A 1,058,024-nucleotide genomic window follows, 5' to 3' on the forward strand; every position below is an offset into this window, starting at 1 on the left:
GAATCCTACATAGGCTTTGCACCATCATCACAGAGCCCGATGTGGGGCTTGATCTCAGGAACAGTTGATCATGATCTGAGCCGAAATCAAGAGCCAGACACTTAACTGACCCAGGTGCCCCTGTGGAATGTCATTATTATGTCAGTTTTCCACATTTAATTCCCAGTACTGTTAATGGCAGTCTATTTGGATTATATGGGATTTTGTAAGTTATCTTGGTAGTTTCACTCAAAGTGTCCCAGTTTGGAGCTGGTAGAGTTAGGTACTGGAAGTTCAGGTTCTCCCTTAAGGGGCTAGGAGCATGACAGGCTTTTCTTTACAAATGAGTCTTGCATTGAGTATCCCTGCCACACCTTCAACCCCCAACCCCTGGGGTGTCGGGGAGCAAGAGGTTATTGGCCCTTCGACTGGGCTGTTCCTGCCTTGCAGTGGTCATCAAGTAAAGACTGATAAAAGCAAAAATGTCATGACTTTATCCTTAAAATGGAGTGTTAAGACCTTAGCAATGACTCTCACTATATCTTGAGTCTGTTATACAACCGATTTAAGAAAATGTATTATGTCATTTTTATTTCATAGGAAAGAAATTTCTGAGTTCCAGCTACATAGAAGAGCTAAATATTACATCACCATGACAGTTTAGAACCTGATTATCCCTTGATTTGAACTAATAAAGCTATTATAACTAGAAGCAAGAAAATGTGATATTGTAAAGCCTTTAGAATTAAAAGGTATAAAATAGCAAATAAATTGAATTGCTTATGTGTGTGATTCTCAACATTTTCTTCTCCTCCAAAAATGGCCATATTATCAGTAACACCAACAATAGAGTTGAGTTATTCATGAATATTCCTGCCATGTATATTACTGTCTTATAATCTCTAGGGACTTTTAAATATGGGGAAAAGTATGGTAGAGCTGAGGACAGAATAAATAGATAAAAGGTTCCCCATAAATAGGAACTACCTGAGGATAGGGACCATACCTTATTCATTTTGTATAAATAGAGAATGGGCATATAGTAGGTCCACTGATGTGTATATCCAGGTGTGGTTTGAGTAGTGTGTTCTGTAGTTCTGTCCAGTGTATTCCTTGAAACAAAGGAAACTTTAGGGAAATGATTTTTTTAATGCTTTTAAAATATAGGACCTATCTGGTCAACTTATAATCAATATTCTGTCAATAAATGGTACAAGTTAAATATGAGTAGGTATCATAAAGATATATATGTGGCTGAATATTCCCAACTTTTGAAAGAATAAGGCATGGTAGCATTTATGGTGTTGCAGATGTGGGATTTTACTGATGTGTGACCAAGAATGCCTCCAGATAGGCATATATGAGGATACATGGATGGTACCATCCAGTGTTGTCTCTAAGGTAAGCTCTATGAACATGTACTTCCTGTATTTGTAATTCCTTATACTAACCTAATACTTCTGTAGATATCATAGTGGAGGCAAGCAAAAGGTAGTTTTCCAAGGGCAGTTTTATGTAAAGATGTGTGTTTGCATAATTTCCAGCTCAGGACTGCTTTAAGTCCAGCTCTGGCCTGTGTACCCACTCATGGCTGGATAAGGTTATCTGCTTGTATACCCAATGTGCTGTTATCTCATGGTATTATACATGTAGTATAATAACAGGTGTACTTGTTGCACCTTAGAACCATGGCATACATGTTTTGTGCCACTGATAGTTGCTATATCCTCTGGGGCATATCCCCATTAAGAAGTTAATTTTTTTAGGTAACTAGTACAGATAACAGTTTTCTATACCCCTCCCCCCGGCACACAGATTGTGTCATGAGGTCTGCTACATGTTAGAGCCTTTGACCTCACTACAGTGCCCTCTGTACATCCCCTCACACTATAAAATCTGTGGACTGAGGTCTGGACTTTGTGGAGAGTAGTTGGGTAGCTCCCTGGATCATTCCTTACTTGATCCCCTGTCAGTTAATCACCCTAAGTAAAACTCTGTAAACGGTATGGTGTTGCTTGCTTTGTTTTTTGGTTTCAAAGTACTTTCTCAGTTTTGGGGGCTAATTTACTGTCCCTCCTCCACCTTCTAACACCATGGGTGGGGTTGGTACTGGGGTGGTTGAGTGGATGGATACAAGTGGTGCAACTGGTACTTCCAAATCATGTTCCAGCTGGAGAATCTACCAATTCAACAAAATTGAACACCAATTTGTCGTTCACTGTTGGAGGCTGAGGATACAACAGGGAACGTGGTCTGTGCCATCAGGAAGCTTACAGATAGTGGGCAGTCAGGCAAGGAAATAGAGTGTGATACGTGCTTTGGGTATTGAGAAGCACGCAGGAGGAGCAGCTGAGGGCTTCTGAGAGGGATCAGGCTAGGCTTCTGACTCAGAACTGAGGTGGTTGGTGGCACCATTTTTAGAATGAAAAAAATGCTGATGGGTATCCTGCTTGAGAACAGGATAGAATGGTGGAATGCCCACAGGATTCTAAGTGAAAAAGTCTAGGGCTCAGGAGAGTGTTCAGGGCTGTCATCATCAGAGTATTGATACTTTAAGGTCATAAAAGTCAATGAGAACACAGAAGAGTGAAGAGAAGGTCTAAGTCACAACTATGAGAAATAGTGATATTTAAAGGACTGAGGCCAAGAGTTACATGGGAGAGGAAGCAGGAACAGCCAATGAGATAGAGCATCTGGAAAATGTCATGAAATCTGTTGCTAAGGATCTTTCATGAAAAAGTGGTCAACAGTGTCAAATGCTAAAAAACAAAAAAAAGAGAAAGGATTTGTTAGATTTGATAACCATGGCAACACTGATGGTCTTAGCAAGAGCACTGCTAGGGATATTTTGTACTGAATTGTATACCAAGCTTCATATGTTGAAGTCCTAACACCCAGTGTGACTACATTTGGAGAATAGGATCTTTAAGGGAGAGATTAAAGTTAAACGAGACCATAAGACTGGGTACCTGATCTAGTAGAACTGTTCTTATAAAAGAGCAAGACATAACAGAGTGCTCTCCCCATGAGGGCATAGAGGAAAGGCCAAGTGAAGGCTCGGAAGGTGGCTGTTTACAAGCCAGAAAGAGTCCTCTTACCAGAAATCAATCTGCTGGCACTTTATGTGGAACTTATAGCTTCCAGAACTGTGAGAAGATAAATCTCTGTTGTTTAGGCCACCCATTCCTTGGTATTTTGTTATGGAAGTCCAAGTGGAATAATCTAAGAGGTACATCCAAGACCACAATGGATAAGGAAAAAAGAAAAGTACGTAAAAACAGCAAATACCATTGACCTTTGAACAACACAGAGGTTGGGGTGCCAATCCTCTTTGCAGTTGAAAATCTGAGTATAATTTAACTCCCCCAAAACTTAACTACTAATAGCCTACTGTTGATTGGAAGCCTTAACAGATAACATAATTAACATATTTTATGTTGTATGTATTATATACTTGATTACAGTAAGACAAGCTTAAGTATTAAGAAAATCAGGGAAGAGAAAACACATTTTCAGTACTGTATTTATTGAAAAAAAATCTGTATAAGTGGACCCACAAAATTCAAACCCATGCTGTTCAAGGGTCAACTGTATAGGCAATTCTTTCAAGACACTGCTCAAGCAGTGACTACCAACTCAGGCTGTTTCCATAGATTTTATTATTAAGCCATTTTATTGAGGTATGATTGGTATACAAAAAGCTCTACATTGGTATATAATTTGATGAGTTTGGAGATAGGTATACACCTATGAAAATATAAAATACTCCCCATAATATATGCCATAAGTCTTCAAAAGTTTCCTATTTTCTTTAAATATACATATACATACACAGTATGTTAAAAACGTAAGATCTAGGGGCACCTGGCTGGCTTGGTTAAGCATCTGAATTCAGCTCAGGTCATGATCTCGTGGTCCGTGAGTTTGAGCCCCGCGTTGGGCTCTGTGTTGACAGCTCAGAGCCTGGAGCTTGCTTTGGATTCTGTGTCTCCCTCTCTCTCTGCCCCTTCCCTGCTTATGCTCTGTCTCTGTCTCAAAAATAAATAAACATTAAAAAAAACATAATATCTTCCTTTGTAAAATTTTAATTATATAGTATTGTTAAGTATTTGTTCTGTGCTATAAAGTCTATTTCTAGGACTTATTCATCTTATATAACTAAACCTTTACTCTTTAATATCTTCCTTTTGTCTCTCACTCAAGCCCCTGGGAACCACCATTCTACCTTCTTGTTTCTATGGGTTTGACTATTTTAGATTCATCCTGTCAGTGGTATTTTGTCATCATGTAGTATTTGTCTTCAGTGTCTGGCTTACTTCAGTGAGCATAAAGTCCTCCTGTTTCATCGATGTTGTCATAAATTGTAGGATTTTCCTCTTTTTTTTTTTTTATGGCTGAATGATACTACTTTGGATTTACCCATTTATCTGTTGATGGACATTTTTGTTGTTCATATGTCTTGGCTATTGTGAGTAATGCTGCAAGGAACATGGGAGTGTAGTACCTCTTCAAGATCCTGAATCTACTATCTTTGGATATATACTTAGAAATGGGATCACTGCATCACATAGGAACAGTAGTTCCTATATGGTTTTGGCAGCAGTCTCACCCATTTACATTGCCACCAAGAGTATACAAGGGTTCTCTTTTCTCCATATCCTCACCAATATTTATCTTTTTTCTTTGATGATAGCTATCCTAAGAAGTATGAGGGGATACCTTTCTGTGCTTTCGATTTGCATATCATATCCCTGATCAGTGATGTTTTTGTGTATTTGATGGTTATTCTTCTTTGGAGAAATGTCTATTTAATTTCTTTGTCTATTTTTAAAATCAGCTTGTTTTCTTGCTATTGAGTTGTAGAAGTTCTTTATATATTTTGCATATTAGCCCTATATCAGATATGTGGCTTGTAAATATTTTCTCCCGGTCCATAGGTTGCGTTTTCATTTTGTTGATTGTTCTTTTGCTATGCAAAAGCTTTCTTACTTGCTTGTTGTAGGTGTCATATCCAAGAAATCAGTGTGAAGGCTAATGTCATAGATTCTTCCTATATTTTCTTGTTTTCATTTAATGTTTGTTTGTTTATTTAGAGAGAGGGAGAGAGAGAACCCCAAGCAGGCTCCATGCTGTCAGCACAGAGACCGACCTGGAGCTCAGTCTCATGAACTGTAAGATCATGACCTGAGGTAAAATCAAGAGTCAGGTGCTTAACTGACTGAGCCACCTAGGTGCCCCATTTTCCTATGTTTTCTTTTCTTTTTTAATGTTCATTTATTATTTTTGAGAGAGTGTGAGAGTGTGCTCAAGTGGGGGAGGGGCAGAGAGAGAGGGAGACACAAAATCCAAAGCAGGCTCCAGGTTCCACACTGTCAGTGGAGAGCCCAATGTGGGGCTCAAACTCAAGAACCATGAGATCATGACTTGGACAGAAGTTGGATGCTTAACCAACTGAGCCACCCAGGTGCCCCTCCTATATTTTCTTTTTTCCATTTTTAATTAATTTATTTTTTTAATTTACATCCAAGTTAGTTAGCATATAGTGCAATAATGATTTCAAGAGTAGAATCCCATGATACATCACCTACATATAACACCCAGTGCTCATCCCAACAAGTACCTTCCTCAGTGCTCCTTGCCCATTTAGCTTATCTTCCCACTCAAACCCCCTTGAGCAACACTGTTTGTTCTCTGTTTAAGAGTTTATGTTTTGTCCCCCTCCCTGTTTTTATATTATTTTTGCTTCCCTTCTCTTATGTTCATCTGTTTTGGATCTTAAATTCTACATATGAATGAAGTCCTATGCTGGTTGTCTTTCTCTGACTGGCTAATTTTGCTTAGCATAATATCTTCTAGTTCCATCCATGTTGTTGCAAATGGCAAGATTTCCTTCTTTGTGATTGGTGAGTAATACTCCATTGTATATATATGCCACATCTTCTTTATCCATTCATCTGTTGATGGACATTTGGGCTCTTTCCATACTTTGGCTATTGTCGATAGCACTGGTATAAACATTGGGGTACATGTGCTCCTTTGAAACAGCACTCCTATATCTTTGGATAAATATCTAGTAGTGCAATTGCTGGGTCGTAAGGTAGTTCTATTTTTAGTTTTTTGAGGAACCTCCATACTGTTTCCCAGAGTGGCTGTACCAGTTTGCATTTCCACCAGCAGTGCAAAAGAGATCCTCTTTCTCCACATCCTTACCAACATCTGTTGTTGCCTGAGTTGTTAAGGTTAGCCATTCTGACAGGTGTGAGGTGGTATCTCATTGTGGTTTTGATTTTCATTTCCCTGATGATGAGTGATGTTGCGCATTTTTTCATGTGTCTGTTAGCCATCTGGATGTCTTCTTTGGAAAAGTGTCTATTCATGTCTTTTGCCCATTTCTTCACTGGACTATTTGTTTTATTGGGTGTTGAGTTTGATAAGTTCTCTATAGATTTTGGATACTAACCCTTTGTCTGAAATGTCATTTGCAAATATTTTCTCCCATTCCACCGGTTGCCCCTTAGTTTTGATGATTCCTTTGCTGTGCAGAAACTTTTTATTTTGATGAGGTCCTAATAGTTCATTTTTACCTCTGTTTCTCTTGCCTCCAGAGACGTGTTGAGTAAGAAGATGCTGCAGCCGAGATTAAAGAGGAAAAGCAAGAGATTAAAGCAAAAGCCTGCTTTCTCTCTAGGATTGTGATGGCTTCCTGTCTTATGTTTATGTCTTTCATCCATTTTGAGTTTATATTTGTGTATGGTGTAAGAAAGTGGTCCAGGTTCATTTTCCTGCATGTCGCTGTCGAGTTTTCCCAGCACCATTTGCTGAAGAGATTGTCTTTATTCCATTGGATATTCTTTGCTGCTTTGTCAAAGATTAGTTGGCCATATGTTTGTGGGTCCATTTCTGGGTTCTCTGTTCTGTTCTATTGATCTGTCTGTTTTTGTGCCAGTACCATACTGTTTTGATGATTACAGCTTAAAATTTTTTTTAATGTTTTTATTTATTTTTGAGAGAGAGAGTACTAGTGAGGGATGGGCAAAGACACACACACACACACACACACACACACACACACACACACACACAGAATCTGAAGCAGACTCCAGGCACCAAGCTGTCAACACAGAGTCCGACATGGGGCTCAAACTCACAAATTGTGAGATCATGACCTGAGCTGAAATTGGATGCTCAACCAACTGAGCCACCAAGGCACCCCTAAGATGATTATAGCTTTGTAATACGTCTTGAAGTCCCAGATTGTGATGCTTCCAGCTTTGGTTTTCTTTTTCAGGATTGCTTTGGCTATTTGGAATCTTTACTGGTTCCATACAAATTTTAGGACTGTTCTAGCTCTGTGAAGAATGCTGGTGTTATTTTTATAGGTATTGCATTAAATATGTAGATTGCTTTGAGTAGTGTCGACATTTTGACAATATTCTTCCAATCCATGAGCATGGAATGTTTTTCCATTTTTTGTGTCGTCTTCAATTTATTTCATAAGTTTTCCATAGTTTTCAGTGTATAGATTTTCACCTCTTTGGTTAGGTTTATTCCAAAGTATTTTATGTTTTTTGGTGCAGTTGTAAATGGGATCGATGCCTTGATTTCTCTTTCTGCTGTTTCATTATTGGTGTATAGGAATGCAACTGATTTCTGTGCATTGATTTTATATCCTGCGACTTTGCTAAATTCATTGATCAGTTATGGCAGTGTTTTGGTGGAATCTTTTGGGTTTTCTATATAGAATATCATGTCATCTGCGAAGAGTGGAAGTTTGACTTCTTCCTTGCTGATTTGGATACCTTTTATTTCTTTGTGTTGTCTGATTGCTGAGGCTAAGACTTCCAATACTATGTTGAATAGAAGTGGTGAGAGTGGAAATCCTTGTTGTGTTCCTGACCTTAGGGGGAAAGCTCTCCGTTTTTCCCCATTGAGGATGATATTAGTGGTGGCTCTTTTGTATATGGCTTTTATGATCTTGATGTATGATCCTCCTATCCCTACTTTTCTTGAGGCTTTTTATCAAGAAAGGATGATTTTGTCAAATGCTTTTTCAGCATCTATTGAGAGGCTCGTGTGGCTCTTATCCTTTCTTTTATTAAGTGATTTATCACATTGATTGATTTGCAGATATTGAACCAGCTCTGCATCCTAGGTATAAATCCCGCTTGACTGTGGTGTATAATTCTTTTAATGTATTGTTGGATCCAGTTGGCTAGTATCTTGAGAATTTTTGCATCCATGTTCATCGGGGAAATTGGTCTACAGTTATCCTCTTTAGTGGGGTTTTGTCTGGTTTTGGAATCAAGGTAATACTGGCCTTGTAGAATGAGTTTGGAAGTTTTCTTTCCATTTCTAGTTTTTGAAACAGCTTCAAAAGAATAGGTGTAACTCTTCTTTAAATGTTTGGTAGAATTCCCCTGGAGAGCCAGCCAGTCCTAGACTCTTGTTTGTTGGGAGATTTTTGATTACTGATTCCACTTCTTTACTGGTTATATGTCTCTTCACATTTCCTATTTATTTATGTTTTAGTTTTTGGTAGTTTATATGTTTCTAAGAATTTTTCCATTTCTTCCAGATCTCCCAATTTGTTGGCATATAATTGTTTGTAATATTCTCTTATTATGGTTTGTATTTCTGCAGTGTTGTTTGTGATCCCTCCTCTTTCCTTGTTGATTTTATTTGGGTCCTTTCCTCCTTCTTTTTGATAAATTTGCCTAGGGGTTTATCAATTTTGTTGATTCTTTCAAATAACCAGATCCTGGTTTCATTGATGTGTTCTATTGTTTTTTTTTTATTTCAATATCATTGATTTCTGCTCTAACCTTATTTTTTCCTGTCTTCTGCTGGTTTTGGGCTTTGCTGTTCTCTTTCCAGCTCTTTAAGGTGTAAGGTTAGGTTGTGTATCTGATACCTTTTTTCGTTCTTTAGGAAGGCCTGGATTACTATATACTTCCCTCTTAGGACTGCCTTTGCTGCATCCCAGAGGTTTTGGGCTGTTGTGTTATCACTTTCACTGGCTTCCATATATTTTTAAATTTCTTCTTTAATTTCCTGGTTAACCCATTCATTCTTTAGTAGGATGTTCTTTTTAAAAAAATGTTTTTAATGTTTATTCATTTTTGAGAGAGAGAGTATGAGCATGGGAGGGGCAGAGAGAGAGGGAGACACAGAATCTGAAGCAGACTCCAGGCTCTAAGCTGTCAGCACAGAGCCCGATGCAGGGATCGAATTCATGAATTGTGAGATCATGACCTGAGCTGAAGTCAGACGCTCAACCAATTGAGCCATGCAGGCGCCCCTAGTAGGATGTTCTGTAATCTCCAAGTATTCTGTAATCTCCAAGTATTTGGTCTTTCCAAATTTTTTCTTGTGGTTGATTTTAAGTTTCATAGCATTGTGGTATGAAAATATGTATGGTATGATCTTGATCTTTTTGTACTTGTTGAGGGCTGATTGTGTCTCAGTATGTGATCTATTCTGGAGAATGTTCTGTGTGCACTTGAGAAGAATGTGTATTTCTGCTGCGTTAGCATGAAATGTTCTGAATATATATTAAGTCTGTCCAGTCCAGTGTGTCATTCAAAGCCATTGTTTCCTTGATTTTCTGCTTAGATGATCTGTCCATTACTGTAAGTGGGGTGTTGAAGTCCCCTACTATTATGGTACTATTATCAATGAGTTTCTTTATGTTAGTGATTAATTGATTTATATATTTGGGTGCTACACGTTGGGGGCATAAATGTTAACATTTGTTAGATCTTGGTGGATAGACCCCTTAATTATGATATAATGCCCTTCTTCATCTTTTGTTACAGTATTTTAAAATCTAGTTTGTCTAAGTCTGGCTACTCCAGCTTTCTTTTGGTGACCATTAGCATGATAGATGGTTCTCTATCCCCTTACTTTCACTCTGAAGGTGTCTGTAGGTCTAAAATGGGTCTCTTGTAAGCAACATATAGATGGAGACTGTTTTCTTATCCATTCTGATATCCTATGTCTTTTGATTGGAGCATTTAGTCCATTGACATTTAGAGTGAGTACTGAAAGATATGAATTTATTGCCATTGTGTTGCCTGTAGAGTTGGGAGTTTCTGGTGGTGTTCTTTGGTCCTTCTGATCTTTGCTGCTTTTGGTCATTTTTTTTTTTTCTCTTGTGTCTTCTATCCTTAGGGAGTACCCCTTTAAATTTCTTATGGGGCTGGTTTAGTAGTCATGAACTCCTTTAATTTTTGTTTGTCTGGGAAACTTTTAGTTTCTCCTTCTATTTTGAATGACAGCCTTGCTGGGTAAGGAATTCTTGGCTGCATATTTTTCTGATTCAGCACATTGAATATATCCTGCCACTCCTTTCTGGCCTGCCAAGTTTCTGTAGATAGGTCTGCTGTGAACCTTAACGGTCTTCCCTTGTAGGTTAAGGACTTTTTTCCCTTGCTGCTTTCATAATTCTTTCCTTGTCTGTGTATTTTGTGAATTTGACTATGATATGCCCTGTTGATGGATGGTTTTTATTGAATCTAATGGGAGTACTCTCTGCTTCTTGGATTTTTTATGTCTGTGTTGTTCCCCAGATTAGGAAAGTTTTCCACTATAATTTGCTCACATAAACCTTCTACCGCTTTCTCTCTCTCTTCATCTTCTGGCACTCCTCTATGATTTGGATGCTATCCTTTTAAATAAGTCATTGAGTTCTCTAATTTCTTATATCATGTCTTTGCCTTAGTTTCCCTCTTTTTTTCTGCTTCATTATTCTCCATAATTTTGTCTTCTATATCACTGATTCGCTGCTCTGCTTCGTCCATCCTTGCCACCATGGCATCCATTCAAGATTGCATCTCAGTTATAGCATTTTTAATTTTGTCCTAATTAGATTTTACTTCTTTGATCTCTGAAGAAAGGGATTCTATGCTTTTTCAATCCCAGCTAGTATTATTATGTGGTTCTAAATTCTAGTTCAGACATCTTACTTATATATGTGTTGATTAAGCCCCTGGCTATCATGTCTTCCTGTTCTTTCTTCTGGGGGTGAATTTCTTCATTTTGTCATTTTGTAGGAAGAAAAAGAATTAATAAAATAAAAAAGAAAAGTTAAAATATTAAAAACAACAACAACAAAAATAAAGGAAGCTATATCTTAGGTGTGTTTTGGTCTGGTTGTTGAAAGAAGCTTGATAGACTAGAAAAAAAAGGGAAAGAAGAGAAAAAAAGTGAAAACTTTAAAAGTTAAAAAAAATGCGTAATAAAAGAATAAAATGAAATGAAGAAAGTGAAACAGAATTAAACATTTTACAAAAAAAATAGTAAAAAGAATTAAAACTTTTTTTAAAAAAGAAAGGAAAATAAAAATAAAATTATCTTTCTGTATCTGAGAAAAAGGAGAAAAAAAAAAAAAAAAAGAAACAAATAGACCAGCAAACAATAAAACCCGAATGAAGTTACATCCAGTTTCCCCTGGAACTTAAACTATGAATATGAAGCACTTTATAGTCCATACATTAAGCAGGCAGAGGGACTTGTGGTGGTCATGTAGGGCATGTGCTAAGAGGGCACAGTTGGGCAGGGCTTGGTGTAATGGATGTGTTCTCCTCTAGGTGGCCCTGCTTAGCTAGGGTAGATCAGTGTGGTGTGCATGCACATGTATGTGTATGTATGTGCATGTGCAGGAGATGTGAAAATGGTGTCACCCAGCTTCCTAGTTTCTGGCACTGGAACTCTGTGCTCTCACCGACCCACAATCAAGCACCCCTCCTTTGTCTCAGGCTTCTTTCCACTCCCTGCTTCTACACTGTTTGTGTCCAAGCCATCAGCCTGCCAGGTGGCACCTCCTTCCTGAATTTTATCTCAGATGGTGCCGTGTTTCCAAAGCCCTCACTTCTGAGAACCCTGCGGCTTGGCCCCATTCTGACCCTCTGGGAGAGGGTCTTGCTGAGCAATGGCTGGGTGCCAGCTTGCCCCAGGGAATGTTGTGTCATCACGCTACGGCAGAGGTTCAGAGACTATGGACAGGTGCTGGCTTGCCCCAGAAAAAGTTCATGTAATTGCACGGTGGCAGAGGTTCTGAGATTTTGGCAAACCACAACACACAGCTGGCATCAGATTTCACTGCACTCTGGTGTCTGTCTCAGTACCAGCAAACATGGCTGCTCTCTGGGGTCTGCTGGGACCTTTGCCTGTGGGGAGGATGTATGGCCTCTACCAAATGTCCTCCAAGCAGGGGAACTGCTTCTCCCTGTGTGGCCCACGAACCCCTCAGACCTAGCTGCTTGCTTCTGGGGATTCACCCTTCTTCCCTAGCAGAGCACTGTCAGGTACTGTGCTCTGGAATTTCCTACTCTGATCTCCCGTGTATAGAGTCGTAATGGTATTGAAACCCTCTCCTTTCTCCCAGACAATGGTTTTGGGGAACAGATTTCTTGCTCAGTCCCTTGTGAATGTTTCCACTCTGTCTCCAACTACTTTTGAGGGGAGTGCTTTTCCTGCACTCTTACCCCCCTTTCTCTGACCTCTGCAAAAAACAGTTCCCTACCCTGTGTGGTTTCTGTCTCCTCCAGTTCACCTCTTCATGTCACGTACCTACTGAGTTTTGTGGCTCAAGTTATGCAGATTGTTGTGTTAATCCTCAGATCAATTTCCTAGGTATGCAAAATGGTTTGGTGCTGCTCTAGTTGCATTTCAGGGATGAGAGGGGCTGAGAACTTCCATTTGCTCCACCATCTTTTCCCTTCCCACCCCTCCTACGTTTTCTTATAGGAGTTTTAAAGCTTCAGGTTTTAACATCATTTATCTATAACAATAATAATAATCACTATTATTACTATTATTTTAAAGTAAACTCTATATCTAATGTGGGCTTTAACTCACAACCCCAAGATCAAGAGCCAGCTAAGTGCCGCTCAGGTCTTAACATTTAAATATTTACTCCATTTTGAGTTGATTTTTGTGTGTGGTAGAAGAGTCTAATTTTATTCCTTTGTATGTAGATATTTAAAAAAAAATTTTTTTTTTAACGTTTGATTTATTTTTGAGACAGAGAGACAGAGCATGAACAGGGGAGGGTCAGCGAGAGGGAGACACAGAATCTGAAACAGGCTCCAGGCTCTGAGCTGTCAGCACAGAGCCCAACGCGGGGCTCGAACTCACGGACCGCGAGATCATGACCTGAGCCGAAGTCGGACGCTCAACAGACTGAGCCACCCAGGCGCCCCTGTATGTAGATATTTTTAGTTGTCACAACTGAGGGGTGGTAGTGCTAGTGGCATCTAGTGGGTAGAGGCCAGGAATGCTGCTGAATATCCTAGAATGTACAGAATAACCCCCCACAAGTAAGATTTAGTCCCTGAAATCAATAGGGCCAAGGTTCAAAAACTCTGCTACAGGGGTGCCTGACTGGCTCAGTTAGTAGAGCATACAACTCCTGATATCTGGGTTGTGAGTTTGAGCTCCACCTTGGGTGTAGACAGTACTAAAAAATAAAATCTTTGAAAAACAAAACAAAACCCCTGCTGTAAAGGAGAGGAAAGAGCTAGACAGAGATATGGCATCAAAGGAGGAACTTTTTGTTTTTTTTCAAAAGATGAAAGAACCTTGAGGTTGCTTGGTCAGTGAAATGGGCCCCTTTAGACACGGTAAGAGGTTGTGAAAATTGATAGAGACTTTCTTGGAGGGCAATTTGGTAGTACCTGTGAAAATTAAAAGATTTCTACTATCAATGACCTATTCTATTGAAATACTTGCACATATACACTAAGATATTTACTCACAGATTTTCATTACAATGTTAGTAGCAAAGTGAAAGTTTTTGAAACCAATTCCAACGTGTGTTTCCCCACACATCCAAGGAATTCTTGTGACACCAGCAGGGTGTCCTACAACTTACCTAAATTCTCATACTACCTGGAAAGAGGATCAGATTCCACAGGTTAAGGGCTCAGTCCAACAAGACTGCCCCACCCCTCTTCAAATGCCACTCACAAGCCCTGTTCTTTGCCAGACTGACTTGCTACAGGTTGGAGGTTCCAGTGCCACTTGCCTTTGGTTTGATTAATTTGCTTAGAGCAGCTCAGAGAACACCCACAAACACTGTACTTACTAGATTATTGGCTTATTATAAAAGGATGTAAGTCAGGAACAGCCAGATGGAACAGATGCTTAGGGCAAAGTATGTGGGAAGGGGTGAGGAGCTTCTATGCCCTATGCAGGCGTGCCTCTCTAACAGGACTTCCATGTGTTGACCCACCTGGAAGCTCTCCAAACCATATGAGAAACTCCATATTACATGGACATGATTGATTAAATCATTGGCCACTGGTGATTAATTCAACCTCTAGACATTTTTACCCTCCCCTGAAATCAGGAGGTGGGACTGAAAGTTCCCTTTGCTATTCATGGTTGGTTCCCCTGGCAACCAGTCCTCATCTTTAGGTCCTTTCCAAAATTCACCTCATTAACATAAGTCTAATGATGGTGGAAAGGGGCTTATTATGAGTAACAAAACACCCGTTTTTGCCTTTATGGTTCTGAAGTGATTTCAGGAACTGGGGCCAGGAGACCAAATGTTAAAAACAAAAAACAAAAAACAAAACCCTTATTGCTCTTATCACTCATGAAATTCCAAGTGTTTTAGAGAGATATGAGCCAGAAACTGTGGATGAAGGCCAAATGTACATGAGAAATATATTTTGGTCATCTGAATGACCATGTAGGGGCCAAGGCCAGGCTACCCCAAGATGGGCCACTTTGACATGAACATTATTTTAAGTTAAAAGCAATCAAAACCCAGAAGATTCAGGAAAAGCACTTTATCTCCTCCTCAACTGCCTGACTATACCAGGAAGAGAACTATTAACAGAGATTCTTCTTTTTCTAAGATATTTATTTGTATAGTAGGATCACCTCTGTTTTCTTTAAAAAAATTTTTTTTTTTTTTCAACGTTTATTTATTTTTGGGACAGAGAGAGACAGAGCATGAACGGGGGAGGGGCAGAGAGAGAGGGAAACACAGAATCAGAAACAGGCTCCAGGCTCTGAGCCATCAACCCAGAGCCTGACGCGGGGCTCGAACTCACGGACCGCGAGATCGTGACCTGGCTGAAGTCGGACGCTTAACCGACTGCGCCACCCAGGCGCCCCCACCTCTGTTTTCTAAACATCTCTCACCTCCCTGCTAATGTTTTGCTCAGCCTCCTACCCCTCTCCTAAGCTCATTTATATTGCTTCACTGTCTTTGGAATTTCATACATAGGAAACTATATTTGATCTTCTCTTGTTAATCTGTCTCATGTCAATCTGATTCTTAGTCCAGCTAGAAGGACCTTGAAGGGCAGAGAACATTCTTCCTCCACAATGACCAAATACATAATTCTCATAAATCACCATATCACAGAAGATAAATAGGGAAAAACTGTACTGCACAAAGAAGAATGGTTAAATGGTTATGTGGCACATTCCAACCAGGAATTTTGTGGCCACTTAAAGCTTGTAGTAAGCAGTAAGACTGCCAGGATATAGTGAGATGAGGTCATAGAATGGTGTTCATAGTGTTACTCAGTTATATAAAACTAATTAAAAAAAAAACTGTATGATTGTGTTTGGTAGTGTATTTTTAAAAAGATCTTGAAGGCTCTACCAAACTATTTTAAGTAGATAGATCCTCCTTTCACTTATTACTCTCTAATGGCTCTGAATTGGGAACTTTTTATGAACATATATTACTTTTATAATTTTATTAAAAAAATTTTTTTAAGTAGACTCCATGCCCAACCTGGGGCTTGAGCTCAAGACCCTGGCATCAAGAGTCACATGCTCTACTGGCTGAGCCAGCCAGACGCCCCTGCTTTTATAATTTTAAAACAGCTTTTAAATGATGGTGGCAACAGAGCAGTTGAAAGGAAGAAAGAGTCTGAAGACAAGAGTGATGGGAAAGGAGGAAGATCCAGAGGGAGTAGGAACAGATAATGATTGTAGCATAAGTAGCAGCAGGAGCAACTAACATTCATTAAGCAACTGAAATATTCCAAACTGTTGTAAATTCTTGATGATTCTGTGAGGTATATATTATCTGTCAAGGAAATGGTAGCACAGAGAGATCAGGCAACTTGCATAGTCGGATGGCTCACATATGGTACAGCTGGGATTCAAAACCAGGCAGTCTGGATCGAGAGCCAATGCTCTTAATCACTGCCCTCTACTGCTGGCTGAGTTGGGGTCCAGAGCACAGGTGGAAGCTGGCCTGACAAGAAGAGAAACTTGTTTAAACCACTGTATTCATTTTCTATTGCTGGATAACAAATTACCACAAACTTAATGGCTTCAAACATATATTATCTTACAGTTCTGCAGATCATAAGTCTGAGCAGACTCCACTGGGTTTTCTGCTTAGTGTCCCACAAAACCAAAATCAAGATGTCAGCAGGGTTGGAGGCTCTGGGTAAAGATTCTTTCCTTTGGCTGTAGGACAGAGTTCCCCATCTCCTTGCTGGTGTTGGTCAGGGGCCTCTAATTAGTGTCTACTGCATTCCTCACCTTATAGCCCACTGTAGTCCTGTCATCTTTAAATCAGCAATGGTACGAAGGAATGGAATCTGAGTTCCTATATTACTACCAGCCAGAGAAACTCTGGCTGTTATTTGTTTAGGAACACACGGATAATGTCCCTTGTCTTGTGCTTGTAAAATAATCTAATCATGAAAGTAGAATTCATCATATTAACAGTCATGGAGATCAGTGGGGAGAAATGTTGGGACCATTTTAGAATTTTGTCTGCCACAACTATTATGATGAATTTGTAGGATGTCTTGGTGAAGGGAGGTCTGAGGGCTTGTAATGCTTTCCTGGATGAGTGGGAAATGCTCCATTTGAAGGTAGATGCTTGAAAATTAAGGTTTGAGTAGGTGACTAATACGTTTTTGCTTGCTGGTCAGCTTTATGGGCTCAGTTGAGTTTGAAGATGATGAATTTGTGGGGGTACCAATCTACAGAGCTATGTGATTTTTCTCTAGTAGTCTGGGTATAGATGCAGAAGAGGTTTGTGGTCTTTCTGAGAAAGCTGGGCAAAAGGACCACAGGTCAAGGGAGATGACAGGCTTAAGTGATGGACTCTGGGATCTAGGCCAGAAACAAAAGACAGACAAAACCAGAGTGAAGGAGTAGGGACGGTAGTTACCTTGCAAGGGTTGTAGGAGATGGCCCGACTTCCAGTTATAGCAAGAAGTGGAGGAAGGTTTCATTAAGAGGTTAAAGATATGGAGCAGTGGTTCCCCAAGTGTGGTTCTCAGACCAACAGTATTAGCATCATTAGGGGTCTTATTAGGAAAATTCCCAGGTTAACCACAAACCTACTGAATTAGAAACTCTGGAAGTCTGGGAGCATAGGAATCTGTGTTTTAACAAGCACTGCAGTAGGTATTGATGCCCCAAGGCTTGAGAATCATTGACGTAGTCTTTCATATTAAGAGTGCTTTTAGGGGCGCCTGGGTGGCTCAGTTGGTTGAGCATCCGACTTCGGGTCAGGTCATGATCTCGTGGTCCGTGAGTTCAAGCCCCGCGTCGGGCTCTGTGCTGACTGCTCAGAGCTTGGACCCTGTTTCAGATTCTGTCTCCCTCTCTCTCTGACCCTCCCCCATTCATGCTCTGTCTCTCTCTGTCTCAAAAATAAATAAACGTTAAAAAAAAAATTTTAAAAAAAAGTGCTTTTATGGTGAATAGGATTCCCAAGGGACAGTAAGAAATTCCTAGAAGAAGAGTATGAGACTGGTAGGAAACACTGAGATATATGGGAAAGGACAAATGGCCTATGTTCTGCATGCTGACCTAGGATGCCAAGGATAAATGTAAAGGATGCCTGAATTAACTGGCCTTAGAATTTTCAAAAATAACAAGCCTTAGCTGGCTGATTCTAATCTGGACCAATGTGTTATTGAGGTACTACTATTCCAAGGCCAAGATTGGGAGCATTTATTGATGAGTAGGAAATGGGTCCATTCTGGGACTGGATTGGCTGTTCTCAACCTCCAGGGAAAGACTCAGAAATGGGAGAAGAGTTACTGGGGCCCTGAAAACCGCAACAGCCCCTGCTGAAGAGGGAGGGATGCCTGTGAGCAAGTTCTATCTCCATATGGCTCAGTAAAAAACAAGATTTACTCTCCCTTGGCTGCAGGCACCACCATGATGGGCTGAGCTGCTTTTGCTATGGCACAAAGACAGAGGAGCACAGGTAGGTTGTGCTTAACCAACAGGAAGATGAAGGAAGTGTGGGATGTATTTTGGGATGTGAGTAGCTGACCCCATATAATAATTCCCCTATATTCTTAAAAATTTTCTGATTCAATGACTCTGGGAAAAATCTTGGGACTTAGTAAGATTTAAACACGTGAAATACAATGTAGCCACGCAAGATTTTTCATTGCTGTTACAAGGAACCCTTCCTCATCAATTAATAAACCATCTCAGATGATTATACACACACCTTTTGGTGCAGCAATGCCAAAAGAGATTAAACAGATTAAAACAATCTGTTTTATACTGTTAAAAAAAAACCAATGTACAGATGAGTGTGTATGTCATTCGTGTAAAAAAAAAAGCCCTATATTTGTGATATATAAAATACTTCTGGAAGACTAAACAAGCACCTTGTAAAACTGTACCCTTTGGGGAAGGGAAATGGGTAGCTGGGGGAGAAAAGAAGGAAGAATTTCCATGATTAAAAACCTTATGTACCTTTTAAATTTGGAGCACATGCATGCATTATTAAGAAATAAAAAGTTACTACATTTAAAAAATAAATAATGAGCTTTTATTACCCTCGACAACAGAGAAAAGCCACGCTGGAGTCTCTGGGAATTCTGGGAATGCTCCTGGGGGGAAGGGAAGGCTGCTGCAGCACCTGGAGCTTCCTCAGAGACTCATTCCCTCAGTCTCACCCCCCTGGCAGAGGCAGCTGGAAAGAATCACAAACTGCAGGGATCAGTGGGAGGAAGACAATGAACAACGCTTTCCTGCCTGAAATCAGCCGCTGTCCAGAGCCAGCACCAGGGAAGACACAACTCACCCTCCGGGGGTCACGTCTTCGCTGGAAGGCAGGTAAGAATTCACACGCGTGACACCGAATGCCCTGCTCTCTTGGGGTCTCCAAGTCCTCCCCGATTCCACACCCTCCGGTCTGGGGCCACAGTGTCTGATTTTTGAGAGGAGAACATGGAATAGGTCAAGTCTTAGTCCGAGTCTGAACTCTCATTCGACTTGGAAGACTTATGCTTTCGTTTTTTCTTCTTCTTCTTTTCTTTTTTCCTTTTCTTATGCTTTTCTTTCTTCTTCTTTTTCTTGTGTTTCTCTTTACATTCTGAGGAGCTGGAACTGCTCCCATCTTCATCGGAGGTGGAATCCTCCAGTAACTGTTTTAACTGCTGTATCCTAAACAGAAGTTTGACCAAAGAACCATATTTAACTTAAAAAAATTGTAGATAAAGATATGTGAGAGCAGCAGTGAGGGTAAAAAATGTCATGAATAACCACCTTGCGAAAGACGGTACTTATTTGTGCATGTCTTCCCCATTCTTGTCCACGTCCGTGCCTGTTTGACAGGACTGTAACCAGTATATGAGCCATTCTGTGTTCTTTTCATTGTCCTAAATATTTCTGCATGTTTCTCCAGTCCTTACCACAGAACTTCTAACAGATGCCTACTTTCCTTACTCACCGCCCCCAACTGCTCAAGTAATCTACCTCCTCAAAACAATTATTACTCGGCGTCACCAGTTTTGGGAAAAACAAACTCTCCCGTTTCTTCACCCTATCTTTGTTCATGTCTAAGGATCATTTTTCACAATAGCTCAGACCCTTAAAGACACTGGAGAAGATAAACTAAACTACGGTTGGTTGCCAACATCAACTATCAGTAGTATGAGCAGGCTGGGCCAAGCCCACTGCTTTAAGCCAACCCAGATAGAACAAGGCTGGCCTGCTCATTCCCCACACACTGGCCTTTCCAGTGATTTCTCCTGCCTTCCACATATATCACAACTACATTAAAGTACCATATTTACCAAACCACTCATCTAATACCAGAATGGGTGTTTCCAACTTTATGTAAGAGGGTATTGTTATCACCAGGACCACCTCACCTTATGTCCTTTTCATGTCTTTTATTCTCTCGTATGATATCATACATAGGATCTTCATGTGCCTTGAGGATTAGAGAAGGGTAAGGTTGGATTAGGGCTTTGTGGACTGTTAAAGTAAAATTAAATTCATATTTCACTGAAACCAGTTTTTTTTTTTCCTGTTTGGTGTAATTTTATATTTAAAATTTTCTAATCCTTCTTAAGGGTCACCATCACTTCAAACTTGTGGAAGTTACAAAAAAGATTTTTCAATTATACAAATACAATTTGATAAAATATAATCTGAATAGCCTTTTTAAGGATATAAACCATGGAAGATTCATTATTAAATATTACTCAAAGTTAGAAGTATTGAGGTAATTCTATGAGGACAGATGATCAAGAGATATTAAAATAAGTTGGAAAACGATATGTAAGAATGATTCATTTATAGGTGCACAAAAACATATGTATATGCCCAAAAAGAACTGTAGAAGTATACTTATCAAGCTACTTAATGCATATTCACTCTGTAGAGACGCAATACTGCTTTTGAAAAATCAATTGTGAAAAGCCCTAATGTAAAATGTCAATTTAGTTAAAGCAAATGTATTCTTGTAACATTTGTGTAATTAAAAAGTACTTGCTTAGAATATGACTACACATAGACTGAACTTTGTGGTATGTCAAATATCTTTAAAAATACCTAGTAAAAGTTTTACATATTTAAGATAAAAAAAGAAGCTAAAAATGTCTATATTTGTACCATCCAGAGATATCCACTGCTAACATTTTAATGTGGTTGTTCCAGTCATCATTCATAATTTACAAAAAATTATAATCATATTATATATACAACTCTATTCTCTTTTTCACTAAGATTTTATTTTTAAGTAACCTTTACACCCAACGTGGGACTCAAACCTACAACTCTAAGATCAAGAGTGGCACGCTCTTCCAACTGAGCCAGCCAGGCACCTCTTTCTCACTTATGTCTTCATGAGCATATTCCTATGATACTACACATATTTCTAAAACATGATTCTTAAAAGCTATATGACTTCTATGTTACAGTACTTATGTTGATGTGCTGGCCACTGCAGTTGTTTCCTATTTTTCTTTAGTCTATTTTTCAGTCATATAAATAATTCTAAATAATCCCTTATACATTAATAAAAATTTGTATATATTGATTTTTGTCATACCCTTAGGACCTATCCTTAGAATTTGGGTTTCTGAATTAAAAATAAATGAATTTGTTCATTTTTTGAGAGTTATGACCAATTTATCTGTTATAGGAATTGTAAAAATTGTCATTCTAGGTAGCGTTGATGTATCCAGAATATTTTCTTCAAATTTTTTAAATGAAAGCACAATTTTTAAATGTCTTAAAATCCCTGGCAAATGTTTGTGGACCCTAGTTTGATATATGGAGATAATCCCAATCTATCTGATAACAGCACAGCTGAATTGACTGAAACTGACTGGTGAATTAATCGTTGGAGGTGAGTGTAAAATAAAGTGGGGAAACGACAGATTTATTTTACTGTTATGTAAAGAGGATATATCACTTATAAACACACTTCTACTTTATAATAGAAAGATATTTAATCTTTAGACAAAGACTGGGAAACTAGAATGATGATTTTAGTTATGAAACAAGATTTTTTAAATATAAGTAAAAAGTGACTGAATACATAACAGTGTCTTTTGGAAAAAGAAATCAGTGTTCCCAAGGCATAAGCAAATAACGTTTTAACAAAAGTTAAGTTTTTGTTAATGAACTAATCTATCACACAAATTCAGTTTAACAGAGATGTAGTTAACACTATATATTTTGGCCAAAAGGCTCTGGGAATATATTTTATGTTAACCTCCAGTTCACTGGTAACTGCCTGAGTCACTTGACATTCCTCATCTCTGGTAAATGTAAATTGAAACTCAAGAGTTTTACTTACTACTCTGAACTGTTCTAACTTTTGGTTGCCTTTGATAAAGAAAGGGCATTCTTTGTCGCCTGTTCGGTGACCGTACCGTTTACAACGCCAACCTAAAAGAAAGAAAAGGGATATATTTCTGTAAGATAAAGCAGTTTTACCTAATTAAGATAAAGTATCATTAGATCATACTAAAGATATTTTTCATTAGATTCCAATTTCCAAAGCTAATGCAATTAGTGGATGAACCATGTAAGATACCAGAAAACTGAGAGAAAACAATTGCTTCCTCAAGCATCCTTTCTTTAATCTTGGGTTTTAGAAATGAGCCAAGTAGGGGCGCCTGGGTGGCTCAGTCGGTTAAGCGTCTGACTTCGGCTCAGGTCATGATCTCACTGCTCATGAGTTTGAGCTCCGAGTCAGGCTCTGTGCTGATAGCTTGGAGCCTGGAGCCTGCTTCAGATTCTGTCTCTGTCTCTCTGCCCCTCCACTGCTCATGCTCTGTCTCTCTCTCTTAAATATAAAATAAAATGTAAACAAACAAACAAACACAAATGAGCCAAGTAGTTACTAAGCAATCCTGTGCTAAAAGCAAAGTGTGATTTTGTTTTAATAGTGTGTTATGGCTTGAACGGTATTGCTCCCTCCACCCTGTCCCCCCATTATGTTGAATGTTCTAACCGCTTGTACTTCAGAATATGACCTCATTGCGAGATAGGATCTTTAGATCCCTAGGTTTGGGACAGATCCTTCCCTCACAGCCTTCAGAAGGAATCAACACTTCTCACACCTGGATTTCAGACTGATAGCCTCCAGAACTGTGAGACAATAAATTTCTGTTTAAGTCACCTGAGAGCCTCTTCATGAATGAAAGACAAGGATGCAAAAAAAAAAAAAAAAAAAAAAGACCAATTTGGAAGAAATAAAAACATAATGAGAAGAAAAAATTAATATCCTTAGAAAACATATTGCAAGAACAGAATTAAAAAAATCATAGAAGAAAATCACAGCTTTTGGAATTGAAAAAGAAATCTTAACTGAAGGACTGGAAGATATGTTGATGAAATAGTCTAGAAAGCAGAAAAAAAAAATAGGACAGGAAAGATCAGAAATTAGAAAATCAATCTAGGAAGCTCATCAGGTGAGCTCTAGCCCCACTTTGGGTGAGCCCCACTTTCTCTCCCTCTCTCTTCTGCCCCCTCACTCACTTGTGCCCTCTCTCTCAAAACAAAACAAAATTCTTCTGTAGTAAGAAGTCAACAGATAATGAAGAAACCTGAAAAATCAAAAGGCAGGAATATAATTGTATAATTTAGATACATACAGATAAACTTGAAAATATTTAAATTTTATTTAAGTAATCTACACCCCATATGGATCTCAAACTCACAACCCTGAGATCAAGAGTCACATGCTCCTTTGACTAAGCCAGCCAGGCGCCCCCCCCAAATAATCTTAAAAGAGGTTTACAAGGTTACCTTTAGGATGAGGTGAATGGGGCAAGGAACTAGGAACTGCTATTTTTTTTTTTTTTAAAGATATTTGTTGTATTCAAACAGTTTTCTCTATTTTTATTTTTTTAAGTGTTTAAAAAAATTTTTTTTTAATGTTTATTTATTTTTGAAACAGAGAGAGACAGAGCATGAACGGGGGAGGGTCAGAGAGAGAGGGACACCCAGAATCCGAAGCAGGCTCCAGGCTCTGAGCTGTCAGCACAGAGCCCGACACAGAGCTTGAACTCACGGACCATCATGACCTGAGCTGAAGTTGGATGCTTAACAAACTGAGCCAACCAGGCGCCCCTAGGAACTGCTATTTTTAATTATGTACATGAAGAATCTTTGTACAAACAAACGTCTTTAAACGGCAGCAGTACCCTTTCTTCAAATACCAAATACCACTTAAGCTGGATGAAGGTGTTGCGGCTCTGGTGGGGTGGGGGCGTGCACACACAGCACTCCTGCTCTGGACCCCCCCCTTGTGGCTGTAGCTCCTCTCAGGTCACATGGATGAAACCTTAACATCACTGATTGGGGGGAGAAGGGGGCAAATCACTGAGGCAAGACCCAAAGGGACCTGCCCTCCAATGCATCCCTTGTCCCTTGTGACATTTCTACAACGGAATATCCTTTCTGTTACTTGAATATTACCAAGGAGTGTACTCCAAAGGCAGCTACGGTCCTGTGGGCAACCACTGACCTTGGGAGTCAGAAGCCCTGGAGTCAAAGCCCTGCTCTGCCTCTTAACTCAGACACTCACTAACCTACGCAGCTCGGCTTCCTTAACTATGAAACGGAGATCATGCCTTGGCTAAACAGGGCTTGGTGAGGGGAAAAAAAAAAAAAAAAAGTAAACACACTTTGTAAGTCGTAATATATAACTTGTGTGTGCTGAGGAGTGTTACCTGAAACTCTCCCATACTCACACTGCATAACTTTGACTTCTTTCCCGAGTGGCATCCAAAGTCCTTTAGTTGGTGCGTGAGCCAGAAATTCCCTGGCATGTTCGTTGCCTGGTACATCTGGTATACAGTCTTCCGGCTTAGTCTCATCTTCCTAAAAAAGGAAACAACATGTACACGACGTGGCAAAAGAGCACTGGAATTCTCTCCTACCTGCTTCAGAACACAGCACTGCCTGGCTTTCACATGGGCTGGACATGCCCATGTCATCCTGTTACCCTCTCCAGTACTAGAAAGAAAGACAAATTATACCTGACAGAAAAACCAGAAATAAACATATCAGAAGAATTATATCATGAAAATGATATAGCTATTCTTAGAGAAATATTACTAGTTATTGTTCACATAGGAATGCTTTGAGCTCCAAATTCTGACTCTAGATCACAAAAATTAGATTCTAAGATTACAAACTTTTCTGCTAACTTAAAAGCCTTGTGGAATGAGACAAAGTATAGAATTAAAAAAGATTTCCTGAAATAATAAAAATAACCTGTTAAAATTAAAAAAATTATTATACCATGGAGATCACTTGTCATGTTTTACAATCTCATACATGCTATATTTGACATGTGCTCTCATCACCAAATAACTTCAATTGTGTAATTTCAATTGTGTAATTGTGTAATTTCAATACACAATTCAGGTATTACATTTATATTTTTTTACCTTCTGATTTTTTTCAGTTCATGTGGATATTAAATTTATAATGAAAGAAGGTTTTCTAAAAATCTTTTCATTGAAAGGGAGCAAGCAGAAAGTTGCTCTGGCCTCTAATGAGTCCTCTAAGTCTTGCACCAGGGGCTGGACTAGAGGAGCTTCCAGTCTCCACACAGACTACTGTTCTCTGAGCTGACACTCAGGAAACCAGCAGTGAGTGAGTCAGAGATGGAGCAGAGCGGTGAGAAGATGCAGCCACAGCAGGAGACAGAGAAGGGGACCGATCGCTGAGGAACACGTGGGCCTGCCACCGTTTCTTAGGAACAGTCACACGGTTGATTACATTTCTACAAAGACACAGGCTGGAGACACAAAGCCCAAAGTGTATGGACTGACTGGCATCTGCAGGGAGAAGCAGGGTTATGAAAAAAGATGTTCCAAACCTTATATAACAGTTTTTCATACAAGTTACTGAGTCTGAGCACTGAGTCAAATATGTCTGAGAGAATAACCAAAGGTACAAACTTCACACTGACCTTGATAAGCCCCGGAGGAGGTTTTTCATAACTAGAAAGGAAAAGAAAAACTGCCATCAATCATGTTAACAGGAACACAATACGTTTTGATGAGCAAAAAGCAACTAGAGGTCAAAATGAAAAGAATATCTTTAGTAAAACCTTAAAACTACATTAGATCTAAAGCAGTTAGTAAAATATGCCCAGCAGTCAGATCTTATATAAGTAAACTGATGCTACACCACATCCTGCAGAGATCTAAAACTAAAATTCACTGAAATGGTAATTAACTTGGTGTCTGAGCACAATGAATTTTCGAAGAAGAGAAAGCAAGAGATTGCAGGAGAAATGTGTGGGAAGACCCAAGAGCTAATCATGCTTCCAGACTGTCACGGTTGTCAGGTTATTTACCTACCATAACTTCCACTTACTCAGCATGGAGGCTCATGTGGGGAAGGCTGAGGAATCTGTTCTAACCTGGATGGAGGCAGTGCAGGGGGGCAGGAACAAAACTGGAGGGAAGGGCCTGTTGCAGGGGATGGAGGCGATGGTGATCTGTCCTAGAGGCTTCCTTTCCCATTTCCCTGCAGCTCTCAGTTCAAATCCTGCCCACTCACCCTGCCCGCAGAGTGAGCCATCCATTCCTCAGTTCTGACAGCCCTCTGTGCCCGTACTGACCTCACTGGACTCGGGGTGTAGGACCCCTGCATGGTGCCTGGACGACATTCTTTACTGAATGCTGCTAGAGCAAGCAGATGTATGATGTGTGGGAATGTATGTTCCCTTGGAGCTCACAGACTCCCAAGGGTCCTAAGGGTACATACGCATCATGTCTATGCTCCCAATTCATTTTCACTTCCTATCACTCTGCCGAAGTGCCCTAAAAGGGTTCTGGATTCCAAATCTGGAAAATCAGCACCAAATGCTTGTGTTCATTTAAACAATTATTTTTTAGATTGAGATACAATTGGCATATAATATTATTTTTAGGTATAATCACGTTGAGTTTTAAGTACTGTCACACAACTGGCTATCAAACACACTGGACACACCCCCTTCCCTCTACAAAAAAGCAGCAACTAGAAAATCATGTGGGACAACTGAACACCTTAGGTCTTGTCAATGACTCTATAAATAATATTTTGAGAGGGCATCTGGGCAATAGGCTGTGATTTGAGAGTTGTGATTTGAGAGGCGTCTGAGTGGCTTAGTCAGTTGAGTGTCTGAGTCTTGATTTTAGCTCAGGTCATGATCCCTGGGCAGTGGTATCGAGCCCCATGTTGGGCTCTACACTGAGCATGGAGCCTGCTTAAGACTCTCTCTCTCCCTCTGCCCCTCTCCCCGCAGCTTATGCAATCAATCAATCAATCAATCAAAATTGTGTTTTGACCCTAAAAGTTACTTGATTCTCTGTATAACTGTGCAACTGTCTTGATGGAGAGGTTTGGTTTTTTTGAGTAGAAAACCCCCACATTGCAGGTAGAACATTTTTTAGTTCAAGATCAGTGTGAGTGGCCTATGGAGGTGTTAAAAAGAAAACCACAGGCCCAAAATGGAGCCAGTTAGGCCAGGTCACCAAACTGGGCCTTAATACAGACTCTAGTTACAGTTTCAACCTCACCCATAAATGTAGTCTTCACCTTCAGCAGTAATTTTCTGATCAGTACCAATAAACTAATCTGTCATATGGGCCCTCCTACCCCCCAAGAGAAAGATGAGGTAATTTGAAGGATAAAACTCCCTGCTCTTCCAACTAAGGCAAAGTGACTTTGCCTGGAACAATTGTTTCTTTTCTTTTGCTAATAACTTCATTCACCACCCTACTTATAGAAATGTTCCATTTTGTACAACTCTTTGGAGCACCTCTCTACTTGCTAGATGAGATGCTGCTGGATTCATGAATCAATTAATAAAACAAATTAGATTTTCAAATTTACTAGGATGAATTTTTGTTCTTTAATACAGGTAAAAAAATTTTTGGTTTGAATGGACTCATTCTCACTGCTGTGTACTTTGGGACAAGTTATTTAACCCTTCAGAGCCTCCATTTCCTCATGGGTGAATATGTCACAGCACGTATGTAAAAGGCACTTTGCAGTGGTGGCTCCTTCTGTTGAAAGCAAGTTGCTCTCAGCAGTCTCATGAGGCAGGTCAAGACTAGAGCACTCGCATCACAAAGACCAAGATGTGGACCAGTAGAGAAACCTGGCCATCCCAAGTCAGACTTCACATCTTTGTGTAGATCTGTAGCTTTGTAAGGATTTGCCAGCTGCTTCTAAGTGGAGGTGGGCATCAACCTGACAGTGGACTTCCCAGACAGCATCCCCAGCTGGGTTTACTGCCTTTCTTTTTAAAAATAATTTATTGTCAAGTTAGCTAATATACAATGTAGTCTTGGCTTCGGGAGTAGATTCCTGTGATTTATCACTTACATACAATACCCAGTGCTCATCCCAACAAGTGCCTTCCTCAATGGCCACCTCCCATTTTCCCTGCCCCCACCCCAACCTCCCACCCCCATGATCCCTCAGTTCTCTGTATTTAAGAATCTCTTATGGTTTGCTTCCCTCTCTGTAACTTATTTTTCCTTCCTTTCCCCTATGGTCTTCTGTCAAGTTTCTCAAATTCCACATATGAGTGAAAACATATATCTTTTTCTGATGGACTTATTTCACTTAGTATAACAGCCTTCAGTTCCATCCACATTGTTACGAATGGCAAGATTTCATTCTTTTTCATTGTCGAGTAGATTCTAAAGCCATGAGACTCAGAGACTCCTCTTCCATATCTGGCTTCAGGGATCACTGCCTTTTCTCCATGCAGGTGGTACATCAGCATTCAGCCAAGTCTATCGTCATGTCCTGTGAGGCTCATAAAACATGCCTTATTATAGTTATTAAACTTTCTTGATAAAATCACATAAGAAAAGGGCAGGCCAGGGACTCTGACTCTCAGTTTTTTCAGTATCAATTCCAACATTTTCCCTCATTGATTCCAACAACTGAACACTAAGCAGTAAGCAGCTGAATTGGGACAATCATCCAGACCTCGTGACATTCGGCATTCTTTCACTGAGTTGCAGCCACTGTTCTGGGCCAGCAGTGTATCTCCTGTATTAATAACTGTTCCTGGGTTAAATAAATTGTGCAAGGGCACACAGCCCAGAGTCCATGTGCTCACCTGTATATGACTATCAGTACATGTTTAGCTGAATCCAGTAATCAGTCTAGCACCATGTTTATCACTGGAAAACAGAAGACTCCAGTAACACTTTAAATTCAGAGCTTCAGTACAATTTGATTTAGGCATAGATACTATTGTGAATCCAGTTTTCCCTAAAAATTTCCCCCCACATTGCTTATTTATCCTTATTTGTGGTAAAATTTACATGCCATACTTCCCTAGGTTTTGACAACACTCTCCTCCCCAAAGCAAAATACCATGAGGCTGTGGGAGGTAGTAACAAGGACAATGACCTCACACTCTCTCTGCGGCAGGGATCAGGTTGAGTGTGTGCAGATATTAAATGTATACGCGCTTGGTTGTTGATGCTAGGAACATCCATGTGGAGGCAGATAATTCTAAGGAGTTTGTGAGGGGAAATGTCAAGTTACAAGGCAACATTTGAGCCACGCCCTGACATATATACCAAGTTAATGGGAAACAGAGCTATAGGGTTTTTAATCATGGATTTTAGTAAGGATAAGCTTTCATCATCTGGTTTGCAGACCAGGAATCACCAGTGGAAAACATACCCTGCCTGTGCTCAGCTGCATGGACTGGGGAGGCGCTCCTTATTTCTGGCCAGGGGCTGAACTGAGAGAGACCCAGAAGCCTGAGAAAGAGGAAGCAAATTCTGAGGCTGGGTGTCTGTGTACTCAAAGAGCATCTCAAGCTCTTAAAGGGATTTGTACCTTTTCTATAAGGAGTAATACATAAAGATTTTAGCTCAGATCTGTACATTAATGTTGTAAATCTCCAGGGAAGGACTCATTTTAATACTTCAGAATGGCTGCAAAGTATAGAAACACTTAATGATTTAATGTTTTCTTTATCCTGACCCTCTTCTTATGCACCAACTTTAAAGATCCTTCAGAACAGGGGCACCTGGGTGGCTCAGTCAGTTAAGTGTCTGACTTCAGCTCAGGTCATGATCTCATGATTTGTGAGTTTGAGCCCCGTGTCAGGCTCTGTGCTGACAGCTCAGAGCCTGGAGCCTGCTTTGGATTCTGTGTCTCCCTCTCTCTCTGCCCCTCCCCTACGTGTGCTTGCTCGCTCGCTCTCTCTCTCTCAAAAATAAATAAAACATTAAGAAAAAATAAAGATCCTTCAGAACAGGGTGAATATCAGAGGTTACAGGGGTTAGGGAGAATTGACCAAGGGAAAAGTGAAATGCTTTTTCTTTGGCCCTTCTCTTAAGATGTGAAAGAAAACAACTGTGGTGGATGTTATATTATGGCTTATAATAAGACTTGTAATTTCCTATATAAAGGTTATAGGAGCATCTTATGTTTAGTTTTGTTCCTAGTTCCTGAAATAGGTCCAAAACTATAAAGGTGAAAAGTTTCTTTTGTTAGTCATAACAAGCCCCTTTCAACCAAACTGTTTATATTAACGGAGGTGACAAAGCTCCTAAAGATGAGGACTGGTTGCCAGGGGAATGGATTCTGTGATTAGAGAATTGGAACTTTCAGCCTTACCTCTAGGGAGACTGAATTAATCACCAATGGCCATTGATTAAACAATCATGCCTATGTTATGAAGTTTCTATAAAACCCCCCAATAATGGAGTTCAGAGAGCTTCAAGGTAACACATGGAGGTGGGGTGTACCTGGAGAGGACATGGAAGCTCCATGCCCCTTTCCATACACCTTACCCTATGTATCTGTTCCATCTAGCTGCTCCTGAGTTATAACCTTTTATGATAAATCAGTAATCGAGTAAAGGCAGTGTATTCCTGAGTGCTAAGAACTACTCTGGCAAATTAACCAAACCGGAGGAGGGTGTTGGGGGAACCTCCGCTTCACAGCCGATGGGTTAGTAGCAACCTCGACTTGTGAGTGGCATCTAAAGTGTGTGGAAGGGAGCAGTCTTGTGAGACTGAACCCTTAACCTGGGGGTTCTGATGCTGACTCCAGGTAGGCAGTGTCTGAATTAAATTTATAAGACATTTACTTGGTGTCCTCTGAGAATAGGAGAATTTCTTGGTGGTGCTGGAAAACTCCCACACAGACTAGTGCTGTGAGTGTAATATGAATGTATAAAAGGAAAACAGGAATGTTTTTTCCTTCGCAGCAGATTAAGAATGAGAAATGCCATGAATTGTTATAGCAAGGAAAACTTCCCTTTGACTTCATCTCTGGATGCTTCCAAATAAGATTGGGATGGAGGCTTCTCTGCTCTCATCCTCACCATCATTAACCCAAAGCTTTTCTAAAGGGAGGACTTAGAGGACTCAGAGGAGGACTTAGTCCCTGAAGATTACATGGTAAATGACTGGGTATAAACAGAATTAACTTTTTAGATATGGTATTTCCAGAGCAAATACTTAAAATATTTTCTGGTGGAAAGCTGTGACATGTCATATGCCCAGGATTCTCTTAGCAAGTATAATGGAAATTTGCCTGAATTAAGCAGGTGATACAGTCCCATCAGCAGCCATTCATTAGAAACATTAATGCTATCTATCCCTTATGGATTGGGACTTAAGGGAGCTTGGAAGGGAGGAGGTAACATTTACATAAATACCCAGTAATCCAACAATATTTTCTTTTGCCATAGGAGGTGTACAAATAACAGATGGCCAAAGTAAAATCCACATTCCTGGAAAATATGTAAATGCTTTTGCATAAGTGGAAAAGGAGTGTGATGAAACTGACTACACATTTTGCAATCTGTTATTAGCAACATTTCCCTTCAATGATTCCAACAGTTGAACACTACACCAAAAAAGTAGTCTTAAAAAGTCCATTTTACAACTGTTTCTCCAAATTTAAAGGAATGTGGTTGATGTTTTTTCCTAGGGCTGCACAATTCATTATTTTATGTAACACGTTAAAACAATATTTCTGGGGCACCTGGGTGGCTTGGTGGGTTAAGCGTCCGACTTTGGCTCAGGTCATGATCTTGTGGTGAGTTCGAGCCCCACGTCAGGCTCTATGCTGACAGCTCGGATCCTGGAGCCTGCTTTGGATTCTGTATCTCCCTCTCTCTGTTCCTCCCCCACTTGCACTCTGTCTTTCTCTCTCAAAAATAAATAAAGATTAAAAAAATTTTTAAAAAATAAAAAAATTAAAAAAACACAATGTTTCTCAAAATCTAAAGTAATATTTAAAAATAACAGATGTGGGGGCATCTGACTAGCTCAGTCAATAAGCATATGACTCTTGATCTTGGGATTGTGAGTTTTAGCCCTAAGCTCCACGTTGGGTGTAGATATTACTTAACAAACAAACAAAAAACCAGACCTGGAATAGGAGTGTTTATTGTGTAGGTTGGCTTCTGTGCTGTAACAGTTAAGAAGTCTGCACTCTTTATAGTTAATCCTGAGGAAAAAAAAAAAAAGTTGGTGGAGGCCCATTATTTTGTACCATCTGTGAAGCCTTGCTATTATATCATTCAGATTGTAATAAGTTTCTCTGAGCAGTGTGAAGGCTAAATTTAGATAAGAGAGGAAAAACTTCATCTTCCCAACTGGGTATGGAGAAAGAAATCTTTATTTTGCCAAGTACTTAAAAATAGTCTTGTATTTCTGAGTGCTGGCATAGGATTTCTTTTGGAAGAGTCCTTCATGTAAGCATACTCAATTCCAGGTGTTCCCACAGCTTGTTCCTATGGTGTGGAAGGCAGAAATGAAACTACCATATACCTACAGAATCTCTATTCTGTTATGTCCAGCAGACAACGGACACTTGAGTAATACAGCTGGAGCATGGGTTAGAGCACAGGGTGGAAGACTCAAATGCCCTTGGGGTCCTGGCAGGTTTGGTGAAAGGGTAAAAAAAGGTAAGGTCAAGTGTAAGAAACTGATTAGAGGAGTGGAAAGGGAACTAGAGAGGGAATACCAGGGGGTAAACGAATTTGAATTCAATTTGTAAAAAACCACTATGGAGCTTCCCATTTAATGTGGCTGGCCAGCCAACTTGCTTGTTTGCCTTCCTTTTCCACACTCTTTTATTTATTTATTTATTTATTTATTTATTTATTTATTTATTTAAATTTTTAACGTTTATTCATTTTTGAGACAGAGAGAGACAGAGTATGAATGGCGGAGGGTCAGAGAGAGAGGGAAACACAGAATCTGAAACAGGCTCCAGGCTCTGAGCTGTCAGCACAGAGCCTGATGCGGGGCTTGAACTCACAGATTGCAAGATCATGACCTGAGCCAAAGTCAGACACTTAACTGACTGAGCCACCCAGGCGCCCCTCCGCACTCTTTTAAAAAAATGACAGTAAAGAAATAAAAAAGGTAAGCAGCCACAAAAAAATCTTGAGAGGAGATACTAGCATTGAACAATTTTGAGACAAAGCTGGGAAGACCATGGAAAGTGGAAGAAAGGGACTGACTTCTTTAGCTGGAAGAAGTTATAAGCTTTGGAAGACAAGGGTTAGGAATATGAACACTGAGTGGTTGAAACCACCAGTGTTCTCGTGCCCCACAGCCAGGAGACTCTGTGTGCCCTCACCCTTGAGAGAGACTGCAGGTGTAGTCCCCTGTGAAACTTAACTGGAGAGGCCCAGATGAGAACACTGGCATAGCTCAGAATGGGAGTGAGGGTGAGCACTAGATGAAAAATGAACTCTGGAATCAAAGCCCCCTCCTTCTCCATTCCAATTCAGGACACTTGCAGGCAGGCATATTTCTGGCACCCAAGCCTGAGAATGAAGGGTTCTTTGGACAAGCTGAACAGGCCTCAGAAACCCTCTACCTCCTGATACGTGGGTGTCTCCCCATGTAAAAGGCAGATCACAGTCTGATATCACTATGGTGAGACTTACCAGTCAGTAAACCAGCACCTTTGCATTCTCCCTCTCTCTCAACTGCTCCTTTCAAAATAGCTTTATAATGCCTCACTCTTAATGGGGGAGATCCAAGGATCCCTACACATTAGGAAAAAACCTCTAAGTGAAAAAAATCACAGGAAAAGGCAAAGAAGACACAGACAAAAGGAGAAGAAAACAAACAAAAATGAGTATCCTCAAAGATGACAGATTTGTTACTGATCAAACAACAGGATGCTATGAAAAATAGAATTCTCAGGATAAGTTCTTTAAAGTTAAAAATTGAAACTTAAAAAAAAGTGCAATGGTGGAAGGATAGGAAGATAAATTTTATAGGATGAAAAGACAGAAAATAAGAGTGAAAAGAGGATCACAGAAGTCTTAGAGTAAGAAAAAACAAAATGGTGGTAAGGAAATTAAAACAGAGTTTACGTATGTATATTAAACACCCACAAAGTATCTAGAAAGAAAAATCTGAAATCCAGTGAGAAAAATTTCACATCATGAAACAGCAAAATACTACAAATAAAGAATTCTTTAAAGCTTGCAAAGGTGGGGGAGGTAGAACAAGTTCCTTATAAAAGAAAGGGAATCAGAGTGACATCAAATTTCTCAGCAATACTGGGAGCTAGGAAATGGTAGCATATCACCTTTGAAACCAAGTGTAAATTTTTCTAGCCTAGAATTCTATACCTAGCCAAACTACCTATCATGTTTGAGGGTAGCATAAAGACATTTTCAGATATGTAAAGACTCAACAAATTTACCCCTAATGCACTTTTTGTAGGAAGTTATATAATGTATTTCAACAAAATGAGCTAAAGAGAGAAAGAGGAAGACATGGGGTCCAGGAGGAATGGGATCCAAGACAGGAGACTGATGAGGGCAGTTGTACACCAGGTCTAGAAAGCAACCAGAGTGTACTGGAGGAAAGTAGAAGGAAGATTTTAGGTTTTAAAAATAAACCTGATAAACCATATCAGATTGTCCGATATATAGGAGCATGGAGAAAAAGTACCTTCAGCTTTTAGAGCCTTTGGAATAAAATTAGCAGACGAGAATAAGAAATTAAGCAAATGAAAAAAATTGAGGCTCTAATTAACTAGTTAAAAAATATAGTTGTACTAGATAGCTAAAGAAATCACAGAATACCATTTGGCTAAAAAGTAAACAATATTGGGGTGCCTGGGTGGCTTGGTCAGTTAAGCTTCATACTTCAGCTCAGGTCATGATTTCATGGTTCATGATTTAGAGCTCCGTGTCTGGCTCTGTGCTGTCAGCTCAGAGCCTGGAGCCTGCTTCGGATTCTGTGTCTCCCTCTTTCTCTGCCCCTCCCCCGCTCGTGCTCTCTCACTCTCAAAAATAAACATAAAAAAATTAAAAAACAAGTGGACAATACTGAATAGTTATAATAATGCTAATACCAACTGAACCAATACTGATTGAACAAAAATTATAATGAAACTATATTGGAAGGATGGATACAAGAAGGGTAGGGAAAGAGAACTAAACCCTCATTTATGTGACATTAGGTTTATAGGTAATGTCTATTGTTCAATCTAAAAGGGCAGTATAAGCATATCATTGAGAAATTAGTTAAGTCCCAGAAGAAAAAACTAAGTTTCCTTGTTGAAACCTTGGTGCTGGGAATGTGTGGGTGACTACAGAACAGGGATGCAAACCACTGTTTCTTGAATTCAGTCTTTTAGTACTATGTGCTGTTTAAATTAAAGTATTACCCTAAACATTTTGACTTAAAAGCAAACAAGTCTCTAAACTAGCCAAACCAAATACGGCAACAGTCCAGAAGGTTTAAATCCCTGAAGTGGAAAAATCCAACCAATCTGGGTATCAGATGCCTGGGTTTCTCTTTGGTTTTGCTAGTTTACAGGTCAGTGTATCCTTGATCAGGTTACTTAACTCCTGAACCTGCATTTCCTCATCTGCAAAAGGAGATTATAGTCTCTCCAATGTCTACGGGTGCTTTGTGAGTTACAAAATAAATGTATGGTGTTAACCAGGAACTGGTATCCCACAGTTAAAGACAATGTTTAACTTAGCCCTGCTAAACTCAAGCTTATTCTAGGCAAAGAATTTTGAAAATCTGCGGTGCACAGGACAGGGCCACTGAGGGCAAGAAGAGGCCAGGACTGTACCTGCTAACAATACAGGGCCTGTATCCTGCAACCACTGCCTTACTAAGGTGAAAATCAGCTCAAGGGTCACGATGAAAACAGCTGGCCAGCCTCCAATAATGCAAGGCATTTTGTGTCAAAGCTCCCAGGTTAATTACAAAGGATTTGACTCCTTTGAAGACTTTTCTTTACATGATCATCTTAGTACAGGTAACAGAAGTGCCTGAAAGAAAAACGTGTCATTTATTGAATAACTCAGGGAACAGCAAACTTACGTTTGCCTTCTGGAGCTCGTTACAGAGTGACAATCACAGAAAAGCACCGAAAGGCCATAAATGCACGTCCCGCCTGATGTTTCCATCTCCTCTACAACCTGCCCTTCTCCCACAGCCATGGGCACTCTCCTCGAACCCGCTGGAGCTGGCCTTGCACGGGGCCTGTTGAAGTCAGGCCACGCTGACCAGTAGGAACGGGAGACCCCGGTCCTCATTCTTTCTGCTCAGCTGGAACCGGCCTCTTCGTAGCCCCCACCCTTCATGCTGCTCAAAATCCTCAGGACTAAAGAGAACAAGTCTCCACGCTCTTCCATCTGACAGCCACCTTCGGAATTTTCAGGGACAGTCCGTCACCCCATTCTCCGGCCCTCCCCTCCGGGCCGCACGAACGGTACAGGACGGCTGGTTCTCGTCTCTCCTTCGCAGCAGATGAAGAGAATACGGATTTGACCCGGTCCACCGGGGGCCCTCGGAACCGACACCGTGAAAGGGCACGACCGCAGCGCTCACTGCACTTGGCCGCACATTCAGTCCCCAAATCGCGCCCAAGCGCTTACTAAGTGCCGCCGGATCCGCCGCACCCGCCCCGCCGAGCGGCGGCAGCACGCCGACCTCGCGCGGGGGACTAGAACCCGCGCTTCCCCTGCCGGTCCCGGCCGCTCGGCACGCGGGGGGAACGGCCCTTCCCTCCCCGCGGAGGCGCCACTGGAAGTCGGGTGGCCGCGCCGCGCGGGGCCGGAACTGGCGGCCGGCTTGGCCGGGGTCCCGCTGCCCGCGCCCGGGTCCCCCGGGGACCCAGCCTCACGCGCCCCCGCGGCGCCGAGCCACCCCGACCGCACGCCTCGCGGAGGAGCGCGGGCGGCGCGGACTCACAAGGACTCCAGGTGCTTGAGCTGCTGCAGCTGCTGCGCGTCGTGCCGCCGCCGCTTCTGCTCTCGGCGCCGCTGCAGCTCCTGCTCGGCCGACTCCCGCGGCCGCCGCGCGCCTCCGGCTCGCGCGTCGTCACGCCCGGGCCGGGAAGACATCGCGGCCCGCGCGGCTGAGGCGACCCGCGGCGCGCCTGAGGCGCCTGAGGCGGCCGAGGCAGCGAAGACGGCACTTCCTCCGCGCCGCGCCCGGGCCGGCCCCGCAGCGCCCCCTCCCGCCGTCCGCCCGGGCAGCGCCCTCCGTCTCCGCCGAGGCCTCCCGGTCCCCGCCTCCCGCCAGGCCCGCCGGCCACCTCCCCGGGCCGCGGCCCCAAGTCGGCGCTCGGAGCTCCCTGAGCCCGCTTCCTGGCCGACCGGTGTCGGAGTTCGGCGCGCGTCCCCTGGCGGTGGCGGCCAGGCGGGCGGAGGAGGCCTGCGGGGCAGCCGGCAAGCCCCGCCCCCGGGACCCTGGGTGCGGGTACGAAGTGATTTTGTAGTCCCGGGTGGGATTAGACTATGAGCGCTGCTGCTACGTGGTGCTGGGATTCAAACAGCTTTGAAGAAAGCAAGACTCTCCATAGAAATTCTCTAATTTTCCGGAGCATGGTGAAAACATAGCGTACAGTTTATTTAGATAACTTTTGGGTGCTGGACAAAAAAGCTGTATATACTGAGCGCTTTTTATGTTGTGGTTATTGATTTAAACCGTTAAGAGTTGATTTAATTTTTAAAAGCTTACTCAGTGCTGTTAATTACCCTTATGTATTACGTTACCTTATTGTGTAGATAAGGAAGTTTAGGGGCGCCTGGGTGGCTCAGTCCTTTACACATCCTACTGTTGATTTCCACTCAGGTCGTGGGCTCCTGGTGCCTGAGACCCCCCAACCCTCCCCAGCCCTCCCCCAGCCCACTAGGCTTTGTGCTGACAGCAGGGAGCTGCCTTAGGATTCTCTCTCTCTTTCTCCACCCTTCCTCCACTCATTCTCTCTCTCAAAAATAAATAAACAAATTTTAAAAAGGCCCAGAGTTAAATAACAGGCCCAAGGATGCAGAAGTAATTCCTGGAACCAGGATGCAAAGTGTTAAGTGCTTAACTAGATTGCATTTTGAAAATGTGTCTGATATGTGAAGTTATGGTAATTGTTTTAGCTTTAATGGAAAAAACCACAGAGGAAGTAAAAACAGCATAGGGAGTATTTCCCTCAAACGTGGTGTTCAATATAGTTAATACTTAAAAAATATGAGGAGCCCCTTTGGATTTATTAGACAAAGTCAAAATGAATGAACATATAAAGGCTATGAACAGAAACAGAATATTAACACTGGTATGTCTTAGAACTTGGAAATTAGATTCTCCTCTGAGAGGAAAGAACTGGTGCATTAACCAATCTAGTGGTTGATGCAAGTTGCCTGAACCAGTAAGTGCCCTGAAATACCTTGTGTGTGAGGTGTTAGAATCTGGTTTTCTGGGTTTGATGAACTACTTGATTGCCTTGAAACTAGTTTTTGTTTAAATCAGCTAGAGTGGATTCTATTGTCTATGACTAAAAATTGTCAGAAACAATGTTTGCGAAGTTAGTTTTTATTTTTTTAATGTTTACTTTAAAATTTTTTTAATGTTTATTTTTGACAGAGAGAGAGAGAGAGAGAGAGAGAAATAATGAATGGGGGAGGGGCAGAAAGGGAGGGAAATACAGAAACCAAAGCAGGCTCCAGGCTCTGAGCTGTCAGCACAGAGCCCGACACAGGGCTTGAACTCACAGACCACGAGATCATGACCTGAGCCAAAGTCAGACGCTTAACTGACTGAGCCACTCAGCCACCCCTAATGTTTACTTTTTGAGAGAGAATGTGAGCAGATGGGAGCAGGACGTGGGGAGAGAGACAGAGGACCCAAAGCAGGCTCTGCGCCGAGAGTGGAGAGCCTGATGCAGGGTTTGAACTCACAAACGGTGAGATCATGACCTGAGCCGAAGTCAGATGCTTAACTGACTGAGCCACGCAGGCACCCCACAAAGTTAGTTTTTTGTTTTTTTTTTTTTAATTTTTTAACGTTTATTTATTTTTGAGACAGAGAGAGACAGAGCATGAATGGGGGAGGGTCAGAGAGAGAGACACACAGAATCTGAAACAGGCTCCAGGCTCTGAGCTGTCAGCACAGAGCCCGACGCGGGGCTTGAACTCACTGACTGCGAGATCATGACCTGAGCCGAAGTCAGCTGCTTAACCGACTGAGCCACCCAGGTGCCCCACAAAGTTAGTTTTTAAAATGAACATGGATAGGGGTACCTGGGTGGCTCAGTTGGTTAAGTGAATGACTTGATCTTATGGTCTTGAGTTCAAGTTCCCCCCACCCTGCTGCCCCCCCCCCCCCCTTTGCACTCTATGCTGGGTGTGATGCCTATTAAAAAAAACCAACCTGCATGTCCTGATAATAAAGAAATATAATGGTAGTATAATTCATTATTTAGAAACATAAAGTTTCCTTCTTACATTTTACAGCAACTTCTTATAGTTCTCCCACATGAAAGGTGAGGGTACTCAGTCACTCAGTCATTTGAAAAGTGGAGTCCCTGGTCCCGGCTTGTGTGGAAAGCCCCTGCTACTAGTGTGATTCCGCATGTTTGAGCACATCTAGTCAATGTTTGTGGTGAGCTTTCCAGGATCCTGACAATATCAGGGCCCATGGAACCTCCTGAGCAAGAACCCACCCATAGGTCATAGGCATCAGGCATCCAAGTTTGGCCAGCAGCAAAGTCACCTCAGGAGGGAAGGAATAATTCCAGTCATTCGGTTGGTGCGAGCCACTCAGATTCATCTCTGGTATGCACTGTGGAGTTGTCTGAACTCTGGAGAGTGCCAGAAGCTGTGAAGTTACAAAGGTGGAGGAAAGAGCTAATAAGAATTTCAAAAAACATTCATTTATTCATTTATCAACAGTAAATTAGACCTGCTATGTAAATAATGTTCTGAGTGTAGGGGAGAAAGCAGTCTTTGCCTTTGTGAAGCTTATATAAGAAAAATGTTGAATTGACAATTACCCACATATTAAAATTTCAATTATGATCTGTTCTATGGAGATATATGGGGGTATCTATTCTGGTGGTGGTACAGGAAGTCTTCCCAGGGGAAGGGGCATATCAACAGAGGCTTAAAGGATTTGTAGGAAGTGGTGGAGCAAAGAAAGGAAAGCATCCCAAGAGGCAGAAGAATAGCCTGTGGAAAAGAGGCTTCATGTACAGAAGAAACTGAGAGAGAAGGCCAGTGTGGGGCTGGAGCCTGGGGAGCAAGAAGAGCCATGAAATGAGACTGGAGAGGTAGACAGGATGAGATTGTCCAGGTCTTTTAGACCTTGGGAAGGACCTGGATCTCAAAGTAAGTATGGTAGGAAGGTAATGAAGAAAATAAAATTCGAAGAAGTGATTATCATATTTGAATTTTAGACATTTCTTTAGCTACCATCTGGTACCACACTGTGTGATGCTACACATATTCTGCAGGTGTTGATGTGCCAAATCTGCCTTTATGACATTCATTCATTCCAGAAACATTTATTTGGACTGCTAAATCCTATATTCATGTTGTTCAAACTTTGGGTCAAGAGTCATTAGAGGATTGTGAAATCAATTTAGGGAGTTGCCAGTGATATTGTAAACTATGAAATAAAACAGAAAAGAATAGAAAGAAATATCAGAGTGCATCATACATAAATAAGCTAGGTATTATCTTTCAAAATTAATTTTGCTCTATGAGTGAAAGCAAAAAGTTGAGCAATTAGCTCAATAAATAATTGGTCTTGGTGATGGGTATAGTTCTTCATGTCTCTAACATGTATGAGGTTTAAAAAATAATATCTGGGGGCACCTGGGTGGCTCAGTTGGTTAAGCGTCCGACTTCGGCTCAGGTCATGATCTCACAGCTTGTGAGTTCAAGCCCCGGACAGCTCAGAGCCTGGAGCCTGCTTTATGTTCTATCTCTCCCTGTCTCTCTGCCCCTCCCCCACTCATGTTGTCTCTCTCTCTCTCAAAAATAAATAAACAGTAAAAAAATTTAAAAAATAATGTCTGTTGGGTGGGCAGTTCTGCTTTGGGTTGGCTTGATGGATCCCAGCTCTGCGGGGCTTGGTTGGTCTAAGGTGACATCACTTATGTGTCTAGTGGGGCAGTGGAGATGACCTGACAACATGTTTCTCATCATTCAGCAGGCTTCTACAGGTCATTCACAAAGAGGTGGTGGCAGTATTTCCAAGAGAAGCATGAGAGGGAGAAGCACTTTTTGTGGCTTTGCTTGCATGTTTACTAATGTCTCATTGACCAAAGCAAGTCACATTCAAACTTAAGGGTAGACCTGGAAATTCATATTGTAAAGAAATGAGCAAAAATGCAAAAAAACCCCTACAGCTATTTTTGTAAACTATCACACTCATTAAGAAGAATTATGGCACCAGCTGCTGAAAATAAACTTTTCATGCTACAAATGATAAATTACCTTAGCTTTCCCAGCAAATAGTATTCTTTCTACTATCCTATGTTGTCACTGAAATAGGTTGAATTTGGATATCACAAGCTTTCAGAAGCTTCTCCTGTCACAGGGAATATGTATTAAAAAAAATTAAGCAGTTACATGGGGGCACCTGGATGGCTCAGTCGGTTAAGTGTCTGACTCTTGAGCCTACTCCCATGGTTTGCAGGATTGAGCCCTGAGTTGGGTTCTGTGCTGATAGCATGGAGTCTGCTTGGGATTCTCTCTCCCTTTCTTTCTGCTCCTCCCCACCTGTGCTTGCTCTCTCTCTCTCTCTCTCTTTCTCTCAAAATAAATAAACATTAAAAAATTAGGCAGTTACATATCCTAGTGAAAGGAACAATCCAAATGACAGCCCTACCTTAGTTTAAAGCTAGGTTCTCTTTTCTGCTTATTATGGATCTTTGATAAGAAATACAATTGCTGAGAAGTCTGTTTTGCTTGCTGTTTGCTATGAGCATTGTGAGACCTTTCCTGAATGTAACCCGCTGTGTAGTAGAATGGGTTGTAAACCTTCCTAAATGTAGTCTGATATGTAATGGAATGAGTGATTGTACATAAACTAACCGGCGTTTCTCGCTTCTGTAAACCTGCTTGCTTAGCACATTCCTCACCTACCCCCTTCCCCCCTTTTCCCTCCCACCACAAGTAAAGGACAAAGCCTTCCCGCCAAAGGACAGACAAAGGACGCCCAATCAGAAAACAACAAATGTCCGTACTTTAAAATCGACTAATCAGGCCCCTCATAATTTGAAACCTCACCTGTGCTATTTGTCCCTGTCTATAAAAACGCTGTACCAACCCTGATCGGGGCCTCTTAGCGTCACCGGCGACGAGTGCGCAGAGGTCCAGGTTCGAACCTGCAATAAAAGACCCTTACCGCTTGGCTTTGACTTACGACTCTGGTGGTCTTTTGTGGGAGGTTTTGGAGCTTCGGGCATTACACTAGTAGGTTGAAATATAAATTACTAATTCAAGATAATTTTCATTTAATTATTTTACATTATTTTATTCTATTATTTAATGTTTTTATTTATTTTTTTGAGAGAGAGAGAGAGAGAGAGAGAGAGGGAGAGAGACACAGTGTGAGCGGGGAAAGGGGCAGAGAGAGAGAGGGAGACACAGAATCCGAAGCAGGCTCCAGGCTCTGAGCTGTCAGCACACAGCCTGACATGGGGCTCGAACCCACAAGCTGTGAGATCATGACCTGAGCTGAAGTCAGACACTTAACTGTCTGAGCCACCCAGGCGACCCTTATTCTATTATTTAAAAAAAACTTTTATTCTGGGGTACCTGGGTGGCTCAGTTGATCACGTGTTCAACTCTTGGTTTCTGTTCAGGTCACTATCTCACAGTTTCTGGGGTTTGAGCCCTGCATCAGGCTCTGTGCTGGCAGCCTGGAGCTTCCTTGGGATGCTCTCTCTTTCCCTCCCTCTCTCTGCCTCTGTTGAATAAATAAACTTAAAACAAAAAAAGAAAACTTTTATTCTAATTATAAAGTTAATGCATGCCATTGAATGAGTAATGGAAAACAATGAACATACAAAGGAAAAATCAAATCACTCCTAAGCCCATTGTGTGGCCACAGTAAAGGTTTTTGTGAAAATTCCAACATTTTTCTTATGTTTTTCTTTTCAAAAATAATATCAAATTGCATACATCTTTTACACTTTTTCTCACATTATGAACACTCAAGCCAAACGTTCAATAATTTGAATTTTAATAGTGGAATAGAATTTCATCATAATTTGCCTAAGCTCCTATTATTGTCAATCCAAGTAATTTCCATTTTTATTAAAAAATTTTTTTTTGAAGTAAGCTCCACGCCCAACATGGGGCTTGAACTCACTCATGATCAAGAATCAGACGCTCTACCAACTGAGACAGTCAGGTGCCCCCCCCCCCCGTTTCTTTTTTTTTTTATAACAAATGTTGTGATGGTTTAATAATATCAAAATATTAAAAATTAATGATCTTGATGATTTTCGTGAAATTCTTTTAATAACTGTAATAACTTAGAATTATATTTTCTAGTCAGAATGTGAAAAACAGGTATGGTGAAAAACAGGAAAAAATCCAGTGGAAAAAACAGTAAGTTTCAAGGTTGGTGACCTTTAGGGTATTACACCTATAGTGATTTTGAAAGCACAGATACAAGTTTGAGAAATTTGGCATAATTCTTATGTTCAATTGTAAAGTTGAGCATATATATACCTATATTCCAGGTAATCCACTCCAGGGAATAGACTACAGAGAATAGCTGGTGTGATCAGGGAATAGGTACAAATAACCTCATAGTAGCACTGTTTCTAGTAGGAAAAAATAAACACCTGAAAATTGTTTAAAGGCTCCACCACTTTGACGATTTTGATCTTTAGCCCCGTCTTCCTCTTCAGGGCGAATTTATGTACTGGGCCAGCACCACCTCAGCCATCAGGGCTCACCCAATGGCGCTCACTTCTGCAGCCACCTTGGCCACCGCTGCTAAATTCAAGGTTTGGGCCTCTTGCGCCTCAGGGCGGGAAAAGTACCGGATCCCAGAGGCTCGGAAGCGCGTGCCCGCGTAGGAGCCCTGACACTCCGCCCCTTCTGCCGGAGCTTCGCCCCCTAGGAAAGCCCCACCCTCGAGTGCTGACACGCGGGACGGGAAGGCGTGGAGGGGGTGTGGCCTGCGTCCGCAGCAGAGTCGAAGGCGGGTCTTCCTCAGAGCCTAAGTCTGAGGAACAGTCAAAAGACGCAAAAAGGAATGGTATTAATTATCCCTCTGCTAATGAGGACCAGGGAGTGGTTCACTCCAGCCCCGTCCGGTAGAAATCTGATTCCAACCACTACCCACGCAGAAAAAGTCTTTCGCCTTCCACCTCCTCAGCCACTCTGGACTACAGCCCCCAGAAGGCATCGGAGCTGAACCATCCGACTTGCGCAGCGGCGTTCGTTGTAAAGTGCTATGACAACAGGGCGAAGATGGCTTGGAGTTAGGCAGGAGTGGGGAGGTGTCCCTTCCGCCGTTGGTGTCCTTTATCTTCTACATCCCGCTGACTGCCTCCCTCACCATTTCCTCCTCTTTGTGAGAAGCGGGACTTGCCGTTGTTCTGGCCTGCCTGGACTCTTCCAAGAGATTGATGCCGTTTTCCCCGCTTGTCTCTGGGCTTGACACAGAAAGGATGCAGGTTTACTCCTCGTGGGTGTCACTCCAACTCTCTGGAGGTGGTGGTGCTGCCTGGTGAGGCTCTTTCTCTCTGCCTGGGACGTGGAACAGGTTGGAGCGGGGAAACGACAGGGAATAGTGAAGCGAGGGGTTGCTTTTCTCTGCACCCTCCATTGGTCTCGTCGTTCCAGCCCTGGGACCCTGGCGGGCATTCTTAAAGGGAGATCTGCAGAGAGTTGCCGGAAAGGTGGAGCAGGACCCACCTGATTCGGCATCAGGTAAGAGTGTGTCTGGATTTAAACACTGGGAGAGTGAATGCCCTTTCTGTGTTTCGTTTTGGGGGCAAGATTGATCCCTGATGCCATGTAATGGTTTGAGGGGATATTGGATGATAGGTTTCTTCAGAAGGATGTTTGCGTTAAAAATAAGACAAAGCGCAAGTACGACACAATGTGTGTGAGATTTATGGACATTTAAGAGAAAGGGTGATAAGAAATTTTAAAGATTCCAGTCAGGAATGTCACGTGCGCAAGCAGCCTCCTCCCCTGGAACTTCAACAGGTCTTGGGAGCAAATGGTCAAAGCAGTTCTCAGCCTATGACTGAAGTAGGATACATGCACTAATACCCTTTAATTCTTCTTGCAATAGGATTATTGCTTCTCCTTCTCTGTGTATTGCAGACCACAGCAGTTTAGATGACCTGAGCTGATTTTTATCAGCATCTCCTTTCTCCAATCCAGTCCTGCAACTGACTTGAATTTCCTGGAGAGATTCATAGTTTTTCCTTTTTTCTTTTTTCCATCTCACTTATACTTTGAACATGAAACCATATCACACGCACACACACAACTTGAAGATGCTAGGGGAAGACTATGGGGCTTCACTAAAATCTGCCAGCATTTAGAGTGGGATAGATTTTCTAACTTGTTAGAAATATGTAAATAGAATAATTGCTGAGATGTGTGTGTGTGTGTGTGTGTGTGTGTGTGAATAGACCTAACCCTTATTTAAAAGAAGTAAAAAAAGCTTTTCATTTTGCAAATAATTTATAAGTTATTTATTAGAGTTTAAGGAATTTTTCATTTTGTGTAGTTGTGTGTAATTGCTCTTAAGTTGCAACTACACACTTATGTTTGTGGTACAATTTCTTGATGGAAATATTCACTGAGGGGGAAAAATCCAATATCAATAGTATATAGTATTATTTATTGATTTTTAATGTTTATTTTTGAGAGAGAGAGACAGAGCGTGAGCAGAGGAGGGGCAAAGAGAGGAGACACAGAATCTGAAGCAGGCTCCAGGCTCTGAGCTGTCAGCACAGAGCCCGACGCGGGGCCCAAACCCACAAACTGTGAGATCATGACCTGAGCCGAAGTTGGACTTTTAACCGACTGAGCCACCCAGGAGACCCTATATAGTATTTTTTAATCTTTTAAACCTTTTGATGTATGTATCAAATCTCATCCCTCAGAATAAAGACTTTCAAATATTTTTCAAAAATTATTGAAACACGTGGAGTTATTACAAAACATCTCTGCCAACTAACATTTCAGTGAAAGGTTATTGTCAGTTTTTGAATATCCCATTTAAATATTCAGTCCAGAGGTTCAGACTGGCATTTGTAACTTTGTCTTGCTCAGGATACATTCCACCACCACCACCACCACCACCACCACCCCTTCTATTACTACCACTAGGTTACTAGTGACATTTATCTGACATTTATTGAGTACATCCTATGGGTTGGGCATTGGGTAAGCAATTACATATGTTAGGTCATTTTATCTTTCCGTTCCGCAGAACAGTTGGGAGACTAGAAGGTGAGGGACTTGTCCAAGGTCACTCTGCTAAAGTGTGAAATGAAAAAAGGAACCCAAATCTGTCTAACTCCCTTTCCTGTGTTTTGTCTTCCGTGTCTTTTATTGAAAATTCCAACACTGGGGCGCCTGGGTGGCGCAGTCGGTTAAGCGTCCGACTTCAGCCAGGTCACGATCTCGCAGTCCGTGAGTTCGAGCCCCGCGTCGGGCTCTGGGCTGATGGCTCAGAGCCTGGAGCCTGTTTCCAATTCTGTGTCTCCCTCTCTCTCTGCCCCTCCCCCGTTCATGCTCTGTCTCTCTCTGTCCCAAAAAAAATAAATAAACGTTGAAAATTCCAACACTGATCTCTTATATTATCTTCAAAAGCAGCATTCTTCTAATTCTACATACACTTGTCATCTTTCTTGCACTGAATGCCCTGATTCCTACTTTCCAAAATTTGAGGCAGCACTAGCATGACCTGGAGAAAGCAAAACTCCAAATACGAACAACAATAGTGTCAGTGTGCCTTCTAATTCCAGGATCTGCCTTCTTTCCACAGGATTCTTGGGGTTATTGTTGCAGTGATTGTTCTAGTCATCCTTCCTTATTGTAGGACTAGGCCAGTCAGGTGTGAAAACATCCATATCTTAAAGAAAAACTAAATCTGAGTAAATTTGGTGTGGAAGATAACATATATATAAGCAAGTATTAAAAATTAAAAAAAGTGTCAAGTGATAAATATGGAAAAGCATTTCTGGAGTTGAGGGGATAGAGGGATTATTTTCTACTTATTATTCTAATAAGGCATAAGAAATCAATCTTTTGTGGCTCTTTATAGGTATGGACCTTTTAAAACCTTCGAATTATTGTTTTCTAGTCATCCTTTAAACATTTAATTACGTGTATAAAATACTTTCCTGCAGTTTGAACTTGCAGTGTTTAGAGTTAATATTAACAGTATAGCTTTTTGGTCTTTGTGGAATAGTTGCACTTGTTTAGGGTTCTGGAGTAGACAGAATGGTTTTGAATGCTACTTGTTACTACTTACTAGTTGTGACCACTTGGGCAGATTTCTTAATCTCTCGGTACCTGAGTAACAGTACCTACCTTCTGTTTTGAAGATTAAAATAGAATACTTGCAAAGCACTTAGAACACTGCCTGGGACTTAGTAAATGATTAGTAAATGTTACCTATTTGGGAGAAGAGATAATAGCCATTGAAAATCTTATCTTTGGTTTTTGTTTTTCATTTACTTAAAAACAAAACCACTGAGGAGCTGGAAATCAACATTGAGTGAAGAGTGGATAAAATGCAAATTCTTGTTTCATATTTTTATTCAAGACAGTTAACTAAATCAAATAAGAAAATCAATTTATATATATTTAATTTTTTGTCATTCAGCATACTTTTTGTTTTTGTAGTAGAAAAACCAGGTTTCACAGCTGAAAAATGTCCCATGTTTCTTAGTTTCCTTCTTCCTAACCTGCCAGTAACTGACCTTCCCTGCCTACTACTTGCCTTAATATCTTAAAGTCAAGGCCTGTATCTCTTTGAATTTGGAAAATAAATCAATTTTATTTATTTATTTATTTATTTATTTATTTATTTATTTATTTGTTTAGTAGGCTGCATCAGGCAGGTGTCCCTAGAATTTCATTTATGTCTTAATTTCTGGTTAATTTTTTTTTTAAGTTTATTTATTTTGAGAGAGTGCGAGTGTGAGCAGGGTATGGAGAGAGAGAATTCCAGGCAGGCTCTGCACTGACAGTGCAAAACTTGAGCTCAAACCCATGAACTGTGAGATCATGACTTGAACCCAAATCAAGAGTTGGATGCTTAACCAAGTGAGACTCAGGCACCCTTGTAGTTAATTTTTCTTTCTCTTAATGGGGTGGGATGTCTTTCTAGGAGAAAGGGTAGGGTTTATTTTGCTAACCTTCTGAATTTAACTTGCTATCCTTTTGTTCTGCTGGAGTGGTAAGTGGGGCCAGAATATGGGAATATCCTACTTTAAAAAAAGTGAAAGTTTATTATTTTTTATTATGGGATATTTTACACATAAGCAAAAGCATAAAGAATAGTAAAACCAGGGGCGCCTGGGTGGTGCAGTCGGTTAAGCGTCCGACTTCAGCCAGGTCACGATCTCACGGTCCGTGAGTTCGAGCCCCGCGTCAGGTCTGGGCTGATGGCTCAGAGCCTGGAGCCTGTTTCCGATTCTGTCTCCCTCTCTCTCTGCCCCTCCCCCGTTCATGCTCTGTCTCTCTCTGTCCCAAAAATAAATAAACGTTAAAAAAAAAAAAATTAAAAAAAAAAAAAAAAAAAAGAATAGTAAAACCACTCCTCATATGTCTATCACCATTTATTCTTTAAAAAAAAATAATAGCTGGGGCGCCTGGGTGGCGCAGTCGGTTAACTGTCCTACTTCAGCCAGGTCACGATCTCGCGGTCCGTGAGTTCGAGCCCCGCGTCGGGCTCTGGGCTGATGGCTCAGAGCCGATGGCTTAGAGCCTGGAGACTGTTTCCGACTCTGTGTCTCCCTCTCTCTCTGCCCCTCCCCCGTTCATGCTCTGTCTCTCTCTGTCCCAAAAATAAATAAACGTTGAAACAAAAATTTAAATAAAAAAAAAAATAATAGCTTTATTGGAATATAATTTATAGGGCCCAGTGGAGAAAGGGGCGGTGGCGGTGGACTGCAGGCAGGAGCCCAAAGGGGACCGTGAGAGGAAAGCCCCTTTCTGCCCGGGGAATTTACCAGATTAAATATGGTTGATGATGGTTCTGAACAAATACAGCTTTTATTTGAGGTATGCCATTTTGAAGACTGAGACCATGGAGTTTTATCCTTGAGGATAAAGTAAATATTTGCAAAAGTCTATTTTATATAGCAAAAATGTGAATCCTGAGACTGAATTCTCTAACGGGCCTATACAACGTAATAGATGTTGGTGAAACCATTTACACCCAGTCAGCTTGAAGAGTCTCAAATGGACCCTACCACTGAGAAAACAAGATGGCAGTCCACTATGGGGAATTGAGGAAAATGGATTAATACAAGAGTGCTGTGATAATATACAACCAAGACAGGGTTCTTTTAACATGGATTTCATGAAATGAATGAAGACGTAGGTTTCTTACCCAGCACAAATGGACTTTCTAAAGACTTTTTGTATCATTAAAATAAGTACATTTTTGACATTTGGAGAAGAAAGATGGCACATTAACACAGATGATAGTTTGTACGCCTGGAACTTTTGGCAGTTTGATTTGTATGAGTATGACCTTGTGAAATGTTAACTTTAATAAAATTTCCAACACTTAAAAAACAAAGAAATATAATTTATAGAACATACAATTCACCAATATAATTTGTGCAACTCAACGTTATTTTTGTATATTTTACTTTGTATATTCAGATATGTGCAACTGTCACTTGTGCTGTAGCCAATTTTAGAATATTTTCATCACCTCAAAAAGAAAACTTGGCACTCTAGCTGCAACTCTCTTGTCCTTTATTTCCCACTGGAATTTATTTTCTTCCTGTATGGATTTGACTATTCTGTACATTTTGTCTTTCTATTTATTTATTTGTTTGTTTGCTTATTTATTTATTTTTAGTTGAAGTAGTATTAACATGCAGTACTTTGTTTCAGGTATTTTCTATATATTTTACATAAATGGAATCACAAAAAAAAAGGTCTTTAGTGACTGGCTTCTTTCTCTTGCATAATTTTTCAGGTCGTAGCATATATCAGTACTTCTTTTTTATTGCTGAAGAGTATTCTATTTTATGGACATGCCAACTTTGTGTTCATATATTCATTAGTGGATAGACCTTTGGATCATTTCTACCTTTTGGATATTATGAATGATGCTACTATAAACGTGCATGTATAAATTTTCATGTGGACATATGCTTTCATTTCTCTTGGACTGGAATTGCTGGATCATATGATTACTCTATGTTTAAGTGTTTGAGGAGCTGCCCGATCACTTTCCTAAGTGGTTGTACCATTATATTCCCAACAGCATTGTATGAGGACTTTGATTTCTCAACATCGTTGCCCAAACTTGTTTCTGTCTGACTTTTTGATTTTAGTCATCATAGTGGGAACAAAGTGGTATTTCACTGTAGTTTTGATACGCATTTCCCTGGTGGCTATGATACTGAGCATCTTTTCTTGTGTCTGTTGGCCATTTGTATATCTGACTTGGAGAAATATATATTCATATCCTTTGCCCATTTTTAAATTGGGTTTCTGTCTTTTTATTATTGAGTCATAAAGAGTTCTTTGTATGTTACAGATAGGTATCTTTTATCAGAGATATGATTTGTATTTTCTCTTGTTCTATGGGTCATCTTTTCATTTTCCTATTTGTGTTCTTTGAAGTAAAAAGTTTCAACTCTTGGTGAAATCCCTTTATTTTTTCTTTTGTTACTTATGCTTTTGGTGTCAAACTTAAGAATCTGTCACAATATCTGATATCATGAAGATTTAAGTTTTCTTCTAAGAAGTCTTCTAGGAGTTTCTAAGAATTTTATAGCTTTAGCTGTGTATTAACATACATAAAGGTCTTTGATCCATTTTGAATAAAATTTTTTATATGGTTTTAGGTAAGAGTCCAACTTCATTCTTTCACATGTGGCTATCCAATAATAATCATTTGTTGCAATTTCTCATTGAATGGTCTTAGCATCCTTGTTGAAAATCAATTTACCATAGATGTGTAAGTTTATTTTCAGATTCTCCATTCTTTTCCATTTATCTATATGTCTATCCTTATGCCAGTACTTACTGACCTAATTACTATTGCTTTATAGTTAGGTTTTGAAATGGGGAAATCCTTCAACTTTGTTCTTCTTTTTGAATATTGTTTTGGCTATTCTGAATTGCTGGCAATTCTATATGAATTTCAGAATAAGCTTGTCAGTTTGTACGAAGAAGTCCTATGGGGATCTGATAAGGATTGCAATGAATCTGTAGATCAGTTTGGGAAGTATTGCCATCTTAATAATGTTATGTTTTCAGATCCATGAACATGGGATATTTTCCTGTTTATTTAGATCTCCTTTAGTTCTTTCAACTATATTTTATAATTTTCAAGGTATATGTTTTACACTTCCTTTGTTAAATTTATTCCTAGGTATTTTATTCTTTTGGATGCTATTGTAAATGCAGTTGATTTTTGTATATTAATATTATTGTGTCTTTCAACTTTACTTAACTTGTTTATTAGCTCTCATAGTTTTTTACTGAATTTCTTAGGATTTTCTATCTACCAGATCATGTCATCTGTGAGTAAAGATAGCTTTACTACTTCCTTTCCAATCTTGGAGCCTTTTAGTTCTTTTTCTTACCTAATTGCCTGACCTAAAACCTCTGGTACAATGTTGTTGTTTTTTGTTTTTGTTAATAGTGCCTTTTGTTTATTTCTCTTACAAGTTTAGTAGTAGCTGGATTTGAAGGGAGATGGGGACAATAAGATGAATTGATGAAAGCTCATCAATATGTCAAGGTTGGGGGCTGAAGGGGACACCAGAACAGGTTTCTGTTACTCTTTTTTTTAAAAAATGTTTATTTATTTATTTATATTTTATTTTTGAGAGAGAGAGCGAGCGAGCAAGCAAGCATGAGCAATGAAGGGGGAGAGAGAGAGGGTGACATAGGATCTGATGCAGGCTCTAGGTTCTGAGCTGTCGGCACAGAGCCTGACATGGGGCTTGAACTCATGGATCGTGACCTGAGCCGAAGTCGGATGCTTAATGGCTGAGCCACCCAGGCACCTCTGTTACTCTTTATTTTAGTAATAGTTGTGTGAAGGGGCTCAAGTTGCTGCCAGAGGCAGCAGCAGCCTCTTTAGTGGCTTTTCTCTCTGCCAGCATCTGCTGCTTCTGTTTTGCCAGGTACTTCCTGGTAGAATAATGGGCCCTAAATCGTGATTGGCCACCTGGGTGAACCACTCCAGCTCCTTGACACAGTTCTGCCTGTAGTTCTTGCCTTCCCTCTGCTGACAGGCCTTCAGCCTTTCCTGGATAATGTTGACAATTTCTTGGTCAACTTTAGTGTCTCTTCTCCATTGCATTTCTGCTTCAAACATGCACAAGACATTCTTTTCCTGGCACTCAGTGATGTCTGACACATGGCTGAACTCCTGGTGGTAGTAGTAATACCTGTTCTTGCTGCTGTCTCTTAGGTCATGGGCTGGTCCACGAGGAGGTCTAAGGCCTTCGTCAAATATGTTATGGGGTTGGGCATTGAGAGCTACGGCGAGGGCAACAGTGTGTGGCATGATGCCTCCGGGTACACGTCCTTGTCCCAACTGTCCAGCATGGCATGGCGGTGGTGTGTGGAGGCCTCTGATCTCTGACACTCGAGCCTCGCCTCTACCTGGGTCCCACACCTAGGTTGGCACAGCGTAGCAGCCCCTCCAGTACAATGTTGAATAAAAGTGGTGAATATGGACATCCTAGTCTTGTGTGTGGTCTTAGGGAGAAAGCATCTAGTTGTTCATCCTTAAGTATGATATACGCCATAGGTTTTGCAGTTTGAGGAAGTCCCCTTTTATTACTAGTGTTTTTTTTAGTGGAAGAGTGTTGGATTTTATTTTGTCAGATGCTTTTTTCTGAGTTGAGACGATAATGTGGTTTTTAATTTTTGTTTTATTGATATGGTGTACTATTGTAATTCATTTTTGGATGTTAGACTCACCTTGCATTCTTGGAGTAAATCTCATCTGGTCATGGTGCATAGTTCTTTTATATATTGCTTGATTCATTTGCTAGTGTTTTGCTGAGAATTTTTACATCCATATTCATTAGAGATATTGGTCTGTAGTTTTCTTGTGTTTGCTTACTTTTGGTATTGATGTAACACCAGCCTTATAAGAATGAGTTGGGAAGTATTCCTTCCTCTTTTATTTTTTGGAGTAGTTTGTGAAGAATTGTTATTTGTGTTTGGTAGAATTCACCATCTGGGCCTAGTCTTTTCTTTGTGGGTAGTTTTTTGATTACTAATTCAATCTCTTTACTTGTTGTAGGTCTATTTAGATTTTCTATTTTGTTTTTAGTCAGCAACAGGTAGCTGGAAGCAAGATGAATAATGCTGATGTCCTGCTCCTCCAGGGAAGATAGTTCTCTGACTAGAAGCTGTGGGGAGAAGGGTGCCTTATTCTTGGCTGTACCAGTCTGGAGTGGAGTTTCTATCTTGTAAGCCAGGAGTGAGGAGAGAATGAGTGAATCTCGTTTTTTTAAAATACTATAGACTTTTAATTTTCTTACTGAGTTTTAGGAGGTTTTTAATGTTTCTTTATTTTAGGACAATATCCAGAGACTTTAAATGGTTGTTTTAAAAAATAATTTTCCCATCCAAGTACTAACCAGGCCCGACCCTGCTTAGCTTCCGAGATCAGACGAGATCAGGCGCGTTCAGGGTGGTATGGCCGTAGACTTAAAAAATAATTTTCACCAATTTTCCTGGGGAGTGGGTCCATGGAGCTTCTCACATGTCATTCTAAAAGTGAAATCTTCTGAAACTTTAAATTGCATAGCATAATGGTTATGGGAGACATACTTATGTTATCAAAAGATTTGGTGGGGCACCTGGGTGGCTCAGTCGGTTAAGCGGCCGACTTCAGCTCAGGTCACGATTTGGTGGGGCGCCTGGGTGGCTCAGTTGGTTAAGCGGCCGACTTCAGCTCAGGTCACGATCTCGCGGTCCATGAGTTCGAGCCCTACATCGGGCTCTGGGCTGATGGCTCAGAGCCTGGAGCCTGCTTCCGATTCTGTGTCTCCCTCTCTCTCTGCCCCTCCCCGTTCATGCTCTGTCTCTCTCTGTCTCAAAAATAAATAAAACGTTTAAAAAAAAATTAAAAAAAAAAAAAAGATTTGGTCGGAGTTCCATTAGGTATCAAGGTACTCTATCTAGTGTTTGTAAAACTGTTAAAGAGTAAGTTAAAAAGTTATTATATACATGCTTATTAGGAAACCAACTGCTATGTGCAAAGATAAATTTTTTGTATGTATGTTTTATTTGAGCCATAGGATTAAACCTTTTGTAGATAAACAGGGATATTCAGCAATCTTAAATTATTCAGGCTTGTTGTGGAACTCATCTTTGAAGCCAAAGTGGAAAGGAGCTCCTTTTTAAAATCTACTGTTCTTCATGGGGCACCTGGGTGACTCAGTCGGTTAAGCGTTCAACTTCAGTTCGGGTCATGATCTCACAATTCGTGACTTTGGGCCCCACGCCAGGCTCTGTGCTGACAGTTCAGAGCCTGGAGCCTGCTTTGGATTCCGTGTCTCCCTCTCTCTCTGCCCCTCCCCTGCTCGCACTCTGTCTCTGTCTCTCTGTCTCAAAAATAAACATAAAAAAAAAAAAAATAAAAAAAAAAATCTACTGTCTTTCAGCTTAAGTTGTTTTAAAATCCACCAATTTTTGCAAAAGGAAATTAATGGTATGCCAACTTAGCACAGTTTGTGGTTTCTTAATTTCTTGGGAATGGGCAGCATGCCTTTCTTTGCTTCTGTCTTTAAAATCAGAGAGAGAGAGAGAGAGAGGCATTTGGGAAGCACATACTGGCTACTGACATCAGCTCAAATTGTTGGTTTTCTTATTGTTTATTAACTTTATAGAGATGTAAGTCCTTACAGTTCAATACATTATTGTCCACAATGGTACGTGATAGTGCCTGGGACATGGAAGAACCAGTATGTAGGATTTTGATGTAATGGAATGTATGCAGTTCTGCTATGTATTACCTTATGTTTGCCCTGGTAGGAAAGTCATTTGGTCCGAAATAATTAAATAGCTCTGGTTCTGTGAGGAAGAGCCATTTGTTGGACCTGTGTTTAACGTTTATTTATTTTTGGGACAGAGAGAGACAGAGCATGAACGGGGTAGGGGCAGAGAGAGAGGGAGACACAGAATCGGAAACAGGCTCCAGGCTCTGAGCCATCAGCCCAGAGCCCGACGCGGGGCTCGAACTCATGGACCGCGAGATCGTGACCTGTGTTTATTTTATTTATTTATTTTTTTTTTTCAACGTTTATTTATTTTTGGGACAGAGAGAGACAGAGCATGAACGGGGTAGGGGCAGAGAGAGAGGGAGACACAGAATCGGAAACAGGCTCCAGGCTCTGAGCCATCAGCCCAGAGCCCGACGCGGGGCTCGAACTCACGGACCGTGAGATCGTGACCTGGCTGAAGTCGGACGCTTAACCGACTGCGCCACCCAGGCGCCCCTCGTGACCTGTGTTTAAAATCAGCACCCTTCGCCCCTCTTAAGAATTACAACAAAGCATAACAAAATAACCCCTCTACTGACTCATGCTTTTCAATTTTTTCCTGATATTAAATTGCAGGCAGTGGCAGCCTGAAAAGACAAGGATCTAGAGACCAGGGAGAGGGCGCACAGAAACAAGTTTCTGCCAGTAGCTGTGTGACTTAGAGGAATCCTACAACTAACCTTTCTGGGCCTCTCCTACAGAATGAGAGGACCAGCTGATTACTAAGTACCTTCTAGCTGTTCATGCCCTTTGGCTTGAAAAATAAGTTTTTTTTCCCCAAGCTTTGGAAAGGTAACTTGTAGCACAGGTCTCAGGAAAAAAGGAAGTGGTAAGGTAGAGCCCTAATATAGGAAAACATTTACTTTGGCTATCAGGTATCAGGTCACCTGGTGCTTTTTATACTTTAAGGTGCATGTGAATCATCTGGGTATTTTGTCTGACATGAGGCTGAGATTTTGCATCACAAGTTCTTGGGTAATACTGATGCTGGTCCAGGGACTACACTTTGAGTAGCAAGGAGCTGAACAGTGTAGAAAAGGAGGGCTTTCAGCAGCTAGTGAAGTAAAGGGTGACTAAGGAGAAACTGAGAGCAGGAGAAACAGAGTTGCCTGTGTTGTTTTGTTAGTAAGAATAGATCTTAAATTCTATGCTAGAAGTCCTTGAAAAATAGTTTGATGTAGAACATTTCCATTTACAGACAACTCTCTATGTTGGAGAGTTAATTTTTCATATCGGAGGTTTTTTTTGTTTTTCATTTTTATTTTAGCAAGCTGAAAAAATTTGTTCATTAACTCAGGATTTTGAGGCCATTTTCACATAATAGCTATTTCAGTCATGTGTGTTTATATTCAAACAGTAGCTATGTCTTTTGTGGTCACTTATCTTAGCACTTTGATTTTTTAAAAATATCATTTAATAGCATTGATGGAAAAAACTCTTCTCTATGACCATCACTTAGGCATTTAATCTGCGTGCATGAGGTGAAAGTGACCCTTTTGGATGCTGAACATATAGATCTTCCCTTTCTATTTTCTCTCTGTAAGAGTCCTTTGAACTGGCTGATGCTGAATGTGTGCAAAGGATCTCACACTTGTTGGTTAGCCTTTTGATTTCTGTTTTTGGCTATGTCTCCAAATGGAGATTGTGCCTCTAAGTCTTTATTCTTTATGATATTATCAGCAGCATTTCATATAGCTGGCTATTCTCTTTTTCTAGATACACCTTTTTTCATTTCCTTACAGGTGGCTCACTCCTGGTTTTCCTTTGGTCTCATTTGATGCCCCTATTCAGTTTTCTGGCCATCTTGCCTTTTTTTCCCCCTGGCCTCTGACCACAGAGCCCAGGTTTTCTACCTTGAAAGCTTGTGTCTGATTTCCTCTCAGCTTCCCCAAACCCTCCTCCCATGCACCTTTTCCCTTTTCTGATTATACTTTGTATTCTTTCGCTGTAATAAATCACAGCCATGATGACAACTATATGATAAATGCTGTGAACCCTCCAAGTGAGTCTTTGAGTGGTACTGAATTTGGGTAACACTCTTCTCTGGGCTGCAAGAGAATGATGTATCTTTATACTGGTAGTCTAATGATATGGTATATTACAACTTTCCATATATTTCTGAATATATAATGAGAATATATGGCACTTATTAAGTACTGTTACTTCCCTCTCAAATAAAAAAATCTAATAAAAGTATAATAAAGTGTTTATTACATTTTTTGTATGCTTGCTGCCAGATTTGAAGTTTAGTCATCTGGCAATTTGTATGGTTATATAATGCCATTAGTAATAACAAGTGATGCAGATGTTTTTCAGAAACTCTCCCACATATGTTAAAACTCATTTTAAGTTTATTTACCTATTACGTATTTTTCCCTTCATGTCCATCAACACCTTGCCTTTATCTGATTTCTTTTTTAGTGTAAATAGAGGCCTTGAGTGAAGCTTGTCTTTTCTTTTCTTTTCTTCTTTCTTTCTTTCTTTCTTTCTTTCTTTCTTTCTTTCTTTCTTTCTTTCTTGTTGTTTGTTTCCTTAAACTGGTCATTGAAATAATATTATACTCACATAGAAGTTGCAAAAGTAGTGATTTCCTAATAATAACAGAACAATTATCAAACTACTAAATTGACATTTATACAATGCTATGACTAAACTATAAGTCTTATTTAGATTCACTAGGTTTTACATTACATACACTTTTCTTTTTGGAATATGGCTCAAAGAAATTAAAATTTATCCCATGAAACCACCACCAAAATCAGGGTACAGAACTTTTCCGTCATCTCAAAGAAATCCCCTTCAACTAGTCTGTTAAAGTCACTCCCTCCCTTAACCCTGGCAACTGCTGATCTGTTTTCAATCAGTTTAATTTTGTCATTTTGAAAATGTTATAGAAATGGAATTATTTAATATGTGATCTTTTGGGATTGGATGTTTTTAAGACTTTTTATTTGTTTTATTTTTTTATTTTAGAGAGATAGAGTGTGAGCACAAACAGGGGGAGAGGCAGAGAGAGAGGGAGAGAGAGAATCTTAAGCAGGCTCCATGCCCAATGAGAAGCCCTCTGCCAGGCTTAATCTTGAGACCCTGAGATCATGACCTGAGCCGAAATCAGGATTCAGACACTTAACTGCCTGAGCCACCCAGGCACCCCTGGGATTGGGTGTTTTTTTTTTTTTCACTCAGCATAATGCTCTTGAGATCCATCCAAGTTGTTGTTACTTCATTTAAAAAAATTGCTGAGTTTTATTCCATGGTAAGGCTGTACCATAGTTTGTTTATTCACACATTGAAGGACATTTGTTTCTTTTCTTCAATGTAGGTTTTAAAAAATATCATAAAAAGGGTAAAAACCATAGCAATGGCTAACATTTATTGAGTGCTTATTTGTGCCAAGTGTTGTGCTAATAAAACCGTGTTCCTTTTTTCAAACTAAGTTTTTATTTTTTATTTTGAATTGTGAGAAAATATACATAACATAAAATTACCACCCTAACCACTTAAAAATATTTTTAAAGTTTATTTTTTTATTTATTTTTTGAGAGAGAGAGAGGAAGAGAGAGAGAATCCCAAGCAGGCTCTGCACTGCCAGCACAGAGCCTGACGTGGGGCTGGAACTTACAAATCATGAGATCATAGCCTGAGCCAAAATCAGAAGTCAGGTGCTTAACCAGCTGAGCCACCCAGGCACCCTACTGTCTTAACTTTTTTATTTTTTATTTTTTTATTTTTATTAAAAATTTTTAAAACTATTTTTTAAAAAGTTTATGTATTTTGGGAGAGAGAGTGAGAGAGTGTGTGAGCAGAGGAGGGGCAAAGAGAGAGGGAGAGAGAGAGAATCCCAAGCAGGCTCTGTGCTGTTAGTGCAGAGCCTGATGTGGGGATTGAACTCAAAAGCTGTGAGATCATGACCTGAGCCAAAACCAAGAGTCAGATGCTTAACTGACCGAGCCATCCAGGTGCCACATCTTAACCATTTTTTTTAAACAAAAAAATTTTTTTTAACGTTTATTTATTTTTGAGACAGAGAGAGACAGAGCATGAATAGGGCAGGGGCAGAGAGAGAGGGAGACACAGAATCTGAAACAGGCTCCAGGCTCTGAGCTGTCAGCACAGAGCCTGACGCGGGGCTCGAACTCACAGACTGTGAGATCGTGACCTGAGCCGAAGTCGGACGCTTAACCAACTGAGCCACCCAGGCGCCCCCTATTTTCTTTTTTTTTTTAATTGTTTTTTTTTTTTTTTTTTTTTTGCATCTTAACCATTTTTAAGTGTACAGTTCAGTAGTATTAAGTACATTCACATTTTTGTGGAACCAGTCTCCAAAACTCTTCACCTTGTAAAACTGAATCTCTATACCCATCAACTAAAGCTTCCCACTTCTCTCTCACCCCAACCCTGGCAGCCACCATTCTACTCTCCATGAATTTGACTACTGTAGGTACCTCATATAAGTGGAAACATGCAGTATTTGTCTTTTTGACTGGTTTATTTCACTTAACATAATGTTCTTAAGGTTCATTCATGTTGCATGTGTCATAATTTCCCTCCTTTTTAAGACTGATAATACTCCATTGTATGTATATGCCACACTTTGTTTATCCACTCATCCACTGATGGACAACCCAACTTGGGTTGCCTCTACCTTTTAGATATTGTGAATAATGCTGCTATGAACATAAGAATGCAAATGTCTCTTTGAACCCCTGTTTTCATTTCCTTTGGATATATACCCAGAAGTAGAATGAGTGGATCATATGGTAATTTATATTTTTAATTTTTTGAGGAACCACCATACAGTTTCCATAGTGGTTGCACTATTTTAGATTTTCATCAACAATGCACAAGGGTTCCAGTTACTTCACATCCTTGCCAACACTTGTTATTTTCTGGGTTTTTTGTTTGTTTTTTGTTTTTTTTTTTGTAGTAGCTGTCCTAATGGGTGTGAGGTGGTATTTCATTATGTTTTTGATTTGCATTTCCCTAATGAGTAGTGATGTTGAACATTGTTTCACATGCTTTTTGACCATGTAACTCTTCTTGGGTTAAATGTCTATTCAAGTCCTTTGCCCATTAAAACAATTTTTTTGTTGATATTCATGAGTTCTTTATGTATTATGTATATTAATCATATTTAGATATATAATTTGCAAATATTTTTTCCTTTTCATAGGTTGCCTCTACTGCATTCTTATTTATTCCTCTTTATTTTATAGATGAGGAAGCTGAAGTATGGGGAGTTTTGGTAACTCTTAGTAACCTGTCCTTGGTTTCTTGGTTTGTATGGAACATATATCCAAATTCACACTGACCACCTCCGGAGTCTGTACTTTTCACCACTGCATGATTCTCAGCTAATTTCTTGGCCAACTTAAGGAAAACAAGTGGTCTTGCTTTCTATGATTAACCTATGTGGAAGGCATACTTTAAGAAGCAGATTGATTTACATTTTTTATTTTTTATTTTTAATTTATTTTTAATGTTTATTCTAGAGAGAGAGAGACAGAGTGTGAAGGGGAGGGACACAGAGAGAGAGGGAGACACAGAATCTGAAGCAGGCTCCAGGCTCCAAGCTGTCAGAACCTGATGCGGGGCTTAAACCCAAGAATTGTGAGATCATGACCTGAGCCGAGTCAGATGCTTACCCGACTGAGCCATCCATGAGCCCCTGATTTACATTAAAAAAAAAAATTTTTTTTGGGGCGCCTGGGTGGCGCAGTCGGTTAAGCGTCCGACTTCAGCCAGGTCACGATCTTGCGGTCTGTGAGTTCGAGCCCCGCGTCGGGCTCTGGGCTGATGGCTCAGAGCCTGGAGCCTGTTTCCGATTCTGTGTCTCCCTCTCTCTCTGCCCCTCCCCCGTTCATGCTCTGTCTCTCTCTGTCCCAAAAATAAAATAAACGTTGAAAAAAAAAAAAAAAATTTTTTTTAATGTTTATTTATTTTTGAGACAGAGAGAGACAGAGTGCAAGTGGGGGAGGGGCAGAGAGAGAGGGAGACACAGAATCTGAAACAGGCTCCAGGCTCTGAGCTGTCAGCACAGAGCCCAATGTGGGCCTCAAACCCACGAACAGTGAGATCATGACCTGAGCCAAAGTCGGACACTTAACCGACTGAGCCACCCAGGCGCCCCTGATTTACATTTTTTAAATGTATAGTTGATCCTCATTATTTGCAGATTCCATATTTGTGAGTTTACCTGTTTGCTAAAGTTTATTTGTGATACCAGAGTCAATACTTATGGTGCTTTTGGGTCATTCATGGTCATACACAGAGTGGCAAAAAAATTTAAGTCACTTGACACACATGTTCCTGGAAGATATCAATCACAGTGATTCTTTGCCTTCTTGTTTCAGCTCTTATACTATAAATAAGTGTCCTTTTTGTGGCCTACTTAGTGCCATGTTTTCCACATCTCTGTTGTTTGGATTTGCTTATTTATTTATATGCTCTGATTTTTGTTTAAAATCATCCCCATATAAAATGCTTAAGTGCTGTGTAATGTTTCTAATTAGGTGCAAGAAGGCTGTGATATACCTTACAGAGAAAATACATGTATCAGATAAGCTTCCTTCAAATATATGAGTTATAGTGTTGCTGACTGTAGAGTTGAATGTTAATGAATCAGCAGTATATTAAATAAAGCAGTTTTAAGCAGAGAAACACAAAAAACAAAGTTATGTATTGATTGGTTGATGAAAAAGTTGTGACTAGAGGCTCACAGGAGCTTCTCTATTTCCCCTAGAGGCAATAGTTCAGTATTTACTAACTCAGTGTTTGCTGTGAACTTATAGAATGAAATGTCTTTATAAATAAGGAAAATTGACTGTATTTCCTATTATTTAAATCAGGGTAGCATGAAGGAAAGGCTTATTTATGTTGGATAAACAAACTTACATAGAATCTCAGGATATGTGATGTTTGTGTTATAATTTGGGGTCCAGTGGGATTCACATTCACCCATGTCGGTAACTTTGTGGTAGATGTTGCTGGTATACCCTTATTCTAGATGAGAAATCAAAGCAGAGAGAAGTTTTATGGGTTGCCAGTGTCACAGATGGTTAGTGGTATAGTGGTATAAATGCACCTATACCTGGTTTTCCTGGTTCTTTTTTGGTGTGAATTTTCTTCTTCCATTTTGCCTTTCTACAATTAGAATGGGGAAAGGGTGTGAATGCTTTTTGAGTCCTTGTAATATACTAGTTCCAGTGTTAGCCATTTGATACGTTTTGCTTTTCTCAGCAACTCATTGTGGCATGAGATGATGCAGTCTTTTCAGTGACCAAACTGTAGGAAAATTAGGTATTTTGCTAAGGAATTATGTACTAACGAGTGCTATTAGAATTTGAATCTTGATCCTACAAAGAATATTTTTTTTGTTGCTGTGTGTCATTGTCTACTACATGTCCCAGAAGAGAGAATTGGCCCAACATACACGTATAATTTTTCAGACTGACTCTCCAATGGCATTGCAAAATATTTGATTATGTTTCCAGCCATTTGATCTGTGGTTTCACATATGTTTGCAAAATACAAAATTAAAGTTAAATTCAGAAATGTTTTAGCATTGTCCAAGTTTAATTTGCTATGCCTTAAGAAATAATTAATTCGTAATTTATGGTGTGAAGTAGATTTTTACTATAAATAAATGCTTTTTTTTTATAGTGAACGAAAATGTCTTTATTTAAAGCCCGGGATTGGTGGTCTACTGTTCTGGGAGAAAAAGAAGAATTTGATCAAGGCTGTTTGTGTTTGGCTGATGTTGACAATACTGGAAATGGAAAAGGTAAGCAACTTATGGCCATGCATCTTGGAGCAAAGCTTTACGGAAATAAAATAAAAATGACTTCCTTTTTAAAAATGTACTTTATAGAATGTAAGTGAACTATAGAATTATGCCCTAATTTTTAAGGTAGTTTTCCTTATAAGTAATATTTAGGTAGCAGGCTAACAAGGCTAACAAAGATAGTTTTTACTTCTGTTTTGCTCTTTTTTTTTTTTTTTGATTTGTGTTGATTCTGTCTTATTTGGAAGTAGAGCCACTAAAATATTTTAATTAATTAATTAATTTATTTTGAGAGAGAGAGAGAAAGGAGGCGGAGGGGCGAAAAGGGAGAGAGAGAATCTCTAGCAGGCTCCATGCTGTCAGCACAGAGCCAAACATGGGGCTCAATCCCATGAACTATGAGATTATGACCTGAGCCAGAATTAAGAGTCAGATACTTAACTGACTGAGCCACCCAGGTGTCCCAAAATATTTTTAATTTTGAAATTTTTTAGAAATTGTTTTCAAGGAAAATTATATTTTCTTTTTTTTTATTGTTTGTTTATTTTCAAGAGACGAGACAGAGCACAAGTGGGAGGGGCAGAGAGAGAGAGAGAGACAGAGAGAGACAGAGAGAGAGAGACAGAGACATACATAATCGAAGCAAGCTCCAGGCTCCAGGCTCTGAGCTCTTAGTACAGAGCCTGATGCAGAGCTCAATCTCACAAACCGCAAGATCATGACCCAAGCTGAAACTGGACGCCCAACTGACTGAGCCACTCAGGAGCCCCAGAAAATTCTATTTTCTAAAAGTTGTATCTGAAAGCCATTCATACCAGAATGGAAAAATTTTTCTAGTTCTATTGGATGGTAGAAAAATAATTAAATCATTACTTTCATTTTCATATTATGATACTGAAAACAACATTCTGTCTTATTCTTATATTGATTTGCTCCTCTTTGCATCTTCATATTTTTTTTTTTAAATTTTTTTTTTTAACATTTATTTATTTTTGAGACAGAGAGAGACAGAGCATGAACGGGGGAGGGGCAGAGAGAGAGGGAGACACAGAATCGGAAGCAGGCTCCAGGCTCTGAGCCATCAGCCCAGAGCCTGACGCGGGGCTCGAACTCACAGACCGCGAGATCATGACCTGAGCCGAAGTCGGACGCTCAACCGACTGAGCCACCCAGGTGCCCCAGCATCTTCATATTTTTTGAAGCAGTCTTTATAACATTTTAGTTCTATGTCATTGCTATTTGGAAATTGTATTATTATTATTTTTTAATTTTTTTTTTTTTTTTAGAGAGGGAGCGAGAGCATAAGCTGGGGAGAGGGGCAGAGGGAGATGGAGAGAATCTTAAGCAGACTCCATGCTGTATGGAACTTGACATGGGGCTCGATCCCATGATCATGGGATCATGGCCTGAGCTAAAATCAAGAGTCTGACGCTCAACCGGCTGAGCTACGCAGGTGCCCCTGTTTTAATGATTATAGTCATGAGCTTTTTCTTTTCTTTTTTCTAATCCAGATAGTCATTAGCTTTTTAAAAAACAAACTTATTATAATCATTCTTTTGTTCAGTGTTTATAAATATTGTCCCCTTACATTTTTTTGTTATTTTATTTCCCTTTCCTGTAACAAAAACAATAGAATCTTGGGGACAAGGTGAAAGGAGAAAAAAAATTTTTTTTAATTTACATTTTAGTTAACATACAGTGCAATATTTGTTTCAGGAGTAGAATTCAGTGATTCATCACTTATATACAACACCCAGTGCTCATCCCACTATGTGCCCTCTTTAATACCCATCACCCATCTAGCCCATATCCCACCTATCTCCCTCCACTAATCCTCAGTTTGTTCTCTGTCGTTAAGAGTCTTTTGTGGTTTGTTTCCCTCTCTCCTCCTTTTTTTCCCCCTGAAAGAAGAAAATTATATTGACAAAGAAGAATGGGAGGTACTAAGCTGTACTGAGCACCCAAATTATTTCTAAGGAAAATCTGGGCCCTGCCCTTCCACTGATAGGATATGGGAAAGTCTTCTACTCAGAGGGTGTTCTGAGAGTTTCCTCAAACATTATGAACCTTATCTCCTGCCTGTTTGTTAAAACTTATGATTCCCTTATTATTTGGCAGCATAGAATGCTGAGACTACAAAAATATATGCCATAGAGAACAATTTCAAACTCATTTGTGCCCAAGCTATCTGAAGCTCAACTTGGTTGGAAACTATCCTGATTGATTGTCTTAATAGGCTACTGTTCACTCATTTCTTTTAGAGCTCTTCACTGAGGTGCCACCAGTGGGTTACCAGCTACTAGTTTGCTTCTTCCCAATTTTTGGCCAGCTGTGAGCAGTTTACTCTGTTTTCCCAAGGATACTATACAAAAATAATTTCCTGTGTGTGTCCCACATAGGAAAAAAAAATCCCCGATTATTATTTCTCAAAACTTGGACCACCAGCATTATCATATTCTGGGGGTGATTATTATATATAAAGATTTTCTATTTCACCTATATAAAATCCTATAAGGTCATGTTTCCTGGAGGGAGGTGGATTACAGGGGGGTGTAGGTATCTGCATTTTTGACAAGCTCCATTGTTGAATGGTGGTACACTACAGTTGAATAATTATTGTTGATCTTAGGGAGTGGAAGGTAGATGAGAGCAGTTTGGGACATGCTCTGTTTGAGAAAGGAATGTCTAGTAGGCAGAACAGAGGTATGATTTTGAAGTGAGCCGTATGCTGGTTGTATTTGAAACCCTGGAAATGCATGAAAATGCACAGGGAAAGAAGGTGGAATAAGGGGGCAGGAACCTTAGGACCATAATCTTTAGCATACAAGCATTAAAGGGGGGAGGTTTGGGAAGGGTAGATAGTAATAGATTCTGAGAAGGGCAGGCAGAGAGGAAGGAGAACCAGTTGGGCTGGTACCTGGGAGGCAAGGTTTAGTGATGTGAAGACTGAAGTTTCCACGCCATTTAGCAGCAAGTAGTTCATTAGTGTTCTTGGTGAGGGTGGATGAGTGGGCACAATGGTGACGAAATCTAGATTTGTAGTGAGAGAAGGAGTGGAAGGTGCGGAAGACTTCGTGTTAATGGCTCTTTAAAGAAACTTAGCTGTGAAGGGAAGAAGGGAGGATAATAACTGGGGGGCAGCGTAGGGTAAGGAGAAGTGGGAAAAATTCAGTGTATGGCATGGAGGATATAATAGAGCAGGGACGGGACACCTGGCTGGCTCTGTGGGTGGAGTGTGTGATTCTTGATCTGGGGATTGTAGGTTTGAGCCCCACATTGAGTGCAGAGATTACTTAAAAGTAAAATCTTAGGGGCGCCTGGGTGGCTCAAGTCGGTAAGCATCTGACTTTGGCTCAGGTCATGATCTCGTGGTCTGTGAGTTCGAGCCCCGCGTCGGGCTCTGTGCTGACAGCTCAGAGCCTGGAGTCTGTTTCAGATTCTGTGTCTCCCTCTCTCTCTGACCCTCCCCGGTTCATGCTCTCTGTCTGTTTCAAAAATAAATAAACATTAAAAAAATTTTATAAAAAAAATAAAATCTTAAAAAAAATAGAGCAGGAATTCAGAGAAGATAGAGACGGGATCAGGTGTGCAGAGGGAAGAGTTACCCTTAAACAGGTGTGAGCACTTTTTTTTTCACTGTGACAGAAGGCGAGAGGGTAAGAATGGATACAGATGAAGAGAAATTTGCAGGTCAGGTCGGGAAGTTGAAACAGTAATGACCTCTACTTTCTTTGGGGTGATCAGAGAGTGAAAAGATGGTATTAGGCATCTTGAAATCATTGTAGGCAAAGCCAACTTGATATATAGAAGGATTCCTTCCTAAGTCTTGAGATCCCTGTTGAAATCGGACACCATGCATTTAAAGTGTTTTTCTTAATTCAAGATTCCGACTCGTGAGAGAGGTAGTGAGAGTGAGGCTGAGAGGGAGACTCTGAGTGGGTCAGCTTAGGTTTCATGCCAGCCTGTGGTCAGGCAGGAGAGTTAGTTTCCTGTAAGAATCCTGAGTAGAAAACATAGGGCTGACAGAAAAATAGCTACTATGTTTATCTTTTAGCTCCTCAGCATTGATACCTCACCTGTGGCAGCTGTCCCCATATAACTGCACAAGCATGTGTTCCTACTCATCTGCAGTGGGAGATAAGCCATGTGCACCTGCTGCTTCAGAGACACTTTCAGGGAGCCCTGGCTCTGCAAAAGTCCAGGATCTTTGGGTGATATCCCTTTCTCTTGTCATTGAGTCATTACCATGTTCCAATATTCGGCCTTTAGACTAAGTGGTATGTATGTACAATCTGTGTTCAAAACCTATACGAAAAGAAGAGAAAGAAAAATTTTAAAAATTAAGATTAAGGAGTAGAAAAAATTGTATGGTAACTTAAAGAAGTCATAATGGGGAAATACCTTCTGTTTTGTGTCTGGTCACCAGGCTATGTAACTATGCTTTTTCTTTTCTTTTTTTTTTTTTTTTTTTTTTTTTTAACTTTGACCAGCTGATTAGGGCTCTTGGTCTTGAGTGGAGATTAAGGAACCGGAGAATTGGTGTAGGCCTTCATTCCTGAGGGATCTAGAACACTAATCCTCACCTGAAGAGGATTGTAGTATCATTTATTGCTGCTCCCGATAGTATGGGTGAGGGTCCTTGGAGATTCCTGGGTTTCACTCAGATTTCTTTCAGTCCTATTTGGCTGTTAAGAGGTGATGAGGTAGTCCTGGTTCCTGCAGATTGGGTTGTGGCAGTACATTTAAAGATAAATGCCTTTTCTTGTCAGGTGAAAGCCATCTGTTTCTGTTGTTCTGTGTTTACTGGAAAGAAAAAAAATGCATTATTAAGATCTAGAACTGTATTCAAGCAGATGAGTCGTATCAGTTGGCTCCAAGAAAAGATAAGATGTGGAATAATAGAAGAAATTGGGATTGCCAATTTATACAGATCAACCCTAACTCTTTCTATAAGACCCATTAGACTTCAATATTGGCACATTTGGTTATAGAACATGGATGTGATGGGAATCACCACATGTGCATATTGAAGCTTTTTGGCATTGAATTTTGGAAACTACCCCAAATCAAGCCTAGGAGTGGTATTGCTTTTGATTTTCTCCCTAACTGGGAGATAGAGTTCCAGTGGTTTCCATAGAGCTGTCCCAATATAATATCCCTCATGTAAATGTTGGGGAACCAAATGGGTGTTCTACTGTTTTCTGTGGAAATAAATTTCCTTTATTTAAAATCTAAAAAAATTTAATGTTTATTTATTTTTGAGAGAGGGAGAGAGACAGAGAGACAGAGAACAAGTGAGGGAGGGGCAGAGAGAGGGAGGGAGACACAGAATCTGAAGCAGGTTCCAGGCTTTGAACTGTCAGCACAGAGCCGGACGCGGGGCTCGAGCTCATAAGCCATGAGGTCACGACCTCAGCTGAAGTCGGATGCTCAATCAACTGAGCCACCCAGATGCCCGCAATACATATCCTTTAAACTCTCAGAAACTGGGTGAGAGAAATCATAGGCTGGCTTTGCTCTCTCACTGGTTGAACTAAGTTAAAAAATTCATTTATTACTGAGTCTCCATAATTAGAAACAATAGTATTTTTCTGGGCTTTGAGAGTTAGTAGTAACTTGAGCCAATATTCATCATTCTCACACAATTTAGGTATTTCCCTTCCCTCAGTGCACCTGAATAAATGGCTATTGGTCCTGTAAGGAAGGATCTGAGGAAAATTTATACTAGGCATGTGTGGTGTTATAGCAACATCTATACACTGTGTTGTCTTTATTCAAGGGGCTGTGAATCTGTAAATTGACTTAAGTGTGGAAATGAGTGAGATGCCATGACTGTCTATATGGTGGCTTGAGTTAGTCCTCTTTTTAATGGACCTAGAATATTTTTAGTTATAGATTTCAAAAAAAAGACTTGAGTTTAAATTTTTTTTTCAATGTTCATTTATTTTGAGAGAGAGAGAGAGAGAGACAGATAGAGCACGAGTGGGGTAGGGACAGAGAGAGGGGGAGACACAGAATCTGAAGCAGGCTCCAGGCTCTGAGCTGTCAGCACAGAGCCTGATGCGGGGCTTGAGCCCACAAACCATGAGATCATGACCTGAGCCGAAGTCGGATGCTTATCTGACTGAGCCACCAGGTGCCTCCCAAAAAACTTGAGTTTAATAAACATGTTACACGACATTCTTACAATTGAATACTACTTGGTAATAAAAAAAATAATTGAACCACTGGGAAAAAAAGGGTTTTAATGAGTTGCCTATTCATTTCATTCCTGGAGATCCCATTAATCATAGTTAGAAATTAGACTATTACCGGAGATCTGGTTACTACAAAAGTCCTGCTGTTTTAATTATCATACTTACACCTTTTGATTTTAGGGGTTAAATTGTCGTTATGTGGGCTTTGCCATCCTGCCTTCCTTTTATCTCTGAAGATAGGGCTGTGTTGAAGTTGAATCTTGGTTATTTAGTGCGTGAAATAGGGATTAGGGAATGGTGGGATACATAGCAAGCTCAGTGGGGGAGTGTTTTAGAAAAGTTTGGAGGTTTAAGTATATCCAAGACTTTGCCAGTAACTCATTATGTAACATTGTAGTCCCCCTCTTTCTGATGAATGTCTTTACTCTTTTTTTTTTTTTGAGGGAGGGGGAGAGAGAGAGAGAGAGAATGTATAAGTGGGGGAGAGAGGCAGAGGGAGAGGAGAATCTTAAGCAGGCTTCACACTCAGTGCATAGCCTGACTCGGGGCTCAATCCCATGACCCTGGGTCCTGACTTGAGCTGAAACCAAGAGTTGGACTCTCAAACTGACTGAGCCACCCAGGCATCCCTGTCTTTACTTTTATGCAGGAAACCTGAAGAGACTGTGAACTCACTTGTTACTGTAACTTAAAACCTATAAAAGCAATCCTTGAATTAGATTCTTAGTGGTTAAGCCCCACTGATGTAAGAAGTGAGAAATTCTTTCTGCAGCGTCCCAAGGACCCAGAGTTTTATTCTTTACACTGAGATGGGAATTTTGAGGTTTAAACCTATCATTCTCTTATTTTAACTTATCCAGTGCCTTTATAAAAGCCATCTTATATATGGTTTGGCATTCCTTCTTCCTGTTCAGTTGGCCTAGGTCAACAGCTATCCAGTCCACTAGAGTGCCACCTGCAATGGGCACAGAGTCTTAGATGCCCATTAACTGGAGATGTTAACTTGATTGGCCATTCTGTCACTGTGTACAGTGTCTTTTAACCCTGTTTACAATGTGAACAGGAGTCTTACTGCTTTTGTGCCCCAACTCAGCTAAAGAGCCAATTTCCAAATATCCCTGTAGGAATCGATACCTGCAATTTATTCTCTGCTGCCAATTTTTAAAAATCTATTATTATTATTATTATTATTATTATTTTTTGGCCATAGGTTACAGGAAACAGCTATGATAAATACAAATGAAAAGGGATTGGAGTAAGAGTGACATAGATCTTCCAAATGCAGGAAGAGTTGAATTGGCCAAGCCTTAGTGGGGGATGGGAACAGCATGGCTCTAGAGACTTTGTAGACCTCCAGGGGGCTGCCATCAGATCATCGAGCAGCAGATTCCTGGTGTCTCTATTCAGGATTGAAATTCCCAGGATAGTACCTCTCTCATTGGGTTATTATGAGGATTTAGTGAGTTAGTACATAAAAGAACTTACTTAGACCATTGCTTGGCACATAATAAATTCTCAGTAAATAAGTATATAGAACTCTTACTTTTAAGTAGATGAGAAAAAGTCAATATTCTGTACTAATACAGCACTTTCAAAACCCAAAGTATTAGTTTCCTAGAGCTGCTATAACAAAGTACCACAAATTGAGTGGCTTAGAGCAACAGAAATTTATTCTCTGACAGTTTTTAGAGGCTAGAAGTCTGAAATCAAGGTGTTGAAAGGGCCATCCTATCCCTAAAGCCTCTGGGATCCCTCCTTGCCTCTTCCAGCTTCTGGTAGTCCTAGGCATTCTTTGGCTTGTGGATGTGTCATTCTAATCTCTACCTCCATTGTCACATGATCATCTTCTGCTTGCATGTCTTCACAGGACATTCTTCTTCCCCCGCCATCTCTACTTCCTTTTCTTGTAAGAGAGTCCTATTGCACACCTAATTGAGTGTGACCTCATCTTAACTTGATTACGTCTTCAAAGACCTAATTTCCAAATAAAGTCATGGATATTGAGGGTTAGGACTTCAATATGTCTTTTTTGGGGGACACACTTCAACCCACAACACCTATCTTAACCATTTCTCCCTCTTGTGTCCAAGTGTAGACATTGTTAATCAGAGCACTCTACCTAGTGAGGCCTCAGAATCCTTTTTACAACCAGCTGTAGAGTTGATACTCTATGATGAAATCAGTTTACAACCTTATACTAGTCTTTTGTAAAAGGACTTACTTTGACTGAGTTAAATTATAAACACTGACACCAAAGCAAGGCTTAGGAAAAACATGTAATATGTTAGTATGTGTGAATATTGGTGATATAAAAAAAATTCTTTTTGAAAAACTATGTTATTAATATAAGTTCATTTTAATTACATCATCTGTTGGCAGATTGGCCATTGTATATGAAACAAGACTTGATTGTTTAATTTTTAAATTTCTTTTTTAGACATTAGAAAGTTTATTTCCAAAGAAATTTGTTGGTAATGTTTGTTTCTTCTTATATCTTTTAAAAAAATCTCTCCACAGATAAAATAATTGTGGGTAGCTTTATGGGATACCTAAGAATCTTTAACCCCCATCCTGTAAAAACAGGAGATGGCGCTCAAGCTGAAGATATGCTTCTAGAAGTGCATCTACGAGATCCAATACTACAAGTGGAAGTAGGAAAGTTTGTTTCGTAAGTACAGCCCACTAATCCTGGCATTTTATCTTACTTAGAGTGTCATTTCCCCACTGTGTCATTTTTGTGGATTCTTAAATGAAAAAAAGACCATCTATGAGTTAATATATTTTTTGGATATTTTTACCTGGGTGTGTGTTCCTCATGTACTGAACTTTTTTTTTTTAATATGGAAAACAGCACATTTAAGAGAATAATTCAGGAATTTTTTTTTTTTTATAGAAACAGACTAAGATTCCTGACACATCAGAGGTTTAAAGGAAAAGAGAGAAGCTTTTGAAAATAACCAAATAAAGAAATACAAAGTAATCACTTACTTAAAGCACTAATTGTACAGATTATATAAATGTCTGTTTAAATAATTAGACAAAGTAGCAGTTTGGTATTTGGTAAATAACTTTGAAGCTTTAAAGTCAATTAGTACTTATTTGGTGTAGAAAGGTCCTTAGTTTCTTTTGTTTAATTTTTAAATTAAATTAGTTAATTTACTTTTGAGAGAGAGAGAGAGAACATGCGTGTGCACAAGTCGGGGAGGGGCAGACAGAGAAAGAGGGACAGGGGATCTGAAGCAGGCTCCATGCTAACAGCAGAAAGCCCAATACAGGACTTGAACTCATGAACTATGAGATCATGACCTGAACTGAAATCAGATGCTTAACCAAATGAGCAACCTACGTACCCCTATCTTTCCATTAAAAAAAAAAATTAATGTTTATTTATTTTTGAGAGAGAGACAGAGCGTGAGCGAGGGAGGGGCAGAGAGAGAGGGAGACGCAGAATCCGAAGCAGTCTCCAGGCTCTGAGTTGTCAGCACAGAACCCGAAGCAGGGCTCGAACCCACAAACAGCGAGATCATGACCTGAGCTGAAGTCAGACACTTAACCGACTGAACCACTAGGCGCCCCTTTCTTTTCATTTTTTAAAAGAATGAAGTGCTGTTATAATCATTCTGTTCAGTAGTTCTAAGTAGGGCTGTTATCTACATGGTCACTTGTTGGAAGAGAGGTTAACATTAATGAGTGGATACTGAACTGGCATTAATTAACTAGTACTATTTCATTAATCTTATCTATACGATGTGATCTGTATTTAAAGATAAGGAAACTAGCTAGAACTCAGAGCTTTAGGTCACACAGCCTGGATTCAAGACCCAGGTCTATCTGACTCCATACTCTATTACCTTTGCATGACATCATGTTCTTTTCCTGTGCATGGTAGAAAAATTGTTTTGAGTGTTCAGGGCAATAAAAATTTTTTGAAGTCGATATTGAATATGTGATAATTGTATATATTTGCATTTTCTGGTAGTAGAGTGAATGGTGAGCATTTATATTCATTATAATGATATTTTTCAGGTATTATCTAATAGAATTTATATTTTGTAAATGAGAGACTAACACCCTGAAAGGTTAAATGATTACACGGATACCAAGGTGCAGAGTCAGGACCCCACTCCAGGTCTTCAGATTTCAATTATAGTTCTTTTAGTTTAGAACGAACAGAGTCTGTATCAGAGGTCATGCCTTGGAGGACTGCTTGCAGATGTGTTTTAAATTTAAAAGAGTTGCTGATATTTAAGAACCAGGGATTTCACATAAAATCCCTGCTTTCTTGCTTTTCTTGAGGGTAAAAAAAAAGTGGAGATTTGGCCACAAGCCCAGAACTGAGTGGTGGTTGCTTCCTTTAGTCAGGCCCCACTCTGCAGTGGACCACACCATTTACACTCTTCACTCATTTCCATCTACTGACCTGACCCTTGAAGACTGGATTTAAGATTTCCAGACTGTATTATGTCTTGGAAACTAGTTGATAGGGGCTGAGAAGTATATTGGTGACAGTGGCAGTTTAGTCCAAACTGACATATTTTCAGTGCCTTTAATAAAATTTCTGAGCTGGAAGTGACTTATACCATTTACTGATAATGATTAGCATATAGTAGTGCTTTATACTTTACAAGGTACTATCACATGATTTCATTTCATTTAATTGAAATGTCTTATTTTCCAGGATGGGAAACAGGTTCAGAAAGATTAACGTACTTGCCCAAGGTCACAGGTTAGTTAGCCAGAGAGACAGGTCCAGAACTTGGATCTCTGTATTATGAGAGAGCACTTATGAAGCGGCCTCTGCTTCTACTTTTTCTTGGAGGCTCTATTGGCTTCAACTGAAGGAAATTCCATGAGGCAGAGTCCTTGAGCCTCTGGGGTTGCCAAAGTGGTGTTTGTTGTTACATTTATTTTTCAGTTTCTAATATTATCTAGTAAGTTTTTAGTTAACTGATTATAGACTGTGGTTATAATCTCTTTTTAAAAGTATTTTGTATCTTTTTGGGTTACATCTGAAGTTAACATTTAAACTTTTAAAACTTTTCCTATTTTTCAGAGGTACTGAAATGCTTCATTTGGCTGTGTTGCATTCTAGAAAACTTTGTGTCTACTCTGTCTCAGGTAAGAAACATTTTTTTCTAATGTAGAATTTGTATTAAAAATGGCTTCTTAATATAAGAATAGATGCTTGTTTATGTTCACTTGCTAGAGAACACAAAACATTTGGTTGAAGATTTTCTTATCTTGGTTAACATTTTCCCTTGTTCATTTATTTTTTCAGGTACTTAGGCTATTGCCTTTTTTTTTTTTTTTTTTAATTTCTAGTAGAAGGTTCCTTATAATCTCCTTCCCAGGAATTGTGTCCAGGATTGCCTATGACTATTGGGGCCAATTCTGTATACTTAGGACACTTGAGTGTTTTTTTTTTTTTTAAAGTTTATTTATTTTTGGGACAGAGAGAGACAGAGCATGAACGGGGGAGGGGCAGAGAGAGAGGGAGACACAGAATCGGAAACAGGCTCCAGGCTCTGAGCCCAGAGCCCGACGCGGGGCTCGAACTCACGGACCGCGAGATCGTGACCTGGCTGAAGTCGGACGCTTAACCGACTGCGCCACCCAGGCGCCCCAACACTTGAGTGTTTTAAAAGACTTTTGTTTATTTTTTTATTTAGGTATAGTTGGAGCTCAATGTTACATCAGTTTCAGGTGTACAGCATAGTGATTTCACTTCTCTGTATGTTATGCTATGCTCATCACAAGTGTAGCTACCACCTGTCACCATACAATGCTATTACAAGATCATTGACTATATTCCTTATGCTGTACCTTCTATCCAGGACACTTGAGTCTTAAGAAATGTTCAATAGCAACAACAAACTTCATTAGGTGCTGAGTCATAATGGTTTAAATTACCTTTTCTTTGGTGAACCTCAAGTGTTGTCTCTTTACACTTCAAATTTCTTGGCTTTTGGTTGTTTTTACTCAGCCTGACCTGAAGGCACTTATTTGAGACTTAATCAGATTTCATTCCCTAACATTTTTCTGTGGGTACAAGTATGATAGTTAATTGTAGTTTGGTTTTAGCACTTTGATTCTTATTAAATATGAAAGGTAACTTTAAAAAATTTTGTTTTAGTTATTAGATAAATTTTAGTTCAAGCTGAGTTACTTTAATAGGTATCAATATTGGGGAAATTTTTTATTGGCACAATAAAGCTAAGTCTCTATGGGTCTATTCCTTATACAAGAAGTGTTCTTTGGAGTTTGCTGTAAAATTTAGCTTTAGGATTTGGATTTTTCACACTCATTCTCTTTATTTGGGCTTTATTTGTATTTTGCATTTAATTTGAGTAATGATTTATATTTATTGTCACTGACCTGGATATTCTTTTTTTTTCTGGGTTATTATTATTATTATTATTTTGGTTTCAGGAGTAGAATTCAGTGATTCATTACTTACGTACAACACCCAGTGCTCATCACAACAAGTGCCCCCTTTAGCCCACCACCCATCTAGCCCATCTCCTACCCACCTCCCTCTGTCAACCCTCAGCTTGTTCTCCGTCATTAATAAGAGTATCTCTTATGATTTGTTTCCCTCTTTTCTCTCCCCCCCATATGTTCATTTGTTTTGTTTCTTAAATTCCACATATGAGTGAAATCATATGGTATTTGTCTTTCTCTGACTGATTTATTTTGCTTAGCATAAGACATTCTAGCTCCACGCACGTGGATTTCATTCTTTTTGATGGCTGAGTAATATTCCATTGTGTGTGTGTGTGTGTGTGTGTGTGTGTGTGTGTGTGTGTATACATACATACCACATCTTTTTTATCCATTCATCAGTTGATGGACATTTGGACTCTTTCCATAGTTTGGCTATTGTTGATAGCACTGCTAGAGATGTTGGGGTGCATCCCCTTCAGATCTGTATTTTTGTATCCTTTGGGTAAATACCTGATAGTGTAATTGCTGGATCATAGGGTGGTTCTATTTTTAATTTCTTGAGGAACCTCCATACGGTTCTCTAGGGTGGCTGAACCAGTTTGCCTTCCCACCAACAGTGCAAGAGGGTTTCCCTTTCTCCCCATCCTTGCCAACACCTGTTGTTTCTTGTGTTGCATATTTTGCCATTCTGACAGGTGTGAGGTGGTATCTCACTGTGGTTTTGATTTGTATTTCCCTGATGATGAGTGATGTTCACCATCTTTTCATGTGTCTTTTAGCCATCTGAATGTCTTCTTTGGAAAAGTGTCTATTCATGTGTTCTGCCTATTTCTAAATTGTATTATTTGTTTTTTGGGTGTTGAGTTTGATAAGTTCTTTATAGATTTTGAATACTAATCCTTTATCAGATATGTCTATGTCATTTGCACATATCTTCTCCCATTCTGTAGGCTGCCTTTTAGTTTTGTTGATTATTTCCTTCACTGTGCAGAAGCTTTTTATCTTGATGAAGTCCTAATAGTTCATGTTTGTTTTTGTTTCCTTTGCTTTCAGTGACATGTCTGATAAGAAGTTGCTATGGCTAAGGTCAAAGAGATTGCTGCTTATGTTCTCCTCTAGAATTTTGATGATTTCCTGTCTCGCATTTAGGTTATTCATCCATTTTGAATTTATTTTTGTGTATGGTATAAGGAAGTGGTCCAGTTTCATTGTTCTGCATGTTGCTGTCCAGTTTTCTCAACACTATTTGTTGAAGAGATTGTCTTTTTTTCCATTGGATATTCTTTACTGCTTTGTTGAAGCATAGTTGACTATATAGTTGTAGATCCATTTCTGGGTTTTCTATTCTGTTCCACTGATCTATGTGTCTGTTTTTGTGCTACAAAAACAGTAGCATACTGTCTTGATGACTACAGCTATGTAATATAGCTTGAAATCCAGAATTGTGATGCTTCCAGTTTTGTTTTTCTTTTTCAGGATTGCTTTGGCTATTTGGTGTCTTTTGTGGTTCCATACAAATTTTAGGATTGTTCTAGCTCTGTGAAAAATGCTGGTGGTGTTTTGATAAGGATTGCTGAGCTGGATATCCTAAAGCAGTGTCTTTTTGGGGTTGAAGGTCTGTTAGCTTTTTAAGGCAAGCTTGATAACCTGGCCTATGGTGTATGGTAGGCATATGTTGACTGCACAAGTGAACTAATTTCTGGGTGGGGCTGAGGTAATTGGTAGTGGCTCTTTATTACTCTGTTATTTTTCTTCTTCCTTCTTTTTTTTCCCCTCTGTTACCACTATCATTTTCTTTTCCACTTTTTTGTTTCCATCAAAAGCCCAATATAGTACCTCTCTGTTTCATTGGTAAACCTCTCCCATTGGTTTCATGGTAACAGATGTTGTTCTTCCTAGTGATAGGGCAAATATTTAGTTTTCCAGAGTAAATGGAGAAGATGTGATATAGGTTACTTTATTACATGAATCTAGTTATTTCTCCGTTAACTGTGAGGTGATACTATTAACTGGGTTACACAGGACATGGAACAGAGGAAGTTGCACGCAATTATCCCTGAATACTTCCAGGGGAATTGGTCCCTTCTGAAGGCTCTAAAAGGGCGGGAGAGGGAAGGATCCTACAAACTAGAAATTGGGTAAGACTCTTGGTCTTCTGGTCCCAGTTGAACGATGGCTCAGAAAGTCAGAAGCTTTTGAGTTTCCCTGGGGTGTAAGGCATAGATTAGTGATAAAATGTGTGTTCATCAAAAAGGCCTGCTTAAAGAAACTGGCATGTTTGGTCACAACTTGTTTATGAGACATTGGTATTTTCCTTCAAATTAGTGTTGAAAATGAAAGTTATTTGTCATGGGAATGGTGATTTTTATTGCTCTTTTATTCTTTGTATTCGTTTACAACCTTTGTATACTCTAGGGACGAGGAGTTCTCTAAACAACGTTCCCTTATGCCCCATCTCACTTCCCTTTTCTGTCTCTCATTTCTTCAGTCTCTTATTATATTCGGAAGCTGACAGTTTGTGTATTTTTTCTGACTTGGCTTAAATTGAGAAGCAGAGAAGTTAATGTTTTTGTTCTCTTGAATATGTTTCTTGAAGTTCCAGACTGAATTTTTACTTAGATTTTACTGTAACAGGGGAAGCATAAACATTTTTTAGTTTAAGTAAAACCACTGCTGTCAACAGATGAAAGTATTAGCTGAACTTGACATGCTCATTCTCAACTGTCTCTTCCCCACATATTTCTTGTTTTCTTTCATGTGCTGTGTGCTTCTAAAAAAGATTTGAGACAAACTAGGGGAGACCTTCTGGACACACCAAACAACCTTCATAGTCAGAGGCTGCTGTGCTGACTTCTTTTTGGAGGGTGATATGTCATCAAATGCATGCTTAATGTAGAGAAATAGCAAGGTCTTGCTGAGCTGAAGTTAGCCCATCTTATCATACTTTGGTAAAGGAAAAGCATCACATAGCCTCTCAGATTCCTTTCTGATGGGCTTCAGTTTCTAAATAAATGGTTACAGATGTGTGAACTTAAGTCATCCTGATGATGTCCTCTTAAATATTCTTTTCCAAATATTGTGTACTTCTTTTTTTTTTTAAGTTTTTTTTTTTTTTTAATGTTTAATTATTTTTGAGTGAGAAAGAGAGCATGAGCGGAGCAGAGAGAGAGGGAGACACAGATCCGAAGCAGCCTCCAGGCTCTGAGCTGTGAGCACAGAGCCCGATGTGGGGCTCGAATCCATGAACCACGAGATCATGACCTGAGCCAAAGTTGGACACTTAACCGACCGAGCCACCCAGGCGCCCCCTAATATTGTGTACTTCTCATCAAGTAATTGCTAAGCATTTGATGTATTTATAGAATTTTAATGTTTGCTGTGATTGAAAAAAAATGTGGTTTTTTACTTTACTTTATTTAACACAGTGAACCTTTTAATTGTCTCTGTAACGGCTTTTATTTCATTTAACTTCATTAGATTCCTCGGCAGTTATCTAAAATTGCACCGAAAACTGTAGTTGGTGGCCTTTGATTTTTCCAGAGAATTTTTTGTTTAAATCAAATCTTCTTTAAACAAGGCCAACCGCATCAATGTTCTGATACTCATTTACTTTCTAATTGCTGAAACTTTATGTTAATTTTAGCTATAAGAGGACTATAGATACTATACTCAGTCTGTATATCCCAGAAGTTATTTTAATCTTGTATCATTGATACTTCTCTAGAAAAAAGTGGTCAGAAATTTTAGATTTTTCAGATACTACCTTTATTTCAAAGTAGTATCTAAGGAAGATAAATTGTCTTTTGTTCTCCATAGTTGCACTATTAAGTTTGAGAGTGCTATTACCTGAAAATTGAAAATTACCAATGCCTTTGCAGCTTTTTCAGAACACAAATCCTAGTGTCATTTCATGCCAAGTTTGTGAAGTATTGACTGCTGACCCCTGTGTTCACTGACCGTTCAGCTAGTAGGCATGTGTAAGTGCATTCCTTACTCAGAGGGGTTGATCTGGTTTTAGGTATAGGATGAAATTTGTAATTTCTGTAGAGACAAACCAAATGTTTCTAGGAACTTCTGTTTCTGGTTTCTTGGAGGCTAGACCTCTCCTTAGGTTGGGGCTGTGAGTTATTTAGTGTGTGTGTTTTTCTTTTTCTTTGGCCCATGTGGTTGTGATTACCCCTCAGTTTCCCTGGACCTTACTGATTTTGCTGCCATTTAGATTCCACAAAGCTTTCATCTCCTATCAGGGTTAGCTGGCAAATTTGAGTCTTTTTCTTTCTTTCTTATTCTGTTGGTTTGTTAGGTCTGTTGTTACCATTCTCAGGGGCATAGATCTGAGTAGAAGTGATTTTTCTCCATGAAATCCTCCCTTATTCGTTTTCTCTTTCAACCCTTCACCTTCCAAATGAAGAAAAAGCCAGGTTGAGAAAGGTGGAGGTGGAAATGATGTTTTTGATGGCTGGTTTATTTAGGGAAATTGTCATTAGCTTACCAAATTTTTTGAAAGTTTGAAAGTTGTGAAATGATGGACAACTAAGTACCAGGATATATAGTGCTAACTCTAATAAAGACTTAGTTTGAGTACTTTGTCCTTTATCAGCTGTGTGATTTGGGGGGAAATTTCTCAAACTGTTTTTGAACTTAGTGTGCCTGACTTCTAAAATGGAAATAGAAATATTTTGGTACTTACAACCTCCATGTACATTGGTAAATCCTTTTGGGCAAGAACAAATAAATGCTCATGTATAAATATGTATGCACATACGTACATACAGACATTCTTAGATTGTTTTACTGATCTACTATCCAGTTTGGGGACTGCTTTATATTTAAGATTTTTCTTTAAATTTTCCATTTTTGAATGAAAGACAAAGATGCTTCTTAATGGAAACAGTTGCATTCTGAATCTTTTTTCTTTCTATCACCTCTTTTAACTGTAATGTTCTTGCCTGATTACTGGGGTATAGCTCCAACTGTAAACTACTCTAGAAAACCTAACAACCAGAGTGTAAAATATGGATAAAGAATCTTTTCTTTTTTTTTTTTTAATGTTTATTTATCTTTGAGACAGAGAGAGACAGAGCATGAACAGGGGAGGGGCAGAGAGAGAGGGAGACACAGAATCTGAAACAGGCTCTAGGCTCCGAGCTGTCAGCACAGAGCCCAACACGGGGCTCGAACTCACGGACCGTGAGATCATGACCTGAGCTGAAGTCGGACGCTTAACCGACCAAGCCACCCAGGCGCCCCTAAAGAATCTTTTCAAACTTGGAAAGAAATAGAGAGTGAATATAGCACATATGATCTATTAAATGCAGAGAAAGTATTTCTCTTTGTTTTGAAGGAGATTCTTCACAGTCTTCAAATAAAACATATTATCCTATTTACTTGTTAAGGCAAACTTAGAATATCTCTTCATTAAATTAGAATATACTGTACTAGGGGCTTGAGTATTTTGAGAGTTTGGACAGGAAACTGAATTGCTTGAAAGTGTGGGGAATTTTTTCTAAGACACTTTGAATCATGACTTTGCTCTATTGTTTAAGTATAAGGAACTTAACCTCATTTATTTCGGAACTGAAATTGGATGGTTTTGTTTTTTTTAAAATAATTATACTTTACTCAGATAAAATGGAAATAGATAATAAATGTCATCCATGGTAGTATTTCATCTAATGATGTAATCTAGCCAAGACTTAAATTGTTTTAACTGTGCTGGCACTCTATATCATCAGTGTGCTAATTGTTTGTAATACATATTGTTTCAGTGCTTTTTCATTTTAAATTTCACTGAAATTGAATTACTTAGAGATGGTATAGAGGATGAGAGGAAATTAATACTTTTAATGTAAACAAATAACAAAGCAATTCTTTAATTTTTCCTCCTTAGGAACCTTGGGTAATGTGGAACATGGGAACCAATATCAGATCAAATTAATGTATGAACATAATCTTCAGAGAACAGCCTGCAATATGACTTATGGATCATTTGGTGGTGTAAAAGGTAATTTGCATTAATCTTGAGTATGCTATTGCAAGTACCAGATTTTGGGTTTTGGCCATATAAAAATGGAGGATCACGAGGTATGACATCTCAGAGTTAAACATAGTTTATTGAAACCCTATATTCAAATAGTCAAGCAAAATAACGAAGAAAGAAAACGTTAAACAACAAATGTGTTTGATTTTCACATAGTCATTTTTGTATGGTCTACAGAGATATTTCTAAAAGTGTCTTTTCATCAAATTTTGTCTTCCTATCATGAGCTGACTGAAATTGAGGTTTTTTGGGTAAACTGTGTGATTGCCTCTCTCAGTGAAAGAAGGGGTTAATCTCACTGATAGAGTCCCTCTCCTACTTGTGATAGGCAGGGTGAAGCTGCAGAAAGAACACTCTCCCCACCTCACCCACCTCCAGGGCCACAACCAGGGTTGTGCTGGTGGTTGTGCTGGTTGTGCACGAGGGCACCTGGACTAAGGATAAGTGGAGACTGAAATGCAGACCTGATCCTGCTCATCAAGCCATGTGCCTTGGCCAGGAATAAACCTCTCCAGAGGAGGGGTGCCTTTTTAAATTTCACAACAGCAGAACCCACCAGTGAGGTTGGGTTCCTCCCACCTTGGGGGTATCTTTTTCTAAGTAGCATGCAGCCACGTACAGCCTGCCCTCCCTAATCCCAGAACTTCCTGAGTTACTAGGGCTTGATGCTTGCTTGGGTACACTGTTACTGTTGGCACGGGAGGGTTTTTATTTACCACCTAGCTCCTCTCACTTCACTGTGACAAGGTCATAGAGAAGCTGCTGGTACTGGAGTGAGGACAGGAAACCAGGTAGTGACACTTACCTGTGTGGTTTTGTGTGTGTATGTGTGTGTGGCACATGTGGAACATGAACTAGGGATTTCATAATATTTTAGCTCTTTCTGAGCTCATATATTTTATGAGTTTATTGTTTAATCATTGTATTAAAAATGATCTGTGTTAGATCTGTCTTTAGTGATGTGAAAAAAACAACTATTTTGGAAGTATCCTTCATTTGTGTGAATTCAATTCTTTTCATACATAGAGGTAAAGGTGAGGAAGAATGAATTTGAGCATATCAATTAACAGGAACATTTCAGGTGGTGGTGTACAAATAAATATTTTGCATAAAGTGATATGAAACAAAACACTTGGCTGGATTGCAGAATTGCTTAAGTTGAGTAATAGGAATGTTTGGATTGTTTAAGGAATATGGAAGATGTCCAGAGTTGGATGAAAAGGGGAAAGAGCTATAATTTGATGAGAGGCTAACTTTTATCAGTGAAGTATCCCTTCCTAACCTCAGCTGTTAGAACTGATTTTCACTGTTCTTTAAACAAGATGTCTGACAGATCAAGGGACCTAGGTCTCTATTGTTTAATAAATTGTTTCAATTATTTTCCTCCTACTAAATCTTTTTTTTTTTTCCTACTAAATCTTTAAAAGGCAAATTGCTAAATTCTCTGCATCGGGGGTCCAAAAAATTATGATATGATAAAAAAGTGCTTTGGCTAAATGAAAGTTTTAATTTTTTTGATAGCAACAAGACAATCCTTTAAAAACAATTTTTTTAACATTTATTCATTTTTTTTTTTTTTTTTAATTTTTTTTAATGTTTATTTTATTTTTGAGACAGGGAGAGACAGAGCATGAACAGGGGAGGGTCAGAGAGAGAGGGAGACACAGAATCCGAAGCAGGCTCCAGGCTCTGAGCTGTCAGCACAGAGCCCGATGCGGGGCTCGAACTCACGGACCGCGAGATCGTGACCTGAGCTGAAGTCGGATGCTTAACCGACCGAGCCACCCAGGCGCCCCTCATTTATTCATTTTTGAAAGGCAGAGAGAGACAGAGCGTGAATGGGGGAGGGGCAGAGAGAGAGGCAGACACAGAAACAGAAGCAGGCTCCAGGCTCTGAGCTGTCAGCACAGAGCCCGACACGGGGCTCGAACTCACGGACCATGAGATCATGACCTGAGCTGAAGTCGGCCGCTTAACCGACTGAGCCACCCAGGTGCCCCAACAAGACAATTCTTTAGACCACAAATCAAATGTTATATCGATTGCACTGTATTTTTTTTTTAAATCAGATCAAGTTAACCCAATTAAAATACAGTTTTAAATAAGTAAAAAGGGATTCCTTGCTTTTGTGTGACATTTTTCCTGGATTTAATAATGGTCTTCCAAAGTAACGATAGTTGCTACTAGTTTAGAAACGAATGTATGACTCTGTGCTTATATGATACCTCTCTTAGTTCTTAAATTATGCCTTACACTTAAAAAATACCTTTTGAGGGGTGCCTGGGTGGCTCAGTCCGTTGGGCATCTGACTTTGGCTCAGGTCATGATCTCTTGGTCCATGAGTTTGGGCCTCGTATTGGGCTCTGTGCAGATAGCTCAGAGCCTGGAGTCTGCTTCAGATTCTGTGTCTTCCTCTCTCTCTGCCCCTCCCCCGCTTATGCTCTCTCTGTCTCTGAAAAATGAAGGAATCTTAAACAAAATTTTGAAAAAACAGGATATTCTGACATGCTTTACTTTCCTATGGTTAAGCAGATCATTTCACAATTTGAAACAAAGAAATGTCTGAGTAGCAGAATTAGATATTCCATTTAATGGGTTTGAAACACTTATGTAATATCACTGAGGCATCTACAAGAAAATATGAAAAAATAGTGGGGTTGGTAAATTAGTAAAAATTAGCCATATTGGGAGGTTGGCAGAGGTAATAGGGGGTTACTAATAATGGATACAAGATTTCTTTTTGGGATGATGCAAATGTTCCAAAATTAGAACATTGCTCATGGTTGTACAGTTCTGTAAATATCCTAATTACTTAAGCTGTATACTTTAAAGAGGTGGTATATAAAATGTATCTGAATAGCACTGTTAAAAAAAATTAGCCATGGGATAAAATCTGATGCTAGAGAGGTGATAGTATAGTCTGTATATCCTATATATGTAAAATGACACAACACTCTTAAAGGAGGTTGGTTATTGAGAACCACGAAAATATTCTTGGATGCTGATATGTGACTTACAGGGATGTATATTGGGAAATGATCCAAAGTATAGAAAATAGAAAAATCGGGGCGCCTGGGTGGCTCAGTCGGTTGAGCGTCCGACTTCGGCTCAGGTCATGATCTTGCGGTCTGTGAGTTAGAGCCCCGCGTCGGGCTCTGGGCTGATGGCTCAGAGCCTGGAGCCTGCTTCCGATTCTGTGTCTCCATCTCTCTCTACCCCTCCCCCATTCATGCTCTGTCTCTCTCTGTCTCAAAAATAAATAAAATGTTAAAAAAAAAAAAAAAGAAAATAGAAAAATCATATCAAATTACCATATATTTATTTCTTTCCTCTTTTTGTCATTCCTTCCTTCCTTTTGTGTGTGTATGTGTGTGTATGTATATATGTGTGTGTGTGTATATATATATATATATATATATATATATATATAAATTAGAACTGGTCTAAATGAGTAATAGGGGAGAATGACTAGGTAAGTTTTGATGCATAGATTTAGTGGGTAATTATGAAGTTACTAAGATTGCTGAATTGTACAACTTTGTACCTAATTCTTTGTCCACATTTCTCATTATTTCCTTAGGATAGAATGTGGAAGTGGAGATTGAGTCAGAAGGTTATATAATTTTTTTTCTCAATCTGAAAACTCCCCCCAGCAAATATGATATAAATAAATTGTAAAAAGTACAGAACTTAAAAGGAAGAAAGTAAAAGTGACTCCAAGGTATTTACATTTCAAAACGAAGCCCATTTTCTAAGCCTGTCATAACTGTGTGTGCCTAATATGCACTTTTCCAGGATTGAGTGGGTCAATCTTTTAATTTGAAAACCTCCCTAGAGTTGATCTGAATTTAAAATAGGAAACTTAAAAAAATTTTTGTCTTCTATCTTCCTCTGTATTTAAGATGCCTTCTTGTGGAATTTAGTTGTGGAATCATGTCAGTAGTCCTCAAGAAAGGAATTAGGCAAGAAGAAAACCTGGCCCCGTTTTATTTATTTATTTATTTTTTAATATATGAAATTTATTGTCAAATTGGTTTCCATACAACACCCAGTGCTCATCCCAAAAGGTGTCCTCCTCAATACCCATCACCCACCCTCTCCTCCCTCCCACCCCCCATCAACCCTCAGTTTGTTCTCAGTTTTTAACAGTCTCTTATGCTTTGGCTCTCTCCCACTCTAACCTCTTTTTTTTTTTTTTTTTTTTTTTCTTTTTTCCTCCCCGTCCCCCATGGGTTCCTGTTAAGTTTCTCAGGCTCCACATAAGAGTGAAACCATTTGGTATCTGTCTTTCTCTGTATGGCTTATTTCACTTAGCATCACACTCTCCAGTTCCATCCACGTTGCTACAAAAGGCCATATTTCATTTTTTCTCATTGCCACATAGTATTCCATTGTGTATATAAACCACAATTTCTTTATCCATTCATCAGTTGATGGACATTTAGGCTCTTTCCATAATTCGGCTATTGTTGAGAGTGCTGCTATGAACATTGGGGTACAAGTGCCCCTATGCATCAGTACTCCTGTATCCCTTGGATAAATTCCTAGCAGTGCTATTGCTGGGTCATAGGGTAGGTCTATTTTTAATTTTCTGAGGAACCTCCACACTGCTTTCCAGAGCGGCTGCACCAATTTGCATTCCCACCAACAGTGCAAGAGGGTTCCCGTTTCTCCACATCCTCTCCAGCATCTATAGTCTCCTGATTTGTTCATTTTGGCCACTCTGACTGGCGTGAGGTGATACCTGAGTGTGGTTTTGATTTGTATTTCCCTGATAAGGAGCGACGCTGAACATCTTTTCATGTGCCTGTTGGCCATCCGGATGTCTTCTTTAGAGAAGTGTCTATTCATGTTTTCTGCCCATTTCTTCATGGGGTTATTTGTTTTTCGGGTGTGGAGTTTGGTGAGCTCTTTATAGATTTTGGATACTAACCCTTTGTCTGATATGTCATTTGCAAATATCTTTTCCCATTCTGTTGGTTGCCTTTTAGTTTTGTTGGTTGTTTCCTTTGCTGTGCAGAAGCTTTTTATCTTCATAAGGTCCCAGTAATTCACGTTTGCTTTTAATTCCCTTGCCTTTGGGGATGTGTCGAGTAAGAGATTGCTATGGCTGAGGTCAGAGAGGTCTTTTCCTGCTTTCTCCTCTAAGGTTTTGATGGTTTCCTGTCTCACATTCAGGTCCTTTATCCATTTTGAGTTTATTTTTGTGAATGGTGTGAGAAAGTGGTCTAGTTTCAACCTTCTGCATGTTGCTGTCCAGTTCTCCCAGCACCATTTGTTAAAGAGGCTGTCTTTTTTCCGTTGGATGTTCTTTCCTGCTTTGTCGAAGATGAGTTGGCCATACGTTTGTGGGTCTAGTTCTGGGGTTTCTATTCTATTCCATTGATCTATGTGTCTGTTTTTGTGCCAATACCATGCTGTCTTGATGATGACAGCTTTGTAGTAGAGGCTAAAGTCTGGGATTGTGATGCCTCCTGCTTTGGTCTTCTTCTTCAAAATTCCTTTAGCTATTCGGGGCCTTTTGTGGTTCCATATGAATTTTAGGATTGCTTGTTCTAGTTTCGAGAAGAATGCTGGTGCAATTTTGATTGGGATTGCATTGAATGTGTAGATAGCTTTGGGTAGTATTGACATTTTGACAATATTTATTTTTCCAATCCATGAGCAGGGAATGTCTTTCCATTTCTTTAAATCTTCTTCAATTCCCTTCATAAGCTTTCTATAGTTTTCAGCATACAGATCCTTTACATCTTTGGTTAGATTTATTCCTAGGTATTTTATGCTTCTTGGTGCAATTGTGAATGGGATCAGTTTCTTTATTTGTCTTTCTGTTGCTTCATTGTTAGTGTATAAGAATGCAACTGATTTCTGTACATTGATTTTGTATCCTGCAACCTTGCTGAATTCATGTATCAATTCTAGCAGACTTTTGGTGGAGTCTATCGGATTTTCCATGTATAATATCATGTCATCTGCAAAAAGCGAAAGCTTGACTTCATCTTTGCCAATTTTGATGCCTTTGATTTCCTTTTGTTGTCTGATTGCTGATGCTAGAACTTCCAGCACTATGTTAAACAACAGCGGTGAGAGTGGGCATCCCTGTCGTGTTCCTGATCTCAGGGAAAAAGCTCTCAGTTTTTTCCCATTGAGGATGATGTTAGCTGTGGGCTTTTCATAAATGGCTTTTATGATCTTTAAGTATGTTCCTTCTATCCCGACTCTCTCAAGGGTTTTTATTAGAAAGGGTGCTGGATTTTGTCAAAGGCCTTTTCTGCATCGATTGACAGGATCATATGGTTCTTCTCTTTTTTTTTGTTAATGTGATGTATCACGTTGATTGATTTGCGAATGTTGAACCAGCCCTGCATCCCAGGAATGAATCCCACTTGATCATGGTGAATAATTCTTTTTATATGCCGTTTAATTCGATTTGCTAGTATCTTATTGAGAATTTTTGCATCCATATTCATCAGGGATATTGGCCGGTAGTTCTCTTTTTTTACTGGGTCTTTGTCTGGTTTAGGAATCAAAGTAATACTGGCTTCATAGAATGAGTCTGGAAGTTTTCCTTCCCTTTCTATTTCTTGGAATTGCTTGAGAAGGATAGGTACCTGGCCCCGTTTTAAACAAATGTGTTTATAAGGTATGGGAAGGCAGAGTGAGTTTATTTTGCATGTGCACCAGAATGAACTACCACTAGATGGCAGTCCTGTACAACCTTGGACTGTAGTTGGTTCCTCCTTTAAATAAAGTATGCTAAGAGATCACCAATGGAGGAATTTTGAGCCCAAATAATACTTTGCCTTTTATTAAAAATAAATGTAACTTCTGGGGCGCCTGGATGACTCAGTCCGTTAAGCGTCCGACTCTTGATTTCGGCTCAGGTCATGATCTCATGGTTCGTGAGCTCAAGCCCCAATTGGGCTCTGTGCCTTCAACACAGAGCCTGCCTGGGATTTCTCTCTCTCTCTCTCTGTCTCTCTCTGTCTCTCTCTGTCTCTCTCTCTGACTCTCTCTCTCTCTCTTCTCTATCTTTTCTCTATCTCTGTCTCTCTCCCTCCCTGTCTTGCTCACTATCAAAAAAAAAAAAAGCATTAAAAAAATAAATGTAACTTCTTCATGTTGCAGAAAAGTAATGAAGTGGTTTTTAAAAATTTTAATTATAATAAGTGATATCTTAGTTAAATTGAAAATGCTTTCTAGCTGTGCTTCTTGAACTTGAAGTTGCATTTGAATCATAATGGAATCTTGGTAGAAATTCAGGTTCTAACTCTTTAAGTTTGTAATTGGAGAGTTTGAATTTCTGAAACTTTCTTCGTTGATGCCAAGTCTCAGAGATCTAGAGATACGTTGCTGCTCTGGATCTACCAAGTACTGTTCTATATGTTCTAAGTACTTTGCAGGTTGAATAACTTAAGATATACTAAGCAAGTGGTAGAGGAGAGATTCTAACTCAGACTCTGCTTCTAGAATCTTGTAGTGTTAACCATACTAAACTTCTTCCTTGTCTGGACTGTGAGTAAATTAACCTTCCTAAATCAGAAAAAAAACTTTCCTATCGGAAAGGGATGTATTTTGGTTTGGCTGAAGTTAGTGCATAACTTTGATTCTTCATAGATTATGGAAAACATATTGAGTAACTGCTGTTTCAGGTACTTGCTTTTTCAGTTTGATTTTTTGGTTTGGTGCTTTGGTTTCTAAGAAAAGTCCTCCCCTGCTCCACAATAATAAGAGAGGTTATATATGGGAGGGTAATATATGATTTGAAATTAGCAAAAGAATCATTATTGTTTTCTTTAACCTTTTTTTTGTTTGCTTGTTCATTAAGAAAATCTTTCAAAAACACCCTGAATACATTTGCAAAAACTCAAAAGGTGCATTCATTTGATGCGGTAAGGCTTGGCTTTACCTCAAGCTACATGTAATGTCTATTAATGAGAAAAAAAATGGTAAAGAAATAGGAAATCTAGTTTTATGAACTAGTTAAAGAATATATGCTTAATATCTTCCATTATTCAGACTACTACATACCATTCCAGAATTTAAGTTAAAATTCTTTCCATATTGTACTTTTTAGGGGAAGTGACTGATAACAAAGACTATATTGGATCCTTTTTTTTTTTTTTTTTTTTTTTTTTTTTTTACACAAAAGGATGTGGGAGATGTGCTTGGAATTAAAGAATTTTTGTAGTTTCTCTAAATCTAAAGTACTGTTTTGAAGGAATGACTTTGGGTTTTTATAAAAATGGTAGTTTAAAAAAATGGTAGTTTATCTTTGCCTTTTATAATAATGACAAATTAATGCTTGCAAAATTTAGTGAGTGGTATAAGCATGGACAATCAAATTACAGTTTGGAAATAAATTAGTTTTGAAAAGGTGGATTTGAATTGATCTAAAAATATGTTATTAACATTGATGAAATTTATTTGATTCAGTAATTTGAACTCTACTTGTTTTTGAAAAAAGGAATAAAGGATATCCCTGCCAGATATTCCTCTGCTTTAGTTTCATTATGTCACTTCAACTTCCAATGGTTGTTGATATGGTACTTTACCTAGTTAAGATAAGCTTGCCAATTCAGAATAGTATTCGGAAAAGGACAGCATTAATATTGACTGACAGAATGCCAGTGGTAGAGTGAAGAAAGAATGTTACTGTTTTGAGGTCAACAATTGCAAATACTTAGCTTAGTAAAATAAGATACTTTATCTAGTTTATTTGATGTATCTTGCTACCATCAAGATATTTGAGCTAAAACTTCCTTTTCTCATAATATGATTTAGGGACCTATAGTTAGTTTACTTGCTCAGTTACCACAAATTTGTCCTGTAGAGCTGGGACAAGTTGACAAGCCTTATAATGTATATGGCTCTTTCAAGTGTGTGAAAGGGACGTTGAAAAGAAATAGTTGATTTATTAGAGATGTATGGGAACTTTCAGGGAGTAGAGAAAGTCTGGTGTTAGTTCTTCCTTGCATCATCTTTCTTCCTCCATCCATCCATCCATCCATTCATCCATCCATCCATCCATCCATCCATCCATCCATCCATCCATCCAGTGCGTATTTACTGAGAGTCTTTTGAGTACCCAGGCACTGTACTAGTTTATTGGAATAGAAAGATGAATAAAGGACAGTTTAAGTTCTCAGGAAGCTCACAATGTTGGGTACAATAAAGACTAAGAATTAGCTATGATATAATGAGGTAAGTTGTAATAAAGATGGATATGTACGAAGTTATACTGAAGCCTTGAGGAAGGAGCAGCTTCCTTAGGCTGAATAAATATGTGTGCATGTATGTATTTGTGTATGGGGAGGGCAGTACTTAAAGGTGAGGGAATGTGCTGTTACCTATTTTATTTCAGCTCTTCATTTTTATCCACTTTAATCTAGAGGTCACTAGCCCCAGTTTCCTATAAATGAACAGTTTCATAGTTTTCAGTATAAAGCTTTCATTGCTCATAGGCTGAGCCATTCAGATTCCCTCTGGGATAGTTTGTTCCTCTTGAGAAGATTATTTTTCAGACTTTGGAGCACTTAAAAATTATTTTGCTTTAAAAAACCTTGGCATTTTCATACTACTAAATGGACTTTCTTACCTATAGTTTAAAGCCTTCAGTAAGGCAAAATTATCTTCTTTCGCTACCAGCTGATTAAAAAAAAATTTCTTTAATGTTCTTTTATTTTGAGAGAGAGAGAGAGAGAACATGAACAGGGGAGGGGCAGAGAAAGAGGGAGAGAAAGAATCCCTAGCAGGCTCCGTGCTATCAGCACAGAGCCCAATGTGGGGCTTGAACTCATGAACCATGAGATCATGACCTGAGCTGAAACCTCCAGCTGAGTTGGACGCTTAACCAACTGAGCCACCCAGGTGCCCCTTGCTGCCAGCTGATTTTAATGGAGGATATAGTGCTCTAGAGACAGATAGATAGAAACATAGTATGACTATGTTTTTAAAAATGACAAATTTAAGGGTAGGGATAGGAGATGAAGTAACACAAGAGATTGAGAGATATAAATGGAGAGACAGAGCATGTCATGAAAGGAGAGGGAAGAGAGTTTCAAGAGGTAGGAGTCAGGAGAGTCAGAGGTTAAGCAGCTGGAGTGTTGAAAAGAAAATACTGGGTTTAGCTGCTTGGAGGTCATTGGTGATCTTTGGGAGAACAGTTTTAACAAGGATGGGCACACTGGTCCAGTTGCCTCAGAATGAGGACTTCATAGAAAAGAAATGGGAATCACAAAGGAAAGCTGTTCTGTGAAGAAGTAAGAGAAGGGTAAGAGAATGATACGGCCACAGCTGGAGGGGAAAAGGTTTTATAAGGAGGGAGAAATCTTTGAGGAGGTAAGATGGAACCTTGATCTGATGAACAAAATGCCTTCCATAATCTTTTGTTGAAAAAATTAACTTGAATATATTTTTATTTGAAAAATTATGCTGTTTGGATTATGATGGGCCAGTTCTTTAAAATTTTATTTCTTATCACATAATTGGTGCTTTATAGTCATGTTGAATTTTTGTCTTCTCTTCATAATGAATTTGTGGTTTATGGGAAAAAGGCTTTTTAATACTTCAGTAGAGATTATCAGCACTATCTGGTTCTTTCTTCAATTTTTACCCTTCTCTGACATTTTTTGCTTCTTAACTCTAATTTTTTGGCTTGCTTGCTTTCTTTCTTTCTCTTATCTATTTGTCTACCTACCTATCAGTCTACCTATAATTTTACTGTGGTAAGAACAATTAACATGAGATCTACCCTGTTAGCAGATTTTTAAATTGAGGTACAGTTGACATACAATGTTATGTTAGTTTCATGTGTATAACATAATGCTTTGATATTTGTATCTCTTAACAGATTTTAAATTGTATAATATTGCTATTTATGGGCTGCTCTAATTTTTAAAATTAGTTTTCTTGATTATAAGTTTTTGGTTTTCATAGAGATGTTTATATTTTGAGCTTACTGGGTAACAGACAACTCAAGATTTAAAGAAATGTTACCATAAAAAACCAATACCACTCAATTTCTGTACATGCCACTATTTTGCTTTTCCATTGGGTGTGCTTCTTTTCACTTTCCAGCCTTGCCTTTGGTTAACTAAAGATCCTTTTCTTTTAAAGATTTTATTTTTAAGTTATCTGTACACCCAAAGTGGGGCTCATACTCTAACTCTGAGATCAGGAGTCATGTGCTCTACTGACTGAGCCAGCCAGGTGCCCTGATACTGAGGATTCTTTTGACTGCAGTTGACAGTAGGCTCATGGAGGAATAAGAAATTTACTGTCTATCACCATTTGGGCCACCAATGTGATTAGATCTGGTTTTCCTCTTTTCATCTTTTGCTTCCATTTTCTTGCACAAGCTATTTCTTCCTGGTTACAAGATAGCTACAGCAGCTCTAAATCTTCTTAGATTCTAGTTCATGTGAAAAGTGCCTGCCTTTCTTCCAGAGGGCTCAGCAAAGGTCTCTTTCCAACTCCGTGGCTTTGGTTGGACCATCTCTGAACCAATCCCTGTCACTAAAGGAATGCAGCTAAACTTGGGTCTGAGCTAAGTATGGGAGAGGCAGGGCCATTTCTGTTAACCATTAAGACTAAGTGTGGAGAGGGGTGGACCTTTGGGGGAATATAGGTGAATAATCAACTGTGGTGAGTTTGAGGATTTTGGAGTTGATCAAGGAAAAAGGCATGACTATGAGATGTCAGTAGCCCACAGTGAACTTTATTTGGGTGTTGCTTTGACAAGATTGCATTCGAGGGTAAGTCCTTAACAGCAGGAAATTTTCCAGAGCCCGTGGCAGGGGACCACCACCTATAAAGGGAAGCAGGCAAGGAAACTCCTTGGGGAGAGAGTGGGGCTGTATGTCTAGGCGATAATCCTCAGATACAAGATGAAGAGTCTTGATCAGGAAGCTTTGGAGGGCAACAGTGACTTCTGTAGCTCCAGGATTTGTCTTATCTATGGCTAGTAAATGTTGGTTCATTTTTGCAGGGTATGCACTGCAGGCATGCTATAAATGGCTAAGAATATGCTTATTTGGTCTATAATTAAAGTAACTGAAGGTGTAAAAATTAGAGTTTTGCATCTGAGGGCTTTGAGTTCACATTCATGACCAGCCTGCTGTGAGGTACTAAACAAGGGGCCAATATATAGCGGCCACCTTTAACCAATGTATGTAACATTAACTGAATAGGGCAAAAGAGGTGCTGGGGAGCCAATACATTGTAAATGTCCATCTTCCTTTTGCCTTCACATTCTCTCCTAGAGCCTTCCTGGGGTGCTCTTTCAGAAGTGACAGAAGAGGCAAGCAGTGGTGATTTGAAAGGTGTATGTGGACTGGAGGAGGCAGGGGATGAACAGTTGAAGAGTGCTCTGCTTTGGGCTGCATGCAGTCTCATTCTGGCCACACTGTAGGGGATAATTGCTCTGAATGTTTGTTCGTATTTAGAGATTTTTTGCAGTTTCATTTAATTGAATGCATTTCAAGGTCATTTGTCACGTTTTTAGTTCTGGGTTTAGTCCATGTTAGATTTGGTGGCATGTTCCAAGTTCTTTATAGATAAATTGAAACTCGAAATGATGTAGGGCATGATTTTTACTTCATCTTTTTCTCTTTCAATGCTCTCCACACCAAAATGTGTATACTTTTATTATAAAAGTAATCATGTTCATAAGGGAATATTCTAAACATATGAACCTGTAGACAGGAGAAAAAAATGATTTAGCACTATCTCCTAAATAGAACCACTGATTACATATCAGTGTAGACTATAACATAGAATATTTCAACCTTAGTTAACCCAGAGTAATTTTATATTTCTGGAATTTAACTATCTCACCATCAAAATGGCACTATCATTGAAAAAATATGTTTATCATGGGAAGTCTGGTGCTATATGATATGGGATGTATGTAAGTAATGGCAATAAATATGTGAAATAGACATATTTCTTAGCAAAGCTTTTACCTCATACGACTATAATATCTTGGAGTCAGTTGAAGAATTTGTTAAATATTGGTCTTCAGTTTGTATCGGTTGAAAACATGATGGATTTATTAGCAAACAGAAAAAAACCTCATATTACTTGTGTTTAGCTATAAATGGAAAAAATAGCATGGTATATGATATTCCCAAATATTTGGTGATGGATATATTTCACCTGTCAATTATTTTTTTTAAAGTTTTATTTATTTTTTTGAGAAAGTGAGAGTGTGAGCAAGGGAGGGGCAGAGCAAGGGAGACACAGAATCCGAAGCAGGCTCCAGGCTGTGAGCTATTAGTATAGTGCCTGACGAGGGGCTCGAACCCATGAGCTGTGAAATCATGACCTGATCCAAAGTTGGATGCTTAACCAATTAGGCCACCCAGGTGTGCCCCAAACTGGCCTTTCCTTTAAAATGGCAAGTAATTTTTATACAGTGATTTTAATTAATCAATTAATTAATTAATTAATTAAAAATGTTTGTTTATTGGGGTACCTGGGTACTGACAGCTCAAAGCCTGGAGCCTCCTTTGAATTCTGTGTCTCCCTCTCTCTCTGCTCTTCCCCAGCTCACATTCTGTCTCTCCTTCAAAAATAAATAAACATTAAAAAAAATTAAAATATTTATTTATTATGGGAGAGAGAGAGAGAGAGAGAGAGCTAGAGCTAGAGAGCACAAGCAGGGTAGGGGCAGAGAGAGAGAGGGAGCGAGGGAATCCCAAGCAGGCTCCACGCTATCAACACAGAGCCCAAAGGAGGCCCAAATTCACGAGGGGTGAGATCATGACCTGGGTCGAAATCAAGAGTCAGATGCTTACCTGACTGAGTTACCCAGGTGCCACCATACAGTGATTTTAAACCTCTGCACATTTTATATTCTGGGGAAGCCCTCTTGAGCTGCACATAGGGTATGTCCAGTCACAGCTCAGGATGTCTGGTAACAGTGTCTGCAGGAGAATGGGGAGTACCCTGTATCAGTACTCCAGGACTGATGGGGAGTATCCTGTGTCAGTACTCTGGGACTAATGGGGAGCATGTATAATAGCACTTCTGCTAGTCATCAATACCTTTTGCTTGTTCTTGCTACTTTGCCTTTTCAGGTTCCGTTTTCAGCCTGTATACTTGGACCATCACTTGTAAATGACTTTGTTCAATGAAATTTGAGATTTCCTTACATGAAGTCATCTCTGAGGGTCTTTTTGGATCTTTTCCTTTTACATCCTGGTCGTATTATGTGGATCATCCACTGATTACTTGAGATTTGGTAGATGACACCATAACCATGTCTCAGTTGATAACAAATTATCTCTCAATTATGATAATGTTGTATTTCATATATATGTATATATTGCTAGGGTTTTGTTTGTTTCTGTTTGTTTCAGTTTTGCAGCCTCCTGTATCACCCTGTCATTGATTCTTGTTTTGTTTAATTCATACATTTATTAAATTGCTTAGTAGTGTGAAATGTTTTCAGAGTACTTTCTTCTGACTCTAGGTTTTGTTTTCTTTCCATGTATTGTTTGTATGTTATCTCTCTCTCTCACTCTCCCTGCTATTTTCCTATACTGTGTTTGTGGATTTACCAGGCCAATCTCTTTTTATCTTGCTCAACCCTAGCCTGGCCAACTCTGTCTGGGCTAGCTTGCTTTTTATGGTGCTGGTGAATTTTCCTTCTTTTGCTCCCAACCAGTCAAAGACAAGTTTGTTTTCCTTTTTCACACCCTGATTTGAGAGCTATATATTGCTCAGTGTCTCTGCCTGCTTCTTGTCTGTGGGGGAAGTATGGATGGGAGAGGAGGTGGAGTGGGTATCTGTGGCTATGGAAGCCTTCCTGGACAATCTGGCTTCAGCCCTGTTTTTTTTTTTTGGTTTTCTGAGGTATCTTGAATCACTGTTCCCTCTACCTGGATGGTCTGTAACTTGTTATCTTGGAAGGTAGGGAGGATGTTCTCAGACTTTGGATCTTCTCTGTGGCTTCCTCACCAGGTTTCCTCAGAGTCAGCTCCATTTGCTCCTTCTTCTGTTTGACTATCTCACCAGGCTCCATTTCCATTCCCCCCTTTCTTTCTTCCTGTCACCCCCTTCCCCCTTTTTATTCTGGTTCCTTGTGGGTGTGTGTGAAGCCTCATGTGGCATTTCCGTCTCTAGCCTGTCTTCCACTCCTCATCATTGTGGAGATCTTTAACCTGGCTGCTGTTTTTATGGTCTGTGGCTTTTACTGTTACCTTTATTTTTGCACAAAAACACCAACATGGTAAAATTTATTTTTCTTATCTCGCGGAAAGGGACTGTAATGAAGGTAGTTGTTTTTCTGGGCATTTTGATTTCTCCAGGCTGTCTACATCCCCTCTGGATCTGTCTTTCTCTAAATGAGAGAATTTTAGTAAGGTTTTCAGAATTTTGGTTATTCATGACCTCATCACCTCTCCTCTTTAAGTGGAGTCTAGTTAGCACCTTCACAAAATGCACAAAGTCTAGCCCTGAAGATTCTTGGAAACGTACTTTTCTTGATGATCATCGTTTTTTGAAGATATGGGATGAGGTTGGGTCTTTTCCCTTGTTTCACTGCTGCTGGTGTATATTTCTTATGCTTTGTCATTGGCTTATTTACTTGTTTGTTTAATCCACAGTGTTATATTTTTGAAAGTGTTTTTTGAAAATAGTCCTTGGGCTGCCAGATTTGAAAAATGGATGTTTATCATAAAAATTCTTGTGGATTCAACAGTTCAATTGTTTGGATGATGCTGGTAGACATCTGGATAGATAATCTTTTATTTTTTGGTGTGAGCTATTTATTTAGTATAGATTATTTTTTGTACATGATGTGAATGTCTTTTCACCATATTATTCTAGGGTTTTATGTTGTGTGTGTGTATGTGTGTGTATTTTAATGTCAAATTGTTCCTTTCCTGTATAATTTATTGTTTCCTCTAAGCTTAGAAAGTTCTGTCATCAGAGTTCTAATGTTTTTGTCTCCTGTGGATTGATCTTCTAGCAGGAATGTTTATATTTATTTATAGAGAAGACTATGTGGAGAGAATGCTACTGTTTATTATCTCCTATATGTTGTGCTATTGTATTTAACCCTGTAAGATAGGTAACTTAATAATATTTCCCACACTGGGAAATAGAAACTCAGATAAGATAAAGATCTTGCTGCAGATCATACCTGGGCATAGAGAGGCTTTGAATCCAGAGTTGTCTGATTCCAAAGCCCATGTTCCTTGTAATACATTACCACTTATTCGACTGCCTTCCAAGTCAGAAAGAAGGTCTGTGTGAATTCTTTGAGAGGAAGGAGAGGGTGGCTTTTCTGTAAGCTTAATGAGGGCAGAGACAATTTCTTTTGTTCATCATGTGCTAATGTCTTGTGCAGTGCTTGGCACATAGTGGGATAAGTAGTATTTGTTGAGTGAATGAACCAAAATAGACATGTGGTTGGGCCGAACTGATGTTATACACATCAGGTTTTCAAGGTTACTTTTCAGAAACAAATGTTACCACAGTGCACTCATTCTAATCAGCTTCTGAGTTTTGTTTTCTTCTTTAGCAAGCACATGTTGACTAACTGCTACAGTGCATGGGTTATAGTAGTTACCGTAGTGGTAAATGTGGAGGTGATTACTTGGGCCTCCTGGATTCACCTTTACACAAAATTATTTCTCCATATGCCAGTGAGGCAGTATTTATACCGGCCAAGCTTACCAGTAGAAATACTGACCTTTTTCATCGATTTGGAGTTTTGTTTCTATACATTAGTCATCCTTTTGTTATCAATGTTTTTTTTTTTTTGCATAAAATGTGATATTCAGGATTATTGAGTATTAATGATAATATTCACAAATCAAAAAAGGTTTTGGTTTTTAATAATTCTTTAAATTCTTAGATATTTAGCATAAAAGACATTTGTCTCTTTAACCCTCTTTCTCTCTCTTCTCTCTGTGCCTGTGAGAGCTTATTTTCCTTGAATTCTTCCAGTTCTCTTATTTTACTTTGCTTTTCTTCACCTAATGAAACTTCAGAAAAGTAGAATTTTTATCAAGGAAAGTTTAAAGTTAGATTGTAGACATAATATGGGCATGGTATGGACTATAAAGGTCTGATAGCACAGTAGTCCCACATTTGTGATTGAAGTGGAAAGAAAATGCTGTATATAAAAGGTTCAGTATGTTTGGATATAATTGTCAGTAAAGGAGGTGAACAGATTTTACTAATAATATATACGAGCATGGTGGAATACTTTTTAAATCGTCAAATGACTTCTATAAGCTTGTATGGGATTATATTGTCACATAAATAAAAATTCATGCATTCTTTGGAATAAAAAGACCGCCAAAGAAAACAGTGAACTGAAGAATAAGTAAGTCACCTTTTGCCTCATCTTGAGGCAACCCTAGATAATCAGATTCTCAGCCTTCAAATAACTTCTAATTGTCTAAACTGAAGCTTTTTTTCTTGTCTGCTAAGGAAATGTATTAGTGGCCACATGTGGTTGCTGAGAGGCTGTGCTTCCCAGAGCCGTCTGGATTCTTTGATAGTCATCCAGAGAGTGAATTGATATGCTCAGCTGGGGTGAATGAACAGCCAGAACACAGTCTTGCTTTTTTGTATGGGTATATTAGTGCTAATAAAAGATTAATGCTATTTTCCTTATAGGGAATCAACAGATAATGTTTTGATAACCCTTGTCTCACCAGTGAACCATATGGCCCTTATTTTCTAACAGATATGGTTGAAATGTAAGAGAATAATGTTAGAAAAGGATCCCTATGGCGTGCTGGCTCCTATTCCTTGCCTAAGCATTAAAGTGTAGGTGTTTTATAATATTGGAGAACGTCCCTCATTTGTTTTTAAGATCCTTTATGGATCCACAGTGAGAAGTCGGAAGATCAAGGGGATAATAGGATTGATTCTCATCCTGTGCTGGGTTTTCTCATATATATGGTATTCATTTATAAAATCTTTGGTCCAAGACCCATAAAACAATGTTACTTTCAAATAGAGTCTTCCTGTATATTACATTGTATAAAACCTTTAGTTCCTGGGGGAAAGTTATAAAGAGGGTTCCCTGTAGTCTGCAAATTCATTTTTTACGTGATTATTTAAAGTTGTTACTTTTCCTGAAAGGTGAATTCTGATTCCTTCTATATATATATGCTATAGAAATTGGTGGTTAAATGTCTCCTTGCCTACTGTGGCTAAGAGGGGAAGGGCTAAAAAGAATATTTTAAGTTTCTTAGTGTTGTTTGAAAAAAATAATAATTTCTTTCATGGTGGCTGAATGCCAAGGCTGGAAAAGTGTTATGGAAATGTTTGTGGTCAGGACTGCCTTTGACGAGAGAAAGGTTAAATATGGTAGTTTTGATAGGATTTGACAGCCATTTTTGATATCTATATATATATATATATGTTTCATCATGATTCCCTTCTTAACAGTGGAGTAACTGAGCTATTAAATATTTTACTCAATTGAGAAGGAAAATGATTACCATAAAACTACTTTACTTAAATGACACTATGATATAAAATGTTCCAACAGTTTAAAATATTCATCTACAAAACTTATTGCCATGGGAAATGAACAATCCTCCTCTACCCCCCAGTCTTTCTTGAATTAAATTGATTCAGTAACCCTTTTTTCTATCTGGCAACTCTTGCCTGCAGATTTAAATTCTAAAACACAGGGTAGAGATATATGTTAATGCTTAATATGAAAAACAAATGTTTTTTGGCTACTACCAGGTTAAAGTTATTTTAAGAGTACATTAATAGTACTCTGGGTAGAGGATATCTATCTATCTACCTATTGACGTGTGTGTGTGTGTGTGTACATACACGCAATAATATATGCGATAAACTTTAATTAGATTATCTTTTTGATGTACCTTTGGGTGGTTTCCAGTTTTCTACTAATGTGAGTAAAATTGCTGTGAACATTCTTATATAATTCTTTATGTGGACAGTATAAAAATTAGGGTGTTTACATATGTAGGATAATATAAAAATTACATTGCTAATTTTTTTCAATTTTTTCACTGTTATAAAATTTTAAGTACTCAAAAATAGCAAAAATAGAGGTCTTATATTAGTGGGCATGCTTTGCATGGAAAAATGGTATCATATGTAATACTTCTTAAACTTCTAAAGATCTAAAATTTGCACCATCAGTATTTCATACAGTACATAACTTAAGTCACTTCTGCCTAATTTAGAATATCAGAAATGATAAGCTTGGTATATCAGAATAAGTCCTCCCATATTATATTAATTTCAACTGTATTTCTGCCTAAGCTAAAAGTAAGCAGGGTTTTAAAGCCAAATTTCCTTACATTGAAATTTGTGAATAAGAAACCATTTCTAGATCTTTGCTAAAATAAGACAGTATTATTTAATATGGAAACAATAACTGAGAAACTAATTTGGAAAGTTATATTCATGATTTTAGAGTACTATGAATATAAAATGTATGAGTGGAAAATTAAGATTTCATATGGCTTTTTGCAGCTGGTTGATTAAGTCCTATACAGTTCATTGTCTTAAAGATGAAATTTGTACAAGGTTTTGGAAGGCAGGAGTTGTATATTAAAAGTTCTTGTTTCAAAGGTAGTACAAACTGGTTTTTAACAATCTATCATCTTTCATTTACCAAAGGAAATATGTAAAAAGAAAAGGAAAAGGTTCAGTGGGAACAAAACATTGAGATGATGAAAAGCTACATGGAAAGTAAAAAGACTTTAGAAAGACTACTAAAATGAAACTAACTTTTTTCCTCAACAATCTGTCTGAATTCATTTTGCTTTCATTATATATCTAGCCTGGAGGCAAAGTATGTTGAGCATTACAACAAAGAGGGTGTTATAAGGAGGGCTTTAAAAAAAATAATAAAGTATAACATATGTGTAAACCATGCAACTTTGTAACAGGAAACTTTATAATAAGGGAGGACTGTGCTTAGCTTTTCCACAATTTTGGAAGAATGAGTTTTATTAGGTGTTAGACAAAGAAATTATCAACTGACTTTTATGCTGTAAGGTTGAAAGATTTGTTATGACCATTCCTAGACTTTAGCAGTGGTTTTAATGTGGGTCCTGATATATTAGAAACAGTGCCTAGCACTGTTAATATGTCTACCGTTGCTAGTTCTCTTAAGGAATATGATGTTTAACTTTGGCCTTTCAGTGAAAGATTATTCAAAATCCTGTTATTCTGTGGTTTTTCTCAGCAGTATTAGGCTGTTCTTGAATTGATCAACACATAATATAATTTGGGAACCCAATCAATGGTTCTTTTATTTTTGAAAGATGGTGACAAATTCTTTTGAAACTTGGGAAATTGGCTCCATCATTCATCCCTTACTCTTTGCTTTTCCTGCCCAACTTCCTAAAAACTATTGTTGTGATGTCAATGTGTAGAATAGATTATCTATAGGGGAATCAGTGTGTATTAATTATATTGGAATAAATGTAAGCTTGACAAATGATATGAGTTAGTAGGCACTGTGCCTAATAGGTTATTCAGTTAATGAGGACACTAAAATTAGGGACCTCTAACATGCCAGAACCATATTTCTTGTAAATTTCCCCCAGTTTTGAGATTAACTGGCAATGGCTATATTTTTCTGGCTTTTTAAAGTCTAATATATTATGGTAGAGTTTTAGGATTTATATAGTGCTTATTATAGAATAGTTGAGCTCTTTGTATTTATCACACTGTTATTGAAGTGAGCTAGAGGAGTAGAAATAAGTCTTTTACCTTTTGGTTTTTCAGTAATCTATCTTTTAAAATATTATTCCATACTCATTTTCCTGTCTTCTCTCTCTCACTTAAAAATGATTACATACCATGCACATTTATGTACTGTTTTCATTGAAGGCGGGGGACTTTAATGGCACCCTTTAATATCCGATCCACTGCAGGGATGTTAGAAAATCAGGGTTGAAGTTTCTAGGTTTAGGAGAGAGATGTTAGAAGTATGTTAGCAAGATATATTATTACATATTTAAAAATAGACCATTTATTTTAAACCTTGTAAGATCACAGAATAACTTTTAATCATGTGCAATTCATTTGACAAAAAGTCAAATAGTACAGACAAGCTTATGAAGGCATCATTTCCCCCCACCCCCTGCTTTTTTTTTCCTCATGGCTAACTCTTTATCTCTAAATAATGTGATTACACCACTGTTATTGGATTCATCATACTTAGGTTTTGTCTATTGATGTACCACAGTGATCAAGAGTTTTGATTAATGACACATCCTTTCTCGTATCCTTTTTCCAGTTAGATCACTATCTAATTTCCAATGCTGCTCTCACTTCAACTACAAACAGGATACTCAAACTCCTATTTCTTTTTTTTTGTTGTTGTTGTATTAAAATTTTTTTTTATAAAAAAATTTTTTTTAGCATTTTATTCATTTTTGAGAGTGAGTGAGAGAGAGAGAGAGAGAGAGGGAGAGAGAGAGAGGGAGTGAGAGAGTGTGAGCAGGGGAGGGGCAGAGAGAGAGGGAGACACAGAATCTGAAACAGGCTCCAGGCTCTGAGCTGTCAGCACAGAGCCCAACGTGGGGCTCGAACCCACAAACCGGGAGATCATGACCTGAACTGAAGGTGGCACTTAACTGACTGAGTCACCCAGGCACCCCAAACTTCTATTTCTTATTCCATCAGCTTTCAGTCCCTTGATTCCACATTTTGTAAAACGGACACATTAGCTATTTTATCTATACGATTATTACTGTCTACCTTAAGTCTCTCAACTTCTGACAACTCCACCTTTATTATTCTTGCTTTGTCAAGAGTAGTAATATGTACCTACTGGTCTGTAATTACAACTAAATCTTCTGTGACTTATCTATAGATGATTCTAAAAGTTAAAATACATACATACATAAAATACAATACAAAAATATTGTTCAGTATAGTATACCAGGATCATATTTCCTTCTTTATGATTACAATGTCCTGTGCTACTCAAAGGAAAATGTTTTAGGGGATTCTTTTTAAAAAAATCCTACATTTCACTTCATAGCCTTGTAATTTCTCAAGTTTTCTAGGTTTTCAGTCATACTGTTGAATTTGAATCTGTCAATTCCTTCTGCTTCCTATCTTCCTATTATCTGGAGGTATGAGATTTTTCTTTCCCCTGGTTTTTTACTTTTGAATTATCTAATTTTGTCCTGGAGTAATTTTTATTTGGTGGTGGTGGTGGTGGTGGTGGTGGTGGTGGTGGTGGTGGTGTGTGTGTGTGTGTGTGTGTCTTGGGCTTTTCTTATTGCTGGCCTTCCTCAAATATCTTACTGTCAGTTTTTCTTTGAGGGCTAATCAATAGAAAGAGTAGGTACTATGAAAGTTGGGTTTTTGATCAGCTGGCTTAGCTTTAAAGTGAGGGGATGAGGAGCTAGTTTAAATTAGGGATCTTCAAATGTCAGAATGAGGAGAAAAGGCCTATACATTCACAGGAACTAGCACCAGTATTAATTACTATAGTTCTTCTCAGACAGGTCAATATTTCTTTCTTTCTTCTTTCTTTAGGTTTATTTATTTATTTTGAGGTGGGGGAGAGCAGAGAGAGATGGAGAGAGGGAATCCCAAACAGGCTCTGCGCTTCCAGTCTAGAGCCCCATGTGGGCGGGCTCAACGCATGAACTGCAAATGAGCCAAAATCCAGAGTTGGATGCTTAACTGAGTGAAGCACCCAGGCACCCTAGGTACATATTTCTTTAAAGAGAAAAACCCTTCTCTCTCTCTGTTTTGTTTTGAGGATGATGGGCAGTAAATACCTAGTTTCTGAATATATGACAAGTGGGAAGAAGGAAGGAAAGGAGACAGTTGGCTAGCTGGCCATCCTTGGCTATCTACATATTTAATCTTTTTTTCAAGACATTTTTTAAAAAAATTTTTATTTTTTTTATTTTTATTAAAAAAAAATTTTTTTTTACGTTTATTTATTTTTGAGACAGAGAGAGACAGAGCATGAACAGGGGAGGGCAGAGAGAGAGGGAGACACAGAATCTGAAGCAGGCTCCAGGCTCTGAGCTGTCAGCACAGAGCCTGACGCGGGGCTCGAACTCACAGACCGCGAGATCGTGACCTGAGCCGAAGTTGGCCGCTCAACCGACTGAGCCACCCAGGCACCCCTAAAAATTTTTTTTAACATTTATTTATTTTTGAGACAGAGAGAGACAGAGCATGAATGGGGGAGGGTCAGAGAGAGAGACACACACACAGAATCCAAAACAGGCTCCAGGCTCCGAGCGGTCAGCACAGAGCCCTACGCGGGGCTCGAATCCACGGACCGCGAGATCATGACCTGAGCTGAAGTCGGATGCCCAACAGACTGAGCCACCCAGGCGCCCCCAAGACATTTTTATTGAGCTATAAGTTACGTACAATTCACCTATTTAAAGCACATAATTCAGTGATTTTTATTATAGTCGCACAGTTATGCAGCCATTACCACATCGATTTTAGAACATTTTTACCACTCCAAAATAAACCTCTTACCATTAAAATGATTTTGAGACTCAGTGGACTGTGTGGAGTGGGGATGGGGTATGGTTCCCACGCAGTACCAAATAATTCTCTTGATACCAGCCTGGGGTACTACAATTCAACTCAGTTCTGACACTGTCTGGAGATAGTATCAGATTCTACAGGTTAAAGGGTCAGTTCTATAAGATTGCCCCCCACCTCCATCCCACCCAATCACTTCCCCACTTCAGATGCTAGTTGTAAACTCATGTTGGTACCTGTGCTTCTGACCCACCAGCTACAGATTGGAAGTTCCCACCACTCCCTTCTTAGACTTTGGACACCAGTCCCAAGCCCAGGTTGGTACTTATACTTCTGATGGCAGCTATAAATGAGAGGTTCCCATGACCTCCTCCTTAGATTCAATTAATTAAGTTGTCAGAGAGACAACTTACTAGATTACTGATTTTTGTTTTTTTTTTTTTTTTTTTATTATTTTTTATTTTTTATTTAAAAAAAAATTTTTTTTTTCAACGTTTATTTATTTTTGGGACAGAGAGAGACAGAGCATGAACGGGGGAGGGGCAGAGAGAGAGGGAGACACAGAATCGGAAACAGGCTCCAGGCTCTGAGCCATCAGCCCAGAGCCTGACGCGGGGCTCGAAATCACAGACCGCGAGATCGTGACCTGGCTGAAGTCGGACGCTTAACCGACTGCGCCACCCAGGCGTCCCTTGTTTGTTTGTTTTTTACATAAAGGATATAACTTCAGAATAGCCAGATGGAAGAGCTGCTTAGGGCAAGGTATGGGGAAAGGGCTTGGAACTTCCATGTCTTGCCCAGGTGTGCCACTCTCCCCAAATTTTCATGTGTTCACCAACTCGGAAGCTCTCTAAACCCTGTCCTTTTGGGTTTTTATGGAGGTTTCATTACTTAGGCACAATTGATTAAATCATTGGCTGTTGGCTATCTATTCAACCCGCAGCCCCTCTCCCCTCCCTGGAGGTCAGGGGATAGGAATGAAAGTTCCAACCCTCTAGTCATATGGTTGGTTCTCCTGAAAACGGCCCCCATCCTTAGGTGAGGTCCAAAAGTCACCTCATTAACATGACAAAAGACACTTTTTATTGCTCCCAACACTTAGGAAATTGTGAAAACCTTTGGACATTTCACATAAATGAAATCATACAATATGAAGTCTTTGTGATGGCTTTCTTTCACTTATGTAATGTTTTCCAGGTTTATCCATACTGTAGCATGTGTCAGTATTTCATTCCTTTTTAGTGCAGAACGGTATTCCGTTGTATGGATATACCACATTATATTGATCTATTCACCAATTGATGAAAATTTAGATACTTGATGTTAACCAAAAGTCTGAGAAGAGATATTTGATGGACATTTAGATTTTCTACTTTATGGCTATTGTGATTAATGCTGTTATGAACGTTCATACACAAGTTTTCATTTCTCTTTTGGATATAAACCTAGGAGTAGAAAAGCTGGGTCTTATCATAACTCTATGTTAAACCTTTTGAGGAACCGCCAAACATTTTTTACAAAGTTGCTGAACCTATTTTCATTCCTACCTGTAATGTATTAGGGTTCCACCCAAGAATGAGGTTCTCCACATCCTGGCTAATACTTGTTATTGTCCATCTTTTTGATTATAGCAACCCTGGTGTGTGTGTGGTGGCATTGCACTGTGGTTTTGATTTGCATTTCTTTGAACTGTGTGTTCCTGGGGCTAGGGCTTGTCAATTGATGTGCTTTTCTTTAGGATAGTTAGGGGACTGCCTAGCTATTTTACTGGGTACTCAGATATCTGTAGCTGTAGGTCTTTGAGGTTCTTCTTTCTCTATAGGTGGTCTTCTTTCTCTATGAGTTTCCTTAACTTCTTTCTGGGGAATGTGAGCCTAGTTTCATGGTTGGGGAGGGAATTAGAGAATTGACTATTCAGGATGGTAGACTTTTTCTTCATCCATGTATTTTCAGGTACTTGCCCCATTCCCACGCTATTCTTTTTTTTTTTTTTTTTAATTTTTTTTTTCAACGTTTATTTATTTTTGGGACAGAGAGAGACAGAGCATGAACGGGGGAGGAGCAGAGAGAGAGGGAGACACAGAATCGGAAACAGGCTCCAGGCTCTGAGCCATCAGCCCAGAGCCTGATGCGGGGCTCGAACTCACAGACCGCGAGATCGTGACCTGGCTGAAGTCGGACGCTTAACCGACTGCGCCACCCAGGCGCCCCTCCCACGCTATTCTATGTCTGGTTCCTCTAATCTGGAGTCCCTAGTTTAGTTCAACTTCTCCAGAGATTATACTTTCTTAAAAATTTTATTTTAATGTTTATTTATTTTTGAGAGAGAGAGTGCGCGTGCGAGCAAGCATGAGCAAGGGAGGGGCAGAGAGAGAGGGAGACACAGAATCTGAAGGAGGCTCCAGACTCTGAGCTGTCAGCACGGAGCCTGTCATGGGGCTCCATCTCAAAAGCCATGAGATCATGACCTGAGCCGAAGTCAGATGCTTAACCGTCTGAGCCACACCCAGGCACCTTGAGATTAATACTTTCTGTTTTGTATTACTTACATAGGTTTTTAAATAACTCTCTTGTTTTCATATCCCATCTTACTCAACTTTCTCTGGTGCTTTTACTTCCAGGGTAAAATTCCTTTTTAGGATTTTATGGACCTTGCTGTGTCCTTTTGTATGGTTTACCTTTTCTCTGTTCACTTCGCATCTTCACGGATTGTGCTTAGGCTTACCACAGGTCTTTTGAGTTCTTTGAAGGAGTTTATGTCTGTTTATTTTACTCTTTGTTGTTTGGGGTGGTTTTTTTTTTTTTTTTTAGAGGAGAAGAGGACATAATAGTCTTTAATTAACAATCTTGAAAAAGGAAGTCATACTAGTTCTTTTGATATAATGCCTTAGAGTCACTAGTCAGGTAAAGAAAATGTGAGTGGCTGTCTCCACAGGCTCTTAATTTCTGCCCTGAGTGAAATAATAATAAAGGGGGTCAGAATGCTTGCCAGGTCATGATTACAGAAGCTTGGCTGTAAGTCATGGGCAAAAAGCTTGGTTGTCTGCCCCCACAGTTGAGTGAGTTATTTCACCTCTGGGACCCAGTGAATGTTCAGACGGTTGAGTAATCCCACCTCAGGCACACGGTTGGCAGCAGGGCAAGTAATATCTGAATACTTGGCATGATAATTAATGGGAATATGGGGGAGTATAAACATTTGACATGACTTTGTCTCTTAGTTTCTTACAGCTTCATTTTCATTGCTATCAATAGGATTGGTTTTACTGAGAGAATGAGGGTATTCTTAGTTTTGGCAGATGCAAGGATTGCTATCATTCTAATATGGTTTCTCGAGGGAAAGGAGATGAACATTATGTTAGTCCATGATTACTATAAGAGTATTTTTTTACCAGTTTATTTTTATTTTTAATAAATTTCAAAACATTTTAAACTTTTTTTTTAAATTGAAGTGTAGTTGATATACAATGTTACATTAGTTTCAGGTGTGCAACATAGTGATTCAGTAACTGTAAAATTATGCTATGTTCACCACAAGTATAGCTATCATCTGTCACCATACATTGCTATTTCAGTATCACTAACTGTATTTTCTATGCTGTGCCTTTTATCCCCAAGACTTATTCATTTCATAACTGGGATGAACCCATCACTAAAGTCAGAAGATGATATACTTTTATAGGTAAGGTCTTGGTTAAGTTCTTAGCTCTTTGGTAGATGTTGTGGATTGAGTTAGTCCTGTTTGGATCATATAGAATTTGGCAGCAGATGTTGGCTGACAAAAATCACATGTTTGCTATACAGAGAAAAGACAAAACTCTAGAATAGTGGTTCTCAAACTTTAGTGTCCACCAGAATCTCCTGGAAGGCTTATTGAAACATGGATTGATAGGGCCCCTCTCAGTTTTTAATTTAGTAGGACAGAGGTGGGGCCCAAGAATTTACATTTCTAACAAGTTTCTACATGATGCTGATACTGCTTGTGTGGGGAACCATACTTTGAGAACCACTGCTTTTGAACAATGGTTCCTAAACTTTAACGTGCAAAGAATTTTCTGGGAAGATTTACTGGAAATGTTGCTTCTAGGGCCTTCCAGAAATTCTGATTTGGAAAGTATAGGGTGGGGCCCAGGAATCTGTATTTTAAAGTATCCCAGCTAATTTTGGTGTGTGTATGTGTGTGTGTTTGTGTTTAAATTCCATTGTATGGATATATACCACATTTCATCTATACATTCATTAGTTGATGGACAACCCCAGATAATTCTTATACAGTAGCCACAGGAGATGAGCATACTATACTATGAGAAATGCTACTCTGTAGGTTTCATGTAACAAAGATTATAAATGAATTATCCTGGGGCGCCTGGGTGGCTCAGTAGAGTGTGCGACTCTTAATCTTGGGGCTGTGAGTTCGAGCCCCATGTTGGGTCTAGAGATTACTTAAAAAAAATCTAAAAAATTAATCACCCTTATTTATTTTTACTAAATTGAAATGCTACTTGTCTAATTTCCATACATGCTTTTGTATCATTCAGTATCCCAGCAGGAAATAGAATTTAGATGGTTTGAATGAAGATCTTTTAGTGAAGGGATCATTGACAGGTGTAGGCAGAGTTAAGAAAGAAATAATGAAGCATCTAAGTATTATCAGCAGTGGAAGCTTTTACCATTTCTAGGGTTGAAGGGACAGGAGGAAGTAACGGTATTATTTTGAGGGTTTATTAAGAGCAGGAGCCATGGAGAAGGGTCCTTTCTCTTATTCTTTATTTAGGCAAAAACTTCTCATTCCCAGACAGAGGAGACACAAAGTTTCATCAGTCACCTTTTGTTATAGGGCGATATTTTAGTCATTTTCCCATCTGAAATCAGATTTGCAATGTAGTCATCACCAGTGCTCATCATATAACATAGCGGCAAAGGGATGGGATGGGTGGAGAAATAATTGATTAATATAAAATATGCTTAGCTGTAACATTCTCCATGTTTGTAGTTGGTCAACAGACTGAGGTTGATAATCATAACTTACTTTCTCCACTACATGTTTTATATCCTCCTTGTATTTTCCCAGCACATTGGCTAGTCAGACTTCTTTGCCTTCATATCCCAAAGATCTGAGTCCTTAAGTATCCTATGTTTATTGGATTAACCTAGTTTTTCATTAACTTTATTGTTGGACATAGGAATACTAAGAGGCTGCCCAGTGAATCCCTTGGATTTTAGATGTAGTTTACCTGGTCCTGTTGTATAACACCCCCCACTTTCCGCTTAGTAATAGAGAGAAATTACTCTGTCAATACATTACTTTTTTTTTCTTTTCTTTTCTTTTCTTTTCTTTTCTTTTCTTTTTTTCTTTTGCCTATCCTGTGGTGGTGGAATCTCAACAGGGGCAGTCTCAGCTTGAAATTTAATAGAACTGTGACTGTGTTCCTTGCTGTAAGCTTTCTTTTCCTGGGAATGAGGGTCTCTAATATCTTCACAAAGATGTGCATTATGAGAAATCGTTCCACACAAATCCTTCTGGACCTCCTTTTTATCAATATTTCAGTCTTGATTCCAACCCATTAGCTATTACCCATGTATCATTGTAAATGTGAATCTCAGGCTGTCTCACATTCCCAGTAAAGTGACAATAAGATACATTACTCAAAATTAAACTCATTGGAAAGATTTTCCTTTGTTACTGTTTTTCAAGGATACCTTGGAGTAGGAAGCTGATGTTATAGCTTACCACTGGTGACAACATATCATGTAGACCCATCTGTAAATCAAGTCTGTGGGTTTTTTCCTCTTCTGTTTATTGGTCATAGGGAACTCCATATGAAGTCATGGGAGAGGCAGTGAAGCAGCTGGAGTATGTACTATGCGAATTTGAGCCACTGACTCATTCAGTTTATGCTTTCTTTTCTTATTCATATATTTCATTTCTCTTCAATGATGAAATACTGCTTCACATACTTAATCTCATGACTCAGTAGATTGGGTAACCCATTTCACGATGGGTAGCTCTGGTCATAAAGTTACTTGGTGTCCTATAACTAGGTGTTCAATCTGTATCTTTGCCCTGTAGAACTAGGAGCTATTTCTCAAATGAAGAATAACTGTTGACAGAAGACCCAAGGGTCTGTGCAGTGACTCTTCTTTTGGGGGTTTCCAGAGGCTATATAGAATAGACCTACCTAATTCGAGTACCACTGGGTCTGCTGGGCCCAATGACCTGTAGAAGATCAGTTTACATTGCAGCCTTTATGAACCTCAGAGCCCTATCTTGCTCTGGGGTCTACTTAAAAGTAGCAACTCTACTTGAATGTGCTATATATTGCTTCTAAGATTCAAGGACACTCTCCGAGTTTCATGCTTTTTTCTTTTTGGAAGGCAGTGCAAGGTGAAGCAACATCTTTTTTTAGAGGGCATATTCTAACATGCCCCAGATTTTCCTGGAAACTTCACAGTGTGGCAGACTCTTGAATTTTTATGGGGTACTTGCCACTTCCTGCTTACCAGATTTATTTATAATGTCATCAGTGTATTGGACCAGCACTAAAAGAAGATACCCTTTTTAAAAAATTTTGCATGATAAAGAGTTTTTACTTGTAAATGCTTATCAGTACATCAAGCAATAACATGTAACAAGTTTTTTAATCCCATCATCTAGTAATTTTGATTAAGAGAAACTAAAAGTGGCCCAAACAATTATGCTAGTATTCTTTGTGCTAACCTTATCCAGAAAGGACTATTTTAAGGCTGGTTGCTGCTCCACAGATTATAAATAACTATTTATCACTTTTTCCTAGATGAAGCAGTTGACCTTCAAGAAAGATTTAGGGGAAAAAAATCTCTTTCTTTCTTTGTTTGTTTGTTTCTTTCTTTCTTTCTTTCTTTCTCTTAATTAATTAATTAATTTAAAAATTTCCATCCAAGTTAGTTAGCATATGGTGCAACAATGATTTTAGGAGTAGATTCCTTAATGCCCCCTACCCATTCAGGCCATCCCCCCTCCCACACCCCCTCCAGCAACCCTCTGTTCTCCATATTTAAGAGTCTCTTATGTTTTGTCCACCTCCCTGTTTTTATATTATTTTTGCTTCCCTTCCCTTACGTTCATCTGATTTGTATCTTAAATTCCTCATACGAGTGAAATCATATGATATTTGTCTTTCTCTGATTGGCTAATTTTGCTTAGCATAATACCCTCCAGTTCCATCTATGTAGTTGCAAATGGCAAGATTTCATTCTTTTTGATTGCCAAGTAATACTCCATTATATATATGTATATATACACACACACATACCACATCTTCTTTATCCATTCATCCGTTGATGGACATTTGGGCCCTTTCCATACTTTGGCTATTGTCAATAGTGCTGCTATGAACATTGGGGTGCATGTGACCCTTAGAAACAGCATACCTGTATCCCTTGGATAAATACCTAGTAGTGCAATTGCTGGGTCGTAGGGTAGTTCTGTTTTTAATTTTTGAGGAACCTCCATAATGTTTTCCAGAGTGGCTGCACCGGTTTGTATTACTACCAGTGTGCAAAAGAGATCCTCTTTCTCTGCATCCTCGCCAACATCTGTTGTTGCCTGAGTTGTTAATGTTAGCCATTCTGACAGGTGTGAGGTTGGTATCTCATTGTGGTTTTGATTTGTATTACCCTGATGGTGAGTGATGTTGAGCATTTTTTCGTGTGTCTGTTAGCCATCTGGTTGCCTTCTTTGGAGAAGTGTCTATTCATGTCTTTTGTCCATTTCTTCACTGGCTTATTTGTTTTTTCGTTGTTGAGTTTGATAAGTTCTTTATAGATTTTGGATACTAACCCTTTATCTGATATGTCATTTGCAAATATCTTCTCCCATTCCATCGGTTGCCTTTTAGTTTTGCTGACTGTTTCCTTTGCTGTGCAGAAGCTTTTTATTTTGACGAGGTCCCAATAGTTCATTTTTGCTTTTGTTTCTTTTGTCTCTGGAAACGTGTTGAGGAAGAATTTGCTGCAGTCGAGGTCAAAGAGGTTTTTGCCTGCTTTCTCCTCGAGGATTTTGATGGCTTCCTGTCTTACATTTAGGTCTTTCATCCATTTTGAGTTTATTTTTGTGTATGGTGTAAGAAGGTGGTTCAGGTTCATTTTTCTGCATGTCGCCATCCAGTTTTCCCAGTATTATTTTCTGAAGAGACTGCCTTTATTCCATTGGATATTCTTTCCTGCATTGTCAAAGATTAGTTAGTCATATGTTTGTGGGTCCATTTCTGGGTTCTCTATTCTGTTCCATTGATCTGAGTGTCTGTTTTTGTACCAAAAATCTCTTTCTTTCTTAAAAATTGTTTAACTATATCTAAGAAAGAAAATGCCAGATATATATGTTGCTTGTGTTAAAAGGCATGAGGCAATGTATACTTGCTGAATTTCTATGACATATGAGGTAAAAAGATGAAGACTTTGGATAAGCTCTAAGTTTGTACCAAAAAGCTAGATTTCCTATTCTCCAAAAGGTAAAGGAACCTATTATATCATGTACAGCAATAATTTAGTGCCTTTTTTAGAAGAATATAATTTGAGCTTTGCTAAAGCTAGCTTCATATTCCATGAAGGCATCTGAAATGCCAATCCATGGAACAGGGTCTTCTTTCTTTTTCCCCTAAGCATTCTTGGGGCAATTTCCATGGATTTCTGGTTGGATGTGGTAGACTAAGAGGTTATCCATGACTTTATCCCTGTTCTGCTGGAAGTAGTTCTGGAGGATGGTTATTCCCTGGGTCTTCTCCACTTCAGTGCTGCACTTGAATCCCAGACCTCAGCTTCCTCGGCTTTGAAACTCTTTCTCCCTTTATAGGTGAAATTGTTTAATTGTAGCCTGAGCTTCTTTGGCCTGCTTCAGCCTGAGGTTTTTTTGCTTGTGGGCCACAGGCACGTTCTCTGTGGCCTGCTTCTTGCTTGCAGCAAACAGTTGTTGGATGTGCTGGGACTGACTGACTGTGGTGGCAGCCTATACTATCATCTTTTTTTTTTTTTAAACTATACCTGCACCCAGAGGTTTCTTTCTTCTTCTTCTTCTTCTTCTTCTTCTTCTTCTTCTTCTTCTTCTTCTTCTTCTTCTTCTTCTTCTTCTTTTTTTAATGTTTATTTATTTTTGAGAGAGAGAGGGAGACACAGAATCAGAAGCAGGCCCCAGGCTCCGAGCTATTAGCACAGAGCCCGACACAAGGCTCAAACTCATGAACCGTTGAGATCATGACCTGAGCTGAAGTAGGATGCTTAACCGACTGAGCCACCCAGGCGCCCCTGTACTACCATCTTTTGACAGGCAAAGGAAACTACTTGTGATTGTCTTTATTCATTTCTTTGTCATAAAGAAATGTAATAGATTAATAGATTTGTACCAGGTTTCATGAACTGTGTTAACGTTTTCCATTAAAATATACCTTATTTTTGAATAGCAGCTGTAATTGGAATCTCTCCTAAGTTTATGATAATCCATAGTCGTTATCCAAGATCCATTTGGCTCTTTCACACACCAAACAGGGTAATGAATGAAGATGCATCGTAGTTGTGTTTTTTAAGTATTTGATGGTGGCACTAATCTCTGTAATTTCCTTAGGGATGAGTTTTGCTTTTGAGAAATATGTTAGTTTGGTGGGTTGGGGGCAGTTCCAAGGGATTCCAGTTAGTCTCTGGTATCATAATAGCCTTCATAATACTCTTCCTTAGGTAGAGGCTAAGGTAGGGGTTCAGCTAGTTTATATCTGTTCCAACTTTGAATTACATCAGTGGGAAAATAATGGCAGGATGGGTCTATGCACCCACAGAACTTACTGTGAGAAAAACTTGGGTCAAGTCTTCATTGACCACTGGAATTCCATAAGCCCCACTTTGAGTAGTGATCACATGGCATTTAACATTCTCAGATATTAATGAACCTAGAACCTAAAAGCTTTCTTTTGTGTACCATCACCCTATTCATATGGCCACCATAGATACTTTTAGGTTCTCTGCCTGTACCTTAATTTGGAAGTTCAAGGTCCTTTTTTTATTTTGTAAGTGCTTAAGCTGTGTAGGTAGCCAACTAAGCAGTCTTTGTAATTACTCTTGTCATCAAACAATCAAGTGCAATAGCCATTTATCTCTCAAATCCATGTCTTCACTGGCATTTTATCCCACACTGCACTAATAATATTTTGAACAGTTGTGATTCCATTGTATGCCATGTATTTCTTTTGTTTTCTTTATTTCCCCTCTGCATGGAAATCACCTGTGTGTTCATCAGATATGTGAGCAAACCAGTCCTCAAATCCCTGAGTACTATATCTGTTAAGATCCCAGCAGGAAACAGAATTCATGGCAGATGGTTCAAACAAAGGGACTTTCAGGGAGTAGGATTACTTATATAGCTGTGGGAAGAGTTAAGAAATTGTCTCTATCGTTAGCAAAATAAATATAAACTATCTAATTTAAGTAATTGTATTTTGGGGTATTTTTGTTACGACAACTTGGCCTTTTCCTTAACTAATACAAGAATTTACATTATTATAGCTGTGTAGGCACTACTGACATCTGAGGCATAAGTACATTGCTTCTCTTTGTTTTCTCTGAAGTTAAAGATAATTTAAAGAACATTTTTACACTCTTTAACCAGATTTCTCCATTGTTAATATTATTATCTAATTTGTTTTTTTGTTCTTTCTTTCTTTTTCTTTTCTTTTCTCTTTTCTTTCCTCCTTACACTCTCTCATGCATACACAATTTTGTTTTTCCTGAACCATATGAGAGTACATTACATATATCATGGCTCTTTATCCCTGAGTACTTTAGTGTATATTTCTTAAGAATAGGAAAATTCTTATGTAGCCACAGTACAGTTGTTAATTTCATAAAATTACATTGATATAATAATTTTATCTATTCTAATACCCAAATTCTGTCAGGTGATCTAATAATGTAAAAATGTGCTTTATAGCATTTCTCCTCCCTCTCCCCCACTATTACAGGATCTAGTTTAGAGGCAGGCACTGTATTCATTTGCATGTATTTTTAGCCTTTTTTAAGCTGTGAAATTGCCAAAGCCTTTCTTAGCCCTTTATGACATTGACATTTTTGAAGAGTCTCCGCCACCACTTAAAAAAAAAAAAACATTTCTCAATTTGTTTATCAATTGCTTCCTTGTAACATTAAGATTATACATTCTTTTAGCCAGAATACTGCCAAGAATAGCTAGAATTGCATTTTCCTCACAGTATCATGTATAGTCACCTTCACTGATTAATTTTTTTTAAAGTTTATTTTGAGAGAGAGAGAGAGAGAGAGAGTGAGAGAAAGAGAGAGAATGAGTGGGGGAGGGGCAGAGAGAGAGAGGATCCCAAGCAGGCTTCATACTGTCAGCGCAGAGTCTGATGTGGGGCTTGAACCCACAAACTGTGAGATCATGACCAGAGTTGAAATCAAGAGTCAGATGCTTAAATGACTGAGCCACCCAGGCACCCTGGTGATTAATTTTGATCTGCTGGTCAAGAGGTTGTCTGATTTCTCCACTGTATAATTACTGTTTTTTTTTTTTTTCTCCTTGCTACTAGTAAGCAATGCACATATCTTGCTTTTCATCAAAATTTCCCCTTAAATTTATCATTCATTGATGATTCTTGCCTGATAAAATCTTTACAGTGATGGTTGCAAAATGATTCTTCTACCTCAGCACTTCCTTTATATTTGCCATTTGGCCCGTAGTGTTCTATTAAGCAGTAGATATCCCTTCTCCCTCATTTATTCATTTGTTTATTATTATTAGTGTGGACTCATGAATTTCTATTTTCCCCAATAGTTTAATTTTTTTTTTCAACGTTTATTTATTTTTGGGACAGAGAGAGACAGAGCATGAACGGGGGAGGGGCAGAGAGAGAGGGAGACACAGAATCGGAAACAGGCTCCAGGCTCCGAGCCATCAGCCCAGAGCCTGACGCGGGGCTCGAACTCACGGACCGCGAGATCGTGACCTGGCTGAAGTCGGACGCTTCACCGACTGCGCCACCCAGGCGCCCCTGTCCAATAGTTTATAAGTCAATATCGAACTTAAGAGTTTTGGTTCTTAAATCATTCCAGATTTGGCCAATGTGAAGCCTCTTTAAGCTAGCTCCTGTGTCCTTGTGACATACCTTCCGCTACCCCTGCTCCCCTTTTTTTGTTAGTACTTTTTAAACTTTATAGCACAGCAGGGTGTTCCAGGATCATATTACACCTATCCTGCTCTACCCATGGAATAAGCTATATCTCCGAGAAGCCCTGGTTCCTTTTAGTGGGAAATGGTATTAGAGACTGAGATCTGAATGCTGGGTGTGCTCATGTTTCATGGTGTTTTTGCTTTTAGAGGACAAAGCGACAAATATGTACATGTAAACATACTTACACATACATACAAATGTGTAAGCACATACATGCAGACATGTACAGAAATAGATATATGCACATCAACTTAGACATATACATTATTTCGATATCGTGAGTTCACACCAGTGTCCCCAATTTCAATCTATCTATACACAGTTCTTTCTTGGCTTTCCCATTCCATATTTATATCCCTTCTTTCAAAGTGGATGCTGGCTCCCAACAACATTCATTTGCTCATTCCTACAATACATATAGTAGTTTCAGAGTGTCTTCTGACCATATCACTACAAGAAACAAATCTCTGTTCCTTCTCTTGGTGGATAACTCACTCCCAAAATCAAGCGCTTCTCTAAGACTGCCACTTGGATCCTGCACACTTTCAAGCTCCTTCCCTGTAGCCAGACCCATGAACTCCTAGTCCCAATCCGTGTTGAGTATTTTTACATTTATTGTTTCACTTTTTTTCTTGGATTTTTGTCTGTGTTTTCCCTAAGATCTCTGCTTCCCTCTGTTCCTTTACACAGAATCTTATCCGCCTTTCCTTCTCTACTTTCTATACTTTCAGGTCTCTGGTAGTAACAATGGGCTGATGGTGGAATTGCTGTTGGAATTCCTCTGCCCACATATGGTGGAGGTTGCAGTGTTCTCTTTATCCCAGTAATGCAGAAGGTACAAGGATAATGTAGTTTTATGGTTTTTTTTTTTTTTTTTTCCAGGAGAGTAAAGGAGGGAGGGTTTTGGAATTAGGTGACCACCATTATCCATTATTCTGTGTATCCAAAAAACCCTGTTTTTTAAAAGATACTTTTAGATCTCAGACATATTAAAATGAATATAAAGGGACATTATGAACAACTTTATGCCAATATTTTAATAACTTAGATGAAATAAACAAATGACCTTAAGACCACAATTTACTAAAAACTGACACAAGAAGAAATAGAAAGTTTTAGTAGCTATATATCTATTAAGATTTTTGAATTCATAATAAAAAATCATTTCAAAAAGAATATTCCTAGCTTAGATAGTGTCACAGATGAAATACAGTAAATGTTTAAGGAAGAGATAATACCAATGTTATATAAACTCCAAAAATAGATGAGGAGGTAATGCTTCCCAACCCATTTGTGAGGCCTGAATGGCCTTGATACTAAAGCTGTCAAAGATATCATAAGAAGGAAACATTACAATCAGTCTGCCTCATTAACACAGATGCAAAAATACTAAAATAATATTAGAAAATGGAATCTAGCAATATGCAAAATGGATAACCTGTCATGAGCAATTGGAAATTTATTCCAGGAATATAAGATTGGTTCCACACTTGGAAGTAAATCCATAAAAAACAAGAAAAACTGTAATACTTAACATAAAATGAGTTATAGACCTAAATTTAAAAGCTGAAACTATGAAACTTGCACAAGAAAAAAATAAATATTTATTTTTATAGAGAAAATTTTTATTACCTCAGAGTAGGCAAAGATTTCTCAGGCATACAAAGCACTAATCAGAAAAGAAACAAAATGGCAAATTATACTTCACCAAAATTAACATCTAGTCTTTGAAAGATAACTTCAAAAGATAACATTTTTATAAGAAAATGAAAAGGCAAGCCTTAGACTGAAAGAAAATATTCACAATGCATATAGGTGACAAATGAGTTGTATCCAGAACATATGGACTCTTAAGACTCAATAAGAAGCTAAACAACCCCAATTTTTAAAAATGGACTAGTATTTGAAGAGACATGTCACAAAAGAAGATATACCAATGGCCCAACAAGGACATGAAAAGATGCTCAGCATCAATAGGCCCCAGGGAAATTCATATTAAAACCATAACGAGATAGCTCTGCATATCCAGCAAAAAAGCCAAAATAAAAAAAGACTGAGGGGCACCTGGGTGGCTCAGTTGGTTGAGCGTCTGACTCAGGTCATGATCCCAGGGTCCTAATTCTGTTTAGAGTATCATGCTAAGTGTGGAGCCTGCTTAAGAGTCTCTCTCTCTCTTCCTCTGCCCCGCCCCACTGCTTGCGTGTGCTCTCTATCACAACAAAACAAAAAACAAAACAAAACAAACAAAAAAAGACCGAAAATAACAAGTTCAGTTACTGGCTGATCCCATTGAACTTGTGACAGCTTGATTTTATGTTCTTGTATGTAAGATGTGTGGGAAGTCCAAGGTACGTAAAACCTTGAATTGCAGGTAACTTGTTCTGTGAGTGTTCTGCAGATGAGCAAATATTTCTAATACATTTTAACTTGATAAACAAAAGACGTCTTGCAATACAAGTAGTATGTGACACATGATCACAAGTGAGTCAATGGTTCTTAAAATTCGCTTTGATACACAAGTGCTTTGGATAACAAGCATGTTTCCGGAATGAATTATGCTCACAAACCAAGGTTTTACCATATTTCCTAAACTTATTTGACTTGAGGTATCTTAACTCCCATTCCCTGTAGCTCTTGTTACGGCTTGGTTTTAGGCTTTATTAGGTGAGTCTAGAGCAGGGTTTACTCTAGGGCATCGTTCTTACTTTTAAAGGAGCAGACTTTCTCAGTGTGTTTACAAGGTGTTAATGAAGCCTCTCCATGTCAGCTGGGCTAGACCTCTAATCGCCCAGCACTGCTTGACTTCTGGTATCTGTCCCATTCCTTCCCCTGTAGCAGTCATCCTTTGGTAAATCCTGTCATCTCTCCATGTGCATGCTCAGGTCTGTGCTCAATTATGGACTCTCAGGAAACTATCTCACAGCCTTATGCTTTTCCCACTGTAGGGCTCCTTTCTCTCTGCTCCACAGGTTTCAAGTTCCTCCCCCAAGTGTGACTTCTGCCTCCTCAGCGTAGTGGCCACTGTGCTCTGCTTGAGCTCCAGCTTGCTGTGCTGCAGTTGGCAGTTGTCTCTTGACAGCGAGCTTGGGCAGTGGTGGCTTTGACCTTATGAGTTTCCCTTCTCTTGGAATCATAGGCTTGTGCTACCTGTTGTCAAATGCGTGCTGACTGTAGTCTGATACATTTTGTTCAGTTTATGGGAGGTTATGGTGGGAGGATATATTATTCCATTTTAGCTGGAAGTTGAAATCCTCCCAGAGTCTTGACTTCCTAATACTTGGAAAACAAGATTATTCTTAGTTTCCTGAAGGACAATAGAAAAGCTATAAGATCTGCCTTAAATTTCCTCCAGGAACAGGGAAGCATGATTCCACAGAGCAGATTTAAAGGGACAATATGAGAAAGAATAAAATTGTGTCCTACTTACACTCTGCTGAGTTCAGGTAGGAAGGAGATGTTATCTTTTCATTTGGTACTCTTCTGACTTCTCAGTTTTATTACTTTATAGTTTTAAATGGTTAAAAGTGAACCCAGTTTAGAGGCACCTGGGTGGCACGGTCTGTTAAACATCTGACTCTTGATTTTGGCTGAGGTCATAATCTCAGGGTTCTTGAGTTTGAGCCCTGCATTGGACTCTGTGCTGAGAGTGTGGAGCCTGCTTGGAATTTTCTGTCTCTGGTCTCTCTCTCTTTCTGCCCCTCCCCTCCTTCTCTCTTTCTCCCTCTCAAAAATAAATAAATAAGTAAACATTAAAAAATAATAAACCCAGTTTAACAAGAAGAATTGATTCCTGAGAACAGTCCCTTCCAAACCCTCAAATATCATATGATAGGCCTCTATGACTTCAGAGGTGGTTTTCAGTCAGCCCTTTGATAAACACAAAAATCATGTTTATAATCATTACATGGCTTTGCCAATGACAAAAGATAATAATTTGAATTTTTTTGTTATTCTGAGTATTTGACTTCTGGTGATCTTTCCATATAACTTCTTTCTTTTTCTTTTAATTTATTTTTAAGAAAGAGAGAGAGAGAGAAAGAGAGAGAGAGTGAAAGAGAGAGAGAGTGTGAGCAGGGGAGGAGCAGAGAGAGACAGAAACACAGAATCTGAAGCAGGCTCCAGGCTCTGAGCTGTCAGCACAGAGCCTGCTGCGGGGCTCGAACTCGTGAACCACGAGATCATGACTTAAGCTGAAGTTGGCTGCTTAACCGACTAAGCCACCCACGCGCCCCTCCATATAATGGGGCGCCTGGGTGGCCCAGTCGGTTAAGCATCTGACTTCGGCTTAGGTCATTGATCTGGCGGTTTGTGGGTGCAAGCCCCGTGTAGGGCTCTGTGCTGACAGCCCGGAGCCTGCTTTGGATTCTGTGTCTCCCTCTGTCTCTGCCCCTCCCCCGCTCACTCTCTGTCTCTCTCAAAAGAAACGTTAAAAACAAAAAAGAATGTTAGACTTCATAGGCTTCATAAACATCTTTCATCACTTAATTTTTTTTAATGTTTTACTTATTTTAAGAGAGTGTGTGTGCTTGTGCATGAGCGGGGACAGGGCAGAGACAGAGGGAGAGAGAGAATCCCAAGCAGGCTCATTGATAGCACAGACACAGGGCTCGATCTAACGAACCATGAGATCCCAACCTGAACCGAAATCAAGAGTGGGATGCTAAATAAGTTCCTGGCCTCAAGATCAGTTATATATTTGTCGACTATGTATATGTAAATAACAGCATGCTTGTGATTTTTTTTTTCATTTTATTTTTAGTGTTTTTACTTGGAAGGAAAAAAAGAACAAATGCTAACATTTAGTTAGACCCCTGATAGTCTCTAGTTCTTAAGATATCAGGATACAAATAGAAACATTATTAAGTGGGTAAATTATCACTCTTCAATGCAGGGTAAATTTAAGATGAAAATAATATTATAAAATTATAAATTATAAAATTTATAAATTATAAAATAAAATTCCTGTTCTTTGATGAATTGGATAAATCACTTTTTTTTCTCCAAGTAATATTGGATGTATTTAGAAGGACAGTTTTTTGGGAAACTGCATTAATAGTAAGCAATTTAACATACAGATTTTCAAATTATATGTTTGCTAATTAGGTTTTCTCCCTTATTTTCCTATTCCTTGGCTTCCCCTTAGCCTTTTCTTTTCTATCTTATATCTAGTCTTCTTTTAAAATTTCATCCACTTATATGTGTGCAAATTCTAAAGGATGCCACGATGGTAGAGATGTTTGGTATAGGGGAATAAAAGTGCTTTAAGAGTCTGGGGTACCCAATTCAAGTGGTTCCGACGATGCTATACCTGTAGGTGGGGCTAATTAACTGCACCTGTCTAATTTTATGAATCCATTTTTACCATTTGGGGATTAAGTGAAAGGTTCTGTTTGGTGACATAAAAACTTATTCTCATGACCAGGGAACAGTTCAGAATGCATTTATTGCTGACTGGATCCATACTGTTATAATCATTTGTGAATGGAGGTACCTCTTCTCAAGTAAGCGGCCTAACATGTACCCAGTTTGCTTTACTTTCCCTTTCCTGTATTTGCAAGAGGAATTAACTGCATGTTTTTCTCACATTTGTTGGAGCCAACATGCTGAACCTATAGAGATGATAGAAGCTGGAAGAGAAGAGAAGCTCTGGAACCATTTTATCATTAGATTAAATATACATAAATACAAATTATGAGATATTTTCTCTTTGATATGTATCCTATCTCTTTTTCTTGAATTTTCTTCTTAGAAAAGTTTCATGTTTTAGGAGACTAACCACATAAAAGGGAAAATCTGAATGCTGATTTCTGCATTAGACAAAGAAAGGGTTGTTATTACCATCTGTAATTATTGTTACTAGTTTTCTCATTCTTGCCCATTTGAGGATCAAAGGTTTTGTTTAATGTCATTCAACTCTGATCCCTTACAAGGCAGCATACACTTCGGACACTAGGCCATCAGGCCTTCTGTGTTCTTGTTAACATGTACATTGTCAAAATGTACATAGTGTCCTTTTGGCTGGTATAATGACATCTACACTTCTGCTTTTAATAAGAATAAGAATGACCATTTCTGAATAATGCCATTAAAAAGAGAAGAGGTTCTCCATTAGTTGCAGAAGTTCTTCACTGATGGTTGGCACAATTTTTTGGTTCCTAAACCTAGGCCTCAGTCCTATCCTTGCAAAAGGCCAAGCTGTTTACTAAGGAAAAGGATTAGTATCTGTGTATATAAAGAAATTATTTTCCATGTAGGAAAAGTATGGGTACTGTATTCCATTCAAGGTAACAAACCACTGAGGTAAAAAAGAATTATCTTTTAACAACCCAATTAATCCTTGATCTTTAAAAAGAAAAAAAAGGTATTGGGAGTATCAATCAGGTAATAAACCTATTACAAATCAAATTTTTTTTTAAGATTTTTTTTAAGCTTATTTATTTTGAGAGAGAGAGAGAGAGAGTGAGCAGGACAGGGGCAGAGAGAGAGACAGACAGACACACACACAGAATCCCAAGCAGGTTCTGCACTGTCAGTGCAGAGCCTGATGTGGGACCCATACCCATGAAATACGAGATCATGACATGAGCCTAAGTCAGATGCTTAACTGACAGAGCCACCGAGGTGCCCCTGAAAATCTGTTTTAAGATCAACAAGAAGTTTGCTATGCTTGCCTTCTTCACATGGTGGTAGTTTGTGGGAGAACTTTGACTTTGATGGAATAGATGTGTGTGTTTGCCTAACTTATTGCTGTGTGTGAAAGAAAGGATCTCTTGGATGGACCAAATTGCTTTTTGTTTTACTGATTTTTTTTTTTAATGTTTACTTATTTTTGAGAGACAGAGAGAGAGACAGAGCATGAGTGGGGAAGGGCACAGAGAGAGAAAGAGGGAGACAGAATCTGAAGCAGGCTCCAGGCTCTGAGGTGTCATCACAGAACCTGATACGGGGCTTGAGCTCATGAGATCATGACCTGAGCTGAAGTCGGAGGCTTAACTTACTGAGCCACCGGGTACTCCTTATTGATTATTTTCTGAAACTGAGATTGCCTTATTAAAACTAAGGAGTATGTTCGGTGAAATTTGATACTTCATTTTTAATAATTGATATTTTCTCATATATTGATTTATTTATGGTAGTTTTTATTAAAAACAGGCATTTGTTAAGGGACAGAGAATAGCATACTTAAGATTATTTGCAGTTCCTAATTTTTAACACTAAAAGTGATTGTTTTGACATTTAGTATTTCTGATCACATGAGCCATTATTGTATCTGTGGAGTATTTGGGGCTTCCGCTTTGAAAACAGTGGAAATGATTAAAATTCAAAAACTTTAGTTCCCCAAATACTATCTGCTGGTTACTTAAATTTTGTATTGACTTCATACAATGTTTATAATGCAGATACATTCCAATTATATTTTGATACAAGATAGCATTTATAATCCTCAGAATGTACATATATCCTAACCATGCCAAGATAACACTGATGTTCAAACAACAGTAGCTGGTCTATGTTTAAAAGAAACACTTGCTAGCTGAAGGACATTCCTCTTGAGGCATGGACTGGAAACCATGTTGAGTATGTTAAGTGATTCCATCTGACCTGCAGAAAATCACTATTGGTTACATTTTCACTTTGCACATATGTCACTGACAAAGCCAACTGGCTGAAGTAAGTTTTTTGCAATGGACATTTCTGGCTGAGCTTTTGGAAGACTGCATTTTAAAATATGAAACATAAAAAAACATACCATTCACTGGCTGCACATCAAAAGCAAATGGCCAGAGGAAACAAGATAAACTATAAAACTCGTAAGATGAAAACATTAAATTTTGTGTACAGTTTTATTATTTGTAGTAGGTTTAAAAATAATTACACTTAATATAATCCAATGCCCCTCAAAGAGCAAAAAGATATGGAATCAACCTCAGACGTTACAGCAAAGGATATATTGGTATAACTTAATAAAGAAAAGATTTTTGACATTGTTCCTTTTATGAATGTTTAATCACAACTGTATGTAGGTTTTATATGTACTGAGTGAAGACTTGGAAAATTGATGTGAATCAATGTTACTTTTGTCCTTTGAGGAAATTCAATCTGGGCTGGAAAAAACTATCAACTTGAGGCAAAAATTTTGGAGTTTGAGTCTTTGTTTTGCCATTGAATGACTTTGTCAGCATAAAACATATCCTCTTTTTAGCCGTGGTTTCCCTTAGAATATGGTTGTGTATTTGTCTGATCCTGTCATTGTCAGTAATGAACTATTGTTTAGAAGTGGCTTAAGCTCCTGATAAGAAAGCCACTTTTTGTAAATTCAGAGTATTATTTTTATAGCGCACAGTAACTGAACTGATGAAGCCAGAGCTATGAACCACAGGTGACATTCAAAGATTGCTGAATATTTAGAAGTAGTTACGTCTTATTTAGTTAGGATTTATACAGGCTTCTTCTGGGAAGCTCTTTGTTAGATATTGTTAGAGTTATAAGGTAAATAAATGCTAGTGTCCCAGTCCTAAGAAAGGAAAGAAACCAACATCAGAAACTGACATGAGTTACATGCTGACTTGTGTTAAGTGCTTTATTGGTGATTAACTGACCTCATGTAATCACCTGTATCAGTTGAAGGTCTCGTAGCAGCATTTATTTAGTGCTTCCTATTGCCACTTATTTTGCTGAGAGTTGTATAACTGTAATGTGTTTAATGAGGAAAGTAAGGTTTAAGTAATTTCTTTAAGGACATATAGCTGACAAATGGCAGAGTGCACATTTCACACCTCTATTGCTTTTTGGGGTCAACATATCTTCAAATAAGAGTGTGAGTTGGTGTCATGACAGTTTCCATGTTGAGTGATTCAGAATGATACTTTTTGACTGACCCTGTATTGCTGAGTGTGAAAAGCATTGGTGGGTTGGGATGTTGGGGCTATTCCCAATTGACTTGCACTTGGCATTTGTTTTGATATTAGCCAGTTTGTTGTGGTTAGACTGTCTTCACCATTGAGGTGATTTTTGTTATATATAAAACTGTGTTGTACACAATTATGTCCATAAACATAAAGGTTGGATTTAAGTTGTTTTGAGCACAGTCACGTTTATGAAATGTGAAGATAGTTGATTCTCAGGCATACTATGATTTTATTCGTAAAGTAATGAGATGTAGGTGTTACCTTCTTTTATACATATATTATTTGCCTATTGTAAGGTACCCAGTTCATGTGTTTACCAACTTATGTTTAATCTTATACCAACTAGGGCAAAACAAATGCCAAGGCCCTTCTTAATTCTGAAATTAGCACGAAGTAACAACAATAAAAAGAAACATTCCAAGCCCACCTTTTAAATGCAAATTATAAAATTTCACTTGGTGAAGAGTAGGGGAAAGAAATCATGTTTTATGGTTTTGATTTAGACTAAGAAATTTGTTTCACAACTACAAAATTAAAGCCATGTACCTTTTCTAAAGTGTAAGAGAAAAATCTAAAGCTTCTCTTACAAGCTTAGCAGCGCTTTTTGTGTGTTGAATTTCTCCTGTCTGAGTTGCCTTTACCAGCTGATGGCAGCCAGAGCCTTTTTGAAGGTTCACCTCTGTTGGTGTCACTTTCTCCATGAAGCCCTCCTGTCTGGCTTCTGGTTTGGTTATTTCTGCTTCTTTATTTCTAAGGAATTTGTTTATACCTTGCCTTTAATTATTGCATGTATTAAGTTATGGTGTAATGATTTGTTTCAATATTTCTTAATCCCAGTATTTCTTTCTTGAGATCAAGGTCACTATATTTTATTCATATTTTAAAATCTCTATTACATAGCCCAGTTCCAGACATACAGTAAGTAATCAATGTCTGGAATGAATGTATATGCTAATTATATTTTAGTTTTTAAAAATATGTATAAGATTGAAGTCACCAAATACAGTGAACTCCACTCAAAAAGTAGTTATTTTAAAATAGTTTAGTTTGGGTGGCTCAGTTGGGTAAGCCTCTGACTTTGGCTCAGGTCATGATCATCCAGTTTGTAGGTTTGAGCCTCTTTTTGGTCTGTGTGCTGACAGCTCAGAATCTGGAGCCTGCTTCAGATTCTGTGTCTCCCTCTCTTTCTGCCCCTCCCCTGCTCTCTCTCTCTCTCTCTCAAAAATAAATAAACGTTAAATTTTTAAAAAATAATTTTGGGGGCGCCTGGGTGGCGCAGTCGGTTAAGCGTCCGACTTCAGCCAGGTCACGATCTCGCGGTCCGTGAGTTCGAGCCCCGCGTCAGGCTCTGGGCTGATGGCTCAGAGCCTGGAGCCTGTTTCCGATTCTGTGTCTCCCTCTCTCTCTGCCCCTCCCCTGTTCATGCTCTGTCTCTCTCTGTCCCAAAAATAAATAAACGTTGAAAAAAAAATAAAAAAAAAATAATTTTGTTTGGAATTAAAGTGTCTTCTGTTTATTTCATTTTAATAATAAGAAAAAAATAGGGGAAACTGCTTTCTAGTGTGGGAGATTATGTCCTTCATGAGATAACTCCCTTGCTTTTAAATTAAAAACTTCGCTGGGACAAAAACAGACACTCAGATCAATGGAACAGAATAGAGAAGCAGAAATGGGCCCATAAATGTATGGCCAAAATATTTGACAAGGCAGGAAAGGATATCCAATGGAATAAAGACAGTCTCTTCAGGAAATGGTGCTGGGAAGACTGGACAGCAACATGCAGGAAAATGAAACTGGACCACTTTCTTACACCATGCACAAAAACAAACTCAAAATGGATGAAAGACCTAAACGTAAGACAGGAAGCCAGCACAATCCTACCTAAATGTAAGATAGGAAGCCATCAAAATCCTAGAGGACAAAGCAGGCAAAAACCTCTTTGACCTTGGCTGCACATTTCCGGATGCAAGGGAAACAAAAGCAAAAATGAACTATTGGGACCTCGTCAAAATAAAAAGCTTCTGCACAGCTAAGGAAACAGTAAGCAAAACTAAAAGGCAACTGATGGGATGGGAGAAGATGTTTGTAAATGACATATCAGATAAAGGGTTAGTATCTAAAATCTATGAAGAACTTAACAAACTCAACACCCAAAAAACAAACAATCCTCTGAAGAAATGTGCAAAAGACATGAATAGACACTTCTCCAGAGAAGACATCCTGATGGCTAATGGACACATGAAAAAATGCTCAACATCACTCATCATCAGGGAAATACAAATCAAAACCACAGTGAGATACCACCTTATACCTGTCAGAATGGCTAACCTTATCAACTCAGGCAACAACAGATATTGGTGAGGATGTGGAGAAAGAGGATCGCTTTTGCACTGCTGGTGGGAATGCAAACTGGTGCAGCCACTCTGGAAATCAGTATGGAGGTTCCTTAAAAAATTAAAAATATAACTACCCTACGACCCAGCAATTGCACTACTGAGTATTCATCCAAGGGATACAGGTGTGCTGTTTCAAAGGGACACATGCACCCAATGTTTATAGCAGCACTATCGTTAATAGCTAAAGGATGAAAAGAGCCCAAATGTCCATCGATGGATGAATGGATAAAGAAGATGTGGTGTATATATACAATGGAGTATTACTCGGCAATCAAAACGAATGAAATCTTGCCATTTGCAACTATGTGGATGGAACTGGAGGATATTATGTTAAGTGAAATTAGAGAAAGACAAATATCACATGACTTCACTCATATGAGGACTTTAAGAGACAAAACACCTCACGCCAGTCAGAGTGGCCAAAATGAACAAATCAGGAGACTATAGATGCTGGAGAGGATGTGGAGAAACGGGAACCCTCTTGCACTGTTGGTGGGAATGCAAATTGGTGCAGCCGCTCTGGAAAGCAGTGTGGAGGTTCCTCAGAAAATTAAAAATAGACCTACCCTATGACCCAGCAATAGCACTGCTAGAAATTTATCCAAGGGATACAGGAGTACTGATGCATAGGGGCACTTGTACCCCAATGTTTATAGCAGCACTCTCAACAATAGCCGAATTATGGAAAGAGCCTAAATGTCCATCAACTGATGAATGGATAAAGAAATTGTGGTTTATATACACAATGGAATACTACGTGGCAATGAGAAAAAATGAAATATGGCCTTTTGTAGCAACGTGGATGGAACTGGATACCATATGGTTTCACTCTTATGTGGATCCTGAGAAACTTAACAGAAACCCATGGGGGAGGGGAAGGAAAAAAAAAAAAGTTAGAGTGGGAGAGAGCCAAAGCATAAGTTAAAAAGTTCTCAGTTAAAAACTGAGAACAAACTGAGGGTTGATGGGGGGTGGGAGGGAGGAGAGGGTGGGTGATGGGTATTGAGGAGGGCACCTTTTGGGATGAGCACTGGGTGTTGTATGGAAACCAATTTGACAATAAATTTCCTATATTAAAAAAAAATAAGAGAAAAAACAGATGAATATAAGGGAAGGGAAGCAAAAATTATATAAAAACAGGGAGGGGGACAAAACATAAGAGACTCTTAAATACAGAGAACAAACAGGGTGGCTGGAGGGGTTTTGGGTGGAGGGATGGCCTAAATGGGTAAGGGGCATTAAGGAAAATACCTGTTGGGATGAACACTGGGTGTTATACATAGGGGATGAATCATTGGTATCTATTCCTGAAATCATTATTGTGCTATATGCTAACTAACCTGGATGTAAATTAAAAAAAATTAATTAAAAAAATAACAACTTTGTTGCTAGACAGAAATTGTAGAGCATTTTAATTTTGGAGTAGATCTAGAGTGCTTCAGGTAATTCATGTAACTGAAAATAAAGCTTTTGTATTGTTCATATACTAGAGTGAATTGCTTATAATTGCTTATAACCTCTTAAAAATTTATTTGGTACAAATTGCTTATGTCATTATAGAATTTAAGTCCCATTTTTTTTTTCTTTTGCGAGAGAGCGCGAGAGAGAGAGAGAGAGAGAGAGAGAATGACTCTTAATCATACCCTACACCCAGCTCAGAGCATGAAGTGTGGTTCAGTCTCACACCGTGAGATCATGACCTCAGCTGAAATCAAGGGTTAGATGCTTAACCAACTGAGCCACCCAGATGCCCGCTCTTGAAAAATTTTTAACAACCTTAGCAAATCTTGCCAGAATTTACTCTACTTCACTGAGGTATGTGGCAGGTTTGAGTTTGGAAATGCATTTGTATTTTTGTATTTTAAATAAGGAGAGTATTTTGAATGGCAATCATGTTTATATTTGAGGAAAAAACAACCATCTCTGTTTCTATCTCTATGTCTGTCCCAATATATAATGTATATATATAAAGATACATATATATACACATATATATATGGGGATATATACATATCATTTTATATATATATATATATATATATATATATATAAATCAGTAACACTTCTTATATATATTTTATTTATATTTATATATATTGATAGTATATATATTTTATTATATATATTTATATATATATAAAAGAAGTGTTACTGATTAAAGATCAAATAACAGTATAAGAATTTGAACCCTAAGAGGAAAACTTTGTAGTATATACACAGTGAAATGAGGGGGTCTTTGCAAATGAAAGGAAGCTGATGTATGATTAGCAGTAGCAGACGTTGTGGTGCATATGACTATAACTTTAGTCTCTTATCTATGTAGCATGGACTCTGTTGAAAATGGAAAAATTTTCTCATTTCCAGTTGTAGGTCTTTATGTGTTTGTTTCTTTGTCTAAGAAGTCAAAGACTCATGCACATGACTCTGGATAGGGATGATGGAGATTATATGGAATTCTGTCTTTAAAATTGTTTTCTTTCTGTTATAATCAAGTCATCAAATTGTTTTATGGTTGAGTTTCAGAAAAAAATTGGGGAATAGTTTCTAGCTATTCCCATAATAGCTAACATAATGGATGGGGTTGGGTGACATCTTTATTACCCCATGAATTGAAGGGTTAGGGTTATTGGCCTTGATTCCTGGTGGTTTTGCAGGTTCCCCAACAAAGAATTCTAATCACATAGAAAATGGAGGAATAATGGGGTGCCTGGCTGGCTCAGTGGAAGAACATGTGACTCATGCAACTGTTAATCTTGGTGTTGTGAGCTCAAACACCATATTGGATGTAGAAATTATTAAAAGAAATAAATAAACTTAAAAAAATTGAGGAATAAGTTGCCTCATCATCATTTCTACCATCATTGCCTTAATTTGGATTTTCTGTTTCTCATCTACATTAAAAGAGCCTCCTTACTCTGTGCCGCTTATCTTGCACTCTAGGCTCCCTGTTTATTCCTTCCTTCCAATTCTCCATTCTGCTGCTTTAAGGTAATCTTTCAGAGCACAAACCTGATCATGTCTTTGCCCTGCTTAAAATTCCTCATGGCTCCCATCACTTGTAAGAAGAATAAGAGGGCTTATATGAGTGGCTGGCCCTTCTAAGCTCTCTGGTCTGATCTTACTTCAGATACTTTCTTATACTTCTGCATACACAGTGAAGTACATCATCGTCCCTCAGTTTTTTATTTAACCAGATCCCACTCCTTCAAAATTTAATTCAGGTTTCACTTTTTTTTGGTAGGAGGACTTGGAAATCTGTTACACCTACCTTTGCCCTCTTTCTCCAGTCTTAGGTATGCCTTTTATGTGAAACTCTAAGACCATTTGTGTGCTTCTATATAACATATATCATACTGTCGTGTAATTTTTTGTCTGTTTCTTTCACTAGACTATAAGTTCCTTGAGATCAAGGACTTCTTTTCTCTCTTCATCTATGATGCCTGACATAACTTCTGTTAGTTTAGAATACTAAAAACTCAAGTGGTTATTTAATATTTATTATAGGTGAGTCTGTTTTGCAGATAGCTTTTGGTCCAAAGGCTTGTGCCACTTAATAGTGAACTAAGTAGTAACAATTATCAATTTGATTTTCTAATGTCTATAGTTAGTGAATGTTTGTCCCTATCCATTAACATAGATTTAAAATTGACTGAGGCATATTTAAAGTTAATTGTTCCTCTCTCTTCATGTTTTCTTAAATGGATCTTAGGGTGTGAATGTGGTATTTACTTTTGAATACAGTTTTGTGATTATTTAGATTTGTATTTTAAAAATTCTAATATGAGACATTTTTTATTTATAATACTGCTAATAATAGCTACATGATTAGGCATATTTTATGAATGACTCTGTGTTAATGTCTTTGTATGCAGTGTCTTATTTAATTGCCCAACAATCTTGTCAAATCAGTGTGATTAACTTCATTTCATAGATGAGGAGACTGATGTTTATCAATTAAAATTTCTTGCTTGAGTTTATACAGCTTCTAAGTGCAGAGCTGAAGTTTGGACCTGAGTGGATAATACCAAGTTTTATTGGCTTTTATTCCTTTAAATATCTTAACAGGTGAAAATTGGGTTCTTTGTCTCTTGTCTCTCTCACTCTCCTCTATAAGTTATTTGTTGAGTAGGTTAAATTGTTTGTCCTATTAATTCTCACAGTCTGGATATTGCTCATTGTGTCCCATAGTGTCTTATAGATTAGTTCCTCTGTCCTTCATGTTTATAAATTTGTAATTCAATCTGGAAGGTTTATCAGCCTCAGATTAGATTTTTTGGCAAGACAGCTTCACAACTGGTGTGTGAACCTCTGTAAGGAGGCACAAGATGCCTGGCTGTCTCTTTTTGTCTTGTCAATAGCCATTGATGATCATTGCCTAGATCATTATTTTATTAGGGATTCTAAATGGTTATATTCTGATTTTACTATTCCTTAATTATATATTAGCTGAAATACATCTAAAAGAATAAGTCTTTAATAAATTATCAATAAATTAATCAACTCTTTGGTTACCCACAGGTACATTTCATATAAGAAAGCCAGGATAAATACTTGGTTCTCTATTTTGAAATAGAGTTGGCTCCCTAGCATCCTCCAAAGATGATAAATTAGTTGTTGTTTTTGTTCTTTGCATATTATTATGAACTCATGGATTTAAATATTTGATGCATTTTCAATTTATTGAAGTTACTATTTTTATTGATGCTAATAATCATCTCGTGTTTGGCCAAGGGAGCTTCTTCAAGTTGGCCCCTGAGCCCTTTGACATAGTACCAGTAGTCTTTGTCAGCTTTCTTTCTTCCTGTTATGAGATGTCCCAGCCTCATCTTCCAGAACTGGAATCAATAATTTTTTTTAAAGGAGGCTGTTTCTTTTTATCAAATGCCATTTGAAGATCACAGTTTGGGCACAAGGGGTACTCATTGTGCCTGGTTGGTTATTGCTTTTTGGTTGTTTTGGTGCATAGAGCTATTTTGGAAGATAAAATATATCACAGGTTCATTTTTTAAAGTTTATTTATTTATTTCGAGAGATTGTGCATTGGTGTGCACTTGCTAGGGATAGGCATAGAGAGAGGGAGAGAGAAAATCCTAAACAGGCTCTGGGTTGTCAGCACAGAGCCCAACATGGGGCTTGATCTCACGAGCCATGAGATCATGACCTGAGCTGAAATCAGGAGTCCGACACTCAACTGACTGAGCCACCCATTTGCCCCTAAACTGTTTTAAAAAGTAACTAGTGTAGGTGCTTGGAAAATCTGAACTAGTGTGTGCTTCAAAAGCAGTGGATAAGAATGACTTTTTAAATGAAAATTAATTACTGTTGTCATTAGGGTTTTGATTTATAATTTAAACATAAGAGGTTTATTTTCTCTACTTCAGGGTTTCTTACCCTTGGCACTGTTGGCACTTTGGTCTAGATGATTATTTGTTTTGGAGGCTGGCCTGTGCCTTTGCAGGATGTTGGTCTTTACCCATTAGATAGTAGTAATACCCACCTCCTCCCCTACCCAGTGTGACAACCAACCAGAGAGCAAAATCACCCTCGCTACTCTACATTATAGGATTAATGTTAACAAAAATTAAGGACTACATCTTAGGTATAACTTATACCCCTCCTTTTTTCATTTAATTGATTATTTTTATTTTAATTCCAGTATAGTTAACATACAGTTTTATGTTATTTCAGGTATACAATATAGCGATTAAGGAGTGTACTTGTGATGAGCACCGGCTGTAGTATGAAGTGCTGAGTCACTGTATTGTACATCTGCAATTAATACTACACTGTATGTTGACTAAGTGGAATTTAAATAAAAACTTAAAAAAAAAAGTGATTCAGTAATTCTCTACATTACTCAGTGCTCATCAGGATAAGTGTACTCTTTATTTTTATTTTTATTTTTATTTTATTTGAGACAGAAAGAGAGAGTGAGCGGGGGAGTGAGTGGGGCAGAGGAAAAGAGAGACAGAAAATCTTAAGTATGCTCTATGTTCACCACAGAGCCTGACATGGGGCTCAATCCCACGACCCTGGGATCATGACCTGAACCAAAATCAAAAGTCAGATGGTCAACCAACCGAGCCATCCAGGGCCCCCAAGATAAGTGTATTCTTAATTCCCACCCCTGTTTCACTCATCGTACTTACCTCTCCTCTGGTAACCATTAGTTTGCTCTCCATAGTTAAGAGTCTTTTTTAATTTGTCTCTTTTTTCCTTGTTCATTTGTTTGTTTCTTAAATCCCACATATGAGTGAAATCATATGGTATTTGCCTTTCTCTGACATAGTTCGTTTAGCATTATACTTTCTAGATCCATACATGTTATTAGAGATGGCAAGATTTCATTCTTTTTTATGGCTGAATAATATTCCATTGTGTATATGTATACATATACACACACATCTTCTTTATCCATTAATCTATTGATGGACACTTGAGCTGTTTACATATTTTGGCTATTGTAAATAATGCTATAATAAACATAGGGATGCATATCGTTTTGAATTAATATTTTCATATTCTTTGGGTAAATACCCAGTAGTGGAGTTAGTGAATCATATGGTAGTTCTATTTTTAATTTTTTGAGGAACCTCCATACTGTTTTCTTTAGTAGCTGCACCAGTTTGTCTTCCCACCATCAGTGCAAGAAGGCTCCTTTTTCTCCATATCCTTGCCAACACTTGTTTCTTGTGATTTTGATTTTAGCCATTCTGACAGTTGTGAGGTGGTATTTCATCGTGGTTTTGATTTGCATTTCTCTAATGTTGAGTGATGTTGAGTATCTTTCCATGTGTCTGTTGACCATCTGTGTATCTTCTTTGGAGAAATATCTGTTCATGTCTTTTGCCCATTTTTTAATTGGATTATTTGTTTTTTGGGTGTTGAGTTGTATAAGTTCTTTACATATTTTGGATACTAATCCTTTATCAGATATGTCATTAGCAAACTTATTCTCCCTATCTTCAGTAGGTTGTCATTTAGTTTTGTTGATTGTTTTATTTTTGTTGATTCTCCTTTGCTGTGCAGAAGCTTCTTATTTTGATGTAGTCCCAATAGTTTATTTTTACTTTTTTTCCCCTTTTCACAGGAGGCATATTAGAAAAATGTTGCTATGGCCAGTGTCAGAGAAGTTACTGCCTGTGTCTTTTCTAGGATTTTTAGGTTTCAGATCTCATATTTATGCATGTATGTATGTATGTATGTATGTATGTATGTATGTTTGTTTGTTTTGAGAGAGACAGAGAAAGAGAGCACACATATGAGTAAGTGGGGAAGGAGTTGGGAGAAGGGGAGAGAGGGAATCCCAAGCTGGCCTTGCACTGTCAATGCAAAGTTCAATCTCACGAACTGTGAGATTATGACTTGAGGTGAAATCAAGAGTTGGATGCTTAACTGACTGAGCCATGAAGGTGCCCTGCAGGTCTTGCTTTTAGGTCCTTTATCTACTTTCAGTTTATTTCATTCTTTTGAATGTAGTTGTCCAATTTTCCTAGCACCATTTGTTGAAGATACTTCCCCCCCCCCATTGTATTTTCTTACTTCCTTTGTTGAAGATTAATTGACTATATAATTGTGAGTTTATTTCTGGACTCTGTTCTGTTTTTTTAATCTGTGTGTCTGTATTTGAGCCAGTACCATACTGTTTTGATTACTACAGCTTTGTAGTATAACTTGAAATCTGGGATTGTGATATTTCCAGTTTTGTCCTTTTTTTTTTTCAAGATTACTTCAGCTATTTGGGGTCTTTTGTGGTTCCATACAGATTTTAAGATTATTTTTTATAGTTCTGTGAACAATGCTGTTGGTATTTTGATAGGGATTACATTAAATCTGTAGATTGCTTTGGGTATTATGGTCATTTTAATAATATTTGTTCTTGCAATCCATGAGCATGGGATATTCTTCCATTTGTTTGTGTTATTTTCAATTTCTTCCATCACCGTTTTATAGATTTCAGAGTAAAGGTCTTTTACCTCCTTGGTTAAGTTTATTCCTAGGTATTTATTATTTTTGGTATAGTTGTAAATGGGATTGTTTTCTTAATCTCTTTCTCCTGCTTCATTATTAGTGTGTAGAAATGCTATGGATTTCTGTATATTGATTTTGTATTTTGTGACCTTACTGAACTAATTTATCGGTTCTAGTAGTTTTCTGGTGGAATCTTTAGGGTTTCTATGTATATTATTATGTCATCTGTAAATAGTGAAAGTTTTCCTTCTCCCTTATCAATTTAGATGCCTTTTGTGCCTTTTTCTTTCTGATTGCTGTGTATAGGACTTCCAGTGCTATGTTCAATAAAAGTGGTGAGAGTGGACATCCTTGTCTTGTTCCTCACCTTAGGGGAAAGGCTCTCAGTTTTTCCCCATTGAATATAATTTTAGCTGTGGGTTTTTCATTTATGGCCTTTATTATGTTGAGGTATATTCCCTCTAAGCTTGCTTTGTTGAGGGTTTTTATCATGAATGAATATTGTACTTTATCTAATGATTTTTCTGTATCAATGAAATGATCATATGGTTTCATCCTTTCTCTTGTTGGTTATACCCCTCTTTCATTCTTCTATTACAACTCTTAGATCTGAATTAGAATTTAATATATGTTACTTTTGACAAACTATGACAACTGTTAAATTCATAGGTTACCCCTTTGGTATTGCACATTTTCTTTTGAGAGAATGACCAATAATAAGCTTTTTGATTTATGTTTCATATTCAAGTGTTTTAACTATTGCTTTAAAATTACTTCTTTTTTATTTTTATTTTTTTTTTATTTTTATTTTATTTTTTTTTTTTTTTCAATGTTTATTTATTTTTGGGACAGAGAGAGACAGAGCATGAATGGGGGAGGGGCAGAGAGAGAGGGAGACACAGAATCGGAAACAGGCTCCAGGCTCTGAGCCATCAGCCCAGAGCCTGACGCGGGGCTCGAACTCATGGACCGTGAGATCGTGACCTGGCTGAAGTCGGACGCTTAACCGACTGCGCCACCCAGGCGCCCCAAAATTACTTCTTTTTTAAATTACAGAGGTCATCTGTAATTTTTTTTTTTAATTTTTTTTTCAACCTTTATTTATTTTTGGGACAGAGAGAGACAGAGCATGAACGGGGGGAGGGGCAGAGAGAGAGGGAGACGCAGAATCGGAAACAGGCTCCAGGCTCTGAGCCATCAGCCCAGAGCCTGACGCGGGACTCGAACTCACGGACCACGAGATCGTGACCTGGCTGAAGTCGGACGCTCAACCGACTGCGCCACCCAGGCGCCCCTGTAATTTGAAGACAGTTTAGAGGAACACGGAAAATTATTAAGAATAAAATATAAATCACCCTTAATCCTAAAATTTATATATAAACCAAAATATGTAGTTGTAAATCAAGTATTGATAAAAATGCAGAGTGATTTTGGTGAACTGTTAGAGAAACTAGATTAAAATAGAATCTCCCTTTCTAGGTTAAAAATGACAAGCAATGACTATAAATAGTTCTTGAATTTTAAATATAATAAAGGTGCTAGAGCTCACTAGTATTTTCATTTAACTTGATTTTGACGGGGTGCCTGGGCGGCTCAGTCGGTTGGGCGTCCAACTTCGGCTCAGGTCATGATCTCGCGGTTTGTGAGTTCGAGCCCCCCGTCAGGCTCTGTGCTGACAGCTCAGAGCCTGGAGTCTGGTTGGGATTCTGTGTCTCCCTCTCTCTCTCTCTCTCCCTCTCTCTCTCTCTCTCTCTGTCCCTCCCCTGCTCACGCTGTGTCTCTCAATAATAAGTAAACGTTAAAATAAATAAATACAGTACCACTAAAAAAAAATTAACTTGATTTTGACTGAGTTGTGTAAATGATTTTGATAGCATGTATTGAGGATATCTGTGACATTAAAAAAGGCTTGTTTGTGAATGAATTATCCATTTGAGAGATTAACATTAACTTCCTCACATGTGTGTAAAGTACCTTCTTATATAGCACATAAAACCTTTCAACTGTTCATATATAATATATAGCCTAGGTGCCTATGTTTACCTATGTGTGTGTCTATATGTTTCTATATATATCTGTATCTGTTTCTAATTTTATAAACAATAAAATCTAGGTTTGAACAGAAGCCATAGTCTGGTATATAATTGGAAAAATGTGTAGGGAAATCTAAGGAAAGTAGTAATTCAAACAATTCATCTGTTTAGAAAATGCTTTCAGGACTTTCCATGTTAAATCCATAATTCTATTATGGTTATTGAATTTTGTTAGAAGAAGCATTTATTCATTGACTTAAACTTGCAACAGAATTTAACAATTAGAAATTTCCCTGAATGATGCATGCCATGTCTATTGGAGAAATAGAGGGGATTGAGAAGTGAGACATTATCTGGAAAACTGAAGTAACCTTATAGGTTAAATCTGGATCTTGGCGTTGATAGTTTAGGTGGTTAATGATGCTGCTGAAATATTTATTTATTTTTGCTTTTATTATTTTCTGTTAGAATGTACTGCAGCAATTTTGACTAATTTCAGTAGTTAGTAAAATGTTACCAGGTTGCAAATAGATTTTTATTAGTTTCAAATAATCTGTTCAAGGTTGTATGTTATTTATTTTATCTAGGAAAGGGGAGCTCTCATTATTGACTTTTTGCTATCTTTTTTTGGAGTCAGTAGAGATTTATTGACTAATGGCCTATTTTATTTTGTGTGATATTAAAGATAGATACTTTCTATAAGAGGAACAACATTTGTGTTTTATACATTTATGTTTTTGTTAGACCAGCCGTCTTTTTTTTTTTTTCCTTAAGAAAGCTTCTGGTACTATATAACTGGCATCCCAAAATGTAAAGTCAATAGAGAACCATTAAAATATCTTAGATGGAGAGTGTATTTGATTTAAGAAGGAAAACTACAGATTTTTTTCTTTTGTTAAAGATATTTTTAAATCAAGACTGTTAACTTTGAAATTTCTATTGTTTTTCCAAAGGCTAAGAAAAACAAACATTATTTTTGATTTCAGGCTGTAGTTATGTATTGGGTATTCCGCCATGTGCCTTCATCTGTTTCCATTTAATTTTTCTAACAACCTGCAAAGTAGATACTTTTCCCATCCTACAGATAAGGAAATTGGCAGTCAGAATTCTGTGTAGCTGTGTATATTGTGTATATGTGTGTGAGTATATATACATACATATGTGAAAAAATGTGTGTGTGTATATATATATATATATATGTATATATATATATATATATATATAAATACATATTAAAAATTTTTTTTTTCAACGTTTATTTATTTTTGGGACAGAGAGAGACAGAGCATGAACGGGGGAGGGGCAGAGAGAGAGGGAGACACAGAATCGGAAACAGGCTCCAGGCTCTGAGCCATCAGCCCAGAGCCCGACGCGGGGCTCGAACTCACGGACCGCGAGATCGTGACCTGGCTGAAGTCGGACGCTTAACCGACTGCGCCACCCAGGCGCCCCATATAAATACATATTAAAAGGTTTGAAGATTTCAGGGTTTAAATAGTATAATGGCAATCTCAAGGGAATAGAGAAAAAATAAAGTTCTTGGGAAATACTAATTTTTTTTTTTATATTCATGGTATCATCAGAGGAATTCGTGTGAATGGATGATAATAAAAGTAGTGGTTTTATAATGTAATCTTTTTTTCCCCTTATTTTGTCATTGCAGATATATTTTGGTTTTAAATTCGACATGTGACAAGTACATTTTAATATTTTCTTAGAGGGATGCCATCAAGTATTTTACTATGCCAAAGGATTTTACTAGTTCTCTCAGAACATGGATGCAAAGAAGAGTATGTTTTACTTTTTTGGAGAATGAGAATTTTGCATTAGGCAGCATTGAGGAGGTTAAGTGACTTTGCTTACCTTTCCACATGAAAATAAATATTTTTCTTTTCTCCTTCCTCTTTCTTTTTTTTTTTTTTTTTTTTTATTTTTTTTTTTTCAACGTTTATTTATTTTTGGGACAGAGAGAGACAGAGCATGAACGGGGGAGGGGCAGAGAGAGAGGGAGACACAGAATCGGAAACAGGCTCCAGGCTCTGAGCCATCAGCCCATAGCCTGACGCGGGGCTCGAACTCGTGGACCGCGAGATCGTGACCTGGCTGAAGTCGGACGCTTAACCGACTGCGCCACCCAGGCGCCCCTCCTTCCTCTTTCTTTAAGACAGGATTCAGATCTGAGATCTTTTGAAAGTCCACTGGAGGTAGATCATGAAGGACTTGACTTTCTTCAGTAGGAGGTAGCAATCTTAGCACATTTACTTGTAATTAAAGCCAGGGCCCAGTGTTTCACTAGGGAATTTATTATTACTTTTAAGCAATGAGAATTTAAAACTTGGGAGTGGAGTTTTCTCTTATAAACCTTACAGTACATTTGGGCCTCAGGATTTAAAAAAAACTGTTTACTGCCCATGGTGCATTAAAAAGATTCAAACTCATCATTTTAATAGTTTTGTGGCATTTTCTTTCATTATAATGCTTATTTTATGCATTTTTATAAAGGTCCATTAGAATGCAGCAGCTTCTGTTGGAAGGACATGAAATTAAATTCTTGGCTTTACTGGCAACTTTTTTATCCTTGACAAAATTGATTGGTCTTTTAAAGTCTATACATGACTGGAGATGGAACTGATGTATACAAAGTAACAGATTGTGTGTACATATACAGGAAGTGAAGTGGAAAAGCAGAGGTGCTCACCTGGACAATTCTGACTCTTAATGTTCTTTACCTGAAATAGTTGGCACTTGGCCATATAGATATATAGTGTATACATATATACAATTTTCTTTTTCCTTTTACTTTGTGTGATTATAAACTATTAGCAATTACTTATTCATGAACTTTAGATTTATAGTTCTTTTATATAGTGTAATAAAATTGCCCTAAGATTTTTCCTTATAATTATTTATAAATCGAAAATATAGTTAAATGAATAAAAAACAGTTACATGAGTGGGTTAATACTAAGTTTTATGATTAATTGTGCTTATTAATTGATTTTATAGATTAATTTATATACACATGAGCTATACTGTCCAGTCCTAGCTTTTTTGTGTTATAAATTCTGTCTTTCCATGTCAATAAATATAAATGTACATCATTTTTAATGGCATAGAATTCATGTTTTATGCATACATAAAAATCATAGTTAATCTCTCTATATATTGCTTTTAATGTTTTTCTTTTTATAACCTTTTTATAAACTTTTTTGTAATTCTTTATGTATATTAAAACATAAAACTGATATATTCTTTTTAAAAAATTTTTAATGTTTATTTTAAAGAGAGAGAGAGAGAGAGAGAGAGAGAGAGAGAGAGAGAGCATGACTGGGGGAGGGGCAGAGAGAGAGGGAGACACAGAATCTGAAGCAGGCTCCAGGCTCTGAGCTGTCAGCACAGACCCCAACATGGGGCTCGAACTCACGAGCAGAAGCAGTTGGCTGAGCTAGGATGAAATTTGCAGAGAATGTGATCAAATAAGCAGAGCATAGGAGTTTCCTCGCATTTACCACATTTATCTAGTACATCCTTTAGTAATTGTTTTAATTAACCTTCTCACTGAAAGCCCATTTGAGTCATGGAAGAGTTCTGGAAGAGTCATGGGTTTCTTACTGAAGGAAAACCATAGCAAATTGGCAGGGATGAAAAATGTAACAAGATTCAGTGAGACAAATATCTTTTGAATGATTGTTATTCCTTCCCCAAGGATCTTTCCACATGGCTGGAGATATGAGAGTAACATACATAAAGCTGATATGATAATGAACAACAGAAGTCATTGCATAATGTTTCCTGCTGATTAATTTTGAACCTAGTCTTGTCTTGAGATGCTGGAAGTTTGAAGCACAGTTATTCTACTCTTGATGGCCCTCAGCGTATTTATCATCTTTTAGAGAAATAGCAATGTTAGGACTTATTTTCTGACCTTTGTTGACTTTTTACTCTGTGAAAAGAAATGTATCAGTTCTTTCTAGGTAAGCTACTCAGTAATTAATGCTTGTTCAAATCTTTCTATTTTTCTTTAAAAAAAAATTTTTTTTTAACGTTTACTTACTTTTGAGACAGAGAGAGACAGAGCATGAACCGGGGGAGGGTCAGAGAGAGAGAGACACACACAGAATTCGAAGCAGGCTCCAGGCTCCTAACTGTCAGCACAAGAGCCCGACGTGGGGCTCGAACTCACGGACCGTGAGATCATGACCTGAGCTGAAGTCGGACCCTTAACCGACTGAGTCACCCAGGCGCCCCTCAAATCTTTCTATTCAATGCTTTTATCCTGGTGAAGAAGATCAATAGGAATCTGGCATTTTAGTGGCTCAGATGACATTTTACAGTGAGTAGAAACAGGGTTTCTCTAGAAGTTGTATTAAGTACTTTTTGATGAGCTGAATGCATGATCTCTCTGTTCTCTCTGCAGTTTTCTTCCCTCCTCTCTCATCCATAAGAATAAAGAGATATTTCATAGACAGAGGGCATTATTTTATTTCATGTAATAAGAATAGCCTTGTTAGGGCCAACTGCTTATTGTTTACTTATTTCTGGAAAGAATATAAATCAGCTATTTTAAAATTTAGGTCGTCCTTTTTGCCCAAAGTCTTCTAACATATTTGCCTTCTTGCCAGTGTTCAACTTATGTTTGGACATGTGTGTGTGTGTGTGTGTGTGTGTGTGTGTGTGTGTGTGTTTTATGTTTGCCTGGTTTATTTAATCAAGTAAATTTATTTCCCTTTTAAAATATTTTTATTTTGTTTTTTAAAAATATTTTTATTTTTTATTTGAGAGAGAGAGAGAGAGAGGGAGAGGGGCAAAGGGAGAGAGAGAATTTCAAGCAAGCTCCACACTCAGCATGGAGACCTACGCAAAGCTCTATCCCACAACCCTGGTATCATGACCTGACCTGAAATCAAGAGTTGGACGGATGCTCAACCGACCAAGCCACCCAGTTGCTGCCACCCCCATCCCCCCCCCCCCCGGCCCCAGCCCAAATTTTATTTTAAATTCTAGTATCATTAACATATGTTTGCCTAAACTTTAATTTTTATTCTCCACAGCAGAGCCAGTCATTGGTGATACTTCAGCTTCAAGAATGGTAGAACATTTGATGGATTCCTGCCCCCTTCTAACTTCTTAAAAATTTTTTTAAATTGAAGTTGCATTTTAATTGTAGAAAACTTTGGATGAGGTTTATTTCAGGAGGGAAATGAAATAATCTCTATTCTTGCCACTGAAAGCTCTCTAATCATTAAGACTATGTTAGTGTATTTATTTCATCTTTTTTACTCTTGAGTTTTTATGCCATAAACCTGGATTCATATTGTATTTCCTTTTTTTTAAAATTTTATTTATTTAAATTCAAGTTAGTTAATATACAGTGCAGTATTGGTTTCAGGACCAGAACCCAATGATTCGTCACTTACATATAATACCCAGGCCCGACAAATTCTTTCTTTAATGCCCATTACCCACAGTCCATTCCCCCACCTATCTCCCCTCTGGCAGGCCCTAGTTTGTTCTCTGTATTTAAGTCTCTTATGGTTTGCCTCCTTCTCTGGTTTTATCTTAGTTTTCTTTCCCTTCCCCTATGTTTATCTGTTGTGTTGCTTAAATTCGACATATGAGTGAATTCATATGATATTTGTCTTTCTCTGCCTGAGTTATTTCACTTAGCATAATACATTCTGGTTCCATCCACATTGTTGCAAATGGCAAGATTTCATTCTTTTTGATTGCTGAGTAGTATTTTGTTATATATATTCACATCTTCTTTATCCATTCATCAGTTGATGGACATTTGTATTTATTCTTTTAAGATCTTTTTCTCATTTAACAATATCATGAGTATTTACTAAGTCAATAAATGTTCTACTGTATATAATTCTGAATGATTATAGAGTATTTTATGATATAGCTCTATTGGTGGAATTTTTTCTAATATTTTGCTTTTAAAAATTCTGTGGTCAGATTAAAATGTGTATGGGTCTACAAAAGATCCTGAGTAGCCAGCAGTCTTGAAAAAGAAGAACAAAGCTAGGAGTATCATACTTTCTGATTTCAAACTACATTAGAAATCTATAGTAATGAAAACCATATGTCATTGGCATAAAAATAGATACATAGATCAATGGAACAAAATAGAGACTCAGAAATTAATTTATGACAAAGGAGCCACGGATGCAACTGACGAAAGGATAGTCTCTTCAATAAATATTGTTGGAAAAACTGATTGTCAGATGCAAAAAAATGTCTTATACCATACAAGAATCAACTCCAAATGGATAAAGACTTGACTGTAAGACCTGAAACCATAAAACTCCTAGAAGAAAACATAGGATATAAGTTCTTTGATACAAGTGTTGGCAATGATTTTTTGGATTTGACACCAAGAGGAAAGGCAACAAAGCAAAAATAAACAAGGGACATACAGTACTGTATAAGTTTAAAGTGTATAGCATAAATTATTTGACTTACATATATTATGAAATGATTACTAAAATAAGTTTAATTGACATCTGTCATCTCATATAGATGCACAAAAAATAAAAACAAAGCATTTTTTTCCTTGTGATGAGAACTCAGGATCTGTTCTCCTAACAATTTTCAAATATTATTTCTTAATAAAAATAGAAACAAAAAAGAGAACATTTTAGCACCACAAAAATCAGAAGAGAAAGAGAAATACTAGAAATTTTATACTCAAAACAAAGTTGCTTAATGAGCAAAAGTGAGCATTAGTAAGAGTAGTGGAGAGTAGCTAGCATACATTTTTCTTTTTGAGAAAATGATGACCATCCAGATTTATTTGTTACATTTTTAAAAAAATTTTTTTTTCAACGTTTTTATTTATTTTTGGGACAGAGAGAGACAGAGCATGAATGGGGGAGGGGCAGAGAGAGAGGGAGACACAGAATCGGAAACAGGCTCCAGGCTCTGAGCCATCAGCCCAGAGCCCGACGCGGGGCTCGAACTCACGGACCGCGAGATCATGACCTGGCTGAAGTCGGACGCTTAACCGACTGCGCCACCCAGGCGCCCAATTTGTTACATTTTTGATAAACTCTGGAACTCATTTTATTTTTGTTCTCAAATTATATCTTGTTGTCTAAGCACCATTTATAATTTTTTTTTTTTAAATTTGGAATGCCACTTTTCTCATTTGCTAAATTCCTATATAGTCATTAATTTGTTCTTAGGTCCTATTCCTTGTCCTTGGTTTATTTGTCTACAAATATTGTATCTATAAGGAGTGCCAATACCATATTTGAAAAAGTTAACATATAGTATGTTTTGATGTGTGGGAGGGCTAACCATTCTTCATTGCTCTTGTTTGAAAAAATTTATAGCTTAAAAAAAATAACAACAAGAAAAGGGGTGCCTGGGTGGCTCAGTCAGTTAAGTTCACAGTTTGTGAGTTCAAGCCCTACATTGGGCCCTGCTTTGACAGCTCAGAGCCTGGAGCCTGCTTCGGATACTCTGTCTCCCTCTCTCTGCCTGTTACCCACTCATGTTCTGTCTCTGTCTCTCAAAAATGAATAAATGTTAAAAAAATAAAAAATGTGTGGCTTATTTTTGCTGTTTTTCACTTCTGACTCGTTAAATTTTTTTTTTTTTTTTTACATTTATTCTTTTTGAGAGAGAGAGAGACACGAATATGAGCGGGGGAGGGGCAGAGAGAGATAGAGACACAGAATCCAAAGCTGGTTCCAGTCTCTGAGCTGTCAGCACAGAGCCGGACGTGGGGTTTGAACCCTCGGACTGTGAGATCATTACCTTAGCCACAGTCGAACGCTCAAACGACTGAGCCACCCAGGTGCCCCACTTCTGCCTCAAGTTTAAAAAATAGTTTATTGAGTTCCATGAAAAAAATCAAACTAGAATTTTGTTTGGCATTGTATTAAATCTATAGATTATTTTATTTATTGATTGATTGATTTTTTTAAATTTATTAATATGAAATTTATTGTCAAATTCATTTTCATACAACACCCAGTGCTCATTCCAACAGGTGACCTCCTCAGTGCCCATCACCCGCTTTCCCCTCCCTCCCACCCTCCATCAACCCTCAGTTTTTTCTCAGTTTTTAAGAGTCTCTTATGGTTTGCCTCCTTCAGTCTCTGTAACTTTTTTTTTCCTTCCCCTCCCCCATGGTCTTCTGTTAAGTTTCTCAGGATCCACATAAGAGTGAAAACATGGTATCTGTCTTTGTCTGTATGACTTATTTCACTTAGTGTAACACTCTCCAGTTCCATCCACGTTGGTACAAAAGGCCACATTTCATTCTTTCTCATTGCCAAGTAGTATTCCATTGTATATATAAACCACAACTTCTTTATCCATTCATCAGTTGATGGACATTCAGGTTCTTTCCATAATTCGGCTATTGTTGAGAGTGCTGCTATAAACATTGGGGTACAAGTGCCCCTATGCCTCAGCACTCCTGTATTCCTTGGGTAAATTCCTAGCAGTGCTATTGCTGGGTCATAGGGTAGATTCTATAGATTATTTTAGTGCATAACTGACATGTTTATTATATTGATTCTTCCCATCCAGGAATATAATACGTGTTACTATTTATTTAGGTGACCTTTCATGTCGTTTAGTACAAATTGTACTTTCTATCTCTTTTAGTTATTAATTTGTTGGTTAGATCCTCCCTGCCTCCTTCCTTTTTTTTTTTTCTCTTTCTCCCCCTCCCCTCCCAGCTCCTCTCTCCCCTCCGTCTCTTCCTCCTCCCGCTCTCTCCTTTCCTTCCTTCCTTCCTTCCTTCCTTCCTTCCTTCCTTCCTTCCTTCCTTCCTTCCTTCCTTCCTTCCCTTTATGTGCTAAGCACCCTGGTGGATGGTATGGATACAGTGGTGCGTCAAATGTAGAGATCTGTGGCCTCATTAAATTTGGAGAGAGAAACATTAAGTAGATAATCATAAAAATAGGTTTAAAATCACAAGTGCTATTAAGGAAAAGATGCCATGTTAATGACGATCTGTTTTAAGGGTATATTGCTTTGGTAACTATTGTGAATCGAATCTTTGTTTTATTACATTAAAATTTGGGGGGGTAGATGAAGGGAAGGCTGGGTATATAATGCTTTTTTTTTTTTTTTTTTCCCTGTTACACAAGAGATATTCTGCTTTTCTGGTTTCCACTGGTGTTAAGTTAGTTTTCAGTCTAGCTGTTATTCTTTTGCTAATCAGTCTGTTTTCTCCATTGCTTTTAAGAGAGTCTTTGTCTTTGTGTCCTGCAGTTTCTCTATTGGGTAACTAAGGGGGGATTTATTTTTACTTCTCCTAATTAGAATTTATTTGGCTTAAAACTAGATTTTAGGATTGGTGCCTTTCAACAGTTCAGGAAAGACCTTTGTCATTATTTCTTTGAGTATTGCCTCTTCCATATTCTCTCCAGTGTCTCCTAATGGAAATCCAACTAGGTATATGTTGGCCCATCTTCCTCTATTGTTTATGTCTCTTAAGTTCACTTGCATTTCTGTCTCTGTGTTTCTCATTAGTGCATTTTAGATTATTTCTTTATTTTCTTGTTTCCTAAATCACTGCTATTTAGAGACTAATTTCTATTGAAACTACTTTTGGAGTTCTGTTAACTTTGTTAAGTCTAATTATTATATTTTTATTTTTCAAAGTTTATTAAAAAATCTGCTTGGTCATTGATAAGTCCCTTAAGCACATTTTTACTATCTGTTTTTATTTCTTTAAATATAAAATATAGTATTTTTATATTCTCTGTTTATAATTTTAGTATATGAAGTCTTCATTGTTCTGATTGTGTTCTCTATTTTTGCTGTCTTTTGCTCTTATTGCCTTCAATTCCTTGTATATTGTGATTTTGCCTGTGAGGTCATATTCTTTGGAACTTTATCCATGGGAATGATTGGTGTGTTCATTCAGAGATTTCAGTTTTCTTTTGTCAGGTACTTGGTTGTTCTGTTAACCCAGGATCCCTTTATACTAAATTCATAGATTAAGGCTTCTTGGGCAAGCCAATAGAGTGAATTTGGTCTGAAAACCCACATTAAGATCAGGCTGGGGGTTATGAATTCTTAGGAGAGATTTTTTTTTTTTCCTTCATCTGATTCCAAGTTTTTAGATGTGCATTTTATTTTGCTTTCTCTTTGGCTTGAGGGGGAATGCTATTTCTAAGTTCTCCTTACATTGAGGGTAGAGCCCTGTGTGGTTTTAGCTTTCTACTGCAGGGAGGGAGATAATGTACAGGATCAATTAGATTCCCTACATAGAGTCGGCCCCAAGGTTTTTCTCCTTTACCATATGTCATTTGAGACCTTGAAAACTGAAGCTGAAAGTTATCTAGTTTAGGAAAATGCCCACAGGCTCTGTTTACCTTTTTCGGTTCTCACTTTCATTTACTGTTTGGCTTCTGAATTTTATTTCTTTTTTCTTTGTTTCTTTCTTTTTCTTTCTTTTTTTTTTTTTTTGGGCAGCGTATTGATGTGCTTAAAAATACTGTTTTTAACAAACATTTTATTCAATAATTTAATGGGAAAATCAGGGTTTTATCTGTTACTCTCATATACTTAATAATTTAATTTTATTTATCTTTGCAAGCAGTTCTTTTGTAAATAAGATAAGAGTGAAGGAAGATACTATATCAAAGAAACAGCAAGTGGTTATATCAAGCTTTGTCTGCCAAAGTGAAATAATTGACATTTTGTATTTAAATGTGATGAAAGTTATAAGCGTACAAAGTGCAGTTGTGATAATAGGCCATGTTGAATTTGTAATCACAGAGGGATTTAGAGATTATGTCATTAGAGTATTACTTTTTGCTTAGTTTTCACTTGGAGGAAAAAGACTAGAGATAAGATTTATAGGGTTTGTGTTCCTGCCCCGCTACTTCTCAGCTGTACGTCCCTAACAAATCATTGAACTTTCTTGAGCCTTTAGTCTGTCCACAGTGACATGAGAAGGATAGTTCTTGACCTTCCCTAGTTACAGAATAGTTGCTAAAGTTGGATATGCTAATTATCTATGTGTCAGCACTTGTAAACTGCTATCATTGTTGATTTTGAAGTTTTTAATTTGCTCCTATTAATTTAATGAGATTTCTATGAGAGGTCATCAATGAATTCATACACTGCTTCCTTTTTTCCATATAACCTCTTGAAACCCTCAATTCTTTATCTTTCTTTGTTTAATATCCTCTTTGTATGATGTTATAGTTCAGTTAACCTTTAGAATATAGAGCAGAAACCAAGAAATTTGAAAGCTAGTTTAGAAAGATTTATTGAAATAGTGTTACCAAGTTATGCATCTCTTTCATGTTCATATCAGATGGCGTTATATTCCAGTGTTTTAGGGCATAGAGTAAAAATTAGTCTTTGATAAAAAAAATAGTAAGAGCATGCAATATCCAGTCAATGTTGGGAAGATTTTTAAAAAGTCAATTGCCAATACTCTGGTTTCTCTTCAGATCGTATAAATCTTTCGCCTTTTAAAAAGTCAATTGCCTTTTGATAGGATTAGATTCTTTTCTACTTGTCAGCAGAGGGAGCCTTTGCCTCACTTATGGATTCCAGAAGCCTGACAGTGGTGAGATTATAAAAAGCCAAAATGTCTTTGGAAAATGCTTGTTTCCTCACCTAGGCCTTAATAGGTTTTGGAACAAGTTTTTCCTTTGTTCTTGTAAAGGAAAAACTTTTTGTGCTTGTTTTTCTGAGTTCTTTACAATAGCGCCTGTTAAGTGCTAGTGTGGCAAGTTCTTTAAAAGTTGTTAATGCTTGGATAAAATAGTCGTTCTCAAGTACTATCCTGTGTTAAAGTTTTGAATGATTTTAAGGCAATGAGAAAAATAGCTAATGAACTAAATTTTTATTTTTTATTTTTTATTTTTTTCAACGTTTATTTATTTTTGGGACAGAGAGAGACAGAGCATGAACGGGGGAGGGGCAGAGAGAGAGGGAGACACAGAATCGGAAACAGGCTCCAGGCTCTGAGCCATCAGCCCAGAGCCCGACGCGGGGCTCGAACTCACGGTTTGCGAGATCGTGACCTGAGCCGAAGTCGGACGCTTAACTGACTGCGCCACCCCGGCGCCCCTGAACTAAATTTTTTATAAAGCAAAAAAATTGCTCAGTTAAAGGCTGTACTTGTGCTAACATTTTCTCATTTTGTACCTCCTACTTATTTGTATTATATTGTCTTTTTAAAAAATTTTTTAATGTTTATTTATTATTATTGAGAGACAGAGACAGAGCATGAGCAGGGGAGGGGCAGAGAGAAGAGGAGAGACAGAATTTGAAGCAGGCTCCAGGCTCTGCGCTGTCAGCACAGAGCCCGATGCAGGGCTCAAACTCACAAACCGCAAGCTGAAGTCAGGCGCTTAACCGACTGAACCATCCAGGTGCCCCTGTATTGTCTTAATAGAAAAATGTTCGTGATAACAGTCTCTGTTTTTAAAAATATCTTCTGATTGGGCAGTTCACAAGGTTGACAATCTATGATGATCAGTGAAATTCAAGAACCTGGAATCACTGTTTTTAGCAAGTAGTTTCACAAATAGAGATTGGAATTTCTGAACTGAACCATTTCCAACTTCCTGGTCACCTTTTGTCCTAACTTTCCCCTGAGATGTTTTCTACCCTTTTGTATCTAGGAAGTGAGACTTAATGGCTAAACTATCTGAGATACAGGTAAGTGTAGATACTAAGGAAAGTTAGTTTTTTAAAAAAAATATTATTATTATTTTTTAGCATGCAAATTTTGGGATTAAGACTGACATAATTCCTACCATGTTCCAGATACTAAACTGGATATTTGGCATATGTTCCCTTTAATATTCATAGCAACCCAATGAGGTACAGAGGTTTGTGATAAGGTTTATTTTGCATTTGAAGAAACAGACTGAATTAAGCAAAGTAGTCAAAGCCACATATCTAGGTTGTGTCAGAGTCAGGATCCAAAACCTTGTCATTTTTTTGTTGTTGTTCAAAATCATTGCTCTTTCCACTATATATTAATACTTTAATCTGTATTTGATACTTTTTCCAATTTGTTGTTTTATGGTATACAATCCTGCTCTGGGAATAGGTAATAGCCAGAGAGTCTCCTATTTACTATCCTTTTTGGGGTACTTTTCCTCTGGTAACAATCCCTTGTTTCATATTACCCAGAAAAAGACTTTGTACACAGAATTCTAATAATTACTAAAACTTTAGGGCTTAATCTGTGTATGTTTTTGAAGTTAGAGATTTATGAAATACTGATGGATCCAAAGATCATTCTATTCCTTTGGTATCCTCTTTGGGCTTCCCCAGTTCTCTATGGTTGAGTGTTTTTCACATTCATTTACATATTTTCCTTTTGGGGTCCTCTCAACCCTACCTTTATTTCCTGTGCCTTTCCATTAGAGTTTTCCTTTTTTTTTTTTTTTTTTTTAAAGTGTGTTTGTTTATTTAGGGAGAATGTGCACGTGTGCACAAGCAGGGAAGGGGCGGAGAGAGAGGGAGAGAGAGAATCCCAAGCAGGCTTTGCTCTAACAGTGCACTATTAGTGCAGAGTCTGACTTGGGGCTTGAACCCAAAACTGCGAGATTATGATCTGAGCTGAAATCAAGAGTCAGATGCCTGACTGAGCCACCCAGGCACCCCTAGAGTTTCTCTTTCTTAGGAGCTAAGTTATCCTTAACCTTTTCTCTTTCTTCAATATTTCTTAGTATATCTAATGTTGGACATACAATGAGTACTGTGATTTTTTACCATAGTACTAAGACCTAAAATAATTTAGAATTCTGGGGGCACCTGGGTGGCTCAGTTGGTCAAGCATCCGATTTCAGCTCAGGTCATGATCTCACAGTTTGTGAATTTGAGACCTGCATCGGGCTCTGTGCTGACAGTGCAGAGCCTGGAGTCTACTTCAGATTCTGTGTCTCCCTCTCTCTGCCCCTACCCTGTTCATACTCTGTCTCTCTCTCTCAACATAAATAAACACTAAAAAAATAAAAAAATAATTTAGAATTCCAATTATTATTATTTATTTAAATATTTATTTATTTTGAGGAGGAGAGTGTGCAAGCGGGAGAGGGGCAGAGAGAGGGAGAGAGTGTGAGAATCCCAAGCAGGCTTCGCACATCAGCATAGACTCCGATGTGGGGCTCGACCCCATGAACTGCGAGATTATGGCTTGAGCTGAAACCAAGAGTCAAACGCTTAACTGACTGAGCCACTCAGGTGCCCCTAGAATTCCAATTATTAAATGTCACATATTAAAACTATTTCAGGGCCTTTACTATACCATTTTTACTTTGGCACCATTCATTCATTCATTCATTCATTCATTCAAATATTTATTGAGCTGTTGAGCTCTACTATATACTAGGGACTGTTTGGGGTAAGGAGATGTGGTAAATTAAGGTGTTTTCTTGTGAATATGGTGATATTGTTAAATATCTTGGCCCACTTGAGGATCATTGGCATCCTGGTACCTAGTACTACAGTCTGACATGGGTTTTTAATTTTGTGATGGTTTAGTTGATTTGAACAGATGTTTTGGGTCCCAACATATAAGGGATTAGTTTCAATACTGTGAACTAGATAATGAAAGTAAAATATCTTCAAGAATTTTATGCTTCGTTTATGGAAGTTCGATATGGGAGAGAGAGAGATGCCAAATTTCACCATATCACCACGAAAAATCTTGTTAGTACTAATAGTGAGTGATGCAGAATGTACTGAGGATAGAGGGAGACTGGGTTATTTATGCCTAGAGGGGATTGGAGAAGGCCTCGAAGTGATGGGGATGTGTCCTGAGATAGAGGATGTGTGGAAGGATTTTGTGATGTTAAGGAAGAGAGTGACACCTGAGATTAATTGAACTACACTAACAAATGCATAAGGACATTTAGGGCAGGCTTATGTTACCTGAAGTGTTTGGTGGTTGGGACTGGATGAGAGGGAGTAGTCAAAGTTCATTTGGCAGACACATTAAAGAGTTTTTTGGATTTCCTGCTTTTTAATTTATACTTATTTCTGGAGACACTGGAGTACCTTTGAAGCTTTTGAATGGGTTGATAACATGATTGTATATGTATATTAAGATGATGGCTTTGGTATATTTGTTTTTATGAGTTTTATTAAAGATAAGGTATTTTAGCTGCTTCTTTTAGAAGAATCCAAGGAAATTTATTAGACCAAACAATGGTTAAATGGCACATCAAACTTTGTGATAAGAATTGACAGTTCAGGAAATTTAAAGTTACCGTTGTCTTTATCCCTAATTCTTTTTTATTTACTTTTTAAAAATTGTATGAGTTTAGATGAAGCTGAACCTCAGCTGGGAATTTCTTGCCTTTAGTTATTTTTTTCACAACCTAATTTAATTGGCTTGACTGACTCTAGTGTAGACTATAGTTTTTTTGTTCTTTCTTTGGATACACTCATGATTTTAGGATTAAGAGAGTTAACAATATATAAAAAGCAAATGTTTAGCTTTTGGGGTTATTGCTTTATGGGATGGATAATATTGCAAATGAAGAATATTTGTACAAAATGAAGAGGTATTTAAAATGTTTTCTGTTTGTTAGTATTTTCTTTTGGTTTTTGGTTTCCTATCATGACTGACAGGAATTACCTTGAGACATCTACCTCACTTTGAAACTAGTTACTTGAAAATTTTATACCCCCAACATTATATTCTTTAAGGTTTTTTTTTTTTTTTTTTTTATGAGAGAGAAGAAAAGAATGCTGCTAAGAAGCATCCTGTATGACATCATCTGTCTTGTCTTTCTTATGTCACTCAGGGTAATCTTGCATAAAACGTTAATAAAAGAGGTGAGGGAAGATTATAGATATGTGTGTGTTGGGGGAAGGATGCGGAGGCAGGGACAGTGCATTCCCAGATAGGGCTTTCTGGCACACTCATAATACGTTTCTTTTCTTTTTCTTAAAAAAATTTTTTTTTAACGTGTATTTGTTATTGAGAGACATAGAGACAGAGAGAGACAGAGCATGAGCATGGAAGGGGCAGAGAGAGGGGGAGACACAGAATCCGAAACAGGCTCCAGGCTCTGAGCTGTCAGCACAGAGACTGACGCAGGGCTCGAACTCACAAACCACGAGACCATGACCTGAGCTGAAGTTGGATGCCCAACCGACTGCGCCACCCAGGAGTCCTTCACACTCACAGTACATTTCTTTAGAGATTTTAATGTGAGGGAAATTGCTGTTTTGGGGAAAGTAAACTTAAAATAGGCAAAAAATCATCTTGAATAGCCAGTAGTTCACACAGACCTAAGCTTTGAAAGATTTTCCATAGTTCTTAAATTCTTAAAGACCCTTTGTTTTGACAAAAAGGATAATTTTCCAATTGAGTACTCCTTCTTACATTAAACTTGCCCTTTTTGCTCTGAAGCACCTTATTCCTCTCAGCTTAAAGGTTTTTTTTCACATGATTTGGTCTGTAAGGAAGAGGGCAATCCAATAATATTACTTACTTACCACTTATTGAATGCTTATCAGGATCAGGCGCTATATATTTTCATTGTATTTTACCTTATAGCAACATCATATAATCTTTTTATACCACTACTTTACAGTAAGGAAACTGGCAGAGCTTTCAGGGCTAAAATAAGGATGGAGCAACTCTGGTCTCAAGTTGTGGTTGTGACTTTGCCATCAGTTCTTTTTTTTTTTTTTTTTTTTAAATTTTTTTTTTTTTTCCAACATTTATTTATTTTTGGGACAGAGAGAGACAGAGCATGAACGGGGGAGGGTCAGAGAGAGAGGGAGACACAGAATCGGAAACAGGCTCCAGGCTCTGAGCCATCAGCCCAGAGCCCGACGCGGGGCTCGAACTCACGGACCGCGAGATCGTGACCTGGCTGAAGTCGGACGCTTAACCGACTGCGCCACCCAGGCGCCCCACTTTGCCATCAGTTCTGATGAGCATCCCTGCCGTATTCATCAGCAGTCTCCCTCCACCTAACACCCTCCCCCCGAGTTCACTGTTCTCACTCCTCTCCCAAGGTAGTTCTCTTATGATCCATGTGTCTGTGCAGTGTGCCCTCTCTGCTTTTGTTTCTCTGATGGTCTGGCAAACTTTCTCAACCTGCAAGACCCAGGTGTTGTCTCAGTTTTGAGGCTTTTCTTGATTCTTCCAGACGCTGTTAATCAAGTTGCATTGCCTGTTAACTTAGTCTAATATGCCTCTGTTCTTACATAATTATAATATTTAACTGGTTAACTCCCATATTCACTGACCTTTCTGAGGGTGGCAGCTGTGGCTCTCCTAGCATGTACTAGGTGTAACAGTGAATGTTTGTGGAATTTGTTCAATGAATGTGAGTTCTGGAGAATGTTATCAGACCTTTCATGATCATTACATTGGACAAAGTAATTCATCCAATATCTTATGCAAGTGATAATATAATGTTTAGGGCCTTCATTTAAACTCTAACATTGCATTCATATTGAATCCATCACATATAATGCTAATTTAACGAATGGTTGTAATTTCGTTATAATATGTTATTAAACTTGTTCACAGTTTAAGGGGAAAATTGTGATAAATAGCTTGGTCGAACACACACTAGTGGTCTTTGTAAGGCTATTAAAGTACCTATTAAAATGAGACACATTAAAATGTCAAAAGGCAAGTTCATAGGAAGAGTTAGTATGTAGACTCAACTTTTATTTTCTTGAGTCTTAAAGTAATTAGTCTCATGAAGTTATTTATTGGGGGAAACTCTTGAATAATAGTTGAGAATTTATGTAATTTTTCCCTGGTACATATTTAAAAATATTAGCTATTTAGCTCAACACATGTGTTCTATTTGTTGATTTCCTCTGTTTGGTTAGGGCTTTAAATTTTATTTATTTATATATAACTAAGGTTTTAAACTTAGAATCTCCTTGAATATTACATTATTATCAGACATAAATTGCTTTTAGAATGCTCAAATAAAAAAATATGGGGGAGAGAGTAATAAGAAAGAAGCTAGCTATTCTTTCATTCATTTAATTGCCAATTATTAGTTATTAAGCATAATCAAATAGTATCATGTATTTCAAAATTATGGTAGTTTTATTTATATGATGATATGAATTAAAAAGTACAAAAATGCTTTAAGAAATAAAAAAATAAAACAGGTTAAAATAAAAAAAAGTACAAAAATGATATTTAATGGTGAATTTAAAATCCTGCAAGCTCTAGGGGCTCCTGGGTGGCTCAGTCGGCTGAGTGTCTGACTTCAGCTCAGGTCATGATCTCACAGTTCATGGGTTCGAGCCTCATGTCGGGCACTGTGCTGACATCTCAGAGCCTGGAGCCTGCTTCAGATTCTGTGTCTCCCTCTCTTTCTGCCTCTCCCCTGCTCATACTCTGTCTCTCTCTGTCTCAAAAATAAACATTAAAATTTTTTTTTTTAAATCCTGCAAGCCCTAGAAATGCATCCACCATTTGTTTTTAGGTCAGTATCTGTTGAAATTCTACCCTTAACATTTTTATGTCCTTGCTCATAGCAAGCATGTTGTATGATTTTTGAGTTAGGTTTGCAATAAAGATTAATGAGTTAGTGTTTCAGTTTTTCTGTAAAAACAACAACAAAAATTTTTCCGTGTGTGCATGTGTAAAAGGAGCAAGCGGAAGTTCCACAGACTGTTGGACTCTTCTGTTCTTATGTATCAGTCTCTTGATGTTTCCTGTCTGCCTTCTTGACTACCTATACAGCTGTTTTTCATGTGTTTTTCAGGCTTGGAGAAAGACCAAGTATTTTTGACAGCTGCACACTGAAGTGCAATATATGCTTGGCCACAGGTCACGTTTGCATTTCTTCACTTGTATTTTTACTCAATGCGTAAAAGAAATATGAGCATAGAGAGATTCAGAAAACATGTAGCATGCTGAGTAATGGTAGTCTTCTTTTATGTATGCCGTTCTACTTTGCTGTGTAGATTCCACAGGAAGAAAAAGACAGCAGAGAAATGGAGGAAATGGTGTTCAGGACTGCCCACCATGGGGCCCTTGTTGCTATAATAGTGAATGATGGAAAGTGCTCTGGGTCATGCATGGTAAAAAGAACTTGTGAGCATGGGGACACACACACATGCACGCATGCATGCACACACAGTGCTACACACCACTTTAATGAATAGATTATAATTTAGTAGAGAAAATTGTTAATTAAACAGTCAGTTCAAATGTTTGTGCATCATGTTAAAGCCTTGGCTACATGATATTTTAACACCAGGAAATGAAACACAGTATTTATTGTGTTCATTTTGCAAGGCTGCCATAATAGAACTTTCGTGCCTCCATCTCCCCATCCCCACAGACACGAAATTTTTCTTTGCCTTTGAAAATGAAAAGAGAATGATTTTTAATACTCTTTCAAAATGATTTTGCTAAGTCCTTTCTCAACTCTTTCCCAGATCTCGCAAATAAGGTTTGAAATCACAATGGTTAGTTTTTTCTCATCATGGTTAAAGATCAATAGGATAAATATCTAAATTTTAAATTCTGATGAAATCTCCAACCTTCCTAATTATTTCAACTTTAAAAGCTATTTTATTTTTCTCTGTATAGTTAAGTCATCATTTTTGAGGAAGCATCATTAAGATATTGTCATCTTTTCAATCTACTGCTTGCTTTTACGTTTCATGCTCTGTTGGTAAAACTTGTTGCATTGCACTAGGTCAAGTCTAATTGCTTCTGCATCTTCTTCTAGTATGTTCCTTTTCCCTCCCCAAAACTTTCTCTACTCATACCTTCGAATGCTCTTCATTATCTCTATCCTTCTCAGTCTAGGGATACATCCTACCTCATGAAATCTTTCTCAGACTGTTCACTGTAATGAAGCTCTTTGATGGTCTGTACTACTTAGTCTGTTTCATATCACTTCGATTTTATATGTTAGCTTATGTTAATTTGTAAAATGGATCTAGTGTGGTATAATGGAGCCTCCTCGGGAACATGTAAGATATAACAGAGTGAGATTTCATTTGAGTCCTAGCTCTGTCATTTTCTCACTCTTTGGCATGAGGCAAATTATTTAAGCTCTGTGGTTTTCAGTCTTCTCATGTCAAATGGGACTGTTGTTCGCCTTTTGGAGTTATTAAAGATTATAGCTAATTTGCTGGGTAAATGTTTAGTACAAAGGAAGGAATAGAACAGGTGCTCAGTAAATGTCAATAGTAATTTTTATTCCTGTTGTTCTATATTTCTTACAGCTCCTAATAGAATACTGAGCATGTGGTAAGGACTCTTTGAGTACAGTTCAGGGCTAGGTCATTTAAATAGCTCCTGAAATCCTATCGCTTTTATGAAGGCTTCCTGTTGGCTGTGTTTTATCAGAACTACAAAACTTTCATGGCTTCTCTGGACTGTTCTTTCTGTTCCCATTATCTGTAAGGGGAGCCTTTGGTATGTATTCTGAAGTGGCTTCCAAAGCAGCGATTTGAAGGATTTATTTATTTATTTTTGAGTAATGTTTTGGATTGATCCCTACATTTTTCTAAATATCAGCAGCCAGGATTGTAATAAATAAAGCATTTTTCACATACTTCAAATGCAGTATGTGAAACACATAGAATAAAATCTCAGCCAATCTGAGCTTTAGATGAATAAATTATTTTGCCTAGCTTACTTCAGTTTAAGAGACATTTATTAGTGCATCTGTTATGTGCCAGGCATTTTATAGCTGTTGGATTTACAAAGATGAGTAAGACATGGCTCCTGCCTTTGCGTTTAGTTTAGGGTTAACAAGAAACACAAAAACAGATCATTTCAATTGATGATTAGTTGTAAGATGGAGGTGAGGATGGGATCACACGTGGAGGGTGGTTGAGGGGGAAAGAGATGAGCCTAATGTTGTGATGTCTCTCAGAGGACAAATGGGTTGATTGACTTGATTCAGGGACAGAGTGGCTCAAGGTGGCTTCAGTATTTATGGAATTTATTCCCTGAAATGTTCCCAGGTAGGTTTGGTTCCAAGTGAGACCTGATACTGTGGCTCAAACATGTCTTCCATGGCCTTCTCTTAATTGTTCCTTTGCAAAAGCCAAATGACCTCTGTGATTTGAGACTTTTATCTTCCTCACATATTCCTCAGGGGGAAGAGTACGTTTTTCTCTAGTTCTAGCTAAACCCAGAAAGTTAATTTTAGCTGTAAATTATATGTATCCCTGAACCAATCACTGTGATTAGTGAGACACTAATTGGTAAGCCAGGGCCTATTGTCAAGCTTAGAATATAGTCAGTCTTCTTCATATCTCATGACTAGAGATAGGAGGAGAGGAGAATGGATGACCAAGAGGCTGCCAGCAAATGTTCATTAGACCAGGAGAATAAATGTAAGAATTTTTTTGGGAAAGGTCATAATATAAGCAAAATCAAGGAACCATACACCATTATGATGTATGTGGGAATCAGCAGGTAGTTAAACATTAATACACATGTAGTATGAGACTTAGAAAATACTTATAAAGTTATAATGTGATGAAGTATTTGCCACCTGCTGGATTTAGTTTTCATCCATTACTTCATTTAATTCTCACAAAAGCTAACTAAGGTAGGTGTGCCATCTTGCAGATAGGGAGACTTGAGCCGGAGCCCACAGCTAATAATTGGTGGAGTTAGACTCAAAGCCCAGATTATCTGACTCTGGAGGCAGCCCATGTGGACATTGCAGTATAAACACTCTCTTCTATATTGCTAGAATTTCAGGAAATAAGACTTCATATAGTGCCATGCTAAGGAGCCAACTTTTCTCTGGGGCTGAAGTTTTTTTCAAGCTCTAGCTCTTTGTTTTACCATGCTAAGGCAGTGGTTGTCAAACTTTAGCATGCATCAGATAGCCTCTAGGGCTTGGTAAAACCTAGAATTGCTGGACCCTATCACTAGAGTTTCTGATTTAGCAGAGCTAGAGAGGAGCCCTAAAATTTGCATTTCCAAGATGATGCTGATGCTGGTGGTCTTGGAACCCACATTATAAGGACCACTTCTTTTAGGTCTTTGGGAGTCTGAAGATTTGTAGTTCAGTGACATTCACCATACTGAAATGAATTCAAATTTTGTTGGCACTTCTACTTGGAAATATACATACTCTGACCTCATATTCTTTAATAATACAGACATCAAGAATACATTTTGGCTACAGTAATATTCGCCATCAAAGGTCAGAGTCATTGCATAATTTTTTTATTGATTGGATTTCTTTTGTCTCTTTGATTCCTTTTTTTTTTTTTTTTTTGTCTCTCTGATTCTTGACTTATTAAGATTAAATTTATTGTTCTCCTCCCCGGTCCCACTCAATTCACTAATGTTCAGTTCCCTCTCTGATTGTTAAGAAAGTGCATTTATATACAAAAGGTATATATTTAAACGCTGTATTTTGTTTGTCTATATTTTTATTGTGAAGAAATTTGAATTCCAGAAAAAGTAACATGAACACCATATTTCCACCATCTAGAGTCAATAGTTGTCAATGTATATATGCATGTGTGTACACACACAGATGTTTTCTAACGAACCACTTAAAAGTAAGGTACAGATCTTGTGCTACTTCACTCATAAATATTATAGCATATATCTCCCAATAAAGAACATTCTCTTTCATAATCATAATACCATGATCACACTTAAGGAACTTAACAGTTCCTAATTTTTTTTTAACATGTGGTCATATTCCAATTTCCCCAGTTGTTCCAATGTCTTCTATACCTGGTTGTTTTTTGGTACCAGGATCCAATCAAATGAAACTAAATTTTAAGAGTCAGCAATGCTGATGGATCTTTAGGTTCAGGTAAGTTCTGTGTTATTTACAATACAGACATTTGAATGCATTAACAAAGATGCAAAATTAATGATGGTTTAAATAAGAAATAAGAAAGATAAGGAGATAAAGTGGTCCAGGGCTGTAGTGGGGGTGGGGAGGGGGAGGAGTCTGTTATCTTCAATATGTGGCTTCTTTCTGTGAGGCCAAGATAGCTATTGCAGCCCCACCATCATGCTGGGAACAGCAGAGAGAAGTGTATACTCAGTCCTTTTAAGGGCATATCTGGATGTTGTGCATATCACCTCTGCTCCTATCTCACTGGCAAGAACATAATCATATAATTATATCTATAATAGGCTTGTATCTGAAATAGGAAAGTAAGCTTGTGTGCTGCATGACCATGTGTCTAGTGATAATTCAGGTATCAAAAGAATGGCTATTAAAGGAAACTCTCTGGCACAAGTTTTTTTTTTTTTTTTTTTGGCAAATGACTGAGCAATACCAAAGTATATTAAATCCATTTAATAACTCCTAATACCTTATAATACGACATTTCTCTTTTTCAGATGGATAGGGCTAGTAATTGCTCCTACTCGGAGCCCAGACTGAGCCCAGACTGTTAGTCTTTTTTGAGTTATTTGATATGTATTTTATAGATGTTTTGTCTGTTTCTAGGGCAGGAAACAATTCAATCAGTGAATGGTGTTTTTCAATATTAGTATTTTTCATTTCTAGTAGTAGTTAACACTGTGATTTGTGTACAACTAGTGCCTAATACATGTCTGTGGATTTGGTCTGTTGTGTTTAACTGATGTCTAAGTCATTTGAAAGTATGAGATTGACCTATGAAGAAGAGAAGTAGCCTCTGCTAAACAGTTTTATTTCTGATTTTGGAAAAAATGATATCTTACAAGGGTCATGATTTTTCTTAGAGGTTATCTATCTTGAGCTAGAGATTTTAGCATTATAGTAAATGAAAATAAGTATACTTAAAATTATAGACATCTGAATAATTTAAAAATTGGGAAATGTATATATACTGATATATAGTAATCTGATAGCTTTATCAGTTTGTAATTTAAAATTTAAGCTGCTTATATTGACCCTGGGGATAAATTAACTATGACATATTTGTGATGGATAGTGATAAATGAAAACCATTATAAAAAGGTCACCTAATTTCCTCTAATTTTTCTTTAGGTCGAGATTTAATTTGTATCCAGTCTATGGACGGGATGCTGATGGTGTTTGAACAGGAAAGCTATGCTTTTGGGAGATTTCTCCCTGGTTCTCTTTTACCTGGCCCTCTTGCTTACAGTTCTCGTACTGATTCCTTCATTACTGTCTCTTCCTGTCGACAAGTGGAAAGTTACAAGTAAGTTTGGATGTTGAATCTTTGGAATCATGACTTTTGGTGTGTATATTGCTGATTGATTTTTTTGTTTTTACAAAAAGCTGAATATTAAAAAAAGACTAGTTTCTTTGATAAAATCATAATTGTGGTGATTTAGAGGATATCATTTATATGTTGTAAAATATTTGAAAGGCAGTATAGTGTAGAGATTGATAAAGGATTTGGAGAGAGGTCGACCTGAACTGGAATCCTCATTTTTCTATGAGCAGCTGTTTGATGGTCAGTGTCCTTATCCTGGCTGTAAAGGGGATAATAATGGCTATTTATTTATTTATTTTTTTGGCTTTTAAAGTTTTTCTTATAATTCCAGGTGGTTAACATAGAGTATTATATTAGTTTCAGGTATATAATATAGTGATTCAACAATTCATGCATCACCCAGTGCTCATCACAAGTGTACTCCTTAATCCCCATCACCTATTTAACCTGTCCCCCAACCTCACTCCCCTCTGGTAACCATCAGTTTGTTCTCTGTAATTAAGAGCCTGTTTCTTGATTTGTCTCTCTCTTTTTTCCCTCTGCTCATTTGTTTTGTTTCTTAAATTCTGCATATGAGTGAAGTCATATGGTATTTTGTCTTTCCCTGACTTATTTCACTTAGCATTTTACTCTTTAGCTCCATCCATGCCATTGCAAATGGCAAGATTCCGTTCTTTTTAATGGCTGAATAATATTCCATTGTACTTCTCTCTCTACACACACACACACACACACACACACACACACACACACACACACACACATATATACATACTGTATCTTTTTTATTCATTCATCAAAAGATGAACACTTGGGCTGCTTCGATATCTTGTATATTGTAAATGATTCTGCTATAAACATAGGGTGTATGTATCCCTTTGCATTAGTGTCTTGGTATTCTTTGAGTAAATATCCAGTAGTATGATTGCTGGATCATAGCATAGTTCTATTTTTTTTTTTTTTTAATTTTTTTTCAACGTTTATTTATTTTTTTTGGGACAGAGAGAGACAGAGCATGAACGGGGGAGGGGCAGAGAGAGAGGGAGACACAGAATCGGAAACAGGCTCCAGGCTCTGAGCCATCAACCCAGAGCCTGACGCGGGGCTCGAACTCGCGGACCGCGAGATCGTGACCTGGCTGAAGTCGGACGCTTAACCGACTGCGCCACCCAGGCGCCCCTGTATTTTTAACCTTTATAAATTTTTTTTGTCTTTTTGAGAAACCTCCATACTGTTTTCCAGAGTGGCTGCTCCAGTTGGCATTCCCACCAATTGGGAATTGGATTTGTAATTGGATTATTTGTTTTTTGAAGGTTGAGTTTTATAAGTTCTTTATATATTTTGGATACTAAGCCTATCATATATGTTATTTGCAAATACCTTCATCCGTTTTGTAGGTTGCCCTTTAGTTTGTTGATCGTTTCCTTTGCTGTGCAGAAGCTTTTTATTTTGATGTAGTCCCAATAGTTGATTTTTGCTATTGTTTCCTTTGCCTCAGGAGACATATCTAGAAAGAAAATGCTACAGCTGATGTCAAAAAGGTTACTGCCTTTGTTCTCTTCTAGAATTTTTTATGGTCTCAGTCCTCACATTTAGGTCTTTAGTCCATTTTGAATTTATTTTTGTGTATGATGTAAGAAAGTGGCCCAGTTTCTTTTGCATGTCACTCTCTAGTTTTCCCAACACTATTTGTTGAAGAGACTTTTTCCCATTGGACATTCTTTTCTGCTTTGTCAAAGATTAATTGCCCATGAAGTTGTGGGAATAATGGCTATTTTGACAAGCTTGTTAAAAGGATTGAATGTATGTCAAGTTGCCACCCCATAGAAAATGCTGATTAATTGTTTGACTATCCCTGAATTAAAAATAATAGAGTACAGTATGAGTGAAAAAAGCCAGATACAAAGATGCGTATATGGAATGATTTTTATAAAAAATATGTGACATAGAAAGAATACTGGCAAGAAATACAAGTGTTATTATGAATATTTTTAAAAGAATAATTCATAGTAGAAATGAAGTACGAAAATGACCGTATGAAAACCAATGATCGTTTTTGCTAGAAATTCTTACTGATTTGGGGGAACTGTGTTTGAGAGAGACTTTTGTCTCCTCTACCAGCTAAATTTCAATAAAAATCATGATTTTGAGTTTTTGGAGGGTATGTTTTTTGTTGGAAGGGAGAATAGGGAAAAGAAAGTACAAATTCATGCTGGGAAAAGAAACAGACTTGGAGGATTATGGTATCTTCAGTAACTTTATTGTTGTTATCGTACTGATGGCAATATTTAGAACTTAACATCTAGGCAACACTTCATTATAGATTTTCATTTTATTATTTTTGGTTGCATGATTTTTCCCAAGGAGGGAAGAAAATATAAATTCATCAGGCAACAGCTATAAATTTTTGTCTACATGTTTCAATATTGTGCATGCAAATAGCAAGTTAATGTACTATCCCGTTCATAAGTGGCAATCTACCTTTTGTGAATTATTGTCAAGGTTTCTTAGATTCAAAACTCTGAACATAAGCAAATGTTTGTGACTAAGCAGAAGTTAACTGATGGAGGTAGTATATCATTATATTATATTCCTTCTTTAACTTCTATGGCTCTTGTCCAAAGGGGACGAATGAATTGTGGCATTGCTACTGGTAAGAAATAAAATATACTTATTTTGAGAGGTTGAGAAAAATATCTGTATAATTCATTCAAGCCTGCCAGAGCTTAAGCAATATTGAGGAGATCTGCTTTTCAGTTTTCCACCCAGATCTCTGCCTCAACTCCTGCCAAGTAGGGATACTGGCAGTGCTATGCTGGGGTCACAATACAAAGATTTGAATGCTCCATGACTTAGTCTTTGAAATATGTGCCTAGGAATTCATTCGGTAATAACTCCAGGAGTGACTGGATGAGGAAGCAATGTGTAGGTTTCCTTAATGTGTAAGTTTAATCTCAAAGAAGCTCACTCTCTTTGAACTATGGTAATTTACCAACATACCAATCTATTAAGTCTATCTCCATCTAGGACTAAAAATGCACACCATATCCATTATGTGGATCTTTTATAATGGTAAAAATGCATGGGATATGTGATTATTGTGAAATGATGACAATTAAGAGGATTTATAATGTTAAATAGTATATCACATTTATATATGCTTTCAAGTTTAATAGATTAAATTAAATGATAATCACTGGTGCAATTTAGGATTGGAGGAAGCATGGAAACTGTAGGTTTGTTCTTTTGAGGCTTCATCTATTTATACTCAGTTAATAGAATGTAATCAGTTAATATGAAAGGCTTATAAGACATAATTTGTTTTCACTTTTGATACTGATATTTAATTACTTTAAAGCAAGCTCAATTATATTCAGATAGGAATAATGAAGGCTGTGAATCTCAAACTTTAGTCTGCATGAGGATCACGTGGTCAGCGTGTTACAAAATGCACGTTTATAGATTCACAATTGCCAGTACACTCGATTTTGATTTAGTAGTTTTGGAGATAAGACCCAGGAATCATCACTGCAAACACTTACTCTAAGTGATTCTAATTCAAGAATACACTTTGAGCATTGTTTTTCTTTTGAAGTGAGAGAATTGTTTGCTTTTTAAGGGGGGTGGAAGGGGCTTAGGTACCACCATTCTCTTAGCAATGTTTGTCTAAATTTTGGATTGTTTTTTTGGATTATCTCTTTTTCTTTCCTTTACTTGTCAGAGTTATTTAGTCAGTAAATCCTCATGCTTCTACTTTTTTCCCGTTTGTATTCAGCCTTTGCTTCCCATTTCCATTGGCATTCAGGCCTTTATTTCCTCACTTGGATTTCTGATTTTCTTCTGATCTAGACTTGGAAGGATCCTTCTCATAATCTACCCTTTTAAAATACCTCTTTAAGATAAGTTTTGTTTCCCATTAAAAAATTGAAAGCTTCATATCTTGACATTCAGTGATCTGTATGATCTGGTCACATTTTTCCTTTATTGATGTGGACATTCAGATTTGGAAGCGACTTTTAAAGTTAACTGGTTCAGTTATCCTCATTTTTTTCACCTCCTTGATATATTATTGCCTAAAACACTGATTTTTGCCAAATACCATATATTGCCTTCTTGTATTCTGCTGAAATATTCCAGAGTATGTCTTCCTTTATCAGATTCCTGAGAGCAGAATCTATCTTAAACATCTGTTCACTGACTGAATAAGTTAGTTCATTTATTCAATTATTCATTCAGCAAATATTTTTCAAGAGGCTTCTTTGTGTCAAACACTATGCCAACTACCAGAAATGCAGAGTCAGATAAGAGCTCTCTCTTGTCTTCAAACAGTACGCAAGCAAGTGTGGGAGGTGGCAAGTCAGTCAACTGAGTTTACTGTGATAGAGGCTCTAGTGAGCTGTGCATAGGATACTGAGGAGGCCTAGAGGTGGGACCTCTCAGTAGGAGTTCAGTGGAGGGAGGTTCCCTGAAGAAGTATACCTATGATGAACTTTATTTTCTCTCCTTCTCTTTGCTACATATCTTTCGCCACACTCCTACATGTACCTAGTACATTGCTAAGTAGATGAGAGGCTTTAGATAAGTGTTTTAAAATGTACTTGTAGTTAGACCAATGGAAGAGAATAGAAACCCCAGAACTAGACCCACAAAAGTATGGCCAACTCATCTTTGACAAAGCAGGAAAGAATATCCAATGGAAAAAAGAGAGTCTCTTTAATAAATGGTGCTGGGAGAACTGGGCAGCAACATGCAGAAGAATGAAATTAGACCACTTTCTTACACCATTCACAAAAATAAACTCAAAATGGATAAAGGACCTGAATGTGAGACAGGAAACCATCAAAACCCTAGAGGAGAAAGCAGGAAAAGACCTCTGCGACCTTAGCCGCAGCAATTTCTTACTTGACACATCCCCAAAGGCAAGGGAATTAAAAGCAAAAATGAACTATTGGGACCTCATGAAGACAAAAAGCTTCTGCACAGCAAAGGAAACCATCAACAAAACTAAAAGGCAACCGACGGAATGGGAAAAGATATTTGCAAATGACATATCGGACAAAGGGCTAGTATCCAAAATCTATAAAGAGCTCACCAAACTCCACACCCGAAAAACAAATAACCCAGTGAAGAAATGGGCAGAAAACATGAATAGACACTTCTCTAAAGAAGACATCCGGATGGCCAACAGGCACATGAAAAGATGCTCAACGTCGCTCCTCATCAGGGAAATATAAATCAAAACCACACTCAGATATCACCTCATGCCAGTCAGAGTGGCTAAAATGAACAAATCAGGAGACTATAGATGCTGGAGAGGATGTGGAGAAATGGGAACCCTCTTGCACTGTCAGTGGGAATGCAAATTGGTGCAGCCACTCTGGAAAACAGTGTGGAGGTTCCTCAACAAATTAAAAATAGACCTACCCTATGACCCAGCAATAGCACTGCTAGGACTTTACCCAAGGGATACAGGAGTATTGATGCATAGGGACACTTGTACCCCAATGTTTATAGCAGCACTCTCAACAATAGCCAAATTGTGGAAAAGGCCTAAATGTCCATCAACTGATGAATGGATAAAGAAATTGTGGTTTATATACACAATGGAGTACTACGTGGCAATGAGAAAGAACGAAATATGGCCCTTTGTAGCAACGTGGATGGAACTGGAGAGTGTGATGCTAAGTGAAATAAGCCATACAGAGAAAGACAGATACCATATGTTTTCACACTTATGTGGATCCTGAGAAACTTAACAGAAACCCATGGGGGAGGGGAAGGAAAAAAAATGAGGTTAGAGTGGGAGAGAGCCAGAGCATAAAAGACTCTTAAAAACTGAGAACAAACTGAGGGTTGATGGGGGGGTGGGAGGGAGGGAAGGGTAGGTGATGGGCATTGAAGAGGGCACCTTTTGGGATGAGCACTGGGTGTTGTATGGAAACCAATTTGACAATAAATTTCATGTATTAAAAAAAATGTACTTGTAGAGTTTAATTGGCAATATTGTAGAAAGAATATTGTATTCTTCACTAGCCTTAGGCTCTGGCCAAATTGAGATGTTTGTTTTCCAGATATGTTTACAGCTTTTCTCTTTCTCTTCTTTTGCTCACGCTACACTCTGAAGTTTTTCCTTTCTTTTCTGTATATGGAAATTGTGTCCGTAAGCCTCCCCTCTCTCCTTCAGTTCTTTCCTGACCTAGCTGTAACACCTCCTTCTCAATTCGCGGAGTAGTTTTTCTGCTCTTTCCACAAGTAGTCATCACACTTTAACTGATATTACATATTTGCTTCTTTTTCTCATTGACAGGGCTGATGGCAGGGATTTTGTGACTCCTGTAATGCCTAGCATTGTACATTGCCAAACATAGATGTTTAACCATAACTTGACGAAGGAGTGAAAAGTTGTAAGGAAAGTTTCTATGTTGTTGCTGGTATCTTTCAAGTAAAGTGATCCTTCCTGGCATAACTAAGAATGTTTTAGTTCTGTTTGTAATGAATTTAGTAATGCTCTGTATCCGGAGCTTCCATTTCTAGTAGAGTTCTCTGGGTTAAATATCAAGTTTCCAAAATCTCCTAGTACCTTTGAGGTATATGTTTCACTCGAAAATAAATGATTTTGGAGGGTTTACTTTTGTATTCTGTGACACCTCAATCCATATTTTAGTTACTTGCTGCTGGTTTTTACGATGTGGCATGGAAGAGCACTAAATTATATGGTTGAGTTTGTCATTGGTGCTCCACAGGATCTGCTAAGCCTTTGTGGCTATTCGGTCAAAAAGTGCTACCATTCATCTGGACTTGATGTATTTGTGATTAGTGCCTTTCTGTTGAGAAACACATAGGACACACTCTTTCGTGAAATCTTACTACACTGTGCCTGATTATTCTCTCAGCAGTCACAACAAGGGAATTTTATTCTTCAACTTCTATCACTGAACATTCAAGTGGTAAGAAAAAAAACCACCAAATGTTTTCTTTATTTTGAAATTTCCTATTCTGCCTGGAATTGTTTGGTTTTGGAAATAGGTTTCCACGTACATTATTGGTCACAGAAAGAGGATTTAGGGAAGAACTATAAAATAGATGGTATTGTAAGTTTGTCATCATCTAAATTTACTGTCAATTACGTTTAGTAATAAAATGCTCTTGTGAGTTGTCTTCCAGGAAGAGAAATGGTCTGGATTTGGAAATCAGGAGTCAATTTTGGCTGTGTCTCTGCCTGCTGTTTGATGTTAATGAGGCCACTTTAGGGGCTCACTTATTCCTGGATGAAATAATAATGCTTTGTAGTTCTATAAGAAGCTTCAAACAGCTCAAAAGCTTTGGATGTTTACGACAATCTCATTAATATCCATATCTTCCTCTAGTAGGTTGGTGTGTGCAGGAAATGAACCGCCTATGTAATTAATTGCCTGAGGTTGGATCTATAGCAGGCCCAGGTCTGGGCTGATGTTTTAGTCACCAGTGCATACTATTTCTGATACTGTGAACTGGGAAGAGTAAAACAATCCTATATGAAGGTTGGAATGTGAGGTCTAATTATTTGGCACTGCTGGAGACTTAGGGATTTTGCAGGTCACTCTCAAATGGTATGGACATATTTGCTGAAACTGCCCATGGAATTTCTTAGCATGGTTTTACAAGGCTGAGATCTTTACCCTCCTACATTTTTGTCTCGTTTCCCATGACTCATTCCTCCCTGCCATGCATCTCTCCTAAACTCCTGTCGTGGCCTTTCATGTCTCTTTTACTGCATGCCTTTTCATGTGCTGTTGGCTTTGCCATAATGCCTTTACCCCTTTACCAGTATGATGGGTTTTCACTCATTCTTTAAAACCTAGCTTTCTTCTCCTGAACCTATATCAAAAACGTACATATTTCCTCCATTCCAATTACTTGTGTCTGCCATCATGTTCCCATGGTACTATGTATATATCTTCTATTATTGGCACAGGGCACTCTGAATTGTACTTATTTGTATATGAATCTCTACAACTACTTGGGAGGTCCTGATGGATACAGACCATATAATAGTTTTTTTCTTTGTCAGAGCTTAGATATATTAGATGTATTGGATCACTACTATATCTTTGCTAAATTGGTAAAATTCATATACATTAAGCTTTCATATTAACCACAGGACTGATTTTAATAAATACCTTGCAAGATCTGCCTTAATTCATAGTCATTCTGCATCCAACTGCAAGTAAAGGCTTTTTTTTTCTTTACAAAGTATTCCCGATTGAGATAGTTTAAGAGTTAGTATATGACATTTGCATACCAGTGTACATTTCAGTGCCTATTTAGGTATTCCATGTTGCTTTTATTCATTCAGGGCCCTGAGTTTTATACTTTCAGATATCTTTCTCTTAGACAGTATGAGACGTCCAGATATATCTACTGATTTTCCTCTTAGCTGCGGAAGAACAATGTAAGAGTTTTGATTCATAGGAAAGAAAGGAATTTGTGAGCCTAAACTTTCTTCATTTAGAGTAGGATTATTACTTTAACAATATAACATTATATTATGGGAAATAGGGAATTTAAATTTTATTTGTTAAATTAATCATTTCTAGATCAAATGATATTTATAATTTTTTTAAAGTTTATTTATTTTGAGAGAGAGTGTGAGCAGGGTAGGGGCAGAGAGAGAGGGGAGAGATAGAATCCCAAGCCCAGTGTTAGGCTTGAACTCAACGAATTGTGAGATCATGACCTGAGCCGAAATCAAGAGTCTGATGCTTAACTGACTGAGCCACCCAGGTGCCCTGTATAAATTGTTTTAAAGAATGCTTTGAACCAAATGTTACTAATGAAATAAAAGCTATAAAATACTTACAGAAAGTCATAATGTCTGTAATGCCCCCTATTGAGAACTTATTACATACCAGATAAACTACTAGGTGATTGATCTTTATATACGTGTAAATCTGTATCTGTCTGTCAATCTGTTGGGCACCTAATATATGCCAGTTACTGTACTAGGCACTAAATTATTTTTAAATTCTTTTATCCATGTTTGAGTTAGAGACTATTATTCCCATCTTATAGATGGGGAAGATAAGACATGGAGTAATTAATTTGCCAACTAGTAAGTGGCTTAGCTGGGGGTTAAACTCTGGTCTTCTGGGTTCCATAGAATATCTATTAACAGTTTCTACTACACCTGGCTGCTTTGCATTATTTACATTTTTTTCTATGTGAAGTTTTGGTGCCAGATCTTTCTTAGCTATTGTTGTTCGTCACATAAAATTCTAATGGAAATGCTTTGACCGTTGGCAGAGCTGTTTACCCAATATTGAATTTTAGGACATAGTTATAATTTCTTTATCATGACAGGTTTACATAGTCTCATGTCACAGTGTCATTCAAGAAGAATTCGATCTTAAATTTTAGTTTTTTAAAACCAAGAAAAAAGCAATTAATTTTTTTTAGTGTTTATATATTTTGAGAGAGAGAGAGAGAGAGAGAGACAGAGAGAGAGAGATACAGAGAGAGAGGGAGACACAGAATCCAAAGCAGGCTTGAACCCACGAACCACCAGTATCATGACCTGAGCTGAAGTCAGACGCTTAACCCAGTGAGCCACCCAGGTGCCCCCCAGAAAAGCAGTTTGTAAAGTTTATAGATTATGTGATTTTAAAGTTTAAAATAATTTATGCTTTTTAACTGTAAAATCATTTATAATTATTCATGTCTTTCAAACAGGTACCAGGTGCTTGCTTTTGCAACGGATGCAGATAAAAGACAGGAGACTGAACAACAAAAACTTGGTTCTGGAAAAAGACTTGTTGTAAGGCCTTTTTTAATATATAAAAATTTCAGTAATATTGTATCTAATCACAGATTTTCTTCAGAATAAAAATTCTGGGAAGAAAATTTTTAAAAATATTTATTTTAGCTATTTTTCTTTTCTATGTTATGATTCTATCAATGGGAAAAAATTCAGTTGACTGTTATTGAGCAATGGAGACACATGCCTGGCTGTGTCATAATTTATCAGATTTAAAAACAAAGTTTGTTTATTTTGAGAGAGAGAAAGACTGAGAGAGTAAGGGAGGTACAGAAAGTTTATTTATTTTGAGAGAGAGAGAGAGGGTGAGACAGTGAGGGAGGGGTGAGAGAGAGAGGTAGAGAGAGAGAATCCCAAGCAGGCTCCCCTCTGTCAGCTCAGGGTCCAACAGAGGGCTTGAACTCACAAACTTTGAGATCATGACTTGAGCCTAAATTGAGAGTTGGGAGCTTAACTGACTGAGCCACCGAAGCACCCCATTTTTCAGATTATAGAGTTGCACTACTAGAATTATAAATGTCCAGATGGAGTTGCTTTTAACTGAAGTGTTTATAAACTAATGTAGCAAAAGGAGAAAAATTTAAAGAAACCTTTAATAGGCAAAAATATTGCTACTAGTAGGCGTGTGATTAAATATATAAGTAAAAGATAAAAATTCACAGCCCACAAAGATAAAATTGGCCTAATGACAAGGTGGAAGTTTGGTAACTTGAAAAATAGTTTGAGGAAAAATTGTAAATGGTAAATTCTCCATTTAATGAAAATTAGGGGATAAATGATGATTGGGAATTCTTTATCTGGAGAACCACCATCGACAGGAAGGAAAAACAGAAGGAACTGAAAATTATGATGGAAACAGTAAAGTGAATTTGAAATGGCCACATATGAAAGAAACTACATGAAGAAATAATGTGGAATTTAGAATACCAAGGAAGTAAAAATATTAGAGAAAATCAATTTTCTATATTAGGATACAGAAATTAAGATAGGAAGGCAGGCCAACTTGAAGAGCCAAGAATGACATGAAAACATTTTCTTAATACTAGTAAAAAGTGAAAGAGAGCACAACAAATACAAATATGGCATATTTTTTCACAGAATTTGGAGGCACCATACTAATAATAGTTAAAGGATAGTCTTTGGAGTCAGATCTTGAGAGCTGTATTTACTACTAATTTTGAGCAAGTTTATTAACCATGCTAAGCCTTAAGTTTCTTAGTTGCAAAATGGTGACGATACCTATTTTACAGTGTTGCCTTTGGAAATATATATATATAATGCACTTAGCAAAGATGTCTAGATGATGAAGATGACAATGATAATGATGACCAATTTGTCCTTGACCTCCTCCTCAATAGTAGTTGTCTTCCATTTGTCCCATATATTCTGCACTTCAGCCACATGGTCTTCTCTTGTTCTAAATATTCCATGACTGTTCTTGATTCCAGGCTTCTGCACATAGTTTTTATTTAGTCTGGAATATCCTTTACGCATTTATTTGTACATGTTTATTGATACTACTCTGTGCCTTGCACTGAGAATGTGTTCTGAAAGCAATTACAGATGAGTGATTTTCCCATTCTCCTTTAATTAATGAATAGAGTAAGAAATAGCAGTAAAACTTCCTTTCGTTACACCACAGTCACTTGGCAGGACTGTGATGCCATGGAACATTAAGTATATTGCAGAGAAACAAAATTTATCCAGTGGAATGCTTCTAATAAGGTAGTTGTGGGAAGGCAGTTAAAAGCTGCCTATGTTAGAGCTACCTCTTAACTACTTGTTGATTTCTAATTTATTTCTTTTGTGGTCAGAGAAATACTTTGTATGACTTGGAATTCTTTCAGATTTTTTGAGATTTGTTTTATGACCTAGAATATGATCTATCTTGGTAAATCTTCATTGAGCACCTGAAAAGAATGTCCTTTTTTTTTTTTTTTTTTTTTTTGCTGTTCTTGGGTGTTCTATAAATGTCAGTTAGTTGGATTGGATGATAGCATTGTTGAAATTTTCTATATCCTTGTTAATATTTTGACTAATTTCTGTCAATTATTCAGGCAGGGATGTTGAAATCTCTGACTGTAATTGTGGATTATCTGTTTCTCCTTGCATTTTTATCAGTTTTTTGCTTCATTTATTTGAAATTCTTTTATTCTTTAGGTACATAAGCATTTAGGATTGTTATGTCTCATGATGAACATATCCCTTTTACATAACCCTCTTTACCTTTTTGAAAATAACCCTCTTTACCTTCTTGCTCTGATAACATTCTTCTTTTAATTAGTGTTATTCTGATATGTTTCCATATTTTTACTTTTATCCAATTTGTGTCTTTGTACTGAAAATGCATTTCTTGTAAGCAGCACATAGTTGAGTCTTGCTTTTTTTGTTTAGAATGATATGCTCTGCTTTCTAATTTGTGTTTTAGACCATATACATTTCATGTGATTATTAATATGGATAAGTTTAAGTTTGTCATCTGGCCATTTGCTATTTGTCCCATCTGTTTTTATTTCCATTTTCCTGTTTTTCTGCTTTCTTTTGGAGTTATTCAGTATTTTTTATGATTGCATTTTATCTTTGTTGGCTTATTAGCCATAACTCTTTGTTTTCTCATGTTAGGAGTTGCTTTAGAGTTTACAATATTTAACTTACCATGATCTACTCTCAGGTGATAGTATACTATTTCACATATAAGAGCCATACTTCTGTTTTTCAGCCTTTGTGCTAATTGTCATATGCTATATTTTTAAATATACTATAAACTCCATATTACATTGTTACTATTTTTTGTTTAAATATTCAGTATCTTTTAATGTGATTTAAATGAAAAGAATAATACATTTTTACCCATGCAGTTACCATTTCTGGTACTCTTCATTAACTTATGGAGGCCATATTTCCACCACATTTCTTTCAATGTGAGTTCACTGGTAATGAATTCCTTCAGTTTTTCTGTGTCTCAAAAATATTTTTGCCTTTTTGTTTGAAAATATATTTTTGGCATAAGATTTTAGTTTGACGGTATTTCCTTCCCTGGTATTTTAAGAGGTTGCTCCAGTGTCTTCTTGCTTCCATTGTTTCTCATGGGAAATCTGCCTACATTCTTGTCTTTGCTTCTTTCTTCATCATATCTTTTCTGTGGCTGCTATTCAGATTTTCTTTTTTCACTTTTTTGAAGCAATTAGATTATGATGTGCTTTGTGTAGTTTTCTTTATTTTGTGCTTAGGATTTGTTGAGCTTCTTGCATCTGTGAATTTATAGTTTTCATGAAAAGTAGAAAAAAAATTAAAAAAAATTTTTTTAATGTTTATTTATTTTTGAGACAGAGAGAGACAGAGGATGAACAGGGGAGGGTCAGAGAGAGAGGGAGACACAGAATCCGAGCTGTCAGCACAGAGCCCGATGCGGGGCTCGAACCCAGGGACCGCGAGATCATGACCTGGGCTGAAGTTGGACGCTCAACTGACTGAGCCACCCAGGCACCCCTAGAAAAAAAATGTTTTAGAGAGAGAAAGACAGCATGAATGGGAGAGGGGTAAAGGGAGAGAGGGAGAGAGAGAATCCTAAGCAGGCTCCATGCTCAATGCAGAGCCTGATGTGGGACTCCATCCCATGACCCTGGGATCATGACATGAGCTGAAATCAAGAGTAGGATGCTCAACTGAGCAAGCTACCCAGGCACCTTGAAAATTAGAAAATTATTGACTCTTAATTCTTCAAACTTTTTTTTTTTGTCTTCCGTCTTTCTCTTCTCTGGGGACTCCAGCTACACGTGCATTTAGGATACTTGAAGTTGTCCCACAGCTCACAGATTTTATTTTCTCTATTTTGTTTTGGATGACATGTACTGCTGTGTTTTCAAGACCAGTAATCTTTTTTCTATAATGTCTAACCTGGTATTAATTCCCATGGGTTCCATCTTTATAAGTTCAATTTGCTTTTTTTTTTATTATATCTTCCGTGTCTCTACTTAACTTTTTGAAGATACAGAATACAGTATAGTTATAATAATTGTTTTAATGTCCTTGTTTTCTGATTCTAACACCTGCATCAGTTTTGAGTCAGTTTCAGTTGATTTATTTATCTCTTTTTTTGTAAATCATATTTTCTTATTTCTTTACATACCTGGTGATTTTTTATTAGATGAGAAATACAGTCATTTTACTTTTGAGTGCTGGATATTTTTGCATTCCTAGAACTCTTCTTGAGCTTAGGCCTGTGGGACACAGTTAAGATACTTGGACAGTTTGATCCTTTTGGGTTTTTAGATAGGACCAGAGCACTGCTCATTCTGGGGCTACTTATTCCCCACTCCTTAGGCAAAATGCTTCTGAGTGCCCTGCTCAGCTCCCTTTGAATTATGAGGTGTTCCAGTCTGGCTAGCAAACACAGGCAGTATTCCAGGCAGTATGAATGCTGGGCACTGTTAGCTCTAATCCTTTTGGGTAGTTCTTTCCCTGGCTTTGGGTAGTTTTCTTACATGAATGTGCTGATAAGTACTCAGATGAATATTTGAGAGGATTCTTCACAGATGTCAAAGTTCTGTCCCTGTGCTGCTTTCTCCCTTTTGGCTTGCTGTCTTATGAACTCCAGCTGCTCTGGTTTCTCTGAACTCCCAGCATCCATATCCTTAATTCAGGGAGTTTGCTGGGCCTTGCTTACATTGCTCCGCCCTGCGCCATGGCCTGAAAACTCCTTCACGGATGGAACAGTCCTACTACTCACCTCATTTGCTTGGTCTTCAAAGGGTTGCTGTCCTTTGTTGTCTGATATTCAGTGCCTTGCAAGCTGTTGTTTCGTACATTTTGTCCATGTTGTGTTGTTTCAGGTGTGATGGTAAAGTCTTTTCCTATTACTCTCTCTTGACTGGAAGTGGAAGAACTTTAAAATTATTATTCTTAGTAAACTTCTGTGTTTTTTGAGACTCATTCATTTAGAATGTGGTATATTTCTCTAAGGGGAGGTCACAAAGAGGGGCGCTCATACCTAGTGAATTGAAAGAATTTAATAGCTAGATGTCATCCTGCAGTCTCAGAAACTTGATTTGCCTGAATCCTGAATGAATCATCATCTCAGAATCAGGGACACATCAGCCCAAGTTACAGATAGTGATATTTAATGCTAGAATGCCAGCCTATTAAAATGCAATGAGGGGCGCCTGGGTGGCTCAGTCAGTTAAATGTCTGACTCTTGATTTCAGGTCATGATCTCACGGTTTGTGAGATTGAGTTCTGTGTCAGACTCTGTGCTGACAGTGCAGAGCCTGCTTGGGATTCTCTCTCTCCCTCTCTCTCTGCCCCTTCCATGCTTGCTTTCTTTCTCCACCTCTCTCTGTCTCTGTCTCTTTCAAAATAAATAAATAAACTTAAAAAAATTAAAAAATAAAATAAAGTGTAATGAGAAATGTGATTGTCACAAGACTGACATTTATGTTTTGTATACAGTGGAATCTTTTTATATAGGTAAGTTACACTTGAATTTAACAGTAATGAAATGATTTCTTGGTGTTGAATCCTGATTAAGATCCAAGATAATCTTATTTTTTTAATATTTTTTTAACTTTTAGAAAATCCATTTGGATTTCATACTTTCTGCAGATATTTTAGTACTTAAAGTAGATAAATATCTCAATGATATCTTGATGGCCAGAAATTTGTTTGTATCTTTAATGTGAGTTTTCATATCTCTTCTTTGATCCATTATTTGTTGATTATAACCTAACTTTGAGGACACTCTTATTTCCTCTCTGTCCACCTGCTTTTGTGCAGCCATCTCACTGTTACTGCCATTTTCAGTATATGTCTGTCAGCTGATGCCTTTGCTCTTTTTTTTTTTTTTCAATTAAAAAGCATTAATTGAGTGGGGACTGAATTCTGAAAAGTATGTTAACTTTAAATTCATTCCTTCATTACTTTAAGAAGCATTGTTTGAACATTGACCGTGTTCCAGAGATATGGAGTTACCCTGGTATAGTTCTTAAGGTGTTGAGGGTCCTGCCTAGGCAACTGGGACAGCTTGTTGGCTGCTCTGTGTGTGTGTGTATATATAGATAGATAGATAGATTGATAGATTTTTAAATTGTCTTTATGTTAAAACATTATAGTTACATAAATATTGGTTAGGTTTTACTGCTTATTAAATTTGATTTGTAAAGTAAACACAATATGGAAATTTTTCTTATGGAAATTTTGCAGTGAAGCAGATAACTTCTTTATGTGTATTATTATTACTTTTTGAACAAGTCACGGTCCCTCTTTTTCTGTCATAGGATCTTTGTACAGCCAGCTCACTTTGCATAGGGCATTCTCTCACCCAATCCTCTGCCTGTCTTTTTTCTGCCTCCAGCTTTATTGAGGTATAATTGACAAATAAAAATTATATAAATTTATGATCTTTTGATATATGTACATTGTGAAATGATTACCACAATTAAGCTAATTAACATATCTATCACTTCACATAGTTCTCTTTTTTTTCTTTTATGGTAAGAACATTTAAGATCTATCTTAACAAATTTCAAGTATATGTACAAAACAGTACAGTAATATAACTATAGTCATTAGACTGTACATGAAGTCTGCAGAATTTATTCATTCTGTGTAACAAACTTTGTACCCTTTGACTATTCAGTATCTTCTCATTTACGTCTTCCCTCAGACCCTGGCAACCACCATTATACTCTCTGCTTTTATGAGCTTGTCTTTCAGATATATTTTTTTAAGTATTTATTTTATTTTTGAGAGAGAGAGAGAGACAGGGTGTGAGCAGGGGAGGGGCAGAGAGAGAGGGAGACATAGGATCCAAAGCAGGCTCCAAGCTCCAAGCTGTCAGCATAGACCCTGATGCTGGGTTCGAACTCATGAACTGTGAGATCATGACCTGAGCTGAAGTGTGCGCTTATCTAACTGAGCCACCCAGGTGCCCCTGAGTTTGTCTTTTTTAGATTCTGCATGTAAGTGAGATCATGTAGTATTTGTTTTTCTGTGCCTGACTTATTTCACTTAGCATAATGCCTTCCAAGTCCATCCATTTTGTCACAAATGGCAGTATTTTCTCCTTTTTGAAGACTGAATAATATTCCATTATATTATACACATTATATAGTATATTATATAGAATATCTCACACATTCTGTTTATTCGTTTGTTCATCAGTGGACAATTTGGTTGATTCTATATCGTGGCTATTGTGAATAATGCTGCAATGAACATGGGATTGCAGTTATCTCTTTAATATTCTGTTTTCATTTCCTGTGACTATATGCCCAGAAGTAGGATTGCTGGATCATATACTAGTTTGTAATTTTTTGAGAAATCTCCCTATTGTTTTCTATAGTAACTGTACCAATTTATATTCCCACCAACAGTGCAAAAGGGTTCCCTTTTCTCTACATCCTTGCCAACAAACTTGTTATCTCTTGTCTTTTTAATGATAGGCATTCTAACGTGTGGGGTGATATCTCATTGTGGTGGTTTTGATTTGCATTTCCTGATGATTTAGTGGTTGGGCATTTTTTCATATAATTGTTGGCCATTTGTATATCTTCTTTTGAGAAATCTGTTCAAGTCTTTGCCTATTTTTAAATCAGGCTGTTTGTTTACTTGCTACTGAGTTGTCTAGTTCCTTATGTATTTTTAGGTGTTAACCCCTTATTGGATAGATGGCTTGCAAATATTTTCTACCATTCCATAGATTATCTCTTTACTTTGTTAATTGTTTTTTTTGCTGTGCGGGAACTTTTTAGCTTGATGCAATCCTTTTTGTCTATTTTTACTTTTGTTGCCTGTGCTTTTGGGGTCATATCCAAAAATTTGTTGCCTAAAACAATGACAAAAAGCTTTTCCTTATGTTTTCTTCTAATGGTTTTACAGATTGAGGTCTTATGTTTAAATCTTTATCCATTTTTGAGTTGATTTTTGTATATGGTGTGAGATAGGGGTTCACTTTCATTCCTCTGCATGTGAATATCAAGTTTTCCCAATACCATTTTTTAAAAAAAGTATTTATTTATTTTTGGGAGAGCACAAGCTAGGGAGGAGTAGACAGAGGGAGACAGAGGATCTGAGGCTGGTGCTGCACTGACAAGCTGACAGCAGCAAGCCCAATGTGCAGCTCAGATTCATGAGCCATGAGATCATGACCTGAGCAGAGATCAAGAGTCAGATCTTCAACCGAGTGAGCCACCCACTCCAGGTGCCCCTCCCCCACCGCAACACCATTTATTAAAGAGACTGTCCTTAGTATGTGCTCTTGATAACTTTGTTGAAGATCAGTTCATTGTAAATGCATTTATTTCTGGGCTCTGTTCTGTTGCATTGGTCTAGATTTTTTTTTTTTTTAAAATGCCAGCACGGTGCTATTTTGTTAAGTATAGCTTTGTAGTGTATTTGAAAATCAGGTAATTTAATAAATTTGATGCTTCCAGCTTTGTTCTTTTTGCTCAAGATTGCTTTGGCTATTTGGAGTCTTTTGTGGTTCTGTATGAATTTTAGGATTTTTTTTCTATTTTGTTGAAAAATACCATTGGGATTTTGATAGGGATTTGAATCTGTACATCACTTTGGGTAGGGTAGTATGGGCATTTTAATAATAGTAATTCTTCTAATTGATGAACATGGCATATCTTTCCATTTATTTGTTTTTCAATTTCTTTTATCAATTTTTTGCAGTTTTTGTTTTACACATCTTTTTATTCATTTTTTTTAACATTTATTTATTATTGAGAGACAGAGAGAGAGCACCAGCAGGAGAGGGGCAGAGAGACGGGGAGACACACATTCTAAAGCAGGCTCCAGGCTCTGAGCTGTCAGCACAGAGCCTGATGTGGGGCTCGAACCCATGAACCACAAGATCATGACCCGAGCTGAAGTCGGATGCTTTACCGACTAAGCCACCCAGGTGCCCCAAGTTTTGTTTTACACATCTTACACCTCTTTGGTTAAATTTGTATGAGTCTTTTTTTCCCTGCCCCACTCCCCAAATTTATATGAGTATTTTTGAACCACTGAATAGCTTATATCATCTGGCAAAAGATGGGACAAAACCTATTAGAGTATATAAAATATCAGAAATACGGTTATCGCAAAAAAAAAAAAAAAAGGAAGACTAGCCAATCTTTCTGTCTGCTTCGTTGCGAAGCAATTTCTTAATTGTATTGATATGAAAGTAACTGAAATGCTTTGTTTTTAGCAACTAAATTGATTTTAGCCTTTTCTTTGTAGGTGGATTGGACTCTAAATATTGGAGAGCAAGCCCTTGATATATGTATTGTCTCTTTCAATCAGTCAGCATCTTCTGTTTTTGTTCTTGGTGAGAGAAACTTTTTTTGCCTTAAGGATAACGGACAGATTCGATTCATGAAGAAACTTGATTGTAGCCCAAGTTGTTTTCTCCCATATTGCTCAGGTGTGTAGAAGTATTTTTCTTTTATCTTTTCCATATGTCAAGGCTAGTGATATACATCAGAAAAAGCCCAATTCACACGCATATATTTTAAACATCTAGGAAAATAGTTTTATACAGAACATGTAATGGAAATTTTAACTTCAGAGTTTGAATAGAGGTTTGATATAAAGCACACATTTGGTTTTGTCAGTCATTTTACTTTGTACAGAATGACTTGGAGAATTGGCCTCAGATATACATTTATGCTTTCCAAAATGTGGCTGTTCAAGATGTTTCCAAAAGAACACCAGACTCTTAAAAGCAGAATGAAGCATATAGTAATGTCCAATAGAATGACTTATCTGTGGCTAATGCTCGGTAAATCATTAGCTTAAAGGTGTTAAATATTAATGAAATTCATACTTTCTAGATAAAATGCAAAAGTGTTGGCTACTATCTACTTCTAGTTCCCAAGTCTGTAAAATCATTGTGTAATTTTTGATATTCATGCTTGAAGTTAAAAACTAATGTGTTACTAAAATAAATGCTTTTTACTTTAGGCGTTAACATCAAGACATTAGAATTAATTTGTATACTAAATCCCTTAAAAGTGATTTAATATACTGTTGCAGATAACTGTTTTCTTATTATCTTCTTTTCTGTCTTCAACATACAGTTTCTGAAGGAACAATAAATACTTTGATTGGAAACCATAATCACATGTTACATATTTATCAGGATGTGACACTGAAGTGGGCCACTCAGCTTCCCCACATTCCTGTAGCAGTAAGAGTGGGCTGTTTACAGTAAGTGATTTAATGTTTTTTTTTTTTTTTTTTTATCTTAGTCAAGGAATTCTGTAGAAGTTTTATGAAATAATAGCAAGTGATTTTACTGAAGAATGACAACTGACATTGTAGTGTGAATGTCAACAATAGAAATAATTTAAAATATAACTTGTATTGGAAAAGGATGTAAAAAAGTCTTACTTAGCACCATCAATCATTTTTATGTTATTTTAATTCCCATGCAGTTAACACACAGTTATATTAGTTTCAGGGGTACAATATAGTGATTTGACAATTCCATACATCACGCAGTGCTCATTACAACAAGTGCACTCCTTAATTGCCTCAATCATTTTTATTTAGTATCTCTAGGAAGACATCATTTGTAAATTAAAGATTTAAAGAAAATGGTTTACCTGATAGATTATTTTCTTTAAAATAGAAAAGGATTTCTTCAAGCATTTGATGGGTCCCATTTAGAGAGCATTTATTGTTAGACTGAGAGTACTACACATGGAAACTTGTTTCAGACCTTATTATGTCAAGTGGTGCAGAATTGCTGATTGTGTTTAAGACAGTTTAGATTATAAATTGGGCCAGTATGCATTTAAAATGAAAGATAAAACACATGTCCTAAATTTACAAAATTTATCAAAAGGAGAGAAATGAGACATAAGTGTGTAATTTTTCTAGGTTGTCAGTATAAAAGGCAAGAGCCTGACAAACTTAGTATCTTGGATTATGTTTAGGAATTGAAAATCTCAGTGAATATGTTGAAACACAACTCTTTTTTTTTTTTTTAAGGTTTTACTTTTATATAATCTTTATACCCAATGTGGGGCTGGAACTCACGGCCCTGGGAGCAAGAGTCGCGTGCTCCACTGACTGAGTCAGCCAGGTGCCTCTAGAAACACAACTTTCTATAAAGCTTTATAGATTCCCTAGATCTATTCAGTTCTACTTATTTAGATCATTTGATTGAACATTTAGGAACCATATGTAGAGTTCTTCAATGGTACCTATCGTATCTAATCAGAATGCCTAATTCCCACGAATTAAGATACTGGATGTATAATATTGTTGAAGCTCAATGAAGGGTATTCATACTTGTATTAATGGTTAATCTAAAGCCTGAATATTGGGAAAATGGAAACAGTGTTTTTAAAACATCAAATATTTTAAAAAGAAGTTGCTTTCTCATGTTTTATGAGAAAATATCATCATACTTAACACAAATTATGGTTATTTTGTATCTGAAGAAAAATTTAAAATTTGAGATTGGCTTTTACAACGTCTACCAGATAGTCTTTTAAGTTCAACCTAACACTTAGACTCCCCAGACATTTTAAATCAGATTTACTTAGGAGGATTTAGAACAGGAAAAACATCTTGCCAGCAGGGCAACGTCAAGTATTTCTCTTCTGGGAGAGTCATTCTTGCAGCAGTCCATATATCCATCCAAGCGCTGTTCTCTTTGGCCTCCCAAGTGACAGCTCAGGTGCAAGAAGACAGATCTACACTGGTGGGTATGTGGCCCATCTTGGCTTATAATCCCCATGCCCTTCAGTTTTAAATACTAAGAAGTCATTGTGGTTTTTGTGTGTATGTGGGGCATAGGAGGTGATGGATAGAAAGACCTATTGAGACTATTTAGTTGAAATACTCATTTTACACATATATGATTTACTGAGACATGCCTATTTCAAGCATCCCTATACTCAGAAGCTCAAAGATAATGTTTCTCAGCAGATATTTATGGTTAATTTATAGTTCAGATGTCCAGATGCATCTTTTATAAGTCAAGGGTCCAGAAATAACTGAAATTATTAGCAGTGAAAAACCAAATTTCCATAATGTGCATCAAGGTGCTTCTCTTCAGAAGTAGTCTGTCGCATCTAAACTTAGGTATTAGTGAGTGAAACTTCCTCTGTCTCATAGCTTTTTCAAGATCAGGATTATAAATAATTAAATGCAAATATTTCCATTAATGATTTCTACAGTTAATTTATAGCAATAACTTTTAATTATTCGTTGGAAGATTTTTCTTATTTTTCTGTAGTTTAGCATTAAAGTATATAGTTAGACTGTTCGAAAGAATTTCAGTATAATTTTTATTAGAATTTTAAAAGTGATTCTTACTGACTTAGCTCTAGCATATTTATGTTTAGAAGTTATAATTTGAAATTAGAAGCAGTGAAATAATTTTGCTTCTGCTTTTTATTACCTTTAGAGTTAAACTTTTTCGTGGAAGCTTCCTTGGCTGAGTGTGTTTATTTGTAAAGGAAATTGCTGCTATTTTAATATGTTTCTTTTCAATGAATAAGAAATACTGGATGTGAATCAAGTTGATGCAATTATACTTAATAACAGCATTTTGCTCAGAAACTAAGATGCTTTATTTCCTCCCACTCCCATCTACTTGGCAGCCCAAGTCTTCTCTACCTTGTTTATTATAAACCGATTCTGAATCTGTTTCCTTCTTTCAACGACATTCTTGATTAGAGAGAGTTCCTTTGGTTTAATTATTTTAATTTTTGTGGATTAGACTATGGGAATGTGAAATAAGAATATAGTGACATGTGTGCATGTTATAATGTTCTTCAAATTCTCTACTATTAACTGTTTTCCTCTCATTGCATGAAGTAGCTGTGGAAGCCTGGCCAGTATCTTACCTCTGCTGTGGTCAGTCTCCCAAATGGCAAATAAAGATCATTATTTATCGGTAATGTTACTCTCTTGAGAGATATGAAATATACCTCAAAGTTGAAGTCTATTTGAATGAATGTTCAAAGTGATGAGAATCTTTCCAAACTTTAGCTGGCAACCACAACCATTGTGCCTTAAAATCTTATTGCAGTTCATTTTTTAGCATAAACAGTTTGGTCTAGTATTTGAGTGTATTTCTTCCTAGGCTGTATCTACTATAGTAACTTGTTGTAACTGTCAGTATTTAACTGTTTCATTCTTTAACCTTCATGGTTGTAGTATTCTTTACTAGAATGTTTTCCCCATTTCTTCTCTGGATTCTCCAGTCTCTTTTATCTCTGAGTCCTACCTAAAGTCACATAAAGAAGACTTCCCCTCCCTGCTTTGGTCTCCTCTTTCTCTGAATTTCTATAATATTTACATTATTTTGGTGACTGCTGTTTGATTTTGCTAAGTCCTCAACTCAGTCACGCACTCCTTTAATGTGGGGGACCCTTTCTGCTTTTGCATATCACACTGAATCATCAGCCCCAAAGCTGAATATATAGTATATACTTGGTAAACTTGTAAAAAAATCTGTGATTTGTGCATGTCAGGGGGAGGAATGGCTAAAAACACCTTATAAGAGCTTTCAATGGAAGTTCCTTTTCTTAAAAATATGAAACAATTGAGAGTCCTAGATGGAAGGCTATTATTTTTTGAAAACAGATTTATTGGAAGAGTTTTCAAATTTCAGTGACTTTTTTTTTTTTAAGTTTAACTTTTACTGTTACTTTGTCATTTCTCTTTTTGTGTGCTGTGTAGAAAGGGAACGTGGACCTATATATACACTTTTTACTCTGTTGTATTTTTAAGGATTTCCTTTGTGGCTTAATAGTACACATAAAATTTGTAAATATTCCTGGAATTACGGTAAAGCATAAATTATGATTTTAGAGCTTCTGCATTCTTTTTGATATTTTCCCCTATTAATCTGTTGCAGTTCAGGAATGGAATGTTAGTCTTTCATTTCCATATTTTTCTGTCTTTTTGTTGTTGAATATCTAAGCATTTTGATTTATATAGTCTAGTTCAGTGAATTTGCCTTGTGTTTATGATATTTTACTTTTTTGGTGAATTAAAAAAATTTATCAATATAAAATTGACCTTCTTTGTGTTCTCATTTAATATTTCTTTGTTTTGGTTTTGTTTTATTTACTTTAAGTACAGTTTGCTATTCATTACTGGTATGCCATGGTCTGTGCTTTTCTTTAATCTGTAATTTTATCTTGGATGTATCTCATATACACAGAATTTCATTGGATTTTTTAACCCATTCTGAAGACCATTGCCCTTTAACTGACCCATTTATAATTGTTATAATCCATATACGTGGCCATTTTTCTTTTATGGTATGTTGTAGTTTTAATAGTATTTCTTTTGCCCTCCATCTCTATGTGAGTTAGAGTTCTCTGTACTTGGATATCCCATGTATTGGATAGTATATACACATACGTATCTCTTTTCTTTATTTCTATTAGTGTCGACTTTTCAGTTTTGCCATAATCCAAGAACAAAATGAATCTTTCTCCCTGTGATAGGCAAGGGATTTAATACAGTTTCTTTCTCCTTTCCTATCCCCCACCCTGCTGTCTGTACCAGCTCCACGCACAGGCCTGGGTGTAAACGTGAGCTTGTTCTCACACATATCGCCCTACACACCCACACACCCGCACACACTTTGTTACTGTTTGTTCTTTGCTACAGTAACATAAGGTTTTAGCTATAAATTATTGTTAAACTATTCTAGTGCTTTTTTGGAGAATGTTTTCAAATTTGTATTCACTTTTTATCTAGACCTATACTAATTTTTGTTATTTTTCTATATCTATTAAAGGTTGTAAATCTTTTTATATTACAAATTGCAATTTTTAAAATTTATTAATTTCACTTCATCTCTTAATATGCTAATTTAATACTAAACTAATGGCGTAGGGTGTTAATATTGCATGGTAAAAATGTATTGTCACATTTCCCCCTCAAACTTTATTGATGTTGCTCCTTTATTTTTTAATTTTTTTTATTATTTTTTGATTGTTTAAAAATTTTTTTAAATTTTTTTACATTTATTATTTATTTAATTAATTTATTTTTTTAATATATGAAATTTATTGTCAAATTGGTTTCCATACAACACCCAGTGCTCATCCCAAAAGTCCTTTATTTTTTTAAAAAGAACTTTTGTGCAAAAGAATAATCTTGTGATTTTTTATAAAAAGCAGAGAACTGAACTATTTAAAACTCAAGAACTATTTGAAAGTGCAAGTAAAAAACCAGAAAAATAAACTAACTCTGCCACCAAAGTTATCTAAATATTACCACCTAGAATTAACATGTATTAGCAACTATTAAACATGAAGCTGATATTTTTGTCTACACATATGCATATTTAGGCATAAAATAAAATTTCCAAAGCAGAATAATTTTTTTTTAAGTTTTTACTTATTTTATTCGTACTTTTAAAAAAGTAAGCTCTGTGTACAATGTAGGAGTGGAACTCATGACCCTGAGATCAGGAGTCGTGAGCTCTACCAACTTAGCCAGCCAGATGCCCCCAGAATAATCTGTTTTTTAAACATATATTTATTTCATTATTTAATTATATATATACACACACACACACACACATATATATGTATATATATATGTATATGTACATACATACATATATATGTATATATATGTGTGTGTGTGTGTATATATATATATATAATTCTAACAGACAAAAGGAATAGATGAAATGGAAGGAATAAGTGAATTTCATGTAAATGTTTATTCACAACAATATATTTTAGTTTCTAAAAGACCCTACTAAAGAATAGAAAAAAAATAAAAGGTTATTATTATTTTGTTTGTTTCAAGTAATAAGTTTATGTTTGTAATTTGTTACAACAGACAGTTTCAGTTTTTTTTCAAGCTGCATTTCAATGTTTGGCAGTGTGCATTGACTCCCTGTTATCAAAGATAAGGAAAACAGCATACTTAATAGTGTAGTTCTTATTCCTCTCTTTTTGCCAAAATTGGTTATTGTTGGTATACTATTATTGTTCATTTTGTCAAAGTTTAAAACAGTTGCGTATATTTTAGTAATCACAATTTTCACAGTCCTTTCATCTTATCCATGTCTCTAAAAAAGCTTACTGTCAGTGTTTTTTCTTTGTTTCTTTCTTTATTTCTTTTACTGTTCCTGAATTATCTTGATTCACTTCTTGGTTGGTTGAGTTTAATCATTCAGCAGTCTTGAGGAAAGCCTCTAAGTCTTCCTGCATTCTTGAGAGTTGTTTATTGCTGTTATACTTGAAGATTATCTTAGCTTCCCTCAGAAATTTGGACATTCCATTTGGTGTTGACAGTTGCTGTAGAAAGGCCTGAGGCTGACTTAAATATATTTTAAAAACTTCTTATTGAATGAATACTTTTTCTGTCTAGATGCTCGTGTCTAGCTTATATATTTTTTTAATCCTTAAAGGACCGTAAAATTGACTAGCATTATTGACAGTTGATTAATTTTGCATTAATATTGTTCTGGGACAAGGTGAGCTTTGGTAGATTCATGTTTTTATTCATTTCAGGAATATATTATTCCATTGTAACTTTGAATATTGGTTCTGCTCTACTAGTTTAGTTTCCTTAATATCAGTGTTACAAATATGTTAGCTCTACCTTGTCTTCCAAATCTAGCATCTCCTCATTAATTATTTGTATATTATTTTCTTTCCATTTTGATTTGTGTGATTTTTTTCCATGTCTGTCTATCATGTTCTTGAGTTTGTTTTTATTTTATTTTATCTTATTACTACTTTTAATGTGGCCTTCATCCCTATAGCTTTTGTTTGATCTTTTCAAATGAAAAAATTATGTTGATAATTCATTGATACAGTGCTATTTGATTTCTCCTTTTGTTTTCTCAGGAAGTTCTTGGTATGGATATTTTCTGCCTTTTGCTTATGTTCCTATTTTCTTCATCTCTTTGTTTCACCTCTTTTACTTTATTTGCAATTTCTATACATAGGTCCCCTGTTAATTACTCTACAATTATTACTTTTTTTTTTTTTTTTTTTTTTTTAGATGGAGATAGTGCGAGTCAAGGAGAAGGGCAGAGGGAGAGAGAATCTTAAGCGGGCTCCACCCTCAGCAGCATGAGGCTCAGTCCCATGCTCCTGGGATCATGGCTTGAGCCGAAATCAAGAGTCAGATGCTCAACTGACTGAGCCACCTAGGCACCCCATTGTTACTCATTTTAAAAAGGGTGATAGTCATTTGCTGAAGAATCATGTGGGAAAGAGGGGAGAGACTAATGAGCTCAGACCACCTGAGTCTTTTTTACCTTCTCACTGCATTTATTTTTTCCTTTACCCTAGTGACCCATTTCACTCAGCTTTTAGGGTTTAAGAGGTTGGTCAACCTAACAGAAGTCCCCCTAGATCCTCAGTCACAGGCCCTTGGTGCTAAGAATTAGTGGCTGCTGGTTGTTTTGTGATCTTCATTGGTTAAGAAATGAACTGATAGATAAACGCATCTTTTATTTACACTGCATTTTTGTGATGTTGCATCTCCTGCATCCCACCTATGGCTTTTGATCCCATCATGCTAGTATAGGACCTGACCATTCTGTCTGAGGTCTGAGGAGCATGTGCCAGCTCTTGCAGCCTTGTTATTTTGGCCCACAATTTGAAATGTTTGGCAGAATAGATGCGTCTCAAAGTTTGTTAATTGTGATTATAGTTATTTCCTTGTTCCGCTTTCCCTTTTTGTCTGTAGGGGGTGAGTGGTTGTTATTGTCATACTTTCTGATGTTTTTTGTCAGTTTTGAGGAGTTCTGCTATACTGTTTTTGACTGGAAGTTATTTCTTTTTTTAAAAAAAATTTTTAATGTTTTTACTTATTTTTGAGACAGAGAGCATGAGCGGGGAAGGGCAGAGAGAGAGGGAGACACAGAATCTGAAGCAGGCTCCAGGCTCTGAGCTGTCAGCACAGAGCCCAACGCAGGGCTTGAACTCACAGACTGTCAGATCATGACCTGAGGTGAAGTCGATGCTTAACCAACTGAGCCACCCAGGCGCCCCTGGAAGTTATTTCTTTATCAGTTAATGTTTATTGTTGCTGGGGAGAGGATTGATTTTTGGACAAATTTGATTTTTGTTCTGTTAAGAGTAACTAGTTCTAGGGGCGCCTGGGTGGCGCAGTCGGTTAAGCGTCCGACTTCAACCAGGTCACGATCTCGCGGTCCGTGAGTTCGAGCCCCGCGTCAGGCTCTGGGCTGATGGCTCAGAGCCTGGAGCCTGCTTCCGATTCTGTGTCTCCCTCTCTCTCTGCCCCTCCCCCGTTCATGCTCTGTCTCTCTCTGTCCCAAAAATAAATAAATGTTGAAAAAAAAAAAAAAAGAGTAACTAGTTCTTTATGTCTGATGGCGTATAGAATGTTTATCATTTTTCTCTGTAAATGTCACATTTGCCACTATATATTTGTCTGATACTGTTTTTCTTGATTTAGTTGGGAATGTAGTGAATTTAGTTTGTTTAAACCATTTGTTTAGCAGTTAAAGAAAGCTTCCTTATGTTTTATCTTTGATTATTCTTTCAGTTCTGTTTGATGTATTCTTTATTCGGGGATATTAATATCTTTTGGTTGGCTATTTTCTGTTCCTAATATATGCTATCTTCTTCCTGATAATTTTCATTTCTGCGTCATTTTATTTCCTGTTTTCTAGTACAGTGTCTGTATTTTGTGTTCTTAATCATTGGTTTGAGTTTCCACAGCATTAGTTTTGTTCTTTTCAGTGTCTACCACTGGAGATTTTTTTAGTCTACTGAGACAATATCTTTCTACTTCTCATGCCTCATACCTCCTGCACCTTTGTCATGAGTACCCATAGTAGTACACAACAGGCTACAATTTCCATGATGCCCTTGTACCCGGTATGTCTTATTTTGAAACATGTTGATAGTGTTTATTTGAGGACTCTATCTCTGAGCATATTAAGTACTACTACTAATATCTGTCCCTTATGTGGCCAATTGTTTTATAGAATTTGTTACCCCTATATGGATGTGGATAGGTAGTATAGGGGGGGTCAAGGGCAGTGGTAAAGGTGGGAAAGGTTCAGGTGAGTAGGGTTAAAGTATATTACTTCCATCATAGGTCAGATTTGAGTAGTAAAAGATACCTGCATAGTTTTATTGTTCACGTAGAACCTGGGTTTCTGAACCAGACTGAGTCAGGGATGGGGATTAGGGAAGAAGAAACATCTTCCTCTCTTTGTTCACATGGTCTTTATAAAATGAAGCTGGCGTGTGGCATGAGCTAAAATAATACTGTTGGCTTCATCTACCTGGTAACCAGTCTAAATTTCTTTTGGGTTCTGGATTTATAATTTATGGGGTTGTTTTTCTCTCTCTCTTCCCACCTTTCTGCCTTCTTCCAAGGACTTTTGTGTTGGTGTCTTTGTCTCTTTTCAGTTCTTGCTTGGTCATTTTAGTTAGGTATTGGAAAGCTTGCACTGAAGGCTGTTGCTATATTGAATTGAATATTTCAGGAGAGCCTTAGGATCATATTATTCAATTGCACAGAAAAATCTATTTGGGAAATGGATTGCAATAGTACTGAATTTAGGAATTCTTTTGGAGAAATTGGCTCCCCCCATTCTAAGTGCCTTTTAATTTCCAAAAATAATTCTGTTCAAGCTAGACATTACACAGTATAGTGTTTTGTTATTTTGAAAAAAAAATTAAAATAAAATGTCAGCCTTTTTGGACAGATGTGATCCTTGAATGGTGGCTGAACTCTTGAGTTTACACAGAAAATATTACCATCTTTAGTAATTAGATACCCCACTATCCTCCCTTCCCAGTTAATATTGGTCTTACTTTGTGCAGTGTTCATTATAGCGGAATTCTTGTTCAATGAAAGAATTTGTATCCTTTCACGAAATTTGACATAGTGGGTTTAATATTAATATTATTATTTTCCTAACTTTCTCATCTCCCTATCATAGTGTAGTATTTATATTCCTTTGGTGGTTTTTAGAAACTTGTGTTTTGGTTGTAACTGATGCTTTTGGCTTTGTAATTAAATTAAATTTATTTAGCTCATTTTACTGTTTTAAAATACTGAATTTCAGTGTTTTCATGATTATTTTTTTCCTGAGAAGTCCATCTTCTTCCCCTATTTTTTGTTTGTTCATTTTTTATTTTGTTTTGTTTTGCATTTTCATTCTATTTGGGAAGTCAAAAAATATTTTCTTTTCTGAATTAATAGTGACAAATCAGTTTTAAAGAAACCCATTGTAACTTAAGTGGCATACGGTTATAATTGGGTTTTTAGCCAGAAATGTTGAATAGGATAAGAGAACCCCCAACCAGAAAATGGGGGCTTCACTTGGGGCCTGGTGGGCCTGCTAATGCAACATAACAAATTGTTACTTAACAAATATAAGGAGTTGTGGGGAACAGAAGAACAGAATTGATTATATTTGCTATTTTTTTCTTCCTCTTACTGTTAATACCTCACTAACCATGAAGTGGATAAGTTGTTTATGCCAATTGTATTGAAAAATTTTTGGAGTAAAATGAATTGCATTACTTTTGATGGTTACCATTACTTGCATGCATGTATTTCCATTGTGTGAGGTCAAAGCTTTAATGAGGTTATCTCTAGGTTTTATATTGATTGGATTTCGTGCTGCTTGAACAAGAATTGTGCTTGTAATGTCCTTATTAGCCATGTGGCTAAGCCATGGCTGACATATTGCCTGTGATATGGTATGCTACTTTTATGAACTTCAGTATTGCTACTTCGATAAGTGTTTTATTCACATGGAAGAGACTTGCACTCATCTTGTCAATAAATTAAAAAGCCATGTCTTTGTTGTTATTTGTCAGTGGGGGTTATAACCCTCAGAAAAACTCTCCTTATGAAAATTAGAAGTCTTTTGCTTGGTCTCATGTTCTCATTATCATTTTATTTTTTTATGTAATAATGTAAAACACAGCATCCTCCATTCTCATGAAAAGCTTAATAGTAATTACAGTTCCATATTGTTTGACTTTGTTACATTCCATAGTAAATGTTTAATTTGCCTGCCAGAGGTTTTAGAAACACTGTATAGCCAAGGATAAGGAGTTGCACTTAGAATGCTAGTTGGGTTTGTATTTTCTGTTTTATAGATTAAATGTTTCAATGGTAGAATTCTTCTTATTACCATGTATTTCCACTGAAACATTTCTCTAGACATACTATCATTCAGACTATGAACTTGTCTTAAAAATGAAGCTCTCAATCTGAAAGAAAATAATCTCTGTGGAAAAATACCTTTGTGTTTTGGGTATGATTCTCTATCCCCTGATGGATATAGGAGCTAGTTTGATAGTAGATATGGGGGATATGGGTGGAGGTGGGGGAGTCAGTTGTTCAATAGAGTTGTAGCCAGCAGGAAAGTATTTTGCTTTTTACTAGTTATGGTGGATTTTGCTTTTTAGTAAGCACATATCTTCTTGACTCTGGTTCTGGGAGATCATTTGTATCAGGTTGGTGACTTGCTTTTAGCTTTCTTGGAAATCCATGCAATTTTATGTAATCTCCCCTCACGTCAAGAATTCTGGTTTCAAAGATAGAGTGAGGCTGTTTTGGTGTGTGTGAGGCTTTTTTTGGGGTATGTGTGTATGTCTGTGTTTAACATCTCTATTTCCCAGGGAAAAAAGGTTATGGTTTTCTAGGTTGCTTACTGGAGAATACAAGAGTGAAACGAAGTGAGTTTTTGCGTGACATTAGGTTTATTTGCTGCTAAGAACTTTGGAACTTTGGATGGACTTAGTTCCTTTAGCTCGTTAACCAACGTATGGCCTGTATTTCGGAACTCGCTTTGGCATATAAATCTGGGTTATTGCCAAAATAAAAAAAATATGTTTGTAAATGTATAAATCTTGCTGTGTAGGCTAAAGCTGGATGAATTAAAATTAGAATCTCTTGTTATCTGAAAGGAAATGCAAGAAATATAGCAGTATTTTATTGCCTGCTGTGCACTGGCATCATTGCATTGTTAGAATCTTAAATCTAAAAAGAACTGTGTTAGCAGCTAATCCAAAACTGTTGATGTGCTTCCTGTATGAGGTTTAGTAGTTTAGAATCTTTTATTAACTGCCTACATCTTCAAAAAACAGATTTAGGAGAGTGACAGTATATATTGTTTTAATTTCCAGAGAACAGAATATTAATTAAAATTATTAAAAACAAGGTTAAAAATATAATACAGTCAAATAATCATGTCATCAATAAATTTTTTTTTGTAACATTAACTTGAAACTTGTAAGTAAATCAAATCTTACCTGGTAAAATAGGGCTTTAATTCTCAATTGTCCGACCTCTGTGATCATCAGGATATGCCACTGAGCAGATAGGACGGCTTGCATATACATTCTAAAATCGATATTTGTGTTCAGTGGTTTTCCTACCTGTAGGCAAGAGAAAATCTGCTGCCTTTTGTTCACTACACTGCAGTTTACTATTTAAGTGTAAAATAAAAACAGGGTTACTACAGGTAGTAGAGTACAGATACCCATGTACTTTAAGTGTATAATATTTAAAACAATACAGGAGAACTGTACTAATTCAAAGTTTAAGTGTTTTTGTCTTATTTAAGTAAAAGGTGATAGACTGCCAGTAGTGAACATCAATTCATTAATGTAGAGCCTATGTTCTAATTAGAATTTATATTCAAATCTTGATAAGGCTTGGTTAGATAAAAACTTGGCTTAGTATAGAGAGAACGATTTATTATCCTTTTATTTTCCCTTGTAGTTCATCAAAAAATGTCTTTAATTTTTAAATGATTTTAGAGTGAGAACATTTTAATATTTGTAGCTAGTTAGCATGTATTATATATTATGAAGATATTTTAGAGCATACACTAATTAGTAATGTGCTTTTACACCATAACACTGTTCTAAAAGTACAAGTAATAAGAGCTAATATTTATTTCACATACTGTGCACTGGGTACCATTCTAATTCTTTGAAGAACAGTTACTGTTACTGCAATTATTACCATCCCTATTTTATAGATGATGAAACTGAAGCTTAGAAAGATCAAGTAACATGCCCAAGAGCATACTCAAACATGTGAACAACTAACTATAGTGTAAGTGGGTTAGCGTTATAATATAGAAAAAAAGAAACTGTTAGGTCCCTTCAGAGTGTTTTGTCCATCATACAGGTAGAAGTAGATGTCCCAACTCTTTTTGTTTCTACTAAAAAACTCTCATACCTTTCTTTTCTCTAAAACAATTGCTTCCCTTTTAGATTAGTGCTACCCAATATTCAATCTAATGAGATGTATTTGAAGTTGTAGTTGGTAAACATCTGGAAAGCTAGAAAGCAGAAGCCTAAAATAAGTGATTACTTTCAGAGGGGTGGAAGAATCTGGATATGTTCTCCAAATATCTTTAAAAAAGTTTCAGGTATCCTCAAAATAAACTCCAGTCTTCGGAAAAATAATGATACTGCCAAAACTCTTTCATTTAATTCTTAAATAATTAAAAAAAATCTTGACTAGCTTATATATGTTAGATTTAAAGAGAAATCTTTTGGTATAAATGAAAAATGAAAGGTGACTTAGTAAACATTTTAAGAATAGTGTTGTAGAAAATTATTCCTTTTTTACTTAAAGGGTAATTATGGTTTGTAAATTAGAAATTACTAGTGTTTCAGTAGTCAAATAAAATACAAAATAGTACCTTTTGCTATTGGATGCAGCATTTTAGAATGCTATTTTTAGAATGCTTTTATCTTTCATTTATATTAATTTCCAGTAACAAATTACTCTCTTCTTATACCATTTGTTACCTACATATTTTAAATAAGTAAGTACAGTTCATGTTAATTGAACATTTAAAAATTTTTCTTAGAAACAAATTATTCTGATTTGGACCATATAACAATTTACACTTAGCAGTGAGTTTTGTAATAATTTTTAACATTAGGAGTATAAAATTTTGTATTCCCTTAAAAAAAAAAAGGCAAAAAACTGTAGTTGGAGGGGCGCCTGGGTGGCTCAGTCAGTTAAGCATCTGATTTTGGTTCAGGTCATAATCTCATGGTTCGAGTCCTGCATTGGGCTCTGTGCTGACAGCTCAGGGCCTGGATGGAGCCTGCTTCTGATTCTGTGTCTTCCTCTCTCTCTGCCCCTCCCTGCCTTACGCTGTCTCTCTCTCTCTCTAGATATATATATATTTATATATATTTTTATAAATGTAAATATATAAAAATATATAAAAAATATATAAACATATATAAATATATATAAACATATAAATATATATCAACATATATAAACATGTATATAAATATATATATAAATGTATATATATCTTTCTCTCTCTCAAAAATAAATATTATTAAAAAAAATTGAAACTTGTAGTTGGAAAAAAAAAATTCTCTCTTTTCAGAGCCTCAGCTATGCCCATACAGTGTGTTTGTAGCATGGGACTAGTGTATTGTTAGTGAGTAAGCAGCAAGAACAGTTTCTTTGGAAACAATATCCAGAGTACTTAAAGTTAGTGGAAATATACGAAAAATTAAAACACAGTCACATTGGAGTAATGGAGGAATGGAGTCAAAAAAGGTTATCTTACTGGTTTTTCAATTTCTGCAGGCTTCCAGATGGTAGGAAATGCTTTGTTCTGCCCTCCAGCCCATCTGTTGTTCTTTAGTGTAACTGACATCACCACCAACTGCAACCATATAAGCATCACCATATAAAAATGGTAAAATTTAGAACTTATTACACAGTTTTATGGAAAGAAGATTACAAGAATCAAAGTTATAGTTTGTTGAAAGATTCGCTCTTTTATTTTTTATTGTTTAGTGTGTGTGGCATAGTGGTGTGATAGAAGTAATGCCCAGGAATGACGTACTCTAAGATTAGAACAGATTTCCCTTACTTGAGATGGTCTAGAAAATTTTTCATGGCTTAGAATTAAACGTAGGGATTTAAGTACCATGGAAATGAATTACTTACTGAGTAAGGGAAATAGTATACGTGATTTGCTAAACCTATGCATTTGTTTTATTTCTTTTTTTTCCCCAGACTATTGTATTTTTGCCAGAAATGAAAATGTATATGACTGTTTTCTACACAAAAATTACTTTTACAAAAGTAGTTATAATGATGGTTATTTGTGCCAATTTCAGTTCAGCAAATATATCATTTTTGTAGTTTAAACATTTTAAAAAATAGAGTGTTAAGCAAAATAAATATCTTTTTGGATAACATGAAATATTATAACATGATTTTTATTTATTTGTGCCTACCCAGATTCAGACCTCATAAATTCTATTTATTAATATTTGGTTTATAAATAGAACTTGTGTTTGCTAGCATAGACTTTAGACAGTGAATCTGTATTTTAATCAACAGTTAGATGCTTGGGGTAATTTTGGATTGATTATTCATCTTAAACTTCTTTTCCTTTTCTATTCCTTAATTAGGAAACTAAGTAAAAACTCATCTTCTAAGAAAAGTTAAATAATGTTTTGCTAAAATCAGAGTAATTCTTATCTGGATTACTTTTACCCATTTGTATGTACCAAAATATAAAAATACTTAAGAAGAATCAAGCAATACAGTAGTTATCTGTTGCTTTCAGGGAGACCTTTGTCACCTTTCTTGTGTTATGAAAATGAATTAAGATAGGACCTCCAGTTTTGGCAAACCTCATTTTTAAGCCATTTGAACCATACAAGTGACATTCTGATTTGCAGTGAAATTCACTAGCCCCTAGAAGCCCAGTGAGTTCTACAATGTTTGGTTTCTTAAAGACCAGCTAAACCAAATAGCAGTGGTAGATGTGGTTCATTCAGAATGTCATGTAGCACAGAAACAAAGTATTTGTTTACCTGTGTGAATTCTATTATGTTTTAGCTCCCTGACTGAGGGTCTCTCTGTGGCTAGGATCAGGGTCCTGTGATGTGTTGTCTTAGGGCCACTCTAGTTTCAAGTCTGGGGAGCCTACATTCTCCAGCAGAGGCTTTCTCTAGGGAATTGGCTTATAGAGTGGGCATTTCTGAGAGTTGAGTGGGGATCTTGGGGGTGGGGGAAGGTGGAGAGATGCAGGTTAAAGGACACAAGTGTTCAGATATGAGATGAATAAGCTCTGGGGATCTAATGTACAGCATGGTGATTGTAGTGATTAATAATATATTGTGTACTTGAAATTTGCTAAGAGACTAGATCTTAAAAGCATTCTCACCACAAAAGGAAAAAAAAAGACAAATATGTGAGGTGGTGGATATGCTAGTTAATCTGACTGTGATAATCATTTCACAGAGTATTTGAATGTCAAGTCATCATGTTGTATACTTTAAATATATACAATTTTATTGTCAATTACACCTCAATAAAGCTATAAAAAGAATAGGTGTTTGGCCTTCTAGAAGCCCTAGGGACCTTTCTTACTCAGTTTTTTCATGCTTAGCAGTGAGTTGGTGGTGTTCAGTGAATGCTGATTAAATGACTGACTGAAGGGGTTAGAGAAGGAGTGGCCTAAAAAGGGACTCAGAGGGACTTCAGAGCCTGAACACTTTGCTTGTGGGAAATTAAGATAATTTAATTTGTCTACCTAAAATAATTGTTGACCGTACTTCATTTGTTACAGGTGTAGGTTAAAACTATGGCCTAAAACAAGGGTTTTCGATTTTGTGGGAATTTCATTTAATTTTAGAAATCTTGTCACTTCTTCTGCAGATGATGAGGATTTGTTTGTGGAATATTTGTTTCAGTGAAACATTTTACTAACCTTTTTTATTTCATCAGACATAGATGAATACCTCATGAAGAGTCTTAGATCCATATTTCATAAAGGGCCTGAATGCAAGTTGAATTCTTTGTATGTACAATTATTCACTATCCTAATAGTATGCCTGTATTGTTACTTTAGATTGCAGAAAAGAAATTTTAAAAGAATTATGTTTTTATTGGCATTGACTTTATTTTGTCAGCAGTCATGAATTCCAGTATTTTTTACATACAAATGTCTCATATTTTATAGAAAACACATTTGATTGTCTTCCAGTGGATTATGTAAAAATTTCTTTTACTGATATATTTTGTATAAAAATATTTAATATTCTTTATCAAACTTATATACATTTATATCAGCACTGGCCACTTGAATTATATAATTATAAGAAAGTGAAAATAGAAGGGGTTACAGCAAAACAAAAATCATAAGTACATAGTACTCTGTGCTACTTGGGAAAAACCTTAAGAGTTTTTAAATCATGAATTAGAGGATGCATAGAAAAGGACAAAGGATTTGTAATTTGTCACAAGAGAGGAGATGAGTCAACACAGGTCAGAGAATGTGCCTTTACGAAGGCACAGAATAGTTTCATACCTTATAATGTAAACCTCTATTGTTTCTGTTGAAATACTGTGTCTTGAGGTCACATAATATCATCTAGGAAACAGTGTAAGTAATGCAAATTTATAATAAAATTAAATATCTTGTAGGATAAATAACACTGATTCTTTCCATTTTTCCTTCTTTGTGTGTCTAAATAATGCTGTCTTAATCAGTAGATAAAAACCTTTGTCTGTAGACCAGATCATAGTGATTTATATACTTTTAATTTTTGTATTTAATAATGAGCTATTATTAATTTCATTTTCCCCCAATATCTTCTTTTATTCTCCATTATATACCTCTTAACTTTTTTCCCCTATATGAAGAGATCTGAACAGAGTTTTACATGTGGCTTTAACTTAACTGCTATAAATGTTTTCATGCTATTTCATTTCTCAGTGGAATACAAGTTACATTGTCCTAGTATGGAGGTGTCTTAAAGACATTTTCTTTCTTTCTCTCGAGTGGCCTAGAACCTCTGAACTGAAAGTACAGAAACATAAGACTGTGAATCTTAGTTTAATATATATTTTCTTAGAAGCCACTGCAGGTAAGTAATTTATTTGGTCTTATAGAATGCTGTTTAAGTTTGATCTGGCCAATTAGTAGCAGTAAGATTACTTCTAAATATCTTTCCATTTGGAGATACTTACTGCTATCATCATCAGCAATCCCCTCCTCTTCCACACAGAAAACAACTTCCCCCACAGAACTTAGGTACATATGTATATATGTGTGTATGTATGTATGTATGTATTTCTGTATCTGTCTTCCTCTTCACAGTTGATGGGATGTGGGTGGCTTTCTGGAGAGGGGTCGTGGAGAAAGGCCTTGGCTGGGGGCTGCTGTTGATTTAAGGCAGTGGGCATTCTTAACAGGCAGCATCTGCCCTCTCGCTTTGGGTAATACAGCTGACCCTTTTAGCTGCTGGATACCAGAGCTGTAAGTGGCAACTTTAATGCGGTACCTTAGAGTTATGTTCTTACTAAATAAATCACATTTGGAAGCTTTTATGCAATCATAGTCATGCTTATATTTTAAAAAGTCTAAACATGATAAATATTAAAAATGAATTCATATTCATGAAGCCAAATTTGATTTTCTAGGTAATGACCAATTCATCTAGAAATTCAAATGATTGCTTTTAGTGTTCATCTATGTAAAGTGACATAATCAAAAAAGTAAGCTATACAAAAAAGTGATACCCTGTGTTTCATTGCAAGTACCTTTCTTGATGATAATTTTGTCTAATGCATTTTTCAAATAGTCTCTTCTCTCCTAAGCAGAACTTGCTCTAGTTGGAAGTAACAGTGTTTACTGTTAGAATGAGACCAATATGATCTTTTGCTTAGTCTTTTATTTAGGGGCTTTTTCTTTAGTTAGTACCACCTGAATGGGCAAATGTAATGTAGATTAAAGGATTTACGGAGACTTTATGTAATCTCGTAGATTTCAACCTTTAAAGCAAGCAGTGGTGGAATTTGTACTTAAATGATGTTGGATCTAAAATTGGGTTACAAGGGGCGGAAATTCAGACGCATTTATTTTCTCCCTAATTCATAGTGAGAAAGAGAGAGAGAGAGGAATTGCCGCTGAAGTTTAACAGTAAAATTCTTAACTGTAAAAGAAAATTTCCTGATCTTTTTCTTTTCGTATCATTCTCTCAATGTTATTCACACACAGCTTTTGGTATTTAATTTTAGATTTGAAATGGGAAATTGCCAAAAAGCATTTTTTAAATAGAACTTCAAAGATAATAGACTACATACTGAAATATTTAAAAAACAATGAATTGGGCAAAATTAAGAAATAAAGTTTTTAAATGTTTATTTATTTGAGAGAGAGAGAGAGAGAGAGAGAGAGAGAGAGAGAGAGAGAGCAGGGGAGGGGCAGAGAGAGGGGGAGACAAAGAATCCCAAGCAGGCTCCGCACTGTCAGCCGGAGCCTGACGTGGCCTTGAACTCATGAACCTTGAGATCATGACCTGAGACAAAATCAAGAGTCCGATGCTTAAGTGACTGAGCCACCCAGGTGCCCCAAGAAATGTATTTTTAAAGGAATCAGAATTTTATGTGATACCTAAATTTTAAAATTTACTTCTGAATTTGCTTCTTAATTATATTTCCAGTTTTCCCCATCTTTTGGAATTTCCATAGTTCCCTCCCCCAACCACTAGGTTTTTAAAGTAATATCTATTATTATTTCAGCTAATAGAATTAAAGAAAAAAACATGGTCCCAGATAAATTTGGAATAGAATGACTTTCTGTTTCAGAAAACACGGACATGGAAAAATAAATGTGAGAATTTAAAACACAACTAGAGTAGTCAGATAAATCAAGAAAACTGTATCTGTCTACCTGGAAATACATTGTAATGTGATTTAATAACCACACCCAAAATGTTTAATTCAAAGTGTTGACAAAATAGCCCAGAAAATATTATGATTGCATTTTTTGGTTAGCGACTCTTGATAGTAGTTTTCTGAGTGTATCTTAGAATTGATTAGAACTTTTAAGTTACAGATCTGTGGGAAATTTTATATACTATATATAAAATAGTGACTGTGTCATTAGAATGTAATTTGTGAATAAATAACATTTCATTATATTTTGATAAAATTTTATTGATATTATAAACAAACTTGACACCCAGTTAACTTAAAGCAATTATTTAATGTTCAAAAATTGCATTATTTGGCATACTTCCATTTTGGATTTATAATTCAGAAATTCTTTTAAGTCAGGGAATGATCACCTGCTTCATTGAGGTTACGGTAATCTAGAAGAGCAAGATGGGCTCGTACTTAAATTAGACCTCAGACCCAAACTTGGCAGTTCTCTCCCGCTTGCCAGGGAAAACACTTGCAGTGTTCATTACTTTCTTCTGTCATCTTGAGAGATTCTACCAGGTTTTTCTCCTTCATTGACTAACCTTTGACTTCCTAGAGACCTGCATTTCTTTACAATAGAGCTGAATAAACACTTCTGGTATGTGAAGATTAAAGGTCCATGGCCCTTATAGGTGCCCTGAAGCAAATTTGTTCAGAATTAATTTGGCACCTCCAGTTGTGGTTTGTTTAGGATAGGAAGCCAGATAGAAGTCAATAGTGTATCTTGAATCTTGGGGCTTAGTACTTTTGTTACAAACAACAGGGGAAAAAAAAAAAGGCCAAATGCCAGCAACATTTACTCTTCAAAGGAAAGTTTTTGTCTTTCTGTGCCTGGTTATCTTCAAGAATTGCAGAGTAAAAGAGAAAATTTCAGTGGAAATGTATTTCTGCCTCTGATACAGAAAAGACCTTAAAAGAGTCATTGTTGACATGAAAGGGAAAACATTCTGATTTTCTGGGATGTAAGCCTTAGAAAACAAGCCAGAATAAAAGAACATGTAGAAATGAAAAACTTACAACTCCACGAGGTGACTTGTGAATTATTTCAGAATTCAGTGGGTATCTCAGATGGTCAGTTTTCCTCTACATTCTTGCTCCTATGAACTTACCTTGCTAAGCAGATAGCAGCTTTGTTTTTGAGTGACAAATCACTGTAACGAATACCACTGTTATGAATATATGAAACAATTGCCATAGGACATACTGTAAAGTGTGTAGTATAAAGAACAAAATAAGCTTCTATATGACTAAATGAATATAAGGGAGAATTTCTCTAAGAAATTGTAATTATTAATTGGTCTTTAGTAGTAGGTGACTTGACTAGCAGATTGTAGAATCTAAAACTAGTGTCTGCATTTTGCCAATTTCAGTTAGGTACTTCTGGCATCATATATGGTAATGTGGAAGCAATAGAGGAATCAAGAAACAGAAGAAAAGAAGGAATAGACCCTTTCTTAGGCACATTTTTCTACTTTTTTGTTAAAGTGGGCAACAAGATATATTTCACAGTACTACCAATGCAGCTGACTCTTGGAATTTAGTTGATTATGTTCTGTTTAGGAACAGAAAAGCTAAAAGCAGGCATTTGATAATATATTTGATAAGTTCTGAGTAGGGTTGGTAAAATAGTACATTCAGAATCACGAAGGGATGCTTCTCTTTAAACATCTAGCATGGGCAGAATCAGTTTGTTAAATACAAATATTATCATGTTATTGAAAACTTCTTGAATAGTTGGGTAGCTTATAGTTATCAAAGACAGTTTCTCAATCTCTACAGTTTACCATTTCTGAAATTTCATTGGATAGAAATTATATTATGTCCTTCTCTTATTTTAGAAGAGGTATGCTCACTTCTCTTTTTTGCTTGTAAATCTAGGCTTTGAGTTGTTAGTTTGATAATAAATAGAATAGAGAGGAGAGACTAGAGCTTTAGAAGAACCTTAATCAGTAATGTCATGGTACAGGAATATTTTTAAAAGTCATGGTTTTATTGATGGGATATCATGATGGTTAAATCAGAGGACTCTGGACAACGTACTCACTAGCCTTCTCACTAGCTTTGAGACCTTGAGCAAGGTATTTAAATTCTCTTTGCCGCAGATCATCTTTCTGTAAAATGGGGCTAATAATAGTACCTACACATGTAGTTGTTATGAGGATTGAAAAAATTAATATAGGCACTTAGAAGAGTGCCTGGCAATAGGACTCTGTATGTTTTAGCCAACATTATTATTAGATTTGGTACATTTGCCAATTTGTTCATTTTGGCAATTATTTTGCTTAGGGGCCTATAACTATAGTTATTGAATTAATTTTTTTTTTTTTTTGCAGAAATACAGTTGTCTTTGAATTATATCCCTCTTAGAAGATTGGACCCAAGGTAGGAAGGCTAGGCAAAGAGTTAGGTACTTCCTGGTAAATATATAATGGGTCTCTTAGTCAGCAACATCATTTAGCACCATGTGTACAGAGTTTTGTTTTAGCCCTCACTGTTTACTGGATTGCATGAAGTGCAAACAGTTCAAAACAGAGGGATTTGGAAATTGTGTTTTTTAGAGGGATTTGATTTTAGGAAGGCAACTAGTTATGGTCCCTAAGAGCAAGGATCTGAACTGTAGTCCACATGGAAGCCACATTGAACTGGTATCTTGACGCAGTACAAGGGAGTATGTAATGGTTTTCTTTTTCTACCTATTGAACTGGTACTATAGCCAACCTGAAAAAAAATAGTTTTGTTTGTGGCTTAAATAGCATTCAGCACTCTTCTATTGTTGATAAGTGTTTTTCACTTAGAGAAAATTTGGAAGATGGTTATCTGTTTAGTGCTGCCAAATATATTGTTATTATGCAGACCCTGCAGGCACCAGCTGCAGTTGTTTTCCAAAGGACATGCAACCAATCTAGTTATCTTGCACCCAGCTGTAGTATTTCTGTGGCCTATATGTGGTCTTTTTACTCACAGTTGCATGCATACTAATAACACGTATGGTTACAAAATTAAAATTGAAGGATGAATACTGTATTTTGATGCTGTTGATCTTCTTTGCCATCTGTTCTTTGGTTTAGTTCCTAAATTTCCTGCTATTGATCTTGGGCATTTCTGATCACAAGTATATATTCATATTCTATCTCATATACCCTTTTTTTTGGGTTCAGGGCAGTTATGTAAGCATATGATGTACTGAAATGATTTGCTTTGACGTGACCCAATTAGAATTTACTTTAGCCCTGAGCCAGCTCAAATAAGATTGAGCTAATTTATGCCACTATTTTTTCCAGTAATGTTGAACTGGAGCAGAACCACTTATTGTGCTAATGCTCTCTTCTGAAATGTACAGATGTGTATTTACACAGACAGAAAACTTATGCTTGCTACTTGCATTTTAATCTTGTGGTAGGAAGTGTTTTGTAACAGGCAGAGTTTGCATCTTTGACATGATTTTCTTGTATGAAACATGAAGTATTAAATATTAATCAAAATAAAAGGCTGGAATGGTATGGATATTTTTATTCCATAGTTACAATCATGTGGTCAATTTTCTACCAGAACTGTGAAGCAAATAGTGGTAATCCATAGTAATAATAATAATGATAATAATAATCATTGACTATTTATTAAGCCCTTACTTTGTACCAGGCACTGGGTTAAGCTGTTTACGTTAAATAATTCACACTAAAGAACAATTTTTGAAGCAGGTACTAGTATTATTTTTTTATTTTACACACAGAGGTAAAAGGGGCTTAGAGATGTTATACTTTTTCAAGGTCACACACTTTTGGAGTAGAGATCTAATACCAGTCATTTTTGACTTTAGAGTCTGAGCTCTCAGTGTCTGTTCTATTTTTACTGCCTTCCATGTTACAAATTGCCATGCAGACTATGTAGATCAATGTCTCAGCAGCAAATAGATGGCACCCTCAAATGGGGTAATTGAGAGAGTAGTTGTGAACAAGGGTAAGAGATAATAATAAGAGATGGTGAGGCTAGTAACAGTGGGAACTATTATCATCCCTAGATATGAAGGGACAAAATAAGGGATTGGTTACTGGATCTTGCAGAGTGTAGCTGTAGTCCATCTGATAGGAACTATATTGCCTTAGATTGAGGAACACAACCTTGGTGACCTAGGAGGGAATGAGTTGAGGAAATAAATACCTGATCCCACTTTCCTCCCTCTCTCCAGTCTCTTGCCAGTGATTCTCAATGGCCAAACTCAACTGGAAGCCAGAGGAAAAGGGATCCTTTGATGCAGTGGTCCGCTGCTTCTGGCCCAGAGCAGATTGGAAACAGATGGAAAGTTTTCAGGGCAAACGGAAAATATCCAGTTCATAGATGCATTACCAAGAAAATAGTTTCTCAATGTCAAAGCACCAGTGAAGCCAGGATTTTTTACTTCTGTCTCTAATCATTTGACCTGATTTTTTTTTTAATTTTAATTTTTAAATTTTGTCTTCTCAATTACAGATTTCAGAAACAGCATGGGTTGTTAGGGAGAATGTAGACTGAGATTTCCAGAGTTACCTTTAGTGAATTTAGGGTATTCCTCTCCTTGTTTTTTCCTTCTTCTTCGAAATATGAATAACAATACCAGTACTATTCCTGTTCTAGATAGATACAATAAGGGGTTGTGAGATAGTTATAAACCTTGGACATTTAATAACATTCATATATCTACATATTTACCTTTTTCATAGATCTTCTTCCTAAATTTTCAAACTTCTATCTGAGATAATTTTCTTTCTCTGACTAAAAAATAACTTTTACTATTTTTTTTAGTATGGGTCTGCTGGTAAGTAAATCTTTCAATTTTTTCTTTGCCTGAAAAGACTTACTTATGTTCATTTTTGAAAGATATTTTTGCTGGGTATAGAATTCTAGATTAGCAGTTATTTTCTTTCAGTGCTTTAAAAATATCAGTCCTTGGTCATCTGACATCTATAGTTCCTATTGAGGAGTTAGCTATGTTATTATAAGTATTACTTCTTTAAGGGTAGTCTGTCCTTTTTTGGTTTATTTTAAGATTTTTCTCTTTTTGATGACACCAATTTTAATATCCTAGGCTTAAAGTTACAGATTTATTCATAACTCACTTCTTTGTAAGCTCTTATTTCAAGAGGACCCAAGAGGTTGGGTGCTGATTAATGGTTACTTTTTAAAAATGAAATTGGTGACAGAAACCAGTAGATAGTGTGTGTTGATGTAGGTAAGTTAACAGGTGTCTCTTTTAGGTACTTTTATATATTCCTTCTTAATATTTCTTCTCCCCAACCCTCAGCTGTATTGAGCTATAATTGATAAATAAAATTATATATATTTAAGTTGTACAATGTGATAGTTTCATATACATGTATTGTAAAGTGATTACCACAATCAAGCTAATTAACACATCCATTACCTCACAGTTACTGTGTGTGTGTGTGCATGGGTGTGTATGTGAATACTGGTTTTTGACAGAAGATGATGGTAGTACAGGAAATAAGGAAAGTTCAAAGAATCTAACAAGCTTCTCTCTTTCCCTTATCTAATGCCAGAAAAGTAGAAGAGAGAGAAAGCATAGACATCCTCCCTGTCTCCCCTTTACTCAGAGTATCAGGAAAGAAGACTGAAAAGAAGCAGGTGATTGTTTAGGATCTCATTGCTTATTACAGTGTATTATAGACTTACTAGCATTCTCTCCTGTCTTTGTCACTTTGTCACTAATGAAATAATACATTGGAGGGACAAATGCTTTCTAATGAAAAGCATATCAATTGAGGAACTTTATACAAAATGAGGATCTTAAAAAGGGTAGGAGATTGTTTATTATAAAAGACAAATTATTTTATCCAGTGCATGTCAATCTGTAGCAAAGGCCATCATGCTACTGAAGCATTTTTCCTTCCAGACCAACAAGTTCATTTTATATTAGCATCAGTGAAAATCCAATAAATAAAGATAAACCAAATAAATAAGATAAACTCAGTGAAGTCTCCCATAGACAATTCTCTTACTTAGGACAATGTGGAAAAATGAAAAAGAATTTTATGATTTAAAATGCAAAAATCTTTTTTAATCACCAAACTCTATCGGAGTAAAAATGATGAAATACTTTTCTTTTGATAGTAATCTGAAAAAGTTTGTGTACTAAACCCTGTAAGCCAGATATTTGAGTTATTGGATTGATATTGTACAATGGAAAGTATCTGAAGCATTTTTATTTTTTGAAAGGTTATGTTATGAAAAATTTGTTTTGTAAGAGTAGATATACAAAAAGCATATGCCATTGTTATTACCTAGAATCCAATAAAAGATAGCTTTTGCAGATTATTACCACATGTGTGTAGGAGTTGCTTTCATAGTTAGGTTATTTTAGATACCAGAGTAATTTGTTTCATATTTTAAGCATTGAAATGCTTCTTCAAATTCAGTATTCCTGTGACTCTAGCATGATATGTAATAGAAATAGCACAAAGTAAAATACCTCAGCAAGTAATTGAAATAACGAATTCTACGGGCAACCCATTGAATGAAATGATATTTGCAGGGACATTTTGTGAGTGCAGTATCTCTGAGGAGCTTCCCAAAAAGAGAGTCCTTAAACCACATAATTCAAAAGAACAAAAACACAAAGCAGTTTGATTGAATGACAAGCAACATGTTAGTGACCACAATATAGTATACTTTTTAACTTTCAACTAGTAACATATTTGCTTATAAAGTATCACTTAGCTGTGTACATGCAGTAAAAAAATTAGGATTTCTTCTTGGGGTCTGTATTTATTGGATTTTAAGTGATGGCAAAATTCTGAATTCATTTGAACCCTAAGGTCATTTACAATCAGTAATAATAGTAGTAGCAGGAATAATTAGTAATTATAAAGAAGGCCATTCTCATTTCCCACTTTGAAGGGCGTGTGCCTTGTGTGGATTGTTACTATTAATGGGTTATCATACCATCTAGAATTAAAATAATTTTTTTAATTAGCATGAAATGTTTTTAAAAAATGGCTGTCCAGTTTTGGACTACAGTTTTTGCATTAGCTCTTGCATTTCTTGTTGTGTCCCTAGTAATTCCTCAGTTGAAGAAGCTAATAGACGTTAAGGAATATTTTGCTTTTATAACTTAAAGATGTTGCTAACTTGGGCTAAGTTCCAGTAGATTTAGATGATTTGTTTATTTTTAATGTGAATGCAAAGAAGTAAGTCTTGTAGACCTACATAAAAGGAGACAGATTTGTGCTATAATGAAACCATTCATGGAAGCTATTCAAATTATATTATTTTTTGTTGCAGTATCGTCACTTTACTTTACTTTTGAGGTTGAATTATTAACATTAGCCTAAACACTTTGGAAGGGTAACAAATACTTAGAGTCTGAAGAACATCCTACTAAAGAATGAATGGGCTAACTAAGAACTTAAAGAGGAAATTAAAAAGTATATAGAAGCCATATACCCAAAACCTCTGGGACGCAGCAAAGGCCATCATAAGAGGAAAGTATATAGCAATCCAGGCCTTCCTAAAGAAAGAAGAAAGATCTCAGGTACACAACCTAACCATACGCCTTAAAGAGCTGGAAAAAGAACAGCAAATAACACCTCAAACCAGCAGAAGACAGGAAGTAATAAAGATTAGAGCAGAAATTAATGCTATCAAAACCAAAAAAACCAGAACAGATCAATGAAACCAGAAGCTGGTTCTTTGAAAGAATTAAAAAAATTGATAAACCACTACCCAGTTTGATCAAAAAGAAAAAGGAAAGGACCCAAATATATAAAATCAAGAATGAAAGAGGAGAGATCACAACCAACCACAGCAGAAATAAAAACAATAATAAGAGAATATTATGAGCAATTATATGCCAATAAAATGGGCAATCTGGAAGAAATGGACAAATTCCTAGATACATATACAGTACCCAAACTGAAACAGGAAGAAATAGAAAGTTTGAACAGATCCATAACCAGTAAGGAAATCAAATTAGTAATCAAAAATCTGCCAAAAAACAAGAGTCCAGGGCCAGATGGCTTTCCAGGGGAATTCTACCAAATGTTTAAGGAAGAGTTAACACCTATTCTCTTGAAGCTGTTCCAGAAAATAGAAATGGAAGGAAAACTTCCAAATTCTTTCTATGAAGGCAGCATTACCTTGATTCCAAAACCAGACAGAGACCCCACTAAAAAGGAGAACTACAGACCAATTTCCCTGATGAATATGGATGCAAAAATCCTCAACAAGATATTAGTCAACAGGATCCAACAATACATTAAAAAATTATTCACCACGACCTAGTGGGATTTATACCTGGGACTCAGGGCTCGTTCAATACCTGCAAAACAATCAATGTAATTCATCACATCAATAAAAGAAAGGACAAGAACCATATGATCCTCTCAGTAGATGCAGAGAAAGCATTTGACAAAAGACAGCATCCTTTCTTGATAAAAACCCTCAAGAAAGTAGGGATAGAAGGAGCATACCTCGAGATCATAAAAGCCGTATATGGAACACCCAACGCTAATATCATCCTCAATGGGGAAAAACTGAGAGCTTACCCCCTACGATCAGGAACAAGACAAGGATGTCCACTCTTGCCACTGTTATTCAACATGGTATTGGAAGTCTTAGCCTCTGCAGTTAGACAACACAAAGTAATAAAAGGCATCCAAATCAGCCAGGCAGAGGTCAAACTTTCACTCTTTGCAGCTGACATGATACTCTATTTGGAAAACCCAAAAGATTCCACCAAAAAAACTGCTAGAACTGATTCATGAATTCAGCAAAGCTGCAGGATATAAAATCAATGCACAGAAATCAGTTGCATTCCCACACACCGACAATGAAGCAACAGAAAGAGAAATCAAAGAATTGATCCCATTTCAATTGCACCAAAAACCATAAAATACCTAGGAATAAATCTAACCAAAGAGGTGAAAAATCTATACGCTGAAAACTATAGAAAGCTTATGAAAGAAATTGAAGAAGACACAGAAAAATGGAAAAATATTCCGTGCTCCTGGATAGGAAGAACAAATATTGTTAAAATGTCGATACTACCTGAAGCAATCTACATATTCAATACAATCCCTATCTAAATAACACCAGCATTCTTCACAGAGCTAGAACAAATAATCCTAAAATTTGTTTGGAACCAGAAAAGATCCTGAATAGCCAAAGCAATCTTGAAAAAGAAAACCAAAGCAGGAGGCATCACAATCCCGGACGTCAAGCTATACTACAAAGCTGTAATCATCAACACAGTATGGTACTGGCACAAGAACAGACAGTAGAGAACAGAATAGATCAATGGAACAGAATAGAGAACCCAGAAATGGACCCACAAACCTATAGCCATCTTTGAACAAAGCAGGGAAGAATATCCAATGGAATAAAGACAGTCTCTTCAGCAAGTGGTGCTGGGAAAACTGGACAGTGACATGCAGAAGAATCAATCTGGACCACTTTCTTACACCATACACAAAAATAAACTCAAACTGGATGAAAGACCTAAATGTAAGATAGGAAGCCATCAAAATCCTCTTGGAGAAAGCAGGAAAAAACCTCTTTGACCTGGGCTGTAGCAACTTCTTACTCAACATGTCTCCAGAGGCAAGGGAAACAAAAGCAAAAATCAACTACTGGGACCTCATCAAAATAAAAAGCTTCTGCACAGTGAAGGAAACAATCAGCAGAATAAAAGGCAACCGACAGAATGGGAGAAGATGTTTGCAAACGACATATCAGAGAAAGGGTTAGTATCCAAAATCTATGAAGAACTTATCAAACTAAACACCCAAAAAACAAATAACCCAGTGAAGAAATGGGCAAAAGACATGAATGGACACTTCTCCAAAGAAGACATCCATATGGCCAACCGACACATGAAAAAATGCCCAACATCACCACCATTAGGGAAATACAAATCAAAACCACAATGAGATACCACCTCACACCTGTCAAAATGGCTAACCTTAAGAACTCAGGCAACAACAGGTGTTAGCGAGGATGTGGAGAAAGAGGATCTCTTTTGCATTGTTGGTGGGAATACAAGCTGGGGCAGCCATTCTGGAAAACAGTATGGAGGTTCCTCAAAAAACTAAAAATAGAACTACCCTATGACCCAGCAGTTGCAGTACTAGGCATTTTTCCAAGGGATGCAGGTGTGCTGTTTCGAAGGGACACATGCACCCCAATGTTTATAGCAGCACTATCAACAATAGCCAAAGTATGGAAAGAGCCCAAATGTCCATTGATGGATGAATGGATAAAGAAGATGTGGTATATATACACAATGGAGTATTACTCGGCAATCAAAAAGAATGAAATGTTGCCATTTGCAACTATGTGGATGGAACTGGAGGGTATTATGCTAAGCGAAATTAGAGAAAGACAAATATCATATGACTTTACTCATATGAGGACTTTAAGAGACAAAACAGATGAACATAAGGAAGGGAAACAAAAATAATATAAAAACAGGGAGGGGGACAAAACATAAGACACTCATAATTATGGAGAACAAACAGAGGGTTACTGGAGGGGTTGTGGGAGGGGGGATGGCCTAAATGGGTAAGGGGCATTAAGGAATCTACTCCTGAAATCATTGTTCCACTATATTCTGACTAATTTGGATGTAAATTTAAAAAATAAAATAAAAAAGATTAGCCTAAACATTTATGCAGGAGTAGGTGAGAAAATAGACATCAGTGAGTTTCTGAAATTCTTTGTCTTAAGTGGTTTTTTGCTAAAGAATTATCACGGTTAATGTGTCCATCCAGTCATTAGATATGGTCTAGCCCAAGTCATTGCCAAAGACCTATGTCAAAGAGTTTACTACCTGTGTTTCTTCCCCCGCCCCCCCCGCCATGAGTTTTGTGGTCTTGTGTTCCAGTCTTTCATCCTTTTTTGAGTTAATTTTTGTGTATGATGTAAGATAGTGGTTGTGGTTTTTCATGTAGCTCTACAGTTTTTCTGGCACTATTTATAGAAGAGACTGTCCTTCCACAATGTACATTCTTGGCTCCTTTGTTGTAAGTTAATTGACCTTGTATGTGTGAGTTAATTCTAGACTCTCTACTGTGTTCCATTGATCTATGTGTTTGTTTTTATGTCAGTACTGTACTATTTTAATTTCTATAGCTTTGTAATATAGTTTGGAATCAGGCAGCATGATGCTTCCAGTTTTGTTATTCTTTCAGAAGATTGCTTTGGCTGTACAGGTTTTTTTCTGGTTTCATATAAATTTCAGAGTTATTTGTTCCATTTCTTTGAAAAATGCTATTGGAATATTGATAGGGATTTCATTGAATCTGTAGATTGCTTTTGATATTATGGACATTTTAACAATATTGATTCTTCCAATCCATGAGCACAGACTATCTTTCTATTTATTTGTGTCTTTGATTTTTTTCATTAATGTCTTGCAGTTTTCATATACAGATCTTTCATCTCCTTGGTTAAATGTATTACTAGGTATTTATTCTTTTTGATGCAATTATAAATGGGATTGTTAATTTATAAATTTCTTAATTTTCTTACTTTATAGTTTATTAGTGTGTAGAGGTACAACAGACGTTTGTGTGTTGATTTTGTATCCTGTAGTATTCCTGTATTGAATTTGTTTATTGTCTTTTGATGGAGTCTTCAGAGTTTTCTATATATAATATCATGTCTTCTGTGAATAGTGAAAGTTTTATTTCTTCCTTTTCCATTCAGATGCCTTTTATTTCTTTCATGCCTAGGACTTCCTACACTCTGTTAAATAAAAGTGGCAATAATGGGTCTCCTTTTCATGTTCCTGATGCTAGAGGAAAGGCTTTCAGCTTTTCATTGAGTATGGTATTAGCTGGAGGCTTGTGATATATGACGTGTATTATGTTGAGGCACGTTCCCTCTATATCCTCTTTGTTGAGAGTTTTTATCATAAATGGATATTGAATTTTGTCAAATGCTTTTTCTGGTGCATTTGGTGAGTTTTAATATAGAGCCATGAAGCAGAGAAAGAATTATGGTCATTATTTGGGACATGGTGGTGAGGTTAATTGTAGAAATATTGAAAGAGATGGAAAACTTAGAAAAAGAACCAGTTTTATGAGAAAGAAAAGTTTAGTTTCAGCATGTTGAATTAAGATGACTGAGGTATATAGTTGGAAATAAATGTATGCAAAGGTCCTTTTTAAGCTGGAAAGACTCATACACATGTCAGTTAATATAATTCAAGTAGAAATATTCAGAAGCATCTGGCTACATGAGTTTTTAGATTACGGCTAGGAATAAGGCTGGCAATTGTTAGCATGGTTGTAATAGCTAATAGAATTTTGAATTCTCAGAGTTCACAGTGAGTGGGAAGAACAAAGGTATATGAATAGTGTTTAGGGAATCTCTTAATTAGGAGGCAAGAAGAAGACTCTTGAAGAAACCCAAATAGTAGTTAGAAAAGTAAGGGAAGTCCAGTGGCAGTAGAGCCAAAGGAGTGGAGTGGATCATGATAAAGATCTGTGTGTCTACAAGACTGTTCTTCCACACGTCTGTGGGGGCCGGGGGGGGGGGTCACCTGAGTATTGAGGAGGTGCCTCAAAATGCAGCCTTGCTATCTATTTCACCTCCCCATTTACCCCACAAAATGCAACCCTTCTTCTGTTGTATATCTAGTCTTCATAGATGGATTTACACCCAGCTTTCCCAGGCTAAAACTTAGCAATCTTCTTTGACTTCTCTCATTCTTTTTCTACACTTAATTAATTGTCATGTTCGATTATACATTCTGTCCCTGCCATATTTCTTTTGTCCATTGTCATTATACTGTTTCTATGAATTCCAAACCCTACTACATAGATAGGTTTTTTTTTATGGTTGTTTTAAACCATATTTGTTGGAAATAATGTTAATGATATCATTTCTGCTGTGTTAGAATTAAAACATGGTCATCATGCACATAATAGTTCACTTATTCTGGGCAAGAGAACCCATAAAGATACATCGAGATAAGATGACAGTATAACTTATCATCCAAACTGGGATATTCTGAGAATAAACATGGGTGCTATTAATAATTTGAAAGGACTTAAAATATTGAAAAAAAAGGGGTGCCTGGGTGGCTTAGTTAAGCACCCAACTTTGGCTCAGGTTATGATTTTACTGTTTGTGGTTCGAGTCCCGTGTTGGCTCGACAGCTGACAGCTCAGAACTGGGAGTCTGCTTCAGATTCTGTGTCTCCCTCTCTCTCTGCCCCTGTTCTGTTTATGCCCTATCTCTTTCTCTCAAAAATGAATAAACATTTGGTTGGCTATATGTCTCGGTTAAGTGTCTGACTTTGTCTCAAGTCATGATCTCCCGGTTTGCAAGTTCGGTTTGTGAATTTGAGCCCTGCATCGGGCTCAGTTCTGGCAGTTTGGAGCCTGGAGCCTGCTTCAGATCCTGTGTCTCCCTCTCTCTCTCTGCCCCTCCCTTGCTCTCTCTCTCTCTCTCTCAAAAATGAATAAATGTTAAAAATTTTTTTTAAAATGAATAAACATTAAAAAATTAATTTACCAGGACAACAGGTATAAACAGAGACTGTCTTGTACAAAACCAGGATGTATAATCACCTACCTCAGTGGTTCTCAACTGGGAGAGATTTTGTCTCCCAAAGGACATTTTTAGTTGTCATAGTGAAGGAAGAAGAGGGGTGCCTGGGTAGCTCAGTCAGTTAAGCATCTGACTTCAGGTCAGGTCATGATCTTAGGGTTTGTAGGTTTGGGCCCCTAGTTCAGCCCTGTGCTGACAGCTAGAGCCTGCTTTGGATTCTACATCTCCCTCTCTCTGCTCCTCCCCTGCTCATGCTCTGTCTCTCTCTCTCTTTCAAAAATAAATAAGCACTAATTTTTTTTTTAAAGTGGGGAAAGGAGAGTTATTACTGATATTTAGTAGGTACAGTCCAGGGAAGCTGCTAAACATCCTGCAATGCATGGGATAGCCCCCACAACAGAATTATTTGGCTTTTCTTCATTTAATTAGTTCAGTGGGTGTTTGTTTAGCTTCCCTCCCTCACTTTGCCACTTACTGTGCTAGGTTCTGGGGATGCATTTATGAGCAAAGCAATCATGGTCACTGAATTCATGGAACTTGTAGTTGGGGAGACCAAGATTAAATTTATAATTACAGAAATAAATATATTATTTCAACAGCAAAAAACTCTATGAAGGAATAGATAGTGCTTGGTACTTTTGGAGCATATAACAAGAGGCCTGACCTAGAATATGAGGTCAGGGGAAAATTTTCTGACATTTGGGTTGAAATCTGAAGAATGAGTAGGCTTGAACTGGACAAAGATACTTCATAAGGAGAGGGGAGGAAGCATGTACCAGGCACCAAAAGGGCATGGAGAATGACAATCCCAAAGAAATGGAATAAGGCCTGTGTGGTGGAAGGCTGGGGTGTGTGTGTGTGTGAGTGAGGTTGGAATCGGGGATGGGAGAGTGGATGAGGGAAGGAGCTGACTAGAGAGGCCAGTGTAGTGAGCTGGGGTCAGATCATAGCTTTGTTTATAGGATTTGAATTTGAATTTTAATTGGGAATCAAGGCATAGGAGGTTTCTAAGCCAAGGAATGAAGTGATCAGATTTGCATTTTATTTTATTTTCCATTTATTTATTTAGTAAAAAAATTTTTATGTTTACTTGTTTTTGAGAGAGGGAGAGGGAGAGCACGCATGCGAGCGAGCATGAGTCAGGGAGGGGCAGAGAGAGAGAGGGAGACACAGGATCTAAAGCAGGTTCCAGGCTCTGAGCTGTCAGCACAGAGCTGGAAGTGGGATTCAAACCCACAAACCGTGAGATCATGACATGAGCCAAAGTCAGATTCTTAACCAACTGAGACACCCAGGCGTCCCTATTTTATTTATGTGAGAAGCGAAGGGGCAGAGAGAGAGGGAGATGGAGAGTCCCAAGCTGACTCTTTGCTGTCAGTGCAGAGCCTGATTTGGTGCTTGAACTCAGGAACCAAACTGGAACCTTGACATCTTGACCTGAGCCAAAACCAAGAGTTGGATGCTTAATCAAAGCCCCTAGATTTGTATTTTACTAGAGATTCCATTTCGAAAATGCCCTCTAATTGTGTTACTGCCTTACTAAGAGACAGTGCTCACAGCATTCAGGAACTATCCTGGTCTGGCCCATTTGCATTTGTAGTCTTCCCTTTGCTCTGCACAAATTTCCTTACACACATACCCTGCTAACTGCATGAGCTATTAGAAAGCTGGTATATTTTTCTCCTCAAAAAACAAAAACCAAGTATTTGTATTTTAACATTTTAGTGACTTAAAAACAGTGACCATTATTTCTGCGCCCCCCCCCCCCGCCCCCATGACATTCTTCTATTCAATAGAATGTTAATTTAAATAGTAAGAAATATACTTTCCCCCATGGGGCATATTAAAGCTATTTTAATTTTGAAAGAAGAGTAATGTGGCCTAGAAACATTTGCATTTTTTCTGAATTAACTCTTAGGCAAAAAGTTTCTTGCCATGCTTTACCTATACTGCACTTGCGATGACATCATTGTGTACCTCTAAACCTCTGCTAATGCTGCTTCTCTACCCAAAATATCTTTATTCTGTCCATCCTTTTTTGTTTGAAAAAAAATTTTTTTAATGTTTATTCACTTTTGAGAGAGAGACAAGTGGGCAAGGGACAGAGAGAGAGAGGGAGACACAGAATCTTAAGTAGGCTCCAGGCTCTGAGCTGTCAGCACAGAGCCTGATGCGGGTCTCAAACGCATGAGCAGTGAGATCTTGACCCGAACCGAAGTCAGACACTTAGCCAACTGAGTGACCCAGGCACCCTTGTCCATCTCTTTTTGTTTAAATTCTGTTTGTTTTTCAAATTCTCCATGAAGCCTTTTAGTTTCACAAGATTAACTTAGTATTTTGTGTTCAGTGACTGGACATGAGCCACACCTCTGTAAACTTTTATGATGCATAATACAGTGTTACTTTAAAAATATTATTTTTGACATAGTATCAATAGCTGCACAATGAATGCCTATTGAGTGAGTGAATGGGAGGGACATGATCAGTTCTGTCAGAAATCACATGGAAATTGAGGGAGACTGAGAAAATTTGTTGTTTTTCCTCCGTTGGAATCTTTCAGTGTCTTTCCATTACTTGTGAGGTAAGACCTACAATTCTGTGTAAGACATTCAAAGCTACCTTTAATTTTTATCATCATTTTTCTTCCTTTCTTCTTCTTCTTCTTCTTTTTTTTTTTTTTTTTGGTAAACACTTGATTTCTTTTTTTAAGTTTTATTTATTTATTTATTTTTTTGAGACAGAGAGCAAGTGAGTGAGTGCAGGGGAGAGGCAGAGGGAGAGGGAGAGAGAGAATCCCAAGCTGACCCAGCACTCTGAGCATAGAGCCTGACCTGGGGCTTGATCCCACAAACCATGAGATCATGTGCTGAGCCAAAATCAAGAGTCAGTGGCTTAGCAAACTGAGCCACCCAGGTGCCCCTATCAACTACCTTCCTATCTGAATTCTTTTAGGGAGAAATAGACTTTCTGGCTGATAGAAACAGGGGCATTTTTATACTTATGCTCATGCTATTCCACTTTTCTGGAATGACCTCCCTAGTCTTAACACCTATGAAGATCATGCCCTTCCTTTTAGGTCCAATTGAAGTCTTAACTTTACTTGCATTCTTTTTCCCCATAGCAATTGTCATCTTTGAACTTTCTTTCTTTCTTTCTTTCTTTCTTTCTTTCTTTCTTTCTTTCTTTCTTTCTTTTATTCATTCTACTTCTCTTTACTAGAATGTGAGCTCCTAGAAGATAGGGATTTTTGTGTGACTTCTTCACTGATTGTCACTCTGAGAACTGTGCCTGGCATAACTTTGATACCAAATAGATACACATATTTTTTTTTAATTTTTTTTTTCAACGTTTACTTATTTTTGGGACAGAAAGAGACAGAGCATGAACGGGGGAGGGGCAGAGAGAGAGGGAGACACAGAATCGGAAACAGGCTCCAGGCTCTGAGCCATCAGCCCAGAGCCCGACGCGGGGCTCGAACTCACGGACCGCGAGATCGTGACCTGGCTGAAGTCGGACGCTTAACCGACTGCGCCACCCAGGCGCCCTGATACACATATTTTTTTTTAATTAAAACATTTTTTTTTTTTAATTTTAGGGAGACAGCATGAGTGGGGAAGAGGGGCTGAGGAGAGAGAGAGAATCCCAAGCAGGCTTCATGCTCAGTGTGGAGACTGACGTGGGCTCCATCCCATGACCCTGGGATCATGTTTCCATGAGCTGAAATCAAGAGCCGGCCACTCAACCAACTGAGCCACCCAGACACCCCATGATACTCAATAGATATTGAATGAGTGATTCTAGTCTTACTAAAACACTTTTCCTGAATGTCTGGTATTTTGTGCTGTGTGTATGTCTCTTTCATCGAGAGCATTTGGCTGTAATGCTCTGCTCCTTTTCTTATCCAGTTCCTGCTTGTGTTATTTCCTCTAGGAAACATTCTCTCGCTATCTGATTTGATGTTTCTCATTTATTTCTTTTTTGTTTTTAAATTTGTAAAAGTTTATTTATTTATTTATTTATTTATTTATTTATTTATTTAGAGCAAGTGGGGGAGGGGCAGAGAGAGAGGGAGAAGGAGAGAGGATCCCAAACAGGCTCCTTGCTGTCAGCAGAGAGCCCAATGTGGGTCTCAAACCCAAGAATCCTGAGACCATGACCTAAGCCGATGTCAGACGCTTAACCGATTGAGCCACCCAGGTGCCCCTCGTTTGTTTCTATTGGCTCCCTTGCTTACATCCATTATCCATCAGAGTGTGCCTTGTACATTCTTGCTTGATTTACGTGTCTGTGTTGCCCACTGTCCTCTAAGGTCTTTGAGGGGAGTGACCAGTGTAAACTGCTTATCTTTAACATTTAGAATGGTGCTTGAATATAGTAGGTGCTAAATAAATACATATTTTTTTCAGTAATGAAAGAAGTTAGAGTTGAGTCAAATCCTTATAAATATAATTTGCTTCCCCAGTGCAAATTAGGCACTTCTAAGGAGTTACGTCTTTTTTTTTCTGGTTAGCAATTTACTTGTTTAGTCTGTGAACATAATTAGATTCAGTATGTAGTCTTGTGTTGACTTTCTAGTAAGTCTAATAAGAATTTGAAAGAAGTTTTGAAAGAACAGGCTGATCTCTTGAGTTCTTGATGCTTTGAAATTACTACAGGAGATATTTTGTTCTGTCTCCCCAGTGAAACCTCTGTAATTTCTGCAATTTGCTGTGACAACTTATTTTTGCAGAGTTTTTGCCACTTTGATATCTTTGGAAGCTGGCCTTGGCTCCCACATTTTACTTGTTCTTCTTAGACACTCTAATTACCATGTCTCTCCCATTAAATAATTGAGCTCTGGATTATCATGAGGCTAATTATAGATAGCAATAACTGAAAACCATTTACATAAACCTCAAATTGCCCCTTAGAAATTGTTCTAAATTTTTCATTCTTGGGAAGTCAACATGGAATGGTGGGTAAAAAAATACCTCATTGTGAGTTGGGAAATTTATAGTCTACATTTGATTCTTCTGGGACCTAAATTTTCATATGCAGTATGAGCTAAGTATATCAAAGTATATTGGTATGAATCTTTGCCTTAGGGGCATCTGGCTAGCTTACTTGGTAGAGCATGTGACTCTTGACCTCTAGGTTATGAGTTTGAACCCCATGTTGGGTGTAGACATTACTTAAAAATAAAATCTTTAAAAACAAAAAACAAAGAAACAAAAACAACTGGCAGGTTTGAAGCTTTGCCTGAGAGACAGTCATGCAGGAAAGGACAAACAAGGCATAATTATTTTTAAAAACTGCAAAATTAACTCAGCACATATGTGCTAAAAATACACAGGTGGTTTGTTTAGTGCCTGACTTAATTCCTGTACGGGCTTAATACACTGGAAAATCATGGCATAGAATCATGTCTTTTTTCATGTGTCAAGGAAGGACTCCAATGTCTAGTTTTACTTATGGAAAAATTTATTGTGTTAAACTTGTTGTTTAGAAAACTTTCTTCTTTTCCATGGGAGAGAATATGTTTGCATAGTAGCTTTCTTGGTGTGTCCACACGGAGGGCTCAGTGTCAGGTGGCAGCTACCACCTGCATACTGTATCTTCCCACTACTTTTGACATTGCTTTATTATTTGATAATTAGAAGGAATATGGAAGGGATATTAGAAAACCATAATAAAATTGGAAATAAAAAGTTGGATATATTCTTTTTTTTTTTTCTTTTTTTTTTTTTTCAACGTTTGTTTATTTTTGGGACAGAGAGAGACAGAGCATGAACGGGGGAGGGGCAGAGAGAGAGGGAGACACAGAATCGGAAACAGGCTCCAGGCTCTGAGCCATCAGCCCAGAGCCTGACGCGGGGCTCGAACTCACGGACCGCGAGATCGTGACCTGGCTGAAGTCGGAGGCTTAACCGACTGCGCCACCCAGGCGCCCCAAGTTGGATATATTCTATTATTTGAGAGAGAGAGAGAGAGAGACAGAGACAGAGACATAGAATCCGAAACAGGCTCCAGGCTCTGAGCTGTGGGTACAGAGCCAGACATGAGGCTTGACCTCAGATGGTGAGATCATGACCTGAGCTGAAGTCAGATGCGTGACCGAATGAGCCACCCAAGCGCCCCTCAAGAGTTTCTTTTCGTAACTGACTGAGCCACCCAGGCGTCCTCAGCTTGTTCGTTTCTTTAAAAAAAAAAAAAAAAAAAGCTGAGGGATTTTATAGGTCGTTTTGGTGAGAATCAACCTTTCTGTTTTTAAGCTATATTAAGTCTTTTAAGATATATCTTTTTAAAGCATATTTTTGCTCAAAATGCCTTCACTTGTTCCACATTCAGGCTTTGTGTTCTTTCTCATATGTAGTCTGAACTTTTATCCTTCCGTGTTGTTATTCCCTCATGTCCTTCATATTCGATATTCTTTATACCTACTCTCTAAGTTTAATAGGTTCAAATATTACAAGTGTTTATGTTATAATGTCATAAATTACAAATTAGCTGCAAGAGGTTTTTTTTTTTTTTTTTAATTGTGGTATAGTTGATACACGGTGTTAACATTAGTTTCAGGTATACCAGTAAGAAGATTTTAAAAAATAAATTTTCATGAGATGAATCACTTAAAATTTATATAATTTTGTAATTGGAGCACCAAAAAAGTCAGCAAAACAAAACCCACCAAATGAAAAAGAGAAAAAAAGAAACCATAATAATAATCATAATAAAATAGGACTTTACTTTTAAATAGAAAGGTGAGGGTAGCTTGAAGGAAGTGTTGAGGAGACCAGAGCAAAGTGCACACTGATCTTCAAAACCATAGGAAACACTGTCAGTGCAGGACATGTGTGCAAACTGGGCTGTGAAGGACAGCAGAAGAATGGCCCATCGTGTGCTGACACGTACTCTGCTTTCTTGTGGCTGTGTGGAGGTTCAGAGCATTCAGGTAGCAACAAAAATTGAGTATGAACCCACCTCAGGGTTCTATTGATATCATTTCCTTGCTTCCAAATCACAATATGAATTAATTCAGGTTTCAGAAAACAATCACTGAAGAATAAGCTATATTCCAGGGCCTCCTGGGTGGCTCAGTTGGTTAAGTGTCCAACTCTTGGTTTCGGCTCACGTCATGATCTTGGCTCAGGTCATGATCTCACAGTCTATGATTTCAAGCCCTTGTCAGGCTCAGTGCTGCTCTTGCAGAGCCTGCTTGTGATTCTCTCTCCCTGTCTCTCTATCCCTCCCTCGCTCTCGCATGCACTCTCTCTCTCAAAATAAATAAATAAACTTAAAAAAAAATAAGCTATTCCAGTGTTCCAGATTCAGTTTCATTTTCCATCAATGAAATTTCCCTGATCCTCCTGGCTAGAAACGACATTGCTACTTTTGAATACTAAAGTACTTTATAATTGTCTTATGACACTTATGTCTTCCATGTCATATTATTCTTATCAGGGAGCATGTTTTATTCCTTTATAGGCTTGCAATTTTTTTGAGCTAATTTCTGGTTTCAATTAATTTGTGCATGCTCTGTAGCACCTCAGATGGTATCCTGCATATAGTAGGTGTTTGAAGATGTTTAATGAATGAATGTCTAGTAAATGAAATACAGTAGAATGAGAGGTAAATAAGAAAGAAAGTAGAACAAAATTGTGCGCTCTCTGCTTTTGTTTTCTGTTTCATTGTTAGTTTGGTAGAGGCACTAAAGAATCTAAAGCTGGTTTAATCATAAGAGTAATTATAATTTGAGGTATCTCTAACATGAAAATTATTTCTTTTTTGTTTAAGACATCCTTGTCTTCACAAAAACTAATGAGAGAGCCACATCCCTGTTAGATTCTGTAGATATTCATTCATCTACTTTAAAATCAGATAATTTTAACATTTGGTAACTTTCATCAAGAGATTTTAAATTTTTTCTGAATGTACAAAGTCAGAACCTGCTGACAATAACAACTTCTAAATGGTATCAAATGTGCTCTTGCTATAGAATTCAACCAGGTGTGTCAGCTAATACCATTTCAACATGAGGAAATAACTATAATAATTTCATATTTAACTTTGTAGATTAAAGGCAAATATCAGTTACATGACATTTTGTGTAGAATTGGCCTCTTTTCCTTTTATATTTTCTTTATTTTATTATTATTATTATCATTATTATTATTATTATTATTATTATTATTTTTGAGAGAGAGGTGCTTGTGTGTGTGCATGTGTACAAACGGGGAAGGGGCAGAGGGGAGGAAGAGAAAGAAGATCCCAAGCAGTCTCCACACCCAGCACAGAGCCGGACTTGGGGCTTGATCTCACAATCTGAGCTGAGATTAAGTCAGATGCTTAACTGATTAAGCCACCCAGGCATCCCTATTTTTCATATTTGATTCTTTAATACTTAGGTATTATGCTTAGAAAAATAATGAAATGAACCCCCTTCTGTAGTTTCTGTATTTAAAACACAATTCTGTTAAATACATTTAGCATTTTATATGTGCTGAATGCATAGTCTACTCTAAAAAAAAATCATTTGTATGAAGCATCATTTACTATCTATTGTGGGCCACTATGTGATAGTGCATTGCTTCTGATTTGAAGTGAGACAGCCTGCAGCTTTCTGCTCCTCTGCTTCTCTCCTTATTATCTCCAGGTAACCATGGTCTATTATTTTCTCTTCTCTGGGTTTCATTCTTTTTTTTTTTTTTTTTTTTTTTTTTTGGTAAAGTAGAGGCAGTGTTTTTTCCTCATAAGATTATTGGGGGGATTAACTGAAATGATGTGGTCCTACCTCCTAAATATGTTTTGATCTATCCCCTTCTCTCCATTTCCATCATTTTTTCATGGGCCACCACTTTCCTCACCTAGACTTAATATATTAACTCCACTCAGAGTGGTTTCTCCGCATTGCAGCCAGAAGAGATCTTTGTCAAAGATGAATCACTCCTCACTCCTATACTTAAAAACCTTTTGTGATTTGCCATTGCTTGAGGATAAAATGCACAATTTTTAACAAAGTTTACAAGAGACTCTATGATTTAACTCTGTGTAATTTCTTGGCCCTGTCTTTACCTAATCTTCCTCTGAACTATCTTTGTTCCAGCCACTGTGGACTTCTTTATTTCACTGAATGTTTAATACATCTCCTTGTCTTGGAAATATGTAAGCTTGAGGGAGGGACAGGTTTGAGTTGGAGGGGAGGAGTCAAAATCAGGAACTCAGTTGTAGCTATGTTCAACTTCAGCTGTTGGCTGGCCTTCCAAGTGGAGATGTCACGTAGGCTGCTGGATGTACACAGCTAGACTTAGAGACAGTTCTGTCTGGAGATATAAATATGGGAGCTGGCACAAAAAGGGTATTTCAAGTAGTAAGACTGAGTGAGTTCACCAAAGCCAGAGTCTGCCCTTTTTGTTTTGTTTTTTTCCATGTCCCAGGATTTACTTGTAGGTAAGGATTCAGCTTCTGTGCCTTCTACCTTTGTTTTGCTTCCACATGCATAGTAACAGCACTGTCTTCCAACTGTGCCATAGAACCTGCAATGTTATATCGGAGTTGACCAAATCGATCTCTCTCCATATATCTATATATAGATATCTATCTATATATATATATAGCTATTTAATGGCTTCTCAATTTTCCATTATATATACACTATGCTTTAAAAAATATTTCCTCTTTTTCCTACCATTTGGGTTGTTTCTAAATTTCCTTAATAACTGTGGAAGTCGATTACTGTGTAAAAGGCAATGAACATTTTTAAGGCTTTTGATTTTCTAAAATGAACACTAACAGCGTATTTAACAAATTTACATTTACATTGGGAGTGTATGAGAGTTTTTATCTTCGTGTACCTTTTGTAACAGCAGGACTGATTATTAAACACAATGTTTTCTAGTTTAAGGTATTCAATAATCAAATACAGCTTTTTAAGAATAATTTTAAAAATATGTATTTCTTTAATTTTGAAATTTTTTCATCTATTGACTTATTTTTGTTAAAAAAAGTTTTTTTTACTTTTTTATTAAAAAAGATTTAATGTTCATTTATTTTTGAGAGAGAGACAGAGCATGGGGAGGGGGGCGTGGGGATTGCAGAGAGAGGGAGACCCAGAATCTGAAGCACTCTCCAGGCTCTGAGCTGTCAGCACAGAGCCCACTGTGGGGCTGGAACCCAGGAACTGCAAGATCATGACCTGAGCTGAAGCCGGACACTTAAGGGACCGTGCCACCCAGGCACCCCTGACTTATTTTTAATTATGAATTGTACATTTCCTTTTACCTTTTCCTTTTGGAACATAATCTCATTTTCATTGATTTGTAAGGTTTTTTTTTGTGAGTTCTTTAGATATTAGATGAAACATATAAGATGGTTTTTATAGGTCAAAAACGAATATTCACAATGTCATATGTTTCAACTTAAATTATGTAGTTTTCATTGGTTGCCAATGATTTCCCAGTTTGTTTGTCTTTTGTTCTTTTTTACTATATTTTTTAAAGCATATAACACGTTTAAAATTTTTTTTGTTGTTTAATTTAGTGATCCTTTCCTTTGTAGTTTTCCTTCATTACTTTCTTGCAGTAAAAGGTCTTTCCATCCCAAGGGCAGATAAATATTTTTGTAGTTTCATATTTTAAAATTTAACTTTTAAAATCCATCTGGAATTTTGGTCAAATGTATTGTTAAGGCAGGGATCTGTTTACTGAGTGATGAAACAATTACTTTCAGATTCCTGAGCAAACTCTGTTGTTTATTTTCATGCCCCATTGCTAAATACACAAAATTATTATGTGTCCTAGGAATATAACATCTTTGACCTTGGTTCTTCATAAAATACATTATTTTGGTGCCTTGGGTTAGCTGATGTGCTTCAAGGACCAGTAATGTGGGGACCTTAGTTTTGGCGATGTTAACTGTTAAGAAAAAAGTAGTAGTGTACTCATTACTTGATTTACTTGATGACTTCCTCCAGCATAATATTCCATCATCCACAGAACCTTACATATTAACTCAAATGGATAATATTGTTAAACAAAATGTTCTTTAAGTAGAGAGATTGTTAAAAAATCTTGATTGTGTTTTTCTTTTTTCTCTTTATACTTAAATTTGGCTTAGTTTTAGGAATGATACATATATTTTAAAATTTGTTCTTTGATTTAAGATACCAAGTGATGACATTACTTATTTATTAAGTAGTGCTATAGGCCAGAGTCAAAGTGCCTGTTCCATCATAGGTGTTTTAGACAGAAATTCCACTCATTTATTTTAGAATTTTTAGAGCTTATTCTAGTTCCTGTGGAATAAACTGTGCAGTGTTAAATGAATTCATCTGAAGTCTAAATTTCTGTTATTTTATCTAAAGTATATGTGGTGAGTCAGATGCGGTTGAAGAAAAAATAAATTGCTTTAAATTTTATAATTTATTGTTAAGACATTCTGGTGACCTTTGTTTAATTCTTCCCATGAGGGAAAGACCAAGCCTGGCTCTTCCCTTTTATATTCGGGCAGTTTGAGTGGTAGTAATATATATATTTTTTAGAGTCTGAAGAAAGAAATGTATGCACTACTATTCAAACTCTTTTTCTATCTGTACTCAGAAACTTAATAGGTTTAGATGCATTTTTAGATAAATCTCTTGTGTCAAAATTGTTGATACTTGCTGTGTAAAACAATGGAACAAAATTGATTCAATAATAAGCTATTCAACTTAAAGACCAAATAAATTTGGATACTGAGGGATACTTGTATTGGGTCATACTAGGTTTCATATATTATGGACCACTCAAAGGGTGAAGATAAAATGGAAATACTCTTTTGTATTAAGAAAATTGATGATCTCATTCTCTGAGAAGCCAGCCAAAGATCTTGTCTTTAGTGTTCTAGAGTTTCCTGAAGACTCATTGCGTTTCCAGACCTCAGTGGGGTTGGAGAATGGGGAATAGACCACAGTCATAACTCAGAAGGGACAGAGGGTTGCCCTGTTGAAATGGGCTCCTCAGAACTGGAAGGTAGGATTTCTGTGGCCACTAGGTGGCTTCAGCTGCCTGCAAAGAAAGAGTACAGCTCAGAGGTGCTATGGGGTTGCTTTTCACACTATATTTTGGGAAAATAATTTTATGTTGGGAGTGCTTATTTTCTGAGCTAGATTGACAGAACCAGTTCATAAGACTTAAAGATTTTTGAGGATCATATAGTCTCACTTTCTCATTTTAGAGAGAACATTTAGGAAGACTTCTCTAAGTTGACTCTGCTATATAGGGGCAGAGCCAGAATTAGAACCCTAACCCTAAGGTCCCTGACTCTTAGTCTAATATTTTAGCTGTTGAGTCTGTGATACCAGTTTATTTTTTGTTTCTCTGAAGTCATACCAGAGGACTATGTGGCACTGACCATGCCTAAATTAAATCCTGGAGAAAGTATACGTATAGGAATGTTGTATCTATAGGGGAGGTAGATGGGGAGGTGGGTAAAATAGGTGATAGGGATTAAGGAGTGCACTTGCTTAGATGAGTGCCAGGTATTGTATGGAAGTGTTGAATCACTATAGTGTACACCTGAAAGTAATATTACACTGTATATTAACTTACTGGAATTTAAACAAAAACTTAAAAGAAAATGTTAGTTCTAAGCAGAAATAACCTAAAGAAATAGAGGTAAAATTGAGGCACTTTTTGACTTCTGTGTCAAATATAAGAACTGGATATACATACATAGTATTTAAACTTTTCAAAAAAAATAATAAAAAGAATGTTGTGTTGAAGACAGGTGGTAAAGTGGATGCTGGTGACTTTATAGGAAAGACAATATCTACTTTAAACCAAGTTAAGCCTTTAGAGTAATGAGCTGACCCCTTGCCATGATCCAAAATTGAGGAGTTTTAAGATTTCATACTTATTCTGAATAAGGCTTAGACTTGTATAAGTCATCCTTTTTTTTCAGATGAATTTGCAACATTTTTTTCAAGTTATTTTTCTCTCAAATTTTCTGTTAATTTTGATTAATATTTAATCTTTAGAACAGGGTTAGAAATCTTTTTTTAAAATTAATTAATTTTTTTAATTATTTTTAATGTTTATTTACTTTTGAGACAGAGAGAGACAGAGCATGAATGAGGGATGGTCAAAGAGAGAGGGAGACACAGAATCTGAAACAGGCTCCAGGCTCTGAGCTGTCAGCACAGAGCCCGATGTGGGGCTCAAACTCACATACTGTGAGATCATGACCTGAGCTGAAGTCGTTTGCTTAACCGACTGAGCCACCCAGGCGCCCCAGAAATCTTTTTTTTTTTTTTTTTTAAATCAAAGACCATTAGAAAACAAAAGAAAATCAGACAAATTCCTTATGTATCACCTCAAAATGACTTATGACAATGTTGACTTCTTTTTTCTTCTGAGTAGGCTAGGGAAGAAGCAAATAGTGTTCATTTCAATGAAATTCTTTTAATAGCAAGTTCAGGAAACCTTAGAACTTTTAAAAATAGTATCCTAGCTTTATGTATAATTTATATATTTGGACTAGTTTCTAGAGTAAAAAAGAAGGGCCCTTGGGTGGCTTAGTCTGTTGGGTGACTGACTCCTGGTTTTGGCTCAGATCATGATCTCATGGGTTCGTGAGATAGAGCTCCTGTGCTGTCAGCATAGAGCCTGCTTGGGAATCTCCCCCCTCCTCCCCCACAAACCCTCTCTGTCTCTTTCTCCTCTCTCTCTCTCTCTCTCTCTCAAACTAAATATTTAAAGTAAAATAAAATAAGTGGTGTCATACATTAAAAAAAAAAAAGAAAAAAGAGATAAGGGAGCCTGATGAAGAAGGAAGAGTAAAAGAATGAGGAGGAACAGAGATAATCAGGATTTGAAGAGTGGTGGGGAAAGAGCCATGAAATGAGAAAATGGGATACTTCTCCCTCAGAGTCGAGAGCAAGAATGACTGTGGCTGCTTGAGTAGCAGTGCGTGTAAAGGAAGCTATGGTGGGGTCCCTGGGCAAAGCACAAACACAGGTCCCCAAGGTATAGAGAAGGAAAAGGAAAAGATCAGGGAGTGCATTTCTCTTCAAGGTCTTGGAGGCCTTACTTCACTAGCATTTTTCACCATTCCCCGGATTGTCTTGTCTTTGCTCCTGTGCCTCAGCCATGGTCTTCACCAGCCCGTAGACCAGCTCTTGATCCACTGTAGTTCCACAAGTGTTCACATGATTATTATGAATCTGCCAAGTGGAAGCTGGAGCGAGGATTAAATGATACAGTTACTTGAAAAGCTCTTGGAGCATGGTTTATCATGTTGTTAGGTCCCCCAAATTGACAGCTATTATAAGAATTGTTAAGGTTTTCTTCTCCCCCTGTAAAATGAATCCTAACATTGGGAGTGCTTATATAAATATAAATCATGTTTAAAACATTTGAATTGAGTCTTTGATATAAAACTTTAGAAATAGATATGTGGTCATTTTCTTAATGGCATGTTGAAGCTGAATTGAATAAAAATATAGTTGGTCAAGTCTAACTACACCAAAAATTTGAATTATATCTCATTTTCTCTTTCTCTTTGTAGTGATTTAAAGGGAGTGATAGTCACTCTGAGTGATGATGGTCACTTGCAGTGTTCATACCTGGGGACAGACCCTTCTTTTTTCCAAGCTCCAAAAGTTGAATCTAGAGAACTACACTATGAAGAACTTGATATAGAATTGAAAGAACTTCAGAAAATCATCAAAGATGTTAATAAATCGCAAGGTATCTCATTTGCAATTCTGTATTATGTGATTTTAGTATTCATTATAGGGGCGCCTGGGTGGCGCAGTCGGTTAAGCGTCCGACTTCAGCCAGGTCACGATCTCACGGTCCGTGAGTTCGAGCCCCGCATCAGGCTATGGGCTGATGGCTCAGAGCCTGGAGCCTGTTTCCGATTCTGTGTCTCCCTCTCTCTCTGCCCCTCCCCCGTTCATGCTTTGTCTCTCTCTGTCCCAAAAATAAATAAACGTTGAAAAAAAAAAAAAAATTTATATGTGGATAATGTTTTGAATATATTAGTTAAATTTCTCCTCCAGGCTTAATTAAAATCATATTTGTAGGGGCGCCTGGGTGGTGCAGTCGGTTAAGCGTCCGACTTCAGCCAGGTCATGATCTCGCGGCCCGTGAGTTCGAGCCCCGCGTCAGGCTCTGGGCTGATGGCTCAGAGCCTGGAGCCTGTTTCCGATTCTGTGTCTCCCTCTCTCTCTGCCCCTCCCCCGTTCATGCTCTGTCTCTCTCTGTCCCAAAAATAAATAAACGTTGAAAAAAAAATTAAAAAAAAAATCATATTTGTAAAAACAGTATTGCTGTTTAGCTTACGAGGTCTTTGTACTTAGTTTGTATTTTATAGCTTGTGAAAAAAATATCCTATTTAAGGTAATGTTTTTGTTAGTGTGTTTCAGGGACAGTACTATCTAATTTTTTTCTTTAAACTCTTAAGAAAGGAACAAAGTAATTATTTGGGTAGTGGTTTCAGGACATGAGAAGAGCATTATACTCTAGGGTGGTCACTTAGTAACTTCTAATATCCCTGAAAACATTTTAGTTGCTTCTTTTAAAAGAAACCAAAGCAGTACATGAGTTACCACTTGGTTGCTAAAACGGTGGTCATTTGTAGCTTTGCGATATAATTTAGCTCTGCAGTTAATTAGCCATCTAAATGGCGTGTAGCCTGCAGTATGCTGATTTCTAATGAGTCAGAGGCTGATATTTTCAGTTTCTGGGTTTTGAACAACTCAATACTATCTTACTTTGAGATTCACAAGGGTATAATTTTATTGTAAATTAAAAGGAGAAATAAAATACCAATCTTGCAGTTTAATTGGACATGTGAAAAACATTATTTTAAGTTTTCTTCTCACAGTCAGGTAAAAGTATTTTTTTAATGAGAAAAAATATGAACTATTTTCACATAAGAAATGTTAAAACAAGTAGTTACAATAAAAGCGCAGGGCATTAAAAGCCAATCAAAACACCAGAGCCAATCTTAATCCTGATCCAATCACTTTACTAGATTTAACTATTTTTGAGTCTCCATTACCAAGACAGATTTAGAGGAATTTAGATAATATATTTTAAAAATATGATGATTAAAGTCAAATTATTATGCCTTGCCTTCACAATGTCCTTTTAGAAGTTTTGAAAGTAAACCAGTGAAACTTAGGTCTCTTAAGTACCTCTAATTACAGAAAACCTGTTTGTTGTCTACAGCCCCCCTGTCAAATGGCGAATGGTTAACATTGGATGTGTCACATTGCAATATACAATTCCCCCCCCCCCCCATTTTTGATACTGGTGTTTTGGGGATTAATGAAATTATAAGTCTCTTTTTGTCATTTAAAAATATAATTGGAGAAGAGTGGCATATATATGAAATGTGAAATTTCCAGAGTTCATTAAATAAATTTAATGTGGCTTTTCACATTAGATTTTGTGTCTTGAGATTTTGCCCTTCCCATAAACTATGTGCTAATGATATTTTGATTAACACTCAATTGTGTAAAAGAGTTCTCAGAAAAATCCTTTACAGCTAAAAGTTTTTTTCTGTGACCATAGTGATACCCTTGAGTGAGAAGGGTTGGGCTACTTTTAAAGTTGTCATTACCTTGATCCTTCTGTGTACTTGAAATAACTGCTAATTAAGCTAGGGATGTGCCCACAGACTTGGTGTAAAGTTCATTATTTACATAACCTCAAATTTTACTTAATATTTAAAGTTCCCTGCCCCTTCTTTGCCATCATTTAGTCTTACCAAAAAAACAAAACAAAACAAAATAAAAAAACCAACAGTTAACAACAACAAAAAAACCCAAAGAGAAACTTGTAAGAAAGAGGACTTTTAAAATATACTATTTCCAGATATTGAAAACATTTAGTATTGTGTAACCTTACATAACTGTGGTATATTTGTTTATTAAAATACCTGTAATTAGGGGCACCTGGGTGGCTCAGTTAGTTAAGGGTCCAACTTCGGCTCAGGTCATGATCTCTCAGTTCATGGGTTCGAGCTCCGCGTCAGACTCTGTGTTGACAGCTCAGAGCCTGAAGTCTGCTTCGGATTCTGTGACTCCTCTCTGTTCCTCCCCTGCTCGTGCTCTGTCTCTGTCTCTCTCTCTTTCAAAAATAAAGGTTAAAAAATTAAAAAAAAAAAAACACCTGTAATTATATAAAAGCACCAAATCATTTCATTGCAGAAGATTATGAGAAGTTAAAACTCTGAACTTTTTGATGACCTCATTATTCGTTTAAATGCCACTTATTTTAGTATAGTGACTTTAACTTGCAAAAATAAGTTCACAGTCTTGTGGATTATTTTCAGTACTTAGAGCTTTTTTATTTCTTCAAAGCAAGAGTTTCAGCAAAATTTAAAGCCAATTTAAAGAGTACATTTTGTTGTACACATGGTGTATATTATCTACTGTAATAAAAGTGTTTTTGAAGCTGATTTTATGTGTGTAACTTATATGAGGAATGTATGTTGTAAGCATGAAATTATAGTAATAATTTCTGTATGGCTCATGGGTTTTGAAGCTTTTCATACTCATTAGTGTGAATCCTGCCTAGCATTTCTTTTACCAGTAGTCAACAACATCTGTCGGTAGGCACTTTCAAAGACAGACGTTTCTTATGATTTAGCCAGTTGATCATGTTCTCTGCTGGGGTGGGTGTGAAGGAATGGGTATGGTATTGAGATAGCCTCCTACACAGTTGTGTATTCAGGAAGGGAAAGAGAACAGTAAGAACGGGGCATATAGTTTGTGTGTGTTTTTTAAGTTTTTAATGTTTATTTGAGAGAGAGAGAGAGAGAGAGCGAGCTCAAGTGGAGGAGGGGCAGAGAGAGAGGGAGACACAGAATCCGAAGCTGGCTCCAGGCCCTGAGCTGTCAGCACAGAGCCAGACACAGAGCTTGAACTCAAGAACTGTGAGATCATGACATGATCCGAAGTTAGATGCTTAACCAACTGAGCCACCCAGGCGCCCCAAGAAAGGGGCACATAAATGAAAGTCTGTACCCCATTGGAAATAAGTCTAGGATAACTAAATTGTCTTTACCATTGAGTACTAGAAGTATTTGTGCTTGGTGACCTTGTTGGGAGATGTATTGTTTAGGGCTATGTCTGGATGCACGTAATACCATACTCAAATAAGGTGGCTTAAACAAGGCAGAGGTTTATTTCTTTCCCATGGAAAAGAAGTCCAGTGATGGGCAGACCAGGGTTGGTTTGGCAATTCCACTGTTATCAGGGACTCCAGTTCCTTCTATCCCAGGGTCATCTATTGGTCCAGGAAGGCTTCTGGAACTCCTGCCCTCACATCTGCAGCTGAGTCAGCCCCCTTAAGGATCTTTCCTGGAAGCCACACCCGAGCAGCTTCTACTCACATCTTACTGGCCACTCCAAGCTGCAAAAGAGGCTGGGAAATATAGTGTTTCAGCTGAGCACTTTGTTGTTTAGAATAAAATTGGGCTTCCTTTAGTAAGAACTAAAGAGTGGCTATTGGGTAGGTGGTGAACAGTCTTTTGTACTCTCTGCGTAAAGTATGGAAATTCCTACACCGAATATTGCAATACTGGTGGGAATGCCTGATGGCAGTCGTAGGCAGTTCTTCTCTTTGTGAGACAGCTGATTCCTGTGGCATCATCCAAGAACTTTCCATGTTTTTAGTCAGTCATCCTTGGTGAGTGAAGGACGTTTCCTCTCAGGGTCACGGGGTAATTTCGGCAGTTCCAGGTATTATGTGCAAATATGATTTCCAGGGAAAAGAGAGATATTTCTCCCAGGTCTCCCATTTTATTATGGGGAAATAGCTTTCCTAGAAGCCTGTGCCAGCATCCCCCATTTCTAACTTCCCTCACCTCATGTCTGCCAGGATTAAGCCCCACACTTATGCCTAAAACAACAAATGGTCAGGGGAATGAAATCACCATGATTGGATCTGACCAATCCAATGACTTTGAGGTGAAAGTGAATGTCTCAGCAGAATTAGGGCTATGCCACAAAGGAGGAGGAGTGGAAAGTGCATGTTAGGTGGGAGCCAGTAGTTGGTTTTATACACACACACACACACACACACACACACACACACACACACAAACACACACTGTTTTTAAAAAACAGACTATATTGTGTGTGTGTGTATATGTACGTACATATATATATTACATATATGTTACACACATATACATGTGCGTACATATTGTTTCCTGTTTATTTAGGATCTCTGTCACTTGTTCATCATATCTCATTGTGCACTGTAAACATTTTTTTAAATTGTGAAATTTTAAGTTGTAAAAAAACCATGAATATGGTGAAAATGATTCTAATCATACTAAAAGGGTAAACCCCCAGATCCTGGTTCCACTAGATTATTTAAAGGTAACCTTTATCAAGAGTGTTTGTGTATTCTTTAAAAAATTTTTCATGTTTATTTAATCATTTTTACATGAATATGTGCATGTTAGATCCATTGTACTACATTACAATGTAATGTAATTGCTTTTTGTAATAAATAGGCACATCTTGGAGTTCTTTTCTTATCAGTGTATAAAGTTGGATAGCACTTTTACTTATAGCTTTGGGCTTTGGATCATTGCACATTGTGGATAGTCCACCACTTCCCTATTAATAGAAATATAGAGATACAGGTTGTTTTTGTTTTTTTAAAGAATTTATTTTTAAATGATTTTTTAATCTTTTTTTTTTTTTTTTTTTTTTTTTTTTTGAGAGAGAGAGACAGAGCATGAGTTGGGGAGGCACAGAGAGAGAGAGGGAGACACAGAATCCTAAACAGGTTCCAGGCTCTAAGCTGTCAGCACAGAGCCCAATGTGGGGCGTGAACTCACAAACTGTGAGATGATGACCCAAGCTGAAGTTGGACGCTTAACCAACTGAGCCACCCAGGTGCCCCTGTTTTGTTTCTATTAGCTACTAGCAGCCGAGAACCTCCTTGAGAATGTCTGTGAGTATTAGATAAATGCTAAGGAGTAGAATTGTTAGGTTACAGGATATATATGTTTTACATTTTGATGGTTCTGACCAACTTACCTTCAAAAAGATTGTACTAGTTTGGCTTCTACCAGCAGTGTTAAGGAGAGGGCATTGAAATTCCCAACACTGGTTAGTCACGGGGTCACATCTTAGCTAATAACTTTGAGAAAGATAATTTCTCTTTAAAATATTATAGCCGGGGAAGAATTATCATCAGGTTTCTTATTCGGTAATGTATTAGTTTTCAACTGTGACTATGTTTGTGGGATTGCTTTTTGATAATATGATATAGAGAAACTTTTTTTTTAACTATATACAACAGGTTTACTTTATGATTAAATATTATTTTTCTTTTTAAATTACAGGTATCTGGCCCATGACTGAGAGAGAAGATGACTTGAAAGTTTCTGCCATGGTTTCTCCTAAATTTGATTCAGTGTCTGTAGGTTTATTTGCAGACTTTAAAAGGGTTTATGGTAGTGTTGGACTCTGCTGATTTGGGATCAATGTGTATTGATTCAAATTTCTGGTCCCAGATAGAAACTTTAAGGAGGATAACAACTTTTAGTCTTTATTATTTTCTGGAACAAACATTTCCAATCTCTTAGTGAGGAGTTCCTTAGGCAGGATTTTAGTCTAAAAAAGGGGGAGGAAGGAGCAGAAATAGAAGAGCTTTTCTTAATCTACTTAAAAAATTTTTTTTTTTAGTGTTTATTTTTGAGGGAGAGAGACAGAGACAGAGTGCAAGCTGGGAAGGGGCAGAGAGAGAGGGAGACACAGAATTCAAAACAGCTCAGCTGTGCTGAGCTGTCAGCACAGACCCTGACACAGGGCTTGAAGTGACAAACTGTGAGATCATGACCTGAGCTGAAGTTGGACATTTAACCAACTGAGCCACCCAGGCACCCCATTTAATCAACTTTTTAAAAAAACTTTTTCAGTACCAGAATATTGAGATAATCGCAATCCAGGTGAATAATACCACACAAGAGATAATGTCTATGAAAGGCCTAGCTCAGGGTTTGCTAATTTACAGTCTGTAATACATTATAGTGGTTATGTTGGTGGTGGTGGTGGGGGAGGGGTCTTTGTGTGTTAGTTTAACAGTAAACAGTTGGACCAGGAATTATTTTTCCTTATTTCTATCTGTGTGACCCAAGGCAAGGTATTTAATTTTCTTAGTCTCAATTTTTCTCATCTGTAAAATGGGAATAATAATAGAATCTACTTTGTTGAATTGTTATGATAACCCCCACAGCAGCAGCAGCAGCAGCAGCATCATCATCATCATCATCATCATCATCATCATCAAATTACATTTTAGTTCTAGCATTATCATTGTCATCACTACCACCACCCCACTATGCGTTCCACTAGTCTCGTCCACTGCCATATCCTTAGTGTCTGTCACATAATGAGTGCTCAGTGTATTTTGCTATATAAATGATGGAGATGAGAAACCAGAAGCATGAAGGAGGGCCTGTCCTTTGTTGTGTTGCCCCATCTCCTTGTTTAGTTTTCTGTAAGTACTCGTTAGATTATAATTGGTTAGGTCTCACTGTCTGCAGTTTGGGCAAATCTGTTAAGTTTATCTGTGTCTAAACCAGAAGTTGATCAATTTTGGCAAGTGATCAAACTCACTGGTTTTTACTGTATTAGGAGTTCATGTCCTATAATTTTACCTAGGAAATGACTTCGATATTTAGGTATCAGAGCATAATATAGTAAGTACTTGTCCTAAGTTTTCAAAGATTAATCTTAGTATAAAGAGCCAATCCAAGCAGTGATAAAAATCACGTTAACATTGCCATAATATAGTAAGTTGGGTATACTTAAAAAAAAAAAGTACTATATATGAAAGAAACATTCACCCAGCTGAGTCACATAGTAGAGGCACTGTTTTAACATTGGCTATTCAGCACACACCATTTCTCACTCTACCTGAAGGGTGTAGTCTAAGTGGAACATTTTTGCTTAGTTAGCTGACGAATGTACACACATTTTCTTGCCTTGGAAATGATTCCTATTTTCCTTTGGGCAACTTACATAATTTTTTCTAGGTTCCCTTAAAACAGGCTCTTTGGTAGGAGGAATTCCCTTTCCTTTCTTTAGCAACTTTTGATCTTTGTAGGAAAAGGCCTTAGGTAATAGCACTATATTGTAATGTATATTTCCCTATTGGTAACTCGGAGGGCTGTTTCCTCTTAACTAGGTGTCTCTTTCCAGTTTCATTTTCTGTGTCTTACTGTTTTTTTTTTTTTTCTTAAGAGATTCCTGAGAGTATCATGTTCATCCCATTGGAAAACACTAGCCCAACGATTTATGTGGCTATGGTGCCATGGTGTCTTTGTGTAGCTATTTCTCTTTGGCTATAATTTTTTGTTCCCAAAGGACTGCTGTCCTTGAAGTATCTGGGTGTTTAGACATGGATTGAAAAGAGCAAGAAACAGGAGAATGTTGGTTTCTCTTCTAGATCTGTGGACAGCTAAAAGTAAAACATTTCCTGGATTTTAGGTTCTACCAGAGCACAAAGCTTGGCTAAATATTTTATTTTGTCATTATTATCAAAGCACACATCTAAAAAGTAATATAATTTATAATACAATGAGGTCTTTTATAGAGGAGACAAGCATTGCTATTCTAGCTTCTGGATTGAGAAGATGGATCAGAGTTCATATATGGTTTTCTGTGGAATCATATATAGAATATGAGTCTCCCAACTCTTTTTATAATAAGAGCAGTAGCGAGCCTGATGTGGGGTTCAAACTCATGGACTCATGAAGTCATGAACCATAAGATCATGACCTGAGCTGAAGTCAGATGCTCAATCAACTGATCCACTGAGTCACCCTGAATCTCTCAACTGTTAATTATGCTGGTACCATTACACTGAAGCAATCCCTGTTGCCTAGTAGTGGATTAGTTTTTCTTAGTAAAACAATTTCAAATAAGTTAACTAAAAACACAATGGATCTATTCATTGGTTGGATTAGTGATTTTATGATCTTAATTGTTCCCCACAAGTGGGTATTATTAGAAAATGTTACCCCTTGTTCTTATTCTGTTATCGAGTGAGCATTTTTTCCTCTCAATCTAGAACTCTAATATGTAAATTATAACTTATAAGGAAATGTTTGCTTCATTATATTATGCTCTGAATTATTTAAAAGGTAGGATCAAGTAACCCAGGCTAATGCTCAAAGAGTGACCTAGTTATGATATGAGCTCAAAAACAGATTTATTTTCTAGGTGTAAGGCCGCTGAAGCTTTATATCATTAGTTACATGTCTTAGATACATATTATTAGTATTTTTTAATTTTTTTAATGTTTATTTTTGAGAGAGAGACAGAGTATGATCAGGGGAAGAGCAGAGAGAGAGGGAGACACAGAATCCATAGCAGGCTCCAGGCTCCCCACTGTCAGCACAGAGCCTGATGCAGGGCTCAAACCCATGAACTGTGAGATTATGACCTGAACCAAAGTCGGACGCTTACAGGACTGAGCCACCCAGGTGCCCCACGTATTAATCAGAATAAAACATACCTTTGGCAAGTTGAAAATACAAGGACCGGGGCACCTGGGTGGCTCAGTTGGTTAAGTGTCCGACTTCAGCCAGGTCATGATCTCACGGCTCGTGAGTTCGAGCCCCGCGTCGGGCTCTGTGCTGACAGCTCAGAGCCTGGAGCCTGTTTCAGATTCTGTGTCTCCCTCTCTCTCTCTGACCCTCCCCTGTTCATGCTCTGTCTCTCTCTGTCTCAAAAGTAAATAAACATTAAAAAAAAATTAAAAAGAAAATACAAGGACCTAAAAAGAATGGCATAATGCTTATCTGTGAAATACAAGGAACCCTTCTGCATAATATAAAGAATGAATTAATAGAATTAGTTTCAACATTTAAGTAAATTTGGCGAGAGAGTGGTTTGACAAAAATACTATTGACAAAATATGTGACCTTCTCTTTCCTTTTTTGGAAAAGGTTTTTATCAGTTCATTACTTTGCAGTTGAAGGCATTCAAAAAGCCACATTGACCCTTTTAGTCTGCCATTAGAGTGATAAATCCTTTATTGTTCCCTATTTTGATGGTGGGAAGTATATATTGCACCCATTGTGTTTACTCATTGACGGACCTGTTAATTTGAATCCATTCTTTCCTCCCTTCTTTTCTCAATTCTGTGTTTACAGCAAGCTGCTGATATTGAAGTAGGAACTGACCTTGTCCCTTCAGTCACAGTGAAGGTATTGTGCCATGATTCTAGACTATAATGTGCAAACAATGTTACACATTTCATCACATCTGTCAATGTTGTCACTTTATAAGTAGCTTTTGGAAATGTAAAACAAGCACTTGAAATTTGTACATTTCCCTTAGTTTTGGGTAGCAAAGATAACCTTTATTGTTTCCGACGAATATAAAACTGACAATTGTATTCATAGTAGTGTTATGTAATATTAATAATTCTTATGACTTATGCTTACTATTACATTTAAATGATGCAGGGCCTTTTTTCTGGAAACAAAATTAACATTTTGAATATGTTAAAGGACTTGTGTCATGTGCCTACCATTTATGATAGACCAACCAGTTGATTGCATCATCATATATATTTTGGGGGATTACCTGAATGCTAATATCTTTCTTGTATGTGTAATTATGTGTGTGTTTGAGAAGAATTTCCAGTCATCTACCTGGCATAGCATTAGCTTTAAATGGATGTATTTATAACAAGAAAATATTAAATGAAGAAGCCACAAAGTAGGGTAGTGACAAATTGATAGTACTAAAAAAATAGAATATGAAGGATGTGGTTTTGGTTAAAATTTTTAGTCCTGTCGTTGTAGAATTTTAGAACTAGAACTCAAATGTAGAACCCTCTTAAGGCATTTAGATTAAAGTGTGGTAATCAGTCAGCACATTATTAAGCTGAAAATATTTATCACTGCCCAGACGTTGGAGCCAGGAAAAGTTGTGGATCTTGGCGATTTGCTTAGTCAAAACTTGGACGGGGCTTTATATTTTCTTAGATTATGGGTTGCTGTCCTTGGAGGAGCTTGACAGGGCACCAGGCTTTACCAATTGTGTTCGCTTACACTGGACCCAGCGGGTGGCCCAAGTGTGGGGATCTTTGGTAGAAGTTGAAGGGAGCCCAATCTTGTAACAGTTTCCTAAGCTAATTTTTTTGGATTCTTGCCACTGGAAACAAGGGTGGTCTTTCCCCAGTTCTCCCTCCCCCGTATCCAATCAAAGCCTCTATCTCATTAATACTTTTGAGTCTGGAAAAGTATTAGTGGCAAGAAATCAAACACTTAAGAAAAAAAAAAAACAAAAAACCCTGCAGAGTTCCAGGAATGATCTATAGACTTTTGCATAGAGAAACTTCTTTTATATCTATCTACTGATACTGTTCAGACACACACATAATAATTTAGGAACACACTATAAATCGCAAAAAGAAATCTTGTACTTAAATCAGATGACGTTGCTCATGCTAATTCCCCCCTCCCCCCCCCCCCCCCCCCCCCCCCCCCCGCCCAACTACTAGTTATTGCTATAAGTAAATACACGTTTCTCTCCCATGCAGTTCTTAGGCTTTAATGTGTAATAATAGCCATCTTAAAATGATGGTATGACACCACTGGAAAATTCTCCTTCGTTAGTGGAAGTTAAACTGTATTTGAGAATGACTAAGTCTCCACTCTTTTCCTTATTGCCATTATAAGAGTATGAGAAAGAACATAACACATGAGGATTGCATAAAATCAGCTGGGCTTATACAGCAGACACAATGACTTCCTGATTCTGTCTGACAGTTTCTATACAAATTTTGCTATAAATCTCTCCTTATAGCCTTTTATAACAACAGCAGCCAAGATATATAACCATGCGAGTTTCCATCATAATAAATCCTGTTAATTGAGAAAATTTTTCCATCCGTTCCAAGTGAATGAAGATGTGGCTACCTTGAGTATGTGTGCATGATGCGTGACCATCTATTCCAGGCAACTAAGGCAGAGTGGTTGCTCATACCTGGCCTTTGGAGTCATATTTATATATCTAGGATAAATATTTGGTATTGTATTTCCTAAGGATGATATTTCATTTTGTTAGAATCAAAAAACAACATGGAAAATTCTTGTATTAATGTTTTATATTTTCTCCTTAATATTCTGTAATTATTTTTCTCTTAAAATATGAGGTTTATGATCTAGCCAAGCCTTTAACTCTTTTTTCTTTTTTTTTTGGCTCAAACACTGGTCTTCTTTGTTCCTCTAGGTTTTTTTTTTTTTTTTTTTTTTTTGTTACACATCTCCTTGATTCACATTTGAAAGTGCCTAGCCCATTGTTGGGATTTAATAAATCTGTGCATGAGAGATATCATGATCTTGCTAACAATTGTTATGCCAGGTAGAGTCAGAATGTCTGTTTTCTTATAAGTGGCTTATTACTACTTTAAGGATTTTTTATTTTCACTTTTAAAACTAAGCTCTTATGATACATTCCCGGTGATGGTTTTCAACTCTCTTGCACATATTGGCTTGTTGATCTTGGGCATGTTATTTCTGAACCTCATTTTTTAATTTTATTACTTTAATTTTCTAAAAGTTTATTTTAGAGAGAGAGAGTGTAGGGGAGAGGAGCAGCAGAAATGAGAGAGAGAGAATCTTAAGCAGGCTCCATGCTTAGCTCAGAGCCTGATGTGGAGCTCAATCCCATGACCCTGGGATCATGACCTGAGCTGAAATCAAGCGAGGGTGCCCAATCGACTGAGCCACCCAGGTGCCCCTCAGAACCTCTGTTTCAAAAATTTGTTTTTAACATTTATTTATTATTGAGAAACAGAGCGAGACAGAGCATGAGTGTGGGAGGGGCAGAGAGAGGGGGAGACACAGAATCAGAAGCAGGTTCCAGGCTCTGAGCTGTTATCACAGAGCCCGACGCTGGGCTTTAACTCACAAACCGCGAGATCATGACCTGAGCTGAAATTGGACGCTTAACCGACTGAGCCAACCAGGCGCCCCTGAACCTCTGTTTTTAACTGTAAAATGGGATTACTTTGTTATTTGCAGTTATTTTGAGGCTTAACCACGGTTGAGTAAGAGCATGTACTCTGGATTCTGGCAGACAGAAGATAAATTCTTAATCAGAGTGGCCTTGGGCAAATTATTTAGTCTCTCTGAGACAAAGTTTTCTCTATTTCAGAATGTTGTGAAAATTAAATGAGATAATGCACATAAATAAATTATTAGCATGATCCCATGAATATAGAGAGCTGCTACTGGTTATCATTAATATTATTAATTTTATTTTAAAATATATGTATAGACTTGCATGGTATTATTATTAATAGTAAAATAGTTGTATCCTACTTATGTAGTAGACTTAGCTATTTGGAGGAATGTTGTCTGTGGTGCTTGTGTAGTTTCTTCTTCCCATAATTACCATCAAGATTTTACTATGTTATGTTGTTTATAATGCTCAGACATCATGAAGGAAGCTTTGCTTTGTGGTATGCAGATTCTCTTCATTCATTCCCAGAGCTTGTAAAGTAAAAATTGAGGATTCATTGTTCATTTTCTATTGAACAAATAGCAAATTGTATTTATTTGCATCAAGAGTTATCCTTTAAAAATTTCACTTCGCAAGTCAACATTTTTGTGTTTAACTTATTTTTTAAGTTGTACAGAATACCCACATCATTTACAGTGAATACAAGATGGCTATTGAATCTAATTGTATGTATATAATATTTATGGCCCAGTTAGATATTCCTGTATATTGTTTCTTTCTCTATAGTATGTGTGTATATGTATACATTATATATGTATATATATGATGTATATATATGCAAAATATATATTAAGGAATAAGTGATACATGCCTTTTACTTAAGAGAAATTTGAAAACTACTTTTTTTCTTTTAATTTTTATTTATTTTTGAGAGAGAGAGACAGGGCATTAGCAGTAAAGGGGCAGAGAAAGAGGGAGACACAGAATCCGAAGCAGGCTCCAGGCTCTGAGCTCTCAACACAGAGCCTGATGTGGAGCTTGAACTCACAAATTGTGAGATCATGACCTGAGCTGAAGTCAGACGCCCAACCGACTGAGCTACCTAGGTGTCCCTGAAAACTACTTTTCTTAAAAATAAATATACCCTTGCTTTATATGAATTAATCATGAAATGTATCTGTCTCATATATTAGAGTTCAATAACTAGACTGAAAACTCCTCCACAGCAAAAGCTCTATAGAAGTATGATTCTTAATTCTGGTAGTACATGGTTATCATCTGGGTAGCCAAAAACAAAATACCAATACCCAGGTCTAACCCCCCCCCCCCCCCCCCCCCCCGCCCCAGATCTTGACTCAGTTGGTATACGAGCCCTACCTGGGCAGTTGACTATGATAAGTCTGCTTTGTAAACTATGTGGATGAATTCATCTAAATGTGACTGTTCAAAGACTGGGACTTTAAGGAGACAAAATCTAAAGAGAGAATATGCCCAGTGGGAGTCAGATCTTTAAGCTTTTTCTTCAATAGCCTCAAGAAGATGCCCCTTAGTGCTGTGGCCCAGTAAAAATCCGTGGGCCTGATGTTTTCTGCTGATGCTTCTCCTCCGGGGCAGTGAGAGAAGCCCTGCCCTTCTGTACCCATGCCCGTCCTGTTTCCCAGTCACACTGTTACCCCAGAGTTCTTAGCTTTTCGTTCTAATTTCAGTGGGAGGGTTTTCTTAGCATCACCATATAATAGCACCAGTTTAGAATTGCAGCCAGCTGAGATGTGCAGCAGTCAATATTGCCATTCTTTGATATTTTCTAGAATTAGTTACGTCATGTATTTTTGTGTTAAGCCATGGAATAAAGTGTGGTGCTTTGATATGTATCTAGACTAGTAAATATCCACTTAGCAAGGAAATCATTAGAGAATAATTAATTTATGTAAAAGGTGGTTTACTGATACTAGATAAATCAGTTGCCACATCTATATATGAAAAGAAGAATGAACACCACAAATATTTCATGATGTAATTATTTACCACCCACAGGGCAGATTTTTCCTTTGATTTTGCTAGAACATTTTTAATAGCTTTATTGAGATATAATTCACATAGCATACCATATACTCATTTAAATTCAGTGATTTTTACTGTATTTGCAGAGTTGTGGAACCATCACCACAATTTAATTTTAGAACATTTTCGTCCCTCCTGAAAGTAACCTCATACCCATTAGCTGTCACTTCCTGTTCCTTTTCCCTGTCCCATCTTCCAGCCCTCCTCTACTTCTATCCCTCAGCGACTTCTAATCTATTTTCTGTCTCTATTGATTTGCCTATCCTGGACATTTCATATAAATGGGATCCTACCATATGTGGTTCTTTGGGACTAGCCTCTACCCCTTAGCATGATGTTTTAAAGGTATACTCATATTGTAGTATGTGCCAGTACTTTATTTCTTTTGATTACTGAATGCCGTTTCATTGTAAGGTACCATATTTTGTTTATTCATTCATCAGTTGATGGATATTTGGGTTGTTTCTATTTTGGCTGTTGTGAAGAATGCTGCTGTGAAACTTATGTACAAGTTTTTGGGTGGGCATATGTTTTCATTTCTCTTGGCATGGAATTGTGAGGTTGTATGGTAAATTTATGCTTAATTTTTTAAGAAACTGTTGTTAAATTATTTTCTTGTGTGGCTATACCATTTAACATTCCCATCAGCCATATACGAAGCTTCTAGTTTCCTCATATTCTTGCTAACACTTATTTTTGTCTGTTATTTTGATTATAGCATTTTAGTAGATGTGTAGTAGTATCTCATTGTAGATTTAATTTGTATTTCGTTGTGATTAACAATATTGAGCAGTTTTTCATGTACTTGTTTGGCTATTTCTATTTCTTTGGAGAAAAGTCTGTTCAACTTCTTTGTCCAGTTTCTAGTGGGTGGAATCCACCACTTCTCTACTTACCAGTAACTACTACTTACGTTGTGTTTTAAAAGACTACTCATTTTTTTCAGATGTTTCCTAATTATTTGCTAGTGATTTTTTACATATTTGTGCTATCCTATCAATTTGGATAAAATTTAATTTTTTATTAATAACAATTTCTATTTCCTTAGGTCACATTGCAGAATCGACTGGCTTTGCAAAAAGTCAAATTATCAGTTTATGTGCAACCACCTTTAGTATTGACTTGTGATCAGTTCACCTTTGAATTTATGGGTAAGTGTTCTGTTTTGGCTTAAAATATATCGTGGTGTGATGTTTTCTATTAATTAAAATTTTTTTGTTAGTATGTTTATTTGATGGCTATATTTTTTGTCTGAATAGTGAGACTGGTATCTTTCTAAAAAGATTTCAGTGATTGTGTTGTTTTGCTTCTGTTTTCCCTCCAAACATCAAGCGTGAATGATACTTTTTAAAAAATAGCAACATTCAATGAATGGTTGTTGAGCTGAAGTAATTACAGATTTTCAAGTGCTTTCCTCAACTAGATGGGCCTGTAATTGTACTTAAATGCTGTAATTTGGAAGGCTTTCTTTATTGGTGTTTGTCTAGTCAGCTGTTTATTGAATCAGTAATATTTGAAGAAAGGACATTGGCTTCGGAGTCTGGTCTGAATTTGAATCATGACTCTTACACGTACCCGATGTGTAACCTTTGGCAAACTACTTGAGTAATTACTCCGAGCCTCAGTTTCTTTTAATCTGCAGAAAGGGGATATTGATATCTGTCTTGCAGGGCATTTTTGAGGTTTAGTTAGAAAATGAATCTATGTAAGATATCTGTAATAATGCCTAAAATAGTAGACTGGTCATACATTTAACTTAACTCTTAGTAAGATTTCTTTGCACAGTATTTCTCAGGCCCTACGATTTATATCCAAGTTGTCATTAGTCCTATTAAAAAGATTTATGATTTATCTTTCTAATCTTTTTCTTTCTTCATTTACTGCTGCTGATCCTATATTGTATTCATGAAATCAAGAACATATTTCTCTCTTTTGCTTTTGTATAACCAACCCTTACTTGAATGCCTGGCATATACGGGGAACTTAATAAATATTAACCAAATCGCTGAATGAATGGATGAATCGTTGATATAATCTTACAGGTGATATCCAATCATTGGATTCTAACTTTATTTTCTAATTTTTTTCAGAATACTTCCCATTTGTCTTTCTAAAACATATTCTGAACAATTTAGTTTTTCAATTAAAAACGTCTTAAGTCTGTCTAACACAGGTTGGAGGTCAAATACATGAATATAGAAGGCTATGCACAATCTGCAAAGTCGCTACAGTTATAGTTACATCCATACGGAGTGCCCCCTTCCATTTCTCCCTGTAGTTTGTATTCTAGCCATGACAAAGTATACTATTCCCTATTCCCAAATTCTCTTACCTTTTTGTATACCTTTTTCTCTGATCATGCTGCCTATTCATCTGAATAAAGAGAAGCAAAACTTCGTTGTTTTGCACTCAGTTACCAGTATATATTAGCTATATGACCTTGGACAAGGTTTTTAATCTCTCTATAGCCAGGTTCCTCATGCACAAAAGTTGGGGACAATAATAGTACACATATTACTGGGTTGTTGTGAGGATTAAATGACTTAATTCATGTGAAGTGCTTAGGAGAATAGCTGGCATGCAATGTAAGCATGATTTTAACTGTTGTTAATAATAATTGTCCAAAATTTTGTAACTTCTATTACTTTTAAATTTCTTATAGCACCAGAGATGAGCAGAACAGTAGCCTTTTCTGTTTATCTGAAAGGGAGTTATACACCGTCTGAATTGGAAGGAAATGCTGTTGTTTCTTATTCCAGACCATCAGGTAAATATACAGTTGTTTAGATATTTAAGCCTAATCACTCCTTTTAAATTGGAGTTCTGAGTTAAATGTTTAAGTGTTTTTCTTTTAAGTTTATTTATTTTGAGAGAGACAAAGACAGCACAAATGAGGGTGAGGCAGACAGAAGGAGAGAGAGAGAGAATCCCAAGCAGTCTCCACAGTGCCAATGCTGAGCCCGATGTGGACCTCAAACTCAGGAAACCATGAGATCATGACCTAAGCTAAAACCGAGAGCTGGACATTTAACTGACTGAGCCACCTAGGCACCCTTAAATGTTTAAGTGTTTAAGATTAGAAAACACATTGTAGTATATTACTAAATGGAAAAACATTCTTTCCTAGTGTTAAATAAAATTGTCCAGATTACCTCTGTGTCATGAATTATTAGAGAGAAGTCTGTTTAGCTGATTTACACATATAGTGTTTGATGCTGTCTTCTGAATTAATAGCAAACATGATATATTTTTATTCACACTAAAAGAATGATATTAGACCTCACTTATTAAACTAAGGAGAAAAGCCTAGTCTGAATTGGTGAAAAAGAGTATTATGGATTGATAAGTCAGTATTCATAGACTGACACTGTTTTAATGACTAAATACAACTCTTTAGTATCTTACATATTAATATATTTAAGAACAGATTAACTAAAATTTGATCTGCATATTTTCAAGGAATTCTTTTTAAATTAAAAAAAGTTACCTTTAGTCCAGTTGAGATTCAGTTATTGTAAATTTTAACTTTATTGGGTCAAATTTTATAGTTTGTATTTTTCCCTGTATAGTGAAACATTTTGACAATACGTTTATTGGTAGAATACAAATAATTAGTCATTGCTTTTTTTTTGTCATTGCTTTTTTAACAATGTTTTAATATAGAATAACTGATAATACGGTACTTTAGAAATGTTGCATGTTTTTCTTTAAACAATTGGAACTGATAATAGGGTACTTAAGAAATGTTGCATTTTTAAAAACAATTTCTATACAGTTTTTTATTTCTGAAGTTTTAGAGATGACTTAATTATCTTTTTCTCCTCTCTTGATGTCCACTTTGCTTCTTTAGCAATGCTTTTTAATAATTGTAGTTTTAATTTTGTCTAAGTAAATTTTCTGGCTTATGCCTTGACAACTGTATACTCTGAGATGATTTTATAACTTTAATACATGTTTTCAAAGTCTTTCTTCTGTTTTGTCAGTTATTTTGCTTTAAGTTAAAAAAGTTCATTTTAAGGCAGAATTGTCCTCTTTGTTTTTTACCTATATTTTCAAAATTTGGGGTTATGTAAATATTTTATGTTTAAATGGCTTTGAGAAAGCTGACTTCAGAAAGAAATGCAAAACTTCCATAAAGGATCAAAGAGTGATAGACTTTTTAGTTGGATATTTCTGAAAAGAACACTGAAAATTTTAATGTTATCTTAATTTTGATTTATGAAATAAAAATAAATATTTGGCTAAAATCTCTAGATCATTTATCATTAATTGAGTGTGTCAATGGTGATGGGCATTTGTATATATTTTTATCCGTTACACTTGAAATACGCAGTTGTAGAGACCGTCGGTACCTTAATTAAACTAAGTATTTCATTTTCAAGGAAAATTAGTGACACTGGTTGAAAATAAATTTAAAATAGAGAAATGGGTTACATAGCAAGTTTTCAAAATTCTTTAAAAATACATGATAAAGTTGTAAAATTAGCCTGTGAACTTATGGTTGTACATGCTATTTTTAACTATTATGCTTTTCTATAGACGGAATGTAAGAGATTATAAATTATTGCTAAACCAAAAAGCATAGCATTAATTAGTTGAAAGTTAATTAGAAATTAAAATTTTAAAAAAGTCTATAAAAGTGAGAGAATACCAAGATAAGCCTAAAACAAAAAGACATTAGTCCATAGTAGTGTCTACTGACTGAAATAATATAAGCAAGAGTAACTGGAAATATTACGTATTTGGCCTTGTACTCAAAAATTTTCCCAATTCATTTAATCCTCTTGATGTCATTTACAAAGCAGTCTGGTTTTCTCTTGGTCTATATCATATAACTTACCTCCTTTTTTTTGGGTGGGGGGCATATTTACACTGGAGTGATACACTCTCGTGGACTCCTGAAACTGGATGTATAAATATATGTTAGATTTCACTTATTCATGTTGTACTCTTCAGTTGTGAATTGACTGACTTTTATTGGGGGGCCATTAAATCATCTGAGAGAATCTTCAACATTTTAATTTATATTTTTAAGCAGATGTTTATTAAATACACAAATAATTTGTTGCATTCTTTCTTCCTTACACTTTTTTGCATTGCCTCTGATGGATAGATATAAATCCTGATGGTAAGTGAAAAGATAATTTAGAACAAAATGAATTTCAGAATTAAAGTTTGGTTGGTAAATTGAATTGGTATTGTACCATGAATGAACTCTTTTTATAGACTCTTATTCTGACAATAGAATACTCTTTAGGATGATTCAATGCCATCATCTGGCTATGGAGAGGATCATAAATGTTTCCTCTCATAGAGATTTGTCATTCATTACTAGTTGTTTCCGAGTCATGAGAAAGAATGAAGCTCTGTGACTTTTTTGGGAAAAAAAAATCTGACGTGTCATTGACCACTTATTTCTGTAAGTTATTGGTGGTTTACTTATATGCTCTGTTATCTTATTTTACTTAAAATAAAATAAAGAATAAGGAAAAAAGGTGTTCGTCACTGAATTCTAATTGTTTTCATTTTCTATTTTTTTTTTTTTTATTGATTGAGAGCTGGTGTAAAGTGGTCAAAATTAACTAGGGCATAGGGAAAGGATAGGCCATGTGTGCTTCTTGATCATACTAGTGACTTTGGTGTTTATTCTGTGACTAAAGGTCAGCCACTCAATGGTTTTAAGTATGTCATGAAGCGCATGGATGTGAATACGCACACACATGCTTTTGGTTCGGGTATGACAGGAACAGATTTGTATGCTGGAAAGATCACTATGACTACAGTGTGTGAAGCGCTGGTTGAAGGAAAGCCAAATAGCCTGTCAGAAGATCAGCTGGAGGTTATTGCAGTGGAGTTAAGTAGAGGCAATGGAGATGGATCAGAGACCTAGTTAGGTTTCAGCTCATTAACAATGAGCATATCTATTACACAGGTCTTAAGATCTGAGTACCAACTCTAGTAAAAGGGATCAAGGTTCTTAGGAAAAGGCTGTTTCTAGGTCTGGAGAAGGGAAAATCAGAGAGCCTGTCCTATATTGTTGGGTCAGAAAGTAAAGACACGGTCAAGAAATGATAATATTACATTAAAATGATTCAGGGGTACCTGGGTGGCTCAGTGGGTTAAGAGTCTGACTCTTAGTTTCAGCTCAGGTCATGATGTCACAGTTAGTGAGTTTGAGCCCCACATCAGGCTCCGTGCTCACAGTGTAGAGTCTGCTTGGGATTCTCTGTCTCCTCTCTCTGACCCTCCCTTGCTTGCTCTGTTTCTCTCAAAAAAATAAATAAGTAAATAAAATAAATTACGAGAAAATGATTCAGAAGCCAGTGAAGGAATTCCCACTGGGTAGATATAGGTCACTTTGAACATCAAAACCATAATAATGGTAATGTATTATAATATATTGAAGGCAGAAATAGAATCTGTGAGTACAGTGGTATAATAAAGGCATATGTAGAGTGAAAATTCTTCTTTAGCAAAGAGTGTCAGCTAATTAACATAGAATGAGTGATAAAATTAGAGAATCATTATTTTGCAAAATCTTTGTAATGATTAGTTCAAGCAAGCTTCGTCCATGGACACTAAATTCATTGTAATAATAGAATATTCAGTCTCAAAACATCACCCCATAGATTACTTTTTTTTTTTTTAATTTTTTTTTCAACGTTTATTTATTTTTGGGACAGAGAGAGACAGAGCATGAACGGGGGAGGGGCAGAGAGAGAGGGAGACACAGAATCGGAAACAGGCTCCAGACTCTGAGCCATCAGCCCAGAGCCCGACGCGGGGCTCGAACTCAGGGACCGCGAGATCGTGACCTGGCTGAAGTCGGATGCTTAACCGACTGCGCCACCCAGGCGCCCCATAGATTACTTTTTAATTACAAAGAGAAAAAAGTATCTTTACAGTAGTGATTTGGTAACACTACCATAACCAAGTGATCAACGTTAACATCATTAATACCGGAACAAACTGACATTAATATACTTCCTGTACTGATGCACACGTCTTTTGAGACACACAAATTGTTTTCTCTATGTCTATTGTTTGTTTTCTAAATTGTCAGTTTTCTCTATGCCCAAATAGATCCACTGGTCTTTCTGATCAGAACATCATGAATACTTATTCTGTGGGCCCCTTCCTTCCTTACTCTTCTTTTCTCTTCTTTTCTTTTTGTTTCTCTTTTCTTTTCTGTTCTTTGCTTTTCTTTTTCTCTTCTCTTCTCTTCTCTTCTCTTCTCTTCTCTTCTCTTCTCTTCTTTTTTCTTTTCTTTCTTTCAGAGAGAGAGTATGTGAACGAGGGTAGGGATAGAGGGAGAGAGAAAATCTTAAGCAGACTCCATGCTCAGTGCAGAGCCTGACACGGGGCTGTCTCAGAATCCTGACATCATGACTTGAGGCGAAATCAAGAGTGAGACACTTAACTGACTGAGCCACCAAGTACCCCTGTGGGCCCTTTCCTTCCTTCCTTCCTTCCTTCCTTCCTTCCTTCCTTCCTTCCTTCCTTCCTTCATTAAAAATTTCTTTAATGTTTATTCTTGAGAGAGAGAGAGAGACAAAACATGAGTGGGCGGAGGGCAGAGAGAGAGGGAGACACAGAATCTGAAGCAGGCTCCAGGCTCTGAGCTGTTAATACAGAGCTGGATGCCAAGCTTGAACTCACGAACCGTTAGATCTTGACCTGAGCTGAAGTCAGATGCTTAACCAACTGAGCCACCCAGGCACCCCACCATGGGCCTATTTCTTACCTTGTTTAGAATTTGTGGGGCAATGTCATCAAGGTTATGACCCCTTAAACTTGCCTGGGTCAATGTTGATTGTTACCTATTTTGTTTTCCCCAAATCCTTTATTTATGAGTCTGCTGTAATACCTATCATAATATGAATTTCATTAAGTTTGTTCCTTGGGTTTGCCTAAGATTTTGGGTTCTTTGAGAGCAGACTTCAAGTACTCATCTTTGAATTGTGCATATCACGGTAGATGACAGGTACTCTCAAAGTATATTCTACTTTGATTATCTTAGTGGTTTATCTCAGTTTATTAGATATTTTAAGATAAATATTAGATAACAATATTAATTAGTAATAATTAAATAAATAAAATACTTAAAATATAATGGCAGTTATTTACTTATACAGTTTTGGGGATGCCAACAACCTGAGTTGCATTGTATCTGGGAGGTGAAAATATATTTATATGAGAAATATTTTACTAGAAATAAATGTTTAGCTTAATAACATGAAATATGCTTGTTAAATTAGAATTTGGGTTATTAAAAATAACTCCTCATTCATAATGAATATTTACATTTTACTTGGCAAGATTGTATCTAGCTGGTGAGAATTTATACTAACTTTTATAAAATACCATATTATGATTTAAATGATTTATTTTAAATTTAAAAAATATTAGTAATGGTTATTTTTGAAAGGAATTTACTCCCTCTTACTGTAAATTCAGCCCAAAATATGAGAAAAAAATTATAATACATGGAAATTTTAGTATTTCAATACAAAGCTAATAATTTCTTATGAAATATTTGTAAATTATAATGAAGCTTTAGGAGATTGAAATATCCAGCTTCACCTGGTTGGTAAGATTGAATAATATGTTGCCACTTAGATCTTAACTTACACACAAGGCTTCAAATTTCAAAGACTGGTCCATTTTATTGGCCTGATCTGTTCAGGCTCTTTGCAGATAAGCAGTCCTGCCTTTACATGTGGAAAGAGAGAAGCAAACGAGGTTTTATGTTGTCCCATAAGAGTTAGTCTCCATTATGTCTGCATTAAAGTTACATGACATGGGCAGTGTAAAACATGACTGCAGATGGGGCACAGTACGTAGCCAGACATAACAGGAAGGGATCAAGGAAGTTCTGGCTTCCAGACATTGCTACTGCTTTGGAGTTCGTTGTTTTCAATATGAAATGACTCTAGCAGGCCCTGGAAAGAGTTCTGAAGGCATTATATAGATGTGTGATATATATAGTTATTCTACTCTGATATATATGCTGTTTTTCCTTTTTTTTTTTTTTTTTTTTTCCAAAGCACATTTTGGCTTCCCTCTTGACAGTGATACTGGGCTTCTGGTGTGCCAGGTGTAATTAGAATTCTCTTCTGGAGAAATTGTTCTGTCAAGAGTGGTTTTGATGTGAATTTTCTCTCCAAGTGTTAAATAATTTTGTGATTAATTGCACCAGAGTAGTTGCAACTATCCATTTCCTCTTTTAGGCTAGAAAGGGAAGTGTCTGAAGGAGAGGTGATTATATTTGGTAAAAAACTGCAGAACAAAGTCAGTCTGATGAAAGAGTAGGCCAATATTTGAGTATTATAAATGACCAAATTTTTCTTTTCTCTCAGCATAACACTCAGAGAGTTGAATAAGCCCAATTCAGAGACTGTTTTGCCAATTCCATAGAGAAAGTATCAGTGATGGTAGGCAAATTTAGGACCAGTTAGACTCTTTCAACTAAGCTGAAAGCCATTCTACTAGCAAATTTGAAAAGTCTTTAAATACATGTAATTCTTTCCTTCCTTATTATAGGTACATACATGCATGCATTCACGCATACCTCTATGTGTTTCTGGCTTCAGGTTCTTAGGTGCACTCACAGCCTGAAGAGTAAATTGGTATCCAAATTTACATTTCAGGTTTCTCAAGAAAATGTAAATCTCAATTGAAATGTGCCTCTTATAAACCCCGTGTCTAAATACTGGAGGTTCTATTTTAAAAGACTAGGGTTTTAATTTGATGGGAAGTACTGTAAAATACTGGCATTGTAATTTTTCTCTTGAAAGATGTGGTTTCTTTAAATTGGTTTCTAAAGGATTTCATACTCTTTTTTCTCCCCAGTGGTAAAACTTTTCAGGCTGCCAGCATTTAAAAAATAGCCATAATCATTTTATTAAGTATGAGTGTCATCATTTTTCAAAATAATGTTTTCCAAATGTCCTATGAAACAGGTTTACAATTCCTGGAGAGAAAAGAAATTCTGGAGGGTTTCTACAAATCTTAGCAACTGCAGACCATTGCCCTAGTGTGTGATGTTGTCATTAACTGACCTAACAGAACTGTGAATTGAGTTATAATGTATTTCCCTTCTTGGGTTCATTAGTGCTTGCAATCCATTTGTTTCAATTTCTGAAAACATATATATACCCCTGGTTTCTTTAGCTCTGGGTTTTTGGAGATTTAGGGTAATAATCTTTAAATATATAGACTCAGTAGCATAAGGCCAGTGATGTTGATTGTGATTTATTTTATTTTATTTTATTTTTTGCTACAAATTCAAGCAAATTCAAGTACGTATCTGATCCAAGTGAAGGAGAGCCACAGTTTTAGCAGGATAGTTTTGGAAGAACATTTACAGCCAAATTTTGTTTGAACAGTTAACTCAGACTTTGGTTGAAAGTATATAGAAAGTAGCTTCTCTTCATGCATGTGCAGAATTATCAAAAGAGGAAGGACTTTTTTCCATTACTGTATTCATTAAAAGTGAAGGAAATGGAAACAAGTTTTCGTTTCCTTGTTCTTTGCAGGCTGCATCTATTAATTGAGGCTGTAAATTATATATTGTAGAGGAAACATTAGTAGGTATATTTCCATAACTTGGGGATATATGGAATATATGAAGTTGGAAAAAATAATGCTTTGCAATATTTTTTATGGTGATATTGATAGTTGTGGTTTGAGCAGTAGCTTAGATCATGTTACCATAATATTTTGAGTGAAAACATTTCATCGTTGTAAAGTACAAATACACATGCCTCTAAAACCTCACAGAATGTCAGGAAATAATGCCTTGGGACTTTTCTTTTTTTTTTTTTTTTTTAAACGTTTATTTATTTTTGGGACAGAGAGAGACAGAGCATGAACGGGGGAGGGGCAGAGAGAGAGGGAGACACAGAATCGGAAACAGGCTCCAGGCTCTGAGCCATCAGCCCAGAGCCTGACGCGGGGCTCGAACTCCCGGACCGCGAGATCGTGACCTGGCTGAAGTCGGACGCTTAACCGACTGCGCCACCCAGGCGCCCCATGCCTTGGGACTTTTCTGAAGTGACACTAGTTATAATTTGCATCTAGGACCAGGAGAAGTGAATTTAACATTTGTTGGTTATGAGCAAAAAATGAGCTATGTAAAATTTAATGGATAATTGCTTATGTTGAAGAGAATCACAAATATGCTTTATATGCTCTGAAAAAGTATTTAATTGACCTCATATATCAATATGCCTGCCATTGTTGATGATCTGTTACTATCGTATTAAATAAGTAGTGCTGGAAAGTGTCTCCCAGCTTGGATGTTGGGTAAGCCCCACAGCTCCAATTGGCATTAACAGAATATATTGCTAATTCTAGGATTCCTGCTTTGGGATCATGTCCCCAAACTTTATCTCCTTCTGCATTTTGTACTTTTAAGCTGCTCACTGACACCGCAATGAAGAAATAAAGGAATAAGTGTGTTGATACATCGAGTAGAACATTTTAAGTTTTTCACTTCTTTACAGCAATATCTAAGAGGTTTCTGTATATTCCCTTTTATCTTATCCAATCAAAGGTAGAATCCTAGAATAAAAGGAGAAAAAGTTAAAGGTGTTGAATTGCTTTTCTAGATTTATAAGTAGATAGCCTAACTTGCTTTGTTTTCAGTTTTATTCTCTGTAAAAATATTGAATGATCTTAAAAACTTTTAATTCTGATATAAACGTCTTCATTCTTATTTATTCAGTTAGCTATTTCATTATGCCTGTAAATGTACTGAAAAAATTCAGTTGATTGACCATGTAATACTTTAAAAATGGGGGCGTCTGAGTGGCTCAGTCAGTTAAGCATCCGACTCTTGATCTATGCTCAGGTCATGATCTCACAGTTTGTGGGATCGAGCCCTTTGTTGGACTTTGTGATGGCAGTGTAGCCTGCTTGGGATTCTCTCTCTCCTTCCCTCCCTCCCTCTCTCTCTCTTTCTTAAAATAAATAAATAAACTTAAACTTTTAAAATGTTACTTAACAGCGATATGTGAAGTTAAATGGATTGAGAAAAATTTAATTCATATGAAAGTAATATTCTTAATATGAATGTGTAAAATGACATGAACTTCAGTAGAACTTCAGTAGAGCAAATTCTACTTTCATACTTATAATTTATTGTAGATTTTAATTTGAATGTTCAATAAGTTAAAAAAGCTAAAGATTAAAAAGTTTTGGTGGTAGAGAAAGTATTAGATAAGGTCGTATAACTCTTCCTGATACAAATTTCACATACATATTTGCTCACTTCAGCTGATAGTCTTGGATTGAGGCTAGAGCTTTGATGTTCTTAGTTTAAAAACAGTTAAGTAATTGAATATAAAGCTATACATACCATTTTGTCTGGTGTTCAACTGTGATGATTTTTTTTTTTTTTTTTTCAACGTTTATTTATTTTTGGGACAGAGAGAGACAGAGCATGAACGGGGGAGGGGCAGAGAGAGAGGGAGACACACAATCGGAAACAGGCTCCAGGCTCTGAGCCATCAGCCCAGAGCCTGATGCGGGGCTCGAACTCACGGACCGTGAGATCGTGACCTGGCTGAAGTCGGACGCTTAACCGACTGCGCCACCCAGGCGCCCCTCAACTGTGATGATTTTTAAAATATGTTATTAAAAACAGACTTCATGCCTATGCTCTTTTTTAGGATTTTATTTTTCCTGAACTTCTTGACAATAATATGAAAATATGTATTATGATAAAACTTTGCAGTTTTTTCAGTTATGCTAAACAAAGTGGACAGGCAACAAAATTTTAAACTAAGATACATATTTCTACTCAAACTGTTAGTAATACAAATTTTTTTGGTCAAATTATCTGTCAAATGTATGAATCTACATTTCTCTCTTTTTATTTCAGGCATTCCTCGGGTTATCCAATGTAAATTTAGACTTCCCCTGAAACTAATCTGTCTCCCAGGTCAGCCTTCAAAAACTGCAAGCCACAAACTAACTATTGATACCAACAAATCTCCAGTCAGCCTTCTCAGTCTCTTTCCAGGTAGGACTTTTGAAGTAACATGCCTGTACCACCAGAAATGTTAAGAATTCAGAATGGAATCCTTCATGAACAGGTAATGATGGGGTAATTATCAGATAATTGTTAAGTCAGAATATAAAAATGCCTCAAGGCTTTTTCTCTCGTTTGCCTGTTCAAAGGCAAATAGCTTATATCAACAAGGTAATAAGGTGTACCTTTTAAGTTTGATTAAAATTATTATAATCATTATTTTGCTTTCAGTATTCAGAAATGAAAACATCAAATATTTCTTTTTAGACTGTGGAATTTTTTGGCTTGGAATGTAAATATTTATTATTCATCTTTATTGTAGGTTTTTGGCTATGTACGTTTTAAAACTATATTCTTATGCCCCAAAAGTAATCCCATAAGTAGATGTTTTTTGTGGTTTTGGTTTCTCTAGCAGCTGGAGGGGGCGATTGTTCATTCTCTGGCTCTGATCCTTTAGAAAGGGCTTCATATATAAAGCTTGAATATCACAGTGAATTTGGGGTAATTTGTGAAGGTGTGACTTTCTCCAGGTGTCAATATTTCTTTCTGAATAGCTTAGAAAAGAGAGAGGTGTTGATTGGGTAAAATATCTTTAGTAACCAGAGTTTCTAAGATGTAGCATCTATTAGCTTTCCTGGTAATGGGGTGGAATTAAAAAAAAAAAAATTCTGGGAATTAAATCAACGTTTTAAAATCCCTCATTAAAGATTGGCACTGTTGACTACAATATGCATCCTCACCTTTGCATTAGTGGATAGGATTTAGAATACAAAGAGTATTTTCCACAAGGTTTAGAAATTTATGGTAAGTCAACTTTTGCGTTATTAACTACTTAAAGCGCTTAAAATTTATTTTTCATTAATTTGAAGGGTTTAAAAAGCTTTGTTTATATTTAATCAGTGAAAAATCTCCAAAATTAAATACTTTTTATTACAATTAATCTGTTCTTCAGTTTGAATTGAGTTTGGGTGTGTGTATACATATATATATTTATATACATATTTGTATATTTATATATATATATGACACCATGTTAGGAAATAGTTGTGAACTATTCGGTTTCTTTCTCCTTTCCCTTCATTTCTCTTTCTTTAGTCAATTTTCCTATAATATATTTGGGTTATAGAAAAAGGCAGAAAGAGTCACTATGCTTACAACACCTAATACGAATGTATTAGTTCCTTGAGTCTCCTATACTGCCCTGGGAATATAGTTGGAAATTACGTGTTGCATACTTAATTTGAAAAATGTTTAAGACCCTGGCTTCTGAGTAAGTGATATTTTCTCTAGATGGCTAAAAACTCACAGAGATTAAATAAAAGTGGATGCTTTTAACCAGAGAGGCAATTTCTGTAAGATATGAATTAGACAAGAAGAACTAAGGAAAGCTTAGATAAGCTCATCCATTTTCCTTCTGATTTGGGGCTCAATTGTTTTTGTGTCACAGGTTATCTTAGGCTTATCAGCATATATTTGCTTCTTAGTCACTTTAGAAATGGGATTCAATGGCAAACTTAAAAATTTCGCCCAAGATCCAATGTATTTGATGTAGCATGTTCTGTTTTGGAGTTCTTGGATGTGTGTTCATATTGGACATGATGAAATCCTGTAATTATTTAAAATAAGTACTCTTGGTACTTTTTCACTTTTTACTTCTTGAGAGTGCTTTTCACCCTTGGTATATAAGACTTTTATATGTTGATGTCAGATAAAGTTATAATTGCGAATTTGTTTTTTAACTGAAGTAAATAAAATTAATGAGCTTCAGAGAAGAAACAAAACTAGCTTTAGTCTACATGTCTTCCTATTTGTTTATTTCACTTCTTTGTTTTGAACAAATATAGGTATATTTAAAATAACTTTAATTTTTCTGATTACAAAAAAATGCGAAATTTAGAAATGGACAACTAAAAAGAAGAAAACAAAAGTTATTGGTAATTCTGTTATCCATCATTGTCTACTTATTTTTCATTATATTTCCCTAATCTTTATAAAAATATCTTTCCTAAGTATTTAATTACCCTCAAAGGATTTCACTTTGCATACTGCTGTGAAGTATTTTTCTACAAAATTACATATTTTTATTACATGATTATAAGGATGCCATAGTATTCTATCATAAATTCATACTATAAAATCATTTGGCCAGCATTATATTTTTGATATGTATGTTGTTTTCAGTTTATTAATATTATAAATATATTGTAGCAGCACTTCTCCAAATTTATTATTATTTCTTTGGCGAATATCTAAATGTGGAATTATAGAATCAAAGGATAAGAATATTTTTAAAACTTTTGAAATATAATGTCAAACTGACTAACTAAAGGGCCCTATCAGTTAACCCTATCAACAGTACTTGAATGGAGGTATCTAGTAGTACCCCAAATCCATACCTTTAGAGAATATTGTAATTATAAAAAACTTTAATATACTTAATGGCTGTGTATTTGTATGTGTATATATAAATAACTATCTGGGTGCTTTTGGCTAAATGTTATTTAAGCACTAAAGATACACATACATACACATATACATATATTTTCTCATATAAAAATTGAGGTCCAGAAATGGGCAGTGGAAGCTGGTGTAGTGGTTTTATGAATGTTATCAGAGACCCAGCTTTTTTCTTTCTTTGCATTGTGCCGTTTCTAGTGTGTTGGCTTGTTCCAGGGCAATAAGCTACTTCAGATTCAGTCATCATAACTGACTACAAGGCAGGAGGTAGGGGAAAAGAGATAGCTATAGCAACAACTGTAACTTTTATTAGAAAGGTATGTTTCTGTAACGTTCTTAGGAAATTTCTATTTAAGTTTCAATAGCCGTAATAGCATCACATAGCCTCTTCTGGCTGTAAAGGAGACTGAAAACTAATATAGATGGATGGAGGGAAGGGAGGAAATAGATGTTAAATTAGGTGACATTCAGGGTATGCTATAATACTAGTAATTTTACACAAAAATTTTACTTTAATGTTATAACAAATAGCATGCCATTGTAACAGTCTTTTTGCTAGTAGAATATATGGCTATCTTGTCAATAAATTTATTTATTCATTTATTAATGTTTATTTATTTTTGAGAGAGAGAGAGTGAGACAGAGCATGAGTGGGGGAGGGGCAGAGAGGGAGACACAGAATCGGAAGCAGGCTCCAGGTTCTGAGCTGTCAGCACAGAGCCCAAAGTGGGGCTCGAACCGTGAACCGTGAACCAAAGTCGGATGCCAAACTGACTGAGCCACCCAGGCGTCCCAGTCTTGTAAATAAATTTATATTTTAATGATTACATAATATTCACTTTTTTGGAGGTACCGTATATATAGTTCTTTTTTCTTTTCTTTTTTTTTTTTTTTTTTTTGGACTTCTCTGTTTCTTTTCAGAGAAACTGCTTGAAGACAAATGACTGAGTTAAAGAGCATACACATTTGAAAACTTTATTTAAATGCCAGCCTTCCTTCCAGAATAATTTTATCAGGTTATGTGCCCAACATCAGGGTTCATACTAAGGGTAGCAGCTAGATTTTGGAAATTTTTGACATAGGTGAAAAATGACATCTTTTTTAAAAATTTACATTTCTAAATTATTAGCATAGACATTTTATAATTTTTATTAACTGCTTACATTCTTTTTTAACATATAAGGTTTATATTTTTACATAGTAAAATTTAAGATTTAATTTTATTAATTGCTTTCTTTATAGTTTCAGGTTTGTTTTCGTGCTTAGAATGGCCTCTGTTTTAAGAGTATAAAACATTTACTTATATTTTCTTCTGGTACATTTTAATACATTCTTTAATTCTCAAACACAGCTCTAGGTGTATTTTTTGCTTTTTTATTTTTATTTTTTTGATAATTTATTGCCAAGTTAGCTAATATACAGTGTATACAGTGTAGTTTGGGCTTCAGGAGTAGATTCCTGTGATTCATCACTCACATATAACACTCAGTGCTCATGCCAACAATTGCCTTCCTCAATGCCTATCATCCATTTTCCCTGCCCAGCCCCCCACCTCCCCTCCCCTCCTACCTCCAGTCCTCTCCCCAGTCAATCCTCAGTTTGTTCTTTGTATTTAAGAATCTCTTATAGTTTGCCTCCCTCTCTGTTTGTAACTTATTTTTCCCTTGGCTTTCCCCACGGTCTTCTGTTAAGTTTCTCAAATTCTACGTATGAGTGAAAACATATGATATCTTCTCTGACTGACTTATTTCACTTAGCATAATACCCTCCAGTTCCATCCACATTGTTGCAAATGGCAAGATTTCATTCTTTTTCATTGCCGAGGAGTATTCCATTGTGTATATATATATACCACATCTTCTTTATCCATTCATCAGTTGATGGACATTTGGGCTCTTTCCATAATTAGGCTATTTTCAATAGTGCTGCTATAAACATTGGGGTATATGTGACCCTGCAAATAAGCACTCCTGTATCCTTTGTATTAATTCCTGGTAGTGTTATTGCTGGGTTGCAGGATAATTCTATTTTTAAGTTTTTGAGGAATCTCCACACTGTTTTCCAGAGTGGCCTCAGCAGTTGGATTCACACCAACAGTGCAAGAGGGTTCACTTTTCTCCTCATCCTTGCAAATATCTTGTTTTCTGAGTTGTTAATTTTAGCCACTCTGACAGGTGTGAGGTGGTATCTCAGTGTGCTTTTGTTTTTTATTTCCCTGATGATGAGTGATGTTGAACATCTTTTCATGTGTCTGTTAGCCATCTGGATGTCTTCTTTGGAAAAGTGTCTATTCATGTCTAATGCTCATTTCTTCACTGGATTATTTATGTTTTGGGTGTTGAGTTTGGTATGTTCTTCATAGATTTTATTTTATTTTATTTTATTTTATTTTATTTTATTTTATTTTATTTATAGGTTTTAGATACCAACCCTTTATCTGATATTTTCTTCTGATACATTTTAATACATTCTGTAATTCTCAAACACAGCTCTTGGTTATATTTTTTGCTTTTTAAAAATAACTTTATTGGAATATAACTTATGTACAAATGTTTGAAGTATACAGTTTGGTGAGTTTTGATGTTTGTATATGCCTGTGAAACCATCTCCACAATTACAATGCTAAAAATATCCATCACCCCCAAAAGTTCCCTTGTACCCCTTCGTACCCTGTATCCCCCATTCCCAGGCAACCACTGGTTTGCTTTCTGTCACTAGAGATTAGTTTAAATTTTCTGGAATTTGGTAAGATGGAAATTATTTAGCATATGCTGTTTTTCATCTGCCTACCCAGTGATTTATCTGATTATATGAATTGCAAATATTTTCTCCCAATCTGTGGGATGTCTTTTCATTATTGTAACAGTGTCTTTGGAAGAGGAGAAGTTCTTAGTTTTGATAAAGCCCAATTTAAATTTCTTTCTTTTTTTATTGTTTGTTTATTTTTGGGGGGGGGGAGACAGAGCATGAGTGGGGGAGGGTCACAGAGAAAGAGAGAGAGAGAGAGACACATACACACATAAAATCCAAAGCAGTTTCCCGGCTCTGAATTGTCAGCAGAGAGCCTGATGCGAGGCTTAAACTCAAAAGCCTTGAGATCATGACCTGAACTGAAGTCGGATGCTTAACTGACTCTAAATTTCTTTCCTTTATGACTTGTGATTTTAATGTTATATCTAAGAAATCTTTGTCTAACTCAAGTTTACAAAATTTTTCTTCTATGTTTTTGTCTATCAGTTTTCTAGTTTTACATTTGACATTTAGGTCTCTTTTTCATTTTGAGTTGACATTTATGTATGATATGAGATATGGATAAAATTCTTATTTTTGTATATGAGCATCTAATGTTCAGCACTGCTTTTGAAAAGAATGTCCTTTTTTACTGGATCATCTTTGCAACTTTGTTGAAAATCATCTGTGTATCATAGGACTATAGAAGTCGTTTGAAAAAATACATATATTTTTGCTCTCTTCATTTTATTCCATTGATCTGTTTGTCTTTTGCTATATACCAAAAGCATAGTGTCTCAATTACTGTAAGTATGTATGTTAAGAAGTCAGACTATAATTTCCCCAACTTCATTCTTCTTTTTTAAAGAGTTGCTTGGATATTTTAGATACTTTGCATTTTGATAGGAATTGTAAGAATCAGTTTGTCAAGTTAAAAAAAATGCCTTCTGGGATTTGTTTGGAAATGGGATTGCATTAAATCTATTGATCAATTTGGAGGGAAACAACATCTTAACAATATTGAATGTGGTACAATTTGCTCTACTTATCCTAGTTTCTTAAGATGAAAGTAGAGACCGTCATTTATTTAGGGTTTGTTTCATTTTTCTCAGTCAGAATTTGTCATTTTCAATGCACAGGTCTTACAAATCTTTTGTCAGATTTGTCCCCAAGTATTTACTATATTTTGATGCTATTGCAAATTATATTGTTTCATTTCGATTTCAAATAGTGCTTTTCTATTATAGGCATACCTTGTTTTATTGTGCTTTGCAGATAGTGTGCTTTTTACAAATTGAAATTTTATGGGTCAAGCAAGTCTATTGGCACCATTTTTCTAACAGTATTTGCTCACTTCATGTCTCTGTGTCATATTTTGGTAATTCAAAATTTTTATTATTATTATATTTGTTATAATGATCTGTGATCAATGTCACTATTGTAATTGTTTTGAGTTGTCACGAACCATACCTACTTAACATGGCAAACTTCACTGATAAATGTGTGTGTTCTGACTGCTCCAGTGGCCATTCCTCTGTCTGTTTGTCTCTCTCTCTCTGGCTCTCTCTCTCTCTCTCTCTCTCTCACTCTCTCTCCTCAGGCCTATCTATTACCTGAGTCAAAGAAAATACTGAAATTAGGCCAGTTAATGATCCTCCAATGGCCTTTAAGTGTTCAAGTGGAAGAAGGGGTCACACATCTCTACTTTAAACCAAAAATTAGAAATGATTAAGCTTAGGGATGAAGGCATGTCACAAAAGCAGAGATAGGCCAAAAGCTAGGCCTCTTGTGTCAAATGGTTAGCCAAGTTGCGTATGCCTCAGAAAACCTCTTGAAAGTCTGCTTTAGTGAACACATGAATGATGAGAAAGCAAAACAGCTTTACTGCTGCATGTCTGCTGACACAATATCCATTTTACAGCCCATAGATCAAGGAATCATTTTAACTTTCAAGTTTTATTAAAAAAAATTCTTAAGGCTGTAGCTGCCATAAAGAGTGATTTCTCTGATGGATCTGGGAAAAGTAAATTGAAAACCTTCAGCAAAGGATTCACCATTCTAGAACTTTCATGATTCATGAGAAGAGGTCAAGATGTCAATATCAACAGGATGATTTGGAAGTGTTCAAGACTTCAGTGGAGGCAGTAACTGTAGATGTGGTGGAAACAAGCAAGAGAACTAGAAGTGGAGCCTGAATATGGGACTGAATTTCTGCAATCTCATGAAAAAGGGATTATAAGGAATAAAGAGGTGCTTCTTACTGAGGAGCAAAGAAAGTGTTTTGTTTTTAAAAAATTTTTATGTTTATTTATTTTTGAGAGAGACAGAGTGTGAGTCAGGGGAGGGGCAGAGAGAGAGAGGGAAACACTGAACCCGAAGCAGGCTCCAGGCTCTCAGCTGTCAGCACAGAGCCCAACGTGGGGCTTGAACTCACAAACCACGAGATCATGACCTGAGCCGAAGTTGGATGCTCAACTAACTGAGCCCCCCAGGCACCCCAGAAAGTGGTTTCTTGAGATGGAATCTTCTTCTGGTGAAGATGCTATAAAGATTGTTGAAATGAAAGCAAAGGAATTAGAATATTACACAAATGTAGTTGATAAAGCAGTGGGAGGGTTTGAGAGGTTTGTCTCCAATTGTGAAAGATGTTCTACTGTGGGTAAAATTCAGTCAAGCAACATCACACACTACAAAGAAATCTTTTGTGAAAGGATGTGACAGATTTCATTGTTGTCTTATTTTAAGAAATTGTCACAGGTATCCAAACCTTCGGCAACCTCCATCCTGATCAGTCAGCAGCCATCAACACTGAGGTGAGACCCTCAACCAGCAAAGTCACAACTTGCTGAGAACTCAGATGATGGTTAGCATTTCTTAGCAATAAAGTATTTTTTCATCTTTTCTCCCCTCAGAGAGTTCCCCTTAAAATTTCTTGCAGGGCTGGTTTAGTGGTCACAAACTCCTTTAATTTTTGTTTGTCTGGGAAACTTTTTATCTCTCCTTCAATTTTGAATGATAGCCTTGCTGGATAAAGAATTCTTGGCTGCATATTTTTCTGATTCAGCACACTGAATATATCCTGCCACTCCTTTCTGGCCTGCCAAGTTTCTGTGGATAGGTCTGCTGCAAACCTGATCTGTCTTCCCTTGTATGTTAGGGACTTTTTTTCCCTTGCTGCTTTCATGAGTCTCTCCTTGCCTGAGTATTTTGTGAATTTGACTATGATATGCCTTGTTGATGGTCATTTTTGTTGAATCTAATGGGGGTCCTCTCTGCTTCCTAGATTTTGATGTCTGTGTCTCTCCCCAGGTTAGGAAAGTTTTCTGGTATGATTTGCTCATATAACCCTTCTACCCCTATTTCTCTCTCTTCCTCTTCTGGGACTCCTATGATTCTGATGTTGTTCCTTTTTAATGAGTCACTGATTTCTCTATTTCTTAAATCATGCTCTTTTGCCTTTATCTCCCTCTTTTTTTCTGCTTTGTTATTCTTTATAAGTTTGTCCTCTATATCGCTGATTCTCTGTTCTGCTTCATCCATCCTTGCTGCCGCTGCATCCATCCAGGATTGCAGCTTAGTTCTAGCATTTTTAATTTCATTCTGGCTATTTTTTACTTCTTTTATCTCTGCAGAAAGGGATTCTAATCTATTTTCGACTCCAGCTAGTGTCCTTATTATTGTGATTCTAAATTCTGGTTCAGACATCTTGCCTGTATCTGTGTTGGTTAAATCCCTGGCTGTCATTTCTTCGTGCTCTTTCTTTTGGGGTGAATTCCTTCTGCAGAATTCTGTGGTTCAGGTTGTGCAGATTGTTGTGTTAATCCTCCGATCAGTTTTCTAGGTATGTAGGATGGTTTAGTGTTGGTCTGGCTGTATTTCATGGGTGTGAGATATACAAAAAACTTCCATGCTGTTCCGCCATCTTGGCTCCTCCTCCTCCATCTCAGCAATAAACTATTTTTAATTAAGGTATGTACATTGTATTTAAGAAAAAATTTTTTTAATGTTTATTCATTTTTGAGAGAGAGAGACAGAGCACGAACAAGGGAGGGGCAGAGAGAGAGGGAGTCGGAATCTGAAACAGCCTACATGCTCTGAGCTGTCATCACAGAGTCTGATGCAGGGCTTGAACCCACGGACCGTGAGATCATGACCTGAGCTGAAGTCGGATGCTTAACCGACTGAGCCACCCAGGTGCCCCTGTACATTGTATTTTCATACATAATGTTATTGAACAATTAATAGTCTACAGCATAGTGTAAATGGAACTTTTATATGCACTGGGAAACCAACAAATTCATTTGACGTGCTTTGTTTGTAATAGTCACTTCATTACAGTGGTCTGGAACCAAACCCACAGTATCGGTGAGGTATGCCTGTACATAGAAATATAATTGGTTTTTGTATATTGAGCTTGTATCATGCAATGGTGTTAAACTACTTACTGGTTCTACTAGCCTTTTTGTATATTTATTCAGATTTTTTTCTATAAGGATTATGTCATCTGTAGATGAAAACCATTTACTTCTCCCTTTCCAATCTAGAGATTCTGTTTGGTTCTTGGCCAGAACCTCTGGGGTGATGTTGAATAGACACTACAGGAGTGGATGTTCAGACTTTCACCATTAAGTATGTTTTAGCTGTAGGTATTCTGTAGATGTCCTATACCATTTGAGGAGGTTCTCTTCTATAACAAGTTTGCTGAGAGTTTGCTTTAAATTTTTTTTTAAATTTTTTAAAAAGTTTACTTCTTTATTTTGAGAAATAGAGATAGAGATAGAGAGAAGAGAAAAAATGAGTGGTGTAGGGGCAGAGAGAGAATTCCAAGCAGGCTCCATGCTGCTGGCGGAGAGCCCAATGTGGGGCTTAAACCTCCAAATTGTGAGAAAATGATCCAAGCCAAGATCAAGAGTCATAGCTCAACCAACTGAGCCACGAAGGCACCCCTGAGAGTTTGTTTTATATTGGATTTTTTTCAATGCTTTTTCTCCATCAATTGAGATATTTATGTCGTTTTTTTTTTTCTTTAGGCTATTTACAGGTTGATTACATTGATACTTTATTTTTGGGTTTTTAAAAAAAGTGTAGTTGACATAATGTTACATTAGTTTCAGGTGTACAAGCTAGTGATTCCAGAACTCTATATCTTATGCTATGCTCACAAGTGTACACATTGATTAATTTTTGGATGTTAGCCAGATTATGAATTCTTGACATAAATCACACTGATCATGATGTATTATCCTTTCAATTTACTATTGGATTCAATTTGCTAACCTTTAGAATTTTTACATCTGTTTTCATGAGGATTATTGATCTATAATTTTGTTTCTATATAATTATGTGCCATTAGTATGGAATTTAGGAAATGAGTTGGGAAATATTTTCTTCTTTTCAGTTTTTTTGAGGAATATATAGATTTGATATTATTTTTTGTTTAAATATTTGGTAGTGGGGCGCCTGGGTGGCTCAGTTGGTTAAGCGGCCGACTTCAGCTCAGGTCACGATCTCGCAGTCCGTGGGTTCGAGCCCCGCGTCAGGCTCTGGGCCGATGGCTCAGAGCCTGCAGCCTGCTTCCGATTCTGTGTCTCCCTCTCTCTCTCTGCCCCTCCCCCGTTCATGCTCTGTCTCTCTCTGTCTCAAAAATAATAAATAAAAACGTTAAAAAAAATTAAAAATAAAATAAATATTTGGTAGAATTCTCACCAGAGAAGTTGTCTGGACCTAGAGTTTTCCCTATGGGATAGTTTTTAAACTACAAATTCAATTTCTTCAAAAGATATAGGAATATTCAGGTTATCTATTTCTTACTGAGTAAACATTGTTAGTTTGTGTCTTTCAAGAAATGTGTCCATTGCATCTGAATTGTTGAATTTATTGGCATAAGGATGCTCATAATATTTCTGTGTTATCCTTTTAATGTCTGTAGAATCTGTAGTGATGACAACTCACTCATTAATAGTATTGGCAAATTGTGTCTTTTTTTCCCCCTGATCTGTTGACTAGAAATTTGTCTATTTTATCTGTCTTTTCAAAAAAATAGCTTTTGGTTTTATTAATTGTTTCTTTTTCATTTTCTGTTTTTTGGTTTTCTCTGATTTTCCTTTCTTCCACTTATTTTGGGTTTAGTTTGCTAAGAGATAAGGAGAGTATACTTTTTAAAATATAGTTGGTTAATGCCATAAAATTTCCTCTACTACTGCTTTAATTGCATCCTATGAATTATGAAATGTTGTGTTTCCATTTTTATTCATTTCAAAACATTTTTAAACTTCCCCTTTCATTTCTTTTTTTGACCCTAGTGTTATTTAGAATATGGTTTATAGTTTCCAAACACTTGTGGAGTTTACATAGATCTTTTTTGTTATTGACTTGTAACTCAATTTCAATGTGGTAGGGGAACACACTTTGTATGATTCGAATCCTTTTAAATTTATTGAGACTTATTTAAAGTCCGCTTTTATAAACTGTCTTTATAAATGTTTTGCATGCATTTGGAAATAATGGATTTTCTGCCATTGTAAGATGGGATTTTACATAAATGTTACTTAAAGCTAGTTTTATGATAGCGTTTTTAAATTTTGTTAATGTTTATTTTTGAGAGAGAGAAAGCGAGAGCGAGTGCGAGTTGGGGAGGGGCAGAGAGAAAGAGGGAGACACAGAATCTGAAGCAGGCTCCACGCTCTGAGCAGACAGCAAAGAACCCTGAAGCAGGACTTGACCTCACAAACCATGAGATCATGGCCTGAGCCAAAGTCAGACACTTAACCAACTGAGCCAACCAGGCACCCCTGTGATAGTGTTTTTAATTTTCTGTATTACTGATTTTCTGTTTACTTGTGTCAATTATTGAGAATAGGGTGTTGAAATCTTAAGCTGTAACTTGCTTCTCTTTTTGCAGATCTTTCAGTTTTTGTTTCAGTTATTTTAAGGCTTTGTTTTAGGTGCATGAAAATTTAGGATTGTTATATTCTCTTGAGTATAATGAAATGGTTCTTTATCCTTGTTAATATTCTTTAATCTGAAATCTATTTAATGGTAATTAATATAGGTATCCCAACTTTCTTTTGCCTAGTGTTACAAGGGTTTATATATTTTCTTCTTTTACTTTTGTTTACATCTTTATGTTTAAAGTAGGTATCTTAGAGGTAGTATAGCATTGAGTCTTGCCTCTTGTAATCCAATCTGAAAGTATCTTGTTTTTAAGTTTATTTATTTATTTTGAGAGAGAGAGAGTGAGAGAGAGAGAATGAGAGAGCACCCTCATAATAACATGAGCTGGGGAGGGGCAGAGAGAGAGAGGGAGAGAGACAATCTCAAGCAGGCTCTGTGCTAACAGTGATGCTTGGTCCCTGAACAATGAAATCATGACCTGAGCTGAAACCAAGAGTCAGACTCAACTTACTGTGAGCCATCCAGGCAACCCCAAAATATCTTTTAATGGGATGTTTAGACCATTTGCTTTTAATGTGATTATTGTTATTATTGGTTTTAAATCTACCATCTTGATCTTTATTCTTTGCTCCATTTTTTTGTCTTTTTTGCATTCTCTGGATTGAGTATATTTTTTGATTCGATTTTATCTCCTTTGTTGTATTATTTACTGTAACACCTACTGTTACTTTAGTAGTTTCTTTGAACAATAGTAATGTTTATAGCAGTGTCTTATAGATGTGTTTCTCAACCTTTTTTTTATTATTGTTCCCCCAGAAAGTCTTTTTGGATATCTTTTTCCTAATCAGCCCCTCCATACATTTTTAATTGCAGATATCCTGTATTTCTGTTTACGTTCTATATAAATATCTCTTTTTATAGATTAAATGAGTAGGATTTTTTTGAGCTCCATGAATTTATTTTTGCTCCTTTCAGGACAGAATTTCCTTATTAAAAATGCATGGATGCCTGATGCAATGTACAACTGTCACTTATCACAATCTATCTTTAAGAGATATTATAGTGCCTCATAGATAGTATAAGAATCATGCAATATTCGACTTCCATTTTTCTCCTTTCAGCCTTTCTGCTGTTGTTGACTTATATTTTACATCTACATTTATTATAACTTGCAATACATTGTTACAACTTTCGCTTTAATCAGTTGATTATCTATGAAAGAGATATTAATAATGAGGACAATAATTTTATATATTTACTAATGGAATTACCTTTTCCACTGCTCTTCATTCCTTTGTGCAGAACCAGACTTCCATCTGTATCATTTTCCTTTTTTTTTTTTAAATTTCCCTTATTATTTCTGTTATTTCAGAGATACTGATGATTTTTTTCAGCTTTTGTATGCCTGAAAAAAATATTTTTTTCATCTTTTTGAAAGATATTTTCATTGAGTAAAGAATTGTAGCTTGACAATTTTTTTGTTTCAATGTTTTAAAGATTGCTCTGCTGTTTTCTGGCATTGCATTGAGAAGACATATTCTGTTTCTCTGTATGTAGTTTGTCTTTTTTTCTTCGGCTGCTTTAAAATTTTTTTTTCTTTAAGCAATTTAATTTTGGTGTTCCTTGGTATAATGTTTATTTTGTTTTATTTTTTCCTATGCTTGGAGTTTGTTAAGATTTCTTGATCTTTGTTTTATAATTTTCATCCAAATCGTAAATATTTTGGCCATTATTTATTCAAATATTTTTTCTGTCTCCACTCCTTTTTTTCTTCTTTATTTTAAAGACTCCAATTATATGTATATTTCCCGTTTGAGGCTGTCCCAGCATTCAGTGTTTTTTTTTTTTTTTTAAATCTTTTTCTCCTGGGGCTTGATTTTGGATAGTTTCTATCGGTATACATTCAAGTTATTTTCTTCTGCAGTGTGTAATGTGCTTGTAATCCTAGACATTTTATCCCAGACATTGTAGTTGTCATCTTTCAAAGTTTGATATGAGTCTTTTTTTTAAAAAAACTTTCATGTCTCTAATATAGCACCTTTGAACATGTGTAACAATATAAGTGTTTTAATATTCTTGTCTACTAATTTTATCATCTGTGTCATTTCTGAGTTAGTAGAGACTGATTTTTCTCCTTGTTATGGATTGTAATTTCTTCTCTTTTTGCACGTCCCACAATTTTTGATTGAAGGACTGAACTTATAAACTTTACCTAATTGTGTGATTAGTATTTTATTTTTCCTATAAACATTCTTGAGCTTTTTTTCTGGGACACATTCAAGTTCCTTGAAATACTTTGATTCTTTAGCTGTTGCTTTTAAGCTTTGCTAGGCCAGATGGGAGCAACATTTATTCTAGGGTAAACACCTACCATAGAGGCCAAATTCTTCTATGTATTCTACCTGATGCCTAGTGATGATTTACATTCTGATGAGTTAGAGCAGGGGCTATTTCTGGCCCTGTAGGGCTCATGGATTATTTCTTGTAATTTATTTGGATGGTTCTTTCCCTAGCCTCAGGTAGTTTCCTCACAGGTGTGCTGGTTAGTATTCTGCTGAGTACTCACGGGGCCTCTGCAGATCTCTGGAGTTCTCTCTCTGTAGCTCTCTCCACTATGATACTCTGCCCTGTGAACTTTTGATACTTCAGTATTTGCAAACTCTGAACTGTCTACTCAGTCTGGGGAGAATGCTAGGTTGCACCTGGGTTTCCCCCTCCCTGTGTCGTGTCTTGGAAATCTTCTCTAGGTAGTAAACTGGTGCAATCAAAGCTCACTTCATTTTTTTGTTTTTCAGGGATCACTTTTGTTCATTGCCTTATCTTCAGTGTTTTTAAAAACGTTTCATATATTTTGTCCCATTTTTTAGTTGTTGTAGGTAGAAGGGTAAATTTGGCCTTAGTTTCTCCATCTTGGCCTGAAGTGAAAGTCTCCAACATTGTAATTTTTTGTTTGCTTTGAGTCAGGATTTAAATGTTTTTTGTTTATCGCAATTTTGATATGAATTTCTTTGGTATTTCTTTTTCTGTATGTATCACCTTTCCTTTCTCTTTTTAATTTGCATTTGGTTTGTTGAAGAGTAACAGATTATTTTTCCTGTTAGTTTCCCACACTGAAATTGCTGATTACGTCTCTGTGATGTTGTTTAATATTTTCTCTGTCTACTTTACTGCCTGTAAACTGGTAGTTACATCTAGAGGTATTGGAGTCAGGATTGATTATTTTGGCCATACTCCTTCCATAAGTGGTGGTATATAGTTTTAGCAGGTGGTACATATTATCAGTTTGTCTCTCTCTTTTTTTTTTTTTTGGTATGGTAATAGCCATTGATTTCAATGCTGAGATCCATTAAATTTATTGAAGTTGAAAAATGATAACTATTTCTTTCAAACTTTCTTCAATATTTTGCTGGATTATTTTATAATGAGAACTTCCCCCTTACCTACTATTGGTTATGTGGTGCAATTTGAGTAGGATCATCTAGATGTTTGGTTCTTGGTCTTAATACTGATTTTTAAAATAATGAGTTGATTCTCTAGCATCCTTCATTAGTGAGCATTTGGCCTTTTTTTGGTTTGTTTTTAGTATCAGTATGAACACATGCCTTTAAATATTTTTTAAAATTTTATTTAATTTTTTTTTTCACATCTCTTTATTTTTGGGACAGAGAGAGAGCATGAACGGGGGAGGGGCAGAGAGAGAGGGAGACACAGAATCGGAAACAGGCTCCAGGCTCTGAGCCATCAGCCCAGAGCCTGACGCGGGGCTCGAACTCACAGACCGCGAGATCGTGACCTGAGCTGAAGTCGGACGCTTAACCGACTGCGCCATCCAGGCGCCCCTAAAATTTTATTTAAATCCAAGGTAGTTAACATACTGTGTAATAATGATTTCAGGAGTAGAATTTAGTGATCCATCACTTAAATACAACACTCAGTGCTCATCCCAACAAGTGTCCTCCTTAATGCCTATCACTCCTTTAGCCCATCCCCCCCACCCAGTATTCCTCCAGCAACCCTCAGTTTCTTCTCTGTATTTAAGAGTCTCTTAATGGTTTGCCTCCCTCTCTGTTTTTATCTTATTTTTTCCTGCCCTTTCTGTGTGTTCATCTGCTTTTTTTCTTAAATTCCACATAGGAGTGAAATCATATGATAGTTGTCTTTCTCTGACTATTTCGCTTAGCAAAATACACTCTAGTTCCATCCATGTTGTTGCAAATGGCAAGATTTCATTCTTGCCATTTATATATATATACCACATCTTCTTTATTCATCAGTTGATGGACATTTGGGCTCTTTCCCTAATTTGGCTGTTGTCGATAGTCATAATTTGGCTGCTATACTATAAAAACTGTAATGCATGTGCCCCTTTGAATCAGCATTTTGGTATCCTTGGCATAAATGCCTAGTAGTGCAATTTCTGGGTTGTAGGGTAGTTCTATTTTTAATTTTTTGAGGAACCTCCATACTGTTTTCCAGAGTGGCTGCACCAGTTTGCATTCCCGCCCGCTGTGCAAAGGGGTTCCTTTTTCTCTGCATCTTCTCCAACATGTGTTGTTACCAGAGTTGTTAATTTTAGCCATTCTGAGGTGTGAGGTGGTATCTCATTGTGATGTGTTTTGCTTTTTTGATACTCAAATATTTTAATCTCTGGCCAGAAATCTCCTTAAATTGGCTTTTACATCCTTTCCACACTACTACTCACTGATAGTTTCCTTGCTTTCTGGTGTGACAGCTCTTCTAGGTTCATCTTATGTTTTTCCTGCCTCAAACCTGGAATGAAACAGAAGGAAGGAAATGAAATGATTTCAGAGTATTATTTTGAGGCACAAATGTTAGCAATTGGGAATTATCATGGAAATCAGCTAATATGTTCTAATTCATACACAGGCTTTAAACACGACTAGTGACATAAAAAATACTTGTCATCAACTGAACTTCCTATTTCAAACATGAAGTGTTTTCTTTGTGGTTATGTAAAGTGATATTTTTCTTTTCTTTGTAGGCTTTGCCAATCAGTCAGAAGACGATCAGGTGAATGTAATGGGTTTTCGCTTCTTAGGAGGTTCCCGAGTTACTCTTCTTGCTTCTAAAACCTCTCGTAAGTAAAACCATGGTGTTCTTACTTTTGAAGTTTTCTATTGAGGACACCACATCATAGATCATCACATCAAGGATTTCTGCAGAGGGTGTGTTCAGTTAGATATTGAAAACTAAGAGTCATGTTATTAAAAGTACGTAGGAAATTAAAGTTACGAAGATAGGATCCTGTTTTATTAAAGATATGTAATTTTGGTGGTGGGGATTAGTAGAGTTTGAGAGAACAGTTTAAATAATTGAAAATATTTTTGATGTTTGTTTATTTATTTATTTATTTTGAGAGAAAGAGACAGAGTGTGGGTGGGGAAGGGGCAGAGGAGACACAGAATCCTAAGCAGTCTCCAGGCTCCTAGCTGTCAGCGCAGAGCCCAACGTGGGGCTCGAACTCACAAACTGTGAGATCATGATCTGAGCCAAAGTTGAATGCTCAATCGACTGAGCCACCCAGGCACCACGAAAATATTTTTGAGATAGGTATTCGGTGAACTAGGTTTTAGTAACTACTAGAAACTGGGATTAAGTTATGTGGGTATGTATGTTCATATACCTGCCTTTTGGACATAGGCAAAGATGAAGGTGAAAGTGTGAATAGCTTTTGCTGATGCTAATCTCAGTAGAGTGAAAAGTAGTAATTATATAGTCAAGTTTGAATTTCATATTTAAATATTCTTTATTGATTTGGTTGCTTCATAGGAGAATAATAGTTGAAACTACTCAATGTAAAAGTGGCTTCTCATATGTGTGTGATACCAAAGCTACTAAAGTCATTGAGTTATATATATCTTCATGGAAATAAAGTATAATATTAAGAAACGAGTGTTTAACAAATTTTCGGAACACCAAGGGTATTAGGGAGAATAAATGCATGTATGTATATGTTGAAAAGTTTGGCTGAGTGCACTTAGCACACGTTTAAAATCTCTGCAATTTGTGAAATGAGTGTATACTTTCTACTTTATACATTTTCTGTTTTAGTTGGTTATTTCTTGCATGATCAGAAAATATAGTAAAATAAGGATATATTTCTTTTGAAAAATGAAGGTGTTAGGAAGATAAACACATCCCTATTTTAGAAACTATAACGATGTTACAGTTCTGGAATATGTAGAGTGGTGGCTAGTGAAATAGACTTGGATACAAATAAAAATTCTAGAATAAGGCATAGAAATCAAAGATAGTTCTTAAAAGAATGAAGGGATTCTGTACTTTTTATGGTCTTTGTGATTGGTCATGATTGTAGTCTTGTTTGCATTGGCACCATTTTGTTTTGATTAAATTTAATCTTCATTTGGATGATGGAGTTAGTTTGGTACATTTCTCTTTGTTAAATTGTTCTCTTTAGTTAAACTAAAAACCTGTTGCCAGCATTTCTTTGGGAAGTTGTACACATCTGTTTGACTTCAGTTGATGTGCCATATGATGAATCTGCAGTTGAAATTACTAAAACAAGGCAAAAAGTTATTCTTGGTGCAAATGTGGATACTTATGTCCTAATTTGCTCTTTTTTAGATAAAGTAACTCTTAGAGCATTGCTATTGCCCATGATTACCTTACCATTTCTGAATTTCACCAAATATCCAGGTATATAACTGATATATTCACATTCATCTGAATATATGGTAGTGCCTTTACACAGCCATACTATGGTCAGACAGAGTAAATAATGGAATAGGACAGAACCTTTTAAATAAGAAACCAAGTGAGCTATATATGCTGAAACCTGAGGTACCGTCATTATAATTCCCTGATGGTGTTTAGCCTTCAGTGATACGGAATTCTACCTAGGAAATGCCTGTGGTGATGAAGGGAGGTAGGTATGAAGAGAGTAGTTTTCTGGGGTTGAGGCAGATGTTGAGGATCCTTCCTGCTATATCAGAGTGTTCTACCCCAAAACAAGAATGACGTAATTTGTACCCAGTCTATGTTTGGCATCTTTTATTTTTGGTGAAAGGCACATAGTTTTTAGTCTAGAAATCTGAATTCACAGAAAAGCCCTACATATGGAAGGAACCCAGTATTTGTTCCCTGGTAAACAGTCAAGTGCTTTGTAAGTCATATAGAGTTGCCTTCGGATATTGGATAGTATTTTCTGTGGACTCCACATATTCATCTCTTTTTAAAACCTGCTTGATAATCAGCCAAACCTTGAACTGTGCTGATGGTAATTTTAGTTCAATTTCCTGATTAGTTATGGATCAGCCAAAGCAGACAAGAGAAAAGCAAATGCAGCTCATTGTCTCAGATATCAAGTCACATTCTCTTGGGGGGAACTCAATAGGTTTTTATTTTCAGAAAGTAGAGTAGTCCTTCAATGTAATTAGAATTTATTATGTGAATCCTTAAAAAAGAAAGCATTGAAGATAAGTAGGAAAGATACTCTACACTAGAGAAATTTCTGAAAATGATTTCCAGAGTCCTAAATTGAAAATAATAAGAGAAATGATGGTTGTGTCTGTTACCTTGATTGTAGTGATAGTTTTACGAATGTATGCATATGTCCAGATTCATCAAACTGTGCACTTTAAATATGTGTAGTTTTTTTGTATTATCAGTTATACCTCTCTAAAGTTGTTAAAAGTAACAAAACAGGTCAAATTTTATGAGATCAAATATTTTTATAATCAGAGTTGTAAACATTTGTATATGAAAGTCAATTATTTTGATTCAGTACAGTGGGATTTCAGAAGAAATATGCTGTTGTCTAAATATGTGTATATCCCTGCTATGCCACTTTTTTAAGCTCCATTTTCAGTGACTTATTACCTCACACAACAAATACTGTCACCTCTCTGTCTTTCCTTCCTCCTGTTCCTTTCTGTCTATGATTTTCTTCGTGTTCCTTTTCCTTATTTTGATCTTTATCTCTATTATATCTCTTTGTGCCTTACATTATTCTACTTGTTTTTTAAAGGATTAAAAATAGTTTATAAAATTTCCAAAATATGAAAGGAGAAGATAAGTAGTTGAAGGAAACAGAGAGAGAGAAAAGAAAAGCAGGAAATTAATAAAGATAAGAATAAGATTAACACTCAGAAACATATACTGTACAATTGATAGGGTGCCTAGCAGACTCAAAGTGACAAGAAAACATTTTAGTTCCAATTTTCAGAATGTTCAAAGGATAAAATCAAATAAGTTGTTTAGGAGATGCACAGCCATTTCTGATGCTGAGTCCAGAATGGAGTTTCTCTTCTGAATTCACAAGGACAACTTCTTTAATAATGTCTTTATAGCTTATTTTTATAATTATAATATTATGTAACTATAATTTATGAGCAACAGATTTCATAGAACTTTAAAAATAATAATGAACTCAATTTACTAAATATAATTCTGTCTCAGCCAAAATCAGTAAAGTCTGAGCAGCAGCTTAATCCAAGGATAAATTTAGAGTTGCTAGTGTTGCAGGTTTTTAGTATCTCATATTTTCACTAAGAATTGTATAACCCAACTCAGTAATTCAGAAGTGAGATGTGGGAAGGAGTTGTGGGTTTTGTTTTGTTTTAAAATGAGCACTATTAGAACATGCTTCAATAATAATTGAAATGATTGAGTTCAGTGGGAGAGGCTGATGATCAGGAAAAAAGGGGACTTACAAAGCAATGAAGTCCTGGAGAATTAGAAAGAATGTGGGTTTCAGAGTTTGGGGAGCAGGGGAGATTGAAGGATAGGCGTTTGTAACTTTACTATGACAGGAGGGGTTGGATGTAGGTCCAGAGAAACTTTAGTTGGTGGGAAGATAAAGGAGCTTTTTTTTTAAAATTTTTTTTTTAAAATCTTTATTTATTTTTGAGAGACAGAGTGTGAGCAGGGGAGGGGCAGAGAGAGAGAGGGAGACAGAATCCGAAGCAGGCTCCAGGCCCCGAGCTGTCAGCATAGAGCCTGACGTGGGGCTTGAACTCATGAACCGTGAGATCATGACCTGAGCTTAAGTCGGATGGTCAACCGACTCAGCCACCCAGGCGCCGCAGGAGCTTTGATGTATAAATTTGAAAAAAAGATATGACATTGGTGTCTTGCAGAATAAGAAAGCAAACTCATGAAGGGTAAGGCAATGTCAAGTTCCCATTTGAAGTTTCTGATCCTGAATTTTGAAGTGAAACCAAGTCATCCTTAGACAATTTTCTCTGGCAGTGATTTGTTTATTAGCATCCAGGCAACTAAAGTCAGGGCTGGGATTTTGAAACAGATTATTGCAAATAAAATATTTTTGTGAGAATGATTTTAATAATGGCTACCACATCTAAACTGATAAGAAGAGAAGTAAAGGTTAGAGAAAACTGACACAGGGTGAAAAATTAATGGGTTCAATGGATCACAAGTCTTTTTTTTTTTTTTTTTTTTTTGAGGGGGAGAGAGAGAGATTGAAGGAGGGAGAAAGGGAGAGAGTAAGTGCAGGAGCGTGAGTTGGAGAGGGATAGAAGGAGAGGGAAAGAGAATCATTAGCAGGCCTCATGTCCAGCACAGAGGCTGATGCTGGGCTTGATCTCCCGACCATGAAATCATGATCTGAGCCAAAATCAAGAGTAGGCTACTTTACCGAGTGAGCCACGCAGATGACCCTGGATCACAAGTGTTAATAAGGTTGAAAGAGTGTTGTGGTGGGAGTTGTAGAACAACTGAACTGGAAAAACAAAAGGTGGTGGTTAGAGAATGAATAAGATATTGATGTTAGAGTTCAGCAGAACTACAGATTCTGATAAAGACAAAGGTGTGACCTTGTGGAGTGCTTTGTGAAGATGCCAGAAGATCAATGGAGACAGGGTTTTCGAGGAAATCAAGTGTCACAGTTGTGGATATTAAAAGAGCCTATTTGATGTTAGCACAATGAATGAGAAAAAGAAGCACATCCAGATATATTATTGTGAAATTTTAGAGCACTAAAGATCTGGAGCATATCTTCAAAGATTAGAAAGGAAAAAACAAGCTCCGCAAAGAAGATGAATCAAGAAAGCATTTTAACTTTTCATTAAAATCCTTGGATGTTAGAGAACAGTGAAAAATTGTCCCTAACATCAGAAGGAAATGATTTTCAAATAAAAATTTTGTGTCTCGTTAAACTGGTAGTTAGCAATATATGCTGAGTAAACACATGCTCTCAGGGTCACAAGTAGGGCTAAGCAAATGCAGATAGCAAATTTATGTAGCCTCAGGTAGGCCTTTGGAAAATGGGAAAGATAACTAATACACTGAAGATTTCAACATCCTTAAAGATTTTAACCTACTGGAAAGAGCGATTGGATTGAATAAGGTCAAGTATAAAAGTCATTTGCTTGTCTATTTTGATTATTTTCCTTTTAGGTATAATGAAAAATGTATAGTCATGTATGTGAATAAGCGTTGGGCCTTGAAAAAGGCTTTCTTCGTGCATTTGCCCAAAAGAAAACATATGTGATCTTGAGCTATCTTAACCAAAATATCTTCAGAACAAGGAAAGTAAGAGTCTTGCTCTATTTCATCTCAGTAGACTATGCCTTTGTTCATTTTTCATTCAGCAGATGTATTAGATACAAAGATTGTCCTAGCTTTTCTGGAGCTCGTGGACTAATGGGAGAGAGAAACAGAGAATCAATAATAGAATGCTTGATAAGCCTACAGAAGTACACTTTAGGTGCAATTGGAGCACAAAGGAATGAGGTTTCATAAGAGATTTTATTTGTAAAGATTCTTGAGGAATGAATAGGAGATTGTCAGGTGAAGGGCGTTTTAGAAAGAAGAAAAGGTTGATAAAGCATGTGGTTTTTAGCGATTAGTAAATTTTCTTCTGTACCCAGAAGTACATATAGTAGGGGCTCTGTGATAGTCCTTTAATGAAGCCAGAAATTTAGAGACAAATGTAATGATCAAATCTAATGTATACAGTGATTCATCAATATAAAATGACTATTAATGTTAGAATTTCTTAGCAATATTACTAAGGGGCAATGGGAATATTATGAGTCCAGATTGGAAAAAGCTTCTTGAAAAGTAAATTTAGAGAAATGATCCATAATTTCTACTAATATTGAAGAAGTTGTATATTCGGAATATTATGCTAATACCTACTGAAATTGTTTATATTATTTCCTCCAACTTTTTTGTTTTAAAATGCATACATTTACTTATCTGTCTCACATTTTAAAATGTCCAAATAGCATAAATTATATTGATGCTTTGTTTATGATATGAATACAAACATTATTTATATTGATGAATTTCAGATGTTCTGACATGAATAGAGAATGACGTGATACATTTTTGTGCCCTGTTTAGTTAAATATATTATTTTCTCCATTTGTATTAGAGTGGAATGGCAATTGACTGGGCTCCAGTTATCCAAATTTATTTCATTTGGAGGCTGAAATGGTTATTTCCACTGAGCTGCTATTACAAGATGCAAAGGAAAAGAGATAAAAAAAATAAATGGAATGTTCATTTTGGCAGCTGTTTTAATTACGAATATTGTAAGGGTGTATTTTAAAATACAACTTTCTTCTTTCATGTCATATTATAAATAGAAAATTTTATTTCTCTTTTCCATGAAATGTATACTCTGGAAAATCTCCAGGGCAATATTAACCATCTTTGAGTACTAATACTGAGAAAATGCTTAATAATAAAAATAATGCCTTATAAATCTTTGACTCACAGATTCTTACTGATTTTTGGTAATCTGAAAAAAATCAACTTAAAAATTGTGTTTATATTTCTAAATCTCGAGCTCAATTGTAAAATTTTTCATTGCAAAAAGTTTCAGTTTTCTTTTTTTTCCCCTGCATGTGTTGATGAAAATAAAATAATTGAAGCCAGCATTTTAAAGTTACAGAAAATATCACACCTATTTAAATGTTTATTATGGTTTTTACATTTCTGTTATTTGGTGACATTCCTGTACTATACTTGGTCACAGTAGAGTTCTGTCTTAGTCCATATGGGCTGTTATAACAAAATACCATAGACTGGGTGGCTTTTGTACAACAGAAATTTATTTCTCATAGTTCTGGAGGCTGTGAAGTCTAAGATCAAGGTGCCAGTGGATTGGGTTCCTACTTCCTGGTTCACAGATGTCTGTGTTTTTGCTATGTCCTCGCATGGCAGAAGGGGCAAAGGGGCTTTCTGGAGTTTCTTTTATAAGGTCACTAATCCCATTCATGAGGGCTCCACCCTCATGACCTAATTACCCAAGGGACCCATTTGCAAGTACCATTGCTTTGGGCATTAGGATTTAACATATGAATTCTGGAGGGGACACAAAATTTAGTCTACCATAAGTACATATTGCTGGATATCTGAAACTTTAGTTATTATTGGGTTTTTCATTGAGTTTTAGATTTTTTACTTATTTTACTCTGTACTGTTTGTATCAGATAGTTTTAATTTTTTCAACCAATGTTTTTGAACATCTTATTTTGCTTGGTCTAAATTTAAAATACAAAGGTAAATTGCATTTGTATAGGTCTCTTCCATACATTATATCTTTTATTTATTAAAATTTTTTTTTATGTTTATTTATTTTGGAGAGAGAGACAGAGTGTGAGCATGAGCATGGGAAGGTAGAGAGAGAGAGGACAGGCTCTGGGCTCTGAGCTGTCAGCACAGAGCCCGACGTGGGGCTCAAACCCACAAACGGTGAGATCATGACCTGAGCCAAAGCTGAATGCTTAACTGCTTGAGCCACCCAGGTGCCCCTCTTCCATACCTTATTATATTTGATCTTCATACTAACCTGTTGAGGTATGTGTTATTTTCCCATTTGTGTATATGAAGAAACTGAAGATTGGATCATTTATTTGTACTAAAGTCACAGATTTAAAAATTTACTAGATTTTAAGTTTTTTGATCAGAGGATAAGACTTGAAAAACAGGATTTTCTTCCTAACGTGATGCCTTTAATTACTAAATATGCCACCATCTGTGACTTGGACCATGGTTATAATGTCCTAACTGTAAGTCTATTTTTGCTCCTTTCTGATTCATTTTCTACTTGGCAGCTCTTGTAATAAAAACAAAGAAACAAGTAATCACAAATTAAATCATGCCACTTTCCAGCTTGAAATCCTTTGTGTTTATAGTAATATCAAACTCTTTACCAGTCTTTATAGTTCCCCTGTATGTTCTGGCCACAACCTAACATCCAGCCTCATCTAAGGACACTCTCTTCCTCACTCTGGTCTTCTCTCAGTTTCTGGTACCTGTCTGACATTTTCTGCCTTGAGGTTTTCGAGCTTGTGAAATCCCTCTGCTTGAACTGGTCTTCCCATCCTTAGAGTCTGGACTTTATGTATAGAATGATTAGGGATATGGGATCTAAACTCAAACTGATAGTTGAAATCCCAGCTCTCCTTCCAATTTGTCTGAATGATTTTGGAAAAATTTCAAAGCTTGTTTTTTCATCTACAAAATGGGAATAAAAACATACAATTATAGTATGTAAGAATCAAATGAAATAATACCTAAAAAGCATGTAGCAATTTCCTGGTATACTCTAAGTACCAGGTAAATTTTAGGTGCTATTGCTGTTTTCATCATTATTACATTTAGTACTACCACTGATGTCACTCAGTGTGGCTTTCTATGACCGTGGTATCTCAAGAAAGAGCAACCATTTGTCTTTATTATGGCACCCTTTTTATTTGCACCATAGTTCTTTCTTGTGACTGTTTGTTATTTACTTATTTTCTGTCCTTACCACTAGAATTAGAACCAGGAGCAGTATGTGTTGTTCCTTATTGTCTTTTCAGCACTTAAGGGTTTTTCAATGGATGAATAGATATAGTATTACCTTGAACCTCCTTGAGCTTATCAATCAAAGATAGTCTTGCACTGTCGTCCTCAATAATTCAAATCCTGATAAAAGGAGAAGGGAAATGTTAGACTTGCCCACACATCATTTCGTCAGATTGGGGATTTTGTTGTGTGCCAGGGTGGGGAAAGGATTTCTAATTGTAGGCAGCAGAGATCAGACACTTTACCTCTTTGGGGAAGACTTCTGGGTACTGCTGCCTTTCTTAGCACAACACCCCCCTGCTTTCCTTAATATAAAACACCCATGCCCAGTGTAAGCTATGAATGTGGACTGAGCCCGGCACTTCCTAGGAGGCATTAGGACAGGTGCTAATTGGATTTATCTTGCACAGTCAACCATCAGCCAGCCCCTGGTCAGCTAACTGTTGGGATACTGCTAAGAATCCTGTCCATGTTTTCCCCAGTGATAAATTCTGATAAATTTTCACACTAACTTTGGGGGACAGACTTGCCTGGTCATTCCTGAATATGCCTTGCTTCCAGCTTTTCTTGCCCATACCTTTAGGGACAATTTAACAGAAACTGGTGTGATAATCTTGTTGTAGCACAGCATACAAACTGCTCACTCAGCTGCAGCCATAATAGCTTCCTCAGGGTTCCTGAAAGCACATTGCTGCCTTGGGGCCTTTATGCTCACCATTCCCTGGTCTTGGAATGCTCTTCCCGCAGACATCTCTGTGGTTTGTCCCTTCACTTCATTCAGGTACCTTGAAATATATATTTTTTACATCTTGGGCCAGTATATAATTCTTTCACATGTGTTATAATAATCCCAGTTGTTTATGTATATCTCTTTTAAGATACGTAAGTTGTGACATTTGTATTGGAAAATGATACTTGAATAACTTTCTTTCTGTAGTTTTATTTCATTTTCTATATAAGAAATTTTATTCCTTAGGTGCATTCAGGCTGCACCTCAGGTTTTTCTACGTGCTTGTGCAAGCCTCTTCAGAATCTTTCTAGAACCAGAATGAATTAAATTTCCTTTGAAATATTAGCAATGTACTGTTTATATAAAAAATTTATAACTGTATCTAAAGTGACATCAAATTCTATGCTTAGGAAAATATATTTTATATAAGCCACTTTTTTTTCCACATCTGCTATTTGAAAGTTACTGGGTTAGTAGGTTCTGTGTGAGTCTAATCGGGTTTATGATGGAATCTCTAGTTTACATATTCTTGGGGGAAATAATAGTGATAGTGATGATAGTAGGTAACATTTATTGAGTCCTTACTTTGTGGCAGGCACCATTTTATGAATTTTACTGAAGTGAGCCTATTAAGGCACTGTGTCTTTTCACTTTCAGAATCTCAGAATCTAGGAGTAGTAAAGATCTTGTTCAATATTATGAATCCTGGAGGGAGCTTTTCTCTAATACTATTGGCAGATATTCTTACAGGATCCCCATGGAGGTTTACAAGAAGGGCAGGGCTCTGAGCTCCTGAAGGAGGAGCTCACATAACCCAGAAGGAACGGAATCTGAAAGATGAGGACCATGAGCAGTGGTAGGAGGTGTGGGAACCACAGGAACAGGAGCTGGAGCTGGAGGTGTGGCTGATGGCTATCCTCTCTGAGGAAGCCCACAAGATGGTGTGAGAAGCTTACACGAAGTAGGTGGCATCAGAAAAAACTGCTGAAGCAAGTAGGGGCCAGGATCGACATGCTGCAGGTGTAGGTGACATCCTTGAAGACATCAGTCATCACGTCCACACCCAGCCTATCCCAAGCATGAGCTCCACCTGCAGCTGCTGAACCCTACTAAGCCTGGGCCCCACAAGGGCCAGGAATACCGGCAGCTCCCTCTGCCAGGCTGTGTGCCCCACTGTGAGACATGCCCTTTCCTTGGACGAAGAGGACAAGGAGATGGGTATGACCCTTTCTGCAGAATTCTATGCCTGGAGGGAATTACTTATCCTGGACAAGCCCTGTTCCTTCCTTGGAAGGGTGTACCCAGAGGATGTGGGCCCTTGCCTGGACTTTATAATGCAAAAGTTCTTGATGCTGTTGTAAGCTGGAGGACAGCGAATGCTCACCATCTAGCCTGTGGCTCTGCGGATGCTGCTGTAGTAAGAGTGGACACAGTAAAGTTTGGCAGTGCCGACTTATGTGCACACACCTGCCAGTACCATATCTTGCTCTGTCACTTTGAGAGCCCCATCTACATCTCACCATCTTCTTAGCCTGGATCACTGTAGTGTGCAACTTTGTCACCTTCATCTACCACGTCTAGCAAGATCTGTTGCAGAAGAATCTGAAGCGAATGTTTTGGGAGATCATAAAGCTGTAAAAGGAGATGCAGCTGGCCCAGTTCAGCTTCTTCCTCTGGGAAGCCTGGGGCGTTGGCCTGGAGCCAGATGTGAAACGTCTGCCTAGGAGGGACAAATGGCCAGGACCTGGAGGCAGCACTGAGCTGGTACCAAATATCTGTCCCAAGACAGATGAAGAGATAGACAGATCTGTACATAAGAAGATGACCTGTGTTTCTTCCCCATTGTGTTCTATACCAAACACCAGGGAGCTTGGTTCCTTAAACACTTCCATTGGAGTGAGGTAGTTCCCTGTTTCCTGAGGCAGCTAATTCTATGAATATCTGTAATTATTACACAATACTTATTGTGCTCTCTGCCCTTTGCCGCTCCCTTGCTATTGTCTAATTCCTCTGCTATGTGATAGGCTCTCACATGCTTGGAAATAGTAACGTATCACTTGCGGGGAAGTCCTGGCACTTTTGTGGCAACATCAGCCTGCATGGGGTATCCCTGAATTGGTAATGGTAAAAGCAGTGTTTACTCTTCCCCAATAACACCCATCTTTCCAGGTCTGCAGTGAACTTCTTAAGGGCAGAGGCTCTTGCTTTATCCATGGTTTTATCCCCAGCATCTTGCATTGAGTTATGTAAATGAATGAAAGAGTGAATAAATACCAGTCTGGGTCCAATATGTTGGGTCCCAAGCTTACCTTGGATAGGACCGTAGATTTAGAGAATTGTAATATTGTATGTTGTTATCATCATCATTCTTCCTTTTATCGCTTTACTCCCACGCCATCACAGTTGTGCTCTCTCCATTCTTAGAGCATTGAGCATTCAGTGACACTTGCAAAGAAAGGTAAAAGCTGTTTTATCTGACCATTATCTTTGATGGGGAGAAGTGAAACCAACCGATTAGCACCATAGGCAGAAATCAGACTTCAGAATAAGACTAGGGTGAAAGTAGGGCAGAAGCACGCTCCAGAGGAAATGATATGGTAGCAGAGAACATCGGAGTGTTTGCCATGCACTATGGCAGGCATACCCAGTGTATTTTATTCCTCATGTTGAATATATTGAAAGAGAGATGACTAGGAGAATGAGAGGAGATATATTTTTGGATTCTGGTGGAGGATGACAAGTTGAAGTCCTAATAACCAAGTTAAAGGTGTCATATATTCATAGAATTTGTCAAGGACCATGGGGAATATAACAAATATTTCGTATGTCTACATGTCATGCTAACTTAGTAATATCTTAGTCTCCTTAAACAAGGAGACTGAATTCCTCCTTGTACTCCCAACATTTCTTTCTATGTGATTATACATAATAGATGCTCAATAACTGGTGAATTAAATAGAATAGGGGAATTGGTTCTAGATCTCAAAAAGTGTATAATCTCTTGGAGAAATGGAATATAATCATCTGGAGAGTTAGAGAGGAATAAGAAAAAGTATATGCCATGATCAAATTGGATTTATTCCAGGTATGCAATGTTGATTCAACCTTGAAAACCAGTTGGTGTAATCCATGTAACTTTTTGTAATTCATTAATTTTAGTTAATAATTACAGTGTATTGTATTCATCATTAATCATAATCATACATAAGTATGTATCATAATAATGTAAGATATTAATAATTGAGGAAACTGGGTGAAGGGTGTGTGGGAACTCTATTATCTTCATAATTTTTCTGTAAATCTAAAACTGTTCTAAAATAAATGTTAATTAGGGACGCCTGGGTGGCTCAGTCGGTTAAGCGTCTGACTTCGACTCAGGTCATGATTTCACGGTCTGTGAGTTCGGGCCCCGCGTCGGGCTCTGTGCTGACAGCTCAGAGCCTGGAGCCTGCTTCAGGTTCTGTGTCTCCCTCTCTCTCAGACCCTCCCCCATTCATGCTCTCTCTCTGTCTCAAAAATAAATAAATCAATAAAAATTAAAAAAATAAAATAAATGTTAATTAAAAAATGCATAGTTGTATGTGGTTAAGTGCGTGGTGAACTGTAGACTAAGTGTATATATGAATTTAAAGAGGTACAATATTGTGAGGTGGTTAAGATTAATAGCTAATCTTTGGATTAATAGCTAGAGTTCTAATTCTTGCCTGTTACTATGTAGCTAGATGATCTTGCAGATTATTTAAACTCTTCTGTAAAATGTGGATAACAAGATTTCCCCCATAAGGGTGTTGAGTTTTGAATGCAGAGTGCTCAATACAGTGCCAAACACATATTAGGCTGCTGTGAGTGCTAGAGAAATAAAGATTTCTTGGGGTAGGTAGGATTGAAGCCAGGTCCTGAAGAATAGGTAGGATTTAGACAGGTGGGGAAAAAGAATATGCAGTGTATCATGAATTCTAGCTCTGACGTTTAATATGCTTTGTGACCTGTCTCTGAAGTTCTCTGTGCCTAGTTTTCCTTTTTTTAAAAACGGGGTTGTTGTAATCACAATGCTTGGTTCATAGTTGGTGCTCAACAAATAACAGTTGCTCTGATCATAGATGTAGTTACTGCCACCACTGTTATCATTGTCATCATTGTCAAATTAGGGTGGGGGATGTCATCATTGTCATCATTGTCAAATTAGGGTGGGGGATGGACAAGAATTTGACTGTTTTTGAGCTGAGGTTTCAGCGAATGGAGGCAAACAAGATTTACATTTAGGGAAGGGACTGATTACAAATATAAATAAAAGAAATATTAGAAAAGTAGAAAACTTTGATCATGATTACGGTGATTTAGCTGGCTACAACGTCCAGGATGTGGGACTTTCTGCATAATAAGTTTTATTTCACAACAATATTCTGAAACAAATTAATAAATACCAGATTATACTTTTGCAATGGCTTTTCTTTTTCTTACCTTGTAAACAAAGCTTTCTTATTTTCTTCCTTTTTTTTTTTTAAAGAAGGACCCTAATTTGGGTGTTGTTATTGAAACCTATAAGAAACATAGGGAGAAGGACCATACTCTACACCTTGTCACTGTGACCACATACCTTTGGACTTAAATTAAATGTTATGTGGTTGATGTAGAAAACTGCAATAAAGCAGTAGAAATCCTATCTATAGGCCCCCCCCCCCCAATCTTTTCCTTTTTATTTGGGTATTCATGTCAGAGTTAGTGATAATCATGTAGTTTCAGCTAGTAATTATGTGTTAATAAGCATTTTTTCTCTCTTAGAACGATACCGCATTCAGAGTGAACAGTTTGAAGATCTTTGGCTCATAACAAATGAACTTATTATCCGCCTTCAAGAATATTTTGAAAAACAGGGAATCAAAGATTTTGCATGTTCTTTTTCTGGAAGTATGCCCCTTCAAGAATATTTTGAGTTGATTGATCATCATTTTGAGGTATGTATGATCATAACTCATATTGTCTATAATTTTTCACTATATGGAAGAGAAAGAGATGCTAGAGGAAAGAATTCTAGTATATATGCTAGTAGATTGAGTGCTTCAAGTAGTTATTTTATGTGGATGATAGACTTTGTGTATCTGTTCCTGCCCTCTTGTCCATTTTGTGATCAGTTGCAGACCTTAACAGAGTGCCTGCCCAGAGCTAAGCATGTGGTCTGGCTTCAGAACAAACAGATTTAATTTTCCCACATGGAGACTTAACCTTTGACCCCAATAACCCGGTGTTAAAACTATTTGAGCTTATCGGCAGCCATTTGGCTAACTAATTCTAGCAGGCCATAAATGAGGTGTGATTATAAAGTAAAGTGATTTTTCCTTTTCCTTTTAACAAGCACACCAGAATTTCTGCATCTGAATGAGGGTTAACCACATAAAATATTCTTCAGTATCTGGCACAATGGGCACTTAGCAAATGCTGAATGATTAAATGTTTAAACAAATGAGATCTGACAGTGACTTTGTAGCCAGAATATTTTTGCATTTCTTCTTTGGAAGTACCTTCAGAGCCTGCATTAGATTGTTTTGAGTATCATGATGGTATAAAATCTTCATCCTTTGAAGACTGATTTGATATTTGGAAATAGCCAGGAGTCATGTCTTGTGAATGAATTAGATAATGAAATTGTTTTAAAAATCTCATGTGTTAAAAAAAAAAAAATCACCAGGTTCAAATACTTATGTGCCCATAAATAGGCTCTGTAGGTGATTACAAAGAGGGGATTTCAAAAGTATTTTGAGCATTATTTATGGAAGCATTGGTTCTCTAGAGTAACTACTTTTTAAGTAATCAATAGGTTTTTGCACTTCAGTTTATAAACTATGATGTGTGACTGTGTGTGTGATAGAGAGAAAGAATATGTCATGTAACTTGTCAGTCACATGAACATTCATTCTACTTAATGTTCAGTCCCTCAGACATTCTAAGAACACTGACTTTAACCTATAAAGACTTCTTTTAGTATAGTGTGAAAATGCAGGGAAAATTTTAGTGCGTAGAATCCAATTACAAATAACATTTGTCATTATCAAATAAATTGAGCTTACTTGGGTTCTCTTTCACCTATGCTGATAATATTTTATAGGACCGTGTGCTTTTGACCAAATCACGGCACCAAAACTGACCGTTTGGGGAATATATTTAGGTATTGTAAGGATTGAGATCCTTTGCAGTCCTCTAGGATTTATTTTATTTTATTTATTTATTAAAGATATATTTTAAAAATTCTTGCTTTACTGTGCAAAACTGGGATCTAGTGGTTTATGGAAGGGTCTACGAAAAGACCATATTAATTACATATTGGTAGTATTTTAAACAGAAAATATTAGATTCTGAATGGCTGTAAGTTTGACACAGTTTCGCCCCTTCTTTGCTGTCTAGTAAGCCCCTGGAGATTCTACATCAGGGGCATTTCCTTTCTGGGGAGGGATTTGGGGAACATGATGAACTACAGGCACTTCCATTTGTTATACAGTTTAAAAGGAGCATCATTATACTTCCTTTCTCTCTGGCCCTGCTCTCTGCTTTTTTAAAAATACATGATTTTAATCTTTGAATCAAGATAGTTTTTGGAATCCAAGTGTCCCTTAGTGTAAGCTCCATGAAGGCAGGAATTTTTTGTCTGTGTTATTCATTGCTATAATTTCTAGCACCTAGAACAGTGCTTGGCCTTGGGATCAATAATATTTGTTAATTCTGACATATGAAAACAATTCAATCACTGATGTTTGGTTATACATTCAGTGGAATGATAACTTGGCTGATGTGTCAGTATTGAAATTTCATGTCTTTTATAATTTTTTCTTGTGTTTCATGAATGTAATGAATAAAATATAGCTGGAAATTATACAATTAAAAGAGTGAATTATTGATAATTAAGCTAAACCTCTTTTTAAAAAATTCAGGTATTTAAAAAATTATCATTTAACTTTTGGTAATGAAAAGTTTTTTTCCCTTCAAGAGAATATTCTGTGATTTAGTTAGTTACTTAGTGCTTCTGAAATTGGATTCAAAAGACATTAATAAAATTTCAGGCTTTTTTTTTTTTTTAAATCACGTGTCTGGAGAATACATACACTTGCAAGGGAAGTTGGATATGAGAAATGTATACTGTAAAAGCATGATTTCTGAACACTTTGAAAACGCTGTTTATTTCAGGACTAGTTTTTGACTGTTTTGTAAAGTGGAATTAGCAGTTCACATAATATGATTTCATGGAGTGTTTCTTCTACCCTATGACCCTGATTAGCTTTCTTTTATTTTAATAATATTAAACTCAGGGGTTATAAGAAGAGTCATAGTAAAAAGAGTCTATTTCTGATTCTCCTCCTCCTGCTACTCAGTCTCTTTGGAAGAAACTTTTGGTGTTCAGTTTCTTGTTTATCTTTTTAGAACTATTCTATGCAGTCTCAACTATGTTAATGTACAGATTTCTTTTTTAAAAATTCATGAATGGTAACAAATTATAATACTATTCTATATTTTTTTGCTTTGTTTCAGTCACTGTATCTTTGTATAACATTGCATATCAGTACTTAGTAGTCCTGCAAAGTAGTCTTTATTATTTAACCTGTCCCCCTATTGATGAGTATTTTGATTATTATTAATATCTTACTATAATACTATAATAAATAATTCTATAATGAATAGACTTGTATGTACATTATGTTTTGCAAGTATACCCCTAGGATAAATTCCTAGAAATGGACTTGGTAGATCAAAGGTATATGTCTGAGAGCTATATGTATTAGCTTTTCTATAAATTTTGTCCTTTTTTTTCCCCTATTGACTTGATACTCTTTTTCTTACTGTTTTGTATTGGATTTTGGTCTTTTTCTCATTGATTCTTAGATGCTCTCTAGCTATTATGGGCTTGACTTTTTGTCTGTGTGGTTATTGCTATTATTTTTACAGTTTGCTCTCTGTCTTGTCACTTATGTTTCTTTTTTTAACTATATAGAATTACTTTTTTTCTTTTTTAGTTACAAATTTATCAGAGGTGTGAGTATGTGTGTGTCTGGGTTTTGGCTTTTTTGTGTTTTTAATTTTTTTAAGTTTATTTATTTATTTTGAGAGAGAGATATAAAGCAGAGGAGGGGCAGAGAGAGAGGGACGGAGAGAGAATCCCAAGCAGGCTCTACCCCATCAGCACAGAGCCTGATGCACGACTCAAACCCACGAACCGTGAGATCATTACCTAAACCTTACCCGACTGAGGCACCCAGGTGCCCCTGGCTTTTGGCTTTTGACTTAGAAGGGTCTCTTTCATGCCAAGATTATTGAAAAATTCTAATTTTTCTAGTTCTTTTATTGTGTCTAAACTTATTCCAACTGATTTTACTGTAAGGACTAGAAGAGAAATTCTGATTCTTTTTTCTCATGTATTTAATCAGTTATTACAAGACATTTATTAAATAATCTGTATTTTCCCCAGTGATACTGGGTTATCTTTACTGAGTTTCCACTTGACCTGTCCTACTCTGTTGTCTGTGTATGATCTATGTATCTATCTATTCATGTACCAAATATTATAGTTTTAATTCTCTTAACTCTGTAATATGTTTAAATTTCTGTTATTACTGTCTTTCAAACTTTAATTGCCATTGCCTGTATTCTTGCTTTAAAAATGTTTTCTTGTACACATGTAACCTGAATTTAAGAAATTCTTTATTGTAGTTGCGGATAAATGGTGAGAAATTAGAAGAACTGTTATCTGAAAGAGCTGTACAATTTCGGGCCATTCAGCGCCGACTATTAACAAGGTTCAAAGATAAAACACCTGCCCCCCTCCAACACCTGGACACCTTGCTAGATGGAACTTACAAGCAGGTAAGTGTGATATCAATTACAGTTTTTCACTACTGGATATAATTTTTTTCTTTCACCCTAGAGTCATGTACTAGAATAGCAATAAAAGATACTTCTTCTCTATGTACTATGGAGCAACAGATAGCACACAAGCTTTAAAATCAGAAAACCCTAGGTTTAAAGTCAACCTTTGGGACTTTCAAACTATGTAATCTTGAGTAAGTTCCATAAGATCCATCATTTTCCACATTTTACTTTCCAGACTTATTATGAAGATTTTTGATCGCTTATGTGAAGCAGCCAGCACAATGCCAGGTGCATAGTATGTGCTTGGTAGATAGCAGCTGTTATGCTCAGTGTTATTGTTAGACAATTCTTGGTGCATTTCATGATTATCACCATAGTTCATTAATTGCCCTACTGGCTTACACTTCCAGTATTATGTCAGTTGATGTTTTGAAATGGCATTCTTAAACAGCTCTTTGTTCTAGTTCAGAAAGATCTTTTTCTTCTTCTTCCTGATTCTTTTTTTCCATCTGATTTACCTTTTGCATGGCTAGGGTGATCTGACTCTCATTCTTATAGTATTATGTCACCAATAGCTGTTCAAAATTATCATCTCTGGGTTAAAGTCATAATTTAAAAAATTTTAATTTTACGGGTAAGATCTCTGCCAGTTCCACTATAACAAATTCAGCTTTGAATGACTAAAAATACCTTCTTATGTTTCTATACAATATCACTAATGTGTTTCAAAGTCAGTGTTGGTAGTATGAATATTCTGTTGATATTTTAATTGAATTTTTTATTGAGATAGTTATATATTTACTTGCCGTTTAACAAAAAATACAGATAGGTCTCATGTATCCTTTACCCACTTTCCTGAAGTGGTAATATTTTACAAACCTACAGTGTAATATCACAATCAGGATATTGGCATTTCTAAAATCCATGGATTTTATTCAGAATTCCATAATTTTACTTGTACTAGTTTGTGGGGGGAGGTGTGTTTTAAGTTCTATACAGTTTTATCACAGGTTCATGTATCCACCACCACATTCAAGATATCGAACAGCTCCATCACCACAAAATTCTCTCATGTTGCCCTTTACTACCATCTCCTCATTGCCTTCTACTATATTGTTTTTTTAAATTTTATTAAATATAATTTATTGTCAAATTGGTTTCCATACAGCACCTAGTGCTCATCCCAACAGGTGCCCTCCTCAGTACCCATCACCCCTCCCCCCTCCCTCCCACCCTCCATCAACCCTCAGTTTGTTCTCAGCTTTTAGGAGTCTCTTATGTTTTGGCTCCCTCCCTCTCTAACCTTTTTTTTTTCCCTTCCCCTCCCCCATGGACTTCTGTCAAGTTTCTCAGGATCCACATAAGAGTGAACACATATGGTATGTCTTTCTCTGTATGACTTATTTCACTTAGCATAACACTCTCCAGTTCCATCCATGTTGCTACAAAGGGCCATATTTCGTTCTTTCTCATTGCCATGTAGTACTCCATTGTGTATATAAACCACAATTTCTTTATCCATTCATCAGTTGAAGGACATTTAGGCTCTTTCCATAATTTGGCTGTTGTTGAGAGTGCTGCTATAAACGTTGGGGTACATGTGCCCCTATGCCTCAGCACTCCTGTATCCCTTACCATATTCTGTTGACCTTGAAAGGACAAATCAGATATTTTTTTCAGTTAGAGGAAAGAATAGCTTACTACTATTGATAAAATAGTTGTTTTTTGAAATGTTCATGGTTACGTGAAAATTAGAAGCAATTTGAGGGGTCAGTCAGTAGTAGCAGTAGGGTATTAGAAAGAACACTGGGCTTTGAGTGCAAAGATCCCAGTTCTGTGGCTTTTGGCAGTTTCCCTTTCATATCTTCAGTTTCTTTCCGTAAAATGGAGTAAATACCATGTTGTTACAAAGAGTCTTTATCGGTAATACATGTGGAAATGCTTGGTAAATTGTTCTACAAATCTTGCCGGCCAGTTTCCTTTGTGCTGGAGCCATTCTGTGACTCCTGAGTGAGTAGGCACTAATGCTGCTCTTTCTGTTCCACACTTCTTTTCTTCCTTAAGTATGCTTTTCATTTTGGTTTGTTTTTCATTTTCTTTCTTTTTTTCCTCCTCTTCCTTCATGTCTCTTTGGTGACTTAATCTGTCTCATTCTTAGGCCATACCTGCTGTGCTTGGGGCTAAAGATAAGCTGCCTCTTGTCTTTAATGATACTGATTTTGTGGACACAATGGTAGAGGGGTTTTTAAAGGAATTTGATGAGGATGCTTGATTTAATACTTTCCCTGTTTTCTATATAGCAAGACTTCCTTTGTCTTTTATATGTTTAAAGTGCTAGGCTTTTTTTGGTTTTGTTTTTTTTGTTGTTGTTGTCATTTGTTTGTTTTTGCTTAGTCTTAAGGTTGGGTTTTTTTTCCATGATTTGTAATATTGTAGACAAAATGATCAAAACCATGGGTTTTTGCTTGAATCTATAGTTTTAATTCATTTTAGATTAGATTAATTCATTTAATTATTTTTAGATTAAAAAAGAGAATGAACAAGCTTTTGAAAGATGAATACTATAAGGAATTTGACTTAGTTTTAATGTAACTTCCTACTCAATTTTATTATATATTCATATTAAATTATAGTGAGAAGTTGATTGTTCTCTATTTTAACTCCCTTCAGTTAACTTTTAATCATGTAGTTAATACATGAATATAATTTCCTGAAGAGAAGGATAAGATAATACATAGTGCTAAATTCTTTATCATGGCCCTTTATCATCTTCTCAAAAATGTAACCACTTTTATGTTTTTGTGTCTTTCTAGACCTTTCTTTTTTTTTTTTTTTTTTACATTCAGAAATGAAGTACTGTTTTGTGAGGCTAAAGTAATCCATAAATAACATCATGCTGTATGTATACTTCTCTTTTCTCTTTTTCTTTTAACAGTATGTATTAGAACTCTTTCCATATTGATGTATAGATCTACTTCTCTATGTGTTATGTAGTATGTAGATATTCTGTAGTAGGGACAAACTACAGTTTATTAAAGAAGAGATCTTAATAGTAGTTTTAATGTTGAGCCTAACAGTGAGAAAAAGTCCATTTTAGACAAGTCTACTGTGACCAAACAGGGATATAACATAATTCACTATCACATACCTTCCGTACCTAGTGTGGATTTTTCTTATCTTTATATTTGCCTGGATAGGGGGCATGATTTAATTGGCAGATTAGCCAAACCCATGAAATAATGAGCCATGTTAGAATGTGATCTTACTTTCCATAGCAAGGCTGTCAGTAGATTTTTAGAGAGTTTTCCTGGAGTGCCTGGGTGGTTCAGTCAGTTGAGCATCCAACTTCAGCTCAGGTCATGATCACTCAGTTGGTGAGTTCAAGCCCTACATCAGGCTCGCTGCTGTCATGCTGTCAGCACAGAGCCCGCTTTGGATCCTCTGCCCCTCCTCTGCTTGCAGTCTCTCTCTCTCTGAAAATAAATAAATAAAAATAAATTAAAAAAATTTTTTCCTAATATGGCAATTTAAAATTAGATCTGTTGCCTATATAGAATTCTAGTTTTCTCATGTGCAGGGAGCATTTAATTTTTTTGTTAGTCCTTTTGTGGATCTTAGTGCCACCTTAGTTTGATTAGGGTCAGTAAGAGAGGCATTCTGAGCCATCCAGTTAAAGATTTACATTTTATTCCATTTGTCATCATGTATTTGGAAGATGCTGTATTGTCAGCATTTAATGAGTGGTGATCACTGGCTCATGTGAAAATAGAAGCAGCAGCCAATGTCCTCCTAAAACTAGTGTGTAAACTCTGTGAAGGCAGGAACTATTTTTTTTTTTTTGCATTATTCATACCACTCTATTTTTAGGATGATACATTTCTTGCCACTTTATAGATGCTTGATAAATATTTGCTCTGTGAAGGAATTCTTTATTGACACTAAGATAATTGCTGAAACTGTGTTTTTGATAAGGGAAGCACTACAAAGAACAGACTGGTAGATAATTCTTTGAGTTCAGGCTCATGAATCATTGGGATGGTTTATTCTAAAATCCCCAAAAGCCACTAAAGGAAACTCTCTTCTGTCTTCCTAAATAATTTAGTTGGAAGATTCAGGTAAACTGTCCCAACTTAGAAGGTTTTATAGCTGTAAATTCCTGACTGAGAAAATATTTTCTCCTCCTCCTCCTCCTCCTCCTCCTCCTCTTCTCCTTCTCCTTCCTCTTCCTCCTCCTCCTCCTCTTCTTCTTTTTCTTCTTCTTCTTCTTCTTCTTCTTCTTCTTCTTCTTCTTCTTCTTCTTCTTCTTCTTCTTCTTCTTCTTCTTCTTTTTTGTGAGTATGTGTGTGCCAAAGTAAATTTGAAAGAATTATCATTGAACTATCTCTATGCAGGTATGACATTGTTGAGATTGAATCCTATCATAGTCTAAGTGGCATAAGAATTAAGTGGGCTCTTTAAGTATTAATGTATGTCCAGAAACATGAGAAGTTTGATTCTCTTCATGTCCTATTTATATAATTGTTGAGTTCTTCCTCTTGGAAGGCAATTTTTTTTCACATCCTTTGAGCAGCTAGGATAGGATATAGAAACATAGAACTAGAGGAAGTTTGGGGGTCTTATGGGTACTAGGTGGTCTAGGAACTGCTGTAGTTTCTAATAAAATTCTTAGGACAAACTGAAAGTGAAGACCGAGGTCCTTCAATGATTGAGTATTGATGAGTTGGCTGTAATATGAGTTAGTTTGTATAGTATATCCATTTATGTAAACAGTCAGTTTATCAGTTACAAAAGTAGGTAAGGCCAGGGCACACAGTATAAGATCTGTACCTTTGGTGTTTAGCAGAAAGTCCAGGAACCACTAGCTTGCACAGTGAGCCTATGAAGTAGGCCTCTGATCTTTAACCTGAGGTTTAGGTGACTGATTATGGTCCACAAGAGTCTATAAGAGAAAGCCACTGCTTCTAAGGTTGCAGGAAGACATCCAGAATTGTTTCTTTTAAATACATGCTGATAAATGCTCTAGGGTTTCAAGTGGCATATCTGATGTATCCTTGTGAAATGCTTAAGAACTCTATGTCTAGAATTAGCTTGTTTTATGTTTCAGTTTTGTCTCTGTGACTCTAGGTCAATTACTTGAACAGACAAAAAGGAAACAAAACCATTCCTAAGCCTCAGTTTTCCCACCTGTAGAATGCTGGCTCTTTCTTTCTTTTTTTTTTTTTTTTTTCAACGTTTTTATTTATTTTTGAGACAGAGAGAGACAGAGCATGAACGGGGGAGGGGCAGAGAGAGAGGGAGACACAGAATCGGAAACAGGCCCCAGGCTCTGAGCCATCAGCCCAGAGCCCGACGCGGGGCTCGAACTCACGGACCGCGAGATCGTGACCTGGCTGAAGTCGGACGCTTAACCGACTGCGCCACCCAGGCGCCCCAAATGCTGGCTCTTTCATGGGGTTGTTATGAGGGCTGAAATGTGTGAACATATAAATTGCTTAGAGTAGTGCATGGTACAGAATAAGCTGTTAACAAATGTTAACTACAACTCTAGGGAACTGTTCATCATTTTTATTTTTCTAATAAGTTATGCCATCTCAAAAATGGCACTATTCATTTTTCAGACAAAAGAGGTTTTAATAATACCTCGTCTTTCTGAAACTCTGCTATCTGGCAACTTCATAAATCTAGACCTGAGGTAAGAATTAGGAAGATCCTGTGTCCTCAGGGGCATCCTCACACTCCTTTAGGTGTTGTTTGGTTCCAGAGAGGATACGAAAAGGGAAGGGGCATCAGGATCATGAAGCCAAGTAGCTGTCTTTCCTGAATGCCTGGTTTCACCTGATGTATCCCTAGAAGTAAAATAAAAAAATATTTCACACACACACACACCTGCACATGTACTTACACTTACGTATTGCTCTGTAGAAATGTTGTATCAAATTATAGTTCCACAAGCAGTATATGAAGATGTCTGTTTTCTAGGTATTATTGTTTGATTTTTATCATATTTAACTGAAAAGAGAATTTGATTATTGTTTATCTTTCTTTGCTAACTAGTGAGGTTGAATATTTTTAAAATGTTAATTGGCCACTTGTATTTGTTTTCTAGTGATTTACATATGTAAGTTTTCTGTTCAATAGTCTATCAGGTAGTTCAGCTTTTTCCATGTTATTTTGTGTATATTAGATGTGGCAATCTTTTATCATACTTTTGTCATGCATAAAAAATACATGTATATGGGTTGTAATCTCCCTTCACATATAAAAAAAAGTTTTACCAATTTGTCATTTGTCTTTTATTTTCATTTATAATGTTTTTTTGACATTTAAGAATGTCAAATTTAAGAAGTATTTACATAGTAAAATTTATTCATCTTTTTCCTTTAGGTTTCTATGCCTAGGAAAGCCTTTCCCATGCCAAGACTACATGAATATCAACATGTAATTTATTGTAGCATTTTTATGCTATCAATCTTTATATATACTTGTAAAATCCATCTGGAATTTATTATACAATTTAGTGGGAATCTAATCTCCCTGCCAAAAATGGTGAGCGAGTTGTCTCAGCCCGTTTATTACATAATCCATTCTTCCCCTGCTGAGCTAAAGTACTACCTGTATCATTTATTGATTTTGCTGTATAGCAAACCACCCTAAACCTTAGTGACTTAAAACAACAGTAATTCATTGTTGTTCTTTTGGGCAGCTCTGTTGATCTGCCCTATGCTTGATTGTTCTTGACTGGGCTCAGTCATGTGTCCATCAGATGGTGGCTCAGCTGGAGACTGGATGGTCCGGGATGTACTTACTCACATATTTGGCAGTTCGCTCACAGTTCGATGGGATCATTGTGCCACATGTCTCTTCTGGCCTAGCAGGCTGTCCTGGGTTTATTCACATTGTGGCTACAGGTCCCAGTGTACAAGCACACTTCAAGTCTGTGCCTGTGCCATGCCTCTAATTCCCTATAGGTTTTGTCCAACCCAGATCAAAGAGGTAAGGAAGTAGACTCTCCCTCCTTACTGGATGAGTAGAGGATTGTGGGAATTTTTATAATCTATCCTACTTTTTTTCTTTCTAACATATACTAAATTAGCAAAATGTTTTTGAAGACAGTTATTTTTCTTTCCATAACCCTTGGACTTAGGTTTTCTATACTTTTGACTTTCAAATCTAAATTTTTGTCATTATGGTATTATTTATTCATAATCAATTTTGGTCTATGAACTCTAAAGAGAATGTATAATTAATTAGGTTGTCAAGAGTTGTTAAAAGCAAACAGATCATCTGTGCTGTTTATAGGTTTGGGAGACTGCCTGAATACTTGCCTGTATGCTTAGTTATGGTCCATTGTTTGGGGGTGGAATCCACCTGTCCAGGGTGGGTTTTGTGGGCACGCAGCCTGCACAGTCACACACGACCCTTGTTTGGTTTAAAGCTCTGTGGTCACCATCTTGAAATTAATTCTTAATGCTGTTTGAAAAAGAGACCCTCTATTTTCCTTTTGCTTTGGGCCCTTCAAGTAATGTATATGGTCCTGGCCCTATTAGAATACTAATTTCTGATGAATAGAGTAAGACAACTGAGAGTTCAAATATAGAACAGAGTTCAAAGAGAAAATAGCTTTATGACCACTCCTCCAAAGCCAACTGTAAGTTTCCCTGAAGTTGAAGACAAAGGAATACAGCTCAAGGGTTTCTTTCTGGGAAAGGTATCTTGGTTAACTGATGATGAATGATAAGGCTTTTCTGAGTATCATTTGGCAATTAGTTGTCTCTGGGCATGTTGTGAGTACCAGCCTCTTTTTAGACTTCCATCAGTGACTGGCTCCAAGATGTGCCATCAATGAGTTTTGGTGCACAAAGGGGTCGGCCAAACCCCTTTTCTCCTCTTTTCAACTGGAAGTCATTTCCTTATCCTGTATTTTTGATTGGATAGGAACCCCACAACCTACATCTCCACATTAACATTTTACTCTTACCTTTCCTACATAGTATCTACCTTCCATCATATCACACTCCACTGAGGGCATCTACCTGGCACTCTTTCCTGAGGTCAGCCTATGGCTGAAGCAAGGAGAGGAGACTGGGGCTGTCACTCTGAGAAAAGCATCTTGTGATCCTTACATCCTCCAGTGAGTGAGGACTTTCCAGTTGCCCACTACAATTTCAATAATTTATTCTAGAATTTGGAAAAAAAAGTCTTGCTTTTTGAAAAAGATTTCTCTTTTTCTTCTGGCTCTAAAGGTACAATGTTGAAAGAAAGTAACCATGTCAAGAATTTCTTTTTGTGAGCTGTTAGAAATCTAGATTTCCTCATTTGTACAATCAGAATACTGCCTGTCAATCTGAATATATTTTTGGAGGACCTAAGAAAAGAAGTAAGGGAAGGAAGGGGAATTCATGTTTACTGAGCATCTGTTGAGACTGAGGTAAATTTCATTTATTACTTCATTTAATAATCACAGTCATATTGTGAAGGTGGCATTATTGTTTCCAAGAAGGGATCCCAAGTTATGGATAAAGAGCTTGAGACTCCAAGCAGGATTAAGCAACTTGCTCAGTGTTACACAGATATTAAGCCATCTATTCCAAAGTCCATGCTCTAGTATGTCATGTGACATGTTTAATCAATTTCATGTGGGACATAGACATCCTAGATTTTTTTTTGCAAAACCACAGTGAGATCGAAGAAAAAGGAGATTCATGCAAATTATTTGCACATATTCATATTATATATCAGTGTATATTCACGATCATCCAATATCCATTGGGTATACACCTATCAGAAAGGGAGCAAAGTCTTCTGGAGAGTTCCCCAAAGTATGTATTGCATCTGAAACTTCAGTATCAGAGGAAGAGGTTGCTTTGTTAATTTATTAACTTATACTGAAATTAGATTTCTTTGCTATCAAATTCTAATGATTATTGCCTTTTGCAGAAAACCTTTGGAAAATAAGTTCTCTTTCATGTTATAAAAATTTCATGTACATTTGTTAGTCAAAGCAGGACTGATTGGTTGAATTGAAATCGAGGAGATTTAGACTTGCCCTACAGTTTGGCTTGTGTTTTGTTGCTTTTATGTGTACTGGTTTTCTCCCCCTCCCACTTGAACACTAACCCTCTGTTGTAGCAGAGGAAAAATGTTTACTAATCTAAAAGTTTGTGTCAGATGACATATGTGTGATGTAATGACTGATAGTCATTAGTGTTCTAGAAAGGCACTTGGCTGATTTTTCTCTTCTGCAAAACAGAGGTTGTTATTAGGCATAATTTTAAACAGAGATCCTGTGGTTTGGAGTTTGCTATTTGTTACTTTTTCTGTACTTAAGACTTCCTTCCACTTTGTTTATTTGTATGGTATTGATGTTAAAAATCATTTTAAGTCACGCAGAAGTCTAAGAGTTTTTTGGTCCATGACTTTTTAAATGAGTGTGATTTTGGCTGATAACACAAAGGAGTATGTGATGAAACGTTTAGGCTTAGTTTCCTCCTTGCCACTGGCAAGTAAAAACAATACACTGATAGATTGAGAAGGAGGTATCAGGGATATGGTGATGTTGCTGCATATTTTTTTTTTTCTAACTACTTAAGAGCTAAGAAGAAGTTCTTTCTCTTATGAAGGAGATAGAGTAAACAAGTGAGAAAGGGACACAGAAATTTATAGCCATATGTTTGGGGGTAAATGGAAGTGGTAAGTTAAAAAATGGACTTTGCATGTTTTTACCCCATAATGCTACTGTTGGCTATTTACCTAAGAAAATAGTTCACGAAGGAAAAAAATATATCCTACACGTTGGTCATTTGTAACATTAATCACTATAAACCAGCTTTTCATGGCTAGAAAATTATTGGGTTTATTTTAGTGCTACCATTTGATATGATCTCATTTCATATCATTATTTCATTTCATTATTTAAAATACTAGAATAATAGAAACATTTCAAATAATTGAAAAAAGCAGATTAGTATGTAGTAACCTTCAAATAATGAAATAGATGTATCTATAGTAGGTGAGTGTGCAAAGATTTAGAAGGGATGTAAAATATTGAAAATGATGTGCATTTGTTTTAGATGATTTTAAATTCTTAAGCAATTTTCCTTAATATTATGATGACAATTTGATAAGCATGAAAATAATTTTTCACAATATGTGAATGTTCTTAATACTATTGAACTATATACCTAAAAAAGGATGATACATTTTATGTACATTCCTTGTATTTTACCACAATTTTTAAAAATAATAGCTTTTTAAAAAATTAGATGTGATCACAAACTCCTGGTCTTCATTGGTATTTTTCTGAAGGAAATATTTTCTCTCTCCCCTATATACCCTATACACTTATTTCCCTATTCTCTGAATGCTTAGAACTTCGGATTATTGTTCCGTACATGAGTTAGTTTATTTCTATTCAGTCAAAAGGGAGCAATTAGATAACTGAATGGTATGCTTGAATGAATATATGAATAAGGATGAGGAGTGTCTTATTCTGACTCTGCCCTCACTAGCCCCTCAGTGAAAGTAGCGAAGTGTACAAAGCTCTTCTAAAACTATGTAAATTTTTCTTAATCTAGGTCAGAGTGCAATCTAGAATGTAATGTCCGAAGTGTGTTTGTTATAAATTTATCACTGATGTATTCAGTATATGTGTGTGGCTGTAAGATCTACTCAGACAAAAATGTAATTCAAGTCACCAATACAAGCCATGTATGTAATTTTAAGTTTTCTTGTAGCCACATTTAAAAAAGTCTGATGAAACAAGTGAAATTAATCTTTTTTTAAAAATTAAAAAAGAGTGTTTATTTATTTTTGAGAGAGAGAGAGAGAGAGAGAGAGAGAGTGAGAGAGAGAATGGGGGAAGATCAGAGAGAAGGGGAGACACAGAATCCAAAGCAGGCTCCAATCTCTGAGCTGTCAGCACAGAGCCCGAAGCGGGGCTCAAACTCACGAACTCATGACCTGAGCTAAAGTCGACACTTAACTGACTGAGCCCCCCAGGTGCCCCTACAAGTGAAATTAATCTTGATAGTGTGTTTTATTTAACCCTATATATCTAAAATATTATTTCAACATGTAATCAAACCAAATTATTGAGATATTTTGTATTATTTTCATAGTAAATCTTCAGTGCACGATTTATTTGGAGCACATTTCAAGCTCTGAATAGCCATATGTGGTCAGTGGCTACCTTAGGAGACATTACAATTCTAGCTAGATAATTGTCAACTCATTATTTTATGTTGTTTCTTATAATGTCTCTTTTGTTATGTTTTCTCTTTCCTTTAATCCTTTTAAATTCTAGTTCATGATAAGACTATTATTAATGAAATTGTTTTCACTCACTAGATGTGAATATCAGTAGTGGGAAGTACTCTTAGATGGTTAGGGGACTATCAGGAACATTTGTTCACATAAACCATGCCTTCAGGCATTGTTGAAAAAAAAAGCATCAAATTTTGTGTGCAGAGACTTGGGTCCTAGTTTCAGCTCTTTCTGGTTCTTTGATTTGGGGCCAGCCACTTGGCTCCTCCCCTTTCATCTTTCGATCCCTGAGAACCTGTCTGAGCAGCATCCAGCATGGTGCTTATCTTCTAGTAAAATTTTTAATAAATATTTATTGTATTTGCATAATGGTTAGGGCAGCAGTTCAGAATTTTGGAAACAAATGGGCCTTCACAGTCATTTAGTGCCAGCCTAGGGTGTGTTTTGGCCAGTCAGCCTTTGTTTCGTGGACGCTAATGATAGTGATCTAAGTAACACAACTTTTTGAAACTGAATTAGTTTTCAAACAAGATATATAGGTGCAGAGTAGTATTATGACATTGGATTTATGCTTCCCTGGATTTATGTATATAACACTAATTGACATTAATGGGGGTTGTACATAAATCAAGGGGAAAACAGACCTATTAGTATATGAAAACATTCTACTTTTAATATCCATCTGGTATGCTTTACTTCCCTGGGGGATATGTGTTTTTTATAAACCGAGTGCATACTTCTTTATCTGCGTGTTCTTTAATCAGCATTTGCGCTTTCTGCTTGCTAGTGTTAGTTTGAATACCTACTTAGACTGCAAATTCAATATTAATATTTTATTTTGGCAAATTTTTCAGATTCAGAAATTTGATCACCTGTCTGATATATAATAGTCTGAACCAACAGTAATCAGGGGTACTTTTGCTAAAATTTCTATTTGTTGTTTGATTTAAAAAAAAAATTAGTCCTTTGAGATACACTCAGAAACAAGATATTTCTAATATTACAATAAAACTATTAATGAACCCACTACAAGGAAATGAAATCTTATCTTTTTGTGTCAGTGATGAGAGAGGAATATATAACTGGCCTCTAATTATCTGTAATTTTATGAGTTTTCTTTCATTTATGTTATCTATCTTCCTGTTGCATCCCATCTAGCACAATTATTCCTTTTGTATTAGTTTTCTGTAAAGGGAGTTCTGAATGGTTTGAATTGTGAATTAACAATAATCATCATCCTCACATCCCTCCTCTTTACTTTCCTTCTCTTGCCCCACTTTCTCTCTTTTTTTCAGTAAAGAAAAAAAAGCCAGAGAGATTATTTTTTATTACTTAACAAAAGGAAAAGATATATGGTCTTTATAGGATTATTTATGAACAGTTAAGTAGTTATATCAGTACTGATATGTCTTTCCCTGTATATTAATATACAGAAGGCTAATAGTGCCCTCAGGGTTGTTTGAAAGTACCAAAAGTAACCAAAGATAATTGAGGTGATACATATTTAAAAAGATATTTAAATTTTTTTTAAGTTTATTTACTTATTTTGAGAGAGAGAGAGAAAGAGGGAACAAGAGTGGGAGGGGCAGAGAGAAGGAAGGAGAGACAGAATCCCAAGCAGGCTATGCACCATTAGCGCAGAGCCTGATGTGGGGCTTGGACTCACGAACCTTGAGATCATGACCTGAGCCCAGATCGAATCAGAGGCTTAACCGACTGTGCCATCCAGGCGCCCCTAAAAAGATACTTTTGTGAGACTTAGCTGTATATTCAGGAACAAGGCAGTATTAGGTAAAAGTGATTTAATTTAAAGAAATGAATTGTCAACATTGGACTTTATGTTTTCAAGTTCCAAAAAGGCCTTTAAATACAGAGGGGAGGGGTTCAGTGCTTCTTGGCTGCTGCTTTTTTCATGGCTGCCAGGATGTTGCTCAGCTCCTCTCCCTTCCTCTGGGTACTGTTGTGTGTCCCTGCCCTTTTCTTGAGGAACTTGAGGGTGAGCTTGACCTTAGAGACCTTGAGCAGCTCTGTGGCTCGGACACTAAGTCCTATGGGGCGAAGCTGCACACTTCTCGGATCATGTCCTGCATGTACTTGATGTGCTTGGTGAGGTGCCCATGGTGGTGGCTGTGCCTCAGCTTGTTCTTGTTCTTGGTCACCTTGTGGCCCTTTTTGAGGCCCATGGTGTTAGGCTAGCACAGAGCAATGGCTGCTGCTCCTCTGTGGCTTCCTTGGCAGAAGGAACATTAGACTTTAAATGGATTCAAATATATTGTCACTGTACCTGGGAATCATTAGTAGAATGTTGTACAGTAAAATCAGCAGATATTTATCTTCACTATTTTCCCTGATGGACTACCCTATATTATTATTATTTTTAAGTTTCCTTTTATATCATATCTAAATCTCTTATAGCAAGTTATTAGATTCAGGGAAATCCAACCACCCCTTCCATCCAAATACTGATTCTCTGCCTCCTTCTGCCCCTATGTATTATTGGCTTCTATCCAGCACTTAATATGCTTGGTCAGTTGAGGGGCGCCTGGGTGGCGCAGTCGGTTAAGCGTCCGACTTCAGCCAGGTCACGATCTCGCGGTCCGTGAGTTCGAGCCCCGCGTCGGGCTCTGGGCTGATGGCTCAGAGCCTGGAGCCTGTTTCCGATTCTGTGTCTCCCTCTCTCTCTGCCCCTCCCCTGTTCATGCTCTGTCTCTCTCTGTCCCCCCCCCCCCAAAAAAAAAAATAAATAAACGTTGAATATGCTTGGTCAGTTGATTCCCCAGTTGGAATGATGTCCTCAGAGGCCATTCTTAGAGATGTTTTTTTCCCCATGAAAGTGATAACTTTTCATGGGCCATCTCCCTCTGTCTTTTATCCCACCTTTGTGATTCAAGGTGAAGGTATGTAAGAGAATCAGCTCTTGCTAGTGAGGCCATGGACTCAAGAAAGCTATAGGTCCTGTTCTTTATGATCTAATGTATCAACTTCTTATCTGACACATTACATAAAATGAATCTTCCAAATGTAATTATCTGTATTTTTTATTTTGTTTTTGTCCTATCCCATTCTGAGACCTTCAGAGTATCTCCTTTGTCTCTCTGGTTGAGACTTCTCACTCTGGCATTCAAAGATCTCTGAAGAGTTGAAACCAGGTCCTTCTAATCTTAACTTCCACTTCTGAAAAAATATTCATGCCAGTCAAGTTAACCTATTCTCTTAACAAAAACACAACACTTTGTTGGTGTATAATTTGCATACTGCAGAATTCACCCATTGGAAATGTACCATATAATGAATTTTAATGTGTTTATAGAGTTGTGCAAACATTGCTCCATTCTAGTTTTAGAACATTACCATTATCCCCCAAAGCTCCCCTGTTCCCACTTACACTTAATCCCCTCATCTACCCCTAACACCAAGAAACTACTAATCTAATTTTTGTCTTTTTACATTGGCCTTTTCTGGATATTTAATATAATTAGAATCATACAATAAGTAGTCTTTTGGATCTGAGTTCTTTTACCTAACATTAAATACTGTTGAGGCTCATCCATGTTGTAGAACATGTCAGGAGTTTGTTCCTTTTTATTGCTGAATAGTATTTCATTGTGTGGATACACCACATTTGTTTTTATCAGTTAGTAGATATGTGGATTGTTTTCAGTTTTGACCAATAAATGAATAATGCCGCTATGAACATTTATTGCACATCTTTATGCGGACATATGTTTTATTTTCTCTTGGTAGCTTACTGGGAGTAGAGCTGCAGGGTCATATGGTAAATTTATGCTTAACTTCTTATGACATACTTTTTCCTCAGTGTTGTATCATTTTATATTCCCATCAGCAGTGTATGAGGGTTCCTTCCTCTTCTTTGAGATTGGTCCTTCACTTGATCCTTTTGAACTTCCACTAATTTCTGGAAAAATAACTTATTTGTCATTTACCCTGGGAGTTACATGTTTGATCTCTCCCTCTCTCTGTTCCTTTCCTATAGCCTATAAACATGCTGAAGTTTATCCTGATACAGACCTGCTTCCTGCAACTTTTCTTTGTGTTTCTCTTCTAGATGTAACCCATTTTTTCTTTTCTCCCTTTGCACACTTGTCTCATCAGAACCTGTCTACTTTTTATTTTCTCTGTTCTCTCATCTTCCACTTTATTTATCTGTCTACCTTTTTTTATTTTGTTGAAAAACCCATGTAATAACTCTATTAACAAATTTTTAAGCATACAATTTAGTTTTGTTGACAGTATGCACCTTGTTATATGGCATATCTATAGAATTTTTTTCATTTTGCATGACTGAAACTCTTTACACACTGCACAGGACCTTCCCATTCTACCCTATCCTGCTTCTACCCTTGGCAACCACCATCCTACTTTCTGCTTCTATGAGTTTGATTACTTTAGATATCTCATATAAGTGGAATCACGTAGTACTTGTCCTTCTGTGATTAGCTTACTTCACTTAGCATAATTTCCTCAAAGTTCATCCATGTTGTTGCAAATGGCAGAATTTCCTTCTTTTTTTATGGCTGAATAATACTACATTGTATATACATATACCACATTTTCTTTATCCATTCTTCTGTTCACAGACATTTACATTATTTCCACATCTTGGCTATTGTGAATAATGCTGCAATGAATATAGGAGTGCAGGTATCTCTTTGAAATCATGATTTAAATTCTTTTGGGTACTTAAAAGTAGGATTACTGGATCATATTGTAGTTTTATTTTAAATCTTTTGAGGAACTTCCATGCTGTTTTCCATAATGACTGTACCATTTACATCTGACCAAAGTGTACAAGTGTTTCGATTTCTCTACACCTTTTGGTCCTACTTTTAAGTATCCAAAAGAATTTAAACCATGATTTCAAAGAGATACCTGCACCCTTTCTGTTTTGGTAATGGCACTCCTAATAGGTATTATTATCAGATTGTAGGAGTTCCTTATATATTTTGGATATTAACCCCTTGCTTATATATATATATTTTTTTTTTCTTCCATTCCATAGGTTGCCTTTTCACTCTGTTGATTATTTCCTTTGCTGTGAAGAAGCTTTTTCATTTGATGTAGCCCCACTTGTCTATTTTTGCTTTTGTTATCTATGCTATTGGTGTTATATCCAGGAAATCATTGCCAAGGTCAATATTACGATAGGGAATACGTTGACTCTGTAGATTACTTTGGGTAGTATGGACATTTTAACAATATTAAGCCTTCTAATCCATGAACATGGGATGTCTTTCCAATTCTTTGTCTTTAATTATCCATCTACTTTTAATGTGGTTTTTGCCTCTACTGTCACCTCTGACCTGCTGATTTGTTAAATATTTTTTTTGGTTATAATATTACATGGTCTTTCTACCATGTTTAGCTTTGTTGTCCAATCTTACTTTTTTGGAAACATTCCTGGCTGCCTTAAATGTATAGCCATTCATATAACTCTTTTTTCTTTGCCCTCCTCATTGGCTACCCTTCCTTTTCCTACCTTTAAATGGTGATGTGCCATCTGACCTGCTGCTCTTCTCTCTTCACATGCTCTGTCCAGATGATTTCCATATGATTCATATGTTCCCTTATGGGACATGTTAGTGTTTACTCATGTTTAAAGTCCTATGTTAGACATTGTGAGGGGAGAGGTGATAAAAATTAACCAAGATAGTCTCTACCTATTCTCATAATCAATTAGTATATATTTCAACTAGATTATCCCATCTCATCATATAAAAAATGCTCATAACTCATTTAATTGATTGCACATACCACTGATGGGTCATGAGTCATTGTTTGGGAAGCCTTGAGGATAGAGTAGAAAACAGGTCTGAGGACTGAGCCTGGTGGTCTTCCAACATTTAAAACCCATTAAGTATTGCTCATCCCTCCAGTGAATGGTCTAGACAAAATACTATTTAAAATTCTTTTGTTGGGGCACCTGGGTGGCTCAGTTGGTTGGGCGTCCAACTTCAGCTCAGGTCATGATCACACGGCTTGTGAGTTCGAGCCCCACATTGGGCTCTGTGCTGACAGCTCAGAGCCTGGAGCCTGCTTCAGATTCTGGTTTCTGTGTCTCCCTCTTTCCGCCCCTCCCCTGCTCACACTCTGTCTCTCAAAAATGAATGAACATTAAAAAAAAATTAAATTCTTTTATCTACCTTAAAAAATACATATAATCTGACTTCTTTCTTTCTGTTTGATTTTGGGATGCTATTTTCTGTTTTTTTTCTTTTCCTGATTTGTAATATTTCCACTCATTCCTAATTTGCTGGTTCTAGAGGTTTAGCAAACAGGTTACCAAAGTTTTTTTGGTATATATATTAATAAAAGTGAGTGCTAAGCAGAGGCCTAAACTTCTTGTTAGTGCTTTATGTGAATTTGTTTTAGGACATGGGCTTTTAGACATGGACTCTATTTTGGGAGGTCAGGCATATTTTTCTCTTACTCTGTCTACTATCCCCTCATACTTTTTTTAAAAATATTTTATTTGTTTTAAGTTATCTCTACATCAACGTGAGTCTCAAACTTACAACGTTGAGATCGAGTCACATGCTGTACTGACTGAGCCAGCCAGGTGCCCCCTCCCTCCATAATTCTTATTATTGTTTTCGATGGATGACATTACTAGAGAATTGAGATCTAGATAGCTAACATTTTACTGAATGTACACACCTTCACACACATCTGTATACCTACACATATTCTTTTAGCTTGTTGCAAAGTTTTCACACAGAAAATAAACTGAAAGCAATTTCAGTGATACTTTGCTACTATCATAATGACATTTTTTGCTGGTTCTGAATAAATAAATATCGCTTGCTCTAAAATTCTAGTCAGAAAAAATTGTAGGCTGTGTTTAATAATATAGCATTAATATAAAATTTGATACTTGACTTAGTTGACATGGGATGAAATAAGTTATAACAACCTAGAGCCACATGTATATATTCTATACTAACCAAGTTGCCCACTGTTGAGAATTTCTTCTTCCATTTATGAATAATTCCTACTGATTGACAATGAATTGAATCTTTTCTCCTTCAAGCCACTATTATTTTGGAAATTTTCTTTGAAATAAGAGAGCCAGGTACATAAATAATCTGGCTCAGAATATCCAAATTGCTTTTAAGCTTCAGGCAAGCTAAAGGCAATATTTGATGATGAAGCTGTTTTTATTTGTACTTTTTGAGTAGAGTGAAGGCATATAGAGAGTGCCTTTGACATTTATACCATTTAGGTAGTTCAAAACATCACATATTTAAAAGAAGACTTGTGTTGGCACATTTTTAATTTAGAAAAGAAGATAAAATTATATAGGAGGTTAAATTTGGGTTGTGCACATGTGGAAGTGAACCACAGAAGAATTAAAAAAAAATTTTTTTTGCCATATATACCTCTGGTATAATGCAGGCCCTATGTATACATAAGGGAATAATTAAATACAGAAATGGAACCTACTTGTTAGCCAGAAAGTATGCCTGGAACATGTGGATAAGCTTGGATATTTGTCTAATGTTAATTGGAATATTGGTTTTCGGTTGAAGATGCCAAATCTTCAGAAAAGTAATTGGATTTAGCTTCCTATTTAGCAAACTACTTCAAATCCCTGAAGTATCCCACATCCGAAACTAATTTTTCTTGATTGTATCAAGCTTAGTCATGAACAGAACAAGGGTTGACATAGTTTTTTAATATTTAAAATATTTCTTGACAAGGTTTCAACACTGTTGCTTGTCCACAAACCTTGTTAGGTTCGCTAACGACAGATGAAATCTTAGATTGTATGGAATCAGTTTTACAACTTTGCAAAACGTTATTCTTGAAATAGTCCATTATATTCTTTTTTCCTATACATTTAAATTTAAACTCAGATTTTGATCAGATTTCAGGAAACAACACAAAATGGTATCTTTCTTATTACTTTTCATATAAACTTATATGTGTGCTTAATATAACTGCATTAGATTCAGCCTAGGAAATGTATTTTGTGGTGATTCTTAAGTCTTGAAAGTGTTATTCAGACTACAAGTGTTTAATGTGGTGTGTCAGAATATTTGAAAATAGTTAAAAAACTTCCGATAGAATAGGATATTTGATCATTGAAATTCAGGAATTAAAAGATTCAATTTAGGAGGTTACTCTATAAAATTTTTATTGAGCAACTAGTATGTATGGGTTTCTTTGTGATTGGAAGATGCATGTAAAGATGTTTATGATAATGGCTGATAACCTCAAGGAACATGACTCTTTTATAGCAATGATAATTATAAAGATAGATACTATCTTTTAGTCTAGTCTTTGCATTTGAGAATGATGAATATTTGAAAAGATACAATGGTGCTTAAGTGAAATATGGGCAGATATACAATGTATATTATATATATAATATATATGAAGTATATAATTTTTAATTAAAATGTATTATCATTGAAAATCACTTTAATTGATATTAAGAATAATGAATAAGAGCTATAACAATTCAACAATAGATTATTTTAATGAATTTTTGTACTAGGACCCATCTTGTTAGAAAAAATTTATAGCCATGCTTCATTTGTCTTCCAGGACCTCAAACTTATTTAGCAGATAAGTGCTATACATGTCAGTGGAAGTGGATTTTCCATCTGTTTTTTAGTCTGTTTCCAGGATAAAAGTAACTACCAGACCTAATGTTGTTCACTTGTGCCCCATTGCCTAGCACAGAGCCTGGTGTGGTGCATAGTAGGTGCTCAATATATTATTTCTTGAACTCGAGGGTCCTGCCCCAGGGTTAGCTGGCATTTCTTCTGGGAGCTTCTGAAGCATGCATTATGTCTCTGGCAAAAACTTTCTCTGGGAACAGGATATTATTTTGCTAATGAGATACGCACTTTATAACTTGTCTATTTAGACCTGTGTTTATCATTCCCACTCCTGGAGTTGAGTGGTCATTGCAGGTACTGTGGGCAATGCTCCTAATCCTCCTTTGCTATGATTGTGTTTTAACTATTGAGTTGTTTCAGGACTCTGTTTTGTCACTTTGGAATTTTTATGATCTCTTTGTACTTAAAAAGCAATTATCATCTTGGAACAAAAATGGGCTGTATCATCATTTCTGGTGTTAAGTTACAAGTGTTTGAAAGGTTTATGGTGTATATCATGTGAGGTAAATTATTTTTTATATTCTAGTTTGGTTTACAGTTCTTTTTTAAAAGTGTTTTTCATGAACCTGAATCATTGGTTCCGATGAAGTACTTCATCTTTTCAAATTTTCATTTCTAGTGTGATAGCATTCTCAATTTTGGCTCTTATTCTTAAAATAAAAATTATTTGCCATAAAGTTTTGACAGCTGATGACTATAGTGTTTGACATAGTTTAATAGGGGGTATTAGGAAGTAATTGGATACCTAATATCTAGAAAAAGCTCATTTATTTTTTACTTTGAATTAGTTCTTCTGGAATCCTCATAGTCAACACTAGGTTATGAGCTAAATGACAGTTCCTTTAGCCTCCATTCAAGTACACGTCCAGATACAATATATCTCTAGTAAATGCATGGAGAATCAGGTGTTCATCCCTACAACTCTTGGTGCCTGAGAAAACTTACAGGGTCACTTCTACTCTCAGCCATTATAAATTTCAGCTTTGTCAAGATGGAGAGTCCACTGGGACCATGAATGATGACTGAGTTAATCATTTCCCTTGTTAAGACTTAGGTTGAGTTTAATTTTTCGTTTGAACTTTTTTCTCCCTAAATTAAAATTTTTTTTCTTAAGAGAGACTTCCATAAGAGTAATTACCAGCTCAAATAATAGGAACTTTTTTATTTTTAAGTTTACTTATTTATTTTGAGAGAGAGAAAGAGAGAGTGTGTGTATGCCTGTACATGCAGGGTGGAGGAACAGAGAGAGAGAGGAAGAGAGAATCCCAAGAAGGCTCTGCACTGTCAGCATGGAGCCGGACTTGAGTCTTGATCTCAGGACCATGAAATCATTACCTGAGCCAGAAATTAGTCAGACACTTAAGTGACTGAGCCACACAGGTGCCCCAGGAATAGGAACATTTTTAAGGCTTTAATCTAAATGACCAAACCACAAATTGCCAATTTTGTGAATGAATAGTGCCACCAGCAGCATAGAATGTACAAAGGTGATTCTTTAATTTTTCCCTGACAATATCTTCCCTAGTAAGTATGTCAGGATCACTGTTTGCAGGGCACTTTACAGAGGATCTGCAAAAGAATGTGTCTACATAGTCCTATCTTAGAAGACCTCCCAGTCCAATTAGAGAGAGCAAAGAATTGCATATGAAAACAAATATGGAATACTGTCATGAATCCCTAAAGACAGGGGCTGGCCATTGGCCCCTTGCTTACAGCGAATTAAAAACCAAACCCAACAAAACCGAGCTTCTCCAAGTGGACTGAGAAGGAGGCAGCACGTGAGTACCTCTGCAGTCTTACCTCATTTTGGGACTTAGATCAATTAGTAGGAATTTTTCTGACTGCTTCAGGCTTACAAATCTCTCCGTTTGCTAGGAAAGACAAAAGAGAGAAAGGAGAAAATGACTGAAAAGGGGTAAGCAAAGACTGGCTTTTAATTGGATTATATAGTGAAGTGAGTTTAAATTATACACATAAAGAAAATTTTTGCGAAAGTCTGTTTTAAAACAATCGTAAATAATTTCATTTTATGTACCTTTAGAAAAAAAAGGTAATGGGGTGCCTGGGTGGCTCAGTTGGTTAAGCGGCCGACTTCGGCTCAGGTCATGATCTCGCGGTCCGTGAGTTCGAGCCCCGCGTCGGGCTCTGTGCTGACAGCTCAGAGCCTGGAGCCTGTTTCAGATTCTGTGTCTCCCTCTCTCTGACCCTCCCCCGTTCATGCTCTGTCTCTGTCTCAAAAATAAATAAACGTTAAAAAAAAAAATTAAAAAAAAAAGAAAAAAAGGTAAGAATTGCATTAAATAATTTACTATCATGGTGGAAAATTTGCAAAATTCAAGCAAATGCAAAACACAAAAATTAAAATGAAAAACACCCATAATTCCTTGTGAACATTCATTCTTCTTTCTCTTTTTCTGTGGGTATACATGCATTATTTTAAAAATTGATATCATCATATAAAAGATGCACGTGTAGTTTTTTTTTTTTTTTCTCTTCATTTCATTTTAGGAATACTTTTCATGTTATTATAAATATCATTATAACATCTTATTTAATGTTACAGAATGGCTATGTCAAAATCAGTTTAACAAACTTTTTAGTGTTAGATAATTTGGTTGCTTTGAAGATCTTATTTCTACAAATAATGCTGCAGTAAATATATTTGGAGGTAAAAATTGGTCCATCCATGACCATTTCCTCAGCATAGATTTCCACATATGGAATTGCGGGGCCAAGGTCCATATGTATTTGTAAAGACTTCTAAGACATGCTTCCCCTCAGGAAGGTTGTATCTGTTTACTATCTCCCAAGCAGCACATGAGGAAGTCCATGGACACTGGGAATTGTCATTAAAAATACAAAAACTGTTTTCCAGTTTTATAGATAAAAATAGTGTCTTATATATATTTTGGTGTGAGTCTGTAGTGTGGTTAGGCCTTGGTCCTAATCTTTGTCAACACTTTGGATGGACTAATTCTTCTTTTGTGTCATTAGTTGGATGTGGTGATTAAAGCACAAGACCCCCATTCAAATTCCCAGTTTCTCAGTTATTTTATGTATTTTATTATTTTTTATTTATTTTTTAAAGTTTTATTGATTTGAGAGAGAGCCCATGCTTATATATGTGAGAGAGAGAGAGAGAGGGGGAGAGAGAGAATCCCAAGCAGGCCATATGCTATTAGCGTGGAGCCCAACATGGGGCTTGAACCCATGAACCGCGAGATCATGACCTGAGCTGAAATCATTAACTGACTGAGCCACTCAGGCACCCCCTTAGTGATTTTGTATAGTTTGTTTCTGGGCTTTGTTGTGGCATCTTCTTTTATACATGCTTTCTGAACTTAAGGAATATGGGGAAAACTGCGGTTCTCGGCTTGCTAGATTTCTTCTTCCCTTTGGCTCTTAACCACAGCACTTTATAATGGAACATTTAAAAAAAACTTATTTTTACTATAGATTGTGACTTTTAAGTTCATCTGCTTCATGGATTTGCCTTAGACTTTGTCTCTTTTCCTCTCATTCTTAGAAGCCCACTATCACAGCCATTGGTTTTCCAGAATGGCTTCAGTGGAACCCCAGGGCTTCAGTGGAGTTCCTTGGGCCATCAGATAAAGGGTGGAAGGTCCGCTGGAGTACCTCAGTTTACTTTTTGTAGGTATTGGGCTTCAGTTAGGATTTCAGTTCTTTAAAAGTTTGAAAACTGTTGCCCCAGTTATTATAGTTTTTCCAACCTAGAAGCGTTCTTTGAGACCCTTTGTAGTTTTGCTTAAATACTCACAGGGAAGTGGAGTGCTCTCTTCCATTTTTTCTCTTTTGCCTTTAGTTACAGCAAAGGAATAAATCATTTTCATCTTCTTGATTAGGCAGTAGCCATGGCTATTTTTTATTAAAATGTTTATTGCCAAAATTAAAAACTAAGAGATTTTACATTTAAACACTTGACTTTGGTTCCTCTTGAAAGGAAGTCCTAGCCACACTGGGCCTGCATTTCCTCCTTGGTGTCTATCTGGCTGACCTCTCAATGGGAGTCTTTGCCTTTTGCCTGGTAGCCTCCCTCTCTGGCATTGTGTCCTGACACTAAGCCCATAGGTCAGTTACTTTTCATCACATTTCTGCTGCTTTCTTTTTTTTCTTCATGTTTATAAAGTTAAAAGGAAATAGAAATTGTTATTTTACCCACATTTATAAAAATTAGAAGAATAAATGAGAGACTGAGAAGTTATATACATTTTAGAGTTCAAAACACCATATAGTAACAATTCCAGGGGCTTGCTAAAAACTGTTGCCTGAACACTATAGTCATTTATTCATTCAACAAATATTATTTGACTACCTGCTATGTGCCAAGTCACTGAGGTAGTTATCAAGTCTTTAGCAGTTCACAAGACAGTCATGTCCCCCCTTACTATGGAGTTTACAGTCTAGTGGACTTTGCAATGTTATTCCAAATCCATAGCTTATAAGCATCAGGCAGGTACAAATGGCCATTCCAAATCACATGGAGGCAGAGGAAAAGGTAGCCAAATGGCTCCTTTTAGTGAGCAAAAAAAAATGATGCTGAAGCCCCATTGTTCCTTTTTTCTTTTATGTGTATAGAAAAGAGGAGAGGCGTTTGCCTCCCTGATGCGCCTAGGTTTCCTGCTAGGAAATTCTGTCATTTATTTATACTTGCTTAATATTTATCAGGGACAGTAGGTGGGGGACTTAGGGATGGGTACAAAATGTGTTAGCAATGGTTACTCTCCTCAAGTGGTTTCTAGTTGATGTGGGAGATAAAATATGCACCCTAACAGCTTCAGTAGACACAGCAGTTTAAGTAGTTGTTAGATCTTGGGTCTAGTCCACAACACTGTCTTAAACTTTTCCTGTGAGTAGTATGCTAACCCCCTGTAAGTCTCTTATTTTCTTGTAGTTTATCATTTCAAATGTACTGGTTCAGTTCCATTCTGGCACATAATGGGCTGTAAGATGTAAGAGTCTTTTGAGGACTGTTTTGTGACATTAACACAATTTATAGTATTGTCTCATTGGGAAAATTCTTTCTATGGGTTTAAATACCCTACTAATAAACATACTTTTGGCATATTGTAATTAATTTAAGTTGGATACTTCCCATTTTTAGAATTTCATATTCCAGTATTCATAACATTGCAACTGGCCTTAGTCATTTAGTTCAACTGTCTCAATTGGGTATAGCAACACTTTCATTTGCACTAGCAAATAATTTTTATCTCTTATGCCAATTCTGAACAACTGGTGGTTGCTGCCTAAAATGCTAACTGGAGAAGGATTCTGAGGTTCAGGCTCTTATTCAGGCTCTAAGGCAAATGTTTCCATAACTGTTTAACAGGGTCAGTCAAGGGGATGGGAATTAAGAATGTTTTAGTATATGGCTGACTACAAGAAAGGAGATTTTTGGGCCTCTGGGTGGCTCAGTCGGTTGAGTGTCCAACTTCAGTTCAGGTCATGATCTCATAGCTTGTGGGTTCGAGCCCCTCATCGGGCTCTGTGCTGACAGCTAGAGCCTGGAGCCTGCTTCAGATTCTGTGTCTCCCCTCTCTACCCCTCCCTCGTTCATGCTTTGTCTCTGTCTCTCAAAAATAAATAAATGTTAAAAAATATTATAAAAAAAGAAAGGAGATTTTTTGGCTAATTAGAGTGGGTTTTCACTGTCAACCTTTAGGAAAAAGTCTTAGTGTTTTGTCTTTCTAATGGCCAGTCTTTCATCTAGCCAAATTCTTTAGGAACTTCACCAAAGAATTAAAGCCCAGAAGAGAGAGCCTATAATGAAGTTAGATGGAAATAGTGTTTCTTCTGACCTGTGTTCACTGCTTGAGCTTGGGCACTTTCCTCTTTACCAATGGTGAAGCTCAAGTTGGTTGAGACTATCTCTGGCATATGCAACTACTAGGTTTTAGGTCCTGTGAAGACAGGAACCTGTGTTTACTCTGTCAAGCATAACGCCTGGCCTAAGGTAGGTAACTCAAAGTTTATAGAGTGAATAAATGAATATAGTCCCTGACATCTTTGAAGGAAACTTAAGATTAGCTCTTAGTGCTCTTGAAAGTTACATGGCATTGGTTCCTCTGGTGCTTAAGCAAGTTTTTGATTACAAATGTGGTCAGCAGAAGGATGATGGATATTTTTTCACCCCTGATTATAATGAATAAGAACTGACCATGTCACTGACCCTCTCCCTTGAGAGACAGAAAGTGTGGCCAGTGTGGCACAGTGACTTATTGCAATGCAGTTCTGAAGCTTGGGCACGTACTCCATCCATTCCTCTTTTGTCAAGCTTTGGAGCTAGGTCACGGGGACTTTTCCACAGTTGAAACCATTTCGCTCAATTAATTGGATGAAAACAAAGGCTGGCCCCATGCCCTGTAGTTATTGCTTTACAGGCAATAGGCACAGATTGAATTGCGGACTCCCTAGGTCCAGGACGGGAATGCTGTGGTGGCTTTGACGCTGTGGAGAGAGCTGAGTTTAAGAGGATCTTGTAGCCACCTTTCTGGTTGACTTAAGAGGGGAGAAGGTAACCCTGCAGGAGAAGCTTTTCCCAGCATAGGGAAGTATTGAGAAATTCTGGGAACAAGCTAACAAAATTCCTTAAAGGTTTTTGATCTTTTCTTCTCCTTGAAAAAGAAACAACAAACAAAACATGCCAATCAGATGGCAGAATGCAGTCTTTCATGTCACAATGTGTCCATTTACTACAGCAGTTAGTAGGCCAATAATGCCCTTAGCTTGAAGTAGTTAACAAGCATACCTTGCAGTGTTACTTTTATTTTCTGCTCCCTGTAGCACTTAGCAAAATCCCATTATGCAATTGGGTATTATTAAATGCTAAAAAGTTAATTTGTTCTGCATTCCATTAAAATTGCACTTTTTTTTCATGCGCATTGGTCCTTACATCTTGTTTAAAACCTATAATTTAAGCTCACACCGTAGTAAAGTCGTAAGTAACCTTTGCCCTTGCTACCTTAATTATTCTTCATCACACACATTATTTCAGGAGGATTGTGGTAATGGGTTAACTTTTTGTTAGTTAGTTAATGAAAATATCTGTCATTTAAAAAGCAAAATGTGGCCTTGGAATTCTAATGAAAATTGTACATCAATAATGAAATAAAATGTACCTTTTATTAAGGAAAATGGATTGTAAAAGTGTTGCTTGCTTTCTTTTTGAGATAGCTATGCTTTTGTTAAGGCCAAACAATTGGTCAAACAATTGATGGGAATGGATAACTTATTTCCATTTAAAATAATAAAATATTTGCTTTTTAAATGTAACAGATTTCCTATTAAGTTCATTGTCACCTTATATAAATATGCTTAGTAATTAGGATACAGTGATAAAATGCTGTGAAACTAGATCTTAATGGTGGTGTGACAAAAACTTCATTATTTTATCCTAAATATATTAGATAATTTTGGCGGAGTAGTTGCTTTTGCAAAGTTGTGAATAAATAATTTCAGGGATTGACATTTCTTGAGACCACGCTAAATATTTTTGTAGTACTTGGTGTCTTATTTGGCTCACTTTTATTTCGTAACCAGCACATAACACTAAACATGACCAGGTGTAGAGAGAACATTAGTGACAATTGAAAGCTATACTCAGCAGTGGAGAATGTCTGACATCTGAAAACTTTAAGGATTACCTTGATTTTTTTAGCCTAGAGAATTTACATCCTTATGTCACTTCCAAAACTAAAAAAAAAAATTAGGGAGGTGGGCAGAGAAAGATATGAATAGTTCCTGAGAATAATGGATTTTTGGAGTTTAAGAAAGTTTTAGAAATTATGTTCAGTTACCTCATTTTACAAAAGAATTTAAAAAAAAAAAGTCCAAAAAAAAGTATCTGAGATGGAATAAGAACTGGGGCCTCTGAGACAGTTTGATGGACTTGAAAGAGATTTTGGGGTCAAACAGACCTGGGTTTTAACCCTGACTTCTCTGTTAACCACTTGTGTGACCATAGGCAGATTATTGAAGCTCTCTGAGCCTCAGTTTCTTCTTCTGTAAAATGGGGATAATTTTCTGTTTTAGGAACATTGAGTGATTTTATGAGATACTGGGTTTGGAGAGCTGGTTTCAGGTTTGGCCTTTCTAAGTGGTCAGTTGATGGGGCTCCTTTACCTTTGCCAGGCCAGTGTTTTTTCCTATAACACGGGGTTGTCTTATAATAGGTCATTTATGCCAAACAAGATTAGTTGTTTTGGCCCTGAGGTGTAGGTTTGCAGCTGGCCCAGTAGCAAACACTTGGGGGCACTAGAATGCATTCGGCTTTTAACCATACTATTGGAAGGTTTGGTCAGGGATCCACTCCGAGGCTGGTCCACGCTTTTTTTTCTGTGGCCTGTGGACTCCTGTATTTCCCTACTCTCATTTGATAGGGCAGCAGAGAAATCTGTAGAGAGGGAGATGATGTTGAGGAGGTCGTTGCTTTTTTTCTTTTTTTTTTTTTTTTGCAAAAGAAATGTTCCATGGAAACTTTTCCTGTGAACCTTCTTCAAGAGATTTATGCAGATTATAAAGTCAAAAGACGGGTCATCCCAGACTTTTCTTTCCAGGCAAAGAGGCCAAAACATAATTTTAGCAGGTATTAGTAAAAATTGAGAAGTATTTTGTGTATGCTGGGATTCTTGCCAACATCTGTGTTTGCAACTCCCAAGACAGGGCTAAGGTGAAAGTTTTTCCTTACTGCCCTCAGAAGATTGTTGAAACAAGCCTGCCATGGTTCTTTTCCATTGCATCTGTGTTACTGAGGCCTCTCTGGACACTGTTTTGTGGAATCTCAGGCCAACACAAATTGATTTACTTTTCACCGAAAGAGCTTCATGCTGAATGTTGAATGCAGGTGTGTTTTGGAGAAGGCAGTAAAAGACTGAAAACAGGGATTGGTAGGTAGACAAATCAGGTGTAAGTTATTTGACTGTTTCCCCACAAACTGCAAACTGCTCTAATTTGGCAAGCTGTTTTGTTTTGTTTTGTTTTGTTTTGTTTTATGTAACAAATGATTCCACAGAATGTGAGTCCTGTTAGGTAAATCTAGGGAATTTACAATATTGAAGATCTTTAAATTTATTTATTAGAACAGTTGAGAAAAAAATCTGCCTCTTAGAGGGTACAAAGTATATTCTTAAAAATAATCAACTATTGCTATTGTATGTACAGCCACTTATTGATATGTGAGCATGGTGATCCTTGGTGTGTTGTTTGTGAACTATATCCCTTTTATTAGATAATGAACATTCTCATTTATCCATAGAAATGTGTAAAGTTCCACGAGGACATTTTAACCAGATATAGCAAACACCTAAGCATTCTTTATTGATCATTTTGTACAGAACACCAGAGAATGTTCCAGCAGAGTGCAGCAAAAGCCAGTTATTGCAAAATATACTCTTGTCTTTCCTTAGTCAGTCTGGACTGTGGAGACATAGAGGAATTTCAGACTCAAAAAATGATGAAAATAAACAGTTGAGATCCTTGCTCCCCCATCCTAAGAGTAGTCCTGAAAAAAGAAAAACTTTCCCTAATTTACTCAGCAATACTGATCTTGAAGAAAGGACGTAGTGGTGGCTGAGGATAACCTTAAAGTTAGTGTGGCATAATTTTACTTTCTTTTTTAAAAAAAATACAGCTTTAAAACAACCACACATACTACATATCAGAATTCTTCGTTAGAAAATATAGGTAAGCAAAGAAAAGGAAATAAAAATAAAAATTATCCTAATTCTACCACCCAAGAAGAAATCCTTTTTTAAATTTAGTATATATGCTTCCAGATTTTGAATGTATTTTAAAAAGTGTTTATTTACTTGTTTTTGAGAGAGAGAGGGAGAGAGCAAGCATGCAAGCCTGAGTAGGGAGGGGCAGAGAGAGAGAGATAGAAGAAAGAATCCTAAGCAGGCTCTGCTCTGTCAGCACAGAGCCTGATGCAGGATTCGATCTCACAAACCACGAGATCATGACCTGTGCCGAGATCAAGAGTCAGACACTTAACTGACTGAGCCACCCAGGTGCCCCAGATTTTGAATGTATTGTATTATGTGTAAATATAAATAAAGAATAGAAATATTTAAAAATAGGGTCATAAGGTACATGCTATTTGGAAAGTTCTTTTTTCCTTGTCAAAATGAATCGTTAACATGTTCCATGTCAACATATGTAGTTATAGCTGCTGTAGCTTATAATAAATACAGTTACTCTAGCTGCTAATTTCAATAACATTTGTGTGGTATATTTCTGCCTTTCAAGAAATGTGGCATACTGTTTCATAGTAACAAGTAAGTAATTCATTTCACTTTGTGAATAAATATTATTCTGATGCAGACCACTGTATATTTGATGTGTACCACAAAGAATAAATATTTACTATTGCAGATTAGCTGATTTTTCTTTCTGTTGGTGATTTACTTTAAGAAGCTTCTCATTCTAACTTGCAGGCCATTTTTAGAGAGAGTGATATTTTTTACTAGAGTGTGATTACATGGTGATAATACCTTAAATTTGGTGATTTTTAAAGTATTGGTTAAGTAGTAAAATAGATGCCTGACTTTTCTTGCTTCCTGTCTACCAAAATTCTATTACTTTTGACTATCCTATTTAAATTCCTAATTTAAAAGGATACTTCATGTTCACAATATAGCTTTTCAAGAAGCATAAAAGATTGTATTTGGCTTTCTGCACAGAGAAAGGAGCTGATTACCAGAGAAAGAGCGATCAAGGTTTAAAAAAAATGTAACTAATAAATGTATGAAGAAAAGTTAGGGTGACCCAGTCAAGGACCCCTCCATCACAAGTTAGTGCCACTTCCCTCAACAGGCTAGGGCAGTGGTCACAATGAGTGCCTGACATCCTCATACTTTGTTGGTTTAGGGGGCAGGGAGATCAGCAAAGTAGGAAACTATAGCCAGGTCAGAGAGATTTTGGAAGCCACCCACTGAGGGCCTGAGGGTTTAGCAGGCCTGGCTGCTGGATATAAGGTATAAGACTGGATGCAAAAGCACAAGTGTGAATCTGGCTGCATTGTAGAGAACATCTGCCTCTACTACGGGGGGGGGGGGGGGGGTGGGGTGGGGTGGGGGGGGTGGGTGGGCGGGGTGGTGGTGGACCAGCCCTGGGCCTGTAGGAACACAGAATGGGAGGTATTCAGAGTCAGGGCTTATGGGTTGGTACATCTGCTTCTGGTAGTTAGCAGGGGCTAAGATTAAGGGAGTCTTTTATATGGTGTGTAAAGAATATACAAACGTAGAAAACAAACAAAGCATAGGAATACCTTGGATTGTTTTAGCAGCAGAGTTCAAAATCGGTAAACTTCAAAAATTATAGATGCCCTGGAAAATAAATTAAAGGGCTAGGGATAGTCACTTTAAAAGAATGAGTATATCAGGATATTTAGAAACCAACCTTAGGGGCACCTGGTGGCTCGGGGGGTTGAGCATCCAACTCTTGATTTTGGCTCAAGTAATGATCTCCCAGTTTATGAGTTCATTCCCTGCATTGGGCTCTTTGCTGAGCATGAAGCCTGTTGAGATTCTCTCTCTCCCTTCTCTTTCTGTTCCTCCTCCACTTGTGCTCGCTCTCTCTCTCTCTCTCTCTCTCAAAATAAATAAACTTAAAAAAAAAAAGCACCCAACTTTAGTTTGTGCTCTCACTTAAAAGCTGAAACAAGTATTCTTTTAAGACTAATTGAGACTCCCTTAAAAATCTTGTAATTGGGGTAAGCAGCCACCAGGGGGCAGCCATGACTTGGTTAAAATTACACGTCTGCACAGTTATTTTCTCTGGTGAGAAAGTTAAAAGGACCACTTTTATTTCTTTTTTGAACTAAAGCAAATAAAAAGAAAATTCAATAAGTTTACAAAACTTAGAATTAGTTTCTTGACTTGGCTTAAAAGGCTCATTCTTTGACTTTTCAGATACTAAGTGGCATTTTTTGCTTCAGCCTCCAGCAAGTCCTTCTCTGACTTGACTTTACCTGATGATGACTTTTGTTTTCCTCATTACCTGGTATCTAGGAAACCACACACATACACCATGAATATGTATTATTTTTAGTTTATAATTCTTTTTGATTCTCTATGTGAAGAACAGGGGTGATAATATAGAGGAACAGAAGAAAACTCCTTGGCTTATCATTTCAAAAGAATAGAGAGAGGACTGCTCTCTGTTGTTAGAAAAAAGGGAACCATCCCTTTTCCAAAATGTAGTTTTCCCCTGCCAGCTAGATGCTACTTAAAACATACAGTGTTAGGGCACCTGGGTGGCTCAGTTAGTTAAGTGTCTGACTCTGGATTTCAGCTCAGGTCATGATCTCATGGCTCGTGGGTTTGAGCCCTGCATCGGGCTCTGCATTGGCAGTATGGGGCCTGCTTGGGATTGTCTCTCTTTCCCTGTCTCTGCCCCTCCCCAGCTCGCTCGCTCTCTCTCTCTTTCAAAGCAAATAAATAAACTTAAAAAAATTAAAAAAAATTTAAAACAACAAAATGTGTCAATTATTTAGTAGTTCTAAAATTTGCTTTGTGTTAAATCTAGAGGGGATCATTTCGAAATAAGATTTCTGAGTTCCCCACTCTAGATTCCCTAAATTTTGAGCCAGAAGGAATGGTTTTTAAAAGGTTCCTTGGTGATTCTTTGCAAAGTCCAGGAAAATGCCTGGCAACTTTTTTTTCTCTGTAACTTGTAAGAACTACAGTAGTAAGAGAGTTTCTTAGAACTAACTTTTCAAAAAGTTAAAATGTCGGAAACATGTATCTAGAAATATCTTCTAATACATATAATAAGGTTTTAAGCAGAGGTTTTAATACAATTTTGTAAGAAATTTTAGTATGTAGACCACATTTTAATGAAACTTCTTATTTGGGAGTTTCTTCTTCACACAGATTGCTATAAAGTCTAAGATTTTTTTTTTAATTTTGGAAATGGAAATTTAATTTCTCATTTAGCTTTAGCTACTATTCGAGAAAGATTTTGAATGCCAGAGTAAAGGAAGTTGCTTTTTATAACGTGACTTCGAGATTTGATCACTCTGAGAGTAACATGTGCAAGTGGATATTTACCATCATGTTTGCAAAAATATATCATTTATGCTTTATTTGATATAAAATTAATATTTTATAAATGTTCATTAATCTCACCTCTAAACTATGAAATAAGGGGGAGGGGCGCCTGGGTGGCTCAACCAGTGAAGCATTCTACTTCGGCTCAGGTCATGATCTCACAGTCCCTGAGTTTGAGCCCCGTGTCCAGGCTGTGTGCTGACAGCTCAGAGCCTAAGGCCTGTTTCAGATTCCGTGTCTCCCTCTCTCTCTGCCCCTCCCCCTGCTCACACTGTCTGTCTCTCAAAAATAAATATTAAAAAAATTAAAAAATAAAAGAAAGGGGGAAATTGCATTCTAGTTTACAGACATGAAACTGGGCAATAAGGAGGAAAAGCCTTTATTTAAGGACATTCTGTCGTACTGCAAACACACAGAATACCAGATTATTTTGATTTCCAGGTCATTTTGTTATTCACCATTCTGGTGTAACTGGAGTTGTTCTCCCTCCCTCCCCCACATCTGGACTTACATACTGGTCATAGATCCTAGACCTTACTTTATTCGGTGATTTATCGTTAATTAATTCGAAGTATGGTGATAATACAAACAGGCACAGTTTTGAATGACAGTCTGGCCAGGTGATGGGTATCTGGTAGAAATGGATGCCAGCTTGTCTGCCAGGTCTCCCCTCCTCCAAAGGCTCAGAATAAAAAGGTACTATCACGAGGGGAGCCGGAAAAACCAGGGCATTAGAAATCTTTTTGGGGACCCACACACACTAACTCGACACAGCCTTCACTTTGAAGTGCCAAGCAGGGCTCACTGTACTTTATTTTAGTGCTGAGCTTCGGATAGCCAAGCCAATGTCTTTTGCCACTTGCTCATGAGGTCCAGCTTGACCTTTCAGTGGCAGCCCTGTTAAGAGAGAAAAAAACCGAAGAAAGCACAGACACTTAGACTTTGAGTTCGTTCTTCTAAACAAATGAGGATCTAATTTTTTACATTAAAAGAAAAGAAAAAGGAGGACTGGATTTGAGTAACATTTATCAAAGTTAGACTAAAATAAACCTAGAGACTTATAAGGTTCAGTTTGTGGAATAAAATATTGGCATGAGGAGAATGGAAACATTGCATGTAGGAAAGTGTATGGTAGTAGAATTAGAGAAGGAAAAATCACTAGTCATGACCCGATGTTACAACAGCCACACCAGCTTACTTATAATAGGAATTCAGTGTGTTATAACAAAGAGGGTTCTGTAAATGCACCATGATAAAATGGCTAATACGTATAATTGCTGCTATTTTTTGAGCACTTTCCATGTGCCAGCTAGTACTAAGTACTTTACTTATAGTATCTCAATTATTTTTAAGGGTTCTTTTGCACAGAGGGACTCTATAGTTTTTTGCTTTCAATAATTTAATACTTTTAAAAAGCATTTCTTTATGTAAACATTTCTCTGTGGATTTGGAATTTTAGGAAATAAATGGGAAAATATTAGCTAAGCTTATACAAGAGAGAATGATGATATTGGGCACATGGTATAAACTCTCCCCAGAGTTCCCAAACTGTGATCCAAGGAATATTCTTTCGGGAGGTATTTATAGGTGTTTTGTGAAAGAGGAGTTTTCCAACACTGCATTCTGTATCCTGTTGAGGATAAGCCATGTAAGGCTCTGAGAAGTTCTGTTTTAAGGAAACTTAAAAAAAAACAACACTACACTGTATTTAATAGTTTCCTAATTTATCTAAGCACAGAACATTGTGTGTTGGGATGGGGGCGGGGGGCACATTCCATGTGTGCCTGGTTGGTGTGGGGAGACAGTTCTGCATGGTGATTCAGGTTTCTGCATGTCTTGTGATCAGAGGTACTGCCTGCTTTTGCTCTGAACTATCTTTTTAAGGATATCTTTACAAGGAATAACCTTGGATGATAGAGATAGTAGCTCCCTTAAGAGCAAGGCATAGGTTGTTTATTGTCCAGCATAATAAAGATAACCACTCCTTCCACATGTACTTACCATTATAAAAGGTTCGGGTTCCCTGAGCTCTGGGTTCTTCTGCTGTAACCCAACTCACTGTATGTATAGATGTCACTTTGGCCTTTTCTGCATCACTCGTGGGATTTGGGCTCGGGGAAGTAGCACGGATGCTGACATTCTGGCTATTCCTGTTGCTTTAAGTAATACAATCCTTTGCCTTTGATTAGGAGTCTTGAGTCTTCTGCAAGCATCCATGAAATAATGGCAGATTAACTTGTTAGTTCACAAGTAGAGTAAAATCTTGGACCTTTCATGATTCTGCACAGTTAGGAAATATTGAAATATGTCCTTAGAGGTAAATGGGTCTAATTCTGGGTGAGTAGACTGGGGTGGGTTGGGGTGGAGTGGAAGGCCATGAGGAATGTTAAAGAAATAGAAGTTCAACAACATATGTCTCCAATTTGCAGACACCTTCTTAACATTCTGGAATATTGAGTCTCCTTGCGGTTTTGCTCCACTGAGGCAAACTCAGTTCCTGTTGCTTTCCTTTTAATTTTTATTTACAAGACATATTTTGCTACTGTTCTTTTCTGTGTTTTATTTTTCTAAGTGTAGAATTTGTATTTATATAATGAAACACAAAGTATTGGTGGGTAATTAGTACTGCAGCCCTTGTAGATTTAGGGAAGTGAAGGAAATACACATTTATTGACCACCTTTTGTATATCTGACACTCTGCCCGGCACATTACATGGGGGGTTGTCGTCTTCTTCTCTTCCTCCCTCCTCCTCCTCCTCCTCCTCCTCCTCCTCCTCCTCCTCCTCCTCCTTTTCCTCCTCCTCCTCCTCCTCCTTTTCCTCCTCCTCCTCCTCCTCCTTTTCCATCTCTTCCTCCTTATTTTCCTTCACCTCCTCCTCCTCCTCCTCCTCCTTCTCCTCCTTTTCCTCCTCATCCTCCTCCTTCTTCTTTTTATTACATGGGTTTTCCGATATAATCTTTCACATCACTCAGTATTTTGGTATTATACTCAATTTATGTGTGAAAACAGTTGTGGCTCTGTGAGGCAGTCTTTACAGTTTTCATAGCTAGTGTTTATAGATATTATATTTATACCAGCTATGAAGACAAGCGTAGTATATTTTCTTATTTTGTCCTCATGTGACCCTGAAATAGTTATCATTATTATCCTATCTTATGCATGAGAAGACGGAGGACCGAAGAAGAAGGGACCTCCCCTAGGTCATATAGTTGGCAGAGCTATGATATGGATGCAGATATGTATGACTTCAATATCAGCTCAACCCTCAACCTAGACTTGAAGTTTTATGGCGATAATGGTACTATGTGGTTTGAGCTTAGGGTGACTATGTAGTTATAGTCCAAACTAGACATTTTGGAGAGGAGAGAGGGGCAAAGTTAATAATTGTACCCGGATAGCAAGTGTAAGCCTACACTGTCCTGGAAAAGCAGGGTGTGATGTCATTCTACCATACACAAAATACACAAGTAAATACCAGGAAAGATTGCAGTCATGTTTGCACTGCTGATTTTTGACAGCGTGGGATATTATCTTTTATTGAGTCAATATGTTGAATTCCAATAGTTTAAAATATTGTGCTTTTACAAGTGTTTTATTGCCAAGGTAGACCCACCCTTATTGACAGTCCAATATAGATAAAATGGATTACTGCATATCCTTTTCTCACACCTCAGTGTTTTATGGGTTTCCAGAATTTAGTGCAGCCCAAAACAGAGGGAGTATTTATGACATTTTTAAAGCAGATCGTGAGAGAATTACTTTCTTCTCTCTCCCTCCACTCCCTCAAACTGAGGAGCATGATTGACTTGGTTTTATAGGGTCTGCATTTCTTCTCTAAATGAAACCCATCTGAGGATGGAAAATTACAACCCTATTTTGTCCTCCCAATGTCAACTGACAAAGGCTAAAATACTTAAACTTTGCTTTCCTTGACATCATTTTTCTGAGGAAGTTAAAACAAAGAGAGAATAATACTTAATATGCAGATCTATAATAACTGTGGTATGGGATGCCTGGGTGGCTCAGTTGGTTAAGTGTCCAACTTTGGCTCAGGTCATGATCTCATGGTTCGCGAGTTTGAGCCCCGCATTGGGCTCTGTGCTGACAGCTCAGAGCCTGGAGCCTGCTTTGGATTCTGTGTCTCCCTCTCTCTTTCTGCCCACTTGGTGTGCATGCAAGCACACACACACACACACACACACACACACACACACACACACTCACTCTCTCTCTCTCTCTCTCTCTCTCTCTCTTTCAAAATAAAAAAAAACAAATGAATAAGAAAAAAAAATAACTATGGTAGTTTTCTTGTTGTGGCTTACACATAGTTGTTTAATTAGCCTCTACGGGGTATTGTAGTAGTTTCCAACTGATTATCCTCTACTGAGAATAACTTGTTAGGTTTTTGATATGAGTGTTAGGCTAGCTTTATAAATATGTTTTTTGCATTTTTTCCATACTGAAGTATTTTTTAAAATATTTTTCTCTTTTTAATGAAAATTTATTTTTTAATGAATTTTTTTTTTTTGAGAGAGAGAGAGCACAAGAGAGGGAGAGGGGCAGAGGAAGAGAGAGAATCTTAAGCAGGCTCCACACTAAGTGTGGAGCCCAACTGTGGGGCTCAGTCTCACTGCTCTGGAATCATGACCTGTGTTGAAATCAAGAGTTGGATGCTCAACCGACTGAGCCACTCAGGCACCCCATAAAATATTCTTTTCTTTTCTTTTCTTTTCTTTTCTTTTCTTTTCTTTTTCTTTTTCTTTTTTTTTATTTTGAGAGAGAGAAAAGAGAGAGAGAGCAAGAGAGCATGTATGTGCAAGTTGGGGAGGGGCAGAGGGAGAGAGAGAATCTTAAGTAGATGCAGGGCTCAATCTCATGACTGTGAGTTCATGCCCTGAGCTGGAATCAAAAGTCCGAAGCTTAACCTACTGAACCACCCAGGCGCTCTTAAAATATTTTTTAAAGGTGTGAAATGATCCTCCTGTCAAATAAAGAGTCCTTTGGAGATTAACAATAACCTCTAGCAGATTAAAGATGAGGAGAAACATTAGAAATAACTGGTTCACTTTGTTGAGCCCAGAATTTCCCAAATTTAGACATTGAATGCTTTCGTGTGTGTGTGTGTGTGTGTGTGTGTGTGTGTGTAGCATCTATTAACTTTCTATAGAACACTGGAAGCACACTTTGACATACGTTGACAAAGTGTATTTCTCCCTTTTAAAGAAAATACCACCTTTATTTGTTGTTGTCTTTTTCTTTATTAGCTTTGTGTTGTCTTCACTTGCCCACTTTTTTTTTGGAGAGGGGTAATTTTGCCATGGGATTTTAAAAAATTTAACCAGAGCTATTATTTATTTATCAATAATCATTATGTTCTGAATCTGTTAGTTTTTCTCTTTCTGTCTACGCAGGTTTGCTTTGTTCCATTTCAAACATTTTACTGGAATGTTTGCATCATTTATTTTTATTTTTCTTTGGAACTCTGAAAGAATTTAAAGCTATGAATTTGTCTTTGAGTATAGCTTTGCCAACATACACATTTAGGTACAATAAAGATGTATTATGGCTTGGTGCTATTAGGATCCTGCCACTTATTTCATGACCTTAAGCCTCAGTTTTTTCTATTGTAAAATGAACATAGGCTTAAAAATATAATTAGGGGCACCTGGGTGGCTCAGTCAGTTAAGCATCGGACTTCGGCTCGGGTCATGATCTAGTGGTTTGCCGTTTCTTGCCCCACATGGGGCGCTCTCTTCCATCAGCGAGGAGCCTGCTTCTGATTCTCTGTCCCTCTGTCTCTCTCTGCTCCTCCCCCACTTGTGCTCTGTCTCAAAAATAAGTAAACATTAAAAAAAGTGTAATTAGAAAAATGTAATTTTGTCTGGGGCACCTGGGTAGCTCAGTTGGTTAAGCATCCAACTCTTGATTTTGGCTCAGGCAATGATCTTGTGGTTCGGGGGATTGAGCCCTGCATTGGGGTCTGTGATGATAGCATGGAGTCTGCTTGCGATTCTCTCTCTCTCGTCTCTTTCTGCCCCTCTTGTGCTCATGCACTCTCTCTCTGTCTAAGTAAATAAATAAATAAACATTAAAAAGTTTTTTTTTTTTTGTCTGGAGAGTTCATAGCATAGTACCCAAAAGGTAGATTATTGACCAGTATGTGCCTATCTTTATTATTTTTATGATTTTACAAATAGTCTATAATTTCAACTTTGATTTCCCTTTGACACAGTAGTTGTGCAGTAACTGTTTAGGAGAGTGATTTTACTTGCCTAATAGCAAGATTTGAAAGCATGCAGCTTTTTCACTTTTTAGTTGTTTTAGCTGGCCAGACCATTTGGCCATGAAAATTTCTCCTATCTAAACCTATATAGGCAAGGGATAGACCTGGAGTTTGGTGGACATGTTTTGTGAAGGTCCAACGAACTCTCTTTGCTTAACCCCGTTTTCCTGTTCGGAATCTGAACCACATGTTGAGGAGAAATCTCTCCGATGTATGCTGAGTACTTGACAAATATTCTTACTTTGCGTTGCTTTGTAACTGGGCCTATTTTTCTATGCTTTCAAGAGGATTAACATTGAAATAGGAGCAGGGAGCACATCAAGTACCACTTGCGAGCTGATGTGTCAACCAGAAGGCCCCTCAGGGCTACATTTGTTCTTGTTAAGATCACCAAAGCAAAGGTATTTTATAATATCCCCAACAAACCCATTCTAGTTTGTCTATCACTTGTGTCTGAAATGTTTTCTTAAAACTATTCTAAAAAATCTTTATTTTGCAGTATAATTCCATTATGATATGATTTTATAAATCTTATTTCTTTTATGATAAACCTAGGAGGGTTCCATGGAAAATCAGTGAATATCAAATTCACGGTGTTCTTTTTGGTCATAATATTAAAGTATTAAACTGCTAAGATGGCTTTGTTTCTTGTTTTACAAGAAGGAATTTAGCAGATAAATGCTCTTGGAAAATCAAATTTGTGTATTTTGTTATTCAAAGTGGAGGATTTGAAATAAAAATATCGTTTTTAATTAGGCTTAAGAAGAGAGATACTGTGAGCACCTGTAAACAAGTTTTTATGATAAACAGGCTTTTCCTTTTTTCCAAGATATTTCCCTCCATTTGTATCACATATGGAACATTATATCCTCTGCATTTCCCGTGTAGGATTTGAGATTAAGGAGCCGTTTACCTGGTAGTATTCAGAACCTCAGTTGGAAAGGAACTGACATATATGTGAATAAGAGAGGGCTCATGTATTCCTTGAGACATGTTCCATCAATCACCCAGCCACTTTACTTAGAGACTGAAAACTGAGCATCATTTCCTTCAGAGTTACATGCTAGAAGACCCTTGACTTAGGAATATGGATAATGTGTGCGTGCTACAATAAACTTTTTAATAGCTGTGTTATTTTTGGTTTTTAACATACGGCATATAATTTTATACTAATTGCAGAGATGGACAATTAAAAATTTGCATTTCCTGGCTTCATGATGAGTCTTTTGTTAATGGTGCACCTAGTTACATGAAAACACATGTGTATCAATCAATAATATACCTCCAGTGACAGTCTGCTGTATAATGCCTTTCCTCAGATGCATCATGGGCAGAATACAACTTTGCAGTGAGAAAGCAACAGTTGTTACTGATTTGGCATTCTTTTGGCAGAGTTGCAACAATTCTCCCATACCCTGGTCCAGTAGAGATACTAGATGGATTGCTATACTGTACTTGCATTTGAAATTTCTTCCTCTGTTTTTACTCTGAACATTTATTTTCCATCAGCTTGTAACATTGTAACATCGATTGGTGAAAGTAATGTATTATTCATGCCATCTGGTTTCATTCCATTAGTGCTATCAGCATTAGTATTCAGTCTAAAGAGATACAATTATGTCAAGGGTTCTCTGTGTCAGCTTGTCCTGGTTTTGCATTTCTTCCACATTCATAGGAGAGTCTTCTTTTGTGGGGTGTATCTTTTTATTTTGTTGGTGCTAGCAAGAATTATATAAGAAGCTAAAATAAGGCTGATATAAATGTAACCTCTTAAATAATTTTTCAGTTTACCAAAAATCATTGTACCAAACTTGGAAACATATGGAAGAGAATAAAATCATCTGTAATTTTATCACCTTATTTGCATGTTAACCCAATTAATGTCTTACCTTCTGGTCTTTTTTTTTTTTTTTTAAATAAAGTTAAGTTCATGTTGTATATATGGTTTTGAGCCAAGTTTTTCTTTAGCAATTATATGTAATAACATTTTTGGAAAACTTACTTTTTGATATATTTATAAGAATTGTTCATATTGTATCATTTTCAAACGTTTTTAATTTTCAAACATTTATATTTTTGCATGGTTTTATTTTTATCAGTAGGAATGTACATCCTTGTTCATAAATCTTTGATCATATCTCTGATTATTTCCTTAGGATAGATCCTAGAAGTGAATGTACTTGGCCAAAAATTAAAACATTTAGAAAGCTCTTGATTCATGGTGCCAAACAACTTTCTAAAAACACTGAACCATTATCTCCTGTTTGTTCAAAAAATTAGTCTTTGTGTTTTTACTTACGTTGCCACAGTCATTTTTGATGTAAAGTTGTCTATCTCTGCCTTTTCAGTAATACATTCATTAAAATAGACAAATTAGGATGTTATTAGATTGCTAAAATAACCAAAGCAACTCGTTGGAGAGCTTCCTAATGCTAAAAGCTGCCTGACATTTTGGTGGACCATCTTTTCTTAGCATGTAATTTTCGATGACTTAAATTGCTAGATCCTGTAGCTAAATGTATGAACAGAAATATGGTGTGGGTTTGAGCATTTAGACAGATAACGACAGTTCTGTTCGTCTGATGTGGAAAAGTGGGAGCTGCTGTCTACTGCTTCCTGAATAATAACTGAGATTTTATTATATTTTAACCTAGTTCATAGAACCATTTAGTGACCTAGTTTTTTATTTATAAATATGTCAAAATCAGTAGAAAGTCTGGGTAATCTAATCAAAAGAGGTTACATTTGAAATAACATAACTGCTCATTTACTTATTGGATCTTAAGTAATGGGGTCCAAAATGTACAGTGATGGTTATGACATAATATTATATGAATTTAAACTAATTTTGTGGCTTTGACCTCATAAAATATGCAGAAAATACTAAGTTCAAAGGAAATGTTTTAATTAGAGGGTTGTGACTTTATTACTTCCTTTTAGCTTTCTATCAAGATATTTTAAGAAATATTAGGAAATCTTACATCCTCTGTAAAGACTATTTGAAATGAATAATAATTTCTGTTTCTCTGACCAGGCTGGTGGGAATACTGTTTTTACTGCATTATAAAGTAACTCTGAAACCTGAGCATAATATAAATACTGCATTTGGGGAAGGTCATTTTTGGCACTTTTTCTACTTTAGTATACTAATTCTGCCGTTGTGGGAAAGAAGCTTTGGAATTATCAAATTTAAAGATTCTGTCTGTAACATTCACTGGCTTTATGACCTTCGTCCAGTTCTTGATACTTTCTAAGCTCTAGTTTTCTCATTTGTTAACGAGGGATGACATTACCTCAAAGATTTAAGGGAATAATGAATGAAATGCTCCATTTGCAGAATATCCTTAGCAAAAGTTTGTCCCTTTCTTGTTCTTACATGTAAAATATGTGGAACGTTAGGGCTAGACCGAGGACTCTGTTTAAAGGAAACAAACCATTAAAAATGCATCATTTAATACCTTCAAAAATGTTTTTGTCCTTTCTCTGAAATATAGATGCACCAGTAGGCATTGAATTAAATGCCAAGCTTCAGATATGGGGTGACAACATCTTGTGTTTGCAGTGGTTGGAACTGGTTTGCACTACTTATAGGAATTATAATTATAAATATGTTAGCAGTGCCGGTTCATTATGCAGATATATTTTCCATAAAAATTATGAAATTGGTTCCAAGAGGATTTCATGTGCTCATAATGACTTATGTCATTGAGTATTTGGTTCCTTCTCTTTGTGATGTGTGAAAACTTTAGTGCTTAGAATTATCAGTGTGATAATTGTGTGTAAAGCAAGGGTACCATGAAGAGTTATCAGGGCACTCTTTGTGGGCCAGAGGGGGCACCAGGTGTTCACGTGGGGCTAGTGTCCTCAGTCCTCCTCTGACCTCTAGCAGCCTTCTCCAATTCTTTGATATGGACAGATAACATATTTGCAGGGTTTTTATGGAAAGTGCTGTACAAGTACAGCGTCAAGATGAGCCAACCTCCTAACTTCCCAGCAGGTTGCCACTCTAAAGCTGGAGCCACTACAGTTTAGAGCTGTCTGGTTTAAGCACGAATTGTTGGTTTGCCACCACCTACTGTCTTTTTGCTACTTAACTCTTAACTCTTTCCTGAATCTTAAAGAGTCCTATGACAAAAACATATGGTCAACCTTTATGGTTCAACTTTTGATATGAACTTAGGTCATATTTTTGCATGCATGGAATAATTATAGTGTACTTGAAGAAAGCTGCCTTTTGATTAAACAAACTTTAGTCTGTTGCTGTTAATGATGGATGCAATATTTTTATGATCATTGTATCAATTTTGAATCATATGACATCAAGTTCAGATGATCATTGCTCAGAAAATTAGTATTTTTTTTAACATTTTTTTTTGAGAGACAAAGCATGAGCAGGGGAGGGGCAGAGAGAGAGGGAGAAAAGAATCTGAAGTAGGCTCCAGGCTCTGAGCTGTTAGCACAGAGCCCAACGTGGGGCTTGAACCCACGGACCATGAGGTCATGACCTGAGCCTAAGTCAGATGTTTAACCAACTGAGCCACCCAGACGCCTCAGAAAATTAGTATTTTAAGGATCATATAATTGACCTTTATAATTAAAAAATTTAAATCTCAAACTCTCATACTAGAAATAATGAATAAAAGCAATTAGTTTTTTTAAGTCTAAACCATTAGACCCACTGAAATTATTTAAGATCTATTCGTTTAAGACTCTGATCAACTGCTAAGTCTCGATTTGCCATCACACCTTTTTAGGTCCACCTTGACTACAGCATTTATGACACTGCATTGCGATCTTTGGATTACACATCTGTGTTGTTGACAAAGCTGTGAGCTATTCAAAGGGAGAGGGTCTGTCTTCTTTAGTGATATCCCTAAGTTTTAGTACATGTCCCTCTTGTTAACAAATGCCAGGTAAATATTTTCCAAATAATCTTGAAATGACTTAAACATAGAATACTATATGAAACACTCAAGCATTAGCAGATCAAGATAATTTTTGTGTAACTTGACTTGCAATTATGGCATTATTTATTTAACATGAATTTTGGTGGTGATATTTATATGTGAATAAGGAAATTTTAATAGATGATTCAAAATACCAGGAATTAAATTAAGAACAAGAAACAGTCTACGACTTTTATGTGTTGATTGGTCCAGGCTTCTGGAAGCCATCTCTGTCCATCACAGTGTTATCTCTGCTTTAGACCCATCTCAAACATTTAATTCTTGTCTAGAAGGATAATTAGGGACCACCAAATATAATGTCATTTTTGCTGAGGTAAATTGAATTAGGGTAAACTGAAACTTGGCTTGATGTTACCCTTTTTAATGTCAGAGCAAGGCTTGCATATTGTGACCTCTCTGTTTCCATTCCACTCTTCTAAACAGTGGCTTAAGCATGTTCATTGAACAAAGCCAGGTGCTGTATCTGGTTAACTCTGGGGTATTTTGAGTGGCTATACACGAATGTTTGTTAGACTATTAGTATGAATTGCCAAATTTCAGAGACCCATTAGTGTGGTTACCTATGAAACTTCCAGTTTTGGGGGGAAGGTTCTTTTGAGTTTCACATTAATTATTTAGCTAGAAACACAGATCGATTTATATTGAGGGTTACTACACACAAGAAGTGACAGCTTCTTAGATAATAGTGTTCATATGTTTTTGGTATATCTTTAGAAATAGCTTTTGTACTTTAACAAGTAATTCATTCAGTATTTTTGCTGGCATGGTGTTAGGTTCTGAAATACAGAAATGGAAAAGACACAGACTCTTCTTTAGCAATTCAAATCTGCTGGCAAAAACAAATGAACAAATAAAAAGCACATTGCAATATCTTCTGATAAGGGCCACAATAAAAGTTTTGTGTGTGTGTGTGTGTGTGTGTGTTTTAATGTTTATTTATTTTTGAGAGAGAGAGAGAAAGAGAGAAACGAACACGAGCCGGGGAGGGGCAGAGAGAGAGGGAGACACAGAATCTGAAGCAGGCTCCGGGCTCTGAGCTGTCACCACAGAGCCGGACATGGGTCTCGAACTCACAAACCATGAGATCATGACCTGAGCTGAAGTTGGATACTTAACCAACTGAGCCACCCAGGCACTTTTTTTTTTTTTTTTTTTCTTGAGGCAGAGAGAGACAGAGCATGAACGGGGAGGGTCAGAGAGAGAGGGAGACACAGAATTTAGGCTCTGATTCTGATCAGAAAACAGGCTCCAGGCTCTGAGCTGTCAGCACAGAGCCTGACGCGGGGCTCAAACTCACAGACTGAGAGATCATGACCTGAGCTGAAGTTGCACGCTGGACTGACTGAGCCATCCAGGCACCCCGGTTTTTTGTTTTTTAAATATAGAACTAAAGTGATTGGTTATCTGTATATAAAAAGTTCAGTTGCATCCTTACCTCACACCAGAAATAAAAATAAATCCTAAGGGAACTAGATACTCAGAGATGAAAGGTGTAGCTTTTAAAGAGAAGAGAGAAGTACATCTATATTACCTCAGATTTGGGAATGATTTTCTAAAGAAGCTACCGAAGCTCAGCTAGTCCTTAAAACAAAAGATTGACAAATTTAATATATATTAAAACATAAAACCTTTATACAGCAAAGGAAACTATAAATAAAATTAAGATGAAAATATTTTAGTTTGTTCTACAAGCAAAGGTGTATGGAAAAGAACTATGTAAAATAAGAAAAATGTGCAGTGGGTATGTAAAGAAAATTCTAAAAGAGGAAATGTAAGTAGCCAAAAAAACATATAAAAAGTTGTTTAGCCTTGGTAGTAATCGAAGGTATGTAAATTAAAATCACGGTGAAATTCCATTTCATACATATCAAACTGAAAAAAGTTGAAAAGGTCTTATAGGATGAAATGTTGGTAAATATATGGAGCTGTGAGAACTTCCCATACACAGTTAATAGAAGTACAAATTGGTACAATATTTGGAGAGCTCTTCAAATGAATTAACCAGGGCTGAATGTGTCAACATTTAAAACAATCTCAAAAATACATTGTTGAGAAAAACATAACGCGGAGAAATACCCATGGTGTGATTTTAAAGTTTAACAACATGCAGAAAGATCAGACATATTGTTTAGGGATACGTTTACAGTGGAAGTATACGTGCTATTCAAAATACTGAATAGAATCCTTACTTCCGGGAGAAAAAAGAGGGTGACAGGATGGGAGCAAGGCCCACAAGGGGCTTTGGCTGTATCTAAAATGTTTAATTTCTTAAAATAAGTGACAAATACGGGACTTACACATGCTGGGTATTTATTATTTTCTGTACCACCTTGTGTGATTTAGCTATTTCATACTAAAAGGAAAGGGAGAAAAAGCACAGTGGAGAACTAATTCTCTGAGGGAAGGTTAGGGAGGGCTCTTTGGAAGAGATGACCTTTAAGCTGGTTTTGGAAAGGTGGTACAGTGTGTAAAGAGGCACAGGGTTATGAAATAGCATTTTATGTTAAGGGCCCTATATGCAGTTTGCAAGACTGAGGTGTGGCTGGAATGAGAAAACAGGAAGGTTATCAGAGATTAATCTAGACAATGAGCCAGAGATCAGATCTTATGATGGTATTAATTTCCCACAACAAGTAAAATTTCTTGTACCCTGCTATTCTCTACTTCAATTGGGACAGTCAGCTCATCGAATTATGATGATTAGAGCCCCTGAAGAAGAAAGACTCTTATGACCTTAGTTTATAATAGCCAGTAGGTCCTCACAGGGTTTCGAACAGTCTACTGGTGTTTTGGTAGATGAGCAATCAAGAATGAAAACAGAGCTTTTCAGCTTTGAGCTGATTTACAACCAGGATGCCTATACTGTTGAGCAAGCTTTATGGGCCATCCAGTATGAAAGCCTGGGGCTTGCTCAACTCTGAGGGTCGTGCCTAGTTATCCTTTTTGGGTCAGCTGGGAAGGGCAGTTTTATCTTATTGCCACTCACATGGCTCTCCTATGAATGTTTTGTTCCGCTCACTTTGAATACATTTGTTTCTTGCAAGAACTGTACTGGGGTGCTCTGGAGTGGAGTGCCTTGTTTTTTGAATGACTGCCTATGTGATCTTTTACTATGTTTTGCTTATATCAAATGGACTTGTCCGGATTTCAGAGAATGCCCTTTTACTCTTATTATTTTTGGGGAAAATGCTATTATCTTTCTGTGCCATCCATAATTTCATAGATTCAACATTTTCCTTCCCAGCTTTCCACACTGAATCCTTTCTGTCTCTATAAGGCTGTACCCACACCCATGGTCCCTCTTTCTTTTTGCTTCTTAAAGGAGCACCTTCTTTAGTCTTTTCTGATATCTAGAGTAGGGCACAAGGAACTGGCTGTGAGATGGGCAAAGCAGATGACATCAACGTTAGTGGGTAGGTTTTACATGACGTGCTTGTCTAGAACATGGTAAACCAAGGGGAAATTTGATGTGAAATCAGTAAACATTTTCCATTGGTATAGTACAAAAAGATTTGGAGTTTAGGGCTGGCAGTTTTCTAGCTATATAATCTTGGAAAAGTCTCTTAGTATTTCTAAACCATAGTGTCATCCACTGAAGAATGGAAATATAAAACGTATCTCATAGAGTTGTGTAGTTAATTTATTTTAAAGTGCATTGTAAATTATAAAGTACTGTACAAATATGAGATATTAGTGTCATCAGTATTCTTCTTAATGATACCTAACATTCTTTGGCTTTTTTTGACCTCATCAATATATGATGTCAGTGTGGTCATAGCCAACATAGAGCAACTTTCATCCCTATTTTCTTAGTGGCCTTTGTTTTATAAGTAATGGGCCAATTATAGTATTTATTTATAAGTGAATTACAGCTGGGGCATCCCTTTTAACACATAAATACTACTAAATGTGGGCTAGTGTTGGTGAGGATGCTACTGTGTAGTGCATGCAGGGTTGTGGGCTGTAATTCTCAGTTTTAGGGGGCTTTGGATGACCTCAGGGATTGGAGGTCAATAAACTTAGAATTTCAGTATTTACTTTCCCAAGAAGTCATTTATCAAGAAGCTAAAAAAACTACTGAATTACAAAACATTAGGCTAATTCATGTTAGAGAGACATTAGGCATTCTTGAACAAGGAAAAATTCCAGGGTCCATCAATATACCGTTAGATGAGGTAGACCAAACTCATAAGAACCAAAAATATTTCAAAGAGAAGTGTAATTAAATAAAACCATCCAAATCTGGAATCTAATCCCTATCTAGCTAGTTGAGAAAGAAGCAAAAAGACTTTGCACACAGCATTATCTTTGTTTTTTTTTTTTTTTTTTTTTTTTTTTCTCAACGTTTTTATTTATTTTTGGGACAGAGAGAGACAGAGCATGAACGGGGGAGGGGCAGAGAGAGAGGGAGACACAGAATTGGAAACAGGCTCCAGGCTCTGAGCCATCAGCCCAGAGCCCGACGCGGGGCTTGAACTCACGGACCGCGAGATCGTGACCCGGCTGAAGTCGGACGCTTAACCGACTGCGCCACCCAGGCGCCCCTATCTTTGGATTTTAATAATGCTTAGTAGCATGCTGGATTTTGGAAAAAGTGGGCAACATATGAATTTCCAGAGAATAAACAAGGAAATTGAAATTTTGAACACAAGTCAGCTTTTTCTTGGGTACCTGCAGCCTGAGATAGTGGAATGAGAGGAAAAAATTAATGCTGTTGCCAACAATTTGTAGGGTGATTTTGAGCAGGTCAGCTACTATTTGAATCTTTTCTTCATCTATAAATTGAGAATACCACTTGTCCTTGCCTACTCTAAAAGGCTGTTGAAGATTGATTTAGACAATATGTGTTACTTGCCATGCCAGTGTAAGGCTTAGGATTTTAAGACTTCATTTTTTTTTTTTTTTTTTTTTGAGAGAGAGAGAGAGAGTGAGTGCGTGCACGTACAGATGAGGGAGGGGTGGAAGGAGAAGGAGAGAGAGAATCTCAAGCAGGCTCCTAAGCCGAGCGTGGAGCCTGATGCGGGGCTTGATTTCAAGACCATGATATTGTGACCTGAACTGAAATCAAGAGTTGGATGCCCAACTGACTGAACCACCTACATGTCCTAGGACTTAATTTTTACGTAGTTTAAAATAGTTCAGTTGTATTCTCAAAGACCATGTTGCCTGTGTCACCTAATCAAGAAGTGTGATTTTAATTTGCATTTCCCTAATGATTAGTGATATTGAGCATCTTCTCATGTAACCTGTTGGTTTTTTGTATATTTTCTTTGGAAAAATGTTTATTCAGGTTTTTTGCCCTCCCCCCCCCCCTTTTTTTTTTTTGCTATTGAGTTATATGATTTCTTTATATATTTTGGGTATTAACTCCATATCAGATATATGGTTTGAAAATCCTTTCTCCCATTCCATAGGTTGTCTTTTCACTTTGTTGATGGCTTCTTTCGCTTTATAGAAGCTTTTTAGTTTGATGTAATCCCACTGGATTCTTTTTGATTTTGTTGCTTGTGCTTTAGGCGTCATATCCAAAACATCATTACCCAGACCCGTGTCAGGGGGCTTTATTGCTATATTTTCTTCAGGAATTTCATGGTTTCAGGTTTTACATTTATGTCTAATCCACTTTGAGTTAATTTTTGTGAGTGGTGTGAGATGGGTCCAGTTTCCTTCTTTTACATGCCAATATCTAAGTATCCCAGCACCATTGAAATAAGTCACCTAGAGAGAGACAGATACTTTATGATCTCATTTATATGTGAAATTAAAAAAAAAAAAAAAGAAAACCATGAAAAAACAAAAACACAAACTCATAGAAAAAAAATCAGACTTGTGGTCGTTTACCAGAGGTGGTAGGTAGGAGAGTGGGAATTGGAAGAAAGTGGTCAGAAGGTACAAACTTCTAGTTAGAAGACAAATAAGTACTAGAGATATAATGTGCAAGATGATGACTACAGTTAATACTGCTGTGTGATATATAAGAAAGGTGTTAGGAGAGTAAATCCTAGGAGTTATCACGAACATTTTCTTCTTTCCTTTTTATTATATCTATATGAGATGATGGATCTTATTGTGGTGATCATTTCATAGTATATATAAATCAAGCCGTCATGCTGTATGCCTTAAGCTTATACAGTGATGCATGCCACATTTTTTAATAAAAGTGGAGGGGAGGAAGAATAAGTGCAACCTTTTATATTGTACTTCTTTTTATTTATGATGGAGTAATTAATAATACTTTAATGTGTTTGTTCATAAAATGAGAATCCCAATAACAGCTTGTGGAAACTTAATTAGTCATTCAGTGATATTTTGCATTATTACTACATAAAATATATGTGCTTTTTTAGAATGTTCTCTTTGAGATCTTGAGTATTCTTCTAAGTAAAGCCTGAAGCTTAAACATCCACTTTTTTTGCATTTCTTGGTCTGATATTTCTATTATACCAGAAGGTTAGTATTCACATGGTTATTATCCCTTTCAGTTGGAACTAATGTGCACTTTGATGACTTTTGTTTTATCTCATTACCTTTTTGATTTGTTTTGTTTCCTAAGAATCCATTATGAAGACTTTGATTCATTTTTTGTGGAGCTCAGAAAGTTTAAGATGAATTAAAGGCATTCCTTTTGTAGGTTATCTCAGCTCAACCCATAAAAATTGCCCATCAATTATAGGAATGTTTTCAACCATCCCTGGCATATACTTCTAAGAAATTTTCACATTCAGTCAGTTTGACAGTTGAATCCATGAACTCTTGGTCTAAAAGCCCTTGATACTAATTATTGTATTATGTTTGTCAAAGAACAGGAAAGAGATTAAGATAACAATGGTTTGCATAATTCAGGCTGTAACATAAAGCATGGAGAAGAAGCAAGTGTGGTTTGTGGTGTGTAAGCTATATGTAGAATACAAGTAGGAACTTTTTAAAACTAAAATGTGCTCAAGATAGTTTCAGTCGTATGTATTTGAAGTACTTTGGAAACATTTCACCAAAGTATTAAGTTTGTAGTGGAATTAGGGGGAGTAAAAATTAATAATTTTAGAAAGTTTTTTTTAATTAAGCTAAAGTATTTCAATTGATTCAAATGGAAGCAAGTCTGATTTTGTGTGACAAATTATTACTTTCATTTGGTTGGGAAGGAAAAGGTAATTAGCACCTCACAAATCAACGTCAATGATAGGAAGCTCCATTGTAAATACACCAAATTTGAGGATTACTGTCCCTCAAAGAAGGTATACATTAAAGATGACATGATCACTTATATTTATTTCATGAGCTTGATCCTTATCAGATTAGCCCAGGTCTGGTTAGAGTTATAAGCTGTTTTCAGCTGTATTGGTCCTTATTCAGTTTTCACAGTATGCAAATATATGCAGAAATAAAAAAAAAAAAAAGTCTTCCTAAGAAATAGCTTTGAAAACTAAGAAAGTCTATTGGAAACATAAAGCATTTTTGGCGTCTTATATGTCATGCACGAAAAGTTAATGGAATTAGTTTTTACAGTGGCTTATGGAATTGGTCTCCTTATTCTACTGTCACGCCTTGTATATGAGTAAATGGGTGGTTCATATAGTCATTTCTATAAAAAATTGACTCTTTTGTAGGAGAGCTGGCAATTTTGTCAAGAATTTATGATTTGGAGGTTGGTTTTCATGAAAATGGACTTTGTCTTAGCCAAATGCCTTAATAGCCAAACCTTTCAGTGTGTAACTATTCACCGGAACTCCTTGATTTGGGTTTGATAAAAAGATGGAGATGGGAAAGGAGTCATTCTGTCTGCTGATGCATGAAAGGAAATATGGAAGTCTTCATCTTTGCATATTGTGAGCCTGGTGGAGGACTAGTTTTGTCACTGCAGTTCTCCTAAATCCAGTTATCCTATCTTCTGTTTCCAACTTTCCCTCTGGGAACCTGTATATCATCCTTATCTTTGGACTCCATACTTTAAATATTGTTTGTCTTCCAAGGATATTATATCCTTTTTAGTGTGTTCTTACGAATGCAACATAGAATTACATATAAAAAAGTTTCTGATCAGTGTGAAATCATCTGTAGTGCTACAAAGAATCTTAGCATTTTATTCCACTTTGGAAGCCATATTATATATATACATAAACATGCACATTGTTCTTAAAAAATATGGAAAGTGTTGATTCTCATTTTGACTTGTAAGGAGTTCATTTTGGAGGCATTTTCCTGTAGTCCTGTTAGCAAGTATTGACCTGTAATCAAGCCAAAACAGGGTACATGTGACACCCGTCCCTTTTTTATGTGAACATGGATTATAACTTTTTAAAAAAGTGAATGCCCAAGAAAAGAAGTCATCAGCAGAGGTTTATGAGTTACCAAAACAAAGAGTTCAAACTGTGCTCACCACAAGGAGAAGTAGTTAAAAAATTAGAGAAGGTGTTTGAATTGATGAGCTGTTTGAATTGGTCTTCTGACCTCAGAAATGACCTTTTCCATTACCTTCTCTGGTTTGAAAGATAATTACTCTCTTCTTCTCTCGCCCTAAGGCAACCCTGGCCAGAATTTCAGCTTTGCCTTTTGAAGGGTGACGCTGTGGTGCAGTGTATTGGGTCAGAGTGTGACCTTACACATCTGTATTTCACTAGGACCACCGAATAGAGATGACCACCACTGTTGCTGGTGTCTCCCCAAATCCAAACCAGTCTGCATCTTGATAGCTCTTAAGAGCAGGAGGATCATTCTATTCTGCTGTAGAACTGTTTTTTCATTGTCAGTTTTGGAGAACAGTGACTCTGTTATTCAGGGAGATAAAATGAAAAGTTATTTGAAAGAGGTTTAATATGGTATTATAGTCATTTCATACAATATACATTAGTTTACAGTTTACCCTATTTTTCAACATGTTTAGCTACTGTCTTATCTTAGCACCTCTGGAGTTGCAGCAATGAGCAACTTAATCAGGGCATATAAATTTATTGTACATTGCTAAGGACTTTAATGGGAAGTGTAATAAATCCTTTAAGTAAGGACTAGTCATTATAGAAAGCTGATTTGCAACAGCTAAATGTTCACGTTATACTAGAGTGAGATATAAACACTCCTTTGTAACTTGCATGTCATTGTAACACACAGATGTCTTGGCTCCAAGAGCACGTGTATTATTAAATGAGTTCCGGCTTGGATTTATGCCAGGGTCGAGGCTTAGTGATCTTAAGTAAGAGCCCAGAACATCACACGATGGGAGGTCAAACAAACTGCCTTTTTATTAGGGGAGTTCTAGTCCATGCTTTAGAGTCTGTCACTGGTGAAGAATAGATGCCCAGTATAGTCTGTTCTACAACATACTTTAAGCTCTTTCATAACTAAAGAAAAAGACTTATCAGTACACGGAGACCTTGAGATATAAGTTGAAAATCTTGCAGAAGGCTCTTACTTTAACACAAGTAGTGGCTTGTTTAGTTGCTTCAAGAACTGCTGCATTTTCCTCTATAGTTACCTGGGGAAGCTGCAGGTAGAGAGAGTGCATCTTTCCCTGTGTTTAAAAAACAGTGTGTAATGTTGTGGGGAAAGGGAGTAGCAGGAGGGAGAGGAAGAAGAGGAGGAAGGTTATATTCTAGGTCAGATCCCTAGGCCAGATTCTGAATTTTGAGGCCTCTGGTCTCTACTATAAATGAATCCATGCAAGGACCTGGGTAGGAAGGAGGAAGCATGAGCCTGGGTTTTAAGGCTGTAAAGCATTGACTTTGACATTGCTGGATGCAAATACCAGTGGATATTGAACTGTGCTAATATTACTACTAGAACTGTTATTATTTTAGTTAGAGCTCTGATTACAGAATTACATAAGTTTTGAGTGGTTTGTCCATAGTCCCTTTCCTTCTATATGCCCCGTTATTTTCAGTAGGCAGTTTTGCAGAATAGGAAGTTCTGTAGAAACACATGTATTGATTTATATCAGAAATACTGGTATACCATGGTAAGTATACTTAGTATACTACTTGTATGTTGATTTATAAAGTTAATAAGACCTCTGTGACCAGAGTGAGAAGCTGGAGCATAGAAAGCTCATGTTTTTATCATATAATTAGAATGCTCTCTGTTTATCAAACTGCTCCTCACTTTGTTAAAACTGTGTTAACCCATCTAAATGGTATTAATACATTTTTGAAGTTGTAATGTATAATTATATTATCATTCTTTCAGTAATACACCAGATGTAGAATCTCAAATTTATGTCTATTTGACACGAGCTTCTGGCATATGGTTGCTTGAGATTAAGACAACAACAACAACAACACCACCTCTTTTATCATAGAGACCAAGTCACAATATTTTATAAATGAATATGGGAGGCCCTAAAAGTGCAATCCTTGTGAGAGAAGAGAATAACTTACATGAGCCAAAATTTTCTGTGTTCCTGTGTCTAATATCAGGATATAATTCTGAGTCCAGAGTATTATCAATCAGTTAATATTCTAATATTAAATATTAAGTGAATATTTAAGCATTAGTATTTAGTTAATTAATATTAACAATCAATAATAAAATTGAATATTAACTCTATTTTCTTGAAAGAGCTCAAAACTCCCTTACAATGTTAAATGTCATAACTACCATAAAACCAAATCTAAAACCAAACGTTAGTTTGGTACGTGCTCAGTCTCATGATCACATTTGACAAACAGCATATCTGAAAGAATATTAAGGCCTTCACTTAAGTTTTACTTATAGTTGGAAACCTGGTGTTTGGCCAAGAAAGGAAGAAAATGATTAAATGAGAATGTGGCTTAGTTCTTGCCTTCTCCAATGTCTTGTGTGTATTTCTGCCATTCTATCAAAAAGACAATACCACATTTTCCAGGATCAGCCACTTCCTCTCATGCTGTTGGGGTGAGTGGTGAGCAGACCTAGCATGAAGACTCAGGCTGACTGCCTTGGTGTGAGGCACATCAATTCCCAGACAGGATCTAGTGTTGAGCACATCAGAGGTCTTCCAACTGGCATCCGGACAAGTCCTGAACATGTGGAGAACAGATTTAGTCTGAGTTGACTGTGAGGCTCATTTCACCCTATATTAGGCCAAAGGTGGCAAGCCCTGCTACCAACTGAAAGCTGCTTAGTACTAGTAGTGGGGGCAGGGGACAAAGATGGGTGGTAAAGAAACTAATGTATTTATAGCATAAGCAAAGAAGCATGTCATATTATCAAAGGCCAGAATCAGACCTTAAGAGCATCCATCCAAAGGCCATGCGAGTATTTTTAGGATTTTGTTTTTTGCACATTATCATGGAGGAAAAAACAGAAAAACAAAGATTGCTAAAGATGTGAAAGAAGAGACAAACCATAATATCCCACTTTATTCTTAATTGGCAATCTTCTCTCTTCACTTCTAGGCCAGATGGCCACAGACTGATATTATAATGAGAGGCCTGAGATCCTCAATTAATTATTGAAGCTGCAGAAAAGCAACCCCAGTGGGCACATCACCAAGAAACAGACTTCAGAGGAAGTCAGACCTGATACTGCAGAGGACAAACCTCATTACAATTAACATTTGCAATGCTTAGTACACTAAATAATAAACAAAGTCTACATTTTCAGTAGTCATGGCTTGAGTTGACTTTGGTATTGTTTTGACATTAAAAAAATTTTGTGTATAGAAAATCTAGATCTGATTTGGATGCTTGGTAGAAGATTAATCATCTAATTGTTTCCAGAAAGACTTTTCCCATAAATATCTTCCATCATTTGCTACTGAGTATATTTACTATTGTTTTACAGAAATTTACCATTGATCTGCTGAAAGAAAAGTTTTTTTGATGTGGAATGATTAGGTTGGTAATCTGAGATGGATGCTATCTATGGGTCATGTGTCTACTAGAGAATTTCTGTGAATTTTAAACCAATGCTGACTTTGGATAGCTTTAGCCCTAGGTGCAATAGATACATTACTTTTGGGAATTTCCAAAAAAATATTAAAGAATCATAGCTAATTTTAATGAAGAAGGAAAGGTGAATCCGTGTTGTTCAGGCACTTCAGGTTGCCTATATGATATCCAGTATTCTTTTTCTTATTTATTAGTGGAACTCCAATTTTTTGTGGGAGTTGGGGAAAGGAGTGGGTGGGTGAAGTTTTATTGGTACCTCATATTTATTTTTATTTTTTTATTTTTTAAATTTATTTATTTTGAGAGAGAGAGACGATAGCAGGGGAGGGGCAGAAAGAGAGGGAGAGAGAGAATCCCAAGCAGGCTCTGCACTGTCAGCACAGAGCCCGATGCAGGGCTCGAATCCACGAACCGTGAGATCATGACCTGAGCTGAAACCAAGAGTTGGATGCTCAACTGACTGAGCTACCCAGGTGCCCCAGTACCTCATTTTTAAAGCTCCATATTCTAGGCTCTCACTCAGCTCAGAGTGGACATGTGCTACAGTTCTGGCCAGTGAAATGGAGGTGGAAGGCCTCCTGCCTTTGATGTTCCATCACTCCGATTCCTAGCTGCCAGGTTTCTGGCCTCTTTTCCCCTGTCAGCTGCAGCGTTGCCTACCATAAGGGATAACAAGGACTTGCGTTGATGGGTGTTCTTGCCAGTTCCAGGGCCACTGTTCCTTTGGCTCCCCAGTGCCCTGATCTCAGCTCTGTTCAAACCTCCAGATATTTCCTCAGCTCAGGACTCTAATGTATATCCTTTGTTTCCTGGGCTTTCTAGTGACCTACGCACATTCTCTTAGGCTGGGATTGACTCTTCAGCTTGAGATATAGTCTGAGTGGATTCCCTTCGTCTTGGCAGTTTTCCACTTCAAGGGCTCTTGTGTGTAGTCCCTCATTTACTGTTACGAAGGCAGCATGGGGTAGGGATCTAGAATAGTGGCTCTAGAGTCAGACTGACCTGGATCTGAATTCTGGGAGTTACTTGATCTCACCATTCCTCAGTTTCCCAAGCTGTAAAATTAGGATAATATGACACTGTTGTAAGGATTAAATGAAGTAATACTGTAAGGCAGTTGGCCCAATGCCTGGGCATGTAATAAGCACTCAGTAAAGTCGAAATGATTTGATGTGTTAATGATGATTGTTATACTAAACCAAAACCGAACATTGAATAGAGTTATTTTCTTCCTTCTAAAGAATGAGAATCTAAGACAGTTTGATCATATACTGTCAGAACTGGTGCCAAATCTGTGGGTCTAAAACTCCATGGGGCAGGACCCATGTTAGTCTCATTCATTGCTGTCTCCCTAGTATCTGACAGAGGGCCTGGCATAGAATAATAAGAACAATAACTAACATTTATTGAACACTTAATTTGTATTCAGTCTGTTTAAAGCGCTTCACATAAATCAACTCATTTCCTTCTAAAGAACAATGGGATAGGTATTATTATTATTATTATTCCCATTTTGGAGCTAGACTCAAGTCTAGAGAAATTAAGTAAGTAGCCCAAGGTCACATGTCTTAACTGCCAAAGCAGAATGCCAGTAGTCTGGTTCCAGAGCTCCATTGTCTTTCATTAAGTATTCATTGGCTACATGGGGGCAGGAAAGGCAGGAGAAAAGGGTGAAATCCTGTATCTTGGCTTCTTGTATTTGAGGTTGGTTATGGTACTTGCATCATAGAAGTGGATTTTTGCCTCTGCTTTAGAAAGGGATGTCGCCTTGAATGATTAATTTTGGGGAGAACATAATGCATTATTTATTCCCTGGGGCTTCTGTAAAGTCAGCAGTAAAGTGGGTGGGGGGCAGGGGTGTGTGCATGAATTACCACCCATAGCAAGTAGATCGGTACTAAAATAGTGTTGGTTACAGGCAGGTTGGTTTTCCAAAACATGTAATTTCACTGTTTGAAACTCAGCATGCTTCACCAGTAAATAGCTAAGTTACCCAGTAAAGCGTAGCTGGAGTGGTCATAGGGCCTAGAGCCCTAGGGAGGCATTGGGGGCTGGGTGTAGAGAGGTCTCAATGACAGGAAGCCAACAGTGAGGGCTTAGAATGGCCTCAAGTTTGACTGTTCTTGAGACTTTTACTATGAAAAATTCCTAAAATTTGATTAGTAAGATTTTGTATCATTGGAGGGCATAGCATGTGTCTGTGTTAGAGAACAAGGGCATTTTCTGGGACCTTTTTCTCCATATATAATCTGGAAATGAAACATATTTAAGCTGAGGTAAGCACACCCATTCAGATATATTTATTAGGCCTGTTTCCTTTTTACAATAGGAATTAAGAACAAATTGTATCATGTTTGGCCAATAATAGAAGTACCTCTTTTTTAAATGCCAGTTTATAGAATTGAATTTATTTCTGAGTTTACCTTCCACAATAACACTGTCTTTCTGAAATTTTGATCTTCTCTTTTCTCACCAAGAACCGCAATATTCTGAATAACCAAAATGGTATTTGCACTTTACCTATAGGAAGATTCTGTATATCCTCATTTCAGACTTTGCCCTAACCTCTGTCTAACCTTGGGAAAGTCACCCGGTTTACTGCAGGCAGCCTCAATGTTCTCATTTCTCTAGTAGGGATAATAGGGTTGAGTACTAAATGACATGATGGACACAAAACTCTGAATGTAACTAATGCAACATACCAAGTGTTCAGGAAATGATATTTATTATTAAATATTATTAAAAACAATGCATTCTTAGTGTTTCATGTATTTAATAACACACTGTAGAATAAATGTAATAAATTTTAAAGGTAAGAGGGCTATTATAGGTGGACAATTTAGCACCAGTGGGAAGTAACAACTGATTGTGTGAATAGAAGAAAGAAGACAGCAGCTATAAAATTAGATACAAAAGCAACAATTGTGCAATAGTTATAGCTACGTAGTGTAGGATCAAAAGAGCTTTCCACCTCTTTATAATTTCTTCCAGCTGGATGAATGTACAGCCCAATACAACAATTGATGTTCATAATAGTGACTTCTTTGAGTCATCAGGAAAAGATTAAATTATGAGAAATGCACTCCATTTAAGAAGGCAGTGGAGTTGGAGGACAATTTAGAAAGATTTTCCTTTAAAATAACACCTGCTTTACTTATGGCTCTATAAACCATAGGATTTTTGTAAAAATCCCTGCTGTTGCATATGACTGAGATTTTAAAGAGCTGGAAACCAGGCTAGACCTCAACTGCAGTGCTGGGGTAAGAAAGGCTGTGCCATTAGACAAGGCACGTTCTTTATGCTTTTCAGATGATGTTATGTTCTGGAGGGTTCATCTCTGTCTCCATCCACAAAGCAGCTGAGCTAAAGGGAAGAAGGGCTGAGTGGCCCTTGCTGTACTGACAGTGCGAGACTGGATCTAAGTACATGTTTTACTCTGGACTTAAGCAGGACTTAAGAGCCTTTTGACTCCTTGTCAGGGGTCAGGTTTGCCCCTGCCCCTCACGTCTTCCTGCCTGCTCTGCAAGGGAGGCAGTGTTGTCTAGTGGTTAAGAGTGTGGGTTTTGAGATCTACCAGTTAGGGATGCTTTGGATTGTCAGTGACTGGAACCCAACTCAGACTGGCTTAAACAGTAAGGCAGTGTGTGGGCCCATATAACTGAAAGTCCAGAGGATTTAGGGTTGTCTGTCCAGTGGCTTCCGTTCGGTTGCCTGGTGACTCTCTTGGCTTTGCCTTCCTCTGTGTTTTGGTTTCATCCTCGGGCTGGTAGTAGTGAGATGTCTACAGCCGTGCTGGATCCCACAGCTGCATGTGACATCTAGAGGCTTATTCTTGGAGGAAGTAAATTCTAAGAGCCTCCAACAGACTTTTCCTTATTTCTTTCTGGCCTGTATTGGGTCAGCCGCTCATTTTGGAGGCAATCTCTGAAACTGGAGTAATGATGAATATTGGATATCTTAGGCTAAGTCCCTGAGCCAGTCATTGCCAAGAGGGATGGGATTATAATGATTGCTTTAGACAAATCGTGATTTATCTCTAGTGTTGGAGTCAAACTACCTAGATCACAACAGCTGCTCTGCTGTGGGTGAATAGGTGTCAAAGATAACGGAGTATTCTCTCTAGAGTCAAACAGACTTGTTCTCAGGTTTTAGCTCTGCCATTTACTAGCTGCAGGCCCCAGCCTAACATTTGTGGGGCTTGAGGGAAGAATCCAAGTGATGGCTCACATATGCTATGTGGACACATTTTTAAAAGTTATAAATCAAGCTAATTGTTTCTATCCCGACAAATATACCTTTATAATGATCTGGCAGGTCATGTTGGAATTTGAATACTTGGATACCTCAGAGTTCTGCGTACAACATGGTTACATAAGGAGAGTGGGACCCAAGCTTACATTCTGTGTCTGTAGCTTTCCCCTGCCTCTGTCTCACACTACAAAGTGTTGACATGCCAGCTGACAAGTCCAGGCTATGTCTTTCCTACCCAGAAAGCCACCCCTTGTCCACCCCTTGGGCATAGACTTGTGAGCATGTGGCACCTGCTCTAAAGTCATCTCTAGGGAGGGATTTGGGGAAGAGGCCCACAGAGGCTGTAGAGATGAGCTTAGGGCAGTTTGGCAGGGAATTCTGAGCTAATCAGAGCATGTCTAGAAAGGGAATGCAGGATTCTTGGTTAATACATTTCCTTGACCTTATGGACTATTGTACCCACGGAGAGGAGTACAGGGAGGACTCTGGCCTTTCAAAACTCAAACCCAGGGTAAAGGTTTCTCTCTCTGGTATCAGCACAATTCTGATGAACTATAAAGACCACGGCAAGTGACAATTCTGCTGAGGCTCGGTTTTCTTCTGTAAAGGGAGTCAATACCCCTAATATCCAGTTCACCAACTTGTGAAGGTTAAGTGAGGTGAGGTATGCCAAGTACTCATAAAATGCCAGCTACTTTTAGTGTCTTTGGGCACCCAGTGCACAGGTGTTCCCTGGCTCTGATGCTCACTTATGCAAAGACCTTGGGCAAGCCACTCCATCTCCCCAAACCTTACTTCCTCATCTTTGGATGGTGATGCTGAATTAGGATGTAAATGGGAGGGAACATAAAATAACAGCAGCACAGCCTGTGCAGTGGTCGTGACTGTCAGGAAACTTCTGTGTTCCTGATGAGATAAAGTAGAGGTTCTGGATCACTAAGGCCCTCCATCATTTTCCAGGTAAAATCTGCTTCTGACTAGATAATATGTTTGTACCACAGAGAAAGTCCATTTACTAAACCAGAAGGAAATCTTTCACAAATTATCCCGTTTCCCCCCTACTTCAAAGTATTGCCTCTGTGTCCCACCTCTTACCCATGGCAGTCTGAGAAAGTTAAAGTTGTTTTTCCTAGATTTTATTTCAGCAAAATTATCCCCATAGCAATAATTAACCATGGCATTAGAGACAATAGAAAACTGTTAATGGTGAAAACCACCCCCATGTGGTGTGGTAACTAGGCTGTTGACTTTTTCAAAAAAGGCAACATCAGTGTTGAATTGGAGTTCCAACTAACACAAGATCAGAACCACAGGGGATTGTAAGTAAAATCTGGGTTGGCCTCCTTTCTGTTCTGTTCTAACAGAGCTGTTAGTGATAAGTGGTTGCTTATTTGGCTCAACATATTTTGTTACAATATAAAAAAGGAAGTTATTTAATTAGTACTATTGAGTAAATCAAAAATCTGCCTTTATGTATTTAATAACAAGCTATTTCAGGAGGATTTCGAGTATGCGGAGATAATAAAATTATTGTGCTGAGGACTAACACTATCAAAGCAGAAGCATGGGATCAGACACAAACACATGCATGTGCATACACGCACACACACCCCCCATTAATTTAAGATGTGTTTATGTGATATTAGTGTTCTTTGGTAAACAATGTCTGTTTTATCTTGGAGATAACAAATATTTTTAGTTATAGTACACAGAGGAAAGGCAACTAAGTATCTTGGGACTGAATTAGGGATGGTAAGTTTTAAAAATTGAAGTTCTAAGTTTTAAGTCCTTGAAACTATTTGGTAACTTCAAATTTCTCACAGGTTTTGAATTTGAATGTAGGAACTGGAATTGATTGTGTATGAAAAGAAAAACATGCGGGGCACCTGGGTGGCTCAGTCAGTTAAGCATCTGAGTTGGGGCTCGGGTCATAATCTTGCAGTTTGGTTCCTGGGTTCCACCCCCACATGGGGGTTGGGGCTCTCTCTTTCCCTCTCTTTCTCTGTGCTCCTCGTCCACTTGTGCTCTCTCACTCTCTCTCTCTCTCTCTCAAAAGTTAATAAAAAAAAAACTTAAAGAAATATATACTTTTAATTAAGACAGCATTGTTTTCACAGTGGCAGCTGTATTGCTGAAATTATGAATGGAAGGAAAGACATGTAACAAAAGAAATAAGATGAATCTTTCCTCTAACCTGTGCCTGTACTCATTTATATTAGTCCTTTACAAAGAGTCATTTTTAAGCTGTAACTGGAAGACTCTTTTACTTTGTTCTATGACTATTTTTTTAGAGTTAAAAAAAGCAAAATTCGAGTCAGAACCAGGATGTCCCTTGTTTTTTCTCTCTCTCCCCTGAAGTATTTGTTTTTTGTATCTTAGGTATGGGTAAATAGCTATGTCTTTTAGATCAAATGGAAAGTTTAGGATTGCTGTCAGAGATAAGAAAATGAATGTAGGATCATGAATATAGAATCCCATTAAATAATGTCTCTGAGTTTCCCACAGTGTCAGATGAGCCTTTGATTGAAAAGTGGCAAGATGTAATATCACCCAAAGAGTTCAAGTTTTTCTTTTTTCTTTTTCAAGTTTTTGAATAGAACAAATACAGATGCCACAAATATCAATTATTTTAACTGGAATTAAAATAAAAGTTTAAAAAGCCAAAGAAACCTGATTCTGAATTCGAGATGATTTTTCTTAATAAAATATGTTTGTAGAACAAATGAGTCACACTGTTAATTGGTAGGATGAGAAGTAAGTAGGGCCAACACTTGGTCTCCATGGTGTGCGGTGGAGAATGTGTATGTAGCCCTATGAGCGGGAGCTATAGGTACACTCCAGAACTATTTTAAACTTCGTTTTCTGGGAAGCCTCTTCTTTGGCTTCTGTGGGGCTCTTCAGACATTGTTTACACAGAGGGTCATCTTTCTGGAAATCCATGGGATACGCTGATGAATGAGTCACAGAAGCAATTAGCTTTGTAATACTGAGAATTATTGGCAAGAGTCCACATATTTTCTAAGATACAAGAGGAACGACAAGAATGAAATTAGCTTATGCTTGCTTGCTCAGAGGAGTTTTTACCTCCACAAAACTTGTCTCTTATTATAGATACACTCTGAGAAGTGATGTGGGGCAGTTTGTGGTGCCTTTCTTCTGCTTGACCTAAGAGGATTTTGATTAAGAATTTCTCTGAACCAAAGAATAAGAACTCGTGAATCTTGGCTAACAGTATTAATAAGCCCTTCCACTATGTTTAATCAATGAGAAATGTCACTATACTCATTTCCATACATTATGACATCAGATGCCTTCTGAAACTAATTCGTTGATGGAATAAAGTATAATTTTTGTACTTAAACTATTTCACAAAATATACAGAAAGCATGTATCCTAGGATAGTCCTCTGAATTTTCCTCAGCCAGCTGACAATTTTGAACTCAAGATTAATTTGTCTGGAAACATGAAAGATTTATCTGCAGCAAAACTTCGCTGAAATTGTGTCTGAAAAGAGTGTTATTGAAAGAACCCATTATCTCTATTTAGAGTTTAAAAATACAATCTAACTTTCATTTAAGAACTTTTAGTCAACACTCTTAAAAGTGTCCTTTCCATAAATGACCCTATCATTTGCCAAATAGTTGCCATTTGTAGATCAATAGAAGTCCACAGAGGTTAAGTGACTTGTCAGAATAACCCAGCAAGTGGCAGAATCAGAAGAAGATTCGAAGCTTTTAATTTCTAGTCTTTTGCTCTAAGACAATTAGCTAGTTCTCCCCTGAGCTTTAGCACACGAAAAGTTACATGGAACTTCCAGATGTACTTTGTGAAAGGGACACTTGTCTAGCTTGGATGAATCTGTCTTTTTTTTTTTTTAATTTTAAATAGTATTTATTACAGAAAATTTCTAGTTTGGGCTAAACTATTTATGTTACTCTTTATCTAAGAAGGAATAGAAAACTCAGCTTAGGAAAGGTGAATGAAACACATCTGTAAAGTTGATTTTCTGAATGAGAGAAAAAAGTGAAAGCTAAAACAAATTTAGGTGACTTTTTAAAAACCTGGCTCTCAGAACATTGTGCCAGTGTACCTGTTTATTCATTTGATGCGTAAGTTTTTTCTTGAGAGTATCTCACATCAGTGTATATAATTAGACTTGTACTTAAAATTCTAGTCCATTTGAAGAATTTGTAGAGTTAGCCTACCATTTTGGAAAGAATATTTATATTAATTATTCTGTACTCATTTCTCTTTGTGAACAATGCTTCTCTGCTTTTAGGCTAAAATAAGTAACAAGAAGCTGAGGATTGTAGCTAATTGTCTAGAACACAGGATTAGAAATCCAATTCTGACAGAAGCCAAATGAGTTACACTGAATTTGGCACAGGGTGTAAAAGGAACTGGTCTCTGTTAATGACATGTTCTTGTTCACAAGCAGGTGTTTGCCCAAGGGGAGTATACTTGCACTTCTTTGTAAATGTTATGGAAGAGTGGTTCACTGGAATAGGTGAACATTTCTCAATTTCACACCCAGGATATGTCATGGTGATTCTTCTAGTGCTCTGGGTTCAGTGGGCTTTTGCTAGGAGTAGAAGAGATAGGATTCCAGAAACTGTAGCACCCTCCTTATTTGGTGTTTCTGACTTTAAGGGGAGGCTGTTGTCCCTGTCCTTAATTAGACTGCTTCTCAACCCAGTGTCTTTGAAAGGCAGCATTTGTGAAGTGTGTCAAGTGCTAGGGTTTTTCCCTTTTCTGCCAGGAGGCTTTTTGGACAAAGTGGGAATGGAATTAGGGGATCAGGAGTACAGTGCTAAAATAGTTGTTAGAAAGGCCTCATTGTTGATTGCTGAGGGGGAAAGAAGAGAAAAGTTCAAGAAATGAAAAGCAGCTCCTTTCCCCCTTGAGATCTCTCTTTCCGTTGCTGTATGGCTCTTTACACCAGCCAGCATCTCTCAGCATTGTTCTAGCAGTTTGTTTAACTATCAACTTTTATTTAATTCATCCTTTTGGAAGTTTCTCTAGAGCAGTGGTTCTGAATGCTACTGGCATTCAGAGGGTAGAGACCAGGGAAGCCACTAAACTTCCTACACTGCATAGGACAGACCCAACTCAAGCAGGGGGCCCAAGGTGTCAACAGTACTCACATTGAGAAACTCTGCTCTAGATGAAGAAATTAAAAGACTTTTGAAAGGACTGGCCTGTCTTTGCAAATTTATAGCCGGTTTGTACAAGTAGTTGTTCAAAATATCCCACAAGTAGTGTAGGCACTGAGTTGTTTTGTTTTTGTTTTGAGCACTTCCTTACTTCCTGGTACTATGAGACATTCCAGGCTCATCTTCTCTATTTCCTGCCCCAGCCCTAGAATCAGCTCTTTCCGCAGGGAAGCCTGGTTCTTTTGTGGGAGAGTAGTATTAGAAGCCACGGTCTGGCTGCTGGGTATGCTCACTGACATGGAGTTTTCAACTCCATAATCTAAACTTGGTTTGTTCATCAGATCATTTTTTAAATCTTGGTCTTTACCATATACATGCATTTACTTTAAAAATATTTTTCTGATGTTTGAGCTTATATGGAACATTCAGATTACCCAAGTAATACTGAAATTTGAAATAACATTTTTATAAATGAATGAAATCTCTAATAATGTGATTTGTAAACTTTATTTCTTCTTTTATAACATAGTGATGGTATTTGAGACCATTCTTGCCTTAAGTCAATTTTTGTTATTAAGCATGTACCACACGTAGTTTTATTTCATGTTTCCCTATAGCAGGAAGGTGCTTAGTCCTGCCCTGTTAACATACAGATAATTTGTTCTGAAGTACGTGAAAATCTGCATAATGGTGACCCTTGCTTTTTGATTAAGTTAAATTTACTTGATAGTCTTTAGTCCTTCATTCGTAAATGTTCATATCTCTGTAGAAATTTAAGGTTTAACTTTTCCTAAGATGATGTCTAAAATTTCCTGGCTTTGCCTTTAACTGCTATGCTTATTTAAGAAACTGTCTCCTATACCCATGACCAATCTGCATAACTTATCAGGGTTTTCTCTTTAAGAAACATGGACTTTTTTTTTTTTAATTTTTTTTTTTTCAACGTTTATTTATTTTTGGGACAGAGAGAGACAGAGCATGAACGGGGGAGGGGCAGAGAGAGAGGGAGACACAGAATCGGAAACAGGCTCCAGGCTCTGAGCCATCAGCCCAGAGCCCGACGCGGGGCTCGAACTCACGGACCGCGAGATCGTGACCTGGCTGAAGTCGGACGCTTAACCGACTGCGCCACCCAGGCGCCCCGAGAAACATGGACTTTTAAAACATTACAGGTGCAAGCAAAAATAATTTCGGTTTTAAAACAAAACAGTGCAATTATTTTTTTCTTATTTGCTTAAATGTTTATTTTTTACGTATTGAGAGAATTCTGAGATTTAGATACAAATTTTATAGTTTATTGCACTTGAGTATACATTTGAAGAAAAAATACAAATATTATTCAAGATATTCTTGTTTTTAAAGTTTATTTGTTTATTTTTGAGAGAACAAGTAGGGGAGGGGCAGAGGGAGGGTGGGAGATAGAATCCCAAGCAGGCTCTGCACTGTCAGCACAGAGCCCAATGCAGGGTTTAAACTCACAACTGAGATCATGACCTGAGCTGAAATCAAGTGTCGGATGTTTAACCAACTGAGGCACCCAGGCATCTCTGTTCAAGATATTCTTAAAACTTTCTTCACGTTAAGAATCTGTTTGAGATCACTTTAAAACTTAGAGTTCTCCATGTTTATATTTTTCCAAACAGTATTGTCCTTTGTGTCATCTGCTGGTTTGGTAATATACCATTATTAAAAAAGAACTTATTGAGGTGAAGTTCACATAACATAAAATCAACCATTTTAAAGTGAACAATTCATTGGCATTTATTACATTTACAGTGTTGTTTAATAATCACTTCTATTTAGTCCCCTAAAATTTCTATCACCCCAATGGAAACCCCTTACCCATTAAGCCATTTCTCCAATTGCCCCTTTCCCCTAGCTCCTGGCAACCACCAATCTGAGTTCTGCCTCTATGGATTTATTTATTCTGGATATTTCATATAAATGTAATCATATAGCTTGTGACATTTTCTGGCTGGCTTCTTGCACTTAGCATAAAGTTTTGGAGGTTTATCCACATTGTAGCATGTATCAGTACTTTATTTCTTTTTATGGCTGAATAAAATATTCCATTGTGTGGATATATCAATTTGTTGATTCATTCATTTGTTAATGGATATTTGAGCTGTTTCCACCTTTCGACTACTGTGAATAATGTTGGTGTGAACATGTGTGTGTATTTGTTTGAGTACCTGTTTTTAGTTCTTTTGGGCATATACTTTGGAAAGGGATTGTGGGATCATATGGTAATTCTATGTTTAATTTTTGAGGAACTATTAAACTGTTTTCTACAGTAGGGGAATAATTTTAAAAAATTATTCTTAACTTTATGTCTGTTACCTAAATCAAAATAGTTTGGAAGCATACTCTCTTTAGTGCTTTGATTTTATTAAAAAATAGATTATTCTAGGGGCGCCTGGGTGGCGCAGTCGGTTAAGCGTCCGACTTCAGCCAGGTCACGATCTCGCGGTCCGTGAGTTCTAGCCCCGCGTCGGGCTCTGGGCTGATGGCTCAGAGCCTGGAGCCTGTTTCCGATTCTGTGTCTCCCTCTCTCTCTGCCCCTCCCCCGTTCATGCTCTGTCTCTCTCTGTCCCAAAAATAAATAAACGTTGAAAAAAAAATTAAAAAAAAAAAAATAGATTATTCTATAACATGTCCATTGTTTTTTCCACTTAAAAAAACATGTTTGGATAATTCCCATGTTCCTCTCAGGAGAGTTTGTAAGACTCTCAGAAAGAGTGGAGGCTTAATTCGTCTTCTGCTCTAAGCCAATTAACCAGCTCTCCCCAGAGCTTTGCATAACCAATTTAAATGTTCAAACACAGAATCTGCTTTCCGTATGATTTGATAAAAAACAAAACAAAAACAAGCAAAAAATTTTACTGGGTGTTCAATAACCTTTTATATGGTATACTTAAAGAGATTGTAAATATTTCATTCACTCTGAATAGGAAAAAAAAGACATCAGCACTTTAAGACGTACCTATCCATGAAATAAATTGCTGATTTCTCCTTTGTCATTTTGTTGGAGTTTTTTTTTTTTTTTTAATGTTTGCTTATTTTTGAGAGAGAGGGAGAATGTGAGCAGGGAAGGGGCAGAGAGAGAGGGAGACACAGAACCCAAAGGAGGCTCCAGGCCCTGATCTGTCAGCACACAGCCCGACTCGGAGCTCAAACTCACTAACCATGAGATCATGACCTGAACCAAAGTCTGACGCTTAACTGACTGAGCCACCCAGGTGCCCCTATGTTGTGGGAGTTTTAAAGATTGGCCTAAAAAAGATATTCTTTTGCACTGGACTCTTGTAACTTCACACAGCATAAGTCCTTACCAAGTGGATTCAGATATAGTGCGTGCGTTCTGTGGTATTTACTGTTAGCAGCTAATACTTTGTATTGTTTTCTAAGTTCTTCATTTATATGAGCTTTATATTAACAAAGACACAGAAAAGGAGTCAGGGATCTTATCTGTATTAGCTTTCTGATATCCTTAAATGAGTCAACAGAGTACTGGTTTATTACAGATGTTTACAGTACTTTACTTGCTGAACTGAATTGATGGTGAATTCTCCAGACAAGAGACCTCATGAATGCAGGAAGTGTGTTTGTCTGGTTCATGGGGATATTGCCAGCACCTAACACTCATAATAAATAATAAATATTTACTGAATGAGTGAACAAACTCTAATGTGTAATGTTAAGTATTTTCTGAGTACTGATGGAGGCCAGTTTTCTGAAGCTGATTGTTCTCATATCAAAGGTCATTTTAATTTTAATTCTATATTTGGTATATATGATATTTAAATATGAAGATATGTAATTTTTCCTTGGGTTAGGTACATCATGTTAATTGTTAAATAATAAAAATCAATCTAAATTAAAAACCTTCACTCTAGTTTGATTACACAAGAACATGTTATTGGGATAATACTTGGTTATTTGTTTGCGTCTCCTAATGTGAAATGTTTCCATTCTATTTAATATATAAAATATTCCATATTCGTATTCATAATCATGGCTGTGTTTTATGTCCCAGGTGTATTTTGTGTTTATATTTGAAGTCAATCAAAGCTCTTTTTGCAATCATTTCCTTGATTAAATAAATGTATAAAGTTTTTGACAAAAAATATGTGTTGTTATAGGAGGTGGAGCCATATAATACTCCTTGAGGGTTGGCATTGGGAGATGGTCCATAGTAAATTTAACTCTAAGTTGCCGCATTATTAGTTACTAGAAATATTCCCCTATGGAGAACGCACTTACCTGAAAACACCATGGGCTGACAGTAAAAACTATTATAGGATATTGACTTGGGAAAGCAGTTTAATTTGAAACTATGAAAGTTTGAAATGTTCACATTATTTCTGGCAGTGACAAAAAATGATGAGTTCAACTTGCCTTTAACTGAACTTTAAAAGAAAATCTGTGCTTAGGCATATACTTATGGAAAAACATTTAAAGATTCTAAGTGGGTTCTTTAAAACCTACTTCACACAAATGAAGATATTACTTGGAACAAGCCAGAATGAGGATACCTAGAAAAAGTGAAAGAATGTATCTGGAATGGCAACTCTTACATAATGGAATTGCTCTTCTGGATTTGGCTCAAGAAACACCCATGAAACCCCTGATCTGTCCACTTTAAAAAAATGTTTTTTATTAGGAAACATTTAAAGAAAGTCTGAGTGAGTAGATCAACTACAAAAACTACATTTTGCATGTTAACCTTTTTAGAATTTATAACTATAGGGCCAAGCCAGGAGAAAATGGGTGATAGAAGGGTGTGTGCTTGTGTGTGATGAACAAAATAGAAGGCCTGGGCCAACCCTAGCCTGGGGAATCCAGAGGGTCTGCATAAAGAGTAATGGATTTATATTTTGTCAGGATTTACCAAGATCTTTTGTTTTGTTTTGTTTTGTTTTCTTTTCTTTTCTCTTTTCTTTTCTCTTCCTTTCCTTTCCTTTCCTTTCCTTTCCTTTCCTTTCCTTTCCTTTCCTTTCCTTTCCTTTCCTTTCCTTTCCTTTCCTTTCCTTTCCTCTTTTCTCATCTATCTATCTATCATCATTCTTTTAAAGAATTTGCCAAGATTTCTTAAAGAAAGTGGTGTGCCCAGGCTTTCCTTGTGTTTAGTTGTCTGTGGCCTGAGGATTGAGGTTATGTTGTTTAGCTGAACAGACAGTCCATTAATTGAGAAGACAAAATCAAACCAAACTGGTTGCTTGGAGTCATGTAGTCCAAAACACAGATGTGCAAAGGCTTAGATTTTCCCTTTGCAACCAATTGTGCTGGACTTGTAGGTATGGAAGTGAAATAGCAAAGGGAATTTCTGCATTAACTTTCAGAGGTGGGAATGCCTATATCTTGCTTTGTAGATCTAGTTTCAATTAGGGTCCATATGAAAGAAAAAAATTGTATTGTTTGGAACAGTGAGTGAAGTAGGCGGTGAAGTATTTCCTTGTTACCATGATATCTTCCAGTTCTAAAAATTCTGAGATTCTAGACTGTGAGTTTATACAGTATCTCTGGGAACCATGATGTCCTCTTACCATTGCCCTTAATCTTTTATTTTTGTTTGAAATGAAGTTAGTCAAATTCCTCTACACTGGAACAAATTTCAGCTTGTGAAGTGGGGCTGTTGAAACCAGAGGTAAACAAAGTTAAAGTAATGGTTTTCAGGTATTTTAGGCTTTTGAGCTATTCTGTGTTAGCCAATCAGAAAAGCTTAATGTATATAGGTTGATATCTATCAAATATTATACAAATGTAAAGATGCTCAATTCACTTATGGAGAAATTAAACTTAAAATTTTAAGTTTGATCTTTCTGTAGATACAGTGCTCTCTGAAATTCTGAATTGACATTTCTGTTTTATGAAAGTGTATGAAAGTTTTACTTTTTATTACTTTGTTTAATGTTTATTTACGTATTTTGAGAGAGAAAGTGAGAGAGAGTGCATGTGAGAGGGGGAGGGGCAGACAGAGTAGGAGCACAAAGCCCAATGCTAGGCTTGATCCCATGAACCCAGAGATCATGACCTGGGCTAAAATCAAGAGTCTGACGCTTAACTGACTGAGCCACCCAGGCATCCCTGAAAATTTTACTTTTAAATTATGTAATCTTTTTCTAGATGTATCTATTGCCTGTGGTTCAATGGCCATAAGATAAATCTTATGGTATAGTATCCTCAAGTATTTTTAGATGTGCTAACTTTAAAGTATGCTTCATGCTTTTATTTATTTTTAAAGTATTTATTTATTTATTTGTTTGTTTATTTTCATAGGGAGAGGGAGTGTGAGTGGGGGAAGGGGAGAGAGAGAGGGAGAGAGATAGAATCCCAAGCAGGCTCTGTGTTGTCAGCACAGAGCCTGACAGCAAGGCTCAATCTCACGAACCGCAAGACCACGACCTGAGCCGAAATCAAGAGTCGGATGCTTAACTGAACCACCCAGGCACCCCTGCTTCATGCTTTTAAATGACTATTGTTGTTATCTTGTTAAATTAAAATTATACTCCATCTATAATATATCCAAATTATATTATATGTATATATATCCAATATATAATATATATATTATATCCAACATATATACATATATTATATTGTATAATATATCATGGGACTCATTCTATAAATTTTGCTATCTGCTTTGGCTAATAGAATTGCTTAAAAGCCTAAAATACTTGAAAAACATGATTTAACTTTACATAGAGGGAGACATCATTATCAGAAAAGCTAAGTCAAGATGAAACAAAAATAAGCCTCATGAAAATGAGGGACTTTTTTTTTTGACAGTGTAGATAAGATTTCAGATTTATTTCTTGCTTTTCCATGTACTCTCTGATTCAGTTTCCTCTTCTGTGAAAGAATAATAATAATAATGTATGTCGTTCATAATACATAGGATGAAAATAATAAATACGTAGTGGGTATGAAACTAGAAAACTCCTTACAGTTATGTAAAGACTTTTTTTTTGGAAGGGTGAGGGGTAGTTTTCATGAACTTAAGTTTTTCCTCAGAACTTTTAAAGGTCTCCATTTAAATGATCCAATTGAAAACATGATAGCAGCTGGATAATAATTTTTTCTGCATTGGAGTACAGAAAGATACATTAGTATTTTTTAAATTATTTTGATAGATTGTAAATATGGAGTGCTAGTGATTTCCTCCTCCATTTTTATACTACATATTCAATCAATATTTAATTATATATGGCATATTCACCCAGTTCTTGTTTCATTTTATTTAATTCGGATAATGAGCTCATTACATGGCTGTTATTATCACTATTTATGGTGAGGAAACGTAGGCTTACAAACTCATTCTTTCTGTCTATTACTTTCTCTACCAACCCCAGGTTCCATGATGGTATGTGTCACTGATCAGACTTTACAGTCTAATTGTTAATTATGTTGTTCTTTTAGAACCTGGCAAAAGCCAGTTCTCCCATAAAAGCCACAGCTCCTGTGTGTTTCTCAGTTATTTGGTGGCAGCTTTATATAGAGATAGGGACCTTATTACCTGTAGTTTTATTTCAGAGATAAGCCTTCAGAAAGGCTGAGTCTGTATGGAAAAAAGTAAGTAATGAATGGTTCTGCTTTCTTCAACTTTTTCCCATTAATCTTTCCATTCATTTCATGATCCTTATTAAAACCATTCCCAAAGCAATTCTCACTGGGGAGGGGCACTGTGAACGGTGCATTTGCCGAGGAAGGCCAGTAGGGGGAAGCATGAGTGGTTTAGTGCTAAAAGTACTTCAGTTTGTAAAGTAAAAGATAGTTACTTCTTTGCCTGTGTCTTATATTGAAAAGACAAGATGGACACACCATAAAAATTAATTTCGGAACATTTTTATTCCATCCAAAATTACTGGTTTTGAATTATAAATCTCTTTCTAGGACCTGTCTGGGGTTGAATTCTGGCCCTCGTCACTAGCTTTGTATCCTGGTGCATGTTGCTGTCTCAGTTTTCTTGTATGTAACATGGGGTAATAATAACCTCACCTCTTAAGATTGATTTGAGGATTGAGTTAATATATATAAAGTACTTAGGGCATGGTACATACACTTAATGTATGCTTAATGAACGTTAGCTATGAATATTATTGTTGTTGTTATGTTCCTGCTTTGTTGCCCATAGTTAACTGGACTAATAACTTAAAAGAATACCTGTTCTAACAATGAAAATAGTGATTTCATTTTGTACTATATTTTATGAAGTATAAAAATAAATCAAGATGATATAAATCAAGGAAGATCATTTAATTAGGAGTCATTGTAGTCTTTTAAAAAACATTTATTTATTTATTTTGAGAGAGAGAGAGAGAGCACAAGCAGGGGAAGGAGAGAGGGAGAGAGAGAATCCTAAGCAGAATCTGTGTTGTCAGTGCAGAGCCAGACTCGGGGTTCAATCCCATGAACCATGAGATCATGACCTGAGCTGAAATCAACAGTGAGATGCTTAACCAACTGAGCCACCAGCCACCAACTGAGCCACCTGAGGTACCCCAGGAGTAATTATAGTCTTGAAAGACACTAGTTGATTACTGAGTAGAAGAGTCATGACATCACAGTTGAGATCCTTAAAAATACAAAAATGCTAAAAAGAAGGATAAATGGCAGTTAAAGAGAGGTATTTCATAACCAGGAAGAAATGGGCCAGTACTAAGTATTGGTCGTTTATAAGTCAGAGAGAAAAAGAGGAAAGCCTAGTAGATGCAGACTTGGCCCAGGGAATATGTCATGGATGTGGGCCTGTTAGGTGCTCTGCTTCAGTGTGGAAAGCTTTGGGTGGGGATGGGGGGTGTTGTAGGTAGAGGTCAAGGGTGGGTTCTGCTCTGGTACAGCTTCCTGGTATCAGAAACGGTGTCCCCCCAACTGCTCCCTTTCTCCTCCTACCCCTCCCCCCACCCCCCAGTGACCACTGAACTCCTCTTTTTGAGAACCATTGAATGACAACAATTCAAGGGCTTGCAATCATGAAGAGAATATGGGTTACCATTTTAGTAGGGGTGGAGGCAGTGATTGAAAATGGCCTAAAGACATTTGCTGCAGGCTTCCTTAGAAATGGAGTGTGGGGGATAGGGGATAGTAGAGTAGTTAGGGTACCTCAGTGACACAGTGGTAAAGAGAAAATGTGATAGCTCCTGTTATTGGGGGGCTAGGTGAGGAATCAAGTGATAAGAAAGCAAATCAGTCCTTAGGCTGAAATCTAAATATGTTGCCTCACAGAGTTGGCCAAACCCCTGGCTGAAGAATACCATGGTCACCTTAAAAAAGATTTTGTCTGTTACTTTGCTGATGATTGGTCAAGCCTTGGACATAATTGTCTGTGATCTAAGTGTTCAAGTGATTTATTTATATTTATTTATATTCAGGGAAAAACGTAGTCATAGGAAGATACATGTGTTCTTTCACTCTAATGTTATAGAAAACAGTGGGAGGAGGAAGATGAAAAGAGGGAGGTCAGGGAGTAGATAAAACAGTTAGATGAAGGGGCACCTGGGTGGCTCAGTCTGTTAAGCATCTGACTTTTGATTTCAGCTCTGGTCATGACCTCATGGTTCCTGAGTTTGAGCCCTGCACTGACAGCCAGAGCCTGCTTGGGTTTCTCTGTCTCCCTCTCTCTCTGTCCCTTCCCCACTCACGTGCTCTCTCTGTCTCTCTCTCAAAATAAATAAATAAACTTAAAAAAAAAAAGATGTTGCATGATAAAAAGAAAAGGACTCTCCAGCATTAATGGGAGTAGTGTGGACATAGTGAGTTAACTCATGTTGTTTCAAATCCAGATATTTTTCAGTGCTTTTTGAAAGCTGTTATAATAGATCCATTTCACTATGAAGGTTGACCCCATTAAACAGTGATAAATGCTTGAATTCCTCACTTCTGATAGAAATTCAGAGGTCTCTCTTTTGGAGTTTGTATTAATAACCACTTATCATAGTGTAATAAAGTGAATGTGCATTGGCAAATGGTGTCAAACTGATCATTACTCTTTACAGTGATTCATTGGTGGAATCTGAGACACAAAAGAGAGACTAATGAATGTACTGTTTTCAAAACAAGCTCTCTCTTCCCAGGTAGGGGAGAAAAAACAATATGGGCTACAATTTATGGCATCCCAGACAAGGGTCTACCTCATATAGCTTTCATTTGGTTCAGACCTGTGGAATGGTCAGTATAGTCAGTCTGTACAGACATCACTGCATGTTTTTGGATAACAAGATCTTGGACTTGATCTTAAGGTCTGCTTTTCCAATTGCCATCAATTTTACTTGGCTAAATATCTTGGATATGCATTATATCATAAAGTCCTGTCTCTTTACAGACAGAAGGCATATCATTACCATATTAAATGGGGAATAATATAGCAGTTGATAAGAGGGAGGAAGATGTTTCTCACCTAAGATGTAAAATGAACTGGTTGACAAAATGGGAAAGTATCTGCAGAGTTAAATGAACTACAAAAATGTGAAGTCTTTTTGAAAGTTTGCAAAACCAAGCAAAGCCAAAACAGTAACTTTTGGACCAGGCACCTTACCCCACAACTTTCCCAGCTGTTACAAAAGGCTAAAGAAAAGAATAAAGCTGCTGGGCCCTTTTTGCTGCCGGAAAGCGTGTAACCCAGGTTTATGACTTACAGCACCCTACTATTTTTTGCTTCTACTTTTCTTCATTGTGTGCCCTTGAATGAATCAGCTGGCTATGTTGTCTTGATCTTCTTACAGTATTATCTTCTTTTTTTCTCAAGAGTATATACTTGGGAGCATATTTAAGGAGACTTTAATTACCATAACTAGCAAGATGTTGATGTTTTAGATTGGATTGATTCTGAGAGAGCTTTTGTTGAATGTAAGCTCCTTGAGGGTAGAGGCCATGTCATCTTCGTTTTTGGAACCGAGGATCTGGCACAATGCCTGGGGCCATGATGGACCCTCCAGAAATGCTTATTTCCCTGAACTAAACTGTGTTATTATTTTGCCTTTTCATAACAATATAGAATTACATGAATTTCCCCCCCCCCCAGAATTTCACATTCATTTTTGTATTAGCTTTCTAGATTTTTGTAAACATTGCATACCAGCAATCCTTTTTCTCAGATAAATGATTTGATACAGGTCACTCAACTAATTGTTTATATACTAGCAAATTAGAACCTAGACTTAAAACAAACTTTCAAAAAATATTCAATTTATTTTTGAGACAAGGAGAGAAACAGAGCATGAGCTGGGGAGGAGGAGAGAGAGAGGGAGACATAGAATCTGAAGCAGGCTACAGGCTCCGAGCTGTTAGCCCAGAGCCCAATGTGGGGCTCGATCTCATGAACTGTGAGATCATGACCTGAGCTGAAGGTAGACTCTTAACTGACTGAGCCACACAGGTGCCCAGAACCTAGATTAAAAAAAAAAATCGTGTCCAGACCTCCTAAAAGATACTACTTTTCTACTGATAAGCTTTCTCCATAATCTGCTAATGTGAATTCCATTTCTTACCTTTGCTTTTGTACCACTCCTATTTATTTCTCTTCTGTAGGTCATCTCTAGTTTTTTTTTTTTTTCATGAAAATAGCATGATTTTTTTCCTCTTCTGATATGTATGATGCCAATGCTCTGTGAGGAATCACCTCTTTTTAGAATCACTATTCAAAAGATATTGGACTTCTGTCTTAGCATGACAAGCCTTAGACGATGTAAAGCCAAGGGGGGCAGAAAATAGCAACAAGTATATGCTTAGGTTGTCATCCTTTTATTAGTTTTCAATGTAATATCTTCACATGTGGAATAAGCTGAGATTTTTAGCTGGTATCATTAAAAAAATGTTTTGTTTTGTTTTTAGCATCAATTCAGGCACCTTTTTGTTGCCTAGTGGCTAGTTATCTCATCATTAACTTATCCAAACCTCTTGTTTCTCCTGTTTCATCCTCCTTTGACCTGATGTTTAAATGTATAGTCCTATTAGACAAGGGAAGAAAGACAAAAGTGATGGTCTTTCATTTATTCTACAATTGTTACCTATTTGTTTATATAGAAGTTGGTGGAGATGAAGTTTTAAAAGAGTTGGCCAAAATAAGATGTTGGAATTGATGTTGGATTTATCAACAGCATTTCTGTTTTTAGCATAAAAGATGGCAAAATTGTGTACTGAATCAGAGAATCGTTAAGACTCTGAACTCCTGTAGTGTTGGGTTTCAGGCTTGTGTCCCTTGTTATACATCTAGCCCATAAATAGGTACTCACTAACTGCTGTGGAGCCATTGTCCAACTACAGCTAGAAAGGAGCTTAGAGATGCGGAAACCAACATCCAGGAAATTTAAGGGCGTTCTCATTAGTAGCACAAGTAGGACTGGTCCCAGGTCTCCTTACCTTCCGTCCACTGTGCCTTCCACCACACCAGATTGCCAGAGGCAATGGCAGAGCTAGCTGTGGAGAGCCCCACAGCCAAGCTGGAGACTGTGCCCAGGGACAGGAAATCGGAGGCAGCTGGGGTGAGATGGGTGTCTTGCCAAATTTGAAAATGTTCGTTGTCAGCAAACCAGAGCTACAGAACTGTTTTAGAAAATTTCCAGTTAAAGTGGAATTTCAAAACCATGAACTGCCACCAGGTCAGTGAAGTTGATTTTATGGTAAGCCAGGGCTCTGCACAGCTGGTCGAGTAGACTGGTAATGGTGGCTCACGCTGGGGACTTCCGTCAGGCTAGATTGCTTCTGACCACAAGTGCCTAAAATCATCCACTCCCAGGGATTGTTCCCTAGTCATTTCTCAGGACAAAAACTCATTTTATTCTCCAAGGACTTTTGACTCACAAAGTAACTTCTGCAGACATTTATCCATTTAATTTGTCTGTAGGCTCTGAGAATTAGTGAATTAAATAAGAGGGTGTAAGAGCAATTGCTCAATGATAAATAATGAGTTGTATGAAGATTTTATATTTTTAGTCCCTCAGAAGCAATAAGCATATCTAAAATGCTCTAAGGTTGTCCAGGTGAGTTTATTAAGTTTTGAGAGAAAAGAAATAGATGAAGAGCAGATGAGAATCTTGGATGAAGGCCTAGACCTTGATCATGGAGAATTTTATTTATTTTTTGATATTTAGAGTGGATAATAGCAAAGCAAAATTCATAAGGAGGATCATTTTCCAGAAAAAATGTAGCACTGATTTCTTATGCAATACTTGAGAAAATATCTCCCAGAGAAGATTCTGGATCTAATTCTAGTAAATGGGCCAAATGTAATAAGTAAGCTTGAAGCTGGGTGACCTCTCAGATCTAATAAGATGAGGGCATGATGTTAAATAACCTGGGGGTTGGCTAGTATTTATGGACATACTGTCCCTAGCAGGTCTGGCATTAGTTAACTGCTTGCGAGGTTCTTTAGCAAAGAGGTGATTGCAGGGTGCATGGACAAGCAGAGTTTGTAGTTGAAGTTAATGGAATAGTTAATGTGTGAACCTGTTTGGGCCAAACAGCCTCTACTTATCCTGTGACCCCTTAGGTCCTAATGTGCAGTAGCATTAGCCCCATCCTCTTAACCACCCTTGCTTTTCTCTTCTGGTGAATATATAAACGTTATTGTTTATGGAAATCACCACATGATAAATATTATCAATAGGACCATAACCATGTAAGAAATTCCTTTTCCAGTTGGTCCAACATGTAATTAAATGCTTCATCCTAGATCTTTTCTTCATGATGACTTGATTGGGTACTGGCTGATTCCATAGGGTTTTGGACTCTGTAAGCCCAGGCTCTAATTTTGTTGTGTGGACCCTAGATGGCTTGGTTAAGCTCCAGCTCTGGCATGGACACTTACTGGTACTTGGGAAGACTTTCATGAAATTGGGACCATCCTTATCAGTCTTGAAAGGTGAGATCTTCCTCTATCAGGTGTACAATGAGAAATTAATGAAGATAAATCTCCCAAGTACAGTGACCTTTGAGGAAGAGTAGTATTTTGCAAATAAAAAATATCACCTGCAGACTAATGTGTTTTAAATAATTATATTCAAATTAATTTGCAATAGAAGCTTTATAGTAATCTGTATGCAACATTTAAAAATACTAGTTTTCCAAATAGCAGCTTCTAAAATATTTGTATTTGTGTGGTAAATTACAGTTTCTGTAGTATTTTCTCACTCATGACGTTGATTCTGACCAGAATGTCTGCTTCTCTTCTGTGTTTCCAGAACGCTCTGTAAACGTCTATACTATTATTTCTTGTCTTATAATTCTATATGTGTTTATCATTTTCCCCACCAGATGAAAGCTACTTGAAGGCAGGGGATTGTGTCTTTTTTGTTTTTGTGTCTTTAGAACCTAGTACAATGCCATTTGCATTATATATTATGTAGATACGTTCTGGGCTTCTTTATATTCTGTGGAAAATGAGGTTCTTTACACTTTGAAGATTTTAAATATCCATTTGGGTTTGGTGCAGCACAAATTTGAATTGATTAAAATCTAAGTTGTGGTCTCTTTAGTTGCTGTTGATTTCTTGGAGAAAATGATTGCAAGTACAATGAGCTTGTGCTGTGTGCTCCCTGTGGTAAACCTTTGATTATATTTCTGCAAATGTGGCCTGTTAGTTTAAATTGCTCTGGTTGGAGTGGAAAAGGAAATAGTTATTCTTCACTATTGTTGGGGGAAAAATTTAATTTGCTTCAAACCAGAATTGTTTTACTTTAGAATTTGTATGGATTATGGGTCCAAACATACATTCAGTAAAGCATAGACTTAAGGTAATTAAAAACTCCTGTGGTTATTTGGGTTCAGCCTTTTTTCTTTCTTTTTCTTTTTCTTTCTTTTTTTTTTGGCTTCCTATCCAGTCTTTTTGCCTCTCGATTTAATTTCTTTTTCTTATTACTCATGTAATACAGCCTCACCGTGGAAAAAAATTTTAACATCTAGAAATCAGATTCTTTCTGTCTCTCACTTCCCCTATCTTTGGAATATTGTACTTGCCTTGAGCCTGGCTTTCCCTTTGGTTACAAGATGGCTGTGGCAGTTCTGTCTATAACATCCAGACAATGTAATACCCAGTGGCAAAAAAAGACATCCCTTGCTGTTTCTCCAACTTAGAAATAAAGAATCACTGGGTTCTACTCCTGAAACCAATACTACCCTGTATGTTAAGTAACTTGAATTAAATTAAAATAAAAAGGTAATCAACAAGAGAAAAAACAGAAATAAAGAATGCTTTCCCTAATGTTCCACCTTCATTTCTGCCAACATTTTTCTCCTATCCCATTGATCCTTATAATCTTATACCTTCCTGAGCAGTCCTTCCTAAATCAATAACTGGCAAGACTTACAAAATTACCACAACTGGCTTCAGGGGTTGGCAGACTTTTTGTAGACAGCTAGATAGTAGATATTTTAGGTTTTGCAGTCCATCTGGTCTCTGTCACAATTATTCAGCTCTGCTGTTGTAACAACAAGAGACAAAAAGAAAATGAATGGGTATGACTATGTTTCAATAAAAATTTACAGAAACAGGTGGCAGGCCCATGGGCCATAGATGGCCAACTCCTGGAGCTGTAGACTAGTGACTGAAACATTAGCATACGTCAGAATCATCTGGGAGTTTTTAAAATATAAGCTCCCCCACCCAGAGTTTCTAATTCTGCAGAATTGGGGTACAGCCATAGATTGTGCATTTTTAACAAGTTCCCAGGTTATACTGGGTTTAAGATCAAGGTGATGCTGGTTCAAGAACATCACTTTCAGAATTGATGGCTTAGATCAGGTTTTGGTACCTCTTTATTGTATGAGGGGCTGTCCTGGGCATTGTAGGATGTTTAGCAGCATCCCTGGTCTCTACTCACTAGATGCCAGTAGCCATATGCCCGTTCTCTAATATGATGACCAGAAATGTCTGAAACGTTGCCACATGTTCCCTAGGGAGCAAAACCTCAGATTCTCCCTCCCCTTAGACTTAGATTATTCAGATCTATCCCCTGGATCTGGGCATAGGTTCACCTTTTCTTGTAACATTTTGGGGAGGAGTGTCACCATTCTGTGAGGAAAGGAGAGAAATGATGGCTGGAAAGGCAACCAGCAGTGTGGACCGCTGATCACATCATGGCTCCTTGGAAAAAAGACTTCACTGGCCAAAATATTTCAGAAAATGGAGCAAACATAACCCATTTTCTAAGGTTTTCTTGGGCATAGAATCTAATTGCAGAAGTGGAAGAACTTTATGGAGATTCTGGCAATAAATACAGACAGGTGGACAAAAAATTAATGAGCAAAACATCCCATTAAGTAAAACCTTAGTTAAAGGTGATATCTGTATTTGGTTCTTATAGGATGTTTTTCATGCAGTCTGTTAAAGAATTAATGTTAGGTTTATAAAATTTTGTTGACCTTTCAAAAAGAACATTAACATGATTTATTTTCTGTTTTATATAGTTATGGGCTTTTTGTTAAGGAAATCTTTACCCTTGGATACTATCTGGACCAGAAATTTGACTGTTGTTATAGGTAACAAGGCCATAGTGGAAAGCTGTGTGGTTACTGAATCATTCCATAGCCTTCTCAAGCTCCACTCTGTGTCAGAGGGTTGTGAGCTGCATCTCTCAGGAACCATGTCAACTGGGGGTGGTGGGGCACTGGTAGGAGACCTGAAGGCAGCAGGAATTTTAATGTGATTGTTCCTCCTTGTCCTCATCTGCTTTGGGCAGCATCTCATTTGTGGCTGCATTTTCTCCAGAGCACCAGCTCCCTCTGAACAAGTCTGCCATTGTTTTGTCAGGTGATCTCAGGTCCCTGGGCTCTGATACCTCTGTCTTTTCCCATTAGCCCTCCAGCCTGTGAGGTGGTAGTAGCTTCCTGCTGTTGCTGATTTCTAGGTAATGTCACCACTCACCCCCTGCCTGGCTTCTCAGCCCCTCCATTATTAACCACCCCCCCACCCCGCATTAAACCCTATTTTAAGATACCTGAATTGTGAATACTCAAAATGGTTTCTGTTTTCTTGATTAAGCCCATACTGATACAAAACCCAGCCCTAACTGTCTTGTGATATAAACCTAAAAAATTTACATCTCATCAGGAGATTTTGCTGTTTTTGAAATAAAGTACAAGTAATATGTCTATTGAAATTGTCAGTAATAACTCATATACTAAGCCATAGTCTTGATAGCTATTAGTTTCAGATTATTTTAAACAGAAAGAGAAGTTAAAAAGTTGCTAAATTGTGTCAACTGGAGACCCATTGTAACGTAGATACAAAGAATGCTGGTTCTGAAGTTGAACTGCGCAGGTTCAAGAGGGCCCTTCCATTTACTAGTATTGTGGCTTTAAGCAGATGATCGAGCTTCTCAGTATTAGTTTTCTTGTCCATAAGCTGGTGAAAATATTGGTACATATTTGTTTCAAAGGGACTGTTGGGAGGATTAAGTGACTATTACCTCCAAAATAATTTGAGAAATGCTTGGCATATAAAGCATCCAGTAAATATTAGCCATCATCATCACTATGGTTTTTTTTTTTTTTTAATTTTTTTTTTTCAACGTTTATTTATTTTTTTGGGACAGAGAGAGACACAGCATGAATGGGGGAAGGGCAGAGAGAGAGGGAGACACAGAATTGGAAACAGGCTCCAGGCTCTGAGCCATCAGCCCAGAGCCCGACGCGGGGCTCGAACTCCCGGACCGAGAGATCGTGACCTGGCTGAAGTCGGACGCTTAACCGACTGCGCCACCCAGGCGCCCCTTCACTATGGTTTTTATACTTATCCTAGCCGTAACTGATTGAGTCAGCCTGTTAGAGGAACTACAGGCCCTAAAACTAAGATTCTACATGAAATAAGGAGGCAATGTGTATCCGAGGGAAAAGTCCATTTGAGTGTGTGCTTTCTGAAGTACCTCTTTTTCCTCCTAATTTGTTTACCATGAGTTTGATTGCTTTAAAGCATATGTAAATTAACATATATACTCATACCTTAATATCTCATAATAGAGGTTATTACTTTAAATTTTTTAACATTTATTCATTTTTGAGAGACAGAAAAAGACAGAGTGTGAGCGGAGGAGGAGCTGAGAGAGGGAGACACAGGATCTGAAGTCAGGCTGAGCCTGACGCAGGCTGGAACTCACGAACTCCAAGATCATGACCTGAGCCAAAGTCAGATGCTTAACTGACTGAGCCACCCAGGCTCCCTGAGGTTATTATTTAAAAAAAAAAAAAATCTTTTGTGAGTGCCAGGATTTCAATTTTAAGAAGAGTAAGAAAAATTCTCTCAATTCCATGGGTATAATTGGCCGATGACAGGTATAATCTCAGCATGCCTTATCATACAATGTCCTGAAGCACTGTGAATAAGCAAGTGTAGCCTTAGGTTTTTCATCACAGATAGGTCATTGACTATCTGGCATTTTAATCAATGGGTAAGCAGTGGGCTTCTAGAAGAGCATTAGCTAATTCATCAAATTGGTTATGTGGTAACCACGAATTATGCAAACACAGGACCTAACAGTGGAATAGGTGTCAGGAATGGGAGGGAGTCTCAACTGAAACTTTTATAGGATGTGTTCCATTGTGGTTTTGGTTTTTGGAAGAAGAGAGGTCTTCTGAAAGAGACAGGGGGTGAGGGTGGGGGGAAGCCAGGAAATACTAATCATGATGTGTTAATTATTAAAATGGTTGTTAAAAAACAAAAGGTCTTCTATTTAACATTTCAGCTTTTCTGTGGGTGGCAGTGCTATTCATTTGTTAGTCCTAAATTTCTTATGAGATCCAAGAAATTGGAAACATTTGGTGTGAGATGTGGAAATTTGTTTTATTTGTCATTTATATTCTGCTAAGTTCCTAAAAATAGTTTGGGTTGCCTGTCAAATTTATCAAGTAACTTGCCCTAAAGTAAAATTGAGGTAATAACAAAGGGAGAAAAGCAACATTTACTGCATTTATTTAAGATTGTACATATTATTTATGAATTTTAACATTAATTGCTACTGTGTAGATTTGAAGACAGATTTTCATTGGGATTCATTTTAAAGCTAAGTTTATCAGCTCGATGCTGATATGGTGTGACATAAAGGGTGATGTAGGACCCCACCTGCCTTAAAATACCCTATTATCCCAGCTTTGGATGCTTACAGTTTTTATCATTCAAGTTATGATTGTTTCATTTCAGTACTTGTCTTGGAAAGTCCTTGTAACATGACAGCCTGGGGAATGTGATCCAGAAAAACCTCTGTGAACACATTTGCCCACAGTTCAAGGGGACTTGCCTGGTGTTCTTGACCAGTTAGTTAGCTGTGCCATCTGTCAACAGTTGAAGATTGGTAACTCTGATACATCAGGGTGAATTGGGTCAGTGAGACCTGGTAGGCAGAAGAGGGAATCTCAAAGAGAGCTTTGTGAGGGTTAGGGCATTTTAAGTGAAGGAAATCATATGTCTCTTGCTTCAAGGCAGCAGGTAGGTTTTCTTGACTGCTAGAAATTCCAGATCTGTGAAATAATAATGGATGTGGGCCATTAAGTATGATGGAGGTGGTGAAAGGGGAATATTAAAATTATGCTTGTGAACCTTTTTGAGGTCAGAGACTCCAATGGGACTGTGAAAGCTTTAGGCTCTTTCCTTTAGAAAAATACATAAAATCACTCAAAATGTTACTTTCAGTTTCAGAGGACTTTCTGACCCCCAAAGCCCATTCTTGGGCCCAGGATATACTTCTATGCTAAAGGAAAAGTTAGTGTTTTTAGAAACATGTCATTTTTTATAAATTTTTTTATTCATTTGGGAAGCAATTGGGAGCCACTGTAGTTTTCTGACTATGGGATTGGCATAGTCATAGTAATTCTTACATTTCTCGTAGAAGACCTATAGAATTCTGTCATGTAGAATATAGTAATTGATGCAAGTTGCAATAAACTTACAATTACTTAACTGAAAAAAGAGTCAGAATTTTAATTTTTAAAAAGGGAAACCAAAAAGTACATTTAATGTAGTTTTACTTCAAAACAAGTGGTGTTTTTGAATAAGGGTGTTTTGACTATCAAAGCAAACAAGTTTTGTTAGCAATTTATTTGTAATTTTTTTTACTTGAGATATGATTCCTGGGTTTTTTGGTTTGTTTTATTGTTTTTATTCTACATAAATTAGAACATGATTCATTAGAGCCAGATATTTTGCTTTCATTACTGTTTGTATAACTTCATTTAAACAGTCTTGACATGTCTGCAAAATAGTCAATATGGTTTGTTCTTCCAAATCAGTAATAGTAGCGTAGTTATTAGTGTGTTTTTGGAGCTCTTTATATATGGTGTTTTTGTTTACCCCAAACAATTTATTCTTCACTGATGATGTTGCTTTATTGTCCGTTTACTAGTAACTTATAGTCCTAAGATCAGTATTATCAAGTAAACCAATCAGGCCAGGTTCAGGGTATGGCTGTGCAATGCAAGCAGTTCTGTCTTTTTTGAAGAATGTCAAAGACAGATCAGGTTTGCAGCAGACGTATCCACAGAAACTTGGCAGGCCAGAAAGGAGTGGCAGGATATATTCAGTGTGCTGAATCAGAAAAAAATGTAGCCAATAATTCTTTATCCAGTAAGGCTGTCATTCGAAATAGAAGGAGAGATAAAAAGTTTCTCAGACAAACAAAAATTAAAGGAGCTTATGACCACTAAACCATCCCTGCAAGAAATTTTAAGGGGGATTCTCTGAGGGGACAAAAGATGAAAAATATATATATATATATATACACACATATATATATATATATACATATACATATATACGTATATATGTATACATATATACATACATATATACATATACATATATATATATTTACATACACATATATATGTAAATATATATATACCAAAAGCAACAAAGATTAGAAACGACCAGAGAACACCACCAGAAACTTCAACTCTACAAGCATCATAATGGCAATAAATTTACATCTTTCAGTACTCACTCTAAATGTCAATGGACTTAATACTCCAATCAAAAGACATAGGGTAACAATAGATAAGAACACAGGATCCATCTATATGCTGTTTACAAGAGACCCACTTTAGACCTAAAGAAACCTTCAGATTGAAAATGAGGGGATGGAGAACCATCTATCATGCTAATGGTCAAAAAAAGAAAGCCAGAGTAGCCATACTTATATCAGATAATCTACACTTTAAGATAAAGACTGTATCAAGGGATGCAGAAGGGCATTATATCATAATCAAGCGGTCTATCCACCATGAAGACCTAACGGTTGTAAACATTTATGCGCCAGATGTGGGAGCACCCAAATATATAAATCAATTCATCACAAACATAAAGAAACTCATCTATAGCAATACCATAATAGTAGGAGATTTCAACACCCCACTGACAGCAATGGACAGATCATCTAATCAAAAAATCAATAAAGATACAATGGCTTTGAATGACACACTGGACCAGATGGACTTAACAGATATGTTCAGAACATTTCATCCTAAAGCAGCAGAATATACATTCTTCTCCAGTGCACATGGAACATTCTCCAGAATAGACCATATACTGGGACACAAATCAGCCCTAACTAAGTGAGTACAAAAAGATCAAGATGATACCGTGCATATTTTCAGACCACAATGCTATGAAACTCGAAATTAATCACAAGAAAACATTTGGAAAGGTAACAAATACTTGGGAGACTGAAGAACATCCTACTAAAGAATGAATGGGCTAACCAAGCAGTTAAAGAGGAAATTAAAAAGTATGGAAGTCAATGAAAATAACACCACAACCCAAAACCTCTGGGATGCAGCAAAGGCAGTCATAAGAGGAAAGTATATAGGAATCCAGGCTTTCCTATAGAAGGAAGAAAGATCTCAGATACACAACCTAACCTTACACCTTAAGGAGCTGGAAAAAGAACAGGAAATAAAACCCCAAACCAGCAGAAGACAGGAAATAACAAAGATTAGAGCAGAAATTAATGCCATGGAAACCAAAACAAACAAACAAACAAACAAACAAACAGTAGAACAGATCAATGAAACCAGAAGCTGGTTTTTTGAAAGAATTAACAAAATTGTTAAACCACTAGCCCGTTTGATCAAAAAAAAAAAAAAAAAAGACCCAAATAAAATCAAGAATGAAAGAGGAGAGATCACAACCAACACAGCAGAAATAAAAACAATAATAAGATAATATTATGAGAAATTATATGCCAATAAAATGGGCAATCTGGAAGAAATGGACAAATTCCTAGACACATATACACTACCAAAACTGAAACAGGAAGAAATAGAGAATTTGAACAGACCCATAACCAGTAAGGAAATTGAATTAGTAATCAAAAATCTGCCAAAAAACAAGAGTCCAGGGCCAGATGGCTTTCCAGGGGAATTCTACCAAACATTTAAGGAAGGGTTAACACCTATTCTTTTGAAACTGTCCCAAAAAATAGAAGTGGAAGGAAAACTTCCAAACTCTATGAAGCAAGAATTAACTTGATTCCGAAACCAGACAAAGACCCCACTAAAAAGGAGAACTATAGACCAATTTCCCTGATGAACATGGATGAAAAAATCCTCAACAAGATATTAGCCAACTGGCTCCAACAATACATTAAAAAAATTATTCACCACGATCAAATGGGATTTATACCTGGGATGTAGGGCTGGTTCAATATCTGCGAAACAATTAACATGATTCATAACATCAATAAAAGTAAGGGCAAGAACCATATGATCCTCTCAATAAATGCAGAGAAAGCATTTGACAAAATACAGCATTCTTTCTTGATAAAAACCCTCCAGAAAGTAGGGATAGAAGGAGCATACCTCGAGATCATAAAAGCCATATATGAATGATCCAACGCTAATATCATCCTTAATGGGGAAAAACTGAGAGCTCTCCCCCTAAGGTCAGGAACAAGACAGGGATGTCCACTCTTGCCACTGTTATTCAACATATTATTGGAAGTCTTTGCCTCTGCAATCAGACAACACAAATAAAAGGCATCCAAATCAGCCAGGAGGAGGTCAAACTTTCACTCTTTGCAGATGACATGATATTTTATATTGAAAACCCAAAAGACTCCACCAAAAAACTGCTAGAATTGATTCATGAATTCAGCAAAGTTGCAGGATATAAAATCAATGCACAGAAATCAGTTGCGTTCCTGTACACCAGCAATGAAGCGACAGAAAGATAAATCAAGGAATCTATCCCATTTACAGTTGCACAAAAACCCATAAAATACCTAGGAATAAATCTAACCAAAGAGGTGAAAAATCTCTACTCTGAAAACTATAGAAAGTATTAAAGAAATTGAAGAAGACACAATAAAATGGAAAAAGATTCCATGCTCCTGAATAGGAAGAACAAATATTGTTAAAATGTCAATACTACCCAAAGCAGTCTACATATTCAATGCAATCCATATCAAAATAACACCAGCATTCTTCACAGAGCTTGAACAAATAATCCTAAAATTTGCATGGAACCAGAAAAGACCCCGAATAGTCAAAGCTATCTTGAAAAAGAAAACCAAAGCAGGAGGCATCACAATCCCAGACTTCAAGCTATACTACAAAGCTATAATCATCAAGACAGTATGGTACTGGCTCAAGAACAGACACTCAGATCAATGGCACAGAATAGAGAACCCAGAAATGGACCCACAAATGTATGGCCAACTAATCTTTGACACAGCAGCAAAGAATCTCTAGTGGAACAAAGACAGTCTCTTCAGCAAGTAGTGCTGGGAAAACTGGACAGCAACATACAGAAGAATGAACCAGGACCACTTTCTTACACCATACACAAAAATAAACTCAAAGTGGATGAAAGACCTAAATGCAAGATAGGAAGCCATCAAAATCCTCAAGGAGAAAGCAGGCAAAATCCTCTTTGATCTTGGCTGCAGCAACTTCTTACTCAACATGTCTCCAGAGGCAAGGGAAACAAAAGCAAAAATGAAGTATTGGGTCCTCATCAAAATAAAAAGCTTCTGCACAGCGAAGGAAACAATCAGCAAAACTAAAAGGCAACCAACAGAATGGGGAAAGATATTTGCAAACATCATGTCAGATAAAGGGTTTGTATCCAAAATCTATAAAGAACTTATCAAAGTCAACACCCAAAAAACAAATAACCCAGTGAAGAAATGGGCAAAAGACATGAATAGACACTTTTCCAAAGAAGACATCCAAATGGCCAACCGACGCATGAAAAAATGCTCAACATCACTCATCATCAGGGAAATATAAATCAAAACCACCATGAGATACCACCTCACACCTGTCAGAATGGCTAACATTAACAACTCAGGCAACAACAGATGTTGGCGAGGATGCATAGAAAGAGGATCTCTTTTGCATTGTTGGTGGGAATTCAAGCTGGTGCAGCCACTCTGGAAAGCAGTATGGAGGTTCTTCAAAAAATTAAAAACAGAACTACCCTATGACCCAGCAGTTTTACTACCAGGCATTTATCCATGGGATACAGGTGTGCTGTTTTGAAGGGACACATGCACCCCAATGTTTATAGCAGCAGTATCAAAATAGGCAAAGTTTGGAAAGAGCCCAATGTCCATCGATGGATGAATGGATAAAGATGTGGTAAATATATACAATGGAGTATATTACTCGGCAGTCAAAAAGAATGAAATCTTGCCATTTGCAACTACATGGATGGAGCTGGAGGTATTATGCTAAGTGAAATTAGTCAGAGAAAGACAAAAATCATATGACTTCACTCATATGAGGACTTTAAGAGACAAAATAGATGAACATAAGGGAAGGGAAACATAAAGAATATAAAAACAAGGAGGGAGACAAAACATGAGACTCATGAATATGGAGAACAAACAGAGGGCTACTGGAGGGGTTGTGGGAGGGGGATTGGCTAAACTGGTAAGGGGCACTAAAGAATCTACTCCTGAAATCATTGTTGCACTATATGCTAACTAATTTGGATGTAAATTTTAAAAAATGAAAAGTTAAATTAAAAAAAAAAGAACGTCAGACCCTTGGGTTCCAAGCTTGTTGACTTTTAGCCCCATATGACTAAAAGGAAGAAGAGTCAGAGCATTGTTTTCATGGGTAGAGAGTTACCTAAACTCTAAACTCTAGAAACAACTTAGAAATATGAGGAATGGCTATAAATGATAAAAATTCTTCTGAATTATTAGAAGCATGTAATTTCTAGTCATAGGCAAATTCTTATTTCTTAGTGTTAGCAGTGACAGTAACAATACACTATTGCTTATTTTGTGCAAGGCTCTATACTGATTTCTAGGAGCACAAAAGAAGGATACAGTAAGTTCTTTATTTGTAAAGAACCTAATTGTTTAAATGCAGAAGAAGAACGTGTACCCCAAAGGTAAATTACATTGTAGGAGAGCATAGAGTAAGTTTCAAAATGAATAGCATAGTAATAAACAAATGACAGAGGAATTCTGCTCTGGAAGGAGACACCATGGGCTAGGATGCCTTGTCAAAGTTTCACAGAGCAACCCCATAGGTCTTTGTCATGCATCTTGACCTAATGTCTGTCATTTTTTTGTGTTATTACCTGTGTAGTTGTCTTGATTATTAGTGGCTAAATTGCTAAGGGGGAGGGCTGGTGTAGGTGTTGTTCAACTCTGAATCTTTCGCAATGGGGCATAATACAGAGTAAATATATGTGAGTGAATGAGTCATGAATGTATACATGAAGGCAAAACTTGTATTTAATCTTGAGGGAAAGGCACACGTTGAAGAGGAGATTAAGAAGGATTTATAGGCTGAAGGAAGAATGCAAGTTAATGTATGTTAGTGGAGATAAGATATTTGGGAAATGATGAGTGTACCAAATTTTATTTGATAAAAAGGCTGATATAGGAGAGTAGCACATATTAAGATTAGGTAAGATAAACACTGGCAAGATTGGAAAGACTTTGAATATTGTGATTAAATTATTTCATAGCATGGGCAAGACCTATAACTTCCACAAGTATTTCTTTTTTACAGAAGGATGGTAAGAACAGATCAGTTAGGAAATACAAGTACATAAAATTATATTTTAGAATTAAATTATGTGGTGTGATATTTATTGTATAATGTTGCATAAGATAAGCAAATCATCTAAAATATGATTGCATTCATGTAAACTTGTATACACATCTGTATGTGTGTGGCTAGTTTCAGAAAGAATTGTCTGAAAAGGTATTTCCTGAAATATTAATAAGTGCTGTCTCTATCATAGTTTGAGTGATCTTTTCTCCTCTTTTTCGGGTTAGATGAAGTCTGCTTCAGTGAATTAGAGGTGATTTGAGAAGGAGTGGAGAGTAGGAAATATATATAGGGAGATACTTTGAAGGTGGAACTGAAAGTACGTGGGGTTTTTCTCCATATTTAAGTGGATAAAGGAAGGATTGTGAGTTAAATACGATGTTGAGGTTTTGAGGCAGTTAGCATCACTAATAGCAAACTTGGGAGGGATGTGCATCCTGTGAATTGGGACACTTTTCATTTGAACATTGGCTTATTAATGTCAATATCCTGAGCTATTATGTAAATTCATGAAGCGGCAGCTGGAATAGTAGCTGTGAGTGAATTCAAGTAAAGCAGAAATTAGAGTATAAGCAAGAGGCTGGTGGCTAAATTGTGATTTTTCTATCTCAGAATTCAACAGTCTTGAAAAAACCAACTGTCTTCTCAATTCTCATATATTCCTGAAGAAAATGGACAAGTATGGTTTATACTCATTTTAGAGACTGAGGAAGTAAGAGTTTGGGAAATAGAGGAATTTCTGGTTATGCTGAGGTGCTTACTAAGTGGAAAGGAGAGGGTTTCCCTGTTGGTTGACTACCATGTTGCCTTGGTTGGGAAGAAAAAAGTCTGTCACTGATACTCATGTAAACCATTGTGATTGGTCTTTTGGTTGTAACTCTCTTTTTCTTTTTCAATCCAGATTTTAAAAAAAGGAGAGGGGCTCTATTTCCAAAAGCTGTGGTGGCCTATTTTTTAAGTTTAACTGATAACATAGGTGAGATGCCATGAAGGGTAGCTGGAAATAGAAAACACAATTGTATAATTGAGACAAAAAGGGATATCCTGGAAATAACATTATGTTTAGTAGTAGGTTTTAGAGCTTCTAATTATACTGGTCTTTTCCCTCTCCTAATTACTAATTGTAGAATATGTTTCTTTCAATTTAAGAGTTAGTCAGCCTTAAATTTGTCTGCTGAAACTATGTTAGAAACCACACTATTTCCAGTTTAGTTGAAATTATATGGTATTAAACCTTTATCTTTCCAGGTTCTATAGACCTCAGCAGAAATGTTGGGATTCAAAGCATTAGTGCTTCAATGGCTTTCAGAGGATAATACCCTTTTGTTGTTTGGGCCATACACACTTTACCATTTCTGTTTCTGGGCTGTTCTGGAATGGGATTTATTCATTTCCCTTAGATAAAATTGTGTTATTTATCTCCATTCTAAAGGTGGATTAGTAAGCAAGATTCTGGATAGAAATCAAGAAAAGGGACAGTTTTACATTTTAATCTCGTATCTTGAGTAAATCATGAATTCTACATGAAGAATAAATACCTTTATTTTCTTCTGGGAAATAGCTTAAACACAGATGAAATATTTGATAATTGATAGCCTATCTTGAAATAATCTGGTTCTTGACCTTCAACAAAAAATCTTTGTACTCCATAAAGAGAAGTTGTTAGTTTCAATATCGACCTCGACCAAGATGGAAATACTGGGCACTCTTCTTGGACACTCTAATCACCAAGCTCAAATCTTTTTTTGATTTGTTATGTCCTCACATAATTGATTTTCCAGAACTTTCTACTCTATAACTTTTGCCTTAAAATTTTTTTAAATGTTTATTTATATTTGAGACAGAGAGAGACAGTGTGCGAGTAGGGGAGGGGCAGAGAGAGAGAGAGAGATGGAGACAGAAAATGAAGCATTGCCTTTTTTTCCACATGGCTTTCTTCATTGCTTTATGAAAACATGATGTCATTAGCCCACAAAAACAGAGTCTTACGTCTTTGCCTTCACTGGCATACAGACCTTGCTTGGAATCACCTCTAATCTTCTTCAACAGAACTAATTTAGGATATTCAACCTCCAAGGAATCTGTTTTAACAACTCCAGCCTTCATTTATTAAACTCATCAAGATCAATTACAGGAAATATTTTGAAATTTACCACTGAACGTAGTATCCTGTGTGATATTTTCCTTGGTTTAATAGATGTTAGTTTGATCTCAAACTTTTACAGAGTGTTACATTTAAGCTTTTAAATACAAGAATCATCTTTTTGAGGAATGGTATCAGGCACATAGCAAATGATCAACAAGTACTTGACATTAGTATTAAGGTAATATGGAAAAAAAGGCCTTGTAAGGAGACCTAAATATTACTGATACTATTTGAACTGAACTGAGACTGTTTTGATTGTGCTCAGCCAGGATGAATCACTTAAATCAAATTTAGCAAGAAGTTGCACTTGTTCATTAGAAGAGGCAGCCCAGTAGTACCCAGGAATATTGGGGGAAAAAAAAGTAGGTTAAATCAAATTAGATTTCTCTATATGTCTCAAGCAGTCTGAATGAAAATACATATAAAATATTCCTACATTGTCAGACATGGGCCACAGATTTGAGTTCTCTCTAGTCAGTACAAACATGGAATCACAGCCATTTTTAAAGGATGCTTAATGTTTTAAGTGGGCCTTGGTGGCTCAGTTGGTTAAGCATCTGACTCTTGATTTTGGCTCAGGTCATGATCCCTTGGTTTTGAGTACGAGCCCCATACTGGGCTCTGCACTCAGAGTGCAGAGCCTGCTTGGGATTCTCCCTCTCTCTCTCTTTCTATCTGCCCCACCCCTGCTTTCCTGGGTGTTCACATGTTCCGTGTCTCTCTCTGTCTCTCAAAATAAGTAAACTTAAAAAAAAGATTCTTAATATCTTAAAGAAACTGTGGACATTTCTTTTTCTTGTTTTAATTTTTTGTTTGCTTATTTGCTGCTGTTGTTTGGATTTTCAATATCAGATTGACTTCTCTATTACTGAGAGGAATTTTTCTTCTGGGTCACATTCTAATGTGGACATGGTGGGATGCAGTTAATAATCAGCCTTGATAAGAGTGGGAAGATACAGTCAAATTAGTTGGTACATTCAGATCTAAAATCAAATAGTTGATTAGGTGTGAACCTTAAGAAGGTCACTGGCTCACTTTACCCAAATTGTTCATTCTTGCCAGTTCTTTGCTGCAGTGGAGATAGCCACTGGAAAAAAGATGAATTCATTCATTGATTGAATCCAGTGCCTGATGACTCATGAGTAGCTGGGTGTAATTCTAATGATCACACAATGGTGAGCTGAAGCCTGATTTCCTAACTTTGGAAATTTATCTTTTTTGTGTTCTTTCAGGGATGGGGGAGCTCTGTAGGGGAACAACCACAACGGTTTCTGTCCTCTCCAAAATTCAGGGACATAATTTTTTAGCTCAGGACTCCCTGCCAAAGTTGAACCTGGAGCCGTTTTTTCTCTGAATCTGAATTATCTAGGCTAACTTGTTTTTAAGCTCACAATCGGGAACAAATGCATATTATTCAATTGGGCTGTACATGGGTCTCCTCATGATTGTGTGGGTCAGGAGCAACCCCAATGAGAACCCATGGGGAAAGAAGTGCTGGAAATTAGGGAGCCAGCAGAGTGTCTCCTCTATGGCTGCATCCCTGTGCTTCTGAGAAAAAGCTATCAAGAAATGAAATTTGTTTAAATCAGATTCTGGTTTTGTGTATTTAGGGAGTTGCTGAACATAGAAGTGATTCTGTTAAGATTTATTCTTTAAAGTGAACAGATTTCTTCAATACTGTATCATTTCATATTTCCACATATTCAGGAGATCCTTGACTAACTTTTAAATGTGTAGATTTTAAAGTGTAGGTTTGTTTCACATTTGTGAGGTTTGGGGAACAAAGCCAAGATCCTGCTCTTTTCCCTAACCCAAATCAGAAGGTGTCTTGTTGTTGTCATTGTTGTTTTTACAGACACTGAAAAAATCTCACTAACTTCTGTTGGTTTTTTTTTTTACTCCAAATCAAGAAATCTTTTAAGTATTCTTTTTTTGTTTTCTATATAATTTATTGTCAAACTGGTTTCCATACAATACCCAGTGCTCATCCCAACAACTAACTTCTGTTTCTGCAACAGAGCAGTTGCCTGTTCAGAGGTGACCCTGGTAGCCAGTTAGGTGGAAAGCTGAATTCTCCAGGGAAGCTTTTTTTTTTCCTTCTAAATCTCCTTAGCTGCTTGAGACCAGAGCTGATACTCACTGGTGCTCTTACCAGCCAAGAAAACATGCTTCATTGTCCTAACCAGTGAACAAGTTGAGCATGTCTTCATCATGTGCATGTCTCAAGTCATTGACATGTTTGATTTTGGAAATTGAAAGCCAATACCAGTGTTACAGAAGGCAAAAATTATTTCTATAAAATGGTTTTATATTGAAAATCCTTTTATCTTATTAAATGTCTCCTCTACCTCTGTATAATCTGGAGAATCTTTACTCTTTAAGGACATATGCCAGGGGCGCCTGGGTGGCGCAGTCGGTTAAGCGTCCGACTTCAGCCAGGTCACGATCTCGCGGCCCGTGAGTTCGAGCCCCGCGTCCGGCTCTGGGCTGATGGCTCAGAGCCTGGAGCCTGTTTCCGATTCTGTGTCTCCCTCTCTCTCTGCCCCTCCCCCGTTCATGCTCTGTCTCTCTCTGTCCCAAAAATAAATAAACGTTGAAAAAAAAAAAATTTAAGGACATATGCCAAAGATTCATTGTAATCCATTGGTATCCTCATGTCTTAAACAGTAATTTGTTCTAGATGCTATTTTTTCCTAGATAAGGTACTGATTTTATATTCTTTCCTTATAAAGTAGTTGAATAATAGGTCTCAGTTTGGAGTATATTAGTTAAGAATATTTGGAGAAACAGCAAAACTGGGAATCAAATTATTAAGTTTAAGGCCTGTGTTCTTTGTAGCACACTAGCCAATCTTTATGCAGATTTTTGCTGCTGGAAGAAGTGGTCTGGGCCATTTCTTTTCCCCTTTCATCCCATGATCACATTTTGGTTTCCCTTTTCCTAGTAACTCTGGCCAGAATGGCCAGTTGATGTGACTGGGTTTTTGTCCTTTATAAATTGTGTTTTTCTCAACCATTAGGGAACAAACACCTTATGTCCAACCTGAGAAAGGTTAGATAGAGGCTCAGGGCTCTCCTCTCACTTGCCCCTGTCCCTTTTAATATCACATCTCAACTTGATGTCCCAGTATCACAGCCTGGTGATTACAGGGAAAATAATTGTCAGTGTCAGAGATGTGGTAGGTAGACTATAAACTATACATGAAATCACCTACATAGATCATAAAACTGTGACTAAGTTTCCAAGAAAATAGAAAATCAAAATAAAGCTGATTATGATCTCATTTTATGGAGAGACTTACTGCTACCAGCCTCAAAATCTCCTCCTTCCTCCAGCCAACTATACCTATGCCCTCCCTATCCGTTTCTTTCTTTCTTTTTTTAATGTTTATTTTTGAGGGAGAGGGAGACAGAGTGCAAGTGGGGGAAGCGCAGAGAGAGAGGGAGACACAGAATCCGAAGCAGGCTCCAGGCTCTGAGCTGTCAGCACAGAACCCGACTTGGGGCTTGAACCCAGGAACTGTGAGATCATGACCTGAGCTAAGTCAGCCACTTAATTGGTGAGCCACCCAGGGTCACATATCAGTTTCTTTTCATGCAACATTTATGTTTCCCCTTTCTTCTGCCAGAATGGATTTCTGACTCCTGGAACTCTTGTGGTGAGCAGTCTTCTAATAATGTGTATAATCTTTCATAATATTATTTTTTAATCATCAAACCATATTTTTTTCTAAGGATTGCTAAACCCTGCTTTTCTAAGGTGCTCTTAGGAGAATTAAAATGATGGCTGCAGGGTAAAATTCTGGAGAGCTGAAACAAAGAACTGCTTCCTGAGGGTTCACAAGCTAAACTGTAATCTTTCCCATCACTCATGTGTGCCTCAGGTGCCAACATGGCATTCTATCCCCAGATTTAAAATCTCTTCTCTGGATGGTTGGTGTGATACCTGTTATTTTATCCAAATTCAGCTCGTTATCACATTTCTGGATATTAATACCAAGAATTTAAACAAAAAGTCGCTGTGTGAATCAGTTACTACTGTGATGGTAATCTTTTTGAAAAGTTCTTCTCTGAAAATGGATTCAGATTTCTGGTAAATGGACTCTATTGGAGGATTCTGATTTAAACTGTGGCACCTATTTGATTTAAGTAAATTAGAAAGTGAGTTATTTTTAAAACTGGCTTGTAACTCATACCTCTCTTGTTAGATACGATCTTCCCATATAGTCTATTTCAGCTACTTAGAAGGAAGAAATGATAGGTGCTGGGTTCAGAGGGACCTCTCATCCTATCAAATCCAAACTTGGACATTTCAGGAAAAGATCTCATTTTAATATATACCTCATTTACTTGTGCTTGTAGACTTTTTTTTTTTGTTGTTTCAAAGCAAAAATTTATTTTTTCTTTTGTCTTTCTGCCTGTTTTGTTTTTGTTTTTATTTGTATTTTTTCACAGAGAAACTTTAAATTAGGATAGTAATGCCAGGGCTGAAACGATTGTGGATTCTTTTCCTTTTTATGTAATTCTAGTCTGTATTAGAAATGTACATAGATATTTACTACCTTTTGGCTAGTTTTGTAGTTCAAGATCACTTTGAAAATAGTCATTAAAAATTACTTTGGTAAGTGTAAAAAAGTCACTATCTTACAAATGTTTGTTAGGGTAAATCAACCTTAGCCTCTATTGAAAAGAAATGTACTTTATTACCTTCCCAAAATGGACTTTTTTCATTGAAATAATAAGAAATCAGAATTAATTTTTTAAAAACTAGTGAAAAATTTGCAGAAGGGAATTTTCTACCTCCATTCTGCAGCAACAGGAGGAACACAGACTTTGCAACCGGACAGGTTTGGGTTTGAATCTGGCTGCATGCTTGTGGACAGTTAGTCTTTTAAACCTTTCAGACGGGCTTCAGTTTCATGAAAGCTGGAGTGAAAAAGTTTGTTATGGAGATCATAAGAAAGAACTCATGCTTGGCCTATACTAGGTTCCACTGAGAATGTAGAGGAGGATCTGGGGGGGGGCCTTTATGAAAATGGCCCAACTGTCCGTCAGCTGATAAATGAATAAAGATGTACACACACGTGCATGCACACACACACACACACACACACACACACACACACACACACCAGAATATTATTCACCAATAAAAGGAATGAAATCTTGCATTTACAATGACATGGATGGATGGGGCTAGAAAGTATTATGCTAAGCTGAAATAAGTCAGAGAAAGACAAATATCATGTGATTTCACTCATATATGGAATTTGAGAAGCAAAACAAATGAGCAAAGGGAAAAAAGGGGAGGGAGAGAAAGAGAGAGAGAGAGAGAGAGAGAGAGAGAGTGAAACCATGACTCAACCATAAAGAACCAACTGATGGTTACCAGAGGGAGGTAGGTGGGGGGATAGGTTAGATAGGTGATTGGGATTAAGGAGTACAGTTCTATGAGCACCAGGTATTGTATGGAAGGGTTGAATCTCTATATTGTACACCTGAAACCAGTATTATACAGTATGTTAACTAACTGGAATTTAAAGAAAAACTTTAAAAAGAAAAAAAGGAAGAAGAGAGAGTGCCCTACAGGGCAGCTAGGAAATGCCATTGGAACAGTTATTCTCTGGGAACTGGATTCCCGGAACCTCAAGGTTCTCTGGGAACCTTGGCATTGGGAGGTATAATTCCAAACAAAATACCAAACAAAAACATATTTAATAGGTTGTAAGATGTTAATTTTAAGGTACATTATTGATTTTATTACCTTTGAAGATAAAAAGTAAAATTAGCACATTAAATGAACACCGAGATAAGACACATTATGATTTGAAAATCATTAGAATGTGTACATATGAGGGCACCTAACAAGCAAAGTGCATTATGGAATTAAGGAAACATGCTATTTGCTGGGCATCACAACTGCTATGCTAGGTATTAGCTGTACTTCAGATAGTAGTGTTAAGCCAGTATGGTACTTTTCCAAGACATAACAGATGGCATTTATTTCTGTTCACTCGGAGAGATATTTGTTGATCCCTGCTATGTGTTAGACCTTGTACTATGTACCGGGAACACAGTAGTAACACAAAACACACGGGTGCCTGGTTGGCTCCATCAGTCACGTGTGTGACTCTTGATCTCAGCTCAGGTCTTGATCTCAGGGTCTTGAGTTCAAGCCCGGCACTGGGCTCCATGCTGGGTGTGGAGCCTACTTAAAAAAAAAAAAAAAAAAAACAAAAACAGACAAAACACAATTTCTGCCTTCACATAGCTTAAAATTATCAAACAAGTAATTCTGAATGTGATGGATGTAATGGAAGGGGACATACAGGTGCTTTGAGAGTGTAGGGTATGGAAATTATGCTATACATGTTGGTAAATAATGTATATAACTTGTGTGCCAAAACAGTCCCATGAAGAGATGCTGAAATTAATGGGACTGTGTAAACTAGAGATGAAAAGGCAAAGAGAAGGGTTGCTATTCAATGTAATAGTTTTTTGTTTTATTTTAATAAAAAAATTTGGCTGGGTATTTAGCTAGGTTACAAAAACTAAATTAGTAATAGTGTTAAGCTCTGTTGAGTGCTTTATTGTGTGCTAGGTGTCATGACAAACACATATGCTGCATCTCATTTGAGCTCCACAGCAAATACCTCTCTTTTATGGAGGAGAAAACTAAAGTTTAAAGAGATTAAGAGACTCTCATAGCATCAGACTCCAGTGAGTGGTGGGACAGGACCAGAGCCCAGATTCAGATTTAATCATTTGTGATGTAGATGATTTCTGCTCTTCCATACTTATTGTGGTTGTTTCATGTTTGCAGAGTTTGTGATTATTGCAGGGGTTGTAAACCCAAATGACTACAGGGCCAGTCAGGTAACAGAGATAGATGGAAGACAATAGGAGTGATGTTCAGGATTGTATGTGCTTTTCTGAACCAAAGACATTCAACTAGTCAAATGTGGATTTATTTAAAAGAAGGACGAATGGGGTGCACCTGGGTGGCTCAGTCCATTTAAGCATCTGACTCTTGGTTTCGGCTCAGGTCATGATTCACGGGTTTGTGAGTTTGAACCCCACATCAGGCTCTGCACTGACAGCCTGGGGCCTGCTTGAGATTCTCTCCCTCTCACTCTCTCTCCACCACTCCTGTGCTTGCATACTCCCTCTCTTAAAATTAAAAAAAAAAAACAAAAACTTAAAGATAAGGACAAAAGAGTCTGTGGGCCTTCATCCTCAAGAAGTCAGGTTGGTGGTGACGGCTTGTTTATAGATTTTTCTTGTATTAACTCAACCCAACAGTCTTGTATAACACTTATCATCTAGCGTGTGTGTGTGTATGTGTGTGTGTGTGTGTGTGTGCTTATCTAAAGATACAGTATGGCAGGTTGGAAATACTTGGGCCTTGGAGGTTTTAGATAGACCTGGTTTGAATTTGGGCACTGCTGTGTGATTTTGAACAAGTTGCTTAACTTCTCTGAACCTTGTTTTCTTCATAAGTCAAAAATAGTAATTATCTAAATTGTTGTTGAAAGTTTTAGGAATAATAAACATTGATTTCTCAGGACTGTGCCTGGCACTTAGTGGACACACAGTAAGCAGCAGTTGTTGTTTTTATTAATATATTTGTTTTCCTTGTTGTTGGTTCTTTGCAGGCAGCTCTTAAATCACATTTATCCCCATCACTTAGCATTGACTTGACATTGCACGTTACTTTTGCCAATTTGGTCATGTGCAATCTTAAATTCTTTTCATAAGTAATGATACACATCAAAAAGCTTGAAGGGGATAAGAATGAACTGTTTTCCTGTAACCATTCTCCTTGGCTATAATGGAAGTAAGTCTTTGGTCAAATTTTGCCATACACAAAGACATTTATTAAATAAACGTTTATGGGGCACATGGGTGGCTCAGTCGGTTAAATATCCGACTCTTGATTTTAGCTCAGGTCATGATATCACAGTTTGTGAGCTCAAGCCCCACATCAGGCTCTGTGCTGAGAGAGCACTGAGTGCTTGCGATTGTCTTTCCCTGTCTCCCTCTGCCCCTACCCCACTCATGCTCTTTCTCTCTCAAAATAAATAAACTTAAAAAATTTTTATATAAACATATATAAGTATGGAACAATTCATACAGCCTACTGTAGGCTGGGTGAAGTCTCAAACTCCATCTTTTAGGCACTAGAATACAACCTTTCTAGAAAGGTAAGACAATAATTCAAGACAGAATACACTTACCCTCATAATGGGCATCAGATAGCTAGAAATCTGTCCCAAAGGCAAGACACAGGATCATTTAGACTCAAGCCTTGGACTATATCCCCTCAGTGCCTTCCTGGCTTCTTACACACTTTTCAAAGGAGAGTATGAGTACAAAAATATTCAGCCAGTTCATGTATTTTGATACTGTTAATAGCAAACAATTTCAATACTGTTTGATACAGTGAATCTCTTTCTAACACCCATAATGCTGATTTTCAAACCTTTGATCTCCCCAATCAAAACCTATTTCTGAAATTCATTATAGTAATTACAAAGTCTTTGGTATTGCTGGAGACACCAATAGCCCAAGTGCTAGTGTAGCCCCTTCTGACATGTGAGCTTTGCTTGCAATTATAGATGGATAACTGTTTTGAGCACAAACTCAGACTCTAGAGCAGTGTTTCTCCATTAGGGTGATTTTTCCCCTAAGGAGATATTTGACAGTGTCTCAAGGCATTTTTGGTTGCCATAGCTGAGGGAGGGTGTGTTTATACATCCACATATAGTTTATACAGTTCAGAGTGCTGCTAGACTTTCAACAATGCAGGGAAAGTTCCCACAACAAAGATTTGGATCCAAATGTCATTAATGAGGACGTTGAGATACTGCTATGGAGTGTAGCTTAAACTGACTTATCTGCCTATTACATCATATGATCTTGTCTAGGATGATTTATTTCAAAGCTAAATTACAGGCTTTATAACATTCATGACATAACTTAATGGTAAAGACTTGAATTTACTAATTCATTGTAATGTAATACTTGTGGAAAGTATGAATTTAGAAACTAGTTACTTACTATCTATGGTAGACCTAAATAAATAACATAGCTTATAGAAACTTTTTAAAAATGGTAGGCCTTAGTCTTATTCACTGGATTGTAGGAATGGATTTCCATTGCCCAGGTAGTGCTCCTATAAATTACTATCTTAATAGACACCTTGTGCTGCTGAGTTATCAGGGTTTTTAATTTACTTCACTATAATAAACGTACATTAAATGTCTTTGGCCTAGAGGAGTTTATAGCACAGAAGAAATCAGGCACCACATACCTTCAGCAAGGCCACTTCCAATTGTAATGTCCCAACAACCTATGGTCTGTTTCATTCCATGTGAAACCAGGAAGCTCCACTCATTGCCTTTTGTACTGTTTCCATGTGGTCTGAGCTATGGCTTATATGGTTGCATGCAGCCTTATAAATGTCTTGCCTAAGTACTGCCAGATAGTAGTGGTATAACTATGTATTTTATCTAAGAAAGCAAAAATAAATATAAACCACAGGTGTTCGAGAGAAATGGCCTTTAAAAATGTTTTAAAAGAAGATTCATAGAAAGAGAAAACGATTTCACTTTATTGGGAAAATGCCACATTCACCTCTTAAACTCTGGAATGAAGGAAATGGTCAACAGCATCGTCAACACTGTTGGGGTCTCCAGTTTCTATTTTTGCCTTTTTGGGTGGATTATCAACATGCCTTAACTGATCACATGTAATAATGTGTCTTCGCGTTAATGGCCTTACTAAAGGAATGCTCTTAGGATAACCAACCAACTACCCCACTATCCATCATTTGCCCTCATTGGAGATGGCACTCAAGGCTGTGTGGGTGGCTACATAATTACTGACATGTCTGCCTGTAGGAATGTGGTCTGAAATATTCTAAACTTAGGAACTATTCACATCGGACCTCTTGGATGTTGTTTTTGGACAGTGATAACTGTGGCATTCTCCAGGGTTTGTAAAACGAGCTCTGACTTTGCCAACCATAGATTCCAGCTTTAACAGCGATCTGTTCAATGAGTAACCATGGTCCAGGGAACGTTCATTCTTTTTTTTTTAACAACTTGATTTCATTAATTATTATTTTTTAAATTGGGGTTTTACTTGGCTTTAAGTAGTTCATTTTATGGAAAGGGGTAAAAATTTGGTCAGCAGGGGAGTGGAGGGTAGGGGGAAGGTAAAAATAGTAATCAGGTTTGAGATCAGTTGTATTTTTAACATTATATTAGCCAAGCATTGGAGTTAGTTTCCTTTTAGGTGATTAAGTTACATGTCTATTTTGTGAATAAACTTTGCAGAAATAGCAAAATTTGTCTCTATGTCACTTGCAAATGATTTATTGTCTTTCTCATTTAATATTTTTATGTATCAGTGGTATATGTTTTAAAAGTCCCAGCCAAAGTCTATATTCCAGCACTGCCTACCTTTCATATTCTTCTGGGCAGAACATTAAAAAAGAAGAAAAAAAGGGTCCTATAGTACATAGTATAAGGAAATTTCTCAGGAATAATTTGTTTTTGTAAAAGAAGTTTTAAATGAATTCTCAAGGCATTTGGCAAGTGTGGATTGGTGTCAAGGAAAATTATAATCCTAGACCAGTAAAACCATCATGACTTCTAAGAGTCACAGCGATCATACCTTAGTGTTCCAAAGCATCAGGTGATTTGGCCAATTAGCAGGTCTCTTTTTATGAAGACAAATCATGTGTGACTGAAATATTTTACTAAAGGGTACATTTTCCCTGTTATTTTAATAGCTATCCAAATGATAGCATGGTTAAAAATGTATTCTAATCCTGGGTTTGGTTTAGGAATTTCAGCTAAATGCTCGTTATAGGGGAATCTTAAGATTTTACTCTGTGAGAGGTGCAATAGAATGTAATCTAGTACCCTATTCTATTTGTACAAAATAACATAGTAGCAAAAGTAGTTTAGAATTGGAATCTTCCTATGCCTTCCAGTTAAAATCCCAGGGTTCTCTTTTATCTAGCTAAAGGTTCAGCACATAGATAATGAAACACTTTTTACGTGCTTATCTGGCGTTTAAATCATCCCACCATTTCTCTTTTCATTTTGAACCTTATTTCATTGTTTCTGTTAAAAGAACAATTCTTTGGGATACAAACTGGATCTTTTCAGCCAAAGTAAAAGTTTAGACATGGTAAACTTTTTCTTCTTCCTTATTGCAGGGGCTTTCCCAGTCTGTAGCAAACGCCATAGCCAATAATATCGTTGAGTGGGAAGCATGCCCTTTTTCTTGCCTGCTTCCAAATCTCCCCTAGACTGAAAGTGTATCTTTCTTTCTTTCTTTTTTTTTTGGATTTAGTTTTTTAAATTCACATCCAAATTAGTTAGCATATAGTGCAACAATGATTTCAGGAGTAGATTCCTACGTGCCCCTTACCGATTTAGCCCATCCCCGCTCCCACAACCCCTCCAGTAACCCTCAGTTTGTTCTCCATATTTATGAGTATCTTCTGTTTTGTCCCCCTCCCTGTTTTTATATTATTTTTGTTTCCCTTCCCTTATGTTCATCTGTTTTGTCTCAAAGTCCTCATATGAGTGAAGTCATATGATATTTGTCTTTCTCTAATTTTGCTTAGCATAATACCCTCTAGTTCCATCCACGTAGTTGCGAATGGCAAGATTTCATTCTTTTTGATTGCCGAGTAATACTCCATTGTATATATTTACCACATCTTTATCCATTCATCCATCGATGGACATTTGCGCTCTTTTCATACTTTGGCTATTGTTGATAGTGCTGCTATAAACATGGGGGTGCACGTGTCCCTTCAAAACAGCACACCTGTATTGCTTGGATAAATGCTTGGTAGTGCATTTGCTGGGTTGTAGGGTAGTTCTATTTTTAGTTTTTTGAAGAACCTCCATACTGCTTTCCAGAGTAGCTGCACCAGCTTGCATTCCCACCAACAGTGCAAAAGTATCCTTGCCAACATCTGTATCCTTGCCAACATCTGTTGTTGCCTGAGTTGTTAATGTTAGCCATTCTGACAGGTGTGAGGTGGTATCTCATGGTGGTTTTGATTTGTATTTCCCTGATGATGAGTGATGTTGAGCATTTTTTCATGTGTCGGTTGGCCATTTGGATGTCTTCTTTGGAAAAGTGTCTATTCATGTCTTTTGCCCATTTCTTCACTGGGTTATTTGTTTTTTGGGTGTTGAGTTGGATAAGTTCTTTATAGATTTTGTATACTAACCCTTTCTCTGACATGTCGTTTTGCAGATATCTTCTCCCATTCCGTCGGTAGCCGTAAAAAAATTTTTTTGAATATTTGTTTATTTTTGAGAGACAGAGACAGAGCATGAGCAGGGGAGGGGCAGAGAGAGAGTGAGACACAGAATCTGAAGCAGGCTCCAGGCTCCAAGTTATCAGCACAGAACCTGATGTGGGGCTCGAACTCACAAAGTGCAAGATCATGACCTGAGCCGAAGTCGGACGTTTAACTGACTGAGCCACCCAGGTGCCCCTGTTGGTTGCCTTTTAATTTTGCTGATTCCTTCGCTGTGCAGAAGCTTTTTATTTTCATGAGGTCCCAGTAGTTCATTTTTGCTTTTGTTTCCCTTGCCTCCGGAGACGTGTTGAGTAAGAAGTTGCTGCGGCCAAGATCAAAGAGGTTTTTGCCTACTTTCTCCTTGAGGTTTTTGATGGCTTCCTGCCTTACATTTAGGTCTTTCATCCATTTTGAGTTTATTTTTGTGTATGGTGTAAGAAAGTGGTCCAGGTTCATTCTTCTGCATGTCACTGTCCAGTTTTCCCAGCACCACTTGCTAAAGAGACTATCTTTGTTCCATTGGATATTCTTTGCTGCTTTGTCAAAGATTAGTTGGCCATACATTTGTGGGTCCATTTCTGGGTTCTCTATTCTGTTCCCTTGATCTAAGTGTCTATTCTTGTGCCAGTACCATACTGTCTTGATGATTACAGCTTTGAAAGTGTATCTTTCTAACCAAAGGGCAGCCATGTGAACAAAACATTCATTTCAGCAGTCATTAGAGCTGTCTGTATCCTGGTGTTAGGCAGCTGTGGCTAAAGGTGAATTGGAAAGATTTTTTGTTGTTGTTTTAAACAAATTTTTTTTTAATGTTTATTTATTTTTGAGAGAGACGGAGATAGAATGTGAGGGGGTCAGAATCAGAAGCAGGCTGCAGGCTCCGAGCTGTCAGCACAAAACCCGACACGGGCCTTGAACTCACGAGCTGTGAGATCATGACCAAGCTGAAGTCGGACGCTTAACCGACTGAGCCACCCAGGTGCGCCCCCCCCCCTTTTTCTGGTAAGTAGATGACAGATATATTGAGGTAGATCTGTTGTTTCCATATGACATCTCTTGGGTTCCATTCACATTGGGAACCTGACAATGCTTGATTGAGTGTGTCTGGGATTTAAGAAGCAGTTTAGTTATGCCGGAGTTTTAGGTGGACTGACTTTGAGTTTCATTCATTCAGGCAGCATTTCTGGGATACCCACTGTGTACCGAGTACCAGAAAATTGAAGGCATGGTGGGGACTTATCTATTGCTTTTTTTACGCTGGAATTTTCTGGAATGAGTGTGAGTTTTGTTTTCCCTCTTCCTTCCCATAGTGTACTTTACAAACCTTTTATTTAAAACACCAAATTTTGTACATTTTGAATAAGGTATAAAAGAAAAATAACATCTAGCTCCCTAATTAACAAGCCTCAGAGGATTCTTGGAGAGCAAATTATAGCAGCCAAGTTAAATGTTTGTATGTGTGTATTTTTAAAAACAAATTATTACTATTTTTTGAAGTTTGTGTATTTATTTTGAGAGAGACAGAGATAGCGCAAGTGGGGGAGGTACAGAGGGAGAGAGAGAGTCCCAAACAGACTTCATGCTACCATTGCAGAGCCCGACGAAGGGCTTAAATTCATGAAACTGCAAGATCATGACCTGAGCTGAAATCAAGAGTCAGACGCTTAACCGACTGAGCCACCCAGGTGCCCCGTGTGTATATATTTTAATAGAATTCCTAAAGGACTAAAAAAAGTCATCCAAAACTTGTAACCTTACATGTCTTGTATTATGTATTCGATACATGGTCTCATGACATTTTACTTTGAAATTTGATTAAATGTGGCTACAAATGAGCATTGTTCCATTGAGTGACCACACAGAGAGAGCCGGAAAACATTGCAACATAATCAGCTGTCCTGCATCACCTTAGGTGGCAGTAGTAATGTGCCTCAAGTATCGGAGAAGGAGCTTCCTTTTTTCATTGTCACTGTTAACCTGACAGAAAAAGTAGAATTGGCCTGATATTACTACACTGAAATGAACCCTCAACTATGGAGTATTCAGAAAGAATAACCAGGAGCCAAACAAATTAGGAATGCATAGAAAGGATGTTAACTACTTGAGTATTATTTTATAGGTGAAAACCAAGTCTGAGGAAGGTAGAGGAGCTGGCCAAAGGTTGTACAGCTAGTAAGTAGCGTTACCGGCATTCACACATATCTACTTGACTCTAAAGTTATTTGATTATTGCATCATCCAGAATGTTGCTAAGCCCAAGTTATACAATATGGTATAGCCATTAACATATCAAAGTTGTTTCCTAAATAAAGGTGCCTTTGTGTTAATTTATCACCCTTACATGAATTATACTTTCACAGTACTTTTTATTTATTACTTTTAACAGCTTTATCGAGATATAATTTATATGTAAACAATTCACTCAATTAAGGTGTACAACTTAATGATTTTTAGCATATCCACAAGGTTGTGCAACCATTAGCAGTCACTTTCCATTCCCTCCTATCCCACACCCACCCCTTGCGCTAAGAAGCCACTAGTCTGTTTACAGTGTTTATAGATTTGCCGATTCTGTACATTTCATATAAATGGGATCACACAAATGCAGTCCTTTGTGACTGGCTTCTTTAACTTAGCAGAATGTTTTTAAGGCTCATCCATGTAGTAGCATGTGTAAGTACTCTGTTTCTTTTTATGGCTGAATAATATTCTGTAATATTGATATGCCTCATTTAATTTATTCTTCAGTTGATGGACATTTGAGTTGTTTTTCCTTTGGGGGCTATTATAAATATTGCAGACGTAAATATTTGTGAACAAGTGTTTGAGTGGACATATATTTTCCTTAATCTGGGGTAGAAACCTAGAATTGTCATTGCTGCCTCCCCTGGCAACTCAGTGTCTACCTTTCTGAGGAACTGACAACCTGTTTCCAAAGCGACTACCTGATTACATTACCACTCTCAATGTTTGAGGTATTCTGATTTCTCTGTGTCTTTGCCAACACTTGGTATTATGCATCTTTTTACCTCTTTCATTTAATTCTCATAATGATATGAATTAGCCAAAGAAAATATTCTTACTGCCATTTTATAGATAAAAACTCCAAAATCAATAAACATTAAATGAGAAACACAGGATGAGTGCAGAGGGGAAGTGGTGTGGATCATTCAAAACAACATATCATCCAAAAGGAATTTAAGTTTTAAAATCTGACACAGCTCTGTTGGATGTTATTAATCCTGTTTCCCACCCCTGCATTTTAAAGGTGATGAAACTAGAGCCCAGATAAGGGAAGTGAATTGATCACTGACTTAAAGCTGCTTGGTAGGGTGGTCAGTCCATTGCATGGCCTATTGCTGAATGCAGTAGGGATGTACAGGGATGTACAAACTCATCCATGTCATAGCACTCCATTTTCTTAACTCATTCATTGATGCTGGACTTTTATTAAAATAAATACATCTCAATTCATTTGGGGTATTAGAATGTCAGCAAAGTTGAAACCTCCCATTGGGGAGCTTCTGATAGAATTTGTTCCACATTTTGCCTACAATTACATTGATGTGAGGGCAGGAAATTAATGCAGGTACTGTTACTTGGTGACATTCTTGGATCAGATGGCTTGGATATGAATTCTGGTTCTGTCACTGACTAACTGCTTGATGCTTTCTGTATTTCTGTCTCTTTATTTTTAAATATGGGCAATAATAGTGTCTATCTCATAGAACTGTTTTGAGAATAAAAGAGCTAATTGCTGTAAGGAGATTAGCACAGTTCTTGGCTCCTAGAAAGTCCTCAGTAAACGTTGACAATTATTATTACATAACATCAGCTTGCTTAGACCACTGAAAACATTGTAGTCTGAGATTTGTAGAAAATAAATGAATCATCCTTTTTCAAAAGTAGCTTCACTAAAGGACCAGGCATAGGAAATAGCTAATTTCTAAAGTGTTCATAATTTTGAGCTATATGGAACCTAATGCAATTAAAAATTAGTTTTAATGTTTATTTCTTTTGGGAGAGAGAGAGAGCAAGCAGGGGAGGGCCAGAGGGAGAGGGAGAGAGAGAATCCCAAGCAGACTCTGCGCTTCCCTCTCAGAGCCTGATGTGGGGCTTGATCCCACAAACTGAGCCGAAATCAAGAGTCAGATGCTCAACTGATGGAGCTACCCAGGCGCCCCCGCAATACAATTTTTTTGAGAAACAACTCCCCAATCCTTTACAAATTATGAACTCATTTCCTTTTACTGTAACTTTGGTTAGGAACCAACCTGAAAATTTCAATTTGAGGTGACCTCATCCCCAACAATGTGGAAGTCTCACTAAAGCACCTATGCCTGTTATGGATGTAATATATTAGTAGTGTTTATCCTTAGTATCTTTGTTGGTTTATCAAGATGAAAACCCACTGAATTATTTTAAGGTGCCTACTGTATATATTTGTGTTCCGTTGGGGAAGAAGGGGCACTCAATGGGCAATCAGGAGACAGGATTGGAATCCTGGCCCTTCTCTGCTGTAGTTCAGGACTAAGCTCATCTGAGCCCTAAGCTTCTGTTTCCTCATCTGGAAATGGGGGCTGTAGGGATCAACAATTTTTCCTCAGAGGGTAGTCATTAGGACCAAGTGATAATCTGAATATAACAGCACTAGCACAGTGCCTGGCCCACAGCGAGGGCTCAGTAAATGACAGCTAAACAGCAGTGTAATGGGGTTCTGTGTGCCACACATGAGATTTGGAGGCAGATTCGATGGTGAGTTTAGGTGAAGAAATTGGACATGTCTGTGTTCACATAGAGCATGATTCATGTCTACTCTGCTGTTGCTGCTGCTGCTTTCCTGTAACCAATTTTAGAGCCTATCTTGGCAGCTGGAAGTATTTGGGATTAATTTCACACTCACTTTATGAGTTGAGCATTTTCCTGCAAGCAGCTCCCTGGGCCTCTGCCTCATTACTTTGGCATCAACTGATATGGCAGTTGGACATAGATGTCCTTTGGGGTCTCCATTTTATTTGGAAACCTTCAATTTGAAAAAGCAAAACAAAGACTATCGACACATTTGTGCCTGAAATCGTTAGCATTTATTGTTTCCTAAACCCCTCCCTTTCTATAGTTCTGTTGAACACCAGGGAACACACATCTTGCACAGCCAGTGATAAGCACTAAAAAGTCACACTCCTTTAGATTCAAATCCTAGCAGCTGGTTGGCCTCATTTCACATTTCCAGGTGAGTAGCAAGATCCTCTAGGCCTTGGTGGGACAGATCTAAATCTTGATGGGTCTAGTTTTTCCAGCCTTTTTTACTATGTTAATTCTGCTAAATTCATTTGGCTCTCATGGAGAACAAAGTAAACTTGGCTGTTACGTGTAAAACTAAATTGAGAACATGGAGATCTGTTTAGTATTTCATGCTGGCCAGTAGGTCAGGAAGATTTTCCTTGGGGGTAATTTACATAAGGAATTGTTTATCCCATTTCTTTCCAATTTCTGTGACCATTTGGGGATAGCAGACTTTCCACAATGGCACAGAAATATAACCAGCAAGACCGAAACTTAGAGAAATGAAGCTTCTCCCGGATTGATGTATTTTGGGCCTTGCCTAGGAAAGATCCTGTGGCTTGGGCTGCTGTCTCACTGAGAAGTCATTCTTCTACCACAGCTGTGTTTAGCAAGTTGGGTGGGTCCACGAACTGACATGCTGTTACACTTAGTAAGAATTTTCCCTTGATAGTGAGGAACGTGCATAAAAGCCTCACTTAAGTCCCAGCAAATGCCCAAATGTTTACTGTGACCGATAGCTGCTTTGAGTGCAGCTTCCATCAGGTGACAGCCCCAAGTCAGAGTACTCCGTGGCCACCCAGTACCTATAGTGTTACATGCACGCTCTCCACCTTGACATTCTGCTTCCTCTTCAGCAGTTGCCCAGATGACCTTTTTTTGTCTCATCAAATGCTTTTCCCAAACTGGAATATTTGCTCCTTCCTGAACAAGCAGCCTCTACTTTTCTGCTTTAATGAGTTTGCTCAAGTTGTTTCCTGTACTTTTAAAGCCCCCTCACCCAATATCTGTTCTTGAGGATGAATTTCAGGTATCTCTTCTCAGTGGCACACTGGTAAATATTTGACAACTGGTTCTCTGGGAAGGTGGGATTTTGGGAGGAGACCTGGCTCTGTAACATTTGTTGATGTTCATGTGGTAAATACTTCCACCATGGCTGATTTCAAGCTACCAATGTGAGGTCACTGAAGGTGAAGTTGGGAAGAAATGGGCAGTAGCCCACCATTGCAGAGTGTTTCCAACGTACAGATACGGTAGGCATAAGTGACCTCAAGGGCCTAGATAATAGTGAACTAATTAAGAAGTAATGAGTTTTGAGTATTTATCACCTTTGTTTTGGTGTAATTTCTTTAAGTTTATGTAACTTAAGTTTTAAGTAATGGTCGTGTTTAACAGCTGGCACACAAAATTGAAAACAGGACAACCTGTCCTTTCTCTGGAGCCTGTAGGAGCTGGCCAAGTTGCTTCTTCCTCCACCTTTTCCTTTGTAAAGTGCTCCAGACTCAGTAATAGTTAAACCTTTCTCTGAACCTGGCAGGTGCTTCAGGTTGCACGCAGGCTTTGGATTGAGAGACTCCAAAGTGCGACTCCTGGTCTCTCACTTGCTACGTGATGGTCAAGCTGCCCACTTAATTTGCACTTCCCAGTGCAAAATGAAAATGCAGGGCCCTTGTTAAAAGTCAGGAAGAAAGGGGCGCCTGGGTGGCGCAGTCGGTTGAGCGTCCGACTTCAGCCAGGTCATGATCTCGCGGTCCGCGAGTTCGAGCCCCACGTCAGGCTCTGGGCTGATGGCTCAGAGCCTGGAGCCTGTTTCCGATTCTGTGTCTCCCTCTCTCTCTGCCCCTCCCCTGTTCATGCTCTGTCTCTCTGTCCCAAAAATAAATAAACGTTGAAAAAAATTAAAAAAAAAAAGTCAGGAAGAAAGTGCTATTAAAATAGCCACTAAAATCTAAAGCCTTTTCCTTTCTTCAGCAGTCTCTCTTTCACACTTTCTCATGGTGTTTTTATTTTCTATTTAACGTCATTCCAAGTATAGAAAAATTAAGATTATTTGCATGAATGTTACCATCAATCCTTATATTGTTCAATGCCAGTTTTAAATGCAAATATAAGAGCATTTAACCGTGAGTTAATGAACGTATCTCCCCTGCTCATGTGTATGTTCTGTTGCCCCATCATTGACTTCACGTATAAAACACAACTTCAAAAATAAAATTATTAAGAATTTAAAGACAGAGGCAGCAGGGCATTAAACCAAGCATGGAGCCGTTCGAAGCACAGGCACAGTTTACATCCCTGTGCACAGTACGGGGCAAATTTCTTACATCCGCTGAGCCTCAGAGGCCTCATCTGTAAAATAGAGATATGTCAACCAGGTGGAGGTGTGGGGATTGAAGACACTGGTACCTGTATGGCACAGCAGAATGTTTGGCATGCAGTCTGTGCTCACTTAATTACAGGGATTATTATTAACCTACTAATCATAATATTAATGGCACTTTTCCTTTACAGTTCATAGGGTCTTCCCTACAGTGTCGCCACTTGCCTCTGACGTATTTTCCTTTTTCCATTATTAACTCTCTGAAGGTAGAGATGAAATCTGTCACCATTGAATTCCCTAGAGTGGTTTCTGCAACTTCTTGCATATACCTGGCACTCAGGAGGTGTTTATAACCTTGATCTTTGTATGATTTGGGCTTATTGACAATACGCATCTGTGTCATAATATGATGGTTCCCACAATGAGGCTTAATTGGTAACACTCACAGGAAAAAAAGAATATAAATGTAGACTTTAACAGGAGTCAGTTGTAATCATGGTGAAGCTGGGGGAAGAAGCAGATGATTCCAGGTGTTTTGGTTTATGGAAAGTGTGGCCTCTGTCTCTTAGAGGAGACTTCTTGAAGTAATAGGGAAGGGATGAGTTCCAAGCCTCATTTGAGTAAAAGAGGCCCCAGGGATATTAACTCTGGCCCATAATAACCTGTCCCTTTGCGAACTTCTTTTACACTTATTTTCTGTTCTGCACAATTAGGACATTATTACAGTAATGTTTCTTTCCACTAATTGGTTGGATATTTATGTTTCCTGTCCAAAAAAATTATAAGATCCTTATGGGCTAGAAGATATCATGTGCTGTTTTGAACACCTATGGAAAGAAAGTAGCACAGTACTAGGTACGTAGTAAGCAATGCACTTTATTACAATGCTGACCTTGGTCCAAACTCCCAGGGTTCCCTGGAGAGCTGAATGGGAGTTGTGATTGTCTTTTATAACTCTTGCAGGCCCTCAACCAAATGCCAGAGTATCATGGTCTGCCTGGCATTGTCAGGCAAACACCTTGCCTCGACAGCTTTGTCTTTTCCTAACCTACATCTCTTTTCCAGTGTCTCCCAGACACTCTGAGGACTGTCCCCCAACAGCCCCCATTGCTACATGGAATTTGGGAGACCACACAGCTGTAAACTCTAACTTGTTTGAATGATGATTTTTTAACAAGCCCTTTGGGCCAGTTTCAATAAGCCATGAAATATCACCAAATGGCTCATCTGAACTAGAGTTCTGAAAGTCATCTGAACTCTAGTCCCTCAAGCTGGCAGGGACTGACAGAAAGGAGCACACATTGCCCTAGCTTTTCCTATTCCTGTTCTGGGGGCTGTAAGACGCCTTGAGCCTCTGGGCCAGTCAGTTCATTACTTTTAATGAGCACAAAATTCACCGAGACATTAAAATAAAACACCAATGGGCAGTCTTGGATGTTCTATTCAATTGTTGCTTTAGTTCTTTTTTCCACAAGATTATTCAAGAGGATGAAAAAAAAAAGCCAATTCTACTCCTGCCAGTTTTATCGTAAGTAGATTTGGCATTGTAAAGCTAACACACCCTGAACGTTTTTTTTTTCTTTCAGATCCCTGTGGGCTAGTGCCTGACATTTGTGTTAAAAATGACATTACTCAATTGGTCAAATGTTTGAACATTATCTACCTTTTGGATATAATAAAGAAATACTGGATATCTCAACATCATGTAGCATATCAAGAGTAATAATCAGAGGCAGATAATTACTTTCTGAAAAGGATGTAATGAAATCATTATTTTAAATTACGTGGCAAACGTGGTTATTTTGATATTTTTTAATTGATCCATCTCTAGCTAGTAATAAAGACTATAACAACTGTATTAGAGGTTACTTATATTATCATATATTGTAGAAGGTCAATTGATGGTGAACCAGACACAGAACAATGTCCCCATTAAGCTGATTTCATGGATATTTTCATCCTCTGGCCATATGGATTTGGAATTACATCAGGGATTTTTTTTTTTTTTAAAGAAGGAAGTGAGCAGATGAATGATAACTATTTTATTACTCAACATAGCTTGTGTTTGTGGAAGACAAAGTTCATCAAGCTGTTTTAAAGAAAACACAAGTGTGCCAAATGTAATTTGTTGAGGGCTCAAGCATCGTGAAATTATCCCTAACTGAAGTTTGTCATTTCTGCAGGTAATCGCTCTCGCAGATGCAGTAGAGGAAAACCAAGACAGTCTGTTCCAGTCATTCACCAGGCTGAAAAGTGCCACCCATTTGGTGATTCTGCTGATTGGGCTGTGGCAGAAGCTTAGTACCGACCAGATCGCTATTCTGGAAGCAGCATTTCTGCCACTGCAGCAGGACACCCAGGAATTGGTAAGGACCCACGACTCTGCAATGGTAACAGCCATTATTGAAAAGATTGTGGTTTTAAGAAGATATCACATGGCTGTTGTATTTTCTAAGGTACCTGGCGGAGGCTTTTTTTTTTTTTTTTTAATCCAGATCCTGTTTTCCTTTTCTTTAAATCATAATAAAAATGTCAAATGAAGGCCTTTTTTTTTTCTAGAGCTATTTTAAAAATAGGTATAGAGTCCATTTTTATGTGGTATTCAGTCTATTTTTTATGTGCTCTTCAATCACTTAGAAGCCAGGGAAACAGTCATTTGACTGCCTGAGTGATGGCAGTAAACCTTCAGATTAGCTAATCCTTTCCTTTTCCACCAGAGAAAACAGTTCAGCCATTTTAATTTGCTCAGTGTTCTTAAATTTAAGTGTCAGTTCAAGGGTTAGGGAGAACTGAGATAGCCTTGCCAAATGACAGGAATATTTTGTCACATTTATATAGTTCTTAATACAGTGTATAAACTTTTTTACTCTTGACCCTTTCAATAGGCAGTTTAGAACCAAAGTGGGGGGGAAGATGAGGGTTCATATTTAGAGTTTTTGTTGAAAGGTTATATGAATAAAACCATCTCAGACCCCTCGAATTGTAGAGGTTTGTATGACTACCAGGTGTCATCATGAGGGAACTTTTTGCATGCTTTTATTTACAAAGAAATAATATACTTCTTGGAAATTAGAGACTCTTGGACTCATTTTTTTGTATTGGAAGAAACCGTTTCATGAAAAAAGCCATTTCAAACATAGCCATGAGAACATAGGGCTAAAAATGATAGTACTAAAACTAACATTTCTGAGTACTTACTAAATAGGCACGAGGTGATATTTTAAGTGTTCCACAAGGATGGTCTCATTTAATCTTAAACATGGGCCTAGAAGGTTGTTAAGGTACTATTTTCACCTCCATTTAACATATGAGAAAATTTAGGCTTTGAGAGTTAAGTACCTTTTGGAAACTAGTGGATATAGAGCCATGGTTTGGGCCAAGGTCTGGCTGCTTTCAAAGCACATGTTTTTTTTTTTTGTTTTTTGTTTTTTATCAATACACTGTATTTTAGCAAACAAAGTCATGAACAAGATTTTGAAAATCACAGGCTTTGTCTGTTCAATGTAATTTTCTATAATTGGGTCAAAGTATTGTCAGATGAAAAAAAATTCAAGCTGTATTTTATATCATAAACAAAATACTAATAAATAAATTGGGAAACAATTTAGAGTATACCTTTTTTTTTAGATTCATAAAATGAAATTACTGCTAAAATTGATCTTTGAGAAGCCAGAAACGTGGACATTGTAATAACAGAGAACAAAGAATACAATTTGGGTTGTATTAGTGAGAATGATAACTGTGAACTCAGATTTAAGTAGTCAGAAAGACTTTGGTGGCCTCAGTTCCTGGTTCCACCACTCGATGATAAAGTCCTTCTGATCAGGTTTTCTGGCTGTTCTAAATCTCTACTTCTGTATTTCTAAGCTAGAAACAATAATAGGACCTACCCAAGTTGAATAAGAATTAAATGAGATAATGGAATAGAGTGGAATTATATCTTACTCATTTTTATATTCTCAGCCTCTGGCATGGTTCCTGACCATAGCACAGTCAATATTTGTTGGGTGAATGACTAGAGAAAGGGTGAAAGCTAATAAGAAGTGACTTGGCAGAACAGATGTAGTAGATATAATCTGGAGCATGAGGAAGCAGGGCAGGGCCAGCTGTATAATTTACAGGACCCAGAGCAAAGTGAAAATGTGGATCCCTTGTTCAAAAAAGTAGAAAAATAACCAAAATATTGTTAAAACAGATTCTAAAACAAAGCTTTTTACTTTCTGTGTCTCATCATGATGTTTTTATTTGCTATTTTATGCTATTCTAAATGAAGAAAAATAAAAAATTTAAGTTGTCAGCAGGAATTGTACCATGAATCTTTATAATGTGCAATGCCAGTTTTAACACAAATATAAGAGAATTGGACCTATATGCAGAATCACCAAAATTATATAATTTGTATTTTGTAGCTCATACATGCATATGTATTTTGTTCTTACAGAGCTGTGAATCACTGCACAAAATTAACTGCTTTTACTTCCCTTCTTGATATGCACACATCTACCAACACTTTCCACCTTCAGCTTACTGATGAGTAGGGAAGGAAAGAAAAAGGAGCTCTGTGTTACTCTATTTCCCTTTCCTTCTGTTACCATTTTCAGTGTAAGTAGTCGGATAATACAGGGAAGTAACAGGGGTGTAATGGACTTCCTTAGTCATTCCTGTTTCTTTGAATCTATTTGCTGACTTTCTTCATTCAAAACAAGTTTTGGTGCAATGAAACGCCTTAAAGGCTGTCAGTGCCCCCACTTAATCAGTCTAGACATGCCCTCCTTGTATTTGTTTCGAGTCTCCCTGTCTCCCACTCATTCTGGGGCCATAGAATTCTAAGCTTATGGGGCAGAAAGGTAGAAGGAATGCGTACTGCGCATGTCTTCCCTTCTTACACATAATTCACCATTCCAGCAGACATCACTTACAGAAGACAAGTGCAAGATAACATTAAGAATTTCAGGGGCGCCTGGGTAGCTCAGTTGTTAAGCATCTGACTTCGGCATAGGTCATGATCTCATGTTTCAGGCCATGATCTCACAGTTCGTGAGTTTAAGTCCCACATCAGGTGAGCTCGAGCCCTTCTTTGGGTGAACACGAGCCCCGCTTCGGGCTAACACAGCCCTGCTTTTATCTCTCTCTCTCTCTCTCTCTCTCTCTCTCTCTCCCTCCCTCCCTCCCTCCCTTTGCCTCTCCTGGGATTCTCTTTCTCTTTCTGCCTGTTGCTCACTAGCACTCTCTCTCTCTCTCTCTCTCTCTCAAAAAAAAAAAAAAAAAAAAAAAAAAAAAAAAGAATTTCAAGGTGGCAATGGCAAAACATTAAATCAAGCGTGGGGCCCTGTGTGACCACATGGCTCACATGCTCCTGAAGGTGGCCATGAAGTGTGGTTAGACCCAGAGGAAGAATTTCCTTGAAATAAAGGTTCTCAAATGTAGGGACTGAGTCCCCAGAGAGACTGTGGAATTTCTGTCTCTAGAGATCTTTCAAAACAGCCTCCTTCTGCTGGGAATAGTGTGTTCATCCCTGTAGGCAGGTGAATGGACTAGGCATCCTCTCAAAGCTGCTTTCTGCCTGCCACTGTGTTCTTTGCTGTCATAACTCCCAAAATATAGAGGGAAAAATTCTTTCAACTTTCTTCTGAATTTGGCGAGATTAGAAGGGGTGTATACTCGTTATGTCTATTGAAGCCATTAATAAGACAGGACATTTGATAAAAACATAACTTGGAAAAGAATGAATCCAAAAAGACATTTTAATACTGCTTGTTATGCTCTTCATCTTTAATTAGGTTGTGGTATTCACTTTGGACTTATACTGTTGAGACAGCTTATATATCTTGAGAAAAAAGGAATCCTTTTTCATTCTTTAAGACGTACGCATGCAGTATGTGGTTTTGACATGCTAGTTCACAATCCCCCACATTATGCCTTTGGACCTCACAAATAAATGTTATGTGATGGGTGTCCCACTGAGATGTGAAAATGAAATATGCAAACCTGAAATAACTTGGAATGAGGGTAAGACGGGGAAGAAAGGAGTCTCTGACCAGAATGTTGAAAATATATCCCATATTGAAGTTATTATGATACCACAAAAATCTGAATGTAATTTAGACGGTTTGGTTGGAAGTGGATGGCAGAGTACATGTGTGAGGGGGAGAACTTCAGACATGTGGACAACATTTTCAGAAGAGACTCTCAGTTCAAGGTCAGATGTCCCCACAAGTATTGAGGGGTGGAAGAAAGTGCTCAGAAGATGTTTTATTTATGTTGCACATAGCACTGCACAATGGTTTGTTGTATTGTTATTTAGATGGCCTGTGTCACAAACGGCAGGCTAAATGCCATAGTTCACTCTGGAATATTTTCTGAACTGGCATCAGGTTCACAAAGCATAAATATTTAGAATTTATTATTCCTAATGAAAAGTGATGTTCTTCACACTATCCTATCAGTATTTTTTTAAATGCCATCTCATTTGGATCAGAATTCATCATTGTTTTCTTTGATCTGTTTCTTAAATGCTTTTCTATTTTTGTCACTTCTCATTACTATTTGGGGGCAAATAAATGCTGGTATTGCAGACTATTATGTGTGACTTTTTCAAGGTGTTGAAAGTTACATATGCCAAATGTGTTTTTGTAGGGATACTTCCCTTCACTTTAAGAAAAACATTAACTGTTCTATTTGGCATCTCCAAAAAGAGCTCTTAAACTCAGTTCCATCTTCCTGTGATGGAGAAGTTTTGCCCCAAATAATGTGTTCTATCAGTGTACCTGATGCCGCAATTCTAAAACTGTTTTCTTTTCAGTTTAGGGGCTGAGGATTTCAGAGTATCTGCAGTGCAGAATTTAAACATACATCTACTGACCCTTTATCTACATGAAGTTCTATGGAAAATACTGTCTACCTAGGTCATGAAGGGCTGTGTAATGGTTTGAGTCTGAGGGAGTGTTTAATTGTGATAGCACACCTCTCTCATGATGTTATACAAAAGCCAAAAACTGCAAAACTCCACATACCTCAGGATTGGCCTAAAATCTTTTCATCCGGTCATATTTGCATTCAGTGAATATTTATTAAGTACCTACTATGTTTCAGGCAGTGTTCTAGGTTCTTGGCGTATTTTAATAAACAAAACAGAGTTAGAGCCTATCCTCTGTTGATTTACTTCAACATTGTAAGCAAACATTCCAGTCACAGTCAGCCATAAACATATTGGCTATCTGATTTAGTAGCCACTTGTCATATGTGGCTATTTAAAGTGAAATTTAAATAAAGTGAAATAAAATTAAAATTTCAGTTCCACGATTTCACTAGCTATATTTCAACTGCTTAGTAGCCACATTGGAAAGTTCAAATATAGAACATTCCCAGAAGCGCCTGGTTGGCTCAATCAGTTACGCATCCTACTCATGATTTTGGCTCAGGTCATGATCTCACAGTATGATTTTGAGCCCCACGTTGAGCTCTGCATTGAAAGTGTGGAGCCTGCTTGGGATTCTCTCCTTCTTTCTCTGCCCCTCTCCCACTCTCTCTATCTTTCTCAAAATAAATAAATAAACTTTAAACAAAAAAGAACATTTCTTTCATTGCAGTACGTTCTATTTCATAGTACTCTCTATCATTAAAAGAGAAAGGTTTTGTCAGTTGGGTTAAACAACTTGAGCACAGTTTAGCAAAATAATGAAAGTAGGGTAGGACACTGACATTAAGTTATGCCACGGTGTTTGCTTTAGCAGCCCTTATTTCTGGTATTCTGACATCATCAGCCTGGTCACATGTGCAATGACCAGACTTTTTCTAGGGAGATGAATGCATCTACATAAAAGGGAGGCAATAAGCTGGCACAAGTGCTGCTACTCCCCCTTCACATGACCTTGGTAGACATTATGATCATCACAAATTCTTTCCTGTTGAGCCTGAACATGATCTCAGAATCCTTTTGAATACAGCATTTGAGGTAGTCACTATCACTTGCATTTGGTATATGGATAAATCCTCTTTGCCCTTCTTGAACTCTGTACAGATCTGCTCCTCCTTTTCTTAGCCAACAGCTTAGATGACTAAGATTCTTTAAGATGAAGTCTAGAAGATGGCAAGAGAACAAGTAGGAACAATAGTGTTATTTCCCAATGGGCTTTCTCAGACTTAGGCTCTAAATGTTCATTTATGTTCCACCTGACTCCAGAGGAATCCCCAAGGAAAAGAGAAACGGAGCACTGGTTTGGAGACCTGATTATGCACAGTCTTAGATTTGGAAGGAATGTTGGCACATTGCGTAGCATTTTGCCTTACTTTTTCTTTTCTTTCAAAGTTCACTTAATATCTTTAGTAGATATTATCTACTATTTGAAAAAGAAAAGCTTTATTGCGTTCTTAAGAGTTTAACAGTTACCTTCCTTAGCACTGAACTTTCAGATCCCCTGAGAAAGTTAAGGTGGAAATTTACATCAGTGGGGGAGGAGATTTGGACCTTCAGCCTTACTTTTTGATTGATTATTCCTTTTATAAGCTGATATGGAAAGAGAGACTTATTTTTAACATTTTCAACATGGTTCATGTGAGAAAACAGATGTTTATAATAGGAAATCCTATTGTGTGGAGGGACTTATCAAGACTCACTTACAAGGCTTGAAGGCTTCTACGTCACAGGTCAGATTTGATGTAAGGGCCATTGTGCCTCCTGTCTGGATTGAGTGATGACTGAGATGGCTAATCATTGCTGTTATTAATGTCCTCTTCTTAGAAGGCAAACAAAAGGAGGAAGTCTGGTATCAAGTATCAAGTCTGCCTTTACGACTGTTGAAGTATCATCACAATTATAAATGTCTATGGGAACATGGTGGAGAAAGTAAATATTTTGGTATTCCCCTTGATCTTAGCCAACAAGATGAACATAAAAGAATTAGTTCACGTTCACAATGGCCACATACTCTGTGCTGTTCCTAGTTGCATGCAACTGGGGTGTTATGTAGTGGTATAGTTTTCCACTTCACCAGTGTTGAGTAATGCTTATCTCAGAGCCTTTCTGATAACTTGCTTGCTGTTTTAAAAATTGAAATACATCAGAATAGGAGCCAAGTAGAATGCAGTATACAAGTGGTGATGTGTAATCTTTGGCATTTCCCTTAAGTATATCAAATATGAAACAGTACTTTAACGGATGCCTTTAATATTATCTATGCATTCAAGGGTAGAGAGACTAAATAAATGAGCAAAGAATTGATTAATTGAAGCTTCACTCTCACTATATGCCATCCCCAAATCTTTGTGAAGCGAAGTGTGGTTTAAATATAAATGACTAAGTAAAATTCACACAACCCTGGTGAGGAAAATAATGATCATCATCATCCTCATAACGCCCACCGATTTGATTCTTGGCTAGAAGTGTATTTATAGTAATGTAATTTCCCTAAAATACCTTTACCGAACTTAGTTTGAGTCTACTAATTATAAAGAGATGATCTTGACATGTCTGGGGCATTACACGCTTTTGGAAATGTACATGTGGAAATTGTGGACTCTTTCCTCTAAAACTAGCGCTCTCTGTGTGCTATAACCACACACAGAGCTGCTCCAGGGTCAGTCAGTCACTCTGGACTGCTGTTGTTCATTTGGAAATGTTCCTCAGAAACCCCTTTGGCTTGCGTCCTTGTTATTCTACCTGGCTTTCTGTGGTGGCATTTGTAGTAGCCTTCCTGCCCATGTCTCTGCTCTGGTACTCCCTGCACCTCACTGCTAGACTCAGCCCTATGCTCTGTCATCACACATCTGCTTGCATATTTTCTGTGGCTCTCTGCTCCTGGTTCAGTTTGCGCTCCAGTGCCAGGCATTCAGGACTTTCAGTCACTTGGCACCACCGCATCTTCTTTCTAAAACTCAGCTTCTGTGACTCCCCAGCTTTCCTGCTCCGTTCTGGGAAATCTGACTTACCATGGGTACACAACTTCTTTCCAGCATGCCAGGGCTAAGAGTGCTTTTTTCTTCACCTAACATAGTGTCCTCTGTTTACCCCTCTATCCACCCTCATTAAGAAGCAGATCAATTCTCATTCCCTCCTTATTTATTCTGGCTTACATCCTCTTGTGAATTTCACTTGGGGGTATGACATAATTTAGCTCTCATTATGTATTCTGAAATTGTCAATGTGCTTGTCTTGTATTCTAATAAATGTAGGGACAGATTCTTTTACATCCCCACAGACTTAAAGCTTAAATTAAGCATACAGTTGGACATAAATATTTAGGGATTGCTTGATACCCCATTTATTTTCATAGTGTTCCGCACATTTACAGATTTGTCTTCAGCAACTGTATAGTTTTATTAGAAAAGGAAGCATTCTCCTTCCATTTTGTACCACCCCCTTTTTTGCAAGCAACTTCAAATATTTTGGACTTCTGCAAGAGTGCATCTTGAGCACTTCTGTGTGGATGGCAAAAGATATAGGTAAATTGATAGCCAGACCACCACACATGTATTTATTTATACCTATATTCATTCACATGTCCTGTGATTTAATCCAGTAAGCACAGAAATTTTTAATCTGACCAGTGATGAATATATGCAAGTGAAAACATTAGGTATGCCTCACCCATATTGATTTAGTCAAATTTAGCAATAAATAGTGCTGATAGATGTGTAGTAAAATTTACATACCCACTTCTTTCTATAGGCTTTCCAAAGCGTCCTCTAGGAAAAGGTAGGTCATAAAATGAATCTAACACTTGGCACCAATAATCTAAGTTAATGCACTGGAAGTAGTAAACTAAAATCCATTTAGTTTGTTTTTATAATTATGGAATGCTGAAAGCAACCTAAATGCTAATAGTTGGACAATACAAACTGTGGTATATCAGTTGAATAGAAGATTATGTCACAGTAGGGTTCAGATTTTTTATTTTTTGGAGCAAATACTTAACTAGCTCTATGTCCTTAAGCAAATCATGGAACTCTCTAAGCATTGGTTTTCTTATCTGTACAGTGATGAGCTAGACAAGACCCCAAGGACTGGTTTTGCTTTGAAGAGATGTGAGAATGGCGATTTGGATTTTATTTCAGCTTGCTTTCACTTTATATTCCTACTGAACCAGTAAATAAATGGTACAGAGGAAGAACATGAGATTAAGAAAGGGAGTGAACTTGGCTCTCCAGTGCCTTTCTCATGAAGGCATGCCCAGAGTTTGATGGAAAACACAGTTTGCACAGGGTGAAGAATCTGCCAGTTCAGAGGTGTTTAGAACCAGAGGCTCACTGTCTTTCACACAGTTAGTCTGGGAGAAGGGCCACGTCAGTGTCTGAGGAGTTGTTCCACATGGAATTTCTTTTTTCATTGCAGGTATATCCTTTCCTCTACTATATTCTTTTTATTGTGTAATCTGGCCTTCATTAAGTTTGGCTGTGGCCTACTACAAATGATTTACTGAAACACAATAAACATTGAATGAAAAAATACATAAAGCAAGGTTTTTCTTCCTCAAGAAGACATATCCAAATTCTTTTTATTTTTATCTTTTATTTTTTTACACAAAGTAACTGAAAATTACCTTGCTTGTTTGGTCTCCGTGAAGTAGACCGCATGCTGAGTCTCCCTTGGGTGTCTTCACCATCATTTTCAAATTCAGGGTTTGATGTTTAGTTATATATATCATCTGGAAGACCAAAATACCACTACTGTTACTCCTACTACTGCTAGTACTACTACTATTACAAATACAGAGGTGCTAAACCATGTTTTAAAAAATTGCATTACATGTGTGACCTCAAAAGTGTGCAGGTAATATGAGGATACCCTTTGTATACCTCTGAAGAGTCCTATGAGGACTGATTGAGATAATGTACATGAAATGCCAAATGTGGGGCCGGGCATATGATGATCATCCAAGAATTATTAGCTATTAATAGTACTACTGGCTTTCAATAATAATGTGCTGTAAGTTACAGCATTATTTTATAGACCACTTAGGAAAAAAATACCTGTCAATTAAACTATGACATAGTGTTCTTCCTCTTTTAACTTTTTTTCCCCCAAAACTCTGAAGGGTCATGTAAGGTTTTTAGTAAGTATTGAAGGAATTCTTGTAGACTTATTTAGACATAGTTTATTATAGATTACTCTCGTGTCTGAAGATATAAGCAACATAAATTGGTTAAAGTGTTCCTGAAACTTCCCCACATTCAGAATTTGATTCTCTCCACTCATATGTTTTCCCACATAGCATTGTCCTGTGTGCCATATGTGTGTCCTATGTGCCGCGAAGAGCTCTGTTGATGCAGCATTTAAGAGTGGGCCACTGTTGCCTTCCTGATTTTCTTCTGAGCCTCTGATATCCATTTAATTTTAATTTTTTATTAGAGAGAGAGAGAGAGTATGTGTGCACGCACACGAATGGGGGTAGGGCAGAGGAGAGAGAGAGAGAGAGAGAAAGAGAGAGAGTGAGAGAGTGTCCCAAGCAGGTTCCAAGCTGAGTGTGATGCAGGGCTTGATCCCATGATCCTGGGATCATGACCTGAGCTGAAATCAAGAGTTGGACACTCGGCCAACTGAGCCACCCAGGCATCCCCTGATATCCAGTTTTAACACTTTCCTTTTTGACTAAGCTCAAAGCTTTACTTTTTCCCTTGGTTGAATCCTATGTTGCTGGAAGTTAAGCAGCTTCCATCCAGAGTTAGCAGGAAATTTTAGGCAAATTGATGTTTATCGCTTAAACAATAGTTTTGTGTGATACATTAATTAATCAAACCACATCTATTCCAGAGATTTGGTCATTTCTCCTACTTCAGTTACATTGCTTGGCATAGATTTTTAATGTGGGTGAATGTATCTCAGTAACAAAGGGTAACACATTTCTTCTATCTGTATTTTCTTGTCTTACCTCCTGGAAATCACGTAGCTTTTGCTTTTGCAAAAAAAATACAAATTGTTGTCATTCTTCTGTCATGAATATATGCTTCACTAATTTCAAATTTGTACTTCCGACTGCCCTATTCCAACTTTTTTATTCAGTGAATCATGGTATATTTTAAAAGACAGAGGCTCCTGGGTGGTTCATTTGGTTAAGCATCTGACTCTAGATTTTGGCTCAGGTCATGATCTCATGGTAGTGAGACCAAGCCCCACATTGGGCTCAATGCTGGACATGGAGCCTGCTTGGGATTCTCCCTCTCTGCCCCTTCCCTGCTCTTGCTCTCTCTCTCTCTCTCTCTCACAAAAAATATATATATAGTATGACAATCAGTTAAATAGGAGAGTCTGAGCATTGTATATATGCCAGGTGAAATGATAATGTAAGAACAGCTGGGACAAAGGCTGTGCATACACAGGAACTGACAGTGATAGCATAGCATGACTGGAGCCTAGAAGCCAGCAGCTGTTAGATAAGATACTTCCCTATGTCAGAGATGTTAAAATGTGTGGGGAAAACCTAGAATTGGTGGAATGTAATTGTAAGAACAGAGTAAAAGAATGATAATTTTAGTCATTCTTTATTACGAGTTAATTTGTGAGTAATTTGAGTTGGGGACAGGAAGTTATTGAAAAAAAGGAAGACCTTGGTTTTCCATCTTGAAGCAGGCATCCCTGACCAGAAGCAGATTTCACATAAATCAGAAAAAAATCTTACCAGTTGCTACTTTTTGAAGAAAAAGCCACGAAAAAGCTGTGAAAAGTGACTGTTGAGTACCTATTGCTATAACTTTTAATCTGACAGATTTATAAAATCTGAGTTAAAATTTTGCTGATATGTTATTTATGAGAACTGCAGGAACCCAGATCTTCTCTCCCACCACAGTGAATAAGAATATGCAGATGAAATAACTGATATTGTTAGCAGGAATATGCTTCACTTTCTGCATTTAGAGTAGCAAGAGTTTCCATTTTCCTGGAAATAAAATCTGATTTCTGTGGTTTAATGGCAGTGGTTAGTTGTAGTTGCTTTCTAACCCATTTGTTCTAAATTCAAGGTTATAAAACTTCTATATAGTTTTTAGCAATCTCAGAACCAAGTCCTATAAGCTTCACTAAAAACAGGATTTCCCCTTTTTGTAGAGAAAAAAGGAGAGAAATCACACACACGCACACACACACACATACACACAGAGGGCTGCCTCCCACAATTCAAAATAATAAAATTAACTTTTATTGAGCATTATTATGTGTTAGATATTGGCCAAGGACTCTGCATATGCTACCCCATTTAATCGTATGTGTCTTTGAAGTAGAGGGTTGTAGCAGATGCTGTGTGTGATCTGCCCATATCTCTTCGCCTCCCACCGTTCCTACAAGCTTCTGCCTTCTGAACATCTGCAGTTCTTTGCCTGTGGACTCTTCCTGTTTGGCCAAGTCTGTACAGCCTCTGTGTTCGATCAATGGTTGATGGGAATTGGTAGATTAATACCCCAGCCCTCTCGTCCCTCTGGCTGGGAAAATTCAAGGTATGTTCTACACCACCTCTCAGAGTAGTCTGACAAGGTTGCACCAGTTGCCTGTAGTGGTAATTGCTTGAACGCACAGCAGTTTATTGGCTTCTCTTCCTTCCCAGTCTCACTTCCTCACTACCCCCTGGCACTTTTTGGATCAGCTCTCAGGTAAACCATTTGTGCTCACATCCTTGTCTCCTTGTATTAGTCCCAGTTTACAGATGAGGAAGTATGCCCACAGTCACACAGACAGAAAATAACATCCAGGCTTTGAATCTAAATTAGGGGGCTCACAAAAATTAGCAACCTGATTTAAGGGGGAAACTTTTTTTTATAAGTACAAGTTTTAAATTATTACTACTACTATTATTCTTATTCTTATTCTTATTCTTATTCTTATTCTTATTCTTATTCTTATTCTTATTCTTATTCTTATTCTTATTCTTATTCTTAGAAAGTGTGAGCAGGGGAGAGGGAAAGAAAGAGAGGATCTTAGGCATACTCCATGCTTAGTGCATAGTCCAATGCGGGGCTTAATCCCACAACCCTGGGATCATAACCTGAGCCAAAATCAAGAGTTGGACATTCAACCAACTGAGCCACCCAGGCACCCCAATGGGAAGACTTTGACCAGGTGATCTTACTGAAGTTTTTTTTTAATTTTTATTTAAAATCATGTTAGTTAACATGCAATATAATATTAGTTTCATGTGTACACTATAGAGATACAACAGTTCCATACAACACCCAGTACTCATCACAACCAGTGCGCTCCTTAATTCCCATAACCTATTTTACCCATCTCCCTACCTACCTCCCCTCTGGTAACCATCAGTTTGTTTGCTATACTTAACAGTTTGTTCCTTGGTCTGCCTCTTTTCTTCCCCCCTTTGATAATTTGTTTTGTTTCTTAAATTCCACATGACTTTTGTGGCTTAGGAAAATATTTGCTAGCTCCATCCACCTTGTTGCAAATGGCAAGATTTCATTCTTTTTTATGGCTGAATAATATTCCATTACATATATATACTATGTCTTCTTTATTCATTCATCAGTCGATGGACACTTGGGCTGCTTCCATAGTTTGGCTATTGTAGATAATGCTGCTATAAATATCAAGGTGCATATATACCTTTGAATTAGTGTTTTTGTGTTCTTTGGGTAAATACCTACTACTGCAATTGCTGGGTCATAGGGTAGTTGTGTTTTTAACTTTTCAAGGAACCTCCATGCTGTTTTCCAGAGTGGCTGCACCAGTTTGCATTCCTGCCAACAATGTAAGATGGTTCCCATTTCTCCACATCCTTGCCAATACCTGTTGTTTCTTGTGTTGTAAATTTTAGCCATTCTGACAGGTATATGATAATATATCATTGTAGCTTTGATTTGTATTGCCCTAATGGTCAGTGATGTTGAGCATCCTTTCATGTATCTGTCAACCATCTGTATGTCTTCTTTGGAAAAATGTCTTTCATGTCTTTGAATGGAAGAAGATATTTGCGAATGACATATCTGATCAAGGGTTAGTACCCAAAATATATAAAGAAGTTATAAAAATCAACACCAAAATTGAATAATCCAAATAAAAAGTGAATAGAAGATCTGATCATGCTGTAGTTTCACTCTTATCCAACTTTTTCAAGGTTAAGTGTAACTTATATTTTGTATTTCTGCCTACCTGTGTTGGATTCTATACTAGAAAATGCTGACAAATTTGACTTATTTATTTCACATAGCACTGGAATGAACTCAAACTATATATCCATATATATATATTGATTTTCCACAAAACTGAAGGGAAGTTACCTTATTATGTAGACAAGTATAAAGACATTCTATCTTGAATAACTTATTGACAGATAATTCTTGATGTTATTCTAGGAAGGGGGTTAAAACAAAATCATTCCAAAAGCACTTTACCTGTAATTGTCTCTAAATTTTGTTTTCTGGATCAGTATATTTTGTATACATTCTTATGTTATTAGTTGAGTGAAAATTACTTGAAGGTAGGATCCTCATCTGATTCACCTTTTTTTTAACCTCACAATATTTAGTACAAAGTCTTGTATCAGTTGGCTCTGAATAAATATTTTTTTTTTCAACGTTTATTTATTTTTGGGACAGAGAGAGACAGAGCATGAACGGGGGAGGGGCAGAGAAAGAGGGAGACACAGAATCGGAAACAGGCTCCAGGCTCTGAGCCATCAGCCCAGAGCCCTACGCGGGGCTTGAACTCACGGACCGCGAGATCGTGACCTGGCTGAAGTCGGACGCTTAACCGACTGCGCCACCCAGGCGCCCCTGAATAAATATTTTTAAAGTAAATAAATGACTGTATGGACTCAAATTCATATTTTATTTTTTATTTTATTTTATTTTTTATTTTTTTTAACGCTTATTTTTGAGACAGAGAGAGAGCATGAACAGGGGAGGGGCAGAGAGAGAGGGAGACACAGAATCTGAAACAGGCTCCAGGCTCTGAGCGGTCAGCACAGAGCCCGACGCAGGGCTTGAACTCACGGACCGTGAGATCATGACCTGAGCCGAAGTCGGACGCTTAACCAACTGAGCCACCCAGGCGCCCCTCAAATTAGTATTTTAGTAAATGGACAAAGACATTTAAAGTTAGGATCAATATAGTGATAAACGTACCATCTCGTAAATAATTACTATTGAACTTTGAGATTTGTGTTGCTGTATTTCTGTGATCATTGTGAAAAATGACACTGACACTGAATCTTGTGCCACTCATTAACTTCAGATAACATTCTAGATACCTTTTCTCCAGACTTCTCCAGAATTGTTTGAAAGAAAACAGAAACCTAGTATATGGACCTTCTTGTAGCTGTTTCAGATTTATTGGTGGCCTTGACTAAGAAAGAAGTAGGTAGTCACAACTTAAAATAGTGAAGCTACTGCGTGGTTTTGAAAAATCCAAACTAATTAAATGGAGGAGACAAAAACAAAGAAAAGGATCCTGTACTTCTCACACTTAAATCAGTGGTTTCATGTGTTTTTGGACATTTTCTCCTGAGTTTGGTCATTCCTTGTTCTTTGTTCTTTGATATTGTTAAGAACACAGCATCCTCAGGGGAGAAGTTGATGCCTTTGTTCACATGTTCTTCTCTTGTCCTAGCTTTGTTAAATTTTCCCCAGATTCTATCAGATACATGGGTACTTAGGGAGTCTATAACCCCACGTGTCTTATGATTCTTTAATAGGGTGGCTGCTTCAGGTATTCTTAATAGTGAGTCCCTGAAATGATTATAATTCAGAGTCATTAGAGTCAAATCTGACCATTGTTATGCTTTCAGGGGACATGGTGTCCTAAGACTAGTCCTACATGTCAGTTTCAGTAGTTTATGCAGGTGCTAAAGCTTTGGTGGGCTCTTCTATAAGTTTGACCCATCCGAACTGGCATAGATCGTACTCAGCAAAATTTTATTTAATCATATGCAGATTATTCATTCACTTGAATCCAGAAGCTGATTTAAATTTTGGTTCTGTGAATGTGTTGTGACCATAAATTTTCTGGGAGAAGACTCATATGATATTTTCTAAAGCCCAGTTTAGTAAAAGGAGCCTAAGGTGATATGATAATAGATTGAAAGACACACAATGAAATAGGAAAGAAGTGCTCTGTAGCATAAGTGGTCAAGATTTATTTTTCAATTTTATTATTTTTTAGGATAAAAGTAACATTTATTTATAAAAGAACAATAAACAAATACACAAATGTATATACCAATCCATCTAAGTAACTAAGTATATACCAATCCATCTAAGTAATTGCTTAACTAAGTTAAGCAATTGTGGTAGTTTACAATGTGATCTCAGGCTGATCTCTGAAAATACCACTTGTATTTTTACTGGATACTATACTAGACATGAATTTTCAATGTAATGTTAGGTAAAGGTTAACAAGTTTAATTCTTCTCTGAAACCAACATTCTTTACTTTCTTCCTCCCATCTCCACCCTTTAGAAGGCTCTCATTTTTTTTAATATTTATTAATTTATTTTGAGAGAGAGAAAGAGAGAGAGTAAGAACAGGGGAGGGGCAGAGAGAGGGAGAGAGAGAATCCCAAGCAGGTTCCATCTTGGGATGGAGAGCCGGACACAGGGCTGGAACTCATGAACTGTGAGATCATGACCTGAGCCAAAATCGAGTCAGACACTTAACCAACTGAGCCACCCAGGTGCCCCACAAGTCTCTCATTTTTGACATGGAACCATATAAAGCTCTATTCTGTCTTCTTCAAGATCTAGAGCATAAAAGGCAGATAAAAGCGGGGGATAAAAGGCAGGGGGTTAGAGCCCCGCAGTCCTGGATTCTGTCACAACTCTTCCTTTTAATAACTGTCATTTGCAGTGAAATACCTCATATCTAGACCATTAGCTGGAAGTTGTACTGCCTGCCTTCATAGGATGATAGTAAGAATTAACCAAAATATATTTGTAAAATTTTCAGCACATTTTCTAGCACATGAGAAATTTTTCCTATTGTTGCTCTTGTTGCTACTATTTCTGGGGCTATTTGCAGGAACCAGCCCAGATTAGGTACCTTTTAGAGAGAACTCTTACAAGTAAGAATGATCGTATGGAATTAAGTACATACAATTGCCAAATATGTCTGAAGTCTATGAGCATCTGCCGAGGAAAAACCATCTTCTGGGTTTTAACTGATAAGGAAACCAAAACCTAGAGAACTAAAATACTTTTCCCAGAAACAAACAGCTTGTAAGGAAAGGTGTCACAATTCAGCTTAGGTCTTCTGACTTGTAATCCAATGCATTTTTCATGATCCATGCTGCCTCTTAAATGGAAAGTTTAAGGAAGCATAAGTCATTAGCGAGAGGTGGTATACGTGAAGGGTCCGTGATGCATGCTAGGCTAATGACTTCAGTGGGAAAAGCAGCCTCACAGTCAGGACTTACCTTCTTGGGCCTCCAGTGTCTCCTATCACTAACTTGTCAGCTTTTCTGTGCCTTAAAAAACATGATTTTTATGTATTTGTTTCTAGTTATTTTCAGTAGGATAATTGGTCAAAATGATCTAATCTACCATTGCCAGAGCAACTTTCTTATGGAATCTTCATTATCAATCTATTTGATTTTCCAGTCTTAATGTTTGTGTTTTGTTTTGTTTTGTAAATTCCTTGTGAATAGTGCTTGTTGATCAGGAGCTTTTCCTGAAGCAAACATTAGTGCTTAGTGAAGGTGGTTGGCTACTTGGGACATCACTGATGTTTTGTTTTGTTTTGTTTTAAAACTGAACATTGTCTATCTGGGATCAAGTTTTATGGTAATTCATGTAATCTACCATATATAGCATTGGAGTCAGAATGGGAATACCAATCAAATGCAAAACATGAGCTCAAACAAACAATCAGAGTACCTTGGTTTGAAGCAGTCTTGTGCTTTCTGCTTGTATTGCAGCTAAACTCTATGAAGGTTACTTGTCTTCTGTTCATCAAAGAATTTTTAGATTGTCATCCATTAGGAAGCAATGTGCTTCATTTTTCACAAAGCAGTGGTGATAAACCCAGTACCCTGTTTTACTTTTGTTTGAAATGTGAATTAGACTTGTACAGCTTTTGAATCATGTCAAGGAAGTAGAGAACTCCAAATGTCCAATAAATCACTTCAGATTAAAATTTTAAAAGAATGATATTGGGGAATGTTTCATTTTATTGGTGATGGGTTGAAAATTTAATGCTGATTTTTTGCAAAGCTTTATTTTACAAAAACTGTTGAATATAATAAATAATGTGAAACTTATTAAGATGCCATAGAGGCCATATAGCTTGGTGTCTTTTTTTTTTTTTTAATTCTTGAAGGTTTGTGTTCATTATTTGGTCATTTTTCCCTGTTTTTAAAAATTCCAGTATAGTTCACATTCAGTGTTACATTAGTTTCAGGCATACAATATAGTGCGATTCAGCAATTCTAGACATTGCTCAATGCTCATCACAATAAGTGTGCTCTTAATCCCCTTTTATTTTATTGTGTTTTAGTTTCAAAGAGCTGTTTTACTTTTCAGGGTAAATAGCTCAACATTTTGAGCCCTCTGCATGAGAGAAAGATGCACTGAATATAATCTGTTCTTTGGAAATAAACTGAACCCAGATAAATCCTGAAAAATTCTCTCATCTTCCAGAATGTATAATTTACAAGTATAGCACTAAATTTTGTTTGTACCTCAATTTGCAATGACCCTTCCTGTGATTATCTTTAGGGTATCTTGGCTAAGTATGAAACTGTACAATATAGCACAAAGTAATAACGACCATAAGGCTCCATAGAGCAATCATAAATACCAAAGACTTTTCCTTGTGCACCCTTTACATCTTTTCAAGAGGGAATTTACTTCTCTTTGATATAGTTCTCTTTTTCAGATAAATGAATATGATGTAAAGGTTATCTTACCTTCAAATGTATAATGTAAGACAAGCTATTTCTGAGAGTTTTCTCTCCGCAGCTGAAATCTGGGCTATAGCTGCATAGTCTCCATTTGCTCCTTTAGACAGATCTCCTTTTTTTTACATTTCCTCTCTCCCTTAGAACTGACTGTGTGCACATTTGGTGATGGGGTTTTGTGGTATTTCCCCCTATACTACTATAGTTAAGGATGTGGTAGTGCTTCTATTATAAACATACATTTGCAGAAGTTTGTAATTTGAATAAAAGTTTAAAGATGTTACTTTGAATATTGGACTTCAGTGGTGTGTTTGTATTTTCTGATTTTTTTAAAGTAGGATTGAATATGCATACTTTTTTCATAGTATCTTCCACTTACGATTTCAGAGTGCCTTACCATTCACATAAGATTGGGATGGCAAATAGTGTTATTCCTGTTTTATGGTGACCTCAGATGTAGCCCACAGAGATTAGGTGATTAACCTAAGGTCTTACAGAGAAGGGGAAGTTGAGGTGAAGGAGGTGAAGTTGGAACCTAGAAACTTAGAGGCAGCTGTCTTCAACCCAATTGTTTTAATACACAGGTGGTAGGAGAATACTCTTCTGGTTTAATTTTTTCTTTGGTTACTTTGGTTGATACCCTAGGAAATTAACTTTACAAATGTGGTCAAACTTTCTGCTTCTCACTATTTCTCATAAACCGCTTGCTTGTGCTGGTGTTTAGGCACAGTGACCAGGGCAGACTAGCAGAGCAGTTAGAGCAGAAGTTGGAAATTCAGCAGTGGCTGCCTGCTCTCTGGATAGCAAAAAGTGTAGCTCAGTTGACTGTCTTCAGTCAGGAGGAGGAACAGAGAAGAGAAGCCAAGGCCTTGAATTTACAAAGCTGACTCATAGAAATGAGGCATCATCTGGTACAGAGAGGCACCTGGAACCAGCATGGGGTATAGCAGCCTCAACACAGGCAGGTGAAACATGAAAACTGAGCACTGGGAAACCACGTTGGCGGATGTGTGCAGCAGACAACTTGGCATTAGAGAAGTCAGACAGCAGGGCCACACCTGTTAGGTCCAGTTTCGTGGAGGGCATTTGGCAGGGGTGAGGCAGCCCGGTCCATAAAGGAGTAACTTTGTAAGCAGGCTCACAATGTAGGGGCTCAGGTAGAAAGGGCTAAGACAAAAATGAAGTTACCGCATGGGGTTGAGCCTAGTCCTTGGGAACAAAGGAAAACCCAAATTATCAATATTAGACTAGATAAAGTAAGCACCAAAAACCTGGTAAATAAATTAATTTCTAATACCGACATGGATTATAAAGAAGATAAAACAGAGTAACATGTGCGTTTAAATTTATTTATTGACACATTATTTATTCACACGTTAATTAATTAGTTTAACTTCCCACCTGCTATTGTTTTCTAAAACCCACACATGGGATTTGAGAAGTGAAATCAAATCAGTTCTTACTAAAGAGCACATGCTTAGCAGTTTCTCCCCTTCTAGATAACTTTTAGCACAATTTTCCCGAAGTTAGGATTTTCTTTCACTCTCACAGTTAGAAGAGGGAAAATATTAGTACAATTGATACTCAACTGTAAAGGATAAAGAGTAGGTATGTGCATGGTGTCTGTGTGTGTGTGTGTGTGTGTGTGTGTGTGTGTGTGTTTAGGCGTTAAGACTGAATATTAGACTTGTCAATTTAAGAGCTATAAATAAAAGTGGTGGATTCAAACACCAAAAATATGGTTAAAATAGCTTACCTTTAAGGTACTTCTCGCACTGGAAGATTATGCATTTCCACATAGTTCTGGTTCACATTTCCTGAGGTAAGTATGCTACATGTTTGATCGTTGAATTATCACTGTATTTTTATTTAATAAAACTCTCATTTCAAAGGCTCTTCATTTGTGTCATAAACTTTCCTTTTATTATCATATTTGAGTTTATGTAGCAATATAGTCCTTCCAAATAATAATCTTATATTTTAGTAGCAATCCTTCTAAAAAGTATTGGCATCGTGCCTCATTATATTAAAGAAATAGCCATGCCAAATACCTAAACATGACATGGTTTTTGACTTGATCTGCAAGTTGGCAGTAAGAAAGAAAATTCGTAGTACCTCCATGTTAACTAAATGCCATATCTACTTAAATGATCTAATATGCTACTGTAAGTTACATATGAAAATAGTAGTTTGCTTAAACAAATAGTCTATAAAATTGTAGGAACTGTTTCAGTGCTGAAATGACCACAGAGCACACAAATGCCAAATTATATGCAAAAGATCTTTCCTTCTTATACTCCAGAGGTCTTTGTCAATGGCTCTGAAAGAACTTGAAAATATGTCCTCTCAGATGACATCTGGTTTACTATTTTGTCTTAATTCACCTTTTCCCATTATCATTGAAATACAAATTCCATTTTAGATATTTGTCTAGATTTTGGTAGTTGTATAGAGATGCCTTTGTGGTAACTACTGGTTCATTATTTAGTGGTTTGGAGTAGGAAGCTGTTTTTACAGTTTTTGACATCTCTTGAAAGGATATTCAAGATGAGTGTAAAGTAATTAATTTGTATCCTAATTTGCCTAGCAGTGTCTATAATGGGTCAGTAAAGTAAAATACCTTGATTTCGGTAATTAGTGGGGAGTTCTTCAGTGGACATGTATAGAGTCTGCCCTTAGGTCTAAAGAACCAACTGCACAAGCCTAAAAGGAAGATGTGTGGCAAGTATGAAAAAGGTCTTGAGTTTAGTTTTCTGGTCACTGATTGTGAATCAGGAGTTGATACAGTTGCCAAGAGAGCAGAGACAACCAGAGGCCAGGCTGGCAGGGAGAATTGCCTGTAAATGGGAAGGATGGCTATTTCCTAACCTGTACTCCCATCCTTAGCCTGGTGTCTTGGGGTCAGTTTAGGGTTCTCTAGTTAGCTGTATAAATTTTTGAAGTGTTTAAAATTGGAGCTCATTCAAAGACAAGTGGTCAGGATGGAGAGAAAACTTGAAACCATGTTTATATTAGGAAGAGCTGGAGGAACTGAGGCTGTTTATTCTGGAGGCGAGGGTACAGAACTGCTGTCTTCACAGATATAAAGGGCTGTCATGTAGAAGAGAGGTTAGATTTATTGTGCATGGCTCTGGAGGGTAGACTAAGGGCCAATGGGGCAGATTTTGGCTCGGTATAAGAATAGCTTTCTGCTGGTTACACATGTCCCTGGAAGTAGTGAACTGCCTCCAAAAGTTGTAATTTTGGACTGTGTGAAGACAACCATGCCTAGACAGATGGTTGCTATTGTATATGAGGTCCTAGGAAAATCCCACAAGACTGGACTAAAGATCTCCAAAGTCCTCCCAGCTCTAATATCCTAGTTCTCTATCTTACCATGTCTCTCTCTGTCTAGCTAACATATTTCTTTTTTTTTTTAACGTTTATTTATTTTTGAGACACAGAGAGACAGAGCATGAATGGGGGAGGGTCAGAGAGAGGGAGACACAGAATCTGAAACAGGCTCCAGGCTCTGAGCTGTCAGCACAGAGCCCGACGGAGGGCTTGAACTCACTGACCGCGAGATCATGACCTGAGCCGAAGTCAGCTGCTTAACCGACTGAGCCACCCAGGCACCCCTTTATTTCTTGATCACCCTCTGTTTATTAAACATAGTGCTAGGGGTATGGAGAATGCCAGGCACTCTGGTGGGGAAACCAAATACACAGCCAGCCCCCACAGCACAGGGTAAGGAATAACCTAATCCAATTTGCGTATTTGAAAGACAGCTCTAGCCAATAAGGTTGAGGATGAAGCAATGCAAATAGTAGATCTCTGTGGCTGGGTGGGGCATGGGGGAGGGAAGTGGGGAGGGCGAGGAGGGTGGAAGGAGGTGGGGGGGAGTTTTCTTTCTGAGTCTCAGGTTTCTCACCTCTTATATAAGGGGCTTGGACTATTCTGTAGCATTCTGTGTGAATAAATTCACTCAATGTCTTCCTCTGTATTTTCATTTTGATTGTCAGGCCTGTGGAGCTCTAGGTTTTGCCAACCTCTGGGTATAAATGGAGTCACATTGGCAATAATACCCAGATTTCACTCGTGCTTTCATATTCCCACTCGTGCTGTTTAGGACCTACAGACCTCTATAAAAGTTGTACGTGGCTGTCTCTAGGACCCCCCAGGGATGTGCAATGGGAGCTTATAGCCGACCCCTCCTGCTTCTTGCCCTGTTGTTATCTGAACCCACCTTCAGGTGGTTCCTCCTCATGCCAGTTCTGCCAGTGCTGGTACCCTCTATGATCACAAAGAGGTCCCTGCCCAACACTGTTATTCCTAGAATTACAGCCTTCATGGTGCTAAGGGGACACTGCACTTCTTGAGGTTTTCATTGTAGCACAGCCATGTGGTCCCAGCAGAAGTGGGGTAAATGTCCCACTTTCTCACTTTCTGTCACATTCTGTCACCTGGGCAGTGAAGTGGGACTAGATAGGCTTGTGTCTCACAAAATCTCCCTTGAAATAAACTCTTCTGGTTTCTGCCTACAACCCGAAGGCTGTGGGACCAATAGCTGTGAGAGACGCCAGGATTTTCTCTACATTCCAGTTTCCCCCAGGATATTCATAGGACCACCCTGTCCTGGCCAGTACTCCTTCAGCAGAAAGATAAGGCAAAATGAACTATAATCCTGGCAGCTTCAGGATCCAGGTCATCAATCATACCTATACCTGGGATTATTATTATTGTTATTTATTATGTCTGGCACAGGGCTAAATGCTTTTCATATAGCATCTCATTTAATCACCCCAGCCTTTGGAGCTGCAGACTAATATTAGTATCCTCATTTGTAGATAAGGATGTGACTAAGAGGAATTAAGTAACTTGCTCCTGATCAAACAGCTGTTAGAGCTAGAATTCAAAACCAGACTGGTATGAAATATTCCAGAAACCAGACTCTCAACAAGTCCCTAACACTCGGACGTAAACACTCAATCTTCTAACTTGATGAACAGTAAGTGCCTACTTTGCTCATTTGTCATCTTTGCCTAAATTCAAAATCGGCTCTTGTATCTAGGGCTGGGAAGAAACGGTGGATGCTGCCATTTCCCACCTCTTGAAGACTTGCCTCTCAAAGAGTTCAAAGGAGCAGGCTTTGAACCTCAGCAGCCAGCTGAACATACCCAAAGACACAAGCCGACTAAAGAAACATATCACCTTGCTCTGTGATAGATTAGCCAAAGGTGGACGGCTCTGCTTAAGTACGGATGCGGCAGCCCCACAGACCATGGTCATGCCAGGTAAGAGCTTCATCCATGCTCCCTAAACACAACTACTTTACTCAAATTAAAGGAATGCGCCTGAGGTTGTATTTGGGGTTTACATTTCATATTAAAGTGATGATAGCCAAGAAAATTGCTTTCACATTTCCCCTCAGATATCCCAGGGTAACCACTTGGATAAATATTCCTGGGGTATTTGCTTGCTAGACATTTCTAGAATGGTATGTCTTTTTTCTTCCCTCTGTTTTTAAATATATGAGCCATTTTGTTTTGCTTCTAACCAATAAAAAGTGGATTAGCGAATAAAACTATTTTTAAGGAAAAGTTTTACTAAATGTGGTCTCGCGATACCATATTTCATAAATGTAAATAGCATAATACAAGCACTTAATGTAATCCAGATGAGTCCTGTCCCTTCTGGTGTTTGCTTGGATTGTGGTCATCAGAATAAAGGGGAAGAGACAAAGAAAAAGACTGGGATCAGGAGATGTGAACAGGCTCCACAGTCATGGCACCTATAAGCCAAGGTAGAGAGAGACACAGCTTGCCCCACCAGGAGCAAAGTGATGGCCGTGGTCATCCAGGTCAGCTCTTCCCATGGTCAGAGGGGCTAAGCAATCAATGGTGGTGTACTTGTGTCCCTCATAGGCAGCAGCTCCCACGTCCTGCTTCCCTCATGGTGTCTGTCTTTATGGCAACAACAAAGGACTTCAAGTATATAAATGAATTAAATGCAGTAGCTGTAGTATTTATTTCCTTCTAAAGCAAGCGCCCTAATATCAGAGAGAAGTGGTGTGGTTTTCTCTTCTTCCTTCTTTCAAGTATTATGTGCTCCTTCCCACCCCCATGCTGATGCCCTTCCTCTTGCTTCCTTTTTCCCTCAATCAGCATTCCTAGAAGTAAAAAGGAACGCAAACGAAAACCTAAAAAGATAAACATAGAGACAGCAGAGCATAATCTAATAAGCACAGACTCTGGAGGCAGACAGACCAGTGTTTGGGTCCTGCCTTTATCCCTTACTACTTATATGACCCTGGATATGTTAGTTAACTTTCCAGAGTCTTAGTTTCTTCCTTGTGAAAGGGGTGTAAAAATGCCTCCCTTGTCACTGGGGCCTTAGATGTTTGTCAAGTGCCTAGCACGATGCCTGGAATAGAGACACGCTCAAAAAATAAAGCTATAATTATTACTATTGTAATATTTAATTATTACCTGTTTTTTTAAGTTTTATTTATTTAAGTAATTTCTACACCCAACATGGGGCTCAAACTCACAACCTGAACATCAGGAGTTGCACGCTCCAATGGAGCCAGCCAGGTGCCCCTTAATTATTACCATTGTGATATATGTGTAATTCAGCCTGTAAATTTGGGGGTGGGCAAATAGCTCATTTGGGGTCATGGGTTTCTATATTCTATGATTTGAAATATTTGAAAAGAAATTTTAATGTTTATTTTATTTAAAAAAAATTTTTTTTTTTAACGTTTATTTATTTTTTTTGGGACAGAGAGAGACAGAGCATGAACGGGGGAGGGGCAGAGAGAGAGGGAGACACAGAATCGGAAACAGGCTCCAGGCTCTGAGCCATCAGCCCAGAGCCCGACGCGGGGCTTGAACCTGCGGACCGCGAGATCATGACCTGGCTGAAGTCGGACGCTTAACCGACTGCGCCACCCAGGCGCCCCAATGTTTATTTTATTTTTGAGAGAGAGACAGAGCATGAGCAGGGGAGAGGCAGAAAGAGAGGGAGACACAGAATCTAAAGCATGCTCCAGGCTCTGAGCTGTCAGCACAGAGCCCCACGCAGGGCTCAAACCCACCAACCCTGAGATCATGACCTGAGCCAAAGTCAGATGCTTAACCGATGAGCCACCCAGATGCCCCTGATTTGAAATATTTTTTACCTTACTTACGCATGGACAGAACCTAACTTTTATTCCAAAAGAATATTTTTAATTTTTTTTTTCAACGTTTATTTATTTTTGGGACAGAGAGAGACAGAGCATGAACGGGGAGGGGCAGAGAGAGAGGGAGACACAGAATCGGAAACAGGCTCCCTCTGAGCCATCAGCCCAGAGCCTGACGCGGGGCTCGAACTCACGGACCGCGAGATCGTGACCTGGCTGAAGTCGGACGCTTAACCGACTGCGCCACTCAGGCGCCCCAAAAGAATATTTTTAATATGACATTTCAGAATAGAAATGTCTTTCCACCTAGAAACAGTTCTAATACAGTTTATCTTAATCTAGGCCCTCTCCATCTTGCCCTTGTTAACATCATCCTAACTAGTCCTTTGGCCTCTACTCATCTGTCTTCTGTCCACTATTACAGATTTATTTTCATAAGAAATAAATATTTAGGTTTAATGAGATAGTAAATGAAAAACATTTACTATGATCAGCACTCAGTACATGGCTTTCTCTCCTTCCTTGCTGATTGGAAAAACAAAGGAGGCTTGAGGGAGAGGGACAAATATGTGAAAGAGAAAACTGAAGAAAGAGATGGGATCAGCCCGTGATTGGCTGGCACATCTATAGAAGCCTCAGCAGCCCTGCCTTCTGTTCCCCACCTTCCTGTCTCCCTGTCTGAGCCTCTTTAGAAACAGCCATTAGGACGCCAGTGACAATGCTGTTAGCAAAGACCTGCACGCCTGGAGAGAACACATGCTCCCTTAGTCACATTTGTTGATTATGGAACTTTAGTCATTTGTTTAAATAACTAGGTGTAGAAACAGCTTGAGAGCTGTGTCCATATAAGCCCTTGATGCAAAACTTTTGAATGTGTGGAAGGAAGGGGCAGAGGAAAGGAGGAGGAGAAGGGAGGGAGGGAGAAATGAAGAAACGCAGGAAGATGGAGAATGTATTTGTTCACAAAGCAGGCTCCTGTAAGCCAGGTCTATGCCTCTCATGCCTAGTCTAGCCAAGTTCAGTCCACTGGGGAGGGTTTGGCTTTCTGCTGTGCTGTACTGTCATTGTCTTCATTGCTTCTGCTTACCCATGACCCAGTTTTTTACTCTGGTTGAGTGACTCTCTATCCCCACTGGCTTTGATCCAGTCATGGTAGTGAGTTTTGAAAAATTGTTAAATCAGTGTTCTTTGTTATTAACGTGCTCCATTATTACCTATAATACCTTTTCTCCCTAGAACTCAAATTTTTCACACACTTCTTTCTGTCCTTAGCACATTTCTCAGGTGGAAAAAACATGTAGGATTATTGCTTTTTATAAACAGAAAATGAAGTTAGGAAAAGCTAAATATCTGATCAGAGTTACATGGTGACCAGAAGGATTAAGTCTAGAATCTAATCTAGCCTACTGTGCTTCCCTCTAGACTACATAGACCATAATGGTACAAATACATTTCTAGCCCAAGCTTTCTCCTGTGTAAGCTGTTCTTGATCTGCCCTTCTTTTCACTTAAATCAGTCCAGCACTGTTGGGGGGTGGGGGGGAAGAGGGCAGAAATAGTTTCACACAGTGTCTTTTCTTTGCTGTGAAGAATATGTTAAAGATTTGTCTTCGCTTGTGGTTTATTTTTATCATCTCCATAGGTGATATGATACCATTATCACAGAGATAATAAGAAATACTGTGTTATTTTCTGCTTCAAGCCAGTAATTATGCAATTTACAGTGTTAGTTTAGTTAATAATAATTGGTTTCAGAATACACAAAGGTAAAGTGGCATATTAGAAAGGAGTGAGTTTCTGAACACACAAGCGCACGACCATTTTTCACAGACCTGATCTTTTTTTTTAAAAGCTGGGCAGGAGTGCTCGCTTCGGCAGCACATATACTAAAAGCTGGGCAGGAACTCAGAAATCATCTGGTTCACCTCCCTCACTTAACAGCTGAGGTAACCGAGGCCTAGGAAGATGAAGCGACTTAGTGGTTGGTATTAAAAGGCAGGAGTGTGTGTAATTTTACCATGTTCCTTATTAAATTGCAGATGGATAAACATCTCAGAATAAAAAACCCTTGGTCTTTTCTAGCCTCATGACTTTATGAGCCCGGCACCTTGGATGTGCCCTTTCTTTGCTCCAGTAAAGGCCATGATGACAACATCCTCCCTGGCATCCAGAGTTTGAAAATCTTTCCCACTGGGAATTACCTTGTGGACTTTTTGCCTCACATTTCTTCTGTTTGCCTTTATCAACCTTCAGATTCTCCATCAAGATTTAGCCTATCCCTTTCTGGGTAAATGATTTTTTAAAAATTATTATTATTTTTAAAATTTTTATTGTAGAACCATCAAACTTCCATGCCTCCTGCCTATAGCTCTGGTATTCACATTTTTTTCTGATGGGGTATATTGCACTTCCATTAAATGTCTTCTTTCTAATCTCAGTTATGTGCATCCCCTTAGAGAAAGAGTCACAGAGGACCAGGGCAGTGTTTTTACAAAATCTGAATGTGAATGCCTGTAAGTGGCCTAGCTGGCTTCTTATACTTGTTTGTTATCTGCTTGTCCCTGCAGGTGCTTGAAGCTGAGAGATTTGCCTTAGATTGCCAGAGGCTTCCTTTTATGACCTCACTGTCTAGTTTGACATTTCAGGGGCTCTAATTATAGCTAAGACTTGACTCCCTTAAGCACATTTATGCAGAACTTAATGCACATGTGGGTGGGCCTAACTTATGGTATTTGCAGGCAAATCATTTTAACCTCATGAATGCTGGAGCTTTGTATCATTTCTGTATGGGTTTTTAACCTTCATGTGTCTAGGTGATGCTTTGCCCCCCAAGAGGTGGAATGGGTTACTGATGACCCATCAGCTGGAAGCTTGGAGAGCAAATGGTATGGGCCCCACAGCAGGGCAGGTAGAGTAAGCTGGGCAAGAAAAAAGGCTTAAGGGCCATCCAGCCTGGTCAAGTGCCTCAGGGGAATATTCTCTTAACGTGATCAAATGAGTCAGACATTGCAATGGGCCATAGCTTCAGCTGTATTTGGTTTGGCACTTTCGGATTCCTGGACCTCAAGGAAGCTGATTTGGGGTAGGGGGAGAAAACAGTTTTATAAATAAGATGAGCCTTTTCTCAGGTATGGGTCAGAAAACATACTTTGAAATGTGGTATGGACCACCACAAAATTGGTCTCTTGTACGTCTTTACTCTGTTAAGTGGGTAGAAGAAAACGGAGAATAAAAATTTGAATAAGGTATCTATTCTATCCTTTGGGGAAATATGTTTAAAACTCCTACTTTTTAGTATTTTAAATTTGAGTTAATGACCTTTTTGCCTTAAGGGTTTGATGTTATTTCAAGGCTTTTTCCAAATGACCCATTTCAGTAGTATTTTAAGTTAACTTTCTGAGGTCTCACTTTAATGCTTGGTAAGACATTTGGTGTTTACTTTCATATTGTCAGTGTGATTTAGCTGTTGGTTTTACACTTTATTTGAACTTTTATAAGTTTGAAGTTTTTCATTTAAGAAATTTAGACAAATTCAATATAGGAAAGGCTTCTGGAAAAGTCACTAAATGGCTTCTGAATCTATTTGTTTATTTTTTTTGTTTTTTTTTTAAAAGGAGTGAGTTCCAAAATGGTAGAATACAGTTGACCCTTGAACAACACAGGTTTGAACTGCATAGGTCTATGTTAACATGGAATTTTATATATATACATATATATACAGTACAGTGCTGGTAATGTATTTTCTCTTCCTTATGATTTTTTTAAGGCTTGTTTTCATTTATTTTGAGAGAGATAGTGGGCGGGGGAAGGGCAGAGAGAGAGGGAGACAGAATCCAAGCAGACTCCATACCCTCAGCACAGAGCCCAATGCATGGCTTGAACTCAAAAACTGTGAGATCATGACCTGACCCCAAATCAAGAGTTGGACACTTACTTAATGGACTACACCATCCAGGCGCCCCTCCTTATGGTTTTCTCAATAACATTTTCTTTTCCCCAGCTCACTTTATTATAAGAATACAGTGTATAATCTATACAGCATACAAAATGTGTACTAGTCAGCTGTTTCTGTTTTTGGTAAGGCTTCCAGTCAACCATAGACTGTTAGTAAGTGTTTGGGGAGTCAAGAGTTATATGTGGATTTTCAGCTGCACAGGGTTCAACCCTCCCAGCCCCTGCATCGATCAAGGGTCAACTGTGCAACTGTGAAGTGGACTTTGTCTTCAAGAGTACGTGAGCTAGCTTGGCCCTTTATCAGTTAAGTTGTATAATACAGGAAAAGTCTCTTAGCTTGTTAGCTTCTTGATTTTTTCAACTATAAATAGGAATAATAATGGTACTTTACTGGAGTTTATAGCCAAATTAAATATGGCAGTACTTGAAAGATGCTTAGTAAGTGCCTGACACAGCAAATTCTCACTAAATGTGAGCTTCTATTAATAATAATTATGAATACTGATGTAAAATCTAAAAGGCACCTGTGAGGACAGAATTCTAGAGTTAGAAGAGAAAAATGTGAGATCAGATAGGAAATTTTAAAAAAGAAGAGTGTAAAATTTGCCTTTTTTGAATATTTGTTATAAAGTAACAGTAAATGGCAGTGTTGCGGTTATAACATGAGAGCTTGATACACCAAATAGAACATTCAAAATTGATTAAAGTATGAAAGGTTTGAGACTAATTGGTATCAGAAAAAGACTACCTGAAACTGGAACCAATATTTTACTCTTTTCATTGGGGAAAATAAACAAGGTTTAATTGAAAAATAAGTAAAATTAAAATTTACAGTAAGTTTATTTGTATTTGTATTTTATTTGTCTTTATCATGTATTTGCCAAAACTTATGTTCATGCCTACAGTTATGTGCTAATTCTTAAAAACAGCAATGAAAGAATTTTGTTGGGTTTTTCTTTTTGCTTGTTTGTGGCATGTTGGTAGACGCGTTTGACCTTAGAATCACCTTTACAAAGAGGGTTTGTTTGTTTGTGAGCAGCAGAGGGAGAGGGAGAGAGAGAATCTTTTTTATTTATTTTTTATTTTTTTTATTTTCAAATATCCATTTTCTTTTTTTTTTTTTTTTTTTGAAATTTATTGTCAAATTGGTTTCCATACAGGGAGAGGGAGAATCTTAAGCAGGCTCCACACCCACTACATGGTTCCATGATGAGGGGCTCCATCTCACAACCATGAGACCATGATCTGAGCTGAAATCAGGAGTCGAATGCTCCAACTGACAGAGCCACCCAGGAGCCCCAAAGAGGCTTCCTTTTTAGGAAAAAATATCCCAAACATCCATTTCCCGGGGGGGGGATAGGGGGGTGGGGAGGGGTCTTTCTTAATTGCTTGATATGCAAATCACTTTCTCCAGAAACATCTATCCTGTCATCTTCTGGTCAGTTTTCTTCTCTTGATTAACTGGAATGATTGCCAGATTTTCACTAGTCACTGCCTTGTGTCTCTAATTACATTTTAGCTGTTTTAAATCTTGCATCATTTGCGAGAGTTACAATTTCCCTCTGCAGCCTATTCATGCTGATTTTGCAATAATTTCCAACAGTTGGTGAGAGATGAACCCATGTAAAAGGTGATAGCAGGCGGGATTCATCTAGTGTTAAATGTGGAAAGATATTTGAGGAGAGACTAATTTTATAAGTGGTCTCTTAGTTTTTGAGTGAATATCTTTGTGTTATACTTTTGCTTTTCTGTGACTACTTGGGATCATTAGAACTTCTATAAGGAATAGAATTCACCTCCCTGTCTGCCAATTAAATATATAAGAATGTAGAATGTACTAATCTGAACTCAGACCTCATGTGCTAATATGGCATTTCAAAGTGGTGGAGAGAGGGCAAGATGAATTTAAAAATGGTGCTGGGAACTGGCTAACCATTTGGAGAAAAAAAATAGATTGCTTAGTCTATACCATGTGCTACAATACATTTCAGATAGTTAAGAGGTTTAAATGTAAAAAAAATGAAATCATAAAACACAGAAGGAAATAAAGGCAGATACCTAGATATGCAGGCAGGATAGGTCTTTCTAAGTAAGTCAGCAAAGGCAGAAAATGAAAGATTGAGCTTCAGCTATATACTTCTCAAAATGTGATTCAGAAACATATAAACCAAGGTATGTATTAATAGTAATTACTTTGGGTGGTGGAGTTACAGGTACTAAGTATCATTCTCCTCTTTCTTTTCCATATATTGTATACATTTTCCTACAAAATATATATATAACTCATAAGAAGGGACCATGATAGAAAGCAACCGGATAATTGTATCAGAAATGGTGGTAAAGAAAAAACAAGGACTAACTTCATAAATTGGGGAAATTAATGTTTTTTTTTATTCCCCAAAGGAAATAAGTTGTTCAAAGGCAATGACCATGTATTTATGGGGTTATTTGTATTTCTGGTATGAGAAATGAACCCAAGTCCCAGCACTCCTTATATAAATGTATGCAGCTAGTTCATGGACTCTGTCTCCATCCTATCTCCTTTCCTGCAACTCCTCTCTGAAAGTAAGCCAAATTATGCCTATTCTTGATCTGTGAGTAATATTTTCACTCTTTCATGAGTGACTTCATAGTTGCTAAATCTGGTGAACACTTTGCCTATAACTCATTTGGCTACTCTGTACCCTTTTACACTGAGACCATTTCGTCGTAACATTTTCGTTCCTTGGCTTTTCTTTCACTATTGGAAACTGTCCCTGTCCCCTTAAGGCCTGTATTTTCCAGTCTGCTTTGTGGCTTCCTGTTGCTTTTTCTGGCTCTTGACTATTGGTGTTCTGTCTTCATGCTCTCCTGGACAGTCTTATCCAACTACTCCTTGGATTCTATGATTTCTACATTTGGACCTTTCTGTCTGGCCTCTCTTCCAGGTTTCACATGTCTCCATCAATACCCCACAGGCCTCTCCACCTGCACATGGCTGAACTCACTTGAACTCCCCTCCTTCTGCATGTCTCATCTCAGTAGATGATGTTACTCAATGTCTAGGCCAGGGGCCTCAAAACAGCTTTGACTCTGTTGCCTTTACTGCCCATGTTCAGTCAGTCACCAAAACGTGATGGTGGCACATCCTAAATATATCTCCTTTTACTGTCCACACTGCTATTACCTTACTTAATGTCCCTGTGTCCTATTTAGGATCTTTTTTTTTTTTTTTTTTTTTTTAAATTTTTTTTTTTTTTTTCAACGTTTATTTATTTTTGGGACAGAGAGAGACAGAGCATGAACGGGGGAGGGGCAGAGAGAGAGGGAGACACAGAATCGGAAACAGGCTCCAGGCTCTGAGCCATCAGCCCAGAGCCTGACGCGGGGCTCGAACTCACGGACCGCGAGATCGTGACCTGGCTGAAGTCGGACGCTTAACCGACTGCGCCACCCAGGCGCCCCCCTATTTAGGATCTTAAAATGACCTACCAGTAGTCTTCTTGTACTAACATTCCTTCATTCTTTTTAGTACTACCATAAAAAGCAAACATCTTGTGATTATTCATAGCAGCATGATAGCCCCAAAATGGAAGCAATCCAAATATTTATCAGTTGATAAATAGGTAAAAAATATGGCATATCCATATAGTGGAATATTCTTCAGCAATATAAAGAACTACAACATGAATGAACCTTGAAAACATTATGCTAAGTGAAAGAAACCCAGTTCAAAAGACTGCATATTATATACTATATGATTCCAATCATATAAAATGTCCCAAACTGGTAAATTCATAGAGGCAGAAAGCATACTAGTGGTTGCCTAGGGCTGTGGGTGAGGTAGGGGTGGAGAAATGGATAGTGATAACTAAAAGGTACGGGATTTCCTTTGGAGTGAGAAAAATATTCTAAAATTAGGTTGTAGTGATGGCTGCATGGCTCTGTGGATGTTCTAAAAACCGCTGAATATATATTTTAAAAATGTGAATTATATATGTGAATTATATTGTAATAAAATTGTTAAAAGTAACATATCTTTAATACACAGATAAAACATGTTTTGTAGAAATTTAGGGGATAAGAAGATTAAAAATCACTAATAATCCAACCACCCTGAAATAGATATAAACTCTGCTATATATAAATTTATGTATGTGTGTATACATAGATGTATTCTATGTGTGTGTCTGTGTATACATATCCTTCCAATCTTTTTTCTTTGGATATATGTATTTTTTTTATAAAATTGGGTCATACTACACCTATTGCTTTATAACCTACTCTAAAAACTTTCATTATATCATTATTGCATTATTAAATACAATATATTATTTTTTTTTAATTTTTTTTTTTAACGTTTATTTATTTTTGAGACAGAGACAGAGCATGAACGGGGGAGGGGCAGAGAGAGAGGGAGACACAGAATCGGAAACAGGCTCCAGGCTCTGAGCCATCAGCCCAGAGCCCGACGCGGGGCTCGAACTCACGGACCGCGAGATCGTGACCTGAGCTGAAGTCGGACGCCCAGCCGACTGCGCCACCCAGGCGCCCCTACAATATATTATTTTAATACCTACATAATTAATCAGTTCCCTTTTGTCAAATATATAATTTTTGATTTTAGGATGATAAATAATTATATGTAAATATTTTTGTAGCTAAATCTGTGTGCATCTCTAATGAACTTGTAGTTTTCCGTGAATATGAGTTTCTTTGCAAAAATAGGGATCTGGGAATGTTACGTACCTCCTTGAAAATATTCTACAGCACTCTTTTACCTACCACATTAAGTCAAAAGTCATAAGCCTAAAATACAGCATTCTTTATGAAATAGACCAACATTATCCTCCTAGCTGTTATCTCCTGCACTTTTATCCTCAAAATCCTTTACTGATACTGCATCAAATACACTATGCTTTGCAAGCTTGTAGTTTTTCTTGGCTTAGAGAGTCTGTCTTTGGATGGTGGTAAAATTACCACTAACTTCTGAAGACCCAGCTGAAATAATGTTCTGCAAAGCATTCCCTAGTCTTCCTGGCACTTCTGTTTTCTATGCTCCTTGGTCTCTGGGCATATGGCTACTATAGTGCTTATCATATGGTACCATGGTTTGATATTTTTACTTCATCCCTCACTCCTGTATTAGTTTGTTGAGGCCGCCATAACAAAACACCATGGGCTGGGTGGCCTCAACAACAGAAATGTATTTTCTCATAGTTCTGGAGATTGCAAGTCCAAGATCAAGGTGCTGGCAGGTTTGGTTTCTCCTGACTTCTTTCTCTTTGGCTTGTAGATGGCCACCTTTTATCTGTGTCCTCACATGGCCTTTTTCTCTGTATGTGTACATTCTTGGTGCCTCTTGCTCCTCTTGTAAGCACACCAGTCCTTTTGGATAAGGGCCCCACCCTTATGACCTCATTCAACTTTAATTACTTCTTTAAAGGCCCAGTCTTGGGGCGCCTGGGTGGCTCAGTCGGTTAAGCGTCCGACTTTGGCTCAGGTCACGATCTCGCGGTCTGTGAGTTTGAGCCCCGCGTCGGGCTCTGTGCTGACTGCTCAGAGCCTGGAGCCTGTTTCAGATTCTGTGTCTCCCTCTCTCTCTGACCCTCCCCCGTTCATGCTCTGTCTCTCTCTGTCTCAAGAATAAATAAAACGTTAAAAAAAAATTTTTTTTTAAAGGCCCAGTCTTCAAATACAGCCATATGGGGGGTTAGTGCTTCAATCTGTGAATTCTGGGGAGGTCACAGTTCAGTCCATAACACTCCCCGATAGGAGGGAAACATGCACAGAAGGCTCAGTATGTTATTCTTCTTTGTGACCTCAGCACCCCTCTTATGCCTTGCACATTTATACTTATATAGTTGATGTCCACTATATATTTTTTAAACTTCTTATTTCGAAATAATATAAAATACCTATAATATTTTGAATAGTGGACTCATAGGAAGATGTAGAAATACTGCCTAGAATTCCATGTTCCCTTCATTCAGATTTCCTTAATAGTGACATTTTATAGAACTGTAGTACAGTATCAAAAATAGAAAATTGACATTGGTTTACTTTACATTTTTAGAATGAATCAGTGGAGCTTTTTATAAAGCGGTAAGTCTTGAAGTAGGTATAAGTTGTGGACTTTTAAAAAGGGTGGTGGCAGATATTATGTATAGAGAGTTAGTGAGGCAAGAAGATGTGGGTCTGTAAGTAAACTGGTGAGTTTCAGATTAGAAATTCAGTTGGGTAGATCAGTAAACACTAATTAATATAAGAACTTGAAAAGCTAGATAAAAGAGATCACACATAATGCAGATGGTAATGGGAGCTATTATAGGTTCATAAGCTGTATGAAGTACTAATATGACAGTGGTATGCAGGATAGGGGAAGTATGACAAACACAGAAGGATACAGATAGTATATCACAGTTTTTAGTTGCCATTGATAAAAATGATTAAGTTGGCAAGTGCATTTTGTTATGGATAATGTGCTTCATTTCAAATATGCTTGAGATGCATCCTTGAAGGGATGTGTGTCAACAGCTGGATGTGAGGAATTCTAGCTTCAGGGAAAGATGGAGGCCTGCAAAGTAGATTTTAGTATCCTGAACTTAGAGTTCATCATTAAAGCTTTGCAATTGGATGAAACCAAGGGTGTGCATAGGGAGGGAAACACTGGATTTGGGATTTAGCTGCAGAATCACAAATCTGGGAAAAGAAGCCGTTCTGTGGGGAGGAGTGAATTTTAAGCAATCCAGAAGTGATGCCAATATTCTCAAGGATAGAAGAAGCTCAAGCAAAGATTCTTCCATAATTGGAAGGTACAAGGTAGAAGAAGAAGTTTGTATTTCTTTTCTTGTCCTTCTGTTCAAAAACTATGTTCAGAGGTGTTTGAAGGTCAGGAGGTGGTGGCAAGATGAGAGTGCTAAAATGCAACATTCTTGTTAAATGGGAAACTTTGAAGAGGCAGAGGAATAATCTAGAATATAGGTAGACTGAATAGAGTTAGTATTTGAGAAGAAATAAGAACCTAGATATAACTTGGGAATATGTGGAGATTTAAAAAAAAGAAAAGTTTAATAAAGCCCAGATGCTGAGTAAAGTTTTATAATGTTCTGTGAGAGAGCAGGAAGGGGTGAATGATGAGCCAGTGAGTTAAAATGATTTTCAAGAGCCAGTCTGGGAAGGAGAAGTCAGCCATTTAGTAATTATGCAGATACTTGTTTGGAGCCATAATTTTTTCACTTGAAATATTGAGATAACCCCTCCTTGTTTTGAAACATCAAAACCTTTCAAAATTGTTTTGAACATCAAACTGTATTGTATAAGGAAAGAAAACATTCAGTTTTTAGTAGGATGCTCCTTCTTATCCATTTTAATAGGGAGTCCATAATGGGATGAATGGAAATTTAGTGCAAGAATATTTGAATCCAGGATTAGAGTTGTATTTGACAGGAGAAGCAATTAAGAGTAACTATAGGGGAAGGTCTACCATCAAAGACCTAACAGAATAACATTCTCCCTGTGTGTACTTAGCAAATACTTGTTGATAGACAAGCTGGCTGGTAACTAATTACAATGTGATGACCAAAGCCGTGTTCTTGGAAGTAGGATTGTTAATACAAGAATAAAATACCAGGGGAGTTTGAGGAATTTCCTTCCTTGCAGATGTTTAAACTAATGTGGATACTCAACAGTCTAAAGATAATTTGGGAAAAACCCTGCCTGAAAGCAGGGGGATAAATTAAATAACTTTTAAAGCATATCACTATACCTCTGTCTTTAGCCATGTAATATGGATAAATCTGTAAAATGCCCATTTGTACCCTCACCCAGTTATAAATGTGAGCTGTCTTTTCTGATATGAAATATTACAATCGAAAGCCTAACTCTGTGTAATATGTGGCATCTTTAAAAATAACATAGATTGGCCAAAGGAAAGAGTATCTCAATACTCTAGAGCATCCCTCAGGAAGATATTTATCTCTGAGGCATGCATTATTTAAAAAAGGACTTTTCTTACATATTCTATTCATATTTGGGGCTGTTTTGTCTTCAAATATAAGGATGAAAAATGGGCATTTATTCCAGCAGTTGCTAATATGAAGGGATTTCTACAGATTCACCACAAACCGGTAACAGTTTTTCCAGTTTTCTCCCCTCAACTTTTACCCCACCTCAGCTTTTGCTACCCCAGTGACTCTGTCTTCAGCAGTAAGGTGTACTGGTTCACCTCAAAATTATAACAAACATACTTCCTGTTTTCTTCCTTTCAATTTTTACCCCCAATACCCACTATCTGTCCAGGGAATTGCATTTTCAACAATAAGAAGAATACATTTCTTGGGGCACCTGGATGGCTCAGTCAGTTAAGTGTCCAACTTTGGCTCAGGTCATGATCTCATGGTTCATGGGTTCGAGCCCTGCATCCAGCTCCATGCTGACACCTCAGAGCCTGGACCCTGTTTAGGATTTTGTGTCTTCTTCTCTCTCTGCCCCTCCCCTGCTTGCGCTCTCTCTTTCAAAAAAATAAATAAACATTAAAAAAAATTAGAAAACAAGAATATATTTCTCTCCTTTCAGTGTAAATTGATGAATATTATTAAAGTTTTATTTATTTTTCATTTTCCTTTAGATTTTAGGGTGGCTGGGTAAAGTATTTCAAGTGCTTAAAACAATTCACTCATCAGAGGCTTACATGAGACAGTCACTAAAAGTTATTTTATATCACATTATTTTCATTTAAAAGTGTTAAAACATATGCAGGATAGATTGGCCAGTCCATACAGTTTGGCCCATTCCTGTGTCTTAATCATTTTTAATTCTGGCCAACACACCTGCTCTAAAATAGGAACAGCTCTGCTGACACTGAGCAGCCATAGCAAGTAGAGAGGATGTTCTCCCACTTTGAGCTGTCACGCTGAATGAAGTCAGGTCCATGCTGCCAACCTTTTAGAGAATCCTTTTACACTAAACTTTGAAGAAACTCCATTTTTAATGTGTTTATTCAAGTAAATTGTTGGAATAGTCCGTCCCTTCTGATTTATGTGTAATTTGGGTATTTCTTAAACAATTATAAATTAAAATGAGAAACAATTCTCTTGTTTCTGGTGGTTTTTAGAGCATATAAGTTTCTAATTCTAAAAAGTAAAGCACCTTTAGTTGTATTCCTCTGTATGATATGTCTGAACTTTATGTTTTTTAAAAAGTAGCTTTTAGTTGTTAAAATCTTTAATTTTTTAAATTTGAAAATAAATATTTTGGTTATTCAGAATTTTTGTATTTTTTTCAAGTCTGCTTTTAGGGCCATGGTCCAATGTCATGTGGAAAATGTTAGCAAAAAATAAAGTGATGTCACTCTCTAGCTTTCAGAAGCCATGATTTATGCTAATACCGATAGGATGGTTTTTATTTAGTACAGGTGTTTGCATGTTGGTTGCTCTGAGATACTTTTGGCATTTGTTACAAATAAACTTGGAAGTGACTGCAACCATAAAACAAGAAGCAAAAACATTGTTATGGTGAATAGCATGGCAGGGGGTGCAAGGCTCCAGCTTACTGGCTCTCTAATTATGAGCAACGGCAATGGCAAATATTAAGGGCTCAAGTATAGAAGCCTGGTGGGTTTCAGTGAAAAAATAAAGTTAACCTTGTCAAGGTGGACATTTATCAGTGTATGCGACTGTGTATTATACAAGTAAGTTACCTGATATTACATGTTTTATATATTTTTAAGAGATAAAAAAGTCTTTCAAAATTAGTAAAACACCAGACTGTGATAACTTACACATTTATAAAATCATGAATTATACACTTCATACTTCATTATTTCCATTGAAAAACACATCCTGTACCACACCATAATTGAGACCCCAACCATAAACCATTGTATCTGTATCTTTCTTCTGATTAAAGCCTGTTTGTCTTTTTCTTCATAAGTGAAATGGAGGGAGAGTATAGTTTATTATTTGGGAAAAATTCCTTATGTGACTAGTTAAAATAATTGTTTAGTTATATAATATTATAGTTAAGTATTACTATTAATGTTATTTGGGCACTGTATTTTTCAAAGCTTTCTGATGCAAAAATGTATTTCCATTTTTAGAAAGGAATCCAAGGTAATTCTTGAGAAGTTTACCTAATAAATAAAATTCCTAGCTATCTGTAGTGATCATTAACACATTGTATATCATAAAAACAATTTTCATCACATTTTTATTTTGAGTTTATTCTTATTTTAGTGTTATACCATCAATCATTATTAGATGTCTACCCTCTATTGACATCCTCTTATAAGACTGACATCTCTGAGGGCAGAGACTGTCATTCATTTTCCTAGAATCCATCCCTAGAATCTAATATAATTGGAATGTAGAAGATGCCTAACATAATCTTGTGAAACTGATTTGAAATGAATCATTTTCCTGAACATTATATCATCTTTACCAGTTTCCTCTCACTCGGTTCTCCTCCTTCCAACCCCCACCTTCCAGCGTACCCACTCCATGTCTGTCTGCCTTTCCACTAGCCCTTTTAGCTCTGCCTTGTAGAACTTTGTGGCTTTTCATCCTAGATCCCTGTCAGTCTCCAGTCCTGAGTAAATCTTTGACTTTTCTTGGATCTACTCTGGGGCTGGAAATTGTTGCTAAAGTTAATCATAAAACTGGCCCAACTACTTTTGTTTCCTCTCACGCTGTGTGATTTCACCTGGGCCTTCCTCTGCTAACCAGAGTTCTGTTTACTTGGTTCTGGTCTCATTCCCAACAGAAGTTAATCCTTGTGATTTTGCTCAAGCTCCAACCTCTTCTCCTCCCCCAAACTGTACAGAAGCCATCATTCCATGAAGATCAAGGTTGTCCAAAACAAAACTCTACTTCCCATTGGCTTATATTAAATGTTTATAATTTTATTCATCTTTTGTTTTTCTCTTCTTTCTCAGAAGACACATTTGGCCTCAGGATGAAACTCAGACTTATCACCTTGCCCTACAGAACTCTGCTTCCTCCTTCTTCCCATCCACTTCTTTGCCATCCATTTCCCCAGAATTCCCTTTGGCCCACAAGTCCCCCTTTCAGTTCTGCTCATCAAGATTTTTCCTGCCTCTGGCCTTTGCATATGCCCTTCCCTTTGTCTTGAATACTGTCCTTTTTCCACCTCCCAAAATTACCCCCTGCCACACATCTACATGTTCACCAGCTAATTTATCCTTAGGTCCCAAATTATAGATCTCTTTCCCATGAGAGGTCTTCTGTGACCCTTATCATTCTTGCTCATGGCCTCTCAGATTTTTTCTTTATAGCATGAAGCACAGTTCATAATTATACCTTCGTTGTGGGTTTATTTAATATTTCTCTCACTAAATTATAAGTTCCATGAGGAGAGGGACCATGTCTGTGTTACTTACTACCATATTCTCACCTCAGCGTCTGTCATGTCAGTGGGTATCTGAAAGGCAGCTGATGGATGAATTGTATCCTCTTCTGTTTTTCTGTTTCCTCAGGGATCTTGTACCTCATATTCATCTTAGTTGAGCTGTCTAACCTTTCTTTTCTGCTGCCACCTTCCCCTTTCTAAACTTTGCTCAGTTCTCCTCTGTTTCACTATATTAACTATCTTCTTTTCCTTCCTCTTTAGACTTGTAAACTCTACAAATTGTACTGTGGTTTCTTAAATATAAATTTGGAATGAAGCTAAATATCACCATCTGTAAACAATTCATCTTTTGGCCCAGAGACCAATATTAGGAGCATAATGGATACATGGAAGTTCTTAAAAGGGAGAAAGGAGTTTTATTCATGAAATAGGACTATTTTTTGTTCATTTAACAGACACTTTTAAAAATACTACCATGTTCCAGGCGCTATACTGGACATTGGAATATGTTGATTAAGAGCAGAGACAGCATTCCTACCCTCATGGGGCATATATTCTAGTGGAGAAGCTGGAGAGTAAACCATTGTGAAGCTAAAGAAGAGAGTTTTGAGTTGTATTATGTTCACTGAAACAAACAGGGAGGTGAGAGAGTTGGGGGGACAAGGTTATTGGGAAAGGCTTCTGTGAGCAGAGGGTTGAGAAAATGAAGAACCAGGGACATAGTGCTCTAAGCTGGTGGAATAGAATTTAAAGGCCTGGATTTGCTGAGAGAGTGGAACTTAAACATTTACACACTCTCTCTCTCTCTTTCACATACATGCACACACACACAAAGGTAAATATGTGAAGTGATGGGTATGTTAATTAACTCAATGGGGAAATCCTTTTGTAATATATGTGTATAGCAAATCATCACACTGCACATTTTAATTAAAATTTTTTTTTCAGTTATATCTTAATAAAACTGGAAATAGAAGAATTTAAAGGCCTGGAGTGAAGAAAGGACTTGGTGTATTCAAAAGACACATAGCCTCCCTGGCTTGATCTTAATGAGGAAGAGTGGCAGGGAGAGCCAAGTCATGTATTCCTTACATTCCACAGTAAGGAATTTAGATGTCATCCTGTGAGTAGTGGGAAGCCATCAAATGGTTTTTAAGGAGGGAAATTATGTGATCTGGTCTGTGTTTTTAAGAATTACTATGGCTACTGTTAGAGAATGATTTGGAAAACAGCTGGAGTGGAAATACCGGGAGAGCCAGAGAGACTATTGTAGAAATGTAGGCAATAGACAATGATGACTGGGGTTGTGGCCATAGAGATAGAACTAGAGAGCTCTAGGGCGTATTTTAGAGGCCATAGAATACATGGTGATGGATTACAAGTAAGCAGTGAGATGAGGGAGGAAGCAGAGAGGACTCCTGGAATGTTGGTTTTAGTAGCGAGGTGGACAGTAGTGGTAGTGGTAAGATAGGGAAGTTGGAGGGAAGAACAGTGTGTGTGTGTGTGTGTGTGTGTGTGTGTGTGTGTGTGTGTGTGTGCATGTGGGCTAAGTGGGGGGTACAGAATAAAAGATCTGTTTGGATCTGTTCTACTCAGGAGGCCTTGTGGACACCCACTTGTGAATGTCAAGGTGTCTGGAACTCAGGGGATAAGCCAGGGCTGCAGAGAGACAGTCAGGAGACAGCAGCCTCTGTATTGTATTTGAAGCTGAATGGGCTAATTATGTGGAAAGAGAAAAGAGAAGGGGGGGGATGGCTCATCTAAACCTTGAGGCCTTCCAGCATCTAGAGGTCATGAAGAAGGGCAAGAACCAACATCGGAAATTGAGAAGAAGCAGCCAAGGAATGAGTAACAGGAAAACTGTGAGAAAGTAGCCACGTGGAAGCCAAGAGAGGGGAGGGTTTCCAAGGTCAGCATTGTCACGTGCTGCTGAGATGGAGCGAGACGAGGGCAGAGGTGGGAGCTGACATACTTCTACTGAGCTCTTACAGATTTGGTAGCATTTCTTCTTTTATATATTTTATGTGTATGAATTATTCCTAATTGTTAAGGGAAATAAAGTTTTATTTGTCTTGGTAACCTATTTTTTTTAAAGAAATAGCAAATTTCAACACCTTATCTAACAAATCAGTTCTTTCTCCTCATCTTGTTATTTCTTCAGATGGACACAATATCAGTCATATTCCTAATTAGAAAAATACCAGGCTTTTTGTTTTAGGACCGAGCCCTTCATAATCTGACCTAGTTGTTCTTCTTTATCTTGAACCTTAGCTCAATTTCTTTACTTCCTTATGTTCCAGGTACTGTTGAAAGCAGTGGAAAGCTGATGGTGAGCAGGACAGACATGGTCTCTACCATCACGAAGTCTATATTGTCAATTAATTAAATAATCCTATAGATATTCAGTTGCAAAACAAGGTAAATACTATGAAAGCAAGAGATGATAGAGGCCCAGTCTTGGGAAGTAGCCATAGAGATCAGGAAGAGCAGATAGATATAAGAAATTTCTCAGGATTTCAGGATTTTTCAGGATTCAGCAGAATCTGGTAATTGATTGAAGATCAGGGTTGAGTATAAAAGAGAGGTATTCGGGAGGGCCCCTGGATTGCTTGTTCCAGTTGGCCAGTGCGCCATTCATAGAAAAGGCGTCTTTGGAAGAGAACAAAGCTTGAGGGAGAACAATGATAAGTTTGGTTCTGTTTATGTTGAATTTGAGTGCTGATCTCACGTCTACTTTTCCTGCAGGAAGTCTTCTCTGAGTATTCTCCCCTTTGCTAATTAATCTAACTCCTGTAGAGTAAATAATGTTAGTAATGTCACGTGCTTAAAGCTAATATTTATAACTTTTAGTACTACCCACTGGCACTTCGTGTTACACTGTCTAGTTCTCTAGTTGCTATATGTGCATTCTAAGTTAAAACATAAAATCCATGTGGGCACAAAATATGTGACCACTCTCTTTGTTTATACAACTGATAGCACTTGGCAGAGCATGATGTTATGTAGGAATACATATTTGGATTCCCATTGTCACTAGGTGATTTTTCTTGAGACACAATGTAATTTCTTATGGGTTAATTAATAATCTATAAAGATTCATTAGATAACAAGTGTCTTCCAGATCAATAGGAATTAGTAAGTTTGTTGACTAAAGTGAATTATATACTCGGACTTACATGCTCTCTATCTGGAACTACTTTCTAATTAAAGTTGTGAGCCCCCTATCCCTTGCTGTATTGAATAGTATTTAACTGAACTTCAAGTAAAATAGAAATACGGTGAGCCCTCAAGAGTTTTACCATCATAAAATTTGCTTTCTGTGAGTTTTTTTCTTTAATATGTTATGAAACATCATCTAAATTTGTGTCTGTAACAGAATTTGATAGTGCTCTTCATACTTCAAATTGGCCTCAGAGGTTTCAGCCTTGGAAAGTTAGGATTTTATTTTCCCAGCTGTTTAAATGTAATATATTTGAAGACAGAGGCACTGTCCTGTAAGTTTATAGCCTAAATAAATCTATTTTAAAGGTGTGCTGGTCCGAGGCCAGGTGGCATAATGGGATGACATATGAGCTATTCACATTTGAAGACCTGGCACTAAATTCATCTCAGGATGCCAGGAAAATGACTTTAGAGGTGTCAATTTGCTGGACTCCTTGGTGGGCATCTGAGAACATCACAGAACCTTTGTAAAGTCTAACATAATGTATCCTCTGTAAATTATATTGCCACGTTAGCTGCCTAAGGTACAAAAGGGCAATTTGAATGACTTCAGTAGGCATTCCAAAATCTTGTTTTCATAAGTAATGAGAAGTACAAGCCTGTCTAAAAGAAGACCAGCCTAATCTAAAGGTTGTACGTGAGTCTGGGAGTTGAAACTTAAGCTTTTCTGTTCCCCCTAGTGTTTATCTGGCTCATCAGTTATTTAGCAAATATTTACTTAAGCCCCCTTTTCTGAGCCTTTATCATTTTAGGCATGGATTTTATAACAAGACCAGTTACCTTTCCTCTCCCTGGCTTCAGGTCTCCTACAAATGCCAATAATAATATTTCAAAGAAGTGTGATAAAAAAAACTTAGTACTCCAAAAAAAACCCCCCACAATAACCCTGTCTCGAAAACTTGTAAAATTATCTCTCAATAATCCCAAGGTGCTTAATTGGACTACTTATCTGAAGATCTTTTGCTTTTTTTCGTTTGCATTTGCCAAGAATGTCTAGTAATTATGCACTCAGTTTCCATTTGAGTACCTTTTTGAATTACTTAAAAGGCCATCATCATTAATTCATATTTAATATCTGAATCTAAGGTTTCCTTATTGTAGTAACACACTGTGTGCTAGCCAGAAACATCACTTAATTTGAGAAAGCATACAATGCTCAAAGGTACCAGTCAGACTTTTATTTTTATTGTGAAAATATATTTCAGTAACTCTCAGACTTTAGTCTCTATTAACATGACCTATTTATTTAGTTCCTCTCCTTTTGCATGTAGCATCAGTCTGCACAAATGGTCTGGCTAATGATCTGTTTAGAGGAGATGCTAACCAGGAGAGGAGTGATGGTGGACCATGACAGTTGAGGAGGGGTGGTCCTTGGCAAAGTGTGTCCTCTTTCTCTATCCAAGATGGGGGTTCAGTCTGAAACAAGCTGCACATAGATTTGTGGCATTTCTAAGGAGTCAATCCAAGTTGGTAGTACTCCAGACTGCTTCTAGGATCTCTTCTTTTCACAGATCTTACAGTTGGCTGGAGGCATCTTCCATGAAGCACAAGATGCTGAAAGACAGGCAGATGGGTTTTTACTCAACTTCTCTGAACCTCAGTTTCTTTTTCTGTACCTTTAACTGTTAGGATCTCAGGATCCTTCCCAATGAGAGTCTGTGATGCAGTCCTCTACTCACAGTTGTCTCAAGTTCTAGGTTATGGCCTATGGCTCTCCTGATTACTTGGATAGAGTAATGAGCATGATGGCTCATGCAGTCAGTTCATAGAATGATGTGAGGAAAATTGGGGATAAATTGTACTTAATTAACTGAAGAGGTGATTTCAGATAAAATGGACTTCAATTATTGTCTCCTAGAATTACAAATTCATGTATTTTATAAATCTTTATTGAGTACCTACTATGTGCTTATTGCCATACTAGAGTCTGGGTATACAGGCTTGAACGAAATAGACAAAGAGTCTGCCAAGCACCCATCCTGGTGGGGAAGATAATACACAAACAATAAGAAAGATATTTACAAATTGTGTTTAGTAATATGAAGATAATAAGTACAGTAGTGTTAATAAAGGGTGACTGGCAGGGGGAGGAGATACTTAGGGAAGCCTTCCTGAGGAGGGGTCATCTGCGGTGAGACTGAAAACATAGGAGGGAGCCAAGTGTATGAAGGTGCATGTGGTGGTGTTGGGAGTAAGAACAGCGGGAACAGGAGACATCCAGAAAGTGGGAACAGGAAATGCAAAGGATTCAAAGGAAGTAGGAAAGAAGGTCGAAGTGATTGGGGAGAATGACCAGAGATTCGGTTGGTAAAGCAGGCAGGGGCCAGATCATAGAGGAGGACTTGTTCAAAGTTTAGGTTTTATTAGGAATGACAATGCTAGAAAAAGGACATTCTTTATAAACCTGTTATCTCTTAGAACAAATGGAAGGTGGCAGTCCTAACCTTGAATAGCCAAGCTGTATTCATAAACTGGAATAATTGTGAGAAGTCAGTAACATGTTGAAAAAACACTTTATTGTATTCAAAGACTTGAGGCCACTAAGTTCTTAGGCATTTATCACTTGAAAGTGGAGGAATAGAAAAGTTTAAAAGGCTGTAGCAATGACATTTGAGAAAATGAATAATTCAAAGTGAATGAAATCATGAATAATGAATTGTAAGAAAAGACTCCTCACTTGTGATTAGAGATTCATAATTTTCATTTTACAGCAAAATATAGTTGGCTGCCATGCATTCCTTACTTACTTCATCTAAGTACAATTAGGCCCAACACATTAGTGCCTTGATGTGCAGACTTATGACTGGCTTCTTGTGTCGAAACCATTAAATTTTAATGTATTCAGCTTAAGCATAAGTGGTCACAGATGATTCATAACCCTTCTCCCTGCTTTTGGTGAAAATGATCGTCAGCAAGAGAATTGTCCCCAATGGCCACACTTATCTTCGTAGTTGATTTCCTAAACATTTTTGTGTCTGTAGGAGACCAGGAATAAACATTGCATAGCTGATGGGTAAAGCACAATGATAATTGCTCTCAAACCGCAAGATATTTAATGATGATAAAGTAGAACTCTGTAACTCTTGACATTTTCTTTTTTAATTCCTGATGTCGGGAGGATATAAGTGGTATAAGCTGCTCTTTAAGAGTGGAGTTAGCCAACTATGATTTTTTTTTCTTTAAGCAATAAATGCCAAGAGTTGCCCACAGTTTTATGACCTCATCATTTAGCTATCAGGCATAGAGGCAGGATGAGCGAGCAGGCTTGCCTGACTGAGGCTTTAGACAGCAGCTTAACCCAATAAAAATAGGACCGTGGCTTGGGTGTATGACTCTTACCAGCCTGGTAATTATTTGAATGTTCACCTGACCCAACCACCATCCAGGTACTGAGAAATCTCAGCTCACTATGCTGCTACCTGAGTTTACTTATCTTGTGCAACCTGTGTAGACCTATGTGATCCAATCATCTCTCTCTAGAGTTTGAAATCCTGGTTGCCTTCATGATAAACTCACAGTTATCTGCCATGGCTCATGAGTCCCTTCATGATCTGGCTTTTGTGTCTCTAGCCCCTTCTCTTGTGCTTGCTGCTAGCAATGTTTCCAGCTACAATTCTGATCTACTTGCAGCTCCCAGAAGGAAGCAGGTTCTCTCCTGTCCTCAGGTCTCCCTTGTCCCCAGACATGTAGCTCTTCTGCCTAGGATTCCTATCTTGCCTACTCAGCCAGCTGACTTCTGTCATCTTTTGCAGTATTTGCGGATTTTTTCTGAGACCATTCTTGCCTCTCTGTGCACTTCTAGTACCCCTCTCTGACTAGGTCATGGCCTCATCCTCGTTTGCATTGCTCCTTGCATTGCTTGCATTGCTCTTATTGCACTGTATATGGGATTGCATTGTATTAGAGAGATCCATGTTTCCTAGCCCAACCCAGCTGTGGGCTCCTTGAGGACAAAGGTTTTGTTTGTGCTTTTGGTACCCCCCTCACTGTTAGCACACAGTCTGCACACAGTAGGCTCTGTGCTGGATGGATTGGTGTATGCAATATGTCTCTTTTCTGGCCCTGAAATGATACAGGACAGCTGGCTGCTCTCCAAACCAGTCTAGGTATCACACTGGATTATTCTTGGTAATAACAAGATAAGCAAACTTCAGTCTCTGCCTCACATTACAAACAATTTGCTTCCCTTTCTAAATGAAGACATTTTTGCAGTCCTTTTACTTAATGAAGGAGCATGGTCCAAAGTTGCTGTACCCTGTGAAATCCTCAGGAGACTCATGAACTACTAGATTAGCCACACCTGGGTGCAGGCTTTTGCTCAGGTGCTCTGAGAACCGCTCTGATCAAAGCAAGGTCCAAAGAAGAGCATTGCTGCTTGCTTCCCATCCCTGGCCATTGTCACTTCAGTGGACGGATGCACCCCTGCACAGCCTGTCTCATTACGTAAACACAGTAGTGTTTTAGGGCTGGAGGGTAAATCTGAAAATCTCCATTCTAATACTCCAGGCCATTCTGTATGTCAAATGACCTGGGAAAGATAGATGTTTATTCTTAAACATCTCCAGGGATAGAGGCTTCCACAGCCTTCTCAATTATGTGTTCCATTATCTCACTAGCCTTCTCATCAGGAAGGTTTTCTCCCTTAATGTCTAACTTCAATCCCTCCTGTTGCAATTTAAATTCATTTCCTTTTGTCTTGGCTTCAGTGGGAACAAAAGAACAAATAACTCAGCAGCACCCACCTACCCTATTTGTAATAGGAGATGCCTGGCTTCCTCCAGACAGCCTTCTCTTTCTAGTGTTAAATGGACTCAGTTGTCCCATTTTTTTCCTTTTGCCATTTCTTGGAAGCTCTTCCTTTTAAAAAACTTGCATTGCTCTTATTGCAGCAGGTATCATGGACCACGCATTTCAGTTCTGTCACTTTAATCCTGCAGTCATCTTTTCAACCTGTCAATCTGTATAGCCTTAGTAAGCCACTTAACACACTGAAAAAGAATCGATGACTACTATTATAAAGTGCTTTCGAGTTGTGGAATTCTCTCTCTCTCCGAGTGATCTATTACCGTTATCCAGTACCTTCCCTGCCCTCATTTCCATGCTTAAGGATGAAATTTTTTTCCTGTGTATTTCTCATTTCTTCATACATAAGTGTCATGCAACCACAGCTGTAGTGTTTTTGGGTGGTAGGTCTACTCACTACTGTGCCAGGTAGCTCAGGGTATGGAGGAAGAAGGAAAGGGGACAGTTTTGTCTTTTCCTCTTACCTTTCCCAGATCCTAGAGACACAGTAGTCACTAGAGTTGGCAGAAGCTAGAAATTCCCAGCTCATGGACCACTGATCTTTTTGGAAAACTGAGATAAGGACTTGGGAATAATATGAAAAGGAAAATGAGCAGGAAAGTAAAAACACAACTGTGTTCACCACCTTAAAAATAGGAACTTCTCCCTAAAAATTTCTAGAAAGGAGATAATGTTAGATGTGAATGAGGATTCAGTTGAATTAAACAGTAAGAGAGAAAAGGAAGCAGAGCAGGAAGAAAACACAGATGTGATCAAGTATGAAGAAGAAAAAAAATGTTTTAATTTGTGATCCTCAGGAAAATGTCATGGTAAGATTCCTTAGCAAAATTAAAAAATAAACAACATTAAATTCCAATAAAGAACAGTGACTCAAATTTATAATATAAATATGACAAGATTTTCTGTTGATGGCTACATAACCTATGCTATTAATTTAGTAACTCCTCATAGACATGTTAACAGCAACTGCCTATACTTTGTGAGAAGATAGGTGTTATTAATTTGATACCTTAATAATTCTACATAGTCTGATTCTTCGGGAATCATCTTTGACTGTAAATGGAGTTGCCATTGAAATTAGGATAACTTCAAAGTAATTTCAAATTCAAAATAGAAATATAAGTAGCATTTTGTTTTCTTCCATGCTTAAAGATTTTATTAATAATACTCTGTCTTCTGTTACAGCAGTGCCACATGAGGCATTTCAAGGAATATGTAATTGGCCCTTAAATTTATCCTTGGAAATCAAAAGAAGAAATTGATGTGCATGGCTAGTGGACTTAATATTAAGTCTCTGTAGTATGCAATAGAGGATAACAAACATTAGTAGGCACTTTTGGAGGATTCTGTAGGGAGGGATTTCTTGAAAAATGTGTATGTCTGTTACCTAGGGCTATTTAAAATCAACGATAACTACTCCAAAGGAAATGAAACATGTACTTCTTTTGCTTCTATGAAAAGGTACCATTTGACTAAAGTTTCAATCTACAGACAGGGCAGAATGACATCTTCCACCTAAATTAAGCTAATTGGCTTCCACTAAATCAAGTACATGCCCCATTGTATGACACAGCCCTTAATCCTGAACTAAACTGGAAATGTCTAAGGTACAAAAACTTAAAAAGCCTAATATCTTAGAAACTTAGTGATAGGAACCATAGAAATGAGAAAGGAGATATTTTTAATATTTTTTGTACAACCCAAAATATGCCCATGTTGGTGACATATTGCTGGTACAATGGAGAGTATGAGTAAACTGTAATTATTATTATGGAGTGGATTTTTTTACTTACCTGGCTTAGACCTAGACACAGTGGTCTTAGGAGTGGGTCCTAGGACCCTAAGCCATGGGTCTTAGGAGTGTAAATCAGAAATAGTGTCGAGGGGTGCCTGGGTGGCTCGGTTGGTTGAGCGTCCGACTTCAGCTCAGGTCATGATCTCGCGGCTGGTGGGTTCGAGCCCCGCGTCCGGCTCTGTGCTGGCAGCTCGGAGCCTGGAGCCTGCTTTGAATTCTGTGTCTCCCTCTCTCTCTGCTCTTGCCCGCCTCATGCTCTGTCTCTCTCTCCTTCAAAAATAAATAAAAACATTAAAAAAAAAAAAAAAAGAAATAGTGTCGAAACAGTACTCTAGTTGTGTTCTCTCATCTCCAATATCAAAATGGCAAGTTCAGATCAATAATTATATAAATAATTTGCAGGATAATATGTAGGTTCTTGCCTAGATTTAGGCTCCCAGATTTTAAAACATTTGTACATTTCACTTCAACTTTAAACCAAGACCAAGACCACTGGAACCTGAGATGTAAAAATGGGCTTGTTGTAGGATCAGTCAGAATAATTGCATTTTAATTCATTGTCACGCTATGACTATCATCCTTTTAAAAGACTACTTTTAGAAGCATTTATAATCCCCACAAACACAGGAGGTAAAATCTTTGCAGAAAAAAAATTCATTCCATTTGAGCCACTTCTGACATCATTCTGATCTGAATTCAAGACATTGATTAGAAAATTGAATTTTAATAACTTTTCTTTTTTTACTGCCCATTTTACAACTACCCCCTATCTTAGAAAAGAGACAATGTGGTGTTTTTGCCTCCAAAGAAATGCTGTGTATTTTTGGCTTCTTATCTGGCACTTTAAAAGCAACTTTTTATTTTAGTCTAGTGTAAAATTGATTCTCATGTGAGTAACTCAATCCTCTATGCCTACTGAGTTGCTCGTACGGGTCAGTTTAGCTGCAGTGCATACTGTAAATGATGGTGAAGGGAAGGAATGTCTGAGTAGGAGTGCAATATAATATCTGTGCCAATCTCCATTCGGTGCTAAAGCATGAGATGAGTCACGGGATGCAAAGCGAGAGCTTCTTTGCACAGTGTTTACGGTGGGCCTTATTGCATGATTGGAGTATTTGAGAAGGAAGCTAGGTTAAAACTTAAGGTCTCAGTATGTTGCTGCCAATAAGACCAAGTACTTACTGGAATTTACGCTTTTTTTCATTTTAGCTTTGAAAGATTTTTTAAATCTTGCCTGGAATGTCATCAATTCAAAAAATATATTTTATTAAATTACTGTGTCTTCATTTAAAGATAAGGATTGTCTTCTTTTACGCTGTCTCCTCATTGTTTTATTGGGAAATGAGAGAGAAAGAGAGAGAGAGAGAGAGGGAGAGAGAAAAGGAGGGAGGAGAAGAGAGAGATCTTTTTTTTTTTTGACAGAGAGAGAGAGAGAGTACAAGTGGGGGTGTGGGGCAGAGGCAGGGGAGGCAGGGAGGGAGAGAATCTCAAGCAGGCTCCATGCTCAGTGCTCAGCACAGAGCCCGACATGGGGCTCTATCCCACAACCCTGGGATAATGACTTGAGCTGAAATCAAGAGTCAGAAGCTCAACCCACTGAGCCACCCAGGAGCCCCAAGAGAGATCTTTTTTATTTGCATCTTGGCTACACTGTAATGTAACTTATCTGCTATGGATCTGCTTACACTGTTCACTCTATACTCCTCTCTCACCATATTTGTAACTCTCACCTATAACACCTCCTGCATTTTAATATTGGAATCATTTTAATATAAAGCAAGCAACATATAATTAGTTGGAGGTTACGTGTTGGGTTTTTGATGCATGAGATATTAAGGCACACCGACATGGATTTGTATTCTAGTCTACCACTTACTTGCCATGTGATTTTTTTTCTTTCTTTTTTATTGAATTATATTGACAAACAATATTAGTTTCAGGTGTATAAGAGAGTGATTCAATTATTTTATATATTATAAAATCATCACTAAGATAGTTCTAGTTACCATATGTCCCCATAAAGAGTTATTAAAATATTATTGACTATATTTCTTATGCTGTACATTGCATTCCAGTAACATTTATTTTATAAGTGGAAGTTTGTACCTCATAATCTCCTTCACCTATTTCTACCATCTCTCCACCCCCCTCCCCTCCGGAAAGCAACAGGTTGCTATGACCCTGTTTCTGTTTTGTTTTGTTTCTTCATACGTTTTGTTTTCTAGACTTGCCTTACTATTTTGAGCAAGTAATTTAACCCTTCTGAGCCTCTGTCTTCTCAACTGATAAAATAGAAGCATTGTGAGGACTGATTGAGATAACGCATGGGACAGCATAGGACCTGCCCCATGGGAAACACTCAATTCATGATTATTTTTTGTTTTATTATGATTATTATGATGGAAAATGATTTATTCCTTTTTGCGTCAGATGTTCTAAAAGTGCTGTGGAAGATTACATAAAGAAATTCTTGGCTGTTACTTTAAAGCCTTGATCAATCTCTTCTGGAAAAGAGGTGAAAATGCAATGTGTGCTTATTCTATGATGAGAATAACAATCTCACAAATATTTCTGTGTTGCCTTACTAGGCATTTGAGATTGAAAGCAGAGCCAGCATGTTTCTCCAAAAACTGAACTCATTGCTGGGAGATAATCTCTCTTTTGAGGTAAAGAATGATTTGTACTAATTTTTTGGAACTAACACTTAAGAATCTCTGGCTGTGAAACTCTGATGTAGATATAACCTCGAAGGAAATATTTGCATAGTGTGATGGGTGCGGCTACGTGGACAAATGGAAGTAGCTTAAAGATTGGTATTGGGTGAACCATTTAAATCCAGATTCTACCTAGTAATTGTAGATCATTTGCACCAATGTCATTTCTGAAATGATGTTTATAATGCCTAATTCACAAAGGTATTGAAATATCAAAAAAGAAAATACACATAAAGTAGCTGAACCTCATATCTGTCTCAAAGTAGATGTTCAATGAATCCCCTTGTCCTCTGTCCCCCCTACAGTGTTTAAGGTAGTTCCATGTCGAACTTGCCCTGCTTTCTAAGCCCTTGACTCTGAGCCTTCGTGTCTGACCCATTACTGTATTTGCCTATGTGGTGTGAGGAAGCCTGGTCCTGGCATATAAGCTGCCTAGGAAAGTTTCAGGAAAATATGACTTAAAGGGAAATAAAGTAGTACCTATTTACCAACCAAAACGTTTGTGAGCTGGCCGGAAATTGCATCAGGGCTAACTAATGACTTCTTCCTTACTAAGTGTCTTGCACTCAACAAAAGGATGTTATTTAACAGTGTATTTTCTTCTGTTCTTTCTCTTGATCCCTCGTCTGTTTTGTTTTTCTCATGATCCATGAAGATAGCACAGATCAGTTTAGATTCTATATTTAGTTCAAAGCTGCCAGGTGGTGGGTATTCTCTTGCCACTGAAGGAGAAAGACCATGCATATCATCACTTCAGTTTTAACAGCCTGTCTTCAGGGCAGACTTGCAGACTTGCATAGCAGTCAGTATCCAAGAAGGGTCAAAAGCACAGCCCAGATCAATACAAAACATTAAAGCTATCAGCTCTCCACATGAGGTATCTGTTGTAAGTATGACAGTACAACGTAGCTATAAATAAATCAGAACACTTCCTAGACAGCAGCTACAGAGTATTTGTTTATACAGGTACAAGGTGGGAAGTGGAAGGGACTGTGTCCCAGGATCTGATTTGGATCACTTATTTATTGTTTGAAGAAAAGCACAGGGAGTGTGGTCTGCAGATAACATCTGGACCAGTTTTATCTCCAAATGTCTATTTAGGTTGTTTCCTTTAGACATAGATTCTGTTGATTTCTGCCTTATGGGTCACAGACTCCACTTTATGCTTCAAACATTCACATATATATGGACACAATTTTGATAAACACTGATGAGAAAGGTTTGTTCTCATGATTGTTAAGATGATGTCATAATGTTAGGTTTGTGATCAAGAAATGCTAACAGATAAGTGATTTTTAAAAAAAAAAACACATTTGTAATTTTGAAAGATCTCACATTGTGTATATGTGTGTGTATGTGTCTGTGTATTATGCATCTATATTCTATAATATCTATAACATATGCATCTGTAATACATATTACATTATATATATGGAAGAGAGTAAATTTTGAGAGTAACCTTAGCCTTAAAGTTCCCATTAAATGAAGAGACCAAACATTTCTAATAAAGGCTTTCTGACCTAAAAATGAAAGAGGAGTTGCTCTGTTGATTTGTTTGTTTGTTTCAAAGTAGTATCTTTGATTCGGAGGGTAGAGAAAATAATTAGTGTTCTCCAAATTTAAACACTTGTTTGCTATTTTTACAGCCCTGGTTACTATCAGAGTGCTGTCTTTTTCTTTTTTAACAAGGTGAATTAGTGAGTCATTACTGTATGTATACAGTACATTTTTGCCAGAAAGTTATAAAATACATATGTTATTAATATAAAGACAAAACTTTCAAATGAAAGATTCTAAATTGGCTTAAAATTTCATTGAAGAAGAATGTACATTGACAAATTAGAGACACGTTTTCCTAAAGAAAATTATAAGAACAAATATTAGATCCTTTATGTTAAGAGTGTAAACAGCTGCAATTCAAGAATATAATAACATAACCATACGAGGAACTAAATTTCCCCAGGTCGTGTGTTCCTTCCAGGTGGTGGTGGTTCAGTGGGATAGTGAGGCCTATACAGGGAAAAAGAAACAGTAATAGTACTCAGGTTCTTTCCCCCTTCACAATGGAAGCCTGATATCATGTCTAAGTAGATTTAATTAGATGTGTGTTGCTTATGGGATCCTTAAATCAGATCCACTCAGTTCCCTATTAAGTACTTAGGGTACGCCTTCCTGAGACCTTATCTTTGTGCTTTTCTTTCCGTCTGATGATACAGAGCTCTTTATTTACTCTTAAAATATACCAATTCATTCTTTTCCCCAGCATTCAAGCCCAGCAGAGTCTCTCCCTTCTTCTGTTTTGAGTATGTACATTTAATATTACACATATTTCGTTGAATCCCAGGACTCTTGAGAGATGTCGACATTTCTTTCTTCTTCTTTCAAAGTCAGACCTTTCAGAAACCATCTCCTTGTTAACTTTGTGGACCTTGAACAGCATTTGGTGCCACTGGCCGCCATCCCTTCCTCTTTAAAGGAATCTTCTCCTGATTTCGTGATCTTACTCACTCCTGGTTGTCTCATCTCGTTGGCTGCTCCTTCTCAGCCCCCTCTGTGGGCCTCTCTTCTTCTTCTAGTCTGAAAAGTTGATACTCCTTCAAGCTCTGTCCTTGGCTCTCTTCTCTCATACTGGCTGATTTTAATTTCTGTCATTAGTTTCTTTCTGTATGCTGATGACTTCCAGATTTGTATCCTCACTGCGTGTCTCCCAAGCTCTAGCTCCATATATCCAGCCACTTGTTGGCGATCTTCACTTGAATGTGACATGTGCATCTTAAGCTCACATTTTCAGAAACTGAAGCTATAATCTTCTGCATCCCACCCTACCCCAAGCCGTCTTCTCTCTGTACTTCATTTTTCAGATTAGTACTGCCACCTGTTTAGTTGCTTCAGCTAGTCACATTAATGCATCACATCTCTTGTCGCAAACCTTTCCTCTGTATCCACACTGCCTCCAACGTTTCCGGGCTACTACTCTTGCTACATTTGCTTTGTCGCAGCAGCCTCTTTTTTCCGCTTGTCTTTCTTCTTCAATACATTCTCTATATTTCAGAACATGTAGGAAGAACCCCCTTGGCTTAAATCTTCACTTCAGCAGCTCCCATTGTTTCTAAGATTAAGTCCACCTTCCTCACTATGGTAGCAGATCCTGCATCATCTCATGATCTCATCATTGCCTTCTTTTCTAGCTCTTCCTCCTACTCCATGGCACAAGCAAGCTGAATTTTCTCCTTACTGTAAACATTTGCATATGATTCCTTCTTTGGAGTGCCTGCCTCTTCCTGCCTTCCCACTTTTGTCTAGCCAATTCCTAATTGACTTTCATATCTCCACTTACATGATATCTCTTCCGGAAGCTCTTGCTGACATCACCTCTTCCTTCCTCCCACTCACCAAATCAAGGTGTTGTGTTTCTCCTTTGTAGGCCTATAGCTTGCTCTATCACAGCACTCAGCTCCGTGTATTTGCATTCCTTTTCGTTCCCAACATTCACCTCTAAACTATAGGTTCCTTAAGGTTAAAGATGTTGAAACTTGCTAGTGGCTCCTGGAATATAGTGATGTTTGAAAAGTATTTCTTGAATCAAGTGTATAAATTACTGTGACTGCTCCTTACTGCTTCCATGGCAGTTTTGCCAGTGTCATCATTTATCATATCTGCCCTCAGTTTCAGAATCTATCTCCTAATTTCATATGAGAGCTTAATTTCAAAATATGTTGAACAGTATTGCACGGGTAAGTAAAAAAGTAAAATACAGTATTGTATTACAGTTACCTTTCCTCCAGGTAAGAAGGAAGGAATATTAGAAAATATATGTGTGTGTGCTCATATATGTGTGTGTGCTCATTTGTGCAAAAGAAAACAGGAAGGATAAATATAAAACTAAAAAGATTGGTTACCTATGGGGAGTCAGTGGTAAAGGGGGAAGTAATGGTAAATGGGAAAGAAGGGGGGACATGGGAACAGGATAGCAGGGATGAGGAGAGAATAATTATAAGAACCCATTTTTATATTATTTGATTACCAGAACCATCATAATCTTCTGAATACTCCTCTGAAAACAGATAAATAAAACCAGGATGTGGGGGAATACAAAATGTAACAGATAAGCGTAACTCTATTGTGAATTAATAACGTAGCCACATTGAAGAGAGTGGGAAAGAAAAGCATCAACTTGAGTAATTTTAGAAAACAGTATTTTGACTAGAAATTGTGAGGCTAGGGACAAAAAAGAAGTGTACATAATTATGTCCACTACTCAAATCAGAGAATTTGTTTCTCAGAGAGGTATAGGTATCAATTCTGAAACTGCTCTACTGAAATTGAACAAAGAAGTTAAATTATGGGAGGGAGAACACTGTAATTGGACTGAAATCACAAGTAGTAGTAAGAACTCATGGTTTTATCCATATATAGATGTATATACAGGTACACATATACTAAAATAAAATTGTGTGTGTGTGTGAATGTGCACGCACCTGCACATGGTTGGTACATATCATGTTTCCATGCTCTGTTTATTGAGAGGGCCTAGAACTGAAGACACACAAGCAGAGGTCAGCATTCCTGGTGCACAGGTTTTGGTTTCTAATTACTGTCTCTAATAAAAGGAACAAGTTTAATTATATAGGTAATACATGCTTTTCTTTAAAAGTAGCTCTATATTCTGCCTTTTTTACTTTATCAAAAGTATCATCCTGTGTCTAAAAGAGCATTTCTCAAGATTCAAAGTACATGTATATGCAAGAGATTTTTACATTAAAAATAAACAGTAAAAGCTCTTTCTACAAGACAAGACATATATAAATTTTTATAACTTGAACAATCTAAAAAGGAACCAAAGCTCCTTGGAGAAGTAGATTCTAGACCAAAGGCGGGAAACATGAGATGAGCCTGGAGCATCTATTGTGCCAGAAAGCCTGAAAGCATTTTCAAACGACAGAGAACCCATCTTGAAGGAGCTCCCAACAACCAAAGCTGGAAGAATTTTGAGCAACAAAATAAATAGTGATAGTATTGGATTATAACCCATAGAATTAAATAAATATCCACGAGTCCATATTGACCTAAGTAGATAATTGAATAAATGGGTGAGAAGGGACAGATCTTCCTTTCAGTCAAAATCCACTTAACAGATGTAGATGGAATGAGGGATATGCTCAATCACCATTAGGCAAACACCACAATAATAAATTGGCACAGGTGAACTCCATCACTGGTTGCCAACACTGGTGGGAGAAAGTTTGAGAGACAGGATATCTGCATAGTCTTAAGGTATCCCCCAATATGTTTATTAATTATAAAGGGGAAAATGTGACTTAATAGCAGAGAAGACTGGTAGACACACCTTAACCAAATGATCATTGTTAACATCATTTGTAATAAACATATTAATGTCACATATCCCTGATATGAGGTGCTGAGAAGTGCACAAATATCACTTCTGTGGTATTCTTAACAAATGCACATATCCCCATGAGAAAGTATCAAACAAAACCAAATTGAAAAATGTTCCAGAAAATAACAGAACACTTTAAAAGTGTCAAGGTCACAAAAGACTGAGGACCTCTCACAAATCAGAGGAGATGAAGGAGATATAATGATTAAATGCAGTGTGGAATCCCCAGATGGTGTCCTGGAAGAAAAAAGGGCCATTTATGGAAAAACTGGTGAAATTTAAATAAAACCTGTAGGTTAACTAGTTAACAGTATTATATCACTGTTAGCTTCCTGTTTTGATAATTGTATTGTAGTTGTAGATGTTATATAGATGAAGAGTATATGGGAACTCATAGTATTTTTTGTTGACTTTTCTGTAAGTCTAAAATTATTTAAAATAAAACTTTTGCTAAATAAGAGCAGGGATACTTGGGTGGCTCAGTCATTTAAGTGTCCAACACTTGATTTTGGCTCAGGTCATGATCTCATGGTTGGGTTCATGAGATCAAGCTCCACATCCAATTCCATGCTGACAGCACAGAGCCTGCTTGGGACTCTCTCCCTCTCTCTGTCTCTGCCCCTCCCCTGCACATATGTGTGCTCTCTCTCTCTCAAAACAAATAAATAAAAAACATAAATAAATAAATAAATAAATAAATAAAAGCAACAAACATGTTCCAGGATTTCCTCTTAAATACAAACAAATACAAGCAGTTTGGATAAAACTGTTAGGGTTAGCCTTGACTCATTTGTTCTACCTTATTTTTAATCCCTCATCTACCCTCTGGTAAGGGTGGTAATGGACAGTGAATAGTCAAGATGCAGATGGCCAAGGAGTAGAAAAAAAAGCAAGGTATCAGAGCATTAACTCCTAAATAGCTGCAGGTTGACTACGTCGTTGTTTCCAATTTGCACGTACAAAGCTATTTGCACCTAGCTTGGTGATTTTAGTTGCTGGCACCTGATAGTAATGATGTTGTCCTTTGGTTTGAGGTCATTCACCGGTAGAATATTAAAGCAGAAGGGGGCCTTGACCAGCTTCTCCATGGTGTATGTATGGTCCCAGTGCCCAGAGGCACTTCTTGCCCAATATCCCATAGCTGTTTAGCGGTGAACTAAAACGAGAGCCCAGGTCTCCAAATACCTGATCACATGCTCCTCCCACCTACACCATATCATCTTTTCTTTTACAAACATCAAACCCTGGTGTGAAGTTGGAAAACTATTTTCAAATTGTAATTACAAGAAAAAGCTGAAGAACTTGTTTTTGAATTTAACCTTGAAGCTCCAGTTAGCTGCATCTTTGCCCCTTGCTGCATATCAACCTTGTGTCATTGGTGTGCAGCAAATAATGTAGTGCTTCCGGTGTGCCAGACACTTTTCTAAACACATTATAAATATTAAAGCATGTACTCCTTATATCATCCAGTGAAGTAGGCACAATTTCTTTAAAAAAATTTTTTTTAATGTTTATTTGTTTTTGAGACAGAGAGAGACATAGCATGAATGGGAGAGGGCCAGAGAGAGAGGGAGACACAGAATCTGAAGCAGGCTCCAGGCCCTGAGCTTTCAGCACAGAGTCTGACGCGGGGCTCGAACTCACAGACTGCGAGATCAAGACCTGAGCTGAAGTCGGAAGTTCAACCGACTGAGCCACCCAGGCACCCCTAACGTAGGCACAGTTTCATATGAAGAAAACAAAGCCCAGAGAAGTGAAGGAATTCATTCAAGGCCACATAGTTCTTTAAAGTCTGGTCTATTAATTGTACGAACAGGTCCTGGCAGCATAGGCAGGAAGATATTTGCCTATATCTTTTTTCTTTTTCTGAGTCTTTAGTGACAGAGGCCAAGATCCTTGGAATCGCACAGGTAATCCTAGTAGTTTCTGGTATAGGGAAGAATATGTAGATCTATTGTACTGGGAGTCATGGGGAATATATATAGTTTTAGGAGAGGTTATGTTTTGGAGAGGGTAGAAAGACTGTTTAAGAAGAAAATGTGAAAAGACATTTTTAAGCTGCTTTTTCTTTTCTTTTGGCAGTTGATTATCATTTTTAAATTTAAAGTATGCAGCCTTTGAACTCCATTTCTTGAAGTTACAGCTTGGGTTTGTTTCCTACTCGTAATTAAGAGAAGTGATCTTTCTATTCAAAAGTGGGGTGCTTATCTGTCTTCTGTTGTATAACCTTATCTGACTTGACCAGGGCTGGCAAGAGGTTGATTAGCCACTCTTAACTCCAGGACTCCAGGCTGGTAAATATTTGTCTTTAAAAAACTGAAATTATTTTAAAAATAGGTGTTCCAGCCTCTCTCAAGAAGAGGAGGACAGAGAAGAATTGATGCTACGTGCTCTCTGTTAGCTCAGTATTCCTTTCAACTTTTTAGAAGGTGAATAAGAGTGGTGCTCTCCTGGATTCAAGCACTATGAAACAGTTCCTCAGTGTTTTGAAAGCCTTACAAAAATGTCCCCATTTCTGAGAAGGCTTAAAGCTTGACTCTGACATATCTTTGCTCTGTCACTTTATTTTTAGTATCATTATTTGTAATAACTTTGTATTATTATAGTGCTTTCACATAAATTATCAGTTTGAGTTCCACATCACCCCTAAAATAAGGAGGGAAGTTTTACCACCTATGAATGGAGAAAACAAAGGCTTAGAGATGTCTAGCAGCTTGCTCAACATTGCACTGATACTCGTTCTACCCTATTATGCAGGACATCTCCTTAGGGGGATTTCTTCTGGAGCCCAGAAATAACAACAGTTGTTCAGCTTTGGTCTGGTACAGAGCAATACAGTGTCAGGGATGGCCTCTTTTTTTCCACGGCTAGTCAGTCTTGTGCTTGTGCTGACTCTTTGAGACCAGTTTTGCACTTCTCTGCACGTTTGTCTTCTTTTGGTAGAGAACTCTGCTAAAAAAAATTGAAGCCTGGTTTTGGCAAGTTCTGGAAGACAAGCCAGAAATCACATAGGAAGTAGAACGTGTTACCACTTAACCTTGCAGAATCTCTTATGCCACAGCCTACCACAAAATATTAACAGGGTATCAGGTAGGAATTTCTGTTTTTATGTTGCATGCCTTTTAGGAAGGATTCATCACAGCCATGTTCTGAGATTCATGAGCTGTTAAAATCTATCCCATATCAGTGTATAAGCTTTCATATTTCCTACATCTGGGAGAAAGGGAAATGGTGTAGTCTTCCATCTGGATTCAGAATATACTTAGCAAAGAAAAAACATATGCAAAAAGTAGGATGAAGCATTGGAGCAAAGTCTGAAGGAAGTATGCATGAAACATACCAGAACATGAAAATCCTTAGTGTTCAAAGGAGACAGTTCAGCCTAGCTTCAGGCTGCCACCTTTTGTCAGCTGTGCTTTCCCACCAGTCTGCAGGGCTGTCTGTCTGTCCACATTCAGAAGGCTAAAGCTCGTTCCTTGGCCCAAAGTCCTAACAGCTTGAAAATCTTAGTGTTGGATATTTCTATTTGAAATCCCTAATAAAAGTGGGAAAATTTTGAGGGGCCATCCTTTTCAGTGTTTAGCTTGGAACTCATCCTGTCCTTCAGGGGCCTCCAAGGACTAACCACTTCATCCTTTGAAACACTTCATTATGAGCTGAAAAGGAGCCAGAACAAAAGACCCTATTCTATCTGAGATGGAACAGGATAGTATGTTTGTCTTGTTCCCAGTATTGCCAGGTCTTAGGGTCACCAAGCCATTCACAATCTCAAGTTGGTCTTATTTATTTGTGTCATGCAAGGGAAATTTATTTTCTGAATTGTTAATAGTTTGAATATACTTCTTACACTCTTTGGAAGACTTGTCCTGAGGTATTGAGGTTTGTTTTCCATCAATTTGAGCCTCAAACATAAAAGAGTTTCAACAGTGGCTGGGATATTACCTGTCATTTTAATGATCAGTTGAAGAGCAGTTGAATTATGAGATGACCTGGACAACAACCAGACTTCAGAATCCATTTCAATAGAGTGTTAGTGAGTTGCCCAGAACTCTTGATGGTGGTAAAATAAAATAAAATAAAATGTCAGCCAAGCTTTTCAAGACAGATTAGAGCATTACCCAATTCTCTCAACCTCCTCACTCTATTCTAAGGCAAATGTTTGTTTAAAAATTTTAAACTAAGCAGTTTATGTTCAACTGGATTAATTTCATTCATTTGGGACAGAACAATAACCAAAAAGATGTAGTCTATAGTGTTTGTTCTGTTGCTGGTATATTCCCAATGAAGAACATTCTTTTGTGCGACCAGCCCTCAAAATGGGAACACCATAAATGCAGCAAAAAGTTTTATTTAATTGTCATCTGGTTTTAACTAATTCATTTATGATAATAAAAATAATAGTTGCTAACATTGGTGACCATTTTTGTATGCCTGGCCTATCCTTATGTAGTTGTCTCATTTGATCTTTTCAAAAATCCATGAGATAGGTTCTGTGGTTCCCCCACTGTATAGATGCCAAAACAGAGGCTTCCATTGTTTAGATGCCATACCAAAGACCTACAGCTGTGGAACTCAAGCTGAAGGCCTGCAAGTCTAACTCCAAAGCTGTGCTCTTATTAGTACATAAATGGTTTTCTGTTTTGAAGCTCAATTCATCCAGGCCGTGTGGTCAATTGATGATAGGTTTACCAGATGATCCCTTGGGAACAGAAAGTTAATCATGGGACATTGCCTAGCAGAGAGAGTGGAAGAAATTGACAGTTTTAAAATGTGTATATTTGGCATCCACAAAATACAGTGGTGGGCACTTTAGAAGTAAGTTCATGGAAGTTAGGTAGAAATGAAGTTACATAGTAATCAAGAAGTAAGATTGCTTATTTGGGTGCAGAATGATTGCTATTCATTATGTTCCCAGATGAGACTTTTTCTTTTTTAAGTGATGGATACCCATATGCTGCTCATAAGAGATCAGAGAAGACATCAAAGAATCCAACAAAAGACTGAACAAGAGAGTGTCCTGAGAGGTTGTTAAAGGATAACTTCACCAGGGGAATATTTTTTACAGATAAAACTGGCAGATGGGGGTTATTCATTTGTCTCTCCTAGAGATAGCTGAAAGGGATATAACAAATTATTGAAGTCCAAATATATATATGGAGAGAGAGAGAGAGAGAGAGAGAGAGAGAGAGAGAGAGAGAGGATATGGATTCAGCCAGGATGCTAGGATAATTTAAATTTTATAGATTGAGGGTTTCCATGAATATCACCTAGACCCATAATTCAGTAACTAAGAGGGTTAGAGGTTTGTTTCATCCCCTCTGTAGTATAAACCATATTGTTTGGGACAGAACCTTTGAAAAAAGTAAAGATTGTTTTTTAACACTGGTGAGTAACCATGCCAAATTGTTTCATACAACGAACCATTGGCCACAGCCTTCAGTGAAAATGTTTTATTTACCACTTACTGAACGTTGTGTATGTGAGAAAGACCATTTCTTCAGTTCTACAATGATCATTTGGGGTCAAGACGTTTTGTACTCAATTTGGGGGGAAAGACTACATATAAAGCACATTATTCTCAAAAATAAGTAGTGTTTCTGGTAGAATTAAATGATACTAGAGTAAGTTCTTCTCACTGGCAGAGTAGAAAATCACTTTATGTCCTAAGTCTTTAATTTATTTCTATAAACATCATGCCCAGCACATTAAGCCCATTTTCTTATACATAAAAAGCTACTTTACCTCAGCCTTGCCTTGTTTCTATAAAAACAGAGGTTTGTTTTATGGCCTGTCTAACTGTATCTCTACTTGACAAATAGACATCACATAAAGAACCAATTGTTGTAACTTACTCGGAGACTTTGGCTAAATCTACTTACCTGAACAGCCCTTGGTAGTAACAAACAGGGCCCAGCTGATAGATGACTGGTTTTGTTTTCATGAAAGTTAGGAGAAGTATTACCTGCCAAGAGGGTTTATCTGGGAGTTTTGGGGCAAAAGCCTTATTGGTTCCAGAATGATGACAGTCCCTAACATTTATATGACATTCTAACTTTTCCAAAGTCATTTAAATGATCTCATTTTACCCTTACAGTGTTTTTAGAAAATAAAGGCCATAATATACATAGCATATACTATTTCAGTTTCTTTTTCACTCACATGAATTTAAATGTACACACACGCACATGCACAATTTTCAGAAATATTCACTACCAGCTTCTTAACAGATTAATGTACTCTTATTTTTTCCTTTCCTTCTCTCTGTCTTTTTTGATATTCTCTGGACAGTTTTTCTTCCAATTGTTTTGCACAGGGTCAAACACCATTGAGCCTTCCAGAGAGCCTTTGCTGAACATGGTGATTATTTGTTTTTTTCCTTTCTTTTTCATAAGATTTGATATCAAATTGTGACTTGTGTTTTTTTCTCTTTGGTTCTCCCACCCATCCTTAACCCCATTCTACCTTGCCAAATACTGACCCCAAGTCCTTGAGTCAAGTACAGTCAGAGTCAGGGGCCAGGAAGGAAGGCCTGTCCGACATTTGAGTAAGTTTGGGAAAAACAAGTAGGAGTTTAGGTCAAGAAGAAGGGAAAGGCATTCCTATCACAAAGGCACAGACATACAGTACAGTGGGATGAGTCCCAGGAACCTATATAGACCAGTAAGGCTGTAGTGAGAGGTGGTGCCCATTAGGGGAGGCTGGGAAGAAGCCAGTGTGAAGGCCAGACCCGGCCAGATTGTGAGAGCTTCAGCCTCTACCCTGAAAAGCTAAGTGGAGCCAATGCAGGCTTTTTAAATAAAAGAAGGATGTGGTCCCTGTCCTCTTTTCATATTTATACTTGTTTTACCTTTCATATTATACCTTATTTCTACAAAATTGATATATGTTTTATGAGTCCACATTTCTGGACATCTTTGTCCCTTTAGTTTCTATTTCTACTCACCTTCTGCTGCTCATTTCAAATTCATTCAATTCAGTAAACATTTACTATAGGATGTCCTGAAGCCATCAGGAACTGATGTGGCACATTACATATTTATGTGGACTTAAAAAGAATGTGAGGATTTGAGCAAGCAAATACTTTTTTAAATTTAGACTTAGCACACATCCTTCCTATCTTGTGTTGCTTTGTTGAGTGGTTCCTGTTATGATTGCTGCAGTGTGTCTGTCCTATTGGTGGGAACTCCATTCCTCACCTATTTATGCCTGCTGCCATAGGTTCCAGCCTCTGGAACAGAATTGCCAGACCAGGACTTAGTAATGTGGTGGCCTGTACCCCCTTATTTATATTTTTTAAATTATCTTAGCTATATCCTGTTGCGTCATTATCCTGGTATCTACAGTTTGACCTACTTGTCAGTGAAAATAGAAATCTATGTTTTCCTCAGACTAGCCTCATCAGTTCTGTAGAACTCAAAAGGAGCCTTCAGACCCACCAGTATGGAAATATTCCTTCTGGCTATTACATTACATGTCTTATATGAATACATTTAGCACAGGGTCTGATGTAGTAGATGCTCAGTGTTGACTTCTTATTCTCCCTGTCTCCTCCCTTTTGTTTTTGTTTTGGTCTTTTGATTGATATTGTGGGATCAGCCCACATATGATATATAGGTAGATAGGTAGGTAGGGAGACAGGCAGATAGGTAGATAGATCCATCTATCCATCCATCCACCCACCCACCCACCATTGGTCCTTGACTCGTTCTCTATATAGAGTTCTCCCCTTTGATCCTTGGTATTCAGTTTCTCTAATTTTCTTGTTCATATACTTTGTTTTAACTTATTTATTGGGTAAACATACACTGAAAGCCATTGTTGTTCCAGTTATTGTGCTTAATTGTGGGATATACAAGCCAGAGTAAAATAAAGAGTCTGGTGCAGGAGATGCACAAATGAAGATACTAAATCATGTGTGAAGTGCTTTCATAGGGATTTTTATAGGAAATATATAGGGGGTTTGAGAGCAAGGATCTGACTCTAGGCTTGGTGCAGGAGGAAATTTTACAGATGAGGTGGCTGGCCTGTAAAGGCCAGAAGGTAAGAATGTGGACCTAGAGCCACATTTTTGGTTGGATTTGTATCATAGCACCACCTAAATAGCTGTGTGACCTTGGGTTAGTGATTTAACCCATATATACCTCAGTTTTCTTCTCTGTATAGTGAAAATAATAAAAGCATTATCTTGTAGGGGTGTTACAGTATTAAATATTATTATATATAACAGAATAGCAATTGCTTCTTCAAAGTTCTTGATAAATGTTATCTACTGTAGTCATCATTATTATTTCTATACTTTTTATCATAGTTATTATTATTATTCTTTAAACTGATCCATGAAGAATAAGACTTTAAAGGAAATTAGAGGAGGACATTCCTGGCAGAGGACATAATTTAAAAAAGAGCAAAGGAATGTGGAAAACCAGAGCTTGTTCAAGAAAGTACCTGTAAGATCTTTCTAGAGCGAAAGGCATGTAGCAGAGAGTGTATGGGTGTCGTAACCCTGATTATTGGACACTTAGTTTTATTTTTTAACTATTATAAATATTGCTGTTTCCAACATCTACATGAAGATATTATACCCATTTTTGATTATTGCCAAGAGTAAAGGCCTAGAATTGAAGAACCTGCTTCTGCTTCTGGCTTGCTTTCCAGGAATTTCTTCTTGATTTAAAAGTTTACCAGTGATGGGGCACCTGTGTGACTCAGTTGGTCAAGTATCTGACTTCAGCTTAGGTCATGATCTTGCAGTTCGTAATTTCAAGCCCCTCACTGGGCTCTCTGCTGTCAGCGCAGAGCCAGTTTTGTATCCTCTGTTTCCCTTTCTCTCTGCCCCTCCCTTCCTCTTTCAAAAATAAACAAACATTATAATTCTTTTTTTTTTTATCTTTGTTGTTATCAAAGTGGAAACAGGAATTTTTTTTGTGCATCTGTGGTTATTAAGGTTGCATTAAAAATATTTGTAGCCAACCAATTTGACAATAAATTTCATATAATAAAAAAATATATATTTGTAGCCATTTTTTGGTAACTTTGTAATAATTTGCATTAGTCCTATTGTTTATTATCCTTTTTATATTTTTCCTTCTGAGTTACTTTTTCATGCTTTCCCATGTTTCTGTCAATCAGAATTTCACTTTTTATTATTGATTGAAGAGTACTGTGTATCAAAAAATTTTGTAATGTTTATTTGTTATTTTTAAAATATAATTTATTGTCAAATTCGCTAACATACAGTGTGTAAAGTGTGCTCTTGGTTTTTGGGGTAGATTCCCGTGGTTCATTGCTTACATACAACACCCAGCGCTCATCCCAACAAGTGTCCTCCTCAATGCCCATCACCCATTTTCCCTTCTTCCCCTACCACCCCCCCCATCAACCCTCAGTTTATAATATATGTTACAAATATTTTTTTCTGAGGTTTTATTTTTGTTTTAAATTTTTCTTAATTTGTTTGGATTTTTTGTTTGTAACATGACTTCCCTTTCGATAGTCAAATCTATTCATTTATTTCTATATTGATTCTAAATATTTGCTTTTTCTTACTTCTTACATTTTTACCGTAAGCTATTTTAATCATCTGAAATTTATTTGGTTTATCTAGCTTTCATTATTCCCACTATTTTACCCAAAATTCCAGCACAATTTATTGGATAATAGATCATTTGCCACTAATTTGAAATACATTTGTAAAATATAAATCTCTTTATATAAATGGGACTATCTCAGGTGCTATTCCATTTTCCTCTCCATCTATTCTGACTTTGAAAGCAATACTGTTGTAATTGTCATAAGTGTATAATAGCATTTAAAGTTTGTGAGACAAAGTGTCCATCATTGTTTTTTCCACTATTCCTGGTTCTTCTCAACCATTTATTCTTTGTTATGAACTTTAGCATCATACTGTTATGTGAAAACATTCTTTTGAGATTTAGAGTGTAATTGCATTACAATTTGAAGTCAATTTGTGGAAAATTGACATCTTTTTATATTGAATCTTACTGTATTTTCCTTTGTGTAATCAAATGTTTTATGTTTGTCCATAAACATTTAGTCCTATGCCTATAGGCCTTGGCATTTCTTCTTAGCTTTTTTCTAGTTATTTTTATTATTAAAAAAAATTGGGGCACCTGGGTGGCTCAGTCGGTTAAGCATCTGACTTCGGCTCAGGTCATGATCTCGCGGTCTGTGAGTTCGAGCCCTGTGTCAGGCTCTGTGCTGACAGCTCAGAGCCTGGAGCCTGTTTCAGATTCTGTGTCTCCCTCTCTCTGACCCTCCACCATTCAAGCTCTGTCTCTCTCTATCTCAAAAATAAATAAACATTAAAAAAATTAGTTGGTATCCTTTTGAATATAATAATTTCTCCATTACACTTCTTTTTTTTTCAATATATGAAATTTATTGTCATACTGGTTTCCATACAACATCCAGTGCTCATCCCAAAAGGTACCCTCTTCAATACCCATCACCCACCCTCCCCTCCCTCCCACCCCCCATCAACCCTCAGTTTGTTCTCAGTTTTTAAGAGTCTCTTATGCTTTGGTTCTCTCCCACTCTAACCTCTTTTTTTTTTTTTTCCTTCCCCTCCCCCATGGGTTTCTGTTAAGTTTCTCAGGATCCACATAAGAGTGAAAACATATGGTATCTGTCTTTCTCTGTATGGCTTATTTCACTTAGCATCACACTCTCCAGTTCCATCCACGTTGCTACAAAGGGCCATATTTCGTTCTTTCTCATTGCCATGTAGTACTCCATTGTGTATATAAACCACAATTTCTTTATCCATTCATCAGTTGATGGACATTTAGGCTCTTTCCACAATTTGGCTATTGTTGAGAGTGCTGCTATAAACATTGGGGTACAAGTGCCCCTGTGCATCAGTACTCCTGTATCCCTTGGGTAAATTCCTAGCAGTGCTATTGCTGGGTCATAGGGTAGGTCTATTTTTAATTTTCTGAGGAACCTCCACACTGTTTTCCAGAGTGGCTGCACCAGTTTGCATTTCCACCAGCAGTGTAAGAGGGTTCCCATTTCTCCACATCCTCTCCAGCATCTATAGTCTCCTGATTTGTTCATTTTGGCCACTCTGACTGGCATGAGGTGATATCTGAGTGTGGTTTTGATTTGTATTTTCCTGATGAGGAGCGACGTTGAGCATCTTTTCATGTGCCTGTTGGCCATCCGGATGTCTTCTTTAGAGAAGTGTCTATTCATGTTTTCTGCCCATTTCTTCACTGGGTTATTTGTTTTTTGGGTGTGGAGTTTGGTGAGCTCTTTATAGATTTTGGATACTAGCCCTTTGTCCGATATGTCATTTGCAAATATCTTTTCCCATTCCGTTGGTTGTCTTTTAGTTTTGTTGGTTGTTTCCTTTGCTGTGCAGAAGCTTTTTATCTTCACGAGGTCCCAGTAATTCATTTTTGCTTTTAATTCCCTTGCCTTTGGGGATGTGTCGAGTAAGAGATTGCTATGGCTGAGGTCAGAGAGGTCTTTTCCTGCTTTCTCCTCTAGGGTTTTGATGGTTTCCTATCTCACATTCAGGTCCTTTATCCATTTTGAGTTTATTTTTGTGAATGGTGTGAGAAAGTGGTCTAGTTTCAACCTTCTGCATGTTGCTGTCCAGTTCTCCCAGCACCATTTGTTAAAGAGACTGTCTTTTTTCCATTGGATGTTCTTTCCTGCTTTGTCAAAGATGAGTTGGCCATACGTTTGTGGGTCTAGTTGTGGGGTTTCTATTCTATTCCATTGGTCTATGTGTCTGTTTTTGTGCCAATACCATGCTGTCTTGATGATGACAGCTTTGTAGTAGAGGCTAAAGTCTGGGATTGTGATGCCTCCTGCTTTGGTCTTCTTCTTCAAAATTACTTTGGCTATTCGGGGCCTTTTGTGTTTCCATATGAATTTTAGAATTGCTTGTTCTAGTTTCAAGAAGAATGCTGGTGCAATTTTGATTGGGATTGCATTGAATGTGTAGATAGCTTTGGGTAGTACTGACATTTTGACAATATTTATTCTTCCAATCCATGAGCAGGGAATGTCTTTCCATTTCTTTATATCTTCTTCAATTACCTTCATAAGCTTTCTATAGTTTTCAGCATATAGATCTTTTACATCTTTGGTTAGATTTATTCCTAGGTATTTTATGCTTCTTGGTGCAATTGTGAATGGGATCAGTTTCTTTATTTGTCTTTCTGTTGCTTCATTGTTAGTGTATAAGAATGCAACTGATTTCTGTACATTGATTTTGTATCCTGCAACTTTGCTGAATTCATGTATCAGTTCTAGCAGACTTTTGGTGGAGTCTATCGGATTTTCCATGTATAATATCATGTCATCTGCAAAAAGCGAAAGCTTGACTTCATCTTTGCCAATTTTGATGCCTTTGATTTCCTTTTGTTGTCTGTTTGCTGATGCTAGCACTTCCGACACTATGTTAAACAACAGCGGTGAGAGTGTGCATCCCTGTCGTGTTCCTGATCTCAGGGAAAAAGCTCTCAGTTTTTCCCCGTTGAGGATGATGTTAGCTGTGGGCTTTTCATAAATGGCTTTTATGATGTTTAAGTATGTTCCTTCTATCCCGTCTCCATTACATTTCTAGGTGGATATTGTTAATACAAAGGAAAATGATCAATGTGTGTGTGTGTGTGTGTGTGTGTGTGTGCGCCACACACACATACAATCTTCTACCTATTCAGACAGATTTTATTTCATATTCTTGGAATATATATTTGGTACATATTTTAGGTATATAATCATATCATTAAGAAATTATGATCATTTAACTTTTTTTCTAAAACATACTTTTTTTTCCTTTTTTCTTACCTTATTACATTGCCTTGAATTTCTAGAACCATGTTAAATAATGGTGGTGATAGATGGCCAAGATCCTTATCTTTACGTTGACTGTCTTTATCTTGCCTTGAATGTCTTTATCTGCTTTACTCATAAATTTGATGTTGCCTATGAATTTCAGATAGTTGTTCCTAGTTCTCTGGGTGTCTTTAAATCAGAAGTTCATGTTGAATATTATCCTCTGTTGAGATTCCTTTCTGATAAATCGGTTTGAAGAATTACATTAATCAAATAATTTTGTATTCCTGGAATAAACTTTTCTTTGTTATTGCTTTTTGTAAAGTTTATTTATTTATTTTCTGCTGTCAGCGCAGAGCCTGATATGGAGCTTGATCTGACAAACCATGAAATCATGACCTGAGCTGAAATCAAGAGTCAGACGCTCAACTGATTGAGCCACCCAGGCACCCCAGCCCTTTTACTTTTCTTTGAAGCAAGAGATGGGGATAGGTGGGTTTTGAGGATATAAGGTACATGCCATGATCCTATTTTGCCAATCTAAGATTCGTACTCTTCAAACAATAATTCAAGATCCATTGTGTCTTTTCTTTCTGTCAGGGAGAAGCAAGATAATAGAATGGTTTAAAACTTGGATTTTGGAGTCAGCATATAACAGATTCTCTCACAATGTGTGTAACTTTGAGCAAGTCAATTTTTAGAGCCTAGGTTCATCACCTGTGAAATAAGACACTAATAACCACTGTTTTAGGTTGCTGAAAATGAGCAAACATGTATAGAAGTAGTACTATAGCTAGCGCACAATAAATATTCAAAATGGTACTAACATAATTATTATTCAGTTATCATAAAGAAGCCCCTAATTTTGTCTCTTCATGTACCATGGTCTTCTTTTTCATATTCCTGTGCAAAAATTGCACCCAGTTTTTTCTCCTCAGAACCCACAGTTTGGAGTCTTTAGTCATCTGCACTATCTGTACTGCATGTGTCTACCTTGTACCCTTGAACTTCTTTGAAGCCCCCTCAATTTCTGTCTTATGTCTTTCTCTCTGCACCACAATGTGCTTTGCTGGAAAAATGCTCATGGCATGGGAGACCCAGTTTCTACTCCTAACAGCATCATCATTGCCTCATTGTCTGACCTTGGGTCATTCAGTCTTCATAGTATTTAGTATAATAACTACCAATTATTGATCGTGACTTTGGTGTTTTATATAATAAGGGATTGTACTGTGAGCTGGCCATCCTCGTTCCCTCTGCCCTTTGCACACCCTTCGCTTTCTTCCATCTCTGCCTCCCTTCCTTTCTTCCCCTGTGGCATTCCCCGTGAGCTGCTTCTCCCAGCAAGGTCTTGCTCTGGATCTCCCTTTTTTCAGCCAGAGAGACCTCTCCTCTCCCTGATGTTTTCTTGCCTCACCACCTCTTTCAACCTATCTCCTTTATATTTGACACCATTTAAAAATTGTTTCCATAGTTAGTTGTAGGCAGACAACTTCACATTTCCCCTCTGTTTATAAAGGTGTGGTTTGAAAAAGGGCAGCGCGGGATGCATAGAAGGTAAGAAAGAAGAGTATTGGGCAGGGCTGCTGTGTTCCATCTTCAAAGGCAGGAGAGCTGGGGTTAGTCCAAGTTGTTTTACAATTGGAAGAGACTCATAGTACCATAGCTTGGACGAAACCTGGCTTTTTATTGCCAAAAAAAGTGTAAAATGGAAATGGAGGTAAATGTGAATAATTCACAGTAATGTTTAAACTTTAAGGATATTTCACCTTCTCTGGAATTAGAGATTTATGCTAGTGAAGAGTTAGGGAGGAATTTGAAATGTTTATGTTACCAGAGTGTAAAAAACATTGTCCAATTATTTATCTAATCTTTCATTGGGCTTGCTTTTAAAAGCACATTTAGATTTGAAGTAGCCTGAGAAAAATAAACTGTTCCAGGCTATAACTTGATGCCCCAGTAGAAATAAGATGGATCCTTTTTCATTTGGTTTGAGAAATTTCTCAAGCAGACAGAAGTCTTTGTACCTTCCTTTGCAGTTCTTTCATCCACAAATGACTAGTATCAAGAACTAGAATTACAAGTGCCCCAGTGCTTCTTTTTAACTTTAGCTCCCATGCAAATTACTACTGTGATTTCACTTCTTTTCTGGGCTGGACATTTTGTTGTTGCATCTACTTAGTAGGTCTTACAGATTCTCCATGTATTATCATCTAGTAAGGTTCACTTCTTAAAGATAAGTATCAACTAACGTAAGGAACTTTTTGAGAATCCACTTCTGGTTCACAGAGCAACGTGGTGTGCTGGAGAGTAGGCATAAGAGTTTCTATACTACATTCTGCTGTAATTACTTTCTAGCCGCCCTGTGGCAAAGGTAAATAATATTATGTAAAAAATCGAATGAATTTTGGTTTCCATCACTTCCTCCTAATCAGGAAAATTAAGTAACTAATTAAAAAACAACAACAACTAATAATGGTGCGTCTGGAATTAGAACTCAGACAGTCTGGCATAAGATGTTATGCTCTTGAAGTAACTTGAGAATTTTAAGAGCAAGACGCTAGCCAGAGAGACTTCATTTCATATGATATGAGGATATGCTAGAGTGGATGGGTGAAGTTGTTTGGGAAACAAGATAGAATACATGACCCAACTGGGCATTTCCCCACAGTGACTAGCCTGTACATTCATGGGCTGTCACCAGCTGCAATCCTGGAATCATGTGGTAGAACATTCTTCAAAGATAACTTTTTAAAGCACTGTTTCCTATGTGTTTCCTCAAGTTTCATGAATTTCTTTTTGAATCTCTGTCTATATTATAGTGTATATATTCGGTACCTACTCTTTGCATAAGAGAAAAATAATTACCTCCTTCTCCCTATGTGTTTATTTTCCCATGGGAAGCTTATTTGTTTTTACCTTGCAGGCTAGAAAATCATCTAGAAACTGAAATAGAAAGGACTGCATGTATGAATGTAACACTTTGCTGTTTTTTTAAGGATCTTAAAATTTCTATATCTTTAGAGATGAGGGATGAACTAAATGACTCTTTGTTAAGCACTATTTCGTAGAGCACTGGTGAGCAGTTGCCACTGAATCCTTCATTAATCATCCCTTCCTTTTCCAGAAGGACTTGCCAACACCTATAAAGTATTCACTAGGAGAATTAAAGTCATATAAAAATAATTGCTGTTTGCTTCCTTCAAGGCATACATTTAAATACGTTGCTTTATTCCTTCGCTCCTTGGCTGCCTCCTATGTTTAGTAACACTAGGTCAGCAGACTTCCTCTTTGAAGGTTCATCTGCTGGCCATTTCAATTTCCCATGAGAAAGCAAACCTACCACTCTTTTACCCTTTTATCTTAATGTTTCATCCATTTATGTCATGTTATCTTGTGGGTTTGCGTTTCTCAGTAATAATGGCACTGCTGGTAAATAGAAAACAATGAATGTGATTATGCACCCCAGATGATAATGACGGTGATGATGATGATGATCATGTCATCATGTGAGCCTTTTTAAAAAAATTCCTTGTGATCTCAGAAGAGTAGTTATCTATGACAGTAACTTAATCAGTGATGTTATCTTTTTAAAATTGTTTTAAAATTTTACTTATTCATTATATTTTATTTCAATTCCAGTGTAGTTAACATACAGTGTTATATTAATTCATTTCATCTTAAAAGGAATGCATGCACTGTTTTCAAGTGAACTATTTTAATGCCATGTTGACAGTTTTGGTATTGGCCACTGGGTCCAGCTGGAAGCATTCCACCATTGGTCTGCTTACCCTATCTTCAGTTTTCACTTGAGCGTTTTTTAGATTGTCAAATAAAAATTTGTGCTGTCCTCATGGCTTGCAGTTTCATGTGTAATGGGCTGTAACTGTAATGACTAATGTATGTTTGGGGTTAATCATGAAAATAATAGCTAACATTTATTTATTGGGAGCTTACCGTTTGCCAGGCTTTGTGATAACTCTATTACGGACATTAACTAGCTTAATCTTTTTCTCTCATAAGGTAAATGCTATATTTTCTGCTTTTCTGGGAAAAGGAAACTAAGGCCCAGACTTATGTAACTTTGTTCAAGATACACTGATATTTGCCTTGCCACTCCCCTTTTCAGGATGCCCCTCTCTGCAATCAGTGGGCTAACTTACCATCCTGTGTACATTTCCCTTTACTGCAAGAAATGACATTATTTAATGGACAATTACAGAAATATATCACTAGACAATAAAGTTGCTTTGGAATGAGTCCTGAGGGTTTATTCAGGTTCCTCATTGTATGTGAAGAATATGATGAAACAGGCACTCTCCAGAGCCATTGGGCTCTTTTCTCTTTTCTCTGTCTGTTTGTAGCCGGAGTGACCCAACTGAACTCTTCATTTCATAATCACCACCTAGACTCTGTAATTATTAAAAACAACACAATTTGGTCAGGATTATGGCTTTTAATTGGGTGGTGGAAAGAAACTTAAGTTGAAGAAATGTTGCCAGGGTCATTGGGGGAATTAACAGCCACTTGATGCAAGAGGGAAGCTGTGAAGAACACTGGCTCTCTTATTATGTGGTGTCCAGGCAGAGTAAAGTTAATGCTCTTACTATTTCATTTCATTTTTTAAAAGAAATTATTATTGCAGAACTATTGGCTTCCTTTCTTTCTCAACTGTGGCTATAATGTTTTATTTGTGCGTGTGTACTTTTGAGAGAGAGTTAGTCTCTGAAGTGGGAGTTAGGAGAGGAAAGTATTTGAAATGGAAATGTCTTAAAATCATGTCTCTTTCCAGTTGTACATTGGATTTCCTTAGGGTTTAGAAACAAAATGGAAATTAAAAACCACAATCACCTTTTTGAACAAGAAAATACTGTACTTATCAGTATAGAAAAGATCTAGTTGAAAGACAATAGATCTTGTATTTCATTGCAGAGTGCTCCAGACATTGATCAACTGGCAAGGAAAAACAAATATTAACTTTCTCTTCTTCCCCACCTTCTCACAATGGCTGGGTAATACTTTTGTATTCCTGTTTGGAGGATTTAATAGCCTTGTTAACATGTGGGAAAACATTATGATTGGATACTTTAACAAAATAGTGGGTAGGTTTTTTTTCATTTTTTTTTAAGGTTCATGTTTATGTTCTTACTGGGTGTGTGTCTTTCCAAGTGCTCCAGGTTAAGAACTAAATGTGTTAGAAAAACAGATGTAATGCAAATAAATAGGAAGAGTTCTCATTTCCTTCAGCTCTGAGTTCCTGAGCAGTAATTTTATGGTATCTTCTTTCCATATCAGAAGTTGTGCTGACCCCAGATTCTTTCTCCTGAGTTGTGTCACAACTGATTAATGATCTATAGGGCCAGACAACAATTCACCTACATATGGTAGGGGGTCATAATGCATGTGTGTAGTGTAAAGATCACTCTTGCCAACAATTAATTGGGGAATTCACTTTATGAAACCCTGTTTACAGACTGACATCTGGAGAAATTCTTAACCTGGATCCATTCCAATCTGTAGGATTTATGGACTGTGCTTGGTTTTTTGTAAATAAGTCTTTTTCTGCTTGGTACATTCTGTTTACATAATTATCAATGGATGAAAACGGCTATGATCCTGTGTTTCTTAATTCTCTGTACCAAGTGGACCTAAATTATAAATGGTGGTCCAGCTAAAAGAATACTTGGACACCTATCATTATTCAAGTTGTGGAAACATCTTAATGCCAGGAGCACCCTGCTCTCTTAAGTCCAGACTCTCTGACTGGAGCCCTTATGCCCCAAGGGACTTAGTATTTAGCCTTTATGGGGATTTTAAAACTTGTTGAGACACATGCTAGACCTCTTAAAATATATTAGACTCCCTTTTATTCACACACTTGGTCTCTGCTGTGAGGTGTGAAATGGAAATATTTTCAAACATAGGTACATGCATAGTCTTGAACACATTTCAAGTTCTCACTGTGTGTGGGGGGATCAAAGCTTATTATTAAATAGCAGAATTGGATTCCCAAACATTCCATAGGTCGTCATGTCAGACACACATTACAATGACCTTCACCTGCCTCTCCTGAGTAGCCATTATTTCTGTTGCTGGTGGATGAGCTACTGCCGACATGGTCAGCATGGCATCTGCAAATACTGGGAGAAAAAATATTGTAGAATAGGTGAAACAGATTATAGGAAAACAAATACTGCATGTTGGAACTGGACGCCTAGGACTAAATAGAAGGGCATTTTCTTCTTCTGCTTTGCTGAATTTTGAAACTATAAAATTGGACCAGGTTAAGGGTTGGGTGATTCCACATTACAACAAAGTAAAGGGCAGAGAAGCGCAGAATGGGAGGGTGGAGATGAGAAAGATATGGACTTATGTCCTCCAGTTCCTCCTTTATTTGTAGCAGCATCATCATATGATATCAACCTGATTTATCGTGCTCAGCAGTACAGTACATTCTTTCTTTCCAAGATGTATTTTGATGAGGTGTGTGCCTGTTAACAATCATATATATATATGTATATATATGTGTGTGTATATATATACATATGTATATATACATATGTATATGTATATATATACACATATATACATATACACATATGAATATATGTGTATATACACATATGAATATATGTGTATATACACATATGAATATATGTGTATATACACATATGAATATATGTGTATATACACATATGAATATATGTGTATATACACATATGAATATATGTGTATATACACATATGAATATATGTGTATATACACATATGAATATATGTGTATATACACATATGAATATGCTTTGTTTTTCTGGAACACATTTGTTCAGTGAGCACCTTTCTAAACCCAGAATGGCTCTTAAGCACAGAACAGAGTTACACACATACACACACACACACACAATTTCCAACCAGCATCGCCTTACCAATTTTGATGTACTCTTAAGGAAAGGTTAAGTCCAAGTATGGGGCAGACCAGACACTTTGATCTGAAGTTCAATTTGGAAGAGGAGAGGTCAGTGGAGGATTGATCAGGGGAAATGTAGCCCCACTTTTCCATTAGAGCTTTTTGCTTTTAATCTCCACCATAGCCCTTATGTAAGTCCTTAATCTGTGTTTTATCCATGACTCTTCCTAGCTATACACCTCTTGTTTTTCATTACATTTTCTTAACTGCTAATGTATTTTTTATGCTCAAATAGTTGATCATCTACACCTTCAATAAGATACCCCAAATATCTTACATAGGAATGTGTACATAGAATCATAGACTATGTTGGTGATTCATCCTTTCCCGTCCCCTTTCCTTTTCATCCTCTGTCTCCCTGTTTCTTCTACCTGCTGCCTTCCTTCCGCTGGCCAAACTTTGCCTAAAAGTTTCTAAATACTCAGCTAAAATCACTACACAAACATACAGTAGGATACTTGGCTTTCTAAGCTTACATTGTCCTTGGGTTAGAAAAAAATATATGTAAAAACAGTTAGGGGGTGCCTGGGTAGCTCAGTTGGTTTAGCGTCTGACTCTTGATCTCAGCTCAGTTCTTGATCTCAGGGTGGTGAGTTCATGCCACACAATCGGATCTGTGCTGGGTGTGAAACCTACTTAAAAATAACAAACAGACAAATAAAAATAAAAACAGGAATGAACGCACTAAAGGAGAATTATCAGGAAAACTCCTATACATGTCTATATGCCTCTGTGCTTGTATGTGTTCACACACACACGCACACAGACACACACACACACACACACACACACACACACGTAAATAGATAAAGAGACGAGGGGGGGATACATTTCCCAATGGCTATATTTGTAGAGAAATTTTAAACTACTCATAGTCTCTTTGGGAAACACCTCATATTTAAAGTAGTGAAATTTTCTTTTCAAAGCACCCATTCCCCACACTTCACACGAATTATAAACCTTTGAAATGAAATCTGAATGTTAGCCTCAAAAAACACTCTATCCACCAACTAAATCTTGATTAAATGAAAAATATCACTTGTGTATATTTGAGGTTTCTGCTGTTTTTAATTCTTAGTAGCAGTTCAGGCCACATAAACAGACAATTCTTTGGCTGGCAAGTCAGAGCAGCGTCTGGGGTCGTTTGTGATTCTCAGTGTCACCTTGTTTGATTTCTCTTTCATATATGAAGAAAAAAGAAGAAAAGATTTTTTTCCTCCCTGAAGGAATGGAACATTCTCACCCATACACCTAATTGACTGCAAAGGTCACTGTAGCAAGAAAATAAATCAGCAAAGTCCTAAAATATACCCAAAGAACAGCTTGCCAACCTGCTGGATTTTCTGTATCATTGAAAGGAAGTACTAGTTAGGACTGCCAACACACAAACAAATCCATTGAGATCTTTCTGGAAAAGGAGGTGTTCTTGAGAAAGCTCTAGTGGTGTAGGAAGCAGGGGAATCAGAACTCGCTCTGGGACATTCGGGGCATGAACTACAATCTCTGAGCCCCTGTTTTGATATCTATTAAATGAAGGCGGTTGAACTGAAAGCTGAAGTTCTTTGATTCCACAAAAGTGGTGCAGAATGTACATCTATGCCAAAAAAAAAAAAATTCATAGAGGGCAGAGGTGATAAAGTGGACTGTGTGCTGAGCACTGTAGTAGGTGTACGTGGTCTCATGTAATCCTCCCGATAGTTCTCGTTAAGACTCTGTTTTTACACATGGAGCAACTGATATTCTGCCCTGGGTGCTGCAGCCAGATCCAGCCTGGTCCACTACTGTGAACTTCACAGTCTAGGTTAAGCCTCACGGTTGGCCTCTTTCCTCTTCAGTGACCTCTCCATTCACTGCCTACTCAACTTTCACTTTTGATAGAAGGAAAGATAAACACCTGGAGAGAATTCTAAAATATTGGAAACCTTAAAAATTTATAAAAAGAAACCTCCTATAAAAAATTTTCCCCAGTCTAATCATGAGAAAAACATCAGACAAATGCCAGTAGAAGGGCATTCTGTAATGTATATGACCAATCCTTCTCAAAACTGTCAAGGCCATCAAAAACAAGGGGAAATCTGAGAAACTGTCACAACCAAGAAGAGCCAAAGGAGACATAACTACTAATGTCATTTGGTGTCCTAGATGGGACCTTGAAACAGAAATAAGGTACGAGGCAAAAACTAAGGAAATTTGAATGGACTGTGGACTATGGTCAACAATAATTGGTTCACTGATCATAACAACTGTACAATACTAACGCAAGTTATCACAATAGGGGTAACTGTGCAGAGGATATATGAAAATTTGCCATACTATCTGCTAAATTTTTCTGAACATCTGAAATAATTCTGAAAAGTAGTCTATTAAAAAAATAATTTATCACTGCTCAAACCAAAAGAACACTGTAACAATAGGGAAAATAATATGCTTTTTTAAAAGTGTTTACTTATTTTTTTTAAAAAAAGAGAGAGAGATCAGGGGAGGGGCAGAGAGGGAAGGACAGAGGATCCGAAGTGGGCCCTGCAGTGACAACAGCTCAAACTCATGAACCATGAGATCTCACTAACTGTCGAGATCATGACCTGAGCCCAAGTCAGGCACTCAACCCACTGCGCCACTCAGGCGCCCTGGAAAAAATATGCTTTTAAACTACTACTTCTCTTTCTCCTCCTTTTCATCCTCTTCCTCTTCATCCTCCTCCTCCTTCTTCCAGTTATTATAGTAATACTATAAGGTGATCTACCAGTGTTAAATGCCTCTGGATACTGTATGAAGAGTGGCTTTCTGTGAGCCTTGGATTAGGCTAGGGGTTGGCATACCGTTTATGGTCCATAGGCCAAATATGGCCTCCTGCCTATTTTAGTAAATCACGTTTTATTGGAACACAACCAGGCCTCATTCATGTTTACATATTGTCTTTGGCTGCATTTACACTTCAGTGGCAAATTGAGTAGTTGTACCAAAGATCAGATGGCCTGCAGACCTTAAAAAATATTTGCTATCTGGCCAACCCCTGGTTTAGGCTATTTGGGTTATAAGGTGGATAGTGAGGCAGGTAAGCTGGGCCACCGGGATTCACCTGGGGGTAAAATCAAATATTCGAACTCCGCGAATCAAATAGAAGGAAATATGTAAGATAGGGCATGAGTAAAATAGAGTAGTCAACTTCAGAGGTGGCCATGTGTTTAAGGTTTCTGCGTACTTTCTTTTTTGCTGCAGAGCTGTGTCTTTGACCCATTCGTGCATCAGCCTGTGTGAACCTGCCCTTTCAGACTCCCACCTTTAGGGACTTTTATCTTGGCCTATTTACTCTTCTTTTAAGAGTTCCTAACTTTGATCTGTAAATAAATAGTCAAAACTTAGTTGTGTTTTTCAGTGTGCCAGGCACTTATACACCCTCATCAATTTCTCTCTAATGAAGTAGGAATGCCATAGTCTCTATTTTATACATAAGGAAACTGAGGCTCATTTAAATGAAATAACTTGCTCCAGAGGGTTGGTTGGCTCATAAATGCTGTGCCACAGTTTGAATTGAGGGCTCAAAACATAACATTAAATCTCGTATACCATGCCGACTTTCAGTGCTAGAGCTGGCTCTCACTAGCTCGTGACAGCCAACTGTTGAATTTTTAGGAATTCTGTGAGCTCGTTGATAAATTCAGGCATTATTAAAAACTAAATTATGTAAATGTATAATCAATACATTGTATTAAGAACAAAGGTAATATACCTCAAAACTCTTCACTAATATTTTACTGTAGTTTACTATTATCTGTGCTCTTGAGGTTGGTGTCTACAGAGTCTGTATGATGAAAGTGCTATCTAATTGTGAGGTCCTGTGCCGCTCTGCCAAGCGCCTTACTTGTGATGTCACCTTGCTTACTTGAAATTGGCCGTGATGGGAGTATTGACACCATGGAAATGGGCAGACACTACAGATTGCTTTTCTTTCGTGACAGCTAGCTGGTTACACATTTGTCAGCCTACCAATGCTTACCTTACATTCTGAATTTGATCTCTATGTGGTATTCTAGATGATAGTCCCATTTGCTTCTTCCTGGCCCCCTATCTTGACCTTTGAACTCTATAAGTTTTATAATTAATGCCACAGTAGCAACCTACAGATAGGGCCCAAGGGTCTTTTTTTTTATCATTATTTTTATTTGTTTGTTTACTTTTCTGACAGCGGGTAGAAATTCCTTAGTGTTGGAGAATTCCCTTGTTGAGAAAATGTATTCCACCTGATAAGGAAGAAGTTCAACCATCTGATAATTTGCTTTTAAATTCAGGAACATGTTTGAGGATAGTTTGGACTGCCTAAAAAAAAAACAAAAAAAAAACCTAGAATTGAATTATCTTTATAAATATAGGGTGAACTCCTATTTGGAATTTTAGGTAAGGTTTTCTACATAAATAATTTTCTGGATACATGGGGATTGCTATATGTGTTAATGTGTTATTAACTTGCAAAAAACTAAATTTTTACATATAGGTGTGGTTAACACAAATGAGCTTGCACATGACTCGCTAACAGTTCAGAGGAATAGGCAGCATGGTAAAAGGCCTCAAAAACATCCTCCTAAACATGTAATCTCCAATTTATAAACCATCTTGTTTCAAATGCTTCTATGCTGATGGTTCATAATTCATCATACATGCTTCATGTTTTAAAATTTTACCTGCAGGAGTAACCTACCACTTACAACATTGCTCTCTTATGAATATGTACCCAGAACTCCAACTCCTGATCCCAGATTCTCTTAATGAAGCTCCTCTTATACAAGAGTACAGAAATAGAAGTAGATTCCCATAGTTGTGACAGCAGCAGGAATTGGGGAACCTGTACACCCTCCACTGGCAGGGAGAAGGGGACTGCCCTGGACACTGTGCATTGAGAGAACTGCCAGCCAGATATTTGAGGAAAACAGAGATACATAAGTTGTGATAAGCCCCTGTTGCCAAAATGAGTTTTCTGGCTATCTGAACTTTAGATAATTAAGAGTTTGCTGAATTATTATTTCTCTAATTCTGTGTATCATATTAATTAGGGTAGATCGTAACTTGTGGCCAGAAGACTGGCATCTGCCTGCAGATGTTTTGTTACCTAAAATCTAGAGTAAGTGTTTAGAAACTTGTAGCAACTGACAGAGTACTTTTCAAAGATTGAATCTACTACTAATGGACGAGGGTTGCTTTTTTATTCATTTCGTTTTTCTAGTAATTCCTTTTATTGTTATCACATTTTAGAAAAGTACTTTAGTAGTTTGTTTAGGTTGGAGATTTAAAAAACTGGTCCTTTTGAGAAGCATGGCTGCAATGGAAAGAGCTAGACTACATACAGCTCATGTAGACTTGCTGTGTGACCTCTGGCAAATGATGTAATCTCTAGGTTTACATTTAATTAATTGAGACTTTCTAGCAGGCCTGACACTTAGTCTTGCAAAGCTAAGTGAGGGATGCAAAAAATGTCAAAAGTTTTATTTTATTTTCTTTCCTAGCAGGAAGGTGGGAAATTTAGTCTCAGTTATTATTGCCCACCCCACCTTCCTTGGTTTCTATCTCCATATGGGACTCAGAAAATGAGGCCGCAGTACTGTCAACAGCCTCATTGCCTAACCCCACAGCAGAGGCCTGGTGCATAAGGGAGTCCTTGCTGAGTTTGGGGCTCCTGATGCCCAGCCCTCCTTGTGTTGATGACTCCATCCCTTGATGCCTTGCTCCCTTGGGGTTGTCCAGCCTGGGTCTCTTTAATCCTCTGAATTACTAGAGAAAATCTTTCCCCAGAGGCACTTTCATATCTTCAGTGAGCTCAGGTCATGGAAGACCAAGGCTAGAAAAGAAGGTATCTTCAGTGGACTTTTGATTTGGCCCCAGTACAAATTTCTGAAGCAGGGAAGCACAAAATGGCCTGTGGAAACTTTGTGGAAAGAGGAACAGGGGAGGGAAAGCTGAGGAAAAAACACAAATTAATATCAATACATTTATAATTATAAAATGGGGCCAATAAACCCTTCTTGATAGGGTTGTCTGAGGATTGTGTGAGCTAATGCATTGAAAATTCATAGCCAATTGCCCAGCACACACTAGGTCCATAGGACTATGATTTCCAGATCAGGAGATCCCCGGCTCTCACTTGCTTTTGCCTGTTGGCTCTTATGTGTTGCACACACCATGTGTGTTTGGATGATTTCATCCAGCTGTGGTTTTTCTTTCCCTTATCCTTTGATGGGACAGGCTCTAAGCCAAGGGCACTTCATCTAGTGTCTGTGGAAACCAGGCTCCACTTCCACGGATAGGCTTCAGAGGGTCTCTGTTAGTCTGGAAGTTTTATACTTTATTTCTGTTATTTTACTGCTTACTCTTAAGTTTTTAACAAACAAATATTTTTTTTTCCTAATGAAAATCTCATCAGATATATTCATCTGTCCTTCTTAGCAGATTCAAATTCGGTAACTGCGAGGTGAGGCCTAAGATTCTGCATTTCTAAAAGGCTCCTTGGTGATATCCAGTGCTGTGGGTCCAATGATCTCACTTAAATTAGCAAGGCCAAAGTAGGCTTCTGACTTTCTGGATCTGCCTTTCATTGCCTATGAGCTCCCCCAAACTTTGCCATTTTCTATTTTTCTGGGATATCTAGTCATCAGAAGCAGCCACCCTATTCTGGCATGCTTATAATTATAAATATTTCCACTCCACAGCTATTTGATCTGTCATTCTTGACCTCTACATGCACTTCATTCTAGTTAGCCATGGATGAAAACTTACATAATTACGTAACAGGGTTATTCCCATCCTGTTTATCTCCAGTCACAGAGCCCCTATTTCTTTCACATAGATAGGCATTCTAACCTCAAAATTCTATGTTGAAGGCCAGCTTTTTAGAACTACTTCCAGTATCAATGATTTTTACAATAAATCATAGCCCAAGGCAAGGATTAAAATGATGGTTTATTTGGCAAACTCAGGGATGAGGAAAAAGGCAAGGGGATCAAGGAAATATGTGATGTAAAACAAAGAGAAGAGACCCAGCAGGTACATCTACCCTGCACAGGGAGGCACTTTTCTAGGGGTTGACAAAAGTGAAATAATAGTTCAGAGTCTACCCAGGAGAAGCAGGAGGGGAATTTTCTTCCCTCTTTTTCCCTTCTCCCGTTTCTCATTGGTCAAAATTCCAGATCCCATACCTTATTGTTTCTTCCAAGCTGGGAGGGCAGAAACTCTGGGCATATGGTTGGTCAGTATGGCTGCATGGAGGCATCTCCAAAAAGGGGGGATGGGATTCCCAGGGCAAGTGACTAATCAGCCCTGCAGTGGGATTTGGGAGGTCTTTATCGTCTGTGTTGCCTCAATATTGAGTCAGCTAGAATAAAAGGTGGACACTAATTAATCAGTGGAGCCCTACCTCTCTCCACAAACATGGCAGATACCACTAACTGATCACTGCACTCTTCCCATCTGTTAGCTGGGTACACTTCTTCCCCATGCCTGAAGTTTCCTTGTGTGTGAGGATAGCTACATGAGTAGAACATTCCTGGCCTCACCCTACTTCCTCCCTCCCACTGCCCCAGAGATGCCTTAACCTGATTTTTGACTTCACAATGAGAAACCAAACCATTCTTGGTCCTTTTTTCTTAAGATCAGGTTCTGTTCTGCAGGGAGCACATCCCTTCTTTCTGTTCTTCCCTATCATTAGTCTTAGAGGAGTATTTCTCCCTCACCCTACATACCCTTTTTTTCCCCCTCAATTGGATGAGGGGCCAAGAGGCGAAGAAGGATGGTATTTCTTGGTCTTCTTCAAGGTCCCAGCAGCTTGGGGCCTGCCCTGGCCTCACAATACTCTAAACAGCACTCCTGGCAGCCACACTCAGTGGATTGCCATGTGGGATAAAGCCTCACTGAGACCTGCAGCCACAGTATCTCTTTGGCTAATGCTGCAACTGAGAGCCATAAAGTAAGTGGTTAGATAACATGGGCTTTAGGAGTCATCAGCTTGGGTGTGAGTTCGGTCTTACTCCTTAGGAGCTGTATGACCTCGGCAAGTTACTGCATCTCGTGAGATCTCAGTTTTCTTATGTGTAAGATGAGAATAATAGTATCTATTTCATAGTTTCTAGGAACTAAATGAGATAATATGGACAGAGTTTCTAGCACTTAGAAAGTACTTAATAATGATAGTTATTGTTACCATGATCTACAGACTTTGGAAAGAGATTAAAAATAAGTCTGGTCCTCCTTCTGGATGGGGCCCATGCCATTTTCAGATATAGCCGGGCAAGTTCCATTAAACTGATGAAGAATTCTAACATTTCCTGCTGGGGAACCTCTGAGGTTACCTCTGATTCTTATTTTATGAATGTGGAGATGCTTTTCTTTCAAGTTTCCCTGGGCATCGGTTTCTTTTTCAGAGTTGATGCAGAGAGATGAATGGTAAGGTGTGTTCTCCTTCAGACTTGGAGAACTTCATGCCACTTCCTCTTCATTTGAAGGATGTGGTTTGCAAATCAGTGCTGAGATACCCTCTTTTTCCTCATAAACCCCCTCCTACATAAAGCCAAACTTGAGTACAGAGGCTTTGGACTCTGCGTGAGAAGCCTCAGAAAAGGAAAAAAAAATTCACACTTCATTAACAAGAAGAATGGCTTTGGAAAAAAATATGTATAGTATACAGCATGTCAGTACCTTTCCAGGAAATGATGGCAAATTAGTCAAATCAAGTTGCAGATATAGTCAAGAAATTCTCACATGAATTTCCCCTACAAGATTTTGGTGAATAAAATCAAACGACATATACCCAATATTTCAGAAGTGCAGTGGTGCTGGCTCATCCTCAAGTCACTGTGGAATTGCCTTGGAATTGAAAGCTTCCACAGTGCAGCTTATGGCTTTGCTGCTGAATTATGAAGTGTTTGTGTCTGTGCTGTGAAGTGCTGGGATGCAGGGATAGACTCAAATTCCAGAGAAATACCACCACAATCACCATCTCAGAATACCAGCACCCTTCCTCTTTGCTCAAGAAAGGTTTTATTCCCTCGTGGTCAATGTGCTTTGTTTTTTATAGTTTCTGATGCTGTGGTATTAAAGAGAATTCCTGCTGGGGCGCCATTATATTATGATATCACATATGCAATAGGTTTTGTCCTTTCTGACTTACAAAAAAAATTTAAAGGCAACACCATTGCTGCTGTTGCTAAGTGATATTGGCATAATATGTCTTTGGGGGCAATAACTCATTCCTTGTATTTTCACCAAAAAGAGAGACATTTAAGATTATTCTTTTTGGTCTGCTCCTGAAGGTTATTGTCACATCATTTGTAATCTTTATGATTGGCACGTTCTTAAGCTACGGCAAGCTGTGGTTGCCGTGTGGAGAGGCAGATTTTCCTGCATATTGCTTAAAATACTGTCTGTATTTTTCCAAGTAGGTGGCTGTACTACCATCCCAGAATCAGACTTAGAAGAAAGATCAATAGAGCAAGACTCCACTGAACTGTTTACCAACCACAAGCACCTCATTGTAGAGACGCCCTTGCCTGGTAAGAAAATGGGTGGTCTTCACCAATGATATGTCAGGGACAGTGGCACTCTGGTCAGTTCTTGTCATACCAGAGAGCATTTTGCAAAGCTGCTTGTTTTCCAACTTCATCCTTCGCCTCAGCACTGGTGCAGCTGAATTTGATCATTTGTATACTCCTTTCAATATTCAAACCTTTTCTCTCTCTCTTGCCCTCTTTCTTTTTTCCAGAAGTTTCACCCCTCCAAGGAGTCTCGGAATAGTTCAAGTAGAGTTGTCTGGTTGAGGGGAAGATGGCTTTCCCAAGGCTGATCCTGTGTGGACCTCAGGCCAAGCACAAATGTAGGGCTGGCCCGGTGCTTCATCCATCTCACCTGCTTGGAGATGATATGTAGACTGGGGATTGGGATTTTTTTCTTATTGTGCTAGGAGGATTTGTAATACCCAGGGCAAGTCAGTTGAAACCTAGGTGGGAAAAATATTGCTGCTTTTTGGTCATCTGTATGCTTTCAGCCATCGGATATAGTGAGAGGACATCTTTTGGGGACAGATTTTATAATGCAGAGGCCTAGATCCAAAGTAATTTGATAACCCATTCTTTTCACAGAATTCTTATATAGTAAATGTATCAAATTTAATAAAGCATCTCATTGTCCAACCATATCTTGGATTTGATTTATAACTAGAGGGTTATATAGATGGGTTCTCCACATTATTTCTTCAAAGGAAAGAAACGGAAAGGAACTGAAAACTTTGCTACTCCACGCCTGGTAAGACTCAAGTATGATTGTTTTATATATAAAGTAAACTACAGAATTTTTATATGATTTATTTATTATGCTAAAAATGGAAGAAAGTAAGTTTTTAGGATTGTATGAAAAGTTTCAAATATTTTATAGGAATGCAGTACATTAACATCCTCTTTTCATTACCCCATGGTGGCACCTTTTAGAAATTCAGGTTATAGGGGTGCCTGAGTGCCTCAGTTGGTTGAGAGGCCGACTTCAGCTCAGGTCATAATCTCATGATTTGTGAGTTGGAGCCCCGCGTTGGGCTCTGTGCTGTCAGCTGGGAGCCTGGAGCCTGCTTCAGGTTCTGTGTCTCCCTCTCTGCCCTTCCCCTACTTGCCCTCTGTCTCTCTCTCAAAAAAAAAAAAAAAAAAAAAAAAAAAAAACTTAAAAAAAAAAACTTAAAAAAATTCAGGTTGTAAAACAATTCACTCATTACAATATGCAAGAAATAAAAGAGATTTTGCCAGTTTCCAGTTAAAATTACAGTTGCAAGACTGATTTATGTAAACCAAAATATGTGCCAGTTTTGGAATGCCTCTCTGTCAGTATAAAGGGGGAATACAGTTCATGGTTTTTCTATAAGTGAAATGTCAAAAAATTGAAGAGGATGTATTATTTATTATTTCTAGCGTTCTTTTTTAGGAGATGCAGCAGAAGATAAAATATTATTAATTGTCTTGCATGGAAGTGGACAACTTTTAACCTTTGGATGAGAATAACCATTAGGTTAGTGTCACCCAGCCTGTGGGGACCAGTAGAAGATGTCATGGCTCCGCATATGGCTATACTTACAAAAACGCTACACTTCTGGTCATCTTTAACAGCTTCATTCAAGAAAGGTTACAAGACAAGTATATTACTTCTTTAAAATGTGTTTCTGTGTTATGTCTCTCTCTTTCTCTCTCTTTCTCTTTTTTCTTTTCTTTTGTATGTTTGTTTTCTGTGGTTGTTTTTGTGCTATGCATATGTGCTAGTGCTAATCTCTGTTCTCCTATTTTTTCTTTTTTTTGAGAGTCATACCTTGTTTGTACGTGTCCTTCTGCCTTCAACTCTTTTTCTTTTTCTTTTGTGTTTCTACATTCATGTGCCTTGATCACTTTTTCTCTCCCTTCACTTACTCCCCCAATTCTTTCCCTTTGCCTTTTCATTCTTTCCCTTTATTTCCTGTGATATAAAACCGAAGCATATTGTTTCATTAAAGGGTTACTTTAAACATACATGAATGTAGTGCTTTGTCTCTCTCTCAAATCCCTCCTCCATTGATTTCCTTCTGTATATGCCCTCCATTATTGTTCCATCCTGTGAGAGAGTGACTACCAGTCCAAATTCAAAAGGCTTCCTATCTCCGGTTTGGGAGCTTAAGGTGACTTTTGTTGTTACAATTACATGTCATACTGAGAATTTTTCTGTTAAGAAGTATATTTGTAAAATGTTTTCCTGGAAATCATTATCAGTATCTTAAGTCTATTGGCACAATTACTTGACCAGATAGTTTTAGTTTTTATTTGAATCACTAGTACAGAACTCTATATACATATATCATACATATATTTTGAGAAATCTAATTTATTATCATTTGCATTTTACTAGCCGCCAAAAGGAAAGAAGTTACTAATTAACCTTTTCAACATTATCAAATATCAAATATAAGTTCTAAAATGATAAAATAATTTGATTCATGATTTAGAAGTATCCTTTGCTTAAAAAAATTTCTAAATTTACGTTACGTAAATTTAAGTTATGTCTTTTACCCCTGATGTTAGTATGATTTAAAAACATACGTAAAGTGTTTCTGCTAACAGCCAAGAATTACGTTACCCTTTGAAGTGGCTTTTTAAATATCAAGACATAAATAATTGTTAACTCCTATTATTTTGGCACTAGTATTTCAATCTTTAATAACAATTGTCCATTATCTCTTTCCTCTGTGTGTGTGTGTGTGTGTATACATGGTCTTGAAATCTTAGAGTAACTCACAAAGCTTTAAGAAGAAAGATGATCCAGGTTTTTCTGATTAGCCAGATAGTCTCACTGTTACCAAATGTATCAGAATAGATCCTTATAAAATAGCAAACATTTAGTAAATTCTTAGTATGTGCTAGGTATGATTTCATTCACTTCTTCCAACATTACTGTGATGTAGATAATGTTATCTCTATTTTGCAAGTAAGAGTACTGAGACTTATACAGGCCAAATAACTTACCCAGTATCCCACAGTTAGTGTGTAACAGAACTACAGAACTGGGATTTTAATCCAGGCTGATTCCAAAACCCAAATACACACCCAAATGTAGAGATTATTGGTAAGACTACAGTAAAATACATTTTAAACCTGAAGGTTTTTAGTCTAAGATAACTATCTATTTTTGATTTCTAATGTGGTTGTACCTTTAAAAAATACACCTATTTGCTATACTTCTCCTTTGGTGAATGACCTGTTCATGTTCTTTTCTTTTGGGGGAAGTGGTGATGGTGGTAAGTATCTCCTTACTGAATTAGAATAGCCTTTAAAAATGGTATTAATCTTTGCTTGATTGGATATGATATAGACATTGTTTTCAGTTTTTCACTTATCTTTCAATTTTGTTTCTTTGTTTTTTTAAGAAGTTTTCTAAATTTTAAGTAGCTAAATCTATTAACCCCTTTCTTTGTGGTTGCTAACTATGGTGTCCAGCTTGGGTGGTCTGATACCAGGGTCTGCTACCATCTCCTGCCTCTTCTCTGTGCCAGTCTGTTGTGTTTTGTGCTATGGCAAGCTTCAGTCATATCCTCCATGGGAATGCACTGGGTTTTATTTTATTTTAGTTAGTTAGTTTTAAATGTTTTTGTTTATTTTTAAAGGAGAGAGAGACAGAGCATGAGCTGGGGAGGAGCAGAGAGAGAGGGAGACATAGAATCCGAAGCAGGCTCCAGGCTCTAAGCTGTCAACACAGAGCCCGATGCGGGGCTCAAACTCACGAACTGTGAGATCATGACCTGAGCCGAAGTTGGACGCTCAACCGACTGAGCCACCCAGACGCCCATTATTTCATTTTTTTAATTGTAAGTAGGCTTCATAGCCAGTGCAGAGCCCAGTGGGAGGCTTGAACTCATAAACCTGAGATCAGGACCTGAGCTGAGATCAAGAGTCAGATGCTTAAGTAGGCGCCTGGGTGGCCCTTGGTTAAACATCCAATTCTTGATTTCGGCTCAGGTCATGATCTCCCAGTTCCTCAGTTCAAGCCCTGTGTTGGCTCTGTGCTCACACCTCGAAGCCTCCTTGGGACCCTCTCTGCACCCCCATCTCAAAATACTAATACTAATACTAATAAACTTTTAAAAAATGCTCTACGAGTTAGATGCTTAGGGGTGTCTGGGTGGCTTAGTCAGTTGAGCGTCCAACTTCAGCTCAGGTCATGGTCTCACAGCTTGTGAGTTGGAGCCCCATGTCAGGCTTTGTGCTGACAGCTCAGAGCGTGGAGCCTGCTTTCGATTCTGTGTCTCCCCTCTCTCTCTCTGCCCCTCCCCTGCTTGCTCTCTGTCTGTCTCTCTCAAAAATAATAAACATTAAAAAAACAACAACAACAGAGAGAGACACTTAACAAACTAAGCCACCCAGGTGCCCCTGCACTGGATTTTATAAGCCACAGAGCTGTGTTCTCTTCTGCTCTCATCTCACAGAGGTTTACATGAAATGCCTCCTAGGTTTTACCCAGCTCCTTCATCCTTGGGAGAATGACACAAGTAATAGACCCCACAGCTTTCAAAATCCTGCTCTCTTCTGATGTTTGGCCCATCCTGTGGGCTCTCCTTTAGGATGATTAGCTTTCCCCAAAGGTTCTTTAGCACTATTGTAATTACCCTTACCCACTCCCACACCAGCTCTCCAGACATGGCCAGACACATTCCCATCCCATGTGAGCTCAAGTTTGGGTGTGCTGTGCCCACTTAAATCTATATGTACAGAGGCAAGAGAGGCAAGTCAGTTATGAAGCCTGTGCCCCATTCCTCCCATTCTCCAAACTTTCTGGTTCGCCAGCCTCATGAGAAACTGCTTGGTATTTCCATAGGTCAACTCTACCTGGAGCCACAGGGGTTCCCTCACGTTGAGGAACATCAGATCGTGTTACGAATAGCTTTTCTATAATTAACATTAATCAAAGTTAGTCTCTGGATTAAAAATGGCTAAGCAAAGAGACCTCTTTTTCTTGTTTTTGTTTTTTTATTTTTTTTTAAAAAAAATCTGCCTCTGACTAGTCAGTTGTCTGTGTCACAGTATACACAGTTCCCTGTCATATAAAAATGTAGGTGAGGATGAGCAAGAGAATCAAAATAAAATATATGTGAGGATGTTCAAACTCCTTGGAAAGCATTATGTAAATACAGGATTGACAGCAGTCATCTGCCATAGCACCAGTGTCTTTTGTTGTGAGCCAGCAGGTGTCATCCATGGCCTCCTGTTCAGAGATTAAGGGTGTGTCCACAACATTCAGGGAGCTGATGAGGGGCAGGCTGATGGGAGGCACCCAAAGGTTTTCAGCCTTGGTTGTACATTAGGATCTTTAAGTATTTCCAGAGGATTCTTTAATAACTATTGCTCTTGTAATAAACAAACAAATCCCATCTTTGTATCATTTAGGATATCGGTGCTAGTGATATAAATAATAATTAGTAATAGATTCTTGTTACTTAGCATTTGGTATATTAACAGCAGGAGTTTGAGAGAAAACGCTTGGACATCGTGCTCCAATAATTCTGAAAGATCCGGAGTGGAATGTATTATCATCAAAATTACATGATTATTATCATTTATAGCAGTAACATGAGCATAAAATTATACTGATAATTATAGTTTTTTCTTTATGTCCAACATCTTCTTTTTTTAATGTTTATTCATTTTTGAGAGAGACAGACAGACAGACAGACAGAGTGCTAGCAGGGGAGGGGCAGAGAGAGAGGGAGACGGAATCCGAAGCAGGCTCTAGGCCCTGAGCTGTCAGCGCAGAGCCGGTCGCGGGGCTTGAACTCGTGAACCGTGAGATCATGACCTGAGCCGAAGTCGGACGCTTAACTGACTGAGCCACCCAGGTGCCCCTATGTTCAACATCCTTTGATGCAAAAAGCAAACATTATCAATTAAATATTAAAACAGTATTGGAGAGGTTTCTGAAAGAGCAATACAAGGTTCAATACACAATTTAGATTGTGTCAGATGCGGTCCTTTTTATAGTCTTTTTGTGTACACCCTCTTGAATTAGCTGGTGTCATTTTTCTATTTTTATGGCTGAATTATGGAAGCTCTGTGACATCCCATGTGTTGAGGGTTTTGCTGAATTGGACTTTAAAAGGTATAACTTACATTGCAGCACAACTGCCAAGACCTAATCAGAGTAAGATGCCTGTGAGCGTGGTCACATCCCCCAAGGCTTCATCTGTGGGCCAGAGAGAGGGTCTCCGTTCCAGCTGATGTGGGAAAAACATTGCAAAACCCCTCATTCTCAGGTTTGCTGCTGTTTCACTTTAATTATATTCAGCCCACACCCCAACGCATCCTCCAAGGCTCAGTCTGAATAAATTTATCTCCTCATCTGGACACCAAGAGCTGCATTTGAGGCCCTCTTAGAACAAGTGGGGGAGGCATTGTGGATTGTTGCCTTTTAGTCCCATTTTCTAGCTCCTTATTACATCCTTTTTCTTCTCTTTTTATTTTGTTCCACTTTTCAATGTCTTCTTTCTTGTTGTATTGGCAGGTCCTTGTAAGTGCCTTAACTCATTTCTGTAACAGGTGGGGGTGAATAAACCAATATTGGCACCTCTCAAGATTTTTCTAATCACATTTGCTGGTGGTCATGTTTCCCTCTTGAAAAGTCCTGAACTCCCTGCTTCTCTTTAAATGTGCTTATCACTCACTTACTCTATTTCAGAAGTTGAATTTTCCTTTCCTGCTGGGATGGATTTGCAAACTCTTTGGACGCACCTCTTCTTGGATTCTTTCTACTGTTCAGTAAATTTTTTGCTGTATCAGTAAATCAACCTCTTAAAAGAAGTCAACAAGGGGCGCCTGGGTGTGGCTCAGTTTGTTAAGAGCCCAACTCTTGTCGTTGGCTCAGGTCATGATCTCACAGTTCATGAGTTGGAGCCCTGTGTCAGGCTCTGCACTGACAGTGTGGAGCCTGCTTGGAATTCTCTTTCTCTCCCTCTCTCTGTCTCATCCCCACCGGAGCTCTCTGTGTCATAATAAATAAATAAATTTTAAACAAAAGAAAAAAAAGTCAACAAGTCACAGAGAAATGGAGAAATCTGTGATCTTAACTTTCCTAATTTATTTTTGCAGATTGTGCTAAGAGGCTAATAAGACTGTCCTACTATATTTACTTAGATTTGGCTTTAAAGAGAGGTATGATTCTTAATTCAATACTTGCTGACATTTTTTTCCGTGAGTACTTAGGTGACATTTTAAAAATATTTGTTTATTTATTTTGAGAGAGAGAGGAAAGGGGAGGGACAGAGAGAGAGAATCCCAAGCAGGCTCTGAGCTGTCAGCACAGAGCTCAACACGGAGCTCAATCCCATGAACCATGAGACCATGACCTGAGCCAAGATCAAGAATTGGACACTTAACCAAATGAGCCACCCAAATGGCCCTTAGGTGACATTGATTTGAACACAGAATTCAGTTTTTGTGAGTATATGAATCATTTACAATTTTAGAGCACCTTTAAAGGAAAAGAATACATAATTCTAGGGGTGACTTGTTGGCCCAGGTGGTTGAACATCCAACTCTTGATTTTTACTCAGGTCATGATCTCATGGTTGTGAGATCCAGCCCTGCATTGGGCTCCACGCTGAGTGTGGAGACTGCTTAAGATTCTGTCCCTCTGTCTCCCTCTGTATCTCTGCCCCTCTCCCCCATTTATGCTCTCTCTTTTTCTAAAATAAAAAATATAAATAAATACATAAATACAAACATACATACATACATACATACATACATAAATGGAAGAATATCTATTAAAACATTAGATACTACAGTATGGGTGCACCTGGGTGACTCAGTTGGTTAAGCGTCCGACTCTTGATTTTGGCTCAGGTCATGATCTCAAGGGTCGTGAGCTTGAGACCTGCATTGGGCTCCACACTGGCAATGTGGAGCCTGCTTGGGATTCTCTCTCTCGCTCTCTCTATCCCTCCCCTGGTTGCCCTCTATCTCTCTCTCTCAAAATTAACGAACATTAAAAAAAAGAAATACAAAGGTATATGTTTATAGAATCAGAAAGAACAACAAATTATACATGTGTAAAAAGTTGACAATTTACACAAATCACAAAATCTATAAAAATAATATATTATTAACTGCTTCATACAGCTTTTTAATACTTCTGCATATTTTTGGATGCTTATTGTTTATTCACCTGTTCAATTACCAACAATTTTATATTTTTATTTTCTATAGAATAAATTAAAAGTTAATTTAATTTTCCTCTGGCATTGTTGATCAAACATTTGAAAAATTACTGATTGTCTATAAAAGTTTCTTTCTGCTCTATAACTTATTAGTAATGTGTAAGTTTTTAGGATTATTAACATATTTATGAAAACCATTATCAAGCTTCTTTCATACCTACAATGTATGATTTCAGGGCATTACCAGTTTTATTATTCAGCAATAAATTTTAAATAGCCAATGAATTGATAACTCTCCTTAACCAATTTGTCATCAATGTCCTCATTGAAGTTATCTTCATCACTACCAGAATTTTATGTCAAAGCAGCCAGGTACTAAATATTTTCTCATTGTCTTCATTATGATTCACTCTTCTTCATTAGCTCAGTTGCTATGCAATTCAAGAGCCTATTTATTCTATTTGAAATTTATCATCTCATCTTAATGAAGTAATCTGGGTATGATTTGAAAATGTTTTTGTTACAATTTTCTCGTTTATATGAGAATAATTTATATTGATTTTATAGAGGAGCTGTATGACAATGTTCTTGTATGAGAGGTCTGTAATTCTACATTCTGAATTATCAAATATTTCTGACAGCGCAGAACTTCTACTTTCCCTTGGTGTTCCTGAAATAGGTCTCTCCTTACACTCTTAGATGTGTGGTGTTCAGAACATCAGATTGTGTGTTTCATACTGTGATTTATCTCCACCAGACTTACACTTCTGATGCCATTTCTCATCTAGCACTGCAACCTTTTGCTTTGCACCTTCCTCTCATGACATTGGGTAAGTAGGAGCAATGGACAGTAGTGGAGTTCCTGGAATCCATTCCTCCAGCAGAATAGCTGGTGATAATCTGACCGTATTCAGAGTGGACTGCAAGCCACATAACTATATCCCATTAACCAAAATTGAATGTCTCCCAAACTCAATTCCCCTTAGCCAGATCCAATGCCCAATACTAGGGGAGGACAAATGGAAGAGACAGCAGTCTTTACCACTCATGATTAAAATGGCCTTTTCAAATTTTACAAAAACATGACCATGTACCTCGCTAAGGAAAGTGTCTCAAAGTTTAAGCCTTATTAATGTCGTAGTAAATCCACCTCTATTACAGCATGAAAAAATAGAAAGTATGCTTTAAAGAGTTCATTAGTTTTTTATTTTTTCCATAAAATATAACTGCAAAAAATGTCCAAGGCAAGAGTATGTGTGTGGGAGTGGAGAGTGCAGATTTTGTAAGAATGTATTAAAACTTCCTTTAAGTGCATTCTAAGTCTCTTCAAGTGTGCCTATCTTTGGGCTCAACTGTGAATACAATTTCACTTTTCATTTTTGGTAATTAGTTTTTCCCCTAGAGGTATCAATAAGCTGTATGGACTAGCAGAGCAATTCTCTAGTGTATGGCCTTGATTCTATAGAGAGATGTTTCACCTTATATATACAGGGACAGTTCTGCTGATCCTTACCCCTTGGCAACCATTCCAAGAGTAGCCCCCAAAGGGATTGAATCAGTCCTTTATCTCAACTCGCTGAAGGATATAGATAAAAAGGTAAAAAAGCACAAAGCAGGCTATTAAATTTAAGCGGGCCATAGCCCCTTTATTGGCTCTAGGATTATTAGGTGGGTGAGAGTGAAGAAGTTTAAAGTGCTGTTAATGTAATTAAACTGTTTAACTGGCTACAGTAATTAATGTTTGTTCCATCTGGTACCAGTTCCAGAGAGAGAAGCTCATTGTATCACCTGTAAACTCTCATTTCTATGTGCTAGGCATTCCATAAAAACATTAAGATCATCTGAATATGGGGAACAATTGGAACCGAATGCTTTTATGTAAACAAAGAATGTAGAAACTTTATCTTCTGAGTTAAGGCAGAGTAATAATTAAGCCTGGATTCCCATCACTTGGCCATTTAGTAAAGTTTAGGTCTGTAATATTGACTGAATCTTTTAATGTTACCTTCCTATGTTTAGGTGAACTGTTATTTATTTAGGATGAAAATTAAGAACTCTCTTTAGGTCTGTAGTCATAAGTAAGGGAACTGAAGCTTTTATTTTACTAAGTCTTCTGGGATAAAATTAAGGAGTTACTCATTCCTCTGGGAAAAGGATGGTATGTAATCCCAGTTTTTCACACTCAGCAGCTCACAAAAATGAAAAAAAGCAATTAACAAGTAATTCTGCAGGAAAACATTAAACATTCTCCAGACTTAGGATGGATAGAGAATGAGAGTTAAGATTTATTGTCAACTTTCCCTGAAGTGTCAATAACAAATCATAAAACACACACACACACACACACACACACACACACACACACACCTTCTGAAATCAGTGATATCTGGGTATGGTTTTCCCTTTCCATCCTAGTAACAGTGATGTACTTTTCTCCAGGCTGGTCTCCAATTTCATCACCTCCTCTGATGCCTGGCAGCCTTTGTTCTTCATTTAAGTCCCTCCCATCATTTGCATGTATATAATTTATTCCTACAATGGCATTAGTTTATGTCATCTCTCTCTCAATCTTTGATTGTGCAGTCTGTAGTGCTGGATCCACTGGATATACACATGCAAAAAGAAATGAATTTAGACACAGATCTTACACCTGACAAAAATTAACTCAAAATGGTTCATCAATCTAAGTGTAAAGCACAAAACCATAAGACTCCTAGAAGATAACATAGGAGACAATCTAGGTTGTCTTAGGTATAGTGGTGGCTTTTTAGATGCAAAACCGAAGATACAATCCCTGAAAAAGAAAACTGATAAGCTGGATTTTATTGAATTTAAAAAACTTAAGCTTTGTGAAAGACACTGTCAAGAGAATAAGACAAGCCACAGACCTGTCTTCATAGACAAAGAACCGTTAACCCAAAATATATGAAGAACTCTTAAACCTCGTCAAGAAGAAGAAGAAGAAGGAAAAAACACCCTGATTTTAAAAGTGGACAAAAAACCTAAACAGACATGTTAACCAAAGAAGATACACAAATGGCAAGTAAGTGTATGAAAATATGCCCAAGAACATATGTCACTACAGACGTGCAAATTAACAATGAGATACTATGACACTTATATTGGAGTGGCCAAAACCACAGCACTGGCAACACCAAGTGCTGGTGAGAATGTGGAGTAACAGGAACAATCATTCCTTGTCTGTGGGAACGCAGTATGTTTTGGCCACTTTAGAAGACAGTTTGGAAGTTTCTGACAAAGCTAAACATAATTAACACACAATTCAGCAGTTACACGCCTTGGTATTTACCCAAATGAGTTGAAAATTTATGTCCACACAAAAACCTTCGTATAAACATTTATAGCAGCTTTGTTCATAATTGTCCCCAAATGAAAGCAACCAAGATGTCCTTTAGTAAGTTAATAAATATACTGTAGTACATATAGACCATGGAACAGTAGTCAGTGCTACAAAGAAATGAGCTATCAAGTGATGAAAAGACTCTAGGGATCTTAGGTGGCAAAGGCTGTGAGTGTCAGTGGGTGACAAAGGCTGCTGGAGTCCTCCTGCTCTTCCTTTTTCTCAGAAAGGGAAGTTGTGGTTCAGGGGGTCCCTTTTGGCATCAGTCTGGGCTGCCCTGAAAGATGGGGCAAGGGTCAATGCAGGTAAAGTGTTTCCTACAATTTCTCTATGCAGCCATCCCTGGCTGTTGTGCTCCACTGGGTTGCTGCGGCTTCTTATACTCTGGAGCTTTCTCAGAACTATTTCCCTTCCTGAGTAGTTGTTAAAATGTTTCTATGGGGGGATGAGGGTTGGGACCTCCTGGTCTGACATTACCCATAAGAAACCACTCCTTCAATTTCTTACAGGAGGTATCAGTCAGAGGTAGAAAAAGAAAGCAATTTAAAGGTATGTGGATTGGAAAGGAAGGTACAAAACTGTCATTATTTGCACATATTATGATTGTCTATATAGAAAGCTCCCCATCCAAATTACAGATGAATTACAAGTAAACTATTTTAATTGCTAAGAGTTAGCAAATTTGTTGGGCACTAATCCAATATGTAAAAGTGAATTTTATGTCTCTGCAATAGCCATTAGAAGTTAGAAAATGAAATTTTAACAATAAAGATAGTTCTTAAAATAGCAACAAAATATAAAATATATAGGGAAAAATCTCACAAAAGACATGCAAGCCTTTTATGTAGAAATTCACGAAACTTAAATAAGTGGAGAAAGAGAATATGTTCTAAGAAAACAAAAATGATAATGATTTATAGATTTTAATGCTATTCCAAAAAAAAAAATTCCAACAGGACTTTTCATGAACCTTCACCATCTGATCCACCCCCAAACAGTCACTACTGAACATGTTCCACCAATGTCAAGTCTGATTATAAAAGTGAAGGCAGTGTGCAGTGAAATTCAGGGATATACAAATAGGCCAATGTAACATAACAGTGTGTCCAGAAACAGGTATGTCCAAATATGACAAAGATAATATTGCCTAACAATGGGTGAAGAATGGACTTTTCAACAAATGCTGTCGAAGCAATTGTATAACCATATTGGGGGGAAAATGAAATTATTGAAGTACTACTCATACTTTAACATACAGAAAGATCAATTTCAGTCGGATTAAATAATAAATGTGAAAGGATAAAGCTAAAAGCATGTTAGAAAAACATGTAGGAGAATGTCTTTTTATGACCCCAGTATCATAAGGTCTTATTTCTTAATTTAATAAATTATAGTCATAAGGGAAACTATTGTTGAATTGGATCGCTTTAAAATTAAGAATTTATAATCATCAAAAGACACCATAAGGAAAGCAAAAATTATCTCACAAAGTAAGAGAAAATATTTCCAATGCATATAACCAAAGAAGGATTAGTATCCAGAATGTATGAGGACCCCCAACAAATGAATGAGATATCTTAACAGAAACATAAGCAAAAACATAAATGATGTTTTGCAGAAGGGAAATGATTAATATGCTAAAAATGAAATTTTAAAAGCATAATTTCATTATTAATCAAGTGCAAATTAAACTACAATATGATTTTGCACCTACTGTTAAGAAAACAAGAAAAAGTCTACAAATAGCAATGCTTGGAAAGGATATGGAAGAGCAAACACCCACATCTGTTGGAGGTAGGAGTTTTCAGTTGGCTCTGGCCAAGAGTTTGGCATTTCTTAGCAACGTTGCACATGCACATAACCTACAACCAGAAATTGCATTTCTAAATATGTACCCTAGAGGAATTCTTGCACTCATGCCCAAGAAAAACTTACAAGAATGGTCACAGAAGCATTATTCATAAGCAAAAACCCTTCAAACTATCCAAATATTCAGCAACAGTAAAGTTGACCGATTTTAAATTATTCTTATAGTGAATTAACTAATGTACAGCAATAAAAGTTAATTAAAGCTCCAAGGATTATGAATCTCACAACAGTTTTTTTTAGCAACAGAAGCAAATAGTAGAATGCATACCTTATGATTCTGTTTATAAAAAGTTCAAATCAGGCAATGTGCAGCAACATACTGTTTTGGATTATATACCTAGAGGAAAACCGTAAGGCAGAGATAAACAAAGTTTTAGAATTGAGGTTATCTTTTGTTTTTGTTTTTTGATTTTTTTTCAGTTAATTTATTTTGAGAGAGAGAGAGAGAAGGCATGAGTGGGGGAGGGGCAGAAAGAGGAGAGAGATAATCCCAAGCAGGCTCCGTATTGTCAGCACAGAGCCTGATGCGGGCTCGAACTTAGGAACCGTGAGATCATGACCTGAGCTGAAGTCAGACATTCAACCAGCTGAGCCACCCAAGTGCCCCTTAAGGTTGCCTTTTGGAGATAGAGGAAGGAGACAATACCACTGAGGAGGAGAATCAGAAGACCTGTTTTATTTCTTGAGCTGGCTAGTGCGCAGATCTTTTATTCATTTCATTATTTTAAAAAACTCCTTATAAAACTATTTATAGGTTTTATGTACTCTTCTGGTTGTGTAAATTATGTCACCATAAAAAATTTAAAAACAAATAACCTCTTGTACCTCATCTCCCTCAAGATTCTGATGAGTTTCAGCCCTTGAGAGATGTGCCCCATTTTACAAATCCCTGTGTAGCCTTGCCAAAACAGATTTTGGTTACTTTCCTTGGTTTAAGAAAACAATGGGTATTTTTGTTTTTCAAATGTAATATTAGATGTTATACCATATCGAATATGCCTTATCTAATTGTGTATACCTATCCTCTATTTTTTCTTCTCCCACCAACTACCTCCTCCCATATCCACCCTCAACCCTTGAGAATTTCCATACAGTAGCCATATTTGCAGTTAGGGATTAATAGTAGAAAATTTTGCAAATATTAACTTTCTGATCTAACAATCCCATCTGTGTCTCCTCATCCTATAAACATTCTATTTGACAGTACTGTTGAAATCTAGTTTTCCTCTTTCATTTTATAATTAACTTGCAATGTATTGTCTCTAAATCCACAGTGAGCCTGGGATATAAGTAATTTGCTTCACAAGGTCGTGTTTCTCACATTCCAGATATTAATACAGGTCTTAACCCTTGATCAGCTTTAAGAGTAACAACAACACACTAATACTTATCACATCTATCACATGTGTTGCAGAACCATAGTTGTTAAAGAATAACTATAGATAGACTAACCATATGATGGATTATCCAAACACTTTTAGGAGTGAAAGGGGGCACTATTAAGAATTGTTCTGGGATGACAGGCATAAATTAGAATAGTGCTAGGCAAATTGGGATGTAGGGTCATCCTAATCATAGAGAAATCTAGCTCAATGAGTGCACAGATGAAGACACATCTGGTTTAGTGCAGGTCCCATTTTAGCAATTAAAACATTGTAAACAGAAACTATCCTGGCTTAAGAAATGTGCCCTGCCATCACTGTAGTGATGTAGAGTTCTTAACCAGAACTCTTGGCAGATGTGTTTGCTAGGCTTCATTGACACCAATAATGGAATGCTTATTTATCAAGAGGGTTTTTCTCAGTATCCATGCAAAGTAACATGTGCCCAACTAATCTATTACAGAAAGATGGTTTTGTATTTTTTATCTTTTTAAATGGCTGATTATTACCTGAAGCAGCATAAATATAGTAACTTGGGTCCTATTCTAAATGGGCTTAAAATCTAGATAAATGGTTTAGATATAAGACAAGAAGAATAAAAATTCTTTCTGGAGATGATATGGAAAGTATTTTTACAGGTTTATAAGTAATAATAAAATAATGAGAATGAGCCTTTATGGAGTTCATACTATGTACCAAACACTGAGTTCTATTCATATAGCACATTATCTTCTTAACAGTCATATTAAAAAGTTATTATTTCTCTCATTCAGGTGAGGAAACTGTTAAGGAATTTGCCTAAAGTTTCATAAATTGTGGAATTAAGGATATAATTTCAGGTCTGTCTGATCAGAAGTCTGTCTACTATCTATTAGGCCTACTGATTGGGTTTTTTCCTTTATGATTTATATTGCCAATGTATCTCTACTGATACAGAGGTCAGGCTTCCTTTGGACATTCATAAGGTGGCTCTTCCATTTCCACTATACAACTACTATTGGAATGATCAGGTTGATTTTAGGAAACATTTTCCCATGATTTGGAATGATTTTTATATCTGTCACCAATGACACCTAAAAATCAAATGAGGAAACAAACAAAATATTTTTAAAAATCAAATGGAACTTCTAGGGAAAATTACAATATATGAGAGAGAGAAAAAAACACTGGGTAGGCTTAACAGAATATTAGACACTATATAAAATTAAAAATTAATGAATTTGAAGACATAGCAATAGATACTACCCAAATCAAATTTCAAAAGAAAAAAATCTGAACATAAACAGACCTTCCATGACTTGTATGAAATATCAAGGGTGCCTGGGTGGCTCAGTCGTTTGAACATCCAACTCTTGATTTCAGCCCAGGTCCTGATCCCAAAGTCATGGGATCGAGCCCTGTGTCAGACTGTGCACAGAGCATGCAGCTTGCTTAAGATTCTCTCTTTCTCTCTCCCTCTGCCCCTCTCCCCTGCTCACTCTCTCTTTCTCTTTCTCTCTCTCATGTATAAATAAATAAAATAAAATAAAATAAAATAAAATAAAATAAAAATACATATAACTTGAGTTCCTGAGGAAAGTTAGTGGTTGGAGTGTGAGGAGGGAGAAAACAGTATTTGCAGACTATAATAGGTGAAAATTTCCCAAATTTGATGCAAACTGTAAACCTAGTAATCCAAGAAGTTCAATAAATGCCAAGCAAAATATAAATAAGATCGTAACAGGCATGACATAATCAGCTTGCTGAAAACCTGTAGTGTAGGGGGAATTTTAAAGCAGCCAGTGAAAAAGACACATCCCATATAGGAAAGACAAGATAACTGCTAACTTCTCTGTGGAAACAATGCAAACCTGAAGACAATGGAATGTCACCTTTAATATGATAATAAATCTGTCAGCTGAGAATTCTATATTCAGTGAAAATATCCCTCAAAAACAGAGTTAAGGTAAGATTTTCCTACAAAGAAAGTTCATAGTTAATTGTCAGCAGATCTGCATCACAATAAATATTTTAAAAGTTCTTCAGGCTGAAAGAAATAATTCCAGATGGAGACTCAGATCTATACAAAGGAATGAAGAGTGCCAGAAATAATGAACATTCAGGTAAATATATAAAAATTTTCCTTCAATTTTTTTTCATTTAAAAGAAAATTGGATGTTTGTAGCAAAAATAACACGTTTTGGTATTTATCCAGATGGACACTCAGATCTACACAAAGGAATGAAGAGTGTCAGAAATAGTAAACATGTAGGTAAATATATAAAATGTATTCCTCATCTTATTCATTTAAAATGCAATTGGAAAGGGTTGCCTGGGTGGCTCAGTTGGTTAAGCGTCCAACTCTTGATTTTAGCTCAGTGCATGATCTCAGGGTTCATGCGATTGTGATTCTCTCTCTCCTTCTCTTTCTACCCCTCCTCTACTCACGTGTACTCTCTCTCTCAAAATAAATAACCTTTAAACAATAAAATAAAATTGGATGTTTGTAGCAAAAGTAACATATTTTAGTATTTATGACATATGTAGAAATAAAGTATACAGTAGTACCAAGGATAGAGGGAGAATTGAAAGTGTACTGTTGTAAGCTTCTCACATTACACACAAAGTAATACTATAATATTTGAAGGTAGGCTGTAATATGTTTAAGATATATGTAGTAAACCCCAGAACAAGCACTAAAACAAACAAATAGGTGTAGAAGGGAATATAGGACACAGAATACTAAGAAATACTCAATTAATCCAAAAGAGAAAAAGAACTGAAATAAATGAAAAATAGAACACAAATAGCAAAATGGCAGATTTACATCCAACCATACTGATAATTATGTTTATTGTGACTTTTTTCAGACTGGATAAAAAAGGCAGATCTAAATAAATACTGTCTATAATATACAAAATTTTAATATAAAGGCACAGTTAGGTTAAAAGTAAAAGGAGGAAAAAGATATACCATGCAAACATTAATCATATATAAGCCGGAGTGACTATATAAATGTCAGAGAAAGTAGACTTCAAAACAGATTGTCAGAAATAAAGAGGGACACTGAATAACAATAAAAGGACAATATGTTAGGAAGACATAACAATTTTAAATGTGTATGCATCCAATAACAGAACTTCAAAACACATAAGCAAACACTGGCAGTTAAAAACAAAAACAAAAAAAAACACAAAACAAAAAAAAACCAGATCTACAATTAAAATTTGGAGATTTCAGTAATCTCTCAAAAATTGACAGGACAAATGGACAGAACATTAATAAGGATATAGAAGACATGAACAACCTTATCAGCCAAATTAACATCTGTAAAACAGCACATTTAACAATGACACTACACATGATTTTTTAAGTGGCCAATAGAATATCCACCTAGGTTGATCACATGCTTGGCCATAAAACAAGTCTCAACAAATTTCTGAAACTCCATTCTTAGCATATGTAAAAAGAGTAAAAACACCTACCTCAGCCAGTTGTTGTGCAGACTAGGCTTAGTTAAAATATATCAATCTTTTGGTGTGAGGTTTGCCACATAAGTAGAAACTCAGATGATTCTATTTCATTTCTTTCCCTCTCACATATTTTAAAATATAGTCATTAAACTTTATCAGAAACAAGATATTTAACCTCACAGGTCAAGCTATCAAGGTTTTATTTAATGTTATTTAGTGTTAAAATTACATTTCTATAAAGCCATGTATTCAACTGAATATCCCTTAAATAAATACAATCTTTCTTATATTATCAGCAAACTAAACATCAACAATTACACTTGCTACTGTGCTTACCTTTGAGTTCCTCTAAGGCTCCTCTGTATTTTATTGCTGTATAAATATTTAGAAGACTTTAAAAGGCTAATTTCAGATTTGGGCCTTCTCTGTTCAACAGTTTATATTTTAAAACCTTTTATACAGTTCATATTCTTATTTGTGAAACCTAGTGCAGCTCTCATATTGATACTATTTACATTTTGGGGGGGCGTAATGTGGCATAGGTTTATAAAACTTTCCATTTAAATTTTTGATGTGATTAGCTGCTTTTAATTACATCTGAAAATCCCTTGCCAAATAATGATTACAACATACAGAAAGGGTATGGTTGAGACATAAGCAAAGCAAAACAGATCTATGTGAAAACTGCTTCAAGCAGTGTAACAAAAGTAAAACCACTTAATTTGTACATATGTGGAGGATTTAATCCAAATTGAAATAGAACAAAAGATAAGTAAAGTGAGAAAGGTAGATAAGAGAACTTTAATGTACACAAGTTCAAATGCTGTTTTGTTTTTTAAAATCAGAGCATAATTGATTCTTCTGAGGAAAGTTTTGGAGGAAAAAATAAAACTCATATATAATTATGGTTCACAGCAAATTGCATTTACTGCCTATTGAGCAAAATCAATTGGTTTGCTAAACCACAGTGTTTCCCACCTCTCTGTCAGTGAGAGATCCAACTCTCCCATCACTGGCTCTCTAAGAGGCAAATACTTAAGCATATTTTGGGTCTTCTGTGTGTTAGGTTTTTCAGGCAGTCACTCTCTTTTTCAGTGGATCCCCATAGCTTTCATATTAAATTCAAATTTACAACCTTGGTGGATCCAGATTCCTTCTCAACATTCTCTGGCTTCTCTCCCGGCATCCTCCACCCACCACACATACCCATCACTCTGGCCACACAGCACTCACACTTCCTGGGCATATGGTTCTATGCCTTGTGGGCTCACTCACTCATTCATCCTTTCAGTCATTCCATCATTCATCCCACGAAATATCTATGGGCACTATGCTTAGTGGTGGGGGTATAATAGGAAGACTGAAAGAAACCCTGTCCCTGCTCTCAGGGGGTTACATCCAAGTGGAGGAAATAGACACTAATTGAAGAATCCCACAGGAACTGTAAAATGACTGTTCTCATGGGTGATGCAGCCCCTGTAAAATACAGGGACTCCATGTGGTTGGAAAGTCGGGAATGCTTCTCTGAGGAAGTGAATGTGGCCCTAACACAGAAGAAAGAGCAGCAGTTGCCTGGGAGAAGGCAGAGCCCTGTGGGTTAGAAGGAAGGAGAGAAGGCGGATATAGCAGGTCCACAGAAGGAAGAAAGCACAGTGAGGCTGGCCTGCTCAAAGGGAGATAGACCAGGTCCCCTGAAGTCCTGTGATATTTATCCCGTTAGTAATCCATTCCAGTGGCTCTGCCTTTCCTCCAGACATTCCTGTCCCATCACCTTCATCTTTTGGGGCTCAGCTGAAGTGTCCCCTTCTCTGGGAAGACTTTGGCACCCCACCATCCCTGGAGGGTGTAGTGTCCTCCTTTCAGACCTCTGGCCTGTTGACCTGTGCATCCTCAGCTGCTTTTGCAGGCTCTGCCATGGAGGAATGGGTATGTGAGAAAGCTGGGTTAAGCATGATTGGAAGCTTTGTTCGCTGAGCATGTAGAGAGGCAACTTGGTCGTGTGAATGCAACTTTCAGGGGGTCTCCCAGCGGGTGACCCTAACTTTTCCAGCACGAGTTCAGGGCCTCTTTCCCCCCAGAAGATCCCTCCCTTTTAATTCAAACCAACCCCAGCTTGATGTAATTTCAGATGGTAAGGAAACACTGGATATGATGTGGAAGCATGTGGTTTGTGCAGAAGAACTCAACCATGACTTACTCCACACTACGGGTGCCATCCCGATTCTCATCAGCTTTCCCAGCTTGGTGTTCTGATGATGAAGATTATTAAAAGGATCCTGGAGAGAGAGGCCGTTCCCTCTTGGGAATGTTCCAGTGAGCAAGTGGGGAACCGGGATGGAGAATCACAGCCACTAATTGGGGCATAGATGGAACAAATTCCTTCTTATTGCAGAAAGGTATTGTATTTCACATTGAGGGAAAGGAGAGATTTGCCTACAAATTAGGCTGGAAACTGTAGAGAAGAAACTGTTTGCTGGCCAAACTGGTATGCCAGGACTGTAATGAAATATGACATAAGGAGAAGGCAGTAGGTGCTCAAATAAGAAAGTGCATTTTCTTTAGTATTTCCTTTACTGTCCTTTTGAAGGCTTGAGTCTCTTCTGTTGCTATGTTTCTTGGCACTTACCAAATATTCTTTTCGGTGATCATTAACTCCTTTGCTCAGCAGTTGCTCCCAAGAAGAAGCATCAAAAACTCTGAGAAATGTTCATTACTCATGGTTCTGCTGATGCCATAGAGAAGAGAGTGAAAGCTGCTTTACGTTTATTTCAGAATCATAATGTGAATGGAAAGGTTTTTTGAACATTATTTTCTGTTTGAAAACAAGGTTAGACACACAGCCCAGAGCCTCTGGTGCCACACCTGCCCAGCACTGATCCTCCCAGCAAACCCTTATTCCCACCCTGTATCTTCTCCATCCTGCCTGGCAACCCCTCCTCCCCAGAGTCATTGCTCCCCACCCGTGGGTGCCCCTGTGGCTTGTTCATTTGTTCTGGCTTGACTTGCCTCTCTGCCTTGCCCTCCCTTTGGATTTGCCTGTGCCTGGATTTTCCTGTCTCAGAATAACCCATTTGGGCTTAGGGGTTGGGCTTCAGAACTACCACTGCCATCATCCCCGGACTCTTGGCCACAGTACTTCCTCTCCCATCAGTCCCAGTCAGTCCATGACAGTAAATGAAAATAATTACCTAAGGTCCTTTATGTGTTGGCTTTAACATATACAACTTATAAAAAAGCTACACTTCTACACCCAAGGTATTCTTTATTGAAACACACACATACACAGTGGAAATACAGACAGATGTTAAAAGTATTGAACGGATTTGTGGTTTATTTGGGGGTGAATTTGAATGAAGGGGATGCCTAAAGTCTGTTAAGATTTTGTTTTCCTTTGACCATTAAGGAAGAATTTCTTTGGTTTGTGACAAGGGAGCACTGCAACCTTTCAAGTGGGTGAGTGGTGGGCATTCTAACCCCTTCTAAAGCACTTGCATGACCCAATCAGGTGATTCAAAGTTGGATTAATCTAACCAAACAAGGGCAGTGAATTAAGACATTTTGCATGGGGGATATCCCTTGCCTGAATCCTTAATCCCTGAAAGAGCCACTGGCATGGTGCTCAGTGAAGCATTCATTGTCTTTACGGGGAATTTCTTTCTCTTCATCTGTTACTTGTGATTCAGTTGAACTGTATTTTTCTTAAGGCAAAGTACAAATACAGTCACTGATTTCACTAGAAAACAGCTTTATATAGTTTTTTTTTTTAAAGCTTAAAGAAAAGACTTGGAAAAAACTTTTAAAAATTGATTTTCTTTATAGAAAACTGCTACATCTATTTTAGGGGACTGCATTTTGGGACTATTTCTCAGGAAAAATTGTAGTAATCAGCAGACAGATTTTGAAAGCTGGGGACTCATGAACTATATGAACACTTGTTTTGCATTTGAAGTTGGTAAAGTTAACTTTCTTTTTTTCAGGCTTGAAAAATATTGGGATAGGGATTAAGAGAGGAACCCTTTATCAGGTAAATACCAAAATATATTTATTGTGACTTTTATGGGTTTTACCAGTATCTCCCAAGATCTTTGGAATAGTTTCCTCATGAAATAATAAAGGAATATTTGTAGTATTCCATTGGATATACTTTACAAGTTTAATTGCAGTGTTATGAGGAAAAATTATTTCTTTCCCTCTAGTAAAAACTGTGTTCATGTAACTATCTCGGGAAATGTGGTTTGGAGGTCAATAAAAGACAGACTTCTTGCCTGTAGACTACCTTCTCTCCATGTAAACTGGAGTTCGTCACTTGGGCATGAGAGCCATTTTCCTACCCACCCTCCCCTACCCTCTGCCAGCCCCATCTCTAAGTCCTTTCTGAACTTGTGAAAACAGCTGCTGCCCCTAGTGTCACAGCTCCTTTCTTCAGGGTTCACAGTTGAGTTTACAGGAGTTGTGAGAATCACAGGCACTACATAGCCTTCTGATTTCCAGGTGCCTGGCCTCCCCACCTCAGAAGCTGCACAGACACCTTCCTCACCAGGCCCCTGAACGAGGTAGGCCCACGAATGAAAGCCTGCAGGTTCCGGGCTCTCCCAAGCCCCCTGCCTTGCCCAGAAGTGCCTGTGTTTCAGTTGAGAGTTGGGTCAATTTTGGCTAAAGTGCTCTGCTGAAAAGGAGATTGAGACCCAACAGAGCATACAAGCTTTTGTTCTGTGATGTGTGGGGGTGGGGTTGGGGTGGGGGTGGGAGTAGAGTACCTTAGGGTGGAAGATCTTGCTTGGACTCTGCAATGGGGCAGCCTGGGGTCTGGATAACCTCTTTGAGCCTCATTTTCCTTATCTGTGAAACGGAGATAATAATACTCACATGACTGATGTGAGGATTAATAAGTGTAAAATACTTTACATACTTCCTGGCATATTAGGAATCACAAAAGAGAATTTCCAGACTTTTCTACTGACACCTGTCAGATGCTTCCACTGTCAGCAGTATCTTAGATTGGTGTTGTTGCCTGAGGTGTGTGTTACTGTCCAGCGCAGGGTATGTTGGGTAAAACAGATCTAGTGTGTGTTTGTAGGAAACAGCTCAAAAAACAAACAAACAACAAACAAACAAAACCCAAAACCTACAAGGCACCATTTGAGAAACTGAGTTGATATAATGTATAAGTACATGGTATTTGTTTTTAGAGGATTGGCTGTAAATAAAAGCTGAGGCAGGTCCTGGTCAGAATTCAAAACCTGTCAGGTGAAGGTAGGATGATCTGGCTCCACAGTTTGGCTAAATGATGACATCAAGAAAAGGTTCTGCAACTACAGGTTTATTCCCGTATGCTGGGTTACAGAGGACACAGTGGACTCCTCAAACGCTCACTGTCATGTCAGAAACGGGGCACGGTATGTGCAGTTGACTGCTCTTCTCTACTGATGAATTTAGGGACCAGAACCAACTCTGAGAAAAAATGCAGAGTGGGTGACATTTTCCTTTGGTGTTCTTGGCCTCACCATTGCTACCTCCTTACTTATAGTGACTCTCTCTTCTAAGGCATCAGACACTCAGTGTGCTTCCCTTTCCCTCCAGTAAATGCTGTGCTTGGAATTAGATGCTGTAACACATGTGAAGATTTCATACTGGTTTGTGGGAGCTGTGGCTTTTAGATGCCCTGCATACCTTTACTCCCACTCCATCCCAATCTGGTCATAGATCCCGCATCTGGATCACCCCCGCATCACCCCCAGGGGTGAGCACAGGACCTAGATCTGAACTCTCAGAGTACCCCACCCCCTTGGCGAGTGTCTCCAGCTGACAGTTGACATAATGAGCTTAAAGATCAAGCTGGGCCAATCAGAGACCTTCCCTGGGATGGTTGCAACTGGGACAGGCTGATGGAGAAGGTCTTTCTGTTTGGGGTTGGTGAAGTTGGAAACAGTGGAAGCTTATCCTACTGTGTGGAGAAAGCCTGTATGTCCAAGATGGATCTAGGGCTGAACCAAACCAAAATGAAGGCTGGAGAAGGCCTGTCAGTATCAGGCCCTGGTTCTAGCCCCTCAAGGCCCCAGGACCAGCCTGTTTCATGCAGCTGTGGCCCTTCCTGTCTCAGAACTACCCCAGTGTTTTTACAGTAACTCTTCCCATCCCTGTTTTGCTTTAATCAGTTTGCATTGTGTTTCTGTCACTCCTTTCTGGAAAACTCCTGTGTGCTTTGACTGACTCCCAGGTCTTCCTCCCTGCGGTGGGTTTCTTAAAGTCACTCTTAAGTATCCAATTATAGAAGAGTCTGTAAGGTGTTTTTCTTTAAACTATCCATATAACAAATGACACTGAGGAAGTATAAGTAGCAATTAAATTCATTGTAAAATTATTGGTCTCTATATCCTTTTTTTTGGTCTAAAATTCTCAAAGTATAGATATTAGTTAGCTGTAATAAAGATACTTTGTTTTTGAAAGAGCAAAGACAATGTAATTTAATTTTAGATCATTCCAGACTGAGTTTGAATCAACATGCTGATGACTGGAAATCTGCCAGAAATTAAAAGCTGATTATTGGGTCCAACTTTAGGTTATGACTCAAGTTAGGGTCACTGAGGGTATCCAAAAGGCATGCACGATTATAACAACAATAACAACAACAACAACAACAACAGCTTGACATGTTGTTTTTACCTCTGAGCTGCATGAGTTGTGGAAGGGTAATTTCTAAAGGCAAGGGACTCTGGGGAAGAAAGTCAGCTAAGAGAAGCCAGGCCTAGGATGGCAGTGATGCCAGAGGCCTGGTCAGGGGCATTGTCCAAGTGGAGTGTGTATCGGAGATAAGAGTTTGCATGTGTTCCATTGATTTGGAGCAGGGTAGAAGAAGTTTCATCTTCTATGACAACTCTTGACAGATAATGAATACTACTCAGAGAATTTATTCAGAAAGAGTCCAAGGCTGAATGTAGACTCACTGGGTCAGCCATGGCTATTTATTAGTGATGTGTGTCTCGGGCACAAGTGGATTCTGGTCATGCTGCGTGGATTAAGTATTTCCCCTCCCCAATTCAGATTCTCAGCAGCAGGGGGAGTAAAAACGTTCCACCTCATGACGACAGAGCCATACTTGAAGAGCCCCCGCTAGTTGTATGGAATTGGGCAGCAAGAAATTCATATCAGCCTACATAAAGATCTGACCAGAACTCAGAGGGGTAGTCAGCAGAGCTATGGAAATCAGTATGTTGCTGGACGTTGACAAATAATTGCGTTTAGATAACGCTCCCTATAGAGGATAGAACATTTTAAAAATTCTAATGGAGACTGGTGAGAAAAAACTGTAAAATGAGGTAAAGGGAACAGTATCTTAAAGACTAAAAAAACTACTGCAAATTCTACAAGAAATTTTTAGAAAGGTGAAAGGGTTCCAGCAAACCCTATGGTTTGTTAAAAACCATACATGGTGTCTGAAATAAAACAACACTCAAAGGAGAGATCAGGCTGAGATAAAGAGACAATGGAATAAGATGAGATTTACTCATTCTATTTTCTACAGGTTTATTTTGTTCTCTTTCTTCCTTCTTTTAGCTGAATGGTTAGTTCTTTAGTTTTCAGTATGTCTTATTTTCTAGTACATGTAGTTAAGATGATAAAGTTTTCTCTGAGTACCAATTTGGCTGCATCCCATAATTTTTGATATGCCACATTGAAAATAGTCTGAGGTTTGAGGTTTGATTTCCTCTTGTATCCAAAATTATTTAAAAGGTACTAAAATCTAAGGGAAGGGAATTTTGTTGTTATCTTTTCACTGTTACTTTCTCATTTTATTATATTGTGATTAGAGAGTAAATGATATGATTTTTACTTTTTAGAATTTATGGGTTTTTTTTTTTTCTCTTGAGGACCATTAGATCATCATTTTTTGGTAAATATTCTGTAGATTCTTACTTATGATTGTCCTCCATGATCTGTTGATTAGCCTAAAGTTTTTCACTATAACATTGGATTTGGTAATATCTCCTTATTCTAACCATTTTTACTGTATATATTACTATTTAGGTGCATAAAGATTCCTTAAAAGGTTTCTACCTTTTGTAAATGCATTCTTCCTTTGTCATGTTTAATATTTTAACTTTTTCATTGAAGTATAGTTAACATATAGTGTTATATTAGTTTCAGGTGTACAATACAATGATTCAATAATTTTATACACTACTCAGTGCTCATCATGATAAGTGTACTCTTAATCCCCTTTATCTATTTCATACCCCTCTCCTACTTCCCCTCTGGCAACCACCAGTTTGTTCTCTATATTTAGGAGTTTGTGGGTTTTTTTTTTGTCTGTCTCTTTTCTTTGTTTCTTCATTTGTTTCTTAAATTCCACACAGAAGTGAAATCATATGGTATTTGTCTTTGTCTGTCTGACTTATTCTACTTGGCATTATACCTCTAGGTCTATCCATGTCATTGAAAATGGCAAGATCTCATTTTTTTTTTTTTTTTTTTTTTTTTTATGGCTGAGCATATACACAAGTGTATGTATCTTCTTTATCCATTCATCTATTGATGGATACTTGGGTTGTTTCTATATCTTGGCTGTTGTAAATGCTACAGTAGGCAGAGGAATGCATGTATCTTTTTTAATTAGTGTTTTCATTTTATTTGGGTAAATACCGTGTAGTGGATTTCTGGATCATATGATAATTCTATTTTTAATGTTTTTGAGGAACTTTCATAATATTATCTGATATCACTCAATATTTTCATTTTGAGTATATTTTTGAAAGACCAATATTTTACATCTAGTTCTTTTTTGAAAGCATTTATCTGATATTTTATTGTTCATCTCATTATTTTTAATCCTTCTGAATAATTTTGTTTCAGTTTATCTCTTTTAAACATCAACATATATTTTTAAAAATTATTTTTGCCCAGTCTGTGTCTCTTTCAGTAGATGATTTTTTTTTTGTTCTGAAATTGCTTTTTTTTAAATTTAATATTGTATCAGGGAGCACTTTCTATATCAATATTATAGAACTTACTGATTTTTGTATAGGTACATAGCACTCCATTGTGTGGACATACTGGAGTTTATTAAACTAGTCCACTGTTAATGTCCATGCTCTTTTTGTAGGTAAACTTTTTTTTCTTTTTTTAGTTTTCAGTAGATGATTTTTCTGTTCAGTTTTTCTATTATGGAAAATTTCAAGCACATGCAAAGGAGGAAAACAATGACTCACTTTCAAAACAACCAATTCTAACTAATTTGGATTATTTTGAAGCAAGATATTTTTTAAAGTTTGGAAGAACTGACAGCAGGGATTTTTTTTTTCAGTGTTTATTTTTGAGAGAGAGCCTGTGAGTGGGGGAGGGGCAGAGAAAAAGGGAGACAGAGGATCTGAAGTGGTCTCTGCACTGACAACAGTGAGCCTGATGCAGGGCTCAAATTTACAAACCGTGAGATTATGACCTGAGCCAAAGTTACACGCTCAAATGACTGAGCCAACCAGGCACCCCTGACAGCAGGGATTTTTATTGCAGATGAGAATCACCCAGGAGAAAGAAAAAGAATTTTCATGTTTACCTATGACTTTTTCTAATTTATTTATTTATTACTTTTCCTCATAGCCCATATTTTCCTCTTTTCTTGGATTTGTGTTTTGAATTTCTTTTTATTTTTCTAGAAGACATCTTTTAATGATTTTTATATAAAGTGTTCTTGATTGATAAATTTTCAGTGAATAATATTTTCCCTGTCAATAGAATTCCAGTTCAAAATAATTCTTTCCTCTGAAATTTGGAGTTATTGCCTTTTGTCTTCTTGCATCTGGGGTTACTACTTCTTCCATTGCAGGTAAATGATTTTTTTTCTTTCTTGTTTTGGACCATCCAATATATTTTTTTAAATAAATACTTAAATTTTATTTTAATTTTTTAAATTTTTATTTATTTTTTTAATATACATCCAAGTTAGTTAGTGTATCGTGCAACAGTGATATCAGGAGTAGATTCCTTAATGGTCCTTACCAATTTAGCACATCCCCCCTCCCACAACCCCTCCAGTAACCCTGTGTTTGTTCTCCATATTTAAGAGTCTCTTATGTTTTTGTCCCCTCCCTGTTTCGTATTATTTTTGCTTCCCTTCCCTTATGTTCATCTGTTTTGTCTCTTAAAGTCTTCATATGAGTAAAGTCATATGATATGTGCCTTTCTCTGACTAAATTCGCTTAGCATAATACCCTTTAGTCCTATCCACGTAGTTGCAAATGGCAAGATTTCATTCTTTTTGATTGCTAATACTCCATTATATATATATATATATATATATATATATATATATATATATACACACACACATACACACACACACATACACATACATACGTATCACATCTTCTTTATCCATTCATCCATTGATGGACATTTGGGTTCTTTCCATACTTTGCCTATTTCGATAGTGCTGCTATAAACATTGGGGTGCATGTGCCCCTTCAAAACAGCACACCTGTATCCCTTGGATAAATACCTAGTAGTGCAATTGCTGGGTTGTAGGGGGTTCTATTTCTAATTTTTTGAGGAACCTCCATAGTGTTTTCCAGAGTGGCTACACTAGTTTGCATTCCCACCAGCAGTGTAAAAGAGATCCTCTTTCTCTACATCCTCGCTAACATCTGTTGTTGCCAGAGATGTTAATGTTAGCCATTCTGACAGGTGTCTCATTGTGGTTTTGATTTGTATTTCCCTGATGATGAGTGATGTTGAGCATTTTTTCATGTGTTGGTTGGCCATCTGGATGTCTTCTTTGGAGAAGTGTCTATTCATGTCTTTTGTCCATTGCTTCACTGGATTTTTTGGTTTTTGGGTGTTGAACTGGATAAGTTCTTTATAGATTTTGGATACTAACCCTTTATCTGATATGTCGTTTGCAAATATCTTCTCCCATTCCGTCAGTTGCCTTTTAGTTTTGCTGATTGTTTCCTTCGCTGTGCAGAAGCTTTTTATTTTGATGAGGTCCCAATACTTCATTTTTTCATTTGTTTCCCTTGCCTCTGGCGACGTCTTGAGAAAGAAGTTGCTGTGGCCAAGGTCAGAAAGATTTTTGCCTCCTTTCTCCTCGAGGATTTTGATGGCTTCCTGTCTTATATTTAGGTCTTTCATCCATCTTGAGTTTATTTTTGTGTATGGTGTAAGAAAGTGGTCCAAGTTCATTCTGCATGTCGCTGTCGAGTTTTCCCAGCACCACTTGCTGAAGAGACTGTCTTTATTCCATTGAATATTATTTACTGCTGTGTCAAAGATTAGTTGGCCATAGGTTTGTGGGTCCATTTCTGGGTTCTGTATTCTGTTCCATTGATATGAATGTCTGTTTTTGTGCCAGTCCCATACTGTCTTGATGATTACAGGTTTGTAATACAGCTTGAAGCCAGGATTGTGATAATTCCTGCTTTGGTTTTCTTTTTCAAGGTTGCTTTGGCTATTTGGGGTCTTTTCTGGTTCCATACAAATTTTAGGATTGTTTGTTCAGGCTGTGTGAAGAATGCTGGTGTTATTTTCATAGGTATTGAATTGAATATGTAGATTGCCGTGAGAAGTATTGACATTTTAACAGTCTTTGTTCTTCCTCTCCAGGAGCATGGAATCTTTTTCCACTCTTTTTGTGTGTGTCTTCTTCAGTGACTTTCATAAGCTTTCTATAGTTTTCAGTATATAGATTTTTCACCTCTTTGGTTAGGTTTATTCCTAGGTATTTTGTGAGTTTTGGTGTACTTGTAAATGGGATCAATTTCTCGATTTCTCTTTCTGTTGCTTCATTTTTAGTGTATAGGAATGCAACCGATTTCTGTGCATTGATTTTATATCCTTCAACTTGGCTGAATTCATGGATCAGTTCTAGCAGTTTTTTGGTGGATTCTTTTGGGTTTTCTGTATAGAGTATCATGTCATCTGCGAAAAGTGAAAGTTTGACCTCCTCATGGCTGATTTGGATGCCTTTTATTTCTTTGTGTTGTCTGATTGCTGAGGCTAAGACTTCCAATACAGTGTTGAATAACAGTGGTGAGAGTGGACATCCCTATCTTCCTGACCTTAGGGGGAAAGCTCTCAGTTTTTCCCCATTGAGGATGGTTTTAGCCTTTGGTCTTTCATATGTGGCTTTTATGATCTCAAGGTATGCTCCTTCTATCCCCACTTTCTTGAGGGTTTTTATGAAGAAAGGATGTTTTATTTTGTCAAATGCTTTCTCTGCATCTATTGAGAAGATCATATGGTTCTTGTCCTTTCTTTTATTGATGTGATGAATCACACTGATTGTTTTGCAGGTATTGAACCAGCCCTGCATCCCATGTATAAATTCCACTTGGTTGTGGTGAGTAATTTTTTTAATGTATTGTTGGATCCGGTTGGCTAATATCTTGTTGAGCATCCATGTTCATCAGGGAAATTGGTCTATAGTTCTCCTTTTTAGTGGGGTCTTTGTCTGGTTTTGGAATCAAGGTAATACTGGCTTCATAGAAAGAGTTTGGAAGTTTTCCTTCCATTTCTATGTTTTGGAACAGCTTCAAGAGAATAGGTGTTAACTCTTCCTTAAATGTTTGATAGAATTCCCCCTGGAAAGTCATCTGGCCCTGAACTCCTAGTTTTTGGGGAGATTTTTGATTACTAATTCAATTTCTTTACTGGTTATGGGTCTGTTCAAATTTTCTATTTCTTCCTGTTTCAGTTTTGGTAGTTTATGTTTCTAGGAATTTGTCCATTTTTCCAGATTGCCCATTTTATTGGCGTATAATTGCTCATAATATTCTCTTATTATTGTTGTTTTTTCTGCTGTGTTGGTTGTCATCTCTCCTCTTTCATTCTTTATTTATTTGGATCCTTTCTTTTTTTTTTCCCTCAAACTGGCTAGAGGTTTATCAATTCAGTTAATTCTTTCAGAGAACCAGCTTCTTTTTTTCATTGATCTGTTCTACTGTTTTGTTTTTGTTTTGATAGCATTGATTTCTGCTCTAATTTTTATTTCCTGTCTTCTACTGGTTTTAGGTTTTATTTGCTGTTATTTTTCCAGCTCATTAAGGTTTAAGTTTAGGTTGTGTATCTGAGACCTTTCTTTCTTCTTTAGAAAGGCCTGGGTTGCTACAGACTTCCCTCTTATGACCATCTTTGCTGCATCCCACCGATTTTGGGTGGTGGTATTATCATTTTAATTGGCTTCCATGTACTTTTTAATTTTCTCTTTAACTTCTTGGTTAGCCCATTCATTCTTTAGTAGGATGTTCTTTAGCCTCCAAGTATTTGTTATCTTTCTAAATTTTTTCTTGTGGTTGATTTTGAGTTTCATAGCATTGTGGTCTGAAAATATGCACAGTATGATCTCGATCTTTTTGTACTTGTTGAGGGCTGATTTGTGTCCCAGTATGTGATCTATTCTGGAGAACATTCCATGTGCACTAGAGAAAAATGTACATTCCACTGCTTTAGAATGAAATGTTCTGAATATATCTGTTAAGTCCATCTGGTGCAGTGTCATTCAAAGCCATTGTTTCCTTGTTGATTTTCTGTTTAGATGAACTGTCCATTGTTGTAAGAGGGGTGTTGAAGTCCCCTACTATTATGGCATTTTTTTTGATGACTTTCTTTATGTTGATGTTTAATTGAGTTATATATTTGGGTGCCTCCACATATGAAGCATAAATGTTTACACTTGTTAGGTATTCTTGGTGGATAGACCCCTTAATTATGATACAATGCCCTTCTTCATCTCTTGTTAGAATCTTTATTTTAAGGTGTAGATTGTCTGATATAAGTATGGCTACTCTGGCTTTCTTTTGTTGGCCATTAGCATGATAGATGGCTCTCTATCCCCTTGCTTTCAATATGAAGGTATCTTTAGGTCTAAAGTAGGTTTCTTGTAAATAGCATATAGATGAATCTTGTTTTCTTACCAATTCAGTTACCCTATATCTTTTGATTGGAGCATTTAGTCCATTGACGTTTAGAGTGAGTTCTGAAAGATATGAGTTTATTGCCATTATGTTGCCTGTAGAGTTGGAGTTTCTTGTGGTGGTCTCTGGGCCTTTCTACTCTTTATTGCTTTTTCTCCCCATCTTTTCTCCCCTCAGAGTGTCCCCCTTAAAATTTCTTGCAGGGCTGGTTTAGTGGTCACAAACCCTTTAATTTTTGTTTTTCTGGGAAACTCTTAATCTCTCCTATTTTGAATGACAGCCTTGCTGGGTAAAGAATTCTTGGCTGCATATTTTTCAGATTCAGCACATTGAATATATCCTGCCACTCCTTTCTGGCCTGCCAAGTTTCTGTGGATAGATCTGCTGCAAACCTGATCTGTCTTCTCTTGTAGGTTAAGACTTTTTTTTCCCTTGATGCTTTCATGACTCTTTTCTTGCCTGAGTATTTTGTGAATTTGACTATAATATGCCTTGTTGATGGTAGGTTTTGGTTTAATCTAATGGGAGTTCTCTGTGCTTCCTGGATTTTGATGTCTGTGTCTTTCCCCAGGTTAGGAAATTTTCCCGCTATGATTTGCTCACATAACACGTCTACCCCTTTTTCTCTCTCTTCCTCTTCTGGGACCCCTTTGATTCTGATGTTGTTCCTTTTTAATGAGTCACTGATTTCTCTAATTCTTAAATCATGCTCTTTTGCCTTAGTCTCCCTCTTTTTTTCTGCTTCATTATTTTCCATAAGTTTTTCCTCTGTATTGCTGATTCTCTGTTCTGCCTCACCCATCCTTGCTGCTGTGGCAACCATTCAAGATTGCAGCTCATTTATCACATTTTTTATTTCATCCTGACTAGCTTTTACTTCTTTTATATTTGCAGAGAGGGATTCTAATCTATTTTCAACTCCAGCTAGTACTCTTATTATCATGATTCTACATTCTGGTTCAGACATCTTGCTTGTATCTGTGTTAATTAAGTCTCTGGCTGTCGTTTCTTCCTGCTCTTTCTTTTGGGGTGAATTCCTTCATTTCATCATTTTGAAGGAAGAAAAGGAGTTGATAAGGTAAAAAAAATAATATTAAAAAATTAAAAACAACACACACACACAAATCAAATAAGTGATGCTAGATTATAGGTGTGTTTTGATCTGGATATTGAAAGGAACTTGATAACTTAGAGAAAAAAGGGGAAAAAAAACAAAAGGAAAATGTTTGAAATTTTGAAAAAATGAATACAATGAAATAGAATAAAATGAAATGAAAATAAAATAGAATTTGAAAATTTTACAAAAAAATAAAAATATTTTTAATAAAAATTGGAAAGAAAAATAATTTTTTTCCTTTTCTGTATTCAAGATAAAGGAAAGAAACAAAAAAGAAAAAGAAAAAAAAAAGAAAATTGAATAGATGGACCAGCGAACAGCCTGAAATACGATTGAAATTACATCCGTTTCCCCTAGAAGTCAAACTATGAAGCACTTTATAGTCCATAAACTAAGCAGGTGAAGAGATTTGCGGTGTTCCTGAAGAGTGAGGTTGGCCCAGTTGGGTGGGGCTTAGTGTAAGGGCTCCGTTCTCCACTAGATGGCGCTGCTTAGCTTACTGGGGTGCATTGTTGTGGCACTTGTAGGTGTGAATGCGCATGCGCGGGAGGAGGGAAAATGGTGTCTCCCAGATACCCAGTCTCTTCTACGGCCACTCTGTGCTCTCCACAACCAGCAATCGCGCCCCCGTCCTTTGTCTCCAGCTTCCGTCTGCTCCTTGCTTTTACATTGTCTGTGACCAAGCTCTCATGTTGCCAGTCGGCACCTCCCTCCAGAGTTGTATCTCAGATGTGGCTCTGTTGCCCGACCCCTCACTTCTGAGGGACTGTGGATTTGACTCATTCAGGTCCTTTGGGTGAGGATCCCTCCAAGCAATGGCCAGGTGCCGGCCACCCCCAGGAATGTTCGCAGGACTGTGCTGCTAATGCTGCTGCTGCTGCTGCCCAGAGACTGCGGCTGGGCGCCAGTCCATCCAGAAAAAGTTCACACAGTTGTGTACAGCAGCGTTTCAGAGATTATGGAAAATCACAACACACGTCTGGCACCAGGCTTTACCCTTAACAACGTTGATCAGCACCAGCGAATGTGGTTGTTCTCTGGGGTCTGCTGGGACCAGGTGGCTGAACAGCCTCTACCGAATGTCCTAGCAGTGGAACCGATTCTCCCCATGTGGCCCGAGAACCTCCCGAACCCCAGTCTGCTCCTGGGGATTCGCCCTTTCTACCAGAGCACCACCAGGTATTGAGCTGCGGAGTTTTAGACTCTGCACTCCCCCTGTTTATAGGGTCTTAATGGAATTTAAACCCTCTCCTTTCTCCTTTCTCCCTTTTTAGTTCAGTCCCTGTGGCTGTTTCCACTTTTCTACTTTCTCTCCAGATGCTTTTGGGTTGGGGGGGAGTGCTTTTCCCAAACATCCCCCCCCGCATCTCTGTCCTCTCTCTGCAAGCAAAAACAGCTCCATGCCCTCTGCAGCTTCTGTCTCCCCCAGTTCACCTCTGCGCCGCGTACCCGCTGAGTTCTGTGGTTCAGGTTGTGCAGATTGTTGTGTTAATCCTCAAATCAGTTTTCTAGGTATGCAGGATGGTTTAGTGTTGATCTGACTGCATTTCATGGACGCAAGATACAAAAAAATACCTTCCATGCTGTTCCTCCATCTTGGCTCCTCCTCTGGGACATCCAATGTATTTATAAGTAAAGTTGTTTGCAGTGTATTAAGGCAACAGGAAGGTGTTCTCTAGAGCTCAGAAATTTTTAGTACCCATGTATCTGATTTTAAATATTTACTTCAAGATGTGCTTTAGCCAATTGAGACATGAATTAGTCAACAATTCAGGGGATTCATGATGTATTGATTTCTCCACTCACTGAATTTTGATCCCCCTCCCCCAAATTATGCCTTTGCATGGATTATTTGTTGTCAGATAGATTCTGCTCTTGCAGGGAGAAGTTGGTCCCGTGGTGTCTCAAGCAAACATTTTCCTTCTACCTTTGTTTCTTTTCCCACTTGTGAGGAATGTGTTTTTCAAGCTCTGTCCTTCACCCTTGAAATTCAGAAGCAACTTCTTTCCTCTCTTAATGATTTCTTAAAGCAATAATGGTGCCATTCTGTTCTAGCAGTAGCTAACACTGGCTAAATATTTTGCCGAAAGAGAGATGGAGAAAGACAAAAATCCCCTGCCATTAGCTCTTTCTAGCAGAGTTTCCCTCTTCCCGCTTATTGCTTTAGAAGTACTTCATTATTTTCCTTCCACTTCCTTCTAGTTTGAAGTAACTTAATGCCTCTTCTGTCTCATTTTTCTTGAAGAATTTGTAGTATTTTCAGTTGACCGAAGCTAAAAACTATTTGAGAACAATGGAAGGGCTAAAGTTGTATTTTTAGTTTCTGGTACTGAGAATGTGAATAATTAAAAAAAAACACAATCTGAATTTGTTTTTAATGAGATAGATACAGTTTCGACTTTGTCCCTAGCAGAATACCAGGAGACAGAACCATGAGCCACAAAATAAGGCCTCAAGCCGAGAATAACAACGATTTTGTTATGTTGTCCACTCCATCCTCAGTGCTGCCCATTCCAGGATCTCTTCTGCTATTTTCATAACACTGGAAATGATTTCACATCTGCAAGTAATTAGTTGCAAAATAATCTATCTTGGGACTGTGGGCTAGAGAAGGGTTGAGAAATAGGAGTTTCAACTGTGGTATAACAATGTGTAAATCATCTATTCCTTCTGCTTTTGTCTACATATACAGATGTAAATATATTACATAGATATAGTCTGGTCTTGCAAAATTATGAACATGGCCCTTTGAGAAGCTCATCATTGACAAGAACAACACCAACCGCCATACCTTACAGGTGTATATTATCTCTTCTTTTACAAAGCTCTCTCTCTCAACATTCTTAATTCTTTTTCACAACAACCCTGAGAAATAGGAGAGGGTAAGATTTCCATCTGTTATATGAGGAACTGGTGGCTGTTAAGCTAAGTAGTCAATAGGTGACATGATTTTGCCAACATGTTACTAACAATTTATTACTCTAGAAACACATGTAAAGAGAAGTAAAACAAATTGTACCATCATGGCTTGATGAATTATCACAAAGAGAATACTCATGTAATGAGTTCCCAGATCAAGAAGCACTATCAGTACCTCCGTACCCCTTCCAGTCACTCGTTCACAAAGGTAACTACTAGTCTGACTCATAGGTAGGTGACAGGCTTATTTGGATTAATTTTGTATGGCATGTGAATCAGGACCTTGCAAACCATGGATGCATTATATATGTGTACTTGATATATTTAGAAATATGTCTTTACACGATGAGATGCAATGCACATGAGGAAATAATAAAGGAATGAGGATGATCCAACCTGAAGAAGTTTCATCTGAGTTGGAACTTCATAGCTCCAATGTATGAGGGATGAAAGTCCAGAAAAGTACAAGAAGCTTTCTCCATTTCTATCAAGAACTTAGAAAAACTCAGTTTACATAGAAAGAGAAAAACATCTTTCTTTCATTCTTAGAACTTTGTGGACAAGGAGGAATCCATTTCCTACGTATATTTAAAAATTGTAGGCTATACGTGCTAACTCCAAGTGACTTTGGTTCTATCTTAACTAGACGCAAGGAATGGACAAAGTAATTTTTCAGAAGGGTTCCTTTCCTTCCTGATATTTGGCTGAGCATTTCTATCAACATCCATGGGAGGATCAGCACTATGTTCTTTTAAAGGAAATGATGTTTTGCTGGAAAAGGGAGGGAGTGTCTAATTTGCCTCTCCCCTTTGGAGGTAGGAGAGTCTCCGGAGATGAGGTTTTTGCTTGTGACTGTGCTACATCTCCTTCAGAAGGGCAGAGCCAACGACTGACAGTAATTGCTCCAGCTGGTATCCTTCATCAGATGAATTTTGGAAGCTTCCCCTCCCATGTCCTCACCACTATTCTCTCATTTTTCTCTGCTGTCTGGAGAATTAGAAGCCAACGGGCAACCAGTGACTTGTTTGAATTGGTTTAGGGCTCACACACAGGAATACAGACTAAGACTGAACCCAGGTTCTGTGCTGCCTTGAAATGGAATCCTAGACTTTGTTTAGCAAGGGCTTTGTTGATGTGGCCTCCATTAGAAAAGATTTGCTTTCTCTTTGGAGTCTGTGTGTGTCCCTCTCCTTCACCCCCAGACCCACTGAGCTCAGAGCAGAGGAATGTTTACATGAAAAGAGACTGCCAAGGTTTTAAATTGCATCCATTAGGAAACGAATTATCCTCTTAATCGTTTTTTGTTTCATTCCTGAAAAGATTAAAATGCTTTTAATTTAATAAAGTTTTGAAAAATAGGTAAGTTTATAATTTTACAAAAATGTGTTCAGAGATGTAAGAATACCCAGGGAACTCTAGAGGATATTGAAAATGACCTATTTAGGTCTCACTCATCTGTTATTTCTATAGTACAAGGATATTGCCTAATTTTGATCTCTGTTCTCCTTTAGAAGCTCTTGGGCTATTTTTTTCCCTATCAAATCAATTAAGTCAGAGTGTTCATCAGAATTAAAAAAAAACCCACAACAACTGGCATTTCTGCCCCTCAAAATGTTGATACTATTCTCTAGATAGCCATACTTGCTTAGAGAGAAATGCTATTTTTTATTCACATTCTCATTTTTGTCCTGCAGATATGTGAAAATATAGACCATATTTCTGCAGTGTGGCGTTACAAGGTAAGTTCTGAAATGGATGAACATAAGGATAAGGACATATGTATTACTCTGATTTGATTATGAATAAATATTGTAAATTTGCTCAAGTTCGGAAAGAAGAATAGCAGGTCCTGGTGTTGGTGCTAACCTAATTTCTTTGTCCACAGATTTCTGGGTATGGCAGATTATTACTAATCTGAAAACAGAGAGCTTGTAGAAAAGCAAATGCTCACACACAATAATCACTTTGACCAAATAGTACAAACAATTTTTCAATAAGCCATTGTTTAATCGCCAGGAAGTAATGGTCATTTATCTCCAAAGAAAAATTTTTAGAATGCAAACCTTTCTTGTTATTACAAGATGGTACCAATGGAATGTTTGTGTCCCCCAAATTCATATGTTGAAAGCCTAACTCCCAAAGGTGATGGTGTTAGGTGGGCCCCTGGGTAGGGGATTAGGTCATGAATGTACAGCCCTCGTGAATGGAATTAGTATCTGAGAAACTCCCTTGCCCCTTCCATCACGTGAAGATACAGCTAGAAGGTGCCATCTATAACCAGGAAGCAAGCTGTGACCAGACACTGAGTTTGCTGGTGCCTTGATCTTGGCCTTCCAGGCTGCAGAATGGAGAGAAAGAAATGTTTGGTGTTTATAAGCCACCCCGTCTGTGGTGTTCTGTTATAGCAGCCCAGATGGACCAAGACACAAGGTGTATGCATAAATGTAGTGAATTACATTTGATAAGTGCTTATGTCAACCCTTCTCTGAATAACAGGAAATAGTATCTGGATACCTTGTTATAGCTTAGACTATTCATACTCTCCTGCATCTCTGAAGAGGAAAAGGAATATTTAAACTTTACAAAATTCATAAGCATTTGAATGATAAGAGCTAATTATTTAACTGAAATTTTGAAAAAGCATACAAAAGAAAGTAACAAAAGTTTCTTAGCCTGATGACTATTGCCTTAAAAAAAAAAAACCCGCTTTTTATTGAGGCGTGATTCAGACAGAAAAGTTAAATTGTATGTTTACAGCTCTATGAATTTTCACAAAATGAACACCCCTGTGTAACCAACATCAAGAAAGGAAACATTGCCAACCCCTCAGAAATCTCCCCCAGAAGTGCCCCTGCCTCCTGCCTGGTCCCTTCTCCATCCCACCTCCTCAGGTCATTGTTAGCATGGTTTCTCTGCTAGTTTTGTCTGTTTTTCTTTTTTCCATATTTTTTTTATCTTGAAAAATGTCAAACCCACAAGAAAGCTGAAAGAATGGTACAATAAACATTCATATTTCCATTACCCAGATTTCCTTATTGTTAACATTTTGCCATTTTTTAAAATTTCTGTGAACCATTCTAAAGTTGAAAACATCATGTTTTACCCCTAAATACTTTATCAGATATTACCTCCAAATAAAGACAATTCTCCTGTTTAACTCCAATACCGTTTTTACACTAAAAATTAAACATTGATGAAGTAATTTGAACTAATGTATCCAAATTTCCCCAGTTGTTCCAATTATTCTATAGATTTTTAAAAAATCCATGATATGTATTATATTTTAATTGAGTTACCTCTTTAGGTATCCTTTTATCTGGAATGGTCCTTTTGCTCTTTAAATGATATTGGCATTTTTCAAATGTCCAGGTTGGTTGTTTTGTAAAATGGCCTTCAGTTTGAATTTGTCTGATTGATTCCTAATGATTCTATTCAGATTAAATATTTTTGGCAAAAACATCACTACTGACATGACTTCCTCTTTGATACATCTGTCAGGAGTCACATATCAGTTATCACATTACTGATGATGCTAAATTGGAAAAATTTGGTTAAGAAGGTATCTGCTGGATTCCTTCACCATGAAGACATTTTTTACCTTTATAATTCATAAATAATATGTAGGATAATATTTTGAGACTATGTGAATGCCCTGTTCCTCTCAGAATTTTTACTTAATGGTTTTTGCATCCACTGATGATCTTTGCCTGAATTAATAATTACATTAATGGTTGCAAAATGTTGGTATTAAAAATTATATTATTCCTTCTACATCGATTCCTGCTACATCATTAGCATTCTTCCGTAAGGAATCTTTCAGTCCCCCTCTCACTCTTTTCCACTTCTCAATTTCACCATAGACTCAGATTCCTGCTTACTTTTATAATTATCATCATTTATTTTGGTGCCTCCAAATCTGGCCATTGATAGTCCCTTCAAATAAGCCCATGAGTCCTTTTGATGTTCCAGAAGTTTCTGAGCACATTTTTCCTTCTGGCATGAGACACTTTTCCATTTATTTAAAAATAATTTTGCATAATTTAAGAGGATTTTAAATTTGTTCTCATAAAGCTTTTGCACATTACTTTTTAAGTTTATTCCAAAGTATATTATTGTTTTCCTCCACTATTATGCCTTCTAACTGTGTGTGTATATATGTGTATATATATCAATAGTATATATTCTGTCAATTTTTTGTATGTTAATTTTATGACTACCTATTTCATTGATTTCTTGGTTGAATTAGTCACTGATTTATTTGGACTTTCCACATATATTCTACTATCTGAAAATTAAGATTGTTTTGTATCCTTTCTAATTCTTAAGTTCTGTCTTTCTTTTTTCTAATTGCATCAATGAATACCTCTAACACAATGATGAATAGATGTTTTTCACATTGGTGAATATGCCTCTAGTGTTCCCCATGAGATACTGTCTTCAGAACTGAAGTATGTATATTATGTATTTGTGAATTGGTATATATTATGTATGTGCGTGTGTGTGTGTGTGTGTGTGTGTGTGTGTGTGTGTGTGTGGTGTGTGTAAAATCATATAAGAAAGTATCCTTCAATTCCTACTAATGTGGGCATTTTCATCAGGAATGGGTTAGATTTCTTCAAACACCTTTCTATATCTTAAAAAAAGTTATAAAAGTTTCTTGTTAATAGTGATATGGTCAATTAATAGATATCCCACTTCATATTTAAGGACAGAGATAGTCTCAAAGTGAAGACATGGAAAAAGATATCCCATGCAAGTGGAAACCAAAAGTGGAGGTAGCTATACTTATATCAGACAAAATAGACTTTAACCCAAAAACAATAACAAAAGACAAGGGCCATCATTATATAATGATAAAGGAATCAATCCATCAGAAAGATATAACAATTATAAATATATGTGCACCCAACATTGAAGCACCTAAATATATTAAGCAAATACTAATAGATATGAAAGGAGAAATAGACAACCATACAATAATAGTAGGGACTTCAATATCCCACTTTCAACATTGGATAGATTATTAAGACAAAAATCAATAAAGAAACAGTGGATTTGAACCATACATTAGACAAAATGGAGATAATGGACATCTATAGAACAGTCTATCCAACAGCTACAGAATACACATTCATCTCAAGTACACATGGGACATTTTAAAGAATAGATAAGTGATAAGATACAATACAAGTCTTAGCAAATTTAAGAAGATTGAAATCATTCCAAATATTTTTTCTAACCACAGTAGTATGAAACTAGAAATTAATAACATGAGGAAAGTTGGAAAATCTACAAATATATATGACACTAAACAGTACACTCCTGAGTAACCAATGAGTCAAAACAGAAATTAAAATGAAACGAAAATACATCTCAAATAAAAATAGAAACACAAAATCTATGGGACATTGCAAAAGCAGTTCTAAGAGGAAACTTTATAGTGATTAATGTACATACTAAAAAAATGAGAAAGTTTGCAAATAAACAACATAAGTTTACAGTTCAGTGAAGTAGAAAAAGAAGGGCAAATTCAGAACAAAGTTAGCAGAGGGAAGGAAATAATAAATATCAGAGTGGAAATAATGAAATAGAGAATGTACAAAAAGCAATCAAAAAGATCGATGAAACTAAGAGCTATTTTTTCAAAAAGATAAAATTGACAAGTCTTTAGTGAAACTAGGGTGAAAAAAGACAACTCAAGTAAATAAAATCAGAAATAAAAGAGGAAAAACAATAACTGACACTACAGAAATACATAGGCTCATAAGAGACTACTATGAGCAACTATATGCCAATAAATTAGAAAACCTAGAAGAAATGGATAACTTACTAGAATCATACAACCTACCAAGACTGAACCAGGAAGAAATAACAAGTTGGGACAGACCAATAATGAGTAAGGAGATTGAATCAGTAATAATTTAAAAAACCCTCCTAATGCAGAAAACCCCAGGACCAGATGGCTTCACAGGCGAATTCAACCAAAAATTTAAAGAAGAATTAATGCCAATCCATATCAAACTCTTCCAAAAAATTAATGAGGAGGGAAGACTTCCAAACTCCTTCTATTAGGCCCTCATTATACTGATACCAAAGCCAGATAAGGACACTACAAGAAAACTATAGACCAATACCCCTGATGAACAAAGTCAATGTAAAAATTCTCAACAAATTGTTAGGAAACCAAATTTAAGAACTCATTAAAAGGATACACACCATGACCAAGTGGAATTTATCTCTGGGATGCAAGTATGATTCAATATACACAAAATAAAAGAAAGATAAAAGTCATATGATTATTTCAATAGTTACAGAAAAAGCATTTGACAAAATACATCTCTTCATGATAAAAACCCTCAACAGATTGGATATAAGAGGAACATACCTCAACATAATAAAGGCCACATGTGACGAACCCACAGCTAACATTATACTCAATGTAGAAAAATTGAAAGTCCTCCAAGACCAGGAAAAAGACAAGGGTGACCACTGTCTCCACTCTTATTCAAAATAGTGCTGGAAGTCCTAGCTAGAACAATCAGACAAGATAAAGAAATAAAATGCATCCAAATTGGAAAGGAAGAAGTAATATTGTTGTCATTTGCTGAACATGATTTTATATATCAAAAACCTCAGGCTCAACTAAAAAAAACCTGTTGGATCTAATCAATGAATTGAATAAAGTTGCAGGATATAATATCAATACACAGAAATCAGTTGTTTTTCTATACACTAACAATGAAACACCTGGAAAAAAAATAAAACCGATTCACGGTAGCATCAAGAACAATAAAATGACTCAAAATAATAATAAGATGACTCAGAACAAATTTACCAAGGAAGTGAAAGATATGTACAATGAAAGCTACAAGATTTTGCTGAAAGAAATTAAAGAAGATGCAAGTGAAATGACATCCTGTATTCATGGGTTGAAAGAGTTCATATTGTTAAAATGTCCATAATACCCAAAGCTATCTATAGATTCAACACAATCTCTATCAAAATTCCAATGGAATTTTTCATAGAAAATAGAACAAACAATTCTAAAATTTGTGTGGAACCACAAAAGACCCTAAAATAGCCAAATAGCCAAAGCAATCATGAGAAACAACAACAAAAACTGGACACCTCACACTTTCTGATTTCAAACTGTACTACAAAACTATAGTAATTAAAACAGCATGATACTAGTATAAAAATAGACAATGGAACAGAATAGAAAGCCCAGAATTAAACATCCACATATATATATAGACAACTAATATTTGATGAGGCAGCATGGAACATCCAGTGGGGAAATGATGGTCTCTTAAAAAAATGGTATAGAGAAAACTGTATAGCCACATGCATAAAAATGACATTGGGCCTCTATCTTATACCACCCATAAAAATTAACTTAATATGGATCAGAGACTTAAACATAAGACCTGAAACCATAAAGTTCCTAGATGAAAACATGGGGAAGAAGCTTCTTGACATTGGTTCTTGACCATCCCTTTTTTGGATATAACACCAAAAGCACAAACAAAAGAAAACATCAACAAATGGGATTACATCAAACTTAAAGGCTTCATACAACAAAAGATACAAAATGAAAAGGCAACCTACAGAATGGGAGAACATTTTTGCAAACCATGGATCAGATAAGGGGTTAATACCCAAAATTTATTAAAAAAACTCATACAACTCAGTAACCCAAAGCCAAACAATTTGATTTAAAAATGGGCAGAGGGGGGCGCCTGGGTGGCGCAGTCGGTTAAGCGTCCGACTTCAGCCAGGTCACGATCTCGCGGTCCGTGAGTTCGAGCCCCGTGTCAGGCTCTGGGCTGATGGCTCAGGGCCTGGAGCCTGTTTCCGATTCTGTGTCTCCCTCTCTCTCTGCCCCTCCCCCGTTCATGCTCTGTCTCTCTCTGTCCCAAAAATAAATAAACGTTGAAAAAAAAAAATTTAAAAATGGGCAGAGGAAAAAGAAAATGGGCAGAGGAACTACATAGACATTTTTCCAAAGAAGACCTTAAATAGTCAACAGTTACTGAAAAGTTGTTCAATATCGCTACTCATTATGAAAATGCAAATCAAAACCAAGAGGAGATATCACTTCACACCTGTAAGAAAGGCTATCATCTGGAAGATAAAAGATAAATGTTGATAAAGGTGTGGAGAAAAGGAAACCCTTGTACAGTGTTGGCGGATTATAAACTCGTTCAGCTGCTATGGAGAGTAATATGGAAACTATTAAAAAAATTGAAAATATAACTACTATATGGTCGATACAGCAACTCCACTTCTGGAGATATATATCTCCAAAGGAAATGAAAACAGGTTACCAAAGAGACATAATGCACTCTCCTGTTTATTGCAGCATTATTCACAATAATCAAGATATAAAAACAACCTAAGTGTCCATCAGGGGATAAATACATAAAGAAAATGTGGTATTTATATACAATAGAATACTATTCAGCCATGAGAATAAAAGGAAATTCTGCCATTTTTAACAGCATAGATGGACCTCAAGGACATTATGCTAAGTAAGATAAGTCAGACAGAGAAAGACAAATACTTAAACATAAGACCTTATGGAATATAAAACTGTAACCTTAAAAGCAGAGAGTAAAATAGTGGTTACCAGGGCCTGGGAGGAGGGAGAATGGGAGAGATGTTGTTTAAAGGTACATACATGCAACCAGTAGATAAATAAATCCTAGAGACCTAATACACACTGTACTGATTATACACAACAAAACTGTATTATAAACATTAAACTTTCTAAGAGACTAGATCTTTACTCTTCCAAACACTAGAAGAAATTATGTTATGGGAGAATGGTAGAGGTGTTAGCAAACACATAGACAATCATACTGCAATACAAACGTATCAAATCAATGTTGTATACCTCAAACTTACACAATGCTGTATGTCAAATATATCTCAATAAAAAAGGTTTTAAATTTCTAGATGGAAAGGCTGTTTTGTTTTAACAAATTTGTTATTAATTTATATTTTCATTGCATTGTAATGAGAGAATGTATTTTTTTAATTTCCCCTTTAAGTTCCTCTTGTGGAACTTACTGAGGCTTTCTTTGTGAACCAACATATGATCAAGTTTTGTGAATGTTTCATGTATATTCTATGAAAGTGGAGAGATCAAGAAATATACATTAAGTCTATATTACTATTTTGTTTATGTCTTCTGTATTCTTATGTTTTATCCATTTGATCTTGGTTTATTCCTTCTTTCCTCAAATCTCTTGAAGTTGCTAATCTGCTATTCTCTTGTTTTCTACTATTTCTACTGTCGAGAAATCTGATGCCAAACTGATTTTCTTTCCTTTGTAAATGAGTTGGTCACTTTGCTTGGAGGCCCAAAAGTTTTGTTTCTGTTTTGTTTTGTTTTGTTTTTGATTTTCTTTAAAAATCTAATAGCCTTAATAGGATATGTCTTGAAGTTGACCATCCTGTCAGTCTTACTAGTTACACAGTGGATCATTTCAATATGTAAATGATGATGTAAATTTAAGTCTTTTATCTCTAGGGAGTTTTCTTGGGTTATACTTTTGAATATTCGTTTGATTCCATTATTTTGTTTTTAATTTTTCAGTGACTTCAGTTGTCCATACATTGAATCTCTTATATTCTACCTCAATCACTTTCTCTCATTCTTGTTATATGTTGTAATTTTTTTCATTCTTTTGTTTGTTTTTATGCCTTTCCTGGGCATCTTGTAATTTAGTCATAATTTCTAAGATGACTTTGTATTTTTCTTTGATTTCCTTCCTAATTTGTATCCATTTATATTTTGAGTTTCAAAATTTCTGAGTCAGGATGTTTATTCCTTCTTATCTCCAAATGCTTGTTTAAGGATATTTAATTCACATTAGGTTGTTGACATTTTCTTCTGCTTGTTGTTTGGGAAGGGAAAATATTCATCAACTAAAACATTTTGATGCTTATGTTGTATTTTCTTCTTTTTTTAATATAATTTATTGTCATATTGGCTTCCATACAACACCCAGTGCTCATCCCAACAAGTGCCCTCCTCAATGCCCATCACCCACTTTCCCTTCTCCCCCACCCCCCATCAACCCTCAGTTTGTTCTCTGTATTTAAGAGTCTCTTATGGTTTGCCTCCCTCCCTCTCTGTAACTTTTTATTCCCCTTCCCTTCCCCCATGGTCTACCGTTAAGTTTCTCAAGATTCACATGAGTGAAAACATATGGTATCTGTCTTTCTCTGACTGACTTACTTCACTTAGCATAACATCTTCCAGTTCCATCCACGTCACTGCAAATGGCATGATTTTATTCTTTCTCATTGCCAAGTAGTATTCTATTGTCGATATAAACCACATCTTCTTTATCCATTCATCAGTTGATGGACATTTAGGCTCTTTCCATAATTTACCTATTGAAAGCGTTGCTATAAACATTGGAGTACATGTGTCCCAATGCATCAGCAATCCTGTATCCCTTGGGTAGATTCCTAGTAGTGCTATTGCTGGGTCATAGGGTAGTTATATTTTTAATTTTGTGAAGAACCTCCACACTGTTTTCCAAAGTGGTTTCACCAGTTTGTATATTTTCTTTTTTTTAATTTTTTAAATGTTTATTTATTTTTTGAGAGAGAGTCAGAGCATGAGTGAGGGAGGGACAGAGAGAGAGGGAGACACAGAATCTGAAGTAGGCTCCAGGCCCTGAGCTGTCATCCCAGAGGCTGACATGGGACTAGAACTCACCAACAGTGAGATCATAACCTGAGCTAAAGTCGGACACTTAACCAACTGAGCCACCCAGGTGCCCCTGTATATTTTCTTCTTATAGTTACTTTGGTAAACAAGGTGAAGAGATGAAGATTTGGGCAGTGTATGAGATTTCTTAATTCAAAAGCTTACTCTTCTGTTTGTTTTTAAATTAGTTTCTTTTAAAAAATGTTTATTTTTGAGAAAGAGAGAGAGAGAGAGAGCACAAAAATGGGGAAGGGGCAGAGAGAGAGAGGGAGACACAGAATCAGAAGCAGGCTCCAGCCTCTGAGCTGTCAGCACAAAGCCCCATGCAGGGCCCAGACTCAGAAGTGGTGAGATTATGACCTAAGCTGAAGTCAGATGCTTGACCAACTAAGCTACCCAGGAGCCCCTATAAATTATAGTTTCTTAAAAATTGCTCCCTCTTTGGAGGGTGGTGGTGGTTCTTCTGATTTTGTGATTCTCTTATTTTTGAAGTGCTCTTAATTTCCAGTTCTTTCTCATTGTCTAAACACCAAATATCTGAAGGCTGCTCTTTCCTTTTCCTCCAGGACTGGTGCTTTCCCAAGATTTCCACTCCTGTTCTTGCAAACTCTGAAGCTCCTTCCTTTTGATTCATCAGTTACCATAATCTACCATGTCTCATACCTATTTTTAGTATTTAAATAGGGGAGACATTCTCTTTCTGGAGGTCATTGTATCTGTGTTTCTGTACCTAGACCCCTGATTTCCTTTTCTCTTTTCTGAACTGGCTTTTCTTCTCTCTCTTTCTCTCTCTCTCTTTTTTTCTTAATATTTTATTTATTTTTGAGAGAAAGAGCCTGAATTGGGAGGGGCAGAGAGAGGAGATGGAGGATGCAAAGCAGGCTCTGCACTGACAGCAGGGAGCCTGATGGGGGGCTTGAAATCATGAACCATGAGATCATGACCTGAGCTGAAGTCAGACGCTCAACCCACTGAACCACCCAGGCTCTTCTGAACTGGCTCTTCTGAATTGGGTCATTTATGTACCTATTTGGATATACTTTGAATTTGTAGTATTTTGCGTTTCATGGTCGTATTACATGGTTTTAGTGGCTCATCTTGTTGATCTCTCTGGTTTCTTGGAATATTTATGGAGAGATTCAGAATATACAATATTTCATTTTGATATTTTCTTTTCTATATTTTGTATGTGTATATGTGCATAATTTTATATGGTTACCACCTTGGGTCTATTCAATTTTGTTTCTTTTAAACTTAATAATATCATCTTAATTTCTCCAGTTTCTTCCCAATCCTATAGATGCTATCATTATCTGTGAATAGACCCATAATATTTTGCCAAGTGGATATGTCATGCTATATTTCATTACTTTTTTATTGTTGGATATTTACATTGGAAAAGAAAGATTACAAGTGTGTTTGGCATGAACAAATTTAGCTCAGGCCATTTTGAGGGATGAGCACTTGGCTTAGAATAAGCATATAATCAATCTTTGTGGAATCAATGATTCAAAAGAAAAATAAAACTGGACAAAACGTGCCCATATGGGAAGAAAACTGAAGTGTCCTTTAAAAAGTTCATTTAAAATATATAAATCTCATATTCTACAGAAATTTTATTAACTGCTTAGGACTTCACTTGGGGTACACCAGAAATAAATGCTCTGGGAATGTCATATTGAATAAACTTTACATTAAGTTAGGTGTGTGGTAGAGTCAAATGCAACAACTGTGCCTTAGAGTAAAGGTCATGAAAAAGTGCTTCAATCTGAGGGTAACTTATTCAGGGTGACTCCTGGGGATAAGTAACTGTATGACCTTGTCATTTTGTTCCCTCTCCTTCACATGGGTGGTGATGATTGAACAAGGGAAACGAATGAGGCTTGCAGTTCTGGATGTGGTCAGTCTCCATAAATCATTTCTTCCATTGTCTGAATACATTTGGGCATCCACAGTAGTTTATTTCCAAAGTATATAAAGAAGCAGAGGCCAAGGGTGTAATCTTGGAGCTATTTAAATAGAGTGGTTCCAGTCAAGACAAGCAGCTGTTCCCAATTATTAGTCCATATATTCTAGGTGCCAGGGAAAACCCACAAGGGTGTCACTAAATTGAATTTTAAAGTGACCTCCTGTTCAGATGAAAATCTCCTAGCTGTTGTTTTTTTCCCCAAAGACTGGTCTCCTATTGAACAAGTTAGCAACACTCTTGTTATGAATGAATCATTGCTACTGCCTATAGAGGAAATCTGAATTACTTCATAAGGCTTCCAAAGAACGTGAATATTTTTTATAAATGCTGTTAGGCTAAAAGCCTGAACACAAGGACAAGGACAAGTCAGAAATCTGCAAAAAGAGCAAACTCTAAGGATAGAGAGTGGTTGTAATATTTTAAACTTACGTGAGTTGTGCTAAAGCATGATTTCAAGGGGTGTCTGGTTCCTGACACACATCTTGATGGTCCCTGTGGGAACATGGGACTTGTGATCCATTTCTGCTTTGGGAAACAGGCCTTTCTGTCTTTCTCTCTTACCACAGGTTATAGGAGAAACTTCTGCCAGAGCAGTCCATGAGAAACATGAACCCCTACAGAATGAATGGCAAGGCACTCTTTCAACACAAAACCTTACCACAGAATGCCTTCGTATCCATTCCACCTAATTCCATAAACTCTAGGGTTAAAGAGCACAAGCTCTGGAGTCCTAGTACCTAGGTTTAAGTTTTGGCTTCCTCACTTACTATGTAGTGTGACCTTGGGCAAGTTAGTTAACCTTTTTTTTTTTAATCTCCATTTTTGTATCTGTAAAATGGAGGTAATAAACTACAAACTTAACAGGATTGTTGTGAGAATTTAATGAGGTTATCCATTTAAAGTGCTTGCCAAATGTTTATGGCCGATTTCCTCCTCCTCCTCTCCATTATCATTGTCTGTTGTCATCCCTCTCAAGGGATATATACTTGAAATTAAAACACTGCTTCCATTTATCTGACTCCCTTTATTGAAGTTATCCATGTGCAGAACATGGACTATTTAAGTTATTCAAAGCCAACTATTTTCCTTTTCCTCCCTCCACATGTGTAGACATTACAAAGAGAAGTCTGAGCAGCTATTTCACAATTCACAAAGCTAAAGGTGTCCTTTGTTAGGCTAATGGAAATATCTCCCAGGGTCACTGGCCAAACCAGAACATCACCCCATACAGGTTTTGAAAGTGACCTCAGGTCAATGAAAAATTCCTCATTGTGCACATTTTCCCTTGGTGATTTTAAGAATTGAAGTTTGAGGAAAACACATTTAGTGCATGTCAACATAAAACATAAAAGCAATGTATATAATTCTATATGCCTCAGAGAGATATATCAGTAGAATATTTATTTCACAAATATGAAAAAGGACCATTTAATTAGTTGTCAGAGTTAGTGAGTTTATATTTTAAAGCACATATGAAAGCTCTTTGAACAGCAGCATGGTTTATTTAGTTGTTCTCTTTTACTGCGGTGAGGTGCCAAGTTGACTCCAGAGAAATCTTGCAATGTGGTGCCTAGGAGTCTAAGACCTAAATTGAATGCCTAGGCTGCTCTCTGTCCTTGCCATGTCAAGAGCAAGAAAGCAACCTCAAGAGCAGCGGGCCTTTTATTTCACACAAATGAATTCTTAATAGTTGATGTTTATGATTGTTTTTACATACAGTTTTTATGACTTACTTTATGTCTACAAGTTTCCTAGATTATATGTCCCCGAGTTCAATATTTCCCCCTTTATTCTCTCAGGCCTAACTGTGTTTGATATGCTGCATTTGATATGCTATCTTTTATTATGCAGAAGCTCTTTGATCTTTGCAGAGGAAAGGCGCCATATAAATGCAGAAATCCATTATAATCATGCAGAAGAGTGGCTTTATGGGTGAAGTCCAGCTTAGTGATGCTGTTGGATGGAAGAGTATATTAAGGTCTGGAATGTTAATGCCAAAGTATATATTCAGATAAGAAGGTTTGTTTAAGAAATTTATTTTTAAGTATGCTTTTTAGTGAAGTAAACATACATACACAAAAAGGTACAGATCATAAGTGTTCAGCTTGATGAATTTCAACACGGTGAATATAACCATGTAATCAGCACCCAGATCAAGAAATAGAACATTACAGTATCCCACATGCTCCTTCTCATTCCCTACACTGCGACAAGGTTACTACTATTCTTTTTATTTAGTTTCACCTGATTCTGAACTTTACCTAGATCAAATCACGCACAATATACTCTAGGGTCTAGCTTCTTGTTCTTAGCATGTGTCAGCAAGATTCATCCATGTAGCAATTTTTCAGTTCCGTTTATTGTACCAGTTTTATTGTATGGCTTTTACTGTATAAATATACCACTATTTACCCATTCTGCTATTGAAGGGCATTTGAATTGTTTCTAATTTTTGGCTATTATGTGTAGTGCTGCTAGACATTCTTTCAGATGTCTTTTGATGAACATATAAATGAATGCATGCTGGATGTGCACTTAGGAATGAAATTCCTGGCTCATAAAGTATGTATGCAAATGCTTAGCTTTAGTAGATATTACCAAACCATTTTTCAAAGTGGTTGTACCAATTTTTACTTCCATAGGTGGTGTGTGAGTGCTCTGGTTGCTTCACATCCTTACTAACATTGGCATGGTCAGTTTTGTAAAAATTTAGCCATTCTCTTGGGTGTAAACTGGCATCTTACTGTAGTTTGATTTTCTCTCCCCTGGTAACTAATAATATTGAATACCCTTACATATGTTTACTCCATTTTGTGATGTGCCTCTTCAAGTCTTTTGTCCGTCTTACTGTCAAGTTGACATTTTTATGGGTTTATGGCTGTTAGTCCTTTGTCAGATATGATAAATATATTGCACATATCTTCATCCATTCTGTGGCTTGAGTTCTCTTTCTTCATAGTGTCTTTTGATATCATCAGTTCTTAACTTTAATGTATTTCAGTTTATATATATTTTTTTTCCTAAAGGAAAAATTGTTCAATACTTTTTGTGACTTAAGAAATCTTTTCCTGTTCAAAATCATGAAGCTACTCTTCTGGGGTTTTGGTGTTTGTTTGTTTGTTTGTTTGTTTGTTTTAGTTTTTGTGCTTTTGCTCAGAAGATTTGTTTTATATTTTATATTTAGATCTACAAACCATTTGGAATTAATTTTTTGTTTGTGGCTTAAGGTGGATGTCAAGATACACGTGTTTCTCCCCCGATATAGATTTGCAATTTATCCAACATCTTTTTTTTTAAAAGATCATACTTTCTCCACTGAAATTCACTTTTGAATTCATGATTGGAATTCATAACAGGGGGATCACTGTCTTCTCATGCATAGGTTTTCAGGCTGTTGTGCATGGGAATCACTATTGGAATGTGGTTAAAATGTAGATTCCTAGGCCACACTTTCAGGGATTCTGATTCACTGCAGTTGATTCTCATACTTCGGGGTCTGGCCCATACTCTAAGGATTGGTGTTTCTCTCATACCACCCCGAACTAATCAGACCCTGCATCTCTCTGCCTCATATATCCAGGTATACACATTTGTACCACCTATAGATTTCTGTGGCAGGGAAGACCAGTTAACAAATCGATTTGGGGGGATCCTATTTCTCCTACCAACTCTAATGTTTTGATTAATATATTCTCCCTTCATTAGTCATTCATCGGTATCTATCAGTTAGTGATTGTTGATTTGAATTTCACATGGGCACACCACACCATTCTGGAGCTCTGTAAAGCTCATTGCAAAAAAAATCATTTGAGACAACAGCTTTTCTCTTAATGTAGCTTAAAACGGTTGTCTTCCTTTTGTTAGGATCCATAGCATTGAATTAGCCTTTTTTGAACACCTACTAGTTCACACCAAACATTATCTTAGAATCGACTGTTTATCCTTAACGTTCTTATAGTCTCTAGTGGGGGTGAGGGAGGCTGACCAACTTCTTAGAAGATGTGAAGCAACTTGGGATGGTTGAAGAGCTGCATGTAATCTCATGTGTGCAGCCCCTTCAGTATCTTGTAAATTGGGTGGCAGGAGCACTGTACCATTGACTTTTAAACAAAAACCGATCCAAACTGCCAGACAAAATTCCAATTTAAATTAGTGAAGTTTTGGGTAACGTGGTATGTAAGCCACAGTTGCCCATGGTCCTGGAGGTCAAAACCCATCTCCCCTCAGAGGATAGGCATAAGGACAAATATGGAAGAGGAGACCTTGACAATGAGTGTATAACTCCCTTGCTCAGTGCTTGCTGCTGATTTTCCTGGCCTGTCAGATGACACCACCCAGGATTGTAGGGTGCTTCTATCCATCTTCACCCTCCTTTGCTGAAGAGGCTCAAATACGGGGAAGGGGAGCACCCTTAATGAGCCGTGTAGGTGGTGGAGGGACACACAAGGCTCCTGATGACAGCTGCCTTACCCGATGAGATCATGAGGACCTCAATACTGTATAATATGATGGGGAAGGATATGGCTGCTTTTGTATCATAGATAGTCAAGAGGAGAAAGCCCTGCTAATTCGGTGTAAAAATAATTCAAAGTCATAAATATCCCAAACTGAAAGCAAACACCAGAAAGGCTAGTTTTGAAATTGGAGGTAATTAATTCCTCATGCAATGTGCTGAAATTCAAGCCAGACATGCCTTTTTCTTGTTTCTTTCAGACAGTTTACAGTCCGGTGGAAAGTAAAACCATGCAATCCCTTGGTGTGGTACAGTTTTACTGTGTGTCTCTTTTTATTATTTTGCTCATTTTGACCACTTTTTATGTGAACGTGCATATCATGAATTCAGCTCCTCTTGTCCATAAGATTATTTTACCCTGAGGATCTTTTTTCCTCTTAATCAGTGGTCAATGTATCCCTCTATTGTTAGTACATTTCTTGATAAAAGAAAAAGATCTTGAATTTAAAGTCAGAAAAACAAGGTTTAAATTCCATTTCCAAGGAATTGTAAGCCTCAATACTGTCCTGACCTATCGTGGCCTTCCACTTGAACCCTCTTCTACAGTTAAGTTGAAAATCCTTTTAGTCCCTAAGTGTATTTTTCATTTTCCCAACTCTATACCTTTGTTTCCTTCATTCTCTGAGCCTGCCAGACCCTTACCACCTCTTTCTTTCTGTTTAGTGGGGCTGCCCACTGCAACTCAGATGCACGAGAGAAAATATATTTTATTTTTCTAGAACTGTCTTGCACTCCATAGGATCCTTCACCATTTTAGGTGAGAAGAAAGTAACTAAATACACAATCTACCTCAAACCTTAGACCCAATCAGTAATTTAGAGTGTCTCTAGTTAAACCTGTCTTTGGGGATGATTGCTCTAATTTCCACCCCAGGTTCTCTGCTGTCTTTAGACAGTGGTTGGGTGCATGGAGTGGAGGCCACATTTGCTCTCACAGGCTGGTCTCTTGGGTCTTACCCTGAGATGGTGCCTGGATCTGTCTACATGAGGAACTCCCAGCTACACTGTGGCTGCCGGCATCTCTAGGAAGCCTTGCCCCCATGTGCTTTGCCGGCCTCATTCCCTGATGTCTGCAGCCAATAAATGTGTCATCTAGTGTTTCTCAGGTTGGCCAGTGATGGATGGCCTCTCTCTGTTGATGAGACCTTTCCTTGGTCCTGCACCCACCCTCTGACTCAGGCGCTCTGCTTAGGCTGTGCTAAGAGGTCAGCGTGTGCCCTACAAGGTCCCAGGGCAGGCCTGGCGGCTCTCAATCAACAGTGTCTACTCTACTTAGCCTCTGGAGTAGGTACCAGCCCTCTCCACCTGACTGCATGCTCTGCCCTCTTTGCTCTGCTGGGTTGCTCCATGTTTCAGCGGGACTCCCGAATTGCATTTTGCCCCTGACTCAAACAGGGAGGAAAGCAAGAGCCCATTCTGCCCCTGGTGTTCCCTACAACTTACCTGACATTGCCTCCTACAAATTCTCATTTGGATCATGTTTAAAATAAAATGATTTCAGAGTTTGGTCACTGCATGTAATTAGTCATTTTAACATATTTGGAGGCAAAGGGAAATCACTATTGTTAATTAAGTCTGGTGAATGAAGAACTGAGTATCCCCAAAAGTAAATTTGTGTGTCTTGTTATAGCTATTTGTTTATGTCTCTCCTGTGGACAACTTCTCAATCATTTCTGGCTGTCCATTGCCTGGCATAGTGTCTGACACTTGCACAGATGCTCCGAAAGATGCTTTTGGAATTGAACTGTATTGTGAATTCCTTTTGGTGAGCGAGTGCATACTTGGATTGCCAATAGATGCCAATGACTGTTATTTTCTCAAAATTGTATTAAGTTCATTATTGCTGCTCTCAGAGACAGAGGGGTCTTCTGATTCCAGAAGCCTGGCTGTGGTGTTGTTTTAACTTGCTAAACTCTCAAGTCTCTCCAATAAAACCCCCCTAGTCTGAAATGCCAGAATTCATACCTTCATGGAGTGCTGATACCTACATTTTAAGGAATGCAAAAAGAAAAAAAAAAATTGAAAATAAAAAGTCCCCCAGGGTGTACTGGAGGTTTTGTTTTGTTTTGTTTTGTTTGAATATATTTGGTAGGAGAGAGAAATGAGTTTATGATTTACTTACTTTCTGATTTCTCCTTCTTTGTTGTTGTCAATTGAATCTCACTACTTGTAGAAAAAGTTCCAGACAGCACTCCTATGTGGAGAAATACCTAGTTTGAAAGCCAACCCAATGAGTTATCTAGATGGTTTGAGCAGAAATTTCCAGAGACTCTGGGGAAATTAGCTTTCTCCTGCTGGTTGTAAGGCAAGGTGGAAGAGATACCCTGGAGATGTGGGGATGTTGGCTAATTAACTAATTCACAAATATTTATCAAGTGCCTTGTATGTGCCCACCACTGTTTTAGGCTCTGAGGCAGAATTATCTTCAGGAGAATGATCTCTCCAGGTGGCAAGGATGACAAAGGGAGGCTGTCATGGGGGAAGGATGAAAACAGATCCCAAATATTTGCTAAGAGGTCCACACTTTGAACTTAGACCACAATCAAGCTGACATCTTGTGACATAGCAGTCAAAAGACAAAGTGCATTGGTTGCACCATGAATGTATTAACTAAGTGTTTCTGGTTTTTGTTGTTGTTGTTGTTGCTTTTTTAACAGAGATTTCCTTTTAGAAGTTTTATACTCTGGCATTCTTTGTCAAGAGCAGTGTGCTCCTTTTATCCATGAGTTTCTTTCTGACTTGAGACCATGGATGGTTTGTTTTAGCATTTTGAAGTTCAGTCCTAGATAGAAAACTAATATTGAAATTGGAAGCTGATCTAGAAGAATCCTTTTGAATCATATGTGCTTTGTCACTTTTAAATTTGTGTTAGTTTCTAGTAAAGGAGGTAAACGTGATTTATCATCATCACTGGGATTCCAGACCAGGCTTGGACATTCAAAATAACGGTCAAAATTAATGATGTCCTCTCATAACAACAATGTCTTCCTGACTCTGTTTATTTTAGGGGTATTTAATTTTTAGGAATGATATTCTTTCCTGACTTTATAGCAGTTTAAGTGGCTTTAAATATGAACACTTTTATTCTTTTTCAGCATAGTATTTCAAAGTTTATAGTAAGCTGAGTTTTTAAACTTTCAATTTTTGTATGCTTAAGCTTTTTATAACCATGGTGAAGAAAGAAAATATAAACATTTATGTTTGATTTTCTTCCTGCGTAGTATTAGTATAAATTCTCACATCATTTTCATTCAGAATTATAATTTTGATTAGAAGCTCATGTATATAGATATATCCACATATTAGTACTTTTTGAGAAAGAAAATGAAAATAAGTAGGATGGTGGAAAGATAGGGGCAAGATGGTAGGATCTTTTTCATGAGGCAAGAAGGTAGGTGGTCCAATTTGCTTCACTGTTGGTACCCCGCTAAAAAGGAATTACTATTCATGGAATAGTAGATCTTTTGTATCCATTTCATCTTTATTATTTCAATTATCTAAATGCACATAGTAAATGACACTGATTCATGAGCTTGGCATGGGCAAGAGTTCAAAGGCCTCATCAGCAAAAGACCCAGGAGCTGAAATGGAACAGCACCCCGCCCTTACCCTACCACGCATTTACTATATAATAAATTAATTGCATCAAGTAACTTCATAACTTATGGGGAGAAATCGGAAGACTCAATTAACATCGTTGTCTTCCTCCTTTGATGGAAATCACTTTAAATAATGGCAAGCTTAGAGATTGGGTAGATGGAATAGAATTTGTGGTTAACAAGATTGCTGCTGTTGAAGGCAAGCAGAGTTTGCAAGAGAAGTATAAATCATGATCACTTGAAAGGTCAAGGAGTAGAATTGGTTTATTTCAAGGTAGAATGATGTGGGAAAGTTCTATGGAAAACTTTAATTGCCGGTGTCAAGCCCTAAATGCCCATTCCAGCTCTGCCACAGATAGACATGGCTGTCCACTCCCCACGCTGGACCTCAGGAGATAGTTTGGTAAGTTGGTTTCCAGCTCAGGAACGCTGCATCAGCAGTAGATGCATTCCATGACAGGACAGTAACCAATTGGACATTAGATGTTATTTCCTCACAGGAAGCTTCGTGAGGGTCCCATGTGTTGTTAGTTCTTTCGGCAGGAGGGGCCAAAGTCACGTGCTGATTGGTTGTGGACCAATCAGGTACTAGCCCCTCTCCTAACTTGGATGTCTGTTATTCGGGCCTATTACTTGTTCATAAGGGGACTCTGGGATATAGAGTCCATCGGTCAGAGTCCAGTGCACTCGAATCACTGTAAATAACATAATGCAACTGAACTGTCAACAGGCACCATCTCCCCACATGAGAGACACCATGGCAGAGTATTGGCATGGAACTTGTACCAACATCATATGATGTCAATAGACTTTAAAATCTGCGGGAAGAATTTTTTTTAACAAGAATTTATTGATATACCTTTACTAACCAGTTTAGCTGTTATACTACCTATTACAAATTTTTTTTCCTTCAGGATTTTCTCCTTTTTTTATTTGTAGAGTTTTGACTTCAATTATTTTAGCTGTATCTTATATTACTTGAGGTTTTTAAGAACTTTGGAAATTATTTTTAAAAAAGGGCCTTAACAATGATCTAGTCTGAATACGTATCCACTGCCTGGGTCCTGTACACACACAGCTCTGACAGGGAGTTCCTCCATCCTCTTTGAAAACCTCCAGTGAGGAAAATAGTCTCACTTTCCAGGAGGTTCACTGCAGTTTTAAAAATGACTTTACTGTTTAGAGCAGTTTTAGGTTCATGGCAAAAATGAAAAGAATGTACAGAGATTTCCCATATATCCCTGCTCCTACTAATACATAGCTTCCCACATTATCAATCCCCCCCCCCCACTATTATGATGCGTTTGTTACAATTGATGAACCTACACTGACACATCATTATCACCCCAAGGTCCATAGTTTACTTAGGGTTCACTCTTGGTATTGCACATTCTATGGGTTTGGACAAATGTGTAATGGCACATACCCATTTCGTGCAGAGTATAGTATCAGACGTGCATCTTGTCCTAAGACTCCTCTGTGCTCCACCTTTTCATCCCTACCCAACTTCCCCTACCCCAACCTCTGGCACCTGTGGATCTTTTTACTCTTGGTTGTGCCTTTTCCAGAATGTCATATAATTGGAATCACACTACTGTATGTAGCCTTTTCAAATTGGCTTCTTTCACTTAGTAATAAACATTTAAGTTTCTTCTGTGTCTTTTCATGACTTGATAGCTCGTTTTTTTTAGTATTGAATAATATTCCATTGTCTGGATATAGCACTGCTACAGCTTATTCATCCACTCACCTACTGAAGGACATCTTAGTTGCTTCCAAATTTTGGCAATTAGAAATAAACCTGCTGTAAACATCCATGTGCAGGTAGCTGGAAGAATTTAAATTTGAATTTTAGCAGTTTCATTCCAGACCTTTTAATTATTTTCTTCTATTATTTTAAATCACAAAGCAATAAACCTTAAGTCTCAAATTTTGCTAAAATGTTTTGGCATCTTGAGCTTGTTTTTCTCAATAAAGTTATGAGATATTCTTTGCCAAAGCAGACACTGGGGTTTGTTGTGAAAGTTGTTAAAATATAATTGAAGCCTATTGCTATTTTGAGTCATTTGGAATTTTTTTGCATTCCCCCCGCCCAGTGGTCTCGTTTCAAATTTAATTAACTTGGAAAACTAGGTTGCCATCACCTATGTGATCTTGAAAAATACATTTGAAAGAAATAATTTCCTACATATCTTATACAAATAGACCACAAAATGGGGTTAATAACTCAAAAATTTAATAGGAAAATCATTCTATTTTAAGTGTTAGTTAATATACTCTGACCATTGGTAAGTAGACAGGAAAGAATATGAAACACCAGAGGGGAAAAGTCCTACTGCGAGCTTCAGCTAATGCCAGAGGGGAAGATCAAACAGCAGGCTTTCAGTCTGATGCATGATCATCTCATACTGCCTCCTTTTAAAAATAGATGAGGGTGAAGATCTAAATAAAAAGGTATGAAAGGCAAAAGCAAGAGAATATAGGAATGCTGTATATTGATTTAGGTCTAACAAATACAAAACCAGTCATTGGTGAGGAAAGGATTTTGGACTGGTCTTTAGAATTCTTTTTAATATATGTTTCTGTAAAGTTGGCTGTAGAAAACTTTTTCCTGTGGAATATGGTGTTAGAGGTGTACATTTTCAAAAAGAAGGAAGGAAATGGTCCCACTATGCAATAAAAATCAGCGTTGAGATTGAAGCAACTTTTATAAATCACATATTTTAGGATATATACTATACTTTCCTGACTAATAGTCCTAATGGTCACATAGGTAGAAATGCAGGCATGGAAACTGAAAATATTTTATAATCAGTTATATTCTCTGGAAGCTTAAGTTTTGGATTTCCTGATCTTCAATGTGACCGAGAATTTTGCTGAATTTAGTCTTTGAGATAAATAAATAGTCCCTTGTGGGGATTTCTAGCTTTTAGCTGCCTTTTGGTTCTGATAGGATTCATTTTGTACTCTTTGGGTACTATGGAGATGCGTGTGCATTAGTCTCCAGGAGCCATCCTTGCTTCCTTTTAAAGAATCGACTTATTTCTGTAAACTGAAGAAGAGGTTTCTGAAGAATGGGTTTCTCCTTTTAAGCAGGGGTCACTTCACACACAAAAAATGGCTTCTCGTATTTACTCATATTTTTCCTTTTCTCACTGCCAGGAAACAGGGAAGAGTGGTAGAGTGTCATTCATTCAACAAAAATTTGTTGAGTGCCTATTTGCACCAGGCACTGTGCTAGGTACTATCACATAGTCCTGGCACTCATGGAACCTTCTGGAAAATGTAACAGACCTTTCCCAGATGGCCTACAAAACTTAACAATTTTTCTCCTCAGAATACCAAAACAAATATTATCAGTGTAAATGGCTTAATGTTACATAAAGCAATTTTGCCAGTTGGTCCCTAATTGTTTCGTGCAGTACACTGATATTAAACTAAATGTATTTATTTTGCCCTATTAACTGCATAATTTACCTAACATTTTTTAAAATTTAAAAACAAGAGACAATTTAATGGGGCTTATTGGATACATACTTGTTATGTTAACTGCTGTCTTGAGAGCTTCTTTGCCCGCTGCAGGTAGCTATGATGTGGTGTTGGCTCTGGTTTGTGACTCTACAGTCTAATAACAAAGGAGGGAAGAGATTTCTCCCATGATGTAGAATTCTGGGCATTTCTAAATTAAGTCTCACAGCCCTTAATATGTTTTAGAGACAGGTGTATGATCCAGTCAATTAGATTAATTGTAAAAAGGATAATAACAAGAGCTGCTTCATTACTAGGTGTGAATATGACCTGAGAGAACACATACCCAGAGCCTGGCCAGGCTGTGTACCCAAGGGCAGGCCCAGGAACGGTAAGGGCTGAAGCTTTTGCAATTGAGGTAAAAGCATAAGAAAAAATACAAAACTATGAATTAAAAATATATTAGAATGAAGCAAATCTCAAATTAAATTTTTTTTTAATCTTTATTTTTGAAAGGGAGGGAGGGAGAGACAGAGGCAAGCAGGGGTGGGGCAGAGAGACAGGGAGACACAGAATCTGAAGCAGGCTCCAGGATCTGAGCTGTCAGCACAGAGCCCGATGCAGGGCTCAAACTCATGAACCATGAGTTCATGAACTGCGCTGAAGTTGAATGCTTAACCAACTGAGCCACCCAGGCACCCCTAGAAAATCTCACATTAAAAAATGTAAAAGCCAACAATTGTCATAAATATCATAAAATCCAGAATAACATAATTTTTAAATTAATTAACTGCTGGATCTTTGACTCCATGCTACTTTTTCTTTTATTTCTTTGATCTGCATACTGTCTGGCTGCCTCTTTATATGACATTTTGTGTTATACTTTTCTGTGGAGAAAAAAGGTAGATAATTTTGTCTTTCCTCTGGCATGGTTGATCAAATTAGCCATCCTCTTTTTTTTTTTTTTTTGCTATTCAAAGTTTTAAAAAGTATATTTTTGGCTTCACAACTTGCTATTGGGATTGTTGTATAAAAGTTTAGAAGTGTCAAATTTAGGGAAGACACCATTAAATTTGTTTTAGAGCTTTTCGAATTTTCTTTTGAAATAATGAATCCTAATTTTTTTGAACTGACAGCACTCATTTACCAGTTGGTCACTGATGTTCTTATTTAATTTGAACATTATTAATTTTATGTGACCTTCATCCATAGCAGTAATTTCATGTGAATGGGCCAACAAGTGCAACATCTTTTTCTAATCTGATCTTCTGATTTATTCTTCATTAGATGGATTATCAAGAAATTTAAGAGCCTGTTCATTACTTTGGTTCAAAATGTATCTCTCCTTATAAAAGAATTAATGATTTTTTGCATGCTTGGAAAAATGTTTTAATTACAATTTGCTTCTTTATGTCAGAATAGTTTCTATTTTGATGAAGTCCCAATAGTTATTTTTGCTTTTGTTTCCCTTGCCTCAGAAGACATACCTAGAAAGAAGTTGCTTTGGCTGATATGTTTAAAAGGTAACCTGTCTATGTTCTCCTCTAGAATTTTTATGGTTTTAGGCCTCACACTTAGGTCTTTAATCCATTTTAAATTTACATTTGTGTGTGGTGTAAGAAAGTGGTCCAATTTCATTCTTTTGCATGTTGCCATCCAGTTTTCCCATCACCATTTGTTAAATAACTGTCTTTTTTTTTCCATTGGATATTCTTTCCTGCTTCGTTGAAAATTAATTGGCCATATAGTTGTGGGTTCATTTCTGGGTTTTCTATTCTGTTCTACTGATCTATGTATCTGTTTTTGTGCCAGTACCATGCTGTTTTTATAACTACAGATTTGTAATATAACTTGAAGTCCAGAATTGTGATGCCTTGAGCTTTGCTTTTCTTTTTCAAGGTTGCTTTGGCTGTTTGTATGTTTGTTTGTTTTCTGGTGGTTCCATACACATTTTAGGATTGTTTATTCTAGCTCTGTGAAAAATGCTGTTGGCATTTTGATAGGGATTGCATTATTAAATGTGTAGATTGCTTTGAGGAGTATGGACATTTTAACAACATTTCATTTGTCTTCCAATCCATGAGCATGGAATGTCTTTCTATTTCTTTATGTCATCTTCAGTTTCTTTCATCAGTGTTTTATAGTTTTCAGTGCACAGGTCTTTCACCTCTTAATCAAAATAAAAAGCTTCTGCACGTGAAGGAAACCATCAACAAAACTAAAAGGCAACCTACAGAGTGGGAGAAGATATTTGCAAATGACATGTCTGATAAAGGGTTAGTATCCAAAATATAAGAAAGACTTGTAAAACTCAACACCCCCAAAAATGAATAATCCAATTAAAAATGGACAGAAAACCTGAATAGACATTTTCCCAAAAAATACATACAGATGGCCAACAGACACATGAAAAGATGTTTAACATCACATTGATCATCAGGGAAATGCAAATCAAAAGTACAATGAAATGTCACCACACACCTGTCAGAATGGCTAAAATCAACAACACAAGAAACAACAGGTGTTGGTGAGAATGTGGAGAAAAGGGAACCCTCTTGCACTGTTGATGGGAATGCAAACTGGTTCAGCCACCCTGGAAAACAACATAGAGATTCCTCAAAAAGTTAAAAATAGAACTACCCTGTGATCCAGCAATTGCACTTCTAGGTATTTACCCAAAGAATACAAAAATACGAATTCGAAGAAATACACACACCTTGGTGTTTATAGAAACATTATCTACAATAAACAAATAATGGAAACAGCTGAAGTATCCTGTGACTGATGAATGGATAAAGAAGATATGGTATTTATATACAATGGAATATTACTCAGCCATAAAAAATAATAAAGTCTTCCCATTTGCAATGATATGGGTGGAGCTAGAGAGTATTATGCTAAATGAAATAAGTCAGAGAAAGACAAATGCCATGTGATTTCATTTTTCATTGTCATGACTGAAGAGGTAAGGCAGTACTAGAGACCAGGGATACTGCTAAACATCCTTCAATGCACAAAATAGTTCTCACCATGAACAATTATCCAGCCCTAAATGTCAACAGTGTGGGACTAGTAAAGTTTGACTAAATGGATCCCTCAAAAGTCACAACCATTCTAATGCCACCTGATGTGAGCATCAGTGTGACAGAGGGGAAGTCAAAGTGGAATCAACTGCTGTCATAACTGTGGTTAAAATATTTTACTTCTGTGAATGTTGGGAAACAATGACCATGTGAACACATTCCTTTGTCTTGGAAGGGACTGGGGAAAGTGAGGTGCCCTGAAGCCTCAGCTTCATTAGGTTCATGGTAAAGTCTCCTCTTTGGTGCTTTGTGTTGGATCCTTTTTTCACTCCTCCATGCCCTGCAAAGGTAGGACGTCTGTTTTCCAGATAAGATGGGCAAAGCCCACAAGCATTGAGCAGTGAGAGTTTGCCATTTTTCTAATCAAATAATCTTCTGCTGGAGACAGGAGGTACCAGTGGCTAGCCTTCAGTTTTCACCTGAAGTCCTGGCCGATCTCTCACTGATTTCTCGTGGGCTCCACTTCTCAAGGACGATACAGGTTTCCTTGGCTGGGAAGATATTAGCACTTTATATCCTTCCCTTCACCAGATGTTTCCTCAAAGGTATTGTCTTTACTACATCTGAACCCACAGTAGCTCTTTAAAATGATGCTTTTCCCTGTCTGATGGTAAAAGCAACCCAATATATATGGAAGAACATTAAGAAAGTGCAGAAAAGATAATGAAAAATAAAACATTGAAAAACACCACAACTGCTATGACTGATCAATGTTTTGGTTTGTTTCTTTCTAGTCATTTCCTGTGGGATGTGTGTGTGTATGTGTGTGTATTTAATTAGTATATCATATAGTTTTCTATCCTTCTCATTGTCTTCTTTTATATTTTTTGATTTATTATATCTATCATATTTTCCTTGTCAGATATTTTTTGAAAATGTTTTTTCATGACTATAAGATATTTTATCTTATGATTACCATAAATCATAGAAGCATTTTTTTTCTTGTAAACATATCTACACCCACCCCTAGTGTTCCCACTTCTATAAATGATGTTGCAATGAATATCCTTGTACATAAATCTTTGCCTATATCTTGATTCTTTCTTTAAAATAGATTCCAAAAAAAAAATAAAAATAAAATAAAATAAAATAAAATAGATCCCAGCATTAGAATAACTGGGATAAAAAATGAACATGTAAGGTACTTGAATTAAAATTATCAAATTACTTTCCAGGGCACAGTGTAATTTAAATTGTATTCCTAATGTCATCTTGATGATTAAGAGGAGGAATCTAAGCCTTCAACATCCTAGTTTAATGAGAAAATCAGATCTCAATAGAAATAGCCGTTATTATATACAATGTATGAAACTGCCCTGCAGAGAGCATGTAATTTGGGCCTGAAGATGACTTTAGACACTGCCACATTTTATGTGGGTCTGTACTGAGAGTCCTACAGAGATGAAGTTACTCACCTGAGGATGCACAGTGGATTGGTGTCGATGAGGTGAGAGTCTGTGGTGCTAATATCAGCACTTAAAATTTATAATACATACATTTTATGTGTTTTTCAACTTAACTAATGTAAACATAGTGACCCTGTAAAACAGGACAATCAAGAGTTCTGATGGCCATTTCACAAGTGAGAAAACTGAGGCCCCAAGAAATTGAGAGCCTTGTGCATAGCCCTATAGCGATTATGGTCCAGCTTGGACATTCTGTTCCACTCAGCCAGTGTTCTCAATCTTGGTGATGCATTAGAGTCACTGGAAAAATACTTATTCCTGGACTCTATCTCAGACCAGTTGATCAGAATATTGAGACTGAGCACTCATATTTTTAAAAGCTCTCCAAATGATTCCATTGTATAGCCAAGGTTGAGAATACTGCACTACCTCTAGGACAGCAAAGTTTCATCTCTCCTGCTATCTCTGATATTTTGACTATCTTGCTTCAAGCCTAGTGTTAAGAAGGATTCTGAGGCCTCCTTGTCTTGGGAGCATCACTATAGTGTCTGCCATAAGCTGGGACTGGACTTGGAGGGACATCACAGATGTCCTTGCTATCCCGACATTATACCATGTTGCCACTCAACTCATAGTTTCTAGAAAGTATACTGTCTATAGAGATACATGAAGATGAGGGCACAAACAAGAGTTAGTGTTAGGGTGTAAATTGCAAGCAATCACAAAAGGTGTAAAGCAAATTGCTGTGGCATTGTATAGGTTCAAAAGTATTTTTCTCACAATGGTTATGCCCCTGCCTGTGAAAAGAAACATGGATTATAAACAACATTGTCCATGAGTTAACCTTTTATTTTGCTAGGCTTAGATTGGATTCTGAAACATTCTATGGTATGTTCTAAACGAAATGGGAGAATAAGGACAGAAAGCTCAGTGTGGCTCTTTGGAGCTCGTGTTAGTTTTCCAGGGCTGCCATAACAAAGTACCACAGACTGGATGGCTTACACAACTGAGATTTATTGTCTCATACATCTGGAGGCTGGGATTCTAAGATCAGAGTGTTGGCAGGGTTAATTTCTTCTCCTCGGCTTGCAGATGGCCGCCTTCTTCTGTGTCCACACGCGGCCTTTCCTCTGTGCATGCATCTTTAGTGTCTCTCTGTTCCAAATTCCCTCTCTTAAAAGAACACCAGTCAAATTGGATGAGGAACCATCCTAATGGGTTCATTTAACTTAATCACCCTTTCAAAGGCCCTGTCTCCTAATACACTCAGATTCTGAGGTACGAGGATTAGGACTTCAACATAAGAATGTGGGGGGATACAATTCAGCCCATGACAGGGCTGGTCCTTATATAAAGTATTGAAAAATAATGCCTATCCTTGTTTATTGGGTGCTCAGGCTTCGAGCTGGAGCAGTCTTAACCGGGGCAGTTCGCTTCCCAGAGGACATTTGACAATGTCTGGAGACGTTTTTGGTTATCACACCTGGAATGAGAGGCTGCTCATGGCATCAAGCAGGTAGAGACCAGGGATGCTGCTAATTCATACAACACACAGGACACCCCTCAATAACACAGAATTATCTGCTCCCAAGTGTCAATGGTGTTGAGACTTGAGAAATCCTGAGTTAGAGAGACCTTAGTTGGAATCCCTGTTATGATATCTAGTAGATGTGTGGTCTTGTAATACGCTCCATCTTTATGAATATCCTGATCTGCACAGTCCTCATAGTGGGTTAAATGAGATAATCCATTACATCTTTTAGCACAAGACCTGACTCCTGGAAGCTCTCAACAACCTTTAAGTGCTTTATAGATTTCTCCCCCTCACTGGAATTAGAACTGGGAGGTGTCCAGCGTGAGGCAAGAGGTAGGGCCACGCCAGGCACAGGTAAGTAATCAGGCCACAAGAAGGCAAAGGCCAGGACTTGCAGAAAAATATTGAATTCCATATTTTCTTTGGATGTTTTCCAGTTTCAAATATGTCTACTTCACTGGGCGAAATATGGCTTGAATTAGGGACAGCCTTTTCTCTGAATGTAAAAGGTTACATCATGCATTTCCAGTATCTGTGCAGCCTGCTTCTTCTTCCTCGAAATCATTTAGAAAGATGTGTTGGGCACATTAGATTTCCTGCTCGCAGTGTCAGGTCTGGAAGGCCCCAGAGGGGGAGGAAGGAAAAGCAGAGGTGTCGAAAGCAGTCTTTAGAGGAAGGGACTGTTTGACCCACACCAATACCCTCAGAGTTTTCTGCAAATTAAAAAAATATTAGAATGCATTTTTATGTTAGGACCCACACTGCATTTCACGAAAAAGTTTAATTGCCTGGGCACTAAAGTAAAATTTTTATGCTCTTACATTAGCTTCCTCCAAACTTCTACATAAAGTGTGGTCCCTGGGCCAGCTGCATTTGCTTCACAGGGTTTTTGTTAGAAATGCAGAATCTAGGCTCTACTCCTGAGAAAACGAGTAAAGCCGAACGAACACTGTAATAAGGTCCCCAGGTGATTCTACAGTGAGAGAAGCATGTTCTAGTCTCTTTGGTATGGTTCCCTCTCCCTTTTACTGGAATTTTGTCTTTCACCCTGCTTTAACAGCTCCACAGACCTCTTGTACACTTGTCTTTCATTGTGAGCCACTTCAATCCTTTCTGGGCCTCAGTGGGGTATAAATATTTAGTAAATGTAAAGTGTCATCTGTCCTCCAAACCAGGGTCTGGTATAGAACTCGTCCTAACTGTTCTTCTCTCCATTTTACGGGTGAGGAGCAGAGGCTCACAAAGGATAGCCCTGACTAAGGAAGGTACTGCCATGCTATGGCTTTAAGGCCTTCATTAGCTTCCTAGTATCACCCCAAGCTACTATTCAGAATTAACTAATTATAATAAAAGGGTGAAAATTGCACATAATAAATAAAGTTGTACAAACCCTGTAAATCCATTTCAAGACATTCCCCTGTCCTCCACCCCTTTCAACTCCCTCATGGTCCCTCTTGCCCTTCCAAATGGAACTTGGAGAGTGACACTACCCCCAAAGCCACGTAACTTCACCACATTGCCCCAAGGTTTCTTCTGAAAACTAAGGAAGAAAAAGTTTTAAGTAACTTGCCAAACACTTTGAATCAGAAAGGATTTGGGAAATTTCCTGTAGCTTTATGAGGGACCTTCCAAAAGAAAGTGTCTTAACTGGCTATTCTATAGTCCCTTCCTGTCCAGTTCCTTTAAACAGAAGGAATTTGACTGGCTGTCCTAGATCAAGTTATCCCCCTTCCACACTGTCCCACAATGTATCAGATGAAGAAATGAGGGGAAGTACACAGTGGAGGAAGACTTAACTCTGTGTCAGCCATGAAGACAGTCCTTTAAAACATTATGCTGTCACACAGGCTTATTCTCTTTCTGTCATACTCTGAGGGTCCAGTACTAATTTCTGTGACTGAAGAGGGGCTGTGAGGATCTCAGATACCAAGAAGTCAAGGGACCAACAATGGGAGTGTGGCAAGGAATTGCGAGGAGAGCTGGGGCAGGGGTGTTGCACAGTCAGATTAGAATCCTGGTTTTGCGAGCTTACTGGAAACCAGGTTGTGGGTAAGTTAGTTCATCTCACTGAGCATTCTGTTTGCACTCATCGAGTGTGGATAGTTGTGCATTGTGGGTTGTGTGTGTGTGTGTGTGTGTGTGTGGCTGGCGCATAGTGCAGGCTTAGTAAATGGTAGTTCTGATGACAACCATGATGATGATGATGGTGGTGATGGTGGTGGTAGTAACTTCAAAATCATCTGAATTGGGGCACCTGGGTGGCTCAGTCGGCTAGGCGTCCGACTTCGGCTCAGGTCACGATCTCGCGGTCAGTGAGTTTGAGCCCCACGTCGGGCTCTGGGCTGATGGGTCAGAGCCTGGAGACTGCTTCCAATTCTGTGTCTCCCTCTCTCTGACCCTCCCCGTTCATGCTCTATTTCTTTCTGTCTCAAAAATAAATAAACGTTAAAAAAAAAAAAAAAAAAAAGAAAAGAAAATCATCTGAATTAAGAAACATTAAAGGCCTGGGGCACCTGGGTCACTCAATGGGATAAACATCTGACTCAATTTTGGCTCACATCATGATCTCACTGTTCATGAGATCAAGCCGCACTTGATAGCACGGAGCCCGCTTGGGATTCTCTTTTCCCCTTTCTCTCTGCCCCTCCCCTGCTTATGCGCGCTCTCTCTCTCTCTCTCTCTCACTCTCTCTCTCCCTCTCTCTCAAAATAAATAAACAAACCTTAAAAAAATTAGGGTGCTTGGGTGGCTCAGTTGGCATCTGATTTCAGCCCAGGTCATTATCTCATGGTTCATGAGCTTGAGCCCCGCTTCAGGTGAGTCCTGCTTCTCTCTCTCTCTCTCTCTCTCTCTCTTCGTTCCCTCTCTTTCTCTCTCTCTGCCCCTTGTAGGACTCTCTCTCTCCCTCTCTCTCTCTCTCTCTCTTTCTGCCCCTTGCTCACTTGTGCCCTCTCTCAAAAAAAGAAGAAGAAGAAGAAGAATTAAAAGCCTGTGATTCTTCATCCATAAGGAGAGAAGGGCCTTAGGAACAGTCTTAATTCAATGAATTTTCATACAGGAGTAGTGCTGGCTTTTTCCTGTGTTCTTATAGATCAAGTGTGGAGACCATGGAGACCAGCCAAATGCAGTGGATAAGAAAATGTGCCTGGAAATTAGACAGCCTGGGTTCAGTCTGGGTCAATCATACCCTAACTCCAAAAATAATCAAATTGGCAAATCCAAGTCTCAATTTCCCCAACTGTAAAATGGGGATAATAATAATAGGGCACTCAAAACTTTTTTGAGGAATGTGTTTAATACAGTGCTGGGCACAAAGTTAGATTGCTGTTATTTGCATTTTCATTTAAATACCAAGCCAGTTTTTAATGAACATTAGTGAGCATTTAATGAGCAAGGAAGGTTGTCTTAGTGTGGAATGGTTCAGATGGATTCCTAACTATAGTAGAGACTCAGAGAAAGAAGCTACCTGGCTAGCCTAGTACACCATGGAGACAGGAAGCCTTTCTTCCTTTCTTTCTTGCTTTCTTGCTTTCTTTTTCTTAAGTTTATTTTTATAGAAAAGAAAGAGCAGGGGAGGGGCAGAGAGAGAGAGAGAGAGAGAGAGAGAGAGAGAGAGAGAGAGGGATTGAGAGAATCCCAAGCAGGCTCCACGCTATCCCATGAACTCCAAGATCATGACCTAAGCCTAAATCAAGAGTCAATGCTTAACCAACTGAGCCATCCAGGTGCCCCAGGAAGCCTTTCTTATGAGCCTGAACTGCAGGATTTATCAGCAGATCTGTTGCTAAGAAAACTGGTAATCTACTTTCTAATTTTTCTTCTTGCCAAAGGACTATACAGTGATCATTATGGGCTAATCTGGGTAATTTCCATGTACAGTATTTAAATACTTTCAAGTTGGTTTCCATTTTGATAGCATGCTGTTCCTTCATGTTTATCAGCCTGTGTAATCAGAGCTTCTTATACAGGGAGATTTAGGATGAGCTCTTACAAAACAACCCTAAGAACACATATGTATCATATGAATACTAGGATTCTTTTTTGCTTTCCCCATTGTGTCAGATACAGGAATAGAAATAAGACCTTTATTACTACAATTTAATATTTTTCCTCTTTGCTTCTATGGTTTATTACTCATTTGACATGTTTTCTGGATATAGGGGGATACTGTAATTTTCTTTCATGCCTACCAAGTAAAGACTAAGCATTCTGTTGGAGGGGGGCAGATTATGATCAGAAGTAAATAAACTCTGTAGCAATTAATACCTTGTTTTTCTAAAAATAGTTTGGGAATAAAAAATAAAAAGAGAATGCGGAAAATATGATCTGTAATCTCAGATGGTTTCTAAAACAAACTGTTTTCCAAACTGTAAAGATGAATTTTTTTTCTATTATGCAATTACTCTGGCCTACATAAATCCAGTGAACACTTTCAGCTGGGCATAAAATTCTCAGTTTGTATAAGTTGCAAGAAATACTGTCTTCATTTCTTTCTGGCACAAAGGCCACTTATTCATTGATTTGTGAACTGATTCAGTCATTCATTCAACAACATCTATTGAGCATCTATTGTACAGAGATGAATGAATCCTGGACCCTACATTAAGGAATGCACACTCACAGGGAGGACAGACCTGTGCATCCGCTATAACCAGTGTGGGGATTATGAAGCACAGGTTTGCAAACACGGAGTAGAGATCCCCATCTCGTTTGGGACCCTCAAGGAAACTTTCTGAAAAGTGAGTGTTGAGCTGATTCTTGACGAATGAAGAATAATCAGGTAAGTTTTGGTGAAGTAAATGAGAAGAGAAAGGGATTTTGAAGGGGAGAAAGAGCACATGCAAAGGCACAGAGATCAGAAAATGTGGTGGGTTCATGGAGCAAAACGAAAAGCAAAGCTATTCCAGGAGGCAGTGGGTGCCCTTGAATGTCATGAACTGAATGCTGGTTAGTGCTATTGAAAGAGAGGGAAGAAAGAAACATAGCTCTTTGACTCCTTAATAGATCCATGCTTCCACCAGATTTCAAGACATGTTTTCATATGTGTTTAATCCTATATTGAGAAGGGTCTATTGTTCTCTCTTCTCCAGGAAATGCCCATAGTCAAAACATCACTTGACATTCCATCCTCTTGCAACAGGCAGGATGACTGAAGCTATACTTTGTCTTATAGTTATGATCCATGACAATTACATTACCAAGAATAACAGTCTTTAGAGCAAGATCCACAAATTTATCACTAGTGTTTAAATCAACGGCCAGTCACTTAAATAAATATCCACTTTGCTAAATTACTTTCTCTGTCCATGTCAGGGAGAAAAAGAGTGCCTGAGAGCTTTTGTTTGATGTTAGAAATGAAGACCCAAGGAGCAGGGATGGGCAAATTGAGAAATAAATTTCTCGAATAGTTAAAATATCAATGCTATGAAGTAAGAGGAGTATTTCTGAACATCTTTGTGAAAAGTATTTGGCTCTGGGGTGTGAACGAGTGCCCTAGTCATCTGGAGGTAGAAATCAGAAAAAAGAACAGTTTAAAAGCACTAAACCCATTTTGACACATGTCTGTTTGGAGCAGTTGGGAGTTTTGTGAATACCTCGCCAGGTGGCTTTTTAAGCTCTCCCTAATCTCTAATGAGTCTGCTTTCTTCTCTCACCACTGGGGCAGCTGTTGTTCCTCTCAGACTTGGCAGAAGGTATTGTGGCTAAAGGAACCAATGAGGCTGAAAGATCTTATGAGCGGCCCTTTTCTCCTCTGTCTCCTAGGACGGTCTGCCCTTTAATAAAAGGAATAGCCAACTTTATGTTGTGGCATCTCAGGCATTTTATAGATGTGATTTCATTTCCTTCTGTATCAACATTATTACATAGCTATTGTCATCTCCGTCTTCACAGGAAAAAACTGTAGTACAGAGGAGTGTAACTAACTTGCCAAAGTCACCTGGCCAATAAGTGGTAGAACTGGGCTTGAACCCAGGAGTCTGATGCCCAAACCATGTTTTCCCAACATAACATACATCTCCCTGTGGTATCTGGACTTGTAGCATAGGATTTGTGTCCTAACCTCTTAAATTCCTAAATCAGGTTTCTTCGAGCATACTCTTTCCCACTGAAACACGAGTTATCCGCAGGGAGAGGATTAGAGATAAAAATTTAAAGCCTTAAGACTTATGCCTAAGATGTTGTGGCTATAACAGAAAGTATCCATGAATCTTCCACTACAGACAAAGGGGTTTTGAAAAGGTCACTTAACTTCTCTGGTTCTACATCTGTAGGCTGAAGGAATGGGGTCAGATGTTCTCTGTGATTCATTTAGTCTTCAAATCTATAAATCTGATTTACTCAGCAAACAGAGGCTCTTTAGGCTGCAATTATAGAAACTCAACCTGAACTAAGCTGCTCATGTTCAAACCATGTGATTTTATTAATTTCGTGATTGAGGAACACCATGCACTCTGAAGACTGGGAGGCAGCTGGCCTTCAGGAAGAGACTTTGCAGTTGGAGCACTGAGAACTTCCAAGTCCCTGCCTTCTTGGCCTCTCTTCTCTGCTTCTCCTGGATACTTATTTCCTCTTTCTTGCAGAATAGTCTTCCCTGTTTAGCTGTCCAGGTGGCAGAAAATCACTGTCTCTTAGATCTGATCCAAATTTTGCAGAAACTGATATCCCTGGCGTGGATTTCATCGGACCAATCAATAGCAGCTAGAGGGTGGAGTCACATAGAGGGACAAGTTGCTCCCATTCATTTTAGAGGGTAGAGAAGAGCTATAAGTTGATAATCAGCCAGGTTGAATCACTCCAGAGGATGAGAACCATGGCTCCCACCTATTCAAGGTGATGGCTAAGATGAAGAGATCCTGGAAGACTTACACGCTCTCATATAGCAAATGACTAGATGGATGAAGACTAGAACATAGATTTTAGCTTTTAGTTCTCTCTGCCTACTTGACTGTATTTCGTTAGATCACATGACGGAATCTACTACCTTATTTGAGTTGATTCTGTAACTGCTTTGAGAGGTAATTCTAAGTACCAGAAGAAGGAATCTAAAAAATTATACCCCCTTCCCTCTCTAAAACGTACGTCTTTTCTTATGCACAGTTGATCCAAAGTAAAGTTAAATTGAAATTTTCCCCTTCCACAGTAAGCTTTCATTCAAACCCTAACTTTCTAAGACTGTTAGGAAAGATTTTATCAAACCATTTCAGAGGTGAGCAATAAATAGATCCCACATTTCTTATAAAGCTTGAACTTCATACCTCTTTAGCCCTTAGAGCATGACTGCAAGGTATCATTGTGGCTTTCTTGAAAGGCCTTACGTCTCTACCAGTAGGATGTGATCTTGTTTGAGGGACCCAGGCACTTGGAACTATGGAGGAATTTCCTTTGTGTGAAACTTAGCTCAAACATGCTCTGTCACGCTTGATGGAGTTGTTTATGGGCTACTTCCTTTCAACCCCAACCAGCAGGCTCATGGCTGCATTTCACAAGCTATTAAAAACATGAGCGCTCTCTTTTTTTTGTGTGTGTGGCATCTAACCATTTATTTTGAATATTACATATTCGGAAAAGCATTCAAAATAGAAAATGACGGCTTTGGGGGATTCTGACTATGCCCTAAGTAAACTAGATCTATAATCTGAAACATATTCACATTATGCAGGAATGATGACCATAGTCTGTTGCCATGATTTTTTTCAATACTTGAAAGCTTCATTTTTCTGTTTTCAGGGAATTATGTTTTGATTTCTGTTTTCCATAGACAGTAGCAGACACTCACCTCCCTTAATGATTCATGACCTTCCCTTACTGTTTTTATTTTGGCTCCAAAGAGTTTCTCCTTCTCCAAAAATACCCTCCAGAGCACTCAACATTTTTCTCAGTTATCACTTAAACCAATACAATCTTTTGTTAAATTAAATTCTTACAGTTTATGAAACACTTTTAGGAACATTTTATCATTTGATCCTCTCCTAAACCTTGTGAAATAGTTATCGTTCTCATCTCCATTTTACAGATGAGGAAACTGAACTTCAGAGAGTCACCGAAGGTCACACAAAATGGGATCTGTGCCCAAACCAGGCCACTGTCTATAGAGCTTGTGACTCACCCATTCATTCATTCATTCATTCATTCATTCATTCATTCATTCATTCTTAAAGCAATAGTTCAGTACCTTTAATATGTAAACAGATAAACAAGCATATCCCTGCCTCTAGATGCTCAAGGAAATTCAATGGAATACGATAGATCTTGCGGTAGGGTTAGTACATCAGGTTTGCTTAAGAGGCGTTAGCTGTGTTGTGTCTGATAGCACTGCACTTGACTATGTTGTGGGCTATTCCCACAAGTACTTGATCATGTGTTGCACTATGCCTGTTGCTTGTTTTCCAATGAGGGCTAAAACCAAGTAGATGGCTACAGAGCTGAGAGGGGAGGGGACTTGTTAGCCCTTCCGTTTGGCTCAGCTGACAGTCTTAACCACAATATCATGCTGATAACAAGACACACACTCTGCTTTCATCTTTCTCTGCCTTTCCTTCAAGCTTATTCTCAACGGCTGCTGCTTTTATTTCTCACTAGAAAGACAACTGTGTTCAACTTCTCCACATTGTAGCTAAGGGTTGACAAACTTTCTGTAAAGTGTGATAAGAGCAGGGCCAGGTGAGTGAGGCACTTGACTGGGTAAAAAATATAGGAGGGAGTAAAAAAAAAAACTTGGTAATTAAGATAAATAATATTTCAATACAATATTTAAAAAAATCAAAGTTCATACAAAAAATCCATGATGAACAACATATCAAAAACTTCAACAAAGATGAGATGAGTTACAGTGCTGCGCAGAGCCATGTAGGAGCCTGGGGCAAAAGGAACGATTAGTGATACAGATCCTTTGCTAGAGCATTGAAATTCTATGCAGGTTTTGGCCTTCATTTGGCCTTGTTGTGCCCAGGACACCTCAAAATTCTCCTTATGCTTTTCCTCAGTGGGTCTCCTTGAGAAATCTTTTTTCTGTTAAGCATGTCTCACTGCTCGTAACTATCTCCAATTTTGGAAAACCCAACTTGTGATTTCCAAGAAAACCTTAGAGTCTAGAAAATGTTTCTGAGGTTTTCCTATGGGAGTGGTCATTTCTGAGAACTGGGAAGACAGGAGCACCCATGGCTTCCTGGACCTTAGAAGCCTGCTAGAGATCTCATTATACTCTGGATATGGCAAAAAAGAAGGCATTTGGGCATCTATTCCCTTATGAATTCTTGTTGTTGATCCCAAAGTTAGAGTTCAAAAGGTGATCTTCATTCCACAACTAACATTTAACCTATTTTTGATTAATGACAAATATGTTTAGTTTGTTTACAACATCCTCTTAATAGATTTTGAAAGGTATTACAGATATTATCACTGACAAAACAAGGTGAGGGTCACTTCATTGATATGTTTGCTATGGTCCCTGTTCTGTTGGTTGTTAATTAGATAGAAGAGGAGTGCTATGGTCTGAATGTTTGTATTCCCCTAAAATCCATTTGTTGAAGCCTAACCCTGAAAGTGATGGTATTAGGAGGTGGGGCTTTTGGGAAATGACTAGGTGTTGAGGGCCCTAGGATTTGTGCCTTTATAAAAGAGGACTGAGAAAGCTTCCTTCCCCCTCCCACCATGTGAGGTTACAACTAGACGGTGCCATCTATGAACTGATGTCATAGAGAAGCGGGTCGGGTGTCCCATTTCCCAGCCAGGTGAGGTGAACAGAAGGCTACATGATATATGCAAATGAGGGGTTGGCTATTTTCCTATAAATTCACATCTTTATATGAATCTACATCTTTATGTGAATAACTCTTTTCAGCCATCCTCTCTGCCTGGCAGTAGTTTCCCGTCAAACCCACCACACACTATGTGTGGCCTCTTTCATGTATCTGCTGCCTGTGCTCTGAGCCTCATGCCTGACCTTCAACATGGAAATCCACTCCAGGCATGGTGGACGTAGGGGCAAGGACTGTATTCCTGTCTTCATTCTCTAGGTTGGCTTCTCTTGGTTCATATCTGGGTGAATAGCATTTTGTCTTCTTGGGAAACCTGTGGTCTCACAGCTGCTTAGAGAGTTTCAGCTGTTATTCTATATAGAGGGACCACATTTTCTAAAATAAAAATTTGTTGAACTATAGTTCATGCACTGTGATCTTGCACACTAGAAGACAGTACTTTAAAGCAAGAGTCTCTAGTAAATTCAGTATGAAGCTCTATATTTTTGATAAATGTGTGGATTTAAAAATTATTTATTAATTTTTATTATGGTATTAGGACTTATATTGATTTTATAAATAACAGTGATATATGATGCCTGCAAAAATTTCCATAATCATGTTAATATATAACTCATTTGGGGGGTAAGGGGGTGGGGAATAAGCATTTTTCCTTGATCCTGAATATCATATTCAATACCTTCTCCTTTAGAATTTAACTGTCTTTGAGTTATGTTTCAGAGCTAAATCTGATTGATTTTACAAAAGGAATCAGCATATAAATGTGCATTTTTAATACTTACAGGGGACTCTTTATTCTCTAAAATGTAACAGTATTATAGTTAAGCTAAGTGAATCAGATTCTGCTCATGGTTAGGATGATTTGAAGGACTGATCCAGTTAATGCCTGAGTTCTAAGGAGGTTCACCAAGAGTAATATACCATGAGAGGGACAGGGTTACAGTGGGAGGGAATGGCTTCTCCTATAGACCCTGGTCAGCCCAAAATAGCAGTGCAATAAGTACTCTCACTAGTTAAAAAAAAGTAAAAACAACAACAAGAAAAACAAAAACAAATGCTAGATCTCCTCTCAAGCTCATAGCCCTTGACAGTTTCTGTCATTCTTTATTAAACCTGTGTGACTTGAAAAATAAAACCAGTGCTATCTTGTGAGATGAATCCTGGTTTTCTGTTTGCCCTTTTTTCTTTCTCTGTTAAGATAAATGTCCCTTTCAAGTTGTTTTGTACCCATCTTAAGAATGACTCCTGAAAATTGCCCACAGATAAAGCAAGAAATGACTTTTTTCCCCCAAAACCAATTCTTTGGCACGAAAATCTGAATTGATATGTGTCTGGTTTGAAATGCACAGCAAACAAGGAAAGAAAAGCTACTGGACAATTCTTATGAACTCCCCCAACCGAGATGCACTGCATTTTCTCTCTGAGAATTAGGCCTGGAGAGGGAAGCTGCCAGAATCAGGCAAAGAGAAGCTGTAAGAAGATCCACACTCAGTATTTCCTCCTGTGTACTGGATAGGAGAGGCAATTAGTGGGACATGTCAACGTTTGTTTAACTTTTGAAAAGGTGACCAAAGGGTAATGCAGTATCCAATCAATACAATTGAGATGGTCTTCCAAAAGGGGAAGTAGACTGGGTTCCTAGGTTTCCTCCCACTTAGGGGGGGATCATCTCAAGGCAAGACTGATGCATTTGATAAGATTGCTGCATTCACAGAGAGATGAAGTGAACTTTAGTCTTCATTCTTTGTTTTTAACATGAGTTTCCCCTTGAGTTAATTTTTCAGAGACCTTAAGGCGTTTGAGAATCAATCTTTCCTTCCTTGGGAGATGGTGCTGCATGCTAAATAGAATGGGGGCTTTGGGATAGCAGACCTGGCCTCAAAGTTTGATCGAGCACTTACTATCTGTGTGACCTTGAGCTAATTACTTCATTCCTTTGAGCCTCCACTTTTCCATCCCATCTATAATATGGGTAGAACAGTCCTCTGTTCACAAGACTGTTGTAAGACATAATGATTGACATTCACTCATTCCCTTACACCCCTCCTTTTAAATGTTTCTAAATGGTATTTCTGAAGAAAAAGATAAATTAGCCAAATATGAATTTTCAAATGAGGTTTGTTTACTAGCATTATGAACAAACACATGTTTAATATTTTAAAAGAGGGAAAAAGATGGAAATAAATTAAGCCACAAATCTAACTTACTTTATTTAAAGATATTTCAGTTTTTATTTGTCTATTTATATCTGGATTTGCTATGTTAGCCAGTGTCTTCTTCTCTCTATCAAGCAGGTGCCATTGTGCCAAATATGTACTATGTTTTGTATTTATAACCTTCACACAGCTAGAACATTAGGGAAACGAGCTGGTTTCAATTAAAATACATTGCCGATTTTAAAAAATCTTTCTGATTTGATAAATCAAGAGGAGGTCCAAGAAACTTGGATGCAGCTTAGCATTTTTGGAAAGAAATCCCTATTCCACTTTGGAACCGGGTATAAAGAAGACACTTATCCCAGATAACACTTCTTTTCTCATGCCTGACCTTGACCACAAAGAAAGGTATGGCTTTGGGGGTCATATTTTCCACAATAGTCAAATCTTAATGATTTAGGATCAGGAATATGTAAGGTATAGATGAAATTTATGTAAAATCTCAAAGTTTCATTATTAACCACTGATTCCAATTTCCCACCACATCAAGGTATTTTTAAAACTCAAAGGGAAATGAAATACTTAGGCATGAGATTTCCCCCCTTTACTTTCTCTTGATAAGCCCTCTGGAATCAGGTATTAACAGTACCAAGCAGGGAAGAAACAGAGCCAGGAGATAAACCCAGTTAGGGATAGCTGTGTCAACAAGAGTCAATGGATTCATATCTGGGCTCTGTTCTTACTAACTCTATGCCAACTGACAAGTTATGTAACCTCTCCCATCATCAGTTTCCTCATCTGTAACCTGACAATAACAAAAGCAACAGAAACGGATTACTTACTTGCCAATTAATATGTCAAAATAATTAACTGGCTGAACATTGGTATTTTCTGCCTTTGTTCAATTATCAGTTGTTTGTAATGTTTAGTGTACTTTGAAAGCATTTTTAAAAGAATGTTTGTTTTAAAATCTTTACTTTGTGACTTCTAGGATGATTTAGCAACTTTTAATGTGCTCTAATGCTTTCTCTGCCTTAGAGATTCCTTATGTTTCTAATTTATTTTCAGTCATTTATGGAAATGAAGTTAGAAATAAAAGACAAAGCTAATAGAACAATAAAGACAAAATTAATAAAAGCAAAATTTTAAAAAAGCAATAAAAATAGTGTCCATTTTTGCCTCTTTAGCCAGTATTTCTGCACATTTTAAAAAATTTTTATAGTTTTGCACAATTTTTGCTAGGTATTACTGAGGTCACTTATGGGTTACTTTTAAAACCGGAATGTGAAATAAAAAGCTAAGGAATATTTGTTTAGACTATTTCTTACTATTTGAGCATTCTAGTAGGCCTTGTTGTGCCTTTTTCTCAAGATCATTACTGTACATCTAGATGGTTCAGGTCCTTGAATTTTTTAGTTTCTAAAAAGGCAAAGTTGGCATAACGGCCTGAAAATGTGTTTAAATTATTTGTAAAGCAAAATGCTTAGAAAGTGGTACAATATCTAAGGAAAATTAATTAAAAATTAAAAATCTAATTAAAATAAAATCATGGGGTGCCTGCGTGGCTCAGTCAGTTTAGTGTCCGACTTTGGCTCAGGTCATAATTTCACTGTTCGTGAGTTCAAGCCCTGTGTCAGGCTCTGTGCTGACAGCTCAGAGCCTGGAACCTGCTTCAGCTTCTATGTCTCCCTCTCTGTCTGCCCCTCCCCCAGTCATTCTCTGTCTCTCAAAAATAAGTAAACATTAAAAAAAAGAAGAAAAAAGAAAATCACTTTGGGATGCATAGACATCATCAATATATGAATTACTGATCAGATACTTTCAATCAGTTCACTTAGAATTGGACGTAAAATTTTTAAACTCACAAAAAATATTGCTGGACAAATAGAGCAGACAGAATTGGGTAAAAGTAAATAAAATATTTGAAAACCAATGATCTGGATTAGGCAAAAATGTAAAAATGCATGTATAACGTTGGAGTGCTCTCCAAATTAAAAAAAAAAACCTACAAAATGCATGAAAACTCATAAAAAGTACCCAAACTGCTTAATGATACACCCAAATGAATGATATATACCCAAAAAAATCTATATCTAGATTTTTACCAAATTAATCCCTTAGCCAATTTATTTCAACCAATTCATTTTAAGCAATTCATGTATAATCCTAATTTCCTACCTTGCAAGATGGTGAATGAGAATGAAAATAGATGTTTGTAAAGTAACTGGTTCAAAATACACACATAATAAAACTTAGCTGTTCATATTTTCTGAGGCTCAAAAAGCTTGATGCCAAAAAAGTAGAACAAAAATTAGTGTAATAAAATAAGCTTTAGGATTTGAGGATTGTTGAAGAATAATTTCTCCAAATTATCTTTTATTCATCATGTGTGATGTTTGCATACTTAATGAAACTCCTCTTGGGCAGAAAGAGAAATACATATAGTTGATTCAATTTGAAAACTCACTGATTTGTCAGTTTATGCAATGAGTATTTGGTAAGCCTTGTTAGCGGAGGTATATATAACCAGAGGCCTACCAGATTCAAGGCTGTTTTCTGCATTCTCACAAGATACTTGCCTTTCTCTGACTGATTAATTTCACTTAGCATAATACCCTCCAGTTCCATCCACATAGTTCCAAGTGGCAAGATTTCATTCTTTTTGATTTCCAAGTAATACTCCATTGTATATATGTACCACATCTTCTTTATCCATTCATCCATCGATGGACATTTGGGCTCTTTCCATACTTTGGCTATTGCTTATAGTGCTGCTATAAACATGGGGGTGCATGTGCCCCTTCAAAACAGCATCCCTGTATCCCTTGGATCAATACCTAGTAGTGCAATTGCTGGGTCGTAGGGTAGTTCTATTCTTAGTCTTTTGAGGAACCTCCATACTGTTTTCCAGAGTGGCTGCACCAGCTTGCATTCCCACAGCAGTACAAAAGAGATCCTCTCTCTCTGCATCCTCGCCAACATCTGTTGTTCCCTGAGATGTTAATGTTAGCCATTCTGACAGGTGTGAGTGTTATCTCATTGTGGTTTAGATTTGTATTTCCCCAATGATGAGTGATGTTGAGCATTTTTTCATGTGTCGGTTGGCCATCTGGATGTCTTCTTTGGAGAAGTGTCTATTCATGTCTTTTGTCCATTGCTTCACTGGATTTTTTGGTTTTTGGGTGTTGAACTGGATAAGTTCTTTATAGATTTTGGATACTAACCCTTTATCTGATATGTCATTTGCAAATATCTTCTCCTATTCCTCCGGTTGCCTTTTAGTTTTGTGATTGTTTCCTTTGCTGTGCAGAAGCTTTTTATTTTGATGAGGACCCAATAGCTCATTTTTGTGTTTGTTTCCCTTGCCTCTGGAGACGTGTTGAGAAAGAAGTTGCTGTGGCCAAGGTCAGAAAGATTTTTGCTTCCTTTCTCCTTGAGGATTTTGATGGCTTCCTGTCTTATATTTAGGTCTTTCATCCATCTTGAGTTTATTTTTGTGTATGGTGTAAGAAAGTGGTCCAGGTTCATTCTAATGCATGTCGCTGTCGAGTTTTCCCAGCACCACTTGCTGAAGAGACTGTCTTTATTCCATTGAATATTCTTTACTGCTGTGTCAAAGATTGTTGGCCATAGGTTTGTGGGTCCATTTCTGGGTTCTGTATTCTGTTCCATTGATATGAATGTCTGTTTTTGTGCCAGTCCCATACTATCTTAACGATTATAGCTTTGTAATATATCATGAAGTCTGGGATTAGGATTCCTCCAGATTTGGTTTACTTTTTCAAGATTATTTTGGCTATTCGGGTCTTTTCTGGTTCCATACAAATTTTAGGATTGTTTGTTCAGGCTATGTGAAGAATGCTGGTGTTATTTTCATAGGTATTGCATTGAATATGTAGATTGACGTGGGAAGTATTGACATTTTAACAGTCTTTGTTCTTCCTATCCAGGAGCATGGAATATTTTTCCATTTTTTTTGTGTCTTCTTTAATGTCTTGCGTAAGCTCTCTGTAGTTTTCAGTGTATAGATTTTTCACCTTTTTGGTTAGATTTATTCCTAGGTATTTTATGGGTTTTGGTGCAATTGTAAATGAGATCAATTTCTTGATTTCTCTTTCTGTTGCTTCATTTTTAATGTATAGGAATGCAACCGATTTCTGTGCATTGATTATATATCCTGCGACTTTGCTGAATTCATGGCAGTTCTAGCAGTTTTTTGGTGGATTCTTTTGGGTTTTCCATAGAGAGTATCATGTCATCTGCGAAGAGTGAAAGTTTGACATCTGCCTGGCTGATTTGGATGCCTTTTATTTCTTTGTGTTGTCTGATTGCTGAGGCTAAGACTTCCAATACTGTGTTGAATAACAGTGGTGAGAGTGGACATCCCTGTCTTGTTCCTGACCTTAGGGGGAGAGCTCTCAGTTTTTCCCCAATGAGGATGATATTAGTGTTTGGTCTTTCATTTATGGCTTTTATGATCTCAAAGTATGCTCCTTCTATCCCTACTTTCTTGAGGGTTTTTATCAAGAAAGGATGCTGTATTTTGTCAAATGCTTTCTCTACATCTATGGAGAGGATCATGTGGTTCTTGTCCTTTCTTTTATTGATGTGATGAATCACATTGATTGTTTTGCAGATATTGAGCCAACCCTGCATCCCATGTATAAATCTCACTTGGTTGTGGTGAATAATTTTTTTAATGTATTGTTGGATCCAGTTGGATAATATCTTGTTGAGGATTTTTGCATGTGTTCATCAGGGAAATTGGTCTATAGTTCTCCTTTTTAATAGGGTCTTTGTCTGGTTTTGGAATCAAGGTAATGCTGGCTTAATAGAAAGAGTTTGGAAGTTTTCCTTCCATTTCTATTTTTTGGAACAGCTCCAAGAGAATAGATGTTAACTCTTCCTTCAAATGTTTGGTAGAATTCCCCTGGAAAGCCATCTGGCCCTGGACTCTTGTTTTTTGGGAGATTTTTGATTACTAACTCAATTTCTTTACTGGTTATGGGTCTGTTCAAATTTTCTATTTCTTCCTGTTTCAGTTTTGGTAGTTTATATGTTTCTAGGAATTTATCCATTTCTTCCAGATTGCCCATTTTCTTGGCATATAATTGCTCATAATATTCTCTAATTATTGTTTATATTTCTGTTGTGTTGGTTGTGTTCTCTTTCATTCTGGATTTTATTTATTTGGGTCCTTCCCTTTTTCTTTTTGATCAAACTGGCCAGAGGTTGTCAACTTAGTTAATTCTTTCAAAGAACCAGCTTCTGATTTCATTGATCTGTTCTGTTTTTGGGTTTTGATATCATTGATTTCTGTTTTCATCTTTAGTATTTCCTGTCTTCTGCTGCTTTCGGGTTTTATTTGCTGTTCTTTTCTAGATCTTTAAGGCATAAGGTTAGGTTGTGTATCTGAGATCTTTATTCCTTCTTTAGGATGGCCTGTATTGCTATATACTTCCCTCTTATGACCATCTTTGCTGCGTCCCACAGGTTTTGGGCGGTTGTGTTATCATTTTCATTGCCTTCCATAAAATGTTTAATTTTCTCTTTAATTTCTTAATTAGTCCATTCATTCTTTAGTAGGATGGTCTTTAGTCTCCAAGTATTTGTTATCTTTCCAAATTTGTTCTTGTGGTTGATTTTGAGGTTCATAGCATTGTGGTCTGAAAATATGCATGGTATGATCTCAATCTTTTTGTACTAGTTGAGGGCTGATTTGTGTCCCAATATGGGATCTATTCTGAAGAATGTTCCATGTACACTGAAGAATAATGTATATTCAACTGCTTTAGGATGAAGGGTTCTGAATATATCTGTTAAGTCCATCCTGTCCAGTGTGTTATTCATAGCCCTTGTTTCCTCATTGATTTTATGTTTGGATAATCTGTCCATTGTTGTCAGTGGGGTGTTGAAGTCCCCTACTATTATATTATTACTATCAATGAGTTTCTTTATGTTTGTGATTAATCGATTTATATATTTGGGTGCTTTCACATTTGGCACCTAAATGTTTACAGTTGTTAGGTATTCTTGGTGGATAGACCCCTTAACTATGATATAATGCCCTTCTGCATCTCTTGATACAATCTTTATTTTAAGGTGTAGATTGTCTGATATAAGTATGGCTACTCTGGCTTTCTTTTGCTGGCCATTAGCATGATAGATGGTTCTCCATCCCCTTACTTTCAATCTGAAGGTGTCTTTAGGTCTAAAGTGGGTCCCTTGTAAACAGCATATAGATGGATCTTGTTTTCTTATCCATTCGGTTACCCTATGTCTTTTGAATGGAGCATTTAGTCTGTTGACGTTTAGAGTGAGTTCTGAAAGATATGAATTTATTGCCATTATGTTGCCTGTAGAGTTGGAGTTTCTGGTGGTGTTCTCTGGTCCTTTCTACTCTTTGTTGCTTTTTTTCCTCATCTTTTCTCCCCTCAGAGTGTCCCCCTTAAAATTTCTTGCAGGGCTGGTTTAGTGGTCACAAGCTCCTTTTATTTTTATTTGTCTGGGAAACTTTTAATCTCTCCTTCTATTTTGAATGACAGCCTTGCTGGGTAAAGAATTCTTGGCTGCATATTTTTCAGATTCAGCACATTGAATATATCCTGCCACTCCTTTCTGGCCTGCCAAGTTTCTGTGGATGGATCTGCTGCAAACCTGATCTGTATTTCCTTGTAGGTTAAGGACTTTTTTTACCTTGCTGCTTTCATGATTCTTTCCTTGCCTGAGTATTTTGTGAATTTGTATGCCTTGTTGATGGTCGGTTTTTGTTGAATCTAATGGGAGTCCTCTGTACTTCTGGGACCCCTATGATTCTGATATTCCTTTTTAATGAGTCACTGATTTCTCTAATTCCTAATTTGTGCTCTTTTGCCTTAGTCTCCCTCTTTTTTTCTGCTTCATTATTATCCATAAGTTTGTCCTCTATATCTCTGATTCACCTGCCTCACCCATCCTTGCTGCTGTGGCATCCATTTGAGACTGCAGCTCAGTTGTAGCATTTTTTATTTCATCCTGACTAGATTCTACTTCTTTTATCTCTACAGAGAGGGATTCTAATCTATTTTCAACCCAGCTAGTATTCTTATTATCGTGATTCTAAATTCTGGTTCAGACATCTTGCTTGTATCTGTATTGATTTAAGTCCTTGGCTGTCATTTCTTCCTGCTCTTTCTTTTGGGGTGAATTACTTCATTTCATCATTTTGAAGGAAGAAAAGGAATTAATGAGGTAAAAAAATTAAAATTAAAAAAACAACACACACACACACAAATCAAATAAATGATACTAGATCCTAGGTGTGTTTTTGTCTGGTTGTTGAAAGGAGCTTGATAGATTAGAGAATAAAGGGAAAGATAAGATAAAAAAAAAAAGGAAAACATTTGAAAATTTGAAAAAATGAATACACTGAAATAGAATGAAATGAAATGATGGAAGTAAAATAGAATTTGAAAAATTTACAAAAAATAAATATAGTACAAAAAATTAAAGAAATATTTTTAATAAAAATTGGGAATAAAAATAATTTTTTTGTCTTTCTGTATTCAAGAATAAGAAAAGAAAAACAAAAGAAAAGAAAATTGAACAGATGGACCAGCAAACAGACTGAAATATGATTGAAATTACATCCATTTCCCCTAGAAGCCAAACTATGAAGCACTTTATAGTCTGTAAATTAAGCAGGTGGAGAGAGTTGTAGTGTTCCTGAAGAGTGAGGCTGGGCCAGTTGGGCAGGGCTTAGTGTAACGGCCCCATTCTGCACTAGATGGCACTACGTAGCTTACTGAAGTGGATTGTTGTGGTACTTGTAGGTGTGTATGTGCATGTGTGGGAAGGGTGAAAATGGTGTCACCTAGCTACCAAGTCTCTATTATAGGAACTCTGCTCTCCCCGATTAGCAATTGCCCACCACCCCTTTTTCTCTGGCTTCCATCCACTCCCTGCTTCTACACTGTCCATGACCAAGCCAGTCAGTTGCCAGGTGGCCCCTCCCTCCTGAGTTTTATCTCAGATGTGGCTGTGTTTCCCAACCCCTCACTTCTGAGGAACTGCAGCTTTGACCGGCTCAGACCTTCTGGGGGAGGGTCTCACTGAGCAATGGCCAGGTGCCAGCCGCACCCAGAAACGTTCACGGGACTGTGCTGCTGCTGATGCTCAGAGACCGTGGCTCAGTACCAGCCTGTCCCAGAAAACGTTGACACGATCATGTAGCAGCAGCGGTTCAGGGATTATGGTAAGTCACAACACACATCTGGCACCAGGCTTCCCCCTTAACATCTTTGTTCCAGCACCAGCGAATGTGTTTTTTTTTCCAGGGTCCCTGGGACCTTTGGCTGTGGGGTGGCCATACAACCTCTACTAAATGTCCTCCCAGCAGGGGAACTACCTCTCCCCATTTTGCCTGATGACCCCTCAGACCTCACTCTCTGCTCCTAGGGATTCACCCTTCCCACCAGAGCACCACCAGGTATCGAGCCACGGTGTTTCAGACTCTGAACTCCCCCTGTTTAGAGAGTCTTAATGGAATTTAAACCTTTTCCTTTCTCCTTTCTTCCCCCCCTTTTTTTTCAGTCCATGCATCTGTTTCCACTTTCCACTTTCTCTTCTGCTTTTGGGGTGGGTATGCTCTTCCTGTACTCTCCCCCCCATCTCTGTCCTTTCTCTACAAGCAAAAACAGCTCCCTGCCCTCCACAGCTTCTCTCTCTCCCAGTTCACCTTTCCATGCCATGTACCTGCTCAGTTCTGTGGTTCAGGTTGTGCAGATTGTTGTGTTAATCCTCAAATCAGTTTTCCAGGTTTGCAGGAAGGTTTGGTGTTGATCTGTCTGTATTTCATAGAGGAGAGACACAAAAGAAACTTCCATGCTGTTCTGCCATCTTAGCCCCTTTAGCTATTGGATTTTTAATATCGAATAACCCCTTCTTCTTCTCTGATATTCCCCTTATATAGCAACCTGTTCTTGTTTCATGGTTTCTTTGAAATTCTCTATTGCTTCAAGCAAGGTCTCTGTTATCTCTGAGTTCCCTTTTGTTTGCTCATTTGTTTTTGTCTCCCTTGTTCTTCTTGGAAGCTTTCCTCAAATGCCTAGCATCCTTGGATGTCTTTTCGTATGTTAAAGATGGGCCACTAAAATGATGATTGGAAATGTATATGCACGATGTCTCACTGTAGTCTGGTCTAGTTGCTAATTGGCCTTTTCACTGGTGACTCAGATGTGAGTAGCTATAGATCTTTTTGATGGGATGGTACCTCTGGGAAAAATCCTCTAATTTCCTACCTAAGAGTTTTAAACTTGGCTGCTGGTGATCAGAGGTGGGTGGGAAAGCTTGGGCGGGGGTGGGGGTGTATCATTATTCAGTATTCAGAGTTTCACTTAACTGCTATGTTTTTAATCTGGTACCCTTCTGAATGTCTGAGTCCTTGCTTCAGGAGCTTTTCTAGTTCAATTTCTCCAGGGACCACACGACTTATCTCTGGTAGAGGGAGGATTTCAGCCAATAATGGTGGAACCTAGAATTATAACTGACTCTAAAATAGACTTCAGATAACCTCCCTGTTCTCCCACCCTCCTTGCCCCTGCCTTCTTGGTGTTTCCAATGCCCCAGCATTTCTAAAGTTTCACAGAATGACTCAGCTTGCTTCTTATCAACAGAGCCATCTAGATGGAGGCATTTGGTCCAGCCCCCCGTTGGGGCAATCCTCTTTCTGTGTATATTATGGAATAAGGTTATAGATGTCTCCTAATACTGTTAAAGATAGTTTATGTTTCTCCTTACTTTCTGGGGGATGATTTTGAAAAAGACAAGGAGATAGAAATGTCTTTATTATATCATCTTGAAACATTAAGATTCTGGTGTTAACTTCTATATCAGAACATATTAGAACATTGCTCTCTGCAACTACAAATTAATATCTGAACCCTAAAGAAACTGACGAAAATTTCTTTCTTCTTTTTATAATAATTGGGTTTGATTTTCATGGGATTTTGAACTTGTGCTGAATATTGACTCTATATTTAGTTGCCTCAGATCCTCAACATCAAGTTAGCCAAATATCCCAAGCATTTCTTGGAGGAGAATTGGCAATGAGGTAAACAGAGCCTCCTGGTCAATGGGCCTTTCACTTTGTGGGTCTCTTTTTAAGACCAGTGCCACATGCTGCTTATGTCCATTTGAAAAAGTTCATGCTCTTCATCTTTGCTTCCAATTATCTTAATCTGGTGCAAAGGAAAGATAATTGGCTCTCTAATTATTTCACAGTATGAATCCTGATTGTTCCTTATGAACTCTGTGAACTTGGACAACTTAAACAATTTTACAAGCTCAGTCTCTTCTCTCATAAGCTGGGGAAACTAATACCAGAGTTCTGGATAATATTAAGCAAGTTAAGAAGTTAACTCATTTATTAATTTAACAAACATTGCCTAGATTTCTTTTAAGGGCCAGGCATTATGCTTGCCATTGTGCAAAGATGCAATGATGAGTAAGCCAGAAATCTCTGATGCAGCAGAGCAGGGCAGGGAAGCACACAATTGGTTGTAGGGTGCAAAGTGGTGAGTGCTGGGATAGATTGTAGAAGCACAGATGATGAGGAAGCAACCCAGTCCTGGGGGTGTAAGAGCATGTAGGGATTGTTCCCTATATAGTGATACCTGAGATTGAGAGGCAGATCTTAACAGAAAAGCAGTAACTACCCAGATGAAGAGGAAGTAAAAGAATATGTTATGGAGACAGCATAAACAAAGATTATAGAGGTGAGAATCAACATTGTTTGTACAGGAAAGTGAAAATGATTTAGTATTAATGAGCCACCTAACAAAGACTCCTACACTCCAGAAATGTTAGTCACCTCAGTGACTAGTGCAGTCAGTCACCTGCAGCCCTAAATGTGGTCTTACTAAAATTTCCAGAGGTTCTCAATTCTTGGAGTCAACATATAGAGATATCTGTCATATAAATCAGGTATAGCTGCTGCAAGATGTGTGTATGTGTGCGTGTGTGTTTATACACGTGTGTTTGTGAGTGTGTGTTGTGTATGTGTGTAGGTGAGCTTGTGTTTTGTTGTGTATGGCTGGTTTCACAGAGGTTTCATTAGGGAGCCAATTTCTTCCTCTTAGCAGTTGAGTTTGACCCCTGCCATTAGTATATTAGATTAGAGTATAATCTAATATGCATGTATATATAATACACACAACATATACACTAATGTGGTCTATTAGGTTACACTCTGCTGTACTTCTCTATGAACTCTCTGTGTAATTCTCTATGAAAACAGCTGTCATGTTTGATGAAAATCCCTGTGCACAGACTGATACTACAAAGGGGACTTTTTCCTAGCACTGAGTTAGGTTTGCCTATTCCTGAATTCCCTGAAAAGGTATTCCAGCCAACGACTGCAATGGAATTGAGATATAACCCTCTCATGTAAGGCATTTGGGGAATTCCAGTTCAATATTAAAACTCTGCTGTTGAGGTTAACATGGACTTTTCTAATTAGATCATTCACAAAAGGGGTTGCATTCACCACCTATAAGTTCTCAATCTTCTCCTTAGAATCAGGGACAAGTTGACGTGGACATCATACAAGTTGCTCTACTCGTTTTCATAGCTTTGCTGATATTTTATATGGGAGCATAGTGCAGCCTTACTATTGCTGAGCTTAGCTTATGTCAAGATAGTGGTTTTCTCCTATTAAATGTGTCTAGAAAAGGATGGTAAAAATCATAGAGATGAATATGGCCTCCGTCGTGGTATTCCCTTGGGAAGGTGGATTCTGAAGTCAATGCTGCCTTAAGATCCTGAAGCACAGTAATTAGATATTGTCAATTAATTTCATCCTTTTAAGGAAGAATTCCACTGTGGAAACCACACAATCATGTCTTATGGATAAAGCATGGAGTATAATTTTAATTTGTGCATGTGGTGTCACTATGAAACCACAAATGAGAACCACTTTCTTGGATGCCTTGTAAAAATGGTTCTGAAGGTAGTTTTAAAGGAGTTTCAGAAAGAAAAATTTAGCATAATTGAATAATTTTTAGTTTATTCACTGGCTCACTTATTTATCTAATATCTGCCATGGCCTATTATTATTATTCTGATACCCTATTAGGTACTAGAAATGAAAATGATGAGACAGCCTATCCTTTGATGAGTGATCCATCCACTTTGGGTGGTGGGAATGGGGAAGGCATGCAGGAAATACAAGAAACAGAGTATGATAAATGCTATAGTGTTCATATATTCCTATGTCTTATATATATTATATGTTATTCAATAGTGACCAGTTCCTTGGTTGTTAGACACGGCTCCATAGAGAAAATAAGGATGTCCTCCCAAGCTGAATTCCCTGAAGAACAAGACTGTACTGGGAATATTTAAGTTCTGCCTTTCTTTTAAAAGGCAATAAATACCATCACTTTGTAGATGTATTTACAGTGACATATTTGTACTGGATATTTGATTTCAAGTGGTATACCTATGGAAAGAAAGATTTCTGAACAAATTACAACAGAAAGTCATCTGCTCTGTTTCTTTTAGAAGTAGTAAGTGCTATGATTATTTTGCTAAGACAACAATAAACATGAAAATCCTTTTCATATTGTTCAAATAAGAGTTGCAATTATTATTATTATTTCTACCCATATCCATTTGGCTTTAAATCAGCTATCAAACACAAAGTTATCAAAATGACTAATAGTGGCCCTTGAAGTCTTTTTTTCTTATGGCAAAAAATTCACGAGTTGAGATGAAAGAAGAGAGAAAGTAATAGAAATTATTGAAAAACATATTTTACCGCATATTTTTAGGGAAATGTTATTTTATTACTTTACGGTAAGACAAAGAAGCCATAATCCATTTGCCAAGTGAAAAAAGTTTAAACCAGTTCTAAATTCTTTATTTACTTCTATTGATCTTGTTTTCATCATTTCATGTCTTTTATGCAACTTTCTTAGGAAGAGATGAGTATCTCAACCTAAGATAAATGTAACAAAATTCATAGTATATTTGTTGATCATGGCATTTTGGAGGTGAAATATTGCCTTCTAACCAACAGCAAGATAGGTTGCAGCTAGTGCAGGTCCTAGAGGCATTAAAAAGACAGATAAGGCTTAGGTCCTTTCTTAAAGAAAGAGAAGTCAAATGAGAGTCTCAATAATGTAACGTTACTTCCAGATTCATGTTAAAAGCTGTGGTATACCTATGCTCTCTCATGCAAAAACTCTTAGAACTGAAACCTTGAAGCCTTTCAAGATTGACTCACGTTGGTATGACATATTCATTTATTCACTGCTAAGTACAGATCTAACATTTTCCAGGCACCGAATTCTCTGAATTCTGCCCTCATGAAGCAAATGTACTAGCAGATTAAAGGAATAATTGTCTTAGTCATGGTATATACTTCTTGTTGATGAAGCAACATACATTAAAATTCAGTTTAAGAGAAGGGTGATTTCTAGGGCATGTGGCACAGAAAACAGTAAGTATAATGGTCTTAAAGTTCTAAAACTAGACCCAGTTCATCATGATGATTGGGTTTGAGTCTGGAAACCTCTTAGGAGGGGACAGCGAAGTTTGCATGTCAAAAAACTGTGTGACCACAGCTCTGGAGTCGCCTTCCGACATGTTATTGAATTTCAGGGCCTGGACTCTGGCCTGAGAAGTGAGTGTTTATAATTACATGTTTTCACATATGTTTTCCTGACTGCTGTATATTTTGGATGTTGTTTATACACACACTGCATAGGAAAAAAATACGCTTGACAAGAAAATTAACTAAAAGATTTTGATGTTAAAAATGACAGACAGACTTGGGGCCTGAAATCTAGTGAGAGATGTGGGTAGTGAAGGGTTAACCCAGCCAGTCTTCAACATTAAGGGAAAAAAATCTCCTTAGATGTGTTCTTAGGTGTATAGACTAGTCCTTCCACAAAGCCACCACACATACGAACCTAACATTCTTTGTAAGTCCCAAACAATAGACACTCTAAGAAGATTACATCACACTGCATGTTTTTGGTCAGGAGAAGGCATATTTATGAATAGGTTGGCCTGCAGCAGTCTTCTGCCGGTTTAGTCCTGTGATTGACATGTACAAATAATTGCTCTAGTGGCTACATAATCAGGTATCACAGCTGCTGTGTGTGGTGCGCGTGGCTGAGAGCCCAAGTGAGATATTTGTGAGGCTAGGGATTGGTGAGGCTGATTTTTAAGGTGTTCCTTCTTTTGTTCCCGTTAAACCTCTTTCAGAATCTGTCAGAAAGACAAGCTTTATATTGAGAGAGATTACGCTGAATCCCATTCAGTAAGCAACGAGGTGGTAACGTAACAGTCTTGCCACATGCTTTGGACTTAGCTTGCCGATTCCTCACTGAATGATGTTTGGTAAATACCAAGAGACCGAAAGAAGTCCAGAATGCTCCCCAAGTCAGCCTGTAACTTAACTCTGCTTGTAGCAAATCTAGATGAAAGACCCTGAGTTGTTAAATTGTTTTTCTCATGCCAAACACTCCTCAGAAGTTAAAGGTAGAAAAGTGGAAACAGGAGCATGGACCATAAAGCCCAGGAGAGCTGGAAGTTTTAATAGCAGGTACTAGGGCCATGCCAAGGCAACCATTTAAAGACTTTTGTTGCAACTCCCTGCTATTATTTTATTTTCCTTTAAACGGCAGATCCAAAATTTGAATTCCTTCATAGCTACCTAAGTTACCTCTTCTGCCTTGTTTAGAATCTTCTCTCGTGGGTAAAGATTAATCTCCAGGAAAAAAGGGTGGTCATGAAGTGACTTTACCTTAGAGTTGTCTTTATTTTCTGCATGTTTGGCCTCTGACATAATTACCTTTTCTAATTTAATAAACATATGGAATTACTTTTTCTAAAAATGACTAAAGGGTCAGAGTTTATGTTGCCTTTAATAAGATTACAAAACTTCTTAAAGTTGAGAGAGAATTTTTTTCATGTGATAAAAAAATTCCTGAGAGATTCTTGATTTATTATTATTTTTTGAATGCAAAGCCTTGAGCACAATGTTTTAATTCTCATTAAATGCCTGTGTATAATTTTAACTGTTCTTCATTTGATAGTTTACATCCTTAGGAGACGTTACATAGTGTGCTGGTCCCAGATCCCCAAGTTAAAGGTGGGGAACTTTATTTATAAATATTCTGGCATTTGTTTTTAGATTTTATTTTACCCAAATATCCCAATATAATTGTATATTTGAAAGTACATGTAAAAATGCAATATGAAAGTATCTCCTCAAATTTGTTTTATTAGAATAAGATAAGAATCCCAAATATGTGTGTAGAATTATAAGCCTGCAATAGCAGCTGATTTGCAGGTGATTTTTTTTTTTTTTTTTTGCAGAATTCTTTGCTTTATAAAGTAACTTTCCACAGAGTTGATTTAAGTAGCATTCCCACCCAGTTTGCTTTAACAGAGGATTATGAATATGAAAAGTTCCAAGGCACTTTGATGTACATTTAACTACTTAAGAACATTTCTATGGAGTAAAGTAAGGCATTTATATATTTGTCTTTCATTCAATGAATATTTTTTATGTACTTGCTATGTGCTGAATGCTGGACTAAGTGCTAAGTGTGCTATAATGGCACACCCTTGTATTTAGTCTGGAGAGGGAGGTTGGCATGTAGGGTGAATTTACCATTCAGCATGACAAGAGCCATGGTAAATTATGCATACGGTGTTGAGAAAGCACAAGAAAGGAGCGTCTAACTCAAACTAGAAGAGAAAGGTGGACTTCTTAAAAGTGATGATATTTGAAATTAGTTTCGAAGGATGAGAAGGAGTTAACCAGTTGAGAAAGGAGCAAAAACCTTCTACTTACAGAGATCAGCATGTAGGAAGCCTCCTCAAGGTGTGACATATCATGAAACTGACCAGGACCTTGATATGTTATTGAGAAGGTAAATATGGGAGAATGATAGAAGATAATAATAATCTCTGGGTTTTATTTCTACTCTTTGGTTACTTCTCTGTCTCCTTGACTGGTTCCTATTTTTTCCCCCTAGTTCCTAACTTCAGACTTTCTGAGAGCTCAATTCTTAGTCCTCTGCTCTATCTACATTCACACCTTTAATTTCATTCAGTCTCATGGCTTTCAATGCCATCTCTGTGCCAAGAACTCTCAAATGTTTATGTCCTAGCCTCAATGCTCTTCCAAACTAAAAAATTGCATACAAACTATCTTTCTGACATTTCTATTTGGGTGCCTAATAGACCTTTCAGAATCCACATGTCCATGGGGCACCTGGATGGCGCAGTCGGTTAAGCGTCCGACTTCAGCCAGGTCACTATCTCGCGGTCCGTGAGTTCGAGCCCCGTGTCAGGCTCTGGGCTGATGGCTCAGAGCCTGGAGCCTGTTTCCGATTCTGTGTCTCCCTCTCTCTCTGCCCCTCCCCCATTCATGCTCTGTCTCTCTCTGTCCCAAAAATAAATAAACGTTGAAAAAAAAATTAAAAAAAAAAAAAAAAAAGAATCCACATGTCCAAAACGAAACTGTTAATCTTCCCCCTCCTAGGCTGCCACAGCCTTCCTCACCTCCATTGATGGTCACTTCATTCTTCCAGTTGCTCAAGCCAGAATACTACAAGATATTTTTCCTTTAATTGAGGTAAGATTCACAGAATATAAAATTCATCATTTTACACCACTTTAATGTGGTCAATTCCGTGGCCGTTAGTGCATTCATAATGTGCAAGCATCACCACTATTAATTCCAGAATATTTTCATCATCCACAGAAGTAATCCCTTAACCATTACCAATCATTCCTCATTCTCTCCAGCTCCCCAGCTCCTGGCAACCACTAATCTACTTTTCTATAACAATGAATTTGCCTATTCTGGACATTTAATGCAAATAAAATTATGTAATTTGTGGCCTTTTGTGTCTGGCTTCTTTCACTCAGTGTAATGTTCTCAGGGTTCATCCATATTGTAGATTAGGAGTATTTTTGATTCCTCTTTTTCTTTCATACCTCAAATCCACTCCATAAGGAAATTCTATTGGCTCTATATTCAAAATATACCTGGAATCTGAGCACTTCTAAATTCTTCCAATGCCACCACCCTGCTGTGACACACTGCCATGTCTCCTCTGCGTTATTGCTATCACCCCTGTCTCCCTGCCCTACCCTTACCTCCCCTCAGTGGACTCCCCACATAGCAGTCAGAAGGATACTGTTAAAACCCAAGTCAGCCAGTGGTATCTTCTTGATCTGCTGGGGTCTTATTAGTAGTTACAAATAAAAAATAAATAAAATGATTGAGTGATAATATACATCTGATATTCAACTCTAATTAAAAACTACATTATTCTGTACAAATATTCAAAGATGAAGCAAATATTTAATCAGATCAATAATTATTTTTTTCGTATAAGACATTAATTAAATTAAATTAAAATGCAAATAGTATCTATCTAGGTCACAAACTAAACAGGTGATGACTTTGAGGAGGGCACCTGTTGGGATGAGCACTGGGTGTTGTATAGAAACCAATTTAACAATAAATTATATTTAATAAAAAATAAAATAAACAAGTGATGACAAAAAAAGAATCTCTGTAATTCAAGTTTAAAAGAAAAATCTATTAATTAATGGCTGCAATTTCTTCTCTGCAGACTCTTTGTTACTGAGAAAAATTTTCTGATAGATGAATAATTATTAAATAATTTTTGGACATGTTTTTTTCACCATTCAAAAAATTTCAGTTAATAGTGTCAGTTCTCTAGAGAGCATATCCCCAAGAAAATCAGAAGTTACAAATTAGGCACTACATAGGAATGCAAGCTGGTGCAGCCACTCTGGACAACAGTATGAAGTTCTTCAAAAAACTAAAAATAGAACTACCCTATGACCCAGCAATTGCACTACCAGGCATTTATCCAAGGGATACAGGTGTGCTGTTGTGAAGGGACACATGCACCCCCATGTTTATACCAGCACTATAAGCAATAGCCAAAGTATGGAAAGAGCCCAAATGTCCATCGATGGATGAATGGATAAAGAAGATGTGGTGTGTGTGTGTGTGTATATATATATATATATATATATACACACACACACACACAATGGAGTATTACTCGGCAATCAAAAAGAATGAAATCTTGCCATTTGCAACTAAGTGGATAGAACTGGAGGATGCTAAGTGAAATTAGTCAGAGAAAGACAAAAATCATATGACTTCACTCATATGAGGACTTTAAGAGACAAAACAGATGAACACAAGGGAAGGCAAACAAAAATAATATAAAAACAGGGAGGGGGACAAAACAGAAGAGACTCATAAATATGGAGAACAAACTGAGGGTTACTGAAGGGGTTGTGGAAGGGGGGATGGGCTAAATGGGTAAGGGGCACTAAGGAATCTACTCCTGAAATCATTGTTGCAACATATGGTAACTAATTTGGGTGTAAATTAAAAAAAATAAAAAATAAAAAAACAAATTAGGCACTACAAAGGATCACTGTGTAAGATTTCTCAAGCTTCGACCCTGTGATTAATCTATCTCTATCTCTATCTATCTATCTATCTATCTATCTATCTATCTATCTATCTATTACTACAAAGGATCACTGTGTAAGATTTCTCAAGCTTTTGACCCTGTGATTGATCTATATCTATATATCTATATATCTATATATCTATATGTCTATATGTCTATATGTCTATATGTCTATATATCTATATATCTATATCTATATCTATATCTATATCTATATCTATATCTATATCTATATCTATATCTATATCTATCTATCTAATTTTTCTCTGCTTTTCTAGGTCTCCTGCCTATTTTCTAAGATAAATACACCAACAATAGGGGGAGGGTGCACTACATTAAAGTTTTTTGTTGTTGTTGTTGTTTTTTTTTTTTTTTTTTTTTTTGTAAAATTTGGTTAGAAAATGGTAAGCCATATTAGCGGCACCTGGATGGCTCAGTTGGTTAAGCACCCGACTCTTGATTTCAACTCAGGTCATGATCTCACTGTTAGTGAGACTCAGCCCCCACATTGGGATCTGCACTACAGCGCAGAGCCTGCTTGGGATTCTCTCTATGCCCTTCCCCTGCTCTCTCTTTCTCTCTCTTTCAAAATAAATAAATAAACATTAAAAAAAAAAGAAAATGGTAAACCATATTAAACCTGAACCAATTTGATATGTTTGAAGCTAGAGATTAGGTATAAAGATGTTTATAAAGTAACATAAAACTTCAATTTTGAGCACTATGGCAAACATGACACCTAGAAATGAATGTCTTTAACAACAACAACAACAAAATAAACAAGCCAACAAAACCCCCAAAACACACACAAAAAAATTCAGAGCATGTCACTATTTTGCTCAAAACATGGCAGTGGCCTCCATTCCATTCAGAGTAAAAGCCAAAGTCTCTACCATGTCTATGAGGCTCTTGGGATCCTTATAACTTTCCAAAGAGTTGATTTGAGTAGCATTCCCATCCAGAGTGGCTTACTCTCACCCTTTCTCACTGGGCCATTCAGGCCTGCTTGCTGTTCCTCAAATGTGGTCTTCATCTCCCACCTTACAGACTTGGCACTCACTCTTTCCCTTTCCCTCTGCCTAGAATGTGAACTCACTCATTTCCTTCAGACCCTTGCTCATGAGTCACCTACTTCATGAGGCTTCCACTGGCCCCCACCCTTCATCTGTAATTGCAATAGGACCTCCCATTCCAGCACCCAATCGCCCTAACCTTGCTCTTGTAAATTTTTCTCAAACATGTATCACTCTCTAACTTGCCCTTTTCTTTTTCTTTCTTTCTTTCTTTTTCTTTCTTTCTTTCTTTCTTTCTTTTTCTTTCTTTCTTTCTTTCTTTCTTTCTTTTCCTGCCCTTTCTTTCTTTCTCTCTCTCTCTCTCTCTCTGTCTTCGTTTCTTGTGTGTGTTTATTTCTCACCAGAATGTGAACTCTACAAGGGTGAAATATTTGTCTTTTTTTTTTACTGATGTATAATATTTTTAGGACTAACTACAATCTATTGGTCCTCTTTTATGTGCCAGAAACTCAGCTAAAGGCTATACTTACATTATTTATCTCATTGAATCCTCACCAGTAACTCTGTAGGATAGATGATCATTTCTCCCACTTCTAGATGGGAAAATAAAACTTATAAAGGTCAAATAACTTGCCTTTAGGTTTTATAGCCCCTAAAAACCCATATTGCTAGACTCTGAGTATGTAGTGTCAGTAGTTACTTTGAACTGCTAGAGAAGTAAGCAGGATGGGGTCATGAAGGGTGCTGGGAGTTCTTGAACTCTATCCTGAAGTACAAGGAGAAAGCTAAACATTTTTCATCAGAGGTGTGATGGAATAAACTTGTGTTTTCCATAGAGTATGGTAGAATGAATAATGGTACCCCCAAAGATGGCCATATCCAAATCCCCAGAACCTATGATTATGTTATCTTTCATGGTAAAAAGGATTTTGCATATGTAATCAAGTTAAAGATTCTTAAATGGAGAGATTATCCTTGGTTATCCATATGGGCTGTATATAAGCACAAGAATGTTTTTTAAGAGGGAGGCAAGAGGATCAGAGTTCTGGAGTAAGGATGGAAACTGAGGTGGAGTGATACACTTTGAGATGGAGGAAGTAGTCATGAACCAAGGAATGTAAGCAGCTCCTGGAAGCTGGAAAAGGCAAGAAAACTGATTGTCCCCTAAAACTTTTAGATGAAATTTCAGCCCTGCTGACACTTTTCATTTTAGTCTAGTGGAATTGATTTTGGACTTCTGACCTCCAAAACTGTAAGATAATAAACTGAGTTGTTTTGAGCCATTAAGTTTTTGGCAATTTGTTATAGCAGCAATAAGAAACTAATACATGGAGTTTCCCCTTATTTCTTGAATTTAATAGAGAACTGATAAAGAGTAGGTTGATCCAAAATAAAAGAATAGCTCATCTTCTTCATGGACAGAGCCTTGCTCAGTGGAATGATTTGTAGAGCTCACAACAGTATTAGTAAAGGTTAGGATAGGCTACGAGGGTTCAATGAAAGGGTGGGAGGGGGTGGTGGTCTGAAGGGGTTCAGGTCTCAGTATTCTGATTGCACATCTACTCTTGACACTACCCTCCATGGAGCAAAATAGGGATTTGTCTGTACTGCAGTGGACTAGCATGTTAAATAACAGCTGTCTTTTCTTCTCCCAAGGTGAAGGCTAGATAGCTTAGCCCCAGAACAATGCATATATGGAACCAAGTGTATGAGAGGTGAAGGGAATCCTTTTTTTCCCCTCAAGAGTTCATCTGATGAAAATGCCACTGAATAAGGAAGTAATTTTGTAATGTTTCCTTTCTTCTGCAATTTGAAGAATGTTGTCAAACTAAGACTAATTTAGACTCTTTATGCCGAGCACATCATCATGGGATCCTGGAACACCTCTCTGAACTTCTTTCCATTGAATTTGAATTTGGATACAAAGGTAGCTCAAGAAGACACTTGAAGACAGCATTTTGGAAGGCAGTTAATTCAGAGCTGCCACAAGTTCAGCCACATGTTGAGCTAGTTCAGAGATGGGAACCGAAATGGAGTCAACTTTTCCCCTCTTGGCATCACTTATAGTTGATAAGGAGTTAATATAAGTTTTCCTGTTGCTTACTGACCCAACCTTAACATGTGAGAAAATTTAGTTTCACAAAAGCAAATTTAGAGAAAACAGAATTGTGTTAATAAAATAACAGTCCCTTTAGACTTGGGTCATTTCAAAGATTCCATTTCAAGAGTGTTTTAGTGTAAACACATTTCTAAAGTTTCCTAATACCAGCTGATATAGTCCTTTTGGGAGAAACCAAATGTGCCCAAATAAAATAGGGGAAAATGCCACAGAGATATTCTCATAAAAGATAAACTACTGCAAAAAGATATATATATTCTTTTACTATCTGCTTTGGCCAGAGATTCAACAAAGATAGCTCAAGATAAAGGAGGACAAAGATTAAAACATACTACTTTTGATTAAAAGAGACTTAAAAACTGTTTAAAAGAATCTTTCCATCTTCACAAGGGGGTCAGCTGTGGTCTGTGCTCTCTGATATGTCATTTGTGTTCCTCCCAGCAAGGGACTGGTGCAAACAGCCAGCACCAAGCCCAGGGTGAGATACTTTCTGCTTATTCCCTCTGTGGTGTCTTCAGGAAAAAATGAGGACTGGCCATTCCTTTCTATAAAGTAGGGACACCCAGGTGTACACAAACTCTAGCAGAGTCTGCTATCTTAACTCAGCAGACACTTACTGAACTCCTTTCATTTAGCAAATGTTTACTGTATTCTTTAAATTGTGGCTGTAGAGATTAACTATGGTCTCTTTTCCTCAAAGATTTCATAATCTTCTGAAGGAGACATGTCAGTAACCCAAGAATCATCATGCCTAAGTGACTCAGGGTGCTGGGGAGGCCAGAAGAAGGCAGGTAACTCAGCTTGGTAGTAGGCAGCAGAGGGAGGTTTCTGAGGAAAATATCCAGAGAATGCCACATGGGACTGACTCTAATAATCTGAATTGTAAATGAATTACATAGAATAAGCCCCAAACCTTTGTTCCCAGTAGGAAATATTCATGTCTTAATAATGGATTGTGACTCCAACAGAATAATGTGTCTACATGTTATCTTACTGGTTTCCCATCCCCAGTCCTGCTGCTTCTTCCTTTTAGTTCCAGATGTTAGATACTCTCCAAAGCAAGGTAGACATCTTAAGTGTCAGAATGCCATTTTGGAGCTCATGACTATACTGGCTGGGAGTCTGTTTGCTTAGAGGAAATAATTTGTGAAGAGATGATAGAGACAATACCACCTACTTTTGTATAATAATTAGCTCTTAGAAAGTATGTTAATGGGCATGATATTATTTGGCTAATACTTCACTCATCCTCTTAGTGACTAGAACTAACTTTTGTCAGGCAAAATTTTAGAGCCATAATTCAGTGTTATGGATTGAATTGTGTCTCCCCCAAATTCATATGTTGAATTTCTTACCCCACACTGTGATCTATTTGGAAATAGGGTAATTGCAGATGTAATTAGTTAAGGTAAGGTCATCTTGGTGGAGGTTCCTAATCTGACGCTATTCTTAAAAAAAAGGTGACGTTTGGACGCAAACACTCCTGGGAGGAAGGCTATGTGGAGAGGCACAGGGAGAAGACGGCCATCTATAAGCCAAGGAGAGAGGTCGGGAACACATCCTTCCCCCACAGCCAGTGGAGGGAATCAATCCTGCCACAACCCTGACTTTGGACTTCCAGCCTCCAGAACTGTGAGACAACACATTTGTATTGTTTAAGTCTCCCAGTGTGTGCTGCTTTGTTGTAGTAGCCCTAGTAAACCGATATGCCCACCAACTCTGGCATCATGGCTTCGAGTAGAGGCAACGAGTCTACTGAAGGGCTGCCTCATTCGGTCAGAGCTGCTCACTTTCCTCTGCACCTGCCAGGAGGGAACTTGAGTTTTTCCCCAAGAGATGCCAAGCATGAGTTGTGAATTTAGTATGGCTCAGCATGGGGACCTTTTGTCTTTAAAAAATGGGATTGGAAGAGAGTAAGACCTCACAGATTAGCTTTCTTTTATTTTGTGGAATGTTGGACAAGAAAGAAAAAGCCCTTGGGGCACTTTAATAATACTAACTTTTAACCAGCAGTGAAAAGAATTCACGAGTTATTAATGGGATAGATATTTTTAAGGAGAGAAGGTATTTTTGTGGATTTATTTTTCAAATAACCAAAAACAAAACAAACAACCAAAAAAGCCAAAAAAAAAAAAAAAAACAAACCCAAACCCAAACAACAACAAAAAAACCTCATAACCCCAAACCAAAACCTTTCACTTTATTTTCTTGCAGATTTCATAGAACTCTGTGATCTTCATATCAACTCCCTGACTTGGTTTTTAGTTTTTATCTGAATTTCAACCCTTAATGATGATATTCTTAATTCTGTGCTTAATTGTCACTAGTTGCTTTGAGGCACATAATTTGCTTTCCCTGATTTGCAAAAGCATGTGTATTTGTCTAAGGGACAAATTATAATATGATTCCACTTTTTAAAAATTTATTTTTAATTTTTTTAATTTTAGTTTTTTATAATTTTTTTTTTGAGAAAGAGAGCGAGCGAGCACATGAGCAGGAGAGAAGGGCAGAGGAAGAGAAAAAGGGGGAATCTCAAGCAGCCTCCATGCTCAGTGCAGAGCTCAACATGGGGCTCCATCCCATAGCTTTGGGATCATGACCTGAGCCAAAATCAAGAGTTGGATGCTCAACCAACTGAGCCACTCAGGCACCCCTCCACTTTTTATTTTGTAATATTATAAGCCATTTTTAGTATTAATAAAGTCTATGCATACAATAATCTGAATTTTGAATATAGCCAAGTAGGAATTAAGTGTCTAGAAAGAGTATGGACTTGAAATAAGAAATTTTGAGTTTAAATACAAACTCTGACACTTCCTACTTTGCAACTGTGAGCTGATCATAGAACCTCATCGAACGTATCAAGGCTACAAGATAGATGTCTCCTCCAAATGTTTATACTGAGAATTAAAATTAGATAGTGAACATCAGATTATCTGGCATGATGCCCACACATAGGTACATCCTAAAAAATAGCTGTTGGGAATTCGTCAAATTGAAAGCTCTGTTAGAATAATAAATGGATGCTATTTTCATTCCAGTTGTTCTGTTTTTTAAATAGCATGTTTTTGTTCAAATTTGAAAGCTTCTTAAAATAAGTAAAAAGGACCTAATCTGTAATCTATTTTTCAAGGCACCTAGTTTTAGGATGTCATTTAATATTTAATGAGGGTTTATGGTATACCAGAAACTCTTTAGTACCTATTATCTCATTTTGTCCTTATAAAAACCTGAGGAGGATGACACTAGCATTACTCCCATGAGGAAACTGAGCCTCAGAGACTGACTCTAAGTGCAGAGCCCCCCTGGGAAGGGAAAGAAGTAACTAGGAAGGGGGTTCAAACCAAGGTGGCATGGGGCCAAGACCAAGCTTTTAACCTTGGCACTCGCTGCCTCCCTGTAGTGAAACAATTATCCCAACCAAGCCCTGTCCTCTCAGTATCCAGAGGACAGGTTATGGATAAAATGGTTTTCATTGAGAGAGATAACCAGCAAAAGGGATTAGATTTATTATTACCACCGCATAAAGAATGAAGACTTCTCAGAGATCACTGCTGTCTTTAATCTCTTCTTGAAAGAAAAATCTTGGGAAAGATTAAATGAAAGTGAATGATGCCCAGCCTTGGGAGAGAAATGGTTTCCCACATATGAGATGACTCACATCTTAACCTTTTTGCTCTAATTTCTCTCTTTGTACATATCCTGTGATTTACTCTCTGGATGATAGCTCTGTAGCAAATTCCCGGCCAACGTATGCAGTCATTATGCATTTCAGAAGACACATGCACTCTGCTTTTAAGTGGTCACTTTCCCCTGGCTTCCCATATTTCTTTTCCCCCAAGAATACATTGTCTATCATGAAGCAGGTTAGGAAGCAGAGCCATTTCATGCAATAAAAATGGCAGGTTGATTTTGTAGAATTTTGCAATGTCGGTTACAGCCAATTGATCCTAGGTAGCAGAGACTCTGGTAACTTCCTCCTGGGACTACAGTGGTGCTTATGTGATGCTGGTTTTGTAATGCAGCTTCGTGTGTTGTGTACCTGGGCTTGATCACTGCCTGATAATTAGGGACTTATTCCCTTGATTTTGTCTCATCAATCTGGTTCATTTTGCCTCAGACACATTTTTCTCCCTAAGATTATCTCCACAAAACGCCAGTGCTGAGAAGAATGAATTCCAATAAAACCCAATAAATCTGACAGAAAAATGTGGAGTTAGAGATCCACACAGACCATGAGGACTGTCGCATTAAAGGCTCCTGGGGATTTTTTTTATGACTTCTTTTCCCTCCCTCTAATGCTTGGTCTCTTGCTTCCATAAATTCTGCAGGCTGGCTTTTCATTAACTCAGAAAGCTGAAATAATTCTTTGTAAAGAATTCTTTAGTCACACATGATTCAAAAGTTCACCAAGATCAAAGCCAGTCAGCTTTGTGGCGGGCCCAACACCGTATATTTCATGTAAATGGTGTGGCTTGCTGCATTCTCAGCTGGAGTTGTTCCAATTTCACATCCCTTCGGCAGATAATGGGACCCTCTTATGCCGTCCCCAGCACAAGGGGCTGCTCTGTGTCTGATCCTGTCTCCCTCAGGAGCCCATACAGATGCTGTCTGTACGGGCCAGCGAAGTCATTCTGACATTCCCCTCAATATTATCTGAAATTTCACGAAGCATGGGAGTCGTTCTTGGCCCTAGGGGGTCTGGGGCAGTGGGGTGGGGGAGGTGGGGAATGGAGCAGAGAAATGCTTCATTGTTCAAGCCTCCTCTGTCTCTCTGATTTTCCCTATAGGAGGGTGGGATGTATTAAAGAGACCCAAAGGTGAGATTAAAGTAAACCAAAAACAACAAGAACAGACAGTCTTCCTTCTTGGGGATATGACTCTCTTGTTCTTAGACTGTCTTATTGTCCTTACATTTTTCATTAAAATATATGGGCACAGGAGGAAATGATGTGTGAGAGATATGGGAGAAAGAGCTTGACAGTTGGCCTGTAACAATAATAGCCCTGGGATAATAGAAGACCTTTAAGGGGCTGACCACTTCCATGCATACCCTCATCATGAGCAGAGAGGCTCAGAGCCATTAAAAGATTTGCTACACACTCAGGTGGAAGCAAGGATAGAGAGCCATGAAGACAGTAAATTCTTGATGTTGCAGAACAGAGAAAGGGTGTCCTGGCAGGCAAACTTCTGAGGCTTCACACAGTAAACAGGGTGCCTGTTGCCTGTTGTACTGATTAACTGATAGCCATCTAAGTCAGTTTCCAGATGAGACCATGGGAAGCATGAGCATCTGGTCTTGTGCATGGTCAGCAGTGGCTGTGGTATCTGAGAGAGCACTTCCAGGGGCTTGGTGGAGACCCAGAGATGAGGGGCAAGCACAGGAAATGATGGAGAGCCAAGGGATGTGCCTGAGACAAGGAGAGCGAGAACTCAAAGAGGAGAGATGGGAAGTCAGCCAGTGGCAGAAGGGTACAACTGACATCCACATCCAGCACATCAATCACTGTGTGCTGAGTGGAACTGGCAGTCCTGATCCATCTGGTAGTCTGGGTAATTTCTGGAGGGACTTCAGTAGCCTAGCTAATATGGCCTTTCCATGATACCACAAAATTCAAGCCCTAAAAAAATGTCAAGTTCTGGTGCATGTCTCCCTTAGTTTGCATTGACCCCTTCTGCCTTAGTTGTCACATCTCCATTATAGGATCATGGTAACTACACCTTAGCCTATTTCATCAGTATGTTAATGAACACAATAATGTAGAGAGTCATTCGAACTTGTAGACAAATGCTCTGTTTGCCAACATGATGGAAATATTGACAGTGAAGTTAGAAGAAAAAAACCTGGTGTTCGATTCCTCCAACAACAGCCCATACATCACAGAAGTTGAAAGTCAGCCTCCCCTCCTTCCTCCACAAGGAGCAAAATATATTTTCAAAAATGGAAGCATCTGGTTAAATATTAAATAGGAGAGTCATTCTTCTTGAGGTCTTGCATTGCCAGCACTTAGGTAGTAGTTAAGTAAGATGGCCGTTGGCTTTGACAGCCACGCATTTATGATGCTGTATAAATAATAACTGACAGCAACTCCATGGTACTCTTTTCACCAGGCTTGCCTCTTTGCTCTTTCTTTAGTGGTCTATGCACACACACACATGCACACATACATACGCACACTTTGCCCGACTATCATAATAGCTATTGTCTTCTCCCCTCCCCCTTCTTTCAACAGATGTGTCCATTTTTAGTTAATGTGAAGGAAATGGCAGCTCTTAAAGGTAGCTTTTCTCACTGGGAAAGGGCTGCATTAACTGTGAAAACCTTTTAGTTGCACAGTTTTTATATTCAGACTCCCCTCCCCAGACATTGCTTCCCCAGGTCTGTATTTCCCTTTAAGCTTGCTGGCTGTCAGAAGGGGCTGCTAAGGGGCTGCAAAGGAGCAGCTCGAGGTTCCTGGGCCAGGGAATAGCAGCATTTAAAACTTCTGACAAAGTAATATTTGTGTGTTCAAAAACGTTTTATGGAAAAGTTTGTTGTGCCAACCTGTGCTCGAAATGCTAATGGTATTTGTCTAGGCCACTGGCCAGATAAAAACAGATTCACACATCTGAAGTAGAAGGACACTTGAAATAATAACTTACATTTTCAGAGTATCTCAAACTGTGGTTACTATATGGGCTCATGACACTGTGAGATCCACAGGGCCACTGTGGGGAGAAGCTTCAGCCATAAACTGACCTCAGGTGAGTCCATACAAGAGAGAAAACTTGCACACTTCCTGTGTGGGAAAATCTCCCGTTAGAGTTTTCAACTGGAGTCACTAGGAGAGAATCCACACAGGGGCAATCTCAGGTGTTTGGAATGTGGGAAATACTTTCCAGGCAACGGAGAATGACGGGTCATCGTGCCTAAGTCAGAGGTAGCAGAGAAGGCCCAAGAATGCAATTCACGTGGGAAAGATTCTGAAAAGTGATCACACTGAACCCACCTGGTATCTAAGGACTCCCACTTAAACCAACAAATGCATCTTACAGGCTTTATTCAACAGAGTAGGTCACCATAAAGACAAATGTCCCTCCCTTTCACCTTGTTCTGATAACCAAGTATTAAGAATGCACAAAGTGCTGTGAGGATTCTAAAACACTCTCTGGAAACTCATAAATGCAGGAAAGCCAACTATTAGCCCACGTTGTAGAATGTCAATTCCATCATGGCTCAAGGACTTAAGGAAAAGTCTGGCCACAGACAGTCTTTCCACACTACCCTCCTCCCCATTTCTGAGAAAAACCTTCTCTGTCCTCCTAAAGGCTGCTCCCAGAAAAGGTGAGCAGGGGGCCTTTTCTTTTGTGAATGTACCTGATTCTTACATTAGGAAACTTTGCAGTGTTTCCACACTCCTCCAAGTGGAACTGAGAATCACTGACCGGATAGGATCTTCATAAACATTTTGAGCACCAACTATGTGCCCTGATAAATTCTGGGGGATACGAAAGTATTCAAGACAGATTATGTCTGCACATTTCTCTGTTGAATAATCCATGTCAACAATAGAGATAAACCCATCAAAACAACCTACCAACACCTGAATATGAGTTTTTGTTCTTGAGCATTTTCTTTGAGTTCTACCAGGAAATGAAATCTTCCCCCAACTAGTCAAAGTTTATTCTACCCTCATGTCTAACCATGGTGGTTTTCAAATTTGGCTTTCATTGAAATCACCTGAGAGGTATAAAGCACATTGACTCTCACCTTCCTGAGATGTTGATGTAATTGGTCTGGGATTTGGCTGGTGAACGGGGAGTGCCTAGGTTAGTGTTGGATTCAATGCCCGGGATGAGAATCTTGGAGGATATCTTAGAATTCTGTCTACCACAGTGGTAAATTATTAGAAAGGACAGGAAACTCCTTCGTGGACAGTAATTTTCTAGAGCTCAGGGCCAGAGTCAACCAGTAGATGAATGTTTTGAAATGATTATTATTTTAGCAGTGACCATAAACATCTACAGATGATGAACCATGTAGCTCATAGAGCAAATTGGGGACAACAGACCCATGTTTATCACAGGCTTTGCAGTTAACAATGACTTTTCTAGAGTTGGCTTAGGTGTATGAATGCTGGGCTCTGTGCAGAGTGGGGTGGGAGATCTCAGAGGTGCCTCAGGGACAACTGAGATGTCTAGAGGGTTTGACTATCAGAGGTTAAACAGGCAGAGCTCTGCGCTCTTCCTTGGCACTCAAACTGGAACAGCTCTGTTCTGATGTATTTTGGGTATTAGACTAGAATACACATGACTTCTGGAGAAATGTTTCTTCATGAAATGGCCTTCAGGGTGCCTTGTGGGGCAGGTGGTTCACCTGTTAATTTCCCTGTCTTACCAGTGAGGAAACAAGTTCCCTCCATTTCACAATGTCCCCAGAACCCATTTAGCTAGTGATGCTTCATTCTGCTCAGAATATGTTGGCCCTTGCTGCCCTGAAATAGTTTGCAGGGCCCACCTGTAAGTCATGTGATAAAAATCAACTTATTTTTTTTCTAGTACTATCTAATTTTGACCCTCAAATGGTATACTCCAGGTTGATTATTTTTTTTAAGACATCAGACATGGCACTCAACTTCTTGGACTTTTCCCACAAATCATACTATGCAATCATAAAGGATATTCAAAGAGATGAATGCAATTGCAAAGCAATTTCTCACACCAATAGATAACTGATTGTGTGTGTGTATTGGGGAGGAGTGGGGAGAGAGGCTTCACTGAAATAAGTCCAAGTCCCATATAGTAATCTGCGATGAAGAGAATAAGACTTATTTGGATGCATATGCTTTTCTAGTGTACTTTTTTTTAGAAAAAAAGTTACCTAATTTTATCATATTTAGGTTTAATGAAGACCTTTGAAATCACTGGAAAAATAACAAAAAGGAAATGGAAAATACTGAGTCCGTGGCATATCATCAACCAAAATATTAAAGTTGTGCATTGCTAAGCTTTCAGACTTTTCTCTTGCTGTTGGAAAGGGATGGGTTTTCCTCCTTGCTGCAGAATTTTTACGGTGTTTTTGAGGCTGGCTAGTATTGCAGTAAGAACTCTGCTGTCTATACGAACAGCATTAGCAGCGAGAAGTCAGCGAGGTGGTTGATTTGCCAGGTATTTCCTAGAGAGAAAATCATGCTCATCTGTCTTTTCTTCCTTTGAAGTGTCCCTCGTGTGGTCTCAAGGTGGGGGGGGGGGTGCTTTCAGTAGGAGGGGATGCTGGTGGGAGAAAGGGAAGTCAGGCCAGGGAAACATATCTGGGAAGAGCAGCCCCGGCTGCCGCTCTCAATCCCCTTTCCTCTTGCCGCACACACACAGACACACACACATTAGCAGTCAGTTGAGCTGCAATATTCACAGCACATTTGCTGGGGTTCAATTGATTGCTTCAAGCAAGAGATAGCATCAGCAAGGATGTGGTGCGGAGAGGCCTGGGGCTTGGGGGCTTCCGCTCTCACACATCATCAAGCCCCATTTTGAAATGGTTTGAATTAATGACACTTATTCAGACAGACAAAGTAGATAAATGGAAATGTTAGACAAGGCTTTTCACCTACTTCGCTCAACATTTCCCGTTACCTTGAGTGCTGGAAACTCTCTGTGGTCTTGCTCAGCCCGAATGGGAGCTGCATGAGCTCACACCCCACACCGCCTGAAGCTGGATGTGCATATGCCCATGCAGGGAGGGTCAGAGGAGGGTAAAGGAGGTTGACTCTGTTGGGGCAGATGGGGCCCAGCATGGAGAACATGCTTGGGACATAAATCCTTCTTCTCCAGCATCAGGGTTACCCCTTGCAGGGTGCCATTCATCCTGTAGTTTTTATAATGATTATGACAATTTCCTGGCAGTTGGCAGGAAGGTGTCTGGAGCAAGGGCACCTTTGACAAATTTGTACAAAGTGGCCTTTGAGGCTGGTGGCCGGGCTGCCGAGCATCACCAGGCAAACAAAATAAGGGCTTTGGAGTCCGAGCCCAGCTCAAATCCCCACTCTGTTATTTCCTGTCTGTGTGACTTTCAGCACACTAGTTAAACACTCTGAGCTTGGATTTCAGCATCTGTAATCATGGATTTTATGTGAGGCTCAAATGAGGTGAGCTGGGAAGATGCTTATCATGGTAAGAATTGTGTGAGCTCACGGTAGGTGCTCACAAATCATCAGGTCTTTGCCTTCCTGTTCCACTCTCTACTTCTTCACTAGATCAAGTAAACCACAGACCACATGACATGACAGGGACACCAAAGCACTGAGGCCTAAACATGACTTGTCAGGACATTGTTCATTTGCAGGGCTGGAGTTTGACAGTCTGCAAAGCCATCCTTGCGCTGGGCCCAGGAATTCGTTTCCAGGGAAGCAGCCAGCTCCCTTCTCCTGATGGAATGTTTGAAGTTATCCCATTATACCCTTTACCATAGGTGAGGGGCCAGAGGCCCCCAGTTAAGGCAGGCCAGGAGTTGAGTTGGGCAGTAAAAAACAAGTGGGATGGAGGGCCCCTTTATTTTAGAACCTTGTTGGGGTGTGGATGTGGGGTTGTGAAGAGAGGGGAAAGGGAGTTGGTGAATTTTGCTTCATCTGCTCCTAGATGGACACAAGAAGGACTTAGTTTAGTAAGTGTTCAGTATATGTTGACATCTTTTATGTGCTATTTATTACATCATGTCGTCTTCTTGCATTTCTAATTTATGTGATTTTAAGATGCATTCAATGGATTTTACATGCAAAGTGATATTTTATGATACCAACAGATTATTCATTTGGTTCTAGCACCCGTTGTTGGGACAGCGAATAAACCTGTCTGCTAGGCTTGGGTTCCCCAAGAGCCCCTCTGTTCCCACGTCAGTTGAAACTTTGGCTGACTTTCTTCACGCTAAAGTGTAAAACTCCTTTAAAGATTGAAGGATTTTTATCCTGAAAATATTATTTTCATCCTCCTTTCCAATGGGGGTTTACTCTTCTCTAATGGAACAATCCAAGTTCTTTTTCAGATTACATGTTTTTAGTGTAACTATTCTAAGGGGGAAAATGTATGGTTAGATGAAAGAGCTCAGTCCAAGTTCCGTGTGTGTTGGTGGAGGTTTTCAAACGCAAATATTTGATAAAAATATGTGGTTTTGTTTATTTATATAGATCTATATATTAGAAATGTTAACTTGAACTGAACCGTTTAACATGCTTAATCCAAGGCAGATGGAATGGTCAGTGAATTATTTTTGTAAACCACTTCTGTTGGCATTCAGTGCTTCCTTTCGTATTGATTCCATTCTGGCCGGCCATTCGAGGTTTCACCAGAATAAGCTGGTGCCAGACTCCACTTCAATGACATATGTGTTCATTCCCCTGAAATACAACACAATTGCAAATTTCTTCAATCCACAGAACCACTTTTGTAACTAATTAGACCAGACAGGGTGCTATGGAGAAACCCCCGGACACAGCATTGCATCCTGATAGATATTCATACAGGCCAGCCCCTTCACAAAGTGAACAATTGTCCAAATAATTATTTCCTGCTGTGGACTCCTTTTTTTAATGCTTTGTTTGTGAAATCCTATTTTTCCTTCCTACTTTCCTGTTGACTGCAGCTAAATTGAATTTGGTCCAACTCATCTCACACCAGGTCAGCAAAATGCTTCACTCTGTGGGGGAAAGGGGTTAACCCTTTGAACACTGCCTTTCCCATGGGCCCAGGATACCACCTCTGGTTATCTTTTATTCACTAGTAGAGCAGGAGGAGAGGAAGAACTGTACTGATCTGGGAAGGGGGTGGATGGGAAAGGAGGAATGAGATAGACATGAAATATGTTTTATTAGGATCATGACCATTTTTGGTAAAGAAAGTTCATGTCACTTTCCCTATTGCCATCCAGAATATGCAATTATGAGAAGGCAGAGAAGACAGCGTGCACATATTTGTAAATACAAGGAAGGAGGACACTTTCGACCAAAGGTCTTCTCTAGCTAGAAACATGGAATAAATTTGAAGTGAAGGGCAGGCTATTAAACAAAATTTAGAAAAATGGGGGTAATCATCCCTGTGCAACAAAATTAATAGAGAGTTTGAATTAAAAAGCGGGGGAGGGTGACTTTAATTTATATCACATCTTAGGCCAGTCTGTGGTGGGAGCACCTGTCTCATTTGTGTTTTTTCACCATTTGGATTCAGAGGTGCTGTGTCATGAGATTGAATAGCGGGGTCTGTGGAGAGGTGCGAGATCCTGAGGAAAGAGAACCAGCTGTGAGAAATATTCTGGCCAATATCAGCAAGTGTGATTTTGTCAGCACGTTGTGGCGCCTATCCTCCATTGTGTGAAAACTGTCCTCATCCGTTGAGAGTTTGTGGAACTTGCTGGAAGCAGAGATGGTGTCAGAGGCTGCATTTGCCTGTCAGTTCTGAAAATGTAGCTTGTTTCTGCAGGTGGAGTGTCTGGGTCAAAGCATTTTCCTGTTTGATGGGGAGACTCAAGTTTTACTGCTTAGATATTGTATGAAATTCTACCTCCACCTGTAGTATATGAAAGTACCTGTTTTTCCCAGCCCACCCCACAAAAAGTATGTACTGAAACTTGTGGATTTTGCCAATATATGTTTAAACAATGGTATTTCGCTTATGTTTTAATGTGCCTTTCTCTTATGAGCGAGGGAGCATCTGTTCCTATGTTCAAGAACCATATGTAACGTTTTTTCCGTCAGATCCTTTGGTAACTTTTCTATTGGATGTTGGTCTTTTCCTTTGTATTTACAGAAGCTTTTAAAACTCATCTCATACATTTATAAGGATATTAATTCTTGATTTATTATGTAAGTTCCAAATGTTTCCCCAATTTGTCGTCATACTTTTGACTTTGCTTATAGCAATTTTTGCTATGCAAGGATTTTTAAAAAAATTTATGTGGCAGAATTTACCAATTCTTTTATTTTTTTATTTTCAATGTTTTATTTTACATTTGAGTGGGTGGTGCACACAGGAGAGGGAGGGAGAAAGGGAGATAGAGGATCCAAAGCAGGCTCTGTGCACAGAGCCTGATGTGGGGCTCAAACTCACAAACCCTGAGATCATGACCTGAGCCGAAATTGAATGCTGAACTGACTAAGCCACCCAGGTGCCCCTATATCAATTTTTTTTATGCATTCTGGATGTTAAGTCATAATTTAAAAAGTTTTTGTCTTGTACTCTAAAGTTAAAGGATTTTTCCTATTTTTCTACATTAATGTGAAATAATAAAGGAAGATAAGAGAAATAGAGCAAATACGAATCATAAAAGACTGTATTGTTCAACCATATGCAAACAATTTAGACACTGGATGAAATGGAAAATTTTCTAGGAAAATGTAATTTTCCAAAGCTGACCCTAGAAGAGAAAGAAAATCCAAACCAATCAATTTCCATAAAGTTGTCAAAGAGTAATCCCCCACAAAAGAACCATGCCTGCATGGTTCCACTGGGCAATCCTACCACATCTTTAAATAAAAATAATTCCATAGCATAGAAAAAGCATAAAGCATAGAAAAAGAAGAAAAACTTCCAATTTTGTTTGATAAAATGCATTACATTGATACCAAAACCCTAAAAAGATTGCAAAAAATAGTTAAAGAATAATCTCTTATGAATATGTATTCTAAAATCTTAAATTAAATATTAAGAAACATGATTCAACAGCACATTAAAACAATGATGTATCATATCTAAGTAGGTATTCTAGGAATGCAAGGTTGGTTCAATATTTAAAAATTTACAAGTCAATTCATCATATTAATGTAAGAAAAATAATTTAAAAAATATTTTCATAGATGCTGAGAAAATCATTTGACATGCCACTTCCATTCTTAACAAAACACTCTACAAGTTAATAACAGATACTTCATTGACATATATCTCAAACCCCAAAGCTAGTACCATACTTAATGCCAAGAGCATTCTCACCAAAGTCAGGAATAGTATATAGATATTGTTATTATTTATCACTGTACTGGAGGTGCAAACTGATGTAATCAGACAAGAGAAAAAGATTATAGCTACAGGGGCTCCTTGGTGGCTCAGTTGGTTGAGCATCTGACTTTAGCTCTGGTCACGATCTCACAGTTTGTGAGTTAGAGCCCCACATCAGGCTCTGTGATGACAGCTCAGAGCCTGGAGCCTGCTTCAGATTCTGTGTCTCCCTCTCTCTCTGCCCCTTCCCCGCTCATGCTCTGTCTCTCTCTGTCTCTAAAAAATGAATAAATATTAAAAAAAAACCTCACAAGATTATAGCTACAAAAACTAGAAAGGAGGAAAGACAACTATCACAATTTGTGGAAAATGTTATTGTAACTCAAGAGCATAGCTGAAAAACCATTGAAAGTGAGAAAGTTTAGTAATATATCAGGGTACGAAGTTAATAAAAAGAAAAAAATAGCTTTCAAATAAAACAATACTCAGAAAGCATAATTGAAAAAATCACGTTTCATAGTAACAGAAGAGATAAAATACTTAGAAATAAACTTCATAAGAGTAACAAAAACTATATGAAGAAAACTTTACAATTACTTTTGAAGAGCATGCATGCATGTGTGGGCACATATACACCCACAAGCAAATGGGAGACTACTGGTTCTTGGATGGGAAGACAATATCATAAATATGTTAATTTTCACTAATTATAAATTTAACATGATCATAACCAAAAATAACCCATAGGACTTTAAAACAATAGCTGAGTTAATTCTAAATCAAGAAGATCAGGAAACTTCCAGTTATAAAATAAATAACTCTCAGAGATCTTAAGTACAGCATAGGGAATATAACCAATAATATTATAATAACATTGCATGATGCTAGATGGTAACTACACTTATCTTAGTGAGCATGAGTAATGTATAGAACTATGGAATCACTATGTTGTGCACCTGAAACTAATATAACACTGTGTGTCAGCTCTACTTTAATAAGTTTTAAGAAAGAACAAGAAAAATCTGAAAACAATAGAGCAATAGGGGAAATTGTCATATCAGATATTAAATTATATTATAACTACAGTAAAATCTTGGTTTGTGAGCATAACTCATTCTGGAAACATGCTTGTAATCCAAAGCACTTGTATCTCAAAGCAAATTTCAAGGACCATTGGCTCATTTGTGATCATGTGACATTTGGCATCACGTACTGCTCATATCGCAAGACATCGCTCATTTATCAAGTTAAAATTTATTAGAAATATTTGCTTATCTCGCAGAACTTTGCAGATCAAGTTTAGGGCCCAACTGGATAACCTAGGAGAATCTCCCCATCTGAAGATCCTTAATCCCATCTGCAAATTCCTTTTTTTTCTTTTTTTTTCCATATAAGGTAACATTCACAGGTTCTAGGGATTAAGACTGAGACATTTTGTTTTGGAGGGGGAGGGGGCATTATGGCATTATTTATGTTCTTGGAAGTTTGTAGATCATTTTAACCCTGGAAAAATTTTTAGCAATGTTAATTTCTATGCAAATTTTAGGCACTTGCCAAATGACTGGGCTCCTCCTTCCTCTTTCCTCCTTCTCCCTCCTCCCAGTGTCCCGCCCCAAGCCTCTCCTGTTCCTGCTCATGAAGGATGCAGGGCAGCTGAAGCCTGTCTTGGTCTTACTCTTAGGCCACCTGCTCATGCCCTGAGGGTGATTTTTCCAGGGGCTCATCATAATGTCATGTTTATCTCTTCCTTAAGAGGATTTCTTTTTGGTATTAGACATTTCCTCCCCGCTGCCCTTGGTATGTAGCTATTCATTTTATAATCATCACTTTGCTAAATGCTCCAGTCTAATGGTACTTTATTCATTTCTCTTGCAGTTTCTAGCTAAACAAACTGTATTATCTACAGTAACAATAGCACCGTCTCTCCCTTTCCCAACTTCAGGTTTTGGCAACTTTAACAGAAAGGAAAAATAAAAACTTTTTGCAAATCATATGTCCTCTGCTCCTCCAAAAAGTCTCTGGCTCTGTTTTTCATGCCAGGCAGTCCTTCTCTACTTATCACGTGTGCTCTTTTTTTGCCTCCACAAAGAGAGAGACCGGAGAGCACCCTGACCCTCCAGAGCTGAGTGCTTTGGTGGAAATCTTGCTGATCATGCTGTGGGTGCAGGTATCTGCCGGTCAACTTCCTGCTCACTCCATGTTCTGTCTTGGCAGCCTTCAGGTTTGTCAGCAGGGACGTTTGTTTAATAGGTCAGTGATGCAGTCCCCAGCCCTGGGACAGATTCTGAGAGTAAGCAAGCAGGACATTCAGTGGTAAGCCCGTTCCCAGATATTGGACGGTAGCATGCAGTACAGGTCCATGTCGCCTTGCTTTTCTGTGCAACCTCCTCCAGCATCTGTACAGAACCTTCCTTTATTTCTTCATTTCTGAATTCAATGTGCTCCAATGTAAAGAAGATGGACGTGGTTCAGACCAGCAGTGATTCAGATGCTGGAATTTCCATTGGCAGATATAATCATTTTGTCCAAATTATATGATGTGATTCAATCTCCGTTTCCCAGTCAGTGAAATGGGCCCAATGAAATCAGGTCAAAGATTGCCCTGGGGATTCAATGAGACAAAGTATGTCATGCACCTAGCACAGTTCCTGGCCCATGGGGGCATTTCAATACATATTCCCCTTTTAACTCATGCTCAGCCTGAAGCCTTGTTTTTCACTCTGTATTTTCCCTCCTCAAGTTCAAGTTCCCCTCTTTTTCTATACTTAGGCAGCCACAGTATGCACTAAATAATTAACTGATATTTCTATTTATTAAGCCAGTTACTATACCAAGTGCCTTTTATGCATTTTCTCACTTAATACAACCTTTTTTAAAAAAAATCATGGAAATAGTTGAAACCCCATTTGTATCCCTTTCCAATCTCACCTGCTTCCCTCAAACACAGGTTTAAAATTGATGAAGATATTTTCTGGCCCTTTAAAAAAATACCTTTGCTGCATTTCTGTGGATAATACATATCTATTAGATAATTAGTATTGTTTTCTATGTTTTAAAAATATACACAATTTTTAAAAATTATACTGTACATTTCCTTCTCCAACCTCGTCTTTGGAACCAACAGTGTCTTTTAGCTTTAGTTCATGAATTTTAACCAGTGCAATAGCTTATTGAATGACAACACTACTATTTACCTAGACATTCCTCTATTAACGGGCAAGTAGTTTGTTTTCAAATTTATAAGCAATTCTGCAATGACTATTGTTGTGTCCGTCTCCTTGTTCTCGAATTATTATTTTTAAAGACTATTTTATTTATGTTTATTTATTTGAGAGAGAGAGATGGAGGGAGAGCACAAGTCAGGGAGAGGCAGAGAGACAAGTAGAGAGAGAGTCCCAGGCAGGCTCCGCACTGTCAGTGCAGAGCCTGACACAGGGCTATTACCCATGAACCGTGAGATTGTGACCTGAGCTGAAGTCAGATGCTTAATCAACTGAGCCACCCAGACTCCCCTCAAATTCTTTTTTTAAGACAAATCCTTCATAGTCAAACTGTTTGCCACACTTTAAAGACTTTTGTTACCTACTGTCAAATTTTACTCCATCTCCAAGCCATCATTTATGCTTTCACCAGTGGAGAATGAGAATGCCCACTTCTCTAGATTGCCACTAACATTATGTATTCTGACTCATTTAAAATTTTGCTGCTCTGATAAAAACAAAGCCAAAGCAAAAAGCCATCATCTCACAGATTTAATTTTCATATCTGAATATCTTTCCATATACTTAATGGCCATTTGTTATTTTCATTTTGTGAATTGCCTGTTCTTGTCTGGCCCATTATCATTATCTTCCACATACTTTGCGAATTTGTTGCCCAATTTGCCATTCATCTTTTTGCCTTTATGGTGATTTTTATTCTGCAAAACTTTAAACTCAAATGGTCAAGCTATCAACATTTTCAACCAATCCTTTCTATTTTTAAAATTATTGAGTTTTGTTCAATTAAACTTTATAATTATACCCGCTATGCGAATGACCCCAAGGGTTACAAGCTATAGTTACAATTTAGGAGGAAGCTGTAATTTAGTTGTGAGATATGATACTCATAAAGCCACAGTCAATAATACGAGCTGTCTATGAGGAGAGTCAAATACTTGGCACACAGAAAAGGTGACTTCCCTAAAACTGAGGGCAAACAGCACGAGTGAGTGCTGAATCACAGTGACTTGATTAGCTTAGGTGACTCACAGAAAGGCAGCACAGTAGGGCCGGAATAGCCCTTAGGGCCATCTAATCCAAAATAAAAATATATGCCTTTCAGAGTTGACTGAATTCCCACCAAGGTGTCCCGCCAGCAAACCCAGCAGCAGCACCAGCCCCCACCAAGTGTTCTCCAAAGTGCTCAAGACTGTGCCCTCTCCAGGCTTTTCCTGCTGTGTTGCCAGCTCTTGAAGCAGCTGCCACATGAACTGCCACACCCCCCCTAGAGATCTCACCTGACTGCCATGAGTGGGGCCTGTGGGTGCTCTGGCTGCTGCCCCAGCTCTTGGCCCCACAAACCGCAGAGGAGCAGCACTGAAGAAGATGTCAAGGGTGAAGGACCTGTCCTAGCCTTTGCTTCCCTGCCCTCGCTCTTTTCTCTACTGCCTGGTACTGACAGTCCTTGTGTTGATGGGTGAGTTTTCCGCACAGAACTTTGTTGTATCTGAAAACTCAGTGTTCATCATGAATCCTGATTTCTTCTTTCTTTGTCTCTTACAACTCATATGACATCCTCACCATTGTCAGATTACTTGCCCCCCATATAAACCTCCAAAGCCCAGGACCCTAATATGCTCCTCTTTAAGGGAAAGCAGAAATGATGAAGTGGTGAGCCAGTTGGGCAGTACCAAGGAGGCCACCTTCTTCTTGTTCTTGTTCTTCTTCTCATTCTTGCTCCCGTTCTCCTCCTCCTCCTTCTCCTTCTCCTCTTCCTCCTTCTTTCTTCTTTCTTCTTCCTCCTTCCTTCTTTCTTCTTCTTCCTTTTTCCTTCTTCTTCCTTCTTCTTTCTTCTTCTGTTTTTCTCTTAACTTTTTCTTTTGAAATAATTATAGACTCACAATTAATTGTAATAATAGCACAGAAAGGTCCCATGCACCCATCACCCAGCTTTCCCCAATGATACCCTCTTACAGAACAGTACATTATAAAGCAAGGAAATTGGCTCAAAATCATCAACTAGACCATAAATCTTATCCTATTTCACCAGTTTTTACATAGGCACCTTTTGGGGGGCTTTTTTAATTCTAAATTAACACACAATGTTATATTAGCTTAAGATGTGCAACATATTGATTTAACATTTTCATGCATTACTCAGTACTCACCATAAGCATAGTCACCATCTGTTATTATACAGCATTATTATAATGTTATTGACTATACTTCCTATGCTGTACTTTTCGTCTCCATGGCTTATTTATTTTATAACTGGCAGCTGGTACCCCTTAATCCTCTTTATCTATTTCACCCATCCCCCCCATCCACCTTCCCTCTGGCAACCACCAATTTGTTCTCTGCATTTGAGAGTACATGCCCACATTTTTTGTATGTCTTTGTATATAATTCTATGATATGTTATAGATTTGAATAGATTCATACAGCCACTACCACATCAAGTTCCAGAACTGTTCTGTCACCACAAAGGAGCCACCCTCTGTAGCCACAACCTCCTTCTCTTTTCTACTCACTTACCTATCTCTACAGTTTTGTCACTTCAGAAGTGTTGTATCAATGGAATCATACAGTGATATGACCTTTTGAAATTAGCTCATTTTCACACTGCATAATTCCCTAGAGATCTATCCAAATTATTGATGTATCAATAATTTGTTTCTTTTCATTTCTGAATAGTATTCGATGGTATGGATCCTCTACAATTTGTATTAGCATTCACCTGTTGAAGGACATTGGGTTGTTTCTAGGTTTAGGGTATTACGAATAAAGCTTATCAAATCATGTAACTGGTTGAACACATTAAATGCATAACAGTCATAGAGATATTTTAGAAATGAGCTCTCTTAATCTTTATCAATAGAAAAATATACACATTTCTAGGGCAATTCTTTCCTACCTATATGCTTCAGGACTTCTTAATGGGGTATCTAGACAAATGCCCATTTCTAGGCCACTTTTCTGATATCTACGAATGATTTTCAGATTTATGTTTGGGAAGACCAAAGCTGGTCTTCTGCCATTAGAGGTCACCTTTCTGAAAACACTAGCTGTCAAAACTTGTCATTTACTATTCACATTCTCACTCTGGGGCCATTGTATATTTTCACCTTGTTTCATTGCCTCCCAACCATTTATCACTCTGACCTCACGATCCTTATTTATTTTTTTCCCCTTGTTTGTTGACTGACCCTTCCATGAGAGCTGGACTTTGCTTTATTCTCTGCTATCCCCCAGTTTATAGCTTGAGGACCAGGAACAGAGCAGGTGTATAATAAATGCTTGTGAATGAATCATGTCTTCGACACATAAAGAAGACTTTAAAAACTCTCCTGAAAAGACTAGATTGAAGTACATATAAGTAAAGCCCTTCAAGTAAGTAGATTGAAGGAAAATCATTCCAGGGTTTGGATTTAGAAAGCCTGAGTTGGAATCTCAGCTCTTCCCCTTACTGGTTCTGAATCTATGGGCGAATGCTTTAACATCTTTGCCAAAGTCTTTTCATTTGCAGTACCATCATCTTCATGGGATAATTGTGAAGCTCAAGTAAGATAATTTGTATGAATACTCTTTGTAAGACACTAAAGTGCTATATAAATCTAAGGAATTCTCCCCCAGTGTCATGGATATTATCTCTTCCTTCTCCCTCTTCGTCTCTTCCTCCATCTCCTTCCCCATCATCATTCTCATCATTGCCACCATCAGGACCATCTGCACCCTTGGAAGCATGAAAGCATCCAGTCTACTGCAAATATGAAATCATGATGTTAATGTGACATTCCATCCAGTAGAGGGCAATAGTTCCCATCAGCTAAGCCTAACGCCTTAAAACATCAAACTGAAGTTCAGTCATGGCAACTTAAAATCATTTATATTTATTGTTACAGGAAACGGACACATCCATCCTAGTAATCCTTCCTTTCAGTGATCTCTGGTATTCTTGTCTGATGCTGTGTCTTGTAGCCCAAGCTTCTTTTGGATATGTCTGCCTTCCATGAAAGTTATCTTTTAAAAAAAAATAAGATTTACATTCTCTTCCTTTCTCCCTGGTTGGCTGGCCAAAATGCAGAAAAAAAATGTGGCTCAGAAATGATAACATAAGCGTGCTTCTCTTTTGAATATTTATATCCTTGGCACTGATGTTATAAGATAGAATAATTGTTTGGTTTGGTTAGGTCATCTGAGAATCCTCACACTCCTTAAGTGGGAATTTTCCCACCTGTATTCTCTGTTTGTTGGATTTTCACTGTATGTATTTCAGACAAGGATTGTTGGGGAGGGTCCTTCAAAGAAAATGACCTCTGGAATCTATCTGGTAGGTCTAGGAACTCCCTCCTATGGTGCCTGTCAATAGTAAGGTCATTGATGCAGAGGCAGGCAGGCTGGGAAATTGCTGAGGGGCTTCACTGCAGATAGTGAGTACAGTTGGGTCTTTGATATACTGCTTTAATCTGCTGCCAGGGGCACAACACTGGAATAAGGCAGGGTAGCCACCCCTGGTAAGCAGAGAGAGAGATACACAAGGTAGCTCAGTTCTTTTCAGTTAATGAGAACTAGTGAGTATAGTTCGGAATAGTTCTGGGATACCATTTCTTCTTTATGGAACTCTATTAATCTTTGCATCATACCAATCTCTTAGTAAAGGAAGCTCAAGGATATTTAAGTAAGATGGTTTTATACATTTGAGTATTATTCGTTCATTCATTCGTTCATTCATTCATCTAATGTCAATGGAAGGTCTACTGTATGCCAGGAATTGGAGATTCAAAAGGCAATAAGATCAAGACCCTTTTTTTGAGTAGTTCCTAGTCTCCAGGGGAGGCTGACGTAAATCATTAATGACCCTACAGAGGAGTGAGTGCTGTAACTGAGCTAAGGTTGCAGGGTCAGGAGAGAACAGTGGAAATGGTGATTGGCTGCATCTGCAGAAGGTTCGTAAAGAGGTGGAAATGTGTCTGAGTGCTATGTGACTTGTTTCAGGAGGTGTATTTTTCATCTTATTTCACGCTCTAAGCAAACCTTGGTTCATACCTATAGAATTCTGGATGAGAAGAATATAGTCAATTTTTACTGTTGTCAGTCCCCCTCCAAGTCTTCCCAGCCCTTCCTGGTACAAAGTTGTGGTCGGACTTGACAGTAGTGAATGGATGACCCCTGTGGGATGTGCTCACCACACACTTCCTGAGAGCTAAAGATGAGAAACCTGATCTTGGTGCCTTTGGGAAAATGTCACCTTCCTCCATCTTCCTTGTTACTTATCCAAAGAGAAAAATAAATGGAACTTGTTTGGATTTCTTTGGCAGGGACCACACTAACTTTTCCCCAAGATGGGGCATGCCTCTCAGTATTCTGCCACAATTGCTTTTGGGTCATTTAGAAAAAGTATTGACCTTAGGGAGAGGATAGTACAAGCTTTAGATGGGAGAAGAGGCCCTACTCCATAAGAAACCCCTCTCCCTCCACACTCCGTTGAAGCCTTCCATGACTGTGGGTAATTTATTCTCCCTTCTTTGGGACCATACTACCCTGTATATTGTTCTGTATATTACTTTGGTCATTTTGCCAAGTATCGCCCTCTCAGTGTTAGATCTCTAAGATACCTTTAGGATATGCCTGAGGGCAGAAGTTTGGCCTTCTAGCACGTTGTATCCTCTGGAGTCCTGGTCTTTGGAGTAGTGGGTGTTGAGTGGCTGCCCCTTGGCCGAGTGGGCAAGCAGAGATGACAGTCCTACAGAATGCCCAAAGCTTCATACCTTCCAAGCTATGACCAAGGTGGGGCCAGAGCCCAGGCCCGGGGACAGTGCAGCCCACACTCCTGGGCTAGGAACATTTCGGACTCATACTGGCTCAGCTCTGGAGCTGGCTGTGGCCAGCTGGGACACTGAACCGTTTGCTTGTTCTGTCAGCAGCCCTGCAAAACTGGAGTCCTTCCCCTGTGGGTGAAGTCTAAATTTAGCCCCGAAGAAGCTGCCTTCCCATTTTGCTGGAGAAAAGCTCTTTTCACTGGAATGAGCCTCTGCTTTGATTAAGTGGGAGGACCCCCATCTGGGAATACATAAACTTTATTGTCCTTGGATGACAAAACAGTTTCCTTGCCTACTGGTTTTCCGCCTTTTTAGCCTAGAGTATGATCGCCTCTGCTTACGACTGTGTTGGCCAGGGCAAGCCATTTGGCTATAGACTGATTCCCATAGCCCGAGTGTAGGCTGCAGTTGGCACCTGGGGACATTGTTGTATCCCCACTTCACCTCTGGAGGCTCAGTTCTCTGCATGCAGAACAGGACAGAGCGCAGGAGGCTGGGTCTCTTGTGAGATCTTGGAAGAACATAAGGCCCAGATTTGTTCCCTTGTAGAGCAGATCCTAGGATTTCAGAGGGTCTGAAATATCCTGGGGTTTCCCTATAAGACTCCAGAGTTCAAGGTCTCGAGGGCCATTTTGGACCCACACTAAAGTGAACACGAGATTCCTATCTTGGACGGACACCAGACCTAAGGGGTTCTCTGTGCAGAGAATGGCTTCTAAGGCTTCTCCTGACCCAGAGCAGCCTCCTTAAGTGATTCCCACCATAGAAGTCCTCTGCCATTTGAGTTTTAAATGAACAGTTTGGGTCATCAACAAGTGAATGTTCCTTTAAAAGTCAATTCCCCTAGTGCACGGTCACATCTCTTTTGATAAATGTCTCCCTTGCTGTCCAGTGATACAAGGTCTGGCTAATTCATCTGTGTGAGAACTTCCGAAATATAGGGCAGAGAGCACTGGACTTGGATTCAGAAAAGCTGGGTTGCTGGGTGGTCTGGTTTTACTGCTTATTAGCTATGTGACATTGGGCAAGGTACCTTCTCCAAACTTCTGTTTCCTTGTCTGGAAAATAGCAATTATAAGTCTGTACTCATAGCTCTGTTGTCAGCAAAAAGTGAGAAGATGTGTAATATATTTTTAAAGGCTCTTTTGTACAAGTAGATTGCCTTCTCCACCCAGTGACCTGGGCTGGTAGCAAATTGTTTGCTTGAATTTGATTGGTTCCCATGCCCCCCTCCCCCACCGCCTTGGAAATCTCTTTTCTCACAAAGAGCTCCCCACAGGACACTGGGGGTTGGTAGATGGAGGGAACTCCTGCTCAATTTAGACCCTTCTGTCCCCATTTTTGTCAGATCTCTTGAGTCTCTATCTTTTCCTGTATAAGGATGGTGAGGAGGTCTGGGGGCAAGGCAACATGACTTCTGCATTGATTGGGCAGTTGTTTTGCTGAATGCCCACAGGCAGATTGCATCTTGTCTGACTTTACCTAAGTTTCTTGGTCTGTAGCATGGATACACAAGTACCCATAAGCAGGTGTTAAACAACCGAGTGGGAACTCAAGAGGAAAATTGTTATAATTGCAATGCTGTGGTCATCATCCAAATCCACTGTATCTTCTGATCAGAGCCTAGAGGTTGGTAATTTTCCTGGGCTACCTGCTCTGCATTCAACATTAGTGCTAGAACAAGTCTCCCCATTTAATAATAATTGATAGAATGGAAAGAAATTAGACTATGTATAAGAGAAATTAGGCTCTGGGTGAGGAAGAATTGGAAAGATACCCTCTTGCTGTAATTTTCCAGGATGTCCTGGACAGCCCCCAGAAGTCGTCAGTATGGAAAAAGCTCAGGAACATTTTACAAGCTAGTAAAGTATTGTTGGGGGTGGGGGGAGTGGTAGATTCTTTGGAATTTATCTGTATGGCTGACGTCACTTTCTCAGCACAAGGAGCCAAACTGTCTCGATGTCTGTGGCCTCTTTCTGGAATCATTTCCCAGTAGTTAATCCCAGGTGACCCTTGAGGCCACTTCCCTGTCAGAAATTGTTGGCTTGCAGTGAGAAGTGGCCCTTTTTGGGTCCCTGAAGTTGGAAAGGAAGCTCCTCCTTTAAGCCTAAGTGGAAGGGAAATTGATGGCTTCTCTGGGCTGAGGTTCTCTCTCCTGCAGACCCATGTCTGGGCTGTCCAGCCTCATATTTTAAATCTTTGACTCTTTGCCTCTGCCAGTTGTAACAACTGTCACCCTCACTAGCTAGGCACCATCCATAAAGGATCAGCACAATTTTCTGTTCCCAGGTTGGGGGACAACAATAGATTGGGCAGTATCCTGCTGTCTCTTAGGACCAAGCCAACTCCCTGGCTTTGTCATGGAGGACAACGTCACATCATCTTTCCTAAGCTTTAGTTATTACAAAGTGGTGTTCATTTTAATTTGGACATTTAGAGGGTGTGACAATGGATCCAGAAAAGGGAGGGGACAAAGAATAAGGGAACAAATTAGCATTTATTGAGCAACTACTATGCACTAGGCACTGTGCCGAAATATTCTAATATACACAGCCACATTTAGCTCTCAGAACAACTCCCTAGGCCTGGACATTACAAATCTCATGCTATAGATGTGAGGATTCAGACTTGGAGAGCTAAAAACAAAGTGAAGGATTACATGGCTTTTTCTTGATTCTCTTAGGCCTTGGCTTCTTAATAGAGATGGTATCATCTTGTGCTGGGAAGATTAGAACAGTGATCCCAATGTCACAGTAACAGGGATCCACTGAGATCCTCTTTGACAGATCCAGTCCCCTCAAGAGGCCAACATGAAATAACCCAATAACGTGATAGGATTTTCTAGGCAAACCACTGTCTCCTCCAACAGGAGAGTTGGGGCAACCAAACTCCGCCATTCCTCACCTCTAGGACAGGATGACCCTTCAGAAATCAGCTGTTCCCAAGAAGGCTCAATAGGTCCCCAGTGCTGGGTGCCAACATTGTTCCAAAATCTTTATGCTGCCCAGACCAGCCTTGGGAAATAGGCATACCTCTCCAGCTGGCGAGACCCAGGCTGACTCATCTGGCGGCATGAGCCTGGGCATCAGCACGCCCTCCTGCCCGCAGCTGCCTCTGCCATGACCACAGTGGCCAAAAGTAGTGGCAGAGGCTGGGGTCCGATGCTGCGTGCTGCTGGCTGCCCAGCCCTGAGAGGGAACATTCTGGAGGTAGTAAGCTTAGCCAGCATGCCCCTGCATTCCATGCCTGCCTTCCTTGCCTATGGCTCAATCCCCCATGAGCTAGAGTGTGGAACATGATTCCCTTCTCCAGAAGCCCCGTGCCTGAGCTGAGACAGGAGGGATCTGCAGTTCCTCTTTAGTCAGGGACAGCAAAGATGTTTATCCCCCGGAGACAGGAATCCTCTGGGTGGGCGGTGGCAAGCCTGGGGAGCGGCTGCTGCCGGCTCTGTCCTCCGGAAAGGTCTGCCACTTTCTGACCCGGTGCTGACCTTAACTCAAGTGGCAGTCAGTCCCCTGCCATTTGCTCCTGCGGTCAGAGAGTGGGACAGATGATGCCATGGCACTTTTTGGAGTGCTGAAGTGAAGTTTTGACAAATTCCAAAGAACATCAAAGTGCAGAACAACAGCCAATACATCATAGTCTGTCACCAGGGCCCCCGCCCCTGATTATCACATTAAATCAGCAATGGGCATATTTCAGCTGTAGCTCAACGGACGCCTACTGGAACTCATAGTTTCTCCTTCCAGAGTTAAATAAATATGGCAATGGTTACATTTAAAAATCTGTGCTCTATATTCAGCAGCTGGGCCCTTCATCACACACACACACACACACATACACACACACACACACTCTCTCTCTCTCTCTCTGACAAAGAGGAGCATATTGCTAAGAACGGCAGATAATTAGGATATGCAGCCCAGTAGAACAGAATGCAGAGGTGGGTTCTAATCCTAGCCCGGCCACTTCATAGCTTGAAATTGTTAGCAAGTTAGTTAATGCCTCTGGGCCTCAGTCTTCTCAGGGTAAGATAAGGACAGTGACATCTCTATTTCCAAAATGAAGAGTTTAGTTGGTAGCAAATATTCATTCCTGACTGGGAACCATGGACAGTGCTTGCTAGTCATGATGTTTTGTATTTGTTTCTTGATGTGTTTATTGGGTGTAACTTTTTGGATGTAAGAAAGATAAAAACATTCTCCTCCACTCAAGATTTGCTGCGAAATATGAGTGAGTGAAGGGAAGGCAGGCCACTCAGGGTTTGAGTTTCAGGTTATGAAGGAAATGCTTGCTGGGTTGGTATTTCCCTGGGTAAATTCTCACTGGGGGTGGGAGCGGAAGGTAACTCCAGAAAGAGCTTATGCTGATCTTTAAAACTGTTTCTCCCAAACTCTGAAGCATCTAAAGAAAGCAGAGTTATCTGCTAGAATGTCCCAGAAAGAACAACAGGCATATGAATTCTGTGCCACATGATCAGGCATAAGAAATGTCACATTTCTTTTATTACTTTAAATTAAATCTGATATGCTATTGTAGCCATCCTGCCAGGCTGGTAGGAAATCTAGTCTCAGACCCTCCTGGAATGCCCCCTTCCTCTCAGTTCCTGTGGCTGTCCACCCAAAGCATTCAGTTAGCGCTGTCTGGTCTTTCGTCCACATGGGTGACTATGGATGTATTCATTTGCAAATCCTCATCATCCTTGGAGGCTGGTGGCTCTACCTTCTCTTGGCAAAGTTTTACCATAGCTGTAATTTCTCCCCGAGGCCCTGCTGTCTCCCTAGAGGGTTTTCAGGCAGGTAGAAGCTTTCTGCTTGGGAACCCAGGTCTCTAGTGCTTTTTGGTCCTGGATGAGGCCCTAGAATTCCTTTCAGCCTCCTTCTCTATCTTCTGGTGAAGATAACCAATAATCTCCCTTCAGAGAGCCTTTGGAAACACAATGACAGCCTCTGCTTCCTGGGGCTGGGGAAAGATAGGTTGTCCAGGTTAACTAGAATTAATCAGTTCTGTTGCTGAGAAAGGTAACAAGATAGGACTGGGGAATTTGGGGACTCAGTGAAGGAAATGGAAGAGAGACATTTAAAGAATCACATGTGAAACTGGATAAGATTCTGGTTCCTCTAAAATACGTGTCACTTTCCTTCCTTCCAGTTCCACCTTTACAAAGGTCACCAGGGTATGGGGGAAGGGCTGGCTGGGCAGCAGAGGAAGAAGACTTCTCCGGGGAGCTCCCAAACAGCAGAGGATACTGCCTGCCCATGACATGGCATTAAAATCCTTGTAAATTTAGAAGGTGCTTGCTGGGGGATGATCTTATCTGACAGAGCCACTCTGCAAGATAGTTGGAACAATTATTAATCTCACTTTCCAGGTAAGAAAACTGAGGTTCAGACAGAGCTGAGTGGCAGAGCAAGATGAGGCATTCAAGTTCTCTTGAGTTTTTCTTCAAGAGTCCCCTGTGTTGCTCACGATTTTAGATTAGACTTCAGCTACATCCATCAGTGACTTGGGATATTTGCTTTTTGCCAGGGATCTTGCAATATGGAAACTTGCTGATAGACTTCTTCTAACTCTTGATCTTATGCTATTCTTTGTTACTTTCAGGAAGAAGAGCTCGAAGCAGAATGTATTTCTTATGAGAGAATCTACTCCAGACTTTGATTCATATCTGGTGCGTCCCCAAAGTCTAGGTTATGGCAAGTTTAAAACCATGTTGCTAATTCTATGTGCATTCAATAGAGTACCTTAGTGAGGGGAGTAATTTTATAAAACTATTAATTCAAGTCTCAAAGAAGAATTGCAGGAAACGTACTTCTGACTATTTAGAAGTGACTCATTACGGGACTATTTGAAAACTATATATTATTTTTATCAGTAAATAGAATTGCCTATAGTCAATGTTATCTCGTCACATCCAGGGATTCTAGGTTCCGGTTACCCATTTCCCTCAAAACAACAGACAGCAAAGCCGGGGAAGAGAGAAACCCACTTCGGTCTCTGCAAGACTAAACCCGCCCCCCACAAGCCCCACTGCAAACTGTAACGCCACACCCTTCCCTGCCAAATAACAGAGGGCAGATAAGATGGAAATTTTCATTCCAGTTCTCAATAATTTCCACAGCCAGTGAGATATCAGGATCGGAAGAGGTTCCATAACCAGAAAATCTTGGCTGGAGTTTCATTGTTTGGAAACAAAAAGGGAAAATTAAGGAGTGCCTCAGATAGCCTTTCTTCGGGGGCTTTGTCAGGATAGGGGCTTTTGAATATTTAGATTGAAAAAAGGATGGCTAAGAGTTCATGTCCCAATTAAATATCAGATGGTATAAAGTGTTTTTATAGAAAGTACAGGATCTGCTTTTCATCAGCTGGTGTTTGGAGGCACCAATGTGAAGCAGGAACATTCTCCTCTACGTGTGTCAGCTGGCTCCTCTGACATAGGTATTCGTTCACCACATGAAGCACTCTGGGCCCTGAACAGGTGAACACAGCTAAACTCTGCTGCTTCCAGAATAACCATCATGGAGCAGGGCTTCCAGCTGGAGAATGATGGGCCAGCCCAGGCAGTTTTCTGGGCTTGCTTCATGGGGAGGGAGGTGGTCCAGGTCTTTGTCTCCCAAACAATCCCTGGTTTTGACGCTTCCTGAGAAAGCAGGGGTTGTTCCCTAGTGCACCACAACTCTGGAAAGCAGCTCTTCCTGTTAGGAGGACAATGGTCCTTATGGGAAGGCAAGGGTTGCATGGAAGAAAGATTTGAACAGCAAGGAGAAGCATGCCAGCTTTGCTGGCAAGGGAAATGGCAGGCCCAGAGCCCTGCAGTAGGTTGAGGGAGGTGTCCCGAGGGCTAGGATTGTGTGCCTGGAGCACAGCAGAGGTGTGGGGAGGAGGAAGTGAACAGGAGGTAAAGGAGGTTGGAAGGGTAGTGGGGGGAGGTAGGCCAGAGCGTTTAACACCCTGTTGAAGAATCTGGGACAAAGGGGCGCCTGGGAGGCTCAGTCTGTTAAGCTTAACAACTCTTGATTTTGGCTCTAGTCATGATCTCATGGTTCGTGAGTTTGAGCCCTGCATTGGGCTCTGCGCTGATAGCACTGAGCTTGCTTGGGATTCTCTCTCTGTCCCTCTCTCTCTGCCCCTCCTGTGTTGGCCCTCTCTCTCTCAAAATAAAGTAAACTGAAAAACAAAACAAACAAACAAAAAAAACTTGGGGCATACCCTATTGGTCTTTGCTACTCAAAGTGTTTTCCAAGGACCAGCAGCATCCTAGTCACCAGAAAGCTTTTAGAAATGCAGAATTCCAAGGCCCACCCCAGACCTAGGAGATCACAAACTACATTTTAACAGGAACCCCAGGAGATCTGTGTCTTCATTCAAACGCTGCTCTCGGCTAAGAGGAAGCAAGAAAGATTTTGGAGCGGGGAGGGGTGGGAGGTAATGTGATGGTGTGAAGGTGTTTGGGAATGAGTCCACTGGAATGGGTAGAGAACTCTCACTTAGGAGCCCACGGCCACAAGCCCAGGGTGGGCAGGGAGTGAGGAGGAGGGTCAGATGAGGTAGGTCCTGTCACCAGAGCAACGACAGCAAGACAGGCCTCCACCTTCCGGTTTCCCTTCAGGCAGTAGCAATCTTGGTGATCAGCCCAGATGTCGCACAGCATTAGGAAATGTATGTTTGGGAAGTGGACATCCCCAGGATCTGTGTTTTTGAAGTCAGATTTCATCGCTGTGGCTGATTATCTGCCCGACCCTGGGGAGCTGGGATAGCGGCGAGGGCTGCCAGTGCCCTGCAGCCACACAAACACGCTCCTGCTCCTGGTAGGGCCAGAGCTTCTGTGAAAGACATTTCGGAAGTTCCCTGTGGCTGCGACAAATTGTTAGGGTCTGCCCCGCAGCACCGCTGTGACCTGCTTTTCTCAGTCTTAGGGCAGCCAGCTCCTGAAACTGGACACTCCCTGGGCCTCACAGGCGGGCTCTACTTCCAATGGGACAGGAGGAGCATTGCCTATAACACCTTCTCTCTCTGTTCAAGCATGGCACCCCTTCCGATTGGGCAGCACAGACTGAGTTTCCTGGGCCTCTTGCCCAAGGGAGGAGGTGGTTGGTCCTTCCCTAGACGTGGTTATGAATAAGGGAGGCAGCGGTTTAGGTCTGGGACCCGGCTAGGTCTGCATCTGCAGGGAGAAAGAGATGATGCATGGCATGGAGGGAATTCTTTTTTTTTTTTTTTTTTTAAGTTTTCTCATTTATTATTTCAGAGAGAGAGAGAGAGAGAGAGAGAGAGAGAAAGCACACAAGTGGGAGAGGGGTAGAGAGAGGAAAGGAGACACAGAATCCAAAGCAGGCTCCAGGGTCTGAGTTGTTAGCATGGAGCCCGACATAGGGCTTGAACCCACAAACTGTGAGATTATGACTTGAGCCGAAGTCAGACACTCAACTGACTAAGCCCCCCAGGCACCCCAAGTGAACTCTTTTAACTGGAGGATTCCGGGGTTCTCAACTTGAAAAGAAAGGGCGTGAACTTAGTTGTCCGTTAATTTCTGCCTTTTTCAGTTGTCTCCTCTGAGTCTCAGTCTTCTAACAGGGGAGGATAGTAGCTTCTTGAAAGTCATGAGAGCCTGAGCATAGCACTCATGGGCATGTGGATGGCTAACCAATCTTACTCCCTTTCCTTCCCCTCTCCAGAGTTGCTACCCCTCTCCTGCTGTTTCTTGCAAATAAACTTCCCAATTAAATAGTTCCTGTCTGGTAATTCAGATCAACTAGAGGGAATATAAGTCTTAAATACATGACATGTTGAATTTGAAGGCTACAGTTTAGAATAAATGTGACCATTTGCTGAAATCAAACCGTTTCCTAGAATGGAGTCTTTAGGGGACCTGCTTCATGAACAGAACTGTCATTAGCACATTAGTTATTTGATAGCAAATGGATTCTCTTGGGACACAAATGTAATTAAAAGCAGTTTGTTCTAGTGTCTCTGGTTTAAATGTTGCCCACCACATTCTTTTTTTTTCTACTCTTGCTGAGTAAAATCCATACTTTGTGAGTTCATAACCTCCGATGAGCTTTGCTTATTCTAAATATATTCTCAAACACTGGGTCCCACAACTGAAGGTGTTTTCTGTTCTTTGTTCTCTGGAGACTGAGAGGTTATCAAAAACCTCCCGTAAAGTTTTCTTCTATGCAGACCTTGGAAACACAGAAGACTCCTTGAATGGTCAGACTTACCTTTTCCCAAGACCATAAAGGAATATATTTTTGTTTCCTACCCCAAACACAGTACAACTCATTTCCCGTTTTTCCTGGGAGATTGTGGTAATATGGGGAGGCCTGGGGGGTCTCCAGGATAAAGCAGCTTGTAAAACAACCGTGGGGGGATTCCAGATCTGACTTAATCAACATTTCTCAAGATCCGTAGACCAATAAAACTGTTTGCTTTCTTACCACAGTTCAGCCGGCTGATTTATTCCTCTCACCCTGCTGAAGCTGTCGCTGCTCAGAGCAGTTCATTTGTCAGGTTGAGAGAATTACAATTCACAGGACCCTCACTAGTGCTATCTCAGTTTATAAATTTCACGAATTACAATTTATTGCTATGCACCCTGCAGAGTCTCATATTAATAAATTGCGTCTCATCTGCAAAAGCACGTGTATATGGCTCCCTTGGACATAGGCTTATGGTCCTAGAGTTGCGGCACATCTACATGTGGCCAACACACAAACATAGCTGCTCCGACTGAACCGGGCCCCCAGTCAAGTTCCTGCTGCCTCCGTCTGATTTTCCCTTCCCTTGCAGTGACTGTTTGCGGGCCCTGATTTCTTGTTTTTATCTCCACAGGGATGCTATGTAAAGGAGGCCAGACACCATCTGTGTATGTTTGTGTTGTGGTGGGGAGGGTGTGGTGGTAGGGAGAACTTAATACCTTCCAAAATGCTCAGATTTTACCTTGCAGATTTTATCAACCTGTGGGTACCCATAAAAAAAAAAAAAACCCAAACATTAATAATGCAAAACTTTCTTCTGCTAACTCTTGTCCTTACCAGCCACTAGAATCTCAACTGAAGCTTTCTGGTAGTCCTTGCTGGCTCCTCACATGCTCCCGGAGGCTACTGTTAACTGTCCATGTGGTCAGATGCCATAAGGCATCTTCCTTTTCCCCTGCTCTGGCCTTGTTCGCTGGGCAGGGCTGCTGTCACCTGATGAGCACCTTACAGTTTCTACCAAGTACCCCTGACTCCATCCAGCACCTTTGTTTTTTATTGAACACCTGCTGACTACATCTGATTCCCATTGGGCGTGCCATGATTCTCATTATCTCTGTCTGCTGTGGGTATATAAGTCCTTTTACGGGCTGATTTGACTTCATATATTGAAGTCCCTAACCCCAACTACCTCAGAATGTGAGTGCACTTGGAGACAGAGTCTTCAAAGGGGTAATTAAGTTAAATGAGGTGATTAGGGCTGACCCTAATTCCATATGACTGGTGTCCTTCGAAGAGGAGGAAATTTGGACGTGGAAACGTACAGGGGGAAGACCATGTGGAGACATGAGCTGATGACAGCCATCTACAAATGAGGAAGCACCCTGCCAATAACCTGATCTCAAACTTGTAGCCTCTAGGACTGGGAGAAGATAAATTTCTGTGATTTAAGCCACCTAGTCTGTGCTACTTTGTTACGGTGGCCCTAGCAAAGTAAAACAGTCCCCTGCCGGGAACTGTCTGGACACCTCGTGTGACTGAGCTGGGTACCAGTGGATGTCAAGTCAGGGATCAGAACCCACAGCTCCTGTTGAGATTTTCTTGGTCAGAGCAGCCTCAAAGCTCTGCTGCTGGTGTCCTGATGGCTTTCAGTGGATGTGGACTAGCCCAGCCCAATCTGGCATCAGCCTATCATTCTCCTTCCCCTCCCCACAAAGGCCTGTGCTCAAATCATAGTGCACTCATCATTTTTGGAAACTATTGTGACTTAGAACCAGGGGCTAAGATCACTCAGGGAGACGTGGAATCACAGAGATCCTATTTGGTGGGGATGCAAGCCAAGGCAGAGACACAGCTGCTGCAGGTACCTCTGGAGGCTGAGAGAGCAAGAAGAAATACCCTGGATGCTCCCTTCTTCACACCCCCAGTCTCCTGCCAAGTGCCTCCCATTGGCTGAGCCCCTGGAAACCACAAGAGTCTGGGAAATGCAGCCTGCAGGGCTCAGCCCCTGCCACAGAGAGCAAAGCAGGAAAAAGGTGAGGGATGGACCTTGGGGCAGGCAGGGCCGGGACCAGCCTTCTTCTCACACCTCTGCACTCATCTCCTGTGGCTGCCACAACACATTACCGCAAAGTTGGTGGCCTTAAACAACAGAAATGTGTTCTCTTACCATTCTGGAGGCCAGAAGTTCAAAATCAAGTGTCAGCAAGGCTGACAGAGGTTCTAGGAGAGAATCCTTCCCTGCCTCTTCCAGCTTCTCATGGTTTCTGCGGTTCCTCGGCTGTGGCTGCATCCTTCGAATATCTGCCTCCCTCTTCACATGACCCTCTCTTCTCTGAGTAGGTCTCTCCTCTGTGTGTGACACTTGCCATTGGATTTGGGACCCGCTCAGATCATCCAGGATGACCTCAGCTGGAGATCCTTAACTCATTTACATCTTTTCCAAATAAGGTTGTATCCCCAGATTCCAGGGATTAGGATGGGGGTATACTTTGGGGGACAACCATTCAACCCACTGCAATCTATTTAGCTTTGTTTGAGCTCTTCCCCAATCCTTCTGTAACTAGAAAAATCCTGCCAGTCTCCACTCTGGGGCAGCAGAGGCAGGGGGGTGGGAGGGGATCACCTTCAGTATGATACCTTGCCTGAACTACAGTATCAGACAGACTCACAACCCCTCCTGTGCCTGATCATTCTTTGTTCACATGCATGATGCTTATTGGTTTGCTGGTCCATTCCATTAGACCATGAGCTCCTCAGGGAAGGTCAGGACCTTTGTCCTCTGTTCCAACTTCACATAGCTTCTCTCTTCCATGAGGACCAAGATCTTTCTGTCTGGGCCCCAGTTCTCTCTTCCTGTTCTGGGTCAGATAGCTTTCCTTACTCTTGAACTGCATATGGCTCTGTCCTCCATCTGACACGCACTTGCTGAGCACCTCATATGTCTGGAATTTGCCCCCACACTTTGCCTGAACCCCCTCTTTCCTGGACCTATATCACACAGGACTCCCAGCAGAATCCTTGTTCAAGAAGTGCCGCTGTTAAAGAAGTCTGATTAGAACCAAATAGGTCCAGGGTTAGAGGTGGGGAAAGAAACATGTTCTCATCACAGTATTTCTGGTAGAATGTGATCTGGAATTTGGGATAAAGGGGGGGTCCAGTCTTTGAAAACACATTTAAAAATAATGGGCAGGTGCTTTTCTGTAGTGAGTGATTTTTGCATTTTGTTCTGAGAAGTTTTGTAAAAACCTCCTAAAGTCCCAAAGAGAAAAACCTTGATTACCTGTAACACTCGGGAAGTGAGGAGTTTTATTCTTTTAATTTAGCCTAAACAAAACCTCTTTTAGTTTTTAATTCTTAGTTTTTAAAGTTTATTTATTTTGAGAGAGATAAATAAAAAGAGCATGAGCAAGGGAAGGGCAGAGAGACAGACAGACAGAGAGAGAGAGAGAGAGAGAGAGAGAGAGAGAGAATCCCAAGCAGGCTCCACACTGTCAGCATGGAGCTTGACGCGGGGCTCAAACCCATGAACTGTGAGATCATGACCTGAGCCAAAATCAAGATTCGGATGCTGAACGGACTGAGCCACCCAGGTACCCCTAGCTTTTAATTCTTGATGCTATTTTGCCTAAACTACATATCTCTTTCCCATTTCAGTAGGTGAGGGAGAGGCAAATGGGATGCTCACTTTCTGCTCATAGGACAGAGGACTAGAGATGCAGGTTTGGGAATGAAGCTGAGTAATCTGGGGCATAATCTTCATAAAGTCCCATTTATCTACTTGTTTTCTGGGGATTTTATATTTTTCTCCAAAAGTAGAGAGCGGAAAATACTCAACCAAGTAAAGGTTAGCTTTCCTTCTGAAGTGCTAAGAACATTTTGTTAGCAGTGATTAACTGCATCAATAAAGAAGGTAGAGAATATCTTAAACTTTGTAACAAAGAGAAGTTTTAACCACTTTTCCAAGCTTTTCCAGCTTGCATACTTGTATTTAGGTGTGAATGTGTGTGTGTGATGGAGTGTGGGTACAACCGAGTTAGCCTAATGTGGATAAAACTACAAAAGAATGAATGAGAAAAGCAGTGGATTAAATGTCAGAAACCTGTCCGTTTTATCCCTCTCTTTGCTACGGGCCAGTGCTATGACCGTTGGCAAATAAATTTACCGAACTTATTTTCTCATCTAAAAATGAGGCTAGCTCTCACCTCTACCTTCTTGCTAGGATTGTTACGGAAATGCGATCAGATGTTTTGAAAATGCTTAATAAATAAAATACTACGCAGACTTCCCATGGCATTTCCTTGGCACTGAGCCCCGTGAAGAAGCAGTAGATGTTTTTGTAAAGGACTACGATTGTGAATTGGTATTGTTGCTGTTTTATTTGCTAATGCTGATTCTGCTTTTATCACATCTGAGTTTGGGTGTGAAGGCTCATCACACAGTCATGCATCACCAGCCTGCACTGCTCTTGTACACATTTGTTATGTGCCAGGGAGAAGCTAGACTCTGCTCATTTACCCCACATGAAACCGTGAGGTCTCCCTTGTGTCAAAAAAAATGAGACAGAGAGAGAGAATGAGACGCCAGAGAGACACTATATATAGTTTTTCTTTGACTGCTGGAAAAGATAAGTGGCTGAAAAGAGACGGGAATTGTTTGCCTATAAATTGAGTGCCAGCAGGTTTATCGCTGAATGCTGTAGATTATGTTGAGTGGAATAATCAGGAGGAAGAAGGGAGGCTACAATAACACTGCGATAGGGACTATTTGGAGTCCACAATCAGACCCTCCTTGACTTATGCACCCTGTGTGGAAAGTGCTTATGTTACAAAACAGCGTGAGGTCCTGGCCCCAAGATACTTATGTGTCTCATGGGTAGTGAGGCGGCGGTTGCCAGTTTGATTGGTATGCTCCTTGGCTGGGTCCAGTGTCACTTGAGAGGGCTGGATGGGATGGTGGAGATGGCAGGGGCTTCCTCCCACGGAGAAGGGCATGGTGATGCCCCAGAGCTGGAATCCAGAGCGTTGCTGAGAAGGGCAGTAAATGCCTGGCGCAGGATAATATTTGGGCTGGGTGTTCCTTGAACCATGGGACAGTGGACTTTTCTAGGTTTCCCTCCTCCTGCAACCCTGTAAGCTGCAGGCGATAAATAATTTCTTCAGTCCTAGTGGCGCCTGGTGTCTCTGTGGAGCACCCAGGTTGGCCCCTGGATGAGGCCACCGTGAGGACTGCAATCACATCATTGGAGCCCGTGATGGAGGGGAGACTCGTGACAACTTTTGTGGACCCTAAAGCTTTCCTGCTTTGTTGGTGCTATGGTCTGAATGGTGCTGTTCTACTTCCAAATCATACTGTGCAGGGTCAGGAGGCATTCCAGTGGCCAGGGACCAGTGACTGACTGGAACATGAAACGCAGTGATATTAGTGTTCTCCCGGCAAGTGTAAATCAACTCTAGGAGCCTTCTCCTCTATTTTGGCAATGGGTTTGCTTTCTTGATAAATCACCCTCAGGACCAAATGGATTGTCTTACGGTCATGTAGTTTACTCCCATTATTTCTTATTTGTGACTCCAGTGGGCTGGAGGACAGAAGGACAGACTCAGTCCGCAATAAAATGGATACTCATATTCCCCATGGGAGCCCGCTGTGTGAAGAACCCCAATCCTGTAAGACTGAGTGGTCAGAAGGAGGAGCCATGGTAGATGCCTCTTCCAAAGTCCAATAGCTGAACATAATGTTTACAGACATCTCAGGTGCTTCCTGCCACCTTGAAAATTAAGCCTAATCTCCCTGGTGAGGGTCTTTCTTTCCAGCTTCATCCCTTGCCACTCTCTTATACACGCCTCCCTCCGGCAGTGCTGAAATACTTTACATTTCCCGAACAGTTTGCATGTCTATGCTCCTGAACATTACTCATGCTAACCCCCTTTGGCTCAAATGCCTATCTTTCTGGTGAGCTTTCCACTCATTCTTCAAAACCAAATTCAAGTGTGCCCTCATTACACCTTTGGGGGCCACTCTGAATAGCCTGAAATACTCCCCTGTCTGTGCTCCTCAGGGCAGAGTGTTTATCCCTCTAGGGTAGGGCTTATCTGGCATGATTGGTATTTGTTCAAGATCTGACTCCCCCCACAAAATACTCCACTCTTCCAGGCTGAGACCTGGCCTATTTATCTTTTTAAGTACCCAATAACCAGCACATGCTAGGTCTTCAATTTCTTCCGAATTAAAATAATATACCTGTAACGTAAGTGACAAAACCAAGCGCTAATTTCTTTTTACACACTGAACAGTTATGGGAGTAAAAAGAGATCATTCTTAGAAAAGCACATCACCTTCTATCAGCTGCCTTATGACACATTATGACTGAGAGCAAAGACTAAAGTAAGTTGGATCAGAGATCTGTAAGTTGGAAGCAGGGGAAAGAAGACCAGAAATCGTTTTTGTGGGAATATCCTTTGCCCTTATTTTGGCTATTCATATCATCTTTCACTGATGCTTCTCGACTTTTACTCTTACCGCCCAGAAAGAAGTGACAGCATGATTGCCTGGCTGCGCGTTGTGCACTCACCCGTGGTGAGGTGCTGCCTAAGTAGCAGAGTGTGATTCAGGCCCGGGTCTAAGTTCAGAGGCCAGGCAGGTATACTCTGCTCATTGTCCCCTATTTGCATTTTGGGTATAAGGATGCCAAATACCCCGTTGTTTTTAGGCCTTGTGGAACTACCCACAGTCTCTGCAAAGCACCTAAAAGCCATATGGTTCCCAAATATTGTACATCTAATTATACAAACAGAATGTTCTTTTAACTGTTCTAGGAAGTCTGTGTTTCATTTGTGTTCCCCACTATTTCCAGGGTGATCTTTTTCAAATATAACGTTATCATGACTATCCCATCCTAAAAACCTTCAATGGCTCTCATTTGCCTATAAGATAAAACCAAGATTCCTAAGAAGAATTTCAAGACCCCTTATGATCCAGCTCTTACATTTATCTCCTTCTTCTTTTGTGTTTCTCTCCCCACCTCACCTACCTCCATGCCACCAATAGATGGAAGCAAAATGAAAGTGGTGGTGTTCCTTCCAACTCCCCGTGACCACCCTGTGTTGGCTCGGTGAGCTGTACATGTGTTCTGTCTACCTAAAAGGGATCCCCCACCTGCATAGTTAGTTGCTCAATCTATCTTCCCTCCATCTCTTCTTTCTTATTTTCCATATTAGTTATCCATTGCCGTGTAATGAATTGCCTCCAAACTCATTTAAAACAATAATCGCTTAAGATGTCACACCATTTCTGAGGGTTAGGGATACAGGAGTGACTGAGCTGGGTGGTTCTGGCTAAGGGTCTCCCATGCAACTGGAGTTAGCTTATAGGTGGGTTGCATTCATCTGAATGCTTGACTGGAGCTGGAGCACATGTGTCTAAAATGACTCCCTTGCATGGCTGGCATAATAGAGCTGATTGTTGGCAGGATGCCCTAATTCCTTATTACATAGACCTCTCCACAGGGCTGATGGAGTATCCCCACAATATGATGCTGGCTTGTCCCAGATCTTCATTTTTATTGATCTCAAATTTTCCTCAGTGTAGCGATGCACTCACCTTACAATCTTGAATATCTAGGCTCACTTGCACCTAAGGCAGCCCTGTGACACCATTCGGACTAGTGAAATGTAAGTGGAGCTTATACTTCCTGGGTGACACTTCCAGGACAGCTGTTTCTTTCTTGGTCAAAAGGGACCTTCTCACTTGGCACGTGCCTTTTAAACTTTGTGTTTCCTGCCCCAAATTCATAGTTGATGTCTGGATATGCACACAGTCATCCTGCAAGCAAGATGGTGAAAGTCACAAATGAGAAATGGCAGAGGGGAATGATAAAAAGAGTTTGGTCCCGGATGGCTTCATGGAGCTTCTATGCCTGCCCTAGACTGCTTAACCTCTGCACTTCTTGTAACTTGAGAAAAGTGACCCCAATTTGCTTATGTCACTGTTTTCAGTTTCTTGTTACATGCACCTGGTCACAATTCTAACCAATACACTCCTTTGTCTTTTTCTAAACTTGTAAAATTTCTGTTACTATACACATCACACTTAATTTTCATTACTTACTTACATAGGCTTCTCCTCAACTCTTCAGTGAACCACTTGAGGGCAAACATTGAGTTATCAATAGTTTTTTACAGTACATTTTTATTAAACTGATGAGTTTATATTAAAAAAAAACTTCAGTGAATTTTTTGAGCTGTGACCTCGGAGAATAAGCTCCATCATTCTATTGGTGATCAGTGAATCTGGTCTCATCTTGACTTTCTTTCCCACCAGTGCCAAGACCTGGGTTAGAGAAGAAAGACATCAAAGGCAACAGGGGGTTGGGGGTGAGGAGGGGAAAGACCTGTTTGATGTGAAAAAAGAGGGAGAGGCCTTTCTAGGTTGACTACAAAGAAGCACTTCTGTGAAAATGGCTGCTAGCTCACCAGGTCATTATTTTTGCCATTCACCTTGCATGGGTCAGAGGACTTGAAGACAGATTCCTGCAGCCAGAGAGTCTAAGCTCGTCACGAACATGACTCCAGCCTGTCACTGGGTGCCCTCCCCCCTCTTTTTAAGGCCTCGGCCTCAAAGGATAAGGAAGGAAGAGTCAAAGTTGATTCCAGGGTGATGAGGTGACTAAGAGGGAGACTTGTCATTAAGAGAAATAGGTGGTCAGGGGTTGGGGGCTGAGTACACAGCTGGCTTGCTTCTGACGTCCAAGTGGAGATGTACAGCAGGCTAGTGGGGGTTTAACTTGGAGAGTTGTTAGGATGCAAGTGGTCCCTGAAAATGTGGGGGTCAAAATGGTCCCCTAAGGGAGAGAATAGAACAAGAAGAGAAACAGGTCAGGATTGAAACTTCGGAGAATTGTTTGACTTGGGTGAAAAAAGAGAAACAGAGGGTGTTTAGGGTGGTGAAACTGTCCTGTCTGATTCTGTACCCGTGGATGCATGTCATCAGACGTTCTTCAAAACCAACAGAATGTGTGAGACAGTAAACCGTAATGTAAACTATGGATTTTAGTTAATAACATTACATCTATATTAGCTCATCAGTGGTAACAAAGGTATTACACTAATGCAAAATGTTAATAATAAGGGAAACTGGGGGAAGGAGTGGCATGTAGGAATTCTCTGTACTCTCTGTTCAATTTTTCTATAAACCTAAAACTGCTCTAAAACAAAGCCTATTAATTCTTTTTAATCACAAGAAAACATAGAGAAAGAAAAATGGGTAGGAGGAGAACAAAAAGAGGTCAGTGTCTTGGATACTGAAGAAGAAAAGAGAGCGGGGTGGGAAGGAACACTATGAGTTAATGGGGCTGACACTAAATTGGGAATCAGAACAACCTATATCAAGCCATTTCCCATGTGTGACCTTGGGAAATTCACTTATTATATCTATTGTGTCTGGGATTCAGTGTCCTTATCTGTGTAACGAGTATCTAAGATATTATGAGAGTGTTTTCTTAAAACTTGGTAAACATTTTACTGGTGGTTTTGGAGATGCTGGAATGTGACCTTCGATAATATTGAATCACATGGAGAGAAAGTTATCTGCTCTCCATTTCAATTTCAGTCTTGATTTGGTCATGCAGAAAGTCTCAATTTAGGGCTAATCTGACTTTAACACCTTTCTAACATATAACTGCTGCTCTCATTTAAAAAAAAAGTGTGGTAAAATATGTATAACAGAAAATGTACCATTTTAACTGCTTTTAAGTGTAAAGTTCAGTGGCATTAAATTGATTCACATTGTTGTGCAACTGTCATTACTGTCCACCTCCAGAACTTTTCGTCATTCGGTACTGAAACTTTGTACCCATAAAAATAACTCCTCATTCCTCCCTCCCTAGAGCCCCTGGTAACCAACCTTCTACTTTCTGTCTTTATGAATTTGGCTACTCTAGGTATCTCATGTAAGTGGAATCATAGAGTATTTGTTCATTTGTGGCTGGCTTGTTGTACTACACATAATGTCTTTCAGGTTCAACTATGTTGTTGCATGTATCTGAATTTTATTCTCAATTAAGGCTAAATAATGTTCCATTCTTATGTTGATGGACATTCGGATTGTTACCACCTTTTGACTATTGTGAATAATGTTGCTACAAATAGCTCTTCAAGACCCTACTTTCCATTCTTTTGTGTAGAGGAATTGCTGGATCACATGGTGATTCTAAGCTTAATTTTTTTTGAGGAACCACCACACTGTTTTCCACAATGGCTATACCACTTTGTATTCCTAACAGTAATGCACAACAGTTTTAATTTTCCCACATCCACAAAAACCCTTGTTGCTTCTTTTCCTTTCCTTTCCTTTTCTTTCCTTTCCTCTTTCTTTCATTCTTTCTTCTTTCTTTCTTTCTTTCTTTCTTTCTTTCTTTCTTAATAACCATCCTAATATATGTGATAATCTCATTTTTAAATTTTTTTTTTTTCAACGTTTATTTATTTTTGGGACAGAGAGAGACAGAGCATGAACGGGGGAGGGGCAGAGAGAGAGGGAGACACAGAATCGGAAACAGGCTCCAGGCTCTGAGCCATCAGCCCAGAGCCCGACGCGGGGCTCGAACTCACGACCGCGAGATCGCGACCTGGCTGAAGTCGGACGCTTAACCGACTGCACCACCCAGGCGCCCCGATAATCTCATTTTTAAACAAGATGTGAATGCTCTTTGGGCTCAAAGCCTTGGCAAGTGATAGCTTCCAGCTAGAATTATAGAAGGAATGTTAACAACATGGCCATCTGAAGGGGGCCTTTACCCCAGTTCTTTGCCTCCTCTAGGGCCATGGCAGAAACCTGTGGGCAGCTGGATGTGAGTGAGGCGCTGAGATCTGCTGAGATCCTTATGGGAAAACAGGTGTGGTGCTTCTTCCCCCGGGCTGGACACTGTTTGGGGAGCAGTGTCTGGTTCTAGGTCCTGGGAAAGGCCTGGTATTTGGAGAGGGAAAGGGGTAGATATTGACCCCTTCTGAACCCAGAAAGGCCATGAGGAAACTCAGTAGAGCTGGGTCTTTCTACTCCTTGGCTCCCTGGGTGGGAGCAGTGGGAAAACAGGACAGCTGACTTTCCTCAGGGGCTCAGAAGTCTACCTTTCACTAAAGGCCTACAGGCCAGAGTCGCTTTGACTTTAAACTTTAATAACATTATTTTCCATTCACTGAACTTCTTTTAATGGTTTCTCTCATTTATGACAAATGATAGTGATTCTCCACCTACATACATTTTTGTTTCAAACTAATCAAGTTAAGATAGGAGTCATTTTAAGAAAAACACTAAGGAAATAGTAATGCAGGGGCAAATATATGTGACAAAAATTGGGAAGGTGGTGCAGTAATCTAGACTGAAGTTTGGGAATCTCTGAGATATGACATACTTCTCCCCCCCCCACCCCCCGCCCCCCACAGGGTCATGATGTCCAAATGACAAAATGTGTGTGAAAGTACTTTATTAGGTGTAAAGTACCTTTGGGTGTAATATATCATCATTTTCATGACAAATGCTGCGGATTTGATTCAGGAGGGTGGTGTGGGCAGATGTCTGGTGGTGGAGGATTTTTAAAGAGTAAGTAGGAGGGAGAGAATGAGGGGAACAGGTGCAGGCAGGAGGTTTAAGAGATTTGATTGTGAAGGGAAGAAAAACCTGACACTTGTTCCTGTTCTCATGGTTGGAGGAGGAGAACGGGAACCTCACTGGGCAGTACCTGTGGGTCTAAGTTCATGTGATGGAGCAGTATCCTGGAGGAGGCTGTACAGGTGGAATTGGGGTGAGAGCAGGAAGGATACGACTCTGCCTTGGAGGCAAGGTCCCACTGGCTTGGTGGAGGTCTGGGAAAGAGCACCAACGGGTAGCTCTGGTGTTCTCAGGGCAGCAGGGGGTGAGCACATGGGGCAGGTCTGCAGTTCATTCTTGGTTCTTGGTGGGAGGGGTGACTTCCGGAAGCAGAAACCCCAAAACAACATTCTTTTTTTTTTCATTTCTAAGCAGCTTTGGGTTTTTTGTTTGTTTGTTTGTTTGTTTTTGTTTTTGTTTTTACAGCATTCTTCAGACTGTGCATGGGGAAGCGTCTCTTGGGCAGAGTTCTCAGAATACAGATTCCCGGGCACTTCCCTCTAACTCTGCTTTGCAATGTCTAGTGAGGGGCCTTGGCATTGTGCTTTAAAAAGTACCCTGGAAATTACTTTTGATTTTCAGAGAAGTGCGCTAAATATTTATTTTTTCTATGGTAAAAAAAAATAAATAAATAAAATAAAAAAAAATAAAATAAAAAGTACCCCGGAGATGACGATGATGCAAACAACTAAACACATTTAGGAGATACGGTAAGGAAACCAAAGGTGAACAAAAGAGACTGCTGGCTACTGGGTTAGAGTTAGAGATCATAAATGCATCATTGCATGTATTTCATCCCATCTCACCGATTCGAATTATTGTTGAGTACTGAATTACTTGCATCTGTTGAGCTCCAGGATGGAGGTCCTTTGGAAAACACAGAGGAAGGGGCAGTGGTGCTCACTAATGACCCTTACATCTATGCACTAATGGAGTGACAAATGCCAGATGATGCCGTAGAAGACATCCAGCACCCAGGATCCTGGACTGCCCCTTCTTCTGTGTTTCCTGTGGCCAGGCCTTATTCTGGGGATGAAAATGGCTCCTTCTGGTTTGGAGCTGACAGAGATCTTTCCTGGTGTTGGTGTAGCAATCTTCCAGATGAGATGTAAAACCTAAAATGCACATTTAGTGTGTCTTAGAAATATCTCACAAGCAGTCCTGTCTGCTGAGCTCTGTGCTCAGTGAGCCCCCCGGGATGGGGTCTAGGGGTTTTAGGCAGAGGCAGGTGTTACATTTGGAGTTGGTGTTGAGGCTTGAAGACTAAAGCATTACAACATTCAGTTGGATGCGATTCAGAGCAAGTTCAGACAGTCTCCCCTTCAGAAATTTATGCAAATCTCAACTCTATTTGCCAGGAAGCTTGTAGGCAGTTGGCTGCTAATGTGCTCATATGGATTTTGGACAACCATGTATCTTGCCCCTCTGGACTATCATTAAGCACACACTTCAGTTGTTTGACTCACTCGTTTGGTTTCCTCCACTGTATTGTCTTTCCTCACTCTTTCCCTTCAGGCCACACATGGCATGCCCCTCACCATCCTTCTCTTTAGTTGTACCAGGTCAACTATTCAACTGCAGTGACTGTTGAGCAATCAGAGGCTGTCATTTCTATTGTCTTCCCAGAAAGAGGCCATGACTGTTTCAAGTAGCAAGAGATCAGAAGTGGGAGGGGCCCGAAGCTTATGCAGGGAGAGTGGCACTGGCCCTGCCCAAACTGTGGGTCTGGTGCATATGATGAGGCAGATGATGGAACAGTCAACCCTGGAATGGCTCCTCTTCTGGGGAGTAAGGAGTCACTAGAAGGTCAGTTTTAGAAGGAGCTCTACACTATAGCAGGGTTCCAATGGAATAAAATTTCTGCATCCAAAGGGACTTAGAGGTAGAAACCTCACATCTGAAAGGAGCCAGTTCTTGTTCTGTTCTCAGATTTGATCTTCAGTGCTTCACCCGAGACAGATCTGTTCCACGGAGCCCCCTTGTGGAGAGTCACTATATACGGCTTAATGTTAAAGGCTCTGAGAAGTCCTGCAGCGAGGAAGCCTGTTTCTATTCATTCTGCCTTCCCTAATTTTGTTAAACCAAATAACCCCCTTTGTCCACTCTTTTACCATGTACTTCCTAGAATGCTCATGTTCTACAAACTATTCTTTGGGAAACATTGTTCTAAGAGTTTGATAATCCTGAAAGCTTTCCTGCTTTAAAAAAAAAAATCTTGTTCCTCTGTGATTAATAATAACAAGATATAAAATGTTAGAAAGGCCTATTTTTTCTTTCTTTAGAAACAGCAAGAAAAATTGGTATATTAATTAGTGTCTGCTAATTGCTATAGCAAATAATTTCCTACATCTCAGTGATCTTAAACTATAAAGGTTGATTTCCCTACCATGCCACCATCTAGTGTAGTTAGTAGGGAGCTCTGTTCCACACAGTCATTGAGGGGTCTCTACTCCTCTCACTCTGTGGCTATGCCATCTTTAGAATGGGACTTTGAAGCTTCTGTGGTATGATCCAGCTGTAGATGAGGAAAGAGAGAAAGAAAGGAGAAAACACACGCTCTTGGCTCCCTGGGCCTAGAAGTGACCTGGCCGATTCTCTCACATTTCGTGGGTGAAATGCAGTCCTGCACTGGACCTGGGTGCCTGTGTGCTAGAAAATAGAAAAGGTGGCTTTGCTGTGTGCCTAGAAAAGTGAAGCAGGTATGGTGAACATCTAATTCGCCTCTGCCACTGTGAGAGAGGAAAATAGTGAGGTCAGTTGTCTGAATCCTACTCTGATGCCAGGCTTGGTGGGAGAGCAGAGGGAGGAGACCAAGGAGATGGAAAGGTGGATACTACCGAGAAAGTCTTGAGGGAGGCGGGCAGTGTTTGTGGAGCGTGCAGCAAAGAGAAAGGGATACCCAGGAGTTAGTTGAGGAGATAAAGAGCCAAAGAACTCACGATCTCCGTGAATAGAAAATGCCAGCTTTAGGCTCTCAGAAGAGCTTGAATACTGTTAAAGGAACATGGGGGAAGAAGGATGAAAGGATATGCAGGCACAAATTCCAGGAAGGATGGAAGGGTAGCAGCTCTCCATAGGTTGTTTCCATACTGGCGAACTGTTCTTATTGTATTTGTAGTATAGCTAAAGAATAAATATTTCTTTGGGGGAAAACATTTCTTTTTAAGTAGGCACAAAAATGGAATGATTTTTATTTTCTTCTATTAGTTTTACTCTTGTGAGGTGTTTTTTTTTCCCCCACCAGCCCGGTACCTCTCAACCTGTGTGCCAGAATGGGTCTTTTCTACCTTGGGAAATGGGACAGGGTAGGTATAGGACCCCCTCAGCAATGTCCTCTGCCTCTGAGCATCTTCTCCATGTACCTCAGTAATCATACCAACATCATCATTTTCAATGTTCACCATGAGGTGAAAAATTCTTGGAAGTACCACATTGGCTCAGTATCAGTGACTGCTAAGGTATTGGGCGGCACCAACCATAATGAGCCACAATCAACTCATAGATTACCATATTTTATTTATTTACACCCAGCATTGCATAAATGCCTGCCAAACAAGATGCAATCCAATTTAAAATATGAAGAAAATATGACAAAGGGAAATAAGGGTTGGAAAGATAAGAAGGAGCCAAGAGTGAGGTCGGTACACAAATAGGTATGTGGGATAAACTGGCTGGAGGTTGGAAGGAAACACTCTGAGCTTTCTAGCTGTTGATTAAAAAAAAAAAAAAAAAAAAAAAAAAAGACAACACAGTCAATTGCACATTGCATGTTATCAATAAGGTAAAAATAAATTGGAAATTCATAAGAAGCACAGCTATTCCTAGTACTGAAGTCCTAAGAAAAGGCATTATTTTTCATAATGACCCAAACCCTTAACAACATTCTTGCAGTGAATCCAAACACATGTGTTGTGGGACTTTCCTTCACAGTGTTGGCCAATGTACGTTCAGGGCAATACTCCAAAGTTCAGGCTGGGAGAAGCAGTTGGGGAAGGGATGAAGGTAGAGCCAGGAACGTGTCTGTGTGAGATGCTCGACATCACTGGGAACCTACAAAAGGCAAATGCAGCACCGCTTCCCAGCGATCACATTGACAAAGGCCATAAAGAATAATTCCAAAGAATGGGAACGCCTCATGCCCAGAAGGGTGTGTAGAAACCGGCACTTTTTACGTTACTGAATTGCTACAACCTTCCTGCATGGCCGTTAGGCAATACATACACACATACACAAAAACACATTAAGATGTGCAGTCTTGAGGAAGACTCTTTCTAGGAAATTCACTGAAGGAAACAATCATGGGTGTGTCCAAAGATGTGGCTATGAGGATGTTGGTTGCTGTACTATGTCTGATATCTAAAAATGGCAAGATAGGAATCACACAAACTATAGTTCACCCATGAAATGGGATAGGCATTAAAAAGCATACTGAAGAGGTGCCTGGGCAGCTCAGTCAGTTAAGCAACCGACTTCAGCTCAGGTCATGATCTTGCAGTTTGTGGGTTCGAGCCCCGCGTCGGGCTCTGTGCTGACAACTTGGAGCCTGGAGCCTGCTTTGGATTCTGTGTCTCCATCTTTCTCTGCCACTCCGCTGCTCACACACACTTTCTGGCTCTCTGTCTCTCTCCCTAAAATGTAAATAAACATTAAAAAGTTAAAAAAAAAAAAAGCATACTGAAGAAAAAAAATAAAAAATAAGTCATGTTGGATGAGTTTTCCTGATGTGGATATGTATTTGTAATTAAGTAAATGAGATAAGTGTATTACCTTATAGTATGTATAATATAATCTTATTTTCTTAAAAGAGAAGAAGATGCACACACACACACACACACACACACACACACACACACCCTGCTCCTACACGTGGAAAAATTCCCATAAAGTCTGTTGGATACAATGTCAGAAAGAAAAAGTATTGTAGTAACTTATGCATATGTGTGGAAGGTGTCACAGAACCATCCCCTGGGAGGTGTTAACCTATTATTCTCATAGGCAAGTTTCCTTTCTCTTTCTCACTCTCTTAATCCATGCTTTAAAGGGCCTGACAAGTCACTGGTGGAGCTGGGGAGGGAGCTGGGTTGCAGGAATGGGGAGAAGAGCTCAGGTTCATTTTCAGGGTGGCCGAGAAGGGACTGCAGTTACCTGAGAAGGACATTAGCCTCCTTTGTCTATGGGCAGCTTCTTATGGTGTTTCCTTCCCAATTAGCATTTGTCTTCTCAGACATTAAAAACCCAAATGCAAACAGGGTAAATTGGAAGATGAGGAAGAAGGCAAAGAGGAGCAGGAAGAGGAAATTGAGAAAAAGAAGAGATTCTTTTTAAATTTTTTTTTAATGTTTATTTATTTTTGAGACAGAGAGAGACAGAGCATGAATGGGGGAGGGGCAGAGAGAGAGGGAGACACAGAATCGGAAGCAGTAGAAAAAGAAGAGATTCTTTAAAAAAAAAAAAAAAAGGAAGCTAGAAAGTCACAAGAATATAACTACCACATTGCCATCAAGGCAAGGAAAAAAAATGTAAAGGAAAAGGAATGGGGTATTAGTTAGAAATCCACTTAAAATCTTTGTAAGAAAAGATACATGAAATAAAATGGATAACATTTAAAATAAAAGATAAAAGACTCAGCTAACAAGATAAAAGGATACAAACATGAAAGCAGAAGAGGTAAAATGTTAAGATAAAAGGCTCAGGGGTGAAAAGCTGAAAATACAAAAGCAGGTGGGGTTGGTGATTACATTCAGGAATTCAGGATTGAAACCACTAGGCTGAAAATACGAAAACTAAGATTTCAGAAGTCCTTTATAGTTGAGTGCTTCAGGGGAATGATAGGTTTCTTGGTGGCTCCCACAAATTTTCTGGTGGCTTCTGTAAGAACTGGCTCCTGGAACCTCCCACTGTCCAGCAGCAATTGTGGCAGGGGTTGGTTTCCTGCTTGTGGGTTTCTTTCTTACCTGTGCTTCTAAAGATTCTGCAACCAATTCCAATGTTGGGGGGGGGGCGGGGAGGAGGGGTTCCCCACACACCCAAGCACAGAGCTTCCGGACCCCAGCTGGGTGTCCTACTATTCAACTCAGTTCTGACCTTACCTACTCGGACACAGCATCAGATCCCACAGATTAAGCGGCTCAGCCCTGCCAGACCCCCGCTCTGTGCACACTCAACACTTCAATTTTTTTAATGTTTATTTATTTTTTTGAGACACAAATAGAACATGAGTTGGGGTAGGGGCAGAGCGAGAGGGAGACACAGAATCCGAAGCAGGCTCCAGGCTCTGAGCTGTCAGTACAGAGCTGACGCAAGGCTCGAACCCACCAACCGTGAGATCATGACCTGAGCCGAAGTCGGAGCTTAACCGACTGAACCACCCAGGCACCCCTCACCCTCAACACTTCAGGTGCCAATCTCAAATCCAGGTTGTTACCTGCTCTCCAGACCAACCAGCTGTAGATCGGAGGTTCTAACAATCCCCTCCTTCAGTTCAATTAATTTGCTACAGTGGTTCACAGACCTCAGAGAAACATTTTACTCACTAGATTACTGGTTTATTATAAAAAGAGAGAACTCCGGAGGAGTCAGATGGAAGAGTTACATTGGGCAAAGTGTGGGGAAAGGGCACAGAGCTTCCGTGTCCTCTCCTGATGCCCCACTATCCCCATATCTCCCTGCACCTGCTCCTTGTGGGTTTTTATGGGGGCTTCATTACATATGCATGGTTGATTAAGTCACTGGCCATTGGCTGTGGATTCCACCTGCAGCCCATCCTCTCTACCTGGAGGTAAGTGGGGTGGGACCGAAAGTTCCAACCCTCTAATCTCCTGCTTGGCTCTCCTGCCAACCAGCCCCATCTTAAGGTGAGGCCCCCAAATCCCCTCATTTATATAACATTAGCCACCTTTATCGCTCTCAGCACTTAGGAAATTCCAATAGTTTTAGGAGCTCTGAGTCAGAAATGGGGATGAATATCAGATATATAGTTCTTATTATAAGTCACAGCACCACATCCTCCATCGTTGTCATTTGGTTTGAATTGAAGAACCCAAAGTGCCCTTGCAGGCTCTTCATAGCTCACAGCTTTCAGAGCACACGCAGGCTCCTCACGTTATCCTGCCAGACCCAGCAGGGTCGGCACGGGGCCTACGTCTTCTGGCCTGAAAGTTGAACCACACAGAGCAGCCTGATCGGCGTGCACCAGGCCCTCACGCCTATTTGCTGCTATACGTTCCAATCCCTTCACCTGGAATGCCATCCCTCCCTTCTGTAGCCTGGCTATGTTTTACCTGTGTTATAAAACAGCTCGACTCATTTCTCCTGAGAAGCCTTTTCTGAATCTCACCACCATGTGTCTTCTCACCCCCAGTTTGATTTGGTTTTCAATTACACCGCAGAATAATTGTTGATTTCCTTGTCTGCTTCCCCAGGAGATCAAAGGTCGGAGACACTGACTGCTAATGGAAGAACTGCTACTCGAAAAGCACTATCCGTCCATTTTCTCATCAGATCCTCAACAACTCTACAAGGTAGGCCCTGATAGCCACATTTTACAGATTAAGAAACCAAAACTTAGTTATTTATTTCTTTGGCATAGCTTCATTGACCTCCTACTTTGTGCCGGTTTAAAGGGGTTAAATAACTCACCCAAGGTCACTCATTTACAAAGTTGCAAAGCCTTTTATTGAACTCAGGCTCATCAACTTCCAAGCCTGTGCTCTCACTACTGTGCTTTCTTCTTCTCAGCATAGATGAGGTGCTCAACGAATGTTTGTCAAAAAAAACGAATGAACGAATGGTTGGAAGCTCCTCAGGCAACATGCAAATGAGAGTAAAGGCTTTGGGGGTCCATCCCCACCTTGTCTGATTCACCTCCTCTAACAATTGGCTATGATACCACTCTTTGGAGGCACTTTGTCTGCATGTTTTGATACATAATGCTTTAAAATGAAGTGCTGCTGGGCATGTGTGTTAGAAAGATATCAAAGGTAAACACATAGGTTGCAATGAAGCTTTCCTGGGAATCTTCCTTTGAGAAAGCAAACAAGACATAGGCTCTAGACTTCTCAAGTCTTTGAGATTTCTAGGGTTCATTTTTATGGTGTGGGAGTGGAATGTATGGTTTAAGTAAACACAATTAAATCCAAATTACCCGTGGCCAAGCGGCTACTTGCTGTCTTTCAGTGTGGGGAAAAGGAGGGCTTTTTAGGGCTAGAAGATATCTGTTAAAAAGCTATGAAATCACTTTGTTCCTTTTCCTTTTCGTAAATGTGCATCTGAAACCCGCCAAATTCCTGAGGAGGCTGCCATTTTATTTGTTTATTTTTTGATTTGTTAGTGTCATAGAGCATGAAATCATATTTAAAAGGCATCTTTCTTGAGAAAGATGCCCAGGATTTGTATTCTCAGAGTCCAAATCCAGAAACCAAATACAGCTTTTGCCTCTTTGGGGGCATCTCTGTGCTCTTTAAAATATGCTGGTGTTTTTTTTTTTTTTTTTTTTCCTGCTAAAGATTCTGCAGACACAGAGTGCAGGCAATTTGTTGTGACTCATCGTGAGTTGATTTATGTGGCGATTGTTTTAAACATAGTGTATCCCTTGGTACACAGTGTATGTGCCAGTGTGTTGTCTCCATATGGTTGGTGTGAGCCATTTGAATAAAGTACCAGATGGAAATCATCGTTCAGGTTATTCCTTTCCCATCACCTAAATGCAAACAGTAAAATGGGAAGTCATTTTCCATAGCTTCCAAAATACTACTACTACTACTAATAATAGTCTTAAAAATTCTGACAGATATCTTCAGATGGTATGGTATATAATGACCGTAACTGGTATAATGGGACTCTTACAGATGGCAGCCGAGTCAGATCAAACTCTTCATTAGTCCTTCTGAAAACTGTCATGTACTTTCTCTTCTTTATGGTTCAAAACACAAAAGGCCCTTTGTGCCTTTAGAAACTTAGCTGCAATTTCAACTAAAAAGAGAAGCACATTAGCTGCTATTATGCATGAGCCATATCATCAGCATAAAAATGAATTTGTAATATTTTGCCACATGTGATGTATTATTGCTGGGCTATGTAAACAATACCGGGTCTGAAATCGAGCCTTGGGGACTCCCTTTACAACTGACAAATTGAGAAACAAGGCCATCAACTCTCACACATTGCATCCGGTGAGTAAATAACTCAGCCAAGATCCATTTCCAGCCCAGTCTGAGATAATCTGTGTCCTGTAATAATAAATCATAGTCAAGGGCGTCGGACGCCCCAGGCAGATCTATAAACCTGTAAACACTGCTATGCTACACAACTGATCTCTTGCAAAAACTCAAGCCAAACCATTCATGGGTTCAATCTTAGCATTGGTCATAATTACATTCACAGCTCCTGTCTGCCCCTTCAGACACAGCAGGGTTGCTCTTTAGAAATAGATCAAGGTAGTAGCCTTCTCTCTTTGTTGATTCTTTGGTTTTCCCCTCTACGCTTGTGAGTTCAGTGAGAGCTGGTATCTGCTCAGAGAATCAGGTCATGCAGACCCTGGACAAGCTCTATTTATTCCAGAGGAAGGAAGCAGAGGAAGATTGCATGGTGAAGTTGGATTGCTGAGGCAAATGATTCTCTGTCACAGGACCTGGAACAAAGGTTTGGGCCAGAAATGGCCTAGGGAATGGTGGGTCTGCTCAGTTCTGTCCCCTAATTGCTTTTCTTCCCTTTGCTTTCATGGCATATGTATGTGATTTCATAGGTTTAACCATCTGTTTAGTGCCTACATTGGGCACAACAGGACTGTTAATACTGGGTCGTATAGGGTCAAAGCTGATCCATAAAACTTAATGTTTGGCATTTCTCAGTCTGTATTTAGTTTCTTAACGTACCCTTAAATTCACAATAGAGTTTTTGTATTGTTCCTTTCATACCTTTACTTATCAGCTGAATCTAATACACTCATGAGCTGAAGAGCCAAAGAGAATTTGGAGTTCTAGGGGAGGTGTCCAACTGCTTTTGTCATTAATACAGGAATTAGCATTTGTTAGACACATACAAAATTCCAGGCACTGTGCTGCTGGGCTTAAAATGTTCTCTCACTTAATCCTTACAGTATTCCTGTTGGTGGATGACACAATCCTTGCTTAAGAGAGAAAAAAGCCAGGACCCAGAGAGGCAAAGTAACTTGCCCAAGCACACACAGCTCGCTGAGTGACAGAGTGGGGACTTGACACCAGTTTAATGTGACGGTGGGCCCATGATCCTGGGCCGTACTGCTTCCCAAGAGCGCTATCTTAAGTTTACGTGACCTCTTCATCTTTAGGCTGGGTAGGCAAGTAGAATTTCTGCTAACTTCAGTCAGTTAGTAGTGAGTGTCTGGAATGCTGCTTTGAGAGAGATCCTTGTTGGGATCTGTGGTCGCTTAACAGTGTCTGCCGTGTGTGCTTGGGGGAGAACGAGCATCCCCTGGCCTTCTCCTCAGGTTGCCAGGAGACACAGCCCACCTCCTGGCAGAATTGTGCCTGTGTGAAATTTGTATTGGGTGGTAATGTGTATCAACAAGTAGCCTGATGCTTAGAAGTTGGTAGCAATGTATGGTTCACAACCGGTCGGGAAGAAACTTCGGCAAAAAGAACACTTTGCCCTCACCACTCTGGACAAACTATCAAGTTGTAGTCAATCAGCACTTCAGGGGCTCATTCTGGGAGGAAGAACACACCTGAAGGTACTCTGGAAATACCTAGGGTATTACACCCCAGACGCATTCTATTTAGAGAACCACTACTTTCCTTTTTAAAAAAAGTTTATGTATTTTGAGGGGGGGAGGGGGTGGAGAGAGAGAGAGAGAGAGAGAGAGAGAGAGAGAGAGAGAGAGAAAGAATGAATCCCAAGTAGGCTCTGTGCTCTCAGCATCCCAACGTGGGGCTCAAACACATGAGCTGTGGGATCATGACCTGAGCTGACATCAAGAGTCAGACACTTAATTGTCTGAGCCACCCCGGAACCCCTACTGTATTTTCTTTTTATACTCATGCTAGCTTTCTACCCCACTTCTTCAACCCTCCTCAGAATCAACTCACCACCCAATAGTCCAGTGAACAGACATCTGTACCAGGTACCCTTTTAAAATATTTTTTTTTTCCCTTATAGATAATGCTTCGGTCTAGCACACAAAATTAAATTAGTAATAAAATTTATTTTTGGATGTTTTATTAATCAAAGACTGTGTATCAGAACTTCTGCTCAGAATACAACTACTACCAGTTGAGTAGAACTTTAGATAGTTTGCCTACACAGTCTTACCAAGGATCAACATGCAGCTTCCACCGGACTTTTTGAAGTGTTGGAAATTGTTCATTGATACTCATTACTGCCTCTGAAGACTTCTGAGAGGGGACATCTTTAAACCCAGTTTGAGAACCAAATCATTAATTCCTGGGTGCCTCCCTGCAAGTAGTTAATACCTGCTTCTCTTTCTTGGCCAAGTTTGGTTGTAAATTCTAGCTCCTTGCGTAGGATTAAACTCTCTATTTCAGATGTGTATGTGCATATGAATAATATCTTTAATTCTTTTTTTTTAATGTTCCCTTATTTTTGAGAGTGGGGGAGGGGCAGAGAGAGAGGGAGACACAGAATCCGAAGCAGACTCCAGGCTCCGATCTGTCGGCACAGAGCCTGACACGGGGCTCAAATCCACAAGCTGTGAGATCATGACCTGAGCCAAAGTCGGACGCTCAACAGACTGAGCTGCCCAGGCGCCCCTAACATCTTTAATTCTAAGCTCTTAGGACTCACTGGGAAAATCAGGACACATTTAGTTTACATTAAATCACCAAAGGACTTGATCGATGAGTTGCTAACAGTGAAAGAGACTAGAACCCAGGATATTAGGGATCATTCACAATTTTAACAATTAGACCACACTTCCTCCAAGATATAATTTTTAAGACTTTTAAACAAAAATAAACAGGTTTTCTGGCTGCAAGATTTCATCAGTTATTTCATTCTCAGTTAGCCTGGAACCCAGCCGTCCAGATGTGTCTGGGAGAGGAAAAGATGGTAAGACCAAATGTTGCTCAAAACCTCGGAGACAAGTTTAGTTCCAGCATGAGCTGTAGTTTTGCTAGATTGGGAATCAATACAGGCCACGTTCCTCACTTCCTCTACATTCCTTCTCACTGCTTTGTGAGTGCTGTGACTCAAGAGCCAATGGTGCCAATGCGTTAGACATCGACATTTGTGAATCCGGTTACAAAGCTTGCTTATTATTTGGTTTCTTTCACTGACAGGGGGACTAAGCTTAAAAGAGGTGAAAGTTTTATGGCAAAACTGATTCCCAGCCAGTCTTCGCTAAGATTAGAAGCTAATCCTAATTAGAGTCACTTCATCATATCCACCAACTCCATCCTTGACGAAGCATCTTCCTTAATGAATTGTCCCAAATGGTTTCAGGTGAACTCATACTGGAGCACCTGGGAGACATGATTTTGTTTTATTTTCTCTGAAAATAAAGGAGCTACAAGGGACTAAAGTGTGAACTTTACCAAGAAAATTAAAGAAGACCTCCAAAACATAATTTGCCATTTGATCAGGGCCATGGGATTACCAATCGAATAAGAATCTTTCTTATTAGGGATTCTTGCAGGAAACCACTGAGAAGAGTCCAGGGCAAGAAATTTTAGAGCCTGGTTCATTGTATTCTCAGTGTCTAGATTTTAGAGAATTCAGGAGGACAGCAAAGTACAACTATGTCTGAAAAACCACCCAAGAAGTCCAGAGATTGTTGATGGCTCAGTCCATGCAGACCCAGAATAAATAATGGGAAGATTTCAGAGCCATTACATTTATGATCAACTGGGATTCTGAAAATGAAGAGTGTGTGAATCAGTGACATCTGGTAACCTTCAAAAAGGAAAGGAGGACCTCAGCTTCCCAGAATGGTGCCAAATATGGCCAAGATGTAGATAGGTGTCTGCCAGCTGCCATTCAGGCATTATCATGGAGGCATTATCCAGACTGAGAGCCCCATCCTGGTGCAAAAATTAGGAACTCCAAACTAGAGCTTTGTGACTTTCTTTCCCAGGCCTGGAGATAAAGATGTTTGGAGGAAACCATAAATCCGTGACCCTGGCTTCAGCCCAGCACCTCTCACCTCCCTAAATCAGGTCTCAGAGCAACTCGAACATAGTGCAGAGGAAGATAATTCTTCTGATTGTGGAAAATATTAGCCAAGGAGATAGATGACAAAGATTGGCTGTAAAATCTCTCTAAGAATTAGGAAAATAATTATTTAGACCAGTTCTCTGTCTGCCTAATAATATATAAGCATAATTATCCCCATAAGCCTCAGTTTCTTCATCTATAAAATGGGGACTATAATAATATCTACCTCAAGTGGTGACTGTGAAGATAAAATGAATAGTGTGTGTAATGCCACGTTACTGTAAGTGATCCCTTAGTGACCTTATAGGAAGAGGTCTTTTCTTCCTGTCTTTGAAGTGAGACATTCTAGCTAGTCATTATTGAGTTCAAGAAGACTCTCTTGTTCTGTCACTCTGCACGTGCACACACACACACACACACACACACACACACACACATGCACGTACACCTAGGGGTGTTAAAGAAAGTGTTTCTTTAAAGCTGTATTGTGCTTAATCTTTTAGGGCTTGGCAGAAAGCTATAGCCTCCCTGCTTGGACAGTTCTGAGGTTCAGAATGATCTTGAAAAGACTGAATGGTAGAGAGTGAAATACTGAACCAGTTCTCCTTGTACTGCAATGTATCATTTCTTGTGCTCATTGTTAAGAGACAATGTTCTCAGTTTTATCATGCATGCTTGCCCTGAGCCTGCTCAAATGTGATGACGTTACAAGGATCATAGTTCTTAACGTTATGGTAACTTTTAAGCACTGTGCTAAGTGTTGCACACACATGAGCTCATATACCTTTTTGTAAAGACTCTAAGGTGGCCACTATCTGTCTCCTCATTTGAATAAGGAAATTGAGCTTCAGAGAGCTAAGTCATTTGGCCAAGCTCGCAGAACCAAGGTGCATAGACCTAGGATTTGAACTCAGGTCTGTGAGAATCAGACCCCAAAGCTCTTAATCACTCCCTTTTCTTCACTGCTTCTCATGTGGCCATGCTGATATGATTGGAGCAGCAGCTCTCTGATACTGACTTGTCTCCAAGCTTCAGAAGGGGGACTTGAGGAAATGGGCTGTCATATGACCGGTCAAAAGAGTTGCCTGTTCCTGTCCTTTTCCTGAAGAGAGGTGTTTTGTTGTACCAAGCTCAGCAGGGTGAAGACCCTTCTCTTTGACCTTGGCTTGCCTTCTTTCTATTTCATGACTCTAGCTGTCCCTTACTTTGTAGTTTAAGAGATACCATCTAAAGTTCCTAGCATCTATCCCTCTGCCTCTTAGTAGTCAAATCAAAGGAGCCGAGATCAGATTTTCACTGTGAATTGAAAATTTGTTGAACGTCTTATGTATAATAACTCTGCAATCTTGCTTACTCCATCCCTGTGATGTAGGCATTCTAATCACCATTCTGCAAGTGAGGAATCCAAGCTCAGACAGGTTACTAGATACATCTGAGGTCAGATATCCAGTTGGTAGACAAACTAGCATATAGATCTTAATTCTAATGGAATACAATGCTCTTGCTTTTTGCTTATGCTGCCTCTGAACACTCTAAGGCAGTGGTCCTCAACTAGTGGCAATTTGGCCCTGCAAGGGATATTTGGCAATGTCTGGAGACATTTTTGGTTGTCACAACTGGAGGCAGCTATAGTTAACTACTGGGTAGAAACCAGAGATGCTGCTAAGCATCCTACAATGCACAGGACAGCTTTCATGATGAAGAATTATCAGACTCAAATGTTAATAGTGTCAAGGTTGAGAGACCCTGACCTGAGGCTATACAGGAGAAATTGTGTGATGTAGCTGGAGAAAGAATGAGTTTATAAACACTAGACCATCCATGGAGAGCTCATCTCAACTTTTCAGGGGAGGTCTAATTACCTCTATTCACACACAGGGAAACGGAGGTTCAGAAAAGTTAAGCAACTTGCCTGAGGTCACACAGTTAGCAGTTATTGGAGTTGGAATTCAAATGAAGGCCTTCTGATCAAATCCAGAGCTTTTCTCCTTTATCATAATTATACTTCCCTGGATTCTTACTTTTCTCCTTAAACTTGGACTTTTAAGTCTACCTAAACATTATTTGGCTGGGTCAGTGGTTCTTGGACTATAACATGCCACAGATTCACATGGGGGCTTGTGAAAACAGATTGTGCAGCCCCACCAACAGAGTTTCTGATTCAGTAGGGCCCTCATAGGACCTGAGAATTTGTATTTCCAACAAGCTCCTGGACGCTGCTGCTGCTACTGGTCTGGGGCCACGCTCTGAAAGCCACTGTTAGGTCTGAAGTATGTTTTCCTTTCTTCTTCCCTTTGGAGTCTTCTCCTGCCTCCTCCTCACCTCTTGCTCCCCCAACTTTCCAAGGACACAGGAGTGCTGAATGTGTAGCCTGGCTCCCACAGACAAGCTGAGGCTGACAGGTCAGTGAAATATTAGTGGAGCATGTGAAGCCTACAGCTTTACCCACACTCACTGCAGAGCTCAGCGAGATTACATGTGTTACTGGTCCAAGTGTTCCTTACAGTCTCCTGGGAGTGAATTAAAATCCTTTGCTGGTGACATAGGTGGGTAAACTGGTTCTGGGTCAAGTCTAATCTGGGTCAGAGAGCACAAGCTGATCTGTCATCTGAAACACTGAAACATCTTCCTGGTGTCTCCTGGGGAACCATAGCTGCCCTCTTTGTACAGAGGCAAGGGGGTGGAGTGCAGGTGGAGACCTATCCCCTGTCCTTTTGTCTGGCAGCTGCTCTCCTCACAGGGTGGCTGTTTCAGACAGCAGTAGGTGGTCTGCTTAAGAGGCTGGGAAGCCAGGCTTCCTACAGCCCTGGGGACTCCCCCAATTTATTACCCCTGAATGCTTGGAACATCTGAGGTGCCAGAGGTCCAGGAATTTGTGATGAAGGTATAATCAAGACATATGCTGTGCTCAAACTAGCACTAAGTAGGCCAAGGAGTGGAGATAGAAACTAGTATTTATTGAGCCTGGTTATGTGCCAGGCATCGTGCTTGATGCTTTACAACAATCTCACTTAATCCTCATAACAGTTTTACACATTAGGTGTTCTTACTTGCATGAAGAAACCAGGGCTTTGAGAAGCCAACTGGCTTACTCATGTCCATAAGCCTTGTAAGTGGAGTCGGGATTTGAACCCAGGGTAATCTGACTTCAACAGCCATTATCTTTCCATTTAATGAAAGAGAGAGAGAGAGAGAAGGGGGGGGGGGGGAGGGAGAGAGGGAGAGAAGGGAGAAAGGATGCTTGAAAATTTGAGGTTCAGAGGAGGTGAGGATGCCTTATGTCTGATTGGCCATTCTTAGGTCACTTTTGACTTTAGCCAACTTTTGTCGAGTAATTTTGGAAAAGAACTCCTTTTGCTGAGTGCATAGAAATTTAGAATGAGGGGGAAATAATGCGTTAGTATGTACTGTGAGGGGTTTGTTTCCATAGTTAGGTAAGTGACATGTGGAATGAAGATTTGCCTCAGAGCTTTGCAGGAGGCACAGTAAATTCCAATAATTTTAATGGAGTTTTAGAAGAGGGATAATATAAAATATTAGAGGGATAATATAAAACATTAGACTTGGTCAGGGTAGAAATGCAATTTGTTCTCCTCTAAACCAAAGTTTACCATCTTATCTTAGAAATAGACAGAATTCCACTGTTTTTTTTTTTTTTCTTTCTTATGGACAGGAAAAATAAATCAACTTGCTCCCTATAGTTTCCCTGACTTACGAGAATAAATTCAACATAGACCTTTGTAATTTTATCCTAGCCCAGAAAAAGACAAAAGAAACATGAGCCCAAGAAATCGCCAACCCGCTCTCTGTGGTCCCCAATGCCTGGGTCTTAATTTCAAGTAGGGAAGGCACTTGAATCAGTACGACATTTTTGACGTTCACTCATCTGGAGCAAATTGTGACATCCATGGGGTGGGAGGAATCAAACATTTAAACCAGTGCTGTGGATAATTGGCCTTGAGCCTCCTAATCCTATAATATGCTCAGTGGTGTCGGCAACAGGCCTGACTTCCAGCACTGGCCAATTGAAATGAGACCCAAGTCACAACATAAGTAATCATACCTTTCATTACTTAATGCCTTTCACAATCTTGCAAAGCATTTTCAGTCACATTATCTCGTATAATCCTCCGAACAACTCTATGAAGGAGATATTTTCATCTTCAATTTATGGATAGGGACACCAAGTCTTAAAAAGATCACACAGTAAGGGGCAAAGTCTCAACTCAAATCCAAACTCTTAAGTCTTATCTGAGCGCTTGTGCACTCTTTCTATCTGCCTCTTTGTTTTTTAAGTTTGACTTCATTCTTTTAATTTAGAGATTTGATGTAGTTTAAAATAGCTTTTGTCTGATATAAAATAAATCTGTGTTCTCATTGAAAATATAGAAAAAAATCAATGAAGGAATTCTATTCAACTTAATTAACACAACTACTGTCAACATTCTGGTGTATTTTTTTTTTCTATGCATATTGAATTAGTATCTCTTTATTTGCATTAAATTCAACTTGTAAATACATCTTTCAAGAGCCTCTAGCACCATTTCTAGAACCTTAAAGTTGCTCTGAAAAGATCTGGAATGGCTCGAGGGATGGAAGAATGACTGCATGCATTCAGACATGTGTGGGACGCATAAGAATGAAAAGAAGTTGCCATGTAAATATGACAAGACTGGACGTTTGCTCATGCAGCAAGTTTTTGGAACTAACAAAAACATAAGGAAGCACCTAAGCCCAAAGTTAATAATGTGCTCTGAGTGCTATATATAAGTGTTGAGAATGGGATTGAGCAGCATGAATCAGGACAAGTCCAGGGGAGAGTCCCTGAGGGACATAGTCTTTAGTTAAATCTTGAGAGAAATAATATTTGTGGTTGGCAGAAAGGTGTGTGGCTGTCCAGTCTTTTCTAAAATGATGACCCACAGAAGAGTAACTGTCCCACTATTACCTGAAAATAGGAATTCCTTGTATTCTGACAATTGTCCTTTGGTGTTCGCGCTCCTTTAGTGAGAGCATAGTACATTTGTGGGCCAAGGAAACCTATTGTTTTAATCTATTTGTTGAAAATATAACTGTGGCCTGTGTTTCTAAAGAGTGCCTCTTTCTAATCACCTGGGGAAATAAGAAAAGAAGTGGAAATAGCTGCTTTACTATTTAAACTTTGGGAAAAAGAAATAGCACAAGCTGAATAATTTACAGATTAAATATCTGAGTGTTAAGGAAGAGGTCAGCTTTGTTGCTTTTAGAAGGATGATTTACGGGTCTATTTAGCTTTTAAAGTCCTGCTGTGACATTTTGGGAACATGCTTTTCCATTGATAAGTAATACCGTCGTGTGATAGATGAGGGAACAATAGCAGGAGTTTGGCCAAATAGCTGTTCTTAATGTTTGTTTAACAGATAAAGAAGTCAGGTGACATTTTCTATCTGTATGTTGTGCAATACTGCAAAACACTGCTCCAAGATTTAGGATAGAAAATGAGAAATTCCCAGGGCAACTCTGGGTTGGCAGTTTAAAAAGGCCACCCGACATCAATTGGATTCCTTAAATATCTTTTCCTATGGTCTTCACGATTCAGTGGAAAGTGCACAGACTTTGAAGTCAGATCTTTGTTCAAATCCCAGCTCTACCACTCCTTATATGTGAAAGCCTTTGGAGATGTTACTTAACCTCCATTAGCCACTTCCTTACCTTCTAAATGGGGTTAATAATAAAACTATGTCACAGGGTTGTTGAAAGAATGAAAGCAGTTACGTGTGTAGAATGGCTTACATAAAACTTGATGTCTAGTGGAGACTTAATACATCCATTCATTCGGCAAACATTTGGCACTATGCTAGAGGCTGTGGAGTAGAAGAATGATTAAGATGAATAGATTCTGTGATCACAGAGCTAACATTTTAGTAGGAAAACAGAAAATAAAAGTAAACAGATAAATATATATATAATCACTACAAATGTGGGCAAATGTTATTAAGACTCCAAGGGCTGAGACTGAGAATATTTGGAGTAAGTATGAAACTACTTCACATAGGGTAGGAGAGGAAATGCCTTTTGAGCATGTAACTTTAAGCAGAGAGCTAAAGCATGAAAAAGAGCCAGCCACAAAAAGAGTGGGGTATAAAGCATTTTGAGCAGAAGGAATAGCATGTGCAGTAGCCCTGAGGCAGGGAATACCCGGAGTGTTTCAGGAACTGAACAAGACCAATGGCTGTGGGGCGCCTGGGTGGCTCAGTCGGTTAAGCATCTGATTCTCGATTTCAGCTCAGGTCATGATCTCATGGTTCATGAATTTGAGCCATGCTTTAGGCTCTGGGCTGACAGCATGGAGCCTGCTTGGGATTCTCTCTCTCCCTCTCTAGAGTGGAGAGATGCCCCTCCCCTGCTCATGTTTCTAATAAATAAATAAATTAATTAATTAATAACTTAAAGAGAGAGAGAGAGAGAGAGAGAGAGAGAGAGATCAATGGTTGTGGCCTGCAGAGCAAAGAGGTGAACTGCTAGGGAGGAATGAGGCAGGAGAGGTCAGCAAAGATGGGTCACACATGACCTTGGGAGACAGTTTGGATTTCATTCTAAGTACATTTTTATCATCAGTTTTGTTCTCTTCCTGTTGTAATTTCCACCATTATTTAGCACCAAGGACCTGCCAGCTGTCATCCAATTTTGCAGGAATTCCAAAGAGTTCATGTGCTCCACAGATTTTGGGAATAAGTACCAGGGTGGTGAGAAAGCATATCCTGCTACTAGTCCAGCATTTGTCACTAACTCATGAAGTGTCAATACAGTGGGCATAGAGTGCCTCCTGTCCTGCTCCATCATTGTATAGATGGGAAGGGATGTCTGCACCAAGTATGACTTTAAGCTAACTGGGAGAAAGAGATGTAAATGCTAATTTATGGACAGTTTTTTGTTTTCTAGGGAGGGCACTGGTATTTTCTTGTTTAGTTACTTTAGTCTTCACAGGTACCAGTAAGGTAGTCACTATAGTCAGATTTCCCATATGAGAAAACTGAAGAAAATAGGCTAAGAAAGTGCCCCTATGGTATAACTACTTTGGAGAATAATTTGATTTTATTCTGTTAAATTGAACTTTCACATACCCTTACTGCCCCAATTTCAACTTCTTGGTATATTCCCAAAGGAAATTCCTACACATGAGCACCAGGAGACACATATAAGAATGTTCAAAGAAATATTGTTCTTAGTAGCAAAGAACTGGAAATAATCCAAATGCCCGTCCTCAGGGAAATGAATGAATAACTTATGGTATAATCATACAATGGAATATCACACAGCAGTGAAATGGAGTGACCTACAGCCACCTACAACAACATGGATTTCATTCAGTATAATATTAAATGAAAACAAGTCCCAAATGACTTCTTGGAACATTATACTCTTCTTATAAAGTTCAAAAACAAGCAAAATCAAACAATACGTTATTCAGGCATTCATATGTATGTGATCAAACTTTAAAGCAAAGGGATGATAATCATAAAATTCTGGATCCTGGTTACCTCTGGGTGGGAAGGCCGGATATAGGATAATAGGCACACAGATAAATAAAGAAAATATATTCTATGTTCATAAATAGAGTAGTGGGCTCATGAGTATTCATGGCATTGTAACTGACTGACTGAATGAGTAAATGAATGAGTAAAATAAAAGTTCACCTTACATGAACCAAAGGTGACAATGTGTTTGAACGAATATAATGAATAATTCCACTCCATTATTGCAATCCCTTAAAAGACAAAAACAAAAAAAGTGACTTTTATGGGTTTGCCATTATGCTGGGATGCATTAAAAACAAATGTAACAAATATTTGACATTTAGTAGAACTCTGAACTTCTCACTTGGGATAGTTTCACTGTGTGTCTACAACCACGACTACCCATATACTCCCAACAATATCACAGTATTTTTGGATATATATTGTTTATTGCATAGATTTGGGGTCTTTAACCATTTCTGATCAAGTTGTAATCAGTAAAAAATTGGGGAGGGGGCGACCACTCCTAATATCTGTGAATTTATTGATAAATGATACACGTCCTCTGTTCTTAATAGCTATGTATTTTCGCTCTTTCAAAGGTAAAATGAAATATAAAAATAAGTTTGAATAATTAATTTCTTCCCTTACTCCAATGTAGTGTCCTGTGCATCCCACTGTGGGGAGATCTGCAGATCACTAAACCATATTAACAATGACTTTACTTTTGTATTTCAAAGTCTCTCCCATGTCCCCCACCATAAATTTCTTTGTTTGAGGTTCATGCTATTCCTGAGAGGCCCAAGGGGCAGACAGTGTTATTCCCATGGCACCACCGGGCAGAGTGAGGCCCAGATAATCTCACAGCATTGCTGTGGCCCCTCCCTAAGGGCCCCTGAACCCTTAGGGGCCTAAGGCTCATCCTACTGTATTTGGGAGGTTCTAGTCAAATACCAACAACATTTTGTGATTCTTAAAGTTGGACCAGCTTGGCTTCCAATGCCAGCTCCAGTGCTTGGTTGCTGTATGTGCTTGAATGGGTTACTCAATCTCTCTGAATCTCAGCTTTTTCATCTGTAAAATGGAGAGAATTCTCTCTGCCTCACTTGGTGGTTTTAAGAAATAAAATAAGATCAGGGCACCTGGGTGGCTCAGTCGGTTGAGCACCCGACTATGGCTCAGGTCACGATCTCATGGTGCGTGTCTTCGAGCCCCGCGTCGGGCTCTGTGCTGATAGCTCAGAGCCTGGAGCCTGTTTTGGATTCTGTCTCTTTCTGCCCCTCCTCCACTCACATTCTGTCTCTCTCTCTCTCAAAAATAAACAAACATTAAAGAGGAAATAAAATGAGATCAAATAGAGTAAAACCTAATGTAGAGGACAAGGCAGTCAATAAATGTTAGTCTTTTTTTCCTTCTTATTCCTGTTTTCCTAGTCCATTATGTTGGCATATGTGATAAAACAATTTTGGGAAGGCAGGGGAAGAAGCAGTAATGGTAAACAGCATATGTAATGTAGTTTTATGTATTTAATTTTAAGTGAAGAAAGTCCCATGAACAGTATTAATCTTGTGTCTAAATCTACCTCATATTTAGATAGGACTTTGGCCCCTAGGTGGGCAGTGCTATCACAATGGAAGCAAAACAGGCCGAGGCCACTATAGAGCAATACAGTCCACACAGACCTTGTGTCTCTTCTACTTTTTTGGTATCAAACGAGATGCCGCATTGAAATGTTTCAAGTGTTCCCATTATTTAGCTAATGTCTAGCTCTTTAATTTATAATAGTTTTTCTTCCTCATCTCTATCTGAAGGAGAGGAAAAGACTTTTTGTATCTTAAACAACTATACTGGGATGGAAAGAACCCACTAGCCTGGGCACCAGAGAATCATACAATTCATATGTGGCCTTGTCTGTGAATAAAATTCCTATAAACATAAGATATAATAACACATCTTTACAGAGCTGACCTATGGAATGCCTGCACGTGTTTCTAATTTATGTGGGATTGTTCTCTCAGGAGATTCCATTCTCCCTTAAAAAACACACATGTACAAACACAAAACTTGATTTAAATGAAACAGACACCTTAAGAATCTTAACAAGTAGGGTTGACCTTTGAACATAATTCTACAAAACTGTATTGTGCTCCTCAAGTATTGCCAGGAGGCCTCGGACAGATCAATGCATTACAACCCCCTTCCTGAACTTCCACGGGCAAAGACAGTAGATCCAGAGGGAAACAGATTCCGTGAAACCCACACACAAGTGCGACTTGGCCAAAATCAGATGGCCCTGTTTTTCCCACTGTGCCGGGCTATAATGAGAGCCCTTCTCACTAGCCTTTTCATCATGTGCTACCTCTCAGCTGATAGTAACAAAGCCTTTTAGTATAGAAACCATGGGAAGTCACCTTTCTGTGTTCACAGAACACATATGTGTCATAACATAACACATGCATATGCAGCGACGTATTTAGACACGTGGAGCTGTCCATGCGTGCATGCTGTTGATCTGTGGCATCTGCAATGCCACAGATGGGTTTTAGGGAACGAGATAGTAGAACAAAATACGCTAAATCTACTCTGAGGGCGATTTACTGTTTTGCTGAAGACATGTTGATATCTTAAAAAGGGTTGGGTCATCTTTTGAACTTCATTCCTCATGGTTTTGCCAAGGGTTCCACAGTGCTGCTTACGAAGGCCACTTGTCCAGAATAGGCAGATCCATAGAGATAGAAGTGGATTAGCTGTTGCCAGGGGCTGGGGGGAGCAGGGAGTGTGGAGTGGCTACTTAATGGGTATGGGGTTTCTTTCGGGGTAATGAAAATGTTCTGGAATTAGAGAGTGGTGATGGTGGCACAACATTGTGAATTTACTAAAAGCCCTTGAATTGTATACTTTAAGATGATTAAAATGGCAAATTTTATGTTAAGTAGATTTTACCTCAGTTAAAAAAAAAAGAGAGAGAGAGAGAGGGACCATGAACTAAGAGAGTTAAGCCAGGGAACAAATGTCAAATCTCCCAACTGCAAGGGAACTGAGGACTGACGCATCCTGGAGGTGGCTAAGAGGTGCTCCCAGGGCCTGGGGCAGGGCTAGGGAAGAGGATGATTTGATTCCAGCACCAGAAAGAGGCAGGTGAGGAATCTTGGGGTCAGGACTGATGGGAACACGTTGAAGCAGTGTGCACACAGTGGTGTCCAGAAGGTACCCACTCACCTTTCCCTGGCTCACCTGCCCCAGTTTGGTTGTTTTATCTGACACTAGATTATGTTCTGGAGACTAACAGCAGGGCATGCCCCCTAAAATGCCTTGGTCTGATGTCCCAAAGTGCAGCCTCTGCTTTTCTTTGCCTGGGACAGAATCCAGCCTCAAGGGGCCCTAGTTCTGATGCCATGTGGTATCACCCTAGCCTCTGTGCAACAGCCCTGGGGTCGCTCCAGGTAGCCTGGGCCAGCAGGGAAGTGCAGGATGCCAACTGTCCCGGTTTCTGTGGCTAGAACTTTACCCACACATGTTGACATAATGTGTGTTTCTTCCTGACAAGCAAATCCAGTGTCATTTCTGAGTTCAGTTCAAGAGGAACCCAATTTATTTCTAAGGTAAATGAAATTATGCTTTTTATTTGGGTAATGAGACAGTTGAGGCTGAGTAAGTGATGATTTTTTTTTATCAGCTCTCTTACAAAACATTAATGTCCACCCTGAATTTGGAAGTGTCATGTAAAACGTTTTTTTATTTTGCTCGTATAGCAGGACTGAAACGGTCTCCTCTGGCATAAACTCTTTTGTCTTGAAAAATACCAGTAATGAATGCTATGAATTTCTGTGTTGGAAAATTTGAATCACCCTGGGATCCACATGAGTTCCTTGATGAAAATGTGAAATTAATTTTGTACTAAATAAAACTTGAAAATGGTTTCAATTACAGGGGGAAAAAACGTGAAATGAAGACAGTAATTCCACTGTATCGTATTCTCGTTTCATTATTCTGAATTTTTTTTAAAAAGTCATCATTTCTAGATACTATACTGTTTCATAAAGACATGGAGATTGTGAACTTTGGAGGTTGTGGTGATGCTTAGTACAAACCCTAACAAATATGTACGGGCAGAAACAAATATATATGGATCATCCTTTATATGCCAAGCTGTGGGCTAGGAAATATCACGAATGTTCTCTCATTTAATACACATGACCATCTGAGATAAATATTGTTATCTCTGTTTGTTTCAGATGGAAAATGAAGGTTCAAAGAGGCCATATAAGATGACAAAAGTGACAGAGGTTGTAACTGGCAGAGTGGGGATTCAAGCTCAGGTGTTGCCCTCCTATTCTCAAGCCTGCTTTTCTTTGCAACCCCTAACCCATCAGTGAGGAAATCCAGACAGCAGCCTCCCCAGCCCCGCGCAGAAGGCCTTTCTCCAGACCTTCCCCCCATCAGCCTGCGCGCACTCACTGACACCTTACACTTGCCTGAGTTTCTAATCGCAGTCATCATCCCTGTACTCACAGAACTGACCCTTCTGACAGAGTCCCCCTGAAATGTCAGGAACTATGGTCTGGGGACAAAAGTGAACACAGCACGGTTCCACTCTCCAGGAGCTTCATCATTTGAGCGATGAAGTCTGCAGTGTTTAACCTCAATGTCTTCACCTTAAAGTGGGGTTCCTGATCCTTGGCCCTAAGGGCTCTTGCATGGGTTAAAGTGGTGCCACGTGTCTTGCACTGGGCCTGGCTTGAAAGAAGAAATCAAAATATATCACTTCTCTTACTACTACCTCCAGCTTTTGGCAAGAGGCAGAACAGAAACTTCCTTAGAAATGTTAAAAGGCAAGATGGAATCGGAGGTGAGGCAGCATTTGGAGGTTTTCTTCTATTACTTGCTACCAAAGCTTGGTGTACTCATAAAATCTGAATGTAGTATAGCTTCCAACCATCGGAGAAATTTAAAGACAGCTTTGTGGTGGAATTTTATGGTTTGCAGGATGAGGTCTGAGTGGACATGGCTTCTTCGCCATGCTTTGAATATGATGCCACTTGGGGTCTAGGTCTCTCCCAGTCTGTCAAAGTGGGTCCAAATCAGAGCAGGAAAGGGGAAACATTTTCCTTACTCTAACGTTCAACTCCGTTGTTGGTCAAAGGAAACCCTTTCTAAGGAGCCAGTTTTTTTGGAATGAACTGGAATCTGCCCTGTTCAAGGCAGAACAAAGATCACCATTGCAAGTGGTGAAGGGCCCCTCTCAGAGGCCCGACAAGTGAGTAAAAGACAAACAAGCCCAAGGAAGAAAGAGCGAGTGCTGGTGTGTGTGAAGATGAAGAGCTGCTCACACAGGTTGGCCACGGCCCAGTGCAGGACTTTCCCTACGCCAACCACTCACCTACTCTGAGTTTCCTGAACTATGCAGTGCGTGTCCACTCTGTCCTCTCCTGTCCCCCCTAAGGCAAGGAGAAGGAAGGACAAAAGAAATTGAATTTCTAGGGTGTGTTGGGCACTGCAGTCGAGAACTTTCTTGTGACCTTATTTCCTTTGGTCCCCAGAGCTGCTCTAGGAAATCCCTGGGATTACTCTTCCCATTTGGCTGGTATGGTAAGGAGACTGAGTTTCTGGTGGATAAGGGTCTTTTGTCTTTTAGGTGTGTCTGCTTATATATGTTTATAGAATATGGAGGGCAAGTTGTCCACTTTGAGACATGGGCAGATATTGGAGGAAAGCAAAGTAAAACTTTAGAACATATAAAAGAAATCTAATTTGGCATTGTGGGTGAGGGAAGACCTACTGTTTATGCTAACTACCACTCCCCAAAGAATGTGTCCCTTAATTCAGTCCTTAATTCTCAGTCACTGCTTGTGGGTCATGTAATATAGTCATCTGCCGACACAGCAGGATCATTACTTTGCAACCTAGAAAATGCTAGGGAGCTGTAGTAATGATCCAAGTCCATTTAGTTTGGCAAATCAACAAGCTCTTCAAGCCCATTGAAAACAAATCCGGACAAAATGCAAGGGACTTGAAAATGATCATTATGATTTGGGAATGGAGGGAGAGGTTTAAGTAGACTCTTTTCATACCAAGTCTCCAGTGTCCTAGATGCAAGTTGCCTTTAGTTTCCTTATCTCAAAAAAATTTTTTTAATGTTTATTTGTGTTTGAGACAGAGAGAGAGACAAAGCATGAGTGGAGTAGGGTCAGAGAAAGAGAGAGAGGGAGACACAGAATCTGAAGCAGGCTCCAGGTTCTCAGCTGTCAGCACAGAGCCCAACGTGGGGCTTGAACTCGTGAACTGCAAAATCATGATCTGAGCTGAAGTCGGATGTTTAACTGACTGACACCCAGGCACCCCTAGCTTCCTTATCTTAAAGACAATCTGAAATATTTTCCTGCCACTCTGGGCTTACTGGCAAAATGGTTTTCAGACTGTGTTCCTTGGAATCCCCGGGTTCCTTGAAGGATCCCCATGGATCCTGTCCTTGGAGAAAGGCTATGGTTAATCTGAAGGGGCTCCCAGGTGTCTCCCTATCACATACATCCTCCCTCCCCTCACCCTCCCTACACTTTAATCAGAACAACTCTGCTTTTATTGGTTCTGTGTATTGGCCTTCCGCCTTTAGTTTAGAAAGCTACATTGCAACTAATAACAATTTTAAAATCAAGGCTTTAGGAATGGTAGCTCTTGGAATCTAAGACAAAAAGCCCTCCTCTGGGGAGATTTACCTTAAGGTTAATGGCTTAGAGAGTTTCACCTGAGGGGGTATAGTCCAGAATTTAGGGAAGCACGTTCACTTTCCAAAATCATGTCAGCTCTCAGAACTGAAAAAGAACAAAACCACTGTGAGTACAGAACATATCAGAGAAAGAACAAAATGTGGCAACACCACCAGTGAGATCAGACTCCCTTTAGCCCACAGACTTACTGATTGGAGTTTTCTGATGAGGCAGACAGACTCATGGAAGGCTGCCAGGAAATTCTGGACATCAAATTGCTTTTGCTAAGCCAGCCCAGCGGTATAGTAAAGAGCTAAGGAGTCCCAGGAGAGGGGTGGGAAAGGATTGGTCTCCGTTTCTCTACCCCTGATGTGGGCCTTTTTCGATTAGGAAGTGGAGTGTGAAGGAAGTTATCGGGGGTGAAATCAACTCAGCAAGAAACCTTTTTAGACCAAAGCCCAAGGAAAACTAATAAAACCAGTTGGGCCGCTTCATGCTTATCATATGTTGTGCATGTAGGTCAGCTCGCTTTACAGCAAAGACAGACACCCCCAAAACAAAACACTCAGTTCTACAAAAGGATTTCCAAGCCCCTAAAGGATGGCCTGGTTCTTTCAAGGGGGCATTTGCTACGTGAAACTCTAGTACAAGCAAATATCTGACACACTATTTCTAAATTAATGATCGAAATGAAATGTTGCCTAGTTTATGAACTGGGGATTATGTTCGGCTGAGAGAAACAAAGCCCCCCAAAGCAGAGCCTTAAACAAATTACTGGTTCTATTTTTCTTAGACAATGAGCAGTCTGGAGGCACACAGCTGCTGATCTTGGAACCGTGGCGCAAGGGATGTTAGCGTCCAGGTTCTTGGTGATCTCTTGGCTTTCTTCCCTGCAGAGTAATGGTTATTCCCCATTCTCCTTAGGCATCTCTTTCATGTTCTAGGCAGGATGAAGGGGGTAGACAAAGAGAGAAACCGCAGAAAATGGCTCCATCTGTGTTCCTCCTCCTTCTGCTCCCATCCCCACATCTTAAGAGGCTCTCTGGAAACGTCATCCGACGTCAGCTTACCTAAGTTGACTAGAACTATGCCATATGCCATTCCATCTGAAGAGGAGGTGTGGAAGTATAGTCTTTTGTCTGGGCATCTTGTTCCCAACAAAATCGGGCCTTCTTTCTAAGTTAGGAGGGGAGAGGGCGTACCATTCCGACAGTGGCAGTGTCTACCAGACCTATGAGAAGATTCCCTCCTCTTAACTCCTTGGATGCATCCATAACTCCCCCCTGTCCTGCTCTACTCAACATTTTCTAGAAGTTTGTTCTCACTGTGGTTTTTGTTTTTCTTTTTGTAACGGGCCCTGATGTTCTTCATGACCTCAGGTTCCTCACTGGAATATCGCACCGTGCGATATCACATCATTCTCTGGCTAATGAGGGTTACAAGTGTGGCTCAAGCTGAGTCACTTCTCTGTACATTGGAGAATGTTGAATTCAATCCATTGCAGATGAAGCAATTAGTGCCAGGCTTGGGAAAGCCTACCGGTGACTACAGGGCTTCCTTTCGGGTTTTGCTATCGTGAGGTCAAAAGGGCACTGATGTCAAATCCAGTTTGTTCCAGTGTAACCACTGTCCATGGATGCAGCTGTGAAATGTTTCAAACTTAAACTCTGATTGTATTTTTGTCCCCTCGTTAGGAGTAGGTGACCTCAAATCCTACTTTGCCAAACAAAGATGAGGTCGTTTGGCTTAGGTCCTTTGTGCTTTAGAAATTGCTGGGATTTTTTACCCTTCTCTTTGTTTTACTTTGATTCTGAGGAATCCAGTCATTTCTTGTTCCAATGCTGGCCCTTCCTTCCCCTTCCCCCCCCCCCCCCTCGCTGCAGCTCTTGGCCCCATCCCTCTCACCTCCTCCAGTGCCTTGTTTTACCATCTAGCCCTTTTTCCCTTGCATTTTCAGTCTACCTCATCTCAGCTAGCATCCTCTCATTTGTACAGATGATCCGATCCTGCTACTCCGGTCTAGATAGAGCTTCACTCTGTTCCACTACTCCCTAAACTTTTGCTCTTTGTCCCCCGCCCTTTTCCAGCCAGCAGGCTGCATCTCTCCAGGGGATGTGCCATATCCTAATCTCTTGTTGGATGGCCCTCTCCGCCCAGTGCTTGCTCCCTCTCTCTCTCTCTCTCTCTCTCTCTCTCTCTGAATTCCATTACCCACTTTCTCCTCTTCACACTTGTGAGTGGTAAATGCTCAGGAAAAGGAAAAACAAGGAAGACTAAAGATATAACCATTTGCTCTGGATTGGGAAATTATTGTGATTTTTTTAAGGAATCTCTTTCTTTATTCTTGTATATACTTTCTACTTTTTTATACCAAGTATATTACTTTTAATCAGAAAACTAGCTTAAAGTTGAATAACTATCTATCTACTTAGAAAAGCAAGTGTATCAAAGCAAGAGAGAGAATAGAATTCAAAAGAAGTGGAGTCAAACCTGATTCTTTCCTAATTTGCCAAATATCGCTGACTTGGTTTTCTCATCCATAAAGTCCATAAAATGGCAACTGTAATGCTTACTCTCCATACCTTCCAGGGCTTTTGCAAGTAGTGTAGCTTAGAATGATTCTTCTTAAATTATTTGTGGTAAGGACAAGTTTGTTTCTTTTTTTAAGAAATGAATGTATTAAAGTGCATGGTTATTTAGATTTCCTTGGTTTTTACCTAACGTCCTTTATCTGTTCTAGTATCCCATCCAGGATACTACATTATATTTAATCGGCTTGACTCTTTAGCTCTTCTTGGCTATGGTAGTTTTTCAGACTTGCCTTTTTTTGATGACTTTGACAGTTTTAAGGAGTAGTGGTCAAGCATTTTGTAGAATGTCCCATTATTGGAATTTGTCTGGTATTTTTTCTTAAGACCGGGGTTATGAGCTATCAGGAGGAAGACCACAGAGGCCATCCTCACCACATAACATCAAGGGTACAAACTATCAATGTGATTTATGACTATTGATGCTGACCTTGATCATCTGGCTGGAGTGTTCATTTCTTTCTGAGTTCCATTCCGTTTATATGTGGTCCTATTGTATGTAACTCAGACACAGTTGGTGCCACACGCAACTCATCAGGCAAGTGCAACCAGTGAGGCGCCTTGTCACATGCTTGGGTGTCACATCCATGTCCAATTGCCAGAACTATTCTGATGCTTACTCTCAACTTTGCCTGCTTATCTCATCACAGGCCAGTAACAGTCTGGAGATGGGCCTGGGTCCATGGCAACACTTTAAGTAGTTCTGTGCTAACACATACAGCACCGGGGGTTTTAATAAATCGTTTGAAATCAAACTGAGCATGATTCAGAAACAAAAGGTGAATTTGAGTTGAAATCTTGAAGTCATGGCAGTGATAAAGTGAGGGGATCTTGGAGGAGAACATTTTTGGTCCCCTGATTCTACATATGTGGAGTGTGAGCCTTAGGGGAAATGGGAGCTTGGCTTCACATGGGAATGTGGTGGCAAGCCAATGCTAAACCAGGTCTCCTGTCCCTAACCAGGGCTCTTGCCACCATGTGACTCTGGTCAGAATCATTGAATGTCCTCCCACGAGGAAGAGCAGGGAAGAAAACAGAGGTGGAATGGGGAGGGGGCTTAGATCTACAGCAAAGCTAAATTCTTCCCTGAATTTCTGACCTTCCACTACCTTGTGAAAACTTCAACCAGCAGCTGAGAAAACCAAAATGTTTAAGGACAGGCAGAGGTGCTCACTTAGATATAATTGGTATCCTGATAATTGGAGGTAATTTATGCTTTCAAGATAAAGAAGTTAGTCTCCCTTTGGCACTGTTCCATCTGTCCTGTCTCAGTGCAGGTCACAGAGAAAGAAATGCAGGGCTGAGGATGGAAAACAAATTAGTAAGTGGCGGAGTTCCCCCCTTCCCTCCCCTGTCCACTTTTACTTCCCTTACAAAAAAAGAAAAAGGAAAAGAAAAAAAACAACAACAACGATGGAACGGAGATGTGGGTGAAGGGCTAGGGAAACAAGAAATCAGGGACATAGGAGAGGTTTACTCATTTGACTCCTTTTTCTGTGGAAATGTATTTAGGATTAAATTAGACATGACATTTAGTAGACTCCCAATGGAAAAATATTTTCTTATACCTGAAGGGGCTCTGGGAAAATGGAACAGCCTGGCAACCAGGCTTGCCCGCCCAGGGTATGGCGGGAAGATTAGGTCCCATGCAGTACAGTGTAATAATAGGCTGCACAGCATCTGTAGTGTGGTGGACGAGGGGACTCTGGGGCCACCTAGTTGTTAGCCATCCCTCATTTGCTTTTCTCTGAGTTTTCAAGTTTTATATTTAGAAGGGAAAGGGGGTATAAGAAATGGATATTATCGGACTGGGGATCATTCCTGCTTCACAGATTTCCATGACCACCCATTGCCTATGTGATGAAGTTCCCACTCCACACTTTGGCACTGGCCAACCCCCACTATGTCCCTTTTCACCTCCACCCACCCTCTGTACTTGTTCTTTCTTCATTCTGGAAAGCCCTCCCTCCTCACCAGTTGTTGAAATCCCCTTCAGTCTTGACGCTCCAGTTCAAACATTACATCCTCTGAGAAGCCTAATCCAACTCCTTAGACTCAATCAATAGTTCTAGCCCCACCCCCTGTTGCCTATTGAAAATGTCTACAGCTCAGCACTTACAACATCATTTTCAACAATCATTTATATGCAAAACATCTACAGAGTGCTAATGTGTGTCAGGCACAGTGTTAAGGGCTTTACATATTTTCTTATTTAATCCCACCAGGATCTATCAAGTAGGATCCAGGATTACCTTCCTTTTGCTGATGGGGAGTAAAGCCTCTAAGAGGCCAGGTAGTTTGCACACAGTGATATGGTCTATGGAAGAGGAGTTTAAACCCAGGACTTTCTACTATAGAATCCTCCCCCTAGCCAAGCTGCCTCACTCACCACATTCAGCCCCAGGTTTGTTATCCACAGACCTCACTCAACCTCCAGGCTCCCTCTGGGCCATGGCCTTCTTGGGAGCAGGCCAAGATTGGTTAGATTGTTTTCTGAGTTCCTCTTGACTCTGGCACACAGGAGCTGGGGACCATTTGTTGGCTGATGTAAACTTGCTTGCTTGAGCTCTCTCACGAAATCTTATCACGGTAAAGGCGATAGCTTGATGCTGCTCTCATCAAGAACAGCCTAGCAGTCAGAAAAAACTGCAGTTGAGTCTTCATGGCTAGTGTGTGATTTCCTTGATACTCAGGGCTTTCATGGTTACAAACAGAAGGCTTTTGAGTGCAAATGAAGCCTTTTTCTTAAAGACCAAACTAACCTCAGCTCTGACCATCTCAGATCTACTCCAAAACTTGAAACTTCTCACATCACTCTCTTATGCTTGGTTTGGGCAGCGGTCTGTTTTGAGTCTAAATCACCACCAAGCAGTTGACAGCTTCTGCACCACCAGGGGTGAATTTGGGAGCCACTGGGGTGCCTCTTGTTTTCTCTCTTGTCCAGGGACAAATTCCAACTTCCAGACTTTTGAAGTAGCTCAAGAAATGGAAAGGCTTGTCTAAAATTCAAACACAGTCTCTCTCTCTCTGTCTCTGTCTCTGTCTCTCTCTCTCTCTCTCTCTCTCTCTCTCACACACACACACACACACACACAACTTTCATTTGTGTGTTCATGGATATGTGCTTACCTCATCAGCTTTTATTAAGTCTCCAAATGGAGTTCTGTGTCCTTGAGAGGAAACAGAAATGGAGGTCTTTGAAGCGAAGATTCATGGCATCCTCGGAGCCAGAAGAGGCTTCACCACCAGGCTCCAAGTGTGCTTCCCTTACCTTGGAAAAGTAGTTCTCGGCTATTCCCATGCACTTGTTTTCCCTCATGATGTTACCAAGATTTCCCCACCCAAAACCCCGCGGGATTTTAAGAGCAATTGCAGGACATTCATAATTTAATTTGGAGGACTGGCCTCTTGACAATGCTGATTCTTCCCATGTAGGAACATGGTGTATCTTTTCATTTTTTCATGTCCTTCAATCAGAGTTTAGGTTTGTCTCTATGCGGGACTTGTGTATTGCTTTAACTGCATTTCTCAAGGCTCAAGGTTTTGTATTGTTATGGCCATAGTTGGGATTTAACATTGAATTGATGCTGTTTTGTTTTTGAAAAGAGGGTGTCCTGAAATTAGGCAAGTGGGCTAGATTCCTGTTGTAGGATTTCAGCTGCCTTACTCAGTGGGCATGTGCTTATAGACAGCAGGGCCTGCTACATTGCAGGGATTCGGGCTCTGAGAGTGATAGGTGGGGAGAGGGGTCCTTGATCATCAGGTAAAGGTAGGCCTGCAGCAAAGGTAGGTTTGCTTCCCCAAACCCAGGGGCTTCCACAGTCACCTGTCGTTGCTCACACACCTGCAGATTGGTGGCAATTTAGCTCGTCTAGTTGGGGCTTGGCTGGAGTCCTCTGCTTCAGGCTGTGGCTGCTGAGTCGTGTTGAACTTGCTCTGCTATCTGTTCAGTTCTGCACAAGATGACACACGTGGGCAGGTGGAACTTAAGGTCTCTTAGGTTCTGGACGTTAAACTTGTACACCGTCAGTTCTGCCCACATACCATTGGCCAGAGCCAATGGCTGACTTCGAACTTAGCTAAGTGGCTTAGCTAAGTTGGAGCTATGTTTCTCACAATGGTCTTTCTCACATGATTCTGGAATAGGGCTAGCCCCACAAGGGCCACACTATCTGGAAGGTGGAAGTGAAGCCATGGTCATGTCTCCGGCTGTTGCTCTCACCGGCAATCGGTTGGCTTGCCTTGTTGGTGTGGGGGAGCAGCCACCCCCCAGCTCCTTTAGTTCCAACAGACTTCTTTCTTTCTTTTTTTTTTTTAATTCTTTTTTAAATGTTTATTTAGTTTTGAGAGAGAGAGAGAGAAACAGAGCATGAGCAGGGGAGGAGCAGAGAGGAAGACACAGAATCTGAAGCAGGCTCTGGGCTCAGAGCTGTCAGCACAGAGCCCAATGCAGGGCTGACCTTGCACTGAAGTTGGACGCTTAACTGACTGAGCCACCCAGGTGCCCCAGTTCCACCAGACTTCTTTCTTCAGCTGTTCTGAACCGTGGGCCGGGCTCACGGGCAGCCCCATGCTGGGAGGAATGCATCAACTCTTCTGCAGGTCTGCCTGAATGCTGGGGTCTTGGAGGCAGTGAGACACCCATGTAGGAACTAGCTCATCCTTGTAGGCTCCAGTTGGCCATTTCTCCCCTGCTTTGCATGCAGATTTCCTTCCCATGTGCTGGTCCCTCTGGCCTCAGGCCTGGCGCCAGATGTGAGCACAGTGCATCAATGGACTGCTTAACTCACTCCCTAGATCGCATAAGTTCTCATCCCTGTAATAAATCCAGCCTATCCCCCATCATGATTCTGCTTCTCTGATGGAACACTTACCGATATAGCTAGGGACGTACACTTGGCCCATGACGAGGCCAGGGCAAGGGAGGGTGAAGAGTTTGGGCGAGTAATTTATTCTCCCAGGATCACTATGTACTCCTTACAAAGACAGGAGCGCACGTGCAAAGCCTTTCTGAATATTTTTTGTAAGGGTTAAGGCAAATGGAACTTTTAACACACAGCGACTTTAAAAACCAGCGTGTCACATATTGCTTAACTACAGATTTAATCCTGCTGCACTGTCCATTTTAAATGATCTGAGAGACTTCCAGACAGTGACCCCTCAAGAGAAGTTACCAATACTTCATTATAAAGGGGGTTTTTTAAAAGTAGGCTCTCTTTTCAATCAAAGCTGAAGGTCAAATCACATTTTAACAAATGCTTCTCCAACAAAATTATGTATAATAATTGAATTTCTAAGGTCTAAATCCTGACCCACTTACTTGAAAGAATATTTGATAGGGTAATAGGGTAGAATAATTAAACAACCCTGGTCTCTTCAGAGTTCTTCTTAACAGGATTTGATCTTTAGTATAAATAATTTCTTCTCTCATTTGCCTACCTCCATCCTGGATTCCCCATTTGTTACTGGTCGAAGCTGTGGGCTTAAGTAACACTTTAAATGTGAATTTCCTAAGAAGCCTTTTGTGCCTTTATTTTTTCTTAAAACAATTTCGGCTTGCCTGGCCTGGGACAGTGGCTTTGGGGCTTTTGCGGAGATAAGACGCTTCAATGTTTTCCTGACAGCTGAACTAAAGAAAACCTCTTACACACACGTCATCTGATTTGCCTCATGTCATTTTGATCTCTCCTTCTGACAGTTCCGATCTAACTTTTCTTTCTAAAAAGGGTATCAATTTCAAGGTTTAGAGTTCTCAGGATTTAGAATCTTTGATTAAAAAAGTGAAATTTAATCTCGACTCAAGGGTAGGGAATGTGAGCACGTTTAGTAGGCTTCTCCTTCGATAGAAGACTCTTGTGACCAGTATTTATTATGGTAATGCTTTGTTATTATAAACCTCCTACGAATAATATTTTGGGGAACCACACAACAAGGCATACATTCTAACGCCCCGGTTAGGAGGGGGGTGACATCAATGAACTGAGAAGCACAATTATCTCATGGTTATGCATGCCTACGAAGTGTGTTATTACTTTTGTTTTTTACAACTTGTGGAATATTTTCATTGGAGGTGAAGCATCAGACACATTTTTATTCAAAGGAAGAGAAACAAGACGAAGGTTGTGTGTGCTGTGCGTCCTGAATAGTACCCTGGTGGCCCCAATTCTCTAGCTGGGGAGCTAATTTATAACGGAGCGTCTCACGGGCGCCAGGACATTCTGCTTTATTGTCTGTGTCATGGTCTTCTGACATCCATGGCACAAAAGGAGTCGTTATTTGGAAATAGTGATTAGTCAGTTTCAACAGGAGGGTTTGCTGGTTTGCCTGCAGCAAATGCTGTTTTAGGTTGATTTAGTAGAACAACTTAGAAAAGCTTGGTGTTTGCTTGCTCGGTGTCCTAAAAAGCAAGTATTCATGCAGTCGGCATTTACTTCTTTACCAGAGGTTTTAAGGCCATGCAGATAGGGCTCTAGGAGAATAATAAGGTAATACTGGGGACAGAAATTGAATTCGTGACTAAATACTTACTAAGTGTCAAGTGATTAACTTAAGGTATCTCCTTTAATCTTCATAGCAACCTACCAGGCGGATACTGCTGTCCATTCTTGCAGAGGCAACGAAACCCAGGCTGTAAGAATTCAAATGAGCCGCGCAGGCTGCTAGAACATGGTAGGGCAGATACTCAATCTGGGGGCTGCTTGATTCTGTAGCTTAAATGTACTTTCCTTAAACTAGCACTTCTTAAAATGTACTTAGAATGGGAATACTGTGGATGATGATGTTGTGGAAAAGAAACACAAGGAAGGATGGGCCGTAATCCAATGTATTTTGGGAATGTTAGATCAAAAACATTTATACCTTTTAAAAACAGCTGCAGAACTTCTCAGAGCTTTTAATATACAATAATGTACAATTATGCAGCACTTCTCAAATTTATTTGACCTGAAAATACTTTCTTCCCCCAGAAAAGATAATATTAGAGAACTTACAAATCCATTTGCCCCTCACATGCTTTTCAGTGGAGCATTTGGTGGCATTACTATTCTGAGAAACAAATCCATACTTCTGCTGTTGCTAGCCTGATGTTCTTTCGCATCTGCCTGAATGCCCTCAGTGTCGTGCTTGATTTGAATCCAGAAAGAGGATTTTTTTTTTTTGCCACTTAGGTTGACCTATGTCACCATTTTGCTCTGAGAAAAGAGCAAGTGAGCAAGCCTGAATCTGTATCCAAGGAGGTAAATGTGTGAACCCACTCCTTTGCTTGTCTTTTTATTTCAAAACAGTACTCTTTCTGGCCACTTGTGCATGCTTTCCTCTCAGGCTTCTGCCCCAAGTTGGTGTGGGAGGTAGGCCACATTCATGGATGATGCTATAATGTGATGTCTGGTGGTGGTGGACAGATGTCCAGAGTATAATGGGAACACAGAGGAAGGAAGGACTACACTGGAGTGGGGCAAGAAGGGCAGGAAGAGGTGCCTAGGTCTTAGGGATGGAGTAGGATTTAGTCAAGTATGTAAGATAAAAAGGACATTTCATGTTGAGGGAACAGTACTAGCAAAGGTCTGGAGTGTGAGACAACATGATCCATCTGAGCAAACAGAAGCAGTCCCAGATGCACCAGAACATAAACTAGGGGGCAGGGAGGGGTAATAGCTGCGGCTGCTGAGATAGATGGCAGGCAGGCCCTCCATGGAAGACCTTGTATGTTTTTTAAGAAGGGAGATTTATCCTGTAATTTTGGGGGAGACATTGTGATGTTTGAAAGAAACAGGCAATAGGGTCAGATCTGGGTTTTGACAAATTTGCTCAATGGATAAGGCCCCAGCCCAAAGATGAGGTGACTGGTTATGCAGCAGTCAAGGTGAGGGAGGATGTCACCTGCATTGTGGCAGTGAGAACAGTAAAGAAGAGAAGAAACAGATATGCTCCATATTTAGGAGGGCAAATGGTCGGGGATTGATTGGAACTGAGAAATGGAGAAGAGGAAGAATGATAAACTTCAGCCCCAACATACTGGGAATGCCTGTTCATTCTGATCTTTTACATCAAAGGGTGTGAGATAATTCCAAATGCGAAAGCCTCTTTGTTAATATTCTCATATTCTCCTTGTTCTTTTGTTTCCTGCTGAGGCAGGGAGAAAAGTGCAAGGGCAACTTAGGAAGTGGTCTTAACTTGGGATTGTATGCTAATCAGTCAACGACTTAACCTGGGATGTGGAAACGCCACAGGATGTGATGTCAGACCTGGGCCCAATTTCCGCATGTACCATGTCCTGGCTATGCTAACTTAGACTAGCTCTACAAATATCAATGCCATCATTAGCAGAATTGAAGATAGCCTCTGCTCTGGGGCGCAGGTGTGAGGATGACTTACTTGTGGCCTTTCTCTCTGTGTGTTGGCAGGGACCGATGCAACCTATCTGGCTGGCTAGGCAGGCAGCCCCTTCCTTCCTCACCTGAAGCTTTGTGCTCAAAGAGGTCATTCTCCTTCTCAAATAAACAAGGACCATCTTTCGGACTTGAGTATGTGGGAAATTGTGCTCCTCTACTAATCCTTCTGAATGATCCCTCGAGGTCCAAGAAGAAACTTGCAGGGTGTTTGTGAGGGTTAGATGACATCACAGATATAAAACACTCTGTAAACCCTAAGGGTTTCTTCCATTTGGTTGTTATTATCCTGGACATGGATTCTGTTCTTTTTAGTCATAAAACTTATCTGGAGAGAATACCCTGGTAGGTTTTCCTTTCTGTTCCCTTTGCTTTATTCCACAATTGCTGTGGCCTTTGTGAGTTGCTCTGGTGCCTGATGATGGTGAATTACAGCAGGACTCCTGCTCATTTGATTCCATAGCAAATGAAGGAATCACATGGTCTTCATCTGACACCATAAAGGCCCTGCATTAGTTTTATTTTACTTCATAATAAATTACCCCCCCCCCCCTGCAAATCTAGCATCTTAAAAAATAACAAATATTTATCTCACACTTTCTGTAGGGCAGGTGTGGCTTAGGTGGGTGTCTCTGCCTCAAGGTTGAGGCACAATGTTGCCATCATGGTGTCAGTTGGGGCTGTGGTCTCATCTGAAGGCTGAGGGGGGACCACTCCCAAGCAGAATTAGACTCCTTGAAGCCTATGGATGGAAAGCTTTCTTTCTGTCCACTGGAGCTCTTTTTCAGTTCCTTGCCATATGGACCTCTCCACAGGGCAGCTCATAAGATGGCAGCTGAATTCCATTAGAGCAAGCACATGAGAGAGCAAGAAGGGTATGCAGGACAGAAACCAGTTCTCTTTGTAATGACCTTACTTGACCTAACTTGAGTCAGGCTCCTCTAAGTCCTTAAAGCTCAGACCTTGGCTCTGTCTTTGGCTGGCTTATTCCAGTTTTAGCAAAAATCCTACTGAATCAGTTTAGCGAGAATCCCCTACCCTTGGTATCTGACCACTCTTGATACCTGATAAAATCCTCATTCCCAACCCTCCATATCTTATCACCCTGGCTTGCCTTCAGCAAGAATCCTGCTGGGTCAGGTTAGCCAGATCCCCCTCATTCCTCATGTTTCCTCTTAGTTGTTTTCTATCCACTGATCCCCACCCAGCTCTGTGGCCATAAATCCCCATTTGTCCTTCTTGGACTCAGAATCATGCCCAGTTCTATAGCGAGGCCACTCTTCCTCTATTGTAATCATTCCAGAATAAAGTTTTCCTTCACTCCTCTAACTTCTGTTTGGCTCTGGTTTACTTTGACAGTAATCTCATCTGGAAAATAGCATCCCATCACTTCTGCCATATTCTCTCAGTTAGAACTAGGTCCAGTTCACGCTCTGGGGATAGGATTGCACAAGGCTGTAACACCAGGAGGTAGGGATCATTGGAGGTCATCTTAGAGGCTGTGTACCACAGGTCTCATGAATAGTGGCACGGGACTCCTCCTCAGGGGCTGTCTCACAATCTCCAAACCATTGCTCTGCCTCCAGTGGTCCCTTTCCACTGCCCCCAGTTGAGCAGATGGTCCAGGCTTTAATTTTAGCAATATTCATACAAAGCTTTCTCCCAGGACCCTGAGCCCCTTGGCTTTCACTACCCAATGCACACTTGGTCTGGGCTCCTGCCAGGTTACTCTCCTCTGTGGACCAGAGCCCCTGGCTCCTGCTTGTCTGGGAGAGGGATCAAAGAGGAACCAAACTCAGTGTAGCACCCCAAAGGGTCACATTTGATTTCCTGAGCTTGGAAGACTATGGGTTCACAATCGATCCAGACTTTCTTTCCTTTTTTTTTTTTTTTTTTTATCTTACAGTTTATTTTTGAGAGAGAGACAGAGAGACAGAACACGAGTAGGGGAGGAGGAGGAGAGAGAGAGAGAGAAACAGACACAGAAGCAGACTCCAGGCTCTGAGCTGTCAGCACAGACCCCAATGCAGGGCTCGAACCCACAAACCAGGAGATCATGACCTGAGCTGAAGTCAGACACTTAGCCGACTGAGCTACCCCTCAATCCAGACTTTCTTGATCACCAAGGCCTCTTTGCCCCCACACAGAAATCTGTAACACGCTGTGGCAGATGTTCTCTCTTATTGTGTGGCACTTCTCTCATCCCAAATCTGTCTCCACCGTCTCCGAGGAAAGTTTGCAGGCAGAACCGCTAAGGCCTATGATCGCGGTAAAATTCCTAAATGAATCTTTAATGCCTTGAGAACCTGGAGTGACCTGCTGTTTCCACAACATGTAAGCAATCCTCTCTAACGAAGTTGAACATTTCCCTTGTGGGCTTGCTAAGTTGTGGAAAATAAATATGAAAGAGCTTTTAAGATGCCTCCTGATCCGGGGTGAGCACAATCGCCCTTTTGTTTACCTTAATGTAATAGGATCATTATCTGGCCGCCCCATTTGGATGAAGCCTTGAACACATATTAACCTGTTGACTTTGTTAATAGTAATTTAGGATGACCTCTCAGGCTCCAAACCCAGTTTTTTAAAGCCAAGTGTAGAGTGGTCGTTCCTTGTTTTCTCTGTTGACTCTCATTAAAGATTTGCGTAAACATAGCTGAAGGATGACTACGTTGCTTTTTGGTGCCAGCCAATTATGGAACTTGGCTTTTGCTGGTGGAGGGTGTTTTTGATCTATAGAATCTGTAAGAGGTGGAGTCGTTTGGTGTTGGTTGATCTTGACCCTTAAAAGGGGAGGACTTACCTCTGTATCTCATGGTCCAATAACAGAGACTGCAGTGGTAAATGTGGGGGAGCCAGTGGCTTTCCATCCCGAACGTGACAGAGTCTCACCCCAGAACCACCGCAAGTGCCAAAAAGGAGGTTTTGTGCTTCTCTTCTCACTGACCCTCCGCCTGCCTCAATCTGCCCAATTAAAGCAGCGAGGCCGCGACCTGCTGGCCGCTTTCCTGGTTTCACTGAGCCGACCCACCCTCTCTGCCTTTGGAAGGCATGATGGATTGGTTTGAAACAAAACCATCTCATTCCCAAACTGAAAGGTTCCTTTTTACGTTTGGGAACAACTTGAAACCACCGGAGAAAATCATGTGCCAATTATGTATAAACTCCTTTACCACAAGGTATAAAGGAAGCCATAATTCGGGGGGCTTATGTTTGATTGAATTCATCTGTTTCCATTTTGTAAATAGAGAGCAGGGAGAATCCATAGTGGTGGACAGTTGATATAATGCAGCTTCTATTCCCCGGGCGAAAGAAGGGGTGGCCCTGTCGTTTCACTCCCTCAGAGCCAGCCTTCTTAGGTGCAAAGAATCACATGAGAGTCCTCAGCTGGAAGGGAGGTCAGCGTTTTTTTTTGAGGCAGCACCAGACCCTCCCAGAACCATAGACGCAGAAAGGAAGGGACCCTGCTTCGTCAACCACCCAGCCAAGAACAACAGCCTTCAACCGGGGAAATCCCCCCACCCCCTCCCCTGGTCCAGGATGAGATTTACACTGATGGGTCTGTGTTTGCCAGCAGCTGACAAGTCAGACTTCACCCTTAACATCCCTAAGTGTGTTGGTACTAATTAGGTGAAAAATGAGATGCATTGTTAAAACTGGCTTTCCTTTCCTGCTTGGCAGCTTGACATTATGGGACACTGAAACCTCATATTGTCTCACAGAAACATGCCCAAGGGTAGCTACATTACGGGAGGGGGTGGAGAGGGAAGACCCAGTAAGGGAAAGAATAAAGGTCACTTTACCATCATTTCTATCTGTCATTAATGAAAGACTGGCTTGTTAAGGGGCATAGTAGATTAACTGATATCTCTTTCCGCATGTGTGGGTTAGTGACCTGATGTTTGGATGCACTGACTTGGAAGTCAGACACACTTGAGTGTAATCCCAGCTTTTCCGCTTAACTTGTGGCCTGACTTTGGGGCCCTTCCTGAGCCTCACTCTCCTCATCTGTAAAATGGAGATACTTCATTGAGCTGTTGTTATTTAAATAATACTTGAGAATCATGTGATATCTTAAAAAATGAATTGTTGGACCTTTCCTTTCCATTCTGGGCCTCTCATTTCCTGGGAAGGCTGGCTCCCGTATCGTCTATTTAAAAATTTTTTTTTTCAACGCTTATTTATTTTTGGGACAGAGAGAGACAGAGCATGAACAGGGGAGGGGCAGAGAGAGAGGGAGACACAGAATCGGAAACAGGCTCCAGGCTCTGAGCCATCAGCCCAGAGCCCGATGCGGGGCTCGAACTCACGGACCGCGAGATCGTGACCTGGCTGAAGTCGGACGCTTAACCGACTGCGCCACCCAGGCGCCCCCCGTATCGTCTATTTTAAACTCCCTCTGATGAACCAGGAGGATTCCTTGCTGGGTAGAGAGAATGGCCATGTTCAGAGACTGCCGATAAACCTTTTCTAGATCTTTCTTTCTGCCCAGGCCACTTTGAATCACTTGCCTTTATTTTGGCGACCGTGATGACTGCATTGCTACCCATCTGAAATCATTTTCTCTAATGATTGCTAATTTTTAAAATAAAAAAACCATTTTTCTCCAAAATGAAAATGAATTGCTGTTGAATAGTCACTACTGTTTTCATTGGGTCAGCTCTTGATTACCCAAGGACCAAGGGTTCAAGGCTTACGTTTCATGGATTCTGCAGACCCTTGTTCTTTCCTTGTCCTCATCCCTAGTTTATTCTTAATTCAATTCTGCAGGTATTTTATGAGAGCTGAGTGGTTTACGTGGATGATCTAATTCAATCTTCTTGACTGCTTTCTCTTTATTCCTGAGAATAAAATTTCACTGAGAAGGGGAGGAGGTATGGAGTTATTATGCAACTTCCCTGAGACTATCCGACTGAGAAATGGCAGGGCGCAGGGTGCCTGGGTGGCTCGTTGGTTAGGTGTCCACCTTTGGCCCAGGTCGTGATCTTGTGGTTTGTAGGTTCGAACCCCACATCGGACTCTGTGCTGACAGCTCAGAGCCTGGAGCCTGCTTCGGATTCTGTGTCTCCCTCTGTCTCTGCCCCTCCCCTGCTTATGCTCTCTCTCTCTCTCTCTCTGAAAAATAAGTAAACATTGAAAAATTTTTTTAATTAAAAAAAAAAAAAAAGAAGTGGCAGGGTGCAACTTGAACCCAGGCTGTCTGACCTCTGAACCCAAGCATGAAGGACTGTGCCTTCAGGTGTTGGTTCACCCCATTAGGAGAGATTGCACAAATGAAGAAATGAGGGCCCAAGTCATGCAGCACAATTTGGATAAATCAAGACTTGTATGTGAACGGGAAGGACACCAGGAAATGGAACGTGGGATTCAGACACAACTGGACGATTTGCAGCAATATTTAATCCTTCAGGCGATTCTCTCCTTCCTGTCATGGTCAGTGGAGGTCTGGAGTACCCTCTACTCTCAGAAGGAATCAAGTCCCAATTTCTGGAAGATAAATGTTACTGTCTTACAAACTAGACAAAAGAAAAAGGAACTCATCCTAGCTTCCCAAGGCAAGTCACTCCTGACGTCCTAAAATAAGTGTGGTTACAAACTGCCTGTCTCTCCGCAGTGAAAATTGTATTCAGTAGTTATCAAGAGTTGTACCCACTCCTCTGTCGTCTTCTAATTGTTTTTTTCTTCATGATGTATGCTGCAGCCATACATCTGACATATATTTCCTGTTATTTGTTTCAGGCACCAGAATCTCTCAGGTTTTTCCTAGGCCTGAGACATAATGGCTCTATTTTGCTTTTAGGATTTCCACCCCCCTTGGGGCATTCAGACCTTCCTGGGTTCGCCTGGTGATTTGAATGTAACCCTTCTCACGAGGCAGCATCTTGGACCTTCTGGGTAACCCTGTCCTCTTCCACCACCCACTTTCTGAGCAGAGGTGGCCCATGCTTGCAGGACAGACCTAGCTTTTTGGAGGGTCAATCCTATCAGTGTTTCCAGGGTAATGTCTTTGTGGGATGGGTAATGAAGGGGTCTCAGAGACTGAGTGGCATGATAATTTGTTCCTTTCCAGACAAGGTTGGTCTTATCAGGCTTGACTATCCATGCTACCGAGACGGTGGAGCTCTGACAGTATTTGCTTTTGAAAGGCTGGGAGTCAGCGAACCCCAGCGCTCTAGTTCCCTTAGAGGCAGCTGACCTAATCTTACCCTGATGTAAGCAATTTTAATTCATTGAGATTCTGCCTAATGATTCTGGTGATTTACATTGTTGTCATTCTTGAGCGTTATTATGTTTTCAGAGAAAAGGATCAGGCCTGTGGAGACATTTTCCTCTAAATGCTTCCTTTGAAGGACACTGCTCACCATGGAAGGGAGAGAAATGATACAAAGGAGAGTCTGCTCTAAGACAGCCAGGGTCTCTCCTAAGAACTCTGGAAAGAATAGTATCTATTGTACTCACGTGGCGTTTAGGTATCTGTCATTCTATGTCTCTGGTACTGAAGCCTCAGAGAAATGCTTGGGTCTGAGGGGATTTTTAGGATCCCCCTGTGCTCATCCGGCTTGATCCAGTATTATTCTCCAAAGGCAGGGTCCCCTTGATTCCATGGAATGGGGTTCCTACCACCCTAAACATGGAGCCGGCACTCTGCAAAGTGCTTAGATTCAGAGAGCATGCTGTGAAGGGAAATTGAATGAGCCTAGTGTTTATTTGATGACTTGGAGGAAAATTAGAACAAGGAATAGAAGATAGAGACTGTAACTATTATTTGAGCATTGTCCTTGCTGAAGGAGGGAGGTTTGATCTGACCAGATGGTAAAGAATATCACAAGTGGATGGTATAATGCCCGTGTGTGTCTTTCCTTCAACACTGATTGTTGGGGCTTGGGTTAAGAAGCTCACATCATTGTCTTTTGAATTATTGTTAGAGACCCCCAAACTGGTCTTCTTGCATCTGTCCCTCCTCTTCCCCTCGACAATCTATTTTCAACAGAATAGCCAGAGTGATCCCATGAAAATGTATGTTCAGATCATGTCACACCTTTTCCCACCACCCACCAGAGGCTTTTTCCATCCCTCAGAGTAAAAGTCTGTATAGTGGTTGACAAGGCTGCACAAAGAGCTCTCCCTGGCACCCCATCCCCCAAGCCAGCACCTCTAAACTCTCATTTAGCTTCTGAGACGCAGCTCACATGCCGTCCCCTCGTGAAGAGGCCGTTGGACCTGTGTGTACCCCTTAGCCCTCTGCTCAGGTCTCAGTCACCTAATTTTTCTTTCATCCTTTCCGCTTCCCCCCTGGTCTCTGAGGTTCTTGTGAGAGGAACTGAGTTTTACTTCTCCCAGAATCATCCTAAGACCAAGTGCTCGGTAAGTTATTGTTGAGTGAGTGAATGAATGAATGAATGAATGAACGGACAGACAAAAGAGGCTGTGAGTGCCTCTTCGGCGCAGGTGTGCATGTGGTTTGTGGCCGAGGTGCTATGTGACAGGCAGCAGACAGCCTCCGCAAACGGGCCCCGTTGGTGCTTTGCACCACACCTTCTGTGCTGAGATGCTCAACAGGCTGCATCCAGTAGCAAAAGCACTTCATTGTCTCCCCTCGAGAGACACCGAGGGTCTGACCACAGTTCCATTCCCGGCTCCTGGGAAAATGAAGCATGGCCAAAGGATCCTCGCTTACTTCCTCTGTCCTGGGCCGGGCCCCAGGAGAGGGTGGGCGGGATGAGGGGAAACACCTGTGGAGTCTGTCCTGTGCCCCGCCGGCCTGCTCGGGGTCAGCCCCCCAACCCCCAAGCTCTTGTAGAGCTGGGCTTTGTAGCCTGGCCCCCCACGCTCTGTGGCTCCGTCGGCATAAATATTGTTCTTTGAGGCACTCCACTGTGGTGGGACAGGGAAGGAAAAGTCATCACTGGGGGACACGTGTCTGCGTGCCTTTTCCAGAAGACGTAGCGCATGCTGGGCAGAGCCAGCTTTGCAGTCAGGCTGCTGTAGCCTGCTCTCGAGGAGAGACTCCGGGAAGGCTCTGCAGGTGCCCTCCACCCCCACCTCCTCACCCCTCATCCCCATGCACTGGTGGCACCTACTGTGGCCAGGCCTTCCTCCAGGGCAGGCACATGTTGTGTTCCTGGCACCAAAAAAGTTTGGAAAAATTAAAGGGGAAAAGCCATTTGCTCGTGGCACGCTGCCCAGGCGGATTAATCCAATCCCTCAGAGAGAGCTCTTCCTAAACAACTTGTAATTAATCTGGGGAACTCATGGCCACAGGAGTTTATGAGGCCAAATTCCTCAGTAGGTTTCAAAAAAGGGAGTTGTTGTCCATGTGTAAGAGTAGTGTCTTTCCTCAGATAAGCTGGCAGTAAGTCTGCAGGAGCTGTCAGTGTGTCCGCTGGGCCGGAGAGGAAATGCAGTCCTGGGGAAGAATAAAGGTAGTGCTCGCGTTCATCATCACAGTAGCTAAGTTTTGGCGAGTAGTTGTTATGTGCTTGACTTCCTGAGCTAAGCACTCTCTTTGCATCTGCTCCTGTAATTCTCACAAGCAGCAGATACTGGTGCCATCCCTATTTGATAGAAGAGGGTAAAGGAGCCCAGAGGCATTAAATAATGTGTCTGTGGTCACACAGCCAGGGCGTGTGGAGCTAAAATCTCAACTAAGGCACAACATCTCTGGATCAGCTCTTAATAGCTGGGTCTTAGTTCCTTCACCACCATGGGTTGGAGTGGCCTTAGCGAGGCCACGCACGTCTTTGCCCTGTAACTTAGTGCCATGTGTTACAGTACTGGATTTGGAAAGTGCATTTGATCTTTAGTAGCATGACCCTACAGCAAGTCATTTAATCTGTGAGTCTGCGTCCTTATCTGATAAGGTAGGGCATAATAATACCTCTCTTACCTATTTTGGGTGGTTAAATGTAATGATGTATCGAAATATACACAAAAAATACACTTTTGTGATAAATACGAAAGTGCTAGTCAGCTGTCAGGCTTTGTTATGAAATTATCTACAGTCATGATAAAATGAGAGCATTAGATCCAGGCTGTTCAACAGGTCTTTCTGCCGTGATGAAAATAGTCTATCTGTGCGGTCCAATATGCTAGTCACCAGCCACATGTGGCTATTAACGCCTTTGAAATGTGAGACCGAGGAACTACATTTTAAATTTCACTTAACTAATTTAAATTTAAACAGCAATGTGTGGTTAGTTGCTACTGTAGTGGGCAGCACAGGAGATGGTTTCAGAAGGAAGCCCACTTAATCCAACCCCTTTGTTTCGTAGATGAGGAGACTGCGGTCCGGTCCGTAAAGGGGCAGGAACTTGCCTAAAGTCACACAGTGAGTTAGCAGACAAGAGGCCCAGAACCATGTCTCCTAACACCCTGATAGTCTCCACTTTTAAAAAAGTCTGAATATCGTTGATTGAGACCAGGAGATCAGAAAAGAGGGTTGATCGTTATCAACCTGAAGCCCGTGTGAAATAAGCAGCTAGTGAAATACTAGGAAGACTAGTTTTGAGGGCTCCCTGAGGTCAGAGAGAGCGCTAAGACAGGGTGCCCACACCCACTTGTGTGAAACAGTGTGTGACTGTCTACCCTGGGAACCTAACTCGGGGCTGCCTTCACCAAGTATAATTCTGACTCCTTAGAGCCAGCAGACAGGAAATGCTCTTTGCGCTCAAAGCCCATCCTGACAGTGACGGAGACGCCTCTGGCTTGGTCCATCTCACCGAGGAGTGGCTTTGCCAGTAACGGAGGGCTCGGGGCTCCCGTGGACTGTAACGGTATATCTGTGGAAAGAAAGAAAAGGCCTGTGGTGAGCCTGCAACCCCAGTGCCAAATCACAATGCATAATTGGCCCTGATTTTTTCCATATGTATCAACAAAAACAGCGTTGCTTTCATGAGAGATGAAAGCGACCCTTTTCTTTGGTCATATTTCCTCTTTGTGTATAGTTCCCAGGTCTCCACTGGGTTCATCATTCTCTGTGTAAAGCAAACCTAAAAGAGAAAAAATCAGAAATTAGGGACATGGAAGGACTTATGGAGAAAATACCTTTCTTTATGTTTTCTATGGCAAAGAGGCTGTTTTCTTCCTTTTCTTAGCCAAAATGAAATTAATTTGTCAGAGTTTTGGTAAAATCATACTCTCGGTGTAGTGAAAGCATGTAAGTGCTTAAGAGCAGGATATCAACGGATACGTGTGAACTATCTCTCTTAAAGGACACTTATTCATTCATTCAGCCCTCCTTTTGTGTTAATCTGCTCAGGCTTCCACAACAAAATGCCACAGGCTGGGAGGCTTAGGCAACAGAATTTTTTTTTCTAACAGTTGTGGAGTCTGGATGTCCAAGATCAAGATGCCATCAAGCTTGGTTTCTCCCGAAGTCTCTCTCCCTGGCTTGCAGATGACTGCCTTCTCTCTGTGTTGTCACATGGCCTTTGCTCTGTAACAATGGTTGATATCTCTTCCTCTCCTTATAAGCAAGCACACCAGTTCTATTGGCTTAGGACTCACCCTATGACCTCATTTAACCTTTTTAAAAAAAATGTTTATTTTTGACGGGGGAGCAGAAGAATGGGGGGCGGGGGTGGCCAAAAGAGAGAGAATCCCAAGCAAGCTCCATGCTGTCACCCTGTCAGCACAGGGCCTGACCTGGAGCTCAATCTCACGAACCGTGAGATCATGACCTGAGGTCGAAATCAAGAGTCAGACACCTAATCAGCTGAGCCACCCCAGTGACCCTGACCTCATTTAACCTTAACTGCATCTTTAAAGGCTCCATCTCCAAATACAGTCACATTAGGGTTCAAGGGTACAGCATATAAACTTTGAAGGGGCACAGTTCAGTCCTTGACACGTTTACTGAATACTGTTGTGCTGGGTACTGGAGATACAGAAAAAAATTATATAACAAGCTGGACTCTGGGAAGCTGGGAGTCATATAGACTTGTAAAAAAAACGCATGAAACATGATACACAATATGTATACACCAAAGGCATCAAGGGAGAAATCCTACTTTGTTTCGGTGAATGGAAGAGGAGAAGAAGCCTTCAAAGACAAGAAGCAGAGTGAACTGAGTTTTGAAGGAGAGCCCGGCATAGGCAGGATGACAGGGAAAAGAATAAAGAATATGGGTAAAATAAGCCAAATCTCTCTCCTGTCCTCTGGAAGCTTCTAAAAATACTCTCTCAACTTCAAAGGCCTAAACTTCTATAATTAGGGATAATTTCTTTCATTAAGGCATTCCTTCTTGAGAAAAAACAAAAACAAAAACAAAACTGTATTGGTTGGAATGATCTCGGTTACAAACAGCATAAAACCGTGATACAAGGTGGCTTGAACAGTAGGGACATGAGTTATTTTGCATGAGCAGAAAAGATCAGTGGAGGGATGTCTTCCAGACATAGTTTGATCACTAACTGAAGTGTGGCATGAAGGACTCAGGCTTTTTCTGTCTTTCCAAATTGCCTTCCTTACCACTGACCTTCGCCACAGGCGGGATCTTCTCCTGGTTATAATGGCTGCCAGTGGAAATTGGGTTTATGTGATTACTTATTCGCACCCTGCAGGAGAGAAAAAGAAAACCTTGCCCCCAGTCATTGGTGTGCTGGTGTTGGCTTGTACGGGCTTGTGAGTACCAATTGCCAAATTTTTAGGAATTTTGCATGCTAGTTGTTAAACATAGTTGTTACTAAAAATTAAATTATATGAACGTAAAATGAAATGAATTATATAAAAAAACAAAGATAATAAAAAGTCAAGGCTCATCACTTCCTAATTATTACACTACTTTCACTATTACCTCTGCCCTTGACATGGTTTACATCTATCTTACCTGTATGAGGGTGACCGTAGGTAGTGATGTACCATTGTACTTCCCTCTCCAACTCCACATCAGTGGCTTGAAATTAGCCACGGTGGGAGTATTTATAGCTCAGAAATTGGCAAATGCTATAAATCAGGTCGTGATTTATTGTGTTTTCGTTGTCTACTAAGAAAGTGATGGAGAAAGGCAAACAATGAAGATTAAACTTTAAACAGTGTTGTTCTAAAGCTGTTACATTGTGAATAGTACAAAAACTCCAGGGCTATTCTTCCAGTGTTATCTGATTCAGCAAAGAAGTCATTCACATCATGGACAAATGAGTGGAGTTCTGACTATGTTTCTTCATCGTCTTGTTAACATATACGAAAGCAGCCAACACTCATGTCAGTATTACACTCGCTCATCTGTTCGTTGTAAACATAGGTTGGTTATAGACGTAAGAATGGCAAGGCCGATTAAAATATTTTCTAAAAATCAATTGGCTGTGTGGAATTGAAACTAAAGAGCAATGCATGTTTTATGTTTGTGTGTGTGCCTATTGGCTTCCACACATCCATTAGATGAGTAAATACTTGTAATAAATGTATATAGGTATACATATAGGTATATATACATACAGGTCTCTAGGCATAGGTGTCTACCTGTATGTATGAATACACTTTCCTTTGAACAGCCTATTGTTAACATTTATTAGTACTACTCTCCAGTCCTTTAGTTTGCTTGGGCCAATATAGTTTCCATGTGCACCCCGAAACCTGTATTGCCATGTATTAATTACCCTTTGTGTCTGGGAATGGGTGGTTTTCTGAAGTAAACAGAAGGTTTGCTAGGAAAAAGGAAGTGGAAGATAGATTTTGGACAGGCAACCAAAAGTACCATCAGCAAACATGACACATTAATATAATGTCAGTCGCCAGAGTGTGAATTAATGAATGACACCTTTTCCAGTAGAATAGGTGTATCAGAGCATGTTGTATAGAACTATTGGCAATTTGTGCTGTTTAATTCTTTGTTGCAGGTCCTATACATTATTGGATGTTTAGTAGCATCTCTGACCTCTACTCACTAAATGCTAGTACCCTACCTCCAGTTGTGACAACCAAAAAATGTTTCCAGGCATTGCCAAAGATCTGCTGGGGAGCAAAATAGACCCTGGTTGAGGACTGGTGGCTTAACCCCAAGACTTACTGGTTCCAAACCTGAAAGTTTTTCGTTTCCTATTCCATTCTCTCTAAGGTAAAGCTGTCTGCAATTGAATGTTAAGTTGATGGTTCAAAGGCAGCACCAGAAGATGAGGTACATTCCTGAGAGCTGGAACCCTGGGCTTCATAAAAGTAAGTCTGGGGGCAAACCTTCTGGGCTTAGGAGAGAGGGTTTTTCCACTTGGGGAAGTCAAAGACTCCAGATGCTAACCTCTCCTCAACTTGGCAGATTTCACTATGCCTTTTCCCACCTTTGGAACTCAAAGGATATGAAGCTCTTGACATGAAGATCTATATGTAAAGATCTTTAAAAGGCCTTGGTACATTTTTGGAAACCTTAAGAAGATTTTTACATGGAGTTAGAAGGGGCATTTCATTTTGCTTGCACTTGGGTTCCAGAAGCATCAACCTTTCAGACCATAGCAATGATGTACATTCCAAAGGAAGCAAACAAAGGCTTCTGAGTGATTTGCAAACTGTCCAAAGTCTGGGAAATGTCCTCATGCCAGTCTATTGACATTTGTATAAAATAAGCTTACCCTCTCCTCAAGAAAGCCCTCCTTAGACCTGCTTCCCCTTCCATCTGGTCTTCATCTTTCCTTAATTGCTAAAGATCTCAAAGGATTAGTCTTCATTTGCTGTCACAATTTGTTCTTCTGTTAATTCCTTGGGTTCTGTCTGCAAATACCAACAGTGATGTTCTGATGTGTTCAGTCACCTCCTCCCAAACATCATAATTCTGTTTGACTTTTAGGACAGCTTTTGATTCTGCTGGCCATCCTCTCTCTCCCATACGTCTTTTGCCATCTGTTAGTTCCGTAATGCCATGATATTCCTCCTACCCTCCTGTTGAATTCTTCACTGGTTCTCTTTTCTCTGTGTGCTGCTTATGTTGACATGTCCTTCCCAAGTTTCTGTGTGTTCCTGTTCTCTCCTTTCCTCTCTCTTTGGTCCATCATCTTCTTATCACCTCTCAACTCCAGGAGAATGGCTCCCAAGTCTACGTGTCCAGTTGAGATGTCTCTCTTTGGCTCCAGAGACGATGAATCTATTCGTCTTCACATGTATGCGCCACAGGGTCTCAAAAACAACACGTCACTCCTTACCTTTTTGCCTAGCTTGTCTTCTTCTCATCCCTATCTCAGTAAAATTGGTTTCCTTTATGTCTCCCAGGCTAGAGAGCCTAAAGACACGTTGAATTAAACTTCCCATGTCAATGAATCCCATGGTGCCATCAGTCTCTGAATCCTGTGCATTTCACTTCCAACATTTCCCTGGTGTGCATTCCACCCTTCCTGCTCTTACCACTCTAGACCACAGGTTGGTGACCTTTTTCTTAAGACCACTTTTTCTTAAAAGAGCTAGATAATAAATATTTTGGGCTTTGTAAGTCATACTGTCTTTATTGCAACTATTTAACTCTGTCCTTGTACAGTGAAAGCAGCCATAGATAATATGTGAATGGGAAGGTAGGCATGAGTGTTTCAATAAAGTTTTAGTTACAAAAATGGACTGTTGGTCCCAAATAGCCCATGGGACAGTTTGCCATCTCCTGGCTTAGAGGGTTATCACTCACTTAGTTTATCTAATTATTCTAGGAGCTGATCTCCCTGTTCCAGTTTCATTTTCCTCTAACCAATTATTTTTATCTTGCTGTCCAAAGTAAATATTTGTCGATGAGTTCATCTTCCTAAAATGCAGGTTTGATTAGACACATCAGACATTAAGACACTAGATAACTTAACTTTCTTTGAATATGCCACACACTCAAGCTCTGTAATTCTCCCTTAAGTGTGTTTCCTACCCTGGAGTGCTCTTCTCTGTTCCTAAATCCTTATAATTGCCAATGCATTAGACTCAGCTACAAGTTACTTCTTCTAAGGTGCCCTCAATACCTCCATTCCCAACTCAGAACTCTTCTTTTTCCAATACCCTCAATAATATACCACTCTCACAGCGATATCACCTTACGAGTCTCATAGTAAAGTTACTTCTACCTATGTTTGTCTACCTCCCTCGATCAAAAGGACAGAAAGTGTCTTTTTAAAAGATCATTTTTACTCCCCAACATATTACTCTGTTCAAGTAGACTAGTTTCGCTGCTTACACACTCTCCAATCTCAGATACAAAATATATACATTTCCAACCTACAGATGCAAAAAAGTTACATTCCAGAGCCAAAGCAAGTCCATTCCACCCACCACCACCAATCTCAACCACTGCCTCTTCACCAGCCATAGTTTACATACTGAGTCTACGATTAGTGTTTATGTTTATTTAAAAAAAAAACTTTTAAATGCTTATTTTTGAGAGAGAGAGAGAGAGAGAGAGAGAGAGAGAGAGAGAGAGAGAGAGAATGAGGGGGGAGGGGCACAGAGAGAGGGAGACACAGAATCCAAAGTAGTCTCCAGGCTCTGAGCTGTCAGCACGGAGGTGGATGCGGGGCTCAAACTCACGAACTGGGAGATCATGACCTGAGCCAAAGGCAGACACTTAACCGACTGAGCCACCCAGACGCCCCAGTGTTTAGGTTTTTTTAAATTAAAAAAAAAAAAAACCCATGAAATTATATTGCAAAAATGAATATGTTGAAAGGTCTAGGAAAATGAGGCTATGATGGAAATAAAAAGAAAAATTTATTAAAAAATGAAAATGGCGGGAAAATGGAGAGTGCTGAATGCATGGATTGAATCATTTGTCTAGAAACATAATTTTAAAGGACCAAGAGTGAAGCAGATAATGTGTGAAGAGTACAAAATCAATGTGATGCCAGTGCAATTAACCAAAAGCAGTAATAGGGGAAGGTATATACTGAAAAAAATGGAAACTATTTTGAGGGTTTATCTAGAGCTGGCACTATTCAGTGTGATAATTACTAACTACAGCATGGCTGTTTAAGTTTGAAAAATTGAAATTAAATAAAATTTAAAATGCCGTTCCTCAGGGTCATTAGCCATATCTCAAATGTTCCCAGCCACTTATGACCACCATTTTGAACAGTGCAGGCATAGAACTTTACTATCAACACAGAAAGTTCTATTGAATAGTGCTGGTCTAGGATCAGCAAATTAAAGTGCCTCTTAGCTGGAAGTTGAGTGAAAAAAGGGTGGGGCTTTGAGAAGGTAAAGGCCAAACACAGTAAATGGGCTGGTGGTGAAAATTCTTTCAAAAGCGACATCTGGTTCCACAGAGTTGAGTCCTACTGGAATCTGCTCAGTGTCCATGTGAAATGAGAGATAATCAGCCCTGAATTGATGACCTCAGAAATTCAATAGTTCTCTATATTGTTGAGAGCGCCAAAGCATTACCAATGTTATTTGCTTTCCTCAATGTAGGTTGAAATGTATATTTTAGGAAGGGATGCTCTGCAATACTATTTGCCAAACTGTGGGTCAAAATCAATTAGTGGGTCATGAGTCATTTAGAAGGATACAAGCAGACCTTTCTTAATGAAATAGAACAGACTGGGAAATATCAGGCATGTTGCACGCTGTAAGGGCAAATGGTGTTTTGTGAGACTTTTGTTTCAGTAATATTTGTATTTTTTAGTGTGAGTCGGGCCCCCAAAGTTCGCAAGCCAGTTGTTTTTCAGAACATAGATTAGCAAGGGAGGAAAAAGTATGTTTAGACAGACCCATGCTTTGTGTAGGGCCTGTGTGTGAAGAATACAGGCTTGGACTCCTCTCAGTTACTTGGGCTTATGAAAAAGTCACACCTAGAAAACAGCCTGGTAGAATCCAACTGGTTTATTCTTTCCTCTCACTTCTGGAAATGGGTAGATTGTTACCAATTCCTACATTATCCCGGAAGAAAGATTTTTTTTTTCCTACCATAAGAGGTAGCTAGCTGCTGAGCTGGCCTGCCAGAAGTGGACTGACCCCATGAGTCAGGGTTAGCTACTTAGAAAGTGGGTGTAACCTGGGCATGCACAGGAGAGGCAAGACCAGAAAGTCCGAGATATGTTCCCTAGCCACACAGCTCAACAGTTACCTTCCTACTTGGCAAAAACAAAAGCTCTATTAAATTTTGAAAGAAGAGAATAATGCTTGTCTTATTCACATATTAATATGATTTATTTAAAAACCCTGATCCTGTTGCCTCAGAACGACTTATAATATTCTGTTTATCTCTTGGAACGTTGACAATGAGAGTTCAGATTTCTCCCTCTGGCCTTCTAAATGATCTCTTTCGGAGCTGGTGGGAGCCCAGCGTACTTGCTACCCTATACGTTACATAGTAACATGGAAACCTTGATTGCTGACTTAGGCCAATTTAATTAAAAATTAAAAGGAAAAAAAAAACCCTAGCTTAGTGAAAATTCCTATGGATGGCCACCCAAATTTGCAGAAAGCCTGCAAACTTGATTAGTCACTTGAAAAATTGCATTGATTGCTTATAATTGTCATTAAAAGTTCAGTTTCAAAATTCTTTCCTCAGGTTAAACATCAAATCAGTTCTGACTGAAATATATACATCTCCTTGTTCCAAATTATCTACATTTTCATAGGCAAGAACTTTTTGCTTCGATGGGGGTAGATATTAACTAAAATTTTGGAAGTAAATTTTCTCAGGGCATTTGGATGGATGAGATATTCCCAAATTCTTTGCCCCTGAATTTTTACTATACATACATGTATGTTTTTAAACGTTTAACGAAACTGACTTCAGAATGTTTCTATATATCCGCACTTAACTCTTTAGTTTTCTCTATGAGACACTGTATTATTAGCAGGACTCAGCTGCCAACTACATGCATTATTCACAGATCACATCGATCACAAAGTCATATCTCCTAATGGATTTAGACTCCCGGGCCCTATATTCTGAAGACCATCTCCATGAGCACCTCAAGTTCAACATGTCCAAATCTGAGCTCGTCATTCTTCTGCCTCTAAGCTTATCACCTCCAGCTGTATTCCCTGTCTTGGGGAATGGTATCACATTTGCCTCATTTCTTTTTTTTTTTTAATTGTTTTTAAAATATAATTTATTGTCAAATTGGCTTACATACAATACCTAGTGCTCATCCCAACAAGTGCCCTCCTCAATGCCATCACCCATTTTCCCCGCTCCCCCAACCCCCCACCCACCCTCATTTGTTCTCTGTATTTAAGAGTCTCTCATGGTTTGCCTCCCTCCCTCTCTGTAACTATTTTTCCCGCTTTCCTTCCCCCATGGTCTTCTGTTAGGTTTCTCAAGAGCCACATATGAGTGAAAACATATGGCATCAGTCTTTCTCTGACTGACTTATTTCACTCGGCATAATACCTTCCAGTTCCATCCATGTTGCTGCAAATGGTATGATTTCATTCTTTCTCATCGCCAAGTAGTATTCCATTGTATATATAAGCCACATCTTCTTTATCCACTCATCAGTGATGGACATTTAGGCTCTTTCCATAATTTGGCTATTGTTGAAAGTGCTGCTATAAACACTGGGGTACATGTGCCCCTATGCATCAGCACTTCTGTATCCCTTGGGTGAATTCCTAGTAGTGCTATTGCTGGGTCGTAGGGTAGTTCTATTTTTAATTTTGTGAGGAACCTCCGAACTGTTTTCCAGAGCTTGCCTCATTTCTTAAACTAGCAGTCTTGAAGTGGTCTTGAAGATTTCCAAGTCACCAGCCCCTCATTAATTAAAAACATTAATAATTTTAATGAAAAAACATTAGGGTTTTATCAGTTCTTCCTCAGAAATGCCTCTTATGTCTCAGACTTCCCTGGCAGGCCCGAGGCAGGCTCACCGTCTCTCACCTAAATTATAGCTACAGCCTCTTAGCAGGCCTCCCTCTCCATTCCAGTTCCTCATCCATGCTTCCTCTGTGTTATCTTTCTAAAAAACAAACAGACATACTCCTGACACTCCACTGCATGACTCTCCCCTGTAGGATACTCTCTGTTTTCTGCTGTTGCCTACAGGTTGAAACCAAACTCCCATGAAAGGCAAAGTATCCTCTACAATTGGCCTCTTGCCCTCTGCCACCTCTCCTCTCCCTCTGCCCCTCCCAAATGTGGTGCTTCAGCCACACTGAATTTCCCTCCACTCTTCAGATGAAAGGTGTTTTCCTATTCTCTGCCTTCATAATTCCTCTTTTCCTAGAATGCTCATAGCCTAGCTCCCCAGAAAGGTACCTTTCATCCTTCAACACTAAACTCAAATGCTACCTCCTATAGGAACTTTTTGTAATTACTCCATAAAGGTTGTTAGTTTATTGGTCCCTCTTTTTTCCGTTTCTCTATTATAACACTTTTCACATTGTATCATAATTATCTGCTAACATGTATGGACTATTCTTTAAAAAAATTTTTTTTGATGTTTTATTTATTCTTGAGAGAGAGAGAGACAGAGACAGAGCATGAGCGGGGGAGGAATAGAGCAAGAGAGGGACACAGAATCCGAATCAGGCTCCAGGCTCCGAGCCGTCAGCACAGAGCCCGATGCGGGGCTCGAACTCACAGACCATGAGATCGTGACCTGAGCTGAAGTCAGACGCTCAACCGACTGAGCCACCCAGGCACCCCAAGGACTATTCTTAAATGTTTCCGGATCTTCCCAAATCTAACTGTAAGGTAGAATTGCCCTTCCTGGTTTCCTTGTGGTTGGGTGAGACCAATGACTAGTTCTGGACAATGAATTGAGAGTGGGAGAGAGGAGTGTCATTTCTGGAATGGACCATTTCATTGCTTCTGCAAGTCTCATCAGACATTTTTCTTCTAGCATATTGACTGACAATGTTAAAGATGGTGACTGCTTCATCAACCGAGGCAAGTGCTGACCCACAATGGACATGTAACATAAGTGAGAATCTTTGCTAATTTTGGCCAGTGAGATATTAGGGTTGTTTGTTTCTGCAGCATAAGCTGGCTAATCTTTCCTGCTACAGTGTGTCATCCCTATGGGACAGTGAACTCATCGGGCCTCAGTGTATTATCTAGGCATTCCTATTGTCTTGCAAGTGCATAGTAGTTGTTCAATGAAATGTTAATTGAATGAAGGCATACATAAATAAGGTATTTAAATCCCAGAGATAAATAGAAAGCCATTAATAAAAATATAGAATTTCCACCCCTGTTAAAAAAATAATGGCCACTCGAGAAATGTACTTAAATGCAATTCAAAACCGCTCTCTTTGATAACAGTTTTCATTAAGTTTCCTATACAGTTTTGTATTCTGGCTCTGAACTCTACACTGCAATGAAGCGAATGTTTGTTAAAGAAATGGCATAGGAATAACATGTTTCATTTGTAACTCTCTGTATGGTTGGGTGCTTGGTCCTAATGGACCGTCAGTGCTTTTTAGAAAACAGCCCTCAGTAATGTGCACATTGCCTTGATTAGTTGAGCTCCCAGGCTGGCCTGAATGCTGTGGAGATCCAGTAACCGCCTTCAGGTGTCTGTCTCGTCATCCCCACAGAAGTTAAGGGACTAGATGTTTTGAAGCAACCAGTTACTGGTATTTGCATTTTTTCAGTGATGGAAAATGACAAGCCACTGCCCATGAGCCAGCTGTGTGTTTGCCTTTGTAAGTGACCAAAACTTTGTGTCAAAGCCCCACACACAAGCTAATCACTTGCACTTGGAGCCGCTTCCTCTGTCTTCTGGCAGAAGCTCAACATTAGGAAATTGTGACTAATGGCAAGGGGAAAGAGCCCTGGGAGGCTTATCTAGCAGGGGAGAGCTTCAAGGAGATCTTTATAGGAGCCAGAGAAAAGTAAAAGATGGCTTGATTAACCAAGATAAGATAGGAACGAGCAAAGTGGACAATCTTTCGAAAGGGGACAAGCATAGACACAAGGGACTCCTGAAACGAGTCATGGTTATTATTAGCATCAGGGTTATTATTTTATTGCATTGGAGCATGCACAGTTTATGATTCTCCAAACCTGTAATCCAGGCTTCCAAAGCCTTTGCAAGCTATGAAACTTGTGTCAGTATGACCTCTTTCCATAGACTAAGAAGGGGCAAGGGAAGCAGGGCACATAATAGAAGAGGATTTGGTCTTGAAATCAGACCCATCTGGCTGGAGGTCAAATCCCACAGCTACCACCTTTCTAACTGTGTGATGTTAGGCAAGGCACGTCTCCTTATTATACCTCAATTTCTTCATCTATAAAACGCTGTGTTTATGACGCCAGAGTGTTGTGAAGATTCAATGAGGTTATGCATGTAAAACCTTTACTTTTATTAAGCTTATAGTAAATGCTCCAATAAGTGTTAGTAGTCATCCAGTTCTGAAATAGCTTTGGGAAGTCCATTTCTTACAAATGCTCCTTATAATGATCAGAGTGGAGAGCTTTATGTGACAGGGATGAGGACCAGAAAGGTGAGGCATTGGAGGTGAAAGACCCTTTTTGGACAACTCATGCTTCTAGTTTCCTACGAGGAAACTGTCTTGTTGTCCCCGCAGCAGGCAGTAGCAGCTCAGAATTGCAAGCCTCCCGCTGACGGTAACAGCCTGGTAATCGAACAAAGCCCCACAGTCTTTGCCTTCACAAAGCAGAGGCCCGGGAGTTGCTGTTTTTTCAAAGGCTGTGTTTGAGCTTTGTCAGCTGGCTGGGCTGAAGTTTATCCTGTGTCCACTTCCCTTATCAGCCGCCCATGGCAGGCACACGTTTCTTTGCTCAGTGAATGGCAGGACTTTAGGACTCCCTGTTGACAGAGGCAATCCATCTTTCTCCTGCTGCCATCTTGAAATAACTTTGGAGCAGCTTGTCCAAGGAAATGGAAGCAGCCATGACGACCAGGAAGTTTTCTCAGGAATGAGGAGCACTTACTCCTAACGGCCTTTTTCCGTACAGAAACTCTGATGAGGATATATTAAAGAGGTGCCCAAAACATCTGGGCTCATTTACGGGGCGAGTGGGAGGCATTTTCACAGGACAGGCCAGAGTACCTGACTCATAAAGCATCTTCACACAGTGTCTTTAAAGGAGGTTTGGTGAGGAGGAGACAAAGTCTGACAAAGTCAAGACTGACAAAGGCAAGACACTCTGCATCCCTCTCAGCCTCTTGGACCTACTTATTGCTCAGGTCACACACTGTCACCAGAGCAGAGGCAGGGCCACCTGCTGTCCCTAGAATGTGCCTCTGGCACTGCCGCCACCTCAGAACCCCCATGACTCCAGCACCCGCCAGGTGTTTGGCAAGTGTTGTGCTATCCGGTCCTTCTTATGTGATTGCCCCCAGGCTTTGATTATTGTTTTCCTTTGACAACAGAAAACAAGGGGGTGGAGACATCCCTTATCATCTTTAGTTTTCCCTCCTGTACAGATGGATTGTACTCTGTATTAAAGATCTCAGGCTCATAAGAAACCAAGTTATCCTAAAGACTGATTAGGGTGAAAACCAGCATCCCTGTTTTTCTCTTCTTCCCTACAAAGTCAGAAAGTCAGGTTAGGGGACTCCCTTGTGAAAAACAGTCCGTGTAGTTTGGCCACAAGGAAGGTTGTAGGGTGGAAGTTTAGTCTGGTCAAAGCAGGTATGTGAGAAGTTCCAAACTGGTTTTAAAGTCCAACTTGGGCAGGCTCATCTCATTACACAACTCCAGGGGGCATCATTCACATCACAGACTATGTGAATGGCACCCTCTGGAGCTGTGTAGTTTACAACCTGCAAGGCAGGATGCAGCAACCTGAACTTGAGCCTCCGTTCCCACATGACCAATGAATCTTAGCCTCATGTTAGGTTCCGTGTGCTGCTGTGTCAATACACTAGTTGGTGGTTGCAAGTCACTGCCGTCTAATAATAAAGTACAAACATTTTCAAACATGTTCCTTCTTTGTTATGAGCTAAAGAAAGCCAAGATCATCATTGCTAGTTCACTATTACTGTAAGTGAGCTATGCTGGTTTTGCTTTCCTTATTCCAACATATACACATCTGAGAGAGATAGAGATAGAGATAGGGATAGAGATAGGGATAGGGATAGAGACAGAGACAGAGACAGAGACAGAGATAGAGATAGAGATAGAGATAGAGATAGAGACAGAGATAGAGAAAGTGATGGAGGTATAGTTCCCAGAATGTGAACTGGGTATAACTGAACATTGCAATCACTTATCTTAGTGTGCCAGGGATATGAAAGTCATTGGCCATGTGTGTTTTGATAGAAACAGAGTCAAAGGTCTCCAGAAAAGACCAGGAGCTCTTGGGGGTAAGGACTATATCTTGGGCATCTTTTGTCTTAAAGTTAACAAACTGCCTGGCACAGATTAGATGGTCAGTGGACACTGAATTTAAATATTTATCACCAATACTCCTGGCACCACCTTGCCTTTGGAGGCTAGTGACTCTAGCTCCCATACTTGAAAGACAGAGATTGTGAAGCACCCAACCCATTCCTTATCCTTTGCTTTGGATTGGATTTCTCTGCTTCATACTTAGTGATCAGCATTTTTAAAAGAATACTTTCAAAGAGTGGTGATAACCTTGCTAGATTTGGCAAAATAGTTTATTCCCTGCTTTTTCTCATGACATTATAATCAATCTTCATTTTTTGTTTAGTTATAAATATGCCTCTCAGGAATGTAGGATATATTTGGAGAGAAGCAAGTGGCAGGCTTGGCACGGATTCCTTTCTCTTTTTTTTTTTTTTTTGAAATGGGAAAATCAAAGCTGTTAATTCGGACTTATATCAGAGGTGGAATAATAAAGGCAGTTTTCTCTACCTAAGCGGTTTTGTGAAACCAGCCCCATCTTGGCTTAAAAATCACATTAAGCCTCTGGCAGTGCTAGAATTTACAGGGTCCTTGGAGATCACCTCATACAGCCTTCCCTTCACAATGAAGGTCCTGGGAGCGCAAGTGAAATTGATCCTTGAGGAAAATTAATTTAGGCAAAAATTATCTGCCTTCTGCAATGTGGGATAGTAGAAACGTGGCTGGGCCTGTGAGCTGACAAGTTGGTGGTCACATCTTGACTCTTCTGCTTGCTGTTTGAGTTCTGGCAATTTCCTGAACTCCATTCTTCTCATATATTAAGTGGGGTACAGTCCTTCCCGGTCTGGGGGGGGGTGTGTAAGGAGAATTAGAGGAGTGTGTCTTTCACTGTGCTGGGGCCACAAGAAAGTACTCTCTACAAGTATCTCTAAGGCTATTCCTCACCCCCGATGAAATCAATAACTCTATATTCTCCGCAAGAATCTTTCCTGCATAGCCAAAAATTGGCAAAGCTCTTTCCCTATCACTGCTACCTATGTACTTGTGGAAAAACTTTCTGGACTTGCTTAGGGACTGACCAAAATCCAAAACACTGACAACACCAAATGCTTTTGAGGATGTGAAACAACAGGAATTCTCATTCATGGTTTGTGAGAACACAAAATTGAACAGCCACTAAGGAAGGCAGTTTGGCAGTTTCTTGCCAAACTAAACATATTCTTACCATACAATCCAGCAGTTGCATGTGTTGGTATTTCCTAAAATGAATAGAAAATCTATGTCCACACAAAAACCTGCACATAGATGTTTATAGCAGCTTTATTCGTAATTGCTAAAGCTTGGAAGCAACCAAGATGTCCTTCAGTAGGTGAATGGAAAAATGAACTGTGGTACATCCAGGCATAGAATAGCATTCAGCACTTGGAAAGAAATGAGCTATCAAGCCTTGAAAAGACATAGAGGAATCTTAAATGCATATTTCTAAGTGAAAGGAGTCCATCTGAAAAGGCTACATACTATATTATTTCATTTATATGCCATTCTGAAAAAGGAAAATCTATGGAGACAGTGAAAAGATCAGTGGTTGCCAGGGGCTGGTGGGAAGGGAGAGATGAATAGTGGAAGCACAGAAGATCTTTAGGGCAGTGAAAGCAATCTGTATGTGCTCTAATGGTGATGTGTGTCATTATACATTTGTCAAAACCCAGAGCATGTACATCAAGAGTAAACCCTAATGTAAACTATGAATTTGGGGTAATGAGGATGTGTCAGTGCAGGCTCATCAATTGAACAAATGTACCACTCTGGTGGGAGATATTAATAGAAGGGGAGACTGTGTATATGTAGGGGCAGGGGAGAGTACATGGGAACTCTCTACTTTCTGCTTGATCTTTCTGTGAATCTAAAACTCCTCTAAAAAATAAAATCTATTTCTTATAAAGTTTAAAATTCCGATTTTTTTTCTAATTCAAATTGCCCTCTCTCCTAATAATTGCCTTAGAGATTTGCAGCTTTTTGATACGAAACGGGTGGATGCCATATATCACTTGATAATAATTCTCACCTTTCATATCCATGGTACCATAGATCCTTCCCCTCTGGCAAACCTTAGATGAGATTGGCCTTGAAGATAGTTGGTCTGTAGGCTGTGGGTAAGACAGACCTCATAGTGAATGAAAAGAAGCCCCCATCTGTGGTACATAGTTTGTACTAAGGTGGAAATGCCAAACACAGAAAAGTCTTAACCACCAGAGCATTTTCCACCAAAGGCTTGCATCCAGGTGGGCCTGTTGACTTCTTCCCCAATTTTGTCCTGTGGTTGTTTTGAATCCTCTATTGGAGTCAACCATTATGAGGAGCTTCATCTGGGCCTTTGAGGATGAAGTCACTGCACCCTAAAATCCTTGGTGGAGTAAGTCAGGCTATAAATGCATCTCTGTGTGAACACACATTTCGCTAGCTCTTCTTGCTCGTTTCCTTAGGCTGTTCTCATTGCTACCTAGAAAAATTGAGTTGCCACAAGTTCACTCAAGGCCTGGGAGGAGCTGTATGGGTGGGGTACTAGGACTCTGCATGGGACCCTATAAGACTTGGTCATTTGTTTCTTATACCTGTCTCTTTCCACACCCAAGAGCTCTCCCCTGAGCACCACGATGGTCGGGACAGCGCAGGATTAGGTAGGAGAGGGTATGCCCCTGTGTCCCCTCCTGTCCTGTTGAATAAGGACACTCAGTTCCTGGGGCATTCCTTACCAAGTGATGAAATCATAGTGATCAGGAAGGAAAGATAGTGTTGACACCACCATGGCCCCATTTTTATTCTCATGAGCGCATATCAGGAAGGAAAGATAGTGTTGACACCACCATGGCCCCATTTTTATTCTCATGAGCGCTCCATGTGTTCTTGTGGAGGATTTTTCATACTGAGTACATCCAAGAAAAAATTCTTGCATTTGCGTCCTTAGTCAGTGGGCATTTAAATGCTCTCAGCGCCTTCCCCCAGAATTTGGGTCCTCAGTGGGAGAAATAGTGCATCAGGTACAAGAATCCTTTCTTTTCTATCTCCTTTGCATTCACTCAATAACGTGGAACCTTATGAACCCAGATGCTTCCCTAACAGTTAAAGCTTTAGAAGCATCACTAATACCCTCTCCCCTAAATGCCTGATGCCCAGTTGGCTTGGTGTCACTGTAAGGGAACTGGGTTTTCCAGAGAGATTTGTCCTGCCTTCATTTTGAATGCACTAAGAAAATGGGACCTATATAAAAATGAAAGCAGCCCCTTTTCCACAGGAAATCGGGTCTTCTGAAATTTGAGTGTCTTCGTTTGTGTTGGCGTTGAGTTTTGGGTGAAGGTTCAGCTAGATTTTTGTTTTCCTTAAAATGTTCCTATCCATAGATATACTGGCTAGTGAAGCCGAGTCATGTGATCCAAGTTGGCAGATGTTTTGCTTAAGTCACTAGAGTTTGGCATGAATAAAGATTGAACAAGGATTTAGGATTAACTTCCTTGGTCCCAAAAGATGAACTAAGTTTTTGAGACCCTTGTTTAAGGGATTAGCATCCAAATTGCCATCCACCATCTGGGTATTTGACAAAAAAAAAGTTTGGAGTTTTTTTTGTTTTGTTTTGTTTTGTTTTTTCTAGTTCTCCCTTTGGTCCACTTCTAAACCCACATAAAAGCAGTTTGGGACTGGTCACAGCCCCACAGAAAGAAATAGGAGACTGAGATTTTTGGATAAACGTTTTTCCTTTTTATGGAGATAATTTGCAATAATACTGACTTTCAGCATAGTCTCCATAGCCTTTATCTTGATCAGAAAACATTTTGAATAGGGTGATGGGGAGGGGGTGAGCTCATTGCCTGCAGTGACTCCCGCACAGGGACCCTGAATAAGACATTCATTGGCGGAAAAGCAGTGGTAACCGAAAAGGGTTGGGGGGAAGGGTGGAGAGAAGGCTGAGTAGGGCTGGGGTTCCTTCCTCCTCAGGGGAGCTATTTTTTGCTTTACATGCAAAGAATTGCTTTGTACAGCCAAGTTGGTCCTGATCTTGTTTACATAAAAGAAATCGAACATTTATTTTGTGCCGGGTAATTTTTTTCTTCTTTTGCCAGTCAGAGGGTCCTAGGCAAATCAATAAACAAAGACCCTGCTCTGTTTTCACTTTGTGGCTGGGGGTTTAGACGGGGTAACCCTTGAGTGACTGGATTAGCTACTTCTGTGGGTACTGAGTCTTTGGGCCTTGGTTGGGTGGGTTGTCAATGACACACTGGCCCTGCTGGGAACCTGGAACCCCACAAGACAGTGGGGGGAACCTCTGGATTCTTGGGTTCTGTGACAGATGGTAAAAGTGACAGAAAGAAGAAAACTCCCTCTTTGGCCTCAGCAGAAACCAGCTGAAGCCCTGAAGTGCATGACTTGGTTACTCTAATCTTTGCCCAGTCAACAGCCAGCATTGGTGTTGGCCATTAAATCAAACCAAATGCCTTTAAAAACTATAACTCTGAAATTTGGCTCTGCAAATATGGAATTCCATAGAGAGGCTCCATGCTGAGAGGAAAAAATATTTTCTTTTTTTTTGTTTTTCCTAAATTTACCTGCCATGAACTTGGACTGACCCTTTGTTCTCTTGTTTTGGGACAACATGAAAAATAAAAGGAAAAAATGTATTTGTTGTAAAAGCATTCCCTTAACCAATGTTCAACTGGCTAGCTTTCCCCCTTTTAAAGTGCACAACAGTGAATTTTTATGGTGGTTCATCATCTATAAATCCTAACCATTTAATTTCTTCTTTAATTTCTGTTAGCTTTGGTTGAAGCAGCATGGTTGAGGAGGGGAGAATAAGAGCTTTGGAATTAGACCCGGACTTGGATATTCATTTCATCTCTTACTAGTAGGTTGACCTGCAAGAAGCCATACAACCTCCCTAGGCCCCATTTTTCCTCTTTGTAAGATAGGAGTGATGAGACTTAACTTAGAGATAATATTTATAAAGAGCTTAGCATACCATAGGCTCCCACTAAATGGTACTCATTATTGGTTTCATTCTTCAGACTTGGGAGTTTGTACAAGAGGGCTTGTGTCGTTAACTGGTTGTGGGGACTCTTCACTCTTCCTAGTGGCCCTAGAATAGCTTTTAGTGGTATGATCAGTAACATGTCAGTCATACACAATAATGTATTTGTGTGTAGGTATGTGTGTGTGTGTACAATTATATTAAACATGCCCCACAGAAAGCCTGCACTAATGAAAATAAATTAAATTAAGCAGTCTTTGCTTTTTGCCAAATATATATTGTTACCCAAACTGGACATAGCTCATTACCTTGAGTATACACATGTTTGAGCAAAGATAAAATAGTAGACACGATTTTGAATTGGTCAAGAAGCCTATGAGTCTAAGTTCAGCCACTTACTAGCTGTATGTATTTGAGTAAATTATGTAACTACTTAACCAGATGGAAAATTATGTGGAGTGCTAATTAAAATTAATAGCTACAGTGTTCTGAACTTTTCACATATATCAAACTCTTTTAACAATTACCTAAACACAATTTCATGGGAGAGGTATTATTCTTAGCCCCATTTTACAGATGGGATCCCTGAAGCTCAGAGGGATTAAGTATTTTGCCCAAGATCACACAGATGAAACCTGGTAGAGCTAAGATTTGAACACAGAGAGCTTCACTTTAGAGTCCGTTATTTTAGCCGCCGTATTATTCCCCCTCCAGTAGTGATGGAACGGTCTGTGGACAATAGATATGAGTGTGAGTCCCAGCTACATCCTTTCCATCTATGTGATCTGTGTGAAATTTCTACCTAGAAGTCTCTCTAAGGCTGAGCTCAGATAATGGGATCATGGCAACTTGAGTGTAATAAAATGACATGATAAAGACTATGTGAAAGGACCAAGTTAGAGTGAAGTTGTGTCATGAAAGAATTAGAATATGGAAGTCATTGCCAGGGGCGAAAATCATGCAGAGTCAAGATTACCCTTGAAAATCCCTTGAATCGCTCACCATGTTCTATGTACATATCTGTGCACACAGCCTGTTACAACAATGATAAACCATGAGGTGAGGGTTCTCTACAGATTGCGCTGAGCAGTCCACACATTCTGTCCCCATGACAATCCTATTTGAATTGATATTTTTCTTTCTTGCTGGCTGCATAGAAGTGAAGTCATGTTCTCAAATACAAACGATGGGGCTCAAATGAGCTGTGCAAATTTTGGATGAATTAGAGCCACTCTTCGCTGGTGGGAGCATTCTAGCATTTTCTACCCTCATAATTGTTACAAGGATCAAATAAGGTGACTTAAAACCTGCATTTGTGCATTTGTGTTCACCTTAAGTCATCATTAGATAATGTTTGGCAATATTTGCTTACACTCACAACCATCCTACCCACTGGTTTGCTTATTTGCTGCTTTGTTTTACCTGCTTCCTCTTCTGACTCTAGTTTTCCTTCTGTCCTGTAAATAAAGTATTCAACAAGATTTAGGGACGCTCCGTGAATATTCCCTCTTCTGCAACATGGTTTTCAGCTCTCACATCCTATCAAACTTACCGCTTATTCCGTTCAACGTCATACATGTATCAAGGGTTTCCTGTGTACCAGGTTCTCTGTTTTCTGCAATTCTCACTCTCAGGAAGGATCTATAATCACCTTCAGAACACTTCCACATAGAAGTCACACCATCTCTTGATCTCAGCCTGTTTAAACCTGAGCTGGGCATCTCCCTTGCCTTTTAGGAGCTGTTTCCTGACTTCCTGGTTTCTGTTGGTGGCAGCGGCTTCTCCCTGTCAGAGGAGCCTGACAGATCAGCAATCTCGCAAGAGCCTCCTTTCTCTCTCCTCACACCTGCAGAGAGGCCCCAGGTCCCCACTTCTGGGATCCTTTTATTCCTTTTGCCTCGAAACCAGTGCAGGAGCCCCCCACCCTCCTCCGCCACCCCCCCCCCCACCGTCAGTCTCTTGCATCCTGTGTCTCTCCAGTTTCATTAGTGTATGTGCATTTGTGAGACTAACTTTCCCTAAAAGTGCTTTGTACTGCTTCTAAGAGAAATCTAAATGCCGTCTGGCCACAGCCTAACGATGCAGTATCATCCGTCTCTCTGCTTCTACAGGATTCTACAGGAATACTTTCCATCAGTCACACAGGTGTGTTTGTTACTGTTTCCCCAGATACTCAGCATCTCTGTTCCTGAATACTCTGTCTTTATAAAGAAGATGGCAGCTCTCCACAAAATTAATCTACAGTAGTACCCTCTTATCTGTGTTTCACTTTCCATAGTTTCAGTTTCCCACCATCAACTGCAGTCCCAGAAGCAGATGATCGTCCTTCTGATGAATCATCAGACAGTCAGTAGTCACCGAACTTATGCCACGATGCCTACATCATCCGCCCAGCTTCACCTCATCTCGTAGGCATTTTATCAGCTTACCTCATGGCAAGAAGGGTGAGTACAGTACTATAAGACATATTGAGAGGGAGAGAAGCAGTATTTTCACATAACCTTTATTGTAGCATATTGTTATAATTGTTCTATCTTATTAGTTATTGCTGTTCATCTTGTACTGTGCCAGATTCATAAATGTAACTCATCAGGGGTCTGTATGTATAGGAAAAAGCAGTATACATAGGGCTCATCACTATCCATGGGTTCAGGCACCCACTAGGGATTTGGAACATATCCACCTCAGATGAGGGGACAATTGAAATGCAAATAGATTTGTTTTTGTAACTTCTAAAGTTTATCTGCAAGAATAGGTGCACATGAATAACAAAAACATATTTAAAAGGAAGAAATCGGAAGGGAACCTTACAGTGAAAGATAGTAAATTGTAACATAAAGTTGCATTCAAATACACATGCAGAACCTGAAACAGAATAGATGGAATAACTAAATGGACCCCAAAGCAAGGATATGTCTATTTTCTGTACCTGGGGAAAAAACCTAGCATTTAAAAATAATGTGTATGAAGGATTATCCAATAAATGATGCTAGCATAATTTTTACATAAAAAAGTGAGTTAATCCTTTACCTCTCACCATACACTGAAAGAAATCCCAGGAAGATCAAAAATCAAAAAGATAAGCATACCATAAAAGCACTAGAGGAAACCTTAGTTAACTATTCATGTAATCTGGGTATGTGGTGGGTCTTTTCAGGCATTACCCCAAGGCAGAAACCATAAAAAATGTTTAGATATGGAACTACATAAATATCAAATTATGCATAAAAAGTTATCATAAACAAAATGAAAAGCAAATAGTAAAACTGAGAAAAATATTTATAACATATCAGACAAATAGGAAATTACTATCTTCAATATGTAAAGAATCATCACAAGTTTATAAGAAAAAAAGAAACACTATAATAGAAATAAAGGGGCAAAGGCTATTAATAGGCAGTTCACAGTGAAAAAATAGAAATGGCAATACAAATATGAAAATGTATTTAATATTCCTTATAATCAAAGAAGTGAAAATTTAAATAAGTTACCCTAAGGAATAAGATATTTTTTTTACTTTATAAATGTCTATATTCCTGAATAAATTTAAAGAAGGACATTCAACTAAAATAACAAGAATAAAGCATGTTACTGTGAAATCTGTGTAAATCTGTAAACCACTTACCATCTTTTTGATGGTAAGGCAGCCTAGGATTTTTCTATCTTGTGCCTTGAGAGTGACCTATAGGAGTATATTTATTAGAAAAATTATCTGCCAGGGGCGCCTGCGTGGCTCAGTCGGTTAAGCGTCCGACTTCAGCTCAGGTCACGATCTCACGGTCCGTGAGTTCGAGCCCTGCGTCGGGCTCTGGGCTGATGATGGCCCAGAGCCTGGAGCCTGCTTTCGATTCTGTGTCTCCCTCTCTCTCTGACCCTCCCCCGTTCATGCTCTGCCTCTCTCTGTCTCAAAAATAAATAAACGTTAAAAAAAAATTAGAAAAATTATCTGCCAATAAATACATTGTTAAGAGAAAAAAGTAGCCAATAGATCAGAATGTGTGATAAGACATTTCACATTTTGGCAAAAATATATGTAGAAATATAAAAAACCATGTAGAAGAAAATCTTAATACATATAAAATAAAATGTTGACAGGTGTTGTCTCTAGGTATTAGAAATAAGGGTAGTGAAAAATTTTTATTTTTTATTTTTATTTATTTTATTTTATTATTTTTTTTTCAACGTTTATTTTTATTTTTGGGACAGAGAGAGACTGAGCATGAACGGGGGAGGGGCAGAGAGAGAGGGAGACACAGAATCGGAAACAGGCTCCAGGCTCTGAGCCATCAGCCCAGAGCCCGACGCGGGGCTCGAACTCACGGACCGCGAGATCGTGACCTGGCTGAAGTCGGACGCTTAACCGACTGCGCCACCCAGGCGCCCCTAAATTTAAATTTAAACATTTTTCTTACTTGTGCTTGTCTATTTCCTAATTTTTCAGCCATGAGTTTGTATTGCCCTTTAAAAAAATATAAGTGTAACGCATGTAGATAAAATATGTAACTTGTAAACACCAGCTTGATGAGTACATTGCAAAGCGAGCACAGCATGCCTGTTGTGTTAGTTCCTATGGATACACCAAGAACCTCTCGCATCATCAGGTGCTGCTTAGCAGTTCCTTTCCTCAATTTATCCCTTTCCTCTTGAATGTCACTATAAGCAGCAAGGAATGACTGGGCTGCACCTTCTACACTTTGCCTGGAGATTTCCTCTGCTAACTAAATATCCAAGTTCACAGCTCACAAGTTCTACCCTCCACCCAACAGCAGAACTCCATTCAGCCAACTTTTTTCATACTTTATACATGGGTTGCTTTTTCTCCGGTTTCTAAAGACATGTCCCTCCCCAGAAGTACCTTTAATGTTTGCCTTTCGTTCAAGACTCTATTTATGATAACAAACGTAGTTTTAAGAGGTTAGAGATTTCCCTTTCTTGACCTTCACTTCTCTCTGAGCTTTAGCCAGAATCACCTTTAAAGCCCATATTGCCACCATCTCTTCGCGACAACCTAGGCTTTTTCTATCTTTTGCCTCAAAACTCTTCTAGCTTACACCTATTATCCAGTTACAAAGCCACTTCCATATTTTTAGGCATTGGCTACAGCACCACCCCACTCCTTAGTACCAAAATCTGTACTAGTTTCTCTAGAGCTGCAATAACAAATTAGCACAAACACGATGGTGTAAAACAACAGGAAGGTATTCTCTCACAGATCTGGAAGACTGAAGTCTGAAATCCAGGTCCTCAGCAGGACCATGCTTCCTCTGAAGGCTCTTAGAGTGAATCCTGCCTTGCCTCTTCCAGCTTCTGGTGGCTGCAAGCATTTCCTGGCTGGTGGCGGCATCCTTTCAGTCTCTGACTCTGTCTTCACAGGAGTCTTCCCATGACCCTCTCCACTCTGTGTCTGTGTGTCTTCTCCTTTTCCGTTTCTTATAAGGACATCCATCGTGGGCTTCAGGGCCCACCCTAATCCAGGTGATTTCTCGTCAGATCCTTACCTTAATTACATCTGCAAAGACCCTTATTCCAAATAAGGTTGGGGTTCCGGGTGGATATCTTTTGGGGGATACAATCCAGCCCGTATTACCAATATGGCTGCCATCCAGGTGAAGAAATAGAATGTCCTCATGTCCCCTGCCAGTCTCTACCCCTCTCTGATCTCCATAGATAATTATTATCCCTCCTAAGAGGAGAGGTCATTTTTAACCTATTTAAAAATTATATAAATAGAATCATACACTATGTTGTCTTTTTTTTTTAAGTTTTTAATGTTTTATTTTTGAGAGAGAGAGAGAGACAGAGTGAGAGCAGGGCAGGAGCAGAGAGTGAGGGAGACACAGAATCCGAAGCAGGCTCCAGGCTCTGAGATGTTAGCACAGAGCCCGATGTGGGGCTTGAACTCACGAACTGTGAAACATGACCTGAGTCAAAGTCAGACGCTCAACTGACTGAGCCACCTAGGCGCCCCCACTGTGTTGTCTTTTACATCTGGTGTCTTTTATTCAACATCGTATTTAAATACACCCATGTTGTTGCATGTAGAGTATCTTGTTAATTTTAGTTGACATACGGTATATTTCATCATGTATCATATACTTTATTCATCCATTCTACTGTTGATGGAAATTTATGTTGTTTCCAATTTGGAGTTATTATGAATAATGCTGTTTTGAAAATTCTTGTACATCTTATTTGGTGGTGCACATATGTAAGCATTTTTGAGAGGTGTATACTGAGGAGGAAAACTGTTGGATTGTAGGGTGTGTGTATGCTCAGATTTAACAGTTACTGCCAGACAGTTTTCTAAAATGGTTGTATAAACTTGCACTTCCACTGGGATGTGCTTGACAATTCCAGTTGCTTTACATTTTCACCTTCACTTATTACTGTCAGTCTTTCTTATTTTAGCCAATCTGCTGGGTGTGCCGCAGTATCTCATTGTGGTTTTAATTTACATTTCCCTGAAGACTATTGAGAGTGAGCCCTTTTTCATATGTTTATCTATTCCTTTTTCTATTATAAATACAAGAGTGAAAATTGTATTGAGAAATTGCTCTCTTGTCATAAGCATTTCAGTTGAACCAGCCAGGAGTGCTTCCAGTCAGATGATACCTCAAAAGCAAGCTGGTGAGAGAAGGCTCACTTTAGTCTGAGATAAGTCACTTTTTCTTCTTTGCCGAGTTGCCAATTTTCTCCTCATTTCCAGTTGGGAAAAAGTCATCTAGGCGATAATATGGGGCTTTTTTTTTTTTTTTAACCTGTTAGTGGCAAAATTCTCCTGAAAAATTCTTTTTTTAAAAAAATGTTTATTTCGGGGCGCCTGGGTGGCTCAGTCGGTTGAGCGTCCGACTTCGGCTCAGGTCACAATCTCGTGGTCCGTGAGTTTGAGCTCCGCGTCGGGCTCTGTACTGACTGCTCAGAGCCTGGAGCCTGTTTCAGATTCTGTGTCTCCCTCTCTCTCTGACCCTCCCCCATCCACGCTCTGTCTCAAAAATAAATAAACGTTAAAAAAAGTTCTTTAAAAAAATGTTTATTGGGGCACCTGGGTGGCACAGTCGGTTAAGCGTCCGACTTCAGCCAGGTCACGATCTCGCTGTCCGTGAGTTCGAGCCCCGCGTCAGGCTCTGGGCTGATGGCTCAGAGCCTGGAGCCTGTTTCCGATTCTGTGTCTCCCTCTCTCTCTGCCCCTCCCCCGTTCATGCTCTGTCTCTCTCTCTGTCCCAAAAATAAACGTTGAAAAAAAAATTTTTTTTAAATGTTTATTTATTTATTTTGAGAGAGAAATGGCATGAGTGGGGGAAGGGCAGAGAGAATCCCAAGCAGGCTCCATTCTGCCAGTGCAGAGCCCAACACAGGTCTCGATTCCACAAACTGTGAGATCATGACCTGAGCAGAAATCAGGAGTCGGATGCTCAATCAACTGAGCCACCGAGGCACCTCTCTCCTGAAAAATTCTTAAAGTTCTCAAAAGTCTGCCCTTTCTCCCTGATGCCCATCCTACTTCTGCAAGAAGTGGTCTTCGATGTCGCAGAAGCCTAAGGGAGGCATGGTTGCCTCATGTAGTCTCTGCCTATTTGGGGCTGGCTGTTCTTTACCACTGCTCATTTCCCCAGGCTCCTGGCAGAGGGGCACCTTTTCTGCATCAGACTGCAATGAATTATATCAGTGGCAAAGAATTTGCCAGTTAAAGAGGACAGGTGTGGCTCTGAATGACCTAAATCTGGAAAGACTGGTGAGAATGTTGGGTGACAGCTTGGGAACAAACAGTGATGATGGCTAGTACTTACCTCATGTTGACTCTGCGGGGCACTGTGCTCAGCACAGACCTGACCTGGGTATTCCCTACAATAGGCCAATGAAGGTAATGATGGAAAATAAGACGATACTTCCCAATTCCTCCCTCTCTTCTGGTTATAAAATTATACATCCTTCCCCTTGCCATGTGACTTTGCAGTATTAGTGTAGGCAGAGTGTGAGCTCCCACCCCACCGATGTTTGCTTTGGCCAAGAGACTTACTGTGACCAATGGGATGTTAGCAGACATCAAAGGAACAGTTTATGTGACTTTGGGGCATTTGGCTTGGTTTCTTTCACTGCTGTGATAGTCTCTAGCCCCAGATAGTCTCTAGCCCTTTAGCCTAGGTACCAGTTTGGACTTCAGGTAAAGCAGATACGAATGCAACTGGGAGCCTGAGTCCAGCCCTCGTTGCCAGATCACAGCCAATCTGTGGACCCATGACTGTAAAAATAAATGGGTTGCTGTATGCCATTGAAATTTGGAGAATGTTTGTTATTATTCAACAGAAACTGACTAAGAGGGCAGTACTCTTTTTCCACCCATCTCCTCAATGAGTAAATTTAGGTTTAGAGAACTTAAAACAATACCCACAAATCACACACCTAATAAGAGAAGGAGCCAGGACTGGAGCCAGGACTGTCTGCTTTCTGAGCCCCTGCCTCTTCACCGCTACAAGGTATCTCCTTTCAAACTTGCAACAGGCTGGGGCGATGGGCCAAACGCAATAGGATGGAATTTAATGGGAATGAATACAAGGCCCAACATGCCAGTTAAAACAACAACAACAAAAATAGCAGTAACTAGGATACAAGCAGAGAATGAGCAAGGTGTCTTTGACTCCAGAACTGGTGCTGTGGCTCTAAGACTTGAAGCGCATCCGGGAAGGAAATGGTGGTTCAGCACTAGGGCCATGTTGGTGGAATATGCTGTCTGGAAGAGGGAATTGACAATTCTTTCTACTCTGGCTGGTCAGAGGATGCCTGGACTATTGCATACAGTTCCAGGAAACACATGTTAAGACGAATATTGACAAGCTAACTCTGCAGATGAGCGTGAACAGAAGGCTCTTGAAGGAGCTCAAGTATTTAACTTGAAGAGAAGGCTTCAGAGGCGGGCAACTACTATCTTGGAACATTGAAAGAACTTAACAGGGAACAAGGAGGCCAAGTTAACATCACCTCTCACCTGGACCACTGCCATTGCCTTCAGTACCCCATTCCACTCACCATATGCGGCCACATGTGACCTTTACAAAACATGAATGTTTTGACTCTGCATGACTTTGTCATGGTCCCATCTCCTTCTCTTCTCACCAGATACACTGGATGCATACACATGTACATACACACACACTCCTACATAACACAATTTCTCCAGAACACAGAGCCCGAGGCAGAACTTTGTTGGAGGTCTGGAACAAAGAGCCAGGTAGAAGAGAAGTAAGGTATGGAAAAAAGGAAGGAAATAGGAGATGATGGTGTGATTATGAGGCTAGTACAGCTCCACAAAGACACCCAGGTAGTGGCTCAATCAGCTGGGCATCTCCAGACAAGCCATGTGGAACCAGCAGGACTCTGACATTCCATAAGAGGAAGGATAAGCAGGGTGAAAGAATTTCTTTGTTGATTCCTTCCCATCTCCTCTGGATGCAGCTCCTACAGAAGTCAGACCCCAGTCCTAAGACATGGAGTTTCCTCTGGTCCCAGAAGTGGCGGGAGGAGGCAAAGCCTCCATTGGGGGCCAACTGGCAGGACTAAGCCAGCCAGGGCCATTGCTGGAGCCTATGCTGGAGCCTGACATGCATGCATTGGGGGGCAGGGGGAGCTTAGAAAGTGGCTGGTGCTAGGGGTGAGGTGGCAGCTCCCATGGCTGTGTCATCTAAGGCTCCCCAAAAGTAAGTAGCCAGGGGTCTGGGAGAGAGTTGAGGCAGGAATATGAGTAGGTGCATATATTGCATCCAACACACACACACACACACACACACACACACACACACACACACACCTTGAATTGTTCCCACCACTTAGCGAATAAAGACAAAATCCTTTGGATGGCCTACTGGCTCTTTCACTTGCCTTACATTGAAGTCATGTGGGCTATCTGTTGGTTCCTTGAGTGCATCATGATCCCTCCGGCCACAAAGAACGAGCTGTTTTTTCTGGCATGTCCTTGGTCCCTACCCCCATTCAAGGGTTAACTCCTATTTTTAAAAAATGTTTTTTTTAACATTTATTTATGTTTTTGAAAGACAAAGAGACAGAGCACAAGTTGGGGAGAGAGAGAGAGAGAGGGAGACACAGAATCCAAAGCAGGCTCCAGGCTCCGAGCTGTCAGCACAGAGCCCGCGGGATACAGGGCTCGAATCCACGAACTGTGAGATCATGACCTGAGCCAAAGTTGGACGCTTAACCGACTGAGCCACCCACGTGCCCTCAGGGTTAATGCTCTAACAGAGAGCTTTTCCAGCTACCTCTCCCCTGTCCCCTTCTCTACAGCCTAAGTGCCATGGAACTATCCTTTCTCCTTCCTTCAGAGTACTTATCCCATGCCCATCAGTCAAGTTTGAGTAATGTCTGTCTCCCCATCTAGACTGTAAGCTTCACGAGGACAGGGAATGTGTCTCTTGTTTCAGAATTCCCCATTGCACCCCCTTTGCCCAAAGCACAATACCGCAACAGGTGCTCATTAAATACAGAGATAGTTTCAATATGAAAGAGGAACTGCAGGCCAGTTTGTATAGTTCTTACAAAAGGGGTGTGGGCTGCCTCTCAGGCAGGTTTCATTTCTCTGCTAGTGAAAATTTTCTGAGATTGATTTATCTACCAAATCAGGGCTGGCCCAAACAACCTTTAGGAGTCAGCTCTGCGAATTTGTGCTTGAAGGCTCCACATATTCAAATCATACACCCTGGAACCGAACTTATTTGGAGGTGCTCTGCCATTCTGCTTCCTGGCGCTCTCCCTTCCCTCTTTGAATCTCTAGCCTGGAGCATTTCAGAAGCATTTTGATGCTTCCAGCTGGTGATTCAGGAGCCTTGACCTTATTGATCTTCCTTGTTGGTCTCTCTGTTTCTGGTGGTGGAATCTGTGATCTCAAGAATGGGGCTAACTTTGTAACCAGTTCTATTTATTCTGCCTCTTTCAGCACCTAAATTTGGAGAGGGTGATGTGGTGGGAAAGCTCACAGAATATCAAATTCAGTCAGGGGAGGATGATGAATGGAGACAGGAAGGAAGTGAGCGGGAGGTGAGAGGGACAGAACAAGGCGACGTGTCCTTAGCTAACAAAATCTGAGAGGTATCTGCAAAAAGCAAGAATCACCAAAGGCTGGCCTGGGTAGCAGCGTATCTCTTTAAGAGTTTATTATTTTTGCAAAGTTCTAATGTTCCTCGCCTATGGTTTACCCTGGTGAATGCTTGTTAATGCAGTTTCATTGTTGCCTGGGGAAAAAGAACCCCAGTGACCCACTATAATAACCGCTTTAATGTGGGGCCTCTGCTTTGGGCCTGCGTAGTATCCTTTAACAAATGAGCAAAAGTGGCCAAAGTTATATTAGACAACGCTGCCAGAGGTTTATGATAAAATCTCTAGTCACTGCCAGGGACAGTGTGAACCCTGTCAGTCTGAGGATTAACTTTTCTGTAGTAACAACTAAGACCTTTTTTTTTTTTTTAAGGTCTCACTCTATGCCAAGCACTGTGCAGGGGGGGTGAGGCTGGGGGTGGGGGTGGGGGAGATGCTTTCATATGCATGATTTTAATTAGTGTTCCTAATAACTCTCTAAGGTGGATATTATTATTCCTTCTTTACCAATGAGCAAATAGAGACTCAAACTGTTTAGATGACATACCAAGGTGACACTGGTGACAAACATTGGGGCTGAGAGTCCATTCCAAACCCATCGCCTGCCCTGTACCAGGCTGCCATTAGGTAACTTGAGAATATGACTGCATGTCCTAAGCCACATTATTTGTCACCTGTTGATCAACAGGACCTCCTGTTGGCTGTTTCCTACTTTACCCGAGATCATGTGAATAGAGTGAATTAGGGGTGGGAGCCATGAAACTTTCAGTTGGGTATTCTCCACCTTTCCTAGGTAATATATAGAAGGTGTTGACAAATGTTGAAATAAATTAGGAAATTGTGAACCAGTCATTTCTATGTTTGTTCAGCTGTCTCTTGTCTTAAATTCCCATTCCAGTGCTGAACCAGAAGTTCTCTTTTGTCTGACAGATTCCAACATGAACTTTAAATCCCCTAAATAATATCCACTTCAGTTGTAAGGAGAAATTGAAAGTTATAATGAAATATACAAATGATCTTATTCTCACCTATCATCTTGTTATGGTACACAAACAGTTAAGATCTGGAAAATGCGGTAAGTTAAAATGTGAATACGTAGACAAAAGAGTCTTACACAATTTTTGATACTGAACAACAAATTTGGCAATTAGTTGCCTGCTGGTCAAAATAAGAAGGGAAACAACATTAGGTATAGAATACTAATTTTTATAAAATATAGTTTCATAAGGGAGACAGAAAGTTTCCTGGCACTTAAATCTGAAATAAATTCTCTAGAAGATTAAGGATGACACTGAAGTAGTGTCAATATAGTGACCATTGTCCTCATCACTCCCCTCCTCCCTGCTAAATTCAATAGTATCGTTTCTGTGTCTTCAGTATTACAGAAGGGCAAAATACCAAAGCCCATCCACTGAAAAGAATTACATGAAAGCACTAAAAAATTTCATCTATTGGTACTTATTTGTAGAGCTCCAATGAATCCAGGATTAAAAGCTAAAATTTAAAAATGAATAAAATGCATATGTTTTAATCCGTTTTCTATAAATGGCATTTTTTATCAATGGAGCTTCAATCAAAAGTTGGGCAGAAGACAGTGTGACGTTATATAAGGAAAATAGTGGCCTCAGAATTTCTTCATGGGGTGGAGGCTTAAGAGGGACAGTCTGGTTGACAGTGTGGATGCTGGGTAGAGTAAGCAACTATTTCCAGTTTGCCCAGAACTTTCTCAGTTTCGGGGCTGAAAATCCCACATCCCCAGATGCACCTTGGTCCCAGGCAAACCTGCATAATTGGACACCCTTGTGCTAGGCCAGGAGTTTCAAAGCTGCTGTTACGCAGCAAGTGCTCTGCTCTTACTTGGATTGTATGTTTATTTAGAAGTGGCTTTGGGGATACTGATGGATGCGTGTGTTCTGCGTGGCCAAATCTGAATGCTTTTGCAGACTAATGATTGGGTGGTAGAATCAGATCCTTCTGTGAAAACTGAGAAACCTCAAAAAGACCAGTGACTCAACCTTGCCTCAGGGTGGGTGTAAAAAAGCTAGTGAAAACACACACAGTGGGGCTGGGGGGTTCTTCTCTGAAGTTCTTTACAAATTAGAGAGAACAGCCAAGTAGAGTGAAAAAGCCGTGAGCTCTCGAGTTGGACTGACTGACCCAAGTTAAGTGTCCTGGCTTTGCCACAGATTGGTTGTGGGATTTTGAGCTGTTCATTTAACTCTCTGAGACTTAGTTTTCTCATCTGGAAAGTGGTTGCAGGGACGTTGTGAAAATTAACTGAGACCATTGAAAGCCCCTGGCAGAGCGCCTAGTTCAATGTCTCTTTCCTCCCCCTTCCCTTGTTCTGTCTATAATGAGGCATTCTGGGGTGCCTGAGTGGCTTGGTTAAACTTCTGACTTAAGCTCAGGTCAGGATCTCACAGTTCATGAGTTCAAGCCCCGCATCAGGCTCTGTGCTGACAGCTCAGAACCTGGAGCCTGCTTCGAATTCTGGGTCTCCTTTCTCTCTGCCCCTTCCCTGTTTGCGCTCTCTCTCTCTCTCTCTCTCTCTCTCTCAAAAATAAACACTTAAAAATTAAAAAAAAAAAAAAAAAGAGAGAATGAGGAGTTCTGCTGCACGTGGGAGAGTAGACCCCAAGTAGTAATTGCTCTTTAGATGAACCTCAGCAGTTAGGATATTCCCATGGCACCGAAACGATGAATGGACAGATGGACCTCTTAGGGGCCATTCCTATATGCAGACTGTCTACTTGAAAAAGAGATATTATTTGCAAAGTGCTTTTTAGATATAAAACATTAGTTCAGGTTTATCTAAACATATTTGGATTCTAGTCTCTTGTTTGACAGTAAAATGTGTAGATATTGTTCCTCCTTCCCTTCCTTCTCTCTTCCTTTCTTTTTCTTTTTCAATTTTTTTCTTTTTGGCCAGAACTGCTTTTTCTCCACACTAGATATGTTTGCTTTTTATGCTGATCACCTCTCCTGTCTCCTGTGGTCTTAGATTTAGGAACTGTGGGCTCTCAGGTAAGCGATTTCCCTTCAGCAGGCTCAGACACCTCCTCTGTGAAACAAAGGATGGAAGCACGTAGTTTATAAGTCTCCTTACCGCTCTAGCATCCTGTGATATGAGGAATACTATTCTTCTCCTTACTCAGCAGATATTTATTGAGCACTTAGTAAGTCACATGTAGTAACTGAGGACGCAGCAATAAACAAAACAAGAAAAGCCTCTGCTCTTGTGGAGCTTACACATTGGTGAGAGAGACAGACAATAAACAAATGCAAATGAATATATAACATACAAGAATATATAACTGCTGGGAATTAAAGCAAAGTAGGGTAAAAGGCTAAGGAGTGAAAGTGATGGGGGGGCAGGTGAGGTCTGATGGTGCTATCTGAGATGCAGTGATTGGGAAAGATCTTTCCAGGAAGTTGACATAGGAGCAGAAACCCGAATGATGTGAAGAACAAGCCATGAAGGTATCTGGGGAAGAGTGTTCTGAGTAGAGGAAATAGTAAGTACAAAGGCCCTGGGGTTGGAACATGCATGCATTTTCAAGGAATATCACGGAGGCCAGTTGGCTCTGGATTGTGTGAAGCCAGGGGAGAGTAGGAAGGGATGAAGTCAAGCAGGCATTTTGGTGTTGGATTCTGTAAGGTAACAAGAATAACTCTCAAAAATTGGCCCAGCACAGGTGCTCATGTGAACTTTGGCAGAGGATCAAAGGCCATCTGGAACTCTTATCTAATTTCTAGGTGCTGGCTTCTCACAGTCTCTCTTTACATGACACTGTGTCATTTAACCTCATCGGGGCCATAAGGAGGACCATCTTCAAAGACCAGCAGGCAAGTTAGGGAACCAGAGGCCCCGAAGTCTGAATGTCTGGCTTGTTATTCCCAGTACTTAGGGGGACCAGGGCTTGCCCCAAGTCCTTCCTTTTACCCACTCCTCGTCTAGACTGGTCCTCAGAGATTTGGAATATAAACAATGTATTTAGTAAGAAATGTAACACGTGGTATTCTCTGTCACATTAAAAATGGAATAGTGTGATGGAAAGCAAACTTTGGGCTAAAGTAAGCCTCAATTTTGTTAATACCTACACGAAATTTCCCCTAATCTATTTGTCCCTCCCCTAAGCTGGATATGCACTGTGCCCAGCCCTCCCAGCTCATTTTTCTGTTTTATAAGAGACAAAGTATCCAGAAAATCTGACTGAGCATTTGCTATGACAGGCTGAGAACCCCCAAACCTTTGTGTTTTCCATTCTCTCTTGAGGCACAAAGGACTGTGGCTAAGGCCTCCTACATTCTGCTAAAGTGACATTATGTCCTACAGCGGGATGTGGAAAATGAAGCCCCTATGTGTCAGAGCAACTGTGAAGGTATTAGAATATTTCTCTCCTTGGGGTTGAGTGCCTTTTTCTTATACTCCATGGATCTGGTAGAGTCTAGGACCAGCCACTCTGGTCTCACTGTCCCTACTCATTTCGTGTTCTGGGAATTCTCTGTGTTCAGGAAGAGGATGTTAATAGCATATTTTCGAGTGGCTACAAAGTTCTAGAAACAATGCCAGGTCCTGTTTACATAAATCATCTCCTTCCGTCTTCACTAGACTAAAGTGGTAGACATGATGATCTCCACTCTCCAGGTGAGGCAAGAGGCCTGATGAAGCTCCTAACATCACAGAGCTGGTGCATGAGAGGAGTTTTTCCTTTCATTGCCTCCCTGTCATTCTTCTAGCCATTATCAACCTTGACTCCCGGGAACACTGGCTTCTTGACCCAATCCATTTGGCCATTTTGCCTCCCAATGCCAGCTGGGTGGGAATGGAGGCTTTTAGGAAGATGTATTGGGGCAGAACTGGTGTCTTAGATGATGCCATTTATTTATGTATACATGTGTATTTATTTTTAAGAGAGAGACAGACAGAGAGTGCGCACAAGTGGGAGAGGGGCAGAGAGGGAGGAGACAGAGGATCCAAAGTTGGCTCTGTGCTGACAGCAGAGAGCCCAATGCGGGGCTCGAACTCACAACTGCAAGATCATGACCTGAGTCGAAGTCAGACACTTAACCGACTGAGCCACCCGGGTGCCCCTAGATGATGGTTTTCAAATAAAGATAAGCCAAGTGTGGCGCCTCCCCTGACCTGGACGTTCCCAGCCCAAGCAGAGAGAGAGGTGTGTAGCCCTCAGTCAGGGAAGGGCCACCAAGCAGTGCGTTCTGCTTTCTCACCTTGCAAGCCAGCTCCAGGAGTTGCAGGAGCCATACCAGGGACATTTGTGTCCTTTGCTTCCCTTAGCCTCACTAAACCCCCCAGCAGTTGTTCTCCATACAGAGCAGTGGGAGGCTGAGACAGTTATGTGGTTGCTCTGGCTCAAACAGCGGGGGAGGTGGTTTTTGATGTTGGTTTCCAAGCACCCAGATGTTTCAAAGCCAACACGTCCTCCTGTTAGATTTCACCTGTATGGGAACTTGTCTGGTGAAGTATGAGTTAAGCGAGCCCTGCTGTTTTGGAGATCAGGTCCGCCGAATTGTTCTCTCTGGGCTCTTGGGCCCATTACTTTGTGTTGCAACACGAATTTCCCCCGCAGCTGCCTGCAGAGAGCTCAGCTGGTGTCATCGCTGTGCTCCTGGCTCCTCAGCATTCACTGACACACAGGGAAACTGGATCCATGTTGGACACAAATGTTACTCAGTTATGTACTTTGTCTCTCTGTAATCCCTCTGGTATTGACACATAGAACTTGGGGACACGGGCGGCGGTGACAGCTCCCGCAGACAGCATGTATTAGCATCGGCATTACTGTCCTTGGCCCTGACACCCTGGGCGCTAGCAAGAGGATTAAGGGATTAGTGTGTGTATGTTACAACGTCTTTTTATTCCTTGTGACTTTTCAGTTTTGCTCACTTCATAGAGAGGTAAAAGGGGGCTCTGAGTAAAAACAGATGCATTTATACATTTTTGGGGGGTCTGATGGGTAGCATATGTCTCAGACATTTGGGCAGTGTTGAAACATTATCAAATTTCTCCATGCACAGAGCAAATTATCTTGCCTTTGCAGCGAATATTGGTTTAAAAGGGGCTTCGGGGTATTTTGTATATATTTAGAAAATAAAGATCTGTTTGAATCTCTAACTTATTATATTTGATGGCTTGGTGTATGTAGGTTAGATAATCTTTAATGGACTTTGTTCCCTGGACATTTAGTAGAAGGTAGATAGATCTCAGAGGATTGTGCCCCTGAAATGAGATTAATATGATAGTTAAATATAGCTTTTTTTTTTGCATTTATTTTGGATTTGACCAAATTCTCTGAAATATTAATCCACAAGAAATAGCCCAAAGGAATGTCAATCATATATCTCAACATCATTTCTATGAGTGATAGCATTTTATGCATTTATAGGGTAGAAAAGTTTAGTATAGTAATAATAAATTAGGGCCTTTGGTCTTTATCATTGAGTGTGATTCTTAGATTGTAAAATGCTGACCTCTTATATCCTATACATTAAAACCTTGGATTGTGAGTAACTTATTCTGTGAGGGTTCTGCAAGACGAGGAAACATTTCTAATAAATTTTAAACTGACAGATGAGTAATGTCTTGCAATACGAGTAGTATGTGACACCGAATGTCACATGATCACAACTGAGCCAATGGTTCTTGAAATTCGCTTTGATATACAAGTGCTCTGGATACCAAGCATGTTTCTGGAATGAATTATGCTCTCACACCAAGGTTTTACTGTATTTTAATGTCTCTCCATTTATTCATTCATTCAACAAACTTTTTATTGAGCATCTACTTTGTGGAAGTGGCAGAAATCTAGAACAGTCTAAAATATAGTCTTTGCTCCCCAAAAGCCCACTGACCATAGAGCATAGTTATAGTTTATAACTAAGTGCCAAATGAGCTATGGCAATAGTAAGCAGAGTTTATTTGTTGTAGGGATGGGTCAGTAGTGATGGAGAAGGTAGACAAGACTTTATAGAGGAAAGGAAATTAAGATGGCCCCTGGAGAAGGAAAGGTGTGCAGCAGAGAAGGGGGTGGCTCTTGGTGGGTTATGGGAGGCAATTAGTAGTTCATATTTGGGGTTCAAGGTAAGGTTGGAAAGGGAGATGAGAGCAGATCGTGTCAGATGTTGAATTGTCACATTTGAGAGATTTGGGTTTTATCTGGTAGGAAGAGAGAGACTTTAAAGGTGTTTTCTAAGAGATGTGAATGAAATGCTGGTTTACAAAGACATTCAGTAGGTGTTCACAGGACAGATAGGCAGGTAGGATGAGACAGGTGGCATGGAAACTAGATAGGTGACCACTGCCACAATCCAGGGGTGCAGCAAAGAGGCCCTGAACACAAGCTATCACCGAAGGAGAGAAGGGGGAGGTTGTACGGGAGGGCAAGTAACTATGCTGAGTTGTCAGGGGTAGGAGTAAGAGCCAACCTTTCTGGACTGCTTGCCGTGTGCCTGCCAAACTGCTAAGTATTCTGCATGCATTTCATCTTTACAGAAACTCTGTGAAGTGGGAACTGTCACCAGTCCCATTTTCAGATGAGGAAACTGAAACTCAGAAGGGTCAAGTAACTTGATCAATGTCACATTGTAGGAAGTGGAAGAACTGGGATCTGAACTTAACGCTCCTAACTCCTAACAGTGTGTGCCTGATATTGGAGGAGATTGGAGAAGGGGAGGAAAAAGGGGAAGAAACTTCTAAAAAGTATTGGATATGTAACATTTCAAAAGAGTTACTAAGTTATTATTATTTTCTTGGCCTGGAAAAAATAGCCTGAAATAGAAATGAATAAATTACATTTTCATATAGAAAAAAAGATTCTATGGAGTGAAAGCAAAGTTCATCCAAAATGTCCTGTCTTAAAATAGATGCAAAATTCAGAAATGCAATGCATGATGTTTATCTTAATCTCTTTATTTATATGTTCTCATACACAGAGTACTGTATAGCGTGAGTCTGCCTACGTGTACATGTGTGTAAATGTCACAGAGGGACGCAAACGAATTGAAACTGGATGCAAGCTTGAAGTGAAAAACGACTGTAGTTTTGACTTTTAAAAAATTATCTGTTTATTTCCCTTTCTCTGCCGATAACTCCTGGTTGAAATGCTGAAATCTTATAAATACGGCACAGTTCACTTGCAAAATGAGCTTAGTGTTCTCAGAGCAGTGCAAGTTGAACAACACATAATTTGGCACAATTTGGTGGGCCGGAGTTTAAGACAAATACAAGACTGAGAGAGCATAGAGGCTTTATTATTTCTAAGTAAGTTCATGTAGTGTACATGGGTTGAACTGATCAGAAACCCCCACGTGGCCCTTTGCCACATCCAAGGCATTCAGTCTTTATGCTTTCATAAGCCGTATTCACAGCACAACATTTCTCCTTCCCAAATAGGAATGTTGTTGTTTCAAATTACCATCTGTGCTTTCGGCAGAATAGTGAATGCCATCCCCCCACCGACCCCCACCCTGCCAGCCCTGTTGGTATCACAGAAAGGTTGGAAGGGCAGTGCGAGCAAGGCAGGGTGCATGGAATCACACAGCTCTAGTGTTCTGTAGTATTAGGAAAGGACTGGTGGAGGGAAGTATTACCTAGAGCTAGTAAATGGGGGCCTCACTGTCCAATCAGAGTGCTTGAATGACCAATCGGAATACAATTGGAGTATATTCAGAAACGAAAGAAAAGGGCCTTCCTGTAGAATTGCTTGAATTCTTGAGAGAAAGGAAGAGAAAGAAAACTAAGCTTTGTCAAGTATCTTTGTGCCACGCACCCATGTTGTATAACTTGGGTGGCCATACACCATATCCCTGATTTTGCTTATTGGTTCTAGCATAAGTAATAATGGAACTCCCTTTACTTTCAGAAGTATCCTGGTTTGGACAATAAATTACATGGTCACCCTTGCATAATCTGAGTAAGAGCTCTCTAGGGAAAATTTCATTATTTCCATTGTTCACATCTGGAAACTTTGTCTCTGACCACTAGTTCAACACACACAACTCAACAAAACACAAAAAGGATCCGACAACATAGATTATTTCTGCTTCATCATGATACCTCTCAAAGACTTTTATCTATGTCGAAACAATGGTACTCATCTAATAATAGGGCAAATTGGTTTATTATCAAAGCTGTTTGAAAGGGGAGCATATTCTTTCAGTTGTTTTCCAGTGGTGAGGAGTTGGATTTATCCCATACTTCCATATGCTCTCTCTCACCTTGTCTTCTTGTGACTAGGGGTAAAGTTTGGGAAATAGATAAGAAATTGATGATCATAGTTTAGGATGTAATATGGGCTCATGAACTACAAGAAAGGTAACAGATCTGTACAGGAATTAGACCCAGAACTGCTTCTCTCTACCTTGAAATAAGTGGGTGACCCAACCCAGGGATGAGAAACAAGGAAGCTAGTATTTATAGTATCATGTTTGTATATCATTTTGTGTGAATAAGTAATAAAGTATTCTCATTCGGTGGGTGTTTGATAGATCTTAGCCAGTCACAGGCACCTAAGAGATTCTTTCAGGCCTTTTGGGTATAAGCTTTCACTCTAGAAAAATAGCACAGAGAATAAAGAGCTCTATGAAGGGAGTCTGGAAACCCTGATTCCTCCTCCATATCTGTTATTAGCCATGGGACCTTGTGCAAGTCAAATCCCTTTCTGGGATTCTGTTTCCTAAAGCAAAGAGAAGCGAAGTGAAGGAAAGGAAAGGAAAGGAAAGGAAAGGAAAGGAAAGGAAAGGAAAGGAAAGGAAAGGAAAAGAAAAATGAAAAGAAGAAAGAAAGAAAAAGAAAATGAGGATATTAGATTATAAGGAGTCCTGCCTTTGGGTAGGTCCTGCCTATTGCTAGATTTTTACGAATAAAGTTTTATTAGAACATAACCATACCCATTTGTTTACATATTGTCTGAGCCAGTTTTCTAGCTATAGGAGCAGAGGTGAGTAGTTGCAAAAGACTGTATAACCTGTTAAGCATAAAATATTTACTGTCTGGCCCTTTGCAGAAAAAGCTTGCTGATGCCTGGTGTAAATGACCTCTGAGGACATCTTTACTTTTCAAAGTAAAGTCTCTAACCCCAGGAAAGAGGAGAAAGAGAATGAGAAAGGGAGGAAGGAGAAGTTAGAGGTAGAGGTCTGAGTCAATGAACAAGAAAGCAACTTACGAACAATCCACAAGCCAATTGTCCTAACAGTGACAGATTGCAATGCCCCCTGCTGGTCAGGAGGACCTTTTGCATATAATGTACACTCAAGGACCACAGGAATCAGACTGGTGGACTCCTTTTCAATATGTTGGTCACAGACGGTCAGCAGAAAAGTTTCCGTTTGCTCCCAAGCCCTTTGAATTCATAAAACACGTGCTTTAATTGGGGAAACAAGGGGAATTTGGGTCTTTAAACTAGGGTGTAAAGCTCCTTTAGAGAGAAGTAAAACCAAGAGAGGACAGGAAAAGCATGCTTGAAAATAACTTGATCATGGTATATGAAGCCAAAGGTAATAAACAGTGCTGGATGGGCTCTGGTGGCCTCAGACAGTAGGTGAGGATGGTTATTGTTGTGATTGCATTAAATCATACTAATCCTAATGCCAAAAGCCACTTTGAATGATGAAGTTAAGTCACTTGCAGTGGTGACCAAGAGGCTCTCCATTGCTGTTCCAGCTGGGCAGGGCTGCTGTCAACCCTCTCAGGCAAGCTCTGCATCCTGTCTTAGCGGCCCAACTCAGTGTTCAGAGGAGACTTGCAGAATTGGCAGATTTCAGTTTGGTTTGGAGTTTTGTTGTGTGTTTCTTGGCAGGAGGGGACCATCCTCCATCCATGGAGCGCCCCGGATTAATGGCTAAAGTAACACCTACTGGCGGGATCAACCCAGGATGGGGGCAGCCTTTCAGCTGTTGACTCATGACTCCTCTTGACTCACAGTCTCACTCCATTTTGTTGGCTGTTTGTGGCTCCTGCCCTAAAGTTCAAATTGATTGTTTCGTGATGTGGAAAACATACAAAAAAAGTACATGTGACTTCCTCTCCAGAGTGAAGCATGTGCTCCTTGGTGGGCAAAACTTGGGGGAGTCAAGGGGAAGTTGTTTTGCACTATGGTGAATCCCAAGGCAAAATATATATATTAGCTTTGACCCACAAAATCTTGACTTGATTGCTTTCGTGTTAAGTTTCCTTGAACTTCTGCTCACAATCTTGGAAGATGGTTGAGATAAAGTCCTAAGAACCCAAATCCAAATAGAGGCTTGGGTCTTTCCTTTTAACCTCAGTGAATTGACATGGAAGTTGCCATAATCTTGGTGCATTTTCTTCTCTTCCATGGTAAGTCCTTTCAGGAACAAGGTAGACTACACAAATCTATGGCTGCATGTTTCTGTGCTTACTTTTTTTTTTTTTCTTGGCCTTTCTCTGAACCCAAGTTGTGCCAAAATGTGCTATTTTTTTATGCTTTGTAGCAGGGTGGAGATATTTATTTTCTCAATCTTTCTCTCTTGGGATTCTAAAGAAAATCAACATGTTTCCAGTAAAGTTTTAAAATGGGTTAATTTAACTTGGAGTATGGCAATTATACTCTACTACATATAAAACATTTATTTATATCATGGGTAGACATTGAGTAATGCAAATTTTCTTCATTTTTGAAGGGATATAATACACAAAACAAAGGAATGGTGAAGCATCTGTTGAATTGCCTTAGTCCCCCCATTAAAGTGACGCTAATACATAGAAAAACTAGGAATGAAAAATGAACTGAATTTCAGGAAAACTAAACAATAAGTTCCTATGCAAAAGGGCATGTACAAAGGACCTGCTGGGCATATGACTCATTGTGTGTGGGTGTGTGTGTGTGTGCACACATGAGCTTGTGCAGTGGCATGAGAAGCAGGGGAAATCTGACTGAGGGCACCAGTACTGGCACAAGGAAAGAGGATTCTGGGATTCCAGGTATTAGATGGGAATGGATACCATGTCTGCCAGAGTGGGCCATGCCTGCTCTCTTATGTAAGAGAGCATCACCTCCGATTTTCCAGGCACCAAATCTGACCTGGTCTGCATGTCCCCCTAAGAAAGGAGACCAAAGTTTGGAACACACAGGGGAATAAAATGGACTAGCATGATAGATCCCTGAGAAAAGGAAGGCAGTGGGATCCAGCTCAAAAGCCATCCCCATCCCACCGCCTCTTACCTCTTGGCCAAGAATGGCTGACACTGGAATATGCTCTAGATTCCCAAATAAAGCCTTACCTGATGAGTTGCTTGATTGCCCTTGTCTGGGGGAAAATTCTTTTTTCTGAAGCAACTTATTTCAACTGAAATTTTCCTTTTATGGGTCACCTGAAAGCCAGGATTTCAAAGATGTCAGAACCACCTGCTAAAGTTAATTATTTTCCCAGTGACATAGACCTCAAAGAAAGAGATTTGTTTTCATCTCACCATCTCACCCTCCGTGAGTGGCAGCCATATATGGACTATGGGAACTTATGCAAAGTTGCCATTCTGGGAGGAAAGTCTAACTGAAGTGGTGACCTTGCCATTGGAATTCATTTCAAAATTGACACTCCAGGGGAACTTTCCATATGTCCCACCTCCCAGGCACAGTGCACACTTCTAAAATCTCCAAAGACATTATTTATAACAGCGTCTGACAAATGGTGGCATTGCACCAAAATGTGTAGCTGTGGGGTTTCCTCTTATTTGGCTGTATTTGTAATGCTGAGCTTCCCAGGCACGTGGAAAAGTCTTACTTATGACATGAACCAAGAAATTTCATCAAGCTGGTACAGCCTAAAGGAACTGAGAATTGAGGACCTTGTTTACACAAGCAGATGGTCAATACATGTTTTTTCAATCAAATATTTTTGCTTTTAAGTAGAAGTTGAGGAACTTATGGGGAGGTATTATTTTAAGAGAAAGTAATTGGCAGATGGCTCCACTCTCTTTAATTGGATTGTTTAATTTTGAGCAGTACGTTATGAAGTTGGTGTTTTTTTTAAAAAGATAGCACCCGACATTAGTGAGGGGTTTGGAAATGTTCATACTTCTAAATTGCCGATAAGAGTGTAGATTGTTTTGGATTAAAGTATTTGTACACTGCCACTCAGCAATGCGTCTTTTAATAATTTATCTTAGGGACATAATTAGTACTATACATAGAGGTATATATACAAGGATTTTCATCACACTATTTAAAAAAATATATTTTTAATGTTTATTTATTTTTGAGAGAGAGAGTGAGACAGAGTGTGAGCGGGGGAGGACCAGAGAGGGAGACACAGAATCGGAAGCAGCCTCCAGGCTCTGAGCAGTCAGCACAGAGCCCGACGTGGAGCTCAAACTCATGGACCGGGAGATCATGACCTGAGCTGAAGTCGGACGCCCAACCGACTGAGCCACCCAGGCGCCCCTCATCACGCTATTCTTAAAAAATGTTTATTTTATTATTTACGTATTTGTTTATTTATTTAGAGAGAGGCAGAGACAGAGGGAGAGAGAGAGAATCTATGCACTGTCAGCACAGAGCCCGATGTGGGGGCTCCATCTCAGGACCCACAAGATCATGACCTGAGCTGAAATCAAGAAAATGGCACTTAACCAGCTGAGCCACCAAGGTGCCCCTACATCACACCATTTTAATGAAAAGTTTTCAAATAATAAAATTCCCAGTAAAAGAGGGTAGTTAAATAAAGTTTGACATACGTATTCTGAAGACACAAACATCATTTTGAAAGACTTTTTAGAGATGGAAAAAGGAATATTCTCCCAATATAATGTTAAGTGGAAAAAAGCAGGGAATGAAATCAATTAATTAAATAACTTTGGTAAATAATATACGTATAAGAAAAATACCAGAAGTACATAATCAGTAATATGTTTTGGTTTACATCTGGCTGGTGGGATTATGGTAGGGCTTTTTTTTCCCTCTACTTTTCCATATTCACCACAGGAAACAATGTTATCCACAAGAAATATGCCTTACTCTTATAATTTAAAAGTTTATAATTGTGGGGGGGTTTTTGGAAGAATTGAGCAGTTCATTAAAGAGTATGACAAAAGTGACATTATTCAATTTAACTACACCCCAATTTATCCATAAAAGATTTGAGGCTAATTACAAGAAATGCATATGTTAAAATGATTCAACACAATTAAAAAATCGGGATTGAGGGACACTTGGGTGGCTGAGTTGGTTAAGCATCTGATTCTTGATATCAGCTCAGGTCTTGATCTCAGGGTAGTGAGTTGGGCTCCACGCTGTGTGTGAAGCCTACTTAAAAAGAAAAAAAAAGCAGGATCGAGGAAGAAATAAATATGAATACAGTGTCAAGACTAAAGATAAAAATAGAACTCACATCTACAGGCCATACTGTCCTACTTAATTGCATTAGCCAAGCTAGAGATTGGATGATATTTCCTAGTGGCTGAAGCAAAGCCCCTCAGTGGCATAACAGGCAAAGTTCTGGAGCCCTCACCTGAGAGACATTAACGTGGGACTTTAACTGATAGACATCAAGAGATAAGGCAAACATATGTCCTGGCAATATCTCCAACTGCAGGAACTGCCATATGACTGTTTTTATAGCATCCTCAATGAATGTCAGTGGAGGAACTAAAAATGTGACTCAGTGAGCAATTATACGGGATCTGTCTTAGTTTCGGTTCTGCTTAAAGCAGAACTCAACACGGACTTGGGTGAAGGTAGTTTATTTGGGAAGTGATCTCAGGAAGCAGGAGTATGAAGCAGGAAAAACCCATATAGAGTCAGGTGTTTTTTGGTGTGTGTGAATAGCTTTATTGAGATATAATTGGAACATATAAAGAGAAGCTTCTTTCTCTTACATTCTTAAGTGAATACCATAGAATTCACCTACTTAAAGCATACAATGAAATGGTTTTTAGTACATTAAAGAGTGTAATCTCAGAGGTTTCATCATGCTGGGATCTCTGAGGAACTAGATAGAAAACTCTTCAGAATTGACCCCCAAAGGATAGGAGCCTGGGGCATCGTCTTCCTCTGGTTGAGGGAAGCCTGTGTGTTGTTAACTCTCCTGCCCTCTGGCCATGCCTGGGAACTACACCGTCAGTCACTTCTCTGCTAGCTCCGAATTTTCCTCCTTTAAGACACTTTTCTACTCTAAATATAATTAGCTCTGTTTGTGACTTTTTAATCACTGTCAATACCTTTATTTAAGCTCTTTCCATATTGAATTGTAATTTTCTGTTTATTTATATATCTCTCTACTATTAGAGGATGAGCACTTCAGGGACAGGGACTGATTCATTTCTGTCACTTTGGCACCTAGCCCAGTCCTGACACACAGGTTCTTTGGAAATATTTATTGAATTGATGAATAATTAATTGCTTTGCAAGACAATGTAAACAAATCCACAGTTCAATTCTGAAATTTTTATTGGTGTCTGCCATGTGGCATCAACTGGGCCAGATGCCAGAGATTCAAACATGAATAAATCAGTGTTTCTTGCCATAAAGTTGCCAGCATCTAGAAGAGGAGATTGAAACATGAAAAAGAATGACAACACAGAGCAGTAAACAATACCAAAGAGGTGATAAGTTGAACCATTCCATATGAATGAATCCTATAAAGATAGGATTCCATATGAATCCTATAAAGATAGGTCAGAAAAAAATGAATATGGGCCATACCATGTGTTTAAACCTATTAAATATGATGCTGCCAGAACAGAAGGTAGAATGATTAATGAACTTGACATGGTCTTGACCTGCGAGGGCTTTAATTCTAAGGCTTGGGAAAATGGAAAAGGCACTTGAATCCTTAGAAGACAGTAGAGGGTACTTTGAGAAGATAAACTCAAGAACAGATTACATTGTGAACAAGCAGGGTGGTTGGTACATCAGTAGAGGTGGGGAGTAAACAAGGATGAGGTTTGAGGCTGCCCACTTCTGAAAAAAGCATTTTCCTTTTCAGCATCTTACTTCCCTAAGCTAGTTATCAAAATAAACTGTAAAAAGTTCTCCTGTGAAATTCTGGATCACACAATTTGTAGTGTTACCTATTAAGCAAAACATATGCCAAGTATATTAGTTATTTCTTGCTATGGAATGAGTCACCCATAATGACATTTATTGTCTCATGTTTCTGTGAGTCTAGAGTCCAGGCATAGCTTAGCTGGGTCCTCAAGCTCTCAGTCGCTCGTAAGGCTGCAATCAAGATGTTGGCCAGGGCTGCATTCCTCTCAAGGTTTGACTGGAGCAGGACCCACTTCCAAGCTCACTTATGTGGCCGTCGGAGTGAGGGCCTCAGTTCCTTGATGGATTTTGGAAGAAAGGCACCCCTACTCCTAGCCAAATGGTGTCTCTATAGGGCTGTGCACATCATGAAAACTGAATTCTACTGGAGCAACAAGTAAGAAAGCAAAACAGGACAGATAAGATGGAAGTCGCTGTCTTTTATAACCTAATTCTGGGAGTAACTTTTGTAGTATTCCATTTGTTAGATTTTGAAGCCACCAGTCCAGCCACATTCATGTGGAAGGAATTACACAAGGACACGAATACCACAAAGAGGGATCTGTGGAAGCCATTTCAAAAGATGTCTAGTATATATCAAGGAATTTTCAGAATCTACCAAGGACTTTTGTTCCCTGGTCAGAATTTCCTGCTCCCTGGGTTTTGTTCATCTCTTGCTAGTCTTCAAGAGAATGTTCTGGCTACCAGGGAAGAGGACGAAAGGCTTGCATCCAGGGGAACAACAATCATTGCGTAAGACTCAGTCGTGTAGTTAGAATCATATCATGACATAGGGGAAAGAAATTCCAAGCAAAGTTGATGTTCCCTCCTTCCCAACCCATTTACAGGTGAGGAAACCAAAAGACCTGATTGGTCTGAGCCAATACATTAAATCTGCATGAGACCACAGTGTGTTAGGATAAAGCTCAGGCTGTGTAAAATGAGTTGCGGTGACCACCATTGAGTTATGGTGCTCAAGGGGTCTCAGAGTCTGACCACTCCTGAGAGCATGTGCTTACTTCTGGGCACTAGGTTTTAAAAAGGGACATTGACATCCTGGAGATTACGTAAAGAGGACGAGCTAGGATTTGGATAATCTAAAGAGAAGGAGTGGGAAGAACTGGCACTTCTTACCTGTGAAAGAGAAGACCACACACACACACATACACACACACACACACACACACACACACACACACACAGCACCAACCATGAAAGTAACCTTTAAGAAGTACAGTAGTGAGCGAACTATCTCTGCATAGCTCCAGGGGATAGTGTGCAGGAGCTGTCAGGGGGCTGATTTCAAGACCTCTCTCTCACTGTAGGTGGTTAAGCTGAGGCTGGGCTATGCACAGCGATGGTGGCACTCTTTTGGTTAAGTGACGGAAACCTAACTCAAGCAAGCTTGGGCAGAAACTGGTTCTCATAATCTAATGCAAGGAGAGCAGAGATAGGAAATGGGCTCAGGATTCTCCACTGTTCTCTAACTGTATGCACACCAACTTTTCCATGAGGTGGGACCCAGGAATGTCAGCAGATATGGACTCAGGTTTTTATAGCTTCATGATCACATAGGAAAGTTCTCTCCTAGCTCCTACTCAAAATCCAAAATCAATGGAATGCCTGCCATGTACCTGGGTACTGGTCAAGACATCGAGGATGCAGCAGTGAGCAAAACAAGCATCCACTTCCACCTGAGGGTGACATTCTAGAGGAATTGGCCTGGGGCAGTCTAGGTGCCCACCTTTTGACCGCTCCAGGCCATCACACACACTGCTGCCCAGGGAACTTCTGACCATAGGCCTGCCTGCCCTCACTCAACAATTCACATGGCTTCTCTTTCTTACAGTATCTGGTTCAAGATCCTCAGTATGGTCACCAGGGCCCTGTATGATGGGCTCCAACTTACCTTTCTGCTTTCTCCATCGTTCAGTCTGCTAAAAAAAGAAATGAGGGGCACCTGGGTGGCTCAGTCAGTTGAGTGTCTGACTTTGGCTAAGGTCATGATATTGCAGTTTGTGAGTTCAAGGCTCACATCAAGCTCACTGCTGTCAGCCGGTCAGTGCAGAACCCACTTGTATCCTCTGAACCTCTCTCTCTCTCTCTCTGCCCCTCCTCTGCTCATGCTCTCTCTCTCTCTCAAAAAATAAATAAAATATTAAAAAACAGAAAAAAAAAACAAAACAAAAAACCCCAAAACAACCATCATTTAAAAAATTTAGAAAACAATGAAAAAGGGCTCTTGTAGTTTCCCAGATGTTCTCTGTGCTTTTGTTCTCCATGTGTTGTCAAAATGTGTTTTTAGACTGGACTGACACATTTCCATCCCTCTCTGAATATTTGACTTTCTTTTAAGGTCTATCTCAAATACTTACCAATTACTTATTAAGCCTTCTCCATTGTCTCCTCAACTTCTGGCTATCTACTTTCTCTCTCACAGTAGTTTATTTCTTTACTAAGCTCTAACTCATCTTTATATCCTCTGTGGTACATAGGCCAGGCTCAAAGTTTCTACCTTTGTTCACGCTGTTTCCTTAGAAGCATCATCCTTTCCCTTTTATTTCTCCTTGTGGAATGAAAACTTTCTTTCACCTGCCAGATATTCTCTGATCCTCCTCACCTCCTCACCACGTAATGCTCCATTTATACTTCTTCTCTGTATTTGAGCACATCCTCCTTTGTCACCAAATGTTCTGAGAAGGCAACTCAATCTCCCATTCAGTTATAAGCTATTTAAGGGAAGGAGCCTCGTCTTTTCATTTCTCCCAATCTCCAAAATGTGAAGTTCTGTTCTCTGTTTGTGGCTCTCATTCAATATAATGTTTATTGGTTTGAATTTAATTGAGTTGAATATAAATCCCTGGAACGCTGTACTTTTTGTGGGCCATGTGTCCATTGTGAGTGCTCAGAGAATGTTGAATCACACTAAAATAATATGGATAATTTTGTTAGTGAAATGTATTTTCACATGAACAAAACTGACATGTAACAGGCCTTGTAATATGTTTTCCTTATTATAATGTTGCCGAAAGTCTTGCTTGTTAATGCAACAGGAAAGTTCAATATGGCAAAGCACCAGTGTTGTCTTTTTGAGGGATAACTAAGGAGCTGAGGAAAGTATGAAACTAATAATGTCTTTGATCCTGTGAATAGGTTCTCTCTCTTTATTCTCTCAGTCAAGCAAGATGGCCTATAACAACAGGTTCTTAGATTGGTCAAGCTTTTGGGATGGCCTTGAGCTAAAGTGGTGAGCATTTCATTCATGCTGCTAATGTTTATTGAACTCTCACTCAGTGCCACTCACTGCTCTAAATGCTGGAGATGCACTGATGTTACGGGTTAAATTGCGTCCCCAACTATAGGTTGGAATGTTAACCCCAAGTACCTCAGAATGTGACATCATTTGGCGATACAGTTGTTATAGAGGTAATCAACTCAAGGCGAGGTCATTATGGTGGGCTCCATTCCAGTGTGAACTATCTCTTTATAAAAATGGGAAATTTAGACACAGAGATACGTATAGAGGGAAGATGGTGTGAAGGGACAGTTAGAATATCGCGTGAACATGGAGACAGCCATCTATGAGCCAGGGAGAGAGACCTGGAACAGATCTTTCCCTCACAGCCCTCAGAAGGAACCAGTCTTGCAAATGAACACCTTGATTTCAGACTTTTAGGCCCCAGAACTGTGAGCTAACATATTTCTGTTGTTTAAGCCACTCAACTTATGTGAATTTGTTACAGCCACACTAGCAAACTAATATAAGTGGTGAATGAAGCGGATAGGTTTCCTGTAACCACAGAGCTTACAGTCCAAGGGGAGAGACAGATATTGCCCAAACAACCAGACAATGAATGTGTAGTTGAAAACCGAAAGAAGTGGTCTAAAGAGAAGATCAAGGCCCAGTGACACATAAAGGAAAAGATCCCAACTTAGCCCTACACATTCAGATCTGAAAGTATTAAGGAAGTAATGACTTGCATTCATTTAGCACAGATTCCTAGACGATTCTGGATAAAGCTTTGTTCAGGAAAATTCCGGTAGGGAAAAATATAAACACTGGATCCACAGGGCCGCTATGCATTTTGAGGGAAAGGATGGAAATCCCATTCCTCAAACCATTTCAGATGGCACAGGGGAAAGCACTTTAAAGTTTATTCTAGGCAGTCTTATGCTGGCTGGTTGATTTCATCTGGATCTTTTTCACTTCTTTCTCTTGCAAATCCCTTGCTGCTTTTCAAATTATGACCTGACAGTTGAAGGGCTTATAATACCTCCTTTCCATAGTCATGACATGTCTTTCTTAATAAAACTGATCATGCAGGGCTAATAATTTAAGACCCCCAACCCAAATAAAATAAGGTGGCATTTAAACAAAATTAAAGATATTTAGGAATTTCCACGTTCTGAAGGAGTATAAATGTGTTAAGAAGTCGAACCCGGAGGTGAATTTGGCATTTGGCAGCCTGAGAGGCTCTTTGCAAATGTAACATTACTTGGCACCCCAAAGGTTGCAGAAGCCATACCTGTAGACGGTCTCAGAAACCATTTTAATTATCTCATTGAAAATCACAGTCTTGATAGTTGATTCTGCTGGCGTATGAGTCATCTAGCCTTTTTGAACTCAACACCCCAAATTGTGGATGCTCAGATTTCAGCTGAATTGAACTTCAAAATCTGGGAAATGTCGAATGGTTTTAGAAAGCCAAAGGCTCACTTTCATTTTCCTACATACCACTCAGAACAGATAAAGTTAAGAGGACCGATGGTCTCTTTGCCACGTGGGCCTATGTCAGTGTGATCCAATCTGTTGGTGACATTAGATTGTGTAGACATAAGTGTCAGGCTAGATTGACCCCAGAGTTATACAGGCAAGGGCAGCCAACTAGGAACAAGCCTCATGCTCCCTCATTCTGAAACCTGGAGATCTCAGTCTGAGCCATGAGGCAGGGAGGAGAGCCCTGATTCCAAGCCAGTTGCTTTTCTATGTCTAGCACCTTTCTGCTCTGCCATATTTGCCTGAATGTGCTGCCTTCTCTCTGTCCACTGTAGCAGCAGCCATCTTTTCCCTCCTATAACTGCTTGCGGGCTATCACTGACCTTTGAAGGACTGGAGCCTTGTTCATGTTGGATATGTTTCCACACATTCTCACTCAGATTATCTGGGTGACTGACTCTCTCTTGCCAGCTGCTATAAGTATTACATCCTGTGTTCAGCAAAAGATATGTCAACATGGGGAAACCTTTCTATTGTGATGGACCCAATGAAGTGCCAATCATTGATTCCAGCCTGCTCTGTCATTTGCCCCCAGTTTCTGTGTGGCCTCTCATAATTAAGGATCATAAAAGAAAGGTCCATATGGGAAGGGAAGTTCAGGTCCTTTCTGGGTTCCAGGCAGCACAGATTTGAGAATAGGTAGCCCATGGACTCTTTTACGCTACTGATGTGCTTAAAAATGATTGTGTCAGGCTGCTGGTGTTTAAATGTGGTCTTGAGCCCTATATCTGTATCTTGGACAGCCACAACGACAGCGTGAAATCTGAGATTAAATGTTTTGCTTGGGGAAGAATGACAGCACATGCTGAGGGTCTTTTAAATTTTCTGTAAAAGTCTACTTGACTTTATGTTCCTGTTCTCACTATTTCTCCCTTGCGCATGCACACACATACACACACACACACACGATCAGGATTAAAGTGAAGTGAGAGAAATACTTGCCCTGAGCACAGAACTTAAAGGAATACCAAAAAACACAGTCATCAACATAAATAATATTTTCATGCAATATTTTTAAAAATCAAAATTAATGCAAAAAAACCCCCATCATGAACAGAATATAAAAAACTACAAGTAGAAGCAGGGTCAATTTTATTGATTTTTCCTTTGCCTCAGGTTCCAAAATAGTTCAGCAGGGTATGGCACTATAACTGATCCTGTATTCTTTTAAAATTTTGATATTTTGTTTATTATGCATTTTTGTATTAATTTTTATTTTTCAAATATTGCATTAAAGGATTATTTTATTTTAATTTTAGAACAATATATAAATATTATTTTAATTAATATATAAATATTAATATATAAATTTTAATTTTAATATTTAAAATAATTGTCTATCTTGACTACTGTGGTTTTGGGGCCCCCTTCTACTCCTGGCCCTGAAGCTACATGTGGACAGATAGATATACACACACACATACATATACACACACATACACACACATACACACCTTTCTATAGTTCACAAGGAACAAAATATTCTTTGCCTAAAACCTTATGATGCCCATTATTTTGTAATCTCTTTCTCATGCTCTGATGAGCTCATATAGCAGTTCTTGTATGAGAACTGCTTTGCCAGGAAAATATATGATATTGTTTTCTTTGTATTGATATCATATTATCAACTTATAACCAAATTGTGCTTTGACTCCAAGTAGGAATCTCTGATGATGTAAACATTTTCCAAACCCTTCTGTCCAAAACTCACCTTTAGAAGTCTGCAGTGGGGGGCCCTCCGGCGCGTTGAAGGTAACATGTCCCAAAACAAACTCATTACCCATTGTGCCAAACCTCCAGCAGAGCTAAAGCCTTCAACATTCACACGTTAACCCAAATTACACACTTGGGATTCACGTTTCCTGCTCTCTTTCCCGATGATACCCTTTCCATTCTGCTTTTGCAGGGTCTCCTGATTGCTACCATCTTTCCCATTACCAATGCCACTACCCCATTTGGGCACTCCAGTCAGTTCTCCTTCTGACAGCATAATGCCTCTGTGCTCCCCCTCTCCAAACCATCCTTCCCTTTGCAGCCAGGGTGGCATCTTTAAAAATCAAGTTGAAAGAGTCCCCTGTGCTGGTTGACTCTTCCTTTGCCATGATTGTTGGAGGGGTGGTTGAGCTGTTTGTGTTTATTGGATGTCTTCATATGGGCAGTTTAGGGCAGGGAATGCAGAAAGCCTGGCTAACTGCATTCACCTCTCCTCCATGCACCATGTGGTGGAGCCACACTGCAGTCACCAGCTGTGGTGGCAACGTCCTGTTCAGGGTGAACAGGAAGGTGAAGTTCAGAAATCACTGTTCTCTTGACTTTAGTGAACAGTTCTCCAAATACTACTCCAATGATTGGGGGCTGTATTTAGCTTCATTGTTTCCTAAAGCTGATCATTTCTACCTACAACTGTTTGGTTTGGTGCAACTACAGATTAGCTTAGGTTTTAGGATAGGAAGAAGATCTAGTAGGAAGAGAGAAGTAAAGGAAGATATTAAGAATGATTTGTCCAGGAGAACTTGTTGCGGCCAGGGCTAGAGCTGGAGTTTTGTTTGTTTGTTTGTTTGTTTGTTTTCTTCAGACTATACAGGACAACCCAACTAAGAATTAAATGAAACTAAGAATAGGCTTAGGGAGAGGAGGAACTTGAAGACTAAATCTTCAGAACAGGAAGCTGGAGAGTTGCTGACCAAAAGGTGTCACATGTAGATATAAGAGCATAAGTAATAGAGCCAGAAATTCAGGAACAAATGGGATAAAAGCAAATGCAAGGACATCAAGAGTGGTCTGAAAGAGGCATTGAGATTATTGCCCAGGTTGGGGAGGCCACAGGTTTTACCTACTGTCTGGGGCAGCTGTGGGCCAGCCATATCCAAAATCTGGAAATAGGGTGTCTCAGTTATGATCCAAAGTCATAGAAGTCCACTTGTTAGAAGACCAGAAGGAAAGATACGCAGTTGGCTTGGGCTGCTTATCTACTACCTGTACCCTTGGCCCATCAGTTTTCTGCAGCTGTCTTCCTTGGACCCTTCCGAGATGCACTATTGATAAAATATCATTGCCCACTAAAATGGCTCCAGGGGGGCCTGGGTGGCACAGTCGATTGAGTGTCCAACTCTTGATCTTGGCTCAGGTCATGATTTCGTGGTTTGTGGTTTCAAGCCCTGCATTGGGCTCTGCACTGATGGTGTGGAGCCTGCTTGGGATTCTGTCCTTCTTTCTAACCCTCCCCTGCTTTTGATCTCTCTCTCTCTCTCTCTCTCTCTCTCTCTCTCTCTCTCTCTTTCTCTCAAAATAAATAAATAAACTTAAAAAAAATTAAATGGCTCCAGAAGCTTCTCTTGGGAAGAAAGAGGGAATTTGAATGATTTGACATACTGTGTTTAGCACGTTGTGTAAATTCCATAGAGTTGGATGAAAGAGAAAGTGGAAGTTACAGTAATACTACTTTTCAACACATTTTGTTATTCTCTACATTCCAGTAGACCAAGAACCAAATCTCATCCCTGCAAACATAACTATACATCATAGACATTTCTACATTTTGGGTTAGCCTTGAAAGATGGACAAGGAGGCAATATTGATTCTAAGTACCACATTTAAGCACCAGAGTTGTTTCTCTTCCAGCATTTTTCAAGTCTGTTTATTGCCTGGCGAATGACCCACTGATATCAGAAAGAGCAAGGGCTTCATAGCTAGACACAATGGACTGTACAGTGTGGCTGGTGACCTGAACTCCGTCCCCCCTTGAAGGTAGAGGTAAGGAGCCTGAAGTCCTGGCCACACCACGCTGAGAGATGCTTAAACCATTCATATGGATGTGTCCAGCCATCTTCCCCTAGAAGAAATCTATAGGCTCAGTTTTTCTTCTGTGGTTGGGCAGACTCTTTAGGGGCCTGCAGGGGAGTTATTTGATAAGGGGTGGAGATCCTGCAAGGGATAGGGAAATGGCAAGACATGGAGCCAGACGTGTTGGGAGAGAGGAGAACCTGTCCATCTGGCTTACAATTGCATCCCAGGATCCCACACAGCACTTAGCACACAGTAGGTGCTTAGAAAATATTTGTTGAATGAATGGATGGGAACTCTTTACCTGTCTAGTGAACCTAGGCATATTTAGCCATATAAGACTCAGTTTAATCACAGATAAAATAGGGACATTAATGCCTTCCTGCCTTTATTAGAGATTATTGTCAGAAAATGCTTTTTAACCATGTACAAATGTAAGTTATTATAATTAGACTTTCTCCATAAAAGCAGTATATTGATTATACAAATGAAGTAGATGTTAGAAGAGAAAAATTGCCCAAGAATAGGACAGTAAAGCCTTGACTAATAAGAACACTCAGAGAATGAGGTGTTCCAGTTAACTGAATTACTGTTTAAGTAGGAGATAAACAGAACAACCTTTGTTTCAACTCCCAACGAGTCTGTAATTCCTTGCCCTAGGAAGAACAAACTGATTAAGTGTTCCATTAACAGTTAAGGATACGGCTGCATCTTTTGGTCATTGTTCTGTATACCACCGCTTCTATAGTGCTAAAAGTCACTGACTCAGGACATAGTTGAGATGTGGCTCTGTTATCCTGTGGGCATGTATGGGTGTGATACATTATAGATATTAGAAACACAAAGTGTTGAGGAAGGTGGAACTAGGCAGGGTGGAATATTCTCATTGGTAAGTAGTTCATGTACAATATTAAGGCATCCCATACTCAAAGTCCAAAGAGCATCATTGCTGTTTTATTTATTTTTTTGCTGGCAAACATTTATTGGGTGCCTACCACATGTGAAGCATTGGGCTGGGTTCTGCACGCTACGTGGTCATGACAAATCAACATCACATATTATGGTTAGTGATATGACAGGACTGATCACAGGATGCCGGGTGAGCACAGAGGCAAGATTGCTCAGCTGGACTTCTGGCAGGAAAGAGAAGACAGACCTGTCAGGTATGGTTCATCCTGCAGTTGCTGAATGATACTCAGGTGGGCTAAAATAGTGTGGCTCTGGTGGTTGGCTGGATTCCACAATAAAGCCTATTAAGTTTCGAGTCAGTTGCTCTGGGATTTGGAGAAGGGCTACAAGCCCTAAGAGGTAGCAGAGTTGTGGGCAGAGAAGCCAAGGCATGCAACGTTCTCTAGATTTGGCTAGGGACATGGTGACCAGGTTTGGCCAAGCATGTAGACCCTTGGACACATCAGATACCATGACCCCTTAACTCTATACAACATCACGTTTATTCATTTGGTGGTTTAAATTTTTGAATGTCTGTTGTCTGTGATTTGGAGATAATAATATGATAAGCGCATACTGTGTCTGGCACATAGCAGATACCCAACGGTAGCTGGATACCAACCAGTTTCCATCTCTACCTTCACCTGTTTTCCTTTTTCTCTTCTGGCAGCTCCCCTTCCTCTCCTTCTAATCCTCAAAGAAAGATTTCTTATTGCCTTATGGCCAGAGTGTTTTTCCTTTTGAAGCATCACTATGTGGTACATTTTCTCCTTCTCAGTTAGAAACCAGAGGAGAATGAGGATGAGGTGGGAGATATGCCTGTGACATGCTTTTGTTAATAAGAATGTGACATCTTAACTTGATTTAAAAAAAATTATCTTAGAAAGGAAGTAGAGGCTTGAATCTAGCATGTTCTTGATTAACTTTATTAGGGAAACTACTCTGAAAGAGATTCCCCAACTTGAGAGAAGTTTTAAAATACATACACAATTTTAAATTAAGTTGACACCACGCCAGTTTCAGAATGAAGAGGTACACTCCTATTGTCATGGGCAATTCTAGTGGATATTTCTTGTCTCTTGGCTTCTAATGTCCAAACCCCCGATCTTCCTACTGGCATTCCAACCTTCCAGTCTTGTGGGGAATGCCCTTTTGAAAGTGGGTTAACATGAGAGCAATTCTAAGACTGTGCCTCATGTTATGGAATCTAGGAGTCCAGATTCTTCCTCTCTACTACCCATCGTCATGTTCGAGGGCCAGGAATGTGACCTAAAGGCCAAGCATGTGATCTTAGGGCCAGGCACATGACTTGGGCTTGACCAGTCAGAAACTATTTCTGGGACTTTGAATATCCAATAAATACCACAATAGAGAAGAAAATACTTCAAAGTTAGTTGCATTGCTGAGCCAGCAGGGGTATTTGGTGGTCCCAGCCACATGACTCTTCTCACTCGGTTCTCCATGCTCCATTGGTTCTTGCCATTGCCTAGACCTAGTTTCAGCATCCATTTGATCTTAAGACTTCTCCCAATTTCTTTCCAAAATGTCTTATTTCTGCTTGAGTTAATAAGAGTTGGACTGCTATACCATTACTGTTTAGGTATTCCATTGGTGATAAGGAAAAATCAGGTGGAAAGGTTAGCCTTTCTTTCATGTCTCTCTTTAAGCAATATTTCTTAAACTCTCCTGGATTGTATCAGCTCAGTGATTTGGTTGAAGAAGGTGAAGAGGTGATCCTGTTTCAGGATATGAGTCAGTGGGAATGTTGGTTATAGAGACGTCTGGAATCCAGAGCATTCTATATTTTATTTATTATGTATCTGAAATTCTCAGTCTCTTTTGAGGCACTTAGTGTGAATCTTTGCATTGGCTTTATTGGCATTTTAATTATTTCATGTTTCTTTTGCTGAATAAGATCTAAATAGAACTTATTTAAGTAAATATTTTAAAAATAAGTGTAAAGTGCCAAGATACTGAAGTTCACAAAATGAGTCGGTCCACAGATGGAGGTTATTATGAACATGCATTTATGTCTTATGAATCAGTCCATTGCAGAGGAGAGAGTAGGAGGAAGAAGTCTCAGCAAAGGAAGAAACATTGGTCAGCATTTGCTCTCTTAATGGCATTTGGCTCCCTTCTATTCCAAGCCCTGTCATTCTTGGATTATGTTGTTTCTGAGAATAAAATATAGTAATATGTAACTGAGATGGTAGTGGATGGGTCCCAATCACAATTCCTGTGGTTTTTTTTTAAATAATATATTTAAAAAAATGGTTTTTTTTGGATTTGAGTACAGTTGATGCAATGTTACATTAGTTTCACCAGGTGTACAACATAGTGATTCAACGTCTCTGTACATTATGCTATGTTCACCACAAATGTAGTTACCACCTATCACCATACCACACTATTATACTATCACTGACTATATTCCCTATGCTGTGCCTTTTATTCCTGGGACTAATTCATCCCACAACTGGATGTCTGTATCTCCCACTTCCTTTCACTCATTTTGCCCATCCCCCACCCTCCTCCCTTTAGCAACCTTCAGACTATTCTCTGTATTTATAGGTCTGATTCTGGCTTTTGTTTGTCTATTCATTTGTTTTGTTTTTTAGATTCCACATATGAGTGGAACCATGTGGTATTTGTCTTTCTTAGTCTGACTTACTTCACTTAGTGTAATACCCTCTAAGTCCATCCGTGTTGTTGCAAATGACAAGATCTCATCCTTTTTGTGGCTGTGTAATATTCCATTACACATAAATTATATATATGTGTATATACTTTATACAGTATAATACCACACCACCTTTATTCATCTACCGATGGATGCTTAGGTTGCTCCCATATCTTGGTTTTTGTGAATAATGCTACAATAAACATAAGGATGCATGTATTCTTCCAAATTAGTGTTTTCATTTTTCAATCACAATTCTTTTGAAATCTCTTTGGCTGAATGAGGTCGGGGATCAGAAGGAAAAAATGATTATAATTAAGGTGAATGAATGAATAATCATTCAACATACATAAATTCAACAGGAAATTATCGGAGCCCTACTCTGGGCCGGAGACTGTGTCATGCCAGAGGATACGGAGAAGGAAGACAACTAATTCCTATCCTCAGAGAGCTTAGAATCTCATATAACTTCCAAGTGTGGATAGAGTAAATTTATTTCACATAAATAACTTCAGACCAGATGCTTGCAGGATTTGAGGTGCCTCTATACAGAGGCAGGAATTGTTTTCCCACTCCAGACCTGGCATGCCCTTCAACTCTGACCACAATTGTTTGTCTACCACCCATGGATCCTGTGGGGTCAGCTAAATTTGTGGGTAAAAGAGACAAAAGGACAGGAGGAAGACACAGTGAGAAGATTATTGCAGAGCCAGCTTTAAAATAGAACCAACTCTAAAAAGGAGAAAAAGGAAGAACAGACTAAGAGGCCATTTCAAAATTCTAACCAATGGATTGGTGCCATCTTGGTAATATTTTATAATCTGTGGCAAAATGACTGTAGTAATTTACCATATGCCAGTTTAAGGTTGGCGAAGGCCCTTTGTGAGAAAGACTTATTTATTTTAGGAATATCTTCTCCCAAATTTAAAATGTCCCCTCTTTTATGGCAGAATGTACTCAACTGACAGTTCTGAGAATCCTTCAGAATACATTTCTTAGTCTGCAAAATCTGGAGGTTAGGAATCACGGAGAAATTAGAGCATAGTTCCCACGACATGAGATACTTCAGCTCTTCAGTAGACAAAGGCATTTCTCAGAGTGAAGTTTCTCAGGGAACAACCCTGCCTTTTTAATGTAGAAAATGAAGAGGAATGATAGATAGGATTCTAGAACCAAAGTTTGCCTCACAGTCTGCAGGTGGAATACATTTGGCCCCTCAGAGGTTTGAATTTCAGAAGAAGCTGGCTTGAAGGCACGGGGTCAGACCAGCATTTACAGGGCTGGATAGAAGTGAGGGACACAGGAATAGATGAGTCAAGATCCATCATACTGGAATGAACGTCAATCTTCCTCAGCTACATCATTGACCAACTAGCTACATCAAGACTAGGAAATCCCTCCAACAGCTGAGATGCCAGATGGGATGCCAGTTAATTTTCCAAAAAGGAGTTAATATCCTTTTTATCTCTTCTTCATGTAAAGCAAGGAAGACTCCTGAAACCAGAAACCTCTCCTGATGTAAAACTAGAAGCCACTCCCAGAAGCACAAGCCTCTAAAACAGTGAGCAGTCACCTCAGCACTTCCTCTTGGAGCCTGCAGAAGTGACCTGTGCTTTTCTCTGGGCATTAACGAAGGCCTCAGAGAAACTGCTGATCTGCCTGAGGGAGTAGATTCACTGTGCTTCTCTTATTATACTGGGGAGGGCTCATCTTGCCCTCTTCTTTCTCTGTATGTTCAACTCAACTGTAGGCTAAAAGCACAGAATTAATTTTCTCCACAGGAATAAACTATTGTTTTGTTAACGTCATTTACCAGTGCCATGGACTGAAATGTGTCCTCAAATTCAAATGTGGAAGCCCTAACCGCCCCCCCCCCCAAACGTGACTGTATTTGGCCTATACAGGGCCAAACAGGACATATAAGGAGGTAATTTCAATTAAATGAGGTCATAAAGGCAAGACCCTGATCGGATAGGATTAGAGTCATTATAGGAAGAGGCAACAGAAAGCCTACCCTCTCTTTCTCTCTTCCTGCCCTGCCCCCTGAAGGACACAGCAAGAGGGTGACCATCTCCAAGCCAGGAAGAGAGCTCTCACGCGAAACTGAACCAGCTGGCATCTTGATCTTGGATTTCTAGCCCCCAGAAGAGTGAGAAATTAATATCTGTTGCTTAAGCTAACAGCCTGTGGTATTTTGTATTAGCAGCCAGAGGAGACCGATATAATCAGTAATTATCATGTAAATTGACCTTTGTTTCTTAGGAATGTTTACCCAGAGGAAGTGATTTAAGTCTCTTTGGGCACCACATTGTCATTAGAAGGAGAAAGATACTAACGTTATTTGTGTCTTTACCTATTTGCTGGGCATGCGCTAATCATTTTCTGTGCCCTAGATAAGAAGCTGTGGGTTAAAGGGGTTGTATCACTTGCCCAAGGACACAGAGCTAGTAAGTTGGAGGCCCCAGTGGTTTATTACAGGTTTGCTGGGCTCAGAAGCCAGGCTGTTCCTGTTTGCTCTGCCTTCTGCAGAGCCTACATCAGATCGTGTTCTCACCTTTGTCATTTAACATTGCACTTTTGCTGTAAAGATTAAAACCACTTAATAAACTGGGGAATGATCTTTTGGAGATTTACCAAGATCCAGTGTTTACATGATCCAGTTTTGCAAGGATATAGAAAGAACAAAAGAAAATATGTATGGTATATGTTGCATTACAAAGCCTGGAAGAATGGCATCAAATGGTGATAGTTTTTTTTTTTTTTTCCTGAATGGTAAGATAATGACTAATTTTATTTTGCTTTTATACTTTTTTGGAAGCCTTCATTTTTCACTCACAACTTTTAAACTCAGAAAAGTAATTTTTAATAATGCAAAACAAGACACCCTGTCCTCCTCCTTCTATGACACTTGTGTTCTCTGCCACCGCACAGGGGTGCTGAATGGCTCCTGGTCTGAAAGCCTGGGCACCAAGTTCAAGGCTGGGAAGAAGCACAGAAAGAAGTAAATGACAGAAGCTGACCCCAAATAATCCCATTACAGAGAAATGGGATTTTCAAGAGTGTCTGCTCTTAGAATTAAGAATGCTGACACTGGTTCAGTTCCAAACCTAACTGGGAAAACATGAAAATGGTTACCATCTGTAGCTGTCTGGTGTCAGGAGGTGAGGTGGGGAGGCGGTCTGTGGCCAGGGCGCCTACGCCTGTGACTCCAACACGGGTGTTGCTTTCTCCCTACCCCTGCCTTCCTCTGTACACCGGAGAAGGAATTACACCTCTCGGTGACCTTTAGGTGGCCTAATGACTCAAACAGGGTGGCCACTGTTACAGTGACATTTCCAAATAATGGAGTGTTCCATAGAAGCCAGACAGTATCCTTGTAAATCTGTCTTTATCGAATAGTAAAGAAATGAAAAGCAAATCCTCTGCTTGTGTTCTAGAGTGTGTGGCCTAGATGGGTGGTATTATCCATGAATATCTTGGCAATAATCAGTTCTTGTTCCTTTCTTACATCTTACATTTTTGGCAAAAGAGCACAGGAGAAATATTCTATTCTGAGGACAGGGAAACAATAGGGTTCTCATCCCCAGTTCTCCCCTCAGTTTAATGAGGAAAAGTAGTGAATAGTATGGAGCTAGAATTTCTTTAGGGGGAAATCATGGTGAATGAAAGCTTCTTGTAAGTGCTAGAATGTTCTGGAGGGGACCCTGCTAATTAGAAAGTGAAAGGGCTATTGTGTTTTCTCTAGGGAGACTTTGGAGACAGGCAGCGACCCGAACACAGCAGTACTTCTAGAAGGATTTGCAGCTTTACCAAAGCTGGGCTCTTTTTTGGGTAACTACTTGTGGAGGTGTGTTGTGAAAGAACGAAGTATTTTGCAAGGGTCTAATTCTATATGAATTTGTCCACATTTGCCATTAATATTTATAACTTTAGAAGTCAGGGGTCCTTTCCTAGTTACCTATTTGCTCCTTCAGAAACCCTTACTGACCATCTGTTATGTGAACAGCTCTATGCTACACACTGAAGATATATATGTACGAATACATTATACATATACTCTTTAATTTGTATTATGTATGTACACAGGAGGGGGCTGAGTGGGAATTTGTGAGAACATATGAGACAGATTTAATCTCAGGTTTGGCGAGGCTTTCCTGAGGAGGGGTCATTTAAACTGAAAGTACAAGGACAATAAAAGGAGTTGACATTTATTGAGTATTTGCTTTGCACCAGACGATGTGTTAAGGGCATTATATAAGTTATCTCATTTAATCCTTTAAGGTAGGGGCCACTATTATGACCATTTTACAGGTAAGGAAACTGAAGCCTAGAGAATAAATTACTCAAAATCGCATACTTAGCAGGTGTTAGGATATGAATCTATCTTTTGGGTGAGTTGTATGTATATGTATATATGTATGGATAAGTGTGCACTAGTTTCTCCAGTACTCCGACTCTGGAACCTTGGTTTTTCACCTTTTTTTTTAAGTTTATTTATTTATTTTGAGAGAGAGAGTGAGTGAGTAAGTGAGTGAGCAGGGGGAGGGGCAGAGGGCTTGAGAGAGAGAGGTACAGAGAGAATCCCAACCAAGTAGGCTCTATGCTGTCAGTGCAGAGCCCAACTCAGGGGTCAGTTCCACAAACTGTGAGATCTCTCCTCTCTGTGTACCTTTTGGAAGGATTTACTTTGGTCTTCATAAGATTGAATGTGAACGTGGGTCCTCTTTGTGTGGAAAATTGTTGCCAAACCCTCCTGAAGGAGGACCTGAAAGTGAGGGGATGGGGGTCGGAGGGAAATGGATCTCTTTGCTCACTCATGCTGGTGGCAAAGGTCTCTTTCTCAGGGAAATAGGGCCCCATTGAAATGAATTATTGGAGGAGGGAGGGAGGGAAATGTGTTCCTTACCCACCCAAGAACTCTCAACATCCATAGAGAGAAGGTCATTTAAGAAACCTCAAAGGAATTTCTGGAAGAAGAGATATAACCACATCTCTGTAATCCCTGCTAAGGATAAAATGAAATAAACGCCACATTTTTGGAAGCAGTAGCAGAAGTGAGCAGCTTCAGAGGTTGATTCCCAAAATGGGGCAAGGAATTCCTGGGAGGTGTTGAAGGTTTAAGTTGTCTGAATGTCACAGTGTTGCCTAGTGAGGGTGGTGGCTCTGAGACGAGCTGCCCTTGCAGTGGAGTGGGGATTGGCAAATAGGGCACAGGGAAAAGGTGGTGGGGAAACAGAGGATTATGGGAGCCCTCTGGGAGAACTGGGAAACAAAACAACTAGAGACATGCTGTTCTCACCTGGTGAGAGAAGATGTCTAGGATGTCAAGATTATGTAAATAAGTGTTTAATAATAGTTATAAAGTGTATTCATAGAAAGTTTGAGGTATGGTCAGGTCGACAGATCAGGACGAAGATTGTCATTGAAAAGACAGTTTCTCACTCACAGTTCCCAAGAGGAAGGGGTTTGCCACATAGGGGGTGGGGGTGGGGCAGGGGGGCATTTGGAGAAGAACTGATCAGTTGGAAGGCAGAGGGAGAGAGAGAACCTCAGACAAGAGCTTTTATTGTGGTTTCTGTGAGAAGGAACAAGCAAGTTAGGGTAAGCAGATTTAAGATTGGCCAGACTAAATAATTTTAGTGGACTGAAGGGCAGAAAGGCTGTCCCTAGTTGTCTGGTACCTGGCCCTGAGGTGACCAGATGTACTGTGGCCTGGAGTGTGAGAGCCTGATAAAGGAGGTGGTTGGAGTATGGGCTCCGGAATACTTGGTGTGCGTTTGAAAAATGTGCTCATGGGTGGGTTGTTCCTATCTAGGAATTAGCTAACCCTGGGATGGGCAGTCTCTCCAGGGTCAGTAAGGCCCCAGAGGTCAAAGCATCAGAATACAGAAAATAAAAGACATGGTTAATACAACAAGCCAGATGGGAGATGGTGAGCACCATTTTTTCCTTTGTCTTTTTCAACTTTTCACAAGAGGTTAAAATACTTTACATTTTAAGTCATGGCCCCTAATGGCCACATAGACCGGCTCTAGTGTATCTACTCATGAAGGGAGATGGTTATGTTTGTCCCAGGCCTCATTTAGAAAGGAATTTGAAATCCTTCTCTGGAGAAGGCCTCATATGCATAAATACAAAACCTTATTCATTAATAATAAACTTCAATGGAAACTTTTAATCATGTTTTTAAGGGCTGCTGTTTCAAAGCAATCCAGTAGAACCAAAGCCTTCATTATTTGAGAGATGTTTTTATGCAGAATCTGTTGAAAGAGAATTAATGATGAGCTTGGGTGAGTTGGGTATTCGAAAAGATGTCAGGGAGAGTTCCCCATTGGAAATACGGGACACAGTGTGGTATTAAATGGGGTTCCTGTACCAGCCCAACGTGTTGCAGCTCTGAACTCTGGTTCCCCTCCTCTTTTTCTCTCTTGCGTTGCCCTGCCGATAAGAAACCAGTCAGGGAATTACACAGAACACTGTATTTAACTATATGGCCTGATTGTTACTTCCATTTGCATATTAACTTTCTGGAATCAGATAGCAGTGCAACTGCATACGTAACACCAGGGAGTGTATGAAGAGGAGTGCCTCGTGTACTATAACACATAGATTCCTGTGTTTGACCTTAAAAAAAAAAAAAAGCAATGACTACAAAATATTTTTAAGTTGGGGGAACTTGAAACCTCAATAGACCTTGGTTCTTCATCCCTTTAGGACAGTTTGGTCTCGGAATCGCTGAGCGAGCTGAGCTGAGCTCTTGGAAGCAGGAGCACAGGCATGTCAAAGCCAGTGTTGGCTCTGGGAGCTAAGGGTATCCTGGTGTGGGGCAGCATCCAGGAAACATAGCCAATACTTCGCTGGTGTCCAAAAGCCTAATGCTCACATTGGGAAAGTCCTCTCGGGTCACCTAGTGCAAAACAGCCCTCTTCATCTCCAGGCTCTTGGACACTGGCTACTCCCACCAATTTTAGCCTCTGTCCGAGAGCTGCTGATATGGAGACTCAACTCTTAGCAGACTGTGCCTCATGGGGACAGTTGCACTTTTTTACTCCCCCATAGTGGCTCTCCACCCCAATCCCTGGACTTGCTGTGGGCTCCCAGTACTGGTCAACAGTGTTTCTATGAGTGCAGAGTTGACTCTGGTGTGATGCCGTAAGAGGGACAATGCATGCCACTGGCAGAAGAAAATACTCTCATCGTCACTTTTTCAAAGTCAGGCATTGTGGGGTGAGTAGAGGGAGAACAGTAAGAAGTGTTGCTCCACTCTGCTTAGGCCTTTTTCAGCAGCCCAAGTGACCCAAATACCCACAGACCAGAAATACAGGCCATAATCACTGCTGAGTGTTCACGGTGTCATTCTTTAGGAAAGCAGAAAATAAGCCGTAGGGCATATGGGGTTGCTAACATTTTAATTTTGCCATACAGAAATTAAAAGAAAAATTCTTTTCTATTCTTCCTGTCATTTCACAATAAACGGGCATTATAACATCCAAAAATATGAATACAGTGTCCTAAGTTTTCTCATTTACTCACAGTCTAGAGAAAATGTTGGCACATTGCTAGGCTAGGTAGAACTATTTGACTCCTGTTTATTGAGTGTTTACCAGGTACCAGGGACTCTTCTAAGCCCTTACATATATTCTCATTTTTTTCCTTTTTAAAGTTCTTTGATGGCTTCATATGGTCTCTTGCAGTGATGGCAAATTATCATTTCCAGATCCATTGGTAAGGCCTTATCTAAGGCATTATGTAGATAGGAATCCAAAGATTAACAAAGGCTCAGCTGGAAAGAGTAATTTATTGGTTAACAGTACCTGACATGGAAATGTGGGGTTGAGTGGGTGAGTAGATAGGAAGGGTATTTTTTACCCCACAGCCTTGCAAAAATAAGGTTTCAAAGTCCTCAAGGGGAAAGCCAAGTGCTTTACAGTCCTTGGGATACCTTTCCAGACTTGCATCCCGTCCCTTCCTTTAAATTCAGTGCCTTTGCTTCTCTAACTACATTATGCACATGAATCTCCAGGAATTCTTGTAAAAATGCAGATGCTTATTCAGTAGGTCTGAGGTGTGGTCTGAGACTTCACATCTCTATCAAGTTCCCAGATGTTGCTGGTCTCCAAAGACCACACTGTGAGTACCCAGAGTGTGGGTACTTCCCATTCATTCCTAAAACCTGCCTTGTGCTTTTACTTGTCAGTTAATAAGGGGTTACCACTCATTATTTACTAGGTGTGAAACCCTGTGCTAAGTACTTTTTTTGTTTTATGTTTTTTAAAAATTTTTTTATCTTTATTTATTTTTTTAATATGAAATTTATTGTCAAATTGGTTTCCGTACAACCCCCAGTGCTCTGTGCTAAGTACTTTACATGAATCATCTTATTTAACCTTAACAACAAACCTCTCACGTAGGTAATGGTATTATCATCCCATTTTAAAAATGACTGAAACCAGGGGCGCCTGGGTGGCTCAGTTGGTTGAGTGACTCTGGATTTCGGCTCAGGTCATGATCCCGGGGTCATGAGATTGAGTCCTGCGTTGGGCTCCATGCTGAGCATGGAAGCTGCTTGAGATTCTCTCTCCCTTTCTCTCTCCCTCTCTCCCTCTGTCCCTGTCCCCCACTGGCACTCTCTCTAAACTAATATTTAAAAAAATAAAGAAACTGTCTCTCATTAAATAGATAGATAGATAGATAGATAAATAAATAAATAAATAAATAAATAAATAAATAAATAAATATTTTTAAAAATGACTAAAACCAGACTCAGAGCTTAATACGTTCCTCAAATTTAGAGAACAGCAAGGGTCTTGAACTCCAGCATGCAGGACCACAAAGCATATATTCTATGGCCTTGCTACTCACTCTGTAGATTAGCAGTATTAGTTTCATCTGAGAGCTTGTTAGAAAAGCAGAGTATCAGGCCCCGCCCCAGAGCCACTGAATCAGAATCTGCATTTTACCAAGACCACAGGTGATTTGTGTGCATACTAAAGTGTAAGAAGTACAACTTTTCATACTTTTCTCATGCATCTCTTCCAAAATACAAATCACAATTTTTACCACACCAAAATCAAAAATATTTTGCAGTTTTGATCCCACAAATTTGACCCAAAGGACATTTTTACTAGGTTGCTGGGGAAATTTTTGGCTCAGCAGAAATAATCAACACAAAATAAATTGACAATGCCTAAAGATGCAAGTGGTAAAATTTAATATACTTGAAAACCTGCTTAAAGGGTCATATGTTGGTCATGTCGGATACTGCAGAAATGGGCTCAGGAAAAAAATTACACTTGGTAGAAATAATCAACATGAAATAAAACTGTCAACAGCTAAAATTGCACATGGCAAGATACAGATTACAAAAAAAAAAAAAAAACCTGATAGAAGAATCAAGTCTTCTTAAAAAATAAATTAAATCTCAAAATTGGACCCAGAAACACTGAACTTGTTAGAAATAGTGATTTCAAAAAGAAAGTTTACAAAAGTATAGGTTATTACTCTGAAATTATTTCTAGACAAGTACTGATTAATGATTCAGTATTAAGTTCCATGAATGCAGGAATTAATATCTGCCTCATTTACTATGTATTCCCAGCATTTAAAACATTGCCCAGCATATAACGGTACCTCAGTTAAAGATGTATTGCGTAAGATCTTAAAATGTATAAGGAATATAATCTGATAAAAAAAAATCAGTAGGACAAAAATGAAAATGGGAAAAATATTCAAAAAGGTGTAAATGTGTGGTATAGAATTTGATCAAAGAAGTAAAATGATTTAATGGCATTTGATCCAGAGGATGCCTTGCATCTGAGAAAGGCTGTATGAGAAGATGGTTAATCAGTGTTCGCACAATTAGTGTAACAGATTCATAAACAGGAGTCAAAGTAGGCTGGAAGGGTTAGCTCATACCTTCCACCTGTTCCAATGGTGGAGTGAAAACATTGGGGCAGAGCAGCTGCCCGAAGACCATCTGTATTCCTTCCCTCTGGCAGCAAAGCTTAATTATCCTTCAATGCCCAACTGAAATGTAATGTCTTCCATTTGGCCTTTGCTGATCCAAAGTAGGACATTTTGCCCCATTGTTTTTATCCCTACCATTCTGACCCAAGGATGTGCCGATGATGCCATACAACCTATTGTGATTCATCAAAGTTGAAAGAAGACTTTTGAAAATAAGGAATGTATTTTCATAATGGAACAACCTTCTGATATGTCAGAACTACTTACAATTTTATCATAGGTTAGCCCAGAAATAAATACAAACTATCAGACTGCTATTCAATTCATAATATATATTACTAAGGAAAATATATAAAATATAAAGTGTTATATGTGTTATGATTCACTGCCTGAAAAGTCACCTCTTGTTTATAATATTGAAAACTACAAAAGTTCGCCAAATAAAGAATTTGTAGAAATATTCAATATAAAATAAAATGTTCATGGCTGAACTATATACATGGTAACATTAAAATTGATGGGAAAATAAAACTGCTTTCAAAATTTAGATCTGAATAATTAAACATGAGAAATTGGACTTGATGAAAATAATCACAGGATAAAGTTTACAGCAGGATTCAGTATGTATGCTTTTAAGTACGTTCCATAGAGATATAAACTAAATATGAAAGAGTTATGTACTATAATTTTCATTAAAAAGTTGCTTATAATAGAGGAAAATTAGCAAATACTGCTAAATATGGAGTATATTAGGGGAATAAAGCAAACTACATCACTGTCTCTTGATGGTCAATGGCTGTATCTCAGAGCAGCATCTCTGTGTTTATATCCGCTCATTTTTATTCATATGGAAGTGAAAATAATATTTTCCCCATTCTCCTTAACACTTCTGCAAGTTGGCCTTTTTGTGGATGGTTGTGTGATGTCACTAAGAGTGAGAGCCTTGGAAACACAGAGGCTGCTGCTACTATTGTTTCACGCCAAATACCAAAGTGGTGTCAGGGGCTTGAGTTGGGCAGTACTGAAGGATGAAAATGTAATCGTGGTAACTGCCTAGCATCCTGGGATCTAGAGGCTGAGAACGGAAGAGCAAGATCAAGAAATATAAAATACATCCCACAACCTCAAGTGAAAACCCGACATCTTGTCTTTCTTGATTCATTTCTTAAGTCATTCAACAAATATTCATGGAGTGGCTACTTGGCACCAGGAATTGTCCTGGACAATGCTCTAGATTTAGGACACCAAATCTAGAGACTGAATCATGAACAGAAGAGACAAAAGTTTCTGCCCTCGGAGTAGAGAGAGATAGTGATAAAACAAATGAGTAAATTATACAGTATGTTACTTGAGATGTGATATGGAAAAAATAAAGCAGAATAGGGGTATAGGGAGTGCTTGCAAGTGGGACTGTAATTTTGAATTGGGTAGTAAGAGGGGGATCTAGTCAGGAAATGCCATTTGAGAAAACTTGAGAGAAGCCGGCAAGCCATGCAGGTATCTGGGAGAAGAGGTACCGGGTGTAGGAAAGAACTTTGCTCTGATAGTCTCTAGCTTTAGACTTCATGTCTGGTACGGTCTATCGTGTTAATAAGCCAGAACTTGGAAATGGACTCTAGATTAATAAAGTTTTGGAATTTTGGAGAAGGAAACCTAAGGGTACAAAAGTACCTTAACTCTTGTTAGAAATTATTTCGAGTCTGTGGCTTTTCAACTGGGCTAGGAGCTTTTGAGTCCCCACGAACCCAATCTCTGCCATTAGAATTTATGTTAGTGTTTCCAAAATGTGTTCTTCATCCTGAGTCATAGCTGCTGGGTGACAAGGGGTCTTATTCTTAAATAAACTTGGGAAACACAAGGTACTGTCTTCCCAGTTTGAAAAGCCCTGCAATAAAGAAACCTGTTGACTTTGGTTTAACCCTGAGCTTCCCTAACTTATTCTCATGCCATGGCTATTAATATACCACAGAACAGATGCTCAGTAGAACACCCTGGCCCACACAGTAGTGTTCCGGCTGGTTGCGGACTGTCTGGTAATTGTTCTTTCCCTTTTCCAGATAGTCCGTGTTGTTGAATTGTAAGGCAGGGCTAGGTGATAAAATTCTCTTGCATAACCACTTGGTTCTGGACACAGACCAAATAACAGAAAATCTTTCTGGATGAGATTGACTTGCTGGCTAACTATTGCTTTAAAAGGAGTCATTGATGATTGGAAATGTGGCCCTATGAAAGAGGTCAGTCAGGGTCCTCTTAAAGATGAAGTCTAAAGATTCCAACAGAAACAATATACTCCAATGTATTGAATACAGAAGCAGAGAGAATCTAGCTAACTTTATTGAACCAGACATTAAAGAAATTTGCAAATATGTAAAACAATGCCACCATTTTCTCTCTCTTTTGTTTTTGGTTTTGAAAAATATAGTTGTTTTTCATAAAAATATCATTTATGCTAACATGTATTATTTTTAAATTAGGTAACTAATATTTAAACATAGGGGCGCCTGGGTGGCGCAGTCGGTTAAGCGTCCGACTTCAGCCAGGTCACGATCTCGCGGTCCGTGAGTTCGAGCCCCGCGTCAGGCTCTGGGTTGATGGCTCAGAGCCTGGAGCCTGTTTCCGATTCTGTGTCTCCCTCTCTCTCTGCCCCTCCCCCGTTCATGCTCTGTCTCTCTCTGTCCCAAAAATAAATAAACGTTGAAAAAAATAAATAAACATTTTCTCAATTTCAGTTTCTAATTCTATAAATATTGCCAGCTATAACCCACATAAACTAAAGCTCTTTGGGGTCCTCAATTACCTTTAATAATGTAAAGTCCTGGAACTGAAAAACTTGAGAACTGCTGAACTAGGCAATCCTTTTTTCATTTCTAAGAAGTCAGACTACTGGTCTGAGACTCGTGAATGCAATGCATTGAAGGCAACTCAGAAGACCCTCTCTACTCCCAGCCCATTCTGAAACAGGGAAAAAAGTGATTTTGATTTTTGCCAATAAAAGGCTTTTTAGTAAGTCTTTTTATCATGTACTTACCCTTCCCCACATGAGAACTCTGCTTCTTTCTGTTGTCGATATAGAATTTTTGAATTGCCATGAGCTTACTGTCTAATCCCAATGGAATTTAGTTTTCTGTCTTTGGCAAAGTCTCATGCATCCCTGTGTTGTTTTTACCTTAAGGCTGTACGCATGTTTATTGAGTTCCTCCTATGTACAAGGCACTTTTCTTGTGAGTGGGGAGACAATAATAATGAAAGAGGTGCTATCCTGCTCTTGTGAGTTGACAGCCCAGGGAGAGACTGGGTAATATTTAATCAAACACTTAGCCTGTGTCAAGATCTGTGCATTTTGCATGTGGTGTCACCATTTCGTGGTCACAACGATTCTCTGAGGTTAGTTGCTAGTGTCGCCATTTTACATGGAAAGGATATAGACTCAGAGAAGGTGAGAAGTTTGCCCGGTCACAGCAGTGGCCACTCTTGGTACACCCATCAAATCCTCTCAGTTTCCACTAGTGCTGTGCATCCGTCTCTCAGTTTGGTGAATCTTGCTGCTAGTGGCTTGTAGCTGCAAATTTCTTCAGAGGATCGCCCATGGGCTACCGCAGCCATCCAACCTGTGTCCAAGTGCTATTAGCTGATGACTGATGCCCAAGTACAAAAGCTCATCTTCCTTTGCCTCTGGATAAACTCTGGATGTAATTTACCCTGCAGATCTTTTGCAGGAATCAGGCTGATGCTGGTCTTTAAGTAAAATTAGACCTTTGTTTAGCTTCTTTTTCCCAGGTCTCCCTCTCGAACTTTTACCATTTTTTCCCTGGGAGCTCTTTATTGATAATAAACCACTTGAATTTGAATCTTTGGCTTAGGGTCTGGTTTTGGGAGAATCTGACTGAAGACAATAACCCACCTAAGTGGCAGAAGTCAAGAATTGAACCCAAGCCCATTTAACTTGAGCACATGTGTTTTTTTAACCAGCAGGCTTGAATGTGGATTTTCAGTTTATTGGTGTGGGCTAGTGGTGAGTTGGTCCATCCACATGGCAATTGTATATAACCACATTTCTTATTTTGCCACACACAAGGGTGTTTCTTTTTACCTTGAGAGTATGTGTTCTTCACCTTCTTGAAAAAAATTCTGCACAGAGGACAAAGTAACATCCAGGGAGGTTGTCATACTTATTTAAAACCAGGCAACTGGTTTTAAATACTAGCTTCTTCCTTCCCCAACCAAAGTAAACATAAAGGAAGTATTGATAAACTCTTATTTCCTACCCTCCCCCCCCCATGATGGCAATATATAAAGCAAATGGAAAAATAGTAGGTTGGTAATAGTATACTATGGGCTCCTTCCATAGGATCAGCATTAGTAGCTAAAATGTCATAGGCTGTTAGCACCTCAAGAGAGAAGCAGTAGCCTGGTGTTTGGGTGGCAGTCACACCATCACTGTGTTGAGCTCTGCCTTTTGTGTTGAATGGAAGGGCTATTACTCCCCAGTGCCCTAGCCACCCCTTGGTGTGTTTCCCCTAAACTGGAATCAGAGTGACTGTAATTACCCATCCATTCGCTTTACAGAAAACACTTGTGTTCTTGACTATTGGTAGCCCCTTGTATTGTGGGGTCCTTGAATTTGGTGTTAAAATTCACAGGCAGCATGGGGACACATATCCTTGCAGCAGCCTTAGCATCAAAGACATTTGTGTAAAAAGGGCCCTTCTCCATTACTACAGAACTGTTTATTTTTTCAATTAACGAAGGATAAGGTGGTCCACTGGGGAATTTTGGCTTAGAGTCCCAGAATTTAAATATGTATGCTCAGTGGGAGGCTAGAAAGACCTTAGATTAATCCAGTTCTTTCGACATCTGGGGCTGGGCTTGCAGTGGGGGTGGCTAGTTTAAGTGCTGACTTTGGAAGGAGCCATTCTGTCCAAGTTTGGAGCCATGGGCTCAGGTCGCAGCTGCAGGCTTGGAATATTTCACCGACTTACACTCAGTTGAAAAGTTGATAGTACACCCTTTGACATGCCTTGGTATCTACTCTCATACCTCTGTTTTACCTTTTCTCTCCTCCTCAACAAATATACCTTATATCTAACTTGATATTTGGGGCACACAGACTTTATTTAAGATCCAGTCTGGGGTTTTTTTGATTTAAGAAAGAATGAGCCCCAATGTGAGACTTAGGGGGAGCAGGGGACCCCTCAGTGATCCATATGTGCCCCTCTTAGGTTAGGCTGAATGCAGAGGTTTTCTTCCTTCTCTCTGCTAGCTGATCTATTGAATTTTAAAGCAAATATATATGTAGAAATTCAATAAATTGCATAGGTCTGCTCTGGGAAATTTTCAATTTCAGGAATTGGCAGGACAAGAAAAAGGTGGGAGAGCTTATCAGGAACTGCTAAGATTACAAATGAAGGCAGAGTGAGAGGCCACAGTCTGAACACTTTTTATTTCCTTCTTTACCCTATGTCTTCCCTCCTCCAGTCTGGAAATACAGATGCTTCAAACTTCCCTAGGGTAAGGATGACCAATGGTCAATCTGATCATGGGAGAGACCAGACTTTGCCATGGCCTTCAGCAGAGAGCCCCAATAAGATTTTTAAAATTTACCCTCGAATTCATGAAACTGAGAAACATTTACATCAGTTAGTGATTTGTAGATTTGTGTATGTCAAGTCTTTCAGAGGAGATACTTCCCTCCATTGTGACATCGATCCAATTTATAATGGATGGCATCCAGTCCCTGACTTTGCCTCCTCCCTTCCGCTTCCATTGGTGTGATGATCTTAACACCACTGAACACACTGTAGTCTTCTTACAAGCATGGCATGTCTCTCTTGGGCATTGTGGATTCAGGTTTACATAATGAAATTTAAAGAAACGGAGGGGGAAAGCTTCTGGCTTAAAATTCAGTTTTAGGATTTGCATTACCCATAAAATACCAACTGCCTCCAGAAGGTGGCTTTCCATCTCAGCTCAGAAAATGCACAAGTAGACGGGGACTAGGAAAAATGGAAAGGTGGGAAGACTTGGTTTGCTTCCCAAAGCCTCCCTCCTTCCCAGCAAGAGTCCTGATTACTTCTCTTCCTCATTTCGCTTCATCTCTTTCTGCTGCCCTCAAGCCCATCAATTCTGATATTAGATACAGTTGGGTTTTCAGCCCAGTGCCAGTGAATTTAGTTCAACATGTTAACTTTCCTCTGCATTTGTCCTGTCTTTAATTATGAAAGGAAGGGTTCTATCCTTTTAAAGACATTGTGGGGAGTCTAGGGGATATAGTAGACCCAGAAAGGAAACATCTTCAGGAACTTTTGACCAAGAGAAACGCCATCTGAAAATGCCTAAGCTAACAAAACTGGGTTTAGGACATCTGCTTTTGGCCCATTCTCATTAACCACCATATCCCTGGAGACTGGTTTTCCTCCTAATATGGTGAAATATGCCAAAAGCAAGTAAATTCTCCTGTGGGATTTAAAGGATTTAACTGAATCACATGGAAAGTTACCAGATCTTCTGAATGATTTATGTGGTGGAGGCATGGTTCTATTTGGATGAACTTCTTGCTGTATCACAGGAAAAAGAAAGTGAAATATTCAATATATACTCACCAAGTGGTTCCAAGGACTTTGCCTTGAAAAAAAGACAGTTTGTTTTAAAAGTTAGTTTAGAAATGTTAAAAAAAATTACATTTTTAAAGTAAGGGTTATCACATTGCCAATCCTTTTCATCAGTGCTGTAAATAAAGTCACTCTTTTTTGTTGTCGCATCATTTCATTGCTCGTAAGTAAGAAAAAGGTGTATAAGTTTGGTCTTAATCTAAATCTTAACACATTGGATAGAAATGTGAAGTCTCATAAAATTTATACCAAACACTTAAAACACATGAGATAAATTTTAGAAGCTGGAAACCACATGGGAATCCTGGGTCCCAGATATGTGTCCTCATTCCCTCAAAAATCTACAGCATCTCTTAAAAGTTGAAGCTCGGTTCCACTTAAAAAGTGATCGTTTCCATTCTCAGCCTTATTTTAAAATGGAACTGCAGAAATGAATTCTTCTGGGTTCTATTCACATCTCAGTGACTCTAGGAAAGTCCACAGAAAGCACACTTCTCAAAAAATTTAGTTAACCATGTACTACAAAGACCTCAGAAAGTGTGTGGTATTTTTCAACATTGCAGCAAAACGTATTGCTGAGTTAGGAAAAAATATACAACTTAAGTCTTGCTCTTCAAAGACATCTTCTAGTGGACAGGCAAGAATTACCAAAGATTCTTACAACATAATAAAGAAAAGAATGATCTGGGTTTTTTTTAAAAAAAAAATTTAACGTTTATTCATTTTTGAGAGACAGAGCACAAGCAGGGGAGGAAAAGAGAGAAAGGGAGACACAGAATCTGAAGCAGGCTCCAGGCTCCGAGCTGTCAGCACAGATCCTGACATGGGGCTTGAACTCACAGACTGTGAGATCATGACCTGAGCCAGTGACCTGATGCTTAATCGACTGAGCCACCCAGGCACCCCATAGAATGATCTGTTTTTTTAAAAAGAATAGAGTGTGGGGGTCCAAATGGAATTCAGGTCATTGTGGTTATGTTCTGCACTCCAATATGTACTGCATGTCTCAGATGCATTGGGAACACTATAGGACCACTCAGTGTGCCTGCTCTATATGTTTTACCTGGCAAGTCTCTACTCAGCAGTGTCCCTCATACCGTACAGAAAACAGCAGTGGTCCAAGAAAGGCATTTGGATGCTTCTTTAGAGTAAGTGACTAATCTTGGTTTAGAAATGTGGTTTTTATTTTTTGAAGTTTATTTCTTTATTTTGAGAGAGAGAAAGCACGTGCATGTGAGTGGGGAGGGGGCAGAGAGAGAGGGAGAGAGAATCCAAAGCACGCTGAGAGTGCAGAGCCAGATGTGGGGTTCAAACCCACAAATTGTGAGATCATGACCTGCACCAAAATCAAGAGTGGGATGCTTAACCAACTGAGCCACGCAAGTGCCCCAGAAGTGTGGTTTTTAAAGTCTTAGGTGTATAGATCATTTTGAGAAACTATGATTAGAGTCAAGAAAAAGGGAACATACATATCACATACATGTTATATTTTGCATTTAGTTCTAGGGTTCCAAAAACATCAAGGCTAGAAGATCATTATGGGAGAAATTTCATTAGGTCTACTTAAAGAACATCAATGATAGGCAGGAAGAAAGAGGAAGGGTTCTGACCTTGGACAAGGATGTAATTCCTTGTACTAGTGACCAGTTAATTCCACCCATCAGAATAACCTTTGCCCTTACTTTTCAGTGGTTTATAAAAAGGAATAACGGGAAAGGGCACTGGTAGGAGATTTTCAGAACTGGAAATACTATTCAATTGGCTCCCCAAACAGATAAAAATAATATACACCTAATTCAAGTTTTAAATGCCATTTAAGCCAGAGAGGCAAAGGATGGAATGCTGATTATTTGGGGGAGAAATAGTGGGGAGTGGGGTGGGGAGGGAAATAGAAAGGGAAGGCCAGATGTTCAATTTTCAACATCAATGTTTCTGAAGCCAAGAATATATTGCTGACCCAGGCATGATAAAATGTGCAGGGATTTCCAGCAATCCAGAGTCAGCTGACTTGTTTAAGGAGGAAAACAATAATTTTAAAATAATAAAGTTAGGCTGTAAATATAATTTTCTTATCTGGGATTCTAGTTATTTATACCACAAAATGAATAGCCACATAAAGATCTTATTGTTTCTCATCAGAGCGAGCAAGCTTCATGCTCAGAGAATGCCTTGACTTCGCGAGGTTATCAGAAGAAAATGTTGTATTTTTATGTGATAGACGGACATGAATTTTATTTAATAGCCAATCTGATGTGAATCAAAATACTATCAATTATATCAAAAACAATAGAAATCTTCATCTTATTGCTGGTTATATGGCAGTACTGTTCTCCTTCCAAAAGCCGATGGGAACGATTTCTTTTGCTTTTCATTTGAGCCACTTTACAAGTTTGTTATTGTTGTTAGAATAAAATATTTTAGCAATAACACTGAGTGACCTATACATTGCCTTAATAATGTGACGTTTTATAGGTTTGGCCGCCTAATGACACCATTTAGAAGTTTGCGCTCTGCCCACTGTTGATTTGCCTTTGCAATTACCAAACTGAAGAAAAATGGCTTTTATAAATACATGAATCCAATTGAAACTTTGCAAGGTTGGAATCATTTAATTTTTGGAGTCTGTATCGCATCCAAAAGCCTTCTGTGGTTTGTGCACCCCAAGAATGATTTTCTATCCAAGTCATATTTGAATAAAGCAATGGATAACAACATGTCCTGTGTTTCCAAGAAACCTAATCTGGTGCAGGGGTGGGAGTTCATTATCTTCTCTTGTACCACCCTTCAGAGTACAGGCTGGTAAGAAGTTTGTTTGAAAGCTTGTCTTCAGAAAGATAATTTTATTGCATTAAAGTCATACAACAGAAGTTATCAATTCTATGTCAGGAATTAAAAATTACATCACAAATAAGTATATTTTCTTTCTTGTCAAAATATATAGTTTGTATTTCTCAATACCCGAGAAAGAGTAGACTATTTTCAGCAGAAATAATCCTGCTATCCTTTTTTTCTTCTCTACTCAAGATAGACAAACATACTTTTGCTTTTTTCCTCGAAATAATGGCCTGAATAACAACTGTTTGTTCCCAGACACAACTTTGGTAACTTCAATAAATGTATGGTAACTTTGCTTTGCCGTTCATTGTTGGTGTAAATCTTTTATAATACTAAAAAATCCCAATTTTCTAAGACTTGGACCTATTTATTTCTGCATCTTAACCTGCCCTGACTTTCCTCCAGACAAACTTAAGTCTTAAGGCCTCTAGAACTGATCTGCTAAATAAAATGGTCAGTGATCATAGAGAACTTATATGAAGAAATAAAATGATTTTCAGTAAAAATCTGGAAAAATATGGTTTGTGTCAGGTAAAGAGGGTGGTAGTGCTTGGTATATTGTTTACAATTGATTTTAAAATATTTCAACGTGGACTTTAAGGTGGTAAATACTTGTGTTAATTTCCTTCTCTACTACTTACTACTTAGTAATTGAAGCTATCTAACCAGGGGTGGTTGGTTAACATTTGAAAAAGTCTAATCAGGAGTGATGGGTGGCTCAGTCAGTTAGGCATCTGACTCTTGATTTTAGCTCAGGTCATGACTTCAAGGTTGTGAGATCGAGCCCCACGTGGGGCTCCATGCTAGGCATGGAGTATGCTTGGGATTCTCTCTCTCCTTCTCCCTCTGCCCCTCCCCCATTTGTTTTCTTCCTCTCTCTCTCTATCTGTCTAAAAACAAAAAACTCTAATTGAAAGCCTCCAGGAAGTTAACACAGGATGTGGTAGGCAGCTTCCCAGTATTCTTCTTATACAACCTTCTCCCCTTAAATGTGGGCTAGACCAAACAACTTGCTTTAACAAAGAGAATGCAGCAAAGAGGATGAGATATCACTTGTGAGATAAGCTTAGCAAAGGCTGTGACTTCCATTTTGCTAGCATTCTCTGTCTTGCTGGCTTTGATGAAACAGCTGCCATGTTGGAGAGGTACACATGGCAAGGAACTGAGAGTGGCCCCCAGACACAGAAACTGAGACCCTCAGTCCAAGAACCCACAAAGAACTGAATCCTGCCAACCAGAACCTGAGTGAACTGCAGGGAGCTACTCCTTCCTAGTTAGAGCTATAAGGTAAATACAGACCCAGCCAACACCTTGACTGCATCTTGTGGGAGGACCTGAAGCAGAATACCCCACTGAACTGTGTCTGGAATCCTGACCCAACCAAAACTTAGGAACTCACAAATGTTCTTCTAAGCCATCAAGTTTTGGGGTAGTTTGTTATACAGCAGTAGATAAGTAATACACAAGAACTACAAGGATCCTGTTTTAATCTATACTAGCTGATCTAATTATACTTACAATTGAATTATACCCCAATAAAGCTATTTACAAATGTAGACTAGAGCATTTGTTAAATATCATAATATTAGAAACACATGTACATATATCTATAAAAGGAGTGGTGTACAAAATATATATATTGGCTAGAAATAGTGTAGAGTGCCTCTGCCTTTGCATGTAAGAGGCATAAGAATATGGTAAGCTCAGAGCCCAATACTCTTCTCAATAGTACCCTAGCCCTAGGATTCTTGTTCAGCCCTGGATTTGGCCATCACGTGGAGGGATTATGTGGCTTGATTTGACTCACGTTAGCTAGGATCTATTGCTAGAACATTGTGGCCTTTGTCTCAAGTAAAACCTTCTAGTAAGCTACTTGCCAAAGAGTCTGAAGTGTGGAGTTTATACTTTTCTGAGCTTACAAGAGTGGATTCCAAGGCCTCTTTATGCCTGCATGTTAATAGTTGCTTGTGGATGAGGCAGAATTTGATGGGAGACTTGCTTTCATTGTAATGTGCTGCTCCTGAGGATATGAGAGATCTGTAGTTCCCACCTTTTCCTAATAGAGGCTAAAGAAATCAACCAAAACAAAAGGGATGACTGTGAATGACCAAATTGACTTGGGCAGTTCTGTAACAGTGCTGATGTGCCAAGAGGTTAAAGCATCAGACAACTGACTGACTCCCATGCATGATAAGGTGGCCCCTGTGTGTCCTCTAGCATCTTTCTTTGTTATGGCAAATAACTGACTAAACTGGTCCCTCAGCAGATCCATAAGTTAATTTGAGCAAACTTAGAAAACTAATGTAACCGTTATTTTCTCACTCGGAAACCTTCCATGGCATCCTATTTCCCCCCAAACTAAGTCCAACTCCTTTTCTTGAATACAAGGTTCTTATAACTTTTGTTTTCTACCATCTTTCATGCAAAATTGGAAAACTTAAATGTGAGTCATTCTTGCACTTTCCTGCTTCTCTGTCTTTGCTCATTTAATTCCAACAGTCTGAATGATCTTCCCACCCGTTAGCTTTGGACAAACGGTGTTTATTGTATCTCAGGCCCTTGGATACAAAGATAAATAAGGTATGTTATGCCCATAAAAAGCTTATTCTGTATTGTATGAGTTGAATGTATCAACAAGCAATTTTAATATAATTTGGTGAGTGATATGATTGGTTTCCGGGGGTGGATTAAATATAGCCTGCAATCCTTTTGTGGCTCCTATTAAAAAGTGGACTCTTTTTCCCCAACTCTTGAGCCTGGGCTATCCTTGTGTCTTGTTTTGACCTATTGAATGCAGTGGAAGTGACATCACGTCATTGTTGAGCCTTGGTTTCTAGAGATCTGCCTTCCCTCTTGGAGCCAGCCACCATGTAGGAAAGCCCAGTGTGCCTGCTGGAGAATGAGAGGCCATGTGGAGTAGAACTGAGGAAACTCAGTGGATGGCAGCACTGTATCAATCATGTTTTTTTTCTTTTTTGTATCTTGTAATGTTTTGACACCTCAGGGGCTTTCAGACCTGGGGAGACACTGCCTCTCCCGTGGCCAGCTGACTCCTAGAGGTGGTGGTCAGCTTGCCCGGAGCATGCGTTTTCTTTGCAGATCGCTTGATTCAGTGCCAAGTCTCCATCTACCTGCTTATCTCACCCCCACACTCCAAGCCAGTATTTCCCCTGCTCCAAATCACCCCAGGGCCAGCTATCAGACAGCCAGGGACAGCATCCCAGGCCCCAGAGCCTATCGAAAATATTCAAACTCGACAATCCTAAACCTCAATAAAGGCTCTGGCACAGGCTTGTCTTTTGCCCCTGCTTTTGCCTCCTGACTAAAACTTCAAACTTCCCCATGCAGCCATGCATGATGTGGCATGCCCCCTTCTCTTACAAAATGTAAGTAGGGAAAATCTTCTTTCAGTGGTATTAGTCTTCCTGTGTCATGACTCAGTTACCACCATACATTAAAATCCTGCAGGTACAAATTTTAGAACAAGCAGCAACTGGCTGGGTTCTCCAGCTTCAGTCAAGCCTTCAGATGATGGCAGCACCAGGAATGACCTCAGGTGAACCCAGCAGAGCCCCCTGCCCAGCTGAGTCCAGTTCAAATGATTAAGTTATGAGAAACTCAGGGTTTGTGGTACAGGGAAAAAATGTGCTGTGGTGGAAAATGACATTGTATGGAGTATACTCTTTCAAGTTACCAGATTCTGTTTCCTTGGGAGCAGTTTAAGAATTTCTCAATCCAAAATAATTCTTATTATAGACAATTCTTATTATAGACATGCAAATGAATTCTGTCCAGTGGATGGACCAGCCTTCCTTTCTGCCCCCCCCCCCCGCAAATTTAATGTTATCTCCATTTTCATCTTCATTTCAACATTCCTTTCCCCTATATAAATTTGTTTCTTTGTCTTCTCTTTTGAATCAGTTATAACATTTACTATTTCCCTCATTTAATTGATGAGTTAAATAAAATCCAACACATGTTCATTTTATAACTGTATGAGGGTGATGAGTTCACCATATTTCGAAAATTACCCCTTAACACAACAACCATGAAAATTTGAGGTAGAGCAATAGATAAGTAAAACGACAATAGGCAACTGAATTGATTGCTGATACCCTGTTTGCCTAGATTTCTTTGCTACCCATATGACTAATAGAAAATGCTATTTTTATGGTATAAATGCTGATAAACATTTATAAAGGAAAATATTGGGATCATAGTCCTGTAACATTCCAACTAAATGGAAGTGGTAAAGTGATGAGGTTAAGGGCTTTCACCATTTAATATGCTTGAGTTCAAACCAGACTTCCCTATGTATCAGCTGCATAAACTTGGGCATATTTGTTAATAACTCTAAGCCTCAATTTCTTCATGAATCAAAATCATCCTTAAGGCATAGGATCATAGTAAATGTTAAATAAGATTGTGTAGCAGACACCTTTCATTGCCCACCTGACATCCACTTCCTCATTTCTGGACAGAGTCCCAAGTTAGTCTAGGGGTCCACATTATCTCCAGCTCCAGAGAAATGTCCTGACCTGTATAAACCAAGGAGTCCATGGCCTTTCCCTGGCATCTGAATTTGTTTAGAAGAGGGCAAAAGATTGACATGACCCAGTCATGCAAACAGGAATGATTTACATCCAGGATGGGAGAGATCATTTCCTTTTTTCCTTCTTTCTTCTGCTGGGTGTGAATGAGGAAGCATATGAACACTTACTGCTGTTGGCAACCATCTTGTAACCAAGAAGCAAAACAGCCTTGGAATAGAGAGCCTCTGCTGACAGTCAGAAGAACAGAAGGACCGAAGCTGTAAGCTTAAAACGTGACCTTAGTCAGGGTTCAGTGCGTGGGATCTAAGCAGCAACCTAGGTTCTATTGAGTTGGAGAGGAACCCTCATTTGAATCTGCACCAAAAGGACTCTGGAGTGTTGGCCAGTGAGGATTGGAAGAGATACTCTATTTCCCGTATATTGTGTAAGGAAAGTGCAGTTTTATCATCTAACCATCCCTAAATGATTGTTCCCTTCAAAACCAAAATTCAAGTACAATTGGGACATTGGCCTCTGTATTCATTGCCTATAGTCATAATTTATTTGTGTCAAAAATATGGTCCTTTTTTTTTTGCCAAATTGTTGAAATTACAATTTTTAAGAGTCTGGCAAAGAAGCTTTTTCCCATCAGAGATAGCATTTTTACTGCGATTTTTGCCCATTACATTATAAAACAATAATAGTCAAAGGCTTGCTTCTGGTAATAGTGTATCCTTAGAGTATCTGTTAGCACCACCACAAAGTGACATTTCCAATTCAAGCCCTCTTTTGGGGATGTGATAACAGAGTTGGAAATTTTTGCTGCTGGCTAACACTTAGCATATTAGATTTAAGCTTCCAAACATTCTTCTGAATACAGTTTTGCCAAAATGCAGGCATGCACGCATCCACACATACAGGCACACACATGCGGTCTTTCTTTCTTTCTTTCTTTCTTTCTTTTTCTTTTTTGAGAAAATAAAGACAAATGAACAAAAACGCATGAAGGAGGACGAAGCACACGCTTTGACAGGGCACAAAATCTTGTTTGATTCCAGCCTCTTACAAGCAACAATCTACTTTTAAGATGTGGAATGAGGGGTGCCTGGGTGGCTCAGTCAGTTAAACATCCGACCTTAGCTCAGGTCATGATCTCCAATTTGTGAGTTTGAGCCTCGCATTGGGCTCTGTGCTGACAGCTCAGAGCCTGGAGCTTGCTTTGGATTCTGTGTCTCCCCCTCTCTCTGCCCCTCCCCTGCTCATGCTCTCTTGCTCTCTCTCTAATGAATAAACATTAAGAAAAAAAAAGTTGTGGGATGAGACAGAGGCGTCACCTAAAGTGATGCCTTTTTAAATGTTGCTGGAGTTTTGAAATATAGAGACCAAATTGAAAACAATGTGTAAATTTTGGGAAAATGGCATTAACATGCTTTTGAGTCACAACACTGATTCTTGTCACAGGATTCCGTAATTTTTATGATGATCTGCTTCCTCTCCTAATGAGATACTATTCTGCAATTTCACTTGGGTGTGTTTTAGCACTCCTCCACAGTATCTAGGAAAATCACCACAGTCAATTGTCAGCTTGGATTCTCCACTAGAATCTAGTCCTTCTACGATCAGTCAGTGCCTAGAAAGTCAAAGACCCAGTCAGAGTTAAATGTAAAATCCTGTCTGTTGGTACAATTCATTAAGAGACAATTTGCCTGTAATAGCTACTTAATGTGTCTGCAGTATATTTTCACCATAGACAAAATCAATAGAGATGATCGATAAAAAGAATTATCACAAATTTCCTGACAACTCCAGGGTGGCAGCAGCTGGGAAGCCACGGCAAAAGGGCGGGTTGCTTTATTAGCCTGCACTTGGAGGGCGGGGGGTGTCTCCCAGCCATTGGAACACAGTCTAGACTGGTTATCACATTGTGACAGTCTTGTGGCTCCCCAAGAGAGCTCACAGTTCTCTCTCTGGTTTGTCCACTAGACCAATACCTTGATCTCCTCCTACTTTCTGCGCTGGGTCTAAGCCCTTCTCTGGGTGGAGATGGGTTGGGGTGAGGCCCTGAGCCTGAATTGTTTTGATTTTCATTCTTGTTAGCTCCATCTAGGAAGCTCTTAAGAACAAGGAGAGTCAACGGATAATTCAAGGTGAGGGAGGTTGCTATGTGGAGTTACAGCAGAATTAACATACTCTTTTATTCCTGAATTCTCCATATTGTTCAGGGTGTGTGTGTGTGTGTGTGTGTGTGTGTGTGTGTGTGTGTGTGTATACCTACTTTTATCCATGTTCAAAGATTTGAACCACCTTATAGTAATGACAGCACATATAAGACAGTATACATAGAATAGGAAGTCAAGGTCCTGGACTAGGACATATGGACTATTTAGTGGCTACAGCTGAGTTACACAAAAGGACATGAGGAAAAAACAAAAACAAAAACAAAACAAAAAACAAAAAACAAAACACAAACCTAGCTACATGGTTCTTGACTAAGAGGAAAAACGCACCTGTTTCCCCGTCTTGCCTGGCTTCTTCTTCCTTGCTCACTGAGTCAAGTTATTCAGATAGTGAAGATGTCCAGGTCTCAGGGAAATCCTTTTTAAAAGCCCCACTGGAAGCCTACCATGGACTTGAGTTTCCGTTCTCTTGGGAGCATTTGCTTCAGTCCTTTGCAGAGGGGGTTGACTGTGTTCAGATCAGTGACATGTACGGTGAGGTCTCCCAAGGTAGCATTAACAGAAACCCTTGTGGGAAGAGCTTAGTGTAGCTACTCTTTACTTTCTTCTTGTGCCCTTTGTGTGGAAGCTTGAGTGTTTTTGATGCCATCTTGCAACTTTGGAGGAAGGGCTGGCGGGAGTGCAAAGCTGCAGAACCAGACCACTCTGGGATTACCCGCTCCAGCCTTCTGGTTATGTGACAGGACCAAATGCTTTTATTACTGAAAACACTACTGGGAATTCTGCTTACTGCAGCTGACCATATCCTACTGATGCAGGTAGGTACTATCATTATCTCGATCACATAGGACAGTTGAGGCTTCCCTGGGTGACATGCTAGTGAGTAGCAATGCCTGGGTTGGAAGGCTCCTTGTCTGACTTGTCTGACTCCCTTCCCTGGTAATTCTTTAACTTCACCTGAAACCCCATCAAAGATGGCGGCTCTTGACTTCACCCCCAAAGATTCTACTTAGTAACTCTGAAATGGGGTTGAAGGAATGTCCGTTCTAAGCGAGCAGCGTGGGCACTTCTGATGCAAGGGCTTCCTGAACCCCAGTTTAAGACTCACTGCTCTATGCTACCTAACTGCTCAGTCAAGCTCACCTCTTTCCAAAGCCTACTCTTCTTCCCACCACTTTGGGCTGACCTCACTACAGCATCGTCATCCCCACTCCTACCCCTCACCCCCCCCCAGCACATGAGTACATTCAGAGACAGGTCTACCTCAGCATGAAAACATTGGGTCTCAATTGGAGATCTGAGGCTGGAAAGAAAGAACAATCAGAATCAAAGATACTGTAATAGTGTTGTATAGTGACAGATGGTAGCTACATTTGTGGTGAACACAGCATCACTTATAAAGTTGCTCAATCACTGTCTTTGTACACCTGAAACTAATGTAACATTGCATGTCAACCATACTCAAAAAAGAAAAAGGGTGAGACATCTCTTCCTTTCTCTTTTTTAAATAAAATTTTTATGTTTTATTTATTTTTGAGAGAGAAAGAGAGAGAGAAAGCATGGGAGGGACAGAGAGAGAGAGGGAGACACAGAATCCGAAGACAGACTCCAGGGGCAGCCTGGGTGGCTCGGTCGGTTAAGCGTCTGACTTCAGCTCAGGTCATGATCTCACGGTCCGTGAGTTCGAGCCCCGCGTCAGGCTCTGTGCTGCCGGCTCGGAGCCTGGAACCTGTTTCAGATTCTGTGTCTCCCTCTCTCTCTGCCCCTCCCCTGTTTATGCTCTGTCTCTCTCTGTCTCAAAAATAAATAAATGTTAAAAAAAAAATTAAAAAAAAAAAAAAGACAGACTCCAGGCTCTGAGCTAGCTGTCAGCACAGAACCCGACGCGGGGCCCGAACCCACAAACTGTGAGATCATAACCTGAGCCCAAGTTGGCCGCTTAACCGACTGAGCCACCCAGGTACCCCACTTCCCTTCTCTGTTTAAGCAGAATTTTCTCATTTGTTAAACTGGACATCCTGGGTGATCACGGACAGAAACAACCACCTCTAAGCCTTACTTATTCCACCAGTGGCCAGCTCACTACTTGGATGTCCTCTTCTTGAACAGTATGAAAGTGAAATCATCATGAGTCTTTCTTTTGGGGAAACACGTAGGGAAGGGGTGAGGGAAGTAATGCACACATTCATTTTGTTTTGTTTTGAAGAAACCCATGTGGTTCATTGTCATTCACTATAGATTAGTCCCTTCTGGCTTTGCCTGAGAGACACAGAGTCCAAACTTAATATTGTAGGAAGCTGTGAAACCAAAGTTTTGAATTTTTCTCAAGAATTTTATTTTTAATAATAATAATAAAAACCCTGAGCCCATGTGTCCCATAAAAATAAATGAATGTTTTCACTCTTGTACCAATAAAGCAGAAGAAAGTTGGAAGCCACATAATGCTCTCTGTGTAGCTCATCCTGGCCATGGAAAGACTTGGAGAAGCAATGATTTTATGTTTTGCAGACGGGGGAAACTGAGGAAACACCAGGTTCATGTCCCCGGGTGTGACTGTCAGCAAGTTGCCGGCCAGGTGTTCTAATTTGGAAGAGCAGCTGTCTTGAGAGTTGGAGAAAAGCCCAGATTCCGTAGCATGGCAGGTTCCAGCCTAGCCAGTGAGTTCAGCTACATTTCTGGCTAAGTCCTTCTTGCACCTAATGACCTGTGGTTCTTCACAGGGTCAGGTTGCATCATGCCTTTGCACATGCCGCCCTTTGCTGAAACACTCTCTTGCTCCTTTCCCACACAGCAAACATCAAACACCCATTCATCCATTGCTCATTCATCACCAGAAGCTGTTGATGCTCCCGTGTGGCTGCTTGAATACCTGATGACATTTACTTGTTCTCCTGTATCTGGCCATCCCATCATCTCTTACCAGAGCACAAAAGGCCCATCTTGAAGGCTGGATCCTGTTCAGTTCATTTTTATGTGACCAAGGTACATAGCCAGGCACTGAATAGATGCTCATTAAATGCTCATTGAAGGCACAAGTCAATGAACTGATGTAGACAGGGGGTAATGTGGGGGAAAAAGAAAAACAAGATGACACCTGCAACCAAATAGTGTTTCCTAAAAGAAGGTGGAGGAAGAAACAGGAAAGAGGATGCCCCTTTAACTTTCTGGCCAGCCTTTTCTTAGGGGCTGTTCCTTTCTCTTGGTCTAAGGAATGTAAACATTCAGATTCCTTTCATTGAAAATAACTTCTTCTTCCGTTTGAAAAAAAAAAAAAGGAAGGAAAACTGACAGTTACTTGGGGGAATGATTTCTGCTGGGCTGCCAGGGACCATGTTTGTGGCTATGATGGGTATTTGAGCACAGACACTATTAGGAGGGCTGGGATCACTTAAGGCCTACCCCATTTGGTGGGGAGAAATTTTTAAGGCTTTTTTTTTTTTCCCTTGGGAGGAAGTCACACCCCGGCAGCTGCTGTCACGCTATGCTCTGTTTAGTCCTGCATGAGAAAACCCTGGGCTTTGGTAACATTGCCCTTCTTGCTCCTTCAGTACAAAGGCTGGGAATTGAGTAACAGTCATCCAGCAAGAGGGATTTTCCCTTTAGCCAGCGGGTGTCAGCCTCCCCACCAGGGGGCTGGAGTCAGGCCTGGTTAACATATTTACCCAGGCCTCCAGGCAAGGCAGCCCACTGTGATATGGGTTGTCCCGTGGACTTTCTTCTCCGGGATCCCCTAGGTCATTCTATCTCTAAGCAACCTCCCGTTGCAAAAGATTCAGGTATTTGAATTTTCCTAGTGGGAGACTGGGAAATTGAGAAAGATTACTGATAAAAGAGGCTCAGGAGATGGAGTTGGGAAGAAAGTTCTGAATCTTTAAGAGTGAACTTTGCCCACTTCAGTGAGGCACAGTGGTACCAAAGTCAAAAAAAATGGGGGTGCTGTAGGGGGTGAAATGGGACAGGGAATGGAATTAGCCTTCACAAGAGCCTGGTCTTGTGGTGCTGCTTTTATATGTCCAATTTCACTTTATATACCCAAATACCCTCGAGGTCTGTATTATTACCCATTGTACACAGATGACAAACTGAGGCTAAGGGGATCAAGGGACAGCCGAGGCCACATACCTAGAAGTGGGGGTCAGGATGTGAATATGGTCTGGGGTGCAGACCATGAGTGAAGTATAAGGAGCAGGAAAATCGTTAACAAAAAAGAGAATTATGTTTGGCAGTTTAAGCCCGGGTCAGTTTACAATTCTTGAGTGGTTATTCTCTGCCAACCATCATCCCTTTTAATCCTTATAAAACTTCCATTTTGTCAGTGAGGAAACTGAGACTCAGTGAGGTCATGCCTCTTGTCCAAAGTCAAATGACTAAATATTTCTGGAGTCAGGACTCAAACTCAGGTCACCTGAAATTCTACTCATTGTGGTAAGGCAAGGAGCAAGAGAATATAAGAGTGAGTTTGCAGATTCTGATGAACCATTAGGAAAAGAATATCCTCCCAAAGCCACCAAGTTAGGTAGGGCAGAATCCATGTGGTTTCAGAGAATAAGTAAGGGGGAGCAACGGCCAGTGGGGAAGGAGCAGAGACCAGATAGAAGCACTTCCTGCTGCAGACAGACACCCCTGCAGGTCGTAGCACCCTCCCCTCTCCTCCCAGATCTTGGGATAAGTGCAGGCTCACCAAATGCCAGGATATTTAAAGCTCCTCTGTGGTGGTTTTAAACATGCAAACAAATTCTTAGATATTTGTCCTTTACCCTTTGGTCTGGGTGAGCTTGGGATTTGCTTATAACTAGTAAAATGCAGGAAAATTGACAGCAAGAATTTTGAGGCTGGATCATTAAAGGCAACCCCACTGCCACCTTTGTTGCTGGGACACTCACCTTTGGAGGCTTGAGCTTCCATACACGAAATCTGGCTCTCAGGCAGCTGCCATGCTCTGAGGGAGCCCAGGTCATGTGTTCTGGCCAACAGTCCTAAGTGAAGTCCCAACCAATAGCCATTATTTTGTACTAGATATATTAGTGAAGACCCTTCCAGATGACTTTAGTCTACAACTTGCAAATCACCTTGCCCCCCAATCTTTGTATAGTCCTAGGAAGACCCCAGATGTTGTGGAGCAAAGGTAAGCTGTGCCCACTGTAACCTGTCACAATTCCCTATACATGGAATCCATATGCATGATAAAGTCATTGTTTTATGCCACCAAATTCTGGGGCGGATTGTTGTGCAGCAATAAAACACCTTCTCATTACTTATTTTTAGAAGCAGCCCATGTCTCCTTCCTTTTTTAAAGTTTATTTATTTTGAGAGAGAGCGAGAGAGAGCATATGCATGCATGTGAGGGAGGAGTGCGGAGCCTGATGTGGGGCTCGATCCCACAAACAGTGAGATCATGACCTGAGCTGAGATCAAGAGTCGGATGCTTAACTGACTGAGCCACCCAGGCACCTGTTCCATGTCTCCTTCCTTGTCTTCCACACCAAGCTCTCAATTTCCGATAAACTGTAGATACACATGATGGGAATCCTCCAAGTACGTGAACTCATTGCATTCTTTGATGAGGGCCCTTACAACTGCCTCTCCTAAGGAGGCTCCCAGGCCTCATTCCCAGCCCCCTTTCCATCATTCACTTCTAGCCGACAGCTCCTCAACCCCTTCCATCCCCATCTGGATGGCAGATACCTTTCAGTCCATTGGGGCCCCAGGGTAAAAGCCTCCCATCAACTGGAGAGCCATTTATGTAGTCCATGCGTCCCATTGCTCACAACCCCAGGGGCAACTATGGGCTTTTTGTGAAAGTGGCTGGTAGGAAGCCACCTTAGTGGGTATCTCTCTGTCTCAGGTTCTACCCTACTGGCATAATCCCATGGTTGTTAAAGTTCTTCAAAGAACGAGATGAGCTCATTTCTCTTCAATTAGTGCCTGGTAGGAGATCTCTCATTTTCCCAGCACAAAATTCATTGTGGTACCGCAGTGCTAACACACCATTAGCAACCCTTTCGGTTAATAAACAAGAAGAAAGTTCAGAGTCCAAATACGACTTTTCTCACTCTCTTTTGTTGTATTTTTTTCACAGTTGACTCTGAAATCTAGTATCTATCCAGTACAGTGTGCTGGTAAGGTTTGGGACTGACATAAATCAATGTCTGCTCTACTTACTAGAGAGTGTCCTTAGCAAGTTACGTAAGTCCTCTGAGTCCCATTTCCTCATCTGCAAAATGGAGATAATAATTCTTGCCCAGGGTTATTGTGAAGATGGACTGAGTTCACGCTGGTAGCCAAGTTGGCCAGAAGTTAGGCTTATTGAAGGATGTGGTCTAAGATCTTGTTAATATTTTTGTCATGGTTATTGTTACTATTTGTGGTTGCCCTTCAGCAAATCCCATCAGCTCTACCTTCCAAATAAATTTCAAATCCAGCCACTTCTCATCACCTCCAGTGCCGGGCATCTGGTGCAAGCCATGAGCATCTCTCTTTGCATGGTTGCCATACTCTCCTAACTGGTCTCCTGGTTTCACCCTACTTGCCTTTTGCCCTTCCACACAGGAGCCAGAAGAGTCCTATTCCATCCTGTCCTGTCACTTCTAGGCTCAAAACTTTTCCATCACTTCCCTTCCTGCTCAGACTAAACTTTTTTCAGCAATCTATAAATCTGTGTAAAACCAGGCTCCTATGACTCGATGCCTTCATCTTCTCCTCCTTTCTCACTCTCTCTCTCCCTTCTTGCTATTCCTCCAACAGCGCACACCTGCCCTAGAGTCTTTGCACCTTCTGCTTCTCAGCCTATGAGTGCACGACCTGAACCTTTATTTCCTTCAAAGCGTGGCTCACGCGGCATCTTCTTTTGAGTTCTTCCCCGACCATCCTATTTAAAACATCTCCACTGCCTTTTCTTTCTGCTTTATTTTCCTAGGGTCAGTCCCTTTCTAATGTGTAATTGACTTAATCATTTTATTTATTATCTATTTCAACTAAACTAGAAGCCCGTTGAAAGCAAAGACTGTGATCTCCTGCTAATTGCTACCTCCGGTGTCAAACACAGTGCCTGGCATTACATACTGAAGTGACCACAGACCACAGAAACAGATTACGTGGCTGCTTGCTGATATTTTATATGAATGAAGACGACTACATTCATTTACTGCATCATCAGTGTGGTTTTGTTTAAGGTGCCGCCTTTATCTGGTTGGGAAATATGCTGATGATAAAAACCTTGAGTGAAAAACCAGTTGAAGTCAAAGGATGTAGGAGTAAGACCTAGGTCTTCTGCGTGTTGATTTAGAAGGCCCCCAAGAATCAAGTGTGGATCTCACTCTCTGGCCCAACCATACAATTGGCAGGGCCTAGTGCAAAATAAAAATGCAGAATGGCCCCTTGTTCAAAGTTATTAAGAATTCCAAGACATCAACGGGAGAGCATTAAACCAAGAGTGGGGCCCTCCTGGGCACAGCTTGCACAAGTATGATTCTGGCCCCGCTCACTTTCTACAACCTTGTATCTTTTTGCAACCAATTGAAACAAACCTTAGGTGTACTGAGTGAACTTTATCCACACTAGTATCTATTTAGATTGCCATGATGCTAGGGCAGATAAGGGTGTCCATTCTGCCTGAGGTCCACTGGCATTCAAGCTTCAAAATAATCCCTTTTGTTTTTTTTTTTTTAATTTTTTTTTTCAACGTTTATTTATTTTTGGGTCAGAGAGAGACAGAGCATGAACAGGGGAGGGGCAGAGAGAGAGGGAGACACAGAATTGGAAACAGGCTCCAGGCTCTGAGCCATCAGCCCAGAGCCTGACGCGGGGCTCGAACTCACGGACCACGAGATCGTGACCTGGCTGAAGTCGGACGCTTAACCGACTGCGCCACCCAGGCGCCCCTAATCCCTTTTGTTTTGTACTAGATTATATGACAACCTCAGTTTTAGAGCAAGGAGATTGAAAGATACCTAAATTGTTACCCCTACCCTTTGAGTAGGTTACAATCTTACTGTGAAGACGGTGCTAAAAGCTGGGGTCAGGCTGGAAGTGCCCTGGGGCGAGGCAAACAGGAATTGCTGCCTCTGAAAGAGAGCCGGTCATTTCTGTTCCATCTTCACTGTCATCCTGTGGTCTGACCATCAGCAGCAATCTCTGGCTGAATGGGTTGCAAACATGGACCAGCCTGAGGGATGGTCTGAAGAGAGAATGGCAGTGGGGACTGAGATAAGGTCCAGGCTGGAGGCAGGACCCCAGGCCTCCAGGTGCCATCAGGTAACTAGTGAATGAGGAGGACACCTGCTAGAATTCACCAAGGCCTTGCTGGCCAAGTCAGATCCTTTCCTTGGGATTTCTTTTTTCATCTTTCAAAAGACGACTATATGGTTCAGAGGTTATTTCTGAATATCAACCAGACTTTAAACATTCACTTGGGTTTTTGGGGGTTGGATATTATAAAAAAAAAAACAAACCAACAAAAACCAATAAAACAAAACACAAACTGCTGGCCCCTTTTATTCACATTTTCTTAAAAACCAAAAAGAAGCCTTTTGCGTAGTTTCATTACAGGACCATCTCAACCTCTCAAATATTTTTAATGATCTGTTCTTTGGCTAGGAATATGGGTTAGTTGATTGAGGCTGCTTCTAGGCCCTCCTGTGAGTATTTTTTTTAAAAAAACCAAATTACAAACATCACAGTTGAAATAAAAAAAAATGTAATAGAAATGTATTACTTAAATTCCAAAATTATTTCTAGACTTTTAGAAATTTCCAAAGATGAGCTGATTTGGCCACAAGGTTTAAAAACTATTAAATGAAATGAGCAAAAACATTAGTTCCACATTTCAAGGCCAATTTATCACTAAGCAAATGGATTTGAACCTCTGGAGATCTTTCTTACAAGACTTGAAAGTCTTCTCGTAAAGATAGCTAAAATAAACATCATACACTGTTTTAAAAATTGTATGTACACTTATATCTTAGTGTGAGTTGTTTCTGGTGGGTCAGAAGTAACCCATTTGTGTAGGAAGACATGTGACCATAGTTACAAGGGTAGATTTTTCTTCACTTTTATTTCTGTCTTTGGTAGGGGCTGTTAACATTTGAAGGTAGTTTGGCTTGTGGTGGTTGTTTAAATGTGTCCGTTAAACTGTGGGTATCGGTTTAATAGGGAGTGACATGTCACAAGGTACTAGCCTCTGGCACAGACATAAGAATTTAGCCAAACACATTTGGAAGCATAGATTCTTCCCCTTAACATAAATATTCTGGGGATTTAACTTTCTCTCTGGTTCTACACCAGGTTCTTACACAAGTGAGACCAACCTTCATTTTGACCCTTCTGATTCAGAATATTGTTCAGGGCAGGAGACTGGAAGAGAGGGCATCCATTGAAGAGGAAGAGACTGGGGTATGAATTGTCTTGTTTCTCTGCCACCTTAACAACACTGCTGCATTTTTAGGGATGGCTAGCAGACAACAAGGAATTCCTTCCCCTCCAGAAAAATCCCCAAAGAAAGCCAGGGTTACAAGGGAGCTGAGCTGGCTTATCTTAATGGCATTGTTGTCCTTCTATCTCCACTAGGAGAGATATCCCTGCAAGCCTGGAAGCCAGGGCTAGCTTCTGTCCCCCTTTTCCAAGCCCCGCCCTCAAGACTCCCCTTTTGATATCCACATTCTTTCCTTGGATATGTCAATGTCCTCAGCTAGGAGCTACCTGGGGCCACGTCTCTGGCTCCTTGAGAGGATTTTTATATCTCTAGATGATTTATGGCTCCCATAGAGTTGAAGGCTTAGAAAGCAGCCTGGTTTCCCAGTTTTCAAGTTCTGGAGGGCTGTAGGCAAAGGGAACCACTTCTGTGCCCCAGATATATCTGACAGGGGTTTTCAAAGCTTTCATACTTGGATTGAGCTAAATTCAGGGCTAGACTCCTCAATAGCCATTGTTTCTAATTGATAACAATTGAGAGTAAAATTGATAAACTAATTGATAATTGATAAAAAATTATTAGGTTGAACCATAGGAAAATGCCAGTATGCAATCATTTTGACTCAACAAATGTAGCAATTTCCTATGGTTCTGCGTAATACTGTAAATTGTTTTCACACATCAATGAAGAGATAGTGAAAGATTTTTTTGTTTTGTTTTTTGTTTTCACTGTTTCACATCCCCTAACTTCTTTTCCTGTACCCTGCATACCTGTAATAAGACTGCACAGGCACACACACACACACACACACACACACACACACACTATGACTTAATCTTCCTCTTCTGGGACTTCAAAGAATTAAGAAATGAGATGAGAATGAGGTAACACATTTACATGAAAAAAAGGCTTGGACAGTTCTACTCCTGATACTCTTCTCCTTTGTTCAGGAATATCCACCCTCTTTTTACCCCTTCTTCCTCAGCTCTGCCTGCAATCATCTTTTTAGCTTGAAAGCAATGAAGACAACCTTGCAACAGGCTTGGGGGCAGGCTGCTTGTGTATGGAACAAGCCCCAACTTTGAGTTACAAAGATCTGGATTCTGCATTTGGCTTGATTATTCCCTGGGAGTGAGCATATGCATCCCTAAAATGCTAGCATCCCTAAAAACGAAGCATACCATACCTTGGGCAACTTTCTTAACCACAGTGTTCTTCGGTTTCTCATCTGTAGGTTAGGGATAATGCTATCTGCTTGAGACAGTTGAAGGAGTTGAATAAGATAGTGTATATAAACTTCCTAAAACTGCTGATGGAACAGGTGCTCCAAACTTATGTAAAACCAAGATTAAATGTCCTATCCCTTGGTGTTTCCAGCCTCCATGCCCACCTGTCTACCACACGTGGCTCAGAAACCAAAGAGCCTCTTTAGCTGAAATGACATGTGGCCTGGGACATTGGCTGTCTCAGTGGTAACCAGTCAGCCGGGTGACTCATGGCTAGCAGAATCTCTACCGCTTTGGGAAGGATAACTTGCAGCTGGGGAGGCACATAAGTGGCTTTGTGGCGTCAGTGACATTTGGGTTGGTCCCTAAGGATGGTTAGGATTTAGACATTCACTCTAGGCTAGCAAGGTCTTGTAAAACCTTCTGCAATGATGGAAATGTGCTATAATCTGTGCTAAAATGTGTCTAAAATGTGTGGCTACAGAGCCCTGGCAATGAGGCCAGTGTGACTGAGGAGAGAACTTCAAATTCAATTTTAATTAATTTAAACAGCCACGTGTGGCTAGTGGCTATGGCATTGGACAGGACAGGACTCCCAGGAGTAGGCAGAGGAAACAGAAAAGTGAAGTGATGGAAGAGGAAAACTGTGGGGGCAAGCGGGTGTGCAGCCCGTCCTTCAGTTGGCTGAAGCCCAAGCTGTGTGAAGGACACTGGTTGTATCGGCAACTGGAGAGGGACGCGCAGTAAACTCTGATAGTCAGTGTAGAGTTCAAATGTTCTTTTCCGAGCCATGGGAGCTGGTGAAGGTCTGTGAACAACATGCAGAAATGACAACATGCTGCTCTACATCAGAGCAATTGATCTGGCAGGTGGTAGGGGAGTGGGGTCTCTGTTTTGACCAGATAGAAGCTGGAAATAGAAGTCCTTGAGACTGTTACTGTAAAAGCCCAGGAGAAGCTCTCACTGCATCTGGGTACCATGTGAACAGCTCCATCTGGATTATCCTGTGTTATTCTGGGGCAGGTGCTAGCAAGAGATCCATTTTACAGACAAAGAAATGCATTTACCATCAGTGAAGTTACATATCCTCATGTAAGCCCAGAAATACAAATTGGAACCCTGGTCTGTTGGAGTCCAAAGACCACAAAAGAATTGAACTCCACTCTACCTCTATTTTAGATCTCCCTGGGAAAATAAGAAAAGGGTCTCCCCCCAGCAGTGTGATGGGATTGAGGATACAGAGTCGACGTCAGGACTTGACATTAATCAGACTGGGTGTGGCTTTACTCCTGACCTGTGAAAAGGAAACTTCTTGTTTTTCCAAACACTTGTGAATGGGACTCACTGTTTTGTTGCCACACCCGGCCTCTCTCATCTCCCTGCTGCCTTGGTTAAAGCCCAAATTAAGCCATTGCCGAGCCCATTAGCTTGTGTATTTGTGGGCCAGAAGAGTTATTATCTGCATTTGGGGCACTCTCTGGAAGAATAGAGACTTATGTCCTTTTTGAGATCTCTTCAATTTGCAGGTAGTTACCTGATGGCTTGAAAATTTTCTTTTACAATCTTTACATAAGAGGCAGCTCAGTGTGATATTAAAAACACCAATTCAAGAACCAGGATGCCTGTGTTTGAACCCTGGTTTGCAGTCTGACTTTGAGCAAGTTACTGACGATACCACCTCTCTCATGGCCTGGCTTTAAGGATTGAATGAGCAAAGGTACCTAACGTGCCTAGAATGGTGCATGACGTTTATTGTATACGGTTTACAATTTATTATACACGGTTTGCCAAAAACTGGGTGGGGATGGGGGCAGGCGTGCCTCAAGATGATCAGGAGGAAGAAGCCACTCTCAAAAGACCACTCCAAAGTATTTGGGTTTTAATTCAAAAGGAACCGGTCAGAAAGAGAATGGAATGCCAATTTTCTGAGTTAAGTTTAGACTCAACCTAATAGAGAAGCCAATCAAATGTAAACACAGAGAAGTTAGGCTGCTCCAGAGAGAACGGAAAAGGAAATCTTGACAGGTAGTGGAAAGAACAGTTTCTCCATACGTGGGAGCAAACTCTGCACTTTCGGGGTCTGGGCAGATGACCCGGCTGAACCACTCACTAGGTCTAGGCTGGCGGGCGCTTCTGGAATCGCTACGCGCTGGGCTGCGGACTCCGGCAGTCTCAGTGCTGCCACCTACAGGGCCTTCGAGGCAAAGCGCTCAGCCCTTGGTCCCGGGGCGGCTGGGCGCTGTGTCTCCGCGCAGGATCCAGAGCCGCCTCACCAGCAATCATTAGCTCCTCCCTCTTACAGGTTTTAAATGCTTCTGCCCTAGATAAAACGGTTCTGAAACACTGTTTATTTCTCAAAGGGGGTTAATGAAAAATAAACTATGACAAACTCCACACACGGAAATGTACAAATGTCACACTGAGGCTGCACCATGTGCCGGGCACTTAGTGGCTTGGGATACGCTATTGCATTTAACCCACATAAAAGATAGCATCAGCATTATTATCCCCATTGCAAAGTATGTTAGGAAATCAAATACACAATAGTTCAGAATCTGTGCCACTCACATTCCACAGTCTCATAACACACTATCCCACAAATTATCTTTCCATCTTTCCCAAGTATAAAAGCGTAGACAATGGAGCTGACCAAACAGGAACAAGTCACAAAGAGCTTCTGTTTGCACACGGCAAATGCTGCTTACCTTGAGCTATTGTTTTGAAAATCTGGGCTCCTCAAATGAAGATGCTATAGCAGAAATGTTCACTTATGTAAGTGAGTCAGGTCTTCATTACCAGGGCCCAAATCTTTTTGTCCATTTGTAAATTAAGTTCTATACAAGCCAAACTTAATGAATTAGTATTGTAAACTACAAAGCAAAGTGCCGCGCCTTGCTTTTACCAACTAAAACTCTATTAATTCATTACAATTTGGGCACACTTACGCTATATTTATGCTACAAAGGTCGTGTTTAAATTGACCATCCCGGGGCACCTGGGTGGCTCATTTGGTTGAGCCTCCGACTTTGGCTCAGGTCATGATTTCATGGTTCATGAGCTGTGCTAACAGCTCGGAGCCTGGAGCCTGCTTCAGATTCTGTGTCTCCCTCTCTCTCTGCCTCTCCCTCGCTAGCACTCTGTCTCTCTGTCTCAAAAATAAATAAATGTTAAAAAAAAATTTTAAATTGACCATCCTGTGGTACTAACAGTGCTTCTCAAACTTCTGTGTATATACTTTTCACCTGGGACCTTGTTGAAAGGCAGATTCGAATTCAGTAAATCTGGGGTGGGGTCTTAGATTCGATTATTTCTAACTATCTCCCGGGTGATACAGATGCTGCTGGTTCAGCAACCACACTTTGAGTTTCAAGGAATTTAAAGATTTGAAGTTCCTTTGAATCATCAAAATGAAAATTTAATTCATGGCATATTAATTATATTTTATTGTTTCCCAATGCTTTGAGAATCGGTATGCTATATATTTCAACTAAAATATTTTATCAACTAGAACACCGAATGTACCAGAATATTCTATTCCTTCACCCAGGCTGGATTATAAAGTGTTTACTGCAAGAAAAACCTGAAGGAATTTTGCCTTCAATCAAAGAGTAATTTAGGCTTCAGGAGAATTATTTTCCAAACTCTAAGGGAAAGTAATGATGATATTAACTTAAGAAAAACGTGTTAAAATTACACTTACCACTTTTTCAGGTTTTTATACTGACTCTTCTGTCATCTAGGGAATTCATTACGTGGAAGAGTAGAGCAGGAGACCCAATGACACACTTCAAAATGAAAAAGCATCTTTTCACATCATTCGCATCTGGGAATTCATTTATGCTTATGCTTATCAGAGTGTCCAGACGTTGAGTAGCAAAAAGTAACACATTCACATGTGATACAGAGCAAAGACCTATTATAAGGCCCAAAGACAAGCTATTTATAGCAGTAGAGACTAAAGTGACCCATAAATAGACTGCCATTTACTTGTTTGTTTTGTCTGGGGTCCATTTAATGGCATCTGTCAGTAGTACAATAGCTAATGCCCAGCAATTATTTCCATCATAAACCTCACCGGGAATGAGAAATGCAGTGGAACTAGATCCTCTGGAATTGATTTTTTCCCCCACATCAGTTAAAATATTCAGTGAAGGTGTTGGGTTCTCCCCTACTCCTATCTACACAAATAAAGTATACACATTTCGATAGCTAAATATAGGGGTGGCTGCAGTCAGGTAAGCATCCAACTTTGGCTCAGGTCATGAACTCGCGGTTTGTGGGTTCAAGCCCCCCATCAGGCTCTGTGCTGGCAGCTCGGAGCCTGGAGCCTGCTGCGGATTCTGTGTCTCCCTCTCTCTCTCTGCCCCTCCTCCGCTCATGCTCTCTCTCTGTCTCTCAAAAATAAACAAACATTAAAAAAATTTTAAATAGCTAACTATGATGACAGCTTTATATGTCTCTATATTCTAGAGAATATAACGTCTCAGAGTAGTGGAAATTATGGCAACTTGAACGAGAAGAAAATGAAAGAAACTATGATAACTTCAATGGGAACAGAGCACCTGTTACCCACACAGTAGCTTTTCAATAAATGTGGATTTACTGCCTTGAACAGCCTTAAGACTGATTTCTAGGCTTGCAAAGACTGACGTGGATTGTGAAGATAAGGGTAGGGTAAGAGTGGGGAAGCAGGTTCCTGGTATCTCCGTCCTGGATCTTAGGGGTCCTGCAAGACCAGTCTCCTTCCTCCTCTGCAGATCCTTCTCTAATGTCCCAAATTATCTACCTTTAGTTTTAGTGCTTTAGGTTCAGGTATTGATGATAGCAGGTGCTGTAGTACTTAGATATTGGTATATTAACTTTGAGATTATTATCGTTAATAACATCTATGTTGGCCAACGTTTATTCCAGGCCAACTATGTGGCAGATTTCAAACAGAGAACAAAAGGTACTTTCCCCTCAGCTGAAGTTTGAAAAATCCGGAAGAGCTGGGGTCATGTTTTCAGTTCCTGACCAATGAATGTGGTCAGAGGGATGAGAAGTTATAATTGGCCCAGTTTGGGCCACATGATCTCCCTGTTTGCAGGGAGGGTGTGTGAGGAGGGTGGAGAGAAGGGGCTAATAAAGTTCGGCAGACCTCAGTAAAACCATATATTTTGAAGAATATTTCCCAAAGAAGGTCCTCGCTTTTCTGAAAAAAAAAAAAAATAATAATAATAATCATGTCCAGCATATCTTTGGACAAGTTACTTTATTTATTTGAACCTCAGTGGAAGAGTTTGTATGATGGAGTAGAATTAGATGCTTTCTGAAGGTCCTTTCATATCCCAAATCTCTAGTTTTCAGTTCCTTTTTTTAATGTAGCACTTTATAAAATGATTTCATACCCAATCCTGACGGGCAAGCCGAGGTGATGCTATTTCACCCACATATTCGGTGGAGAAACTGAGCCTTACAAAGTTAATTAATTTGCTGCAAAATCATTCAAATGTCAAGTGGCAGAACTAGGACCAGATATTAAGTCACTGGATTAGTTTCAAAGAATTCCCTTTGAATGCTTCCCACATTAGTGAAATTAATTTTCTTCATTCCGTAATGACCACTAACTAATCTCATGGGTAGCAAACTACTATAAATTAAGCTCGAGTTAATGGGATAGTTTTGATGGATTAAATCTTGGGCACTGGAAATTTTTATTTTGTTGCCTTCTCAGAGATGCTGCAACTGTTCATTAAATATGATTCCTGTCTTTCCGGCAGGAGGTACTGGAAAGTATGGCTTGGGGAAGGAAAAGCCACTGCAAATTCAAGTTGAAAGAGGATGCTTTTAGGAAGGGATTGAAGAGAAAACTGGGAGGAACTGATCGTTATCTTCCAGCTCACAGGCACTTGATATTGTGCCTCGAAGCTGATAGTTGTTAAATAAGTCACTATTGTTTGTTTTAAGATTTCCTTAAATAAATATTTGCACCACGCAATCAATGGAGTCTAGAAAGTCAGTGGGATGTGTTTTATTTTTAACAAGCCTTAAATTAATTGTATATCCTCTGCATCTACAAACATCTATTAAGATAACACTGAGAAACAGCTCAGAGCTCCTGATGCTCCTACAGAAGCACGTCAGTCTGGCTGATTTCTAAAACCGAAGGGGAAAAGAATCCTTGATTAAGAATGTGTAAAAATAGGATTCAAAAGTCTTAATGCACATGCCTTTGGTCTGCCAGTTAATGAAATTTATCCTCAAGGAAAGAAATATGAATAGTAAGAGGATGTTCACTCAAGCATCTATTATAGTAGGAAAAAACTGGGAACAACTTAGATGGAAAATGATTTAAGAGAATTATAGTACTTTCATAAAATAGAATATTATGTAATTACTTAAAATGATGAGCCAAAGAATACTTAGTGACAAAAACATCCACAATAGCATAATTAGTAAGAGCAAGGGCTCCAGAGTTGGCCTGCCTGGATACTAGTTGTAGCTCAACCAACTCCCTGTTGTATGACCTTGAACGATTTATTTGACCTTTGGTGCTTAATGGCACTTAAACGTAAAATGGGGCTAACAGTAGTACCTGCCTCATAAGCTTGTTGGGTGAACTGAATGAGGTAATATGTAAACTGCTTAGCACAAAGCCAGTCACTTTAATAAGATTATAAAACAGGACAATGTTTTCTTTCTTTGATAATCTGTATTTCCTACTTTTGAGGCCTGCCATTATGTTGATTTGGTAATGAAGAAGAAAATATATAAGTTATCTTTTAAAAAAATTATCTTGAACATTTTAATTGTGGTATGATAGAAATAGCATAAAATTTGCCATTTAACCAGTTTCTTGCTTCCTTCCTTCCTTTCTTTCTTTCTTTCTTTCTCTCTCTTTCTTTCTTTCTTTTTTTTTTTTTTTTTTTTGAATGAGAGTGAGAGAAAGAGAGGAGAAAGTGAGAGTGCACAAGCCTGCGCTAGGTGGGGAGGGACAGAGGGAGAGGGAAAGAGAGAATCCCAAGCAGGCTCCCCTGCTCAGCGAGGAGCAAAACAACGGGCCTCGATCTCACAACCCTGGCATCATGACCCGAGCTGAAACCAAGCATCAGGTGCTTAACTGACTGAGCCCCCCAGGCACCCCATCTTAACCATTTTTAACTGTACAGTTTAGTAGTGTTATGTGCATTCACGTTGTTGTGTAACTAATCTCCAGAACTCTTTCCGTCTTGCAAAACTAAAACGCTGCCCATTAAACAACTCCCCTCAGCCCCTGGCAATTACCACTGTAAACTTTCTGTCTCTATAAATTTGACTGCTCTAGCTACTTCTTAGAAGGGGAATGTATGGTGCTAGTCTTTGTGACAGGCTTACTTCACCTCACATAATGACCTGGAGGTTCATCCATGTTGTAGCACATGTCAGAATTTCCTTCCTTTTTAAGGCTGAATAATATTCTAGTTTATGTACCTGCTACATTTTTGCTTATCCATTCATCCGTTGATGAGCACTTAGGGTGCTTCTACTTTTTGGCCATTGTGAATAATGCTGCTATGAGTATAAATATTTAAAAGTTGTTTTTTAAAAGAAAGAATAAGTTCCCCCTGAATTTCCTGAAACTCATTAGAAGTATACAGGCACCACAGGTGATTGACATCCTAGATCTGTTCTTTGGCTCTGAAAGTGCTTCAATCTTTAAATCATAGATTAATCAATGAATACAGTTGACTTTTTGTTGGGTACTTCTTCTTCAGTTCTAAATATTTCAGAAGATTTTATGTTTAGTTGAAAGTAACAAGGAAATAGAAAACTAAGAAGACAGATTCTGCTTTTCCTCTCAGATTCAGGAAAGTCAGAGGGAGTCAGCCCAGGGCTCATTTTGCAGTTCTCGTCAGAGTTCAGTCTTCTGTCTTCTTTCTTGCTCTTCTTTGTCCTTAAAGCTTCCCCCCCCCCCCCCCATTAAAGCCCTTTTCACGGGACAAGGTGGTAAGGTGGTTGCTGGAGTTCCAGCGGCATTATTTATGCTTATACTTCAGCCATCAGGAGGAGGGAAGGGAAGGAGGAAGAGCACGTCCCTCCTCTAAAGACGCTTTCCATTCTATCCTACGGCTACAAGTTCCTCATGGGGTCACTATCTGTGAGAGGCTGAGGAAAGTGGTGTTTATTGCTGATAAGCCGTACATGCACTGCACGGATTAGGGGTTCTGTATTGAGGAAGAATGGGTACTGGAGGACAGCCAGCCTCTGTACATGTTACCTAGCATCCTGGTGGTACACATTGTTACATAGGTAGTGTTGAACAGTTTTTCTCTGAGTCTATAGATCATCTCAGAAAACAGTTCTGAGGCAATGGCGACATTCTCTCCTATGTTGATGTTTGAACGGATTTGAACAATTCAATGAGACTGATTTAAAATCTTATAGGAGGGCTCATGCAATCTAGGACAAAATGAGCACGGCATTAGCTTACTATTCTGGTGCCTAAGGTTTGTGTCGTGCTTCCTTCAACTATCCCCCACTTCGCATAGATAGACAGGGCTGCGGCTATGGTGCCCATGAAGCTGGTGATTGGGCAAAGTTGGTTTGGGGAGTGACTTCCCAGATAGAATGTGGGGTAAAGGACCCTTTCTCGAAGTTATTCTCTATAAATGAGCAACATGGTGCCTTCCTAGTGATGGAGTCAAATTTATGTCTGATGTTTATAATCTCCAGTATCAAAATGACTTATTTATTAAATATTTTAGATATTGATGGAGATTAAAAAACATCTTTGAACAATAGCCACTTTTGTTGTACTTGTAGAACTGGAGAATCTATGACACTCCAAAGCAGGTGTGTTGGCTCATGGAAGTTTAAATGAACAAATGCTACGTGAAACAGGTGAACCTTATCTCATTACTCATGAGGTACCATCATCCTTGAGGCAAGAATTGAGTAAGGTCGGAGGTGGGTGAGAGCCAGGGAAGAGTAACAGGGAGTTTATGTACTACGATATTATTTCAAAAATTAAAAAAGGGATGCCTAGGCGGCTCAATTGGTTAAACGTCTGACTTTTGATTTTGGCTCAGTTTCCGGAGTTCAAGACTTGAGGAGGCTGGTTCTGTAGCTGGCTGGGCAGCTCACTTGGGATTCTCCCTCTCTCTCCACCCCTCCCTCGCTCGCACTCTCTCTGTCTCTCTCAAAATAAATAAATAAACTTAAAAAAAAAACTAAAAATAAAGAAAAGTGATTTTGTTATTTTGATAACAAAATAACAGCAGCTGTGTCTCAAAATGCCTTGGTTCTATCATCTTTATCAAAATGCCCTGCTTTAGAAATGGATAAACTCTTTTAGTGAGTATAGTCGTATGAAAAGAAGCTTAAGGTTACAAATAATGAAGAAAATGATTAATTGAGAAAAGATCAGGTTAATCACTTAGCAGTTCAATCTTAATAATGATCATTTGAATAAAATAGAACAATGACACTGAAAGGATGCTTTTGTCATTGTCCCCACTCTCCCCACCGGCCACAAAAAAAGTAATTTCAGAGACTCTGACTTCTTGGAATGACAGGAGAGCCCTCTGGCAGAATCTGGAGGACTTCTCACCAGCTACAATGGTGCCCACCCCTTTCTGAAGGAACAGAAACGAAGCAAACCAGTAGCAAAGCCCGGAAGAGAGTACAGTTAGTTCTTTAACATTTTAGTCTGGTGATCTAAGAGTATATTCACTGTACAGCTGCTAAGCTAAGTCGTGGTCTGCTTTTTTATGGTCTTAGAATTTGTGTCTTTGCTTCCAGTTCAGTTCATTAGATTTTCGAGTATTGCATCAACTCTGTATATAAAACATCCAGTGGTGCTTTCCTATAATTCCTATGACTTAAGAAGGCAGAACATTTGTAATGGAAAGCACCATGTCTGAAAACCAGAGGAAATTTGTTGAAATGGGCTATGCCATTAACTAGCTGTGTGACCTCGGGAAAGTCATTTATCTCTTAGCTCTCAGATTCTCATTTTTAAAGTGAAAGGGCAGGAAGTTGGTTTATATGATGTCTAAGATCTCCAGTGCTTAAAAAAATAGCTAAAAGCAGCATTTGTACTTTCATTCCAAGCAGAATTATGTAGCCATTGCTAAAAAGGTTGAGAAACGGATTCATGTGTATTATGCATTGTATCGTCCAAACCCTTTCAAAAAGATGTAGTGGAAATGATGCTCTCCCATATGGTTAATAATGACTACATGTGCAGATCGCTGAACATACCTGCAGAAATACTTTCCTTTCTCCAGAAATGTAGTTTGGTTGTTTTATTTTATTTAGTTTTTATTTATTTCCTTATGTTTTGTCATCTGGTGGTTTCAAAGAAGAATTAGGCACTTACTCCATGGTAAACTTTATATTGCTCATCAGGGGTGGACTCTTTAAGTGCTGCCGGTAGATTCCTCATGATTTCCCAGGTTTCCCACAGCTCCTGCTCTACCAACAAATAGAGCCACCTGGGCGGCTGCTCCCCATTCTCTATCAACCACGTGACTCCTGGCTGTTACTCTCTGCTCTTGCCAGATTGCGCTTCCCCTACTAAAGCTTCCCCTTTTTTCAAGGCTCAGCTCCTGTGCCACTTCCTCCAGGAAGCTCAATTTCTTCTTTCTTTAAACTTCCACAGCAGAGCGTGTTATCACCTCCTTTTACACAGTCATGCCCCTTGATCTGTGGTTTCGCTCTCTGCAGGTTCAGTTGCCAGTGGTCAATTGAGATCCTGAAGCAGATGATCCCTCCTTCTGACGAATCATCAGATGGTCAGTAGTTGCCTAACTGATGTCATGAAGCCTGCGTCATTCACCTAGCTTCATCTCATCGCATAGGTGTTTTATCAGCCCGCCTCAGCAAAAGAAGGGTGCATATAGTACCATAAGATATTGAGAGAGAGCATATTCACAGAATTTTATGATAGTATACTGTTATAATTGTCTGATTTTATTATTAGTTATGGTTCATCTCTTACTGTGCCTAATGTAAATTAAACTTTATCATAGTGTGTGTAGGAAAAAACATAGTATATATAGGGTTTAGTACTATCTGTGGTTTTAGGCACCCACTGAGAGTCTGCAGACATGGGGAAACTTCCACATTCATTCCTACCTTGTACTGCCTTCATTTACAAACATGCTTTATCTCCTTCACTAGATGGTAAACTCCTTAGGAGCACCACCCCTTATCCTTATCAAGTCTAAAAGGCGTAGCCTGATGTCTTTTATAAAGCAAAACCTTCACACATTTATGGAATACTTTCGGCCCTCCCTAGTGGTTGGTATCACTATTCCTTTACCCTGCTGCCTTTTTGATGGATCTATTTGTTTCTATTTTTAGGATGCTGGTTGATATCATCTCTTTGGCTAAATTATGTATTAGTTGGATTTTTCACTGCAACTTCAGTATCACGGTTTTGCAAGAGATGAGGAGAATTTCCCCTACCACAGGCCTGATTTCCTTTTAGTAAGATTAGGTGATATATTTTATTGTAACGAGGACGAGACAGCACTTCATCTGAGAATGGAATGGGTCATGAGTTAAGCAATAGTCTTTGAGCCCCATTACCTCCTTTCCTTGAAAAATGCTATAAACAAAGCTAAACGTTCATTGTCTTCTTTCGATTTCCCTCAAGAGCATTTTGGGATTTGGGTGGAACAGGAACATTCTGGTAAGTCCTTTGGGGAGTCGGATGCTTTGGGGAGCAGGGTTTGCCAAAGGCTTCTGTACATCTTTCACATTCGTAAACTTCCAGACAGATGAAAATGTTTTTCAGGTGGTTTTTGGATTTGTACCTACAGAGAGGGTTTCAATGCATCCCAAATCACCACGCCCCTTGTTAGACAAAGGCCACACACACCTAGATTCCATCATGAAGAATTTTGTCATGCAAACCTTTGAGGGTGTGTGGCTGGTGCCAGAGAAGGCACATCAGAGCAACTCACAGGCCTTCTTCAAATTTCCTCTGGTTCCTTAATATGTGTTTATCCAAATCTACTGCTTAAGTCTGCAGCAATAAAAGGTCTCTCAGTCTCCCCACTATTCTGTTTTTTCCCTAGTTGAGTTGTGATTAACATCTTTTTCTAAAAACCCCATGCAGAGAGAATCTTCTTAGATTGAGAAGATAGTGGTTTCAACGGATTGTGCTTATCTAGTAATAAAAGGTTTTATTTTATTTTTTAATCAGTCACTATGAATTGGGAGGTAAGATTGGGTTTGGAGGGTTTTTGTTTCTTACAGTTTCCCTCTTTATGGTTAAATACGTTAAACACATTCTGATTTTCAAGAAGCTGCCTGGCCACAGCCGGTTTTTTGGTGAGGGAGGGGGGACCCCCAAAAGAGCCACACATCATCTTTCTTTTCTTTTAACTTTTATACTAAAAACCTGTTTTGAGAGGGAAATGGAGCGTGCTAGGCTAATGACAGCTCTCCCTTCCCTTATTTTTTCCCTGTCGGAGCAGTGTGCTCCAATCAGCTCCTTGATGTGCGGGACGTGGGCAATGCTGCATTAAAACATGAAAACACATAAACAGCACCCCTCACTCCCGCCCCAAGCGCGGAGGGGATAAGATGGAACTAGACTAAATGTATTAGCAAACAGACTAATTCATTTTCAAAGATTTGGTTTCTGGGGCTGCAGACAACCCACTTCGCCGGGAGACTAAGTGCGTCCCGCTAAGAAAAGTGCTTGGCTAGGCAAAGATTGTCTTGGGGATCCTCCCAGGCGGGTCTGCCAGGAGGATGGGCGCGCAGGACCCGGTTTCCATTCTTGGGGGGAGGAAGCCGGCAACCCACGGTGAGCTCCGAAGACAGCTGATTATCAGATTCCAGCCCAAGCTAAATGTCCCCTAAATCCCACCCCGCGCCTTCACAATTTGGTTACAAAAATTCTTCTCCACTGCAACCCCTCTTTGAGCAGAGGCTGGGTGCTACTGCTTGGGCAGAAGGCCGCGATTCGGGCGGAGGTATCCGCGGGGCGTGCCCGACTCGCCGACACCCAGGGCTGCAGAGGCAAGAAGGGCGCCGCGAGGCTGCGGCGGCGACAGAGCTGCGAGCTGCGGAGTCCCCGGTGGCGCCCCCCGCCAGAGATAAGCCGCCCGGCGCGTCCCTCCCTCTTTCGCGGCTGAATGAATGATTAGTCAAACGGCACCTCCCCGCCCCTGTGCGCCAGAGGTTGGAAGGGAGGAGTCTTGGAGCGGCTGTTCTTTTTTAAGGGCGAAAAGCGTTCGCCTCTGTGCTTTTATTGATCGACCTTGCCTGTCGTTTCAACTTCTGTCCTCCCTAATGTCACCACGAGCAGACACTTAAGCACTGAACACTGATGTCGGAGGTGCCTCGCCCCTGTGTCCGCTCAGCCCGGCAGTCCACTGCCGCGCCCCCGCCAGAGGGAAGCAAAGCCGGGAGTGAAAAGTTGCTGGGCCCCTCCTGCGCCCCGTTTGTCGCTCCTTCCCAAAGCTGGGGCACCTGGGAGACAGCAGGGTGGTGAGGCGCCCCTTCGCCCCATTTTCTGCTCTCATAAGGTTGGGGCACCCGGGCGTGAGCAGAAGCGGTGTGGCATTCCCCGTTTAGGGAGGGTTTCCCCGGGAAAGGGAGGAGGCACCGAGCGCGCCGGGCCGTGGAGACACGCCTGCCCGGCTCGGATCCGCGACCCGGGGCCGGCGGCCTCCCTGGAGGGGCTGGGGAGAGGTCTGGACGCCCGGCTGAGACGTGTCCGGGGCGCGGGGTTCCTGCACCCGGGCGCCCCCAGCGGGTTCCGGGAGGCGGCCGGTGCGCCCCCGTCTTGGGCACGGGAGCGTGCGCGCGCGCCGGCCGGCCGGAGAGCCGGCGGGGCCGGCGGGAGGTGGGGAGTGCAGGAGTGGAAGACGCGGCTGCGGCGGCAGCGCCCGGGGCAGTAGCTGCAGCCCGGGCGGCGGCGGCGGCGGCGGCGGCGGCGGAGCTGTGGTGCGCAGTCGGTAGCGCAGCCTCTCCTCTCGGCCTATCTCCGGCTGCTCCGCCGTCCCCTCCTCCCGGCCCCATGTCTGGCGTAGGGGGGCCGACGACTAAGCCACTGTGAGCAACTCCCTAAAAAAAAAAAAAAAACCGCATTGGAGGAGCCTGGCCGCAGGACCCCTCCTCCCTGGCGCCCCTCACCCCTCGCTTCCCCCCCCCCCCGAGCCCCCCCTCCCGGGCGCCCGCCTCCCTCCTTCGCGGACTGTCTCCCGACTCGCCGGCTGAGAGCCCTTTTTGACTGCGAGCGGCGGTAGCGGAGCAGAGGCGGCGGCGCGGGACCTGCAGTCGCCCGGGATTCCCTCCAGGTGACGATGCTCTGGTTCTCCGGCGTCAGGGCTCTGGCTGAGCGTCCCTGCCGGCGCTCGCCCGGGATTACCTGCTGCGTCTTGCTGCTGCTCAATTGCTCGGGGGTCCCCATGTCTCTGGCTTCCTCCTTCTTGACAGGTAGGGGAGGGGGCGGGAGGGACCGGCCCTCCCGGACGCAGGCTTGGTACCTGGGAGCCGAGGCACTGTCTCGCCCGGGAGACCGGAGGGTGGGGAGCGAGCACCTTGGCGCCTGCCACTCGCTGGCCGGTGGGGATGAAGCGAAGCCCGCCGTGTTAAGGGGTGGGAAGGCAGTGAGTAGGTTAAGGGGTGGAGGACTGAGAAGCTGTTAGCATCAAGAGAAATTCTATTGGAATTTGAGAAATTTCTTTATTTTTATTGTTTGCCTCAACCCTTGTTTTGATCTCTTCCCTTCATGTACGTATCAAGGAAAAACATTTGCGCCGTTTTCCACATACCCTTCTTTCTTACTCTACAAGGTTCCGACATAGCTTCTGTGTAAGGAGTGCTTTTTAAAACACTGGCACTCCAGACTTTGAATTTAAAGAAACTGTCATATTTTAAAAGGGTAATACCAGCAGGATATAATAATGATATGCTTTCAGGCAGGTGAAGACCTCAGCTACTATTCTGAAGGACATACTTTACTGACACCTGGTGCAGAAAAGAAACTATTGAGTCCGTTTCTAAGAGAGGAGGAAAGAAGATTGTTTCAAAAAGTGATTTAAACTCCAGATTATATGAGGCAGATTCATAGAAAGGCCTGTTCATTGCCACAGTCCTGAATTTTGTTCTGCCCTAATGTGCACTTTGAATTTTTTTTTTTTTTTTTTTTGCGCATATGGGGATATGTGTTTAGTTGAAATACCTTCATCAAGGAGGAGGAGTATTAAAGAGTCAGTGAAATACTTGGATTTGTACTTAAGTCATCTGAGAGCAGAAAATCTGTTTATATATGACAGGCTTTTTTTTTTAAACCTCAAATAAAATTATTTAAAATATTTATTTCTGGGGGGATTTGGTTTTGTTGAGTTTGATAATTTAAAACTCATTAGAGATTTCTGAATCTGGGTAGTGGCTTCAAAAAGGATTAGGGTAAAAATTTAAATGTTTGCAATAATGCCATTCAGTGAGATTGAATTTTCCCCTTCACTTCAGGTTCTGTTGCAAAATGTGAAAATGAAGGTGAAGTCCTCCAGATCCCATTCATCACAGACAACCCTTGTATAATGTGTGTCTGCTTGGTAAGTATGGAGATCAGGTAATGTGAAGCCCATTGCTCCATTAGACAAGGTGAATCTATTAAATGTAATAATATAACCAGATCTTAAAAATGGTTTTTAGTCATTACAAAACTGCACATAGCTGGCAAATTGAATTCAGTTGAATTTCTTTGGGATTCTTATTTTTGACATCATCCTTATAGAAATAAAATTAAGATGGGCTTTGTGAGGCATCGTCTCAGTGATAAAATTACCGTTGGCACTGTCTGTTCCCGGAATGGCTGTTGCCACCAAATCATAGGTGCCACCACACTTTCTGCCTTGATTCTGTCGTCTTAGTGGGAAGATGAGATAACGTTTAAGTGTAAAAGTCGGGGATAAGATATCCCTGACAAGGGGAAAGAGAGGTGACAGTCACAGAGAACAAACATGAGGATGAGGTGTAATCTTGGATTTCTTTGCCTGTGATACCCTAAGATCTCCAGAACAGTCTTTATATTTCTGATCTGGGAGCATGAGTCAGAAAGGACATTCTATCCTTAACAGAGAATGACACTTGGCCGTCAGCTGCTTCGTTAACACTGTCAGTGGCTAATAGACTAAAAAAAAAAATTTGTTTCCATTTATTTTGGTTTAATAGTTAATGATAAGATCTAATGAGTAACCACATGGGGGAGATTAAGTTATATGAACACGAATTTCTGAGATGAAATATAGACTCACAAAGAGCAACATATTTGCTGGACAGTGTTTTACATGCCAATCACTTTTGGCAAAACTTGGTTAAGAACTACACATCACAAAACCCTGTTGGAAAAACATTAAGGCAATCAAATGCAAAGCCCAAAAGTGATAGATGACTGCTAGTTAACAGATCAACATGCTGTATGGAACCGTAGAAGGGATTCTTCTCAATTTAGGTGAAAGCCAAGCCATCTGGGTTTAAACTACCCAAACTTTCTCATGACAAGGGATGAGGTCAATGTTGCAAAATGATAAATGAGTGAAGGTGAATGTCTGTATCAAATGATTATCAGGTTCTGAAGACTAAGGGAATCAACAGAAACAGAGGTAAAAATACATTACATTTGCTGAGATGGTAAATGTTGTTACCTTAATAAAAGAGAGCCAGGAAAGGGGCTCTTTAGATTTTGTTTACCAGTTGCCATGTCAGTTAGTGATCCTTGACTAAATGACCTGTTGAAGTTTTGCATTTAAATTTTGTCTCCATTGTATATTTACAAATGTAGTGGGGGGTGGAGGGTGGGTTGGGGGAGTGATAACCTTCCCTTTTCACTGATCTTATCTGTATAAAATGAGTAAATTATTTTATCTTAATCTCTTAAGATTTTAGGGGACATTACTGAATAACATTTAAATGTGCTCGGAGCTCCACATGTGAAAATAGTGTTTTTCTCTTTGGCAGTGTTGCTACTTATAAAGTTTAAATATACAGTTTGCAAACTGTTCCCGAATAACATTATGAAAAATTCTACACAGAGCAATCCCCCTTTTCAGTATTCTCATTAGGGTGGAAAATAGTGCTTTTCTTTGAGAGCACAGCCTTACTGAAAATAAGAGAGTTGTTAGAATCCTGCTGTTTTGAAGCTAAAAGAATGAATCAGAAGAGAAAAGAAGCCTCAGTTGGGATTCGAGTGGGAATGATTATTTATTCTAAAAAGTATGGATTAAGCTCAGAAGGATAGCAAGTTCATTTATATCTGCAACATTTGAAGGTATCTCCCTTGAGTGAGAGCTGTTAGATATCCTTTTATAAACACGTGAAGTCCTGACTCTGGCAATCCCATTCACTTGTTATTCGTAAGATGTCTTGAGCTCCTTCAGGAGCTGAAAGGTTCAGTGATACGTTCTCTCGACCTTTGCAGAGGTTTAGGATTTTGGGACCCAAGCTGTCATAGTCGGTGCTTCCAAACATTTGTAGTGACTTGATAAAATTGAGAAGGAATAGATGGATGGCCACTTCTCTATTTGTGTATGTTCTTGTAAGTTTCTGAGGGATCTACTGCAGTCCTTGGATTTCAAAGCACCCCAGACTGCAGTGAGGCTGGTTGGCATTGTATACTTAGGTTGGAAGGTATCCATTTTTTGGCAGATAGATAATATCAGTAACAGCAACATTTACAAAACACTTTATTTGCTGGCACTTACCTAAGCCCGCATTATTTAATTTAGCCATCACAAAAGTCCTTTGAGACCTTTTACTACCCCCATTTTACAGGCAAGGAAACTGAGGCTAAAGAGTCTTGTAGCTTGTGAAGTTCATATTGTAGTAGATAGAGCTGGAATTCGCTCTCGGTTTCATCTGCCTCTAGGGCACCTACCTATAATCAAGTGGAACAGGCTATTTGCTTAATTAAAGGTGTGAAAAAGCAAGGAAAAAATACGAAGATTGTTGAATCATTTTACTTCTCGGTGCTGCTTGAGTTATTTTGTTTTTTTCTTTTGAGTCTTTTTGGAGTTCAGTTAGCTAACATTTGTTAATCACATTATATGAAAGGAAAATCTCGTTATGATTTCAGCTGACCTGCAGGGAGCTTTAGTTGTGAGCCGGTTTTATGTATGTACATTAAGAGGGTATGTAATAGTCAAAACTGTACTTTGGATAAAGAAAATAGTCATATTTAGTTTGTGTTGGTCCAGCCTTTTGGCAGAAAGGTACCTAAAGCTGAGCACAAGTTCATATCTTATTTCATAACATGTAGAAAAAAAAAAGGCTAACCTCAACGTATGCTTAAAAAAGACGTAAAATGTTACAGTTGGGAGGAAATAGGTGGCATGAAGTCCTGTATGTAATTACAGTGTAAAAGCCTGAAAAACCCCACAAAATCAACTTGGCCTGATTTAAACCTTTAAGCTCCGAAATGTTTTAAAGTGGAATGAGCTCATTTCTGTGGGAATTTTGAGGATGACAGCGGGCACGGTGGCCACGGCAAGCAGAACTGAATAATCGTATTCTCATTTATCCTCGTCTGCTTCGGCCCAGCATCTTGCCAGAATCCGCTGTGATCCAAGAATAACCTGTCTGTTACTGGTGATGGATATAGTTTTAAAGTGTAGGAGTCAGAAAAGCTTCAGTTCATCTATTCAAGGGGAAGGTGAAAGTTGGACCACTGTCATGAAATTGAGGGAATCCGGTAGGCAGTTTAGATCAAAGATGCCAGTGCTCCATTGTTTAGTCAGAAAGCAAAGCGTGGCTTTCCTCCGCCTTAAAAAATGGGCTTTTATGGGGCTGAGGAAGGAAGGCTCAGACTCACTGCTGTTTTGTATGATTTTTTTCCCCCTGCTTGCTGGAATTTTTTTTTTCCCCCCAGAATGCCTAGGAAAACACATTGGTGCCTTTCCTGAAGTACAGCTGATAAGAGCCAGCCATGCTCGGATAATGAATCTAAAACAATTCTCTGGATCTTTCGGGCATCGCCACGTCCACCAAGTGTGACTTAGAGGTGGCACTCCTACTTCTTGTCCCTTTTCCACCTAAGTGTCACATAGAAGGAAATGGCACCAGCCAATGAGTTCGGCCCAGTACTAGAAACCTGAGAAAACTTTGGAGGCCGGGCCTCAGAAAACCAGAAGTCAGTCAGAGCTTAGTTTGGCATACGTTTTGTTCAGCAAAAAACATTATTCTGAGGTTTAAATTTCCTCTTTTAAATCCGGAGGTGCAATGTAGAAATGGACCCTCTGCTCATAAAAAGCAACGTGAAATTTGCTGTTACAAGAAGCGGGCTCCACCTGTCTTAGAGTCAACCAAGTGGTGAGAACAGCGGAGACTTTGTCTGCTGTCTTCTACCTTTTAATCACAAGAGTTCTCTGTCACCAAAGAAGTAGCTACCAGCATCTTCGGTTCTCTGGGATGCCTTAGCTCCATAACATCCTCATGTTTGTTTTTTTTTTATTGTTGAAATTAACTGGCGAGAGAAGAGGTATCTATTATCTGAGCAAGTGTTAGGCACATGTTGAGCATGAGAGAGATAATGTTACATCAGGATTTCATGTGTGTGTGTGTGTGTGAGAGAGACAGAGAGACAGAGAGAGAGACAGAGAGAACTGGGGGTGGGGAGAGAGAGAGAAAGGAAATATGAAGTAGTCCAGATGTGTTCAGAGAGATACTGCCCTTAGCATATGTACATATACATAGATTTGCCTAAGTTTTTGAAAATTGTTTCGTATCACATTTATCACAGGTGTTTCGAGCACTTTAGATGCTCACTAAGGAAGTGATCAGGATTTGTTTGTTTGTTTATTTTCTGTTTAGAAGGTGTTGTGATCAATTGCCTTTCCATAGAACAATGTATTCAATAGAACAGTTTTAAGGGAAGTAACTTATTTCTAGCATTGTGCTAGCAAGTTCACCAGTACTACCTCTGAAGCAATTATTTCTACCCATGCTTTACTGAGGTTAAGAGAGGCAGAGCAAATGTCCTGAGGTTACATAGTTACTAAGAGTCAGAACTGGCTTCACTAAACCACTAAACCACCATTGGTTTCGTCTCCACTAAACCAATTTGCTCTTACTACTTTTTTACTTTTTCTTTGTTTACTATTTAAAGACATCTTTAAGTACTTCCAAGAGCTTCAAAGAGTTATTTCAACCGCTGTGAAGCTGACATAGGCTCTCTTCAGGGGTGGTTCAAGTGATTTTGGTCTGGAATTTGGGAGACCCTTTCAAAGGAAGACCTGCAATGCAGTGAGCTTTTTTGTCTGGCATTGCATCATATTTTGGCCAAGAGCTTTGAATCTGGCATCAGATGGGCCTGGGTTCAAATCTAGGCTCTGTCTCTAACTGGTGGTGAACCTGGGAAGGCTATCTTACGTTTCCAAGGCTTGGTTTCCTTATCTGGAGAGTGGGATGAATGTCAATACCAAGCTCAGAGATCTGCTGTGAGAATCAAGTGAACAACAGCATTTAAGGCTTAGCCCTGGGTTTGGCATCCAGCGAGCTCTCTAGAATGATTCATTGTTGTTGTTGTTGATGATGACGTTATTGTTTAAATTCTTATTTCCTCACATGGAATAGGATGCAAAGTTTCATCAGAAAAGGGGGAAAAAAAAATAGAAGCAGCATGGGGATAATGATGCCAAGCCCACCCATCGCTATGAATGAACGGGGCTAAGTCAGGAACATTTGTGGGGTTTTCTATCCCTCCAGACTTGGACTGGGCTGATCTAGGCTGCTTCCTTATTGGTCCAGTGGTCTGTGAGCCCTGGTATAAGTTTTCCCCTTGCTCTCCATTAAACACTAAAAAAACTTTCCATGGAAGAGGGGCCTCGTTTTTCTGCAGAGTATTTACATCTCTATGCCTGTGGGGTCACCTTCACTTGTACTTTTATTGGCAGAGGGATAGAGTTGGGACTCAGGAGCGCTGTAATTCTGGAAAAACTGCCTAGTGGTCTGGCAACATGGGGATTTTCCTGGCCCGCCTCGTGGAAGTCTCTCAACCCCGTTCCAGACCTGAGTGGGTTTTTGCCGCCCATTTAGTCGTGTGCTCCCCTACCTCATTCCCATCTCGTCCACATCCCATTTTAAACATAGTCTCTGGTCTTTCAACTGCGCATCAACAGTAAGCTGTGTTTTAAGTCTAGGAAATAATGCTGAAGAAGGGGAGCCCTTCTGTAGACTGGGGTACAGCTATGGCGAAGGCAGGAGAATCAGACAGAAAAGCCAGGCAAGGCAAAACAATGGAAAAAAAGGCCTGTTCATAAAAAATTTGTTGAACAAATAAAGGATATCACTTTTTCGCACCCTCTTCTGTGGCACTTCTGTCCAGCTGATGGTATATTGACTCTTTTGTGATAAAAAGAATACGAATAACACCACCTTTCACGGTACCGGGAGGTCAAGTGTGCTTGTTGAACTTAGTTAAGATCAGCAAATGAGCTGAGTGTGTATTTTAAGACCTCTCGATTCCCAGTTCTAATTCTATAAAACAGTATTCAAAGCACTAGGGATAGCAGGTTATAATTTCAATAATATTATTCTTTCTTCCTTCTCTCCACACTTCATTCTCCCCTTCCATTTTATTTTATTATTTTTAGCCTTTTCTGTGTTTGAAGCATTGTGTTGGTTGGGCACCTTGGGGAGGCAAAGACCAATAGGACAGACCCTTGCCCACAGTCTAATGGGGGAGAAAGACACATGCATAAATAAGTTCCACAGGAGTGACAGAAAAGCACTATAATAGACGTGAACCCGAGCTGAGGCAGCTGTAATTGAAATCTGACTGGACTATCTGGGACCTCGATGGGTAGAGGAAAGCTTGTTGTGGCAAGGCATTGTTGAAGGAAAGGCACAGAGGAGTGTGTGCCTGGGAATTGTGGAAATGGTGGAGTCCTGAGGGCCTGAAGCTCTGATAGAAGCTGAAGCTAGAAAGCCTGGTGGGAACCAGCCAGGGGAGAACCTTGAGGGCAATAATAAGGAGATCAGTTTCACTCATGTAATTGGAGGGTGGGGGGTGGGATTCTGTATTGGTGCAGCCACATGACACAGTAAGATGTGTTTTTTATAAATGCCTCTAGGGGCTTTTGTGGGGATGTTTCCAGCGTGGCAAGGCCGGAGTTTGGACAGCAGACCCTAGGGATCTGTTGTGGTCAGTCGAGAGCAAGCAGCCTGGAGTAGAAGGGGCAGTGAGAATGGAAGAAGATGCTGGGGTAAACCAATGTCGCTTGTTCTTCTGAATTTCTTTAACCACCTTCCAGTTCTAGAATATGTGGGTTAAAAGACTCCAAGCCACGCCCAGCAAGACGGTAATAAAATACAGTGTCATTAAAGTGGCATGAAATGCTATGGTGTCTCTGTAGCAGTCACTTTGCTAATCACTTACTGTCTTGAGAGCAGGGTGCAGTCACCTGAATGGAATAGTGTGCTTCCCAGAGCTTACTTTCAAAATTCCATTTTTGCTCTATCCTGTTGCTTGACCCATTTGGCAAATTACTGCATCTGGTAGATATTACCATGATAGTATCTACTGTCAGTGGTAGCACAAATTTCAGGCAATAATCAAAATTGGGTAGCTCACCTTAAAAAAAGCACGCCAGTGTGCTGAGACCCCAAGACTTGCAGAGGAAGTTTAGAGCCCATGTTGCTAGCACTTGGCAGTAAAACGGAAGTGGGGGTTGGGGTGAATTAAAGGGAATTTCGAGAGTTCTAGTCAGTGGCATAGACCATGTAGAAGAGAAGAGGTTACTGACATGGGTGCATGTCTTGAGTTTAGACCTGATGAGTTGGCCTGGATATGGATTTTCCAAGTGGAAAAGCCCAGTAGGCTCAGAAGAGAAATCCGGACCAGAGAACAGCAATTCGGTACCTGTCTACATTGAAATACACTTCAAAACTTTGGTAATAAATTATTTGTCTACGCCGAGCTTTCCATAAAGGGGCCTACAAGAGTAATTAGAAGAAGGGTTGTATTTAAGAGAAGGGTAGACAAGGGATACAAGAGTGCTGATGCATAGGGGCACTTGTACCCCAATGTTTATAGCAGCACTTTCAACAATAGCCAAATTATGGAAAGAGCCTAAACGCCCATCAACTGATGAATGATAAAGAAATTGTGGTTTATGTACACAGTGGAATACTACATGGCAATGAGAAAGAATGAAATATGGCCTTTGTAGCAACGTGGATGGAACTGGAGAATGTTATGCTAAGTGAAGTAAGTCATACAGAGAAAGACAGATACCATATGTTTTCACTCTTATGTGGATCCTGAGAAACTTAACAGAAGACCATGGGGGAAGGGAAGGAAAAAAAAAGGTTAGAGAAGGAGGGAGCCAAAGCATAAGAGACTCTTAAAAACTGAGAACAAACCAAGGGTTGATGGGCGGTGGGAGGGAGGAGAGGATGGGTGATGGGCACTGAGGAGGGCACCTGTTGGGATGAGCACTGGGTGTTGTATGGAAACCAATTTGACAATAAATTTCATATTAAAAAAAATAAGAGAAGGGTAGAGAAGTGTAGAAACCCATGGCAGAGACTGAGTAGTTATAGAAGAAGGAGCAGAACCAGCAAAGTGCAGGCCAAGGCAGAAGGGGTTTGAAGAACAGAAAGACCAGGGGTATTAAATTTTGCAATGTTAGTCTGAAGACTCTAGGAGAATATCGAAGAAGGACCTTTCTCATCATCTTATCGAACTATTTGAAACAGTCAGTGATGGTGCGCACCTCTCTGGTACCTGTTGCACATTTCACATGGAATCGAATTCATCATAGATGGAATTTGGTGGAACCCCATTTGATAGAAATCCAAAGCTAAGATTGCTGTAGCAATTCTGAAAATTTACTGCAAAAATCACAAATTTTCCAAACTTTGATTTGGAAAGATCTTAGCAAAAGTGTTAAATACCACAAGAAATTTTAAAAGGTACCAAAACAAAACTAATTTCGTGGATAAAAGTAATATACTTTTCCAAACATCTTTGGAATGTTTCTATAGTTAAGGGCAAAATGGACAAGACCACACTGAGGCTTTTTTTTTCTTTTTTTTTAATGAATAAGAGCAACAATATAAAAGAGCCTGGCTAATATAAAATCTTACCATTATGAACTTTCAAGTTTGCTCTATTAAACTGTTAATGGTGCTTTAAAAATATTATGATATAATTTAATCCCTAAGCTAGGTCTTCAGGAAAAATATCTTCTTTCTTCACTAAATTTTCAATATCTGCTTTGTCATTGAAGTATAGCTGTGGAGTGGCGGCCCTGGTGTCTGAAATCCTGGGTTCAAGTCTCACGGGGGCCACCTGGTAGCTGTGCATCACTAAACAGGTGACTTGTACTCTCTGAGCCTTAGTCGTGAGTTCTGGGCAAATCGCAATGGTCTGTGTACCCAGCAGCTTCATCTCTTAAGAGGAATAATAACGCAGGCCCGAATCTATTGACTGGAGCCATTATCTGAGGTGATACCTGTGGGTTAGACGTACTGATGTTTGTGAAAGGCCTTTGCATAACAGTATGAATGGAATTATTAAGGGTAAGAACCTGAATAGAAGAAAGTGAAGTGTGTGCCATAAACCAGCTTTTAGCAGATGATTTAATGCGTACATATTTTAGGAACAATAGTGTAGGGATTCCTAAGTCTACTCCTACTGTTGGCTTGTAAGACTTTGTGTGAGTTGCCTAATTTTCTGTGTCTCTTTGTGTTCATCATAGGGCCTTGGTCAGAACTGTGGGCTAAAACATGTAAAGTTCTTAAAACAGGGTTTGGCATATGGTAAGCACCTCCAAAATGATACTGCCACTATCTGAGTGCTGTGCAATCACTCCGTCTGCAGTGCTTTTAAGAAGCGATTAAATGGACTGTTTTTATTTCATTTTTTTAGTTTTTAATCTTAATTTATTTTGAAAGAGAGGGAGAGGGAGAGAGAGAATCTTAAGCAGGCCCCATGCCCGGCGCAGGGCCTGAAGACGCGGGGCTCCATCTCCCAACTGTGAGATCATGACCTGAGCTGAAATAAATCAAAAGTTGAACGCTCACCCAGCTGAGCACCCCAGGCGCCCCTTTATTTAAATTTTTGTCTACACTTATGTAATATGTTTACTGTGAATTACTGTCAGGTAGACGGTGGAACTTCAATAGAGGTGACTGCTATCTTTTCTGATAAAAGATGGAAAATGCTGGTCGTATTCGGGGCTTAGGAAGACGAGTTGCTTCTCTGTTTTTCATCTTCAAAAGTTCACCTCCTTGATTGGTGCCCGTCTACAGACAACTAATCACAATGTGGCCTTCACGGCGAGGCCTAGTTGTCCTTTTTCGACACTTGCCGTTGAGTCAGGAGGTGGCAGGTGGGAGGCAAAAATGTAAACTTAATTACTGAGTGGACCCTCTGAGCCTGGCACTCCTGAGTCCCCTCCAATTGAGAGTGTGACTCTGACCAAGCACAGTCACTCATGCATGCCCGTGGTGGGGGGCCTCATCCTTTACAGGCTAATCCCAGATTCACTGGTATGACTGGATTTGACACGTGGGCCCTACAAATCCACGCAGCTTTGTAGTTTGCAGCCAGTGGTCCCATCAACTCCGTGGACCGTGCTTGTTGTCTTCTCTTCAACAGCATGCTCTGTGTTGTAGTGCGGTTACCTGGGTGAATTCATGTTTTAGGAGACGAAGTCTGCAAGTCTAAGAACCTTGTGCAGTCATCTCTGCAAGCCCCATAGCTTCAGCGAGAGGTCCGCAACCTTGGGACTTAAGTAGGAGTCAGGCTGGAGTTTCCTGTTTATAGTTTGGGTTGTTAACACTTGGGCTAGTTCCCCCCCACCCCCAAGAATGGAACTCCAAGTTCCAGAACATGATTCTCCCAGAGAGTTTGTCACAGAAGGTCAGCCCTCTCTATAAAAGACATCCTAAATAATCATTACAAAAACACACTTTTCCCTTTGAAAGAATATACTCACATTTGAAAATTTAGAGTCCTATAGACATTAAGACCTGCTTTTCTTTGTGACAAAAGGAACATTCTCTCTTATAGAAATATCCTGCTGTCAAAGGCAGCAATGTGTGTGACAATACAGGAGGTGTGAGAGGGAAGGATCTGGGATTATCTCACTCCTGCTCTCAAAAGTCACAATGAAAAATGCTTCCCCCATCCTTGTAGCTGCTGGTCTGGGTCATTTCCTCCCCTTTTAGTGAGGCTGGAGCTCCGAAACCCTGACACAAGCCCTAATGTTTATATTGGGTTTTGGATGTTAGCTCCCTTGGCTTCTGGGAGCTGACTCTGTTGAAAATTATGTTTTTCTTTTAAGGACAAAGGCCTTATTGTACGTACATGTTGTGTAGTGTAATGAGGTTTTTTTTTTTTTTTTTTTTTCTTTTTTTAAATGTTAGGTAATGGGTGGTACTAACCCAGATCTGCCAAATGAGAAGTTCAAAGGTAGGTCTGTAACCTGAATGGCAGTTAGAAGGTTTCACGAAGGTAACTTAACAAGAGAAAATGAGGGGGCGGGACAAGTGACATCTTCACTGACCACAGTGTGTGCCCCAAACGCCCCCCTTTGATGGAATAACCATAAAATCACTCTGGGAAAGGACCTGCAGCCTGAGTGATGGTACCCCAGAGACACTTCAGAGAGAATGATAGAGATAATGATAAAAATAATAGAGATAACAGCCATTCCATTTGACTTAAAAAAACAGGCATTTCCCAAATAACTCTTGTATTCTTGGTCAGCTAAATGGATTTTGGCTAGATTGTTCTTCATGGCTGCCTAGGCCATCAGGCCTAGGCTGAGCGTCTTATTTTTCAAGCCTGTGCGGTGGGCCTTTTTGGTTGTGTTGCTTGGTCCTTTTCATCTGGGGGTGACCTCAGGAAACTATTCCGAGAGAGCCTGGGCCTGGACCACAGAAAAAAAGGCATGAAAACCAGAAGGGCCAAAGCTGTTCTTGTATTTCTTTGGGCCTCGGTGAGAGGCATTTTTGGCATCTTTATCTTCTTTTCCTCTTTCTCTGTAAACATCGCTTTTTTTTTTTAAAACCTATCTTTCCTAGGTTCCTCTTTGAGAAATCTGTGGACCCCAGCAATGGCATTAAGATTCCTTTAACCCCTCACTGCTTTCTTTTTAGCGAGCAAAGTAATGACATCTGCATTCTTTTTCGTATTTATTCTTACTGGAGCTTCTTACTGGAAAAAACCGGAATGGGGTGGGGGGGGGGTGGGAATTCCTTTTCTATTTCATTTTCTCCTTAAGCAGAACTATTTGAGGGGAGATATGACAGTTGCTCCCTCTTGGGTCAGATGCACCTGCATTGTGTCTGTGGTCTGTGATGCTTGAAGCTTCTGCCTCCGGGAAAGCCTTGCTGTGCCGAATTTGACTGCTTCATTCCATCCCTTTACCTTTCAGAAATTCACAAATCCTAGAGGCCCTCACAGCCTGCTGGCTGTCTCCTGCCTTGTGGATTTATAGTATAAAAGCAGTAGCATCAAGACATCTCACATAGCAGTGTTTCTTGGTCTCGGTGGGGATAACTATTTTCCTGAATGAGAGGACGTGAAAGATTAATCAGATATTCTCCCACTTGAGAGCGGCCGCGTACCTGTGTTTATGCTCCTTGGGGGGAATGGGGGCTATTGGAATTGCAATTGCGATGTGGTGATTTCCTGTTTTCAAGCACATGTGAAACGGTGGTTCCGTGCCCAGTGGGACCCACCAGAGGTTGGCTCACAGTCCCATTAGCACATAGGTGAGCACTGGGATGGAAATTCCTTTTCCCCTAAGAGGGAATTTGGGGAAGAGCTGAATGGCTGGGATGGGGGCAAGAATGTGCTATTTTTTCCAAGTCTTATTAGTCCAGGGGTGGTTTCTGTTGGAGGAAGTAGCCCTTCTTCCTCCTTACTGGGATGTATGTGCTGAGAATGTATATACCAGAGAGCAGTGGCTTCCTTTTTGTTGTGAATGCTTGTGTGTGTACATGTAGGGGAATAGTTGGGATTTATTAAAAAAAAAATATATATGTATGTATGTGTGTATACATATATATATGTGTGTGTGTGTGTGTATATACATATATATATATATTTGTTTTATATAAAGCATACACTGGACAAGGGCAAAGAGAAACTTGCTTAAAGTAATTTACACACTATTTGGTCAAGTTACAGACAGGGTTCTCAGATTTTGGTGTTTGATTGAAGCATATGAAAATTTTGATCCTTGGTGTTGACCTTCAGAAACAGCAATTTTTGTGGTTCAACGTAATATATACTTTGAACATCTTAAGGCTTTTTCACTGGAGATAGTTACCCTGACAGGTTATTGCAATGTATCTTAATAACGCAGCCTTTAAATTAAGGGTGAATTTATACTGGGTTCATAAACTAAACATAAAATGTGATGGTATAGTGAAACTAACACCTCTCAATCTCTGAACCCCCAGCTCTGAATTAATGGCTCTTGTGTACATCCTCAGACCCCTTCTGATGGTGGTAGGGGTAGAAAGAGAAGCAGTATTCATTTACCTTAGTACCAGTGAGAGGGAATACATGGTATTCCCTGAAGGAGGAAAATGATTGATGGTCATTAAACTCAGCACATATTTATTGAGCATTTATGTTAATAATGGCCTGAGGCACTATGAGATTGGAAAAACACTTTTTAAAAAAAATGAACAAAAAATTAAATTATGTTCCAGATGGTTTTGAAGTTAGATGTCTTATATTGCTCTGGAGTTCTTTGAAAATTGATGAACTTCTGCTAGCCATGGGTATTAACTCTTGGTTGGAATACTTGATTAATCAGAACAAATTATTATTCCTTGACTGTGGTAGGTTACACACACACACACACACACACACACACACACACATATATAATATGTATGTATGTATTTAATATAATATTTAGATAATGGATCTAGTTTGCAGACTATTTTCTATTACTAGAGTCTAAAAGAGAGGTGTGAATGTGGGATTGAACCCGTGGTCATGTGCAGGTGGGCGAGGCCCTTCAAGTGGAGTTTGGGGCACTGGTGACAAGGAACAGACGATTGTATTTCCCATGGCTAGTGGCCTTTCCCTCTTCCTGGCCCCCCCCCCCACTTCCACATGGCTACTGGTCTTATCTCACACTGACAAGTCAGTGGTAAGGATTTTGCCTTTGGCTCTCAGTTTGTAATATGCATAAGAACCACGAGGAAGCTTGTTGAAAATGCAGACTCAGAGATCCTCCAGAGATTCTGAGGGTCTGGTGGGGACCAGAGAGTCTCTGTTTTTAATAAACTCTTCCAGTGACTCTATGCAAGGGCCAATTTTTGAAAAACTCTTCCCAGCTGAGGTTAACGGAGAGGGAAGGATGTATAAATATAAACATAAATATAGGTAAATCCCCCAATGAAGCAACACGTTAAATAGGGGATAGGTACAATTGAAGTTCTCTTTTTGGTACAAAGCTTAACAATAGGTCATCTCTCATTCACAGAATATTATTTTTGTGGGCCTTTCACGCAGTCATCTTGCACGCTAATGGTATTTGCTGAAGTGCCTCTTTCTCTTCATGTCCTTTCCTCTCTCTTTTTTTTTTAATTTTTTCATGTTTTATTTTATTTTTGACAGAGAGAGAGAGCACCTGAGCTGGGGAGGGGTAGAGAGAGAGGGGGAGACACAGAATCCAAAGCAGGCTCCAGGCTCTGAGCTGTCAGCCCAGAGCCTGATGCGGGGCTCAAACCCATGAACTGTGAGATCATGACCTGAGTCGAAGTTGGACGCTTTACTGACTGAGCCACCCAGGCACCCCATGTCCTTTCATCTCTTAAGCCTCCTTTTGTCACCCAATCAAAATGAGTCATTTGTTCTTTGAAGACTTATGTTGGTCACTTGTATTATAACCCTTACTCCTGCCTACCCTGAAGTTTTATTAATTCTTTTAATGGCCATCTCTCCTGCTGGACTTCAAGCTTCTTCGGGGCAGGAATAGTGTCTGACTTCTTACTCCCACTCAAAGCATCTAGAATAGCACCTCTTTTTTTTTTTTTCAACGTTTATTTATTTTTTTGGGACAGAGAGAGACACAGCATAAACGGGGGAGGGGCAGAGAGAGAGGGAGACACAGAATCGGAAACAGGCTCCAGGCTCTGAGCCATCAGCCCAGAGCCTGACGCGGGGCTCGAACTCCCGGACCGCGAGATCGTGACCTGGCTGAAGTCGGACACTTAACCGACTGCGCCACCCAGGCGCCCCTAGAATAGCACCTCTTAACAACGGTTTTATGAATATATACTGTGTTCGTAAATTGGGGGGTGGGTAGCCTGATCTTCATTTTCCTCAAAGCCAGACTTCATTTCTGAGGTAGCGCAGGTTTTCTCAAGAAACCTATTTCCTAGGTGAGATAATTAAGGCCCAGAAAAGTGAAGCAAGACAAAGCTCACCCTGCAAATGAGCGAGAGTTGGGACTGTGATTCAAGGATGGGAATCCTGGGCCATCCCGGGTAGACTCCACAGAGTTATCAATCAGAGAATGTTTCCTGACCACAAGGATTGAGAAAGCACCCCGAGGGGGTGAGTGAGACCCAGCAAATAACCTCCCCAAGGATTAGGTTTTTAACAGTCCTTGTGGTCCAGTTAGGTAGAGCCCTGACTGGCGCCTTTGGGTGGGGCAGGCTGACCCTCTGGGCTGCTGCCAGCCCTTTCGTGTGATGGATTCTCACAGGGACACACTCTGTTTTCTGTGGTCTCTCTGTGATGGGCAGCAGCTGCACGATGAAGCTGATGTGACGTATGTTTGTTGCTTCTTCAACATGAGCCAACTAGATGTAGCAATTTGACAAAACAGCCAGGGTTTTCGGACTGATTTGCTGGAATCCTGCAGCATCTGGAGGAAACAGGCAATCGATAAAGAGCTGAGGGCCAGGTGAGGTGGGGTTTAGAGACGCCCCAGCCCTTCCATTCCCAAACCTCCATAATAGAAGCTGTTTCCTTCTGCTAACAATTTCCATCCAGCAGATACCTTCCTCGTCCAGAACAGAACTATTCTGGGAAATTTTAGTTCTTTTCTCTCTCTTTATGCCACTCCATTTCTGCCCACATTTTCCTTTCCTTAATCAGGGAGAATGTAAAGTCAAGATGTTGCCTTCACATTAATTCTGGTCACGTTGCTAAACTATTTCCCATACTTTTAATGGGAATCCTTAAAAATTTTTTTTCTTTTTAAATTGGCCTGACATTCCATTGTTCCAGGGTTTCACCTTTATCATCTCCATCTTTATTATTTTTTACCATGTTATTTTCTCTCTCTGTTATTAGCTCAGCATTTCCATGATGTCACCACTCCTCAAGTTTTCTGCCTTGTTTTTCTCAGTTTCAGTTTCTAATTCTTGGTTTCAGCCTGATAATGAAATGTACAAACAAAATTACAGTGGGGTGGTTGTTCCTCCTACACTCAACACCATGGCGGCCAAACATCTGAGGGATGGAGTGTCCAGTGGGGAGCTCTCTGACATAGGTGGAGTTGGAAGAGCTGGTGGAAGGCCAGAAGGTAGGCCATTTGCTATAAGGATTAAGGAGTCAAGAAAAGGATAGCTAGGAAGAACGAGAGGGCTAGCTTAGAGCAGTGCCGAGTGCCCAGGTGGGAGTTGAGTAAATATTTTCCGCTAATGATGATGGGCTGATACAATTTGGCCTGGTGGAGAGAATGCCCAGGGGAACTTTAACAGCCTTCCAATATGTGGGAAGGAAATTCTTTGTTGAAAGGACAGAGAGGAGTACACATCCCAAAGTTGCAACATATCTTTAGCTCTAGCTTCTCCGCTGGCCTCTCTGCCTCTTGCTTACTTCCAGAGTGAGCCCCAAAGTGGTTGTGGGGTGTTGGCTTCCCTGTTTCTTGGCCAGTGGCGGCCTGTGAGTGCAGGCCTCTTCCCTAGATCCCTCTATCCTAGTTACCCTGCTGTAGATGAGATCACCCTCTCAGCTTAGAGCCATATTTGTTGGGATCAGAAATTGAAAGCAGGGTCTGACTGTGGACTCTATTCATCCCGGGGTTTTGGCTCTAGGTCTTAGTATAACCAAGAAGGAAAATTCTAAATAAAGGATTCCCCCCCCTTTTCTTTCCATTACTCCTAAGGGTTAATATTCTCTGCCTCCCGCCCTCTTCCTTAATACTCAACTAGCCTTTGGTTACTAGGCTCTGGTGGGTCTGAGCCTTGTTGGTTGGGGATATTGGTCCTAGAATTTTCCCCTGGCATTCTCGGCTCTTCTAGAGAGTCAGAATTTTCCTAAACTGCATCTATTCCCTCAGCGATGTAGCTTGGCAGGCACGCTGTTTATTAGCAATAGGGGCAAGGACCGCCTAGCAGTGGCCAAGACAACATCTCTGTGAGCCTCAACTGACAGAGACAGTTCCATCCTGAAGTTTCTGGGTCCCTAGGTATCTGGCATGGTGGCAGGTGCTGAGAGAAGGTGACCTCTGGTGGTCACTGGATTAATGTGATCATCTGAGCTAGTGATTTTGTACAGGTGTGTGTGTGTGTGTGTGTGTGTGTGTGTGTGTGTGTAAGTATGGATTTATAAGAATTGTATGTATGATGGATTTATAAGAATTTTGTTTCTTTGGCTATTCTTTCTTAGCCCTTTTTTGTTTTTGCTGGGCCTTTCATCTCTTCTCAAATATTAGAAATTGGAGGGCCCCAAGATCCAATCAAGATACTTTCTCTGTTTACATTTTTTTCTAGGTGACTTCATAGAGATTCATGGCTTAAAACCCATGCATACACTGGAAGTTCCCACATTTATGGTCCCAGCTCTCTCACCCTTCAAGTGCAGACTCCTATCCAAATGTGCACATGGATGTCCCGGAAACATCTCCAAGTTAAAATGGCCCAGACAGAGATCTTTCTCCCACCTGTCCCCCAAATCTAGTCTTTTCCAGCCAGCAGCGTCTGCTACATTGCTGCATTTTCTCAGGCCGTCAGCCCTGGGGTTTTTGATTCTTCTTTCTCTTACAGCCTATGTGCAGTCTATTAGCAAATCTTGACAGCAAATCCTTGAAAATATATCTGAGAATTTCTGACTACCTCCACGATCATTTTTGCCTCTGGACAATATATTATCAACCAGTGACCATTTAAAAGTACACATCCAATTATTTCACTTATTTATGAAAAACCCTCCGGTGGTTTTCATCTCACTCACAACACAGTCTGAAATATAACTGTGGTCTGCGAGGCCCTACATGATCTGGCTCCTGATGCCGCCTCTGGCCTTCCCTCCCCATCAGAGCCATCCTTGGCTCCCAGCACACGTGATACCCAGCACCCCCTCAGCAAGGGTATTTGTTCTCTCTGGAACACACTTATCCAATATATTACGTATTCTCATCCCCTCACTCTGGTCTCTGAGTAAAAATGTTCCCTTATTGAGGGTCTTTCTCTCCCCAGTACACATCGTCCTTCTGTGCCCTTGTCCTGCTTCATTGTTTCCAAAGTCCTTGTCAGTGCCTGTTATCAGGCAGATATTTGCTTCCTGTATGTCTCCCAATTAGAGTATCAGCTCCATGAGGATGTGGGCTCTGCCATTCACGCTGTACCCCCAGGGCCTGAGACAGTGCTGGCCCGGGACAGTGCTTATCTGTCAGATAAATGATTACCTGCTATTTGTGTTTAATTTTTTGATTCAATAATTTGAAGATCTAGCTAATTCCAACCACCAAAATTAAATTATGAAATTTGATTTCTACTGTAAATCTGCTTTTTCTGTATGATAACTTGCCTTTTTCAGAGTTCACATTACATTGTGTATCACATCTGATAGAAGGAAATTGTACAAATACACCAAAAGATGGAAAGTTGTGTCCCATGAACAATAACATAATCAGAGTAAGATATATATAATAAGTAATGATAATTATAAAACAAAATTTTTCCTATAGAAAACTATTTTTTAAAATATATATTACTGCTTATACTTGGTAGCATTGTAAGTATTGGTTTCGGTATTTAAATCAAAATTCAATATGTTGGTATTTTACATTTTGCCTAAAACATTTTATAGATGTAAGACCAGCAAAGTGTGTTAAATCTTAAAATTTCCTAGAGCAAGAATAACGTGGCACACAATATTTTTTCATGATATGCATAAAACAGACAGTTCCAGGGCTCACAATGCTGAGCCATGTTGCTGCACGTAAGTTGGAGTGTGCTGGGATGTCCTCGTCAAAGGAGAATCCTTTTGTGGGTTGTCACATCCCAAGGTGCTGACATATGTTGGTCAAATTCTGTCTCAGTGAGATAACTGCGTAACAAAACTTTTTAGTCTCCTTCAGTAGCCCACATAGTAGCTAAGGAACCAAGATGAGTTGGATGATCTCAGGGAGATTGCGGCAGTGAACTTAGGTTGAAACTGACCTTTCCCTCCTCTGAACTCATGAACAGCACCATGGGCCACTCGTGTTGCAACATACGAGGTGCTTTTGCTGTGTTCATGCTCTGGTCCCTCTCCCTCTTGGACTGTAAGCTCTTCTAGGGCAGAAGATGTATCTGATTCATATTTTCTGTTCCCAGCAAAACCTGGCACAGTGCCTGGCCGACAGCAGGGGCTCAAAACATATTTATTAACCAGACTCACAGATTTTTTAGTTAGATAGTTTTGACTTCTGCAGTGCAAATGTTTAACCCACAGAAAAACCCAGGTTTATAACAAAGATGTCACATTTCCTAAAGGCCATTTGTTTTCTGCTGACAGTTTTATCTTATTTTAGATGTTAAAGACTTCAATAAGCTGTTTTATGGTGAAACTCTTTTAAAAATCAACTATTAAGGGTAATAATCAGGGTTGGCCCTTTGTTTTTAAAAATGGGTCATGGGGTACCTGGGTGGTTCAGTCGGTTAGCTTCCAACTTCGGCTCAGGTCACGATCTCATGGTTTGTCAGTTCAAGCCCCGCGTCGGGCTCTGTGCTGACAGCACAGAGCCTGCTTTGGATTCTCTGTCTCTCTCTCTCTCTCTCTCTCTCTCTCTCTCTCTCTCTCTCTGCCCCTCCCTGCTTGTTGTTTCTCTCTCTCAAAAATAAAAACAAACAGTAAAAAGGGCACATGTTGTGAATCCCTTTAGCAGCAAGTTTATGTAATGTTTGGTGGGTACCTAGTCATTTCTCTGTAACACCTTAATCTGATGTGCATTATATAGAAAATTTACATTTGTTGATTGTTTGATGAGTTTGAAAATGAAAGCTCGTGGATTAAAATTACATTCTAAACCTATGAAATAAATCTGTGGCTTCTTCAGTGCTTTCTGCCATCTGCATGTGGCCCTTGGGAAAGCCTTGGTGAAGGGAACATGCTGCTAATGGCCCTGGTGAATGAGTCAGACCAACCCTAGCTCACAGAATTGCCTTCATATGGGAAGTCTGGAGCTGGCTTTTCCAGTTTCAGCCAGCTAGAGGGCCCCTGCTTCCCCTTGCTCTCCTGCCTGATGCTCCTCAGGCTAACTGGACACTGTCTGCAGTCAGTATGGATGGGAAGACGATCCGGGAGCAGGGATCTTTCCAGCATCTAATGCCTCACACCGCCTTTGCCGTTATTCAGAGGCAGGACAGTAGGAATCAGCTCTACAGCCTGCCATCCCAGGGGTCCCTTTGAAAGCCTCTGTGATTGCTGGTGGTCAGGGTCAATTGTGCAGATGTCTTTAAAAGTGTCTCACTAGTGACCAGAAAGTTACTTTGTCAAGATGACAGATGGACTGCGAGCAGCCCCTCCACCCTGCCTGTGTTCCCTGTGATGTCAGCTCCATTTACTTGTCAAGAGCAGGTATTTTTGTAGCTTCCAACAGTGCGCAAGCTTTCACAGGCAACCTGAGAAAACTCTTCTGTTCTGTTCTGTGAAAAATCTGCTCCGTGGCTCGTTGTTGACCCACAGGAACGAGGGGCATGTGAGGACCTGGTGAGTCCCACCCACTGTGGGAGATGCAGGAAGTGGCATGTGCTGACGAGGGGGACACCTTTCAGGGCTGGCCCCAAGAGGAGGTGGTCTGCCACCTCCCACCATCCCGGCAGGACACCAATGGGATCTAAGACACTCGGTCTCTGCGCTTTGGACGTTTGCATTCTTGGCAGAGAATCCTCTATGTGCGTAATTGACAGGGTCTGTTGACCTCTCAGCCTCTTTGTCTAGCCAGAGAGCCTAGTTTGTACATGGTGGTGGGTCAGAAGAGGCACTGCCACGATCATCTCTCCACGCATCCTTCCTGGACATCACATTGCAACCTTTCCTGTGGGAGGTGCTCCAACTTTATTATTATGTTTAGCTCCTTCACTTCACTCCTCAGTCTCTCCAATACTCCTGCCAAACTAGTGGGCAGCCTCCACGCCATTGCCCAGAGAGGAGGAAGCCCGGCTTGTGCCCTCAGCGTCATAGATGTCGCTGGTGGTTGGACTTGGCCTCCCATCATCTGGAGAGTAAAAGAACTCACCAGAAATGCATACAAATGTTCAGAGAATTTCATCTCCCCTTTCTTCTTTGTTTTCTTTTTGGGTGGAGGAAGAAACAGATTCATTATTCTTCATGTGCTGAAGGGTGCACAGCAAAGTAAAATCATCAAAGGTGCTGGGAGAGACAGCTGGACCGCTTGTGCTGGAGGCTGCGTTACTTTGAAGGACTTCACCCCCTCTCACCCCTGGTCCGGAATCTGTAGACATTTCCTCTGTATCACCGGCCCCATCCCACGTCCCAGCTGTTTGATTCCCTTTTGGTTGGCTGGGGAGGAGAGAGGAGCGGGCTTGAGAATTTGGGCAAAATTAAGGAAGGATGCCCACATTTATTCCTCTCGCTTCACATATTTGGCTCCCGTCTCCTGGCAAAAGGGGACCAGCCTATCTTCTGGTTTTCCCTTCTGCTTCTGAGAGCTGGAGTTGTCAGAGCCGCGCCTGTGGCAGGGTCCGATGTGCGAGGTCACCGGCTGCTTTGTGTCCCATCCATTACAGTTCCATGAACATGGTGCTACCCGCAGACCCTCGCTTATAAGACGTACGGTGTAATAAAAACCAGGCAGTGCTACTTTCTTTGGGCTACTATTTTTATTTGGTGGTTATTTCTTTGTGTTCTGCCATCTCTAATGTTTTGGTTCTATTTCAAAATATGATTAAACAGAATGAGGAGCTGTCTGACACTGCCCTGTTTTAAATCAGAGTTGTGCTTGAGTAGCCGGGACATTCTAATGACCTGCGTTTCTTTGTTCTGAGGGTTTCTTGAAAAGGAGAAAAAAAGAAAAAAGAAAGAAAAAAGAAAAAAAACAACAACACCAGACCTAAATCCTTAAACAGCATAGAACCCAAAACAATCCCTTCCAACAAACGAAAGCCCATTAAAAAAGAATTGAAATGTTAGGTAAGTTAAATATAAAAGGCCTCCTTATTAATCCCCCGTTGCTTCTTCTGGCACGTGTCATATTTTCAAGGTACAATATCAGGAGAGCACTGTCACTTAGTGATGTATTAGGGCCATATATCATCAGAACATCGTCTTTGTAGAGGATATGGGTACTAAAAGACACGATTCTGGCCAGACAGAACAGCAGGGGGCCTTACTTCTTTTCTCCAGCCCCCCCTTACCCCTCCTGCCTTTTTCTTTAATCTCCCTCTGTTTTGTGTTGCAGAGAAGTGAATTTCTTCATGGGATATGACTTGTTGCAAAATAATCGGGGGGCCCCGGTGGGCTTCATAAAGTCTTTTAAATGGCTGAGTTTCAAGGGCAGCTTTGTTCAGAGTTTGCACTGTTCGCAGGGCCGGGGAAGGCCGCATTTGCCAGGGTCCAGGTCTCCAGGGGAAAGGCTCGCTGAGCCTAGACAGGAGGAAGAAAGAATAACACTCCCAGATGTAGTGCAGTGAATTGTGTTGTCCTTGCAAGATGCTTGCTTGCACATTAAGTCTCCAAAAATATGTTCTTGCAAGGGATTTTTACCTTAAGACTCCAAAAGTGTGGCCTCCGGGTGCTACCAGCCTCCCAGAGAGACACCCTCCTGCTCAAATTGAGGAAGCAATGACAGGGCTCGGAGGCTAAGGATCCAGGTTCTGATCTGTTTTGCAAATGACCAGGCTCTCAGAAATTGAGGCTTGTTTTGAGTTTTAAGCCAGAGACTTAATCTGTCTATCTTAAAATGCACTATTTTTATTCATGTGTTCAAAATGAAACCATAAACCACTAAGGTTTATAATGGTCTGAAAATGAGGAGTGCTTAACAAAGGCAAACATTTAAATTCCTAGCTACAAGGGAGAGATGGCTCATCTTAGCCTTTGAACCAAATTGTGTAGCATTGCGATTTAATCACCAACACCGCTATCGGTGAGGCCTGGCTTTGAATCTCTGCCCTGACTAGCTGTGTAAACCCAGGGAAGCCCTTAAAACTCTCTGTGCCTCAGTTTTCTTATCGAAAACAAAAGGGGTAAATTGGTACCTTCCTGAGACTTGTTGCAAAGGGTAAAAAGGATATAATACACAAAACATGCTCAGCACAGTCTGGCAAATAATAGATTTTCTATAAATGCCAGGTACTCTTAATAGTTCAGCACCCTGCCCGGAAAACTATATGCCACTTCATTGTTTGGTTAGCAATGGATCTGCTCTCTCCTTTGGCTATTAAAGGAATTTGCAAAGAGTGGTGGAGGTTGGGGGTTCAGAAAGGTCTGAAAATGCTAATTTACATTAAAAGCAAGGGCCATTGACACCTGCCACCTTTCCTACTGACCTCAGACACCTCCCACCTCTTGTACTGACCTCACTCAATTGGGGAAGAAAAGAGATCTTGGGAAACATTCTCTTGTCTGGGAAGTTTGAGTCATTTTCCTTACTAATCGCCCTTTCCTCACCTTTGAAATGGTTTTGTTAATTTTTTCTCTCTTTCCATTTTTTTTTTCTTCCTATTTTCATTGAGCTGAGAGATATGGCTCAGAGACTCATACTTGTAACTAAAGCTTTGTAGTGGACCAAATTTCCCCCACCCCTTTTTTTTCTTCCAGCTCATTCTGTGCAAGAATTATGGGGAAGTCAATTGTACTATCAGTAATAAAGGACGAGCAAGTAAAAGCTTAATTAAAACAATAAATCATCAATCAAATTTAATATTGCCACTGGCAACCACTGAACTATCTCAGTTCCCCCCACCCGCCCGGTGATTATTGTCTCAGAGATCAAGAACAGATTTTGTCCGAAGGAGACAGGCTGGAGCAGGTACAGGCTTGTGTTGGCTCCTCTATGAGCGCTCATGCTCCCTTGGAGAGGATTTCCCCTGACCGTATGTTTCAGAGAATCACTGTATTTTATGTCCCATTTGTCAAACCCACTGACAAGCAATGGAACCTGCCCACTCTGGGTCTTTTCTTTCAGCCTGTGCCTGTATCTCTGAATTCTAGAACCATGCCATTCTGCAGTCCAGTCTGTTTGCCCAAGTCCCGGCCCAGCCCTTGCACGGCGCCTTTGACCGGTTACCTTATAAAAGGGCCGGAGACCTTGTGTGTTGGGCCCAGGTGGCCTCTTTCCGGAAGATTTCCAGACTAGCTCAGCTACATACTAATCTATTCCTAAAATCTCAACAGTCATGTAGGAGCTAACCTAATTCTAATATGATACACCCATAAATTTTAATGCTGTGCCTTAGCAACTAACCTCCTTGGCTGGCCCCTTAATCCAGGCCTGGGAACCAGGTTGTGTTCCCAGGTCCACTGCTCACTAGCTCTTTGAGGGACCTGAGACACTTAACTTCATTGTGTACCATTCCCCCATCTGCAAATCTTAAGAAACCTGTGAGGATTAATGAAATAATGTCTGCTGAGCGCTTTAGAAGAAAAGTGCTATGTAAACTTGAAGTATTATTCTTCTGTTTATGAGAAGTTTTATAATATCGCCTAGGAGAAATTGTGACCTGCGTTCAAAGGTACCATAAAGTTCCCGTCGGCTCTTTTGGGGCTGGATTTGGGTTACAACGGGGGACTTCAAGGAAAAGTTGACCTCTTTAACTTCATGCATGGGGAGACTAGAAATTCCACGGAGAATACATGTGCTGATGTCGGATCACCTTCCTCCTTGGGAAACTTGACACAAGATATTTGTAATCCTAAAAACAAATTCCTCTGTGATCAATCTTGAGACTCTCAAGTAGTGAAACACCATTGAGAAAAAACAAAACAAAACACCATTTTTCTCACAGAGAAAAATAATTTGATTCGGGGTCAAAATGTCCTATCTGTGCTCACCGCCCACGATGGCTTTTGAGTCAAGGTGACATTCCCGCTTGGTGCCAGAAGCTGCACTGCAGTTTTGATGTGATCTGCTAACGTGTGACGTCTTGTTTCCTCCAACACTGTAGGTTTCTGGAGAATAGAGAGGAAGCTTGTAGCATGACTCCTCGCTCCAACGGCACCGCGTACCATGGCACACATATCAAGTCTTCAGTTTGGCTGCTCTAGAACTACACTGTGTCTTTACTTGTCAGAGTTGTCATGCTGGGCATCCGTCCCCTGACAGTAGCTGTTGATGAAGGGGACAGATGAGTCAGGGTTAATATGGGTCCACTCCCATGGATGTTTGCATTTTGGTAGGGGGATTCTGGAGGGCAACACAGTCTTATAAGCTCCTCCTCAAGTAAGACTGCCATGATTCAATGACAGAGTTGGGGGGGAGGGGTTGCATATACGTAGGAGGAAGGGATAGTCTTCAGGGCTTCTAATGGAAGAAAGACAGCCACTGTTAGTTACCTCTTTATCTCCTCTATGATACTCCCTGGCCTGTGGACTTCATTGACATATTGAGTGTTGTTCATCTGGTCAGAAAAAAGTATTACAACTTCACAACCTTCTTGATTTTCTGCAAAAGGGTCTGGCACTTAGAATTTGGTAGTTTGCCAAATGACAGCTGTTTGCCCCCAAGGGCAGGGTTTGGTTTTATAAGAGACAAGGACTGAAGGGAAATAATGCCATCTTCTAGGAAGACACTCAGGTGGTCTGCCAGCTTCCTAATATGGCTGTAGAGTCTCAGCAGGCGGGGCACCAGGTAGTTTTGTTTTTATTCTTATTTCAAGATATTTGAGGTACAGTTTCAGAGTCTAAAAATAGAGTATCTGCCTGTTGACCTTTCTCCCTGATCGGTCTCATCATATTAGCTGCTGTGTTTTCCTCTCCAGATTTGTATTTTATTATTATTTTTTAAAATACAAATGAAAGGTCAGGTAATACTTTCCATATTTCATAATAGGATTGGTCCCGGAAGAATCTGAGAAAAAAAAAAAAAATCAAGACATTGGCTTGAAAGAGAACAAAAGCATTTCAAAAAACATTTTTTTCTAGTTGCAGAAAGCAAACAGGAAAATCTCCCAGTGGTGATCTGCTATCTTCTCTATAACCCCACCACCACTCCCCTGCAGTGGGAGATCATTTCCCTCAACAGCAGACGCTGAAAAATGTTCAGGAGCCACTACTGGGTCTCATGGTCCCAATTCCTAAGCCCATGGAACTCTGTGCTACCATCTAGTGGCAGACTTCAGACACAACAAGCTGGCTGCGGGAATCCTGTTTGAACTTGGCTGTGGCTGGAGCTGTGGTTTGGCTCACATCCTTATAGAGCTTTGTTGCCAGCCATGTAGACTTTTTCTTTTTTACTCCCTATGCCCCCCCCCCTTCTATTTTTGCATGTTGGCACTTCATTTCATGTGCCTCCAGAGGCTATGTTTGGGGTTTTGATATATTCAGTCTTTTGGAAAGGAGGCAATAACGCAGATACCTTTGACAACAGGTAAATCACAGGCAGGCTGACCCTAGAAAGTGATAAACACCAGGAGACAGAGACAGAGCATGAAAAATGTGATAAGGCTTATTACTCTTAAACACTGGCTAGGTCTGTTTTTTAGAACATTCTGACATTTTCCTGCAGTGCTTTTCTACCACTGTGTCTGTTGCTTAGATTTGGAGAGATTCAAGCCCAAGCTGGAATCTCTGGGAAGTCTGTTTGGGGATGCCAGTCTAGATTTCAGAGATATATAGGCACAGCTACCTATCAGATATCCAGAATGGTTAGAATTGTCCTCATTACCAGAAAACAGCTGGTGTTTGTACACCTTCCCGTGGTTGGTGATGACAAAGCTCTGTGGAGTTATCCTGCTCCTGTTAAGAGAGCTCACTTCACTTGTGTGGAACGACTGGGAAGGCACCAGTCTCCCCTGGGGCTTCTGGGCCGGGACATTGTTTTGTTCTTGTCTGTATCCTGAGTGCCTGGAAGTAGCAAAGTGCAACATTTAAATGTTTGCCTTTGGAGTCAGACAAGCCTCTCTTTGCATTCCAAATCTGACTTTTATGTGACCCTGGGCAGGTTTCTTAACCTTGGTTCCTCATCTGTAAAATGGGGGTGATGTGGATTTTTGGGGGTGAAATAATGCATAGAAAATTCTTAGCACAGAGCCCGGTACACGGAACGTGTTTGGTAAGTATGAATCAGCATCAGAAAAGGCTTCTTGAGTGAAGAAGTGAGCCAAACGAGCCATGGCCTTGCATCAGGGCAGAGGACACTTGGCGCACATGGGGATGAGGAGGCCAGCGGAGATGGGCTGCTGCAGGCGTGGCTTCGTGCGTGCGGCTTCTCACCAGAGCCGCCGGCTGCAGCCCAGCGTTCTTGTCTTGCCGCAAAATCAGTGACAGCAAAGCGAGTGGTCTTAATTAACCTGTGCTTAAATTTACTCTGTAGCTGCTGGACTCAATTAAGGAGACAGAGGAATCAGCCTCTGGCCAGTAATTCTCTGTAGTTTTTCTTGCTTTCTTCGAGGGCCTGCGATTCTAAGCATGTGCTTCATATCCTTGTCAACCAGACACCAGGGAAATGATCAGATATGGCGGCTTGGTAGAATATGAAAAAACTCCAAATGTCATTAGAAGGGGGGAAATCCTGCAGTAAAAGTAGAGCTAAAGTTTAGGTTTGGGGTGTGTGTGTGTGTGTGAGAGAGAGAGAGAGAGAGAGAAAGAAAGAGGGAGGGAGAGAGAGAGAACAACAAAAAAATTCCAGATGTGCAGCTACAAACCATCTGGTTGGAATGACTTTTGTGCTGGACTGTAATTACAAGCTATTTATTATGAATCTTGGGATCCTGTTATGGATTTTGACTGGCTCCCAGGTTTCTAATTTAGCAAAGGATTCCTATATTTAAGAAAGTGTGGGTCTTCCCATTTATCAGACCCTGAATTGTGTCTCATACCCACTCTGACTGCCCTGAGAGCTTTGAACTCCCCATGCCTGAGGACTTTTCCCTCCAGAGAGGAGATGCACTTGGGGGTGGCCCTTCCCTAAAGCTGCAGCCAGGTTTGCATAAGCCATGCTAACAGAAGTTCTGCTTAGAAAGTGTGTTCACTTCCAGAGTCTTGGGGTGGGGGTGGGGGCGGGGTCGGTATCAAACTGCGGCTTGTGGGAACTGCACTTTGCCAAATGAAGTCACTGTTAATGATGCCAGGCAGCATATATCCCTGATCATTGCTCATGATGACTTCAGTGGTAGTGGAGGGACACTATTAATATTTTAAAATATACCTCTTAAATTTGAGTTGTGACCATACTATGTATTTTGCTTGTAACTTGAGAAACATTATGAGAATCAGTTGAAGGGCTGTGACCTACAGTGAGTCTTGATGCAGCCATCATGATGAAGGAGAGGGGGAGGGAAAGAGCTTTGGAGGGCTGGGAGCTGGGCCACCTGGGTTCAGATTTTAGGTCTACCATCACTTGAGGGACTGCTGACAGCTCCCTTACCCATCTCAGCCTCACTGGGAACAAGAATGTGCTCCGTAGAGTGGCTGCACGTTGGAATTACCTGGGAAGCTCGGGAAGCTCCCAGGTCTCATCCTCAGATCAATCAGCTCGGAGCTTCAGGGGGTGGGAGACAGTGCCGTCTTTGTTAAGAACCACACAAGGGTCCTGGTTTGCAGCTAAGGATGAGGACCACAGATTGTGGGAGGAAATGAGGTTAGCTCCGTGAAGGACCTTATCACATAACAGACACCAAAAAGGAGGGGGAAAGACTGGATTCCTCAGGTCATATATATATATACCTTCTCTGAGCAGCAGTTTTCTTGTTTATCAACTGGGGATATGAATAATGCTTATCTCGCAGGAGTTAAGTAGGAATGAAAGCCATAGCGCCTAGCATATAGGAGAAACTTACTGAAGCTCAAATCTTGTTGAGGTTTGTGACATTGTATTTTTGGTGCACATGTATCCAGTCTGTGTATAAACAAGCATATACATCACGTTTGGGTCTTCTCTGAGACATTTTAACAGCTAACCTTTCAGGATAAGACCGAAGATGCAAATGCTCACCACACTTCATTAGCATAAGTGCTAATATAATGCAGCTGTCCCATGGCTATAAAACACTGACGCCTGTGTCTCTGCTTGGCGTGGGGAATATTATTTTTTCTCTAACTGAGCTGATTCAATACTCAACTTTGTCATTATTTGAGTTGGAACTTTAGATTGCTGCATTTTAATGCACTCTACTATTAAGGATTGTTGGACGGCTGTGTGCAAATATTTTTGTTCTCACGATGCAGTCCTGGCCCAGGTAGCCCAATGGGCAAAATATGATTTACACAAATATTATCATTCCTATAGTGTATACTAAAGAGAAACCTTAGAACAGAGCGGGAGAACGCTTTTCTCTCGGCGTTCGGTTATCTGGGTTACGTTGGTTTCTGAAGAAGGGACTTTTCATCCCTTCTCGTGTGCCCTTCTCAAAAGTTCTGTGTTTCTGGATAACTATTTCTGTTCCAGAGAGAGCGAAATCCTATTTGCTTTCGTGAGTGTTCTTGCCAAGATGAAGGCAAGATAGGAAGAGGGAGGCTAGGAAAACCTGTGTCAGGCTTCTGGGGATTCTGTTTGGAGTTGCTTTCACATGTCTCTTGTCTCTTTTTGCCTAGAACAAGGAAGTGACCTGTAAGAGAGAGAAGTGCCCAGTGCTGTCGAGAGACTGTGCCCTGGCCATCAAGCAGAGGGGAGCCTGTTGTGAGCGGTGCAAAGGTGACTTATGTCTTGGCCGCCTTCTCTTCTGGCCGTCGCTTCGGGCATTTTTATTTCTCTTTTTCTCACCTTCCTCTTCACTCAGCTCTTGGCTGGGGTGCAAGTGGGTGTTGGGAGGGAAGCTAGTGTGTGTGTATGTGTGTGAGTTTGGGGAGGTTGGTAATAATAGGGACTCTTCTAATGGAGGGAAGAAAGAAGAGTGGCCATCTGCATATTTGGTTTCCTTCCGAAGGCAAGTGGCTTAAGTGTGACAGAGATGCTACAGACATGATGCCTATGTATGTTGGTATGGACATGCGCGCTGTTTCTTTTGTCAAGAAGTTTCAATGGTTTCTCCTGGCTGCATGCTCACCCTGCCTTCCTCTGCCAGAGGAGTAAGCCTGAATTTTATCATTTTGATCCCTATTCATTTTTTTCTTAACTTCAAAAATGAATCAACGTTGCTCCCCTCACCTTGGGAGCCTCTCTAACATATCCTTACTCCAACTTCGTTTTCCACGGCCCTCCAGTGCACGCACTCTCTCTTGAACATGCTGTTCCTGCTGTAGCCGCTTAGCCTCGGCTCAGGTCTCTCCTCCCCACCTGTCCACATGCTGCCTGTGCTTAAGGCCCCCAGCCTACATTGTCTATGTTTCTGTGGCACACAGAAGTCCACATGGGTTCTTCGTGGCTGTGCTTTTTCTCCTTCATCACCTTGTTTGCGTTCGTAAGTCCTTGGGGACGGGAGCCATGTCATGCTCTGACATCGCCTTGTGCCTAACAGAGGGGGTCCCTCGAGAGGCACCGAGAGCATCATGGCTCAGGATGTGGGCTCTGGAGTTACACTGCCAGAGTCCAGCAGTCCCGGGCTGTGGAGTGTTTACCAAAGTTCATGTCCACTAGGAACCTCAGTATGTGACCTTATTTGGAAATAGGACCTTTGGAAGTATAATTAGTTAAGATAAGGTCATACTGGCTGAGGATGGCCCCAGGTCCTTTATGACAAGTGTCTTTAGACCAGGGAGTGGAGACAGGCAGATACACAGAGAAGACAACCATATTATGGGAAAGGCAGATATAAACGCCTGCACTCTGTTCCCTGGGACTCCCGTTCAGTTGTTCTGGGGAGGGGGATAGGTGTTTGTCTTTTTAAATTTTTTTAAATGTTTATTTATTTTTGAGAGACTGGGGGAGGGGCAGAGAGAGAGGGAAACACAGAATCTGAAGCAGGCTCCAGGTTCTGAGCTATCAGCACAGAGCCCAATGTGGGGCTCAAACCCACAAACTGTGAGATCATGACCTGAGCCAAAGTCAAATGCTTGACCAACTAAGCCACACAAGCCACCCTCTGAAGCCATTTTTTTTTTAATGTTTATTTCTGGGAGACAGAGAGACAGAGTTTGGGAGGAGCAGAGAGAGAGGGACCCACAGAATCTGAAGCAGGCTCCAGGTTCTGATCCATCAGCACAGAGCCAAATGTGGGGCTCGAACCCACGAACCGCGGGATCATGACCTGGGCGGAAGTCGGACGCTCAACTGACTGAGCCACCCAGGCGCCCCGGTCTGCAGCCATTTTTAATGGCAACCCATGAGTCTCAATATTCAGCAAAGATCCTGTGAACTTTTTAAAACATACTATTATGTAAAATCCACATTTCAAGAATTAATGCCCAATTGTGTGTTAATAACTACAGTTATTGTGGTAAACTATTTAGTTAAAAAATTAAAAACTAAAAAAGCAAAATCAAACCCAACAGAGACAGAGATTAGAGTTAAGCCACCACAAGCCAATGAGCACCTGGAGACACTAGGAGGCAGGAGAAAGCAAGGAGGGGCTCTTCCCAAAGCCTTTACAGGGAGCACAACCCTGCCAACACCCTGAATTTGGACTCCTGGGCTCCAGAACTGTGAAAGAGTAAATGTCTGTTGTTTAAAGCCACCAAGGTTGTGGTAATTTATTATGGTAGCCCCAAGAAAAGAATACACCAACATCTCTACTTAGGCAGGTAAAGATATGGAATCTCTCCCCCAGTTCCCTCCTGTATATGGGGGTAATAATTGTGTTGGAGGCAGTTGAGTGGGAAGGTCCATTCAAAGTGCTTAGCACAGCCTGACATGTAAGCGTTTCTCAGTTAATTTCAGTATAGTAGGTGCTCTTTAAATATTTGGTAACTGGACTATAAAAATATACCTTCTGAAGCCTTTTTGGAGCAGGGGTGAGTGGGCTGGGATGATATTTTTTCAGAGCCTTTTGCATCAACCATTTACCTATTGCCTTCTTCTTACAAGTTGGGAGTCAGATGTTTTACCCATTTGACTTCTGAGTGCTATCAATGCGAGGCCTGAAATGGTAATTTATTAGGAATCTCCCAAGCAGATGGTCAGATATAGCGATTCTAGTGAAAAACACATTAGCGAGCCAGTGCGTGTCCAAGCTACTGTTGTTTCACCTTAAAGAAGCTCCTCTATTCATTCTTTATTTTTTGAACTGCTTATTTGCCATCTTCATCTTTCAGCGATTAATATGGCTGCCTTGCCAATGAGAGGCCAGTTAGATACCACAGGATGGAAGCACCGTGTGTCAAGGGAACGTGCCCAAGGCTTTGGGTTTGTTTCCCCATTAACCGTGGTACAGCAGGGAACTTTCTGTGGCTGTAGTGTATGACCATCTTTTCTGATTGTCCTGCTGTTTCCTTTATGGTCATTTTTCCCTCTGATTATCCTACCGTCCCAAGGGAAAGAGATACCCAAAACAAATCCATTTCTTGAATGTTCTTTTTGAGCTTTAAGAAGATAAGGTTCTTCGAATTAAACTGGGCCCAAGAATAGACTAGAGAATTCAGCATACTGAGATCTCTTTCTGTTAGTAGTGTCAGCCTTTTGGGGGAGGTCAAAATTCCCAACCTGCCCTGAGGTGGTCCTTCATGAGAGAGACTCTTGAACGCATCAGAATTCTCAAGCTCCAGAGGTTGATGTTAGAGACACCCCCTTCATTTTTCTTTATTTCTACTCCATCGCACACTATTTGTCTCATGGATTTTAAGAGAAACAATTGTATTCGCTCTTAGCTACTGGCTTATTGATGTGTTTCTGATCAGAATAGTAACATATGCTCATAGAAGAAGCTTTGAAAAATAGTCTAAAGTGTAGGAAAGCAGAAAATAAATTTACTGATAACCCCACCACCAGAAGTTACAATTGTTAATATTTAGTGTATTTCTTTCCATATTTTTCCCTGTGTAAAAGTATTTAGCTAATAGCTTACTACTTATGTTGCATTATTAAAAGAAAGATTTCCACTTAAAATCAGGGCATAAAATCTTTGCAACTAACTTGGAAATATTGCCCTTGATGGGTACATGAGATTCTGTTATGGGAAGGTTATCAACATTCACTTGGTCATTCTCCATTTCTGGGCATTGAGGTTGTATCTTAAATTGGAGCACTGTGGAAGGTGAAAGAAAGACAAACAGCTGAAACCAAAGAGCACACACAGTGAAATAAAAATGACTGGAAAGAGAGAATGAAGAGGAGCATTACCTGGGTAGGGAGAAGTCAGTGTGAACCCACAGACCACGCTGGATTTGGCATCCAAAGGAATCTGGATGGACCTCTCCTTAACCCTTCTGCACCATTCGTTCGCGCAGGGGGAGAAACAATAATAACAACAGAAAACTAGCTGTGTTTCTCAGAAGTCCTCTTTGAACCAGCGTCCTCCATGCTAACGCTGGGGGTTTTGACTTTTCTTACTCAAAGAGGGTGATTCAGTGAGGAATCATATTAATGAGAATTTTGTCGATAATACTTGACTTCAGAGCAGAGTGATGTTTAGGCAATATTGTCTCAGGGTCAAATAATTTTGATCAGATCAGGGAATAATATGCAGTTAGTTTTTCTTAGCAAAGAAATGGAGCCTCTGGTTTTGGATCAGTTAACACATGGTCAGCAGAGAACTGATGGACTTCATTCCTCTGTATTTTGAAAGGCATTTACATTCAAGGATCCCATCTTTATGCTCATTCTGAAGTTGCTCATCAGATAGATTAGGTCACAGTGAGGTCAGGCCTCTTGTAGAGATGAGCATAGCACGTATCTGACCTGGTGGGATAGGTGGAGGGTGTGTCTACCAGGCTTCCCAGCAGAGACAGCCCTTCTAGAAGAGCCTTTCTACCAGCAGGTATGCAGAAAGGTAAAATCTAGCACTGCTAACTGGGTGAAGCAATAGTGAAAGCTTGATAGTTGCTTTGACTTGCCCTTGAATATTGTTTTTTGTCTGTCCTTTCTCTTACCTGAAGGAATCGTGAGTATAAGCAGTGATTCTCAAAATGCAATGGACTACAGGATCACCTGTTAAATGTAGATTCCTGGGCCTTGCCCTGCAATAATAATAGGAACTGGGATCATCTTTCTCTTTATTCAAATAGCAGCAGCTACTCTAGGTAATCTTTACTCAGAGCCAGGCATTGAATCCTCACTGGTACTGTCATAACCCCATTTTGAAGATGAAAAAAATGGTACCACTGAGACGCTTAGTGACTAGTCCAAGGTTACAGACTAGATGATGATGGGGATGGGGCACAGACTATGATCTCACCATTAGGCTTGCAGGTCTGCTGTGTCCCTGGGCCCGGGTCCCTGATTCTACATTTCCAGGTCTCCACTGGGTGTCTCATGGGGGCTGAGGCTTGAGAACCACTGGTACCAGATAAAGAAAGGACAAGAGGATAAGGGAATGCAAACCACGTGTTTAGTAGAGTGTTGGTTGATATCTACTTCAATCAGTGCGTCTTTGGGGTAAAAAATTGCTTTGCCCTTTGTAGCTGTGAGTCCATCTTGTTTCTCTGACTCTATGTACCCCTCTTATTTGGAAATTTTATATTACTACAGTTATGGTATCAGATATAAAGTAAAATAGATTAATGACCAAGAAAATGTAACTAAAATGTTGAAGGGTTGGTGAATGCACACCAAAACTCCTTCCCAGTTATTCAATTGTGTAATAAATGAGGGGGAGTTTGATCCTCAAGAACTGACTAACCACCTACCATCATTGTTGGGACTTTCTGTTTTCTCTTTGGACTTTTCTCTCTTCCTCTTTCCCTTTTGAGCATAATTATATAATTTAGACTTTAGTTCAATTTGCGTTAATACATTATCATACCGAGAAAACTAAAGGGAAAAAAAGTCCTATTCGAACTACAAAAACCCACTCTTCTCAGAAATAATAACCATTATCAACTCATTGGATCTTTCTCAGATATTTTTTAGTTTATTACATATTTATTCACACATATGTACATATATATGTAATTTTGTATGTGTGGTTTTATTTTTACATAAATGGAATTAAGTGGTATATAATCTTTTACAGTTTACTTAAAAAAAAATTTCAACAACAGTAGGACTTGGGAATTTTCCCATGCCAGTTCATGCTTTTTAACTGTTTATGGATTCCATAGCACACATGTACAGTAATTTATTTAACATCTCTCCACTGATAGATGTTTAGACTTTCAGTTTTTTGCTAAGAAGAGAGCCAGCTTGTCGTGACTATTGTGCCCTTGTGTGTATGTTTCTTAAGAATTCCATGTGCCATGGGGAGAGGTGTGCAAATGTTCAGTTGAAAAGAATATAATTCAGTGGCCTCCGAAAAAGGCAAGGCTAGTCTCCTTTCCTATTCCGCTCACAGGTTTTAGGACCTTTTTAAAAGGTGATGGATGAAACGTGGGAGAGTTAGTGTTACACCTGGCACATTTAGACATACTGGCCGCCTTCGCCTTAAAAACTCACCACTGCCCATCTTACCGATTCCCTTTTTAGACTGCTATGTGGGCACGTTTATCCCCCTTCTTCCCTGTTCTCAACTTCCCCCATAGGACAGGGGGTATTTTCCTTGCCTTTCTGTGGTTCAGCGAGAAATGGTAGCAAGTGCCTTTTAAAGAACCTAGTTGAGGGCTCCTGGGTGGCTCAGTCAGTTAAGCATCTGACTTCGGCCGAGGTCGTGATCTTGCGGTTTGTGAGCTCAAGTCCCACGTTGGGCTCTGTGCTGACAGCTCAGAGCCTGGAGCCTGCTTTGGATTCTGTGTTTCCCCCTCTCTCTGCCCCTCCCTTGCTCATGCTCTGTCTCTCTCTGTCTCTCAATAATAAATAAACATTAAAAAAAAAAAAAGCCTAGTTGAGGGCCATCAGTTGCTTTCCTGCTTTTCAATGTAGTCTAGAAAGCACTGACAGTTGTCAATAAGTTAAGACTTGAATGATACTATTTTCACAGAATTTTGCCATATGTTGGCACACTGCAGTTTTGAATTGACTAGATTCAGAATAGAGACTCCATAAAGAAAGGAGGAAATATTTTACTTGCCTCTTATTTCCTATTTATTTATTTATTTATTTATTTATTTATTTATTTAGAAAGAGAGTGAGCAAGCAGGCTGGGGAAGGGTAAAGAGAGAGGGAGACAGAGAATCCCTAGCAGGCTCCAGGCTATCAGCACAGAGCATGACACGGGGCTCCAACTCGTGAACCTTGAGATCATGACCTGAGCTGAAACCAAGAGTCTGACGCTTAACTGACAAAGCTACCCAGGCACCCCTATGCTTATATTTTATTCTATGTGTACTGTCCTATATTTGGGCCACTGCTATAATCAGTGTTCATAGCTTATTTATGATTATGTGGGGCCTAATTTCATTCCCTTAAATAATTACAGATGTTTATATTTATTGCATCTTGGTCTTTATGACCATGCCCATTCTTTAAGGATCTTTACGAGTTATTCCCATTCTTTGTTTGAGGCCAGGCTGCTGATCAGGAACACGCATTCATGATGACATTGTTCCTACAGGAAAACATGATCTTCTATACACCGATCACCTTCGGGTGTGATTAAAGTGGAACCCGTTTGTATCTCCCAAGAGCTGTGACTCAGATGCTCATGAGGGTGGTGGGCATTTGCCTTTCCAGTTAGTATCCTTGAAGCCCTGCGGGTAGTGAGGTATGAATTGTCTGATTGATTTTAAGACCTTATCTCTCTCTCATCTTCATAGTAGTAGCCCTGAAGGGACTTGTTTTCCCACAGTGCAGGATACTAGGTTAGTCGGTTTATGCTCACCACTTAGTCCTTACAAGAGTGAGGTAATTTCCACCTTTTTCACTTTACATGTGAGGTAACTAAGGGCCCAGAGAAGTTAAATCATTTCTTTGCCAAGGTGTTAGTGACTCGAAGCTCAGCCAGAGGGTGTCCGTGTCCTCAAGGAGCTTGCTCTGTGGAGGGGCAGAAGAATACCCACCAGAGGGGAAGTTCCTAGGGAAGGGGAGCCAGAGTGCAGAGGGAAAGGGAAGGAAGACAGCCTGTGGGTAAGGGACTGGGGAGTGTTCCAGGGAAGGCTTTCCAGAAGGGGCAACTCACTTCTATGAACAAGGAGTTAATCCCATCCAAAGAGGGCTGTTGAAGGGAAAGCTCCCAGGTGAAGGTCATGGTACACACAAAGACATGATCTAGTTCTTAGACATTGTCTGCCACGCATAATCATTTTGGGAACTTGGTAAAATACCAGTTTCTAGGCTTTCCTTTAGACCTAGAGTATTAAAACAAATCTGGAACAAGTTTTTCTTTGTTTGCTGATTGTTTGGGGGAGGGAGGAAGGATCAGATGAAAATGTAATAGAATCCTATTACGACTTCTACTTATTTTATTCTGAAAAAGATGTTGATATTGAAACGAAGTTGTTGGGTAGATGTGCTTGAAGACGGAAATATGAAAACTCCTATTTCCAAAGAATTCTTAGAAAGATTGTTATGGGTATGTGTATATATGCATACATGCATTTATGTTCCTATTCACTTCAATCAGATTGCTTATGTTTCATTCATTCATTCATTCATTCAACAAGTATTTTCTGGTCTACATGCTGGGTATTTATTGGATGAAATTGCTTACCAATTTTTTTTTTTTAACTATTATGAAGCCCAAATATTCTTTAAAACAAAAAAGTAAGTTATAAATAGTTCTTCTCAAGCAAGTATTTCAGTATACTTCTGAGATTATTTTATGTTAAAGTGGTTATAAATTTTTATCCAAATAGCCCAAAACAACAGGGCAAAGATTAATCTAATTTGAAAAAACTCAATATTGTTTGATGAAAACAAATGAGGTCATTGAGAGACAAACAGACGGTCTTGGCAGCATTTCTGTATTTACTTGGACTGAGAATCACCCTTTAATTTTGGGTTCTTTCATGAACAATAATGTATTTGTTATCTGAATATATGCTTGTTATTAGTGGATCATAAATGAATAAGGTGTGTTTCTAACACTTATGGGTCAAATTCCATCCTCTTTCTTCATATAGAGCATGAAATATTAATTGTCTGCAATACTTTGATGAAAGATATAAGAAAATAGTTGTCAAGTGGAATTTATTTTCCACAGTCTTCTCTTGTCTTTGATTTCTCTGTGCTTTGTCTTACTTTTTTATGGGTTGTGATCCCATGGGTTGCATTTTTTAACAGTTTAACTTTTATATTTGATGTAAAAATTATCCTATGATGTTTCCTGAAATGAAAGGAAAGAGGCAAAATGTAAATATTTGCATGCTAATTTCTAAAATTAGGCCAATCATCCTGGGCTCTGATGAATAAAAATTAAGAAAGCACAGCCTGCCCGGAGAATTTTAAGGGGATTGGGCTCATTTATAGAGACTATTTACTGACCCAGTAAAAGGGAACTATGAATAATGGTAAAAGATTGAACGTTATTAACTATATGTTGTCTTTATACAATTCAAGGTCATGAATAAGGGGCCTCTTCTCAGTGTTGTTTGGTCCTGGAAGATGACCATACTGCTTGTGGTTGTTTGTGGGGAGGCAGCCACATACCATAGAATAGGAATGGACCTTTAAAAAAAGGCTTATTTAAAAATAATCACACTCCCTATGTTGACAGAGTAAATTGTCCTATTGTTTAAACAGTTTAAGATGGAAAGGCTGTTAGCCTTGTGCAAATCTAGTTGTTTGCTTTTAACCAGAGTTCTTTTGGCAATCCTAAGGGTGCATTGATTGTTGCCCAAACAAAAGAGTGGCTCTTTCCTCAACCTCAGTTTTCCTTTTTTTTTTTTAGACATGATCAAATTCTTTGGTAGATATTATATGTGATTTACCCAGATATAGTTTGCCCCAGGTTTCACACCCAAATAAGGAACCAGCTGCCTTCAGGTTAATGCTCTAGTTGTCATTTAAACTATACTGTGAACTAGAGTCAGAATATTTTGGAAGAAAAGACAAATTCCAATCTTCAGGTTTTTATAGATATTGTTATATTCAGCCCTGAGGGGGTGGTTATTATTATTCTGATTTAACAGATGGGGAAACTTTGCTTAGGGATATGAAGTGATGTTTTTGACTATCCCACAGTTGCTGAGAGGTGGGAGAGGGGACTGACTCCAAATGCTCTGTTCTTCCCGGTATCACATGGCCTATGAGATAAGAAGGAGGGAGGAGAGACTTAGAGAATTAGAAGGGCTCTGGAAATAAAGGAGAGATATACTAGCCTCAGTATTTGCCTTGCCATAGCCCTTCTCTCTCCATGGGCTTTTATAGCTTGGGTGAACCCCCAATTTCAAGGGAAATATGTGGGTAGAGAAGTTTTGTGGAGGTGATTGAAAACAACACGTGGCTTAGGAGGTGGTGACTTTTTTTTTACTAACCGACATTTTTTGGGAATCCCTAACGTAACGTTTTTTCCTCTTCAGTATCTGTGACTGTTTATACTGCAGCAATGTCCCACTGGGACAACTTAGATGAGTTTGGTCTTTCATGAGTATGTGTGTACCTGCTTTCATAAAATATTTTTAATGGAGAATGCATTCATACAATGAAAACTACACAAAGCATGTATGGTCAAAGGCTTTCTCCCACTTTTGACTTCAGCCACCTGGTATCCTTTACTGGAGACAACCAGATTCTTGGTGATCCTTCTGGAGCCAACCTCTGAGTAACTGTGTATGTGTGTTTAATTTTCAACCAAACGAAAGTCTCCACTAGCTTTACTTCTAGCAGTTTTGATGTGAGACTCTAACCTATCAGTTAAACATCTTGGGGATCTGCATTGCTCTGAAAGACATCCCACCATTGAGCTACTCATTTCCAGTTGCCACTGCTTATTTTTACCATGATTTTGAACTTAAGAGAATTTTTGATATGTTTCTAACAACTTAATGAAAGTTGTTAGATTAATGGAATGCCTGCATATATATTTTAACTTATGAAGTGTAATTAAATATATCTACTAGCCCCAGAAATTTGAGTGGGGGTTGTTTATAGGTCTTTAAAAACAAGGAAAAAAAAAACATAACAAAAGAACTAGAGGGGTTTATTTTTTTCCCCTCTTTTTCTCTCACTGAATAAAGATGCATAAAATGTTAGATTTCATAGATTGGCTTCCCATAATATAAACCATTTAAATAAAAATAACCTTATATGTTAAAAAAAATCTTGTTAACATTAAAATCATACTTTACAAAAATCTGTTTTAGTTGTTAAAACTAGTAAGAAAACATGAAACAGAGATCAGCTTTCAAATTTGTCTCAACCCATTTTTATTCAGGGCCTCTGTTTTTTAAATTCTGTAGGATTTTGGAAGGCAGTTTAAGTGAAGAGTTTGTGGTTGCCTTTAAGTTAGAAGATTAGATTTCCAAGGCTTGCTGCTGGCTTGGGTGTATCAGTTTTCACTCTTCTAAAATGGGCAAGTTGAGGATGTTTTCATTGTGGTGGAGGAGGCTGATGGCCCTGGTCTCCCTGTTGTATCAAATGTAAAGTACTTCAGTCAGGTGTGGGCCTGACAGCTGTATTAAAACACAGATGTTCTCTCCATTCAGCTGCTAATGCATAGTCTATGAGTTTTCTGTTTGTGCATAACAAGTGATGACAAACTTAGTGGCCTAAAATAACACTCTTTATTGTCTCATAGTTTCCACGAGTTAGGATTCTGGGTATGGTGTAGTTGGGTCTCACAGGTCTGCATTTAAAGTCAGCCAGGGCTGGGGTCTCATCTGAGGCTCAAGATCATCTTCTAAGCTCATGTTTTTGTTAGTAGAATTCAGTTCCTTGCATCTGTGGAATAGCTTGCTTCTTCAAGGTCAGGAGGAGAGCATCTCTCTGACCTATAGACCTTTTTATAAAGGGCTCACCTATTAGGTCAGGCCCACTCAGGATAGTCTCCCTTTTTAATAGCTCAAAGTCAAACCGATTAAGAATGTTAATTACACCTGTAAAATGTATTCATTCATTCATTCATTCATTCATTTAGTTTTTGAGAGAGTGAGAGAGTGCAAGTGGGGGAGGGGCAGAGGGAGAGGGAGATAAAGAATCTTAAGCAGGCTCCATGCCCAGCACAGAGCACATGAGATTATGGCCTGAGCTGAAATCAAGAGTCAGACACTTAACTGACTGAGCCATCCAGGTGCCCCTCTGCAAAATCTCTTTACCTTTGCTAAGTGAGATAGCCTACTCATGGGAGTGCTATTCATCACATTCATAGGTCATGCCCACTGTCAAGGGCAGGGGATTACACAAGGTGTTTATGTCAGGGAGTAGAAATCTTGGGGTTCATCTTCGAAGTCTACCAACCATACTGAGAGCAGTTCTGGGATGCATGGCAAATAGAAGCATCTATGGAGAATGATGCTTAGAGCTAGGAGATAGGTTATGGATCACACTGCACACTGTAAGTGCTAGCAAATGCTGACTTTTGGCTACTTTCTCTCCTTCTCCAGTTTGGTGGCCACCAAGCCCGCAAGGTCTGGTTCTTGCCTGTCCTCTATCCTTCTCTTGTTTTGGACTTCTCCAGATAGGAGACTTTCTTTCATTTCCCCTTGTGTTCTGTACTCACTTCCTGCCATGGGGCTTCGCACATACTGTTTCCTGTGCATGGGCTGCTTTTCCATTCAATGTCATGTAGTTAACCTGTACCCTTTCTCACTGTAGGCATCACTTCCTAGACTCCATGGCTACTTGTCATAAAATCCCCCCTTCTTAAGACTAGGCACAATTGTCATTTAGCATTTTTATTTTCTGTAACTCCCACTCAACCGGAGGCTTTGTGTAGGTAGCAACTGTAGTATTCTCGGCTGTGAGCCCTGTGCCTGGCACACCATGGTTGCCTACTGAATATATGTTGGCAAAAGGGCAGTGAGAGGAAGATAGGAAAATTTGGACCAAATTTCAGTCTTCCGTAGTTAGTAACTCATAATGTCAACTGCATAGTTAGTATATTACTACTCGGCCATGTGCATCTTAATACATCTTACGTCCTTTTTGGATTCTGCATAGCTTAAAAAAGAGTTGAGTAAGAATTACAGGGAAAGAATAACAATGTATAAACAGGAATGAAAAATGGCTGAATGTTTATAAACCAGTCCCACGATCCTGATACTTTATTGTTTCTTCACTGAATTCCACAGAGGTTAAAAAAAAGTCCTTAAAATCACTACCGCCTCTCTGTATTTTTATGTGGTGGTGGCTATAGTATATTTCAGTATTAACAGACTTAGTGATAACCTCAATGTAATTTTTGGTAGCTCTTTCCTTGTATTGTACAAAGTTACCAAGTAATATTATGCAGTTAGGACTTCAGATTTCCTAGTTGCCTTCATTTTGATATGATTATCTGCTTTCTTTTATCACATCATATAAAACACACCTCTAATTTGGCTTTGAGTTTTATGCAGCTGCTCTTAAAACTATTCTGTGACTGCTTGTAACTTGCCCGCCGTGAGGCATAAACCTCTCTGTACTTTAAGATGATTCCCCCCACCCCTTTCCTGTCTTATGTTTCACTATAGGAATGAAATCAGTGATGCTTATCATCTGAAAATGTCTTGGAATCAAAACATTCTGATCTCCTTTGAGGCTTCTTATGGCATTGTTTCATGGAAGCTATCGAACTGAGAAAAAAAAATAAAGCTAGGTGTTCTGAATGGAAAGTTGGGGTGCATCATTAGAAACTACAGGAAAGAAATGATTTGACGCAGAAGCCCCCAGTGCCTGTCTAGGTTCTCTTTGATTTCTTGCTTAAGTTTGGGAACTGCAACATTGAAAGTATGTCTTTATGTGTGACATATATCTATTTATGAAGATGCAGGAATGTACATGCATCTATTTATTATTTTAAAAATGATCACCATGCTGCGATTATAACCATTCTTTTTTTAAAAAAATTTTTTTAACGTTTATTTATTATTGAGAGACAGAGAGACACAGAGCATGAGCAGGGGAGGGGCCGAGAGATGGAGAGACACAGAATCGGAAGCAGGCTCTAGGCTCTGAGCTGTCAGCACAGAGCCCGCCGTAGGGCTCAAACTCACAAACTGCCAAGATCATGACCTGAGCTGAAGTCGGACGCTTAACCGACTGAGCCACCCAGGCACTCCATCGATTATAACCATTCTTAATGAGCTTTGATCAGGGACTACTCCCTTTATCTTCAGAAAAAAATTGGTACTTTCTAGGTTTTGTTTTTGAGAGGAATCTCATTTTGAGAGCTAATGTGTTTGCCTTAGAAAACTGTCTGCTAGAGAGGCTAATATTCAACAGAATTGATGATAATGCAGGTGAACAAAGTACATTGGTATGTCCATGAACTTGAGTGCATCCTTCACTCAGATGAGCTTATTTCTACCATAGCCAGCTAATTATGCTTCCAGGAGCTTGGTGGTTAAAGGGCTCAAGATGTTTATCTGCAGACATGTTTGGGCATTGACCAGCTGATGTTTACCCCATGAAGCAGCCCAGTGCCTACCTGAGACTGTCTGGGGATTCTCTCAGCCATACCTGGGATAGACAGAGGGATCAGATTTAAAAACGCACTTGAGTTTTTGATGTTTTGGGTTCTGAGGACTGTGGTATGGCCACCTTGATGAGGCTGTGAATGCAAGGATAACAAGTTGGAATCCCCACCACATTCAGGAGCTAAACGCAAATGCCAGGGTAATATTTTCACGCATCTAGACAAAGGAATTCTATGCTCTGGGGCCTGTGGATTAGAAGATAGTCATAAAAACTATCATTTGAAGAAGGAAGTAAAAGAGGACTAGACTTAGGATTAGATGCAGAATCTAACTAACTCTGCCACTTCTAGTTACTTGACTTTGCCAAGACACCCCTTTCTGGACCTTGGTTTCCTCTTCTGTAAAACACAAGGGTCCTGAACCTGGATGTGCCTCAGAATGGCCAGGGCCGATTGTGAGATATTCAGATGCCTGAGTCCTACTCCAGACCATGTGAGTCTTAGTTTCCAGTTAGTGAGGCCCAGGCATCTGTATTCTTTATTGTGGTAAAATACATATAATTGTGATTTAAAAATGTATAGTTCAGTGCATTAAATGTATGCACATTATCATGCAACCATTACCACTATCTATTTGAAAATATTTTTTCGTCATCCCCAACTGAAACTCTTTACCCACTAAACAATAAGTTCCTATTCTCCCTTCCCAGCCCCTGGTAACCTCTATTTTGCTTTCAGTCTCTATGAATTTGCCTATTCCAGGTGACTTGTATAAGTGGAATCATACGGTATTTGTCCTTTTGTGACTGGCTTATTTCACCTAACACAATATTTTCAAGGTTTTCATGTTGTAGCATATTTCATAATTTCATTCCTTTTTGAGGCTGAGTAATAATTCATTGTGTGCATAGAACATCTTTTGTTTATCCATTCATCCAGCAAAGTGGACATTTAGGTTCTTTCCACTGGGCATCTGTATTCTTAATTAGCCCCCATGTGGTTCTGATGTTCAACAGGCCTGGGAGCCACTGGAGTTAATGTTCTTCTGGTTCAATTATGACTTTGTGTATAGGGGAAGGTTTAGGAAAAGAAGGGCCAGATATAATGTCGTGAGTGAAAATATGTGACTGTTGGTATTCTTAAGTTATTTATCTAGGTGTATAGAATAAACAGCATAACCTTTGACGCCCATGAAATGTCCTAAACTCTAGCTAAATGTTCATGGTCTGCTATTAGGAAAAGAAGAAGCTTCACAGACCCAACAGCCTCCACTGTCAAAATACATAGCTCAGTACACAGTGGGGTGTTGGAGTTTGCTCAGTGACATCGTGTTGGTCACTCGAAATAGACCATGATGTGAGTATTTACACCTTGGAAGTTGGAACACACTGCAAAATCAGGGTTTTTCTCTTGTGTAGAGCTGATTATTAAACATGAGAAGCCCACCACTGACTACATGCTAGGTGTTCATTTTTTTCTTCTTTTTAACAAATGCCACTAACAAAAGAAACGCATTTTATTTAAAAAAAAAAATTTTTTTTTTTAGCATTTATTCATTTTTGAGAGTGAGAGAGACAGAGCATGAGCGGGGGAGGGGCAGAGAGAGAGGGAGACACAGAATCTGAAACAGGCTCCAGGCTCCGAGCTATCAGCACAGAGCCCGACGCGGGGCTCGAACTCACGGACCGCGAGATCGTGACCCAAGCCGAAGTCGGACACTCAACCGACTGAGCCACCCAGGCACCCCAAGAAATGCATTTTAAAGGATAAGGCTTTGTTGACAAGCTAAAATCCAGAAATCCATGGTTTTAAATCCAGGAAGTACAGATGATTGATAGCATAGAGCTCCCATTAAGCACCTCTCCTTGAACTCCATGTTAGATGAGGTTTAGGCTTATCTGTTGGTGGCGAATTCTCCTCATCCCTCTTCAAGTATGATCATGCCCATCAATGACTACTTTTCTTGTCAGATATTTGGCAATCTCTTCTACAGCTTCTGCCAATAGGCGAAGGTCGTTTTCAATTCTGTCCTGTTTTCAGAGAAGGTGAATTTTTCTCTTTAATGCCTTATCTATCCATGTTTTAAATGTAATGAAGACCTGCCTCAGATTTTGTGGCATGATATCAAAGGGGGGGCCACACACAGCTTCCCAGAAGACTCTCTAGTTTAGGCTGTTTAATCAGACACCTTTTCTGCTGGCCACACAGTCCTAAAATCATCCCAAGCAAATAAGGCAGCTCAAACCTTCTAGAAAAGAGCCCGGGTGAAGGAGGTGGCAGATAAGAAGAAAAAGATGGGTGTAGGAATCTGCATTCTTACAGCCCCCCCCAACCCTCCCCGGGCCCCCCAGGGATGTACTCAGTCCTTGGACTGCTCTTTGACAAATGCTTTATGAAAGTATACTTGGCAAACACAGGCAGGCTTCATCCTGCAGGGGAGAGGCTCCTAGATGATGTATGCATCAAGCCTGATTTTCCCATATAAATAATTTTTTAAATGGTATAAAAAGGGGCATGCCCAACAGGGGTATTTTGCAGACATAGACAAGCTTGTTCCAAAATTTATATAAAAAGGCCAAAGACCTAGAATAACCAAAATAATTTTGTAAAATAAGAATAAAGGGGGAAAAATCGGCCTACCCAATTTCAAGACTTTTAATATAGCTGTAGTAGTAAAGATAGCGTGGTACTGGCTGAGGAGTAGACACATACATCAATGGAACAGAATGGAAAGCTCAGAAATAGACTCATACAAAATGCACAACTGACTTTTGACAAAGGTGTTAGGGCAATTCAATGGAAGAAGACTAACCTTTTCAGCATGTGGTGCTGGAAGAATTAGACATATGTAGGCAAAAAAACACGAAAAAACAAACAAAAAAAAACCATGATCTAAACCTCATATGTTATATAACAATGAACTCAAAATTGATCATTGACTTAAATGTGAAACACAGAACTTAAAACATGTATAAAAAGCATGTAGGAGAAAATCTGCAGGACCTATGGCTGGGAAAAGAGTTTTTTAGATTTGACACCAAAAAGCCCTGTCCACAAAATGGAAAAATTGATAAATTAAACTTAATTAAACATTTTGCTTTGTGGAAGGCCTTGTGAAGAGAACAACAACAACAACAACAACAACAAAACTCTAATTAGAAAATGGGAGAAAGGTGGAGGTGTTTCACCATATAGCATACACAGATGGCAATAAAGTACAAGAATATACTCAATATCATTGGCCATTAGGAAAATGCAAATCAAAACCACAGTGAGATATTACTACTCGCCTATCAAAATGGCTACAGAAAAAAATAGCATGATTAACAAATGCTGGTAAAGATGTCAGAAATGTCTCACATGTTGCTGGTGAAAATATCAAATGAGTCAGCTGCTCTGGACATGATTATAATGGTTTATAGAAATAAACATACACTTAATCATATAACCTAGCAATTGTTCTTTTGGGCAGTTCCAGTCAGATGAAAACCAGTGTGACCTCAAAACTCTATACACAAATGTTCACAGCAGTTTTAATCATAATAGGCAAAAACTGGATGCAACCCACATGTTCTTCAGTGGTTCAAAAAGCTGGTTTTTTTTGTACTGTGGAATACTGCTCTGCAATAAAAAGGGAGGATGCTATTGATTCATGCAAAAACTTGGATGTATGTCAAAACAATTTTTCTAAAAGAGCCAGTCTCAAAAGGTGGCATATTATATGGTTCCATTTATACAGAACATTCTTGGATAATAAAATGATACAGATGGAGAGCTGATTAATGGTTGTCCTAACTTAGGGATAAAGGCTAGTGGAGTGAGTGTTGTTATAAATGAATAGGCTGAGAGGGCCTTGTCTGTGAATGTTTTGAATGTCTTTGAATGTTTATTGGTTACACAAAGATACACATGTAATAAAATTGCATAGAAACACACACACACACACACACACACACACACATATGCAGCTACACATACACACTCCCGAGTGCATGTAAAGCCAGTAAAGCCAGTAAAATTTGAATAAGTTCTGTGGACTCCACCAATGTCCATTCCTGATTGTGATATTTTACTATAGTTATGCAAGACATTAACACTGGGAGAGGCTGGGTGAAAGGTGCATGAAAAAAATACTTTTTTTGTATCTTTCTGCGAATCTGTAATTCTTCCAAAATAAAAAGTAAAAGAAAAATGGGGGGGGGGGATGATAAGATATTTCTGACAATTTTTCTGCAGTAAGCCCTATGCATCCTATCTAATCAACCATAAAGGTTACATCTGTGTAATATGCTTCCCAAAGTATAAACATCGTGCAGGTCAATACATTAATCACACAGATGGCATGTCATATGTATGTTGTATATAACTCATTTCTTCTTCATGCTAGTCAAAGACATTTTCTCTGATGTCCTTGAAATTGCTTTGGGGAAACTGAGGGTCCCATTCATGACTCTGTATCTGTGACCCCCATAATTTACACTATGAAATTGTTGGTTGTTTGGCTGTTGTCAAATAAATTTTATTTTCTTAGATTGCTGCTGTGTACCCCAAAGTGTGAAATGTGTTCCTATTTTGAAAAATGCATGAACCCAAACTTAGACGTTTGAATTTGATCTTTTGATCCCTTATTATTTATTGCTCCAAAAGGCCTATGGCATAGCATGACTGATAACCAAAGGGAAAGACGTTCAGAACAGAGTTTAAACATAGACCCATAAAGTCAGGTCTTGCCTCTTCAGCCACAAAACCTGCATTTTACTTTATCATCTTGGTCTTTAGACATCACTGGAACGTGATGTTGAAGTATCACTGGGAGGCAGCATGTCACATTCCCCAGGGATGCCATTTTTACTTTTGAAGCTTCCACCTTCTGAGCTTCCTCTGTGTGCCTGGCAGGAACCAAATAATGAATGGAACATGGATTTTGGAGTGAGATAAAAAGAATGGCTGTATGACCTGGAGAAAGTAATTTAGCCTTTCTTGATTTCCTCATTAAAAAAAAAATAGGGGGGGCGCCTGGGTGGCGCAGTCGGTTAAGCGTCCGACTTCAGCCAGGTCACGATCTCGCGGTCCGTGAGTTCGAGCCCCGCGTCGGGCTCTGGGCTGATGGCTCAGAGCCTGGAGCCTGTTTCCGATTCTGTGTCTCCCTCTCTCTCTGCCCCTCCCCCGTTCATGCTCTGTCTCTCCCTGTCCCAAAAATAAATAAACGTTGAAAAAAAAAAATAGGGGTAAAATGTTCTCTGCCCTACAGTTCTTTTTATGAGGATAAAATGAAATCACATGTGAAAACTCTTTGTACAGTGCCTCACCTTTTATAATTATGCAGTGACTTTTATTTTCTCTCTTCTTTGCTTTTTTCTTGTCGGAGGATTATTTATGTGATATTTCTGAAAATATTTTTTGGAACTCTACTTTGGAAATGACCTGTGGCGACATTTTCCCTGCCCACATTAGAAAACCAGTCTGATGACTTAACAGGACAGTGTCTCCTGTTTTTATTCTTTTTCCATTTTTGCTCCGTATGAGCTCAACCCAGTTCTTTCTCCTATGCCTGTTGAGAAGCAATGGGTATTGGCTCTTTGACACTGGGGTGCTGAGGATGGAGTGGCTGTTGCAATGCCGATTCAGTCCAGAGGGAGAAGCACTCCCGTATTCAGGAGGGTTTATGGTAAGAACAGATCAAATGCAGGAATGATGGGTGATGTGGCTCATATAAAAAAGTTGTTGCAAGCATTTTTCTACCTTAATGCATTGCATATTTCCTTTATTGTATTAATTACACTAAAAGTTTGAAAGCATATTTTATTGCATAGAATCCTAATTTATTTGTGGCTCATAGAATCTGTTTTATTACCTTAATATCAATGCCAGATATTGTGTGTATTATAATCTTATGAACTTACGAGACTGGCTCTGTAAGCCACAATTTCCTCACTTTATGGTCTTCAATAAACACATAGATTAGAAATCCAAGTAAGTCACGTGGCAATTTTATGTTCCTTTATACTGGTGAAGTGAGTTGAATTTGCAAATCATCTATACTCCTCTGATATTTCTGCATATTTGGGATTTTATTCATAGAACCATCAAAAATTAAGTGAAATCTCTTTCTGCCATTTCTTTTTCTATTGTTGATCATTTGATTTCAATGATATATTTAATATCTAATTGGAAAACAAAACAAAAAAAAGCCATGAAAAAGAATGTTGTGGGGGGCACACACCACTGTTTAAGAACTCAGTTCATGGGGCTGATTCTTTCTCTTGGGATTGAGGAAATGGTTTGACTATAAAATTCCCATTAGCCAAAAATAAGCAAAATTGCCTGCAGGATTCATGGTAGGTACAGCCTTGGAGAGTAATAAAAGACTGTTTTAAATGAACTCCTAAGGACACGATATAAGCCCTAGAATGGCTAGTCAGATTTTATGTTTATCCCTCTTGATTATACTTCCATATGTTTCTGGAGAACAGTGTCTGAAAAGTGGTTCATTAAAAAAATTGTATTCGACTGGGGTAATTTGGGGCTTATTGACCAAGTCCCAGGGGTGGGGGTACCCTATCAGGTGGCCCAGAAGCAGCAAAGAATGGCAGGACTGTCTGCTCTGCTTCCCTGTACCATGTGGCATGAACTGACTTCAAAGACCCCAACGTTGCTTTAAGTATTACAGTTTGCTAACCCTCCCCCCGTGAAAGACAAGGATAGACTAGAAATTTGGGGGACCAGAGTGGAATTGGGAAAGAAAGGCGCCTTCCTGAAAATTTACTTAAGAGGAGGCTCGCACAGCATGGGAAGAGGGGACCTGGAAACTGTTGATAGCTTCTCACTTCTAAGGTTTGGTAAGTACTGGATGCTCAAGGACTTTCCTTCATTATGTTCAGCCCTAGCTGCCTGGTCCATGGGCATGGTAGAGTTAGTCAGTATTAGAAGAGACAGATTTTGACATCAAAGTTGCTCCAGGAAAGCTTTGCTGTTTCTGGATGTAGAATACTGAATTGAACTGGTCCACCTGATAAGAGAAGATAGGCAGTCCAAGGAATGTCATCCTTTCAAAATTCTTTTCCTGTGGTTTGCAGGAATAGCTGCATGTTAGTGCTTACTATGTATTCCTAGTGAAATTAGACACTTCTTAAGTAACTGATACACATAAAGTACTGTCAGAGACCTAGAAAAGACATTTGAAAGGCCACTTACACATGGGGAAAGAGCACAGGAGCACTCCTTTAGTGGAGAAATTTCTAGGAAGGGTTTCCAGAAGCTATGACCTTGAGCTGAGTCTTAAAGGAGTTGGCCAGGCAAAGAAGGAGATCTTGGGTAACCTATGTGTCATTGTGGGGATGGTGGAGAAGGAGGGAATGGATGAGATCTGGGTTTTTTAAGAAGAGACCAGCATTTGCAAAATCATAGGATGAGATCTTCCGGGCATATTTGGAGTGTGTTAAGTGCAGCACGTCTGCAGTGTGGGGAGATTGGGAGTAGCAGATAAGAGAATGCAGAAGTGAGTCAAGACCAGGCATGACAGCTGTATATGCTAAGAAGTTTCAATTTTATAGTAAAGGTTTTAAATCCTCTCCCACTTCCTCCTTCTAGATACTCTTATCCAATTGGTTTGGAGAAGAAAGGTTGGGGATAGATATCAGTCTACACCTCAGCCAGGCTATGAACCATTAGTCATTGATAGAGTGTAAGCATGAATGAGAATAAGACCAAGGTCTGAAAGATCACACACGGTAGCCCATGAGAAACAGCCAGCAAGCCTGTTTTAGCATTCCGGGGGGAGAAACAGCCAGCAGCTTAGTTGAAGCTTAGTTGAAGAAGGAGTGGAGACAATGGATAGGTAATTAGAAGAGAACATCTAGAAGGTGTGTGTGTTGTGGTGGTGGGGAGAAGGGTGGAAGAAAGGAAGGGTGGCCAGACACCACAGAGAATCCTGTAAGGTAAAGACGTAAGGTATTCTTACCTGTAAGGTAAAGAGTGTCCTTTGGATTGGGTACTTAGTAGGCAGCCGCAGCCAGAGAGAGTGATGTTTCAGTGGGATGGTGGAGGCAGGTAGCCCAAGGTGAAGACCTTGAATTTGCTTGAAGAAGCCTTCAAGTTTGTTATGGTTAAGGAGAGTAGATAATCCCAGGGACCTAGATGGAGTTCCAAGAATGAAAAAGAAAGGGCCGGAAAGGCAGGTTGGGGCTATGTTGGGAGGTGCTTGGGGTTGTTATCGGTAATGGTAAGATCCAACTATATGCTCTTAGACTAATGTTTACCTGACAGTTGAGAAGGTTAAGCCCTTTTAGGGTGAGACCAGGTGGAGGTAAGGCTCATTAGAAGGCCAACGCCACTTTTTATGACCCTGATGATTTTTAACAGCTATTTTAACAGCAATGATGAAAATGTGTGGTATTCTCTCTCCCTTGGGATAATGTGACTGTTGAAAGAGGTCACAGCTAATTGGAAAAATGAATTTTATTGCTTAATTGTGGATTCAATTTATTTGTGTACTTCCTGTTACCATTGCCATGTGTTTTCTGAATTGACTAGTTGACCAGGCCAAGCTTCTCTATAAGAGTATGTTTGTTTAAAAAAAAAAAAATGCTCTGAAATTCTTCCCCACCCTGAAAATATTTAACATATAAAAAGCCAAAATTACATACATAAGTTAATATAGCTAGTTGAGGTTTGTTTTTGTTTTAGTTTAGTTTTGTAGAGAAGAGCTATTGGGGGATGTGATGGTTTTGATCAGGGTTTCTCAGTGTTGGCACAACTGACATTTTGAGTTGGTTGACCCTTTGTCATGCATTGTAGAGTGTTGAGAACATCCCCCTAGATGCTCATAATACTCTTATCTCCCAGTTGTGACAAGTGAAAATATCTTCTAACGTTATTAAGCGTTTCCTGGGTGGGGGATGGGGAGAGGGTAAAATTGCCCTAGGTTGAGAACTATTGGTTCTCAATATATAGTAGTGGTTTCATCAGAAAGTAACTACTTCCTCCTGCTGGAGTATGGATAGTTTCATTGAAGCTTGTGGAATCTGAGAAACTTTCTGTCATCAGAAGAAAGCTAATGAATATTTATAAATTCCTGTGTCAAAAGTTGCTTTAAAAGTATTTAAATAAAAAGGAAAAGCTACTTTACTGGTTGCCTGACCATTCCTCTGCCCGATTTACCCACCCTTTCATTTAGTTCCTGAATCTGCTGTCCTTTAATTTCAATCTCAATGCAAAGGATATTATGGAAAGGATATTATGCATTAGAAAGTGCCTGAATAATATCACCCATCTAGAACTGGATGTGAAAGGACCGAAATTCTCCACACCCAGCGTGGAGCCTCAGGCAAGTTCAATCTCATGACTGTGAGATCATGACCTGAGCCAAAATCAAGAGTTGGACACTTAACCAACTGAGCCATCGAGGTGCCCCGTAAATGTTTGTTATAATTTGACAGAGTAATTTTATGCCTATTACATATAATACAAGAAATTGGGCTTCTATTTTGTGTTAGCTCTTTAAATGGAATTTTTTGAGTAGCTCATTTTTATTATATTTTTGAAGAGATCAGTCCACATTGGATTGGAAGAACAAAACCAAAACAAACTGTCTTTCACTGGAGGTAGTTTGAGAAGCACTGCCTTGAGGTATGATGGAAATATATTTTTGCTTCTCTTTCTACCCTGGCCAGTAAGAGATATTTAGTATATTCCTCCTGTGGGGTTTCAGTAAAAAAAGAGGGGCAAGACACTGCCTGTCTTCCCTATTAGCATAAAATCGGTGGCAAATATAATTTATTATAAAGAAATTTGCCTTACACAAAATAAGAGATAACATGAGGTAAGCATGAGGTTCTCTTTGATTGTATATGTAAGTCTTCACATAGCTCATGTTAGTGTCTTGCATTAAATAACATGTTTATGTTAGAACAGAAATCCAAAGTGCAGTGAAAATGTCCATTTAAAAAGTATTTTAACCCCAGGAAGTCCTTAGATACGCAGTCTGCTAGAATGTTTGGTGTCCTGGGTCTCCGTACTAGCTGATGTTGGCGAAGGCAGGTAGAAAAAGGAAAAGGCATGGACTGTACTTGCTAAAGAGATTAACACAAATGTTTTGAGTCTATTCTGTTGTTCAGACTCATCCAACGTTTGGGAAAATCTGTTCCATGGACTCAGCTGTGGTAGACTGACATGTGAACATGAAGCAATGAGCACTTCACAGTTTGACCTTGGTCTTTGTATGTTAAACTACAGTGGAGGAGCCAGCCTTCCAACTGACACTTACTTGAGGGAGAAAGCATTGCTAGGTTCTCTGTACTGTGGACCACTTGTATGAATACCTTTTATCCTGTATTGAGTGGAATAATCCAGAGAGGCCTGTCCCACTCCTGGGACCCTTCACGCATGACCTGGCATTGTGTAGGAACAGTCTCTTGGCTGGCAGTTCCTGCCTGGTCTATATGGTTTTGTAGTGTACTTCCTCCTCCAAAGTAAAAAAGGCAAGATCTTTGCTCGCTCTATTAGCAGCAGAAAATCGCCCTTTCTTTCAGTTTTTTTTTTTTTTAATCCAGAGGATGAAAATATATAACATATTTGGAAACTCCACTGGCAGACTTGGCAGGCGTTTCATATTTACTTGGACTTAACATGAATTGGATTTGGTCCTCTGATTTCCCCGCCTCCATCTCTCGGAACAAGTTATTTATTATCCAAGTGAGTCTGTGTTAGTGGATCAGACATGCGCATGGAACATCTATTGTAAGTGTGTTTGTTCAGTAAGATTTATGCTAGCCCAAATTGTTTTATATTGGTTTTCATTGTTGAAAATTTACTGTATTCATTCTTGGTTTGGCGTAAGTATTTGTAAGTGTGCTAGGGGTTCCTGTGGTTGAACATTTTATCACTGTAACACTTCATGCAAAGGAAATTAAAAAATATATAGTGAAAGCATTTCCCTAATATGTTTCCAATCAGCTGTGTACTTCAGTAATTTTATTTGTAGGAACTAGAGAGAAGAGTATTACTGAGCTCTTTTCAATCATTCATAATTCTCTGAGAATTCAGATCATGGTTCCAAGTTATGAAATTTTCTCTTGAAATTTTCTTCAGGACTTTAGGATTCTTTTTTGTGTGTGTAAAGAGGGCTTTTATATTTTATTTTATTTTATTTTATTTTATTTTATTTTATTTTATTTCATTACCATAGCAGTATCTAAAAGAATTCAGGGAAGGAGGTATGAGTCTTCTGTCTGTATCTTGGACAAGAAAAACTGATGTGGATTAAGGTTGATTGGCTTGTCAGAAGTCAGTCATTGGTACAGAGAGGCAGGACTTTTTATTTCTGCGTCATCCCGTGTGTGTATTCCTCCTCCTGTACTCCTTGGGCTAAGCAGTCAGACTGTAATTCCTAAGACCCTTTGCCTGGTGGGCTCCTCATAATCTAATATACAGTGACTAGTGACATAGGCAGTAACATCTTCCCTGAAAGTGTACCACACAAGGTGGAGGGCGATATTTGGTCAAGCTAAATTAAGATCTAGGCTGTGATCCTTGGGCCATTATTTCTTTGGCTCTTTCTACAGGGACTTAAGCTAAATGGCTTGTTTCCTCTTTTGAGGATCTCTGGCCTTTGACTTGTTTTTGCCAATGAATGAACATGACTTCTGTTTTGGCTGGTGAATTAACTTGTGATAACCCATAAATTTATGGTTTCAGATTTCCTTAATCTAGTTCACTACTTAAAGTAAGATCAAGGTGAAATGTGAAATCATAGCCCTTAAACTGGGAGGCAAGAGATGGGAGGTTTTCATCTGGTGAAGACAGTAGCTTGCCAAGAGTCTTAGATACATATAGAATTTCATAATCATTTCCTGTATTTTAATATCCTGCTTTTATTTCCTACCATGTTTTAACCTTTCCTCTTGACCTTCAGCAATTTTGTGTTCATTTAAGCCTTATGAAAAATCCCCTTTCACAGTGGTGATTTTAGCCCTGGTGCTCCTCCTGCGTCAGTGAGCATAAAGTCATGAGGTCATGCATTTTGGCCAAGAGAGTACATCAATCCATGCTTTTCCATTTGAAAACATAGTCTTGGGGGTTAATCTGCTTAGTAGTCAAAGAATTAATGTAAGTGAAAACCAAGTGGATATTTAGAAGGCTTAGTTGTGTTTTGGAGAAAATAGCCAAGGAACATGATGGTTCCTGCTATTGCTAGTCCTGGCTTAGAAGACATAACTTCTTTTGCTCCAAAGAAAAAGGAAACACATATTCACTCTTGCTGTTTTTCCTGCTTCTGTGTTTCACGTTTAGGTTGCACCTATGAAGGAAGTACCTATAACAGCTCCTTCAGATGGCAGAGTCCTGCACAACCCTGTGTTCTACGTCAGTGCCAGGTAAAGTCTATTTTAATTTCCACTGAAAAGGAATCAGTAAAGTCTTCCTCAGAAGCACCTTTTAGACAGCACAGAAGGAAACCAAAAAAAAAAAAAAAAAAAAAAACAAAAAAAAAGAAACAAAAAGTGAAACAGAAATGAGAAACAAATAAAAAAACAACTGTATCCTTATACATATTTATTGTGATGTTCACCATAATAAGACAGGCACAGAGTAGATATTATATCGCACTTGCTTCCAGAAACATGCAGTGGAATTGTTCACCATTGTTAAATTGTGCCTGGAAAATCTCCGGAAAGATGTATATGTCCTTGGGGAAAATTCATGTCTTCCTGTGAGTCAACTTTGTGCAAAACATGAATTCCTGTTAGCAGAAAGAGGTATTGTTAGAGGATATATGTTTTCCTTCTCTGATTTAGAAACATTTTGAACGGGAGCCAATCTGTAAGCTTATTAAATCAAAGCAATTAGTACACTCTAACCTCAATGATTTCAACATGACAAATTTGAGAAACATCAGTTCAATTCCTAAGGAGCCCACTGTGGCTGGTGCTGGCTGCTCTCTGCCAAGGGTGCTGATTCTACAGGACTCTAGTTGTTATAGGGCTTCAACACAGCAAGAGAAACTAAAGGAGAAATGAAGAATCTAAACATTCAAACTCCTTTTCTTATCTCTAAGGAAATAATTTAAAAAATGCTCATCTAATTTTGGCATTATTTAAAAATTCTCTATAGAGAAGATGTTGTTAAATCATTTTACCCCTAGTCCCCTTTTACTGTCCTGGGATACGCTCTTGCGTTGAAAGGGGAAAGAAAGGTTAGTGTAATAATGCCTATTACTCTTGGATCTTATCTCAAGTATATTTCAATATACTTATTTAGTATTTAGTTTATTGAAATCTGACTTTTATGTAGCCATACTGCTATATACCCAGAGTGGGCACACTCGCTCCTAAGGTCATCAGTTATTCATTTGGCTAAATATTCATATCATTTGTGTAGTAAATCTAAATTATTTGTGAAAATGAGCAGGAGACAGAACAGATACCAATAACAGATTAATGGAATCAATAAATATTTGTTGAATTTTTGCTCTGAGAGCTGTAAATTCATGCTTCATGGAACAAAGAGATGAGAGCAGTGAGTTGTAATAATATCAAAAGTCCACAGTCATTCTAAAATTTGCACCACCCCACCCCACCCTGCTTCTTGACCAATGAAATTTCCCCTCCTTCAGAGGGGCACTCGGAAAGTCCTGCTTGCATGGAATTGAAACAAGACAACCCTCTGTCTTTTGGAGTATAGTATAACATTTTTATGCAACAGCCAGAGGTCTTGAATATCCCCAAATTGCATGGAACAGTGGTGACGTTTGCTACTTTCGGATGAAGACTTTGTTTGAATTAAATGAAAACTATTCTGTGGGAGGAAATAGTTTGTAGACTGAATAGCACATGAAGCCATTTTCAGTTGTGGACACTGAAACTCCTAGTGCCCATCGTCTTTGGTCACTGGCTACTCATCAGGCCCACAGAGAATGATGCAGGAATATCCCATTATTATTGGAAGAGATCTCAAGGACTAACAGCCCTGGGAGTCAGGAAGGGCTGAACTGCAGAATAGAGCCCAGAGGGGATGTTATCTACCAAAGATGAACTTTTGCCTCTTCATTTTCCTTCTTTAAAAAAAATTTTTTTTAATGTTTATTTTTTAGAGAGAGAGAAAGAGAGAGAGAGAGAGAGAGAGAGAGAGAGAGTAGGGGAGGGGTAGAGAGAGGAAATGCAGAATCTGAAGCAGGCTCCAGGCTCCCAGCTGTCAGCACAGAGCCCGACGTGGGGCTCAAACCCACGAACTGAGAGATCACGACCTGAGCCTAAGTCAGACGCTTAACCAACTGAGCCACCCAGGCGCCCCATTCATTCTCCTCCTTTTGAAAAACTTTGCCTGAGTCCTACTTGCCCGTTTAAAAATATCATTTCATTCAATAGTCCTAAAAGCAACCCTCTAAGGTAGTTGTTAAAGCTCAGCTGGCACCTTCCCACTGCTGCTTATTTTCTTCCTCTGTTAGGGAATGAAATCTCACCTGTGGGTGCGGGAAATAGCCACTTACTGGTACCTCAGGGGAGGCTTCACTTAAGACACTTCTCTGCACAGTGAGACAATTGCGAACTCTCTAAGCTCTTCCCTTCTCAGGGCATGAAATCAGTAACAGAGGAGAGAGTGCAGTGTAGTGAGTGAAAAAAAAAAATACAGGCTCTGCCACTCACATAACGTGTTTCTTTCTCTAACCTCTCAGTCTCGTCTCCTGTGAAGTGAGGATGGTACGTCTCATAGAGTAACGTAAGCAGTAAGTCAGTCTGTGGTTAAAGACGCTTATGGTAGAGGTATGGACTGGGCACAATAGGTATACCAGGCAGGTAACAGGTACCTGACGACCTGGTTTATTTCCATCTGAGCTGAGTTCTAGCTTCTTGCTTCTATCCTCCTACCAAAAGAGTTCCGACGGTGAAAAATTTACCTTTATTTTCCACTTTTACTTTTCTCACTAAAGAGAAAAATCTGAAGATCACAGACAGGAAATTCATGCTGGGAACAAATCTGAATCCTCCATCTGGATTGCAGATACTGAAGGGAAATTGATCTTGGGCCATAGCTTTTTGTATTGCTTCAGTTATATAACTGAAGCACAGATCCTTTTTTGATGTGGTATATTGTGATATTTTGACTGTTGTTCTTTTCTTTTCCAAATGTGATATAGACCACAATAAATTCCTCCGGTAGTGGAATCTTCAGGCCTGACAGATACGGAGATATTTAGGATATAACTTTCCTTGTTGGATTGAGATAATATGGTAGCAGACAGGATGAAGAAAATTATCCAGTTGTCAAATTGTTAATTTTTTTTCTTAGCATGTGCCACCCCTCCCTGCAAAACAAAATTAAACACACACACACACACACACACACACACACAAAATCCACTTATAAAATGGACAGAGAATATGGAGAAAATTCTTCAAAGGCTAACTCTGAAAATTAATTTAAAAAATGTTTCAATTGACATTAAAATACTAGAATCCCAAGATCCACTTGCAAGTGAGTCATTTGATTTCATCATTAAGATCTAAAGGCTCTATTTTTCCATATATAGTTTGAACTTTAAAGTAGTTGTATCTTGGGGCGCCTGGATGGCTCAGTCAGTTAAGTGTGCGACTTCAACTCAGGTCATGATTGGTGGTTCATGAGTTTGAGCCCCGTGTTGGGCTCTGTGCTGACAGCTCAGAGCCTGGAGCCTGCTTCGGATTCTGTGTCTCCTTTTCTCTCTGCCCCTTCCCCACTCTCTCTCTCTCTCACACACAAAAATAAATAAACATGAAAAAATTATTTTAAAAAAGTAGTTTTATCTAATCTCATCATTTGATTTTTGAGAGCCAGGCTTTCTATGTGAGGCTGAGTGAAACTCCTAAGATGGCAGAGCGGGCCTTGTTATTTCTAGAAGTGTGGTAAGGAATTAGGTCTCCAGATGCCAGGCTGGGGTATTATGCTTGTACTCTGTGCCTCATAATTAATGGCTTACAGTAGAATAACAGTTATAGAAAATAGAGTAAGTGTTGACAACTTAAAACAATTGTGGATGAACGCTAGACTCTGTCAACTACCGACTGGCAGTAAGACGGTCTTAAATACTAGATTTAAAAGAAAGAAATTTGAGCCAAAGAGAAAGACTGAGGACAGGGTCACGACAGGATTTGTGCCCTGAGTTCGAAAGCATCAGGGGTGTGAGCCGGGAGATGTGACCTCATTTGTGCCATGTCCTCTGGACTTGTCACCCACCTTCCTTTGCACTCTTGTGTTTGGACTCTTCCCCTATGCCCTTGGTTACTTGCCCAAAGTGAATCGCTCCTCAATGGGAATTCTGGGCTGACATGTTTGTGGCGTTCTGTTTTTCAGGAAGGTGTTGTCACAGAGTCTGAGGTGCGATGTGTTGTTCATTGTAAAAACCCTTCCAAGCATCTGGGAACGTGCTGCCCCACATGTCCAGGTAACATTCTCAGGAAGGGAAGGCTGCTAGACTCCCCGGTACAGCACATCACTGTGAAATCTCCGTGAGCTCTCTCAAGAGTGCAGGATTCTCCCCCTCCTGACTGGAACTTTCCTCACTTTGTGTCTGTGTACATAACGGGTTTAGAGAGCAAACTCCTTTGCACAGAAATGTCCGGTTGGACTCTCTGGTGTGCCCAGTGTGAATGCGATGTGCTGTAGGTCTTGGCACGTGGGTGCTCCAGGCTCCAGAGGCCTGCTTTCCACTCCACAGGGCCACAGGTAACGCTTACTTTGGAAGGAAAAGCTGTGGCTTTCTCTTGTTTCCAGAAATGTCTTTTTACTGCTTCATATTGCAGTATCTTGGCTAGAGCTTGCCTTGGTGATGAGGTGACCAGATGTTTTCTGAAAACTGAGAGCTGGGTCCCTAAGTGAATTTAGCTTAGGGTTTTGCCGGTCTCAGTTTTCGGTGTGGTGCAATGAGTTGAATCCACTGTCTTTTTAGAGGGCCCCACTGCCTAGCTGACAGCAAAGGATCTTTCCCTTCCAGTGGCTAGAGTGTTTCCTTTTACTTTTCTGAACAGGATTACAAAGGCCTCCTGCATCTTTTCTTGCCCTTAGGTACAAGCCCAGGGATTTTGAGGTGAGAGATTTTTTTTCTGATCCTTTAAGCCCCTGGCGCATGCTCTCAGACAGATGTTCTGAGTTTTGGTTTTACTCTCGGTGCTTTTCCTCACTGGAGGCGATACTCACAACCAGTACCCAGTTTCCAAGGGGCTTTCTGTTCTGCAAACCTTCCTGGGGAATGGCTCAGTACTAAGCTGAGATGCTCTGCAAACATGAACCCTCCTCCCTCTGCAGGCAGCTGCTTCCCCTCCCCCACCCAAATACAGTCTGAGATGAGCCTGGACCTGAGTCCCTATCAGAGAATCCAGTTTTTTCTCATGTTTGAATGACAGTAAAGACAGCTGCTCTCCACTACCTCTAACCTTCCTGAGTTCCCTGGACAGTCTTTTTTTGAGCCAGATTTCCTTTTCACATTGGGATTTCTGTGGAGCTTGTATTCTTGGACGAGCTTACAAGAAGGCCAAAAATTGGTGGGAAGTAAAAGATTTCTTTCCATAATCCAATTATTTTGTATCTATCAAACAGTTAGCTTGTGTTCCTTTTGCCTCTGAATGCATTAAATGCTTTGTATTATGTAACCATACCCTTAAATGCCTAAAGGGACCTTATTAAGTTAGATCAGTAGTTCTCTAGACTGCACATTAACATCACCTGGGAAGCTTTAAAAAATAAATCTTGATGCCCTGGCTGCATTTCAGACCAATTCCATCAGCATCTCTGAGGGCGGAATCCAGGCCTCCCAGATAATTCCTATACACCGGCAAGCTTAAGACTGATAACAGAGCAAATTTTATATGCCATGTAGATTTAAAATTTATTGTAGCTCTTAAATATGAATTCAGTTGTGTTGAAGAGACTGCTGCTTTATTGGTACAGAATCAACTCAGTGTATGTAACATTCCTCCTCAGTTACGAGATCGTCATGTTTTTAGGCTGCCTTTGAAAATGTGGGTATACAAAGAGCTGAGTGAGTTTATTTCAGCAGTTGAAGTTATCATATTTGAGCAACTGCTTCTTTCGCTTGGCTTTTGGTTGAGTTCCCTAGAAGGAAAGCCTGAACTCTGTGCCTCCACATACTGCAGTGCTAAGCCCTCCTGACCGTCCAGGGAGGGATGAGTTATGTCCGCAGTTCGCACAAGAAGAAATTAGATCCAGTGAGAATAAGGATCTCTCCAAGGCCTGTGAGTTGGAGTTGGGGCCTGGTCCCTTTTCTTTCTTGGCCACTATACTGCACTGCCTACTTCTCCCCTCCGCCCCAAACGCACACCGTAATAATTGTTCTGCTTGGGTCCAGATGCCCTGGGAGACAAATCTTTAAAAGCTAGCTTGCCAGGGCCACACGCTGGCCCCCTGACACCTCGGCAGGCTGTGTGCCTTTGGTGATGGGGTCAAGAATCAACTCTGTTCTCTGTCTTTAATTTCAAAGGCCAACCTGTGGGATGTAAATCAGAAGACTCAGAAGAGGCCACATCCAGACTGTATTATCATTTGTCTTGGGAGGGAGGACTCAGCCAAGTCTAGGTAGGGACAGTCAAGGAAAGCCATGGGGTATTCTTCTTGGTAATTCAGAAGGACTGACATCTGTCATTGATCACAGAATGGTATTCTCCATAATGACAAACACGTACAGTCTGCGGTCGGTTTCTTCCTGAAACAGATTTCAGGACATTCTTGTTGTCGGTTCTTTCCTTTTGTCTGACTCTTTACTCAGTGATGGTGGGTTGTGATGGGAACAGTTTACATAGAATTTTCATTTAAAATTCCTTTATTTAAGTTGTCAAATGTAGATTGTTGCGGTTGATCTGTCTGGCAATCTGTGACAAAACCAGTGTGCAAACACATGAAAGAATTGAAGACCCTTTGTTGGAAGCGTGCTTTGAAAGGAGACAACTGGGCACCTGCCATCATTAACAATGCTGAGATACAGCCTCTGGGAGGGACCCAAGTTTACTGAGTCTTTCTGCATCAGCGGGAACAGCAAAGAGGTGGTTGCATGCTAGCTCTGGGTGTGGGTATCAAATAGACTTTAAAACCACAGTTTCCCTCAGTGATTTAGCTTCAGACTCAGTAGCATTTGTTTTCATGTCTTTCAGTTGAACAAAGGGCTCCATATCTAGATTTAAAATGAATAGGTCCTGTAGCCAGATTAGGTGGTTATGGGTAATACTTGTTTCCTTTTATCAAGAACCAACTGCTTCAAGAGTTTGGTGAGTTCTGTCGATGACTTCAGGTGGCAGGCCTTTAAATACTCTCAAGGGCATGAGTCAGTCTCTCACAAGAGCCCCCTTTGCTGATTATTGGCACTACTGTGTTCGTTCCGACACTGTCTACCATGTGGAAAGTGACCTCAGCTATTCTGGCAAAGCATCTTGTGAAGACAGTCCTGAGGAAAGTGTCAGCCATAAGCTGACAGTCTTCTCATGGCCTGTTTGGCACAGGGGTTACTGGTCAGCCTGTGTTTCAAGTCATTTGTGGGATTTCTTAAGAATACGGCAGTGTCCTGGGTACCTGGGTGGCTCAGTCAGTTAAGCATCTGACTTCAGCTCAAGTCATGATGATTCCATGGTTCATGGGTTCAAGCCCCGCGTCTGGCTCTGTGCTGACAGTTCAGAGCCTGGAGCCTGCTTCGGGTTCTGTGTCTCCCTCTCTCTCTGTCCCTCCCCTGCTCTCTCTTTCTCTTTCAAAAATGAATAAACATTAAAAAAAAGAATACAGCAGTGTCCTGAGGATCATTCTGAATTGGAGACACCTCCTGGGCTTTTCATCCTAGTTTTAGCCAAACTTAGTGGCTAAGCCTTTTTAATATCACATAGGGTAGGTCTGAAAAACTGTGTGGCATCTCCTGCCCTGCCTTTTCCCCTTCCTGCCCTGGTGCCCGACCCTGTGTGTGGTGCAACTGGTAGGTCAGAGCTGAGTTTGAATATCAGCTCTGCCACCTGCCAACTGGGTGAATTACTTCCTCTCTCTCAGCCATATTTCCCTCATCCATGGAGATAATTACAAGAGTCCCCACTTTGTAGACTCACTGTGAAGATGGAGTGAGATCAGGGATACAAAGAGCCTGACAGAGGCTGGATATTCCCTGGATACTCACCAAGTGGTCATGTCATTTGTGTCATTTGCTGGGTGTGGCTCATTGTGGACTTCTCTCACTTGGCCTTCTCCTGTTTGCCTCTTCCAGCCCCTCTGGGGTTTAGTTCCCCTGGCTGTGGTCAGGGTGATCATGGGGAGCTCCTTAGACTTGTAGGGCTCACCACTATCCAGTGTCCCCCTTGGGCTGACCTGGCTTCCATCATCTTATTTGCTTTCTAGCATCTTCAGGTTTCTGGACTCCTGTCACTCTTTTGTACTTTTTTTTTTTTTAAACTATGAAGTGATCTTGTCCCCTGGTTAAAGAGGATACTCTGCCAGGTAGAGGCGGAGGTGGAGGTGGGAGCTAGATGAGGGAGATGGATGGGCAGTGGACAGAAGCATCGTGTCAAGCTGAGCAAAGGCTCATGCCCTAATTCTAAACTTTTCTTTGCTTTCTAGGTTGTGTGTTTGAGGGTGTGCAGTACCGAGAAGGGGAGGAATTTCAGCCAGAAGGAAACAAATGTACCAGGTGTTCCTGTGTTGTAAGTACTGCCCTGGATGTTCTAAGGGTGTCCCTTCTGGTTCATTGTGGATGAGATCCACCAAGAACAGCCTTGAGTTTCTTTACAGTCTTTCCTCCTCTCCCTCCAGATGTGGACCCAAGGAAAAAGTCTGCTGCTCTAGGGCAGGTTTCTCAATCTTGGCACTCTTGCAATTCTGGGGTGGGTAATTCTTTGTGGTATGGGCTGTCCTGTACATCGTAGGGTGTTTAGCATTATCCCTGGTTATGATGCATTAGGTGCCAATAGCACTTACACCCCTAAGTTATGATAACCAGAAATGTTTGCAGATGTTGTCACATGTCTCCTGGAGAGCAAGATCACACCTGGTTGAGAATCACTGGTTTGAATGAAGATTGAGGGAGGGAGGCTGGTTTCCCTCCACTGCCTTCTTCTTTGGGAAGATTTGGGTTCTCTCTTCTTTGGGGCAGAGAAGCTTCTGGCTGAGGCAGCTGTTGAGTTATTCAACGTAGTCAGATGGGAAGCAGATGGGGATAAGTGCAGCTTGCTTCAGTGTTTTCTGTGGGGTGAGAGAACCTAATCTGAGGCTTGGTCATTTTCACTGGCGGGGGGTGGGATGGATTGGAGGAAATGGCCACTAAACTGTGGATTCAGAGCAGAGTGGGGATTAGTGAGACAAAGCCATAGACTTGCCTTTCTAAGAATTTTTGACTTGAATTCATATACAGAGGATAGCTTCAGAGTGCTTAGGAATGAAAGAAGAAAGTTGGCGTATGCTATAATTTTAAAGGGATATTTTTAATAAATGTATTTTAAATTTGGAGTAAGATCATTGGTGGTGATGATGGTAATGGTGACGATGGGAAATCTAGTCTTATTCAGTGCTCCAGGTTATTTACAGTAGGGAGTTAGCACAACCATATATTTTTAAAACTTTTAATCTTTTATAATGAAGAACATATAGTATGCATATCAGAATATTAAAAAAACATACATAGAGAACTTCAGTATCCTAATTTCACCAAAGTAGAATCAAATGTGAACCATCATAAATCACAGTCTTAGCATTTGCCATTTCTCTGCATGTCTTTTCTAAAGTCTTTCCCTCTCCCTACATCAGACATGCACACACAACCTAGACAGTCCATATTAAGGTAAACATGACCAAGAGTGATGGTTTTTGTATGGGGGAAAAGAAGGAAAGAAAGGAAGGGAGGCAGAGAGAAGAGTATATAAGAAGTATGTAATATGAGGTATTATAATACCCATAATACTATAATAATATACAAAAATACAAAAGTAATTTCCTGATAAACAGAAGTTTGCATATTCAGACTCAACTGCCATGTTTTTCTCCTCTTGCTAATTATGTTTAAATAGTTTTATGTTATTTTTATGTAAATAAGCCATTAACTGGTGCCCATGTCTTAATTTTATTTCTTCCATGTTGGTAAAGTTTTCTGATAATTTTTTTTTTAAATTTAGTCTCATTCTTTTGGGTAAATTGAAGAAAAACAAGACACATTTCAGTAGGAAATTTTCAATCTGCATCTGTATGAATTGTCTTTTCCATAAAGGTGGGCCAAGGTTAGGCAGCTAAGCCTCCTTGGAGAGGAAGTTCAGCAGGTGGCAGGAGGATGGAAGGCTGCTGCGGTTTTACTGGTGACAATCACACAAAGTTATCCAATGTTGGGAACTGCGAATGAGTTTAGGAATTATATGTACAGGGGTCACAAACTCAAATGTGCTCAAGGCATTCAGATCTCTTGTGTTTGTAAACACAAGCATGCTGAACAAAACATACCTGAGAGCCAAGTTCAGGTGCCTGGAAGTCCTGCTTCCATTTTCAATTGAAGAAATAAAAATCCAGAGATGTTACTTGCCAAAGCTTTCCTGCTAGTGAGTCTTCTCCAGACATATATTCTGTATCTTTTCTCTATTCCTGTATTTTAATTTCCTAATTTCCTAATCCTGTATTCTTTCTAGCTCTCTGTGTTGCCACCCTTAACACATAAGGGGCAGTGAATGGCTTTTTCTTATGTTCCTAATGTCGGTTTTTAAGCTAATAAGTAGAAGAGAGGAGGGAGCTCTTGCTTGGGGATCAGACATTTGTATGCAGGCTTGGATATGAGGAGGGCCCTGAGAGCAGTTTTTCTTTTTGTGGACACAAAAATTTGAGGTGTAAGCTTTGTCTTTTTGTAGCTTGTTATTAAAATAACGTCATTTTTAATATTCTTTCACGTTGCTGCCTTTTGATGTAGTACCCTAAAAGAAAAAAAAAAAGATAATGTCTTGGCAGCAAATGGCCCTGTTCTTGAAAGTGATGACTACAGATGTTTGCTTTTGAAGTAACATTGCAAATGTACAGACTGGCTCAGGGGTATGTATGTGGTATCTGCGTGCATATATATTTGTATGTGTGTATGTCTGTATCTACAAGTGTATATATCCACATAACTATACAAATCTATATAAACAAGCTTATAAATGCAAACACACACATTTACATGTCCAAGTTTGGATTCCCCCAGAAACAGGCCCTGAGATAAGGATTTACATGTAAGTCATTTCCTTAGAGAGGACACTGGCAGAGGAGTGTGGTGATGACTCTGGGGAGGAGGGGAGGCACCCTGGCGAGGGGGTGTCACCAAGCAAGTATCCTTGTACCGACCAGAGTGCACTCCTGCCGGGCAAATTTTGGAAGCCAGTATGAGATTCATGCCTCAGAATTTCCTGCTGAGAGGTGGAGAACATGAGATATGTTTACAGCAACTCCCTTCTACTCCAGAGGGGTATTGATTGGGTACCAATATGAGCCTGCCACTCAGGTGACAAAGTGGCCTCTAGCAGTGAGAGGAAGAAGCACAGGTGCTGGCCGTTGGGAGTCTGGCATGCACACTCATGTGGTAAGGGTGAGAGGATGGAGGTGGGGCAGCAACATAGTCAGCTACGGCTTATTTGTATATGTATATGGCACATGTACACACATGAACTATACATTAATATTTTCATGTCTCTAAATATGTATGTATATATATGTAGACACACGCATATACCCATATGTATATATGCATGCACACGTCTTTAGAACACTGGACCATCAGTGTTTTCCTTTGCTCATGCTGCTGGCCTGGTCTGGAACTCCTTTCTTTTCCTTCTTCACCTGGTGAGTGCTTGAGCTTTCAAAGTCGGTTATCACCACCCCACTGCAACTAACTCGGTGACCACTTCATTCCCCAGATGGTAGCAACCGCAGTTTTCTCATTTGTGTTCCTAAGGCTCTCACTGGCTAGCTCACCTGCCATCTTTCCCTTCCTCCTTCTCTCACATGTGCGTGCATACACATACACACACGCACCCACACACATGCACACACACACACACACACACTTCCAGGTAGCAGGTTGTAGCTTCTGCATGTCTTTCTAACCTCGCCACTGAGCACTGTGAGTGTTCAGTGTCTTCTATTGCTATCTTATGACGTAGGACACTGAAACCCAGTAATCGCTTCTCTTCCAGTGACAATTCTGCCCTTCAGAGCTGACCTGCGCCTTCTGGCCTGGGAGAATCTATTGTAGGTAGATATCCCGTTCTCATTAGGGTTCTGCCTGCCTGGGAGCACCCCATACAGAGTCATGCACATGTGAGGCATCCCCCGTGTGTACTCCGTCTCTGATGGATGACTTACCAACTCTCCGAGGTGCTCCTTGCTCTCAAGGAGATATCACATAAGCCAAGTGGTGCCATGTGGCTTACATTTTACATTCGGCCCTTTTTTGTTTCACTCTCCGAATTTGTGAAAATGGTCTACCCATGTTTTTGTGATGTGGTGACAGGGGCAGACCACCAGAAAAGACATTTCATCTTATTGAGATGGATTCCTTAGATAATGAAACAGATGCCTTGCGCATGATTTTACATCCTCGATTTAGGGCAGGCATTCCAGTATATACGGCATTCCAGACAGCTGAGAGCATGCTAACGTGTGACGATATCTGGGGAGGATTTCACAACCTCTTGCTCTTACTCGTTCCAGAAGCAGAGCATCTAACATTTTTAGGTGTGAATATCATCGTGACTCACAGAAAAATGCAGCGCTTTACTATCCCTTGTTAAACTATATAACCCCCATGTACCCATTACATAAATAAGAGAGCCAAGAGAATTACTTCTCCAGAGCCCTAATACTAATCAGGGGGGTGAAAACTGGAGTGCTTCTGGCTGTTCTATAGAGTTGTCTGAGTCATACTGGAGTGCGTTCCCTATGGCACGTGTTCAGTGTGAACAGGTCCTATGCTCCTTTTAAAATGGAAAGAGGAGGATTCTTTCCTAACACAGAAGCAAAGAATTGTTTATAAAGTATACCAAGCATTGGTTAAAGTATACCAAGCAAAGAATTGTTTATAAAGTATACCGAGCATTGGTTAAAGCCTGCATCTGTTTCTTTTTTGTTTAAGTTTGAATTTTTACTACCTGCCTAACTGGACAGCATGCAGTTCCGTTTGCCTTTGTTTGGTCAAGTTTTCAGGGAACAGGATGGTGGCAGTTGGCACAGACATTTCTGTAAAACCCAATGTCTTCAGACTTGTAAGACTAAAGACCAAGGTGCCAATGAGAGATGTTTGTGTTCTCTTTTAGTAAACTATTTTAAGAACCCTATGGGCTCAGCGTTCTTGGAAATTCCTTACCGAAGGGAGTAAAGCCCACAGAGTTGTAGGATACTCTTAAAAGAGTGGCAAGTCCTCAGTCTGCAAAACGAGCCAAATTAACTGGCCAAGATCAATTACTTTTGCTGACAAAGGCGTATTAAGTTCAGAGGATTTTTACTAATAAACATGGGTTGTTAATGGGCTGTCTGTGATGAAGGAGCTGTACTTTATTGGCTCTTAGAAGCCATGAAGTCCATAAACACCTTTGCTCTCACTTACACTTTAGATATTGCAAAGTGCTGTCTCCCAGGGAAAGTGAAACTCCTAAGAAGGTTATTTGGAGAGAACAAAGAAAATGGAGATCTTCATGGTTCCCGTTCCTCTTAGACCAAATTCCTTAAGATGTTCTGCACAGCCTGGCTTGGCCCGACCTCTCCCCAAGCTCTCTGGCCTCATCTGTGGCCCTCCCACATTCTGTCTGCTCTGGCCCCTGGGCAGATCTTCAGGATCCTCATGACTCAAAGCGTGGACCCGACCAGCAGTGTTGGTCTTACCTGAGAGCTTGTTAGAAATGCAGAAGCCCAGGCCCTACCCCAGACCTACTGAATTGAAATCTGGAGTTTAATAAGATCCCTGGAGGATTTACTTGCCAAATAAAGTTTGAGGGGCATGGTCTAATATCTCATAGCCTTTACCTGGGCTGCCTTTTCTCTCCTTTCTTCTCCTTATCACCCCCCATGCTTAGCTAATACCCACTTATCCCGCACTCGGAAGCCCAAACATTTCCTTTTTAGGGAAACTCGGTCTGATTCTCAAGATGAGATCAGGTCATGTTGCTAAACCTTTTAGGGCAGCCCATACTTTACTTCCCAAATATTTAAAATGATTTATAATTAGATTTGTTTGTTTGCGACGATTGTATTTGACTCCATGAGGGAAAAATGGTTTGTATCCTTAGTGCTTGATATGTAATGGGCATACATAGTAATTGCTGAATTTATGAACAAATGACTGCTGAGTTTGATTTTCCTTTCTTTCCCCATTGCCTCTCTCTCCACTCTGCTAATTTAGTTTCCCCCTGCACGTTTAGTCTTTGCAAGTTCAGCAGGGAATAGAGAGATGCACATCACAGTAGATGAGCTCAGAAAGGAAGATGGATTTATGTTCAGCTGCTGTAGCACTTATAATAAATTGCTTTGTATGGAATGCAGATGACTTCCCTGGAGAGGTCTTCTCTGGAACGTGTGCCTTAAGCCTCAAAGATTCCTACTACTCATGGCAGCAGGAAGATGCAACCGCAGGAAGCACTTGCCAACTGTCAGGACCACTTGCTGTGGCAGAGCTTTGAAAAGAGAGCATGATTCGCAACTTTTAGAGTTGACCTTGCCCTGAAGTAAGGGGGAGACATGTCTGACCTCTCCCTGTTCCAGTGTGTTCGGCTTCGGATTGCACTTCCCTACAATAGGAAGCAGTGAGACATCTCATTATTTCTGTGGTCACGTGATGCCACGGCAATCCAAGTTACATATTCCCATCCACATGGCTGCTCCTCCTGCATGGGGACTTGGGACCCTCCATGCCTGAAACTTCTCACAGGGCCTCTCCCTTACTTGTTGTAATATGTGCAATTTGGCACATTTTAGACACAGGCTGTCATTATATCTTCCTTATCCACAGGGAGAAATTTGGCTACATCTGGGCAATAAATTGGAGAATTGAGCAATTATCGAGTGAATTGGATTAATGTGGGCAGTTTATCTAAATGGTGTGGGCCCCAAACCTTCAGAATAGTTTTCAAAAGTAGTCTGAAATGTTGGTATAATTGTTGGAATGTTCTGTTTTGCATTGTGGATGTACCAGCACCCTGAGGACAAAAAGTTCTTGGTTTTGAATAGTCAGTTGAAAAAAAGAGTCTTTTCTTTAAGATGTGGATAGCACTTGACCACTAGGAGGGGCCTCCAACTTGCTTAGAGAAGTAGCTGGTGCTATACTTATTTTTGGCTAGATCATGAGGTTCTGAATCCCGGTGTTTTATGTTAGAATGAATCGGAGCAGTTGTAATCTGTCAGCTAAGACTTCTCTTGGAAAGTCTATTGTAATGCCATTCTCTTTATTTTATTTTTTTTTTTTTCAACGTTTATTTATTTTTGGGACAGAGAGAGACAGAGCATGAACGGGGGAGGGGCAGAGAGAGAGGGAGACACAGAATCGGAAACAGGCTCCAGGCTCTGAGCCATCAGCCCAGAGCCTGACGCGGGGCTCGAACTCACGGACCGCGAGATCGTGACCTGGCTGAAGTCGGACACTTAACCGACTGCGCCACCCAGGCGCCCCAATGCCATTCTCTTTAGATAGAATCCATAAATGTACAACTGTTGTCATGGGAGCGTCAAATTCTTGCTTCTTGAAAATGCCACCAAAATAACCTGTTTGTAAGGCAAAGCCAAGTTTTTTGCTTACTGTGTTTATTGGTCATTACCTTGACAGAGGCTTAAAATAATGTTTTAGAAGGAAGAAGGCAAAGGTGAGATATTTATGAGCTTTGGGTGGCAGGATCTAGTTTAAGGTGGGTTTTTCACTGTAAGGTCTTGATTTGGAGTGGTCTACTGATAGACTCATATGATATACTAGTCTAGAATTGGTGGGAACAGCGAGGCCAGGGCTCCAAGGGGGATCTTAAAGAGTTCATGAGCCTCGTTGAGTTATCTGTATTACTAGTTGAGTACTTTTAAGGAGTTCCTGACATCAACAGGAAGCTTACTTTTTTTGATGTTAAAAAGTCTGGGGATAACTGTTGTATGTTTGAAATCCTATTTTAGCCCTGCCTCCTGTGTTTTCAGTCCAAATCCTAGATTTTAGTCCCTATATATGTCTTTATTTTTTGTGGCTTCTAAGCTTCCTTATGCTTATTTCTTTATATAATTTATAACTGAAGCAGCCTATAAAGTTATTTTTCTACATAACATGACAGTTTTTCTAGATGGCTGTTGAACATTTATAGGAAAACACATACTTTGAAAAGAGATAGCAAATGATTTATTTACAGGAGCATTATTGATAGTAATAGCTACTTTTACTGTGTGTGTCCTGTGCCAGATACTTGTAATGATTTCACATTAATTTTCAAAATTTTCCTGCAATCCAGGGAGGTATTAGCCCCATTTTTTTTTTTTTTTTTTGGTGAAGAAATTGAGATTCTGAGTTTAAAAGCTTGCCTAAGATCAAAGAGCTAATAAGAATTGAAATCTTGAACTGCTTGATTATAAAGCCACATGTCATTTCTCTCTCATCTACCCTCCCTCCCCCTGACCAATCAGTGTAATTTTGAGATATTATGTCTGATTATAGGCATTTGGAAGTGGGAAATGCCATTTGAATCTATGGAGTGAAGAGCAACCAGACATTTTGAGAGAGAAATAATGGTGAGGTGAGCATTTTTGGTGCAATTTTGGTGCAAGAGGTACAAACACAATAAAAGTGTGAATTACACTTCTCTGTCAGAAGTTCACAAGTCTAAGCAAGTTTAAACTCATACCAGATTTCAGCCTTGGGCATTCAGCCTAAGTATATGTCACCATGATGCCAGAGTGGATGAAGAACACGTATCTGTTACCCTCACATCGGTTGGAGAACAGAGACACCGTGATCTATAGTGTGTTTCCTCGCCAAGAAATTGTGAATACACAAAGAACATGTGATAGTTGCTGGGACAGAGCCAGTCTCACTGCCTCTGCTTCTAAAGAGATAGAAATAAATGTTTATCTGATGGGGCCTATCTATCCCTTGCAGTAGTCACCAACAGAGTTGAAGCAGCAATTGGGAGAGCCTTCTTTAGAGATTATACAGAGGAGTTGGGTTCCCCTGGACATGAGTTTCAGTGGTTCCGTGAGTGGATATTTGTCCTCTCGGTAGAATGAAGGGGCAATTGTATGATTGCTTTTGAGCAGTTGCTTTTCTCCTATCCATCTAAAAGCAGATGCATTTACATAGTTGAGTAGAGTTTGGTAAGAAAATGAGCTCGATTGGTTAAATCTCATCCCATTGTATCCTTGCAAAGATCATTCCGTCAATTTTTCCCCTCTCCCTTTTATACTCTTTAAGTTCTGTCACAATGATGAGCCCCCTTTATCTCCTAAAAATCCAGGAAGGATATTGATTTTACTAAATGCTAAAGAATTTCCCACCTGTTTAGCCATTCCTCCTTCCATCTTTTCATCCATCATTTATCTCTACAGCCAGCCAACCATTATTAATTTAACGATGGTTGTCTCCTATGTGTTAGTATATTAGGCACTGAGCACTCAAAGATGAAGAAGATTTCATTTTTATCTCCAGACAATTATAATCTATTGACTTGGGTATATTAAAAATACATCCCAAATTGAACCACCCTGCAGCATTTTTCGTGTACAAAGTATAAGATGATATTATATGATAATATGGACCAACTATATAAATTATGTAATTTGTATAGAGTATATAATTATATATAATTATATAATTATAAAAATTTCAGGTGGGATTCTATCTGACAAGACAGATAGAAACAACTGTACAATTCAAAGATAATCACTGTTCATAGGATTTGATACATTTCCTTCCAACCTTTTTTCTCCATATTTACATATAGTTATAAAGCTAGATAGGATCACATTCTATATGCAGTCTTGTATCTTGGTTATTTTCATTTATCATTATATTGTGAACGTATCTCCATCTCATTCAAAAGTCACCAAAAATTGGAAAATATTTTTAATAGCTACATAATATTCTGTCAGTATACTATGAATTATTTAGTCATTTTTTGGTATTAAAAAACTTAATGCTGTTCTCAGTTTTCACAGTTATGAGTAAACAACAAACATCTTTGAAAATTAATCTTTCTTTGTTTCTCTGATTGTTTTCTTAGGCTAAACTCATAGAAGTATAATTAACGGGTCAAGGATACGAACACTTCTGTGTGTGTGTGTGTGTGTTGCTAAAATAACTCATGTAAGTGATGCCCTAATTTCCACCTCAATCTTCAACACATAGATGTCTTGCACCAAGAGTGTTTTTTCATTTGTAAACCTTGTTTTCATTGACATTTTACTTCTGAAACTGAATATTATTCATATGTCAAAGTCTGTTGTATTTTTTCTGTAACTTGTGTTTTTATTTCTCATTTTTCTACCGAGTGCTTAAAGTTCTATTGAATGTATGTATGTATGTATGTATGTATGTATGTATGTATGTATGTAGGATATTCATCTCCTCCTTGTTATGCAAAGGTGTGTTTTTAAAAGCACAGACAAAAATGCTGTGTGTATAGTTGTACCTTAGTGTGTATGTTGCATGTTGGATACTGGCAGAGTTTGCCAAAAATCCTGTGTGTTCTTCCAATATTTTCTCTTCCAATCTTGATCCAAACATATTAACAAAATGTGAGTCTACATTGTTACCTCTCAAATGTAATTAATCTGAGACTTTTCTTTGTTTAAGCTCCTCTCTTTCCACCTCTGACCCCTTCATTTTGAGACAGTGATCTTCTGTACCTGTTCCTAGGCTAAAGTGAAGCTATTCTTTGAGTTTCTACAATGCCTCTTTCCTAACCCACAGCTCTGCAGTCTCTCTGTCTCCCCACAGGTTTCTCTTTGTCTCGTGGCTCAGAGTGTGAAAGATCCCTCCTGATCCCTTCTCAGGCTGTTATTCCACTGGGACTCTTGTTTCCATCCTTTCCTACCTTCCCTCATTCTGTGGTTTAGATTTTGTTTCTTGTGGACAAGCATAACGTGCCTTACACCTTTGAGTGCAGTGTCCTGCATGTAGGAAACAGTAAATATTTGACTAAATGCCTGGTCTTACACTTTCTGATTGGAGTATCCGTGTTATTGGAAATGAGTTATACAATCTAGAGCCTTCTACCTTCCTACTTGGAACTTTGTTTCAATCTTCAAGGCAATAAGCTACATATTCACGTTTTTCTTTCATTGAGCATAGTGACTTGAAGGGTTTATGATAAATCTGTAGAGGGAAGAGAATCCAATCTAAAGTATTTTATTTTATTCTATTTTAATTTTTAAGTTTATTTTGAGAGAGAGACAGAGAGAGAGAGAGAGAGAGAGAGAGAGAGAGAGAGAGAGGAGGGGAGGTGCAGAGAGAGAGGGAGAGAGGGAGGGAGAGAATCCCAAGCAGGCTGCATGCCTGGTGTGAAGTCCAACGTGGGGCTTGATCTCATGACCCTGAGATCACGACCTGAGCTGAAATCAAGAGTCAGACACTTAACTGACTGAGCCATCCAGGCATTCCAAAAACTGACAAGGAGACTTCTAAATGGCCGTGTTCAGAGGGAGGGGTGAGGGTGATGCCTCGGCCTCATGGGAGGGCAAGTGTCAGAAAGTATCTCTCTGTGGTGTGGGAGGACGGGAAAGGAAACATCTATTAATAAAAGTAAAAAGAAATACTCCATTTTGTCAACAAAATAGAATAAAACATCAGTGTTATGATACTTTAGAATATTTCCAGATGTTTTGATCTTTTGTTTTGTTTTGTTTTTCTGTTATTACCACGAAAAGTTAATTTTTTAAAATATTAGTACTATGGGTCTGCTCTTTGTTTCTGCTTTATGGCTCCCTCTCCCCTCCCTGTGCTCTTCCTTCCCTTTTCCTTTCCCTCCTGCTTCCATTCTCCCTGTCATTTCCAGACATCCTTAAGCTGCTGTGCTTTGATTCTCATCAGTATCTCAGCACGATAGCCTGTTTTAATAAAGTAGTGTAACTCACTTTCATTGCCATCTTGGTCTCTCCTCGAATAGCCATCCCAGAGTTCTGTACACATGAGATATTCAGGAATTATCTTTTGAATGAATTGATTACACATTTTGGCACCTTTTAAATGTCATTCAAATGTTCAATTTGGAGGGTGGCAGTGCTTTTGTGGTCCTGTGAATGGCTTCAATTACCACCATTCCCTTTGAGTGGAATTTTAAATGATACCACTTGTTTAATGTAAGCAGCAATGTGTTGGGATCGCAGGGAGCCACACAGAAGAATATTTCCCCTGCACACATCCAACATTGTCTTCTAAAGCTCATCCCTGAGCCTACACTGAGTCAGCGCAGTGAATCATCCCTTGTAAACCCACCTAAATACTTAGTGTGGTTTAGAAGGTCCAGCTTGAAATATCAAGCAGATTTTGCTATTTGGAAAGGGGACAGGCCTCCAGGATCTGGATGAACCTTCTGTACAAGGAGCACCATGAAATGTATAAACAACCCAAGTTATATCCAGTGTCAAATATTATCTATCACACAATTCTGTGCACTGCTGTTTTGTTCTAGGGCCTCTTCTGTTCCCTATGATACACATCAGCATCAGACAATCTGATCATGATTAACAGTATTCTATTCCAGATGTCCTATGTGGGGACTTTTTAAACCTCTGAATATTGCTGGAGTTAAACACACACAAAAAACTGCTACTCATAATGAACAAAAACAAAGGCCATAGTTTGTCCATGACATTCTCTTTAGTGAGGGGAAAAAACATACCTGTTTCATTTTCGGTCTGATTAAATATAAATTTGTAATGTAATCAAAACATCAATAAAAGCAGTTATTCCTTACAAAGGAGTATACTTTGGTCATGTTTTAAGAACAAAAATTCAATAATAGAAAAGTTACTTTTTAATTGCAAAATGAGTATGAAGAATTACTCTCACCACATCATTCATATTGATACACATCTTACTTTTTTTCATGCTTTAATCGGGCAAAACAAGCTTTAATATACTTTCACATTTTGGTTGTAGGGCTGTGTTGACTTTAGGGTTATTTTCCCATACCAATCTGAGTTTATGAATGTGATTGGTAGATGACAGGAGTGAGAGTTCTTGACATTGGTGGGAAATGTGTTTCTTTTCAGCTTCAAGTTCAAGAAAAGTAGAGGGAGGGGACTCTTGAGAATTTTTGGTTTTGTTATTAGGTTTTCAGCATCCATAATATTCATAAGCAATGGACACAGCTGTCTTTAATAACTAAGGCCGCTAACTGAAAGAACAGAACACGTGCCAGAAAAACATCAGGCTGTAAGGATTTTTTCCAATGCAAAAATTTTCATATGTTGAAGCAAGATTTCATTTATAACCAAACTGGATGTTTACTCTAAGTTTCTATCAGTAAGTAAAAGCATTTGACTAAGCACTAGGAAAAGTGCAGTGAAGTTTTTGGTATTTTTAAAAGTTTTCCCTTTGCTACTACGTTGTTCTGGATAGTTTTAGAACACGCAGATGTGTCCTGTATCCCTTAGGGGGCATTGTGGTGGGCAAAAGGTCACTGGCCAGGCTGAGGAAAACTGGGGTCCTGTCCTGCTTCTGGCGGGAAGGGCTTATTAGAACCTTTTCAGTTCTATAATTTCCCAACTCAGAAAAAGCTCTTAAATTTCCAAGGAAGTAAGTTATTTGATGGATTCTAAATACCAGCTAATAGAATTATTTTTACTAATATAATAATAGGTCATCATTACATTTTAGAATTTACTTTTTTTAAAAAAATTAATGCATTAATTTTTAATTTATTCATAGTGAAACTTGTTCTCTTTTTATACATATTCCATGAATTTTGGCAAATGCACAATCAAATGAGTAGTTAATACAATTATTTTTATTTTTCAACTTCTTAATGTTTATTGTTTATTTTTGAGAGAGAGAGAGCATGAGTGGGGGAGGGTTAGAGAGAGAAGGAGACACAGAATCTGAAGCAGGCTTCAAGGCTCTGAGCTGTCAGCACAGAGCCTGACGTGGGCCTCGAACCCATGAACCGTGAGATCATGACCTGAGTTGAAGTCGGATGCTTAACCAACTGAGCCACTCAGGTGCCCCTAAAATAGTTAAAATTATTATAAACTATGTTCAAAGATGCAAAAAGTAGCTATACCACAACTTATATTAAAAAACTAAAAAGAGGGGCGCCTGGGTGGCGCAGTCGGTTAAGCGTCCGACTTCAGCCAGGTCACGATCTCGCGGTCCGTGAGTTCGAGCCCCGCGTCAGGCTCTGGGCTGATGGCTCAGAGCCTGGAGCCTGTTTCCGATTCTGTGTCTCCCTGTCTCTGCCCCTCCCCCGTTCATGCTCCGTCTCTCTCTGTCCCAAAAATAAATAAACGTTGAAAAAAAAAATTAAAAAAAAAAACAAAACTAAAAAGATTTTTGACTCTTAATCATAAAGCTTTTCTAAAATATCAAGACATGTCTGGTGCCTCTAACATATCTAGAATGAGGAGCAAGAGGATCTCATCCATTTTGGATCTTGTGAAGGTCTTTACTCATGAAATGTATTTGTGGGTTTTGTTTGCAGAACAATGATTAGAAGTAGAGGAAGCTTTTCTTCTTCCCCCTAACGCAAAGGTAAGACAGTACAACAGGTGGGGAGTGAGAGCCACGAATAGAACTCCAGTTGCTGGGTTCTATCATTTATGTTGCTGAATGTGTAGGTTGTAGCTTATTATACAACCCTAGATTCATCGCTCAGAGATGGAAAGGCATTTCAGTGCCTTGACATGTTTCCACATTAGTATAAAACCAAATGGTATGGGGTTGAGGGTTTTCTGGAAGAGCATTGAGGTTCTCTAAGGAGAGTCACCTGGCCTTTTCAGCTGTGTTTGTTTCTGGAGAGCTCTGCAGATGTTAAGTGTTGCTTCCTCATCCCAGGTGTTGTCCAAATGTTGGTACAGAAGAGGCTTGAGTTTTCCACAGGGTGCAGTAGCTATGACTGTAATATTAGTAGAGTCACGTGATAGATGACAGGTGAATTCGGTATATTCCACCTGGGATCTGGCCCGTGTGCCCTGGTGGGAGGACATAGTCTTTGGAATTAGTGGGGCGGGATTTTAATTTAGCTCTGCTCTTTCAGCAAATGAATATACTTCTGGGCCCCATTTTCTTCATTCATAAAATAGGGGGCCATTTCTTGGCAAAAAATAGCCAGAAACCTTATGTCTTCTTCCTCCATCTAAACATGGTTGCCATAGCAAACAGGACCTACAAAGCTATTCCATGTAGGAAGAGTTTTATGCAAAATGGAAAAGATAAGGTTCTCTTGCTTCTTGTTAAGGAAATAAAATCAAAGATTTCAAAGAAAATTTAGGGCTTTGGAGCCCCAAACACCCCCACCCCTATCTTTTTTTTTTTTTTTTTTAAATAAAAGATGTCCCAGATGGCTGTCTCAGGATTTCATGGGATGATACATAGTGTCCTGCCTACTAACAGCACTTAGTAGATGCCTTCCTTTCCTACAGGACTGAATAATTTTTAGTCATAGTCCTTTCAGTGGCAGCCTGTTTGAATTTAGATTTTCGTTTGCATATCATACCTAAATATTTTAAACTAGAGTTTCCCGGATTGGTGTTCAGAGAAGAAACCTACCAGATAGCTTCTTGGTGTCAGATTATTGTCCTTCCTACACAAGGTGGCATGAACATGCTGCCTCTCTGCCTTGAAGCACCAGTACCTTTCTTTTCTCAGAAGGAGACAGTATTCTTCAGTCTGAGTCATTTTTTTCTCTCCATTTAAAGAGCTGCTGAATCTTCCTAGACACCGTGGGAAAGTCTAAGCACTGTTCTAGGAATATTCCAACCCTGCTGTATCCAGTGGAAATAGAAAGTGAGCCACATTTGCAATTTTTGGTTTTCTAGTAGCCACACTGAAAGAAGTCAGAGAGAAACAGGTGACATAAATGTAATAATATACTATTTTTAACCCCTTGTATCCCAAATATTATCATTTCAATATATAAGCATTATAAAAATATTAGTGGAATATTTTACATTCTTTTTTTTCTTTTTTCATACTACATTTTCAACTTCTGGGGTGTATTTCATACCTAAAGCCCTTCTTCTTTCAGACTAGCCACATTTCAAGTAGTCAGTAGTCCTGTGATGAGTGGCTACCATGTTGGAGAGCACAGGTCTAAACAATGATGCAAGGTGCACAAGAAGGTCCCGCATTCACACTCAGCAGGACCTTCCCTCCTGCCTAATCCCATCGCATGATCTTCTATTTCTGGTCTGCCAGGTTGACATTGTGCTAAGAAATCAGGATGAAATAAAATGGAAGTTAGTTATCTGCTAGAATAATCATTTCTAAGGTTTGCCTCCCTCTGCTCTGAATCCTCCATTGGTATCCAAATGGTGACCCTACTTTGCTACCAACTCCCTCTGCCATTTGACCCTTCTTATCAAATTGACCTTGTTCATTTTTTTCCCATAGGTTTTTAATTGCCATTGATATCCTTGTTTTTTTTTTTTTCTCTGTTATTCTCTCTCTCTCTCTCTCTCTCTCTCTCTCTCTCTCTCTCTCTCTCTCACCCCTGCCTGGTAGAATATAAGCCCTGTTAGGGCAGGGACACCGTTTTGTTCATTGATATATTCTTACTAGTTACAACAGAGCTTAGCATATAGTAGGCACTCAACAAATATTTGCTGAATGGATAAATGGATGAACAATACCAAGGCTTTGACATTTCTAAGAATGAAGAATTCTAATCCTAGTATTTACCAACAGTTGATTAAAATTTGAAAGTTCTGAATACCACCCTGCCCAAGATAAATAGCTTAATTTTCTTAATTTGGAAAACACAAATCGTCTATGCATTGGCTTTTTTCTGGTTTGGAAGGCCCACTAACAGATTTTTATGATGTTGCCCAGGTCAGCTAGACCTCAGTGGGAGTCAGGTTAGTGCCCTCAAACACAGACACTGCTCAATTTTAAATGGTAACTTGTTGGAATGTCAGAACAGACTCAAATTCAAATTTAAGCAGAGTTCTCAAATGCTTTTCCTTCTTTGGAAGTAGATACTTAGGAATTCTCAAAATTTAGGAACTCTCAACTTGAATATTTAATGGGGTCAGGTTGGATTACCTCCTCTATCTTTACAAATCTTCAAACAAATCTCTCCCATTCAGTTTCAGCACAGTCCTTGAGAATGTCATGAGCATGTGCATAGGGTCAAGGCTGAATGGTAAGAAGGGCTGTTGTTGTTGGCTGGATCTGTGTGGGGAGCAGCACTAACCATGGGCTTGTGTAGCCAAACAGTGTGATGTGATCCTCTGGCTGCAGAGATCCTGCCAGACGCCCGCATCTGGCGCAGCGGCGGCCTGGCTCTTCAGAGAGGAAAGGCCAGTATAATTTAGAAGCCAGAAAAACTTTCCTTTGTCTTACTTGTTTTTTCTCCAAGAAGCTGAAGTTTTGAAGGCCTCAGCAGGAGAGAAGTCTCCCTGTCCGAGAGGCTCTCAGGATTTTGTGCCTTGTAGTATGAAGTTAGCAAGGAGCTCTCAGCATCTCTTTCCTCTCTCCCTGTCTGCTCACAGTCCCAGAACATAAAATTGGCAATGGCCATAAATATATTTCACACTAAATTATTCTTTCTAGTAGTGGAGCGGCCTCTTACCATTCTCTTACATGTTCCGAGAGAGGAAAGCAAAACTTTGTCAACAGTCTCAGAGTCAAAACTCAAGATTGAAGTTTCTAGGCAATGAATCTCATTTTGACTTCCCTTTACCCTCCTGGGCACTGGGAACACAGTGGGTTTCATGTGCTGAGAACATGCCATTTGGTGAATGAGAATTTAAAATTCTAAGTTAAGTTCCTGTGGCTAGTTTAAAGCTTGGTAAGATAGTTTTGGATTAAAAGCAACAACCTAAGGAAGGGAGGAAGGAAGGAAGGAAGGAAGGAAGGAAGGAAGGAAGGAAGGAAGGAAGGAAGGAAGGATGAAAGAAAATAAAACCAACAACCTCAGGCTTTATAAAGGTATGTCATCCCCCTGTAAAAAAGCATCAAATATGGGAAGGTTTGTTCTAGAACTTTATTTTTATTATGTAATAATTCTTGTACTTGCAAATTTTTAATGTGTAAAAGGCTTTGCTGTACTTACTGGTTTATACCATTTGAGTGTTTACAAAAGATATAGTTTGACAAGAAGTTTTGAATTCATTCAAAGAAAGAATATTTTTCTGAAATCAGTTTCTCCTTTCTTGCGAAGAGCCTTTCCTTCAACTCATTTTATTCTCCAATCCCGTTTTTTCTTTTTACTATTTTCTATTTTCTAACTTTTTTTCTTTTTTCCATTTTCTATTTTCTAACTTTCTATTTTCTCCTTCTAAATACCTCTTTGGTTTCTCCAACTTCCTCAGAATTTCAAAGGTAACCATGGTTGTGAGTTGGAGACCATCCCAAACTCTCTGGTGGAGGGTGTCATATCCAGAGCTTTGTGCCCAGTATCTTCAAAGTTTTGTATTTGTCTGTCACAAGTTGATTATAATTGTGGTCATTTTTTCTGATCTACTAAATGACCCATTTGTAATTCTTTTCTGTAGCAAACCTATGAATCATGAAAAAACTCACATGTTGACCAGTTTGATGAGAGAAGAGATGGGTTTAAAGACAGCTTGATCAAATTCTATTTGAAAAGGGGTACTGTGGCTCAAATATCCCAACTTCCTAATGCCTTTATGACTTTGGCATATTTTAGTGCCCGAAGTAAAACCATTCATTCATTCATTCATTCACTAATTCGTGTATTAACAGTTTTTGCTTTGGACCCACTAGAACCGAGAGCCTGACTGTTCTAATGCTGGGAATACAACCATGAACTAGAAAGATAAAAATGTCCACTCTCATGAGGCTTACATTCCAGTGGGGAAGGTAAGCAGCAACCAGGAGAAAAAGTTAAATGTATGTATTCCAAAGAGTGAAAAGTACTAAGGAGAAAAGCAAAGCAGAGAAGGTGGAGAAAGTCGTTGGGGTAGGGTAGATAGTGATTTTAAATAATGGGGTCAAGAAAGGGCTCACCATTGCCTCACTAGTGTATTAGTGTATTAGACCCCAAACTCCACCTGTTTGCAACTAATAGACACTTGTCTGTTCAGTGAAAAAAAGGAGCTGAAAATTAAGAAATATCCAGAGATTTATCTAGACTAAATAATGAATGTAATGCAGGTAAGTGTATGGATTTCATATTGCTTATCCCTTTATGAACTGTAAACTGACCCTTTGAGTCATGGTCATTTTAGAGCTTGTTATTCTGTTACTTTTTGAGAAGTTGCTGATGCAGCTGAATTTGGGGTAAACATTCTTTTGATATTTTGCCCACAAAAAATGCTTGCACAAAAATGGAGAAATAGCACCATCATTCTAAAGAAACAAACCTGCCATCTTAAGTAATGGTTGAAACATTAAGTATGTAGTACTCCAGCAAGAAATGTTTAACCAGAATCTTACTAGGAGGAAACAATCAGACAAATCCAAATTCAGTACTGGCCCAGATTCTTAAAAAATGTGTGTCGTAAAGGAAAATAAAAATTTGTGCAACTGTTCTAAGATAAACTAGAGGAAAGTGACGTGACAACTAAAAGCAACATGTGATCATGGACTATAGCTCCTGGATTGGAGAAAATACTCAATAGAAATTATTAGCAAAATTGGGAAGATTCGAACATAGACTGTATTTTAGATGATAGTACTGATTGATTAGTTGAATGTGACAGTTCCATTGTAGTTATAAAGGAAAAAGGAAAGTGTTCCTAGCCTTAGGAAGTACATGCTTAATTAAGGGTAGGATGTTTGCAAATGATTTTAAGCAGTTCAGAAAAAACTCTCTCTCCCTCTCTCCCTAAAAGTATTGCAAAATATTAAAAACTGATATTTCTAGATGAAGGGCATATGGATGTTGATTGCATTATTCTTGCAACTTCTCTGACAGTTTAAAATTTTTCAAAATTAGGGTCCCTGGGTGGCTTAGTCAATTAAGCATCTGACTTTGTATTAGGTCATGATCTCGTGGTTTGTGAGTTCGAGCCCCGCATCAGGCTCTGTGCTGACAGCTCGGAGCCTGGAGCCTGCTTTGGATTCTGTGTCTTCCACTTTCTTTGCCCCTCCCTTACTCATGCTCTGTCTCTCTCTGTCTCAAAAATAAATAAGCATTAGGGGCGCCTGGGTGGCTCAGTCAGTTAAGCATTCGACTTCAGCTCAGGTCATGATCTCACAGTCTGTGAGCTCAGTCTGTGAGTTCGAGCCCTGCATCAGGCTCTGTGCTGACAGCTCAGAGCCTGGAGCCTGCTTTGGATTCTGTGTTTCCCTCTCTCTCTGCCCCTTCCCTGCTCATGCTCTGTCTCTCTCTGTCTCAAAAATAAATACAAACATTAAAGAATAAAAACAAAAGTAAATAAACATTAAAAAATTAAAAATTTTCAAAAGTAAATGTTGGGGAAAGAACTGGAAGTGGTTGTAAAGTTTTTGTTTTTGTTTTTTTTTTTTTTTTTTATCAGCTAACCCATTTCACTGTTCGTATGATGTTAGCTGTAGGTGTTTTTGTAGATGCCTTTATCAGGTTGAGGAAATTCCTCTCTATTTCTAGTTCATTGAGTATTTTTAATATAAATAGGTGTTGGATTTTGTTCAAATGTATCTTATGCATTTATTGAGGTGATCACATGGTTTCTGTTCTTTGCTGTATAAAAATGGTGTGTTACATTGATTAATTTTCATATGTTAAAAAAAATTTTAATGTTTATTTTTGAAGAGAGAGAGAGAGACAGAGCATAAGCAGTGAAGGGGCAGAGAGAGAGGGAGACACAGAATCCAAAGCAGGCTCCAGGCTCTGAGCTGTCAGCACAGAGCCTGATGCGGGGCTCGAACCCACAAGCTGTGAGACCATGCCTTTAGCCGAAGTTGGAGGCTTAACCGACTGAGCCACCCAGGGGCTCCATAATTTTCATATGTTAAACTAACCTTGCATTTCTAGAATAAATCTTACTTGGTCATGGTGTATAATATTTTTTATATATTGTTGGGTTCAATTTGCTAGTATTTTGTTGATTTTTGTGTCTATATTTATAAAGGATATTGGTTTATAGTTTTCTTGTGATGATGTTTTTGTTTTTTGATCAGGATAATAATAGCTTTATAGAATGAATTGGGAAGTATTCCCTCCTATGTCTTTGAAAATTTTGTGAAGGATTTGTGTTAATTTCCCTTCAAACATTTGGTAGAATTCAACACTGAAGCTATCTGGGTCTGGTCTTTTCTTCATGGGAAGTTTTTTGATTATTACTTCAATGTCTTTACTTGTTATAAATCTATTCAGATTTGTTTTATCTTTGAAAGTCAGATTCAGTAGTTTGTGTATGTCTAGAAATTTGACCATTTCATTATAGAACATCTAGGTTGTTGACATACATTTGTTCATATTATGCTCTTATAATCCTTTTTACTTTGAAAGGTCAGTAGTGATGAACTTTCATTCTTGGTTTTAGTAACTTGAGTATTCTTTCTTTTTTTTCCTATTCATTTTCTCTATTTAGTTTGTCAATTTTATTGAGCTTTTTAAAGAACCTACTTTTGTTTTCGTTGAGCTCGATTATTCTCTGTTTTATTTATTTCCATTGAACTCTTTATTATTTCCTTTCTTTTTATTACTTTGAATTTAATTTCTCTTCTTTTTCTAATCTCTTAAGATGGAGTGTTAAGTTATTGATTTAAGATCATTCATCTTTTTAAATGTATGTGTTTACAGGACTATATTTTTCTCCAAGTACTATTTTAATTGCATCTCTTAAGGATTAGTATGTTGTGTTTTTATTTGCATTCACCTCAAAGTATTTTCTAATTTTTCTTGTTTCTTCTTTGACTTTTTGGTGTTAGGAGTGTGTTAAGTTCCATATACTTTAAAATTTTCAAAGTTTTCCTTCTGTTACTTATTTTTAATTTTACTCCATTGTGATTAGGGGACATATTTTTTATGATTTCAATCTCTTTAAATCTATTGAGACTTGTTTTATGGCCTAACACACGTTGTATCCTGGTAACATTCCACGCATATTTGAGAAGAGTATATATTCTGCTGTTTTGGTGTGTTCTGTATGTATCTTCTAGGTCTAGTGTTGTTCAAGTCTTCTATTTCCTTCTTGATTTGCTTAGTTGTTTTATCCATTATTGAAAGTGAGGTATTGAAGTCTCCAATTATTATTTATTGATCTATTTTATCTTTCAATTTTTTTAGTTTTTGCTTCATGTGTTTTGAGCCTCTTGTTAGGTGCATATATGTTTGTAATTGTTATGTATTCCTAATAAAGTTCTTTCTTATTATAAAATGGCCATTATCTCTAGTAACAATTTTTATCTTAAAGTAATTTTTGTCTATTAATCTAGTCCCTTCTGTTCTTTTTGGTTACTGGCTGCAAAGGACATGTTTTTCGACCTTTTTCTCTTATACCTATTTGTGTCTTTGAATCTAAAAATTGCCTCTGGTAGATAGAGCATAGTTGGATCGTGCTTTTTTTCTTTCTTTTTTATGAATCCATTCTGCCAATCCCTGCCTTTTGATTGGCAGAGTCATAGTCCATTTACATTTAATGTAACTTCTAATAAGAAACTTATATCTGCTTTTTTTTAATATTTGTTTTCAATGTGTCTTTTTGTGTTTGTTTCTAAATTCCACCATTGCTACTTTTTTTAATTAAGTAGATATGTTTCAGTCTACTATTTAGTCTATATTCAGTCTACTATTATATATATAATACATATTTTTAAATTATATATATATTTCATTTATATATCATATATTTTATATAATATTTTAATAACAAATATTATATAGAGAGAGAAAAAGAGAGAGAGAGTCATTTTCTTAATGGTTTGCCTGGGGATTATAATTAACATCTCAATTTTTAAAATATCTAGTTCAAATTAATACCAACTTAATTTCAATAGTATATAAAAGCTTTGTTCCAATATATCTCTATTTTCCTTTTCCTTTCTATTATTACTGTCATACAAATTACACCTATATAAGTTATAAGCTATTGACACAATTTATTAGTATTGTTTTCTATGGCTTCTTTTAAATATTATAGGAATAAAAGGAGTGAGAGAAAAATATACAAAAATATACATTTTGATGGTGACCTTCATATCTTCATGTGGATTTGATCAATGTCCTTCCATTTCACCCTGAAGGATTCCCTTTAGTAGTTCTTATAAAGTAGTTCTGCTAGCAATGAATTCTCTTAGTTTTTATTTAGTTGGGAATGTCTTGATTTTTTTCTTTGTTTTGAACAAGAGTTTTGCTGTATGTAGAATTTTTGGTTGACAGTTCTTTTTCACCACTTGGAATATGTATTCTGGCTTCAGTGGTTTCCAGTGGGAAGTCAACTGTTTATTTTATTGATGATCCCTTGTAAGTGATGAGTCACTTTTATTTTGCTATAATGAAGGAAGATCCTCTTTTTTGCCTTTGTCTATCGTTTGACTATCATAGGCTTAATTGTGGATTTCTTTAAGTTTTTCCTATTTGGAGTTTATTGAACTTTTTGGATGGGTAGATTAATGTTTCTCATCAAATCTGGGGAAATTTTGGCCATTATTTTTCCATGTATTCTTTCTGCCCCTTTTTCTCTCTTCTTTCCTCCCATTATTTATATTTAGGACACCTACTGGTGTCATACATATATCTGAGGTTCTGCTTAGTTTTCCTTATTCTTTTTTCTTTCTGTTCTTCAGACTGGATAATGGCAATGATGTATCTACAAGTTCCCTAATTCTTTCTTCTGCCAGTTCAAATCTACTTTGAGCCTCTGTAATGATTTTTTATTCCAATTATTGCACTTTTCAATTCCAGTATTTCTGTTTCTTTTTAAAAATTTTTTAATGTTGATTTATTTTTGAGAGAGAGAGAGAGACAGAGCACAAGTGTGGGAAGGGCAGAGAGAGAGAGAGGGAGACACAGAATCTGAAATGGGCTGACAGCACAGAGCCGAACCCTGGGCTCGAACTTGGTAACAGAGAGATTATGACCTGAGCCGAAGTTGGATGTTTAACCGATTGAGCCACCCAGGTGCCCCTCTATTTGTTTCTTTTTAACAATTTTTCTTTATATTCTCTCTTGATAAGGCATCAATCTTATACTTTCCTTTTTTTTTTCTTTAGACATGACTTCTTTTGGTTCTTTGAATATATTTATAATACCTGAATTAAAGTCTAATAAGTACACCCTCCGAGCTTCAGTAAGGATGATTTCTTTTACCTGCTTTTTATGTATATATGTGTATGGGTCATATTTTCCTGCTTCTTTGTATGTCTCATTTTTGTTGTTGAAAACTGGACATTTTATTATTTATTTATTTATTTATTTAAAAAAAATTTTTTTTCAACGTTTATTTATTTTTGAGACAGAGAGAGACAGAGCATGAACAGGGGAGGGGCAGAGAGAGAGGGACACACAGAATCTGAAACAGGCTGCAGGCTCTGAGCAGTCAGCACAGAGCCCAATGCGGGGCTCGAACTCACGGGCAGTGAGATCATGACCTGAGCCGCAGTCGGATGCTTAACCGACCAAGCCACCCAGGTGCCCCGAAAACTGAACATTTTAAATAATGCAACATTAACAACTCTGAAAAATCAGACTTCCCCTTCCAGGGTTTGTTGTCATTGCTGTTTGTTTTTGTGGTTCTTTATTGTTGTTTTTTTGTTTTTTTGGTGACTTTGTTGGACTAATTCTGTAAAGTCTGTATTCTTTGTCATGGGTGGCCACTGAATCTCTGCTTAGTTACTTTTATGCCAGCTCATGATTGGATAGAGATTTCCTTGTGTGTCTTGAAACTATATGTATCCCAGCCTTTGCCAAGGGGCTCTGTGTGTGTGTTGGAGCATGCTTTCAATATTCTAGCAGGACGTTTATAATTCTACACTGTTCTTAACTTCCTGATTGTGCAAATCCTCAAGGTCAGCCAGATGTGAGAGATTTGGGCCTTCTCAGGTGTTTCCTGGGCATGCATACTGTCTTGCACATGTGTGTGGCTTTCTAGATTCTCAGGATTATGTAGGATCTTTTCAAAACCCTGTCGAGATAACCATTCCTCAACTTTTCCTTTTAGGTTTTTTTGGTCAGTGTTTTGTTAACTCTAACTGGTAATGCTGCTTTAGGCAGCAACTATGTTAAACAATTACTACTAATCATTTTAAACAAATGCTTATCCTTGGGGATACGATAGAGTGAGCTCTAAGTTGGAGATAAATTAGACAAATTCTGAGAGTGAATTTTTTCAGTAAGCTCTTTGTGATATGAAATAGTGACAGATGCTCTGGGGAGGGGATATTTGGGGAATTCCAAACCCATTCATCTCTCCCTAGTGGCTGCTAGGCTACTGTAGCTGTGAGGCTGTTGCCTTTCAAGGCTACTGTAGCGCTGGGTAGAGAGGGACAAGATTAATGTAAGTTAAAATGCCATAAAACTTGCTGTTCTTATTGAAGTTCAGTTCTTTTTCCTTAATAAATACTCCTCAGATTATTGTAAGCCTTTCTTTCTTCTCTAGAGCTGTGAAAGTGATGATATGATAATTTTTGATGGTGTTCTGATTGCTTTATGGAGGAGTGAATTTTCAGAAGTCCTTACTCTACCATTCTAGAATTTGTAAACTGTCCAGAATCATTTTATGTTACTTTTACAATTCATTTTATCAATTCATTTAAGTACTAGGAAAGCCCTTGAGGTTAAATCTTTTTTTGTGTGTCCTTAAGTTTTCTCTAAGGTAATATGTTTTTAGAAATGTGATTGCTAGGGGCGCCTGGGTGGCGCAGTCGGTTAAGCGTCCGACTTCAGCCAGGTCACGATCTCGCGGTCCGTGAGTTCGAGCCCCGCGTCGGGCTCTGGGCTGATGGCTCAGAGCCTGGAGCCTGTTTCCGATTCTGTGTCTCCCTCTCTCTCTGCCCCTCCCCCGTTCATGCTCTGTCTCTCTCTGTCCCAAAAATAAATAAACGTGGAAAAAAAAAATTAAAAAAAAAAAAAAAGAAATGTGATTGCTAGCCAAATGATATTAATATTCTTACATTTCGTGTTATGCTTTGCCCATTTGTGTTCCACAGATACTCTCTTAATTCACATTTTAGTTCTTAGTATATATATATAAATGTGTGTTTTCCTGCATGCTTAGCAACTCTGGATATTATATATCATTTTTCTATTATGATGTTAGAAATTTACAGAGTTCTAATTCCAATATTTTTCTTATTTAAATAAGCTACTATAACAAGTAGGATAATGGCCAAAGTATAATCTAAATAAAAGCAATAATTTTTTTCTGAAGTAATCATTGTATTCCTCTCTATTTAAAGATATATACATAATGCTATTTTTGCCTTAAAAGCCTTAGGAAAAAAATAGATAAAATATGATGAGTTTTTAAATTCTGAGAGAGATTTTGGTTTATGTCTTCTTAATTAAGAGTTAGGTTTTAGGGGCTCCTGGATGTCTCAGTCCGACTTCAGCTCAGGTCATGATCTTGTGGTCTGTGAGTTCATGATCTCGCCATCCATGACTTTGAGCCCTACTTCGGGCTCTGGGCTGACAGTGCAGAGCCTGGAAGCCTCCTTTGGATTCTGTGTCTCCTGCTCTCTCTCTCTGCCCCTCCCCCACTCATGCTCTGTCTTTCTCTCTCTCTCTCTCAAAAGTAAACATTAAAATAATAATAATTAAAAAAAAGAGTTAGGTTTTACAGTGCATGAAGGAATCCTTAAAATTATCATGTATTTTTGGCTAGGTTTCACTGGAAAGGAGACCTTACCAAATTCTGTCATTTGCCAAGGAAAAGAGAAAGAATAATGATAAAACCAGAAAGCAGATAAAAACAGCCAGAGCTAAATTGATGAGTACTCCAGAAATCAAGATTTCTAATCTGTGCTGTTGTCTTTGGGTGACCCTACTGCTGCTTGGGGCAAGAGGCACTTTTTAGATAGGGTCACTGACATATTCTGCTTAACTAGCAATTGGGTAGATTTGACAGATGGACATCACTTAGTCATCAGGAGTTCCCAGTTATCTGAGAGTGTTGGTGTATTACTTGGAAACAGTGATGTTTCTAGGACACCCGTATATTGTAATTTTTTCCTTCCCCTTTGGGATGCAATTGGAGAGATAGCTTCATGAACTTGGTGGCTCTAGTTTGACTGTTGGTACAAACTGGTACATTCACAAAGCAACCAATTCACGTTTTATGTGATTATTCCTTTGTTTCAGAAATGGAGAACAGGCCAGATGGAAGGAGATTTAGGGAGCATCTTTACTCTTACAACTGTTTAAAAGTAGACCAGCCTTTATCTGCCAAAATACCTTTTTAATATGATTTTCTGAGAATTTTTTTCTAGATTAGGTCAGAATTCAGTGAATGGTGATTAAACTGTCCCTTCCTATATCTAATTCACTGTATTCCTTAACAATAATAAAATAAGATAAAAACATAGAACCTTAACATTGGAAAGGGCATTGAGATAGTCTGCCAGGACAGACCCTGGGCATGTTGTTTAATCATCGATGAATTTTCTTATCCGTAAAATGACGGGATTATGAGTGTCAGTGATACGCAAACCTTTCTATGCCCTGCTTTTAAAATTAAAAACTTTATACAAATATATAAAGGTTAGAAACTTTATACCTATTTTATTAAAATTAACATTTTAATTGTTTGAATAAGTTTCACATACACATGTACCTTTCTAAGGTACAAGATGATAAAATGTGAGAATGAAGTCTCCCTACTCACCCCATCACTCAGTCTCTTTAGTATTCTCTAGAGGTAACCATAGTCACTAGGTTTTTGTGTATTCTTCACAAATAGCTTATGCATGTGCAGTCATAAACATATTCATTTCCATTTACATCTACCTAATTATCCTTACAAATGGTAATATTTTATTACATCGTGTTCTACATTACTCTTTCCACTTAATCATCTGTTGGATATTGTTTCAAATCGATGTACTTAAGCACTGCTTCATTATTTTAAATGGCTGCATATTATTCCATTTGTAGGTAGAGGATAATTTATTCATGGGCATAGGGTAATTTAGTTATGGCTGCAAGCGTATATTCTTTGTAATATTTTGATTTTATAAACAGTGATGTAATTGATACGTACTTGTATATATTTCATTTTGAAGTCCTAGAACTACAGTTGCTGGATCAAAGTGCACATTTCAGTTGTTGTTGGGCACTGCCACACTGTTCTCCCTGAAAGTTCAAGTGATTTTCACCTCCATGGACAGCGGGTGAGAGTGAGGGTTGGTCTATTCCTTGGTAATAGAGTTTTCCATTGTTTTATTTTGTCAACGTGATTGGTGAAAAATATCCTTTCATTGTAGTTTTAATTTGATTTTCTCTCCCTGTGAGTGCAGCTTAATATATTTTTGTATGTAGTACAGTTCATCACATTTAAAGAACCATTGATTATAAGACTCATTCAGATTTTGGAAGTGCTGACATCTAACAAGCAAACTTATAATTAATGATATATGACACTCGAGGCATATATATGTCCATTTTTGTGAAGTATCTGATGTATTTCTCTACTGGATTGTTGATTGTTTGTATGGATGTCTAAGGGCTTTTATAAATTAAACTGGCCCTGTGTCTGTGATATGTAGTACATTTTATAATTTTTTTTGTTGCCTATTCTGTAACATTTTTCTCACACAGAGTATTTGGGTTTTTATGTCATTAAATTCATTGGGCTTTTCTTTATTAAAATTTGGATTTTGTGTCACTATGAGGAAGGACTTTCCCAGTCTCTGAGATTAAAAATAATATTTTCTGGGGCGCCTGGGTGGCGCAGTCGGTTAAGCGTCCGACTTCGGCCAGGTCACGATCTCGCGGTCCGTGAGTTCGAGCCCCGCGTCAGGCTCTGGGCTGATGGCTCAGAGCCTGGAGCCTGTTTCCGATTCTGTGTCTCCCTCTCTCTCTGCCCCTCCCCCGTTCATGCTCTGTCTCTCTCTGTCCCAAAAATAAATAAACGTTGGAAAAAAAAATTAAAAAAATTTTTCCCCAGTTTTTTTCTTATTATTCTGATTGTTTTATCTTAGTATTATGTCACTCATCTTTTCATAATTTTCCAGAATTTTCTAATTATTTATCAATTTTTAAATAGTCTGTTTAGTTCTAAATAGCATCTAGTTGATATGTTTCTTGGAGTTATGCTTGGGCTTTCTCGATGAACCAACATGTCACTGACAATAATAATTTTTACTTCCTCTGTAAAGTATCTATATGCTTCCATCCTTCTCTTGTACAATTGCTGACTGGCATCTCAAGAACAATGTTAAATGATACTGGTGATAGTGGTTGTCTTTGTCTTGTTCCTAAATTGAATGGCAATATCCCCAGTGTTTCTCTGTTACCCATGGGGTTTGGTTTTTGAGTTGATATAGCATCATGTCAATAAGGAAGTAGCCATTCGATTCTGTTATAATAGGAGTGAAATTCTATATTAAAGCAAAATTGTTGAATGTGTTTGATATTTAATGCTCTGAGAGTAGACTTCATTCTCTCTGAACTCTTAATGACTGGAAACGGAGATTAAATAGCTTTTCTGAACCTACCCAAACTGTGCTTCATGAAGGTGCTCTGTTGGAAGTGGGGATTTACTTTTGGGGAAGACTTTCCATTTGCCCTAGTAAGGGCCACATTGGTCATTGTATGCCAGACAGGTGTTCCAATTATTGCCTCCTCCCAATGCAAGTAGCAGAACTGACTATTTAACAATATCAGTACTATCCATATAATAGCAATTAGCACTGGATATAATGAAATGTAAAAAATAAATACAATAAAAGAGTAAAGGAGTGTCCTGTGGCTAGAAAAGTATGCCTCCCTACACAAAGTTTACGAATGTGTGAGAGCAGTCGTTATCTTTGGTTGCCCTGTCAAGAGATAAGTGTGGTGGAAAAAGCTGCTCTAAACTAAGGCTGAGATTTCCACGTTTTCTCTTTTGATCTGTTCAGTTCGTTTCCGTTGTTTTTAGAAAATTGGAAATTCCCCCAAACATTTTTCTTTAAGAGCATTATTTTGCACGCTTCTCTAGGCTTGTACTGTGATTTTGTGTTGCCTGGTTGCTTGGGCACAAGAGCAGGAAAATGATCATCAAGTATTTTTGTTGAAATAACCCAATCTTAGAAGGAAGGTGACCTTCCAGGTAATTCTGATAAGCTACCATGTTTCTGTCTCCTATCTTAGCCCCAGGGGCAGTAGGTTAAACAGTTACTTCCAGCTGCAAATATGTTTATACATCCACCTTCTCTCACATGTCTTACAAATCACACACTTCGTGGCACATGCCATGTCTTCTCATGTCTGTGACTCAGGACATGCAGTTTCTTATGTTTGTAGTGTTTCCCTTCAGTTCCTTTTCTGTTTACCTTTGAAATTTAGCTCAGATGTCATCTCCTGAGAAGCCTTCCCTGGTCACCCCCATTTCTTGCTCCTTCCTCTGTTTGCATTTTGTGCATAGTTCACTATTATCGTTTATCACATTGTTGTGTAATTTTCTCTCTCTGTTTCCTGAATACTAGGAGTGCTTGTACATGCCATGGCATTAGGGAGGCTGACCTCCATTTTTTCAATGAGAAAATTCCAGAGAAATTTTTTGAGTCAACTTGAATAAAAACATTTTTGGGGGGTGCAGATGGGATAGTCAAAGGTCTACCTTCAATTTTAGCTTACAAATTTAGCTATGCATACATATTGACAATTGCTTGTTATATAAATGTTATTTAAGGGACATAGCTGCTCTAGTCTCACTTTTTATGAGAACAGTTTTATTGCTACTAATTACATGCATCTTCATCACGGACCTTTGACATCAGCAGGGCTACTCTTTGAGTCATCAGTCATGGTTTTCCACAGTCAACTATCTTCATCTTCATTTAAGTTGCTTGAGATCCAGTACTCATTAAGCTCATGCATGGCGTTGTCACAAGTATCCACTAGTACAACATTAGGGATATTCGTTGTTTTTGTTCATCTCTGCTGGGGTTATAGTCATGAATTTCACGATGTGACTACATGCTATAGTACTTTTTAATGTGAATTTTGACAAGTTTTGTTTAGGAGGATATTCTATGCTTAAAAAATGTGAACTTTTACTTTAAGAATAGTGATCATATCCTTGTCAAATTTCTTTTCTTTTTTATAGATTCCACTAGTTGACCCCTTTCAGCTGGTATTGACTGATGTATATTCAGGCTAATGGGTCTTCCCTAAATAGTAATTTGATATTCAGAATAAAGTAATTTAGAAAATGCCTTCTAAATGTGAAAGATTTGTGACTGCTTGACTTTAAGGGGAGTCTCTTTTTCTGAAGTATAACTTTTGGTAAAATTTGGGTTAAAAATTTTTAAATTTATGTTGAGTAAGTGATGTTTTCTTTGAGAACAGGGTTTTTGTCTTATGCTTCTTTTGAACCAGGTACTGATTCTAGTAAGGTTATCTGTTAGAAATTGAAATGATTAATCAGGGGCCCCTAGGTGGCTCAGTGGATTAAGTATCTGACTCCAGCTCGGTCATGATCTCAAGGTTAGTGAGTTTGAGTCCTGCATCCGACTCTCTGCTGTCAGCGCAGAGCCCACTTTAGATCCTCTGTCCCCCTCTCTCTGCCCTTTCCCCACTCTCTCAAAAATAAATAAACATAAACAAACAAACAAATAAATAAATAAAATGATTAATCATTTATTCATTTGATTGTGGGAAGACAATAAAGTGAGAATAATTTTTTTTCTGAGAATTGCTTTGAAGTTGGCTAAATCTAGCTTTCAATTTATGCACAGTATTGACTTCTTTAATTTTTTTAAATGTTTATTTACTCTTGAGAGAGAAAGTGAGAGAGAGAGAGACAGAGGCATGAGTGGGGGAGGGGCAGAGAGAGAGGGAGACACAGAATCCGCAGCAGGCTCCAGGCTCCTAGCTGTCAGCACAGAGCCTGACGTGGGGCTTGAACTAATGGACTGCGAGATCATGACCTGAGCTGAAGTTGGACACTTAAATGACTGAGCCACCCAGACACCTCTGCACAGTATTGACTTCTTATGTGATTTTTAGGTAGGCTCCTTAAACTCAATGAACCTCAGTATTCTTTTCTATTAAAAAGCTGAAAATGTGTACCTTACAAAATTGTTATGAAATTTAGAAATTATACATATATGCACACGTATGTACATAGATACATGCATGTGTGCATGTGTATGTATGAAAGGCCGTCTTTATTATTCTCTTCCTCCAGAACTTCTTTTTCTTCTACTGACATCTAAAAAGCATCTTTCCTCAAATTCTTTATCTAACAGGGTCCACAATTGCCTAGCTTTCTATCCTGCTTCTGGAGACTCATTCTGGCCATCTCTTTTCTATAGTACCACTGTACTTTTTCTTCTTCTGTTCCCTAGATTTTGGCTTCTCAAGAGTGTAGTCCAAGGACAAGAGCAGGAACAACACCACCTGGAATCTTGTTGGAGTGCTTCTCAGACTTTAACGTATATGTAAATCACTTAAGGATCTTGTTAAAATGTAGATTCTGATTCATTCGGTCTGGGGTGAAGCCCTAGTCTGCATTTTGAACTAGCTCCCATGTGCAGTGGATGTGGTTTGTCCATACTTCAAGTAGCAAGGACAGGGAATGATGCTGTACCTTTAAGAATTTATTAGAAACCTGGGCCACCTGGGTGGCTCAGTCGGTCAAGCGTCCAACTTCCGTTCAGATCATGATCTCTGGGTTCTTGAGTTCAAGCCCTGCACCGGGCACTGTGCTGACAGCTCAGAGCCTGGAGCCTGCTTCAGATTCTGTGTCGCACTCCCCCAACCCCCCACCCCCCCCCCACCCCCCCGCCCCGCCACCGGCCCCATTTGCTCTGTCTCTCTCACTCTCTCAAAAATAAATAATAAACATAAGAAAAACAATGGAAAAGAATTTATTAGAAACTTGTTTCCCTGCCTCTGAAGGTATCATTGGAAGGAAATAAAAGGCATACTTTGCATATGCAAAGTTTCACAATAGACTGAGCTCACTCATCCTCATACCACTCTATGGAAGATGAGTAAAAATTTCCATTAAAGGAAAATCTTTTAAACCGGAATATAAATAAGAGCTTTGCTGCTTTCAATTGGTCAGGGCAAGCAAAGCAAGTTTACACTGTACCTTGAAATTCCTTTGGATAAAGAGAACAAGTACATTCCAGAGATCTGGGCCCTTCTTAGAAAAGACTTTTAGTTTGCTGGGAATTTTACATTGCTGGAGATATGAAAAATGAAAACCAGGTTCAAAATGTAGCCCAGAACTCACTGCTTGAAGTTTAAAGCCAGTAATATCTTCCCTGTAAAAATCTCTTTGGAAAGGCTTTCAGATCTGAGTCAGCTAGGGTGAACCCATTTTCCGAAATTTTGTTTCTGGAAGCATTTAATTGAAAGGAAAAACCCCAAGAATGCATCCAGAGTTGAATGTCATGCAGCAATTGGGAGGGCCTCGAAATAGCAACAATGGGAATAAATGAAGCCAAATGAAATCTGCAAATTATTAGGTTGAAATTGGTAAGGGGCATAGGAACTTAATAAGAGAGAAGTAAGAGAAGTCAGTTTTCCAATACGAACTGCACTGAGATGTTGTACAAAAGAGGACTGGGAATGAGAAACTTCTGTAAGCTGAAAAGATGGCAAAGGCTAAAAGTTCAGTGGAGACTAAATGCCTCTCATTTTAGTTTGATTTCATGTGGGATTTTAGTTTTAAAATCCCATGTAAATGGTAGTCCTCAATGCAACCTCTTACAATATGTCACAAAAATAGCCCCCAAACCTCAAAGAATAAACTCTCAAGAACTCTGCAAATTGACATGGGCAGAAATCTAATTTGGTATCTCAAAGGAACTGGCATTAATCATAAGGCAAATAGGGCTTAGTTAAAGAAATGGACTTACTTTTCAGTTTATGACATATTTAATTTTCCTTTGTTTAAACTGTCTTCCAGAAAAAGAGCTGATGTCCTGAAACACCTGTTCCTCATTCTGTTACCTGACACACACACACAAACACACACACACACACACACACACACACACACACACACACAACCAGACATCACTTCCTTCTACACCCTTGTAGATGCTTATAGATGCTTGTAGATGCAGAAAGACCCTAGGTTTTCTCCAACCCTAAAGAAAAATAAAATCAAAGAAAATATGCCAATAAACAAAATATCCCAACACCACTTTATACCAATAAAGTATTCCTATAACAATGATCACAACCAAATAAAATGATCAAAGAAGTATGAGCAACAAGCTTAGCAAAAGTCTGGGAGAAGGAAAATAAAAACTAATCAATCGTAAGAGTAAATTAAATTGGGTTAAACTATCCTCTAAAGAAGGTCTCAAATGGAATGAATATTAAAAATTTACAATCAGTGTTTCTAAACTATATTTAAAAATGATTAGCTCAACCTTTCTGAAAGGGCAGTGTCTTTTACTGCCATCTTTTTTAGGTTGTCAGACTTCTGGAACCCCCAAATGTCTCAGCTTGGAAGAGCTAGCTCAATAGCAGACAGACATGGCCAAGAAGAAGCCAAGACCTAGAAATCGCATGCTGAACACTGCATTGAGCCTCTCTCCTTGGCTCCAGTTGCCCCTACTCATGTCTGCTGGTTATTCCTCGGGTACCATAACAGAATTCGTGAGCACCCCCACCAACCCTGCTTCTCTGCAATTCCCTGCCTCGGCAAAGTAGCACAGCATTTGGTCCACTGGAGAGCCAGCCGCCTAGGAATTGCACTCTGCACCTTCTCCTTCTTCCTACCTTCCACCATCCAGCAAGCCCTGTGGAGTTTGTAGTGTAAATATTTCTTGAATCTATTCCTCTCCATCTTCACTGCTTCCATTCCAGTTCAAGCTATTGTCATCACTCAGTTGATCTCCTTTGAAGGCTTCCTAACTCGTCTCCTTATCTTTGCTATTTTTATTTTATTATTTTTTGTTTTAATAGGAAGATCTCGTATTTTCAATTCTTCTTTTGGATTCTTAAAACAACTCTATTGAGGGGTGCCTGGGTGATTCAGTTGGTTGAGCATCTGACTTGATTTTGGCTCAGGTCATGATCCCAGGGTCGTGGGTTCGAGCCCTGTGTCTGGCTCCATGCTGAACATGAAGCCTGCTTAAGATTCTCTCTCTCTATCCCTCTCTCTCTCTCTCTCTCTCTCTCTCTCTGCCCCTCTACCCCACTCATGCTCTCTCTCTCTCAAAAATGTAAAAAAAAACAATTTAAAAAACCAAATATATTGAAATATAATGTACATAGCATAAATTCACTAGTTTCAGTGTACAATTCAATGATTTATAAAGTAAATTTAGAACTGTGCAAGCATTACCAAAATCTTACATTCTTTTCTCAAAAGTTTTATAATAAAAAATCAATATATTCAAAAGAAGAGAGAATAGTATAGTGAGCCCTTATGTACCGTCAATGGCCATCAGTGCAGAGTCCATCTTATTCCATCTAGACCTCCAACTACTTTCCTCATATACACTGGAGTATTTTGAAGCACCTTCTGTACTTAAGATTATTTCATCTTTACATATTTCAGTATATATTTTTAAGAGATAAGGACTCATATAAAAAAAGCAGCAATACATGATCACACCTTTAAAAAGCTACCAATAATTCCTTAATTTTACTTCAATGTTCAGTTGGCATATAAATTTTTCTCTCACTTTTTTTGTAAAATTGGTGTGTTTGTATTCAGACAAGGTCCATATATTACAATTGGCTTATAAGTCCTTTGAGTTTCTCTTAATTCAAAGTTTCCATCTCCCTCTTTTTTTGTTGTTGTTACAATTTATTTATAAATGAATCAAATTGTTTGTGTACTGGAATTTCCCAGGTTCTAGGTTTTCTGATGGCATTCCCATAGTGTCAGTTATAGTGTTCTTCTGTCCTTTGGAAATTTGTAGTTCTATCTAGAGGATTGATCAGACATTGGTCCGATTTTCTAGAAAGAATATGTCATAGTTGATATCATGAACTTCCATTAGGAGGCACCTAATGTCTGATTGTACCCATTTTTGTGAGGTTAACTTTGATGTATGGATTCAGGTGTTGTCAGCCTGATCTATTCATTTGAAAATTTCTCATCAACCTTCCCTTTAAGAGACATAACAACCATTGATAATCATTGCCTAGAGCCAAAAGCAGCTATCATGAACTTTTATTAGGTATTAAAATTTTTAAATGAAAATTTGATCATGTCTTTCTCCTGCTTAAAACTCTTAGAGGCTCTTCATAGTTCCCTCTCCTTCCCCTCATTGCACATACCAGTGAATCTGATTATAGTCTCATGGGGTTATGTCATTGTCTATAGATTACTCTGCAAGCTCCAGGAGGATCTGGACTGTGTCTGCTGTCCCATGTCATTGAAAGCCTAGGACAATGTCTGACAAATACTAGCACTCATTTGACACTTGTTGGGTGGATGAAATGAGTGAATAAGCTAACAAATTAAATCAAAGGAGGATTACCACATCTATAAAAAAGGCACATTGTGTGGGTTTTCTTTTTTTTTTTTTCTTCCTCTCCTGAATGTGGGAGAATATGGGAAAGGCAAGTAGAGAGACTGAAAAAAACAGAGTAAAGCCAAGCAGAGCTGGTTTTGGAAGAGTCCAGGTGTTTTTGACAGATGACAAGCAGACATCGGAGGAGCGTTCACTATTTGCAGAGAAGGGGCAGCAGATGGGAAGCTTCCTGAAACGCACAGGATGGCATTAATGTTTAGGGAGCCAAGTGAAGAGGGATGTCCTGTGCTCTGTGAATGTGTGAGGCAGCCCTGGGTCCCATTTCAGTGGCCCTTGAAGGCAGCATTGTGATGTGATGAGCTTGGGCCAGTGAAAGTAACCCATTCATCTGTTGACTGTGGAGCTTCCTGGCCATGCTGGGGCCACTTTGTGAGGCCAGTACCATGGAGCACAGCATTTCCTCACATCTGGGGAGACGTGGGCTCTGAAAACACCTAGTATAAGAATTCTGGTTGAGCAAACTAAGGTCATTGGAAATAATATGGAGGAATGAAGGTTGTAAGGAAACCTCTTTATAAATGGTTTATATGTTCACTAAATAAGAGTCCAGTCAGCACGATAGAGAGAATATCTGTGTATTTTACATGTTAGCAAGAATGGAATGATTCATTTTCATTTATCATTAACTTTAGATTACTGACATTTTCAGTATTTCCCTCTTTTTAATTTTTATTTATCTTTTAAAGTTTATTTATTTTGAGAGAGAGAGAGAGAGAGCACAAGTTGGGGATAGGCAGAGAGAGAGAGAGGAAGAGAGAAAGAATCCCAAGCAATGTGGAGCACCCCTCCCCATGTGGGGCTCCAACTCACAAACCATGGGATCATGACCTGAGCTGAAATCAGACGCTTAATGGACTGAGCCACCCCGGCACCCCTCCCTCTTTTTAAAGGGATGCTTACAAGTTCATTTTGCTTTCTCATCAGTAATAGGCCCACTAGGAAGTAGCGTTTCTATCCCCTGTGATATCCTATTCCCTAGAAGGGAAGCAGAATATTGAATACCTATGTGATCAATACAGAGCCTCTCATTTCGTGCTCGGTGTATCATGACTGGATGTCCTCTGATGATTCATCTAAATGTGTGCCGAAATTCAGGGTAAGGGACAAATATACAGAAGTTGATTATGCATGGAGGATAAAAAAAAACTGGACTCTGGAGTCAGAGTACCTGAGTTTGAATTCAAATTTCACCACCAGTGAGCTGTGTGAACTTGGACAAGTTACTTAACTGCTCTGTGCCCTTTGTTTCCTCATCTGAAAAATAGGACAATAATAATAATACTTCACAGTGTTGGAGAAGATTGAATGGTTTATTAAAAGTGCTTCGAAGAGTGGCCTATTACATAGTCAGAGGGGTAAAAGTGATACCTCCTAAGACTAATGTTGTCAATGAAGTAAATCCACGCCTATGAGAAGTTTACCTGTAGAGAATATGAAGTGAGTGAGGAATGCTCGCTCTCCCTAATTACCTGTAGATGCCTGTGGATAAAAGCACCTCAATAGTGGCTCCTATGACAGCACCGTCAACTTTCCTTTTGTAAGATGCAAGAAGCAGAAACGAAAAAGTTCAAAAGGGGACATGCACATTTGAGCACATGAAGACTTTGATTGATGAGAGTAATATTGGTTTTTCTCAACTGTCTGCTAATTCTGACCAGAAAGGGCTTCTGTTAAAGATGGAGTCCTCTAAACCCATGGGACTGAATAGGAGCTGAGCTCTGAGTCTAGAGCTCCTAGGCCCTCCTCCCAGCGATGGGGCTCAAGCAGAGGGATCTGAGGGTGTGTCCCACCTTGGGCCCAGTGCTTCTGGCAAATAACACATGTTTAATGAGCAGGTATAGTAACATTTGAGGAATAATGGCTTTGGTATTTCATCTAGATATTAGATCAGAAAACTAGCCTCTCGTCCTGCCCCCCCACCAAGCCCCCAAAATGACAGTGCACGTGCAGAGGAGGAGCAGAGAGAGAGAGAGAGGGAGAGGGAGAGAGAGAATCCCAAGCAGGCTTTGCACTGTCAGTGCACAGCCTGTTGCAGGGCTCGATCCCACGGACTGTGAGATCATAACCTGAGCCGAAATCAAGAGTTGGACATTTAACTGAGAAACGCAGGTGTCCTGTAGTTTTAAAGATTTTAAAGAAAACTCGGGCCATAATCTATCCCCTGATCATATTTACTGCACAGATGAAAACTTCTGTTTGGGGTGGCATTGCACACATTGGTTTATCCTCTCTCCCGGAAGGTAATGGGATGTTTGCCAGTTATCTTACTAAAATAAAGAGACAAGATGGTTCAAATATCCTTTGATCCCCAGTGATCCCCAGTGACTATATAAAACAGATCTGAGAGGGCTTTCCACTGTGATTGTTTTTTGAATAATTTTTGCATGTGCCCTTGATCACTTTACTGACTTTCTGGAATGTTCGAACCTACCTGTTTAATGCAATACGGAAACATTTTTAAGGCACATTATTAAACTGGTCTGAAATTTCTAAAATTCAGTTTTCCCTTCTCTTTCAAAATTAGGGCAGTGTTTGCCCTGTCCCATCTCTAAAACTTTTTTCAGCTCTCCATGATTCTTAGATCACTGACTACATTTTAAAATCATATCTGCAATTTCTTTTAGTTTCTGGGTGGAATTAGTCTGAATGTGTACTGCAACTTGAATTTGTTTAAAGTGATGGGGTTGTCTTTATCAACTTGCATATAGTAGATGTTAAATTCTTTGTAATGTGTTGTCCTCTGCGGTTCCCAATTTTCCAGTTTTATCTGGGTAACTTCCTGCTTATACAAAACACTTTGTTCATCTTTAAAATTCTGCCAAATGCATTCTTCCAGCTCTTAGGACAAGCAACAGGCAGGTTATCACTTAATATATGTTTATTGCAAATTCAGAATTTTTAGGTAAAATGTTTGTATTAGTTAATATTGTTGTTTATTACAAACAAGAGAAATCAATGTAATTTTAAATCAGAAATCAACTTGATATTAAAGCAGAAGAGATTTGTGAGAATTTCTAGAGACTGGGTAATGCAGGAGTTGGAAAATTGGCAGCTTCCCAGGGGAGTACCAGGTGTTTCCCCAGAGGTTTTTTGCTCACTGTGCTGGTTAATAACGTGAGTGAGTCAGTGGCCTCAATTGCAGGCTGATCATTTAAGCTGGGGAAATTCTGGTTCCGTGGGTAGGAAGTAGTACTTGGGACTAGAAAGTTTTAAAATGCTGCCTTGTCATAAAAAAAGATTTACATTGTGCGTTCTACTATTTGGATGTACCACTAGGTGATAAGCAATTATATTTACAGCGGAACTGAAAGGGAAATGCCTGGTGCATATCAAAATCGCAAAATCTTTTCAGAGCTCTGTGTGATGCATAGGTGCTGTAAACACACTGGGTTCACAGATAAAACAATCAAACTACATGATATCCAGGGCTTTGAGTGTAGTTCTGTGGTGAGCTGCTTTAGGGTTAGGATAATTATCACACAATCTAAGTCCTAAACATGGAAAGTATTGAAGCCATGTTTATGGGGAAATGTTCTTATCAAAACCATGGCATTACAACCAGATCAGGCATTGGTCTATTTTGGATGACTTCTTCTTTTTAGTGAAACTGAATTTCACTCAATTTTTAAAAGTCTCATTTTTCAGGTGAAGAAATAACTTTAATTTTCAGAAGACGCAACAACTCCCTTTATACAAGGGTGAAAGAAATAGTGGCCGGCCAATTAAATGTTAGGATAAGTTTTGTCTTTTACACATATATTGAAAAAAATGTTGACTACTTATAGAAATAAGTCTTAGGAAAAAAGCTGTAACAACAGGATTTACAATAAAAATCTTAGGCACAAAATTTAAGAATAATGCCTTTTATATACATTAATGTTAAAAAGAAATACTGTTAAGTACTGATATTAGTAAAAAGCAAGTGGGTAAATACAGCAAAATATATGTGTATTAAAAAAAATGCTGCCTAGTGATGCTAGTCACTAGCCAGATTTGGGGACTGCTGGGTGAAGCAGTGATGTTCAAATTTAATCTTCTGAAGTGCTTGTTAAGACTCAAATTGCCAGGCCTCACTCCAGAGGCAGAGATTCAGTAAGTCTGGGGCCTCAGTAGGTCTGATAATTTGCATTTCAAAGAGCTCCCAGGTGATGCTGAGGCTGCCGACCAGGCTTTGAGAATTACTGAGCAAAAGGGCTAGCCAGCTCCTGTTGCCATAGAAGCTTGCATGCCCAATGTTTTCTTATTATTTCTAAAATTTTAACCTCACTGCTATCTACGTTGCTCTCTCTCCTGGGAGAACCAGTCTGTTCTGCCGGCTGCCTCCACCGAAGATATTTGAACTTGTCAACACAGGCCAGTAGTTGTGTCATGAATGAGTACTGGGGAAGGGAGCATTCACTTCAGTGTGACTTGAAATCCACTACTTATCTTGTTAGTGCTGGGATCTAAAACCACTGACCGCGTCCTGGGCTGCATTTACCGAATTCTAAGTAACCAGTAACCGTACCTAGTTTGCGATTCAACCTTCCTCAGTAAGAGAAAACACAGAAATATTAGTTTGAAGGATTCCATTATGGGCTGCAGAAAAACAGGTTGACTTCAAGGAAGAGACCTGGGAATGTAAGGGAACATTTCCCCTCTTAGCAACCAAATGGAAATCTGCCACTTTCCACCACTTCCCACCCTGGGTGCCCTAAAATATAAAGGGAAATCTCACCTTTAGCACATACTGAGAATCTTAGATGGCTCTAGCCTTTTAAAGCTAGCCTGAGCAAGCAGAGTCCTAGTATTGAAGGTGGGCTCAGTTTTATAACCTTCAGATCCTCATTTAGAAGGTCTGTATGGATCTCACCATCACGTTGGCCCTGGCAAGATTCTGCACACCTCGCAAAAGTTTAGAGATGAAACTGGACACCAAGACGGGTTCCGTATTTCCTTTACAATCCTAAATGTGGCTCACACTTGTTTAATGCTTCAAGTTTCTGATCCTTTTGATGCGGGTCTGCCTTGACTTTATCGCAAATACTTCCTGAGATGTTTCATGCCACAGAGAAGTCATGTTGCAGCGGACTTTTTCCTTGGAAGTTGTTTTACTTTTTCCCTGTAAATCTGGAAGATGAAAGACAAATTCCCAGGAGGTAAAAATCACAAAACAAAACTGAAAAAGAAAAAAGACGAAAACCATGTGGCTTTATGCCTTGTATTCCTCGTCTCACCTTGGAACTGAAATGTGCTGCTTGCCCTGACTCAGAAAGGGGTCTGATGGGTGAAGATATGAGAGCAGCAGGAAAGAGCCCAGTGCCTGATTGGCTTATAAAATCCTCATCAGTGCTCAGAATAGGAAAAGAAAACTGCAGGTTATCGGAGGACTGAGGAGCAGTAGCTCTACAGATGGATGATATGGTTGACATCTGATGTCATTATTCCACGAAGAGTCGGTCTTTGGGGAATGGGTTGTCCTGTTCTGGAAACAAGTTGCCTGCAGGACTGCATCACTGGGTCTAGAATATAACTTTGGAAAAACTGCAAAAGAGCATCACTTTCCCAACCAACTTCCAAACAGCTTGTATACCATGGAGACTTGAGTTTTGATTCTTTCATAAATCACATAGTATGGACAGCTGGGATTAGAAGGAATGTTAGCAGACCGGGAGCCTTTCTCTGGTCAGGGGACCAAGATCAAGGGCTCCGCTACCCAAGGTTGACTCTTGTCTCAGCAGCCCCCTCAGATTTTACTTCTGGGAGCCAAGATGCGTTAAAAACATTTTTCTTCCCTATGATCTTAGTCATTTGTACTCTCAACCTCAATAAAGTCCTTGGAGAATGAGCTCACGCAGCCTTCGTGGAAAGCTGCCTGATGTTGCTGAGTTTAATCTCCTCCTTGGAGTGATGTCACAGGTACAAAAGCATCCTTTTCATATTCAGGGGAGTTTAGGCAGCAAGGACCACTCATTTGGTCATCGATGCATTTCGCAAATACACGTGGAGCTCTACTGTGTGCTGGGCCTTGTGCTTCACATGGGGGTACAGTTGCAGAAAGGATAGATAGATAGTTCCTGAGTCATGGAGTTGTAGTGAAGAATGAAAGTAAATAAACCAGCAATTACAAACCATGTATAGCAAGGAGCATAAAATGGCATGAAGTACTCAGAATCTCTGCACATGAGTGATCGGTGCTCAGAGACTAGTAGAAGGTGCCAGTGAGTCTATACAGGAGGGAAACTGACCTTAGTTTGGGGAGGGGGAGGAAAAGGGGCTCTTCTTCAAGTTTTTCAGGAAAAGTAACAGCAGGCTGAAATCTTGAAAATGAATGTGGATGTGGGTGTGTCAGAGGAAAGACGAATTTGGAAAGGAAGCAGAAAGCCCAGCATGCGCAAAGGCTCAGGGATCAGAGAAACCATGAAACATCTAAGAAATGGTTTAGGATGAGTGTAGTGAGTAGTGGAAGCAAGAGGGGGAGAGAAGTAGTTGGAGATTTTCTTATTGATTTTTATCCTGAGAGTAGAGAGGAGGAGCTGAAAGGTTTGAGCAGTGAAAAACTCAATTAGACTACCCCCTGGGGAATAGACAATGGCTTAAGCAGGCGGGGTGGGGGGTGTGGGTGATGGCAAGTGTGTTCAGTTTCTTCTGTCTACTGGATGTCCAGGTAAAGAAGTCAGCCAGGGTCTCCAACTAGTCTGATGGTCGAGGCCCTGGGAATAGATAGTAGTCACCTTTGGAAGCATATGCAGATAGGCAATGCTTAACTTTTAGTCTGTTTAAGAATCACATGAGGTGCTTGTTAAAATGAAGGTTCCTGAGCCCTACCCCAGGAATTTTGATTCCAAAGATCTGGGCACTCTACAGGAATCTGTGGTTTACCCAAACTCTCTGCATTACTCTGATGCATGTGGTTTGTGAGCTATACTTGGAGAAAATAAACGGTGAGAGTAAAATGAGAAGTCCTTGAGGGCACCTGGGTGGCTCAGTCAATTAAGCAGCCGACTCTTGGTTTTGGCTCAGGTCATGATCTCATGGTTGGTGAGTTCAAACCCCACATCGGGCTCTGTGCTGACAGTGTGGAGTCTGCTTGGGATTCTCTCTCTCTCTGCCCCTCCCATGCTTGTGTTCTCACTCTCAAAATAAATAAACTAAAAAAAGAAAAGAAAAAGAAAGAAAGAAAATGAGAAGTCCTCGGAGAAAACTTGAGGGGCAGGGTGACTGGACTGAATTACCCAGAATTATCCCTTAAAGAAGTGTCTGCTGCATCCCAGTAGGCAAGAGTGCCAGTCAGTAGTGCGCAAAATGAGGACAAAGTGATTGTCAGTGTATTTTGCAGTTAGCATAGATCTTCCAGTGGGATCTTACCTTTATAAGTGCATTTTCCCAAACAGGAAAATCAAATTATCCTTCCTCTCTGAAGAGCACATTTCTTTGAAAAAAAAATATACATACACATACACATATACATTTATATATACACACACATGCTGTAGATGTGTGTGTGTGTGTGTGTGTGTGTGTGTGTGTGTGTGTGTGTAAAGAGAGAGACTGACAACAAATGCGGGGTTAGTTTAACTGGCCCTTTACATTCCACTTTGTTAATTGCTTTATAAATACTCATATTTGGTGGAGTGAGATATGCTTCACAAACCTTGCTGCAGTAGAATCACAGACTTGTGGAAGAAATGGCTCTTTATTTGGACAAAGCTAGTGGAAATATGGGAAGAGGATTTTAAACATTTTTTTGAAGCTCTTGGAAAAGTATTTTAGCATGACTAGCTCCTAGACATGAGTTCCAGCCACTGATGTTTATTATCGCTGAATTCTTTGGCAACACTGAATTATCAATTGTGATGAAGGTTTCTTTTATCTAATTAAGTGAGACTAATTGCTTTGTGCAACTTTGTAAGAGCATGTTCTTTTTTAAATTCTAGATGGTCCCTCAGTTAAAAGAGTTTAATCTGACTTAATGAATTGAAATCTAATCAAAATGTACAATTTCTCTATAGTCATTACCCTAAGGAGAAGTAGTATTTACAGGACTTTATATATGTCAAGGACTGTGCATGATGTTCAGGTGATATTTTGCTTAGTTTTTATAACTGTCTTTGGAGGTAGGTACTTTACATTTTCAGATGAGGCAGATATACCTATGCTCACTTAAGGAGAGGCTGAGCTAGAAGTGGAACCAAAGTCTGGCTGTGAAGCAAATCTTCAAAGAATTTGTTGAATTGTGACTCTTGCATTCATGTTCTCATGCTTTACTGAGGGCACCAGATCAGCATTCTTTTGTACTGATGCAGTAGAAACATAAAAGAGTGGGGCACCTGGGTGGCTCAGTTGGTTAAGTGTCCGACTTCGGCTCAGGTCATGATCTCGCAGTTCGTGAGTTTGAGCCCTGCGTCGGGCTCTGTGCTGACAGCTTGGAGCTTGGAGTCTGCTTTGGATTCTGTGTCTCCCTCTCTCTCTGCCCCTCCCCCACTCACACTCTGTCTCTCTCTCAAGAAATACATAAACATTAAAAAAAATTTAAAAAAAAGCATAAAAAAGTATTTGTTGGGTTAATAATACTTTATTCCTGTGGACATGGTTATCTCAAGAAAATACCAGTTTGTCTAAGCTATACTCATCCTTTGTGTTTGGAGCATTCATTCATTCATTCATTCATTCATCCTTTGACTAGTTATTAAGGACCCGACACTGTGCAGAAGTTTGAAATGTAGCAATGACCAAGAGGCGAGTCCCTGTCATCAAGGAACTTACTTTCTTGTGGAATATTGTTGCTCTTGAGATGTGACGGCAATGATGGGATACTAGTGAGCAGTAGGAGCTATTGAATTTTTAAAAATTTGATGATTATTCTGCTCCATGGTGCTTATCCATGGTTTCTAGAGTCATCTTGGCAGTGATGAAAGCTATCCAACCTATGTTGAAACTCCCAGGGCCCTGTCATCCAATGATGGGCCTTTTAGAGATTCTTTCCCAACTAGGGACTTAGGGAGCTGCTTTAATTTTGAAAATACTACAGACTTATCATCGAAAATGTTCCCAGTCAGTAGGATTTGCCGTCCCTGTCTCGTTTTTTTCTGGGTGTGCTCTGTGAGGGTACTTCCAGGGACCCTGTCCCATGTTTTGCCCTCCCTTGTCCTGTGCCAGGTTTAGGGAATTCACAATGAAGAGAGCTACTCCGGCAACCTCTAAGAGAGGTTTCCTGAGGTTTCCATGGCCTCTAAGAGAGATAACTCTTAAATTCCATAAGGCAGTGGGGACTTCAAAGCATTTGAGGAAGAATCTGAACTTCCTTATGAAAGTTTTCTTAATCAAGAAAGTCCAACTCAGTGTTTAACTCAAATCTTTTTTAAGAGTCTGTAAGACATATAATGGAGCCTTGCTATAGCCAACTTTCTGAGATCTACTGCTATGCCTGGTAGAAGAAATAGCCTGCAAGGGTAATTTAGATTTGGCTTCACCTAACAAGATTATGACTGGGTGGACCATTCCCTTTAACATTTGCCAAAAAAGGAAAGGAAAAAAAATCCAGGAGAAGAGGCAGAAAAGGATCTATCATGCTGGCAAAATGCTCAAACATCCCTTGCCTTTTCCCTGTAATAGCCCAGAGTTTGTCTCAGATACAGTAGTTGTCTCATGCTGTCTATGGTGATAATGTGACTGATCACCCTTTTGGGCTTCCCCTTGGAAGTCAAAAATGAACAGTAATATATCTCTTGTCACAGGGGTTGATATGTGATCTGAGGGGCTTCGAGCCAACTTGGAACGCTCTTTAAAACTAGCAGTAAGATGAATTAAGACTTGGGGGGAACCACAGTGGGAAGGTATAACCTAAGGAAGCTTGGGCTGCACTTTACCCAAGAGAGGTCTCTTCAAGTAAGTGGCTTCACCAAGGAAGCATCCAGTTAATCCCCTTCATGTTGTATAAAGGCCTTTACATTTTCCCTAATGACACCAAAGAAATATTGACTTAGTGATACATAAATAATTTATCCTGTTTACACCAATGCCCATAGTTGTCACAGTTTGCCACATATAGCCCGTCCTCATACGTTGTTGGGAACCCAGACTCTTCAGTTAGAACATTTCCTCAGTGTATGCCTTGGCTGACATTGATGAAGTGTGATGGACCCGGGATGAAAAAACTTGAACTTAACTCAGCGTAGGAAACAAATCTGATGTGTGTGGGTTGTGCACCTTTATGTGTTCTTTTCCTGGTAGAGGGCAGCACTGCTGCCATGGTGGGGAGGGAGGTTAGTCTTAGAGTCTGCTACTGCTCTTAGCTCTCTGTCCTTCTCCAATGTTTCCCCTGTTCTCAGACTCTCCATATTTCTTTGTCCAGAGTGCATCCCTCCCAACTTCCAACATCCCTGAAGAGACTTCTAAATAATCTCAAATCTCCCGAGACCCAAAGCATACGAACCCGAACCCCTACTATACAAACTTGACATGAAGATTGGGTCAAGAAAAATGACAGGAGTTTCTAGAGAACATCAAATTATCCTAAATGCTGGGACATAGTTGTAGGAATTGTGTGGCGATCACACAGAAGATTTGAAGTTGTCTAAGTTATTATGTTTCGAATTCATTTTTGACCACTTGTAGGAATTTAATGGTGTTTTTGCACATTTTACTGAGACGAAAGTTTCTGTGAAGTTTCTTTAATCATTTGAAGAAGTAGACAGCCAAACTAATGGTTAAAATAATATGTGGGAGGGGCACCTGGGTGGCTCAGTTGGTTAAGTGTCCAACTTTGGCTTAGGTCATGATCTCACAGTTCATGAGTTCAAGCCCATCGTCAGGCTCTGTACTGACAGCTCGAGCCTGGAGCCTGTTTTGGATTCTGTGTCTCTGTCTCTCTCTGCTCCTCCCTACCTCATGCTCTGTCTGTCTGTCTGTCTCTCTCTCTCTCTCAAAAATAAACATTTAAAAAAATAAAATAAAATGTTGGAATACATTTTGTCTCCTATCAAAGTAAGTCAAAATTGGGAAAAAAACAACAACAGCAATATCCTTGATTCCTATGCTTTTTTTTCAAGAAGTCCCATTTTACTACCACAGATTAATGGAAGTAGGATGGAAATACTAATCTGAAAGAATTAGAAGCCTGAAGGATAGAGAATTTTATTTTATTCATTTGTAATGTATTTTCATATTACTTAAGTAATATGTGAGTAACAAAAACAAATAAAATGTCTCTAGATGTTAATAACAAAACCAATAGTACCCCGCTTCTGCCCTATATCCTTTTCCCCATAAGTGAAAAATTCCAGTGCTTTCAGCTGTTTCTTCTGATGTCTTTCTCGAATAATATACATGTACTCCTCATTTTTCATTCATCAATTAAAATATTACTTATAGATTTCCTACGGTGGTTGGTGAGGATTATTTTTGTTCTTTTGCATATTTCTCTCCTTATTCATCTATTATCCTGAATGTGACATATTAATACCACTAATAATACAAATCCTAAATATGAAACTGTTCATTAAAACTCCAGGCTCTGCACTCAGATTCTGATAAAGTAGGTTCAAGATGGCCTCCTTTTTCTGCAATATGCATTTTTAGCAAATGACTCCTGTAATTCTGATGAAAGTGTTCAAAGAAGATATCTGGAGAAACTAGCTGAGGGTTTGACTCTTGATTCTTCGCTAAGGTTAGGAAATGCAGGATTTCTAGAACTAGGGAAAGATATAAAGGCATAGTAATTTATAAGCAATGACTCAGGGGTTCTGTTTTAATGAATAGATAAAATGATCTGTAGACTCCACACAAATTTTATTTACGTAATTGCTGTTTATAAGTGAGATTGAAACTGGCTTAGCTCCCCCTAAACATAAAAAGTGTACCCCCTAAAATGGTTTGCCAATGAAAGCATAAACCTTAACTTGGCCTTTTAATTCAGTGATTTATAATGTTTGAAACAATATTATGAAATGCTTTCTTTGATTTCTGAACATGTGTTTGTGTCTAGGAAGTATAGTGGCTCTCAGATGTGATAACTGGGGGGAGGAGGCAGAGGATAGACTCAAAAACTTGAGGTGCAACCAGGCAGAGGGACAGGCACAGGGTAGCAAAACCTTCACAGCTCAGCTTCAGACAGTTAGTGCCCGGGGCCTGAGATGAGGTCGGGGGATCCCAGGAGGCAGTATCTCCTTCTGGGAATCAGGAGTGCCTGGGGCTCACGCATCCAGGGAGGCAAAGGTCAGATCCTCTTTAGGAAATCGTACCCGCAAGAAGGAAGTTCATGCCCCTTATCCTGGGGTTCAGAGGCAGAAAGAGAAGTAACTCTAGGTCCTGGATAGCAGGCAGAATAAGTGTTCAGTGATTTAAAAGGGGCTCATGCAAAAGCTTAGCCATAAAGCATGAGTCACTTTGGGTGAAGGCAGAGGGGAGAATAGTACTGATTTCAGGTGACAGGCATGTTTGTCTATGAACCAGATTTAGGACATAGCAGGGGAGCCAAGGGTGTGTTCCTGGGTAGTTAGTTCCTAAAAGGAAAATCTCTGGAGTTAGAGCTGCCAAGATATTTCTGACCTACCTGTTAGGATTTTACCTTTGTTTGGAAGTTGAAACAGTGTTTATTAGTTAGCTTGTCCAGCTCCAGGGATTTTGGGAGGGCAGGGGAAGCCCATGACCAGGAGATGTCAGGATAAAGGCTCAAGAACTTCTGGAGTTTCAGGAACAATTCCAGATACCCTACATTGGGTTTACGAGTAGAATATTGCTCTTGGCCCAGCCTAGCAAGAAAGAAAGTAATCTAGTATCAGGTACCTCTGGGGAGATGGGAAGGTAGAGGATTGAGACTGGTTGACCCCCTACTTTCTTTTGCCCTGATTGCTGTAGGAACTGGGACAGGGTTATGGCTCTAGGCAGACAGATTTGGAGCAGTGGTAGGGAAACAGGACCAGGTAGAGTCAAAGGATGACTTTATTAGGCAATGAAACGTTTCAACCACCATCATTTTTATGAATCACAGGTTCTCCACTGGATTATTTCTTCTTTGTGAGTCAACTTAATGCAAGGATTTCTTGGGTTTTGAAATGGGAGGAATGTGGAAACTTCTCATATATCTTTCTTTAGACGGAAATTCTAAACAAGTAGCTAAAAATGCCATGTTGTTGACTATAGCACATCAGGTCTGATTCTTGTAGGTTCTGGTTTATTCAAGACAGTGACCATCTTGTGAAGACACCCTCCCCAAAGCATACTGGAGGAGGGTTAGCTGGTGTTTCACGGCCATCAGATTGAATACCAAGAATTCAGAGTCGCTAAAATGAAAATGGCCACTGTGTTTATTTATAAAAGTACTTTGTTGGTCTTCTAGGTTGAAGTTGATGACAGATGTGTTTTTAGAGAAAAGTACAAACTCTAGAGACACAAGCATCTGCTCTTTCTCAGTCTTGCCTCCTGGGTTTATACTGCATTTTTTACCCACACAAAAGGCTTTCTTTTTTTTCTATTGAATATCTGAAAATATGGGTGTAAATGACTAATATGGATCCTTGACAGTTTTACTGGAGCAAAACTGGTGTTTTCAAGCTTTGATTGCCCATATCTGGCTGGCTCTGTGGGTGGTGTTGATTATCCCTTTGTTGTTCCGAAGTCCATATGGCATTACAGTCCACTAAGTGAATTTGCCGACGTAAGTGATGATGTACAGTGTTTCCCTGGGACCATAGAGTTCATTTCTGTGACCCAAGTGTGCTGCTATCCTTTGGTTTGTTTATCATGGTTATAAGAATTACTTCATGGAGGTAGACCTCAAGAATGTGAAAGTCAAGGCATTCGAGTCAGCGGTTCTCAAAGTGTAATCCATGGACCCCTGGGAGTCCTCAAGACAGTTTCAGAGGGTTTATGAGTTTAAAACTATTTTTATCATAATACTAAAACACTTTTTGCCTTTTTTGCTATGTTCACATTTACGCTGACAGTGGGTAAAAGTGCTACAGCCTTAGCATGGATCAAGGCAGTGGCACCAAAGTGGTCATTATATTGGTCACCATCAGGTACTCTTAGTTAAAAAAAAAATTTTATAAGCCATTTTTACTTAAAATTTTTTTGGATGAAACAAAAAATTGTTTTTATTAAGTTTTACTCTTGAATACACATCATTTTAACATGAGAAGTGTGAAAAAAATACTGCTGAATATTGAAATACAGTGGATATCTAAAGGAAAATCACTTATGTGTTTATTTGAGTTGGGAGCTAAGCCAGCATGTTTTTTCCAGGGAATTCCATTTTTACTTGAAAGAATGATGGGCAGACAAATTATTCAGACTAGGCATTTGGCAGACATTTTCTCAAAAATTAAAAAAAAGGAGTGTCACTTAAAAGAAAATAAATGGCAGTCTAGTGATAAAATCAGTGATAAAAATTTGAGCTTTCATGTGAAAATTAGAATTTTGGAAACCTTGTATTTGCCACTGCGAACTTGACATATTTCTAATATTTAAAGACTTTTATGAAGAGATGAAAGATGGTATTAATAAATGTAATTTCTTTTTGATATCTGATAATGAAATGTACCAACATTTGGGAGATCTACCTAAATCAATATTTTCCAAATGACCAATACATAGTGATACAAAATCATGCATGGGGAAAATTTCCACTTAACCTATAAGATATGGTTTTGAATTTCACATTACAACCAACTTTTAAGATTGTTGAATTTTGGTATAGCATCAAAAAAGAGTATCCACAATGATATGAAATGGCTCTTAAAATTCGCCTCTATTTTCTGACTACAAATCTGTGTAAGGCTGGAGTTTCTTCATATACTGCACCCAAAACAACACATTACAATAAATTGAAAGAAGCGAGTAGGAAAATTAAATATCTTGTTAAGCAAGCCCTTAAAAGATTTGCAAAAACGTAGAATAGTGCTGCTTCCCTCACTAATTGTTTTGTGTTATTTTGAATGGTGTAGATATTTTTCATAAAAATGTGTTATCTATGTTGATGCAATAGATTTTTGTTCTTTTAAAATGAACAAGTTTTAAAATTTTCTCAGTTTTGGGGTGTCTGGGTGGCTCATTTGGTTAAGCCTCCAACTTTGGCTTAGGTCATGATCTCATGGCTCATGAGTAAGAGCCCCCCCCCCCACCCCCCTGCATCTGGCTTTTTGCTGACAACTCAGACCCTGGAGCCTGCTTTGAATTCTGTCTCTCTCTGCCCCTCTCCCACTCACGCGCGTGCGCTCTCTCTCTCTCTCTCTCCTCTCTGTCTCTCAAAAGTAAATAAACATTAGAAATTTCTCAGTTTGATTTCTTTTTTTTTTTTGAATTTTTATTTATTTACTTAGAGAGAGAGAGAGTGAGCACAAGCGCATGAGTGCACATAAGCAGGGGAGGGGCAAGACAGAAGGGGAGAGAGAATCCGAAATAGGCTCCTCACTGTCAGTGCAGAGCCCAATGTGGGGCTCGATCTCACAAACCATGAGATCATGACTTGAGCCGAAATCAAGAGTTGGACACAACGGACTGAGCCACCCAGGTGCCCTTCTTAGTTTTAATTTCTAATACAATAAATATTGATAGATAGGCATAGCCCACGTAAACAACAACTCTTTGATAGGATCCATAGTTTTTAAGACTGTAAAGGGATACTGAGATAAAAAAAAAAAAAAAAAACTGAAACAAAAACAAAAACAGAAAAGCAAAACTTTGAAAACCACTAGTTTAAGGTTGGCTTTCCACATATAGCCCAGATTAGAAATCCATGTCTAATTTAAATATAAATCATGTTTTGCCCTTTTCCCAGTTTTCTTAGCATTACGATTGCCCTTTATTCCTGTGCGTCTGTCCAGAAATGCCCATAAGATACCTTTGCTGGACTCCAATCTAGAGACTCCCAGATATGCACATTGTCCACCTGAGAGGAGACACCACGCGTGGGCTCCATCTACCTGAAGGGGAAGAGAGGAGTCGATGTGTAGTTATGGACAAATTTCATTGTCTTTCACATCTAGCTAACTCCTTTTTATGGAAAGATGGACAGCCAGCTGGGGATATGGTGACCAGCCTGAATGATTCTGTCTGAGACCTTTCTAAACTAAAGAGAATTAGAATTTGGAACAGTGTTTATGAGTTCATCGTAAAGAATATCCTCAACATAATGAAATATTAAGTGGGCAATAAAAAGTTAATTATGAAAAAATCATGAAAATTGCTTGCTAGGATTTTGAGTGAAAAGGTAGATTACCCAATGGTATTGCAGTCTGTCAACAAAAACTGTAATTATTTATTAGAAAAATATATTATGATAGGCACTGGAGGCATAAATTAATAAAAAATAGTCCTTGAACTGTGGATATAAAATTACCCATGCATGTTGAGACAAAATTGAAGGTCATGAGTAAAAATGAAAAATATTAATGGAGAAGCTGCTTCAAACCTCTCACATTTAACAAAATAATGTTTTTTTTGATATTATTATTTTAATTTCAGTATCAGGGAAATAAGGGGCTAGAGATTGAAATTCATACTATTTTGATCCCTGCCTCTTGAAAACACTGGACACAAGTGGAAGAGAGACACTGGGAAGGGTACTGATCCTTCTGGCTGCTCCCAGTCTGGGGTCCTTGCCTGATCCCCAAAGCTCCTGCCTTTTTAAATTCCATTTGCACAGCTACTTGACCTCACCTAGCCCAGGGCTATCAGGGCCTCACTTGTAGTCCCATGTGGTCTCATCTAAAGGGAGTTACAGAGGTAAACAGCCTTTCCCTTGGATGTTTGTTTTCTTCCATTACCACCTACTGAGGAATCTATAAGAGTTCTGTTTGTTTATAATATGTCACTTTTTACAGGCCACCTAGAGGCAGGTATTGAGGGGCAAGTTTGCTAGGCAAAAAACCAAACCAAAACCAAAACCGAAACAAAACAAAACCCCCTGCTCCCAAAAACTAGAGAAAGACTTGGTTGAAATATTCCTTAGCATATCCTACAAATACCTTCTTTTAAAGGCATGGAAACCACATATCCCACAGAGTCTGCCTGGGGAATTTGTAGCCAGCTATGTTTTCAGAGGATGTGGGAGGTAGTTTTCATACTATGGTATTTATAAATATTCCAGAAATGCCACATATTGGTAGGGTGACCTGGTTTATGGAATTGGAAAAAGGCCATGTTGAAGTCAAGAATTCTTTTCTTCTATAGTAAAATGTGTAAAGGTTCTGAAAAAAAAAAAAATCAAGATAATCCTGAAAAAAATTAACAGGAATCCTGAGATAACTTATATTGATAGTATCCCTCAAATGCAAATAATAATAATAATAATAATAATAATAATAATAATAATAATAAAGCAAAACATTGTTAGAATGGTTTTAGGAATCTATCAAAATGTAATGTTGAATTTGAAGAGCATATTATATAATGTAGTATTTATGGGAGGGGAAGGCTTTGAGGAGATGGAAATGCTTGCTCAATGAAAGAATATTGATTGCTCAATATAAGAACTTGTTTAACCAAAAATTGTCACCAAGAAATTTGCCCGAAGAGCAAAGACCCTGTTGCTGTAGATACTTAGGGCAGGTATATAGTAGTAAATTTTAGTTGACTAGCGTTTTCCGAATTGTGTTCCTCATTATATTGTACTGGAATATGTTCAGATGCCATGATAAAAGGGTTCTGCGGTCAAATAAGTTTGAGAAACACCATATCTTATAATGTCCCTGTTGGATATCCATATGCATTGAAGGATAAGAAAAGTCTTGCAATAAAGAAAGCTATTTAACTTTGTTTTGCACAACCTTACTCTTTCTTTATAGGAGTCATGTAATGGAAGCCCTAGTAACCTCTTATGAAACAGGATTCCACAAAGTACTAGTTTAGGAGATGCTATAGAAGATAATTTGATTATAAATTACCTTGACATCTTTGAGGGAAAGATTTGTGCAATCCAGACAATTCTTCTGGTGCTCTGAAAGAAGGCGGAGATAAACGTTGGCATATGTTGGTAAGGAATTGTCGTTGTCTTTCACATCAACTCCATCATATGGAAAGATGGAAAGTCAGCTGGGGCTATGACAGTTTGCCTGAGGGATTCTGGGTGCTGAAAGTCACAGCCACCTATTTCATTATTCCCATTAGGCCTTAGATGGATTGTGGCTATGGTGCCCATTAATGCTCTTTTTTCCAGAAAAAGCATTTAAAAAAAAAAAATGGGGGGTGCCTGGGTGGCGCAGTTGGTTAAGCGTCCGACTTCAGCCAGGTCACGATCTCGCGGTCCGTGAGTTCGAACCCCGCGTCAGGCTCTGGGCTGATGGCTCGGAGCCTGGAGCCTGTTTCCGATTCTGTGTCTCCCTCTCTCTCTCTGCCCCTCCCCCGTTCATGCTCTGTCTCTCTCTGTCCCAAAAATAAATAAACGTTGAAAAAAAAAATTAAAAAAAAAAAATGGTTATAGAGTGACCTACTGTATCTGTGGGGTTGCCTCACGTCTTCATAGGGAACACCAGCCTTCTTGTGGCAATACAGCAAGGGAGTGTGCCAGCATGTGTTACTTTCTAGAGTGAGATGAAATGATTATCTCCATCAACCCCCCAAACACACCCCTCCTTAGGAAAACAAACATTTGCAAGTTTATTTTATAAAATCTGTGTAGAACTTATATAAATATATTGTGACAGCAGCTGTCATACTGCATATATCAAGAAAGTGCTTTGAAACTTTATGCAAATACATGGGCGATGTATATACTACTGTGCACCCCAAAGACTACCCCATGTGTTCCTAGTGCCAAGAAAAACACAAATGTTCTCCAACTAATTCAGAGGAAAAGCCACCACAGCCCTATACCTTTCACAGCCCTGTTCTCTTGGCCAGTGAAACATACTTTGAATGGAGGATCCTAAAGAAAGCAGGGTGGGGGTGAGGGTGCTGAAGGTTCATTTTTATCAGTAACTTTTATAGAAGCATATTCACTCATAAAATTTTCACAGCAGCTTTGTGGGGAAAATGGCATTGTTTAGTAATAAAATAACCAAGACTCAGATTAAATAAATTGCCCAAGGCTACTCATTTATTCATTTATGGAGCTGGCTGGGCTTCAAAATTAATTTGACTTTAAACATTTGTAAGAGCTGACATTTAATGAGCACTTATTATGCACCAGGCACTGGCCTAAAAGCTTTTCCTCCATCATCTTATTCTACGCTTTACATGAACTCTGTGACACTGAGTACTGTTGTTTTACTAATTTACAGATGAAGAAATTGAAATTTAGGGAAGTTAAGTAACTTCGGCACAAAGTAATGAAGGCTAGAACTGGAGTCAGAAGGAGCCCTTACAGGGGTTTGTTCCTTTGAATCATGTGGTTTCCCAGTTTTCCTTCTTGATTTAGAATCTGGAAACTTTCCTGGTTTGTACTGAGCTTAAGGCACAGAGCTGCTCATGTCTTCATGAACTAGGTTTTCATAAGCATTTAAAAAAAGCATTATCTGAAGTTTAGTATCATTTCCACATTCATGGGGATTGTTACTTCTACAGCTCTAATGTTAGAGCATATTTCAATGCAGATACCTTATGTATAAATGTTAGATGAAAGAAATGGCGTCTTTACAAAGATTTTCAGTCTTTTGCCTATAACATTGGAATATGTGTGTAACTGAGAGTCCCCTCCTCCATTCCTATGTACCCTTTGGAATTAGGAATGTTTGAGAATAGAGTCATTTAAAATTTTTGCTATGCACAATTCTGGTGCTAGCACTGCTCCTTACATTTCCAAGTTTTGAGAACTCTTCTGCTTTTTTTTTTTTTTTAATGTTTTATTTATTTTCGAGAGACAGAGTGTGAGTGGGGGTGGGGCCGCGAGAGAGGGAGACACAGAATCAGAGTCAGGCTCCAGGCTCTGAGCTGTCGGTGCTGGAACCCATGTGAGATCGTGACCTGAGCTGAAGTCAGACGTTTAACTGACTGAGCCACCCAGGCGCCCCCTTTTCTGCTTTTTAAAGTAAAACCCAGGATCCAGAAACCCATGGGGGAGGGGAAGGGAAAAAAAAAGAGGTTAGAGTGGGAGAGAGAGCCAAAGCATAAGAGACTCTTGGAAGCTGAGAGCAAACTGAGGGTTGATGGGGAGTGGGAGGGAGGGGAGAGTGGGTGATGGGCATTGAGGAAGGCATCTTTTGGGATGAGCACTGGGTGTTGTATGGAAACCAATTTGACAATAAATTTCATATATTAAAAAAAAATAAAGAATAAATTCTCTATTTAAATGCAATAAATAAATAAATAAATAAATAAATAAACAAATAAATAAACAAACATTAAAAAAATGTTAAAAAAAAAAAAAAAAGTAAAACCCATTAGACCCGTTGAGAACTGTGGATTTTGAATCCTTACCTTCTTGTGGTTGCCCAAGTTCCCCCACCATTGGCATATCTTATTATTGTTGTGATAAAATGTTGCAATAAATGTTGAAGGCAACCATTTTCCAGGCAGAATTGATCCTAGAGAATTGCCACTTGTGATTTCAACGTTAGAGTCTGCTTGGGAGGGTTTGCCAAAAAGCAAACAAGAATCGAGCCTAGAGGCCATCTGAGACCAGACGGTTTACAAGGCTCAGTAGATCATCCTCTTGGTCCTAGACCAGTGGGAACACTGGATTTCTTGGTGAGAAAAGGGCTGGATATTTCATCTTCTGTAAGTAGGCTTTCACTTAATCTGCCTGTTTTCAAGACATTGCCATCATCTTCCAGTTGGCCTGGTATAATAAAATGCTTGATATTTCTGAACCATTGCCTCCCCGAGTCCTAGTCCTTCCCCCCCCCCCCCCCCCCCCCGCTCCCCGCATATTTTCCTCTTCAACACTGGTCTTTAGAGAGAGCCCCTGGGCATGTTCTGAGGGGCTTGTGTCTGGTCCACTCACCACTAAAGTCCTGGCGGCTATTTTAAGTGGATTGGCTTTCCTTTGATTTCCAATCAAAGGTGGCCTTCCACTCTTCTTCCTTTAGTTTCATAGGAACTATGGAGACTATCCTTGGTTTTCACTGAAGCATTTAGGGAACTTCTGACAAGCACTTGAACTGCTGTCCCAGCTATGGCCTAAAAAACCCAGTCCTGAACCCAGTCCTTTCTGTAGGATAGAGCTTTTTTCCATTCCTATCTATAAGGTTAAGGATTTGACCTGTCTAAGCCTGGTTCTCCATCCGTCTTGAAAAAAATGTCTGTGGTTGCTGAGGTATTGTCACAGTTACAGAGCTATCCATGGCCAGGCAAGTTTTCCATCCAGATGCTACCTCACACAGGTACCTTCCCTTATCTGGCCTCTTTGTAGCATGTTCTGGCCAAGATTACAAGATAATGCTTCTGAACCTGGCCTGATGTTATTCCTCAAGATTGATTTAATATAATTCATTCTTTCTGTAAAAGGCCACTTTTTCTTTCTACCTGACCAACATATGAATCCATTTGTCAGAGAATATACCCCTGCCTTGTCTATTAGGTGCTGTTTCGTATTGTCCAACGTTGGACACTGATTGCCAGTCTTCTTAGCAATTCAGAGTTCATGATACAGGAAATCTCATTTTCCTGGACTGGATAAAAGTCCATCTTCTACCATGGTCTGTCTGCCATTGTTTCCTCTTTTTAGCACTGCCACCATGTCATAGGCACTTTGCTTTTCAGCCTAGCATGGCTACTATTTCCACTCGCTTTGATTGCACATCGCTGTTAATACCCTGGAGACCTGTGATGATAAAGCAGTGTGGAGGGGAAGTGGGAAGGACCAGGAACACTTTCTTTTCTGTGTGGTTTACTCAATTATAGGAATTCAAGATCAGTGGGGTCTGTATTTGAATGTCAGAGGTTTCAAGGACACAGATTTTTAGGCTTTATTTCCAGTATCTTTCTCCCCTAGGACCAACACAGCCATCCATGACACTGGACTTGGGATGACTGAGTGACAGATGCCAAGTTGTATTTGCAATAATGCCTTGCTTCTATGATTAGACTTTGGAACCAATGATTCTGTTGTGTTAATCTCTTCCTCCCTTAGGATGGATTTTTTTTTTTTCCCCTCACCAGAGGCTAAGTAGATGAACCTCTGCCTTTCACTGGGCTTGCCCAGACATGTCAGAATGCTAGCTTTGGCTCAGACTGGGACCCTCCTCCCACCCCTTCCACAGCTGTTTCCAACAGCCTGTATACTTCTTTTCCTTTGATAATTTTTGGCCTAGATTATGATCATCCCAAGAGCTTGCCAAGATTGGGTTGTAGCCTGTTTGTCTCAGAACACAAACTTTGAATTGGTTGAGAAGACCAATCCCCAGGGGCACCCCTAGTTTGAATGAATAGTGCCAGAAATCTCTGGTCTCCCTGGACAGTGTCCCTTAATGGAGGTCAGGGTGTTTATAGGACTCCTTCATATTTTACTTAACTATTTTAGATTTTGTTAGAATTTCAGGAAATTGTCACTTGATACAAAATAGAGACCTGTAAAAGGTAATGTATATTGAATGAAGATTTTGAAATTTTTTATTTAAAGACCACTATATGTAACACACAGAAACTCAAATGTTTGCTGAATGGGCAAACGAAAGCCAAAATGCTATGACTAGCCCACTGCTATTCAGAAATGAAAATGAAGTGTAAGTGTAATCTTATTTTTTAGCAGTGTGTTCAAGCGTACCATATTTAGGAAATATCCCAAAGACTTGTTAAGTATAATTTTGTCAATACCGTGAGGTGATCCAGATAGACCTTAATTAGGACTAATTCATTTCAAGACAACAGATAATTTTGTTCCTCAGGAAACCTTACTGGAGCACACACATATTGGATTGACTTTCAGCTCTAGCTCATGACCCTCCAAGTAGGTGTTTAAGTGAAAACCAAACACTTGTGATGTTACTGTGGCTTCGCTGTGGAGCTAGGAAGACTGAGGCACTTGTGAAAGATAAAACTCTCAGCCTAGTTTGGGGCAAATGATAAATGCAAACGAAACATTGGAAATAAAATAAAACAATATATAAGGCAGGTGGTGCACATATACTGTTTTTGGTAGCCAAACTTAAAAGTCAGCTGAAAGGTTTCAGAGAAACAGTTCCTCAGTGACGCTTGGCTTTCTGTCTTGGGGGTCAGTATTTGTAGAGACTTGCCCCTGTCGAGCCCTCATGGGGCCTCTTCCTCCACGCATCTCCAGTTTTGCTGTGGTGTGGACAACCTGAGGAATATGAAAAATGCCCTTTCTCCTCCACGATGGGGTTATTTCCTTCCTTTCAGGAATGGTTCATAACTCATGGGAGGTGTGAGTTCTGAATGATTGTTCTTTTCATCTTCCTGGAAGCAGGCCAGACTGAAGCTAAAGCGTTTGATGTGTCAGCAGTAGGCTTGTAACGGCTTTGACTACTTACATGAGGATGAAAGATTGAACTTTGATTAAAAAAAAAAAAAAGGCAAGAAAAGGAAAAGGGCTCATTTTCTTTCTTTTCCTTTTTTTTTTTTTTTTTTTTTTCTTTTTGGGTGGTAGTTGAGAAGCATCCTACTGGGGTGGTCTGGGAGGTCCCTTGGAATCTGCAATAGTAGGAGGGTGTTCTCTTATGGATTTATTTGCTTATTTTATCGATTGTTTGAGAGAGGGAGGACACCCTTGCTCACCAGCATCGCAGGACCAGATTCTCAGACCTTATCAGTAAGCCCCTACTGCTCTGCTCTGTGAGCCCTGGGAAGGGTTTTCACATTCCTCAGGGAAGATCACTTATGTTTCCAGCCATCCCTCAGTGCCTGCTTGTAGACACCAAACATACTATTGCTGGCCAACCTCTTCCGATTCACAGGGCCTTCCCCATCCCTTGCTTCCCAGGGCATTTCTTTAGAGGTTTCATCTGAGCGTGGTCCCATAGGGTGGTCTTATTTTCCTGCTTTTAAAATAGACAAAGAATACAGTAAGATGTTTGTGGAAACCCAGAACCAGTTGGAATTCGCCTCAAACGGTGTTCCAGTCTTATCAGCAATGTGTGTGTTAGCCTCTGTGTGAAGTGGGGTGTGGGGAGGTGGAAGGATTTCAAAATTTTCTTTTCCAAAGCAAGCACATGAAAACACAAAAACAAGAACAACAATCCGCCATTCAGCTGAGTGACAAGACAGAGTTAAGAATGAGGACTCAACGAGGAATATAGGCAAATTTTACCTTTAAATGTGAGACCTAAGCAAACCAAATATGGAAACTTCCTTTTAAAATGATATTAGAGAAACAGTAGTAAATGTATTTCTATCACCTGGTTACTTAAGAATCTAATATTTATTTTACACCATTGCAAACTCTGGCTCTGCCTCTGTGTGCCCTTAAAGCCCAGCGCTGTCTCCACAACCCAGTTGGACCTGTACAGGCATTCTTCTGTAAGCGTCTTTGAATATGATGAGCAAACTCTCTGGGAGTCATCTGTCTGGCCGCCAGAGGACATGAAGTCCCTACGGGGCTCACCAGTATAGGCCAGAGGGTGACCAGCCAACATACTGCGTGGTGGGAGCTTGAGCTTGGGGGATGAGTGCTCACCAGCATGGCCAGCGTGCTGACCCTGAAGGGGCCTATTGGCCAACAGGAAAGCTTTCCTACATTATTAACACCTAAAACGTTGCTCCTGAAGATGTCCATTGACATTTATGAGTCGCCTATAACAATAAAGAGAGAGTGCGTAGGATGTGAAATTCAGATTGTCTGAGTTGCATATCACCTTCTGAAAGGTACAATGAAATGACTAGGGAAGAACGTAGGAAGAACAAACAGTAATTGGGTGTGAACTTGCTCAGTTCAGCAACCATATGACCAGGATTTGTGTGGTGTTTTTTGTTGTTGTTGTTGTTGTTTTTTAATGTTAATTTATTTTAGAGAGACAGAGAGACAGACAGGCAGAACGTGAGCAGGAGAGGGGCAGAGAGAGAGGGAGACACAGAATCCAAAGCAGGCTCCAGGCTCTGAGCTGTCAGCACAGAGCCCAAAGTGGGATTTAAACCCACAAACAGTGAGATCATGATCTGAGCTGAAGTCAGACGCCTAACCGATGGAGCCACCCAGGCGCCCTGACCAGGATTTAAATTGAGATTCTTAGCTATCTTTTTCTTTCTGATAAAAAAAAAGGGGGGGGGGGGGATTTAGCTTCTTCAAGGAGGGAAAAGCTGATAGAATGGGTGATTTTAGTGTTTTGTAGTCACATTAGGCCTGAAATATTACATCTGGGATGGCACAGTGAAATTAAATGTCATTTGTTTAACATATATATGGTAGGCAGAATAATGGATCCCCTGACCCCTAAGACATCCAAATTCTAATCCCCAAAACCTATGACTATTACCTTATATGGCAAAAGAGACTTTGCAGATGTGGTTAAATTAAGGATTTTGATAGGAGATTATCCTGGATTATCTGGATGGACCCTCTTAAAAAAGTCCTTATGAACAGAGGCAGAAGGGTCAGAGTCATACAGATTTTGAGAATGTTTTGTTGATGCCTTTGACGATGAAGAAAGGAGGCCAATAGCCAAGGAAGGCTGGCAGCCTCTGAAAGCTGGAAAAGACAAGAAAACAGATTCTTCCCTAGAGTCTCCAGAAAGAACCCAGCCCTGCTGACACTTTGATTTTAGCCCAGGGAGACTGACTTCAGATTTCTGATTTCCAGAGCTGTACGATAGCAAATGTGTGTGGTTTTAAGCCACTGAGTTTATGTGGTAATTTATTATAGCAGCAATAGGAAACCAGAGCAATAATATAAACAACAATACAATTGGACTTGGAGACGTTAATTGATGGAAAAAATAAAAGGAATTTGTTTTAGGCTGGATTCTCAAGACAGAGCATCAGGTCGTGGTTCTTTGAATAGGTATGAAAGATAAAAGGGTTTTATTTTTGTCAGTCCAGGGGGGACACTTTTCAAGGGTGATTGCTCAAGATTTTTATGGGTCAGAATAGGTACTTTGGTCAAGCTTTTGCTGATGTGTTCTGGACTCTGTGTGTATAGAATCAAAGTTAAGTTGTACTTTATCACTTGGAAACATAAGCCCATGTGTAGCACAATGTTCAGATTCTTGGGGTAGACAGTTTCCAGAGTCCTCACAGATTACGATGATAAAGCCTGCATTGGTCTCAGCACAGAACCACTTGGTGAATTCAGCCCCATCAACCTCAACCACAACTGCATCCTCCCTTCTCCTCCTGCTGCCCTCTTCCTTCACAAGCCTGAGTAAAAGTGGCCCCCAGCCCCTAGTGAGGTGAAGTAGGGCCTAGCTCATGTCCCAGAGACAACTCCCCCACCTGAGAAATGTGCTCTATCACTCACGTCTGGAGCATAGTTATAAGCTGGGATATGTGCTAGCTGCTGGAGGAACTCACAAGGTTAATAAGCCTTAAATGCTGCTTGTTAGAAGCTCATGTGAGTGACACATTTTGCAAAATGCAGTGCCTTGGATAGCAGCATTTAATTCATCTGGGAAAGTTATTAAAAATGCAGGTTCCTAGGCTGTGGCTTGAGAAAGCATTGGTTTATTAGTACAGTGGTTTTTAACTGGGAATGATTTTGTCCTCCAGAGACATTAGGCAATGTCTGAAGACATTTCTGTTTGGTACAACCAGGGGACAAAGGGTGATACTGGCATCTAGTGGATAGAGGCCAGGGATGCTGTTAAACATTTTACAATGCACAGGATGGCTCCCTAAAACAGAGACTTCTCTGACCCCAAATGTTAATAATGCCAAATTTGAAAAACTCTGGTCTAGTGAGTAACTCTCACAAACACACACACACACACACACACACACACACACACACACAAGTTATTATACCATAGTGGTATATACATATATGTCAATATAGCATGTGTATATGTATATACATGTGTCCTTGTGTATGTAGCATATCTATAAATACATTTCTCTAAGTAGGCTCATCACTCATTACAATTTGGGGTGTTCTCTCTTCCATTGTCCACTCTACTCCTGCTCTCTCAGCTGGACAGCTTACCTACTGCCCATCTTTGCTTTGATTTTTTTCTGTTCTACACTGGCCAAGAACAGGGGAGGCTAAATACCAAGACCCATGGAAGTAACTGGCATGCTCTGAAAGCTTACCAAAATAAATTTGCAGGCCAAAAAGAAGCATGGATAAGGACATCCTTTTCCTCTTGTGAAGTTTTTGGACCCAATTTGCAATTCAGAGTGGGTACTCTATTCACAAATCAGCTTTGTACCATTCATTGACTGTTATGATATAAGAATTGTGGGTCACACATAATCTCTTTGCACTCAAGGTATATTTCTCCCCTGTACTAGCCCCTCTTGGTCTTCTCTCCCCTGTTCTCACCTTCATCTAGAATCAATGGAGAACTCCATTCTCTTCAAACAATTGAACGTTGGGGGAAAAAAATCCTTCTAGAATGTGGTTGAGTATAATTGATTGGTTCTAACTGGTTAGAAATGTACTATTCTGCTTCCCACCTCCTGTTGGGGAGCCGAGTCTGCGTGCTGTTCAAGGGATGAGTGCTATGTCATACGTTACAGTATGGTTTCCAGCCCTCAGTTCTCAATGGTCCTCAGGGGTGGGGGAAGAATCCTGCATGCATATGGCTGTGGTTTTATCATCTTGCATTCATTACTATATTCAGGAAGATAGATTTTATTATGCAGCAAGACTGCTACTCTAGGGTAAACTTTCACACCAAGCAATTGTGTTCTTGACTAAATCAGCTAAGACAAAAATAAGGGGGTAGAAAATAGACTCGGGACAAGTTTCATGTCTTTCTTTTAAAAACAGCCACTTTTGGAGAAGCACTTGGATATGACCAAATGACCACCTGTAAAGAACAAATGACCACCTGTAAAGAACAAACTAAAGAAAAATGGTGGAAATCGTAACTCACCAGTACTGTGGAAGTTCCCAGAGTTCCTTTCCTTGTTGACCAGATGAGAATAGTGATTAGTCCCTGTGTATTTTAACCATATAGAAATTTTCAAACATTTAACAAAACACATGAGGTCCTAGAAATCCTGCCCGCTTAGAAGGTGAAGTTGAGTGTTGCTTTTTGATATATCAGCACCAACAAACATTTAGTTAGTACCTAAAATGTGTAAAACCCAAGGAGATACAAGGTAAGTAGACGCAGACAGCCCTGAAACTTTACCAGCTTATCGGCATCCTGTAGTTCACAGTGATTTGAGAAATTCATTTAGATTCTTAGGGCCCATCATGTGTGGTGGCTCTTCCTTTCATTTAAGAAATTTTTACTGAGTTATTTCCTTGAGCCCGTCATGTTCCTGAAGGATATTAGGCTCAAAGGTCCTTGCTGTCACCAAAGTCTAGCTTGAAGGCAAAACCAGTGTCATCTTGCCAGATTAAACTTCTATGTATGTGTCAAAAATACAGGAATATACATGAGAAAGGGAAAGATATGGAAAGATAGAGGGGGTCACTGGGAAATTAAGGGGTGTGGAAGGCTTCACAGGGGAGAAGAGGCCCCAAATTGACTTTGAATGAAGCAGGATTTTTATAGGGGTCAATGATGGGGGAAGAGAAGGAAAGAGGTACATATGAAGAAGATGGAAGGCCTCAGACATGCCTGGGGACAATAAAAAATATATAATGGACTCTCCTCTCCAGGTTGATATTGTGAGGAAAGGAGATGGGAGAGAAGGTTATGGAGTATCTTGACCAACTAGACTAACTGTGGTAATAAAGATCTAATGCATCTGAGTATTTTATTTTATTTTTTTAAAGTTTGTTTATTTTGAGAGAGAGAGAGAGAGAGAGAGAGAAAGAGAGAGCACGTGTGCGAACAGGGGATGGAGAGAAAGAATCCCAAGCAGGCTCTGCGCTGTCAGCACAGAGCCCGACACGGGTCTTGATCCCATGAACTGTGAGATCATAACCTGAGCCAAAACCAAGAGTTGGACACTTAACTGACTGAACCACCCAGGCACCCCACATCTGAGTATTTTAATGCAATTAAATTTATTTCTTGCTCATTTAGTAGTTCATTGTGAGTGTTTATCCATGGATATCAGGTGGTTATCCATGTAGCGGAGATAGAAAGTGAGAGTGTGGAGCACTGAGTGTGAGAAACCTTTATGGGTCGGGCCTAGAAGCATGTTATTTATTTCCATCCACCTCCTGTTGGTCAGAACTTAGTCAGTCGTAAGGCCTAACTGCAAGGGAGTCTGAGAAATGTAGTGTTGGTCTATGTCAGGAGAAAAAGAAGCAGGTTTTAGTGAGGCTATAGTTGCTTCTACAATTGACTTTTAGCCTGAACTTTATCCCAAATGCAGTGGTAACTCATCCTCCACGTTAGCATGGGGACATGCGCAATGGTAACATAGGCTCCATAAGGTGAGTGATTTTTGTATGTTATATTCACCGCTGTATCCTCAGCGTATCTAGGCCTTAAACAACTATTTGATCAAATAATGAAATGATGGATGGATGTTGGAAATGAATCCTGGGCATATGGAACTTTCCAGGTGGGTTCGTGGAAGAGAGCTGAGGCAGGGAGGCCGGTTAAAAAGAGTGTGCTAATCTGACAGAGCCGGAGTTAGTGCAGTTACAGTAGGAATTAGTACATTTTTAGAAACAGAAATGTTCACTTCTGCTATTTTAATGTTCTTAGTTTACAGCATAGCCACATCTCATAGTTTAACCAGATTCCCTGCTGAGTTGAAATCATAGAAGCAGGTTGTGAGCCGAAATAGCCTGGCACTTTCTTTGGAGGTATTAATTGGAACGCAGCCTTGGGACTTGGGCTGTGCCACGATCCTGCAACCCAAACAAAATAAAACTTGACTAAACCAGCAAACCCAGATTGCAGTTCAAGTTACTTTAAGGGGCTCTTGGGAAACACAAACTGCATTTGTATTATATATGCAAAATCCGCTCTTTGACCTTATTGTAAGAAAAATTACTGGAGCCCACCTAATCTTTCGCCAGCTTTCCGAAGTGCTGGACAAGTTAACTCCTATGCAATTATGTAATATTTCGTAAAAATTTTGACTTTCAAATATGCTTGAAAAATAGATGCTGATCCAACAAGAACAGAGACTATCAATGAAAAGAATATGTGCTCTGTGCACCTAAGAGAAGCCAACACACAGGCAGCCTCATGTGGCCTGAGGCTTCATGATTTTAGGAAGTTGCTTGCAGATGAATTTTTTTGAAATTAAAAGTTAAGGGAAGCATTCTGTCCTCCCTCTAGATTTAACTTTTGTGGTTTATGTATAAGCTGGGGCAGACCTCGGTGTCTGACCTAGACTCAGGTTATGTGCTTCTGAAGTCTGGTGAAAGGCCAGACTTTAGGATTATGCAGAGCTGAGTGAGGGAACCTCACAGAAAACAGCCAGGGATTCTTAGGAGATTTTTAGTGATTCTTGCTGATCTGGAAATAATGTAAAAACAACAGAAGAGCTTTTTGTGGTATTTTTGTATGTTCTCTCTTGGTTTGGGGAAGAATCTGACATTCAAGTGGCTTAAAAATAATAAATATTTAAAAAGACATAACATGTCCTACCCTTTTCATCCACCCCTACCAAAAAATAAACTGTAATAATAAAAATGGCAAGAGCAGGAAGGGAAAGCAGAAACAATGGATGGCAGCAGTATGCTAGGATGGGCATGAATTTGATCCAGACGGCTAACGTCTGGTGTTATTGCACAAAGTCGTGGAGAAGGTGTGAGGAAATGCCGCAGGGAATCTTTCCCTTCTTTACAGTGTGAGTTCCTCATTTCCTGAGGCCCCTTGAGATATAAATTACCGGTTTCAGACAGCGGGTACCTGAGGGTCTACTCCTTTGCTTTCTAGCTCAAATCCCAGAGAAGCCAATCCATTGAAATTCCATTTGTCTAGTGATCTATTTACCAAATTTTCTGATTTTCTGAAAAAAATAAATTATTCATAAATTTAGTAGCAATTCATTTTGCACAGGATAGTTTTCACATGAATCTTACAAAGGTGTTGGGTGTAAATTGACTAGAAAGCACTATTTTTTTTTTCCTGCCCCAGCTTTCTGAAGATTCAATTACAAGTTGCTGAGGCTGGGAAAACAGACACCTCGGCAGAGGCATCGAGGAGGGGGAGTAGGCGTGTTGCATCTTCAAGTTGTAAGAAAGCACAGAAAGAGGGGAGAGATACTGATGGCTAGAGAAAGATACTGATGGCTGGGATAAAGAAGGAAGGAATGGATGTCAGAAAGGAGGACAGGAAGGGTGGAGAATGAGGGGCAGGGAAAAATTCGAAAGCTCTAGAACTTCTCCCATAGGCTGCTAAGCCTCTGCCATTCTTTCCAATATCAATCATCTTTTGCCTTCTACTTGTGATAGAAAAGTTTGGTTAGCTGAGTGAATTCAGTGAAATGGTTCTTCTGAATATTGGCAGCATATCCATTTTCAGCGGATTGGCTGCTTCATGAAATCTAAACCTCCAAGAGCCATCCTAATAATACCTTTAAGCAGTTACAGAAAAGGAAGTATTCCTGGAGGAAGATGTCTGCAGAACTTACAGAAAGATGAGGGTCCGAAAGAGGAGGAAAAGCCTCAGTAACGCCCAGAGGACTCCTTTGCTTGCTTGGGTGTCGGAAAGGGAAGCCAACTTTTCCTGGTTTGCCTAAGACTCTCCCAGTTTTAGTACTGGAAGCCTCCAATCTCAAGCCAATGGAGATAGTTGACTAGTCTTGAGAAGGAAAAAGGTAAAGAAAGGTGGTGGGTGGGTGGGGAGAGGTAATACTGTAATAATCTCTTCAGGGACAGTCTTTTCGAAGGTACAGTTCATGTGGCCTCCAGGGAAGATAAAAGGAAAAAGGATAGTTGGGAGAAATTACACAGATCTGAGCTGTCATCCCAAGGACCTGATACCAGGGAAGACCCTAGGTTTGTTTCAGGTATCTTGATTATACAGTATAAATGCACTTACTTTTCTAAATGTGCTTTTTTCTCTCTCTCTTTTCTTCAGGGAGGCAGGACACAGTGCGTGAGAGAAGTCTGTCCCATTCTCTCCTGTCCTCAACACCTTAGCCACATTCCCCCAGGACAGTGCTGCCCCAAATGTTTGGGTGAGTGACTGTTTTCAGATAAAAGAACAATGTAATTTATTCTTGGGAGTTTCTGCTGAGAGTCTTCATTCACATTGTTATGTTGGGGTTCTCAGGTTGTCCTGTTTCATGGCTTATTAGAAATAACTGCTTTTTCTGGTTATAGGAATGTAAGGTGTGCCCGGTGTTTATCTCTTGTCTGAGGTCTCTACAGGTGTTTCTTTTCTCTTGTGCTTCCTCGTATCTGTAAACCTGGTTCACCAGGCAACTTGGGATGATAACCCCTGATGGCGAGAGCAGTATTGAAGAAACTGTCTTTCATTGGGCATATGACAATTGGTAGAAATGATTAGTATTTTAAAGGCATATGAAATTAACACATGGAAGAATATAGACCAGTGTTACTTTTAGAGGCAAAAGTATGCAGGAGGATGACACCAAAAGCAAGAGGTTTGGAAGGGAGCAATGAAAAGTAGCCAAAAGGAAAGGAGAATGAGCTTTTTTTTATTGAGCATTTGCTATTTCCTAGGTACTATGAAAATCACTTTACATGCTTTTTCTCATTGAATTTTCTCAAGAAGCTGTGCCGTATAGGTGCTAAGTATATCATTCTGATATGTAATATACATGCTGTGGTTAGTATTATTGCAGGAGAGGGGAGTAGATTCCTAGAAGGTGGCACAGCTGGTGAGTTACAGAGTTGATACCTGAATATGAGTTCCTGTGATTCCTAAGCCCAGGCTGTAACCTGCTGCTGCCCAGCCTCCGTGGTGATGTGGAGAGAGGCATATACATTGCCAGTTGAAAGAGACAGCCTGTGATGGAGAGTCTCTAGGGCAAGAGATCCTTTAGGTCTTGTTTATAATCCGAATGTCAGCTTCTTACACATGATCTTCAAACTCTTGAGTTAGTTGAGGTCAGACTAAGGTTCAAAGAAAAGTAGCCTGACCCAGTGTGTGAATACAATAGAGCATCTCCTACTAAAATCCTCCAGCAACCTCACTAGAATCTTGAGGGATCTTTGAGGAGGCTAATACATTTCCGAGTCACCCCTGGCTTGGTCTCCTTCTGCTGTTTTTCTCTTAATTCTCCTTCTCCTCCTCCTTCTTCTTTTCCTCCTCCTTCTCTCTCTCCTTTCTTCCTCTTCCACCTCCACTTCTTCTTCCTCTCCTCCTCCTCCTCCTCTTCCTCCTCCTTCAACGTCATTTTGTACTTGCAGGGACATTCCCCTCCAGTCTTTTCACATTCTGTGGTGCTACTGAATCAAGACTTGTGTAGTAGATTTTACTGAAGGTTTGTGGTCAATGAGGGTGATTACCTTTTAGTGGAGCACAGTGAACAACATGAAATGGATCCTTAATGGATCCTCCCTTTGTTCTTAAGAGGTCTCAGCTATTATGCCTTTAGGAAAATGTCACTGTGTATCTGGGCTCCAGCATCCTATCGGTTACTGTCCACACCCTTTTTTCTGAATCTTCTCTCCTTTCTTTCATAGCTTGCTTTTCTCAATTCCAGAATCTCCTGTTGATTGATATTTTTCATTCCCAGCTTATCACAGCCATAGTCTAAAGTCTATCTTTCTACAACCAACTTGTTGAATAAAGGTATCTTGTTAAACCAAGGCAGTTTTCTTTTCTTTACAGGATTCACCTGTCAACCCTTCGTCTAATGTTTGCCTTCTTGCTGCATGTACACACACACACACACACACACACACACACACACACACACACGTAATACTTTTTAAGTAACTATGAAGTAATTAAAAGAACAAAAGAAAATTGTTTATACATGCCTGATTAAAGACATTTCCACTGATATGTGTGCTTCCTGGGTTGCCAATGTGTGCTTGTACTCCTGGAATAGAGTTAGCCAGTTCACTGTTGTTGAAATCGTCATGCTTTTGGTCATGGTGGACACAGCATTCCATCTGAGCAGGAAAGTCATTACAGAAGAGGTGGCATTTGGGGCCTGACATTGAAGATAAGTAGACTTGATTAATGCTTTGAAGTCCATACTATGGATGTGCTGAGTCAACTCAGAAGCTTCTCATATGAGGAATGGCTGTTGTATTGAATGCAGACTTTTCTGTCCATTTGTGGTCATAAGACAGACTACAAAAGGAACAGTAAGTCTTAGGAAACTTAAAAATCTTAATTCTCCCAAATGAGACCGTTTTTGGTTAGGCTAAACCCCAGTGGAATAATGTAGAAATGGCTTAAATTAGGCTGAATGTGGACTCTCTGAACCACTCTTTTGAATGTTTCATCTTAATTTGGGGCCATGATGACTTTGGAACTATGGTAAGATTTTGTGTTCCTCGGGGGTAAAAAGAAATATACCCACACAACAAAAGACAGAAAGGAAAAAAAAAAAAAAGGAAACACTAGGATACTTTCTAGATCCTGAAATCTTAGACTAATCAGAATTTTGGCTGGTTGGACACCAATTTGCTATGACATATTCCTTTGACAGGATTCATTTACATGACATACCTTAGCCTTTTGCATTGCAACATTCTCTAGCTCTCTTTTTTCATTTTCAATGAAGAGACTCATCAGAGGTTTGTGTATACTGAGCACCCAATGCACCTCTTAGAATGACACAGCCTAGGATCATATTTGAATCCTACCACCGCTAATAACGATAACACTCATCATGTGCCACTTATTGGGGTTGTTTAGGGAATTCCAGGCTCTATGATAAAGACTTTACATCAATATTTTTAGGTAAAAATTATCTTTGAGTGATAAGGTAAGTAGTTGGTCATATTTTTTTCAGGGGGATATTATTGAAGAGTCTTTTTATTTGGTGACCTACTAGTGCATCAGTTCTCCAATCTATCCATCCATTTGTTCACCTACTCATTCATCCATCTATGCCACAATATTGGGTACTATAAATGTAGTAAAAGCTCCAAGCTATGGGAACACAGGAAGGGGCAGTTCATTCTAAGAGGTGAAAGGTCCTCTGAGGAATAATGTGGAGCTCAACCATAAAATGTATTTTCATTGGTAGGGAAAGAAGCTTGACTATATTTATGTATCTATATCCTGCCTCTTGCCTAAAAGGAATTAAGGTCACTTATAAAGTACATGAAGCACATGTAGATGAAAGATAAGAAAAAGGCAAACCAGGTTATCCCAATCTTTAAACATTGTTCAATTGAAACAATTGAGTAGATGGCCTGCACACAACTTTCTGATGCCTCAGGGCCTAGAGGAAAATCTAGAGAAAGGCAGAATTTTGTATTTTGCAGGCAGTCCTCTAATTTAGTCTGCAAGCTTCCACAAGCTTCAAGAAACTCAGGACCTGGGGGTGCACATAAGAATGTCTGTCTTAGTTGGATTATTAATACTTGCTAGGAGCAAATACAGTCATTTAGTTAGATTTTGTCTAACCACGAAAGGGTTTTTGGTTGCCTACTTTCATATTAGCATTTTATTTATTTATTTATTTATTTATTTATTTATTTATATTTTTTTCATATTAGCATTTTAGGCAGAGAGGGTGGTATGTTACTGCAAGGAGGCATTATTGTTACCATTTTACAAGTGAACTAAGTGAGGCCTGGAGAACTACTCAAGGTCACTAGGGAGTCCATATGTGGGACCCAGACTATAACTCACTGTCATCTTTTGAGGCAAGTTTACTTCTGGTAGTAAGAACCAAGCCAGTGATTTAATTCTGCATCTATACCGTATCCTAGCCTTGAAGTTGACTCTAACAGGAAGATGGCATTTTTTGTGATTCCTGTTAATGGTAGTTCCAACAATTTGAATTCTGAGAGTGGCATTTAGTATGTGCCTGTAGGTATTTTCAGCATTTCACTGGGCCTTCTGATAACTAGAGTTTGCTTTTAATCTTTTTATAAGAAGAAAGAGTGTGGAGGTGCCTGGGTGGCTCAGTCAGTTAAGTGTCCGATTTCAGCTCAGGTCATGATGTCACGGTTCGTGAGTTCAAGCCCCATGTCGGGCTCTGTGCTGACAGCTAGTTCAGAGCCTGGAGCTTGTCTTTGGATTCTGTGTTTCCCTCTCTCTCTGTCCCTCCCCTGCTCGTTCTCTCTCTCTCTCTCTCTCTCTCTCCCAAAATAAATAAAACATAAAAAATTTTAAGAAGAAAGAGTGTGGTTGTAAATCTAATGAGTGATTATGAATCTTCATCTGCTTAACATGTTGCTTGACTCAAGCAACATGTCAGGGATGTTTTTATATGCTCCAGGGAGTAGAAGCTTGCAATTTGAAAGAAAAGATGAAATTGGATTGCATTCTTTGTTTGGGGTTACTTTTTGGACCTTTTGATCATAAATCAAATCTTCATATCAGGGAAAATCAAGCTAATTCTACAGAAGTGTGATGCCTGTGAAAGCTTGGGCACTTGACATGTGGGTTGGATTCTGCCTCTATGTGCATTTTGAATAGTGCCATCCTTTATACCAACGGACTTGTAATTTCTCCAGCTGAGATGCTATATCATTGGTTCTCCTTTTCACTCATTCTAGTCCTTCTTGGAATAGCTTGACTTCCTGTGCCTCTTCCCTGCCAATACTTACTTCCTGGATAATTTTACTTATTCTTTAAAATGCAGTTGAGGCATTGCATCTTCCAAGAAGTCTTCTCTGTCCTCCCTGTCCCCACAGTTCCCAGATTGTCTTCTTTCTGGAACTTACCATATTGTTGTATTTAAATCATTTTTGTGAGTTTGTCTCACCGGTAGACTGTGAACTCCACGAGGGCAGGTCAAATAGATCTGGTCATCTTGGTATGATGGTAATAAAGATTTGTTGAACTTACAGGATTCAGTGTGGAGTCAAGCTCTTTATAATAAAAACTTTCTAAATTAATTACTCCAGGGAACGTCTGGCCGAGGACTATTTTTGTGCACCAGATTTACCTGGTCTTGTGAGAATGTTTAACAGTCCTGTGATAGAATTGTTGATGACACAGTGGGAAATCCTGGCTTCTGTCTTGCATTAACCATGCCGTTGCTTCCCTCTAGGTCAGAGGAAAGTGTTTGACCTTCCATTTGGAAGCTGCCTCTTTCGCAGCGATGTTTATGACAACGGATCTTCATTTCTCTACGATAACTGCACTGCATGCACCTGCCAGGTAAGGTGGTTCTGAGGGGCTGTGATCCGACAATGATTGCACTGGGGACGTTACTGTTAACTTTATAGCCAAACATAATGATCTGTCATTTATTGGAAGGAGGCATTATCAATGCCATTTTGCTACTTGAAATCATGCTTAAGGTTGTAAGGACGTTCAAACATAGGACCCAGATTACAATTCACTGTTACCTTCCCAGGACCTACAAGTTAGCTTCTGGAGGTGAGAACTAAAGTCTGAGGGACTGTCCTAAGGTATTTTCTAAAATCAGACACAGAGTGTCTCTGGCAGCGTTCTCTGGTTCTAACTATCCGAGATGAGCTCCTTAACATACCACATAATAAAAATGACTTTAATCACATTCAAGAGAAAAGAAAGGCAAGGATTTACAGTTCATCACAAAGATAAACCTGGTAGTTTGAGAGGGGAGTGTTTATGTGTTGTTCATTGTACCATTTCTTACTTGAAAAGTAAGAAAAGCATTGCTTGCTTTTTTCAAAAGGCAACCAGAGGCCTAATGACTGGTAAAGAAAGAATTCCGCAGCTCCAGAATTTTAAAGGAATACACGGCCCACATTCACTGACTGTGCTTATACAGTGATTTTTTTTTAAACCAAGAAGAGAACCATCTTAATGGAAGATTTTAGAATCATTCATTAGTGAGTTAATGCAAACATCTGTGTGACATGAATTTAGAAGAATACATTTTGGCAGTGATGGTTGTTGTTGTGTCTTTAATAGCTAAAGGGCTAGAGAGGGAAGGAGGAGAGTTTTGCTCAATGTCAGCTCTGAGTCAGTAGCTGAGATTAGAGTTCAGAAGTTCCTGATTACTTGAGGCATGCTTTGTTAAGAAGCATGCACTACTTCAGGGAAGTGGCCGAGTAGGGGCTGAACTGTCTGTTCCCTGGCACTGAACACTGAGTATTTCCCAAGCCTGAGAATACTTTCCTGAGACTCCTTCCTCTCTTCCATGGTTTATATTTTCCTATGCTAAACCTATAGCCACTCCTTCTGTTTGCCTTGGCCTTCATCCTCATGACTTCTCTTCCTCTCCAGGAATTTCACAGGTTATAGCTTCCTCTTGAGGATGCTAAACCTTTGATGAAACACATCACATCCCCAAGTTCTCTTGATTGCAGGAAAACCAGACGTCCCACGGATGGGAATTTGTTATGCTTGCACTGCTCTGGGTCTCATGGATTCTTTGAGAGGAGATCAGACAGTATTTCTCAGTGCTGAAAAGAAGTGTAATTAATACTGTTCCTTCAAGAGATTTGTGTGTGTGTGTGTGTGTGTGTGTGTGTGTGTGGGAGAGAGAGAGAGAGAGAGAGAGAGAGAGAGAGAGAGAGAGAGAGAGAATGAGTTCACAGTCATCTTTGGGAAATTGGATGTTTCAAGAATCAGGCTACAATCATTTTGGATAATCATTATTATTTTCTATCTGCTTGGAGCTTCCCTCTCCAGCATCTCCACCCAGTGCCATGACAGGTGCAGGAAATTATTTCATAGTACTCTGAACACAGAGTCTTTATGGCAGTGATTTATTTTTAAAACCAATTTTTAAAACACAGAATCTTTGTGCCTTCATATTTGATGATTCCTCTACCTTGAGCGACCTCATCTTCTTTCAATTTGAATAGCAAACTCCTCTTCATGCACAACAGCCTCTCAGATGTTAGCTCCTCCCCTAGTGACTGACTAGGGGACACACATAAGTAGGTAATTGTCCCTCTTTTCTGCTACCTCTATACCTTTACTAGTTCTGTTAATGACATTATATTGCAATTTAATAGTTCACATGGTTCTCTCTCCTTTTGCCCCGTGAGCTCCTTGTAGACAGAAGCACATCTATCCATCTCAATATTCTCATTGCTTAAACTAGTGCCAGGCATATGATCTAATGGGTGGTGTGTGTGTGTGTGTGTGTGTGTGTGTGTGTGTGTGTGTGTAATGAAAGCTGGGGAGTCTACCATGAAGTATGCATTACTTGAGAGCTAGTATGTGTCCTTGTTTTTCAAACTAGAAATCAATACGTGCAGTTTGGCAAAGGACTTTTTTTCCCCCAATTAATGAGTTGACCTATAATAATTTCTATGTGCCAGAAACTGTGCCAAGTACTTTAAATATTTCATTTAAGCTGCACAATAAACCTGAGAAGTAGGTTTTTGAAGATGAGGAATCTGGGGCTCACGGAGATGGATTTGCACAAGATAACATACCTAATGGATGAACTGGCATTCCCCCCTGGTCTTGTCCAATGCTGAGTCCTATCAATTATCTGATGTGGTAGAACCTTAAAAATAAGACAACCAATGCCATTTTCTTAAAAGGATCATCACATTGTTATATTAATCTTAGATGGATAAGTCAGTAGGAGTATAGGAGATAATACCAGAAGTACCTGTTGAAGTCATAGGATTAACATAGAAGCTGCAGAAGTTACATACGTTGATTTATACAACCTGTTTGAATGAGTTATCTCTCAATACTAACTAAGGAGAGGGCTTGGTCTCATTTCCCTATCATTGGTCTGATACTAATTCCACACTGTGAAGGGATTGTCCATATACCAGGGACCCTGCTTTCCTCCCTCCCTGCCTGCCACCAAGTCTCATAAATATTTTGCTCTTAACATTCATTCTAGCTGATAACCTACTCCAGTGAAATTGCATCTTGTTGGATGGGGAACTAGAAGAGTTTACTTTTCTTAAACTGCTCTGAACTTTTCTTCGACATGTTGTTCAATGAATTGGCAGGCACAATTTACTTGGCTAGAAATCAAGCCATACCTCTTAAAGTTACGGATATAAACTCATCATTTTCAGAGGTTAAGCGACCTGGTTAAGATTACATATTTTAAAAAAAAGATTACATATTTTATAGAAGAGTCTAGAATGGTCAGTTTTGGCATAGCTCATTCAATTCTTCTGTGGACGTGGAACACACTAAGGAATTTTATCTTGAGGAGGAACATTAGCTCTTAATTTTTGCTATTTGATTGGATATCATGCCTTTATGCTAAACTCCTCAAAGGTGGCAAATGCCCTCGAGGAGACCCAAGAGAGCCATGTTAATGAAAAGCATGCAAGAGGAAAAGGGCAGGAAGAGGGAAACTGGTTGACCCATAGTGAGTTGGACCTTCTTGCCACACGCTGGCCAGAGTGGAATCATCAGCTTCTTGAACGTTAAATTATAAACACTTGAAAGTAGTGAGGGTATGTCACACTATTCATAGCTTCTTCACCTTCTCATCTGGATATTTAGTCAGCAAATAACATTTTGAAGTAGATGGAAGATTTATTACAACAAGTTAAAATATGATTTCTTCAGAATATGTTTTCTTTTTGGGGGAAGGGGGGGTGAAGAGAATCAAGTAGTCTTTATGCTCAGGGCAGAGCCTGACATGGGGCTCGAACTCACAAATTGCGAGATCATGACCTGAGCCAAAATCAAGAGTTAGTCACTTAACCAACTGAGCCATGTAGGTGCCCCCAGAATATGTTGTAAAGCAGTTAGTTGTGGATTGTTAAAGGAAGGCCAGGTAAGATGGTTGGTAGAGATGGAAATCATTTTTAATTTCTGGTTTGCCTTTGGGTCCGCAGGACTCTACTGTAGTATGTAAGAAGAAATGCTCCCACCCTGGTAGCTGCATCAGAGGGGAGGAGACCTGTTGTGAAGAGTGTCTCCTGCGAGTGCCTCCAGAAGATGTCAAAGTGTGCAAATTTGGCAACAAGGTTTTCCGGGTATGTCACAAGCCAAGCTCATGGGAACCATTGTACTATACTGAAATGTAAAAAGCTCCAGATAAAAGGCAGATTGGAGTATTCCATATTTTGTAGACACATATGGTGTGTGTGTGTGTGTGTGTGTGTGTGTGTGTGTGTGTGTGTGTGTCTGTGCGTGCACAAATGTAATTATTTATATGGCAATATATATACATATTTTTAAAATCAAGTATACATGGGGCAGAGAAGCAACTGTTTGAAAAAATGGTTTTCTTCAGCTTTATTTTTGCTTTATGAAGTGTTTTAAGCTTGTAAAACATTATTGCCTTTTCCAAATGTGGTCATCCAGTGATGGGGATTGAGCTGAAGATACCCCTCCACCCCCACCCACCTCCGAATGGTACTGTTATGGGAGCCCAAATGCTGAGGACATCTCATTCAGTCAGAGATGCTCAGTGTCCCTTTCCAAGATCCTGATGGTCCTATAGCTTAATACTTTTGGAACTTTTTACAAAGCTGCTTTTTCAAAGAGAGATTTTCTCACTTGGAAGATATTCAGGTAAGGATGTTCATGCTGGCACAGCCATTGAGCAAAGGTGAGAGAGCCTTGCCCCAACTGACCTAGCACGGTTGTCTCCTGACCATCTGCTACTTATCAAATACTACCCATAGTTTTCTGACAGCATAGCTGTGCAGTGACCATGTAAACGTCAGGATGAAGATTGTTGTCTTTGTCCAAACTGCTTTCCATTTAGTTTTTTGGGTGGAGGGAGTCTTTCTGTACCTGAGGTATCATCTCAGGACATTCTTGAGACTGGGACCCTCAGAATCAAGTCAGATGTGGGAGATCCTCATGTTGTACTTGGCCAGATTTCCTTTTGCATTGATGGAGTTGGAAGGAGACTCTTGATTCTTATGGAATCAGTAAGAAGACATGATGTGTCATGCCCAAAAGAAGGGGGTCACATGTGTGTTGTATTTACACCAGGCTTTCAGAGCCACTCATGTATCCTTTTTACATAAAGTCATTCTTGTGTTTCCAGAGCACCTGGATGCAATAGACCCCCTCTCACAATGGTATTGTGTGCAAAGTGCTTTCAAGGCTCCTGTACAAAGGTTCCTTTATGTGATGAAGCCTAAAATAATTTACAGAGAGTCATCTTTGAAACGCCAAGTCCTAGAAATGTGCACACAGAGAATTTGGACTCGTCAGATGCCCTTTAGGACAGATTCAGTTAGGTCTTTGTTTCTCAAGAAATAAAAGGTTCTAGTAGTCCTTAAATAGCTTCAAAATGTGCGAAGGAAAAGGAAGAGGAGTCATCATCAAAATCTGAGATAGCTCCTCTGTTTTTAACAAATTTTTCTGCTTATATCTACAAACTCAGGAAGGAATCTTTGTTTTGTTTTCACATCCAACCCTTGTGCCTGTAATCTACTCTTGCATAAGCTAGGATGCACATCCCTGTGTGTTCTCCAGAGATACAGGGCTTCTTGTGGCTGGGTATTTGGCAACTGCATATTATAGATTCAATGAGCCAAAAATATTCCTCAAACAGCCCTTTCTGGGCTAGAAAATGTGTCCCAAGGTGCTATCTAGCTTTTGGGGAGGAAAGTATCAGACAGGCAGGGGCATGGTATCTCGGAGTATTCCATCTGGGCTCCACATATTTGGATGGCTTGCTGATCAAGTGTCTGCCTGGGCAATGAGAGTCCTGTGAATTAGCCTCTGTTCTTTGAATGGATCATACCCTGTGTGGTCCAGAACCATGTCACATGTGGGAATAAATTCACCACCTTTGTACATCTCAACTGCTGCTGCCTGGAATAGCTTAAACACTTCAGGTCTATCACACAGGAACATTAGACCTTTGCTACTGCATCATGTTCAACTCATGCTTGTCTTCCAGGGTGAAGCTAAGTAAACAATGTAGGAGGAGCACGATACAAATATGGTTTGGTTAGATGCATAAGAATTCTTTTTATATCCTGGAGGGGGAACACACACACACACACACACACACACACACACACACACACACACCTACACACACCTTCAAATTGGGTAGGTGTAGATAGACACCTCAGAGTAATTTAGTCTGATGATGGATCTCTCACTCAGAGTAAGAAATGCTCTCCTTGGCAGAGAAATCCCAGCCTGTTGGATTAGTTCCCATCAGCCTCCAGCTGATAGCAGAATCTTGTGCTCTCTCCCATAGGATGGAGAGATGTGGTCCTCTGTTAATTGCACCATCTGTGCTTGTGTGAAAGGCAAGACAGAGTGTCGAAAGAAGCAGTGCGTTCCCATCAGCAGCTGCCCGCAGGTATGTCTGGAATGCAGGTTGACTTTTTCTTTACCTTCAGGTCTTGGGAAACGTCCTACCTGTGGCATGGCCACATGGTGTCTTCTGAACACAGAATCTAGATTTCCTGATACTTCTAGGTCCCTCAATAGCCACAAACCCCCTTTGCAAATTTCTCTCCTTCTTTTTTGCACTTCCCACCCAAATTCTAGCCTTGTAGGAAAATAGCTCCTACCTTACACTTGACCCAAGTCTCCTATTTCTCATTGACTTCTCCCACTTCTTTGTTTTAATGTCTCCAACTCCTGTTAGATCTGCTCTCTTGATCCTTTTGCTGGGTTTTCTGTTGAACACCATATTTTTCTCTTTTCTTTTTCCTCTTCCCAAATCAGAGATTTCTTCCCTTCGCCATTCAAAGTGTATGTAGTTGTTTATTAATAAACTCCCCAAGGGGTTTCTCTGGCCTAGCAGCACCCCCGACCCCTTTACTGACGTTTTCCCTCTCTAACCTTGGCCTCCACTGTAGCCCAAAATGGAAATAGTGCCCCTATGGAAATATCTCTTTTCAGAAACCCACAGTTCCAGCATGCTGAATAAAGCAATCATTATCTTCTATGGCTTGAGCTTCATTGAGTTCACCTCGGCAACTTGAAACCTTTCAAGGTTTTATGCATTTTGGGAAAATGTCAAACCTATTCAATACCTTCCAGTGAATGAAAAAATATATCCATATATTCAGGACATGTCCTCCCTTCTCTGTTATAGACAGCTTTTAATTTTATTCACATCTGTTATATTATAAACAAAAAGTTGCTGTTTTTACTTGAGTGCCAAATGAGGCACAAAAAAACAACAGCTGTTGCTATTGCACAACTGAATGAAGGGGGGAGAGAAAAAAAGGGGGGAAAAAACCCTAATTAGTCTTGCTTTAAAAAGCCTCAGACATAAAACTGAAAATCTCCCATAAAAGAAAAAAAAAAAAGGGAGATACAATAAGTAGACTTGAACATGGTCTGCTTATAAATATTCATTGGGAAAAATGGGATCACATCATTTATGCCAGTCCTTGGGGAACCCTCACTGCTAATGAACTCCTGCAGCACATGTTGGTAATAATGGGCTTCCTTATTCTACAAGACAAAAACAGGATGCTGTGCCAACCTGGTGGCTCAAGTAACTAGCCCCAACAGGCAGTGGTGGAGTTTCCAGCTTTACTTCAGTCCTGCCACTTGTGGCAGGGTTGATGGGTTTCATTGTCCTCTTGTTGTGGGGAGGTCAGCGTTCTTTATGTCCGTGGCATCTTGTTAGCATCTCCTCTGTGGGGGCCTCATTTGAGCCAGGAGCACCCAGCTCTCCAAGTGCAGACCTTTCCTCCCCCTCCTGGTCTTGTCAAAGCTTGTCTGGGCCCGGCTCCTGCCCCAGGGGCCACCTTTCTGCTTCTAGGCATCTTTCCAGCCTTTCCTCCGGTTTACATTTTCCCTCCTCAGGGGCCAACATAGGACTTTGGAAGATAACTTAGTTCTACCATGGAAACCCTGTTAAATGCTTATTTCCCCTCCCCTGCATTGCCTGGGGAAATTTAATTTTTTTTTTTTTTTTTAAAGAAGCAGACTATATTCCCTGCTCTGTTCTTCCTGGCTACTGCTCCTCTTTTTTTTTTTCCAGAAGTGTGGGTGCCTTGTTGAAGGGTTTTATGGTTGGACTTCCTGTCCATCCTCCCCTGAAGCCCTCCCCAGAGGCAAAGGAGTGCCTTTTGTGAGAAGGCCTGTAGGGGGTTCCAGTGAGGACGGGTCATTATAACACTTCCATGTCATCATCACTGATGCATACTGAGACTTTCTGTATAGTCACAGGACATTACTCTGTTAATGTTGAGACCACCCCTCTGAGTTGAGTGCTGTTACTAGACCCTTCTTACCAGTGAGGTCACATGTCCAGAGTTTTACAACATATAACTTGGGAGCCTAGACTTCATAGCTTGTGCTTGATTTATTCCTTATATGATTCAGTGAGATTACCCGCCGCACTCAGTTCCAGGAGAAAGGAGATGGCAGTTTCTGCCAAGGTGCAGATGTGGGGGTTCATATAGTCACCCTCTATTAGGGCCTTGGTTCAAATTGTTCTGTACTCCCTCGAGGCCACTACTCCAGGGGGAGCCAACCTCATTGATTTTGGCTAGAGCAGACCTCATTTGATCTTGTCCTCAGCTTCTTTCAGTCACAAGAAACTAAAAGGGGCCTCTGTGCCAAATAGAAATGAATAGAGCTTTAGGCAATGAAAATAGGTCCTAATGCCCCAAACCAAGGGAGAGCTGAGTGAGCTGAGAGACTAAGTTTTAAGTCGCAAAGTTGTCATAGCTTTTAATGTACCATTTTAGGCCTGGCTCTGCTGAAAAAATGAATCAGATGATGTTCTAGTTCCTCAATTATCAACCAGCATTTTTTAAGTCAGTATGATTTTTTTTTTGAGTACCTAAATCTATTCTATATGCAATTGATCAGTAGTGGCAATTGACCACATTTCTTTTTGTCTCTGAGCTTCATTGAGTCAGAGATAAGACAATGCCATTTTCTGATGTCGGCCCTGAGAGTATGTTTCCTTTTTTTAACGTCATACATTAAAAAAAATGAGAAACAACGGAATATAGGAGATTACATTGCATTTCCAGAAAGATAATGGAAAATTACTAAGCATTTCAAAACCCTCAGCTTCATTGGCTTTGACTGGATAACAGTGACTTAACATGGATAGCATACCACTTGATGAAAGAAGAAATCCTGAATGAATGTGATCTGCAGCACAGATATTGTCCATATCCATAGGCCTGTGCTTGGGTTATGATGTATTGTTTGGGCCCCTCCAACAAGCAAAGACAGAATGAAGGCCTTACATGGATCGAGAGGTTGATAGACGATTCTCATTTTTATGTGTGTGCTTGGTCTCTAGAGGGCTAGTCTGGATATAAGTGAAAAGGTGTAATCCAGACTGTCTGCATCTTCCCTCCATGTGAAAAAAATCACACCAGTGAGTCCTTTAGATATTGTATTTCTCAGAGGATAAGAACAGGAAAGCTTTCTGAATGACTTTGCCTGGCGTTAGAACCTGATACTTCTAAGTTCATTTTCACTATCATCATCACCATCTGAGCATTGAGTTCAGATATAGCTCGGACTGATTTCATTAGTTGAACTGGTATTTTAAAAAGTTTTGTCTTCAGCGTGCCCTGTTTCTTAACATTAAGCTCTTGTGTTTTTTGTTTTTTTCCTCTTGATTAGGGTAAAATTCTCAACAGGAAAGGATGCTGTCCTATTTGCACTGAAAGTAAGTTTATTCCTTTGGAAATTGCTATTAATATTTGCTTCACCTTTTATAATTCAGCAAGAAAAATGGTGGTATAAGTTTTTGCACATTTTGTGTCTCTAGGTATGGGATGGGGTCATCCCACTTTTCTACAGACTTTAAATCAGTTGGAATCCCCTCTCAGAAGCACCACTGAATAGTTCCATTAGAGTTTGTTGCTAATAGAAATTTAGAAGTTAAATGGTCTGATGAGGTTTTAAGAAGGACCACATAACTTAATATGCATTTTAAGTAATAGCATCTGCAGTCATAGCAGTTAAGATGATATCCAGTAAAACAAACAATATACATAATCTAGGAGGGATTTTCCTTGTATCATTATAAAGCCAAACAGCCACACTTATTTCCTCCTCTCCAACCCCACCCTCTTTACCATATCACCTTGGCACGTTTGGTGCTGCTATTGGCAGAGTTAAACAAGAGGTCTTTAGAGTGGCAATGGTTTGGCCATCCTGTTATTTTTTTAATGTTTATTTATTTATTTTGAGAGAGAGAGAGACAGAGGGAGAGACAGAGTGCACGCTTGTGTAAGCAGGGGAGGGGCAGAGAGAGGGAGAAAACAGACTAGTGTTTCTCTCCTCTGCCAGCATGGAGCCCAACATAGGGCTTGATCCCATAAACCGTGAGATCGTGACCTGCACTAAAATTAAGAGTCAGCTGCTTAATTGACTGAGCCACCCAGGCACCCCAATCCTCTTCTTTTTAACTGAGTTCTTGAAGGTTCTCTCCCCAAAATGGCTTATTCTGAAAGCTGACTGAGACTGCACTGCTAATCACTCAGAGCATAGCAACAAGTTCAGTGTTATCCCCATATGTAGACATATGACTAGCAAATTGCCATTTTAGTCCTCTTCAAATTCATATGGCGTTGAGACAGCTTGCACTTTATCTATTTATTTATTTATTTATTGGTTTATTTATTTATTGATTTTAGCTTCGTGTGTGCAGCTTTATAATTCAACATCTGAATACACTACAAAGTAATTACCACAAGTCTAGTTATCATCCATCACCACAGAATTGACCTTCTTCATCCATTTCATACACATACCTTTCCCCCATCACCTTCCCCTCTGGTAACCACTAGTCTGTTCTCTGTATTTCTGAGGTTTTTAAAAATTTTATTTGTTTCTTTGCTTTCGATTATACATATGAGTGAAATCACGTGGTATTTATCTTTCTTCATCTGACTTATTTCACTTAGCATAATACCCCCAAGGTCCATCTGTGTTGTCACAAATGCAAGATTTCATTCTTTTTGATGGCTGAATGATATTCCATTGTAGAAATATACCACATCTTCTTTACCCATTCACGTATTAGTAGACACTTAGATTGTTTCCGTATCTTGGCTGTTGTAAATAATGCTGCAATGAACATAGAAGTGCAGATATATTTTCAAATTAGCATTTTTGTATTCTTCAGAAAAATACCCAGATGTGTAATAGCTGGGTCATATGGTAGAATTTCCTGAAGAATCTCTATACTATTTTCCACACTGGTTACACCAATTTACACTCCCACAAACAGTGTACGAGGATTGTTTTTTCTCCACATCCTCTCTAACACTTGTTATTTCTTGTCTTTTTGATAATTGCCACTCTAGCAGCTGTTAGGTGATATCTCATTGTGGTTTTGATTTTCATTTCCATAACAATTAGTGATGTTGAACATCTTTTCAAGTGCCTGTTGGCCATCTGGATGTCTTCTTTGGAGAAACGTCTATTCAGAGCGTTTGCCCATTTTTTAAATTGGGTTCTTTGTTTTTTGTTGAGTTATATGAGTTCCTTATATAGTTTGAATATTAATCCTTTATCAGCTCTATGGTATGCAAATATCTTCTCTCATTCAGTAAGTTGTCTTTTCATTTTGAAGATGGTTTTCTTTGTTGTGCAGAAGCTTTTTAGTTTGATGTAGTCCCACTTGTTTATTTTTGCTTCTGTTTTCCTTGCTTTTGGAGTCAGATTCACAAAGACGTCCCTAAGACATGTCAAGGAGTTTATTGCCTGTGTTTTCTTCTAGGAATTTTGCGGTTTCAGGTTCTACATTAAAATCTTTAAACCCAGTTGAGTTAATTTTTTTCTTTTTTTTTTTTTTATTATATGAAATTTATTGTCCAATTAGTTTCCATACAACATCCAGTGCTCATCCCAAATGATGCCCATCACCTACCCTCCCCTCCCTCCCACCCCCCATCAACCCTCAGTTTGTTCTCAGTTTTTAAGAGTCTCTTATGCTTTGGCTCTCTCCCACTCTAACCTCATTTGTTTTTTCCTTCCCCTCCCCCATGGGTTTCTGTTAAGTTTCTCAGGATCCACATAAGGGTGAAAACATATGGTATCTGTCTTTCTCTATATGGCTTATTTCACTTAGCATAACACCCAGTTGAGTTAATTTTTGTGTATAGTAAAGATAGAGGTCTAGTTTCATTCTTTTGCATGTAGCTGTTCGGTTTTCCTACAGTCGTTTATTGAAGAGATTGTCCTTTCTCCATCTTATGTTCTTGGCTCCTCTGTCATACATTAATTGTCCATTTATGTATAGGTTTGTTTCTGGGCCCTCAGTTCTACTCCATTGATCTGCATGTCTGTTTTTGTACCAAAAAAACATGATTACTATAGCTTTGTAGTATAGTTTGAAATCAGGGAGTGTGATACCTGCAGTTTTGTTTTTCTTTCTCAAGATTGCTTTGGCTATTTGGGGTCTTTTGTGGTTCCATACAAATTTTAGTATTATTTGTTCTAGATGGGTAAGAAATGCATTTTGATAGGGATTGCATTAAATCTGTAGATTGCCTCAGGTAGTATGGGCATTTTAACAATATTAATTCTTCTAATCCATGAATATGAAATATCTTTCCCTTTATTTGTGTCTCCTTCAATTTCTTTCATCAGTGTCTTATAGTTTTCAGTGTATAGGTCTTTCATTTCCTTGGTTAAATTTATTTCTGGATATTTTATTCTTTTTGATGCAATTGTGAGTGAAAAATTTTTAAAAATTCTCTTTGTGATGTTTTGTTATTAGTGTGCAGAAATGCCCAGATTTCTGAATACTGATTTTGTACCCTGAAAGTTTACTTCATTCATTCATTAGTTCTAATTTTTTTTGGTGGATTCTTTAGGGTTTCCTCTTGCAGATCATGTCATCTGCAAATAATGATAGTTTTTCTCTTTCCTTTCTGATTTGGATGATTTTATTTCTTTTTCTGGCCTAATTGCTTTGGGTAGTCCTTCCAGTACTACGTGGTGAGAAGGGCATTCTTATCTGGTTCCTGATCTTAGAGGAAAAGCTTTTAGCTTTTCATGGTTGAGTATGATGTTAGCTGTAAGATTGTCATATATGACTTAATGTTGAGGTATATTCCCTCTATATACACTTTGCTGAAAGTTTTTTTATCATAAATGGATGTTGACTTTTGTCAAATGATTTTTTTGCATGTATTGAGATTATATTATTTTTATCCTTCATTTTGTTAATGTGATGTATCACATTGATTGATTTGTGGTTGTTGAATACATCCTTGCATCCCTGGAATAAATCCTACTTGATTGTGTATATGATCCTTTTAATGTGTTTTTGGATTTGATTTGATGATGTTTTGTTGAGGATTTTTGCATCTATGTTTATCAAAGATATTGGCCTGTAATTTCCTTTTGAGTGGTGTCCTTATCTCGTTTTGGTATCTGGGTAATGGTAGCCTTAAAAATGTGTTTGGAAGCTTTTCCTCCTCTTCAATTTTTTGGAAAATTTTGAGAAGAATAGGTATTGAATCTTCGAACGTTTGGTAGAATTCACCAATGAAGCTCTCTGGTCCTGAATTTTTGTTTTGGGGGAGATTTTTGATTATTGTTTCAATTTCCTTACAAAAAATTCATCTATTCAGAATTTATATTTCTTCATGATTTAGTCTTAGAGGATTGTATGTTTCTAGGAATTTATCTATTTCTTCTAGGATATTCAGCTTGTTGTCATATAATTGTTGATAGTAGTTTCCTATCATCCTTTATATTTCTCTGAGGTCAATTTTAACTTTTCCACTTTCATTTATGATCTTATTCTTTGAGTCTCTTTTCTTTTTTTTTCTTGGCTCGTTTAGCTAAGGGTTTGTCAATTTTATTTATTTTTTCAAAGAACCAGCTCTTAGTTTCATTGATCTTTTTAATTGTCTTTTTAGTCTTGATTTCATTTATTTCCACTGTGATCATTATTATTTCCTTCCTTCTACTAGTTTTGGGCTTTGTCCTTTTTTTCAGTTCCTTTAGTTATAAAATTAGATTGTTTATTTGAGATTTTTCTTGTTTCTTGAGATAGGTCTGTATTGCTGTGAACTTCCCTCTTAGAACCACTTTTGTTGCATTGCATAGGTTTTGGTATGCTGCATTTCTGCTTTCACTTGTCTAGTTATTTTTGGATTTTTCCTTTGATTTCTTTGATGACTTATTGGTTGCTAAGTAGCATGTTGTTTAATCTTCATGTTTTTGTATTTCCTTTTTTTTTCTTGTAATTAATTTCTAGTTCCATACCATTGTGGTTGGAAAAGATACTTGATATGATTTCAATTTTCTTGAATTTATTGAGACTTTTATGGTTCAACATGTGCCCTGTCCTGGAGAATGTTCCATGTGCACTTGAGAAGAGTGTGTATTCTGCTGGTTTTGGAAGGAATGTTCTGTATAATACCTAACTATTAAGTCCATCTGGTTTAATGTGTTATTTAAAGCTGATGTTTCTTTATGGATTTTTTGTCAGAATGATCTATCCATTGATGAAAATGGGATATTAAAGTCTTCCATTATGGTATTTCTTTCAATTTTTCCCTTTAGTTCTGTTAATATTTGCCTTATATATCTTGGTACTCCTATGTTGGGTACATATATATTTCTAAATGTTACATGTTATGATGTAACATTTAATATAGACTTAATAAATCGTTTAATATAAATAAACATGACATTAACATAAAAATGTTATATCTTCTCTCTGCATTGACACTTTTATTTTTATGTAAATACCCTTCTTTGCCTTTTATTACAGTCTTTGTTTTTTTTTTAATTTTTTTAACATTTATTTATTTTTGAGAGACAGAGAGAGCTAAAGCACAACAGGGGAGGGGCAGAGAGAGAGAGGGAGACACAGAATCCAAAGCAGCCTCCAGGCTCTGAGCTGTCAGCACAGAGCCTGATGCGGGGCTTGAACTCACGGACTGTGAGATCTTGACCTGAGCTGAAGTCAGCCACTTAACCAACTGCGCCACCCAGGCACAGTCTTTGTTTTAAAGTCTATTTTGTCTGATATGAATATGACTACTCCAGCTTTCTTTTCATTTTCATTTGCATGGGATATGCATGGGATATCTGATATGATAGATAGTCTATGTGTGTCTTAATTCTGAAGTGAGTTTCTTATACTCTCTTGTAGGCAGATAGTTTTCTGAAGTGTTTCATCAAAAGGGGAGTATTAATAATGTCACTGTCAAAGTGTTTTAATGTATAAGCAGGATTAACAAATCCATGAAATCAATTAGAAAGTATTTTATAAACTAGTTAACCTTAGAGAAGTGGGCTTAGATGATGGCTGAAAGCAGCTTTCATGTGGGCACAAGTTTGTTTATTCCACATGTTTAAAATCAGAGTTTATAGCTAAAAGGTATCCTGGTGTTTTTTGTTTTTTTTTTTGACAATAGATACATATGTGATATATTATAAATATATTTGTTGTATATATATCACACTATCTATGATAGAGAGCTATTAAACAATTATACATTATACACTAGATAAAAATGTTGATTGAATTAATGAAAATGAAATTGTAGATTTAGTAAAATAATTTTTATTTAAAGAAAATGACGTACATAAAACAACTCAAAGAAAGCCAACCAAGTATGCCTTAGTAGAGCCCAACAGTTAGTGCAGGAAGAAGAAATACCTATGACTAACACACCAATTGATTTCAAAATGTGTATAAATTATTACATTTAATCAACCTCCCAGAAACTCTGTGAGGAAACTTTATTTATGGATGGTCTGGAGGCTACCTCCAGCTTCTTTCCTTTCTAGATGAGCAGAGTAGAATTTAAATTGGTGAAGTTTTCCTCTATAGCCATGTCAGTGAAGATGTTTGCATTTCTCTAGAAAGCATTTCCTTATTGAAGCAGACAAAGTTCAGAGGAACTCCTAAGATTTCCTAGCTAAGCTTTTCAATTTGTGTGAGCACAGATAAGTTACATCTGCTAATCACAGTGCTGTCAGGCAGGATCATTGCTTATCAGTTTAATAAAAACATAGGACTAGTCTTGTGCAGAAACAGCCCAAATCTTGAATTATCTGACTTTATGTTACAAGAATCAAGGTGATGATTATTGAGATAGTTGAACAAAAAGTTACATTTCATTATTAGTTTATCCACTATGAACTAGCCTTGCCAAACCTATAATAATGGTGGTTTATCAGGAAAAAAAATGAGAAAAAGAATAGAAGGATGGACATGACAAAATAATACCAAGTTTTTAACAGGTCATATTAACTATTGTATTTGTAAACCTTATGTCACTAAGAGAGGCAATTGGCAAAGGACAAAACCATCCAGCTGTTGGGGCACCGGGGAGACCATTGACCCTGTGCACCTGCATCCAGCAGGTCAGTGCGGGAAGAGCCCAGGCATGTGGTTCTTGGTCCAAATCTACGTGATATCATCAGATGGCTATTTCTCAATTTCCTTTGGTGTCCTTTCCATCTGTTTACTCTCTCTTGCTCTCCAGCAGTTCTTCCACCGATGCTATAAAACACATTCTATTGGCAAGGTTTATTTATTTAGATTGAGTTAAGAGATGGGATGACTTCCAATTTTTTTAAGCAGTGCCCAGATTTTCCTAACACATTCAGGTAGACATATTCTGAGGCCCTTAGCTGTGGCCTAAAGATATTCTATTTTGAAATTCCTTTGGCATTATATCCAGGATCCAGAACAAACTTTGGGCTCATTTTTTCCTAATCTGTCATTTACAAAAGTTCTTCTTACATATGGGTTTCTAGAGAAGACCAACGAAGTACAAACTAAGTCTAGTGTTTTCTATACTGAGAAAAGTGACTGATTTCTATCTTATTCGAACAAAATCACACACAGCCATACACACCCTATTAGTTGCTGCAGTTTTCAACCTCAGTGCTATGTAGTTTGACTAGGTAATTCTTTGTTGTGGGCTATGTCCTGCACATTGTATGCTGTTTGGTAGCATCTCTGATCTCTACGAACTAGAGGCCAGTAGCACTTCTCTCCTGGAGATTTTAGCAATCAACAGTGTCTCCAGACATTGCCAAACGTCCCCTGGGGGTCATTTGCGACCCCCTTCCCAGGGCAAATGGTTGAGAATGATCGATACTCTTAACAAGGGTAACAGCAGGGTGAATGCAGACATGAACACCTGTGGTACATGTAACTTACTCTCAACATCCAATGAGTAGATGAAGTAGGAGAACAAACCTGGTATAAAAACGCAGACTAGAAGCCTCTGGATTTAGTTGAGTGTGTTTATATTTTCATTGTTTAGCCCTCCAAAAAATTATAAAGGCATAATTAATCTTGACTGGTTAAAAGTCACCATCTTTGCTTTAGTTGCTAGGAAGCTAGAAATAAATTTGTAGCCCACCTCTAATAGCATGCAGCTTTTGAGTAACAAGTGACTCCTTACTTTGCCTTAAATGTCTCCCCTTATGTGATTTGAATCATTTAGTATGTATGCCCATAAGCTATTCACAATCCTTCTTGGAAGGAGGCAAGAATAAATACTTAGATTCATATATAGTTTCATGCACAAATGAAAAGGATTGATTATATGGCTTCAAATAGTCTAAAACTTACTTTGATTATCTGTTGTCATTAAATGCGTGTCACATTATTTCCGGCACAGGTGACACTGGATTGTCTGTTTCTAAAATCCCGCATAATTGCTGCCTTATTGACTGGGTTAGTCTGTCTTGGTAGTGTTTGGGGCTCTTGCAGACCCCTGAAAAGAATAGCAAAGAGGAAACTTGACGTAAATGTGTAGAACATTTTCACAGGCTTCTCTGCAAAAGTAGTAATTTGCAATTCATTAGGTAAAAAGCAGCAATCAGGCTAAACCTTGTTGTACTCCCCGTAGTAGAGCCATCTTTGTGGGGTTGATCTGAAAGGGCAATGATAATTCTATCAAAATAAAAAAAAAAAGTCATATTAAAATCAGACCTGAAGGAAGAATGAAAAGCATTGTTGTCTTTTAATAACATGGACGTTCTCTCTCCTTGTCCAAATGAAAAGAATTAAATCTGGTTTGGGTGATTTATTTAAAATAAAATATTTGAAGTAAGCTAAATAAACTTTATAAAGCTTTCATGCAAATGCTGTTTCTTGCCAAAGTAAGAGCTATAGCCTAGAGCGGATCCCACTCTGCCTGTGCTGGGCGTCACAGGACTGTGAACTGGGTGCCAAGAAGGCCACTGTCTGTTGTGCATGTAGCACTTGGTTTAAGTAAAATGCTATCTTACTGCGAGTTGGCAAAGTAGTAGGTGAAAGCTTGACCTAACCACCCAACAGCAAGACTTGAATCGGATAAATTCTTTGCTGGCAGAATGTCTGTTTTCAGGCATGGAAATAATACTTAGTGGCAAAGTTTTCACTGATAAGAGAGGGGTGTGTGTGTGTGTGTGTGTGTGTGCACGCGCGTGTGTAGACAGGGAGAGAGGGAGGGAGAGACAGAGAGACATGGACTCTGAGAGAGAATTAAATCTCTTAACCATCTACAAGACCAGAGGCAACGAAAGGCAGCCCAGATGTGGATGCCCAAACTTAGACCCCATAGATTCAATAAGCTGTGCCTCTAGCTACATTAGCCCTAACCATCAGAATCCCAACTCAAAAGGAAAGTTCAAGATTACATAACACAAAGGCGGGTACGGTATACTGAGCACAGATGTGCATTTAATTGACATAACCTCAGCTACACGTCCCACAAGTAACAGGAAATATCAGATTTCAGCAACTCAGGGTGCAAGGAGGCTCACAGTTGCCAGGTGACTTTTTAAACCCTCCCCCAGGGTTAGTTTCCAGCTGTGCACAGCATTAGTGTGCCTGCTCTCAGAGAGGGCCCTGCCTGCTGCGTGCACCCAGGACAGGGGCTGTGGAATTGCTCTGGTTGGTTTTGGCACACCTTACTTAACTCCCTGGGCATGCCTACAGGTATCCCCAATTAAAGAGTGGCTGTAGGAGGGGGACTGCAACAACAATTTAACCAAACTGTGACCTCGAGGCCCACTTTATGAGAAATCTCCACTGACAGAGGTTCTGCAAATTAGTAATTCTGTGTTGGAGCAAGGTTTCTGGCCCCTGAGACTGTAGGCAACTCCAGGTCCCTTAACGCCAAGGGTCTGTCCTTAACTCAGGAAAGCAAGGAAATTTGAAACCAGAGCTCAAGATGCTTGTAGAATAAGAATTTGGGGTGTTGACTTTAACCCTGCCAAGGAGGTGTTAAGCTAAGTGGCCACTGAAGTTTCTGCCGGACATCTGGAGTTGGGTTTGTCGCCACTCCTGAGGCTCAACCAGCAGACAGAGGTGGCAAATAAAACCCAACTGTGTCACACGTGGTGGCTAGGAAATCCCACACCAGCAGGAGCAGCGTTGGAAGGGACATGAGGACACCAGTTTGTTGTCTGTTTTCTATGCTGTTCTGTTGTAAGGGATACCGTTACTTTACAATTTCTGGCCATGGGTTGGTGAAAAGCTGAAAGAGGAGCCTGAGGTTATCAGGGGTCATCTTTTATCTACCACCTGTTGTAGTCCATACAGGGCGTAAGTACTTGGTAAGTTCTGATGGTTTAGTTAACAGTCATCATCATCATCAAATAATAATGGCAAGAAATGCAGGAGCAGCAGCAGCAGCTAATATGTATTTAGCGTCTGCTGTGTCTAACCACTTTCGTGGGCTATCTCGTTTGATCTTCTTTATTTGATACTCACAGCCATTTTATAGTCAAGTGATGTTATCAGCTCCATTTTAAAGCTGAGGAACTGAGGCTTAGTGGTTAAGAAGTATGCCCAAGGTAAGTGTGGAGCCTGAACTCCTATAGTGAAATCTGGCCCCAGGGCCTGGGCTGGAATATCTACCATTGCCTTATTTGTCATTTTATACAGTTTAACAACCAGTTGCAATTGGGAAAGGAAGAGAAGGTCCGGAGGGCTTTATAAAGGTTAAAGATTAGAAATTGGAGAAGGATGTTAGGAGGAGTTTCCAATTTAATAGCATTTCCCTCCACCCTACCCTGGAGGAAATGCCCACTTCAGTGCCCAGGCTTTCATCTACGTGGTGACACCTCCATGCCTGCTTGGGTGCAGAGTGGTGATAGTTGGTGTTCTCTGTACTCCACTGACAAATCATACTGGCTTGGTTTTCCATGTCCATGCAGTTTTCCAGATTCCACCCCACCCCCCCCCCCCCTTCTGGCAACTCAGGGTTGAGGTATTTTCAGTGATAAGTGAAGACCTTTCCAAATTTTCGTACTTACAGTATTAAAATACTATAGTTTTAAACTTGAAATAACTGTGTAGAATTTCCACCAGGAGTAAGAAAGAAGAGTTGCTCTGTCACTCAAACTCATCACCATTTCAGCATCAAAGAATTGTATAAATGAATGAACCTTTATTATGGGGTCAAACTTTTCACCTTCCAGGTGAGGAAACTGAGGCTCTTTGGTAATATTAACTGGAAGAGCTGAATGACAACCTGTTTTGTTGTTGTTGTTGTTGTTGTTAACTTTCTAGTCCAATATTCATTCTTACATAACATATGGCGTCCTTGGGTCTTTGCTTAGGAAAATATTCTTTATTTTTATGTTTTTAATGTTTATTTTTGAGAGAGAGAGAGACAGAGTATGAGCAGGGGAGGGGCAGAGAGAGAGAGGGAGACACAGATCTGAAGCAGGCTCCAAGCTCTGAGCTGTCAGTACAGAGCCCAACCTGGGGCTCGAACTCATGAACTGTGAGATCATGACCTAAGCAGAAGTCGGACACTCAACTGACTGAGCCACCCAGGTGCACCAGGAAAATATTCTTTTTTTTTTTTTAATGTTTATTTTTGAGAGAGACAGAGTGTGAGCGGGGGAGGGGCAGAGAGTGAGGGAGACACAGAATCCGAAGCAGGCTCCAGGCTCTGAGCTGTCAGCACAGAGCCTGACACAGGGCTCGAACCCACAAACCGTGAGATCATGACCTGAGCTGAAGCCGGACGCTCAACCTACTGAGCCACCCAGGCGCCCCTGAAAGAATATGTTTTGAACAGAAAAAGATATATAAATTCATTACTAGACATCTGGTACATTTAGTCAAGGCTGCCATCTTGAATTTTAGAAAAAGATGCATATACCTGGTTTTGACTGAAAGAACTGGTGACTAAACCCCCTTAGCATTGGTGTACCTAAAATACAGTGAAGTGACCAAACAAACAATATAGACCCTAGATTCTGAAATGAATATTTCACTTTACAGAAAACACTGTATAATAAATTATGCATTACTGTATGCAAAGCCGAGGCAGATTTATTCCTCTCTGGAGGTCACGTCTACTAAGAGCAAAACAAGAACAACGAAAACTGCTACATCTCTTGCCACTAAAATTAGTCCTATTGCCAGTAAAGATTTATTGGGTGTAAGTCTGTGTCAGTCTGTGTTGTGATGAACATTCTCTGTGTATCCTGTCCTCTGATCCTCACAATGATCCACGGAGTAGAAGCTCCATTTTACAAATGAGAGATCTAAGAGTCTGAAAACTAAATAGGGTGAAGGCAGCTGATACGCTGCTCTATGGGACTCCAAAGCCAACACTTCTGAGAACTATTCTATGTTCTCTGTTGACTACATTTTTATTCGTTTAGAGGTTTGCCTCCAAACATACATGAAGTTTGCCAATTTCTTTTCTCTCTGCATGACTAGCGGCTTCTGTTTGAAAGCACTTGTATTTGCTCACCTTTTAAAAACGTATCGACATTTATTAGGTCACTTAACCTCCAGTCTCTTGGGTTACAACACTTGAGTTCTAATTTGGAGAAATGACTCACTAGCTGTACTATCTAGTTCCTTTTGATGTGAAGTTTTTATTTATGAATACTATCATTCGTTCTTCTTATCACAATCCCTTCTTACTACTCTCCGCCCCCAGCCACTCTGCCCCTGCTCCACTCCTCTGCTCTGCCTTTCCACATCTGTCCTGAGAACACATATCTCTTCTCCTTTTATTTTTCACCTTCTCATCCTGTGAGCTCACAGCTCTGCCTCCACAGTACCCCTCCTGGAGTTGCTCTCTCACATTTCTGATTTCTTAGGACCTTCACACACGACTTCTTGACAAGATGCTAATATGGTAGATCTCAGCTCCTAATTTTTTTGGAGGCCACATTCTTCCAAAGTACTGCATTTGAATTTTATTAACAGTTGCTACCATTGATTCTCTTAATTGTGTTGGTTGGGAGTTGGATGGAGAAATGAACGGCTGATTCCAACCCCTATCTGTTGACTGAATTCTGGCACCCCCATTAACCCAGCTGCACAGATTTGGGGCCTTAATGTTATTTCTCATCGTTTTGGCCTTTGTCCCCCACGTTGCTAATAAGTCATCAAATCTGCTTGATTGTCTCTTTGTGTTGTTTTTCTAATAAATAATTCCCTTCCCATTTCCATAGCGGCCAGAGCTTTAACCTATTGACTGCAACTAACCTCTGTCTTTTCTCCTTCAGCCCTTTCTGTAGGGCCCTGGCCTTCACAAGAGCTCCGGCTTCCTTCACTGTCTCTCGCAGTTTCCCAAAGTTTGTTTTATAAAACACTAGTGCCGAGGAAGAGTAATGAATAATATTTCAAAACAAGCTTCTGTGATTAAATACATGAGGAAAATGCTGGGTCAAGTAAACTTAAATATGTCTCTTTGCTGCGGAATTGGCAGGGTCCTTTATATGCCAATGTGCAGGGTAAACTTTCAGGAGGGTGATAGACTATGGAGTACCTCCTGAACTAATTTGAGCTGCCGAGATTTTTTTTTTATTTCTACTTATTTTGGCAGAGTCACAGGCAGGATTGATGTTTCATAGGGAACACATTAAGGAATGTTGGTTCTTTGGAATACATTTAAACTTTTCATGCTGGCAATAAATCTCAGGCCAATTGATTTAGACGTTTTGGGTGTCTCACATCTCCCGAAGGAACTCCCCACTCTGGTCAGATCGGTGTCCTGCCCTTCTGCAAGCTGCCCCGTGACTTGATGAACATTCTTCTTTTGGCCTAGAAGGCGTACTCTGTTGTAGCCCCAGATCTACATTTTATATGTCTTTTATAGATGCACTCAACTCACGTTGTCTTTTCAACAAGTCTATGTTTTACATGTATGCTGCAGTCTTATCCAGCCCTATTTTCACCAGCAGTGGATATCAACTTGCTGGATTTGCATACTATTTATAATAATAAAACTAATAGTAACTACTCTCTGAGCATCTATTACATTCTCAGCGCTTTTCCAATACTGTCTTTATCTTTATAACCAACCTGCAAGGTAATTGTTTTTAGAACCACGTTATAGGTGAACAATCTTGAGGTGATACTAGGTAGTCTGTGCATGATTTTGTAGTCTTTAAGTGGCAAGACTAGGATGCAGACCCAGGACTGTCTTCAATGCAACATATTTCATGTTTGCAAAGCTCTAAAGTGAGATTAACTTACAGATTGAAGCCCACCTCTTTCAGCTCAGGTGCACAGCCCTCAAGTGATAAATAATAATTTCTAGTTTATAGACAGCAGACATATTAAGGTCAGAGCTTGGATGGCAAGAGAGGCAAAACTGAATCTTCTCTAACAAGTTTGGTGAGTTTCCAGTATTCTGGAAGGCCCTCTGGAGGAAATGGATAAAAAGCTGGTACAGACCCTGAGTTTAGGAATGTGTAATGTAGTTGGGGAGATGAAATATAAACATATCAAATAAGAGAACCATATGATATCATTTATAATTAACTTCTAGATAGTGTTCTTAAGCTCAAGGTGATGGATTCCTTGATCAGTCTTGGGACAGAGAGTCCATGAACCTCTATATTTGAGTGGATACGTTTCTGTGCATTTGGGAGGAAGAATGTCTCACACATTTCTTCAGATCCCCAAAGAGCTTTGTGATCCCAGCTAGTTAACAACAACTGAGCAGGATGCTGTGTACAGGGTATAAGTGGAGGCATCAAGTGGTGATGAGGAAGGCACTGGCCTCAGAGCTGCAGAGCTGGGTTGGACTCTGTCTTTACTGCTTTTGGCCGAGTGACCACGGGCAACGTGGCAATGTCTCTGAACGCGTTGCTAAGAAATTAGGGTAATAATATACAGCGTGCAGAGAAGTAGTGAGGATTAAAGGGGATAGCCAAAATGTGGAAAGCGTCTGGCATGGTTCCTGGCATAAACTAGTCACTTTAGACTACTCACCTCAGCTATCACTAAATGTATTAGTCTCCTGTTGCTGCTATAACAAATTACCACAGACTTTGTGGCTTGAGACAACACATATTGTTCTGAAGATCAGAATCTGAAGTGGTTCTGAATGGGCAGAATCAAGGTATCAGCAGGGCTGTGTTTCTTCTGGAAGCTCTGGTGGAGAACCTGTTTGTTTGTTTGTTTGTTTGTTTGTTTGTTTTCATCTTTTTTAACACCTAGAGGCTTTTAACACCTTTTTGGCTTGAGACCCTATTCTGTCTTCAAAACCAGCGATGACAAGCTGAGTCCACCTTGTGCTATGTCACTGTGACGCTCATTTTTCTGCCTTTCTCTTTCACTTCTGAGGATGCTTGTGATAATGTTCATCCTGCCTGGATTATCCAGGATAATCTCTCCATCTCGAGGTCAGCTGATTAACAGCCTTAATTTCATCTGCAGCCTTAATTGCTTTTTTTTGAGAGCATTAATGAATGATCCAATTAGTTAACTGGTTAAGAAAAATCCTGTTGATAACCTGCTGTATGTTAGTCATTACCCATCTATTTTAGTAAGTTCAGTGTGGGCAGTTTAGCTTTTTCTACTAACATGTATTCTTTAATTAATTAACCCATTCATTCAACCAATATTTATGGAAAGCTAACTTGTATTATAGCGGGCATTGCTGTGAGTAATGCAAGATGAATCCATGTAATACGTATGTATATGCCTCCAACTTACGAGGAAGTGTGCCAGGCACTGAGAACAGAACTTACATATAAGGAGTTTAAAACCTGATTTGGGAGTTAAGGATACATTCTATCTATAAGTTATGGAAGAAATTGATTTATCATAAGCCTGCAGTGGATTTGGTGGTGACATTTTTAACCCTGAAACCGAAAAACATAATGCATCTGTAGGATGGAGCATTTGAAGTTAAGGCTGTCCCAGATAATCTGAACCATTGGTCAGTTTTGCTTGGGGGACTTAGAGGGATGCTGCGTCATTGGGGAAGGCACTGTGCGGAGTTGGCATTTGAACCAGGAAGTGAAGGATCCATGTACTGTGAACTGTCAAGTGTGGGACAGGCATAGGCTACTGCAGGGGGGAAGGTGAGAGGAAGCACTGGGCTCCGTTGGGGAGGCCCTAGAAAGTCAGCCATGGCTTTGGGGTTAGGTGTATTTCAGATTAGATCTTGAAGGTATGGGCTGCTTTCTTTGATTTTCTGTTTGAGACTGGTGAGTATATGGAAAATATGTGAAAAGAACTTTACATTCTTAACGGTATCCCTACTCAACTTAATATATGTGTGCATATATACACACACACACACACACACACACACACACACACACTATATATTCCTATATACATACACTATATATACCTCTATATATGTATACATATATACATATATATACACACATATATATATATATATATATATATATAGTGTATATATAGGGGTATATATAGTATATACTATATATATGTACACTATAAATACTATATACACTATATATATGTATATATATACATATATATATATACATATATATACTATATATGTATATATATATGTATATATATGTATATGTGTGTGTATATGTATATATACATGTATATACATATATGTATATATACGTATATATAGTGTGTATATATATGTATATATAGTGTGTATATATATGTATATATAGTGTATATATATATGTATATTAGTTTCAGGTGCCTACTCAACTTTTGAAAATCAGTTTTTCTTATATAGATTTGTAAGTTTGTCTGGTGAATTATAGATTTGTAGAAAGAAACCTACTACCGGCTTTCTGCTCACCCTCGCCCCCATTCGCACAGTAAAGTTAGATTAAATTTTTAGTTAAGAAGACAAAGATGCAAAATCTTCTAGGAATCCAGGTGACGCTTATTGGAGCATCTGTTGGCCCCTGGAGTGCGCAGGGCAACAGCTGTCAGGGACACCTGTGCGTGAGGCCAGAGCCTCCTGCATGCAGAAGTTCAGTTTCTGCTGGGGCACTCACAGCCTTTTTATGTCAGAGGCTTACGTCATGTTCAGGAGGAGCGTAGACCAACAGCATCAGGGCTTGTGTTAAGGGCAGTGTTTCTAATCCCAGCCTTTCCCGGTTCTTTACCCAAATTTGGCACATCATCACGAAGCTTACCCACCTGGGGTTCCCTGCATGACCCAAGGACCCAGAGTCCCACAGGGCCTGATTCCCTGCAATTTGTGTTGAGAAACGTTTAAAGCCGTTTTTTATTTGATAGACTTTCTTGTGGTTAGGACACTTCTGGAAATGTGCTGATCTGTGTGGTGCTGTGGTGCCATGAGTAGGGGAAACCATCCTCTTTGCAGGTGAAAAGGACTGAGGATGAGAGTCATTTTCTATGTTTTCAAAGTGATTTTAATGACTGGGGAAATCTTACGACATGGTAAGTGACGAGGAAATAAAATTTCATGTACAGGATAATCTTAACTGTGTTAAAATACACATACACACTGCACACACACACACACACACACACACACACACAATTGTAAACGGTGGTTATTTCTTGGTCGCAGAACCATGAATGATACTTTTTTTCTTCCTTACTCTTTTCTGTTTTTGTTTGGTTGTGTTTTGGGGAGCGGGGTTTAGAGTCTGATTTCTCTTACTTTCTTTATAACATTCTGTATAATTTTCCCTTAATTTTATTTGACTGATATTTTGAGAATAATCACTGCTCTCAGAAGGAAGGCATTTCATTAGAATAAATATACCAGTGGCTGAAATACCTATACCTGATGAGGTTAAGAGAAAAATATTGGAATTATGTTTTTAGAAACAGCCTGACTCTCTTAATTCTCGTTGCAATCTTATTAAAGCATGGGACATCAAAGCAATGTGTTTTAATCCAGTGTTTTTAATTTTGTAAGGCAAATATTCTTATTCCAAAAGTATACCTAGCCATTGTAAATAATGAAATGTAATGTAAATAATAATGTAAATACACATAAACAAGAAAGAGGAAAATACATGTCACATATAATTCTATTACTTAAGAGAAGAAAAACCCACTCTTAATATTTGGGTTTATATACTTCTAATGTTTTTTTATGCTTAGACATTGTGTACATATAAGGAAAACAAACCAAACCAAAAATGACATTTGATGATTTTATTTAAAGGACTTAGAAAAAAACATACCACTACTTGCAAATTGGAATTTTTCTCTCCATCCTCTGACTTAGACACATTCAAACAAGGTTAGTTATAGAATGGTCCATTTATCTAGCTCTAACCATCACTCCAAGCTTTCCAGAATAGTGTGACCAGACATCTGGACTTTTTGGACTGCAGCTCATTTCACTGGGTCTGCTGGAAAAAAAAATGGTATGAGCTTACAATGTTCGTTTGTGTCCCTTAAATGTTTGTCTAGCTTTTGTCCTTCCAGCTAGGTGGCTTGTGTGTCCCTGGAGATTCGCACTTTAAGCCATCCTCCAGTGCACATGCTCGTTGCTCCTGCAGGATCTGGCATGGGGACCTTGAGGTGCCAGGAAAAAGGGCCAAAGTTTCAAAATTATTTTAGCTCATGATACAAATGTCCCCAAATGCAACACATAATTCTCAAGCATCTTCCTAGTCATGAAATTTTGTTGGCCTCTTCTATCTCGCTGTTACACAGAAAAATCATTCTGATCTCCAAACCCCTCTCTTCCACAAGTTAGGGCCTCTTGAAAAATATCTTTCCTGACAGCCTTGTTCACACATGATTTCCCTCGCCTGGTCCCCCTGGATGTCCCTCATTGCTTTCTGCCCAGCTATGAGTAAGCTCAGCCTTCCCTGGGGCCACCATAGGCTATATATTTTCTGTTGCTTCTTTGAGGATTTGCTCAGTCATTTAACTGGTCTTATGTACAAGTGCTCACATTTTGACTTTAAAAACAAAATTATAACAACAAAAACAAAAACAGAAAAGCAAAAGGAAGAAAGGAAGAAAAAGTATCACTCATGGTTCTGCCACCCAGAAATAACCACAGTTTACAGTCTGTGTGTGTGTGTGTGTGTGTGTGTGTGTGTGTGTGTGTATTTATTTTAACACAGTTAAGACGATCCTGTAGATAGAAATTTGTTTCCTATTTTTCACTTAACATGTCATAAGTATTTCCTTAATCGTGAACATGATTCATAAACTTTTTCAATGACTAGATAATAGTTCATGTTATGGATTTACTACCAAGGGCTTAGCTGTTTGTTCCATGTTAGGAGACAATCTAAATAACCATTTTCTTACAATGTATCTGGGATCAATAGGCATGTAGAACAGCACTAGGGGAGGTAGTGATTCCTCGGTTAATGCTAGCTCTTACTGGTTTTATTAATAATAATTTGGTTGCAGTTGTCAGAAAACCAGCAGAAGCCCTGGATTGTCCATGGTGCAAGGAGAGGATTGCTAATTGCAGACTCTGGGCAGGTGGTGTAGGCATTTCCTCTTCCTGCTCCCAGCTGAGAGAGGATTTCTTCTGGAGTATTTCAGCTCCTCCATTAGTGTCTTGGCCTCTCCAGGCTGAGATCCAGCTGTTTCAAGCTCGAAAGCTCAAAAGCCTTGATTGGTTCTGGGTGATTTCTTGGATGTGTTAAAAACTCTGAAAAAGCCCTTCTCTTGAATTTGGTGCATCTAGTGGTCATGTGACCAGTCTTTTTGTGGCACACGATAGTATTAACCCAGAACTATAATTTTCCTGATTCCACTTGGTGGCAAGGTGTCCCAAGAACTGCCTTGCCCCCTGTCAATGAAAAAAACCAGCATTTTCATGCCAGGGAGAGATTCCATTTGTTAGAATGTGAGGGAAATGTGTGATGGGACAATTTTGAAAGCAATCGTGTGGAGAGAGGACTGGAACATGCATTATGGGTTGGTTAGATAGGTGGGAACACTAGTTGGGGGTGGATATAGGATTAGGAAAGTGGGGGGTGGAGTTGGAGTCACAAGGAAAAAACGATTAAGGACAAGAAAGGAACAGAAATGGAGGGCAAATTAAAATTTTGTCGCTGAGCTCTCAAAGCTTCTCTCCCCATCCTGGTCTTCCACTCTCTTCCCCCAAGTAGTGCCTTTTATATATTCCTTGAAGTATTTGTTCATTGGAACTATCCTACACACAAAAATCTGTATCTTTTTGAGTCTCTATGAGTTATTGACAAGGAAAGCTAACTTAGAACAGGCAGTTAATTTACCAAATTGCAAATACATGTGATTTATATGGAGTCCAATGTAATTGACATATGTAATGACATAATGTATCATAATACAAAACAACATTAGTCTCCAAACACTTTAGAAATTAAAAGCACATGGTTGCCTTGGATCCCATTGGTCCTATCAGATCGGTTGGCACATCCTCCCTCTGTATTGACTTTTAATTATTCTCTTACATATTCAGAGCAATTGCTTATAGGATAGTTTCATATTCTTGACCTATGCTGGTGTTAAATGGAAATTGATCTTTTGATTATAGTTCTTTCATCATGTGGGCTGCTTTACCTAAATGAATTCCTCATTTCCTGGTTGTTCATGCCTCCCTGAAAACAGATAAAAAATCTTTATGTGGAGAACAAATCAACGCCAAATATTGTTTAAGAAAAAGAAATGATGTTCAATTTTCTCTAAAACTTTTTGAGATGCTCTAAGTGTAAAACTTTACCTGGGTTTCACAAATATTTGAATGAATGGTATTTTGAAGTGATGAATGCATTGGAATTTCCTAAATCTACTAAATGATGGGTTTTACAATTTATTTTTCCCCAATTTTAGATTTTGATACACAGATCAAAATATAGAACCTTATATTTGTAAAAAAACACAGGGACTATTAATTTTATTAGTACTTTGTTTCCTAGTGGTATTTAAACATGTATCTATTTGGCAATTCTATTTATTTGTCCTTAGTAAATACATGGGTGTTGAATATAATACCTCTAAAAAATGAAATACAATACCTCTAAGAAATGAAGACCCATGAGTAACATTTAGAATACGATGTTTCCACATGTTTTTGAATCAGTTAAATGGAAATAATACTATTACTTTGCTGTATTGTCATTTATGTTGCTGCCATTTATTTATTTATTTATTTATTTATTTATTTATTTAGGTTTTGTTTATATGTGTTATGCAGTGAGGCCAGTTCTGTGCACAAAATTATCTTAGTTTTATTTCTCCATAGCTTATGTTAAGACCATAGAAGTATATCAAGGCTCCAAAACAGAGATGGTTTAAAAACTTGGAAATGTTATAAATAACTTTCACGTATAAAAGTACCTGAAATATTGCATGCCCCGTGAGATTTGGCACAGACTTTAAAAACAACCAGTTCTTTTTTTTTTTTTTTTTTTTTTTTTTTTAAGTGATTTCCACTAGTGCATCTCTACTAAGACCCTCCCTTGCCTGGCAGGTGCTCCCTCCAGGTTTATTGCAGGGACCCCTGATTTCTCTTTGAATCCTTTGAATCCTTTATGACCTGCTTTTGTCTCTCACTCATCCGCAGAGCCTGGCGTTTGCACGGTATTCGGAGATCCCCACTACAACACTTTTGACGGACGGACATTTAACTTTCAGGGGACGTGTCAGTACGTTTTGACAAAAGACTGCTCCTCCCCTGCCTCGCCCTTTCAGGTGCTGGTGAAGAACGACGCGCGCAGGACCCGCTCCTTCTCCTGGACCAAGTCTGTGGACCTGGTGCTGGGCTCCAGCACCGTCAGCCTCCAGCAGCACTTGACCGTGCGCTGGAACGGCTCGCGCATCGCGCTGCCCTGCCAGGCGCCGCAGTTCCACATCGACCTGGATGGCTACCTCTTGAAAGTGACGACCAAAGCAGGTGGGCTTCTGTGTCCCTCTGGCTCTCGCCTCTGCCTCACGAACCCGCACAGCAACGCCGCCTCGGTGTTTCTGCAGCAGGCGTTGCCTCATCCCTGCTCACCAGGGCTTCCGCCTGAGACCTGGAAGATGCCACAAAATAGCTGGAGAAATCTGCAAACCGCGGAGCCCTGCAGTCCGGCACCAGTCACACCACCCTTGTAATCTGCTGACATCCTCGTTCCGAAAATAGCACTTGTGCGCTCCAAATAACTTCTTTCTCATGTTCTGTTGCAGTTTTAGGACATTGATGTCCAGCTTGGAATTGTCAGTGTTTCTCCCAGCTCAGCCGATAGTGTGCAGTTTCACATCTGTGAGGAAGAGTTTGCTTGTTAGCATCTGTCCAAGGTGGGGGGGGGATCCTCAAAAGGAAACCACAAATGTGTGTGTGTGCAGATGGGAGTGTGCGTGGCTGTGTGACCAGCAGTGCTGTCCATTCTGGACCGTGGGGAAGGTACTTGCTGGGTTGATGTCTAGAACCATGAGCTCCACTGGAAGATGCTTAGGTTGCTCTGAAAGCAGTGTCCCCCAGGCTTGGGTACACGGAGGTGCTGCCACTACTCTTTCTCAGCATCCCATGTTACCTGAGACCCACTGGGCCCTCTATTCCACTCCACTGTCAGACACATCCCCCCAAGGCCAAACTGTTCATCGTTGCTAGCAGGTTACTCCCAGGGGCTCGGTGAAAGCTCAAATTCTTGCCTGCAGGATGGCATAGCTAAAGAGGCATCTTAGAAGTGGAACGCAGTCCTTCAATAGCGGCCCCCCAAAATGAATTCAGCTCATTTACACATTCAATTATATCATGGTTCCTTCCATGCTACCTTTGGTTAATGCATATTTCTGGATATTGAACTTCATGTTCTCCTGGTGTATGCTCTTTCGGTCAGCAGGATACTTGAGGAAATCAGTATGTTTCTTGCTTTTTGTGTTTGTGAGAATTTAACAGTGTCAAAGCGTCGATCATGTTCCAGTTCCTTTAGATAATATGAATCCAAAAGGGAAATATTTGATAGAGCAGGCACTTCTAAAGCACTACAGAGTCTGTTCTCTGCTGTCCTTCAGAACCTTGTTAATTGTTTCACTTCAAGCCAAAATACATTTGACAAATTGATCTGAGTTTATGGAATGCCAGCTTAGCTAAACAAAGGCAGTAAGCCAAGGAGAAGCTTAGGGAGCTTTTATTTAGGGAGCATAACATGGTTGCAGTGAGAAAAATTTAAATATTAATGTATTGGAACATTCTATAAAGGGAGGATTCCCAACCTCACTTTGAATGTAGCAGGTGTGAAGAGATCTATTTATTCAATTTTAGAGGGCTTAGTCCTCCTCAGAAAATTCAGACACCTGTTGTTTTATTCAAATGCCATGTCACTCTGTAGACCTAGGCCTCAGCTCATTCCTTTAACGAAGGCTACAGTTTGTGGCTCCCTGTAAATTGTGCACAAGATAGTTCATTATTATACAGCACTAATTAGAAGCACCTTGCTTATCTGTTTGCATGCCAGCTGAACACAATGGATTCTACTGATATGGAAATTATTGGTCAACCACAGCCCAATTTTCAAAGGGATCCTGGATACTGGAAGATTGCTAACAGTCTAGGAGGTTCGATACTGTTCCCCTCATAGCTGGCAATACCGTACGGAATAAGTGTACTCTTGTAAGGATTCCACATTGTAAAAATTAGTGAAAGGATGAGGCTGCTAGGAAAATAATAATAGATCATAAACACCATAATTAGATTAGTGAATTTAACTCTTCTTGGCCTTGAACTCAGTTTTACACTTTCCTTTCTTCTTTCCATCTCTGTTACCATGATGCAAGTAAGTCATGTGATGCCCTTAATACCCAGCTGAACAATTACCCGTAGCATAAACTTTCTGCTTCCTAGCGAAGAACTGTATTCCTCTGGGCACTAACCGTGCTTTGAGATTATCCTATGAGTGGAACACTTCCATTTCCAGATACTAGTCTTCTCCCAAGACCAATCTCAGTCTGTACTACGCCTTAGGGATATTTTTTTTATCACCTATTGATTGTCTACTTAAAATATCGCAGTATATCCTTGGAGTGTTCTTCTCCCATAGATTATTTTTGTAATTTTGTAAGCCTCATATGATCAAAGGGAACTTTTTTCAAAATAACAGTTTATATCAAGCCTACAGCTCGGAGGCTGGGAAGTGGGGAGAAGTGACTCTTGGCCCCTGTGTTTTATGAACTCAGCACTTCATGACAGAATCATTTGGCAGAGGAGCACAGGTGGCCGTGTGGCTTGGTGGGATTAGGCTGTAGCCGCCTTACCTAATAACAACCGGGGTGGCACAGAGGGCACGGGGCTGGTTTAGTAGCTTGAGAAAGCACTGCCCACCCCCATCACACTCCTACCCCAACTCTTGGCACTTAGTGAATAATTTAAAGATATTTCCTTTCTGCCATCTGTTCACTTCATCAACTCTACCTGAGAGAGTTACGTCAGCTCCACCCGAAGGCATTAACACGTGGGAGTGTGGTTTTTTATTTTATTTTTGGTAGAGTTCTACACTTTATGAACCTGGAGACTATATATATACATATATATATGTATGTATATATATATTTTCTTTTTTTTCCTTTGGTATAAAATCTGAACAGAAAAACCATCAATGTTTAAGCATTACTAGGGTATGTCTATAGATTTTGTACTTCCTCTGTCTTTAAGTTGGGCAACAGCAAAAGCAATAATGACCAAAAAAAAAAAAAAAAAAAAAAAAAAAAAAAAAAAAAAGAAGAAGAACCAAAAAAAACCCAAAACAAAAACAAAACAACAACAAAGCCAGGCAAAAACAGCAAGAAAATAAAAGAACAATGACTTCTCCCCCTCAAAAAGCAAAACATAACAAAACAAAACAAAAAAACACAACCCCAAAACCAGTGGTGTGGAGCCTGGTCATACATTTGAAGGGGGAAAAACAAGTTGGTAAAACATTCACTGGTGAGAAGGGATAATTGGAAGGCGCTTTATGCAGTGGAAGGAATGTGGCTGCTGCTTACACCTCCAGATGGGACATGTGCTTTGGCTTTGGCCTTCTGACTCTGCCAGTTATTTCTACTCAGTTTCCCGTGCAGAGGAATTGGGAAACTCATCCCAGCTGTAGAAAGAACTAACCCCAGCCTCTCAAACACTTCCACAATGTTTTCATCTCGTAAGATGCCTATTTAAAATGTCTTTTGAAAGAGCAATTTCTTCATTTATAACATTCATTTTTTTGCCTGTCACTATTGTAATTTACTTTGCATGGATTTTACTCACGTAGAGGGTAATAATAATCATGCAAACACATATGTATATGATATAGCAATAGACAAAGCCATCTGAGGTTGGGTAAGTCGTCCCTTAGCACTGGTCCATGAAAATCCTCTTAATATAATAATAACAAAGGAAAGAGGAGGAAGAGAGAGTGAATTACAAATTATTCTCTTACTTTTGGGACCGTGTTTTATGACTGAGAGGTCAAGAGTTTTGAGAAGAGTTTGCTAAAAACGGTGGGTCTGCATCTTCCCAGACATGCAACGGACCGGCAATCCATTGCATGAAAAGAACATAATGACTGGCTTGTCCACTGTGAGTTGATTTCACATGAACTCAGTTGCCCAAACTCTCAAATTTGTTATATCATTGTCAGTAATGATGTTGGAACTCCTTTGGATATAAATTCTCAACCATTGTGGCATTTGGGAGAATAGTATTTGCCTACTGTCTAGGAAAGAGATTTGCAGTTTGGAAAATTTTGCAACATGGAAAGTCTTTGGAATTATGCTCTAAAAGTTAGAATGCTGTATGGAATTGATTTTCTTCCCTCATTTCTCTTGCTGGGCAGCTGCCTGGCTACAGGCTTGTGAGGTCATGTTTCTTCTATACCTTAGAGAGTTTATTACAAATCATATTATAGTTTGCTTGTCTTTTTTTCAAAATTGTTATTTCAGTGTCTTAACTAGCATGAAATTCACAATTTCTCTGGCTTTGCAGATTCAACTCAAAATGTATCAATTTACAGGGTAATTCATTCATTTAGTGAGTACACGCTAGGTGCCAGATAATGTATTCGATGATGGGGTATGAAAAAATATAAATCACTTCATAGGAGAATTGTAGTTGTCAGAGATGACACCATTGTGTCACAGAGATCCACAGAGGAGGGCAGTCCAGTGTGTGGATAATCTCACAGTGTGTCCTTTCTCTGATCATCTTGCCCCATCACTCTATTCTCTTCATCAAATTACTCCTAAGAGAGATTTTTTTTTTTTCTTTCCAGGCTTTATTTAAATTCCAGTTAGTTAACATACAATGTAATGTTAGTTTCATATGTAGAAGTTAGGGATTCATCACTTACATACAACACCTGGTGCTCTTAACAAGTGCCCTCCTTAATACCCATCACCCATTTAACCCATCCCACTACCCACCTCCCCTCTGGTAACCATCAGTTTGTTCTCTATAGTTAAGAGTCTGTTTCTTGGTTTGCCTCTCTCTAAGAGAGACTTCCTTATGATCTTCTTTCTTGCTTCTTTATCCAACTCTATTTAATTTTCTGAATCCAACTTCTTCTCCATACCAAGAGGTCTTCTCTACCATTTGCCTTGTACTAAGAACACTTCCATTCCTTTCATGTACCATACAGTGATTTCCATATGGGCCTGTTTATTTCTTGAGAAACCTAGTTTTACAGCACAGATTTATTCTGTCAATAACTCCCTAACGTGGATTTGTAACTCTTTCTTGTGGCAGTTGTGTGGCCTACTCACAGGAATGCTATTTGGCCAGCCTTCTCTCCTCTTGGATCATGTTCTGACTTAGGGAATATTGGCTTTAGAATCTTACTTCTGGGCATTTCTTACTAATCTGACATCACTCTGATTTTGTCTTATGCCAATTTTATATCCAGACGAGATCCATTCCCTCCTCCTCTGCCCTTCTCTTTCCCATCACTGCCTTATCCCCCAACTTCTGAGCATCTGTTGGACATTTGTCCACCAACCTAGTCTTGCAAGGTCTTCTAAGAGGAAAGTCATGTTGCTTTTTCCAGAGGATCAGTAAAAGGCCAAATGAAAGACTAGATTTTGTTAGAAACCCAAGAGGGTAAGACTTAAAAATACATACATGGGAAGACTTTCTCTTTTTCTGTTAAAAAAAAAAAAACAAACAAAAACTTTTTCTTTGGGAAAAGAAATTATTACACAATTCTTTCTCTTAGGAGACAGTGACAGTGAATAAGGAGAAGTCCTAGGGCAGAAATGAACATCAGCCTTTTGTAGATGTTCTCCTGGTGTTCATGTCATAGAACTGGTACCTACTTTGTCTATTTGCTGGGAAACTCAGGCACTGCCAGGGTAATATCAGGAAAAGAGTAAGAAAAGCTTCCACTGCACACCTGAAACATAAAGAAAAACTCTGACCAGAAAGAAGAGTTTGTCATTTGCACTGGAATGAACCTCAAAAGGCTTTTCATAAAAGTCCTCAACTTTATCTAATGCACAGTGTCTTCACACACAATATCAGGAGGTATATGAGAACATTTCTTCTTGACCTTTTAGTCAGACTGATCTGTGCTGTGTGACCACATAACCTGGCTGTCCTACATGTGATATAGAAATTCTATTCAATGGGGTCATTTCATCGGCTGATGGATCTTGGAAGTCTTGGGCTAGCGTATCTGAAAAAACATGAATATTTACAGACAGAGCCTCCAATATTTTAGATGGTCAGTTCAGCAAACTAAGAGAAGCCTATATTTTCTACCTTCCAGAGTGAAGATTATTTCCTTGGTGAACAAGATTGTACTGTCCTGCTGATTCTATCTAGCACATGAGAAACTTTCCCCCATGGCCTGGTAGCCTCTAGTGCCTTCTCAAATGTTGAAGTTTATGATCAGCTTGGGGCTATGAAGGTTGGAAGGGTTCCACAACAACTCAACCCTAGGAAACATTGATTAAACAGCCATCCTTGTTTCAGGGATGTCTGTAAAACAAAGAGGAGGCAAACATTTGTATTTATATAAGTGTTCTCCTTTGAATAGGATCTATTCAGAAGCTATATATTTATTACCTTGATACTTTCACTATAACAAATAACTTGGAAATTTTCATTTGACATTTGGTATAATTGCATGGAGGATTTTTGGATAAAAAGAAGATTACGTTAAAAACTATCATCTTTGTTATCTTTACATTTCTACATTTCACTTATCATTGGATAAATGAAAGCACAAGTTGGACAACACAATTACTATAGGAAAGGGCAAAACTATAAACTTTAGAGGACCACAGTCAACGAATAGTCCTCTGCAAGGCAAGCCAGGGTACATAGGTATCAGGTTAGGACAAACTTTATACAGTTTAAAACTTCTGAACCCCAAAAAGTAAGTGACTCATGTAATGTCATATAACATTTAATGTGGTGAGATTAAACAGTAACAGGAATTTGGATAGACACTTAGTGTTCCTTATTAGAGGTTAGTCATATGTACTGTGTCCTTACATATATGCACTTGGGAATAATTGGTGGATTCAGAAGTGGTTGATCCTCTTTTCCTCTCCTTTTACTCCAGGTTTGGAAATATCCTGGGATGGAGACAGTTTTGTCGAAGTCATGGCTGCCCCTCATCTCAAGGGCAAACTCTGTGGTCTTTGTGGCAACTACAATGGACATAAGCGTGATGATTTAATTGGTGGAGACGGAAACTTCAAGTTTGATGTGGATGACTTTGCTGAGTCCTGGAGGGTAGAATCCAATGAGTTCTGCAACAGACCTCGAAAAAAACCAGTGCCTGAACTGTGTCAAGGGACAGTGAAGGTAAAGCTCCGAGCTCATCGAGAATGCCAGAAACTCAAATCCTGGGAGTTTCAGACCTGCCACTCAACTGTGGACTATGCCACTTTCTACCGGTAAGTACAGTGTTTTGGGGGATGGTTTGGGTTACAGACCAAGGATTGACCTGACCTTGAAACAGAGTATATCAAATCTTCCGGCGTACAAAACAAGGGCCCCCAAGTCACAGGATAAACACTTTTTCTTTCTTGTGTTGAGACTGATCTTATTTTGAGTACCACATTGTGTCCCAAATAAAGAAATTGTAAGGAGTATTTCAGAGCTGTCTCCTATAGATCATTCTGTTTTTGTGTCTGCAGGCTCACTGGAAGGCTGGTGATTTTTCCAGGTGTTAGCTTGACTCTAAGACTGAGGAGTGCTTCCCAAATTCTGTCTAAACTACAGTGGTTTAGGATAGAGATGGGAATCTCAAACAACTCTGGGTGACTTGGGTGTTTGAGTGAGCTTGGTCATTTGAGGCCCGAGGAACAGTTCAGGTCTGCCTCGTGGTCTAGTCCCAAACATCTGCAGGTGGAAAACAAGGCAGTGAAATGAGGATTCCTTAGATCTTGGCCAACTATCAGACTTCACAACCAAATTTAGGGGAGAGTAGAAAGAAGGCTTGAAGATGGAAGAAGAAAGGTCTCTCATTGAGAATATGGATTCTATAACCTTTTCTTCCATGCTGCGAGGCTGAATTTGTGAGTTGATGAGTCTGGCCTGGTTGTACTTCCATTTATTACACAATTCCATGGGTTCAAGAGCTATGACTGTCTATAACTTTAACCACCATGGGTGTGGGAGGAAACATGAGAAGACACAGCCCAAAAGGCCTTGTTTAAGTGATTTGCCTGTGCCTCTTAAAATGAGAAAACTCCTGTGGTCTGAAGCCACAGAAAAGTTATTTTTACTCTTTAATTGCCACCAGTTTATTTCCCCTAGTTCTCGTTAAATGTGATCTTTTTTTATTTGATCTTTGGACATAAAAGATAAAGTTCTACAAAGACAGCTCAAAGTGGAGTGGAAAAAGGACTGTCCCTGTCATCACACACCCCTAAACATGGCTGTGTCTGCCAAACCATTTGGGTCCAGCTCCTACGTTTAGCTCTTTCAAGCCATTTTCCTGTTGTAATTTGAATCCCTGGGTTCCCTTCTTCCTCTTTCCTGTATCACCCCCTAGACTGACCCCACCCTTGTCTATTGAAATTGAAAGATCATTTTTTTTTTAATTTTTTTTCAATGTTTATTTATTTTTGGGACAGAGAGAGACAGAGCATGAATGGGGGAGGGGCAGAGAGAGGGGGAGACACAGAATTGGAAACAGGCTCCAGGCCCCGAGCCATCAGCCCAGAGCCTGATGCGGGGCTCGAACTCACGGACCGAGAGATCGTGACCTGGCTGAAGTAGGACGCTTAACCGACTGCGCCACCCAGGCGCCCCGGAATATCATTTTTTAAAGAAGGTTTATTTATTTGTTTATTTTGGGGTGGGGAGTAGAGAGCGATAGAGAGAACGTGTGTGAGCAGAGGAGGGCAGAGAGAATCCCAACTGGGTTCCTCACTTGACAGTAGATGTTCCCAACTCAGGGCTTGATCCCACAAACTGTCATGACTGGAGCCAAAATCAAGAGTCAGACGCTTAACCAACTGAGCCACTCAGGTGCCCCTGCATGGCTTTTTAAATTGAAAAATCTTAATGTAAGACTTCGGAGTGAGTTGAAGAGCTGGGCAGAGAAACCAGGCTTTGTTTGGAATCTAAATACTCATCACTTGAAAGTCTGAGGGGAAGCAGTAGGGCATAGCAATTAAGAACTTTGTGGTCTTCTGGGGCTAAAAATACAGCCCAGCTTTACAACCTTGAGCAATAATTTAAGCTCTCTAAACCTTAGTTTGCTTATCTGTGAAGTGGGGATAATAAAAGAACCTACCTGAAAGAGTTGTAATTCAGATTTAATGTGATTATGAACATAAATGCATGTGCCCAAATGCTATGTAATTGATGGCTCCTGTAATTTCTTCAAGTAATTAAATTAAATGATGAGCAACCATAATGACTCTTTGGGAAGCTCCCCTGCCTCAGTTGCAGATTTTGATTAGACCCTTCTCTGTGTAACATAGAAAGGAAAGGCTGTACTCCCGGGGCCCCAATAGTCTACACCTTTGATTTTTATCCCATTTCAAAGGAGTGTGTTGAAAACAAAAATTGAAGAGCAGGGCTGCAGAGATTAGTCCCTTTTTGCAAATTTCTATTTCTTTTCCCTTTGGTGATTTATTTCATATTATGATCCCTGGACTGCAAACAGAAATACGATGAACACCTTGGCAGAAGTCATGAGAAATGGCATAGTCATGAACAGAGAGAACCAGAATTGTTAGGTGGCCAGGCAAATGTTTGCCTTCTGCCCTTGGAAGTTGCTGCAGCCACCACAGCACTATAGTGGGGGTTGCTTATTTGTGGAAGGGGCTTGATGTGCAGAGTTGGGGAGTTTATGAGAATGCTCCCGGGATCTTTGTGTACTGAGGTTTGGAGCACCAGATGTGATGGGAGATGAGCTCACGTTCTGCCATGCATGGTGTAGTGGCAGGGCACCCTTCTGCGGCCAGCCACTCTTTCCTGGAAGAGGCAGGGGAACTCAGTAGAGTGGAGCTGGACAACCTGCCTGTCACACATCCTGCTGATGATCTCGTGCCCCAACCACAAGGTGCGCCTTCATGCATTTTCAAGTGAGGGTGAGGGTGGCCAATGTTGGATAGATTTCGGGTTTCTTCCTTTCTTTCAAGGATACATGTGACAGGAAAAAGAAGATAAACAAGGTCAACATAGAGAGGTAATTGTGTTCCATGGGATCTCCGATGAGGACCAAACCTCAGAGAGGCTTTAGGAAGCAATAGACAGAGAATGTGTTGAGTGATGGCGAGGTGGACCTAATCTCAACTCTGCAGTGTTCTAGCTGTATGACCCTGGTGGCTAGCTGAGTTTCAGATTCTTTACCTATAGAATAGGTAGGACAGTAATGGCCTGGTGGGGCTTCTCCTCCAAGGACCAAGGTCAATGGGCAGTGCCATGTTGTACATGGTAGACAGCCAGTACTGGCACCGTGTGTGGTTGTCCTGTGTCCCTTTCTTTCCCTAGAGAATCTTGTCCTCAGTTTAGCTACTTATCTCTCTGATTGCTGATATCTTCTCCTGCTTACATCATGGAGAACTAATTGGATAGATTCTCACTGATAAATCCCTGGAACAATTAAAAGTCAACTCTTTCTCATCGGTGACACTAAATGAGATAGTATAAGAGAAGACTCCATTGCAATCTTTTTTAAAAAAAAATTTTTTTAAGTTTAATTTATTTATTTTGAGAGAGACAGAGACAGCAAAAGTGGGGGAGAGGCAGAGAGAGAGAGGGAGACAGCCAAGCAGGCTCATGCTGTCAGCACGGAGCCGGACATGGGCCTCGAACTCATGAAACCATGAGATCATGACCTGTGCTGAAACCAAGAGTTGGATGCTTAACAGACTGAGCCACCCAGGTACCCCTGCAATCCTTTTTATAAACGTGTTTTTGGGGGAGTCTGGGTGGCTCAGTCAGTTAAGCATCCCACTTTAGCTCAGGTCATAATCTCGCTGCTCGCAGTTTCGAGCCCCACATCAGGCCTGTGCTGACAGCTCAGAGCCTGCAGCCTGCTTCGGATTCTGTGTCTCCCTCTCTCTCTGTTCCACCCTGCCTCGCAATCGCAATCTCTCTCTCTCTCTCTCTCTCTCTCTCTCTCTCTCTCTCTCTCTCAAAAATAAATAAACATTAAAAATAAATTTAAAAAATAAAAATGCATTTTTGTCTTTTAAGAGTAATATATGTTCATTGTATGACATTTAAATAATATTAAAATGAATAAAGAAGAAAATGGCAATCATAATATCTCACCCATGTAAATTTTTGCTTATATATTTTATGTCATTGGTGGAATTTCTAAAATGAACCTGAAAACACAGTCATGACTGTGGTTGTGACCTTAGTTTTGAATCATTACAGGACTAAAGAGATTTGCCTTGATATCATGAAAAGTCATATACATAAATTGTATATAAATTTGACTCCTTGTATTTCCCCCTCACCCTCCAAAGAAATATGAGTATTTCCCTCAAGGACAAAGAATAAGGTCACATAGCATACAAATGCAGCCTTCCAAGCACCACTGTGTTTGTGACAATGGAGAAGAAAGGGAACAAAGAAGACATTTCTCTGAGGAAATGGTACCTTTTTGGGGTTTTCTTAATTATATGATAAATTCCACAGGGCAAATTCTATTATAAGTATGAGAAATATTCTTATAAAGTGAAAATAATAATTATAATTTTTCTGAATTAGAATTTACTTTTGAGATGTCTAGGATTTAAGACATGGTCTTTTATTTTGGTCTTTTATCCAATTCAACATTTTAAATAGTAAACTATCATCTAAAAAATTGAAAAACTTTGTAAGAAATTAGCCAAAAAAATTTTTTTTCTCTTTTGGGAAACTTTTTAGGTTTTGCTAATTTTTATTCACAAATCAATTCTACCCCTCATGGGCTGATTTGGCATAAAAATGTGATATTTAATTAAATATTAATTTAATCGTTGTGATCAGCATAACTTGGTTTAATTCATTAATCAAATATGTTTAGGTGCAAGGTAGTTTAATTATGAATCACATAAAATTTTTGGCTGCATTGTTAATGTGTCTTAAGTCCTAGAGTTGCTAATTGACTTGTCCTTAAATTGGATAATTTCCTTTAATAATGTTTTGCATTCTCCTTCACTGGTGTGTTATGGAGAAATTCCTAGAAGCTAGGGAGTTAGTGTACTGTGGAAAAATTGATGCAAAGTCATTTGAATTCTATTTGGATTCACACAGAGACTTCCCCGAGGGGAAAATGTCGAGTATTTTCACGCCTCTCTTCTCGTTTCTCTTGTTCACCTTACTTTCCCGGCCTCATGTTGCCTTGTCTATTCGTGTCCCGGATGCCAGCCGAGACATCCAGGAGGAATAGGCAGACGCCCCCCCCCCACCCCCCCACCTCAAAGGCTCCCTGGAGACCCTCAGCAGCCAATATCAAATCTGCTCCCCACTGCTGCCTTGGGCCACACTGAAGAAAAACTTTGGCAGCCTTGGGATGGGAGAGGCAAGGAGGTGGGCTGGGCTCTGTGGGTCATACTGGGGAAAGAGAAGACCTAGTTACTGTGTATGAAACATCAACAATGGGCTTTTTCCCTAATGCAGACCCAATCCTGGATAAAATAGTAACAAGAAAGTGTAACCTCCCAGTAAAGCAGGGCTCTTAAGTCAGGGCAGGAGAGAAGTCAGAAGAATGAATGGGAACTGCCACAAAGCCCAGACATTTGTAGACCACAGTCATCTCGGCGCTGTTTTCCTCTCTCTGCTCTCCTTAACGGGGTATAATTCATCAGAGCAAAAGCTCTGTTCACTTGTTCGGGATGGGAAAGTGTCTGGGGATTCCCAGTCTAGGAAATGTTCTTTTCTTTCCATGCAGTGGTTTTTACAGCTGTAAGGAATTGAAGTAATGCCAGAGGATTCACAGATGTGTCCTTCCTGCAGAGGTACCGGGAGGTAGGGGGCGGGAGGTAGAGCAAGAGGATATTAGAACTTCGATAGCACAACGGTGTTGGATATACTGGCGTCCTGGGACTGACAGTGGCTTCCTTCCAGAAGATCACAGACTCTGTGGAGAACCCACTTTGTGTTTTCCTATAAAGGAAACTAATCATTTATTATAAAACAAGAGAAGAGATCAGGCAAGGAGTACAGACTTCGTGTGTGTGTGTGTGTGTGTGTGTGTGTGTGTGTGTGTGTGTGTGAAAGTCATATAAAGCTCACTACTATTCTATAATTAAAATCAATCTTCCCTTGCTTCAAAGAAGAACATGCTTAGAACGTTTCTCTTTACATCTTTTAATAACTTGCCTCAAATTGCTGTTAGGACTAGAGCCCTGAATCAAATGAGATGTTCATTTTTAAGTGTGACATGGGCCTTTCTTTTTATTTTTCTTTTGGCAAACTAATCTTTCAGGAGGAGTCCCTCTGAATCTGTCAAAAAGGTATGCTGACACCAGGTGGCAGCAGACACCTGAGTTGTACCACCTGTCAGACTAGCTTCCTACTTATTAGCACTCTCTCGCTCTCTCTCGCCCTCTTGCTCTCTGGCTCTTGCTCTCACTCTTAACTTCTGCCCTAGGCTATTCCTTTCACTGTACCTAAATATACAATGTACATTCCTGCTCCTGGGTCCATGTTATTCCCCTTGCCTGGGATGCCCTCATTTTCTACATTGATTTCAGCTGAAGGTACAGTTCAAGTCTCATCCAGGCTGCTATAAATGTTCTTTCTTTAGTTTCTTAGATATGCTGATTGTGCTCATCATTATTTAGCACCTATACTATATTGCACTGCCATTGTCTCCCCTGCATTGGATTTTAGGTTCACAGGGAAATGGGGAATATCTTTCCTACCCTTTTGCATTTCACCCAGCATCACCCCTGGAAGTCACCCCTGTAAGGAAATGTTTCTTCGCTCCCTTCCAAGCTCTCTCCTGTTTTCATCCTCTCTGAACTAACTGTGACTTCTGCTACCCTCAATTCCACGTCCATCTTACGTCTTTATCCCCACACTCAGCTACACACCCATAGCCAGAATGTGCATGCATCTCGGTCTTGTCAGGGAGTAGACTAGTCAGGGCAAGCAGCGCCTCTGGTCTACCTTCAATTCTCCAAGAACTGTCCACACTTCTTATTGCATGAGCCTACTGCTGTGACTGCCTCTGGACCTTAGCACCTACCTGTGTCTACTCACAATTCACTTAAAAGCCACCTGGACCTCCCAGCTCCTCTTCTGTGTCTCAGCTAGGATTTGGCCATGCCATCTTCTCACGCAGTATGTTCATCCACAGACACTTCTGTGTCGGTCTCTTTCAGTTGGTCTCAGGACCTCAAATTAGCCTCCTCCTCTGGAGGCACAGCAACTGACCTCCAGTGGGGTGATCTTGTCATGGCCAACTGACCCTGTGCAGTATTCTCACTCAGTATTCTCAGTACTGAGAATTCTCAGTATTCTCACCAAGGAGGCACACCCCTTCTACCTTGTCACTGGCCCTGAGCCTTCTGCCAGTTTAGAATCAAAGCCTCATTGTGGTTTTTCCCTTCATCTTTCATTTATTCTTTTCCATGGCAGCCACAGGTAGATTATTTCCTGTTTGCCCCACCAGCATAACCCAAAAGAAAGGTTTTAAACTGCCTTCTAGATGCCTGGATTTCAGCTCAGAAGGGCCCTCCAGGTTAATCCAGTTTTCTTGGGGCCAAAGCAGAAAGAAAGGTACAGGGTTGCTTGGAACGTCATTGCATCCAAGTCTAAAATCATCTCCTGTTTAAATTTTCATATCAAAAAGAGAGGAACCCTATGGTTTAAAGAAGAAACAAAGAAAAATGGGACCTATCTTAGCAAGTAGGTTACCCTTTGAGGAGAGTTTGAGCCAACTGTATGGCCAACCAACTACAAAGACAACCCTCCCTTCTGACACCACCAGTTTGGAGGCATTCCCAAATCACCTTCAGGGTCAATAATTTGCTGGAAGGACTAACATAACTCACCGAATGCTGTTGCACTAGTGGTTATAGTTTATTGTAGGGAAAGGATACGGATTAAGATCAGAAGAGACACAGGGCAGAGCCCAGGAAAGGGCTAAGCATGAGCCTCTGCTGTTATCTCTTATGGAGTCACGGACTGGCATTAACTCCTCTTGGCCACAGTGCTGGCAATATTCACTCTTCACAGCGTACTTCCAATCGGGGAAGTTCACCTGAGCCTTTGGTATCCCAAGATTTTCCTGAGACTACCACCTGCTGTCTACGTGGATGACGTGGTCTCCAGCTCCTCCTGGAGGCCATGCTAATGCTTTTCATATCCAGTTCCTCTGGAGGTTGGGACTGTTGTGATACGGCCCAAAGCCCCCACCATAAATCCCATTGTTAGAGTGTCTGGTGTCCAAAGCCCCCAGGTAGAAAACAATACTCCGGATAGGCAGGGCATTCCAGGGACCTGGGGATCACTCCCTCACACCCCTGGGGAGCCAAAGACCAGGGCCACACTTTGGGGCAAGGTCAGTTTTTCACTATACAACCTGCCTGGCTCAAGGTTAAATCTAATTTTGATTTGATTTTAATGTTAGCTTTGAATTTATTTTCAGCATCAACTTCCTAGAATCCTGCAGTGTTTCTCCTCAGAAAATTACATTCTGGGACGCAATTAGATGAGGCTTTTTTTTTTTTAATTTTTTTTTTCAACGTTTATTTATTTTTTGGGGGACAGAGAGAGACAGAGCATGAACGGGGGAGGGGCAGAGAGAGAGGGAGACACAGAATCGGAAACAGGCTCCAGGCTCTGAGCCATCAGCCCAGAGCCTGACGCGGGGCTCGAACTCACGGACCGCGAGATCGTGACCTGGCTGAAGTCGGACGCTTAACCGACTGCGCCACCCAGGCGCCCCAGATGAGGCTTTTGAACACAGATTTGAATGAGTGTCATTGTCACAGGTAAAACACTAATTATTTTGTAGCACCTCTCTTGGCTGCTTAGGGGATGCCTTGATTATTCTCAGTAAGCAGGAGACAGTCTGGTGTAGCTTCCTTACATTTTCATTATTTATGAGCGTAAGGCATTTTCCATCCGTGAGAGCGAGGCTGACGTGGATAGTGTTTTCTTCATTTCCCTGTTGTGGTCTGGGAACTCTGGTAAGAACGTCCATGGCTGGTCTCAACGTCTCTCACTGTCCATTCAAGTTTTCAAATATCCTGCTCCGCCACGAGTCTGTGGAAGAGGATTTCATTAATTATTTACTTTGCTCCTTTTACAACTTTCAACTGAGCACCTGCTATGTGCCGGGTACCATTGCAGGTTGGCAATTCAGGACGGAACAAGAGAGACAAAAACTTTTCCTTCAGAGGACCCGGAGTCTAGCATGAGCAGACAACTATAAATAAGAAACAAGGTCACTGCCAACTGTGAGAAGAGTAATGGAGGAAACAGGCTGGTTAGTCAGGGAGGCTAACTCTGAATTAGGTGCACACAAAAAGGCTGCATGAGGAGCTCCGCTTTGAGTGGAATCCACTGCAGATGGGAAAGGACTGTGAGGAGGCCAGCCAAGGCAGGAGGAAGGGCAGAGGCCCCAGGGCTGGGAGGGTGTGGCCCGTTTGAAGACCTGAAAGGAGGCTGCCACGACTGACACTTTGAGAAAGTGATGGGAATTTGTACCTCTTAATCCCCTCCACCTCTTCCACCCTTCCGTTCCCCCCAACCGCCTCCAGTCTGGCAACCACCAGTTTGTTCTCTATATCTCCAAGTCTGTTTCTTTTTTTTTTTTTTTTAATTTTTTTTTTCAACGTTTATTTATTTATTTTTTTTTTTGGGACAGAGAGAGACAGAGCATGAACGGGGGCGGGGCAGAGAGAGAGGGAGACACAGAATCGGAAACAGGCTCCAGGCTCTGAGCCATCAGCCCAGAGCCCGACGCGGGGCTCGAACTCCCGGACCGCGAGATCGTGACCTGGCTGAAGTCGGACGCTTAACCGACTGCGCCACCCAGGCGCCCCTCTCTAAGTCTGTTTCTATTCTGCTTTGTTCGTTGGTTTGTTTTGATTTTTAGATTCCACATATAAGTGCGATCATATAGTATTTGTCTTTGTCTGACTCACTTTGCTAATACCCTCTAGCTCCATCCATGTTGTCACAAATAGCAAGAGCCCATTCTTTTTTATGGCTGAGTGGTATTCCATTGCATATGTACAAATCTTCCTTATCCACCATCCATGTATTGACAGATACTTAGGTTGCTTCCATATCTTGACTATTATAGATAATGCTTCATATATCTTTCTGAATTAGTGTGTTTTTCTTCAGGCAAATATCCAGAAGTGGAATACATAAGTCATGGGGATGAAAAGTACAGCATAGTTAATACAGTCCACAATATTGTAATAGCTTTGTGTGGTGATAGGTATAACTAGACCTATCATGGTGAGCATTTTGTAATGTCTGTAAATGTTGATTCACCGTGCTATAACCTGAAGCTAATATAACTTTGTACATCAACTATACTTCAATGAAAAATAAAGTAATTAAAAAAAACACATACTTGTCAGGAAAATACAAGAAAGTAATGGGTATGCTGCCAACAGCCCTGTGATCTCGGAAGCACATCCTTGTCCATTGAGGTCCAGAGGGGACAACAACCCCAGCCAACACCGTGATCACATCCTTGTGAGACCCTGAGCAGAGTCCCTGCCTGGACTCCTGATCTAGAGAAACTGAGATAGTAAATGTGTGTTGTTTTAAGCCACATAATTTGTTGTTTAAGCCACTAACCTTTTTGCACAGTGATAGACACCTACTCTATGTAGAAAGCAATTTGGACTTGTCTTTGGATTTACTGTTCTTTAAATACTGACAGAAAGTGCAATATGAGCACTCTTTTTTTTTTTTTTTTAACTATTTAAAACTTTCCCATTTTATATAGTTTGATGGGACACCACCAGTTCTGGGTTCCCTGTCTCTACTACGTGGTTCTGTACTTCCCTTTAACATTGTAGATTTGAAAAATGTATTCTAAGTGTGTTTTTAAAAACCTTATCACTACTAAGCTGTAGCCTCCTTGAAGCTCTGTGTTTTGCTCATTATTGTATGCCCAACACCTAAGAAGGCGCGTGAAATATTTATATTTCCTGGTACTCGAAAAAATATATGTTGAACGATTAAATAGAAAAAAAATGAATAAACAAAGAAATGCTTTTTAATAAGTGATGGATAAAATGGTACAAAATGCCTGTGATTGTCAGGCAGACTTTGGAATCTGCATTAATTTCTGAGCTCCTCCATTCCCAAGTTGTGTGCTGTTGGGCAGGTGAGTTCGCCTGCTGAAGCCCTGAATGTGCCATGTGTAGAAGAGGGCAGTAAGAGGACCTATCGGATTGCTCTGAGGGTTTGTTATGAGGCTTGCAGGAGGCACTCCACGTGGATATTTACTCCAGGCCTGGAATATGGCAAATGCTCATTCAATGGCAATTTTATTATTAATATGATCTCATTGCTCTGAAATAGAAACCTGTTTTGTAGTTAGCCCTCAGTATAACCTATCAAGCCTGGCTCCAGAGCTTGAAGATGTGTTTTGGTTTTGTTCTGTGTGATCATTTCTAGACCCAGCCGGAAGAACTTCTTCATATCTTGCATGGAAATGGATGCTTTTTCTTAAAACAAAACGAAGCAAACAAACCCAAAAGCCAGTTGGGAATTCATTAAAGTTTCCACAATGTGCGCTTCACAAATGGTTTCAACTGACAGTACTGACCCAGAAGGGGAGGGGAAGAAGGGACAATTAATTCTCTTAGATGAGCATTTAGATGTGAACTTAAAAAATTAAACTCATCCCTAATGAGGGTAGAGATTAACAATAGAAGGAGTTCATGTGTCATGTTTTGTTTTTCTTAGAAGAATACAGAGTACTGGAAAAGAAGAAATGTATGCAAAATTCTGACTTTTTTCATGTCAATATTCTTTGCTTTCTTTAATAGTATCTGAGCATAATTTAACCTTCACATGACGCTTCAAGGTTCTTACTGGGGTATAATTACATTGTTCCTAGGAGACCTGGGAGGGGGGCTCCTGAGTTCCGTTTGAGGTTTAGACCTTCTTAGTAGCTCGTGTCTTCTTGTTATGACTTCCCCTTGCCCTATTTCCCTCTCTTCATTTCTTTTGTTGCTGTTGTTTCGATGTAGAAAATATTGTTGGTTAATACTTTTTGCAAATGAAGTATTTAAAGGTTCTGATAAAAGACACAAGGCTTTCTCTTACGAGAAAAGTCCTTTGGGATATGGACTGTATTTTTTTTCCTCTTGCCAGTGGTAACCAGACAGCTCAGAGCAAGTTTGTGACCCATTTCAATCAAATATACAGAACTTCAGTTGAGGATTTTATTTCTTAAACTAATCACAATCCTGGTTTCATTTTTACCTTGTCCATTTTCCTCATTTACTAAGTTTCATTTTATTTCATTCTGCATGTAGTTTTGTAAGGTGATTTAAATCCTTTCTGGAACAAGTTGGGAAATAAGTGAAGTGATTATGGGCAAGGGATCTAACACCTCTGAACTTCCGTGTTTTTCGTCATGAAATAGAGCAACGGTTGCTTATGAGGCTGAATGAGGTTCCCCTTGTAAAGCCCAGATGGAATGACCAAGGAGCTGACTTCTGCTGGCCGTATCAGCAGCAAGATATAGTGGCTTACGTGAGGACAGGCCTGAGCCCTGGTGTTTCACATCGTCCTTTAGAAAATCAGGGTATGCAGTTGGGTGCCAGAACTAAGAATCAAGAGAACCTGTATATGGGAGTCCTCAGAGATGGCCCTGGGTAGGCTGGCTTCCATCAGGCCACACAGATTTGTTGGAACTTTGATGTATTATGAGTACAGCATTGTGGCTCAGTGAAACCACAGGGACAGGTGCAGCATCTTGAGAATTAGTTGGTGTCTTGGCAACACCGTGGACTTCTCCAAGGTGTCATGGTGGCCCTCGTATGTTGTGGGAGCAGCTACAGGGCTTCGGTCCAGAGCTCAGAGCTGTACTGAGTTTGACAGCCATCTGGGACTCTTTGACCATTTCCCAATCAAGCTGGCAAAAATTTAAATCAATGGAGAGCGTGTGAATACAAAATAAGAGGTAACATTTTACATTCCTGGATCCTTCTACACATTTTCCTCTATTTACATGGAAATCTGCTATTCAATCTCATTTTTCTTCTTACCTGGCACATACAGGGAGTCATGGGCATTCACACGCAGGCTTTCAGAGGGGAAATGGTTCAACCAGGGAAAAGAATTCAGAAGTGTGCATATGGTCAAAAAAAATAAAAAGACCAAGGGGTAGTTTAGTTAAGGGGAAAAAATGGTGAATTATTATTTTATATATCCACAGTCCTCTTTTCTAGGCTTATGGTCAATTACTCATGTCTAGGAGTCAGTGAAATCAATAAATAATAAAATAGATATATATTATCCATTGTAAAAGGATTATTTTAGAGTCACGATTGATTGATTACATAATTCAGTGGGCGCTGTTCAAGGTGCTGGAGATACGGCAGTGAATGAGATAAATGAGTCAGTCCTCTGGCTCACCGAACTTGTAGAACAGGCTAGTGAGTGAGGGGGACAAGTAAACAGGACTGTACATAGGGAGGGATGCATTTTTGAAAGAAGATGTATAGGATGCTGTGGGAATCTGCCAGGGGGTGGCTGCCTGGAGGAGGTGACTTCCTAAAACATATGTAGGGTTTAGTTGCACAGAAAAAAGGAGGAATGTATTGGGGAAAAGGACAGAGGAAAAGGTTCCAACCATAGAAGACTGCATGTTCGAGGCTGTGGAGGCCAGCAAGAGCCTGGCCCAGGCAGCTAGGAGAAGGGTATTCCGTGGTGCAGTGTCATAAACAATGAGGGGTGTGGACAGTGGGCCCTGAGGCAAAGGCCTCAGCCAGATCATAACAGTGTATGCCCCAGCATCCATCAGACAATGGAAGGGGCATACTGTAGTGTCATTCAGACATTAGCTGGAGCAGGTTGTTTGGAGCAGTGGTTCAATAGAGCCAAAGCTTTCCATTTATTCCTGACTCATTTATTTCCTAGTTTTTTGTGCACCTACTGTATATTCTATGCTCTCAAACTTTAGCAGGTTTCAGAATCATTTAGAGAGCTGATTCAGTGCGTTTAGGGTGGGGCCTCAGAATGTGCATTTCTAACAAGTTCCCAAGTGATGCTGCGGGTGGGGGACCACACCTGGAGAGCCTCTGCACAAAGTGGAAGAATTACAAGAATTGCTTCCAGGTGTTTATGGGTCCTCAAGGGACTCAATTCTCTGAGATTTTGTCTCCTCAATGATCTTTTTTTTTTTTTTTTTTTTGGATCATGAGGCTTATGTGTAGGTTTTGGTTTTGGTTTTGTCCTCTATAGTCTATCTCCAAATGTTAGAGATGAGAATGCAGAGGGACCCATGGCTTAGGGGGTTAGGAGCTAAGTGTATGCCCTCTTAGACCAAAGTGGTAATGGGACCTCAGTGGCATTTTCTTGATGTGTCGTTCAAAGTACAAGCACCAAAGTAAATCTTTTTATGTCTGTTTTTGTGAGTGAAAGGGTACTGGTCTTACTGCCTCCTTGTGCATAAGGCCAGGCCAAACAGAAGGGCTGGATTTGCGCTGCTGGGTTATTTGTGCGTCAGAATTAGAATCCAGGGTCAAAGTTCTCCTGGTTGCTGAGATGCCTTTTCACTGAGAGCCCGGTGCAGGGAACCACCTGGCTCAATTTTAGATGACCCAGGACCCAGCCAGTGAGGCGCGAGAGAGGACTGAACACCGTGTAGCTTTGTTGTTGATCAGGATCAGAGCCCAAGATTCCTGTGCAGAGTCAGGGCTACCCAAATCCTCTCTTCCCTCATGCACTCAGACAGACCCGGAGACAGGGGCCAGGATTGTGCGCCCAGAACGGCCGACAGGATGTATCTGTAAAAATCTGTTTCCTTTCTACTGGCGTTAGGCTTTTAAAGAGCCCGGTCAATGGGCACAGAGAATAGAGAAATAAATGCTTTGCAAGGAAATGGGGAAATCTGGTGACGATCCTGGAATTAATAATTCTTTTAACATGAAAGAGCCATTCCTTATGATCTTTACTGTCTTACCTAGTGTTTGGAGTTTTAAAAGAGAGAGAAGACAAGCTGGTTTGTTCATTGCATCACAAGCAAATGGCCCATGTGTGAGCATGAAGGTAGGATGCATTTGAGCTGCTCAAAGAATATGGGCCAGAAGACCTTTCAGAGCCCCTGAAAGCTTTTCCATATGAAAAGGAAACCAGGAAATTGGAGTCTTCATTTTGTCTTTGTGATCAAAGGCGGGAAGGAAAGATATTAAGCAGATACTGACCCATAGTTCTGTGGCCACCATTAGGGTTTATTGGCCTTAATAGCAAGTAAGGACTGTAGGAAAGCTGAGGTTGGTATTTACTTGGGGGGATAAAAAGAGTAAGATCCTGAAGTTGACTGGAAATAGAGGGCTGAATTACTATATAATGAATCCATGGGCTTCGGTAATAGGAGGTACCAATGACCACGTTAGCTAGCATTGATTGACATGCGTTATGTGCCAGAAACTCTGCGAGTCCTAGTAATATATTACAATGTTAATAATAATGGATAATGCTACAATAACAGAGGAATAAGAGCTTACATGTTTGGGTGCTTGCTATGTGCTGAGTGGCCTCTAAGGGCTTTGCCTGCCTGTAGTATTCCATTTGTGTGGATGAGGAGCTAGAGTTTAAAGGAGTTAAAAATATCACCCAAGGTCGCCATGCAAAAAAAGAGGCAGAGTCAGGATTTGAAACCAAATCTGTTTGACCCAGAGCTTATGCTTTTGACCATTACCATCATAATCTGGTAATAGTTCCCCCTTGTAACCTTCATCCTCAGCCCTAAATTTTCTCCATTTTCTAAACGGAGCTAAAAACACTTGGATTTTGCAAATGTTTCATATACTGCAATTTATTTTCATTTTTTTTCTTTTAAAATATTTTCTTCTAAGCAAAATTATCTGTTCAGGCTTTGGAAGTCTTATGCTACAGTTTATGTTGGCTGACTTTTAAGTAAACCAATTTCATCCAATTGGTCTTTTAAGGAGAAATGTATGAATTTCAAAGTGGTGACGATTTTCCTACTCAAAAAAATTTTTTTAGTTAGTCTGTTTGTTTGTTTGTTTGTTTGTTTATTTTGAGAGAGATCATGCACGCATAAGTGGGAGAGGAGCAGAGAGACAGAGGGAGAGAGAGAATCCCAAGCAAGCTCTGCACGGTCAGCACAGAGCCTGATGCAGGGCTCAATCCCATGAACCCTGAGATCATGACCTGAGCCAAAACCAAGAGTCGGATGCTTAACCAACTGAGCCACCCAGGAACCTCTCTATTCAAATGTTTTTCTGGTCCACAGTATTATTCTAGCACTAAGGCACACTAGTGCCCGATACCACTGTGAACGGCTGAGTTCATCATGGAACAGAGATCCTTGGTTCTGGTGCTCTGCACCCGTAAAGTATTTCTCTTTCATATTTTTTCTTCTTTTGCTTTTCAAGATTGTTTAGAAGTAATTTCTAAAGAAAGAAATTGATTTCTATTTCACTTCCTAAGATGTTGAGATTGATGAGATACTGGTAGGATTCTTAACTTCTGGGAAGTCACAGTCCTTGTTGAGAATCTGTTGAAAGCTAAGGGTCCTTTTTCCAGAAAAATGCATGCACACCTGTGCATGTAGCAGGGAATTATCTGTGTAGGGGTCAGTGGACGCTGGGTTTAAAAATCCTGCCTCTTTCCTCCCTCCTTCTTTCCCTTCAGCTGTTTAATTGATGTTTCTTGAGCCCTGTTAAATGTCAGGTGATGTTTGTGTGTTGGGATTACAGTGGTGAGTGAAATAGACATGGTCCCTGTCTTCATGGGGTTTATAGTCTAGTGAATGAGACAGGCAGTAATCCAGTGTCCTCACAAATAAATGTGCTATGATATGTGTCTGTTTCAAAGGAAAACTGGTGTATAAGAGGATGATTTTACAGGAGGATCAGACCCAGTAGGTGTGTGTATAGGGGAAGAGGGAGGCCGATGGATCAGAGAACTCCCTCTCCACAGGAAATGATATTTGAGCTGACATCAGAAGGATGGGGAGCAGTGAACCAAGCTCAGAGGCAAGAAGAGAGGGGCCTAACTAGGGAGTTTTGTGCCACATTCATATGCCCCTAAAGTGCTGATGTAGCCAAGCCTGAATTACCTGTGTGCCCATCCCAAGGAGCTCTGTGTACTTCCTGTGTTCAACGTAATAAGGTCCCAGGACACAGAATCTCACCTGTCAGTGTGATTCACTCATGTTATATGTCAAATCATATTTCCCCTGAAGGTAAATCCTTCTCATGGAGCTTTCAAGTGGGTTTTCTCCTCACCCTCATGGGTGACCATATCACTGACTTGGTTATATCTCGGGCAGGGCTTTATATTACTTGTCATGATATTCTTGGGCACACCGTGTTCTTTCACAGGGCACATCTGAAGTGATCAAGGCACACTTGCTGCACATGTGGGCACACACGCACAGACACGCATGCCAAGCCATGTCCACGCCGCCGCTGCACGATCCGTAAGACACCAGCACGAGGTTCAGACCTTTGCTATTCTTTGTTATCCTTGGACCAGCAGTGCTGGGAGCTTGATGAGTGCCGGTGTGGTTTTCAACATTCCCTCTCGGACCTAATCTGTACTGTGTTGTTGAATATTTTTGTCAAAGGCTTCCATTAAAGGCTTGATAACACATGGAAGCTTTTGATCATCTATATTTTGTTTAAACATTTTTTAACGTTTATTCAGAGATACAGAGAGAAGACAGAGCGTGAGTGGGGGAGGGGCAAAGAGAGACGGACACACAGAATCTGAAGTAGGCTCCAGGTTCCCAGCTGTCAGCACAGAGCCCAACATAGGGCTTGAACCCACAAACCATGAGATCATGACCTGAGCCAAAGCTGGACGCTTAACCCACTTATGGGGGGCGCCCCATCATTATCTATATTTTAATAGAACAATTTCTTTTCCTATGCAGAGAAAAGGAGTCCAGGTAACTGTTTTGTGAGACAGTTATAATTTGACTCTAGTGTGTCACAGGGGCTGAAGGCACGCAGTTGGGTCACACTTCCGCAAAGAGCTTTCACCTGTTCATGAGTTGGTCCCCTATTAGTTACTGGCCTTGTGCTTCATTATTTACATCAGATGGAAAGTCTCTTAACAGGACTTTTTTTTTTTTAATTTTTTTTTAACATTTATTCATTTTTGAGACAGAGAGAGACAGAGCATGAATGGGGGAAGGTCAGAGAGAGAGGGAGACACAGAATCTGAAACAGGCTCCAGGCTCTGAGCTATCAGCACAGAGCCCGACGCAGGGCTCAAACTCACGGACCGCGAGATCATGACCTGAGCCGAAGTCGGACGCCCAACCGACTGAGCCACCTAGGCACCCCTCTTAATAGGACTTTTTGAAGCGACTAGGGATGCTGAAACAGGGCAAGGCAATTGTACACTGATCAGTGAAATAGCTCATATTTATGAGGCGTAAGGTCATTTGTGTTTGCTTCACCCTTGGTTCTTAAAAGGGTCTTCCCAGACCTTGAGCCACAAGATTACAGTGAAAAGCAGCCCAGGCACCAGCACGGCTCCTCCATCTGCCCAGCTGTGCCTTTCACTCTCCACTGGGCCCATTCCTGCCTGCTCCCTGATTCCCAGGCTCTGTCCTTCAGATCTTGATAATAGTAACTCATTCCCTGCCTCGCTGGGCCATCTAGCCACCCATTTGCTTTCCCTTCCCTCAATTCTAGCATTGGGTAAGGCCCTTCCCACATGAGTCTCAGGCCCTGAGCACCCCTCGGGTGGTGGAGAATCACAGCTCAGGGAGAGTACAAGAGTCCAGGTGTTAAAGTGGCAGAATAACTTTTCTTTGCACTTTGAAGGCATCCTCTATTTCCTAAGTTTGGCTGTAGCATGTACTGTCGCTCGCCTTGTATGAATTAGATCCTTTCTTTTCTTTTTCTTTTTCAATGTTTATTTATTTTTGAGACAGAGAGAGACAGAGCATGAACAGGGGAAGGGCAGAGAGAGAGGGAGACACAGACTCTGAAACAGGCTCCAGGCTCCGAGCCATCAGCACAGAGCCTGATGCGGGGCTTGAACTCACGGACCGTGAGATCATGACCTGAGCCGAAGTCAGACACTCAACCGACCAAGCCACCCAGGCGCCCCTGAATTAGATCTTTTATTTCAGTTGCATTTAAAGAAAACCCCAATTAAACTAGCTTTAGTAGTAATGGGTTTAATCTGTAAAAATGAGTATTAATTGACTCGTGTGACTGAAAAGTCAGGGCATTTTCCAGTTTCGCTCATGGCTTGATTCAGAGTTTAAATGAGGTTCCCGGGGATTGTGCTTTCTCCAGTTCCTGCCACAGTGTGTCTATGTTGGAATATAGCCCCCCTGCCCCCCACCCCAAATACTTCTTGGTTAGAGCTTCAGACAAATTATGCAGACACGGGTGAGTCTTTTCTCCCTCAAACCTCAGCAAGTCTCATGAACCTCCTTGGTTTTGAGTCTTGTGCCCATTTCTAAACCAATCAATCACCATAATTGGGAAAGTCACATGAGTTGACTCATTTAGACAAGTGGTTCTCAAACTTAGGCAGGCATCAGACTCATTTAGGGAACCCGTCCAAACAGATTGCTGACCCCACACCCAGAGTTTCTGATATAGCAGGTCTGAGGTGGGGTCTGAGAGTTTTTAACAAGTTCCTAGGTGATGCTGATGTTGCTGGTCAGAGGACCACACCTTGAGAAGCACTGGTTTAAACTAATCAATGGCTTATCACACAGAGACTGGGAGAGAGACACCAACGTAATTCAAGGTCCTCTTTTGCCTGTGGAGGGGAGATGGATGTTTCCATTTCTCCCTCTCTAGCTTGCTTGTATTCCTGTTAACCACAATTCCTGCCACCGTGTAGTGAGGAACACCTCTACCAGGGACTTTCTTAGGCTCAGGGAATGCAGCTGTGACCCAGACAAAGTTTTTATTCTCATGACCTGGAAGGGTGGTTAGGATGGCAAGAATAAGCAAATGCATGTGTAGTACATGAGGTGATTTCATGTTCTACTGAGAAACACGGAGCAGGAAAGGGGATGGAGAACACTGCTGGGGGCTGGGAGCAGTTTCCTGTAACTTGATGAGGAAAAGCCTCTTGGATAAGGTACCATTTGAGCTGAGAGCTGAAGGGAGAGAGGGAGTGAGCCCTACCCCAGTTTAGGAAAAATGCTTTCCAGGCAGAGTCCAAGGGGCTTGGAGAGTTTGAGGAATAACAAAAGGCCACTCTACTGGAGGCAGAAGGAGCGAGGGGCAGAGGCAGAAAAAAATGCAGAAACATGGGGCTTTACAGACTGTGGAAAGGGCCTTGAGTTTTTTTTTTTTTTTAAATATGTTTTTAACATTTATTCATTTTTTGAGAGAGAGTATGAGCAAAGGAAGGGCAGAGAGAGGGGAGACAGAATCCGAAGCAGGCTCCAGGTTCTGAGCTATCAGTGCAGAGCCTGATGCGGGGCTTGAACTCAGGAACCATGAGATCATGACCTGAGCCGAAGTCAGCCACTTAAGCGTCTGAGCTACCCAAAGTATTTACTGTGAGGAAGAAGAGAAACTTCCCTGAGACATGAGTGGCACCTCTGGGAATAGGGATTTGAAATATGATAGAATAAACATGGGTGTAGAGAGAATGAACTGTGCCCTCATATTCAGTTGGGGTCCAACTACTGAAAATCCAGCACTGGGCTTTAAGTGGACCTGGCATTTTTGCTCCCTTCCCTAATCATTTCTTGTGACCATATGGTTTGAATCTAGGTATTCTACAGAGGATGGGAGACGTTATCCATCTGTCTTCTGGACAGTGCCTCTTGATCCCTTGTCTCAGTTTTTTAGTAAAGTTGAATAAAAGATTATTTCTTCTGAATGTAAGCACTGAGTGATAACCCACCATCCCATAAACTTGAAACTCTACCATTTCTTCCATTCCTCTTCCAGGCATTAGGGAGAAGGGATTGCTGTTGAATTTTGCTTGGAAAAAAGTTTTGGAAGGACACTGATTTTTTTTTCTTTAAGTAACTTCCCTTCAAAGGAAAGGAAGAAATGAAAAAGTAGTTCTGATTAAAATACAGGTGTCGCAGAGGGGTAACATGTTTCCGGTTCTGCAGGGCTGCTGAAACGGTAAAACTCTTGGGACCTTCAAGAGAATGAATCATGAGAGCGATTCTAACAGTACAGACGAACCTGGAACACCAGACAGTCTCCCAGGGGGCGGGCTCATCCAGGGGGCTCTAAACTCATCCAGAAGCTGTGGTGCTGGGGCCTGAGATGAAACCTAGCGTAGCCTATCTTGGTGCTCAGGAGCACTTAGTGACTCTATCATTTATTCCGTCAAGTTCATGGTCCTGAGTGTGGTTGTCGAGGCTCCCTGCCATCTGGTGATTCCTTATGTTTTTAGATTTGCTCATTTTTACCTACATTGTATTGCAGCCAATCTGGCAACCCCTGAGTGCACTTCATACTTTCTCATGAATGTGACTTTGGTTTTGTTTGCTGTCATTTGCTGGGACTGTCCTTCCCTACCTCTCCCTGTCCCAACTCAGCTTAAGGACTGCTTAAATGCTTTCTAAAAGCATTTTCTGAAGCTAAAATTTATTCCCTTTCCCCTGTGCCTCTCGTGCTTTGGTTGTTCCATTTTATGCACTAATTCCATTTGGCCTTGGATATATTACCAATATTCCTCTACAGGACAGCTTTCCTCAAGAGATAAAAGCTCTTGAGGAAAGAGGCCATTTGTCATGTGTGTTTATGTTCCTCTCACACACCCACCACACCCCAGCATAATGCTAGAGGGACTTAAGATAAATTCCTGCTTTAACTGAGTGATGGTGATTATGGGCCATTGTAATCTTGGGGCTTGTCAGGCAATTTCCTTTCCTTTCTCCTCTTCTCTTCTCTTCTCTTCTCTTCTCTTCTCTTCTCTTCTCTTCTCTTCTCTTCTCTTTCCTCCCCACCCTCCTCTCATATTCTTACACAGTCTTTCTTTTCTTTAGGAACACATGGATTACACTTTCCTGAGCTCAGGACCACTTTCCCTTTTTGTCTAGAAATTTCTAGAACCATCTCTAGAAAGAGAAGTATGATTCAACCCAACCAAATGGTCTGGGGTTGAGCTATGTGTGTGCAGTGGTGGTTGCAGAGGCCCCAAAATGAGCCCAGACACATTCTGCTCCTGGATATGCTTAGTTCCCTGGCTTTCCCTTGCAAACTTATCTTCCCTCAGTTGACCCATTGCTTGGGTGGCAGGAAGAACATGAGATGTTCCCATCATGGATCTCCCAACCTGAAAAATTGGAGTAAGGCATGTTCAGGAACACATTTCAGCTTGGAAAGGGGAATGGAGAGAGCTGATTTGTGCATAATCTCAGGGCTGTGGGATTCCCAGAGATGTCCCTTACTTCATATATGTACCTTGATTTGCTTTCTTTTGTTCAACAGTCTGTCTTCTGGATTTTTCTTAATTACAAATTGCCTCCTATGTAGAAATGATTGACTAGGAATGTGTACTTTCTGTGAAGGTAGGAGGTACATCTTCTACAAGGTGGAGGGAGGCAAATGATGCAGTATGCCTTAGCTTTTTACGAGTATGTTAGTTAGTCATCTTTGCTCGTAACTGCTGTCTTTTGTGAAGTTCATCTCACAGATGAATTACAAGTTGAGGCATGTTGTGCATAATTGGGCTGTCAGGGCCATCATGTTGTGTGAATTCTGAACACATTCTGTACGTCTGCAGAGGCTGGCAACAGATTGTGAGCGTGCTCCTGGAGTCATACACGCCTTCTTGTCCTGATCTGGACTTTCTTAAAAGAGGCCTAAGAAGACAGGTTCAATTTGGGTTTCATTCTTCTTCCCTCTAGATGACATTGGGAGAAAACTAAAAGCACCTGAGGACCTGTCAAAGTCAATCATATTTATGCTTAGAAACCAAGTTCATCACAGAGGGCTAATCAGTGATGTCTGGGCTCACCAGTGATGAGAATGGTTTGACCTTTGACTCATGAGTCAAGTTATTTTTCCAGTGGAAGATGAAATAATTTGTGATATGTAGATTCCTCAGTGAGGATGAAGTTAGTCCCTTTTTGATTTATAGAGTTTAAGACAATTAAGTGTACAAAGTGCAGTCTTACTTCACAGTCCTATTTAAGAAAGTGGCTGTGTCCTTTCCAAAGGGTCCATTTTCCTTGAAGTGAGTAGATAAACTATCTTCCATGTGATCAGAGGCACTGTTTCATTCAAGCTAACATTGCTCCTGAACCAAAGGAGCATCGAGACAATTTTCATTGCTGCCCTTTAACGGATAAGGAGATGGGGGTAATCAGATCACAGACCTATTTTCCAAATGTGGCCCAGTCTGTGAGGGACACATAAGCATTGGATTGATATTCAGGCCTTCAGTGTCCCAGCTCCCAAAGTCCATCTCGCAGAAGGTATTGTTGCTTCTTATCAATATAATATTCATGTGGATCTAACCACAGGTGCCACAAGACTATGTACGCAAAGCTTATGCCACCTAGGGGGCTTATTTCAAGCCTGGGTGGGAACAAACAGAGTGCAATCCTCTGTGTAGGGGTGTACTCCACACACTTATGGGGAAAACAACTACCCTAGAAAGGGGACCCTACTTTTCTTATGTGCTCTTGGTTCATATTTTTATTATGAAAGACATTTAGTCTTTTCTGCTTGAAACCTTATAGGCATAGTTAGGCATAATTGACTCTGTCCTGCTTTTCACACCCTCTTCATCCAATTACCACCTCTACTGATTTATCCTAAGAAATTATGTATATGTCACTTCTTCCACATACCAGCTCTGTGATTAGGTAACTTTCTTGAGCTCTTTTTGTCTGTGGAATGGGATGAATAAGAACTATACTTTGGGTGGTTGTTAGAACCCAGTGAGACATGAACACAAAGCATCTAGGCATAGAGAGCATGTGTAGATAGGGCACAGCCAGCATCGCTGTCCTTCTTCCTCTGAGTTTCTCACTCACAGGCACAGTGTGAGGACCTCATTCCCAAGAGCCAGCACCACTGCCCCAGACTCCTGAACCTGTGACCTCTGCTAGACTCTGTTTCCTCCTCTAGAGCTCTCTACCTGATGAGCTCCACACTCAGGTGCTACTTTGACCTCTTCGGTATCATCATCAAAGATCTTAAGTGTGGCTCCCTTACTTAATGGACAAAGTCCAAACTCGTTAGCTTGGCATTTGAGGATTGCTCCAGTGTCTACCCCACAAACTTTTAAAAATAAAACCTTTACTCTGTTGAATACAAGTGGCAAGAGTAGACATTCTTGTCTTTTTCCTGATCTTAGAAGAAAAGCTCTTAGTTTTCACCATTAAGATGTTAACTGTGGGTTTCTCATATATGACCTTTATTATGTTGAAGTGTGTATTGAGATTTTTATCATGAATGGATGTTGAATTTTGTCAAGTGCTTTTTCTGACTTCTATTGAGATGATCGTATGATTTTTTATTCTCCATTTTGTTGATGTGGCGTGTCACATTGATTGATTTGCAAATATTGAAACATCTTTGTATCCCTAGAATAAATTCCACTTGATTGTAGATGATACACGTTGTGGAGGTACATGATTGTGGATGATACAATACATGATCCTTTTCATGTATTGTTGAATGTGGTTTGGGAATGTTTTGATCAGGATTTTTGCATCTGTGTTCATTGGGGATATTGGCTTGTAGTTTTCTTTTTGTGTTTGGTTTTGGTATCAGGATAATTCTGGCCTTGTTGAATGTATTTGGAAGCTTTCCTTCATCTTCTAATTTTTGGACTCGTTGAGGAGAATAGATATTTACTCTTTTTTAAATGCTTGGTAGAATTCACCTGTGATTCCATCTGGTCCTGGACTTTTATTTATTGGTAGGTATTTATTGATTACCAATTCAGTTTTATTACTAGTGAACAGTCTAGTCTATTCAGATTTTATATTTCTTCCTGATTGAGTTTTGGAAAATTGTATGCTTCTAGGAATTTATCCATTTCTTCTAGGTTGTCCAATCTGTTTGGCATACAATTTTTCACAGTATTCTCATTTAATCCTTTCTATTTCTGTGGTGTCAATTTTTACTTTCCAAACCCTCTGGTCCAGCCAGACTGACCAGCTCTGAGTGTGCCCTGCTCTGTTGTGCCTCTTGCCTTTTTCTTAGGCATTTTGCCTTGATTCTACTTTCTCATCTCTTCAAGTCCTACCCATCTTTCCATATCTAGCCAAATGTCATGACTTTTTAAAATATTTTCTGACCACCAAAGACACATGCTTTTTCTTTTTTCTGAATTCTTACATGCATTGACTACATCGATTGGCCGATCAATAACCAAACTACCTAGCTTCTTGTTGTGGTCATGAGTTGGAATTTAGATCCTCTGTCACCTCTTCAGCTCATTTCCCACCTCCTCAAGCAGGGGGTGTAAGTGTCACAAAGTTGAGGACTATATCACATTTATATTTCACATCTTCTAGCATGACTTGCCTTGGAGGCTCCCAGTAGTTACTTGAAGCAGGAGAGGTTCATCATGATGAGAATAGATCTTTTCTTTATAGAATTCTTTGTTTTTAGCATATATAAGCAGTAGATGTGGCAACTCAATGTGCAGCATCTTATTCTCCATTGGGACATGTCAGTTTGAATGACTTATTAACTATGCAGCATTCTCAAACTAATTTGTCAGTGTATCCTCTGGACATTAGAATGCTAATTCTCTCAGACTTTATAATTTCTGCCAAACCTCTGAGCATGGCTCTGGCTGACATCCTCCAGAGATTAAATTGGAGCAGAGGCAACTGACTAAGTAAGCCATTTGGAGTGTTATGTAATTTGGACTTAGGTTGAGTTTTTTTCGGAAGTAAAATAGCAATATGACACCGACTCTGGTCCAGGTGTTTTTCTCCTCTCCTGTGTGTTCTGGTCTTTAAAAAATAAATCTAGAGCAGCTCATGATGTTTTAGGATTATTTTTCCAATGCGACTCGTTTTCGTTTCATGGCATATCAGGCCCTATTTTTTTTTGTGGGAACTGTGTGACATATGAGGTTCAATGCTCAACATGTGAGGTTGTATACTTTTGGTTCTTTGATGTGTTGAGTTTTGGTGTAATAGGTAAAAGTGAGGGCTTATTGTCTAACTATTTGGGCTCAAATCCTGGGTGCACCATTACTCTGTGCCATTAAAACTTCCTAGGCCTTGAACTCCTCATCTGTAAAGTACACATAATACAATATTTACCTCCTAAGATTTTTGTAACTGTTATATGAGATAATATATTTAAAGTACTTAGTACAAAGCTGTGATGTAGTAAATACTCAACAAATGTTTGTAATTTAAAAATTGTTGTATATTCATATACCAGTGTAGTGATAGGGAATAACACAAAACGAAACAAACAAAAACCCCTTTCAGACTATGATCCTGGATCTGCAGGATTTTGTAGAGATTTAAAAATATCAGTGGGAGACCTGTGCTGATTCTTGAAGTCTAATTATTAAAAGTGATTTTGATAGGTAAATGGAAAACATTCATCTTTCCAAATATCAATTTGGACCTACATGGCGGATTGGACCTACATGGCAGATTGGACCTACATGGAGGGTGTACATTTTTGGCTGTTCCGGTGTTATGAAATGAGCTTGGCTTATTAGAAATGGCCTTGAATCATAACCCTGGATAAGTCAAGGAGGCACGTAGAACCAACAGAGGACACTGTCCTTAAGGTTCCCTGAAGGTGAAGTCAGCTTATTACTGGAGCTTGGAACTGACCTGCTCACTGAGGTCATACCAGAGACCTTGGTTTCCATGTTAATTTTCTTCCACTGTCTTCTCTTGGTCACCAATCTTCAGAATGCTAGAGAACAACATTATATGTTGAGTGGCAAATAGTGTGCTCCTCTCTCAAGGGCGGACATTCTCTGTTTTAGAGTTTCTTGTAATATTTAGCAGGGATCCTGAGTGTGAGTGGAGAGTAGGAGAGTACTTCCCTGACTACATTGTTTTTGTCTGTATTTTTAGATACTTACATGGGAAACATGAAGTTAAGAGTTGTTTCTACCTGATGCCAAATTCCTGGGTTAGAACAAGAAAAAGATGCTGACAAGCCCCATGGATTTTTGAATGTTCCTAATCATTGGATACTCCCTAGAGTATTATTTAGTTTGAATTTTTACCCCAATATGGGTTACCAGATGGCCTTAGTCTTAGATTGAGCCTAAAATATTTCTTGCAAGATAATGGGCAGTCATGGGAGGGGTTGGATTATGACTTTTTTAACTTTATTAAGTTTTTAATTTTAATTCCAGTATAGTTAACATGCAGTGTTATGTTAGTTTCAAGTGGACAATATAGTGATTCAGCAATTCCATACATTGCTCAGTGTTTATCATCATAAGTGTACTCTTGAATCCCCATCACCCATTTTATATCCCCTCAACCTGGATTGTGCTTTTTGAACGGATTGGTGTATTAGTTAGGGTTCTCCAGAGAAACAGAATCAATAGGAGATATAAAGAGATTGATTACAAGGAGTTGGCTCCCGTGCTTATGAAGGCTAACAAATCCCTAGGTCTGCAGGGTGACTTGGCAAGCTGGAGACAATGGTGTAGTTCCAGTCGAAGGAGCAGCAGGCTCACAAGAACCCAGGAAGGGTCAATGTTTCAGTTCCAGTTCAAATGCAGCAAAAACAAACAAACACGCAAAAACCAGAAAACCACACTGTCCCAGTTGGAAGGCAGTCAGGAAGAGTTCACTCCTACTCAAGGGAAAGTCAGCCTTTTTGTTCTATTCAGATCATCAGCTGATTGGATAGGCCCACTGGCATTAAGGAGAATAGTCTCATTTATTCAGTATATAGATTTAAATGTTTATCTCTTCCAAGAGCACCCTCACAGAAGCACCCAGAATAAAGTTTGACCAAATATCTGTGTACCCTGTGGTCTAGAGGAATTGATCTGTAAAATTAAGCCTCGCAATCAGAGTATAAACTTCTACTTTGACTCAGTTGTCTAGGTCATACAACAGCTGTCCTATTAATTTGTTATCCTTTTTCAGATTTCTTGACTGGAATAATCCATACGATAGTAAAGAGACGTCAGCTCAGTAAGCATTTATTGAGTTCCTACTGTATGTGGGTACTGGTCAAACTCTGGGTGGGGGGCGGGGGGAGGCGGGGACAAAACTGGACTGGTTATGATTTCTGCCTCAAGATTAAAACTTCCTCCATACCAGATGCCTGCTGCCAACCTAGTTTTAGAAGTTCATTTTCTTTAATCTAATCGATCCCGAGTGTGTCGGCACTTAAAAGGATTCTTTCAAAATTTGACTTTCTCATGGTTAACCAATACCAATGGATTATTTCCTCTCCACTTGCTCTGGCTCCTTTGCCATACTTGCAGAATGAAGGAGCTGCTTTGTATCCTTCTGGTTTTTAATGTTATGTAGAATCTGCTGACAGTCACTATACAGTGACAGGGAAAATGCCATCCCGGGAAAACCCTCCACTGACCCAGAAGCCTTTCAAATGAAATCATGCTTCTGATGAGATTTTGAAGCGGTGACCTGATTTTGAACCATGTATCAAGGTTTCCACTGGCTCTCATGTGCCGTGGATTTTGCTGGCTGTTTCTCCATTGGCTCTGCTCTGTCGTTTGCATTTTTATCATCTTTGGTCTTCTCATGGGCAAAGGACACCTGGCTTTATAAGCACCAAGGTCTTATTACTTCGAATTGCCAATCCCAGGCCGGCATGTTCCAACAATTTCCCTGCTCCTTCCCCGCCCTGCTCCCCACACCCCCTCAGTGTCTGTATTTGTTGGGAGTGAGGGTGTGGGGCAGCAGGGCCAGCAGGAGAGGAGATGCACAGGTTAGCATTTGCTTCCTGTTCAGTGTGATTAGTGTAGCGCTGAGGGTTAGTGCCAGATCGCAGAGCCTCCGGAGAGTTCAGGAAAGGATGTAGTGATGAGAACAACAGCTGGCCTGCTGGTCTGGAAATCACAGAAGTAGTATGTTTGTCACTTTCCTCATCACTGTTGTATGTGCTTTCAGACTTTATATACTGTGTGTTCCTGTGATATTTGGAAGAATGCGTACAAATGGATCTAGGGTGGAAAGGTTTAGTTGTGTCCTATGGAGACCCTGGAAGAGCTGCATCTGGGAAGGAAGTTTCCTCTGGGAGCCAAAGGTGCTGGCCTCAGACTCCAAAGCTCTTCTTCCTAATCCAGTTCTCATTGTCTTTTAATTTTAAAACTTATCGTTTGAAGTGAGGAATGCACCCAGATTGAATAATCAGATAAAGAGTGTAGAAGAATTAAGAGTAGAGCAATATTAATCCTTTGGGTAGTGAAAAATGATGGTAAAACTCTGTGTTAAAGGTATAGGAGGGACTAACAAGGATTCCAGAATGTATGTGGAAAGATAAAGATTGTTTTTGCTCTTAAAACGTGTCCAAGGGAAAAAGTCCTTCTGGTTCAGTGGTTTTCCTTTCAAGCTACTGGCCGAACCTGCTTTGAGAGCAAGGCAAGGAAAAGTAGGTGCTGGGATTTCCATAAGAAAGATTAATGCCTAAATTAGTTTTCAGTGACATGATCCTGTTAACAGCTCGTTGGAAAAATTATTGAGGGGAGACAGCTTTTTATTTATTATTTTTTTTCTTAAGCTTTTATGGACTCTCCTGCTGTTTCATAGAATTTTAAATGGGAAATCAGAGACTTGGTAGCATAATATTTCAGTACTAGATTATTAGCAGAGGTTTTTGTCCCGGTGAGCTATACCTGGGGTTTTACCTATCTGTGGCTGTGCGTCAACTCTTCGTTCAAATTTAATTTGTCCCCCAGTTATGTTTTTATGAATATGGTTTGTCTGCACAATCAATCAAACAGAATTCACTGTGGATCTAATTGGATTGTAAAGACTTCATTGGTTGGATGAGGCTCAAATGTTACAATCGTTTGGAGACAGTTGGGTGGTCTGCTGGAAATAAATCTCCTTTGGGGATAACAAGGTGGAGTAAATCTGGATTCAAGGCTTTGGTTTGGATCTCAGCTGGCATGGGATGATGATAAATAATTCCCTGGTAATCTGTGTGAAGCCCACAGGTTAACACCCTTTTCAGCCCTCCGAGGAGAAAATAGCGTAAGGCAAAATTATGGTCTGGGGGAATTTCTGTCAGTTCTGAAATGAACCTAGAAGAAAAAAAAATCTCGTATTATCTAAATGGTTGCTAAAAAATGGATATGACTATTTTCTAATAGAATTTATACAAACTTTTGTATAAATTTTACATTTAAACACTTGGGAAAGTTTACAAGATTTATAAAATCCTTCCCTTTTAGCAAGTTGAAATGCAAACAGTATGCTTTGAAAATGTATCGCACACATTTCATAAATGCCACAGGAGAATTCGGAAACACAGAGCATGCAGAAAGTAAAAATAACTCCACCAAGATAGCTGTTTTATGTTGTTCGGAGGTGTACATGTGTATGTATTCACATATACACTTACTTTACAACAGCCAAACCATGTTGTATACGCCATCGTAACCTGTTGTTTTCACCTAACAACATATTATTCATATCCTTATGTATCAGTAAATATTCTTCTATACTATTATTTTAAATGCCTGTATACTGTTTCATTTATTTTTGTTTTAATTTATTAAATAGTTATGTGAAGTTTATTATATGCCAGGCAAAGTTTTAGTTGAATTATAAATATTAAATCATTTCATATAAATCTGGATGTAACATAATTCATTTTGCCATTCTGCCAATGTTGGACGTTAAGGGTTTTTTTTATAATGATTCTAAAAGTCATTGCAGTGAACATACCTTGCAGCTGAATAGTTGTGCTTCTCCTTACTTCTTTAGGATATATTTTCAGAAACAGAATTTCTGGTCAAGGTCAAACAGCATGAAAATTTTAAGGTTTTTGAGATATATATATATATATATATATATATATATATATATATATATATATATATGTATGTATATATATATATGGTGTGTGTGTGTGTGTGTGTGTATTTCTAAACTGCCTTCAGAAAGACTAAGACAATTTTATGGTTTATCTAGCAATATGTGAGCCAGAACCCTTGCTAACAGAGTATTTTAATTAAAACAAACAAAATAGGGGCGCCTGGGTGGCGCAGTCGGTTAAGCGTCCGACTTCAGCCAGGTCACGATCTCGCGGTCCGTGAGTTCGAGCCCCGCGTCGGGCTCTGGGCTGATGGCTCAGAGCCTGGAGCCTGTTTCCGATTCTGTGCCTCCCTCTCTCTGACCCTCCCCCGTTCATGCTCTGTCTCTCTCTGTCCCAAAAATAAATAAACGTTGAAAATAAATAAATAAATAAATAAATAAATAAATAAATAAATAAAACAAACAAAATAAAAACTTGAAAGAAAAAAAATAAATTCATGAAAAGATACAATAAAGAAACAATAAATTCTAAAAAATTCAAAAGCAAAGAAAAACTTCTTTTTAAAATGATAGGTAAAAATTGATTTCTCATTTTTAGTGGTATTTGTCTTGGGGAGTTCTTTTGATGTTAAAGGTATTAACCTTTTATAATATGCTGTAGTTTTCCCCCTTAGTCATTTATTTTGTTATTCTGATAGTTTATATCATAGGCAAGTGTTTCTTTTCTTAGTAGTCATATGTTATCTATTTTTTTTTCCTTTGTGGTTTATGGGTTTTCCCTTTGCATTTATGCTTATATGGGTTTTATTTGCTCTTAGATTGCATAAAAATATACATAAATTTTTAAATACTTTTATGGTTTCATTTATTGCTTTTTAAATCTTTAATCCATCTGGAATTTATTTTGATCAGGATACATTTTTTTGTTTTTGTTTTTGTTTTTTTAACGATGCTTTCAGTACATAGGAGCGAATGTTGTCCATGGAGCTTTGGAACAAGTTGTGTAGGAAAATATCAAACCTTGAATTTAATAATAGTAACAGCTTAAAAAATTAACATTTATTAACTTCTTACCATGTTCCAGGTAGTATGCTGAGAGCTTTGCTTGTATTATTTCATGGATTTCCAATAAGAAGCTCAGTTGAAAGTATCCTGCAGTTACCCTTTGGTATCACGGTAACCAGTCATCTTGCCAAAATGGCCCAGGACACTGCTTGGGGAGGTGCATAATTACCCAGGGTTCACCTGTGGGTTCCCTCTTTCTGTCCATGCCTCCCTGCTGCTGGGATGTAGTCTGGGCAATGTCACTGTCTCTCTTTTCCTGTTGGATTCCTCTAATGGTTTGTCAGTGCAGCTGTTCCGTGAATGAGTGCTGGCGCATCTTCTCTCTTACTGACAGCATTTATTGACACAATTGGCATTTTTATTGCCTTTCTGTTTTTAATCTAGGCGAGATGATTCCTGCACAATAAGCCTGGGTTTCCATTTTTAGGCAGCTGTCTTCATGCGGCCATGTGTTTTTTCCCCTTCCTCTTATAAGCTCCACCGCAAGCAGCAACATGTGCACATGTTTTTCCAGCATCTCTGGGAGTTCGCTCCCACCCCCATGGGCCCAAAGCCCAAGGGATTTACCTCTCCAACTGTGCTACTGCACACTCAGCCGGCCACAGGCCACACTACTTGACTTTTGGGCCCCGGGTGTGTGCAACAGCTCCATTCATGGATTCTCCTTGTCCTTTTGTATCTTTGCTCTCGAAACCAGATTCACTATGTGAATTGTTGGTTTGTGAAGTCTTGTTCACATTAGCACTGAGGTTCTTCTGCACTTTGTTTCTCTCTATTGACCATTAAGAACCCAATTCATGAATTCATTCAGAACTATTTCCCCCGTGCCCAGTGGGTGCTAGGCTTGGGAATGTGTCAGCGAATAAAAGAGGCAGATTCTCCGTCCTCACCGAGTTTACAGCCTAGCAAGGAGAAAGACGTTATGTGGTCACACGAGTAAATGTTATTGCTGACTGTGGTAAGTGCGAAGTGTGATGTAAGAGAAAGTGAGAGCAGGGGCACCTGGGTGGCTCAGTCGGTTAAGCGTCCGACTTCGGCTCAGGTCACGATCTCACGATCCGAGAGTTCGAGCCCCGCGTCGGGCTCTGGGCTAATGGCTCAGAGCCTGGAGCCTGATTCCAATTCTGTGTCTCCCTCTCTCTCTGCCCCTCCCCCGTTCATGCTCTGTCTCTCTCTGTCTCAAAAATAAATACACGTAAAAAAAAAAAAATTAAAAAAAAAAAGAAAAAGTGAGAGCAGTGTGAGATACTATAACATGAAGGCCATAGGTGTGGTCTAAGGCCGTAGGAAAGGTGGTGTGACGAAGGGAGCCTTAAGCTGCCATCCAAAGAGGAGTGGGCATGAATTAAGGGAGGGCAGTGCAGGAGAACTCCAGTGCAAAGGTCCTGAAGTTTAAAGGAGCAGGGCCTATTTCAGGAACTGAAAGGAATCAAGGTGAAGGCAGAGGATGAGTAAGTGAGATGAAGCTAGAAAGATGGGTCTAGGCCGGATTGCAGAGGTCACAGGCACGATTCAGGTCATCACACTGTCATACTAAAAGCAGGAAGTCAAGTGTGATAAGTGAGAAAGATTGTCATGTACTGTCTCTAAAAAATTATCCAATTATCAACTAATCAAATAATTCTTAATTTTGAACTAATCAATGGTTTGATCACTCGCAACTATATTAAGTGCTTATCATGTAAATGGCTTTATCCTAGGTGCTTCTGAGATTACAAAGACGAAGCATATATAAGTCCTACCCTCCAGGTGCTGGCATTCTAGCAAGGGACGATAAGCATATGCACAAAAAGCTTTAATACAAGTAAGAACAGTAGAGATAAACATATACAAATATTTAGAAATAGGATGATTGCCTTAGGAGAAAAGTGACTAATCTCTTGAGAAAATGGCGATGATATTCTTCTTTTAAAAAACAGTTTTATTATGACTCATATACATACAATTCACCTATTGAAATGTACAGTTCAGCAGTTTGTATTATATCCACAGACAGATGCAACCATCACTGTAGTAGATTTTAAAACATTTTTATTACTGGGTCACCTGGGTCGATCTCACGGTTCATGAGATCGAGCCCCACATCAGGCTCTGTGCTGACGGCATGGGGCCTGCTTGGGGTATTCTCTCTCTCTCTCTCTCTCTCTTTCTTTCTCTGCCCCTGCTACACCAAAATAAATTTAAAAACTTAAAAAAAATTTATATTACCTCAAAAATGAACCCTGTATGCTTTATCTACCCCTCTCCTCCCACATTGTCTCAGCCCACCCTTGTTCCTAGGCAATCTTATATACTTTATGGACATTAGTATGAATGGAACCACACGACATATGGCCTTTTGTGACTGGCTTCTTTTACTTAACATAATAGTTTCAAGGTACATCCATGTTGTAGTATGTATCAGTATTTTAGTTCTTTGTACGGCCAAATAATATTCCATGGTACGACTATACCACGTTTTGTTTATCCATCCATTAGTTGATGGACATTTGGGTTGTTTCCACTTTTTGGCTCTTGTACCATATTGTATGGTACTGAATGGCACTGCTATGAACAGTCTTGTATTTATTTGAATAATTGTTTTCAATTCTTTAGAGTGAAATTGCTCGGGGGTATGGTAACTCTATGTTTTAATCATTGGAGGGACTGCCAGACTGCCTGCCTCTGTTTTCCAGAGTGACTGCCAGTTTTCATTCCCACTAGCAGTAAATTTGAGTTCTGATTTCTCCACACCTTTGCCAACACTTGTCATTATCTCACTGATTGATGATAGCCAATCTAGTGGGTGTGAATTGGTATCTCATTGTAGTTTTGGTTTGCATTTCCATGACAACTATTGATGTTCAACATCTTTTAATGTGATGGCATTAGTTCTTATGTTACAAAAATGAAAAGCTCCTATCATTTCCCGTTGATGAAAGAATGAGATGAAAATGAGAGAGAATATAAACTCCATGAGGATAGTGACCTTTCTGTCTTATTCACAGGTGTAATCTCATTACTTAGTAGTAGGCAGTGGTAGTATACAGCAAAATATTGGATGGAGAGATGGATGGATGGATGGATGGATGAAGGAAGGAAGGAAGGAAGGAAGGAAGGAAGGAAGGAAGGGTAAATGGATGGATGGATGAATGGATGGATGCTTTGTTCCTTCTGGTGAGGATAGAGTAGGGATTTCTAAAATGGAATATAGTTTTTCCATCTGCATTGTGTCTTGCATTATTCAGTTTATTGACTTTTTCCTATATTTACAAAGAAAGAAAACTTGTCAGGTATTAGATCTCTATAGCTCATTTTCTTTGTCTCTCTAAATTAGTCACTTTTCATAATTACGAAATTGTGGAAGTTAGGAGAGACTTTTGAAATCTGACAAGAGTAGCAGAAATATTACCCCAGTCCAACAATCATTCATTAATAAACTTCCAAAGTAAATTAGGACTCTCAAGTCATTATTTTTCCTTAATGTGTATTATTATTGTTACACAGACAATAATGACTAAATGCAGGAGGGCCAGACTCTGACAATAAATGCAAATCCATAACCTCTCAAGCAGAATCTCATTTACCCTTAAGTTTTTGGGAGTTATCTATGATACAGTAAAATGTCAGAGCTTCAGGGCAAATTGCCTCATTCGTCAATGGGAGGCCACCTCAGAAACTCAGGTGATTCTGAATTTAAAACTGTGTTCTTTCTCCTTGTCACAGCCAATTTAATAAGGCCACCAGAGTCAAAAGTACTAAGCACATATTCATATCGGGGTGTCTCAAGGGTCTCTTGATTCAGAAGCACTGATCTCGGCTCCTCATATAAAGAGACCATATCTTATCCAGGTCCCTGTGGGGTCAAAAAGTCGTAAGTAATAAGAAACAGACAAGTGAGCTCTTATGTTGACAATCACTTTTGACAGTCAGTCTCTTTAAAGAGAAGCAATAAAATCATTATCCTATTAACCCCAGGACCTTTATGATAACTAGAAGAAAGGCTTTCTAAAGTGTTATTATTGCCCTGTTTACTATTATTTTTTAATTTTCACTTTGGTCAGCTGTTATTTAATACCTTGGAAGCTGTGGGTCTCTGAAAAGTCTTTGCACAGCACAAGCCAAACTTGCTTCAAAAATCATTTTTCACCCAAAACCAGAAGGTTGAGATAGAAGACGTTCTGCCAATTTGGCATCAAAAAGGTTGCTGTAAGGCCAGTTAAAAGGACACTCTGCTAATGTAATAAATGCAGGCCATCCTAAGGGGATGAAAAAGCATTTTCCAGAACTTTTATTCGTTGTGTTAAAGATTTAAGCATAAGCCTCTGAAAATCCCTGAGAACGAAATTTCTACCTTCAGTGCATTTCTTTGTTATGGTTTTTCCACTTTCTTTTTTCTTAAGAAAGCCTTGAATTCATTTACCCTATCTTATTAAAACAAAACAAAATAAAACTTAGAGTTACGAAAGGTAATTTAAAAGAAATTATCCCATTATCTCTATGCAATGCTATTCATATTTGCATCTCTCTGTCTCTCTCTGTCTCTCTGTCTCTGTCTCTCTGTCTCTCTCTCTCTCTCTCTCTCTCTCTAACAGACCTTCCCTGTTCAAAGGGGAGGAGCATTTCCAGAGCAGATTCCCTGTGGGTGGGAGGGTGGCCAGTTGATCTGGGATTTATTGTCATGAGTGGGGAAAACCACCTTGGGTAAGTGGGAAGATAATGCCTGGCATATATTTGGTATTCAGTGAAAATTTGCTGGCTGGTTGGATAGATGAATGTATAACACAAACAAGCTGAGTGTGATGGTTAATTTTATGTGACAATTTGGCTAGGCAAATGTACCCAGATATTTGATTAAACATTCTAGATGTCTCTATGAAGGCATAGTTTAGGTCAGATTAACATTTAAATCAGTAGACTTTGAGTAAAGCAGATTACCGTATGTAATGTATGTGGACCTTATCTGACCGGTTGAAGGCCTTAATAGAAAAAGACTGACCTCCCTCAAGGAAGAGGGAATTCTTCTAGCAGAATTGCCTTCATGAACTGCAGCATCCTTGTGTCTCTAGTTTGCAGCCTACATTGCAGATTTTGAACTTGCCAGCCTATACAATCTTGTGAGCCAATTCCTTAAAATAAATATCATAAATTTCTCTCAGTCTTTCTCTGGAGAACCCTGACTAATACAGTGAGTATAGGGGAATTTTCTAGATGAGTATACACATCACTGGCTAGGATTGCTAACACTTAAAAGCAGCAAGGGATGTATGACACAGGCTAAATCCAATGTTCAAATCACATGTGCCAGGGGGCCTACCTAGCACCCATAGCAGAGAACATCAGTGCTTCTCAAAAACCAGATGGGCTGAACATCTTCCAGCCAAATACCAAATTATGTCTACATGGTTGAAATGTAGTGGTACACATGGGATATATGGGATTTTATATTCTGCTTTTCCTCCTAATAAAACATCATTCAACATTTTCTCCTTATGCTACAGAAGCTTCAAAATATTTGTAGTGGTTATAAAATATTTCATCATGTTCTCTATTGTTGGACAGATATTTCTAGACCAACATTATAGATAATGCTTCATGGAACATCTTCACGTACATATGCTTTCTGATACCTTCATTATTTCTATAGGTAAACAACCAGTAATAGAATTGCTGGAAAGCACAGTAGCAAGATTATATTGTCCTAAAGAGAAGAGAAGAAGGTAGGAAATAGAGAAATAAAGAAGAAAAAACATTATAAATAGAAAAGATAAAAATATGGAAGCAAAAGTCCAGCTAGATCAGTAATTGGAATAAGTATAAATGAATTAAAGTTGCCTATTAAAAATTACAGACTCTAGGGGCGCCTGGGTGGCTCAGTTAAGGTTAAGTGTCCAACTTTGGCTCAGGTCATGATCTCACAGTTTGTGAGTTCGAGCCCTGCATTGGGCTCTGTGTTGACAGCTCAGAGCCAGGAGCCTGCTTCGGATTCTGTGTCTCCCTCTCTCTCTCTGTCCCTCTCCCGCTGTCTCTCTCTCTCTTTCTCTCAAAAATAAATATTAATTTTTTTTAAATTATTGACTCTAGAATTGGATTTCTAAAAAAGTAGTTATATATGATATATGTGGTTTTCAAGAGGAATACGTAAATGAATGGCACAGAAAGATTGAAAGTAGAGAAAATGTATCCTAACGGTACCAGTGAAAGCTATTATAGCAATAATATGAGGTAAAATAAAATTGAACATGAAAACGATGAACATACGATGTTGGAAACAATATGATAAGAAGATATTATAGTCATGAACCTGTCCATTTCCAATCACATTGACTTCATACATCCACCAAAAATTGTCCAATAGACAAGGAGAATATAAGAGCTCCTTAATCATAAGGGAATATTTTAATTTTTTTTTTCAAGGTTTATTTATTTTTGGTACAGAGAGAGACAGAGCATGAACGGGGGAGGGGCAGAGAGAGAGGGAGACACAGAATCGGAAACAGGCTCCAGGCTCTGAGCCATCAGCCCAGAGCCTGACGCGGGGCTCGAACTCCCGGACCGCGAGATCGTGACCTGGCTGAAGTCAGACGCTTAACCGACTGCGCCACCCAGGCGCCCCCATAAGGGAATATTTTAACACACGATAAATGTGTGTTAAAAGTTGATAAGAACGCAGAAATTTAAACAATTGGAATTAAGCGTGATTTAATCAACATATCCAGAACTCTACATTCAAGAAATGGAGTATACATTTATTAGAGCATACATGGAATGTTGTAAAAAATGTTGTAACGAATGACATTTATTAGACTCCAACAAGTCTCAATGTGTTCCAAAGATTGACATAACATACAGGTAGCAAATCTATCTATCTATCTTTCTATCTATCTATCTATCTGTATACATGCTTACAAGAATGCTTATTGAAGTGTTTTTAATAGTAGCTGCAAATTGGAAATCTCTATTGCCCGTGATTAAACTGAATGATCTAGATCTAGTGGTGTCAACATGCATAATTTTTCAGAACACAATATTGTGTAGAAAAGCCAAGTCCAAGAGAGATATACAGTGTGGTACCATTTGTGTAAAATTAAAAAGAATACCACATATTATTCATGGATACAATTATATATAGTAAAAATATAGAATTATTATAAAGAAAGAATAATCATTTGCCTTGAGAAGAAAGGAAAGGGAATGGAATTAGGGATAGAGGAGATCAAAGAATTTCCACTATAATTCTAATGTTTTCTTCCTTTTAAAAACCTAAAACAAATACAGCAGAATGTTAACATTATTGAATTCTGAGTGCTGGGTACATAGCTACTTGCTGTATTACTCTCTGTTCTTTTCTGTTTGAAATATTTCATGATGAACAAAAGTTTGAGTTACTTGTCCAGGGAAACGGAGTTAGTATTTGGTATTTTAGTTTCAATATTTTGGTGTCCTTACTTTTTATTGTACAAGAGTTCTTAATGTTTATGATTTCCAACTGAATTCCTTCCATTTTTCTCAAGTTTATTTATATTTAAAGAGTGACTTGATTTTTGGTCTTCTACTCTTAAAGTTTATTCTTTGTTTGCATTCTTACTCACTTTTCTCCTTGGCTCCCAAGTGTTTTGGTCATGAATATTAAACAATAAAGAATCATAGAGTCATCCTTCATTAGGAGAACACTTAGTTGTAAGGACAAAATACAAATCTGCCCTTATCACTGACTCAACTCTGAATTAAGCTTGATTGCCATTCAGTGAGCATCATAACAGGACTTCAGAAGAAAGCAAGTCTTCTTCTTTTACTTTTCAGTCAAATAACAATCACATTTACTAAGAATCTATGATATAACCCAGTGCACTGTGTGAAATCTAGAGCACAGTGGAGGACCGAAGAAATATGGAACAAGGACTTTTTCTGCACTTAGAAAAGATGGCAGTCTTCCTTTGCTTATCTACAGAAAGCTAAATGCCTTCTTGTAGCAAGGATATAACAGAACTGGAAGGAACAAATGAAGCCTCAATTATCAGCGTTTTGAAAGAAAAGAAGTCTTTTTGCCACCAACGGCTGGCCTCAGAAACTCCATCCCTGACTCCCCAGACCGAGTTTAAGCCTCCTCCTCAGTGCTCCCTAGTTCAGGATTGGGAGTCAGGGAAGGTTCATCCTACAATGTTCTTTGTAGCTCTTACCATAGCCCTTAACATGCTAAGGGTCTGATTACTTAGCTGTTCCCTGCCTAGCTCTAAGCCCCATAAGGGTTGGGACTAAGTCTGCCTCGCCCTGTGTCCTATCCCGGCCTCACATATAGGAGATGCTCAATGCATGTTTGTTGAGAGAGGGAGGGAGTAAATGAAGCACACAGTGAACTCCTTGAGGGATGCAGCTGCATTTTCCTATACAATGAAATCACCATGAAAATATGGGAAAAATTAAACTTACCAATAACAATGATAATAGTATTTCAGAGATATGTGCATCAGAAGTTGTCCATCGTTGTGAAGGTTTGCTTTTAATACTCTGCAGACATCTTTAGTGGGGACAGGGGTGGAAAAGTGGGACAGGACCCAAACTCTTTAAAGCTTATTTGTTTTTTGAGAGAGACAGAGACAGAGAGACAGAGAGAGGCAGAGACAGAGGGAGGGAGAGAATCCCAAGCAGGCCTCACACTATCAGCACAGAGCCCAACGCAGGGGTTGAACTCATGAACTGTGAGATCATGACCCGAGCTGAAACCAGAGCCACTTAACCTACTGAGCCACACAGGTGCCCCTTCAAACTTTTTATTAAAAAAAAAAAAAGGAATTAAAAGTAGGCTCTGAAAAAAATTAAGATTGAGATTTGAAACCCCTGGATTTATCATTTTATTCTGAAATTTCTAAGGAGAACCCAAGGTCCATCATCAGATGATGAGACGATCTCGGGCTATGGCACAGATGATAGGTGATGTACCATTCTTTCTTAAGCTGCAACCCCTTCCTTTTCTTTTCCATTTAACTCCTACTCAGCCCAAACTGTCAATTTTCAGAGTGTAAGTGCTCTGGAGTTAGGGGTGGGTGGAACAAAAACCTGCTCAAGACCACTGCTTCACAAACCTGGCTGTGCAGAAGAATTACCTGTAGGGGTAGGTCAGATGCCAATTCCTGGGCCCCAGCCCCCACCCCCACCCCCAGCATCTGATTGAGTTGGTCTGGAATGGAGTCCAATAATTTGCATTTCTACTCAACTCTGGGTGATGCCAAAGCTGTCCTCTGACTGCATTTTCTGTAGCTCATTTCTAGACCAATACTTCTCAAATTTCAATGCACGTTCAAATCCCTTGGGATCTTGTTAAAACACAGAGCTGGATTTCATAGGTTTTGGGTAGGACTGACATTCTGCATTTCTAACAAACCCCAGGTGAGATCCTATGTGAGGTCAAGGCTGCTGGTTTGATGGAAGGACCATGGGCACCGAATTCATCTGGACCTTTAGTTGCTTAGTGAATTTTCCTGCACGTGGACACCAGTCAGAGCAAAGACGGAAAAATGCTTTTGTTAAAGAGAAAAGTCTTGCTATGAGAAATCTCAGGCAGTCCTATTATTTGCCCTTAACTCTTTCCTCCCTTTGAGAATTTTGGTTTTTTAGTGACTTTCCACTGAAAGCCCATTGTGAGTACAGAACTTTGAGAGAGATTACAGTACTTTCTTGGGAATGTTTCTAATAATGACCCAGAGTGTTCATTTGTCTCCGAGTTTATGATATGTACACAGGGATGATTTTCTTCAAAGTTCTGAAATAACATTTGCCTCTGCAATTACCTGATTCTTGTGTAAAGGTTAATGGGCAAACATAATGTTCTCAGAGTGCATAGAAACTCAGGAATCAGTGTTTATAGTGCATTCTTTAATATCATATTCTTTCTTTCTAGACTGTGGCATAGAAGGATAAAGTTATAAGAGCTCAATGCCAATCAGTATTTCCAAATTTAAGTAAAAATTATTTTGATGAAATTTTAGGGGGAGCAGGATTATATTTTGACCCCCCAATTTTATTTATACAACAGAGATGGAAGAAAATCAACAGACTATAATGTGCTTTTAGCACTTTTAAGGTTGGAAAAGCTATTTAGCTTGTAGAAGATTGTAAAAAATCTGTATCTTAGTTCCCCTATTTTAAAAAAGTGAGTTTATTCACTATGATGGAAGATTCCTATGCAGAATTAGGGGATAGTGGGGATCTGTGACCCCGAAGAATAGGGCCTTCTTAACAGTAACTATTTAGACCATGAAGCAAGATCTAGCTAGTGATGAGGATCCAATTCTGGGCTTCTCCGTTAGAGCTGCACAAGGGAGTCACTCTAGGGTTTTCTGGTACCCTGGCCACACGAAAGCCAATGAAGTCAGAAACTCTGAAGCCTGAGACCCCTGGCATCACTGAGACTTAACGTTCCCTGGCAATTTTAAGGTGCAGTGAGGTTTGAGAACCAGTGTTCCAGGGACCTGAGTCGTCTTCTACTTCTGAATTTCATTCTGTATTATAATCCTCTTGGATTATGATTCTGGCTTCTCTGAGTTTGCTCAGTCTGAGCCAGATTCACTGATCAGTTGTACATCTACCATTCCCTGCAGTTCTATGTTCTTCTTTTCCATTCATTAAACACATTTAGATTCTCCTCTGACTATTCATTTGAAGGCATCATTTCTTCATAATTTCCACTAATAAAGTTCCATATTGGATTTTATTTTTGTGTGAAAGAAATACGTGTAGGTTTCTTATGTGTTGAAATGATATCTTTTAATGCATCCTCCTAAGAGGATGCTGAATTGAATGTGTGTTCTCATTTAATTATCCATGGTTTCTGGTCTCTAATTTAGTGCCTGGCACGTAAAAGGTACTCAGCAAATATTTGTTGAACGTACAAGTCATTGATTCTTCTCTCTTCTTTAACTCTTATGCTCAAATAGTCAATCAGTTTCTGAATCATATTGATATAAGCTCTTAAACATATCTAAAATCTATTTTCTTGGTTGACTTAGTAACCATTGTTACCTTGGTGTAAATTATCATTATTTCTTTGTGTTTCCAGTTTCTATACCTCCTCCCTCAGCTGCATCCCTCTCCCGCAGTGAACACTAACCCTGTCTCCACACCCTAGCCCCCACTGAGCAGCCAAAGAGGTTTTTAAAAATTATTTTTTTCACAGGGCGCCTGGGTGGCTTAGTCGGTTAAGCTTCTGACTTCAGCTCAGGTCACGATCTCATAGCTCGTGAGTTCAAGCCCCGCATAGGGCTCTATGCTGACAGCTTAGAGCCTGGAGCCTGCTTTGGATTCTGTGTCTCCCTCCCTTCCTCTCTCTCTCTTCCCCTCCCCTCCCCTGTTCTCTCTCTCTCTCTCTCTCTCTCAAAACTAAACATTAAAAGAATTTTAAATTATTTTTTCAAATTTCTTATTTTGATTTGTATCACATTAATGCTTACACAATGCAGAACTTTTTAAAATAAAAATAAAGTGTACTATATTATCCCAGGAAATCTCTTTTTGTTTATATATTTTATTTGCTTTATATAGATTCTGTATTTTTTAAGTCTCATTTCTTCTACATTGACTGGTTGGTATTGTGAATTGGATCTTTTTGTAGAGTGTAGTTCCTAAGCAGTTACTGCTGGCATTTCGTAAAACAGTTTTTAGAGCTTCTCTTTTTCTGAAGTTTCCTAATTATAGACAATCACATAATTTGCATGCAAAGTATAATTTTCCTCTTTCCTGTCTAAAATCTTGTCTATTGTTTGTCTTTGTGTGTGATTTTATTTTTTTAAAAAGATTTTTGTTTTTAAGTAATCTCTACAACCAACGTGGGGCTTGAACTCATGGCCCTGAGATCAAAAGTCACATGCTCTCCCGACTAAGCCAGCCAGGTGTCCCATTCTTGTATAATTTTAGAAGGCATAACTTTAGAATATCATTACTTAATAATAGTATTGAAAAGCAGCCTTTGCTTTTGAATTTACTGACATACCTCTAATGTTTCATCACTAAGAATAATTCTGACTTCTTACATTGAGATAGACATCATTCGTTGTGTTAAAGAAGCATTCTTTCGTTTCAGTTTTACCATATTTGTAAAGTTTTAAAACCCAGAATAAATGTATAATTTATGGTATGTTGTATTGCATCTGTCAACATGAATACATAGTTATTCTTGTTTCATGTATTAATGTGAAAATTATATCATTAAACATCTTGGTATCAAACCAACCTTGCATTTCTAAAACAAACACCACTCGGTTTAATATGTTATTCTTCTAATGTACTGTTGGGTTCTGTTTAATGATACAGTATTTTTTGCCCTTATTTTTGTAAATAGATAGTCTGTAGTTCTACTGTCTGTGCTCTCTTTGTTGTATTTTGATAGGTCCTTCCTTGCGTATATGCAACCGCTCATGCCATATAAAATTAAACGTAATTCCCTAAGTAGGTACTGTCATTTCAGGACTTAATGGCTGTATGTGTTTCAAACTTATGCAAAACTGAGATCACTGGTCATTATTGGTCCCCCTTCAATGAAGTTTGCTCAATATACAGCTCACATTCTTACCTTGACTCACCATTCTCCCCTCTGCTGTTTGTCCTTTCTTTAATATCTCTATTATAAAGCTGATCATATGGCATAAAAATTCTTTTTATACCTGTTTCTATTTTATGTCTTTAAGGGTGGAGATTTTGACATCTTGTCTGTGTATCAGCACAATGCCTCTGTGTAGTAGGTGCTTCGTAAATGCAATTTAGAGCAATGAGTGACTGAAGGGAACTCATACTTACATTTACCTCACCTTACTGCAAGGCTTCCTGGGAAGTACTGTGAGTTGCTCTTAGTATGTCACAGAAAAGTCAGCACATATAACCTCGGTTGTGTTTCTATACAAGACCCCAAGTCACGTATTTAAGTTATTTAATCTGCTGTGTTACTTTAATGTGGCATTCATGGCAGGGGAGCATTATATTCAGACATAATGGAGGACAGGATGGTGGAGACAGGACTAGTCATTCTTTTGTTTTTCTTTCATGAAAATATGTCCAGTTAAATGTGAGTGGGAGCATTCTTCATCCCACAAATGTTTACTGAGCACCTTCTACATGCTAGCAACTGTGCTGGGAGCTGGTGAGTCAGCAGGAAATTAGACAGACAAGAGCCTTCACAAAGCTTATATCCTCATTGGGGAATGCAAACAAAGCTAAACTAATAATCAATGAGATAGAGTATGTGTGAGAGGGTGATGAAATGGAAATGGAGGATTTTTGTAGATACTGATGATCAGAGAAGGAACATCTGAGGACGTAGTCATTGCTCTGAAAGTTGAGAAGGTGCAAGCCACTCCTCCAGGACATTGGAAGATCGTTTCAGCCAAAGGTAGCATCGAGCATGGCATGTTTAAGGAATGGCAGGGAGTCTAGTCCCATCCAAAGGTAGTGAGCTAAGGCTGGAAGACAGAGATGAAAATGTAAAGCAGGAAGGGCTTAGATCGTCAGGGGCGTGTGGACCACGATTAGGGTTTATGTTCAGTATATTTGTAATGTGACAAGGCATCTGTGGTAACTTTTGATTAGAGGAGCAACGTGATTTATTTTATATTTTAAAAAGAACATTTGGCTGCTATGTGAGGAATGAGGAGTTTATGTTCCCCTAAGTATTATTATGAGAAGTGTTTGCACAAAACACATGAGTGGCTGCTGTGTCCGGAAGAAAGCATATGAAGATATCCGTGCTATCACTGGAAAGATATGGGGGAGAAATTAGAATTTTTCACTGCTGAGTCATAGTAAAGTCTTTTTTGACCACTCATTTTCCCTCATCCCTATCTTCTTCCCCAGTGCGTGACTTTGAATCACTGTGTTCATACGAGCTATCCACTTTCCTCACCTTTTAACTTTCTTATTCCAATGCCTTACCAACTTCATAGCATCACTGACTGCCCCAGTATTAATCAGTCTTGTTGCTAGATTTTTATACAACCTTAAAAGAGATAGTTTATAGTTTTTTTTAAGCCAAATTGCATCCTATGATTGACTGAGCAGCATTATTATGAGCCATTATAAAACAGTAGACGGCCCAGAGGTACTTGTGAAGGTGGCAATGAAACAAAGCAACCTTTAAATTGATTTAGCAAAACACTTAGTTACTATTTCATGCTAGGCAAAACAATAATAAATCTTAAAGGAGGAATCTTTCTAGGATATTATGAAAAATAAAACCGGCATAAACTCATTGGTTGCTGTCAGCACTCATTTTTATGGTGTTTACATGAACGTTGGTAACGGAGAATGAGATAATTTATTTGGGACTTTTGGCTGACGTTAGAACACATCAGTAGAGATGCTCTGCCTGTAGCCATGGTGTTAACTTTGTCTCACACACACAAAATCGCATTTTGTTTACTGAAAAATAAGGAACCCTCTTGGCTCAACGTATATCTCCCCTCTCCAGCGCCTGTTACACATTGTTAACCGGGTGTAGCCAGCTGGAGCTGGCTTGAAGTGCCTCTCTAGAGGCAGTTGTTAGACTCTCTTCCCAACACCATGCTTAGGGATCAGGGAAGTCATGTGGGGAGCCTGAAAGCAAATACACTGGGAGAATTTACACAACAGAAATTGGAATAGGCTATGCGTCGGGGGTTCTATTCTCCCCAACTCCCCAAGAGCCCGTTGCTAACCACTTACCATCCCTTCACTGCCCGGATGTTCTACTGGAAATTCCGCGTTGTTTAACTACAAACTCCTTGTCTTTCTTTCCTCTTGTTGCCGACAGTCTCTTCTCTTGCATTCTTTATTTGGTGACAGACTTTATAAACCCAGGCTCAAATCTCCAGAGGCATATGTGACCCTTTCTCTTCCCTGTTGCCTGGCATGAGATCCCTTTAAAAATTCTACGGGGTATAACTTCTCCTATCCCATGGGCTTTATGTCTCCCCTCTGGTTCTACTGCACCATCACCTTCTGCCCCCAAAATCCCTGCTTGTGTCTTTTTTGCTCTTGTAACCTCTCGTTGGGTCATCCTCAATAGGTGCTTGACCCCAGGGGTCACTTCATCAGCTCACTTTCCTGAGGTACATTTTCTATTCTATCCTTTGTCTGCTCAAACCTGTCAGTGACTTCCCTGATCTTGAAATAAAGTTCATGCTTCATAGCATAGCATACAAGGCAGTCCATTAAATGAGCACAACCTACCTTTCTGGTAATTTCCTAACACTTTTGTTCCTCCTCTTGATGATCAGGAATTTTCAAGTGGCACATGTGGCATTGCAAACAAAAGTATTTCTTACTTTTTTTCTTATTTCTTAAATAACGAGTTTTCTGAAAAGCTCTTCCTTCCTCTTTGGGTAAAACGAGCTCTTTCTTTTAAGATGTAACTCAAATGAAACCTCCTCCTTGAAATCTTTTCTAGCTTCTCGCTCCCTACCCTCCTTGCCAGAATAATCTCTCTCCTTGCACTCCCCTGGTAATACTGTAATGCTTTTTATAGCACTCATTGATTTCCTCCTTTTATTACAATTTATTTTAGTACATTGTGTAGTTGGAGTAGAAACCCTATCTTTTTCATCTTGGCCTCTAACTTGGAGGTGAGCACAATGTCCTGCTCAGCAGAGATTTGTTGAAAGAATAAATAAAAGGGAAAGGAGGTTTATACTTAACTCGAATGCCCTTTAGCTGCTAGGTGTAAAGAAAATAAAAGCACAGGAAGTAAAAAAAAATGGCCTAATAGGCATATTTCTGGAAGTTCCCCAAAAGTTAACTTTCAAGGAGAACATTTTTACTTTTGGTAATGTGTTTGAGGAGGATATCATATGGAGGCTGGAATAGAATAGAACAATGTAACAGAAGGTAGAATCTGAACAAACGGGTGGAAGCTACAGAACACGTTTTCCTTTAATATATAAGAAAACTTCCTGAGAGATAGAAGGCTTCATTGTTTATCGCAGGAATGATACTCCTAAAAAGCTACTGAGCTATTATCACCGACATGATGCAGATGTATGACCATCTGTCAGGGATGTTATAAAAGGAATTCCTGCAGGAAGTAGATGTTCACTAAGGTCTTTTAAGACTCTTGATTCTATGGCTCTGTGACTGTTTATGAGTCATCCAGCCTATTGGTAGGACTTCTGAGCACTCACTGTCCTTTACCAAGATAGATTGCCATAGTGGCTGCTGTTAAGACTTACTATTCAGGTGAGAAATTAAAATATTTAGGAAGAAAAGCATCTAGAAAAGCCTCACCCCAGCCCCACACAAAAAGTGGTGTCTAAGTGTCAGGTCCTCTGACTTGGGGGAAAGTGTTCCACCACTAATTTTGTATAATTAAATTAAGGTTTAAGAAACCTGCTGTATTGTGTTTTTCTCCACAGGAGCTAAGGACCAATTTCTCCAGCACTCAATTTCTGGCTGATTAAAAATCTGGCTTAGTTTTATTTTAGTTCATTTGCCATGGGTCTCCAAGGTCATGGATGAGATAGAATGGAACTCTTATTCTCCAGAGGTGGGAATCTTGCCCCTCATCTGTAGTCCTTCCTCACCTGGAAACACCATTTGAAAATTTCGTTCAATTCTACCCCCTTCTCTGCTAGGTATTTGCACTGGGTTATTGATCTTTATCCAACTGCTGATTTAGAAGGTAGTCTTGATTTTTTTTTTACCCCTTATCCCACTCTGATTTGTATAAGCCAAAGGACTTGTGTGTGTGTGTGTGCGTGTGTGTGTGTGTGTGTGTGTGTGTGACTTTTTCCAGAAATTTTTTCAGGGATTTACTAGCAACTGTGAGTGAAGAGAAGGACAATGTTTCTCCTACATTCTTGACCCCATCTTTACCTATTTTCTTCATGACATTACTCTATCAGTTACCTAATCCCTCCATCTCTTTAACTTCAACATCTTCTCTTGGACTTCTTTTTCCCCAGTGCAAAATGTTCAAGTCTCTTTGACTTGAACACACACACATACACACACACAAATGCACAAGAGCTGCCCCTGGCTTCCCTTCATTCTATCATCCTATTTATGTCCTCCTCTTTACTGCCAACCTACTGAAAGAATGGTCTTCACTCAATGTCTCATATATTTTCCTCCTTCAATACTTCTGTCTCTGCCCCATGAAACTATTCCTACTAAGAACATCACTGACCTCTTAGTTGCCTAATCCAGTGGCCTGTTTCCAGATCTTCTTCCCCTTGGCCGTTGGTTGTACTTAGATCCATGGGATGGTCACTCTTTGAAACTTTTTCAGGCCATTTAACCATCTCATTCTCATTGTCATCTTAGAATTCAGTTTATCTTGCCTTGCCTGTATAAACATCTATAAATGATTCACTCAGAAAAACAGGTTTGGAGCCTTAACTCTTGACCAGGGCTGGTGAAAGATGGCAAATAAAACTTGCCCTCCCTGGAGGGAGGATAGAGAGGTGGATGGAGTGAGGGATAAATCAGACAAGAACATAGTTGCAGGCTGTGACACGGGTCACTCAAGAACACCATGAGAATGTTTAATAGCAACCCCACTAGTTTGGGGATCTCAGAAGCCTTCCCTGAGAAAGCTATTGGCCTGCATATTGAAGGAGAAGTAGGTTGTAACCAGGAGAAGGGGTGGGGGAAACAGCATGTGTTGTATTAGGCAGTGTGTTGTAGGAAAAAGAACATGGACCTAGCTTTGTCACTACCAGTGTGGCGTTTAAAAAAAAACTCTGTGGGGCGCCTGGGTGGCGCAGTCGGTTAAGCGTCCGACTTCAGCCAGGTCACGATCTCGCGGTCCGTGAGTTCGAGCCCCGCGTCGGGCTCTGTGCTGACAGCTCAGAGCCTGGAGCCTGTTTCCGATTCTGTGTCTCCCTCTCTCTCTGCCCCTCCCCTGTTCATGCTCTGTCTCTCTCTGTCTCAAAAATAAATAAACGTTAAAAAAAAAAAATTTATAAAAAAAAAAAAACTCTGTGATCTCTCTGGGTTTAAGTTCTCTCTTCCGTTAAAAATTTTGCAGTCGAAATTATATGTGCTTATATAAGCAACACACCTGGCATACAGCAGGCACTGAGGAAATGTTGCTTTACCCCACTTCTTCCACTTTCAGGGCTATGAATATTCCAGGGCTTTCAAAGCAATATTCTCAGTTGCTTCTAGGAAACAGGCCTTACTTTCCATCTCTCTGGGGTTTATAGGAGGATGCTATCATTCTAGCAGAGGGTGGGAAGCTGCAAGAAGGTGGTTGGCCCATGGTGTTTATGGTTTGGGTTTGGGGAATGTCTGGTTTCTGAATCTCTTTTCCATGATTTGAGAATGGCCATGCGCCATCCCCCGTTGATGAGGGTGCGGTGGGCCCCTCAAGAATAATTCTCCTCTTAGGTCTTATGGACTGAGTTTTCCCTATACAGCCAAGCTGCACAGAGTATGGAGCACAAAAAACCCCCATCCCAGCGCAGTGACTGGATGTGAATACTGGTTTGCTGTGGAGCCCAAAGCGGGAAGAAGATGCTTGATGAAAGGCACCCAGCATCTGAAAAAGTTCACCGCAGCGATGCATCCTCTGGGGGGCGTGGCCACCACTGCTGCCCTTTTATTAACGCATGTAGTGGAGGGTTTGTGGACTTGGCAAGCCTCCACTGCCTAATGTGAACAAGGCCTCTGGAAGGATCGGCCCCTTTGAAGCATCTGGGCTGGTGGTGGCTGCTGCATATGGCTGGGGCGTGGCCTCCAGATGCTGGGCGCCTTCACTTCCTTGGATTTTCCTCACTGCCAACTTGTGACGGCGCGCTCCCAGTCATACCCCTCAGCAGGCAGCCGTGGTCTAGACCCGCAGACCTGTCCCGGCACGCTGGGCCACCAATGGCAAGATTTCACAGAGGACTGCTGGGGCTGGGAGTGCCCGAGGATGGCGCTGAGGGGGATGCCACCCTGGAATGAGAGAAAAAAACAAAGCTCCACTTACGCACCCTTCTCCCTTTGCGCTTCGGCTGGGCAAAGATAGGAGACCCTGGTTTCTGCCTGGCGCCCACCGCTAGCCCGCATGCGGCTGTGCGGATGAATTTCTCTCTCCTCTGTCACAACCGGACAGTCTGTTTTCTCACTTGACTTTTCTTGAGAACACTCTGAGCGATGATGCGAGGGAAAACGGCCTAGAAAGGGGGAAGACTGTGCCCCAAGTAACCCAGGCGGGGTTTCCCACAGGTGTGGGAACTCCGGAGCGCTTTTTGCTGCCCCTTGCTGCCTCCCTCTGCGGACTCCCTGATGGCCTGTCCTGTGGGAGCACTTTCCTCTCCCCCAGGGTCCAGAGATGAGCAGGGTGCCCTGGGAGCACGGCTGAAGGAGGAGCTCCCCCTAGAGTGCCGTCCTGCACCTACAGGAGCCCCAGACTGAGCCTCCTTAGTCCTGGGCCTGTGGCCTTGCCCAGTCTCGCCCTGCCCTCCCCATGACTCTGTGAAAGTCCCAAGCTGAAGGCAGGGTCTTCTTTCCTTCTACATTTCCACCGAGCCCGGCCTGTGTTCTTGCGCACGGCAGACAGTGTTTGTCAAGCTGAATGGAACGATTTCAAAGGTGATGTGCATCTATGTCGGGGGTAGAAATAGAATGAGTTGGGTTTGCTGCACAGAAGAGATATTGAGACTTTATTTTCTCTTTTGTTTTTAATGTTCTTTATTTTTGAGAGACAGAGAGCATCAGTGGGGGAGGAGTAAAGACGGGGGGGGGGGGGGGGGGGGACAGAGGATCTGAAGCAGGCCCTGCGCTGACAGCAGGGAGCCCAATGTGGGCTCTCTGACCCTAACCAAAGTTGGACGCTCAACAGACCGAGCCACTCAGGCGCCAGGAGATTTTTCTCGGTAAAGAGCGACCTCTCTTTCTGGAAGATCTTCCAAGTGTGAATATCACCTAGTGTTAAGGCTGGCTGAGGGCTGGGCAAGTTCATATTTAGATAGAGTCCTAGAATGCCAGTACTACAGTGATTCCACCATTTTACTAATTAAGAAGCAGGAACATGGCTGAATATTGTCAACATGCTGTGCTTTTGGCCTCTGATTGTGTTACCACCTCAGATGTGGTACCTCCTGCTTAGGTGCAGGGTCGGGTGCTCTTTTGTATTTGAGATTCTTTGCAAAAACAGAGTATGTGAAGCTAGATCCAGTGCATGGGTAAAGTGAGATTTTGCAAAAAGTACAAAAGCTGAGATTTTTCCCACCAATGCTCCACCTCACCTGCCCTCTGGCAGGGAGTGCCTCAGCTCTTCTAGCCTCTGTGGCAGAAAACCAGGAGACTTTTAGATTACGTGGGGATTTAGTCCACCAGCCAGCCTCACAGTTGTTTTACAGTGAACGTGACAGTGATGAGTTGAACATGTTTAAGGGAAAAGTAATCAGTTTTCTGACGAGCAGCCATTTTTATGTTCTGCTTTATCAGTCAGCCTCCCCCTCAAAAAAAGTAGAGTAAGAAGCAAACGTTGGAATAAGAATTAAGGTTACTTGGCACTCTAACTCTCAGCCACTAGAGGGGGGTAGTGACCAGGCTTCCTCTCTCCCTGGCTGGATTGTTAGACATCTTTGCCCAAACTGAAGTAATGAGTTATCCCTGGGAGAGTGACAACCTAGCAAATGTTTGCTAATCATGGTCATCTTTTCCCACTGTGGAGCCAGTGTTTCATACTCTAGCAAAAATATCTCATTTTTTCCCAAGAGGAGTGTTTTCTAACCATGTTAGTCTCTCCAGCAAATAGCAGGATGGTGCACACACCTTCCCCAGCCATAAGGTACAGGAAAACTTAACTATGAGCCGTGGGGAATATATTCTCCACAGATGGTCTTATAGATGGCTTTATCAAAGGAGGAAATATTTCAGGCTCCAGAACATGCACGATGATTGTTTGGTCTCTGCTCAGAGCAAGTGTAAGGGATTCCTGTTAAAATTGGCATCTATGGAAAATCATAAGTATTGCTATCTTTAAAGGGGGTCTCTGTGCCTGCTGTGTTAGCCACAAAGCGATCTCTAGCTTTAGAAAGGTGTCCAAGGCCGAGGACCATTTCTGGAACTCCTATGCCATCCCAGTATCTGCCAGGCAGGGTAGCACCTTTTGCCTTCTGGGGAATATAACCTTGGAGAGTTAAAACAATCAATATTTTTCAGTATCTAGAGAGTGTAAATTAGGTAAAAAATGTAGAGTCCCTAGGTTTTAAACTGGAACTACATACACATAAGTAGGCAATGTATACATGACAAGAACAGAGTGCAGGCAATCAAGAAAAGGGGTTCATTGTGAATAATTATGAAAGCAGTTCAGTAGGTTTTTCCCTGTTACTTTGGTAGTCGGATTTTTATTCTTGTCAAGGCAGAAAGAGCAAACGCCCAAGGCCGATGGGGGAGCTTGGGAAGATAACTGAAAAGTCATCATGGGCACAAGCACGCTGACTGATTCTGTGTGGCACCTATGAGTGTCACACCTATGAGTAAGGTTGGAAATTATGAGGATTTGGATCCCTAGAAGAAAGAAATGTTTTTTTTTTGTTTTTTTTGTTTGAGACAGAGACAGAGCATGAATGGGGGAGGGGCAGAGAGAGAGAGACACAGAATCGGAAGCAGGCTCCAGGCTCTGAGCCATCAGCCCAGAGCCTGACACGGGGCTCGAACCCACGGATCGCGAGATCGTGACCCGAGCCGAAGTCGGACGCTCAACCGACTGAGCCACCCAGGCGCCCTGAAAGAAATGTTTTAACAACAGACCTGATGTGCTGCCTTGTGAGGAAACGTGGTCTTCAGAAACAGGTTGTGTGACTGTCATGGGCTTTTTGTCTTGTCTCATTTTTTAGTATTCGAGGTTGGACCACATGAGCATCAAATCTGAGATCTGGTGATTTGGAAACTCTGCTTTTAATCAGGCTCCTCCTTTTTCCTGAAATTCCCTTTTGCTCATTCTGTAATGAAGCAAAATTCTACACTTCCTTCACGACCCAGTTCCCATGTCTCTCCTACTCTGCAAAGACTTCTAGACACCCTTACCCACCCCCATGGAATTAGTCTTCAGTATCCCATTGCACTGACTTCTGGCCCAGAATACCCTTTATGTCATTTGGAGTTGGAAGGTGCGTCCCTCTGTTCATGTCTGTGCCTCCGTCTGAACAAACAGGGCTCGGTGAGTTCATTCTTCTTCGCACTTAGGAGTGGAATAAAGGTATAATGTATGTGGGTCTGTGTGGGAGATCTAATGAGGCTGGATTGCAGATAAGTTCAGTATCCACAACCAGAGAAACAGGTAGACTCCCAGATTCTCCTGCCCCGTCTCCTTAGATCGAGTTTGTAAAATAAATAAGCTCATCCAGAAATACCTGGCCATGCTGTGCTATCCTGGAAACCTAGGCAACCATAGAGCCAATAGCTAAGCCAATATTTGATGTCAGATATTCTCACCAATATTTAAGCCACCATGATGTCAAACTATGGCTGGCTCAGGGAGGATCTGGAAGGAGCAGTACAGACTCCCTACCAGCTGGCTCTGCGGGTTTGCCCCACGCTTATTAACACCTCAATAAAGCAACCTCATGTGTCCCATTGTTGAATCTTTTGGCCCTATTTTTTTTATGTCAAAATGCTGTGGGTTTTTTTTTTTTTTTTTGTTTTTTTTTTTTTTGAGACAGAGAGAGACAGAGCATGAACGGGGGAGGGTCAGAGAGAGAGGGAGACACAGAATCGGAAGCAGGCTCCAGGCTCTGAGCCATCAGCCCAGAGCCTGACGCGGGGCTCGAACTCATGGACCGCGAGATCGTGACCTGGCTGAAGTCGGACACTTAACCGACTGCGCCACCCAGGCGCCCCTCAAAATGCTGTTTTTATGTGAATTGCTGAGGGTGCCCATGTAGTATTGAGAAGAGCAGATGTAGGCACTAGAAAGCCAGGGATGAAGTTATTTTCTTAGGTCTAATGTGGCATGGCTATGCCTTCTTATGGCTACCTCCTCTAGTAACTTCCATGCAATTCAGGTTAGGGAAGTCGGGGCAGAATTTCAAGGATTAAAGTATAAGTGAATTTATTAATAGTCTCTATCGATAGTCTCTTGGTAGTTAAACACACTTCTGTCCACCCAGCCAGGACTATTTCCTGAATTCTCTCCCTTCCCCTTTTCCCAGGGATACCCAGGCACTAACCAACCTGAGATGCTTTCGCCTGATTCTGTGAACTTCCTAGATACATGGAGCAAGGAAAGCCATATGACCCCAGTGTGGTTTTCTGGTGATCGTCCAGATGTAGCCATGTTCTACTGTTGTTCTCAGGAAGGCTGATTTCCAAATAGAACAACGTAGTACAGCCAAAGACCCTTCCCGGTGGCAGAGGGGAGAGCCAAAGCTCTGCCTCTGGCTCCCACATGGTGCTGGCTGTGGCAACTCTTGGCTTGCCCTTCTGTTCTCCCAGAAGCAGCGTGGAGAGTTCCCAATGGTTAATCTATCTGTCTTTCAAAACTCTGGGTAGCCAACACATGCACGCTTACCTCTCTCTGACAGGGGTGGCCTTCATGCCAGAAAAAGCAGAGGGAAAACTACTCGGTCTGCTGTTGCTAGGAGGCAGAGAGATGTTTGATGTTTTGATTTTAGCAGTATTGGAGGCTTGCCTTTTTAATAACACGAAGAGCTATAGGTTGTTCTTATGATATTGAATATATGCTTTTCTGAAAGTGTGTCATGAAGGCAGACTTCTCTGATCAAATTCTTTATTCTGCCATTCATTAAATTAAAAAGAAAATCCCCTGGGATACAGCAGAGGAGTGTAAGAAGTTGAAAATGAAAATGCAAGGTTCCTGTGGAAGCAGCTTAGTTCAGAGGTTGCTATGGTGAGCAGCCCCAGGTGGAGGGCTGGGATAGGCACTGGCCGAAGATTGGGGCAAGGGTGGAATTCACGCTCTTCAAATATCAGTGTCCAACTGTGGCCCTGTGGAAGCTGGGCAAAAGTTATCAGACTGTTATTCACTCTTTGGGTGATTTACCGCATATTTACTGAGCTGCCTGTTCAAAGCACTGTTTGGCTGGATGAACGAGATACCGTTCCCCCGCACAGAGGAAGTGGTAATTAGGATTCAGAGGGTATGTGCTACGATAAAGATGTAGAGGGGATAGGACCCAATAGGAAGGGGCTAACTTTTCTTGGGCCAGTCAGGAAGCGCCATGGAGCAGCTGAACTGAATGTTAAAGGATAGACATCAGATTCTTCCAGTGGGGAAGAGAAGGAAGCACACTCAAGGCAGGAATGGCTAGGTGGAAGGAAGCCTGAGGGTTAATGAGACATTGCCTACGCCCAGGTAAAAGAACGGGTGGGGAGGAAAAAGGGATGATCTAGATCGCCAGGGACCTTGAATTTGAACTTTCTCTGTAGGTGCCCAGTAAGAGTAGGAGTGAGCCTGATCTTGGTATCACTACATCTGCAAACCTCTCTGAGGAGAGCAGGAATGGTTTCCCAACACAGATGGAGCTGCATCATCCATTAGAACCTTCTGCCATGACGGAACTTGTGTAGATCAGCACCGTCCAGCATGGTGGCCACTAGCCACACATGGCCATTGAACACTTGAAACGTGACTGAGGAAGTGAATTGAAAATTTTATTTCCTCGTAGTTAATGTAAATTTCCACTTAAACAGCTCCGTGTGGCTAGTGGCTTCTTTCTAGAGCTTTGCACGAGGCAGTGGTTGTGACCTAATGGAGGGAAGAAGACGATGCAAGCTTCCCTGCAGGTAAATTATGATAAGCTGGGTTTCAGGGAAGGAACTGACCCCAGGTGGGTTCTGACAGTATTGTGCTGGACGCAGTGAGGAGAGGCCTTTGAAGAGTCTTATTGAGACATGACAACCGTACATGAAATAATTAGAGAAGGGGGCAGCTGGTGTGTGACAAAGTGCTGCCCGGCACGGCACCAGCTCGGGAGCACCCTGCCGTGCCTCTTGGCATCCTGTCTCCATGTCACTGCATTGCACAGCTACGTGTGCCCCAAGGAACAAGAATCCTGCCTGTACCTCTCTGCTGTCAGGAAAGGTGCCAGGAGCAGGGTGGATAAATCAGAACATCATTTCTAGATACATTCATAAGCTCCTGTGACAGAAAGCCTGCTTTAAAGGGCTTGCATAGGCGGGCCTTTATTCTGTATTCCGTGTAGAGCTTTCCTGGAAAAGCTCTGTTGTAATGCAACCTGTGTTTTCCCCCTGGAGCGCTGGGCAGCTGTGTTTCCTGACCAGGAGCTCAACATCGAACAGAACATAACTGGGACAGAATAATGCCATGAAAGCAGGGAAACCAAAGCCATAAATCTTACTAACTACTAAGAGTGATAAAATTCTCCTACACATCCTATAACATGAGTATAAATGCGCAGTATTGGTGCACACGGACTAGGGGAAGAGCAACAATCTTCCATTAACATATAAAAATTCAATTCCACTGTGTCATAAATTAGATTTTTTCTCATACTGAACTATTAAGTGTGATAAACGCAAATTGAACACTTGAATAACAATTGCTTTGCCCAACCCTGAAATTTGAAGTGCATTTGAGGATGCTTGCTTCTCTTAATAAGTTCCTTCTTCTTAATAAATTCCTTCCAGCAGAAGCATACCTAATTATCCCATTATCCATTCCATCCATCTGGATGTCAAGTCCATAGCATCAGTAGACCAATGAGGTGGGAGTCTGAGAATAACACACGGTGAATAGAATCAACACCTGAGCCGGAGGCACAGACCAATACAGACTGGAAAGTGTTAGCTGGAGAAGTATTCAGCAACTAAGACCTACAAATGGATATTTTAATTTCCTCCCATTCCTTATTCTTTATTTTCTCACTCTAGTCTGTAAATTCTGATTGAAATATTAATATGTCTCATGTTGCTCTTTTTGTTGATTTATCATTTTAGAAAAGTGATATGTGTTTATTATAGAAAATTCGGATATGAAGAAAATAAAAACAGCCACAATTCTACCACTTAGAGACCGCTGTGAACATTTGGCCGTATCTGTTTTCAGTTACTTTTGTTTTCTTACTTGTTTTCACGCAATACTGAAACACAGTTTTGCTCTTTTTCAGTCAATATTTCCTCCGTGTTTCCTCATATCCTAAAATGTATTTCCAGAACATCATTGCAATGTCTGCAGGATATAGAGGTCACCTAAATGTATTTAAGTAGGCCTCTATTATAGGCAATTTAGGCAATATATAGGCAATTTATTACAGGCAATCTTCCTGCCTTCCTTTTTATTTCAAATAGCATTATGATGAAAACCCCCGTCTATAGAATCTTTGTCCACATGCATTACTATTTTCTTGGGTGCGGAATTTCCCTGCCAAAGGGAGGAACTTTCTTAGGGCTATTTATAAGTATTGCCCAATTGTCCCCTAGAAAGATCTTCTAATTCAGTCGTCGTTATTACTATGGGTGTTGAGATGAGAAGGCCCTGAAGTACAGTCCTGGTTTTGCAGTTCCAGATCTGTCATCAGCCGTGTGACCTTGAGCAAGCCAACACCTCCAAGCTGCAGTCTCCCCAGATGTTAAGTGGGCCAGTAATAAGACCTGCCTCACGTCCCATTGCCGTGTGGACTAGATGAGACAGTCCGCGTAAGAGCTGACGACGGCAAAATGCCCGATGTGAGAGCTAACAATTACACCGAGTAGGGACCATCTATTTCTCCATTCTTTCACAAACCCTGGGTACAATTTTGTGTATAAAACTCATCAGCTTGACAAGTGAAAAAAAGACATCTTGTAGTTTTAACTTCCGTGACAAAACACATCTCTCAAGCCCTTAAATATATGTGAAATATTTCAAGCGATGGGTGGCTTTGACACATGCTTTTTCCTCAAATGTTGTTCCTCATGAGTGCCAAGTAATAGAATAAGCTCGAGTCGTCCTTAGTTTTAAAGGGCAGATAACATTGTTCACTGCATCTGCGTAGTGAGTGGCATATTGTGGAGGTGGAATACTTATATGCAGTGATTAGTAAATGTGTGCTTCAACATTAAATGCATGCCTACCTCATTTTCTCCCAACAGTCTCGATGAATTGGATGTAGCTGCCCGCAATTTATTTTAAATTGTATAAATAGCTTCCTAAGACAACCGGTAGAAATAAAAAAGAAGGAAAACATTCACTTCCCTCACCCAAATTAAATTTTGTTTACTGTCCATACAATTTTACAGAGTCACGTTAGATGCTTTTTCAAATCGGGGGACACGTTTCCTCGTGTGGAGACCACCTCCTTCCCACACAAGGACCGTCATTCCACCAGGCCCCCTCGGCGCCCGCTCTATCCCCGTCACATCAGTGGGAGCCATGCCAGAGAAAGGGACCCGCACCCTATGGGCCAGGGAAGAGGGTGGATGACAGAAGTCCTGGGAGTGAAGCAGAGGTGGGCTGAGAGGTCAGCACCAGCAGCCCAAATGTGGCCGTAATGTGAAGTCTGCGCCGGAATGTGACGGGTGTGGGTTGGTCTGAAATAAAAATCAAAACAACAAAGGCAATCGCAATCGTGGCATTCAGGAGGGTTCGTAGTCAGACATTTAGAGGCCATTGTCGTTTTAAGAACAGGCTTTCGTTTGCCTTTGTCAGAAGCCTGGAGGCTCTGCACAAATTTAAAGGCACAGCACGGTGTCGGGTACCAGAAAGGGTTTTCTAGTGAGCAGGATTCCATGGGATTTCTGTAATGCACGCGGGAGGAAGTATGAAGATACGCAGTCTTGATTATTCCGGAGAAGAGAGAGATCTGTTTTCCTGTCCTGTATCAGTCATCAAATAATTTTCTGTCTTAAGTCATCGGTCACCAAATAATCTCTCACTTGATGACATGGAGAAGGCTCCTTAGGTTTCAGTTCTGTTCCTCTTTTGTCCCTGTTAGTTCATATTTCCAAGGCTGTGTCCTCGAGAGTTGGGCTGTAATACCTTTGCAGGGAGACGGTGAGTCTATTGATTCTTTAATATGGTTTCTGCCATTTAATTCTTGTTGGGAGCAGGCAGCGCTCCAGCCCTCACACACAGCTAGCTGGCCGCTCTCTGTAATCAGATGTGTACACACGTCCCATGCCAAGAGAAAATGCTGGCATATTCACAGTGGATTATCATATTCTGGTCACTTTTCAAGATCATCCGTGCTGTTTGTAATCTTGAGCATTATTATTAATTGTTTTTGCTTTCAGCCTTGAATTTGGTTCTGCAAGGAAGAGGTTTTGCTGGCAAGGGTTATGAAAAAAATAAGGGCAGCTTCACGTTCTTAATCTTGAGGGCTTCTTGAATTACTGTTAAGTCAGAATTGTTAGGGAGTAAACTTGCTGGAAGGTGAAGATGAAGGTGGTCCTGTGGAATAACAGGAAGAGCAGTAGTCTCAGGGGATGTGATTTAGTCCACCCTTTTGCCTCTTTTTAACGTGACTTTGGGCCCATGTATTCATTTGTAAAATGACCTGTTTATTTACAAAATAGGGACTGTGCTTTGTCCTATGTAGCGCTCAGTGACAGACTGCATGTGGAAGCATTTTGTAAACGATAATACTGCACACCAATGTAAGGCCATCACTGTGTCTTTGCGGTCGACACGCTTGAAAATGTGTTGGTTTATGTTGAAGCCTATTTCAGTTCTCTTCATGTCCTGGCCCATCATTTCCACATTTGAACTTAAGCTAGGGGCGCTTGGGTGGCTCAGTCAGTTGGGCGTCTGACTTCAACTCAGGTCATGACCTCACGGTCTGTGAGTTCGAGCCCCACGTCGGGCTCTGTGCTGACAGCTCAGAGTCTGGAACCTGCTTCTAATTCTGTGTCTCCCTCTCTCTCTGCCCCTCCCCCACTCATGCTCTATCTCTGTCTCTCTCAAAAATAAATAAACATTAAAAAAAATTGAACTTAAGCTATGAAGACCTTGGCTCAGCCTGCTTTATCTTTTGGTCTAACTCAAGGCTTGGAAGTTTTGCTTTATTTGGAATTTGTCACCCCACATTCTAAAGAATGAGCATCCGTATTTCTCAAGAGACTAAGATTCTAAGATATCGCCAAAGCGAATCTTAATTGTATGTCTTCAGAAAGCCCTGGGATCTTATACTTTTATCATACTGGGTGCTATTTTGGTTATATTGTAGTAGAAACTATTATTCTTGTATTAGAGCTATTCATAAAATGGCAGCACTTTGGATGGTGACTGTAGTCTAAGAGCTGCCTTTCCAACATGGCAACCGCTAGACATATTGATTATTTGCATCCCAGTCAATTAAGATTAAATCAAATAAAAAATTTGGTTCCTCACACACACTAGATACATCCCAAGTGCTCAACAGCCAGATACGGGTCATGGAGACTACTTTGGACAGTGGAGATTATAGCACATTTCCGTCTTTGCAGAAAGTTCTACTGGACAATCCTCTAGAAGAAAGGGAACCTAATATCACCTTCTTCAGAGGTTCCCAATAAGGTTTCATGGAGAACTTTTATGCCATTTTTAGATTTCCAACCTAAATTAGCAAACTTTCATGGCCAATCAATGTTTGACATCCCACTTACCTACCCTTTCCCGCAAGTCACGTTTAGGGTGTTTGATAATTTGATATTTTTACATGTTCATTTCTTTCTGTTGGGTTCCTTAGGTCCTGTGTGACAGACATGTGTGAATGTCCAGTCCATAAAAACTGTTACTGCGAGTCATTTCTGGCATATACCCGGGCCTGCCAGAGAGAAGGCATCAGTGTCCACTGGGAGCCTCAGCAGAACTGTGCAGGTGAGAAATTCCTGGTGGATCCATCCATCAGAAGTTCACTACAATCCCCAAAATAGCAATGAAAGAGACTCGCTGATACGAATGGCCACATTCCCCCTTGGCCAAAGGGAAATTCCATCAATAGTCCAACTGGATTGCAACTTGATAAAACACAAGGGCTTCCCACTAGGCAGGATAGAAAGCACTTAAGAGAAATGCTTTGTGACAAGCACATTTGAACAATGTAAGGATTTCCACTGTTGCAAAATCCTCTCAACCTCAAGCTATCAGCTGGATGTACTTAGCACACGGACAATCACAGCTGTGGCTAAGGTTATATGTGGCGCAAAGAATATTCATGATGATTACAGTCATTTAAGGTCTTCAGGATAAGTGTGTGTGTGTGTGTGTGTGTGTGTGTGTGTGTGTGTGTGTGTGTGTGTTTGTGTGAGAAAGGGAGAGATTGTTAAACTCTAGCAGAATATTCTTTTGCCTCTGAGAGATTTCTATAATACTTGTTATAGTCCTTTGATCTCAGGCAAGTTAATTAGCTTATTGGATATCTGTAAAATGGACTTCTTTGTTCATTCAAGAAATATTTCTTACAAAGTGTCTATGTGCTGGGCATTGTGCTGAACACAGTGAGTACTCTGGTAGCTTAAGAGATGAAGCCCTTGTCATTGAGGTGCTGGCAGTCCAAAAGGAGAACCAGGTGAAAATAGTAACTCTACAAGAAAATACTGGCTAAGTATGTTAAGTGTGATGTAGGAAACAAACAAACAAGGCAGAGCAACAAAAGACAAATGGAGAGGGAATGGGTGGCTATTTAGATGGTGACAAGGGAGGGCTTCTCCGTGGTGATGATAGGAGCCTTGAAGGATTGAAGGGAGTTAGGGCAAGAATTCTATGCAGAAGAAACATATTTTATGACCATAAAGCAGGAATAAAATAGCATGCTCTCGAACTGGAAGGGAGTCAGTGTGGCTCAAGCATGGTGGGCAGGGGAAAGAAGCATAAAATGGGGGTGGAGTAGAAGCAGGAGCTGGATCGTGCAGGGCTTTGCAGGTCTTGGGAGGGTGGTAGCCTTTATTCCAAGAGTAGTGGAAGCCACTGATGGACTTTGAGCAAGCCTCATTCTGCTTTCTAAACATCACCCTGTGTCCAGGCTACTGTGTAGAGAATAGATTGGCCGGGGCAAACTGAAAGCAGGTGACCAGGCAGGAGTGTGGTGGTGAACAAACAATGGTGACTTGGATTAAGATGGAGGCAGTATATGAGGAGAGAAGAAGAGAGATTCCCGATGTATTTTGGAATTTTACAATAATATCTGTGACGCAGAGTGATACGCCTCAGTGATATGTATGTGAAACATCTGAAAGAGTGTCTACCTCATAGAAGCTACTGCTACTAATTAGATCTGGAGAGGAGATGGCTGAGTATTTGTCACTTACTTCAAGGGTTGGCAGACATTTTTCCGAAAAGGGCCAGATTTGCCTTGAATGAAGACACAGGGGGGTTGCACTAATTCTACACTTATCCTAATAATCTTAGCTCTGATATTAGAAAAAAGGCAGTTCATGGCACTGCTAACTCTAGAATGTCTATGTTGGTGGAGGTCACCTGGTTGGAAGAGAGGTCAAGAAGGATTGCCTTGAGGCTGTGTTTTCATTGAGTGGCCATCTTGTTTACTCAGACCAGTGAGTCTCAGTCTGGCTGGGCATTGGAGTCACCAGGGAGTTTACAAGATAAACAAGAAACCTATGCCCAGATATCCTGTTTTAATTGGCCTTATATAGCTTTTAAAACTTCTCAGGTGATTCTGACTTGTAGCCAGAGTTGAAACCACTGAGTTAATTTTTATGCCTACTTGGGTGGCTTTGAGGGAGTAGGATGACAGGTATTTGGGGGTTACTAAAACTTCTCCAAGCTGCCCCTTGACAAAATCACTTGTCTGTGTCCATGAAAAGCACGAAGCCCTTTTACCTACTTCTAACGTCCGTTTTGGAATTTGCTCTCTTCTCTGCAAACCCAAGTCCAGTCTTTGTATCTGAGTTCACTTTCTACAGCAAGAATGTCTATCAATGTTGCCCTTCTGAAAGGAGTATTGATTTGATAAAAATAACTCACGGTGATACTGGTGGACTGGGTCCGAGGATGCAGAGGGGAGTCCCGCAGGGCCAGCCAAGAAGGTCCTTGGCTTCACACAGGATGGAAAGCAAACTCAAGCCAGCAGAAAGTGAGAGCAGAGTTTATTGAAGATACAGAGACAGCAGATACAGACAGAGCATCCGGGAGACTCAGAAAGGAAGTAGAAAATAAATCTCATCTTTGCTAGGGGTCTGGAGTTTTTACTGATGATTGTGGTCTGCTGCACATGTCCTCTTGGGCATACAGGAACTGGTCAGAACAAGGACAGTGTCCTGATGTCCATCATAAGTCATGTATCCCCTGAAGCCAGGGGACCTTGGCATCCTCAAGATGTCTAGTGCCAGTGATCTGGAATATGAACATGATGGCTTCACCCTATCATTCCTTAGGTATTATCTATTGTGTTGAAAGATTCCAAAGAAATCATTAACTCCTCATCCCTTACAAGGAGGACATAAAGTAAGGCATGTGTAGGGCAGGGGTGCAGGTCCTAGCAAGAATAGAAGAAGGAAAGGGAGCAAAAAGTAGATTTTTATGGAGTCCTTCAGGTTCCCTATCTCAATAACATGGTGTGGTTGAGGCTCCTAAAAAGTAAGACGGAATGGCTTACCTCTCGCCTAATGCATCAGTGTGGGGTAGCATAGTAAAAGTGATGTTTTTGTGGGACCAGGTCCTTTTAGTACACCTTGAATATTCCTAGCTCCCTTTCTCTCCTTTGAGTCCTCCTTCCCTTGAATCTATCAGAAAAAGACTAAGCTAGGGGCGCCTGGGTGGCGCAGTCGGTTAAGCGTCCGACTTCAGCCAGGTCACGATCTCGCGGTCCGTGAGTTCGAGCCCCGCGTCAGGCTCTGGGCTGATGGCTCAGAGCCTGGAGCCTGTTTCCGATTCTGTGTCTCCCTCTCTCTCTGCCCCTCCCCCGTTCATGCTCTGTCTCTCTCTGTCCCAAAAATAAATAAACGTTGAAAAAAAAAAATTTAAAAAAAAAAAAAAAGAAAAGAAAAAGACTAAGCTATACGGAGCCACGTCCCATCCATCCATCCTGCTGTAATTTAGGGCTCTGCAGAAACTTATAAACTTCATTAGCTGTGGTGGTGCTGTGGTAAGGCTTATATTAGATACAGAATATAGGAGTCCTCTCTTCCCAGCCCACAGCTATACTTAGCACCGTCTGAGTGCACCATTTGAGGACTATGCATTCCCCTTGATTTCAGGGACCAAATCTCAGGAGCTAAAATTACTTTTCTAATGGATGAGGAATATGGCTCTCGAAAGATTTCATTTACCACTTAAAATTAATGGAGCCATCTGAGTGAAGTATAACTCTGTGCAGTTGCAGGGGAACCTTTACACACACACACACACACACACACACACACACACACACAATGAACTTGCACAGGTTGACACTTGGCACATGAAAAATAAATTTACGGAGACATGCAGCATCTTTCAGTGGATTCATTTCCAATTGATCTGGAATATTGAAGACTATAAGAGTACCCTTTACTTATTTTTAGCTACCAGATCTTTTCGACTTATAACAGCACGTAAGGGCACTTAATACAGAGAAGAGAAATTTTGCAGAGTAAAAAGCTTGGAGGTCGAACAAATAAGAAGCCAGCCAGGCAAGAAACTCTGAATGAGCAAGTGACATTTCCAAACGTAGCCTGGATTTTAGCACTATCATGACTACTAGCACAAAACGTATGCCCACTGCGTGTGGCAAAAAGGACTGACGGAGCTCAAGCTTAGCATGTGAATTACTGAATATAATATACTATGCAAAGGACCATCATAAAGGTCTAGAATAAAAGTTTAATAATGACCGTTTATATTAACATTCACCATTTTCTAAGCACTTCCTTTGCCCCACGGACTACACTAGCACTTTTATGACATTTTATGTTGTTAATTCTGCATTATAATCTATATGGTAGCATTCTATTACCCACACTTTACGGATAAGGACATTGAGGCTTGGAATATTTAAGTGATTTGCTGCAAGCCACAGAGCTAGAAAATGAGTAGGTTGGGAATGAAACCCAGGTAAATTTGCCTCACAGCCTCTGTAGTTAATCATTATGAAAACAGACCAGCAAGAACACTGTGGAAAAATATAGTCAAATATGAGTATATATTTATTTGCGTATTTACATAAGCATCAACTAATTTATTCAAATATTTGTTATGTAGGTCTTTCCGATTTCTATTCATTTGTGCCTTATCACTGATAGTTGTCAGTTGGTAGTCTCTGACCGTAACTTTGTTATGCTCTTGCCCTCACATCTTACTTGGCCATTCTCGGCAGATTTCCTGACACCTCCCTGTAGCCCACACTAATTGTCAGTGCACTTTCAGTAATGCATTTTGTAAGTGGAAAAGCATCTGGGATACTCGAAGTGGCGTGTGTCTTTCTATAGCACACCAGATAGCCTGCTGGGTTCTATGAGCAGGTTTTCCTCTGTTTGTCTCTATAAATTCCAGGTGCTTCTAGCCCTTTGCTGTAGCAACAGCTTTAATTATACACAGTGAGCTTCTCCTTGGCCAACTGGGTGCCTCCTGTAAAGGATTAGGAGATAAAGTCAGTACGGGGATCTTCAACACTCAGTTGGGGATATGGAGGCAGCGGGGTTCCAGAGGGCACAGAGCCGTGCTTATTGAATTTATTGATAAAGCTAACACCCAGCGCTTTTCTGAGTTACCACGTGAAGTAGCACATAATGCTGCTTGGACACATTACACAGTGTCTGCTTGTGTGTCCCCTAGAGAACAAATGCATGCCAACCCTAATCACTTTGGTAGTTGGCTGGTTTTTCTTTTTTAAATTATTTAACCAGATGAATCCTTCTTTAAATGCATATGTTCAACTTGGTCACAGTTAGGTTTTATTTTTATCTTTTTATTGGTTTAAGTTTATTTATTTGTTTTTAGAAAGAGAGGGAGGGGGCAGAAAGAGAAGGAGAGAGAGAATCCCAAGCAGACCACGCTCTTAGTACTCCTGACATGGGGCTCAAACCCACCAACCGTGAGAGCATGACCTGAGCTGAAATCCAGAGCCAAATGCTTAATTGATTGAAAATAATATATCTTTTGTCTTTTATATATATGGGAAAAAAAAAACATTGAATTCACAGAAGAGTCAAACAGGGTCGGAGTCAGTATTCACTTTCTAGAATCATGTAACAGTTGATGATCAATTTGAAGGCAAATCTAATCATGGCATCCCTTAGCTAAAACCCTTCCAAGACTCCCCCTTACCTAGATTCACAGCCCCTGCCTACCTGTCTGCCTTTGTCTCCCCATCTCTCCCTCCTCAAATTCCATGCTCCCACCTACCAAATTGAGACCCCCTTCCCCTGATGGAGCCAGGCAGTTTATTGTTGCCCGCATCCCACACTTGCCCTCTCTCTGCCTGGGGAGCTCTTTCCACCACAGTCTGTCTGACAGCTGCTACTTACCTTTTAAGACCTAAGTGGGCTCTGTTCTTTGAGGTCTTCCTAGATGCTGACATACCCTCAACCTCAAGTTGATGTCTCTCTCTTAGTCCTTCATGGTACTTTGCTCTCATGATCTGATATAGTGCATCTTGCATTTTATTAAGAATCTGTTCACACACACACACACACACACACACACACACACACAAAGAATCTGTTTAGGGGTGCCTGGGTGGCTCAGTTGGTTGGGCATCCGACTTCGGCTCAGGTCATGATCTCACAGTCCATAAGTTCGAGCCCTGCGTCGGGCTCTGTGCTGACAGCTCAGAGCCTGGAGCCTGCTTCAGATTCTGTGTCTCCCTCTCTCTGACCCTCCCCCATTCATACTCTGTGTTTCTCTGTCTCAAAAATAAATAAACATTTAAAAAAATTAAAAAAAAATCTGTTTATGGGCCACCTTTACCTGTTCGGTGGTAAACCCAGGCTCCTATAATGGGAAGTCAGAGATGATACCTGATTCACATTTGATTCCTTGGCCTAAGAGAATGCCAGCCACGTGGCAGATACGCGGGAGATGTTTATTAATTGAAATGGAAATGGCAATGGTGTTTGTTCAATGAGAAAAGACCTTTTTCCCCCCTAGTGGTTCTGCATTTTCTACGTTCTACTTTCTCCCCGTAGATTGTGAGAGAAATAATCAGTGTTCAGTTGGCCAAAGGTGAAATGTCACAGCAGAGCATCAGGAAGTTAAGTGGTAGAGCCAGAAGGAAGAATTGAGAGGTCAGAGAGAGGATGAGACGTGGGAGAGCTTGTGTCTATGAGAGAATGTGGGGAAAGGAAAGAACATAGGTAGGAAAGAGGAAATTCTATCAAGTTTTCGTACTGCAAGTCATCTCTGCACGGTTTCAAGGGAAACAAAGTATCTGGAGGGTGAAGTGAGTTCAAAGAGGCTTTCTGGAAGCAGCTGAGTGGAAAATGAACTCAAGGCCAGCCAAATGTAATCCACACTGGGAAATGAGATGATGGATGGAGCATCATTAAGATTAAGTCATCCTCCAACAGGCACTAACATTTAATAAGCTGCTCCTGTGTGCTTGGCCCTGTGCCAGAACTTTGGGTCATGGTAGAAGGGACTCTGCCCACAGGAGCCTGGGCCTCGGCAGGTTACCCTCTTCCACCGGGGATGATTGTCCTAGTGACCCCTGGAATTTAAAAATCTACAGCTACTTGGGCCCCAATGCAGAATGAGAGCAAAAATCTTCAGGGAATGGGGCTGAGAAATATCTTTTAAAAGATCCTCAGGGGACTCTCATAAGCTTCTCTGATTAAGAACTACAGCTGCACTGGAGATGGGGGATTAAAACAAATAAATAACTGTAATGTGAAAAGTGCTGTGGGGTGCAGAGGGAGGAAGGATATTCTGGGGGAGATCCAGGAAGCTACTTGGAGGAGGTGCCATTTGAATTAAGACTTGGAAAATGATAAGATAGATTGGGAAGAGAATCAGAACTAGAAATTAGAGATGAAACTGTAGAAACTGATAGAAGACAAGACAAGGTAAGGGGAAGAGTCTTGGAGGTCATTGGAACTTGTAATGCCAGGGGAGTAGGCAAAGAAGCCCAAGAGAGAGGTGTTCTCCAAGTGTTAGCAGAAGAGCCTGGAGAATTCAATGTCCAAAGATAAAGTAGACAATAAGGCCAAATATTTTGTGGAGAGGTTATAGGAGAATGGGGATGCCAGTGGATATAGTCATGACTGAAAATGTTGGTGGGAACTGCTTCAGTAAAGTGGTAGGTGAGAAAGAAAGATCACCCATGTTGATTAATTACAGAGGAATTGGATATAATGACTGTGAAGTCTTTTATGAAGTTTGGAGGTAAAAGGAAGAAGAAAGTAAGTCTGATAAGAAATCTTTTTTGGTCAAAGATTAGTGTTGATCTGAAAATGTTGGTAATATTTGGAAGTGGAGCCAACAGAGATTAATGTTCAATGAGAAGGACAAAGAATAGAGCAAGTTCCTGGAGGAGATGGGTCAGAAAACAGGAATGGCCAATCAAGGATGGGTGCAGATGTGGAGCAGGGGCAGTGGGGAGATGAGTTAAGGGTGCTTGTGCAGATGACCTAAAACCATCGATGAGGAAGGGTGGGCACTCTGAGGCTGAGGCTGGGCTCCTGTAGAGTTTTAGGTGCAAGATGATGGGAAACAGTAGGAGCTTCCATTGTGCACTTACCTCCCCTTTGGAAATAGTTGCCTTCTCATTTGCTAAAAAGACATGAGTCTCTACTGTGACTGAAGTATGAATGTGAGGGTTGTTTATAGGATTAGTTCTCAATTCTGACTGCATATTAAAATAACCTGGGCTAGGTTTTTTAAGGGGGTTGTCAGGTATCGGGAAGTTCCCTGATGAAACTGATTTTCAGTTTTGAACACCATTGGTCCACGGAAACATAACAACACATGGATATAGTTGTTGTCTGTGAATATGGTATTCAGCTAGGATGTTTCCAAATTATTAGGCATATACAATGTATAGGGTATTCTGTTAGCCACTGAAAAGCAAAAAACAAAAAACAAACAAAAAACACACAACAACTTTGAAGGGATCTATCAAAAGCCAAAAGATTATCCAAAAAGCAAGCAAGATTTAAAGGAATAGTTATGTTGATCTACCCACTCACTCATCCATATATCGATGCACGTCCTCTAAGTACCTATACACGTTAAACACCACACTACTGCCGAAAATAGAGAAACAAAATAGCCTTTCCCTCTCGTAGCCTAGATTAAGCTGGAGAGAGGATTATAATTTCATGTTGCAAACGCAGAAATGGAGGTGGGCAGCGGGTGCTCTGTGAATACAGTCAAGGGACAGCTCACCCAGATAAAAGAGGTGGGAGAAAAGGTTGGGGAGTGTCTAGAACAGGGGAAGTTGGGGTGGATGTAGTAACATTCACCAAGCTAGGTGATGGCTCTAGATCAAGGCAGAGCTTAGGTCTCAGGACTGACTTTGCTACAGGCAGTTCCTGGTAGCGTAAGAAATATGATTAAATTATGAAAAGCCGAAGCAACTTAATACAGTTACACTGTAGAGGTGATGTTAGGGAATGTAGCATTAATGAGTAATACTAAGTTTTTACTTATCTACTGTATCATTTGGGATCCAGGCAGAAAACAAATGGCACACTCAAACTTACTAATTGAAGTAAGTTTAATAGATGGATGTCTTAAAAAGGATTAAGTAGGATGTAGGAAAATGACAAAGAAAAGCCCAGGGCCCTGGAAATGAGCTGTTCTTTCTCACAATATTTTGATACCAGATGTGTGGGGCTTTTTTCTCATATCAACCAATTCTCCAAAGTTTCAGACACCAACTGGATGCCCTGCAATTCAATTCAATTCTGACACTACACAGAATTAGCACAAGGCTGCACAGGCTTAAGGGCTCAGTGTCACAAGACTGCCCTCGCTTCAGATGCCAATTGCAAGTATTGGGTCCTCAGGTTAACCTCACTTCTGTGTGCCTTGGCTGCAAAGCAGGGGGAGGGAGGTGTTCTTACTATCCCCCTTCCCTTTCAGACTTAACAATTTTCTAGACTACTTCACTAACCTCTGGAAAACACTGTGTTTACTATTACTGGTTTATTATAAAGGATACCATTGAATAGATGAAGAAGTGCATACAACAAGGGACAGAAGGGTCCTGACATAGGAGTTTCGGTCCCACCACCCTCCCAGTACTCTGATATGTTCTTCAGCTCTGAAGTTTTCTGAACCTTGTTGTTAGTCATTTAGGAGTTTTTATAAGGGTTTCATGATGCAGGCACGATTGATGGAATCGTTGGCCACTGGTGATTAACTCAACATCCTCCCCTTCTCCCCTTCCTGGAGATTGGGCGGTGGGGCTGAAAGTTCCAACCCTCTAATCATGCCTTGGTCTTTCTGGTGACCAGTCACATCCTGAAGCTATCTAGGGTCCCTTAGCCACCAATCATGTCATTAGCATACAATAGACCCTTAATACTCTAGAGAGTCCATGGACTTTAGGAGCTATGTGCCAGGAACCGGGGACAAAGACTAAATATTTATTTTTTATTATATCATACCCTGTGTCATAATAGAGAGGCTGTTATCATTCCTGGGCCTAAGGAAGCAAGGGAGGGGTTGACTGTCAGAAAGTGGGGACAGAGAGAGCTCTGTAGAGTATAAAAACTACTCATTAGGAACAGTGGCATTTGTTTGAGGGGTGCAGTGGCCCACAGTGATGCCAGAAGGAGAGGGCTAAGGAAATAAGCAACTGGACCTCACTCTTCTCCTTTCCTCCAATTGCCAACTAGTGTTCACCATTCAAAAGTGAGCCAGTTGAAATCATCCCTAGAGATCAACACAGAGCACAGACATAGAGCAGGTTCAAGAAATAAAGAGAGTAGGTCTAGAGGGGCAAATGGAAAGTGTCCAATCCACTCTCTGGTGTAGTTAGATCTGTTTCATAACTCATTTGTTTTTTTTTTTTTCAGCAAGTATGTATTGCTGGCTTCCATACCTAACGCCCTTTAGGAGCTAGCGATGCAGTGGGAGACTCAATGAAAACTCTGCCCTGAAGGAGTGTATATTCTAGTGAGGGAAGACAGAATAAACATGTTACAAATGATAGAAATGGTAGTGATATGTATAAAGAAGAAAAATATGGAAAAGGAATCGAGAATGTGAGGCTACTGTTTTGGATAGGAAGTTACCTTTGAGAAAACACCTCAAAAAGGGGAGAGTAAGTCAGGCATAGAACCAATAAGACTACATTTGACGTTTCAATATAATTGGCTGGCAATAGCTTCCTGTAACCCATCCCTCTATTGGTATATCATGTCGTGTATCTCTACCAAGAAAGCATCGTATACAGTGGCTTTGTTCAAAACAGGTGGTTGGTAACAGTTAGTTTAGTTTATTTAACAGCTTAGGCAACTAGGACAGGGATAGAAATGCCAAAGCTTAATATGGAAATTAGAATCTATACAGAAAAATGATAATTATAGAGCCAAGTATTATAAAGTAGGTTTCACTCAGATGTCTCTCAAAATTCTGTTTCATACAGTTCAGTTTTTTAATAATATGGAAGAACTTGTGAGTGATAATTGACTACTCTTTACACAGCACCCCTTTTCTCATTTGTGTTTAACTAGTGTAATGGGTATTTGAGGAGCCTTATTGTAAGTTAGATGTGGTCAAACATGAATGTTCTGTGATAACTCTATATAATTTGAAAGATTCAATATAAGGCCCACTTGCTTGAAAACCAGTCCTATTTTTCAGTTTTACAATTACATTCTTTACAATCTTTGCAAGGTATTATTTTGCAAACTGCATAAGCTATAATAGAGGTGTTTAAACTGATACTCTTCCATTGTTATTAAATTTGTTTGGAGCGACTTCAAATGAAGGTTAGATTGTTATTGGTATTCTTGGAAAGTCCCTCTTCTAAATCCCTACATGTGTCAACATTCCTACTCATGAGAATAAAGGGTGGCCTCTTTGTCACTGGAAATAACTCAGATGGGAAAATTTGTATGTCATACAACTTCCAGAATGTTTGTTTTCCTGACAAATCTATTCATGAGTTTTCAGGAACTCTTAGAATATTGTCAAAATCATTCTAGCTCTAAGCAAACAAAGATGGCAAATTGGTTATGATTTGGCTAGCTCGTCATTTTTGTATTCTCTGTGGCCAGACAGCCACCTACTTCCCTCTCTCCAGTCACTCGTCTCATTTTTCCCTATTTGGTTTTACCCCACTCTTGCTTTAATTTGCCTCAAATTGATCACTATGATTAAAATATGTCGTGTATTTCCAGTAAGCTTGGTAGGGTTTTTTTTTTTTCCTGTATGTGTAATTCTGTGTATTTGAATATTGATGGGGCTGCACAAAATATTCCCATTTATCACAACTTGATAGCTCTAAGCACAATTTGGAGTTGATTTTTCATACTGTTCTCAATAACCAAATAACCTCATAGACTTCCCGGTAGTGTCACTAATGGGTAGTTTGTCTTCCCTGGGAATAAAAAGCTTTCCATTTTATTTTACTTTGAAGATCACTAGCCCAGAAGGTGGATCTTTGATGTTGTTTTTTCAAGGGCAGGTGATTCCCAGAGTGTTTGAGGAACGTTGGATGTTTGCTATTTGGACGAGCCAGTGCAGTGGGTGACATGAGCCTGCAGAATGGCATTGGGCCGAGGTTGAATCTACGTGGCTCTTTCTCCACGTCTCACCCGTGTCTCCTTTTCTCAGCCACCCAGTGTAAGCATGGAGCTGTGTATGATACCTGTGGCCCGGGATGTGCCAAGACCTGCGACAACTGGAATGAGATCGGTCCGTGCAATAAGCCGTGCATCGCAGGTTGCCACTGTCCCGCCAACCTGGTCCTTCACAAGGGAAGGTGCATCAAGCCAGTTCTTTGTCCTCAGCGGTGACCTTTGTTCTGCTCCTAAGACTTTGAAATCTGGTGTCTTTGACTCTGAAGTGGAAGAGCCAATGAAGGACTGCGGTATTTGTGTGCTGATTCTTCAAATACACACAGAGTATATATGTGTACATATATAGATATATAGATATATGCAGAAACATTTCATCATTTATATAAACTATAGGTGGATTATTATATGTATATTTTTTGCTATAAGACATGTATTATTTCTAGGATCCTAATCTGTAAGCCATTGGATACATTGTATAAATAAGCCAGGTGTTTGTAATTTAATAAGGCAGCATGCAGACATATTGGATGGCTTTAACATCACATACATTTGTCATTTCTAAGAAGTTTTCTAAGAGACCTAAATTGCCTGCCTGCATTAATTTTAGCTTTGAATCAAGACTTGCAGTTGAGTGGAAAATGTGTTTCTCTGGAGAAGGGCAGAGTTATCTAGGGGCATTTCATGCTTCCAAAGAAAGGAGTGTATGCCCTAGGGAGATGACTGGTGATTGGTGACAGGACCTAATGGTGCATGTAAAGCAAGGGATAGGTTGTTAGACTTTATTGGGTCATGGTCCAATATTATTTCCAAAACCGATTGGCTAGTTGCCAAGAAATATATATTTGTCAGTAGAGCATAACCAAAGAATTGGATGGTTTCTTGCCATCTTTGCATATTCCTTGAGTCACCTAATTATACATGTGTGTATGATGGATGTGTCCATTTATATGTCGCAGTGAGATTAAAGAATGTTTGGGTGACATGTCAGTTTTATTGAGCATGAGCAGATATTTAGGGAAAGTTTTGCACAACATATGAAAGAATAGCCATTTCTCTGAATCTTAGAGCAATTTAGGATGGGCCAATATGATGAGTTGATGTAAGCCATCTATGTTTTGTGACTATTCCATGTGTAAAATGAAAATCATTAATTATTTCTAGAGAATTCCTAGCCCAGTGCTATTTGGTGACTGTTAATACGTCATGATTCTACAAAAAGAAAGCCTTTTCTGATCAGTTGATTGAATATCAGTCCAAACAAAGACTGGTCTCTGTATTTGCTCTAATTTACTGGTAGTTTACTACTGGTCATCAGATGAATTTCCTGACTTTTTTTTCAGTTGAATAAATGAAAATGTCAACAAAACAAAACCCACTAATGTTTCATTTCAAGATACTATGTTCCACAGTGTAGTCAATAAAGGGCTCAATATTTAAAACAATGCATTTTCTCTTTCAAGATGTGCTGTGTTATATTTTATAAGTAAGCTATATCAACTTCAAATTGGCCAATTTTTAACATCTTTTTTTGGATATAATAGACAATAGGAAAGCCCCCAATTTTTTATGTATATATTTTCATCTTTTCTCCCCTCAGAAAGTCCCCCTTAAAATTTCTTGCAGGGCTGGTTTAGTGGTCACAAACCCCTTTAATTTTTGTTTGTCTGGGAAACTTTTTATCTCTCCTTCTATTTTGAATGACAGCCTTACTGGATAAAGAATTCTTGGCTGCATATTTTTCTGATTCAGCACACTGAATATATCCCACCACTCCTTTCTGGCCTGCCAAGTTTCTATGGCTAGGTCTGCTGCAAACCTGATCTGTCTTCCCTTGTATGTTAGGGACTTTTTTTTCCCTTGCTGCTTTCATGAGTCTCTCCTTGCCTGAGTATTTTGTGAATTTGACTATGATATGCCTTGTTGATGGTCGGTTTTTGTTGAATCTAATGGGGGTCCTCTGTGCTTCCTGGGTTTTGATGTCTGTGTCTTTCCCCAGGTTAGAAAAGTTTTCTGCTATGATTTGCTCACATAACCCTTCTACCCCTATTTCTCTTCCTCTTCCGGGACCCCTATGATTCTGATATTGTTCCTTTTTAATGAGTCACTGATTTCTCTAATTCTTAAATCATGCTCTTTTGCCTTAATCTCCCTCTTTTTTTCTGCTTCGGTATTCTCTATAAGTTTGTCCTCTATATCGCTGATTCTCTGTTCTGCCTCGTCCATCCTTGCCACCGCTGTGTCCATCCATGATTGCAGCTCAGTTCTAGCATTTTTAATTTCATTCTGGCTATTTTTTACTTCTTTTGTCTCTGCAGAAAGGGATTCTAATCTATTTTCGACTCCAGCTAGTATCCTTATTATCGTGATTCTAAATTCTGGTTCAGACATCTTGCTTGCATCTGTGTTGGTTAAATCCCTGGCTGTCATTTCTTCATGCTCTTTGTTTTGGGGTGAATTCCTTCGTTTTGTCATTTTGAAGGGAGAAAAGGAATTAATGAGGTAGAAAAATTGAAATTAAAATAAATTAAAATGAAAATATTAAAATGAAAAATGAAACACACACACACACACACACACACAAATCGAATAGATGATGCTAGATCCTATGTGTGTTTTGGTCTGGGTATTGAAAGTGGTTTGACAGATTAGAGAAAAAAAGTTGGGGGGGGAGGAAATCATTTGAGAATTTGAAAAAATGAACTCACCGAAGTAGACTAAAATGAGATGATGGGGGTAAAATAGAATTTGAAAAAATATACACAAATGTAAAGAAAAGAATATAGTAGAAAAAAAATAAAAATATTTTTAATAAAAATTAAAAATATGTTTTTTTCTTTTTCTGTATTTAAGAAAAAAGAAAAGAAACGAAAAAGAGAAAAAAGATAAAAAAAAAACAAGAAAAAAGAAATCGTTTCAAAATGTGAAAAAGTGAATGCACTGTAGTAGACTAAAATAAAACGATGGAAGTAAAATAGAATTTGAAAAAATTTACATAAAAGCAAAAAATATAGTAATAAAAATTAAATAAAAATACTTTAATAGAAATTGAAAGTAAAAATGAAGTTTTTCTCTTTCTGCATTCAAGCAAAGAAAAGAAACAAAAAAGAGACAAAAAGAAAAAGAAAAAAAGGGAAATTGTTTGAAAATTTGAAAAGGTGAATACACCATAGTAGACTAAAATAAAATGATGGAAGTAAAGTAGAATTTGAAAAAATTTACACAAAAGTAAAAAATATAGTAATAAAAATTAAAGAAAAATATTTTTAATAAAAATTAAAAATAAAAATAAATTTTTCTCTTTCTGTATTCAAGAAAAAGAGTTGTAAAAGAGAAAAAGAAAAAAGAAAAAAAAGAAAATTGAATAGATGAACCTGCTAACAGATTGAAGTAGGACTGAAATTGCTTCGTTTTCCCCTAGAAGTCGGAGTATGTAGCCCTTTAGAGTCCATAAATTAAGCCGGCAGTGAGTCTTGTGTTCTTGAAGAGCAAAGTTGGCCCAGTTGGGCGGGGTTCAGTGTAACAGCTCCGCTTTCCACTAGATGGCGCTGCTAGCCTACTGGGGTGGATTGTTGCGCATTTGTAGGTGCATATGTGCATGCGCAGGAACGGTGAAAATGGCGCCACCCAGTTACCCAGTCTCTTCTCCGGGATCAGCAATCGTGCACCCGTCCTCTGTCTTCAGCTCTCGTCTACCCCCCACTTTTTCACTCTCCGTGACCAGTCCCCAGTACCTCTTTCCCGAGTTTCATCTCAGATGCGGCTGTTTCCCAGGCCCCTTACTTCCAAAGGACTGCGGCTTTGACCCGTTCCGCCCCTCTACGGGAGGGTCTCACTGAGCAATGGCCGAATATTGGCTGCACCCAGGAATGCCCTCTGGACCCTGCTGCTGCCGGTGCCCCGAGACTGTGGCCAGGTGCCAGCCTGCCCCAGAAAAAGTTCACAAGACAGTGTAGCAGCAGTGTTTCAGGAAAATCACACCACACATCTTGCACCAGGCTTCACCCTTAACAACCTTGCCCCAGCACCAGCGACTGTGGCCACCTTCCAGGGTCTGCTGGGACCAGGTGCCTTCAGCAGTCTCTACCAAATGTCCTTCCAGCAGTGGAACCGCTTTGCCCTGTGTGTCCCGAGAGCCTCCTGGACCCCATTCTGCTCCTGGGGATTTGCCCTTCCCCCCAGAGCACTGCCAGGTATCATCGAGCTGAGGAGTTGCAGACTTTGCGCTCCCCTTGTTTATAGTCTTAACGGAATTTAAACCCTCTCCTTTCTCCTTTCTCCCTTTTTAGTTTAGTCCCTGTGGCTATTTCCAATTTTCCACTTTCTCTCCAGCTGCTTTTGGGGAGGGGTGCTTTTCCCGTAATCTTCCCTCCCCCCATCCCCAGTCTCCGTCCTCTCTCCACCTGCAAAAGCGGCTCCCTGCCTGCCGCTGGCTTCTCTCTCCCCAAGTTCACCTCTCCACACCATGGTACCTGCTGAATTCTGTGGTTCAGGTTGTGCAGATTGTCGTGTTAATCCTCCAACCGGTTTTCTAGGTGTGTAGGATGGTTTAGTGTTGGTCTGGCTGTATTTCATGATGTGAGACACACAAAAACCTCCATGCTGTTCTGCCATCTTGGCTCCTCCCCGGAAACCCCCAAATTTTTTACAATCAGCATATTGCCATTGCCTGTTACAACATTTGTGTTCCTTTTACCTATATACATGACAGCTAAAATATTAATTTGGATTTTTTACTGGGACATCTTTAGTTGTTCGAGTAAACTGAATAAGTACAGAGTATAATATTGACTGGCTGGGAATGTGTTCTGTGGAACCACCAGAGAATGTGGTTATTACTGTTTTCCGTGGGTCCTAAACATCTTAATATCTGAGACCCAAGGTAGCCAGGTCATTGCTTTAGAGCTGCACTTGGAAAGGGAGTTTTTTAAGGGACTTGGGTTCCAAATATAGTTTCTGAACTTGTCCACACTGTTTAAGCACTTGGGGACACACTTTTGCTTATCTGTCACACAAAGAGGCTGGGTAGCATATCGGCAGGGTTAAGAATCAGGACACCTAGGCATCCTGCCTCTGGTGAGATTACTTGCACAGACATCTGAGACACTTCGAGTTTGCAAAACTTTTACATTTATAATCTTATGTATTTTCCCCCTGTACTGAATGGAGGTGTAGGGCAAATCAGTTGACCTCTCCTGGTTGGTTCCTTTTTAGATTATCTTTAATTCTTTTAGATCATCTTTAAATTCCTTTCCAGTTCGCTCTGAGTTTTCCCTCTGTAAAAGAGGATGCAGAAGGGAAAATTGGGAATGGTTACTGTTCATGATTCATCCAAAAACTGAGTGGCTTTGCCCAGTAATGCTTAATAGCCTCTATCCCAGCATTTTTAATTACACCTAACTATGGTAAATAAGATAAAGACTCTTCTTCATGGACCAACTCTGTCAGTTTGGGTGGCATCATTACAAGTGTGTGTGACATACTTTATCCATGACTAGTTTAACCTTTGTACATTTTTTCCATTCCTAATCCTAGAAAAAAGAGAAGGTAGAAAGGACAGAGGGTTATTCAGGCCTACTAATTCAATCAGGCAGCTGTCTGATGGGGGGGCATGGGGAAATGAGCTGAATGGTCCGTTTGCCACGTTCTGGTTTTGGCCATGGGCTATAGATGAGCATTGGTTTTGTCTAACGGCTGATGATAATGGAGATTAACCAAGCGCTTTGGTGATAGTAGCCCCGCCTTATTTACATGGGGTACTTTCAATGGGTTCTCAAAGGCTAACTCCTATGGAGTTAGAGACTTTGAAATGAAAATGTTGTATTTTGCTCTTCAATGTATATACCTAAACTAGCTATTCATGTTGGTTCCATGGCATATATAAAATTAAAAGATGGGTTAGTATCACTCTGCCTACATACATAGAATCCCTATTTTAATGATGCTATTAGCTATGAATATTGAATTTGATGAGGGACAACGCCGTTGATGAAGAACAGGCACAATTATGAGTCTGATTACATGTAGTAGGTGCTTAGTAAAAGGAAGTCCTTTCCTCACTCCCTGTGAAAATAGGAATATTTCAAGACCCTGAACTAAAAGTTTTGAGCTGGAAAGAAAAATGAATCTTTGACACTGACAGTAGCAATTATTCGTTAAAAAGGTGGTACGTTGAGAATCGTCAACTCTTCAGGTGGAAGGTCTCCCCCTATTAACCTGAGCACCTGACCACCAGCTTGTAAAGGGCATCTCCTAATGAAATGAGAAGAACCCAGTGGTCGACTCTTCCCCAGCTTTCGTCGAACACGGATAAACCATTTTGATGGGAAAACTTTTTCTTGTTATGAAATGTTTCAGACATATAAAAGATTTAGAGAATAATGGTGCAAAAACACCACGAATACATTACCCTAATTAAGAAAAATAACCTGGTAGGTAGTCAGTAAATTTTTCTTACATAAACAAAATCAAGCTAAGCCTCACGGTTGCAACAGCTCTGTGTGGAATCATTCCTTGTTGAGTTTCTGTTCACTGACTGCTCTTTGTCACTCACATCCATATGGATCTAACAAACGCTAAAGATGTGAGCTGAAAAGCTGTTGGGAGAAGGAGAATGCCTTAGGGGACAGGTGCCAAGATATTTTAATTAGCTATCTCTTGCAAACATAACCCGCAGGAACAAGCAAAGATCGTCTCCGGTTCTAAATCCTGAAGTGAAAATCTTTTCAGAAACCAGGATTTTAATTCTGAAAATTGAGAATGTTCAAGCGGCCAAGAATGAGCAAAAAAAGGAGAAGAAACCAATACTGGTGATTATGCTGACCCTGCATTCATATTCCAGACGTTCAGTCCTCTAAGGGGACCTTTTGGGCTTTAGAGCCATGTCGCTATATTGGGCTTCACTAAACCAATTGAATGACAAACATTTGCATGAGATCCATTTTTTAGTATGGTTCCCTTTCAGATTAATTTTGAGAAAGTCAGCTATGAAAAGATTACTGTGGGGGAGGAGGTTGGGAAATCTATATGCAAACTTGAGCCTTAAAGGGGAATTCAGAGTGGGCCTGGCTAAGCAAAGTGAGAAACATGTTCCAGGTACAGGGAAGGCAAAGCATTGAGCCTGTGCTGTAAGAAGTGTGGTGTGAAGAGAAAGGTAAAGCACCCTGAATGGAGGGCCTCCTACACATGCCAAGAAGTCTGAGCTTAATTATGGGGCAACCATTCCCAAAATGTTTTATGCCATAGTGCAGTCAGAAAACATTTGTCTGGGGCGCCTGGGTGGCTCAGTCGGTTAAGCGTCTAACTCTTGGTTTTGGCTCAGGTCATTATCTCATGCTTTGTGAGATAGAGCTCCTCATCGGGCTCTGTGCTGACAGCACAGAGCCTGCTTCAGATTCTCCCTCTCCCTCTCTCTCTCTTCCCCTCTCCTGCTCTCTCTCTCTTTCTCTCTCCTTCTCAACATAAATAAATGAATATTTTTTTAAAAGTTGGGGTAAAAATTCAGAGCTGTTTGCAGCTAGCACTTCCGTGACTAGAGCTTTGTCTCAGCGGGTGAAATGAGGTGGGATTTGCAGTGGAAAGAGCAGGTGGGAGGTCCCTGAGATAGTCCAGGTGAAAGGTGAAAGACCCCCAGAACTGGGAGGTAGGAAGGAAAAAGCAGAGAACTGTGTCACAGACTGAATGGCTGTGTTAGGCAAGTTTCTGGCTTGAGTGATGGGCGGTGACTATGCCAGTGTGTCACGTAAGGAACACTGGCAGAGGGCAGGTTTACGGAAATTTCTATTGTAAAAAAAAAATGTTTTCTTTACTTCCACAGACATCCTGAGCATTCAGATGCAGACATGGTCCTTAAGACAGTTACAGTCTAGAACCTGTGACTTGTTGTAAACCAGAGGAGCACAGAGTTGGCCGTGGAACCTCGGAAAGCCCAATTTGGGGTTTTCTGCTTGGGTATAGGTCAAGGAAGTTTTGCTAGAGAAAGTGACTTCTCAAATAAGCATTGCTAGGCTAATTAGGCTCTACTTATGCCTTCCTAGGCTGAATGCAAAAAAGTGCATGTGTGCGCACGTGTCGTGTGTGTGTGTGTGTGTGTGTGTGTGTATTGGCAGGGATGGTGTGGTCTGGAAGTTTAAGGCACAAGTCACGGCGCAGATAAGGAAAAAAATAAGCAGGCAGCCTGGGAGTGCAGAGAACACCAGGTTTTCGGTCCTGCCGGGGTTCAACAAATTCACAGAACTCTTCTGAGCTGTGCCAGTGTAGCTCACACGCTCTGAGAGACTTTGCAAGCTTCCTTTGATTTCTGGTGGGGTGAGCATGAGCAGAGACTGAGGAAATGTTGGCATTTTGTTATAAGCCCTCTTTGCCTCCTGCACCTAGGTGTGTTTGAGTTTCCTTGATGTGTCTTCTGAGCATCTAGAAAGGGAAAGAAGAGGGAAGAGGCTTCTAATGAGACCGTTCTATCTGACCTTCCGTGTTGAACTGTATAGTGAGGAGGGCCTTTCAGACCCTCTAGGCACTGCTTGCTTTTGTAGACCTGGTCCAAGCAGTAACCACGGCTTCTACTGAGCTGGCTGACAGTAGGAACAGAGGATGCTTAGGGTCCACACAGTGTCACGGTCCTAGTGTCAGCAGGTCTGGTCACACCTATGGGTAAAAGGCCTGGAAAACATAGCTTGCCTAGAGTTCTGGTTGGAACGATCTTGTCATGTTTTAGCCACATTATGTCATAATCCAGCTTATGCCTTAAAAGCTGACATAAACTTCTCTGCTTCCTCCAACTGGAATTTGGCTTACTAAGTAATTCTTCTAAGGGGTTCTTTGAGCGGTGAAATTTTGGGCTTTAGGAAATGTTTGTGGTGATGAAAAAGTTTCACTTTGGCTCCGGGAGTGTAAATACCATTTGTTATATTGCCATTTCCACCATGTTCCGACATGTAATTTAAAGAATTGGATCCTGAACAGCTCCTTCTGGCTCGGGTGCTTAGGCATGAAGGGGCGAGGAAGGCAGCAGGAAGCTTGGCCAGATCCCTTCCTGCACTGTGCAGGCTGCTTTGGGAGCCTGTGATGTGAGGTGTTCCTGCTGGATCACCTGCACACTTCTGGAAGAAGGCGGTTCAAAAGGATTCTCAGTACAGAGTCCCACTGCCCTCCTGGAAACAGCCAGACTAGGGGCGCTCCGTCTACGGAACTTGCTCGCTCACTTAACTTGTTCTCGGAACTAACTGGCTGTGATAGGAAATTGCAGTGGGAAGAAAGAGAAGATTAAAAGGCAGGCTTATCCATAGCATCTGCCACTCCTATCCAGCCCGAAAACCTCAGGGAGGACGTAGGACAGGCTGCTTGATCATGCTGAAAAGCATTCTCCACTCTGTTTCCTGTGACGACATTCCGGGAATATCTGTTTTCATAGTCAGAGCAGCCCAGCCTGAGCGATTTCATTTCCATGATGGATCCACACGGCTCTGCTAATTTTGTGATTCCCTGAGATGCATGGGGGAGAATCCTCCCAGTGGTCTAATACATTAGGCCATCCCGTTCAAAGGTGCTGGCAGGTGAATTTAGACTCTAAACCAGTTTTGGTTTGCCTGTTGAGATCCCCCATCATTTATGGCATGAATGTCTTGCCCTTCTTTGCTCTGTCGTTGGCTTGGGTCACAGACTGGTAGGGTTGCTTTGGTTAAAGGAGATAAAGATGGGGGCCAGAGGAGCATCCCAGAGGAACCAGAATGTCCAGCGGAGCTGGGAGGTGTTTGCTGTGTCTGTTCCTGAGGATCGGAGTGGATCCATCGGCTTCACCCTTCTGTTTGGGAATAGAGACAGCAGCAAGGGAGGGAAGGCTTTTTCCGTGATGATTCTCTGAATTTGCTATTTATTTCCTTCAGTTTTACTCTGAGGGGAAAAATATCAAGGAGCAATATGGTATACACATTTTAATATTTTGCGCTAAAATAACTTGGGTAAAATAAAAATTGTTTTCAAATTTTGGGAATTTTATATTTCAATGGATTCAAGTTCTACCCAGTATAATTTATTGAACGTTAAAATTTTCATATTTAGTTGATTTCAAGTGCATACATTCTGAATGCAATTTTCCAAAGTAAAACTTGTTTTCGTTGAAATTGGTTCCATGATTTACTGTTCATATGACTAGTTCATTGGGACGTCTGTTTTGTGACAGCAAATGTATGGAAATACCTGTCTAAATAATGTATACGCTTATTATTTTTCTCCTGTAACAGCATTTATTCTCTTTTCATCACTAATGCATGTGACTTCATTTGTTTCTGCTCTTCCAAGTACAAGCGCACAATCCTTTCTCCTGGGAGGGAAGACCAGTAGGAGACAGGGTGAGGCTGTGAGGCAAACTGCAAACATGCAACAGATACAACCGTGTATGTGTACCTTTCTGCAGCACAGCCCAAGAAGGGCTGCAGCATGCAGGAATCATGCAGGGGTAGCCTAATCAATGTTGCCTTCAGACAAATGGAAGGAAATAAAATCCAGTTTTGAGATTCTCATCCTATGAACTGCATAGCCTGACCCACATTATCTCTGGGAATGTGCCTTTTATGACACAGGGGAACAGAGTCCCCATGTCTAAAAACCTCCACTGAGCTCCTTCAAAGCTGTGATCTGTCATCTAGATGGCTAGGCTGTTAGGGGTAGGAGCAAAAAGGGGTAAGAGGGCCTGGCCCTTCTGATGGCATATGCTGGCTGGATGGCAGGGATTTTGTAGGCCTGGGCCTACCTGGCGCTTGGACCCTGGGTGTGAGCAGGTGCCCCAGGTAAGCCACCATAGGTCATGGGCACAGGTGTGTACATGTCTGGGAAGGGGCTCCTGCCAGATGTCCCCTGAGCCTGTAGAAGTGGCCTCCTGCTTTCTGCTCATGCTTCTTCCCTGGTAGAGAGGAAAGTTTTCCCTCACAGATCATGGGATCTCAGCGTTTCCGGCCAAAGATCCCAGAAGCTGGACTAGA

General features: G+C 39.2%; 3 protein-coding genes, 2 long non-coding RNA genes and 2 pseudogenes across 23 annotated transcripts in view; 3 read left to right on the forward strand and 4 right to left on the reverse strand.

Moving 5' to 3' along the window:
- The window catches only part of LOC123606676, a 2,816-nt gene extending 2,093 nt beyond the window's left edge, over positions 1-723 (forward strand). Inside the window, exon 3 of the long non-coding RNA XR_006716429.1 lies at positions 580-723. This is a non-coding gene — a long non-coding RNA (uncharacterized LOC123606676). The remainder of the gene's footprint in view (positions 1-579) is intronic.
- Positions 724-18,743: 18,020 nt separating this feature from the next.
- LOC123606672 (retinitis pigmentosa 9 protein-like) lies at positions 18,744-37,168 on the reverse strand. 3 transcript variants are annotated; one of them, XM_045495264.1, is made up of 7 exons: positions 36,927-37,037; positions 35,800-36,001; positions 32,110-32,187; positions 25,664-25,694; positions 24,435-24,564; positions 20,094-20,155; positions 18,744-19,383 (listed from the first exon to the last, which is right to left on the reverse strand). In XM_045495264.1, exons 2-7 carry the CDS (start codon positions 35,906-35,908, stop codon positions 19,185-19,187), a joined length of 609 nt encoding a protein of 202 aa, XP_045351220.1. In that variant the 5' UTR covers positions 35,909-36,001; positions 36,927-37,037; the 3' UTR covers positions 18,744-19,184. The 3 variants fall into 3 exon arrangements, with proteins under 3 accessions (XP_045351220.1, XP_045351219.1, XP_045351218.1); XM_045495263.1 differs by lacking the exons at positions 32,110-32,187; positions 35,800-36,001 and adding an exon at positions 22,031-22,122 and having other exon boundaries at positions 36,927-37,168; XM_045495262.1 differs by lacking the exons at positions 32,110-32,187; positions 35,800-36,001 and adding an exon at positions 22,031-22,122 and having other exon boundaries at positions 36,054-37,129.
- Positions 37,169-44,148: 6,980 nt separating this feature from the next.
- BBS9 (Bardet-Biedl syndrome 9) lies at positions 44,149-497,908 on the forward strand. 14 transcript variants are annotated; one of them, XM_045495266.1, is made up of 23 exons: positions 44,181-44,905; positions 62,872-62,992; positions 71,707-71,857; positions 74,243-74,307; positions 81,524-81,637; positions 162,614-162,788; positions 172,515-172,599; positions 181,825-182,008; positions 182,664-182,793; positions 230,374-230,555; positions 236,185-236,261; positions 240,004-240,057; positions 245,937-246,039; positions 247,551-247,655; positions 250,002-250,016; positions 257,775-257,915; positions 275,008-275,103; positions 289,321-289,493; positions 293,233-293,385; positions 408,926-409,108; positions 432,620-432,842; positions 497,158-497,271; positions 497,481-497,908. In XM_045495266.1, exons 2-23 carry the CDS (start codon positions 62,881-62,883, stop codon positions 497,510-497,512), a joined length of 2,667 nt encoding a protein of 888 aa, XP_045351222.1. In that variant the 5' UTR covers positions 44,181-44,905; positions 62,872-62,880; the 3' UTR covers positions 497,513-497,908. The 14 variants fall into 14 exon arrangements, with proteins under 14 accessions (XP_045351231.1, XP_045351236.1, XP_045351222.1 ...); XM_045495269.1 differs by having other exon boundaries at positions 497,484-497,908; XM_045495274.1 differs by having other exon boundaries at positions 71,773-71,857.
- On the reverse strand, positions 52,222-53,407 carry LOC123607273 (annotated as a pseudogene).
- Positions 306,495-347,115, reverse strand: LOC123604877 (annotated as a pseudogene).
- Positions 497,909-796,801: 298,893 nt separating the features above from the next.
- On the forward strand, positions 796,802-1,048,497 carry BMPER (BMP binding endothelial regulator). Of its 4 annotated transcripts, none has more exons than XM_045495281.1 (15): positions 796,806-798,090; positions 799,129-799,214; positions 828,566-828,665; positions 854,716-854,798; positions 858,751-858,841; positions 862,999-863,081; positions 931,009-931,108; positions 936,086-936,195; positions 939,798-939,938; positions 942,137-942,241; positions 945,496-945,541; positions 966,579-966,908; positions 973,534-973,870; positions 1,035,111-1,035,241; positions 1,047,086-1,048,497. In XM_045495281.1, the coding sequence occupies exons 1-15, from the start codon at positions 797,958-797,960 to the stop codon at positions 1,047,265-1,047,267; spliced, it is 2,058 nt and encodes a 685-aa protein (XP_045351237.1). In that variant the 5' UTR covers positions 796,806-797,957; the 3' UTR covers positions 1,047,268-1,048,497. The 4 variants fall into 4 exon arrangements, with proteins under 4 accessions (XP_045351240.1, XP_045351239.1, XP_045351237.1 ...); XM_045495282.1 differs by having other exon boundaries at positions 796,808-797,951; XM_045495284.1 differs by lacking the exon at positions 966,579-966,908 and having other exon boundaries at positions 796,802-798,090.
- LOC123606680 lies at positions 1,022,141-1,025,190 on the reverse strand. The gene is made up of 2 exons (XR_006716431.1): positions 1,023,465-1,025,190; positions 1,022,141-1,023,225 (listed from the first exon to the last, which is right to left on the reverse strand). It is a non-coding gene; the product is annotated as an uncharacterized LOC123606680 (long non-coding RNA).
- Positions 1,048,498-1,058,024: the final 9,527 nt, after the last annotated feature.

Source organism: Leopardus geoffroyi, chromosome A2 (genome assembly GCF_018350155.1).
Source record: "Leopardus geoffroyi isolate Oge1 chromosome A2, O.geoffroyi_Oge1_pat1.0, whole genome shotgun sequence".
Lineage (NCBI taxonomy): Eukaryota > Metazoa > Chordata > Mammalia > Carnivora > Felidae > Leopardus > Leopardus geoffroyi.

Bases quoted from the DNA above. Each gene is read 5' to 3' on its own strand.
- LOC123606672 (XM_045495262.1), bottom strand. From the start codon at position 36,268: ATGAGGACCGGGGTCTCCCGTTCCTACTGGTCAGCGTGGCCTGACTTC. The intron at 22,123-24,434 runs GTGAGTATGGGA...TCTTTCTTTTAG, and splicing joins AGAAGTCAAAGTTATGCAGT to GTTGGCGTTGTAAACGGTAC. The intron at 20,156-22,030 runs GTAAGTAAAACT...CTAATCCTCAAG, and splicing joins AGTTAGAACAGTTCAGAGTA to GCACATGAAGATCCTATGTA.
- BBS9 (XM_045495266.1), top strand. From the start codon at position 62,881: ATGTCTTTATTTAAAGCCCGGGATTGGTGGTCTACTGTTCTGGGAGAA. The intron at 236,262-240,003 runs GTAGGTTTATTT...CTGTGTTTACAG, and splicing joins CTAAATTTGATTCAGTGTCT to CAAGCTGCTGATATTGAAGT. The intron at 246,040-247,550 runs GTAAGTGTTCTG...AATTTCTTATAG, and splicing joins GTTCACCTTTGAATTTATGG to CACCAGAGATGAGCAGAACA.
- BMPER (XM_045495281.1), top strand. From the start codon at position 797,958: ATGCTCTGGTTCTCCGGCGTCAGGGCTCTGGCTGAGCGTCCCTGCCGG. The intron at 931,109-936,085 runs GTGAGTGACTGT...GCTTCCCTCTAG, and splicing joins GTGCTGCCCCAAATGTTTGG to GTCAGAGGAAAGTGTTTGAC. The intron at 945,542-966,578 runs GTAAGTTTATTC...ACTCATCCGCAG, and splicing joins CTGTCCTATTTGCACTGAAA to AGCCTGGCGTTTGCACGGTA.